The sequence below is a fragment of the Gymnogyps californianus genome, chromosome 12 (assembly GCF_018139145.2).
Source record: "Gymnogyps californianus isolate 813 chromosome 12, ASM1813914v2, whole genome shotgun sequence".
In the NCBI taxonomy this organism is placed as follows: Eukaryota; Metazoa; Chordata; class Aves; order Accipitriformes; family Cathartidae; genus Gymnogyps; species Gymnogyps californianus.
In genome coordinates this window covers 21,522,485-22,621,185 of record NC_059482.1, presented here as the reverse complement: position 1 = coordinate 22,621,185, position 1,098,701 = coordinate 21,522,485, and the positions used below count along the sequence as shown (strand labels likewise).

The 1,098,701-nt window shown below is 51.8% G+C and overlaps 41 protein-coding genes, 13 non-coding genes and 1 pseudogene across 71 annotated transcripts in view; 22 read left to right on the top strand and 33 right to left on the bottom strand.

Moving 5' to 3' along the window:
• Window positions 1-5,830: 5,830 nt before the first annotated feature.
• Window positions 5,831-30,020, top strand: CARMIL2 (capping protein regulator and myosin 1 linker 2). Its single transcript, XM_050903741.1, is given in 44 exon segments — window positions 5,831-5,870; window positions 7,170-7,261; window positions 7,393-7,443; window positions 7,753-7,812; window positions 9,146-9,267; window positions 9,532-9,629; window positions 10,282-10,352; window positions 11,006-11,079; window positions 11,980-12,055; window positions 12,132-12,220; window positions 12,584-12,678; window positions 12,842-12,928; window positions 13,144-13,253; window positions 13,652-13,729; window positions 14,083-14,159; window positions 14,255-14,359; window positions 14,605-14,674; window positions 14,871-14,952; window positions 16,549-16,645; window positions 16,964-17,021; window positions 17,577-17,749; window positions 18,463-18,531; window positions 19,181-19,274; window positions 19,355-19,450; window positions 19,918-20,046; window positions 21,050-21,163; window positions 21,325-21,500; window positions 21,980-22,017; window positions 22,020-22,066; window positions 22,512-22,628; window positions 23,114-23,180; window positions 24,105-24,265; window positions 24,268-24,331; window positions 24,334-24,647; window positions 26,436-26,539; window positions 26,989-27,394; window positions 27,688-27,807; window positions 28,137-28,173; window positions 28,353-28,421; window positions 28,733-28,971; window positions 28,973-29,039; window positions 29,213-29,320; window positions 29,628-29,738; window positions 29,845-30,020. Coding segments are annotated over 44 exon segments (4,728 nt in total).
• Window positions 30,021-34,354: 4,334 nt separating this feature from the next.
• Window positions 34,355-40,906, bottom strand: LOC127020929 (adrenocortical dysplasia protein-like). Its single transcript, XM_050903761.1, has 8 exons — window positions 40,881-40,906; window positions 39,713-39,842; window positions 37,013-37,137; window positions 36,358-36,448; window positions 35,713-35,792; window positions 35,459-35,503; window positions 34,840-34,874; window positions 34,355-34,453 (listed from the first exon to the last, which is right to left on the bottom strand). The coding sequence occupies exons 2-8, from the start codon at window positions 39,818-39,820 to the stop codon at window positions 34,398-34,400; spliced, it is 540 nt and encodes a 179-aa protein (XP_050759718.1). The 5' UTR covers window positions 39,821-39,842; window positions 40,881-40,906; the 3' UTR covers window positions 34,355-34,397.
• A 2,560-nt stretch (window positions 40,907-43,466) lies between these two features.
• Window positions 43,467-45,495, top strand: LOC127020927 (C-factor-like; annotated as a pseudogene).
• Window positions 45,496-46,247: 752 nt separating this feature from the next.
• LOC127020931 (C-factor-like) lies at window positions 46,248-52,330 on the bottom strand. The gene is made up of 6 exons (XM_050903763.1): window positions 52,058-52,330; window positions 51,487-51,538; window positions 47,723-47,910; window positions 47,133-47,291; window positions 46,722-46,832; window positions 46,248-46,361 (listed from the first exon to the last, which is right to left on the bottom strand). The coding sequence occupies exons 1-6, from the start codon at window positions 52,199-52,201 to the stop codon at window positions 46,248-46,250; spliced, it is 768 nt and encodes a 255-aa protein (XP_050759720.1). The 5' UTR covers window positions 52,202-52,330.
• A 3,496-nt stretch (window positions 52,331-55,826) lies between these two features.
• On the top strand, window positions 55,827-70,965 carry AARS1 (alanyl-tRNA synthetase 1). The gene is given in 22 exon segments (XM_050903742.1): window positions 55,827-56,006; window positions 56,657-56,845; window positions 57,499-57,644; window positions 58,741-58,932; window positions 59,373-59,517; window positions 60,790-60,935; window positions 61,511-61,619; window positions 61,717-61,867; window positions 62,249-62,373; window positions 63,006-63,033; window positions 63,036-63,149; window positions 63,793-63,971; window positions 64,454-64,567; window positions 65,346-65,517; window positions 65,520-65,551; window positions 66,214-66,398; window positions 66,836-66,944; window positions 67,672-67,785; window positions 68,083-68,202; window positions 68,692-68,778; window positions 70,244-70,357; window positions 70,780-70,965. Coding segments are annotated over 22 exon segments (2,901 nt in total). The 5' UTR covers window positions 55,827-55,862.
• A 120-nt stretch (window positions 70,966-71,085) lies between these two features.
• On the top strand, window positions 71,086-72,740 carry EXOSC6 (exosome component 6). The gene has a single exon (XM_050903758.1). It carries the CDS (start codon window positions 71,203-71,205, stop codon window positions 72,046-72,048), a length of 846 nt encoding a protein of 281 aa, XP_050759715.1. The 5' UTR covers window positions 71,086-71,202; the 3' UTR covers window positions 72,049-72,740.
• Window positions 72,741-74,185: 1,445 nt separating this feature from the next.
• On the bottom strand, window positions 74,186-80,271 carry LOC127020928 (RNA-binding Raly-like protein). The gene is made up of 7 exons (XM_050903760.1): window positions 80,235-80,271; window positions 78,048-78,126; window positions 75,946-75,996; window positions 75,464-75,612; window positions 75,035-75,148; window positions 74,584-74,761; window positions 74,186-74,189 (listed from the first exon to the last, which is right to left on the bottom strand). The coding sequence occupies exons 1-7, from the start codon at window positions 80,269-80,271 to the stop codon at window positions 74,186-74,188; spliced, it is 612 nt and encodes a 203-aa protein (XP_050759717.1).
• Window positions 80,272-81,886: 1,615 nt separating this feature from the next.
• Window positions 81,887-87,137, bottom strand: LOC127020925 (C-type lectin domain family 18 member A-like). The gene is made up of 12 exons (XM_050903757.1): window positions 87,038-87,137; window positions 86,112-86,203; window positions 85,291-85,515; window positions 85,102-85,199; window positions 84,511-84,632; window positions 84,315-84,422; window positions 82,951-83,043; window positions 82,704-82,810; window positions 82,434-82,563; window positions 82,258-82,354; window positions 82,067-82,158; window positions 81,887-81,930 (listed from the first exon to the last, which is right to left on the bottom strand). Exons 1-12 carry the CDS (start codon window positions 87,135-87,137, stop codon window positions 81,893-81,895), a joined length of 1,302 nt encoding a protein of 433 aa, XP_050759714.1. The 3' UTR covers window positions 81,887-81,892.
• A 1,842-nt stretch (window positions 87,138-88,979) lies between these two features.
• On the top strand, window positions 88,980-92,167 carry LOC127020924 (fibulin-7-like). Its single transcript, XM_050903756.1, has 8 exons — window positions 88,980-89,048; window positions 89,500-89,656; window positions 89,824-89,994; window positions 90,201-90,326; window positions 90,502-90,624; window positions 90,715-90,852; window positions 90,952-91,090; window positions 91,807-92,167. Exons 1-8 carry the CDS (start codon window positions 88,980-88,982, stop codon window positions 92,165-92,167), a joined length of 1,284 nt encoding a protein of 427 aa, XP_050759713.1.
• Window positions 92,168-97,413: 5,246 nt separating this feature from the next.
• Window positions 97,414-114,662, top strand: ZDHHC1 (zinc finger DHHC-type containing 1). Its single transcript, XM_050903755.1, has 10 exons — window positions 97,414-97,632; window positions 100,061-100,236; window positions 100,865-100,966; window positions 101,812-101,936; window positions 102,276-102,434; window positions 105,911-106,023; window positions 111,762-111,847; window positions 112,456-112,549; window positions 113,562-113,670; window positions 114,024-114,662. Exons 1-10 carry the CDS (start codon window positions 97,414-97,416, stop codon window positions 114,557-114,559), a joined length of 1,719 nt encoding a protein of 572 aa, XP_050759712.1. The 3' UTR covers window positions 114,560-114,662.
• A 9,603-nt stretch (window positions 114,663-124,265) lies between these two features.
• Window positions 124,266-127,100, top strand: TPPP3 (tubulin polymerization promoting protein family member 3). Its single transcript, XM_050903762.1, has 3 exons — window positions 124,266-124,626; window positions 125,760-125,913; window positions 126,159-127,100. Exons 1-3 carry the CDS (start codon window positions 124,439-124,441, stop codon window positions 126,345-126,347), a joined length of 531 nt encoding a protein of 176 aa, XP_050759719.1. The 5' UTR covers window positions 124,266-124,438; the 3' UTR covers window positions 126,348-127,100.
• Window positions 127,101-134,073: 6,973 nt separating this feature from the next.
• KCTD19 (potassium channel tetramerization domain containing 19) lies at window positions 134,074-157,378 on the top strand. Its single transcript, XM_050904282.1, has 16 exons — window positions 134,074-134,118; window positions 139,006-139,302; window positions 140,945-141,095; window positions 141,428-141,619; window positions 142,537-142,659; window positions 142,877-143,081; window positions 144,322-144,482; window positions 147,284-147,387; window positions 147,775-147,917; window positions 149,794-149,877; window positions 151,977-152,085; window positions 153,422-154,076; window positions 155,177-155,368; window positions 155,798-155,952; window positions 156,823-156,924; window positions 157,251-157,378. Exons 1-16 carry the CDS (start codon window positions 134,074-134,076, stop codon window positions 157,347-157,349), a joined length of 2,817 nt encoding a protein of 938 aa, XP_050760239.1. The 3' UTR covers window positions 157,350-157,378.
• A 2,726-nt stretch (window positions 157,379-160,104) lies between these two features.
• PLEKHG4 (pleckstrin homology and RhoGEF domain containing G4) lies at window positions 160,105-256,774 on the bottom strand. The gene is made up of 22 exons (XM_050904281.1): window positions 256,712-256,774; window positions 233,718-233,915; window positions 224,456-226,619; window positions 219,042-219,257; window positions 214,928-215,051; window positions 213,705-213,798; window positions 208,533-208,619; window positions 206,602-206,718; window positions 203,662-203,760; window positions 202,439-202,587; window positions 189,142-189,280; window positions 186,512-186,634; window positions 185,769-185,960; window positions 169,068-170,017; window positions 167,135-167,384; window positions 166,311-166,400; window positions 165,752-165,976; window positions 164,658-164,828; window positions 163,996-164,173; window positions 163,253-163,369; window positions 162,899-163,165; window positions 160,105-162,295 (listed from the first exon to the last, which is right to left on the bottom strand). Exons 1-22 carry the CDS (start codon window positions 256,772-256,774, stop codon window positions 161,967-161,969), a joined length of 6,342 nt encoding a protein of 2,113 aa, XP_050760238.1. The 3' UTR covers window positions 160,105-161,966.
• A 6,907-nt stretch (window positions 256,775-263,681) lies between these two features.
• Window positions 263,682-277,513, bottom strand: SLC9A5 (solute carrier family 9 member A5). Its single transcript, XM_050904207.1, is given in 17 exon segments — window positions 263,682-265,624; window positions 265,627-265,812; window positions 266,105-266,236; window positions 266,446-266,515; window positions 267,115-267,285; window positions 267,415-267,541; window positions 267,720-267,808; window positions 267,977-268,106; window positions 268,795-268,865; window positions 268,996-269,085; window positions 269,664-269,866; window positions 270,033-270,271; window positions 270,401-270,578; window positions 270,852-270,930; window positions 271,232-271,395; window positions 272,059-272,361; window positions 277,381-277,513. Coding segments are annotated over 17 exon segments (2,643 nt in total). The 3' UTR covers window positions 263,682-265,346.
• Window positions 277,514-280,640: 3,127 nt separating this feature from the next.
• Window positions 280,641-296,940, top strand: FHOD1 (formin homology 2 domain containing 1). The gene is given in 23 exon segments (XM_050904076.1): window positions 280,641-280,746; window positions 287,002-287,108; window positions 287,246-287,310; window positions 288,698-288,765; window positions 288,873-288,978; window positions 289,192-289,286; window positions 289,709-289,820; window positions 289,914-290,008; window positions 290,105-290,248; window positions 290,368-290,530; window positions 290,533-290,581; window positions 290,737-290,847; window positions 292,182-292,348; window positions 292,608-293,497; window positions 293,791-293,943; window positions 294,095-294,277; window positions 294,547-294,666; window positions 294,876-295,037; window positions 295,138-295,328; window positions 295,409-295,601; window positions 295,681-295,834; window positions 295,920-296,096; window positions 296,511-296,940. Coding segments are annotated over 18 exon segments (3,228 nt in total). The 5' UTR covers window positions 280,641-280,746; window positions 287,002-287,108; window positions 287,246-287,310; window positions 288,698-288,765; window positions 288,873-288,978; window positions 289,192-289,205; the 3' UTR covers window positions 296,594-296,940.
• An 8,392-nt stretch (window positions 296,941-305,332) lies between these two features.
• HSD11B2 (hydroxysteroid 11-beta dehydrogenase 2) lies at window positions 305,333-322,745 on the top strand. The gene is made up of 5 exons (XM_050904279.1): window positions 305,333-305,603; window positions 320,539-320,751; window positions 321,020-321,205; window positions 321,760-321,897; window positions 322,384-322,745. Exons 1-5 carry the CDS (start codon window positions 305,333-305,335, stop codon window positions 322,743-322,745), a joined length of 1,170 nt encoding a protein of 389 aa, XP_050760236.1.
• A 1,160-nt stretch (window positions 322,746-323,905) lies between these two features.
• Window positions 323,906-360,492, bottom strand: ATP6V0D1 (ATPase H+ transporting V0 subunit d1). The gene is made up of 8 exons (XM_050904196.1): window positions 360,363-360,492; window positions 349,639-349,810; window positions 334,909-335,087; window positions 331,679-331,758; window positions 327,734-327,811; window positions 326,926-327,102; window positions 325,896-325,973; window positions 323,906-325,357 (listed from the first exon to the last, which is right to left on the bottom strand). Exons 1-8 carry the CDS (start codon window positions 360,490-360,492, stop codon window positions 325,196-325,198), a joined length of 1,056 nt encoding a protein of 351 aa, XP_050760153.1. The 3' UTR covers window positions 323,906-325,195.
• An 894-nt stretch (window positions 360,493-361,386) lies between these two features.
• Window positions 361,387-362,752, bottom strand: AGRP (agouti related neuropeptide). The gene is made up of 3 exons (XM_050904224.1): window positions 362,575-362,752; window positions 362,205-362,299; window positions 361,387-361,578 (listed from the first exon to the last, which is right to left on the bottom strand). Exons 1-3 carry the CDS (start codon window positions 362,747-362,749, stop codon window positions 361,387-361,389), a joined length of 462 nt encoding a protein of 153 aa, XP_050760181.1. The 5' UTR covers window positions 362,750-362,752.
• A 5,556-nt stretch (window positions 362,753-368,308) lies between these two features.
• LOC127021139 (SNF-related serine/threonine-protein kinase-like) lies at window positions 368,309-372,697 on the top strand. The gene is made up of 6 exons (XM_050904071.1): window positions 368,309-368,897; window positions 370,374-370,515; window positions 370,694-370,906; window positions 371,014-371,151; window positions 371,310-371,816; window positions 371,916-372,697. The coding sequence occupies exons 1-6, from the start codon at window positions 368,309-368,311 to the stop codon at window positions 372,172-372,174; spliced, it is 1,848 nt and encodes a 615-aa protein (XP_050760028.1). The 3' UTR covers window positions 372,175-372,697.
• A 1,149-nt stretch (window positions 372,698-373,846) lies between these two features.
• TRNAK-UUU (transfer RNA lysine (anticodon UUU)) lies at window positions 373,847-373,919 on the bottom strand. The gene has a single exon. It is a non-coding gene; the product is annotated as a tRNA-Lys (tRNA).
• Window positions 373,920-374,613: 694 nt separating this feature from the next.
• TRNAH-GUG (transfer RNA histidin (anticodon GUG)) lies at window positions 374,614-374,685 on the top strand. The gene has a single exon. It is a non-coding gene; the product is annotated as a tRNA-His (tRNA).
• A 999-nt stretch (window positions 374,686-375,684) lies between these two features.
• SETD6 (SET domain containing 6, protein lysine methyltransferase) lies at window positions 375,685-380,113 on the top strand. The gene is made up of 9 exons (XM_050904065.1): window positions 375,685-375,711; window positions 375,950-376,048; window positions 376,160-376,304; window positions 376,863-377,004; window positions 377,337-377,531; window positions 377,711-377,834; window positions 378,092-378,272; window positions 378,488-378,630; window positions 379,162-380,113. The coding sequence occupies exons 1-9, from the start codon at window positions 375,685-375,687 to the stop codon at window positions 379,471-379,473; spliced, it is 1,368 nt and encodes a 455-aa protein (XP_050760022.1). The 3' UTR covers window positions 379,474-380,113.
• Window positions 380,114-381,925: 1,812 nt separating this feature from the next.
• CNOT1 (CCR4-NOT transcription complex subunit 1) lies at window positions 381,926-436,121 on the bottom strand. Of its 11 annotated transcripts, none has more exons than XM_050904337.1 (48): window positions 435,849-436,121; window positions 431,516-431,623; window positions 430,729-430,827; window positions 430,114-430,182; window positions 429,962-430,016; window positions 429,320-429,523; window positions 427,719-427,887; window positions 425,524-425,650; window positions 425,112-425,222; window positions 423,743-423,913; window positions 423,053-423,180; window positions 421,782-422,022; window positions 420,109-420,228; window positions 418,918-419,040; window positions 418,536-418,687; window positions 413,797-413,947; window positions 412,238-412,439; window positions 411,699-411,845; window positions 410,439-410,563; window positions 409,295-409,581; window positions 407,876-407,954; window positions 406,387-406,617; window positions 404,914-405,054; window positions 403,866-404,045; window positions 402,690-402,806; window positions 402,172-402,282; window positions 401,524-401,601; window positions 401,026-401,203; window positions 400,389-400,519; window positions 399,516-399,812; window positions 397,031-397,171; window positions 396,826-396,930; window positions 396,101-396,220; window positions 395,359-395,553; window positions 393,635-393,777; window positions 392,923-393,031; window positions 392,661-392,830; window positions 391,297-391,549; window positions 388,929-389,177; window positions 388,136-388,299; window positions 387,741-387,858; window positions 387,166-387,267; window positions 386,724-386,897; window positions 385,198-385,347; window positions 383,950-384,130; window positions 383,418-383,550; window positions 383,180-383,314; window positions 381,926-383,034 (listed from the first exon to the last, which is right to left on the bottom strand). In XM_050904337.1, exons 1-48 carry the CDS (start codon window positions 435,948-435,950, stop codon window positions 382,956-382,958), a joined length of 7,155 nt encoding a protein of 2,384 aa, XP_050760294.1. In that variant the 5' UTR covers window positions 435,951-436,121; the 3' UTR covers window positions 381,926-382,955. The 11 variants fall into 11 exon arrangements, with proteins under 11 accessions (XP_050760294.1, XP_050760300.1, XP_050760295.1 ...); XM_050904343.1 differs by having other exon boundaries at window positions 391,318-391,549; XM_050904338.1 differs by having other exon boundaries at window positions 395,359-395,550.
• On the bottom strand, window positions 403,217-403,355 carry LOC127021356 (small nucleolar RNA SNORA46). Its single transcript, XR_007767203.1, has one exon. It is a non-coding gene; the product is annotated as a small nucleolar RNA SNORA46 (small nucleolar RNA).
• Window positions 413,341-413,476, bottom strand: LOC127021357 (small nucleolar RNA SNORA50). Its single transcript, XR_007767204.1, has one exon. It is a non-coding gene; the product is annotated as a small nucleolar RNA SNORA50 (small nucleolar RNA).
• A 7,693-nt stretch (window positions 436,122-443,814) lies between the features above and the next one.
• On the bottom strand, window positions 443,815-450,333 carry SLC38A7 (solute carrier family 38 member 7). 2 transcript variants are annotated; one of them, XM_050903896.1, is made up of 10 exons: window positions 449,905-450,333; window positions 449,474-449,672; window positions 449,241-449,385; window positions 448,406-448,504; window positions 447,589-447,646; window positions 447,106-447,220; window positions 446,732-446,879; window positions 446,448-446,647; window positions 446,130-446,184; window positions 445,859-446,036 (listed from the first exon to the last, which is right to left on the bottom strand). In XM_050903896.1, the coding sequence occupies exons 1-10, from the start codon at window positions 450,199-450,201 to the stop codon at window positions 445,934-445,936; spliced, it is 1,419 nt and encodes a 472-aa protein (XP_050759853.1). In that variant the 5' UTR covers window positions 450,202-450,333; the 3' UTR covers window positions 445,859-445,933. The 2 variants fall into 2 exon arrangements, with proteins under 2 accessions (XP_050759854.1, XP_050759853.1); XM_050903897.1 differs by lacking the exons at window positions 446,130-446,184; window positions 446,448-446,647; window positions 446,732-446,879 and having other exon boundaries at window positions 443,815-446,036.
• A 1,616-nt stretch (window positions 450,334-451,949) lies between these two features.
• On the bottom strand, window positions 451,950-465,455 carry GOT2 (glutamic-oxaloacetic transaminase 2). The gene is made up of 10 exons (XM_050904102.1): window positions 465,363-465,455; window positions 459,798-459,954; window positions 458,175-458,303; window positions 457,747-457,806; window positions 457,465-457,626; window positions 457,146-457,250; window positions 456,066-456,216; window positions 455,635-455,800; window positions 454,508-454,658; window positions 451,950-454,022 (listed from the first exon to the last, which is right to left on the bottom strand). Exons 1-10 carry the CDS (start codon window positions 465,422-465,424, stop codon window positions 453,900-453,902), a joined length of 1,266 nt encoding a protein of 421 aa, XP_050760059.1. The 5' UTR covers window positions 465,425-465,455; the 3' UTR covers window positions 451,950-453,899.
• A 2,131-nt stretch (window positions 465,456-467,586) lies between these two features.
• Window positions 467,587-473,993, bottom strand: CALB2 (calbindin 2). The gene is made up of 11 exons (XM_050904106.1): window positions 473,903-473,993; window positions 470,599-470,675; window positions 470,320-470,409; window positions 470,147-470,227; window positions 469,200-469,256; window positions 469,018-469,095; window positions 468,812-468,867; window positions 468,564-468,603; window positions 468,400-468,453; window positions 468,070-468,141; window positions 467,587-467,783 (listed from the first exon to the last, which is right to left on the bottom strand). The coding sequence occupies exons 1-11, from the start codon at window positions 473,991-473,993 to the stop codon at window positions 467,667-467,669; spliced, it is 813 nt and encodes a 270-aa protein (XP_050760063.1). The 3' UTR covers window positions 467,587-467,666.
• A 7,612-nt stretch (window positions 473,994-481,605) lies between these two features.
• Window positions 481,606-497,010, bottom strand: PNP (purine nucleoside phosphorylase). Its single transcript, XM_050904227.1, has 6 exons — window positions 496,988-497,010; window positions 488,497-488,660; window positions 488,092-488,195; window positions 486,520-486,695; window positions 482,804-482,994; window positions 481,606-481,867 (listed from the first exon to the last, which is right to left on the bottom strand). Exons 1-6 carry the CDS (start codon window positions 497,008-497,010, stop codon window positions 481,650-481,652), a joined length of 876 nt encoding a protein of 291 aa, XP_050760184.1. The 3' UTR covers window positions 481,606-481,649.
• Window positions 497,011-500,504: 3,494 nt separating this feature from the next.
• On the top strand, window positions 500,505-510,146 carry CMTR2 (cap methyltransferase 2). Its single transcript, XM_050904049.1, has 2 exons — window positions 500,505-500,731; window positions 503,254-510,146. Exon 2 carries the CDS (start codon window positions 503,273-503,275, stop codon window positions 505,562-505,564), a length of 2,292 nt encoding a protein of 763 aa, XP_050760006.1. The 5' UTR covers window positions 500,505-500,731; window positions 503,254-503,272; the 3' UTR covers window positions 505,565-510,146.
• Window positions 510,147-545,282: 35,136 nt separating this feature from the next.
• HYDIN (HYDIN axonemal central pair apparatus protein) lies at window positions 545,283-692,260 on the top strand. The gene is given in 86 exon segments (XM_050903888.1): window positions 545,283-545,402; window positions 546,562-546,687; window positions 548,365-548,484; window positions 551,898-552,032; window positions 558,930-559,129; window positions 566,640-566,764; window positions 579,307-579,508; window positions 582,211-582,394; window positions 591,078-591,177; window positions 595,695-595,813; window positions 597,863-598,086; window positions 601,905-601,972; window positions 603,967-604,202; window positions 605,049-605,149; window positions 606,446-606,581; window positions 607,024-607,188; window positions 610,596-610,748; window positions 618,807-618,849; window positions 618,852-619,044; window positions 621,405-621,660; window positions 623,599-623,742; window positions 625,475-625,618; window positions 626,476-626,789; window positions 639,817-640,021; window positions 641,935-642,051; window positions 642,740-642,949; window positions 643,845-643,982; window positions 645,620-645,797; window positions 646,317-646,450; window positions 647,197-647,330; window positions 648,365-648,501; window positions 649,339-649,466; window positions 649,583-649,774; window positions 650,164-650,313; window positions 651,407-651,646; window positions 651,929-652,097; window positions 652,625-652,816; window positions 653,640-653,810; window positions 654,440-654,613; window positions 655,790-655,998; window positions 656,465-656,617; window positions 656,917-657,100; window positions 657,584-657,725; window positions 659,014-659,179; window positions 659,922-660,578; window positions 661,058-661,270; window positions 661,697-661,899; window positions 662,080-662,262; window positions 662,512-662,631; window positions 663,983-664,142; window positions 664,248-664,420; window positions 664,875-665,073; window positions 665,995-666,094; window positions 666,637-666,736; window positions 667,237-667,405; window positions 667,690-667,928; window positions 668,252-668,366; window positions 669,024-669,228; window positions 669,597-669,832; window positions 670,460-670,611; window positions 671,607-671,799; window positions 672,678-672,786; window positions 673,381-673,641; window positions 674,220-674,362; window positions 674,704-674,922; window positions 676,130-676,290; window positions 677,216-677,328; window positions 678,891-679,078; window positions 679,080-679,138; window positions 679,686-679,898; window positions 680,580-680,718; window positions 681,061-681,226; window positions 681,627-681,774; window positions 683,044-683,251; window positions 683,495-683,716; window positions 684,297-684,466; window positions 684,657-684,855; window positions 685,033-685,191; window positions 685,737-686,017; window positions 686,357-686,576; window positions 687,407-687,619; window positions 689,041-689,204; window positions 689,523-689,673; window positions 690,100-690,330; window positions 690,963-691,187; window positions 691,691-692,260. Coding segments are annotated over 86 exon segments (15,387 nt in total). The 3' UTR covers window positions 692,168-692,260.
• A 180-nt stretch (window positions 692,261-692,440) lies between these two features.
• Window positions 692,441-757,360, top strand: VAC14 (VAC14 component of PIKFYVE complex). The gene is given in 20 exon segments (XM_050904237.1): window positions 692,441-692,544; window positions 696,069-696,219; window positions 698,612-698,779; window positions 699,467-699,529; window positions 700,554-700,661; window positions 701,460-701,569; window positions 702,565-702,641; window positions 702,644-702,670; window positions 703,773-703,907; window positions 704,194-704,350; window positions 706,365-706,424; window positions 713,531-713,675; window positions 713,980-714,045; window positions 723,632-723,782; window positions 734,724-734,856; window positions 751,617-751,791; window positions 752,527-752,645; window positions 753,496-753,575; window positions 755,253-755,403; window positions 757,022-757,360. Coding segments are annotated over 20 exon segments (2,343 nt in total). The 3' UTR covers window positions 757,185-757,360.
• Window positions 695,176-695,246, bottom strand: TRNAG-GCC (transfer RNA glycine (anticodon GCC)). Its single transcript has one exon. It is a non-coding gene; the product is annotated as a tRNA-Gly (tRNA).
• On the top strand, window positions 705,401-705,471 carry TRNAG-GCC (transfer RNA glycine (anticodon GCC)). Its single transcript has one exon. It is a non-coding gene; the product is annotated as a tRNA-Gly (tRNA).
• Window positions 757,361-760,044: 2,684 nt separating the features above from the next.
• MTSS2 (MTSS I-BAR domain containing 2) lies at window positions 760,045-773,021 on the top strand. Its single transcript, XM_050904153.1, has 15 exons — window positions 760,045-760,113; window positions 763,948-764,009; window positions 764,118-764,191; window positions 766,136-766,220; window positions 766,391-766,482; window positions 766,573-766,647; window positions 766,951-766,959; window positions 767,423-767,580; window positions 767,679-767,786; window positions 767,881-767,978; window positions 768,508-768,727; window positions 769,591-769,665; window positions 769,976-770,152; window positions 770,250-770,415; window positions 771,417-773,021. The coding sequence occupies exons 1-15, from the start codon at window positions 760,045-760,047 to the stop codon at window positions 772,187-772,189; spliced, it is 2,241 nt and encodes a 746-aa protein (XP_050760110.1). The 3' UTR covers window positions 772,190-773,021.
• Window positions 773,022-774,350: 1,329 nt separating this feature from the next.
• Window positions 774,351-776,724, top strand: LOC127021191 (C-factor-like). The gene is made up of 6 exons (XM_050904154.1): window positions 774,351-774,488; window positions 774,906-774,957; window positions 775,193-775,380; window positions 775,457-775,615; window positions 775,729-775,839; window positions 776,611-776,724. The coding sequence occupies exons 1-6, from the start codon at window positions 774,351-774,353 to the stop codon at window positions 776,722-776,724; spliced, it is 762 nt and encodes a 253-aa protein (XP_050760111.1).
• Window positions 776,725-778,486: 1,762 nt separating this feature from the next.
• IL34 (interleukin 34) lies at window positions 778,487-784,149 on the bottom strand. The gene is made up of 6 exons (XM_050904143.1): window positions 783,793-784,149; window positions 783,580-783,683; window positions 783,184-783,261; window positions 782,915-783,088; window positions 778,822-778,960; window positions 778,487-778,722 (listed from the first exon to the last, which is right to left on the bottom strand). The coding sequence occupies exons 1-6, from the start codon at window positions 783,818-783,820 to the stop codon at window positions 778,703-778,705; spliced, it is 543 nt and encodes a 180-aa protein (XP_050760100.1). The 5' UTR covers window positions 783,821-784,149; the 3' UTR covers window positions 778,487-778,702.
• On the bottom strand, window positions 779,035-779,105 carry TRNAG-GCC (transfer RNA glycine (anticodon GCC)). Its single transcript has one exon. It is a non-coding gene; the product is annotated as a tRNA-Gly (tRNA).
• On the bottom strand, window positions 779,985-780,055 carry TRNAG-GCC (transfer RNA glycine (anticodon GCC)). The gene has a single exon. It is a non-coding gene; the product is annotated as a tRNA-Gly (tRNA).
• TRNAG-GCC (transfer RNA glycine (anticodon GCC)) lies at window positions 780,713-780,783 on the bottom strand. The gene has a single exon. It is a non-coding gene; the product is annotated as a tRNA-Gly (tRNA).
• Window positions 781,758-781,828, bottom strand: TRNAG-GCC (transfer RNA glycine (anticodon GCC)). The gene has a single exon. It is a non-coding gene; the product is annotated as a tRNA-Gly (tRNA).
• TRNAG-GCC (transfer RNA glycine (anticodon GCC)) lies at window positions 782,450-782,520 on the bottom strand. The gene has a single exon. It is a non-coding gene; the product is annotated as a tRNA-Gly (tRNA).
• A 5,132-nt stretch (window positions 784,150-789,281) lies between the features above and the next one.
• Window positions 789,282-820,241, bottom strand: SF3B3 (splicing factor 3b subunit 3). Of its 2 annotated transcripts, none has more exons than XM_050903851.1 (26): window positions 820,167-820,241; window positions 819,265-819,377; window positions 818,497-818,823; window positions 817,165-817,337; window positions 816,643-816,784; window positions 814,862-814,974; window positions 813,943-814,080; window positions 812,791-812,894; window positions 811,397-811,562; window positions 810,782-810,877; window positions 810,178-810,250; window positions 804,553-804,704; window positions 803,999-804,154; window positions 803,412-803,567; window positions 802,579-802,722; window positions 801,496-801,618; window positions 799,841-799,995; window positions 798,551-798,725; window positions 797,715-797,920; window positions 796,605-796,761; window positions 795,064-795,189; window positions 793,699-793,911; window positions 792,648-792,746; window positions 792,055-792,198; window positions 791,221-791,325; window positions 789,282-790,187 (listed from the first exon to the last, which is right to left on the bottom strand). In XM_050903851.1, exons 2-26 carry the CDS (start codon window positions 819,332-819,334, stop codon window positions 790,047-790,049), a joined length of 3,654 nt encoding a protein of 1,217 aa, XP_050759808.1. In that variant the 5' UTR covers window positions 819,335-819,377; window positions 820,167-820,241; the 3' UTR covers window positions 789,282-790,046. The 2 variants fall into 2 exon arrangements, with proteins under 2 accessions (XP_050759808.1, XP_050759810.1); XM_050903853.1 differs by lacking the exon at window positions 820,167-820,241 and adding an exon at window positions 819,813-819,838.
• LOC127021354 (small nucleolar RNA SNORD111) lies at window positions 814,586-814,665 on the bottom strand. Its single transcript, XR_007767201.1, has one exon. It is a non-coding gene; the product is annotated as a small nucleolar RNA SNORD111 (small nucleolar RNA).
• Window positions 818,089-818,170, bottom strand: LOC127021355 (small nucleolar RNA SNORD111). Its single transcript, XR_007767202.1, has one exon. It is a non-coding gene; the product is annotated as a small nucleolar RNA SNORD111 (small nucleolar RNA).
• Window positions 820,242-822,935: 2,694 nt separating the features above from the next.
• COG4 (component of oligomeric golgi complex 4) lies at window positions 822,936-837,062 on the top strand. Of its 2 annotated transcripts, XM_050904217.1 has the most exons (16): window positions 822,936-823,110; window positions 823,728-823,921; window positions 824,397-824,502; window positions 825,782-825,939; window positions 826,511-826,569; window positions 827,964-828,097; window positions 828,628-828,746; window positions 829,743-829,909; window positions 830,588-830,753; window positions 832,283-832,345; window positions 832,834-832,950; window positions 834,602-834,694; window positions 835,003-835,086; window positions 835,413-835,514; window positions 835,891-836,019; window positions 836,275-837,062. In XM_050904217.1, the coding sequence occupies exons 1-16, from the start codon at window positions 822,993-822,995 to the stop codon at window positions 836,407-836,409; spliced, it is 1,944 nt and encodes a 647-aa protein (XP_050760174.1). In that variant the 5' UTR covers window positions 822,936-822,992; the 3' UTR covers window positions 836,410-837,062. The 2 variants fall into 2 exon arrangements, with proteins under 2 accessions (XP_050760174.1, XP_050760175.1); XM_050904218.1 differs by lacking the exon at window positions 832,283-832,345.
• Window positions 837,063-837,319: 257 nt separating this feature from the next.
• On the bottom strand, window positions 837,320-845,221 carry FCSK (fucose kinase). The gene is made up of 23 exons (XM_050903901.1): window positions 845,152-845,221; window positions 844,906-845,063; window positions 844,725-844,775; window positions 844,483-844,608; window positions 844,209-844,281; window positions 843,838-843,935; window positions 843,614-843,694; window positions 843,405-843,524; window positions 843,063-843,204; window positions 842,688-842,815; window positions 842,484-842,585; window positions 841,839-842,009; window positions 841,698-841,765; window positions 841,166-841,536; window positions 840,694-840,904; window positions 840,426-840,592; window positions 840,094-840,321; window positions 839,794-839,937; window positions 839,500-839,619; window positions 839,239-839,426; window positions 838,951-839,050; window positions 838,168-838,391; window positions 837,320-837,949 (listed from the first exon to the last, which is right to left on the bottom strand). Exons 1-23 carry the CDS (start codon window positions 845,219-845,221, stop codon window positions 837,833-837,835), a joined length of 3,258 nt encoding a protein of 1,085 aa, XP_050759858.1. The 3' UTR covers window positions 837,320-837,832.
• A 10,418-nt stretch (window positions 845,222-855,639) lies between these two features.
• ST3GAL2 (ST3 beta-galactoside alpha-2,3-sialyltransferase 2) lies at window positions 855,640-859,431 on the top strand. The gene is made up of 7 exons (XM_050904050.1): window positions 855,640-855,757; window positions 855,846-856,271; window positions 856,421-856,614; window positions 857,047-857,226; window positions 857,423-857,468; window positions 857,639-857,758; window positions 858,078-859,431. The coding sequence occupies exons 2-7, from the start codon at window positions 855,939-855,941 to the stop codon at window positions 858,249-858,251; spliced, it is 1,047 nt and encodes a 348-aa protein (XP_050760007.1). The 5' UTR covers window positions 855,640-855,757; window positions 855,846-855,938; the 3' UTR covers window positions 858,252-859,431.
• A 9,226-nt stretch (window positions 859,432-868,657) lies between these two features.
• PDPR (pyruvate dehydrogenase phosphatase regulatory subunit) lies at window positions 868,658-888,965 on the bottom strand. Its single transcript, XM_050903886.1, has 17 exons — window positions 888,867-888,965; window positions 886,417-886,550; window positions 885,363-885,444; window positions 885,108-885,271; window positions 883,978-884,099; window positions 882,970-883,087; window positions 881,448-881,597; window positions 878,478-878,670; window positions 876,799-876,923; window positions 874,982-875,137; window positions 874,746-874,879; window positions 874,203-874,351; window positions 872,751-872,863; window positions 872,289-872,383; window positions 871,461-871,550; window positions 870,999-871,181; window positions 868,658-870,054 (listed from the first exon to the last, which is right to left on the bottom strand). The coding sequence occupies exons 1-17, from the start codon at window positions 888,935-888,937 to the stop codon at window positions 869,650-869,652; spliced, it is 2,484 nt and encodes an 827-aa protein (XP_050759843.1). The 5' UTR covers window positions 888,938-888,965; the 3' UTR covers window positions 868,658-869,649.
• A 1,371-nt stretch (window positions 888,966-890,336) lies between these two features.
• Window positions 890,337-978,596, bottom strand: GLG1 (golgi glycoprotein 1). The gene is made up of 26 exons (XM_050903724.1): window positions 978,285-978,596; window positions 938,837-938,869; window positions 935,980-936,066; window positions 931,771-931,986; window positions 924,928-925,131; window positions 924,200-924,271; window positions 921,725-921,908; window positions 919,649-919,863; window positions 913,139-913,260; window positions 912,370-912,471; window positions 910,304-910,457; window positions 908,475-908,612; window positions 907,048-907,134; window positions 906,085-906,147; window positions 905,284-905,397; window positions 904,796-904,884; window positions 903,803-903,920; window positions 902,765-902,857; window positions 902,079-902,216; window positions 900,621-900,744; window positions 900,124-900,266; window positions 899,794-899,895; window positions 899,014-899,121; window positions 898,244-898,364; window positions 896,224-896,330; window positions 890,337-895,743 (listed from the first exon to the last, which is right to left on the bottom strand). Exons 1-26 carry the CDS (start codon window positions 978,594-978,596, stop codon window positions 895,576-895,578), a joined length of 3,414 nt encoding a protein of 1,137 aa, XP_050759681.1. The 3' UTR covers window positions 890,337-895,575.
• Window positions 978,597-985,575: 6,979 nt separating this feature from the next.
• On the bottom strand, window positions 985,576-1,006,300 carry RFWD3 (ring finger and WD repeat domain 3). Its single transcript, XM_050904015.1, has 12 exons — window positions 1,005,918-1,006,300; window positions 1,004,312-1,004,547; window positions 1,002,476-1,002,564; window positions 1,002,170-1,002,367; window positions 999,872-999,963; window positions 997,569-997,683; window positions 992,168-992,396; window positions 990,815-990,965; window positions 988,568-988,744; window positions 987,733-987,947; window positions 987,255-987,472; window positions 985,576-986,610 (listed from the first exon to the last, which is right to left on the bottom strand). Exons 1-12 carry the CDS (start codon window positions 1,006,298-1,006,300, stop codon window positions 986,467-986,469), a joined length of 2,247 nt encoding a protein of 748 aa, XP_050759972.1. The 3' UTR covers window positions 985,576-986,466.
• A 3,113-nt stretch (window positions 1,006,301-1,009,413) lies between these two features.
• MLKL (mixed lineage kinase domain like pseudokinase) lies at window positions 1,009,414-1,014,183 on the bottom strand. The gene is given in 11 exon segments (XM_050904247.1): window positions 1,009,414-1,009,466; window positions 1,010,613-1,010,645; window positions 1,010,648-1,010,752; window positions 1,011,233-1,011,282; window positions 1,011,483-1,011,631; window positions 1,012,062-1,012,146; window positions 1,012,668-1,012,803; window positions 1,012,937-1,013,034; window positions 1,013,143-1,013,317; window positions 1,013,421-1,013,534; window positions 1,013,727-1,014,183. Coding segments are annotated over 11 exon segments (1,455 nt in total).
• Window positions 1,014,184-1,016,652: 2,469 nt separating this feature from the next.
• On the bottom strand, window positions 1,016,653-1,028,728 carry FA2H (fatty acid 2-hydroxylase). 3 transcript variants are annotated; one of them, XM_050904157.1, is made up of 7 exons: window positions 1,028,465-1,028,728; window positions 1,021,960-1,022,055; window positions 1,020,035-1,020,177; window positions 1,019,817-1,019,923; window positions 1,018,307-1,018,479; window positions 1,017,583-1,017,835; window positions 1,016,653-1,016,903 (listed from the first exon to the last, which is right to left on the bottom strand). In XM_050904157.1, exons 1-7 carry the CDS (start codon window positions 1,028,726-1,028,728, stop codon window positions 1,016,824-1,016,826), a joined length of 1,116 nt encoding a protein of 371 aa, XP_050760114.1. In that variant the 3' UTR covers window positions 1,016,653-1,016,823. The 3 variants fall into 3 exon arrangements, with proteins under 3 accessions (XP_050760114.1, XP_050760115.1, XP_050760117.1); XM_050904158.1 differs by having other exon boundaries at window positions 1,021,960-1,022,043; XM_050904160.1 differs by having other exon boundaries at window positions 1,016,845-1,016,903; window positions 1,017,583-1,017,821.
• Window positions 1,028,729-1,033,843: 5,115 nt separating this feature from the next.
• Window positions 1,033,844-1,084,862, bottom strand: WDR59 (WD repeat domain 59). 3 transcript variants are annotated; one of them, XM_050904107.1, is made up of 27 exons: window positions 1,084,809-1,084,862; window positions 1,080,741-1,080,790; window positions 1,078,663-1,078,798; window positions 1,075,043-1,075,128; window positions 1,074,047-1,074,127; window positions 1,072,067-1,072,104; window positions 1,069,970-1,070,058; window positions 1,069,390-1,069,506; window positions 1,068,362-1,068,439; window positions 1,067,157-1,067,313; window positions 1,065,349-1,065,428; window positions 1,062,417-1,062,549; window positions 1,059,200-1,059,324; window positions 1,058,147-1,058,311; window positions 1,057,233-1,057,328; window positions 1,055,674-1,055,830; window positions 1,054,333-1,054,402; window positions 1,053,908-1,054,061; window positions 1,043,832-1,043,965; window positions 1,042,302-1,042,383; window positions 1,040,318-1,040,430; window positions 1,039,107-1,039,254; window positions 1,038,942-1,039,014; window positions 1,037,264-1,037,390; window positions 1,036,689-1,036,831; window positions 1,036,143-1,036,185; window positions 1,033,844-1,035,583 (listed from the first exon to the last, which is right to left on the bottom strand). In XM_050904107.1, the coding sequence occupies exons 1-27, from the start codon at window positions 1,084,860-1,084,862 to the stop codon at window positions 1,035,238-1,035,240; spliced, it is 3,075 nt and encodes a 1,024-aa protein (XP_050760064.1). In that variant the 3' UTR covers window positions 1,033,844-1,035,237. The 3 variants fall into 3 exon arrangements, with proteins under 3 accessions (XP_050760064.1, XP_050760065.1, XP_050760066.1); XM_050904108.1 differs by lacking the exon at window positions 1,036,143-1,036,185 and having other exon boundaries at window positions 1,035,285-1,035,583; XM_050904109.1 differs by lacking the exons at window positions 1,033,844-1,035,583; window positions 1,036,143-1,036,185 and adding an exon at window positions 1,036,186-1,036,243.
• A 947-nt stretch (window positions 1,084,863-1,085,809) lies between these two features.
• ZNRF1 (zinc and ring finger 1) overlaps window positions 1,085,810-1,098,701 on the top strand; it is a 20,337-nt gene continuing 7,445 nt past the window's right edge. The window contains exon 1 of the mRNA XM_050904033.1: window positions 1,085,810-1,086,321. Within this exon, the coding sequence (XP_050759990.1) occupies window positions 1,085,871-1,086,321 (451 nt within the window). The 5' untranslated portion in view covers window positions 1,085,810-1,085,870. The remainder of the gene's footprint in view (window positions 1,086,322-1,098,701) is intronic.

The window sequence follows — 1,098,701 nt, the reverse complement described above, 5'->3', positions numbered from 1 at the left end:
ACCGCGGTGGAGCCGGTCCCCGTTTCCTTACAGCGGCTCTGTTGCGTACCGGGGGTCTAAGCTCCACGCAGCCCCAGCTGCGGAAGCAGGAGTGTGACGCGGAGAGGTGATGTAAAATGTGCCGGGCTGGTCACTCGCGAACATCAGCATTTACAGCTGGAGCTAGAAGTAACGTGGGAGTAGTTGTTGTTGCTCTTGTTCCTTTTGGCTGTGAGTTTAAATGATTGTAGCTGATGGTTTAGGTAGCGGGAATATTATTTCTGTTTCATTCTGGAAAATGGGACTGATACTTAGGTGGAGTTTCCGTGGTGTATCTTTTCTTAGTTACCTGTGAAAGCCGCTTAGAGAGCCAACTGGGAGTAAGCAGTGAGGTAGCTGCATGCTGTTTAAGTTCAGGATAGTACCTCTTGTACCGCTGGCTTCAGAACAGGAGTCGCTGCAACAATACTACTTATTTAAAAGGAAATCTTAAAAAGCACAGGAGTTGCTAGCCTTAATTTTCACTAGATGTTTGGTGACTAGTTATCTGGAGATGGTCCTTCTTAAACTTGCCAAGAAAAGCTGTCTGGAGGTTGGTGCCTGGAATCCTGAGCAGGATGAAGGCTTGTTTCAGCAGGTGGGAGAGGTAAATGTAAGGGCTGCTTCTGCAAGGAGGAGCCAGGGCTGGCTGCAGAAGTGCATAAATCCTCGAGTGCTTTCTCAGTTGGACAAGGACCTTGTGTGCTCACAAGCCCAAAGACGTTTCAGACGGAGGCAGTGCTTTGAAGGAGACGCAATTTTGCGTAAGCCTGGAGCTAGGGAGGCTTTGTGGTGAGCTGGAAAACTGAAGGTGTCCTCGGGATGTGTAAGGAGTACCACCATCATCTCTTAAACCCCATGGCTCAACTCGCCGCTGACAAGTGGGGCATGAAAGATGTTGCAGTGGCTTTGTTTTAACTGGTGAGCCGTGATGGTGCCCCAAGGTGCTGTCGTACCCGGGTCTGAGTGACCCCAAGGCACGTGTTGCCAGCTCTCCTGGAGTTGAGAGGAGCTGGAGGAAATGGCTGTGTGCGAACAGCTTGATGGTGGGCTGAAGGGAAGAGAGCCTGAGAGGTGTGTTTGTCCGAAGACTACAGGTATGGTTGTTCCCGAGTAGTCCTTAATCTGCTGGTGGTGTGTTGTGCCCGCAGCGGCCTTGGGAGCTGAGGCTGGTCTCCAAAGGGGGACTGCTGGTGGCTTCTGTTGTGCTTATCTGAGGAAATTATTTCTGAGCAGCATTTTATTGTGGACTGCTTTTTGAACTTTCTCCAGAGACCTAAGCAAGGGTTTGGTGGGGATGGGAGCAGTCACCGTGTGGCCATCCTCCTTTTTTTTTTTTTTTTTTTTTTTTTTTTTTCCCCTCAGCCTGGTGTGTTACTTTGCGGTCTGCTCAGTTGACCTGGTTTTTTCATGCTTGCTCAGTCAATAGTCCTGTTATGCAGCCTGGTTTTTATTTGATTTGAGCTGGGGCTCCTGCCTTGGGCAGGAGTCTCTGCTTGTGTGCCTCTCTTGCAGGCTTCTGGTTTGCCCTCGGTGGAGCTGCTCTGGAGAGATGCGGAGCAACATCCCAACCCGCTCCCGAGGACGCGCATCCAGGGCAGCATCTCAAGCTGCAATGGGGACAGAACATCTCTGCTCAACCCCAGCGTTGTTACCAGTGCTGGAAAAGCTGTGCCCTGTGTCCTGGACTGTGAGTGAAAAGCCAGGGCTAGCGTGGATCCCGGGAGCATCACTGCCTCAGCCAATTGCTTGGCCTGGCTGCCATCTCTGGTGCTTGGGCTGCTGGCCTGAGGGCATGCTGGAGAACGGCATCAGGATGGAGAGGGGCTGAGACCGGCTCTGACTGCTGCAGCCTGCCGAAGGCTCGCTTGCCTTTCAGAGGTTGAGAGCTCCCCCAGATTAGAGGGACTAACTCCTCTTACATTACTAAGCGGGGGTCCAAGCCCACTTCTTTAGCCAAGGGTGTCAGACTGAGGTTTTGGTGGTGCAGACCATCAATTTTGTCTTCACATCGTTGTAGCAGATGATTCTCCAGGTGAGAAGATGACAAATGTAGATCAGGGGACAGCTCAGGGAGACTAGGGCAGGGAGGCAGCCGTTGGCAGAGCCTCTAAGAGGTGGAGGACACAGGGACACCCTTGCGGAGCAGGTAGTGTTTCCCAAGCTGCCTGACTCCTGCAAGGCTCGTGGAAGGTGGGCAGAATCCAAACTGGTGCTGACATGACTGGGCTTGTGGACTAAAATGTCCTACGCTATCCTAAACTGTTGGTGGGAGCAGGGCAAGAGCTGCAGTGGATTTGCTGGTCTCGGCATATGTTTTAAGAGCAGACTGAAACATGGGCCAGAGCTATGCAAAAATCCAAGGAGGTCTTCGGCAGGAAGTCAGGCAAGCATGGTAGGCAGCCAACGTGGACAAGCAGGAAGGGAAAAAGGAAGCACACAAAGTGGAAGGGGAGACGGGCTGCCCTGAAGGTGCAGACATTGCTTGAGTGTGCAGGGATAGAGTTGGAAGAGCCAAAGCTCAGCTGAGGTTGGACTTGGAGAAGCATGTGAAGGACAGAAGGAACAGCTTCTGCATTAAGAAGGGCTTGAGCAGCAGCAGGCAGGCTTTGGAAAAATGCAGGCCTGCTCCTTAATGGAGTGGAGGACTTAGTGGCAAAGGACATGGAAAAGACCAAGGTACTGGGTGCTGCTCTTGCCTTGATTTTGGCTGATGAGGTCTGTCTTCAGACCTCCCAGGGCCCAAGCCTAATGGCAGAGTCTGAGGGAAACATCTGAAGGTGCTGAGGAAACCAGCCAATGTCGTCGCACTCTCTCATCTTTGAAGAGTCCTGGTGATCTGGGGAGGTTCATGATGCCTGGAGAAAGGCAAATGTCCCACCCGTCTTCAAGAAGGGTAAGAGGGACGATCTGGGGAACTACCCCATTGCATTCTCCAAGGAGGTGGCTGGCTGTGTGGACAAGGGGAGAGCAGTGAATGTTCATCTGGACTTTAGCAAGGCTTTTGACGTGGTCTCCTGTAGCCTCCTTATAGCAGAATTGAAGACACGGGGGCTGGAGAAGAGGATTATTGGGTGCATGGAAAATTGGCTGGGCCACCATGTTCAGCGTGGTCAGCAGTACGATGTCTAAGTGATGCTGGTTGTTCGTGTTCCTCAGGGATCACTTGTAGGGGCCAACTGGTCCCACCTTGGCTCCCCAGTGCAAGAAATCAGTGAGAGGCTGGCGCGAGCCTGCCAGAGGCCTCCAGGACAGTTCCCACTGCAGCATAAGACGGGTGAGGAGAGGCCATGGGAGACTGGTGTGACCAGCCTGGAGGAGAGAAAGCGAGGGGGGACCTTGCTGCTGTCTGCAAATCGCTGATGGGAGAGCGTGGAGAAGATTGAGCCAAACCCTTTTGGGAGGTGTCACAGTGAGAGGGCAAGAGGCAATGGAGACAAACTGGAGCAGAGGAAACTCCAGCTCGATTTAAGGAAAACCTTTCTCACCGTAAGTGTGGTCAGACATTGGAAAAGGTGCTCGGAGAGGCTGTGGGGTCTCCATCCTTGGAGATGTTCCGATCTCAGCTGGGCACGGCCCTGAGTGGCTTAACTGGCCCAGTCTAGAGCAGAAGATTGGACCCAGAGGTGACCACCAGCTAACACCGCTCAAGGAGTCTGTAGTGGTCGAGAGCCAAGGGAGAAGCTGTCACTGTGAGAGCACACAGGACATGGTCAGAGGGGAGGGCACCTGGGTGCCCGTGTCAGCACAGCACAGGGGCATCTGGACTGGGAGGGGAGCTGTGGGCAGAGGAAAGGATGAAGTGGTGTTCTGGAGCCAGGGGTAAAGAGCTCCTACTGTTACCCCCAGAGCATGGTAAGTGCTTCAGCTCTCCAAGGGTGATCTAGGGATGGAGAGGAGCACCAGGACCTCTCTTTGGGAAGGTCCTGGCACTCTCTAGGATAGAACTGAAATTGCCCAGCCCATGTCCTCTGCAGGGGAAGACGGAGGTAGGTTGCTCTGGCCATCCTGACATGCCTGGGCTTGCACAGCAGGCAGGGAACGCTTGTGCCCATGGATGTCTTCCTCTGCCCCGCTCCTGGGGTAGATGTTCTGCTGCACTGATGCTCAGTGTGTTCCAGCATGTGGGACCCAGTATTTTGGGGAATGAGCTTGGGATGCGGCTTGCCTGGAGCCCCTTTTCTGCTTCTAAGCTTCAATAGAAGCCATCTTCTGATGGGTGCAATGGGACAGCTGCTCTCTCCATGTCCTGAATATCCTTGCATGACAAAGCTGGGACCTGGTGCCCTTTCTGAGAAGTTCAGATACCAGTAGCCTGGTGTCCTGTCATCCTGGAAAAGCCATAGATCCAGCCAGGACTGTCACTGGTGGACGCTGTCTCTTTTGGGTGGTGAACACCCTGTACCCTTCCTCTTCCTGGTGCTCATCTGCCCACTGACGTAGCTCAGGAGGCTCAAGGAGGTGCCTCGGCAGAGGCTAGTCCTTGCCCTGAGCCACGTTCTCCCCAGCCACCTCCTTGAGAAGAGCTGCTGTGTGTTGTGGTTGGGCTCTATGGAGACGCCGTCCCTGCAGGGAGATGGCTTCCTGCCTTTGCTTTCACGCTGAAGGTGGTTTCAGAAGCGCTGTGGCCCCAGGTGCATGCAGTGGGAGAGCAACATCGCCCAGCCTTTCCAGGGATCGCTTTCTCCTGAGTTATTCCACCTCTGGGGAAACTCCTCTGGGAGCCCTCGGTTGGCGGATTGCAGCTCAGGCAGCCTGGAGCTTGGTGGTTTGTCAAAAAGGGGCAATTTAGGGGAACAAGGCAGCTGGCACCCTCCATCCCAGCTGATGCTGGTCATGGGGACCCAGGCTTGCTGCCTGGGAGCAGCTCTGCTGGCTCCCTCAGCACCTTCTCCTGAGTCTCTGGTAGGGCCAGCTGAGCCAACACTGAAAAATACTGGGTCCGGTGAAGTCCTGCAGCACTGCACGGGGCACAGGAGAGCTTTCCGCTCCATCCTGGAGCGCTTCTGGCTTTTTGCCTGGTCCAGAGCCTTCCCTGGGGAGCAGAGTGGTTGATGTGCTCACTCCCGTTGCTCCAAGGAGGCCACCTAGCCTCTGCCTCTCATCCTTGCTTTGGGGCAGGGGTTTTGTCGTTTTGGCACGATGCCTGGGGCATTTCTGCTCTGGAGAAACCCTGCCTGCAGCACCCTGCAGTGGGCGCCAGCACCCATCCTCTGGAGAAGCACCCTACAGTGGACATTGGTGCCCATCCTCTGGAGAAACACCTTGCAGTGGGCACCAGCACCCATCCCTTTTAACTCCCCTTGCAGATACCTGGTGCAAGGTGATGGGTAGGGTAGAGCTGTGCCCTTTTCACGCTCATCAGCCATCTTCAGGCAGAAATACGTCCCCATGAGCCACCTTGGGGGGGCTGTGGGACAGGCAGAGGTCAGGGACCCTCAACCCTTGAAGGCTGGAGCCATGGGGAGATGCTGCTGCTCCTGGCTGGGAGGCACCGATGGGGTGTCCTGCTCACCCAGGTGAAAGCCACATGGGAGGAGAAGCGCTGGGCAGGGATGCCCTCTCCTCCCGACGGGGCCGGTGGGCCGCGGGCGCCGTCGCTTTCGTTTCGCTTCTCTTGCTCAGGCGGTAAATCTTGCCTGACGGGGCAGGAAGAGGCACCGAGCGCCGGGAGGGGGAGGAGGTGCCGAGGCGGCGGCGCTGCCGGTTGGTAACCTCAGCGCTTCCTCCCAGCAGGGTGCCTTTCCCGCGGTGCCCAGGGATGCTGCACTGACACCCGCATCCCCGGGCGGGTGACCCCCTGGTCCCAACCATGGCTGCGTCCCCCGGAGGGATCCCCACTGACCTGCAAGGTAAGCATCGCCCGCTGCCGGGGCACTGATGCCACATGGAAAGCACCGGTACGGGGCCTGCTCGGCCCTGGTTTGCCGTGCCGGGGTTGGCAGAGCCGCTTTCGGGTTCCTCATGGGCAGCAGCTGTGATTTGGGGGGGTCCAAGGAGGGTCTGGGGCGCAAGGGCTGCTCTCGCCCCCAAAGCTCGCACGCTTGAGGATGCTGCTCAGGCCAAAAGCATCCCCAGGGAACAGGCTGGATCCTCAAGGACATGATTCTCCGTGGCTCCTGCTGCCCGGTTTGTGGGTACAGCCTGGTTGCTGCTCACTCCCATGGGCTTGGGGTCCCCTGGCCAGCTGGGGGTCCCCGGCAGCTCCCCAGGGAGGCACGGCCTGCAGCCCTGCCTCGGCTCCCCAGCAGCACGGGGGATGCGTGAAGCACCGCTGCTCCCAGCCTTCCCTCATTCGATTGAAGAAGCAAAAGGCCATAAAGGTCTCGGCATCCTGCAGCCCCACCAGCCCCACCGAGGCTTGCAGCGGGATGGGAAGGAGCCGGGTCACTGCGTCACTGCAGCCCCAGGTCTCAGCTCTACCAGGATGGGTCCCTGGGGACATGTGACTCAAGTCACCGGACCTGCGGGGCTCTGGGCAACCTCAGCAAGGGCCAGAGCGAGCGGTGTCATTGCAAAAACCTGATTTGCTTTGCATGGTTCTGGTCCTGCTCCTGCGAGCGAGAGGAGTGAATCAGGAGAGATGGGGAGGCAGCGTGGGAAGGCGATGCTCGCACTGGTCCGCAGCAACTGTGGGGGCGACTGGTTTGCAAACACGGGGGAGGTTGGCCCACACGACCGCCCATGCAGGTCACGGCTGGGAGAGTTCCAAAAAAAGTGCAAAAGCAGAATACATCCCTGGCTGCACCATGGGGAAGCAGGACTTGGGTGCCAGGTTGCTCCCCAGTGGTAAATTTGGGAAGGAAGGAAGAGAAACCAGGACCCTCTTGTCGCTCAATGCCAGCTCCCAGTGAGCGAGGCAGCATGGGCAGCGTAAACCAGCGACCCCAAAGCCCTGGGCTTGGTCGAGGCTGCAGACGCTGATGGGGAGGTGGGTTTATCGCCCGAGCAGCAAACAAGACCCAAAGCTGGTGAAGAAGCGCGTGGCTTAGCTGAGAGAGCAACCAGGGTCTGACCATCAGGTGTGGATGGAGAGGAGTCAATTCAGGCAGGGATGTAGGGGACGGTGTCCCCAAGGGCAGTGGGGCACGCGGGAGAGGACCAGGGCTGGCTTCAGCCACCTCACTTCATGTGGACATTGGTCTTTTCAGAGGGCATCACCGCCTTCCTGGGGACCAAGAAGATCCTCCTGGTGATGAGCGTCCAGCTGCAGGTGAAATCCAAGTATGACGACTATATCTTGGTACGTGCAGAGCCCGGCCCGGTTCCTGCTTTCCCGGTTTCCCCAGGCAGCCGTTTCACGGCCGCAGTGGAGGACAGGGGTGGCTCCCACATCACCGCAGTCCCTTGTCACACCAATGTCCCCCTGCCTAGGTGCTGACGCCCTGGCGAGCCTATGTGCTGCCGGTGATGCTGCCGGTGAGGGTAAGTGCCGGGGACCCTGCGCTGCGGTACAGCCCCGTGGCTCCCAGGAGGGCATGGCTCAGCTGCTTGGGGCACCAGGGTGGGCGACCCGTGGGTCACCTGGGCCACTGGGTCTGGGAAGCCCCCAGGAGCAGGATGAGGAGGAGGAGGATGGGGTGAAAGGAAGGGGGTTTGGGTCAGGGGGCTGGTGAAGGCTGGGGGGCATGGCCATACACTGCCCGGGCATAGGGAAGGGTGGGAGCTGAGGGGCACCCTTGGGTCCCCCTCCTCCATCAGCGCTGGGGCTGATCCTGCTCCTCTCACCCGCAGGTTCACAGCAGCTTCAGCTTCCTGGAGGTGAGGGAGATGACGGTGCGAGAGCCCAGCTTGGTGAGTGGCACCAACACCCGGGGCGAACCCAGCCCGGGGGCACCCAGCCACCTTGTGCCCACCACCCCCCATGGCAAACCCTGGCCCAGAGCCCACTGCAGGGCCTGGGGCTGTCCTGGCCCCGCCGTCGCACGTTGAGGGTCACCAGTGATGATCTGAGAGAGCTCCGCAGGGTATTTATCCCTTCGCCGCCTCTAAAGAAATCCATTTATGTCCTCTCCTGGGGTATCGCCCTCGGGGCTGGAAGTGCAGGGAGGCACCCAGGGGTGCTGCGGGCGAGCGTGGGTGCCTGCGCCTCTTGCCCGCCAGCAGCCGCAGCCAGCGCCTGGCCGTGGCACCTCCCGCTCGGCAGGGACAAGGTGACAAACGGCTGCTGGCTTACCGAGGCAAAGCCAAATTTAGCAGGAGGGTGTTTTAAACCCCGTTAATCCTCTTAGAGAGAGGCGTGCACGTAGGGCAGATGCGGCAGGTGGGAACCGTGGAGGAGAGGAACGGGGTGCCCTGGCTTGGATGTGTCGGCCGAAACAGGCCTGCGGTCCTCGTTAACCTCTTGTCTGTCTTTTGCTCGTTAAAGCATCATCAGCGACGACGGCCCCAGCCTCTAAACAGGGTTTCTGCTGCTCGGCAGGCTGCGTGGTTGAGCTCCGGGAGAGAAATAACGAGGAGCTGGGCAGAAAGCGAGGGGTGCTGGGGGTTGAAACCCCAGGGTGGAGGGGGGTGAGACGTCTGACTGGGATATGGAAAGCTGAGGGGTTATTAATCTGCAGGCAGAGCGCAGGCAGGGCCGGGCCCCGCTGCCTCCCGCAGCCCCGGGCACCGGCAGAAGCGCCGTCCTCGCGCGATGCCAGCAGATAATTGTCATCTCGCTCCCACGCCTCAATCAGCGTGTAATTAAATCGGGGAGCGTGTTGCCATGGGATATTTTTTTTTTTTTTTTTTTTTTCTCCTGGTAGGAACTGAAAGCTAAAAAAGCCTCAAAACCCGATTAGATAAATTCAGGGAGGAAACCTCCGTCCTCCAGCTGCGGCTGCTGCAGGCAGAGTCAAGGCTATTCTCACCCCCACCGCTTTGGGCTGCTTTTGCATTAGCTTAGCTTGAATTTTGGGGAGGTTTATGCATTATTCTGGCACGTTACGATCTCTTTAATGTATTTTATCTTAAATTCCTGGTGCTCGCAGCCTCCCCTATGCTCACAGCGCTCTGGCTGGGTTTATAAGCAGCGGCTGGGTGTTTGGAGCAAGGAGCTGACGGCTGTCACCGTTGTGTCTGGGGGCTTGGGGACGCTGTGTGCTGCCAGCTCGCTCAGGCATCTCCCATCCTTTGGACCCCGCAGGTTGTCATAGAAACGGATGCAGCATCTTACGCCTTCCGGTTCATGTCCTTTGATGATTTGGAGCAAGTTGTCATCCACGTCACCATGTCACTTAAGAAGGTTTTTCCAGACTCATCCCCTGGGTAAGGGTCTTTCGCTCCTCAGCGGTAATTGTGTAGGTACCAGAGCAACCTCTTTGCTCAGAAAAGCCCCAAATATGGGATGGGTTCACAATAACGCCTTTTAACAGGAGAAAATCACACTGAGGGAGGCCAGACCCTGCTCCCCGATCGCATCGGGAAGAATATTTCTGGCCACCCTACACACAAGGGTTGTAACTAAGCATATAATGGTGGGGATGCTCTTGTCCCAGCCCACCGCCACGCACCCCTCTGGTCCTTCCCCAGGACGCTGCTCAAGAATTCCCCCCCCAACCTCTACGAGAGGATCCGGCGGATCACGGACTCGCTGGAGGAAATGCTGCAGAGCAGCCCCGGGCCCTGCGGTAAGCCCTTCCCCCCCCCCCCCCCCCCCCTCCCCACCTCCCCCAGGCAGTACCCAGGGGGGTTGGAGCACCCTGGGGACCATCACAGCCCAGCATCCGTCAACGCTAGCTCTGCTGACAGCCCCCATCTCTGCTGGCAGGGCACCCATGGTGGCTTAGGTCAGAAGGAGACCTGCTAGTGGGGTCTGCTCTCCACCAGCCCACCCCAGCCCACGGCGCTGGAGCAGGTTTGAGGGGACGTAGTTCCCCAGAAAGGAGCCAGGACAGCTGTGGGACAAGGATGCTCAGTGTCCGCCCGTGAGGATGTGTAGCTGTGGATGCTTCCACCCACCTCGTACGGCATCGCTGCAGAGCCAGGGGCTTTTCCTGTAGCCTGGTTTGGAGGAGGATACCTCCATTATCATCATAGCAATGCACCTTGCCTGGTATCTGCACGGATCAAGCAAAGCAAGCCGCAGCCCCCGAGTTGTGCGATCACTTTTGGGCTGGCAGTAGACCACGCAGGACGCTGGTCCCTTTGAGGAGGGAAGGGAGAGCCCTCACCATCCCTTCGGAGCCCCCACCATCCCTCTCCTGCTTCTTTGCCCTCCCCAAAGGTCTCTTCCATGTTACTGTGGGAAGGTCTGCCACCAAGACTGCCTTCTCTTTGCAGGGGGGTTTTCGGAGACCTACGCTGCTTTATGTGATTACAACGGCTTTGCCTTCCGCGAGGAGATCCAGTGGGTAAGCTGGTCTGTCCCACGGAGAAGAGGCAGTCGCAGTGTGTCGCTTGGCAGGCGGGGAAGCAGGATGCTCACAGGGCTGCTGGGGCTGGGAGCATCCCAGGGACATCCCAGGGACCAGGGACATCCTAGAGCTGGGAGGAACTGCAGTTTTGCCTGGCTCGAGTGCCCCTTCCTCCTTGGTGGGGTGGAATCAAAGTGCAGGCGGGGATGAGATGCCTTGGACCAGGTTGTTTCCCAGACTGTCACGTAAGGAGAGCCCCTGGAAATCTGGGACCTTGCTGGGTGTCCCTAGCAGAGGAGAACCCCGCTGGGACCCAGCCACAGCAGGACTGGTTGTCCTCCTCTTCCTCTGGGACGCTGACTCCAGCTCACCTCTCCCCACACCCTCGTTCCCACCAGCTTGGGGGTGCGTTGCCTTCTTCTGGCCGGTCCCTGCAGAAGTGGTCCAAGACCCACCAAGCCATCCCACCAATTTGGGACACGTGCCCTGCCAGCTGCAGTGCCAGGCGAGGTTTTAGGCTCAGGGTTTAGGCAAGAGCCTCCCCAGGGGAGGGTCCCCGAGGGCCCAGCTCCCTCCAGCAGTGCCGGGCACCCGAGCCCTCCCCAGGACCAGGTGCTGAGCCTGATCCGTGTGTCCATCCATCCGGGCAGGACGTGGACAACATCTACCACAGCCAGGACTGCCGGGAGTTCAACCTGCTGGACTTCAGCCACCTGGAGAGCCGGTGAGTCCCCTGGCCGTGCCGCCTGCGGCACCCTGTGCCACGCCAGCCCTCGTCCTCATCCTCTCCGTCCGCGGCAGGGCTGGCCCAACACGCTCCTCCGCTCATCTTAGAAGCTTTTAGCGCTTTACACGCTCCAAGGATGCCACATCTGCAGGCTGACGCTCCCCCGCACCGAACACGATGAGCCCCGTCCCATGGGACGACGGCCCCGAGAGGCCGGGCAGCCTCCCCTGTTCATTTTTAACACTTAAATAAGCCTGCGAGCCGCTTACAGAGGTGAAAGCCGAACGTCACGGCAGCTTCTCGCAGCTCGTGGCTGTCAGGTGTTTCCCTATGCAAAGCACCCGGTGCTGCTCCCTACCAGCACCCCAAATATCTGTTATAACCTTATAGCAGGGCGGTGAGCTCGGGCTGTGCCCGGAGTTGTCCCCGTGGGGCTCAGCCATGTCTCCATCCTGAGAAAGATGGAGCACGGGCTCAGCTCTGGGGGAAGGCGGCCGCTGGGCTGGGGGGTAGCAAGGCAAAGTTCTGGGCTGAGCATTTTGGGGGACAGAGGATCTGTGTTCGGTTGGCCAAAAAGGAGACAGTTTCAGAGATTTCTTTGGACGGGAAGTCAAAAAGAAACTTGTTTCCACTCGAGCAACCCCTGTGATGTTCTTTTACACAAGAGCTCAGAATTAAAAAGAAAAAAACCCAGAGGTTTTGACAGAAGCATGCAAATATTTTGATTAATTTTATTTTCCCTGAGGGAATAATCTGGGGAAGCTGAGCTGTGTTTGTGGGTTGCTTTAAACTCACGGACCCCAGTCCTGCTCCGTTGAATACTGTGTTGGGGCACCCATTTGGGACCAGGCTTGGCTCAGCCTGGCCCCTGACTCCCTCATCCTTGTCACCCTGCAGAGACGTGGCACTGAGCATCGCCGCCTTGTCCTTCAACCTGTGGTTCACCAAGCTCTCCTGCAAGGACTTCAGGCTGGTGAGTGCCGGTGCTGCGGTGCTGGGCGCGCTGGAGGTGGCCGGGTTTCCAGAAAGGCTTTCTTCTCCCCTGCCAGAACCAGGAGATTTCAGAGCAGCTGCTCTACATGCTCAGCAAATCGGTGACGCTGGAGGAGCTGGTGCTGGAAAACAGCGGGTTGAAAGCGTAAGCAAAGGCGTTGCAGGGCTCTGGCGCAGTGATGAGCAGGGTCTTGGCAGCCCGGTGGTGCTCCCCTCACGTGCATGGAGCAGGGAGGTCCATGGACCCATGTGCCAGGGGGGTGTTGGTGCCCCATCCCCTCCACAGCATGAAGCTTACTGGGAGCAGAGACCCCCTGTAGCCTGGAGGCCAGCGAACATCACCCATCCTTGGAGATGCTCTGCTTTCTCCCGCTGGCTCCTCAGATAGAGCCAGCTCTGCCACGTGGGCAGGAGCTGGTGGCACGTCCTCGTAAGGCTGTGGGGTTGGTGGCCATGTCTCCTGGAGGTGGCCGTACCTTGCTCAGATGGGTGACCCTTCTCCCCACAGTGACTTTGCGCAGCGGATGGCCCAGGCGCTCGGCAACCATCCCGACTCTGTCCTGCACACCATCAACCTTGCTGGCAACCAGCTGGAAGACAGAGGTACCCAACTTCTGGGCCGGGATGAATTTACACCCACGAAAACTGATGTTCAACGCTGGATCCCACCGGCAGCTGCCCCCTGCCCCGGGGGCTGTAGCTCGGGGTGGGACGGACACCTGCCTGCGCTGGCACGGCCGCTCAGGGCTCTCTGCTCTTTCATCAGGGATCATTGCCTTCAGCCGGCATGTGGAGAAGAGTCCCAAGGGTCTGCAGAGCCTCAGCTTGGCCAGGACGATGCTCACCGCCAAAGGTACTGCCGGGGTGCCGTTGGGAGGCTGGGCACGGTGGCACTCGGTGCCAAGCTGGTACCAAAGGGGTTGCTGGAGGGGCTGGAGGGACACCCTGGAAAGGGCATCTTCAAGGATGCGATGTCCTGCTGCCGGAAAGTGCCCCTTCCTCTGCTCCACGGCTCTCCCTGGTACAGGGGACCCGCGGGCATCCATCTCTCCCCCTCTCCTCGCACAGGGATGAGCGTGTTATGCAAGGCCCTCGCAGATAACAAAGCTATCGGATCATCCCTCCGGTACTTGGACCTCTCTGGAAACCCCGGCACCCTGGCTGGGGATGACATCAGTGTGAGTGCCCGGGCTGCGATGGGGTGACACCACCCGGGCTCTGTCCCCAGTGTGGTTTGGATGGCTTCGGTCTCCTGGAGTCTGCGCCCTGCGTTGCAGCACCGCAGGGACTGGGAAGTCCTGGCTGCGACACCTCCCTGCCTAGCTGGGAGCAGCTGGGGGATGCACTGGGAACAACCTCCTGCGTCTCCTTGCGGGAGGGTGGGAGATGCCACCTAGAGTAATGATGCGTCCCAGGAGCAAGCGGCGTGGGGCTGGGTCCCTGTGTGCAGGATTCATCCCTGTGGTCAGCAGGAGGGAGGAGGCAGGCTGGAGCTGGGATTTCTGGGCTGCAGGGTGCTGGGGGTAGGGGGGTGTCAGGGTCCTGGGCAAAGCCGCTGAGCCCTCTCTGCCCACAGAACCTGCAGAGCCTCCTCCGCCAGTGCCACTCGCTCTCCCACCTCAGCCTGGCCGGCACGGACTGCCCTTTGGATGCTGTAAGTACCCGCGCGGGGGGTCCTATCAGCAAGCCCCTGCCCTCAGCCCCCCTCCCGAAACTGTGCCGCACTGCTTGGGGGTGCTGCCACCCCATCCCGGCTGGCACGGGGCTGCGGAGACAGGGCGTGCGTAGGGCAGCAGGCAGCCAGCCCAGCGATGTCCCGACTGCCACGGGCGGGATGGGGGACTCAGGGTTCAGCAGGAGGAAGAAGGGAGCCCCGGCACAGGGCAGACCCCCTTAGCACACCCCATAGCTCATCCTATACCATCACCCATCCATCCCCGGGCTGCGTGAGGGGCCGCAGCACCGGCTGGGTCCTCCTCGACATGGCTCGCATCCCCGCCCTGGCAGCTCTTTGGAGCCCTGGTCCACGGATGCCACAGCAGCCTCGTTCATCTGGATTTCTCCAAAAACGCGTACTCCCACAAGTAAGCCCCCGGGACGGCGGGAGGGGAGTGCGGTACCCAGGCGGGTGGCCGGTGCCGGGTGGCAGATGATGCCACGTTGTGCCCATCCTTTTCAGGAGGGTGAAAACCATCTCCCCTGACATCAAGGAGTTTTTCAGCCAAGCCTGTGCCCTCAGGCACGTCTCCCTGGCGGGTACCAAGCTGCCAGCGGACGCTGTAAGGTGAGGTGGGGCTGTAAGTCCGCTGAGGGGAACGGATTTGGGGTGAGCATGGTCCAGGGGGGACCTTGCTCAAGGCTTTGCATGTTCAGAGGGCTGGTGGGGAGGACGGATGGGGCTGTGAGAGGCAAAGCTCTGGGAAGGATGTCTTCTCCAGCACCCCGCTCCCACTGCCTGGACCGTTGGGGGGTGCCCCATGGTGGGTGCTGGTTGTTTGCACTGATGGGTGGCTTTGGTGACTCTTCCAGGGCGTTACTGCAAGGGCTGGCAGACAACAGTCACATCAGCGACCTGCACCTGGATCTTAGCAACTGCGAGGTGAGGGGCCAGCACCCATGGGTGCCGTCTGGCCAGCCAAGCGGTCCCATTGCGGCAGTCGAGGGGACTTGCTCCCTGTGGGGGGAAGGTCCATGCCCTGTCTGCCGTGGGGCTGGAGTGACCTTCCCGACGGCAGGATCTCATTTGCAGGGCTCGGCGCCTCCCCTTGTACTGATGTCTTGCTGTTTCTTCCAAGCTGAGATCAGCGGGGGCCCAAGTCATCCAGGACCTCATCCCCGACGCCAGCTCCATCAGCGACCTGGACTTGTCTGACAACGGTAGGTTGCTTTTTTTCCCCCGCCTGGGAGAAGATCTCCCCCATCTGCGGGTCCAGCCACCTTGGGCTGTTTGGCAGGGGCCACTCAGCCCCAGCACCTTGGGAGCTTGTAGGAGTCCCCAGGGAGATGGGTAGGGTCTGCTGCGCTTGCCTGCCTCTTGACCGCGCTGGCTAACGCAACATTAAACTGCGCTTGTCACCTGTAAAAGTCCTTCAGCAGCAGAAGCTGCAGCACTACAGGCTGCGTCTCATGGGGATGAAGGCGCCCAACGGCCAGCAGTGGATTCCTGCCCGAGAAATTACCACTTCAGCAGGCTTTTATGGCTTTTAACCCCAAAACCAACCACCCCTCTGCCTTCCCCAAGGCAGGCAGTCCTTACATGTGCTCTTCTTCCTCTGCTGATGTCCTTCCCAGCGTGCCAGGCCTCTTCCATCGCCTTCCAGCATTGCATCCCGTGGTGGGCAGCAGTGGTGGCCCTTGTCTCTCCCCTCGTTCAGAGAGAGCATCTCCAGCACAGGGCATGGGGTGACTTCTTCATCCCCTCCGGCCTCAGGACTTGACAAAAATTCCCGTTTCACATCTTTCTTGGTACAAGCCTCTTCAGCTCACTGAATCCAAGGTGGTCTCGCGTTGCTAGCTCAGGGTCTGAAGCATTGAAAAGTTCTCCCTGGGCTGAAACTCTTCACACTCTCTGTGGGAGTTTGCAGCCTCCGCTGCTAACCTTGTCCTGCCGTGGCCTCTGAAGCCATGGGCGAGCAATCCTAATTATCACAAACATCGTCTCTGCCAGCTCTTAATTTCGCCTAAAAGGCCCCAAACCTTAAAGCAGCCTTGCTAATGTCTCACAGCAGCTCATGCAGCTCCTTGACAGCCAGATGGCTCTGGGAAAGCTGACGTGGTTTGGAGTCCTTCAAAAACCTGTTCAGGCCACCAATGCTCCAAAATCTTCGTCTCTTACCCAAAATCTCCAGCTAGCCTTTGCCAAAATATGCTTCTATTTTTGGCTTTCCCAGTAGAGCAGCTCCGTGCAAGAGGGATGAATCCCGTAGGGGGGTCTTGGTGCCTCTTGCCCTTGGCTGGCAGAGCGGCTGGGCGAGCAGATCCCTGCCTGCTTCCCTGCCCTGCGGGAAGGACGTCACCTTTGCTTGCCGTGTTTCCCTGGGGATGCTGCAGCCGTGAGGATGGGAGTGCAGGCAGCTGCCTGCAAGCTCTGAGAATGCCTCCCGTGTTGTCCAGGGTGGTGGGTGGGTGATGGAGGGCACGTCTCTGCGGGATGGCAGAAAGCAAGTGCTATCTCTAGCTCCCTAAACGCTCCCCGTGGCTCAGCACAGCCTTGGCACCCCAAATAGCAGGAGTCCTCAGAGCGGGTGCTCCTTCCCTGGGGTCGCTCCTCGGGACCCCAGCTCTGCACAGGTCTTTGGTCTCCTTGGGGGAGCCATGAAGAGCAGGAAGGTGCTCAGGAGTTGCCCTGGGCATCTCTCCACCATCCCACAGTGGTAACTTGGTGGCTCTGCAGGTCTCCTGTGAGGGACCACCTTGGTGCCACCTCTGTGGACAGCTTGGAGCATCCCGGTGGGTGTCTCCCATTTCTTGCAGGCTTCGACCCCGACATGGTGACGCTGGTGCTCTCCATCGGCAGAAGCAAGTCCATTAGGCACGTCTCTCTGGGGAAAAACTTCAACATCAAATCCAAGTAAGTGCAAAGCCGCAGCACCCAGGCCAGGAGCCATCCTGGCACCATGCACCCACCTCGACCCTCTCTCCCCATCGAAAGCCCATGGGCTGGTCGGGAATGCCAGGGATTGCCTGCTCCAACCCAACGGGGAGCCTGGGGCTGTGGGGGGACCCATCGCCTGCTCCTGGCTCGGTCCCTACGGGACCGTAGGCGCCGCAGGGACAGGTCACAGCCTCAGGCAAGAGCGGAGGGAGGATGGAGCTCTGCCAGCTGCCCCTGCGGCCCCGGGGGACGCGTGGGGATGCGTGTGTAACCCCCCCCCCCGCCTCTCCACAGGGAGGGGCTGTTGGACGTTCTGCACCGCATCGTCCAGCTCACCCAGGAGGACGACTGCGTAAGTCCGGCTTGCCCTCAACCCCCGCAATCGTCCCACCGGTGCTCTCGGTCGCCCTCCGCCACCACTGTGCAGCCTCCGTGCCGGGGTGCCATCCGGATCCCTCCCAGCACAGGCTTGGGAGCAAAGCTCTCTCTCCCTCCTGCTGCCATTCAAATCCTTCTGCTCTTACTTTCCTCCGTCTGAAGCAGATGCTCAGACGGAGAAGTGAGAGCTGTTCCCGTTCATCTGGGAAAGCGGGAGCCTGTGTCTGGCTAAAGGCGTGGAGGAGATGCTTGGTGTAACCTGGCTGCAGCCCAGCTTTCCAAAAAAACCTCTTTCCTCCTCGCTGCCTGCCAGGCATCTGAGCTAAATCCAGGCAGTTGCCTAAGCACCCATTGCCCTCCTGTTTCTCGGGGTTCAGCATGAATTGGGCTCTCCAAAACCAGCACCACGTGCCCGCAGCAGCTGCCAGCCCAGTGGCTGCCGGACGGGGACGGAGGCTGTGTCTGCAGGGGTGGCACACGTCCTGCCCCATGTCCTGCCCACCTCTCCCCCTCCTTGTCCCCCTTCTAGCCTCTCCAGTCCCTGTCCGTGGCCGAATCGCGCCTCAAGCTGGGAACCAACGTCCTGCTGAGTGCTCTGGGCAGTAACACCAGCCTCGTCGCTCTGGACATCAGCGGCAACGCCATGGGGGACACGGGGGCCAAGATGCTAGCCAAGGCCCTGCAGATCAACACGAAGCTCAGGTAGCAGCAGGTCCACGTCGCCCGGTGGGTGCCCTCCCACCTTGTGCCGGGTGGCCCTGATACGGTGGTCCCGGTTGCGGTGCTGATGCCATCAGAGGAGGCTTATCATGGCTCCTGGTGACCACAGATGTGGCCCTGGACCATATCTGGCACGCAGTCAGATGCTGTGACCGTATCTTGCTCTCATGGCAGTCATCAAGCAGTGCTGGTAGGGGACATGTGAAGGGCAAGAGAGCAGCTCAGTCCCTGCCCTGGCACTTGCCGGCTCTTTGCCAGGCTCCTGCACAGCCCGGGATGCTGCACCCACACCCTTGCACTCACTGCCCTCACCCCACGCTCTGGCGTCAGTTCCTAAAATGCCATTTTTTGACCACGTTGTGCCGCAAAGGCAAGACAGGGGTGTCTGCAGGGGACGGGGAAGGGTCTCCCAACCAAGGCTGTTCCTCTGGGGATGTCTGCCCCTGCCAGCAGGATGGTGCCTGACCGTGTCCTCCCGCCCTTCACTCCCTCCAGGCACCCACGTACTTTACAGCTCCTTGCAAAGTCCAAGTTTAGGTTTTGAATATTGAGATTCAGATTTTTAACCCCATTTCTAGGCTTTCTGGTGCCTGGGGTCAGCCTTGGGCTCGCTCTTCCTGGCACCCGGTGGGTGGGCACCCATCTCGGGGCTGCGTGGGTGCGGGCAGGGCTCACTCGTGTCCTTCTCTTTGCAGGACCGTGGTTTGGGACAGGAACAACACAACCGCCCACGGGCTCCTGGAGGTGGCTCAAGCTTTGGAGAGGTAAGGAAGGAGCTGCTTGGTCCTCCTGGCTTGCTACTGCCATGCAAAAGAGCCTCTGGCACCAGGATGTCACCGTCCCCAGGGCCTCTTGTCCCCTTGTAGCAGCAAGTGCATCACACAGTTGCATACAGGTCCCAAGGGAGTTGGTCCACCGCTTGGGCCTTGCAGCCAGCAAAGCAACCTGCCACCCGTTCGGTGATGGCACCTTCGTTACCGACCTCAGGGTCTCCCCTGGGCTCTGCATCCCAACCCAGCACAGCCCCGTGTCACCCAAGGCAGCCCCCAGCGAGCACGGGGGGATCTGCTGTTGGTGGAGACGTGATGCTCCTCTCCTCCCTGCCCACGAAAGACAGGGAGAAGTTGTCCACCTGCCGAGCACACCGTCGGGTCTGGTGTTTGGCCGTGCAGGTTCTCTGGAGGTCTGAAGAAAGAGGGGTGGATGGAGAGCCTGGGCGGGTGGTCGCTGCCGCCCCGTCAGGGTTTGCCGACGGCCAGAGTTTGGCCATCCCCATCTCCAGGGCTGGACCTTGGGGCAATGTCCGGGCTGCCGTCGGGTGGGCTCTGGACTGACGTTATGTCCGTGGGGATGAGCCCCGCGAGGCCGATGAGGGGTCCGGCGGCCCCCGCTCACCCCCGTGCTGCCCCGCAGGAATTACACCCTCAAGTCGATGCCCTTGCCGATGAGCGACGTGGCGCAGGCGTACCGCAGCAACCCCGAGAAAACGGAGGAGGCGGTGCACAAGGTGGGGGGGGACGCGGGCTGGGGGGGCACGGGGCCGGGTGCCACGAATACCGGCTGCTCATGGCCTCTTGCCTGCTGCAGCTCCAGTCCTGCCTGACGAGGAACCAGCTGCGGCGCACGCTGCCCGCGCAGACCTTCCGGCTGCAGCAGGGCATTCTCACCACCTCTTCTGAACAGGTTTGCCGGCCAAATTGCTGCATGGGGCTGCCCTCCCCGGCCCCAAACAACCCTGGCTAGCTCGTGTGAGCTCTTGCAAGCAGCACAAACCCCTCCTCACCTTTCCTGAGAGGAGGGCAGAGCAGTCCGGAGGGATGAGATTGGGGCCAGGCAGAAAGGATATCTCCAAGGAACCCTCCTGGTTGCATCCGTGCGTTTCATGCATATGCAACGCTGGGATATCTCGCTGCTGCGCTACCCCACGCAGCGTGTTCCCGGCTCCCTGTGCACGCTCGCAAGCAAATCCCTGCCATGTGGCATCCCTGGTTATTAGGCAGGGATGCTCTGGGGGGGGCTGTAACCTGCCTGTGCCCCTGCCGCCCCATCGGCAGCATCGGAACTTCCTTCTCCGGAAAAGTGGCGGCAAAGAGGGGAACTGGCAGTGCTGCTCTGGTGTTCGTGCATGACGCAGCCCCTCTGCGCTCCAGATGGTGAATGAGATCTGCCTGAGCGTGCAGAAGCACGTCGACATCCTCAGCGCCTGCCCGGGCAGGGAGGCGGAGGCGGACATCCTCTGCGCGGAGGAGGCCATCAGGAACGCCAACCTCTCCGTTAGCGTGAGTCTGCCGCGTGGGGAAACCCCTCATCTCGCCCGGCTTCAATTCGGGATCGAAGCGGGTTATTGATTAGTTAATGACAGAATTAACCGGCAGCTGGGGAACGCCAGAATCGTCAGTGCAACAGATGCATGTCACCGAGCACTCGCAAAATGTTAAGCAGCAGCTGCGAATTTCTGAATCCCCTTCTAGAACAAGGCCCAAAATGTTCTTAATCCCCTCCCCCGAGAGGTACACCGTCGTGTGCACACCCGGGGGAGTGGGGTTACAAGCACACCCCCTTTTCAGCAAAAGCACCCCCTGCTCGTGCACCCCCCTTGGGAGAGGCGGGTGCTCCAGCTTTGGGCACACCCTGCAACCCACGGATGCCCACACGGGTGAGAAACACTCCCCGCATCCCCGACGGGTCCCTCCTTGGGGCACCCTCATCTCACCCTGGCTGGGTGCAGCCCAGCGATGAGGATGCTCCATCAGCCCGTGACGAAGGCCACCGTGTTGGCTGGGCAGCTCTTGGCACTGTCAGCCCTGGTTTGATCTTCCTGGTCCCGCTTTTCTCTCTCCCCATCGCACCTTCTCCTCCCTCTTCTTTACTTCTCTTCAAACCACCTCCTCCTTCTTTTTCCCAAATTTATTAACACCCCCTGGGTACTTAATCTGGCTGAGAGAGGGTTTAAGAGGATGGTGCTGATGGTGGAAAGGTGGTGAAAGGGATGGGAAAGGATCTCCCCTGATGTGGGCAGCAGCGTGGCCGGGCGCAGGGGGAGAAGGAGGGTCAGGGGGTGGTGGGGAGCAGTTGGGGGTCTGGCTGGGGGGACACAGGGACCGTGAGGGGCCAGGATGCTCAACCCTGGCCCAGCAAAGCCAGAAGGTGGCTGGGTCTCCCCAGCTGATGCAGGCGATGCTCTTCCACGGGGCAGCCATGGACGCAGGCTGCATGTGGAAGGATGGAAAGCAAGGATGAGGTGCCATGGGATGATCCGCGCCGTCTCTCTTCCCGTGCCAGATCCTGCCCCTCTTGTATGAAGTGGGAAACACCCCGTACCAGAACAGCAAGCTGCAGCACAAGCTGGAGTGTCTCACGGAGGAAGCGTCGCAGACCTGCAGCCGGGAAATCCAGGTGGGCACCTACGGGGAGCTGCCGGGGGAGCGGGGAGCTGCCAGCACCACGGGATGCTCGTCGGCCTCAGCCCGAGGATAAGGGACATGGTGTCTCCTGAAAACCACGTGAAGCCTGATAGAAAAGACACCGAAAAGTCCCCTTTCCTCCCCAAACTTCAGGCGATCATGCAGGCAGTGCTGGACACAGCACACAGCCTGTGCCCAGCCGTGGTGCAGCAGAGCGGGGTCAGGGACCAGCTGGTCAATGCCATGTCGGGGCGGATCTACCTCCAGGACCATCTCAACCTCAGCACCGTCCTGGACCAGATGGTCACCGATGTCTTCAGCAAGCTGAAGTGGGTGACGTGCTGTTCTTCCCTCTCGCTCAGCGACTGGCTTTCACCCATGGGGCCAGATGAGGATTTGGGGGCTCCCTACCAACTGCTCCCCTCCCCACGTCGTGGTGGTGTGCTGGCTCCTGCTGCTGTGTTTTCCCAGCTGTGGCTTTGCTTCCCGCTTGGATCCGGTTCGGATGTGTCCCTAGGGAGCTGGGAAGTCCCACAGGGTGATGTTCCCCATGGTTGACAGAGGGGGAGCCTCAACCATCAATGAGGGGATGCACTCGGCATTCTCCATCCCAGCCAGCCCCTGCTCCTGTTCCTGCTCCGGCAGCATGCACCTAGCGAGCCGGAGCCCAGGGCATGTCCTGGGTGCCTCTCTGGGTGCCACAGCCGAGCAGCCATCTCCCCAGCAAGGCTCTCCCTGGGGGGAGGCTGGCCCCATGGCTTGCAGGGGCTGTGGGTGCCAGCCTTGACACCCCTCTCTCCGCTCCCAGTGAAATCAAGCTGTCCGTCACAGCCGCTGTGGCCGACTGCATGTGGATGCCGTGCTGGAAGACCTGACCATCGCCCAGTGCAAACTGGTGAGCGCCGGGGGCTGCCAGCACCTGCGGGATGGGAATGCGGGGCTGGGATGCGGGATGGGGGTCTGGGTACCCTAGCATTGCCCAGGCACCAGCCAACACTATGACCACGGATTTGCTGTCTGGGAAGCAGGACAATTCCCACCCAGGCTGGTTTTCCTCCCAGGTAATCCTCTCCCCGGTGCGGTCACAGCAGCATTAGCATCCTGAGTGAAGTCTGGGAGTCGATGCGTGGTGGGGGGTGCTGGGGTGAAGCCGGGCACCGGCCGCTCGTACACCGGGGCAGGCGTGGGGCAGCTGCGCTGGGGCCGGCAGCCGGCTAATCAGGCCTAAATCCGCTCGCAAATCCCAGCCGCGGGTAGGAAGCGGAGCAGCACGGAGCACGCAGGGCAGCCGGGTGTGCTTCAGCCCCCGGGATAATTTAAGCGCTTCCTAATGGTTTTAGGCGGAGAGCCTCCCCAAGCAGGGGCTCGACCTCCCGGTGCTGCTGCCGGAGCCGGCTGAGGACGATGCCGCTGCACTGGCAAGGGGCAGGAATCCTCCGGACCTCGCCGCAGAGGAGGTAAGGTCCGACCCCACTGCTGCCGCATGATGCCCACGCTATAACTGCCTCTTTATCCGCCTTACCGGATGATGCCGGGCTTAATGCTGCAGCTTCTCCGGGTGCACGCACCTCTGGCACCCCCCCAGGGCAGTGCTAAGGCAATTAGCGCTGGGAAATGGGACCATTAGCCTGCCCGGCCATGCTGCCTGCCCTGCCGGCACTGGGAGCGTGTCCTTGCGGTGGCCCAGGCTGGTCCTGGCCACACGCAGCCCCTCCGGCCGGCCATTGCTTCGGGACCTGGCCGGGAAAGCATCCGATTCGGCATCGTGGGCGGTTTTGATGCCGGACCAAGATGAGGGAGTGCAGCCCTGGGGGTCTGGGGGTGATGGAGGGATTGCACCCGTCACTGGGCGAAGCCTGGCTGGCTCCAGCTGCCGTGGGATGCCACTCGCCACGGCCAGCTTGTCAACGCCAAAGCCACCACCGTCCCTCTCTCCCTGCAGTACAAGATGGCCCTGCGGAGGAAAAACAAGCATTTCAGGAGCATTCGGCCCACGCCAACTGTGAGAAGTAAGGTCACCGCACGGCTTTCCCTTTGCCGTAGCTCAGTGTGTGCCGTGCCACCTCCGCCGGGGCATGGCAGGGGCGGGGGGGCTCGCAGCAGCGATCTGGGGGGCTGCTGGGCAGAGGCCCCCGCGATGATGCTGCAGGGCAGAGGCTGGCAGGGATCCGACCCCTTCGGAGAGCCTCTCCCTGGTGCCGCGGTGTGGGTCTGCAGGGGAAGCTCACCTTGAGCTTGCTTTTGTGCTGTTTTTGGGGGGTCAGCTGGCTTAGTGCCCATTAGGCAGCAGGGTGAACGCCCGGAGCTCCCTCCCCACGTAGCCAGACAGGGGTGAGAGGTTTGTCCGTGACTGCGGATGCCGCGGCATCTCCCCTTGCCATCCCGGGGACCACGCCGGGCATGGGCATCACCGAGCCACCCAGCACCCCTGGGGACCTGGCACAGGGGAGGAGAGACGGTGCCCACGGGTGCTCCAGCTTCTGGTGCTGAGCTGCCCCAGGCTTCTCTGCTGCTGGTGCTGAGAGCCACGGAGCCCTGCGTACCTGGGAGGGGGGCAGGATCCGGGGGGCCGGGGCAATGAGCAGCTGATGGGCACCTTCTGCTTTCGGGGCTTTGGCTGTGATGATATTTGGCTTTGGCCGAAGCAGAGCTTGCACTGGACCCCAGTGCCTGGCACCTAGGTGTCCCCAGGGGATCCCTGATGTCCCCAAGCCCAGCAGCATCCTGACCCCCATCCAGTGGGTAACCGGGGGGGGGGGGTGAGGAGCTGCCTGCAGAGCAAAATGGGGTGCGTTTGTGGGTACCGCTCACTGGGCCAGCGCTGGCAGAGCTTGTGACGTACGGTTGCTACTTGCCGCAGGTCTCAGGGCTTGCTGCAGGGGTCGGCTCGGTCCCTGCCCGAGCATCGCCGCCCCCCCCGCCCCCCTCGGCAGCATCCCATGCACACAATCCTCCAGGGACCGCGGTGGGATCCATCCCCGGCTATGCCGCAAAGCCGCTGCCCTGGGGGCCGCCACGCAAGCTCTCGGCGGGCACGGCCACGCTCCCCTCCCCACGGCGTGGCACGGCGCGGCGCAGCCAGCGCCCTGCTGACCTTCTGCGCGCGTGGGCGAAGGTGACGGCAGCGATGATGATGATGATGATGGGGAGGCCTGGCAAGGCGGGTGCCAACCGGGGCCCTCTCGCCCCTTATAGGTGTCTCGGAGCTGGAGCCGGTGGCGGGTAGGGACGCCAGCGGGCTCCGAGCTCACCGGGCGCCGCCGTCACTCAGCCCCGCCGCGCCGCCGGCACGCCCTGCCTCCACAAAGGATGCTGAGCCTGCGAGCGGCTCGCTCCCCTCCACGCAGCCTGCCACCGCCGCCACCGCCGCCGGATCCCTTATGGACCTGCCGACCGCCGGCGAGAAGCTGGAGCATTGCACCAAAGCCAGGCCCCGGCCCAACCGCCGGCACAAGCAACCGCCCAGCAAGCCGAATGTAAGGGGTGGGGGGCAGTTGGCAAGGTGGGAGGGGGGGTGGATTTGGTGGGGTTTTTTCCCTTTTTTTCTTTTCGGTTGGGTGAATTATTGCAGTCGGTGTTTGTTGCAAGGCAGGAAAACGAGATGCGCGGAGCCGCGGCTGGTTTATTATCCCGCATTTCAGCCGCTGCTGGAGCCTCCTCCTTGGAGGGGGGCAGCCAGAAAGGATGGGCAGGGGGGCTGAGGGGGGCCAGGGGAATCATCCATCCCCTTTCCTGCTGCCCGCTGGGAGATGCCGAGCGGTGGGAGCCGGCAGGGAGGCAGGGGGGGAATGAAAAAACCTGCAGAGTTTGGGCGCAGAGGGCCGGCGCGTTCGGCAATGGCTCCGGCTGCCTCTCTCCTCCTGCACCAATTTGCTCCCCCCCATCCAAAACCCATCAGCTCTGAAGCACCGGCAGCCGCCACGGCTCCTGGTGATGCTGGTGGGTCTCTGCCGGCCACGGTGGGGTGGGTTTTGCTTTCCCCCCCTCCTCGCCCAGAGGGCGAGCGGCTGGGGATCCTGCCTTCGCAGCCCCCTTCCCAAAGGAAAAGTAACTTTTAGGTGCAGTTGGCGGAGAGTCCGGCTCCGTCGCCGTTCCCAGGGCCGGATCCTGCCGGCATCACCTCGTCCCCATGCCACCGTGATGCAGCTGGATCCTTCCACCCGCCGGAAAGCCCTGGCTTGCATGGCCACGGTGATGCTTGCCCTTGGACCGTGGTGGGACCAGTGCTGCCGCGGGGCTGGAGGAAAGGCAGGAGCCGTTTCCCGCAGGCAGGGTGGATGCTGGAGGCTGGCAGGGGCCAGGCAGGGCCTGGGGGCCATCACCTTGGCACAGCTCACTGCAGCGGGATGGGCAAGCTTGGCACCCAGGGTTGGGCAAGACTTGAGCAAGGATGGGCTTTGACGGATGCGATGTGACAGGGAGAGCAGAGCTCGGATGGCTGGAACGGCTCCTGAGCGGCATCAATCCAGCCGTAATGAAAAGTCGTTATGGATTGAAATGCCACCGATGGGGAAGTGCCTGGCTCTCATCGATAGGAAGCCACCGATGCGGTGCCACATGCCAGGGCAAGGAAGGTGCTGTGGAGGAAGGCTTGGCCGCGGCGTGGACCGCTTTGCCACGGGTGGCCTTCATCCAGGCTGTGGTGGCATTCCAAGGTTGGACTTGAGGATGGACACCAGCCTGAAGGATGCAGATGTGGGTCCACGCAGGGCGCCCACTCCATCACCCACCAGGAGTGTGGGTGTCCCCTCCGTGGGGCTCAGACGGAGGAAGCATCCCTGCCAAAGGCTTCTCCCACAGGGACAGCGGGGTCAGAGACCTGGCCCAGCTCTAGGAGGGCTTTAGCAGGATTTGTCACCGTGTGTCACCAAGGAGGGTCAGAGGCACCTTCCCTGTGTGTAACGCACGGGTGCCTGAGCGTGTACGGATGCCGTACCCCAGCCACCGTGCTGGAGAGCCACCAGCACCCCACACGTGGCACCCAGTGGGGTGCAGGGGGCTGGCAGCCAAGCTGCCCTTGCCTGCGCAGGCAGGATGAGGGGCTGGCAGGAGCCCCGGGGCAGACCGAAGCTCCCGACGCCCCAGGGATGCGGCAGGATTAGAGCTGGGATGCAGCTGATAACACCATGGTCTGGCTTTCATGCTGGATGCGGCACCCATCCTGCACGGGCACCCACTTGTTCGTGCACAGGCACGGGTGGCACGTGTTCGTGCGTGGGGGTATCGTTGCCCCGTGCCGGGCTGACGGCCGCGCTTGCTCGCAGGTGCAGCCCGTGGCCTGCGAGAACAGCGAGGACAGGAGCATCACCCGCGTGGATGAGGGGCTGGAGGACTTCTTTGCCAAGAGGCTCATCACAGAGGCGCTGCCGTAAGCCCAAGGGGATGCCCAGGGCCCTGCACCCACCCAGCACCCTGGCACGCACTCATCAGCCCCCTTGCCTTCACCTACCCTGCAAACGCTGCTGGTCCCAGTGCCAAAGGGACGCTGGGGAAAACATCATACCCAGGGGCATCGCCAAGGGCAAGGCTGGTGGGAGAGGGCTGGGATGGCAGCCGTGGGGTGCAGGATGCGGCCAGCACCCCACTCCCACAAGCCGGGGAGGGACTGTGGGGTCTGTCCCATAGCGGGGAGGCAATGGGGCAGCACCCATGGGGTCCCACGCTGGGAACGGCTGCCCTTGCCTGGACAGCGTTGTCTCAGGTGGGGTGTCCGGGGTCTGGATCCATCCCTTCGGGGTGGGCAGAGGGGAAAAAAAATGATCCTTAGCCCCTCGGCAGCCTGGAGCTCACCTTTCCCAATGCTTCATCTCTCCTCAGCCCCGCAGCTCCGGAGACCTGCCTGGGATCAGCCCCTCTGGCCCCCTCCGGCTCTCGCACCCTCAAGAAGAAAATCGGGAATTTTTTTGCCTTCAAGAAACCCAAATCCAGCCGGGGCTCGAGGTGTGAGAAGGAGCCCGAGGGCGGCCCCACGGCCCCCAGGAGCAGGCGCTCGATGCTCAGTGACATTTTACGAGCCCCCAGCAAAGCGGGCGAGACGGGCAAGCCGCTGAGTAAATCGGAGGAGGGGGGGCTCGCTGCCGAGCCCCGGGCAGAGCCTGAGCACTGCCAGACCCCCGACTCTGCCCGCAGGATCCGGCCCAAGTACTCGCGGGAGGGCAAATCCCAGTCGCTCATATTGCTGTCCGGGGAGGACGAGGATGCGCTGGGGCTCAGGCACGACAAGGTAAGCGCTGTCGCTGTCACCGAGCCACCACCGCCGACCCTGCTGTTCGGCTCGCCCCGTGGGTGCTGTTCCCACCCAAGGGTGCTGGTGGTGGGGTCAGCCGGGCACCGCAGGGGGACGTGGGGACACCGGAGCGATGGCTGGGGGACATCCCCGCTGGGTTGTGGCCATGCCTTCATCTCCTGGGGGCAGGGCTGGGGTTGGGGACCTGAGTGCCCTGCAGGCAGGTGGGTGGGTGCTGTGGGTGCTGCGGTGGGTGCCGTGCCCCTGGCAGGGCTGTGTCTGTCCTGCAGAAGAGGCACCTGGAGAAGAGCGAGGGGGAGCTGCCCGGCTCCTTCGAGCAGCGCATGCAGGTCATGCTCCACCGCATCGGCGTCACCAAGGGCCCAGCCGCCGAGGGCAAGAAGCAGCAGGTGGGGAGCGGCTCCACTTTCGGGATGGATCCTGCACCCAAAGGGAGGGTGGAGGTCGTGGTCCATGGGATGGGGGTCCCCTGGCCGGGACCGGCAGCACCCAGCTCTGTGCGGCCACTGCCCATGGCCTCTGTCCTATCACCTAACCCTCTGCAAGGGGACCGATACGTGGGCTCCTATGTGCTGTCTGTCTGTCCCTCCTTCCCTGGCATGCACCCATACCCTGCAGCCACCCCAGAACCTGGCAGCACCCTGTCCTCTGCCACCCGTCATCCCTGAGGGTGCTGCCACCCTGACCCCCCCCTTACCAGGTTTCTTTCCCCTTGCAGAGCAAAGACAGCGAGATCAAGAAAGCCGGCTCAGACGGTGAGGGGCTGTGTCCTCCCTACCCTGATCCCCACCCAGCTGGGCACCCATGGGGTGGGCATGGGCAGGCCCCCTCAGGCTCCCAGCTGTGGGTCCCACCACGTCCCCCTCTTGCTGGGTACTGGCAGCATGGGGCAGACCCCAGCTCGCTGATGCTGGCCGGTGGCTTGTGCTTGCAGGGGACATCGTGGACAGCTCTGCGGACTCCCCCCGCTCCCTGAAGGCCCGCACGCACTCCGTGTCCACAGGTGGGTCACTGGTGGGTGCTGGGGGGGTCACACCAGCCTCCAGGGTAGAGGGCTCTGTCCCCTCTGCTAGCACCAAGCAGCGCTGCATGGGGACATGAGCCAACAGGGACTGGTGGGCATGGGCACCCAGGTAGGGTCCCACCTCAGGAGGGTGCCCTGACCCATGGGTGCCCAACCCTGATGATGGCAGATGGAAACCCAGCCCCTTACCCAGTCCCCGGGGTGGCTGCAGGCTGGTTCCCAGCACCAAGAGCCATCCCCTGTGGCCGTCACTGCCGGGCACCCACAGCTCTGCCCTGCCTTCCCCGCAGACGCACCCTTCCGCAGCCCGGCCACCGTGATGGAGCCCAGCGCCGGCCCGGCTGAGCTCCAGCCAGCTTGGAAAGCCCTGGGGAGGGAGCTGCCCGCCGAGCCGCAGGGCACCAGCTCTGACCAGCCCCGATGCTCCTTCATCCTGCCCGAGCCCAGCGGGCTGCCGGAGCCCGGGGGCCGGGAGGGCTGGAGCAGCAGCCTGCCACGGCCGGGAAGGAGCGTGCCGGCAGCGCTGCCAGCGGAGGGTCAGCCACGGCGGGGAGGTGGGTGCTGGCAGCCCCCTGCCCACACCGCCCGACACTGAAGGTAGGGATGCACGAGCTACCGACGGGGTCCCCCGTCCCAGTGCTGGCCTGTTCCTGGAGCCCCTTGGTAATGGACCCGAGCACCCAGCGCTGGGTGCTGATGGGGGGCTGCCAGGAGGTTGGGGTGCTGCAGGGCCGCCCCCCCCGACGGCACCTCCTCACTGCTTTTTCCAGACAACCGGCTGACGCCGCGGCTGGCGGCACCACGGGGGACCGGCCGCCGAGCTGTGTCTGTTCACGAGGAGCAGCTCAGGGAGCCCGAGTGCCCGGCGGAGCTGGGAAGTAAGTGGGGGCTGGAGTGGGACCCCGAACCCCCCTTGCACCCCATGCCGGAGGAGGCAGGCAGTGGCATGGTGGCATCCACATACACGGCGGGTGCCGCCTGGCTCAGCTGGTGGGGGGGCCACCTGCGGTGCGGGGTGATGGATGATGGCATCGCCGCACTGGGAAGATCCCAAGGGGACCGGGCATTGGCATTGGGATCGGCCCCGGCAAGCAGCCAGGCTGCCCGGGCTCGCAGGCAGAAAGGCGGCAGGAGCCGGGCGGCTGTACCCCACCGTAACGCGGGGCTGGGTTGTGTTTCCCTCAGCGGGCACCGTCCCCCTGCGCCTGCGGCGGTCGCCTGTGCTCAAACAGAGGACCAAGCACGACTCCCTGCCAGAGCCGGAGCGCAAGCCCAGACCGTCCTCGGGTGCTGCAGGTGAGATTGCAATGCTCCCCTCCCTCGCATCCCTGCTAAAGCAGGCATTGGGGTATGGAGGGTCCCGTCCCCAACACGCTCATGCCAGCACCTGTGACCTCTCTAGGTGCTACGCTGCAGGACTGGGCCCGTGCCGGGCTGGAGGAGCCGCAGGCTGGAGCGGGCACCAAAGGCGAGCGGCCGCAAGCCCTGGCACAAACTGTTGTGAATGCACAAGACTCAGCAGCCGTAGACCAAAGACGCCCGGTGCCGGGCCGGGGGGAGCCAGCCCTGGGACAGTGAAGCCCCTGCATGCCGCTGCACTGTTCCCAATAAAACCCTGCAAGCAAGCGCACGGTGCCGGGGTGATGGCAGCTGGGGTGCGGAGAGCAGAGAGACGGGGTGCAAGGTCTGCTCCGTACCGGGCTGGCGTGGATGCGGCTGCAGGGCCGGCTAACGACGGCGTCGCCCACCTTTCGCTGCGGGGATGGCCGGGCCACCCGCATCGCCCAGGAGGGCAGGGATGCCCAGGGACCGTACCGGAGCCCTTGGGATGCATGGAGCGGCATCACCTTTCCTGGATGGCCTCTGCCGCCGCGGGCTGCAGGCAGCGAGCTGGTGATTTTAGGCAGCAGCTGGGCAGGCAGCGCAGGCAGCGGCAGTGCTGGCAGCCAGCCATTTTTAGCAAGCATTACCGGGGGCCCTTTCACCTCTCCAGCTCCTCACCCGGCGGGGTACCGCTCTCTCCAGCCCCCCCCCACCCCCAAGATGCAGGTTTCCATCAGCGGGACCACGACCCATCGCGTTTCAGCACGCAGCTCTGCAGCCGAGCTCCAGCCGCGCCTGCCTCGCCATCCCCGCAGCATTCCCGACGGCACCAGCATTACCCCAACACCCAAGCGGCTTTCTCCTGTGTTGACCTCCGCTCCGGACCAAATGCATTCCTTACATGGATGTTTACGACAAAGCAGCAAGATGCTTATTTTTTCTTTCCCCCCCCCCCCCTTTTTTTTTTTTAATACAAGAGCTGTGTATTTAAAAAATATACAATTTTTATTTTTAATTTCTACAGCGTAACCCTGCGGGATATTTTTTGTAATGAACAGTGCAGGACCCTACCTAAACCAATCAATAAAACGTCCAAACTCCTGCACTGCCTTCGGAGCGGGGATTAGGTTGTGGGGCCTCTGCCATCGCTGCCACCCCTGCTACGGTGGCACCGGGTCCCCTCTTGTCCCCACTCGCTGGGGCAGGGAGTTTGGAAAGGATGGAGAGGGAGAGGTGGGAGAAGGATACCGGCTCAGGCACAGGCATCCCTGAACGGATGCTTTTTTCCCTGCTCAGCACTGAAGGTGCTGGCCTTCAACAGGTCATGTCCCCAGCATCTCTGGAGCCAGGGTCTCTGAAGCCAGGCCAACCCACTCAGCGGTCCCCTTGGGGACAGGGGTCCTGCTGTGTCCCCCATCCCTCCCCTAACTGCTCTTCCCAGGCAGCCCTAAATCGTTTTGGCTGAACCGGTGAAGAAACGAAGGACGGGCAGGGCTCAGGAGTCCACCTCCCTGTCCGTGAGTATCCAGCACGCCCACTTCAGCATCGCCTTTGAGATCCTGCGAAAGCAGACCGGGGGAGCCAGGGTGAGAAGGGACCCGGCTGGGGACATGCCGCCACGCACCGGGGCAGCTCGGTGACGAAGGGTAAGGCAGAGTTTGGGGACCCGCTGCAGGGATGCAAGCAGCATGTCTGCATCCTACGGGGCCAGCCGTGGGGGGAACAAGGAACAGCCGTACGAGGCCATCGCTGCACTGACCTGACAGATCTTATCCGGTTGCAGAGCTCGGGGCTTGGTGCCTCGTATCTGTACTGGACCGGTTTCTCCTTCACGTACTGCAGAAGTGAAAGGGAGGGTGAGGCTGGTCTGCCCCAGCCGCAAAACCGCACAGCCCCACCACGCAGCCCAAGACCCCGATACACCTAGGAAAACTCTGGAGTCTCTCCCTCAATCATTGCCTACTCTTCCAATCTTATTTTACCCGGAGAGCTGGAAGATGCTCCAGCAAGTGTTGGTTCCCACCCAGCTCAGGCTCAACCATAGCTTCACCCAGAGCCCCAGATCCTCCTTCGGAAGGGCTGGGGCCACCATCTACGCCAACATCTGCTTTCAACTCCCCATCCCTACCAGCCAGGTGAGGAAAGGCCTTGGGGATGGACACCAGCGGTGGGGGGACACAGAGAACCTCCCCGGGGACCACCCCCCCAGGGGACCCCACCAGCTGCTTCATCTTTACCGGCTGCAGAGCTCTGCGCTGCTCGGCCTGGAGCTGGGGCCGCTCGCTGGGGATGCTTGCTCTTCCTCCTCCTCCTCGGAGAGCTCCTTTCCACACTGTAACCCCATCTCCTCCTTTCGGCTCTTCTTGGCGCCCCGTGTGCTCATGAGCTCCAGCCTCCTGCCCGTGTCTCTCCCCCTGCCCCACGGGGCACCTCGGGGATGGTGCTGCCCACCGAGGGCCGGCAGCGCCTGGCCACTTCCCACCAGCAGCTTCCTCTTGGCACCCACAGCGTCTCCTCCCTGGGTCCTGGCACGAGCCGGACCATGCTTCAACATATCTGGAGGGAAAGCTGTGCCACTGGAGTCCGCCTGCTCCCTGTGAGGCATCCCTTCGGGCAGGGATTGCAAGCGGCTGCTGGGCAAGACGGGAAAAGTCGGAGAAAGAGACGGCAGGGTGGCCTGAGAGCCCCCCGATACCTGCGGGCCTCGAGCAGCGCAGGGGGCATCGCAGGCTGCCTCTGCAGCTGATGTTGCCCGGGTGGTGCCGGTCTCCACCGGACTGGTATTGCCGTAGGAGCGGAGCAAAGAGGGAGAGGAGGTCTGCACCGGCTCTCCCTGCGGCAAGCCCTCGGGAGAGTCCTGGCTACAGGGTTCCAGCAAGTCAGGGGTGTTGCTGTCAGCAGCCACATCTTGCTGGGTCTTCGGTGAAAGGTCATGTTGAAAGGTTTTCTCTGGTAAGAGAAAAAAATGCATGGTCAGCTTGGGCAGGGGGCAGGAGGCTAGTGGTGGGACCTGCCCCAGCACGTCAGGTTGGGCAGGAGAGCATCGGAGCTGGAATGATGCAGGCACGGGGCAATGAGAACACTACAGCACTACTTTTTGGTCAGGGGAAAGCAAGCCAGCTTCCAGGAGGAGCTACGTGGTCACCCAGTGAGAAGAGAGGGGTTGTCTCCTGCCAGCAAGGCAGGCTAGATGCCCTGGGGCACGGGGACTCACCATCTGAAGAGTTCAGGGTCAAAGATATTGGGGGGAGCCTGTTCCAGGGGTTGTCCAGGGATCCCTCCGAGCTCTCCGACAAGGCTGTTGACTCGGCGGCTGCAACGATCAAGTCGGGGCATTGATTTTGGCAAAGAAAGCGGCTGCCCGCTCCCAACCCTGCGGTGGCTACACAGAACTGCGCACGGGGTCTTAGACAGAGACAGCACTTGAGGGGAGCTCTGAGACCCCCTTCAACCAAAACTAGGGTCTGCTCCAGCCAGGCTCCTTTCACGACCTCAGCCAGCCCCTGTAGCAGGCAGCGGAGAGGCAGACGCTGCCAAGAGAGCAGGCAGGTGGGAGGAAGACCTCCCCTACACCCTGCATGATCCAGGACAGCAGCTCCCTTCAGCTCCTCCTCTACACGGAGCTCCTGCAGGTACTTCTGCAGCAAAGCTTGGTGACACGAAGCCCAGTGAGGTGACACAAGCCCGTCCCGGTGCTGAACCACAGCCAGCCAAGAGCCCACACTCGGGCAGGAGACTCAGGCTCCGTGATGGCATCAAAGGGACAAAATCACTTGTTGTGTTCCCAGCACAATGAACCGAAGCTGCTCAGCTTCAGGAGGCTGCAAGAATGGGACCATTCCCTGCCTGCTCAAAGCAGGGCTGGGAGTCCTGGTCTCCCAAAGACCTGGCCATGCCAGTACCTCCTCCGCTCAATCCAAGGAGAAGATGGGCTGAGCCAACTGCAGAGGAAACTATTAAGAGGCTGGATGGGATCTGGAGGTCCCACTACTCACGGCTGACTTCGGATACGACACTCAGGTCGCCTGGCACCGTCCTGCCATTGCCGCTCTTCCCGGGAGTTGCTTCGCTTGTGTCTGCAATGAAAGGGGCACTGCTGGTCGCATCCCAGTACGCTGCACAGCCGGAGCAAAAGAATTCTTCTCCCCACCCCAGGGAGACCCTGATTTCGCATGCTTGGGCACTGAACTACCCACCCGTCTACCCTGCAGATGAAGCCACTGCACTGACCTGCCTTGGAAGCATCACAAGCAACTGCCTCCTCCTCAGGAGGGATCACCAGGGTGTTGGCCGGGACCATGAAGACGTCCTCACCCCGCTGAAATGAGACACATTTACGTGGTTTTTGCTGGGCAGTCCCACTCGAGATGCAGGAGCCCACCCGTAACCGGCAGCTTGAACACCGTCTCTCTCCCCAGCAAACCTCCAGCTCTGCCCACCGCCCTTCCCCTTCCTTCTCTCAGCCCTCCAGAGCACTGTGAGCTGTCACAGCCCTGTCTCAGATGGTCACAGGAGCCAGACTGACCTCTTTCTTGCGCTCTGCCTCCCACTGGGTGACGGGAACCTCGTCCTTCACCGTCACTGGCATCTCCTTGGGCATCCGTAAATCCAAGCATTCTTCAGCATTTTCCTTCAAAACTTCAGCTGGTTCTGTCCTATGGCATCGATCAGCTGAGAGATGGATGGCTCTGGAGCAAGAACGCATGAACATCAGTGGAGGAGACACCTTAATTCAGGCAAGCCTCACTTGCAAATGCTTTTACTCTGCTGCATGACTGTCACGTGCACTGAAACCTGTGGAAACACACAAAATTCTGCATTTCCTTGGCTTCTAGAAACTCTCTTTCCTTTCTCCACACGGGTCCTGCAGCAGCAGCGTGAGCACAGGCATGCAAGGGCCCACAGTGCTTTAGCTGTCAGCACTATCTTGCCCTGCTTTGGGCTTAGCAGCATCATTGCCTTGTGAGATCTGGTCAGGTTTGCTGCTACCTCTGCCTAACACGGACCAAGCTGAGGAGAGCCAGGAGCCCCACCAAGGCAGGCAGAGCATCGCGTGCCCCCCACAACCCTTTACCTGAGCTGGGAGCGTTCTTCAGAGCCAGACTCCTCCTGCAACGACCAAGGAGAAGACAAAGCCATGTCAGGGCTGGGGCACATGCAGGCCAGCAACCCTTTGCAGCTCTCGGTCGCAGATCGAGCAGCTTGGCTTGGGAGAAGTGGCTTGTGGAAGTAGTGGATTCCCCACTGGGTGCCGGATCCGGCCACCGCTCAGTATCCCAGGAATACCCATCAGGGAGCCCTGTTCCTGGAGATGGACTGATGGAGACCCCTGAGGATCTCCAGAGTTGGGGCTCCAAACGTGGGGTGAAGAATGAGCTGTGCAGGGCTCACCCACCCGGCCATGCTGCCCACGTCTGGCAGGAACAAGTTCCCCACGGGTGTTTCCTCCCAGCTCTTGCCAGCTCAGAGGAAGAGGCTGGGGATGGAAAGCCCTCTGCGTCACCAGGATCTCATTTTGCATGGTCTCCTCAGCTCTGTCACGTCTGGGAGCAGGGAGTCCCACAGCTTAACCAGGAGCTGCCATAACCTGTGCCTGCCCTTGCCAGCCTGCTCTAACCCCAGTCAGAGCCTGCACGCTCTCGTCATGGTATCTGGATACGTTCCTCAGCAATGGCCAGCCCCGCAGTACTTACAGCCACAGCTCCTTTATCTTCTGCAGCACAGAGGGCTCCTGGTTCCTGCAGCAAGAGAGAAGCCGGTTACTGATGCCCTCCAAACCCTCATCTTCCTTCGCAGCTTGCAACGGAGACAACTCCTCTTTCAAAGAGCAAAGAGTCCCCGCGACAACCAGGTCACACCAGGACTCCCAGGGTCAGCGTTGCTCCGGGAAGATGAGGAAGGCCCCCCGCCCCAGAGCAGAGCCCCCCGCCCGCCCCATGGGCCGTACCCGTCGGATGACTCCAACCTCTGCCTCTCCATGGGCAGCACGATGAACCGCTGGGCCGTGAGGTAAAACTCGCAGTCCTCCTGTGGGGAAAAGGGAGCCCGTAAGGCACCTCTGCCATCCCACCTCTGCAGTCCCACCTCCCCCGGGGCCAGTGAGCACCCACACACTCACCCCAGCTCTACCACCAACCCTCCAACCAAAGCGAGGACCCCCTCACAAAGGACAACCCCCTTCAACGGGGGGTTTGTACCCTCCTGCATCAGCCGATGGCTCTTCAAGAGCCACGCGCCAGGCTGGGCCAGCCCGAGGCCACGGGGACACTCCTGAACCCCTGCAAGGGGACAGCAGGCAGCTCTGCCACCAGCGGTCCATGCAGGTCTCCTGCAGCTGCACAACAGGAGGAGGTAACAGTCAGGTGGCCCTGGGGGAGATGCACCACATCTCCGGGGAGGGCTCACGCCATCCCCTGCCCCAGCGCCCAGGCCAACTGCCACAGACCCTCCCAGGAGCTGCAGATGAAGAAGAGAGAAGAAAAGCCACCCTGTCATCTGCCTCCAGCTCCTGCGAGCAGCTCAAAGCAGGTAAACATGCAGGAAGCATGGCAAGGTCAAGGAACAAGTTGCTTCCGCTCATCGGAGCGCTTACCAGTCTGGCCTCCTCCCGGAAACACACCGTGTACTTCTGCAAGACGATAATTCTGCAAATAAGGCTGGAAAGCCTGAGCTGCATGTGGGTGCTAGAAAAAGAGCAGAGCAGGAACGTCTTGGAGGGACGAAGAACGGAGCTGGACCACCCAGACACATAGTGGGGCTCCCCCAACAGCTACGCCAACCACACCGGGGCATGCTGGAACACGTCTCAGCACGAGCATCAGGGACCAAGGGCTCCTGGTTCCTGCAACTTATTCCTGCTGCTTATCCTTGGCTCTGCTACCAGCACCCTGCCAGTCTAAGGGTGTCCAAAGGGGGAAACTGAGGAAAGCACTGAAGAAGCAGCCCTGGCTACCATGGTTAACGCTCTGGCTCCTTTCACAAAGCCCGCGGGCTCTTTACTCCTTTCTAATCACGTCTACATGGCATCGCAGCTTCTGCCGTCGACCCCTGCCCATCCTAGCTAGCCGCAAGCGGAGCACCGAGCACCGGCGTTCCGGCTTTCTTCTCTTAGCAGCTCTTTCACACAGACTTCCCACCCTGTGATTGCTTTAGCTTAACACAACCTGAAACAAGACCAGGCAGGAGCCCCACTAGCAGCTGTGGAGAACCGGCTGTCCCAGCCACAGCCGAGTCACGGTGGAACCCACTTTTCCTCCGCCTGCAGAGCTTCGGACGTAATGACCACGCGGATGTAGTAGGACCCATCTGAGACCTGTAGGACAGCATCTTGGAGGACCCCAGGTTGGCCTGGAGCAGTTGAGTCACTCAAAACCTATCAAGAGATTGGGGAGGGGGGAAAAAAAGACATCTCACAGACTTCCCCGTGAACAAGGACAGGACACCATGCCTGGCTGAGAGCCTGGACTCTTAGGATAGACGGTCACCATTCACCGTGAAGCCAAGTGGTAACGCCTACCCCAAGGCCAAGGGGTCCAGTACGCGCCCGTGCCTCCCGGCTGGACTGAGCAGGCTCCACACCAAGACAGAATAAGGGGCACGCCACTTTGTGTGAGAAAGCCATCGACGGCAAGGTGGGAAAGAAGCCACAACCGAGCGGGTTTTTTTTTACCCAAACCAGCAGCAGGAATCCAGGCAAAAGGAGTCTGGGCAGGCTTGGGACACGTGGTCCTCTGCAAAGCAGAGGGAGACAGAGAGCAGCAGTAACCAGCAGGATCACTACAGCCGTTCCCTTCTTTTGAAGGAAGTTCCTGGTGTAGCAACCCTGAGCCAGGACTAAGCCAAGTCCGTGCTGGGTCAAAACAACCCCTGAGGGAAGCAATAAACTGCTCCTCCAAGCCTCATACCTGCCTGCTCGGTGGGCTGGGAGCTGTGGATCAGTCCTGGCCTGCCCCAAGCCCTACAGCCCCGGGCTTCTCCCAGTACACACCTACAATTTGGTCACATACGTCAATGTACATCGTTCACCTGACTGGTGATGTTGGGACGTGATGCGCAAAGAGGGGACGTGAAAAGGCATGTCCCGTCCTGCATGAATGCCACCTCCATTTGACAAGAGGTGTGCATATGTCCTTTAATAGGTGCCCACCACGCTGAAAAGACCAGTCGTCATCAGCTAGGACCTTTTGACAAGAAGAGCCTACCAATCCCACTGCACAAAGTCCCTGTACAAGCCAACAAGGCTTGCTGCTGGGTTTAAGGATGCCCATTCCACCAGGATGCTGCTCCCGTAGGTACCACAGCTCAGCCACCCAGCAGTCCCCACTGGCCACGTCCCCCGCCCCGGTGGGAGAAGCCCAGCGTGCAAGTGGCCGGTCCCACCACGTGCTCACTCACTACGGGCAACTCTGGATTCCCAGCGGAGGCAGAGCGGCTTAGCCCATGCTGCAAGAAGCACGGTACCAGCAGCAGGCAGGGCTGCTCACGGGACTGGGTAAAAAAACAAGATAAAGAAGAGGGTAGGTTTGGAAGTTACAGTTCTGAAACAGGTACAGAAGAATGTAGGCATAATCGGAGCCGAGAGCAAGCTGGAGAAAGGTTCTGCTGCTCAAGATACGCTCCCAACCTTCATTCATTGTGGAGGATTCGGGTGGGCGTAGGTTGGAGAGTGGTCACACTGAGGCAACTCTCCCCATTAATCCCTCGAACCCTAGGGGGGACCCACTCAGTCACTGCTGGGTCTTTATCAGCCCAAGCGCAAGAGACCTCCTGCTTGGGAGAGGGGACTGGGCCAAGAAGTAGGGAACCAGTGATTTCACCACCTCCACATCTTCAGACGGGATGGGGAACAGGCCCACAGGGTCTTCTCTCTCTTGCTGTCATTTTTTTCTCCCCATCTCATCTCTCCTTCTGTTTAAATCACAATACGCATCTTTCTCCTTCCTGCTCCTGTTAGTGAGGAGACATCTGAGCTGCCTCAAACATCTCCTTCCCCAAAAGACGTTAGGAGATTGCTCACAATAATGTCGTCCATGGTGGGATGCTGCTACAAGCACCCAAAGGCTGCGAGAGAACAGCAAACCAGAGCGCTGGAGCTGGGTTTCTCCAGCATCCAGGTCATGACCACAACCCATCACAAGGCAGGAACCGCACGCCCTGCCCGTGCTGGTCCCACGCCTGCTTGTGCACCCAGTTGTCTCACAGCATCTTCATCCAAACCCTCCAAGTCCAGAGCTAACGATCAGCAGCACTGACTCCGCTTGGTTATTCTCCTCCTGCTTCCTTCTCACTGCCCATCAAGCCTCAAACAGGCAAGAACGCCCCGACTAAAGCTCTCTCCTGCCACGTAGGATAAATCAAATGTCAAAGACATTGCCAGCGCCGCACAAAAAGCTCTCCAGGCACGACGTAGGAGCAGGTTTTGCGCCTCAGAGCCCCATGCCCTGAATCACAGCATCCAAGAGGCTTCCCCCAGAAGAGCCAGCATCCAAGGGAGAACGAGCTGGTGGTCCCACCGAGGCTCACCACCAGACAGGACGAGGCTCCAGACACCTCAGCAGGTCCTGCTTCTGCCTCATGCTACCCACTGTCAGGACCACCCATCAGCTGGCGTGGTACAAGGCAGGACGGGATGCAAAGAGGAGGAGAAGGAGGAAGGCAAGGCAGCCTGCGAGTGCGAGGCTAGGAGAGAAGATGACCTTGGAGACTGCAAACTCTTTGGACGAGAGCAGGGCACACCTACTAGAGGTGCAAAAGTCAGCCAAAGCTGCCAGAAATGGGCAAAGCAAAGCTCTTTCACCTCAAAAAAAAAAAAAATTAAAAAATCAGGGACTTTGAGGAGGAAGGGTTGCCCATCTACAGCCACCGAAATGAGAACTGCTGAACACTTCCAGGAATTTGGATTTCAAACACTGTTGGAGCACTTTAGGACAGTCCCTCTCGGTACCTACCCGCAGGACCTGCCCGGCCAAGAGATTCTCATTGGCATCCAGCTGCTCGTAATTCACCAAGAGGTTGGCAATCCAAGGCTGCAGGACGTAGACTTTAGGAGAAGACATATTCTTGTTCTCGTACACAAACCTACGGGAGAAGAGATGAGGCACCAAATTATAAGAGGGGGATGCAGCAAAGCTCCATCATCCTGGGAACGGTTTTGCACCCCAAACACAATCACAACCCCAGGAGCTCGCTCAAATCCAGCCCAAATCCACCCGCTTCTCCGCAAGGACACCCATCCTAGGGGAGCCGTGCCAAGGAAGACGTGCTGCTGGGGGCACGCAGGTCCTGCAGCATCCTGCTCATGCAGTGCAGGGGGGACGTCGGCAGGCTCCGGAGCTGCGTGCGGGCTGGGGCAGGCCTTTTGCAAGTCTCCCACCCAGTTCTGAACATTTTCTTCCACCCCTTCCCATATCGTTTATTATCCCCCAATAATTACTTTTCTTGTGCCCAGGACTTAACCGTCGCTCTCTTAACTGTAAAAGGGGGAAGGGGTCTCTCTTTGCTGGATAAGGGCCGTGCAGAGCGCCTGGGACAGGCAGGGTTTGGGGACAGGCAGGGGGTTGGGGACAGGCAGGGGGTTGGGGGACAGGCTGGGGGTTGGGGGACAGGCTGGGGTTGGGCACAGGCAGGGGTTGGGGGACAGGCAGGGCCTGGGGGACAGGCCGGGCTTGGGCACAGGCCAGGGTTTGCGGACAGGCCAGGGTTGGGCACAGGCAGGGGTTGGGCACAGGCCGAGCTTGGGGACAGGCCGGGGTTTGGGGACAGGCAGGGGTTTGGGGACAGGTAGAGGTTTGGGGACAGGCTGGGATTGGGGACAGGCAGGGGTTTGGGGACAGGCCAGGGTTGGGGACAGGCCGGGGTCTGGGGACAGGCTGGGGTTGGGGACAGGCCGGGGTTTGGGGACAGGCCGGGGTTTGGGGACAAGGCAGCGGCTGGGGACAGGCAGGGGTTGGGCACAGGCAGGGTTGGGCCCAGGCAGGGTTGGGCACAGGCAGGGGTTGGGGACAGGCAGGCTTGGGCCTAGGCAGGGGTTGGGCACAGGCAGGGGTTGGGCACAGGCAGGGTTGGGCACAGGCAGGGCTGCCGCGCCTAACCGCCCCCCGGCCCCCCCCGCCTCACCTGGGCCCCAGCGCCTGGCGCCGCCCCGCCGCGCCCCCCGGCTGCTCCCGCCGGCCCCGCTGCTCCCCGCGCCGGCCCCGCCCGGACAAGCGGCCGCCGCCGCCGCCATAGCCCCGGGCAGCGAGGCGGGACGGGGCCGCGACCCAGGAAGAGGAAACGGGGCCGGGCTGCCGGGGATCCGGGGCGGAGCGGCTGGCGGAGCCCGCCCGGCCCTGGCCCCATCCGCATCCCCGGCCCTAGCCCAGCACCAGCCCCGTCTGCAGCCCCAGCCCCAGCCCTGTCCCCAGCCCCATCTGCATCCCCAGCCCCATCTGCATCCCCAGTCCCATCCGCATCCCCGGCCCACTCCAGCCCCAGCCCAGCCCCGGCCCCAGCGCCGTCTGCATCCCCCGCCCCGTGCCCAGCCGCATCCCCAGCCCCAGCCACATCCGCATCCCTAGCCCCGTCCCCAGCCGCAGCCCCAGCCATATCCCCAGCCCCGTCCCCATCCCCATCTGCAGCTCCAGCCCTGTCCCCATCCACATCCCCAGCCCCGTCCCCATCCCCATCTGCAGCCCCAACCCTGTCCCCAGCCGCATCCCCAGCCCCATCCACATCCCCAGCCCCGTCCCCATCCCCATCTGCAGCCCCAACCCTGTCCCCAGCCGCAGCCCCATTCCATATCCCCAACCCTGTCCCCATCCCCATCTGCAGCTCCAACCCTGTCCCCAGCTGCAGCCCCAGCCCCAACCCCATTCCCATCTGCATCCCCATCCCTATTCCCATCCACATCCCCAACTCCAGCCCCAGCCTGCAGCAGGCTTTCCTCCAGGCTTTTCCTGGGCACGCACACGCTTTTCCCCGTTGTTTGGCTGACTTTCTGTTACCGCTTCCCATTCAGTGGTTCACACGTGATGCCAAACCATCACTGAAACACTACCGTGTTTTCGCATTGTTTCCTTTGGTTTTGGCTCCAATAGCTCTAAGCAGCCTCAGATTCTCCCCGGGTGGTCACCCATGGGAGGAAGCATCCTGCCACAACGGGCTTGCACACACTTTGCCTCCTCTTGAGGCATTAAAGCCGCTTACCTGCTCAAATCCGGCAAGCAAACCGGGAAACGTTCAGGCACGTGCTGAGGAGGAAGGCAAACACCTCCTCTCGCACAGGTCAGGGCTGAAATCAGGCCACGTAAGTCGTGGCTCGGTCCGGTCGCTGTCTTTTCATCCCCAGGCCAGAGGCTGTGGCTGCATCAGTGGGCATGAGCGAGTGCGGTGAAATGCCACGACACGACGGATTAGTGCTACACAGAGGAGTAGACAGCAGGGTTTGTTTTTAAAGAAAAAAGCTAATTTATTGGGATCTTTGCATAAGGTAGCACACGCATGGAGGAGCAAATCTCTTGAACACGACGGCTGGTTACTGTCCAGTTGCAAATGTTCTTCTAGCAGCATCTCTAGCTGCAGCAGGTGAGACTCCCCAAGCCTACACCCACCCGGTCCTGCACAATCACCTGCCTGATCTGTTGTTATTAATTATCTTAAACTACCTACAAATCATCTCCTACCTATCTTAAATATATCTTCGCTATCACAAACTGTCTGCGCATAGTTTGGGCGACGCTGCAGCAGGCACCACCTGGGGAGGCTGTGGGATGCCCAGATCCTCCCCGCAGGGTGTCCATCAGCACATGGAGACACGCAGGTCATGCTTCTCCATTGACTTTAGGCACAGCAGGGGCTCCTGAGGGATCTTCAGGCCTGTCCCGAAGCTCCTGTATCCAGCAGTCAGATGTTTTCCTTGGAAGGCAGCTGGGAGTTCAGTCTGTCGGTCGGTCCGGCGCCTCGCCGCTGCAGGAACAAGCCGGGGAGTACCTGGACCACCCTGGGATGGGACATCCATCGTGTGCTGTGCGTGCGCCTGGGCACAGCCCCAGTTCCCGGCCACACCACAGTTATACCCGGGGGGCAAAACCTAATTTTATCCTTCTATCACACTTACAACTTAAATACTATAGCTGTTGTTAGAGCAGACCCTGAGGAAGGGGTTGCTCTGGGCAGTTCTGGAGGGTTTCTAGGTTTTTCAGCCTGTTGTGGTGGCCAAGGGACAACTCGCCTGTCCCGGCTGCTCCATCCCTGACTCTGGCTTTGGCGTTGCACAAATTAAGGCCAACAAACTGCGCTGCGTGGGGTCAGCGAGCCCTGCCTGCCTGACCTCGGGCGAGGGGAAGGACAGAGCCTGGTGTCCCAAGAGGGAGGGTGGCAGTGGGACGGGGCACCTGGGTGCAGGAACAGGGGTAGCGGCTGGCCCTGAAAACCGAGCGGCTCAGGTTTGGTGGAACAGGGAAGATACAAAGAGCAGCTCTCCAGACATCCAGCCCAGGGCATTCCCTGCCTGGGCAGGACACTCGGCTCCCTTTGCGTCATTCCTCAGCCGCCGGGAAAGGTGGATCACGAGTATGGACCACAGCCAAGAGACTGGGGCGCAGGCAGAGAATTTCCTAGAGCCAGGGGCTGATGCAAGCCCTCGTGGGAAAATGCGAGATAACCGAGTAGCAAAAGGCACCCGCAGAGTCAGGGTGAGAGCAGTGCAGCGGCGGACGGAGCAGCATGGCAGGGCTTCGGGTCTGCTCCCTTCTGGTGACTGGGGCCAACCGGGGAATCGGCCTGGGGCTTGTCCGGCAGTTCCTGGGGATGCCAAACCCACCCGAGTGGGTCTTTGCGGCTTGTCGGGACCCCAAGGGACAGCGAGTGCAGGTGAGGCTGGGCTGGGACGCAGTGGGTTGTGCTGGGGGACGGGAGCACTCGGTGCCAGAGCAGCAGGTTGGAGCAGGGAAGGGGTTTGCAAAGGGCTCGAGCTGCAGCCGGGCACCCGCGGCACAGGGCAGCTGGGTTGGGACGGCTGTGGGACCCGCTGTGCGTGGGATGTGCGGAGGTGACAGTGGCACGTGGTGCATGCGGGAGGCACGGAGCCCCATCCGACGGGAGCAGGGCAGCCGGAGCAGGGTGCTGGGTGCGAGGCGGTGCAGGGATGGAGCCGGAGCAACACGGGCTTTGCCTGGGGAAGGCTGAGCCTCTGAGCAGCCCCTCCTGCCTCGCCATGCCCACGCAGTCCCCTCTCTTGCAGGAGTTACAGAATTTGGCCTCCAGGCACCCCAACCTGGTCATCATCCCACTCCGTAGGTGCCCCGAGGTGGGGGTCCCTCGCCCTGGTTCCCCTGGCGAGTGCCCCGGTGCTGTGCACACCCTGGGAGCCCCAAGCCAGGAGGGAGCCGTCCCTCCTGCCCATGGCCAGCCCCAAGGGCACGTCCCTGGGGGACACAGCGGGCTCCAAGCCACTATGGGGACGTGGGTGCTGACCTGCCCTGTGTTGGCTCTGCAGAAGTCACCAACCCCGCCAGCATCAAGGCGGCTGCAGCCAGAGTCAGGGAGCACCTGGGGGGCTCGGGGCTGAACCTCCTCATCAACAATGCTGGAATCGCCAAGTGGACTCACTTGATAATGAGACGTTGGAGGACATGACCCAGCTTTACACCACCAACACGATGGGCCGCTGCTGCTGGGCCAGGTGAGACCCTCACCTGAGCTGGGCTGTCCTGGGGGGCACGAAGGGCTGGTGGGAGAGGGTCTTGCCTCTGCTCTGGTGCCTGATGGGCTCTTGCTCAATGAGAAGCTCATGGAGCTGCGGGCTGGAGCTCAGGAGCTGGAGCCTGGCGGGCTGGGGCAGTGGGAAGAGGAGGGAGGATGCTCTGGTGCTGGTGCCAATGTTGCCCGTTGTGGAAGGAGCTGGTCCTCTCCCCTGTGCCACTTCTGTGCATGGCCCCATCTCCTCTCTTCTCCTCGCAGGCATTCCTGCCCTTGCTGAAGAAGGCTGCGCAGGGGAGCCCAGGCTCAGCGCTGAGCTGCAGCAAGGCAGCCATCATCAACATGTCCAGCTATGGGGGCTCCATCGCTTCTCCCTCTGGTTGGGATCTGATGCAAGTTGTCTCATACCGCTGCAGCAAGGTACTGCCACGCTGTGCTGGGGACAGATTTGCTTTCCCTGCCCTGTCCCAGCCGTGGGGTCTGGATGTGTCCCCTTGCAGCCACCCTTCCCCTCCCACCGCCCTCCCTGCCCTGTCTCCCCGCAGGCTGCTCTGAACATGCTGACCAAGTGCCAGTCCCTGGGGTACCGGGAACACGGCGTCCTCTGCGCTGCTCTCCACCCTGGCTGGGTGCAAACCGACATGGGGGGTTCCGTCGGATATGTGGTAGGAGTTTCATCATGGCGGGTCCATCAGAGCCCCTGTGCTGGTTTTCCACTGGAGGGAATTGCTGCCCTGAGCCCCTGACCACGAGCTCCCTGCCTGCCCCATCCCTGCCTGGGCAGCTCCCCCATCCCCTCGGCTCCCTGCTCGGCCCCTCTGCCCGGGGCTGGCAGCTCTCCCCTCGCCCTCGAGCCACTCCTTCCCCTGGCCCTCGCTGCTCCAGGGCGGCCCTTAGCCAGGCCTCGGGCACAGGCTGCCTCTCCCCCTCTGCCCCACAGGCCCCCGTGACGGTGGACGCCAGCGTGCGAGGGATGCTGAAGGTGCTCTCCTCCCTCTCCGAGAAGGACACCGGCACCTTCCTGGACTGGGAAGGGAAGGTCGTGCCCTGGTGAGACCCTGGCCCGGCCTCCTGGCAGCGGGGCCCTGTGCCGCTGCTCCCACCTGCCCCACATCCTCAATAAAGCCCTGCCCGAGAGCCACCGGCTCTGCTGTGCGCTGCCAGCTCGTGGGGGCAGCCCCTTCCCGGTGGCCCCTCCTATCCCGGGGTGTGGTGGTGCCCGCAGCTGCCCGCCCGACCCACGGCTGTTGCTGGGGTCCCCACGAGTGACAGCCTGCGGGTCCCGTGCCACCATGACCGCCCTCTGGAGACATCCCCTCCGGGAGGCACCAGAGCCGGGGCAGAGACCCTCTCCTGGGAGGAGAGAGATCTTCCGAGCACCCGCAGGGCTGGTGAACATCCCGAGCGTCCGCAGGGCTGGCTTTCCCTGAGGGGCTGGGGGGTCACAGGGACCGGCTGCCCTCTCCCCTCAGTCGGGGGACACTTGGTCGCAGGCAGGACGGACGGACGCATGGCGCTCGGGCAGTGCACAGGGAGCACGCGCCGGGCTTGGCCGGGGGGTTTGAGGCTGGGGGTGCGGAGACGGAGCAGAGAGGCATCAGCTCCCAGCATTTACAGAGGCGGGGGGTACAGGGGGACTGCAGGGCCGCGCGTGGGGTGGGGAAGGGGAGAGGAGCTGCTTCCCATGCCCTTCCCCTCTCCCTGGCAGCCCGGGGTGGGCTGAGGGCGAGCGGGGTGACCGTGCAGAGGGGTGAGCCGGTGAGCGGGAGGCTGCGGCCTGGGCAAGAGGTGCCGTCTGTCTGTCCGTCACCAGGGCAGGCTGTTCCCTTCCCAGTCGAGGAAGGCTCCGGAGGTGTCCTGCGAGAGGCTGGCCAGCACGGTCAGGATGCCCCGCACGCTGTGCTCCACCGTCAGGGGTGCCTGCAGAAGAGGACAAGGCACAGCGTCACTGCCGTGGGCTGGGACCGGCACGGAAAGCAGCCGGGCTTGGGCAGACCGGAGGGTGCACAGCCTGGGGAGCAGCACCCACGGTGCTCGTGGCGGGATTTTTCCTTACTGTCACCCCCTGCTCTCCGTGCTGGGTTGGGGGGACAGGGCTGGCTATCCCGTGCGCTTGGCACATTGCAGCTTGCTGCCTGCTCCCTGCCTGCTCCGCTCCAGGAGATGGTCCTGGCAGCCCACAGCATCACACAACATCCCCTGCCCCAAGTGCCCCTGCCCTCCCTGAGAGTCGGGGGGACAGTGGGGGTCCTGCTGACCCTCCCCTGCACAGCCCAGTACCTTCTCCGTCCCCATGTCGGTCTTCACCCAGCCAGGATGGATGGCCGTACACAAGATCCCCTTGTCTTGGAGCTCCGCAGCCATGCACCGCGTCACCATGTTCTGGGCAGCCTGGAAGAGGCACCGCCATGCCTGCACGACTTGGGGCATGGGTGGGCAGGAGCGGGGGACATTTCCCAGCCAGAAAATGGCTGTGGAGGTGGGAAATGGGACTTTACCCTGGGGTAAAGAATCGGCACAACCCGCCTGAAAGGCTCAGTCCTGGGTGCTGCTGGTCTCAGTCTCCGTGCTTACGCTTGGGAGAACCAGGCAGGGGGTGGGTGGCCTGGGGCAGGTGGGTGTCCCCATGGGCTCCCCTCCATGGGCACAGTGCACAGCAGAGCATCCCCAGCACCTCCCCTGGCCCCTCACCTTGCTGGCACGGTACGGGTACATGGGGGCCTCCGGCACCCCGAGGCACAGCCCGATGGAGCCCAGTTTGGTGGAGACGTTGATGACCGCAGCCCTGCTGCAGCTCAGCCCCTCCTTCCCCGTGCCCTTCGCTGCCTTCTCCAGGAGCGGCAGAAATTCCTGACGCAAAGACACCGACGCTCTGTTAATACGGGACAAGCCCCAAGCTTGCAGACTGCCCTGGAGGTCTCTGTCGCAGACCGCAGACGAGCAGCTGGACAGACAGCCCTGGCAGAAGGGCAGGGGATGGGGAGGATGCCCCAAGGAGGGGTCAGGCTCCAGCCTTTCCCTTCCCCAGGGAAGGAGCGAGCCGGCACAGCCAGCCCGGGGTGGGCAGGAGCTCCAGCTGGGGAGGAGCGAAGCATGGGAGATGCTGGGGCTGGGCTGAGCTGCCTCCCTGCTTCTCCGGGTGGGCAGAGGAGACCTGTGGTCCTGGTCTTGCCCCCATGAGTCTGTCTTGTTTGAGAGAGCGAGAACCCACCCAGCTGAGGGCACCTTTGCCATGGGGAACATCTCCCCAGGCAGGAGAAACCCAAAAGGTCCACACATACCTTGGCAACCTGGAGTGGCCCGACGACGTTGGTGGCAAACGCGGAGAGCATCTCCTGCACATCCAAGGAGCGCAGCGTGGCGTGCGAGCTGACGCCCGCGTTGTTGATGAGCAGGTTCAAGCCCTGGTCCTTCAGATGAGACCCCACAGCCTGCACGGCCCCTCGGATGCTGGGCAAGTTCACTGTGTCTGCCGGGGCAAAAAGCAGAGTGGAGGAGAGCTCCAGTGGGTCATGCAGCGTCTGCTGGAAAGCGTGCTGTGGCTGGAACGGCTCTCTTTAAACCAGCGTTATCCAGAAAGGACGGACCAGGTTTAGCAGGTCAGGGTGTTAAGCACGTTGAAATGAGCAGCAGTTTGTCCTCACCTCTTGGTTTCGCAGCCTTAGCTGAATTAAACCTCGATTCAGCTCATTTTTGGTCATATGGAGGCTACTCTAAGAAGAACTTAGGTGTATTTGCTTTCTGTATTCAAGGAATTTATGACTGCACAAGGGATGCTCGGTCTTTGCACACTGAGGCTCCCAGTTTTATTTCCACCAGGAGCCAATGCAGCTGGATGGGCACGTTTTAAGGACAGAGACCATCTTTGGGGAAACAACCTAAGTACGCTCTTCAAGTCCTTCTGTATTGCACAGCAGCTATAGGGGCTGTTAACATAGGGGGGGACATTCATTTTATTGTCGAATTACACGAAGATCTTTTCTGGTTGATATGTGTTCTGACTGATCATTTAGAGCTATCTTTGCCCTTTTTAACAATTTGTGCTGAAGTTGACCTTCCACAGCACAACTTCCCACGGCTTTGCAACCATTTGTACGCAAAAATCCTTCCTTTTTTCTTTTCTTTTTCTTTTGTTTAGATTTTTTGTGCTTCACATTGTTACCAACAAGGATTTGGAGCTGACAGATGAGCTGAGGTGAGTACAAGTAATAAAAGATTTGGGATATAACCTGCAGTATTTGTTTGCAGGCTCTGAGTCTGAACTTCCCCATCTCTACAGATGCTCTGGCCAAGTCGTGGGGACAACCCCTCTCAAGCAATCAGAGACAACTGAAATTGTGCTAACAGGGGGAAGCATTCCCAGTGCCTTTTTCTTCACTTAAATATTGGTATCTTTTTGAAAATCTGCCATGCTTTAATTGCAGGATTTTTTGGCTAAAGGAATAGGAGCGGAATTTTTAAAGTTTGTGTTCAGCTTTTGGGTTTGCTTGTTAGGATGCGCCTCCCCTGCCGGGTGCTCGCCCCACTGAAGTGGCCGTTGTTGATTTAAAAGGGGTCACCTAAACACCTGCAGGATCTGAAATGGGCTGGTTAGGCCAACATTAAACTTTATATATTGCCTTTTAATATCCCAAGTACACCACCGAGCCCTTAAGAACCATGAATATTCACGCGTACGGGCATGCTGGAGTGTGCCTTTGCTTCCCGCACACGTTTCTGCACGCATTTTTTGCAGGTGCTAATCTGATGAGCCTGCTGGGTGGGGGGGATCACAGAGCTAGATTTCTTTCTTGCAACACTTTGGCTCCCGAGCTGTGTTTCTGTTCTCATGCTTAGACAAGACTGATTTAGAAAAGGTTTGCCAGGCTGAAGACTCCCTTCTTGGAGTATTTTGTACACTGACGAGCAGCAGAACAATCCTTTTTCCTGGCGTTTTTAACTAGCCTGGTGTCTTTACGGTGGTAAGCAAGTATTTGAGTGGCCTGGGACTTGTTACCCCCTTGCCTTGTGCAGCACAGACCTTCGTAGAGGTGTCATGAAAACATTTTGGGGGAATTTAATGAGATAATCTGCTGTGGGGCTGCCGTACATGAGGGGCTAGAGCCTTGGATTCGAGAGGACATGCATGGCCAGCTGCAGGACGTATCACAGGGTGCTTTTTAGTGACTTCTCTTTGGATAAGGATCGAACGGAGTTCAAGGCTCCATCACTCCACCATGTGTAAGGGATCTTTCAGTTGCTTCGGTGAATGATTAACTGCTCCGTTTGGACTAGCTGAGTCACAGCTCCAAGGGGCCAGGCATGCAGGACCAGCACGTTTCTAGTGCTAGGCCAGCCAAATTTGCTGAAGGAACAAACTCTTGTCTCCTTGGAAGAAATAAGAGGATAAGGATGAGAAAGAAAGAGAGAGAGAACAAAAGGAAGCAACAGGTCTTACACATTTTGGAGTTAATTTCTAACTTTCCTTTCTGAAAAGTGCATTCCTGTTACTGGTTTGAAGCCAACCTTTCCTTAAGATGGAGAAAGACAGCCTGAAGCAGCTTCTCTTTTTTAAAAATACTTTGTTGCCGTCGGATTTTTGAGAGCTTTTTTATTTTGGGACTTCATCGCTAGTCTGGGTTTTGGGGTGTATGTGTTTTAGTAAAGGTTGTTTATTTAGTGGTCAGGCCCTCGAGATGTCCCTTTTATGTTGGCCATGCTTTGGTGAGCAAAGTAAGCGTGCTCTTCCCATCACGTACCGCCAGTTGGGGCTCACAGGTAATGTTAAAGATGCTATTTTTTATCACAGAGAAGGTGTTCTACTTTAATAATCTATTTAATAGTAAGAGAGAGATTTGCTGCCTCTTTTTTGTAAAGCCTGACTTCAGGAATGCCTCTTTTCTAAGAAATGCTAAAAATGTACTTGAACTTTTCAGGTGTTTTTGAACAAATAAATAGGTAGGTAGAGACTGATATGGTGTTTGCATTGCCTTGATTCAGTTTTCTTATTATTGGCTCTAAGGAAATACTCAGAAGTATTTAGAAGCTCTGGCTGCTTCCCACCTCACTTATTCCAGTGATGGCAATTGTGGTGCAAACGCTTCCCCAAAACGCTTCTTTTGGGTTTGGATGATTTTTTTAACCAACTCTTGTTAAAAAAAAGTGGCTGAGAGCAGCCTCTGCGCTCTCTCTCAGACAGCGCTGTCTGCCTCCTCAAGACACATCTGCAGGAAACCATGTTCCTCAGCCTGGTGCTCCTTATCTTACCATGCTTCACCCCAACGCTGTCCTCCCCAGCGAGCCCCCATCCCTGCCCAGCACCCTGGAAGCTTCCTGCCTGCGAACACCTCAACTTTGCCAACACCAAACACTGCCCTGGCCGCTCTCCCTTTTCTCCCCCAAGTCCCTATGCTGTCCAGGTCCGTTTGCCACCTTCTCCTGCTGCCCCCCAGCGCCGCTGACAAAGGCCACCAGATCTGGCCCGCCTCCACGGGAGCAGGGAAAGGACATCCCGAACTGGAGCATGCCTCTGGGTCCGAGCATCAACCTGGGATACCAACACCACCACAAGGCCAGATTTCCCATATGCATCCTTTTAGCCTTTTTCTTTTCTCCCTTTTTTACCTGCAGTGAAGGAAATGCTGACTGTGGCCACCTCCAAGGAGACCCCAAACCCACCCTCCTACTTAGGAACCATCCGGTAAGTTTTCTTGCTGTGCTTTGTTTTGCGAACCTGTGTGTCCCAGCCCAAAACTCAGGCACCGTATTTAGCATCTTTGGGAACAGAGGTCATGCCTTTCCCATGAAACTTCCTCAGCTGAGGTGTCTGGACCCACCTCTGCCTGCCTCCGAAGCCGGTTTGACTGCTTCCAGCCAGAGGACAGCTCTGCTTGAAGGGGGAAGCCTGCTCAGATGTGCACCGATCCCTCCCCGCCTGGCAGGGCTGGAGCTGCCTGGCTGCCAGCGTTAAGGCAGGCTGCCCGACAAAGCTGTCCCCGGTCCCATCCCCGAAGCGAGCGGAGGGCTAGAAGCAACGTTGGGTGCAAGGAGGGAGATTGCTCCATACCTAGCTGGACCAGTTTGATGCTGGGGTGCTGGGCAGCTAATTCTTGCAGGGCCTGGAAACAAAGTAATGGAGCAAGGAAGGAGGTTAGAAGTCACCAGCGGCACGGCCAGGTCTCCCACCCCTGCTCCCAGGTCACCCCAGCTGGAGGCAGGCCAGGGTGGCTTTGTTTTTGTTGGGGAAATTGTGCGGGGGCCATTCCCAGCGGACGGGGCAGGGCGGCATCCCCGCAGCCGGCAGGAGAAGGGTGCTGCTGGGCTCAGGCGCTGTCGCTGTCCTGGGTGATCCCAGCATGGAGAAGGGGTTGGCCGGCCATCGGCACAGCCAGGAGCGAGCGCTGAAGGACATGGGCACTATGTCTGCCCCTCCAGCCTCATCCTACCTGGCTGGGTCAGGCGCAGCCATAACCACGGGGCTGGGGGGTTATGAGACCCCGCCAGAGCACTCCTGCCCCCGCTGCCGGACCACCCAGCCAGGGCCAGATCCGGCAGCGAGCCGGCAGGGCTGCGGGGACCGCAAATTCCCTTCGCCCGCCTGGCTCGGGACCATCCCTGTGCCCTGCGCCCGCACTGACCTTCCCTCTCGGACCCTTGGGGTCGTGGCAGGTGGCAAAGATGTGCTGGGGGGGCCGGGGGCTGGCAGCGAGCTGCTTCACAAGCTCCAGCCCGATGCCCCGGTTGGACCCCGTCACTAGGACGCTCCGAGCCAGCGCAGTCATCTCCGCGGCCTCCGTGCCGGGCGGTGACACACGGCAGGATCGCCGCCTGCTCGGCACGAAGAGGAGCCGGGAACAGCCCAGGGTGTGGCTCCGGGCTCCCCCCCACAGGGACGGGGACGGTGCCAGCACCAGCCCTGGCCCCTCGCCTGCCCCAGGCAGAGCCAGGGTCCCAGGGTGGACCAAGGGCTCCCCGTCATTTCGGCGCATGGGGCTGCATGTCTCCTGCATTACCCAGTTCCCCACCGCTTCACTCCTCTAAAGCCCCAGCTCCCAGAGTCTCTGTAACCGCAGGAGAAGGGTCACCTCTACCACGAGCTTGGAAGAGCACTTGGAAACACCACCAGGAAGCGGAAAACAGGTCCAAATCTGGCTGTGGCTGGCGATCTCCCAGTTTGGAGGGCGAGTTTGGGATGGTTGAACCCAGGGATGCTAATCCAAAGCCCAGCCTGGGAAGCGCAGGGAGGGCATTTCTAACGCTGCAAGCTCAACTCGTGCCAATGCTTTCACCCAGAGCACCCAGGAGCCAGCAGAGAAGACCCCCAGCTCCCTGCAGTCCTGACCGCTCGCTGCTGGGGCTCCAAGCTTGCGGCCATCACCCTTCTTCTTTGCTGGAGGACTATGCTGGATGCTTTATTAGCCCAAGAGGTGCCTGCAAAGCCAAGTCTCCTGCAGCCCAGACCAGCCATGGGGCATGGAATTTTTAGGAGGCAGAAGTGAGTAAGGTGCTAAAAGAAAAAAAGAGCTGCCATGTAAAAAGCCTCAGCTGAAACAGAAGAATTGGGGCAACCTGAATTTGAGGTGGGGGAGGAAATAAGAACAGGAAAGTAGCGGGGATGGGTCCATCACATCTGGATGTGCCCAAAGGGACACATCTGTTGCCCAACCTCGCTCAGCCTGACGGAGGGGACAGAGCTGACTATTCCTCGAGTATTTGGGTGGTTCCAGGTCTGGCAATCACCAAAGAAATACTTGGGCCAGCAGCTGAGAGGTGGTGAAGGGGCTCCAAGTTTGGAAGATGTGCTTTCAGGTGACACAGAGCATGAAGAGGAGGAAGCAGTGATGTTTCCTTCCATCTCGGTGGGTAGACTATGGCCCTCATGAGAGGTAAGTGTGCTGGGTGTGGATTTGGGTGGTGTTAGACTCAGACCCGCTGTAGCAGGCGTTATTGAGGGTGTCAGCACCCACGCAAGCAATTGCACTGCACAAACTTGCCCGCTCCTGCTGCTATCTGCAAGCAACATGCAGAGCAGAGTTCCCATTAGGAACCAACGAGACTGGAGTTTCCTCTTTTCCTTCCAGGCTCCTTGGGAAGGAGACAACAGACACAAGCGAAGAGGGCTGCAGGACCAGGAATGGTGAGAATGGCCGCAGGCCAGCACTGAACTGGGGAAGGTGAGCAGCAAGCGACCTTTGGAAAGGGCTAACCCATGGCAACCAAGGCCAAGAAAGACAGCAGCACAGACATGCTCATGGCTCAGGAACCACAGCTTGGGGCCAGAAGGGATGCTCTGGGGAAGAGATGAGACCAAGCTACAAGATCCCAATGCTGTAGAGGCACCTGGGGACCATTCAGGTTGGAGAGGACCTGGGAGGACTCTACTCCAAGCCCAGTCAGGAGGAGCAGGGTCAGCAATGACTTCAGATCAGGTTGCCCAGGGCTTGAACCAGACCTCAAAAACCTCCAGGGACCCCGTGGTCTCCCTGGGCCCCCGTTTCAATGCTTGACTGTCCTCACAGTGAATTTTTTGTCAACGTGGCACCTCCCCTGCGTACGTGCCGTGCCTCTTGGCCTTGGACTGCATGCCTCTACCCCGTCAACTCCCCAGCTGTATGACCGGAGCGTGTTTGCCATGTAGTGAAACCCCCCCCCACTGCATCTCTTAGCCATGACCTTGTCCCCTCAGACTCACGCAAAGGCCTTGTAGCCATTACATCCCCCAGCAGGGAAGCCCACAGGGCTCTGGTCACCACTCCAGCAGCCCCCTCGCCCACCATCCCCAGCCAGCTCCCTCTCCTCCACATCCCCTCGTTGGCCTGAGCCTTTTGCAGCCCCCTGCTCTCTCCATGCCACTGGCCAAGGCCTGAGGCCTGCCTGCAGGGAAGCAGGGCTGTGCCAGGCGGGCCAAGGCCTCATGGTACTGTAGCGGCATTGTGCCTACAGTGAGGAAGGGCAGTGAGGAGGGGCTGGAGGGCCCTTACGGTCCCAGCCCCCTCGGTGCTCCCTCGGTCCCCCCTGCCCGGCCCTGCCCTACCCCACCCCGAAGCAGGCCCCCCCATGCCAGCCCCGCAACAAGGCTAGCACTCCTAAAATGGCGGCTTCCTGCCCGGCTCAGCCCGGCCGCGTCACGTGGCCGCAGTATCCCGTCATTGCATCAGCCGGCGGACGGCCCACCCCCAAGGCCGGCCGAGGGGAGGGGGCGGGGCTGATGCAGAGCGACGGCCCCGGCATCCAATCGAAAGCTGGCGTACGGCGTTGCGCGGGAGGGGCGGGGCGGAGCGGAGCCGGCGCTGCGGCAGGGCCCGTGGTGCGGAGCGAGGGGCGGCGGTCGGGGCCGGGGCCGGGGAGGTAGGGCCTGAGGGGGCTGCCGGCGGCCACCGGCCTTCGGGGTTTACCTCCGCGGCCCGCTGCCTTCTCTGGCCCGGCTGGGCCCCCCGGGCCGAGGGGAGACGGGCTGGCAGGGCAGGCGGGCAGGGGGCTGGGGCGGGCAGCGGTGAGGGGAGAGAGGGAGGGAGGGTGGCGGTGCCGCTGGTCTCCTCGCCTCAGCCGGGGCCGGGGGGGGGTGCGTGTCTGCCGGCTGGGCTGCCGGGTACCCGCTGTGCCCTCGCCTCTCCTTGGGCACTTGAGACCGGGTGGTGCCTGGGCAGAGGCCCTGTTCTGCCCGGGAGCCACCGCTGCGCCGCGTCCTTCCCTCCTCGAGTCCTTCCCTCCTCCAGCGACTCGCTGGCCGTGGTCGTGTGAGGAATTATCGTCCCTCTGCGCCAGAGCAGGCTGCTGGGAGCTTGGCCCTCTAGGGAACTGCATTACGCTCCATCGGCAGGGGCCAGCTTTACGTACCCGTTAGGATATACGGGAGGTGCTCGCCTCCAGACTGTTCACCTGCCTCTGGTGTGCGGGTGGTGATGCGGTTCCTCTCAGGGAAGGTTTCCAGGCATCCCTGGAGTTGACCCTGCTTTGAGCAGGGCAGGTGGACGAGGTGATATTCGGAGGTCATTTCCAAACTCAGCCATTCTATGATCCTATGATTTAATCACCTTGAATGACTTGGCAATCCCCCACCCCCCCCCACCTTGCATGTCCCCAGCAAGGCAAACACAACCTCTTAGTAAGCTCAGTATCCAGGTGAGCCTGGTATTTTAAAACCACATGTTTTCAAAGAGCAGGAAACTTGAGGTAGAGCTCTAGAAATCAGGGAGGTTGGGGGAGAGGAAGTTTGGGGTTGGGCCAGCACTATTTGGAGCAGACTGATGGTTGAAGTGAGGAGTCAGTGAGAGTACTTATCAATGTGGGGAGACCCTTTCAGGAGATGGAGGCAATGATCCTGATGTTGTTGCTTGAGCTGACAACATGTAAGAGCCTTGTTTGTTGTTTCTGCAGACTGCACCAAGGCCTTGCCGCTTTCCCTTCCGCTTGCTGTGGACGGCTGTGACTTGCAGCTTCAAGATGGAAGCTACGCTAACTGCTAGCCAGATCCGGCAAAGGTTTATTGACTTCTTCAAGGAAAACAAGCATACCTATGTGCACTCATCTTCTACAATCCCCCTGGATGACCCCACGCTGCTCTTTGCCAATGCTGGTATGAATCAGGTAGGATTCCCACTCAGGTACAGTGGTCCTTATGAACATATCCTGTAGCAGTTGAAACCTGTGAAGCTGTTTGTGTGGAAAATTATTGTTGTTTTCTCCATCTTCCTTCTGGTCACAAAGAGGTGGTTGGTGTGCCTGCTGGAGTCCTCTGTGCTCTCAGAAAATTGGCAAGAGCACTGGAAGAGGTTCCTGTGTCTGCTGGGCTGACTGTGCAGCGATGGGAGCACTGCCAGTCTCCCTTCCTTGACCCTTTGTACCACAGCTAGTCCTGGCACAAATGACTAATGGCGTCTTTAAAGAGTGGTTGGGGCTGGGCTGCCGAAAGGGCTCTGCTGGAGACCAGCACACACTCGCTGACTTTTTTTTTTTTGGTCAGCTAGGAATCTGGCTACTTTCAGTCCTTTTGGAAGTCCTGGGGTTTGGTGGGCTCCAGGAACACGTGCGTGTGTGGGAGTGCTAAGTTATAGGCAGTGCTGCAGCCTCCTTACAGGCAGCAGACAGCAGGCTTCTTGTTTCTGAAAGCTGCCTCGGGTATGTCCAGGCTAGTGGTATCGTGACGTAGACGACTCTTACTGCCTTGCTGTTGCTTGCACCGTTTGAAAACAGGCTCTTAGTGCTTTCTTGATTGCCCTTTTTTCTTCTTCTCTCAGTTCAAACCCATCTTCCTCAATACCATTGACCCCTCGCACCCGCTCGCTAAACTGAACAGAGCCACCAACACTCAGAAGTGCATCCGAGCAGGGGGCAAGCACAATGACCTGGACGACGTCGGGAAAGATGTCTACCACCACACCTTCTTCGAGATGTTGGGGTCCTGGTCCTTTGGGGATTATTTCAAGGTAAAACAGGCTAGGTGCAGCTCTGAATCTCTTGCACAAAGTTACCCGTCTCTGTGAACTCAGCAGGGCAATTGCCAAGAGGAAAGAGAATATCTTGGCACAGAGTGGTTCCTAAGGTGCGTGTGGCTCCTTTGGAATAAATGAGCTTGGAAGCTGCCCCGACCCTGCAGAATGTTTTGAGATTAATTACTTAAGGTTTACAAAGCTGATTATATTAACTCCGCCAGTTTGAAGTCTTCAGGCAGAGGTTCTAGTGGCTGTGCTGGCGCTGCGGGGAGTTGCATGTGCTGTGTGACTATGATGGACCTTCAAACAGGAGCGATCATAAAATAATGCTGTCCTTTCCTAAGCTTCTTGATGAGTGTAGTGTTCAAAGTCAGAAAGAGTATGTTAAGAATACAGAATAACAGCAGAATTAAAAGGCTTTTTGGGGGCAGTGAACATGCTAAGAGTTAACTTGGCTGCATCTGGAAAGCCACGTGAGATGTGTCCTGTGCGCTGTTCACTGCACTTATTAATTTGCCTCTTTCTTCTGTCAGAAGCCTGAAAGTTTTTGGCTGTTTAGCTGCTGATACCTACAGTAGCCAGAACTCTGCATGTTGAAGAGAAACTCTTTTTGCATTCACTTGCTGACCTCATCTTTCCTTCTGCAGGAACTTGCTTGTAAACTGGCACTGGACCTTCTCACCAAGGAGTTTGGCATCCCTGCTGAAAGACTCTACGTCACTTACTTTGGTGGAAATGAGGCTGCAGGACTGCAACCGGACCTGGAGTGCAAGCAGATATGGTTGAATTTGGGGTAAGGCCTTTAAGTGAGGAAGGTGCATGTTTTGATGAGCAATAGTCATTCAGAGAAAGATGGCATGTGTTATGTGGCAGAGCACATATAACAGGAGGTTTTAACAAAATTAAAGCGTCACAAATAATGTTTGCAGGGTGATGGAGCTGCAAAACCAAAGGGAAGTACTGGTATTAGACAGAAGATACTGAGAGCTTTCGTTTCAAAAATCTCTTGTGTAAGCTTAAGAACATAAGAAGTGCCCCGCTGGGTCAGATCAATGGTCTGTCCAGCCCAGTGTGTTGCTTCTGACAGCGGTTGAGAAGATGCTGTTAAGGGAAAGCAGGCACGCCTGACTGTGGCCTGCACTCTGTTTACCTCCTCCCCTCCCAGCACCCACAGTCACTGGATTAAGTATGTTAGAGGGTCATCCATCTGTTCCCCTTAGCCTCTGTTTGGGGCCCTGCTCCTTCAGAGTACGTCTGATTCTGTTTTGAACCTGTTGGGTTTTTCTAAATCTCAGTCGTAGTCTCCCACCCAGCCTTGTCCTCTCCAGATTGAACCGTCCTACTCTTTTCTGTACTCTTTTCCTAAGGCAGCTGTTCCACTCCTAGGTAGTTTTAGTTGCCCTCCTCTGTACATTTGGTACTTCTACCTCACCCTCCTTGAGATGAGGAAGCGAGAACCACGCTCAGCAGTCAAGCTGTGGGTGGGCCAAAGCTTGATGCAGCAATGAAATGATGCCTTTGGTCTTGTGGCTGTAGTCCCCTCTGAAACCTGCCACAGACCTCGTTACACACCTCTGCGCTGTAGGGCCAAACCTGCCTCGCGTGTATTAAAGTCGGAGATCCACCTGTCGTCTTGCTGGTGGCTTCGCTGAGGTGTTGTGTAGGCCTCTGCCTCTACCTGGGACAAGTGCCAGGCGCCAGTGTTCACTTGATCCTCCTCAGCAGGGATCTTGAGTTAGGCTCTTGGATTGGTCTGTCTCAAGACTCTGACAGTTTGTCTGCTCATCCAGGGAATTAGAGAAACCTCAGCTCGCTGGTATAGCCCTTAGTTTGGGGAATTTTTGCCTTGCTGTTAGTCTCTGTTGTTCAATAAGAGTTTCTTGTTACAGGCTGGCTGAGGGGAGGATTCTGCCTGGCAATATGAAGGATAACTTCTGGGAAATGGGAGACACGGGCCCCTGTGGCCCTTGCAGTGAGATCCACTATGACCGGATTGGGGACAGAGATGCTTCTCACCTGGTCAATCAGGATGACCCCAACGTCCTGGAGATCTGGAACCTGGTGTTCATACAGTTCAACAGGTGAGCGAGACCTGCTTCCCTCCCCAGGCTGCTCCAGCTCGGCGTGAGGGGTTGCTCGGACTGCGCACTGTTTTAACTGCCCCTGGCTTGCTCACCATTCCCTCTTGTCCAGAAGCTGTGCGCTTTGTGATGCTCTGTCCCCTGGCCCACCTGTACAGAAGAGGTCGGTCACACTGGCTTTGGGGACAGACTGGAAATACTTTCGCAGTTCATCTGCCAGGAGTTCAGTAGGGAAGAAGTGCCATCCCGCTGTGGGTCTAAGTTGTCGTTGAGGGTCTTGTTAACTATATTTTATCAAAGTTGTCCTTTGTGTGGCTTGTGCATGGGCCCGTGTCATAAATCTGATGAAACAAAATCTCATGGAGATGAGGAGAGAGATGGGGTTGCCCCTGCAGGGCCTCCATCCATAACAGCTCATCTTTCTTTTTGTGACTGGGCAGGGAAGCTGATGGGACACTGAAACCTCTTCCTAAGAAAAGTATTGATACTGGGATGGGCCTGGAGAGGCTGGTCTCTGTGCTGCAGAACAAGATGTCCAACTACGACACTGACCTTTTCCTTCCTTACTTTGAAGCCATCCAAAAGGTACAAACTGGGGAGTCTGGGTCTGGGCCTGACCCAGCTGCGTCCATTCCCTGAATCCCTGGGGAGGTGTTTGGGGCTGGTCGAACAGGGCGATTACGTTTGCAAGTCTCTGCTTTCCCAGCTGCTGTGAGCCCCATGGGTTTGTACTTTGCTGAGGGTAGGAATGCAGGCTGGCACAGTAATTGCTGCCTTGGGGCATGTTTCTAGGGCAAAACACGGGACAATGAGCGGTGCAGCTTTTGCGGGTATTTCTGTGAACTGTCCCGATGGCGCACTCCTTGGTCCTTTCTGAGTGGGAGACGCTCTGCAGTCCCGTATGGCCAAGTGCCATCTTTTTGCCATGTGATAGAGAGTGCGTGGTGCTGCTAACCCAGAATCAGAGTTTGTCTTTCAGTCTCCCACCTGGAACATGCTGATCTGTAGAAAATCCCCTGAGAGAGGAGGTCTTTGCCATAAACCATGACAGTCACTTGCAGAACCAGTGTGCTGTTGCTGCATCTTCCTGGGTGGGAACCGCATTACCAGTGCTGGGAACTCTGTGTGCGAGTCCAAGCCTTTTTTTTGCTCCATGGAAGAGGCAGAGGTTCCTGGCTACAGATTGTGCTGGAAAAAATGCAGGGAGAAGAGCCCAGGCTCCTGCTGCCTCTGAGGAATGAGGTGCAGAGCTCCAGAGTTGGAATTAGAGAGCTGCCTTTCTTTGATGTTAAAGCAACTGTGTCCTTGTCTGCCTTCCTGCAGTGTGCTGGGAGCCTGGCTTTAGGGACTGTGCCTGTGGTGTGAGGTTTGCACCACGTGCAAGCACCGCTTTGTTACAGCAGTATCTTTCCCTTGGGTGTGAATAAAAACACCCTGAAAGAGGGAAGCTGGGACTGTCTCTCATGTGACAGAACTTGAAAAGTTTCTTGGCTGGGCAGGTTATGCCAGGCCAAGTCCTTGAGCCAGTGTGCAAAGCAGATGATTTCCATGCGCTCTGTCCCTCTCCCTTCTACCCTGGGCTCTTAATGTTGGGATAAATTGGCTTTTCTTCCCTCTGGTCTTGGAGATACTTTGGCCCTGGAAATGTGGGCCGTGGCACCCTACAGAGCCTCGCAGCTCTCCGTCTTCCCTGGCTTCACTGCGTCACCTCTTTCCAAGAGGAGTGTGCCTCCTCTGTGACCGCGGGCAGTGGGATGGGGTTGGCTTCTGAGGCCCGTCCTTGTTGCTCTGCCATGTTGCTGGTCCCCACTGTCCGTAATCGTCCCATTTTGCCACCGCCTTCTCCTCTCTGCACAGGGCACGGGTGCCAGGCCGTACATGGGGCAGGTTGGTGCTGAGGACACCGACGGTATAGACATGGCCTACCGCGTGCTGGCTGACCATGCACGGACCATCACGCTGGCCCTTTCTGACGGGGGCAGACCTGACAACACTGGCAGAGGGTAAGAAGGGAGCTGCTGCAATGCTGCCGCTCCCATTCTGTTCAGCGCGGCTTCCCTGAGGGGACTGGGATCTCATGTGTCTCTGGGATGTCTTTGAATTCGTCATTAAAGCAGTGGATGGCACAGTGTTCGCTCAGTATATTTGACGCTTGAATCCCTGTAGCAAGGTCCGCCCAAAAGGCTAAGACACACAGATCTGAGGGTTCTTGTGAGTACCAGTCCTTCTGTGTCAGCCCCCAGAAAGGATCACTGTGGGCAGACAGGCACAAAACCCTGCTTGGTGCAGTGCTGCTGTCAAAAAAACAATGACGTTTGGGCGGGGGGCTGTGCTGTGGGTGCTGCTGGGCTCACAGGACTGACTCTTAAGCACACAATGAGTCTGGGTCACTGAGCTGGGGTCTGGCACCTCACCTCTGGCTTGCTGCTGCTGTGAGCAGCTACTTGAGAGAAAATGTGGGGAGAGAACCCTGTGTTCTTGGTCCTGGGAGAGGGGTGCTGGTAGGTGGATGCTGGTGGATCCCCTGAGAACAACTCAGAGGTGTAACGTTTGCATGAGGGGCTCTGCTATTCCCTAGGTATGTGCTGAGGCGGATTCTCCGACGGGCTGTGCGCTACTCCCATGAGAAACTCAATGCCCCCAAGGGTTTCTTTGCTACTCTGGTTGATGTGGTGGTGCAGTCACTGGTAAGTTCTTCCCCTGCTCCACGGTATCTGCTGAAGACTTCCTCTGCTGAGGTGTGCAGATCTCCATGCTGAAGGACTAATCCTCTTGGGTCTGCAGGGAGATGCCTTTCCTGAGCTGAAGAAGGACCCAGATATGGTGAAGGACATTATCAATGAAGAAGAGGATCAGTTCCTGAAAACACTCAGCAGAGGACGTCGCATCCTGGACAGGAAGATCCAGAGCCTGGGGGACAGTAAAACCATCCCTGGTAAGGCTGTGACTTCTGTCTGGATGTTCCAAAAGCCATTTATTATCTGGGACCGAGTTAGGGCTCAGCTGGGCTGGGAACTGAGAGACGGTGGAAGGTGTGGGGGCACAGAGTTGGAGTGAAAAGACCATCGCTCAGAGCTGGGCCGCTCCTCTGGCCTGTGTTCACTTGCTCAGGTTTCTAAGCTGCCCAGACACAACATGATAGCGTGATCTCTGTGCTGTCAGAGAGGAGCCTTTTAGCTGTTCATGTTCACCAGACCTGTTTGCTGTCCTGCCATAGTGCAGGGCAAGTTGAGTGGGACAGAGCCGGTTGGAGAGCAGGGAAAGGAGCAGTGTCTCACGGAACAGGAGTGCTGACTGCTCTGCTTTTTCTCTGAAGGTGATACTGCCTGGCTGCTGTATGACACCTATGGTTTTCCTGCGGATCTCACTGGGCTGATTGCGGAGGAGAAGGGCCTTGTTGTGGACATGGAGGGCTTTGAAGAAGAGCGGAAAAATGCGCAGGTAGATAACAGCTGAAGGGGGAGCTGGTCTACGAGTGGGCAGGGAGGATTCCCTTCCTTGTAGTTTGTAGTCACGAGTCGCTCCTTTCTTACCGGGTGTGCTTACACCCTGCGTGCCCCAGTGCCCTGTGGGAAAGACCACAGTTATTGTGGGACATGTCTTTTCTGTGCAGCTGGGGCTGGTTTTGCTCACTAGCACTGTGAGGCCTGGGGCCTCGAGCTCAGCCTTCAGACAGAATTAATGGAGTGCTGGGAGCACCTCCCCTCTGTCCTGTTCTGGGTAGGGAAGTTCGGGACTTCCCTGTCCGAGGAGCAGTGTCCAGGCAGGCCTGCAGCTTGGGTGCCTCTCCCAACACGTTTGCTGCAGCAGCAGGGAGTGGCATTGAGCACTGGGTACTTGCCTTGCCCTTGCTGGGCTCAGGCCTGCTTTGTCTGCGTGCCACTAATGCTGGAACAGCCTGCTCTGAAGCCAGAAAAGATGGGAGCACTCCAGCTGCTGGCACACAGCTTCCCAGGGCAAAGCTCTAAATCAAGGAGCTCTCAGGGATGCGAGTGAGGTGTGCAACTAGGCTGGCGTGCGTGGGCCAGCGCTGAGGTGGATTTTTCTCAAGCTTTGGTGCTTGTCATTGGCAGCTCAAATCCCAGGGCAAGGGTGCTGGGGGGAGGACCTCCTCATGCTGGACATTTATGCCATCGAAGAGCTAAGGGCCCGAGGGCTGGAGGTGACTGACGACTCGCCAAAATACAGCTACGCTTCAGATCCGAGCGGTACCTACGGTATGAAAAAAACCTTCTCAGAATCATCCTCTGCTGCCAAACCTTACGTGGCATGTACCTCAACAAGATCCCCTCTGGGCCCACCTTTCCTGGGATGTGGAGGTGGGAGTGGAAACGTACGCAGGTGAATAGCCTGCTTGTTACAAATCGAGCAGGAAAAGAGAAGAGTCTGTACTGTTCAGGTCCGTTGTTGCCAACTTAAGGGGATTCCTGTTCCCTGCAGCTTTGTGTCTCCACACTCCTATGTTTGTGTTTCTCAGCTGCTCCTTTGCCAGTGCCGCAGGAGACTGCAGTTTCTGCTTGGTCTCTTAGAGGGTCCTTGGCTCCCTTGCTCTGGCTCTTCCTGCTAATTCTTCAATTTGGTGGAGATTCAGGAGGCCCCAGGCTCATAGCCACGTGTGCTACTGACTTTTACTGCATAGGTGTGGAAGGAAGTGATAGTCCCTGCCTCGGAGAGCACTGAATGAAATTCCCTCCTATCCAACTAAACATTGCCCTAGTTCTTTCTCCTTACCCCCTGCAAATGTGGTAGCTGCCGTGAGCTCCTGCAATAGCTGGGAGGTGTTGCTATGAAGTTCTGCTCCCGTGTGGTGTCTGTAAGGTTTTCCTGTTTTACTGACACTGCCTGTCGTCCTGGTGACAGATTTTGGGAGCCTCGTGGCCACAGTGAAAGCCATCCGCAGGGAGAAGAAGTTTGTGGAGGAGGTATCCACGGGCCAGGAGTGTGGGATAGTGCTGGACCGGACCTGCTTCTATGCCGAGCAGGGTGGGCAGATCTATGACGAGGGCTACATGGTCAAGGACGACGACGGCAGGGAGGATGTGAGTGGCCCGAGAGCCTTTTGCTCCATCAATTTCCTGGCCATGGCAGGTGTCAGGCATTGCACAGGTTTCCTTTTTGGGGGTGCAGCGTGGCCCAGATGTGCTGGAGTTTTGTTCCCCTTGCTTCTTGGGGAACTGAAATCTGCGCTGCAGCGTCAGGCTGTTGCCAGAACGTGGGTGCCTGCGGTGGTGGTGCTGGGATTGCTGTGCAGAAGGACAGTGCTTTCGAGCCGTGATGGGGAGCTGAGGTGGGGAGCTCTTTCAGCTCTGCTGTGCCCCATAACCATACCCCACCTTCATTCACTTCTCTGCTTTGCGGCCCTGTGTGCTGTGCCTGGGGACACTCAGCTTTCTCCTGTCACACACACCAGTCTGGCTCTCAGCTGAGACCTTTCCAGTTGCAGCTCGGACCTCTGGCTGGGCTGCCTGTCTCCCCTTGGCCTCTTGCCCTGCTCACTAGGTGCATTTCCCTCTTTGTACAGAAAACAGAATTCACGGTGAAGAACGTGCAGGTCCGAGGAGGCTACGTGCTTCACATAGGAACTCTATATGGAAGCTTGAAAGTAGGAGATCAGGTCCACCTGTCTATTGATGAGGTGAGTTAAGACATGGTGTAACACGTGGCCTCATCTCTGTTCCCTGGATTTTGTCTCCTTTCTTTTTATCGGTGCCACTCCAGGGGCCTGGGGTGTGGGGCCTGCTCTCCCTGCGACACACGATGCAGGCAAGCAGCGCGGCCCTTCGAGTCTGGCTGACTCAAGGCCTCTCCTGCTTGGCACCTGGCTTTTTCCTACCACGGGGCAGATAACGCCCAGCTGGCTCAGCGTCACGCTCACTGGGTTTTGCTGATCAGCAGCAGAAACACATTTTGGGTCACGACTGGGAGGTAGAACATATATGGTGCCCCACTGCGTTTTGGATGACAGCGGAGAGCCCGGGCTGTCTGCCCTGCTCCAGACATTGCTCCCGCAGGCTCAGCCTGCTGAGCGAGTGCTGGGTTGAGCCTAGTCTGCAAAATGCTTTTCCAGTCCCTATAGAGGCAGCACCTTTGGAGCAAGAGGGAAGGCTTCCCTCTTGCAGTGCTTTTCCCTGCTGAGGAGCAGAGATCCGTGTCTGTGTCCTGGTCTGCCCTTGGCCTCTCTCCAGACAGGCCCAACAAGGGGACTGCCAGGGAAAAGCCATGCACAAATTTGATGGGGAACGTCCTCCTCCCTTAGCTGATGCTCCAAGGCAGCGAGTCTCATAAGTTGTTTCTGGTCTCCTGAGCTGGTTTAGGTTTCTGTTGGAGCAGCGTGTTAACCTCTGCTTCTGCTGCTAGAGGTGATCTTGGCTCCGCGGTGCAGGACCCCATCTAACAGCGGCTTCCTCCATCAGACTAGGCGGAGGCCAGTCATGAGCAACCACACGGCCACCCATATCCTCAACTTCGCCCTGCGCTCGGTGTTGGGGGAAGCTGACCAGAGAGGGTCGCTGGTCGCACCAGACAGGCTGCGGTTTGACTTCACGGCCAAGGGAGCCTTGTCTACCCAGGAAATCAAGAAAGTTGAAGGATCGCCAACCAGATGATTGAGGAGGCAAAGGTGGGTACGGCTGCCAGGTTGGATATACTCAGGAAAAAAATACCTTGAGTCAAACTTTTGGATGATCTGGGATGCTGGGAGTTTGGCCCAGCAGGAGTCTTCTGAGCTGCTGATGCAGTACTGTGCACAGATTGGCATCACCTCAGAGGATTTTGAGTGGGACAACTCCATGCAGATTGCTCCGTTCTTTGGTACCAAGCCCTCTCTAGGGTTGGAGTGTTTCCATGCTTGCTCTAGTGTCACATTAGCTACAAGAGCCAAGAAGTTTGGCAGAGTGGTTTTGCGGGCCTGGCTGGATTTACAGTGTACACCCAGATGCCCCAGTGACGTGTCCTCAATGGTGAGAGAGTTGCTCTGTCTGGTGCCAGCCCTGTGTCAGAACAGACCCGGAGGACCCTGTGCTCTGCTCAGGAGTCTGTGGTTAGAAACCGTTCGAAGGTACAGGAGCACACGGGGAGTCTGAGCAGGCAATGGTATCGGGAATTTTGAAGATGGGGCATCTGTCAATGACTTTGGGATCCCTGCGGCTCAACAAACCCCAGCTCAGGTGAGGCATGGAACTTCCCTTTCAGGTTCTTTCGGAGGAAGTCAGGATTCCCTGGGCCCTCAGTCACAGCTGACAGGACCGGCTCTTACCTGCATCCCTTTCCTGTCCTCTGCAGACGGTGTACGCCAAGGACTGCCCTCTCGCAGCAGCCAAAGCTATCCAAGGACTGCGCGCAGTTTTTGACGAGACCTACCCCGATCCTGTCCGTGTGGTCTCGATTGGCATCCCCGTGGAGGAGCTGCTGGATGACCCCTCCGGCCCCGCGGGCTCCATCACTTCTGTTGAGTTCTGCGGAGGCACGTGAGTACCGGGAGAGGCTGGGGAAGGTGGCAGGGTGGCTGAAAAGGAGTCCCTGTGGAGCCCGAGCTCTGTCGTGAGTGCCGTGGGTGTATGCTGGGCACAGCCAGGGCAGAGCTGGAGGTGGTGGTGACAATGTGCCTTTGCATTCCCAGTCCTGAGTCAAGCCGCGTTTAAAATCAGCCTTTGCAGGCAGGGAAACTGCCTGTATGCTGTCCCTGCCCACACGCATAGTCTCTGACAGGGCTGGGAACATAGCCCTTGCCACCCTTTCCTCGCTCATTTGCTTTTAACGGCTAGGTTGGGTTTTTTGCCTGTCCCCACGCTTGCTGCATCTCCCTGGCAGGGTGGTTTTCTTGTTTCCATGCTGATCCCTGCTGAGATGAGAGGTGGACTGGTAACTCTCTCTTCTTGTGGGTCTTTCTGGGTTCTTTCCAAAGGCACTTGCAGAACTCCAGCCATGCTGGCCCCTTTGTGATTGTTTCAGAAGAAGCAATTGCTAAAGGCATCCGGAGGATAGTTGCAGTCACCGGGGCCGAAGCTCGGAAGGTAAGGGGAGGCAGGAGAGATCCTCTGTGAAATCCCACATATTAACCCTCTGCCAAAGTTCCTTTCATTCAAATTTGCCCGATATCCCTGTCGGGATACTCAGCACCAGGGAGAATTGGTGTGAAGGTCTGGGTGACTCGTGGAGAAGGACGCCGCTGTTAGCGAAGGCTGTGCTGGAGGCCCCTGGCTGTGCTACAGTCGGAGGAGCGAGCTGGGAGGGAAGGGGGGCAAGTCTCGGCCGAAGCTGTTGTGTTAGTGTGGCAGAAGGGCCTGGGGTGGGTCCCCGAGGTGGCTGCGGGGTTAGCTCCGGTTGCTTTGCAGAACAGGCTGCAGATCTAGAGCTCTCAGCAGCTGGCAAGGTTGGCAGGAGAGTTGTGAAGTCTGAGAATCCAGTTCTCTGCTGCAGGAGGCAGGTGACTTCGATCCCGGGCAAGCCTGGGCTGATGCTTCCTAGAGTGGGAAAAAGGGGGTTCATGGGGGACATGGTTTTCTCTTTTTGGAGGATCATGGCATTCCTTCTGGCAAAGAAGAGTCTGGGGGCCTGTCTGGCAGCATCATACCATCTGGTTGTGGTCAAGTGCTGCCTGCTTTGGCTCTGCTGCTTCCTGAGGAGTTACTGAACTCCATCCTGGGGCTGCAGCATTCCTCACCCTGTCTCATGGTGGTGGCCAAGAGCCCAGCCTGCTAAATCTCCCTGCCAGACTTAACTCGGATTGTATTCTGATAGGCCCTCAGGAAAGTCGACAGCCTCAGGAAACTGCTGTCAGCCCTGGAGGCCAAGGTGAAGGTCCAGACGGCTCCCAACAAGGATGTGCAGAAGGAGATCACTGATCTCAGTGAGGTGAGGACGGTAGCAGTGCTCTGCCTTCCCAAAGTGAATGGGACCTTGATTGCCAGCACTGGGTGGTATTAATGAGGCCCAAGTTCAGCTTCCTGCTCCTGTCCGAACCGCCCTGTGTCCTGTGGGTGCTGCAGCCAGCACCTCATGCCTGAGGCTGTCGGGCACGGGGACAGGAGGGGAGCTTACTGGGCTCTGTCAGTTGAGGCACTTGAGGTTCACGAGTGTGGTGCAGCATCTCCTGCCTCCCGCCGTGGTCACTGGTACCTTTAACCCTCTCCACCTACTCCTGTTTTGCAGATGCTGGCCACTGCTGTTATCCCACAGTGGCAGAAGGATGAACTGAGAGAGGCTGTTAAAGCGCTGAAGAAAGTTATGGATGACCTGGACCGAGCAAGCAAAGCCGACATCCAGAAACGAGTGAGCCCTGGGCGGGAATAAAGGACAGTGTGGGAGGGCTGCGGGGGGCTCCCTTGGGAGTTCCACTTGCGTCCAGTGTGGAAGGGAGCTGAGCTGTGGGGATGCCCCTCACGCTGTTCCGCCTTCCAGCCTCTCCTGCTCCCTCCCAGAGCATGGCTACCTCCGCGCCTGTTCCCTGGGTTGAAGTCTTGGAAGTTGGGGTGCTCCTGCCCTAACTGTGCCCCTGGGTGCAGGCTTCTTCCTCCCGGATCCCATTGGATTTTCCTGGAGGAGGAATCACGCACGGCACTGCTACTGCCTTGCAGGCCGCTCACCCGCCTGCCGACACGTTTTGTGCCTGGCTGCGGAGCATGGGGCTGCTCTGGGCTGGGCCATGGGTGGGTTGGGGCACCTTGGGGGCCTCTGTAGCTGCAGGGAAGCTCTGCCTGGGTGGTTCTTGCGTCCATACGCAACGTGTGTGCTCTAGCATCTGACCACTGTTGCCCTCAGGTGCTGGAGAAGACCAAGCAAGTGATTGAGAGTCACCCTAACCAGCCGTTGGTCATCATGGAAATGGAAAATGGAGCCTCAGCAAAGGTACGGGAAGGTCTGGTCTCTCCTCAACAACCTTCCTTGTGCCTGAGGAGCAGTTGGGTGGTCTCCGCTCACTTGGGGAGGCGGTGCTGTGTTACAGAGCTCGCTCTCTTGCCACCTGCCAGCCCTGAGGAGCGGCTGGTGAAGAGGGGGAGGACCACTGGGACGCTCTCTGGGGTGGGTTTGCAAAAACGCGTGGGTTTGCAGGGGTGGGTGGGGTCCTGACCATTTGCTGAGCTTCCAGACCTGGTGATGGATAGGGACCCCAATAGAAATCGCATGGTCTCCCAGGTAAGACTCATCCAGCAGCAGTCACGACACTAAAATGCAGGCTTAAGGAACTCTGAAGAGCAGCTCCGCCAAGCCACGGAAGTCGTGATGCTTGTGGCCATTGCAGATCCGCTCTGGGAGCGGTGTCCTGGGCTGAGTGTGTGGACAGGGCCGGGCCAGAGCGCTGCTCCCCACCTCCTGCGCACTGTCTGCTGCAGCAGGGTTCAAATTCTTCTCCGGCCGGGGCTGCAACTGCTTCTTCCCTCCTCCACGCACAAGTTAAGTTTCTTTCCAGACGATTTCTGTTGTGAATACAAGCTGCCTTGTGTGCGCTGTGCCGCAGTGCTGAGCCCAGCAAGTGCCAGGTGGCGAGGGCTGATGGCGCCCTGAAGTTGAACCGCTCTGGTTTTAATGCCCTATTTAAATTTCCGCTCCGGGAGTCTCGGAGCTGATCCTTCTTACCGACGCCTCCTCGCTCTCTGTGGCCGTCCCCATCCCCACGATGCCAGCGCTCCTGCTCGCGGTGGGTGCAGGTTCTCCCTGGCCGCATCCCAGGGGATGGCGGTGCCGGCAGCATGAGGAGCTGCGTATTCCCTAGCCAACTAGAGCAGCACCGCTCTGCTCGCTGGAGGGCCGCTCCCGGAGCTCTGTGCCGCATCGTACTGCCTATGCGAGCAAAGGATGACTGTCTCCTTGGGAATAACGGGATGTGTGGCAGTCTCCCCGGTTTCTCCAGCATGCCTGCTGTGTCTGATAACCCTTGCAGCTTCTTCACGCTGCGTTTGAGTCCTCCTGACTCGCTGCAGAGCGGCTGCTCCCTCCTGCTGGGAGCTCCCATCGCAGGGCAGAGCATTTTCCCCTCCAGCCAGAGTACGCTCAGGCAAAGGTTCGCTTGCTTTGGGGCTAATTCTGCCAGTTCCTGGATAACTGAAGGTGGGGAGATAACAGCAGCTCCTCACTCCTGTGTCCTTGCAGCCATGCGGGGACACAACCAGGGCTTGTGTCCCCCGCCAGGGTTTCTGCACAGCCGGGGATGTGAAGATCGCTTGTGTTTGGGAGAAGGAGCACTGCAGGGTGCTGCTGGCAGGTTTAATGCAAGTCCGGATCCCCGAGGTCTCCGTGGGTGCTGCGGGGGCTGGAGCAGGGCTGGCTGCGAGCGCGGGGAAGGTGTGCTGCCATGACTTTTGTCCTCCTACAGGCCCTGAACGAATCTCTGAAGCTTTTCAAGACTTACTCCCCCCAGACCGCCACCATGCTCTTCACTGTAGATAACGAAGCTGGCAGAATCACGTGCCTGTGTCAGGTACCCCAGGTAAGGCCAAGGCTCTGCGTCTGCGGAGGAGGATGCATCCTCAGTGGAGGATCTGCAGCCTCCAGGTAGTAACTATCTTAACACTACACAGCCAAAACTCTTTTGGGTTGGCAAGAGCCGTGACTCTTGTGCTTTGGGTTATCATCAGGCTGCAGAGGGGGGGAAAGAGGTGTCGTGCTCTGCAAACGGGGAAGGGGGAAGAGCCAGGATTTGATGCGGTTGTAGCCGTGGGGGCAGGTGGGCTGCCCTTGGACTGCTGGCCTAGCTCTTCTCCAGGAGATGCACCGGGAAGAGCTTTGTCCTGCTGTACCGTGCTTGCGGACCCTCTTCCCTCACTGCTGCCTGGGTTGAGGTCGAGCTCCCTCTTTTTTTTTTTTTTTTTTTTTTTTATTTTGTTTTGTTTTGTTTCTTTTCCTGCCCAGGAGACCGCAAATAAGGGCCTGAAGGCCAGCCAGTGGGTGCAGGAGGTGTCTGGCTTGATGGACGGCAAAGGCGGTGGGAAGGACGTCTCGGCGCAGGCGACGGGCAAGAACGTGGGCTGCCTGCGGGAGGCCCTGAAGCTGGCCACGGACTTTGCCAGGCTGCGGCTGGGGGAGCTGAAGAACTGACGGGGGGGGGGGGTGCAGTTGAGGTGGGGGGGGGGGTTTCACCGGCACCTCTCTGCCCTCCTGCCCGTCCCCTGCCTGCTGCTGAGTCACCACCCGCCTTTCCTATGAATAAAGGCTGCCTGCCCCGCGCGCTGCCGCCTCGGCTCTGCTTACCGGGGCGGGGCGGGCTGGGCTCCTCCTCCTCCTCCTCCTCCTGCCTGCGCCTGCCTGCCTGCCTGCCTGTTTTCTCCGCCGACCATGCCGCTGGATCACCGCCGCGTGCGGGGCCCGGAGGAGTCGCAGCCACCGGAGGTGTGGGCAGCGGTCGGGAGAGCCGGGGAGGAGGAGGAAGAGGAGGATGCGATACCGCGGGATCCCTGCGCCCTGCGACCTGTCTTTGCCCGGGCCGGGCTGCTGAGCCAGGCTGAGGGCTCGGCCTACGTGGAGCTGGGTGGCGGTACTAAGGTGCTGTGCGCGGCCTGGGGCCCGCGGGAAGCGGCCGAGCCCGGCGCGGCGGCGGCGGCGGCGGCGGCGGCGGGAGGAGGCCGGCTGCTCTGCGAGTTCCGCCGAGCTCCCTTCGCCGGGCGCGGAGCACGGTGGCGTCCGGGCTCGGTGACGGAGCGGGAAGCGGAGCGGGAAGCAGCGGCTGCATTGCGGGAAGCGCTGGAACCGGCGGTGCGGTTAGTCCGGTACCCGCGGGCTCGTCTGACAGTCAGCGCCTTGCTGCTGCAGGACGGTGGTTCCGCGCTGGCCGCCGCCATCAGCGCTGCGGCCTTGGCCTTGGCTGATGCCGGGGTGGAGATGTACGATCTGGCGGTGGGTTGCGCCCTGTGCCGGTCCTCCGGTCCCACCGCCGCTTGGATGCTGCAACCCGGTGAACCCGAGGAACGTCGTGCCGTCGCCCGGCTCACCGTGGCTCTGCTGCCCGCTCTCAACCAGGTGTCGGCGGTGCTGGGCAGCGGGCAGGGCAGCCCTCCCGACGCCTGGGTGCAGGCGCTGCGCCTCGGCCTCGACGGCTGCCACCGCCTCTATCCCGTGCTGCGGCAGAGCCTGCTGCGGGCCACCCAACGCCGCAATGCCGCCACTGCTGCCACCACTGCCTGAGCATTGATGATGCCCGGGTGGCCCCAGTCTGGGGATGGGGTCATTTCCTAGAGCCCATCCATGCTGCCCTCGGTGCTGTCAGAGACCCCTGGAGCCTGCCTGATCCACACGGAGCCTGCCCAAGCCAGCGCTCGAGCTGCCAGAGACCCCCCCGGAGCTGCCCGCACAGATGGAGGCCCAAGAAACCTGCCCGAGGACACTAGCTTTCCTCCCCACCTGCTGCCAGAGCGCCCTCAAAGCAGCCTCCACACTGCCTGAGCACCCCGGAGCCTGCCTGAGGAGCCCCTGTGTCACAGGAGACCCCCTCCCGAGTGGCTCCGCAGGACCCAAGCAGCCTCGCACACTGCTGGAGCCCCCCAAGAACAGCCTCCGTACTGCTTCAGCTGCCAGAGCCTGCCTGCGTCAGGCCCCCGCTGCCGGACCCTGCCTGAGACCTCCCTCCAGGCAGCTGCCTGCAGTGTGGGACCCCCACACCCCACCCCGGGGTGGCCCCAGCACCAGGGCCGAGACCCTCACACCAAGCTGCCCACCACAACCATCCGTGCAGGCAGGGTCCAGGCAGCACTGGGCAGGAACCACGTCGTGGCACAGACTGCGCATCCCTTGGACCTCCTGCCCAGGCAAGCGCTTCAGGGTGGCAGAGATGTGTTTTGTTGCGTTTTTTTTTATAATAAATCAGTTTTTTCTGGTGAGTCTTCTGCCTGCGTGGCTCTGCTGGGGCCTCTGCCAGCTGCGGGCAGAGGTGGAAGGATGCACTCGTGGTGATCGGCTGCCAGGCGTCGGGGGGTCACCCCCTTCTGCTCCTGCTGTCCTTCCTCGAGGGGTGCGGAGGGAGCTGGGTGCTGCTTGGGGTTCGGTTATTCCTGGGGATGGAGAGGAGCTGGTCCTGTCTGCCCAGCTGCACCGCGCCGCGCTGGTAGGGAATATTCTGGGTAAAGGCGGTGATTAACATTTCCATTGAGAAACAGGGCAGAGCTGCGCTCCTCCTGCCTCTGGGTTGAGTTGCGGGGAAGGCAGCATCCTAGAAAGCCCCCCAGAGCCTACGGCTGTGTCAGGCAGCACACAAAATTGGGTACAAAAATTACACGTGCGCTTCAGACGGTTAAAAACTGCATCGGAGTCGAATAACCAGAGAAAAGAAATACAAATTCTTTTTCTTTCCAACACAATACACTCTTTTACCAGAGCAAATTAGAAATACAGAACAAGTTCCTACCAGCGAGAGAAGGACGACCTAGAAACGAAGGACACCGAACTGAGATGCAACGCTGGGGAGCACGGGGGGGGAACCACGACTTCCTCGGGCGCAGGTGAGGAGCCCTGGCAAAGCCGAGTCCTGCTGACCGCAAACGCGATCCGTGGCCGAGAACAGCCCGCGGTAAACCAGTAAGGGAGACCCATTTGGGAGCAGGGATGACTGGAAGCAATTGGGTTGGCACTGCCCTGCTCTTGGCCCTGCAGCCGGCATCGGAGCTGGGCTCAGCACCACCCCTCCACCCCAAAATCCCACGAAAGCCCCTCGGAGCTGTCTCAGGGTGGTCCCTCCTTCCCATGGCATTGCGGTGGGATGCCGAGCAGCTCCGAAAGCCTTCCTGGGCTGTACTCATGCCTGCTGAACCAATTCCTGGGGGATCTGAAGCATGGAGGCAGCGGGTGGGCTTGCAGGGCAGGGGAGGTTGGGATGTGACCTGTGCTGTAGGGGCTAAGAGCCCTGGGGTGCTTTCTCTGCGCCCCAAAGCACCCTATGGATGGGGGGATGCCGGCACGCAAGGCAGCCAGGATTTGGGATGCTCCTTTGGGATATGTTCCTCTTTTTTTCACTCCTCCCCTCCCTCCCCCGGCCACGTCTGCTTATCCCTAGGTCTGAAAACAGGAGGAAAAAGAAAACAAGCGCACTCGAACACAAAGACTTCTCTCGCCACGGCTTGCCGGCGTCTCACAGGGGTGGGACGCGGGGCTGCCGGCGCCGGCGGCAGGGGATGGCCGTGCCGAGAGCAGGCACCTCGCGTCGTGCGTGGCACTAGCTGGAAGCCTCAAAAGAAATACGAACACAAGACGGGAAGGGCTGGCCACGCGGGGAGGCCACGGCATCCCAGTCCGTCTACTGGCTCCCCTCGGGGTCCGACATGTGGTTTTTTCACCTGCAAGGAGAAACGCACAGGGCGGCCATCCTCTGATGTGCCTGGGCAGCAGGATCAAACCCAGCGCCCTGCCCGGCACGAGGACCCCTGGGGTCCTGCACCCAGCTGGGGGATGTGGGTGCAGGAGCAGCAGCTTTGATAAAAGGTATTTCTACTCCGAGAGGGTTTTTTTGCAGCCTGTGCTGCTGGAGTAATGCACGCCCAGGGGTTTGCTGCAGGGTGCTCGGGGCTGTCCGGGAGGCACGGGCGGTTGTAGCCCTGGCACGCAGCCGGGACGGCTCAGGGGACCCTGATGGAGCCTCTTCTCTGCTCCGGGCATCTCCCACCAGGACCCACGCAGGCAGCAAGTGGGGATGAATTTTAGGGAAGCAGAGAGCCCGGCACAGGATCTGGCCCTCCTCTTACCATCTCCTCCGTGTCTGTGCTCTCCTCGGCACTGTCGATGTTGCGCAGGTCGCTGTGCCCGTCAGCTCCCGTCCCCTCCTTCCCCCGGGGCTCCCGTGACCCCTCTCCCGCTGGGGACGGCGACTCTGCCCCTGTCTCTACCCTCTTCTTCTCGCTTTCCTTGGACCCTGCAAGGACAGACACAGCAGAAATTTGGGGTACCCGTGCAAACAACAACCCTGTCCTCGCAGGGTCCCCTTGTGCCAAAGGGCCGGATTCTGCCCTGCCAGCCTGGAGAAGGACGCGAGGAATTTGCCCAGCCGGCTCTGGATGCCTGGCTCCCTCCCGGGCGCGCAGGGAGGGACCCCTTACACCCGGCTCGGGGTCCAGGTTCGCGTGTGCCCGCAGGCTGCCCGGCACGGACACGCGGGTGTCGGGACGGGCCGTAGACCCTCTCTCACCCGCGAGACGCTCTCTCCGCTGGTCCATGCGGTCCAGGCTCTCCAGCAGACTGTCCACCTGCGCCTTGATCTGGCTCAGCTCCCCCTTGATGGAGTGCAGCTCTTCGGCCCGCACTGCGGGGAGAGGAGCCGTTAGGATCCCACCCTGCCCTACAGCATGCCCGGAGCCGGGGGAACACGCCGTCCTGGGCAGCAACCTCCGGAGCATCCTCCTCTCCAGAGCATCCTCCTTATCGGGCATCCTTGGGAAACAGGGACGGGTCCAGGGGACAGCTGCCAGCCCAGCGCAGTCCAGGCTGTGTCTGCTGGAGCTGGGGACTCGTAGCCACAGAGTCAGTACCGAGCAGGACCTTCAGGCACCGGCACTGCTCTAACGCACCGAGACGTGAGGGCCGAGCCTCCTCTTCCTCCCAGCCCCATCACACTTACACTTTGTCCGTCCTGCCGTGGAGCTGGTGCTGCTCCTCGCCCCGGGCGGGGGGCTCAGGCTGCTTTTGCTTCCTGCTCCCACGTGAGTTCGTCTGGCCTTGACCGGAATGCGGTTAATGAGGGGGGGGATCTTCTGGTACTCGTACACCCTGCAAGGGCACAAAGAGCACGGCGGCGTGAGTGCGGCCCCGGAGGTGCAGCAGCAGTCCCTGCCAGCCGAGAGAGAACATCTCTCGGGGTCCCTCTGCAGTGAAGGACCCCCCAACCTGGGCATTGCCCAGCCCACACGCTGCCCCTGCCCCATGTACCCCTTCCCCAAGGCCCCCAGCCCGGGGAAGCTGTGGCATACGTGCTCCTCGAAGGGGGGCAACACTGCCGAGCCTCTCTTGGAGGCGGGGGGGACAGATGGCCAGGGACCCCCCGCTTTCCGCCTTCGGCAGAGGCGTGCTCAGCCCACCCTGCTCCCGGGATGCCGCGCTCACCGGTACGGGAAGTCATCCCTGTAGAGATCGTAGTCCAGGTCGCAGTTACTGCTGCAGGAGAGAGGAGAACAAGTCACCGGCTCTGCGGGGCCACGGACGCCGTGGAGCAGCCACGGCTGAGCGCAGCAGGGCAGGGGCACCCACCCAGCCCCATCCCCATCCCCGGGGAGCGAGAGGCATCCTGGAGGGTACCGTGCAAGCTGCCTGGGCTGCAGCACAGCCCGGGGAGGTGGCTGTGGCCTGGCAGGGGTTTGCCCTGGAGGCAAACAAGGGTGTTGGGGGGGATGGAGAGAGCCCCCGGGGCAGCATCAGCAGGGTCTGCTCTCAGGAAGCTGCATTTAGAGCACCCTGATGTTAAATTTCATGGTCCCTGGCTCTGCGCGCACGCTGCCGGCTCGCTCGGCTCCAAATTAAGAAGCGATCTGTCAACGGATCGCCTCCAATGCGGGCAGCCGACGTGCCAGTAATAAATCATGCGCCGTGGATCAGGAGCTGCGGGGAGGAGGAGGAGGAGGAGGGGGAGGAGGAGGAGGAGGAAGGATGCTGAAGCTCATTTTGCTGCTTCAGCTCTTACGGAGTCAGGGAGCGTAGGATTAAGCCTAACCTGAGGGGAGACAAAGCCGTGCTCAGAGCATCGCTGGGAGCAGGGAGCCTTCCCCAGCCACGCTGCCGGGAATGGGGGGGAACCGGGATGAGGCCCACCAGGGCTCCAGATTTTACTGCAGATGAGCTTGTCACCACGGGACCGATGCTGGAGCTCGGGGAGTGGAGGTCTGCTGGGGGGCTAACGGGCAACCTGGGCTGCCCTGCCTGGGGCACCAAGCTTGAGTCAGGCTTGCCCAGTCCAGAAGGCAGCTCGGAGCCTGTCACGGGGCAAAGGCACCCCCAGCCCCGCTGCTGCCCTGCCTTATTCAAGAATAATCTGCACGGGATGCAGCCCGCAAGCGCCAGCCCTCCTGGTAAGGGTGAGCTGGCAGCCCCGGGGTGCCAGTACCCGCCTGCTCCTGCTCTTTGCACCCGGGGATATTTTCGGAGTTTTCGGTCCAGCCTCGCTGCCTCCAAGTTTCCATCGCCGTGACAGGGACGGCGAGTCCTTCGCATCCCCACCTCCTGCCCGTCACCCGGGGAGGAAGGTCACAACCTGCCTTAGGGAAGAGGGGAACAGGCAGCCGGACAGGAGTCCCAACCCACGCATGGGGCACAGGGAAGGTGCCAGCTCCGACGGCTACCGCCGCCCGAGCCACTGCCGAGAGGGATGGGGATGCCACAGACCACGTCCGGCATGGGAGCACTGGTGGCTCCACAGGAGACCTGGTCTTGGGGTCTGGCACCCAGCTAGGGACACAGCAAGGGTTTTTCCGGCTCAGCTTTTTGCTCAGAGCATCCCCCGGGAAGAGCAAAAGCGGTGGCTGCCACGCTCCAGCGGCCCAAGGGGCCCGGCAGTCCCTGCCCTGCCAGCGCTGCATCCCTCCGGCACCATGGCAACGGGCAGAGCAATTAGTTCAATCAGGGCGTTCGCAAAAAGCTCTCTAACGAGGCAGACGGAGCCTGGCTCCGGTCCCCTCCTCGCCACATGCCTGCCGAGCCGGGGACCCAAAAGCGTGCAGGGATGGGGACCTGCTCTTCTGCTACCATCGGTGCCACCATCACCATCATCTACTGTCATTGTCAGGACCATGGCCACCGCTGTGTGCCTCTGCAGGGGGGTCTGCCCCCCGAGGAACAGCATTTAAAGGCCAGAACTGCAACCAACATCGACATCTGTAACAGGCGTGGAGACCACGGGGCTCTGCTCTTCTCCCGGCACCTTCGGATGGGCAAGGGCGATCTCCACACCCCATCAGCAACACACACCGGGCGGATGCCGGCAAGGACTCCAGCCGCCACCGGTGTGGCCAGGCAATGCTCCGAGAGCCCCATCGGGATGGGGCAGGGACATCCCACGGACCCATGCCCACCACCGCGGGCAGGCAGCCGGAATAGTCAGAGGCATGAGCAATGGAGAGCAGGGGGAGGAAGAGGAGCCAGGCACGGGACAGTCCCCAGCCCGAGCCGGGTTGTCCCCCCCCGGCGCAGCCCCCACCCCACGCGCCGGCACTCACTGGTACAGGCTACTGCCGTGCTGCCGCTTCTGGCCCAGCCTGGCCCGGCTCGGCTTGGGTTCCCTGGCCATGTCCAAATCTGAGGGGAGAGAGAGGAGGGGAATGAGCAGCGGGAAGAAAAGGGGATGCCAACACCCTACCCCACGTGGATGCGTCTCCAGCACCGGCTTCCTGGGGGCTCCCGGCCACGCTCCTCTCCCGGCTGGAGATGTCCCACTCCAGAGCATCCACAGGGCGAGCCCGAGGCTGGCAGCTCTCTCTAGATTTAAGTTTTCGGGGAAGGACAGGAGCAGCCCAGGGTTGTGCCAGGACATGGAGCCGCTCCAGCTGTCCCTGCAGCAGTCCCTTCCCGTGGGTGCCCCGTCCCCAGGAGCCTGCGCCCAGCCAAGGCCAGGCAGGCTCCAATTAGGGTGGCAGAAAGCACCCCTGATGATGAAGGTAATTAACCCCCAGAGACATTTCCCACCACTGCGGTGAATCTGCCTTCACTATCGCTCCTGCTGGGTGGTTGGGCCATTTTTTGGGGAGCCCCGGGCCAGCGGGATGCTGGCAAGCGCTGCCCGCCACGGATGGATGCGAGATGCGGGGTGGAGATGTCTCTGGACGCGCAGCTCAGCGATGCCACGTCACACCTCCCCAGCGATGCTCTTCACCCTTCTTTAGGATTTCACAGCCGACATCCACATAAAAGCTAGCTTGAATCTATTTTCTGAGTATGCATTTGAGAGCCACCGATGCAATGCTTTACTAACATCTCCATATATTTAATTTTGTAATTCTGCGGGGCTCCAAAAAACCTCTCTGGTCCCTGGGGTAGGAGCCGGTGGGTGAGATGCTGAGGGCTCCCTCTTGCACGCTCCCCCTTGGCCATGGTAAGCGTGACCAGCTGTCCCACGGGTGACATTGTGGATGCCACTGCACCGGGGAACCCTGAGCTGAAGCTTCCCAAGTCCTCCTAGAACACACCAGCTCATCAGAGAGGTCTAGACCTCCCCAGGAGCGTGGATACTGGTCATGGGTCCCCTCCAGCTCTGCAGCCGCCGGAGCAAGGTCCCTCCATCCCTGCGGAGGAGAGGGCTTCCGAGCAAGATGCGAGCGGAAGGAAACCGGCACTTGTCTGCTTTCCAGGCTGTCACCTTGTGTCCGCGGGCTGGCTCTGATCTCGGGGCGAGCTGGGGAAGGTGCTCCACTCGCCCTGCGTGTGTGCCAGGTAACGCCGGCACCCATTTTCTGTGGGTGCAGCCAGCATCCCTGGGGACGGCCGAGCTCACCGCTCAGGACCAGAGCCCACCGTTGACATCGCTCTCTCCAGCCCATCACACCCACCCGGCAGAGCCACCCACTCCCTTCCCTGCCAGTGGGATGGAGACCTCAGCACCCCAGCCAGGGACCCCAGCCATGGCCAGGCACCCTGTCACAGGCCACCAGCACTGAGGGGACTGTCCTGCTGGGGCAGGGACCCGGGCCAGCCGGGCTCCATCACCCCAGGGCCATCGGCCCTGCGTCTGGGCTCCTTTCCCTGTAATGGCATGGGGTGGCATCTCGGTACTGGGAGAACATCCCTGACCTGGCGGTAATGGTGTGGGGGCATCTCGGTACTGGGAGAACATCCCTGACCTGGCGGTAATGGTGTGGGGGCATCTCGGTACTGGGAGAACATCCCTGACCTGGTGGTAATGGTGTGGGGGCATCCCGGTACTGGGAAGAGATCCCTGACCTGGGGGGAATGGCGTGGGGGACATCCCAGTACCGGGAGGACATCCCTGTCCTGGGGCAGGTAATGGTATGGGGAGGACCAGGCATCCCAGTACCGGGAGGACATCCCAGCCCTTGGGAGGGACTGGTACCGGGGTGGGGGGGGCGGCTCGGTACCGAGAGGACATGCGTGTCCGGGGGGAGGGACTGGTCCAAAGGGGCGGGAGGCATCCCGGCACCGGGAGGCGGCCCTGCCCGGGGTGGGAGGCTACGGGGTGGGGGGAACGTACGTGCACCAGAAGGCTGGCTGCAGGGGGGCACCCCTGCCCCGGGCAGGGCTGCCGGTGCCGGGCAAGCATCCCGGTGCCGGAGCATCTACCGGGGGGACGTTGTGTGGGAAGAGGGCCGATCCCGGAGGGGGAGGGGGGGGAGGGGGGGCAGCCAGTGGGGGTCGGGGGGGAGATGGAGGGCCGGATCCGGGTCGGTACTCACATCTCCAGCCCGCGTCCCCGCTGCCGAAGAGCGTCATCCCCCGCAGCCCCGCCGGCCCCGGCCCCGCAGCCCCCGCAGCCCCGCCGCTCCGGCCCGAGCGCGCCGCCACCGGGCCCTACCACCGCCGGGCGAGGAGGGGGGGGGACCGCGGGCCGCACCATCGCGGCAATACGGGGGGGAGGAGGGGGGGGGGGGACACCGACCACGCCCCGCCCTGCCCCGCCCCGCCCCGCCCGCGCCCTCCCCAGGCGCAGCAATGCTTTATTGCAGCAGCGCTGCCTGTCCCTGCCTGCACGCACCGCTGCCGGCAGCGCGGGGCCTTCGCCGAGGTTGCAGCTGTACGGATGTGGCAGCTGTGCTGATCATCTCCATCCTCCATCCTCATCCTCCATCCTCCATCCTCCATCCTTATCCTCCATCCTCATCCCCATCCTCCCTGGGCTCCTTCCTCCATCTCCTGCCTCCAGCCCCATCCGACCTGTTGGACCCTGCTCTCCTGGCCCACGGCTCGGTTGCACCCCGGGTTTGCCCAGCTCGCCCCGGACCCGTGAGCCCAGCCTCGCCGGCGGCGATGCGGCTCCTGCCTTCCCTCCGCGGAGCCGAGGCACAAACAACTGGCGCCGCGACGCCCTGGCTGGGGACATCTTAATTTCCACCCCTGCCCTGCACCGGAGCGGGCTGTTCGGAAGGGAGGAGAGCAGCCGAGGGAAGTGACTCCCCAGCTCTGCGGTGCCTGCAGGTTGCCAGCTCAGGGACAGCAGTGGCATGTCCCCTCCAGAGGCACCCACTGACACCCACCAGTGCTGGGGGCACAGGCTTGCACCCAGCACATGGGGTGCTGTGGCTTGGGGCTGCGCTGGGACTGGAAGAAGCAGCTCTTGGCTAATGCCACCCCTCCAAAACACCCCCAGGGTGCTGGAGACACAAGCTTGGCCAGGAGCCGGGCTGGTCCCCGGCTCCTCCAACCCCAGCACCCACTCCAGGGATGGAGCTGGAGGTACCGCCCAGCATGGGCAGGATGCGGGCCATGGCAGAGGAAGAGTCTGGTGGGTCTAGGGGAGGAAAAGGAGACAAAAAGCTCTTCCCAAGGGAGAGATGGTCTTTATTAACCACCCAGCAGATGGTGAGGGACCGAGTGATGGTGAAGAACCAGGTGATGATGAAGGACTGGGTGATGGTGAGGAACCCACGGTGCCAGGCTGGGGGGTTCCCACCCAGGTCAGGACGATGGCTCGGGCCCGAGACCAGCCCTCACCCTGAGCCGTGCCGAGGTCTGTGCCCCTCAGAAACCCCCCTTGGCCCCTCGTCGCATCAGGACCACGGTCTGGACACAGCCCAGCTGCCAATTTAGGAGGAGGATGCTGTTGGACCTGTCTGTTGTGGGGGCATCTCTCTGCCCTGGGGGCTGTCGCGGCGTGATGGAGACAGAGGAAGGTGAGGGACAGAAGAAGACGCTGTTTCGGGGATGCTGACGTAGAGCGTGCGTCCTTCTCGCCAGGTCCCAGCACCATGGGTCCCCTCAGCCCCCCGTCCCCTGCGCGGGGAAGCCGTGGAGGGGTCCTCCTGAGCATGGTCTGGCTTGGCACGGCAACGGGGTCCTCCTGAGCCACGGGCTCGGCACAGCAGCCAGCGCTGGCCGGTGCCCCGGGGCTGCTGGCTCAGGGGTCCCGCTGCCAGAGGGAGATGTGCTCCTGGGCTGCGAAGGGATGCGGAAAGTCAGTGCCCCCCGTGCCAGGATGGACCCAGAGGTCTGGGCAGGGCTGGCAGCGGGGGACAGACCCAGCTCGGACACCCCGGGAAAGGTGCAGGAGGGCTCCTGGCTGCTCACTCACCGAACTGGCAGATATACCGGTTTCGGGTCTTGCAGCGCTGGTCGTTCCAGTTGAAGGCAGCCGACGCTTGCATCTCCACGCAGTTCCCAAACCTGTGCCCCGGTGGGAGGGTGGTGAAGCCGGCCAGCGCGGTGGCACGGCGGTGACACCGCGCAGAGGTCGGGTGTCCTCCGGATCCAGCAAGCACTTACCCCTGGTTGTCTGGCTGCCCGAAAGCAAAGCTGGTGAAGGAGGATGGCTCGCCCACGTCCCAGCGGAAGGAAGCCTTGGACATCTTGTAGGTGAGACCTGGGGGGGGGTATGAGGTGGGGTGGCATGGCCACCCGCACCCTGGGCACCCCACACCCTGCCTGCCACCGTCACTCACCGATCCAGAAGTTCCCAGTCTCGAAATCGGTGTCTGTCACCCTGTTACCGGTCTCCAGACGGCTGAGGTAGAAAGCCAGGATGTCCTGGACCTTCTGGTTTCCGATCTGGGCCAGCATCGCCCCTTTCTCCTGCGGGGAAGGGAGCGGGTCAGCCCCAAACACGTGGCCCAGACCCGCTCCAGGCAGCGGAGAGATTCACAGGGGGGGCTACGAGCACGGGTGACATTTTTCAGCTGCAAAGGGATGCCCGGAGCATCCCGGGGGCTCACCTGGCACTTTATTTTGGCTCCGTAGTAGGTGTCGGCCTCAGGGGACACCATGAAGCAGTCGTCGTCTATCCTCACGTCACAGGCGTGGAAAGGGAACCGAATCTTCGCTGGGGGCACAGGCAGGCACAGGTGGGTCCCTGTACCGGCAGAGCCGGGCCCACCGGAGGACCCTTAGCCCCGCTCCGGGGGTCCCTGCCTGCAGACCCCTGCTGCCACCCCGAAGCAGCGGAGGTGGGCGCAGACTCACTGCCGCACTCGGCTCCGCCGTAGCCCGCGTCGCAGAGGCAGGAGCACTCCTCCTTCCTGAACTTCCCGTGGAGGCACTGCCCGCTGCACCTCACTGCGGGCAAGGCGCTGCGTTAGCTGGCGGGGGGCTCGGCAGCCCCTGCCCGCCCCAGCCGAGCTGGTGCTGCACGCTGGGGTGCCGCACTGAGCTGCCCACGCTGCGCTGGCCGTGCACACGCATGCACTGAGCTGACCTGGTGCATGCACCACTGTGTGCACGTGGGCACCAAGCAGACCATGAATGCTGCACCAGCTGTGCCCATGCATGCACTGCACCGACACTGCACACACATGCACTGCACCAGCCATGCACACGCATGCACTGCACTGGGCCTGTGCACACATGCACTGCACCGACACTGCACATGCATGCACTCCACTATCCGTGCACACGCATGCGCTGCACCCACCCTGTGCACACCTACAGTGCACCGGCCATGCACATGCATGCACTGCACCCACCATGCACACGCATGCACTGCACTGACACTGCACACGCATGCACTGCACCCACCCTGTGCACACCTACATTGCACGGCCATGCACACGCATGCACTGCACCAACCATGCACACGCATGCACTGCACCAACCATGCACACGCATGCACTGCACTGACACTGCACATGCATGCACTGCACCCACCCTGTGCACACCTACATTGCACTGGCCATGCACATGCATGCACTGCACCAACCATGCACACGCACGCACTGCACTGACACTGCACACGCATGCACTGCACCCACCCTGTGCACACCTACATTGCACCGGCCATGCACATGCATGCACTGCACCAACCATGCACACGCACGCACTGCACTGACACTGCACACGCATGCACTGCACCCACCCTGTGCACACCTACATTGCACCGGCCATGCACATGCATGCACTGCACCAACCATGCACACGCACGCACTGCACTGACACTGCACACGCATGCACTGCACCCACCCTGTGCACACCTACATTGCACCGGCCATGCACATGCATGCACTGCACCAACCATGCACACGCACGCACTGCACTGACACTGCACACGCATGCACTGCACCCACCCTGTGCACACCTACATTGCACCGGCCATGCACATGCATGCACTGCACCAACCATGCACACGCACGCACTGCACTGACACTGCACACGCATGCACTGCACCCACCCTGTGCACACCTACATTGCACCGGCCATGCACATGCATGCACTGCATCAACCATGCACATGCGTGCACTACACCAACCCTTTGCGTGCATGCACTGCACTGGCCATGCACATGCAACTCTAGAGGCGAGGGGAGGCGGGGGTCGTGCGGGTGCCCCTCTCACCTTGGCAGTACCTGCCCGTGTAGCCGGGGGGACAGGCGCACTGGCAGCTGCTCATGTCGAGGCGCCCGCTGTTCCTGCAGCTCATGCGACAGGGGTTCCTGGGCACCTCTGGGCACAGCAGAGAGGCGGCGTGGGTGTCAAGGGCTGCAGCACGGCCGGGGGCCACTCAGGGGCCGGGGGGACCGCGGGGACTCACCGCAGAGCCCGCCGCCGTGGTCCCAGGACTTGAAGCAGCCGGAGAGGCCGGCAGTGCAGAGGGAGCACCAGGGCCCCTGCTTGTAGGGCAGGACGGGCGTCCCCGCCACCTCCCAGTTGCCCCTGTCACCGCAGGCAGCTGGAGGCAGCTGCCCCGCCTGGCCCAGCTCCCTGCCCCGCCCACACAGCCAAGCCACACCCCTCTCTGGGGGAAGGCCCCTCCCACACGTCCCCACCCCGCCCACTTCCACGGCATAGCCCCGCCTACATTTCCTAGCCCCTCCTGCTTCCAGGACACAGCCCCGCCCACAGGCCCCGCCCCCACCCACCGCCCGGGGAAGGCCCCGCCCCCACTCCCTCACCACGCATCCCCATAGGCCAGCTCACACCCCCACCCGGACGCACCCCCGTGGAGACCCCGCCCATGCCGGGGGGAGGGCTTCTCCCAGCCCTGCCCACCCCAGGGCCGTGGCATCCCAGTCCCCGTTGACACCCCACCCACACTTCCTAGCCCCGCCCACTCACGCCAAAGCCCCACCCCCCGCGCTCAGCCCCGCCCTTCCCGCTCACGCCACGCCCCCGCAGCCCTTACCCCGGGGAGTAGGCGCAGGCGAAGGCCTCGCTGGGGCCATGGCTGCCGGTGCAGAGGTGCCGGCCGCAGCCCAGCCGTCCTGCCGTGGCCCACACCAGCTGCGAGAGAGCGTGTGTCACCCCTGTCCCCGAGCCTCCGGACCCGCCTGGGACCCCCCATGCCCCCCCTTCCCCAACCCCCAATGCCCACCTGGGTGTAATGGCGGCAAGTGGCATTGCCGGCGCAGCGCCCCGTCCCGTAGTCGTAGCGTCGGCCCTCGGCGAACCAGCGCTCCAGCACGGCCCCGAAGCCCCCGGAACCCGCCGGCAGCAGGGCCTCGCTCCAGCCCAGCTGCGGGGATGGCGGTGGAGCAGGGCCCTCCAGGCAGCTGGCCGCCCGCACGCCCGCCAGCCGCCCCAGCTCCTCGCTCCACTCCTGCGGGTGTGCAGCCGGTGCCGTGAGCCACCGAGGGTCCCCGGGACAGCCCCCATAGGGGGCAATGCTGGGGGACAGCAGGGAACCGTCCAGGGAGTGTTTGGGGACCACCAAGGGGGTTAGTCCAGGGGATGACTGGGGGACATCAGAGGGTCGACGTGGGGGATGCTGCAAGGGACCCCAGGGGACCAGCCCTGCCCTTGGTGTGTGCAGGTGTGGGGTGGTTGGGGGACATCGAGGGCTGTCACAGGACATGGGGGACCGCACAGGGGACCCCAGGGGACCAGCCTTGTCCTTGGTGTGTCCAGGTGTGGGGTGATCGGGGGACACTGAGGGCCACCATGGGGCATGGAGGACCCCATGGGGGTCCTCAAGGGACCAGCCCTGCCCTTGGTGTGTGCTGGGTCTGGCAGTGCCAGTGGCACATCCTTCCCCGGGGGGCCCCAACGCCAGCCAGCTCTTCAGCTTCGTTAGCTTGTTAACGAACTACTGTGTGGCACCCATGGGCTGCCCCCCCCCTCCCTGGGCATGGAGTGGGAGGTGGATGGGACATCCAAGGAAGGGGGGACCCTGCGGGGCAGGGGAGGGGGGCTCACCAGCTTCTGCATGTTGGCGGCGGGGGGCTGCACTTTGCTCCTCAGCTTGTTGTGCAGCGAGAGCACCAGGAAGGTCTCCTTCATGCTGAGAGCTGGGGGGGACACAGCAGGGGATGGGGCCAAGGGGGACGTGGGGTGCAAGTGCCTTCCCCGTATCCCCGGCTGCGGCTGGACCCTTCGGGGGGCCGTGGGCCCCCCGAAGGGTCCGGCCGCAGCCGGGGATACGGGGAAGGCACCCGGGTCTCCATGGAGACTCGAGGGGAGAGAAGAAAGCTCTTTTGGGCTGGGAGCACAAAAGGGGCAGGGGCCGGGGCGGGGGGGGGGTCCAACCCGCTGAGCCCCCGTCTCGCACGGGTGGGCTGAGACCGCCAGGAATGTACTCGTCGTTGTCCCTGTCCACCCCCCCGCCCCCCGCCTCTGTCCTGCCAGCACCCAGACCCCACCGGGCTGGACCCATCACCAGCCCCATGCCCCCCCCTCCCTCCCCCATCCTATCACCAGCCCCAGACCCCCCCCAGCCCCATCCACCACCAGTTCCATCCCATCACCAGCCCCAGACCCCCCTCCAGCCCCATCCCTTCACCAGTTCCATCCCATCACCAGCCCCAGACCCCCCTCCAGCCCCATCCCTTCACCAGTTCCATCCCATCAACAGCCCCAGACCCTCCCCAGCCCCATCCCATCACCAGTTCCATCCCATCACCAGCCCCATGCCCCTCCTCCCAGCCCCATCCCATTCCATCCCTAGCCCCCATCACCCACTGAGACCCCCGTTGCCATCCCTGGGTGCCCATCACCCCCCAAGCCCCCTGCCTGCCTGACCTGGCCCCAGGGGACAGTGCTCAGGGTACACCCACCCCCCCAAACCAGCTGCCCCCCAGCCCTGCTGTCAGCAGCAGGCCCCCCCAAGCCCCTCTCCCGATTACCTCCCGGAGCCAGTGCGGACAACTTCTCCGGAGCATCCGACCCCATCTCACCCACCCTCCAAGCCAGGAGGTTGCAAACCAGTAGCACCAAGAGCTTCATGCAGGTGCCTGGAGTAGGGGGGACACCAGACCCCCACAGCTCCGGAGGGAGGATTCGGGAGAGACGAGCTACCCCGCAGCAGCCCTGGCGTCGGGGCGAGCTCGGCCGCGCGCTCCTGCGCGCTTGTGCGTGCTCGTGTGTGTGTGTCTGGTTGCAGGATTTGCTCCTATTCAGGACTCCAGACAGGCACCGCTGCTCAGCTCGAACAAAAGCTTGACGGGTGAGTAATAGCTCTGTCAAAACAGTTGCTCGCTGACGCGAACGCGGCAGACAACTCCTGGGGCCCCGGGGCTGCAGCCCCGCTGGGATGCCCCGCAGCGGGGTCAGCCCCCCATGCTCTGCCCCAACCCTGTCGCCAAGCCGGGGTCGGGATGGGAAAGCAGGCAGGAGCGGGGCTCCCAAGCGGCACCCACTTTGGGGCATTGAATGCCAAGGGGCTGGGGGCAGCTAAGGGGGCCCCTGCTGCGGCCTTCCTCCTGCCCCATGAATTAAACATGCCGGGGAGGTAACACACACCGCCGTGGGCATGAAGCCAAATACCCGCTCCGGCAAGCTGGGCAGCGTGGTTACGGGGTGGGAGGATGCAAGGGCTGGGGGGCCGGCGGTGGGAGAGATGCCGGGCTCAGGGGGGCATGTCTCAGCAGGCGCTTGGGGTCGGGCAGGGGTCCCAGAGCCCACGCTGCTCGGGGGCTCAGTAGCACCCCGATAGCTCTGCCCTTGCGCAGGGCTTCCGGCACCCATGCTGGGGGGCTGGGGGTGCTCCCCTGGCACAGGGCAGATGTGTGGGCTTCAGACATCCCTGCTCGGGGGTGGTTGGGGGACAGGCACATGTTGCCATGCCTCTTCTTGGGGCTGTCACGGGTGGGAGAGACCGGGAGCATCCCAACACCAGCTCTCCAGGCTGAGCTGGATGTCAGCAGAAATCCCACCCTGAATGCCTTCGATTCCCTTGCCCTGAGCCTAACCCTAACCCTGGCCTGAACCCCGGCCCTAATGCTAATGCCAACCCCAACCCTCATCCAAACCCTTCTGTTCCTAAGGACCTGAACCCTTGGCACCAGTCCTAACACTAACCTTAACCCTAACCCTAACGTGAAAACTGACCTAGCCCTATCCGTGAGTCTAATGCTAACCCAACTCTAACCCCAACCCTAACCCTAATGCTAACCTCAACCTAACCCTAACGCTGACCCTAACATTAACCCTGACCCTAATGTTAAGGCCGACCGTAATGCCAACCTGCACCCCAACTCTAGGCTGCAGCAGAGCCCCGGGGTCCCCCTCTAAGCTCCAGCCGTGGCTGAGCTCACCCCAGCAAAGCCATGCCGGGCCGGCGAGTCCACGGCGCTGCCGGGCTGCCCTCCTCAGCAGCCCCAGCCCCACCGGAGAGCAGGACCCCGGCACCGACCCCAAAGCCATCCATTCTCCTGGGAGACTTTCCCACACTTAGCAAACGCACGGGATTAGCCTCATCCTGCACCCCCGCATGCCGGGGAGCCCCGGAGCCATGGCTGGCTGTGGGGGGAGCCCGGAACCACTGGTACTGCAGCAAGTGCCGTGACAGCCACCGCCTGGCCCCGGCATCTGCTGGCCCTGTGACATGAAAGGCCCCAAAGCCTCTGATGTGCGGAGAGGGAAGGGAAGGGAGAGGCTGGCGCCAGTGCCAAGGGGAAACTTTCCTACGGCTCGGCCTCGGCCAGGGGAAAAACCAACAAACACACGGGCACGCGCCGCGGATAAATCCCGGTGAGCGCAGGAGCGCGGCTGCAAGCGAGCGGGGCAGAACCGGACCGCCGGCGTCTCGTCCCTGCAGCCTGCGTGGCCGGAGCCAGCCCCGGCGCGATGCTCCTCGTCCTGCTGCCAGCCTGGCTGGCCCTGGGCATCCTGCAGCTGCCCCTCGGCAGCGCCCAGGTAAGGACACTCGTGCCCCCCCTCCTGCCCCCTTGCAGACCCCCCACTGGGGGCTTCTCAGCACCCACCTCTCACACCCCAGCACCCCGTCACCGCCCCGGGGTGGGGGGTACGGCACGGCCACAGCACCCGTGGGGCTGCCCAGGGCCAGGGGGGACGGTCATGGGGCTTTTCCCCTGTGGCAGCGAGATGATGCTAAACCCAGCCGGGACATCCGAACTGTTCCTCGGCATCCAAGTGCCGGGGCAGGACCGGGCGGAGGGGCTGAGGCTGGAGCAGATGCAGAGGCAGGGGCAGACCCCACACTGGGATGGGGAGGAAGGGGGTCTGCCCAGGCCAGGGCATCCAAACCAACCCCAAAGATGCTGCCTGCTTGGGAGGGTCTCCCCGGGCTGCGGCAGGGTGGCGGGGGAGCCTGGTGGGTGACGGGGATGTCCTTGCGTCCCCCCAGGAGTGCCTGAGCCAGCAGCAGGCGCTCGGCGCGGTGCGGCAGATGCAGAAGCTGCTGGCGGCACAGGAGGCTGCCCAGCTGCGGGGCACGCGCGGTCTCCGGCAGCAGCTCTCCGTCCTCCAGAGCCACCTCCAGAGACAGGCCACCAAACGCAACGGTAACCCCGGCAGGGTCACCACCACGGGGGTGACATCCCCACGGGGCCAGCTCTGACCCCCGGACCCCCGGCGAGCAGCTTGGGCAAGGCACACCCAGCTCCTCGCCGGGGCTGGGGTCGGCTCCAGCCTGGTGATGTCCGTCTCACCCGTGTCTGTCTGTCCGCAGAGACCTGTCCACAGCCGGCGGTGCCCCTGAATGGACGGATGCTGGGCCGGAGCATGCGGGTGGGCCACGACGTTCACTTCGTCTGCGACGCCGGCTTCCGGCTGGTGGGCTCAGAGACGCGTGCCTGCCGGCACAACCGCACATGGAGCGGCACCCAGCCCTTCTGTAGAAGTGAAGTGGAGTGGGGTCGGAGCGCCGCGGGCTCAGCCCTGCCCGGGGGCACCTCCATCGCCCTGAGCCGTGGGGTCCCATCGCTCTGCTCCCCTGACTGCGGGGAGAGCAGCCCAGAGGCTGCAGCAATGGGCACCGAGGCTGGGCAGCAGGATGGGGCGAGGATGCGCTTCTCCAGCCGGTGTTCATGAACTCCTTCTCCCTAGGTATTGATGACTGCTCCAGCAATCCGTGTGCCAACAGTGGGACCTGCGTGGATGGCAACCAGAGCTACACGTGCCTCTGCCCCCGGGGCTGGTCAGGCCCCAGCTGCCAGAGCCCCATCTACGCCTGTAGGTGCCTGGGTTTGGGCTGCAGAGGATGGGGATGCTCATGGGGACAGCACCCAGCCATGCTGCACCCCTCTCCCCCTTCCCTGGCAGCCCCCTGGGACCTCAGCCCCCACCCATCTCCCCGTGCCCCCCCACCCCAGCAGTGACACCCGCTCCCCCCCCCCCCCCCCCGCAGACTGGGTGACGCTGAGCAACGCCTCCTTCAGCCGCCAGCCCCGCTGTGCCGAGAGCCGCCCGGGCTCCCGGCACTGCAGCTGCGATGCCGGCTTCCAGATGCGAGCCGGCGGCATGTGCCACGGTAAAGGGGGGGTGAGGATGGCAGGGAGGGGGGGAAACTGAGGCTCGGCATCGACGGGAGCCCCAGCCATGCCCCGCTCTGTCCCCCCAGACGTGGACGAGTGCCAGCTCTTCCAGTCCAGCCCCCAGACCCGGCTTTGCCTCTACGACTGCGTCAATCTCCCCGGCTCCTACCGCTGCCTCTGCCCCCCCGGCTACCTGCTCCATGCGGACCGCAACACCTGCGAGGGTAAGAGCGGCGAGTGCAGGGCAGGGAGCATCCCACGGGACCAGGGATGCGGCGGGGAGCAGCGGGGACAGCCCCGCTCACCCCGTGTCACCACCGCAGACGTGAACGAGTGTGCCGGGAAGCAGCACAACTGCACCCAGGGCGACCTCTGCATCAACACCTTCGGGGGCTACCGCTGCGTGCGCCCCAAGTGCCCCCCGCCGCGCCACAACACCAGCTACGTCAAGACCTCTGCCTTGTGAGTACCGCGTGTGGCTCGGGCTGTGTCATGCTCTCTCCCCCAGGTGATGGGTCCTACGGTGCCCTGGGGACCATATCATGTCACCCAGGGGCAGCAGGGAGCGTGCCAGCCAGCACCGGTAGCAAATTGCCACGTGGGGTGGCCGGGTTTTCTCGGCACGCTCCCCAATGGTCTTGGGCTGCCGCTGGCTGGGGGTGTGGGTTGGAGCACCCCAATACATGGTGGCTTTATCCAGGAACCTGGCCCCCCAGAGCCCCAGCCTCTGCCGCACATCGACGTGGTGCCATCGGCTGCCATCCAGCAGGCAGCTGGTCCCGCTCTTGAGACTAAACCTCTTTGTGGCCAAGCCCAAGCCACCCAAGTGGAGGAGCATCCCTGCTCCGGACAAGTGCCTCTGCGGGAGGCACATCTGAGCCTGGCTCCATCCCTGTCCTCCAGACGGGTCTGTGGTACCCCCGGTCCCAGCCTCAGAGCATGACCCAGGGCTGCGTCCCTGCAAGGCACGGCATTTGCCTGGCAGAGGCAGGGATGGGACAGAGATCCGATGCTGGGCACACTCAAATGTGGCTGCCTTGGGTTGCTTGGCCACAGGACTGGCAGTGGGGCTGGAGATGCTGCCTGCGGCACGGGCTAGGCTTGTTTGCAAGGATGCAGGCAGCTCCCTGAGAGCCAAACCACGGCACTGAGCGGTGGTACCCCTTCTCTCCTGGCAGCCAGTGCGAGAGGAACCCTTGCCCCATGGAGAGCCGAGCCTGCCGCCTGGCCGCCACCTCCATCTCCTTCCACTACCTGCCACTCCAGGCCAACCGCACTGTGCCCCACGTCCTCTTCAAGATGTCCACCACCCACTTCGTGGGTGACAGCCTGCGCTTTGCCATCGTGGGCGGTCGGGGCCAGGGCGTCTTCACCGTGCGGCGCTCTGACCGGCAGACGGGAGAGCTGGTGCTCACCAGCCCCGTGGCGGGGCCAGCCACGCTAGAGGTGGAGCTGGAGATGAGCGAGTTCTCCCGCAAGGTCCTCCTGGGCAAGCACATCTTCAAGGTTACAGCCTTTGTGTCCCCATACGAGTTTTGATCCCCTTTGGAGGTGGGTGTGGGGCCAAGCCAGGGTCTTCTCCTGGGGAGCGATGGAGCGGGTTCAGCTCAGTGGTCCCAGTTCTTGTCCCATTGGAGACATCCCTCTCCCGTAATGCTTGCTCATGGCTGGTAGGGCAAAGCCACCGCAGCAGAAACGGTGCCCATCACAAAAGCTGCAAGGAAAACCTTGCGGGCAATGGGGGGACCAGCCTGGGGGTGCCTGCCTCTGCCAGCCCTGCTCCTCTCTGCCCGCACGGCACACGGAGAGGCATGGAAGAGCGAGCCGACGGCACGTGGCGTGCAGGTCCGGCTCCTTGTATCTTGTAACCTCTAATAAAAGAAAAGTGGCTGTAGGAAGGGTGTCCTCCTTGCTCTATGCCTGCTGCGTGGGAGGAGCCCCATGCTCCTGGGGCAAGGCTCCTGGGGAGAGCTGGGGGCTGTGGTCACAGCAAGGGTCCCCTTGCAGAGCTCAGGGTGCCAGTAGACCTGTCAAACCCACCCAGGATCACACAGTGTCCATGCCCTTCCCAGCACCACTGTTCTCAGGGGCCACGCTGAAGAGCCCCCCCAGTGCAGGACGGGGAGATGGGCTGAACATGCTGCCCTGCACGTCCTGCACCGCCAAGGCTTGTCCCCAGCCCCTTTGGCACGTGCCAGGAAAGCGCAGCAGGGCTCCCTGGCACCAGGGGACCAAGGGATGGTGACCGGGGTCCATGCTTCCCTGCGGCCAGGAGACTTCCCTCTGCAACAGCTCTGACAGCAGCCGACCGCACGGGCGGTTGAAGCTGCAGCTCCGTAGCTCGCCGAGCACTCGAGCTCTTCCCCTGCTCCCAACTCGAGGAGGGCGGGCAGCGAGGACAAAAGAGATGCAGCCCCCCCCCACGCTCCTTGGGCACCCCCTGCCACCACCAGCACGGCCAGACCCCTGCGCAAGGGAGAGGCACCGGCAGCTGGAGGTTGAAAAGGTGACGAGGGCCTTTGGGGACAGCAAGCGAAGGACGTGCTGCCCCCGGGACACCCTTCCCTCCGCACACAGAAGCCTTCTTAGGTGAGTGTCTGGCCGGCCCGTGCCAGTGCCCCTCGCACAAAGCAGCCGCTGTGCACAGACGCAGGCGGCTCATAAAGACCTCCTTATGCACCCGCGGCCGGCACTGCCACCGGCTCTGCTCGCCAGCTCCCGGGGCTCGGCACGGCTGCGTTGCTGGAGGAGGGGGAAAAGCCTCCCCGGGGGCAGCAGAGCTGCGGGCTGGGCTGGCGGGCTGGCCGTGCTGCGTCACGAACATCCGCAGCTGGCCCGTGCCGACCGAGGAGAGAGGCTGGGATGCAAAGCAGAGAATTACAAGGGTAAATATTTATTCCTGCACATGAGGTGTCCCAGCCAAACTGGGCACCCCAAATGTGGTTTTGCACAGGTTTCTTACACCCTTCAAACCTTCAAGTACAACGCGACTTGACTAATCACTAACACCGACATTACTGATTACTAATCACAGTAAAACTTTGCAAAGCAACAATATTTTTCCAGTATTCTTGCTGCTTGTCTATTGATCCAGATGTCCCTGGAGTCAGTCTTGCTGGAGTTACTGATCTATGATGCCAGATGACGCTGGGAGGGTTTCAAAGCCGTGTCAGAGGGGCTGGGATGCTGGTGTTATCTCACTTGCCCAGGGGTATTCTTTATCCTTCATGGACAGCTCTAAGCTTCCACGAAGCAAAGTCCTTATTTCCAGGGCCGGGCTGTCCTTTAGTTTGTTTTACTTTAGCATGAACAATACCAAAGTCTCCGGTAAAATTCCACTACCTCGCTACATCGCAGTGTGTAATCAGAACTAATATCTGTATTAACAAAGTTAATACATTTTCATACTATAAAGAGTGGTTGATATAATAGTTAGGGAAGGGAATTTTCCTGACAGTTTCCAGGGAGCGGGATGGCTGGCTCCAGCTCACAACCAGCCTCCCATCCTTCCATCGCCTGCTCCCAGAGCCTCCCCAGCCCCGGCCACCTGCAAAGCCTTGGGTGTTTTCATAAAAACACAGCCAGTGTTACCAGCAACACTTCACAGCTGGTTTTATGGGGGGGACACGACGGGACACGAAGGGAAACACTCCTCCCAAGGAGGCCTTTTTGAAGGATCATGACTTTTCCAGCTTTCCCCATTCCTGGGAGGATTCGCCACCTCCTTTAGTGATGAAAGACCGAGATGGAAGGATGGTGCAGGTCTTTCCAATCCCAATTACCCAGTGCCACCGGTCATAACGCCCTTAGCATGTAAAAACCCTGCCTGCACCTCAAGCGATGGGATGCAGGGGTGGGTGTTGGAGGGGGGGGGGAGAAGGGCCTCCATCCAGAAGGCTGGAGCATGCCATGCTTTCCCCGGGGTGTGGGGACCTCGCTGGGCCCGCAGGCCCCGGGCCCGGGGCCTGCGGGCCCAGCGAGGTCCCCACACCCCGGGCTTGTATGGAGGGAAGCCTCATTCCTTCCCTGCCTCCTTCCCCGACCTCCGCGGATCGCGCCCGCCATCATTTTTTTTTTTTTGTCGCCTGCGCCCCGCCGTAGCCCCGTCCGTTGCCATGGCGACGGGCCCAGCGGCCTAAACCCGCTGGAGGCGCCGGGACCTGTCGTACCGGCCTCAACCGGAGGCCCCGCTACCCGCCTGGGTATGAGGCGGCTACGGGGTCGTTCTCAACCGCCTCTGCGGGGAGAAGGTGAGGAAAAGGGAGGTGGCGGAGCTGCGGGAGGGGTCTATTCGGCCCTTCCCAAAGGGGCTGCCCGGGACGCCGCTCGCCCGGCCCGAACCCCGCTGCCTGTCCGTACGTCCCCGGGCGGTGCCGGTGCCCCAGGGCGGCTGGTTGCATGCTCCCTCCCGCTGCCCAGCCCTTGGTTGTCCGGTGGCTCGCCATCCGAAGGGGTGAACCTGATAACTCCCGGCTGACTTCTAGTTAACTAGTTAACTAGTATAGTTAACAACCAGCGTCAACTCAGTTACCTCTCCTCTGTCTACGGGGACCGAGTAAGCCCTGATGGCGACTTTGTGCCCTGTTTTTTATATTCAGTGTTTTCTGTAGCTGGGTAGAAAGGAGTGCCGGGCATACCCACAGTGTAGAGCACCCCCCTGGGAAGGGGAGATGCTGTATCCTCGAGTCTCTTCACATATAGCTTTGTTTTTCATCAGTACCGGTGGATAATCAGTGCGTCAGCTATAAGAGAAGCCATCGAGTTGTAAGGGAAAGAAAGACAAGAGGAACGTCGCTTCTGAAACGGACAGACGAAGCGTTAGATGCAGCTTGCTTCTTGAGAGTCTGTTACCAGACAGATGCTGCTGTGGGATGACTGCAGCCTTAGGGATAGTTCAGCCAGGAGGTAGCTTACACTAGCTTTAGTCGCAGTTCACCACGTAAAAAATCTTGTCGAATTGTACCAAAGCTTTTGACGTTAAATAACATAATGTTAAAACCATCTGGTGTTATAAAGCAGCGAAATCTTGCAGCAAAACAGGGATTCCAGGGTCTGGATGGGCCTGACTCCCCTGGCCAGGGTCTCATTAGGAGAAAGGAGAAACCTGGGAATTTCTTCAAATAACCTGAGCAGTTTTTGTAACAGGTAGCTCAAAGTGATGGGCAAGCAAGTTTTCAACAACCTAATGAGAAAGTATCACATGAGTAATAACTGTTTCTCATCATTGATGAGCCAGTTGCCACGTAGCAATTTAAACTGTGAATGCAGGCAGATACTGCTAATTTCTTCAAAGACAGAAGTTAGGATTTTTTTTTCCAGCCTGCTTGTTGACAGGACTGTGCTGATGAGCATAAATTACATTCTTTTGTATTCTTACCCACTACTTCTCTACCAGTTGACCCCAAAAGGCATTTCCAGTCCTTTGCCTGGGACTGATGCAGGACCGTTGTTGTACCAAGATCTGAATCGTTCTGCTCGCTCTTTCAGCACGTTGGCGTGCTTGCTGTCTTCCAGCCCTTTGGCATTCTTCTGGTACTGGAACCATTATCAAAAATACCGCAAGTGAGCTAGAGACCTCCTCCTTTTCTTTCAGCACGCTCGTGTGCAAGTTAATCAGACTAATTGAAGTTGTTTATCCCTGTTACATGTTAATTTAACATCCTCTTTAGTTACTAAGGAACAGTGAGCATGGTGCAGAGGTACCTTGAGTCAGCTCAAGTCCAGCAGAGCTTCTTCGTGCCATTTTTGCAATGCTACCGCTGACCTGCTGCCTGTATTGTACTCCCTAGTATCTGTGGCACCCGAGTTTTCCATGAAGCAGAGCAGCCCAACTCTCTGTTGTTAAAAGCTCATCCTGGCTCCGTGGCAAGCGAAAAGCAACAACGAATAATCCAACACAAATTGAGAAAAGGAGAAATCGCTTCTGAGCTCGTAGCTGTTGTGCAAACAGGAATCATAAACATAGGGAACTTTCCAGGTTATGGTTCGTAACTCATCTTTGCAGTTAAATCTTGCTTTCTCCTACCAGGAGTGCAGACATTGTAGGACAGCTGAATAATCAAGCTGCTTCCTGCATGGATATCCTGCATACGTAACTTTCTGTTCTGTTCTTCTAGCAACAGTCTGCTTTATACTTGTGTTGTGGAGTAACTCCTGCTTCTTTTCCCCTTTTTATCATTAAAGTTCACTTTTTCAGTTTCTAGTCTTTCCACTTCCTTTGTTGCTGACAAAGGAGTCTCTGTTTTCTTGGATGTCGTGTAGTGCTAAATTGCGGTTCCAGACCATGGGCTCCGGTGGGGCCACCCGTCTCATCACACTTCTCTGCACTAGCTGGAAGGAAAACATGCCGTATCTGAGACAGGTGAAAGCATTTGTTCTGCCGTCATCCGTAACAGCATTCTGACATAAGCACATCCCCAGACCACAGCATATCGTACTCCATCTCTGGACTGCCACCCAAAATGCCCTCTTTGCTCTTTTTACTCAATTTAGGTCTAGATCCATTCAAAGACTGCCAAAACCTGCAAATTTCCCTTAGCTGAAAGTTTGGGGTATTGTTGTTTCACGCAGACATCAGTACTTGCTTTTAGAGCGTGTAATTGTTTTTTCCCTTTTGTTACTATCGATCGCAAATCCCCTGTGCAGAGAGAAGTCTATCCTCAGATGTGTCGTCGTTTTAGTCTCTCCAACTTTATGTCCACCTTGGAGCATATCTCCAGGACCGGGGCTCAGTCACCATATTTCTGTATCACATATTTTTTATTTTCCATTTTTGATTTCTGTAGATGAATATCTGCAATAAACCTCCTAATAAGACAGCTCCAGAGAATTTGGGCGAAGCTGTTCCTGAGGTGCAGGTCCAACGCGCTCGAAGGAATGGCTGGAGCTGGCCTCTGCACCTTTTCCAGATTATTGCCTGGTTGCTGTACCTCTTCTTTGCGCTGGTTGGCTTTGGAATCCTGGTTCCTCTCCTGCCCCACCACTGGCTGCCCGCTGGCTATATCGTATCCTTTGGTCAAGAGGAGAACATGGACTGTAATAAACTATCAGTGGGATTTTTTTGAAATAGTTGTTAGATAGCATAGAAAGCATAGGAGAAAGCAGCTGAGCCAGAATCTTTTTCTGAACTATAACCATAATCTTGATCTTCTCCTGTCTATAAAAAACAGTTATTTTGAGATCCTCTCTGCCCTTCAACTTTAGGTAGGTCACTAACATTCTGCTTGTGTCCTTCATCACTCTCTGTTAAGGTTATTATCTTTGCCTCCGAGGCGCTTCTGCTGTCTACTTCTGCCTGTGTGTCTCCTTTGCTTTATATTATTCTTCTGCAAGTGTGCTGCAGGGTTTGAGGGAAGTCGTACTCAAAAAGCCCCTCCTAAAACATCCTTGCTGCGATGGGCAACCAGACCTCCCTGTGCTGACTGAACGCGTCTTGAAAGGCAGCTTTATATGTTTATGATTATACGGTGTGGTTGCTTGTGATAGCTGGCAGTCGATCTTCTCCCAGGGCCCTCCCCTGTCCTCTGTAGAAAATCTGTGAGTAAAGACAAGGTGGCGTAGTGTGAACCTCAGAGGAGAGGTCTGTCGTGGGACAGTCTTGAGCAGCAATTTAATACACGTCTAACTGTTCTTTAAATGTGGGCAGTATCAGAAGATGAGGTGCTTATACTGTGAAGGTATCTTGTCTTGTGTGCTGCCCAGCAAAGCCTAACTCAGCCCAGCCCGATGTGTTTTCCACCTCCTGTCCTCAACCCACCTCCCTAGAGCTGTGCGCGCTTGCTGCTCCTGCAGCTGGGAAGGAGAGGGACTAGAGATGGGGTGTGCTGGGCAGCAATCCCAGTGCTCCCAGTGCCACCTTGTACTGTCACCTGCGCCCAGGGAAGGAACTTCCTCAAGGCCAGGCCCTGGCTGCTGGTGGACTAGATTATCTGGGGAGTGGCAGACTGGAAGAGGGTATCCTGAAATTTGCATTTAGTACTTAACAAGCTGGTGAGGGTTTATAATTTGTGAGCAAGCGTTTGCTTTTGTCATCTCTCCGGTAACGTCTTCCTGGTGGAAATAAAATGGACTAAGTGGCTCAGTGCCACTTAGCACTTTCTTAGTAGAACCAGATAACCAAGAAATATTACAGAGAGAATCTTGGGAAAAGTTCTGAAGAGGTGGGATATGCGCTTACATCATTTATACAGCTGATTTATGTATGTCCATGGAGCCTTTGATATGTTTGGGATGCTTTTGCTTGTCGTTGTTTTAGTTACACCTGCGTGATTTAGGCATTAATATCATTAGCTCACAGTGGTCTTACGTCTACTTAGCTTACCCAAATCCTTGGTATTATCACGGTTCAAACCTCGTGAATTTATCATATCTTCATAACTCAATCTCAAGTCACTCTAACTCAACAGATTCATGTATCCCAAAGTTTTACTACCAATTAATAAGGCACTAATCTCTGTTTTGTGTCAAAGGCAAATCCCTTCCCGTTCTCCTACACCAGTCATCAGAGCTCCAGTCAGCTAGACCTCTCAAAGACCTCCTTTTTTTCCTCACTACACTGCTCTATTTTCCATAGGCCTTAGTATGATCAATGGTGTGCACATCTGGGTGTATAACAAATAAACCAGAAGGTTAATTTGTGCACGCATGCTCATTTAGTTGCAGTATATTGAGAAGCAAACTCTGGAGCACAGTGGTACTCCAGGCATTCAGGGCTGCTGCTTTGTATTTGTATATTCTTACATATTTGTATATTCTTTCCAAATATCGGCAGTTACTTCAGGTGTCTGATCAAAAGTACTGCTAAAGCGTATTTGCTCTGACTTGCTACTGCGTCTAGAAGTAAGAATCCAAACAGGCAAGATTTCAAGAAACAACGACAAATCCTGCATACTGTCCGTCTGTGAATTGTGTAGGAGCCTACTTGAAAGGGGTGATCCTCTTCCTTGGGATTCTGACTAAGGAAAAAGAAAGCAGGGTGATCAGTGCTAGTTCCTTGATGTGACTGTTTTTTTTCCTTTCTTGGAAGTTTGGTCTTGTGAAGGGGCGTGTGCACGGCCTTAACTGGCTGTTCCTTTCCAAGGAGTCTGTATGGACTGAGAAACGTGGACCTATGTCAACAGTCTGCACGTGGGGTCAGATTCTGGTAAGTAAAGGTAATTTTTAAAAACTCTTGTGCTAGGAAGGACATTTCTGTGAGGCAGAGTAGTACATAATAAGGAGGGTTGTTCCTGTAGATTTAGTTATCTTTTTCCAGAGGATATTTATTACAGCACAAACGTCTCCGTTAATAAAGCTCAGATTAATGTACTGCAATCAGTTACATAGTGATTTCTAATTATAAGCCATATATTTCCTGTCTGTGTGGGCTTTGTGTATTAAGGATAAAAATATATGCATTAAATCACTCATACAATCCTTAACTGTGTACTTCAGTGTCCAGGAGTGTGTTTTATCTACCATTTAGTTGTTCATCTTACTGCAGTCTCCATTGATCCTGCGGATGCAAATGTGCGAGAAAAAAACTATCTAGGGCCTCTGGCCACCTTCAGTCGTAACCAACACGCACATGTCATTGAAAACCATCATTGCCATGTCTGTGATGTAGATGTGTAAGTATCTTCTCTTTTCCTTCTACTACTCTGTCTTCTTCACCATTACACTTCACCATTAGTCTTTAATGTTAGACTATAAGATTGAAATGGAGCCCCTGAAGCTCTATAGCGCGAGTTTAACTTCATCCTTTGGCAGGGTTCAGTTAGTTGGGTAGGTGCCCGCTGTCAAATGTGCACGTGGTTCTGTGTTTAATTGCTCACATGTTGTGTGGAGAGGACTGTACTGTTCCGCGTTATCTGAATGTTGGTGTTTGACCTAACAACATGTAACTTGTGCGTGTGTGCTTGTATCTGGCTAGATGCTAATACGGTAGCAGGAAATGCTTGGAGGGCAGAGATGAAGATCAAGCTTCGTAGAACTGCTAAAGGGTTTCAAATAAGAAATCGATGGTCTCCAAATTAGAAATCACACAGTACGTTGAAAGGCAAATTTTGCAGTGTTTGGGATTGTGGTCCAACAATGGCCAATATGGATGATATGTTTGGATGTTGAAGTATTCCTGATGTCAAAGGTTTTCTCACTATTACCAGGACCTCTACTGCTGTATCCCCCTGTATTTGTGTCACTGGGAAGTCACGGTAATGAGCTGGTGCTGCCACGCTAACGCCACCCTTTCTTTGGCAGGAGTGCCAAGTCAAAGCACTGTGGAACTTGCAACAAGTGTGTGTGTGGCTTTGATCACCACTGCAAATGGCTCAACAACTGTGTGGGAGAGAGGAATTACTGGTAAGAGCCTGGCATTGTGACAGGAGTACAACACTGCATCAATAATGTCACCCCTTCTCTTCTCAAGATTCTCCTGCATCTCAGTCCGGTCTGTACTCAGCCACACAGAACCACTTTTCTTTCAGACCTTGGCTGAATAAAATCAGTCATGAGAAAACTAGATGGAAAATGCAAGCATGATTATGACATTCAAATAACCAGGGATAAAACTCCTATACTTAGAATTTTGTAGCTGAACATCTACAAGTAAAAACAGAGAACATAATCTTATTATTTGGTATTAGGAAGAGCTTATAGGATGTTAATTGGGTGTCCTTAATGCTTCTGAGAGCTGGAGTGGGAACAGAACCATGATCGTGCTGTTCCCGTCTCTGAAACAACCTGCATCCAGATTGCATGCTTTCCTACGAGACTTGCCAATTGGCAGGAGTTACAGCAGCATATAGGCACCTCTAATCTGTGCCAGGTTTACGATAAAGAATAAGGAGGCTATCACTGAGTATTGCTTTTCAGTTTACTTTCCTGCACTAAAACCACATGGAAACCAGAGTTGTTACTGCTGGGTGCCACGTTACACTGCCTTCAGATTTGGTGCTGGCAGCTCTTTCTCTGTCCTAGATATACTTGACTGTTTTGTAACCATGGTTGCTCTAAAGGGCCACAGTTTAGTCCCTCAGGGTAACAAATCAGAAGTAAGACTGTTAACCAGTATCTCTCATAAGTGTCAGAAAGCGTCGCAGTAATTTGGGATAGCTGTCTATATCTCCGTCTTTATTAGAGGGTGGGATTTTGAATTGTACGTGTGATGTTATTGAAGCCACTCAGACTTCTCACCTTCTTGGCAGGCTCTTTTTGAATAGCGTGCTGTCTGCCATTCTGGGCCTTGGGCTTCTGCTGCTCGTCGCTTGCTACGTCTTTGTGGAGTTCTTCATTGACCCCATGATGCTTCGCTCCGACCAGCACTTTGATGGTACTAGCAGTGCTTCAGCTGAGCATCCTATGAATCAGCCAGCGAATCTCGATGTGGGATTGGATTCTGTGGGCTGTCCCACTGAGGAGGAACTCCATTCCTTACTCCTTCAATTTTATATTTCTGCAAGAGTATCTCTGCTCAGCTGGATGGAATGTCTTTCCTTACAGAGCTAACTGCTCTTCCTAAAGGCCTTGCAGACACAACATTTCTTAGGCCTCCAGTGCATAATGGGTCTGCAGTTACTTTTGAGTTAACAATATTTCCAGCTGTAAAGTTTAGTTAGAGATATTTAATACCTGGACAATCTGCTTACCTCCAACTCTTTTTGTTTTACAGCTCTAAAGAACCACACAGACCGCTGGTTTGTGTTTCTTCCTGCAGCTCCTGTTGAGACTTGGGCATCTGCCATTTTGGTCACGGCTGGGATTTTTATTCTTCTGAGCCTAATGACCGTGATCCTGCTAGGCCACCTCTTGACCTTTCACATCTATCTCAGTAGGTATTATGTTCCTCTCATCTGCATCCCCATTTCATTTTCACTTAGCTTCTTCTACTCGTTCTGCATTCACTGTGTGTTCACCCGTGTCACAAATATACACACACATTGTGCAAGATTGCCGTTGAAAAGGTAGAAAATTTGGGTTTAACATTATACTTCTGATTTTCCCTCAGCACCGTGTGCAATATGGGGCTTGCGTTGGGCCTGTGCATTCCTGTGTCTAAGCTATGTTATCCTGGAACTGAAAGCATGTGGGAGAGTACTAGAGAGGCCAGGTGGGATGAACTAGTTAATTCCAGCTCAGTGCCAGTGATGGCAGATTCAGATTGGCTCCGCATACAGGCTTTTGTGAGTGTCTTCACTGTGTTCCTCAGTACTTCTGTTGTGTGAGAGAGCCTATTTCTCTGTTAGCCCAGAGAAATGTGGACGGTATTGATCTAAATTTCTAACAGGAGGGCTGACGTCCAGGTCAAGGTCCCTTTATGGAAGTTGTACCATGTAGACACAAAAAGACTTGTGGAATTCAGAGGAAGAGGTTTTCAGAAAGGCTCCTCATTAGATCTCTTACTGACTTCTGTCAAGAAGGGATATTTATGTTTATTTATGTACAGATGGGCATCAAAACCCTTTTTTCAGCCATCGTTTAAAATGAAGCCAATGCTATTTGGCTGCCTGACATAAGTCATGATGAGAAAAGATCTTACACTTGCAGTAGTCAGTGGTGCCAAAACTAGGGAAGAAGGGATGTGGTGGAAGAGAAATGAGGACAGCAGTTACAGAGGATCCTTGGATGGATTTTTAGGTTGTCAGTTAACAGCGATGCAGATGCCAACACAAACTAGGTCAGCACAAACCAGCGCAGCTCCAGAAGCAAAATAGTTGCACTGCTGAAGCGTAGCGTTTGATGGGTGAGTGTTCCTCAGCTGGCGTTCACGTTTACAGTCAGTGAGGTCATTCACCGTCGTTTTCCTTTTACAGCCTCTTTGAGCTTAACTTAAATTTGGTCACGCTGCGATTTTGCTTTCTTGGTGGAATTGAAAGTTGACTTTGCTGGTTTGATGGCGATGCTTGGAGATTTCAAAGGTCGATCTAGCACTGTAGAAAGACTACAAGCATAAAAAAGCTGGGGCCGCTCCAGGAAGATTTCTTTTGGATGAAAAAGGATTATTCCGTTTAGTACCGAGCGGTATTTATCCTGTCTTTGTGTACAATTTCCACAAGAGGGTGCTCCCTCCTTGGGATAAAGACATGCTTTCTCTTGTCAAACAGAAACGTGCGTGTGTCACACTAGTTCTACTCTGGGTTTAGGGGATTTCTTGTGGCTGTTGTCTTGGGGTGATTTTTTTTCCTCTTTCAGAATAAATTTTGAGCCAAATTAACTTTTATTTCTGGCCCAATTTTAAATCTTTATGACGCCCACGGAAACAGAATTTAATTATTGTTAATTTTTGTTAACATTTTATTACATCAAAATCTACTACCCTATTGAAACTGGTTCCAGCTGTGCAGAAGTGTGGTGTGTAAGTCCTTGCTTAAAAGAAGCGATGTTACCATATTGAAGCCTATATTGTGTGTTACATATGAGTATGCATTACACTTACAACTGGGATTCAGCAAGATAGACAAAGTATGTCTGGTTGAAATTCCTCTTATTTCACACCTATAATTGTCAATAGTCTCATCTGAATGCTTTAAGGCAGACAGTGTTGGAATGAACTGTCTAACCTCTTTGGGGACTAGAAATACAGTTTACCAATTAAAATGTAATTACTGTTCATGAGTATTTCTTCATACACCTTTTTTTTTTAAAATTAATTAAATTACAGAAAGAAAATAGCACCCCTGTGAGTGGTATTGCCTTTCAGCTTCACATAAAAAAACCTGACTTAAGTCAGGTATGACTATGAAAATTTTAGAATCTAGTTTCGTTAGAAACACAGTGAAATTTTCAGAATTACTGTCCTGATTTTAATTACTCACTGCTGTCACTCAAAAGGAAGTAGGTTATTCTCAAAATTGTAGGTCCGTGTATTCAAAATTACCAGTCTTGATTGCGACTCAGTTCTAGAGGCATTCAGTGAAGCATGGCACTTCAGAAGTTTGGAGGGAGGATATTTTTTTTTCTTCGATACTGAGAGGCCAATAGTAAGAGAATAAAAAGAAAAAAATAGTAGGGAATATAGGAAGGGAATATAGGAAAGGATATAGGGCTCTTCACAGGCTATGATTATATATTGCACAGTATGTGCTGCAGTGTTATCTGGCCAGACAAATGCAGTATTTTTTAACTAAATAGCTCCATTAAAATATTTTAAAAGTTACCCTGTTAAGTGTTCAGAAACCAACGCACTCTAAATTAAAAATGGTTTATAGCCCTTTGCTTGTGAAGCAATATTCTGTTTCTCAAATAAAGCACACGGTACCATTCTAGGAGCATTTGCCAGCACCCGGCATTGTCCGCGTTAAGTGCATTCACTAGTCACTTGGCTGCAGACTCGCATTCATTTTTATGCTCTGTCTTCCTGGCCAAATGGATCTTGAATTCTTATTTCTTCATGAGGTCATTGCTTTAACAGGAGGGGCACCTTCTCTTCTGCTCTCTCCCACTTCCCTGTGAAGTAGTCCTGTGTTTAGGGCATGGTTTTGAGAGGTAAGATATTACCGACACAAATGCCTTCAGGCAGAGGAAGGATTTTGGTCCGGATGTCCCACGTCCTAGGCATCTGCTTGAATGAATATGCTTCTGTAAAAAGGAAGAATGACCACCAGGCTGTGCACTAAAAACCTTCAGCATCCATTTCTGGGTTTTGTGCTCTAAAAATACTGACCATAACAGGATCATTGCGGAAGGAATGTCCGAGTTTTGGATCCTCATAACATTTTGGGTCTCGTGAAGAAACCGAGCTGCTCAGAAATGTCGCATGCTTTTAGTCATTCATGGAAGCAGATGTGTTTGTGTGGAGGACCTTAAGAGCACGTAAACTCAGGCACGTGTAAACTCTGGGCACATCTGTTTGGCACGAGGCAAGCTGCGCGTTTGATGCTCACTGGTTTGGACATTAAGTGTCTCAGTCTCCTCGATGGGACACACTAACCTGCTGAATTTCTTTTCTCCGTTTAGCATCACATACCTTCTGACTGCTCACTGAGCTTTCCGTACAATACAGGTCTTACCCTTATTGAGTATGAATAATGGATTTGCTCTGAAATAAGCTGAACAAATTACTACAGTATAGAAGGCTGTACCACGTCTATGAGACTTTAGAAGAACAGTGGGACTATGAGAAAGTGTTGTGATGATGACAATAAAAGATACAGTAAGATGTACAGTGCAAAGGTACTTTTGGCTTAGAGTATCAGTCTTTTCATGTTTATAGTTACTATTTGATTGTGTAGTTATTCAGACTGTTTGAATAAGTGTAATCAGGGAGTGGCCTTTCCTGCGCTGACAGCTCTCTTTCTTTCCTCCCAGTGTGGAACAAATTGACTACGTACGAGTACATCCTGCAGCAGCGTCCCCAGCAAGAGGCGAAAGAGGTAGACAAGGAACTGGAGTCTTGTCCCTCCCAAGTGAGACCCAGTCAGGTACTCGTTGTACTTTCAGTCCGTTTCTCAAAAACAGCCTCGCTTGTCCTCAGCGTAAAGTTTGCTTCACTTTTGCGAGCTCCACATTTTAGAGGCAGTTGCTAAAGATAAAACTTTAGAGGTACTTTGGTGGAGTTGAGTAGGACGTGAGAGAGTGTAAGGCCTGTAATTTGATGAACACCTTAGGCATAAGCAAGTACTGCTTTCAAAGGAATCAGTGCCACCCACTCTCTTCCTCCACCACTTGTTTTGGGCCCTGCACTATCTATTCTCTTCTGCCAGCGCAGCTGTTCGTTACAGTCATGCAGTGAAGAGGGTGGGGGAACTCATCTGGGTAAGAATAAACTTTATTAAAAAAAATAGCTGAGCTCGTGTTTAGTTGGCCCAGCTCCCTCCCGTTTGGTTCACCAAGCAGTCACAGAAATGCCTGTGTCAGCACGAACGAGGATGACTGAAGAGTGGGAAGGGTCCTGTCGCTGGAAAGGACAGGACCATCTGTTTGGGTGGCAGTGCACATCTTGCTGGCTTATGTGAGCGGTATCGCAGGTCATGACTGAAAGCAAGACAGGCTCTGAGGCTGGAGAAACTAGGGCTAATCTTCGAGCAGCTAATAATACCAAATAGTTTAACCATCTTGAAAAGGACAAGGACACCAATCGTGTTCCGAAATGACCCAGATATCTGCTTTTCTTTGAATTGAATCTACACAGTGATGAGGGTCCTTGTGATTACTGTGATGTTGATCTGTATCTCTGTAAAAGAGTTCTACAAGCTCTTTAATGCTGCTACGCTCTGCAGTGGCATATATATTCCGCTGTGAATTGAGAGGTTCAGTGTAATTTATTTTGCTGCAAGGCAGCTCTATCCCTGGAGTTACTCAAAATTTGACTGGACAAATTCTGTACTGGCTTTAACAGGGGGCTGGACTAGAAACTTCCAGAAATTCTTCCCAGTCTAAATTATTCTGCGATTCTGCGATCCCATGTAACTTTTAGTTTTATGCAGGGAAGTTACCTACTATACGACCAGTTTTATATTTCATAAGAAATTAATTAAATCCAAGCTTCCTCCAAGTATTCTGTGTAGAGATACTGGGATCTCTCTGGACTCATTCATAGTTTTTCCCTATCAAAGCAAAGGGGAAAGTGAGCTAATTCCTTTTTGTATAATATGAAGACCCCAGCTTTTCATATATATTTTTTTACTGTCTTGGAAAAGTTGAATTTTCAGTTTAAACAGAGGTTTCCATGACAACAAAAATATTTGGCACTTTGTCTCATAGAGCTTTGCTTACTATGAAAATTAAAACAATAATAAGGCATTAGCTCTAATCATTTCCTAGTTACTGAATTTTGATTGATACTGAAAATATATTTGAACAGGGGTGGACTCTGTGTGTGTGTGCACATTTGGGATGTAGCCATTCAATGATGTTCTCCTGTCTGCGCTGATGCTTATCTAGATATGTGTGACTGTGGTTAATTTGAAGCAGCAAGCCTGGAAGAAGCAGGGTGAAAAGGAGTTCTGTGTTTCAGGACTGCAGTTAGTACCTTGGGGAACAAGAAAGACTGGATGTTGCCCAGTAATATTGTTAAGAAAAATGTTAAGCCGCCAGATTTTCCTTGTTTCTTACATAGCAACCAGCGATAAACACAAACAAACAGATTGGAGTAGGAGTACACCAAGTGACTTGCCTTTTGTCAGCTGTGTTGACTACAGCCTTCTTTAGCTTGAACACAGAAATCCTTTGTAATTGATCCAAGATGTTGCAAGCATAAAATGCGAATCATCCTCTTCCCACTTTTGTCTTAACTGTTCATTCATTTTAGGGAGTAAGAAGAAACATGCATTTCCCCTTTAATCCTTGTTTTTGAGCCTTATTCAAGCTTGGGTGTTGGTTTTGGCTTCAGTTTTCGTTGTTTGTCTATGGTTAAGTCTTCGGCTATGTTCAGGTTAAAGGATTCTTCTTCAGGTTAAAGGATTCTTATGTGCTTGTAGAATCCTCAGAACATGCACAAAGTAAAAGCCCTATTTTTTGCACGCTTGAGTGGTTCAGATATCACAAAAAAAGCAAAACAGTTGGACATATACAGCCTTTGCTTCTATTACTATACCCAAAGCAGCATACGCAAGCAACAGTTTTTTCTGTAGGCAGTTGCATAGCAGTCCAAAGAAATACAAACTAGACCAAACCCGATGCTTTAATGCATAATTGCGTTCATACCAGGGAGCCGGCTTTCATAGTGAGGCTAGCTGCGATGTGATTTTTTTCACGTTCCTAAAGCTTTGAACTTACTTTGGACGTTGATTCAGGTTGGTGAGGTTTGATTTTAAGTAATAGACACGGATTTTACTCAGCTTCCCTCACATTTTCGATATTGCTTCTCTCTTCCAATGTCTGGTTAAGATGAACCTAGTCTTCACCCTCACCCTCATCACTTGCAACAGACCCACGTTCCCTGGGATGAAAACCACTTTTTCCTGTTCAATTCTGCCTCCCCTCCAGCCAGACAACATTTCAGGGCACTGGCTGTCACTGAAGTGGATGATAAGAGTAGCTGCAGCAGGCAAGGGAGCTGAATTCATCCTGAAGTTGTAACCACGAAACCTGGGTTGGACACAGCTGGTATTCAGCCTCTAGAGGAGGTGTGAGCATGACCAGGATTTGCAATGAACTTGGGCGGTCTGTCGATTTAGCAGTCTGTTTTCAGCAAGAGTAAAAGCTGAATCCTAACAGCCCAACTGGAAAGGGTAGATTTGTCTTGCTGTCACAGTTGAAGGATGCTGGCTGTCCTGCTAACGACTGCGGGAGCGGAGGGAGGCTGGGACTCTGTGCTGTGGCTGTTGTTTTTGTCACACTGAGAGAACATTGTGTTTTCTACTGATCGAGCCTTCTCCCGTTTGTTTCTGCTAGTCAGCTCTAATGGTTTACTTTCTTTTATGTGGCTGCTTTGGTTATACATAATTTATAAAAGGCTGAAATGGACAAAATGGATTTTAAAAAGCTCTTTCATTCCCTGCTTGGAAAGAAATTGTTCATGATATTCTCAAGATGTATCATTTATTAATCTCCTTTGAAATGCCAGTCCTGCAGTCCTGTTTGTATGCTGTGGACATTGAATCCCGATCATTTTCAGTTACTCTGTGCAGTCTTACGAGGATGTCTCCTGCTGCAGCTCATTTCAGCCACGGCATGCTTACCTCTGAAAAGATCTACTGCCCGAACGCTTACAGTGACGCGAGATTGTGTCTGGTCTCCTTCATTTGTGACTCAGCTCTGTGAGGCTTGAATGTAAATGCTAAGAATTTGGTCCCCAAGGAGATTTGAGGAAACATTTATGTACATTTGGTGTTCAGTCCATGATGAGCAATGATCCGACTTGAGTTACAAGTTCTATTTGAAATACATGTGGTCAATTTCTGCAGATTATTAATCCTGCGCTTGGATAAACCCTGCCTATAATAGCCCCAAATAGCATAATTCTCAAATCAGAAATCTCTAATGTTTGGGATTGCTAAACCAATTCCCTTCAAATTTGATGTTACCACCTATAAAACAGCTGCAAATTCCTTTCCACCTCTTTTTTTTGTTTACAAGACCGATTAAACTCAGAGCATGTTACAAAAGGCAACAGGCCTGAAGTCTTTCCAGTTTGGCAACTGTCTTATCTAACAATCACACGAGCACCGAGACTCCAGACACGGATGCCAAGATGTTCAAAAGCAACTAGTAATTTTGGAAGTATCTCTTCTGGTGTGTAAAGAAGGCTGGCCAAAGTTGATCAGACCAGTGTGCTGGCTCCGGCACTGGCCAGTTGTGGATGTTGAGAAAGAGTGCAGGAGCCGTAGTCCTCAGGACCCTCTCCCAGCCCTTGGCAATATGTGTTAGGGGCTTCTGGAGCACAGAGCTTCGAACGGCGTTGTATTTGCTGGTTTCTCACACGAACTTTTCTCATTTCTTCTTGAATCCATGTAACGTTTAGCACCTGCAGCATCCTATGGCAGTGAGTGCTACAGCTTATTTCCATGCTGTGTCAAAAATGCAGCCTTTCTTCTGTTTCTTTTGAAACTACTACCCGATTTTTTTCATTTGATGCTCTCTAAATGTTGTGTTAGAGAGATGGTAAACAATTATTCCACATTTGCTTTCTCCACTCGTATCTGCCCTGAGTATTTCTTCTCCTGCCTGAAGAGCCCTGGCCCATTAGCTGTTTCTTGTACAGAAACTGCTCCATACCTTTCATTGGTCCTGTCGCTCTTCTCTGTGCCTTCTTCCAGGTCTTCTGTGGGGGAAGATGCTGGGACACTGTAGAGAATCCAGCGTCCAGGCTGCCGATGAATTTATTCAGTAACATGAAACTATTTTCTGTTGGGGTTTTTTTGCCTTTCCTTTTCATTCCTATCATCTGAAATGATTTCTTGGCTGCCACTGAATGTGCAGGTCCATGAATTCTTTTCTAGTTCAGAGACCATTGCTTTGCACGTAAAGTTTACACTACTTTTCCCACGTGTGTCACTTTACATCTTTACCTCTAGCAATATTGATTTTTGTGTGCCATTTTATCACCCCGTAATTCAATATTGCAAGAATCTTCTGCAGCTCTTTGCGGCCGGCTTTCATTTTTATTGCCTTACATAAGGGAGTATCATCACCAGACTTCATCTCACTGTTCTGCTCTTTTGTCGATTGTTTATGAATTTGTTGAAGTGCAGAGGCCCTGGGTCTCTCAGGAACGCATTTGTAGGACGTCCAACTTTGACTTCATTTTCTCAAGTTTGCTGATCAGGCTGTTCAGGCAAATAGGTCTTCATGAGCTTGTTTAAGCTTTTTTGGAAGCTAATGCCTATCACATTTAAAATCCCGCTGTCTTTACCACCTAAAAGTTGCCTTAAAATGTATACGTGTCTTTATAGTCACTGCGCACTAAAATGTTTAAGAGGAAGTTGTCTTTCTGATTATTCAAGTTTAAGAGCAGCTGAAGAGCAGTGTCAAGGTTCTCCTGAGCACGGTTTATCCTTTTTGACAACGGAGCTTCATACCCTGCATCACTTGGTACTCTGACCATCTCAGCTGTGTCCTTTTGAGGGACAACTGGGAGCCCTTTTCTGTAATGGAGACATTTGGATTTAGGCTTATTCGTTGAGTCTTCTTATATGTTTATGAAAGTATGCAATTTTATAATTCAGGATGGCATTACTTTGAATTCATCTATACCTGAGGCAAGTAAGCAATATATCACATTTAAAAACCAGCAGTTATTAGCCATGTAGGATGCACACAAGAAACAGAAAATACTTTATGTTTTTCCCACATGTTGCATGCTTTCATTTTCCTCACCTCCATTTTGAATTTAAAAGAAGTTTTTTGCATTCACTGCTTAACTCCTATGATTGAACTGTATAACTAATGAGCGCTTTAAGTGATATTTTGAATGTGGTCCCAAGAAATGATTAAGCTGGTCTCCGTAAGTGTGCTCTGATTTGATTTTGAGTCACATGAAATATTGGCTGGACTAAATGAGTGAATCAGGGACTTCTAATTGTCTCAATCTTGGTTTTCCATCTTCCTAAGCAGCAGACTCCTGTTGAGTTTTGGCTGTGCTAGCTGTAAGGTCAGAAAATGTCTGGCATGTGGCTGAGGAAGGAGGAAGAAGACTTCTCTGTAGTGAAAATCCCTCTTCTCCACTCTGTGTCCATATTGATCTGAAAATGTTAATTCTTTTTTTTCCTTTCTTCAGGAAGCAGACTTTTTTTCCGGTAACCCTGGCTATACAGACCCTGGTATTCAAGTAGAGGAATTCTCCACAGTAACTTCAGGAAAAGGGTGAGTAAAGTCGTAGATAGGAGTCTCCCAGCAGCACGTACGGTGAATGGGAAATTGTCACCAAAGTCACTGATGGACCCGAAGACAAAAGTACTTAGGAGGATAGGGAGTACCGATGTTTTGATCAAGGCATGGTAAAATCTTTGAGTTTCAGGAGGGTAAATACCTGCAGGAGTACTTGCCTCCCCTCCCCTGGGAAAATATCTTTCCTAGAATACCCTGTTTAGGCTGTTTTGTATTAAAATTACTTTAAAGCTGCCTGATTTGTCCTGTAATTCCTATATTGAGCTCATTATGGTTATATGATTCAGGTTGTTGAGAGATGACTCACAACAGCAAAGTTTATAACACAGGCAAGCGCTCATGGAAAACACCATCCTTATCTCTTAATTAATCATTGCCTATTAACTCATGTCCCTGGGGAAGGGAGAGGAAACTCTTCATATTTTGCACAGTCGCGCAGGAAAAGTTACCCTGCGGTTTTGCTGGGAACGCTGTGCAAGGCAGGGGATGCTTCGGTCAGGCTGATGTGTATGCGCAAGCAAAGTAAGCACCAGAGTTAAGTCGTGTCTAAGGGAATCATTTTGTATATCTGCCATGTCTTTTAGCTTTTCAAAGCTCTATGTCCGCAATGATGAAGCTGACCCCGAGCAGAGCTCCTCCCCTGACCTCCCGTCTCTTCACTTTGCGGTCCCTTCTCAGGTAAGCAGGAGACTTGCTACATACCATAACCTCTGCTGCTGACAATTCACCAAGGTGCACGGGTACACACTCACTCTAGGGCGGACTGCGGTTACCTCCTTCGTACGCGTGCTCTTCCTGTCCTCGGCGTGTATCGGCAGGTACGGCTGTGCCCTGCAGTCACTACATCCAAGTGATACTCTCCTGTCTCAGCTCACACGTGTGATATATTCGGATATATTCTGCAGTTCCCTCCTAAGCTCGCAGCTCAGCTGTAATACAGCTGTAATACAATGTCTTGCTGCTCCAGTGCGGTTCAGTGACTGTACCTATACTACTTTGTTGATGTGACAAGCTGTGCATGTTTCTGTAGAGCAAAATCCAACAGTTTCTACATTCAAATATGGATGTTAAAGCATCTGCCTAGGGAAAGATGGTGTGTGTGGATAAGAAGCTTGAGTGTACGAAACAGCTGTCCAAAGTCAAGTTTTCTGCGCTCTTGATATTCATGTATCTACGTCCAGATGCTCTCCCCCCTTGCTCAAATGGCACGTGGTGGTGCTCTCCCCCTTTCCTCCAAGCTTATTAATCAAAGTCTTGTCATCTAGATGATAAGAAAAAATCCTTTTCAACTGTACTTGTATTTTGGACAAGAGCTATCTCTCTCTTGGGATGTCCTTTGCCATGTGACTTTTGGTCCCCTCTTCTAGTTTGGCTCTACAAATGCATTTCTCCACTAGTGTCTCATACATCCTCCAGCTGTATGAGACACCGGCTTAAAGGTACCTACACACAGAGAATCACTGTATGCAGATAATGTGTGTGTGTGTGTTCATTAAATACCTGTTCTCTATCATTGCTTTATAGTAACCCAGTCTTAAACTGTAAAATATTCTTGGTCTTTGGTTATACCTAAGGCTCATTATTAAAAATAGGAGAAATTAAAAAGAGGTAGCAATTAAGAAAACTGTCTGTGTCATTACTTCGGGCTGATGAAGTAACTTCCCTTCTCTTGGGCCACTTGCTTTCACAGCGACAGAAAAAAAGAAGAAAGAAGACGCATAAAGCCTCTTCCTCAGCAATGGACAGCAGATCTAAAACACACGCTAGGCCTTGGCCCTCTTTCCCAGATCCCCAGTCAGGTAAGAGTGCACCAGTCGGCTTCTCTGCTTCTGGACTGGATTTCTGGTTGCTGGCACACAGAAATGAAGCGTGTCATGAAAACCCAGCACAGAAAGTTAACTTGCCTAAGAAGGGAAGATGAGTGCTTCTGAGTGCTTGGAGATGCTCTAAAATGATCAGACTTGGGTACGCTGCTGAGTGTAGAATTCTGCACATTTTCATATCTAATTTTGCATAAATATATGTATGATTTTCTTTAACAGTAGTGGATCAGCCATATCAGAGTTCCTGGGCTCATTGATGTCTTTGTGGGGCTGAGGGATCTCTCTCTCTCTCTCCTTAAGCTTTCTTCTCCCTTTCTTTCCATCTGTAGAGTTCCCAGCCACGGCTGCTGCCCCCTCATCTTCCCACAGCCTTCGCCTCTTGGTGCCAGCTTTTCCTCTGAGAGCTGCTCTGCCCCCCAGCAGCATCGGCCTCATCCAGGCGGTGGGACCCCCAGCTGACTATCACTCAGAGTCCGCCGAGTCCATGGATGAGATTCCTGTGGCTCAGACTCGCCTTGGGAGCACGGGCCTTCATGGGCCTCCTAAGAATAACTCAAGCAACTCCCAACACTATCCCTTGTCCACAGACAATCCCAGAGGTGACAGGAAGAAGAATCTGTATTCTGGACACAAGGTAAAAAGGAAAAGCTGCCAGCAAGACAGACATGTGGAACGAGACCTGGAACTTTTTTCTAAGATTCCTGCTGTGTTTGTAAGTAAGAGCAGTGGAGAACCTCATGTCTGTGAGCCCAAGCCCGGTGAGAGCACATCCGAGCCACCCCACAGAAAATGCACCAGCAAGCAGCGCATGGGCAGACATGATCCATGCTTTAAGGACATAAGGACAAACACCACAGCGGCCTAGTGACCGGCTTTCCAAAGCCATAGCCTTTGGGGACAAGGCAAGAGGTTCTCTTTCTATTTGTATGTTGCTATTTAAAGATCAGTGACTCCTGTTTTTGCCTGGAGGTAGCAGCATCCCTTTACCTGATGCTGTCTGTCTTCCAGCAGCACTAGCTGAGAGGCAGTAAAAACCCCGCTGCGTCATTGTTTCTGGCTGCCGCCTCTTCCTAAGCCGGGAGTGCCCCGGAGCCCAGTTCCGCTCTCCTTGGCAAGGGGGGAACAGTCTCCCCTGATAGGGATGTGCCCAGGGCTGCCACTGGTTAAGGACTGCAGCATTAGTAATCCGTAGAGGGCTAAGGGACTCATCCCTGCACCATGTGCTTGCCATCAGGCTGCAGCGAGACATTTCTCATACTCGACCAAAGGCAAGAGGCAATAAGGTGGCAAATCTGAGGTAGGCATGTTGCTAGAGAGAACTCGAGTGCTTTCCGTAGGAAAGGGCTGTACCCTCCTGGCCCTCTGCACACTGGTGCTGCAGTAACTTTCTGGGAGAGCGCGTGGGGAAGAACGAGGCTGCATTTCTGCTGTTCCTTGGCACCCTGGTAACTAAATTTCCCATCTGCCTACACCTACAGTCTTCGGATCATGCCCAGGGAGTAACCTCAGGATTGTCCTGTCCCTATACCGCTTTCTACTGTGCGCCCTCAAGCCAAATCCACCAGCACGTACTCCGTAAGGCAGCGTAGTTTGACCTGCTCCACCTTCCCAGCGGCCTGGGCTGCCCCACAGTGCAGCTTTCTCCTCAGAAGCTCTGGGATACAGCAGGTCCTGAAACCTTTCCATTTCCTGGGTTGCCAGATCCACGTTAGTCCACAGCCAAGCCTGGAGTCTCTGTAGTGCAGAAAAATCCCGCAGCAGACACTGGGGCACGTAGCCAGTGTCTCGAGTCACAGCATCCTGTGCTGGTGATGAGAAGCAGAGAGCTGTCTGGGCTGCCGAGCTACAGCGCCTCGGTTTTTCCCTGCCCTCTTGGCTTCCCCAGGCAGCATGCCCCGTTCCAAATTCCCAGCTGAGCGCTGAAGCCGGGGCTGCCAGCAAGCCCAGATCTGCCTAGCAGCCAGCTTAACCTCAAAGCCCGGGATAGCAGCTACGCGCACATCCCGACGGACCTTGCCGCCGGCGTGGATGTGCCTGACGCCGTTTGTCACTTGACAGCCGCGGCACCTGCACAGCCCCTGCCTCCCCGGAATGGCCGGCGCCCTGAGCGGCAGCGGCTGGCTTGGCCGGTTGCACCGTTTCTGGACGGGCCCCTGACGCTGCACGCTGCTGGTGTGTGTGAACAAATAGGTGTACCAGCAGAGAAGAGGAAGCCCGGGAAGTCTTTATCACCCCACCAAATGTTTTGATGCATGGAAACCACAACCGACCCTTCCTCCAGACTACGGTGGGTGCAGGTTAGGGAAGGACAAGACAAAGTGGGGTGCTACGTGAGTCGAGCTAGTTGAGTTCCTACCCTCGCCTAGCTCAGTCTGCGAGCATTCGTCAGAAATGGTTCAGAGCAGGACAGGATATCTGGGGACAAATGCCCTCTGGGCACAGCCAACACGGGACAGGCAGGCCGGACTCCCACGTCTGATGTACACACTTCCCAGCCTGGCTGTTGCCCGTCATCCCAGTGCTCACGCTGGCTTCTGCGCTGCTCTGAGGTCCACACAAAGTCCACTTCCCCTGGAGCTTTAGGCCCAGACAGATTTCCTTCTGGAGAGCTCACTTCAGCGGAGAGAGCCAGGAAGGTCCCTGCTGTATGTTGAAAGCCTCAGCCCATTCCAGGAGCACCCCTGAATGCCGGCAGCTGGCCCGGCTCCCTCGGGAAGCACCCCAGCGCTGTCGCCTGGCCAACACCATGCTGCGTGGTGCTCCTGCGGTGAACATTTCAAGTAGTGCTTGCCTTCAGGGAGAAGGCAAAGTGCTGCAGCTGCTCCTGGAAACACATGATCCTTGCAGAGCCGAAGCTGGAGTAGGGGAGTCCTCCCTTTGCTGAAGGGTTTACGGGGTAAGTGTGGCTCACAGACAGGACCATCCAGGCCGAGCACTCCCTGGGACAGTCCTTGGGAAATTCTGGTGAGGCAAGATACGATCGCTGACCCCGGGCTTCTTTAAAAGGCTGTCTTACCGTCCTTCTCTGTTGTCTGATTTTTGACTCCTGAAAGAGCTGGAATGAGGAGCCTTGACTCTTCATCGAATTACGTGAGCCGTTGATCAGCAAAAGTGAAGTCTCATGTAGCTGTTGACGTCTTTATGTCTCAATTTGCAGGAAGGGTTGGCCTGTGGTCACACTCCTTGCCGCTTCCCTTGCTGCTATGGCCAGTGGTACCCGCTGGTGGCGTGACCCTTTGGAAAAGCAGGCGTGTGTGGGACCAACCCTTGTGGACCAGCAGACATGGCACTGCTTGTCTGCAGAGACCAGGGCATCTGCTCGCTGATGGATCCCGGTTAGACAAAGTCCTTCCACTTATTTCTCCTCACGTCTGCCGTCATCCAAGGAAACTACACCCTGCAGGAATGCTGGGCTCAGGGTTTTCAAAGGCCAGCTGTCCCTCCACCCAGAAGGTATGGGTAATTGCTCTCCAGGAGGTGCCCCTGAGCAGACCTCCTGTCTTTTCTTACCCTTTGTCCACGCAGAACCAGTCCCAAAGTCACGTACGGAACTCTTTAGTAGCTCTGTCCACAATAAAATTTTCTATGCCCTTTGCTAAATAGTTTCCTCCTTTTTTTGCAGTCATTATCTGCCCGGTTGATGGTCCCCCCACTTTTCCCTCCACCTCTGATGTCCCAGCTGGGCTTAGCACCTTAACCTGTGGAAAGGGTGACAGCAGTCCCCTCTCTGTAGGGCCCTATGGATGTGAGATGGGACTGCCTTCCCTGAGGGGCAGGGGGTAGGCCACCTTCTCCAGGAGGTAAGTCACTCCAGCCTGGTTTCTGTGCTGCAGCAGGGTGAGCAGCACAGGGAGGAGGTCAGTCCGGCCACGCACCGTGCTGCAGAAAGGCTGCTGTGCCCTTTTGAGGGGGAGTGGAGCCGGGTTTCCTGGTCTGTCAGATATCCAGGGAAAGAAAGGTCCGGCATGTCCTGAGGCGGCAGGTGCTGGGAAGGAAGGCGATGTCCTACAATTTACTGGGACATGACCTTCTCCAGGAGCACGGGGCTCACCCTCAGGTTCGGCATTTAGTTGTCCTCCCCTTCGCAGGCTGCGCTCACCTGTCCGTTGTCCTACTGAGAACGGCCCGTAAGCCCCAAATTCCCCTGCCATGCACACGGACACCCACCTGAGAAGGGTCTCTGCCCCCAGAGTCCCCCGTAACCAGTGCAGAGCCCCATATGCTGCTGGGCTGTACTGGTTCTGTCCTGCCCTGCGGGCTTCTCCACAAGGAGCGGGAGCCCACGCTTTTTGTTGGAGGCCAACAGGATGCCCTGGGGAGCCTGATTTGGGAATTTCTCTGGGTAGGGAAGACGTCCTGCTGCTGCCTTCAGCTGAGACACGGAACATTTTCTCCACTACATCAAGTGCTGGAGGAGGCAGAATAAATCAAGGCTGCAAAATGTGCAATGCCTTGTCCGTGCGTCAGGGCAGCCGGGTGCTGAGCGAAGAGCCAGGCCCCAGCAGGATGGGCTCCCAGCGCTGCCAGCGTTGGACTCTCATCTCCTGAACCTCACGGGCGGCAGGGAGGATCGTGTGTGCCGCCGGGTGTTTGATTTTGGCCGGGTTTTGTGTTTTTGCCACAACCACGTTAAAGGAGGACTGTTGAAGATGCATATTGGGGCACCCGAGAGTGAAAATGGTGAGACTGAGAACGGTTTTAGCTCCTGGGAGAACTGCTCTCTGCCCCAGATCAGTTCCCAGCAAGGATGAACCTTCGCAAGTGCACTTCAGCATCTCAGCTGAGCTGCTTCACGCCGGGAGAGCCTTTTGCACGTACCGCTTTGCAATATACATGTGCCCGCAGGACCCTGGCTTTGGGTGCTGTGTGTGGTATCCCACAAAGTCGTGGAAATTTTCCACGGCGGGCAGCTGGTACCCCTCCGGGATGGTCACGGCAGGGGCAGGCACAGCCCGGGCTCTCTCCTTCCCCACCTCGTTTCTGTCCTTTTGGGACCCTAATGCTGATACCCTGCGGGTTCGGGTGCCGAGGGCGTTTCTGCTGCCCCGGATGAGGAAGGTCCTGTGGCAGCAAGCAAAAGGAAGGAGTCACATTAGGGTACTGCTGCAGAGGCCAGCGTGCGGGCAGAGCGGTCCTGGCCATGACACCAGAGGATTGCAATGACGGCGAGCTAAGCCCTTCCTACAGCCCAAGACCATCGGAGAGCTGGGTTAAGGTGACAGCAGAAGTCCTGATGCCTTCAGCTCCCCATCGCTGCAGAAACATTGAGGTCTGGCATCCCCGAGCACCTTCTCCAGCACTAAATAAAAGGTTTTTGCCAGGGCATGAACTCTCCCATCAGCAGGAGGCAGCGCCCTGAACTGGCCGTTTCCACCATGAGACGCTGTGGCTTTTTATTAGGAACAAGCGATGCATTTGCAAGATGGCGACAGCATTCCGGAGTCCTTTAAAATCATAAATCACGGTCCCTGGCCGCTCACCAGCAGCTGTGCCAGGCCTTGCAGTGCCTGCTGTAAGCCTCTCAGCCTTGGCGTGGGATGTACGCCCTGCTTGCTTTCATCTTTGGGCCTGACTCAAGCTTCTTAGTTTTCTCTTTGAAGTCAAGGGGACCTTCCTTTGGGAAATGATTTTTGGTGAGTCTGTTCCTGGGCTCTGCTTTTGACACGTCCTGAGAGCACCTCAAGGGGCTGCCTTGAATTGCAGCGGCGGGGGGGGGAAAGGAAGCTCCTGCCAGAGGACGGAGCATTTTTCCCCCTCCTCTCTGCCTGGTGCTGTGCATTGCAGCCGGGACCCCAGCTCGAGCGGCAGATCCCCCCTCGGCTCTGCGCGCCGCTGGCACACCCGGCACGCACACGCGCATGCCGCGATCGCGCCCGCTCATCAGCCGCAGCTAAGCCCCGTTAATGCCTTGTGGACACGCTGTTGCTGGGGTTACCGTATACATATTGCACAACCACTGAAACACTTCCCTCTGTTTTGTAGCAACTTGCGCTAGAGAAGCAGCGTTCCTGCATAACCTCATCCCACCCCAGATGCGGCCGAGCCAACGACTCATTCCTGAAACGAGATGACTCCGGGGAGCCTGCGGTGCCCAGCCCCGGGGGAGGCGAGAGGCAAAGAGGACGGAGGGTGAGCGCAGAGAGTGCTCCGAGGTTGCGCTTGTGCTCTCGTGCAAGCTCCGAGCTGCGCCCTGGAGCAGGCACAGCGCTCCAGGACGCTGCGTGAAGGCGGGGAGATAGGCATGGTCCTAGCAGGGAGGGACAAGCCCAGCGTCTGAACCTGTGTCTCGGTGACACTGAGCTGTGAGCCTCGGTGTGTCTCGGGTAAGCGCTGGTTCATTAAGCTCCCTGGGGTAGGAGACAGCCTGGGAACATCCTGACCTTTATTGGAACTCACAAGAAGGGAAAGGTCCCCGGGGGAGCTGAGCACTGAGGCATGTCCGTGCTCCTCCACCACATCACAGGACCTGTGCAACCTCCTCCTCAGCTCCTGCCCACGCCGCAGGCTCCGGACCAAGTCACAGCCTCCTCCTGGGCTTCCTTTTCCGGGCTGCATGAGGAACAGCAGGAGCCGGCCAAGGACCGTGCTCCATCCCAACAGGGCTGTCATAGTGACAACAAATGCACAACAAACCCCGGCCCTTAGGAACCGAAACCTGACCTGCTCAACCCGACCCCGTGGGGCGACTCGCCAGCCCTGGCTTGGTGCTCCCCGCTCGCCCGGCTCTCCCCGTGTGCTGCCTCTTGGCTCTTCGGGCTCTGCAGACCCTGGGGCAGGCTGGAGCTCCGGCAGAAGAGCTGCCGATGTGCCCAGCTCCTGCTCAGCTCCTGCCTGCTGCCAGCTCGGTGAATCTGGGCTCTTGGGCTGCCTGCTGCTGCCAAGCCCTGCCAGAGCTGCTGTGGGCTGGATGCTCCAGCCGGCGTTACCTGGGCTCCTCTCCGGAGCTGTCGGCTGGAAATAAAGCCAAAGACATCTGCTTCGGTGGGGAGTTGCAGGGCAAGCTAAGGACAAGGCTGTACCTTCAGCAAGACTTAACCACCCTCCTCGATACGGCAGCCCCAATTATTGCCCTCTCCTTAAAGCAGAGAGCAGGCAAGCAGCTCTTCCCCGCTTTCTGCAGGGTGGGACGACAGCCCTAAATCCTTGCTGGCCTGCGTGGAGGCTGGTTTAAATTCCCACTTCACAGCCAGCCACTGTAACCTCTGAGCCTCCGCACTTTGGGACCTGCTTTCATATTTTATGAAGAGCGAGAAGCGTGCGTGTTCAGGACAGAGTCCTCCTGGTGCCACCTCCTCCGTGCAGCGCCCAGGCTCTCTGGCCGTGTCTGAGCTCTACCAGGACAAGCCGGACAGAGGAGAAACACTTGTTGGTGAGGTCTGCCTGGACCCTGGCATCAAGCTGGTCCAGCCCAACTAGATGAGCCTCCGCACCTTGACTGTCCCCTCTGGGATGTCCTTGCCACCTGGCAGCCATGGGTTGCCACCCTGCCTCCGGCTGGGCTGTGAAACAGCAGCTCCTGCCGATGGAGGGGTCGCAAGGCTGGTTGGGGGACGTGACAAAGTGGGGTCCTTCATGTGGCTGTGAGCATCTGGGGCTACCCAAAGCGGCCAGGTGCTGCGGCATGCCTGCGTCAGGCCCCGGCGCTCACCTCCGAGGCAGGAGGTAAGGTTAGTGATCCCAAATCACAGACTCGCAGAGCTGGCTGGTGGTCACCTCTGGAGGTCTCCAGACCCTGCTCCAAGCCAGGATCAGTATGAGCGGGTTGCTCAGGGCTTTGTCCAGTTGGCAGCAAGGTCCCAGCAGAGAACACGTGCCCCTCAGCCAAGAAGGGGAGGTTGTCGCTGGGACCGTACCCCAGAGCAAAGGGCTGTGCATGCAAGAGGAGAACTGAGATACCCCTGGGGCAGCTCAGCCATGGGGACGCCCGTGTCCGTCCTTGCCCTGCAGCTCCTCTGCACGGGGACCAGGGCAGACAGAGACCTCAGGGTGCCAAAGCCTGCCTGTGTTGTTCGAGCTGCTGCCCAGCTCCCTGAGCTGCTTATTTACCCTCAGGACCCTGCATGGCAGCATCCCCTCGGTGTGAACAACCCCCAGTGACGCTGCGGCTGGCCGTGCACGACACCCAGCGCCTGCCGGAGCGAGGACAAGGGAGCGCCAGGGGAGCGCCGAGGTCGGAGCGGGCTCTGGGCAAGCAGCTGAGGTGGGGCCGTGAGTAAGTGATGTGGGTTGTGTCGGGACTCCATGGCAACCACAATATTTGGGTGCTGCTTCAGCCCGCAGCACCCGCCGGGAGCCCCACGTGCGATCGGGCTCTGGGAAAGGGAAGCCAGCAGCCACGATGAGCAACGCTGGCATGTGGCTGGCTGCCCCCGTGGTTGCTCCAAGGGTGTCCCACCGGGCCGTGCAGAGGGGACAGGCGCTCGCCGCGGTGCCTGGCACGCCAGGACGGTTGGCATTCATATCCACAGCCTGGGCAGTGGCCTTTGGTCCATGGTGTCACCCACTGAGAGGGGCCGGTTCCTCTCTGGAGGGGCACGTTGGCTGCGTGGGGAGCAGGGGACAGGGCTGCAGGGCAGAGTACAGGGGGGCTGCCAGGGGGGAGCCTGCGGTGGCAGGGTGGTGGAGGAACCTCGTGGGGTGATGGTGGGGCCTCGTGGGGTGGTGGAGGGGCCTCGTGGGGTGACGGAGAGGCTTCATGGGGTGATGGTGGGGCCTCGTGGGGTGGTGGAGGGGCTTCGTGGGGTGATGGAGAGGCCTCGTGGGGTGATGGTGGGGCCTCGTGGGGTGACGGAGGAGTTTCGTGGGGTGATGGTGGGGCCTCGTGGGGTGACAGAGGGGCTTTGTGGGGTGATGGAGGGGCCTCGTGGGGTGATGGTGGGGCCTCGTGGGGTGGTGGAGGGGCCTCGTGGGGTGATGGAGGGGCCTCGTGGGGTGACAGAGGGGCTTCATGGGGTGATGGAGGGGCCTCGTGGGGTGATGGTGGGGCCTCGTGGGGTGACAGAGGGGCTTCATGGGGTGATGGAGGGGCCTCGTGGGGTGATGGTGGGGCCTCGTGGGGTGGAGGGACTTCATGGGGTGATGGTGGGGCCTCGTGGCGTGACGGAGGGCTCGTGGGTGGTGGAGGGGCTTCGTGGGGTGATGGAGAGGCCTCGTGGGGTGATGGTGGGGCCTCGTGGGGTGACAGAGGGGCTTTGTGGGGTGATGGTGGGGCCTCGTGGGGTGATGGAGGGGCCTCGTGGGGTGATGGAGGAGTTTCGTGGGGTGGCGGAGGGCGTCCCAGAGGTGGTCCGGGACGGCTGCCCGGGCTCCGTCTCCCCGCCCCGAGGGCGCTCCCTGGCCGTGCCGCGGCCCGGGGGAGGCGGGAGGGGGCGGCCCGGAGCCCCGTGCGGGCGCGGCCCGCGGCCCCTCCCGTCGCCATGGCGGCGCCTTAAACAGGCGGCGGCGGCCGTCCCCCCCCCGCCTCAGAGCGCGGCGCCGGGAGGTGAGTGAGCGCGGCGGCGGCGGCAGAGCCGGGACCCCCCCGCCCCGGGGCGCGGCGGCAGAGGGACCCCCCTCCAACCCCTCCCGGACCCCCGGCTCCGGCCGCTGCCCGTGCCGGGGCCGGTGCACGGGGGCGGGCGGGGGCCGCCGCTGTCCCGGCATCCCCCAGCCGCCGGCGACGACCCCCGGGCGGGGAGGGTCCCGGCTTCGCCCTGCGGGGCCGTGAGGTGCGGGGTCGCCCCTCCGGGGCCCGGGGCGGCGGGTGACCCGCGGGAGCCCCGGGCCGGGCGGGGCCAGGCGGGGAGCAGCGGCTTTCCCGCCCCGCCGCTCCTCCCTAGCGACCGTCGCCAGGCAACGCCGCTCCTCCCTAGCGACGGTCGCCAGGCAACGCCGCTCCTCCCTAGCGACCGTCGCCAGGCAGCACAAGGGCCGGCGGCGCAGCGGCCGAGCCCGCTGCTCCTTCGTGCCCCCTCTCCGGCTCTCGCCAAGGCCCCCGGGGGGGGGCCCATCCCGGTGTCCCCCCCCGCTCCAGGCACTGGGTGAGGTACCCGCTCTGGGTACCGCTGTGCCCGGTCCTGGCTGAGATGCTGTGGGTGCTCAGCGCATGGCGAGGGATGCTGAGCTGGCAGGGCGAGGCTGGCGAGGCGACGGCAGGCAGGGAGCCGGGATGGGGCAGCGGCCACGGTGATGTGCGGGGATGCAGGCGCCCATCTGTGTCTTGGCACCCCGGTGCCGCTGCCTGCGGGGCGCCATGTTTGGCCCAGCCTTGGGGGGCAGGTCGCAGAGCTGGGGTGCCGCCAGCTCCACGTAGGGGGATGCGGCCGTTGGCAGAGCCAGCGGGCAGGGGAGAGGTGGGGCCGGAGGCAGGCAGCGATGCCATTTCTCACGATCGGCGAGCAGGAGGAGGGCGGCCGCATTGCGTCATTCCCGGAGAGTGCTCCCGAGGGGACAGGCTGATGCGCTGACTCCTCGCCAGCCCCTGGAGCCGACAGCCTCGCTGCTGACGGCTCTCAGTCGGGAGCCTCCATCCTCCAAGACACGTCTCGGCTGTTGGCCTCGGGGCTTGTCCGAGGCCGCCGCCAGCCCTCGCCCCACGCCCGCAGGCTCTGCCAACACCCCGCTCCTGCTGCAGTCCTTCCGCCCTCGCCAGCCCTCCCTCCTCCTGCCCTCGCGGGCCTGAGAGCCGAGCCGGCTGAGCTCTGCCGGCGCAGGCAGCCAGAACCTGGGCAGTAACGGGCCCCTCTGCCCCCTGTCCTGCAGCCCCATGGCCGGGAGCGCTGAGATGGCGTCCCTGGAAGAGAGCTTCCGCAAATTCGCCATTTACGGCGACACCAAGGCTACGGGGCAAGAAATGAATGGGAAGAATTGGGCCAAGCTGTGCAAAGACTGCAAAGTCACCGACGGCAAAAGCGTCACCAGCACCGATGTGGACATTGTCTTCTCCAAGGTGAAGTAAGTGACTTGGCTTTTTGGGGTCTCCAGCCGGCCGGAGGGTGGGGATGCCCTTGCGGTGCGGGCAGGGTGGCGGTGCCTGGGTGCGGTGCTCCCCGGGGAGGTGTGGAACCCCGGCTGCGTGCCCAGGCTGCCCGTTTCCGTGTTGGCATGGAGCGGCGGGTGCTGCCCTGAGGCGTCCTGCCTTCAGGGAGTTTGTGTGGCTGCTTTTGCGAGACCTAACAATAAATTAATCCAAATTTGGGAGGTGGGAAGCTCAGATTTTGGTGCAGAGGCCGTGCCCCTGCTCCCGCTTCCAGGCGTCGGGGTGGGCCTGGCCGGTTCTGCCACGTTCCCATCTAGCAAGAAGGTGCCGCAGGGAGCAGAGGAGGGTCCTCAGGGGTGTCCTGTGTGATGTGGCACGGCTCATCCCTGGGCCTGGCCAGCCCGCACCTGAGCTCGGGGAGGACTCTGGTTCTTGGAGGTCACAGGGGCAGCTGAAAAGCTGAAGGCACCTGGGGCTGCTTTTGGGGTCCCTGAGGACACGGTGACACCCGATGCTCCAGACTAGGGTGCAGGAGCAAGGATGGGTGGAGAACCTGCTCCCTCCGCACCCTCTGTCCGGGCATCCCCTTGTTCCCTGGTGGGGCCAGGAGGGTCTGAGCACCGGGAGGTTTTCGACGCGTAGGAGGGTGCGTTGCTGTGGTGCCCTGGAGACGAGGACCAGGCGCTCGTGGGAGAGGTGCTCTGTGCACGTCCTTCCAAGTTCGTCCAGAGAAGGACTGATGCCTGCCAGGGGAGAGATGGTGCTGGGCATCCCAGGCAGCCTGGGAACAGTGGGAATAGATGTGTGTCCCCTCCTGCCACCAGCACCAAGTCCCAGGGCACTTCCACGCAGGGGTGAGGTTTTTGGCACCAGGGACTTTAACAGCATGTGGCTGAAAAGCTCCTGGAGCTCAGCACCGGCTGCGCCAGCCCGACCCATTCAGCTGGGATTGCCCTGGCCGATAGCTGCATTTCGGAGGTGAGCGAGGGGCCCGGGGCTGGTGGAGGACAAAGTTGGGGTCTCCCTAATGCAGCTCATCCCGCTGCAGCCCCATTTGGAAGCGCAACCTGAAGATGTGCTGAGGGCAGCCTGGGTTTTGTGCTTGCAGAGGGAAGACAGCCCGTGTCATCAACTACGAGGAGTTCAAGAAGGCGCTGGAGGAGCTGGCCCCCAAGAGATTTAAGGACAAGAGCAAAGAGGAGGCGTACGAAGCCATCTGCCAGCTGGTGGCAGGGAAGGAGCCCATTAACGTGGGTGTCACGGTGAGTGAAGAACCCCTCGGCCGCTGGGAGCGGGAGGGTGGTCGGGAGGGGAGGACGGAGCTCTGCCCGCAGTGCAAATGCTTTCCAGGGGACCTGGGTGGGCTGGGAGGTCTGGGGGCTGCATAGGTCTGGTGGGCACGGGGGGCACAGCAGGGTCTTCAGTGGGTGTCAGGAGCTTGCGTGGGGCAAGGGATGAAGGGGATGGGGCACGTTCTTGACTCCCGTGTCCCATCTCCCCACCGCAGAAAGCCAAGACGGTGGGGGCCGTGGAGAGGCTGACGGACACCTCCAAGTACACGGGCTCCCACAAGGAGCGCTTCGACGAGAGCGGCAAGGGCAAGGGCAAGAGCGGGCGGGAGAACATCGTGGACACCAGCGGCTACGTCAGTGCCTACAAGAACGCAGGCACCTACGACGCCAAAGTGAAAAAGTAGGGAGGGGTGCCCGTGGCGCCCACCGCCCCGGTCCCTGCGCATCGGCCGTGGGGCCGGCGCTCACGTCAGCCTTGGGACATGCCCGCGTGTTGTGGGCCCCGGGAGGCTGCGCTGGGGCCAGCCCCAGGCTGGCGGGATGTCGGCCACCCAGCGCTGATGTGATTGGGAAAGTCGCCGGGCCGCGTGCTCTGCCCCAGCGCTACGTCTGTCCCCCCCCGTGCTGTGACCCCCCCCAGTCCCTCCTGTCCCCCCCTGTGCTGTCACCCCCAGCCCCCCGCCGCCGGCAGCGCCCGCCGTACTAACAGCACTGCTCCTCAGGGCTCCCCTGCCCCACTGGCACCCAGACCTTCCCTACCTCAGCCCCGGCTTTCGGGGCACCCTCCCTGCCATCCCACCGGGGACTGCAGCCTGTCTTCCCTGCAGACCTCCCAGGCACCTGCCTTAACCCCGCACCAGTTATACCACAACCGCCTCCTTCCTTTCCCACTGGTGCCCTCGCCACGGGGCTGCCCGGCTTTGCCGCTTGCCCAGCACCGCAAGAGGCTCAGACCTTGCAGTGCCATTAGTGCCGGTGCTGCCGTGATGCTCCTGGCCCGGCCCCGGGATGCACCCCGGGAGAGCTTGGTGTTGCCTGGCCGTCGGCAAAGGTCTCCGTGCTGAACACCCGTGGCCTCCCGCTGCTTTCGTGAAGCCCAAACCAAAGGATGCTGCAGACCCGCGCTGTAACCCGGCTCTGCAATAAAACCCCGTCCGCACTGACGCCCTCGGTCTGGTTGTGTTCAGCGGGACCGAGCAGTGAGAGCCCCTTTGCCCACTCACCCAGCCGGGCGGTGGGAGCCTCGGCTGGCCATGCCACCCCAGGGCAGCCGTGCCGTGGGCTCGGCCCCGGCCGCCGGTGGTTTTGGCAGCTCCTGGCTGGCCCCGAGTTGCCTGAGCAACCGCAGGCACACAAACGCAAGCGCCTGGCTCCCGCTTCTGCTCTGTTTGCAACCAAACATACGAGCTCCTGGTAACGATCCCTGGGAACAGGCTGAGCTCCAGGATGGGACGGCAGCTCCGGGATGGGATTGGGTACACGAGGCTGGGTGCAGGCATTGCCACCCCGATCCCAGGCACGGGCAGAGCCTGCTGCAGCGCTGCCTGGGTGGCAGTGCCAGGCTTTCTGGCTAGATACCCACCTCCGTGGTCATCTGTTCGGAGCCGGGCTCCCTAAATAACCCACAGGGGTTATTTCACAGGTGCCTCAGCTGTGGTGCTGGCACTGCCCGCGCTGCGAGGGACGTGCTGGGGGCACGCATGTGGCTTGGGCGGGCTCGCTCCCTGCCAACGCACAGCATTGCACCTTCTGCATCCTAGCCACCTGCTTTTTAAAACACAGGAGAAGGAAGAGGTGGTCGTCTTCTGGGCTGGTTTCAGCCTCACCCTCAGTGAGGGTCTACCAGTAAGTGTCTACCAGTGGCAGGCTGGGGGGATATTAGTCCTCCTTTGAGCAAGTCAGAGGGAGTTCCTGGCTGTCTGTGCCCCTAAATGCTCTTTCTGTGATCCAATGTTCCTCCTCCTTTGCAAAATTGTTGCTGGGGGGGGGGGGGCTTTAACCCTTGGCTAACTCCATTGCCCAGCTGCAAAAATGAGGTGCAAAATTCCCAGGGCAAAGCTGTCCTGCATTGCCTCGCGGTTGGTGGAGGTGCCATCCACAGCCCCGTCCTTGTGCAGACTTGGAGGCTTTGCGAAGGAAGAACATTTTGTGAAGAGGTGAGCCGGCCAGGCTCCATAGGACTCATCCCTTGCCTGTACATGGCTCTGGTCAGGACCTGGTGGTGGAACAAAGCAGGGTACTCGTGTCGGGGCAGCTCTGAAGGGGAGTTGTGGGTGTTGACGTGCTTTTGATACTGGGAAATCAAGACTGGGAAGGGGATTTCTGCCTGGTTTTAAGCTTGCACGGGGCAAGAGCAGCAGCTCTGGCATCCCCGTGTCCAGCGGCAGAGCACGGCATTTGGGAGCAGCAGTTGTTCCTCCCCCAGCTGCTCACCCCACCTCTGCCTCTGAGGCTGGGGACTTCAGCAGCTCAGCTGTCCATGTAGTAGCTGCTGAACACCCATGGTTTGTGAGCCTGCAAGGAGGGTGGATGGGTCCTCACTTGGAGTTACCTCCGTAAGTTCATCTAGAAGCAAGGGGAGCTGAGCCACTGCTTCTCAGGTGATGGAGCAGCCAGGGCAGGGACTGCGGGACCTCCCCTGGACAGCCAGCCCGGCCAAGCCTTACCATCAGTTGGTTGCTCCCTGTTCTGAATCCTGAACAGAAGCAGCTTCTTTGCAGCCTGTGAAGCCATGGCAGAGGTCACGCAGTGGCTAGCAGTTCCCATGCACTGCCAAACTGCCCAGCCTAAGAGTGCTCCTTGCCTACTCCAGCTCTTCTTCAAGTTCTCCACCGCTTGCTCCACAGCTTACACGGGACTTTCCCCCTCCGACCTTCTCTTTGTTCCCAAGGAGGCAGCTCCTGCGCATGCTGTTCCCTGCATGGGGACAGGGCTGGGTGGTGAGGGTATCAATGGCCAGACCACTCTGGCCAGGCTGGTTGGCACCACCTAATCTGGTATCTCGGTCCTGCCAAACCAGCCCCAGGAGAATTAGTGCCAGTAAAGACCCAACAGGGTCTAATGGCTGCAAAGTGCCTAAGATCAACCTGAAAAGAGGTCGCTTCCCATGAAGTGATGGGAACAGCTTCCTGGGAACAACGAGACGTTGATTCGGGTCTTCACCAAAAATGGAAAACTTTCTAAATACCAGTCTAGCGATCTCCTGAGGAGCTGTTGGGTGTGTATGTGTGTACAAGGCTCGCCCCGTTCATCCTTGCAGGAGGGCGTGAAGGCCCTTTAGAAAAAGCATCTGAAGTACCGTGGCTGTGATCTGCGTTACAGATACATCACGCAGCCCCTACGCGTGGTTGAAGCCAAGTGGAGACATGGCCTCATGGGGAGGTGAGTGCAAGGAATACGGCCTTTAAACATCAGTCTTCATGACTAATGTGGACAGGAAAGCAGAGGTCCCCAGGACAGTTGGCACTGGAGCACAGGATGGACGAGGAGAGGCCAAGTTGGGGTGCCCAGCTCTCGAGAAGACCATAACCTGAAGGAACTTCCATGGGACCAGAGGCTCCGGCTGTCTTCCCAGTGAAGCTTGAAGTGGTGCCACAGGCTGCTGAGACAGCAGAGACCTTAAAATATTAGTTGCAGAACTACTTTCTGTGATGAAAAGTGACGCAGCCCAAACAAAAGGGCTTGCAGCCACTTCCCCTGCGCTAATAAATTTGCTCTGAGGTTGTTGGCTCCCCCCCAGCTCAAGAAAGACATTTTGCAGCCAGCGTGTAATTCCCTCACAGCGGAGGAGCCAGCGGGCGGAAGGTGTCTCAGCCGGTATTTATGTTGTTTGCATTGATCCAAGCCCCAGACTTGAAGCTTTCTTCTCCTTCCCATTTGTTTCTTCCCCTTGGCCGCTCTCCAGCCCCACTCCGGCGGTGGAGGGACACGCCAGACCTCGCCCCCAACCCTGCCACCACAAACACTCACCTGCTCCGCCATTTTGGACAAACCCAGACCCTCTTACAGGCCGATGTCCCAGCTTGCCAGTGAGATGTGCAGCCCAGAAAGCTCAGCTGAGTGGTTATGATGAATTTAGCTGTAAAATGTGTTCTCTGCCCCCAAGGTCACTTCCCTAGAGAGTTTCTAAAATCATCTGGGGTCATGTCTGATGTGCTTCACACTTTGACAGCAAGTTGTGTGCCTGGAACGAGGGATCTGGCTCCTCCGAGAGGTCATTTTTCTCTGGGATGAGTGGTTTGACCAGAGATACTGATGAGGACTGATCCCTCTGTTCCTCAAGGACATAGATTCCTTCCTAGAAGAGCGAGGCAGTGGATGCCAATAAGCCCAGCAAGGTCTTAACCCTTTCTGCCCCTGTGTAGGAGCACCAGGAAGAGCTCATAGAAGTTGCTGTTCCAAAAAACTGCTCCCTCAGCGAGCATCTCTCCGTGGATGAGATCTTGCGCTGGTACAGTGCAGATCCTTGGTCTCAGGCCAGGCAAAACAACTTCCCTACCGAGTTGTACCTGTCCTGCCTTTCCGCAGTACTTTTCCATTTCACTGCTAGTCTGATGGACGACGTTTTCCAAAATACACAGACTAGGCTGTAAATCGTGTTCAGACAAGATTCAGAGAGCAGCTTGTATCCCGGTGGGTCAGGCACTTTCTCAGAGGTATGCATCTAAACTTGGGACTAGAATTTCAAATCCTTGCAGTCAGTGCCCCGAGATATTGGTCTGACCACGAATGTTACATGCAATACTTCATTGCCAGCTACGTGTTGCCAGTGCTACGCTGGAATATTGATTCAGTACCATGTTAGAGGGAATTCACTTAACTAAATTACCATCTTCCCAGCATGGCATGGTTTCAGATAAAATGTTATCATACAGGAGTCATCCCCACTTTTTTGTTAATATAACAACTGCAGCAGAAGTGTAAGAACACAGGGGAAGATAGAAGCGGGAAGATGCAGAGAAATAAAAAAAAAAAAAGCAAGGATTAGATTCACCAGCTGTAAATACAGCATGAGATTTCACACAAGGTAAAACTGAACACAATCCATATTTAATGTCTATTTTGTGCCCTGTACAGAGGACAGTTGCATAATTGCTCTGAACTGCAGTACTGACCAGAGCCGTGTGCTGATGGTACCGATGCAGTTCTTCCTATTGGGGATGATGGCTCATGACTGGTGCATTTCTCAGCTGGAAGAGGTGTTTTGTGAAGAGTGTGGCTGCTTGCTTTAGTCAACTGTTGCAGCAGGACGGTTTGTGGACACTAAAGACCTGGGCAAGATTGTTGCAGAAAAAAATTAAACGGTGAGCATGCATTCAGGAGAGTGAACCTGCTATAAAGATTTTTTCCAAAACTGATACACGGATTTCCATTTATTCAAAATCACATTTTAAAACGTTTGTACTCAGAGCTTTAAGTTTGTAGCTGAGAGCTCTGTATTTCAAGATGACTACAACGACAGCTATGATTCATTTTAAGATTTCATGCATAGCTGGCTTACAACCGTTAATAACTGATAGAAACCATTCAGAGAGATTGATAGCATGTGCTAAGACAGCTAGAAGCACATCAGCGGAGCGCTATGATTGCAAAAGCCAAGTGTCCTCTCTCTCGTTTTGACCTGAGATACTTTTTCTAAAAAAAGCAGTTTCATCAGACCCAGAATATTCCTGACTTTCCGCTCACCGAACTGGCATTTTCCTATCTTGGCTTAAAAGTCTGTAACCAGTTCCAGCCTCCTGAAGCCTACAATGTGCGCTAATGATCACCAAAATAGCTCGCTCACGTGTCAAAGCCCTGAATTCATCCATTTGCCGCCAGTGCAGGGGTATTACAAGAAGCATACATGAGTTAGGACCGGAGGAGTTCTGCTGGGACACAGGTACCACCTTGTGCCGTGACAGGCAAGCTGTGTACCCTACCTGTGACCAGCCCATACCTCTGGCTGTCCTGCAGAAGAGCCCTGGTCTCCTGAAGTCTGGTAAGTTGTTTCATGTCCAGTCTTAGAAATTCCACCTGGGAACTCAGACGGTCATTTTTCCAAAACAACTCATCTGAAGGAAACACAGGGAGAAGGCTGAGCTTACAAGTACTGCTGGACTGAGCATCTTTCTAACAGGCAGGGCTGTTCTGAGAGACAAGAGAGGACTGTGGGATCCAGCGGCTGGAGGTTACGCTCAGCAAAAAAATCTCCAGAGCCGCCTGTGAGGGGTTGTGGAACATTCTTTGTTACCCAAAGTCTTTAAAACTCAGGGCTGTAGGAGTGGCTAAAGCCCGTCCCGCAGTTCAGTGCTACCTTCCTGACCCTGCAGCATCCAGGGCACAGAACCGTGTGGCCTCTGCTCCAGGGCAGGTCAGAGGAGATGCTCGAACCTCCTTGGCCATCCAACCTCTGCGGCTCGCTCAGATTACACCGCTCCTGTTACCTTTTATACTGGCCATTGAAGTGTGCTGGACAAACGGGGATGAAGGTTTGGACCGCTGTCAGTTTGCCTGTCTGAGGGCAAGGACAGACTGAAAATACCTGATAATCACATTCAGTTTGTAGGAAAGCTTGTTTTGGTCCTTCAGCGGTCCAGGTATCCATCCCATGATGTTACTGGTTCCTTATTACCTCACAGTAATCTTGTTCTTGCTGTACAGTGAATCAAAGCTCCCAGAAAAGGCCCATATGGCATAGCTGGCACTGGCATAACACGTGTATGGTTGCATTGCATCAGTTCTTGTGAGCCTTATAAAGCCACATCAGCCACCATTTACTTGATGCCCAGGAGGCTGTAAAGGAATCCTTCCGTTTTGCCCTACTGTACGTGGCTGTTTCGATTTCTTGAGATGCAATAACTAGAAGCAGCAGCCTGATCCATCTCTTGTAACGTGGAAGCTGATCCACGGCTCTCCTCCAGCCCTTCGCCCGGCTGCTGCATCAGATAATCCGTTTGCGATGAGACAAGACAAAAGAAAGCAAACCAAAAATCCCCAAAATCACAAAGGGTCACAAATATTAAGAGAAATGAACCACTTTTCTACAGTTTTGTCAGTGCCTGGTAAGTCCCTAGGAGCCTTTCCAATGATGCTGGTGAGCCCTCTGAAGAGTGATAAATGACAGTGAGTGTAACATGGTGCGAGTTTAAGCGAACCCTTATGTCACTGCTTTGAAGTATTTGTTTGAAACACACTTCTAAAGAAAAAAGACGTTTTCAAAGCATTCCTGCATAGGTGTGCAAAAAATACCCTAAACAAACAGTAAAATCTGAAACACAAAAAGATATTCAGGCATTTTGGCAGGGAGCTTAGGTGATGTCAGAAAACAAATCTAAACAGAAATGTTTCTATGGAATTCTTTTTTTTTTTTTTGAGACCTAATTGGAAACAGATTTTAGCTTTGGATTTAAACATTCCCCTGCAGCATCTGCAATGCTATCCCTCCATTATGCATTTTAGTCTCAAGGAGCATGAGTACGAGGTTATGGAGCAGAGGAGGGACAAACTCAGCATCCTCCTGCTCACGTTATTGCTACAGGTTTAGCCAGTGGTCTTGGGAAAGTCATGCAACCTCATTCTCCTGGGGTTTTTACCCAGTAGACTTCAAGGTAAATTACAAAAAAGAGACTCCTATCCACTGAGCTCCAACTTTCTGCCCTCATAAATCCAGCAAGCATTTCTTGCTCCACTGAGACAGAGCTTTGAGAAGAGTGAGGAGCTCAGGGTGGGTTAACATCACGACTGGATGAGCTTGGGCTCTTCTCTAGGTGGACCACGTCGGGGAGGGTATCTCACTGAGCCCAGACATCTCATTTCCTGACTCAGTGTGTTAGAGTGAGTAAGATCCACCAAGAAAAAGGTGAACAGTTTTCCACTGGATCAAGAGTCCCATTTGATGTGAAGCACCCCACAGCCATGTGTTTGTTAAATCCAACCTGAGGAAGGGAGCAGGAGAGCGGCTGGAGGCAGCGTAGGGGACCTGGGCCAGGCTGCAGTGCGATCCTATCGAGTAAAACATAAAATCACAGCCCAAATGCATGTGCAACGTCTGGGAAACAGAGCTATTTGAACAGCTATGGCACTTGGCGCTGAAGATGGCCCTGCAGATCATCCAGAGGATGACAAGTGTTGCTAGAAATCTTGCTACGGATGGATGACCCAGATCTTTCCAGGGTTGGACACAAGACAAAATCGGTACGAACAGGACGGCGGAGGCCGGCAGATGAGTGTTTGCTGTTTGCTTGTTTTCCCGGGAACCAGGAGAGGCCAGTTGACAGCTGAACAGCTCCTCTGCGCGGCAGCTGCCTGGCCAGCACGGATGTGCGGGGGATTTCAAAGTGAAACGCTTAGCTGAATATAGATAAAACTCTATAGGCACCATCTGAAGATGGGACCCATCTGATAGCAAAGCTTTTGAACCGTCAATGGGTTCACGCTGTATAGGCTGGAGAGGGCAATGGTGATCATCCATTTGTTTATACAGTATTTATTTATCGGTGGTATAATAAAATTACCCTTATTTTGTGTTTTATTTTTCAGAAAACAAACTCTCCCCTTTTCCCCCTTATGCCAAAATATAGTCTGGCAGCCCTTCCTTCACCCTCCCTGACAGATCTGTCATCTAAAAACATCCAACAACACTCCAATATTGTGAATTATTTTGCAGGCAAGCCTACCAGGAGAGGACGGCGGAGAAACTGGCAACTCCGAAATCAAAAACCTGACACAAAAACCGGCCTCACTAGCAGCCTCCAAATTGCTGTCTGGGGAGATTATTGATAAAGCAATTAAATAAAGTAGTCTTCGTGCCAGCTGAGACTTCCAGTAATAGCACGCAGAGCTGATAATGGGTGAACCTAAGTACATGCTAAAGACATACAATCCCATCGGTGAGGTGTGACACAGTCCCAGAATGCAGTTATTGTTTTACGCATTTATTTATATATTAACATTTGGAATTAATATTAGTGGCAATTAGTATTTAATACTAATTAATTTAAAATAAAATGTAATATTAATTAATTTAATAACATTAATATAATTTAATATTAATATTTAAAATGAATTAAAAATAATTAATATATTAATATTCCTGTGTGGAGTTAGCCTGCATTCATATCGATGTTCTTTTTTTTTTTAATGCTGACTTTGTCCCCAGAGAAAGCTTACAAATACTGATGAGCACTCCTGAATCTTTCTCTAAAGCCCTCCTTAAATTATTTTCTTAAAAAAACCTAAAAATCCTGCATGCCAACAATAATTAGTCAAGTAATAAGCTGTCATATTCCAGATTTCCTTGGCTTTTTTTTAGTCCTTGGGTCTTGCTTCTCACCTGTTTCCTATTTTACCTAAGAGAAACGACACAAACAGCATCTAATTAACAAACTCAGTCACCTTACCGTTGTGTTAATTGGCTTTTAAAATAAATTGCGGCCCCGCCCCTTCCTCTGAGGCTTTGAGAAGCTCAGGCCCTGCAGCAGGATGGTCCCTTCCCTCGTAGGGATCCTTGTTTGGGAGCTCCCTGGTCCTGGGGTTGTCACAGAGGTCACAAAACCCTCGTATGCAGGTAAAATAGATAATGGAGTTACTCATGGTGAAGGGATTTTTAAAACTGAGCCTCTCCGCAGCACCGCCAGCTTTATGTTAAAAGAGCAGCAGTATGCTGCTCACAACTAAAAGAGTGAATTGAAATGGGGTCTGATCGCCAGGCGTACAAACAACTTTAGGTGTTACGCTTTCACTGACTGGTGTAAAATTGAGGATCTTTGTTCCTGAATCACTTCTGAAATTGATATTTGTCTTTTTTTTTTTTTTTTTGAAAGTGAGCCCTAAAGCTTACATGCCCTCCTTGTTCACTGTGGGTCAAGGTCGTGCTCGTCCCCCTCCTGCCTGTAGGTACTGCTCGTCCCCCTCCTGCCTGTAGGTACTGCTCGTCCCCCTCCTGCCTGTAGGTACTGCTCGTCCCCCTCCTGCCTGTAGGTACTTGCTCGTCCCCCTCCTGCCTGTAGGTACTGCTCGTCCCCCTCCTGCCTGTAGTACTGCTCGTCCCCCTCCTGCCTGTAGTACTGCTCGTCCCCCTCCTGCCTGTAGGTACTGCTCGTCCCCCTCCTGCCTGTAGGTACTTGCTCGTCCCAGCACCCAGGATGGGAATATGAGCCAAAACCGGCCATGCTTGACCATACAGTCCACTTCATGGCATCAGCTTGCGAACTCAAGCACGACGAGAAGTCGTAACCCCTTTTTACCTTCCATTGTGCCCACAGACTGCAAAGCAATATGCTCAGGAGGAAGACTTAATTGCAAAGCCCCCAGAAAAAAGCCTTCATGTTCGCATCACTATTTTCAGCAATAACAGAAGAAATGAAAAGCCAAACCGAGGTGCAGCTCCCTATACATCCCTTCTTTATATTTCACAGACTTGTCCTGTTGAGTTTTGTGTTTGGTTGTCTCATTTACTGGGTCAAATAACACGTTATCCCTTTTGCTGCTGCTGCTTCTGCAGAACCGCAGCAGCTCGGAGAGGCACAGTGGCAGCCGACCCTGGCGCATATTTTAACTAATCTTCACAGCTGTAACTTGTATTTGATCAGAAACCACTGAGACAGTAAAAAAAGAAATCCCTTTGGTGTTATTTTATATGTTTTGTGGTGTTTATTGTGGTTTGTAGTACAAGTGGTACTTTCAAGATCTTTGAGTAAATACTCTTAGCGATGGCACACACTTGTATTTTATGGTGAGTTGTTTGGTAGCAGTAACATCAGGATTACCACCAGCTTTTTGTTAACTTGCTGGATCACAAAAGCCCAATTATTCCACCTCCTGAAGACGGGAAGTTTACGAAGCTTCAACTGTGAGTACTGGAACTGGAAGGAATTCACTTTCCCTGGCCTCAACTGCCAAGGTGGGCACCTCCACCCTGCAAACGAACGCAGCTAACGACACCCCCCCTACATGGGGAGAGAGAGGCCTTCCTACAGCAGGTAGGCATTGCTGGGAAAAGGTTATAATTATGATTTCTTAATCACTCTATCACAGCATCCTCGGGGTGTACAAGCAGCCTCTGCTCCGGCTTTAAACCCAGCTCTGTGGGGACAGGTAACCTTGGCCTGCTCGTGTGCCCCCCCGCCCCGGTCACCCCAAGCCACTCAGCTGCCCACGGGCTCCTGTCACCCATCACCCCTGCTTTGTCCCCGGGCCTTGTCACCCTCATGACACCCAGGGGGTGTGTGTGTCCCTGCTCCACGGGCCTCTTGCCCATTGCCTAGCGACGCCGCCATGAACTGTGGCCTAGGCTGCTATGAACTGCGGCCTAGGCCGCCATGTTAGGACTGGCCTTGCTGCTGAGGCGAGGCAGGAGGGAACTGGCTTCCCCTCACAGACCCTCCTCAGGCCCGGGGGAGCGGGCAGGTCCGGCGGGGGGGGAACCCCCCCCCGCCGGACCTGCCCGCTCCCCCGGGCCCAGGCATCCATTGTGGGCTGCCTGGAAGAAGCTGCCCTCTCTCCCCAGTGAACGCCAGCAGCCTGTGTTTCATGACCCTCCTCATGAAAATCGCAAAAAAAAAAAAAAAAAGCTATCGCGACCCCTCCCCAAAACAGACCGTTTCTTGCGAGTTTAAGTGAGTTAGATCAGCCCAAGGCCTGATGTGATGGAGAGGCACGAGATGTGGCTGGGAGAAGGGGGTAAGACCCCTTTTGCGCAGTGGTGGGCTGCTAGCTTGGTGCTGGTGCCCATAAAAATGGCAGCCTGAGCTGCGTGAATTACCTCAAGCACGTCTGGAAGTAGTTTTCTTGGAGCGATCATACCAGTGAGTGGGTTTTGGTGGTGCTGGCTCTCTTCCCCTGTCCCCCAGAATTAGAAATGAGCCTTAGAAATATCAAGAGTTTAGTATCCTGTTGTTTTTCTTCTAAAAGTTTTCATCTTTCTTGCTTGAACAGGGGTTTTTTTTTCATATGTTGTATTCAAATATTTAATTTGTTTTGAAATTGCAGGGTAGTATCAGTGTTAAGAAGTTGATGATGAGAATATCTATGAAAAAGTCTCTGCTAAGCATATTTTGAGGGCAATGTAATTGTGGTTCTCCATCATTAGTTTTGATTATGAGCGCTCTCTAGAAGCTACAAAGTTCAATTCTTGCATTCATTAAGAGTCTTTTTTTTCCCCATCCTTTTCCAGATTTCCTTTTGACTCCCTTTTCTGTAACCACTTGTATGAGAAATAGCCTAAAAACATTTCAAACATCAGGTATTGTCTTCCACCACGTTTTTTTTTCTGCTGTAAGAATTGTCTTGTCCATTGTCAATACAAACTCTGTCTCCTTGGCTTTGGAGGCTAGCTGCTGTGGCAAAGGCAGGCAGGCTTTTTTCTTTTCAGGCTTGAATTGACTTTTGTGTCCCATTTTAGTAGGCCACAGACTAATCCACATCTCAGTGTGATACAATAACACGAAAGAATTGGCTACAGGCCTTAACTGTGAGTTCTTGTCCTGCTTTAGGTGATTTTTCTCTCTTCTTAGCTGGCAGCCACCTATGTGCTTACCAAGTGTCCTTTCACCGTGGACAATTATTTTCTTTCTTGTCTTGGCAAGGGGATTGCGACCAACATAGTAATAAATATCTGCACCTTAAAATAGTAACTAACTGTCTAGAATGGTGTGTCCATAGGTAACAGGTTGTGTGGGAGGTTATGCAGCATTTATTTGTGTGCTATTACTTTTATTTGAATATTTAAGAAAGATGTTTGCCATATTTCATTTGCTGTTCTGTGTAACAAACTCAGTATATATGTATACCAGGTTGTTCCAAGGTTTAACCATAAGTATTACACTATGTAAAACCTTGCAATTTGCTGACTTGTCATGACCCATGACCATAAACACATACTAACTGAGGAATGTGCCTGCACAAGTGAATGGGAAGGTAACGCTCTAGGTCATTTGCCCCGTGCTTTATTTTTTGTCAAGCTACCATGGAATGGAAAATAAAATGCAAAGCCCAATGGAGTTTTAAAATAAAACGTCACAGAGTTTCAGAGTTTACAGGTTCATTCTTGCCTCTTGATATGTTTTCCTTTTCTGTTTGAAGGAACCAGAGAGCGTTATGGAATCTGCAGAAGAAGAGTTAATTAATTTTAATGTCGGTGGCTGGTATTTCTCAGTTCCCAAAAGTAAAGTCGCTCAGTTTCCTGAATCTCTATTGTGGAAAGAAGCTTCTGTACAAGATCAGTCTGAAAATCTAAGATTATTTATTGACCAAGATGGTTTTGTATTTAGGCACCTTCATTATTACATGCAGACTTCAAAGTTACCTTTTTTCAGCTGTGCTGAATTGAACTTATTGTATGAGCAAGCATTAATTTTGCAGCTGACACCGTTATTACAGGTAAAGTGGGATATTCTGTGTGGCTTTTCTAGAATTCTTTTTTCATTCTTAGATATTATTGTCTGTAGAAGGATGTCAAAGAGTTTGTGTATATAACTTTATCAATGCTTGCGATAGGTATCCAAACAAATAATTGCCACATTCAGCTCATCTGCCTCAGTTGGTGAGTACAGAAAATGTTACGAATTTCATGCTTGACCTTTCTGTAAGAGCTCATTCAACAGTCATTACTTGCTTTTTTTAACTGAAGCTAAAGCAAGCAGAGGCTTTTATCTGCCAGCTGTTGTGCTTGATGGGAATTATACTGACCGATCTTGTTAAATATGAACCTTCTAATCTGAAAAAGGTGGGACTGCCCTTTCTGTTCTTCCCTGAGAAGGTTCAGTCTGCCTGAAAACAAATTCGTCGTAATGGGACACCGCTGAATTTGCTATCATGTGAAATGGGGAAATGACAATTCTTCCTCTCCTCCTATTCTGTAGGAGGATAAACAGAAATGTTAAATGCATGTCTGTAACGAATATTTAATTTGCTATTTAGCTACAAGTATTTTTTATTGTAATTACAGTGTAGTTTTGTATTGTGCCAGTGAAGGCTGAGTCCATACTTCCTGGCTGGATGAAATGTGTATTTTTGTACATTAATATTTGCATTTCCTCTAAGTTTGATCTAAACTCTGAGTTTCTTTTGGTTTCTAATACTCTTTTTGTGGAATTGTCTCAAAAATGCTATGATGCTTGACATTTTTAACCCAAAATGTTAATATTTTGGGTTTAACATGAACATTTTTGGATTTTCTTTTAGGACTGTGTTTAAAGATGTAACATCTCCAAATAGGTTGGGAGAGGAAGACCACCACACCTCAGTAGTCTATTGTATTAACAAACTGTACATGATCACATGTTTAACATGGACCTGTTGTGGTATGGCCAGGAACACATTCCACCAAACTAGAATTCTTGCATTTTAAGCGCTTGTCAGTGTAACCTTATTAATTCATGAAGGTATTTTACGCATGTGCTTTAGAAGTCATAACCGTGGCTCTAAAGTTACTTTATACTTAATATCCTACAACAGTACGTAACCATTTGTTCCAAGTTTAAAATAATTTATCATTCAGTGAAAGATTAGGAAATATAGACTGTTAATCATTCCTATCGCTGAGCCAAACATTGATTTCCCCTTTCTAATCATCGAATTCCTACAGCTTATCATGAAGATGTTATTAAAAAGAGCCCAAAAGGTCTTTCAGGCTTTGTGTTGGGTTCTTGGCTGTTTCTATTGTTGTATACTTTTACGCATGCCAGTGTGCTGTCTTGAATCCCAGAGCTAGAATACAAGGAAGTGCCATTAAAACTCAAATGTTGAAAAATAGTTGGCTTTCTTTGAATACATGAATGGCTCGAATGATATTACAAGTTCTTATAAATACTCTCCACAAGTTCACTCAGGTTACCTTGAGGTACCTATAACTTAGGAATCTAATACATGTTTGTTCTTGTCTGTACACAATATTCCCTGGCATATATTAGTAGATGTCAAGTACAGCATAGAATGCATTAGACTCCTTCCCATGGCTGCTTTTGATTTTTGGATTAACTGTTTGAAGTAGTAAATAGAAAAACTTTACATATCTTAACAGATTTTAGATAATTTGAAGGAAGAGAAATATAATTTACATGTCCAGCCTGCAGATACACCAGTAGCTGAAAGAACGTCTCTGAATTACTGGAGAACACAAAAATGTACCAGCAAGCCATCAGAGATTCCTCCTAACAGTCCAGCATTCACAGGTAAGTGTCCCAAATCGACAAATTCTTTTGCATCCTTAGGAATGCCCATAGACTGTTGTCAGCTGTTGCAAGCCAGGAATGTTTGAGTCTTGCAAAGCTTATTTTGTGTGATATTCTTTTTATTAGTCATCTTTATTTTTAAAATAGGAAACCCCATGCAAACATTTATTCATTTGTGCTGGGCTATAAGACTTCATGCTTTGGTGAACACTAAATGTTGCACGAGATTAATGCAGTTTTATTGGCTTTGCTGTACTAGTCAGATCTCCAAAAGGTATATGTGAGTTCCATTTTTCTTCTGTCTTGATTTTTCTCTGATTTTCTTTGCCTAGGGTTACATGAAAGAGCTCCCCTAGGGCTGGTGGATACACCTTTACTGGATACAGAAGACGAAGTGAATTACTGTTTTTTACCACTAGATTTGGTGGCAAAATATCCTGTACTAGTTAATGACGACAATTTGCTGTGGCTGCTTGAGAATGCAGCGCTGATTGAGTGCGAGTGCAGTGAGTTCCGCTTCATAGGTAACTGCTGTTTTTTTAATTATTCTGACATGTCTAAATCATTTTTTATATTAAACTGTTTCTGTCTATCTTCAGTAATACTTCTGTAAAGATCAGAATCTTTTAATCTTTTGTTTTTGTTTGGTTTGGTTTTGCTGTCTGCCAGTTTTACTGCCCTGTTTATCAGTCAAGAAACAAAGCCTCTACTGGGTGGCTTCCAGAGTACACGTACCTAAATTTAACCACTTATGGCCCTACTTATTTGGGTTTTATTAATCCAGTGGTTTTCTGAAATAAAATGCATTAACGGCATCAGGTACCAGAACTTCTGTTAACAGTCAGTAATTAAGGTAGACAAAGCTTACATGGTGACTCTAAATACCTACTCAATCTTGTATGTTTTCACTAGTAAACTATCATGTTTCATTCATTAAATAATCTTCCAGCTTCAAAAAAAGACAAGTACTTTTCCAAAGTATGGCAGGATCACATACCTCCTCCATCAACACAGTATTTCATCCTCTGTGAACTCAATTAAAATGAGATAGATATGAAATTGCTAGAGTTTTGCTCTGCCGGTCCTCTGATGTTAGCATATGGGAAAACGCGTGTTTAAATACACAGTGGGATGGGACTGTGCCTAGGGGGGAAAAAAGCAGCCAAACAAACAGGAAACCTCTTACATGAATCTCTCAGGATGCTGTGATAAACAAAACTAACCTAGTTCTCTGCTTCCCCTATTGTTTATGCTGCGTCTGGTCTCCTCTAGCGTAAACCTTGTTTTTAGGATTGTGTTTTCAAAGACAAAATGTTCCCTGCTGTCCATTTATCTGCTCTGTATATACTGAAGGAAATTATAAGAACCTATTTTTGCTAGATCTGAGCAGTAGATGGAAGACGTCAACACACACTTCCTGTGTTTTATTTTTATCTTCAAGTTAATTTTCTTCGCTCAGAGAAGATGTTGTTGCCTGATGACTTCTCCAACATAGATGCCTTGGAGGAGGAAGTTTTAATTCTGGGAATTCCTGAGCTTATAGATGCTGTGAAGATCTATAGAGGTAATACAATGTACCTAGCTATGTATTTTCTTCCTTATATGCGTTGGTTTTAATGTTATCTTGTGAAATTGGGTGTTTGAAATGGAAATTACATTAATATGATCAACACTGATGTGAGTTAGCAACTCATTTCCATAAATGTTGAAAATAGTGGAAAATAGGGTGGTGATTAACCGCTGACCTTCTTGGGTGCAGTCTCAAATTCCTTTCCTTGCAGGCGGCTGCTCCGCGGGGATCCGGGGACGGCGGGGGGCGGCGGCGGCAGCAGGGGGGTCCCCGCCGCGGTCCCCGCTCTACGCCATGGCACTGGGGCTGCTGGCCAACTACCCGGATTCGGCCCTGGGACAGCTCTGCGTGGGCAGCGACCTGGGCAGGAGCCGCCTGCACCTCTCCGGCGACGGCATCCTATTCCAGCACGCCAGGTACGCACCCTGCCATCATATAGGCAATATCAACATAACTTAAGGTTCTTTCAGAAGGCTGTCTAATGGGTTTTGTAGTTGAAAAGGAGTCCTGTTCTCAGCAGCTTGTCTTTTAGAATTTGTACTCATTTTCAGCTAAACTTGCAGGTGACTAATTATGGGAGTTGGAATTCTTCTATTCTATTGTGGCTGGTAAGCCTAAAATGCCAAAGTAGTATATGTAAATTCTTTAATGATCCCATGTTCTTAAAATGTGAGATTTACCATTCGTTCAGAAAGCTTTGTATGGCATTTTCAAAAGCATCTTAATGCCTATGGGTACAGGCTTTTCTGAAGTCACACAAAAGTCGTACTGCTATGTCGAGGCCAAGAAAGAACGTAGACTTCTGAATGCTGTGTTTGAACTCGGTCCTTTCAGACATACTTCTCCATATTGTTAGCATTATTGCTCAGACTTACCATACCAGTGTACTGGTTTAATAAAAATCCCTATTTTATAGGAAAATGGCTCCTTAGTGAATCATTAGCGCCTCTTTCCTGAAATAGGTGAAAATATAAATGTAGAGGTCAGACATGTTTGCTGTGACAGAGAGAAATTTTTTTACATGCACTAGGAGAGTCATAAAGCTAGCCATTAAATACACATTTTAATACTCTCTATTAAAAAAGTGTGTCCCATTCTTTCACCTGCTTGTTGTGATTTGAATTAAGAAAACCAAAAGAAATCACAATGAATCCAGTTGGTTGTGATTCAAGCCTGCCATGCAATGAGATGCTCCGCTGTGCATATTTCCATCAACCACAGATTGAAAAACTTCCTGCACCTTTTAACCAACTTTTAAATCTAGCGCAAACACATATAACCAGTCTGTAAAGGGTGACAGAAAGACAACAGGAAGGTCAAACGTACAGTCAGCTTGTCTCTGCCCCTAGCATCTTGTCTGCACTTGCTGTTGGCACTAGTGAATGATCCAGTGTAGGAGAAATACCATATTAAAAGCTTTATTCAAAACTATTGCAAATCATTATTTGATGGCTTTATTTGTCGCAATAGCTTTATTTGTCGATGTTGGATTGTTCTCCATACAAAAATGATGTGGAAAGTTATGAGGAAAGCTCAGTAGGCGCAAAAAACATTTGCAGGAGAATTCATGTTTCCTGACTTGTACTCATTAAAAATAAGCAGTAAAAATATAAAGCAAGGATAAAAAGTTTAGTGATTTCCTCTCCTTTTGGGTAGGAACTGGCTGGGAACTTGCCGACTTCCTCTCACTGAAAATATTTCTGAAATCAAAGAGCTCTGTGCTTATTTGGACAAAAGGGACACCACATACGAGCCAATGAAAGATGCTTTAAAATGCTATCTGAAACAACAGATGCCAGCAGAGAGCGGAGATCATAGTAAGTCAAGATTTCTCAAGAACTCTTTCATTTTAAAGTGGCATGAGCAGTGTTGCCTGAATACAATTAATCAGTCGATGATCTACATCTACTTTTGAGGTATTGTTACAGTACAAAAATAACCTGAAGGTCTCACTGACTGACAGTGTGCGTTTTCCAAAGATCTACTGTTACCCCGTTGCTTTATTAACTGGCTGTTGCTGATCCGTGAACACTAGAGTAGTAACGTGAGGTTCTAGGTGAAATATAGAGCAAGTCTACACTGGATTTAGGTAGTACTATTCATGTTTTTGGATAATTTTATTTGCTAAACTTGCTAGTCTTATTAATCACCAAACTAATTTGCTGAATCCGGTTCCTTCAAGCTTAGATTGTCCAGGTTACTTTCATCGGAACATGTTCTGCCCTAGGAATACAAGGTTTCTTTTGCTCCTGTTTTTCTGATGCGGGACTGTTCTTACAGCTCTTGCTATTAAACTAAGGAATCTATTTCTAACTTCCAGCCTAAGTGCATTCGCAGCCACGTTTAGCTCTTGCTAAAACTGACCTCTAACTTAAATGCTGTTTCTGCTTTGGTTTATCCCCTCTTCTCCTCTAATGCATTTATAGAAAAAATCATGATATTTTCTATCAGCCCTTATTGTGGCTTCTTAACAAGAGTTAATATGATTCCCTGATTAACCTAGGGATTTTTCTTTTCACCTATCCCAGTTTCCCCATATTCATAGAATTTAGGCCAGAAGAGATCTCTGGAGGTCATTTAGTCCAACTCTCTGCTCAGAGCAGGGTCAAGTAGGTTGGGTTGCTCAGGACCTTGCCAGGAAAAGCTTTGAGTATCTCCAAGGATGGAGATCCTGCAGCCTTTCTGGACTCCTGTTCCAATAGTTGACTACTCTTGTGCTAATAAAGTCATACGTGTGATTTCCTATGTTCCAACTTTTTTCCATCGCCTGTTGGCCTAGCACTTTGTACCTCCAAGAAGAATATGGCTCTGTCTTCCCTACACCCTCCATTAGCTGCAGACAACAGGATCCTCCTCTAACCTATTCTTCCTAAGGCTGAACACAGCCAGTTCTTTCCACCTTTTCTGTTATACCACGTGCTCCAGGAAAGAGAAATTTAATCACACTCGTTTCAAGTGGATTACCTTGTACACTCCCCAATATTTTAGACTATGCTACCACTAATTCTGCCGGAGTTAGCTTCCTCAGTACACCCTACAGTCTCATTGGCAGTTCCCTGTTCCATTGGTGGCAAACAGTCGCTTTGTGATCAATGCGTGCAGACGTCCCTCTGCCCCATCCAAGCACAAGCTTCCTGGTGCAAACTGCAGCTTGTAGGATCCTAAATGTACCTCCTGTTGTTTATTTGCAAGTCTGGCTGCTTATTTTGTAGTAGTGACCTTACTTCCAGTTTCCTCCACCCTCAAGGTCCTCTGAGTCTTTCCATAGGGGATGATTATCCTTCCCATTTTAAGCCATCAGCGTATTTCACCAGAATAAGGTGAAGGGGCTGATGTTCAAAGTATTCTTCCCTGCCCATGCAAAAAGTGTGCATGAAGAAAGGAGTGAATCTTCTCAATTCTTAGATGGAATTATAACCCTTGAGAAAGAGGGTTTGATCTTAAATTGAAACTGCAGTTAATGAATTCTGTGTCATTATTGTGTAGCCTATTGGATAACACATGCTAGAAAAAGTAACTCTGACTCGAATGTCTTAGCAGTAAATGACACTTCAGTTGTACATATGTTACGGAAGACGGATAGTCCCATTATAGTAGCTACATCAGACAAGCATATGCCAGTTTGTTCATTGTTTAGAGACAGTAGAATCTATTTATATCATTACCCATAGCCCTATAAATAATTTCTCTACGAGCGTGACTCGCCTATATCTTCTGTAAAGGCCTGGGCTATTGTAAGAAAAACAATTCTCCAATCTGGAGCCCTTAAAGTTAGTTGCTTGGGTTTTTTCAAACCATTTCTTTTGAACGCAAACGTATTTTGATCTTCCTCAAACAGTGTCCCAGAACTTACTGACTATAAATAATAATGTGAACTACACTAGGAAAGTTTCTGTCGAAATCTTTAGTAGATCTTTGTTGCCACGCTGAGGTAAGATGTGGGCTGAACCCAGACTAAAATATATCCAAAGCTGTTATGTTATAGCTGCTCTCTGGGCATAAGAGCTCTTTGAGGCTTGCACCTGCCCTGATACTGTCATCTTCAAAGGAAATAATGAAGTGGGGCTCCTTGCGAAGGCGGGAAATGATGCGGTAGCTCTCTTCCAGGTTGCCCTGGAATTCCACTAACTTTACACTTGCTGACAAGCTGAGTCTTCACTTTCAAAGACCTTTCAGATTTTCCCCTTATTTCCAGTACTTTGGAAATAAATTATTTCTTTCTGTGGCAATGGAACAGTATACTTGGATTCACCTACCTTAGGTGACATAAATCAGCAAACGTGACTGTGCTACTGCGTATAGCCTTCTTCCTGTTATTTGAAATCTATTGAGGAGAAGTGGTTTGGCTGCAGCACGGATGGACCAAGTTGCTCACTACTCTGACGTTACGTCCTGACTTGCCTTGTGCTTGCAGTTGCGTAGGACTGCTAAACAAAACACGAGAGTTCCAGCTCTGTGTGCATAGCGTACGCTCTCTTAGTTCACTATTTCAACGAATTATTGTTTGCAATATTTTGATGTAAAATCCCATATCATATTAACTTGGGATCTATAACAAAATAATTACTGCTTGCAGTTATTTTAGTTGTCGCCTTTCCATTTGTTACTCCATCTCTAGACGCAGACTGGACAGCAGAAGTATCCGTATGCTCACTCCATCAGATTGTGAAAGTTTATGTAGGAAGTAACTGGTATGAAACTTACTTACAGACTTTATTGAAGGTATGGTAATTAATTGTCTTTGGATTGCCTTCACATGAACCTTCCTAGACAGAATTTATAATTCTACAGTCTAGAATCTGTATTTCTAGTAATAAGGATTATTAGAATGGTTTTGACCTGAAAACTTAGAATTATCACAACTTCACATGTAGGCTGGGCATTTTATACTAAGGGAAGTATGTTCAAGAACCTGACGGAAATAAATCTTAGACTTCCGAAGAAAGTACTGTCTGGGCTAATAATATAAGTAGTTTAGCTAATAATATAAGTAGTCTTGATGGAACTGGTTTAATTCTTTCACTGAGAAAGGAAAAAATCCTGTTTGGATTTCTTCCTCTCTCTAACTAACGCCAGAAATCTGGTCTTAATGTATTTTTATTTCTGCAGTACCCAGAGCTGTTGTCAAATGATAAGAAAGTCTGTTGGATCACATATGGTCAAAGTCTTCTAATCCATGGAGATGGGCAAATGTTTCGACATGTTCTCAACTTTCTAAGACTTGGGAAATTGTTTTTGCCAGCTGAATTTAAGTAAGCAGAGTGAATTCATGTGCTTCTTTTATATTATTAGGTGGTTGTAGGGGAAGTAAGCATGGGGGGTTGTCTTCTGATTTTTGTAGAAATATTATTCAAAAGAATTAAGACTTTTCTTTTTAGTCCTGAAGTAAACTATTCTATCTAAACATAAATTATTGGGATTTAGAGATTGTGAGATATGTTTTTGTTTCAGTGTGTATGCCTTTATTTTAATGATTGATATGCCAGACACTTGTACTGCAGGGTATATCGCAGATCGGTGCATTGTGTGCACACTTTAGCAAAAAGGAAAATGTTTTTATTGATGAGATCATTGCATCCCTCTTCAGATTTTTGTCTTTTTATACGGCAGGGTCAGCAAAGTCTGGTTAGCCCAGCTGAAAAATACTCCATCTGCCCCCTCTACTGGTATCTCTGTTCTAATGCTGAAAAATACATCTTCCAAAACTGCGGTAGTATAGGAATGGAGGAACACGGGATGCTTAAAGAGGAGAGGACACTCTCCCTCCGTACGCATATCAATCTATTAGGTCTCTAAATTTTATCAATCATCAGAAATTTGAGATGGCGTAAAACACCAGTCTCCTAAGGATATTCCTTCAACGTGTTCCGCTTGCCGAGATTGCTCAGAGCTGACCCTTTGGTGCCATGGCTTCTTGTAGCAGTTTCCCTGCTTCTGCCACCGCTACACGCTACGATTTTTTGCATTCAGCAACGAAGCTCTGCCTGGCATCAGAAGATCTTTTGGTCTCTTCAGTCCTCGCAGCCCTTGTTTGTTGGATCGTTTCTAGTGGGCAGAATATCTACTACAGATCCCCAGCTGATGTGGTTGTTTTTAGCACGCTTAGCTGTTTCCAAGAGGAGTATGTATTTTCATTCTTTTCCGCAAAGTCAATAGAAATGTTACACCGGTGGCTTCTTTGATATAATAACCACTGGTTGCTTTCATGTCTGTCATCAAAAGCATAGGAAGCCAGGTGTCAGACCCTACAGGTTTTTTTTATATATATATATATACACACACACACAAGCAAACTGAGTATGTCTGGGAATGTTTCTGGTCACTGAGGCCAGCTGCCTTTCTGCTAGTGATCTGCTTTAACCTCCCGGTGACGGTGGCTTCACTTCTCTGCTAGTAATAGCTTACTAGCAGAGCTAATCGTGTTCTAGGGCTAAGAATATTTCTGGGAATGGTGGACTAGTAGCCCATCGAACCCATGAACCCTCTTTATGGGATTCCCTATGGAAAATTCCATGATGAATTTTCCACATGAGAAAAGGGTCATGAGTGTCACAGAGCAGAGTAGGATTCCTGCTTCTCAATATCAGGTTTTATCATCAATACCTGTGGTTAATTAAAGAAAAAAAAAAAGAGGGGACAGAGGTTTTCACTTAACTAGTAGAAGGGCAATAGCTGGAAAAAGTAGTGAAAACAGTGAGTTTCACAAAGATTCAGAGCGGTGCTGCTGAACGCCTCTGGTTTAGGAGCTCATTTATTTTGGCTGCACCTTTTCAAAAATGTGTCGTCCAATTTGGGATTCCTGACATAAAATTCAGACTCCGTGGAAGTCAATAGTAGTCAATGGGAAGATTTCTATTTATGTCAAGAAAACCAGATTTTTTTTTTCTCATTGTTTGGATGCCAGATATGAAACAGGAAAAAAAAAAGTAAATTGGTTTGGGTACTTTTCAGTATGTAAAATGATAGGCTATTTGTCCGTCTGTTAAAAGGAAAATCACTCATGTGAATGCGTCTTTCACTTTGTGTAGTGACTGCCTGAGCTTGCAAAATTAATATATATTTGGAAAAGATAATGTGTTAAGATTGCTTCATAGTGATTTTACAGCTCAGTTTATTTACAACTTACAGGGAATGGCCTCTCTTTTGTCAAGAAGCAGAGGAGTACCAGATCCCTTCTCTTTTAGAGGCACTTTATCACTCTGATGCATACAGGTAGACAAAAAATCTCTTCTTTCTTTTTTTTGTTTTCTGTCGTATAATGTCCTTTCAGCTGACCTAGCAGTGTTTGTCCTTTGAAAGGAGCACAATTTTCTCATTTCCTTCTGAAACACAGCTGCTGGAGGATGAGCAATTCCACTATCTTTTGAGCCACGCTTTTTCCCACCAGTTATTTGGGTACTGGAACAGTAACAGAGTAGTCCTCAGTCAGCTCTCCAGTAACCAAGAAAAAGGCAACTGACGTACCCCTGCTAAGTCCAGGTATTGAGAATATTGCAATGCATGCTGAAAACCATTGTCCAGAGACACCAGACTGAGCAGAAACGTTCTGATTTATTAGCTTTGGCTCAGCCCTGGCTTTGCCAAGCCCCAGCTGGTTTCTGCAGACCCACTGGAGGATTCGCCAGCACTGCAGAGTGTAGAATGGCGTATCTTTGATGCAGCATCACAGAAAAGGATTGAGACCGGCTGGAATTTAAATCTTGATAAATTAATGTTGAAAATAAGCCATAATTTTTTAGTATATGAATTCACCGTTGAACATTTTCTCAGAGACTTATTTTTCCATTGCTGACAACTTTAAAAATAAGATTGGATGCTTTTCTAAAAGATGTTTTGCTATTAAAACAGCAATTGGCATCCAGTGTTACTGGATACCAGGCTTCATAATCGCAGTGGTCTTCTCTGGTCCTATAAAATCTGTGAACCTGCAAACCCTAGTGTTTTCTTTTCTACCGTGCTCATTAGAGGGATGGGCAAAATGTTAAAATGTAGGCCTTTTGAAAAGTCCACAGAACGGAGATATTTCAACTCCTGACTGCAGAGTACTTTAGAAGATCACCTAGCATGGCCCTTCTCTTCAGTATTTTTTAAGAGAGCTCTAGAAGTTAGTGGATTCTTACTTAGGCTGCTCACAGGCCATTTAGGCATTTTAAAGTCAAAATATATCCATTAAAATCTTCCCAGAAGACCGTGAGTCACCGCAGCAGGTTCTGAAATACCAATGCTGTGGGCTGTTTGCATCAGGATTTCCAACTTCATTTTACTGCTGTGAGCAGCAGTAGAACACGCTGGTGGCAGCTACCAGTATCCCACCAGTGGTGACAGCAGTTCCTAGATTTTATTGTGGATCTCTATGAAGAAGAAATCCTAAATGTCACTCCCCGACTTCCCCGTGCCAGTGTCGGAGCCTAACCTCACGTTCCTGTGCCCGTAGAGCAAGAGGAGGATGTCAGAGGAACTCTGAAGCACTCTACACATGAATGACAAAATTTTACGTTCCCTAGGAGGTTTTAGCTAAGGACTGGTGCTACTCTAACATAGACTCCTCCACTGCTCTTTGGTGCTTTCCCATCAGGGAAGGTGCCAGCGTCTCCATCATGTACACCAAAGGCCTCTAACAAAGTAAAACAATTGGGGATTAGTTCCTAGAGTTCTCTTCTAGATCATCAGTCAGCTCCATAGGCAATCTTAGCAAATGTCAATCTATAGGAGACAGAGAGCGGCAGCTACTCTGTGCTTCCAGAGTTGTTTCACCTCTTCAGAAACTGCTGTGCAGCTCAGGCAGTCACTGTCAGGAGCTGAGTTTCTTAAGCGGACTCAAAATTCAATTTTGAAACCATGAATGCAGATGGTTGACCTGAATCTGACTGGCTTGCTCCCCAAAGTGTCTAGAAACCTCCTCAAAAAAAAAATGAGAGGAAAAAAAACCCCTCCAAATAGGATGCCAAGTGGACATGGCTTGGGTTGATCAGCAAGGTTTATATAAATCCATTGGTTGAGGTTTTGTGGATGCTGGAACAGAGACAAGAAATCATTTTTGTCTCCTGTGTATCTGCAGCATCACATTTCAGAAATTCTCATCGCAGGTGCGTGATAAAAACTCCTGGTCTTTTGCTACCCTCATATTGTGTGCTAGTGAAAATTGTGAACTCCTTCCATTCCCCAGTAGTTTAAAAGTAACTCATAATGATAATAAATGTGATATACACAGATCCGATGGTGACTGGAAGTGCTGGCAGCTCCTTTTACAGGTTGACTGGGTGTTGCCCCTGGAAAAAGTTCTATAATAATTGTAAATATTGATTTTCTAGATTATGGATCCAAAACAATGAATTGTGCAATGAAGTTTCTTTTCCGTGTAGAAGATTAAGTATTGTGTCTTGGAATGAAGAGAATGAGTTCAGCAAAAACGCAAGAGAAGTAAGATTTGGTTTTCAGAATATGTTGCCATAAAGCACTTCTGAACTAGAAAAGTGCCAAATTTAAATTCTCGGGTACCATTTTGCTTTTTTTCCTCTCCAAAATCAGCTACAAAATGAGTCTTGGAAATCTCTCTCTCTAAAAAAAAGAACACCTTCATTTTAAAAAGCCAGGCTTTGAGCATCAAGAGAGAACAGAGAACAGCAATAGACATTCTGTTTGCCTATCACAAAACCATGAGAGAGCTCCTCCTACAAAGAGAGAATTTCAGTGGAGATCCACACTTAATTCCACAGTAGAGTTCAAGGCAGGGTGCTTTAGCACTGCCTGAGTGCTGGGCTCTTATTTCTGTTTTTATCCAATGACTGTATGCTGTAAAGTCAGACAGTCTGAAGCACAAGGTCAAGGTCTTCTGGTCTGTGTTAGCTTGGTCTAAACCCCACAAGCCTACACTCTTTTAGACTCTGCTCTTGGTCTTGTGATTCGCATTCCTGGTTACTTAGGGACTCCCCATCCCCGAGGGTGGGAAGTGGTTTTGTGCAGATTTCAGTGTGGCTTGGAAACTGGGGCACTTTGCTGGTCACAGGACATGCGGGTTCCGACCCCTCGGGGCAAGGAGGACCTAGAAGCCAGATCTCCTGGTTCCTAGGTGGTAAAGATGGGAGCAGCAAGCTTAAGCGGTGCGCTCAGGCAAGAGAGCGTCCTGCAGAAACTTTCTAGTCTTTGAAGTCAGTGGAAGGAGGGAAAAGTTCTTCCTGCTCAAGTCTTTGAATGCTTTTAGTCCCTGGTTGGACACCAGCAGCTGAAAGTTGCCTTCAGTCTACTAGAGAAAGGCGAAATGAAGGTGCTGCCTCTGTAGCGTTTACACACTGATATCGAACTGCTCCACCCTGTAGCTTAACACTGGTGTTCGTGTGGCAGAGTGGCTGCACAGCTTGCTTTAACTTGCCAAACGATCTTTCTTGTACAGAATGGGCTGCTGTCAGTTCAGATGATACCCAAAGTTATCTTAGTTTTAGCGGTGGCAGGGCTGTTGAGGTGCTGCTTGTGTGCCTTGACCCCTCCGGTGTCCGACTTCAGGTTCAGCAAAATTCAGTGATAGGAACTGGGGTGATTCGGGACAGCATAACATCAGCGCGGAATTATCGGGGCTGAGTCTGGAGAGCCTTAAGGCACTGCATCCAGCATGGAAGTGAGAATGCATTTTCCAGGATTAAGAACTCAGTCCTTAAATGCTTGCATTATAATGAGTAAACTACCTCAGTTATTAGGAAAGGCAAAACTTACACTTCCTTCCGTATCCATTGGAAATAACAACATTTCCCTGTATTTTTAGGTGTACTCATGTTCAGCTGTGGATTCCAGTAAATGCTCTATTAATACGTGGAGTAATATAAAAGATCTGAAGGGAAAGCAAGAGACCAGTGGGGCAAAGTATTCCAAAATTATTTCATGGGCTAAAGGGACAAAGCGGAGGAATACACTTCAAAGATACGACGAATCCTCAGCCAGCCTGGTAAACTCCAGCTATTACAAACGCTTGGTAAGCCCTCCAAGGAAGAGAGGAATGAGAAGCACTTTAACAAAGAAAGTAGAAACTAAAGACTCGGCAAGTCACCTCCAGAAACTAATTTCTCTGGTAAAGGAATGGGACACGGTGAGCTCCAAGAGGTGCGATGTTCAGCACGTGAGAAAGCCTGACGGTTGTATCGCAGAGAGTGTATCATCAGCGCAGCGCAACACTCCTGAAAAGGACAGAGGTGTCAAAGCTCCTATCGCCTCTGCTCCCGGGAAAATAAGCTTTACAATTCAAGGAAACAATCACATTACCCAATACGAAGTCGGGGCTGAAGGAAAGCAGCCGGAGCAATACGTGTTCACGCAGAGTTTGCCAGTTACTCCAAGTGCTGGAACGTGTCAGTTCAGCACCATAAAAACAACTCCTGTGCTAGGAAATGATGCAGAGAATATAAACCAGGGGCAAGCAGAAGGTAAACGACTGCTTTGTGACTGTTGTTTTCAAAAGCGATGCGAGTAATTAACGGAATGACTTACTTATATAAGATACTTCGATCATGCTGATGAATTTCAGAGTGACAGTCTCAACCTTTTCTTGTTCTCCTGCTCGTAGAAAGTGTTTCCAGTAAAGGAAGAGACAAGACGTTGCGAATGAAACTCATCCCTCTAAAAGACGATGAGCTGATTGCCAGCTGCTAAGCAAGGGCTGGATTTTATTGCTTGTCTATGCAGAGTTTAATACTAGAAGTGTGTTTGCCAGAAAGGTGGAGCAGTTTTTGGATCCAGTGGTGTTAATGAATTGTTCTTTAATTGGCTCCTTGTTGCTCTGCCTTTTGAGCTGTGCAAGGAACAGTGAAGCTGGTTTGATGTGCTTAAGCTATGCAGTTAGTTACAGAAATCTGTAATTTAGGATAAAGATGGAAAGATTTTTATGCTAAACCCAGAAGTTTCCACAGGCACGTGTAGGAGCTAAAAAGATTTGCCTGATTAGCCAGGGTACTAAATGCAAACTCAAGAAAGCTCAGTGGAAAGTCTCAGTCCACGACTGCTTCTGACGCCCTGAGAAGGCTCTGATTTACCCTGCGCCGCTTCCACCGGGGGTAACGCGGCAGGCTTTCACAGAGTCGTCGGCAAAGCAAAATGTATTCATAATGATTGTGGGTGGTTTTGTTACTATAGCAGTGCAAGCCGGGTTATTATTTTCCTAGGAAAAAAACCCCTCTTTCATGGGATATCCATGAAAGAATCCTGGACTGAATTGTGCTTGGGTTCCGTTAAGCAGTACGGAATGGTTACTCTGTCTGAATTTTCCAGGTGAAAGCGGGGAAGTAGAGAAGGCCTATAACGTTATACCTATGATTGCAAATTATTTGGTGTAAAGGTTGTCATTTACTGTCTAGTGGTGTTTCACCTTTCCTGGCAAAACATCACGACAGAATAAAGATAGAACGAGGCGTTAACTTTGAAGAGAAGATGACAATATTGTGTTCGTACTTAAAAATGGACAAATGCATTTATCCCGTTACTACTGATAGAGGCTTCGCTGTAAAATTCAAACTGTATTCCTTCACAGAAACAAGGGACAGCAAACAAACTGACGTCGTTCTGGCCAACCACAGAAATGTAGGATTGATTCTTAAAGTCGAACATCCGCCAGTTTTAGGCAGTGATGGCTTTTGTGCGAGCCATGAAGAGAGTGTCGTTTACAGCGCTCTGCTGGATGGCAGCCAGCTGGATACTCCGAAGGCTCGAGCGCTATCCAAAGGTAAGGAACTGTAAATAGCTCTAGGATCTTGCCGCCAAGTTCTTAGTATGAAAACCATTCTCTGTCACGGTTTGTTGTCGGTTCTGACTCTGAGTAGCTAAGGTTATGGCAGCCGAACCGCTGCTTACATTTAATTCTTCAGAACAGCTGGACAGCAGCTGCCTAACCTAGCAGGTGCCTCGAATATTTACCAGTGAAGCTCTTTAATGCATCAGGAATGATGCAATCTATATTCGGTTTTTATTCAGGCAAACTCTTACATCGAGCTGAGAGTTGAACGCCGCCTGTTAGGACTCAGTTGCAGTAAAACCTTGGACAGGAAAGGCATTCAAGAGGCCAAAGGCTGCGTAACTGAAATGGCAAATGCTGAAACCACAGACTTTTATTTTTTCCCTAATGCGTTTGTGTTCTTTCAACTGTTCCCTGTAGATATCGTTTTTCTTACCTTTGCTCTCTCGCATGAGGAGATGTTCTACGCCAGGAAGTGCCACTTTTTCCTGACCGATGTCATCGTGGACTCAGTAAGGCAGAAGGATCCCAAAGAAATCACAGCCAAAGTCGGGACCCTTGTGAACAGGCTTTGGGTAGGTACAGGTTGCTAACAGCCCGGAAGAGCTGGGCTTGCTCAGCTTCCCCAGGCTGTCGGTGCGGTGGCAGGAGTTACAAACTGGGCTCTTCACCTTCGGCACCGACCGCCCGGCTGTTCCGGGAGCCAGAGTTGTCGCTGCGCTGAGCCGGGGCGGGACGGCTTCAGTCGGGCGATCCCGCAGGCCAGAAAGGGAGCGTGGGGCCGCTCGGCACGAGGTGCTGGGTGCAGTAGCAGGGTGCCGGGAGTCTTTCCAGGCCCCTTTTTTAGAAGCAAGGGTAACCCTCCGAAGCAGAGGACAGGAGAGCCAGCCTCGGGCAGTCTAGCAACTACGGCACCCTGGGGGTGGTTGAAGAGGTTTGGCTTCAGGTCGCTCCTCCAGCAGTGAAGAAATAAATAGGAGCGTGTCCTGCCCCCAGCATCACGGCAGCCTCCCACCGCCTGGGCGCTGCGGTGAGCTTTGCGGTGGGGTTGGGGCAGAAATAAAGGTCAGGAACTTCTAGTTTTGGGTTTTTGTTTTTTTTCAATTTGTGTTGGAAGTAACTGATCCGAGCCCGCAGCCCCTCCCCAGCAGAAGTGTTTTTCTTCTCCCCTGGGAGAGGGGGAGAAAAGGGTACGGAGAGGGACTTGGGAGAGCTTGCCCTCCAGTTTTCCTCTGCTAGCGTGCATGTGGGACTGCTTCCAGCCCTTGAGGGATGGCTGCTACCTCACACCAATCCTTTTTAATCTAATAATTAATCCTGGCCAAGGCCAGACTGGGAATTTCTCCCTCCAACTGGTAATTTCTCTGCCGCGGGGAGTGTTGCTCGCTGGGCACTCCTGAGCGCACCTGCCTGCTGATATGACCATGTCGTGTTCTGTATTTTAGACCCAGCAGATCACACCCAGGGAGTTTGTGGCTGATTTACTGAACACACGGTATTTTAAAGGGGACAGAAATGTTCACGAAGAGCTACTTCAGTGGGTGGAAGTAAGTAGCGGTTGCCACCAGGTGATGCTGTACGGCTGAGCCTTTTTTCTTCTGAAGGCTGTTGGCTTGCTGCTTAAACTAGTTCGTTGTTCCTAGTTTTGTTTGCAGTGCGAGTTAAGGGGCGGGGGCATTTTACAGCACAGATTGACTGATGTCATGTAGAGTCTTAGTAGAAGTTTAAAATTCTGTTGCTTATTTAGAAGATTGCCCACAAAAAGTGGGCGGAAGACTTCTAGGGTTGTTAAGAAATGGGAAGAGTCGGTGACGCTGCTGGTGTGCCGTCAGCGGGTGATTTAACGGTGGCCTCGATTTTTCTGCTTTTTCAGTTTACCCTGCCGTTTGCATGGAAGTACAGCCGCTGCCTCGACTTACTGATCCAGAGAGGCCTCGCTAGATCGGTCTCGTACTTCTCCTTGGAAATGTAAGTTCACAGAACGTTAATAAAAATTTGACACAGCTACTTTTTGAAATGCTTTTATCTTCTTGTGGCAGGGGAGGGGAGGGTACAGGCCTCATCTGCCTGTGTAAGACAAAGCCTTTTTGCTCAGCCTTCTTTTAACTATGAACAGTGACTTTGCTTAGTCAGGAATCTGTGGGAGCAGCCGCAGCCTTATTTCTTACATCTTTATTAGTGACACGTGGGGTTTATTTAACAGAAGACGCTGCTTTCACAAGACAGGAGGGCAGCTCTGGCCCCCAGGCACCCGTACAGCTGCTGTCCCTCTCTGCCTGCCTGGATGGTCGTGCTGGTTTTCCACCCGTGACCCAGCGTTGGTCTCACTCCTGACCGGGGCAGCAGATAACCTCGGATGAGTCCTTGGGGAGAAAATTAGAAAATGCTGGGCCAGCAGCTGGGCCAAAGCTCATTCCTTCCCTGGGGCCTTACTTAGCCAAAATGAACAAAAGAATCCCCCCTTTCTGCTAACATCTTTGTTAATATTATTTGCCCAATGAAATCGGAATAATCATCAGAGGTCTAGAGCAGTTACTTCATGTTTTATTTTAAGCACGTTGTGCAGACATGGCACTTGGCTATTCCTGTTTTAAAACCTCTGCAGCTCTGGGGAGGAGAGCTAATCTTCTCGTCATGTGCATGACAGCGAGGCACCATCAGTTCCACCCTCTCTAATGACCTGATTTAAAAAAAAAAACATTCTTTCAATCATGTCCCACCAGTATTCTGAGAGGGCACTTAGATGTCCCAGGCACAACTGCTCTTCTCAGTGTGCACCCCTTTCCTCTTCTGCAGCCCAGGTTCCCATGCTGAAATCAAGATACAAGGCAAACAAGAGTCATATAAAGAAAATAACCTTTATTAGACAAATCAATCAAACCCTGAAAAAACAGTGTCAGGTAAACATTACTAAAGGTTTTTCCAGCAATGCAGAAACCTTTGAAACTGAGAAATTCAGGAAGTTTCATGTTCCTCTTGTTGCATTAGTGAATTGTCTCCCTCTTGTGACATGAGCTGGGGCTGTCAGAACAGCCCCAAAATCTTGCATTAACTAACTCAGCAATTATTTTAAAGTAGGAACTTCTAAAATCTTCCCTGTGCAACTGTTTCCCACACAATTTTGTACGAAGGTGTCAAACTGCCTTCTCTTTGCTGTCTAAAAAGAGAACAAGGTTTAAAACCCATCCAGCTTATTAAAAACAAACAAGTGTTTTATGTACAGTACAGGAATTTCCAAACTTGAAGGAACATGGTCTGTATGGTGAGGGTAACTCAGGTGGGCATGAGCTTTAACAGCCAAGATGACAGCACTGCACTGTCAGGGGCCAGGCAGCTTCGGGGAGAAAACCACAGTTACCTAAGTCACTGCTCCATCTTCTTCCTCAGGCTCAATGTGACAGCACTGCTCTCACACCTGGGGGAGCCCGATTCGTAGCACTTCATAAACCAGGAGAAAACAGGAGCTTGGCAGCAAGTAACTACGGTTTCCAAAAAAGCTAATTTTCATTTCCTCCAAAACACGGAGAGGGCATCACAGCCGCACAGCGAGCGCTGATGTTACTCATCAATAGGGCACGGTTGTCCTCCAGGTACACTTGTGCTACTGCAGACAACATGCGTTTAAGGTTCAGAATTATAACCAAGCCATCCTGCTCAAACCCTGTTGGTCTCAGATGCCACCGCCATCCAAAGCTCCTCACACAAGCCACGACAGTGGGACTGAAGTACCCAGAGGGGGGCTGAGTCAGAGGCGAAGCAAGCAGCCAGTCCCCGTCACCCCAAAACCCAGGGCACGGCCTGGCCACCAGGACAAGGAACACTGGAGTGAGTTAGTTTCAACTTTGCCACTCGCACCCTGACCCAACGGGGAGAGAGAGAGACTTGCCGCTGGGAGAGCAGCTACGCTGGGTAAGTAAGTGGCTTAAATTAGAGCCAGGAATGTTGGTGACTTGTGCCTCCCGGCCTCCGCCAGACAGCTCCCTCTTCCTCACTCCTAGTGACGTCTCTGCTGGCTGCTCTGGACTCCCTGCTCTGCTTCAGCCTTCCCATCGGCATCTGGGAAGTCTCTACCTGAGGATCTTCCCCCTCTCCCGGGGAAGACGCTCAGGATTGACACGGTTTAGCTGGCAGTTGGTTAGTGCAGGAATCGCACAGGGAGACTGGAGGAGCTGACAGATGGTTAAGACAGAGATAAGCTGAGCACTGAGGCACTGGAAGAACCATCTGAAGAAACAATTCACTGTAACAATGAAATTGCTTTTATTAAAACAGAAGTGTTAAGCCAAGAAAATAAATTATTGCTATGATAGACATATTTAGAACATAAGGAAGGACATTAAATCTTGAGCTCCAGGTCAATATAACCCTGAAACGGAAAGTTAACACTACTTCTCTTAAATACCTCGGTTTCTCTTCATGCCCTTCCAAAAACTTTATAAAATGTGCAGCTTACAGAACAAATAGTAACAGAGTCACTCGTAACAAAAATCTGTACAGCTCATAGCTTTAAAAATAATACTTCTTTTGTTTTTTTCCAAACTATGTTACTTATTACTCATAAATATAGGGCTAACAAGTTTTGAATGCCCAAGGTCCCATCCAACACCAAAGCTATTACGTGTAGTTGACAGAAACCTCCTCAGGACTTCCCCCCCAGCCAGAGGTCAGGTTTTGGGCTGTTTGAAAGAGCCTGATTATGTGTGTAAAGAAAAAAAAAAAAAAAAAAATATATATATATATAGATATCTTCATGGGTGAAGACTGTGTCCTTCTGCTGGTCAGAGGCCTGGGGTCTTCCGTGAGTTTGAAATGGCAATCAAACCTGGAACACAGCACCGTGCAATGGGTTAGACTGGGTGCACTCCCGTGACGTGGCAGGATCCCACACGTCCCTCTGTCCTGGCCAGCAGTGATTTTGCAAAATGCTTGAAAACCACCGTTTGTCAGAGCCACATTTCGGCAGGGAAAGAACATTTTACCGGCAGAGCGTCGCAGCAGAAACGCGGCTGTTCCCCCACGCGGAGGGCTGCCTCTGCGCCTCGCCCAAAGGCTACGTGCTGCTGTCCCAGCAGCAGCGAGCCAGCAAACCCCGCTGCTTCTGTGGCCGCTTCAAAAGTTTTATCTGTGACACGCCCCCTCCCCAGAAGGGGCTCTGGATCTTAAATTTTAACCCTGGCTGGTTCTGCTTAGCTGGTTACGAACTCCTGTACCTGCAGATCACAAGCCGTGAGCCTGCGTCCTTGTAACAGCCCCACAGTGCCAAACCTACGAGCCATCTACCACCCTGCGCCTCGACCATTCAAGCCTTAGTCCTGCCTCTCTCACGTTCGTGCGCCTCTGCTCTCTGTGAAAAGGGAGGCTCAGTCCTAAGGACAGAGAGGAAAAGCTGAGCCAGGAGCAGGCTAGTCTGGGCCGGGACATGACTTTCCAAGGGCTGCCAGCCACACGTGGGAAGCCCTGCTTGGCTGCGAGTCTTGCCAGGGCTCACCCCTCCTCAGATCAACAGCGATTTCCTCGCAGACAAGGCATCTTCCAGAAATCAGTAAGTACAGGAGCAACATCTAGCAGCTCCCTCGGGACAGCCTGACCATAACCTAGCAGGTTCCTCTGCCTGGTGATGTGCAGTTTCCTTTGGAGGTTCAAAGGAAACTGTGGGATAAATCCGGCTCGGGGAGAATATCGTGGATTCCCCCAGGCAGTTCAGAGGGACTAACAAAGAGCAGGATTTCGGCAAACAGCCACAAGAAACAGATTAGTGGTTAGACAGCTAGGCAGCACTCAGAGGAAAGCAGCTCATCTGAACGCTGATGACTAGGTGGTGCTCAAGCCTCTACTACCTGAAAGTGATTTTGCTTGTTTTGCTTCTGCTTCTTCAAACCAGGGAGGCATCAGACCGGCTGTTTAAGGCGACGGCTCTATGGGAGCCCGGTCTTCTCTAACCTGAGCCTCAGAGACCGGTCAGGAATGCGTGTGGAAAACTTCTCATTGAGAAGCAGAGGGTGAGGTTCTCCTGACTCAGAGCTACCGGCAAACCTGACCAGCGCTCAGAACTGCTGGAAAATCCCCTTCAGGGGCTACTTACAACAACTCCACTTCCTTAGGCGGTATACGTGTGCAGAGGGGCTCACACTATTGTCGAGGGACTTATGGTGACCTGGCCTGCTTTCTGCAGAGGAGAGAAGCCAGCATTAGTACAGGGTTAGAGGACAACAGCATCAGGACACAATCTAGTGGGAAGGGAAGCAGCTGAGCACTCTCAGGAACTTAAGAGGAGACACGCTGACATCTCAGAGTGACAGGCTCCCGCTCCTCCATCTCACTGCTCCCCAAAAAGCCCAAGCCTCCCAGGAAAGGAGCTTAGCAGCATCTGCAGCAGAGCTCCATCCATCCCGGGAGGTTACATATGTACCCCAGGCCATGACAGCATTATAGCTCCCGTGTGTGCAGCATCCCCTCCTGGTGTAGCCTCCAGCACTGCAGGTCCTTCCCAGTGCGTCTCCTCAGCGATCTTGGCCACCACAGGGGAGGCTCTCACAACAGAGGGGCTTTCGCCTGCCCCAGCGGCGGCGAGTCTCTGCAAGAGGAAACATCACTTCCCCACAGCGACTCCCAGCCCGAAAGCAGCATCTTCAGTCCCCCCATGAGAGGCAGCGGCTGGAACCGGGGAGGCAGTTGCAGGAACAGGCAAAGTGAAGAGAGTATTTTGGCCGCTCGCACTTACTGCAGAAATGTACTGGCTGTTTGTGAACCTGGGTTTCTCCTCCATCGCGGAGCTGTGTTGTGAGCCTAGGGGCATGTAGGGGGGTGAGCCCATGTCTTCACAGAAGCTTTCTTGTGGGATGCTGGAGACACAGCCACTGTCGGAGCCGCTGGAGCCGCTGCCTGACATGCAGTGCGATGACTCTGAGCTCTCTGTTGCTGGGGGAAGAGAGGAAGGTCACTCTGATGACCGTGAATTTGGCCTACGTGACCTGTGCCACATACACTTGATAATGTATCTGTTTGCAGAGGCACTGGCCACACAAGCCCACAGATAAGCCACACTCCTGTCTGGGCCTCTTTAAAGCCACAGGCAACAAAATAACCGAAGGAAGCATAGCAAATGATGCTGGAGATTGGTATAGACTGGCCAGGGAAGTTCACACAGGGGAAGCCAAGGGGTCACTGGACCAGGCTGGTGAGAGCGAGGGACAGAGCGCCTCGTACCAGAGGGGCAGGCAGAGACACGAGCACTGGTCTCCAAGGCCACAGCAGCCCCACTATGCGGCACCAAGCCTGCCACAGGGATGGCTGCAGATCAGCGGGCACTTTACTAATCCCTGCATCTGAGCTAACTCCCCCCACGAAAGCTGAGACCGAGCTGGCACGGAACGGCAGGGCCCTCCTTGCCCCGGTCTGGGTATGAGACAGGGACTGCCGTGACCCCAGTGAGCCTGCTCTGACTGCAGAGTGCGGAGCAAGGTGTGGGGACGAGCCCACACATTCCGGGGCGCATTGTGGAGCAGCGGGCTTGTTACGTACTCAGTGACGGCTGGCTGCTCGTCTCGTGCTCCAGCTCGTCTTCCTCGATGCAGGTGCCGATGTCAAAGGGGCAGGTGGGGGCCAGGACGCCTGGTAGCAGAGCCTGGTCCAGGTACATGTGGAGGTTGAGGGGCCCCAGCAGGGAGGAGGAGGAGGAAGGGCTGTATGCAGCGGGGGTGCTGCCAGCGGAGAGCTGCGCCTGTGTTCTCTTGTACGGGTTGGAATGGTCAAACAGAGACACCGCGATTGATGCTCTGGTCCTGGCGCCTGCCAGAAAACATACCGAAAAAAGCCCTGAGCACCAGTCCTGCCCAGCTCACGTGGAGCAAGGGGGCAGGCACGGCTGGCACTTACCTCTGCCTTTCATGATGTAATCGATAGCACGGTCATTGATAGCTGCCTCGCTGGGTTTGATATCCAGGAACGGCTTGTTGCCCACACCCATGGAGACCATCTCCTGCATACGGATTTCTGGAGAGGAAGACGACCCACAGCCACATCATGAGGTTGACCCAAACTGTCCCCACAGGCACTATGCAGCCCCAGGCCAGAGGACTCCTGGGCCAGGCTGCTCCTGAACTACTGAGATTAGATCTGTTCTCCCCTTGCTCCCCAGTCCTGAGGAGTCTCCACAGACAAGCAATCATGCCCTGCTCTGGCCAAGTAGCTCAGTGACATGCCACCTACGAAAGTCCTGCCAAGCGGGAAGGCTGGGGTGGAGAGCAGGGACTCAGCCAGACAGTTGCCACTCCAGCAGTGGCCTAGACCGTGGGGAGAACAGGGAGCCTTTCAGGAGCACAACCCATGCTCACAGGGCAGGGAACTCTGTGCTAGTACCTCCCGTTTCTCTCATGGAGTCCAGGCGGGTGTCTACAGTCGCACAGAGCTTGGACTGGTCAAGTTCCCTGGGGATGAGGGGCAGGGGAAGCGACATGCCCAGCCAAGCCCAGCACATGCTCCTGAGCCTGCATGCTGGCACACAGCTGCTCGCCGCACAGAGCTGCCTGGTAACAGGCTCCAAACCTACTCAGGAGAGCACGAGCTGAACAGGGCTCCCGCACCTTTTGCGGCACAGATGCCCCGGGAAGGAATCACACCTTTATTGCGGGCTGCCTGCTGCCACAGGATCTTGGCAATGTCACTGGTCCAGGCCTGCTTAGTCTCAGCTGAGCTGGCCTGGAGGATGTAGGTGTCACTAGACTTCCGCCTTCGGAACCAGATCTCAAAGCGCAGGCCACTGTCTCCAGAGTTCTCTGTCAGACCGATGTCTGCAGTCTGCCAGAAAAATGAAGAGCAAAAGCATCAACTGGGGCTCCACCAGGAGCAGAAAGGGTAAACTCTGCCTGCACCCTGTGCCAGAGCTACCCCCAGCTCGGCAGACCCAACGGGAAGGAGCCTGAAGGTCCGGACAGGAGCAGGTACGATCCGGACACAGCTGAGCAGAGGCAGCCCAGGCAATTCCCAGTGCTTCATCCAGAGTCAGCACCACCTCCCTGCCACACACACACTGCCTTTGCCTCACACTCCCTGTCCCTCAGAAGACCTTGGCCCCACATCTCATAGCATGGAGGGGGCCAAGGCATTAATGTGTGAAGTATTCTGTTCTGGCTTCACTGCATGGCTTGGAGAAGGCTTAGCAGTGGTGGGAGCAGCTCTTCTGCTGAAGGTACTCCTGCTCCTCATTTCAGAGCCATGTGTCCGTGGGGAAACCAGCCACGGACACTTCCCGCACAAGAGGGAGCTGCAGGGCTGCCGTTACCTTGAAGGAGCGTTTGTAGATGTACACATCAAAGCCACCCTCGATCCTCTTGGGCTTGCTGAACAGGATCAGGTCCTCAAAGAGGAAGACGTGTCGCTGGCACTTCTTACGGCCCAGCCAGATGGTGAACTCGTCCTGCCGCACCAGCTGCCCCTGCTCCTTCAGGTTCACCTGGACACAGGGAACATCCTGGTTAGACCCCAGCAGGATCAGGTCTGGGGAGCTCCAGGCCTGGACTTGGAGAGCAGGGTCCCATATGGCTGTAGCCCAGGTGGTAAAGAAGTGGCAGCTACCTGTCATCTTAGGAGGGCTCTCGAAGAGGTAGGGCTGCGTGGCATTGCTAGAGGCCACATCAGGCTGAAACAACTGGCTCAGAGGTTAGGGGAGAGCTGCACCTTTCTCCTAGGCATAACCCACAGATGACCCTCTCCTGTCACCCTGCGCAGATCTGTGACAAACCTCTGGGGTGGCAACTGGAGGCAGCAGCCAGAGCTTTCTCTTGGGGGAAAAGAAGAGAGCTGAAGAGGAAAGGAGTCCCATCAAACTGCCAGGAGCACATCTGGGTCAGAAAGCCAGTCCCTCAGTTCTTCCTGCCCCAGATCCATCTTCCTCCACCCTGAGCCCTGTGGTTTCTCCTCCTCCAGTGCCGCACTTTGCGTGCCCCTCCTTCAAGTCCCACCTAGCTCATTTTGGCTTACCCCTGGCATCAGCGTCAGTTTGAATTCCTTCTTGCAAACTGCCTGACCCTCTTATCACCAGCTCAAAAGAGATGGAAGGGCCCAAGGCAGCCTGCAGGACACCATCTGCAAGGGCTGCCAGGCTGCCTCACATCACCAGTAAGTACCTGGGAGCATGTTTATGACAAGCAGCTCACCCAGCCCAAGTAACAGCATCCAGGCTGTCTGTCCCAGTGGATCAAGGAGACCTTGCTCTGTGCCTCAGTGGTCCCACTACGCTGTCCTGGCAGACAGCACCCTGATCACTGTGGGAATTTGAAGGGAGGCTCACCATATGATCCAAAAGACCCCAAGTTTAGAGAAGGGCAAGAAGTGTGGCTCTGCCCACCCCGGGCAGAGGAGGACACTGGAACGTACGTCACAGTCACGGATGGCATCCATGGCCAGCAGGTCATTTCCGTGCCGGAGCTGAAACTTCACCATCTCCTCAGCTGCACGGAGGTAGCCCAGCTCCTGCTCTTGTGCCTCACTGCACTCCTTGATCAGGTCCTTCAGGAGCAGGGCGTATTTGCTCATCCGCTGGATGGGTTTCAGCAGGTAGGAGGCCAGGTCCATCTTATCCCCGAGCTGCACCTGCTTGAACTGAGAAACACAGCAGAGTGAAGGCAGCAGCTTCCCGAGGAGCGCCCTGTGCCCCTAGGCAGGCACTGGCACCCACAGCTTTCCCGACTGGGGTACTCTATTCGCTCTGCAGGGAAACACAAGGCCATAGGACCAATGCTGCTGTGTGCTGGGCTCCTTTCCAAAGCACTCACCGCATCTCTGCCCCTGTCCCCCCATGTATACTTATGCAGAGAGCTGTGCCAGGAAAGCAGAGGTAGTGCTGACCATGCCTCAAGTGGGAAAGTTGGGCTTGTTTAAACAGATCAGTGACCCAAACACCAAGAGTAATCGTGATGCAGGCAGTAGAATTTACCTTGAAGAAGGTATTCCCATGGCTGGCCAGCAGCGAGTCAGACTTCGGCTTGTTCTTGCTATACAATGCGTACATCCCAAACTGGTCTTTCTGCAAAAGAGATCCCCGCGTGAGACCAATGCACACCCAGGACACAGTGACAGCCATGCCCCCGCGTTGGTTACTCTAGTACTTCTGCCTCTCCTAGGCTGCACCAGAGCCTCCTATGATATCAGGAATGACTTTGCTTCCAGTTCATTAAGAGCCAGGGAATGTTCTTGTCTTCCTACTCCTACGGTAGCTACAACTTTTTAATCCAGCGTCCTGTTACCCCTTGCCCCTTACATACCCCAACAGATACCATTCACCTGGTAGCAGCAAACATGCATGGGGCAGCTGAGCTTAAGACCGGTGCCCCGTGCTTCTCCCCAGCAGCCTTTTTCAACAAGAGCAGCAGGCCTGTACCTCTCCGCTCACTGAAGTCATTCCACACTGACACCACAGACGGAAGACAGGGCAAGGGATGCCCCTGCAGAAGCAGGTGGGCTTTAAGGAGCAGACATTTTGCTTCCCTGGCAGTGTCTCTTGGTAGCAAAAAGCAACAGGAAAGGCAAAGAACATCTGCTGCTGCCTGGGCTCAGCCTCGCAGAGCCATCCCAGTCCAACCTAGCATTTGAGCTGGCAGGGGACAAACCAACCCAGCACAGGGTGGTACTCCTGTTCCTAAAGCGCCAGAGCCCACTAACACACAGGTGAGCAGCCAAACATATAGGTACTGCTGGGCATAGAAGCCAAGCACATGTCCGGAGGAGCTCGAACCCAGGGGGAAGGTGCTGATGCCTTACGTGTCGGAGGAAGCAGTGGCTGACCCGCAGCGGGTGGTTGCAGCAGCTCTCGAGCTCTCGCAGGAAGTACTGGCTGTGGAAGTCGTAGAGTTTCTCCAGGTTCCCAAAAATGACGCTGCGCTTCCCACGCAGGTCCTGGGGGAGGTCGAGGCGCTCCATCTCAGGGAAGTAGCTATCGATGATGTAGCAAAGCGACCTCACGTATTCCCGCTCCGTGGTTACCATCTCATCAATGATGTGCCGCAGCTTGCTGCAATAGGAAACACTCAGCCTTGAAGGGACCCAGACGGCAGCAGGGCTGCAGCAGTCAGAGTGCCTGCAAAGCACTGGACTATCCCTAGAGAAGCTCCCCTTGAGACCCAACATGGAGATGAGATGATCCCTTAGCACCATTCAAGCTCAGATTCACAACTGTCCATGATAGCTCTGACCCTGAGCACTGACAAAGCTCATGGCTGATCCAAGGAACTCTGTCGGCTTTTCTCCTCAGGAAGGGCGAGCCCCAGGTTGGCTGTGCCCCTGACCCAACCTCAGTAGGACACACACCCCTGGGCCCACCCAGCCCCTGCTCTGGACACAACAGGGCTGCTCTGCAAACGGCTGCACTCCTGAAACAACAGGGACGGGAGAAGTCATGATAACTCCTGTGAGGAGGAGTCAGCCTGATGACTCGATGCCGTGGGAGGCAATGTTAACCCTGGGAGAACACAAGCTCTGGACCCAGGTGCTGTTGGGCTTGTCCCAGTAAAAATCAGAGTGGGAAACAAACCTCGTATCACTTCATCAGCAAACAGCAGTTCCTAGCACGGGTTGCTCTGCACGTCTGTGAAAGGATTGCTCTTAAGTACTTGAGGTTTCCACTGCAAGGCAGTGCAGCACCAAACATAACTACTCCAATGTGTGCCTGCCTTCCCTGCCTCTCAGCTTTCCCCCAAGCCAACTCCTGGCTGTTCAGAAGACAGAACAGCAGGACTGCCCATGGACAGGAGCGCTGCTGCATCACTCCCTTGAGAAGCAAAGCAGTTAGCCTCCTATCTGTTGGTGTTCATCCCCTCCCATGAGCTTTCCTGACACACGCAAGGATATGAGAGGCCCCTTCCAGAAGACTTCACTGTCCCCAGCCATCCCATCCAGAGTAGAAGCAGTGGAGGAGCTCTGTGGTCCCCTCGAATCCAGCACTCATTTCTCATCTCGACCACCAATTTTTTTTTTTTTTTTTTTTTTTTTTTTTTCCAGTGAGAGCAGCTGAAAGACCTGCCTGGTGACCCCCTGTCAAGAACAGCTGACATCCCTGGGCTCTCCATAGCCTAGGCACGTTGCAGTATGACAACAAAATTACGTCGAGATCCTCAAGGACAGAGAAGGAAAAGAAGAGAACAAAAGCCAGCTGTTGGTCACCCAAACAGAAATCTCAGCCCCAAAGGGCAAACACAAACACTCTCTTACCTGTGAAGTAGCTATCACAGGGTAGTGGAAGTGCCTCCCTACCAGTCTGGGTACAGCACCCCCCAAAAGTGTGCAGGATGATGCACTATGCTTCTGCTCTCCCACTGCACCTGTACCACTGGTTTGCCAGGTCCCCAAATACTGTTTCTGCAAACCCTCGTCCTCCGATACCAGCAATGTTCACAGACTCCCTCTCCTACCTGGGAACTGCTCCTTCCCCTCTTACAGAGGAACCATGCTGTGGGGGAAGAGCAACAGATCCCATTTCCCTGCCTCCCCCCAAAGGCAGGTGCCAGGCTATGTGGGGACATCCCTGCGGGCCCGCTCAGCGCCACACACATACATGCAGTGAAGCTGGAGCTACACCTCCATCTATCTGTCCTGCACCCATCGCCAAAGTAACTGTCACTGCAGAGCTCGTCACATCTTTGCTGACTGCCTTTTCACTGCCCTGAGGACCGGAGCATCGAGTGTCACAGCCACTTACCTGCCCCAGCTCTTGGCTTCCGACACGGAGAGGCAGCCCCTCTGTCCCTCCAGCAGGCAGTCTGCAGCCCAGCTGTGAGCGGCTTGCTGCCGCAGCATGAAAGTCCTGTCCACCAGCTCAGTGCTGCTCACCTCCAGCCCCTTAATAAAGACGCCGGTGTTGCCGTATCTGGCCGGCTCGCTCAGCGTCCTCTGGCAGCCTGACCATAGGCTCTCACCGCAAGGCAGGTCAAAGCTTTGGGCCTTCCGGAGCATCCTCCTGGGAGGCAGCTTCCCAGAGGCTGGAGTGGATGTGCAGGATGGCTTCACCTCCAGGGTTTCTAATATGCTCTCCAGGTTTGGCTTTTCTTCAGGCAGCTTTGGAGACTTGGAGGCCCCGCTGGCAAAAGAAACTCTGCTCGAGTGAGGACCAGGGCTGAGAGCAGCTTGGCACGCAAATTCTTCCCCAGCAGTGACATCGCCAGGGCAGCTCAGGGAAGGTGAGGGAGCTTTCTCCTTAGTCCACCCCGGAGAGCAGTTGGGCCTGTTGAAGCAGTGGGACGCGGTGTAAGTCCTGTCCCAGTGGGACCCGGAGGTGGCCCCCTCGGAGTGCCTCCGGTGGGACAGACTGCCAGCCTCACTGCCAGCCCGGGGCTGCTCCCCCGCAGCTGGTTTGCGGTCTGACAGCAGAGACCTCCTTGTCCTCAAGGCTGCTTCGAGTTTCTTTTCAAAAACCAGCTTGGTCTCCTGGCATTTAGACCATGCAAATTTCCACTGCTTGAGTCCCTTGTCACTCTTCAGCTCACAGGCCAGCTCCTTCATCTCCTGGAACCGGGCATCGCTGATGTCCGGGTGCTGCCCCTTGTAACTCTCCAGGCACTTGATCACACCTGCACAGTGTTCGGCGGAGCTGCAGTCCTCCATGCTGATGCAGGCAAGGTGTCGCATCCCTTCCAAGGCCCACTCGTACGCCTGCAGAGAGCGAGAACAAAAGGCAGCAGCCAGTCAGAGGGACTCGGGGAAGAATAACCCTAATTCGGTGCCTGAAGACAAGAGAAAGGATCAGTGTGTGGCCACCACAGTTCCTCGAGTGTGAGAGGAGGGGGGGCTGCTATTGTCAATGGGGCTTAACAATTCAGCAAAACAAACGGCTCCTTATGCAGAGGGCCTTCAGCTGTACTGGCTGCTCTGCCACAGCTCCACCTCCCCACCAGGTCCCTGTGATGCTGGGCACCCACGCTGATGGGCACGTTTGTCCCCTCTGGGCAGGGGAGCCCAGGGGAAGCTGCTGCCAAGACTGCAGGGATTCGCACCTCAGCATGGCCCTGCTCGGTATAAAACCTGGAACTCGCCCTCCTCCTTTGCCCAGCCATTCTCACCACTACCACGCAGGACGAGGTCGAGGGGGCATCAGTAAGCTGCAGGGAATGGGATTGCTGCTCCCCATAACGTTTCCCCAGCACGCAGAGGCCCGGAGCTCAATCAGAGCTGGGCTCTGTAGATCACCCTGAGTGCTCTGACCCATCCTTGCAGGAAGCAGGAATCTGAGACGGTGCAAGCCCAGTTGCAGCTTGTGCATCTTCCGTGCCTGCTGGCACCCGCATGGTGTGCTGTGCCCTGCCTACCTGCCTGGCTCTGCTTGCTAGTGCACTACGTGCTTGTGCTGGTTAGTCGAATACCGAGCTCAGCAGTTTATTTCTAATGCTCCAGGAATGCTGGAAGCAGTTTCATGGGGCTTAACTCTAGCAGTGGTGCATACGCTGGCCTTGCTAAAACAGCTCTGCTGTATCAGTCGAACGAGAGGAGCGGGACAAAACGTGGTCCAATGTGGCAGACACAAGGTAAGAGTGCTTCACCACCACGGCAGGAAAGGGGCTAATGAAGCACCATGCACTAAGACCTGTCTGTCACCGATAAAAATGAGAGCAAAGGCAAACAGCTGAATTCGGCTCATAAGCCACTACTTTCTCTATAAAGCAGGGATGATGACAAGGTTTAACTATAGAGTGAATAAGATGTGGCCAGGGAACTTTACTGCTCATCCGTGAAAACACAGAATTATTTGTTAAAATCAGATGCACAAGGCAGGGAAAATGTCCAGGACAGGCCTGCCTGGCACCTTCCACCAACTGCCCAAGACCAGTAGGATGTGCGGAAACACCACAGGCTGCCCTTGAAGTGAGCCAGACCATCTCTAGCACTTGACCTGTCAGGCCCTGCGTACCTGCTATGTTTCTGCAGAAAAGCACCACTCGTGCTTAGTGCCAGGAATGAAGCGACCAGCCTTAAGACCATTTTCCACCTGCTGAACAGCCTTACTGTGACAGCCTTCACTCAGAGGGCTTAAAGCACTTATTTTTATGCAGAATAGAGTCTTAGACACCAAGAAAATCCACCCAAGCTTTATGCAGACATGGAGCAGGCACTGCATCCCGTTACGGACGTGGTGGTCAAACAGATCAGGTGCCAGGCTCACTCTCTGTTGGTGACAGAGGTAGGCAGGGCAGGACGTGCTTCATTCATGTGGTGCCCAGCCCCTGGATGGGGGCGGCTATGAGAGCCAAGCGCTGCTGTTTGTACAAGAGCTGAATGCCAGCACGAGGGGTAGCCTGCAGACTGAGCAGAGTCACTCCAGGGACAGATTCCACAGGAGCTCCCACAGCCATCCACATTGCTCTTTTGAGCTGCAGCTGCACGGCGTGCGTGCAGCCAAGCCCCATTACTCATGCGGAGCAAGGAGCTGCTTCAGAAACACCAGCAGCTGCTCGTGGAAAACGCTTCTCAAACAGCCCCACGCAACCGCAGCACAGGACAATCAAAAGAGCAGCAGTCCCCTCTCCTCCCATCACCCTGCCTAGAGCAGCAACAGGCCCCTGACCTGCCTCTCTCTTGATCCAGGCTTTATGCTCTAGACTTGCCCACTGCTGGGGGCCAGGAGGGGCATGCAGAGGCAGAGGACATGCCAGACCCCGGTGAGAATCTGCATTTATCCATGATGCAGAGGGTCTTTTATTCACTGGAGGCAGAAGCACATCAAGGCAAGGCGAAACGCTGAATGCAGCAGAGCCCAGCAGATCTGCACAGCAGCGACAGATGGCCTATTTTGCTGTGGGTTTTTTTTTGAGCTGCTCCCTCCAGCTGTACGCAAACCAACCCCAGCCCCTTCCAGCTCTGCCCTGAGCAAGGGCTGGCCGTCAGTGTGGGCTAAGGGCACGTCTCACCTCTCTGGCTGTGGAGGTCAATGGGTGATCCTGACCGAAGGCTGCATGCTGGCTCCCTTTCACTCACTGATGGGAAAAGCTGAGCGCAAAAGGCACATGGAGCTCTGAAAGAGGATGCTGAGAGCAATGTGCAGGAGAGGCACAGCCAGCAGGCCAGCCTGGCCTTTACAGCAGCCAGTCAGGAAGGCAGCCACCCTGTGAAGGCCTTCTCCAAGGCTGGGGACCTCACTTCGATGCACAGATGGGGGGGAGAGAGAGAGAAGAGAGGCTGCTTTTATTTCTAGGAAACTCTGCAGATCTGCATGGGGCCACAGCAAGGAGGAATCAGGGCTGCAAACCACACAGGGAGGCAGCCCCGCCACCTCTCATCTTCATATGGTATCTGTCTCTTCTTGGTAAGGACTCCAAGGGCTGCGCAGAAACAATTCTAAATCTCAGTGGCATTTCTTCCACCCCCAGTGCCTGTCGCAGGCCAGTGAATAGCTCAGCTTTGTTCCCTGCACAATGGGAGCAGCCCTTCACACCCTGCAGCTTGCTTGCTAACATGCTAAGTGGCCACCAAGGCTTTCTCCAGTCACATCATCCGCTTCAACTGCCTCTTTTAGCACATGAAATGGCAGCCCTCTCCAAGGAACAAGTGTTCCCCAGCACCCAGGAGGGAACACTCATCCAGGCAGGGGTATTGCCATCATCTGTGTCCTGGTAACATTACAAACCATGCTGAGCCAAGCCAGGATACGGCCCTCCAGCCGTAGGGCTTTCGGGGAGCAGGCAGCCCTACAGCTTCTCTGCAAAGCTGCAAGAGCTGCTCATATATAAGAGGAGGCACTTGTGTGCAGGGAAGCTGAATCTTCCCAACCATGTCTGGAACCAGGCAGGAAGGAGCCTGTACCTCAGCTTTTGATCTTTACAGACAAGTCGTTACTGAAACTCTCAATTACAGGATTAAAGACAAATGTGCTTCCTGCATACACAGGGCTGACCTATCCAGCAGCTGCGTGAGGAGTCAGCAACAGGTTGGTCCTGCCAGGCTGCCTAGGGGAGGCAGGGGCTCTCGGGGACCTGCCGTGCTGTAAGGAAGAGCCAGGGACTTCAGTGGAGCACGGTGCAACCCTCAAGCCCATCACCCTGTGTTGGTCCCTGCTCATTTCACCATGGGCAAGGCTTGCAGTGCATTGAGGACAGGAGCTCCTGGAGTCTGTTGTCTTTGGCACCACTGAAGTGCCATCTGCAAATACAGGCCAAGAGAAGCTGCCCGGCCCTGGCTCAGGGCACACGGCCAGCACTGCACAGAAAGCCTTCCAGGGGTCCCAGATCCTCACCTGAGCCACCACTCAGATATTACACCTCCCTAACCCAAACCTATCACAAACCCACCAGATTCCTCTCATACTCAAGGTCCAGTGATCTCTAAGACACCCTCTGGGTAGCCAAGACTAGAGACAGACACCGTGCATCTGCAGATATATGCCAGAAGGGGCAATTTCAAGGGGGCTTGCCTTTGTTCGAACCTTCTCTTTCATCTCTTCCTGTGGGGAGACGATTATTATAACTGTATTTTTCTTGTCGCATAGGGAACTGGGTGTCTGAATAGGCAGAGGTAGGTGGAGTAGGCAGATCACAAACTCTCCAACTTTCTGCAAAAGAAGAATGCACCTAGATGGGTGACTAGCTCTGCTGCGAGAAGGTTTCCTTCTGAATCCAAAGTGACTACACGGAGGAGCTGAGATAGGGGTGATGAAAAGCCAAGACTGATCCTGATGGGAGCAACAATACAGGCAGGGATGCAATACAGCTGTGGGGATGATGACCGAAGCACAGCAACAAGAAAGACCAAGTCCCCCATCCTTCTGCGGTGATGTCCCAGGACTGCAAGCCCCCCACTCCCTTGCCTTCTACAACACAGAGAGAGGGAAGCAGCACAACAGTTGGGAACATTGCCAAGCACAGCGAAAAAGAAACTAACATCATCAAACAAGCCCTGATCCAGCTTGCATGCAGTTCCTGTACACAGGCTATGCTCCACTCTGCTGTTAGTGAGACACAAATAATCACACGTCTTTGTGGCAAGAAACAACTGCACTACTCCCCATTTAACAAGACCTCCTCTCACCACCAAGTTCACTTTAAGTGCCCTTAACTTCAGCCGTGAGTTTGGAGAGCAAGACGAGGTTGACTTGCAGCAAAGGAGACAGAACTGGTGCAGCCAGAAGAGGTCAAAGCATCACAGGGACTGATCCAAACACTTCCCAACAGTTACACATGGTGCCACGTAGGCACTGACTCCTGCAGCTGCCCTGCTCTGCCAGCAGCCCAGGGCCTCGGCACTGAACCCTGCAGAGCCGAGACACTGGTTGCAGCACAAGAGTAAAGAGTGACGGGGCACTTACCAGAACACAAGTCCAAAGTAAATGCTGCTCTCTTGCATACGCCTGCTCCCAGGTGTGCTCCTCTCATTAGAGGGAATAAGCCCAAATGAGCATCTGTAAAGTCCAACACAGCTTTAGGCTGCTTTGAGAACTGACTCCTGCTCACAACACTGATGTGTCCCTTGTCACAAGCTGCTGCACGCACAGCATTAGCAGGGACCTGTGGCTGGAGACTGCCTTGTATGCTGACAGTTCAGAAGGACCACAATTAAAAAGCCATTTTAGATCAAAATATATTGAAAGCAAAATTATCCAGGCTAAAACCTTACTGTCACAAGAGCCGTCAGCTGGCAAACAGTGACAAGCCTGTTTCTCTGCTAACTCAGAGACCAAGTAGCTATAGCAGAAAGTGGTCGCCTCACCACTCACTTGGATCTGCTTTGGTCTTTCCTCAGCCTCCCACCCACCGATACTAATAGCACCCATGAAGGAAGGAGCAGGGAAAGAGCAAGACTTCAGGACCTGCAGATGTCCCCCTGGCAAGTCGATTAATCAGTTAAAAATAGACCTCATCCTACCTTCCCATCTGTACAGAGGGGGTCCATATCCTGGCTGCGCCCAGCTCTGTGCTGTACCTTACCATCCCCTATGGCTGGACTGAGGCAGGGCCACTGCTTCAGTGCACCATCTCAGCTCCGGCTATTCACAAGCAAATGCTGCTAGCCTAAATACCAGATTGAGGAGCCGTGGTAACCGGAGACAAGGCGGAGGGGGAAGGGGCCGTGCTTCACATGAGAACTACTGAAGTGTGCGGAGAACACCCCGACTGGGCGCAGGCCAGATCCCCTTTCTTTCACAGTGCAAAAAACAGGGAGAGAAAACATCCCAACCAACCCCAAATTCAAGCAAAATTCAAAGCAAGCTGCCATCCCACACACAAGAGCTTTGGAGAAAACAGTGACCCCTCCTAGACATTGCGATGCTTTTTCCACATCTCTAAAAGCCAAAGCCCCTGCTCACTTCTAGCAAGATTTGCGGCTCTATGAGCAGGCAGCTACACTTGGATGTACAAGAAACCATGTAATTTCAGAGCACAAGCATTTCAGCAAAGCCACCAAGTTAGAAGTAATCTCCTCTCTATGCAGAGGTTTGCTGTTACCCTCTTCCCCACCCTGTAGCATTCGACTTTTCCAAACTGCATTTGAAGCCCTGCCTGGGATTCATTAGCAGCAGAAACCAAACTAATCAAAACTCTGTCCTACATAGGATGTAGCTGGTAAAAGCTCAGCTTTAAACACCGAGGAAAGGACTCACTCTCTTGAAATAAAAAGCTAAACCATTTCTGAGTTGCTGTGTAGCTCGCAGTGCCTCCCCTCCTCTCTCCAAGGGAGGAGACACCACTAAAATCACCAGTTCGCCTAAAACTAGCTGCTAAGGAAAACAAACTTTAAATCCCGTATTTGCATTTCTGCCTGTTACCAAGTGCCAGATGCTGTACAAACATTGTGGGAGGGCAAAGGATGAGAGACAAGCGTAGACTACAAACTCCTTGGATTTAAGCATAAGAAAGGAGAACAAGTAGATACCCACAGCTGGGCAGGGAAGAAGAACAAGGGGTCAGGGAAGCAACACCCGTCAGAGTTGGTCTTGGCACACCACAGCCCAAGCACCTTCAAAGGGTGCTCGTTAGAGCAACGTGCTTGGAAATCCTTTTGCAGCAGCACTCTGGGTGAACACAAACAGAGCTCAAAAATCCCTTCGCTTCCCCTCTGGGCAGCCAGGCTTGACAAGTCCAGAAGAGTCTCATTACAGGAGAATATAATTGGATAAAATAGGATTGCACATGATTTCTGCTCTCTTGACGACAGCACGAGGACCCAAAGGGCAAATGTGGCTTGTTGTGCTGGAGCTGGCGTGCAGGACGCGTGCTTGCCCTTCTTTTCTCTAACTACTGCTGCAACTGCCAGGCAACACCTAGGGTAGCTCCATTAGGAAGAGGCTGACTCAACTGATGAATCACAACAAGCTACAATAATCCCTGCTTCAGTACAATTCAGAGCTTCCACAGAGCAGCCTGTGCCAGTTTCACTTTATATCTATATAGACACACACCTATGTATATATAAACACACATATGTATATATTTATATGTGTATGTATGTATAAAATGACTCCCTAGGAAGCTGGGCAGCAAGTGTCTGAGATTTGTCCTCCCCACAGCTTCCACTGCTCTGCAGCTACAGAAAACCTCCCAACAGCTGACAGTGTGCAGCTTTCCCTCAGTTTTTCCTTTTTGCTCCACAGTCCCTCATGACTTTGCATCCTTGGGTAGATTCTGCACTGATTCTTCTCCCCCTATTTTTCTATCCACCAAGGGGATCTTCTCAACATTTAAAAGCTCCTGAGTCCAGAGGACCAGGGCTGAGTCTGCTCCCAGTAAAATCAGAAACTTCAATGTTTGCCTTTGCAAGCCAGCCTCTTCACATTTGAGGCACTGACTGTTTTTTCAGCAGCTTTGTGCACCCATAGCAAAGCTTTTCTGTCAATGAAATTCTGCTCACAACCCCTTCTTACCAGAATAAGAGCAGATGTTGTTTCACAGCCTACACCAGTCACTACAGAGTCATGAAACTATCTGAAGATTGATCTGAAAGAAGTTACGCATGTTGAGTGTAACTCACCGATGGCTGAGAAAGCAGAAAGCACGAAGGAGTGAGCATGTGTATTTGTGGATGTACGACCACCGCCTAGAGGAGGAGGAGGAGGAAAAGGGCAGCACGTTTTCACGCTTTTTTAGTGAAGGGGAGAACTCCCGTCTTTGGAGAGAGCCAAGAGCCTCACGTTACCAGCCAGATTCAAGATCAAGCCACAGCGAGATGCGTGAGTCACAAGCTAGCAACTTGCACGACAGCAACAAATCACTCCGCTCAGAGACTAATGTCACCTCCAGAGGTTTTTTGCATGCTTTGCTTTTACATCTGTCCCGACAGCCACATCGTTATGCTGTACAAATACCCCACTGTAATAGTACACCGCAGGCCAGTGAGGACAGATTGGACTGTGGTAGGTGTCTCCCGTCTGCTCTGCACTGGTTCCCTTCTAATGAGGTCCTCCATGCCCAGCCGGGGATTGCAAAACCTCCAGTATGCCCTTGGGCCTGGATGGGGGAGCGTGGATGCTTTCTCTGTAGTCTTCAATTCACATCCTTTCCCCTATGACAAGCTGAGCTAAACTCCACTTAATTATTCAATGATGTGCTGAGATCTCTCTGCACCGCACTGCGGGTGTTTGCACCTTGGGAGATGTGGAGCTGAAACTGAACCCAGACACCCAGTGCATCTGTTGGGCCTCCCTTCTTCAGGGTAGCTGACAAAGCTAGAAATAGCTCCCCAGTTTAAGAGCACGCCAAGATGTACTCAGAGGATGCAAGCCCCCGTGGAGCAGCCAAAGGAGCCTGGTCAGAGGCAGCGGGTGCTTGGGAGAACCCTGTCCATATGTCCAGGGCTTTGATATGCAGATGGGAGCCATTGTGAGCTTCGGCCCCATCTGTACACTGAGGGGAGCTTCACGTCCAGATTGCTCGAACAGATCTATTTAACTCCTCTGACTAAAGGGGATTCCAGCCTCCAGGAGGATCCAAGCATCCAGATGGATGCCAGCACACAAACATTCAGAAAATCTGTCACCCTGCGCAGCTCCTGTCCCAAGATGAGAGTGAAAAAAGCACCCAGACCCACCATTTTGCACACATGCACAAGGCTGGGGCCAGTTGAGGAAAGATGTCTGCTAGCATCAGATCTTACAGCCCAAGGGCAATGCACTCCCCTTGCAGCTCAGCTGCAACGCGAGCTGGGAAATCCCTAAACCTGCTGGGAGGAAATGCTGCTTCCCTGCCATTACTGACTGGCTACCAGTGTCGTCATCCTGCAGGAGATTTGATCCCACCCGACTCAGAGAGGGGGAGCCCCAGACTTTCAGACAACTGTCAGTTTATGCTCATGGGCAGCCAAAGACACCCAGGAATATTTACACAGAGGTGCTCTGGCGATCAAGGATGAAGGGCAGAAGGTGCTTTCAGCACGTCAAGCATTGCTCCCCTGCATACACAGCAGTGGCAGAACACGTTGGCACTCCTGGGATCAGGGAAGGTAGTTGAGGGGTGAGCAGCTTACATCCCAAAAGATGCTACGCACTGGCTGGCTCCCCCAGCCTCTTCTTCCTGCTGTGCCCTCCAGCGAGGGGGAGGATTCGGCCAGCACAGTAGGAGGGAGAAGGACCCCAAACAGACAGATCAAGGCTTTGCCCCCCTGCACATGCCACAAACACATCACACAGACCTCATACTGCACTAAAGCAGAGCCTGAGGTGCTGGGACAGGTGCTCAAAAGCATCTCAACCCAAGAGCCCCTCACCTTCAACGGCAAATTGTGCTTGGATTTAGCACATGAAAAAACTAATTAATTCACTGCTGCCCTGTAACACTGAGGGACAACCTTATGCACCAGTCTCACACCCGTGTTGGGCAACCAGAAAGGAGCACCAAGTGCTGGTGCTAACCACCATTTAGCGTTCACCTACTGTCACAGAGCTTGTGGGAGCTAGGGGCACTGCTGTGATGCCAATTTGGCAATAAAGTCATTGATAAAACACAGCAGAAAACAGCCTGAGCACCAGTAGATCTAGCAGTGAATTACTGGAGAATTCATAAAACCAGAACAGTTTCCAAATCACTAATTTTGCAAGACAGAAAAATACGGGGGAGCTGTAGCAGATCAGATTTAAATGCTCAGGACTTCTTGTTTGTGCAAGAGGGCTATCTCAAACTCCACGGCAAAGCAGAAACTTTCTGATATACGAATACCCTTTGATGGGAAAGTAAACATTAGAGGCTTATTAACCTTGCAAGAAGATTTCTCCAGCAAAAACCTGGCGGGAAGGAGAAGGGAGAGATTTCACACATTAACCTTGCATGAACTCTGCCAGAGGATCGATTTCCCCACCTCGAGGCTCATTCCCCCAACTGCTTCAGGCTGCGCATGAAAAAGGACACCCCTGAAACGGGAGAGCAAATCAGACTAGATATCTGTCTAGGGGCACGACTTTACAAGCATAACTGAGGAAGGAGAGAGAGAAGAGAGAAAGAGAGATGAGACAGCTGCTGTCAGACAATGCTGGAGCCAGACAACACTGGCTTCCCCTAAAACAGTTTTACAGCATCAGGAAGGCGCAGTATATATTCCTCTCTTGTGCTACTCTATCTTCCTTCATCATCTTGAGAACTTGTACCAGTAACCAGATGAAAGCTGTTATTTGGGAATGTTGTGCAGTCCATCCCCAGAAAAGTAAAGCCAATCTCTGCACAGAGATAGAGAGAGAATAGTGCGTGTTAAGCCTCTCCCAGAGACTTTATTATAAGCCACAGCAGAAACCTCATTTGCTCAGAGGCGCTGGGGGCAAAGCCATGTTCTGACCTGTGTAGGACTGCTAGCAAGAGACAAGCATCGCGGCACAGTGACCTGCGTCTCTGTTCATAAGTACGCTACAGTAAGGACACATGAAATGCCTCTTTTTCCACTTTGGTGCTAAGTTCTACTCTCCACTTCTCCTCCAAGCACATTCCCAGAGCAGGGAATCGTAACACCCTTTCAGTAAAATTAACTCTCAAACTGTGCCAAACAGCCTGCGATGGGGGGGGGGGAAGGGAAAAAAAAAAAAAAAAAAAAAATCACGCTTTTAGGTCGCAGCCACCAGGATCCTTTCCAGCTTCCCACAGACCAGCATTCACAACCCTTCTTTCCTCAAAGGCTAAGCAAAAAGAAAACATCAGTAATTTTTTGCCTGAAGGGGACTTGATTTTTTCTTTTCCTCAAAACCATCATCTGCAACATTATATCTGGTATATCATCAGAAACGAAGCACAGCAGAAAACGAGGTATCAGCAGGTCGCTGTTCTGAATCTTTTGGGGAGAAGTGAAAGGTAATGACATCTGTGGAAGTCAGCTAATTTATCATGCTCTGGATTTCTGCTGTCACATCTAAGACCATATCCATCTCTCGAAGTTGGGAACACTGTACCACAAGGTCTCAGTCACTCATGGGACAGGAGCCCAGCAAACCTTGGAGCAGTCGAGGAGAGCAGCCCCCTCTTGTGCTGTTCACAACCTTTAACAGAAGTCTGGGCAGACTGAAAGGTACCACCTGCCCTGTGTGTACATTCAGCTAGTCTGGAGGCACACAATCCCAGCAACAACTTCTAGCAGCAGTTAAATTATGCCCACTAAAATGATCATGCAATAACCTCTAATAAAGAGAGAGAGAGACAGGCACTGCTGTATTACAGACAGCACAACCCTGGCATTCGGAGGGACCATGCAAAGATGCACACAGCCCACAGGGCTCTGTCTAAGCGCACAAAAGACGCACACAAAGCACTCTGATTCATGCTGGATGCATACAGACGCGCACAAGCAACCGAGTGAAAAGCCTTCTCTTACATTGTTTCCAAACAATCTCAATACAACTCACACGTCAGCCGGGGCGCCGCACACTTGGTACTTACAAGAGGGTTTGCTGTGTCTGTCTGCTGCCGGAGTCAGGACAAGGTGTATGTGACTCCGAGGGAAGGTGCATGGAGATGTGCAGAGAGGCTCTCCTGCCAGCGGGGCCTGGGTGGATGGGAAGAAGGGCCCCAGCCCCTCTTTGGGCCCCAGAGGCAGCAACACTTGTTCATGGGACGGAGCTCAAAAAGGCTGGCATTCCTACAGCAGGAAGGACAATGGGGAGGGATGAGGAGGCGCTGCCATAGTCAAATGCAGGCCAGCTGGCCCTCCCCCAGGACGGGCAGGCACCTCCTTCACTTGCCAAAGGCTTTGTTTTCTAAGCCACAAAGAACAAAGTGGCTGAGGAGGAGAGGGAGAGGAGGAGGAGAGCGGAGGAGAACCCGCAGTGGGGGCAGATCCACACGTGAGTGCAGGTAACCCACTCTGCGAGATGTCAACAGAGATGCAGAGGGGCTGGGCAACACTCGGCCTGCTCCGAGCAGAGCTCAGAAGCGGCAGCTCCTTGCACGCAGCAGAAAGAAGCCGGGGACGACTGGAGATCACTACTGAGGAACCAGAATCAGCACAGGCTGACGGCCAGGGGTCCTTTGAGAGAAGGGATCCAAGGGTGGCAGCCAGGGAATGCCACTGAAGGAATGGTTCATGGAGCAGAACCCCAAGAAATCCCAACAGGGGAAACGCTACCATTTCTCAACCAGCCTTATCCCACCAATCCTGAGCAGTGGGACTCTGAACAGCTTACCTCAGAAAGTGAATGTAAGGCAAGGGCCCAAGCTGCAAGAGGCTCCCAGGCCAAGGCAGAGCAATGCCCATACTTTCCCTGAGCACCAAGAGAGGCAGCATCTTGCACAACATCCTGACAAGCAGGAAAAAGCCCCTGGGGCTGCCTCAGGCCCTCCTGTAATGATACAGGCACTTGAGTCATGAGGCTCTGGGCACCACACCACCGCACGGCTGCAGGGTATGCAGGTGCTGAGCCCGTGTGATGGGACTCTGCCCTTTCTGGTTGGGTCAGTGCTTCCTTCCAGAGTGACTTTTGCCAGCAAGTATCACGCACCTTCACTACCGACCTTCTGCAGGACTGGTTGTCATCCCAGGGCTGGCAGACACCATACTGCGTGCTCCGGCTCATTAGACATGCCACTGCGAGTTAGGTAGCTGCAATCCTGACAGGGCACACAGCTCTCACACAGGCCATTTCAAGCCTGTAGTCCAGGCAGCTGGACACTTTGCTTATGGTAAAGTCAAGAGCATGCAGAGACCTGGGATATAAGAGTGACCTGGGAAATAATTTCACCCAAAGAAAGTTTGAGAAAGGAAAAAATGTGAAGGCTAACAAGGTAAGCAAGGAGAGGGAGACTTGCTCTAGCTCCTCCTGGTAATGAGGGTGTGCCTACGGCAGCGTTACTGTGAAGCCAGGATAGGCAGTGGCAGAGAAGGTACTGGGGACCGCCCTTGCAGGCACCCCAGAACAAAGCAGACATCAGTGCTTTTGATACAACATACGCACTCTCGCTTGCTCAGCTTCCCAGTTCTCCCCCAAAGTACTGTGTGGTGCCAGATCCCAACACAGTCTTGGAATTGAGTAAACAAGGGACAGTGGCCAGACCAGGCTTGAAGCCACAGGAAGATGGCAGGTCCCCGAGTATGCCCGCACTGAGTTTGTGGTACTGAAAAACAATCTTCCACCCACAGTCAGAGATGGGGAAGGCAGCTTCCTTCTCCGCTCCTCCTGCCTCAGCCCAGCCATCATCCAGCCCTTGTCAGGCACCAAGAGCTCCTGCCGCAAAGGAAGCGGGGACAAATGGAAACATCCAGCTTGGCACCGGGCATGGCTTTGGGGAGGGAACCCTGCCAGCCCATGTGCAAGTTCCATGTGGTCTGGCCCAGCTCAGCCTGCCTCATCGCAGGGAGCTCTGACAGGCCATCAGGAACTGCCAAGCAGTGAAAAAACACAGTACAGCGTCTTGATGGACCATATGGGGTTGTGCTGTCCTGTCCCACGGCCTGTCCACCAGCCACAGGCAGCACCCTATGAAACACTTGCCCACGACATGCAGAAGGTGGGCCAGCAGAACGGAGACTCCCATTCCTAGTAGGCAGCGAGGTGCGCGAGGGATGAATACCACGATCCCCGTGGTGGGTGCTCCACTCCCTTGGTACATGCTGAGATGTTTGGAGAGATCTGAGCTCGCCAGCTCATTACCATAGCGTACATTGCTTACGCATCCTCAGGCTTCTTCCCCAAATCCTGGGGTCTGGCACGCTGCAGGCTCTTTATAAGAAGGAAAATCAAGGACATTGCTTAGTGTAGACTCCTGCTGTTGATATCCCCTCAGATATTAAGGAAGAGAGAAGGGGATTAGGCAGGCACTGACAAGATCACTGCAGGAAGGTCAAAGCAGCTCAGCATCAGAAGAGAGTGAAATCAGTTTAGATAAAATCTTCTGCTTTCTCCCCACCTCCCAGACCACACCACTGACTTTGCTTTGGGAAGGCAGAAAGCATTCTCGAGATCAAGATCAAAATAATCGGCACTGAAAGAACTTTCATGCTGCACAGCGATTTCTGCACTCATCCTACAGCCGCAGGATGTATTCCCCCCCCCCCCGACTCCTGGTTTCAGTTGGCCACCGGTTCACAATACACACGTGTTATATTTACAACACCAGCATTGTTTATAGTTCTACTGAAACCAGTGAGATCAAAATCCTCCTCCCTCACTAAGCGAGATACCTCTCCTCCACACCAAAGCAGTGTGCAAACACACTGTGCCACTACCATTCAGTTTTCACTGGGGGCGTACAGCATGGAAGGCACAACCAAGAGGGACGCTGCTGCCAAGGACTGCATCCCCCAGTTGTCATCCACAAAAAAGAAGCTGTATGAGTGGTGCTATGATGCCCTAAGAAAAGAAATGGGCATCATTTGGGTCTCTAACATTTGTACCCCTAGGAATGGCCCAGGCTTTGAAAGGCTTTGAAGCTGTGGAAGAACACCCATTGCTATTGAGTCATGTCTGACTACCCTGGCAGCCCAAGAGCTACTACCGTGATGTAGTTTCCACACCTGAATGGAGAACGGAGTAGCCATCAGGTGTTACAGTCCATGTCTGTGCTCCAGAGATTTCCAGCTTTGGCTGGAAATGTGGGTTCACACAGGACTGATGTTTGGCTTGGCCACAGAATTGCCAATATGCCAAGCAAGGCTTGGCACCTTTGTGTGCCAAGCAAAAGACACATGACAAAAACCATCCTTCCCAGGATCCTTCCCAGGATCCCCCACGATAGCAAGGGGTGTTCAGGGACCACGGCAGCCGCTGAACGTCTGTGCTCAGTGAGCGAGCAGAGCACAGGTTCTTGCCATTCTCCTACGGCACAGGTGGCACTTCCCTCTCCACTGAGGGGAAAAAAAAATTTAAAAAAATTACACATTCCCACAGCAAGAGGGTCCCCCACCTGCACAGCAAACCACATAGATGAGCTAAAGCGGACCTGCAGAGCATCACCAAACTAACTCAATCCTCACATGTCCTGACAGCAATGTTCTGGGCTGCCTTCTCCACTTTCCTCCCTCGCACAGGATGCTTCTCGATGTTTTCATGTTTAGCTGAATTTCCTCCCCCCTCCTCTGAGCACTTCTGGCTGCCAAGGCAGCTCAGAGACAGCAACTAAGTGGCACCTACATCTGGTACAGCTTAACTTTTAGTGTCTATTCTTTCTGGAATTTGAGAACTTCAATACCCGATGTTTGTACAAGTGTGGAATAAATGGAGCACAGGCTCCCCGGCCTTCTGTGCTTGCCAAAGCTGTATTTTAAAATGCACTTAGAAAATCCTACTGTTTTATTCATCTGCAACTTTAGAAATTAAAGGACACCAAATCCAACTGCAGGTCTGCTGAATGGGTGCGTTTGCATTAAACCAAACAGGTGAGAAGGCCAGGCACTCAGCACAGTCACCACATGCATCCTCTCCTCCTGCTTCCCAGATGCCTGGGCCAACCCAGTCCCCTTGTTCCCTCAGCCACAATTCCCAGCACCCCATTCTGGTGCTCCATTTCCTCATGCAGGCCTCCACAAGAGAGGAACTGGGCTATATTTAGGGCTGAATAGCAGGGTGCTACTCCTGATGTGTCAACAGGCTGAGTTTACCAGCGTGTAAGGATGCAGTATGAACAAAATGCAGGCAGCCCACCCTGGCACGGTGGCCAAGACTGGATGCAAGCAGCCAATCTCTTGGCCCTAGTCGTCAGAGCCAGCACTGCCATGATCCTTCTGTCCACTGCAGCCACGAGAGGGGCCTAAAAGCTACAGCTCAGACAGCAGAAGAGCTCTGTTCTTAACAGATGCGGACATTTTCTTGACTACACACCCACCCCTTCTTCCACATACTGACTTGAAAAAAAAAAATCACTGCAGACACATGAGCATGAGGGAGCTTTTGCAGGTCATAGATCCAGCTCCCTGTTGGTGTACACGCTATGTTTCACGCCTTTTATAAACAACCAAGCTCTGGACTGAGTCCAAGCAGGCTTTTTACACCCTCCTCGGTGCTGCAGATGCCTTATCTTACCTTGTCAAAGAACTCATACAGCCTGACCGTCTCACAGATTCGGTGCCTGTTTTCATCCAGCTGAGTGCAGAACTCCTCCAGTTGATCTCTGTAGGTCTGCAGCTTTACCCTGTAAGAATGCACATCCACAGAGGAAAAGTCTTCCCATCGATCCATCTTCTTTAGTGCTTCCTGCCCCCTTCTGCAATATTCCTGAAAGCAAAATGGGATTGCTTATGAGGACAGAGACCTGACATGGACAGCAGATAGTCTTCAAGGTCATTAACAGCTAGGGCTAATTAGACTGGGTTTTTTAGGTTAAAATCACATGAGCAGGTAAACATGTACTTGATTACAGTAGAATTCTGGAGCTCTGACCTCTTTTATGATTTACGTTAGCCACACAGCGCCTTGTAAAGGCCTACACAGCAAGGCCGCAGGTCAATTAGGAGAAGGAAAAAAAAAAAGGCAGTGTTACAAGCACATCAAGGGATTAACAACAACAACAAAAAATCCATCTTCCATCACAGTAGTTATTTTCCTCAAGACTGGCAAATACCATCTACTAAGGCGTTGAGCTGGTGGCTTTGTCTACAAGAGGAGAGCAGGGACGCTAAGTAGCGTGAAGGAATGACACACACCTTGGTGATGAACCCTCTACCAATGCCATCTCAGCATCATGGGTTTGGCTGAGCACGTACAAGGCACATATGCTACCAACTCAGATTCTGGAGAATACATTTTTCCAAACAGACAACACTTACACTGGCAACAAGATCAAACTCCCTGAAGTGCTTTTGTGTTTGAAGCAGCATCTCCAAAGAATCATCCAGGTTGATCGTTTCCTTTAGCCGTTTTCTGCCAACATTCTCGATCCAACTGCTGACCTAGGAGAAAAGGGAAAAGCTCCTCTATTAGTCACCCTGTGCTACTCACCAAGGTAGGCCTTTATGTGGAAAGAGCAAGGAATTGCTCTCATAACACTGGTCATTTCATTACTGGAAAGAATATGGATGTACACTTCTTCCCCCATCCTGGCATTTCAGTCTGAGCCTCCTGCTAGGAGTTTTTCCACTTCAGGTTACCGAGTAATTGCAAAGCTCTGCTATTGCTCACTAGCCTTAGGCATAAACAGGGCAAGTAGCAGCTTGGGCTCTGTTTTGGGTGAGCCATGGTCTAATGCAACCTGCAGGCTGGCCTGATATTCCTATTATTGTTACCCCCAAGTGGGATAAAATCTCCCTGCTGCCAGATTTCCTACATCGCTTCCCTTTTCTGACTGGCAGGACATGAACTACATCAGTGTGAACGTACTGACGGATTCTCCCCATCTGCAATGTTTCATGGTTCTCTGGGACTCTCAGCTACTGGTTTTCTGAAGGCAGCTCGCCACAAAGCCGTGCAGTAACTGCAGGTTCCTCAACAGAGCCCAGCCACTGCTGCAGTTGTAAGCCTTATATTCTCAAACATGGGTAGAGAACTAACAGGAGTGTCCTAAAAGGAAAGCAGACACAGGAGGCCAGGCAGCATAACACAGCATCTCCATCAACAGTGGGTTTTAAAAACAGGCTAGTAAAATTGCCTGCAATGCTTCAGGCATAGCTGCACCTGGGGGAAGGGACAGACTAAGTGTTTCCTAATGCCCATGCATCCTGTTTTCCTGTATCATCTAAATCCATATCCCAACTCAACCCCACAGTCAAGGACAAACTCCTAGTCTTGTGGACTGAGAGAGGGTCTGTGCTCATGGAACAAGCCGATCGGCAAGAGGAGGAGATGGGGGTGGGTTCCCAGGTTGTGACCCATACTGCAGAGGGGCACGCTGCTGCTTCCTAGAGCTCCTAGGCAGGCTTAAAAGCAGGAGCAGCTGCTGCCATCATTGGTGATCTGCAAGCAAAGTAAGCTGGGAGCAGTCAGTTTTGCTCAATTCAATCAAAAAAAGTTCAGCTTAAAGCAGGGACAGGTTGCAGAGCCTGCCTTTGCGCCTTTTTTCATTTCTGTTTGGCATTAGGAACCTGTGTGTTTAATGGAGTCTTTACTAGGTTCTTGCATCATGCTTCTTGTCTTGAACACATAGCGCATGGTGCCCGAGTGTCTACCTCCAAATGGGAAGTCATTAGAACTCTTGGATCCACCTTGGCCTGTGAAAACAACAGGTAGGCTACAGCCTCCTTTGCAAATCCAGTTCTCTCCAGAGGAGAAGAGCCCAGAATCCTAGAAGAGCAATGGTGAAACTGGTCCTAGTACTGATCTTAAAGGATGCAAGTTCCTAAGGCGAGCTCCGAACAGCACACAACCCTTCATACATGCAGGGTAACACGTGATACATAAAACTTCTCATTGGTGATGAGTTACACCAAGGCAGACTATGCGACTCCATAATCTCGAGGTTGAGTTCAGGCTTAGGGATCTGCAACACTGAGCATCTGGGATTTGCAACACTGAAAGAACTGATCAGATCTCGTAAGACGCTCAGACAGCCTGAGCTACTTTATGATTTTTTAAGGTTCTCTATCTACACGGCTACAGGTTTCAAAGGTCCTTCTGAAAGCCAGTGCCTGTTTGCCTCAGTTATCCCACAGCTATAAAGAGTTTCAATGAGCACCACATGAAGGGAAGTTTAAGCTCCCACAGAACTGCAGGGGAGTGGAAGGGTTGAGCATGGCTCTTGGGCTAAGGGACAAGAGGCTGTTCCCCTGCCTAGAGAGTGTATACAGGGCTGCACCCAGAGGCAAAAGGAGTGTGCCTGGGGCTGCACCCAGAGGGGAAGGAGTGTGCCCCGGGCTTATCAGATAGCAGAGACCTAAGCACTGCACAGGAATCTAAACAGAGTGCGCAGCAGGGACGGGCAGCTAGCGTGGGGTAGGCAATGTGGGGCTCATTCAGCAGCAGGATGTAGGCAAACCCTGCAGGATCTGCAGCCCAGATGGGACACGCGGACTCATCATCAGCTTGTTGCCATCGCTCTGCTGCTTCTCAAGGTGGAGCATGAAGAACGGCTCCTCAGCAGTCTTGCTGGGAGGGTACTTTTGCTGACCAATGTGAAAAGACACCCCACCTCCAAGCGTACCGCTTACCAATGAGCCACGACACTGTGGTCTTTAAGTATGGAAAAATAATCACAGATGTTTATGTGGTTTGACTGATCCACACCTAGAGAGCAGCCAGGAGACTTTTGCCTGGTATCTCCTGATGCCAGGTAAAATAGTGGCTTGGTTCTCAACACATCTGAAAAATCTATCTCAAATTCTTATGTTCAGTAGTTCTTTTTAAGGGTCTACAGGCATCATTCTACACCTCCACACAAGAGACCAACAGGCTCAGTACCCGCTGTGGGACACACGGTCAGAGGGTGGCAGCAGGCAGTCACTGGAACTGACAAGACAGGCCTTACCTCCTTAAAACACTCTTCCACTTTCTCGAACTCCATCACCAGCTCCAGTTCCTGGATGCGTTTGTTTGACAGCATCACCAGTCGGTGAACGCCCTCATCAACTCGATTATAAAGCACGCTGGCAGCATCAAGTGCGTCTCTGGAAGGGGACACAAGTCTGGTCAAGGGTTTTTGCATTAGGTCCTTCCCCCAGCACTTCATGCAAACATGACCTGACCTGTCTAACAGCAACGCTTCAGTTATCCTCCCCGTGGGACCTGTAATGGCCATCTCCATACGGAGAACGGAAGAATAATGTTGCTCCCTGCACGTTCCCGTGATTCACCACTCTGATCCCAATGCAGACAACCTGGCAGGAAGGACAAGAGCATCTCCTCCCAGCCAGGCTCCTTACAAAATTTAATGTACTTGTCACACTTTCAGATAGGATATACTCAGCTTTTCATAAACGCAGATTATTGCGTCAATGGGCTTTCACAAAACACAGGCTCAGGCAGCCTCAGTGTCTAAAACCACCATTTGAATTTAATTTAGATAAGTAAATAAACAATCACTAGAAAGCAAATCTCTCCTAAATGACAACAACAATATAAAGCACCGATACGCCACTCACTCTCAGGAATTTCCACCAGCCAAGCAAAAACACAAAGCGTACAGCACCCCAGAGCCAAGAGAAATACAAAGACAGAGCTCCCTGTCTTCCACAGGCAGCTGTGCTGACCAAAGCCCAACAGGCAACACCAGGTGGCACTCTCCCGGCCAGCCTGGCCGCAGCAGAAGTTAACCTCCTCCGAGCACAGGCAGGGACAGAGGGATTCAGCGTGGAGCCCAGTGCTCTTGGATGCTGGAGCCAGGGACTGCGCACACCCTTTAATCCTGGCACGACGACGAACATTAGCAAGGTCCTTTCAGAGGTGTGCAGCACGTCTCCAGCACAGGTTCAGGTTAAGTATAGCCAGAACAGCATTCAAGATTATTCTTTCTTTGTGTCCCTAAACTTCTCATATTTCTTCTGTTTCTAGATCTCCCCTCCTTTTACAAGTCTGGACTCAATGGATGCCTACAACAGAATACTACAGCCTCCTTCAGCTGTGCTCTACACCAGCATGTTCAGCTGCCTGACCATGTCCTGTACTCACCCTAAACCAGCTTTCATTTTGCAATTGTCTTACAACCTTCTGTCTTATGAGAGCATGGCTTTTTTTATCATATTATTAAAATTATCCAAAGCACTTGTGAAATAGGTAGCTAATAAAACTCTGAAAGCTTTGCTCATGGAAATTAATACAAGCAATTCAGCATACACGTTTATCTCTTTCTTGGGTTACAGGCAATCTTGAACCTATGAAATGCAACTGAATACAAGCATTTAGTGGCAACCATCCTGCAGCTTTTAGATAGTACTTAATTGACATGAGGTAGTGCAATAGGTCTGGACAACTAGCTCTGCATAGCAGAAATCCACAGGATTTTTCCATTCAGAATTCCACCCAGTGTGCAACAGCCAACTTCTCAAACCTCAGGCTCTTAGATACTTTTGTTTTTCCTCTTCAAAATGCCATCAGACTGAATGAATTTCTCCAAAGTGCAGCCAAAAAAACCCAAATTGTTTCTGGACTAAGATCAGTGCTACTGCAGTGCAGAGGAGACAGGTTCTCTACAGAGAATCTGCAAGCTTCAATGGAAAGATTCGAGCTGTAACGCTGCTCCCGCGTTTCCCGAAACCACCATAAACAAACAGTGATGATATGAGCCTTCTGTTTTGTAATCCTTTCCTAGAGACAGACCCAGATCCAACCCAGGAGACTCGCAGCAGCAGAGCCATAACCACTGTCCAAGCTGAGCTCTGGAAAGTGTGTTTACAGAGCAGGTTGTGAAGGCCAGTTCCCGTCAGCAGCAGTGACACAGCTAGGACAGCTAATGAGAAACAGTTCGGAAGATCGCTGGAAGTTATATTTGGCAACAACATTAATGCTGTTAGGTTTTGTGCAGCAGAGCGTATCTGTCAGGTCCTAGTTTCTGAATAAGGCTCCAGCAAAATACAATACTGATGGCCAGACAGGCAGACACCCTTTGGTCTTACTCCCACAGGTCTGAAGTCCCTGCTGGCACGAACGCTCCCATCCACTCAGGAGAGCACACTGATACACCAAATGATCTTCCTCCCGCTGGCACAGACAAGCAAGCACCTATAGACATTACAGGCTATTATATGTAAACATTTGCAATTATCCTCTCGTGAGGCAAAATATTTTCCAACCTTTCTCTGAGCTTCCATGGAAATCACTTTGGTGTTGATGCTACTTCTTTGATGGCACTCATCAACAAGCTAGATTGACCTGCTAGACCTTTCTGTAATGGGAGTCCTTACGTCCACCCAAGCCCATGAGAAAGCAAGCATGCATGGTTTCAATGCTTAACAAGATATTGCAAGATGATAACCTCATGGCATAGCAACTGCAAACAAGAGTTCCAGCTCTTGTGTTGGCTGACCTAGCACAGAGTGGGATCTGATATAGGGGAAGGGAGCCAAGGAGTCCCACTCCACTCCTTTCCATACCTGATGGAGGAAACAGGACCCCAGTTGTCTCAAATTTGAGCAGTTTTCCTTGACAGGAGTCAGTCACAACCTGGGTTGCAAGGCTCTAAATACTACAGATTCCCACATAGCAGACAGCACATTTCCCAAAGCCACAAAACGTAGGCTTTCCTGAATACAGCACTGCAACTATGGGAAAAATCACCCTCAGGGTAGAGGGACAGGAAGCGATTACAAAACAAACATGTTTTAAGTATTTTTTTATAAACAGAAATCGCAAGCTCACTGTGTAAAGAGGTAAATTCACTGGGCCATCATGGGAAGGACCAGTCTTTTGGAGCACACGTGAGATCAGTATTGGCCTCGTGACCAGCAAACCACACCAGGGAAAGTAAGGCTCAAAAACGCAGCAATAAAATAATACTACTGACCCACCCACCAAGCCCCGAGGAGCCTACTTTAGGAGAAGAGAAGGGGCTCAGGTGAACTGCTTGCTGCTGAGCTGAAAGACTGAAAAAAAATCCACCCCAAACAGTGCTCTTCTGGCCCCACATATGTTCCTTCCACAGAAGGAATTATCCCAGATTATTGGCAATACTAGAAAAATAAAGAGCCAGAATCTGAAGATCTCAATAAGACCAAGCCTTCCTTGCATTTGCAGAAAGTGGCAGGGAAGAACCAAGCTAGAGCCTCCAGTTTAGAAGTGAGTACTCAGCCCTCTGAGCCGTCTGATGCAATCCATGTCCCAGCAAATAATGTGACAGCTACACATGTCTACAGATACTCAGTCATCTTCCCTCTATCTCAGCCAATTCATTAGAACTAAAAATCCTGTTACTGAATGCACACATGGAAAACCTTTGCTTTACTGATCCACAGGCATCTCAAACTTGCCTCGAGTCATTCTAGGATGCATTTGGGAGTTTATACTATAAGCAGAAACTGGACAGAGAATTCATTTCAGGTAAGAGGGCTGCAAATTAGCTCTTGTTTTTATCTGTAAGTTGGGCTGTTTAGGGTATATATCATTATCTAAAATCCCTTACTTTTGTCATTTAAGTCATTTTGTTTTCTGTGAATGCTTGCAGCAGGCTATTGATAAACTTACCAGGGCACAACCCAACACCCTAAGGCTGCTCCTTCTCTTGGTCCTGCCAATGGTTTGCTGAGTGACTGCACAGAAGCCGCCCAGAAAAAAAAAAATGTTTCCAAATGGCTCCTCTGGGCTCAGAGCCCCAGAGGGACTTCAGGTGTGGCCTTACACCATCCCTCCTCCTCTGCTGAGTTCCTCCACCATCCCAGCACCTCAGCCCTTTGTTTCAAGGTCCAGCCACACTGTCCTCACACGTTCTGCCTCGCTTGGCAGGCATTCATTAAAACCTCAACGTCTAGTTGTTGGTCTTCCGTTGCATCTCCAAGTTGACTCCATTCATATGTTGTCATTTCCTGACAGTTCACTTTTACCAGCCCGACAGGCTCTCTGACTAACATCCATCTTTTACACAGAGGAAAATATAACCCTTTCCACCCTGTAGTATAAAGTAGGCAGGCAAACTGAGCCAAACAAAGAAATCGCTCACAGTCCATGGGAAAGTTTGTTTTTTCGATTCACTTGGGCACTTCCAGTGCTCACAGAAAGTATCCATTGGGCATTACGTGCGTTCTCCCAAATCTCTGTACATCTGTTTACCTATCTACACACGCCCATCCACTTGCTGATACACATCTTAAAAACTTCTTCCTAAATCATTTCTAGCATACTAGTAAACTCAACGATATCCTGCAACACGGAGTTTCATGGGAAAGTGACTCTGAAAAAGAAATAGTTGTTTATGCAAGGTATCAGGCTTCAGAGTTTTTCATTCCTGTCCTTCATTGCTTTCAAGGCAGCTTGGAGTAAACAAAGCAAATATTGAAAATTTGGTTGAAGAAGAAAAAGTGACTTCCATCCTGCCACACAAAGGGAAACACCTGGTTGTTAAGCACCTTAAAGATATTTTAATAGAGGCCTGAGCAACTCTGAGGAAGAAAAGCAGAGAGTTGTTTGAAGTCAGTGGAAGGTCTCGTCTAAGCTTAGATTTGTTTGGATGCATTGCAATTTCCCTGCACACGCGAGTGTGGTAATAAGAGTCTTTCACTACATTCTTCCATGGTAAAATCATCCAAAGTAATTTTGCAATAGTGCAGAGTCAATATAATTTATAGCAAAAAGGAGTAGCTTGATGTCAGTTTATGTTTCCCCAAATCCTGTTTTCATTGGGCAATTATCGTTTCAGTGGAAAAGGTTCCAAACGTCTTCAGTTTTCTGGAGAAGTGCCAAGCAGTTGTATAATGGTCGGGTAATTTTAAACCTATAATTTAGAAAGACCATTTCTGTCTGAATTCATCCTTCAAAAAAGCTAGCCTTGGAGAGTTACGCTTTAGTTTTCAAAGCAAAATATCCGATTTGTTTTCGAAAATGAATGGCCACAGAAGAGGCATCCAGCAGGCTTGCAAAAGCAGGTGCTGCACAAGGCATGCCTCCCAATGCCAGTGAGACACAAATAGAAGGGCACAGGGAGGGAAGCAGCAGAACCATTACTATTCTGCAACTTACTGTCTGCCCCTTGAAAAACTGCTCTAACCAACAGCAAGAGGAACAGCTAAAGTGGAGGCTAAAACCAGAGCTCGTCCTCTGACTAACCTGGGTCAATTTTAAAATGGCAAAAATTCGTGGATGGAAGGAACACGAGACACACTGCCTTTTGCTACTGTATTTGATGGGTTTTAGGCAAGTATATTGCAGCTAACTTGCCCTGGAAAATCAGATATCCCTGATCATTCTGTAACTTAGAAGAAACACGGTCAGATGTTATAACATTAGCCTTATCTAGTCTTCCACTCCTGGTGCTGAACTTCCGTCGTGGATGTCTCTACAGGTTTTGGCAGAAAAGGAATAGGATCTGGCAACTAGGAGATTTAAAGGATGGCTTGGTCCAAGGACATCGCCCAGATCATTTGTGCTGATGCCTCAGCTACAAATCATTTACACATCCTGAGCAATGCTTCAGGAAGAAATCCTTCCAGCTTTGCAGGGAAAGTCCTGTGTGCCTGAGGGCTGTTTCGCAGGAAGAGAAATGCATTAGAGCCATTCTTGATCATTCATGCATTTTGGTAGCAACCTACGCGACTGCTGCATTTGTAATGATCCCATAAAAGGAGGTCAACCTCAAATGCACACTCCTGCTCTTCAAGCTGAAAACTGCACATGCAGCTGAGGTTAAAATTCAAACTGGCCATGGTGAAGCTAATGCAGATATTGCTAAATAAACTGTAATTATTCTCTGCAGCACACAAATAGCCACAGTGGTTTTAATTACCTAATAAAAGTATTTGAGGAACTGGGTACAGTTTTTAGAACCCTGAAGTGTCCTTAGAAAGGCACAGAGGTCAAACACCAAGTCTGGGGTTGCCTGTGGGATTCCTGCCATTCATGATGGGAACAGTGGATCTAGCTGAGACCACAGACCTGACTGAATCCCTCCTCACTGGGTTACCTGACAAGCACATGCACTGGCAACAACCCATCCAATTAACACAACACACCGCAGACCATAATTGCTGAGAGAATTCTATTCTGAGCACAGTTCATTTAAACATGTTTTTAGCAGAAATATACTCTGAAGTCCTTTTAAAAGCCAAGGGATTGATGCATACAGTTAAACAAGTGTCCAAGTGCAGTCCCAAGCTGCGACCTTTGATTCTTTCCCCAGCCTGGCTTGCATTCAGTTACAATAAAACTTGTGTTCAGTCTCTGGTTGATTTTTAAAACCCAGTAAGATCCATAAAACTGACTGGGAAAAAAAACACATTATAAGAAATCCCAAACCAAGTAGCAGCCTACTTACGGGGAAAGCTCACCCTGCAGTGGAGCCCGAGATAGGATGTGGAAACACCATTCTGGGAACACCAAGCATCAAGCTGTGGTTTTCTACCAGTCGTAAAAAGCTCCTACCTCCTAACCTCGTCCCATGCACATTAACCTATTTATGTTTATACTTGTTATCTGGGTCGACTGCACTAAACAGCTCTGTTCCTGGAGTTAGGACCACCAGAGTTTCAAGATGCCCTGCTCAAATATATACCCACTGTCATTTAAAGCCACATACCTATTTCCCTGATATGTCCTCCTTTTGCACACTCCCACTGTTTATGATACATATAATAGTAGTGACTATGCTATTAACTACCCCAGAAACAGAAACATCTACCCCAACTCAGCCATATAAAAAACGGTGCTTGTGGGATGGTCTGGCTGAGCCGGGAACTTCAGGCGGTTCAGCTAACATCCTATACTGGAAACTTTTTGCAATTTTTTCCATAATATTTTTAAACAGATAAAACACACAGTGTGTCATTAATTACCTAATGCCCTGTTGGCATGACAAACATTGCAAACAAGAACAAGCAAAACCAGAGTCTTCTGGGTAAATTCGCACTGAATCCAGGAAGATTTAGGACATAAGACAGCAGAAAACAAACAGCAGAAAGGGAGCTGAGGGGGATCACCTCATGAAAAGCCTAAAAGAACAATGAAAACTTACCTAGACAGAACTCTGCAATCTTTTACCTGTCTGCAAATGCCACAACTGGCTCCACACAGCACTTCATACACTCAGAACGACAACGGCTCCATGCTCCTTTATGTGCAGAGCAATGAGGTTTGTTTAATGCGAGCGTAAGTGCTTTTTACCAGGCTAAAACCACCACGCAAACAGAGGGAACAGGTTAGACTGTAACGAAAATGAATACCAAGCAGCACGCTATGTGTTTGGATAGAAATGTCGCTGTGCACTCCTCCCTCCACCTGACACAAACAAGTAAGACCATGGAGGAGCACTGCCACCCATGCACTGCTAAGGGCCAAAGGTTTAGGGTTCGTCAGCATCTTCTGTGTCGCCAGCAACAGCACAGAGGCGTCTCATGGCAGAAAGCTGCCAATCTTTGAGGTCAGAATTTAAGCACGTTTTTTCATCTCGCTTCAAGGTATACTGAGAGCTTGTCCTAACCAAGAGATGAAGGTTTTAGCATGAGGTCCACAGGAGAAACATGCAAAGGACACCTATCAATGAAAGGTGCCTCTCACAGACCATGTCAGGAGTGTCCACTATGGCAAGTGGTAGCATGAGAGGCTCCCAAAGCTCCCAGAGAGGTAGGAAGATGAGCAAGCACTAGTTAAGCAAACCAGGAAAGTGGCATCAATGAGAGGGACACAAGCACTGCCTTCTTTTGAAGCATGTACGAACACACAGAGTGACGACCATCAAACTGGCCACAGCACAGACAGAGACAAACACATCTCTAAAGCAGAAAGGGGATGGTAGAAGACAGTAATACCTCCAGGAAGGACTTCCCAATGTAGGTTGCCTGGCTATGACCACCAGCATATGGCAGCAGCTGTCAGCTTGCAGGCGCACACCTTTTCCCTTCCAAACCAAGAATGCCAGCCATCCCAGTCTTCCCAGACTAGGACTTACACACCAGACACCTGTCTCCCCTCTACCCTTGCCCCCAACTTGTCCCATGTTTTGGATGATCAGCTTAGTCTCTCTGCCTCTACCCCAGACAGACAGAGCTTCAGATGGTGCTTGTGCAGTCCCTTGGCAGGCCCTCCTGGAGCCCCAGAGAGCCCGCACATTATCCAAATTTACTTCTGCCGAAAGGAGCTCATACACCACTTTGCAGAGTGGCACGTGCCTGCCTTGGAGCATCCCAGGAGTTGCTACTAACAGGCGTATTGCTAAAGACCCACAAACATGAGCTCCTTCAGCACCACACAGCTATAACCCACTGCATCCTCAACTGGCCTCAGCTTCAAGCAGACCTAGTGCCTCAATACTGCGTGTGGAAGCCAGGCACAAGAACTGTGGAGGCTGTTAGCCATAAGATCACCCTCTTTGTTGCTGTAATTGAGTCAGGTCCAGCATCAGGAACCTGGCAGCTGCCACTCAGGAAGTCTGCTCCGCACTGCCCATTACCTCTGCTCAGCTCAGGTCCCCACCCAGGGCTTCCAACCAGATCACCAAGCGACACTAAAAATAGCCAGCTCACAAAACCAGCTCTTGGCTCTAGCCACTCCACCCTCAAAGTACAGAGGCTAACTATACTGCCTTCTGCAAACAAAAGGAGAATTCACTCCTCCATCTATTTATAAGCTGCTTATTCACAGCTTGCAAGCACAAATTCTTTTCAGATGAGGAGCTTGGGGGAAAAGATTATGCTTTTTCTGGTTCCATGTTGCACACAGCGCAGCACCCAACCTGGTCGTTCCTTCACCGATTGAGGTTTTTCTCTTTCTTTCAGCTCTCACAGCTAGTCTGGTGGCTATCTTGCCCACCAACATGCAAAGCATGATGCAATCCCACTCCCATGCCACACCGAGAACGCAGGTTCACTGGTAGAGCCAGGCATGCGCCAGGTGTATTCTGGTTCAACTAGTATAAGGCATTTTTATATTAATATAAAATGTTTATATCTTCTTTACTCCACTTCTGACTCAGAGGACGAAAGCCATCACTGGACACCTTGTCTAGGCAAGCATTCCCAGCTCTTGGCTATGCTGGAAGAGCAGCAATAACGAGAACAACAGTGGAAAATGCCTGGCTAAAGACCAGGTTAAAAGTCTCCCTGTCTTGCTGCCCAGCCCCACACAACTGCCTCACTTTAGTAAGAGCTCCCACTGCTGCTGCCTGGCTTCTGGCAGCTTCTCTGACACTTCCATCATAAGCCTGGAGAAGTCTTCGAAATCCACCACAAAATAAGCAATGCATTAGTCCACCTTCCACAACTGGCTTAAGGAGTTGCCTTCAGGCCACAGGTTGGTTGATCAATACACTAGATATCCAGAAGCCAAAGATACACCTGCTAGCCAACTATGTAACTTATTGAAAAGACTGTGTTTATTATAAATTTCCTGTCCAAAAGTGCAAAAATAAGTATTAAAAGCATTAAAATGATGGATGTCTCCATGGCATTCGTCCACACTTACCAACAGGAACTTCAGCTAGGCTAATAGCCCTGCATTTCAATCCCCAGAAAGACTGGGACAGCAAAACCTGGAAGCTTTCAGCTAACAGACCTGGAGAAGCACTGAGCCTTCAGCGCAGCTGATGGTGTGAAGGGAAATGTGCTGGCTTTAAAGCCAGCCAGCTCCACCAACAATGAATAAGTGGCAAGGTCGCCTTCAGCGATCCACCTGCACCTTTGGGTGGCCAGCCTGTGCTGAAGCTATCGCTGCAGCACTTAAAGAGATGCCACAAAGATACTGGCTCGTCAGTACCGCACCCACGCCAACTCTAGGCCAAGTTCAGCCTGGTCTTCCTGGAGATGGGAGAGTGGCGTGGGACCAGCTGAGCACACCACAGCCCCTTAGCCAACTCCCTGTGATGGGCTGCCTGCAGGATGCGTATTCTGGTAACAGAGCTCCTCCTTTCTAAGCCGGGAAAAGGCTGGGATCCAGAAAGACTGCTTGGAGAAGTCTTTCTTTCCCCTTGTGGATAAGCAGCTGGATGGGCAAGGCTATCTTTTACAGCGGTAGTTGGTGGAGAAAGGAGTATGGAGGCTCTTGGTGAGCTCACACTGGGAACGGAGAGTGAGTAGAGTTACCAGTCAAAGCCACTACTGTGGTGCTACAGCATCTCTCAGGATGGGACCATCCAGGAAGGACTCCTGGAGGCTCTTAAAGCATCTGTCAGAGAAACAAATGGATGTACCACAATGCACCTCTCCTGCATGACCACATCTCTGATGGGATGAGTTCAATTCCTGCAGGAAAGGAGCTGTGTCACTGGCTTAGCAAACCCTCGCAAAGCGTGGGTCAGACCTGAGCAGCAATGAGCTGCTCTGTGTCATGAAATGCTCCAAAGGGCATGTCGGCTCTCCAGGAGGGCAGAGCAGGGAAACATGCCAAAACCAACCCCAAGGGAAGAGTTTCATTACTAAAGAAAGACTAAAGCAAGTCTTGTTTGCTATGTGCTCCAGAAAGGTATTTGGCAGATAACATCTGACTGCACAGAGCACAAGCCTGCTTCCTTGCCTATTTTAGCATACTATCTCTAACCTGCAGTCAAGCGTTTTTCAGATGGGTTTGTCCATCTCTATTCTTACCACCTCCTGGTATTCTTTTTGCCATGTGAAGCCACAAACTAGCAAGAAAGTAAGCTGTGAGAGCTGGCAAAACATGTCCCCTGCAAAGAAGCAAGTCAATCTCTTGCTTGTTTAATCCCAAGGTGATGGTGCAGCTGGGCTTGACCTCTTTGTGCCTCTTAAGAAAAAGTCACGTTTATTTACCTTTAGCTCTGCACTGCTGGTTGGCATATTTTAACTAACTGGAGCTAAGAGTCCAGAAAACTCGTGCTTTTACAATTTTTGCCTCTATTTATGTGCAATTCTTGCACATTTTGACAGTTACCTGTTCACAGCTGGTGTCACAACTTCCGACTAAGAAGTCTTCGTAGTCATGACTCTGCTTGATCAGGCTTTTGCACCACAAGAGAGAAGAAAAAACTAAAACAATGGGACATGTGATTAACACAAAAGAGCCAAAAGGTGGGTCAGAAGGATAAAGCCACTTAACTTGCTTTTGTTAATAATTTGATTTCAAGTATTGGGGAGTGGGTGTGCAATTAAAGACTGTTAAGCATTGATCAAGATTTTGCAATTCAAAGCTCAAAAAACATTACAGCAGGCCCTGCTGAGTGCATGGACACGAGTCCTGTTCCATTTTCACACGTCACCAGTCAAAAATCTAATATTGGACCCACATACATCAATAGCTACTCCATGCTAGCTTCGTAGGCCAACAACAATATTTTGTCCGCACCCTACTTCGATCCTATTAGTTCAAGAAGCTTTTAAAAAAATCATAACCATAGGTGCCTTTACAGGGTTAGCAGAGCTCAGAACCTTTAATATCTGCGCGCCGGTTTGGAGAGAAGGAGCAAGTGCGGAGCCGTGGAGGATCTAAAACCAATAGTGCCTTATACAGAGTTCTCTGGCCAAGTGAGCTTTTTCGCCATTTAAAAGGATCCTGGAACAGGGAAGAGCTGACTTCTTTAGTCCTCTGCCCCAAGTTACATGACAAGCAGGCATTTCTTCAATTAAAATATTGCATGGATTTTAGTTTCTGCAACTACTCCACAGGCTAGAAGAGGACTAACTTTCTCCTACTATATTCATTTACGGTCCTCAGGCTGGAGAACACCACATATATTTGACCCGTAGCATACACTCTCCATTCATACTGGCAGGCAACGAATATAACTGGACTTAAACACAGAACATGCTACACAGCCTCAGCATGCGCTCAAACACTGTGCCATCAAAGAATTATGTGTGTATCCCCCGCCCCTGCCCTTGCTAAGGTAATCAAAGCAGTAAATTATCCTTAGGGGCTCTGTCAGATCACGTTTCAAAGTTGATCATTTCCCTGTACAAGAACACAGGCTTAGCTTAAAACCAAACCAAAACATAAAAAGCACGCACATTCTCCTAAGACTCTAAAGTTGCTGTGTGTTGCTTAAAATAAAATAAAAAAAACCCCACAGCAACCCGCATTATCTGTGCTTCTCACATCATGTCAGAATGAAAAGGCTATACTGTACTACTTCTACCCAAAATTGCATCAAGAGTACTTCACCAGTTCAGCAAGAGCATTGTGTCTGCATGGCCTGCCAGAGCTGCTGACAGGAGTCACAGCAAGCAGGGAAAAGAAAGTTACACAGCCTGTCCCCACACTCCCCTCTCACTCAGCACCAAAATGTCAACCCCCATCTCCCAGTGACGGGTAGCAACTTGCACTGTCATCCACTTGCTGAATTTTCAAAGAGAAACTTTGTTCTTTTCCCAGTGTTTGGGTGAGATACCCTGCAAGGTATTTTGTTATCTTCTCTCCGTTCCCTCCCTTAAAACCTCCCAGCTTGTGAGGACAACAGAGAGTTTAACCAGAGCAAGGCTGCGGATGCACGGAGCCATTCCACGCCGCCCTGCCATCCGCTACACCCCCATCTGCACCCACACACCAGCATTTTATCTCATACTTGGGCTGGAAGCTCCTGGGTGCAAGGGCTGTCTTTCTACCTCGCTGTTTGCACAGCACATAGCACAGAGACCTTCACACGCTGATAGGCTTCAGGTGTTTTAACAGTACAAACAGGAGTTGTGCAATGCCCTGGGGATTTCAAACAGCTGGTCCCTCTCAGTCCCCGCTTCTCATACCAATTCTGCAAACGGGCATGAATATTTGTTTGTGCAAACCGTACCAATGTGCGAGGAGATCAGAGCTTGCTTCAGCCAGAAAGCATTCCTCGCAGTTAAGGTCCTTGGAAATCCCCTTGCATAAGGAGTGCCTTGGTAAATCGCACAGCGATAATGCCCTGGACCTAAACATTCATCACTAGCGTCATCAATTAAGGCTTGTGTTTTAGAAGTGCACAGAATATCCAGCCCTCTCTCCACTGCAGAAGATAAGTCTGATTTGGCTTGGAAAAGGAACTTTAATCATCTAAGTGAATCCACCCAGACAAGTTTTTGGACTGGGGAAGCAGCAGTCAGGATAAGAGTAAAATTCATTACGCTTTTCACCTTTGCCATTTTCAACAAAAGTCCTCACTAAACAAAGCTGCCCCCTAGCCTGCACCAACGATGGGTCATCTCACAGAACCTCCCAGTGCCTGCTTTTTGCTCATCTCCATCTCCTCTTCTTCCACTCTTGCGGCTCACCTGTAGTCGTGGGTGAGGGTGACACAAGACTCCTCCTTCCTCAGTCTGGCCAGGAGCGCTCCACCTTCCAGCTGCAGCCTGACCAGCCGTGCGTCTTCAAGAACGTTCTTCATCAACTGCCTGTAATTCCTCAGCAGCAGAGCTGCCTCCTGGAGGGATCGCAAGAGTGAGATGAGCAGTTACTGCAACCTACAGGCAATGAGGGAACAGGCAAAAACCAGCGCCCAACCCAAACCACACACAAACCACATCTCACCTTGGCCCACCCTAGGAGAGAGGGAGGTTGGTTCCCACAGCTATCTCTCTCAAGCCTGCCAAGTCCAAAGTGATAGACAGCGCTCCTTAAAGGCTTGATACTCTCCCCACCAGGCTAAAATTGAAACCCAATTCCTATCATTGCCCATACTCCATTTGCTGGGCATAGAAACAATAAGCTTTCCAGCCTCATTTTCCACTCACAGCTAGCTCCTACTGTTCTTAGAGCCCGGACCTGCATGACTGCAAGCTGTGGGACAAGATGCACATGAAGGGTTTGTGGATATACATGTGTACGCAGGAAGGCCCAGAGAGGACACTATGGTATCTTCCTTTGCTTTACCATTGGGACCCTCAGTGCAGAGCTGGCAGCAATTTCCTACCATGTCAGGGGTACAGCAGCTTCTCAAGAGCAGGGGAATATAATGTTTGCAACAACACAGGCTCAGTCTTTGTACCCTCCTCTTCTTGCCTGCTTCTAAACTTCTGTTCTGGAGGCGGCAAAGCTGAAACCACAGCACAGCCTTGGCCTGGTGAACACTGTCTACGTTGTCACCTAACTTTATTCCAGGCCATTCAAGCCAACCTGGTGTGGCATAGCCTGAGGCAGGTGCTCAGGACTACAGACATCAAAGCTAGTACCACCTACAGAGCTGTGGAGCTGCTAAGAATGCACTCCAATGCTGGAGCAAGCACCCATCAGCAACAAGCACAGCTGAAGAGATCTCCTGGGTGACGCTGAGGGATCAGAGAACCAGCTTCTACGCCGAGTGGAGCCTCTATCACTTCATTTGGATTAGCTTCTACTAGTCCCGCTGTCCTGACAGCTCCGCAGTGACACGCAGCACTCAGAATACCCTGCTACCACAGCTTGCAAATTCAAAGCTACAGCTTTTCTGCAGCTATCCAGCCTCCTGCTCTCTTCTGTCTCAGGCCTACCTCTGATACGAGGTGAGGGCCATGCTTACCTCAGCTCTTTCTGGTAATTTTCCAGGTTCCACTTTATGAATAGCTCCCTGGAGGAAGGCACAAGCACCTTGGCATCCCTGTAGCAAGTGTTCCAGCTTCTACAAGAAAAGACCAACGCAGAGATCATTGTCTCACAGCTGACAGAAAAGCTGTCTTTTCAGCTTGCAGAAGGTTAAAAGTACAGAAATCAAGAGAGGATCAAACACATTAACCCAAAGGTTCAATTATACCATTCAGTGAGGCTGTATCAGCAAAGAGAGGCCTATCAGAGGCTTCAGATGCATCATGCTATACCAAGGCCTCTATGCAGACCTTATAAACTTGCATACTCATGGCTTGTATGGGTCATGCTTTACAGAAAAGAAAATCAGTCCACTTATGTCCCATATTCTTCTACTATTAGCATTTCTTGTAACTTCCCACTAAGATGAATCACTATGCATGAACTTTGGAGGAACAAAACATAGAACGAGTACTTGGAATTTCTCTGCTTTAAATCATTTCTTTTCATATTAAAAGTAGCGTAAATTAAAGATTAGGAAACTGGAAAGCTTCTGCAATTGAGCACCTTAAACTACTGACAAATCTGAAATCCCTCCTCTCTTCAGCGAGTGGGGGGGACGGGATGGGACACGGACGACACCAAAAAAAACCCCAAAGGTTTCACAGGGGTTCATGAGACAGTACTTTTTAGGTAAGTCAGTGACATAAAGCCTAAATACTGTCAGATGCCATCCTCTAGCCACTGAAATCAGAGAAGGGAGAAACAGCTATTCTGAAACAACTGCACTCAAAACAAAACAAAAAAGCAGCTGTTTGAATCTTTACTGAATTGAATTCCCTCCTCCCTGGAGTGCTGGAACAGCCCCAGCAGTGTCAGATTAGCAGGCAGGATGCAGGTGAGATCACCGAGACAGGAAATAAATGCTGTTTGCCACATAGCTGCAGATCTAAAGGGGCTGAGGCATATGGGTCATTATCACACACAGCACATCATATAAATAGGCAACCCATACAGATAGATTCCTACACTAACTCCCTTTGGTAACATTTTGCACGTTAAGATGCAAGACACAAACAGGAAGTAGTCTGATATCATGCTCCTTCCTTCAAGAGTTATCTTTCTGCACAGACAGAGCACCTCGGCTCTCAAGCTTTTCTCAACTCTGTCTAGAAAACTAATCCATCACCTCTTGCAAAGCTTCTCTGAATTTGAGGTTTATTTGGTAATGAGGAAGCAATCCTAGGCACCGAGATTAGGCTTCTATACCTCTGCTGCATCAGCACAGGTTCATACTAGTACTTTTAGATGCAAGCTTAAAAAATGGGTTCTAAAATAAGTCGGAAAAGATAAGTTAACGTTTGGCACGTGCTAAACCTAACTGCTGAAGCTTGCCACGAGCAACATAGTGGTATTATCAATGATATCTTAACCTGCTTCAAATGCTGCAGTGTGCCACGCAGCACTCTGGGCAGTGAGGTCAGAGCCAAAAGACCACTGAATCTTTTGGAAGCAGAGGCGATGGTTCTGTCATCCACCAGGGTGAGCAAGTCAAACTCAACGTGAAGGCAGCCAATTTGCGTGCAGATTTACAGAGATTTAATCCTGTCCAGTCTCAGCATGCCAAATATCTCTCAATATAGCTTTTAAAGATTCAACAAGCACACGATCCACAGGACTTATGCTCCCTCCACAGTATAAGTGTCCACAGAGCTGGGTATTGGGGCCACAGATGCTACTTTTGCCGACTTCTGGCAGTCTGCATGTGCTCTGCTGCATGGCCAGCAACACCTGCGGTCCTGCCACAGATCATCAGTGCACACTGCATTGGTGGCTGCAGCACTCTTTATCGGTGCCTGTAGCACCCTTTGCCAGGGCTACCTTCTTTATAAACTGTGCCTGGGTGCTGCAGTTTCAGCCCTTCTGTCTCTGAGGCTTAACCTGGGTCAGCTGAAATATTTCCACAGAGCGGTCAGCCTCCCTGTACCTTGGGCTGGCTCTAATCCGCACTTGGGTACGGTTCACTGTAGATCTCTTGATCCACAACTCTTCTGGAGAAAAGCGCAAAGGTCAAACAGGATCATGGTACCGAGGCATACTCGAAGCAGCTAAACAACAGGGAGAAGGAAGGTATTGCTGGTACTGCCTCCTTCTGTTACCTTGGTCCTAAGACCCACTGAACAGAATCTGCATGGGGAAGCTTTCATTTCCTTGCCTAATGTGGTCAGCTCTCAAAGAGGAATACGATGCTCCCCTGGGCTGAACCTTCTCTGCATTTTCAGTTTAGATGCTTTCTAAAGAGTTCTTGATGACAACTTTGGTAAATAAGTCAATTACACCTGAAGGAGGAAAAAAAAAATGTTCCTGGAAGTATCTGAACTGATTATCAAGAACTTCCAAGTTTCACTCCTGCAAGGACTGCAGTTTTTACTAAGGAGCCCTTAGCTTGGTCTGGGGAACCTGCTCTAAAAACCAACAAGATCTAACTATTTTTATTATGCTCAAGTTCTTGATTGTTAGTTCAATGGCAACATGATACTAACATCTTCTCCTGAGATTAGTTTAAGAAGTGTCTGCCCTTAAGCCTCCGAGTATAACCAAAGAAGTGCCACTGTATATCACAATAAAACAGGATTCTGTTTCAGATTTGACCACATTTTGAAGGGAAGGAAGAATTAATGCAGTTCAAGCAGATGAGTTAACAACTAAAATTTCAGTTCCTGCAGTCATGCCAACAGGCCACAGTGTGCATCCATTTTATGAAGACAGTATCGGTATTCTTTTGATAACAGAGATTCATTTGCATACATAGCTATTACAGGAACCACTGCCTTTTAATGCTTGTAGGTTCAGCTGTTGACAGGCTCCTCTTGCTTCAACTCTGTTACCATGCCATTTCTTCTCTCAGATACCAAAGAATACAAGACATCCTACTCACCATGCGGAAGCTTAACCAGTCCCGGTGGCAATAAGGGAAGGTCCCATCCAGTTCTAGAGGCAGCTGTGAGCTGTCTATGTGCTTATGGAGGGATTTCATGGAGGTGAGAAGTTCAAACTGCACAGGAATAGAAGAAATAAAAGCACATTTGCATTAGGGTGTGAGTATTGGAGGAGGAGGGGAAGGTTAAAGAAATAAAGGATGCTGTCTTTCGTTATCTATCTTGCATAGAAACAAGGCACACAGCGTATATCTGCAATATCACTACAATATGAAGCAAAAAAAAAAAAATCAATTCCATCTTAGAGCAGCTTGCTGTACAGCTTAGTGGGCGAACCCTGAGGGAATGCAGGCCACAACACGCTGTTTCACCAAACAGAACATCTGTGATGGAAGTCTGGCAGCAGCCAGCCTTCTCCAGAGCCAGTACCTCCTAGTATAAGCAGAGCAACTCCCTCATATGTTCCCACGTAGTGCTGCAATTTGCATTTGTTTGGAGAGTCTGAGAGGTTAAATCCAGCCCCCAGCTTCCCCATCTCACTTCCTGGAAAAACAGTCTAACAGAGCAGCCTCTGCCCTACCCTCAACTCTCCACTCATCACAGCAGCTATTTGCTCCAAGCGTTTCCTGGACCTTGACACAGATAACTTGCCTTCTGCGAGTCTGTAGGACCTCAGAGCATTTTTATACTCACCAGTGTAAAAGAAACAGACAAGTGCTCCTGCAGGTACACGGAAGCCAGCCCAGACACAGAAACTCAGGTGCAGACATTTAACTGCCCCCCCATGAAGTTTCCACCTCCTTACAAAATAGCGATGATGCTTCCAATTCCTCCTGCATACCTGTGTCTTTATTAGCCTTTGCTCTGTTCCCTCCTACACACTTTGGATTTGTTCAATGTATTTAATGTCTTCTGTAGCTCTCCCTCCATGCACACACCTGCGGCCCCTTTCTCACTTCAAACTCTTCCACATGGGGGCAATAAGGAAATGGACTAATAGCGTTTGTTATTCTTTAGCCTTTTGGGGCAGCACACCACCCACACAGCAAACCTGATGCTATTCATATCATCTTCATCCACAGGAGCCAAAAGGAAGGTCCTGGCCTACTCTGAAGTCTACAGGGTTTTGCCAGCAACAGAATTTCAGTCCACTCTTGTAGCTTGTAACAGTCTTAGAGCAGAGGGAGATGACTAAGATGCAGTCTGATGCTCTATTCACTCACCACAGAGTGGCTGAGAGCCTACATTTCTTACACAGCTATGGAATACCAAGGCAGATTTACTCCTAGTGGGGGTGTTCAGTGACGTTGTGATGATTTTCCCTCCTCCATTAGCACCTCCTGTTAGTCTTCCCAGACATTTCAGCTGCAAAGGGAACCTCACACAAACACCCATCTCCTCTTCCCCTCTTGCAGTAGTCTCTCAGCTACTGACAACAGCAGCTATGAGGAGAAGAAACATGAGATACACAAAATCCAGAAAAGCAACAAGTACCGTCAAAGGATGGAGTTCAGGATTTAGCCTGATGTGATCTCTTCCTGACCAAGGATTTCCCCCCTTGTTAACAGGGGAACGTGAGAAGCATCTCTATTACTGTTAATTGTGCAGGGCTCCTCCATACAGCTATCCATGTTCCCAACAAACCCCCTGTGCCTTGAGGGCCCCAGCAGACTGACATAATTATGGCGCAAATGTCACTGATGGACTCTGCAATAAACAGAGCATGACAGAGATCTGTTCAGCTCACAAACTTTACAACCCTATAAATACCACACCCGTAAGAGACCACAACCATAAAATACAGAGAACAACTACAGAGATTTCATGTGAGAATAAACATACATCAGTGGACAGAGAACTCGCTGTTTGGAGAGTTGAATAAAGGATATCAAGAGCTCCCCAGCAACCCCTGGATGAATGGTTCCATTACCTGTCCTGCTGGTGGCTTCTCCATCCGAAACGTCAGATCTCTTTCAACCAGAAGCAGTACTCCGTGAATACAATGAGGATCTATGTCCTACAACAGAACAGAGCGCAAATCCATTACCGATCTGCCTGGGATGCTAAGGAGAATGTACTGTACCAGCTTTGCACACGAGATTGCAATTTATCCTTCAAAGGTATTTACGAAGCCTGGAAGGCAGTCACCAGGTATAGGGAAGGCCATTCTGCAGAACACCAAGCCTATGTCCTTAAGGTAGTTTGCTTCTGATCAACTAGTCCTGCAGTATTTAAGGAAGCAATGAAAGAGGTCAGGTCTTGGCTGTACTAAAAAAGCCTCTGCCTTCTACACAGGGAAACGTGTCGGGGGGAGGGGGGGGAAGAAAAAGAACCATACTAAATGTCCAAGTTTTTTCTTGATAACTTTCCTGGTCACTTCTAACCGAAAGGAAGTTTTTTTTTTTCCCCCACCGTGCCAAAAACGTCGTCTTGTCTTTACTTACTGCCAACTCACAATCAAGGACTTGCATCCTGTTGCTACTGTTAAACTGACCGAAATTCCAAATACAAGGGATGTCTGGCAGCTGTGGTTCAAACTCTGTGATCCAGGAGCAGCTCTCCAGTTATAGAAGCACTCTACAGGGAAGTGAGAAACAGGCAGAGAGCCACAGCAGGAAGAGGGAAACGTAGCAGAAAGACCCAGACCATGGAGACAGGGCCCACTACGTACATGATGCCTGGACCAGGACAGCAAGGAGAACAGCCATTTAAGCTGTCAGACCACATGGTTAAATAAGAGCCATCCCACCTAGACGTCTCCTAGGTGGTCTTTGCCTCTGCAAAGATCTCGGAAACTGTCAAGCAACAAATCCTTTCCAGTATTGCTCGAGCTGCAAGGAACCTGCCATACAGCAGGCCATGACAGCAAGGGAAACCTGTTTAAATAAATGGCTCCGGCAGTGTTTAGGGTTAAACATCCGACAGGAGCAGCAGAGCCAGAGTAGAGAGTCAAATGGACCAGCAGAGACTGAGCCACCTAACCTGACACTGGGCCCAGTACAGCAATTAAGAAACAATGCAAACACAAGGAGACCCAATTCTGCAAGTGAAAGCACCAGCAGAGATTCCAGAGCAGAGGAAAAGACCTTTCTCTCATCTAGTCCCAAAACAGGATCCTTTTGAACAGGCAGGAAAAAATCCCAACTGAAACACCTTCCAAAACCATGAGAGGTTTCTAAGTCTTCTCAAATCCCTTTCTCCAAAGCAAATTATTCACACTTTCACTGTTATTTGAACACTGATCAAAAGGCCAGAAAGAATTTATTGCATAATTAGGCTGTATTAGGTAAATACTGAAGCTTATCTGAAGAGAGGATGGAGAGGTATTACAGCTGTATCAGCAGCTCCGAATTTGTCTGCTAGAAACTATTGAAGGATGAAGACTAGCCACAGTTTCAAGACAGATCACGGCACTAAATAAGTTTATTCTTTCACAACCCCTCTTCTACTCCAGCAGTCATGAGATGTGCAATCTGAGTGAGGGATAAAGGTAGTGATGGTGTAACACGAGGTTACAACAACAGCCAAAACACTCACTTGTTTGTTACTCCTGAAAATAGAAACTGAAAAACCATTCACAAATAAAGCTGTCAGGGGAGAAGTTCAGGGTTTTCCAATCCAAGAAGTAGTAATATTTCCAAAGAAATAAAGTATTTTTCACCATATTTTTTTCTTTAAACAGCTGAAGAGAGAAGTCAGTCTCATCCAGCACTGATGGAGCAATCCAGATCGACCAAAACAGTTTACAGGAGCATGTCCGGAGACTGGCAGAGCTGGAAGCAGCCGGATGCTACTTGAGGAAGCTTTCCTGCAGCTTTCTGCACAATCTCTTACCACCTTTGCTAACAAAACCAGCTGTCTGGAAGCAAAGAAACAGTCCCACACGTGTAAGTGAACTCCTAACCTCCCAAAACAGGCACAGTGTGGACAGCATAGAAGAGAGAGGCATCAACAGGAGCTCAGAAAGCACCAGGGTAAATACCCATCCTTTTATTATTATTCTTTAAAAAGAGAATTAGATACTTTCTTCCATCTTTCTCAGACTGAAGTTTCAAACAGTCTTCTGGCTTCCTGACCCAAATGGAAGCCCATAGCCAGACTTAACATCACTGGCACGGTCTGAAGCACAGGCTGCCAGGAATACCTGTGCAGATGGGACAGTCCCCAAATACCATGTTCAATCTCAAAGTGGCCGCTTCTAATGGAGCAGTAGGAGGTCCCTGGTCTTTAACATCAGACCAAGGTCCTCTGTACTTCTGCAGTAACAGGGCATGTAAATATACCCCTTGAACAGAAAGGTTTGCACAGAAATTTTCTGCTTTGAACTGCAACCTTATCTCTGTCTTCATAAACAGACTCTTCCCTTCCCAGTCCAACACACAGATGCAGCAGATTACAGGATTAAGTGTTCACACTGATATGCTAAATTCAAAAGACTCTCACTCTATAAAGACTCAGGCAGAGGAAAATCCCACAGATACCTGTTCACTGAAGGCCAGCACACACATTCCACTGTCCATGCCCTGCCTGCTCGCTGACCAAGGGATCGGCCCAGCACTGCTGAGCAGCAAAGTTCCTCTGAACAGGCCCCGCGGCACAGAGCTTACTGGTGACAACCTGTGACCAAACATCACAGCAGCATTTACCTCCGCAAAATTCCTTGCTCCAAAGCATCATTATGCAGCTTCCCACAGGAACAAGCATGATCTATTCTTGCAGCACGTACGCACTGCACATTTCCCTTCACCTCCGTACAGAGCTGCCAGAGTTCCTCCTTGCTCCTTCCTGAGTTAGCTCTGCTGCAGCACTTTATTCTTCCCCTGCTCCCTCTGCTCCCGCTGCTGTCTGGGACAGAAGGATTTCCCAGCCACCCATATTCTAAAAAGGAAGGGGAAAAACTCCTGCAGAACACAAGTCCTCTGACCCTGAAGGCAGAGAGGATGAGAAGCTTTCACCAGTTTACTAGGTGACTCTAGACAGAGCAACTGACAGTCTCCCAGTGCTGTAGGGAAAGCTACCTGCAAGCCCCAAAAGTTGTCTATTAGTACTTAAAAAGTCCATTCATGCATTTATTCTGGAAAAATGGAAGAGTGGACTAAGTATTTCCTCAGACTGACAGATCTTGACCCAGAAGGATCAAAGTCCTCCCTCCCCAGGGAGGTCCTCTAGGGTTAACAGACCCGAGTACTGCAGCAGGAAGGGACTCTGCATTAGGTCATCCCATCTGTGCTTACCCACTGTGAAGCAGTGCTCCTCACTGCTCAGGAAGAAAACGTCCCTTCAAAATTGAACAAGCAACACTGGATCTCAACATTTAACTGATTCCACCCACACTATCATAGTAGGCTTCACAAAAGCCAGGTAAATAAAATCCTGTTGAAGTGGAGAGCAGAACAGCAGAGAAATGAGCTCCAGAGACGGTCTACCAGAGATAAGAGACACTGGAAGATTTGTCAGGGATTTCAGAAAGGACCCCAAGGAGATGATCTGTTCTGTGACCTTACAGGTACAACATACAGTCTGTACTTCTGCATCCACTGGCCAGCAAACCTTGCTGCGCTCTAGAAAGCCTAGCTTGCCTCACTGTAGTTACAGTCAGTTTTCTGTATTTCTCTATCCTTGTTTCAGAGCAGATGAGAGTACTGCCACGGGATCACAGAGGTAAACGCTAAGGATCTCCAAAAGGCTCAGAGGAGCCAGGGGATTATTCCTGTGCCATAACCAGATGATGAGCTAGTTGAACAGGTCTCACTTATGGAGTCTGCAGAAGAGTCAGGGTAAGGACCGAAAAACCACAAGCAGAGTAATCAGCCTCTGTCAGTCACTGTTACTTGGAGCACACACTTAGCTCCAGCAATCTGTCTTGCAGCACATTAATCCCTGTTAACTAACTGTTGCACCATCCTGATAACGAGGTGCTCGGAGCCAAACAGCCATCACAGCAGGATATTACAGAGGCACTGCAAAAAGCTTTCCCCCATGCTCCTCTTTTCAGAGAGTAGGAAACTTAAGGTTAGAATGGCTTTATTCCTGCCATGCTTGTATGAGACTGGGGTCCCAAAAAGCACATTGTGTCTCAATGTGTTGTCGATTTCCAAATCATCCCACTAAGAACACACCATGGGCAACGAAACGCTCAAAAGCTTCAGCAAGCCCACTGCCATGTGGGCACAGCATAAAAGAGAACGTAACTTGCTTGTTACCTCTGCAGAACTGAGCAGGGCACCAGATTACTCCTTCACCACAGAGAATGAGCACGCTGATAGAGCTCACAGCTCCACCCAGCCCAGGAAGCAGGAGGACAGACCTCTGACTCAGCCCCAACTCTCAGATGTGGCACTGAAGCACACAAACCACAGAGACACCAGCTTCATTAAAACATTGCCCTGTTCCAGTTTGCAGAGTTTGAGTCCTAAGAGACCTAAGCTCTGATTTAAAAGGAACACCTGCTTAAACAAGATTAGTCATAGCTACAAGCCAGCATCTCCTTGGCTTTCTAACAGCAGCAAAGAGCTTCTGTCTGGGAGCGGGGGCAACACAACCCACTTGCTTTCCAAGTGACTGATATGAAAGCCTTTGACCTGAAGCAATATAGAGTTACAGCATGTCCGATTCCAATCATTCACCGACAGCCACATCAACAGCTGCATGTGCTCTTCCACCTGGCATGACAAGCAGTGTCCTTCCCTTCCCTTCCCTCCGCAGCAGGCGGAAGCCTCTCTTCCTCCTTTCTCCATGGTGGGCAAAAATCCCTGCATATTTCACACAGCCCCTCAGTGCAGGGGACGATATCTCCAAGCACAATAATTCATGACAGTGTTTAGACTTGGGTACGGGCTGTTCTCAGTGCAGAGACGGAAGCAAATTTGGAGGGGTGGGGAGGGGTGTTCTCCCCAAACTCAGACTTGCTTAGGTTTTTTGCTTTGTCTGCAGTCTGGCAAGTCCAGCTCATCCTCCTAAAACAGGGCTGGGTGCATAACTCCACCTCCCAAAGCCAACTGAAAGCCAGGTGGCAGATGGAGACATAAGCAGCAGATGGAGATGTAACATCCAACCAGGCAGTAAGCCAACTAGTGTTCCTTTGCCTAAGCTGAAGGCTCACCTGCAATATGCTGAATGCCTTGAAGAGAGCAGGAACCGGTGAACAGCGACGAGCATCCACAAGAACAGTTAGACCCAAAGCCTGACATTCTGGTCTGTAAGGACAGAGAAAAAGAGGTCATGTTTATCACCAACGAAAGTCAACAAGACTATGAAAACAGAACCCATAGTCATGACAGGGTGAAAAACCCAGTACGTTATGGCTCCGTAAGGACAGGGAACTAAGCGGCCACCTTCTCCTAACCAAAATCTATACATGGAAACCACCATCTGGATCGCTCAGTTTTTACCTTTGCTATTTCCACCTGAAATTCCATTTCTCCAATTCCTAGGATACATCCCACTGATGGCAAAGGTGCTGATACCCGCTCTGGGTAATCCACACAGGAAAACCAGTCCTTCCTAATTGCGTTTAGGGACAAACCTGGCCTTAGCCACACTGCTTCACAAGAACAGCCATTCTGGATCAGGCCCAATTCCTATCTTGCCCACAATCAGATTTGAAGGGAGAAGCATAAGAAACAAAGCAAGAGTAGCAGAAGCTCTCTCATGGGTTAAGCCTGCTCCCTTTATCAATGGTTTAAAGGCTTCAAAAAAAACCCCCAAAAAATCACTAACAGAGAGTTAGCTTTACCTCTTATTAGTTTAATCATCTAAAAGTGAAACAAAGTCTCAGTAGAGCCTGAGATGAGCTGGGGGGGAGAGTCTGTCATAGTGAAAGGAAGAGTAGCTGCAACAGACTCCAGCCTGCAGACTCCAGAAACAATTGTCAGCCAGACATCAAGAAAGATTTTCTCAACCCTTGCGGATCCTCCCTCCCTCTCAGCTTGGAGGCCTGGCCTTAAAATATCATGTCACAACACTGTATCACAAAGCTGCTGCATGACTGCCCCATCATAGCTCCCAAATCCCATTTTCTGAGCTAATGAAGGATAGCAAGAATGGCTTGGATTCATGGCAATGCATGAAAACATTCAGTACATACCTAATTCTATCACACCATGTGCACAAGGCACATACAGAATAGCCAAAGTGCTTACTGAACACGAGCCAGTTCACCCTCGCAGGAAATCCCCATCTGTGCAGTTTTGGGACTCTCTGGACCAGGTTCCTAGGCCAATAAAGTCAACCCGTTCCACTCACTGCCTCAGCTTCCACCTTCCCGAAAGGCAAAGCGGACACAGGAGCAGCTGTCCGCCCTGTCAGCCCAAGAGTGTCACAAACCTTGGGATGCTATGCAGGTACAGAAGAAGGCGTACAAGCTCAGTGGTATTGCAGTGGGGGTTTAACCAGGCTGTGTTCCTTGTTGTTATTATGGCCACTGCACGTCCTGATTTATCTCTGGTACCTGTAAAAAGAGGGGGCGGGGGGGAAAAGTCACACAAGGAAGTCAACAGAGCCTGGTTCCAGGTCTGTATACCTCATGTTCCCCTACTACCGCCCCATCACCTTCCTGGAAATGATCTGCAGAACTCGATATAGTGTATGTTGCAGATTGCAGTAGGCTATAAAAACACTTCCAAAGTACCCAAATGCTGCCCCAGAGCGAAGTAGCTGAGCTCTGCTTGCTTTTTCTCACGGTAGTGTTAAATTTGGACTGCTCTCTTCTACCCAAACACACACTCTTCACAAAAAATGGCTGAAGTCGGCTAATGATAACCCAACCTTGTGAGAAAAGCAAGAATCTCATAAAGTCAAGATAAATAATCTCACCTCCACTTACGTCACAATATTCACATTGCTGTCAGACAAGAGAACACAGACAGGTTTGCAGAACAACAGGCACTACCTAATGAGACTGGGCACGCACACTGCAGGCTGAGCCTAGCACGTAACCAGACATCTCCTCCTGGGAGCAGAGCCCTGGAGCAGGAGCCCGGAGCTCCTCCTCAGAGGCTGCAGAGCGGACAGCCCAGGAGCACACACTCTTGCCTGCCTACAGCTCTGAGAAGGGCAGAGTTGGTGCCAGGCTTTCATTAGTTTCAGAGGTTGCTCAGTGCCTACGGAATAGATAAGGCACAGTATCGGCAACACAGCTGAGTTGTGATACAGCAAGGAAGGAGAAACCCCTCAGGACAACAGTTCTCTGCCCCCCACTTTCCAAAAGCCCAAAGACACAGCTTATCACAGAACCAAGCCTGCTCTATGAGCTCCCAAAACTAAATGGTAGTCTGGCTTTAGGCTTTAGCCACAACGTGCACCAAGAACTCTGAAGAGAAGGACGTAACAGTGCCATGTCTGGAATTACATCCAACCTCCTCTCCAGATGCAAAGAAGAGGTAAAGGGCAGGTGGATGCACCACTTTGGAGACCCAGAGCTGCCTCTGCCATTCAAAAGCAAGCACTGCCTGTGGAGTGAGCTTGCTCAAGCGACCAGCGCTTGGCCACGTCACCAGGAAGGCAAATGATCTGGAGAACAGTAGGGACTACACCTCTATTGCGTGAAAAGTAATTCACAAGAACAGGAGCCATTTCCTGTCATACAAATTGTATGAGAGAGAAGGGGGAAAAAAATCCCAAGCACAAGGCAAAAGCAGAGGCTTAGAGAAAGCTATGTCTTTCTGTCTCTTCTGAACTTTATTGCTACCACAGGAGATACTGTCCTGGACCAACTCTCTCCCCATCCCAAGGACAAGCATGTGAGTTGACAGGTAAAACAGATACAGATGGACAGCCCCAAGCACAGAAAACTGCCCTGGTGTGATCTCAATCTGTCACTAGGACATGACTTGAGTAAGGGCCACAGACACAGATGGGCATCATTTAGAAGCAGGGCTTTCTCCCTCCCAGGGACCAGAACTGTGACACAGGCTTTCTCCTGCTAACAGCAGGGACAAAATCTTTCATCGTCTGTGTGATTCAGGAGGAGTTTTATTACTCCTGAAACACTGTATTCTGGACACTATATAATCAAAGAGCTGGAGAGAAATTAGAAAAAGCTTATTAATATACCTTGTTTCATAAGCTAAGGGGATCATCAGAAAACAAAAAAAGCGAAGCATTCAGTTACTGGAAAAATGGCTCGATAACCAGGCTCAGTAAAAACTTTCTTACTCTGAAGCAACATCTTTTGTCCATCAGGCAGGCTGGGCATCACCAGAACTTGCTTAAACCTTGAACTTCCATATAGGAGCCTGGGAATTACCTGACCAGGTCAAAAAAGCAACCGCAGCCACCCGGGCTAGGTCTCCAACAGTGGCATAACCACATGATTCAAGAGCAGAATGCAGAATTGAAACCCTCCTGAAAGGAAAATTTCTTCCTAACTCCATCAGCTACTAGTTTATTAATGAGCTCTTATTCACTATTCATTATAAGAGTTATCCTTTCTAATGTAACTGTTATATCATTACCAATATCTAACATAAAGCATTTAACTGAGTGGTGAGTGCATTCCCTCAGGCGTGAGGATTGCCCACTGAAATCGAAAAGGAGACACGTGAGAGAAGAGATGTCAGACAAATCCAATACTGCTTCTACAGAAAACGTGATTCCTCCCTTAGACGAAACCTCCCTTGGAAGTGGTATCAAAACCAAACCTTGTTTCTTCAATGCATTTCAAGGGCACATCCCTTCATCCCATATTCAAATGCATTTGCCTCTTTTAGCAGCTGTACGTTATGATAGGAATCTGTGACAAAGGAAACTACTAGAGCATTAGATCACATAGTCAGGCTTCTACAACAGCATAGACTATGAGCTTCTCTTGAAGACCCCTCTCTTGAACCCTGTAATTTTTGGGCTGTTGTACATACCCTAAAACGTCCAACCTGATCAGAAGATTAGAAATCCTCCTTTGGAGTTTGTTCTTAACAGTTTACCCACCAATGCAAAGTTACATGTTTGAATGTATCATAACTCTGCCCTGCACTTGGTTTCTCATTTCACCTTTTTCCAGAAGACTGGAAAAGTCTCATTTCCCTTTCCTCCTTCCCTGCACAAAGGTGTTTTCACCTCATTCTCAACCATCTTACAAGATAAACAACCTTCCAGTCTCTTGCCATAAGACATCCAATTCAGTTACAAGAAAGGGCTGTCACCCTTTTCTGCACCACCTTCAATACTCACCATTTCCTTCTATAACAAAGGCATCAGAACAGCCCAAACTATTTGAGAGGCATCACCAACAAGTACACAGGGGTTAAATCACTTTCTTAATCTGGCTAGTCATCCCCTCTCCTTTACACATCTGAGGTCAAAATTGGTATTCCAGCCCCAGCACTAAGTGGGAAATCACTGCGCTGCCTTTCTGCTCTCCTTCCCAATTTCTCCACGCTGCACAGGTCCGCCTGACCTCTTCTCTGCTCTCTGGCCAATTTTCAACTCATACGTGGCTCCTGAGCTGATCGAATGTAGCTATCTTCCTGACCTGCACTGGACAACCCTCTCACTGGCTGCGGGAAGGAAGCAAGCCCATAGGGGCTGCTTACGCAGATGCTGCCAAATGGCTGTTTTGCACTGGAGAGGTAGATCTCACTTTCTCTGCTTTACTTCATGTTTGGTTAAACACAAAGACCTCTTGTGTGGGCCCTGCACACCAAGCAATCCTGGCTGCTCTGTCCAACAGCCTCAGCTTTGTTTAACACTCTGCCAGTATTTGTCCCATGCAGAAGTTTTATCTGCAGCAATTTGATACTTGCTGCCATATCAGATGCAAACACTGAATAACATTTGACCTACAACTGATCTCAGCAGAACAATTCTGGGAAGTCCCCCCTTGATAGTTAGCTTTGTCATCTGCTATTAGCTATGCTATCGTTCATCCCAAACATTGCTCATCCACACTTCATTGGGATATTCCTTTCAACACTATGTGTCATGAAATCAAATGCTTTCTAAAAATCTATTATATCTAGGCAGCTACATTTAATCAACCAAACTTCTAATTACCAAGAATAAAACTGGTTTTACAAGAGCACTGTCAAATAGCATCTTCTACACTCCTATCCTTTAATTATCTACCGAGTGAATCAAGTTCCTATTGTTTTGACCAGGTCTGATGTCAGGCCCACCAGCCCATCATTAGCTGCAGCCTCACTCTTCTCTTTTTGAACTACTGGTATGAGCCCACAGATTTGGCACTTCTGACTCATACACGCTTGGTTAAAGTTTGGAGACTCCTGGGAGCAAGTTAACATTACTTTCATGAGAGGGAAGTTCTACCTCCTGTCCTTCCCATCCAGAAACTTTAGAGGATTCAAGAAGCGTTGCTTCTGGAGAGGTTTGGGGTGAAAGAAATGGAACTGGCACCAGTCTGCAGCGCCGCAAACAGAGGCTCATCTCCCTTGCACTCCTACAAACCATGCTTTCCCAGACACATTCTGGCTCAGCTACTCACCAGGCAGGCAGGCAACTCCACTCCTGAGCACTTCTGGGTTCACATCCTTTACTATGGTAGGTGCAGACCGACCACCCCAGGCAATCCCAGGAGCTGGGGATGTCGGGGGAGTAATAGCTGTTGAGGTTTCCTCCGGGGCACTGACTTTACTCGCTGGTTTCAACACATCTGTGCCAGCTGCTTCTTTTCTCGTCTCTGCCCCTTCTGACACCATCCCTGTAAGACAAGCAGCAGTCACAAGCTCGAGCAGAGCTCCACCCAAAAGGTCCCAGGTAAGTACCAGGTTGGGGAGGGACGTGCCCCCAGCCCCAGCACTCTGCAGCTCTTCCAGTCCTCGCGCCAGCAGCATGCATGTTCCAAAACTGGTTATAACATTACTACTGTAATTCTAAAAAAAAAAAGCCAATTTATTGTGAAGTTTGCAAGTTACAAAAACTCGATTCAGATCAGGATTACTGTAGTCAGAGTCATTTTTTAAAGGTAACATATCAAGCAGTACATGTCTGCTCACAGCCTGAAAGTCTGGCATGGTGCAAGTCCCTGGCTAAGCTCCAGCAGCTTGAGTATGCTGAAGTGATAAACCAGCTTCTGACAGGGAGAGCTGCTCCATCAGAGCAGAATTACTCCCCCAACACCACTTTCAGATTAGTTCCTGAAAATATGAAGTCAACTCAAGGCTGACAAATCAGCTGGAAAATAGCCAAAGAGACCTTGTTCTGCTCGTCCAGACTTTTTTAATTAACAGTTAATGTGAAAGTCAGAAACCTATTTTAAAACCCTGAAGAACAGGATGATTACACCAATCAGCTCTGCTTGAGAACTGGAGAAAATGCTTCCTTTGCCTGACACCCCAGCTCTAAAGTACAAGTTACCAGAATCAGTTAATTCTAAAATTAAATATCTTAGCTACTACATGGAAACTAATGCTAGTTTTATCACGTTTCAATTTTCATGTAAAAGTAGTTGGAGAGAAGAAAAAAAAAACCTACTGTGTAAGAAGTATGATTCCCCATTTCCCAACGTTATAAGAATTAGAAGCCAAAATAAGTCTTCAACAATACGTCTTTAGCCTCCTAAGTACACAGCTAGGCTATCCCACTGTTTGGCAGAAAGATATACTAAAGAAAAGGCTATACTTTGCTGCAAATTCTAATACTTCAATATCTACCAATAAAAAAAAAAAAAAAATCAACCTTTCTTTAGGAAAATAGAGTGGAGTTTTTATTTGCTTGCTATGAAGTCAGACGTTTTAATTGCTATTTAAAATTGACTTCAACCATCCTACCTTCCTGCTGCATCAACAGTGCTGATACTTGACTCACTTTATTTACTAACAGATTCCAATACTTCATTAAAGAGCAGGACCAGGAACAAAGCAGTCCTTGAAGTGGCTTTCAATACAAGTTTTAGCAGTGAAGGAGACTTACAGGTTGAGGCTCAGCCCAAACTGCTTTCAAAACTGCTAAAGTGGGTGAGAGAAGTGCCCTGAGCAGCATGGCTCACTGCACAGAATTATCCAACAGTGGGGGAAACTAGGAGGGGCTCCAGAGCTCTGCACCATTGAGGCCATGATGGAGTAGCTGCTCATTACTCTTTGGTAACACCCCTCTTGAGGGAGCATCCCTGGGTCCCAGCTTGGCATCTGCTGCATTTGGCCACGTAAGCTGCTGCGATGGCTTCAGGGCTCTGCACAGTTCTGGGATGCATCAGAGCTCAGTTCTGTTCCTAGTACTACCTCAGCCTCCACTTCCCAGTGATGCAAGAGGTCACTCACTTTGGACAACGCTGCTACATCTTCCTGAAGCAGCATTTTACAGGGGCACTGATCTCCTGTAGATGGGGTATCTTGAAGATCACAGACTCATCTAAGTCGTTCCCCAAAGGTTTCACATTAAGGGCTGATAGACTTTCCAGGAGAACACAGAATCATCTTATCAAGGAGCTGTAAGGCCTGGCAATAAGCCGAACCGTACAGTTTGTAGTAAAGGAATCTGCATTAAATGAAGAAAGTCTGCAAAGAGGACCAAAAGGCGGCATTTAAAGACGACAAGAAAGGAAACATAGGTATACCAAAGGTACCATACCAGGGCAAGAGAAAGACATAAATGTACATGGCAGCCCTGCCTTGGATATCTCTTAGGAACGAGGTAGCAGCTCCTGAAAGCTAGAAGACAGAAGCATTTTGCTCAGCCCACCAGACACGGTCCTGGTACTGGGGCTTTTCAGCCCCAGGGAAACCTCACTGGAGTTGTGCAGCCTCCAGACTACGTACATCTTGCCCAAACAAACCTCTTCCCTAAGCTTCTCAGGCTCAGTTCAGATCTGCAGACCCCACCTCTCTCCAAACAGGCCCAAGCACACTGTTTGTTATTTGCAATCTGGGGTGGAGACACTTACTAAAGCGGAAATTGTAGAATGCGGAGGATTACATCAAAAAGCAAAATGAGAACTGGGACATCTGAATTTGCCATGTTTGCAAGTTCCACCTTTCCCCGAGGTTAAGGAAGTGGTAGAGGAGGATTTGCTTGTGTGCATTTCAAAGAGACATTAGCATTTTTCCTGCAAACTGCCCCGGCACCAGTATCATCTATGGTAACATCATGTAGTAACAGGGAGCAGGAATGGAACGCCCTAACAGGTGCTGCTGAACATGCCCCAGTGTGGCTTTTCAGCCAATTTCTTGAATATCAAGATATTTTCCACCCCCAAAATACAGGAATTCTTTCCAGAGCTGCAAAGTTTCAAAATTCACTAGCCTTTAGGGAAAAACAGCAGTCACATTATCTGTGAATGGAACCGGTGTAAATTTTAAGCCACCAACTCAAAACAGCTCACATTTGACTCGAAATCTGTCTAAGTTAGATCATATTTGTGCAGAAAATAAGCTCACTGGGAGTGGGAGGAAGGGGAGAGAGTTAAGGACAAGGAAAAATCTGCAGACTCAGCAAACTCAGATGCCCCAGTTCTGAATGTGTATTTTGACATAATCTATAATGTCTGCCGCAACAAGCTCCTCCACCTCACATAGAGCAAATCGTGCATCTGCCCACTACTACTGAGGTGTGAACTGCAGATCTGAATTGACCCAGTAAAGCTTAAGCTTTGTTGTTATTTATAGTTTAGGCAATATACCCACAGTTTCCAATCATAGTAGCAAAATGACCCCAACAAGACACAGTTACAGAGAATTTAACTTGCCTACAGACTAACTGGCTGGAAGATAAAAGTCCACTTGTAGGACATTTGATTCACTTTGTAATTTTATCTCTGAATTATCTTATTATTATACCTCTGAGGCTTTAATGGGGCTAGATAAGGGGATGGCTTGTTTGGATCTCAAAGCAATCAAATGTAATTGAATGGATTAAGCTTATTATAGTTCCAGCTATAGTGTTTAAGAAATACTCCCGGCATTAACAGATATTTGAGCTGCCCTGTGCCTTAAAGTTTGGTTGGTGGGTTTGGGGGGTTTTCCTGGTGATTTAGGTTATTTCTTTTGCTTTACAAACTCTGAAATAACGGGGGTTTTTTTTAACTGCAATGCCAAAGTTTAACATCCTCAGAATTGGGCCACGAATGTCACTTATTTCAGCCAAATCCCCAGAAACATTTAAATTGTCTTTCATTAAAAACAAACTCCACACATACCCCAGAGGGGTCCGTCATTGCTGAAATCCACAGCAGCGGCCAAGACTCGTCCTGTGGAGCAGCGAGAACATCACACTTATTATCTCATACACGAGCTGGACCTGGCTAATTTTAGACAGACGAGATGGGAACACTGAACAAGCAGCCACTCGAGTCATGAGGAAAGCATACACCCAGCACTCAACACAGCCGAGGTTTTCTGAGGGCCGGTCCTGTGCAAACATGAAGTCAAGCCAGGTTCAGCTTGGTCAGGGGAACAGATACCCACGGCACGGTTATTTACTGGCATACATCCCCCAAGAGCTACAGACAGGCAGAAGGTGACCTCTTTTTTTCTGCTCATGGTGGCAGATGCTCAGGAGATGCACACTTCAGAAACAGAAACTTTCGAGCTGACCCCTCCATTTCACAGAAGAGAAATGCTTGTCACTCCAAAAGTATCAGAAATGCCTGGCAACTGTGGGCTTGCCTAATTATGGAATTAAAATATTTTAGTGCAGGTGTTAATGAAATTTCATTTTAATCAATGGACACTTTAGCTCCATTGGAGGTCACACTAAGGCATCGGGTAAAATGTGACTTTTGGACACTTGAGAAAGTAGCTGTGTTTGCAGCCAAACGGAGTAGTGCTGCAGCGGTGGTGTAGGCTCTTATTCACACAATTTAGGACCAGTGCAAGCATTACACTGGCAGCCAGTCCCAAGACAGCCAGCTCTTGATCTGTTCCTCCACAGGGTCAGGCAAGCTCTAGCAATGTGAGTCTGTACCTCCGACCCTTTCGAGAGTCCTCACTCTAATATTTCAAGCTGGGTAATTTTCCTAGCCAGGGGTCTCAGGGAATGAGAGCTGTTGAACTGGAATGGCATGTTTCACCCGCCCCCGCCACACACATGCTCCTCGATGTGATCTGCATATCTAGCTACAGCTTTCCAGACTCAGCAGAGCTAGGCAAAGCCAACATCGTGTCCATGCGGTTACACACTGCCTGCCTACAGTCTGATGCAAAAGGCAGAGAGACCTGGATTGCCTGTTCAATTCCTTCTGAAGGAGTACAGCTCCAGCACAGGAACCCAGGCATCAAGAAGTCTGGGCAATACCTGCTTGAACATAACGTTTAAGTTGAAGTTAGATGCTTAATTTCTCTGTGCTCTCCCACTCAAGTTAAACAGCTCCTACGAGAAACATAACCAAGTCGAAGAAAGCATGCCGGAGGGGAAGGGAGGGAAGAGGGGGGGAATCCCTCAACTCTGCAGTTTGCTTCTTAAATCAGTTACCAGCACACACATTTGTTGATCTTCAGGTCATGTTACACAGCTAGTATTTTACTGTGGCATCCACTGCTGCTTCCTCTTGCCACGATTATCTTCCTAAAGCCAATTTTCAACTATGAAAGACTTGTACAGTTAGACATTGTCTCCTCATGCATTTCTATTGCACACATCCATAATGTGCACACAACGAATGTAATGGGTGGAGGTCACCAGCAATCAGATTAACTGAAATTAAAAGTCTCTTACGCTGGAGCTTTGTTCTGAACCGATGTAAATTTGCAAAGAACTATTAAACAAAATACCTACAATAAACCCACCTGTGAAGAGAAAGCTAATTTCAAGCCACAAAACTGACAACTTAATCACTTTCCTGTAGTTTGTGCTATTACCCCAAAGCCTCCCAGCAGACGTACTTGTCAGTGGTACCTCTCGAGGACTTTGCTTTCAAGCCATGTTATCAAAACAGATAAACACACAAACATCCAATTGCTGTACCTTTAGGAGATGATGCCCCAGAAGCTGCCTCTTGGTGGGAGTGCAGAGTGGTGGGCTCTGTATGCCCCTCAGCGGGTCCTGAGGACAGTGGTCCAACCTCCAGTTCCTCTTCAATGGATTCCAGTGTTTTTAAGGCTATAGTCTTTGACTTTTCCCCATAAGAAAAACTTCCCTGGTTCTCCTCCCCTCCCTGCAAGTCCCGTACTGCAACACGCTCTGGGTTCAGCACAGAGTTCTCTTCACTTTTACAGCCCTGGTTTTCTACCCGTCTTTGTGGTTCCTCACACCTCTCTCCAGACCTCTGGGTTCTGAATTGACTTGAGCCTTCTGCTTGTGCATCAGGGCCCATCAAAGCGTCACTGTTCCTTAATTGTTCTGCTGTCTGATCACCCTCTGCTGACAGAGCAGTTTGGAGTAGTACGGCTTCTTCAGCTTTCTTACACTGACATGCAGAGACCTCTTGCTCTTCACCATCTGACAAGAGTCCATCTGTAGGAGCTTTGACAGAACAGTGACTATGACTAGCCTGATTCTCATTTACAGTCAATATTTGTTCAATCTCTTTGACTTCCTCTGGGCTGTCCCTTCTTCCCAGCTCCAATTCACCTACTTCTCCTTGGTTCTGTTCTGGAGGATTTAATGGAGAACCAAGATTTGCTTCCTCATCACTGCAGCAAGCACCGACTGCTCCTACATCTGCTGTGTTCCCTGAAGGAGAGCCTCTCTCCAGACCCACATCTGAACTCTCAGGCGTGATAAGCAATGTAGTGGCCTGGACTGGCGCAACACTTTCACTGACACTCTGGCAAGAAACATCAGAACCTTCCTTCAGTGTGCAATGGGGTCCCGAAGGCCCTAGGACAGACACAGGAGAGGCATCCATCTGTGTCACCTCATTTTGACCCTCGGTCAGTGGTTCTCCATCTACACTCAGTATCACCTCCTCTTTAGCAGCAGTGGCATCTAGAATTGTTTCTAGGCTCTGCTCTGATGTTTCAACACCAGGATTTCCGCTAGGACCATCACCTTCTCCTTCCATGTTTCCAGGAGCACCAGGCATTTGTGCTTTGCAGTTGACACCGTCTCCAGCACACACATCGCTGTAGCTGCACAGTGCATATTGCCAATCGATTGAGCGTTCGCTGCAAGTCTCCTGCTCTGCAGATGAATCTTCTGCACTGCAGGCAGGAGACTCAGCCACAGGAAAGCTATTCCCCATGTTTCCAGGACCACCTGATATCAGCTGACCTTCTGGAGACAGTTCTTCATGTGCCATCATTTTGTTGCTTTCCGATGGAATTACATTTTTGAGAACTTCTGTAGAAGAAGTCCTCAGAGTGTCTATTTGACAGTGCTCCTTCTGCATCAGTGTGGACTGAATTAAGTTCTTGGAGTAGGTACTGTCTTGAATGACGATAAACCTGTGCTTGCCTCTAGACACATTCACTCGTGTTCTGGGCTGAGTTAGATAATTTAAAGCTAGCGATTGGGTTAAAGAGCCTGTTTGTGGCCCAAACCTGGGCAGTGAAACTTCCGTCAGCTCAACGTACTCCCCTTCAAGGTCACTTTTCAAGTTCTCTTGAGGCACAGGACTTGTACAGACACCATTGACAAGAGCTTCACTTAACTGCAGAGCTGTGCTGCTAATGACCAGGTTGTCTCGATTTGGACTTTGTTCCTGTAGACACTGAGATCCTAGGCCTGGTGAACTGCACTCAGCATGGTCCATGGGGAGGCACAAAATTGAATGTTCCTCTGTTGTTTCTGGAGAGATGATATTGTTTTCAATTATTTTTGGTTTATTTATAAATTCAGGATTAACCACTTTATCCCAGGGGACACGAAATATTTTATCATCAGTGGTTAGTAAACAATTTTCCAGTGCTATACCCATCCGCTCTCCATTGAAAGTACTCAACCATTCCAGAGTAAAAATAGAGGTATAGGAAACTTCTGGAATCACGACTTCCTCTACATTATGCTTGTCTTTTGCCAAACATTTCAATACAATTCGTGGAGACTTCTTCAGATAGGGGACCACCTGCAGGTAGAAGTCACCAGGCTTCAAGATTCGCCAGTCAATGGAAGCCAGCTGGACTACAATCTTCTCGTGAATACACAGGGGCCAGCCCTCATGGCGAAACAGCAAGCCACAGTACTGAACCTACGGAGAAAAGAGAAAGTGTTTTCAGCATCAGTAACAGATCTCAGGTCAAGCTTTTGGACAAGAGAGATCAATGCTTCTCTTTCACAGCTGTAGCAATAGAACAGTTGAATTTAGGGTCTTTGGTTATTAGTGTAGGTGAGTTTTACACACTGAGGTCTTCTCTTTAAAAAGCAGAAACAAGAAAAGCTACCAACACAAATCACCAGCATGTCAGAATTTGAATATGAACCAACCAGCTGCCAGAAGTCTCAGCCCTGTTTTAAAGCTGGGTCAGCACAGACAGGCAGAGGTCTAAGCCCCAGAAGCCCAGCACAGAGAAATCAGGAGTTCTCACCCCCCAGCGCTCAAGCCAGGAGACCCTGTCTCTACCTTATTTCTGACTCATTAGGACCAACTGGACTGCCTAAGAAAGTGAAAATTCAGACCATACACCATCCCTAACCAAGTGCCATTAGAGAAACGCAGGCAGACAGCAGTCTGCTTACAACAGACGGACAAAACCCACTGTCCTCAACTAAAGACCATCCACAGCCTTAACAGAGAAGGAGGCAAATAATACGCATCATTTCCAGAGCATCCACGGTGAGCTCTGGGTTGTACCATGTACACTCAATACCAACCTGCCAGAAAGAGGCTGTAGATGCAGAAACCTCCTTGCACTGAATGCCGCTAGTCAGCCTGGCACAACAAAATGTCTTTTCTCTGGTGAAGCAGTGTTGGGTCTTTAGACTGAGGTCTGCTGGAAGGGAGGTAATGAAAAGCTTTGCTGATGAGGGAAGGCAGAATGAAAATGCCAAGGTCTGTCTGAGGACTTGTTTTTATTCCCTAACATGCTCTGCTGGAGTATGCAGCATGTTCCACCTAATTTTGGTTAAGCCAAATTGAAGAGCATGGAGCCAGGTAAAAAGCATCACTCACCTGGTGCTAGCAAGAGCCTATGCAAGACAGGTGGAGAGAAATTACATGGGATGCAGCAGCAAGGGATGGCTGCAACCTACCAGTGAACGGAAGGAGATACTGTGAAGACAAAGCAGGAGAAGGGAGGCAGCAAGTGAGGAAAGTGTAACAGAACCACAGAGAAAGAAGGCAGCAAGTCCCATCAGCAAGCTGCAAGGAACTACACCTAGCATACCAGGGACTTCCTCGTTCCCAAAACATAGCAGCACCCAGGACAAGCCTCAGACAAAACCCAATCAAGTAAAAGAACTGAAGTTTCATGGCTGAATTGACTTGACTCAATTATTTACAGCTTTATTACAACTTCAAAAAATAAAATCACTGCTTTCAACTTGATTCTGTTTGGGTAAAGTAAGATTTAAATTGAGCCATGACATAAGCCATCAGTTTCATGATTAATTTCATCTTTCTCTGTCACAACAAGGGTTTAGATAGGATTCACCTGTATCAGATGCAATACTTAAATTAGAAAGCTGTCATCTGGAAGCCCAAAGACTTTAGTATTGGCAGCATTAGACTTCAGACATTTTATCTTGTTTCTCTTACATGGTCATGTGGAAGTCTTGACAGAGAAAGCAATTTATAAAAATGCTGTATTCTGCAGGCCAGACAGATGAAAGAAAAAAATACTTTAATTCAAATATTTTGCCAAATAGCAGAGAAGCCATAGAACTGGAAGGAACCTCCTGGATCCTCACACACCTTGGAACAACAGGAAATGGCATCAAGTAATTTCTTTCCTATGTTCATCAAGCTTTACCTTCAGCCCAGCCAGGTTTCTTACCCTTATTGCTCCTGATGCAAAGTTGCTCAGAGGCTTGAAAGCCCAAATCATCCTTCAGATTCAATAATTCCTCCTCCTCAACCCTGGAGCTTATTCTCCGTATGTGTTCCCATTGCTTACAATTATTAAGCCACGTCACGTCACCTTAGCACATCTCCCTTGATCATCTCTTAGGCCTGCCTGAAGCACCCTCCTTGGTGATGCTTTTTTTTTTTTTTAAAAAAACCCACCATATTTCTTTGTTCCACTTTTTCATTGTGCAAAGCATTGCAAAACACTGCGTACAATGGCACCAACACTTCCCAACTGTGCTAGAAGCATCTCTTAAAGCTAAGATCACACTTGTCTTCCAGCCATGTCCCTACGGTAACTCAGTCACCTGCTAGTTTTTCTTTCCAAACTGATGAACCGCAGTTCACAACAGAAGTTCTGCTGTTACTTTGTGGAGGCACATGCTTGCCCTCTGAGTCTACTGTTATAAAAACTTAAGTACAAAGTTTTAGAGCTCATCTTGTGTAATACATTTATCACTCTCCTCCTTTAAGTTATTGCTCATGTCTCCCAGACTGGTTTCATCACAAATATCTGCCATATGCATACTCTTACTTTTTATGCCAAGGTCATGGATGAGAAGTAACATGTGCCTCATGACTCCTGCCTCCAACTCAGTTTTCACTGCAGTACAAACACCCTCCCTTTCACCAGTTTGTTACCCATCTTGCAATACTTGCATAAACCTCCATCCCTTTGACACAGTAATTAATTTTCCATATGACTCCATAATAAATCCTTTATGGAAAAGATTAGACAACTAAACTTTTCTCTCTAGAGAGAGCTGGTGTTTGAAAAAGGCTAGTCTTATACTACCTGCCATGGAGCAAACCGCATCAGAAAGTGTTATCCAGTTTTTAATGGGTCAATTAATTCAGTCCTTGCTCAGTGCATGTTGTTGTATGCTCAGCTTGTTCTCTGTATTTTGTTACTAGCCCTGACTTAACACATTCAATAAAAATCCCTGTTATCAGACATTCGGCATTACATGGCAACTTCTTCCATGCTCCAGGATGGAGACCAGCCAGTCCCTTTTCTTCAACATAGTCAATCCCATATCCATTTCAGTCACGGCAGTTTTATTTCTGTTCACTCAGTGCAACTGCCTTACTGTTGCACCTACATGCTGTATCACTACTAAACTGAATCTTACTTTAGTTTTCATTTGTTTGAAGGATCATATTAATATATTACCTTTATATTCTAACCTTGAACTCAGAGCAGACCCACCTCCCTCTCTTTTCTCTTTCTATTAAGTTAGAGTTAAAAAGCCCTATAACCTGACACACAGTTGCTTGTACTTCCCTCAAAGGCACAGGGAGCTAAGCTTTGCAGTCTTATGTTTTCTGATGTCTAAGACACAGATGCCTCTACCAGCTAGTTCCTTTCTTACACAGCACAGTTAAATTCAGCAAACCAAGACCTCCTCTTGCAGCACACAGTTTGCAGGAGTTGCTACCGGCTTCAGCAAGTCTCAGGCTGTATGTACTTCACTGGCTTTTCCATCAAGCTCAAGACTCACACAGCACCTCAGTCAGATACAAGCTCTATTGACTAAGAAGTGCCCAAGCCAACTATTCTGTACATCAGGTTTTAAACAAAAACAATTTGCAGTTTTCCAGAAGAGACTATGCAATTGCACCCTACACCACACCACACCAACCCCTCTTCTACCATTAGAATATCTGCTAGTAGCTATATTAAGGCCATCTGTATTGAGTGCCTTTCGGGGGGGGGGGGGGGGGGGGGGGGGGGGGGAAGAGGCAGACAAAAAAAAATATCAGTTCCCAAACTATTATAAATAGTTTATATGACTGAGAAGTGAGAGACACAATCAGCAGTAGCATAAACATAAAGCTGAATTCCATCTGCACCTACCTGACACAGACTTTCTGTTAAAACCTGGATGCAGAGTAACCTATTTGGGGGCCATTCATACATTAAGAAATCCAAAACCCAACCTCACTGCTCAGGTGACCTGTCTGCCTACTGACTGACAAATGGAAGAAAACTCAGCAATAAAAATCACCAAAATCAAAATGCAGAATGCATTGAAGTTCCTGAAAAACCCTACAAAGCCACAGTCTAAACTGCCTCAAGAGCTAGAGTAACCTCCAAGCAGGAATGTAAGTCCTTCAATAGCCTAAACGCTTCAGAGTTTTAGAACTTTAGAAGTGGAGCATCCTCCTGCTGCTCCTGCTCCAAAAAGCACCTTCAAAGGGAAGATTATGTGAAGAGGCTTATTTCAGTTGTTTTAACATTTCACTTTCAGGCTCAAGTATTTGTTCTTCTCGTGTCCAATCACCACCGAGCCAAACCAGGCTCATCAGAGGAGTGCCAGGAACAGACTCTACACCCAGTGGTTGCAGCCAGGAATAAAGCTGCCCCTGAGGAAAGAGCTGGGCACCAACGACAAAGATGGCACAAAGGTGGTAGCTCTAGAGCTACAGGGACGGCTGGACTGGAACAGACCAACAGTCCATTTAGCTCAGGATGTCACCTGAAGGCCAGGGGCAAAACCTGGTTTGTTACTCTGTGCTGAGCAGGGACAGACCCCCTTGGCACACCCCTCCAACACCCCTCTCCAGCCCCTGGGGATCACATACAGGCTATTCATTTTAATACGCCAAGCTGAAGCCTATGACCTTGTCTAATACTTCATGAAGCCACTTACACTTTTGTCACTGCAGAGGCTGAGAAAGATTTAGCACTCTCAAGATTTCCTACAGTAGCCATTCAGACAGGAGTTACTTTTTTTCCCCCCCTTAGGAAAAGCTCACATGGAGGGCTGAACTACAAACTAAGGAGGAAACATTGCTTTTGTTTAGACTCTCTAAAAGGCAGACAAAACTTTTAAAGAACAAGTAACATGAAATAGTCCTGTGATTTCAGACAGTGAAGACAAAAGAAGGGGCACACAGTGGAGGTTTGGGGAAGAGAAGGAGCCCACAACAAATGAAAGAAATAACTTTCAGCAATAAAAATTCAAACAAGCAGACTTTTAAATAAAATATGGAATAGCCTGGGCACACCTCTAAAGACAGTACAAGGTACCTAGAACTTCCCTTGATCTCCCCATATTGCCACTCTGAAAGTACAAAATCATGAGTCAAGGCCGGAAAGGGTCACGAGCAAGGAGGAAAGGCTCAAGATGTCCAGCTGTGCTCTTTGAGAGGCCTGTGCCTGCACTCTGCCTCTTGCTGCCCGCTCTCCCAGACATTTCACACCTCAGCAAAAGCCCCCGATACCTAATGCTGAGCCCTGGGCAGCCCTCACTGGAGGTGGCTGCTCCATCACCCCCACATCTTGTGGCTCCTGGGCAGGCCAGGGAGTGCCAGGCAGGCCCTGAGCCCGTGACAGGAGGGTGGCTCCAAGCACAGCTCCTGCTCCACCTCCCCAAACAGCGCTGCATGTGTAGGACAGCCCCACCATACTAGTTTCCCCCTCCAACAGGGCACCTCAGCCATCACCAGCCCCCTTGCCTCCATGTCACCTGGGCCCATGCTCCAGGCCAGCCTGGGGGGCCGCCAGCACCCTGAGCTCCTCCACAGCCCACTGCCCTCACCTCTTCCACCTCAGGGACCCCCGGGGCCTGCTGCCTTCATCTCTCCTGCATCAGGGACCCCCAGGGCCCACCGCCCTCACCTCTCCCGCCTCAGGGTCCACCGCCTCAGCACCTCCTGCTCCAACAGCCCCCGGCTCAGCCAAGGCCACCATGCCCATCAATGCAGCCCCACACCCCTATTGGCTGCTGCAGCCTCAGCTGTCCTCCCATTGGCTGCTGAGCAGCACAAGGCCCTCCCTGCCACCACACCCCTGTCCCACAGGGCCTGGGCCCTGACAGCAGCCATGGTGGGTGCGAGGCTTCACCAGCCCCTGCCCGGCTGCCCAGGGAGGGGCAGCCCCCTTCACTGCCCAGCAGACCCCCTTGCTGGCACCCCTTCCTGCAGGTCGCCCCGTCACTGCCCCGAACACCTCCCCTTTGGGAGAGTAGCGCTGTGGGCCCAGCTCCCTGCAAGCCATTGGGGGGGGCAGAGGGCCACAACGAGCAGAGGGCTGCTTTCCTTCCCTCCCCTCCACCACCTCACCTGCCCAGGGCACCGCTGGGCACTTCGAAGCTGCCAAGATCTCAGGGAGTGGGGAAATTGCTACCTTGCCTCCTTCGGTGAGGGAGGTGGTTTGGGGAAAGCCATGAAACATCTTGCAATAATTACCGGTTTGTACAAACTAGAAGTCTTTTGTTTCTTTAAAGGGGAAAAACACGCTATGCACCATCAAATTATACTGCAGGTAGATATACCAATGGAATAATTCCCATTCAAGTGTTCAGGGTGAGAGAGAGCAGCTCCCCAAAATCCTTATGCACAACCTTGGATCTTCCTGGGCTCACAAACAAACGGCTGGCACCAAGCTGGAGGCTGGTGACAATGCGGCGGGACAAACACCATACCAAAACACTTGCAAGGTGACCAGCTCCCAGGGGTTGTTATGTGGCTCCATCGTATGTGATGGGTGCTTCCTCACAGCATTTCACCTCCTTGAGACAAATGAGCAACTATTTCAGCTTCTATTTAATATTTTTCCTCCTCCCAGAAGTCCCTTGCCCTCCACCATGAGGACTTCTGTCAAAAGCCTGGCCACGCACACCCTCTAGGTTCAGAGACAAAAAGGCTAGAACAAACCCTAGTTTTAGGTTGTTGGGGTTGGTCGGGTTTTTTTCGTCTTGCAGACTTTGAGCCAAGTTTGTGATGGAGGCATTTGACTCATCGTTTCTAACATTTTAGACTCCCAACAGTAAAGCACGTTAATCTTGGACTCGTTCTGGCAGTAAATGTAACGTGACTCCTCGGGGCTACTGAGCCTTGCGACCGTTCCAGCAACCATCAAAGGGGAGCCGGAGTTCTGGGAAAAACACCGACTGGCAGCATTTCGCCCCGCACATCCTCCTGCCAGCGGCAGCAGCCCGACAGCTTCATCCACAGGGCCAGGGAACGGCTGGGGTTAGAAGCCACCCGAGTCAGCCATATCCAACAAATGCTTCACTAAACCTCTTCCTCTGAATCCCTTAAGCCTTCTGTTTGGTGTTCCTGGTTATGAAAGGCAAGGGCACCGCTCCACATCTGATCTCTGCACAGTTAAGCTTCAATAACAATTTCTCAACTGTTTCCTAATTGTCTGCCTGCCCTCCCACCTAGGCTGCTGTACACATGCAAGCACTTTTTGCCAGCCGTTTTACATACGAGAGCAGAAAGAAAGCTCTCCAAGAAAGCCTTTGCAGGCCGTAGAGAGCATGATGTACTCACACAGGCATCCTGCTGAATGCACTGCAGGATGTGCTTGGCTGGAATCAGGAAGTCTATGAGGTAGCGCAGTCCATCCCCACGGTACGTCTTCTCCACCACATCAAAAACTTGGCACAGAACAGTGGCTGCGGTAGCCTCAAACGGAGGGTAGAGTGCTGATAACGTACTCTGAATGCAACCGTCCAGTGACTCCGAGTCCTGCCAAGAGAGAAAGCATTAGTGGTACCACGGCACGATACGCCCCGGTGCCCTGACGAGCCCTACACCCAGGAGCGCAGCCATCTCCAAATGCAGGAGGGAAGAAGATCAAAGGAGCAAACTGCTGTCCCTTCTAGCTTCTTTTGGCACTGGCGATTCCAGGTAAACACAAAAAAGCTCTCCCAAAATGCGAGTGGAGTGCTCGCAGAGTGCTGTGCACAGCAGCGAGATTTCCCAGCTTTTGCTTACGCAGCAAGTCCTTCTCCTGACTGTGCTGGGTGGGGCTGCTATTAAACCATTACCGCAGCACGTGAGTGCGTGCGAGCGAGCGAGAGTTTCATGGGGTGGACGGATTGGCGGGCCCCGTGTTTCGGATACCCGGGGCTGGAGATGCCGGCCAGCACTTGGGTACATTAAAGCCCAGCGTTATACTCCTCAGTGGGCTAATGGGAGTTGCAGGGGCAACAGTTGGGCTGAAGCTCCTCAGCCTGCTGTGCTGTGAAGTCCCTGCACAGGATAAGCTGCCGGAGCTGTTTGGTACTGGGGAAAGCCGCTCACCAGTGCAATTCCTCATTATTCAAAGCTGTTTGCCTCTCATGAAAGGCGCGCTCCGGGAGTTGGGAATTTTCTGCAGTGAGAGATGCCTCACAACGGGATCCGCAGACTGCGTCTGAACAGGGTTGCCTTTGGTGCCTGAGCACACGCATCGATACGTGGGATGCCCGTTTCCTGCCCCAGGATCAGAGGCAATGGCTTCCCTACTTCCACCTTCATTCGGGAGATCCTGCCAGCCAGAGCCTGCCCACGGTGTCAGGACCAATTCCAGTGCTAGAGGCCAAATTCTGATCTATTGCATGGGTGTAAATCAAGAGAGCTTACCAAAAAATAATAGTAAAAAAAGTCTGTACACATCTGGAGAGAGGATCAGAATCCCTCCTTTCCTTTCTATTTTAGAGGGGACCCCTCTGGCTAACTTACAGCCAGTGGGAGTGAGTTTTGCTACAAAATCAAATGAAAGTTTACTCAGGTGTCTGGCCAGATCCTCATCTGATCTAAATCCACCTCCCTTCACTAGAGACAAGAAAAGCATTTCAGCCGCTGGCCCAGAAGCCCTACAGCCTCCTGCAGAACAGGAACAGCTGCATGGACATGCCTGAAAACATACCTCAGTCCCCCAGCAAGATTGGGAGAGAAAGTTAAACAAAGCAGTGGCACAACAGCTTACGCTGCCACCGGGGAACAGTAGGATGAAGGGATCAGGAGGAAGCAAACTGTTTCGCTTCTTCCACTCCGAGGGAGCACATGTTCATCGCTCCAGACACCTCCACTGGCTTGAGAAAATGCAACAGTCGCAGAGGAAGCCTAAATCAACCTGCAGCCAGAGCAGAGATGATGCTCCTTGCACAAGCCTTCCCATCTCTCGCAGCTGCCCAGCTCAATGATCTTCAAATTCCTCTTTTAGAGGGTTGGGTGTTTTAAGCACGATATAAACTCCCTGCTCTGTTGTAAAGCTTTCTTGTAGGACAGCTTGTGGGATTGCACAGGAGAGATGAGGATGCCCAGGCAATGCCTCCACAATCGCTGCCTGGACCGAGCTGGCAGAACGCGGGTGACAGGCAAACCACACACTGCCTGTGGCACGGCACTGCTTCATTACTGTTTCTCCTGACGTCAGCAACAAGCAAGGCGAAATGGCAGCAGGCTCCTAAAGTGTTTGCAACCCTTCTGGGAGACCAGCTGCCTCCTGCAATACCCCTCAAGGTCAATGTAACCAGATAAACAGAGGTTAAGGAGCTATTTTTCATATTCTTAACCCAAGGACTCAAAAAGCAGGAGGCCTATGTGCACTCTTCCAAGCGTTGAATGCTAGGACCAAGCATTTAACGCCAATCCTAAATGGGAGGAGAAGGCTGTTTTAAACAAGTTTGTTTCCACTCAGGAAAGAACGATATAAACCCCCAACTTTTATTCCATTAATCGAAATGGAAAGCTTGGAAGCTCCCAGGCACTTCCTTCTCTGCAGGAACAGGTCTTCACAGAAAATCTTCTACTAGAGATCGTGGAGGTCAAGAGAAAACTGCCGAGAGCTGACAGCCTGCAGCTCCTGGTCCAGACCACCCCCACGCAGGGTGTAAGGGGAGGACTTGGCAGAGTTCAGGAAATCTAAGAGAAAGCAGACCGATAGGAACTGTGGGATGAGCTGTACAAACCCAAAAGGACAGCCTAAATAAGAAATCTTTCCTTTCCATGGTATCCTGGACCTGCTGAAAAAGGCATGAGGGGGCTGTAGGGTAGGGAAATGGGTACCAAACCCAACATGAAGCCTCTCACAATTGGACATATTAATAATATTGCTAAATATTGACATAACACACTGAACATTACACATCATTCCTCTCCCACACTCTCGTGAAGTGACAAGAGGGAGGCCAAGCGCAGCCAGCTGAAGGCGAGCGCAGCGCCAGTAACCTCTGTTGACACCAACCTGTCCCAGCAAGCGCCTGTGCCCTTGTCAGACAAAACTGGCCTTCACACAGATGCTCTCCCACCCGGCACCAGCCACCACGGAGAGTCCATCCAAGTGCTCGGGCACCATCACAGTAGCATTACTGCTGGTAGCATTTGACAACAATTTCCCTCTGACCCTCCACAGGTTCAAAATATCAGTCAAAACCAGCTGAGGGGGGTTCTGTGCTGGCTTCTACCCCCGTACCTCCTCCCCTGCTTGAACAAAATTCTTTCAGATATCAATCCCCCCCACCAATGAAATTTGTTTTATTTGCAATAGTAAATGTAACAAAGAAGTCAAAATATTTGCACATGAGTCAGTGCATCGCTCTAAGGTTCTCACACCATTCCTGCTGCCTTAGCAAAGCCTTCACAAGACAATTATTAACATTGGCACAGAATCAAAAATCCTTTATATGGTTAAAATAAACCAAGTCATATATTATCCTTCCTTTAGTAAAATACAGAATAACCATAGCCTGTAGCCATTGCAGAGTTCAGTGCTAACAGCGTACTCCTTAGCACAAAGGCTTTATCTCTCTCTGGCTATACTATACCACAAAGCCATGATAGCTGTGCAGGCTTTGAAGGGACAGAGAGAAGGTTTCAACCCCTACCATTTGGTAGAAAGACAAGATGTTTTCACCAGTCTCTGCTAATTCCACATGAAAAGCCCCAAACAGGGAGAAAATTCCCACATCCCATCGTGCTGCACGTGACTGTAGCACCAGCATCCTTGGGCAGCTACAGAACAAGGATGGATGCAGCCTCCGTGTGCTGCAGATGAACATGGAGGCAACACCGCTTTTCAGTGCTCCTACCCACCCAGGGTGGTCTCCCAGGGACAGGTCTTGCCCAGGTGGAGGGTGAAACATGGCAGAGCCTCAGAAGTCACCTTGAAACACCGAGGGTGAAACATGGCAGAGCTTGGAGCCTGCAACAGCAGCAGATTCACCTCTGATCATGGACTCATTAAACCAGCTCACAAATCTTAGGGATGGGGCTGCTTATTTGTACTAATTAACTTCTCAGATTGCAGAGTGGCCTGAGGAAAGGGCCTCAGCAAGGGCTGCAAGAGGCCGCATGGTCCTGTTTAATGCCAGAGCGCAGATGGCCAGCCTCACACATGTAGCCTGCGGGCAGTGCCTGCTGCCACACGCGTGGAGGAGCCGTGGTTTGGAGGCACAGGGAACTCGTACGAACCAGCTCGAGACAGCAAGAGAAGGGGATGGCAGCATCCCGCGCTCCAGAGGCTGATAAACCTGAAGTCTAGAGCCCATCCTACCTACAAACCACATCCCTTATCTCAAGCAGGTGATGCAACCCCCAGCAGGCATGAGGAGAAACCTCTGTGACCCAGGATGAGGGGACAGTGCCCGGGGAGGAGGAAAACAAGCTAAACCCAGCAAGGATCCAAGGAGAGGGCAGTCCTGCCCTGGCACACTTCCACTTCAGCCAGCCCACAGGGGCCCCTGAGAGCTGGCAGAGCCCAGCACAGGAGCCTCCTGGAGAAAGCAGCCTCCTCCAGGGACTGCAAATTTCAGGCTTCCCTGCCTCCAACAGTATTGCCACATCTCCCTCATGGAAAAGGTCCTGGACACTTGCTCCTTTTCAGCCACCCAGCACAAAGGCAAACAGGAGTGCTTTCCAACCAAGCCAGAGAGCATCTCCCCAAGCAAAACGTGTCTTGGGACTCAAATGCTTCTTTCTCAATAGCACAGGAGGACCTATGAACTCCAGCTCACTGCCACCACTCCGCCACATGCTCACCACACCTCCCGACAGAGAAACACACTTTTAAAATAACTCCTCTATAAATCAAGGCGCTAAATAAAGCCCAGGTTAAGGTCACGTCCGGCCACACCGGCTTTCACTGCTCCTCAGCTGGGAGCCGGCTGCCGGTGCAGGGGCTGGAGCACAGCGAGGGAAGAGGAAAGCAGCGTGCCAGGACAGGCTGGGCTCTGTGGGCAGAGCTGTGTGATGGGAACAACCCAGTGTGGTCCCACCCGGGAGGGCTGGGGAGAAGGGAGAGCCCAGGAGAGCTTCACAACTGGCAGAGAGCTTGGGTCTGAATGGGTGCAGAAATGAGCAGGGTGCCACCCACCCGCCTGCCCCCCCCCCCCCCCCCGCCGCCTGCCCCCCCCCCCCCCGATATAATGGGAGCCACAGATGCTGTGAAATGAAGAGAGAGATAAAGACTGCTGTGGCAAAGCTCTGCTGCTCAGCCCTAAGAGCCCCTCTCCCCATCACAAACTCCACCAAGAACGAGGAGTCAGGGAGAGATGAGGTTATGAGTGCCCCAAGCCAGGACTAACAAGCAAGCAGCAGGAAGAGGAGCCCAGGATCAGTTACAGCCCTGTTCAGGGGACACATCTACCTCTCCGGGTGCAAGCAGCCACTGCGGGATGGGAGGCGAGCCTGCGAAGAGGCATCTGGAGTAACCAGGAGCTTCTTGGTGCTTTTCGGTACGCACCGATTGAAATTTCTGCCTACCTTTGTGGGCACAGAGAAAGCTACATAGCAGCTCCAGCCACTGGGAACTCCTGCCATGCTACATTTCTTTCTGACTCAGGACTCAGCTTCTTCCTCTTTGGGACCTGCTGCTCACCAATTAAGTCTGAACCCTGGAGAGCCTCCTACGGGTTTGGAGAACAAGAAGTCAGCCTGCACAGGGAGCAGAGAGAAGATCCCCAGGGCTACATACCTCATGCAGCATCAGAATACCTGCGCTCTCCCAGCAAGTGTCTGGGACAGCAACCCAAGTGGCTCGGGACAACGCAGGTCGGTGCAGGGAAGGGCTGTAACGCCGCTGGACCCACCTGGGCCCACAAAGCCTTGGCAGCATTTTCCCTACAACTCACCCAAGCACCTTGCTAAGAAGTCAGTGTCTTGCTCAAGAATTTTGTCTACAAAATGCTGAATCTTGATCAAGGAGAACATGAAGAAGCACAGATCTTCCCTGCTGACAGCCCAGATGCTGACTGAAGACTCCTAAAATCCATCAGTATCGTGATACCAGACTAACTGTTTGACTAACCCATGACTTATGGCAGACAACGCTCCTTTCTAGGGGGCTGGACTGGCCCATGTAACACGCTGAGGATTCATCTTGCAGCAGGAATTTAGCTAAAGGATCTGCAGCTCTGCTCTGAGAAACCTAGACCCCCATCTCAGCAGCCAAAGAATGAAACTACATATCCCAACATGCCCCAGTTAAATCCAGCGCTTGCCGTGGCTTGGCAGAGCGAGAAGCATAGCTGGGTGGTGGAGCAGAGCCCGGAGAGGCTGCGAGTACAGTGAGCGGTGCCCATGGTACGCCCTGCTCTGAGTCACCGAGCGTCTCGGCTCCTGCTCAGCAGGGAGGCCTTGCCAGGAGCTCCCCCAACTTTGCCCTCCTTCTGCCGGCTGCCTGGAGCCTGGCCACGTCCTGCACGCACCCACTTTCTCCCCTCTTGCCCAGGTACCAATGGACAGCGTGAAGGCAGGACAGAGGAGACCAGAGTCTGCAAAGGTGAGGGGAAGAGATGACCCAACCCTCCCACACCCCAGAACTGGAAAGCAGAAATAACAGCGAAACTGGGAAGCGGCAGAGCTCCAAGCAGCGCAGCGCCGTGCCTGCCCGTGGCCCCCAGCCAGCTTTGGGACTGGGGGAAAAGGAGCACACAGCAGGCACTGCGCAGGGCCGGGTTAGCTGGTCCCTCCGCCAGCAAAGGCTGCTGTGCTGCGCCGCTTGGCTGGGGCTGCTCAGCTCTCAGCTGACGTGAGAAACCTCATTTCCAGTAAAAACAGACCTCTGGGCTTTCCACGAAGCCTTTCCACTTTCTGACACAAAGCCGAAAGCCAGGCTGCTTTGCCTTTAAAAACGAGACACTTCTCCGTTCAAAAAGGTCTTTGGCTAAAAACAAGGCTTGTTTTTCTGACAAAATTTGAGATTTCCCACTCCATTTCTGCAGGGAGGAGAACCCACCCAGCCCCATTTCCTGAGCCGCTCTAATCATAGCGGCAATGAGTTCAAGAGAGAAAAATCTTCCCAGAGCAAGTGCCAGCTCCCCCCTCTGCTGCTCACTCCGAGGCTCAGGGGGAGGCTGGGAGGAGGGCGCCTGCCTTCGGCACCCTGCCTGCCTCTGGATATTTTCGCTAAAATAATGTACTATTAAGTGGTGCAGCTATAGAAGTAGACATTCCCACTGCTGTAATTACACCACCTTCCTGTGAGATAACCAGGAACGGCTCTACCTGCTCTTTGGGCTATTGTTTTAGGCTTTTCAGGGAGAAAAGCACAGCACCCAGTTCCACTTGTGAGGAAAGTGTTTGCAGTCTCACCCAGGCCAGCTTTGCTCGCGGGCTGTACCTCCAAAAGCGAGCTGCCTTCTGCATGCCACCATAGGATCCCTTGCACGGGGCACGGCTGTAGCCCGGCTCGGCTTCCCTGCCGCTGGGGCAGGCAGGACGGCTCCGCAGCCTGTGGATAAACCAGCCCCTACAGCCTTGCAGGGAGTGGTGCTACGCAGACGGAGCTCGGAGAATCATTTCCAGATGCCTCCCTCTGTTCCCCTGGCCCTTCTCTGAGTTGACGCGGCTGCGGCAGCCAAAGCAGCTCCTACTGGGCAGCGCGCGGGATTATCATTCCAGGCACTGCAGGAAAACAAGCGCTTGGAAGCGATTAACTCATGATCTCTCATTTAATTAAACAAAAGGAAAAATGATGTATTTGCTTTTCAGCTCTGAGGTCCCGCTTCTGCGCATGCTGTAGGTCTGGGCGTGCTCAGCTGGTGAAAGGCAGGCCCAAAGCTGGGCAATCCCCCTGCCAGCCCAGGGCTGGTTTGTTTTCACTCAAGGGGGACATCCTAGATTGCTTTGAAAGCGAAGCGTGACCTCCTGCGAGCCTCGAGCTTTGGAGCTAGTGCACAACTATATCAATGCTGTCCTCGTGCCAGGGCAAAATGCAGGCAGTAGCAGAGGGCAGAGGCAACCTGGTACAGGCAGCCACATCCGTGGCTCTGTACCACGCTTCAGGTGGCCAAATGCAGACATTGGCGTGTGGCAACAGGACCAGCAACAGTCACCGGAGACTGCTCCCCTGCAGCCCAGCAGGATGTTACACAGCTCTGAGACAGCAACACAAGAAGCAAACCTGCTCTTAGCATACCCTAACCCCAACATTCATCCTTGCCAAAGACATATCCTGGTGCAGCCCTCCGGAGAGCAAAGCCTGTGCACCTGGAGAAGGAGGGCCTTCCCCAGCCCTCCACTTACATGTGCCGCCAAGGGAAGCCGGACGCACGTGGCAGCTTGCACAGCAAGCTCTCTGCTGTTCAACCATCGCCTGGCCTGGCTGAGGAGCCAGCCTGACCAAACGCTGCTCCTCAAAGGAAATAGCATCACGTGCATTCGGACACAGCAGTCCGGCACCTCTTCCCACCAGAGCTCTATATTCACATTACTCCTCTCTACCCTTTCCTTTAGGTTTTCATACTCCGGGTGCTCTGGAGCAGGGCCTGTGGCATTCTCCTTTGTCTGCGCAACACCCAACACATCAGAAAAGCTGCTGACAACTGCTGAACAGATTAGAGAGGCCAAACTGGTGATGAAACACTGACCCACAATCCAAGAAAGTCATCTTATAGCCAGAGAGGAGCAGAACTGGGAAATGGAGATAAGCCTTTCGTCACAGGGATGTGTCCCGCTCGTAACTGAGGTCTCAATGAACTGAGCAGAAGGTAGGTCTTATCCAGAGCAAGGAATGAGCCCCTGCTCCCAAAGGCCTGTTACTTTCTATTAGCAATAGATCAGGCAGATAATATAGGTGTTTAGAGGACATGCGAGAGAACAGACCAAAGCCCTGTCCTTAAACAGACATCTTCCAGCTGAAATGAGGGCCTGCAAGTGGATGAGAAGAGCTGTGTGTAGAACACCATCCTACAGCTGGAGACCAGCTTATTTTGGTTTAGTTTAATCAAGGGATTAAGTCCTTAATCTGAAATAACTGTCTAAGCACAGATTTTTTTGAATATCATTGGCATAGATCTAACCATGCAATTAATTAACAAAGCTGTACTCAGTGTGATGCAAAGCTTTGGGTACTTTTAAAACACCCTTCCCAGCAACAGACTCATGCTGGAAGAGTGTAAGCACATAGCAGCTGTGATTTCATTGCCCAGCGTTAGCTGCGTACGCCTCCCCACCTCCTCGAGAACCCCCAGGGCAGAGCTGCGCCCCTCTTCACTCCCACCACCAGACTGCATGGGCTGCCCTGGCTTGGGTACCAACAGTCTGGCCACGGCACCATATGCCACGGTCCAGCCAGGGATCTCCACATTCAAAGTGTCATGCTCCTACAACAGGCTCGGACAAGGTTTGCTAAATCCTGTTAGATGTCACAGACAGAGCCAAGAATTTCCCAGGCCACTTGTACACAAGACAAGCCCTGGGACGTTACAGCAGACTCCCCTTCTTTACAGGGCTCTTCTTGCAAATGCACTAAAAACCTTTCTCTCTGCTACCCAACAGAAGAAATTGCTTGAGCTCATTCACCTTATTATTAGTTAACAGTATTTGCTCTACTCTCAACTCCAGGCATTGGCACCCATCTGGCAAACCAACTTGAGCAGTAGCATCTTGTACCCCTTACCATTTGTGCCTAACACCTATCAAATAACAGGGCGCTCCAGGCAGATGAAAGATTTGTTTATACCAGCCAGCTATAAAATACCCTGGGTAAGTTCTTAGCCAAACAGGTCAGCTCATTTTAACACCTTTTAGTCAGAGGCATTAGGCCATAGCCAACACCTTGTGTTCAGACACCCATCTGGGGGCATCTTACAACAGATGGGCAGCCTCCTGTGCGCAAAGAGAAAAATGATAATCCTTCAGCACGACAGCTGACAAGTGCCAGAAATGATCTTCACAGGGTCAGCATTTAGATTATTACTTAGGTGCCAGCGTTGCACACGTTCTGATCTCACCCCTTCCTCTGCAAGGTGCATGAGCTGCTGGACAGACTCCCATGGGGACTGGTGGATTCTCCATGTCTTGCAACCTCCATAATTGAGGGTGGATGCCACTAAGAAAAGGTCATGTTTTAGTTAAAGAGCTCCCAGACTCAATGTGGGAGCTAGGTAACACTCTATGGTCCCAGTATCTTGTAACAGATGAGCCATAATTCCTTTTGGCCTTAAACACACGTATTACCATGTGCTCATGAAATACAAGTCCTGCTATGTCAACGGGGAACAGAAACTGCTCTGAAGCTGAGCTGCAATTCCAGGAGGGGCTGCCTGATCGCATGAGAAAACAGTAAGTGCGCAAGGACCTTCCTTCAAGGAGCACATCCCTGCACACCTTTGAGATGAGAAAGCAGCTGGCAGCAGCAATCCGATGCCACCTCTGAGGAAGAGGCTGTGAGGAAGGATCAGCCAGAAGGACAGGGCAGGCAGCCCAGAGATGGCCATGGCTATGCCGGGTCAGCCCTGGGCCACGGCAAGAAGCATCAGTCTGTGCCCCGCAGGGAGAAGTGCTCCTGGTCAGAGGGACCCAGATTTGCTCCAAGACTCTCCGAGCTGGCTGGGGAACAGACACATGCGTGCTCAAGCTCTCCTGCCCCTGAGCAGCCAAGCCGGGGACTTAGAGTCGGATGAAAACATTTCCCCTATATTCAGATACAGCACTAAATGCATGCCTCCCAGAAAGCTAAGTAAATCAGTCATAAATTCAATGCATTGCTTTTACTAAACTCCTGAGTTAGGAAGGAGTAAACACAGGCTTTTAAAGCTATTCCCTTTATAGCTTTTTTTTTCCCCCCAAACAGAAAACAGTCTCACATGTCCCATTATTTCCATACATATCAAAGGAGGGTGGAGATTTAACTAGCGATTTCTAAAAGACATCTTTGTGCACAAAAGGGATGTATGCCAAAACGTGGGTGGTTATAAGCCCAGACACAAAGGAGAATACATCCACAGGCATTTTTCCCCTTGATCCATTAACGGGTCTGCATACCAGCCTCCTGAGCATATGAGAAGGACCTTGTTCAAAAGGTAAATGTATTCAGAAAGATGACAACAGACAGCAAATAATCCACATCCTTTAACCATGTTGGAGGCTCAGCAGCACTCGGTTTTTGTTGGGAGCCACTGAAATTTGACAGGCAGCCTCAGGGAAGGTGTCCTCCTGAAGGAACCTGCTCAGGAAGCCTCGCAACTCGGTCTCCTGCGAACACTGCCACACCTAACGCAGGCTGCAAAGCTCAAGGTGGACACCTAGCTCAGATCACCAGAACTCCTGCAGCTTTTCTTCTCTGCACCACGCAAACCACCATCCAGCCACAGCATCACGTCCCATTGGGGGCGACCAGAAGGCCCCATGGAGGCTCCCCTCTACAGCATCCACCAACGTCCAGGAGGAGCACATGCAACAGTCTGCATCTGGTCCCCGTTTCTTTTCAGCTGAGCCATTTGATTCCATTCAAATCAATGGCTGGTTGCACCAGCTGGAGCAAGGGTTCATCCTGGGCATCCCAGCCTGATGGCAGGATGGTAAATTGGAGCAGACAGAAAGACTTGCAGATTCATTCTGTGCTGCTTTGATCTTGGAAGTTTCAGCTTGGTGTCCAGTGATGCAAAAAATGGGATACGTATGAAACCAGCCAGGAGCACTTACCACAAGAAAGGCCCTATTTTTTTTTTGTTCATTTTTTAATGAAAGACTAGGCCAGCCAACAGAGATGAGGCACTCTGTGCGGCAGAGAGGTGTTAGCGTGGTCAAACCTTCAGAGTCAACAAGGGCGCGTCCGTTCACTTCTCTGAGTTGCAACCCAGGTATCACGAGTGGCATAGAAAGCACAGAGCATCCCACCACCAGAAGTGGGCAGCTTACCCTAGCAGGTTATGCTTGCTTTTTATTGCTCTTCAGTCAGCAACACATCCGATCCTGGTGCTACTACTCGCTTTTTTAGACCTTGGCTACATTGAGCTCTGCAGGACAGGAAAAGGGGGGGTTCCCTCATGGGTAGAGAGCCAGGAATAGGAACAAAAGGTGCTCCGATATTGAGTGCCTACATGTGGGTTGAGTTTATAGCTTCTGCAAAAGACACCTTGACTGTTTTAACAGAGATTTTTCAGCACTTCGGTACTAAAGGGGCCTGTAGCCCCTGTGTCTGTGACTTCCACCCACGCTCAGCACCAATGCTCAGGTTTAGGCTGTGCCCACAGCCTGTAGGATAGTTCAGTTTTGCACAGATTGGTTGCACACAGGGTTATGTTTGAGATGAAGCTAGAAGATTAGGCTCCGGGAGCTGAGCAGCTGGGACTGTGCTCTAGTATTTAGAAGCAGGCATGCTGGCTGGCTGTCTTTTCTGAAGCGACCAGCAGCAAGATGCTTACAAGGATCTCACAAGATGATCTCTTCTGCTAGCAAGGTATGCTCTCAGGGCTGACTGCACAGGCGGGTAGATGGCCAGCAGCATGGCCAGAGGTGGTTATGCTACAGGATGCTGATTTTCAGAAAATAAGCGCCGACACTCAGCGTACAGTCCTCCTTGGACACCTGCAGTACCTCACCATAAACACTTGCTGTCTTGCATTCCCACTTGGTACTAGAACACGTTTGGTGATTGCTGGGCAGAGATACATGGATACAGCTGGCCCCTCACCTGTATTTAGCCATTATTTTTATTGCTACAATGAACAGCATGTTCACCTGCCCAATGTTTTTGGAAAGAACCTGGGAAAATGCACAAGTTGTCATCCTTGTTACCCCAGAGAAGATGCTTTCAAACCACTTCCATGTGCTCAGGATTATGTCTCTGGGCTTTGTCTGTGTTCCAATATCTCGCTTATGGCTCTGGCACAGAAATAAGAAAGAAGATCCCCAATGCTTAAAGCTCTTTGTGATTCCCAGACTCATTTCCTTCCCACTCCAGGAGAAGACATAACCGGAGGATAGAAGACCATATTTTCTGCTGAAACCCATCCTCCCTCCTGCCAGCACAGAGGTGCCACCTGAACTTCTCTGCAGGAAGACACCAGCATTTGCACATCTTGTGATACACACAGGCTCTACTCTACACATCTGCGTGATGACTGGAGACTTGGAGCATGCCACCATATGAGAAGAGTAGCCCAGGCAAGTCCAAGGCGCACAGTTGCGGGAGCCTCACTGAATTCACGTGCTGGGTCCACAGTGCCCCAGATACCACTCAAGAGCAGCAGCAATCACCCTAGCAAGGGTGGAAAAGCAGCCCTGGGCTCCCTGGCCAACCACTGCAGCTTGAGCAACTTCCCAGAGAAGAAGCTGTCCCTCACAACACGGGGACAGAGGCTGGGAACCTGACCCCTGCACCGTCCCATGGAGGAGCAGGGTTATTGCTTGCTTTGCCTCCAACCAACCCACCCAAGAACACAGGGTTTTGCACCTGCTTGGGTGGAAACTGTTCCTCAAGTGGGGCGCACTGTGGTCTGGCTGTATGCCCTGACCATCTCCTGTGCCCCATCCAGCAGCAGACACCAGGCAAGGTGAGGCCCACTCCTTCTCCCATGGAGGAGAATTCCCTACCAGGGAACGAGGGCAGATCCCCAGCCACAAAAGCCACAATGGGACGAGCAGTGTAGACAGAGCCCAGCCAGGCTCCTGCCTTGCTTGCACCATGGGCTTTTCACAGCTGCAAAAGTCAGTTCTAGTGGAAGTGGGCTACTTTGGCCTAAGGTATCTTAGCCATTTGGTGCTTTAGGCATCCTCCAGCTGCAGCAATCCTATGCACCCATACACACACCACGTCATCGCTAACGCTGAAACATGACAGACACCCTGTCAAGAGGAATCACCTGCCTCACGCAGAACAGCGCAGCCAGCAGTTGCGTCGTGCCAGACTCCCATCAGGAGCCAAGCCTTCAAGAGTCCTGCAGACTGCCAGAGGCCATGGGGAAGTCTCACCCAGGCCAACAGACTGACCCACATTCACGTAGATCCAAATCTTTTGCCTGCAGAGTTTGGTTGATTCACCAGCACACCAAAAACTCAAGTCAAATAAAACAGCTTGGAGCTACAGTCACAACTCAGCCACTCACAGAAACGCACCTCCTGAAATGCAGACTGGTCTACTACAGCATTGAGAATGGACACCAGCCACGGACCGCAGGTGTCCGTGGTGTGGTCAGCACCCATTGCTGGGTCTGCGGCAGCTTGGCCTCTGGTTCCTGCCCCTTGCAGCTGCCAAGCCTGAACTCAGCACCCAAGAGGCCCACGATCCCTCCTTAGCAGTGATGCGTGGTCCCTGCACGCCCACAACCCACCGTGGCACCTGGACTGGCCATGGCACTGCTCCACACAAAGGCTCCTGCTTCAGACAGCTTTTGCATCACACATTAGAACAAGGTGAAGGACTTGAACTGGGGATGAAGCACTTGGGAATCAGAAAGTCACCTCTAGTTTGCAGGAGCAGAGTAGCAGTGGCCGGTCTCTGCCTTGGGCCTCCCAGAGCAAAGATCACAAGTGCTGCTCCAGCTCCTATGGCAAAATGCAGCCCATAGGACTGCAAGGGATGGCACCCACCCTGCGCAGCCCCAAACAGTGCTCTCCTTTGATTTCAACTTCACACAATAACCAGCATAGACCAAAAATTGCTGGGAACATACCAGGCATGGGGTGAGGGAAAGGTCTCCCGACTGGGGTGGAGAAGTGGAAGAAGTGAGATGCCTGCAGGCCTCCACAGCAGGATGGGAGAAGAGAGCACACCACAGCTCTGACAAAGCCACATGAGGGTACAGAGAGCCACGGGGTCCTCGGCAGAGGAGCTGGAGGGTGGCAAAGGGAAGAGACATGGGTCCATGAGCTTAGCTCAGGTTGCAGAAGCCAAAAGTTGGGCAACTCATCCTTCAATGAAAGCCAAGCTTCTCCAAGCCCAGAAGCTGAACTTTTATGAAAAAGCAAGTCACTGCCAGGCACAGCAGCAATGCAAGCTGCTTGTCCCCCTCATGGACTTTGTTCCCTCTGCTGTGGAGAAGCAGCCCGTGACACAGCAGGACATGTCCAGGAGATTGAGGGCTGCTGGGCACACAGATCCTAGCCTGAGCTCAGGAACAAACCATCAGAAGCCAGACTGGTGCTCAGTGGGATCTCACCACAGGGCTAGCAATCCCTCCAGCCTCTGCCACGCCAGGGCTGGGCACCTCTGTTTGCAGGGCAGCGCCAGTGTGGCTGGGCAGGGGACTGCCCTGCAGCCACTCCCAGGGAGATGGGGTGCTCTGCTCCAGTCTCTCCCCTCCCCACATACAGAACTTGACACTGAAAGGGAAGGATCCCTGTCCAGCTCCATGCCCACGCTGGGCAGGAGAAAAGCTGCCGATGCTCTCCCCTTCCCCGGGCTCTGCAACGGGCCAGTGCCCACAGCCCCAGAGCAGGACTGGCAAAGAGCAAGGGCAGGAAGAGAGCCCAGCATCCAGGCAGCCTGAAAGACAGGGCCCTGCCTGACCTGCTCCATCCCAGCTCCTCGCTCTAGGGCTGTACCTGGATAGGCACCCCGTGGCGGGTCAGTGCCAACATGAGCCCCGTGTCCCTGCAGCCACCATCCGGGGCTGGCACCCAAGGGTGCAGCATACCATCCGAGTAACGGGAAGTGCCAGAAGAGCCGTTTCCCACTCCCAGCATTGGCGCTGTGTGCTGGCTCCAGGCAGGCTGCCCGGATAGCAGCTCCATCCCGTGCAGCCCTGCTCGTGCCCAGGGCGAGAGCCCTTCGCAGAGATTTCCTTACCATGTTCCCGGCCTCCTTTATTCCCCCTCACTTCCAAAGGCAGCGTTTTTTCTCTTTTTCCTCCATGTGTGCGACGGGGCGTCTCCTCTCCCCTCCGACGTGAACCACCGAAGCACTTTGAGTTCTGGACTGTAATCCAAGCCCTCACCGCCCCCAGCACAGCTCCAACTAATCTAACTCATGACACTACCGGGGCTGAGCAGGGGACCTCGAAGGTTTCTCTGACAGCCAACTCCAGCGCTAGACGGCAGAGGGGCATAGCAAGCACAGGGTGCTGCGTTCCCCAGCCCTGCGGGGACCTTACGGACACAGGCAGAGCCAGCAACGCTCGCAGGCTGCTTGTTACAGCATCGCTGCTATCTGCGTCCCTCAGAGCGCGCCTGGCCCTCCGCACAGACCTGCTTAATGCAGATGCTTTGTGGCAGGGAGCTGCCTTCGCCCGGGAAGATCTGAATAGCTGCTAGAGGAGAACAAGCCCACGGCAGGCATCCCGAGAAGGTCTCCAGCTTCCCAAAGAGATTTCCAGCAAAATCCTCCCCCTGCCTCCTCTTGGCTTGCTTTTCTCTAAGTCCAGAGAAGTTTCTCCACTCCGCGAGATCCTGAGGCAGCGCTGCAGGTTAAGCAAAACGCCGAGAAATACGAAAAGAGTGCTCTGAAATACTGTTTTTCTAACTTCTAGAAGGAAAACAGAGAGGCAGTGACCGCTTCAGGCAACAGCAACAAACTGCATTGGTATCAGGCGCGAGATGTGGAGACCTCACCCCCTCCCAAAGGAGGAAGTAATTTAACATGGCAAGTTTCTCCACCCCTCCATTAATTGTTTAAGATGGCCAGGGGCCAAAATACTGCCCAAGCAGTGGAAGCAGTAGGGAAGGTCACGGAACAGGCAGGCAGCAGCCTACAGAAGTGACAACGGGAAAGGGCAGAGCCACAGAGGCGGAGAGGGAGGGGAGAGGCAGGTGCCGCGAGGCATCCCAGGATCTGCTGACACACAAAGGCTTTGTGTAACGGGAAGCGGGGCGGGAAGTGACACACTGGCGAAGCCTCAGAGCCCTGGACATGGGGTGCAGGGCCTGGCAGCAGGGCTTGGGACCACAAGCTGACTGCCCAGCCTTGGCTGAGCAGCGCGTGGTCTTGGCAGCCTCGGTGGGGACTGACCCTCCATCAAGGAGGCCACGGTGCTGGTACCTGGCTGTCCCCACTCCTGGGAGAGGTCACACAAACCAATCCATCCCAAGAGGAAGGGTGACTCAGGCAGGACATGAGGACCTACAGCAGGAGGGAAGATGTCCCCCGCGTGGACAAGCTCAGTAGAGGAGTACAGGGTACTTGCTTGCTGAAGCTGGAGCAACTGCTACCAAACACCTCTGCTCCCTTGGCTCAAGGGGCAGGCCCCCACAGCCTTCCCAAGCCCTGCTCCACAGGGCCAGCAGCAGAGCCCATACAGGCTGGTCCAGCTCAAGAACACCTTCAGATACTCCTCTCCCAAGGAGGACTGCCAACAGTTGGCCCCGAAACCCATTGCACATGATGGCCTCATGGCATGTTTTCAGACATAACCAGCAAAACAAGGGTTCGAGCAGTCCCAAAGCCAACCATCCAATGCCAGCTGCTTGATATGCTGTTGCGTTTCATGTAAGCAGCAAGGATGGATGACAGTCCCTGCAGGGTTGCAGTTTGTTTTCCTTAAGCAGAAAGAGATGTCCCCCTAAAAGGGGATGCAACACTGACAGTGGACCAGAGCTGAGCAGCTGCCTCACCGTTCAGCACTTGTCTTTTAAACAGCCCTTGCTTGCAGAGGCTCTCCCACAGCCTCTAACAGCTAGTCGCCTTCTCCCTACAGTGGCAGGGCACTGCCTGCAGTGTACCATAGCAGTGAGGACCTCCAGCCCATGTCAGGTGAGAGCTGTTGATAATCCCAAGCTGGGTGAAGGAGAGCATCCCTGCCAATGCAAAGGGTATTAACAACCCAGCACAAGGCACTACCTAGTTGTTGTCGTCGTCCACAACGACTCAAGGAATTTGTGATCTTGTCTGTGGATGCAGGAGAGCCTTTCTTTCCCCCTCATATTCATAGCAGGAGGACGAGGAACCCAGCATACTTCCCCAGAAGAGCCTCCGACCACAGATTTCACCGTCTGCGCAAGGCTACGTTTGCAAAGTAGCTTTGCCTTTCATCTATTCCCCAAACGCATCTCCCAGCCCACAAACATGGCTACACCCTTGCAACATCCTCCTGCAGGTGCTAGGAGTCTCCCTACGGACTGCCCCCCTCCGAGAAAGAGAGCACCAAGAGCAATGTCCCTCCAGCACGCACGTGGCACGCAGCTGGCTGTGACATGCCTTGTGCTATCAGAGGTGCCGACCTACTTCTGTTGGAGGCATGGCCCTCGCCACAGAGTAAAAGGAGGTAGAAGAGATCCACCTTGCCTCTCATGCCCAGATGTTTTATGGAAATCTCCTTGCTGTTTCTTCAACTGCAGCAATACATGCAGGTTTCCTTTCAGGAGGCCATGACTGCCCAGGGCTAACCCAACTCCTTGCACATGACTTTTTTTATCCAGCAAACAAGTCTCTGCAATTACCCTGGGGTCTGCAGGGGGACCAGCCTCTGAGCAGAGATCTGAAGCCTCCAAGCAGTCTGGCCACCAGTAGCCGGCGTACCAAGACTGGGCTCTTCAGGGCTACTCCAGCAGCAGGCCAAATCCCCAAACAGTTGTATACAGCCTGTTCAAAAGCCTGCTGCAGCACTGAAAGGGGCCCCGCAGGCTCCTGCACAAGCCAGGAGCTACCTCACCTTTTGAAACAAGAAATGTGTGCTCCCCAGGCAGCAGAAAGGGCAATGCAGACGCAGGTAGGGCTGGGGCAACCCGAGAGCCCATAGGGACAAAGGGGACGGAGCAGACAACCTGCTCCCACACTGTTACTGAACTGGTCAGGTGTCCGGCACCCAGACCTCCGGCAGCAGCTCCACGGTGAGAGCAGCTTTCAGCTTTTCTCACCCCTTCAAGTGGCTTGCGCAGGCCTGGGAGCACAAGGTTGCCTTCTCCTTTAGCTCTGAGTTAGCAGCAGGATAAGACACTGTCAAGCCACCTAATTCCAGCTCTTTGAGGGCCAGAAAGAGAAAAGTGGCACTTTCAGGGGCTGGTGTAGGAGTCTGCAGCATCCCCATAAACAGAGATGAGGAGGGCACCACATAAGCACACACAGCCCAGATCTGGTTCCTATCCCATTTTCCACCTCTGTGACCAGGGACAGAGCAAGGTGCTCCCCAGACCATACAGCCAACACTCATTATCCAGGTCCTACTCAAACTATATAACCATTAGCACATGCTTTTTGCAGTGCAGCGGCCCGCTCAGTTGTGTGCGTGACAACCGAAAGCTCTCCACGAGTTCCCAAACCAACACCACACAGGACGATGCAGGAAAGCCGATGGCTGTAGGCATTTATTTATCGAAGCAGAGAGGGAACGGGTTGTCTAACACAAGAGCAGCTTAGAGCCCAACCTCGTGCCTCCTCCCTTTTCTACACTGCGCTCAAAGCTCAGGAGCGCCTTCCCCCATCAAGGATTTCCAGGCTGAAGAGCCCGAGTTCAGCTCACCCCCATCCCAGTCGGAGGCAGTGACGTGATTTCCTGTGCCGTGGCACTGCGCTAAGGGGAACATCGCACTGCTGTTTACTCATGGCTGGATCCTAATATAGCGCTTTTTTTTTTTTTTTGAAATTGCAAAGTGGTCTTTCCCTCCTCTCCTGCATTGTAGATCCATTTCCCGCACAAGCACATGGGAGACAGCTGTAGCCAGCACTTCAGTGGGTGTTAAAAAGCCCCTCTTGACTGAGGCTGACAACAATGCCATGCTTGTTCCCCAACACAGTCTCTCACTGTCTCCTCGCAGGAGCAGCTCCTCGCTCTTGCACGAGGCCTGCGCTTTCCTCTGGGCTGGTTTAATTGCGGAAGCCACTGCAAAAGGCTGCTGTCATCCAGCTCTGCTGGCAGAGATCCGTGTGCTACAGCTTCCCATCCAGCAGACCCAGGTCCTTTGCATGGACCGACGGGCAATTTTACCCTCAGGGAACCGCTTCGGTACCTGGCTGCGGCAGCAGCTGAGTACTGCTAAGTACAACCTGTCCCAGAGGTGAAATAGGGCAAAAGGCAGCAAACACTGACATCAGGAAGGATGGGGAGCCAAACTTTGAAGGCTGTGGGGCCTCCCCAGAGTTGAAAGAGGAGGAGGTGGGAGAGGGGTCAGTACACCAACTGCTCTGAAAACTTCAGGGGTTGTAACTTCAGACCCTCATCTCTTTCCCCGCCGTCCCCTTCCCCTCTGTTGGATCTGGTTTCTGGAGCTGCAGTATTTCTCAAGTGCCTGCTGAAGCAGTACTGCAACCTAGAGCCCCGTAAGAGCTGGGAGAGCGCGCAGGCAGAGGTAGGAGGCAGGCAAAGGACCTCTGCCTTTGAGTCACTGCTAGCAGAGTTCTGCTTATTTTCAGTTGTGCAAATCAGGGAAAGCTCAATGCTTTTACCAATAGGACTCAGCTGTGCTGGAAGAAGCACAGGACAGATGTTTTAGATGCCAGATAAGGACATCTTCTGACCTAGGGGAAGTTGCACAATATGCATGCTAGCTAGACGATTGCACTACAGCAGCCAACAGCTCTTAGGAAAACACCCCAACGCACTCCACGTTAGTTTAGCATGATCACTGGTGCAGTCCTCGGCACAGCATAGGGAACTTCCTATGTCCATAGGGACTTCTGAGGGAAAGGAGAGCCCAGGAGCAAGCTGTGGCAGAGCAGTACTCCAGGACCTATGGCCCTTGCTAACCCACTCATCAGCGGACACCTCTCAGTATACTTCCAGGCATCTCCTCATCACTGGACTGGGGCTCTCCACCACCTCCTGTGTCCACACACATGGCTATGCAGATGTCCCATAGATTAAGCTGTGCCCTGAACATACAGGTTCAAGAAAGGTAGATTACAATCCCACCAAACTACCCACTGTGAACCCCATTCCCCTTCCACTTACCAGCCTATAAAAACATGGGAAGCCACCAAGAAGCAGCGTTAGACCCCACTCAGCACAAACAGGTGCCTTAAGACCAGTGATAGATATTTGCTTGAAACAGGTTTTGTCAAAGAAAAGCAACAAGTGCTGCAGCAAGTAGTGCTGCAAGCAGCCCTTTGTACCAACAACATTTCAGGAAAGAACTAGTTCTCTCCGCATTAGGGAGACAAGAGCGGGTTGTATGCAGTTTAATAATATTTAAACCTTTATTTCAGATCACAAGTAGAGCAGGCCTTGGCTTCACAAAAGCACATCTTGGTTTAACTAATTAATTTGATAATCCCCTCTTTGCAATCCTCAGGAGACATTCAGCTTCTAAAGCAAGTAATTACCACTAAGTGGCAACCTCTTTGTGAGGCCCAGTCTGATTAGGGAAAAAATTTCTTAAGCCAGAAATATAATCATGGTGTGATTTCCCAGAAGGACTGGAGGAGAGACTACATAACAACAGCTGGTCACGCTCACCATTTGAAGGAACAGGAGCAACTCAATTGCTAGGTCTCCAGCTACACTTCAAGATGTTGTTCAGGGCCACGTGCAAACCTGGTATGCAGTTAACCATCAGAAGGCTTTACAGAAGATGTTTTATAGGTACACAAGTCAGGAAGGTCCCACTCACGGCTCTCAAATAGCCATGTGTGCCGGTGGGTGGGTGGGGAATTAAAAATTCGCATGTCAGGCCTGCTGCAGCACATGTGCAAGCTCATAGTGTGCAGTCCCACAGGGAAGCAATCCAAGCAGGGGAATGCCAGCCTTATAGCCTCTCCACACAGGTAGGAAGGCACACTTTGATGACACACAGCGTCCTCCCCAGACAAGCCAGTTGGACTTCATACATGCAGAGCACTTGCTAGTCTAATGCCTGCTCCAGGCGGCCCCAAGTGCCCAGGGTCTTGGCTCAGCAACAGCCCAGCACTAGCATCGGTCACTGCCAGAGCCCACAGGACAAAGCGCTGCTTCTGCATATGCCCAAGACGCCTGTCTCAGGCTGAGCAGCTTTGTGCTCCTTTAACTTTGGGCAGTTCTTGTGGGGGGACATGGGTGGCCCCCCAGGCCCATGCTGCACGCCGCTCTTGGGTTAACACCTCTACAATGGCATCCTCCAGAGACTTATCCTTATGTGAAAGTAGGAGCAGGGCTTGGATGGAAACCAGGCCTCCTGCCCCGATCAGGCATCTTCCCAATAGGCACGTTTTCTCTACAGCACACACACCCCGAGATGTTTCCCCACTGGGGTGGACTCCCCTGCTTGGGTGTTAGGTCTCAGCATCCCGGTGCTCTGAGCACTAGGCAGGTGCACTGGTTGGCAGGACGTGACCACCCTGGAGAGGACTCCAAACCCCCTGAGAGCCTGGAACAGAGACCTGTAGGACGCAGAGCCAGGCAGAGGCACACCTCTGTGGATGCAAACCCAGTTAAGAGAGCTTAAATCCTTTAAAAGGAGCTGCTTGTTTGTCTCCTTGGAGTTTAGGGACTGCCTGCCTTTCCTGAGGACAAAGTGCTCTTGGCTTAGAAATCCAGCTGTGGTTTCAGGACTGCTGCTTCAAAACCCACCACCATCTCTGAACAGAAGAAGAGATTGGCTTTCTCTGAAGAGCAGCCTAAAACTGACCCGTCCGTCTCCAGATCCCACGTATTTAATAGCATAAGACAGTCATCTGTTTACCTTCCCTGCTGGCAGTGATGTTGCATACTATTTAGTCACTGCAGCACATGTTTACTGTACTCTCCAAGACAGCACGCTCACCTCCGAGCTAGACGTGCCAGCGGGCACCTACGCCTTTCCAGCCCCAGCCCGGCAGCCACCTCCCCAGCCCCTCTCCCACAGACACAGGAGACACGGAGCACAGGGTCTCACAGCTACCCCAAACACCGTCCTCAGTCACAACTGCCAGGGCCAGCTCCTCTTTCCAGGTCTGCTTGACAAAGCAAGGGTTGCAAGGACAGACAGACACCCCCCCTCCATGTCTCTGCACCACCAGGAGCCCCCAGCTTGTGTCCCTGCTCTGTGCCCAGCTCACACCTGAGCAACCAGCACCCACGAGATACCTGCCCAGACCACATCAAGAGAAGCAGATACAGCCCTCAGTGGACAACCCAAGCAGGTACTAAGCACCAACCATTACCAGACAAGGGCTGGGACACACTTCTGAGCTGGAGACCCATCCCTTCTCTTCCCAAGAGCAACCTAAATCCAACTATGCCCTGCTAGGAAGGAGAGCTGACAGCTCTAACCATCCCATTTCAGGGGAGCAGGGACCCCCCCTCCAACTGGTGGCTGCAGTCTCTGCCCCACAGTTTGCAGAGCCAGGACCAGCACCCATGTCCTACCCGGGGTGGCAGCCAGGGACCACAGCACCTCCTTCACTCTGCTCCAGGAACTCTGACCCCCAGGACTGCTATTCCCCCTGGGTACACGCTCTGCCAAGGCCCTATCCAGCCCCACCGGCCCTTCGCAAACCCCGCACTTACAGCCAGCACTTGCAGAGCCTGCGCCCAGCAGATCCCAGCAGATCCTGCAAACCATTCTCCCATGGCAGAGTCTCTCCAGAAAGAAGGAAAGCTCTCACCTGCCTGCAGTTTGCTCCTCCAGATAAGGCAGGCAGAAAAGCAGCTGGGTTAGCTCAGCACTCACTGGGGCAGAGCAATAGCCCCGAGGTACAGCTCCAGCTGTGGGCATGCAATCAGTGCTTTATACAGCCGCATGGGCGTTCCCTGGGACCAGCTCTCATGTTGCCTGCAGCAGCTGGGCTGTGTTGCCCACTGAACTCAGGCAGTCCCACTGTGGGTCCTCCAGGTGCTTCTCAAAGTACTCTTAATCCTGCTGGTATTTCCACCAGGGGAATAGCAACCTGCTCAGAGCTGAGTGATGGTCTCCCCTGGTGCAGGCATGGGCTTTGCTCCTCTCCAGCCTTGCCCAGCTGGTAGCAAAGGGGAAAGATCTGGTTCCTCCATCTCGGTGCCAACAGAGCAGCTCCGCAAGGCTCTAGGCTGAGGTTCGAGTCACTCTGCAGCAGGCAAACAGCAGTTTGGGGTCAGGGTCTTCTCCCCAGGGGATTCTGGAGCCAACTCTGTTGACTGCAGATCCAGAGCACAGGAGGTGAGGGAAGGATCCTCAGATGCCACCGGGAAGGGCTGGTTTGACGGGGATAGGAGCAGTCTGCCATGGGACATCCGTAGCTGGCAATTAGAGGAGTGAACCTCAGGGAATGCCTACAGCAAGGATGCCAGGCAGGAACACAGAATGGGTGGGACATGGGGCACCGTGGGTTTCTGGAGGAGGTGGTGTGATGTGGATCATGGGTTCTATGCCAGGGACCCTTCGTTCCCAGTGCGGGTTGGAGGGAGAGGACCCTGCACTGGGCAGGAGTACAAGACAGGCATGCTGTCAGCATGGTGCCCGCTGGGGTCGGCACCTCCTCTCCATGGCACCCACTGGGGTGGGCACCTACCATGGCACCAGGGCTGGAGAGCACCAGCAGGAAATAGTGTGATTTAATCCCATCAGCAGCAATCACAATATGTCTCCTAAAGATGAGCAGCTTCCTCTTCAGACAGGCGAGGGCAGAGGGCTCGTGCCTCCTGTCATGGGTCTCTCCTGCTTTCCTCTCACTTGCCCTTCTTCCATCACCGCTGCCTCTCTTCCTCCTTGCAGAGGGATCTCTGCTCCCAGATCAAGACAGGGTAAGGCCAGCTACGGAGCAACCATGGGAAGGGACCAGGAGGCTTAGACCCCTCTAGCATTCATGCAGGACCCGTACTGGCCCCATTGTTAGACTGGGGCCACATGCCTCCAGAGGAGCTCAGCAGTAAGTGGGACGAGCAGGTCAAGAGCTGTGGGATTGATATTCCGGCTGTCCCTGGAATATCCTCTCCAGGTACCCTACTCCAGATATTCCTGGAAGCACGGGGAGTTCAGCAGCCCAGCCGGAGCCAGCAGTCCTCGGCTCTCTGAGTCCAGGCAGCAACTTCCTCACCACTACTGAGTCCATACTAGTCGAATAGTGTGTTCTTTGCTGCTTTTTTCCTTTTTCTTTAAAAAAGGCTTTGGTTTTGGGTCGTACTTTGCCCCTGACAAGGCAGGCCGTGCCTGCCTTTGCTGCTGGGTGAGATGAAGGTGCCTGACGAAGAGCATGAGCTGGAGGCTCACTGAGAGCACTGGCCACCCGCAATTACGCAGCAGGGTCTTCTAACAGGCAGGGGCAGGCAGCTGCCTGCACATCACAACCGACCATCAGGAAGGCAGTGGGAAGCTGAGGGGAGCAGCTCTCCCCACACACGGCGGCTCCCCTGGCACACCGAAAGAGACCTGAAACTACCACATATATATATATCTTTTTTTTTTTCCCTTAAGACTACCTTTTCGTGGAAACGCGCGGCCTTTGGCACTCCTCGCTGAGCTCAGCCGGTCCGGCCTCCCCGGAGGGGCCGGGAGCGGGGCGGGAGGCCCCTGTGGGGAGCGCGGCCGCCATCTTGGCGGCGGGCGGGCCGGGGCGAGGCGGGACCTCGGCGCAGGGCGACACCTGCCGGCCGCGCTGGGCACCGCGGCTCCGGCCTCCCCGCTCCCCCCGGCTCCCTCAGGCGCCCGGCGGGGCCCGGCCCGCCCCGGCCGGGGGTAACGAGCTCCCTGCGGCGGCGGGGGGGAGCTCCTCCGGCACAGCCGGGCTCCAGTCCCACAGGGGCACAGCCAGCGCCGGCCCCTCTCCCGCCCCGTAAAGCCCTCGGTGCGTCACCCTCATGGCAGGGGAGATGTCCCCCTCACACCCCTGCCTCCTGAGGCAACACGCCTTCGGCGCCCGAGGGCCGAGGGGGGCACGGGTCCCCCGATTTCTAGCAGGTTTTGGGGCAGTTTGGTTGCCTTTGGTCAAGCGACACCCCACGTGGAGCTGGATTTATAGATAAATCCAAGCACGGCAAGGTAGCTGCTAGGGGTTTTTCCACTCTTTATTGCGCTCTTTAGTCTCTGTAATTTCCTGTTTGCTTCAAAAGCTGTTTTTGCTAAGGGGGGGGGGGGGGGGGGGGGGGAGGAATCAAACATTTATAACAATTCTGTCTGTTCGCTAGCAGGAGAAAACAAAGATCGGAGTGAGCCTAGCAGGGGTCGCCAATTAACTACCCGGCAGCAGCCTGGCTAACCTGCTTGTTCAACAGTCCCAACAGTCCCACAAGCTTGTGCTCCTTCACCAGCCGGCTCCTGTCAGCCAGCCCCGCACCACGACATGTGAAAACATAACAGTTCTTGGCCTTCATAGTTGTTTTCTTTTTTTTTTTCATCTTTATGGGGAACCTTTCTGAAGCTTTTGCCAGCTCCATATATTTATATATGGGGTGGGTAGGGGTGTCTACTGAAAATATGTGTATCTACATGCATGTATGTGGTAGATGAGAGAATATCGTGCCCCTGGGAGATGGGGCTTTCTGAGAAAGCAGGCAGGACCCTAAGTGTCCAGGAGAAATCTGGAGGGGGTGACCCCTGCACGAGTGATGCTCGCGTGGTCCCAGCACCAGCCATACCTAGAGCAGGGCTCTCGGGGCAGCTCTGAGCCCACGATTCATCCGGCTGCCTGCAAGAGCCTCAGAGCCCCAAAACCACCGGGGACCCACACACGGCAAGGCCCCAGGTGCGTGCGCAGCCCAGAAGCCAGCTTCCCCCCAGCCAGCCAAGGAGCCAAAGCAAAGCTTTAACTGGCTTTCCGACTTCAACAGCGTGGGCTTAGCTGGGCTCCGGGAGGCAAAGCCTGTGCACGGGCAGGGATTGCCCCGCATCACTGTGAGAGAGGAAAGCACAACTACAGCAGACCTTCCGCAGAGTCTGGTCTTTACCAGTACACCGTGGCCTTTCTAAGCCCTTCTTCATGGGCTGCCCATAGGCTCAGGTCTGATGTAGACCAGACCAACTGGGCTGGTGGCCACCTCCCCAGAGTGTCCTCAGCACCCTTCCTCTCCAACTAACCCGCCACAGGTTTCATTTACCTTCGGGGCAGCCTGGCTGCGTGGCACTGGATGCCAGGAGAAGGCGAGGTGAGAGGAGCCCACGTGGCTTCTTCGGGGATCTTTGCCTTCCCTGTGGCTGTGAGGAACAGCTCTGTCTGGCTGCGGGGAAGATCACAACTCTAGGATCTGGGGTACTCATAAAATCAAAGCCCCCACCATGTCGGCATCCATCCTGGCTGTTCTTGCGAGAGTCCCCGGGAGCAGCAGCCTGGCCACGCAGTCCTCCAGGGCAGGGAGTCCCACAGCCACGTTTGCTCCTCCAGGCAAAAGCAGGGAAATCTGAACCACGAAGGGGGGTGTGGATCACCCCACCCAGCTCCTGCTGACCTAAAGATCCCACTGGTCTTGTCTGTCCTCAGTCAGTCCACGCTGCAGCTTATTCCCCCACGCAGCCGGGGTGCAGGGAAAGCCTCCTGGCCAGCCCTGCAGCCTGGAGGGTGGCACAGCCGCTGGAGAGGGTCCCCAGCTCTGCGGGGTGCCCGGGGACGCTCACCGCCGGCAGACGGCGAGGAGACACAGGCGAGCCGAGGGGCTGGCTCGACACACGTTGAAGGGGTGCAGCGCAAAGCACAAAGGCTCTCCCATCCTGGCTGCTCTGCCCTGGAACGCAGCATGGGAACCGCTGCCCAGCGCAAATCTGTTCCTCATTATCCGCCCCGGCTGCCGACTGATCCCGGCTCCGTCACCAGCCACTCGCTGCATGGCCCCGGCCAGCTCGCGTCCCATCAGCTGAGCAACTTCTGTACAACTTCACCAGCCAGCGCAGCAGGGCAGACCGGGACTAGGGCTGGCATCCACCCCTCCGGAGGTAATTCCGGAGTGAAAATGAATTGTTCCCTCTACCAACAGGCAGAGGAGGCTTCCAGTGAAAGCAGGGAGCAGGGATGGCTGCTTCATGTGCAAAGAGTGGGAAGGCAAACGCAGGAGAATTCAGGAGAGGTGTTCAGTCTGATCGTATCCAGGTGAGATGGATGCCTGGATGGACAGACAGGAGCGGGAAGGAGCAAAGAATGGACTGATGTGTCTCCAAATGTGTGTACCCAGATATGATCAGACTGAATTCTCCTGCATTTGCCTGCCCGCTGTTCTCCATGAAAACGTGAGCATGGCCAAAGCCTCTGCCATGCTTTGTGCTTGCTGGGGCCAAGTGGGAGGTGAGAAGCTGGGCTCCCATTCACTAGCTTCCCACCGCTTGTGCCTGTATAGGCCATCGTGAAAACATCACACGAGGGCGTCAGAAGTGCTCCAGAAATAGAGCAGAATGAAAAATCACACAAGGTTGCCTGTGAGTCAACAGCGCCCTTGCTGCAATGGAGAACATGAAGCTGGCAGGTTTAAGGAAATTATTATTCCTCTTGACTTGGTACCTGTGAGACACAGCTGGGTACTAACTCCAATTTGGGGCTCCCCAGAACAAGATATATAGATAGATAGGAAGCAGAGAGAACCAGCTTTAGGAAGACAAGGCAAAGAGGGGAGCTACCTACAGGGGGGCACAGAGAAACCAGAGCCCAACTCTTCTCAGAGACGCACCTGGAAGGACAAGAGGCAATGAGGGCAAGCTGCACCAGGCGAAATTCTCGCTGGGCATGAGGAGAAAATCATTCTGCGCAAGAGCGGTGCAGCCGTGGTGTGGCTCTGGGACAGGGTGACATCTCCATCCTCAGGGACTTTCTAAGCCCAACTAGACAAGGCTCTGAACTACTTGCTATGGCTTTGCCACCAGCCCTGCGTGGAGCCAGGGTTGGACCGCAGACCTCCTGAGCCCCTTCCAGCCTAAAATTTACCTGATGCTCCAACATGTATTGTGCAATGGCGAGGTGGTGATTTTAAGACAACTGCGCAATGCTGCTGCTCAGCTGACTTGGGAGATGGCCAACACCAATCCATCGCCCACAGCTCGGCTCTTCCATCCAGCTGATGCCCCTGTTACCAGAGCTGCCTTACATCCCCTGCTGACTTCAGAAGTTCTGGTACCCTGGAGAAACTGGAGGAGCTGAGCATCGGAGAAAGTAAATCACTGTGGAAAAAATGTGCAGGTTTAATGGCAGGCTCTAAGGAGAAGCCTGCGTGCAAAATGACAGGTCTGCGATAGTCAGGCAGCTCTGGGAAGGGGTTGCTTATAGTAACAGTCAGAGGGTTGTATGTTCTGGGCTACAGTCTGACAAGCAGCTGCTTTGGTTATGCCTTACTCTGTCCTGGAGAAGCAGAGGTTTGGGCACATGTGTTCGTGGTTTGGCCCGGTTCTTGTGTTTTTCCACTGAAGCGCTTTAGTATTTTTAGGCTGAAAGAGACGGCTCTCTGCTATGCTGGAAGGATCGGAGCAGTCCTGTGCAGGCAGGACGCTGCCTGCTATCTCTCCCTGTAAAGTGAAATACAGAGATTAGAGTATGAGCATAAATACTGATAAAACCCTGTGGGGAAGGGTATAGTAGGAGCCACCATCCCTGGTCACAACATGGCTGGGGTCGAGGATGGGAAGAGGGGGCTCCAAGCTCACCAGCTGCTGGCTGGTGGCACGGAGAGCCTGCACACACATTAGCTGCTAGGCTCAGATAACCGTGTGAGACAGCAGCGACCAGCCCCAGCGTTTCCCAAAGCTGAGACATCTGCTTTTCCTCCTCTGAGGACCTGAATGCCGCAGACCCACCGCTTCCAGGAAAACAACCTGGCCCGCACAACCTGGTGCGCTGCCAAGGCGATCGTGTCTGCAGAAAACGCTGGCACTGAGGTCCGGCACGCAGAGCACGGCTCAGCCAGCATCGCTGGTCGGTGGGATGTGAGGCAGATGGGAATGTCAGGAGGAGCAAGAGCTTCCACAGGGACCAGTGCAAAGCTCTCGGGGCTAGGAAGCTGTATAGGGACCCTGCCAAAAAGCACCTGGGGGTGACGGTAGATGGCAGCTTGAATATAAGCCAAACATCCATCTTGTGAATCAAGTAAACCACATTTACTCTCCTTTAGGAGAGGTGGAGCCAGCAGATCGAGGGAAGAGCAAAGCCAGCACACACCGACGCAGGGAGGCTCCTGTGATCCAGAATACCCTGAAACAGACCCATTTGAACCATATTTTTGGCAAAGAGAGAGGAAGCATGGACATGGGAAGATCTGGGCTCCCGGCACTCTTCTGCGGTGCAGGCAGCCACGACACCAGGCAGCAAGGGCCCGGCTGCCTGCTCGCCTCTTGCTGGCTGCTCCCTGCGGCATGGCCTAATGACGGCTGCAGGCAAGCTTCTCTTTGGAAAGAACTTCACATTTTCCACAAACATTATTGAAACTAGGAAATCCAGTTAGGCACATCGAGTCTGAGAAGGGGGCTGTGGCCTCGGGTGGAGAAGAGCAGAGAGGCACAGGGACGCAGTGCCTGCGAGGGAGAACCGAACCAGGAGCTGCAGGAACCAGGATGTGCAGAGGTTCCCAGACAGAAGAGAGACCAGACTGCGACACCTGCTCCAACTCCGATTTATTGAACATTACAAAATACTCTGCATATATTTTCACATTAAAACAATATTCTTGCAAATAAGATATTAAGTCTTGAGTCATTTGTGGTGCCCATGGCTACAGAAAACACTGACCCAGCTAGGGATTTAGTATGGCCCAATATCAGAAATCAAAACCAGAATAAGGCATACCAGAAATGCAAAACTATATAAAAACCTTTTAAAAACCTCATGCTCATCTGGTGGAACAGGTACAGAGCAAAACAGCCTTTGCTGAGCCTTGCTGACAGTACCGGCGGGTACCGCCAGCTCGCTCGCCCCACATTGGGCTCACTCACCCAGTGCATCTAAGTGTCCCCTTGACACCTGCTGTCTCAGCATGCCCGCGTAGCTGGAACAGGCAGTTTTTTACCTGCTTTGGGGCATTAAACAGCCCAAGTCCCCATTCTTCCCTAAGAGGAGCATCCCCAACCCTCCCGCGTTGCCGGTGCCCAGCTGCCGTGCTGAGCTTTTGCGTGCCGAGCAGTTCTTGGGGAGCAATTCTGGGCCCTTGGGGTCACACCAGGAATAATTCACTGTGTGGGCCATTGCCACCAGGTCCCACCACCCTCTCAGGAGGGACCAGGGGTGGCTGGGAGGCAGGTGGTGGGGACAGACCTTTGAAGACGCACTCAGCTCTCGTCCATCACCCCTGTTCCTGATGTACATTCATACCTGCTGCTCGCTCCACTCCTTGCACCGTGACCAGCCCTCCCAGCTGATGGGCCCCAGGCAACTGGAGGGACTGGGATGTGGGCAGGATGAATACCAAGGATGCTGTGCAGGGCACCTGCCTCCTAGCAAAGCCAGAAAGCTGAACACCGCAGCTATTGGGAACGCATCCAGACAACAGGCGCGAGGCTGGCACAGCAGGTTGGCTGCTAGAGGAGTCCCTGTGCGTACAGGTTCACTAGTCCGGCTCCTGGTGGAGCCAAACCCCAGGAGCGCTGCTCCCAGTCCTGAGAAGGTCATGGCCTTGCCTCTGCGGTACCTCCATAACCCGGGGAACGCTGAGCTGCCGTGGCAAGGAGCCCATCTCTGGCCTCCTGTCTGAGCTCCATGCACGCTGTGAGGAACCAGCACTGTAGCCACCTTGAAGTCAATGGCTCGGTCGCTGTGTGTGGATGGGCTCTCGTGCACTGGCCGCCGCTCCCAGCCCTCTTCCCAGAGATCTCCTACTCACAGCCAGGCTGGAGATCAGCTCATGCTCCTACACCCACGAGCAACCACAGCCCGTTAGCCAGCACCCCCACACCTCAGGGCGGCACAGCCACGACGGGATTGAGTCCGGCTGGGATCCCAGCCCTGGAAGGAACATCTCTGGCCTCCCAGCTGCAGAGACGTGTAGGGACCAGAGAGGAAGAAGGAGGTTTGGGGTCTGTGCCTCTCTGGATGGATGGGGGTAGGTACCTGCTGTTGCAGCATGAAGCCCAGTTATTGACCAGTTTTGCATCAGTAGGTGCATGGGCAAAGCCCATCCTGGAGTGCAGCTCCGGGAGGAGTACCGGGCTCTCCTGCCACTCCTGGAGTTTATGGAGACACACACAAGCTTTACAACGCAAGACAGCAGAGCGGTCAGTGGGTCGCAGCCCGTCCGCAGCCCCCAGCCCCTTCCCCATCCACAGTCTGCCTCAGAGGTGGCTCGCTCTGTTGAACATCAGCCATCTGGGCTCTGTGGCAGGCAGCATCCTGCCCTGCTCCTCCGTGGCCATCAAAGGCTGCAGCTCCTGCTGCTCAGCGCCGTCCGGGCTGCTGTCACTCTGCGACCGGCCGCTCTTAGAGATGTGGCTGGGGAACTGGAAGCAGGAGCTCTGCTCCGGCATCGCCTGGCTCGCAGACTGGGGTTGCTCCTCCAGCACAGGGCAGGCGAATCTCCTGTGCTGAGGTCCGCTCTCGACGCCTGGGGGGAAGCGATGCTCTCCAGGGAGGAGATGCTTTGGTTCCACGCCTTCTGCATATCCACTGGCACGATTTTGGTGGTCTCCGAGGAGACGTAAACAGCCAGATCAGCCTGGTCCCCTTTCCACGGCAGCTCCTTCTCCGCCAAGGTGGGTGATGGTGGGATGATGCAGGGGCTGGGGCAGACATCCAGGCTGCCTGGGAATGCAGAAGGAGGGACAGTGAGAGGGATCTTGCACAGCTCTTACTCTCTCCCTGGGCCCTGCAAGCATTGCAGAACCAACCACTACAGAATGGCCAGCTGGCCCAGGGATGCAGGAGCCACGAGGGAGGCTCTGCCGTGCCTCCAGAGCCACAGAGAACAGTGATTCTCCCATTCATGCTCTGCTGACTTCGGTTTTGCCCAGGCCAAGGCAACTTTGCTCCCCAGGTGGAGGAAGGACAAGCTACCCAACAGCAGCTGCCCTGGCGTGGGAGCATCGGTGCCTACCAGGAGTTGCCTTTCCCTGCAGGACCTCATCGGTGGCTCGAGCGATGAACACAATCCCTTCGTCGTCCTCTCTCTCCGTCTCCGAGCTATCGCTCTCCTCCTCCTCTGAGCTGACCATCACCAGGACAGGAGCTGCAGCCAGACGGAGGGAGTTGGTTTGGAGGATGGGGCACCCTGTGGGGGAAGGACTGCACCCATGGGAGAAGGACTTGGGGCTAGCACAACCCTGGGTGCTGTCGTGCCACCGAGCTGGCAGTGGTCAGGCACAGCGGGCTGCTCCCATCCCACCCCACCAGGTCCCCTTGCCAGGACCTGCAAACCTCGCCGGCCACCGGCCTTACCTGCCTCCTGCCAGGGGACGTTTCTGTGCGTCTTCCCATTGGGTGCCTCGCTGGTCAGAGAGATGTTCTTCTGCGAAGGAAGAGGGACCAGCTGGGACCTGCCCCGTGCAAACACCTAACCCCAGCCCAGGTGGCCCTGCAAGCCAGCGTAACCCCGGGGACGCAGATTCCCACCCCGGCTAGATGGCAGCTGGCAGTCAGTGGTTCCTAGTCCTTAGGCATTGCGTCTTCATGGCCCTACAACAAACAGCTCAGCTGCAATGGCTTCAAAAGCCTCCAAACAAGAGAAGACATCTAAGGCTCAATTTAAGGGGCAGTGCCACACTTCTGAGCCTGGATCTGCACCGACGTTCAGGCTACCTTATGCTGAGTGCTCTTGGAAAACAAACGTGGGGCTCCTCCAGGGCTTGGGACTGCTTTGCCCAGGGAAGAGCCACCCCACGGCGGTGCTGGCGTGGTGGGGACACGTGGACATGCGACACCTGCGTGCTCACACGCAGCATATGTAGGACTGAGATGAGATGAGATGAGATGAGCCGCTTTCCCCGCTGGCTCTGGAGCTGCCGATGCCCTGCAGCACCTCACCTACACCCCAAAGGACCTCACTGCATCCTGGGGGAGGCCAAATCTCAGAGCTAGGAAAGGAGCAGGAGGTTGGGGAACACTTGCCTTTTTCCTGCCCTTTTCCTTCAGCCTGGCCTTGCTCTTGGAGGAGCAGATGTTGTGCTTTGTGGACTTGAAGGTCTCCAGCCGCCTCTTCATGTTCTGCCGGAAGATTTCTTTATCTTGGCGCTCTTGTTTATCTGGAGAGATGAAGTGACGGCTGTAGCTGGCCTTGTACTGGCCGAGGGAGAGGCAAAGAGACACAGGGTGAGCAGCTGGCCCCACAGAGCATCCTCTATCCCTGCTCCTCTTGCGGGTGCTGCTACCCTCGGGGTCAGCCGCACGCCACGGCCAGCGAGTGCTCACCCGCCGGCGGGGCTTGTAGAGGCTCCCTCGCAGCACGTGGTGCATGGCAGCGTCTTCCTTGTCCCGGCGGCTCCGCACCGTGTCGATCACCTGCAGGTCCAGGCACGCGCCGCTCCCGCTCTCCCTCCTGGGGGGGAAATGGAGATGGAGGGAGATGGAGGGAGATGGAGATGGTGGGGCTGGGCTCCATGCCTGCATCCTGCCAGCCCCCTGCCAGCCCTGGCACAACCCACCCCCAGGGAAGAGGGCAGCTGCGGGGGTCCAGCGAGGTCTGCCCAGGGGCTCGGAGGGATGCTCGTACTCACAGGAGGTTTGTGACGGATGACTCCGACATGGATGTGCGGCTGGGCATGGAGGGCAGCGCCAGCTTGGCAGCCGAGAGCACGTGGCCACCCTGGGAGGTGGGAGGGCAAGGCTGGCATCAGGGCAGCAAGGACCCAGCTGGGCTGGCGGAGTCCCCACTGCCTGGCCAGAGGGTACACATACGTGGGGGGGACCACCACCCCAGGCCAGCCAGCTCCTGTCGGGGCCATCCCGCCCGGCTCCCACTGCATGGCTCTACCTGGTCGACAAAGCTGATAGCATCACGGATGTTCAGCTTGTAGTAAACATCCCAGATCTCGTCCCGCAGCCTGTAGGCAGATTTCCGCATCAGGAGCTGGCTCAGGTACTTCTTGTCGAACTGTTCCCACCTGCCACGAGATGAAGACACGGGCGGTTTAGCTCCCACGGGGTACCACGGCCAGGGAACCCCTGCCCACGCAAGGTTGAGAGTGTCCAAAGCATGGCAAAAGCAGGCTGGGCACGCAGGACCTGGCTGTGCCCAGGGACACGCTGCCAGGGAGAGCAGGAGGGGAAGGGACACGCTGACCCTTCATCCCTGCCCAAGGGGAAGCCAGAGACCGGCGGGTCTGCGGGAGGCGATGGGAGTGGGACTGGGGCCAGCATGGCTGCCCTGCTGGAGTGCTTCCCCTCCAGGAAACAGGCTTTTTGCATCCTTTTCCTGTCGCTGTGCTGCAAATAAGCACTGCCCAGGCTTTAACAGGGCTGTTCCCTCCTCAGCACCCAGCGCAGCTCTGTCCATGGGGAGGCACAGGGCCATCGCCACCATCACGGCCCCCCCACGGCCCCCCAGCAGTTCCGGCACGGGCAAGCAATGTCAGCTCTCACAGCATCCCCCACCTCACGTGCCCGACCTCTCTCTGGGATGCTTTTGGGACCTCGGTCTGCTGCACAACAGCAGCCAGATGGTCCCCTTCCAGATGGACTGACGGACAGACATACAGCCTTCCTGGTCCTGCTGCCCTCAATGTCCCCATGGCTGGCACGCGTCCCCCATCCACCTGATGGCTGGCAGAGGATCCTGGCCAAGACACTCACTTGTCCCGCCAGTAATGGTAGCCGTGGTGCCCCACGATGTCCTCCACCGCTGCCAGGATGTGATCAAAGGCCTTGAGCGAGGAGAAGAGGGTGAGAGCGGTGGCAAGGCTGCGGGTGCCGCAGGGGTGCGGAGGCCGTGCATTGCCCTCGGCCAGCCCCGGCGGTGCAGGGAGCCAGGCAGCCTCCAGCGCCAGCACCTACGTGCTCATGCAGCTCCTCGTTCAGCGTGGGCTTGTGGTGGTCGCTGCGCTTCACCTTCAGCCACGTCACGAGGGGTTTGATGGTGAGGCCCTGGAACGGCAGGAGAAGGCAAGGGAAAGACTGGGAGGGCAAGGGGGTGTGTGGCTGGGGCACGGGGAGCAGAAGCAGCACGAAGTGACCGGGGACAGCAGCTGTGCCAGCCGCGTGTGCCCCTACCAACCCGACCCCCTGCGCCCGGGACCTGGGCGATGGTCCTGTGTCCCGGCAGGCAGTGACCATGTCGTACCCCCCCAGTTCCCCTTCTCCTAGGTTCACATCCATCCGCCGTGCGGCTCCCCTTCCCGGGGTGCAGGAATCCCAGAGCCAGGGGCCATCAGCAGCTTTGTAAAGAGAACAGCCTGGCCAGGCACTCTTGGAGCCAGTCCCAGAACAAGAGGCCAATGGGGAAACAACGTGGGCCATGGCCCCACCATTGCGACAGTCGCCGCGACGGTCCAGCCTGGTCCCAGCCTGGTGATGGATGGGGTGCCAGGAGGCACCGAGGACCAAAGGTTACTTGAAAAGAGGTACTTGCCCCAAGCACATGTCCCCACGCGCCCGCCTGGCCCCCCAGGCCAGCTCTGGGGCAAGAAGGCAGCACTGGAGGAGGGCACGGTGCCCATCTTCACCTGCACAATGACAGTGAAGAACACCACGACGATGGTCGTTGCCACAAAGTAGTCCTTGGCTTTCACCTTTGTCCTGTCCAGCAGGATGACCAGGGCAAAGGCCACGGCCCCGCGGAGGCCACCGTATGACATGACGACCTGGTCGATCCTGTCCAGGGGGATGAGGCGGAAGCGGTTGAGCACGCAGGTCTGGAGGACAACGCCTAGGGAAGGAGGAGAAGGAGAGCCTGGGATGCCATCAGAGCCCTGCCTGCTCCTGGAGATGGGGCAAAACCACAGCCAGGAGCCGTGGCTGGCCTCATGCCCCAGCCTTTCTTGGGGGATAACACTTTTTGGCATGAAAAGGGCTGGGTGCTACCAGCCGGAAGCACAGTGGGGCAGACTGACCTACAGCTCTGAAGAGCAGGATAAAGAACAGGGTGCCCAGCACCAGTGCAGTGTCCCATGCCCACTTGGAGGTGTCCACAGCTGAGATGCCCAGAAACATGAAGATGATGGTCTCTGAGCTGCTGGCCAGTGTCTTCATGGTGTACTTGACCGTGGTGCGGGATTTCTGGGAGATGTTGGCTTCCACGTACTTCTTGCAGCAGATCCCACAGAAGGTGACTCTGCAGAGGGGCAGAAGGAGCTGGCATGACCCTACGGCGGGATGAGGAGTGGGTCTGCTCGCCGCCTCTTGCTGCTCAGCACTGCACCCCGATTTCCTGGACCCCCCTGGGGGACACCCCAGTACTCACGCCAGGATGGAGGAGAGCGAGACCATCTCGGCAGCAAGGTACGCGACATAGGCCAGGAGGAAGACGAAGAGCGGCTCGATGATGCGCACGCGCTTGGTGAACCGCGTGATCAGGGCCAGGAGGAAGGCGAAGAGCAGCCCCACAGCCGTGCCCCCCAGGCTCACCAGGAAGAAGGAGGCTGGTGGGGGGAGAAGACTCATTCGCACCATAAGCAAGCGAGCCCAACTCCTGTGCCCCACGGCCATACCACGCTGGGCTGGCCGAGCCCTGTGCTCCCACCCAGATCCCCACCAGAGCATCCCATGATGACAGCCGGCTTGTGACCACTGGGATGGAGATGACAGAGCTGTGGTGCTCGGTGCCCACCCCACAGTATGACAGCACCCATGCTTGCCCCCCTCACTTCCATGCCGGAGGAAGAGGCGGAGGGGCTGGTGAGGCACATACTCACCTACCCCCTTCACGTAGTCCGTGGCATGGATGTGCGCTGGGCCCAGCTCCACAAAAGAGTTGAAGACCTTGTACAGCACCTGCAGGCAAGGCAAATCCCTTGGGGAAGGCAGGCTATTGCCCTGCTTTGAGAGGGGCAGCACCTGCGGGCAGGATGGACCCTGTGGAAGAGGCATCGCCTGCCCCAAATCTGCCAGGCGACACAGCTTATCTCAGCCGGCAACGTCCCCCGGGGCCAGGAGAGAGGAAAGACCAAGAGACCATGGCATGGGTCTGCCCCCGGCTTGGGGATGTCACCTGCATCCTCTGCCCATCCTGGGGGACTCCAGTGCCCTGGCCCACATTGGGCTCCACATTAGGGTCCCCCAAGCTCCAACTCACCACGGTGACAGCATCATTCAGGAGAGACTCGCCAAACACTATGATGAAGAGGGTCTCATTTACATGGACCTCTTCGAAGACGGCCAGCACTGCCACGGGGTCCACGGCTGAGATGAGGCTGCCGAAGAGCAGGAAATCCATCAGCCCAGCTTCAACGCCTGGATCTGCTAGGACAGAAGGACCAAGCTCAGGCAGACCATCTGCCCTAGAGCCCCTCTCACCAGGCTGAAACAAGCCTGTCCCTCGTCTGCTCCCGGTGACTTGGCTGCAGCATCCCAACTTGGAGTGCAGTGGGCTGAGCCCGGGAGTGCTCCCAGACCTCCGGGGTCCCCCAGGCAAAGCGGGGCTCAGCACATCCTTGCTGCAACACGAGGGGAGCAGGGCTTGGATGTCCCCCTTGGAACCCAGATACATCGCTGCCCCTCTGGCAGGTATGCACCAAAGGAGGCTCAGCAGCCCCACCTCAGGTCCAGGCATCAAGCGGTTCCTCGGGGCTCAGGAGAGCTCAAAACACAGCCCAGGCCAGCCAGGGCCAGTGGCTCCAGCCGAGGACAGGGAACACGGCAGCGAGCCAGCAAAGCTAGCCAAGGTCGGCGACAAAAATAGCAAAGACATGAGTCAGCTCAGTGCCAAGCAGGGCCCGTTTGTCCTGCACGCTTGACGGTCCTGCCAGAGCACCGTTCCCAGGACGCCAGGATCCCACTCCTGCTATAATTCCTGGGAATCCACGGCAAAGCCGGGCAGTGGGCTCTGAACTTGGGGGTGCTTTGCACCTCCAACCCATCTTTTGGGGACGTGGCCCAAGCTGGGCAGCACTGTGCACCCACCCATGAGCCCGGCCTGGTGCAGCCCCCAGAGCGCAGCACCGGTGGTGAAGGAGTTCCAGAGTGTGCCCACCACCGCGTAGGTGAGGATGGCGCCGATGTTGTCGAAGAACAGCCGGCTGGGCATGAAGTAGCCCGAGTCTAGGACGATGGGTGGCAGAAGGAAGAGGAAGAACATGTTGGGCTCCAGCTGGTACTCGGCTTTCTTTGCCACGGCCAACACAATGCCCCCCAAGCCCAGCCCCAGCAGGATGAGGAGGCAGCTCTCCGGGACGATGGACGTCACCTTCCTTGACAGGTGGAAAACTAGAAGGAAAGGAAGAATGAGACCATCAGCTAAACAGGCACATGGACAGAGCATCCCAGATCCACAAGCTCCACAGAAGGGTTGGCTAATGCATGATGGACCCCAGGGAGGACAAGGGAGCACCTAAGGCTGCTTCGTGGCCATGTGTGCACAGAAGACCTTCCAGCTAGCTCCCAGGTCAGGATTTCAGGTCCTCAATGCTTTGGGATCTCCTTCTCCTCCTCAGCCACTGCCTAATAAGCCAAGGAGCCAGGCATTTTGCTTTTCTTGGCCTCTGGTATCTGTGCTTGAAAGAAAAAGGCAGCCAGCGAGCACGTTCACAGTGTCACAAGCAATGCCGGCTGCTGTTCAAGCAAAGGCATCCTGGTTCACCAGGACACGTTACCCGACTCAGAGATGAGGATGCTCAGCCCTGGTGACGGGGTGACCTTGTTTGCAGCCGTCTGAGCAAGCAGACAGAGCAGCATGCAAACCACTGCAGCACAAGCCAGTCGGCCGATTTCTGTGCCAGAGCAAAACCTTCCTCAGCACCAGCTAACCTACCTGCACGCACAAAACAGGCACACAGGAGCTGCAGATTTAGAGATGCTTTGAATAATCAGTGTATTCCATGCAAGGTTTGGACCAAATCTTAAACTGCTGTGGAACAGGATGTATTTTTTAAAGCAAGCAGAGTATGCCCTGGTATTCATCCATCAGCAATGTGGCAGTGAGCCTGCAGCTCAGGCACAAGCCAGTGGGACATCACGCCAGCCAGCACAGGGGACTCATTCCTCCAGACAGCCTTGTCCCCAAGGCCAGGGCATCCTGTGTAATCCCAAATCATTCCAGCTTCCAGGTGGGCAACCCCCCATCCCTGTGGATTTCTCCTCCCTAGCATAGGGTGCTGTATGTTTGCTCCCCCCCAAAGGGCAGTGCTTGGGGACAGGCTGTCGAGGGTCACAGTGGTTTTGCCCCCCCGTCGTTGAGTTCTGCCATCGCTTGTGACATCCAGCCCAGCTCTGTAGCATGACTTGGCCATCAGACGAAGAAACCTTCTCCTGGGGAGTGGGTCTCTCCAGGCACTTCCAGAGCTACCTCTGTCCTTGAGCACCCAGCAGGTACAAGGGACATCAGGGCAGCCTCTGAGCCATCACTTAGCTGCAAGCCCAGCCCTGCTGCCAATTCAAAACCCAGTCCCTAAAGCCCTTTAGCTGGATTAAAGGTGCCCATTGCTTGTGCCAAGTCATCCCGCCAGAAGGAAGGCTGTGCTGTGGTCACACATCAATCCGAGGTCACTTGGCTTCTTCCCTCCTTAGGAGCCCCCATGGACAGACCATAAAGTCTGCCTAGCCCGGGGTCCTGTCTCCAGTGGCGTAGACCTGGAGAGGAGCCCAGGAACAGGCAGTGCTTCATCAGTAGGTTTCCATGTCTCTGTGCCCTTGTCATTCTCCTCTGAACCTGTCCCAGTCCTGCTCTATCCTTTCTGGGACAGGTCCCAGTGTCCCTGAGATGCGGACACCCTGGGAACTGAGGTCGTGGCCTCCTGATGTTCTTCCTTTCTCCTTTCCTAACACCTCTTAGTTGATTTGCTTCCCTTCGCTGCAGCTGAGCACTGAATTAAAGGAGATAATTCAATGTCAAAGATCTGGTTCCTAACCAGAGACAACATCTTTGAGCCCACCACCAAACGTGCAGGCTAAGGGCTGCTCTTCCTCTCGTTGAGACCTTCGCAGCGACCTGCGCTGCTGCTTGGCACGGTAAGCTCTGTCCGTGCCATCCTGGCGAGCCCCAGCACTGCTCCCCTGCCATAATGCATCGGGAACACTGCCGCAGCCAGCAAGGGCAGAGCGGCGAGCACGGGGGCGGCATGATCTGCAGCTCCATCACCAATCACCTCAAGGGGAAAGAGCCGCAGAGCACCCAGGGCCAAGCCTCTGCCGTAGCTCTGCAGCCAAGCGCCCCGGCCATGGCACCCAGGGCATGCACCCTCACCTCCAGCTGCCTCCGCTCGCTGCCAGGGGCTGCGATTCAGCCACGGAGTCAGTGGCGATACGGGCACTACAGCCCTCCAAGCAAACCCACAGCCCAGAGAAGGGCTGGCTGAGCTCCAGCCCAGCCGAATTCCTGCTAAATGACCGCACAAGCCGCGGCAGAGCCCTGTTCACCCCACGCGAGCCCGGCGAAGGCAGCGCCGGTGGGCGAACGGCGCTCGCTCAGCGCCTGCGGCAGGCTGCGAAACCACTTCCCGCCCACGGGAACAAAGCTCTGAAGTTTTCAAGAAGGGAACGAGGCGTCCAGCCCCTTTCTGCACGCTCGGGAGCATTGCCAAGATCCCCGCTCCCCACTCCGGCAACCCATCTGCACTCCCCGTACTGCAGAGATATGCCCTGGCTGGCTGGAGAGACCCAGGAGAGCCCACAGAGATGCTACGGGGACATGGGGACATGGCTCCTGGCTGTCATCCGTCATTCTTTCCCCCAAGCCAAAAACTTGGGCAAAGAAGGGAGCAGCATCGATGGGAAAAACCCTGCTTGTCCAAAAATCCCCTCGCTGAGGGGGGATGGTGCCACCCTCCCGAGCAAATGACAGCACACGAGCTCCTCTGCGCCGCGGGGAGCAGCCAGCGGGGACGGGTGGAATGAGCTCTAATTTTACACGCGCTAGTCAAGGATTTCAGCATTAAAGGTTCCCACAGCAACAGTAACTTAGCCACATGTGAATTAACTTCAGAGCTATAATCCATGCTCAGGCATCCATAACACAGGATTTGCCATTGGGAGGACTCGGGGCCAAAACCTGCTCCTCTCCTCCGGCGCTTGGGAAATGGCGAAACACCTAAACCAAGACACAAGCAGCTGGGGACAGAGGTGATGGTGCAAGGAGAGACAGTTGTGACCCATGGGGATGCTGCTGGGTGGAAAAACATCCATCTGCTGGAAAACCCCTGCTCATGGGGCAGCCGTGGGTGAGGAGGGTGTTTGGGGCAATGCTCACCACTTCCCTCTTCCCCACATCCCGTTCAAGCACATCTGTGCTCTGACCAAGTACGGAAAAGGCAGCAAAGCCCGGATGATGCCTCGCTGTGCAGGAAGGCAACACCCAAGCCAGTTTTTCCCCGCCCCGGGTGTTTGCTGGCTCAGGGCACCCCAGCATCGTGACCGCCTCCAAGAACAGAGCCCGCAGTGTCATTTCCCCATCACCCAGGCACGGGGCTGCTTCCTCCCCTGCAGTCACAGGGCTGTGAGCTGGCAGCCCAGCACCGCAACCGCAACGGCTCCTCTGCGCCAGCCTACGCCCGGCGTCCACGGCCGCCGCAGCCGGCGCTGCCCGCTCCGCTCCCCGACATCCTCCGCCCCCGGCTCCATCTCCTCCGTGGGCTCCCGTGCACCCCGGCGACCGCACGTGCATGGAGTCGTGTGCCACCTCCGCGGACACCCCTGCCAGGGTGCTGCCCGCAGCCCTGCCTCCAGGTCTGGGTGCCGCTCCCGGCTCCGGGCTCTGAGTATCCATCGGACCCATTGGATGCGCTGAGCGAGGAGCTACCGACCGTCAGGGTTGTGTCTCCCAGATGGAGAGGGAGAGTGGCCATCAGCTCGCCTCAGGCCTGGAAGAGCGTGGCGGGGCTGGGGCCTTGGGAATGACCCCAGCTCAGGCCCCCCCCTGCTCAGACCCGCCGGCACTGCCGGGACAAAGGCAAGGGTGGCGAGGGGAGCATGTCAAGCGAAACCCACACAGGGAGCAGCTCCAGGGAGATGTTTGAGAGAAGGAAATGAGAGCCAGGGAAAGGAATCATCTCTCTGATCTTCTGCAGGTAGGAGGGACACGCTTAGCAGCTGGAGGTGGCACCGCTGCAGACAGAGGGTTGTATTTTTAAGCTCACGACGCCCTTTAATTCATTCCTCGCGATGCTTTAGGTCTCCCTTGCGAGAAGGCAAGGAAGGAGAGGAGCGCGAGGTCCACGGCAGTGGTTTCGATGACGCTTGGGACAGGCAGAGGCCAGCTGGTGGTCACAGCTCTAGCTGTCCCCTGTGTACCGAGAGCCGCTGCTGGTCCCCGGCTGCTCGGAGACTCCTCTGCCTAACTCTGAACCTGCAGTTCTTGAGCTGGCTCCAGACTAAGAGGGTGCCCATGTCCCCGTCACGGGGGCTGTGCCCACAGTGGGGTCCCCAAGGAGGAAACCTGCCTCAAGGTCATGGTCTTGTCCCTTGGGCCCAGCACAGCAGGCAGGGGCACTGGGGGGGACCAGCCCTCTGGGGACCCTGCTGGGCACCCACACGCGGGCATCCCCTCCCCAGCACCCAGGGTGCTGGTGGGGGGCAGAGCCCTGCGGCAGCTCACACACATCCTCCTTGCACCTTCCCACGCAGCCTCTCGTGGCGGAGCCTCCCCCCGGCTGTGGGGTCCTGTGCTGGGGAGCACGAGAGCCCGAGGCCATGCGGATCTGGAGTGACCCACCGGAGGGGACCACAGGACGGACCCGTCCCCAGGCTGCCGGGGACACATCTTGCCCAACACTGACACCACCGAGCCCTTCCCGGGGGGCTGGAGGGATCGAACGGCTTCCAGCCCTGCCGACAGCATGTGCTGTGCCAGCCTTTGGGGCATGGGACATCCTTGTGGGCATCCCTGCTCAGCTCCTCTTCTCCTCCTGAACCCTCCCTCCTCCGCGCCCATCGTCCATCCCTCGCAGGGAAAACAGGCCCGGGCCCCCGCGTTGTCCCTCGGGCTGTACCTTCACCTCATCACTGCTCGTCATCCCACGGAAAGGCACGCAAGGATGTGGCACAGGGTCGTGCCAGGCCACCGCAGCCCAGCTGAGGATGGTGACCAGCCGGGCTCCGGCCATTTGTCCCCACGACCCGTGTCCTGGTGTGCGGTGGCACCCTTCTCCCCGGATACCCCCACGCCCACCGGGGATGCCGCATCCCACCCTGCCTGCCCCGGGGGTGGGCGCAGCTGCTCCCGGAGCCCGAGGGACCGGGTGGGGGGGTGTCGGGGAGGGGGGGGGGGGGGGGGGGGAACGACGACACACTCACCGATCTTGGCCAGGCTGGCCACCAGGATCCAGGCGGCCACAAGGCAGGGCGCCTGCACCTCCCGCCACTGCCACCGCAGCAGCTCGGCGCCCGCCGGGGCAGCGGGGCCGGGGGAGGCCGCCGGGGGCTGCATGGCCCCGCGCCGCTCCCCGCCGCTCCGCCGTGCTCCCGGCCCCCGCCCGCGTCACGCGCACGTGGGCCGCGCCGGGCCGGCCCGCCCCCCCCCCCACGCCCCACGCCCCACGCCACGGGCTCCGCCCGCCGCTCCCCGCCCCGCCCGGGCCGGGCCCGCCCCGGCCTTCCCCCCCCGGTACTGCCCCGGGGTCCCCGGTACTGCCCCCGGCCCCCTGTACCTGCCCCGGGGCCCGGCTCACCCTGTGCATCCCCTCCACCCCAGTGCACCTGCACCGTCCCGGTGCCCCCTGCCCCACCTCGGCCCCCCTGCTCCTGCCCCGGTGCCCCCTGCCTCACCTCGGCCCCCCTGCTCCTGCCCCGGTGCCCCCTGCCCATGCCAGTCCCCCTGCGCCTGCCCCGGTGCCCCCTGCATCACCCTGGTTCCCCCTGCTCCTGCCCCGGTGCCCCCTGCCCCATGCCAGTCCCCTGCACCTGCCCCGGTGCCCCCCTGCATCACCCTGGTCCCCCCTGCTCCTGCCTGGGTGCCCCCTGCCCCATGCCAGTCCCCCTGCGCCTGCCCCGGTGCCCCCTGCATCACCCTGGTGCCCCCTGCTCCTGCCCCGGTGCCCCCTGCCCCATGCCAGTCCCCCTGCACCTGCCCCGGTGCCCCCCTGCATCACCCTGGTCCCCCCTGCTCCTGCCCCGGTGCCCCCTGCCCCATGCCAGTCCCCCTGCACCTGCCCCGGTGCCCCCCTGCATCACCCTGGTCCCCCTGCTCCTGCCCCGGTGCCCCCTGCCCCATGCCAGTCCCCCTGCACCTGCCCCGGTGCCCCCTGCATCACCCTGGTGCCCCCTGCTCCTGCCCCGGTGCCCCCTGCCCCATGCCAATCCCCCTGCGCCTGCCCCGGTGCCCCCCTGCATCACCCTGGTTCCCCCTGCTCCTGCCCCGGTGCCCCCTGCCCCATGCCAGTCCCGCTGTGCCTGCCCCAGTGCCCCCCTGCATCACCCTGGTGCCCCTGCTCCTGCCCCGGGGCCCCCTGCCCCATGCCAGTCCCCCTGTGCCTGCCCCAGTGCCCCCCTGCATCACCCTGGTGCCCCCTGCTCCTGCCCCGGTGCCCCCTGCCCATGCCAATCCCCCTGCGCCTGCCCCGGTGCCCCCCTGCATCACCCTGGTGCCCCCTGCTCCTGCCCCGATGCCCCTGCCCATGCCAGTCCCCCTGCCCCTACCCTGCTGCCCCCTGCACGTGCTCCAGTGCCCCCTGCCCCACAGCAGCCCCCCTGCCTCTACCCTGGTGCCCCCTACCCACGCCAGTCCCCTGGCTCCTGCCCGGTGCCTCCTGCATCACCCTGGTCCCTCGTGCCCTCCCCTGGTGCCCCTGCTCTGCCCGAGTCCCCTCACCCTGGCTCAGTCCTCCTGCACCCACTGGATTCCCAGTCTCCCCACCCCACCCAGTCCCCCTCCCAGCCTAGCCCCTTCTGCTGCCAGCCGAGACCACCCATCCCTGCCCCAGTCACTGCCTGAGCACCAGCGTGGGAGCACCCCAGGGGGCCCCCCATGGTTCCGGGGTCTCCCTCACCTCCCCAGCCCCTCTCAGACACCCCTAAAAGCTCCCACTTGCCTACCGACCCTGGGCCATCCCCCCTGCTCCGGGAGGTGCCCCGTCTCCCACATCCCATCCCTGTGGCTCCCAGATCCAGGGCCCCACATCCGGGGCGGGCAGCGAGGGATGCCCAGGCAGCCCAGGGAGTGGGGATGCCACCTGGCAGGGGGCAGAAAGGGACACTGGCAGAGTGCTTCATGGCGAACCAGCTCTGAGCTGTGTCTGTGTGTCCCCAGAGCCAGGACAGAAGGACACCTTGGCCGGGCCGAGCCCTCTGGCTGGTACTACGTATGACACGGGCACCCTCAGATGTCAAGTGCCAGGCAGAGCTCGCTGGTGAGGGGGGAATGGGCCGCAGGACACCTCCCCGGCAGCCTCGGCGGCATCGCCTCTTCCCATCTCTCTGACCCGGCACAACTGTGCAGCAAATGTTTGCCAGCGGAAGAAAACGGCTGGGGAAAGCAGCTTGCTGCTGCCGCCGCCTGCCAGCCGGCTCCTGCCAGGAAAGGCAGCGCAGGAATGGCCTCGCAAGGGCTGCTGCTGAGAAGAAGCTGCCTCCGGCTCCCCTTTTAAGTTGTCAAAGGCGTAATTAAATCATGGACACGGCCCGTGCCGCTGCTTGGGCGTCTCTGCTGAGCTCCCCCCCGGAGTCTGCTCACACCTCGCTCCTACTGGGAGCTGGGAGCGAGGGGAAGGCTCCCTGCCCGCTGCTCCATCGCGTTGGGCCATCGTCACTGCCAGGTCATCAGTCAAAAAGAAAGTAAAATCACCTTTGCAAAACCTTGCTGGGTTGTGCTCAGCGTGCCCAGCGGCGCTTCATGCTGAGTCCAAAAGCGATGAGACCTTCTTGTGTCCCCAGTCTCATCCCCGGTGCAGCCACAGTCCCCCCTGGGTCCTCCCGGGGGTCCCGGCTCTCCTTTGCGTCTTCCTTTCCGAGCCTGCCATAGCCGCGGCGATGAACACTACGTGATCCATCCTGGATGCCCTCGTTAGCATCAACAGCGGCCCCGGCGGCTGCCCCGCTGCCGGGGTGGTACCGCTCTGCACCCCTGGCTCCGGGGCTGCCCGGTTCAGGGTGCCTCATCCCTCCGCCGCTTTCCCCCCTGCCCCAGAATGGGGAGGTTCAGCCCAGCCGCCCACCCGTGTTCCAGTTCACCCGGGGCGAGCAGCCCCACCCGGTACTCCGGGACAGCCCGGAGCATCCCCGCGCACCCGGAGCATCCCTGACTCCGGAGCCTTCCGACGAAGCATCCCGGCGGAGCATCCCTCCGAGGACGGGAGGCAGCTGCGAGCGGGCAACCCCCGCTACGCCTCCGGGATGCCCGCGGGAGGGCGCGCCGAGCACCGAGCGGCCGCTACCGGAGAGAGGCGGGGCCGGGCGGGGCCGGGAGGGGCGTGTCCGGGGAGGGCGTGGCCTCACCGCCCCCACCCCCGGTAGCGGAGCGGAGCGGCGCGGCGCGGCGGCAGCGGCGGCGCTGCCATGGCGGAGGCGGCGGTGCCGTGCCGGCTGCAGTACCTGGAGGACGCGGACCCCTTCGGCTGCAGCAGCTTCCCGGAGCCGCGGCGAGCTCCGGTTTACGCCGTGGCGGAGGCGCTGGCCCTGGGGGCGCAGCTGCCCGCCTTGCACCGCCTGCTCGGGGCCCCGCTGCCGGTGAGGGGGAGCCGGGGGCGGGCGGGGCAGGCACCGGGCAGGGCTGGCGGGGGGGATTGTCGGCTAGGAAGGAGCGGGGAGGAGAGGGACGGGGCGGTGTGTCCCCGCCGGAGCCCGGGCAGCGCTCCCGGTGTGAGTCACGGCGGAATCCGTGAGCCCCTGTGGGAGATGCCAGTTCTCGGCCGGCCCCGGATGAGTCGGCGGGGAGGAAGAGGATGTGCTTGCTCAGAGCAGGCAGGAACCCGGGCAGGGGGAAGCAGGACGAGGGCAGACGTCCATCCCCGTGTCGTCGGGGCTGAGCCAGGCAGCACGCTCCCACCCCAGCATCGCCTTTCCACGCCGGCTACCGGGAGCGGAGCTGAGCCTCGACGGGAGCGCTCCGGCTCCCTAACACCGGAGACCCGACCAGCGTCCCCGCTTGCTGCAGCACGTGGGCCTTGGGGAGGTGACAGCGGAGCCGGAGGGCCACCAGCCCCTCGCCCCTCCGGAGAGCGGCACGGAAATTCGTGCTGAGCAATTTCCTCCGGCCGGGAGGAAGGCAGGAGGCTGAAGCTGAAGCGAGGCGCCGTGTCTTGCTTGCATGTCCTCAGGCCTGATCCAGGCTGGGAAAGAGGGGCTGGGGAGCGGAGGAGACGGGGGACCCTCCCTCCTGGGTATCATCTGTTGGCGTGGTGCTTTCAGAGCGTCCTTTACAGGATGGGGACGGGCTTGTTCTCCTCCTTACGAACGTGGGACCCAGCAGAGCTTTGGCAATGGCTGAGCATCTCTGTCTTGCAGGAGTGCAGGCAAGGGAGGCAGGAACCGAGGCAGGCAGAGGGAGTGTGCCCTGCCCGGAGCCGGACAGGAGAGATGGGGGCAGCAGGAGGGGGAAATCGGCTCGGTGTGCCTGGCACCAAGCTTGCTGGCCTGCCAGGGGAGAGGGGATTGCTGTGAGACCTTTGCCTGCACCAAAAAAACTCCCTTTTATCCCCCTTTTCATTTTTCTTGGAGCAAAGCAGCAGCGTCCCGTGTCGTCGCCATCATGGGATTTTTAGGCGGTGACTAAACAGAGTTTGTTTGGGAACAAACAGCCCCGAGACATGACGAATGAGGCAAACTCAAATTTCAGGCGTGCGTTCCCTTCCCCGGGCAGGAGCTGGCTGTAACGGGATCGCCAGCCCGGGGTGCTGCCGTGGTGGCATGGGGGGGCTGGATGCAGCGTTCCCAAGGGCAGGAGCATTGCAAGGAGGTCCTGTGCCCGGCAGAGGCATGTTGATCCTGGGATTTCAGGCTCTGTTCTCTGCCTAAGCCAAGCTCTGGATGTTTTTTCTGTAGTTTCCCTGCATCACCCCATGATCCTTGGTAAAATCGCAGGCAAGCGGCTAGGACCCTGCTCTGGGCTTATAAACCAGATTCCTGGTTTATATAGGTTATATAGGTTATAAACCATGCTGCCTTTATTACACGGAGCTTTCTGAGCCAGCGAGGGCTGCGGTACGTCCCAGCCTGACAAGCTGGGATGCTGGCTGGCATTTGCATGAGCCGATGTCTTCATCGGGAGCCTCCCGCAGTGGGATTTACACCCTGCGGAGCGAGGTCGGTCTTTGAACCACCTGGTTCAGTCCAAATTCAGAGCTGGCACCCCGGACCCACGCAGACGTTGTCACCCTGGCATGACCAGCCGAAACCTCCCTTGGTGCCCTTTGTGCCAGGTAGCGCTCAGCTCCATTACTCGCTGCCCTAAAATTAGTAAATGAGCAGTCGGATTTTTCCCAAGGAACAGGCTGTAAAAAAATTCAGCTGGGGATGCCCGGTGCCAGGCTTGTCCTGCTAAGCAGTGTGCCCAGAGCTGCAAAGCACCGGGAGGAGGATGCACGGCCGGGAGGGAGCTGGGCTGGGGGTCCCTGTATCGTTGGAGGAGGACCGAACCGCAGGCACCCAGGGGATGAGCTGCCGTGGGGGACCAGCCGGGTCTTGCCCTCCTTGGGCACAGCAAAGCTGCTCCCTGAGCTGGGAACAGCCTACAGATGATGAGCAGGAGGTTTCTGGTGCCGGCATCACTGCCTTGAACAGCCTGTCCTGCCCCATGACACCCTCGGTGCTTCCTCTCCCCGAACGTGACCCGCCGCTGATGACTTTTTCATGCTTTCCGGAAAGCGTGTTTGTGCTTGAAAATACCTTCCCGCTTTGTTTGCCGCTGCCGCATTGTTCAGCTCCAGGCCGATACTATCTTCTCCTCCTTTCCAGCATTTTTCTAGTACCCTTGGGTGATGCTCGTGCTGGGCGTGGGGCTTTTCTGAACCTCCGCAGGCAGGTTTTGGCAGGGCAGATTTTTTTTGGCTGTCCCTTCGGTCCCCCAAGGCCACTGCGCTCCCTTGCCCCCGGCACTATCTCACCTCTGAATCTAGGGATTTTTCCAAACAATTGCAAAACCCAACGGGCTGAAGCTTTGCTTTTCCCTTCCTCCCCCGGAAACCTGGGGAAGAGCAAACAGCTCGCTGGCCTCGGTGCCGTAAGCTCGCTGCGAGCTCTCGGGCTTGATAGAGGAGAGCTGCTGGGGCGACCTTGGTGCACGCGTGAAGTGCACAAGCCCTGTCCCACCAGCCCTGCTTGTCCTCTGTTTCCTAACCGGCTCGAGGCGGGCTTCACTGAGGGTCTCTGCCTGCTTAACCTCTGGCAGGCATGAAGGCAGCGTCGTTGGCAGTGCTGCCATCCCCCCCGGCTTAACCGCTTTGAAACTCTGCCGTCTGCCTTTTGCCGAATGCTTAGAGCCGAGTGTCAGCGCTCAGCAGCCTCCGGCGCTCCCCGGCTCTCGGCATGGTTCCTCGCGTGGGTCCTGGGACAGGAGCTGCGGCCAGGCGTTCATGTCATGGCTTTGCCGGGACACCGGCTGCTCGCCAGGACTGGGGTCCTCCCGCTGCTGATGAGAAACGAGGGATCTGTTAATGAGCAACAAGCCTGGCTGGAGGAGCTTCGAGAGGGACATGCGCGAGCGAGTGTGCAGTTCTGGGCCAACTCTGGGTGACCTCCAGAGATCCCTCCTGCCCTGGGTATTTTTTTTCCCCTCCCATGATAAGGCAATGGCAGCGCTCCCGTCCACTTGCTGCCATCCGTCAGGGAGGAGCGGGCAGGAGGCAGTGACCGAGGGCCCTGGCAATAAACACCCCTCTTAGCCCTGAAACCGAATCGCGGTGAATGTGCTTGGTTGCCGGCTGGGGTTGCTCCTGCGGTGTAGCTCTATAAACCATCAATCCCTGTGTGTTTTGGGAGAGCGGGCAGAGGCTTGTGATGCCGGGCGTTTCTGACCCGCTGGTGCCTTGTGTTTAACTGCTGCCTCGAGCTTTGCCTCAGCTGGAGCAAATAATATATTTTTTTCTGTAATTTCCCCATAGAATAGCCACAGTGACGTTGGGAAATTGTGGTTACTGCAAAAAAAAAAAAGTGTTGGGGGGGGGGAAAGTGTTTCCGCTGCTGGCAGATAAAGAGGATATTCACTGCCCGGCCTTGGAGCATCCTCCTGTGTGGGGATGCCGTGATAGGGGTGAGCAGGAAGATGTAATGCCGTGGTGGGTGGCGTGAGTTCAGCTGTGGGTGGAGGATGTCTCCATCTCGGAGGTGGAGATATCTCCATCACAGTCCCACTCCGGGGGGAGCCGGCTTTCCCTGGGGACTCACTTGCCTGGCATGTGTGTCCTTGCTGAGCTTCAAAGCCAGCCACAGCTGCTGGATGTTGGTAGGATCCGTGTGTTTCCACCTTCCCCGTGTCTCAGGTTTGAGGCATCAGGGTAGGTAGTGGGGGGTTTTTTAACACAGGCAGGGAAACCCTCTCTGGGCCAGGCCATGGGGTCCGTGTCCCCCACCGGGGCTGGCACCAGCATCTTGTCCTCAGCAAGACCCCAAAACGTCCCCATGCAGTGGATGAAGGACATCAGTGCTGCTGCGGGGTGGCTGGGGCTCCCAGGAGCCGCGGGCTGGAGGTGTGAGCGTGGGATGCTCTCCTCCCCCAGCTCCGCTTTGCCTGCAAGTCCCCATGACCCTCGAAGCCCAGCTCATTTTTAAGATGGTTTTACAGGCGGGAGGCGGATGGATCGCAGCCACCCCGCGCTGGGAGCTGTCAGTACCCCGTGACCCCAACGTGCCATCCCCAGCAGCACAGCCCCGAGATCCCGGCTCAGATCCTGCATGGTGTAAACCCCTCATCCGAATAACCAGAGTAACCCCGGCCCTGGGGCAGTCGGTGCTCCCTGGCGCGGAAGTGCCGCCCCGGGATTTTTGGCAGGGCAACGCGAGCCTGGGACGACCTGTCTCCATCCCGGGGGGCTGGTGCTCGCCAGGGGGGTCGCAGCCAAACCCGGGCCCAGTGCTCGGAGCATCCCTCGTGGGGAGCGCTGCCAAGCTCACACGGGAAACACGCGGGGTCGAGTCCCAGGGGCTTGGCTTCCCCCGCCAGCTGGGATGTATCACCGGCCCTTGGTAGGAGCTGGGGATGTTAACTCCGGCTTGCCGGGGCTCTGGCAGCCCAGAGAAGGCAAAGCTTTTGTGCTGGAGCTGTGAGTTGTTCTTTGCTGTGTTTGAGTGCTCAGGAGGATGCAAGGATGCCTGGGCAGACGCGGGGATGCCCGAGGGGACGCCCGAGAGGATGCAGGAGGGGTCTCCCGTTCCCTGGGCAGATGCAGGGATGCCCGAGAGGATGCAGGAGGGGTCTCCCATTCCCTGGGCAGATGCAGGGATGCCCAAGAGGATGCAGGAGGGGTCTCCCATGCTTGGGCGGATACAGGGACACCCAGGAGGATGTGGGGATGCCCAGGGGAGCCTGTCCCTGTTGAGGAACTGAAGCTTTCCCCAGCAAGCAAACCCTGCGTGGGGTCAGCGTTAACGGCACCCACCGCAGAGGCAGAGCTGGCAGCCAGGAGCGCTTGCCCGGTGCCAGCAGCCTGTGTTTGGTGCACGTTGCCATGGCCGGCTGGTGTGGCCAGCAACAGCGGGAGGTGGAGCAGGACACTAACAACATAACAACTGCGTCCAACCCAACAGCAGTGCCCTGCCAAATTGCCTCTTATCCCAAGGCTTAGTCAGGGTCATTAATTATTTTAATGCATGCGGCATTTTTTTCTTTGCCCTCTGGTTTTAACGTCACGCTCACGGTGAAGTCATATGTGCGAGCTGTTGCACGATCTTGTGACTCGAGGAGATGGAGCTTTCATGGAAAGCAACCCCAGTGAGATGCAGGAGCCGTACCCAGCGTTGCTGTGGGTTGCCAGCCTGCCCGAGGGTGGCCAGGGCAGGGTTTTATATAAAACACAATAATAGGGTTTTATCCCCGGTCCTCAGCTCCCCAGGTGGTTACGCAGCAGTGCTGTGCAGATTTGGCAAGGAGCATCAGTTCCTCGGAGGTGGGGTGAGCTAGGAGAGGGGGGGTTGCAAACACTTTAGGAACGGGACCAGAGGTGCTGGGGTGGCAGGGGTGCTGGCACGAGCAGGCAGGCACTGCCCTCCCTCTGCCTCTACTCATGCCTTGAGGGCAAATTGCCCTGTCCCATCGGGAGCCCACCCAGGAGACCTGCCTGGGTGCTGTGTGGGGTGCTGCTGGGTGGCTCAGGGGCTTTGTGGGTGCTGTGCCCACTGGCTGGGGTGCACCGTGGGTGCTGTACGTGGACTTCTGGGTGAGATGCCCTCGCCCCCGCCTTGCTTCGGGCTGTGCTTTTCCCCATCCCACTGGAAGATGCCACGTGGCTGCGGGCTGAGCCAGAGGCTGCGTCAGCTGGGGGACATCCCTGTGGGATTTGCCCTGGTTTGGGGTGTCCCTGGCCGGGCTGGGTGCCTTGGCAGTTCCCGCAGACCCAGTCCCCACAGACAGAGGCGATTCATCTGCCCAGGCGAAGGCGCTAGCCCTGAGAGGTGACGGATCGTGCCCCGGTCACACCCCAGCTGACTAAGGGGAGCCCCAGGGAGTGGATCAGCCTCTCCCCGTGGCTCCCGTCCAAGAGATTGCCAAGGAGCCCGGCGGTAGCAGGGCTGCCCTCGCTCTGCCTTTTCCCAGCCTGGGGCTCCATGTTTCTTCCTCAGTCTGCCACCGGGCTGGGGCGGAGGGGGCCGGGGCATCTCCTCACGGGGCCAGTGCTTGGGGACAGGGTGGGACCTGCCACCCTGCTCCGGGATGTGGCTGCCTGGTGGGTTCGGTGCGGGTGGGAGGGTGACCCAGGGCTGCTTCATCCTCCGGGAGCTGGGAGGGATGTGGTGGGCACGGGGGCTGAGCCAGGCTGTTTGCATTCCCAGCTGGAGGACTGCACGCTGCAGGTCTCACCCTCCGGACACTACCTGGACCTCGACTTGTCCCTGCTGGAGCAGAAGGATGACCTGGAGGGTTTCTACGAGGAGGTCAGGTGAGGCACGTGGGGTGCCCAAGCCCTCTGGGGACGGGACGTGGGGACCCCACGTGCGTGTGAGTGCCGGGGGCCGCGGGCGAGGGGCAATGGTGGTCCCGCTGCAGGCGCTCATGCAGAGTTTCCCCCCACCCTAGGAAGGGGAGACGGCCGACCCTGATCCTGCGCACGCAGCTCTCAGTCCGAGTCCATGCCATCATTGGTGAGTCGGGGCTGCTCCCTCCTCCAGACTGGTGCGGGTCCAGCGGCTCGGCCCCCCTGGATGGCGGGGGTTTGGCCTCTGCAGTGAGTTTTGGCTGGGCTTTTGGGGATGGAGGGAGGGAGCGATACAGCCCAGGGCTGCTCCCGCCCCATAACCGCTCCCAAAGATGCAGGGGACATGGTCCCCATGAGGCCGGTGGGGACCCGCTGGATTAATCCCCTCCATCCTCAGAGATCAGGACTTTTGCCTCTTCGGCTGGGAACCCACTGCCCGCTGCAGATATTCTGGGTCATTCAGGCAAGCTCTAAACATAGCTTTGCAGGACACAAACAAATAGCTCGAGCGCAGCAGAAAGCGCTGCCGCAGCTTCGGGCAGCCTGCTCGGAGGTCCTGCAAAATGTTGGGGAGTCTCAAGGCTTTTTTCTCCTTAGCAGGGGGGAAAACATGCGCTGAGCAGAGCAATGCCGGCTGGGCATCAGCTGGCCGTGCAGGGCTGCAGCCGAGTGATGTGGGAAGGGGCAGGAAGGCCAGGGTCGGGGTCGTGCTCTTTGCCGGTGGTTCCCAGGCTCCAGCTGAGCCCCAGGCTGCTCTGCTTTCCCTCTCGGCTGCTCTGACAAGCTGATAAGCAAGCGGAGGAGGCTGCTGGGACCTCATGTTTTACAGAGCCCTCGTCAGCATGTCTGGAGGGCTCCTTGGACAGCTTGCTTTTGGCTTGTAACAGCTCTAAAGCTGACCCAAATAACTTGGGATGCTCATATAACTTGATTTTTGGATGCAGGAAGCGCTGGCTCCTGATGCCTTTGGTCTCCGCTCTTTGGAGCAGGGCTTTCCGGCTTCCCATTGCCCCGGCTGCTCCGTGCTGGCTCCTGCCCACAGGCACCGTCCCCACGAGCACGTAGTCTCCGTCCAGCCTCCAGCCCGGTGACCGTCCTATTGTCCCCGAGCAGCCGGTGTCACACTGCCATCCTTCCCATCCCCATCCGGCTGCTCTTCCCAAGCCGCGGGACTGCTGGGGGCTCCGGGACCGTGCCAGGGCTGTGCCTGGGGAGGGACGGCTAAAAGTAGCTCTGCCTGCTGCCCGTGTTCCTGTTTCGGTTCTGCACAGGAAACCAGAGGGGATATTTATGTCATTGCTGGGCATAAAAAAAAAAAAAGCAAAAAAAGGAAAGAGGAAGGTGGCAGGGCTGAAATAAGTAGTTGTGGAGCTGCAGCTGCTTCCACCCTGCGTGTCCAACAGCCAGGCAGTGCCGGCCTCCTGGGGTGATGGCACAGGGGTTGAGTCAGGGTGCAGGGCCTTCCCAGGCAGCCGGCAGCATTTTGGAGCCTCGGTTCAGCAGCGAGGTCCTGCACGCCAGGCCATCACACCGCATCTCTCCTTTCCTTCCAGAGAAGCTGTACAACTCGCAGGGGCCGGAGCTGCGGCGATCCCTCTTCTCCCTCAAGCAGCTCTTTCAGGTACGGTGATGGCGGTGCGGTTGGGGGCTTGGGGGGGGCTCCCCCGGGGGCTGCCTGCCCGCCCCTGCCTCCCCACGCTGCGGTAACGCCTGGCCTTTGCCCCGCAGGAGGACAAGGACCTGGTGCCGGAGTTCGTGAACCTGGATGGGCTGACGTGCCTGATCAAAGTCGGGGCAGAGGCCGACCAGAACTACCAGAATTACATCCTCCGGGGTTGGTGTTTGGGTACAGGGTACCTCTCATCCCCGGGGAGGAAGGCTGGCATTCAGTGGGGGCAAGCCAGCAAGTTTGCCTGGGCTACCTTGCAGGCAGCTGCCAGACCTTGCCCTTGGCGTGGCGATGCTGCGCAGGGATGGGAAAGCCCTACCCCTGCCTGCTGCAGCCCTGCCTGCCGCGCCGTGACCCTGCCCTCTCTCTGCCTTGCAGCCTTGAGCCAGATCATGCTCTTCGTGGATGGGATGCAGGGTGTCATCAACCATAACGAAACCATCCAGTGGCTGTACACGCTGTCGGGAAGCCCGGTAAGCCCCTGCTGCTCTTGGGGGGCTGCCTGTGCCCCCCACTGCACCCCCTTTCCCTGCCTGTGGCTATTCCCTTGCACCGTCCCTCGGGGGATTTACCACACCCTCTGCCTTCGGGCTCGGTGCCCTGGTACCTTTGGATGTGTTGGGTCCTGCTCCCACCCATCTGGAAATCACCCAGGGTCCCCAGAGCTCCCTGTCCTGATGTGACCGTGCTCCCAGGCACAGAGCTTGAGTAAGAGAGGGTCCTGCTCTGGGTCCCTTCCCGGTGCCCCTCGGCCATCAGCATCACAGCTGCAGGCTGGTCCCTGGCCCCACAGCAAAGCCTTCAGCCCCGGGGTGTGGGCACAGCCACCCCGCAGTGCCTCGGCATCACGCTGGCAGCCCCCTGCCACCGTCCCAGCTGCCGTCCCTTGTCCCAGTTTCGCCTGGTGGTGAAGATGGCGCTGAAGCTGCTGCTGGTGTTCGTGGAGTACACGGAGCCCAACGCCCTGCTCCTCATCCACGCCGTCAACGCCGTGGACAGGGCGAGAGGTGGGTGCAGACCCAGCTGCCCGCGAGGTCCACGCTGGGGGACGGTGTCCCCCCCGTGGCCCGCGTGTCACCTTCGCCTGTTGATTTTCTCAGGCACGTGCCCATGGTCCAACCTGATGGCCATCCTGGAGCAACGCAACGGGGCTGACACGGAGCTGCTGGTGTTCGCCATGACACTGATCAACAAGGTCCAGGGGGGTGGGAGGGCATGGCCACGGTGCCACGGTGGCGGGGCTCGGCGTGGGTCACACCGGTCCCAGCAGCGTCCCTCTGGTCCTGCTCAGACGCTGGCAGCCCTCCCAGACCAGGACACCTTCTACGACGTGACGGACTGCCTGGAGCAGCAGGGCATGGAGCGGGTGGTGCAGCGGTACCTGGGCAGCAAGGGCACCGACCTCGACTTGAAGCAGCAGTTCACGCTCTACGAAGTGAGCGGGGCTCCTGCGGGATCCGGCCACGTGCCACGTCCCGTGGCAGCGGGGAGGGCGGGTGCGTGGGGTGGCAGGGGTGCCGTGCCTGGTGCCATGCCCCCCCGGTCCTTCCGCAGAGTGCTCTCAAGCTGGAGGATGGGGTGGAGGAGCCACCCCCGGGAGGGCGCAAGGAGCGGAGGAGGACAGAGGAGGGCCGGCGTGGGTGGCGATCCCAGGGCAGCTGCCCGGAGCCTGGCCCTGATGCCCAGCCACTGCTGGGGTCCCCTGGCACCCCAAAGGAGCCCCCACCGAGGACACCCCGGCTGTCCCCGTGCCGAGCAGCCCAGCAGAGTAAGTGCGGCTGGAGGTGGCCGGTGGCGGGGATGCTCCCAGGATGGCAAAGATGCCGGGATGCGGCATGAGCAGCATTCAGGTCCATTCCCGGTGCCGGGGTGGAGGGCAGCCCCGCAGGACCTGCTCTCAGTCCCTGTCACCTCTTCTTCCAGACCCTGTCCCAGCAGCGTCTACAACAGCGCGTCCAGCGTGCGGCTGGCCCTGGCCTCCCCGCCGGCTGAGAAGGAGCAGCCCCCAGGCCCGGGCGAGCGCAGCATCTACAAGTAAGGAGCCAGGAGGGGCTGGGTACAGAGGGGGTCCCCCCAGGGCAGCAGTGGGGGCTCCCAGGAGCGTGGGGTGTGCCTGTCCTGGGAGAAACAGGGTCTGGGCAGGCACCGGAGCTGGAGAGAAGTGTGACGGGGGAGCGGGCATCTGAGAGGGTCCAGCCAGGGGCTCCAGGGCATCCTTCGGGCGCGCACAGCTCTGCTCCAGCTCCTCCTCACTCCTCTTCTCTGCCCACGCTTGCCCTCTCCTCTGCCCACTCTTTCTATCTTTCCTTTTGCAGGCTGCACCAAACTGCCCCTGTCTGGTAAGTGCCTGGGCTCTGCACGCGTGTGCTCCCTCCCGGCGTGATGCTCCGGCGGGAGCGGGCAGTGCCCTGCCCCACTTGCTGCCCATCGCACCCACCTCGCTGCCCCCATCCCTCGCCTCTCCCCTCCGAGCCCTGCCTGCGGGACCCCAGCCCGCTCCCTGCATCGCCAGCATCCCCCACGGGGTGATGGCACCCTCTGATTTTCCCCCCCCCACACTTCTGGGGTGAGGTGTCCCTGCTGGGGGTGGCACAGCCCACCCCGGGGCTGGCATCGCCATCCTGGTGGCAAACTGGGTGGCTCTGGTGGGGGGAGACGGTGCCCTGTCTCGCCAGCACCAAATGCCGTGCAGTGCCCGGGCAGGAGGGGACTCGCTGGGGCTCTCCCGGCTCCCCATGAACCCCAGGGCCATGGGGTGATGGCAGGGCGAGGGTCCCATGCTGGAGGGCTGCCAGGCGGGTGCGTGCAGGAGGCACAAACCCCGGGGGGCTGCCGGCAGTGGGGGCTAACCCCTGTTTTCCCTCAGGCGGGAGGATGCCCCCTCCTTGCATGGGGACAAGCCTATTTTGAGGAAGTTTGAGTAAGTAGAGGCATGCGTGTGTCTCCAGGCGTGTGCTTCCTCGGGTCAGCGCCCGGCTGGAGGCGTCTGGGCTCCGGCCACGCAGGGCATGAGGAGCAGGAGGGTCCCCACGAGTCTCTGCCCAGGCACCCTCCTGGGTTTTGCAGCTTTTGGATGAGGGTCGCAGCGAGCACCAGGTCCGTTGGGACCAACAGGTGACAGTGGCACCCTGACGGCACAAGCCTTCGGCTCCCATGGGCCTGCGGCCTCCCTGTCCCTGAGCTGTGGTGGCATCGCCTGTCTCTCTGCAGGGCTTGGAAGAGGCTGAATCCTCCAGGTCCCTGATGCGGTGTGGCCAGTGCAGGGGGTTTCTGTGCTGCGGGGCTGGCTCTGCAGTGTGGCATGGCATGGTTTGCCCGTCGTCCCCATCCCTGCCTTGCTCCTGGCCAATGTCCAACCTGTCTCGCAGAGCTCGCTTCTTGGAGAACCTGGCCGCAGCCCAGAAGGAGAAGATCTCTTCCATGGCCAAGGGACGGCTCGATGTCCTCGGCGATGCTGCGCTGGAGCATCCCACCGCTCTCGCATGGGACAGGGAGAGTGGCACCCCTGAGCCTGGGATGGAGCCACCCAGCATAAGTAGGTGCTGCCGGGGCGTGTGTTCCCGGCTCTGGGCTCATCAGGGTCCCTGGGGTGGGTGTTAGTGGCCCCTCTGCCCCCAGCCCACGCCTGTGATACCCAGAGCCATGGTGGAGCTGGATGGTACCTCCCCATCCCGTTCCGAATGCCGGCATCCAAGCACACCCCACTGGGGAGCAGGACCCCAACTCTATGTGCAGCCCAGCAGCATCTGCCCCCTCTAAGCAGGCTGTCCCAGCCTCTCCCCTTCTCCCTGCAGGGTCTCGCCTGGCTCGGCTGGACACCACCGACTCCTGCAGCACCATCTCCTCTGACACCAAGTTTATGCTGGACATGCTCTACGCCAAGGGCTCCTCAGAGCCGGGGAGGGAGAAGGTCTTCCCCGAGGTCCAGTCGTCGCCCCTGGTCCAGGGTGAGGTGGAGATGGATGCCGAGGGAGGTGGCAGCCAGGAGCAGGAGGGTGCCTGGCTCCGTGGCAGGGCTCCAGACGGGCCAGTGGCCAGCGCCCACGCCAAGCTGGCGCGTGCCATGTCCAGCATAGATGCTGAGACCCACACGCAGGAGCTGGAGAACACCGGGATGATGCCCATCAAGAAAGATGTGGAGCTGACGTGGGAGCGCCTGGAGGCCAGCCCCGTGCAGCTGAAGATCAAGGACCTGGACTTCACTGATTTGGGGGAAGAAGAAGACTTTGACATCCTGGACACGGGGCCCATGGCCAACGGCTCCTTCCTCTCTCCTGGCATTGAAGCAACGAGCGCTGGAGCTCTCATGGTTCCCCCTCCACCTCCTGCGGTCCCTGGCTGCCCGCCACCTCCACCTCCACCTCCTATGGTCCCTGGCTGCCCACCACCTCCACCTCCTGCAGTCCCTGGCTGCCCACCACCTCCACCTCCACCTCCTGTGGTCCCCGGTTGCCCGCCCCCCCCAGGGCTGCCAGGCCCCTCAGCAACAGATGGCCCCTCCCAGGCCAAGAAAAAGAGGACAGTGAAGCTCTTCTGGAAGGAGCTGAAGCAGCTGGATGGCACTGTGGGGCCGGGCAGGTTCGGCCAGGCAACACTGTGGGCGTCCCTGCAGAACGTCGAGATCAATGCTGCCAAACTGGAGCACCTCTTTGAGTCCCGGTCAAAGGAAGTGCCAACTTCAAAGGTACCAGCGGGGCCGGCACCCATCAGCCAAAGGGACTTGAGGGGTGGGAGGAAGGCTGTTAGTTCCTGTGGGGACCCTAGGCATGCACCATCACCCCTACCCTATGCTAAGGATGAGTACCCGCAGCCCGGAGGCTCAGTGGGGATGGTGATGGGCAGCGCGCAGGTTTGGCTCACCACCGGGTCCCTGTTTGGCTCACCACCGGGTCCCTGATCGGCTCCCCGTGTCCACGGAGTTTTCATGAAGGCGAGCCCTTTGCCTGGCTGTCCCCATCCATCTTGTCCTCTTTGCAGAAGGCCATCGATGGGAAGAAGGTGGTGGTGGTGCTGGACCCCAAGAGGAGCAACGCCATCAACATTGGCCTCACGGTGCTGCCACCCGTGCACATCATCAAGACGGCCGTGCTCAACTTTGACGAGTTCGCGGTCAATAAGGAAGGGATTGAGGTGAGCACGAGAGAAGCTCGGCCCCTCTGAGGTCCTCCTGCAGGTCGCTTCCCCTGGCCAGGAGGCCTCCATGCCATGCTGCCAGCCCTGGGGTGACACATCCCATGGTGACGTGTCTGGAGTCTGACACATCCCTCTTTGCCTGCTCTAGAAAATCCTGACCATGGTCCCGACCGAGGAGGAGAAGCAGAAGATCCAGGAGGCCCAGTTGGCCAACCCTGATGTGCCCTTGGGCTCTGCGGAGCAGTTCCTGCTCGCCCTGTCTTCCATCAGCGACCTCACGGCCAGGCTCCAGCTCTGGGCCTTCAAGCTGGACTACGAGAGCCTGGAGCAGGTACAGAGCCATGTACCCCATCTGCCCTCCGCCCTCCCACCGCTGCCAGCCCCAGCAGTGCTGAGCGCTGAGCCAAGCATGTTCCTGGTGGGGACCAGCCATGTCCAAGTACAGAAGGTGCTGTCCTGGCTGGGGACGAGCTGCAGGTCCCCAAGGCAAGCATGGGCTTGGGTTGACCATGAGGTGGTTGTCCTTATGGGCAAGGGTGAATGCTGAAGCTCCCAAGGGTGGGTGGCCAAGGGATCTCACCTGCCTCTCTTCTCGCCCAGGAGATTGCAGAGCCACTCTTTGATCTGAAGATGGGCATGGAGCAGCTGGCCAGAAATTACACCTTCAAGTGCATCCTGGCCACGCTGCTGGCCATGGGCAACTTCTTGAATGGCTCCCAGGTGAGGAGCAGGGTGTGGAGGGACATGCCCTGTCTTGAGTGCTGCAAGGGCAGGACCAGCCATGGTGCATGGGTACCCAAGAGGGACCGTGGGAAGCCTGGGACAGCGCCTGAGGCTGGGTGGAGCTGGTGGGGGCCCAGTGGGTCTGCAGACTGGAGGTCTGCTGGAGGAGGGATGGAGAGGCCCTGCTGAGTCCATTGGGGTTTCAGAGCAGAGGCTTTGAGCTGGGCTACCTGGAGAAGGTCTCGGAAGTGAAGGACACGGTGCACCGGCAGTCCCTGCTCCACCATCTCTGCCAGATGGTGGTAGAGAAGTTCCCAGAAACCACTGACCTCTACTCAGAGATTGCCTCCATCACCCGCTCCGCCAAGGTGAGGCAAGGCAGATGACACCAGGGTAAGGCAAGGGTGTGGGTCCCATGGCCACCCAGCTCCACCGGCATGGCCGAGGGCTGATGTCTCGCTCTTCCAGGTTGACTTTGACGAGCTGGCCAACAGCCTGATGCAGCTGGAGCGGAGGTGCAGGGCCTCCTGGGACAACCTGAAGGTGATTGCCAAGCATGAGACCAAGCCGGTGCTGAAGAGCAAGCTGACAGACTTCCTCAAGGACAGCACCCAGCGCATTGTCGTCTTGAAGGTGGTGCACAGGCGCGTCCTCAACAGGTCGGTGGCTCGAGGTCCTGGGGATGCGGCAGGAACGCCGCAGTCCTGTTGGTGGCCCACTGTGACCGACGTCCCCGCAGGTTTCGCTCCTTCCTGCTGTACCTGGGGTACCCGGCGAGCGCGGCGCGGGACGTGAAGGTGACACCCATCTGCAAGCTGCTGCGGGAGTTCGCCCTGGAGTACCGCACCTGCCGGGAGCGTGTCCTGCAGCAGCAGAAGAAACGGGCTGCCCACCGCGAGCGCAACAAGACCCGGGGACGGCTCATCACTGAGGTACGGGGACGCTCGGCCGGTTGCCACCACCAGGTGATGCCCCCCAGGTCCCCGACACCTGCCTCTCCTCCCACTGCAGACCGAGAAGTTCTCCGGCATCGCCGAGGCTGCTTCACCGCCCGCCGTGGTGTCCAGCGGCCCCGAGGAGCAGATGGAAGCGGGTCACGAGAGCATGAAGAGCCTGCTGACCTCCCCTACGGATGCCCCTGTCCGCCGCAGCCGGGCCAGCCGGGGTAGGAGCGAGGTGGCAGAGGCACTCAAGGCATGTCTGGCTGGCTGGGCATGGCTGATGCCAGCATCCCCGTTGTCCCCATGCAGGGACAGGACACGCCACTCCAGCCCAGGGCTCTCCAGCCCAGGAGGACGTTCCCAGCTCCCCAGACGACGCTTCGGATGAAATCATGGACCGACTGGTGAAATCGGTGACTCACAACGCCAACCCTCGGCCCTGCGCCAACAAGGAGCGCAGGAGGTCCCGCGGCAATAGGAAGTCCTGTAAGTCCCATCCCTGTCCCTGTGCTCTGTCCCTGTCCCTGTGCTCTGTCCCATCTCTGTGTCCCTGCCCAGGTGCTTTTTCCCATCTCTGTGTCCCTGTCCCATCTCTGTCCTTGTCCCTGTGTCCTATCCCATCTCTGTGCCTCTGTTCCCGTGCCTTGTCCTATCTCTGTGTCCTTGTCCCCGTGCCCTGCCTGGCTCCTTCCCCACTGGCCACCCCTGACCTCCCATGTTGAGCCCACCAGGCCACAGCAGGAGGTACCCTGAGACCACACCATGCCCCTGCACCCCATTGCCACCCCTCCCCTCCCCAGCATGCCAGGGCCACCATGTCCGGGCAGGCACCCAGTGCGTGGGGACCCTGGCAGCCAGCCCTGCTCACGCTGCCAGTGCCACGCTCTCCTCTTCCCGCAGTGAGACGGACGCTGAAGAGCGGGCTCAGCGATGACCTGGTGCAGGCGCTGGGCCTGGGGCGGGCACCCGGCATGGAGGTTTGAGGGGGCCGAGGGGCCTCGTGCTGCTCCCCACCGCCGGCAGCCCCCAGGGCAGGACGTGGTGGCAGCCCTTGCTGCTCCAGGACTGGCATGCTCTGCACCCTCCGTCTTGCCTTGCTTTTCCCTGCTGGCCTCCAGCTCCCGGAGCTGCAGGCTGCAGGATGGGAGTGATGCCCCGGAGCTGCTCTGCGGTGGCCGGGATGGAGGATGCTCAGCGCCCATGTGTGGGTGTGGATACTCGGGATTCATCTTCTCGACAGTATTAGAGGGGTCAAGGGGCTGGACCTAGACCCCATCTGGGAAATGGGTCTGGCCCATGACCCCTGTGGCAATAAAGTGATCTGACACGCTGCAAGCGTCCCTTGTCCCTGCGCCTGGGTCACCCCGCTGCTGGGCTGGGATGCTGGAGGCTCTTGATGGCATGGGCTGGAGCAGGCAGTGCCAAGGGCGGTGGCAGGAGGGAAGGGGTGATGCTCCCTCCAGCATCCCTGGGGAAGCTGTCGCCATGGTCCTGAGCAGGACCTGGGTGCTGCCAGAGATGTCCCAGGGTTGGCCCTACCTGGGAAGCCCGGTGTCCCCATCCCCTGCGGAGCCCCGAGAGGCTGGGGCGATGTGGTACTTCCCCCCTTGGGCCAAGCCAGCAGCCCTCCTGCTGCATCCCCAGCCCTGCTGCCTGAGGCAAGCACTGGGCCCGCAGCAGCTAGCCCTGTGGCTTGCAGGCACCATCGTCCCTCCCAGGGACAGTGTGATCCCCTCTGTATTGGGACACCCAGGGGGGACCCTGCCAGAAGGAGCGAGGACTGCTGCCAGGCTCAAGGCTGCACGCTCAAGGGCAGGAGCGGTGGCTCGAGCGCAAGGCCATGGCGCAGTCAAATCAAGAGTATATGCCCCATCTCAAACGTCACCTCTCCCTTACAAACCCCTCCTGGGGGATTTTAGCCAGACCCAGACCTGGGTCCGAGGCAGGGTAATAACCCCTCGCGGAGTGGGTCCAGGGCACAGCAGCCACGTTGCCCCCTGCAAACCTGGCCCTGGCCAAGCTGCAAGCCTTGGAAACATCTCCCCGTGCTTGGCAGAGCCGGGCTGCCTCATGATGTAACTGCAGCGAGGGCAGGTTTTGCCTGTCCCCATGGGGGACTGGGAGATGTGCAGGGAGGAACATGCCACCTCCTGGCCCAGCGTGGCTCATGCCATCCCAGGCACGGATTAAAACCCACGCTGGGTGCTGGCTGCGATGCTCCCCGTGGGTGCTAGATGGTGGGTGGGTACCATTTCGGAGGATCCTCCTCTACCAGCTGCAGTGCTTTGGGCACTATCGCCCGTGGTAGAGGCATTTAGGAACAACGTCACGTCATCCATCACGGCAGCTCCACCTCGGCGCTGCCCTGGCGCTGCCTCCAGCCCTGAATCCCGCACAGCAGGTCTCTGCGGCTTTCAAGGAATGAAGAAAAACTCCACTGGGCAGGGCAGCTCCTTCCTCCTGGCTAACCTCTGCCTGGGGTTGTCCCTCTCCCGTGAGGCTGGACACGCCGGTGGCCTCGGAGGAGCTGGGCAGCACCAGCCCGCCCCAGCTCTCGATGTGCCTGAGATGTTCCCGGGTGGCTCTGGGGACAGCAAGATACCATGCTAAGAGCTGCAGGTGTCCCAGAGGTGCCCCAAGACATGGTCTGCCTCTCTGGGTGCTTGACTTGGGTCTGCAAAGAGAGGATGAAGAGGTCACGACAGGTGACATTGAGCCACTCAGGTGCACAGCAGGAAGGAGAAAGGGGTAGGAAAGCATCTTCCCGACACCCTGCACCTGCCCCAGGTACCCAAAGTGACATTATACATGTGACAACCCCAGGACTGTTGCTCCCGAGGGCTTGCTGGGGGAAACTGAGGCAGGGTGCTGGGGAATGCCCCTCCCCAAGCGGTTTAGCAGGACTTGAGGCGGCTGTGTCCTCAGCAAAGCCCTCTGCCAACCCCTGTTTATTTTTTTTCCAGCTGGGGTTTTTTTTTTGCAGCCTTGGTGATATTTCCAGGATTCCCGGCCCGGCCCTGGGCACTCGCTGCCCTTGAGCGGCGCCTGAAGTGCTTGGCTTGGCCGTGGCGCAAGTGGCTTATGCCAAAAAAACACCAGGCAGGCGCAGCCCCTCCCGGGAGGGAGAGAGGGTGGCGGGATGCCAGAGACTCCTTTGCGAGCGGAGGCAGGTTCGTGGGCTGCCACATGAGGCTTGGTGGGGACCCGGGGCACGTCTGGCCTCGAGCAGCATCAGCAGAGCCGGGGTTGGGGTGCTGCACCCCCAGAAGGATGCTCTGGGTGGGATGAGGTGACCCTGCCGGGGCACCTCATGGTACCCAACACCTCCATCCCTGCCTCCATCCCTGCCTGCACCCGGGCTCAGCCTCTGCATGGCTCCTGCCCACGCCAGCCCGGGGCCACCAGCTGTGTCCTGCTGCCACGAGGGGGCACGGCGGCCACGCACACGGCGAGGCCACCTGAAACGACGCCTGGTGTCCCGCCACTCTTTGGGTGCTTTCCGCTGGCCTTCGGTTTGCTGTTCTCCCCCTCCCCAGCACCCAGGGGGGCTGCATCCCGCTCCCCCCCGCCCCCCGCCTTTCTCTGGCGAGACGTCCTGCCTCTTCCGTGTCCCTGGTGAGATGACAGCCACGTCCTTGGTCCCGGCTGTTCGTCTTGCTGGCGGGGACAGGCTCCTGTCCCCCTGCGCTCGGCCGTCTTTCCAGCGCTTGGCCCTGGCCCCCATCTTGCCCTGGCCCCCTTCCAGGCGGGGGGGTGAGCAGGGGACAGTGGGGACAAGCCCAGCTCCACTTGCTGTCACATTTACCCTCTTCTGTACCAGTTTGGTGGTGGAGACCCGCTCCCACCCATTACAGAGCCTGTGCTGGAGGATGTCCCCTGCCTCCTCCATCCCACCCTGCCAGCCCTTTCCACGGGACTGTCCCAGCGCGGGGTCCTCTTTGCTGCCACGCTCCGAGGTTGGCTCCAGCCTCGTGCCACGTGGGCACGTCCCCACTGCTGTCCCCAAGCTCGGGGGGGGGACGACCACCCGCGGTCCTGGGCTCGTGGTTGCCACAAAGCCCCACCACCTTGCGTGAGAAGCACAGTTCCCAGCAGGGACAGCATAACCTCACTTTTGTTTGCAGGTCGGAGCCATCCAGAGCGCTTCTTGCAAGCACCGGTGCGCCCTGGCCACCTTCCAGGAGCATCATGATCGTCTGCCTCCCCCAAATTCCTCCTGCTGTCTCAGCTGGAGGGCTCCTCCTCTACCTCCTGGCCCCAACTCTCTTGAGCAACCTGGGGCTGGTGACACGCTCTGCTCTGCAACCGCCTTCCCCGGCAGGACGGAGGCGTGGGACGGGAACCAGGTCACTGCTGCCGTGACCTACTGCCCTCTCCCCTGGGGGCAGAGGCGGCAGGACGTCACCTGGAGCGTGGCCCAGCCGGATTCCCCTGGGATCTGTCTCGTGGCCAAGGGGGAGGCACATTTGCCCTGTCCCCATCACCCTAATATCGAGGTAGATGCCCTGTGATGAGCACAGGAGAGACGGGAGATGAGAGGGTGATGATGGGCTGGCAAAGCAAGCCTGGCATAGGTACCACACGTGCCCGAGGAGATGGGGGATGCAGAGTACCAGGCATTAGCGGAGCTGGGAGCACTTCGGAGTGTCACCGATGCTTCCCAGCCACACCAAAGGAGCAAGGTCCCTGCAGCCCAAAAGCAGCTCTTGTTTGGAGAACCGTGGTGCAGAAAGCCCAGCTGGCGAAGGAGCTGCCAAGGCCGCGTGGGGGAGCGGGCACGGCGACACGGGGTCCTCACCGGGGCGGAAAAGCTCGAGGTCAGACTAGGGAGCGGCTTCCCAGAAGGTGAAACCTCTCCCGAAGCCATGAAGGCAGTTGGAAGCGGAGCCGTGTTTTGTAAATACCTGGGGATCCTGCGCAACCTGAAAAAAACAAGTCGGAGGCAGGAATTTTCCGAAGACGAGGGGATTCGCAAAGAGCCAGATCCGGGGTCAGCGCTCGGCTGGATGCTCCATGCTGCCAGCAACGCTGTCCTGGGGAGCAGCCCTGGTACTCCCCGAAGGAGCTGCTCCAGTCGCAGCACCCCAAGAGCAGAGAGGTCCTGCCAGGATCTGGGGAGAGGTTTGGGCTGTGCCCATCATCCAGCTGAGGCACGTGGAAACCCCCCCGCAGACAGAGGATCAAAGCCTGGGACTCAGGCTGATCCCACCAACGTGGCATCAGATGCACAGGATGATGGGCACAAACGGTTGCCTGTGTTTTACAGCAGCAAGACATAAGGAAAGCCCCCAAAAAAGTCCTCGGTCATGGCCCAAAGTAAGTTGGAAACAAGGGGTGGAAAGTCCTGGGGGGAGAAGGGGGAGAAGATCCCAGCACAAGGAGTTAAGGTGGCTCCTTGGGCGACTGTGGCTCAGGTTGGCCATGCCGTGGGAAGTGCCTCCAGGCTGGGCTTTGAAAGACCTGGTTTCCATGCCCTGGGCTTGGGGAAAGATCATGGGGACATTAAAGTGCTGAGTGCAGGAGAGGCTTCCTGGAGCTGAGCCTGGATTAGCTGAATCACAGCCACCCGAGGATCTGCCCTCCCCAGAGAAGAAAGCCACGATAATAGAGAGATCCCGCTCCGGCAGCGAAGTCCAACCAGAACCAGTAGAACAGTACGAGTTCAGTGGTAGGACACAAATATTTGATGCTGGGAGTAATTAATCACTGTCCTCTGCAAGACGCTTTGGGTCAAAACGAGAGTTAATTTCAGGCAGCGCAACGGCCTTTGTCACCCCTGAACTGTCTCCAGCCCCAGATGCCAACGGGCTCCAGTGTCCCACGTCTTCACTGCGAAGAAGGATGGACCCACGTCCGTCCCAAGGGCTCTTTGAGGACATGGTGTGGGAGAGAAGGAGCCCCATCTGCTTTTGTTAACGAGGGACGTTTCCAGCATCTCCTCTCTCATGGGCTTGATGCTCCATGGTAGGTACTCACAAGTGACATCCAAGGGGGTCCCAGCTCCATGGTCCCCTCTCCCGAGACAACTGCTCCCGGGGAAGGACTATACCCCATGGCCTGTGCGAGGCAGCAAGCGCTGGCACAAGTCTCCATCAGCACCGAACAGACAAAAGTGCCCTGTTAGGCGCTTGCCTGGGTGGTGTTTGCTAAGGAGATAATAGCCGTGGAAGAAGGCCTTGCTGTTTTGGAGAAGATTAAGTACCTGTGGGAGCAGCATGGATGAATCACATCCCTCATGGGCTTAGAGCCCCTGGAAATGGCTCATGGCACTTGGAAAACAATGTCATGAATCTTCTGCAGATGAGATTAGGGAGTGGAACAATTATCTCAAAACCTGTTAGTCATGGGAGGCTCCACCGAGCTGGAGGAACAGCCTAGGGCAAGGGAGCACTAGGAAGATGTGGTGTGTGTCCCCCCAGGGACCTGCGTGAGCAGCCCCAGGAAGGGTGTGGGAGGTGGCTGCGGTCGAACCAGCCCCTCTTCCCCTGAAAAAGCTGAGCTGTAATTAGCAGGACGGGTACAGAAGAGCTTAAGTAGGTCGAAAGGTAATGGGGCTATCACCAGCGTTTCCTAACAGCGCAGCGCGGCTGGGAGGCACCCTCCGCTGTTGAGCAATGGGAAGATGAACAAGGCCAGGCGCTGTCTTCAAGGGAATAGCCACCAAGGTCACCCTAACCGCACGCCGGCCTTTTGGGGAAGAGGTGGGGAACGGCCAGGGCTGGCAAAGGATGCTGGTGGTCCAGCCCCATGCCACCGGACCTCTTGGTGAGAGCATCCACAGAAAGCCCTGACTGTGGCCAACAGAGCACACCATGGCTATCTACAACCCATCTTGAGGCGTCCCACAAGAAGGGCATCCCGAGACCATGCGTGAGAAGCTCTGGAAGGGATGGATGGTTGGACACGCAACCCAGCTCTCAAGGAGATGTGTGAATTCACGTTGCAATTTGGGAATGGCCACATCTACCCTTTGTGAAACACCGTCATCGGTACGGACTCTATGTTCTGGCTGTCTCTGTAAAACACTGTATCCCTGACCCCGCTCCCTTGCATGCCCCGGCAGCTCTGGCTCAGCCGGTGCAGTGAGGGATGCTCTCTCAGGAGACCACATCTTTGGAAAACAACCTTTCTCCAACGGGATTTTTCAAGCCCTGGTGAAATGATGAGGTGGGGAAGTTTAACAGGGTCCTCTTCAGAGCCCAAGTCCCCTGAGGCTCTGCCTTGTGGCCACCTCCATCATTTTCACCGAGTTCAGTAGCCCAGTGCCGCAAGCGAGCAGATTCCTGCGGGAGAGCCTGCGGCCATGCTGTTGGGAACATCCCTCCTCCTCCTCCTCTACCTCGCCGGCATTCCCCTGCCTGGAAGAGCGGAGCTGCGAACCCAGCCGGGTCCACCACCACACCCCGGCAAAACCACCCCAGCCTGTTCGACGCTGCACTTCTGCAGCGTTGCCGCTGATGAAATGTGTTTTTCCGCCGGTACCAGGGGGCTCGTTTCCAAGAAGGATGGCACAGGCATCCGCTGCCACTGCCACCACCGTGCCAGGGCTCGCGGGGTCTGGCAGGGGCAGCCGGCACCGACTGCAGCCCGGCTGGCAGAGCCCGGCTCCTCTGGGATCAGAGACCGGTGTTGATCCTGGCACGCGAAAGCCTCTCGCCCTCCCTGCGGATGGCACCGAGGGTCAGGCCCACGGCAGGGACGCACGAAGGATCACCGAGTACGGAGACTTGGTGAAATATTAAAGCAGGTGCTTAATAAAGCGAGCCCAGCGGCAGCAATTACCCTGTGTAATAAACCTGGAAAGGAGAGGACTTTGCCCCCCAGCTGGGGCGGTGCAGGGAGCTCCTGCCGGCACTCACCGGAGGTGGCACAGACCCGGCACCCGGCACTGCGCGGTAGGGCTTCCCTCGAGCCTCGCGGCACCAGCTGGGGCAAGCCAGGAGCTGACCTTCCAGCACGGCTCGCCGCGCTGCAGCCCCAGAATAACGTTGGGAAGCCGGGTGGCAGGGTGCTGCCCGCTCCGGGTGGCAAACAAAGAGCGGGGTGCTGAGAAATGGTTTGGGATCACCCAGGGGTCCTTAGCCCCACATCGCAGGGAGCAGCCGGGAAGGGATTCACACCTTACCTGCCTGCTCCGGGCACCGGGAGAAACCCAAGCGTGGCTGGCCAAGGCACCGGGACCCGGGTGGCATGTGGCCCAGCACCCGTATGGCGCTCCCCCAGCAGACAAGCAGGTCCTGGGGGCATCACCCTGCGGGGGGAGGCGGGGGGAGACACCGATGGAGGGGTGGCCCTGGGGGGAGGCTGTGCCCTGTGCTCCCCTGTCCCATGGGACATGGGTGCTGGTGACACTGGTTCTGGTTCTGGCAGCGGGCAGGGGACCCGTGCTCCTGCCGAGCAGCGCTGAACGCTCTGCTGCTTCCTGCCGGGAAGCTCTGCCCGGCACGGGCACCGAGCCAAGCTGTGCCGGGCCAAAGCAAGCCGAGCTGAGCTGTGCCAAGCCATGCCATGTCAAGCTGAGCTGAACCGAGCTGAGCCGAGTTGAACCAAGCTGAGCTGAGCTGTGCCTAGCTAGGGGGCATGATGTCCCAAGCTGTGCTGAACCAAGCCGAGCTGAGCTGTGCCATAGGTGGCATGACATCTCAAGCCATGCGGAACCAAGTCGAGCCATGCTGAACTGAGTCGAGCTGAGCTGTGCCGAGTTGTGCCGTGCTGTGTCGAGCCATGCTGAACTGAGTTGAGCTGAGCTGAGCTGTGTCTGCTTAGGTGGCATGATGTCCTGAGCCATGCTGGACTGAGCTGAGCCATGCTGTGTCAAGTTGAGCTGTGCCAAGCCGAGTTGTGCTGAGCTGTGCTGTGTCAAGCCGTGCTGAACCGAGCTGAGCCATGCCTACCTAGGTGGCATGACGTCCTAAGCCATGCTGAGCTGAGCCAGGCTGTAGGTGGCATGATGTCCGGAGCTGTGCTGAACTGGGTCGAGCTGAGCCGTGCTGTAGGTGGCACGATGTCCCGAGCCGTGCTGAACTGAGCCGAGCTGAGCCGTGCTGAGCTGAGCCGTGCCTACCGAGGTGGCACGATGTCCCGAGCTGTGCTGAACCGAGCCAAGCTGAGCTGTGCTGAGCCGAGCTGTGCCCGCCTGGGTGGCATCATGTCCCGAGCCGACCTGAGCCATGCCGAAGCGAGCTGAGCTGAATCGCGCCTACCTGGGTGGCACAATGTCCCGCGCTGTGCTGAGCTGAGCCGAGCCAAGCCATGCTGAGCCCAGCTGAGCCGTGCCTACCTAGGTGGCATGACGTCCCGAGCCGTGCTGAACCGAACCGAGCTGAGCCGAGCCGAGCCGGGCCGGGCCGAGTCTTGCCTAGCCGGGCGGCACAACGTCCCGAGCTGAGCTGAGCCGAGCCGAGCCGAGCCGGGCCGAGTCTTGCCTAGCCGGGCGGCACAACGTCCCGAGCCGGGCTGAGCTGAGCCCGGCCGAGCCGAACCGAGCCGAGCCGAGCCGTAGGCACCGCGGTGTCCGCGCCGCCGGCCCCAGCCCCGCTCCCCGCGGTGGGGTGCCGGTGGGGTGCCGGCGGGGTGCCGGCGGTGCCCGGTGCCCCGGTGCGGGCCCGGTCGTCTCCCATTGGCGGGGCGGGAGCGGCCCCGCCCCTTTCCCACCGCCTGGGCGGTTATAAACGGGCTCGGCGGGGCCGGGCGCGGCGGCAGCGGCGGGGCCGGGGCCCGGGATGGAGCCGGGGCTGGAGCGCTGGGCGTACGGCGCTCTGTGGGCGGCGCTGGCCGGCAGCCTGGCGCTGCGGGCGGCTCGGCGGGCCCTGGGGCCGGGCCGGGGGCTGGTGCTGCCCCTGGCGCTGCTGGCCGGGCTGCAGAGCCTGTGCCGCGCCTGCCTGCCGCTGCCCCTGGGGCTCGCCCTGGCCGCCGCCGCCGCCTGCCTGCTGCTGTGGCGGGCATCGCCCCGCAGGCTGCTGCCGGTGGCGGGGAGAGCCGTCCTCGTCACAGGTGAGTGCGGGGACACGGCCTCGACGCCCCGACGGCCCCCGGCGTGGGGTCAGTGGGGAGCGGGCACCGGTGTGGCGAGCGGGGGGTCCCGCCTAGGGTGCCAGCCCGTTGGGCAGGGCGGTGGCATGGCCACCGGGCTTGCCTGCTCGTCCCTCCTCCGCCACGTCCAAAGCAGAACTGGCCGGGTTGGACCCCTGTTTGCCCTTGCCCCGAAGCGAGGAGGCTTTAGGGAGTTGCGTTGGCCCCTGCAAGCAGCATCTCGGCTCGAGGACTCGAGCGTTGACCACCAGTTGCAGAGCGATGCCGGGAGCTGCTTCCTCTGAAAGCCGGGAGATTGGATGGGACATGTGGTGGGGCTGGCGCAGAGCCGGACCGCTGGTTTGGGAGCACCTCGGCTGGCCCGAGGGCTGTCCTCTCCTCCCCTCTGGAGCCATGCTTGTTCTTAGAAAGCTTCTCGTGGCATCTCTAGAGGCTACAACGGAGCCGAGCACCACTGCTTCATCCAGAGCTCTGTCCCGGGAGCCGCTGGGGCCAAATGAGGCTGTTCCCTGTCTTTGCGGGGGCATCCCTGGGAAGTGCTGCTCAGCTGCTGCCTGCCTCCTCTTCGGGCTGCCTGGCACAGAGCTCCTCTGTGGGGAAGGTGGCTCTGCAGGGGATGTGCCGTGCTCCCGGCCCAGGCTTCGTGCAGCTCTGGCTTGGTGGCTGAATCTCTTTAGGATATCTTGGTACGCAAGTGCTTTTCCCCTCTCTTTCCTCCTGGCAGTGGGACTGGAGGAGGATGAAGGTAGCTGGGGCCAGCAGGTGCTTTGCTGTGAGACGATGGCAGCAGACACGGGGTGAAGGGGAAGCGCTGGAGCCAGGGTGCTTGTTGCTGCAGGTGTGCCGGGAGGGTGCTGCTGGCTCCGCATGGATGCAGAGGGGAGGGAAACCCGTGGGCACGACCTTGGCGGTGCTGCCGAGGACGGGAGGCAGCATCCTGGTGGGAATGTCTGGGCTGGGCTTGGAGACCCCCAAGTTGGAGAAGGGGGTTTGTGTGTTTCCTAGAAAATGGGGTCTTGTGATGGGGAGTCTTTGAGAAGGAGAGGTGAGAGCCGGGTCCCCCGTCCAGCTCGAAGGGCTCTGCGGCGCCGGTGGGAAGCGGAGGGAGGCCTCTCCGGAGGAGGAAGCTTGGAGGAGCAAGGCAGGAGATGAATGAATGATTCAACCGAGTGAAGGTCAAAGCCACGGCGGGGCAGGGCTGCCTGGGGAGGACATGTCTGACAGCCATGCGCTCGCAGGTGCCCTGTGGCATGCCAGGTCAAGCCAGCCCTGGCTGTGTGGCATTGCCTGTATAATTAGTGAGTCAGTGGCTGGAACAAGGTGTTCTAGCCCTGGTGCATTGAGGTGACACCTCTACAGCTCTGGTGTGTTTGCTTTCAGCTGTAAATACTTTGTGGTTTTACAGGTTCAAGGCACAGCCTGTGGTGCAGGATTGGTGTTTCCTTACTGCTGCTCCAGCAGGTGCCTGCCAAGGGGCAGATGCGAGGGCTGCTCTGCCTGGGATGGCATCCCTCCCTTGAATATTTGCATAGTAATTAGCCTGATTCTTTTGCGGATTAATTCCAGACACCTCCTGGCAACTGGGTATTGAGTTGCTGCTGGTGTCTCCTGTGGGAGCAGCCAGGGAGGATCAGTGCAGGAGTGAGCTCTTGGAGAAAGGCAGCCTGGCCTTCCTCCTCTTGCCCATGGGAAGCAAAACATGGCAGAGGGAGAAGTGCAGAGTTGGGTGCCTGGGGATGCTGGGCATCAGTGAAGGTGTGTGAGGTTGGGGACAGGGCTTCTGCCATGCTGGGTGTCGTGCTGAACCCCGCAGGTCAACTGAGAAATGCAACGAAGTCCCCTCCTGATGCCTGCCATGGAGCAGCGCAGGTCCCAGCCCAAAAAGCTTTGGGCATCGTTTCCTCTTATATACACTTCTTGGCCGCTGGCTTAATCCTGCGGCAGGGAGTCGCACAGGTTTAGCAATGTTTACCTGGAGCAAGGGAATGTGGCTGCGGTGCTGTTGTATCTCCTGGTCGAGGTGTCCCAGCTCTTCCAGCTGCCCCCTCTCCCAGACTCCCTGGGAACAACCCCAAGTGGAGCTCTGCATGTGATGCTCCAGCCCCATGTGCTGGTCTGCGCATCGCTGGCTAATCAAAACTTAGTTTATGGGAGGGCTTGAAGGAAAACTAACTGTGCAGCTCAGTGGGAAAGTAGCAGAGCAGACGTGGAGCTGCTGCAGAGCAAAGCTGCTGACCCTGTGGTAGCAGCAGGGACTAGAAAGTTGTGGTGTTCCCCATCTGTTGCAGGTTTGCATTTCAGATGTTGCAAATGGGGTTGGGGCTTGGCTGGAGCAGGGATGGGCAGCTGCCTGCTGTGGTTTCCTACAGTGCATCCCCTGGGCTAGCAAAGTAGGTGGCCACTAGTCCCTGCGGTGCTGTGTTTATCTGTGGCTGTGACCTTGGGGCTCTTGCTCTGCATCCCAATGGTCTGGCTTCTCCAGGAGCACGGCTCTGGTGTGTGCAGCCTGGCTGGGGGCAGGGGGTGAGGAAAGTGTTAATCCTGCCTTCCTGGGGAGGTCACAGCTGCTTGCAGTGAGGAGGAGAATGCCCTCCTGTGCAGCTGGGCTGGGAGAGGTCAGCCCTGGGAAGGAGCTCGGGTGGGATGAGGAGGGGAGCGGAGATCAGCTGCTGTGGCCCTGGGGCTGGGAGGGAGACAGCAGCCATCTCCGTGCTGTCCTCAGCCTGCCTGTGAGCCCAAACCTGCCTCGAACTCGAGCCCACGGTCTGGCCCAGGCCAAGCATGGGAACCTGCAGGGATCCCTGCATGCCTGCAGTGTGGGCAGGCTGGGTACAGGCAGCTGCCTGACCCGAGGCTGATCCAGCACTGGCAAGCTGCAAGGTAGCGGATACCCGGCATCCCTCAACACCAGTGTGCAGTCAGGGCACCCCAGGGTGCTGATGCTGGGGGTTGGCACCCATGGGCCAGCGGTGCAGGCGTGTGCTGGCGGCTCACTGGGCGCAGCCTTGTTCCAAGCATCAAACGGCTGGCTTCTGTGTGTGCATGCCCCTTCCTGAGTCTGAAAACGGCGCTATTGGGTGTCCTTAGGTGTGTTGGAGTCCTCTGAGCTGTGTGGGTGAAGAGGAGGGGTGTTGCCTGTATCCCCTATCTCCTCCCTATTGGGAATCGATATAAAAAGCAGTCCAGCCTCTGTAGCCTGTGCAAGGGTGACGGTCTGCGAGAGCAGCCTTGGAGGGAGGTGATGAACTGCCGTTGCTTGGCCTCTCCAGATCCAGGCTGACAGCACTTCATGCAAGGTTTAGTTTTGACCTGGGTCAGTTTAGACGTGAGCCTAGATCATCCTTTGGTCCCTGTGGATGCCTGTAAAATTTGGTGAGTCCACGGAAACTGCCCAACGCAACTGGGTTTAGTGTCTGGAGGTGGCGGAGGGACGGCTGTGCGCAGCCCGGGGCTCCGCTGTGCAGCTGGAGCAGTTGCGAGCCCCTTGCTGTTGTGTCGCTCTGCTGTGTGCGACTGCGTGGGGTGGCTTTTCAGACAGTAGCTAACTGCCTGATTTATGCAGATCCTCAGAAAGGACCGAATGCAAACCAGCCCATAGACCTTGCATACCTGCAGGGTTTTGCCGCAGCAGAGGGAAGTCATGAGTTGTGTAGCAAGGTATTGATTCTTACACTTCAGCTTGGATGAGAAGTTGAAAACAGTGCATCGTTGCTCTGTCTGTAAAGGTTGCACCTGAATTACACAGCTCTGAAATAACCTGAAGCTGTAGGACTGCTGCCTGGGGGAGGTAATTTGGGTCCTCTTGCATCCTCGCTCCTCCTTGGTGTAGCCTACGAAGCCAGGAGGCACCTGCAGACCGGTCTGTCCCCCAACAAATCATCTCTGTGAACAAAACCAGTTGGCAGGTCAGGCTGCTCCAGACCCAAACCTGCCATGTTCTTCTCTCTTGTCCTCCTTCCCCGCTGCAGGGGAAACTCGGTTTTCCTGGTGAGGCTCTCTTGTTACAATTGCATGCCCCATTAACAATCTGAAATGGGTCAGAGCTTCAGATCATGTTCAAGGTTAACAGAGGTTTTGCAACTTGATCGTAGTCAAGCGGAGCTTCAGCGTTTCCCATGGACTCAACAGATGTTGCAGCATCTGGTGACTGCGGCAGGATGGAGTGATTCAATCCAGATGTCGGGACTCTTGCTGTTCTGCCACGAAGGTAAATCACTTTCCTTGGTTAAAGAGCAACATCATTCCTGTCCAGACTTCGATGCTGTCTCTTAGACCCATTTTCCAGCTTAAACTGGGTGATTGAAAGATGTCAGGGGGTCCAGACTTTGGGGCTGTTGAGTAATGCATGCTGGCTCCGGGATGGGCACCTCTGCTCCAGGGCATGGCTGGAGCACCGGCACGGCACGCTCGCAGCCTGTCTTCGGTGCTGAGCCTGCAAGCAGCCTTGCGATGAGTAAAGCTTCATGCGGGGGACACTATAGCTCTCCATAAGCAACTTCCACTCTGCTTCTGGAGCCGGTGAGCCAGCTCAGAGATACTTGGGGTCTTCCCCAGGCTAAGTGCAGGCTGAAAATCAGCTTGTTCCCTGGAATTGCTCTGTTTTTTTCCAGGATCTATTAAAAATTAACAGCAGAGACAACTGCTCCTTCAAGCAGAGGGGTGGGACAGGACCAAAACCAAACACCCCAACTCCAACCCTGGTGTACAAGCAATCCCTTGCATATTTAAAGAAAAAAAAAAAAGCAACATTTAACTCTCTAGTTATGTGTTTCGCTGCCGGTTTCTGGGAGCAGAGCAGAAAACCTGCTTTCTCTGCCTCTCTTTGCAGGGCTGAAGCTCTTCCCCTACTTTGTCAGCAGCCCTCCATGGTTTTAGGATTCTTCTTCCCCTTGCTAGGTTTCTTTAGAAATAGATACCTACCCCTGCTCACCACAGACATGTAGAGAGATACGCTCAGCTTCTTCTCACTTATCTATTAAATAAACACTTTTGAAGCCCGCTAATGACACAGACCTGTTGGGGTGGCTTTTTTAGCACCGTTAACCACAAATGATGAGCACAGCTAATCAGGAGGAAAAGCGCATAGAAGTTGCACACTGTGGGAGAACAGAGTTGGTAGAGAAACCCAAGCTGGCTTGATTAGCGCTCGGGGTTACGTGGGGACATGAGAGCAACAAAGCAGAGGCTTCCCTGCAGAAATGAGATTGTCAGATGGGAACGGATGCTTCGGAAGGAGAGAAGTGTAGGCAGTTGCTGCCCTCTAGTCCAATGAGCAGCACATCTTTTAATGAGGTCTGGGATTGTGTTACCCACCGAGTCTAGCTCCCCTCAAGCCAGGATCTGGTTACAGAAAAGCCGTGCTGCTTTTGCTACCGGTAGCACGGGGGTGGTGGACTTGCCCAGCCCGGGTTTGGCTTGAGTGGGGATGGGGTGGAGGGGGTGTCTTTGAGGTGCCTCCGCTAAGCCTGGGCAAGCATTTGCCTTCTCCCCATAGTCTTCTTTCAGTGCTGGTCCAAAACCCCAGCTGGGGGACCTCTGCTTGCCCAGCTGACCTGTGCAGAAGGAAAGGCTGCAGGGCTTTCATGCCTCTTCACCTCCCGATGTCCCTCCTGCGATCTCAGATCTGAGATACTGCTGTGGAGCCTGCAAGGTGGAAAATGCCCAAGACCATTGCCCTCATGCTGTCAGTGTGTTGCTATAGGTATAGTTTGGGATGTTTGTTTTTTTTTAACCTTGCCCAACATGTGCCTGTAACCTCCTTCTCCGATTCCCCCTGGCTGCTGTGGTACATCCACTGTCTCCAATCCCCGTTCTTCTGTCCCAGCCTGTGCGTGCTTCCACATGTGACATATCACTTCTGCTTCCTTCTCCCCTGGAGACCTGCCAGCCCCTGAGCTTTATCAACTTCCCTGTTGGGAGCTGGCTTCCCTGTCGCACATGGTGCTGTCCCGGGATTTGCTGCCTCTAAGGCTGTAATCTTGAAAAGCAGTTTTCAGCTTTAGAGGCTTTGTGGCGGCGCAGCCTCTTGTTGGGCGGCTGACCCTGGGGAGCCAGATGGTGGGTGCTCCCCAGGCAGGCTGGGGATGGAGAGGAGGGATGGACTGGTGAGCCGAGGTCCTGGAGGAGGTACCTGCCCTGATGTCTTCTGCGGATGCTTTGAATGTCTGGCCTCTTCTTTCAAGCCTTTCTCTGTTTCTTCTGGTGGTGGTGATCTCATGCCGGGTCTCTCGGCTTCCACCAGACATATCCTTGAGCAGATTTGTGATCCCTCCCTACCCTGTTTCTCTGCTCTGGTGGCCGTGCTCTGGTTTGGCATAAACATCACGCCATGCACGTCTGCTCCTCAGACCCTGTCCAATGACACTGTGACCAATGCTTGCTCCTCTCCAGGCTCCTGGTTACCACGTGGGGACAAGCTCTATAACCTGGGGTGTGCAGCCATCCCGTGGTGACTTCTGTCCCCGCTTCAGCTGGTGTGCTGGGCTCTGTCTGCACTGTCCCAAGCTGAAGGGCACGTGTGGGTGCTGCCCTGTGCATCGCCGTTCAGCCTGGGTCAGCACAACTATGTCCAAGCACATCAGCCCAGAGGGCCACCTTCATGTATATTTTGGGGAAAATGCACCAAAATCGTCTTGTGATACTCAAACTCTGACTTTGAAGGGCTGGTGGGAGCTGCAGGTGGAGGGTGAGGAGGGGACAACTTAAATCAGGTACAGAAGGGGCTGGTGTGGCTGGAGGTGGCCATGGGGGTACAGCTCTTAGCCCGGAGGTCTAAACAGCTCGGTGTATTTCAAAAGCTGTCTTAGCTGAAGCTCAGCTGGTGCTCACTCAAGTGTTTTGCTCAGTTTCTAAAAAAACCAAAACAACAAAACCAAACCCTGAGCTCCACATGGATCTGTAAGCCGCAAGGGAAAGTACAGTTGGTGCAACCGCAGAGCCCATTGTGATGTGGGGATGGGCAGGGCTTGCACCCGTTTTTCTGCTTGCCTGGGCTTGTGGCATGTGGTGGGAGTTTATTCTTGTGACAAGGGGAGTGATGAGATGGCACCTTACAAGCGAAGTAGAATTTCATCACCAGAATACCTCTGAACTGATATGACTCCACTGAAACTGCCGGAGCTTTATTGGGGTGCTGCAAACTCTGAGCCGTTTAACATTGTGATCCCTGGGGCTTGCTCTGGAGCGACTGCTTTGGTTGGCACTGCCCCAGCCTGGCTTTGTCCCTGCTGGCACCGCCTGTCCCAGCCCCCTGTGACTTGTCCACCTCCACGGTGCGGTGGGTGGAGTGGCACTCTGTCCTGGGTGGCAGTTCAGGGCTCTTCCACGGCTGACCTGACCCATCACGTGGCCAGAGGTTCTGCTGGTCCTGCGGTGGCTGTGGTGCTTTCCTGTCCTGGCTAGAAATAACCTTCCCTGAGATGTCCCAGGGTGGTGATGGCTCATGGTGGTCCACATAGAAGAGCTGGTCTTCCCTTCTGCTGCTTGTGGATGGCTTAGCCCTGCCTGTAGCAGACCTTAGGCGTGACCTTCTGCCTCTCCTTGCTGGCTCCTGAGGCCTGATGTGTTATCACATGCGAGAGATGGATATGGGGCTTGGCTGGTGTTTCTCCAGCCTGCCGGGATTCCCTGGGGAGCCCTTTTGCAGCCCAGGGATGCTCCCAGAAGGTGCCCCAGCCGTGGCTTTGCTGCCACTACCTTGTTCCCTGGGAGCATCTTCAGTGCCGCATCCCAGCCGTGGCTGGTGGAGCTTTCTGGCTTCCCAGCCTGGCTCCCACCCTGCCTCTCCCTCTCCGAGAGCCCAGGCAGATGTGTTACCGGCGCTGGCTTGGCATCGGCACCGATCCGGTCAAGCCATCTCTGGGCCATGGGTGTCCTTCCCAGCGACAGCTCTTGCTGATGGATGGCTTTCGCGGCTCGCTGGCTCTGTGTTCCCGGTTCGCCGTGTTCCCTCTGAAGGTGATTATTAACCCGGTTATGGCCACAGCTCCTCACAACTTCCTCTTCTCGGGGGGGACATCCATCCATCCCAGATTAGCTCTGATGTACAGGCTGTGCCCTTTCCCAAGCGATGTCTGCGCTGCTGTCTTTTCCCGCTCATCCCTGCCTGTGGGAAGCTCAAATCCTTGACCGTAAGAGTCTGGCCGCTCCTTTCGGGGAGAGGATCTCCTCTTGATGGAGATGGTGGCTGTGGGAAGATGCCGTCCAGCCCCGGGATGCGGCTAGCGGCTGCTTCTAGGAAATTCCTGCACCCTTTTTCTGCGAAACCCCGAAGTGCCGCAGCGTTGCTGGGAGGAGAGGCACTTCCTCCGCCCCACCTGTTTGCGAGCCCTGGGTCGGTCCTCGCCACCAGCAGCATCACTGCCGTGCCGGGGCTGGGTTATCTCCCGGGCTGTCCTGTACCCGCTGCTCCTGCGCCTGAGGAAGACTCCGCTGCTTTTGCATCTGCTGACCCTGCTGGTACAAGCCCTTAGACTGAGCTTAGTGGGTCCGGGTGCCAAGCTGCCCTCCCAAGAGCTTATAACCTGCACCAAGGCTGACTTGTGGATGGATCCTGACCTCCTCGAGCATCTCACCAGGCACTGGCCTCGTGCAGGGGAACGTGGCTGGGCTCATTTCTGTCCTGGCTGCACCAGGGCCCTGTGCAATGTAATGAGCTCCTGGCTTCGTTAGCCCCGCTCATTTGCAAGTAGCATCTGCTGCCTGCAGCTTTGCTGAGGGGGATAAGGCGTCTGGGTGGCTTTTAGTGACAGTGGCGGGGAGGGCTCTGGCTCCCGACGCTGATTTATCGTGCGGCTGCTCTTGTGCCGTTGGGTCCTCAATGCTGACGCACTGGAGCCGGCACCTGCTCCTGAGAAATGGGCTTTAATTCAGGAGCCGTGGGCCCATCCGTGCCAGCCTCGGGGCTCCTCGTCATCTCTGCCCGGCTGCTTCGGGTTGTCTAGGCAGAAAATCAGATTTTCCCCCTTCTCTTCGGTTTGTTAAATGAAAGATATCTTCCCGGGTGGAGGTGATGGCGTGTGAGGCTTCAGAAACACTCGGCTAATCCGTTGTAATTCATACCATCTGGCCCTTGTCCCCGGTGCGGGGAGGGGGTTGGGTCACCCGTGTACCCGGGTGATGGGCATCCCTGGCTCTGCCTTCTGCCGTGGTCCGTGGGCCTCCCTGGTGGGCTGAGGGTCTCCCTGGCCCCCGCCCCAACCCACAGGACCCACTGGAGGGACATGGATGTGGCACTTCATCCCAGGCTGCGGGAGCTGTCAGCACCCCAGCCGGTAATCTCCCTCCGGCTGCCCGTGCCGGCTGTGCCGGGGTCCCTGGGGAGTGACGCGTGCCCCCCGTGGCTCAGGTCCTGCCCAGGGAAGGAGGCTGAGGCTTTGCAGCGATGCCCACCCAGGCTGCTTGAGTGGGGGGCTTGTGCGTTGTCCCCTCGCCGGGGATTTGGGGATGGGATTTGGGTCATCCCTGAAGGCATCTCCCTGGGTTTAATTTATTTTAATTAGGCTCGTGGCTTCCCGAAACCAGGCACTGAGGACCAGCAGCAGCATCACTGGAGCTGCTGCTACCTCCTGCCATGCCGGCCCCATCTGCCAGCACCCGGGCACGGGACCTGCTCCCGGGGGGCTCCATGGGGAGCGGGGACACCCCGCTGCCAGCACGGCACGCTGCCGCGTGAGCCGCCGGCTGGGGTGCAGTTTCCTGTTGATGGTGATGCCACCGGCTGCGGTGGAGTGGGGTGGGGGCTGCCGGTGCCCCTGCCCAGCCCCGCTCCCCCGGCAGGACCTCGGGTGCGGGCAGGCGGCGGGTGATGGCTGGCTGGGGAGGCTGGAACCGGTGGGCGGCCGTGGTGTCTCAGCTGCCGTGGGCACAGGTGCTCGTGCCATCCCTTCCCTCCCCAGCGCCCTGCCAAGAATTTGTTCCCTCTCGCCTGGGGCTGACATCACCCCTTTATCCCTCCTCGCTCCAAACGTGGGTGGCATCTGGGAGGTGTTGGCCGCAGGGCCCTACCCTGCCCACGCGGGCTTTTGCTGGGTGTTTCGTCCTGCCCGGACCTGCCCTCTGCAGGGACTCCCTCCCCGAATCCCTTTTGGGGTGCCCCATCCCCTCCAGTGGCACCGTCTCTGTTTCATCCTGCTCCAGCCGTCCTGCTCGGTACCACCTCACCCTGGGCTTCCTCATCCGTGGGGTCCCCATGGCGCTCCCAAGATGGAGCCGGGATGACCGTCCCTAAGCAGCCGAGCCGGGATCAGTCCCTGCTGTGCCCGCCTGCGCGCCCGGCAGAGCCTCCCCACAGTGCGGCCGGGCTCGACTTCGTCCCGCACCCGGAGGAGCTGGATCCAAGGCAGCGGCAGTGAATCCTGCCGGGGCCAGAAGGCAACACCTCCGAGCAAAATGTCAGCCATGTTTAGCTTGGCATCCCAGGCAGGATTTGAGCTTCAGCCTATGGAAACAAGCAGCTCAGCGTGTTAATCCGCTCGGCCTCGGCACCCCGGCTCTCCTCCAGCTGATGGTGTCCTTGAGCCCCGTGCCGTCCCAGGGCTGGGAGGCTGGTGACAGTGGTGACAGCCCCGTCTTGGTGAGGCGTCTCGGACAGGGTGGTGGGACACGCAGCCCAAAAGCTCTGTGTGGGAGGTGGGATTGATGTGCTGGGATTTAGGGAGCGGTGGCAGGGCTGCGGGGGGCACACGGGGCACCCAGGCGATGGCCTGCAGAGCTGGGGAGGGGGCAATGCTGCTCTGGATGCCCAACCTAGCTGACAAGCTCCCGGCTGCCTCCGGCCTTGGTGAAAGATGCCCACCCTTGTCCTGGGTGCTCCTGAGGCTGCCAGCTGCCCACGCTGCCAGGGCTGGGGGCTGGTCCGTCAGAGAGATGCTCAGTCCTGGGGCAACCCCTCTCCAGCTTCCACACTGAGGTCCCAGGCTGGGGTGGCCATGGATGGAGTAGCTCCCAGGGAGCTGCCGCTGCGCCCAGGCACCCACGGGGTTCTGGGCAGCTTTGCAGCCACACGGGGCTTCTTCAGCCAAGCTGCGCTTCTGACTGCTGAGGTTCTGCAGGTCTGTGCTGGTCCTCTCCCGTCGTGCGTGGCTCAGGGATAAGGATGCTCAGCTTGTGGGGATGCTCGGGGATGAAGATGCATGGCTTGCAGCTCCACAGCTTGGGGATGAGGATGCATGGCCCATGGTTTGGGGATGAGGATGCATGGCCCATGGTTTGGGGATGAGGGTGCAAGGCTCGTGGCTTGGGGATGAGGGTGCAAGGCTCGTGGCTTGGGGATGAGGATGCACAGCTTCTGGCTCAGGGATGAGGATGCACGGCTTGTGGCTCAGGGATGATGCATGGCTTGTGGCTCAGGGATGAGGATGCTCGGCTTGTGGCTCGGGGATGAGGATGCTCGGCTTGTGGCTCGGGGATGAGGATGCACAGCTTGCAGCTCCATGGCTCAGGGATGAGGATTCATGGCTCACAGCTCAGGTGGGGAAGCCACTCCTGCGTTGCATCGGGGTGAGCGCTGCGGAGCTGTGCCACCAGCCCTCCATCACGTACCGTGCCGGCGGTGGGCGCAGGGCCGGGGCGGGGGGGTGGTGGTTGTGGTTTGGCAGCTCCTGAGCAGTAGCCGTGGTATCGCCCATCTCAGCTCCGCTCAGCAGACTGCGGCGTTGATTTTGAGCACGTGTCCGTGCGCGGCGGCCTTGCTGCTGGCTGCAGGAGCAGCGCGAATACCTGAGACGGCAAAAAGCCCGCGCCGTGCCGTGCCTGACTCACCCGAAAGAAACGTGCCCACACCAAACCGGGACTGCGGCTTCAGCCAGCGGCACGTGAACCCAGCCTGGCTCCCGGCAGCAAGGAAGTGCGAGTGGTGCCCACCCCCAACATGGCCAGGCAGCGGAGGCTGCGGGCAGGGTGGCCGGGAGCTGCCAGGCTGGCATAGCTCAGCCCCTCCAGTGGCTCTGCTTTTACCGGCGAGGGGCATCTCTGGGTAGCGGGCACGCGATGCAGCGTGGTCGGTCCTCTTCGCCCTCCCTGAGTGTGTGGGAGGGCACCCCAACGGCGATGCCAGTGGCCAAATCTTTTTGCTTGCTCAAGATAGGTAAAGCCGGGGCTCGTCGTGCCAAAATCCCAGCGGAGGCTGGCGTGCCCCGCTCCTGGGGGAGCCACTGCAGTGGCTGGAGCTTCTGCAAAGTCCCTGGGGAATTGCTGCTGACCCGCTGCTCCGGCAGGCGGCCAGCCAGCCTCTGGAGCGGGCGTTTGCCCCCGCTTGCCGAGCCCGCGGAGCTCTGCCAGATTTTGCAACCCAGGCTCGGGCTCTGCTCCTGCTGCAGCAAAAGCCTCTGGCTGCTGGCCCGGGGCCCGCGGCGGGGATGCGATGGGGGGCTTCAAGCCGCTTTCCCTCCTCCGCCGCGCTCCCTATGCTGGGCTTCTCCTGCGCTCGGTCCGACCGCGGTCCCTCCCGCCGGCACGGATGCAAAACCGGTTGGCAAGTCGGGAGCCGGGGCGGGAGGGGGGGAGCTGGCGCCGGCATCTCCTCGTGATGCAGCATCCTCGGAGGGGCCGCGCAGACTGGCCGGCTCCAGCACTCCCGGCGGGGCCGAGCCAGCGGCGACGGCTGCTCCCATGCCAGCCCCGGCGTGGCCGGCGGCTAGTGTGCTGGTAGCCACGAGGAGCGAGCACGGCCCTGGGCGAACTGGCGTGCTTTGGGGCCACGTGTTATAGTCCCATGGGGTTTAATTGTCCCTCCCTGCGCTCTTGGCCATGCCTGAGCACGGCGGCCGGGAAGCCGAGCAGCGCCAGAGACCTTAAATAACACCAGAGCATCCTCGCTCTCCTGGCCCTGGGCCTCCCGCCAGCCTCCCAGGAGGGGTGTTGGGTTTTTTTGTTGTTTTTTATTTTTTTGTGTGTGTGTGAATAAATTAAAACTTCCGAAACAAACCCTCCGACCGCCCCTCTCCTCTAAGGCAAAACAAACCCTGCCTGGCTCGGGCAGCGCGTGGCCGTGTTTGCTCCCTTCTTGCCAGGCTTGCCCGAAACAAGCCGGCAAACCTGTCTCTCTCGGGTTTTTGAGCTGTTTCCCGGTGTTTTGAGGCTCAGGAGGTGATAGGGAGCTTCGTGTTTGGACTGGAAGCTTTTCTTGCCGGCTGGAGCGGGAGCAGCGCAGGTAATCGTGTCCCAGCGGTGGTGGCAGGCAGGGTGCTGGCTGCGGCACGGTGAGGCCGTGGCCGCGAGCACTTTTATTTTTAAACCTTATCTTTATTGCAGTTTTCTCCTGCCCTGTTGGGGTAGGCGAAATGCACCTTATCTGGCCGGCTGCTGGCAGCACGACCTGTTCCCGAGGCGGGGAGAGGCGGATGTGCCGCGCCAGCAGCCCGCAGCACCTTCGGAATCCCCTGCGGCACCGGGGATGGCGCCAGGGGCGATGCCGGGGGTGATGCCGGGGTGACACTGAGCCGGCCCGGCATGCACCCATGATTGGTGCTGGGTGTTGGGTGGCTCCGCTGGGAAAGGGGGGGTTCCTGCAGCCCCTTCCTGCCAGCTGAACACCTTCAGGGTGTGTTACCGCTCTGGCCTCTGGCCAGGGGCTTTATTATGGGTTTGTGACGCAGCAATAAAGTAAAGCCGAGCTGGGGACCCACCCGCGGATGCCGAGCTGAGGACAGCTTAACTGGCACCCCGAGAGCTGGAGCCGGCAGCATCCTGATCCCAGCCTGGGGGTGCTGGAGTCGGGAGCCGAGGGGGCCAGCCGGTCCCCGTGCCCATCCCGGCGCTGACAGGAAGGGTGCTGGGAGGAGTCTGGGGTCTCATGGGGGCCTGTAGAGTGGGTGGCAGTGCCCGGGGCCACCGTTGCGTCCATCCCGGGGTGGCTCCAGGCGCCGGATGGGGTCCGTTCTCAGGGATGTCCTAAGGAGCACCCAAGGTGCCAAGCAGGAGGGTGCAGGGGCCATGGGCCCTGCAGTGCTCCCCTGTTAATGGTTAATGTGACGGGGCAGTGGTGGTGGCACGGGCTCACCCGAGCTATCAGCGCTGCCATCGGCCCAGGAACAGGCCGTACCTTGCTGCCGCTGTTTGTTTGCATCCGGGCCGCTCCATCCCAGCCACCGGCCCCGCCGCTGCCCCGCAACACCCAGCTCCCACCCAGGCTGTCCCCCGGCCACCCCGACGGTGGCTTTGCAGGTGACGGTGTCACCTGCGGTGCCCCTGCTCGAGCTGAGATGGAAGAGATGAGGCTGGGACCAGGCATGGCAGCACCCAGTGCTCCCCGGCATGGGACATCCCCGTCGGATGCTCCCTTGAAGGATGCGGGGTGGCAGGAGCGGACTGGGATTCCTCTTTTTTTCTCTCCCTTTTTAATCCCCTCGGCACCCCAGCCAGGCGAGGGCGTGCTGTGCCTCTTGGCCACCATTTCTGGAAGGCGAAAAGCATTTGGGGAAAGGCAGCGTCTACCACAGAGCCTTGTGCCAGCTCCGAATGGTGCCCGATTGAGGTTTTGGAGGTTATTTTGGGGGTTGATGGCTCCCACCCCACATCGCTGCAGGGCTCTGGGCTGTCCCGGTGCCTCGCCGTGCCTGCGGTTTTACCTGCACCTCGCATCAGGGAGGCGCTCGGGGCGATGGGGTGCAGATAAGGGAGTGTTTTCTTCCTCCTGCGCGCGTGATAGAGAGAAAACAGCAGCTCCGTGACCTGCGAATGCCCCAGGGCAAGGTCACGTCCCCAGCGGGTCGGGAGCCGGAGTGGGGTGATGAGCCAGGGTGGTCCCGAGGCGGGGGACTAATGCTGGGGCGAGTGGTTTGGTCCCTGGGGTTGGTCCCTGGGGACGGAGAGGCAGAGCTAGGGGGTCCCTGGGGGCTGGGGACAGCCGGCTGGCGGCTGTCACCGGCCACTGCAGGGCTCCTCTTGGTTCTTGCAGGCTGCGACTCAGGCTTCGGGCAGGCGACGGCACAGCACTTGGATGCCATGGGCTTTCGGGTGTTCGCCAGCGTGCTGGACCCGCAGGGGCCCGGCGCCCAGGAGCTGCGCAGGAGCTGCTCGCCGAGGCTGACGCTGCTGCAGATGGACCTGACGAAGCCGGAGGACATCCAGCGCGTCCTGCAGCACGTCCAGGCCCACACCAACAGCACAGGTAGGAGCCCTTGGCACCCCCCCAGGGACTCCACGCAGCTCCCCAGGACCTCAGCTTGCAGCCATCGTGGCAGTGCCAAGCCTCCACGTGCCCCGCACCGTGGGCTGCATCCCTGCGGACACCCGTGCCGACAGCCTCTGCTAACGGGGCTTGTTCCGGGGCATCCCGCAATTCCCTGGCAGGACCCCCATGAGCCAGGGAGCAACTGGGATTCCCAGGGTAGGGGTCTCCCATTCGGGTCACCTCTTTGAGCATCCCATCCCCGCAGGGCTCTGGGGCCTGGTGAACAACGCCGGCTTCAACGACACCATCGCCGACGCCGAGCTCTCGCCGCTGGGCAAGTTTCGCACCTGCATGGAGGTGAACTTCTTCGGCTCGCTGGAGCTCACCAAGGGGCTGCTACCCCTGCTCCGCTCCGCCGGTGGCCGCATCGTCACCGTGAGCAGCCCCGCGGGTAAGCAGCCTGCCTTCAGCATTGCCTGCCAGACCCCTGCCACCCCCAGCCCGGGTGCGGGTCGAGCATCCCCATGGTGCGGCACAGCTCCCACCCGCCCCGGGCACCTCCGCTTCCCCAGCCAGCTGCATCAGACTGGCACCGGGCACCCTAGGATGAGCCGGCGGCATCGCTGAGCCCCACAGCGGGCACCCAGAAATGGGGAGCCATGGGGCTGTATGTGCACCCCGGGGACAGGCAGCCCGGTGGCAGGCAGCGTGGGTAACCCCAGCCCAGCAGCCACGTGCCTCCATCGGGGATGACAACCCCAAGCTTTGGCTGGCCAGGGAGGGAAAACCAGCTTCCTCTTCTCCCCACCTTTTTTTTTTCCCCATTAAAACACATTAATTTGAAGCCAATTCCAGTTGCTTTCTCAGCAAAACAAAACCTAAGCCCTTTCCTTGTGCAGGGGGCCGGGAGCGCAGCCCTACGCAAGCCCTCCCGGTCCCTGCCTGCCCCCGGCCACGCAGGCAGCTGCCCGAGAGCCCGCTCACTCATCTTTTTGCTCCTGCAAGGTGACCTGCCCTTCCCCTGCCTGGCAGCCTACGGGGCCTCGAAGGCAGCCCTCAGCCTGCTCATGGACACCTTCCGCAGCGAGCTCCAGCCCTGGGGCATCAAAGTCAGCCTCGTCCTGCCTGGCTACTACAAAACAGGTAAGAGGGTCGGTGCCCGCTTGCTGCCTGCACCCGCAGGCAAATGGCAGGTACCCTGGGGAGGCAGAAGATGGAGCAATGGCAGGAGCAGCTGGTGGCGCAGGATGCAGCTTCTGAGCGTCCCCGGCCACCTCCCTGGGGATGGTGGCCATCCCGTGGCCTTTGGGCTCCGGTCGGTGAGAGGCACGGTCAGGATCAAGCCCTGCCAGCAGATCCTCTGCCACCGGGGCTGGCCAAACCAGCTCAGCCACGTCTGTGGTAGCACCGTCCCCATTGCAGGCAGGGTCCGAGACCTCTGGTCCAGTCCCGGGCTACCAAGAGCCACTGTGGTGTTCCCACCACGCTTTCCCCGTGGCAGATCTCTTGCCAGGGTTTCAGCAGAACCTTCCCAGGAGGCTGGGAGGGGACTGGGGGCTGCTGGCACCCATGCCACGGGGCCTGGAGGAGGAGAGCCACGCAGCTCACGGGGGGGCCGCATCTTTGCAGGGACGACGTGCGACCCTGCCTTCTGGAACCTGCAGAAGCAGCGGTTGGTGGCCAGCCTGCCCCAGGAGCTGCTGCAGGCCTACGGCGAGGATTACGTGGAGGAGATCAACCGCCAGTTCATCCAGTTCATGAAGGTGGCGGTGGAGGACCTCAGCGCGGTGGTGAACAGCATCACAGATGGGCTTCTGGCTGCCAACCCAGCCGTGCGCTACTACCCAGGGCAGGGCCTTGGGCTCATGTATTTCATACACCGCTACCTGCCCTATTTCGTCCGAGACTTGTTCTTGAAAGGATTCTTCATCAACCCCAAGCTGCCCCGAGCGCTGCGGCGAGAGCACCACGACGACGCGAAGGCGGCCTGACCTCGGCCCGCATGCGGTCGCGGGGCAGGAGCGAGCCTTCTCCCAGGACTTCCAGGCACACCAGCCCCCGAGCGCGTGCGCAGCCGCCGGCGTCGCCCTCCAGCACCGCGGGGGAACAATCAGCACTAGACGTTAAAAACCAAATTGCTTTCCAAAATCAGGCAGATCTATTTTCTATTGTGCGAGAATCAACATTTTCTAGAGACCTTGTTTTTGTATTTTTTCTAACCGTGCATCCTCCAAGGGGGCCACCCCTGCCTGACTCCGCAGCTCTGCACCATGGGCTGGGATGTACCTCGGATGTTTCTCAGCTACCCGACATCTTCCTCACTGCTGTCAGAGCTGCATTTGTCTCTGTCACCTCTTGGCTGGGTCAGGCCCGGGACCCTGTGGCTGCTGCTGTGCCAGCCCCTGCTTCCCTGCCGTTCATTACACACTCCACACACTCCCGGCAAGCGCAGGGGCCGAGACCAGGCTGCCAGTGCCACAGAGCTCTTCACGAGATGAACTACGTGATTGTCACTTTTTAAATAAATCTGTTCTTGATACGCCACCGGGCTCTGGCAGTCTCCTTCTGCGGTGCGGCACTGCCACGCTTGGCCAGGGATGCCCTGCCTGCAGGCAGAGCTGAGCTGGGTCACAACTGGCACCGCACCGAGCACCGTGGCAGGAGCCTCGCGTGGGGCAGCGGGTGCTGCAGGCAGCCACCAGAAAAGGGGTCAGCCTGCCAGGAAGAGCTTGCACCCGCTCCCCGCTATTTCCCACCCCTACCCCAAAGGCTTCCTTTTGCTTTGCTCCGACTCTGTGGCCCTGCTGGGGTGAGGATGGAAGGGGTGACAGTCCCACACAGGGACAGCCCCACGCAGGAAGCCCAGGCGCAGTGGGACAAGCCATGCAGCTCCCTAACCACACACCTCACTCCCATAAAGCTGCATGAGCAGCAAGGGCTGCACCTCCCAGGCACCCATCAGCACCCACAGACCAGGCCCAACGGGTGGTACTATCACCCTGCCTGTGGTAGAAACAAGCATCCCAAGTCATGCAGGAGCCACACCAGGCTACCACAAATATCACATTCCCTAGGTAAGAGGCCCTGTGGCTGATGGAGGCTCCTCACGGGGATGTGGGAGCAGGTGCCCAAGTACGCAGGGAGAGCACAGTGCAGGAGGCAGATATTTATTGGTGTAGAGAGGAGGGGATCACGGGATAACAAACACTGCAGAGGTGACCACAGAACAAGCTGGGACGGAGCCGCTCTCCACCGATCCCTCCCAGCAGCAGCACCGAGCACGTGTTTCCCACCAGCGATGCTTCTCTGCTGCCACACTGCCACGGGGCATCTCCCGGACTTCAAGCGCAAGTGGGAGCTAGCCAGGATGCAGGGCTGCCACGCCATGCCCAGGGCTTGGCTCCCACCCCCTAACCACAGACGGGCAGGGCCTGGACAGGGTGTGGGACATCTCTGCTAACAGCTGTCCTCTGCACTTATCAGGGTGACCAAGTGGAGCCAGACCCAAGGGCTGCTCTGCCCCACGGCCAGCCGTGCCCGTACAGCTCCACAGCAGTGCCAGCCCGGACCCCCTGCGCAGGGGAGGAGGCTGCGCCAGCCTGGATGCCTGCCCTGGGGTGGTGCAGGGGTCAAGCACCATCCGCAGAGCCAAAAGGAGCCCCGACTCTTGCATGGTTGTGACAGTAAACTCCAAGCCGTGGGTCTTCAGGGGAGGAAGGAGCTCAGCCAGCTTACGGAGTCCTTTCAAGCTGCAGGGCAGGAAGGGAGATTGATGAGAGCTGCTTCTGAGGACACAGCAAGGCTGCACTAGTGCAAACGCTGCCGGAGTGGGGAGGAGCGTGCTCCGCAAGCGCTCTGGCCCTGCCCTCGCGTTCCCACAGGCTCCGTCCCAGTCCTGGCCAGGGCTGCTCAGTCTCTCCCGGGTCAGGCTTAGCTACAGGGGGATGCAGGGATTGCACAGCAGCACGGGCTACGCTACAAATCACACTCAAACTAAATCTCACAGGAACAACACTGACTAGGAGGCATGCAGAGCACTGACAGAGAGGAGCCCCAGCCACGGCAGACCTGATGTGTTCCTCTGCAGCGGTGGGAACCCCTCGGAGGCAGCAACCCCCCAGAGCTGGTGCTCGCTCTATGAGCATAAGCGCATACAGCGGATTAGTACAGTAACATAGGGCCTATTAGATACACAACAGGAGGCGTCCCTCCTGCTACACAGGGCCAAGCCTGTGCCACTGGTCCCTCCGGACCCCTCACAGTACACACAACTCAAACTTCAGCTCGTGAATAATTTAACTAGCAACTGTACAGTTTCCTCATCTGAGCCAGTTCCACAGATGGGACATCCCTGGAGTCTGGGCAAGGGATAACTCAGGGAGTTAGACAGGGGTCCCTCCGGACTCCAGGGGCGGGAGGGTCGGACAGGAGCAGAGCAGGGTTAGAAGATGGGAATGTAGTTGTCAATCTTGGTCCGGTGCCGCTGGGCGATGCACTCTGCGATCCACACAATGTTGCGGCACTCCTGCTCCTTCAGCTTCACGAAAGCATAGAAGACTCCAAAGTGGAACTGGTTGAGGAAGGCCAGCTTGTTCAGCTTCACCTGGGGAAAGCCCAGAGGAGGACATGTCACTTGTCCACCTCAGATGGGAGGAGCTGGTCAAGGCAAGCGTGGAGCAGCCTGGGAAGTCCCATGACTTCCCCAGCAGGCTGGAAGGCTCAGCACAGGTATCCTGCTCTGCATCTCTCTAGGTCCTCAGGGCAGCTCTAACCTACAGCACATGGCTCACGACAGGCTCTGACATTTGAAGGGGGAAATATTTATACCCTCAGGTACCATGAAAATCCTCCTTCCCCATGTAATTACACTCTGGTTTTGCTATCGATGGACCAAATATCCACCAGCAGCCCCAAACTTGCCTCCTACACTGCTCTAATCTGTCTGGGTGAGAACATGGACTGAGCACCATGCTGGGCCCCCATTCCCTCACTGGAGCAGAGGGCTAGCATCCTTTTCCTTCCCCCAAACTCTGTTCATCCACAGCACTGCTGACAGGGCAGCAGACAAGCTCGCTGCTACCCCGAGCTTTGCAAATGGCACAGGTAGGCACATGCCGAGAAGTGCCTCAGGGCTCACTCACCTCATGCTCAAAGAACCTGTCTTCAAGGGTCTTGTCTCCAGGGTTGCTGCCAGCCCCTTCAAATAGCAGCTTGTACTCCTGCAGGAAGACATTACAAGAGGATATACCCAAACCCCAAAGCCCTCCAAGCTCAGCAGCGTTTGGGAGCCCCATGCATCAAACAGACGCCCCAGCCACCACATCAGGTCAGCAGAGGACACAGAGAAGCCAAGAGTCTGCCCTGTGCACACACGAACGTTGGCAACAGGACGCTGCTGAGGCTGCACTGCACCCACACCGGCTGAAAGCAATGCCCAGAAAGGCAGAGAAAGCCTTTATTTCATCTGTGAGCCTGTCCAGCCAGAGATTCTACCCCTTCTCTCAAATGTGCAGTTCTCAAAGCCATATCATCACTTTGAGCCTGCAGGGAGGATGCATCAGGTACAGATCCCTCCATGTACAGACCGGAGTGTTTGGGCCAGGCCCCTGCACCCACAAACACTGCCACAGGCCCTGACTGCTTCAGTAAGGAGACACTGAGGTCTCTGACTCCAAACAGGTCCCCAGCCATGCACAAGAGCAGCTTAAGGAAGCCAGACACATCCAAACGTGTCCTCCCAGGTCGGTGTCTTCCCTGCAACCGAACCAGAGCTCAGAGCAACCCCCTAGGGCTGGAGATGTGGCACAGGGCTTCTCACGGAAGACACGTTTCCACCCCCAACCAGCCAAAGAGAGACCGTCATTGCTGCCACACCAATACCTCAGGGGTTTGGTGGTGAGGGCAGTCCCCACAGCCTGGGACGGGGCGCACAGGGCACACCTAGTCTCCCTATCACCACTGCAATGACAGCCATGACTAACAAGCCAACGGCATCCCAAGCAAGCCAACTCCATCTTGGCCAAGCAGAGCACAGGACCAACAGTAGCAGCAGAAGACAGGCACCCCTCTCCCCAGGCTGTCAATCCACAAATTCCCCCAGATCCCTCAGAAGCTCTGATCCAGAGCAGATCCTTGCACCAGTCCCCACGGCCCTCACCCCAAGGCACTCACAGGGTAGTAGTCAGCAACGTTTTTGACTTGTTCGTAGTCATCTGCTCTGGCCAGCTGAGCCAGGCCCTCAGGGTAGAGCTTGCCACAGTGCGGGAACAGCTTTGCTCGGTCCTCCTTGGACAGCTCAGTACCAAATGAGTTAATGGTGATAATGAAGGCCCTCCGGTCAGCTTCAAACTGCGGAAGAAGAGCGGTTCACCTTGGGATGCAGCATCTTTGCCAGAGGCCAGCAGGTACCGACGCTGCTCTGAACAGAGCCACATCAGAGGGCAGCATGAGCAAGCTGCCTGGGAGGCATACGGCTAGCTGGTGCTCAGCCAGGGCAGGCTACATGTGCAGGCTCCCAGTATGTCCAGTAGCTGATGCCTCACGAGCAGTCAGGTGAGGAAATCACCATCCCAGGCACAAGCCAAATCACTGAGCAGAACCCTGCCCAGGTCAAGGAGTCTCTCTCACCTACTGCCCCTGAGCCCTGCACATCCCACAGCTGGCCTTGGCATGCAGACAGGCCGTGCACCGAACAGCTCTGGTTGTTCTCCTGCTCGTTATCCACGTGAGAGGATGAAGACGTTGCCATGAAGGCAACAGATGTGTCAGCACCTGGCAAGATCAGGACTGGGGAACCAAACCTGTCCAAAGTCATGTGCAGGCAGTGTTTTCCTGGGTCTCCCAGTGAGCAGGCAGAGCGTGCATGGGGATGCTGAAGAATACCTTGAGCATCCTTAACGCTGGCAGGCAAGCTGGGCCTGAGCACGGAGCAATGAATATCACTGCAATACCGTCCAGCTATGGGGGTTTCCAGACCTACCTCCAGGATCGGGCACATGGCATCTGCCGTGGTACCTCCCAGCACCTTGCAGAACTTGTAGAAGGACTCCAGGTAAGCCTGGAAGAGAGAGGGTAGATGAGCACTCTTCTACACAGCTTCATCTACTGCCCCATAGGGCCATTCAGCAGAGGACAGACAGCAAGCAGGGATGCTCCCAGACGCTTTGTAACACAGCACGGGCACTCTCACCCCACGTGAACTTGGATGCCAAGCTCACACAAGGGACAGTGCTTCCCCAGGAGCTGGAGACAAGAAGGGTTGTGGTTGGGTTTGTTCAAGTGACTGCATGAACTTACTGCAGGCAAGATTCCCCAGGCAGCAAGGTTAAAGCCTGTTTCGCTCCTTTGAGTCGTCTAACTCCAAAGCATTTACTGAAGTCTCACATGGTTTCCTGACCCCGCTCTGGCCTCCACAAACGTGCCAAGCCACACAACTATAGCTGCAAGACCTACGCTCAGAAAGTACCGCTGTGTAAGCAGAGTCAAGGGATGAGACAGGACATCTGTGAAGGAAACTAGCCATTCTCTGTAATTCTCTTTTCACACTGTAGCCGCTTGGTCTCCATCCCAAACTGGAGCACTGCAGAAAACATATAAGGCTAGGCACAGTTACACTGCCTCCAGGAAATGTAATCCTTTGTGGAGATGTACCATAATCCAGCTGGAAGATGACTGTATCTCCCAGGGGAGCCTATGAAGGCTGTGCATGGCTAAAAGTGCTGTGCAGCAAAAACTTTCTCAGAGGAAGTCATCATGTGATAAAATACCTCCCTGGACAGAGAGCTGCAACCAGAATCACTTAAAAGGGATGGAATAAAATGATGCTGAGATATCACAAATCTCTGCTTTGTCACAACTCCTCCGGGACTGAAGATGGACCAAGAATGCATGTGTTGGACACCCTCAGCCTCTGCACTAGGAAAGCACCTGAATTACTGCGTTCTGTAAATATTTGTTACCACACAGTGCAAGAGGACACTGCTGGGTGAGCATCACACATCAAAGAAACATCGTCTCCAGCACTTGCCACTGCTCAAGCACAGGAGAGCACAGAGCATCAGTCTGCAGAGTTACCGCCGGAACAAGGACACTGATAACAGATTTTGCTTGAGGCTGACAGAAGAGGGAACCTGGATAAGAGGTTCAGTCACTATCTCTGCCCTTCTCACAGTTCACGCACAAACCTAAGGCTTTAGAAGCAAAAATAGGTGAACTCAAATATCCAGCACTGAATGAGGATCCAGTATCACAGACACCACGGAAACACAGACTGCAAAACAGCCGCAGTGGGTACCCTCCCCTATGGACCCCTCCACACATGACAGCAATTTACAGAACCTCTTCTGTGTCCTGAAACCCTTATCCCAGAAATGGTGGTGTCTTCACATTTAATAATCCTTAATGGACTTTTACTTTCATGAACCCACACATTTACCCTCTGCCTTCTGCTAGCCTCATTTGTCTGTCACATCCAGCCTAAAGGGAGACCTGTGGCCTGTCCATCCACGTTGACTTTTCCAATGCTATCTGCGGTTACCACCGCAGCTCAGATTTGCTCCTCTTCCAGGTGAGGAATTCTAACCTTTTTTGTAGTTTCCCATACAGAAGTCATTGTACCCAAACCTTTAAACATGTCCTCCTTAGCAGCTTCTCCTGTTTTGCTGTTCATATTTAGAGATGAGAGAGGAGAGGAATGAGACAGTGTTCAGGACAAACGCACTACAGATGTACGCAGCAGCACAGTGGTATTTGTGCAGTTTTTTCTACTGTTAGGAACGGATTACCTTGTAGAGAGAGACTTGCTTAGGTCAATCATAACCCAAGATTTCATTTAGTAGCAGAAAGGAACAAGGAGACCCTCACTGCACAAGCAGAGTTAGGATTACCTCCTTGCCTCTCCCATACATCACTCCACATTTATCCACCTTGATTTGCCTGCTCTATTTTATTGTCGAGTCACAAAGCTCCTCCAGCTGGTTCCTACAAGAAGGTCGCCAGCAAAGGCCAACAGTCAGCCAGCTTCACTTCAACACATCCATTAAAGATGTGGAAAAAAGGGAGTAAGCATTGAAGCTAGATAACAATGCCAGCAGGCCTCCGTTGCAGCACTCCGCTGCTGACAGCCCTCTACACGAAGAGCTGACCACTTACTTTTAACTTCTGCTGCCCATCTTAGCCATATTTCCATTCGAGAACCTTCTCACTTGTCATTGCTAACAAGAAACCTTTGTAATTGCTTTCCTCCTATGAATCCTGCTCAAACCTTCTGTCTACATGCTCGCAGATTCCTTCAAAAAACCCTCCAGTAGGTCTGGGAGGTAGCACTTCCCCTTCCCATGCCAGCTCCTCCCGGACGCAGGCATCTATCCCTGGCACTCGCCTGCTGTGTTCCTCAGAGCAGCTCTGTGCAGATTTCAGACCTGATTTTATTTCCCTCATTTGCTTATGAAGACCATTTGCATTGTATTATACATTTTCCAGTCCCCGGGGAGAGAGGTGGCTTCAAGTGAAAGCCTGTAAGCGGCAGTTACCTTTTCCACGCTTGCATCCCCGTGATTTGTTACTGACGGAGCCCCTACGTTCCCTGGGGGCTGCTCTTTAGCAAGAACCTGTCCCAGCACACGCCAAGGGATACCAGGCATCTACGCCTCAATTTGGGGGTAGGAAGAGCAGAATGCAAAGCAGTATGAGGCCTCAAAAAGGAGATGGGAAAGGACGTGGCAGCTGGGACCCAAGGAGACACCCCCCACCACCCCCCAACCCGTTTGCCCTGCGCTCATTCTGCTCCCTGCCTTCCCCCACCTGCCTCGTCTCAACACAGATGTCTGCACCCTGCAAGGGTGCAGGTATTTATGCATACAGGCATACCTCCTCCCGTTACAGCAAAAGACCAGTACACGCCAGAGGCCACACGCAGCTGGGCATGACTGCTGACACGCAGCTCCATCTCCCCTCCCTTTGCCTTCTTCCCTTCACGCCTGACCTGTTCTCTGCCTCTCCAAACAGGCCACGGCTTCCTTGGGAAGCAGAGGTCATGCTGACTGCAGGCTGGCTGTGACCAGCCAAAACAAGGTTGGCAGATACAATCTGCATCCCACCCTTAATCCAGAGAGTCGAGATGGAGCGATAGCCACAGCCTGCACATAAACACATGCTTTGATACTGCCAGCAAAAACCAGACGGGGCCTGCAAAGGAGATGACAGCTCCCCGTGCAGGCTCAGGACAAGAAGTTTCTTAGCCCCTCCACATCCCTGTGCCAACAGTCTCCCCAGCTTGCAGGACTCCTCCACCGCAGCTGCACCTTTTACACTGCTCTACCAAGAGCATCTAACCCCAACCACAGCCACTGAAGGCTTGAGCAGACTGTTTGGAGGCTCTTCTGAAACAGCTCAAGACAGAGAGCCAAGCCCGTGGAAATCCTTCAACCAAGTTTAAGATCTCGCCACTTTAGCCCTCTGAATGCAGTTAACTACACGTCTAAACTCGTGTGGTTAAGGAGCAGCCTTCTCCTGCCTGCCTGGGGCCCGAGGAAATTTATTCAAAGGCATAATAACCTCTGCAAAATCTCTTGCACAGACTCTTCAAAGCCTGACAGCTCCAAAAAAACCCCACTCTGCCTAGCTCTGGTGCCCTGACTCTGCAGAGCTGGGTGATCCAATGTCAGGCCCCTCCAAGAGCACTATCTTTACTTTCCAATGGATGCAACTAGTTCTTGGTCATATTTACTCTATCACCACTCCAGGGAAGAAAAAGAGAGAGAAAGCAAAATTATTTTTAAGTCTACTCCAAGAGGAAAATACCCTCTCATCTTTGGTTGAAGAAAGCCAGCCTAGGTTGGAGCTCCTGACTCAAGACAGAGCTGTAGTCACACTAGGAATAAACAGGGAAGTTAACATCTCTTTCCCTTCCCAGAGATTCATTTACCTTATACAGCGTGTTTCGAATTATTTCAATGTTCATTTCATCCAGGTCCTGTTCAGATATGCAGTCTTGGAAGAAAGCAGCTGAAACAGAGCCACAGACAGAGTTAGCATTGCCCTAACCAGACCCAAGCCCAGCACTTTCCAGAGTCCTCAACAATACCAGGCAGAAGCACACCCTATGTTGAGCTTGTCCCCTCCTAGGCCTGGCCCTTGTCTTCAGCAGTCACCAAATTGCCATGACTCAAAACCTCAGGCTCCACCATGGTTCCCCAGGCCACAATCATTTTTGGGGCTCTCACATGAAAATCTTTCTTCATCCCTTAGTCCTATGGTTTGGTTAACAGCCTATTCTCAGCAGAAATTCTCAGCTCTAGCCCCCAGCATCAGTGCCAGAGCAGCCTGTATTTAGAAATAAGCAAAACCCAAACTGTTCCCAGATGGAGGCACTCAGAGGTGATAAGACATCTTCTGAATGGCCTGCTACAGCACAGCAGCAGTGCTTAAGCATCTGCGAGACAGCAGCCAGCGAGTTCTGAGGAAGCTGGTGCTTCTCCCTCCTTCTCCAATATCTCAGATGGATCAAGGAGGCACGGAGATGCCACAGCTCCTACAGCCCCTGACATTCCATGGTTGGAGTCAGGAGCTGTTTCCCCTGGTCAGGTCTATCAGTCCCATTTTCCACTTCTTCTGAGGACTTTTATTTCTCCAGCTGGAGGTAAGCAACAGGAGACAGGATGAACTAGTGTTTTTTGGTAGGATGCTCAGCCCTACGTACTTTGCCAGAGTATCTCTGGGAGGGAGTTTGAGAAGTTGTTGCCACCTAAAGAACACAGATTTCAGACCTAACACAGGGTACTGCAAGCTGCAGATAAAGATGAGTCTTGTACATCTAGTGTAACAGAAGGCTGTTGTAGCACTCGCTTGTTAGCAACAGCACAATAAAACCCATTGACAGGACTTTTATGACTTCTTCAACTCTCACTCAGCAACCAACTTTGCTGAATTTGCTACATAGAGAAATATGATCTTTCTCAGCTTACACAGTCCAGCTGCGGGTAAAGGACAGTGCACTCACGCCGAGAACTGACCAGTGCTCTGCTTTGTATGACAAACCAGGTACGATGCAGGCTCACACCTTTGGCGTGCACCACTTTTACAGCAGGAGCTCCCTGGCATGGACAGCAGCCACGCTGTGGGTCTAGAGAGTTCCGAACAGGGGTTAACCCACCCAGAGGTTTCTTTGCAACAGCATCAGAGACCAATGCCACGTAGCTGGAGGAGCACTGCTCCCTACGGTTGGCAAAAATGAAAACGGAGTGTGCCAGGACTGGTTTTCACTTCAGGACTCACTGGCTAGCCTAGATAGCTAAGCAGTGGCTACTTCAGAGTAGCAGAGGAATGAGAACACAGCTATTTCAGTTCTTGGCCCTCCAATATCCCAAATTAGGCTAACAGCAAGTCTTATTTTGCCCTGCTAACCTATGAAAGCCATTTGGGGTTAAGCATTCCTACCAAGCCACGTAGCTACTCAAGTACTTTTAGGAGATAGAGCTGCTGTTTCTTTGCGTGTGGTCACTGGAAAGCGTGCAAGTTAAACAACTGGAGCCTGCATGCCTGCTTGTTTAGGCAACACAGCTACTCCCCATGTTCTCCTGCTAAAGAAATGCCACATGAGATGGTACACAGCCTCAAGGGCATGGCCAGGGCAAAGGTCTGAAGAAATCAGCCTAGCCAGGGCAGAAGCAGGCAAAACTGACTCATGTACAAGTACATGAACGCAAGAGGCAAAGACCCTCAACTGCCAGCCACGTTCTCCAGAACCACCTCCCCAGTGTAATGGGGCATTTTCACTCCATACACAGCTGGAAGCTTTAAGGTCTCCGAGAGCTAGTATCTTTGAAATACTCTATTCTATCTTATTCCCAAAATGGAAAGGTTCCCGCTTACTCATGAGGAGGATTTTCTTCCCACACATCATCCCTACAGCGGGCTCAACTCAGTTGCAGGCAGAGCCTTGGTTCTCCTGCTGCGTTGTTGCCCTACCTTGCAACTCAGATCTCCTGAGGCATGTTTTCCCTCCTTTGCTTGGCTCTATCTGGCAAGTCATTTTTCCATGACAACTACTTCACTTGCCCCATTATTACACAGAGCATTTGCAAAAGCACTTTCGGTTCCAAAAACAACTACTTCTATCAAAGACAATATGATGATTTAGAGTGTTTTGTTCTTTCTAGCAACCCCAAAAGAATGATTAATCACTGACTCAGGCGTACCTCATTATGTTTTTGCCCACAGAGGCTAAACTAGCAAGTCTCCTGTGACTACCTCTCCTACTACTGCAAAAAGACTTCCATAATTTCCTCCAGAACCACTTCCTACACCTTTTATCTTTAAAGAACATATCTGTCCGACTAGCTGTTCATAAGACACTTAGTTTTAACGTTATGTACCTCCTGGTCAAGGCCTGTAGCCCTGAGACAGTATACCTCAGTGCAGAATCCTGCTATACAATGAGCTTAAAAGGGCTTTTGGAGATTTCTTTTTTTTTTTGCTGTTGTTGTTTAGGGTTTTGGGGTTTTTTTTTTATATAAAGAGCTTTCCTTGATCTAGAGCTAATTCTATCAGTCTCAGAAGAAGACTGGGCATGTGCAGATCTCTCGAATTATCTACAAAAATTGCCTACAAGAAATTGCCCAATGGTCCAACTGAAAGTGCTGGAAATTAAGTGACTGATTCCAGCAGAGGACCCAATAGCCCTTCACTAAGGAAGCACGTGCCATGTGTGCCATGATAATTATTAAAAAGACCGCATTGTCTAAGACCTCTCAAACTTTCTCCTTCCTCCCTAATTTCAGGTGACGATTCCCAGAAGAGCTGGCAAATGGACATATCTAGCAGATCAGATCTAACTACACCTGCACTGCCATGACAGCTCAAGGCCTGGCTCACACAAACCAAACTCCCCAGTCTGTACTACCAGTGTGCTGATCTGGACATTTGTTGAAGGGTACAGAGAGCTAGCCGGTCCTCCAGAGGAAAAACTGGCATAGGACAGGCATAAACCTGAACTCAAGCCTAGTCACCACAGGCAGTACAGCCATAGCTGTGCATTACCCACCGCTTTGTGTTCCTGGAGCACAACTTAGGCTTAGTTGGACCTAGTTAGACTTGGGGAGAAAGGGACATCTGCTCCACACACAGCTGAGAGGTATTTTGAAAGGCTCCACTCACCCAAGGGAGTGTCCACCAGGATTGCATTGTAGAGCTCTGCAGGCGTCTGAGCAATGTTCACAGCTTCCATCTGCTCAAAACTTCCCAGAGGATGGCACTTGGGCACCAGTTCAGAGATTGAACGCTGGTGCAGAGTCCCAGTGATCAGCAGAATGACGTTGTCAATCATGTAGCTGTACCTGGAGGAATGCAAGAGGAAGCCTGTCACAATACCAATAATACAAAAACCAGCACCTGGCACCAGGTGGGCGCACATCTTCAGTGCCCGTGAACATCTCCAGAAAGATGCACCCTCCCCACGAAGAACTAGTAAGGTGCCACCTTAATGTCTCCTTATCATGCCAGCCTAGGAAAAGGGAGTCAAGCACAGTCCCATTTTTGCTACAGCTGAACCACACCGTCTGGGCATCTCCTACCTACCGTTGAAGAGTATTAGATTGGAAGGGACTTCTGGAGGTCTCTGGCCCACTGTCCTCCTCCAAGTATGGCCAGCTCCAGCTGCTCAGGGCTTTGTCCAGCTGAACTTTGAATTATTGGCAAGGATGTATATCTCACAACCTCCCTGGGGCTCTGCTTCAGTGTCTGACTACACTCACAATGAAAAGTCTTTTCCTAACGGCTAATCAGAATTTCCCTCATGGCCACTTGTCTACTGTCTCTCATCCTAACCCACACACCTCCAAGAGGAGCCTGGCTCCAGCTTTCCCACATCCTCCCACAAGGTAGCTGGGAACATTTGTCCTTCCAGCATTCCCACTGCTCTCCTCGCATCACCATGCTCTGTAGAGAGCATGCGCAAAAGCGTACATGGTAGGACACCAGCAAAGGGAAATCTGCAGATAGCCTGACTCAAGCTCAGCTTCAGTGCCAGCAGCTCTGCTCCATCTTGCCAAGACTACAGAGAAAGGGTCACGTTTCTGCAGCCCTGCTCACATCCAAAAACAACAGGGCTGGCACCTTTGGCACAACCTTCGTTCACACCCTCACGAAACTACACACAAGGTTTTTCACACCTCTGCCATCAAAAGCTACAAACTTCTTTGCCTTAGCCCATGTTATGACGTCCCTAACCAAGTTTTCCGCTTATGTCATACAGGATTAGTGGATTCAGTCTTTGGCACTGCAGTAATGGGACATTCAATCTGGAACCATGGCACTCAGCACATGTTCCACCAACACAAGCCCTTTGTGGCCCTTCTCTCCAGTATGTCCATGTTTCTGTTGCACTGAGGAGCCCAGAACGGGGCACAGCACTCCAGATGAGGCCTCCACCAGTGCCGAGGAGGGGAAAGATCACCTCCCAGTTCTCCCAGTCCAGCCAGAGAAGGGAGACACAGCGGGCCTGAAGGCTGGGAATACAAGAAAGGCTGGTGGCCTTCTCCAAGTAGAAGGTCCAAGCAAGGGATCAAGGCATCAGGTAAAGACAAGGAGCTGAGAGGAAAAGTGTCCCCAGCAAGAACAGGAACGGAGCTCTAGGCACCTTCACCACTAGCTGAGCCGTAAGCCAATCAAGCCGACAACCTGAAAAACATCAAGTGAGATGAGACTTTTTTTTTCAGTCAGCAGAAGATGCCTTTGCAAATGTCCCTCAGCAGCACAGGCAAGGGGCACAGATGCTGGAAGAGCAGCATATTTGGGATTTTACACTCCCTTGCTCTCACTGCTAGAGCTCTAACTCTGAAAAAGTTAGATGATGGAAAAGATCTGAAGAAGCTCCTTGGCAGGAGCTGCTCCAAAACAAATGAGATCAGGCCTGAACTAGAATGGCAGAAGGAGCTGTGCATGTCTGGAGTTGGAGCTCTGTTGAGGTTCAGGCTTCCCACATGTACCTGAGTACTGAAGAAAGGGAACTTAAGGCCAGCACACTGGGACTGGGGCAAGGGCAGGGACAGCAAGGTTCTGCACACATTTGTCAGGCATGCTGCTGGTCTTTATATTTCCGAGCTAACAAGGAGGACATAGTACAGCCCTGTTTCCCTTTGAACCACATCAAAGGCAGGTAAGCAGAGCCAGTTAAAGGCAGATTTCAGTAGTTTTTATTAGATGCGCTTACTGCACCTCAAATATGCTCAAAGGTAACATCCATGAACAAATCCACGCCTTAGTTCCTCAAACAGGTGCTGCTTTTTTCTCTCCACACTGCAGGACTGGGTAACACATCTCCTGGCCCTACTATTTTTGCAGAGAGCCTTTCTGTGTTTGCAGCCTACCTTTCCAGGGATGTTCAATCTAGAACCATGGCAATCAGCGCAAGCTTCATGTACTAGGAAACCTCCTTTTGCCCTTTAATCCGCAAGGTCATTATCCTCCCTTCTGTTTGTGCAGCTCTCACCATGGAGATGATACAATCTCCAGGACAGCAAGAAGGGCCTGTTTATGAGAACTGAGGGCAAGTCCCTTGCAGTAAGCAGCTGGTTCCTGGTAAATACAAGCATCTGCACCCTAACACAGATGCATCTCCGTGAGGTGTGCCAGACCAAGGCACAGGATCATTTCCCAGCTCCGCCATCTGCCCTCAAACATGGAAGTTTGCTTAGTGCAACACAGTAGCTTTCAGGAAAGACCACATGCAGGACTGGTCTCACCAAAGCAAGGCAACAACATAGGACCAGACAAAATTTGTTTCTTCAACTCAGCCTACAGTGAAGGAACAGGCAAGGAAATATGGTCATTGCCCAGTATGCTAGCACACCTCTTTCCTGTTCCCAGCTCACCACAGATCTTGCTCTCTACAAGATATTTGCAACTTGCAAGGAGCCTGACTAAAGTCAACCATAGAAGAGGAACTGAGGGAAAAATGCCTGGAGCCCTTTCTGTTCGCAGGTCTTCAGAGCAGCTTAGCTCCTGGCTTGCTGGAGTCACACCGAGCTCATCCAAGCCCTCCCAGTCCAGCTCAGCACAAAAGCCACAGCCAGGTTTGGGGAGAGCAGCCCAAGTCTGACCCTCTTCACGTGTGAGAAGCTCCTGCTTTCAGACTGATGGTCCCAGGAAAGACAACTCAGTGGCTTCCACTGCCAGAGTGCAAAGCATGGCTCTCCCCATTTCATTTATAGCCCTTAACTAGCTTGTTTCCTCATCCTTCAGGGAAGTCTGGGGAAATGCAGTCTATACACCAAATGCCAAGGCCCAGCACCAACCATTTGAAAGAGTACTTTACCTATCAAAACTACTTAAATCTTGCTGTCAGAGAAGGATTCATCCCTGCAGGAGGAGGAGTTACCATGTGCAAGATAGAGGGGAAACTTCTCATTCAAATTTCCACTGAGACAGCATTTCAAACCTTTACAATAACAAGAGAGCTGCAGCAGGACAAAGGTCTTCTTGTGCCTGCCAAGGCCAGGCAGACACTAGCACCACTACCTAATCCTTCCTGATAGTTCCCATTTCCTTCAAGCAAGCCCAGACCGCACTTATTCACATTCAGTCCCTGCTTCATCCCAGTGCAAACAGTCACGGCTTAGTCAATCATGACTACGAGGCAAGTCTTCTAGTGTCAGGGCAGCTGGAAAAGCCTCTTCTCATCTGTGGAAGGGGCAACACTTGTTTTCCTGTGCCAGGTCCCGACACGAACGCATCTGCCTCCATTAGCACAGCTGTACTAAGACCATAGCAGAAGTCCTGGCTATGCTGGCATTTCCTCCCAGGCCCAAAGGATTAGGTTTATTACGGTGGCAGCAGTTTTCCTAGGAACCTCCAACTATTTGTTTAATAGAGCAGCTTTTGTCATCATCCTCCTCATCTCCTATTAGGTTCTGAGCAGCTTCAAATGTTTCAGCTTTCATGGTTTCATGCTCAGACCCCTCCAAGAGCATCTTAACCTTCACTACCTCTCAGTGCAGCTAATAAGAGGACCAGACTATGCGACACGTCAGAAAACAGGAGTAGTTGGTCCCTTGCAACACCATGAAGTCTTACCACAGCCCGCTGGGCATGGAAAAGAGATTAGGACATAGGATGGTCTGGTGGGAGACTGGAGACAGGCAGAAGGACCGACAAGCTCCTTGGTGAGGACGAGCGTCTGCACTAGCTCACTGGGAGCACTCAGTAGGAGTTCAGAGGAGAAAGCACTACATGGAGGCTCCACGTAAGCTACAGCCAGTGACACAGGGTGGCAGGGCTTTAATTAAGTGGTAAAATGGCACCTTATCTCAAGCCCCTAACCTCGCCTCCACAAAGACTGTAGCAGAACCCTCTCGGGCCAGAATGTGTTTTACACTCCTGCTCTGAGCTGCTATCTGCCCACGCCGGGAGATGGACACAAAAAGAGTGGATGTTCAGTCAGATTTTCACATGCACAGTTACGCCCTGCCTCGCTCTTCCTGTCACCCACTGAACTGAGGTGTGGTATATTCCAGAAATTCACATTCACAGAAGTACGATTTTAGTTGATACTGAGAACCGCCAGTAATGTCTCACAGAAGAGTAGAATTTCTTATTAAAGGACAGGAAAGAGTCAGCAAGCACAGAAAAATCATCCACAGCAGGAGAGAGATGTTGGCTTATGGCTTCGTGAAGTTCGAGACAACCGGGGCCAGCATCTTTGCTCCTCCAGCGACACCCGGTTCAGCACAATATGCACTGGGTGACACTCACATAAAGAGAACAAAGCCAGGCTAGGATATGCCTAGAGAAGCCAAAAGGTGTGTGTCGGGGGGGAAACGTTCCTTCCAGCACCAGCACATCAGAGAGATCATTCTCACTGCTGGTTTTGGGAGGTATGGTCTCAGACAGGCACAGCAGAGACCTCTCCGAGAAAACACAGGAGAGCCAGGCCCCAGAAGCTAACTTCTGGGATAGTCATCCGTGGATAGCTATCAAGCAGAATCAAGGAGGAGAGCACACATGCAAAAAGCTGTGTACCGTACCTTGACAACGTATGTCTTCCTCCTTTTGGAGTTACTTAAGCACAACCACAGATAAATGAGACATGCAAGAAAGATTGCAATGGTCCGCTGAATATTGGGAAAGGCTTTTTAGCAGGGGAACACATAAAATGCATGAAAGCTCATCACATGGGGCATTTACAACTTGGCCTGAAGGCACTCGGGCATAGCCCCCAAGACAGTTAGGGCTTCTCCCTCCCCCACTTACTAATCTAATCATAAAGAATCATTGTCCTACAGCAGATAGGTTGGTTTTTTATTGCTCTCTGCTCCAGGATACTAAAGAAACCATAAACAATACTGCAAATGGTCGCAAAGCATGACTAATGACGGAACATTGCATGACCTGCGTTTCTCAGGAATCCTCTGAAAACTGCCAAACTGTAGCTTAACAGCTGCTCTGCAAGGGGTCATGAGGACAGCCCTCCGTGTCAACGGCAAACACAGAGAGCAGCGGGCTGATGCAGAAGTGCATAGCAGCAAAGAACCGGGCTGCAGCTCGGGGGTTTTGCCGGGATGGGTTACGGTATTGCATCGCTCAGGCAACTTCAATGCTTTCCAAAACCAGCATTAGACTTTAATGCAGACTAATGCTAGCAAGGCAAAAGTCCCTATGTGACTGCATTGGGCAGTTACTCAGATTACTGTAGAAGCATGTGTTTATTTTGGGATGAAAAAGGGAAATCTCCAGTGGAATCAGAGCAGTGCTCTGAACTTGGCATGAATTCTAGAGACAGCTTTAAATGATGATGAAGTTGTTTTGACTATAGTCACTTTCACATCTAGTGCTTCCCTCTTACAGCTCATCCAGTTCATGTACCCAGGGGCTGGTGGGGGAAGTAACCTAAGGAGAAAGTTTCAGGCTGGTTGTACCGCTGCTTCCTTGGGTTCGTGCATAAGTACACAGACCCGTCTCTATATCCCACTGGGTTCGAGACCTGAGCAAAGGTGCTGGTACGCAGAGCCACTTGTCACACCTCTCTCAAGCTCCAAATGTAAGCACTCATGGGGGAAAGCAACGCACAGACTTCAAAGCACAAAAGAGCAGTAGCTGACACTAAGAACAGTGCCAACAGCTGAGATGCTTGTATCTGGAGTGTCGTTTTAAGATCATTAGTAAATAACTGTACAGCTGTCCTGAACTGGAAAGGAGAGGGATGCTGCACATCAGGAAGACCTCAGTGCCTCACTGAGCCTTGTTCGAGTAATACACAGTGGATGAACGGAGTCAAATCCTTAAATCTGTTTTTCAGCTCAGACTAGAACAAGTCAGACCACCAGCTTCTGGCCAGGAGCAGTTTTACCCCTCGTCTGCAGCTGACGCTCAGGCAGTCCAGGGAACAGCAAGAGTAGCTGCAGCACGTGATGGTCTCCGCTCAAAGTGTGTGGATCTCTTCCTGTCTTTGCACACTCTCTTTCCTAGAGTCACACCAATAAAAACCACACCTAAGCGGTAGGTTCGTGAACCTGCCAAAGAGAAAGCCGAGAATTTCATGGTTGCCACCACAAACCAAGGGCACTCAGCCAATAAGTGGGTGCCCTGCTAAACTTAGATCAACGAGACCATTTCACAACAAAGAGTTATAACTTCGCAGTACTACAGAGGCTGTGGCAGCCTTTCAAATCCAAGTATCCAGGAATGTTCTCAGCATTAATCTATATTTAGCTGCATCTCCACATGATTTTTACCATCTTCTAGTGAGTCTAGGTCTCTTGGGATACTGATCTCAGTTTTCCAGTGGTATCATCCGGTAACTTATAAGCAGTCACACAGTGTTGGCTGCATTGAAAGCTAACAAGAAAAAAGCCAGATGAAGTACTTTTAATTTTGAGGCTTTATGAATATGATGTTGTGTTCTAGATGCGTACAAACCCCTTGAAACACCAGGGAATGTTTTGAGCACCTCGCAGCCTCGTGCAAGAATCTGTGGTTGCCTAAAATTGATGCCTCAAAGCTTGAGAAACACTAGGCTGATACGCAAGGCTGAGTCCTGGCACTCTGCACTGTGCTGAGCAGACTTCAGCACTAATTACATTTTAAATATTGACCAGAAACATCTAATCATGCTGCTTTCACACAGACCAGCTGCAAAAGCCAAACTTGCATAAGCTGTTTTCTTACCTTCCTTACATGTAAGGCACTAAAAAAAACCCAAAAAACGATTTCAAGGATATAAAATAAGACAAAAGGCTGCACTGTGTAATCTCACCCCCAAAACCGCCTCTAGTAGCTAAGAAAGCTGAATGAGTTTAATGGCCTAAAAGCCTTTACCCGCTTCTCAGTGAATGCGTGGTCTGGACCCAGCTAACATTCAGAACATTACTGTGCGTACAGACCTGCTGCCAGCAGAAGACAAGAAAAATCATCATCCCACTTGCCACACAGTAAACCTTATGGGGTAGACACAAGATTTAGCTCGGCCTCTAAATATTGTGGTACTTATGCAAAGCTCTATGTATGTATTTACCAGACTTCAAACTAGCATACAGAATGGATCTGGGAGAGGGGACTAGGACCCAAAATGCCCCCAAGAAGCCTTCAGAAGCAGTGCCCTTGGCCTCCAGGCCTTCTCTGGGCTGAACTTCCCAGTCTAGAGCATTGGGTGAGGCAAACTGATGGAAAGGTAAAAGGAAAATGAAGGCTGCTAAAGTCCAGCACCAGACGACCTTGAGAACTGTTTCAATCAAGGAGTGAAGCATGTTATGCGGGAACAGAAGTGCTCAGTGAACATTCATCCACCTGAAGGCACTGCACACAGGTTGCCTTCTGGAAAAGTTGCAACCACACATAAATTGATCAGAGGAGCACTGATAACCTCCTAACACACTCCCTCCCTCCTTGTTTCATGCCTCTAACAGACATGTTGTTCAGCCTATAGATGGAAAGATTGCGAGAAGGAACACGAGGGAAGTGCAAGGACTGTTCCTGCGAGCTGCAGAATCACCAGAGGGATTCAGCTTTAAACAAAGCCCAAGGAGATAGCTAAGTCCACACACTGCCTCTGGATGAAACAGCATCAGCTTGGACGGGGACGTTATCCAGGGGCAATGCATTCTCCCCTAATCACCCACAGCTTGCATGCTAGAGCCCCTTCTCAGGGCTGCAGAGTTTCATTAAAGATTTCTCTTGGTGAAACACGGGCTTACATCTGGAGCTCATCACTTGCTTTTTGCTACATCTTTACTGCCACCAACAACATTTTGCTAGCTCTTCCAACCATTACCATGGCTTACTGTTTGCTAGGTACCATGCTAACACCTTCCAAGAGAAGAAGTGCGCTGGTCAGGAGGAGGAGGGTTATGCTGTTCCAGTTCAAATCCACTGGCCAAATGAAGTGTTTTCCAGGCACTAGAGGCTGGGGGGGAAAAAAGCATCCCCTCAACATAATACACAGTGAAATCCACCTTTCAAAGACTCCCTTTCCGATGAGGGCACCCGCAGTCACACCGTTTTGAAAGATAACTTCCACGCCCACCACTTAGGCATGCAACTCAGTCCGTTTTCATAGACATTGGTTCTGGGAAACTGGTACGAGATCTGTGTCCTTTGGGTATGCAGGAGAACAGAAGCAGTTCTGATGCCACCATCCAGGGGACGCAAGTCTGTGATCATTCCATACCATTAGTTACATGCCCTCTTATTTTGAATATTGCATAACCCCTCCAAGAACTTGGCTTATCAGTTCAACTTTGCACTCCCTGCAAACAGGGAAGCTGTTTGTCAGAAACCTGTGCTTTGCTGCCAAAACCGTCTCTGCCAGAAAAGGCTCATAAACCTTTTATTGCAGGATCCCCAGTCACTACGGTAATTTTTGCTTCCCAATCCCACCGCCACCACGGAGTCAACAACTAATTGAAAATAGTACAGCGCAGTTTTAACCACAGCAGCATTAGGAAAGATCCTTCAGATTGTTGCATTCGCCCAAATAAACTGCAAGTGTCTAATGTAAAGCATTTGGAGTTTTTTCTTCTTCAAGAAAGGACTTCAAAAGGATGCAGTCTTATTTTGTAACCTCTGCAGTTATGCCAAGATGCACACTCCAGTACATTTAGAAGAAAGACAGGCAACTTCCTACTCCAGAGAAGAGGATTACTGCTCTTCAGCTCAAGTAGCAATTGAAACAATTTGGCTCCAGAAAAACCACCGCTGCAAGATTAAGTTTGAACTCAAAGTCATGCAGCAGAAACTAGATCTGTCCAGTGCAGGGGAGAGGCAGAGCAAGACTGGGTCAGAGAGAAGGTAACAGAGGGAAGTGTCAGCTAAGAAAAGGCATGCGCAAGGGGAAAAAGGTACATGCAGCCTCATCAAAAACACATCTTGTGACCACAAAAACATACTGAAAGCCAAGTTCCCAGCTGCATCCTCAGGGCAACAAAGAACCCGGTTCCCAGCCCTAGCAGACTGGTAAGGTAAAGACAAAAGATGACCTAGCCTGTCCTCTGACAACCAGCTTGATCACCCATTTGGAAAACGTGTTTAGACGCAGCTCACCCCCAGACCTCACTCCCACAGCGGACTCAGTTTCCCCACAGTTACCAGCAGCTCCCTGACCTGAACACAAGATCGAACCCTTCCCTGCCCATCAGCTTGCTGCAAGGGCTCAAGGGGCCCAACAGCTACCAGAGCTCTCACGTCAGGCTGCTGTGAAACCAGACTTGCCAGAGCAGGGAAGAGACTGTGCTGAAGCAAGGGCAAAAAAAACCCTCTTCCCCCCCGGAAAAATACTAAAGCTGACAATCCGATCAGGCTACAGCAGGCTACAGTCAGGAGCAGCACCACAATAAAGAATCCTATCTAAACCATATACAGGAACACTGGAAGGAAGGGGAGACAGGACATGGCACCGTGCCAGGCTAACACAAAGAACAAAGCCTTTACAGAAAGGCAGGACAGCACATCACTGAGAACCACCTAAAACCTACTTCCATCCCACAAGTCAATATGTGCTTGTTGAATTCAGGAAGTGGGTTTTGCTGTTTCAAGTACACTTAATACCTGTTTGTTGCTGCCCTACAGAACATCACTGCACTCCCTCAGCCAAACAGTCAATTGTTTGTGCTGGAGCAGAGATGTTAACAGCCAACTTGTGCCTATCAGTCAGAACCTACTATGGTCGGCTGAAAGACACAGGGAAGCACCAGCAGTCTTCCAGCGAGGAGCTGCCTGGCAAGATGCGGAGCTAGCAGGTGTTTTAGAGACCGTGGCAGGCTCAACAAGTTGAGCTTTTCCTTGCCACAATACACAGTGGCAGGGGCCGCCAGCTACAGCCACCACTTGAAAAAACAAAAGGGAAATCAGCCAACTTCCTCAATATTTTGGTACTAACGATGCAATACTTGCCACAGGAGAGGTCCTGGAAAGGATCGGTGCCAGCAAAGAGTCAGTGTGGTGCCAGGAGAGGAGCACAACAGGGAAAAAAGAAAAAAGAAAAAAAAAAAATCAGTGGCAGCAAGTGACTTGGGGAACAAAGACCTTGCTTTGGGGTTGCTGGCTAGCTGTGTTCTTGGGTCAGTTTTGTTCGTATGCTTTTAAACACTGTCCTTTCTCCTAAGCTCAGGAGACAAGTTAATTCCTGCCCACCTCCATAGGTGACCATCCTTACCTATGGCACGGTGCGTACCTGGGGACAGGCAGCCATGGGGCTGGAGTGCCACCTTCCGGCAAGTCCCCGGCAGCGCTGCCTCATCTCCCCGGAGCTGGGCAAGGAGAGCACACCAGGAACACACATCCTCCTGGTGCTCCAGAGGCCCCCACACCATCCCTGTTGCTGCTTCTCCTTCCCGTGGCCTCACCTAGTTCACGGGCCACTTAGAAGAGGCAAGAGAAATGACTTAGCACAATCCCACGCAGGGACGAAAGGCATGGCTTTTGGCAGGTTGGCTCTGGAGTAATGAGAGGGGACAAGGACTACAGCAGCTCCTAAGATGAGACCGTTCCCCAGATCTTCTCAGCAATGTGCCCTGGGGTCAAGATCTAAGCACCCTGCAAATCCAAGCACAACAGTCACCTGTTGATCAACTCAAAACCACCCTAGAGATCCAGCAGGACATTCACGAAGGAGAAAGCTTGACTATTTTTTAAATATTTGATCTACCTCCTGGCACCAGTCATCTACACCCTGGCCACTCTCAGTGAGATGGTACCCAAGTGTTTAACGGGCCTTGATGGGTCTGTCTTGTGTGAGGTTATCCAGTATTTCTAAGAAGGCCAAAAACATAAGTACATACAAAGGCATCCGGCAGCAGTGAGTTTCAGAGCTGAACTGGACATGCTACAAAACATTTCCTTCCTTTTTAAGCCAGACACACCTCCTACAATCCCACCGCTTTTAAAAATCTGTTTACAACCCAATGCCTCTCTCTCCAGAGAGTCCCAGTGAACTCAAGCTTTCCTCCTGTAGAAGCCAGCCCTGCTCAAACTTTCCGTATCTTTCTACCATTTTCTTTCAATTCAGCCTGTACAGTTTTAGCACATAGACACATGCAGTTGAGTACAATTTCTTCTTCTGACCACCTGGTGCCTCGCTTGCCCTGAGCTGTCTTTACCACTTCCTGCTCAAGTTTCATTAACTACCTTAAAAGAAAGGAGTGGGAAATAGTCATGTTCAAAAGGCAAAGATAAATCACCCCATTACACCTATCTGTGTGCCCAGTCAGAGTGGAAGATCAAGCGGCACGGCCTTGTTCCCGTGTCACCCAGGTAGGCAGGATGACGCAGTACCTCTGTGTGCACAGGCACAACATCCCCAGCACCGCCAACATCCTTTGGCCGAACATTTCTGTGATGCTGCCTACATACAAGCCTGGGTTAGATGAAGGCTACTGGCACAAGTATGCGCTGCCAGCCCCCGAATAGAGCTGTTCTCCAACTATTTGGGACATGCATGGGAAGCTTCACGCTGTCAGCAGACAGAATCTCTGAAACTTCTGCCCCCTGCCCCAAACCAAGACCTACTACAACCCACAGGACAATTTCAGGGAACAAAAGACAGCCTGAAGGGCAGCCCAAGAAGTCATATCTAGTCCACCCTCTTTTCTACTAGCCCTGTCACTAAATATATTAGGATTATCAACAGAAGATATTAAGACCCACTGGGCAAAACCAGCACCCTCTCCAAACTCCTTGTGTTTCACTGTCCTCATTCTTCTGTTTTAACTTGTCTGTAGCGTCATCAGAAGTTATCAGAGCTTCTAATACACTGATAGTGACTCCCACCTTGGACCAGCTGAAGCTGATAACACCTTCTCTATTTCATCAATACTCCATTGGCATCATGAGTGCAGACCCAGAGAAGACCCCTCCATCAGTGGTGCAGCAGAACCACAACAAAATGCAACTGAACACTTGGCCTCCTTACACAAAAGGCTCTGCAAGAGCGTGGAGACGTTTTGTGTAGGAAAACAGCTTTTCTCCTGCTTCACCTTTTGCCTTCCTCTAGGCAGCACTGCAGACAGTGGCATTAAAGCAAATCTTGTGGATAAAAAGGAAAAGAAGAGATGAGAGTGAAGAAAACTCAAGGAAGAAACATCCTGTGCTGAATGGGACCAATATATTCAAAAAGAGATTACGCAGTAGGCAGGAGATACAGATATCTGCACAGAATCGTGTTTTGCCATAGAGAACTCATCAAAATCAGAGAGACAGAAGCAGAACAAGATCAAAGTTAAATCAAGTTGAGGGCAAAACACCAGCTTTAAAATTAAGTCTTTCCAACAGCTGGCAAGAACCAGCCTATCAGATTACATGAGATGTTTAAGGTCTTCTGCACAACTCAAGCTGGATGTTAGACGCTGGATAAAGGTCAGCAGGACTGGTGTAACAGGAAACTGGATTTCCACAGCCATTTGCAGCCTTCCTACCAAGTCACGCAGTGTGTAATCAGGGCAGGCATGGTCTGAGACCTTTCAGTTCATCTTCTCCACACACCAGTTTTCAAAGTGAGACTGTTAGGGAACAGCAAAGTTTTAAAGTCTGCAAGATACTCATGTGTCCTACCCAAACTATTGCCTTTAAACAGGTATGACAGAAGCTAAAAGAAGAGACCGTTAGTGATCACTATGATACTTCCATACAGACTAGACATTTCCATAAACCTGTAGGGCAGCAAAGGAGAAGCATCAGTGAAGGACAAACTACCTAATACTGCCAGGCTCAAACAGTACTGATGTCTTTACAGCAAATTCAAGATGGGCAAAGAGGTGTTTTGAAAGTTAACTCAAGTTTGAGAGAAGAGATTGCTCCACACAACTAAGATGACGAGCTAGAAACTGCTTCATCCATTGTAAACACTACTGCAAAATGGGGGCTTAGTAATGTCTTGCTGATGACTTGCCACGTCTTGCTCCGTATTTGGAGCCAAATATGAAAACTCCATGAGTTTTACTGACAGGCATAGAAGAAAAAACTATTTCTTAGAAAATAGGAAAGGCTTAAAAGACAGGCAGCTTTAGCACAGTGACCCAGAAAATAGATATAAGCCACTGGGTTAGAAAAATGAGATAGTGGTACTGTTCAGACATAGAAAGGACAGAACAGGAAGGAATGTGGCAGAGAGACAGGTCTTTAATCAACATTTGCACATGCAGGAGATGCCACAGATAGGCCAAAATTCAAAATCTTTGAATCAACCACAAAGGCCTTTCTACATCAGCCTGTATCATTCAAAAATCTCTAGGTGGTAAGCAAGATAGCGCACACACAACTGCCAAAAATGCAAGATTAAACACCACTCGACAGAGTGCCTGCGATGAGCCCAAGCTCACTGTATCAAATAAATGAATGGTGATGTATTAACTATCCTACTCGAGAACAGAGTACAATCTTCTTCTCAGAGATGAAAGTTAAAGTCATGTTCTACTGAACTAGAAATTCACTTTTGTCCATGAGGTATCTCCTTACCGGTTAGAGAAGGCCACTGGCTATGCAGTTTGCAAGCCAAACTAGAGCTTACAGGAACGTAGACTAAGGAAAGGAAAAAAGGCAATTTTACTTCCATGTTTCAGATGCAAACTAGCACAACTGGTAATTCACCGAGGCTAGCAATTTCATTTTATTACCGACTAAAACAAGAGCTGCACACAGGGAAGCAGAGGGTTGTGCAAAACCACTAGGAGAAGACCTTGCAAGAACGCTGTGCTATTTCAAGCTTTTCACATCAGCTGAACCTGCTGTGGAATCGCACGCACCCTGTGTCTTTTCATGCACTGACAAAGACATGCTGAGGCTGCTGCAGCCCTGTCCTTCCCTGCTGCATATTCTAGGCCCTCCCTTCCCCTAGTGATCCCACTGAGCTGGCTGAGAAAAACAAATCAGTCAAAGATTAATCCCAAAAAGGGAAAAGTTGTTCAATTTTTGGCCAGTTCAACTCCCTGAACCAATTTGTGACAGGGTCAGAGGAAGGCCTGCAGCCCCTGGGGTAGGATGGTGGGATCACAGCAGCCCTGATGAAGGCTGATCGGCCTCAGTGGGTCAGAACTAGTGGGCAACTGCTCTCAGGCACATCCATATGTTTCGCAGCAGGATCACATTCTAAAAAAAACCCAGGAACATTTAACACAAGGGCTGTAAATGACAGCTCTAACAGAGATTGAACCAATTCTGCAATGGAAGGCAGCTAAGTAGCTGTGCCAATGAAGCACGCACACCCTGGGAGCAGAAACCTTTAACAACGTAGTGATACTGTGCTGCTGGTTTGAGACCTCCAGATACAACCAAAACAGTTTCATTCAAGAAGCTGCAGAAAACACAGCAGCTACAAGGCTGGAGTGTGGAAAGCTGGTCTGAGCACCCTCAAGTCTGGAAGAACACCAACGTCTCAAATGCTGTTCACAAACAGCTGGTACTCACGTGATGAAGTCCAGAAAACTTGCTAGGGGCTCATATGCGTGGTTCCTCATGTGACGAAACTCCACCACCATCTTCTCCTTCAGCTTGTCGTCTATGACGGAAACAGTGAGCGGGGAGGCTTCATTGGCCAGGAAGTTCCCATAGTCTGTGCTCTGGAGGTGCAGTTTCAAGTCTGAAAAAGAAAGAATAATTCCATTCTACAGGGTTTGTGTTGGGTTTGGGTATTTTTTGAGCGTACCCAAGAAAGCTGTTGCTCAGCACTTCTCTAGGCATTCTCTTCTCTCAAAGATCACCTAGACAAAACCCATGTGTGTTAAGTCATACACTTCTATTTGTGCTCAGTTTTATCATGGACAATCCAAACACAGGAAAAGATCAGTGTTTCACCATACCAGCCTTGCCCCATCTTAAAGAGGAAACTGTGACACTATCTGTGTAAGTGAGCACACACCTGTGCCAGCTGTCCGCTGTGCTTGATCAAGGTGGAAGGTTACTCATTTTCTAGGAAGTATTTGCTAGAAATCTAGAAAAAAAAAAAGAAACAACTTAAGCACTTCCTCTAGCCAAAAGGGCTCTGGTTGCAGGCTTCTCTGAAGCAATCAGTACCAAGAACCTATCTGCACCCACAAGCAAGTTTCCTCAGATACAAGTGATGTGGAGGCATCTGAAAAGCTTTCAAAGCCAAAAAGACACAAACAGCAACCGTGAAATTATAAAGCAGCTAGGTATTATATCATCAAGTCAGTCCAGCTAATTGCACTGGTAAAGAAAAGTCAGGCATTCAGAGGTAGAGAGGGGCTGGTGAAGAGGAAGGCCGTTTAAATCCGTCCCGTATGGTAGGCAATCCCTGCCCAGGATGGAGGAACATGCTCAGAAGCCTTCCCCTCCTCCAGTTTCAAGCAGAAGAAACCTTTGTTTCCTCTGTTACCCTTGCTGCAGGTCAGGTGCCCAACCAAGCTGCAGTCCTGGCCAACAAGCAACCACAACATGCTGAGCTCTGTCAAGATAAAAGCCCTATTTGAGCCAAAAGCATTGAAGTGTCTCTATGGAAAAACTGAATCCAGAACTGAGGAACGTCATATAATCCTACTCCTCAAAGCTCCACTAGTTGCACTGGTACATAATGTTCATCTCCCTTCAGCTTCACCTCAGAGGGCCAGTCAGGCAAGCACCCTCCCAGGGATTCAAGACCTTTATGGGGAAAGGAGAGTAGCTGGAAGAGTTTAGTCAAACCAGATGTGAACACATCGTCCAGAGAAAACAAAACAAAAAAAAAAGACATTTCTCCCTGGTTTCTTTGAAGCAGGAGCGCTGAGGCTGCCTTTCCCTTCCACTGAACCGTACGAGTCCTCAGCATTATGGCACGAGCATCCACGGCACCGAGGTCAGAGCAAGGACTCAGCCCAGCTTGAGAAGTTTCATCTTTTGACACTATACCCAGCTACAGGCACGAGCCGGAGAGCATCCTCCGCAGCGGGCTCCAAACCGCGCTTGTGCGATACTGTCCTCAGCCCGAGGGGTGGAAGGGTCAAACAGCTTTCAAGCTGACTTTAACTCTTCTGGGTATTTCCAAGGGGGTCTAGCAAAGATGTTTTTGACCCAGCACTTTTCAGTTATAAAGATGTTACCACTGCTAAGTCTCACAGGAAACAGATGGTGATTAGAGAGAGGGGAAAAAAGGCCAGAGACTTAAGTAGCCCTCAGTTTCTGTCCTGTTTCTCAATGATTTACAAGGGAGTTTGGTGGTACTCTTACTTTTAGTAAGGTATTCTGGATGCAGCAAAGAGAGCTACTTGCCCAACAACACGCATCACGGCTGAAGCAAAGTAGAAACTTAACCTAGATCTCTGCTCCCCAGACTATGCTGCAGCTAAACAGCTGTGTTTTATTCTACCAAAACATTATGAACTTATGCTCACACTTTCGAGGTGGGAAAACATTGTCTGGATAACTCAGACAATGGAGTTTTTAACATGAACCCTGCCACAAAGTCAAACAGTGGATCACGCCAAAACTCAGAATGCCCCTCACCTCCATGCAGCCTGCATACGATTGTTATTGACGGTAATCACGTCCTAAACCCTGCAAAAAGCCCAGCTCACAGGCAGCACCCTGCATGCAAAGAGTTCTCACCCATCTGTTTTGCAATTGCTTGATTTTTGAAAGCTAAGATATAGTTACAGAGGGGAAATCTACCGGAATTACGTCTTAATGAGTTTCAGTCCCTCTTTTGAAAGCTCCTGGATGATGACCTTTGGAGTTCGAGTGGAAATTAAGTTCCGCTGTCAGATCAGGGCTTTACTAGTTTGCTTTTAGCAGAGGCTAGAGAAAGCATGGAGCAAAATTCAGCAGTTGCTCAACAAATATGAGAGAAAGGGTCCTGGTAAGAATATTGCACCCGTAAAATCAGACTGCAAGGGAAGGCACAGGGGACTGCAGTAGCTGCATTCATATACCTCCTACTTTCAGTTCTCTAATTGTGCAGAGCTCTAATGAAAACGAAGCCTGCCCAAAAAGGCATGTGATGTTATTTTGCAGCTATACAGGACCTTGGAGAGGAAGCAGCTATTGCATATCCTACCACATCTTCCTTCAGCAGGGAAGCTTCCAAAGCTTTCAGCTTGTTTCCTCAACTCCAATTCTGCTATTCCAAAACCATCAGTTCCTTTTGGTGTCATCACGACCTGCAACTCCCCTCTTACTTTTGAGGCTGCAAGAAGTTGCCTTGCTATCCAGTCACCCAGGGACACAAAAAATAGACTTTGCTGTACCATTCACCGCCAGGAGGTTGGAGCTGCATCGCATTTAGACCGGAGCCACGCAAGCTGCACGCTGTGCCTTGCAGCCTCTCCCTCAACAGCTCTGAGCAAGCTCCCATGAGCTGCTTGGCCAGAGCATTTTGTCCTGCTCGATGAGGGGGTTGCCCCCCCACCTCCACAGCACAAGAGTCAGCACAACATTATGTTGCAACTGGAATAAGGGCCATGTTTATATAACACTTGGAATTAATTTTTACAGGGAAGGCCAGCCACAAACTGCAGGAACTAAACTCTTCCGAATCTTTTAGCATCCAAGCAGACAGAACAGAACATATTTTCCAAAAATTGGACCGGATTTATAAACCCTGACTCAATGCATCCCACGGCGTACCAGCACCTTACGCGAGTCTGTCCTCCTCCAGCTGCTGGGCCGGTCACCGAGCCTCAGCCAAGGGGGTTTGGGAGTTTTTAGTAGGACTATTCACATGTCAGGCTTCTCAGTTAAGAATGGACTAATCCCGTGGTTTCACAAACCCCCTGCCAGAAGAGCTGTCCCAGTAGCATGGTGACTAGTAAGTGGACCCACTGCTGAGCAAGCCCCAGGCTCTCCAAAAGTTCAAGTTCCTATTTCCTAACGCAAGTTCAGACCGAGCTGGAGTCGGCCTCTGGCAGCGGCAGCAGCACCTCGGCAGGGGCGGCTGCCAGAGATCCCACACGCTGCATGTCGATGAGATGCTGGCTGCGAGTCTTCTGCCATGCCTCTTCCCCAGCTGCCTGCTGAAAAGGAGAGAGACCTGCACCTAGAGCCCAGCCGCTCCCGGTGAGCTCCTCCAGATGCTGACTAACAGCAGTACACGGCCTCAACCCAGCGATTGCTTTTGAGAGGTAGGTTTGCCTGTTTCGGCATTTTTCCAAGCGGTTCACGCACTTTAAGAAACAGACTGAGCCAGCATTTGGCAAGGGAGCACACGAATTACCACAATGCTTTTGTTCTCTCTCCTCCCCCGCAAAAGCTAGTAAATTATGGCCAGGTCACAGTTCCCAGAAAGCTGCCTCGTGCAAGAACACAACAGCTTGTCAGAAAGACAGCCTTTTTGTGCTGAGTATTCAAGTAGGGTAGTGTTTGAGATTACCATGACATGTACTTACAGCCACCTCCTTTCAACTCTCAGATCAGGCCCTCTGGCTTCAATGCAGCTGGCTGTACATGAGGCATAAACACAACTGAAGCTTTATTCAACACACCGCTGTGCCAACACCACACCTCGACATTTCAGATGACATTTTCTTGAGAGACTTCAGATCCACAGTAATACTACTATCCTCTCCTGCAAGTTTGCTTTGTCCGAACAAGGAATCAAGCCATTATTCAGTCTTTCAGACGTCTGTCAGTCATCAATCCTGTCCTGTAAGCCCTACTCAGACAGAGTGACCCATGGCCCCACCAGCTCATACTTCCACCCCTTCCTTCTTCAGCATCCTCCCATAACCACATTGCGGAGCTCTGAATCAAGTTAAGGGCTCAAGCACTTCCAGGCAAGGTCTGATCTGTCTTCTCACACACAGGCATGGAATTAGCTTCCACAACTTCCGAGCTGAACAGATGTTTTCACACAATTATCTGCTGTAACCCCAACATCTCGCTCCAAAGCACCCGGGGCCATTACTGCCTATATAAAAATTAAAACATCGTTTGCCATCTCCCAGGCCTGAGGCAGTAAAGTAGCTGAGGGATTACACAGCAGTCTGCAGATCAGCTACGTCGCCCACGTCTCCCTTCAAAAGACTGCAGTCATTACCATTTGGCTTGTTGCTGTCTCTTTGTGGCCACCTCAGACACTCCTGAAGCTGATTCTCTGAAATGTCACCTGAGAAGCACCCAGAGACCATTCATTCCCCGCAGAATTTAAGACCTTTTCTGTGGTTGCAGACCACCAGCAGTGACGTGCCATCTTTCCTCTGCTGTCAGGCAACAAATTCCTCTGGGCCACAGCTGGACACAGAGAAGTGTCATCTTTGGCCCCTTCCCCCATCAGTGTCTCACCTCTAGCTCTTCACCTCTCTCAGATCAACTCAGCACCAAACAGCAGCCTGTGGTTCTAGTCCAGCTCTTCCTGGGGTTGAACTCACCCCTCTCAGAGCTTCGAACCCAGCACGGCCAGGTCTTGTTTCCTTTGGAGCCCCTCAACCAGGTAGCCCTCTCCTGATCCTTCCAAAAGGTGAGATAACCCCTCCTAATCTGCCTGCCTCTCCAGTAAGCTTCACCCCTACGTACCCTTTTTTCCTCTCTCTAAAAGCAGACCGCACTAAGGTCACGTCTGTAACCTCAGAGGTCCAGCACACTAACAGGACATTGGCCCAGCACCTAGTGCAGCAGTTTAAGGGAGAGGCAACAAATCATTCAGAAGCTAAAAGAAACAGGGCAGAAAGCAGTCTCACACTGCAGGAGCCGACAGCAGAGGAAAAACAACAAGATGAAAGCACCGACAGGCTGCCGAGCGGTAATACTTGCCAGGAAACCCAGACACCATCATCTTCTAACGAGGGGCAGGACCCAAACAAGGGCTGAAGCTGCACCAGCGCTGAGAAGCCGACCTCAGCTGCTGCTTGAAGTTTAGCTAGGAGAAGCTATGAAGCAGGTCTCTGCCCGGTAAAGGAGGCCAGAACAAACAGCAAAGAGCCTCTGCTGAACCCTGCAGGAAGCCAGAGACCACAGTGTTTGTTTGCCACCATGATTTAGCAGGCCGTGGAAGTGCCATCTTTATTCCAATAAATAATGTTTTCCTTGAGCTTGTTTTAACAGGACAGCTGATTAACCAGCCACAGCCAGTGGTTACACTGGAGGATGCAGGACAAAGCCCCGAGATTAGCAGGATAGCCTTTCAGCTACTGCTCTGTTGCTGCACGAGCAGCCAGCATTCACAGGACAGGAATGGTCTATACCCTCCTCAGATCTCACCGTTCCCATATGCTCTGCCTCATCTGGCAGATGAAAGCTCTTGGGGACAGGGCCAGTCCTCCTGCACAGTCCCAGCAAGCAAGGGTCAGCTTTTCACAGAGGGCTCCTAGATGTCAGGAGACAGAGAGCATCGTCATCGTGCTTTCAAAAGGTCCCTACTACATTATGGCTTGGCTTCTACACCCACCAAATTCGAGGTTCGGACTGAACCATTCTCAGAGTTCAAGATGGATCTAAGCACAGCCACACTTCAGGACCATCAAGTGGCCTCTCCATGCTTGGCTGTACAGCAAAGGAGCTGCACAGGAAAGGATCTATCCCATTCCCCCCACACCCAGGAGAACACCATGAGCTCCACCATGGACCAAGGTGCCAAAAGCACTCTTAGAGGTAGTCTGTAGCTCTGGTAGCAATGCAGCTTCTCTATACAAGAGAGGACACGCTGCCCATGTGGCTAAGCCGAAAGAGAAGCCCAGCTCCAGCCTTTTGGGGCCCAAATTCCAGGACCACTGCGATAAAACCAAAGAGAGAAGGGTAGCACAGCCTCTCCCGCTCTTCTCTCAGCGGAAGAAGATATGGAGAGCACTCAGTACATAACACCATAAAGCAAAGGCAGCCTCTGGGGGAGAAAACAAGATCCTTGGGACTATGAAAACAAAAGCACACACTGCACTCAGCAGAAGCCTGGTGCACAGAGGACACGCTCCCCAATATCCATTTGTTGGACCAAGAGCTGTCACCTTTACTCAGGCAGGCCTTTGCTTTGGTGTGTCTAGCCGTCCTGTGGTTCAACAACGGGAAGACAGACAGACTTGACCCCACAGTGGCTCAACCGCATGCTCAGCACACTTCCACATATTTCATCACCTCTCCTCTGCATGGAGAAAGAGGGAAGAGGAGAGAGTGGGGGAGAAGTGGATATCTTTACACTGAAGAGGCATTTAGGACAGCAAGCCTTTAGCAATCCACTCCTGACCTGACTGAAAGCAGCACTCCCCTTCTGGGCAGGGAGGGCTACGCAGAGCAACCCTGGAAATACTCTTCAAGACTCAAAACCAACAAACCAATCTGTCCAGTCTTGGTTTATTCCACACCATCCAGCCCTGTATCAAGGGTTTAGTGCTCACTACACATTGCTACAGATGCATTCGACAGGAAACAGGGCTCTGGCATGTATGAGGATACCATTCAGGCAGACCACCGTGCCCTCCAGCTGGCGTGGAGCCAGGCAGTCCAGGACAAGTGTGACCTACTTGCTTCAAGCTCTCCGATTTCACTGTTGATTCGCATGCATCCTAGAAATGGAGGCCTGTGGACCAAACTGAGGAGATGAGAGAGAACCGCAGTCTTGGAAATCCTTTCTTTCTAAAAGAATCACATTTATTTTCTTCTCCTAGCCACTCTTCACCTCCGAAATACATCTTTGGGGCTCAGATGGTTACTCTGCTCTTCCCCAAGCCAATGTCACACGACACCACTACCTTGGGGTTACGAGGACTGAACAACCAAGAGCTTTCACAGGACAAGTCCACAGCAGACTGATAAACTGCAGGCTGAGATGCACAAATAAAACACGACAGACCTCTGCGGGGGCATGAGACTAGTTCCACACACAGCTTAAGCCGAAGACAGGACAGATCCCATCCCTCCACGTGCACACCACTGTTTCCATAAGGTGTGCAAGTCCCCGGCTGAGCCGATTGCATGGACAGAAGCACTAGCACCCACAGAGAGGTGGTGGTGGTGGAAGCATGCAGCCTCTGAAAAGCCTCTCCCAACAGAGGCCCACACGAACAAGCTGGAGCCAACTACCTGCTACTTCTCAGCTGGCCATTTCACAGCCTCATTACCCAGCTAGAAGGTGACATGTCCTGCTGCTGGATTTCACCATACCAATCACCTTTATAACATTGGCAGGTCAGAAAGAAATCGGTTTCCTACACTGTTGTTGTGGAAGCAAGAGGAATATTATCAATAGGAGGCTTGTGAACACTGAATTGAAGGTAAAGAAATTCCTGTTTCTAAAGAAGACACTTTTGTGCCCTTCCCAGGCTCCATACACTTTCTGCAGTACAGAGCATTGCAGACCAACAGTAAAGCCTGCCGATAACCTACATTCCAGTCCCAGACTGAACTCGGCTTCTTAAAAGCGGCACCGCTGTCCAACTGCATCAACAGCTTTTTATTCTCCAGAGGTGACACCAGACCTCTAACAGGCTACCACAGCTTTTAGGAGCTGGAGATGGCTCACCATCCTTTTGACAGTAGAAATCTGGGTGACTCATAAGTGTGGTTATCCAAGACAGATTCCACTCAAGAACAGACCCATGCTCACACCACTGACGCAGAGGAAAGCAGCTCCAAGTCCTTCACTGACACCTTGTGTCAGAAGCAGGAATTGGCTACAACAGAGAGGGCCAAGCAGGTTCCAAGCAATATTCAGCACAGGTGTACAGCACACAAGGACCTCTGGCTGAGAAACAACCAAAGCGCCAGGACTTTCGGAGCTGAAAGAAGGAATTAAACATATTATTGCTGAGGGTTTCAAGAGAAAGCTTAAGCTAAAACAGCTCTCACAGCCCCCCGCCCCCCCCCCCCCCCCCCCCCCCCAATCCTGGTCATGTTTTCCTGCCCCTTCTTAAAGCCAGCTCAGGAGCCTGCCTGACCACAGAGAGACTATTTGGCTCTCTATTTCTGACTCATCAAGAAGCAAGAGCTCGAATCGGCTTACTCTGTGATCAGACAAGCAGAGATGACAGAGGATCACGCAGAAAAACACGAGCTCCTCCTTCCCACAGCACTAAGCTGCCAGCCCAAGTCCTGAAGCAGAGAAGTTAACTCCTTTGTGCTTCCAAACCAATCCAAGCACACAAGAGGGAGCAGCATTTCAGACCTGGAAGCACAACATCCTCCAAGCAATATCAATACCAGTGACCAACCAGATACCCGATTCCCAGGCCCAGCCCCAGAACAGCCTTGGTCCTTCAGGACTTCTCCATGGCCAACGTGATCATTTGCTCCAGGACTGGGAATAACTGCAGAGCCAGACTCGCATGCAAGAGGCAGCAGCAAAGACAAAAACAGAAATGGTAGAGAAGAACGTATGAGTATTTTATGCCCGAGTACTTATTTTGGCTGCTAATAAGCTAGCCACTGCTTGGATTTAGTGCAGACAAGCATCTGGGAGAGAAAGAATGCATGTTAAAAGTCTGTGGAGCAGAGAAAACAGGTACTGAAATGGGAAAATCGGAACTAAAGGGACAGAGGAAAGAAATGGTCCGACCACAGACCTATATAAGTGATCAAGAGCAATGTTCCTTTGAAGGAAAATCCCTCTACAAGAGCACACTAGACAGGGGCACAGAAAGCCAAGCAGAGGAAGAACGAGATTGGCAGTGAACTTGGAACAGCCTTCAGGCTCTGAATGAAGCTTGACAAGGAGCACAGCAGCAGTCGCCACCAGAGAGCTGTCAGGGACAGGACACTAACGATACCAAGACAAACATATGGGAAGTCCAAACTAACTCATTCCAAATGCAAAAAACACCGCTCCAAGGGAGAGCTAAGTTTACGCAACTTGGTTCAGAAGGCAAGGAAGGGAGAAAAAAAGAGAAGCTGTAAAGTACAGAAAGACTCCAAAGAGGAAGTTATCTGCAGGGAAGGTGATAAAGTGATAGTTTAGGGCATGCTGAGACTTCTGACTAGCAAGAGAGCAGGAATACCTCCCACCACCCTCTTTCAGGCCCTGTGCTCCACAGCAAGAACAACAGAGACTGCTGCAAGCAAAGACCTGCAAAAAAGTCTAGCTGAAAAAGGGCTTCTGTTCTAAGTAAAAATACCCTGGGTATTTTTAAGGTAGAGACTGAGGCACATCACAGCACTCTGTTCCCATTCTGTTGTTTAACACTTGAGTGAGCAGCTCCAGGTAACCTGCATCCAGGGTTCAGCTGACCAAGGATCCCTCTAGATAGTCAACATTAATTTCCATTGCTCAGCAATGATCATCAAGATAAAGCTGATGCTTAACTAGTATTTTTAGAAGAAAGAATGATCCAATAATTATAGTCCCATTGACCAAAACAACCGACATCTCTGGATACATATGTTTCTAGCCTATTTCAATAGAGACCTGCTTTTGATCTTTGTGATTTGTCATCCATGTTCTGGACAGCAATGAGTGAGAACTGTTAAGCAGGTCGCCGATATAGAGGAACAGTTTAGCACTGACTAATTAAGAAGATGAGTTGACCACAAGTGATGAGTATCACAGAGCAAAACCTTCACAGCTCTGCAGGTTTGTACACACTGATGCTGGAAGTCAGCATTAGCCTCGAAAGAGAACTCAAGATTACAGGCGAAGGGTAATTCACTGGTGAATTTAATAAGATCTGCACCGGACTTTTTCTGCTAGCAATCCTTCAATAATAGTAGGTACTTTCCTAGATGACGAAATCTCCTCAAAAACTGATCATGGGTATCAGGGATTAAGTTAGATTACCCCAGTAATCTTACTTCTGGCCTTAAAAAGGTTTCCTGCGCTGCCTGCCATTTAGGAAGCAAAAGCACAAAACAAGACTCATCGGCAAAGCCTGACAAACCTGCCAGGCTCCCAACAACCGCAGGACACGCACCACAGCTATATGGCCACCTCAAGAAAGTACTGAGAGCTCAAGCTTCCTTAAACCGCTGTATCAGCTGTTGCAATCACACTGCCGGGCTGACCGGGAAACTGAGTCAGCTGAGCTCGGAGGGAGCAGCCGGGGGGGGGGGGAAGACCAAGTGCCTGCTCAGCCAAGGGGTGAAGAGGGGACAGCGCCTCAAAAACGCCGCTGTCGCCTCTTTTCCCCCACTGCCACGCAGCCCCTCGCCTTCCCCCCGGCCCTCCACCCTCACACCAGCCGAGCTTTCCCCTCAGCCCGCCGGCTAGGCCTTCCCCTCAGTATGGGGGGGGGGTGGGGGGGTGAAGTAGGGGTACTCGCCCGCCTCGGAGCCCCGCCGCCACTCACCCTCCAGGCTCTCACACTGCACCAGGTTCACGTAGTCACCTTGCCGGAGTACTCCCGCCTTAAAACCGCGTACCAACCCTTCCAGGTAGCCGTTATCCACGTTAAAATACAGCTCCGGGAAAGACGACATGGCGGCCAGCGAGAAGACGGGCGAACTACCCCCGGCCCCTCACGTGACCCGCCCGGCGCTCACGTGATGCTGCGCGCGCCTGCCCCCGCCCCTTTCCCGGCAGGCAGTGCGAGGGCGGGAAGCGCCTGAGGAGATGGCGGTGGGGAGCGGGATGGCGGTGGCCGGCAGCCGCGGGGACGGCGGCCCCGGGGCCGCCGTCCCCGCGGCTCCCGGTCTCCCCAGCGCCTCACTCCCCTGTGAGGCCTCCTCCATCCCCAGGGAGCAGGTTGAAACCCCCCCCAACCGTGTCCTCACCCAGCGCTAGGCCTGAGGTTCGCCTCCAGCACGCCTGAAAGCCCGTCTGTGGGGTTTTAAGGCTTTTTACAGCCTCCACGGATACGTTTTACCCCTTAAGTGCTCGTGGTGGCATATTGGTTAGTGGTGGAGGAGGTGATGGTCTGCGCTGTCTGCATCCATACTGCAGGTACCCCCCTGGTCACTGATTCCTTGGGGTTGACAGCTTGCAGGGTCTCTGGGCCACCATGAGCGATACCGGCAGGAGAAGAACACAAGTAAAGCTCCCAGCGCAGCTGAAATGTCACCTCCTGGGACACCCCTCCTGCTGAAAGACCACTCATCTAGCCAGGAAGGGCCCTGCAGGAGCTGCTCTGGAAAAAAAACCAAACTCATTTTGTTTGACGTGGAGGTGCCCTGGACTCTTGGCTGTGTGGGCACGGTGCCCACCTGGGTGCAGGTACCAGCGCCTTGCTGCTACCCCTCTCCCCTGAGATCCCAAGCAGACGCATTGAACCATTCCCACTCAGCAATGGCTTTTGCTAACAGCTGGTTTATTAGAGCTGCGGAGGAGGAGGTGGCACGCGTGGGGAAGGAGCAGGCAGCCCCGCGGCACAGGCGCTAGTTCTTGCCGCAGGGGAAACTGCTGCTGATTTTCCTGCAGTAGCAAAAAGCGTTGAAGAAGCGGCAGTAGCAGGTGGCGCAGGGGTCGCAGCAGGGGACCTGATGCCCAAGGCAGGATTCCAGGAGGCGGACGCAGCGGCGGGGGGAGCGCTCTTCGCGGCCCGCAGCTTGCAGTTCTGTGGACGATGCCTGCCGGAGAGAGAGGAGGAAGAGGAGGGAAAGAGTTGATGCTGGACCACTGTGCCAGCAATAAAGAACTGCACGGGATAGAGCCAAGAGTGGCTGCTGAAACTTGCCGCTGCCAGAAGCGGAGAGCTCTTATGCTCAACTCTGGGCTCGGTCTGTTGGAAATCACTGCTGAGCCCTCTGCGGGCATCACTGCCTCGTCCACCATGTCTCAAGGCCTTTATGCACGCATTTATTTTGAAGTGCAGCCTCGAGTTTAGTGAAGGGTACTGTGCCTTCTGCCTGAACAGAGGCACTGGTGTCCGAGCCAGGCAAGATGCGGCACTGCCCAGTGAGCTCCTGCTCTGCAGAGGCTTCCTGGGCTGCGCTTGAGCTTAATTAAACGGATTGCAGGAGCACAGGCTTGGACCACCCTCCTTTGAGTGCCGGAGCCCCTTGCAGCTCTGGGCAGCCTCAGCTCGTCCCAGCCCTGGCTGCTCCCCAGCAGGCGATGAACAGATACTCCCTTCCCAGGCAGCACCACGTTGGGCTCCAAACCACCCCTGGCCCCAGGGGCACAGAGAAGGCTGCTGTGGCCCGAGGCCGCCCTGCTCTTCAGGGTGTCTGTAAGAAAGCTCAGGGAGCGTTACCTGCGGTTCCAGTGCACCACCTCTCTGCGCGAGGTCACCGTCGGCTTCTGGGACCTCCAGGGCCATCTGCTCAAGCCCCAGCCTGGGGAGAGGTCCTGCGAGATACAGAGAGGCTGGACAAGGAGGCTGCTGGGGGGTCAGCTCTGACTCTGCTCCCCATGGTCGTGTGTCCCCACAAAAAAAGCCTCCCGCTCCCTGTGGGCTGCCAGGCTGCTCTCACTAGCCAGTGATAGGAGAAGCTGTGCTGCTTTAAGGGGATCCCTTGCATCTGACCCTGGGTGTGGGGTCCCCACTTCAATTTTGGGGCCCTGGGCATGCCAGCGAGCAGCTGGTAGGGGGCAGTGGAAAAGTGGGGGGCCACAGGACTCACCCGCCGGCTCCGCAGACACCTCCTTGACTTTCCGTAGCAGGCTGGAGTAGCGGGCTCTGTCCGCCCCCTCCAGCCCGCCGCTCGCCTTCTGCAGGTGGCCGCAGCTGAGGTCGGCGGTGAGGATGGCCTGGATCCCCTGCAGCAGCCCGCAGCACAGCAGCAGCACGTTCAGCATGGTCCTGGGGGACAACCTGCGCAGAGGGGTCCCGGCCAGCGTCAGCTCGCCCGCTGGCAGCCTGGCCTGGCCCCCGCCTCCACCCCGCCGCTGCCACCCCCCGAGCAGCGCCGCGTCGGCAAGGGGCAGCCTCTGCCAGCACAGCCACCGCGCCGGGCTGTTTGCTCTCTTGGACTTGAGAGCCTTTCTTGGGCAACCACACGCCGGGGAGCTTCACGTGGACCCTCCGGAGCTAACGCACGTGCCGTGGTGCCGTGGGGCACCCCACATGCAGGCACATTCATGATCTCACCGCAGAGCGGGGTGAGCAGCAGAGGGTGGACTAAGACTTGATCTTTTTTGCAGCGGTTCAGGGTCTCCCTGCCCCATGCACAGCCTTCAGCAGCCGCCAGACCATCGCGGTGCTGTGCATTCACCACCTGCATGTGCACAGGATGTGGCCGAAACATCCGACACGGCTCCTGCCAGGCACTTGTGGTCACAGACTGTGGAAATGCCGCTAGTTTTAAAGACCAGAAGCTAATACTTACTGCCTGGTCTGCATCTGGGCTTGGACATGCGACCGGGACCTCGCAGACAACAGCCAGCACTGGGATCTCACGAGGTCCCCAAGTACCACCACAGAGGCAGCTGTCTACCCACCAGCAGCTCCATCCCACACTCCTTTCCACGGCAGTGCCAAGGGCAGCACGACTAATGGCCCAGCACCTCCCTGCTTCTTGCCCAGCTCCTCTGGTACGCCTCGCTTTCCCAGTCCTGCTTTCTCCCCCGGCTCTCCAGCCGCCAGCCCTGGAGCCATGTTTCCGCGCACAGCCTTACGGGCAGGTTTGCAACGCGGCAGGCGGGAGCCCAGGGAACGGGCGGGAGCCACGTTACGTGGTTGAAACATGAGAGGCCTCCCGCACATTGCAGCTGGAGCAGCTGCAACAGAAATCTCCCGGAAAGTCCCTGGGAAATGCTAAACTGCTTTGCTACAACTCCTTTTGCAACCAAACCACAGGGTTTGGGCACAATAAACAAACGTGGGGCTTTGAGAAGATAAAAGTGTAATGCGGAGGCTGGCAGAGAGAGCAGGCACGGATGTGGTTTTGCTTAAGGACTGCAGCGATGGGCTGGATGTCACAGCCAAGACTTTCGCAGGGGGCTCCAGCCCCTCCGCATCACCCAGTTACCTGAAAAACCCGCTGACGCTTGGCTGCACGGCTTCTGTGCGGGAAGCGTTTGGATGCAAAGCCCCCTCTGCCTGGGACATAGATACCATCATCAGGAGATGTCCCCCTGGTTGGACCAACCTGGGGTTTTCACCTGCCACCGGTGCAGGGTTTGCTTCCTCCTCCCTGCTCATGGAGGGATCCGGCAGAAGGGAGGAAGGTGAAGGTGAAGCTATAACGGTGAGAAGAGGGCGAGGCTGGGCTGGAGGGGGCTTGGTGGGGAGGAGGACCACACCAGGCATAGCTGGGGGAAGGACTGGGTGGGCTGAGCTGGGGGGAGAGCAGATGCTGCAGGGTTGGGCTGTGAGCTTTGGGGGCCTGAAAGCTGTAAAAAGCAGGGGGGCTCTAAGGGAGCGAAAGAAAAGGGGCCAGGAGGGGGACCCCCAGTCGCTGCCGGCAGCCGAGTCCCGTGAAACCCAGCGCCTGCTGCTTTGGCAGCCTTGGGGCTCCAGCCCTGGCTCTGGCAGCCCAGAGCTGTGCCGGCCACTCCTCACCTCCCCATCCCCACAAAACCACACAGCTCTTTGCCAGGAGAGACCCCTCCACGCCGTGGGGAGCCCCACGGCCGTGGGTATCGCACCCCGAATGCCCCCAGACCCTTCCCATTGTAAGCACTGACCTCTCTGTGCGGAGAGGGGGCTTGCCACTCGCTGCTCCACGGAGCTTGCTGGGAGTGCCGCTACCACTCTCTGCCTCGATGTCCTCCTCCCTACATGCTTACTGGAATTTATATTGGCTTTTTATTAATTAAGTGCTGCAGCCACATGACTCTGCTAACTACCAGGTAGGTGGGCTTCTCTGGAAACCGGGCTTTGTCTGGACGGAGAGGCAGTCGGCGGGGCGATGCGCGGGAGGGAGGACTCCTCTGCGTCCCGCACGGCTGCGGGGATGAACAGATCCCCACTGGCCCCAAACTCCCAAGTTTCTTGGGAGCGATCCCCACCACCCTTCCAGGCCCCTTCCCTTTCCAGCTGTGCCTGAGCAGCGCCGAGGCTGCAGCCTGAGGACATCTAGTTCCCGGCTAGAGAAATACCAGGGCTACAGGCTCCTCGCCAAAGACATGCCGAGCTCTCTACCGGTTTTCAAAGGGAATATTGCCCACCCATAGCTCCTGGCAGGCACCCAGCCATAGTCCAGAGTCTCCAGAAGTCCTCCAACTCCTGACCACTCGCCATCTCCAGATTCTTCAGGCTCCCACTTGTGCTAACTGCATCTCTCATTCATGTATCCTTTGGAAAACCTGCAGCTCCCCAGAGCCAGGCGCTCTCAGAGGAGCTCCCTTGCTCATCCCGGGCTTGACTCCACCGTGGGAAGGAAGGAACTGGCTGCTCGGTTCTCCCCAGCCTCGGCGCTGGCTTTCACAGCCATCCTGTGTGGCTCCTTGAGCTTCTTGGTGCGGAGACCTTCGAGGGCCGCTCCAAAACCCAAAGGGAGCTGCAGCCAGCCCGATGCAGCCTCAGTCACGGGGCCAGGCACTGGTGGAGGTGGCATCTCTGCAGTCTCTCACTGGCCAGGGCTGCAGGGGACTTGCATTATGGATGCAGCATCCCAGCGCACCACGTGCCTGTTCTTGCTTCTTCAACTGAGGCCTTCAAAGCAGCGTTGGCATGTGTACAATGGGCAATTGTGCAAAAGGATAGGGACCTGCAGCTCGGGTGCAGCACCCAGCACCCTATCGGGTGAAGGACCCAGCCCCGACACGCATGGGCCTTTCACTAGTGGAGAAGAATCAGGAATAGAGGGTCAGCCAAAAGAGGTGGTGGGAGATGCTGCTCACGGAGCCTCCGCAGTCCCCTCCTGCACTGACAGCAGCAGATCTGAGAGCTGTTTGCTAGAAGCCCCAGTGCCAGGAGCCGCAAAGGAATCACCTTTCCATTCAAATCCCCGGATGCACACACAGGGTGGCTAACTGCCCGGGCACCCAGCGCCCCAGGGGGCTGTCAACTCCTCTGCTTCCCCGCCAGCATCTCCCCCCTGCCCACCCCACAGACTGCCCGCTCCCAGGTTAGCAGCTCAGCTGGGCTCTTTTTGGAAACGCCTGTGTCCTTGCGTGGCTTCGGCCCTGCAAGGAAATGGGGAGATAAGACATGAGAGGGGTTCAGTGGGCTGTGACGTACCCAGCGAGGGAGGCTGATGGCCCGGGCTCTGCCCTTGCCAGGCTGCTCCCAGACCCTGCGCGACCAGGGAGGACCCCCCCCCAGGGCCGCCCAGCACGTCCCCAGCGGAGCGTGAGCCACCGCTCCTGGTTGCAGCGCCAGCCCTGGGGCTCTTTGCAGGCCCCCCCTCTGCCCTCCACGCGCCCTGTCCTGGCACGACCTGATTCCCACTGCACCCGAGGGCCGGGCTGGCTCGGAGGGGACAAGGCACGGGACCAGCGAAGGGCTCATCTGCTGTGCCCCTTCTCCTCCGGCTGCAGGCGGCTGCTGGAAACACTCAGCACCCAGCTGGGATGCTCATGCACAGCACCCGACTGTGTCTCCCAATACACAGCACCCAGCTAGGACCCCCCTGCACAGCACCCAGCTGCCTCCTGCACCCCGTGTGCCTGGATAAAGACTCATCTTGGGTTAGAGGCAGATTTGGCAGCCCCTCTCTTCCCAGCCCCAGTCCCGAAGCCCGGGTGAGTGCCGAGTGCCCCATCCAGCCCCATTCCCATGGCAGGAGCTGCTGGGCAGCTTGATCCTCCCGGCTCCTCCATCCCCAGCCCTGGGGGGATCGGGTCCCCAGTCCGTGCTGCCCCCAGCCCCTGGCTGACGCCAGCCCCCGAGCGGGGCCCTCAGCCCGGCTCATTAGGGCCTGTTTGCAGCCTGCGGGGCCGCGGGCGGAGGACTTCTGGGAAGGCATTAGCGGTAACGAGGGCGGCCGCGCTGAGAGCTTTTTAATCTGCAGGAGCAACATCTGCTTTGTGCGCATCCCTACAGCCAGTAACGAGCTAAATGAGGCGGCCGGCCGCTCGCCGGGCCGCTTCCAGGAAAAGAGGGCTCACAACCCGGGGCGGGGGGGGGAACGGCGGGCCGGGGCTGCGCCCCCAGCCCCAGCTCGGTGCTCCCAGTCCCGAGCGAGGGTGGAAGCGGGTGATGGAGCGGGTCAGTGGCATGGCAGAGATGCCCGTGAGCGGGTGCCCCGGGCAGGAGGACAGCAGGGCGGGAGCCCGTCCCATGGCAAGACCCTCAGGAGACAAGCCGGGGCAGGGGGCTCTTCCTCTCTTCCTGGAAGCGGCTTGGTGGGCGGGCGGGCGGGCGGCTCATTTAGCTCATTACTGGCCCTCGTTACCGCTAATGCCAACCTAGTCCCCGCCACCCCAAACGGGCACTAATGAGCCGGGCTGAGGGCCCTGCTCGGGGGCTGCCATCAGCCAGGGGCCGGGGGCAGCGCTGCCCGAGGCCTCCGCTTCGGGAGGTGCGATGAGCATCGCCCCGGCCTCAGCCCCGGCGGGCGGCGGACGGGGCCCTTTAAGGCGCGAGCCCGGAGCCGCCCTGACGTCAGCGGGGCGGGCACGCCCGGGCAGTCGCAGCCCCGGCGGCCCCAGCTCCGCCGCCCCGGTGAGTGCGGCTCTGCCGGGACGCGGCCGCCCGCCCCGCGCTGTCGGGGTGCACCCCGGGGGGTCCCGGGGTGCTGCGGGGAGCCGGGGGTATGGGGGGTGTGCAGGGTGCTGGGGGTGGGTATTGGGGTACCCGGGGTGATGGGGAGTGGAGGTGAGGCATGGGGGTGTCCAGGGTGCTGGGCAGTGGAGGTGAGGGTATTGGGGTACCCAGGGTGCTGGGGTCATGGGGACCTGGAGGTGGGGCACGGGGGTGTCCAGGGTGCTGGGGAGTGGAGGTGAGGGTATTGGGGTAGCCGGGGTGCTGGGGTCATGGGGACCTGGAGGTGGGGTATGGGGGAGCCCAGGGTGCTGGGGGATTGGAGGTGGGGTATTGGGGTGCCCAAGGTACTGTGCATCTGGAGGTGAGGGTATTAGGGTACCCAAGGAGCTGGAGACCTGGAGGTAGGGGTATTGGGGTACCTGGGGTGCTAGGGACCTGGACATGGGGGTATCAAGGTGCCCTAGGGTGCTGAGGAGTGAAGGTGGGAGTATTGGGATGTCCAGGGTGCTGAGGAATGGAGGTGGGGATATAGATGGGTGCCCAGGTCCTGGGATGCTGGGGACTGGGAGGCAGGGTGTCAGGGGTGCCCAGGCTGCTGGGGCCCTGGTGCCCAGGGTGCTGGGGACTCTGATGTCCTGGGGATGCTGGTGTCAGCGGTGCGGGGGGATCTGGTATTTGGGGGTGCCCCATCCCCTACCCGGCATTGCTCAGCAGCTCCCCCATCCCACAGCACCCGATGCCCGTCCCCGCCTGACGCCGCCACCATGGCCGGGGCACAGGGCTGCGGCGAGGGCAAGATCGCGGGGCTGTATGACCTGGAGCGCACGCTGGGCAAGGGCCACTTCGCGGTGGTGAAGCTGGCGCGGCACGTCTTCACCGGGCAGCGGGTGGCCGTCAAGGTGATCGACAAGAGCAAGCTGGCGGGAGAGGCGGCGGGGCAGCTCCTGCAAGAGGTGCGCTGCATGAAGCTGGTCCAGCACCCCAACGTGGTGCGCCTCTACGAGGTCATCGACACCCACGCCAAGCTCTACCTCATCCTGGAACTGGGCGACGGCGGGGACATGTTCGACCACATCATGCGGCACGAGGGCGGGCTGGCCGAGGCGCGGGCCAAGCACTACTTTGCCCAGATTGTCCATGCCATCTCCTACTGCCACAAGCTCCACGTGGTGCACCGCGACCTCAAGCCCGAGAACGTGGTCTTCTTCCAGGAGCAGGGGGTGGTCAAGCTCACCGACTTCGGCTTCAGCAACCGCTTCCAACCCGGCAAGATGCTCACCACCAGCTGCGGCTCGCTGGCCTACTCGGCACCTGAGATCCTGCTCGGGGATGAGTACGATGCCCCGGCTGTCGGTAAGGGCGGTGGGGCGCAGCCACGGACCTGCCTCCCTCGTGTCCCTTGCCTGGAGCGTGGTCCTGCCGGCCGGGTACCACCTCGCTTTTGGCCCCTTACACTGGGAGCACCCATGCCCCGGTGGCCCTGCTGTCTCTGCAGGGAGCAATCCTGACCCTTGGGTGCTCGGCTGTCCAGCTGTCCCCTGGCACAGGGTGGGCCTCCCTGCGGAGACCGTCCCCATACCTGTCAAGTTCCCACAGAGCGATGGTTCATGCCAGGGAGGGGAAAAAGCCCAAGCAGGCTGCGAGCCTGGCGTGGCGTCCGCTGGGGCTCGGGAGGAGAAGCGCGAGGGTGCAGCCACCGGCAAGCCGGCGCTAGTGGTTATTTGGGGGGGTGATGCCGGAAGGAAACCTGCTTGGGATGCTGCTGTTTGGGTGGAGGAGCTCTGAAAGTTTCCTCTGCTCCATCCCCGCCCTGAAAACCGCTTCCTCTCTGTGGTTCCCAGCGCCCTTCCTCCCCTGGTCAGGGTGCAGGGGGGCCGGGGAGACTGTCCCAGGGTGCAGGGAGCCGGGCTAGGGACACCGAGAGGCTCTGCTGGGACAGAGGGGACATGGGAGGGAAGCAGGACTGAGCCAGCTCTGCTGGAATTTGGGGCAGGAGGATTTAGCAAAACAAAACACGAGCCCTTAAAGGAAAAAGCCCAGCGTCAGCTCAGGGAAAGGCGGCTCTGGAATTGAGAAGGGGGATAGCTTGTGGAGATGGTAGAAGAATAAGCTGCTGGCTCTGCAAAGGGAAATGAAGGGACAAAACTGGCGCAGGTCAGAAATTTTCAACGCAGGCACTTGACTTAAGAAGCTGAAAGTATTAACAGAGAGCCCCGGGGCATGCTCAGCGTCCTAAGAAGGCGCTTTTGCAGAGAGGTTGTGTTCTCGTCAGGAGGAGCAGGTGAAGATGCCGCTGGCTCCGTCCCTGTCCCCAGGGCAGGGCAGCGATCCCGCTCAGGCTGGTGCCCAGCTGTAGGCAGCTGGAGGGCCTGGATCGGTGCTGTGTCCCTGTCCCATCGCTGTGGTGTCCCCTCCGGCACAGCCCAGTGTCAGGATGGTCGTGGTGGGGTCTGCTTGGGAACTGGGAAGCTGAGTAATGACATGAAACGGTGCCGTGGGTGGGTGACCGGGGAGGACAGAGCTCGGGGCTGGCTTCCCTGTCCCCACCTGGGAAAGGGAATAACACCTCAACTGCTTTGGTGAAGCCCCTTGAGACCTGCTCGGATGTGGGGATGGGGAAGGTCCTTCCCCGCCTTGGTGGGGCTGTGGTCCCCTCCGTCCGTGGGGTAGGACCTGGGAGCTGTTACCTCCAAGGAGCATCCCAGTGAGCACTGGTCTCTGCTGGATTGCCACTGGGGGCTGGTGGGGTGGCTCCCCCAGGGTCCCTGGGGTCGGGGCTCTCTCCTGGGCCATGATGGGTGCAACCTGAACTGCTGCTGCTTCTTACAGACATCTGGAGCCTGGGGGTCATCCTCTACATGCTGGTGTGTGGCCATCCCCCCTTCCAGGAGGCCAACGACAGCGAGACCCTCACCATGATCATGGACTGCCGCTACACCGTCCCCCCGCACGTCTCAGCACAGTGCGCTGAGTAAGCACCTCTCCCTGCCCCGGATCCCCCTGGACCCCGACTTGCTGCCCTGGGGGGTGGGTGCCCCGACCCCAGGGGATGCCTGGGAGCTGAGGTGGGGAAAAGAGGGTAAAGCTGCTGAGTTTGGGGTTCGCCTGCTGCTGCAGGATTACAGCGTCGCCCCTTTTCCCCCCCCCAGTCTCATCTCCAGGATGCTGCAGCGGGACCCGAAGCAGCGAGCCTCCCTGGAGCAGATCGAGGGCCACGCGTGGCTGCAAGGGGTGGACCCGTCCCCCGCCAGCCGCTGCCTGCTGCCCCTCACCTCCCACAAGCGCGTGTCCGAGGAGGAGCACGAAATCATCCTCCAGGCCATGACGTGCGGGAACATCGCGGATCGGGACACCATCCAGGAGTGAGTGACGGGGAGGGCTGCCGAGGCGGGAACCCCTGCGAAGGGCTCCGGGGGTCCCTCCGAACGCGTCCCTCGCGCGCTGACGTGGGTCCCTCGGTCCCGTGCAGGGCGCTGGAGGCCGACCGCTACAACCACATCACGGCCACGTATTTCCTGCTGGCGGAGAGGATGCTGCGGGAGAAGCAGGAGAAGCAGGGCCACCGCCTCAGCCTCGTCTACAACCTGGCCAAGGAGGTGCAGAGCAGGTGAGCACCCCTGCTGCCCCCCGTCCCACGTCCTCCCCACACCACCCCAGGTCCCCAGTGCAGGTTCCCGGCCGGTCCCCTGTCCCCTTCCTCGCCGCAGCCCTCACCCTCACGATGCCAGGCTGGGTACCAACACCTCCATCCCTCCTTTTTCTCAGGACCAACTTATCGGACACGTTTGGCCCCATGGGCAGTGCCGGTGGCCTCTTGCCCTTCACAGAGGTGCCAGGCAGCCTTGCCATGGGGTCCCGGCTGCCCCCCCTGCCCACCGGAGGGGACATTGGCAGCCGGCAGCCCCCCAGGACCCTGCTGAAGGTCCCCGCCGTTGACACCACCATCACCAAGAGCACCCCGGCCCTGCAGCAGATCTGCGAGGAGGAAGAGGAGGAGGAGGAGGAGGAGGAGGGGAGGCCCAGCACCATGGAGAGGAAGAGCAGCTCACTGAACCAGGAGCAGATGCGAGCCTTCCTGCGTGCCTGCCGCCCGCCCGGCCGTGGGGAGGTGTGGGGGCCGGGGGCCGAGCTGGGGGGACGGGGTGGGCGCCCGGGTGCGGCCTGGGCTGGGAAGGGGGTGAGCGGGGCCCGGGGTCCCCCGGCAATGCAGGGGGACAGAGCCGAGCCCCCCAGGAGGGAGGAGGACACAGAGCCTGGGGGCTCCTCGGCAGAGCCCCCCAGGGAAAGGGGAGCCATCCCATCACCCCAGAGCAGCTCTGCTGGGGTCCCCCAGGTGCTGGGGACAGAGACAACCCCCGCCACCCTCCCGAGTCCCGCGGCCAAGTCCCCAGGGCCGGTGGCACCCACCAGCCCGGCCCGGCGGTCAGTGGAGAGCTCGGGCCCGGGGGGCACCGAGGGGGGCGCGGAGAGCGTGATCAAGCTGGACCCGGGCAAGAGCAAGAGGGGCAGCCTGCGGGACAGGCTCCTGCAGTTCCCGCTCTGCGAAAAAGCCCTGGCCTTCAAAATCCGGCCGGGCTCCAAGGAGAGCCTCCTCTCCCTGGGGCAGTTCAACTGCTGCCACGTCATTTAAGCCCCCGGGGCGAGGGTCCGGCCCCGCTGCGGGGTCCGGGAGGGTGCCCGCTCCCCTGCCCGTGACCCGCAGAGCAGTGGCCGTGGGGCTGGCAGGGGGCACGGTGCCCCTGCTTTGTCACCCACAGTGGCTACCCCACTAGCACCCACCCCGGGCACCCGCTGTGACAGACCCCCCGGCACGGGACTGCCCAGGGGGGGTGAGGCGGGCTGGGGTCTGTCCCCACACCGGCCAGTGTCCCCCCAACCCCCCGGGGCGGCAGCTCCGTGGCCCCGCCAGCGTTGGACGGACCACGCCACATTTTTTTAACTACTAGAAATAATTTTTTTAAATAGTCTATTTTAATGTAATTAAATAGAGATTGCTATATCTCCCCCCCGCCCAACCCCTCCCCGGGACGGCGGCTCCCCCCCAGCGTGCATGGCCCCAGGGCCAGGCTGTCCTGCCCGCGGCGGCCGTGGGGCAATCGCTTGTCTGCCTGCAGCCCCCCCCCTCGCCGTCCGTCCCCCCCGGCCGGGGCCAGGCGCAGCCCTGCCGGTGGCTGCGCGTGACCCGGGGCCCTCCCCTGGGCCTCCCCCCGCAAATAAGCTTCCTATTTATTATCTCTTTGTTTTCTTGCTGGCAAGAAATGAATGACGACTGAGGCGCGGGCCGGAGCTCGGCCCCAGCCGTGCCAGCGCTCGCGCGGAAAGGATCAGAGCCGCTGGGAAGCAAAGTTCATCGGGCCAATAAAATAAGCTCGTGGGTTGACGCGGGTGCCACATCTCCTTGCAAAACCACCACCGTCCTCCAGCCCCGCAAAGCCCGGGGCACCAGGGCTGGCTGCCCCGCAGCATCTGCCCGAGCCGAGGTGGGCAGCGGCGGGGGCTGCTTTGGGGGGCTCTGCAATGGGCGCGGGGTGCCCAGGGCTGTTTTGGCGCTGCCTGGCCGGCGTGCCCGGCCACCGCCGCATCCCTGTCCCTGCGGAGGGGGAAAGCAGCCGCCGCCGCAGCCCCTTCTGGGGGAGCGAGGTTTCGGGGAGCGTGGCGTGGCTGCAGGCTGTCCCTCGGGGCAGAGCGGGGTTTCAGCCTGCACACCTGGATGGGGGCTCAAAATGGAGCTCCTGGGGGACACAGAGGGGAATAAGGACAGGGATGGGGAGCACCCAACGGTGCAAGGAGGGCCTGGGGCATGCCAGAAGGCAGGCAGAGGGTACCGCACGCCTCCGGGTTCAGCCGCACTCAGCCCCCGGGGTGCCCCCAGTAGCTCTCCAGCCCCTAACCCTGGGGTGGGGCCACAGGCCACCCCTGAGCCCCCAGCTCCCACCCAGTTCTCTCATCCAGCCCTGGCTTCCTTCCCTCTGGCTCTGCTGTGTCTCTCGCTCTTCCATCCGCCCTATTTCTCCCTCCTTTCGTGTCTCCCTCCGTGCGTACCCCCAGATAACACCCTTGCCTGTCCCCATGGGCTCCCTCTCTCTGCGGTACTGGGCGGCTGGAAGAAGAGAGCAGTGCCGTGCGGGTGTCGGACGGGATGGAGCCGCCCCTGGGAAGATCCTTGGGGAGGTGATGGTGGGAAAAGAAGCAGCGGGGAGCGCCCTGGGGAGCCTGCAGCCCCCCGGGACCCTGCCACAGCAGGAGGAGGGGCTGGTCCTGCCCAGGGGCTCCCCTTCTTTGCTCGTAAAGGATAATTCCTTCGCCTGAACAGGGGCTTGAACCCTGGACCCTCAGATTAAAAGTCTGATGCTCTCCCAGCTGAGCTATCCAGGCTCACATTTGGGGTTTTGGGGGACGTTCAGGACAGGCAGCGAGGACCCCGCTTCACCGTGGCACCGGTGAGACAACACAGGGACTCGCTTCGACCTCTTCCACCCCCACGCCACCCCAACAAGGCCACCAGAGCGGAGGGCATCCTCCCACGAGGAGGAGCACCACCAGGACCTCTACCCTGCCCTGGCACCTCTTCCTCAGGCGAGGACGGGGTCACTGGGGGGGAGGTGATGCATAAACGCCAGGTTTATCCTCCTGGGGACAGCCAAAAGGCAGAGCGATGAGGCAGAGGAGGAGGAGGAGGAGGAGGAGGAGGAGAGCCTGGCGGGGCCTGCGGGTGCCAACCCCGGCAGCCTGGGAAAATAAGAACCCGGCAGCAGCGGGCTTTGAACTTGCTTTTCCGGAGACCGGCACCCAGCACCGGCTCCTCAGCCCGCTCAGCCACGCTGCCTGCACGCACCGGGCTCAGCACCCGGCTTCCGGGCGCGGGCTGGCCCGGCTTCCCACCGGAGCACGGATCCCGGCACAGGGATGCGCCCCGGGGAAGCGCCAGGGCCGCAGGGATGCGCCGGCGGGGAGGGCGAGCGGGGTGCCGTAGGGGCGGCCGTCGGACCTCCGCCGTCCTCCCCCGAGGGAGGCCGGGGGGGATCTGGCCGGAGGAGAGGAGCGGCGGCGTGGGGCCCCCCGCTCGGCGGCTGTGATCGTATAGTGGTCAGTACTCTGCGTTGTGGCCGCAGCAACCTCGGTTCGAATCCGAGTCACAGCAACGCTTTTGCCAACGGGCTGGTGCTCGGGAAGGCCGGGATGGAGATGGGACGAGGCGGCTGCAAGGAGGTTGGTTTGCAAAGACGCCGTGCCCGAGGAGGGGGCCGCAAGCTCGGACGGGCTCCTAAAGGCCACCCGTCGTTTTCTCTCGCCCTTCCTCCCGGGTCTGCAGGAGGAGACTCCCCTCTGCTCCACGGGGAACCCACCCTGCCAGCCCAGCCCAGCTCGGAAGGGGCTGGAGAAGATTAAAGCTGCCCCCAAGGGCTCACGGGGTGGGCGAGAGCCACAGGGACAGCCCGGTCCCACAAAAAGCCTCGTGGGGCCTCTTCAAACCCCTCCGGTGCACTAATTGGCTTCATTAAGAGCAAGCAGCTGATGGGCCTGGGGCCAGGGTTCACGAGCCGGGGGAACGGAGGGGCCACCGCGTGCCTTGGGAAAGCCTTAGAAGGGCGATGAGAGCCTGGCACGTAGCTCGGGGGATGTTGACTGAATAAGGCCATAAGCTTCATTATCCTGATTAATTAGAGCCCGCTGCTTTTAAACCCATGGCTGGTGGGGTGACCCCAGCGGTGCACCCAGACACGGCCCCGCGGCAGCCACAGAGGCACCCGAGCCCCCCGGGATTGCACCAGCACCTGGGTGGGGACAGCGGGGCGCCCAGGAAAAGCCCCCCCCGAAGCCGCGGGGTGCACAGAGAGGTCCGACGAGGCCCCCGGCCCCCACAAAAAGACATTTGGTGGTCCCTGGATCCCACAGAGAGGCGACCGGAGCCCCCCGGACCCCACCCAGAGGTGCTACGAGCCCCCCCAAACCCCTCAGAGACACCCTTGAAGGCCCCCAGGCCCCGCAGAGAGGCGGCTGCAGGGCGGGGCCGCCCCCACTTCTTTCTGGCCCTCCGCGGCCGCCGTCAGCCCGGCCGGGGGAGCGGGGCGGAGCTCCCCGCCTACCCGGAAGAGCCCGGTGGGGACCACGTGGTGGAGAACCACGTGTTCGGAGCGCCATGGCGTCGGCGCCCAAGAGGCCCAAGGTAGGGGAGGGGAACGGGGGGGACACGGACCGGCGCCGGGGGCTCCCGCCGCTCCGGGGGCTCTGCCGGCAGCGTCCCCCGCCCACCCACCCGCCGGGGGGGCTAGGGAGAGCTGGCCCCGGCCCTCGGGGGACCGGGACGGGCTGAAGGGGCTCCCGGGGGGGGGCTCTGGGAGAGGCCCCAGCGCTCCCTCCCAGCTCGGGTCTCCCTCGGCTTCACCGCGGGTTTTCATCCACAGGCGGCTGCCGGGAGCAGCGGCCGAGGGAAGGGCAGCGCCGATCCCCTCCCCGCCTTCCTGGCGTGGTGCGGGAGGGCCGGGGTGGAGCTCAGCCCGAAGGTGAGGCACCGCGGGCCGGGCCGGGCCGGGCTTCCCCGAGGCCACCGGGGCAGCCCCGGGGCTCCCCCTCCCCTTCTCCCCTAACAGATCACCGCTCACCTCTCGCCCAAGGTCCGGCTGAGCAGGGAGGGCGCGGTGGCAGGATACGGCATGTTGGCCGCCGAGGAGCTGGAGGCGGGAGAGGTCCTCGTCACCGTCCCCCGCACGGCGCTGCTCTCCCAGCACACCAGCTCCATCCAGGCCCTCCTGCAGGAAGGTGAGCTTTAGCCTCCTCGGGCTTTGCCTGCCTCAGCAACCTACCTCTGTTGTCCCCATTTGCCTTTTAAAGGAATAAAACGGGTCTGGGATAAAGCCTAGGGAATGTTCCTGCTTCCCTGGAGCAGGGATTTGCAGCCACCAGGTAGGAAAGGGGGTGGCTGGGTACCCCATCGCTTCCTCAGGGAGTTCAGTGAGAAAAGCCCGTTAACTGCGATATCCCTGATGTTTAAGTGACAAGCACCTATAGGATGGTGCTTTCCTCAAGGCCCGGGGCAGACACTGCTAGGAAAAAGAGCAGTTCCTTTCTTGCTGAAGGCACCCAGAGCCTCGGGGTGAGGACGGCGGGGCAGGGCAGGGGGTTCTGGCCCATCCCTAGCTCCAAGAGCAGCAGCTTCAGGCAAACCCAAGCCTGGAGAGATCTTAGAGTAAAAGCAGAACTCCCTGCCGCAAGCTAAAGCCAGGCGAGGAGGCTTGTGGGATTCAAGACTTGTTCTCAGAGGAAAGGACCAAAACCTCAGGTCAACTTACTTTTTCTCCATCGTCTCCGGTTCCTTAGCCCAGGAGTCCCTGCAGAGCCAGTCCGGCTGGGTGCCTCTCCTGCTGGCCCTGCTACACGAGTACACAGCCAGCAGTTCCCCATGGCAGCCTTACTTCTCCCTCTGGCAGGACTTCAGGAGCCTGGATCACCCCATGTTCTGGTAAGGTGAAACCAAGCAGGGCTGTGGGGTGGCCCAGTTCAGCAGCTGAATGGAGGCACGGTCCAGGGGCTGCTGACCGGAGTCTTGGGGGTGGACGTGGTCCTACTGGAGGACGTGGTCCTACTGGAGGACTCCAGCCCTCTGTTCTAGCCCTGGGCTCTCCATGGCAGGAGCCTGAGGAACCTTCTCAGGGGTTGGAGTTAGCTACAGGCCTAACCAGAAAACAGGAATCTGGAGAGCACCAGGAAGCTGAGATTTTGAAGGAGGAAGGAGCTTATAGACCCTTCTCCCTGAGGCAGGTGGAGATAAACCTGCTGGTTTTCTTGCAACAGGCCTGAAGAAGAGCGAACAAGGCTCCTGCAGGGCACAGGCATCCCAGAAGCTGTGGACAAGGACCTGGCTAACATCCACCTGGAGTACAGCTCCATCATCCTGCCTTTCATGGAGTCTCACCCCAACATCTTTGACCCCAAGCTGCACACGCTGGAGCTGTACAAGCAGCTGGTGGCATTTGTCATGGCCTACAGGTGAGAAGCGAGGGCTTTGCTCCCACGAGGAGCAAGGACAAGCGGTAGGATCACAGGGGGAGGATTATAGGCTGCGTCACTTAAAAGGTTGCAGTTGCACAAGAACGTTAAGCATAAGCTGAAGCTTGCCCTGTGCCGCAAGGTGTACAGCTGGCTTGTCTTCATCTCCCTTGTCTTAGCTTTCAGGAACCTTTGGAGGAGGAAGATGAAGACAAGAAGGGGCCCAACCCTCCGATGATGGTGCCTGTAGCAGATATTTTGAATCACGTGGCCAACCACAACGCCAACCTGGAATACTCTCCCGTGAGTGCAAAGCCGCTGCGCCAGGCATCATCACGGTCCGCTTCCTCTTCGCTGCAAGGCTTTCGGGAGCGGTGGCACAGCGAGGCTGGCCTGGATCTCATTAATACGAAACTATTTTGCTCAACATACCCCCCCCGCTGCGTGCTTGGCTTTAGCTAGGAAGAGCTTAGGGTCATCTGAGCCTCTTTGAAACACCTTGTTTCCGAGAGCGGTAGGATCACCGCAGCTCTGAGAGCTTCTTTTCTCCCTGCTTGCAGCAATGTTTACGCATGGTTACAACACAGCCCGTCAGCAAAGGCCAAGAGATCTTCAACACGTACGGGCAGATGGCCAACTGGCAGCTCCTACACATGTACGGCTTTGCGGAGCCGTACCCTGGCAACACCAACGACACAGCCGACATCCAGATGGTGACAGTACGCAAGGCGGCACTGCAGCGTGAGTGGCAGCCGCTTTGAGAAAGGATGGGGCAGGGATCTCTGTTAAATAGTGATGGAACGGAACGGGGATCAAGGGTGACGTGAAAAATAAGCCTGTTCCACAGCATTTCGGGTGCTGGGGCTACGCCTCGGTTTTCTACCTCCTTGGTTTCCCCTTCTCCGTTCACCACCGCAACCCGAGTTGGGTTTGCAGCTCCGCTCTCTTCCAAACAGGTGCCAGAAGCGAAGCCCAGCAGCAGTTGGTCTCGGAGCAGTGGGACTTCTTGTGCCAGCTGGAGATGGTGGGGGAGGAAGGCGCCTTCGTGCTTGGCTGGGATGAGGTGCTGACAGAGGAAGAGCTGTCCGTGACCCTGAAGGTAAGCGCTGCCAAGCGGTGGAAGAGCTACACAAGGAAGAGCGCAGGCTAAGCGCGCTGCAGCTGCGCAAACCAGCGTGCAAAATGGTTCAGTGAAGGGGGACAAGCACGTTAAAGGCATTTTGGGACTAACGCTCCTGCGTGAAAAGCGGTAGGGGGTGTGGTTGCCCAGCGCCCAGGCTTCAGGTACTGTTCGTAGTCTTCCCTTCGTGAACTAGCCACCCACGGGTGCTTACATACCAGTCTTGACTGGCTCCATGGCTACTGCTGTTCTAGAGAGCTGTCGTAGGTAGCAGCTGAGCTGTCCTTTAAGACTGTTCCCAACACCCAGGTTTGCTGTTTGAACGTTCTTCTAACCCACAAGTTACTTGTGATTAGGTATTTTTTTACTCTCAGTTTTACTCTCACCTTTAGCGCAGCTGAGGAATAAATTCCCCTGCTCCATGTGGCTCTCAAACCGCACTTCCGTAGAGAAGCCGGCCTGATGTACTCACACTGCCAGTGACTTCTCTCTTTGCCTGGGTCACTGCAGGTGCTGTGCATGTCGGAAGAAGAATTCAAGGAGTATAAGGAACAAGATGGCTGGGAAGACGACAGTGAGGAAGAGGAAAACTCTACCCTTTCGAACGAGGCTCTCTCCAGACTTAAAACCCCTTGCAAGCAGCTCCTTTATGACAGCGTGCTCCTGACCCTGGAGTCCTACAGGTCAGACTTGAAAGCAGAGCAGGACTTGCTAAATAACAAGGAGGCTTACGAGAAACTGAGTCGAAGGGAGCAGCAAGCTCTGCACGTGCGTTACGGACAGAAAAGGATCTTGCATCAGCTGCTAGAGCTGGTACGTTAGAAACCTCGCTGCCCCTGGAAGTGAACTGCCTGGGACTGTGCTCAGGAAGGGAAGGTCAGCCTTTGGCCATCTCTTCTACAGCAGCGAGAAGAGATGGCAAGATTGAACACGGGCCCGCTTGTCCCTCATACGGCATGTGGCTTTGTAGCCGCCTCTACGTAAACAAAGTATCCTCCACAGCACAGAAGCGGGTTTGGGTGGCCTTATCGTACAAGGAGAGCTCCGGAGCGCAACTACCACCTTCTTCTAGAGGACTTAAGAAAACCCAGACCTCCTAATGGCTGTTTTAGGAAGGCAGACATACACTGTCAGAACAGCAAGTGGGTTCCCTCATTTAGCATTAGAAATTTAAGGCAAGCACTGTTTCTTGTCCAGATGAAGAGGGCAGAAATCCAGCTGGTAGCTCTTGCCTTACAGAGGTTCAGAGTAAACATCTGGCAGGTGGAGATGCTGACAACACTAAACTCTTCACCTATACTTAGTTAATACTGAGCATTTGAAAGAGTACAAGCCCATCCATCTGGTTTTCCTGTAGGCTCACTATAGCAATATTTCCTTTTTAGGAAAATTTAAATTTAGGAAAAAAAAGGAAAAGATATTTCCTTTTACCTCTATAAAAGGCATTTCCGTATGGGCTTGAGACGACTCTAAAGGAGCGCTGTCACTGTTCTGCAGCTGCTCTAGGTTCAGCATTTGATACACACCCTCTGGCTGATAGAGTTCTTCCCTGAACTCCAGCATTGCTCTGCATCATGTTTAGCTATATTAATATTTTTCCCTCAGCAGGTTTTGCATGACAAAACACTGGAGGTTTGCAGGCCAGGCTATATTTAATAAAGATGATGTTTCTTACCCGGCCGATGCTGTCTACTTCAATAGGGTGCAAAGCCCCATCTAAGCTGCTGCTGCAGTTAGAAGTATTGCAAACAAGCAAAACCCAGACTGTACTCGTGTAGAGAAAGGTCAGCTACAGCCCCACCTGCACTGCTGGGGGCCAGGATGGTTTCACAGTACCTAGGGTAGCTTTTTTTAATTCCCCTTGTAGAGTGGTGTGATGCAGTGGCTGTTCAGAGTCCAGTCTGCCATCTCGGTGCTTCTCACCCTACAGCAGACTAGATTTCAAACTAGGCACACAGTGGTTCAAAAGGTTAGTCTTAATTTCTTAAACATGAAGTGCATTATACCCAGGGCCTCTGCTGGCAAGGACACTGGTAATCCTTGGGGAGCTGACACCAGTACCATTTACTTTGACAGCACCAGCTGCAGGTTCCTTACCTGCCAAGAGAGGCTATGAAGTGCAGTGGCCTCCATCCTACCAGCCCAACTTGTGTTATCCTGTCCACCTTCCATCCCCTCCTCACGCCAGCCTAACAGTTCTTAAAGCCTAAAGGGAACCAGCCGTGTACAGCAGCGTTAGTACAGAACCAGAGAGACCTTTGAGCTTTGAGTCATTAGGATGAGCTGATAAGCTCTGCATATAGTTTGCTAGAGTTAAGTCGCAGAAAAAAATCCCACGGCATCTGGACTAGATGAAGAAAAACCGGTTGCTTGTAATTCTCCGTATCCTAACCCCATACAGGAGGAAGAGTAAGCTGGACTTGCAACACCAGAACCAAAAAATTCCAACTTCAAAAGGCTCGGTTTCAGCACAACTGCTGACGTGCCAAAGAAACACCAGGGAATTGTAGGAACTCCAAGAGACTGCTGCTTGACACACACGTGAGTGAAAAAACACTGCCTAGAAACAGGTCACAGATCGAGAATTCCCTTTGAGCTGCAGTCCACTGGCACAGTTGGCTCAGCGGTCCCCTGGAGCTAGTTTTTGCTCTGTGCAGCAGAAGCACAGCCAGGTACACAATCCTTTAAACCCGAGTAGGAAATCCTGACCTCTCCACCCATACAACAGCAGCCAACTAGCTTTAACAAACTGGTAACGTTATCTAAAAAGAAAGCAGCGAAGCTTTATTTCCTAGTATCTGCTAGGTTGCAAGGCATAGGCTAAAGGATTTTGCAGTATTAGCAACGCTGAAGCCACCTATACTTACTACAGCTAACTAGCGACCTTGCACAGATCCTTGCTGAAGGGAATATCGTAGCAGGGCGCAAGTCGTTAGAAATGAAGCTGATCTGCTCGCTGTGCTCTGTGTCCCTCCACTGCAAGCAGTCTCCTTTCTAGCACAACTTTGTCAAACTCTGCTCATGAACTTGCAGCTAAGATATTTCTATCTCCACACAACTGTCCTTTCCTTTTGCACTTCAAAGCACGGCCCTCTCTAGTCATAATAATTCTCCCCTCTGACCTCACGCTGGAAAACAAACCCAGTTGCTTTCACTAGGCAGTGCCCAAAACAGACTGGAAAATGGCAGGTTTTGGGTGGGTGGAACAGACTTGGAAAGACATCAACGGGCCAGGCAGGATGGAACTGGAGAGAATAAGCACAGTGGCACGTGCTGCATGTCATGACTTTAATGTGTAACTACAGTATGCATACATACAAGAAGTGGGAGAACTAAAGCCCAAGAACTAGAAAGGCTACAAAATACAACACATGGACCAATACTTTACAAAACATTCAAAATCCTTACAAAATGGGCTGTATTGGTCCTTTGGGTTTTTAGTTTTGTTTTTTTCTTTTGGTTTTTTTTTTTTGTTGTTTTTTTACAAACTTATACTGTGTGGTCACAGGGTGGGGGGGGGGGGGCTGGGAAAAGGTCTAGATTTAACCCCCCACCTTCCAAAATTTACAAGTGTCAAAAAAAAAAAAGCTATAGGCCTGGTCTCTGGTTTCTTTACTAAAAACAGCTGACCCTCTCCCAAAGGGCCTGAGGTGTGTCTTCTCCAACAGAAAGGAGGCATTCTCTGACTGCCACTCCACTTGCTGTCTGTCAGCATTTGGTGAGGGTGAGGGGAAAGCAACGCTGAACCTTAACCCCTCCCTCACCCCTCCCATACTCCATAGTTTTCCCATATTCCAAACACATCCACCTTTTTTTTTTTTTGTAAAACAACTTAGCGATTTAAAGGTCCCCCATCCACATAAAGAAAAATAAGTTACATAATATTATAACTGGCTTTTCAATATTCTTTGGGAGTCTGGGAATGTCAGGACAAGGAGGTCTGCCCCAGACAAGTGCTTGGCATCAGCAGCTGCCCCTTTATTACAAGCTGGACAGGCACCAGTTACCCACCTGCCTTTTACACAATTTGCACAAACCCAAAAGTCCAGACAAATGTTTCTGTTCCTTGTATTTACACTAGTTCAAAAGGATATTCACAGCATCTTCTGATTTTTGGCCAAAAGGCAAAAAAAAAATCTGTTTCAAACTTTGGAACGTGCCCACATAGACTTTCACCCAGGGTCTGTTGCATCTACCCAATCAAGGGGGCTGGGAAGGTCAGGAGGAGCCTTACAGAATCTTCTGTCAGTCGATGGGACGGAGACCTCCAGGCTGGCACGCTTACAACGCAAGATGCAGCTCCTCTAACTGGCACCAGTCCCTTCCATTACTTGCTGGGCCTGCTTCTGCCCCATGCAGCACTGTGCAACTGACTGGAACAACCTGAACAGAGAAGCAAAGCAGCGTTAGGTGCATTTACGGCAGCAAATGGCGCTTCCGCTACGAAGCGCCAAAAACCTCAAGGTGCAACTCGGCCCCTGCTTCAGACATATCGTTTTAGTGATTTTTGTGGTTAAGTGATACTCACTTCTCGATTTCTGGAGCGCAGTGAACAAACTCATGGTTCCAGAACTTAAACGCTGGATTTTTTATCAGCTCGATGAAAGTAATAAGGAGACCCCAGGGATGAGGCCTATTTACAATCAGTCGTTCCAAGAGAACCCTGAAATCCCAAAGTAAAACCAGTTAGAGCTCAAAGATCCAAAGTACACAAGGAAGGAGAGCAAAAAGCTGAGTGCTGGCGAGTTAAATGCCTTCCCTCTCACCTAGTGATCTGCTCCTGGATAGCCTCAGTGTTGGCCTCCGCAAACAGGTACAGCATGGTGCAACTGAAGTAGTGGGTGTGACTGTTGGGATATCGCAGCTGGTTGGCAATTGCGTTCAAGAAAAGGTACCGGCCTGCAGAAGAGGAACAGTGAGTACATACTGTTTCCCTTACACACAAAAAGAAAGAAAGAAGCAACTAGTATTGCTTAAGATTAAGGTTCGTGAGCCTGCCTTATCAAGGTACAAGAAACAAAACCAACTGAAGATGTGAAAAAGCCTTATCAACCCAAGCTGATGGGGCAGTAAGAATTCAATTCCTCTTCATTAAACTTATTTCTCATTCCCTTGAATACCTTCAACATTTGGTTTTAATATTGCTCCTGTATTCAGAGTTTAATATTCTAACGTAGCATTACTTACTGTGAATTCACTAGCAGCTACACAAAATGATCTTCTGTATTTCTCATAGCTCAAACAGACAATCTGCTGTTAAATTCGACATCGCATGAACTAGAAGTGTTTCCAGCTCACCTTCAGTGTCCAGGTCTACTGCCAAATTCTGGAAGATGTCCATGTGAGCTGAGTGGGTAATGGTGCTCATAGAGGGTGTGCTGCCTTTGTTGTGAATGTGCGCAATAGCTTGAGTACCTACGTAGAGCACCAGTGCATTAATCAGCTGGATGTTGTAGCGGTTGCCAGGTTCATTTGATACCTAATAGCAAAGAGATGAAAAGCATTAACATTCTATATTCCTTCAGCAATCGAAGGTACAGCATGTACAACAACAGCATCCAAGGATCTTCTTGATTATACAGAAGACAACACACTCAAACATACGCAAATTGGCATTTACCCTTCTATAATATAGCAGTTTATATATATATATTCAAGAGCATCAGCAAGTGTTGACAGACCCAACAGACAATTTTTGTACTCCCTATCTAAAAGAAAAAAAAAAACCCCACTCAGGTAAAAGCAATCTGAATTCCCCAGCAGTGCCAGAGGCTGGCTGAAACGCACACCACCTCTGTGAATGCTTCAGTCTCAGCAATTTTCTGACAAAGTCCCACATCAGTCCTGACGCCATGTGATGTATGAAATCTTGTTGGCTAACAATTCTGAACTGGGCTTTAGCCAATTTGCCTTTTTTTACCCCTAAAGCATTAGCATGCAGATCCATAGATTTCTATAACAATCCATTTGGAGTCAAAATTTAATCAGATTCTAAAAAAACCGCGATCAGGTTCAATAAAACCCACTGAATCTCAGACAACGCCTGGGTAAAGAGTGCTGGAGTCGTGTGATGGAAGCCACAAGATTCTTCATCACCCAGTGGTTGAGGACAAAAGAGCAAGCTTGATGCAATCAGCTCTGACTACATTCTTCACTAAAGATTTGCAAGGTTGTGCACTAGAGACATGCAAGCAGAAGAGTCAAAGTTTTAGATAACCTTACGTTTTCACTGTAAGCATTTGGCAGCTCATGTAGATAAAACCAACTGCTTTTAAATTAGATCATTTTAGGGTCCTTAAAGTCAACATTCCTCTTTCCTTAAATTCCACCTGGCTGAAACTACTTAACACACACTTAAACGTCCTGCTAAGGAGTGGTAGAGGAATTGTTCAGAGAAGTGTGCATTTTCACAGGCTTTTCTACTGCCTGGAACACATGCTCGCTACACACCACCGAAAGTCCTGCAAGAAAGGAGGGTGACTCAGCCAGCGAGATCATTTGTCCCACACTATTTAAATTCAGCATCCTCAGAAACCAGTCACTCACTTGTAGGTTGCTGCGCAAGTCAGACAAAAAAGTGACCGGAGAACGGGTTTTGAGATAGGAATCCAAGTCTTTCTTGAATTGAGGTGGCATCACTCCAGTAAAATTCGTGAGTATTCGTGGAGCAATATTAATCTCACTTAACATGTCCACCTGTTGAGAGAAAACCCAGTCAGCTAAACCATAAGCAATCTCTAAAGGAAGAAACTGCAAAAGCAGATCGGTAAGTGATATTACATCAACTACTGCTGTTGATCACTTTTTCCTACCAGCAACAAAAAGGAAACACTAGACTTTTGCAGATTTCATAAGAAACTTGGTCTCTAATGTGCAAACTTATTAGATGACTGTCTCAAAGAATTGAGAGTAGAGGATAAAAAGAATTCAAGGGCGAAGGCCATAAGGGAATTCAGTCACCGCCTTTGAAGTCCCCCTATCTACACTCAAGACTGTTCGGTAGTTTGAAAAAGTACAAACATCCACACAAGTCAAGAACAGCCTTCTTCAGTCTCAAGAAGTGCTAACTGAACGAGTATCGCCGCTTCGCGCCCATCACCCTGGCACAGCTCAGGCAAGGACGAATAATAGGACAATGCTTTAGCAGTGTGAGAAAGTTTGCTTCTAATCATTCCACGATGAGGAGACTGGCATATGCCCAAAGATAACATTAACACTTCTCAAAGTCTCTCCCCATTATACAAGAGGCTTGCTTCAGAATGGTGGTTTATCTCATTATTTTCAAGAAAAGATGGCATCCGTGTTTCTCATCAAAAAGTATTTACAATTACACAGTGCTCGGACACCAGCTCTTCAACAATTAGTTAACTGAACTCCAGTCGGCACGCATCCTGCGGAGCACAAACTATACAATTCAGCATGAGCTGAACAAAACTGAGACGAGAACTGTTGGCTGAACTTTCAAACAGCAAAGCCACAAAGACTGCTTAAGTAGTCTGTTTTTCAGTGACAAATGAGACAGTAAAATGATAAAGGTGCCCTTGCTCCAACACCGTGTGCCAGTCAGCTCTAGGGACGCCATCAAGTCAGTCTCCCTTCGGAAGAAGAAAAGCCCTCTGGTTTTCCATGCAAAAGCTAGGTTCTCGATGCAGTTCTCATGTAACACAAGTCTCAATAGCCTGTCCTTTCAGGTTGAACCTGCACAGACCTCGCAAGCAAGCTACGTATCTACGGGCGCCAATGAAGCCGTTACAGACCAGAGGCAAGCTTTATGCTTCCAACTGCAACAAATTTCATACCAGACAAGGATTGTATCCCGCTCTGTATGGAAACGGTCAAACATTGAGCATTACAAACATAATTGAAACCTGCCTGCTTTAAAAAATGCTGTTCTGCTACCTGCTGACTATGTCACTTAAGTTTCGAATTACCTGTTCACTTTCGAATGGTTGCATTAATTCAAGCGTCAGTTAAACTGTTCCCAAAACTCCAGTCTCCACCAAAAAACTGGATAATGAGTATTTGGAGCATTAAAGCTTCCCATTATCAAAACTCAGGAAAGTAAGCCCTACCTTTAGATTGGGGGTGAAAGGGTCTGGAAGCCTCATGTTCCGTGGGAAGGCACTCAGGATCAGATTCCTTAGCTGAATACAGTTAGGTGGGATCACATCACAAAACCCGTAGTGGTAGTCACAAAGAAATTCTGGGAAATCATGCAACAAGACCAGCAACACACGCAGAGTGCCCTGTGAAATAAAATATAATATGAAAGAGGTGTGTAACTGTTGAAACTGCCCAAGAGCTTGCAGAGCCATCCTTTTATGTCACGTGGTTAACATTAACAGGAAGAAATTAATCTGGAAAGGTAGCCTGTTTCTATCCCACACCAGATTTGCATTTAACTCTAAAGATACAAATTATAAGAGAACATTCAATCCTATTTTGCTACCAGAACACCTCTACTTTCAGACAACTTTGGTTGGAAGTAGCATCTATTAGCTGACATTTTTTTACCTTGTAAAGAATTTGCATAGGTTTGGTGAGTTCCACATTTCTAAGGAAAGGAGCCAAGTACTTGAAAAGATCGATCAATAACTGGGCATACATAGGCCAACCCTGTCGAGAAAAAAAAACCAGCAGGTGGAAAACGTGCAATGAAGAGCAGTTATCTTAATTTCAAAACTATAATTAGATTGGTCTTCATATAAACCTGGAGCGAAGTTATGTCCTACTGCTAGCTCTAGCAGTGAGTGCAGCACAGCTCACTGCAAGGGCTTCAGCTGCACATCGCGTGCTATGGGTGTTTCCAGAACACTCAACATGCCAGGCTGAGTCGACAGTATTTGGTCTAGACTACAGCTCTTCCAGACTTTGACAAAGGCATGTTTATTAAATTCAATTCACCCTACGTTCCACAGTTTATTGACACAAAGACTCTCCTCCATGCAGTTAGGTTACTGTGAATATGGAAGACAACAAAAACAGAACAGCCATGCTACTAGTGCACTTCAAGAGATGTGAAACAGCACCACACCAGATAAGCATCCGTGTGAGCTTTTTAATTCAGAAGAGATAAACTGCAGCCACACCTTCTGCTGTGGTGTATGTGCCAGCATTCTTGCAATAAATATCCGATGGGAGATCAGTTCCAGCCAGGCATAAACAAAACCTGGAGCTTTTGTAGGCCTCAGGATGTGAAATGTGTTACTGAAAGAAAAGTTAGAGCAGGTTAGAAGTGCACAGCAATAAGATTGCTTTTCGTAACATTGAGGGAAAACATACACAGCCCTAAAAGCAAGGCATTTTAGCATCTTGGGTTTTACCAGTCATCTTCCTTAAAACAAGCAAGTGGACAGTCTATAGGAGAACCAGTTATTCCAAATGTGTTTAAGCCACCACAAAGGAACAGTCAGATAGCCTTTAGATGAAAAATCTTGATCCTACCAGGAAAGGATGAGCACTGTGGCCATTCTCAAATACATACCAGAAAGCTGTGAGCGTCTGGAAGTTGATGGTCTCCAGCACATGCTCAGGAGCATTTAATTCCAACAGTAACATGATGAAAATCCGATGGTAAGGAAGCTGCTGAAACTCACTCTGCCGAACATCATGGTCTTGCAGAAGAACTCCCACCACAATACCAAGAACCTAAAGAGATCAAGACATTTCAGTGGTGACAGCAAGAATTATTTTGCAATTCAGCCTACAGATAATACTTTAACCATCAGTAAAAAAAAAATCAGCAGATTCTAACAAGAACCAAAAATTCTAGTTATTGGAAGAGTTATGTAAATTAACATTATAATCTGTATCAGCAACTCCCCACCACTACATTTTGCTCTCCCTGTCCCACGGATCAGTCACAATGACTGACTGGGCAGTGCTGGAAGGTCTTAACTACCTAAGACCATCTAGCCATAAACCAAGTAGTGCAAGAGCATAGGCAAGGCCCTCACAAAATCAAGGCTGCCATCCAGGAATCACCAACCTTAAACCACACTTTCTAATGCCTCAAAACAACAGCAGTTGACTTTTTCATTTCAAGCCACAAAGGTGAGTTTCAGGCTTGTTTGATATGGAATCTTCATGAAGAAGAAAGCTGCTTGGCATCCTGATGCTCCAACTCAACAGTTTATCATTTCAGTGACCAACCCATTAAAGTCTTCATCTGATACTCCAGCAGTAGCCTGCATTAAGGTCTACATTTCACATTTATCAGCAAAGGTACACCCGATTATGCACTTTAAATGCATTGAATACAATAAAGGGTTCCCAACCTTATTCAGGAGGTTGATCTTTGTAACCGTGTTCGTTGCCTCCCCAGAGTGCTTCACTAGCAGTGCAATAAGTCGCACAAAGGCATCCAGATTGTGGTAGCACTTGGCTCGAATCATAGTGGGGTTGGCAGCAGGATTATGCTGTTGCTCAGCCTGAGCACGATAGCTGATTTCAACACACATTTCGGTGCAAAGACGGAAAAAGCGGGTGATCAGGTCATCTGTTTTCAGGATGCCTTGCTGGTGCATCTATCCGGGAAAGGAAAAAACCTCAGAACCGTAACCACAGAAAGTTTGTTTTACAACTTATTTCAAACAACACACACTTTACAAAGCACCCACCTTGCCTGTCACAATTTTTACCACACTCTCAAGAGAGATGGGTAGCAAGCTATCTCTCCTACTTTTCCCCAAGATGAATATTTTCAAGGCAACTTGAGGGTGACAACACAATTTTGGCAAAGACGTTTACTCCCAAATAGAGTCTTTTTGATCCCAATTCTTTTCAACCATCAGCATAGCTGAGGAGCCTGTTTCAGTATCAGTTCTGCCACCAGCACTCAACTTTGCATGAAGGACAGCAAGAGGCAGCAGCAGTTCAGTCTGCTGCTTCAGGCCTTCAGGAGCCCACGCAGGGTGTACAAGCTCCGGGAAGGGCAGACTTCAGCTACTAGCTTCTAGCTCAGGAACCGTCACTACTTTGCCGTAACATTCTGTAGAAGCAAACTGCATTTGGAGAGTGAATTTTCCTTACAGGAACATTACAGGCAGAGAAAGACTGGGTGGGCTTTTTTGTTTTGCATTGGAGGGTTGTTTTTAATACATACATATAAAAAAAAGAGACCTCCTTTCATTTGTTATCCACAGGATTAAAGCCATCAAAATGAAACAAATTACACTGCAGAAAACGTCTGGGTTTTGAATAAAGCATCTTTACTTCTAAACTCCTACTGCATAGACATGAAGCTATATAAACAGCTAACTCTTGGAGAACTTCTAGTATTTCTGGAGAATTTTTTTTTTTTTAAAAAGGAATTCATGTATCTGCCTTCAAAGTTCTATGCTCCTTCTTGTCCTAAAGACTAGTGGGAAGGAAGCAACACTTAATTTAAGCAGCCAAAATTATGGTCATTTAAGTTCAGTAATAAAACCTTGTTTAATGCAGTTATTACAAAATACTCCTTTAAAATCCATAGCTAAAGCCTGTAAGGAAAAAATTATATATAAACACTGCACTTTGATATATTTCAATTGCTATTTCAAATCTGATCAAATATGTACAAAAGGGAAGCAAACAAGTGTGATAAGAGTGAAGCAGGACAAAAGTGCATTGAGTATATGAGTATACTATACTGAAGTATGCTTTACAAGCATACTTTAAGGTATAAAAAGAGTGAGGTCACATGAAGAGGTAAAATTCTTTTTTTTTTTTTAAAGTGGGTTTAACATAAGACCCATTAAAAACATTCCGAAAAGATGCTATGCAGTAGAAGTCAGACCAACAGAAAGCTGGCTACAAGCCAGTACACAAGGACACTAAAGTCACATGAAAAACCACTGCATCAGTCAAGATCTTTATGCATACTTCGTAGCTTGAACTTCTTTTTGTTAGTAGCTGCAAAATCTCTAGCATTTTTGTGGTATTAACACGGAAATTTAAAGAGAACACCACGCAAACAGACTAAGTCAGGGGCTTCCTTGCAGCTGCGGTCAAGGAGCTGCCAGGAACAGTTTTAGGAAGATGACTGCAGATATATAGGGAGTTTGTTACCACACACGTTGGGCTACTGAGGGCATCTCCCTTCTCAATCACACCTGGAAGGCAGATGTGTGCTGTTCATCATACCTGTTAAGGTGCCCTGGAGTGAAATGCTGGAGGCTGTTTAAATTTAGGCACCACTTTAGCTAATGAAGTTTCAAGTTTTTCCTCACTCTAATGATTCCAGTTAGAAAAAGGATTCCCTTGTTCACGTGGCCTGAAACAATCCACTGCATCTCTACCTATTAGCAATTTCCTTCTGTAGGCTGTCAGAGCTTTTACTGTTACGCATAAGGAGCGACACTAGTCAAGCTTTGTTACACAGAGCATGTTAGAACTATTCCCAACAGCTATCTCAGCTGAAGTTCTTTTCCCATCAGACCTACTCCAAAACTCATGGTCTGAACTGACAGCTTGTTCCTACAGTATCTGAGGAACATGATTTGCTGAAAAGTAGGGGTTCCTACCGAATTTTACCATCAAAAACAGACAAAATTTTGATAGTCAACTGCCATACACCTGAAAGTTTCAAAAGGATGCCTAACATGGGTTATAACACTGCTTTAAAATGGAGGGCATCACACCCTACTTATGTTGAATAAAAAGCACCTTTCTTTCCAAAAGCTCTACCTGTCCAACAAACGCAGAGAATGCTTTGGTACTGTCACGGCCCGCTGCAGCTGAATGGTAGAGGTTCACCCACTCCCTCAGCAGGTATTCTGCCTTCTCCCTCAGACCTGGCGGATCATCATACTCAGAGGCTTGGGAAATTCCTGAATGCATCATGAAATTGGGACCTCCATGAGCACGGTCAATCATTGCCTCATAGTTTGATCGGACCACTTCCATCAGCTGGGGTAATCTAATGCAACAGACCAGAGCAAGAGCCAGGTTAGAATTTCTCCTCCCCCAGAAGGTGCTGGAACTGGAAGCTCAGTCAAATACAGTTGAAAGAAAGCAAATTATTTCTTATACTAAATCTTCATATCTTCCAGTCTTCACTGAAATAGCAGAAGTCATGAAAGCAGATACATTTATGATGAAAGAAGGAACACTGAAGTCACACAAGCTTTGAAGTTCCACTCCAATTCATACAGCAGTGTGCTGCAACAAAGCACCACCAGTACGAGAAATAGCTTCACTCTTGCAGACTTTGGAAGCCCTAAAATGCTCCAAGATAGTGAAATGCCAGCGCTAAACAGCCTGACTGGGGCACTAAATTTGGCTGCAGTGAAAAGTCATACAGCAAAGACAGTCTACCCACACCGACTGCAGACAAAAGGACTTCTGTTTTGGGACCTCCCACTAGCAGCTGTGTTGGTAGTGGCGGCCACTGCCACCACCACCAGCCAGCTGCTGGTTGCTCGCACAGCAATCCAGAGTTCTCCAAGCTCCAATCCATGTCTTTCTCAAACCCAGCAGCAATCGCTTCCACCTTAGTAATAGGAGGCCTGCAAGTCCCACAGGTATTTCCAGATGCCGTGGCAACATTTGCTGCCCAATTATCTGCTGGTGGATACACAAGCCGTGTGAGACTGGTGGATGATTGCTTTGTAGACTCCAAATAAAACTGTCTAAAGAAACAGAATGGATTGTCTAATTTGATGAATTGCTTATGATTAACAAATTAACATCTAGATATTTAAGATTTAAACAGGTAAGAATATTGCCTAAATTTGAGATAAAGCAGGAATTCAAGCAAGTTTCTCACAGTACCATGGTATTTTGGAGCACAGTGCATAGAAAGATTTTCCTGCTCAAGCATTCAGTTTGACATGATGCTGCAGCTGCCTCTATTTGGACATAAAATCAGCACAATTACATTAGTGTGACAGTTTAAACTAACATAGGACTGCAGCCCTAGAGAAAGTTTAAAGCTGTATGATTGAATGACATGAGACATTGCCTATATAACGTTCAAATCATAAATGAGCATGAGAGAAGTAATATATCGCACAGTATTTCACTCTCACCCTTCTGGGGCGTTTCCTCTGGAATGAGCGTTAATCCTCATGAGTGTCTCAATTGTGTGAAACAGATCTGCCTCTGTTACGTGGGCGACACTTCTCTCATCCACCAACAGGATCTTTACCAACTGCATGGCAAATGCCACAGCCATGTAGTTCAAGCCATTCTCCATTGACTGTCAATATGAAAACAGCAATTAAAAGTTCAACCACAAATCTTACAGTGGACTGACCGTAACTCTTCTCCAAAAGAGCAAGTTGCCTTTACCTGAGCCAAGTGAAGGTCATACTGCTGCATGTTAACAAGGTGATTGCGGATTAGCAGCTCCACAGCTTCCACGTTGTACTTGTACTCATCTCTGCATTCAATCAGGCACCTGAAGAATTGAATTTCTTTTAAAAAGTGTGCTTAAACAACACAGTTTAAGCAAAGCGTCTCAAATCTAATACTTCAGAAACTTCCTTTCACTGTGATTCATTACTTAGCTCCAAAAAACCCCTCTTCTAGAGCATTCTCTAAGGTAACATTGGAGTTCAGAACATTCATCAGCCTCCAGCATCTGCTGCCCCGCACAACTGGTCACAACAGCCCTTCAAGAGCTTCAGTTCATTCAGCATAAGAAGCCTCTCTCCTGAGGACAAAGTGGCCCATCTCCCTAGCTGAAGCACTAGTGCTTCTGCTGCAGGCATACACCATGTCACATAGTTTGTGACAACATGCAGAGACATTCTCTATAAAATGAGGAAAAAAAAATCCAGAGCATCTCTAATGCTTAATTCCATTAAAGATTCCTATCATGTTCTAGGATGAAGCAGCATTATCAGAAGATCTAGTCACTTTTGATAAAAAAGCTAGTTATTTTTTGTCTGTCCAAACTGCAGCAATGCAAAATATTAGCAGGCAAGCAATTCAGAATAACACAGTAACTCTCCAAAGATGATGAAAGCCACATCAATGTTCCTGTTGTCTCATAACTGACCTAGTAATTTGTTTATTACACCACGGAGATCCATACGCGCGGCCATCCTGCAGCGCCTTCAGCACAAGCAGATGACACTCACGATAGCGAAGCAGGAGGTCAGCATCTGCCCCACTGGTGGCATCCAGTAAGCCCTCTACAGCCTAGAATAGATGCAACCTGTTAGCAGAGGAAAAAACAAGTCCTCTTCCAAATCTTCTGCAAATTACATCAGCAAGAGTTATCACCAGAAGACTCGGCAGACATGCAAAAACCAATTTAGTCATTGTGCTGACCCCTTGATAAGGCTATGTGAAATTTTACCAGCTACTACGGCACCTACACATTCACTGTACACAGCTGTCCTACCACAAACGAGCCTACAGTCTCTCTATGCCCCACTGGCTTTATATATGCACCAAATAGTATGAAAGACTGCATTAGTTTGTGCTGAAGCTTCTGTAAGCCAACGCCTCCTCACGAGCAATTCTGCATACGGCTTATGAAAAACTATATGAAAGAAAATTTACAGAACCGGCCAGCGGTCAGCTATCAGGTTCTTTAGACAAAGAGCTGCAGCACTCAGATGCATCTGTGCTAGTCTATAGCAAATGGAAGATGAGTCTTACAGGGGCAGCACAATTTACCTGGTCAAGTCCTAGTGAGGACTAGATCCTTTAATAGGTACGAGCACTATCAGTCAAGAACAAAGTCTCCGTCCAGCTTTCAGTTACTTTTGTTTTGCCACTGTTCTTGGATCCTCATGCAGACAGCTCAGTATCCTTCTACTACACTGAAATGGATTTTTCTCCACATCTGTCACTATGCTCTGCACTACTACACAGGCACTGACGCCAGCTCAGCTCGCAGAGCTCACTGCATCACTCCCCACCTGCTATAGTCTACTAGTTCTGGCTGGAATGGAGTTAATTTTCTTCACAGCAGCCCATATGGTGCTGTGCTTTGGATCTGTGCTGAAACAGTGTTGACAACACACCAGCGTTGTGCCAATTGCTGAACAGCGCTTGCACAGGATCAAGACTTTCTCTTTCCTACTCTGCCTCCCCCACCAGTGGGTAGGCTGGGGAAGGGCAAGACACTGGGAAGCAACACAGCCAGGACAGCTGACCCAAACTGAATAAAGGGATATTCCATACCATATGACATCATGCTCAGCAAGAAAAGCTCAGGGAAAGGAAGATGAAGGGGGGCATTCATGGTTATGATGTTTGCCTTCCCAACCAAGTGTTACATGCACTGAAGCCCTGCTTTCCAAGGAGTGGCTAGACAGCTGCCCGCTGATGGGAAGTAGTGATTTTTATTTTGTTTTGTTTGTGCACACAGCTTTTTCTTTCCCTACTAAACTGTCATAATCTGAATGAACAAGTCATCTTGCCTTCCCTCTATTTTCTCCCTGTCCTGCAGGAGAGCAGAACGAGCAGGCAGCTGGATGGATGCTTGGCCGTTGGCCAGGGTCAACCCACCCTGCATACTCATTTACCAGTTACTGCAAAATACAATCCCCAAGTGCGCCACTATAAATCCAGTACTATGCTCAATACTATCTACCTACAAGGGCAGTTCAAACGTCGTCTTAGCCTCCAAATCATTCTGAAATCAAAGACTATTCTGGAGTGCAACAGCTCTCTACTTGCCACATCTGAAGTCACCAGCAAGAATCCACAAGCCAGATGAGTAATAAACTCTAGGTGAGTTGTTACAGGAGAAGAGTTGTTAACACTCACCTTCTGCAGTAGGCCAAGTGCAGCAATAGCATCACGGGAGTTACGAGCTACCACCACAGCCTCCAAGAGGCTGCGCAACGCTTGAGCTTGAGGATTCATGGCCAGGGTGTGTGGAATGGACTGCAGGTGCTGCTCCAGTTCTGTCATACATTTGTCATAGATTTGTGCTACATCATCTGTAGCCCAAGCTTGCTGCTTAAGAGAAAGTGGGAATGAGTGATTTTTGCAAGGATTGTATTTGTGAAACTCAAATACTGGTTGGCTCTTCTGCTTTGGAAATTATAGCATCCAGAATTTAGACCTCTACGGCACTGTGGTTAGTTATGCTGGCATTTTAAATACACAAATATGAGCAAATTAAGCTGTGGAAACAACTAGCAAACAATTCTAGCAGTCCTTAAGACCAAATACGCATACAAAAACCTGTTCATTATCTCAAATCCATGCTTGCCATCCATGATCTTCCCCACTAAAAAAGTAACCTGAGATTTGAATACAATGTTTCACTGCTATTAAAACTACCTGTAGTAATCGTAACTTGCAGATCTTGTCCCAATTTAGGTTACAAACCCCTAAGACTGGATATAATTTTTATGTTGCCATTAGTCTGATATTAAAACTAAAGCATCTTTCAACCACTACTCCCAAGCAATACAAATGCCTGATTCTTACTAGTCTTCTAGCAAAGGACGCAAGTTAAGGGCTATAGTACTCTCAAGCCGATTAATTCAGAAATCGCTACCTTCATAGGCTGAGCCAAGAATCCTGTAGGCTGAGTTAGGTCATTGGTAGGCAAGAAGCCAGGGACATTGCGTGCAAACTCTTCATAAACAGCCAGCTGTTTTGGGTCCACACCTCCAACCTTCGCAATGAAAAGAACAGGCATTAACCGCATTGTTAAGCACTGTGGCAGTAAGAAACGAGGGCAGTTTGTGTAACAGGTAGCTGCTCAGTCACATTCTTAAACAGAGTGGCCTAGACATCAAGAAGTAGGATTCAACTACTCTGCACTGAGGTCCTATCTCTCCTGCCACAACTCCTAACACGAGGATTTTGCTCTACAACTGCAACTCACATTCCTAGAAACAGGAATAACTGAATACTGGCTTCACGTGTGTCTGATGCACAAGAAAAATGCTCTGCTGAGAGCATGTGGTATGTCCTCTAAGGGAAGAAAATATAAAGGAGACAACAAAACAGACTAGTCATCTTTCAGTGAAAGGAACAGCACAGAACAAGAGACAGGACTTCTAATGTCCTCAAGGAATTGAGCAAAATGATATGAACACTCATTCTGGAACAACATATTCATGTGTTCCTGTTACTGATCAAGCTAATAGCAGTTGCACTGTTAGCCAAGACTAACAAGATACAGGATTGCTCAGCTGAAGCGGCGCCATCCACTTTTCATTATCAGGAGGGGGAGAAGAGCAGCGTCAGAACATAGCTCAGTTAATATCCTCTCACCTTTAACCGGATCTGTTCTGGCATCCGCTCAGCCTGGTAAGTTAACACAACAGGATCACAGTACCGACGACCCTCCTGTCTAGCGTGTTTTCTGAGCTCAAATTCCTGGGAAAAAACCCCAAACACCACATTGAATTTTAGACACCAAGGCTGGATGTATATGAGCACATATAATACTTTTAAAAGACAGCAGTCCCATACTTACAGTTGCGAGCCTCTTGTCCATCTCAGGGCCTGCCTTTTCCACAGCCGTCTTCTGGATAAAGCAGCATGCCAGCTCACAGTTATCCTGCGCTAACTGGGCAGCTGCTTGCTCCATCATGTCCCTCTGTTGTGGGGAGGCTGCCTATTGAAAACCACAATAATCAGTGCAAGCTGTAAATTTTCCCTCTATATTACCAGTCTTAAAATCTGCACCACTGCCTATACAGAAAACCAGCAATAAGAAGAAATGGTCTTAGGAATGCACTCTCTTTGCATGGAATATACAATAATTAATTTTGCATAGCTTTGAAAAAAAACACGTAGGCAAGACGACAGTAAGGGCTTTCAACAAGGAACAAAACAGCAGGAGGTTCTCCATCTTCCCCACCAACCTATCTCCAGGGCACAGAAATAAAGCCCTGCTTTAGACTGATGCACATACAACAGATGCTAACGCAGGAAAAGCAAGCCTCGCACCACAGTGCAAAAGTTTTTCCACGTCCTAGGTTGTAATCAGAAGATATAAAGGTGCATCACTAACAATGCAAAACAGTAGTCCTAAGCCTTTTTCAGTGGGTTCCCTTTCTGATACAGATTTTCTTCTTCTCTTCTCAGGAGTCTGCTTTAAGAGAGCCCTGAACAGATGGACTTATTTTCCAGGGTGCAAAGCAGCAACTCCCACTGGAAATGGAATACACATATAAACACAAACAGTTCAATCTACTTGGATTTCCTTGTCCATTAAGATCTACCCCTCTGTCATTAATTCCTGAAAACTACACTGCTCCTTTCAAATAAAAGAATTGCCGCTTGTTAACCCACTTCACATACAATAAGCCAGATGTGAATTTTTTGATGTCTTGTACAGCACTTTCTTCTGCAACACAGTGTTTTGTATAATTACTGCTTAAGAAAACCTCCTTGATTACAACTGGCCCTGTATCAATTTCATACATCTTCAGGGATAAAAAACTTGACTACTATGTTGCTATATTTTCATATCATTCATGACATTTTTACAAACACCACAATACACTAGCACTAAGCCTTCCACAAAACTTGAATTACTTTTGCCTACACACGTTCTTCAGTGGCACATCACGCCTGGGAGATATGCACAGCTGTAACACCAGTCTGTGTTCACCCTGCCTCCCCAACTTGAGTATTGCATCTCTACTTTCTTGTACCACCCAAAAGATAACCAGCATTTCTCCAATTGCCTCCCTATCTGAACTGCAGTTACATTTGATGAAGCACAGCAAGACTGCACACCATAGAAATATTTGTGCCCCTCTTACTCAGAGGACAACAGTGCTTTCTCTTGCAGTTAGTAGCTTGACACCCAAACTCTGAATCATAATCAGCACAGCTGCTAACAGCGGTCACCAGCTGAGCTCACATGTTAACAAAGCAATACCAAAACTGTTTACTCCCATCCTTAACTTGTGTTTAAGATGGATGGAACAGGATTCATTTGTATGCTTTTCCTGCTCTTCGTATCAGCAATCAAGTTACTTGAAGTTCTGTATATGAAGGGTCAATAGTGTTTTAGGTGTGGGAGTTACACCACGGACTATCCATCCCACACCTGCAGATGCAATCCTACTAAGATTTTGTGCTCCCTTCAGACTATTAAATCCTGACTCTTGAGCCAGTTACCACGCAAGAGAGCAACCCCATTGCAAAAGGGCCTTTGCACTGTCACTCCCCACCAGATGGGAAATAGTGACATGCCCTTAAGCAAGAGGTAGGCAGTCCTTTAACTTCTTTTTTTTAATCCCTGAAAGGACAGCAATGTCTTGATCTTTCCAAGATCCTTATGCTCTTGTGTCTGCTGCTGACACTGACGGTAAGCACAGCAAGTTTTCTGGGTAGCAGCTGCTGTTCTGGCCAGCAGTTCATGAACCGTGTTCCATTCAGCCAAGAAGGGGAAGCTAGTGCTGCAACTCAAATTTTATTCGTGAAGAGACCTGAAAATATCCTCTATAAAACCCAATGAATTAACAAGCCATGCAGAAAAATCTTAACTATGTATCTGCTAACAGCAGAAGTAAATAAAATCTGCCTGAAACATACATGCTTGCTGAGACAATCTAAGACATCACCAGAAAGTCCCAGAATCAATTCAGTCCTCCCCACTCTAGCTTTTCTACCTCAAAACCCACAGAAAGATAAGCACTTCAAGGCTTCTGTGATGGGATCAAACTGGAGAGAACATTGGGGCAAAATAAAAAGGTACTCAGGAAGTTTGCGTGCAACATGGTAAGAGCCCCCTTACAGGCTTAAGAACGTTTGACATGAGCTGTTATTTCAGCACAGTTTTTTCACTGTAATTCCACAAGAGTCATGAGACACTTGTCCATTAAATTCATGTCCACACTAGTTAAGCCATATAATTAATCTACAGTGTGGAGAACTGATTTGCTAATACTGCATGTCTACAGTCCTATAAGCTGGAAATAAGCTTCAGATGATGCGACTCTTACCCTCAATGCTGTAGCAAAACTATTTTTCAAGTTGGTAGCTATGCTCATCAGCAAAGGTTCCCTGCAGGTAATCATGGCCATCCCAGCAGTCAGGTTCCGCATCATATGGTGTGCGGCCACACGCATTCGTGACTCCTCTGAATCCAGTGCAAAGTCCTTCCTGACTATCTGCTCACAAGTAGTCATGGCAATCTTAATGGACCGATCGACCACGGGATGGACAAGCTCTTGCACTGCTCGCTCTATCGCCTGCCGCACACATTGCTTCAACTGCGGGTGGGCTTGAAACAGCGGAATCTGGAGGAGGATTAGGAAAGTTAAGTGAGAATAAAGCAAACTAGAATCCCATCTACCCTAGACATTCACATTTTCTGAACAACTTTTAAGTTTACTGTCATAGCTTGCTTACAGTGCAGCACTCCTGTGTTCCACATGCAGCTATTACAGCATCTGTTTGATAATTCTGAAACTGGGACATGTGACCATTTTTCTTCCAAAGTTGCAGCTGAGCACAATGCAGAGACTAACTTAAAAGCTAAGTCGCTCTTAAGGAGCGCAAAAGCTCCTTTTAAGCTTAAGTCCTGACAGCAACCATCCCAACTGACACTTATTGCCAGAAATAAATTGGATACTAATGTAAATGTCACAGCAAAAGATCACTTGACCATGTGATATTTTGTTAGCTAATGTAACTACTAAACCGCCCTAAAGTTCTCCATTTGATTACTTGTTAGCACTCACCCTCCTCATTACTCTTGAGAAGTGACTCTCCAATACCTTCCACTTACAAAATGCTGCTCCCACCAGCTGAGATTGGTGGCAATGCTGGTGGCAAGAATTCTTTTAGCAAATTAAACCAGCCCTAAAACTTACCGTTGGATTTAAGGTAATATGTGGAGCCAACCCTCCTAAAGAATAGACGTTGATGTCGTGGTAACTGTACTGGGGCTGTGGAGGAACTGTGGCTGTACAAGTGGTGCTGGTAGCTGGAGTTGTAGAAGCAGCTATAGAATACAAGAATGTTTGTATTGAACCATTACTGAAAAGCAAATGCTTATAATGGAAGTATATAATTCTCATTTAAACCAGCAAGTGACCAAGAAACAAAAGTTTTGCAGTTCGATCATGAAGCCTCCTAAACTTATCAAGCAATTTTTATTCTCCATTTTCCCAACAATTAGTACCAAACTAGCTTCAGTACATTTTAACAGAGCTGTTCGTTACGCCACAGTTTAGCCCCCGATGTCTTGTTAATAGATCACCCTGCTTCACTCCCTTCTAAGGAGTAGCTACACACAGCCTATGTAGAATTAGTCCTCAGGATGGCTTCCATTCCCTTCCCGTCTCCAAACTCTACACCTACTTCTACTACAAAACTATCGAAGTGCTCCCAAGCATTCAGCAATGTTACAATAGAATACATAGCTTCACATTTTTCTTCACAACAGCATAACCTGTCTTGATTGAACTTCTATAGTGTGGTTCTGAATTCTATATGAAGTGTACTTACTAGTTGTTGTGATGGGTGGTAGCTCTTCTGGCTGCTTCACATCCTTCTTTGGAGCAGACAGCTGCTCATCCAGATTTTTCAGACGATCCTTATCTTTCAGGAGACTTCCAGGTTTCAGCTCATTGATGTCTAGTGCAAGATTCTTGCAGAGCACCTCAATCTCAAACTTCAGATTCAACTGCACAACAATTCTAGTTTAGGTTATGTCACAAGGAAAATACCCGAAACGTTTACCGGGCCACTCGACTCCCAAGCTTCCCGTTCTAACCCCATGCCTTTTAGAGACTTTAATAGTGACTGAGGATTAGACAAATATCTTGCATGCTGACCTCATAGGAGAAGAGTTTCATCCAAGTTCTACCAAATTAAGCAATGCCCAACTCTCCCCACGCTAAAGCAGCGAGAAGTGAAATTTGGTCCTTCACAACATCCTTCTTGACCGGTATGTCAAGAAAACCTCACACTCAGTAGGTATAGAAAAGAAAAACAGAAGTTTACTTTTAGATCATGTTCTTGATGTAGCTCAGCTAAAACATTCATAATGGCCATTGTCCACGGGTTTGGAGGCCTGAAGACCTACAAGAGAAAGAGGAGAGCAGTATTGCACAAACTTCTTGAATCATTTGGATAACTTACGACTGGAAATTTTTGAAATGCGAACATGTGTGCACACAGCCAGGGAAAAGTTTGTACAGCTGCAGTTAAGGTTGAATTTAGTACTCTGTTTGACTGGAACTAGATTAGGAAGCTAGTTGAACATTAAACTGGAAGCACAATGACTCGGTCCTTGAGAGATCAGTTCCATGTCAGCAGAACTGACAGGAGTTGATCAGGGTCGAAGGGGGGCAGGGGAATTAAAATAAATACATCCTAGAACAGCTTCAATGGCATCCTTCCATTTCTCAATTGAGTTCTGTTCAGGGATACCACAGTACGATTCAGTTAACACCACTTATTTAGACTGCAAAAATGCACGGGCCATGTACTTTCCCTCAAAACGGAAGTCCTTCACTTTAAGCCCTTACATCCCCTTTCTTTCTCTCCATGAAAATCAATCAGTTTTCACTTTGTAAAAAAAGCTAATTACTTTCTGCAATACTTATTTTGCCACTTGAACAATAACTCTGTCATCACAAAGTCACTTACCACACTTCTGACACTGGATTCTAAGACTTTGGCAACAAATGGCACTACATAAAGCAATTCCTGCTGTCCCTTAACGTATGCTTCCAGTAGTAGCGATTTCACATCCAAATCCTGAAAAACACCATCAACAATTGAAAAGGGGAAGAGGGTGGAGAAAACAGCAAGCACACCACAAAAATTCCACTCACACACTATTTCCTTATAGGATGTACTGGCAAGGCTGAGTCAAGACAGTCCTTCAATTTTACAGACTGCTAAGCAGCAATTACTTTTTGAACAAAGATTTACAGATATACATTTTTACATGGGATTAATTTAGTTCGGCAACAACTTAACTAGTAACTTTTCTTATATAAAAAAAATTTAGAAGCCTTAAATGACGAACTCTGGCATCACACTTTGTACTTAGCACACAAAAAAAAAGAGGCAACAGTAAGGCGATAAAATTTCCCAACTAGCCTATGCTACTGTGCAACATGTAATTCACGCCAAACAAATCTGTAAAGACAGAAGCTCACCGTGTGCAAGATGGGCTTATTTTTAGCCAGCGTAATCATTCCCAGCCAGTGACCAAGGTTCTTTAACAAGGAACGGTCTGAGAAGTTGGCTGCAGCTTTATCTGATGTCAGTAGCACCTAATGAAAAAAAACAACAACTCGAGCAACAACTGGAAGATAATCAGACTCAAAACCAAATCCAACCGCTGATCTGACTTAAGACATAAGGTTTTAGAGCATTGAGTTCTGAGCTTCAGTCACATTACAGAGATACTCAAAAGCAGCCTTCACTTCAAGGCAGCACCCCATCAATCCACCCTGGAATGATTTCAAAATTCCCTTCTTTCGAGAGGATCAAAAAGAGGATTACACTTTCCCAGACCTTACCATTTACTCTGTCAACACTGTTACACTTTATTAAGCAAGTAGTCGTAACTTGTGAAGGCAATGCTTCATCACAGGCCCGAAGGCTACAGTTTGCACTTCTTGAGAAACGATTTAATTCTCATTTCAAGACTTAAATCACATCACAAGTATTCTGCTGTTAGTTCTGTTCCTTAGCTTCAGAGGAGCATCAGCTGAATGGGGCAAGGTCAGCTATGCTCTAAAGAGCCAGGAGATTCTTTTGCACTACAGCGTAACCCATGGTGGTCAGGAAATTCCACCAACAGGTTTAAAAATAGTGCTTGCTTGACAAACTTTTTCATCCGCCTCTTCCGGGCTCCTGCTTCTCCCTCCTCCTCCCCTTCACATTATCTTAGCCCTCTAGTGAATTTTGGTTGTTACACCCCCACTCTCTGAACCCTCCCCTTCCCCTTTATTCTTCTTTGACCAAAACAGCAAAGAGTCTGGTTTTCTTACCTTTATACTTTCCCCACACAAAAGAACTAGACCATAAGCAATTTTCCCCTAGCTTATAATGTGCAAGCCCCACAAATTGAGAGTCCACCTACATAAATGCAGATTTGCCCTCTCATATAATTTGAATTAAGTCTTTGGTACATTCCTGACTGAAAACAGAAAAATCCTAGTATTCGTAAAGGTAACCTGGTAGTTTAATTGTAAGCTAGCAAGTAGATTTTTGAATGACATTCCATATTTGAAGATCAGCAACACAGTAAGCAAACAGCACAAGGAGAACAGCACACTCCTAAATCTTTAAATCTACCTAAGTATTAGAAAACTTGCACTACTCACCTTGATATTTCTGTAGGTTTCATTCAGAACCATTTTATTAAACTCTGGATTCTTAAGTGTGTCAAGGAAGTTTGAATACAAGCTGTGAAAATTAGGCTCAATACTGACTCTCTTCATCACAAGGTACTGTGATACCCAAGGCATGAACTCTTCTTTCACTGTTTCCTTCAATTCTTCAACCTGTCTCCATACCAAAGAAAAAACATGCCATCAAGATATGAGAAGATGACCGAAAACTTTTGGGGTCAGCTCTGACCAACACATAGTCATGGTCAGTCAATTGCTTTTAACACTAAGGTGTTTTTTTTTTAAAAAAAAAAAGCTTTGAAATCAGTGTCTCATTATCCGAAGATCTGGTCAACCAGTAAGTCCAGTAAGGACTTAATCATAAAATCAGCAAGGCATAATAGTTTCTCTCCCCCACTTCTCAGCTTTTTACCAGATAACTGCAAAATAAATGTCAGCATCTTACGTTAAAGCCACAAGATGGATAGCACAGGTGGCAGCAGTACTGCAGATTTCTACTAGGTTCAGAAAAAATTCCTTGAATTTCAGCTTGAAATACAAGAGTCCATCAGCTTAACCTTGCAATATTAAATGGTACCCAGCCCACTTATGATGTGAATGTTTGTTCAAACTTGTATTAATGTTTTTCAGAAACTTGCATTAGTATTTTTCAGTTCTTTCAAATGACAAAAAAATCAGAAAGGACTACCCAGCAATTACTCCAGGCATCTACTAGAAGTCCTTTCCTGAAAACAAAGCACTACTGACATATAGTACTTCAGTACAAAGGATCTGCCTATACAGAAACAAAGAAACTTGTAGGAGAAAGCAAGATTACGAACAGCTATCTTTTACCCATCTCTCCTTTCCCTGAAAAATTATATCTCCAAAGAGGTTCAAGCAGAAAGTGTTGGAAACTACTATTTCTTTACAGTGTGCTTCCTCCTATTTTTTTGCAAGTTGGAATTTTTGCAGAAACATCATCACTCACCACTTTAGAATGGATTTCCAGAAATACATAAAAATTTAATTTTATACTTGCCTTCTGTGTCATATTTGACTGAGACAGATTATTGAAGATGAAAGCAATTTTTTCCTGCACATTCTCTGGAGGTTCCACAATTCTCTCAGTTTGATCTGTTGCTACTAACAGCGTATCAATGTTGGTAGTATTAATGGAAGGCTGGAGGGAGAACAAGAAGTTAAGAACAGACAATACCTAGAGGTGACATCAAAAGAAACTTTTGCTCTGTTCTGTCAAGTGAAAAAAGAATTGAGCTTTATCAGGTGACATCTAGTGTCTCAGATTCATTTTCAACAGCACTCTAATGGAGCCAAGCGATTTTTTTACTCTACGAACCATGATCAATACTCAGAAGAATGCTGCTGTACAAAAACACCTCTAGCATTTACATTCATATATAATAGGTGCCACTGCAATGGCACCCATTAGGCTAACAGCCTGCATACACTGTTAGCCTGGAGAAAATCACAGTACAACAGTGAGCAGTACTTAGTACAGCAGTGAGTCTCCGGGAGCACTTCAGTGCTGATTTGGGAAGGAGAAATCCCAGAGGTTAATTTCTGAGAAAGCATGCCAACTGTAAGTCAACAGAATGTGACCCACGTCCCTGCAGCTGCAGGTCTGAACCCAAGGGCTTTAGCGCCTGGTACATTGCAATTAAGGGGAAAGGAGATACAGTTTTAAATATCAATCATGACTTGCATATAAAATTGGGCAATATAAACGCCTCATAATAACAACTATCTACATGACATAATCAGATGTGAAAGACATTAACAACTACACTACGAACTGTTCCCCACAATTTGTTCACAACGCTTTCAGCTACCTTTGGCTTTTGCCTCCTTTAATTTGAGGAGCTTCTTTTAAAAGAACTATATAAAGACAGTACCAAGAAGCAAGACCGGCTTGACTTTACAGTGCATCAGTTATCACACAGTAACAGCTCTACGCATTCTGAGCGTACGCGTGGGACCAAGTGTGCCCCAACACTTTCTGTGGAATAGCCAATACTATCAATCTGCCAACCCTGTAATAACTCTGACTAGCAGTTAAGAGACATGTTTACATAAGTGACTAAAGATCTGAAAAGCCTAATGCAGTTAGAACTGCTAGGTCAAATGTGATTTAGTGTGCAGTAAGCGTTCTCAAGCCCCAAGCAGAATAGCAGCTGCCAACTATTTCAAGAGTCCTATTGCAAGTCATTAACAGAAACAGTGGTTCTGTAATTTTCTTGACAATTAAAGCCTCAATAAACACATTTCTACTTGACAGCACAGTAATTCTATAGTTTCATGATCAAAAATGCCTTCTCCACAAAAACGCTGGTCCTTTGAAAAGGTTATATGCTTTAGGCATAAAATATGGACCACAGTTTGAAAACTTGTAGTATAGTAATTAAATCGGATTTTGTCTCCACGTACTGAACACAGATCAGCAACTTAACTCCTTTGCTTCTCCAATAAGGGCACTGGAGTGCCAGATGCTTACCGGCACATCCTTCTTGAAGCTGACTCCAGTTGGTCGGGTGATTGTAATGGTTTTTGCAACAGTGGTGGTGGTTGAGGTGGTTACTATAGTGCTGACTTGGCCAGCAAGAGGAGCTTTTGCTGGAACTTGGGCCTGGGCCTGAGCCTGGGCAAGTGCAATACTTCCAGGGGTGGTGATTGAACCCTGCATCTTCACAGGAGGATCTCTGGATTGCTGTCCATATTCTATGTACTAAAATAGGGTAAACAAAGTTCACATGCAGCAACAGAACTCCGGGCTGAGTTTTAGCGTGAGCAGTATAAAGGTTTGCCAACAATCTTTAAAGTACTTGACACTAATGCCATTAAGAGAATCTGCAAGATACAACTGAACACCCTTATACAGCATGTCTTGTCACTATTTACTTTCTTACTGGAGAAGAGCCTCAAGCTCTACTTCTGACCTCAATAGGTTGATGCCAAGTGTCAAGGGACTCTACATCCTTAAAAATTTACAGTGCACTACCCAGAAACCCCCATCCCTGCAGGCCTGGGATAGCAGAGTAAGAGAGGGGAAAAGAGCATAAGAGAAATGTGCGAGTATCAAGAAACTTGTTACAAAGCAGGTAAGAAGTCTTCTCCAAGGACTCCTACAGCTATATAGAAACGGTCAAGCCTGAAGTTCACAATGAATAAGCAAAAACACATTTCTGAAGTGTCCAACTAAGTTTTTACATCCTCTAAAGTAGCTCCACAGCAGAAAATAAGTTTCTTCCCCACTGTAATACATTTAACCCAGAACTTTGTAACATCAGACACCACACTGTCATTTAAGGGATACGGTCTGAAACCTGTTAGTGAAACACGCTGCTATTGGACTTTGCAGCTTTGGGTAGATGGCCTCTCTACCTTAATGTCAGAGCCGAACATTCTTCCTTATTTAGATTATGCTCTCAAGCTCTGCCACTGGGATTAGCTTTTCTGTATTCCTACCAATGAAAGCACCTTCGAGGCAGACACCATATAATCAACGCTGCTTTTACTCCTTGGACTACAGGGTATTTCCATTACTCTGATCAGACCTTCAGGAATGAAATTTTTCTCACCTTTACTTTAGCAGGTCTGAGCGTGAAACTGTATAAACCCAACTGAATACCCTCTATTTTAGAAGAAAACTCCAAATCCTTAAGGGACTGGAATGTGAATCCACTGAAGGCCTTTAAAACCTTTGGGCATGGCCCATGTGCACTGGTTGATCATACAGTTATATTCAGGCAGTTATTTCAACATGAGCAATCCAAACAGATTTATGGAAACTGAAGAGGTACCAGATAACCACTGTCACCTGTCCCCCCATCCCATGGCTAAACCTTTAAGAAAAGGCATTTGATTCTGCGGATGTATGCTATCTAAAGTTGTGACAGCTCAGAATTTTTCCAAAGGAAAACAGGAATTTGCTCAAAAGAATTTAAAATCATAGAAAACTAGTGTGCTAATACAAACACACTCACCTCCTGTAAATGATGCGGGAACTGTATAAAGTGACTAATAGAAGCCAAGTGCTGACAATACTGGGGATAGTCCTTCAATCTGTCAGACAAAATACGCATTAGTCAAACATAAACCCAGATCAAAAACAGTATTACAGAGAAATACAAGTATAACACTGCTACGTCATTCCCATACTGCATCACAGAATTACTTCTGGACTGCTTACAGCAGCTGTGCTATAAACAAAGCATTTTCTACAAAGTACATTTTGTTGCAAAACCCATTTGAAATGAATTCATTTAACAGCAAAACACAGGGTTTATTCACAGCAACCCATCTTACCCTACATCTTGATACTTCTGACTGAGCACACAATTGCATTTATATTCAGTGTTTGCAATAAGATTATTGGATAAGTAATTTGTAGTCTGGCTCAGTGCTTTTTAAACAGCAAACCAGAGTGCCCCTAACACCCAAGACAGAAGCTTCACCTATGCACACCAATTATTATAGTTCTACTTATGAATGCTAGACACTGCTACTACTCATGGAGAATAAAATCTTTAGGTCCCGCTTAAAATGGTTCTTAAGAGGAGTAAGATGGTGGCTAAGTCTCAAGTATGTCAGCCTTAAGTGTCTTTATTCATTCTGTTCAGCTAACTCCACAACACAATATCCAACCACGAACACTGTAAGCAACAGCTTCTATTACAGATGAAATACTGCGGGGCAGATGAACTATAAAAGGAGAATAAGGACAGAAGATAACATGCTCCTTGCTTATGAGCCCACACTTCAAGTTCACATATTTCTAGTCATTAAATAATTCCAGGAAGCTAATACTTTTCAAGTTCAAGTATATCTTCCAGAATGGAGATTTTTCCCATGGGTGTACAATCCTGCCTACTGTGGCAGCCTGCCTTGAGAGTTTCCTCTATCTGCAATCCATTAAAAGCTTTGAGAAAGCTTTTTTTTTGGAGATACTTTTTGCCATACTTGAGGTGTCTGTGCAAAACCAAAGTCCTAGAGCTTGGTTCCTAGCCAGGCTTTCAGTAATGAACAGTGCAAATAGCACTCTATTAAAACGCACCTGTAAAGAGTAATTACATTCACCTCATTTCTAACAAGCTGACAACTTCATCTAACTCAACACTTCACTGAATTACTTTTATAAACAAAGTCCACTAAGTAGTTTCAGCATCTCAGTTTGTCCCACATTTATACAGGTACCGCACTGAACATTTGATTTAAAAAAGTCACCTTTTAACTAGCACATTAGCACATTTTGTTTCAGCTCAGCATATCTTTAAAGTAATCCTGAAGTTGAGATGTGTAAATTTGTAACACATAAGCAATCTTGTACTGCATAATTAGAGCAGGTTCGAGGTTAACAAGACATTACATGTACTGTTACAAGTATTACCAAAAACCACACTCACCTATTTTTAAATCTATCTAGTGCAGCAATACCAAAATAGTACATTTTGGATGCAAAAGGCTTTCGTAAGGCTTCAAGAACATAGCGCAGGGCCAGGCCCAATGCCATATAAGTAACCAGTCCTTTCTCTATTATCCCACCAAAGAGGCAGGCTGTTATGTGCAGCTCTTTATCTGGGTACTGGGGAAAGAAACGGTATTCCTCAAACAAGTTCCTCAGCATACAGTTAAACACTTCTCGTTCCCGTTTAATGTTGGAGTCCTTAAACCTCTGCAGCATTTCCAAGACCTGCAAAGAAATTGGAAATCGTTACCAACAGATTTGCTTTATTTCAGCCCTTCTGCATCTTCAGGTTTCAAGAGTGCTTGCAACTACTAAGGTAAATTGCACTACCACAAGCTAGACTGCAAACTAACTGCTTCAAGAAAAGCTCATTTTAGCCAGTAGACACTACATCACTACAAGCAGCTTCCTCTTCAGACTTTCGTTTCCTCCCCTTTCTTTTAAGTAACTGTCTTCACATAAAACTTTGTGACCGCCTACTCGATTGCTTCAAAATCAGAAAAATGAAAATTAATGTTCAGTGTCTTCCATAATTTATAACCACACAAATATATTAAAGTAAATTTGAAGTACTTCAAAGAGCAAGTACATCAGACTGATAATTACTCTCATAGAGACTAACCAAAATAATTAGTGAAGCTCAGAAGGCAGAACTTAGGACACCTTTATATATTTAGAAGTTGTAGTCTTTTTTAGATACATTAAGAACAAATATATTCAAGATAAGTATAATTCATACAGACTGTTTAAAGGCACACTTTAGCACTTGTTGGAAGCACACAAGCTTCCGCTCCACATTGAACTCTTCCCACTTAGCATCATTTTAGGAGCGTTAATTAGACATCTAAAGTCTTCAGTCCACAGAAGTCAAAGCTGAATGTAATGATCAGCTGCAAGTTTACTCTGAAAGCATGCTGCCTTAGAAATATACAATTTCAACCAAGCAAAAAAGCAATGCTGCAAGCATCTACCACTAGCCCTTTATTATTTTTCACTAAAACTAACACATGAAGGAATAATTACTATCAACTTTATAGCAAGTCTCTGGACAGGTGATGCAACTGCTACAGAAGGAAACTCACCTCATCTACAGACATGGTCGGATGTGGTGGATGGTTGTAAATACGCTGGAAGTAGCTGTTTGCCTCATCATCTATTTCTTTGCTAAAGTTCTGATTAGCCTCTGGCCACACCTGAGATAAGTCAGCTGTTAAAAAAGGGAGCAGGTATCATGGTCAGAACAACTTCAGGCAGTCAGGATTTCATCTAGTCCTTTTCAACTCTTCCACCAATCTATACAGAACCTGCTAGTTCTCCTGAAAAGCAGGGTATTTAAACCTTTCCAGTAGACAGGAATTGCTATTTAAAAATCTGTTTTCAATATGTTATATTTACACAAAAGAACTGAACCCTAAGATAGAATTAACCTCATACTGTTGTATTCCTAGAACCCATCGCATCCCAAGCTAACCTCAACTGACGCCTAAACTAAATAAATGCAAAACAGACTAGAATAAAGCATGCTACACAACACTAACATGCAGACAAACTTTCACACAAACTTTCAGGCCAGCCAGTGAGCTTCAAGCAAGTTTATACTGAATGTTCAAGCCCAAAAATATAAACCAATGGTCACTACAGCCGCCTCCGCTGTACGTCTGTAGAGATCGGTAACTTTGCTTTTATGGAGGAGCTATCAAAGGAAACATATGTAGTAACAGCAATGTGGAAGGTTTAGCATATGGCTATGCTTCCCAAAGGCAACATTTGATTGTGTAAACATTTCATTGTGAGCATACTTCAGAGGCGTAAATGAGTTAAGGATAATGGCTCAGTGTTAGGAACAAAATTATTCCTTCCAAAAACCACCTTCCCACCAACTTTTGTTAGTCTTATTTGTATCCAGTGTTGCAGTCCAATTCACCGCTTCACCTGTCAAGTTCTCTGCTGCAACAGGACCTCACCCAGGTAGCTTTGTTTAACCTTGTTACAAACAAAATAAAACCCACCCTCTTACCAAATGCATACAATTCTCTGTAAAGAGCAGGACAACACTTCTGTTCAAAACACAGTACAACAAAAAAAAAAGGACACACACTGTTCATGCAAATCCGTAACATGTTATATTTTTATGCTAACAGCTTTTTTTTTAATCCCCCCCATGCCACTTTGCAAGCTTTTAGTATAGAAGCTTAGAAGCACCTTTTTCAGACTAATGGCATAATACAAGAGCCACATTTCTAACATTTACCACCTACAGATCCAAGCCTCCCCTGAAGGAAATGCAGATTAACTGCAGACCACAGTCACACTTCACAGCCACAGACAACACTACCACTTACAAGGTTTCATCTTACTCTGCTGGAATGTAGGCTGGTTCAGTCCAGATGTGCTCAGCTTCCTTTGCACGAATGGGTCATTGTTCACCGCAGGAAGGCCCAGGGCTCCAGTTCCTATGCCAGTCAGGCTACCCGTAGTAAGACCACCTACTGAAAAGCAAACAACTGGTCATCCAGTTGCACCCTTCACAGTATGCACTTATCACTCCCAGCACTTGTCATTTCCAAGAACTCAGGGCTATATAGCCTCATAACGGTCTAATATCAAGCAGTTTTCTCAAGCAATTCTTCACCTCTGTCCCAACCTAAAATAACGCTGCTAAAATCTGTCAAAACACTCATCCCCTTGACTCTCAAACTTTTTACCTATTGCAGTTGCAACATTCTGAAGTGCTGTTTCAGCAGTGACCTAGGAGCGAGGACTGAATAATTCCCTCCCACCCGACACACAGCTGTTCGTCCAGTATCCCCAACCATGGCAATAACAGCGCCTTAGCTCCGATATGTCAAAAATACAAACCACTCCACCCGGACAGCAGTACCTGGAAGCTGTGAAGAGAGTCCTCCGATGCCACTGAAACCTGTTGTCTGGTTTTGGGTGGAAAGAGGGGGGAACGCTTTTGCTGGTGACTGAGGAGTACTGAATGCAGAGCCCAAGTTTGGAGGGAAGCCTTGCATGCTCTGGGTATGAGGAGCAGCTGAGCCACCTAAACTAAGAGATGCCATTCCTGCAAGCGAGTCGATCTGAATGAAGAAAGGAAGATTATACACAGACATCCATAAACCACAATCAAGCTGATTTTTGGCAAGTTTTGTATAAAGACAGCTACATATCAAAACATTCCCGAGAAGAGCTTTTCTGCATGGTTACTTTAAATTCTGAAGTCATCCAGATCACCTCAAAAGATTAGTTTGTCTACAGAATGCGATTTCACTTTTTCTTCTACAATCCCATAAAATCCTATTCTATCAGAGGTTTTACAGAAAGCCTGATTGCTCCGTAGTCTCTAGTTAAGTGTAACACAACAGTAAATGCTTATAAGCAGCAGCACGTAGGTTTTTATACTAGTTTATGCTCTGCAGTTTGCAACTTAGACCTCACCAAGACTTACAAAGGCTATTTCATATCAAGCTTACAGAGTATTTTTGACTGTCTGAAGGATCCCATTATGCCCACTTTTCACAGCTAAATACCTGAATGCAGTCTTCAATAAAAAGCATTAAGACCTGGGTGATGAGTAGGAGGGAAGGCAGAATACTAGCTGACAAAGCAATAAGTTAAGAGCTCCTGACTAGGAACAGCAGAAAACTGCGTTATCTGCCCAAAAGACAGCATGACTACGGACTAACATCTGCTGCTCTATTTATTCACATCAGTTATTTGCAGCAGGTTGCCAAGATATTTGGTACATCTGATGAGCAACTTCAATAAAGCAACAATTAACAAGGAAACTGCTCTCTGTATTTAGTTTACATAATCTACTGATGCTTCAGACATTCCTAAATGCTGAATTGCCACTATTTCATGTGAAAAACTTGTCACCACTTTAAAATCTGCCATTGAATGTAATTGCTAGAAGCAAAACCTGTCTGTAATGTGTTGCTCCCAGAGGAGGAAGGGATGATGAGTGGCAGGGAGTAACTTAAATGTACCTTGTTTTTAAAAGAGCAGTTCAGTTGAGAGCTGAAGAGCCCCAGTTATAACAAGTCCTTACGCTCTAGCACTGTTGCTTGGCCCGTGAAGCTACAAACAAGACACATCAGGTTCAAAGGCAGTGCTTAATTCTCAAAAGTCTTAGTAAATTTTAGCACTTTAAAAGAAACCCTCAGTTATTTTAAATAAACCAAATCTCTATCCCTCTTCAGTGCTCCCATCCTGCTATACTTCAGTTACTTCTTAGTTGCGAAGCAAAAGACAGTTCAGAACTACAACCCTCAGGCGTTATTCTGTAGTTACAAGCAAGTTACCTAGACATGCAAGTATAGAACTAAGGGAGCCAGATGATGTTTTACTTAGTCCTGCTGAAAGAGCTCAAAGAGTGCAGCAGAACTAATGCTAAATCAACACCACCTCTAAAAATGCAGCATGTTATTTGTCTACCTGTACAGGAGAGATGGCATCCAGGCTGCTAGCACTGGGCGGGCGTCCTTTTGGCATGACTCCAGGTGGTGGCTGTCTAGCCTTGTTCATGACATTGCTGCAGTTAGCTACCATGGTGAGGATCGTCTCTGACAGCTCCTGAGAAACACTCCTAGAACAGAGAAGTAGGATAATGAGCCATGTAACATTCATGAAACAAAGGCCCCTAACTTGTTTGGTTTTCCTACAGAAATTGGGGCCACATTTCACAAACAGAAGCTGCAAAACCCCAGTAGAAGCTACATTTCGTTATTTGCAAAATTTGCATCAGAGCATGTCCCAAGAGCATCGGCTATATTTAAATAGAAAATTTCAAACTGTAGTTCTAAAAATTAATCTCCAATAGAATATTCCTTTGTTTTCAATAATTCAAATACTGCTTTACAGTTACCCCAGCAAGTAATGACTTACAGAAAGCTGGGATAGGTACCTACATGGCTCCAACAGTCCTTGGAAGAGCAGACTATCTACAACAGTCTTTGTCTGCTGTTGTCAACATTATGGGCTATACACAGCTCAGCCTCGTGAATTAAAACACGCAATAACTGATGCTATGATCCCTTGTTCAAATCCGCTCCTCAAGGCTCCTTCCTGTCCCCAGACTTCACCGTTTGTGATTATTCCCACTCTGAATCTCATTACACACAAGGCCTCTCCAAAAGAGGAGATACAACATGACTAAAGCTTGGGCTACACACTCTGAGACAAAAAAGGATGAGGGGTAAATACCACCACCTGCTTCGCTAAAATTCATCTGTCTATAAACTGAAAGACATGCTTCACACACTAACATTAAACCCAAACAGAGACAGGAAACATAACTATTCAAGGAAATTATGATCAAAGGCAACAGAAAACTCAAACTTTGTGCAATTACTTCATGCCTATCGAGAGCAGTCAGTCCCTCTTTCCAAAGTATTCCACGTCTGACTGCCAGGTTCCCAAACGAGAAGGAAAGCCAGCTCTGCTGCTGACATACCTAACCACAAATATACTAACACAACACTAACATTTTCCTTCTGGAAAATACAGCCAATTATTTACAGCTTTCCTGAACTTCAGTTCTACCTTTTTGGTGAGGACAGCTAAAGCAGCAGATTCCTTCCTGTAATGGTGCAACTATGCCAACACAGCTTTGTTGCTTTGTTAACCTTGTCTGGAGATTCCTTATTTTAACCCAATTTTCACAAGCTTTTACTGCACAGCTGTTGGGATGAGGGGAAAAAGAGGAACCATCTGACAATTCAGGCAGGAAAACAAAGTGCGGATCAGCCTTCAGCTTTGGCAAGTATCCCATTACAGGCTACACAGAGTTAAGGGCTTCCAGTTGTTCTCCAAAGCCAGTGATCCACTATATAGTGTGGGTAAAAGCTCGCCCACGACAGACAGGGGAACCTGGGCAGATACCATGGGCAGGCAGGTTTCCATACAGGGCAATAAACATTTTATCAACTGTTTCACAAGCTGATTCCTTTACATGCTTTAACATCCCCTCACAAGGGCCTAGTGTCAAAGACTTTAAAAGCAAGGGGCTTGGGGGCAGTGTGTCAAAAAGCGATCAGAAACCTACATTAAAAAAACCCAAAGGGATTTCTGTTTTGAGAAAGTGCAACCAGATCTGAAGACAGAGCTCTGAGCATGGCACATGGTAGGCTCAGTATCTACAATATGTATTTGCCTACACCCCAACACCACAGTCTCAGAAATCTCAACATTTAAATGTACATATGACCAATTAACAGGCAGCACAGTTTTTTCTGATGCAGAAAGCATTCCAAGATCATACAACACTGCAGCTAACCAGGGAACGGGACTGGGGACCGAAGAGCTGAGCTCACACGTGGTTACCACCCTCAATCTTTTGCCTTCCCCCTTTTTTTCTGTAGCAGTTAAATTTGCAGTCTTTATGCTTAAATACTATAGCACACTTTAGTAAAACAAATTCCAATCTGCTGTAGATAATATGGCAGCCCGTGAAGACTAAGACAGGCTTACAATCCTAGAGTTTGATACTTATGGTGACCAGTTAGGCCTTTCGTGCGTTGGAGCGAACCACTAACGTTATGTCCTGCCATCTAGGCAGACTGAAGGTTAACTTTTTTATCATGTCAAAAAACACACTGCTGTATGAAGATGCAAACATGACAATATTTTTAGATAGTACAAACCGGCAGGTTTTCACAAAAAAACCCTGCATTTGAGGCAAATGGTATGAAGTAGGTAGGTGGGCATGATTTGATAAATAGATCTTAAAGAAAATGTTCATATTTAAGCTCTACATAAAAATATATTCAGGCATCTAACCTAATCAGTGCCATTCCCAAAAGAGAACTAGGGGAAAACTGTACAAAGGAGAACTTTGAAACACGAGTAAGGAGGAGAGCCAGGGACCAGTCAGCCAGCTCTAGAGGAAATAAACTGTCAGCTTAAGGGAAGCTCCAGCTTACTGGAATAACAAGTTCACACCTCTTGCATTTCTTTTTTTTTAACCCATTTTTACAAAGCAAGGAAAGGCCTTTTCTTTCCCCTAGGCACAGGTAGCCAGAAGCCTCTTCCCTTCTTGAGGCAGGGACTGAGAAGGAATGACCATTCCCCATGCTGACATACTTGGGCCGTGCTGGACACGACTGCATGGAAGAGGCACTGCTGCCCCTCTCAATCCCCTGCAGCAACTTGAGGGGAGGACTTCTCATAAGCAGTTTGTTACCAAATCACGTGCTTGGTCAGCCTGTGGTGCCTGCAACCACCCTGACTCCATTTTAAAACCACTCAGTAATAAAAGGAACATTTATTTCTTTCTGAAGCCTCACTGCTACGTGATGGCACAACTGCAGTGCTCAGTGATAAACAAGTTGCACCAAAAATAAAGAGTCTCAGACCATGCAGGGTGCTGGTGGCTAAGAAAAGTGTCTCCCTGGACACAAAACGGGACAGGAAATAACTACAGCCTAATTAAAGAGCAGGCTCCTAAATCTGTTGATTTAGGAGATGGCAGACTTCAGCTAGTGAAGTGGAACTACCCTCCCAGACGTATTTAATATTTACTGCAATTTTAATCTTCTAGTCTTTACAACGCTTGCTTCCACTCGTGACTGAAACCTAAGCTAATCAAACCAATTGCTTCATGAAAGAAATCCAAGCGTCTTCTTTTTAAAGCTCAAAGAGAATAACTAATGGAAAATGACTGCAAGTAGGTCACATTCTTGCATAAAAGGGAATACAAGTAGCTATAAAAAGAAACGAAAAGCTGAGAGAATTGTGCCAGTAGAGAACTAGTGGCTTTTGGAATTAATTGAATAAAACTCAGTAACACATTAAAATTCAGAACACAGTGACATTAGATGCAAGTCAAGTCTACAGTTAACTATTAAACCTCTAAAATCTGGACACAGTAGCATGCAAAATAATGAATGTAAGTTAATTTGTGAACTATAGTCTCAGAAGATGTACTTTGAGTTGAAAAATAACATCCATCTTTTCAGTCTAAGAGGTGTGCTAGACCATTATATTTCAGAAACAATATTTCAACAGCATTTTGAAGTTTAATTGCACAGGTCCCAGTAGAAATCAGGAGAATCCTTTCTCTTAAAATCTTACAGGTACCTCAAATTCCCTTCCAGTTCAAACACCCATCGTGACAATTCTATGTTGACACTCATTTCCTAGCGTCTACATGAGAGCCATGAATCATCCCGGATACCTTTCAAGATGTTTCTTGTATCTTTCAAGACAACACTGGCTAAGCCAAGGGACACAGTATAAGCCTTAGATCAGGTAACATGCACTTGGACATGCCAGTCTCTTTCGGTGTCAAAATTTAACACCAAAACTAGCACCGTCTCCAGCTTTCAGTCTCTCTGGCTCGTATGTTGCACTATGCTACGCCTAGTTATCTTTGAAATATTGCTGCAGTTAAATACCATCTTGATCTGACAGCATTAAGAAGTGACACCACAAATATTTTACAACATTCAGTCATTTTTACTCAATGTGAACACAGTATTTAAAACTGATTTGTTCAATTTCAGTTTCCATTAGCCTTTCTGTAGTCTACCCCTCCCCCTAGCAGATAAAACAACTCTCTAGGACCCACACCTTTTTCTTCTGGACTTTAGCTAAACAATCTGATCTGCAAAAGATCTTAGATATTTTCCATCCTTTGACTACTTTGAGACTGTCTCAAATGAAGACAACGGACGTTACACATGTCTAGTTTCAGTCTCAATTACATTACAATCACCACTTACCACTTTTCTCCTACACATAAGGATTGCATTAGCCCTTTCTGCCAGGGTAATAACCACACACAGAGGCATTTGCTTAACACAATCACAAAATCCTTTATACAGTCACCGTTTTCCAAGATGCTGTCCCATTCTGTAGTTACGGCCTGTATTCCTTTTTGTTCAAATTCCAGCCCTGTACCTAGTCATTAACAACCCAGGATCTGACTAACCAGCCATCCCCCAGTCACCAAGATCACCTCAGCTGTTTGATTACAAAGACAAGAACACTCTTTCAAGGTCTTGTGACCTAGCCTGCAACAGAAGTTTCAGTGCAAAATTAAACATACTACTGAAACTATCCCTGCAAGCTTATGTACTCTCATTAACCCCATTCTCCATGTGAAATTCCAAACCATCTGTGACCACGTACCAGCAAACAGATTACACATTCAGCGTAAGCAATATAATCCTTACCCAGCACAAGCTTGCAGACATGCCAACATAGTCGCCAAGGTTTCTGGAGGAAGCTGAGCACTTTTGGGCTGATCTTTTTCTGGAGCAAGGCCACCCAGGATAGATGGACATCTTCTCTTTAAGAAAGTCATACAGGCCTGGATGAAGGGCTCCTGAGGAAAAAATGTTATCTTAACCTCCCAAACGGCATCCAAGCCACTATTTCAAACTTGGCAATTGCACCGTGGAAAGAATTGCACTAAGCTATTATAGTTCAGTGAAAACGTTGAACTATCAGACCATGGACACTTTCCACAACTTTAAAGCTACTTATAAAATTGTTAAAGTGACTTAAGTTAGTCACTAATAGAGTGCAGAAATAAAAAGAAAAATCCTGCTTTACCCCATGCTCCCGAATTTTATCTGTGAGCCATTTGTCAAGTTTGAGGTATTCCCGTCGAGAGGCAAGTGCAGCAAGGTCAATAACAAAGGCAAATGGAGTACCATTTAGCAGCATTGACAAGGCCTAAAGAAAAAAAATCAGAAGACTACTAGTGAAGACACAAGGATACCCCTTCTCCTTTCTTTTCTTTCTAATCCCCATATACTTTTCAGTAAAGAAGTCTTGCTATCACATGCTGCTATGCTTTCTTTGTCAACAAAAAGATTGGTACTATCGGCTTCACTTATAGCTCGCTCGTGAGACAAATAAGCAAGAGCTCTCATTTGAAATCATGACCCTACCTTCTTTGAAGCGACCTTGTGCTGACAGTTTTAAATTCCTCTATATGAAAATCCACGAGCAAGTGGCCAAGAGCTACCAAGTTGATATTCCAATAAAATTAATCAGAACAGCCTAAAATCTCCCTGCAAACAGACCTCAACCCCTTCAGAGCCACCTTGAATATATCTGCTCCCAGTGTTCATCTTTGAACACAGTTAACTGCTACAACAAAACTGACTTCAAGCAGCAGTTGGTGCTCTTGCACTCTGAGACACCCAATTATTTTGCATCTAACTTCAGGAAGCAATAACGGCCTCAAAGAAGTCAGTCAACTTCCGGTCTCTTTTGTGAATGTGTAAACAACTAAAAGTAGTAGTATTCTTACAAAATCCCTGTTCCATTAAGCTTAGCAGTGCCACCTTCACGCAAATATCTGAAGGATATCTTCTACATTCCCATTTCAATGGTATTCAAGGTTAAAACAGTCAAAGCTCTTCATGGATTAACAGTACATTCATACAGCAAGCAGTTCTATTATACTGCTTCCCAAGTTACTTGTCAGCTAAGCCACGATAACCAACTCTACTGCAAACACCAAGTAAAATGTCTTGGGGTTCACAACTGGATGGGCTAGAAAGCATCTGTAGTCAGATACCACAACTCAGCTGAAGAGCACCTAAAGTCACACGAACATAGGCTGGTTTGTGTTTTTTTAAGATGAGGTACAGCAGCAACAACTGAATTCAGACATGCTTAAACAAAGTAATCCTTACTAAATTAGTCACATCTAAGCTTCGCCTTTGTTAAAAGATGAGCAAGTCTGCATAAGACACCAGACAGAAAATAATGGCAGTGTTTTGCAAAACTCACCTTCAAGTCTTGCGCCACATCAAGAATACGTGACAATTTCGCCTGGTCATACTGCTCCCCTCTCATGTACCATTCTGCCATTGCGTGCATGATAAGCTGACGAATCGAAGGAGATTGACCCTAAGGAGAATTAAATTACGATTGTACTTCATGCCTCTAGGAAAAGGATCAACTATGTGAACATTAAGTAGGATATTTTACCTCTAAAGCTTAACATGCAAACATATTTACTCTTTAGCTTCAGAACTCAGCTTCTGAGTTGGGCTCTTTTTGTGCAATACTAAACCTATCCAGGAGCTACAACTAAAGGATGTAGAATGACTAGGAATGATAAGTATCTACATCCCCATCTCTTTCCTACCACTGTACAGGTCTAATTCCTCTCAATTATAGAGAAATTGCTTTTGGAATATGCAAATCATTTACAGAATGTTATGCCTGACATGATGTCCTGAAGTGAGAATCGCAACATCACACCTTAACATGGAAAACAGTATCTAGCTCTTTGCTCACACAGGGGCAATTTTAAACAACGCAACTAGGATTTTGATGGCAGCAAGGGTTTTGCTTAAAGGTTCCCTCATCTGGGGAAGTGAAACATCCTCAAGTTGTGGAATGGCACCATGTCACACGGCAGCCATCATTTTGTACCTTATTCTGAAGCCTACCCCGCAGAAAAATTGCATATTCTGCCTTTTCAAGACCTCATGCAAAAAGCACATCACTTCTATCCTAGCCCCCCACTCTTCAATTTAAAGACTTTTATTGGGAAAAATATAAAACGTTCATAGCACTTCAGCTAGCAAATAGCCATAATTTCACAGTGAATGTGGACCAAGACCTCAGAGGTCAAGCTTCTTATCATTAACTCTACTTGAACAGGGCAAGGTGTTTCCTAATGCAGATTCCCTCCCACCCCAGAGGCTTCCTCTGCCTTAAGTTTCTTCTTATGACTCCTATTTGCTTAACTACCAGTGGACACAATGATGAAGGCCATACCAAAAGGCAAATGCATAAAAGCCTACTTAAAATGCCCATTAAAAGCACAGGATTTGCATACAGAGTTATCCTGTCTCTACATGGAAGCTCTCCTTGAAAAAGGTCAGCAGTCAGTCTTAAGTTTTCAGAAAACATCCTAGACTCTTAAAACTTATGGTGTAAGTAGTTTCTTTATACCTAGAATAGCCTCCATCTTTTAGGAAGTACAATGGAGATTATTTTGGTTTAAACCTCCTCACCTCTTACTGCTTCAAGTTTCTACACTTTAAATGTGTGAGGTTGGGAGTTTGGTGGGGGTGGTTGTTGCTGTTGTGAGGTTTTTGGTGTTCTTTTGTTTTTTAAAAATCAAACTTTGGTCAACTTCGGTTAAAACTGAAAGGTTAAAAAAAGTCCCTTAACTTTGGTGTCTCTACTTTTCCAGGAACATTTTCTCAGGGAACATTATATCTTTGTTCTGAATGTATTTCCCCAAAGAAAATCACAACAGTTTGCTTCAAGACGGGGAGGAGACAACTTGTATTACTCTGCTTAAACCACTGATAATTTACCTCTTGGGTTTTAAATTACCCAGTTCATAAACCAATAGAAGCACTGTTGTTCTAACTGTTCAACCCACTTAAAAAGCTTTCAGTTACATGAACAAACTACAGGCACACTCCAGTGAAAACACTTACCTGTCCATGCCATGCATAGTGCAAAATGATGGCAGAGTTGGGATGGTTGCCAAGGAAAATTGGCATGAGCGTGGAGATGAGTTCATGGCGCAAGGTATGCCAGGACGTGTTGATCTGCAATAAGGCCAATACCAACATATCTGGGCAATGCTTGATAGGAAAACTGAAGAGCTGCTTAACCTGCTCATACTGTCCCACTTCTGCCAATCGTAACAGAGATTCAATCAAATCCAGGCTCTTCCTAACAAAAGAAGAAAAACAAATAGACACACACCCCGCGAAAGTTACAAAATAGTTAGCTTACAGGATCTGGATTCAAGCATTTTGTAGCAACAACTGTAAGATGATATAAAGCAATGCCCACTGAAAACAACCTGATATTGCAGCTCTTATCACATACAATTAAGCCTACAAGACCATTCTTAACCATGAAAGTAATTCCCTTTTTTTTTTTTTAAATAAACCAATTTAAGAGCTTAAGAGCTTCTGATTCTGTTAGGGAAGAGGGAGAATTGAAAGCTGATGTTGAAAAAATTCAGCTTGAGGTGGGTCACTTGGATAATTTAGCTTAAAGCGTACTTCCAGAAATGGAATACACTTTTTTAAACACCTCTGAGTCCCCACCTGTAAAACTTCGTGAAGATACTCTACTTGTTCTGTCTGCTTTACAGACAAGTAATCATTGCCATCTTCCCCCATTTACCCGTATTCCCCATCCTCCAATTCCCTATTTTGGGCCATACAATGGAAATAGAAGCCAATATCTTCATTGAAATCAGCTACACAGCTGTATCAAAAGAAGGGCTGTAAAGGTCAGCTCAGAACGTCACACTAGTCAGCTTTATGCAACAACTCAGCAATAGCTATGTAAATTTACTATTTAAATCCCAGGACTTCTTTCATGCAAGCAGAGCAAGTTTCTTTAATGTCATCCTGGGATAGACAGATTTAAATTCTTATCTCCTCTATCGCCTCCTCTCAGCTCACAGTATCTGCCAAAATACATCAGCAGAAATTCTCCAGACAACCAGAAGACTCCAATAAAAGCAAGAACTGGCAGTACATTTTCAAGTATTAGGGAAGTACATAGGTAGTTCTGATAATATCAGAACTTTCACCGATCAAACATGAAACAAATACTAATGGCTGATCTACTGCAATGTACACACAGCTACAAATAAATCTGGTTGCATGGAGATAAAGCCACATTTGACCAGACAAGTAATCTTACTCTAACACTAGGTATGAAAAGCAGTTGAGAGCAGGTTTACCATGTAGCAATTTCTCGATTGTCATCCTCTGGTGGTGCTTTCAGGATGTCTGTGGCAACAGTATGACAAGGGTAGTCAGCAAAACAGAAGATGTCAGGGTTTATGAGGGAATGTTGAATGAAGGAGAGCTGGAATAAAAGACATCAGAAATAGTTCAGATATTTAGAGTTTCAGGTTCCTTCCACTTTATCAACTGCCATTATTTCTGAGAACAATGCAAATCAACAAAGCAGTAGAGATGAGTCAAGATTTACTATCAACGTGTTTTACGCAAGACTGAACCTCACCCTTCTCCTCCCAGGATTTCTGAAAGGGACAGATACAGGTGTGCTACGGGTACTTGTCTGCACAAAGCTGTAGCCTTTTTGTGTAACCAGGTACAAACCTCAGAGCACAGCCACGCAGCAACAGTTCTACCCTCAGCTGCATTACACATCAGAACTCTGCTAAAACCGAAGGTGTTGTCACACATGTATAGCAAGTGACGATCTCCTCCCAAACAATGCAGACGCTGTTCAATTAACAGACTGTACTTCAGTAACATACCTGAGAGGCCTATGCCTTACAGGCCAAGTTCTCAAATGTGGCTTGTCTAAAAATTCACATTACCAATCCACATTTGCCATTCAAGAAATTCAGGAACTTCCCAAGTGTTGTACAGATATACAGCAGAAATGTCGGTAAACCTACCTGGCCCTCTGCATGCTTCCAAGGTCTGTATATGGCATTAACTGGAAAAACTTCCATGCCCAGCCCTCTCTGGATGCCAAACACCACAATATGCAGGCCCTTGCTGTCACGAATCTGAAATCCCGGATGGTCCAATTCATAGGTTACTACTTTGAAGTCCAGGCTAGGATTCTGCAACCAGAAGAACAAGAGATAGTCAGCCTTGAACATTACAATCTTCAGTACTGTCTTGTAAGAACCCCTCTTCATCAGTATTTTATCCAGCTTAACATCCACCCGACTTGTAGTTGAAAGCAAGGTTGTTTTAAAAAGAACAGGATTTAGATAGTTGTGAGAACTTGATGCAAGTTAATGTTTGAAACTAACCTGTGAGATTGTACTTCCCCCCGCACTACAGGCAGTAGCTGTCTATCCTTCCAAACATTTCATTAACAAGTCTTCAAAAAAAAAAAAAGCCCAAACGCACCCAAACACATAGCTCCTTTCTTAGCACGCTAACTCATTCCTTTTGCAGGCTTTCATACGCCCTCCAATAAAAGGCAGAAGGGTCTGACTCACTGGCAAGCAGAACTTGCTTTTCCTTTTCAAGAAGGTACACTGCAAGTACTTGCAAAGCACCTATTAGATTTTCAGCAATAGTGTGAAACCATACGGACGAGGGAGCTTGGAGGGAACTATGGCCATTGTGGAACACAGACCACTCACTTCAGAGATGGGTGAGCACCAAAGGCAAAGCTAGGTGTATGTTCCAAGGTTTAGAAAAAAACAAAACAGTGACTCCTGCATAGAGTAGAGGGAACATACAGGGAAAAACAAAAATCACCCAATATAAGGTAGGCAAAGGAAATGGTACTCACATTTCACTGAGTTAATTACAAAAACTGCTGCTTATAAAGCAGTGGAAAAACTTTCCTATTTCTGAAGCATCATCGTACGCAAGAAGCATGAGTTTTGGAATGAGTAGCTACAAAAATATTTTGTTTCATTTTCATCATTAACACCTACAGTGAGAAGCTTTTCAAAACAAGGTGCCCGATGCACAAGACTGTGCCCAATGCACTGTCAGAAATAAGTTCAAACACAAAAACCCTCAGAGAACACATGCTGGAGTAGGTGGAAGCAGTGTGGAATAATTCTGAAGTTGCACCCAAGTTAGCCATTCAGGCAAGCTTTTACTTCCCACAGTTCCTCAAAATATTCTTGTTCATGAGGAAAAAAACACCAATCGTTTAAGTACAGCAGCACAATTACATTAATGTGATTCAAAGCCATTCAGGCTGCTAGGAGCTTAAAAAGCTTATATCCATGCTAAGACATGCCCTTCTTTCAGGTATTCCGCATAAAAGACCAAGATGCTCACAAAACTTACCAGCTCTTTAAGAACGTCAATTAAGACCTCCACATTCCAGGTATGGGCTTGTGCTCCATCACTTTTATCTTTCCCATCACTCCAAATCCCACTGCCAGGAGCCGAAATAGACTGCAAGTTAAATACACTCAATCAAATACTAGTTAACAATAAAAGTAGTCTCAAAAGCCACTAGCTACAGAACTCCCTGCACTATGAAGGTAAGCAGAAGTTCAGACCAGTAATGACACCAGTTGCACACTTCTGAGAATCATTCATTCAAGAATGTATTACAGACATTTACAGCAGAACAGTTAGAAGTGTAAGTGTTGAACAATAAAAGCAATTCTTAAATTACTAGAGGCTAGCATTTTAACTCCTCATTTTCTGCTGATTAAAATATATATAATCCCCACCCCAGCAGGCCACTCACTTGTAATGGAATACCATCCGTCAACCCCGAATGAGTTCGAGCCATCATCCCCAAAACCCTGGCAACCTGGGCAGCCGTGACTTCCCGAACACCAAACTGCATGATTATGTTGCGACATTCTTCGACACTAAGATGCAACAAAACAGAGAGATCTTAATACGAAAGCAGGTTTCACTGAGGCACAACATAAGACAGACAGACCAAAACAAGACCTGTGAGTACAGTTAGGACAGCACACAGATTGTTGGGAGAAACTAATTGCAGACTGTAAAATATGACCATTCACTCAACTTCAGTTATGTTAGTCAAGTGATCCAACATCACAAAATTCCAGGACAAGCAAGAAGAGAAATCCAGTAGAAAGTCCGTGCAATTATTTCCATGAAACATACTGTGCCATGTATTCAGTTCAAAGCCGGGTCTACTTAAGTGACAGTGAGAGATGTTTCACAGGCTATGCTCTGTCAAAGTAAAGGCACAGGGTGGGTTTAGTGCTGTTTTCTGTTAAAAGCACTTCCATGTATTGACCTGTGATACAGAGCTTCAAAGTCTGAAGTTTTCTGCTAGCTAAAAGTGAAACAAAGGCTTTTGAGAATGCATGTTTCAAATGATGACGTGCACTGTTCAAAAGGTAGGCTGTGGAAGTATGCCTTTTAGCCTGATGCAAGCCATGATGTCTCTGATCAGAGGTCACTAGCAAAAACCTTTGAGGAGCCAAGAGAGCAAACAATGAGCAGATGCTTAAGTTTAAATTTTAGAACTGAAGGCCTTTTTTGCAAATTTTGTTTCACTTTGTGAACACTTCATAATTAGGCCAACAAGATTTATACAACATCAATACAGATATAAACAATGTTTTATTAACAGGCACATGTTAACAAAGGAAATAATTTTCAGTATCTTCCAACACATTTATATTTTATGTTTCCTTACTTCACTGTTGAAACAGAAACTTACGTTAGTATCACCTCCCCAAAGTAGTCAATAGTCTTTAAAACACAGAATCATTTACTTCTCTTAGCTTATGCTTCTTAATGAATCTTCCTTTAAAAAAACCTGTTAGGTTCATACTGAGGGCTAAGACTAAGGCCCCCTTCAAAACCAGCCACACACTTGCAGGCTCCTGTTATCACTACCAGTATTAGAGCACTATCCTAAATCCTTAAAAAACTGCATTAAAAATTGGGCTGGGTTTGTGCAGATAGCTGATATACAGCAGGAAATAAACTTTTAATATATTCAAATTAACTCTTCAACAGACAGCTTCTGACTAAAGTCTAGCTTCTCCTTCCACTTTTCTAGCAACTATTCCAATTCACATGTGTATATAAACCAATAGCCCATGTAATGCAATACTTGTGCTAGGTGCTATAAGCAAAGATCTTTAGTCCTGCTGACACCATTCCCGCAAACCCACAGAGCTCTATGGATGACAGCCCGTTTCACGCGGCTCCAGCAAGTCACATTAACAGAGCTGCCCATCTAACATCTCAGACTAGGGGCAGAGAGCAAGCATATGGAACACTATTGAAGATGTGGGTAATGTATGTCTACGAATATACACACAAACCCAGGGCAAGTTTAAGACAGCTGTATTTTTACCAAAATAAGCCTAAGCAGGGAAAGACTGATGCAGCTGTCAAGATACTCTAGCAATTTACTATCCTAATTAGATTCTACAGCTACAAACAATCTCAATCATACTGTGTACCACACTGATCAAAACCCAGTACAAACAGAAAGCTGCTGCTGGTCAACTCTCTTGAAATGACACTATTGCCTTCAGTTCTTCTGTAATCTGTTTCACAGGGACAGCGAGCAAACAGGAGTGTCACAAAAGCAAAGTTTTTCCAAAGATCTAGTAGGATTTAGTTGGAATTTATGCCTACCTAGCCACTTTGTTTTTACTTAAAATAAGGGTGATGGTCAAATTCTTATAAAACCTTCACAAGGAATTTGAATACCTTTACCTAGCACTTCTTACCATGACAAAATCCTGCACAATCTCAAGAGACATGCAATACACTTTAGAAGAAAGCAAACTATAAAACAGGAATCAAAACAAATGACCTCATAATACTTAATGAGGTTCTAGTTATTTTAGTACTTTAAGTGTTCTTTACCTTTTGCCTCAAGAAACAAGAAGGAAAACCACCGCCACCCAAGATGCTTGAATATCACATTTTCCTACAAACCTTGTACAAAAGCCATAGCCAACTTCTTGCATGAAATCTGCCAGAGAACTCTCCATCATGGTTTTGGCTATCCCTCCAGAATCAGGCAGGATCCTGTCCATTAGAATGTCCCGTTTTTCAGGGTATAGAAGTGGTGCAAGCACCACAGGGCAACGCTCCTGGGGAAAATCTAAAGGCAAGAGTAACACAATAGTGACAAAAAACCCAGAACACCAGTTGCATGCAAGTGACTATTCAAAATAACTTGACTGCTGTGCTAGAGTTTCCCTGCTGCTGCAGAAATCAAAAGGGCACTCATGCAGCATCCCTCCATCCCACCTCCTAGTTCTCTACTGGCACTTGGATATTCCTAGAGAACAAGAATGTAAAACAGATTAAGTTCATACAGGTTCACTGCAGCTGCGCAAAAGGGCTAGCAGCTGCGCTGGTGGTAAGTTTAGAACTAGACTGTCACTAACAAGAGTCATCCAAAAAAAGCACAAAGCAGGAAACAATACAGCAGTACAGCAAAAGCCTCTCCTCCAACTCAGGAAGTATTAGGAAACAAAGGATCTGCTATTGAGTCTAAGAAGTCCAGCAAATCTAAACCAGGCACTTGGGCACGGAAAGAGAGAATACTCCCTTCTTCCTTCCAGGGAAGCAAAGTTTAAGAGAGACACAGTAACGAGAGGATCAGATGCATGGATGAGAGTTCTGGTCACAGTGGAAAACAGCAAAGACACCTTATGGGTGGGTCTTCCTGAGACAGCATTATCTTTAAGATGATACATAATGTCTCCATACCCTTTGGGGCGATTCAGAGAAGAGTTCCCAATTTCCCAAAGCAAAGCGAGCGGAATTACAGAAGCTAATACACTAATCTTCATTAAAGTAAGTATGAACTAAGAAGTTAAACTTAAACAAATATTTTGCTCTTGTATAAAGGGTGCCTTCCTCTAGGTGTGTGCAGAACCAAGGAGTGGTTTGAGTTAAATTCAGTTAGCTTCTTGAGTCCAAATCCTCCTTATTCTGATGGATTTACAGCAACCACTGTTGTTTCCAGAAGGAAGAGACTACCATATCGATAACGTCCCCTGCCATCACACAAGGACCATGGTAGCTTCCAGGAAATGAACCAGAGTTTTATTCAAAAACACTTCCCTTGCTGTGCTGGTGTTTCCTCACAGATCTGCACCCAATATAAACAACCCAGTCCTTAAAATCTACCTGTTTGAAATAGTAATGTATGTTTCTTACACTGTAAGGAGTTCAAGTTTTTCAACTACAGTGCACCAAGTTGCTTCAGTTAAATCCACAAATACCATCCCACACAAGCAAGCAAGCACAGACTTGAATATCCCCTACTTAATGCTTATTTATCACCACTTTTCAAAAACCCAAACATGAGACCACATTACTGCTCATTGAAAGAAAAACAGTACATTATGGCCCGATGCCCGAACAGCGGTATTTTTCTGTCAGTTCAGAGTTATGAAAATTTACTGAGTTTTACCTCACCAAGCTCCCCACCATTTCAGCAGCAGTCTGCACTGACAGTAAGTTACAAAAATCCATTTCAAAGTTTGCATTTAGTCAGGCTTCCTGAACACCACCACACTTACCTCTACGTAATGTTTTGAGGAAAGCGTCAATCTGTTCCTGTCCTACCCCAAAGGCTCCCTTCTGCCCAAAAAGGAGATGGGAGAGGAGAAGGTGCAGGACCTCTATTGCAATATCTTGGAAGCCACCTTCTTGATTTCCACTGACGTCCGCGTCAATGTAAGAGCGCAAAAGATCCGGGAGTTTCTGTTTGATAAACTGGGCAGCTTTCGAAAACAAAAGAGGCTAGAGTCAAAACCTGAAATTTCTTTTTAATATGAAGACTCTTTTTAGCTAGGTACCATTCTCTTAATCTGAGTTTGTTGACCACAAGCCACAACAGTTCAGATTTAAATAGAAGTCTCATAATGCATACCTCAGAACTCAAATATTAACGGACACCTAAAAGGTAAGGTATCACAGCACCTCAATTTGATTCATTACCTAGCAAGTCATTCATGGGAGGGACCTTCAACTTCATATAAGACAAGACGACTGTGCTATCTATTGCTCCTCTCAAAATGGTGTTAGACTTCAATGGCACCACTAATTGCAAGGTCTTGCATTACTCAGGTCACGCAGGCACACACCTATCCATCTAGAAAGCCCACTGCTTAAAAAGAAAAAAGGTGTCCCTGCTGCAGTACTTTGGAAGTTTCACTTACCAAAACCTCGTAGATCTGAGCTGAAAGAGTTCAGTAAAGCAAGACCAAAAATCACCTACAAACAAGAACAAACATCATAGTGAGGGGACATCATCCTTCTAACAAGCTAGTCAAAAAATATTAAAATATTTTCGAAATAAATGTTCACCTACCTCTTGAACTTTACTTAATTTGATGACTTTACTCAATTGGGCAAATAAATGGGGTGAAGGCTTTAGACTCTGAAACAGGTAAGAAGAGTTAAATGGAAGCTGTTATGGGATTAGTCTCATTTGTAACGTGGCAGGCTATCTAGAGTCCATTTGCAGGTCTGGAATATCAGTAACTATTCTGCTGCAGGTTAACACAAAGCTTATATGGCTAAACAAACATCTTTAGAACTATTTTTGGATACATCTAGACTAAAAGCTTCTTTTGCATATCCCACTCTTTCACTATTAAACCACAATCACGGCTTTCATATTGAAAGAAACAGGAGCACTGATAATTTATTTTGGTTCTGGCTGCCACAAACAAGCCATAAAGTACTGACGTTAGATTAAGCTTTAAAATTAGTTTGCAGTCATTCTGAGTGAATAACTTGCTCTGTTTAAGAACAAAAAAAACCCCCAACTTCTGGGCAAGCTCAATTTTTGAAGACTTTAGTACAACCAATCTTAGCCATAAAAAAAAACCCAGGAAAAACACAAGAGAAAACCAGCTGGTTTCCTACAGACCAATTCACTGCAGTTTCTGACACGGGGATCCCCTTCAAGAAGCATACAAACCTTCTGATAGTGCAACGGATTGTCAATGGCGTAGGACAGCGTCGAGATAAAGTTTGGTTTTGTAATCAGCGACGCACACTCCTGGATCAGAAATTGAGTCTGAAAAGAACAGGGTAACTTCAACACTCATATTGTTTTGTAACAGGACAATAAAACAAAACTTCTACTGTGTGCAGTAAAACTAAACAAAGATAAGGTGTTTACATCTTGTAAGTGCCCAAATTCTCATTAACTAGTTTATTTTCATTCAAGTTTTCTGCAGGTTTAGTTTGGTTTTTTTCAGACTGAAAAAGTGATCAAACATTCTCCATCATCTGTGCAATGTTTCATTTTCTGTAAGCATCCTCACACATTGCAACAGACAATCTAAGAATATTTGATTCCTGTTTATGAGCTAAAAAGTCTGTGGCAAAATTGCTTAAGGATGAAAACACTCCTGAGAACTGACATAGCCAGCACCAGAAGTGCCAGTCAGTAGATTTGGACAAAGTTTTAAAACACAAATAAAGGCTTTCAAAATAGAGCACTGCATGCAGTAGAAAGAGCAATTGTACTGAAGCTATCTGTTTTTCCAGATCAAGCGACTGTAAGAGTCATATCAACAATTTGTTGTCTTCTGACTTGAGGACTGGCAAAAGGTGCTTGCAGCTGAAAGGCCACCTACCAGAAAAGAAGTTCGCTTGAAGCTACTACCTCTAATCTGCTTTTGTGCTTAAAATGGATCAAATGCTATTGCAGATTTTTAACAACCAAAACTAATAAGCAGACACCTCAGTGCAAACTGTACCTGATGAAAATCTTTGCCACTGCTTTTACCATCGCCACTGAAATCCACGTGCGAGAATAGACAGCGTAGTAAATGCCTGTCTGCCTCGGGACCGTGCCTATTCACAATCTGGGAAAACAAAACAAAACAATTTGGTAGCAAACAGTTATTACAGAGCAAGATCTTGGTCTAGTACCGTGGATACAGCGGTACTTCTAGTGGTTAAGTCATCTACAGTTTTAACAAAACTGCTAAGAACATGCCTTTTTAATCAGTAACCTAGAAACCAAGTAATTAGCCCTATTTGCAAATGAAAACTGTAAATGAAGAGAAAGACAGAATCTAGACACAAGTCATTGGCACAGAAGCCACATGGGTAGTATTCTTAAAAAGCTAAGTAAAAAGCAGTTTTCAGGTCACCTAGAAGATGATTTCAAGCTTCTCTGCCACCAAAGCAGCTCAGAATCCACACAGTGCCATGGCCTCACTTTTCCCCACAGCTACAGTGCCTAACTCCACAAGAGTACAGCCTTGGGACAGCTTGCACCTCTGTGCTATGCCTATGTAGCAGGAATTTATCCCAGAGACAAGCCATCATACAGCACCTTCACTGATCTTGCAGGCAGGTTCTACGTTGTCTCCTGGTCGTGACTGACTTGACTACCCTTACTCCAGGGTCTTTTAAGACATAAGGGAATACTATACAGGAAGTGTTTCCTGCCATCTAAAGAAAAAAGTCCATCCCAAACTTGCTCATTAGCAAGCTTTCAAATCAAATCCCACATGCCGAACACCTGCAGCTGAGACCTTTTACCCAGTCTTTCCCCTGTCATTAGGCCTCATTCAACTGAATTCTGTACCTCAGTCATAAATAGGTGCTCTGCATTTGTTAATATGCAACACCTATCACTCATTACTGAATCTTAACAACAATGTAACATTTTTGTTAGCATCCCCTATCATTTGCCTTAAGTTTAACTCTTGGCTACAGACCAGCTCATCAGCTTTGTTATTTCAAGTACCTTCAGGTTGTTTCAGTGCTTATTCATTCCTTTAAACCTCATCTAACTGGACAGCATTAGTTGTTTTTAATAAAATCCATACTGGCAGAAATTTGAAGTCACTTAATCACCAGTAGCTTGCCTCTTTTGTCCAAATAGTAGCAGCTAACAGCAAATCCAACCTTCATCTATTGGCAAAATTTTTGCCATTGTTTCCCCCTTTCTAAGCTGCAGGACAGACACAACATGTGCCAGTACAAACCAGCAGCTCTGCCTATGCTCTGACTGCCTCCACCAAGCCCACTGCTTCACCCCGTCATAAATATCCTTGTTTGCCGGTAGTTTCTTTGTGCAAAAAGACAAACAGCATGGCTTCAGGCTGTGTCCACTCCGGCTCTGCTGTTTGATTGTTCTCATCTCAATTCTTCTACCATTATCTGACACTACGCTTCCTTTCCCCTCACAGCCTGCTTATTCCAGTGGCTGCCAAGTTTTGTTCAGCTGGAAAGAAACATCCGAGTCAGATATAGCTCTGCTTCTTACCCAGAGGCTAGAATATATATGCTCATGGTATGTCAGTCCAGAGTAAATAGCCCACTCCAGTTACGTTGACAGCACTGTCTTCAAATGCAACCATCCCCCATGATTAGGTAGGAAGATGCTCAGATTGGTGCAAAAGGCAGCAAAACTGAATTGACAGCAAGTTCTACTAGTTAGCTCAGGCTTCAGAAAACGGGCAATTCTTTTAGGCAACCCCAATTAAATACATAGATTTAGGTGTGGTAACAAGACTGGCATGAAGCTGGATCAATCTCCTAGTGAACTATTTGGTGCTATGACCAAGACAAACTCAACAAAGCAGACAGATGCATTAGAAAACTGTACCTACTAAAGCCATCAGCACAACCCCTCTGCATCAGAATTAGATTGCTTCCTTGCTTAGAAGCAACTTCAGAAGGTTAATAATTTGAAAATTTAACATACAGGGAGGGAGGGAAGAGTGAACACTGGAAGTGCACTGTAGCATCTTTCAACTCTAGCTACATTCACCTAAAAGCTTTTGCAGGAAACAGGGAACGAGGATTGCTAGTTTTCCTGTAGAAAGAGCTGAAAGAAACCTTCATATTGGCAGCCTTCTTGCACATTTACAAGACAGCATACCCAATCATAAAATAATCTGTAAAGACTGACTTTTTTCTTTACCATGAGGGTGACCAAGCACTGGCACAAGCTGCCCAGAGAGGTTGCGGAGGTACTCAAAAGCTGTCTGGACATATTTCTGGGCAACCAGCTCTAGGTGACCCTGTTTGAGCAGGAGGTTGGACCAGATGACCTCCAGAGGTGCCTTCCAACCTCAGCCAGTCTGTGACTCAGGATAAAGTTTGAGCCACCCATAGCTGGATTTATCATACAGAGACAAGTTGGATTTTGTTTAGGCAAACAAAAGGTTAGATCAAAAATAACTCTGCTTTTCTACATCCAGAAAGTTTTGCTTTCCTTGATGAATCTGTCTGCAAAGTCCTTCCCTCCTCTCCAACCAGGCTCTCTTTACCACTAATTTAGGAAAAGGAGACAACAAAAACTCACTTCAGAGGAAGCCATTCTTTAGAATTTGTCTCTGACAAATGCATAAAAAGGTTGGGGTTTTTTAACATACATTCTATTTTTTAAAGCAGTCTTAAAGCATCACCTATGTTAAATGACTACTGAAAGCACGTTTAAGCAGAAATTAGTTGCTCAATCTTTGCCACAGCTATGCTTGCAAGTGATGTATTTAAATGCAAGTGTAATTTTGGTCAGCTGTGACAAGAACAACTCCAAGGATGGTTTTCCACATACTCTGTGTGCTTAGATATAAGCTTTGTAAAATTGAGTGAATTATGCCAAAAATTTACACCAAGCAGTGTACTGTGAGACAAAGAGTTAAAGCATGCACATATATTCTCTTCAACTATCTAATGAAAAATTGTCCTAGCAACCACAAAAGTAAAGTAATACCAGGAAGTTTAAAAGAAGACAAGGGATCATGGAGATTTTAGGAATTTAGTCTTGAAATCCTAGATCTGTCTTATAACCAAACATACACAAACCAGCCATTTCCACAGACCAGGTTCCAGTCTCTCACCACAGTGAGTCTAAGAGGCCTGCCGTGAAGGATAAGGAACAATCTGTCCCTGTTTTAGAGATCTATATTCCAACTGAATGGCAGATCAACCACATCTTGTCCCAAATCAAACAAATGTTTATTATCCTTTACGTAAGTGTTCATGACAGATCTGCAAGTCATGCCTCAGTCACACCTTGCTGCAAAAATTGTGTCGAAATCAACGGCGATCGAAAGGACAGCATTATCTCAGATGAGCCCCCTGCAAGTACCGAACTTGCAAAAACATGGAAACTTTACAAAAGTTACAAGAGATGTAATCCATCTCCATGGCTTATGAGATCATTTTAAGCAGTGAATACTGCTGAAATCACCCCCTCTCTCCTCAAGATAAGTAATGAATGCACTTTTAAAGAAGGCAGCTGTTACCAGAAACTCAATCTGCTTAAGCCCTCTGGCCTCCTAATCTGATTCAAATCACTGCAGCACTGCACTGGTGTAAGAAGAAAAAAAACAATTTAACTGGCCCAGCTGTCTGCTGGGAATTGAAGTAAACCAGTTTCTAAAACTGGCTCAGTAACATTCACTTCCTCATAAGCACTCCTCTGCAACTAATGCTCTTTAGTCCATCCTGCTAGTCAGAGCTATTTTTAAAAGGGTCAGTTAAACCAGAATTCCTGCCCAGATCTTAGATATTTGCGTTTCAATCTGCAGTTACTCTGCCTGCCTTCTGAAAACCCAGGGCCAAGAAAGTCAGCTTGGCTTCACCACCAAGCCACACTTCATCGAATGAGATGAGCAAAAAACTTCCATCCGAGGTAAGTGAAAGCATTCAGATATAAGTAACCATGTACTCACGCTTTCAGTGCAACAACTCTGAACAGTAAATGTATGTTTTCCTCCCTCTCCCAATCAGTGTTCTATGGAATGTCCAAAAGTTGAAAGACTTAAGCTGAAGGAGTTAGGAAAGCTTTGCATACCACACTCCAAGAGCAGCAGTTAACCCTAATATATAACTACAAAGTTAATACTGGTCTCAGCTCTGAGCTGCCATATTCCATGACTTGACAGATGAAACCAATAGGAATATCAGAGACATAAGCTGCGAGTCTCAACACCGCAGAAAACAGTACACAGTAACGCACAGGAGAGCACCGCAGAGTACAATTCAAACGAGAAGAGAAACTCCATTTGACACTCCCATTTTTTCTGTCGAAAATTTCTTTTGTAGCATCATTAGTTTACTTACATGCTGTATTTCCTGCTGGCTGGCTCGGTAGTTTTTCTTGGTTAAATTGTCCACCAGGTAGCTGATTTGAGACAAGGCCAGCGAGAGCGAGTCAAGATTCATTGCTGGTTGGGGCGGAAGCAGGCGGCCGAGCCCGGCGCAAAATCACCATTATTCCCCTTTAGTCACCTCAGAGACAGGTTAATTTTTTTTCCCCCAATTAGCCTGTATCTGGTTCTGTGTTACTTTCTTCAGCTCTTCTTTCTCAGTTGTCTTCCTCTGTTCTGAAACATGGCACCTGAAAGACAGTATTACATTAGATTAAAGTTCTGTAGCAACTTCACGGCTACGTTCTAGGCACTGCTGTTAACTCGCTATGGAACACTATCAATTAATTTAAAATAAGCTTTTTAGATTTGTTTTTTTCTTTTAAATTTTAAAAAAATCTTTAAGCTTAAGTTCATATAGTGTTAAAAACAGTTAGTGGTTTCTCTGTATTTTCTACTTCTACCAGAACACTGTAGGGTAGAAAGTTAAATCCTAGAGAAATTCAGCATTATGCCTCAACTTTTTCTTTTATTTTTTTGCTTACAAGCTGACTTGTTAAAACAAGAAAAATAAAGTTTAACAAAGAAATTGATAATACAGACATGTTTGATAGCTTAACTTACATAAACCATTTGACTTAACTATGTCCACAAGGAAAAAGAAGTACTATTAAGTTTCCACAACACAAGCTTAGCTGTTTTCACACTACCTGACCACATTTATTCATTTCTGCATTTTGCCAGTCTGAAAGAGCTAGGAAACAGCTCAGTCAGAAGAATGACTACCCTTTCAGCACTGTGAGAAAGAAGAAAACGAGATGCATAATGAATTAGATACCACACAGCAACAATCAGAGGTCAGAATCATTCAAAGCATCAATCACAAGTTTATTAAAAAAAGAATGTGCTTTTTAACCATCTCTGCAATATTTTGCCTCACTACCATCAAAGTAGTATTGCACTCAACCGTACACACCAAAACAAGCGATTGTGAATGAGCAACACACACAAAGAACTGCAATAAACTAACCCTAACATTTGGCTGATACTGAAACAGCTTTCCAGTGAGCTATAACAGCAGAGCTTGCCAGCTTAATAAATTTCTATGACAACACAAAACTTGGCACTTGACATCTCATCTGTTAAATTACAGATTGCCAATGTGATAAAATTGCATCCCAAAGCAAGTCCTGCATAACCAACAGTCTGAGGAGTCTCAAAGGAAGCCGTAAGCTGCTCCGAGAAGCAGCACTGTAATTTATCAGAGGTGGAATCAAGCCGGAGAGTCACTGTTGTGAAGCTCTACTTGATCAAAACACAAAGGTCACTAGGCTTCGCGCCAAGAGTCTGAAGATCCCTTTGTCAGAATAAAAACTATTGCTTTACTGTCTTGGCTATATGGCCAAAACCACCAGTACACGATTTCTGCCTCATCATTGAGATGGATCGCACAGGTGATGTGTTAACTTGGCACGCATAACGCTTAGGGCAAATCAGTTCAGAAAGCAACCCCTGCAGCAGCAGGGCTCCACACGTCGGCCATCCTTCTGCAAGAACTGAACAGGAAGAGCACTGAGGCAAGCTGAAAAGGCTGTGCTGGGTAGAACTAGAACTCTTCCCCCCGCCCCTTTATACAAAGGTTTCCACTCACACTTAAGACATACAGCTTATTTAACATCTGCCTACACTTTAAAACATCAGGAGCAACAAATCCTATCACAGGCAATGAAGACCATTCTGCCCTCTGGAAAAGTTTATTAGATTAAATAAAAATGTGGGTAAACTACTTGTAAAGGAAGTCAAATCATCAACGACTTTCAGACTTTCATTATGCCACAGAAAACCCTGCGCACTTCGAGAAGCTACGTTAAGATCCTACTTACGCAAGAAAACTTGCATCTCATGAAAAAGAAATTTTCAAGCTGTAATATTGAAAGCATTCTTCAATGACAAGGCAGTTGTGCTCTGAAAGAATTTCAGAGCATGTTTAAAACTGCAGCTAAAAGAACTACAGAAAAATTCCATTTCTTTTTTGTACATCTGACAAGCTATAATTCATTACCTTTATATACAGGTTTAAAAGCCCACTGACTGTGAAACAGCTTTGTAGGAAGGAGGACAGGCACAAAAGTTAACAAGATTTCTCACTAGTGCAGTACCTTTTTTTTTTTTTTAAATAACTCAATTCTGCTTTTGGAATAATCCAGAAAGTGTCACTGGGCACGGCAAGTACATGCTTTCCAAGACGTTCTTACTGGCAAGGTTTAACATATTGGACCAATATAAAGCTTCTGAAAAACATTTGTTAAAAAAAAAAATCAAGCAGACAGAGCACCAGGCCACAGTACTTACACCCACAAAAGCCACCACAAGCAGCTAGCAAGGAGAATTCAGTCCCTATCAGAGCACCAGATTTCAGCAACCAGTCTGAAGAACTCAAGGGCTGGCTGAACTCCAGAGTCAAGAACAGGACACAAACCAAAACTCCAACTCCATCATTTTTAAGGCACTAACATCAGTTTCAGAGTTTGCCTTTCAGGCCCCTAGGAAGAAAAACCACTCTGGGTATTGTTTCTCTGGGTATTGTTCCTCAGACCAAAACAAACAGCACCAGCAATCACACCTACTCCACCTAAAAATTAAGCTTTCAGGTACTGGAACTCTTGAGTTGGGCTCAGTTGTAAATCTGATCCTCCCTGCTGCCACACAATACCCTGCAGAGCGCTGACACTGACCATCCCACCCCCCTACTAGCATCACTGTTTTCTCCCAAGAAAAGCAGGGACTACCACCTCAACATGCTTTAATGGCGTGGAAGCACAACAAGCTTTGCCACTTTCTAACTGCAAAATCCGGCAGTGCCACTGGAGAACCCCAGTTGGAGTCAAAATGGGATTTTCACTTTCAAGGAAGCAGAACAAGAGCCTGAGCAGACACTGCGGCTCAAGGACAGAACACAATAGCTGAAGGAAGCAGCTTCCTATTTATGTTCTAAATATATGGTTTGCACAGTATGTATCCTGATACAGATTAAAAACCTGACAGCTCTCACAAGCACCAGACTAACAGCATTTCAGAGGTTCAAATGGTGCAACCTAACTTACAGTGCTATATAAAACCAGAGTAATTAAGGGAGCCCTGCCCGGAAAGCAGAATTGCACAGGTACCTCTCTGGTCATTCAATGCAAGGCTAAAATTCAATTACTACAGCACTGATTAAGAAAGCTATGAATGCTATGCAAAGCAGACTTTATTTTTAGATGCATATATTCTTAGAGGGAACGAATCTCCCTACACTGGCCTCAATAATTCAAGCAGCTTTCAGTCCACGGGGCAAACCTGCCATCTTTACAGGTTCAAAAAAGCAAGGCCTCAGCCAGAGAGAGTTTACCAAAAAAATTTACATTTGCTGACAAAATTAGCTACTTTCAGCTACAGATCCTATGATACAGTAATGGATTAAGCTATCAGACACAGGACACGGGAGCTCTTACAATATTACCACTTTATATTGTGCAACACAGCTGTTTTTTAAGAGATAGAAAATATTTACTGAAATCTACAGTATTACATAGCCTGAACACTTTCTAAGGAAATCAACAGGCCATCAGCAAAACATCTGGCATCTATTCCAGTAGATTCTTTTCAACAGCAGAGTTCTGTTGGGTTATTAAAACATAAATACAATACAATTTTAGGCAAGAATCCAAAAAACAAAATAGAGAGGGCCAATATGTAACCAGCAGTCAGGTTTAATCAAAACACTCTCTACTAACCTGAAGCAGATCACTAGGAGTAACTAAGCCTTGCTGCTGAAGATGACAAACCTGAAGCCGTCTACAAATTTGGAAACAGCCTTACAAAGAAAGTCATTTCGTAATTACTTCAAGCTGAACTCTGGATTATTTTTTTTTAGTATTTTGCAGAGGTAAGTAACTACTCCCACTGGGTTTCAAGAGCTGTAAAGATTTTAGGCCACGTGTACTGCATGTGGAGGATAAAACAGCTCGAGTGACAGAAACAGCAACACGTTCGCTCATTAGGTTCTAAACTCCTGTCAAAAAACATCATATAAAACATGCTAACAGCGCCACTGCCAAACCTGTTCTTCAGAACATGGTCTCTTACCCACCTCTCAAACCCATGCACAAACAGAGCATATGGAAGAGCAGCACACCTCTCCTGTGGGGCTTCTGAGAAGTGCTCCAAGAGGGAAAGGAAGTTTTTGAATCATACCATAGTTAAGTTAGATTTCAGGATGTCTATCATTTTGAAATCTACAGAGAGAAAAACCTTACAGTGTAAGTCACATTAATGGTAAAATAAGCTCCTGATTAATTTGACCAGTTCAAATTTAGGTGTTTACATGTAGAAAAGCCACCTGAACGTTCCACTGACTGGAAATCTGCACACAATTCCAGTCAACTGGAAGCCACGATGCTCATCAGACACCACAACTTTAGTTTACAGACAGCAGCTGAACTAAGCACATACGTTTGTTCCCATACACTAAGGCCAGTTAGGTTTCAGGTTTGGAACCTCACTCAAATATATCAGGCATGCATCAATCACGACATGGCCGCTTCAGGCATTTTCACATCTCAACTAGGACTGTTTACAAAAAAACCCCAAGAAACTCTCACTTCCCACTTTCCCTTCAGTCAAACACTGCAGGATAAAGTTTCTGTTGGAGGGAAGTGAATGAAATTTAGGGATCTGTTCTCAAAGGCTTCGTGCTGTTTTCCTGCCCAAAAAGTGTTTTAGAACAGTTAAATGCTATTTCAAAAGGCAACGGAGAACTGCAGTATTCATACAGTAGGGATGGTTATAGAACAAAAGAGAAATCTGGCTAAAATAGTGATGTCCTCAACCATGGTTCTCGGTGATAAGAATTCCCAACATGATTTAGCGATGACCCATCACAGGGACACAAAATGTCACTGTCCACTTCTCCTAAGTTACATTTGCAGAGTTTCTCTTCCACTTACTCAACTGAACACCAACAGTAGCCATTTCAGCACCAGTTAAAATGAATTAAATATCTAGGAGCACTATGCTAGAAGGATAAACAGGATCGGGTATTTCTCTGAAAAGGAGAGACAGGTAGACAGCAAGCTTGCTACAAGTTTGGTTTGGAGACACCAGGCCAATAGGATCAACAGTTAACAGCAAACTTAAAAGCATAAGGGCTGAAAAACCCAGACAATAACAAGTCTAGAAAGGACAAACAAGTCTATTACCAGCTAAGTTTGTTTCCTGTTTATAAGACAGTCACCTCACCCGGACTCATCCTGCCTATAATTTTAGTCAATGCCAACATAGTTACCTTAGAAACAGGAAACACTTAAGTTGTGTGCACTAAGAATGACTTGTCAGGTGTCAGACCTGTTTTGTTGCCTGCTTAAAAAAAAATGTTCCACTGAGAGCAGATGTCATGCTTCCTTCTAACAAGTGGGATTCAGAAACAGACAGTCTAAGCTCATGACATATCAACAGACTAAGTGGCTGGTTTTGTATTTCTTAGTATTATCTCACTTTTGTTGTAAATACAGTCCAAACTGTTTGTGGTTCGTTGAAATTAAATTATGACTGCTCACAAGCCTTATTGTATAAAGAGAACACGGTACTACTCTGAGTTAGACAACTACTGCAAAGGAGCTCTTTCTAACAACACAGCATCTGTCAAAACACCCAACTGTTGCTATTCGTAGTTTCAAAATAAGCAAGTCCATTTTACTGGGCAGCCTGTTCTTAACTGGAGGACAGCGTTGAGAAGCATTTCTTCCATGTGGTCTGCAGGAAGGTTATGTCACCGGGTTATTTACCATAGCTCACTTTTTACAGGTTACTTGTTTTCTTTGGGTAACTCACAACAATGCCGATCTTCTACAGAGGCCACCCCGCCAAGCTCCGGGGTAGGCCCCGCACCGGCGGCTCTCCGAGTCCCTCAGAGCTCCACCTGTCACGAACAACGCTACAAAATCGGACGGGGAAGAGAAACGAAAACAGCTCAAAAGCTGAAGACTTCCGTGCCCCCTCGAAACGACCACCGTCCAGCCTGCCGCCGCCGGAGCCTTCCTCCCTGCACCGAGAGCCGCAGGCTGTAACTCACGGACCTGAAAACACTCGCGGCTCCCGCCCCGAGCCGTGACCGGCCCGCACCGCCCGGGCCGGGCCGAGGCAAAGCCCTTCAAAGTTTGCTCGGCTGCTCCTCCTGTCGATCGGACGCCGGCCAAACAAACGGGAGGCGGCGAAGAAGCGAGGGCCGGGGCGGGGAGCGGCGCAGGCCAGGCCAGGCCGCGGGGGCCCCGCAGGCTGCCCCACAGGCACCCCGGAGACGGCGGGCCGGCCGGGGCTCCCTCTACCGGCCCCGCCACCTCCCGCCCCGGCGGCCGGCCCCACCGCGGCCTACACCGCCGCCCACCACCCCCGCGGCCAGACCGCGGCCGACGACCCCCGCCGCCCCGGAGGCTCCGGTGCTCCCACACCCTCCCCACACGCAGCCCACCCGCGGGGCGGCCGGGGCGCGGGCAGGGGCTGTGCTCGGCACGGCGGGCGACGCTCACCTCAGGGGCGTAGGGGAGCCGGAGCGGGGCGCCGGGCTGGGGCCGCTCGCGCTTTTATCCTCTCGCCTCCGCCGTTTCGCTACAAAATGGCGGACGGGGTCGCGCGCTCACGTCGCGGCCTTTCCCCTCCCCCGTCCCCTCGCGGCACGCCAGCGGGGGGGGCAGCGGGGGCGCGGGCGGGCGGGGCGCCCGCCGAGCCTCCCGCCCCCTTGGCCTGGCGCTCCCCCAATCAGGGCGCAGGGCCGCGCGCGACCTGCCCAATCAGCGCGGCGCGACCTCTGGGAGGGGGGGGACACGTTCTGCCGTCCTCCCCCCGCCCTTGCCCGGCCCTCCGCGCGGAGCCAGCGCCGCGCGCCCATTGGCCGAGAGCGGCCGGAGTCCTTCCTCCCGTTTTGGCCAATCAGCGCTGGCAGGCGTCTCGCCCCACGCATGCGCACCAGCGGCCAACCCGGGCTGGCAAGGCCGACCAATGAGCGCGGGGCGCTGCGCTGGGGCGGGGCGGGAAGGGGAAGTGGCGGGGAGCGCCAAAGGGCGCGCGGAGTCATGGGGGGGGGGGGGCGCCCCTCCCCGAGTGGTGCGGTCCGTACCCCCCCCCGGCGGTGGTACGGCCCCAGGCAGCGCGCCCCCCCCCCCCCCCCCCCCCCCCCTCCGCGCAGCGCGGTGGTACGGGCCCAGGCACTAGAGCGCCTCCCCCCGCGCTGCCTTGGTACGGCCCGGAGCGCTGTCTGTGGCCCGGGCACTTCATCATTCCCCCCCCCCCCCCACTCCAGTGCGGTGGTACGGCCCCGGGTGCTGCATCCCCACAACATGGCGGCGTAGGGCCGCGTCCCGCGTCTTCTGTGGCGCTGGGCCCGGGCCCCACACACCGCCTCCCCCTGCGCTGCAGGGCCGCAGCCTCCCCCCAGCCCGCTGCAGGGGCCGTTTTACCCCGAAATCCACCCCCTCCCCCTCCATTTGCACGCTCCCGGCTGGTCCTAGAGAGGAAACTCTTGGACCCCCTCACCCCCCCCCAGGGCCGGGGTCACCACCCGTGCCCCGAAACGCCAGAACGGCCCTCACCCGCCTTCCAGCCCTGGGGGACAACCCCCGGGTGCCAACACCGGGATCAGGACCCCCAGGACCTCCCCTGACATCCCCCGGCCCTGGGTGTGAGGGTACCCCGGGGGTACGAGGGCCTGAGGAAGGCGATGGGGCCTCCCGCACCCCCCGCCAGCCGCCATGGGGTCAGCACCGAAAGCCACCCCTGGCCCCACGCCGTCCACCCCAAAGCTCAGAGAGCTAGGACGGTGTTTCGGGACGCGGCTTCATCCCCGGCATCCCACCCTCGAGCATCTCCCTCCTCCAGCCCCACAGAAACCACCTCGTGCCCGCCTGGCGCACGCACCACAACGTCACTTTTATTGACTCTAGGTCCCTCCGCTTTCTGCACGTAGAAAATACATTTAAAAAGGCCGGTGTTTGTAAACAGTCAGGGGAGCGGTAAGGCAAACAGAGAAACGGTCACAGCACCTCCATACCCCCCCTGCCCTCAGCCACGCGGACCCCTGGGGGGGGATTGAGGGAGCCCAGCAGCTCCCCGGGTGACAAACAAAGACGTGGGACACTGTGTCCGCCTCCACGTCGGCCGTGGGACCTCCTCCTGCCCAGCACACCTTCGGGAAAGCCGGAGCCACAAAACCCACTGGGTACCAAACCCCTCTCCATCTTGATGGGGGACGGGCACCGAAAGGCATCTCGGCGTTGGCATCTGCTGAGCCTCCAGCATCTCTGCCGGGCTCCGCGGGAGGTGGCTCCGTCCTCCCCGCGTCCAGGAGGAGCGGTCTGCAGGGTCGGGTGGTGGTGGGGTTGGGCACCCTCTTCTTTATGCCAAGGGGTCCCCCAAGCCCCAGCTCTCAGGGCGAAGGGGCTCAGGAGGCCGCCGGTGCCATAGGAATGGGGGGTTTGCCGGAGCCTGGTTTCGTCCAAAGTTGAGGGCATGGAGGTTGGAGGTACCTTGGAGGAAGCAGGAGGGACTCGTGCCGTCACAGGGTCCCTCAAACATTCACGCTGTGCTTGGGGCTTTTCTTCCTCCTTCTCCATCCGGGTCTCCCCATCTCGTCCCGAGGAGCGGCGGGGAGGTCCCCGTTTACACGCATCAAGCGTTGGTAGGGAAAGACCACACGTTTCCACGTGGGGAAGCGGCCACGTGCTGTCCTGCCACCCACCGCCGCTGGTGGCAGAGGGAGAGAACCACGGTGAGAAGCACAGAAGCACGCCATGGTTCACCTTCCCACCACGACAGCCTGGGCTGCTTCCAGAAGATGCAGGAGGGGGAAAGCCAGGCGGTGCACAAAGCTGGGCTGGACCTTCATCACAGATGCAGCGATAGATAGACATGAATTCCTCCCTCCCCAAGGGTTTTAGAACCCAAACAAGGAACAAAGGAACTCAAAGACTGAACAAGAGCTGTTTGCTGTTGAAGTTTAACTCCCCCAACCGAATCTGCAGCTGGGGGAACTGCTCAACCCAGCGAAAGCAAAAGGGAAACTATCATCCAGACAGGCAACGGAGGGACAGCCCAGAGCAACACCAGCCACAGAGAGTGTAAACGACCAAGGGAACAATATAAAACGGATTAATACTGGCTGCTTTATCCCCAAAGCATCCCTTAAAACCTACACCTGGCCCAGTCCCATTCCCTGGACACCTCCTGGAAGAACAGGATTGGAAATTGGGAGAAGAGCTTTGCTCTAGCTTAGTGTCCCCAGTAGGTCGATGCAGCCACAGCACCTTCTTTAGCGAGTGAGCAACCCCTGGCAGGGGAAACATTGCACTGGTGTGTCCCTACCCCAGGCTCGTCCTGATCCTCCAAAAAAAAAAAAAATCAGGCTGAAGGCGACGGTCCCACTTTGTAACAGAAAGCGCAGCCCAGGCGGAGGGAGATGTAAGAGTAAGGGCAGGAGACCGGCGAGATGAGCCACGGGAAAGCAGAGTTCAAACCAAACCGAACCAAACACTGACACAGAAGAGGACTACGGGGATGTCGCCCTGTCTGATAAACATGATTACTAGTTCCCTTTATGCAAGACATACTCTCTTCCTCCAATGCTGGGAGAAGAAGGAGTTTAAGCTGTGGAGAGGAGCTCCACCAGCACAGGGGTACGCGGATGAGAGCAGCATGCCTTCACAAACCCCAACCGCGACCTCTTAGTGATGTCTAAGGTAGTGATGTCTACCCCGGAGGGGCAGAAAGGGCTTGACTGGGACTACAGGTCCCCTTGTAGTGATGCTCTGGCTTCACCAGGGAGGCAGGGCTGAGAGGAGAAGCCTGACTGCCTGGTGCGTTAAGACGACGAGATACAAACCACCACAGGGCTCTTTCAGCCAAGCCCCAGATTACAACGCTCCTCTTGGATCTTCCCAGCACGTCAACGTGTTTTCTCCCCGCTTCCCTTTGGTCCTAGGGGAAATCTGCGTCCCCTCAGCAGCAGCAGTGCGGTCCAGCCTGGCGGAGTCAGGCTGTGAGATCCACGAAGATGGCGTTGGCAGTAGTCTGTCCGAAGATGAAGGCTCCGAGGGTGACCATGAACACCCCGTAGCTGACCTGGGCCCACCAGCTGCGGATGCAGGAGGACAGGGCGCGTTTAGAGGGGACCTTCACCCCAATATCCACAGGGGAAGCGGGGAGAGAGGAAGCACATTTCGGTTACCTGATTGCCCTGGTTTCTTGGATCTCAGAGAGCTTGGCTTGAATCAGGCAGAGCCCTGAAAGGCAGGGGAGGGAAATTAGACCCGGATGAGGACTGTCCCCTGGGGACTGAGCAGACATCCCACAAGCCAGGAAGCCGCACTCCCCATTACGGAGCGGAGTCCAGTCAAAATAGTTGGGCTGCCGACCGACCTCACGCCACACTTTTGTCCTTCTCTAAAGACCTCCTGGTTCCTGCGTCTCCATCCAGCTCCCTCCCTCTTCGAGACGCAAGGCCAAGAGATCTCCGCCGGCCCCTGAGCATCCCGGGATGCCCTACCTGGGAAGACGAAGATGAAGCAGGCGGCCAAGCCCCCAATGACAGAGATGACTTTGCCGATGTCAGGGATGAAGAGAGCCAGGAGGAGGGTGAGGAGGAACCAGCTGATGGTCTGAAGCAGGCGCCTCCTCCGCTCCCGAACCACGTCCTCCTCCACCGTCACCCCAGTGTAGCGGAGCCAGAGACCCTCCAAGACAGCCCTGCGGGCACAGACCCAGGGCAGGGGGGTTTCCCTGCGCTGCCCCTCCTGCCCACACCAGCCCCTGCCTCCTCCCAGCGCTCACCGGCCGCAGAAGTGCAGGATGGGGTAGGACGTCAGCACGCAGAGGATGATGAAGGCCCGGGCGAGGGCGACGGGGATGTCGTTGGAGGGGTAGGACAGCAAGACGTCCTGCTCCACGCTGGCTCCAAAGGTCAGGAAGCCGCAGACGCCTGCCAGGAAGGGACCAGTTAGCGGGGGACAGGGACAAGCCTCCTGCGCTTGTGTTTGAGGGACCAGACTCGGATGGATATGGCACAGGGCACATCGCGGGGGGAGTTAGACGGACTCCCCTCCCTCCCCGCTCTGTCCCTCTGCTGATCGGAGGATCCCTGCCCTCCAGAAGCTCACAGCCCCTCCAAGGACCGTGCCACACTCACACGGCGTCCCCTCGCTCACCAGTGCCCGTGTAGACGAAGAGAGCGATCACCATGGCCGCCGTCACCACCGCCCCCCAGGTCTTCACCTCCGGCTGCTTCATGCTGTTAAAGACGGGCACGCTGCTCACGTGGCACTGCCAGGGACACGGAGAGAGAGCGGGGACACGCGATGGGCTGAGCCGGAGCTACGTGGAGCCACGTGGGATCTCACGCCTGATATCCCCGGGTTTGTCATGATATCGCGATCCCCCAGGTTTGTCGCTGGAGAAGAAAAGGGAGGGGGACAGGCTGCCCTGGACTTCCCAGCTGGGGTAAAATTGATCCGTCTCCATCCAGGGGTAGTGAGATGTTAAACTGGCTTCAGCCCCCTCGCAAAGCCGTGTGGTGAGCACACGGGAAGGGTTTTGGCCGATCGCCCAGGGGAGCGTCCCTGGACCACGCCGGTCCCCCACCCAGGCGGCCGCAGGGTGGGAAGGGGAGCGCCGGGCTCCTGGTTCCTTACCTGGAACCCAAAGCAGATGGTAGGCATGGCATTGAAGACAGCTGTCCAGGTAGAGGGGCTGGAGGGAGAGAAACACCCACCGGTCAGACCAGGGCCCCCCCGTGCCCCCCACCCAGCGCCCCGGGGGAGGATGAGCTGGGGGTGCTCAGTGATGGGCTCGCGCCTCTGCTGTTACTGCGTCCTCCCACCCAGAACGATGCCTTTGCACGGAGTGAGGTTTTCCTGGGACCTGGCACTCCCTGAAGACCAGGGCCTTTCACCGAGACAGAACCAGCCAAAATTAAGGACTTGCAAAAATAAAAGTATCAGTAAAAATATAAGAATCTACTTGGGCAGTGCCGAAAACCGGTCTAAACTTTGCCCTGCCCTAAAATTCCCACTGCTCGCACTGGGTCCATAAATGTCCCCAAAGCGTGAGGGAGGGAACAAGCCACAGGGGCTGTGCTGGCCAAGAAAATAACCAAAATCATCCTAAAATAGACACAGCCCTGCTTGCTGGGTGAGCACAAGCACTGCACGGGGAGCTCTGGGCCTGGCTTTACTGGAGCTAAAAGTCAATCAGCTCTCCTCAAAACCTGCGATGGAGCCGTGGGGACCTCCAAGAGGTCTTTTTCCTCTCTTTCACCACCTGCTCCTCTGAAACATGCAGAGATGCAGCTACTTGGGAGCTTCTGGCAGCAACATGCAGCGTCCCCAGGCCCAGGGATGGGACTTGTGAAGGATTTGTCCCCAGCCTTTGCAGCCCACGCTCCTGCACCCCTGCCTGGCTCTGCAGTGCTGTGACGGCCACCCTCAGCATCGTGTCTCTCGCACTCACCTGGTGGGGATCTCCACAGGCACCAGCTCCTTGTCAGGCCAGATGTACTTGATGATAATGACTGCTGTGACGTACCAGGTGCCAATCACGCTTAAGGAGCTGCAAGAGGGGACAGGAGACCATCAGCGTGCTGCCTCCCCGCTCCGTGGAGGGACTCCTCCCAGGCTTTCCAGCCCCAGCTTCCTCCCTGCACAGCCCAGGCCACCCCACTCCTCCCCATCAGGACCACCCCTGCTCTCCCTTCCCAGGTGAATACGTCAGGCACTGTCACCCACTGTCCCCAGAGCAGATGCCAACGCAATCCCGCCGCGCTCGGGGGCTGTCCCGTGCTGCTGTGAGTGGCAGACCTGCCAGCAAGGGGCTGGGCTGAGTTTTGGGCAGAAGAAAGAGGCAAGCATTAAAGAAGTGACACTCCTCGGTAGCCCTGGTCCATCAGGTTACACCAAGATGCTTGGTGGAGCAGGGCTGGCCTTCAGACCTCCCGGCCCGGAGACCCTTACTGGCTCTCCTTTCTGCTGCATGGCCAACTCCAAAGACAGGGGACAACGCAGTTGAAAGCGGCTCTCCCCGCTTCCTCCAGCGAGCAGAAGGGAGGGACGCAAGCCCCGGAGTATGACACTATGGCCGCATGGTGCTCAGCAGCTCCTCTGCTTCCCAGATGGGGAAACCGAGGCACGGGAAGGTGGAAGAGGAGACGTCCAAGCCCTCAGGGGCGAGCGGGCAGATACGGCCCTAGAACCATGGCGTTTCCACTCCCCATCCCCTGGGACCGGGCTTAGGTGGGTGCTGGCTGGCCCACCCCGGCTCCCAGCCCCCGAGGGCTCTCCCCACCCACCTGGCGTATTTTTGGAAGCCGATCTCCTTGGGGATAGAGAGGGGCAGGATGAGGAGGAAGGCAGTGATGCTGATGGTGAACTTGCGGTCTGTGTACCAGCGGCTGCTCCCAGCTTCCTCGGGCTCCGTCACCAGAGCAGCAATGACTGTGGGGACAACTGGGACGGTCAGGTTGTCCCCTTCCAGCCAAAGGGACAGCAACTGGTTATTTTTTCCCCCGTGGGACACACTTACTCTTGTCCTCCTGGTCTCCGATGATGATGAGGAAAGCGATGCAGGTGCCAAAGGTGTAGACGGCGATGGCCACCTCGCACAGCACGCCAGGCACCTTCCCGCAGACGGCCCACACAACCTCCTGGTAGGTCCGCTCGTTGCTGGCCTGCGAGCAGTACGCCAGGATGACCAAGCCTCCGATGATGAAGATCAACATGCACTGGGATGGGGAAGAGACAGGGAGGGGACACTGAGGCAACAGCGTGACGAGGTCCCCAAAGCCACCCCGGGCAGCCACCCCTGAACACACTGAGCATCTCTGGTGCACCTCACCCAACAGGGCTTCTTCCCAGAAGCCAGGTCCTCCCCGAGCCCCTTCTGGGGCTCCGCACGTCCCCCCTACGCCCCCTCCCAGGGCGGGACAGGGGACTGTCCCTTCCCCACCCTCTCACCATCTGCAGCGCGATGCCCGCAGCCACGCCGCCGGCCATGCTGAAGGCGGCGGGGAAGTTGAGCAGCCCAGCCCCGAGGGCAGCGTTGACCACGATGAAGACGGCTCCCAAAGCCGACGTGGCCCCCAGACCGTTTCCTTGGCTCTCTCCGCTCTTCGGCACCGTCTCCACGCTGGGGCTCTGCAGGAGCCTGGCCCGTTCCCCGGCATCGGCACTCCACTCCCAATCCTTGTAGTCGCTGTTGATGCTCCCGGTGCCCTGAGCCATCGTCCCTCCTAGGGTGGCACACGCTGCCATCCACGTCCCACTAGCGCTCCTGCACTGGGCTCAGCTGGCCGCCTCGAGGAGGGTCCTCTGCCAGCGCTGGCTCCATCAGGCAGGGAGGGCAGCGAACGGGCAGGCTGGGACCGCAGCAGCACGGGGGTCAGGCACTTCACTGCTCCTAGAAGGGGATGAAGAAGGACACGGTATGTGTTAATTAAGGTACGTTAACAAGGGACAACCTTGGCATCAGACGGGGGCACAGAGGAAATGAGTTCCCTGGGTCTCAGCTTGGGGGTCACAGCACGCAGGTGTCCTCACGCCAGCAGAGATACGGCAAGAGAATTCACCTCTCGTCCCCCGAATCCAGGGCGAGGACACCGCTGCCGTCGGATGGGGGACTGAGCCCCGGCCGCGGGGCCGGGGAGCTGCAGCCTCACGGCAGGACTCGCCTGTCTGCGGGCACGAGACCCAGCGTCATGGCTCGCTTCCTGATTTCCAACCCCAATTCCTGCAAGCTCTGCAAGAGCCGCTGTGCACGTGCTCCCGGGTAAAGGTCAAGGCTGGGCTCAACGGGAACGACCCACGCACGTAGCAGAAACACCATGTCATCAGGAAAAGCAGGACTGGCCCCTTCCAGTGCACCCGCAGGGTGACCACCAGCACGAGAGGTCTCAGAAGCTTTTGGTCCTGAAGACGTGGTGTTTCCAGCACCGCAGCCCTTGGGGGTTGGACAGCCCAGACCTCATCCCAGTGCCTCCCACCTGAAGGAGATCAACCCTCGCAGGGCTTTGCAGGGACCTACACTGCCAAGGGGAATCTCTTTTCAAGGGAAATCTCTTTTTTCCCTAGACGACATCTCCAGAGACTCTTTCTGACTAGCCCACGCTTTGCTTCTAGGCTATTTAAACCCCATGCTTGTGCTATGAATCCTCTTCAAAGATTTCTGGCGAAGGGGAAAAACCCCGCAGGTCTGCGCAGGGGAAGAAGAAAGGCAGCCCTCTCCGCCGGGGGTAGGAGCGCAGAGGGGACAGGTCCCAGGTCCCCAGGCCGGTGGGTCTGCTGGTGGCCGTGGGTCTGCTTTGGCTGAAGCCCCTGCCCGGAGGAGGAAGGGGTCAATGCTTCTGCCGTGGCCGGAGGAGGATGCTGCAGGGTGCCCGGCTGTCCTTTCACCCCAGGCAAAGCCACCATACCGGTGACAACCAGAGACCCTGAGAGCAGGCGCTTCTCCGAGGGTGACTCGACAGACCCACGGACCCGCGTGGGCCCCGGCGGCGTCCCACGCCCGCCCCACTCCAGGAGAAGCAAGGCCCGGAGCCGGTGACTGTCACCCCCCCCCCCCCCCCCGCCCCCGTTTGCAAGGGGATGCTCTCGGGGACGCGACGCGGCCCCCAGCGGGTCCTTGGACTCCCCGTACCCCCCCCCCCCCCCAGCTAACCCCGTGCCCCGGTCCCACTCACCGGGCGCTGGGAGCTCGCTCCGGCCCCGGCCCCGGCCCCAGCCCCGGCCCCGGCTGGGCTCGGCGGCGGCGGCGCAGCGCCGGCACCGCCCTGCCCGCTGCACGCCGGGGGTTGTAGTCCGCCCCCCCGGCCCGCCCCGCCGCCCCTGCCCGCCCGCATCTCGGCCGGGAAGCGATACCCAGCCCCGGGGAGCGATATCCAGCCCCGGGGAGCGGCGGCGAGGGGCTGGGGGGGGGGGGCTCCCCCTTCGGGAAGCCCATCCCTACCGCTCTGCAGCTGAACCCGGAAAGACCCGCAGGCAAGGACAGGGAGAAAAGGCAGGGCTGTGCTCCAGCTCTACTTTTATTTTAACAGAGAACGGGCAGCAGAAAAGCCTAACGCAAAGTAAAAAGGCTCTCTGCAACCAGGAGAGGCAGGAGGAGGCAGCTGCGGAGCCACGCAGAACCAAGGACCACAGCACGAGAACCCACAGCGCCGTGGGGCTGCACCCATGGCGGCGGTTGCAGCAGGGAAAGCGGCTTATTGCACAAATGGGAGCAAGCAGCAGCTGCGGGCACCGGGCCATGTAAACTATCGTCACCGTTAAAGTGCAAGCCGTCCGTCGGGGAGCAACGGGAAGCTCCAGCTCTCCTCGGCCTGCGCAAGCAGCTCTTCCTCTGCCAGCACAGGGCACAGTGACAGCGTGCACTAGCCAGGCCCGTCCTGGCTCCCCGGAGAACGTGGCTGCTCTGGGAAGGAATGAGAAACAAGGACTGCTCTGCTACATGCCCTGGTATGGCTGCAAAGGCGCCAGTGGATGGAGAAAGCTCACGCAGACTCAGAGGTAACCCCTCCGCATCCGCCTAGGGAGGCACCTTTGCCTGCTACAAGGAGAAACGCCGTCAGGCTCCGGTGGCCGGGCACAGGGTAGATGGCCTTTGGGAACTCGTGCTCTCCCCAGTGACACCTGCGTTCAACTCCATAGGCTTCAATTTCAGCTCTGTGACACCGACTTCTGCCTGGGGCAGCCTCAGCTCTCACCCCCCCGGTGCTCTTGTAGCACACGGGTGGGAACTGCCCTCTCTCTACATGGGATTCTCGGGAGATTAGGGTTTCACTGGCCATACCAGATCCCCCGTGCCGGCATGTCCCCGAGAGGGAACGTTTGGTGCATGGAAGGGACAGGATCCAGCTGTGCGATGACACGAGGAAGTCCCCAGCTCGACACAGCCATGCGCCAGTTTATTCGGATTAAAAATCAAGAGTCCAGTGAGTCACAGGGCCTCAGGGACACTCAGTTTAGAAGGACATAATGTTTTTTGAGTCATCAGCTCTCAGAATTCCCTCGGGATCTTTCCCTCCTGTTTGCTGGTGTCACCAGAAATTTGGCTGAACAGAGCAGATGAGGGACACCCCAGACCCCCACGTGAGGGTGGACAGAGCGTGGCCCACCTCTTGGCTCACACCTTTGGGACACACGCAAAGACTCGGCTTTGCAGGGAGGGCTGCTGGGGTTGGTACAGGAACGGGGAGAGGCAGAGACCAACAGAGAGCAGTTTTCAGAGGAGGTTCTTATTGGGGCAGTGAGAAATTGTTTCACCTCAGGGCACTGGAGTGAAGTCAGGAGAACCAGGCAGGTTTAGAGGAGGGATACTGGTCCGCCCCACACACCAATGCCACTGTGAATTACACCTGAAAGGAGATTCCCAGATGGAAGGAGCAAAGCCAACCACGGAGCAGATTTTAGTAGCGAGAAGTCCACCGAGCTGGTTGTCGGAGGGCAGCTTTGGCGCTGCCCAGTCCCAGGCTAGGAGGCTGGAGGAGGACAGAGCCTGCTGGCAGCAGGGACTGGCCGAGGAGGTGGCAGGGGCACACCTAAGCCGCCCTCCCACTCAGCCCACCCAGCTACCCACCCGCTGCCGCTTGGGCCAGCGGCCAACAGCCTCACAAAGCCGCCTCATGGAGAAACGAACGTGGGGAAGCCTTTGGTGCCTACGCCGGTAGGATGGCAGCGCTAAAGCATTTGCTTCCTCCAGCGCAGATGGGTGCTGGGGCTGACGGACAAAGGATGGACAGCAGGGGAGAACGGCTGTGACGAGCGGGAGCCAGCAATGATGTCCCTGCTCCACAACGCAGGGCAGTTTTGACTAGGCTTCTACATCAACTCATCTACAAGATACATTCAGCAGCGGCATCAAGTGCTGTGGTTGGAAGTATTCTGCTTGTTTCCTTTCCCTCCCCATCTTCGACCGGTGGGGAAGGGAAAGCCACCACCTCCAGGGCACACCTTTGTCTTTACTTTGTGACTTGATGGATGGCATGAGCCAGGTAACCTACATTGCCCGACGTAACTCCCGCCACAGAGATTCGTCCGTCCTTTGTCATATAGATGGAGAACTCCTTGATCAGCCGCTCCACCTGGGGTGAAAGAGCAGAGTTCAAACCGCAGGCCAACCCCTACTCTCTTAGCAAATTTACCCAGCTTGCCAGAACTGAAAGCAAACCGGGTGCGAGCAGAGATGGCATCCCACTACCTGCAGAGCCAGCAGTGCACCCTGTAAACCAAGAGAGATGCCGCTCGGCTCTCGGGCAACACACAAACACTGCAGATGTTCAGCCCGCAGAGTCACCTCACTTGAGCTGACCTTTAAGGTCACCTCAGAGCGGCACCAAGTGACTGCTTCCTTTGACAGATAAGCAGGCTATGTTTGCTTTCAACCTCCACAAGCACAGCGGGGAACAGAGCAAGACCTGGGTCCCCATGATGGTCCAGTGCTGAGGGCTTGGAGGATGTTCCTCCTGGAGGAAGAACTGCTTACAAGGGCTCATTCTGGCACCTGCAGTCAACATCTTCCTGACAAGTACCGCAGACGACACCTTGAGACCACAGGAATTGCGTTTACCTGCTCAGGCTTCAGCCCCGTGAAGCAGAACATGCCGATCTGGTCAGTGATGTGCTGCCAGTTGTGGGAGGATCCCTCTTGCTTGAGGTTGGACACCAGCTGAGTCCGCATGCTGATGATCCGGTCGGCCATGCCCTTCACCTCCACGAGCCTGAGAAGCCAACCCACGAACGGTTCAGAGCAGGGCTGGGACGCACCAACGCTGCTCCCCCCCCTCAACTACCGGGAATCAACTCTCTCCACCTGGAGGGGCCTCATACAGGGATGCAGATGAGCAAAGACCAGGGAGCGTGAACCTGTAGCTCCACCTGGGGAGCTGCTTCTTTCTCCTGGTACCTGAAGGTGACTGCTATTTATTTATTCCACAGCTGTCGAACACTACTACCAGAGCATAGGCATCTCTCACTTCTGAAAGCCACGGGTGAGTAGGAGGCCTGAGGGCAGCACTGCCCAAACCCAGATAAAATAATATCTGCAGATAAACGAAGAGCGCTGGGGTACCTCCCAGCACAGGCAGACATCCCCTGCTCCAAGGCAGCACAGCGAGGAGACGTCTCTGCTGGGCCCTGGATCAGGCACAAGCGTCAGCCTGCCAAAGGAACGCGGCTCCCGGCGAAGCCACAACACACAGCCAGGCTTTGTTCTGCCAGGCCAGCTGCCGGCAGGGACTCGACACCGAGGGGTTGAGAGAGCAGCACAGGCTGACGCCAGGAAGCAGGCTTAGGTCATGAGGGTTACATTCCTGGGTCTTATTCCCAGGGGGCTTACACTTCCACTTCCCCCGTGTGAGACATACTACGTGGCTACAACACCTCAGTCCGTCTTTTCCACTCCTTGGATAGGCAGCTCCTGCAGCCCTCAATCCTAGGGGAGCTTTATCCCCTCCTTTAGAGTGTTTTCTGCCTCGGTAACACAAGGAAAACCTGTTTGTGTCAGGCTGGACCGATACCAGCTGCTGCCAGGACACGAGCAGGGATTTCTCCAGCGGAAAGGGGTGGCACGTGGTTCTGACTGTACCCCTGAAGCTAAGAGCTGCCCGTGACAGCAGCAGGCAGTAAACACAGCCCAGGGCTGCCACCGAGAGACCTCACATCTCACTGTCGTGAGCATTAGGGGTTCCCTCTTACCACTCCTTCCGTAGGTCAGGGGTGTTCAGGATGATAGAGGCGATGCGGGCTCCGTTCAGGGGTGGGTTGGAGTACATAGGGCGGATGAGGATCTTCAGCTGTGACTCGACCCTCTTGGCTTCCTCTGCGTCACTGCAGATCACCGTGAAGGCACCCGCACGCTCCCCTGAAAGAGGGGCAATCAGGTCCCAGCCTCCGCCCTTGGATACCCAGGGCTGGGGCAGGACTTATCCAAACACCACATAGCTTTAGCGGAGCCCTGTTCTCTAGCAGGGTCTCCACCAGCTCCCCGCAGGTTCTCTCCTGCGCCCCGATCAGTACTGCAGGATGAATGCAGGCAGCAGAAAGACACTGGCTGCTAAAGCCCGGACGCGGCGGGGTCCCTCCAGCAGCCTGGATGAAACCATTTCCACACTACCTGCCCTACTCACCGTACAGCCCCATGTTCTTGGCGTAGGACTGTGACAAGACGACGTTGATGCCCTGCTCGATGAAATGCCGCACAGCCCAGGCATCCCGGTTGATGTCCCCGCTGGCAAAGCCCTGGTAGGCCATGTCGAAGTACACGAGGAGGTTTCGTTTCTGCCAGCAAAGAGGGGAGAGAGTGTCACAGGAGCCGAACACCCCTCCAGGGAGCAGGGCAGCAGGCTGAAAAGAGCCATGGAGGCAACAGCCTGCTCAACTGCAACCGTGCTCCTCCAGAAGTAGAGCCGTTCCCCTTCGTTCGCCACAGGGAAGGCAGCCCCAAAACCACAGCTACCCACCACACATCAAAACAGCAGGTCAGGACCCTCCCAGTGCACTTATGGGATGTGCAGTCTGGCCCAGAAGGCAGAAGTGGGTTCAGCACTAATAAATTTTTCCATTTCAGTGTCTCCTGTATTATCAATCTCCAGGAAAACCACCTGGGAATCCTCTGGGCAGGTGCCAGCCCTTCCAATGCCTTCAGGCAGATAACCCAGCCGCACTGCCCCTCAGTCAGGAGACCCGCAGCCATCTGTAGGCCCCAGAGGCCACTTTGAGATCTACCAGTTCTCAAGACACTACTAAGGCCAGACATCCCCAAGCCAAATTTCACTGGCTACAGCTTGGGGGAGCAGCAGGGAGGAAGAGGAGAAGGATGAAGGAAGAACCTGCCCCTATCTGTTTCCAGCTGAAACTTGTGAGGAGACACCAGGCACATGAAAGATCATCCAGCTTTTTTAATACACCAGCACCGGGAACCCCCCTCCAGCTATCACAGCTCACTCTTTCATCCCTGCTGCTCTCCTTGCAGGTCTCCCTACCCCAGCCTCCTGGGAAGGTGCCAGCAGAAAGTCTGATGGTCAGCTAGAAGCTTTATGGGTGCATTTGTCTGGCTCCTGTCTTCAGTACGGGAACAGGACACCCATCCTGGCTTCAGGGAAGGGAGTAACCTTCAGCGCAGTGAAGACCAGATGCCACCCATGAAAGCCCAGAGATCTGGTTTTCCCAGGAACAGCACAGTACCCCTGGGACACTCTACTGCTCACCTTCACCGCAGCCGCCAACTCCTTCCATTGCTCCTGCCGGGGATCCACCCCAGTGGGGTTGTGAGCACAAGCATGCAAGAGGATGATGCTCTTCTCTGGAATTTTCTAAGGAAGATGTTACAGAGAATGAATTATTAATGACATCTGAGCACTCTCCTCAGCAGCTGAGATGAGACTCTTGCCCTAGACAGCTTAGACGAGCTCTGCAAGGCTTCTAGCCTTGATTTGGTGCCTTCAGGCATCACATTTAGGCTAAAGCAGGAAGATCACCCATCTCCCCACATCACCTCCCTGCTTCCAGGCATGAAAGGCAACTCACGGAAATGTCTTCCATGGCTCCAGAGAAGTCAAGGCTGCACGTCTTGGGGTCGTAGTAGCGGTAAGCCTGAAGCTGCAGGCCAGCATCACGGAAAATGGGTGTGTGATTGCCCCAGGACGGTTTGGGTAGATACACATCACGGCTAGACTTGAAGAACCGTTGCTGAGCAAAGAAAGACAGAGCGTTCAAACAGGTTGAACAGATTCAAGCAGTTAGAAAACCCCAAAGATTCAGCTCTGGTCAAAAGATGTTCTTTCCTTCCCCGACCGGCCATGGACTCACCAAAAAGTTGGCTCCAATTCGCAGAGATCCAGTCCCAGAAATACCCTGCACAGTGACATACTGCAAGGGAAGAAATAAATACATGAGTCTGAGCAGCCACGGTATGATACAGGGAACAGCCCTGTCACTGCCTCAGCGTTAGCAGAAGCACACCCAAACAGGGACACGGGGCCGGAGGGAACCGCATGGGTCAGCAACTCCAGTTGCAGGGCAGGGAGTTGGGACCCCTGGCAAGGTTATTTCCCCCTCCCCATCCCCAGGCTGTTTCATCCCAGCCTTCAGAGGAAGCAGTTATCCTTGAGCCTGGCCAGCTTGCAACTCCGAGGCATGAGTACTCCTGCCAGTCCTTCCACTTTTGCTGGGCACCCACATACCAACCGTGCGTCAGACAGCACTGCCCACCCCCTGCTTCCCAGCCCGCTCCTTACCCGGCCGCTCTTGAAAGCCTCACTGTTTTCACCCAGAGCCAGTTCTGCGGATGCCCGGGTGAAATCCGCTAGCCCCGCAATGGGCAAGTACTCCTTGTCCATCTTCTTGGATGCTATCATGGCCTCCGCCTGGGAAGGATGACACACATTCAGCAAGGAAGGCATCACCGTGGAGAGGATGGCAGACAGCTCAAGGTCACTTCTCTTCACATTTGCTCGCTCAAAAGGGGTAAAGGTTGGTTTACACAAGTTTCCCTTCAGAGATCAGGGCTCATTCCAAGCAAGCGGTAGCAGTAAACATTTCAGATGAAATCCTGGTTTTACCACGGGGCACAGTGCCCAGCGGCCACCAGAGCCCTCCGTGGGTGCTACTGTCGGTACAGCAGAGCCAGGAAACCTGGTGCCAGAGGAGAGCACCACTTCCAGCCCGTAACAAGTCACCACTGCTGCGCAAGTACACGCGTTTCTTTGCCCAAGCAGGAATTGTCCTGCAGGAAGGCGAGACTTGACTGTTACTGAAAGGCAGAGATTGTCTCTACATAGGGAGACATCCCAAAACCACCTAGGGTAGCAAGCCCTTTGGAGGGCCTCATCATGCTGGGAGGAACTAGATGGAGCAGGTTAAAAAAAAAAAATTCAGAAACTCCAGCCAATTTTGAAAGCAGCCTGTCTGAAAGCTAGCTCACCCAACCCTTAAACATGGCTTCCCCCAGCTTCGCTAATCTCCACTTCTTTCAAGCAGATCCTGCATCAGAAACCAGTCCAAGTCCTTAGCTAACACAGGATCAGAGAGTGGCAGCAAGAACAGCAGACAAGGAGCCGTGCTCAGGAAAAATGCAGTGACAGAGACATCTGGAGCGCTCTGGGAACCCTATCCATGCTCCCAGAGCAGCGGGACAGACCCTGGCAGCATTCACATACCACCAGGAAAGTCTTCCTGTGACACCACCCAGGCTCCCGGTTGTGACCCAGCTGCAATACATGCTGACCGAGGGAAAGCGAGGGCAAGGGATGGCTTTAAACCCCACGCTGATGAGAAACATGGACAACGCATCTTCCCTGCGCCAGGGAGACCAGCCAGTCAATACGTGTGTCAGCCGCCAGCTATTTAACGGCCTATTTCTACGCTTACAGCCATGAAAGGCTCCGTAATCCCCTCAAGGGCAGTGTCCACATCCAGCTCCCTGGATTGGCTTATGGAGAAACTGGTAACAACGGCTCAGCGGAATTTCTAAGACTAATCCATCAAGGGGACAATGTCAGCTCTTTCCTCCCATGTGGGCTGGCCCAGGGAACATCAGCCTATTCAAGAAACACCTTGAAGTTCAGAGGACAGCTGGGATGGAGGGCTCGTGGAAGTCAGCAATGAATTAGATCTACCTGGATGGGAACAGGACACGGATTCCCTGATTTATCCCCTACTACTTAACAGCTCTGTTGTGTCTTAAAAGCATTAGTACTGCTAAGGGAGACACCCAGGAACATTGTCCTGCTCTGTTAGAGACAAAGCTTTTTCTAAGGACCAACAGGCAAACCTCGCTTAGAGGCCTTCCCCCTCCCTGACCCCCCCAGGGTGCCCGACACCTGGATCTGGCCCTGCCCAGCAACCAGCACCAGGCTCACCTTGCGAACACAGCTCAGGACGTACGGCTTCCCGTTGTCATCCCGGTACGCCCCTACACCCAGGTTCATCTTCTTGGAGTTGGTGTCGCGCTTGAAAGCTTCTGTCACCCCCAGGATGGGGTCGGGGGGACCCATCTCCACATGGGACCACCATGAGCTGAAGGGAAAAAAAAAAAAGCTAAGAATTAGGCTTGAGAACTGGGCAGGGACGTGCACCAACATGGCTAGAGAGAAAACCTCAAGGGAAATCATGTCTTTAAACCGCTGGGAAAGGTACAAGCAGTGGTAAGAGAATTATCCAGGGGGAAAAAAAACAACTCCTTTATGCCTCATTATCCAGCACTGCATTTTACATTGCAGAATGGGTAAAGAGCCTCAGTTCACTGTGGCTGAAGATAACTGACTCCCTCCAAGTCATTCATACGCAGAAACGGCCCTGTTTTCCTTATGTGCTGACACCAGCAAGGCCCCAGGAAACAAGCCTTAAACTCTTACGCTCTGGCCAAGTGCCGTCTCTTCACAGCCTACGGGTGGGATCGCATAGGTTAGTCCCCTCCGGGGAACCTCGGCCACCCCCAGGCAATCGCACAAAGCATGAAGACGGAACCTCTTCCAAACTCCTGGAAGGGCTCTTGTGCATGAAAACTAATCTGCTTTTCCCACAACGTTGGCTGACCTAACGAAGATATTTCCTTTCCCTGCCCTACAAACTCTGCCTCACTTGAAGAGGGATGTCGTAGCCAAATGCTGTTTTCCTGAAAATCGCAGAGGACACCTTCTTCCCAGTGTGACAAGTGACAAGCTCCGATGCGAAGGCCCCTTCCCTTGCTGTCAAGCACGAAACCTCCCTGCGTCAGGAGGAGCTTTGTGCCCCACTCCCCAGCAGCCGCTCTACAAACTGCCTGCCTCTGCCCGGTTGGCAGGACATCCTGAAGACGGTGAGGCTCTCTTAATGTCAAGGGCAGACCGTACCATGCTATAAAAAGAAAGCCGTTATTCTCTCTTTGGCCACAGCCTCTGCCCGGTCCCACGTCCAGGCTTTGCAGGCTTGTAGATAGTGCAAGAGAAAACGGTGTGGTGGTTTTTAACCTGCCTGGCAGAAGGCTATGGCTGTAACAGCCCCCTCCTGAAGACAGGATTACTAAAGAGGACTCCACGCAGCTCTGAGCATCCTGTCTCGCAGCATCACACCGGCACTTACCCAGACCCCTGAGCTCGGTGGGGGACAAAGCGTGCAGCATGAGGTAGATTGGGTTTATCTCCTCTGGGGCAGGATTCAGTTCTGATTGCTAAAGGAGACGCTCCCACAGCTAGTGCTGCCACGTATCAGTTTTGCAGCCCAGGGAAGGCCACCTCACGTGAAGATAACAAGCTTTCCCAACACGGGAATGCTGTCCCGGGGCTGGATCCTGCCCCAGGCAATGCAGGCAGCCTGGAGCCAGCCCCAGGCCAGCCAGACCTCCTGCTGAGCGCTCAGTGTGGTGACAGGTAGAGCACATCTGAAGGCAGCAGGGCCAGGGGGGTTAAGGAAGCTCGTGATCAGCAGAACTCAAAATCATCTTCCCCCTCCACTCTGTCCCTGTTTTGGGTCCATTTAGACCCAGTTTACTCACTACACAAACATACTTTGCATTAGCTTATGTATATAGATTACATATCATGGAGCCCCAAACATCATTTGTCCTCTTTAGACTTAACTGCTCTTCCCATCAGTACAGTATTTCCAAATAAAAAGCCTCCATTTCTCCTCTTGACAGGCTCTGTGGAAAAAAGGGCAGCAAACACGAGGCAGAGCCACCCCAGGTAGCTTAAAAATGGAAGATGTGCTTAGCATTTTCTAGACCACTAACAAGTCTTAATTACCTCTCTGGTTAAGTACAGGATCAGCTTAGAAAGGAGGATGAGTCAGTCATGCCAGCAACACACACCCTCCAGAGAGGGACGCTGCTAAGTGCGAGGGAGCAGCCTGGGGAGCCAACCTGAGCAGGACACGCCGAGGGGGCTGTCGGGGCAAAAAACCTACTGCAGGTTCAGGCAGCATGCAATGCTGCTTTGGGAAACCTCTCCCGACGCCTTCCTGGCAACAGAAGGGCGGGGGAAGAAAGAAACACACTCTGCACAGGACTGTGTCCCTCTGCAGTTTACCTGGTCTAAGATTATTTTGGTATCGAGGGCTGCAGGAGCCCGGCCATCTGTTTTAAAGAGCTGCTGTTTCTGAGACGGTGACGGCACCTTCTTTCTGCTGGGCTTTTCACCAAGCGACTTACAGTGTTTGGGGTATTTAGGCCTCGATCCTGCAAACACTTAAGCAGGTCACTGGGCTCTAATACACTACTGCTGCAATTAATGCTGATCCTGCGGGCATTTACCTAAGCTGCAGCACTCTGGAGAGTTAAGTACTTTCGTTCTGAGCCGGTCTTTCTATCGGCTTAAGGCAGCGAAGGGTAGGTTTAGGACTGATTTTCCCGTTCTCAGCCTGAAGGTTTTCGGGTGAAGGCCAAAGAAAGATTCCTCTGCTGTCTCCAGGGAGGTGAGCTTGCAGGGAGACAGGAGAAAAAAAGTCCAGGCTGAGTTGTCCAAACACACCAAGAGATCACAGAGGCAAAGCTTCCTAGACAAGGGTTTGGGAAAAGAGATCTACTAGGGCTCTGAGGCCAAAAGTCCTAACACACCGCTAGCCCTATGTTACCATAACATTGCTGTCTCTGCACTGCCTTATATTTTATTTTAAGCAATTAAAAGAGCATTGGTCTTGAATAAAGGTCAAAGTTATAAACCACCCATCTTCTCTGCCAGGCTGGAGGTATTTCAGTGCAGAAAACTAAATGAAGGTAAGTTTAAGCCGGGGTTGAACTACCTGAGGGATACCTGATGTAAGCCAAAGAAAGCACGTTTTCCAGCTGTGGGACTTGAACACAGGCGGGCCGAGTCAGAGTTTAGATGCTGAGCAGACCTGGTATTCAAGTAGTCTCCGTACTCTTCAGCCAGGCTGGTCTTCCGAGCTCGTTTAATGCAAGTGCAGTGTGACAGATGGGACAGAGAGAGAAGGTAGGAAAATGCACCAGAAACTGCATAAACCAGCAACATCCTTTAAAAATGTATGTGGAACGCATGGCCCGAGCTGCAGAGACCTAAGAGTGTGCTTATGGACTCAAGCCAAGCCCAGAAGGCAAGTTTTCCTGTAGGTAAGCAAGCATTTACAAGTCCAGTGAAGGTTTCCATTGTGAAAAGGCCAATCCACGTCCCCTGAGGTACAGCCACGTAAGATACTGGATTTCAAAACCTGTGCCAAAGCTCCTACAGCAGTTCTGCAAGCTGGAGCAGAGCGGAGGGGCCAAAGGCAACGCTGTCCGGATACCAAAGCTAAAGCAAATATTTACACAAGAACAACGCCAACGGGCTGCTGGCTACTATGGTCCTTTCAAGCCTAAAAATTCATTGCCTCAGTCAGCTATGGTAAGCTTCCCACCAAGAAAAGCATTTAAAATAGCTGTCTCATGATACATCAGAGCAGCAGACTGAGTTATCACCTTAATTAGCATTTGTGTGTCAAGGGAGCCATTTTAACCATTTTGTATCTCTTCACCTCTGTCCTGATTTCAGAAAGACCATTCTCAGCACAGAGCACCACATGAATTTGCTGAAGATAAGCAAACAGAAACTGCTAATCACTGCTCGGCAGCCCCTGTGGCGGGACAGCGAGCCACTCTTCGGGAACAACTCGGGGCTGTGCACAAAGGCTCTTTACTTACAAAAGGGATGGTCTGCGTCCCTTTTAGGTGACCTCCATTCAGTTTGGTAATTTATAGTTTGCTGTATAACAAGCTCGAGAAAAGCAAAGCTATTGCGTGGCTTATACCTTTCACAGGCCTGCTACGGTTCAAGGGCAGAAAACACAAGTTCTAGATAGCTGCTCCTCCGTACCTGCTGAGGGGAGCCAGAAGGCTGCCTCAGAAGAGGCAGGGGCTGGGAGCATTCGTCTCACAAGGCAGCGAGGGGCCATGCTGGACAGAACAAGGTTAATCAATATCTAACAGCCATCTTTATCTGCTGGAATGGGGAAATAAAAACCCACTGCTTTCCTTCTCTGACAAGGGCTGAAAACTGTTCCTTAAAGCTTCCCGAGCCAGTGTGGGCCAGGAGTCAAAGCGGTCGGGAGAGCAGCAAAGCCTTGCCCAGATCCCTCTGCACGCTCTGCTTCTCGGCCACCTGGTCATGGTGGTGCTCCCAGCCAGTGGACTGTGACCCTGTGGCTCTCAGGTCAGCTGTACTTTGTGGAGCTGTTCTGGGCTCTTCACAGGCCTCCAGCTGCACCCCGTATCTTCCTATCCATCCCTCTGCTGGCTTCAGAGGCAGCAGAGTCCAGAGCTGCCAGTGCAGAACTGGTCCTCACTGGTCCTCCCTTGCTCCCATCCCACTCACACCAGGTTTTGCACACCTGAAGGCACGGCTCTAGCGCAGGCAGCACTGCGCACTGGCAGCACCACCCCAGCCCCATTTCGTGGTGCATAGGGGGCCCCATAGACCCACTACACAGTGCGCGATTCCCAGGCCCATTTCACGGTGCATGGGGTCCCCTTGGTCTCACTACAAGCTGCATGACGGGGAGCAGTGCCCCAGACCCGTTCCTCAGTGCACGGGGTCCCCCCAGCCCCGTTGCACGGTGCGCATCGCCAGCAGCACCCCGGCCCCACTGCACGGTGCACGGGGTCCCCCCCGGCCCCATTCCTCGGTGCACGGGGTCCCCCCCGGCCCCATTCCTCGGTGCACGGGGTCCCCCCCGGCCCCATTCCTCGGTGCACATCGCCAGCAGCACCCCGGCCACGGTGCACGGGGTCCTCCCCGGCCCCATTCCTCGGTGCACGGGATCCCCCCCGGCCCCATTCCTCGATACACATCGCCAGCAGCACCCCGGCCACGCACGGTGCCACGGTGCACGGGGTCCCCCCCGGCCACGGTGCACGGGGTCCCCCCCGGCCACGGTGCACGGGGTCCCCCCCGGCCACGGTGCACGGGGTCCCCCCGGCCACGGTGCACGGGGTCCCCCCCGGCCACGGTGCACGGGGTCCCCCCCGGCCCCATTCCTCGGTGCACACGGCCAGCAGCACCCCGGCCCCGTTGCACGGTCCAAGCCGGTACCCCGGCGCGGTGCACGTGCGCGCGCGCCACCCCGCCGCGTGCCCACGCGCCCTCCACGGCGGTTCCTCAAGGGCAGGCCGGAGGGGAACGCCGGGCCCGGCCGCAGCCAATCAGATCGCGAAGAAGCGCCGCGCGCCCCCCGACTCGCCGCGTTCCCCAGCCAATCCGCGCGCCGTCCCCCCGGCAACTCCCTTCCCCACCGCGACGTCACCGGCGGCGCCTACAGGCTCCGTGGGGGGACACGCTTCCTCCCCGCGAAAATCCCGCACCCCCCCCCGACCTCCAGTCCCCCCGCCCCCGCCTCACAGCGGCGCCTGGCACCGGGCCCGGCGGCGGCGCGGCGCTCGGCGGCGGGAAAGCCCCTCCGCCGGCACCGGAGAGCGGCGAGGGAGGCTTCGGGGGCTTGAACCGCCCTTCAGCCCTCACCTGGCGCGGGCGGCGGCGAGGCGCGGGGCGGCGAGGAGCCGGCGGGTGTGCAGGAGAGCCATGGCAGCGGCGGCGAGCGGGCTGGCGGGCGGGCACCTCACACCTCGGCCGCTGGCCTCCCGCCCCGCCCCGCGCATGCGCCGCCCCGCGCCGGATATCGCCGACACCCGCCCCCTGGCGGCCGGGAGGTCTCGCTTGCAGCCCCGCCGGCTGCCCGGTCCTGCGCTGTACTGGGCTGTAGCGGGCTGCGCTGGGCTGTACTGGGATATGGAGGGCTCGACTGGGAGGCGGTGGGCCGCACTGGGCTGCACTGGGCCGTACTGGGACATAGAGGGCTGTACTGCACCTTACTAGGCTGTACGGGGCTGTGCTTAGCTGTTTAGGACTGTGCAGCACCATACGGGGCCATACAGGTCTGTACAGGGCGGTATTGGGCCACACTGGGCTATACAGGACTGTACTGCACCATACTGGGCTGTACTTGGCCATATGGAGCTGTACAGGGCTGTGCAGGGCTGTATTGGGCCATACTGGGCTGTAGGGGCTGTACTTGGCCATATAGGACTGTACTGGGCCATACTGGGCTGTACTGGGCCATACTGGGCTGTACAGTGCTGTACTTGGCCATATAGGACTGTACTGGGCCATACTGGGCTGTACTGAGCCATACTGGGCTGTACAGTGCTGTACTGGGCCATACAGGACTATACTGCACCATACTGGGCTGCACAGGGCTGTACTGGGCAATATGGAGCCGCACAGGGCTGTACAGGGCTGTACTGGGCTGTACAGGGCTGTACTTGGCCATATGGCGCTGTACAGGGCTGTGCAGGACTGTATTGGGCCATACTGGGCTGTATGGGGCTGTACTTGGCCATATAGGACTGCACTGCACCATACTGGGCTGTACTGAGCCATACTGGGCTGTACAGGGCCTTACTGGGCCATATGGAGCCGTACAGGGCTGTACAGGGCTGTATTGGGCCATACAGGGCTGTACTGAACCATACTGGGCCCTACAGGACTATACTGCACCATACTGGGCTGTACAGGGCTGCACTGGGCCATACATGACTGTACTGTACCATACAGGGCTGTACAGGGTTGTGCTGGGCTATACTGAACCATACTGGGCCATACAGGACTGTATTGCACCATACTGGGCTGTACTGTACCATACTGGGCTGTATAGGGTTGTACTGGGCCATACTGGGCTGTACAGGGCCATACTGGACTATATTGCACCATACTGGGCTATACAGGGCTGAACTGGGCCATACTGGGCAGTACAGGGGCTGCCCCCGCCCCCAGCACCGCACTCACCCCACCACCATGGCCCCCACCCACCCACCCTTGCACCCTGCTCCCACTGACACCGCTGACACCCATGGCGGGGGGGGGGGCTCACCCTTGAAGCCAGCACCTCCTGCACATCCCCAGCACCCACCCCAGTGCCAGGCCACTGGGTGGGGGACCGGGGTGCCCCCCCCCCCCCCCCACCAGCAGCAGAGGTGGCACTGGGACTCCACCAGCATCGCCACCGCTGGGACTGGTTTTCCTAAACTGGGCGGGGGGGGGGGGGGACAACCCTTGGGAGGTCCCTGAGGCTTTGGCAGGGTCTGGGACGGGTAACTGGGAGTTAACTGGGAAGTGTGCTGTCCCGGAGGTGACCAAGCTGGGGACAGCAGTGATCCCAGCCTGCCTACGCTCTGCTCCCCAGGGATTTTCCAACCTTCCCCCCCCCGCCATCCCCTAATCTATAGGTTTTTTTCCGAAAAGCTCCGGCTCTCTCCCCCCCACACCCAGCAGCCGCGTCCCCAGTGGGGCTGGGGGGGGGGGGGTTCCCCCACTTCTCCCTTCCCCACCATGGGACGGGGAAAGAGGGGGGGCTCCGATCTAGCAGTACTTGAATTTATTTGTAAACTAGTCTTTGGTAAACGATAAAAACTCAAGAAGAGACGGAACGAATGAAAAATGACCCCCACCCACCCCAAAAAATAAACATATATATAGAATTAAAGCAAAAAAAAATAAATATATGTATATATATATATAATTAAACCAACCAGGCGGATGGGGTAAAAAAAAAAAAAACAAAAAATAAGAATTTTTCCTTCAAGGTGGGATTTTAACGACCAAAAGCTGCTGGGGGGGGGGGGGCGGTGGGCGCTGAGCCCCCGTTGGGGGCTCAGCGCCCACCGCCCCCCCCCCCCCCCCAGCTCCGCAGTGATGGGTGCTCCCCCGTTGTCCTCGTTTTTGGGGAGAAGGAGGAGGAGCGTGGAGTTTGGGGGGGGGGGAGAAATCCTACATGGGGGGCTCGTTGCAGAGCACGATCTCCAATTCTTTGCGGTAGAGTTTGCCCCCGTCGGAGAGGTTCATGATGCTCTTCCTGTAGTTGGTGAGCTGCTGGATGTTCATCTCCTGCAAGGAACCGGGTATAGCGGTGGGGCTTAGGCACCCCATTTCTCTCTTGGGGGGGGTGGGTGGGCACCCCCAGGCTGGGACACCCCCCCCTGGAAATTCCGACGCGTCCTCCTATATAGGGACACAGGGTTGGCATCTGGATCAGCAGCTCTCCTGGTCCCCGGGGGGAGCATGGATACAGGGGATGGAAGATGCTGCTGGGAGAGGGGAGGAGGCATGGGTGGGAGGGGGGGGTCTGGGGGGCACCCAGGCTCTGTCCCCCCGCTTACTCTTCCCCACTTACTTTCTTATTCTTCTCGTACAGGTCTTTCAAAAGCGCGTCCAGCTCGTTCTCATCAATGAAGCCGCTCCCGTCCTGGATAAACGAAGGAAGGACATCAGCAGGGGGAAGGACACGAACCCCGCGAGCGCCCCCCCTCACCCCGGGCATGGGTGCGGGGGGCACCCCCAGACCCTTACCCGGTACAACCAGGGCTAAACCCAGCGCTCGCATCCCAAATCAGAGCGGGGAATCGACCCAACCGAAAACACGTGGTTTGGGGTTTGGTGTGTGGGGGGGTTTTTTACCGAGTTATATTTATTTGGGGCGGTTTCGCAGGAGCCGGCTCCCTACCTTGTCATAGAAGGCGAAGATGGCGTTGAACTCCTCCGAGGACAGCTTCATCCCCTGGGCAGCGGCAGGGGACAGCGGGGCGTGAGGGAGGGGATGGAGGCGCAAGCAGGGAACAGGAACGGGTTGAGGTTGTTTTTTTTTTAAAATTGTTATTTTTATTTTACCTGAAACTTCAGAAGGAAGTTTTCTTGCACAGGCAAAAGTCTGAAAAAGAAGGGCGGCAGGGATGAGCGGGAAGCAGCCAGGAAAAGACACTTTTTTTTAAACCAAAATGACTTTTCACGCAGAAACGTGAGCAAATTAAAGAGGAAAACTCTTTTCCTCGGAAGCTGGAGCAGACTCTTCCTAGACGCGAGTGTTTCGGGGTGTCTTTCCCTCCCCACCGGTTCCTCCTTTCCGCCCGTGACCTTACCGGGACATCTCCGAGAGGCCCAGCTTCCCGTCGCCGTTCATGTCGAACATCCGCAGCTGCCGGGACACAAGCAGCACCCGGTCACCCATCACCTCCTCTTCCCCTCCCTCCCACCCACCGTGGGGTGACGAGACCAGCCCGGAGGGGGACTGCCCTGCACCGGGAGAGCCGTTGTCCCCCGGGACCAGCCCGGAGATCCCACTTACGATGGTCTGCGTGTACTCCTGCAGCTTGGGCTCATCGTAGGGCCGGTTCGCCTTCTTCAGCAGGTCCGACAAGAAGCCCTGGAAGGAGAAGGCTTTGCTGGCTGTCCCCATCCCTGGCCGTCCCAGCGGGGATGCCCCACCGGTGGGGACCCGGCTCAGCCCACCCCGTGCCCGCAGCCCACCTTCAGCTCGTTGGCTTCGATGTAGCCGCTGCGGTCCGTGTCGTACCTGCGCCAAGCCTGCGAAGCGGCCGCCGCGAACGTTAGCGTGGGCTCGCGTCCCACTTTCACCCCCCCCACCGACACGTGTGTACCCCCATAACGCCCCGCTCGGAGCATCCCCCACCACCGTAGCAGAGACGGGGGCATCTCACGGCTCCGACCTCGGCTCCTGGTAGCCTCACCGGGTGCCGCATGCTTTCTCTTGGGGCTGGACGTTTTTGTTCAGCCCCATGCCAAGAGTTCAAGCGCTATTATCCTCACCCCGGCGTGCGAGGCCGGGCTTTAATATTTGATTGCATCCCCCAATTAAACAATAGCGCCCACTTATCCCCCCCCCCCACGCCACGGGGCGCTCCTCTTTCAGCCATCGCCTCCACCCTGGGTTCATTTTCCAAGCACAAGCTCTCCCCGCCCCGGGATGCTGCACGTCCCCCCCCACCCCCAGCCGCGTTTCGGTCCCCATCAGTAATTTCTCTCTTGCCCTGCAGACGGGTTCACCCCGTGCAAGGGCACGGTGAGGTTTTGGGGTGACCCAGAGCAGCGTTGTCTGCTTCAGCGCATCCCTTGGGTACTAAGGACTGACCACCCCGGAGGGGGAATTTACAAAACCAGCTCCAAATCCCTACAGCTCACCTCGCCTGGAGACCGGGACGAGGCGCCCGGCTGCCCTGAGAGGTGCCTGAGGAGTGCTGAGGACTGGGAAAACTCATCACACTCCCGCTCTCCCCCCCAAAACCAGCACCATCCACACCAGGATGCCCCACCTCGCCTCCCGATGCTAAGAGTTTGGGGGAGACTCGGGGGGGGGAGGTTTGGGCAATGCCAGCTCCCAGTTGTTTCTCTGTGGTGGAGCCGGGCACCGGGGACCGAATTCCGTGGGGAGTCCCGGCACAGCCTGCCCCGCTCACCTCCATGAACTCCGAGCTGGAGCCTACATGCTGGCGGAAACACAGCAGGAAATTCTCCTCCGTGGGCAGGATCTGGGCCAGCTGCGGGGAACGCGTGCATCAGGGGGGAACACGAGCATCCCAGGGGGAGAACCGCGAGCATCCCGGGGATCCGCAGGGCCAGCACCACTCACCTCCGCCATCTCGATTTTGCCGTCCGCGTTTTTGTCGTACTTGTGCATGAACTCCTTCATCTTGTCACCCAAGTTGTCGTTCTTGGAGTCCTGCCGGCAAGGAGAAGGGATGGGAGCGTCTAACCCCCGCACCGGGCCGGTGTCCCCCCTTCCCTCCCAGAGGTGCCCCAGTCCCGCTCATCAATGCCATTCCCAAAGGAGACGGGGCTGACGTGAGCCCGAACCTTCGGGCAGAAGGGAACGGGGGAAGCGGGGAGCAAAACCAAGAGAGACCCTTACCACACCCGCCCCCTTCCTCGCGCTTTCCAGCTCCTGGAAGAAGTTTTCCAGCTCTTTGCCTTCGATGTAGCCATTTCCTAGGGAAGGAAAAAAATGCAGTAAGACCCCCCCGGGTGCCAGAGGGTGGGAGGCGAGGGAGGGATGCTCCCGGGGGATGCAGTGCTTGTCCCCCTCTGCACGGGGATGTGGCTCTGAGGCGACTGTAGCAGCAAAGAAACACCAGCCGATGCCGAGTGTTATACAAACCTGGCGATGCCCAAATTTGCAGAGAGCCGGAGCCCCCCGTGTTGTAGCCCGGAGGGGGGCATAGCCCCAGGTTTGTCCCCTGCACCCACTTGTAGGGCGCAGGAGGCTTTGTCCCCATCCCCATTGCAGGGGACTTTGTCCCCATCCCAGCGTTTGCTGCATTTTCTGCCTCTGATGCTGTAACCGTGTGGTTTAACGCTCTCCATCCTGCCCGAGCATCCCCCAACCCCGACTGTCTCCTCTCAACCCACTGCGGGGGCCAGCGAGGGCAAACGGGGAACAGAGACAAGGCACCCCGCACAGCATCACCCCCCGGGCGCAGGATCAGCCCCAGGATGGGGTCAGCCCAGCACCGGTCTCTGAGGTGGCCGGGGGGCTCAGAAAGGTCCCTGTCCCATGTACCCCCCATCCCTCACTGCCGATATCTGTGCCGAGATGTGGTTCCTACGGAAGCCGGGGTATCCACAGCCCTTCCCTGCCTGCGGGATGCTCGGCGGTTGGACGGCTCAGCCAGGACCCAGCCGTGCATCGCTCCCACCGCACGGACCCTCGGTGGCTTCGAGGGGGTGACCGGCGTGCCTCGAAGCAGCAGGGTCGTGCCACGGCTGGGGGACCGCAGCAAGGACACCGGCTCCGCGGTGCTGCCAGGCAAGGTGTCACCTCCCTGCCAGAAATCCTGCCTCCCACCAACATCTGGGCACAGCTGGGGGATGCCGCCCTTTCCTCCGAAGTGCCTGACCGAGGAATAGCCAGGGCTCTTCCTTGGGGGCATCCCACCCCCCCCCAAAAAAAAAACCCTCCCCATTTCAGCCCCCGGGACCGCGGTGCCCTGCTCTGCGCCGCCTTCAGCATCATCACCCGTGGGCTCCCCAGCAGCACCTTCTCCCCGCTGCGACGCGGCGGCTGGGAATAACCCATCCACATCCCAGCTGGAAGCGCCTGGGGAAGTCCCAGAGCACCTTCCTTTTTGATGGCCGCATCCCGACGGATGAGCAGCATCCCTCCCAGGAGGGGACAAGGGGCTCGGGCGATGTCGGGGTGCTGGTGTGAGCCACCGAGGGGCTTGGCTTTCCACTGCCCTTCCCAGGGGCTTTGCTTTTACGGGTGCGGGAGAGCCCCAAGCTCCTTTGAATTCAGTCGGGGAAAAAAAAAAATCAGCAAGAGTTTTGAGCCGGGAAAAAGAATAACGCCAAGAAAAGCCATGGCTGGTAGCTTGGTTTCCCCCAAGCAGCAGCTTGGACAGGTCTGATCTGTGTCCGCAGAGCGGCAGGGGTGCGGAGCGGCATGGAAAATCCCCTCCGGAGAGCCACGGCCGCTCCTTGTGGCTGCACCTTGAAGCCTCCCGGAGCCACGGAGCCACGGGACAGTCGTGGCTGGCAAAGCGAGGCCATCAAAGACGCCCAAGGGGACATCTCTGGGGCGTGAGGAGCCTTAAGGGGAAGCGGGTATAAGCCCCCTCGGAGGGATTTAAGCGCAGGGAAGAGCTTGGGCGAGACAGCCCCGTCCGCAGGGCGATGAACCCCGGGTCCCTCCGTCACCCCGTGCCCATCGGCAGAGGGAAGCGGCCGAGCACCGTCCTCGTCAAGGCCACCATCTCCCCCGCCGCCCGAGTCCCTCCTCTCCCGGGCACCCGCCGTGCCGCAGCCCGACAGCCTTGCCCTGCCCGGGGGCCGCGGGCCAAGCTGGATCCGTGCCTGCCTCTGTGTTTTGGAGATGATGGAGCACGTCCAACGGCGCAGCGGGCCGTGCTGCAGGAAGGCAGCTGGACACCCACACCAGGAGCTGCCCGCTCCCGCTGGGATGCGACCGTCCCACCTTCCCCAACCCCTCAGCTGCTCCAGTGCCAGCTCCAGCGGTGACAGGGACAGCCATGCCCGTGTCCCCCCCGGTGCTATGGGGCTGCAGGAGGGGCTCCGACGGTACGGCCAGGAGGGCACCCAGCGCAGGCTGAGCTCCGGCTTCGGCAGCGCAGCCGGGGATGCTGCGTGACGCAGTTCCCAGGAGGGTTTCGGTCCCCAAACCTCCCCCCAGGGACGGGACACCCGGGGAAGGGCAAGAGCTTTCCCCCTGGGCTGCTCTCCCAACGGGGCTGAGCCTCCTTCGCCGCACCACGGCGCTGAAAGAAACTATTTTCCCACCAAAACGATGCCGCTTTTTGCATTTCCCCCCCCCCCGACCCCATCTTTGTGGGGCTGGCAGCGATGGGGACCAGGGGTGGCACGCCCAGCTGCGACTCCAAGGGGAGGTGACATCCCCGTTGGGGACACGGCCGCTGCCACAGCATCCTTGGGGAGAGGTTTTGCGGGGCTGGGGAGCAGGCGGGGAGGGACCGAGCACTCCAGCCGTGGAGGGGCCATTCCTCACCCCGCTCTGGGCAAGGGACACCCCCTCTGTCACCCCCCGCCTCCAGGGCAAGGGGGTGGCCCTGGGGCCAGGCTGGTGGCCGTGTTGCCCCCCCAAACCGCCAGGCAACCCAGGTGCCAAGGATGGGGCACCGTGGAGGCAGGGGGGATGGAGGGGGCTGATGGTGGGCACCGGGCAAGGGTTTCCTGGGAGGGGGCACCCCGGGAAGGGCAGGACCCCCCGGCCAGCACCCAGAGGTGACACCAGCCCTGAGCAAACCCCAGCTCTCTGGGGACCTGGCACCCGGGGGACGTGCGAAGGGAGACCCGGGCATCCCCCGGCTCAGCGTCCCACGGGCTGGGGGCTCCTGGCGGGGTCCGGTGCCGGGGCTCCCCATCCTTTCCCGACGGCGAGCTCCTGGGGGGGGGCCGATCGTCTCCCCGATCCCAGAGCCCGACGGGGCTCTCCATCATCCCGGAGAGGCGGGGGGGGGGGGGGGGGTCCCCGTTTTCCCCGGGCTGCGGTGACAGAGGCTCTACCTCCTCCTCTGGGCTCCCCCCGACGGGATGTCGGGGACTCTCCGCCGTCCCCCCCCCCCCCCGCCCCGCGCTCCCGGGGATGCTCAGCCCGGTGCCCTCCCCGCCGGTTGGGGGGGGGGGGGGGTTTGAGGGGGGTGAAAGGGGTAACGGCGGGTCCCCCGCGCCCCGGGACTGACCGTCCGCGTCGAAGTGTCGCCAGACGTCGAGGAACTGGGAGGCGGTGAGCTCGGCCAGGTGGAGGTGCGGGGCTTGCTGCGGGCCGGCCATCTCCCGCTCCCGCCGCCGCCGCCGCTGCCGCCGCCCGCCCGCCCGCCGCCGCCTTTTATACCCGCCGCCGCCGGCGCCGCCCGCCGCCGCCAGGGGGCGCCGCTGCCCCGGGACACCGGCCGGGCACGGGGGGGGGGGGGGCAGCGGGACACCGGCACCGCGCGGGGGGGGGACGGGGGGGGACGACACCGGGACACCGGCACCGCAGGGCGGGGGGGGGGGGGGCGCTGGGAGACAGGGACACCCGGACACCGGCACTGCCACGGGGACGGGCACCGGGACACCGGCACAGCGGGACCGGCGGGGGCAGCAGTGGGCACCGTGGGGGGCAGCCCGCGCCCTGCCACTTGTCCCTGCCTTGTCACCTACCCCTGCCCTATGTCACCTGCCCTGCCTGACGTCACCTACCTCGCCCCTGCCCCATCACTTACCCCTGCCCCATCACTTACCCCTGCCCTATGTCACCTGCCCTGCCTGACGTCACCTAGCCCTGCCCCATCACCTAGCCCTACCCCATGTCACCTACCCCTGCCCCGTGTCACCTACCCCTGCTCCGTGCCACCTATACCTGCCCCACGTCACCTACCCCTGCCCCGTGTCACCTACCCCTGCTCCGTGCCACCTATACCTGCCCCATGTCACCTGCCCTACCCCATGTCACCTACCCCTGCTCCGTGCCACCTATCCCTGCCCCATGTCTCCTACCCCTGCCCCATCACCTATCCCTGCCCCATGTCCCCTGTCTCTGCCCAATGTCACCTACCCCTGTCCCAACACCTAGCCCTGCCTTGTCACCCTGCCCTGGCCTGCCACCTCCCCCTGCCTGTCACTCCATCCCTTCCCCAAGCCCCTGCATCCCTTCGTGTGCCACCCAGCCCTCATTCCCGTCACCCAGCCCTACCCCTGTCACCACATTCCTGCCCTGTGTCACCGCATCTGTGCGCCTTGTCACTGCTCCCCTGCCTCACTGGACTCCTGATGGCAGCTTCACGGCTCATGATTTGCTGGTCCCGGCGGGAGGAGCAGGGCGGAGGCAGTCCCAGTGCCACCGCCACCCAGGGACCATGCGATGGCCGCCACCGAGGGACCATGTGATGGCCGCAACCCATGGCTGGGGCAAGGACACGAAACCCAGAGACTGCATCCGCCTTTTGGCAGAAAAACCAAGGAACTCTCGGATCAAGGCTTTGCCATCCCTGCTGGAGGGGGTCTCCTTGGAAGGATGGGATTGATGCTTAGCCCAAAAAGCGACGTTTCTCACCCCGGTTCCCCTTGCCGCCTGCCAGCTTGTTGGGGGATTTTCTTTTCCCAAGTTTTCCCAAACAGCAGGGAAATTTCCAGGCCCACACAAACAGTCACACGTGGGGTTTGTCACCGGCTCCAGCGCAACCTGCCCAGGGGAAGTGTTGCCATGGCTACGGGGGGGGGAGGAAAAAAAAAAATAATTCAGATCCAGCGAGAAGGCTCGGCCGATAGAAGTGCTTAATTAAAGATGAGAAGGCGGCAGGGAAGTTCAGATGCACGCAGAGCAGGGACGTAATCGGCGGCAGGCAGCTGCAGGGAGCTATCGGGGTGACTGCCTATCCTGCCGGGTGCTGGTGCCTCTTGTCTCTTGGCTGGGAGATAAGGGGGTGCAAGGTGCTCCCCCCAAATCACACAAGGAGCGGGCTTGGGGACCAGAGGAGCTCAGTGCAATGGAGATGGCCCCAAGCCTGGCTTTAACGCTGCGGGGAGCTGGGGCAGGACTCTGGGCATGGGAAGGGAGATGCAGCGCCAGGGTCCCACGGGGAGAGCCAGGCTGGGACACAGAGCAGCGGGATGGCCACCTCCTCCTCCCTGCTGCACAACGCAGCCTCCAAGCAGGCACAGAGACACCGAGGGGTGTCCCAGGTATTCAGTTCACATTTCCTGGGATCTGGCAGGGAGATGAGTCCCAAAAAAGCTTCTTTTTCCCATTACTGGCGCACAATTTTCCCCAGCAGAGCCCATTGCTTTTCCACCCCCCTCCCACCAGAGCAAAGTTTTCCCAGGGGCTGAGAGCAGACACCCGCTGCCTCCGTGGGGCTGGGCTCAGGGATGTGTCCCCTGGTGTGCCCGGGCTGCGGGGAAGAAGGGGCACAGGGGAGCATCAGGTCTCCAGCACTGGTCCATCGCCAGCTCCGCAGGGAGCAGGGCCCCAGCCCATAGCGGGGATGGCTCTGGGTCAACAACCCATCACAGTCACGCTGCTCCAGGACACCCATCTCTCTGTGATGCAGACCTAAGGTTGCTCCATGTTGGCACCTGGGAACAAAATCTGGGCTCTGGCAGCGCCCTGCACCCGCTCCCTGCCATCTCTGGGGAAACGCTTCCTCAAGCTGCCTCTGCAAAGCACCCGGCGGGGCAAGAAGGGCTCATTGCTCCAGGAAGGGGTTTGCTAAGATCAAGAGAGTAGGGCTGTGAAGCAAGTGGTGGTTGTTCTTCTCTTTAAAGCCATCTCGCAGCATGGGTGTCTAGGCACAGCCGGTGGCAGGAGGGGATGTCCCCTCTGCAGGAGAAAAAGGTGGATGGTCCCCTCCAGCTTTCACCCGTGTCCTGGCTCTTAAACCAACTCCTACCTGAAAGCAGCATCAGATTTTGGAAATAACAGACCATCACGCTGCTTGCAGAGTCAGGCTTTAATTCAGCACCAAACTGAGATCAGCCCACTGCCATGACCCGCACCGCATCGCTCCCCCTTGCTCCGCATATTCAGCCTGGCAGGGAAGAGTTTAATTCTTTCCAGCACATGAAATCCTTGCAGCGAAGACCTAAAGCTTTTGGAAAAAAAACAAACCAACCACCACCACCACAGCAGAAAGCCCTTAATTCAACTGCAGGTTTTCAGTAAAGAGAAACGTCTAAGGGAATTTTGATAACTTGAAGGCAAAGCATAGGTTCAGCTGCTGAGCTGAGACAGATAGCGCTTTTTTAAAAAGCTTTTTGGTTTACTTTTATGTAGAAAAGAGCGCAAACAGCAAATCTCACATAAAAGAAAGAGTCCGGGAAACCAAGCCTTGCAAAGGAAACTGGATGGATCACACGATCAGATTTTTTTGGGGAGGTTGCAGGGTTGTTTCTCAGGTAACAGCAGAGATCTCTACATAAAAACTCATGATATGGTCCAGCCAAGGGCTGCATCAGAGTTTTCTCCTCTTGACATCACATTTTCATGCAAGTCACACATGAGAGCATCAAGGTAACGTCTCCATCTTCTCCAGGGGGACTGGAGAAGTCCAGCAGGACTCCATGACCTGAAAAGTTTTCTCTGGACTGATGAGCAAGGAAAAGGAAAGGGCTGGCACAAAGGACGGGCCAGACCGCCTCACGAAACCATGGCTGTGAAAGAGTAAAGGAGGAGCTGTGCCAGCTCTGCCCCGCGCACACACACAGGTCTTCCATGGGTCCCCCTGGCACGGGTACGGCAGCATGGGACCGCCTGGGCTGGTGGCATTCACTTCCCAGGCAGCACCTGAGCTCATCGCTAACCATAGCGCCAAAAAAGCCAGGATCAGTCATGCAATTTGGGGTTCTTTTTCCACTTGCCAGTTTTTTTTAGCTTTTCATGCATCTTCCAGCTTATCCCTATGACCACAACAGCCTGAATTTCAGAAGTAGGTAAGTGGCAGAGAGTACAGGAATGAAAGAAAGGCAAGGTTGTCTTACAATCTACTCATTTCAGCCATGGATGTTGCCAGAGAACACCAAGAGCACTAAATAAAAGGCGCAGCATCAAGGAAACCACGTCCTGCTTCCAGCACAGACAACTTGCTGCGCCAGCACCACCACAGCCCATCATACCTCGCAGCTGCTCAAAAGTTAGTTGAAGTCCTTTGGTTCTTGGTATTTTTTCCCAAGAGTTCCTCAGCCCAGTGAGATCAGTAAGAAATACCTGCGCAAAGTGCTGGTCAAGTGTTGGTCCTGCTTATCCTGAGCTTTGAGTGCTGGTGCTCTGGTTCCCCAGGGCTGTCCTCCAGCCTGAGGGTTGGATGCAGGGGGTACAGCCAAGTGACTCCTTCCTTTCTAACCCATGGTATTGGCACAGCAAACAAAAACACTGTTTTCAGGATCACAGCAGGTTTTATGTCCTCCCAGTTTCTTCCCCACACATCTTCCCCCCCCTTGCATCGTTGTATTTCAGCCTTTTGAAACTCATCAGCAGTAAAAAAAAAAAAAACCAAACAAAAAAATTGGATTAAAAGTATCTCCAAAACCAGATGAACCCACTCGTTAATGGCATTCCCCCTCTCTCCCCCAAAGCATGAGCAAGATCCCTTCCAAAGCGCCCAGGGCATCTTCCCTCTCATTATTTATGGGGACAAAAATCAGGATGTTCACTCAGAGTTTGAGCCATCCAAGTCAACCTTGGACAGCAGAAAGAAGAGTCCCCAACTGAATAAGGGCTCTGTCCTGGTTTTGGCTGGGATAGAGTTAATTTTCTTCTTAGCAGCTGGTACAGTGCTGGGTTTTGGATTTAGTGTGAGAATGATGTTGATAACACGCTGATGTTTCAGTTGTTGCTAAGTAGCACTTATCTGAAGTTAAGGATTTTCAGTTTCCCCTGCTCTGCCAGCAAGCAGGTGTGCAAGGAGCTGGGAGGGAGCAGAGACAGGACAGCTGACCTGAACTAGCCAAAGGGGTATTCCATACCATGGAATGTCATGCCCAGTATATAAATGGGGGGGAGTTGGCCAGGAGGGGCGGATCGCGGCTCAGGCATCGGTCAGCAGGTGGTGAGCAATTGCATTGTGCATCCCTTGTCTTTTCTTGGGGTTTATTTCTTTTTTTGTTATATTCCTTTTCATTACAATTATTACATTATTATTCTTAGTTAGTATTATATTTTATTTTACTTCAGTTATTAAACTGTTCTTATCTCAACCCACAAGTTTTACTTTTTTTTTTCCCCCGATCCTCCTTCCCATCCCACTGGGAAGGGTGAGCAGCTGCGTGGTGCTTAGTTGCTGGCTGGGGTTAAACCACGACAGGCTCAAATGCTGTTTAGAAAATATTTCTTTAAAAACGGACATGATTTGCCAAAGATTTAGTTGCACGGTGATTTTCCGATTAAATTTTAAGTTGTGTTCGGATACAAGTGCATGGTATGGGTTTCACCCTCTGCCTCCGGCACAGCTGGAGAGAGGAGCAGACCCAGCCTACTGGAAGCAGGTTCTGCTGCCAAGCCCCTCATCATCTCAAGCCTGGCTTGAGAAGCACCAGCCCAACAGCAGGTTTTTTTTGAATGCTTCCCTTTACCTTGCAGTCCAGCCTGGCTCCGATTAATTAATGGAGTCTGCTGAAATCCCAGCCTTAGCTACTCTGCCTGCTCTCTAGCTACAGCTAGCTGCACAGCTGTCTTCCACTCACACTTGAAAGACTTTGTATTTACCAAGTATTAATTAGATGAATGTGAAGCACCATTTGCTAGGCAGGGGAAATTATCTGCTCACTCTCTGCCCTGTAACAAGCCCATACTGGGACAAGTCTGAAAAGGGAGCAGGTAGAAGTGGTTCCTTCTTACTCTGCACATCTGCCACTTTTCATATTTCACTGCTTTTGCTGCCGCCGTTGACAAGCACTTCACTCCTGCTAGACCTGAAAAGGCAACAGCCTTGCGGAAGAAGGAGCTGGACTCTCTTTCCCTTTGCATATTACCACCAGAACTGGTCCCTGAGACTGTCTTGACAGTCAGACCCACCAAATGGAAAGAGCTGCCATCTCAGAGGGCTCCTCCAAGTGCCAGGAGCTGCTCAACAAGTGACTCGGCCAGTAGCATGCAGGCAAGGAATCCTCCCGCTCCAGAAGTCCTCAAGACCAGGCTGGGCAGATATTTGTCAGGACTGACCACAGGTAACCCTGCCCAGGAGAAGAGAAGGGGACAGAGTGGCCATCCCACAATCTCTCCTACACCTGAAGTGCTACCATTTCATGGAAAACATGCAGAGCACAACTCCGTTCCTCTTGACAGCAACATCTGCACCATTAATACAGCGGTTGACACCAGTAATTGCAGCATGAAGGGCTTCAAGCAAACACCCATCCGGAAAAAACTCACCAGGCCACAACGTCCTTTTGCATCCAGAGCTGAAGAAATGTCATGGAAGGCTGAAGGCTGCAACGGAGGGCAAGCATCAATGGTAAACAACTGATGAGCTAAATTTAGGAAGGCAGATTAGGAGCTCTCCATGACGAGCTGGGTGTCTTCAGTTCAGACCACTGTGTCAACTGAAAACATTTAGCTATGACAGTGATGGGCTTTATAGAGAACTCCAAGATAAATGAAGGGAGAAAGGTTACCTAATAATTACAGTCACTGTTTCACATCCAGCTGCATTCATGGCTCAGCTTGACCTTTGGGGAACAATAAATAATGCACCAGTTCTGGTGAACAGTCACCCCTCCTTGATAGACCATCGGCACGCTGGTAAAAGAGAGCATGGTAGCCTCGCCTGTGTGTCCTTTACCCACTGCTAGGCTCAATTTCCTCATGTAAGAGGACCAGGGAAGTCAGAAAAGTATCATACCTGTTCCAAAATAATTTCCACTGTAATTTCACATCACTAAACTCCACAAACCATTGCTGCTCCAACGACTGCCGCAGGGCCTGCAGCAGAGCAAAGCTGGGGTGAAACACCGAGTCAAACTGATCTCTCTGTCTTGGGACACCAAAAGATAACCAGTCTCCAGTGCAAGCGGCTCAAGCTGCTGATCTCCAAGACATCCAAAAACAGAAGGAACAAAACCAGGCAGAGGTGGACCTGGATCCTGTTTCCAGCTTGGCCGCTTTCACACCGTGCATGGACAAGTCATGCCTCGTATCTGAGCTGCACCTTCACCCCCTGTTAAACAGGGCAACAGGGATTCAAGGCTGGAAACAGAGCGGAGAGGTGCGAGGGGATGCTGGGGGCATGCTGCATTGTAGCAAACAGCTACTGAGCTCTGCGGCTGGTCATGAAGAGCCAAGAAGTGAGCAAAGAGAGGGCTTTCTGAAGAGACCTTCTGGGATGGTAAGGGAACACAACCCCACGCATGGGGATGCAGTGGCTTTCCAAGCTGTAAAATCAATTACAACTCACCTGCTCTGCAGCATTGCTTGTTCCAGACAGATCTCATCTTTAGCCTACCCCGGTTTATGTATCCGGGTCCTCACCCAAAACTCAAGAGTCTTTTGGTGGACTTCCTCTGGTTTCAGATCAGGCCCTGTGACCAGCTCTTGACCTGCCTCACGGCGGAGAGGCTCAGTGCGAAGGGGGGAGCAGAGACTCAGGGCAGGAGGGTGCTGCGCTAAGAGGGGGAGCACCGCAAGCAAGAAACACCAAACATTCTGCAGCAAAACGAGGGGGAGCTGGAGCTCACGGAACCGAGGGGCTCATTGCTGACATACAGGTTTGGGAATCTGCCAGAGGTCAGACCCTGTTTAAGTGCCAGAAAGCTGTTTTGGTCACTGGCTACTAACAAGGGGATCATTCTGGCAAAATTCAAAGCAAACCTCTGCGCCTGACCAGCTAAAGCACAGGGACAAAGATCAAAAGGTCTGTTCAAAATCAGCAGAGCAGAAGGGGACAGTCTCACCGACAGCTCTCCCCCAGCACTTGCTAGTGTTCACACATTACGATATGAACGATAAATGGCTGGAGGTCACAGACAGTTTGTGCTTTCCCCCAGCTTGCCAAGGAGGTGCACGACCAGTTTCTGCAGGGCTTCAGCCCGGACCACCGAGATGCGTAGCACTTCCTCGTGGTTGGCTTTCTCTTGGCTGTTGTAGCTCATCACCACTTTGTTGGTGATGAGGGAGATCCCAAGGACTCGGAGGCCACAGTGCCTGGCTACAATTACTTCTGGGACAGTGCTCATGCCTATGGTAGGAGAGGAAAGGACCAGGATGAGTCAGGATTTGTACCAAAACAAGATCTCTCCAAGGCTGCAAACCACAATCCTACCTTCAGCGCGTGCCCTTGTCTCATTCCCCCACAGCTCTCTGTTTCTGAGCTACGTAATAGTTAAAGGCTGCGATACTTGTAAGGCTGTAATAGCTGTAGCACTACAGTTACAACCCTGCTCGGCACAATAACCCCCCCACATTTGATTCCTGCGCGCTACGTCTCTCTCCCCAAGACGTGTCAGACTGCTTGCAGCCTTGCTAAGAGAAGTACTGATGGGCTGTGTCATTTGGCTTTTCTCTTCCTCGGCTAAAAAAAAGCTATCGCAAAGAAAAACGTCTTTGTGGGAAGCTGAGCTCCTTTCCTCACACACAATGAATCTGCAGATATTAATGAACAGACTTCCACAAGCCAGGGGTCAAGTTGGAAGAATCATATGGATCATGACGCTTACCTTCCTCGTACGCAGTTGGGAAGGTATCCATAATTACCATCCCTAAATAACCAAGACTCTTATGGAGGGCTGCTTTGTAGGGAAGAGGCACAGTGAAAATCCTTACAGTGCCAGAATTTTATAAAAATATTAGAAGAGGACTTTATTTCTGATTGGGCCCCACTCAGTCCTGCTGAAGTCGAGCCATCTGAGCGTGGGAGACTTGCGTTTGGGAAACAAACACAACACTGTGCTGGGATCCCTGCCCTGGGCAGCCATAAGCACAGACTTACACAGATCCATCCTAGGAGCTGCACTAAGCCACTGCAGAACTAAGCAAAAATACACAGAGCTCATTTCTCTAGGCCCAGGACACTGAGACAGAGGAGTCAAAGACTGAAGAAAGTCAGCCTTGAGCAGAATGAACCGTTTAAATCCATGTGCCAAAGCAACCCTACCAGCCCAGCCCGGCAGCTTACCTACAGCATCCGCTCCCAGCGCCTGCAGCATGCGGCACTCGGCAACGGTTTCATAGCAGGGACCGGCCAGCAGACAGTACACTCCTTCTTGGATGAAGCTCAGAAAGCCCAGCTCCTGTGCGCTCTCCATCGCCAAGCTGAGCAGATCTTGTTCATAAGCATCTGACATGCAGGGAAACCTCACTCCAAACCTGCAAGGCAGTAAAGGGCACAGCCACGCTGATATTGCTACCGCTACCTCCCCTCCATCAGAGTTCAGGGATGCTCCCTCCCCTCCATCAGAGTTCAGGGATGCTCATCCTTTGGAGAAAAGGGAAATGTTAAGGGCAGACCTGCCACAGATGCAGTCTGTCTCATCCCGGCCTCATCGTCAGGTACTTCTGCCATCATGAGAGCCCTGCTAGATCTAATCACCCCAAACCCTCAGCATGCAGAGGTCACGGCTTTTGGAAGGTCTGGCACTGTGTTCCTACCACACAAACCCTTTGGGAACGGTCTTTCCAAGGACTCCTGTCTCCAGGCAGCACTGATGGCCAATACTCTCTCTCTCCCCCCCAATAACTGCCCGTGGTGACTTTTAAATATTGCCCAGACAGTTCCTGCCCTTTGCTTCTCCTGCACAATGGCTTGCAGACAGGCTCCCTGTGGCACCAAGTCCCAAAGGCTGTCCCCAGCGAGGGGGTTCGAGCAGGGCCCGAGGAAGCATCAGTTATTACATTTAAAGCTCATCGCAGCAGGCAGCTACTAAACCAGGCTCACGGCCAGGGATGCCCTGTACCACAACAGCAAGGGCTGTCCCATCCCCGCATTGACACCCACGTGCTTGAAACAGAAACAGAGTTGGATGCACTGGACAAATCACATGAGATTTGAGTCTTTCCCCCTAACTGTCTACATTAGACCAGTTTGAAGGGCCTCAAGAAATTACTTTCTCAGGAAGGCAGGTGAAAAAAGCTTGCTAGTCAGAAAACGCATCCCAGGAAAGAGCATCCAGTTCCGCATTTGGTTCCTGGCACAGCAAGATCACACCAAGCACAAGCTTGGAGACTCTTCTAGGACAGAAGTGCAATCCAATTGCCCATTTGAGGTGCCCCAGTAAGTTCTGCCTGCCCCTCAGCTGCCCGACCAGAGCACACACACGTCCTGTAGGTCTTACATTGCACCCGCCAGCCCCAGAGAATAGGTATTGGATACTCAGCAGAGCATCAGATGGTATTAGATGTCTACGTTTAGACAACGGCATCCCATTCCAGGTGTCCTCCTCTGCAGGGAAATGGGGAGAGTAGCACATGTTGGAGCTCCGGGCTGTATTTTAGGTAGCCTTCATCCTGTGCTTCAAGGCTGGGTCTCTTGCTTGCTTTGGATCTTAAGATAACAGCTCAGTCCTGTTCCTGACTGAGCAAATTCTACTATTGACTCAAGGAGAGCCGAAGGAGATGGCCAAGACTGGTGTGCTGCTGCTGAGGAAATCTGGAAAATAAACTCCCAGCCATGTTTACCGACTCAGTTCAGTAGGGGTGGACCAGGTCCCTCATCTAGGCTATTAAAGCTCCTGCTTGTTTTCATGTTCTTCCAGCTGAATGTTTAGGGCAGTAGGTGGTTTATTTTACATTGAAAATCACTAAAATGTTATATAAATAAAAAACAAACTTTCCCATCTGGTCTAAGGTAATAAGTATTCATCACTGTGAAAATTGCTTCTCTTTCCTGAAGGATGGCCAGCAATGCGGAAGCCAATCTCTAATTTATTAAATTCAGTCCTCAGATTCTTGCAGTATATCCCCTTTCCACATCACTTCATTGCCTCTAGTTTTACTCTGTTGTGCTTAGATAAATCCTTCCTGGTGGCTGAGCTGGACTGGATTTTAGGAGGATTTTGCTCAGCTAAAACTCTGCAATACTTCGAAAGCTGATTCATAAAGACCTTTTGCCCATTTTGATGCCTTGGTCAGCAGCACAAAAGTCACCTCCCAGAGCACTGCAGCGTCCACCGGGAAGCTGCTTTTGGGAGGCAATAAGGCAGCTATGCTGCCTTTGAATGTTGTCCAGATGCAGTTATTGTTTGACTGGCATTTCTCCTCCTGTTCCAGAGCAATTACGCAAGTCCAGAGAGCTTTCAACACTCCTCCATGTGGCTTCTGTGCTTTTGATCATTCCTTCCTTCAACCCACACCAATACCTATGAAGACGTAAAGATGTTCCACTTCAGATGGGTACTGTCCTCTTGCCATTTGAATCTCAGAACAGTGAGACAGTTGCTAGCACCTTTCGGATTTGTTCAGAAGGAGAAGCCAGGTCTGGCATTACGTCAGGAAGGAACTAACTGTAACTGGAAGCCAGGCAGACCACCATACTCTCAGCCAGAACTTTCTTTTTGGAAAGATCCCAGGACAGTTCAGATGCCTGCCCTGCAAACTTGTCCTTTTTTCAAGATGAAGGTACCAGCCCAACAACGAATTTAATCATCTTGTTATCTGAACTCACTCTTTGCTCATAAACTACCACCTCCTTCACCACCTCTGTTGCCTGTCCTCTGGCTTCACACACCTGGCTTTCATTTTGCTTCTCTCCTGCCAGCTTGGTTAGGAAATAATTCTTGCTACTGTTATCTCCTTATCACAATCCAGCCTCTTTCTTTCCTGCCATAAGGCTCTGACAGCCCTGGATCTTTACTGCTTCCATGTTGACTTTCCTGACACCTGATGTGCTCTCCTTCGCTCAGCCTGAATCTCCAGTGGATGTGTCCTCATGCTCTTTTTAGCCCCATTTGAAAGCCGAGGGGCTTGTTTTTGTAACTACTGGCCCATCTGGCACACCCCTCTCAGTGCTATGACCTCGCTGGTGCTGGTTACCTTCCACCCTACCAGTCTGATGGTGCCTTGGAAGGGTTTTAGGATCATAGATTAATTCAGGTTGGAAGTGACCTCAAGGTCATCTAGTCCAACCTCCTGCTCAAACCAACTCTATGTCTGGTGGCAACAGCAGTGCAGGGGTGAGAATGTGTTACAAGCCCCTCCGTGCACCATCCATAGGGTAAAGATCCTGCTACACAGCTAGTATAGGAATTTCCCAGCTCAACCAGCAGCAGGTCGCTCTCGTAGATCTAGAGGTCTCCCAAGAGGCTGCCAAGCCAACCACCTCTCATCAGACTGATGCCTTCAGTGAGTACATGATGTTAACAAAGGCACACCAGTTTAACAACCTGGATACAAGGGTGGTTATCAGGAGATTTAGAGGTTTTATCTTTGCTCTGCTATCAACTTACTGCCTGGCCTCTGTTGTACCAGTTCCATCACACCAGAAACGGCTGTTGATAAATGCAGGCTGGAGACACTGCAGTTCACCAGATTGCTCAATTAAGAGGAACTAGCAGAGAGAGGGACTGACAAGAAGAGACAGCAGCGAGTCTCTTTAGCAGACGGAACGGCTGGCCATGTCAGGAGAAGGATCAGAAGCCTACTTTTATAAAACAAAACCTTCTGGAGGTTTGTGAATAAACTCCTTATAGGCTTGTAAGAGTAAGCAACAGCCAAGGAAGCGTGCTTGGGGAAGGCAGGGCAGGTGGCACAGCACACACAGCTATTGCTTTAACTTTTCCCTCGTGGGTATCTGGAGCCAAACCAGTAAATATTTGCCAGCAGGCACAACTGGCAGTCCCAGCCTGCGCCTGGACAAAGAAAGGCTTAATCGGTAACATGGAGCTGATGCCTTCTTACCTCTCATCGTTTGGTCCACGTAGTGGATTCTGCCCTCCCAAGCCAAACATGCTGATGTGATCTCTAATGAACATGATGTCCCCCACTTGGAAGTGGGGATTCAGTCCCCCAGCAGCATTTGTGACAATCAAGATCTCCACCCCCAGGAGAAAGAAGACCCTGATGGGAAAGGTGACCTGCAAGAACCAAAGGCATATACACAATGAATATCGCAATTCATTGACAGCTACTACTACTACGTTTGTAGTAGCGCAATTTGTGGACAGCTTACATGATGCAGAGAAGGGTCTATATGAGGCTACAAGGAGACAAAACAACTTCTGCAATTTTAAGTTTTCCTCTAATTTAAATTGAAAGAATTTTCATGTTTTTTAAACATATTAAAAACTAATCTTGAAATGAATACCATTAAAATTCAAGCCCACATTTCCCACAGTTGCACTAAGGTCAAATAAACGCAGTACAAAAAGAATACACAGATCATTTTTCCTTGCTGCCAAGGTCTTGCAGAGATCAAACCACTGTGCTGATTGAAGTAACTACTTATGCACATGGACTTGGACTGTAATTGATAAAGCAGCTTTTTACAGCAGTGATGCATTTCACAGAAGCATAGAGATTATTTTATTCATTTCATTTTATTCATGTTAGTTCACTTCAGTGACCTGCTTATCCAAAGTTAAGCAACAATTGGGAACTGGAAAAAAATTGAAAAAGTTTGATTTTGAGGAGTCAAGAAGGAATCGGAATGATATCTGCTACCTCTAAAATGCTAAAGAAGCTGTGAGCAGAATATGTCCTAACTATGGACATCACTTCTTTAAGAAATGAGTTAATTGTAATAGACAATCATGTTTTGATAAAGCCAGGTTTTTATCAAGTGCATTTTAAATAGTTTTTCTCTAAAAAGTTGAGTGGTGCCAAGCATTACAGTTTATATCCAAATGCAAACTGACCTCAGCCACAATAAAACCTCAAAGCTATCCAAATAAAAAAAGAACAGACAAAACTATCAGTCAGTAAATAAGAAATATTATTGGTGTTTCCAATGGAAATGTACATACATGCATGTTAGGTAATACTTGAATATTCAGATAGTTCTATATGTTAACTGGGAGAGTATACCAAGTTACACTAGTCAGGGAGTTTTTTCTGGGGAAAAAAAAGCTGTAAACTATACAAATGCAAAAGAAGATTAAAATAGATTATTCTTATCACTCAGTTTCCTGATTGCTGATTTAAATCATGATTAAAATGACAGAGTTAAACTATGTAAATCCATCTGCCTTGTACGATATGCTATTTTGCCCTGCAAGCACAGCAGGGCTAGCCACTTTGTACGGCTGCACAGCATCAGCTTCACCTAGCAGAAGCTGACTACCTCTCAGTTTGAACTCCCAGTTTTATTTTGGGGGGAGAAATCTAAAATCTAAGCAAGATTCATTGCAAGAGCGATGTAAGTTCATTGCAAGAGCTAACCTCCTGCAGCTAGATATCAAAGCAGGCAGTCACTTTTGCATCTTTTACAACATATCTCCCTCTACGTGAATGATTTTCTTAAGGAGAACTCACCGTGCTGACAGAGTATCCTTCATAATAGTGGAAACGTCCCTGCATACACACGCAGGGCTGTCCGTTCAGCTCCCCAAACACCAATCTGCCAACATGCCCTGCAACTGGAAATTAATAGAGTCTCATTTTAGTTACAGGTCTCGAGGTCTTTGACTTTAGAGGGATTTGTCAGTTGATGATTATGCATTACAGCGGGGCCAAGTACTGCGAAACCGGGAGCTGAAAGCTAAATAAATACCACAGCACAGAAATACGTAGGGTTTTTTTACTGTGAACACACATTTCACCACCGAGGGACTGGTTCGCAGACCAATGCCCAGTGGTGCACGTTGACTTGAGTATCTCACTCTAAGGCTATTGCAGGCTGCCGACGGATGGGATGCTGATGCCCTGGGTTGTGCTAACCTGTGCTCCGCGGGAAGTGAGGGATGTCCTCATACGGAAAGACTGTCTTGTTATCCAACACATCGGCCAGACCTCCCAGTCCCGATCCGCAGATGATGGCAGTCTTCGGGCGCTGGACGGTACGGGCGCGTAACCAATCTGCTGTTTCCTTATACACCTCGTAGCTATTTCTGCAGAAGGAGAACACAGGTCAGTGAGGCTACCAACCCATCCAAAGGACAAGCTTCAAAGGATAAAAGTCCTGAAAAGGTGCAAAGAAAAAGAAATTTCATTAAAACTAAATAGGAGCTTCACTGCTATTATTGAAGATGTTTCACTTTTAATCTCATGTATTTTACCCCTGGCCAGAGGCAAATAATTTGAATCCTCTTTGCTGGTTTCATTCTATAGTGGAAGAATGGCTAATGGTACCTAGATCACAAATGTCACAAGGCATAACCACTCCTGCTTCTGATGGGCTCTGGTCTCTCCCGAGTTACTGAAGGAATGCAAAAGCACAGTTAGACTGGGAAATTGCAGCCTATACGTGTGTGCACAGGGATGTCCAACCTGTGATGGGGAAATACAAGGGGATGGAAGTCCAAGGGCACCTGTACAGCACGGCTGGGATGCTGTGCTGATGAAGGGGTAGATGCTGTCCTCTGCAATAGGCAGACTACTGGGACACGGGGCAAGCATCATCTACAGAGATGGAGAACCCAATCTTCGTAAGTGTTGAGTGCCATCAGCTCCCAGTGCTTCCTTCTGGGGCTGGTAACGCATCTCAAACATCCACCTTCTCAATACCTTGTGGTTTCAGTACAGGAGGCTAAACATGGAGATCTCATTCATCCTCTCCTCTCCCACAGAGTGGGCAGTGGGTCACACCTGCAGTGTAGTCCTAGGCAAGCGGTCCAATGACATCAGTCTACGTCAAAACAGAAATTAAAAACAGGAATTTGGGCTCCTGGGCTTATGCTGTCTGATTTAAGAGGGGCACTGGTCAAATACCTTGGCAAAAAATATGTCTTACCCAGCACTGAGGCTGTCCCATTGCTAGAAGGTGGGACAGAAGTTGGCATTACACTGCCCGTTGCGTATCTGTCTCGTGGGAAGAGAGAGGACTTCAATTTTTAGGCCTGTCAGTCCAGTATTCATCAGATGCCTTAATCACAGTTTTGAAACACAATCAATAGCAGAATAATCCCATAATCCTGTTTCCAATAGGACAATGCAGATATCTTCTGAAAGTCAGTATCAAGGTTGATTGGAAACTCTCTTCAAAAGCAAGGGTACCAACCGTATTTCTTGATAGCGACTCAATCGTTACCATCGATGAGTAGAATTAAAGACGGTATATGGTACATGGGTCATGGAGTGAACCAACACAGGTAGGGGCCGCAGGTTCTCTATATGACAAGCTGATCTGCTTATTAAGGGGTGAGAGAATCAGATACCACGAGGTTGAAGGTGATGTAAAATTGACTGGAGATGCTGATAAGAAGTCACTGTCTGTTTCATGAATGTTTGTTTCTTTTTTTTTTTTAAATCAAGTCTCTTGTTTCCAGAGGTGCAAACCTTAGTCATGCTGTGATCCTGCTGCCTGCAGCCTTAGAGGACATACAGAGAAGCTTTCCAAGTGGTGCTTTACACTCCAGGAGGTCTCGGACCATAGATGAAGAGGATTTGACTGTCAGTGTACAACTGGTTCCTCTAACTGGAGTATCAGATATTCAAATAAAGGATCTCAATCCTATGTTTTTTCTTTCTTCATACTGACAAGGTAAGTAGTTATTGCACAGGTATCTTCTGTAAGCTTTTTCATCTCCTAGCTGTCCAGCTTCTGCTCTAAGTCCTGTCCAATACATCAAACTTACGTTCCTAGTTAGAAATTGTGATGTCAAAAATGCCTGAGTATGTCATAAACTTGCGATTCAATGAGAAGAAATAACCTCCACATGCATGAATTAAAATGAAGAGTCATACTTAGCTGAACTACTTTTCAAAGGAAGAGTCTGGAAATGAGAAAGTTTATTTACCATAACATATTGTTGAATTTTCCAAGTGTACCATGAGCTCCTGAAATACGCAAAAGCTATGAAAGTGACATTAATGAAGCCTACACTTGACTGACTGTATTATCCCTTGCTCCCAGACAAAAGCTTTAAAAGTGCTTTACATACATTAATGAATGATTCCCCCCAATTTCTCCATTGAATAACTGTAATCCTTGTTTAGAAATTAGAGGGAACCGAGAGAATTTAAATTTAATACCCAAGCTTTTGACATACCTCTGGCAGGCATGAGAAAAGAATGAGGTCACCAGGATCTGCTCTTCCTCTTGACCATTAATCCCCTTTTTTTCAGTATTTTTTAAAAAAGGTGCATGCTCCCTTGCAAAATGACATTAAAGAATGGATATTATTCCTATATCCCCAGAAATTTTAGGAGTGTGGGATGAATCCCATTCAATGTCTGCTGAAGACATTGGGATTGACGGAGCTGTGCTGAGTTTGAGGGCATTTTTTTTCCTTCTAAACAGAAGATGTTAAAATATTTCTTGTCCAAAGAAGTAAAACTCCAGTGCTGTGTAACTCTCCTTGCCTGAAAGGAGCTTCAGCGGGTGCGTAGGGGCCTTGCAGGGCCCTCTCCGTCCAAAGGCTTGGGACACGTCAGAGCTGTCCCCAGTGCTGAGAGCACAGCGATGCCAAAATTAATCTGCAGTGCCCTGCTTGCAATATTTAGTTTTCAGAAATCTTCCGGATGCAGAGCATCAAAGGGGACCGGTAGGCACAGATAATTTCTGAACGCAAAGGAGATACCTGCTCAGCGGGAGCGGAGGGGGAGTTTGACCTATGGGTCACCAAACGCAACATTTAGCCTAGGACTGCATGAGCCCGAGGTCTGTGGAAGCTTTTTGACAGCCGGAATTAATACATGTAGCACAAAGCCCCCTGTAGCTACTCGTCTCCAACAATGCACACCTAATAATAGTGCTCAGTAGCATCGCTTTGGATTAAATCACAGGATCAGCTGAAAACACAATCCCCTTTATTGTGATTCCTGTCACCCACTGGAGAAACGCATCTGTTGCAAAACACAGGACTGTCAGTGATGGCAGATCTTTTATGGCATGAAAAAAACCCACCCTCATTACGCTTCTAAGTTGGTTGAAAGCAAATCCATGTAAAAAGCAAACATATCCCAAAAAACAGATAAAGCATTATGTTTCAGAGGGGCATACCGCCATACCTATTCGCAGCGTATGCCTCTCCACACCACAATATTTGCCTCTTCTGGCTCATAACCTCTGCCAAGGTCACCTGCTCATTGCCATATTTCATAATACCAGCACCTGACACAGGCAGATGGCCAGATTCCTCTTCAATAATAAGATGTTTACTTCTGAGCAGCCCTTGTCTGACATTTATTGAGTGCCCAGGAGGAAGAAAACAAGGCGAGGAAAAGCGATGCAATTTCGCTAGCCCCTTCCAGCTTGGATGTCTGTGCATCCCCTGTTTCACAGCACCTTACCTGTCTTCCTCAGCATAGGCCATCCTCCTCCTCTCCGGTTAACCGAAAGAAGGGGATGGTTGCTGGAAATGGAGCTGCAGGGTTTTATTTGACCAAAGAGCAGAGGCCCATTGAACCTGCAGAAGCTGCTGCTGTCTCTGGCAGTGAGTCAGGGAGGTGTGTCCCAGCTTCTCTCTGCTTTCCCCTGAGCATCTCTAATCCCCGAGTAGGAGGGGCATGTTCAGGACATCTGCTTTTCTGGTCTCACCTCCCATGACACATATGCTCTAGAGCTCCGCAGAAAGCTTACACGCACGCACACACACTTTATAATGCAGATTAAGCCTAGAAAGTTCACATGCGCGCACACAACTTTTCAGCAGCCGCCCAGAGAGGAGCGGCTGACAACGGATCTGCATAGATTTGCACGCTCCTGCGTCAACTGGGAACCAGCTAGCAGCTGGAGTCACCCGCTCCTTTGCAATTCAAAGCCCTGGGAGCGTGGCACGAGCTCACTGGGAGCGTGCAGACTCTGCGAGATGACCCGCACCACCTACTACTGCAACAACCGACGAGACTTTTCCGTATCTCACATCGTGCTCTTCCCATTCATTCATGGCAACCAGAGGCAGCATCCCATTAGCTCCCCCCAGTTTTTTTGTTCACATTTAATTGCCTCACCCATTTCAAAAGGAAATACTGCCTTGAGATATGCTAAACCTCTGTTCAGCTGATTACATTATGGAAGACCCAGGACAAAATCGGGGGCCCCACCATCTGCCCCTCTAATTTTAGCTTTGTTTTATATGGAAATAAAGCTTAAAACAGCCTTGTCATATGGGTCTGTCTGTGCAACAGTGTCTGATCCCGACATCCGATGTGAACCACATTTTACAGAGCCATAGATGTTTCCAAGACAACAGAATGCCAACAAAAATTTTATGAAAATTGGTGAGGAGTAGAGACTTTACGTGCCCCAGGTGGAAGGCTACAGCTACAACAGGCACTCATAGGTTACTAGAGCCAGAAAGGCCACATGGCAATAGAATTTATAAATATCCCAATGAAGGGAGAAAACCTTGATCAGTGCTTGTCAATTCCTAGACAAATTAGCCAGACAAAAAAACAACTTAGAAAATTGGGCTACACCAGCTTCAGGTCTCACAATATTTCTTATTACTTGTTATTATTCTTATTAATAATATTTATTATTATTCATGTTTGCTTGTTGTTCTTGAAGATCCCACATCAAACATCCCCTTGGTTGCCCCAGGAAACTCTCTCAGAGAACTTCAAAGTCAAACAAGGTAATAAATGCAGCTAGAAAAACCTGGGCATTTTTAGAGAGAGCGCTACTTCACACTGGAAAGCAGAAACCCACAGTGTCCCCCTCGACCCCGGCACAGGCTGTGAGTCCGTAACAACCAGCAGGATTTAGGCATCACGTGTAGCAGCGAGTTCTGTTGATAACAGGTATTTGTTGAGATACAATTGGCACTGAAGAAACAAAAAATGGATCTGAACAGAAACCGTAAGTGCCCTTTCCCCTCAAGTTCTTGACCTTCTCCCTTTCTTTCTCATGTTCACACTTCCACTTCTGATTTACTTTCCCTTCGAAACTTAAAATGCCTCTTCTACAAAGATCAGTGGGTATGCGTGCTGCCACTTCAGGAATCAGTGGTACCTTGCCGCACTGGCATGGTGCGCCCTGCTCTCAGTTTGCTGGGGGCAACGGAAAATCAGCATTAAGGACCTAAGATTGCTCTATCACCTTCCCTTCTATCTCCTCTTTCTCATTTTGTTTTTACCATTTTCTCCTTTTTCAGATACACCTCCTTTTTGTCATTCTCTCTCATTCTTGCCTTTCTGAACCTTAGCCATCTCTGCCTCTGCAGTGTATATTCTTCTTTCCCTTCAGCATTGTTTTTCTATACAAAACACAATATGCTGATAGCAGAGATGCCTTTAGGTAGATTTAACTGCATCAAGTTTAGACACCCTGTGTCTAAAATGGCCCCACACCGCTTGCCTTCCTACACGAGCCAATGTGCCAAAGGGCTCTGCAAGTTACCATCAGCCCAAGCAACATCTGCCTAGAGCCAGGGTCTCAGAGCCGCTTCCCAGCTCCCTCAAGTCTTTTTGTCCTCTGGAAACCCGTGCTCCTCTTGCCAGCACTCAGGACTTCTTTGAAAGCCATTATTTGCTCCCATTAAATTAAATGATAGAGCAATGTTAGGCCCTTAAGGTCGATTTTCCATACAGTTCTTTAGTATCAGCAGAGTTCTGATGCCCCCCAGATATGTTCCCTTCTTTAGCCTTAATCTGATTAGGTTCATTAATCTGATTCTTTTCTGCACAGCAGACGAGAGATCAGACAGCCCGAGAGCTCTTCCCAATTTGTTCTCATCTAAGACAATCTCCTCCCTAGTTTGGATTTACATGGAAAACAGGATTATCGAAAAGGGACCATTTTATCTATCTTTCTGCAGTACCTGTTATTTAACAGCAACAAAAATTACTAGAGTTTTAACCTGTAATGCTGCATTGGCTGGACAAGTACTAGATAAAGGTTCGCCCTACTAGAAAAAAATTATTTGAGCATTGAGGGCATTCATGCCAATAACACTGCACAGAGGAAGAAAAAACTAATTAAGCTTCAGTTCCTGTACAAGTACTCCAAAGCAGATTTATCTAAAAAAATAAGTTATTGAATAGATTGCATAATCCTTATGGAAAAGTATTGACAGTCTTCCATCCTGAAAGAATCTGTCGTCTCTTACTCGTTCTGTATGTATGTGTCTGCAGCAAATTTTATCTATAATCCTGATATCTTATTGACTTGGGTGTCATTCAAGTCCTGTTTCTGTAGCTACAACTTCAACAGCTACAGGATGCAGATACAATCACCAGAAATAATTTTATAACAATTCTTTACATTCCTACAGGAATTTCTATCTAAAGAAGTGTTGTGAAGTATTTTGCAAGCATTTCATCAAAACATTTGATTAATGCTTTAGGGTAAGTCTCCCACTTCCCTGTGTGCTCACGTTATCACAGCATCAAATTCTCTTGTAGTCTTCTCACATTTCCTGCACAGCACTCTTTTGGGAAAGAGAACTGAGCTGCAGAAAGATTAACAGGGTGTCTACACAGCGGAGACAACTTAAGTCAGCCTAGTCCAGGAGAAAGCATCCGCCCAGGGAAGTCCTACAGGCATTATCATGGCCTCAGGGGTGCAGTGCTCACCTTTATCTCTGTCCGGGGGGGCATTTTTCCTTAATTTCTTGTACTTAGAAAAGCTAGGACTCTGCCCCAGTGCTTTGGAGGAAGGTGAAATGGATAAACCCTGGAAAGATTTTGCTTTTCTGCTAATTGCTTAAAGCGCAGGTTCCAGGTCTGACTAAAAAATTACTAAATGTACTGTAAGAACTGATCAGGATTTTTGCAGCAATTTGGAAACTCATTGTTTGAGAAACTCATCATCTGTTTGTATACTGGCTATCCTAGACAGCCACAGGAATGTTAGCAGGAAGGTAAATAAAATCAAATTATATACCAGAAAACTTATTTCCCTACGGATCATTTTAATAGAAATCTCTAGGAAGATCTGCCTGAAGTGATGTGTGCGCTGCTCGTCGTACATCTTCAGGAAAGAGACCTCCGACCATAGGGAACGCAGAAAAGGGATGACCAGGGGAACAGAAAACCAGACGCTCAAAAAGCTTGTCATGGTTAGCTGAGCAAAATGAAAACTAAGCAACGCTCCGATGACAGCCTGAAAATGTTGCCATGGAGGCAGGAGAGATACAGAAACTTAAGACAGGCACCAGGGAGCTGGGGAGATGCGTGTTCAGTTAGGCTAGACGTCACAAAAAAAGCTTTTAGCTACCCAAAAATGTGCAGTCCTGAACAGCCCTCCTGTAATGGCAGTGGGGGAAAAAGGCTTTTAGGGTGGAGATCAGTTGATGTAAAGGGTTGCATGATGTCCACTGGCAGGGAAGCAGACATAATGTTCATAAATTGTACGCCAACTCTGTAAAAACTCACCACCTCTATAAGACTCAGGCAGAAAGAGAAAGCAACTTGACCAAATCCGTGAACAAATGATACCACAGAAATTAGGAAAAGAACAGAAGTGTCCTAAGACCAGCCAACATTTCCATCTTCCAGCTCTAGGAGAGGTGTCGAAAGCTAAAGGATAAGACTGGGGTTGTGGCAATGAAAGCGCTTCTGCCAAGGAACGCAGAGACATGGTATAAAGAAAAGGATCATTTGGGGATTGGAGGGAAGGGATCTGTACCTTCTGAAGGGACAGAAACAGTGCAACAGGGGATCAGCAGTACGTCAGGCTTGGGATGAATGGATGGGCTGTGTGCTGTGAAAGTGCTTTGAGGCAGGCATGAAAATCAGAGAGCTCAGGGGAAAATGTAGTGGAGGGCTGCAACAACAGTTTAGTGAGGATAAGTGGAAAAGAAACCATGGATCCTGGTGGACTAGAGACTACAAAAGGCCAGATACCCCTCTGGCCTACAATAAATAAAAATAACCTGAAAAAAAGAACTAAAACTTGTAAGGAAGAAGGAAGAAATGCTTTCAGGCCTGTCACAGAAGAAAACAATTCCCAAATAGTTAAATGGTACTAAACAGCTATATGTATCACTAATGATTCTTGAAAATAGATATATTCCCCTATTCAACACAGGTAAATACTGTTCATATCCTGGCATCACAGCCAACCGCTGGCCTGGAGCTGTGAGTATGCTTCTCCATAGGGAGAATATGACTTTTCCCTGGGAAGGACACTCACCCATATCGAGACCACACAGGATAAACGTTTATTCTGTTCTGTGATCTGCTTTTCTCTCAATAATCAATAATACTTTCAACACAGTGGAGCTCGAGGGCAGACCTTTCACCAGTCTCCAGGACCCACATTCCTGTTTCCCCAAAACCCCTCTTTGGAAAACACTGCTTTCTGGAGGTCAGCAGGTGAACATACTGTCCCGTGTAGCCATGGTCCATCAGGACATATTTATGCTGTCCCAACAGGATCAATGCTTTCTCATTATCTCATCTGTGGTGCAATAATGCCATAATATTGAATAGTCTATAGGTTTTTCCTTTTAATTTCCATTTCAGTGATTTTTGTGTAAAGAAGCAAAGGTTAGACAACTGTAGATCATTTTACTAATTGTCTACATTAGACATTGTTTAACTGACGTCTCACAACTCACTTTCACTATAGCAGACTGAGGTTGCAATTCCTCCAGCAAGAAAAGTGAAAAGCAAGCCCGCCTGACTTTGGACTGCAAGCCAGAAGCAGAACAAGAGCCCGTACGGACTAGTCCCCAAGGTCATATGAAGCCACTGCATTAAGGGAAGCCAGCCTTCCCAGCATCATGCACCACATACCCATTCCTTGATATAGCTGAGAGCCACAAGACATGTAAAATATGAGAGACAGCCCCAGAGAGGGCTCAAAGGGTGCGAGATAGCAATGGCTCCTCAACAGTCCCACCTCTCTACTGCAGGAGAGGGCTCAGCTACCTGTGCAACTGGTTCTAGGCAAACCAGCAGCATTACCCTCACAGTCCCATTTGGAAGGCTGCCGCCTTCTGGCATGGACTCAGGTTACCCAGATCATAACATAACCCCAGCATGGAAGTCACAGCTGAGCCCTTCAGAAGCCCCATGGTGGCCTTTTGGTTTTAATCCAAAGTATTCCTCTAGAACTGCCTATAATGAGCATTAAAAACACACTGGCATAGCCAGACCTACAGGTAAGCATGCAAGCAAGATCCACTAGAGATCTCAAGAAGGCTGAAGCTAGGTGGGATTTGTGCAACTGATAGGCCCTCGCAAATCCTGGAGGGGAAAACTATTAGCTAAAAGTATCCCGGTAAACCTTTCCTTCACCTTTGGTATTTGATCTGCACTTTCACAAAAAAAAAGGCTGCTACCTGCCTGTCTTTAAGAGACCAATGCTATCTCCCCACCTTACAAACATCTTGCATCCTGCGCAGCGATAGCAAAAGCATCGTGAGCTCTGATGCAAAGTTACACATTTTTGTGGGTGATCTTTGGAAGCAGGGTGAGAAGTAGTGGGTGTCCTGTAGAATCTATGAAGTTTCTTCCAGGGCTCAGCATAATCCTCCCAGCAGCCTTCCTGCATATCCAATATGATTAGAAGAGCTCCCAAATGCTCCAGCAACACTCCGCAGCTCCATCACATAGCATGCTTATACTATACATGCATTTTGCTATTTTAACTGCAAAAAAAAAAGTCAGAGTCATAAACAAGACTACTTTGTTTTTAATCAGATGTTTAACTTCCAATGTTTAACTGCACAACATGCCTTTAAAGACAGATGCTTCTGTTTGGGGCTTTTGGTGCCACAGCTGTGCACACATCTCATGTTCTGATAGGGAAAAGATCTATCAGCTGATAGAAGATTAGTTCCACAAAAGCAGGACTAATCCAGGAACAAAGTGCTATGTTCCCATTTTGAGTGTCTCACATGGACAGAAAAGAGATTATTTAGCATAAAATAGAAGTATCTACTTAAACTTCTGCTTTAACTTGAAGAGATTTAGGAAAACATAGGAGGAAATGGAAGCTCACAAGCTGAGTTAAAGGTTTAATTTCAGAAAAAGCATCATATTTTTCTTAAGCATGCTATTCAATTACATTACTTTTAGCTAGGAATCTTGTAATGTTGCATGCTCAGTGATGAATTGTTCTCCCCTGTATTTTGGGAGAGCCTTATCTTCAGTAGTCCAGGAGATTGTGACACTGAGAGGCTACAAGCTATAGTAAAAGCCTAGCAGGGGAGGACTGAAAAGCTCTTTCTTACTGCTTTCCCCTGCATGCTGAATTGTAGTTGTCCTCTTGCTGATATTATCCAAACACTTAATAACTCAAGCACATGTGAAAAGGTGATTTAAGTGTTTAAGAAGAGATTAAAAAGAATCAACTCTTAAACTCAATGATTTAAGTAACCTGTTGTCCACAGAACTCAGTCAGTGCAAGGCTTGTAGCTGGTGTATGAGCATGCAGGAACAACAAAAGGAAAGTAATTGAAACATCACAGCATTACTGAAGATATCAGAGAGAAAACCAAAACTAAAGGAAAACTCTGTTCAGGTGTTTACTATAAACACAAGAAGAAAGCATTTCAGACTGTAATAAATCTTTGACATTCCCATTAACTTTAAATTCTCTTAAGCTAAAGATGAAATAAGATTTTAGCCGTGACATTGCTGCATGTCCTGTATAATTAAAGAGAGACCACAACACACACTGGAGAACTCACCAGACCCACAGCTACCTACCTCACTAGCTGCTCATCTACTTTAATTAATTTACCCCAGCTTTCCCTCCCATCTTTAAGTAGCCACAGATGTTGATTGATTGGAAAGTGATTTTCAAACAGGCCAATCAAAGGGTGAAGAGGCATTGCAGACATACATATAAATCTTCCATCCACACCTAAGTTCTTTCTCATTAGGTAAAACTTCTTTCTGATGAGGTAGCCAGTAAGTACCTTTTTGATATACCACTTATCAGGGGTAATATATGATAGTTTTAGCGTCAAAAATGCATTTTCTTTTTTCCAAGGGATTTAAAGAATAAGTTTTAGTCCTGTATTTATGTTTATGGGTAGTACAGGGGGTTTTCTATACTTAAGGCTTTTTATTTTGTAGTATTATTGCTTCATTTTAGAAAACAAGTAAGTAGCTTAAAAGGGAGGAGGGAGATTGTTTGTTTAAAGATTTATATTTTCAGTTATGACTTTAAGTTCTCTAATGTACCAAGAGCTGGAGAAAAGATTGTTTACCTATACTTTATTATTATTATATCCTTAAGATGGATGTGTCAAGATTTTCTACGAATTACTGAGCTTCTAGCAAAATTTTCCCTAGTTACATCAGTTCTGGAGTCCCTTGTACTCACAGCACTGAATTTCTGTGCTAAAACTACTTCTGGCTTAGGGCTGGATTGAGCTTCATCAAGGAGAAGTATGTGAGAGTGCAAAAGTCAATAGCAGGAAGCCTGGCATTAAAGCGAAAGGATTTCTGCTAACTCATGCTACATCGTTGGCTGTTTGTTCCCAAATGGGCTGGCAAGTGCCTCATTCCCTAACCTGCGTATAGGAAAATCCCCGCAATATTTAAAACCTCGAGAACAGCTTGCACCCTCTGTCTGCTGTAGTAATTAATCTGCTTTGACCTTCCTGCCTCTGCTTGCAGATTAGATGCTGTTTTGCTGTCTAGAAAGCGTACGTATGTTTCTAGGGATGCTGCAATGGATGCTCGATTCTGCTCATTATTGCTCTGTTAATATTTCAAGGCTCTTGCCTCCTGCTAACCCAAGTTGGGTGTAATGAGTCTCCTGGGGATTTAGAAAGGGCAGCAAAGTGGGTTATCATGTGCAAGAGTCTTCCTGAGTATCTGCTTGTGGGTTACAGAGGCCAAAGCAAACTCTTGAGGAGCATCACTGCTGACTCCGGAGACGGAGGCTGGCCCGGAGAGCGTGTGCTGAGATGGGGCATCTGCAGGGCTGGGAGATGATGGTGCTTTGCTCTGGCTCTGCTCCTCGTTCAGCTGTGGCTGGCTCTGCAGGGCAGATGTCCCAAGTCTTTAGGCAAAAAGATGCAGGGCACTGAGCCCCAGCCCCTCCTCTCCAATGGGTTGCTAGCAGATTGCAACAAAGCTTTCCTCCTGGTTTTTCTCTGAGCTACCTGTAAGTATTACCATGTGGTAAGTGCTAGCTGAATAACTTCTATAAATGTTCATTATTTCTTTTGGGCTGCGCTACTGCCGGGAGGCGGCTCCTCGGCTCCCTCCCTGCAGAAGCCAGCCAGCTCAAATGAACGGGGTTTTCTGGTGAAAAGCAGCCTGCTTTTTAGCTCCTGTGAATGAAATGGCGTCGAACAGGCGACCTGCCTCCTGCCCTGCCCGAGCAGCCTTCGCTTGGGGAATGCGGGGCCTCGTTGCTCCTCACCCTCTCCCAGTAGCAACCGCGATGGGTGGCACTCCAGGCCTTCCCCTGCTGAAAACTCCCCTCCATGTTTATTTAAAAGACAAGTAAGGAGAAGCCCTGCTGGCCCGGGGGGAGGTGCCTGCGGCGCCCCGCTGAGGAGAGGGCAGGGCGGCGGGGAGCGGCCGGGGCGAGGCTGTGGGGCCGGGCGGCGGAGCGAGGGGGCCGGACCTGCCTCGCTTCCCGCTCCGCCGCCCGCCGGGTAAGAGCGGGGGCTTCTCTAGGCCGCGCGGCAGCCGCGGCCTCGCGTAGCGAGCGGGCGGCGCGGGGAGACGCCTAGGCCGGGCGCGGCTCTACGAGCGGCCGGGGCGGAGGGAGGCGGCCGGGCCGCGCTGTGGCGGCGGCGGCGGGGGGCGGTTGGGGGGCGGGCTGTTCCACAGCGGCGGGCGGGAAGGGGAGAGCGAGTTTCCCCGGGGCGCCGCGGGCCCTGTGAGCCCCCAGCGTATGCCGGGGCTGGCGGCTGGGTACGGCCGATCCGAGAGGGAGCTGGTGTGCGGGGCGCGGGCCTTCCCCCGGCGCTGGAATGTGTGAGGAGCTGCGGGGTGGGGAGGTGCCCAGAGCCCTTAAGCAGGCTTGAGTTGAGTCTAGGCCGGTGGGGACTGGAAATAATTATAAAAAAAACCCCAAAAAAGCAGGTGATTGTCTGCCTGTTTCCTTGTCATGCTTTGGATGATAGCTTGTTTAGGGATTTGCTGGTGTGAGCTGTAATTAAAAGGCCATGCTCATAGTTGGTATTTAAAAATGAAGTAAAACTAGTTTAGGGCACAGTGGTCTCCTGTGTTTCCCTCAGTTTTCCTCTTCTCCCCAGCGTATGTTGTGAGAAAGGTCTAGATTAAAGCCAAAACACATCTGCATAAAGGAAAGAGAAACTAAATGTGCTTATTGAAAGGCAGTCCGATTGGGGAAGGGAGAGATGAAACTTCACCTGTGTGTATATAACCGCATGCTTCTCCTCAGAGGGTTATGGTTATGAGGGGAGACAGCCGTGGTCGTGGGGCTGTGGCCTGAGATGCTACATGGATTCAAGGGGAAGAGTAAAGTGTTTAGGTTGGCTGTTCTTTGTCCTGTTTGCTTCCAAAGTTTCTAAACTCTTTCAATTTTAATCCAATATTTTTTCGCACTAAACTCTTTTGTAACACTTAAGATCATTGTATTTTGCTTCTGAGGGAATGGGATGGCTTGGGGGAGGGTTAAAATGATGCACTGAGGGACTTCCTGTCTCTTGTGGTAATTTTGATTAAATTATTTTGCTTAAATGAACATCTTAGTTTTGAATAGATTGCTGGCTGATTTCTGGTTAGTGAACCCAACTTCTGCCTTGTGTGCTTTGTGCTGTGCACTGGAGCAGATGGCAGCAGACTCGTTAGCTTTGTGCGGAGTATGCTTGTGTTAGTCTGCCTTTATCCACTCAAAGCACAACACTTTGCACTACTATCTTTAACATCAAGCACGAGTTAGCATTGACCACGGATGCAACAAAGTCTCTTCTGACTTTGGATTTATCACTGTTTTTGCAGTAGGGAAAGCTAGGCGTAAGGATTTGCGGTGGCCTGGCAGAGATCTGTAATGCTGAGCACAGAAAAGGGGTTTTGCTTGTAGGCTGGTGTTAAACCCCTCACCAGGGTCTCTTCAGCTAAGGGGCTGTTATCGAGGGTGCCAGTGAGGGGGCTTTCCCAGCATCACACTGGGTTTGGTGGAAGAGGTGTCAGGGTTAGCTATTGGGAAATAGGAGGAGCCGCTGTGCTCCCTCTCAGAGCTGCCTTTGCTTGTGTCTCCCCGCTCTCCATACTTTGAGCTCTTGGGTAAATACTACTGTAATCAGATGAAAAGATTTTTGGGCCACTTCTTTAATTTGCATAGCTTGCAGTATGTTCTCTTTTGTGACCGAGAGAGATATTTGTCTTTAAGTGTTTAAACCTATATAGTGAGCAGAGTATTCAGAGGTCAGTGAAGAGCCAAAGCAGCAGCCAACTCTTCTGTACTTTCTATGTAAATAGCATGAAGGGTGATTGAACCTGTGAACCTCCTGATTTCCAAATAGCCTTATTCAGGATAGCCCTCATTTATTTTCCTCATTGGTGCATGATTCTGTGAAGCATTTCTCTCATATTCTGGAATACATAGGTTAAGCAGGAGAAATGTTTACTTTTTTTAAAAAAGCTTTGCCTATTTATATACATGTATGATTGGAGTGACGTTGTTTCTTCTCCTGTGCTGTTCTCCAGGTTGTGAATCGATCCAAGAATGAACAAATGTAAGAAGCCTTATGTTGACCAGACTACAAACCTTGAAAAGTTCAGTCCTGAAATTCTTTCTGAAATTGAGAAGCTCTTTGCGAAGAAGTTTACTTACACTAAGCCAGTGAATAATGAATGGCAGCTACCAGATCCCAGTGATGCTTTTACATGTGATCACAAGGAATTCAGCTCACTCCTGGCTCTGAAGGACTCGATGAATGAAGTGAAGAATCAACTGAGTGATAAGAACCTGGATGAATGGCATCAGCACACCTCGTTTACCAATAAAGCGGGGAAGATAATTCCTCATGTGAAGAAATCTGTGAATGCTGAGCTGTGTACACAGGCGTGGTGCAAGTTTCATGAGATCCTGTGCAGTTTTCCTCTTCTCCCTGAAGAAGCTCTTCAGGATGGAGAACTGAATTCTGTCCACCTCTGTGAAGCACCTGGAGCTTTTATAGCCAGCCTCAATCACTACTTGAAATCCCACCATGTCCCTTGCGACTGGAATTGGGTAGCTAATACCCTAAACCCGTATCATGAAGCAAATGACACCCTTATGATGATCATGGATGACCGTCTTATAGCAAATACGTTGCCTTGGTGGTACTTTGGCCCAGATAACACCGGTGATGTGATGACATTGAAACATCTAACGGGCCTTCAGAACTTTGTAAGGAATATGGCCACAGTTCACTTGGTAACTGCTGATGGCAGCTTTGATTGCCAGGGAAATCCAGGTGAACAGGAGGCTCTTGTCTCACCCCTTCATTACTGTGAAACAGTCACTGCTTTAATGATCCTGGGCACTGGAGGATCCTTTGTTTTGAAGATGTTCACGCTGTTTGAACACTGTTCTACCAATCTGCTCTTTCTGCTAAACTGCTCTTTTGAGGAGGTCCATGTCTTTAAGCCAGCCACTAGCAAAGCTGGAAACTCGGAGGCCTATGTGATTTGTCTTCGTTATATAGGCAGAGAAAGCATTCATCTGCTGCTTTCTAAGATGATACAGAACTTTGGAACAGAAATGGTCAACAAAGCGCTCTTCCCCCAGCATATGCTACCAGAATCTTTTCTTAAAATACATGAAGAGTGTTGCATGTTCTTCCACAAGTTCCAGGTAGAGACTATCTCTGAGAACATCCATCTCTTTGAGCGCATGGAAGAAGCAGAGCAGATGAAACTGAACAAGTTAAGAGATTGTGCAGTAGAGTTCTTCATGCAAAGACTTCATATGAAACCCATTGCCAGAAATAACTGGCTTGTCAAGAAATCTCAGACTGGTTGCAGCATGAATGCAAAATGGTTTGGGCAAAGAAACAAATATTTTAGTACGTACAATGAAAGGAAGATGCTGGAAACCCTGACGTGGAATGATAAAGTGGCAAAGGGGTATTTTAATCACTGGGCTGAAGAACATAGTTTAAATAATGCTGGTAAAATGTGCATCTTGGAAGGATTGTCTTCTAACCTCGAGTGTAGCTTGTGGTACATTTTGGAAGGAAAAAGACTACCAGTGGTAAAATGTTCTCCATTTTGTGATGGTCAAGTCTTGGAAAATCTTAACGAAGCGATGAACGAATTGGTGGGGAGGCTGAAAAGCAGACAAATGCTGCAGACTTGTCACTCGTGTGAAGTTCTTCCTGGGGAGCTGATACTGGCAGAAGTGTCTGATCTTTCCAGATGTCATCAGGAAGCCCTAAACGAAAGATGTAGTGACCAATTCAAGTGCCTTGTGGTGGACTTTCCATCCCTCTGTGATACTGAAAGCCAACCCGGCATGGAAATAAAGCTCCTGGACTCGGCCGCACTGCTGACTTTTAGCTTCTCTTTGCTTTATGATGGAGATCCAAAGTACCAGCAGCACCTTTTGGAGTGTGTTCTACATTCGTTGAATCAACTTACAATGGGAGATGCGTTGATTTTGCCTATTCTTTCTTGTTTTACACGCTTCACAGCTGGCCTGGTCTTTATACTGCATTGCTGTTTCAGATACATCACGTTTGCTTGTCCGACTTCCCATGAACCACTAAGGACTAGCGCTGCTTTGCTGTGCATTGGTTACCGAGGCCTTCCAAATCCAGTTGTTGAATATCTGCGGCATTTGAATAAACTGATGAGCTCTTTACTAGACACAGACTCTCCCCAGCAAGTTTTGCAGTTTGTGCCTATGGAGGTTCTCCTCCAGGGCAAACTGTTGGAGTTCTTATGGGATTTGAACACAGCCATTGCAAAGAGACAACTCCACTTGATTGTGCAAGCTAAGCAGCAGCAAATGACTACCAATATTTCACTTTAGAGTAATTCTAGATTTGAGCGAGTTGCTGCTGCTAGACCTTGTTTCACAGGCAGGTAGATGGTGTTAAAAACATTGTTAATGTGAAGGTAATGTTACTGTAAAACCTTGGTGTGACATTGTTAGTGTCGGGAGGATGTTTTGAGCTATCAGTCCTGCTTGCACCATATTGGCCTGTCATACAGAAACCTGAGGCTTAATCTCGGGCATGGGGGACTTGGGAGGGACAGTGATTGAAGTGGAGAAGCTGTTTCTCCTCTGTCACAGCTCTCCCTGAGCAAGTTTCTTTGTGTGCTGCCCCGGGTCAGAACTGTGGCCTTCGTGATGAGAGGTAGTATGGTGATTTCTACCTGTCGCATCAGGCCGGATGATGGGTGACCCTGTTGTGTGACATTAGCCCTCTTCTGCGGAGCAAAATGTGGGAGTTTTGACACACCTGCATACTTTTCCAGGGTTTGTAGAAGCCGAAATGTGAGGTTTGGGCCAGAACGTTCAGCACTGTGCAAGCCTGATGTAAGACTTGAGGGATGAGTGTCTTGTGAGCAGGCAGCTGTCTCACAAAGGCTGGCTTAAAAATGACTGCCTGTAAGCAGTAGCAGAGGTGTCCAGGGAAAGATGCTCTTTGGTTTTAATTTTGTTTATGCGAAGAGCGGCAGGCTGTGTGGTTTTTGAGAGGTTATTGTATGGCTTTGTCTCCCCATCAATGAATGGGCTGTTATAACATTATTTTTAAGTGGTTTATGGGTCCTCCTTAAAATAATCTGAGACTCCTGAGTGAAAGCGAAGACTTGCATCTGTCTATGGCAGCAGCTGTTAATGAGGAACTGCAAATGTTTTTAGGCTAAAAACATGATCATGCACAGATTTGTGTATCAAGAAATGCTTTGGGTGCCACTGGAGGAGCATTAAGCTGAAGAAATATGTGATAACTTTCTTTGGGGAAGTCTGATTAAGATTTCAGTTAGTTCCCCTTAAGGATAAAAATGGTGAAATTGGTAACTGGCTGTTCCTTTAAGGGAGTCAAATCTTATTTTCCATATTGCTCCTTTGAGAGCTAAATTTTGAGGCCTAACTTGTGTATATTAACATTTAGTTTTAAGTTTGTAGCATATGTGGAAAAACCGGCTCAGAGGGAGAAATGACGTTTAAAGGAAAAATGGCTTTGCTGTTGGTATGTGCAAGATCTCGTAGAAAAAGGTGGAAAGAGTGGAGTTAGTAAGAAGGAAAATGTAATCTCCTGATGAATTACCAGTCACCTTCTGGAAGCACTTCTAATTATATAATATGGGAGCTTGAAGGATAATTGATTACTGGTAAGGGATTCAAAGCACTGCTGAAAAACTATTTTGTCTGGAGGTGCTGGACATTTAATAGCCTTTCTTGCCACGTTGATCGGGGCAGAGTTTAATGCATTTAACAGTTCATTTTTTATTTAAGAACTTGATAGGTGAATGAGTTGGTGGCTCAGATCTGAGTAATGCATAACATTTTCTAAAAATCTTGCTTTTTACACTTGCATGTAAATAGAAGCTGCCTAACAAAAGCTTCTGGGATTGGTCATTGTCCATTTTAGTTTATTTAAATGAACTTGCTCTTTTTGCTGTGAGCTGAGTCATGCTTCCTCTCTCAAACCAGGAAGGAAGGGAACAGAGGCTACAGATTGGGAGATATGTGCAGTAAGAGCTTCTCCTGTAAATTGTTTCTTGAACCTGTGGAGTGCAAGCAGGGCCACAGATGAATTTCACTGAAGAATAAAAAAGAAATGCTGAAAAACAAGATAAGGAAAGGGAGAAGAAATATTGTAGAAGAATGGATGATGAGACAGTATCAAAGATCACCTGTAAAACCTTCTTTGTCTGAAACAAAAAGCAGGATAAAGGTATTGTCCACCAAAGACACCCCTGTGTGTCTGCCACTGTTTCAGGGGTGATCAGTGCTTCTGAAACTCCCACTGAGCTGAAGCGTTTGAAAAGATGTTTCTTAAAGCAGGGGTAAATGAGATACTCCAAGTGCATGGGTGTGCTTACACTGTGATATTCTGCCATGGTAAAATCCTGAGGTGACTGACAGACTGTGAGAGAAAATGCATTTATTTTTTCAAGCTTTCCGTGGTCTCTTCTTGTACATCTGACAAACTATGCAGACTTCCTTGAGATTCCTCCCATCCCATCGTTCCCCACATCATCAGACAGTGTCTCTTTTTTCATAAATTTTTAGGAGAAAACCTTTTAGATGGTCACAGAACTTTGGGGGGAGTTAGGACTGTGTACTTCAAGATACACTAGACTGAGCTAGTGGGGAAACATAATCCATCTGTTTGGAAGTACCCAAAAAAAAGTGTTCAAGCCCTTCTGTGGAAAGCCAGGTTTCTAAACTGAAGGAAATCCAATGTCCTGTGGATCCTGATGCCTGATTTGCTCTGAAGCTTTTTTGTTGGCAGGCATGGGGAGATGACAGGAGAAATGCTTTGACAGCAGCTGCTCCTGTTAAAAAGAAAGGATGTGGTTTGGAGAGTCTTTTTTTATTATTGCTTTTGTCTTAATGGCAGGAGTTTCAAAGTTAGGAATGACACTTGTTCTTTTAATTGTGAGAATCCTGCATTGTTCTAGCTGTCTTTAGACCAAAGATTTCTCTGAGAAGTGACGATTTCTGTTGTGACTTTTGGAATATGTAAGAATGCATGGGAAGAATGTATTAACCTTTGTGGAGAGGGTCTGATGACTTCTGCCTTCATCGAGGCTGTCAGTTTTTGGCCGATTTGATTTTGGGTGACACCTGAGGAAGTGTCTCAGTATCCTGGCTGCTTTTAAGTTTTTTTTATCTGTTTGAAGATGAACTGGGTATTGGTTTTCATAATTAGGCACTTCAGGTTTCACACAGGGGAAAATGGAGGGGGTGGAGAGAATAAGTTGGTTATGATGTGATCGAGATTCATGCAAACTTGAGGTAAATTTAGTTTTGCAGCCCTGCTGTTGCAGGTTTGCAATGAAAGACTGATATCTAGGCCCAGTGATTAGCTATGAGCTACATTATTTTTCTGAAACTTTTTGGATCTTTCGTTTTAAGCCAACATAATGTTTTGAAATCAGTTGTGTGAGTTGAATGAATTGGGTACTCCGCTAAGTGAAAATGCTGATTTTTTTTTTTAAGTTGAGTTCCATTAAAGTTAAGAGACTTGCTACTTATTTTTACTAATTTTGTATTGTATTTAGATTCACTTGGATGTGCACAGATTGTATGTGTTCTTGCCACTGGCTTTCCAATTTAATTTCTACAAACATAATGAGATTTATAGTATGAAATCTGGGAGTCTATTAAAATGGTACTAATTGGTGTCTATTCATCTTCATTTAAGCTGGATCTATCAAATTACTGGTTGTAAAAGTAGAATATGTAGCAGAATTGTATTCTGTTAGAAAAACAACTTGAGACTTAAGGGGAAGGGATTAATATTGCCTATGTAGAAAGTAGGAGGAAAAAAACCCCACCTTGATTTCTGACCTAAAGCTGGGTTATTTAGGATGCAGAATAACATTGAATGCTTAATTCACTGGAAGCAAGGGTTGACCAGTAAGCTGAAGCCTCAGAGCCTTATAGCCTCCTGTTACCATCCCTAAAAACTGTCCTTTGTCATCCCTTTAGTTTACAGTTGATTTAATTCTTAGTGGTGAAGTGGGGGAAATGTTGTGTAACTTGTCTTACTGTTTTGGGTGGTATGAAATGGTGGTGTTTATCAGTACTCATCCCTATTTCCCACTTTTAAACCAGAGCCTCTAAATTTCACCTTGTAGCCTTTGAATATCAGTCTTTTATTTTTTTAGCACTTTAGTGAGTGAAGGCTGAGATTAAAATTTCCTTGCCAAAGTCTGGTAATGGTTTTTCCATCTCATTCTTGCAACTATTTTTGTGAATGCTATGCTGATATCCTTAGTTCCAGTTCTTTGTGCACTTCAGTCACTTGACAGAAAGATCGAATGGAGCTGTTTATGCCAGAAAAGCGCTCAGCCTGTGGCTGTTCATTGCTTACTCTTCAGGCAATAATTTGGATTGCCATCGAGCCCTCTCTTGTGACTCCTTATGGGTCCAGAGCTGATTTCAAGTCTGAAGAATGAAATTTGCTAAAAGAATTAGCCAGTGGCTGTAGACACTTACGCTTATAACAAGCAGAACCTTTAGGAGACATTTAAATGCAGGAAACTTTCCACCAGCCAGGAGAGGCTCATATAACATGCAGCTGATGGGATTTGCTAGCCTTTCCTTCCTAAAAATTCTTAAAAAAAGGCTTTGAGGCATAACCACCTGAACAGACAATTCACCAGTTGTGTGCTGCCTTTCTTGTACACATGGTATGTTCATGTTTGCACGTGTGGAAACCCCCAGGACTGTATAGCCGTGAAGCTTTTGCTTTGTAACTGATCCATGTGTGCTTTTGTTTTGAAGGATGTATGTATTTTTCTAAGTAGATGAAGGGATGTTGGTTTACATGGCTATTGCATATTTTCATTTGGTCTGCAAATGAGTGTTAAAAGACCTTTTTTAAAACCAAGGAAAATAAATGTTATTTGGAGAAAATAAAGTATTTTATTTTAGGTTTTAAATGTTGCTATTTATGTGTTTCTTTACCAAACATGGAACAAAACAATGAAGCACAGTAGGGTGAAGTCTGGGGAGGTTTAATATTTCATTTTTTTGAGCCACGGTTTTCTCATCTTGCCATTTGGATCCATCCTTAATGAGTGAAGGATACAGGGACATTGAAGCAGCCTTCTCAGCGGGGGTGGTATTTGGTTCTCACTTTCTTTCACTGTCTTTACCGTTGCAGTTTACCAGCTCAAAGAGAGACTCCAGTTGCAAACGTGGTCAAAGCAGTGTGTAGGAGGCCTGCGCACAGTTCCCTTGGCCTTGTCACCAAGCCTTACAATCTATGTCCCCTTGTGTGGTTGCTGTAACCTACTTTAACAGCAAGGATTTTGTCTTAAGGATCTTCAGTTTCCCTGGCTATGACAGCCACTCTGGTAGGACAAGGCTGTTATACACTGTACTTTTGTCTGCAAAGTCTATTATCAATCCTTATCCAAATGTTTTCATTTTAAGTGCTTGCCTTCACTGAATGGTATTATTAAGAAAAAGCTGTGCGCCGTATTCCTCAGGATTGGCTCTGCTGTACTGACAAGGGTTCCAGCTGATTGTCTTTGGTTTGGCTATCCGATTTGTCTTGAGACTGCTTGCTAACTCATTTTGATTGCAGTTATTAATGCTAATGCTTTTTTTTGTTGCCTTTCTCTTTGGAAGTGGACTCCAAATTAGAGAGCTGGGGAAGATCATTCTGTGTCCTAGAGGTATGAGATGACACAAGAAATGTATACTGTTCTGATACCTTAATTTCCTTGTAGCTAGTAGGTGTGTGTTGGGGAAATTTTTAAACTAGAAGTGATGTTGAATGTATGCTGGAATGCATGACAGTGTTGTCTTGCTTGATTTTAGTGAAGCTCTAGACTGTAAGCGTTGGCTGTTAATGTCCAAAGGTACTTCAAGGGACGTGAGGACTTCGGAAGCGAATGGTCTTTGAAATGGGGGGCTGGGTTGGAAGAGCCCGTTAGAAGATTGTCAGGTTGATTTTGGTGGAAATATTGTTTAATGTGGTTTTACTAAATTACAGGGAAATGTAAATGCTCAGAGTTGTATTCAAACTCAAACAGTTCTGTGAAATATTTGCATTCCCAATATAACAGTATAAAAACAGTGCCTAAAACCATGAAATGGCAGATTGGAAAGTAAAGGGAAAATATGGATGTCTTCACTTTGCTGTTATGGACCTTAAAAACTGCATATGTGACTTCTTCAGCCCTTAAAGTCAATTTATATACTACATTATGTTGATTATATATCTTATTTGAATTTTGATAGATCTTAATATGCTAGCATGCCTGCCAGTTTTTGAGTTTAAATAGTTGGTGTTGAAAGCTAAGCCAAATCACTGAGCACAAAGCAAATAAGCTCTCTCCCTGGCTGAACAGATATTTAGCAAATTCTGTTTCACTGTGTTGTGTCAGGTCCTCACTGTCCCCCAGCGAAACTGGGGAGATGAAATTTTACCTGTAATACCACTCATACTTGAACTAGTGCACCACAGTTCGTGGCCCCTTTTTATTAAAACAATATTCTTCCTTCATAGGAAACTTGAACACATCTATTAAAAGGCATCTTCATAGTGCTTTAGTAAATGAGGATGACTGTTGCTTGTTAAAGAATTGATTTATCTCAATTGGGGGATAGCAAGGAGAAGTGACTGCCACTTGTTGGTGAATTGATTTCTCTAAATTGGGGGATAGCAGGGAGAAGTGGATCAATATTCAAATCTGATTTGTTGCTGAAGGCAGAGATCGTTATCTGTATAGCTAAGAGATGAATGGATGAGTGCTGCCTGATAGAAATGAAAGCTCGTGCGGAGGTACCCCTAGGTCCTAAGCTGTCATGTACCTGTGCCTCAAAACAATGACCCAGTGGCCAGTTGGTAATGAAACCTCAATTAGACTAAAGAATGAAGGGACTGTGGTGGTGAAGTGCCTTAATTTAAGTCTCTAGAGAGTTAAGGTGATTAAGTACTTGCTTTATAATCAGTTGACTGCCCCAGGTTGGTGACGGAGCACAACTCAATGCTGTTGAGTTGAAATGTAATGAAATCTGTCTTGGGGTCACAATTAAACTCTGTTCGAAGGTGGCTGCTGAATAGCTACACGTTCCCTCAAATAATGCTGCTCTCTGACAGATGAGTGTTGAGCAGAGGGGTGCGGGTCTGGGGCAGGACTGCTGCTGCTGGGGACATCTGAATCACGGGAGCCATCTGAGCAGCCAGGGCTCCCTGCCTTCATTACTGCAGCAATGCTGATAGAAGGTACCCAGCTATGTAGCTTGAGTAAACCATGCCGCAAGCTGCGTAGACAGTATATAGAGCCCTGCGTGGAGTAGATCAGTAGCTCAGGATGTGTTTGGGATTAGCGCGCCTAGGACTGGGATGGCTATGGGATTTCTGGCTGGTGGAAATGGTGATGTTCGGCAGTGGAGGCTTGCTGTCGCACCTGAAAAGCACGTAGCAGCCCTGTGTCTCTTAGAACTGGCATTGAGTGTTAGCACAAACTGAAAGGGACCTGGATCCAGCTAATATATTGGGAGTGAGAGGAGAGCTAGTTCAAAAACTTACCTCTGCTCTGTGGGAACGCTGGAGAGGCTAGCCCTCAACTAGGGTGAGCTTGCACTTTGCATGGAAATACCAGAGTAGGCTGGGTGTTTAATAACTGTCAGTACTATGGCCTTAACTATAAATCACAAAGTAATTGATTTCAGGGTTTTAATGAAATTTAGATTTATAGAGAAGTACAGTTATGCCTAAGATGCACAGTTAATAGCACTGGCACTGAATAAAACCTAAATTGGCTTTGTTTCCATTATGAAACAGGGTAGTATAAGCCCATAAATTTATATATTCATATAAGTGGTTTGGCTCTTAATTATGTGACTAGTTTTGTGAAAGTTCTGCATGTAAATATGGTTTTCAATCTTGGAAACCTGTTCAAAGCTCTGGATATTGTCCAACTTTCAATTCCTGCACCTTCCACATGGAGTAAGTATCCCTGCTCTGAGACAACTGAGACCAGATTCTAACTGTACTTGCTCAGACTTCTAGGGGGGAGTTCGAATAGGAAGCGGATTAGCCTCAAATGTGAAATTCAGTTTACCTCGTTTCTCAGTGGGTTACAGAGGGGACAGACAGGACAGCCATTGCTCCTTAGGCTGGGTGCTGGGACAGCGGGGTTTGCTAAAGTGGAGCTAGAACAGAAGGTACAGGCGTCTTCTGAGTCCTCTCGTGTGATCCTGATTAAAAAGTGTGCTTAGCAAGTGTAACGGACCTCAGAACAGGTTTGGGTCTACGCACATGTAGTGGCTGAGAATACCTATTTACGTTTCAATAACTGACTTTACTTGTCGTGTCACTCTTTGCAGTTTTGAAGTGACCTGAACCATTTCCTGAAAGAAACAGTGACAGCAGCAGTCTCAGGAGCATGAGTGGAAGTAATGAAGCAGTAATTAGCAATTAATATGATGTGGTGAAACTTGTAATTTTAATAACTGCTGCACTGGCCTAGAGGTCTGGTGCTAGAGTGAAGTAGTCCCTTGGAAATCTGCAACTCTGGAGCTTAATTATCATAATTTCCTTTAGACACCATCTGCTCTTAGAGCCAACTTGTATATTTATTTTTTTCCCCCAAAGGTAGATGAGGTTTTAAGGACTCCACTTCTGTGGCTTTTCACAGCAGAGATTAAATTGAAGCTAGGATTAAGATCTAGGGACGGAAGTGGCCTTTGTGGTTGATGTATCATGCAGAGACTGGGAGGGCAAGGTTCTGTTAGAATAGCCAGCAGGGTCTCAGAAAGATGTTCAGATATAGGAGGAATTGGGAGAAACGTGGACAGAACCTCCCCTGTAGTTTGCAGAGGGTTTTTTGTCTTGTTTCCAGAGGGGAGTACAAATTGAGACTGTGCTGTCTGTATGCTCTGCTCTTCTCCCTCCTGTCTCAAGCCCTTCTGAGCCATGTCTGGAAGATGTCAAGTTCTTATAGATACTGTGATAATGAAAGGCAAGGATTGCTAAGTAACCCTCCTGACCTGCAGTTACCACTGGATTACTAACAACGGGCAAACCCCAGAGTCAGAGGCCAATAACTCTTGTCTGAGGAAGAAGGACACCTGTAGTGGTGGTGATGCACAGCGGCGAAGCTGCTTGCTCCTCAGATCTGTTGTATTGCTTTGCTTTAGCAGTCATGTGGTGGTTTATGCCTTGCTGAGCACTGGAAGGTCAGCTCAGGTCAGAAGCCAAACTGCATCACTACTCCTTGCTCTCCTAAAGATGAGCCTGAAAAATGGTCAGATCAGGAAAACAAATAGCCAAACAACACCTGCCTTCCCCTCAGCCCCCACCGTGTTAATCATTGATGGCAGGAGCTAAGAGCAAGTCAGGAGAGTCAGGTTAGGCTGAATTATTTTTTTGTTTTCAGTTACAGGAAAGCCCTATGGACTTGAACAGAGCAAAACACTTCAAGCAGCAAAGGTGGGAAAATGGGACATGGGAATTTTGGAAGATGTAAGTGGAATTTTAGATGTCACTCGTTTCCACTGAAGGGTTGTATTAAGGATTCAATTTTGTCTTGTGTAAATCAGTTTTAATTAATAGAGCAGATGCACCAACAACGCATCTGGAAATGAATTGGAGGAGAAAAGAAAAGAGGCAGCTGGTGCTAGTGGATGTAAATATTTGCTTTTTGGGAAGTAAAGCTCTGCAGAAACTTCAGAGACTCCTTTTCAAATTCAGAAGCCTATTTCTTTTGCCTGTGGAGATACATGGAGCAGAAAAAATTAGCTAAACCATAATGCTTTGTTTGATTCTAGCACATGTGTGCTGGTTTCAGCTAGGACAGAGTTAATTTTCTTCCTAGTAGCTGGTATAGTGCTGTGTTTTGGATTTAGTAGGAAAATAATGTTGATAACACACTGATGGTTTTAGTTGTTGCTAAGTAGTGTTTATACTAAGTCAAGGAGTTTTCAGCTTCTCGTGCCCAGCCAGCAAGAAGGCTGGAGGGGCACAAGAAGCTGGGAGGGGACACCGCCAGGACAGCTGACCCAAACTGGCCAAAGGGATATTCCATACCATATGACATCATGCCCAGTATATAAACTGGGGGAGCTGGCTGGGAGGGGGAATCGCGGCTCGGGAACTAACTGGGCATCGGTCAACGAGTGGTGAGCAACTGCATTGTGCACCACTTGCTTTGTATAGTTTAATTCTTTTAATATTACTATTGTCATATTATCATTATCATTGTTTTTCATTCCTTTCTGTCCTATTAAACTGTCTTTATCTCAACTCACGAGGTTTTTTTTCTGATTCTCTCCCCCATCCCAGGGGTGGGGGGGCAGTGAGCGAGCGGCTGCGTGGTGCTTAGCTGCCAGCTGGGGTTAAACCATGACAGCATGTGATGTAAGAAGCATAAGTTTTTGGAATAGGGCCAACACATGAATTCTTGGTTCCTACTGAAATATTAAGGCCTAGCCTCTGCTGGTGCAAGATGCATTAATTTCAGAGGAGCTGTCTCTATACTAAGAAGTCTTCCCAGGCTTCTGCAATATGGTCTTGGGTTATAAACATGGACAAATTGATATGCTGATTTTTGACCCGCTGTAGCAGAGCAGGGTGCAGTGACGCTACTTATATAGGGCCTTACTGGCAAACCAAGTGGAAGAGGTACATGTATCTGAAAGCTTCTGTTGAGGAGGTGTGGCAGGCATGGATATAGACTCTGATCTTCATGTGAAGCTGAGGGTTAAAAAAAAAGCAAGGCATGAATTAGGGCTTTGCATGTTTTGATGGGACCCTCCATGGTTCTGCTGTGTTATTTTTGAGCACTCTGCTTGAACTGCAGAAGAACAGTCTGTCAAATCTTCCTCACTTTCTTTCAGTATTGGACTTTCATATCATCTCTGGCTATTTGTGTTACGATTAGGAGAGCTTTGTGTTCTGTTTTGTTTTTTTGGTTAGTGCCTGTAACTGCTAAGAAGAAATTGAAAACAGAAGCCTAAAAGCACAAAGTACCACAGCAAATATAGAATGTAAAAAGCAAACCAAAAACACTTTTAAAACAAGTGTTGTGGTTTAACCCTAGCCAGCAACTAAGCCCCACAGAGCCGCTTGCTCACTCCCCCCCGGTGGGATGGGGGAGAGAATCGGAAGGGTAAAAAGTGAGAAAACTCATGGGTTGAGATAAAGATAGCTTAATAAGTAAAGCAAAAGCCGTACACACAAGCAGAGCAAAACCAGGAATTCATTCACCACTTCCCATTGGCAGGCAGGTGTTCAGCCATCTCCAGGAAAGCAGGGCTCCATCATGCATAATGGTTACTTGGGAAGACAAACGCTGTAACTCCAAGTGTCCCCCCCTTCCTTCTTCCCCCAGCTTTATATGCTGAGCATGATGTCATATGGTATGTAATGTCCCTTTGGTCAGCTGTCCTGGCTGTGTCCCCTCCCAACTCCTTGTGCACCCCCAGCCTCCTCGCTGGTGGGGTGAGAGGCAGAAGAGATGCTTGACTCTGTGTAAGCACTGCTCAGCAATGACTAAAACGTCCCTGTATTATCAACGCTATTTTCAGCACAAATCCAAAACATAACCTCATACTAGCTACTATGAAGAACATTAACTATCTCAGCCAAAACCAGCACAACAAGTCATGACTGGAGAGCAATGATGTCCAACCTGGAACTGGCAGTGCTGGAGAAGGAAGACAGTAAGGAGGGGTTGATCCAGAGCAGGTGTTTTCTACTTAGTGAACCGGACAGTGGGGATGGGAAGGATTCCTCTAAGTAGGAAAAGTGGTAGTGCAAGGATTGTTAATACTTATTGCAAGCTCTCTGAGGGTAAGACAGGTTTTCTTGCTCTGTAGCTTTGGAATAGTACATTTGGATGCCTTTCACCCAACCTTGCATGCATATGTGATGGTCTTGGTTTTTGTGCCTTGATACTGAGAATGCTCCATAGCTGAGGGAACACCTCAAAATGGCAGTACATCTCAGAGGTGGGCTGGATGTGGATCAAGGTGAAGCTCCTCTGTCCTTAGAAATTATGGAAGGAAGCTTGCAGGTTTAAGTAGTGCTGCTGCCGAGGGGACTGGGTTTTCCAGACTTGGGGAGCAGATTATTACCCTATCTATACTGTGTTTGCTTTGTGAAAGCTTGTGTACACTAATGCCTTGCTATCTGTCGCTTCTGTTTCAGAGCTCTGCTGTCAGTTATTTAATACCCTACTCTGGTTACTGTTGTCATTGTCTTGTTTTCCTTCATCCTTCATCCTTAATTGACCTTGGTGAGCAGCAGGCATCTGAAGGTGATGATGAAAATGTAATGGATTGGAAGAAGCAGCAGGACCACTGGCAGTGAAAGATTTGTCGGGTGTTCAGTCTTGCAAGTGAAGCAGCTGAGATCTTTCAGAATGGTGATCTGTTTGAAGATGGGTCAGGCAGGGTCACCAAGACATCATGAAGCTTAATTTTGCATTATAAAGGGATTTTCCACTCTGAACTTCAGGCAAGTAAGCAGTTATTTCTCGGTATTTTAAAAGCAGTTACAATCTCCTTTATCACTTTTGTCATAACCAGGTGTTGAATTGGCAGCTGATTACTGCAGTGGTCTTGCTTCTGTCTCTCCATCTTCCATGTCACGCATGCTGTCCTTGTGTATTTAGGTTGTGTGCGTTTCTGAAGTGTCTGCACACATTCCTCTCTATCCCGGTGTTTCTTACAGGAAAAATTGAATTGCGAACAGTTGCGCTTTCAGGATCACATCCTCAGCAGGTAATGGGATGTGCCTGAAACTGTAGTTCGACTGTATGGGGAATTATTGCAGAACCAGAGTTTAGGGTTGGGGAGTCAAGATGTTTCAACAGCGATGAAGAGAGAAGGATGCAAAGCTTTCAACTACAAGCCTGTGCACACTGAGTGTGCATACACTCAACTGCATGGCTGTGTTGCCCCAAACTGCAGAAGTTATTGTGTAGAAAAGCCCTTGGTTAGTGGAATAATTCTCCGTTGTTGAGGATTTCTGGAAACTAAATGGAAGAGGTGTTATGCTTCTATCTGACTTTTTTTATTCCCTCACTGCAGCTATTAGGTTGTTCCTTTCTAGTCTTGGCCTTTTGTCCAAAGTTGGTCTGCTCAATTTCTGTGCTCCTTAATGATAAGGTAGTTCATGGCGAAAACTAGATGTCTTCATCTGAGTTCATGCTGATAACATAGTACATGATTATTCTGGGGCAGGGATTGTCTCTTTTATGCTATAACGGTGCTTGTTGCAGAGTCTGGTACTTGGTTAGGGCAACCACAACTCTGGAAATCAGTGATACCCTCTGCTGCTTCCCCATCTGTGAGCCCAAGCGGGACATCCCGTACCATAAACCTGGGATCAGTTTTAACCACACAATCCTCACACAAGGAGTTACTGAGGCAGGACATTAAAAGCAAATGAATCTTACCTGGCTCTGATTTTTCTGACCTGGGAAATCTGTTCCCAGCGTGATCTGGCAGCAAGTACTGGGAAGTGAGTCAAGTGTAGGCCACTGATCTGCTGTAGTGAGCTGTCTGGAAAGCTGTTGTGTAGAAACACACCCCTCCTTGCTAAGATGAAATGGGAAATCTCTTATTTAAGAATTGTCTGTTACTACTGTGTGCCGGGGGTATTAGTTGGGGACTAGATACCCACTGTGCTAGTGTGGTACAGAGATCTAGTTCTGGACCGTCACAGCACAGCTAGTCTTGTGAAAGGTGTGGGATCACCCCTGGATCTGGGATGCAACTTCTTTCCATAAGAAAATGAGCAAAGCTGCATGCTTTTGGCTGAACTCTGTTCTCTAGGGGAGCTAGAAAAGTGGCTATAGCAGGCTGGGGGGAAGGAGAGGGCTCTCTAAAACAGATGTGAGCCCAGTGCTGGTGAATTACTTAGGGATGCTTGGGCAGTAAAAGGAGGGGAGGGCTGCGTCTCCCTGAATCAGAGGATGGAGCACAGTCCAGGCAGCAAAGCAGGGATTTGAGTGGATAATGATAGTTTCAAATGCTTGGAGCTGCAAAGTGCCTGGGCGCATGGAGGTCTGGAGAAAGGGGAGAATGGGAACTTCTGGAGTTTGGGGCTCAGAGGGCAATGAAAAATGTGCCTTCAGGCGCGGTGGGCTGAGTGGGGGGGGCTATGGCCGGTGGGACGAGGCTGTGCCTGGAGAAGGGATTTGTCTAAATGCACAGCTACCTGAACTGTAGCCACCAGCTTCCAGTAGCACCATAAATTGTGCAGGGCTTGATCTGTACCTTAGCTGACTGTAAAGCATCAGGTAAACCTATGGTCTGATGTTTAAATGCTGGGGTAACCTTGCTCTGTAGGGGAAATGGGAAGCTTTGGAGGCAATACTGTGACAACAGGAGTGCTGTAAAGCAACAAGAGGGAGCAATTTGTTGGAATTATGCCGTCAGACATCACAGACCTTTGATGCGGCAAAGGGAATTGCTAGAGCACAGGGCAGAGGGCACGGAAATCTGTGTCCTAGGTGCCTTGTTGGGGAAGACTGATGTTTTGTCAAGGACTTGACTTGCCTGCTTCCCGTTGAGCTTTGGGATGCAGATCTCAAAGCTGGCTCTATTTAGATGAAGCTCTGCTTCAGAGCTGCACTTCAAAACCTCGTGGAGAATGTACCCGCAGGGGGGACTGTAATTGCCATGTATTTTGACCATAATGATATGGAGGAAAGAACAAGGGCAGCTGTAAGGAATAAATGAGATGTTATGTCTGATGACTCTTAGATCTTATTTTTCCTGGGTGTTAGGTCTGCTGTGGAAGGCAGGAGGAGGGAGTGAGAGCCTGGGTCTCCTCAGCTGTGCGAGTGCCCCTTTTTAATCCTGGCTCAGCAATGGGATGCTTGTTAGAAAGCAGGAATCAAGAAGGGAGACCTGGGCCAAGCTCTTTGCTAGCAGAACTGTGCTGAACTCTGTGCCCTTGCACCAAAAGATAATTTGCCTCCCAGTGCTGGCGAGCTGAGCAAATGCTCCCTGCAGAAGGAAAACAGTTTGCTTAGTCTCCCCCCTGCCTGTTCTTTTTTCCTTAAGGAAAGAGGGCAAACCCTAATGAAGACAGGATCACTGGCACAAAAAGTGAGTCATGTGGAGTTATTTTCAAAACCTGGATTACCTCTATGAAACCAGAGGAGAAGAGGAAGGTTAGGGTGACTGAGCTTTGGGTTTAGCTTCCGCTGTGGCTCTGACAAGCCCATGAGCAATTGCTTATCCTACCATACATGACGGTGAGCAGCACAGCCCACTCACCTGTCAAAGCGAGTGTGTCAGATCCGGGAGGGAGCTCCTCTTCCCCAGGTTCACCAGCTGGAAAAGAGATGGTGTCCCATCCTCACCCTGCCTCGGAGCTGTGGCAGTCGCCTTTGGGAAAGGAGTTGTCTTGGTCTGTGTCTGGGCAGCAGAACAGGATATTTACCTTGTGACACAGAGGTACCTCTAGGGCAAAGCAAAATACTAAGTAATTTTTTTGAGGAATGTTAATTTTCATTCTGATTTTATGCTGTCTGAACTGTTTTGTTGAATCCTGACTCTTCTCCCCAACCCTCCATCACCAACTCTCATGTTTTGATGGCTCTTGTCACAAATAGCATAGTAAAAAGGTCTTGGTTATTTTCTCTTTCCTTTTTTCCCCTTTGAGAAGTCTCATTTACTTTTTGCAGCTGTCCTGACTCTCTTCCCCCTATCATTACTGGGAAGCAATGTGGCAATTAGAGCTGGCCACCCCTGGGAGGAGGTGTGCTCCGCTGGCTTTTAAAGAGTTTGCAGTGCTGTACTTCGTGCTCATCTCCAAACCTTTTCTGTTCTCCCTGTGCAATGGATTTTAATGTTATGCCATTCCAAGTACAGTAACATCTGTACAGATACAAAAATGTCTAGATCATGGGTTGGTTTCATGAAGCCTTGATTCTTTTAACCTTCTTTGGAAGGTATATTGCCCCACATTTTCTCTCTTCCTCCTTCTTTCCCCTCAAAGGATAGGTGGTTAAGATGACAACTATCTCAGAGGTGATGTAAAAGCATCTGTCACTTAAATATTGATGTGCCAATCAAGGGCAGAGAAAATAACAGGGGTTTCTTTCTTGGAGCATTAGTCCCTATAGTTGTAGTGCCAGAGGGGGATGCTTCTTCTGAAGGAATGGTGTGATGTCCAGATCCAAGTGCTGCCAACCCTTGGTCGTGTCCTAGCTTTGTCTATCTGTTTCACAACTGGCCTTCTTCCCCGGGCTTTCCCTTGTCCCCTGGTTGGACTCTGGAGCGGTTCAGTTGCTGCAGGCCAAGTGGCTGTTGTGGGAATCAAGCTGGTCAGAGACACCAGGGCTTGATCTAATAAGGAAGGAAGATTTTGTGGTCTAACTGATCTTGCTGAAGCTGCTTTCGTTACCATTTCAGAAGACCAACCTAATGCTAGGGTTGAATCAGACCTGGAGGTTTCTGTAGGTACCAAAGAATGGGGGGTTTAGAAGCCAATGCCTAATCCTATGGGCAGCCTTAATGCTGTTTCTTGGATAACTTGTAGGAGGTATTTTGTTTTGGGTTTGGTGTAAGGTGGTATAAAGCAATCCCATGCAGCTGGAAGCTTGAGGCAAGGCTATTTATTTCAGGGCTTTGAAGGTCTCTACTCCAGTGATAGCTGTCTCACTGCTGCAGTGGCTGGTTTTATTTTGCTTTGGAACAACTGAACAAAAGTGTTCCTTTCATTTCCTTTTCCCTGAGGTGGGAGAATTCCTGGAAGTCTCCTGATGGAGTTAAGGAATGTCTTCATCTTTTTTCCCTGAAATGGGCTGAGTGCAGCTCCCAGAAAGCCGGTGTTTGGAAGCCTGGGAGCGCTGACCTGACCAGTCTGAGAGGACTTCTGATGGCAGGTACTGGAGGGAGATGCTGAATGTCTTAGTGGGCTGACCTTTTTTTTGAGGGCGCTGTAATCTTATGTACCGACTGCTAGTAAGCCGTTTTCTGTTGGCAGGGCTGATGGCCCATCAGTCTGCGTTCTCAGAGATGAGCCCGCAGGAGTCACTTGCTGGGGGCTTTGCTGCAGAGAGCTTTGTCATATCTTGACAGTGTTTGACATTTCCCAGACAATGCTTAAATCTGCCAATTGAGGATATTTAACACTCTCCTCTGTAAGAGCCTTCCAGCGGTGATGCCTATAAACTTTAGTTTTCCCTTGAAAGAATTGTTACCAAAAGCTTCGGGATTTTTGTCACTTGCCAGATGCCACCAATGAATCTCTGCTTTTGTTGCTTTGGGCTTTTACATGTTGCCTTTAATTAGGATGCGTGCTTCTCTGGCTGGGGGCTGATGGTCAGTGCTCTGGTGACCAAATCCAGGAGAAAAACAGAGGGTTTACTGTATTACTTCTTGTACTTGAAGGAACAATCCTTTAGCCCATGTGTCTTTTGGGAGGGGGATACCAGGCCTCAAAGTCCAGCAGTTTATGCCGCCAGCTTATTAATTGTTCTGTTTCTGTCCTGCTTCTGGCCCTTAATTTGCAGAGACAAATTAAGGCTGCATGATGCACAGAGGTTCAGTGCAGGGTTACCTATTCCTCCAGGACAGGATCTGCTGATTCAGCTCAGCGTTTTAAGCAGGTGTCGCATGCAAGATGGAGCTGAAAGAATCCTCCTTCTAGCAAAAACTGGTAGCAAGGATGGATGAACAGTTCATTCACAGTCACTTAAACGCTGAAGGAAACTAGATTTGTATGTTTAAAATTGCTTTCTTAACCAGTGTTGGACATCTTGGGGTCTCAAGGTTAAAATACCTCTGGCAACTTGGATCAATATATGGGATTTAAAAGTGCTCTAGATTAAGCAGGCAAATGAGTTAAACTGCATTTAGCTAATTCCCTGGCTGTGAATAATTCAGCTAACCCTGCGCTGAAGACATCTGGGGCTTGTCCTGTGTTCGTAGTGGAGGTTTCAGACTCTTTCTCAAAGATGTGGTTGGTCTGCAAGTTACTGCTTTACTGACAAGAAGGTAGGAGGCACTTTGGAAGTTGTCCCTTTTGATGGAGTCTGGAGACCTCTGCTTTTCTGTCCTGGACTTTGGACAGTGGCTTCCACAGTGGTCCCATCTTTCAACCCGGGTCTGCTTTTTGTCATTAGGATACAGCTTTGTTTTGCCAAGGCTGAGTGAATTAAGACATCCTCTACTGCAGATCTGTAGGAGACATACCCCTCTAGCAAGCCATATTCTAGGAAGGTATTAACCTTAAAAATGCAGAAAGCTAAACCTCCCGCTGATTACACGATGGGCATGCAACATGTAGAGCTTTTTGTCTAGATTGCATCCATGCTGCTCTTAGCTTCAGGAACTTAGTGCTTCCAGCATTGCATCTCCCTCCCCTATTCTTCCCCGTGTCCTGGGCAGATCTTTGTTTCAGGTTTTTGCCCTGCTGTTTCATGAGCTGTACCCTCCTAGGCTTGGTTATCGAGTGTTAGGATAGACTTTTGGTTTTGCACTGTGTTATTGCAGTGGTTATGTAAGTCACATGTGGACAAGTCCTAAGTGCAGATGTGTGGAGGTGACAAGTCCCCATTATTCTGCCCCGACTCCAGAAAGAAATTAACACCTTCAGTCTTTTAAATTTGGATGGAAATGAGTGATGGAAAGCAGTTGCATACTTTTAATTTTAAGGGATCAGTGAAAGAATGATCCTTTGCTCTGTTCCCTCAAATAAAATGCTCTGCAGCTGTATGAATAGGCAAGCAGCAGCTCTGGTTTTGCCTTGATTTTTGCAGTGAATGCTTGTTGTATTTAATCTGCTGGGCTGTTATAAGCAATCTCCCTGCAAGCAAGAAACTTCTGAGTGGCTGAGCTGAGATTTCCAGGTTCCTAATCAGAGGAAAGGCTGGCCCAGCCAAATCAGAGTTGGGCTCCTGATTGCATCCTGATAGAAAAGATTATTCATCCAGTGGAAAAAAAATAGAGCTGCTGTTTCATTGAGTGTTTGGCATACATTAGCTGAGCGGATCTTGGCGCTCAGTACGTGTTATGGCTCTGCTTTTCTGAGCCCATGAGCCGGGTTCACTTACGGCTGGCCTGACTCTCAGGAATGTTACCTGCTTTCTGACTTTTCCTCCCTCGTGGGGCTTGGGTGCTTCGGGAACCCTTTTCCTTCTTTCCTTTTCGTCAGCCCATTTATCATGTGCTCTATCAGATTGTTTGGGACTCTGGCCTCTCTTCACTATTTTCTGGCTCAAACACTTTGGTTTGTATAAGCAACTGTCTGTCTGGATGTCCATATCTCTGACTTGCTATGTTTGTATTCAGCTGATAGACCAGGAAGTGGAACAGACATCAGTGCTTCACAATTAACCCCCTCCTACCACTCCAGGGAGCTCTGGGTGGCTTTGGGAGACCAGACCTTACCGTTCCTATAATGTAGGTAACCATGACTGAGACTGGGATGTACCCTTTCTGTGTTACTGCTCCAAAGATCACCTTTAGTTTTTCCAGGAAAGAGGAGGAGCACAAAGACGTAGTATGACACACCAAAAAAATCAAACTCCTCCTCCTGACTTTGTTACAAGAGCCAGTTCAGCAAGAATCACTGCTGACATGCTGACCTTCACTCCTCCTCTCACTGGAAACTTGTGTCTTCATGCACTTCTTACTGAAAAGGTCCCAGGGCAGACATTAGCACTTTAGAGTACCTTATGTGCTTGGAGCAGGTACAGGTCTGCACCAATTTGTTGCCGTCACCCATATTTAAAGGCGAGTGGTACCTATTCACCCTGCAGCAGCAACAGGGCTGAATTAAGAACCCTTTGAAAAATTATTGTTGCTATCAGGCTTTAGGGTATGGTATACATGCTCACTCACTGTGTATAGTATTGGCCACAGGGATGACCCTTGTACCGAGATCATCTGCCTCCCCATCCCAAGGAGCACGGAGTTGCCAGTCTGGATGGTGGTAAAGCTTTGCTTAACCCATGTGCTGGATGCAACCAGCTTTTTGAGAGCAAGGTGCAAAGGCTTGTCACAGGAGTATGTTGGATAATCCAGCCTATACTATGTCTCCTGCTGCTAGTTAAAGATCTAGCGGTTCCTTAAAACAGTGGCATTTACTATTCTTTTACTGACTATATGTTCTTAGTTTTGAGAGCCTTGGTGGTTCTTCCATCTTAACACTCAGCTTCTTTGACAGGTATGTAACCAGGGGCTTTTCTGCCCACTGTTCCCTGGCAGCACCCCATGTGCAGAGGAATATGCTAGTGTTCATGCCACGGCCTTGATGACTGGCCTTCTTGGAGCTGTTGGATTGCAAGAGACCACGAAGAAGGGGTAGGTGTCTTATTACATTTGCAGGAGCAAAGATAAAGGCTGCTAAAAAAAGTTGCTTTTATTTCCATGGCATTATTGGTCCATTGCACATCTTCTGGCACTTGTATGCACAAAGCAGATAACCTCAATGCCTTTCTGCTGCGCACTGGCTTTCCTCTTCGGTATGAAGCAGCTGGCATTTTGGTCTCAGACAATAGTTCAACAGATGGCTGCTTAAAAACAAAAAACCACTGAAAACAGAGTTTTTCTTCTTTTCAAGGAGCCAAGGACTTTGAAGGCATGTGCTGAGGTTAACTTCCAGAACAAGGGCTGCAGGATCACAACACAGAATATCTCTTGGAGCCTGTGCTGTAGTTCAGGACAAATGTGTGTGTCTGGTAATTTTAAGGCAGGTAAAGGCTTATGTGATCCAGAGAGGTGGGGAATCTCCATCCTGGGAGATATTTAGCACTGCTGGATGCATCCCTGCACAATGTGTTTTAACTTTGAAATTGTCTGTTTTGTGCAGAGGGGTTGGGCCAGAGACATCCAAAGTCTCTTCCACCTAAATTTTTCCATGGTTCTGTGCCTGATCCTGCTGATGACTTGTGCGGTCTGCTTTATGAGGAGTGAAAGGAAGAGAAACAAGCATTACAAAACATGTAGAAATGTAGCAATATTCCTGTCTGCTGCAAGCTGTGCTGGGGAGCAGATGCTAGCTGCCTTTTCTCTTCTAGATGAATTTATTTTACTGGAAAGACAACTGCTGTTGCTGTGAAGTTGCCAGATGGACCTGTACATAGACTTGGGGCAAGTGGGAATGTCGAGGGGGGAATTTGGGAAGGCAGGGAGCGTGTGCTGGCAGCAACCTCTGCCCTGCCGGGGGACCGAGCAGGGCTTTGGGAGGGATGTGCTGGGGAGTTCCTTGTGTTGCTTCTCTCTTCAGGAGCAGCTGTTTCAGGCTTACCTGGATTAGGACCATAATGAGAGAGGGTTTCTTGTTGGGCATACATCCCCAGGAGAGGTTGCACTTGATATCTGACCTTTGTTTTCATTTCATGCCAGGTGTTTCTAGGCCTGGAAATTTTGCTGTGGGCTTGAATGGATGGTTAAGTCAAGGAGGACAAGCATAGGATTAGTTCCCAGGGAGACAGGATGTGTGCAAGAGTTGTGCGCTCTTGTAGCTTTTGTGGGAGACAAACAAGCTTTGTGGGCCAAGAATAGCAGGACTAATGATGGGCATTTCTAGAGGGTTATGTGCCTTCAGAGCTCTCTGCAAATGTCAGCCAGTTTGTCTGCTGCCCTGCAAATGCTGCTGGCTGGGAAGGAGAAATCCTGCTCTCCCAAGTGAATGCTCCTCCCCAACTGCTTTTCAGCTTGCTTTGCCAGTGAGACTGAAAAAAAAGGGCTGCCTTTATGTGCGGGGACTGTGGATTGCACGGAGATACAGCCCAGCAAGCTTGAAGGCATGGAGGGGCTGGTCTGACCTCCCCAGGGTCCTCTCTCAAGTTCAGGGCAGAGAGGGACTAGTGTGTCCAACAAGGCAGAAAAGCTTTCTCAGCCATGGAGAGGAGCAAAGCTAAGCCCAGGGACTGAAGCTGCCATCATAGACTCAAATGTCCTGTCTGAAGGGAGGTTTGCTATCTAATCTGTTGCCTCTGCCTGGGGAGGGAGGGCTTGCAAACCGGTGGAGGAGGGAGCTGTGTTCTGTTAGCAGCTGGAGCCTTCCAGAGTCAGCCTGCAAAGCTGTCACTGCTTTTGCTCATGGAGAGGTGTTATTCACAAGCTGGCTTCCTGACCAGTCTCATTGCTGGGCTAATTACCCAGATCTGCTCCATAAGGAGATTCATAAGTTCCCCTTGCAGCCCAGCGATTCCTTGTGAAGGTTTGATGTAGCTAGCTTGGTTAATCCCAGATGTATCTTTAATGAGAGATCATTTGTAAAAGGAGTTCTCAGTGCTGGTGAGACCAGCCAGGAAAAAAAATAGTTTCCAAACAGGTTTGGAAACCTCAGTCTCCTAGTCATAGGAAAATTCAACCGAAGCAATCTTTCTGTGTTCAGCCCAGCAAGTTATTGTGAACCTGTCTGGGAGAAATTAGCATTCAGTTCCTAATTAAAAAGGTGGGAGCAGCAGCCAGAGAGGGTTAAAAGAAGGCATCTGCCTTGAGGCTGTGCTAAAAAGAAACTGTAGATACTTGTTTCTCTCTTAGAAGTTCAGCTGATGGATGCCTCTAGAAGGTCCTGGTGCCTGGGCATAATTTTACTTGCCCTGTTCTGTTTTTCTTTAGAGATAGATGATGCTGAGGGCTGAAGGCACCAGCTGGATGCTCAGTGGCCTTTCATTTCCCTCTTCAAGGTTTTTAGGTGGGTGACCAAGGCAGGAGGCAGGCAGCTGTAACCTGACCGCAGATGTGCTGGGCATCTAAGCCCACAGCAAATGTGGAGTATGACACCTTGTGTCTTCTATGGGACAAGACCCTGCTTCTAGGCAGTTGCTGGAGAAAAGCTGATGCGTAATAAACTTATACCTTAATTTTCCTGTGCAATATCATCTGCATCGCAGTTCTATCCACAAAGCTGAGATGCCTTTTTTTCTTCCCTGCCTTTCAGGACTGCTGCAGGCACATGTTTTAAAGATATGTTGATCTAGCCAGCGTGCTGTAAGGATATGGGTAAGATAAGGTTTGTCAGTAATACTTTTTGTTCCCTTCAAGTTAGTCTGGTAAAAGATATAATTTTCTACTAAGAGAGCTTATTCTATATGTTGCTAAAAACACTGGGCTGCTCAGATGTTAGAGAGAGGCTAATTACAGAGAGAGGATAGATAAGCCTCTCCATAGCATACACAGCACTGTGTTGAATGTGAGTTGTTTGTTGGCCCTTGTGACTTTGCCTTTTCCCAAATAAGTATTGCTGGACTTGCCTTGCAGGTAGGACAGTTGAGTCCCTGTGAGATCAAACACCTTGCCTGGTCCCTGGCGGAGCTGTAATTAGATGATTGCAGAGTTGTGACCTTCAGTGTCATCCTTAGTCCATCTTATGTGCTGCCTCTGGCATGGGGGGGGAATTTTTTTTCTGTCTATAGGACAGAGGAAAAGGTTTTGGGTTGGTTAAGGAAATGGGGAAGGTTTCTTCTGTGGCCCGGTTGCCCTGGGAGTCCCTGTGCTGCTTTGTAAAGGAAAGTTGCAGGGCTGTCTCTGTGGTGGAGCCCAAGGGGGATGCTCTGGGGACAGGAGCGAAGCAAACACCTTGAAAGGAAGGGTGGTGGATATATGTACCTTCTCTTATGCTCTTGGTTATAGGACATCACCTGGGGCTGCTGAGGCTTCCTAGAATGCTTGTATACCTGAACTACAGGCTGTGAGATAGGAGTGTGAGATTCCTGTAGAGCCTGCTGGGGATCCCAGCTCGTGTACTGGGACTTTGCTCCTGGGTTTGCTGGTGCCTGAAGGCACAGGCATGCTGGAAAGGCTTCAGACATCGTGGCTGTTTCAGCCAGCACACTGCTCCTCACTGTTTGCAGGGACAGGAGGGTTCCTGGACATGGCACAGTCCTCAGGCGTTGTCTCTCCTGATTGCAGATGAATTTCTTCCTGACAAAAGGAGCTCTTTATCAAGATTTCATCTGCTCCTGCTGTTTATTGCCCACCTGAAATCCTCCTTGTCTCCTGCTGGCCTTGTTGTTGTCCTTCCAGCCAGTTGAGCTTCTGCCGCAGTGGGGAGAGGGATGGAGTCAGATGGGGGTCAGTGGCTGGCAGCTGACAGCTTCTTTTTATGTCTCCATCTGTTCCCTGTCTTCCCTTTTAATGAGATCAGGTGCCAGAGTGCACTAGGAAGACTTTTCAGTGTGAGAGGAAGTCACAAATGGGGTACTCAGATCCTTGCTTTCATCCTTGGCAGAGAGAGGCTGCTCAAATCAAACCTGCACCCTCTTGAGCTGTTCCTATAACAGACCTGATACAGGGAAACAAAACCTCTGCAGTGAGGCTGACAGCTCCGGATTGGGTGGGTCTGTCCTGCAACTCTGAGCCTTGAAACTCAGAGATGCTTGTGCTGATAGTCAGAGATGCAAACCTGGCTGTTCCTGGACCTACTGGGGTGCCTATCTTTTAATTTTTTTAACCTCACTTGTGTTTTTTTAATGTGGTTACTGTCTTCTAAAATCCCAGCTGTTTTAAATGCTATCAGTGGCTTGACAGGTTCATTCTTTCAGGCCTTTGGTGCTCCCTACACAGACCTGTCAGCTTTTCTGATCAGCCACTCTAATTTCATGAGTGGCTCCACTCCTGCTTTGTGCTTTGAAGGGTTTTCCCCTCTGCTTTTGAGGCCATATGTTTATTACAAGGCTGGTCTTTCATGAGTGGGAAGGTTTCTCTCAAGGAGAATCTGCAGGAGATGTTTGGGGCTGGTTTTGTTGCTGGCTCTTTGATTCATGGTAGTTCTTGGGACGTGTGAAGGATGGGAAGAGGTTCAAAGGAAGAACCTGAGGAGCTCGTTTAACAGTTCAGCTTGGACAATCTCTAGGTGGAAAATTAAAATCTACCCCTCTGCTCCCGCTGCCTAAATGCGATGTGCTGGGAGTCAGCGTGGAGACCTCGATCACATAAAAGCTGTAGAGTCTGACAGTACCTCCACGGCGGAGAGCAGAGGCTCTTTTAAGGGATGCACTAGGTGCACTGTTTAAAAATCAGAAAGCTCTGGCTCAGGTTCCAGCCCAGGATGGCCTCTGCATGGCTGTCCTTTAAGAAAACTCCTAGTCTTTTTGGCAAAAGACTTTCAGATACAAATGCAGTCAAATATTTGACTAAGCAAAGGGCAATCCAGTAGTCCCAGCTTAAGCAAACCAGCAGTTGCTTTGGGATTTTGCTTGAGTTCAAACTCGGCAGTTGTGGCTGTTGCATGGTTGTATTGGGCCTGTGAAGGCAACTGCCCAGAGCAGGTAAAGCCACATTCAGCTTTGATTTTTTTTTTTTTTCCTTGGTGCCTGCTTCAGTTTGTCACTTCCCTGCACAGCGGAGCTGGTGCCTGCAGACTGCCCCAGCACCTCTTAGTGGAGCCCTCTGTGCTGCAGGGAGCTGCACTACCTGGCCTGGCAGCGGCAAGGAGACCAGCTTGTCCCTTCAGTGCTTCACAAGTGATAAATAAAACAAGCTACTCCTTTCACAGCACTGCTTCTGAACACCGTAAGGTGCTTTGTAGCTGCTGTGATTGTGCCAGGTGCTCCTGTGGGCTCAGGTTGAAAAGCATGTCACGGGCTGGGTTTGTCCCTTCCCTGTGTCCCGCTTACAACTGTTGTTTTTTCTAATCTTCCTCTCCCTTGGTTCAAATGACAGAACCAGATGTTGGTGTTTGAAAGTACCCTGCAGGAGAGGTACTAGACCTGTTGGGGCTGTGGATGACTGACTTGCGGTGAAGCCAGGAGCCAAGGAGACCAGTCCTCCTGCAAATGGAGCTGCCAAGTGATGCCAGAAGCTGCAAATGCCAACCAAGCTGTTGTGGACCCGGTTAAAACCCATGAGGGTTTTTTTCTTGGCCTGGAGAAGTTGGAGGGAAGGACTGCTTGTGGCATTTAGTGTGGTCCTTGGAGCTGACCATGGGAGGATCTTGCTGGGCTATGGGTGCTCAGGTATTGCCATGGTTTTAAATGCCTGTGATGCCAAGTAGTAGAGAGCTGCCATGTGCTTAGGCTCTGAAGGAGGTTCTGTATCTTGGGTGGAGGAGAGGAGGGCCTGGTGCTCCCCAGCCTGTGGTGCCCCATGGCACTGGGTGGGATGGAGAGTGACCTGGCAGGACCCTGCCAGCTGAGAGAAGAGCTGGGTGTGAAGGAGAAGAGACTGACCTCTGCTCTGTGACTGTGGAAGACCACTAAGCCCTGATCCTGCAGTGTGGCGGTACTGCAGCATGTTTCTGTCTTCAATATCGTGGGGACTCAGATGGTTTTTAGTTGCCAGAGAAACATGAGGTGAAGACAGTTGGGATTAAGGTAGTGTCAGCCCCAGGAACAGCTATCGAACCATCCTGTAACTGCATAGGTGATCAGTGCCCTTGACATCTGTCCACTTTCTTGTTTAGGCTGAGATGCTATGGCAGTTCCTTGCTGAGTCAGGCCTGAACCTCCATCCAAAATCTACCCATATTCCTGTGGCATTGTCTCCTGGCAATCACAGCCTCAGTTACTGCCTTGCTAACCTCCATGTCAGAGATTCCACTTGAACTGTGATTAATTTCTTAGGGCTTGTAAATTTTCTTCTGTGTTTACACAAAGGCAGCTGGCTGGGTTAAATGGTTTCATAGTATTAAGGAAAAAGAAAACCTAGGAGGCATTACACTTGTTGAGGCCAAGGACTTTGCTTTGTTTTAAAAAGCAGTGGGGAAAAAACAATTTACTCTCTTTGGATTTCATGGCTGCACAGCTACTGTCAGGGTCTCCAAAACGTAGGCATTTGAAATATTGTCTTGATTTAGAAAAGGAGTAGAGAAGCAGTTCAGGGTTTGGAAGTGAGATGTAAAATAAGCAAAAAGTGAGGAAACAAAATTGATTCCAAACGTGGGAATAAAAAGGGAGAAAGCAAACCCAGGGCTGTGCATTAAGGTCCGTGCTACCAAAAAAATCAATGTTCTCCCCTGCGATGTGAGATTGCATTGCTCAGAGGAAGGCAGGGGAAACATGGCTAAAAGGAGCCACCTTTATTTTCCTTCTTTCTCAGAAGAAAACAAATACGAACCCTGCTTGGATTAAAGAGGATTATGGGCACCTACTTGGGACTTCATGAAGTTGCGGTTGGGTAAGTGATCTCACTGCAGTTGTTCAGTAGGAAATGTTTTGATAGCATCTAAAATGATTTGACAGGACAGTGTTGCAGTCAGTCCTTTCTTTAACTGAGCACTAGAGTTCTTCCTTCATGGGTTAAAATGGGAGTAGTGAATGCTCCCATCTGATCGTGTAAGCTGTCTGTGCCAGCACTTCCCTCCTCTCCCTGGATCCTAATTGCAGCCCTTGACTTTGCCTTTGCTGCAGCTCTGTGTCCTCTGCAAGACACCAAATGAGTCCAGTTATTCTGTGGGTTTGATCTGGTGGGTGCAGCAGTGATGACAGGAAAGATGTTTGATGTGCCTGTTTCAAACCCCTCCAGGGACTCTGGTTTTGGTGTTCAGAAGCTAGACAGTGCCTGTGCTGTCAGGTCTCATCTCAGAGCCTGCAGCCGGGCTTTCGGGGGACGCTGGCTGATAGTGCTCTGTGTCCTTCTAGCACTGCAGCAAGAGAGAGGTTAATAATGCAACATGCCTGCCTGTTGCCCTTGGCTGTGTGCTCATTTGTTTCTGCTGAAGGATAAGAGCTATGTAAGCAGCATTTCCCAAGGGATGCGGGGAAGGATTTTCAGCCCTGTAGAGCAGCTCCCTGCATGAGCTAAGTTATCTGTGCCTCTAAAGAGAGCAGGACCAACAGCCTGGTTTGGTCAGATCCTGCTAGGATGGAGAAGGGTGGCTTGTTTGAAGTGCTGAGGTGGCTGGCTTGCTTCTGTGCTGGGCTGTGTGCAAGTATGATCCCCTCTCCGCTTCCTTGGGACTAGCTGCAGTCTGCGCTGCTTGAAATGTGTCCTTCTTTGAGTCAGAAATGCAGGCAGGCAACTGAGAGCTAAGTGTGAATCGGGAACGATGGCTCCAAGCTGAACTTAATGGTGACAGTTGGATATTGTGAAGGAAAACAGAGGTGAGCTCATGGGGCAGAGAGGGTGTTGGCAAGAGAAGAGGGGCTTGTTGGTCCCTGTGGGAGCAGAGATGGGTATGTACAAGCCCAGGAATCGAGAGGGGGCAGTGATATAAACCCCATACCTCTTCTGAGTCCATGGTCCTGAGCATCTGTGGTGGTGGGAATTTCACCTTCTGGGCTCTCTTTTTGAAAGTGTGGGTCTCCCCTGGAGGAGATGGCTGATGCTTCATTTTGTGCCTAGCTTGCAAGCCTTCTTTGAACTGATAAGTGCTGTCCTGAGGAAGAAGCCTGGAAGAGACTTGGTATTCCCTCCACTTCACTGTCTCAGCTATGCCTGTGTATGAGTAGCAAGCTCTGTGAGAGGGAAGGTCTGTCGTATGACTTTTCTATCTCCAAGCATGGTGAAGCCCAGCACTGGGTCAGAAAGCGGTGGCTGCAGTCTTCTACCTCCTGCAGGGTGTCCTGAACCGTGTGTGTAGGCTTGCAAAGTATGTATGCCCATATTGATTTTCATTTCAGGTCCATTGCTGTTCAAAAATGGCAGCTTGGCAGGGCTGCATGGTGTCTGTAGCCATCAAGAGCCATGGTTATGGTGAAGAAGCTACAGGACAAGCTGGCTGTGGCCTCCCTCTGCTCAGCTACCAGCAGTCTAGCTCACAGTGTACACCTGCAGTGACATCTCCCTGCTGTGTTCCCTGGGAATGCAGTGTATTCCTATCCCTCAAAGTCCCTGTTAGCTAGAAGAAGTAATAATCTGCAGTGTTCACCTTCCCTGCCATCAGAAATTAAGCAGCTTTGGTAGAATGTATGTGTTTTGCAAACGCCGGAGTCCCCCAAGGGCTTTGTGTGCAAAAGTCAAGAGAATCAAATAAAGCTGCTTTTTGCAGAGAGCACTGGTCCCCTTCTGCTTGGTCACCAGGGTCTCTGCAGCTCCCCTTTCACAGGGCTGCATCAGCTATTCCCTGCTGCCTGCAAGGATTTTGTCTGGGTGTTTAAGGCCCTGGCAAAGGGAGCTTCCCTCCCTCCAGGCTGGGAGCAGGTTTCGCAAGGTTTACCCATGCTCTCCCTCTAGCAGTGGGCACTGCAGGGAGGCTGAAGAGCCTGGCTGAGCCAGGATTAGAGCTGGGGCCCTTGGGGTGCTGTGTTTCTCTAGCCTGGGTGGCTGAAGTTAGCACCTGCAGACTGTCTTGGTGTGCTCTTACCAAGTAGTGACCTCTTCAATGCTGTAATTTGGAATTTCCACAGTGAATAAACTGTGGTGCTCTGTGTGCTGGTGTGGTTGCCCTCCAGTTGATGGGCTTGGTTATGTCCAGCCCAGGGTCTGGCAACAGCAGATGGAGATTTGTCTGGAGTTGAAATAAGGGAGTTACGTATGGGAGTTGGGATGTGGGAAGAGGAGCCAAGTCAAAAAAGGCTTCGGAGTCAAGGCATGTGCATAAAAAAATTTCAGCATGTGTTTTTCCCTGTCCAGCATGTTTGAGCTCCCCTGTCCCAGGCTTCTCTTGTACTGTGAACTCTGCTTTACTTTGGATTGAACCTGTCTAGGGAAAAAAACCTGCCTAAACTTTCTGCAACATCTATAAGATCTTGATGGGTCTTTATATGAGAAAATACAGTGAAACAGTCAGGCTATGGTATCCATATCACAATGTCTACCTGGTAAAAAGGGGGTGAGTAAGCTGACCTTTGCTCATCAGAGGCTGATGAAGGAAAGCAGTGGCTGGGAAGAACTGCAGGTCACATCTTGCCCTGCCTGCCTGACCTCAGAGCCCTGTGTTTCCCTCTGTCGGTTAATGACTGGCTCATCTCTGTAGTGGTGTAGGGAAAACAAGGAAAAAAGGAATCGGCCCACAGGTAGCATGTAACTCCAAGGCCAAAGTACGGTGGGAGGAGGATGAGCCCAGGTTGTGCTCATGCTGAAGGCACCAGAGGGTGATGTGCTGCATGCCAAGGGTGACTTTATCACATGCATTTGTATTTTGTTGCTCAGTCCTTGGAAGAGACTGTACACTGACAATCAGGCATTCCGCTATGTACCTTTCCTGTGGCACAGGGTGAGCCTTGCCGAAGGCTTGCTGTTCCCCAGCAACACAATGCACATGCTCCCAAGTGAAGTGCCTTAATGACTGTGGGTCTTCTCAGGTCTAGTTATTTAGGCAGGAGCTTTTTGTTTGAGAGGAAGTGAGGGGAAGATGAGTAAATGACATGTTCTTTTAGATAATTATTTCACACTTTGCAGTCCCATGGCATTTGCCCAAGGCTTGGAGTTTGAGGTGTCCTGGACTGATTCTTAATGAAATACTAGCGATGCTCACTATGAAGCAGAAATTAATCTCCAGATATCTAATTTGGAAGCACTCTTGCTTGCCATCTTATGCAACTTCAGTTTTCCGCTGTGGTGGAAACAACCAGTTCTGTTTTCCTAGTTGCAGAAGCATCTCTGGCCTTGAAACGAACATGAGGGATTTGAGCAAAACTCAGCAAGTGCTGCCCTCCCTTTAGCCCTGTGTCAGACCCTGCACAAGAGCATGGGGCAGAGGCACTCAGGTGAAGTGCATCTGTTTGAGCTGACCACAGATGGATGGAGCTCAGAGCCCTTGGAGCTCCTCAGTGAGGGAGTAAGGGGAGCCTGGGTTCAGTGAAGAGTTTAGAGCTGTGTCTGTTAGGCTGTGCTTATCAGGGTTTATTTATTACAGTGCTTCCCTGAGAATGACAAGGTCAGTTGTGCTGGTTTGTGCATCGGTGTCAGCCTGTGCTGAGAGCCCTGCCACGGGCAGGCTGCAAGGTGTGAAGTGCCAGCAAAGCAGGTGAGCTGGTTGAACTGGGATCCAGGTTATGACAAAGTGTGCAGGAGAGAAAAGCAGATAGTCCCTTTTGAGGGCAGTGCTGGCACCTCTGTGGGTTGTGTGTGACTTTATTTTTAGGATATATGGACATATAGGGTGTTTCCAGGTGGTGCATGGCTCTCTTCATGACTGGTCCTACATGCTAGCTTGCTTGCTTAGACCTGGGAGAAACACTTTGGATTCTGCCATGAATTTCTTTAACTGCTACTCTGTTTCGGGATAGCACACACGGCTGTGGCTGTGCTGAAGCTGGGAGGGAGTGTTGGAGGCAGTTTCACTGCATGCTTGCTGTGGTCATTGTATTCTTTCCCTGAGCTGCTGTTACTGCTTTGAGATAAGGCACTGCTAGCCAGGCATCTCCAGTGTCTGTGCCCCAACAAATGTGGGGAAGCGCAGCTGGTTTCTGTTATCCTGGGGCAGCAATAAGTGGGTAGGAGCTGCCTGCTGAAGCTGTGAGCTTTTGAAGCAGTTTGGCAGGCCTGGGCTCTTGTGATGCTTTCTGGGTCTCCTCTCCACTGAGCTGGCAGACGATGTGCTGGAGCAGGGGGACCGCAGGCAGCCACCGCTCCTCTGCGGGGACTGGGTGGGTGCTGAGCATCCCTGTCCCCTCTGCTCCGTGTCCGCCATCACATCCCGAAGCTGCCGCTGCCGCCTCCTCCCCTCTCTGCGTCCCTGCTGTTGCCATGGTGGTGCGTTGGGGCTGGCCAGGAGGCCCTGTTGCTTTGGGAACGAGGGCAACGGCCTGGCTGGCTGCAGGCACCCAGTGTGTGAGTGTGCCCTTGCGTCCCCCTGCGGAGTGGGAGAGGTGGGGGATACTGGTGACCACCCCCGTGCTGGGGTGACGGTAGCTGTGTCCCCTCCGCGGCCAAAATATGGAGGGCGGCTTTCGGTGCCGGTACTCCCAGGCTGCTCAGCCTCAGGAGGGAGGGCTTGGGAGCGGGGCTGAGCAGAGACCCGGGGCTGCGGGGGAAGCTCGGAGGGGGGGTGACACCCCCTGCCCCACACAGCGGTGTTGGGGCGATCGCTTGTGCGAGGCGGGGGGGAGAGGCAGGGGTGTGCCTGGGGCAGGGTGAACTCAGTCCTGCCAAACCTCTCCTGGCAGTAGGTTGTGCTCGTCCTCCTTTGGGATCTGTTTCCCTGCAAGGAACCACTTTCTTGGGGAGGATTTTAGGGGTGAGGTTGCCTGTGGAGCAAAGTGGAGGCTCTCGTGCTGGGTGAGAGGCACCTGGAGGCTGCAGCACTTTCCATGTTGGGGACTGGGAGTTGGAGCCCCTTCTCCCCCCACCACCGGAGCTGGACAGGGAGCAAGCTTTGCTCCCTGAAAGAGAAACTCCCTCAATTTCTTCCTTTCTTCCCATGGGATGCAGCTGTGACTGCATCCAGGCTGTGGGCTAAACGTGGAGGGGATGGAGGCTGCCTGCCTCGCCGCTGCTGGTCTTGCCCTTCTCGTCTTGTATGTGGGCTTCTGGATGTTTTGGCCTTAAATTTTTATCTGTGTTGCACAGTCTGTAAATGAGGGATGAGATGATTTATTCTTGCTCTGCCTATAAAATGCTGTGAAGGCTTATGATGAAAAATGCAACAGATAGCTTTGCAGTCACTTCTACGTAGGCCAACTCACCCTAACTACGCTTTCCTTGCATTTTAAATCCATAGGTGATTTTCTGAGAAGCAGCAATTCCTGTATACATCTAGGGAAAATACAAAGGCTAGACTACTCCAAGAGAGTGCAGATTGCTCATAACAGGTTGTCCAGCCTTGCTACTTAACTGAAGGATGGGAAATAACTCAGTGAAGCCAAAGCTTGCTCTGTAACACCTCGGGGTTACAGCCAGTGCTGTAATATTACAGTAGTAATTTAGTAAATATGGAATATTTACTGTTTTGGCAGCCAGTAATGTGTGTGTGTGCTGGAGAATCAGGCACGAGGCTGGAGCCAGCCAAGGTCGGGCTGGGGGGGGTTGTATTCCTGCTTCTGTGTTTGGTTGGCTACCTGTCTCCAGTTGGGTGTCTTTGAATTGAATTAGTGTTTATGTTCTTCTAGAGACTGAAACTCTTTTGTGAGAACTGGGCGTGAATACACATAACTTGCACTGAGAAGGTTTTGAAGATTGAGATTAAAAGAGCTTGGTTTGGATTGAGGTTCATAGGAGCATTTCAGACAACTCGGCCGATGCCTGACCTCTCAGGGTCCTGGCTGGTGAAGGCATCTGGTCAGGATGTGAACATCGTGCAGACTGTGCCCAGTCAGCATGGAAGGCAGGTCCTGCTTCACTAACCTGATCTCCTTCTACGACAAGGTGACCCACTTAGTGGATGAGGGAAAGGCTGTGAATGTTGTCTACCTAGACTTTAGTAAAGCCTGTGACACTGTTTCCCACAGCATTCTTCTGGAGAAACTGGCTGCTCATGGCTTGGATGGGCATACTCTTCGCTGGGTAAAAAACTGGCTGGATGGCCGGGCCCAAAGAGTGGTGCTGAATGGAGTTAAATCCAGTCGGCGGCCAGTCACAAGTGGTGTTCCCCAGGGCTCGGTATTGGGGCCAGTTCTGTTTAATATCTTTGTCAATGATCTGGGCGAGGGGATCGAGCGCACCCTCAGTGAGTTTGCAGATGACACCAAGTTGGGTGGGAGTGCTGATCTGCTTGAGGGTAGGAAGGCTCTGCAGAGGGGTGTGGACAGGCTGGATCGATGGGCCGAGGCCAGTTGTATGAGGTTCAGCAAGGCTCAGTGCCAGATCCTGCACTTGGGTCACAACAACCCCATGCAACGCTACAGGCTTGGGGAACAGTGGCTGGAAAGCTGCCCGGCGGAAAAGGACCTGGGGTGTTGGTCGACAGCCGGCTGAATATGAGCTGACAGTGTGCCCAGGTGGCCAAGGCCAATGGCATCCTGGCTTGTATCAGAAATAGTGTGGCCAGCAGGGCTAGGGAAGTGATTGTCCCGCTGTACTCGGCACTGGTGAGGCCGCACCTCGAATACTGTGTTCAGTTTTGGGCCCCTCACTACAAGAAAGACATTGAGGTGCTGGAGCGGGTCCAAAGAAGAGCAACGAAGCTGGTGAAGGGTCTAGAGAACAAGTCTTAGGAGGAGTAGCTGAGGGAACTGGGGTGGTTTAGCCTGGAGAAAAGGAGGCTGAGGGGAGACCTTATTGCTCTCTACAACTACCTGAAAGGAGGTTGTAGCGAGGTGGGGGTCGGTCTCTTCTCCCAAGTAAGAAGCAATAGGACAAGAGGAAACGACCTCAAGTTGCGCCAGGGGAGGTTTAGATTGGATATTAGGAAAAATTTCTTCACTGAAAGGGTTGTCAAGCATTGGAACAGGCTGCCCAGGGAAGTGGTTGAGTCCCCATCCCTGGAGGTATTTAAAAGATGTGTAGGTGTGGCGCTTAGAGACATGGTTTAGTGGTGAACTTGGCAGTGCTTAAGAGGTTAACAGTTGGACTCAATCTTAAAGGTCTTTTCCAACCTAAATGATTTTATGAAATGTGGTCCAGATGCCAGAAAAAGACTAAATAAAAAGGGAGTTTCAAAGTTGCAAAGTCAGGATAGCAGAGATCAGGTGCTGGGAGAGGCAGTTGGGAAAGGGAGGATAGTACTGTAAATACTTAAGGTAGGAGCCACAGTTGTGAACTATAGTATGTGGAGCTGGGGAATCTCCAGCAGATGCTTGGAAGGGAGCTTGGTCCATCCCACTGTCAGCTGACAGTTGAAGTTTATTAAAAGAAATAACAGGAAGGTATAATACTAGGCTCCTATTAGTTATCTCAGCTATGGTAGAGCTTTTGTAATAAATTGCAGGAAGACAGTACCAAAGTGATAAAATACAGAGGGACTGGAATATAAAGGTGACAGGTGAGGCTTCACGGGTAGCAAGACTTGATTTAGAAAGCAGTCAGCCACTTAGCAGTAGGCTGGAGGGGCAAGAGATTAGTCCTGGAAATTCTGCTTCTCCTTTCCTGGCTTCCTTGAGATGCTGTTTATACGGTAATTATAGCTAAGCAGATGACTTCTAGGCAAGAAATGTGATCTTGCTACTTAAGCCTGAACAGGGCAAGATGATTTAACTGGACAAAATAGTTCAATAGTATCCTGATTCTCACTTTTAACAGATCTCTTGTCTTGCTCTTCCAGCAAAAGTGTAATAGAGAGGCAAATGAACCAATTAGTCCAGAGCGAGATGGTTTATCTTTGCGAACGGAAGGAGGAGGAGGATTTATTGTGTATACTGAAGCAAGATTCAGCCATCAGTCTGTGCTCCTACAAGAAAAGCTCTGTATAGTGTATTGTAGTGCAGTGTGCCGATATATCCCCAGCCTTTAAGTTTGGAGGGCAATCAGCTGGTATCAGACCGGCTCAGAGGCTGGTGCTGCTGCTTCTTCAGCACAAGTGATGTGGGGTCCCTTGAAATAAGAGCACATGGCATAGTGACAGCCACCGGATCTGCATAGACATGAAGCTGTGCCTTTACATGAAACTTCCCTTTTTTTCCTTAATGTCCATTAAGAAATTTGCTGTTTATTCTTAATTTCCTGTCTTTTTCAGAACAGCATCATCAGAGAGCTGTTCAGTTTTATTTTACGGAGGGAAGCTGTTGGACATATGCACAAAGGCATTTGGATGCTTTAGGGCCATATCTAAATGCTCACATCAGCTTCTTCCTCAGCACAGCTTTTGCCAAGCTCACGGGCTCTGAAGGGCCCCTCTGTGCCTGTATTTGTGCTGTTGAGCCTTCTGAATTTTCCAGGTCCTGGCATGACCGAGCTTGTGTGAAGCCCTGCCTCGTGCCTACAGATATGCTGGCCGTACAGCCCTAGCCCATATCGTGGGCCAGGTAGTATTCAGAGGGTAATATTGCTGCCCTAAAGAGAAGAGGTGAAGGTGCTTTTATTTACCCCTAATGTAGCTCATGGCTAAAAACACTCACCTGGGAGCAGGGTGATCCTGTGCAGACCCTTCTTTTCTGCTTAGCCTGAAGCAAGGAGTCTCTCTAGTAGCTGTGAGCCCACATCATGAAACAAATCTTTTTCCTTCACTTTGAAGATGATGCTGGTCTTTTTTAGTGCGTTTTTTTTTTCCTTCAGAGACTGCTTATGCATTGCATGTTAAATAGTCATTAGCTAAAAGACTTTGTAATCCAGGGAGCAGAGCCCCCCAGCCATGGCTTTTCCTTAGCTCTCAAGCATCCTAGCTGCTAGCCTGCAGATCAGGCTTTTTCTCACTTTCTCACTGCTTTCTCCACACAGCAGTGCTGGGAGATGTGGAAGTGACCTTGTCTGGGCTGACGAGCATGACTAAGGAATGGCTTTGGCTCCCTCCGTCTACCTAGGAGGGCAGGAAGGTTTGGGCTGGAAAAATAGATGGTGAGTTCAATGGCAGGAATGCAGCTGAGTCTGGGAGCAGGGTTGTTGAGTTCGAGAGCAGGCTGAGATCCCAGCATCAGGTTTGGCATTAGGTGCTGAGGTGCTTGCAAAGCCTTGTATGGGTTTCGTATTGCTTCTACTGTGCAGCTCCATGAAGATGCTTTGCAGCCAGCAGTTTCCCTTGCTAAGCACCTGAGGCTTCTCTGGCAAGTCTGCTGAGCATGAAGCCTAGCTCCAGCTGTGCCGTTTGCCTGCAGCAGGCAGGAGTCACTGCTGTGCTGAGCAGGTGAGGCTCTGACATTGCTTCTAAGGTGCTGGAGCTGTGGGAAGGAGCACAAGGTGGCAGCCCTGTGAGTGCATCTCAGACCAAGCATGAGAGACTGGATGGGTCGCACCTTGACATCTGTCTCCAAGTTCTGCCTTCTGAGATGGGAAGCATCACCCACAGTCCAGTTTCCTTTCCTTATAGCACTTCTGTCTTGGTGCCTTGAGCACACAAGGGTGTCACATCTGAGGTTTCTTTGCCTGAGCTCTCCAGTTTCCACTCAGATTTGTGGCTGGACACCATGTGGGAGATGTTTTGGAGTGAGTTTCCGCAGGCTAGCTGGCTGGAGAGCCGGTTAGTTTTTGGGGCTCAGATCCTCCCTGACTGGATTGTAAACCCCCAAATAATGAATGTTGGTTTTCAAACTTGAGGGTTCCTTGTTCCCTGCCAAGCAGATGTGATGATTTGGTTTGTCTGTGGCCGAGAGTCTCATGAGAGGCTTTTGTTTATAGCATATGCTGTGCCGAAAATGCGTGAAGCTCCCTGGCAGCTGAGATACTCTTGTAAGTTGGGTGTCCTTGGCTGGTGTGTGTGCATATGTGTGCACGGTTAATTGGAACAAGCTCATCAGGTGGGTATTCACCAGGTGCAACAACAGAGGACACCCCCAAAGGCATTGTCGGAGCTGCGGCAACACGGTGATTTGCCTGCTCTCTTTTGCATTGATGTGATTGGGGTCCTCTCTGGGTGAGCAAAATAGAAATTAAATTCTTGCTTTGTAAGTCAGTGTGGAAACTTTTTCTTTGCTCCTTAAACAAAGAAATGATTAGCTTGTCTGCAGTGTCTAAATGAATTTATCTGAAGCTCGTGGAACATTAACAAATGCTACTCTAAGGCATACTTTCTAATACTGCTGCAATCATTCACTGCGGAATGAGATGTTTAAGAAATAGATGGGCTGCAGTGACTTGCAAGGCTATAACTTCATCAAGGCATTTCAGTGGCATTGTAAACCACCAGAGTAGAGACTGAGTTGACCAATAATGATACTGAGAAAGTTGAAGGCAGAAAGCATAGCCTCCACTCCAGCCTAGAGCTGAAGAAATCCCAAAGCCACAAATGCTTGAACTTGCATCTGTTCCCTTGGTGTGGAACTGATTAAGGTGGTAAACCTCCACTCTTTGCTGTGTTAGTGGACCTTTCCTATCATGCTGCTTACAGGATGAGATGCTGCTGTTTTGAGAAGCTTCTCCGCACAGTACCCTGAGCCTGCGCAGTGCAGCATCTCCCCTTTTTAGAGCAGGAGGAGCTCAGCAGCAGGGAAACGAGCAGACTTTAGCTAGTGTCAAGCTCTGAACTCTCTCCTTCCTTGAGGTCCTGGTAAAATCCTCCTGCTCTGCCTGGCAAGGCTGTAACAGTTGAGGAGAGGAGATGCTGGGCAGCCCAATTTCCAAGTCCTGTCAGTTGCCTTCCAGGTTCCACTGGGCTCTTGGAAGCCACCAGCCCAGTGACAGTTATTGCTGTGCTGCTGGGAGCTTGGTCACACCAACGGTTCCCTGGCCCACCCAACGGATCTCCCCCACTAGACAAGGGTGGTGGGCTGGAGGCATGCTGTGTTGTGCTTGCTGTTTTGTCCTGCCTCTGCAGGGAGATGTGGCTGATTTCTTATTCTGCTCCTTTCCTCTTTGTCTGGGAGGCTGGTCCCTGCAGGCTCTAGGGAAGTGGAGCTGTGGGAGTGCCTTACTCCAGGGCTAGAGGGTAGGGGAAGCTGTAAGACTGGGATAGGGGGTGTGGAGGTTGGAAATCCTCTGGAGATAAGCGTTGTGGGCATGATGAACAGGATTAATTTCAAGTGAAGTCAAAATACAGCTAGAAAATTGGAACAAATAATCCAGTTATTCTCAAGGCCCAATAATAAAACATTGAATCCAGATTAATGTTGTATCATCCCCATTAGATTTCTCTCTTGAAAAATAGTTATGTCCAGCTTTAAATCCGGGCTCTTGCTGCAGCATGTCCTTGTGTCCATAGGACAGTGCTGTGCTCCCTCGTGTTTCTTGCAAGAACAAAAGGAAATGGCAGCCTTGTCTCTTCTTGACACTGTAAAGGGCCTAGTACCACGAACATGTATGATGCTGTAGCTGTTTGGGGAGTAAAGGAATGAAGTCATTGCCTTTCTCATGGGATGTGGGTAAAACTTGAGGGGAAGGGAATGGTCATCTTTGTATAGATGATGTCCTTGCTGTATACAGCAAGTCCACACAAAAAAGATGATGTGGAACAGAAGGAAGCAGGAGGGAATATGATCCGTGATCAATGTCAGGATGTAAAATTAGAGTAGAGCTGGCTTTGAGAGCACTGGTCTTTCAAGTCCCAGAAAATAAGAAGTGGGCAAATCCATCTGTTCCTTGGTCCAGTTAGCCAGAAGGGGAGGGGAAATAGTCCAAAGTAGTGCTTAGTAAATGCTATACACGTTTATCTTTGATTTTTGTCGGTGCTTGAGACCTGCTTTCTGAGATTGTCTTCTCTTCTCGCCCTTTCTTGCACACCCGCTTTGTGTGACACAGATGAAGAGAGGTGGTCGGCAGGCTAGTGATTGGAGGAAGAATGGCCCATGGACCTGTTAACCCATGATACTTGTAGGATAAGGGTGCTGGAGAAGAACTGCCATTAGGATGAAGTCTTAAGTGGCCCTGCTTTCACATATGTTGCATTTATATTTGAGTTAATTGCTCATGTTCCTTTAATGGTTTCATGCTTTTATTTCTGCTGTTACAGCCTCCATAATGCCTGTAGGGAGCCTTGAGTTTAGATGTTAATAAGTGGAAATTAGGGCCCTCATTCTCCATGGAGAAATGCTCTTGGGCACTGTGGTAATTTCATGCCTGGAAGGAGTCATATTTGCTGGATAATTTTTGTAACTTAAAACAACCAAATTAGCCTTGAGAAACTATAGTTCTTAATCAGAGTATTGAACTCTATGCTCCATTAGTTAGAAACATCACCAGGCTCCTTGCACAAAGGGTGGACATTTGGTTTGCAAAGTAGTAGTGGTCTGATTCTGTTAACACTTGGGGCAGCAGCGTTCCCTAGGTTTAAGGTTGTTGATAATACTCTGAGCACTTAGTAGGGTCAGGCACACAGTTGCATCAGGTCAGCTGCTCTTGCAAAATGAAGCAGCGAAATGATGTTTACCTTCCTTCTGTTCCCACCAAAAAACTTTTAAAGAGTAATAAAGGACAGTTTGGATGCTAATAGGGATTTGGTTGTTAATTCCAGTAAATGGTATTCCAAAAGTAATGGAAGGGGGGAAGGTGAGATGTGTGAGCAGGACCTGGTATGTGTCTGTGGCTCATGGAACCGCACCCACAGCAAAAGGTGGTTTTGAGTCTGTTTTGGCTCAGGGAATGTTTGTTCTGGGCTTTTACTTCTGAGTCTTAAGTCTGCCACTTAAATATGGTCTAATAACGAAATGGGGAGGGGAGGTGCTTATCTTCTCCACTTGTGAAGCATGCCACAGTCTGGAGAGACAGGTGTATCCTTTGGGTCTGCCATGAGTGGGATTCTGGACTTTCAAAGTCCTGTTGTTGCTCCTTCCAGGTGAGCTGAGACATGGCCACTGGGAAGCTCCGTCGGTCTGTGGAGTCCTCCAAAATGGCTGATGGATTCCCAAGCAAAGTGGTAGCACCTCGTAATCCGAAGCTAGTCAGAGAGGCGGAGGAGTGTGTAACTGTAAGTACCTGCTGTGGGCCAGGTAGGAGCTATGTTAAGGCTGGAATCTGCCCATGTCCTCCTCTGCCTTCCCCTCCTGTTGTCTAGCAGCACTGTGAAGCTAGACACCACCTCCCCATCCCTTTGCAGCCATGCTTCTGTTGGAGGTGGCTGTCATGGTGTAGTGGGAGATGGACTGTGTGCTGCTTCAAGGAAAGCCCAGGGTCTTGCCTGAATGTGCTGCTGGAACCAAGTCAAACAAATGTACTGGGCATTGCACTGGAATAGCTGAAGCATGAACATGTGCTTCCCTCCATCCTCTTTGCTGTGCGGGCAGTAACATCTTCTGTCATGTAGGCATACTTGCCAGTGCTGCCCTGACCATACCTCTAGGCAGCTGGGCATGTGGTAGGCTGCTGAAACTCTACCTGAAGACTTGACAAACATGGCTGGTCCCAGATAGAATAGCTTCCAAAACAGTTATTTTATTGTATCTCGTATCCTGTGTGGAGCACAGATGCAGCCCTGCAAACAGCAACGGAGTCAGGGCAATTCCTCCTTCCCATCCAGAAATGTCCCCTTTGACTGGAGCTCGCTTGACTGGAGGTGACCCAGTGCTGAGGCTCTGTCAAGGAGACAACTCTGTATACTTCTGTGGAGGGGTCTGTGAGGCCAGAACAGAGAGAAAACAAGTGCTAATTAAAAAGAGAGAACTAAAACTTGGACCCATTCCTCTCCATCTCAGTCCTGGCACAATGCTGCTTTTCTGCTTTCATCTGATTTCACCCAGCAATGACATCTCCACATGCGTGTTGGTTGTGTTGTGCAAGGATGGGGTTAGGGGATTTCTGATAACTCCTCCCCACTCTCTTCAAAGGTCACTGGCTCAATCCAGCAAAACTAAAGAGGAAACAAATGCCCGAAGAGCAGAAATCCCCAAACATGTCATGTCAAATCATGAAGGAGAAGCTAATGGAACAGAGCCACTTGGTTAGAGCATGTGTATTCTGCTCTCTATCATTAATTTACTGATGTTAAATATTTCAGCAGGTAACTTACGGGACTTCCAGGACTATCCTAGTGGCTGTGATCACAAATTATTCATCAGTGGCACTTGAACAAGAAAAGCCTTTCTGAACAAAGGCATTTCTGTAGCTCTTGCTGGTGTTTTGCATTTCAGCTGACTCCTTCTGCATTCCTGAAGGAGATGTCTCTTACCACTGAGCAGAGGCTGGCCAGCACTCGGGAGATGAGGCGGCCCCGGATTATCCAGCTTCTAGACATGAGTGAAACCTCCCATCAAAAGGTAGTCTTTTCTTGCCCTTTTCCTTGCTGTTTGATGTGACATTTGAAGAGGGTGCGTGCTTGTGACAGGCTTGCCTCCAGCTTATCTAAATACCTTGGTGACTGGGTCCTGTTGTCCTTTCAAGCTGCTGGTGGTGGTGGAGTTCCTTCTGTCTTCTGCTGGGGGCAAGGTAAAACATTTTTTCCCCAGTGAGATGTTGAAGTCCTGATCTGCACTCAGCCGATATAAATAACCTCTGCTGATGTTGGTGGATTTTGCTGGAGTTGAGCTACCATCGCTAAAGCATGATACTGGGGGAAGGCTGGGGCAGGACACAAGGGCATGAGCTTGCCATTTTCCATCCTCCTGCTGAAATAGCCACCTCTTGTTTTGGTGTAGTCACTGTCAAATGCTTGGGGTCATAGGACTCCCTCAACGGTGGCAGCATTGGCCTTTGAAGGCTGAGGGCCTATGGTAATTATTCAAGATTTAACAAAACCAATTGCATTAATGCTTTGGGTTGGAACGTGTGGGACTCTTACAGGGTGTTAGATTTTGCAGGCTGCCAGATATACAGGGGAATCGTCCTGGGCAGAGGGGAGTGAATGTGCTTTATCTGGATCAACGTTTACTTAGACGTATGTTTAAAGCTGCTTTTCTTACAGGACTGCTCAGTATAACACACAGTCCAAATGGGTAGATTACTGAGGTGGGCTGTTGAGCGGAAAATTGCCAGCAAGAGACCTGTAACGAATTGGTTAAGGATTGCCCTAGACAGTACAGGAGGTTGGGAACGCATCAGACGAGTGCACAAATAACTGGTGGTGTGCTGCAGCTACTAGCTTCAGTGTGACCGTGACTTCTGTGGAGAAGTAGGAGACCTGCCCGTGTCTTTCAAGTGGGAACAGTGCAGCTGGAAGAGGGGAGACAAAGCAGGGAGGAATTTTCTCAAAGTAATGCCTCTGCTCTGTAAGCATTTGCTATTTCTGTATATTTTCAGACATGCTTCTGCAGTGGTATTAAATAAAACAGTAATAATAGAATACAATAAAGCATCCATTTAAAGCTCATGGAAAAAGGAGATACCAAGTCCAGTCTTACTCAAGTTGCCCAGTAATGCTGAGAAAAGAGCTGAACCTTATCACTGTCCAGCATTCACCTCATTTGTCTTTTTCCTAACTACTGTGTTACTTTCTTTTTGGCCTTACCTCCTCTGGTACTGTTCTCTTCTTACTGGTTTCTAGGCTCTATACCAAAAAAGATATTTGGGGATGTGCGAGACTCAGCCTCTCCGTCTCAGTGTAAAGATCATCCCAGAATTGTTTCCCATGGAATCTCATGTAAATTCTTGGGTTTCAGTTGCTCCATGAGTGCTCATGGCTCTTTCAGTCAGTGCTCTGGAGCTGTGTGACCACATTAGCACAGGGCTCTGCTGGAGGTAAGCGCTGCCTTGCGTTTTGGAGAAAGAAACATGGAGAAACACCTACCAGAAGAGCTTCTTGGCTTGAGTCTGATCAACATGGTCCAGAAACTTTTGATCAGCTTGGAACACAGGTGGGTGAGCTACTGTCCCTAGTGTGAGCAGGGCAGATGTACTCACCAAGAGGCTGTACTTCACTGGAGGTCAATGTAGGATTCTCATTCATGATTCTTTCTCCCAGTAGCTGAACCTCTCACTGCTCTGTCTTGTATCTCCAGTTCTCAGCAGTTGACCTGGAACAGAGCTTGTTTCAGCCTTTCCCATCAGAGGTGGTATTTCAGAGCTACGTCCCTTGCGAGGTCTACGAAGTGCCGCTGATTCTGAGGAACAATGACAAGGTAAGTGCTGGGATGCGGAGGTTAATACTGTGCTGGAAGAGGAGAGCAGTGTAACTCAACTTCCTATGCTGTATACCATGTATCTGCTGTGGCACAGCACATCCAGAATAAAATGTCTCACCACCTTTATTTTGCAGGATGGTGGAAATCTTCCCATGCTGGGGATTCTCCCCCTGATTTTGGCCATGTGTTGGTGCTATCTAACCCGAAGGAGCTTTTCTAGTTGGCATCCTTCCCCTTGAAAGCCCGGGATTGATGGGGATGTTGAGGCCTGTGCAGTTCTTACCTGCTCTCATGCTTTACCTCGAGCGTGCACCATGTGGCTCCTTGGTTAATCTTGGTTTCTGGCAGGGCATCTCTGCCTCTCACAGCCTGTTTAGCTGCCTCTGTGCAGCTCACTGTCAAAGCACAGGGGTCGAATCTTCTCCACTTTATGCTGGAATAAGTTATAATTAGTGGCATTAGCACTCCAGGAAAGGTGTTTTGAAGCAGCAGTGGAAACAGACTGATTTCGCAGAAGCAGTGGGAGGCCTTTAGGTGCCACTTTAGGCTCCTACTAAGCTTAATTCAGTCCTGCTCTGGTTTGTCTAAGACAGTGTGGCTCTCTGCTTTCCCTTTGGAGAACTACAGCGCATCCAGAGTAATATGCTCTTGAAGGTTTCCACCTTTACTTGAAAAAATTGTGATTATTTTGAGATTTCCCAAGAAAGTTGAGAAGGGAAAAGTTGAAAAATGTCAGCAATTTTGTTCCACTGTAAAGAGGAAAATTGAGACCTTTTGAATTTCAGCTGGGGAAACATTTGCTCGAATGAGGCATGTGCCAAGAGCAAGCTGGTGGGAAAAGGCAGGAGGGAGGAAAGGAGCTGAGTTAAAGTGCTCTGGGAGAGAACATTGTACACGCAAGGGTTTCTCTTGACACATAACAGTAAGTGTATTGGAAGCAGAGAAAGGTCAGAAAAAGAAAGGTGTAATTAAAGATACTGTTCTGTAATGAAGAGTAAGATGTATACATGAGCGGAGGGCAGGATGGGAAGATGGAAGTGTACACGAGAGCAGGTGAATTAACCCCCTCTCCAAATCTACCTGTTGGGGGAAACAAACAAGGGGACAAAAAAAAGCTGTCGGGGCATATTGCAGGTGGAGGAACAGCAAGAGAAGTCAAAGTATATTCCGAGATAACAGGTTTTGACAGGGACGTGGTTGAAAATGGAAGACCCTTTGGCAAGGAAGGATGCAGGTGTGGTCCCTCAGTTATTCCTGGAGAGTACTGCGCCATTCCTGGTCTGGCATTTAGCTTGGGAATATTGGAAAGATGCAGCGTGGATGCTCATGCCCAAGGAATGCCGTTCGTGTGATCCACACTGATTCTGGGCACTCTTTGCTGTAGGTATCCTCCTTCCCGATTAAAATGTGCCTCAGTTTCTCTTTTCCTGTGGCTCTGCTTCGTTCCCACTAAGTCCTTTGGCTTCAGCTGCTCCATTATCCATGCAGCACTTCAAAATGCTTGTCTTTGCCAAGTACCAGCCAACAGGCAAACAGTTAATTTGCTCTATTCATGCTTCCTCAAGTGGAAAAGAACATCTGCATCAACATTTCTGCTATTCCCAGTAAAAAATAATAAACTTGTACAGCTGCACCTTGGGATTTGTATGCCCTGTAAAGGGGAGGCGATGTGTGAACTGTTGATTTTTCCAAAATGAATTAGTTTTGAAGCTAGTAAGACCTCAACCATTACACAGCACTGGTGTAAAATAAGATCAGCTTTAAGGAAAATCCTTGACATATTTAAGTATGCAAGGATAGAGATGATAATCCCAAGAGAGGTGGTTATATTCTAATTTTGTTGGCTTTTGGTAATGTCCTGGAGAGAGGCAACATTGTGCTCTGTCTCAAAGTTTTCTCACCGATTTCCAAGCTTCTTGGAAATCATACTGACTTAGACTGCATGGTAGCCTGAGGTTGTCTGCTCCATAAAAGCTCAGCTAACAGCAAAGTATATTCCAAATAGAGGCTCTGTAATCATTCAAATACAGAAGTGCTTCGCTAGATACTTACTGCTCTTACCTGTGTGTTGTAAAATTGCTTTCCTGTCTTCAGGCTGCTCCTCACCACCCTCGGAGATGTCCTGGGTGGCTTTTGCTGAAGGTCTTAGCCACGTGTGCTCATCTCCCAAGGGACTTGGTGACCAAAATGTTTGTCTGCAGGGGGAAACTCACTGCCCCAGGGCACTGCTGGGAGCAAAGGGCGTTTGGAGAGTTCAGGACTGCCTTGGCCATGGGTTATCAGGCTCGGGTGGGTGGTGCAGAATGAACCTTCATTCTTCCCAAGCCTCGTGTGGGTTTATCATCAGTGAAGCTGCCTGTCAGTCAAAATTGCCTGTTTTAGACTTTCTGAGATGAGATTTGGTGCTCTGGGGTTGATATTTGTGTGCTAGAAAATGCCTGTTTGCTGTCTCTGTGCTTGTGGTACCCCAGAGTGCACAGAAACTTGCAGCCGAGTGCCTTCAGGGACTCCTGGGTGTGGGGAGGAATACCCAGAAATCTGCCTTGCCTGTACTGGCAGCTGCCTGGCTACAATCACCAGGCAGTAAGAGCCTCCGGAGAGCTGAGATTGGCTTTTAATAATGAAACCACACTGTGAGTCAGTGCTGGTCATGTATCTCAAGGCAGAAAGTGCCTTTGAAGGCTATAATTGATAGGCACAGCCTGGCGGGTTGTCTGGCTTTCCATCATTTTGGCAAGTTGACTGCTCTCATCTTCTGCATCAGCCGTTCCTTGTAGGGTATCGTGCTTCTCCCTTGCTTCTTTACAGCCCCTTTTAAATTCTCTTAGCCATCCTTGTTTCTGGGGTTGTCTCTTTGTCTTCCTATGTTCCTCCTTCTGCTTTTCAGGTTTGCTTTTATTCCCAATAAGGCCACAATGTCTGTGGTCTCCTCTTGCTGGTCTGCCTGCATGACTCTGTAGCACCACAGCTTGACTGCTGCATTCAAACCTGGTATCTTACAAGTGAATTTCTTCCTTGTCCCGGTATAACAAATACTGTTTTGCCTTCAGATAATACATTCTTCCTCTAGAGGCATGACTGCATGGATGGGTGCAGGCAGAAGCGAGCAGGTTCTTTGGGTTTGTTGAATATGGGGATAACTTGATTCAGGTATTATATCTGCATACTGCTGGTGTCTTACCTGCTTGGTGATTCCTTCACAGCAGGGCATTGCCCTGCTGCCTTTGGCCTAGAGCTATTTTGCCCAGGCAGAATGTATTCAAGTCCATCCTTGTGTATTATGTGCATATACCTCAAGAGGTAAAAGTGCTTTGGAAAGGTGGTTAAGGGAGGGTGTCACCAGAGCATGGCCAGGTCTCTTCTCATGTTTCCACGAGTGGCAAAATCATAGTTTCATCTCTTTCCTGCAGGTTCCTCGGCTGGTGAAGGTTGTCTTGGAGAACTCACCTTACTTCAAGTTGATCAGCCCCAATGATGTGTGCCGTAAGGTAGCGCCTGGCATGCCTTCAACTTTCCGCATCCTTTTCACCCCTGAGGAGAACAAGGTGAGACTGGAGGTCCCAAGAGATTGGTGTTGTCAGTGGAAGGTGAACCTGCAGGGCTGGATTCAGAACAGGGCATCTGGTGTGGGTCTTGAGGAACTATCCTGGTTTCAGTGGGGTTGCACTGGATGTAGAACTGGGGGAAACTCTTTCCCCACGGTGAAGATTATGCTCTCATAGGCTGGAGGCTCTTAGGTGTTTCAGATTGTTTTTATCCTTCAGTGCTGGAACACTTAATGTCTGTTGGCTTCAGGGATGAGTCTACCGTCTGTGGTGGGGTGGCCCCTCAAGGTGTTGGTTTCTAGTATCTGTCCATTGCTGCATAATTATGGGTTTGCTCCACTACTTATAAATACCAAAGTCTGTTTAAAAGTGACCTGTTATTTGGAGGACTCGAAGTGAACCTGATCAGAGTGAGAACCACCACCTTTGAAAACTGGAGTCACCTTAATGTATATCATGTTGGACGCAGCAGTGAGACAGCTGAACTTTATGTCTAAAGTTGTCACTTTTCTTGCATGCTGGTTGTAGCCCACGCCCTGCTGTGAGGTCTGCTCCTGCTGTGGTCAGGCAGGCTGCAGCTAGTCACATCTTGGCATTGCATGGTGCTGTTAGCTGCTGCAGCAGGGACTGATGGGCTGTGCTTTCCCTCCCTGCCCTTTCTTGAGCATTTGCGAGGGACGATGCACGTGGAACAGTAGGAAAATGGCAGGGAGGGGTGTAGATAAGATGTTTAGTCATCTCTCTACTCAATGGTAGGGGGTTAATTATTATGGAAAATACTAGAGGAACAAATAAATCCAGAGAGCTTTTCTCTTTCCCATCTGGCAGCCGCTTCCTTGCCTCACCCTGGACTGGAGCAAAGATGATGCTTTTTCATACCCTCTGTTTTCAAGCCTTGCAGCTGTGCTGTCCCCGAGGATACTTGCCTGCCTGCGATCCAGCTGCGAGTTTCGGGGAGAGGGAGTGCTGTGCACGTGGCAGGGATAGACACGCTGAGCTCTAGATGGCCTTAACTCAGCAGGAGGTTGGTGTGCTGCAGATGACTTTGAGACATCTGCCTGAAAGAGCATGCGTAGGAATAAATGGGCAGGTACAATCTGCAGGCAGACACCTTGCCCCGGAGCCTGTGGTGTGGTTCTGTCTTCATGCATGTTATCAGTTGACAGAGCAGCTACAATATCTGTTCCATCCCAAACATGTCATGCTTTTGCTTAGAGGTTTGAACATCAGTGCTGTGGCCCTGGCAAGTCTGATTCTCAGTGCTGTGATGTGAAGGGTCAATGCTGTTATCTGGAGGCTTGTTGATACGGAAGGATTTAGTACATGGCATGGAGGGGAGGAAGCATTGCAGGGAAACAAAGACAGGCAGGCTGACTCTTTCACCAGCATCCTGCTACCTCTTAGCATGACTCTGTTGGAGAGGCGAGGTTAGGGGACAGCTTTGAGCCAGCAGATGTTTCTGCACCAGGCCAGAGGTGCAAGATCTCTTTGGGCGTACCTGTTCTCTTGTCTTTCACTTGCTGCTTAAATTTAGTTTAATACTTTGTCCTATCCTCAAACAGCATGGATATAGAAAACTAAAGAGGAAATGCCCCGTGGCCGCTAGCTCCCCATGCTTGTGAAATAATCTGTTCCTTTGGAGCAGACTGAGAAATTATTTAACATCATTAATATTTAGGTTAAAAATTACGTTGGCCTAGGGCAGTTCTCCAAACTACCCAAGTGACACAAGAGCTTAATCTCACCGAGGTAGGCTTTGCAAAGTACACTGGTGCCTTTAACATGTGATTTATTAGTATTAATTAGTGTTCATTTTGGGGGTGGAAGAGGTAAATTGGTGCCCATGAAGGGCAAAGTGCTGCTCTTCAAGTTTAGAGAGGCAGCAGAGCAACATATGAACATCACCACAAATAGAAGTAGGGTGAGATAACCCCGGAGAGCACTAATGTCCAATACTTTGTCCCTTGTCTTGCCCTTGAACTGGCGAGTGTTTGGAGGAGGGAGCTCTGCCAGCGAGAGGTCCTCTGCACAGCTTCAGTGACACCCCGGGGGTTTCTGCTGAACTGGGGTTTGTGCTCCTTGCAGGGGTTGTGCAGGGCATCGGGAGAGGGATGCATGCTGCTCAGTGAGGAACACGTGGGGATTTATACAGCAGTATCAGAATTTTGTACAAATCGAACGTTTTGTCTCGTACTTGATGGAGTGTGAGTCAGTGAAATACCAGAGTGCTGTAGCTGTGCTAGAAATGCATCAATAGCGTGGTCAGGAGGTGCACAGCACCTTGAAAACCCCTTAGCAAAGAGTCAGGCTTTGGGAAATGGTTCTGTAAAGCCACCTGCATTGGGCTTGCAGTTACTTGCATGCAGAATAGCTGTGTTTTAGTTGCGGAAGGCTTATGAGTGCTACCTTTGAACAACCTCTACATCTCTGCTGCTCCACGATCCACAGGGATTGTGGATAACCCAGTGAACTGGGATGCAGGTACAAACCCCTCTGTCAGGGTTGGAGAATCCTCCTGATGTGGAGTTGGTTTATGTAATTCTCTTGCTTTGAATCTGTTCTTCCCTGGGGTAACTCTGACTTCAGCACAGTCACTCCTGATTCACGGGAGTAAAGCACAGAGCTGAATTGGGGCTAAGCCTTAAAAGGACCACATGAGTTGTTAGCAGCTGAAATGCCATGTGGCCCTTTCTTGAAAAATGAGCAGTTTCCTATTGTCTCACAGTCATTTGGGAACATGCCACACGATTGGACTGTCAGAAAGTAAATAAATAGCTGACATGTCTCTGTGTTTATTGGCACTTGCATAATAAATATGAAATGCTAATTTTTCTACTGGGCAACATTTCCAGTTAGTTACTCTTGCTGCTTCTGATTTACACATTTCTGTTTTATGGCTCCAGTTGTACAGTGTGGGTGTTCTCATGCCACCCTGTGTTCCCGGGTGTCCTTGCATTACGGTCTGACAGTCTCTGCCTAATTGGAAACCATTGTGGAATTGACTGGCAAATAAACAAGACAGGAATACGTACATTTGTGTGTCCTTCAGGCTTATTAATAGATTATCTTAAAGGAAGAAAGAAGCAAGAAGCATATAAAAACATAGCACAGCTTATTGTGTTTTGTCCTCTTGCTCTTTTCACTGTAGAAATACAATATTTTCAGGCAACACAAGTTCAGTCTGTAAGGTTTGCAAAATTCATTACTGATGCTCAGTGGAGACTGAATTAATGCTCATTGATATGAAATATGACAGGATGATGAGTTATTGCATTACTGAAATTAACTCCTTTAAAATTCAGTCCAGCCCTGTTAGATGTTTTGTAGCACACAGAAGCTATTCCAAGTATACTTTTAAGATGACTTTTGGGGGAGGAAAGGGGCAGAAGATCAAGGCAAACGGCCCTGCGCAAAATGAACCTGGAGCACAGTGGCTGATTTCAAAGCCTCTTGTGAATTGGTAGCTGAGGGAGGCAGGAGAAGGGGTACCTTTTCTCATGTGAAGCTATCTTCATCCTCCAGTCTCTCCTTTCTTTTAACGGCCCTTATTTTCCAGCCTTTATGATATCATGGTTTCAGCAGGGGGCTTTCCCCGCTTGACTTACTCTTACCTCATGCTACAATGATCTTTTCTTTGCAAGTTGTCTGCTGCAAGGAATTCGGTGAAGAATTTAGGATCGATTATGCAGCAAAACTGACATCTGAGTTTGGCGTACTGGGCAGTTAAGGTTGATATCGCTGTAACAGTAATTAATGTTAGCCTGAGTTTGCAAAGAGCCTGAAATAACATCTGAGACAAGCAGTTGCTTTAGTTTCAGTGGGTGCTAATTCAAATACCAGTGGTGATACTTGGAAGGCCGGAGCTTGTAACTTATTGCTTATCAAAGGGGAATAAGAGAAGAGGAACCGTCGTACAATCTGTATTTTTCTTGAAATTGAGAGAGGAGTTGTATGAAGGATGAAGTTGTACTTTCATGAAAATCTATAGCCTGAAGCTGGTGGGTCTAAAAAGAATCTTTAAAGCATAGAAGTGATGCAACCCCTCTCTCACCCAGGCATGTTTGTTTAGAAACCTGGTTTGAAACAGTCTAAGGCTTTGCAGTTGCAAAGTAAAACAAGGCTGTAAACTGGTTTCAACTTTCATAGATTGTAAGCAAGTGCATAGCAGAGTTGGTAACACAGGGCAGTGTTACAGTGGAGAATTGCAGCCTTTATCTCCTCCCAAGGGAGGGCGATTCAGCTTTCAAAAGCTTAAGGGACCACGGGTTCGCAGCAGCATGAACAGCCAGCTTCTGTCTAGCACCCCTCTTTCCTTGGGTTTCCCCCCATTTGGCCTGACACTGCATTCAGCTTGGTGCAAGGTCCCGCTTTGGTGGGGTCATAGAGCATGGTTGAAGGGTCAGCATGCTCTGAAGTGCTTTGAGTCAAGCCTTGCACGGGATGCGATGTCACAGGGTGTCCCTGGAGAAGGGGCTCAGCACACAGCGTGCATGTGCAGGAATGGCCAGAGGCAGCTTTCTCTCTCAAGGTCACGGTTGTCTCTCTGAGGCCAAATCCTTGTTGCTTTAGCCTTGCCTTCACATACCTGGAGAAGTCCCTTTCCCCCTGCATTGCTGTGCAGGTGGTCCCAGTGCCCCTCGCCAGCCAAGGAGCTGGGAAGGCTGCCTGTGCTTGCTTTTGGGGGGGGGCATTTATTCCTTGGGTTCTTATTTACATTGCTGTTGACCCACTGACTCCTTAGCAATGCCAATGACTTGAAAATTATTTCCTTTTACTTCCCTCAAATACCTCCAATTGTTGAAGCTTTTTTCTTTATCCTCCTGCTGATCTGAACTCCTTGCATCCTCCTCTGTCTAACCTGGCATCTGGAAGGGAGAGATAAGTAAATACGGCATGCCAAGACTTACTAAGGCACGCAGCTTTCAATTGGATTTGCAATGCCTTTGTTACAGTAGTGTGGCCAAATTAACAAAAAAAAAAGTAAATAGCATTCTTCACTTGCTAATGCAGTTTCTGAGGATCTAAACAGTCCAGGATGTGAGGTAACCAGACAATAGGTGTTTTAAATTCATATGGGCTGCCCATAGCTTTTTTTTTGAGGGCTTAGACTGCAAGATTGAGTACAAAATTGCTAATTCAGGAAGACTTGCTGAAGATGAAACGCTCTCCTGAAATGTGATATTCAATTCTGTAGGTCATTTGCCGCAGTTCCCTTCCTGGTATTTTACCTTCCAAATATGAGAAGCAAAAGCCCTTCTGCAATTTCCAGTGTGAATATTTGAGATGTCTAGGAAAAAAGATCCTTCTTTATTCTTTTTACATCTTGGATGTGACAGTGTCTGTTACGGCAATCTTAAACCCCAGCTGAGCAGGTGGTTGGTAGGCACTGGGTGTTAGCTGTTGTGTTAAAGCAAGAGCTATGTGTCTGTACCTCGTCTGGCTGCCTTAGGTCCCTTCCAGGCTTGGAGAGAACGGGTGTGGGAGAGCAGGAAATCCCAAACACAGAGGAATCTGAATCTGTTCTGGTTAAGGGAGTTTGCTGCTGTGTGCAATTCCTAAATCAGACTGTCTGCTTGTGGCCTCAACAGTTATAAAAATATCAAATGAGTTAAAAGCACCGAGGAAAAAAGATCAGCACAGCAAGTGAGTGATAAGAGGCAGAGCTTTTATCAACTTGTCAATGAAATTGCTGCTGGAGGTAATGGTTCCTGGCCCTACTGCAACTGTGTTGCCACTGCTTTCAGCAGGGGCAGGGCGATAACTTCCAGCACAGCGATGCCACACCGTACATCTGGAGATCGATCTGCTCATCCCTACAGTAAAATGACTTTGGTGATTTGATTCGCCTTCCTACTGCTAAATGCCAGACAGCTTGGGGGGGACTGTCTGGCTCTTTTCTGAACAAGCCAATGACTGGGAATAGCACAGTTGAGTTTCCTCTTTTAGGGATGTCTTGAGTGTCTCCCATTTGCAGCTCCTGATAGCACCTGCCTCAGGTAGGCATGCTAACAAGGCACCAAGTCACTTCTAGAGACCTTACAAGAGACAGATGTGATAAAGGCATCAGCCCTGCTGCAGAGAGGAAGCAAAGCTATTTCCTGCATCCCCTGAGGCTAGGATGAGATGGAAAGGGAAATTGAGATTAGACACAGGAAGAACTGTAAGTCTAGGGTAGAGCTGGAATAGGCTGCTGAGGGCAGGGGTGGAATTGTTAGTGCTTTTAAGTACTTGTCAAACATCTCTCAGTAGTTTGGATGTAGAGCCGAGCCAGTTCTGGGCTGGGGAGATGGATCAGATAACCTTTTAAGGGTGTGTGTCCCCAGCCTTGTCCCTATAATGCTATGGGAAGGGGTGGGAAATACACATGTATCCTACACTCACCTGATATTAAAACAATTATCATGTCCAGCTTAAGTATTTCACCAAAGACTGACTGTTGATCGTGCACGTGGCAAAGTCCTTTTGAAAATGTACCTGAGCATCCCCTGCCAAGCTTCAACGAGGTCGCTGCATTGCTGGGGTTGGAGTTAGTGCTGCGGCACAACCGGGTTCTTAGTGGTGCCTTGAATAGTCTGCAGTGGTGATGGAAGCAGGTTCTGTTACTGCTGTAATCCCTTACATGAAATTACTCTATTTTGGTGCCACAGAATCAAAGTATTAGATAATTTTGTCTGGTTCTGCCAGCTTGCTGCAAAAGCAGGTGAGTTAATGGGGTTGTTTCTTCTTTGCAAGTTAACAGCCCTGTCCAAGTCACAGTACTGGAATGAAAGGTCATTAAGGTAAAAAGTACTATTACATTATTGAATGCTGCTGTTAGTCATAGAAAACAGCAGTTTTTCTTCTGCCATGGGGATGGTACTAAATGCACTGTGCTGAAATTTGTTTCTTTCCCTGCAGGATTACTTCCACCAGCTCACCTGCATCACAGAAAGGGAAAAGTTTATTGTGCCAATCCGAGCTATAGGTGCCCGAGCTATCCTGGACTTCCCTGACCAGCTGAACTTCTCCGTCTGTCCAGTCAAGTACAGCACCCAGAAAACTCTGCTGGTTCGCAACATCGGTAATCGGGAGGCCCGCTACTGCATCAGCACTCAGAGGTAAAGGAGCTCATCTTTATTGCGCAGAACACTGTTGCGTGATAATATAGGTGGTAAACAGTAACAAAAAGAAACCAGAGCATCTGAGCTGCTGAATTGCAGCCATAGCTGGAAACGGGCAGGACATGTGGGTTTTGCTGTTGCTTATAGCGTTTTAAGCATGATGCAACCTTTGATAAAACTCTGCAAGCTGCAGCCATGTTTTGTACTGCAGTGATGTCTCCAACGCAGCGTCTTGCAAGACTGATTCTGTTAGATTGAAAGAGCAAATGTAGCCAGGCAACTTGACTGCCCTTGGGCTGTTTAAGATACTGCATGGCAGACGACAGCTCCAGGAGCTCAGTTCATGTAGACCAAATATAGTGTTAGGAAATGGCCAGCTATGAGCTGGTGAAAGAGACATTTAAGAATTTATCAGCAGCTGTGTCTATATTAGCAAGTGCGATCGGAGATCAAAGCAATTGGTATTGAGGCCCTGACAATAACATTGTGTGATCCAGGAACTTTGTTTTCCAGTAGGTTTGGTCTGGTCCCTAGAACCAAATATTCTTAAGTAGAATGAGCTCTTAAATGGAGATGAGCAGACACCGGCTTCAAAACTGCGCTACAGCCCCAAAGCAGAATGCTAATGAGGGCACAGGCAAAAGATGCAGCAAATATCTGGTGTATGGGTTGGGGGCCTTTTCTTCTAGAGCTTTATCTCTCCCAGATTTCCTGGAGAGTGCTAGAGTATGTTAGTAGCTAACTTGCAACCTCCTGATCAACCTTCTGAAAAGGTTACATACCACTATCAGCCAAATACACCCCTTCTCTGGGGGGCCACAAGCCCACGGTATTCCAGTGGTCCCCTAATCAAATGCCTGATGTGAACTGTGTTGCGGACAGCCTGTACTGGTCCTATTGGTCTTGGAATACAGTCACTGGTTTTCCAGTTTGCTGAATCAGAGAGGGTAATGTGTTTTTGACACCGCATCTGCAAGGAAACCAGTTCAGTTGGCTGGTAATTAGTTGAGAGTTGCTTGGTCCCAGAGGTCTTGGTGTAGGAGTTGAGGTCAAGAATGCAGCACAGACCTGCTGCTGTCTGACTTGGTGCACCTGAGTTGCTTCAATTTCTTCCCCAGGAAAACAGGGCTCAAAAGAAGACTTTTTACTCTTCTCCTGTGAAATGTGAGGGTCCAAGAGGAGCTTCCACCAAAGCCTGGCAAGGCTATTTAAGCAGGCTTCTAGGATACTATTGAAGCAGCCTGCTGCTTCTCACTGTGGAAATATGTAGGCAGGAACTTGTAAATCACTGTACAGTTTTCCTCTGGGATTTCCAGATCTAGTTGTCACCACCAAAATAAATACCCAGTAAAGTCTAGCATCTTTTTGCAATGTACTTGCCAACTATTCTATTGGGTGATACAGCGTATGTTGAATCCTGCTTGATATGGATTTTAAGAGTTTCTGAACTTCAGCGATTAAATATTTCAGTCCTGATTTGCAATAAAGAAATGGGAAGCATTACAAAAGTGTTACTTCAAACTACGCAAAAAAGTAGAGTTCTGAATAACTGGATTGCATGTGTACAGAGATCAAAAGCTGATATGATTTCTCTTGTCAGCTGAAGGAATCAGTTATCTCTTCCATTTCATTATGAACTTTTGAAAGCCAGTTTGAAATTTCAGACAGATGATTTAAATCTTTGAATATAAGCAGCATTTTATTCTAATTAAATCGCCCCCACTTTCATTCAGATTTCTTTTTAAATACTCTGAAGTTCCTGTGTTTCTACTCTTTTTTTTTTTTTTTCCTTTAAGTGTTCAGCAAAATGTCATAATGAATTCTTCATTGGGAACTTTCTTAAAGGTTGAGTTCCTCTAATGCCTGTCTGTCTACCATCTGCCTAGACATATATGCACAGATGTACAGGAAATATGAGAAATTGGGGGAATATGTGAAGTGGAATTGGGCTGATTTAGAAGATAAAAATCATAGAATAACTTTGGTTGGAAGGGACCTCTGGAGATCATCTGAGCAAACACACTGCTCAGAGCAAGACCAGTGTCAAAGTTTGATCAGGTTTGCAAGTAACACAAGTAGTAAGTAAGATCAGCCTTCATCTTTCCTTCTCAAGGCTGTACAAACCCATTTATCTCAGCATCTCCCTGTATGTCCTGTGCTCCAGCCCATGAGGTCCTCTTCTGTAGAAATGCTTTCTATCCTGTCAGTGCCCAGCCTGTACTAGGGGTTATTCCATCCCCAATACAGGGTTTCGCATTTTCCATCCCTGAACTACGTGAAATTCACATCAGCCTTATTTCTCCAGCCTGTTGTGGTCCCTCTGAATAGCAGCCCAGCCCTCCAGTGTGGTGGCTGCTCCCCCCAGTTTGGTATCCTCCACCAAATCTTGAGTGTTCCCTCCTGTTGACCAGGTCAGGATGTCCCCTTGCAGCCCAAGAGCAGAACAACCATATTCTCCCTATGTGATGAGGCCATGGTGTGCCAGGAGTGGTTATTCCAGCCAGTGCTGGGGACCATACTGTGTGACATATCATCACTGCATTGCACCAACTCTTTTCTTGCTGTCTGAGTGCCTCTGGACCCTCTACCATATCTGTGAACTTTCACATTAACGACTGAGTCTCTTGATGGCAGTGATCAATGGTTGGTTCCTTGCTGCTTGTGCTGTGAGAAGTTGCTCAGATACCTACCACTGAGCTCCTGGGTGAGCCCTGTGGTTCTAGCAACCCCAGCAGAAAAGAATTGGCCTCCCAGCTGGCATGACAAGTTGGCTTGAGAATCAGACCAATACACCGCTCCACAGGCTAGTAGATCATTAGCTGGCAATTGTCTTTGAACAAATATATTTACAGGGGCTTTCACAAGAGAGGCCATTTTCCTACTAATGTTAGGGGATTAATTTCTCTGTTATAGAGGCTCTAACAAGGGCTGCATCATTATTAACAACAGAGGTAGTGAAGATTTAGTTTAATGTCACTAATTCTTTTAAATGACTTCCATAATAACTTGATGATTAATTATTATCACAGAACACTTAAAACTGTGCTTTGGGAATGAATGAGTTATGTTCCCTGTCCTGGAGAGCTTAAAGTGTAAATATGAGATGCAGTATTCAGGAGTTGTGGCATAGGTGGTAGGGGAAAGGAGTGCCAGCCTTACAGACTTAAATTCAGGACTGTTTTAGTCTCTAGTGGAGAATTTAAGCAGCTTAAGTTGAATGTGTGCTTAACTTTTGCTGAGTAAGGATGTGGTGGTGTGTTAAAGCCAATCTTAATGTCACATAATGGCTTTGTGTGTTGGTATGTACAAGCACACACGCATATGAGAGAGGGAGGAGGATCAGTGGAGTAGAAGGGAATGAGAGATCTGTGTAAGTTTATAGACCCATCTGCTGACCTCTGTGTCCTTTATTCTCTATCTGCACAGTTGTGACTTTTGTCTTGGTTGCTGCAACTTTTGTTTTCTGGCCTGAGCAAATTCAGGCTCTTGCCCATTCGCAAGCCAGCTGCAGATGCCACCATTTCCTAGTCTAATGCGCTGCTCACATCACTTCTCTTTGCCTCCTTTCTCTGGATTTCCTTCTCTATGGCATCAAGCGTAACCTATCTGCTTTCATCTTCAGTGCATTTTTCAGCCCATCTCCAACCCTAACCTTTCCTCTCAGTACTGAGAGCTCAACTCTTACATCTGGTCACTTCATCATGACATTCCTTGCCTGTTACTCATTTATCTAAGGACTTTGATATTTTCTGTTGTGCATTTCACTCCAAGGAAGAGCTCTTAAGTGAATCCATGGGGCCAATTCAGCATCCTTCTGCTGTTCCTTGTTCAGAGCTCTCCCTTGCCCTGGTATCTACCAGAAAACATGGCCACATTTTGACCACTTTTTCATAAAGGAAAAAAAAAACCTGCCAGAGCACTCCCCATTATGCAGTCTGGCTTTGTGCCTGTCCTCCCTCTGCATGTCCATACCCAGCTCTTAACTGCATAGACTTGGTAATAAAAAATAATAATAGTATAAATATAGAAAGTCTCTTCCTGTCGTTCTTATTGTTAAGGCAGGATAATGAGTTTCTTCTCCATGATATTCAGGGAGATAAATGTCATTCCAGTACGTTTGAGTTGAAAATGGTGTCTGGAAGCAGATCTTGGTGAGCTCTGCCTTTTTCTGACATTACAGACACTGTGCTCTGCCATGCTACGGGGCTGGAGAGGATCAGTCTGACAGCACCCCTGTTTCGGAATGTCCCCACCAAGCTCTGAAAGCTGAGGAAATTATCCTACAAGGCACAGTGCTTGGAGCCGCGTTGCATCCCTCCCTATAGTACCCGTACACTATATGGAGGCATGGGGTTGGAGACATCATAGGGTACAAGACCATCCAAGGGTATGAAAATAGAGCGTAGGTGCAGTGAAGAAGAGGGAGAGAGAGAGTTGTGAGATGCTGACTCTACACAGGATTTTTCAGCACAGAGATGGAGTATTGGATGCTTTGACCTAACAAACTGGGTTTACTGGATTAGTTACACTGCTTGACTTTGGCTGCTATACCATTACTGAAAAGTAATATATGCTGAGATAAATGATCTTGGGGTTTTTCCTGCAGTAGGTCTTAGTGGCCAGATGAGGCAGTTCAATCACCAGTAGATTTTACTGCCTGCCTTGGGGTTGGAGGTAGCTTTTAATGACATAAATTCTCCCAAACTCAAATGATTTTTATAATGAAAACTAAGGCACCAGTAGACCAAAGCAAGTTTGCTCGTAGAAGGTAAACATAGCATGGGACTTGAAGAAGGATATTGCAGCCTCCTTGCATGCTGCATATGCTAAATGCATGGTTGCAAGAGAAAAGGTGGCATGGTGATTTGAGAGCCTAAGTCACAGAATTGCCAGCTCTGTTCACTTGTCAGTTGTGTGTCAGGAGTATTTGGCCCTCGGTATCCTCATGGGACATAACTTCTGCCCAAGTCTGTCAAGATGGGGAGCTGATGCCTGGTGAAAGTAAGCAAGATGTAAATGCCAAAACGTATAATTATGAAATTGCTTACAAATCTAGTGTTGCTCCCTTTCTGAAGGGCAATAACAGGCAAGATCTTGGCAGGTACTGGTGGGAAGGTCTCTCCTAAATCGGTGTGGCTACATGAGTTTGTACAAGCTGGGGATTGCAAGGTAATATTGGGAGATCTGGACCTGTGAAAGTTTAGATGATGTACAAGAAAGCAAACGTACAAATGGACATAGTTAAAAAGCATGTCAGAAGAAAAGCTGTTAAAAAACCGTCTAAACCTTATCTTTTCTGTCTTTCAGGAGCAGCAGTGATTCATTAAAAGGGTAGATCTAACAGGACGAGAATTATCGTAAAGAACAGCTCATGATTAATGGATAAAAGGCCAAAGTTTAGCCTGCCAGCTTCATGTCTTGGCAGTGGTTTTCATTTGGCTATTACAATGTGTCAGGGATGTCTCCTTAGCATCTCTTCTTATCTGTAGGCTGCAGGGAACAGCTTAGTGGCTTAGTGATGTTGACTGAAATTCAGGGGAGTTAAGTTTAACCATGGAGCTTGCACCTTTGGGTCTTGGAGAACCAGGTCATTGTGAGGGATAATGAGCTCCTTGCTGCTGCAGCAGTAAGAGAGTTGTCTTGTGGGTACAGCATGGGGTGGGATGTAGGAGATGCAGTGTCTGATTTGTGCTCGGTTTCTCGGTCCTGAGAACTGAGTCCTGAACTTGTCTGGATCCTCTTCTTCTGATAATTTGAAAATAAGAAGATATGTTCTTTCTCAGGCATCCTCTGAAGTCACCCCCAGGACTGTTGTTCCCATCCCAGCCATCTGAGGGCAGGAGTATGTAGATGTGGGGAAGGAGTAGGAAGGTGATGGGATGGGAGGTAGTGCTGAAGCATTGCCAGGGATTCCCCTTAACTAGCAGCTTTTCTGTTCTGGCAACATTTCTGGCAAAAGAAAAGAAAAAAAGAAACAATTCTGTGCCTTTCCCACACCAAGCAATGATCCCACTGAAGCACCAGCAGAGACCTGCAGCAGTCCTGGCATATAACCATCAGTGCAGGTGCAGGACCACGTAGAGCGATCCAGTTCTGAGGCTGGTGGTGCCTTGTCTTTCCTCGTCTCTCTCAAAAGTCTCAGGTCCAGCACGTAAATGTTGCAGGCCCACTGATCCTCTGTTAGTCAGTAGCAGTGTTCTCACTATTGTAATGGGAACAGGTCAGGCCCCTAATTGCAGCAATATCTCCTTAATGAGCAGAAACTCCAGCAATTTCGTCAGCTGTCACTACTTACATGAACAAAGTTCAGCTTGTGCATGGCTCCAGTTGTTCTCATTATTTTTGTATGTGTTGCATTCTCTAATCATGGTAAAACTCTCCAGAACATGTTTTTAAGGTGACAAATTGACTACCAGCCAAGCACTAAAACCAGTAACTTTTGTTTTCGAAGTGGGCCTGTACAAGAGCCACGAAGCCCAGCTGCTATTGTGCAGAAGCATGTTTCATCTGACTTATCCCTAAGCATTAAAGCACTGAGTTTTGTGTCTGTCAGCCAAGAGCTGTTTACCTGGTGACAAATTATAATTGCTCATGTTAAATCCAAAGTACACCAACACATTTTCATAATTATTTCCAACACATTGCGCAGAATTTGTCTGGGGGGCCAAGCATGCAGCTACCGAGCTTGGATTACAACCCAGAGTCCCAGATTGCATTGCTTGTGAATACATTGAAAACCTCCTGTTAAACTCGCCTTGATATGCTCCTGTTAATGGCACTTCGTTTAGCTAGGGATTTAATTGTTCAGGCTGTAAATGGGATACTCCTTTTGTGTCTTGTTTCCATGTCATTGTATCGCTCTAATCTCCTTTTGCCCTCATTCAGATTTTTCTGATTGTTCCTTTTCTTAGAGCAGCTTTCATTGAAGTGCTGATAAAATGTGCCCTTTCTTAGGCTAAACCAGGATGTTTTCAAGGTGAAAAAATGAATTCTGAAAATTAAACCGTAATTATTCTCTGGTCTTCAAGAAAGACTTTTATTCTCCCTGTCTGATTTCTAGGCTGTAATCTCGCTGGGACAGGTATTGCCTTGACATTTGCATCTCTTCAGGTGAGGTTTATAGGTGGCAGGAAAAGACAGATTCCTGAGGAAGTCAGTGTCAAATCGTGCATGCAAATAGCTCTCGCCATCTCTATGCTCTTCAAAAACCATTCTCTGATTGTGTTGCTAGCAGTCAGGCTCTTGAGCCTCACTGCAGAGAACTGCATGCAGGGTATGGGGGAGATGAGGTCATTTTATACCATAGAATCTTCTGAGAGCTGGATCTCTTCAGAGGGAGAGTCAGTAGCTCTGTTTCTGATCCTGTATGTTCTGTTTTTCTTCTATTGACTGTGGTTTGTTTGCTCCTTGCTTGCACAAGTGAGCTGAAGTGAACTGGACTGCAAAAGGAATATAGTCCCCAAATCTCCCACAACAGTCCTGATGTGTCTCTTTCTCTGTGTTGCAGCCCTTTCTCTGCCGATCCCTCCATCGGGACTCTTGGGATTGGCGATACCATGCAAGTAACAGTGGAGTTTCACCCGCTGAAGACCGGGGATCATTCCAGATCCCTGATAGTTCACTATGACACAGGTAAGTGCTGGGCACTGCATGGTGCACATCTGCGTCCTTCAAAACAGAGCCCTTTCTAAGCAGAATCATGTTAAACTTGCTTTGCAAACTACTTCTAAAACCTTTTCTTTCAAAACCTCTTCATGTTTCAGTGCTTAGGAGCGAGCAGATAAGGGGTAAAGGCTGAGTCTGTCCTCGTTCTGTATGCCCTGTGTCGCTGTGTGCTGGTCCATCCGTGGGGGACCCTGGTGTCAGCACAGTGTTCTCCACCCAGCACCCTCCCGTGACAGTCATCTAGTGTCATTCCCCACTGTCCCAGCCACCCTAATTCCCTCTCCAGTGTAGCTCCCCTGTCCCAGCTTTACCTCAAAGTAAAGTGAAAAGTAGTTGGTGTTTAGGGGGTTGTTAAAGTGGATCCCCTCGAAGGGGAATGAGATTTTTGGAATCCTGTTTTGCTGGGAGTTGCGGAGTGGAGGAGGAAGGAACCTTGATTCTCCATTGCAGTGTGGATATGCATGTGTCAAGTTTTATTCCTAGACAATGCTATGGTTGAAGTGTAACATGGGGAATGCATGTGCCTATCCGACTCTCTCCAATGCCCACTGTCTTACACACCTCTGTCACATATACTGCTTCTCTGTTGTCTTGCCACAGACTTTTTTTCGATGTTGCCCTCTACCCATCTCCATCCCACACTTCACAACATCAGGACTGAAGTAGCCAGGACTTGAGGGCTCTTGGGATTTGGCAGGAAGTGCTCACTGCCTCCCAAGATAGGTGTATAATTTATGCTAGGGTACGAGAAGCCAGGATCAGGCCACAGAAATACTGTCAGCTTTATAAGTCGTTTTAAGAGTAAGTGGGGAAAACTCAAGAAAAAGGTGTGATGTTAAAATGCTGTCAGCCTTGGTTCGGCAGAGGTGTCTTGTGATGCTGAATGAGACACTCAGTTGAGTGAATACATTTGGTGTGCATTTTTTCTTGCCTGAAAGAGAGGTTTATTTTGTCCTTACTCCTGAACTGTTGTCCTGGGAAGCATGATGTCCTAGTCTAGGTGCTACTGTGATGCTTTAGCCCAGCAATGAACATTTTACTTGTCTTGAGTTTGTAGAAGTTTATAAAAATGCACCTATATTTTCCAAATGCTCTTTGTAGCCTTATGAGTTATCACAGCTTTGTTTAATATTTTTCAGTTAATGACATATTCACAGGGAATGGTTTATGCTCACTCAGAGAAGCTCATTGGTTTGGATTACACTTTCTTGAAAGAACTACTGAAATTTCAGATAGAAGCACAAAAAGTGCCTCATTTGTATGCATATAGAGAACTCTACAGGATAAAATTCAGAGGGCTAGATCTTTCTCTGGGGTAAATCAATAGTAACACTAGAGGTGAGGGCTGTAGGGTTTATACTTTGTGACTGAAAAGACTGAGTGAATAATTAGGACCAGGATCTTTCATGGCTTCTTTGAAAACCTGAGCCTTTTTCTTACTGAAACACCTGGTTCCTCCATGGTTAATCTTTGCAAAAGCAATTTGCATGGATAGGCCATGGAGATCAAACTATCTGCTGGCTCTGAGATGGGCGACCTCCCAGGAACATGTGCAGCTGCCTGGGAGATGAACCCAGGATTCATTCCTGCCTGTCAGTACAACACTGCAGTTATTTTTAAATAAACCACAGATTGAGAAGGAGAGCAAGGGAATAATTAAGGGATTATCTCTCTAGCTTTGAAGCATACAAACAAGTAAAAGGCTGCTGAGATTAATTGCTAAAGTGAAACCAAAACATTTAATCAATCAGTCTTAAAAGCTGCTTATTGCAGGTGTAGTGCAGAGCACCAGACGATATTACCTAACCTCATGTGGCAAGCCCTGGCTAATTTATCCTGCACTAAGGCAGACTCCCTGTGACTCGCATACAAAAAGCAACTAGGTTGCTCTTTCAGAGCCACTGACAGACTGTTTATTATGAAACAGAAGTGCTAAGAGCAAAATAGCAGTTTAGGGTGTTGGGAGGCATTTTCCTTGCTTTACTGTGTATCTGTATGGGCTTGCTCACAAGTGGCAGTAGTTCTCAATGAATCACACCGTTGTTAGTGTGACTTACGCAGGATCAGGTGCATGTTGCATTGCTTTAACTTTTGCCAAAGTTGGGTCAAATCTGTCCCTAGCATTCCTTAAGCAAACACGGAGCTCTTCAATGTGAATAAGTCACAATTTTCCCTTTGCCTATTATTTGGTTGATTTAAATTGTGCATCCTTTAGACTGTCCTGATTAGGAGTACAGGTACTGTCCCCGGGATAGACTGTATATGTGGTGGTAGTCCTTTTGCTACAAACTTTACAGATGAGTGTGAAGAAAATGTCTTTGCTGCTAGGAGCATAATGATTTACAATGAAAATTTGACCTTCACTGCTTTACATGTCCAAACTCCTCCGTTTCCCCCATGGTACATGTGTCTGGGTGTGAAAAATCCCAGCTCATACTGAAATGAAGGTGACTTGGGATGTTCTGGGCTACAGCACATCCCTATTCATCACCTTAACATCGGATGATGGTATCAGAAGGGGTTTCTGAAGCCTGCGTGCCTAGTACACATACTGGTTTGGAAAGGGTTCTGCACTCAGGACCACTGAAGGTCTGGTTGGTGGCTTGGCCCTCTCCACGTGACTTTTAGCCCATCCTGTGTGGATGTGGGAAAATAAGTTTATGGAGTTAAGTCTAGTTTCAACCAAGTCAGTATTCATAAAGCTTAGATACTCGTTTAGCTCTCAGGCAGTGCTCAAGTGAGATGCCCAAGCTGGTTGCCCTGAGTGCTGCTGTTGGTACTTCAAACCCAGTTTGCTGCAGTCATAACATTTGTTGCAACCTGACAGTATAGCACAAGCTTGGCGTGGGAGGGTGAGCTTTGCTCAGGGACATGTGGCTAAGGACGTGTGTGACAGCTTCCCAGAGCTGTGCCGGAGGAGCAAAACAAACTCAGCAGTCCCATAGCACCCAGAAACAATAACATCTATGGCAGATGCTCCATGCAAGTAAAGGAGGCTACCAGAGACAGGAGGTGCTGGAGAGATGCTGGGAATTGTTGAAGGAGGATCACTTCTCTGCTCAGAGCTCCCTCAATCCTGACTCACATTAGACTCCTGTCTCCAAGAAGTACCTACTATGGTATGATGGGTGGTCTTCAAGGTGTAGGACCAGATTCTGTGCTTGTATGTGGGTGCCTGCAGTGCCCACTGGACCTTGTGGCTACAGCATGCTTCTAGTCCAGGAGATTTGTTGTGCAGTGCTGAAATTCCTCTGTACAGTTTTTCCCTATCGGTCGCCATGTCCCTTGGGATCTCTTTGTCAGCACAGGAAACTTCAGTAATTAGCAAAGCCCCACTGAGCTTGTGCGTGGCTGACAGACACCATATACTGAGATGGGTTTATTGCTGTCAGTAATAAGAGTAATTATGCAGATCATTTTCCTTCGGTGGCTCTGTGAGACTAATGCAGAAGCAAAAGCCTGGGGGCAGGATCTCGCCCTCTTTGAGGGGAGAGATCAGAGCCAGTACTCGTATGTGAATTCGAAGAGACAGCATATCCAAGAAGAGCCAGCCCTCGAGCATGGACGTCTACTCCATTACTGTCCGGTCTCTTCTTGGTGCAGAGCCCCAGGAAGCAGCTTCCCCAGAAGAGAGGTAACATGTGGCTCAGGAATAGTTCTTGGTGGTTTTAGTCCCGCTGGAAGCCTCCAGTCTTGTGCTAAAAACCTGCTGAGGAACCATCTGGGTATTTGGCAGATTAATACCCTGTTTTCCCTCGACTTCCTACACAACTTACGGGAGGGCTGACAGTTCCGGAGCAGGAGCTCTCCTAAAGCAAATCTCGGCGTGTTTGCTGTGGATCACAGACCCAGGCTCAGAGCATCCTTTGTGGCTCTGCACACCCAGGGCAAGGAAGGGAGAGCTCAGCCTCAGCTCCTTGATTAATTGCTTCAAGGATAGGTAGAAGATGCAGGCAGCATCTGCCTCCAGCTCTGTAGTTGTCAATCAGATTGAGTTTTCCTGCACTGGGTTAGTTACTGTCCCCATAGGAAGTGGATGAAGTAATGTCTCCCCTCCTGAGCCCTGGGGAGCAAAACTTGCTCTCTGCCAGATTCAGGTTATTCCTGTGCAGGAGAAGAGAGCAGCTAAATGTTTTTGCCCAGTGCAGCACACTAGGAGCTGGAGATGATGTGGAGCTGAGCTTGCCCTGCCCTGGGTCAGGGAAGGGTCTGGCTGCCTTGTTCCCCTGCCTCTGAGCTTTGCTGGCTGGCCCTGAAAGGTCAGGGTCCTCAGCATCGCTTCCTCCCCATTGCTTCTTGCTAGATGGAGGGCAAAACGTGATCAGCCTCGTGCTACATAGCACTGGGCTGCAGCGTGGAGAAGCAAGCCCTGGCCTGAGATGTCTCCTCCCTGGCAGTGTCCCTCTAGGCTCTCTGGTGGCCCTTGCCAGTCCTGAAGGCTGGCTGACAGCCAGATACTTCGGCTGGCTGTGCTAAGGGGATTGCTGCAGGGGATTTTGGTACTGAGCGTCGGAGAGCTACCATGATGTGCGGTTTGGGTTGATCAGTATCTGCCTGTGTGGACTACCTCTGCAGCTGCTAGCCCTCTCAGTGTCTGGAGCAAGTGTGATTAGCAGATCTGTGATCTTCCCCTTCCTCTGAGCCACCATGGATGCTTGTAGGATAGATATGATTTCCTTGGGGCAATGTGAGAAGAAAAAATAACAATAAAAAATTTCCTGGGTGGAGCTCAACTGAAGGGGAATCACTGTACTTAGTGTGGCAGCAATGCTCAGGGTTATGGGGGGGTTTCAGAGGATCTAGGTCTTTACCCTACACGGGATACCCTGACCCACTGCCCTGAGATGCCTCTGTCCTTCTTGGTCTAACGATAGACAGCTCTTCTGTGCTCCGTGCACTCTGGAGCCATGAGTGATAACTACCAGCTTGAGGAAAACACTGACATTTTGTCTCGAACGGGGAAAACAAGGCATGAGATCACAGGAAAAATTAAGGCGCATTTAAAAATGACTAATTAAGGAGCTGATGTGGACCTCTTTGGTCACCTGTGGAATGACAGCAAGTTTGATGTGATGTCTTAGAGCCATTTGGATTTGGTGAAGATGATGGGTAACTACAGAACTGGGTGTGCTTGACTGGCAGGAGGGGAAGCAAAGCCTGTGCATCTGTGATAAACTGTGGTAGGGGCTATGTCGTGTTGCAAATGGGCCAAGGGGAATTGTCAGCTGTGTTAGTGACTGTTCAGCTCCTGTGTGGATCAGCATGGGGTTGCCAGCTGGGAATGTAAATGTGTCAGGATGCTGAATCCTTTTCTTCAGGGAAAATTGATGCTGGGTTTAGCTGAATCGGCTTCCTTTGGTAAATGAGGCCACCCATGCAAGGGCTTGGGTATGTGTTAGTGGTCACTGTACATGTGCAGGAAACTCATTAAATCCCAGCCCTCGTTGTTTATTGCTGTTTGAGGCTCAACAAATAACTAGCATGGGTGTGCCGGCACCTCTGAACACCTCAGCTACCCACAAGGATAAAGCATCTGAGAAAAGCCCTGCCTTGCTGTGATACTCATCTGTGGGTTTGTGTAGACTTTGGAGAAACCAACCACCTTGGCATAGCTCTGTTCTTTCCTTTAAGAACCCCCTTTCTACCAAGGGTCTTGTCATCTGTCTTGCAAGGCTGGCATTGCAATCAATGGCTTCCAGGAACTTGTTTGAAAATGAAATTAAAATCCTATTGATTTAGTCTCTAGATCAAACCTTTTCCTTTCTCTTTTTTCTTCTTTGTAAATCCACTGATGGATGTGTATAGGCAGCAGGGTTTAACTGAGGTTTAGCCCTTGTTGTGTTGCATTTTACATTCCTGAGATCACTCAAACAAGTTGCTCACGGCTCTCGATTTGTACTGACTTCAGCCAGAATGGAGGAGGCTCAATACTTGCTTGAACAAACTCACTACCTCGTTAGATATTTACCGGAGTTGTCCCTGTGTTGTGCAGGATACCAGGGTGGGAATACCAAAAACATTTTCTGGTTTTAATCTTAGTCTTGTGTGAGTGTTTACAGGGGCTCTGATGTTGCTGAGAGTAGCGTTAGGTTACTATTAAGGTAAATTCATGGCAACAGACCCTGAGCTTCTGATGGCCACCACTGTGTGCCACTGCTATTCAAGTCTGTAGTTGTTCATCTTCAGGCAATTCTCTCCATTGTTTCAACACCAGGCAGATTTATAGTAGCTTCTTACAAGTGCTAAGAGGTGGGGAAATCTTCTGCTTCCTAAGCAGCAGCCTCTTTTGACTCCAAAGCTTCACTGTAATGCACTAACTGATGTAATTTTGTTTGTGTTTAGTGCTGGCAGATGGTTAGAAACTTATTTTATTCTGTGAGTTTTTAAAGATCTTGTTTCCTGTGTTATCCTAGGGTGTAAGCCAGACTCTGCTGTAGTTATTACAAGAAGCTTTTCTAGCTGTTCCTTGGACTATCAGGCATTTAAAAACTTTGCAAAGGGATTTTTTTCTTTCTGCTTGTCACAGGTGGTGAGCGCACATTGTGCTTTTCTTCCTTTGCTTGTGAGAATTCCCAGCAGTACGGCTGGTTTCTGTTGGACTTTTATGTTCTTGTATGTCTGCTTCAAAGTGAGTGGAGGGAGGCATATATTGTAGGCAAAAAAAGGTGTAAATAGGAGTTTGTGCAATTATATGTTGACTTTGCATCTTAATAGTAGCGGTGCTGCAACAGACTGAGGATTGGTAACTAAGACTTTATACAACTGATTGGTTATAGGCTTTTATAGTTCCAATCAATTAGATTGATGGCTGAGTCTAATTGGTCTCCAAAGTGTTCATTTATGTCAAAACAGCTAATAGGTAACAACTGTTTCCTGTCTTTGTTCTCCTTTTCTAGAACTGCTTGTAATAATGACTTTTTTTAATACTGTTTTAGATAAGGTGGTTCTATTCCCTGCAAACAGAGTATGGCCTTTGCTACCTCTCCAGGGCCTTGTGTTTCAAGGCAGATGGTCTGTCACTTTGAGGGCAGATGAAGGGGAATTAAGTTTGTGCTTCATTTGTTTGAGGGTTTTTTGCACAGCTTTATAGCTCCACAACTACCTAACACCCCTCCTGGCAAAAGCCCTGCTAAAGCAACCCATGGAGTTGACTGCGTGAGCACAGACTGGGGTACGTGCACTAGGAGGGTTATTTGGAAGTTAAAAATCTCCTTTTGGCTGTTTTGTTCATCCCCAGGTATGCACAGAAACAGAATTCCCTGTGATGCCGCATATCCCATTTTTAGCACATGAAAGACTTCTGGAAGAATATGGGTTTCATCTCTTTGCAGGTCATCCTTGACCGCAGCTTGTCTACTCTGTCATCAGCGGAAATAGCTAATATGTTCTTAAGCGTCATTAACTCTGGATGCGTTTCAGGGCAGAACTGACCATTCATTAGCCTCCTTTCCTTGCGGATCAATCAGCCTCTGCTGAGAAGCAGAAGAGCAGCTTGAAGGGTGATTGATTTATTAAGTGGTATATTGGGCATGTCTTTGCCAGGCAATCAGAATGAAAGTTCCTGCACTATTTTCCCCGTGGGCCAAAAGCAATGTTTCAGCCAGTAGGTACCCCAGCGTATCATTACTGTAGTAGCAATAATGATTAAAAATAGCCTGCGGCATCCTGGATATGCGGCAGCGCTGTCTTTCATCATCCAACGGTTTCATTGTCCTTTTCAATACATTCTTGCGAGGCTCCTTCACGCTGGGTGGAACAAAGCCTCCGTGCTGGCTCCCAGATATTCCTGTGCCGGACTGTTTCATCCTGTAACAAGGCAAACGGATCTCCCTAAGCACGGTGCAGAGGAGGTAATGGGGAATAATACTTTGGGTGCTCCATTACAGAAGGATGCACAACAAGGAGCCTGATTGAAAATGAGATGACTTAATGTGCAAGAGAGCTGTCTGAAGAGCCTGCAACCTGTCCCGTAGACCGCTGCTGGCTGGTTCTTGATTTCCATCTCCCTTTTCTTCCCCATCTGTTGTGTTATGGTTCCTTGCAATGCCTTTGGGGTAGAGACCCTCTTCTTGCAATGTGCCGCATGGGCTCAGCAGGTGCTTTGCTGAGGCCTGGGCCGTGCTGGGGACTTCTGACCGTTAACAGCAATAACTGTGGCAACAGTAATGATTAGGATGCGTTGAGCTTTGTTGTAGCATGGGAATGGTTCTTTAGAAACACCCCTGTTAGCAGCAGCAGTTTAGTGGTGAGGTTTATAAACAAGCTGCTCTTAGGACTGGAGTAAATAATGTGATGGTTCAATGATGTCTGAAGGTAGCTCGTGAACACCACCTTGGAGAAACACTTAAAAATGACTGTCACTGCTCTGTGTTTTGCTCTAGTGCTGGAAGTACAAGCATGGGGACTGACAAGATGGCCTTTCTCAGGCTGGTGGAGACCCAGTGCGCCTTGTAGGTGCTGCCGTTAGCTTCCCGACAGCAAAACAGCTCAGAGCAATGCTCCTGACTGTTCTAGTGGTAGCTCTGTGGGAGACGCAGCAAAAAGCATATGGTGGGGAGGGCTGGATCCAGCTGTAGGTGACTTCTGTAGCTTTCCAGAGATCACTTAGCCTGGTGAAGTGTCTCATTTCTCCAGTGGTGAAGTTGCAACAGCAGACCTTTGCATGCTGTTTGAAAACCAAGAATATGCTGGCAGTGGTGAGGCAGTTGGGTCTGATAGTAGCAGGAGCAAAAGAATTACTTCTTGCAGATGGATGTGGAGGTACAATAACACCCTTTTGAGTGAAGAGCTCTGCTTTCATTGCTTGCTTGTATTTTCAGTGAAAAAGCAGCAGGACCTGTCTCTCTTCAGCTGCGTTCATAGAAGAGATGAGAGCAAGGCACAGTCTTTTGACAAACTGGGCAACTGAAATTAAACTTGCTTTCCATGCTACCCAAATATTCCAAATTTGACTGTCATGCACTCCTAAAAAGATGTAAAATCCAAATTCAGCAAAGAGGGAGTGACAGGGATAGAGGTAGAATATGTCTCAGTGAAGACAGAATGCAGCAGGGTGCTGTTTTGTTGCTATTCAGTCTAATCAATCTGGCTACCAGCTTCCTAATATTTAGAGCAGCAATCAATGAAGGAAAGTACTAGCTGTTGAATACTACGAAAGCGTTTTTCATAAAACCCAAAATTTGATTTGAAATCTTGTTCAAGGGTTTGCTCATCCATTCATTGAGCTATACTTTCAGGCTAAACAAAATTTGTCTTTCTATCTAAGAACAATTTGTACTGCTCTGAAAACTATTCCCTCTTGCACGAGGATGATCATGTAGTATTAGAAGAATTCAGAAAGATGTCTTAGCTCTTCTGTAAATTCCCTCTTTTTCTTTTTTTCCTGTACAGCAGACCCCACAGAGGATGACCCAATGCTAGATTTCTTACTTCAAGATAGTGAAAAGTTATCATGATGTGCTAAGATACCTGTGTCCATAGTCATGCAGATGGATGCTGGAATAAAACACAGTGGTGTTCCTGCTGTGTCAAAGAGCATCATTCCGGAGCACACAACCCAAAGCATCTGCTCTACTGCTGTATAAAAAGTCTAGCTTTTAATTTCGAGTTCAGACATTGCTTCGTTCGGGTTGCAGAGCGAGAGCTGTGTCCTGCCATCTGTAGGAAATGTACCAAAAGCATGTAAGAATGAGAGAGCTGACAGCCTGTAATAAGATCGTGTTGTGTAAATAATGATAGGGCAGATACATCTGGATTCAGTAAATGTGCTTTCATGGCAGCAAAGCATCCCAAACTACACACCGCGGACACTACCCTGTCAAGTGAAATACCTAGTGCTACATCGCTGTCACAGTACAGAGATTTTTTTTTAACTTATATTAAACAACCAAGAGTCTTAAATGAAACGTCACGTGTAATTTGGCACCCAAGACATGAAGTCTGCAGCCACCTTTGGCCAACCCTGACAGCTCTGCTCTCTGTGTCAGTTCATCTGCCTGGCAGACAGATCTGCGGCTTCCTCCTGACTCACTGGCAGCTGTGCACGCTCTACTGTACTGAGCGATTTGTGGGTTTATATATTCAGCACGATCCCAAATACTTCTCTTTGCGGTAGAAGGTGCTCCAGCAAACCCTCCAGCCTTCAAAAGAGTCCTCAGTGCCTGCAGCCAGGAGTGTGAGGGTGGCTGTGTCCCCAGCTCCTCTCTGGCAGAGCAGCAATAGGGGATGTTTAGCAAAGCGTGTAGAAACAGGCAGTGCATATGCTTTCTCCCTCCTGGGCTCTGGAGTTAGCATTTTTCTGTGCTGAAGGCTTTATTCTCATCTTAGTTTAATAGCTTCTGATGGTTTCATCTTCCAAGAATTTGTCCAGTTGCTCTCAGCCTCTACAGCCTCCTATGGCGGTATGTTCCAAAGGAAGGAACATTCCCTGAAAAAGTACTACTACTTTTTTGTAATTTTTGACTAATAACATTATTTCAGGCCCTCGGGTTCCTGTTTTATGACAAATCATGACAGATTTTTCCTTATTCACATTTCCCAGGCCATTCATGCTTTTACAAACTTCTCCCATATATCTCCCGTATGATTTCTAGGTTGAGGAATCCTATTCAGTCTTCATATAAAAGCTTTTAATCATTCTTTCTGCCCTTCTCTAATTTCAAATGCTTCAGCTTGGTTTTTGAGATCAGAACTATACCCAATATTTCAAGACCCACACGGCCATGGGTTTAGACAGTGAAATGATGATTGTTGTTATGGTATTTATTTTGTAGTAGTTTGTCTTGATCGTTGTAGAGCATTAGCTCGTGTTTCCATGAACCTGAGCTGTGCATGCTCGAAGCACGGTGCACGTCTCCCATTTCTTGGGTCCTGGTTCCTCTGCTTGCCAATGTATGCCGAGGGTTCAGTGGAGGGGAAAGGCAATGCTTATAAAGCATACCTGCCTCTGTAACTCTTCTGAACTTCAGTTATTTTTGTATGCTAAGTTGTCCATTATAGAAAGCAGATTGTCCAGTCATTGGAAACATTGATGTTTTTCTCGCGATGTAACTCATCTCTGGCCACAAATCCCTGCCACTCCAGACTCCCTTAAGACCAGAGAAATTGAGGTTATGCAGGCATGAAGGCTGAATTCTCCATGTGTCGAGATGAATGAATGACTGCAGAGATCTACTATTTTAAGGGCGACTCTTGCTTCATTCCCCAACCCCCCTCCAAAAGAGGGGGCTCTCTTTTTCCCAGAACAAATGCGATTCTGCTGTGTTGTGTCTGGCTTAGGATTTAAGGAGTCCATCCAGCTCTCACCTTGTGTTTGTTGCATGGTAGACTTTTAAAGGCAGGTCCATCCACTGGCTGCCTTGCTGTAACCTGTGCAGTGAGGAGAAGGCTCTGCCTTTGCAGAGGGATGCTCTCCAGGATACGGCCGGGTTGCTGCACTTGTCAGCTGGGGCTGGCTCTGAGGCTTTAAGCACCGCTCCGTAGAAATGCCATTTCTAGAGAGCATGTCTGATGTTCGCTGTTTGCTTCTCACCTGGGAAACACTCACCTGCAACAGGAAGAGTGGGCTTGGCACTGAAGTTTGTGCTCAGTTGACTCCCAGGAGTTACTTGGGAAGAATGAAGGTTAGAAAGCTCTGGAAATGAGGGAGCCTGTGGTGGGAGTCTGTTCTGGAGGGTCAAGTGCTGGCAGGTACTCCAGCAAGACTCCAGTCATTAATCAGTTGATGTGCATAGCCAGGGGCTCTCTCCTCTTCAGCTCGGTCTGAGGTGGAAAGCAAAGATGTCCTTGCTCTGGTTGTTGAATAGCTTGGGAATACTCCTTGTAGACTTGCAGACTCAGGCATAAGCAACAGGATCCAGGCTGAAGAAGTGGGCTCGCAGGACTCTAATGGGCAGGTTGGTGTGGGCTGTGCCCCACCAGTCTCGGTTTGACATATCTTCACAAACCCACAGCAAGTGAGGGCACTGCTTCTACAACACAGTGAAGTTGTCTTCTGCGTCCCATCCTGCTGTGGGCTGTCACTTCACTTGTTCCTCTGAACCTCCCTTTTCTGCCCGCATGCCTCCAAGCATCTTTGCTTGTCAGCAACAACAGATCAGGAGAGATGCAACACTGGTGGTGTGCCTGCAGGAGACCCTGGGCAAGCTGTGACTGAGGTGGGACTCCTCAGAGTCACCCGAATGACTTCAATGCAGAATTCCCTGTGACCTGAGTGGGACGGCAACCCCAAGGCTACCTGGGCATGTCTGGAAAAATCTCACTGTAAATACTGTCACCTTGGGGATAAACCTCTACAAACACACCCAGAAATAAGGTGCTTAAGGTGGTGTCCAGGACATCCTCGTGCTGTACACACGCAGCTGTCAGGATGTGATAAATGTACTGATCCGTGGAACTGCTAATACAGCTAAAAGCTGTAACACTTTCTTCTGTTACTTGTGGTTGGCTCTCTTCCTTGTACTTCTATCAGCAAGTGAGATGAGCAAAGACTCCCCTTTGCTTTGTTCCAGGTGAAGATATTCACACAAGCCTTTATGGAGCAGCTGTAGATGTCAACATCAGGCTAGACAGGAACTCCTTGACAGTTGAGAAGACTTACCTCACGCTGTTGAACCGCAGATCTGTGGTCATCCACAATCGGAGTGAAATCATAGCCCACTTCCAGTGGAAGGCTTTTGTTACTCAGGAAGAGGAGGATCAGCAGAAGCTGAGGTTTGTTTGAAAGATTCATTTCAGTAAGATACACTGCCCAAGGGTAAAACTATCGTATGGCCTCAAGGGCTATTGGTGCTTTTGAATGGTTTAGGATAAGTAAACCACCCACGGCATCAAGGTATGGGTCCCTGGGCTTCAGGGTAACGGAGCTCAGCACTTCCCATTCCAGTTCCATCCATACTCCAGCTGAGGATGATGTTTTGGGGAGGAAAGGTTGATTGCAATGACTGGATTTCCTCAGAGCAAATTTGTGTTTGTGGGAGCCACAAACCACTGAGGTGTGGAGATCCTTGGGCTACAGAGGGTCCATGAGGCTGAGGAAGGTGTCTTGTTACCTGGGACTGCATTGAGTAGTAGCACTTAACATAGCTGCAGGTAGCATAACTATATTGATATTCACTGCAGTTTCTTCTACTCCAGCTTTGGTAAGATGGCAGGCTCCTTTTCCAGTAACGTGCAGGGTAGAGTGCTTCATTGGCCCAGAAAGTTGAGGCCATCCTGCTGTAGGATGTTGAATTGCCTTGCACTGTCCCAGTTGCCAGCACAACGAGGTATTTCAACCTTTCCTTAGAGGCTGGGGAGAGTTTGGAGATGAAGGGTTCTGCGGGAAGGTAGGGCAGCACAGGACTTGGAAGTGCATTTGGGCTTCAGCAACCTGTGTCTTCATGGTGGTGAGAGATGGGGCAGGTTCTTCAAAGGGTGTCTTTGGTGAAGCTTTGGCATTCCCATTTCAGGCAGCAGAGAAATGCTTATAGCGCAGGGGGATGAATTGGAAATTACTCTTAAAAGCTTGGGTGATTTAGGGAATCCTTGTGTGACTTTTCAGACTTGGATGGGTGTAGGTATATAGGAGTTAGTCTGAACCCATAGCTGATAAGGTAACTGCCTTAAACTGGAGCATTTTTTAAGGGCTTCTGAGCAAATAAAGTTCAACATAATTAGGTCAGAAATGCCTTGAAGGCCAAAACTAGTTTTCCACTGTTCTCTATTTTTAATTACACAGTGTGCGACTTCCATGCAAGCTCAGTGTGTTAAAAGAAAATCTCATGACCTTCTCTTGGTACTTTCCTGGACCATTCCTTTACTATCTCTTCCCACCTGCCTGTTTCAGACTGGACCCTGAGTGATCCTCTTTCCCCTCAGAAGCAACCAGGTTTCCCCACAGTTAACTTCAAACTGATTTTTTTTTTCCAGTTGCATTTGATCTCATGCCAGTTTGGGTCCTAGACTCTAACCAGGCCGTTTTGTTCTTCCTTACTTGCAATCTTAGGGATGGTCATAGCTCCAAGGCCGCTGTCCTGCTGTCAGAGAAGCTTTTGAGATCTCAGAGCAGAGAGGATTTTTTCATGAGAGGAGGCAGTGCAGGACCCTGCACTGGGATGTGACCCAAAAAGACCTGGATCATTAGAAGGTCTATCCAGGGGTTTGCTCTGTCTCCCTCCTGCAGGACTCTCTGGGATGTAATGGTGGAATTATTGTCTGTTGATGGAGGTGGAGTTGAGGGTTGCTCATCTCAGTGGCTGGAAGCCCCCTCATGCACAGCATTGTAGATCAGCCATGGAGAAACACTTCCCATTGCACTGCACGGGGAGCTAGCCAAAGCAAGTATTTTTGGCACTGGTGACGGCATTTGCCCGAGGCTCTGTCTGTGTGCAGCTAGTAACGTCCATGACTATATTTCCTTTCTAATTGTATTTGAATTTAGCTGGGTGACGATCACTATCGTGTTTATACTACGTTGTCTCGATTTGCTACATATGGAGCCTTCCACTCGTCTCCCCAGAGTTGTGACTTGCTGGTTCTTCGTGGCCAGGGGACTGGAGCGTGAAGGAGGGACAGCAATATGCCAGCTAGGAAGCAACTGCTCTGTAGCAGTGCTCCCTTCTCGTCTCTTGGTTGTGATCTTTAAACACTAGAATGATTTCTGCTACAACTACCAAGTAAGAGAGAGATTAACTGCATCAAAGCTCTGCAGAGAAGGCCAAAGAGAGGAAAAAGATAAGGTGGTTCAAGGCTAGACGTAAGGGCTTGGATTCAGAGATGCCGGTCCTGACTTCTTTATTGGGTGATGCTAGGCAAAGTCCCTTCCCCTCTCAGGGCCTCTGTTTTCATGCATATAAAACCATTAATTTCACCGAAGTGATGCGATGCCTGAATTCATTAGTTTGCTTTTAAAGTGCTCTGGGATCCTCTGGTGGAAGGCAGTCTAGGGAACAGAGAGCAGATATAGTTTGCTTGTCCCTGCAGGTCCAAAGGGGAGGAAAAAAAAAGAGTGATGCTAGTGATGTAGCTGAAACCCAGCTGCTTCTCCCCTTCCCAGTGAGGAACTGCAGTGGGTGCTCCTTGATCTTTATCTGCCTCTCCCAAGCAGCTCTACGGTAGGAAGAGCCAATTGAGGTGGTTGGTGGATTCTCCATCAGTTGTGGCAGTGGCTTTGAGCCAGGAGACTCTCTTGAGGGCTGCTAGCTTTCAAAAACCTCTTCTTAGCTCGTAAGTGTGGAGCAAAACTACCGGCCATGCTGGCGAACAAGTGATAACCTAGTCCGTTTGGGACCCCGTGGCTCGGGGTCAGCCCCCTGCTGAGCTGCTGCTGCTGTTCCTCCCCGAGTGCTTTGCTGCCCCTGCATTTACACGACAGTCTGTGCAAATATGTTGCTTATTAAATTATCTGCTTGGTTTGTCTCTCCCCATGGCTGCAGGCTGTGTCACAGGCTGCAGAGGCAGGAGGAGGACGAGACGGATTATTTTCTCAAGGAGTGCACGGTGGACCCCACTCTCAGAGAACGCCTTTCCCTTCTTTCCCGCACCTTCCAGAACCAGAGGGCAAAGGTGCAAGGAGACTCCATGCTTTTCTCTGATGATATTTTCACCATTGAGCCGGTGGTAAGTGGTAGCTGAGAACCTCCCTTCCTCTTCCTCCTCCTCCTCCTCCCCGAGTGAGGTCACTTGACAGATCCTCGCATCAACTGGCTTGATGTGCGGAGAGAGAAAGCGTCAGGTTTCTAGTGAGGCTGGGAGAGCTTGTTGCAAAGAGCATATCTGAACTGTGGGCTCCCGACAGACAGCGAGAGCCTGCCTAAAGCTGAGCTCTGCTGCAAGGGCTATAAATTAAGGGCACTTAAGTGTCCAGTGTTCAAAGATATTGATTATTATATGTGAGGGCACACCTCACACATAGTGTATGAGGATTGACAAAGGATATTAGAGCACTGTCAGGTCACATGTTGACCTGAAGAATGAAATGGTCCTTGGTGGAAAGGAGGCCAAATTCAGCCCAAGTTTAATCATGGAAATACCAATCCTATCATATAACCTGGACTTATACCATGTCTGAATCTCCCTTCCAGTGTCGTCAGTGAGCCTGAACACAAGGCTGGCAGGTTTGAACAGACTTTTTGAGTTCTATTGCACATAGGTACAGAAAACTTTTTGCATTTCTGTTTATGCAAGCAAAACCCCATGTCCTTCAATCAACCAGAGCCCTGGTTCTGAGTGTTTGCATGGTCTGAGATGAAGAATGCCTGCTGTCTGAGCAGTGCAAAATCCCCTCTCATTTTGGAGTAAACCCTAGAATAATCCCAATGTCTTCTTTCTTTTAAAATAGATGAAACTAATTTTTTTTTCAAGAAAGGGGATCACGTTCTCTTCTTGGTTACTCCTATAGCCCATATAAGGCTGAGAGCCACCAATGTCAGGACAACTGCAGTTTCACACCACTGGACCTGACAGCAGCATGATGTGACCAAGAGATTGAGTCAGAGCTGTAGGAATATTGTAGAGTGGGAGCTGATCAGCTGAGCATTAAGAGCATCCTGCGGTGTGTCAGAGCTGGTTTTGGAGTCTGTCCCAGGGCTCCTGCTCCATTACAGTTGGACTATGTCTCCACAACTAGCTTAACCTGCTCCTGAGCTCCTGAAGTGCATTCAGGTGAGGTCCAGAAGTCTGGCTGCGCACAGTACTGAGTCCTGGAAATCCGTGTAATGATGTACAGACACAAAGTGTAGCCTGGCCTCAAGTCTTGAGTGGAAACCTTTCCTAAATGGCTATATTAATGTTACACAGTTTGCTCTAGGAATAAATATAAGTGGGCTGCTACATGAGTCTCTCCCTTTCTGTCTTGTCTAGCATTATCAATCTTTTGATTTCCATTAATTCCATTATTTATGGAACGGTGAGTTTCACGTTCAGAGTTTTGCTCATGTCTGCCTCCTTGGCATATGGGTGTCTTTACATCTAATGATATTAAGTGTTTTCTCCTCTTTATCAAATGTAGAATCTAAAAATCCACTGCCACTGACTTCCACAACCTTCTCTCTGGTGATGACCCTGTAACTTTTAGCTTGGACAGACATGCTTCTTGCACTGCCATGTAAAGCTGCTGGGGAGGCCCCCCGAAGCTGGGACCTTGCTGCCTCAGATCTTCTGGCCAAAAGTGCTGCTCTTTTCTTCCCATCTATCACCTGTGATGTCTGGGAGCACCCTATAGAAATAATCAAACCCTTGTAACAAGTTGACTGGAGGAAATAATTGCTTCCAGATGTTAGGAGGCTGGTGGAGGGACAGTAGCCTTGGAAATGCTTTCTGGGCAGGGTGGCTTCGCAGGGTTTGTGCAGAAGCTTTGCTGTGTAAGTGGACCGTTAGCTGCCAGTATTTTCAGGTGTTGCTATCTGTAGAAGCTGCAGCAGGTCGCTTCAGTCTGTATAGGGTTAACTCGCTGATGAAAATAACTAAAAAGAGGAGGCAGTGATTTTGGAACTACCATGTGACCATGAACGTTTTGAGCAGCCGTCCAAGCCTGTGGGAAACAAGCTGTTATGCAACTCTGACTTTCCGAGCACATCTCAAATTTGATTTATTTTTGCAAATACACTTGATATGTCAGCAGAAGCAGCTGTGATAGAAGCCCAGGTGGCTACCAAAGGACAAAGTCCTTGCTTTTTGCTGCATCCTCCCCACCACAGCTTAGCTGTAAGTCACATTGCAGACACGTGGGAGCTGACTCCTTGGAAATGGAAACCAGAGGAAAGGGAGGACGAGGATTTGTTACCGTTGCACTGACCTTGACCAAGTCATCACTGTCCTGTCATTGCCTGGTAGTGACTCCTCAGTGTCGTGTCAACTCTGAGCCGATGGAGGTGGTCTTCAAGATGTCCAGGTTACGAAACTGCTACTGTTGTTGATCCAGAGATTGGGCCAGGAGGTAACAGCGTGGTTTGTTCCTGCAAATCTCCACCTCAGCTGGGGAACCAAGCTGGTCCCCATCCAAATGAGAGGTTACTGCAGAGCACTTCAGTGTTTGGCAGCAGGCACCACCTCCAGTGGGAGCTGTGGTCCATCCCACAGCTCGCTGTGGGTTCAGTTATTTATGGAAAGAGGCAGATGTTAGCTTTGGCACTGCTTTTCTCCTAAGTGCCCTGAACTAACAGGATACGCTTTGGGTGTCATTTCGGTATGTCTGTTGCCAGCTCTGTCTTTGGTTTTTTGTCTGCTTTGAGCAGTGATTTCCTTTCCATGGATCACCTTCCCCCTCTGCAAAACAAAGTAGGCGATTTGGCCAACAGTTGATGGTGCCCAACTTTTCAAGACCAGCTTTTTCTTATTCAGGCTGGTGGAGATCTAGCAGATTCTCGTTATTTGGGGGCGGAGGGAGGGGAAATAGGATCCACATGTTTTTACAGTTGGGCTCTTGCATAGAGATCACTTCTGTAGCTGTGAGTCATGGTGTGCCATCCCCTCCTGTATCATGTTGCTTTGTGCTGTAGCAAAGCCAGGGTACAACAGCTGGAGTTTTTGTGCTGTATCATCATACATCCACAGACTGTTTTTTATGCCACCTGCCAGTTGCAGCCTGTCTGAGGCTGACATTAAGCCACAAGTGTTGCAATATCATGTTCACAGCACTGCATAGTTTTGTTTCTGTCCTGGTTAGCATCCACAGTAGTTTTCCATGCTCTGACTCGACTGCCATCCTATAGAGAACATGCTAGCCCAGCCAGACCGCTGGCTCCTGAGGTGTCCCGAGGCTTGTACGCATGTAGCAGTAGCCTGCGAGGGTTGGTAATGAAGCATATGCTTTTAACCAGCAGTTCTTTTTTCCCTGTGGGGTTGCCGGAATGTGAGGAACCTCTTCAACAGCCTATTTTAATTTCCCCAGAGAAATAATTCACAATATTTTCTAGTTTTATAGTCTGACATACAGCAGTAATGAAGGGAGAAATGACAAAAGTTTCCCAGAATAGTTATGTCTTTAAAGAATTTGTTTTACCCACGGAGTAGTAGAATAAAGTGTAACTGACTATTTCTTCTTGCCCTCCACCTTTGGAGTCAAGCGGTCTGGCTTATAGCTTCACTGACGATACAGGGAAGCTATCTGTGGATGTACTGCCAAAAGTTTCCATCCAAATACATTGAATCCTGCCGAATGGTGATTTCATATCAGGAGCTCAAGAGACTTGAGTCTATTAACTGCTGGTGCAGGTTTTCTTGGGAGTGAGGATATGAGTGCAAGGCTCCAGTAATAATGCTGCATTAGGATTGTTCCAGAGAGCTGTGCTGATGCATATAAAAGGATGGGTTTTATTGCTAGTCCGTAGGCTTGTTTCCTCTGGTGCCGTAGAGGAATCTCATCTGACCGTGCCTTGGGATCCAGCAGCACCTCGGATGTATGGAGATATGTCCCTTGTCAGGGTCTTGGTGCATCACTGAACGGCTTCCTGGAGCATGGCAAGACATCGTCCCTGCCAAGGGGGCTTTGTGTGCTGCACCCTCATCTGTTTAGGTTGTAAAAGAAGAAATGACATCGGCTCAAAGCTCTCGGCTCTCTCCCGCACTGGTTAATTATACAGTGTACAGAGAGATCCCAGCAGCATTGCAGTAATCACTGTGGTCTCGGCGGTATTGAGCAAATCATCCCACCAGGGACTCAGCCACTCTGAATAACACCTGCAGGGACTCATTTCCACTCCCTCGCTGTTTGGAGACGTACACTTGCACTGTTCTCCCAGGTTCTTGCTGAAGCTGTATTTTTTTTCGGTGCAGTGGAAGTTCACCGTGTGGATGTTCAGTTTGGGTTCTCTTGGGCCAGGATCAAATTCTAGTGTCAGACAAATGCCATGCAGGCACTGACTCAGCTCCGGTTCCCCTTCCGACAGCAACGGTGATGCAGGAATGGGAGGAGGCCAGGACAACTAGGGCTTTCTGTGTCACGAGCAATGTCTCATATCCCTTGTGGAGACCAGCAGGCAGACGGAGCAGATTGCAAAGCCCTGATATTGTTCTCCTGCCTTCTGTGCCCCCTTGCCTGTAGGCAGAGGGAGCCTTGGACAGTGAGACCCGGCTGGGGCAGCCAGCTCTCTGACAGGGCCTTGCCTTCATTTGCAAGCTGGTTTCCAAATATCTTCTGCAAAGATGAAGGTAGGCGTGGTTTTCTGTCCAGGAGCTGATCTGAGATGTCCTGCTGGGCGCAAGCCCTGGCACCCAGTGGGAGGCAGGGTATTGCTGCTGGCTCTGCTGGGGTCCAGCTGCCTGGTGCCTATTAGATATGTAGGGACTGCTGAGGACAAGAGTTTCATCGGGACAGGTCCCAGGGTGGAGAGAGAAAGGATATTGAAGCAGACTTGATTGCACAAGGCAGTTTTGTGGTGAGAGGAATTGTCCCCTGGGAACAGTTTAAGTGTGGGCGTTGTCGTCCCAACTCCTAAACCAGGTTAATTCAAAGCTGCAAAGACTGGAAGGGATTGCTGCATGGGGCAGCTCTTGGTATCAAGCTCAGTGTCTGCAGAGAGCCCAGGGCACGTGCAGAGGCTGCTCTCTGGACTATGAGATAGCATGTAGCCGTGCACTCCTGGGGCAAGTACACCACTGGTGTGGTGTGAGGACTATCAAAGGTTTTAAAGTTACTCTGGGGAGGAGGGGTATCCTCATTGCCTGCCTTTAACACAAAACTCAGGTGTCCCGGGTTGGTGGAGAACCTGGGATGTTCAGCTTCTGTGTTCAAGGGGATGTAGGCTTTGTAGCCTGAGGCTCTCTGTAGGTGATCCAAGTTAGATGTATAAAGTTTATACAGTGTGAATACTCCCACATCTCTCCTGAACACTTGGGGGCATTCAGGCCTTGAAGATTCAGCCCTTATTCCTTTTGTATGTTGGGACCTTCTTGGAGAAACTGGGGCTAACAGTGCTGCCCTGCCATGAGGAGCTCCTGGAAGGTTTTTGATGCCCTGAGGACCACCTTCCTAGGTCCCCTGCCCTGTCAAGTCTGTCCCTCTCCCTGTCTCCGTGATACATTGCTGTTACCGTGCTCCAAAACAGTGGGGTGAGATCACCGCATCAGTTATATTTCTGTCACAGATGTGCTGGCCTTAGAGTTCATCAAATCCCACAGTCAGCTAAACTCGCTCAGCTAGAAAACTGCACTGTTGTTAGCAGATACATATTCATCAGGCCAACGGTTCTTTTTAATTTTCTTCCTTTCCTGCTTAGCTTCTTTTTTGCTTATGAATTGTATTACACTTGCTTCCATTAACGGGATGTGTATTGCCTCTGTCAACCTCTGAGTGATAACCAAACTGCCTCGAAGTGTCCACAGGGCCAATATAGCTGTTTGCGGCACATAAAATAGACCAGTAAGTACCATCAGCTTGCGATCCAGCAGAAGCCAGCAGCAAAACAGTACTTTGTTAGATAGTTGACCTGAAAGACCCATACTGCTGCGTTAGGCTCAAAGAAGTTTGTTTTCTGGCCTCAGTGGAAGGAGGGATGCTCTCTGAGTTTCCCAGGAATGATTTTGCTCTGAGACCTCATTCGTATGAACTCTGCTTTAGAGCAGCCAGTGTTGTGCTAAATGATGATATGGTGTAAAATCTGACTCTGCTTTTTCAGATAGATCCCCAAATCTTGCAAGAAATAACACAGTCCCAGCAAATCGGATGCTCAGTTTATGGTAGGCATCATCTGTCTGACAGCCAGCACAAACTCTAAGCTGCCTGCCCCGGTAATCCGGCTGTGCGCAGTGCTCGTAAGCCTGATGGTGGAACTACAGTCAAATCCTGGCATCAGTTTTCACCCCCAGCCCCGCTGGTCCTGTCCCATCTCATTCGAATGCCTTCTCCCTGGTTTGCTGTCTGGCACGTGAGGCTCTACAGAGCACATGGAGACTTTCCCTTGGAGTCATCTGGGTGGCCGTTCTGAAATCGGGCTCATTTCATTCCCGCTCGTTGCTGAACTTCTCTCCCTTTTACTGCACCCCTGTGTTTTGGTTTTAAGGCTCAGGATGTGCTCTCCTCCCCTGCTTCATGTCCCTCTATAAGATGAAGGCCTCAAGCATCATCACTGCTCTCAGCATTTCATTAATGTCCTTCCTCAGCACATCAGCAGTGCGTGTTTGTGCAGCTGAAGGTGCTGGTAAGCCTGGCAAGGCACCGTTTGCCGTGCAGGAACCGAACGAGGGCTGTCTGCAGCTCTCTGGGCAGCGGACCACAGGAGCTGGAGGATCAAACGGTACCGCTGGGCAGCTCAGCCCGTGCAGCACCCTTTAAGGAGGAGCGCGGAACGCTGGTGAGCCGAGCTGTGTGCTCAGCTACAGCCGTTGGGCTTGAAGCAAATGCAAGCAGCTGCCTAGTGCATCCCCCCCTCCCCAGGGACGGTTTGCCCAGGGTGAGACCACTGAATTCAGTCTGTTAAACACACAGCGAGCAGCTGGGTGATGAGCACTGGTGAGTTATTAGACTTTAATTAGCCAAGCTAGGGAAATCTATCATCCGAGTGTTTTCTTCTCAGTGGCTCAGCTTAGGCAAGCTCCAGGCGTCGTAGCAGAGCTTATGTTGTTCGGAGCACCCCAAATGCTTTTATTCCTGTAAATCCAAAATAAATCTCTGGATGCTTGTGAGTCTGTGCAGCATCCCTATGGGACCCGAGGGATCTGATACCTCGCACGCTGCCTGTGGGTTGCAGGCTGATGTCCCCAGTTTGCTTCCTCAAGCATGTTGTCACACAGTAAGGCTTCATCTTCATCCAGTTGCTTGCTGGATAGAAACATGGAGTACGTTTGATCTGGCAAATGTGTTTGCTCTAGGTTTTGAGAAGAATCCAAGTGATTTCATTCTTTGACTTCCCTTTTCTTATTATTGGTTTGTTGGTGTTTGAAACAGTTTTCTCTGCCTGTTCTTCCCTCTGTTCTGTTGACTCTGAGCAGGCTGTGCATTAGGGAATTATTTGCAGCTGCAGCCCAATAACTCACCATGTCATAGCTCTTTAATTTTTGTGGGGGCTGTCCTTTGAGCTATAAGTGCTAAGTTGATGAGAAGTATTATAGTTATTTAATATTTATGCTGCAGGAGTGCTGGAGGCTCCAGTCAGTTCAAAACTCTTCTGGACTAAGTACTGAGGGTACCCAGCCAGCAGCAAGCAGAATCAAAGCCTCACTTTGCTGATAGAAGGAGACAAAAAGAACGGAGTTATTTTTCTATAAAGCTAAATTTTTCATTCCTGGTAGAGTATTATTACAGTTGTCAGAGGCGCATACATTTATGTCAACAAATGCATGAAGAGACGCTTGTAATGCTAGGGGTTGAGGGGATGTAAGTGGTGCCTTCGTTTAAACCAGTTGCAAGAAGCAAGTGAGAGCCTTTACAAACCAGGGACGTCTCCGAGAATGCGCGACAAGGCTCCCTGGGGCTGAATGCAGTGCCAGGACTCTGTATGGGAGAGAAGCAGAGGGAGAAGATCCTGAGGCAGCAGCAGACAATTGCAGACATGCTGGTAGCATGGCCCAGACTTAAATCCCTGAGCAAATGCATGACAAGGAAAAGAGCTTGTTGGTTGAAAGAGGCGTGGAGCTGTAAGCAAGTCCCATCTCTTCTTGTTTGAGCCTGTGTTCAGGGAAACGGGAACGTATGCACCTTGCAGAGAGAAACAGGATGCATCCGACTCTCAACTCCTTTCTCGGATCATCCGTCAGCTGGAAGAGCCTGTGTGCTGGCTGACCGCTCATGGCATGGGGCAGAAGCAGCCATCAGTGGGAAGGAGTCTGTTCTTCATTGATCTCCGGGCAGGAGGGCTTGTTCTGCTAGGTGCTGAGTGCCCCAGCTCACCAGAGTGTGTTATATGCTGAACTACGTGTACAGGTGAAGGATGTAAGAGGCAGCACCTTCGTAACTAAGAATGGAAAAATCCATTTGATTTGCTAAATCTTTCCTGGTCTGAGTAAATGTGTTCGCGTAGCCATAGTGATACAGGGATATAAGGGAAGGTTTGGAGGAGAGAGTTACCTTTTCCTTAGACGGGCTGGTACCTCTGAAGAAATCCTGCTTGATTTGCTGGAGTGTTGAGCCAGTTTGGTTGCTTCATTATCGCCCTAATTTAACAAAATGCCTCTACTAGGTGCCAGTAAAGGTAAGGGACTTAGAAAGTTTTTTTGCAGCTGCTTCCAAACTCTCTTATAAATTTTGTTGGTAAGTGTTGCTTGCTCCTTGCTTTTCGTTGATGCTCTAAATAAAGGCTATAGGGCTGTGGTTGAAAACAAGAAATGTAACATTTGAAGATAAATGGTTTGTCTCCTTCTGTTTTAGGAGGGAGATATCTGGCCAAATTCTTCGGCTGAAATCAATGTGATCTTTAAACCCCGAGAAGCCAGAATCTATCAACAAACGGTCTACTGCGACATCTCAGGTACAGCTCCTTTCTCCTGCTTCTACTACCTGCAGCGAAGGTGAAGCAGAAATAGTCTCCCAGCCCACTCGGTTCTCGTGCAATTGCTAGGAAGGGTCAGTGGTCAACGGGGCAGTGCTGGCACATGCCCACCGTCCCTGCGGTTTCCAGGCGGTCTCCTGTCCAAGGCCAGGGCTCAGGCTGCCTGGCTCTGGATCAGTGATCCCAGAACAGTCAAAGCAGTGAAGGGATAAGCTTTCATGCCATGGGTTTGCCAGTATTTGTTCTGCTGCGAGGTGTCTGTAAAGGCCAACAACAGAACAGCTTTAGTGAATGAGCACTAAGCCCCTATAGACCATTTACCTCCAAGATGAGTCTTTATTACATGGATGCAGCATCAGACTCCTGAGGCGGTAGGAGCTGAGTTACAAATGTGCTCCCAGACCCTGGATCACCTCCCGCTACCCAGACGCTGCCAGACCTTAGGTGGCTGAGCCCTGCTGAGCGCAGGGTGTCTGCGAAAGGACGTCTCTGGCTGGCACGTGCTCCTCTCCCTGCGTGGGAATTGTCACCTTGTGGCTCCGAGTCTGTGGTGCATCCAGGTAGCGTTGCCCAGGGCTTGCTGTACTCAGCAGGGTGAACACCCTCTCTGGAAATCAGAGTCCGAGCAGTCTGCTAGACAAGCTTTATGCTCATCCTGTCTTACAGAAGTGCTGTCAAGTCTTTTTCTAGGAGCAGTTATCATTGACCCACCCGAGTTATATCATCTTTGCCCTTACAGAGGTGATCGCTTTGCTGTGCTAGCACAGGGCAGGGAATGCTTGCAGCAAGCTGCGTGGTTCGGATTATCTTGTCCTTCCTTGCCGTCTCTGCATCGTGCTGCTTGAGGTGTTTTTCAAGAGTGGGAGATGGCTGTCAGATTTCCATCCAAGGAACCTTATGGTTTTCCCCATCGAAGAGGAAGAGGTGCGAGGCCCGTGGTCCTCCAGCAGCCAGGCTCCCGTTCTGGAGCGTGCTGCAATCACTAACCCAGCTGCTTTGTTGCTTTCCTTACTGCTCCAAGCTGACGGATACAAATGTCATGAAACAGCTTTTTATTTATACAGTAATTGCGCAGGGTTTACTTGGCAAATGCCACCTACAGTAATTACCCAGGGCTTGCGTTAACAAACTGTCTTCCTCCCCACCAGCTGCAGTTGTTAGAGCTGTGGAAGGAAAGGATTGATTTAAAAAGTTGCTCCCAAGGGAGTCCTCGCTCAGTGCTGTGCTCCTAGCTCTGGGATTTTTGCTCTGGTGATGGAAGTGTCCATCACTTTGCTGCAGGGATCTCTAGGGGTTGTGCCAGGAGAGCTTTTTTTGTTGCGGAGAAATAGGAAAACTACTTGCCTGCAACCTTTGAGCTGGTCTGGGAGTTATAGGAAACAGAGCTGGGCAAATGATCTGTGTTTAGAAAGAGGAGCCTGCTCTTGAAAGACCCTGATGGGCCCTCAGGAGAGCTTAACTCTTTCACTGGCTCCTTGGAAGAGGACCTCAAGGAGTTCATTTAAATGAGGCACCTACCCCCCATCCTTTACAAAACAGAGCTGATCCACTGTATTGTCAGGGTGGAAACTGTCCCAGAGTCAAGCTCCATGGGTGCAAAAAGAGTTTAAAGAAGAAAACAACAATCGTTAACTAGGGAGTCAATTAATTTTGCTTCTTGATTCCTCTAAGAAGCGTGACTGCCTTCCTCATGCGTTTGCGTGCCAGTCACAAAGCCCTTTGGAGGATGATTTGCAGATGATGTGTGCCCCTTGCTGGGAATATTTGGAAGCTTTGTCCCAGTGCAGCACTGGATTGTGCAGGTGGATCTCATGCCCCACTGGAAAGGGGCTTTGCCAGCCTCCACTTTTTTTTGCAAGTGCCTCCATAAATTGCTTTGCAGATGCTTCTGGATCAGGTGATTTACAGAACCAGTCAGCACTGTGCAGCTTGCAAAGCTCCCAGTTAAGAAGTGCTTTGAAATTTGCTCTTGGCAAATATTTAAGCTCCAAATGAACTTTCTTAGTTATTCATGCAAATAAAGCCATGGCTCTTGAGTGCTGGAAGGAAGCACACGGTGGGGGGCTCAGACACCTAAAATTAATTTCTTTTTTTTTAGGCTTTTCTGCGTATGGAAATGTATCGGGTTACATCTGATTTCTTCCAAAACCCATTTCTAAGCCACTCTTGAAGGGAGAAGCAAAATCCCAAATGATGATCACTCCTTTACCTTGTGATGTCCTACATCATGTAAAACCATGGAGCTCTGTTTATTGACATGGTCAGATGAGAATCACGTTCAAAACCAGTCCCAAAACACGGGGGCATTCTGTGAACAAGAAACTGAGTGTCAGAAAGCAGCAGAAGTTAAGGACTTTGGCAACAAAGTCCTGTGCTGTTGGGCCACCTACACCCCTAGTTACTTGAAAGCAAGGCAGCAATGCCAAATTGTACACCCTGCCAAGGTATTATTCCTACTGAGATCCAAATTCTTGCTCCGCAGTACCAGGTGTGGATTTGGGATTGAGGACAAGGAGGCTGTAGCCCCTCCATGCCCTTGGTCTGTGTGCTCTGGGACATGTTATGGTGGGAGCATCACCGGGCTGCGGCCCAGCTGTACCCAGGCCTTGGGCAAAGGCTGGATGCTCCTGAAAGCCCCAGCTCCCAGCAAAGAAGAGGACATACTCTCTTATTTTTCCTCTCAGTTCTCCTGAATGCTGCCTCTAGTTTAGTCTGCTGCTCCTCCTTTGGGAAAAGCCCACTCTGAGGTTCACTAGGAAGGAGGAAGAGCAAAATCTCTGGGATTTGCTAAAGTTTCAAGTTCAACGTAGGGGTAGAAGAAAGGATGGTTTCCATGGACCTCCAGGAGAGGAGGAGGACCTACTGCAGAAGGGGAAGAACTGCCACTGATTTTTTCAATTGCAGTGGCCATGGGATGTGTCTCAGCATGATCATGGACAAAAGCTTGTCACTTGGAAATCTTTGCCATTTCCTAAGAGCTTTCATGGCTTAGACCTAGAGTTTTTACTGAAAATTAAGCCACACATGATGCAAGATGGAGAAATCTTTTGACAGTGAGCACCCAGTACTGCTTCTTTTACGGTGTCTGTGAAATAGAAATACACAGCCCTCCAATTAACGCCTGAGCTGTGAAACATAACTCTCATCTCTGCTATCAGCTGGGCTTCGGCTGGATCCACTTAAAAAAAAATGTTGAATTCAACAAAAGCTCCCTAGCTCTTCCTTTTGGGCTTTGGACTTTATCAAACATCCTCATCCCATGGTTGCAAGATCAAAAAGTCAATAATCATTGAAAAGGCTGTTCCAGGAGAGTTTTTTTTTCAAGTTGATCTAGTCACTGAGTTGTCACACCGGCTCTGCTCTTTGCAGTAAAAAGTCATTTTGGACATTCTCAAATAACTGTGCAGAAGACTTTTTTTTAAAAGCAACCTTCAATCCCTAATCTTTAACAAATGGTGAGCATAGCACAAAAGGAGCTTGAAGGAAGGAGGAATATTTTTGCACAAAAGCTACACTGAAAGTTATATACAACTTTGGGGGCTCTCTTCTCCTTGTGCTACTTGCTTTCCATGCAGAGTAGAATGGGATGGCAGGGATACCCAAGCCAAAATTTGAGCTAGGATTCAGGCACTTTGGGTGGCTCCAGTGGTTCAGAACAGCCTTCAGACTGAAAGATCCTGCACTAAGTCATCTTAGCAGACTTACGGAAGAAAATTAGCATCTTAGAGTTTAGCTGTAAGCCTTGTGGTCTCAGTTACCTTTGCAGCAAGGGATGTGTGTATTAGCAGTATATTTATGGCTTATCTGATCTCAGTAGTGAGGAGGCTGGCTTCCCGTAACTGCTCAGCGTGCTTCAGGTAAAGTCTTTACAAAGCTGAGCTCTTGGTATCGTGGTGGGAAAAGGTGAGTGCTTCTCCTCTCTGGAGATCATAAAGCCCTGTGTTATTTAGGCGCTGCTGCAGGTGGTGAGCCCTGGAGCACCCGGGTATGGAGCTGTATGTTAGGCACAGGCGGTGGCTGAGATGCTCTGCCTGCTCTAGGCAGCACTCGGGTGTGCATATCGCCGTTAGCAGGGAGCTTCGCCTTGCTTGGGCTCGTACTTCTCAGCTCCTGTGCTGTCGTCTCTGATTGCATCAGTATAGACAGTATATTTTTACCTTCAGTTGTGTTTCATGAGCTTTGTGCCTTCACTGAATGGATTTCAAAGCTCATTGAAGCACGTGGGAAGAAATGCAGAGATCTTGTTTTAAACTCGGCATCACTTTTTCAGGGTGCAAACTGATTGCTAAATTAGAAACCAGCCCACGGGGTTGGTTAGAAATTGGAAACCAGCCCCAAGGCATATCTCCTGAGGGAAGAGAAGGGTCCTGTATCTTCTCCTGGAGCATCTAGAGCTGGTCCCATCCAGCCCGGAGTCAGGGACTAGCATTGAGGCAGCCTGGAAAATCCAGGATAACAGGGGGAATTATTGTACTGAAATGGAAATCTCTCCTCAGGCCGAGAAACCAGGCTGCCTCTGCGTGTCAAAGGGGAAGGCATAGGGCCCCGGCTCCGCTTCAGCTTTGACGAGCTGGACATCGGGAAGGTTTTTGTTGGATCAGCCCACAGCTACGAGGTGAGCAGTAGGGGTTCGCAGGAGCTGGGGTGGATCCTGATGGCTCCAGGGGCAGCAGGGAGCCTCGTGGACCTGCGGGATTTCTGGCAGCTCAGGCAGTTGTGAGCAGGGAATATTTGACATAATAGTCAAATCTGGGGGTTTTTCACAGAATCTGGATACTTTTGATGGGGTCTGAAAGGTGCATATGTTGTTCACGAAGCCCTAATCCCTGCTTTTTGGCAACCTCCCTTTGAGATCAGCTGGGGGGCTTCATGCAAAACCTGCCCCCCCCTTCACGCATGAAAGCAACACTGGGTCAAAAAGGTAAGTATTCAGAAGCTTTTGTTTCAGCCCTAGATGCAATGTACCTTTGTACTCTGGCTGTTAAAAAGCAGCTGGAACAAATTTACCGTGTTTGAACTCAAGTCCATTGCAAACAGTTTTCACTTAAGCGCATCCTACCGATTCCTGGGAGTCAGAGGAAAGCCGTCCAGCCTCCTGGCTCAGAGCTGTCCCTTGCAAAGAAATTGGGAGTGCTTTTCCTTGCTGACCAGTTTCTCGCCACTCTTCAGACTTGGTGCGTCTCGGCTCTATAAAGAGCAAAGCATTTCTTGAAATGAAGCGAAGGAACTTTCTATATATTTGCCTCCCCCCAATGGTGTCCAGTCTTCTGCAAAAAAATAAGATAGAGCAACCGAAAGAGGTAGAAAATGAGGCAATACATCATGCCAGACACTTTCAAAAGCTTGACTGTGGCAGGGAAGGACACATTAAGGTGTTTTCTTACCAAAATATTGTGTGCTCTATGCATTTTTAATGCTGATACTGTATTGATTCTCTCTGTATCAATTTATTATTTTCATTACTTGAGAAAATGTGAATAAGTAGATGATGCTGTTAGTGCTGTCCTAAACAGCTAGACTGGAGGTAAACCTCAGCTCAGTGTAGGATCCCTAAGTGCAATTTGTAACTAAGGTGTAAAACACATGAGAAGAGAGAGTAGTTTTCAAGTTACCATTGCAGAGTTTGAATACGTGAATATTTTCAACAGCAGCTGCAAAATTAAAAAATAAGGGACGTTTCTATGCTTCTGTCTCAGTTTTTCTGACAGGTTTTGCAAGGATAAAAATTAGGGAAAAGAAATCCAAAGCAGATAGACAAGTCCATGGAAATGGCAGGATTTCACGCTGCAGCAATCAGAAATTTCACAGCTTTGCTTTGGGTAGGTTTGTTGGTGGCTGACAGCACGCTGGTACTCACAGCCAGATGTGGGCATTTCTTGACCAACATAAGAGGTGAATCTCAGCAAATGCTGTGGGATTGTGTCACTTTTTTGAGGCAGTAGATCTCCTGAGTGTTCAACAAAACATGGCTTGGTTCTAAATTTACAGTTTATTCTAATAACAGTAAAATCTTGGATAGTGGCTGTGAGTATTTAGGAAAGATAAATTCTTTAGAATAGGCAGAGCCCCTATGCACCTTACTCATCCTTTGCTGACACTTCTGGTTGAGCAAAGACTAAGAAACTAGTGGATTAAAGAAAACGAACGAAACCTAAACTATATACCGTAGCAGAGTTGGGGAGTGCTTTTGAAGTTGGCTATAGTGCTGACCTGAGGTGTCTTTTACTGCATGCAATAAACTTGTTGGCTGCGATGGAAGCTGAAAGTGTTCTACCCTTGGCAGGATCGGACTCATCTGGAGCAGGAGGAGTTGTGGATGATTCACTAGTAATGCTGCAACCACCCTTTGTTGCTCTTGGGACAGGTCTGAATCAACTCGGTGATGCTGAGCAGGTCCTCTGTACTGCAAGTTTGAAGTGGTCTGCTCTGTGTCAGTGGAATAAACCCAGAGTGACTCTGTTTATGTGAAGTTATCACTGCTTTGCATGAAAGAAACCAAAGGCAGAACTTGTCGTGTTGTATTTTCTTTGGCTTTTGCTAAGCAGCAATACACAGCATCTTCTGCCTTTCACAGATGTTAATTGTTTAATTAGAAAACAAATCAGCCTTCTGTAAGAAAGGAAGATTCCTTAAGTATTTCCATTTCGCTTTCTTGCTGCTGCAGGCGATCCTGTTTAACAAAGGAGCCATCGATGCTCTCTTCAACTTGGTCCCTCCAGCTACAGCTCTGGGCTCCTGCTTCACCTTTCTCCCCAGGGAGGGCATCATTTTGCCGGATGGGCTCCAAGTCATCCAGATCTCCTTCAGTTCCACCATCCTGGGGAAGTTCACAGAAGAATTCAGGTTCAGTGTGAATGGATCCCCTGAGCCTGTGACCTTGACTATCCGGTGAGGAGGGTTATAGGAGCTTGGTGGGCACATCTGTAGCTGTCTGTGGGTAATCATCTCCCACCTACCTCATTTTATGATCAAGCAGAGAAAAAAGGTGTTGTCTAAGGTGTTGGTGTGGGGATGGTAGGATCAGAGCCAACGCTAAGAGCCCCAAGGTTTTTTAACCTTGACTCCAGTTTGAACCCTGCAATTGCAGCAGCAAATGAAGTGTAATTGTCTGCGAGGGGAAATGACCATGCCTCCTATGCCCTCAATACCCAGTTTAACTCTGAAAGTCTTGGGTTCCTCTGGGAACCAGCTTTGCCTTCATGGTTGAGCCAGGGTGGCTCTGTGACTTTCCAGGATGCTGTTTGCACAGAATTTGGCAGCAGCAGGTTCCTTGTGTGACCCTTTGACATCTCTGTGTGAGGACCTTGGGGCTTTAAGTGACACTACCCCTGCTGGAAGAAGTTTGACTGGAGGCTGCACAGGTAAGGTGTGGAGATGCCTGCTGCCCCATCCAGGTACCCAGGAGCTGGAGTGACTCCTTCCTACGGGTAGCTCATTCCCCCTTGGGCCATGGCAGACAGTGTGGTGGTATCAGCTTTCAGCAGTAGATGGTCTGGAATGTCCAACCTGAACACACAGCAAGGCCAACAGAGCTTTGGAGATGGTTGAGGGATGGGCCAGCCTTGGATGATTCTGCAGCTAGAAGCAGCGTTCTTAAAATCCTCTGTTAATAATCCATACAAAATGGGTAGCAGCAGCCTCAACATCACCTCCCATGCTAATGCATTGGGACAAGCTGTCCTCCCGGCTCTTGTGCAGCGAGTGCTACGGTACCTCCTTTCTGCGGCCAGAAAAGTGCTGATGTGGGAGACGGGGAGCTCTGCAGCAAGTACTGTCACAAGGACTTGGGCATCGTCCCATGGGCTGGTGCCATAGCAAAAGATAAGCCTCACCGAGCACAGGGGAGAAGGGGGGAAAAAAACCCGGATGATAGGAGAGGCAAAGCTCACTTCGCAGGACCACAGCAGCATGCGAACTTGTCCCAGCTAGTCTTAACCGTAGGCTGGTAGGATAATGTGGTGTAGGCAGGCAAGCTGATGCTGGGTGCTCTGGAGCTTTGGGGCTGGCAGTGCCTCCTCGGCAGCCAGCCTGCTGGGCTGCTGCTGTTGGGAGGCACTAGATCAAGGTAGTAAAGAAATGAAAGGCATCTGCAGTCGATTTTACCAATAAGGTAAGGGAAATGGATAAAAAAGAGCAACAAGGTTATTACTTTGCAAAAGAAGAGTGGTGAGTAGCTCTGTTGACCTCAGTAGAGAAACAATTATGTTGGCTTTGTGTTTGGAGGGAAAGTGCTGCTTTTTTTGGAAATCAAGAGGGAACATTTCACAATCAAATAACTTACTCTCCTCTGTCCCTCCCCCAAATTGGTCACGGGATGTTATTGCATAAGCAGCTTTCTCCTTGAGCAAGGGCAGGTTTTGCTTGTGAAGATGCGCTTATCGCAGGTAGAATACAGTATTGCTTGGACAGTCCCACTGCCTCTGCCCCACAACGGCCTTGCTCCTGGGGAAGGAAAGGGCTGTCAGCGGGATAGTTGTCTTTTGGCTTCCCTGCGCCCAAACGAAGTGGTCCTTTTTTCCCCACTGATGCCCTGGCTCCCAGTGCCCAGCACGTCCTCCCCTTCTCTGTGGCCACTCTCTGCCCTGTTCTGCCAGCACCACCCTGGGCTCAGTGCAGACCTTATATCTTGGTGAAAGAAGATGGCTGGTCCTTTTTTATTTATTTCTTCCCCATCTTTGTACTCGTCCTTCCTGGATGGTGGCTCCTATGCAGCCCATCTGGTGGTACCCCAGCATCCCCAGCTGCTCCCATACTGCTGTCCCTCAGCAGTAATTCCCATTGCAGTCCGCTCCTCCCTGAGATGTCATCTGCCTCCTTGATTTCTGTCTTGCCTTTTTCAAGGATCCCTATCCAGCCCTTATCTCTCACTCTCCAGCCCCACAACTCAAGCTGTTTGTTTTCAAATGCCTTTGAGATGTCCACCCACCAGGTCAAGGTGAGCCTCCCTCTTCGGGAGGTTTTGTGCATTGGATTTAATCCTCCATGGAGAAGAACTCCTAGTTCTTTTGAATGGAGGCGAGCTGGCTGGTGGGACACTGGGCTGCAAAGGAAGGAACGGGGATGAGACTTCAAGTGGTTCCTCTCCCACCGTGTGTTATCCTTCCTGCTCTGCAAGGACCCTGACCTCCCTTCGCAAATGCATTATTTAATGCTACTGTGAAACGCAGTTGTTGCCAAAACCACTGCCTTTTCCCCCATTTTCTTGCAAGCTGTACTGTTATCAGCTGTGGTGCACCAGAGCTCTGGGTTGGCTCCTTGCCTGAGCCTTCTGGGCAGTCATTCAGGTTTAACTTGAGCACAGATACAGTGCGCTCAGCAGAAATGGCAGTCATTTCCCCACTTGCCTGGCAAGGCTCATCCTTGGCAGTTTCCCAGTGTGATCCCCAGTCGTGGTTGGTTTGGAGGTAGTTTTCCATCGTCTCCTGGCAAGTGCTGCGATGGAAAGCATGTCTGCTCCCTTTACTCTGTCCAAAGTAAGCTCTTAGGGCTTGGGAGGTTAAGTCTGATTATGTGAGGTCCTTGGAGAGGGAACTTCAGCAGCAGCAGGGATTTGCTACCTGGCTTATTCTCAGGAACTGATTCAGCTTCAAGAATCAAGAATTAGCGTTGGATTGAAACTCCTGAAAGTCAGGTTTTGAGTGCTTTTTGACTATGCAATCAGAAGGTGCCCAAACCATAGGTGATGATTCTTTACTTGGAAACCAACCTTACAGGTCCTGAATGCTTGTTTCTTTGGTGTTTATGTTTCTTTGGTGTTTATAAAGGGGTGCTGGAAATGGGACACCATGGATGAACGCAGGTCCCTCCTGCGGGATGCTGGGGTCTGTTCACATGCAGAACAGACCTGGTGGCAGTCCTGTGAATAAAACTAGAAGGCATTGTTCACTGTGGTCCTTGATTTTTAACGAAGAGGCAGAGCTGGCATTGATTGGCATCAACCATGAAATAAATTAATGAATGTTGTGCAGCTTCAAGTGCTGATTTTGGTGGATGTTGGTGAGTTTTGGAGTTTGGAGCCCGTCTGCTGAATGTAAGGATGGGTGAGGTGGTGTGGTGGATTCAGGACACCCATGTTTGGTAGTTTAAGACGTGTTGCCCTTGATGTGTCAGCTGGTGCACTGGTGACAAGCTGATACTTTCTTCCAAGATTCAGCTGTCCACTGTGTAGAACTGTTGCTGCTCTTCTCAGTGGATGTTTCGGGCTCCCCTGGATTCGTGTCTCAATCCTGCGTGCATAATGATTGTGTGGATCAAGATCTTCTGAGAAAGATGTCCATATACTCCATGGAAACACCAGTTCCAGCTAAGAAATACCAAAGCAGGGAACCTGTGGCTGGGAGGACTAGTTACAATGAGTCCACTTTTGTGTGGACACCTCTGTGTCCCTCACATTACAGATGGGGAAACTGAGGCACAGAGCCGTCACTTGTTCAGGGTCCTTATTTGGGCCAGCAGCAGCTTGGGAGCATACCCTGTGTGACATGGTGCCCTAAGCCACATCAGCAGCTATCGACTGCTGACCGCTTTGCTTTGACTGCCTCCCGTCCACATGGATGCTGTGCTGAGCGCAAGGGTGACGGGTTGATTTGAAACCCACTGTGGTTCTGAGACCAGCTTTTATCCATCTGAGCGGTAATGAAAGCTGAATGCTTTGCAATTCTCTTTAACCAAGCCGATGCCTCCTCTGCCTGTCTTTGTCCTCACAGGGGCTGTGTCATTGGACCGACTTTTCATTTCAATGTACCTTCCCTCCGCTTCGGTGACGTCTCCTTTGGTGAGTGTGCCCTGGGCTTGGACCACAGGTTGAGAGGTCTGTGCATTACCAAAATGGAGTGCTTTAGCCTAAGAGCATCTGTCACTCGTGTTCCTCCATAGCAGCCTTCAGGGTGTTAAAACCAGGGCTGTTGGTTGCTTAGGCAGTATTTTGCCATCATGAGATCAAATAGGACCAAAGGAATAGAAAGATGGTGTTTTCTGGTGTCCCTCATAGTCTGTTCAGCCCCAACCTCCCCATTTTTAGCAGCAGAATGACTGAGAAAGTCCCTGTCCCAGAAGTGCCCAGGGGATGGGACTGCAGGAGAAGGGAGTTTGAGCCACGTACTAGCCTGTAGCTGCTCTGGGTACATATTCCTGTTGGGAGGCAAGGACACCATTTACCCACCCAGCCTTTAGTGTGAGGTGTTAATTAGTGCTGTGAGGGCACCTCGTTATCACCTACTGGGTAATATACCCAAGCGATAGCTCTGCATCGGGCACTGATGTCCTCAGAGACATGGGCTCCTTCTCCTTCCCCACCAAAAGCCCAGCTCTGCTGACAGAGCTGGTGGCTGAGCATCCAGAGCGTCTCCATTGAAATGCAGATTCTGGTTCTCCATCTCAGTCTCACAAAAGGCTTTTTACTGCGATGATCTAAAGTTTAAATGTGAAATCAATTGTGGATTGATTGAAGGGCCATTATCATTCTGCACCCAGGATGCCTTGTGTTTTCATGCTGTTCATGGACTTTTTAAGAAAACTCATTACCTTTCCTGAGCCGCATCCTCCCCTCCCTACATCACCACTCTGCCACTTCTTTGTTTCCTTCTGAATAAATAAAACAACAAGAAATGCACCGGGCAGAAATATGGTTATGTAATAGGAGATTCATCCTACTTAATCTGATTTCATTAATAAGGCCTTTTCAGCTGAAGGCAGCTATTGTATTTTTTGCTTCTTTTAACTGTGCTGCTGACTGTTGTCTGCACCTGGCGACTTTGGTCTCGCTTGGGATTGTGCAGTCTGTGTTCGTCCTTTTTGTGCACCTCCTGCCTCCCTGCTGGAGTCGTTGCTGGAGGTGGGCGATGGTCACTGTTGATGGGCATGGAGAAACTATCTGCTGTGTCTGCAGTTGGTTTTCTTCCCCATCTGCATTCAAATAACGCTTGGTAAGCAGGCCATGGGAGATACCTCCTTCTCGCAGAGCTGGCCGGCCAAACCAGATGTCCACTCCAGAGCAGGCTGTGGGCTGATGTCCTGTCTCTGCAGAACATCCCCACCAGGTGTGGTTCCATCACTGGTTTTCCATTATGGAAAGCAAGTATCAAAGCTAAAGTGATGTAAACCTTTGCAGGCAGTAATCAAAGCCAGTGTGCAGCATGGATGTGATGCCCCCATTTGTTAGGTGAGGCGAGACATGGGTCCTGCTGATTTCTAAGCAAGCGTCAGGTTCCAGTGAAGCGGGCTGTGAGTTGTCAGGTGCTCAGTCTGGTTGCCCCAAAACAGGAGGTGCCTTAAGGATCCTGCCTAGGGAAACTGTGTTAGAGTGCTTTGCATCATGCAATAGTTCCCAATTTCATCCTTCCTTTCTTTCGCTGTAGCTTCTCCTCGATGACAGTACACTGCTTTTATATATTGAAAACTGTGGGAGTGTTCACGGAGTTAACGGGGAATTTAACGGATTGAATTTTCAGAATAAATGGTCTGTCTGGATGCACACTTGTGAGAGAAATAATTGATGCTGGTTTGGGGGCAAGTGAGAGCTCCTCACAGAGGGAGAGAAACTTCTGGTGTTGAGCATCGCTAAGAGTGGGCATTTCCAAGGAAGCAATCTCTGTGATCAGCGTAAAAGGGAACTTAAGGGATGATTAATTCCTCGCTTAGCTTCTCATTTAGCTGTAATTCAGATTGAAAAGAGCTAAACTCCAAGCGCAGTTTTATCATAACAGAATATTCACGCCAGGAATCATAGGATAATTGGTGCATAAATTGATATTTGTGTCATTTTCCTAGGCTTTCCTCACACCTTGTCGTGTCGCCTCACTAACACCTCCTTGGTGCCCATGACTTTCAACCTTCGCGTTCCTGGAGACGGCTTGGGAGAGCCCAGTGTTACCAGTTTGGTTCAGATATCGGACAACAGTCACCCATCCTGGAGAAAGGGAGCCCAAGGTCACGTCAAGCCAACTGAATTTACCATAAGGCCCTGCAGAGGGACCATCCGCTCCCAGGGATTCCTGGATATCGAGGTAGGGGAAGAGTCCGGCCATACCTGCTTCAGCACTTGGAGCTGAAGCTTCACTGATGTATGAGAGGGCTTTAGTGCTGTTAGCTTTGAGCATAATGCGAGTAAGATACCTGCACTAGTGTTAGGTCTTTGTTAGCAGGGTTATTCTGGGACTCTTCTGAAGGAGCGCCGTTTTGTTTCCAAAATCAGAAGCTGAAGATCTTGTACCGTATGGTCAAGTGCAGAAGCCATTCATGTGTTTTTTGAGAGCTGCTTAGAGCGATTTCTTTGATTTTTAAAGTGGGCAGAGGAAGGATGAGGACAGAAGGTGGCTGTTAAAAAGGGAGATATCATTGTATAAAGCAGTTTGCTTTTCTTCCTGGTCTTATTTCTCCTCTCTTGTTGAGCAGGATGAATTGTATTCACTGTGGTGATCTCCAATGGGGACTGAAAAGCTCTGGCAGCCATGAACTGCACAGCATCTGCCTGGCCACGTTTTGCCCTCAGCTTCCCACTGTAAAGCTGAACTCATTCTGTTAAAGTCAATAGACTTCCTCTAGATTTATGCAATTGTAGTCAAGATTAAAAACTGGTCCCTTAATTTTAATACAGTGGTGAGTAGAGCATTAGTCTAACTGTGCTTTAGTTTAGCTTACATGTGCCCTGATAACTGCAAGGTTATTTAACGAATCAGATATTGTCAGAAGACTTCTGTTACTCCCAGAAACTGTGCTCTACACATAGATCAGCAGAAGAATTAAGGCAAAATCCTCCCTTTCCTTACCGTGCAACGAGAACCGGAGGACACCACACATGGACGATGGCTTTTGGGAGCGATGAAGTATTTGATGCTGCTCTCTTCCACCAGGTCACCCTGTGTTCCAACACGGTGAGGAGATACGAGCTGGCACTGGTGGTGGACGTGGATGGTGTTGGCAAGGAGGTGTTGGCGCTGCTCCTCACAGCCAGGTACCAGTGCTTTCCTGGCAGCTGATCGTCTTTCCTCATGCATCCATCACCAGCACGCTGCCTTGCACATGGTTTGCTGGCTCCAGCTCCAAACGAGAAGCGGTGCTTAATGAGCTAGCTCTGCCCAGCTAGATACGAGAACAGTGGTGCTTTGAAAGCAGCCCAAGTTGAGAAGCATCTCTGCTCAGCAGACAGGCATGGCCCTGAGCCTTTTTCCAACGGGAACAGTAATTATATTCATTATCGGCCTGTTTTTTGGTGCTTGAGGTGTAATAGATTTCTAAAGGGCCGCCTCTCCTCCTTCCTGCAAGTGGTGGACTTGTGCTGGGTTGTGACCAAAATGCAACGTTCGTTTGGGACGCAGCGAGCAGCCTGCTGAAAGCTGGTGTCTGGTTCTGTTAACAAAGGCACGTGCGAATGGGAAAGGGGCTTATGGCAGGACTGGTGAGGGGAAAAAAATACAGGCAAGATCTTACGAAGGGGAAAATAGTCCTTGATGTGGAAGGTGAGCTCAGGTTTCTCTGTTTCCCTCTCGTTCTTTTGAGCATTAATGTTCTCAGACTTAAGCCAAAAGTTGTTTTTGCTGCAGCCAGATTCAATCCTGTTGTGCTGCAGTGGGTGTCAGTTTAATGACAAGAGGGATGCAGTTCACTGGTGCTGTTGCCTCTCCCAGGCGGAGTCATCCAGTCAGTGCCTGGGCTGCAATTTTGTAAAACAAGTACAAATGGGAACAGACAGCGTATGGACCTGTGGGGGTGAAGGACCGAGGTAGCTATAGGAGCTGGGAGAGGGTGATCACCCACTGCGTAAGGCAGGTGGTGGCTTGTGCCCTCCATCCCTGGGGCAAATGGCCAAGTTTTCAGGCAGGGCGACAGCGGTGTGGCAGAGGAGGGAGTCGTTTTTACTGAGAAACCGGCGTCTTGTGTTCCTTGAGCCTTGATGAGCACTGGTCCTCGGTGGGAAGGCTCCCCCAGAGCTCATGCCTTGCTGGAACCGTTGGGAGGGTCCTTGCAAGGCTCGTGGGGTAAAGGTGCCCATCAGACAGCTCTGGGACAGGGCACCGTGCTATGCCAGGGCACTTGGCAGCCTCTGCGATGCTGAGTTGCAGGGTTTGCCTCTCCTTTACAAGAGGTTGTTGAGTAAAAAGAAGTTAAAGGCGATTTATCGCTGTAGGGTATTAAATGTCTATTTGACAGTGACAAATGCATTATGCTCCATTTCACGCTATTCGGGGAGTAAACAAATTCTACGTTCTCTCAGTATCTCTAATTCCCCTTTGGTCATCTCTTTGCCTAGATGCGTAGTTCCTCCGCTGCGAGTGCTCAACCCCGTTGTGATGTTTGGACGGTGCTTTCTAAAATTCCCTTATCGGCAGATGCTGACCCTTGTGAACGACAGCGATCTTCCAGGCTGCTACGGGGTTCTTCCTCAGGTTTGGCATCGCATCCGCCTCCTGCCCTCAAATGTTATCGAGGGGTTTATTGGCAAAAAAAGGGTTTTGGATGAGACCTTGCTGGATTATATTCAGGTTTGCTTTTAGGTTTGCTGAGAACAGGAACCTACCTGAATATAAACTTTAGGAAGCGGTTTATATTCTAGTCTTTGGGGTGCTTTCATGCAGGAGAACTTAGAGGGCTGTAAAAAGCTGCTGCAGGGAGGCTGCCAGCACAGGAGTGGGCGTTTGTGGATGCAGCAGCTTTTGGACCCTCCGAGGATGCTAAGCCTATACAAGTTTTGCATCTTGTTTTGTGCCTTTTTGCTTTCTCCTAGGGATTTTTAAAAACATGTGTGAATTGCCGTTGTGGTAGATGTTAAGGAGCTTAAAGTTTCCTCAGGGGTCACCCTGACGCTGTGTTTGATTCTGTCCCTTATAGGAACACAAGGAGGATGCTGCTGTGTGGTACTCCAGCCCTGTGCCGTGTGGGATTATCCAGCCTCGCAGCTTGGTGGAGGTCCCGTTTACACTGGAAGCCCAGGTGATGGGAGAGCAGGACACTGTTGCTCATGTTGCAGTGTTTGGGAGTGAAGGATCCCCTCTGGTGAGTGCTAGGGGACCAGCTACTAAAAAGAAAGTTAACTCTGTCCCAGCCGAAACCAGGACAAAAGTGTACAGGCGGGGGTGCTAATCCCAGGGATCCTTCCTGGGAAAACAAGAGCTTGTAATATATGTCTGGTGCGGACAAGGAAGGAAGGGATTCATGGCATAAGCAACAGCTAATGCCTAGAGAAGAGGAAGGATGGAATCCTCTTAGGTGGTAATCTAAGTGTCTGACACAACATTTAATTACAGATACGTGAGACGGGATAACAAACCCAGTCTGAAACCCAGAACAATCCCTGGGTCTCATACGCTGCTGTCTTATTAGATGAACAGCAACTGCTGCTTCATTAGAACTTTTGTTCAGGAGCACACAGGGACATCTGTGAATCCTGCTAAAGCAAGCGCTGTGTAAGAAACCATGCTGAAAGTCAGGCCCGTCACGTCTGAGAAACATCCATCATATCTCTTTGCCAAAAGCCCCAGCCAAAGACACATGAGTCTCCACACAGCTTGCATCTGGAGCACAGAGACTTTTTTTTTTTCTACCGAGCTTGGAAATGGATGAGGCAAAGCATTCCTGGACTGAAGCCTCCTGAAAGATGTTGTTCGCATTCAGGCATACGCAACAGCAGCAGTGACAACAAAATGTAGGCGAGGGAACGTTCTATGTAGTGTCCTGGTTTCATCTAGCTGAAATCGAGGACAAATTTAGTTAAACTTCAATTTAAAATTATATTAACTTTTGAAGCAGTTGTTTTAAAATGTCTTGTCATCTCTCTGGGCGTGAAAGAGGATGTCAGAGGATTGCTGGGAACCTTAAGCGTTCTGTAACGGAAAGGAAGGCTGACATTTTGAAAGTAGTCGCAAGGATTTGAACTTTTCTTAAAACGAATGGAAATGATGCTGCTAAATCCCCTGGATGCCACTGAACCTCTCAACCCAGACTGTTGTGGATGTGCATGTAAACCAGTCAACAGGAAGGCCAGGCAATGCGGGCTTTGCAGGGAAGTCTGAAGTTTGGCAAAACTGTTGCTCATAAATATAAGGCATGCTTCCCTTAAAAAGGAGGGTTTCTTCCCACTAGAATAACCAGTTGTTTAACTGTCAGCTTGTTTTTTTAACTACAGATTTCTTGCAAAGCTTTTACCCTTGAGTTAACAATTTCTAGTTTCAAACTTTGCATTACCTTAGTCTTTTTTTATTTGGAGATGAATATGTCAATCTTTCACCCAAAGGACGAGCATTTCAGCTGGAGAACCCTAGCTGTCCCTAAAGAAATGACTAGCATGAGAGTGAGCCAGTGTGTGTGCCTGTTAAGTCGATCTTTAATGTGCAGCGCTTATGCTCGGTTGCTGCCAGCACCCAGCAAGTGCTGGTAGAAACCTCGCTGGGTATATCGACAGCACAGACCTGAGTTTCTGGCTGTCAGGCGAGGTTCTTGGCATTTTCTATAGGTCTGCCATATAGTTTGAGTGCAGTATCAGTAGTTCCCTAGTAGCTGACTCATCCAAAGCTTTCTGGGCTAGCAGAACAGCTAGCCATCTTGTTATATGTCCTGTACTGGTGGCAAATCCTACTCCTGTGCATCATACAATGCAAATCTGACCTCAGGAATCGCTGCAATGTATTCCAATCAAACAAAATAGAAGCTTGCTCTTGTCTTAAGTTATGCTGTCTAGTATTGACACCAAGTCTTTACACTGTTTTATAGGTGAAATGTGGTACAGACCTTTCATCCAGGTTGCGCAGAGTCCCTCCATGGGTCTGTTGCCTGGTATTTTGTTTGCAGGTGACTGCATGCCAGCTTCAATTTGGTGTCTGGAGTCTTCTGCATTAAGGAACTGGTAAAACCCAACCCTGGGGTTACCGATGGCGAGGCAGGCTCGTGTGCCACGGGCAGGGAATTTGGCGGTTGGCCGCTATCAAAATAAGCGATCACTCAAACCACGGCTGCCTGCCAGGGACAGATGCTCTTCATTCCTAAATGATCAAATGTGACATTACGTACCCATCGACAAAGCCAGCAGTGCTGCTGAAGGGGGGAAATGTGTATGTGTGTGGCAATCTTACTGACGGCAAAGCTGCGATCTCCTTTTACTCCCTTTCCCCATGTGTCACATTGCCTGTAACACTGTTGAACGGGGTTTTTCTTGTCCCTTTTACAAAGACTATAGATGAAGGGGGTTTTTTATAAGCCCTTTTCTTGGCGAGGATATATCATGTTAGTACACACTCTCATTGGAGCCGGCTAGCCTGGGCATCCTCCAGATGTTATTCTGCTCATCTCCAAAGGGTTCTGCCCTGCTGTCACTTAGAAGCAAAGGCAGCTGGCGAGGCACAGCTCTTCCCTCCAGCTCCTCCTTCCTGGGAGCTTTGGGCAGCATCACCCTGGCTGCAGCTCTCCGTGTCTCCCTTCTCCCGGAGGGATAAAAGGTCCATCATCATGCATGGCTTCAGCTCCTTATTTTTGAGGTACCAGCCTTGATATGTGATTTTTGGCTCTTACTTGCACTTACTCTCTCCCTGTCAAGGGATGAGCATTTCTGGATGCTGCTCCTTCTGGCTGAGTTGGACTAGTGATTCTGACAGCTGTCAATGCCATTTCTTTGACGTCATTAAAGGTTTTACATCATGGAGGCTGGTTCCTTTTGTGGTTAAATCATACTCTGTGCCCTCCAGTGAATCATACAGCAGCTTGTCAGTGTTGGGAGTTTTATGCATTCAGATCCTGTTTAAGAGTTGGGGTGTTTGGAACCAGTGAAATCCAGCAAGACTGGATAAATTCTCATTGTTTTTAATGAGCTGAGAAGGTGGTTTAGCAAAGGGATCCGCAAGATCCCTTGTTCTGCAAGAACAAAACTTTTGGGTCTCAGACTGTCAAAAGAAAAAAATACTGCTTGAATGATGTAATTAATAATTCCCGTTATTCATATAATACCAGGAATACACGTAAGGACAAATCAGAGGCGACTAACTCGCATGATCTCTACTCTGAAGAGCCTGCTTTGCTTCTGACTTGGGCTGGTTTTCACAGGTGTTGTTTTGGGAATGTTAAAGAAGTTACTGTCCGAGCGTGGCTGTGCAGCAGCAGAAGTCAGGGAGGGTGGTTTGGGGCAAGACTGAGCAGTAAAAGGAGTGGGAGCTGGTACAAGGCAGAGGAAAGAGAGCTAACTGTGGAGGAGATGTGAAAAAGCAAGCATGGGAGACAGGGTTTCGTTATCCCCTGATAACAGGAGCTTGTGGCTTTCCGATGGGATCTCTGTAGATCCCACACTTGCTCCAGGCCTTCGCAGTCTTCAAACAGAGCTGTAATTATCCCTCGGTCTAGGAGTACCCTTAGAGCTGTCTAATCTTTTTAAACTTTCCCTGTTCTTTTTGATCTTTCCTACCTGCTTCCTGGAGCAGAAAATCCATTTAGTGAGCGTTGGAGAAGGACCAGTTGTCTACGTGCATCCGAGTAAGATAAATTTCGGCAGTATCCAAGTTCTACAAGACGCTTCCCGAACTCTCTACCTCTCCAATCAGACTGTCATCCCTGCATCTTTCTGGGCAGAGATGGTAAGTATCTGTGGGGCTATTTTCCAATGAAAATGACTGGTCTGTAGCAGCCTGTGACTTGATTTTTGTATGAAACATTTCCATATCGCTATCTGAGAGAGAAAGCAAGATATTCCGTCACAGTGCGGGAAGAGGAGCCTGGCTCTGGGGGCAGTTTTAGCTGGGGCACCCCTCAGTAAAACAGAGACTTTGCATAGATGTTGGGGCAGAAATGAGTCTGGATCATTTTTACAAGTACTCCCTTTATTTTGTGGAAGGTATTTAGCTGTGAGAGTCATGATTTTGGAGCTCTGAGATCAAGGGAACCCTGTGGCTCTTTGCTCCTGAAAGGGAGCAAAGGTTTCCCTGTTAGTGTCTGCATTTGCTTTGTGTCAAACTGCTGTTAACGACAGAGACGAGGGTGTGAGGTCTGTCCTCAAACTGCTCATGGTGAGGTGAGTTTCACACCTCCTGGGGGTCAAACCAGCTGGGTTGTTGCACAAAAATATACTTGTAAGGGTCGTGTGCCTGTGGAGTCTGTGGACTCTGTAACGTTGCAGAGCATCCCTGGAGACTGGCTGCAGAAAAAGGCTATTTAATTCATGGAGGCTGCATAGTGCGACAAGCTGCAGAGCAGGAGGAGAGCTTGGCTGCTTCCCTGGCAGGGGGAGCAGGGATGATGCAGCCGGGAAGGGCTCGTGTGCTGAGGCTGGGTGGGATGTGCTCCTCGCTGGAGGGGAGATCGGGGCAGGAAAACAGGGTTTGGAGAAGGTTTGTGCTTCTCTGTGCTAGGAGGGTTGAACTTCTGGGGCTGGTTAACCCAGGCTGAATTTCCCACTTGCTGCTTTTCCAGCTGTTTCACTCCAGTTTCTGTGCCCAGGAGGATGAATGTGGCCTCAAAACGGGGGACTCCCAGGACAGCTTGCTTTGAGTCCACAATGAAGATCTGCTTTCCATCTCTGTAGAGAGCAAGCCACCTCGGATGGGTGGTACTGGTGTATAATGATGGGGTTTGCATGCTTGTACCCAAGACTGACCCACAGAGCTGTTTAGGTACTGCTGTCCTGGTGTAATGCCTGCCTTCCCTCCCTCCCCTGGGCAGCTTGCAGTGTACCCAGGGGGGCTTGCAGGGCGTATCTGCCTCTCCGTTGCCTCAGGGCCCTAATGTACGGAGTTGGGCAATAAATCCTATCCTGCTTCACTGCAATCTCTGCAAATATTGTGGCTAATCAATAAATAGAACAATAATATGAGGTGGTTCAGGGATGGTGTCTTTCCCTGCAGTAAAGATGGGCTCTGCTGCTCCACAGTCCCCCCTGCTGACTCCACAGGGTTGAGTTACCCCATGGTGAGCATCTCGGCTTCTCAGGACAGCTGCTGATATCATGGAGATGTTCAAGGAGGCAGGTCCTGGGAACCTGCTCGATCAGCCGTTTCAACAAGGGCTCTTCAGCCAGACTCTCAACACCGTGATGCTGAGCCTGCCTGATGGGAGCAGCACTGCGGCGGGCGAGATGTGCTCGAGCTACTCCCTTGCCCTCAGCAGCTGCCTACTTTGGTGCTGTTTTGCTGCCTCAGTTGAAGTTTTGCCCTTAGGCTGCCTGGCAGTTTATTGATGGGAAGAAGAGAGGACTGAATAATTTTGGAGATAAAATTTGAGATGCAGTCAGGTGTCAGAGTGAACAGACACTCTCTGAGAGCAGAACTGGCTCCGGCTGTCCCTTAGTGACTTGGTGACTTGGGCATCCTTCATTCACTTGTGCCCCTGAACGCAAGTCTTGTGTTCTCCAAGATGCCAAAGCTGCTGCTTTGATTTTCTGCTTGGAGATTGCTGCAGGACGGCGAGCTGTGATTTCCCTGTCTCCCATTTGATGGCTAATCTCGAAACCGTGGCTGTTTGCAGTTCGGTTTATAGATCAGTCTCCACTCGAAAGGAAGAGCTATTGACTGAAATTTTCACAGCAGCGTTGGATCAGCAATGTTACAGCACGCTGACTGGCAGCTCAACAAACTGAATGAGATTAAATTAAGGGGCAGCAACAGGGCAAGTAAGAGGCTGGAGTCTTGTTCAAAACAGAAGAGGAAAATGCTGTAATGCAGATAGCCATGCTGCACCTTGGGAGTATCCTTAACCGTCACGTGCAAATTGCTGTTCCTGTCAAGTCAAGCTTTCTTCTTGCTTTATGGGAGAAAAGAGCATTATCTGAGCAAGCAGAGCTGCTTTTTGTGGATAACTTCACTTTGGGATAGTGATTTAAGGAATTACTTGGAGTACCCCTTATGCACAAGCTTCCCCGTACCCCTCTCCTCTTCTCTCCGTTGGATGAGCGGAGTCTATTCTATTCTATGAGTTGTGGGGAGCGGCACTGAACATCTCTGCCACCAGAAGGAAATAAATAAAAACCCTCCAAAGCTGGGCATTGAGAATGGGGCTTTTCTGGGTTTGAAGAGGAGCGCAGGGACTTCCTACCTTAGTCCTCTGTTGGCTTATCCCTGCTTGCCAGGGTATCTGCAGGTCTGTGACCCTTGGGAGCAGTGTGTCATCCCGTGCTCATCCACTGAATCCTGCGTCTGGCTGATGTACTTTTCCTTGTTGGGTTGCTTTCCCAGCTGCCAGGCAGCCCTGTTAGAGAATCCTCTGGATCCAGCAAGGGGAGGATTTGCCTTTTTCTTGGGTAGAAAAGACTGGAGGAATAGATCAACGTGAAGGGGCTGTTGCAGCTTAGCTGGGGGCTGCTGCGACCTGCTGAAAAGGGTGGCTGTTTCTCCTCCTTGCTGCTGCTGTCATCCGCTTTTCCTGTTTCCCGAAGCGTCTGACTTTTGCCATATTGACAAGGGTACAAGAGGTGTATTGATTAATGGAAGTGTTTGCTCTCCCTGCAGAAAGGCAGAGAGGAAAAAGCATCTTTCTTCGATCATTGCCTACTTGTTCTTTGTCACTCTGTCTTCTCAGGGATCTTTTATTCGGCTACTAAGAATGACATCTCGGCATCACAGAAGGCAGCTGCCTGTCGTGCCTGTGTGATCAGGAAAGAGAAGACAGGCCTAGGGTGTAATTTTTGTTGATCAGTGGCAGCTTTCTTCTGCCTACATAACCACCATGCTGGGTCTGTTAGGTGCTGCCGCAGGGGAGGCAAACGGTGGTTTCCTGGTGCCTTGTGATGAGGGAGGAGAGAGAAAACCTTTCTTGGGATTTCCTCTTCTCGTGACAGCCCTAATTTGGGGTCCTGTCTCCTTTGACCTGATCCTTGACCTCCCTAATCCAGAGCCCTGTGCTCCTGATAGAGCTTGCTGCCTCCTGGTTTCCAGCAGCGGTCGTACAGCCAGATGTGTTGTCTTCTTCAGGAGAGTGCCTGGTGCGTAGATCCCCTTCCACCTTCCCAGGGATGAGCTGCTGTCAGATTCAACTGGAGCTGACATTGCAGAAGAGACCAAGTTTTGTTTATTTAAAAAAAAAAAAAATAGAAGCTGTAACTGTTTGTCTTCTCACTGGGATTCACTGGAGAAAAGTCAACCTGATTTTCAGGCAGCGTATAAAGGCTCTTGGTCAAACACGGTGTAAGCAAGGGGAGAGCACGCAGTTCCCATTCCCATACTCGCTTCTCTCCTCATTAGTGCAGGATTTGTTTCATTTACTGATTTCATTGCTGCTTATCTCAAGCTTTTGACGACATTTCCTTTATTAAAGAAACGGCCATATGGAGAGACAGCAAAACATGGAGATAAACTTAAAAACAGTGCCGATGCAGGGATGCTGCTTTAGCGATTCTGTTTCTTGTTCTGCCTGATGGGCTATTTTGTTGTTATCTGAGTGAATTGTGCAGGCTGCGGGGAGGGAAGGCTTTGAAGAGCATGTCGGCATTGTTCGTAGCTCTTTCCAACTGCTCTCGCTGAAGTCGGAGCAGACTTGAATTGGCAAGAGGGTGGTTTTTAAACCTACTGTAAATTACTTTTTTTCACCCCCAAGCATCTGAGTAATTAGCCAGCCCGTCAGTGTTTGCTCGTAGCGAGACACAGGCAGACAGCGCCGTGCCCTTCAAATGATATCCGCAATGCTATTTAGAAATGAGTGTTAAATTAACTTTCCAGGGGATGGGCAGCACTGGCCCTGAATACGTGGTCTCCTCCAAGGTGAGCAGAACTTTTTGGAAGATAAGATGCATAGGCTTAACTCTTTCCAGAGCTGTCCCACCAGAGCCTCATGGTGCTCTGAAAGCTCACCTTTAGACTTAAACCATTGGTTTGGATTTTTAAAGGCCGTGTTCTGCTACTACAGCAGTACTGGTTTGCCGATTTCTACCCAGTTTGGTCTTGCCAGACCTGGAGGGAACCATTCGTTGAAGCCAACCATGCCTGGAAACACACAGCATCAGTCATGAACAGGGGTCGTGGCCAGGAGCATCCAGCCTCGTGCTGGTGACCGGTTGTACCACAACCTGAGGAAGGTGGAAGGTTGTGTCCCTCCCAGTGTCACACAGGCTTCGGTCCAGCAGGCTTAGATCCAGGGCATGTGCCTCTTAAAAAGGGGAGCAGAGGTTCGGAGGAGACCTTGGAAAAGGTGCCTGAAACCTGGCCACAGGGAAGAGTTTGGTTTTTATCATGTCGGGTATCTTCTATCTACTTGCTGTATTTCAGCAATCAAAGAAATTGTTATTCTGCTCGTCTAGGGAAACTAAACTTGTCGTATTGTGCTGCACCCGTTGGCCAACTGAATTAAAGAAGGGTAGAAGTCTTCAAGGCAATTATGTTCCTACAAGCAAGAGTGACTCAGCGGAGTGCTTTTCCCAAAGGAAAAGCAGGAGGAGTTTGGTTATTAAATGTTGTGCTTGGCAGCAGCCGGCCAAGCTGTGCCCGTGTCCTGGCTGGAGAAAGCCGATGTGCAGAGTGGTGGCACTGGTCTCCCCAGCCCAGCAGGGAGGGCAGATGGGGATCTAGAGGGGTGAGCTATGGACAGGGGACACAAATGGAGATGACCTTCGTTAGCTCACTCAGCAGTCTGCTATTAGCTGAACCAAGCGTGACAAATTAGGCTCTGTTGTCAGTGGCAGTGAGTGCCACACTTTAATTTTTTTTTTTTTTAATTTTTTTAGAGGCTCTGCCTTTTGATTTCATAAAACATCCCCTTGATGGTGCTCAGGGGCAGAGGCTAAACCAAAGTGGTCCCCGTGCTTTTGCCAAGGAGATGCTGGTGCTGAGGTGCCAGGAGGAGGCTGGTTGTCGGTGGAAGCATCTAGCCAGCCTCACGCTCTGATCTCCACCTCCCGCTGGGGCTCAGGATGCTTTTGGGCTGTCTTCTGCCACTGGCAGTTTGCGCGGATAAAGAGTAGCTTTGAAATGAAGAACGTGAGGTCCCCCACCTCAGGACTGCTAAAACATCTGGGACAAGGCTCTGCGCGCAACTGATGTAGGACGGGGTTTTATTTCCCCTTCGTGTGCAACCTGTGCGAGGAGCGATGGGTCAGCCTGACACGGTGTGAATGCTTTCTTGCTCAGAGCTCTGGCTTGGTAAAGTAGAGCTGCATTTTGACTGTTGAGTTCTGCTTCCTTGTTCACTCGTGCCAGGCCAGATTGACCAGCTCGCTTTAATTAACTAGCTGTAAGTAGCTTCAAGAGAACTGAGTGTGATGGCTCCTCAGTCATCCCTTAGGGCAGCCAGCCATCTCTCAGATGGACGCTGGTGTCCATTATAACCAAATTTTGGCAGCTGTTATTCACAGTGGAAGTCTGTCCTGGGAGAAGCTAATGGTCTCAGCATTGAATTTCTTGATGAAGTGATTGATCCCCACCCTTGCCTAGCACTCAGGGACTCTGATGTCCCATCGTACAAGCTCCTACAGGGACAAAAATAGCCACCGTCTTTGTCTATCTGGTCCATACAGCTATTGCATCATTTTCCAGAGCATTCAAGGGTAAGCAAGTAGCAGGGATGTTATCAGAAGTTAGATCTTGGTCTTTAAAGTGGGGGGACTTTTTAGCGTGGCTCCAAGAGATTTCTTGTCTCTGAGGGACAGCCTGGATCGGTGTAGGCAGAAGCTGACCTAGAAACCTGAGTGAATCTGGCCCGGCAGAGCCTCTTGGTCCTGGCAGGTCTCCTGTTCAGTGATGCACTGTGCTGCCCCTTGGACCCACCCCAAATGCTAACTGAAAGAATGAGGACACGATGCAAATCACGCTCCTCTGGAGCGGGCTGTTGGCCTGGCAGGGCATGGTGGGTCTGCGCTGGGAAATTCAAAGTCTGGCTCCATCGAGACAGCCTATCATTATTCCTCAGTAATAGTTTCTTGGGTACAATTTACTGCCTGGCTTGTCGCCAAGCTTTGATAAATGAGCTTCGTCAGATAGCAGACTTCCAGATTCACCTCTGGAGCAGAGCTATCAGGTCTCCTTTTCAAGCGAGCTACCCTGTGTCAGCATGAATCAGAGGAAAAGTTGTACATTAATGTCAATGAAAACCTAACACCCACCGGCTCGGTATGAACGTGTTGGCTGGGTAGCCCTTGGCTGATGGCAGCGCGGTGGATGCCTCTGGGGCTAGTGATCAGCTACGCACGGGATGCAGGGACAGCAGAAGAAGGTTGGTGGGACCCTGTGCCAACTACCTTCCTCCATCCCATTCACATCTTGCTTTTTTTTTTAAAGACTTTCTTTTGCAGCTCTAGAGGACAAATTAAATGGAGCTCAGTTTATTAATTTTGCCAGCGCCTGGAATAATTTTGATGCCTTTGGCGTGGTCCGTCCTGGGATGCAGGCATGCAGACCTGACCTGCTCTCCATGCAGGGCACAGTCAGCCTAAGGAGTTATCGTAGCTGGGGCACCTACACACGCTGCTGGGACCCTAAATGCTCAGCAAGTTATCGCTTCCCTGGCCTCCAGCTAGTCTTACCCTTGTTAGCAGAGGTCGTTTTGGGGGGTTTATTTAAAATGCTTCCCATGATGTCAAAGTGCTGCTTGGTTTTCTGATGCTCTTCTCCCTTGGGCTGGCTGGTGTCCTGTTAGTGCTGCCAGCCCGACGGATGGAAACTTGAGCTAACTTCACCTGGATTAAGCACTTGCTTCGATCATGTCAGGCCTCCAAGCACATCCTTGCTTTCTATTAAAAAAAGGAAAAAACCTCTTCTCCTAGAACACTGCAGAGTTTTGGGTGAGTAGTGCCTGTCGTCCCAAACGCAGTGCTGAACTGTGGTGCATGTACCACTAACACCGTGATGGACACTTCGAAGCCGTACATCTACCTCCCAGTGCGTTTCATGCTGGCCAGGGAGCGTTGCATGCATTTCTCCTCTGCAAGCTTGCTCCCTGTGAAGGTGGTTTTAGATGGGCTGGGGGTCCAGCACCTTTATTGCCCCATCTGTAGAGGGAGGTCCATGAGAAACAAGAGGAAGAGAATGCTTGGGAAGCCCGGGCCATGCCTACAGGGCATGTGTCTTGCAGTTTTCTTTCTGCTTATTGCTTTACTGCCCTGCTGTAAACATTTATAGCTGAATTTTCCAAAGCAGAGGGCACTGGGGCACCTTGCTGCAGCTCAATGATCAGTGGGAACCGAGCGCTTCAGTCCTTCAGGGACTGTTTAGCAGCACTGCCTAACTCTTGGGGAAAGAAGACTTTTTGGTGTTGGGGTTTTGATCAACCGGTTTTGCAGAGTTACTCTTCAGGCTCTCGGCAGTATCCCCCAGCCATGCGGCTGCTGCGGTGGGATTTGAGCAGTCCTGGCTTCCTCTGGCCTTGAGTCTTTATGCAAACCCGGCCACCGTTGTTGGGAAGCCAGGAGAGATAAAGTAACTTCCCTTGGTGCGCACTCCAAAAGAGAGACTGGAGGGGGAATAACCTTCTCCTGAGGATGAGCATCCCTTGGGTTGGGCAAAACTGGGTTAATGATGTGAGTCTGTTAAAGGAGGGTAAAATACAGATTGTATAAGCTCCTGCATAGTTGCTCTTTCCAGACACTGTAGCTTAGATTTAGGAAAATTAAGCCTTTATGTGTTTTACCCTCATATCTCTAGTCCTTACTTTTCCAGCACCCCACAAGAGAGCAGGGTCCATGGTTTCCATCCTAAATTGGTGTTTGGCTTGTCTTACAGGCTGGTAAATGCTCGCGCTGGAGGATTGAACCCAGTAAAGGAGTGATCCCCCCGAGACCGAGGTGTCTGTGGCTGTCATAGCAAACTTGGATGACACTGAGAAATTCAAGGACGAGGTGACCCTGTTCATAGAGAACAGCCATACCTACGTCATCCCCGTCCGGGCTGTCGGCATCGGCACCACGATTGTCACCGACAAACCCTTTGCTCCAGAGCTCAACTTGGGACCCCACTTCAGGTATGGTATCTCTCAGCTCCCACTTCTCTGGTGGGCTCAGCAAGGCAGAGTTTTGCTGTAGTCCTTCAGGCTAGTTCTTCTTCAGTGCTCAAGGTCCTCGCTCTGTTCTGCTGAAGCCACAGGGATTCCTTTAGAAACATTTTATGGCCATTTGAAAGTTGTTGGATACCCTCAAAAGCTACTGAAATGGAAACCAGTTGCTAAATTGTCACTGAATTGTCTTCAGTTATAATACGTTTATTTCCTCACTTTATCAAATAAAGATTTGGAGGAAAACAGCAGGTCCTGGAAGCCTCTGGCTGGAAAATCCTACATTGCAAGTATAAACATATTTCCCTTTGCAATAACGTTGCTTGCTTTTCCATTCACTATGGAGTATCATCTCAACAACAACGGAAAACCTTGGCGGTAGCTTGTTAGCAAGTCCTCAACTAAATTAATGGTGCTGTTTTTTTTCCCCTCTGCCCGGGAGTCCTGGAGGAGCAGCAGAATTTGTCTTTGCCCTGTATCATCCCTCAGTTCGCTCATCTTCCCCGGCTCCCCTGCCGAGCTGCTCTTTATTAGACGTAGTCGCTCTTTCCTCGTTTCTCCTGCCTGCTTTCCCTGCCTTCTCCTCCATCAACGCCGCAGCGGCAGCCCGAGGCACGGGCAAACGAGGGTGGCTGCAGGACCAGCTCTGAAAGGGAGAGGAGAAGTTGGCTGAGGTTGGGCGGGATAAATTGAGAGTGTTAATTGAAAGAGCTTAGCTCGAAGGAGGGGATTCACTGATCCTAACGGATGTGTCTGAAGCCGGGTACGTTCTTATAAACAGGAGAAAAATAAGCCTTCTCGAAGTGCTGTTTGCCTTGTGTTGGAGACCTCTTGGGACGAGAAGAATAGTCTTCTTGAGGTGCCTGTTCCTTTCCCTGGCTGCAAAGAGGATCCACAGTGCTCCAATACCTAAGTTTTGAGGTAGAAAGAGCAGGTTAATCCTACCTTAAGCATTTAGGATAGATATGGGGGGTTAAATATGCATCCACAAGCCATCCACATAAGCAGGGACACTGCAGGTGCTTGTCCGGCATGTCCTGTGCTCTGTGCAGCCACAAATTGGCTACACAGTGGAGGGGACATCGTCAATGTGATTCGCATCATTGTGTTCTGCCCCCCTTCACGTCTTTGCCTGCAGGCTCTGTTTGGAGTTGTTGCCGTTGCAGAGCTGCCACCAGGTAGGTGAGCTGAGATGGGACCCAGGTAACATCTCAGATGAGTTGGGCTTTCCCAGAGCCACAAGTTCTGCATCTACCCAGAGCTTCTCCAAGCTTTCATCTGTTGCTGTCCACAACGATAAACCATTTCATACTAAGCTTGTGCACATCTTTTTTTAACAGTCTGTTTCAAAGACTGGTTTGTTCTATACTGTCACTTTTGTGTTTGTCTTTAGCTGCTTGTGGCAGACATGCATTTTATAAGCCACATATTCTGTGCCTTTCAAAAAAACAATAACTGTTCCAGGAACAATTCATTTCCTGGTCGTGCTCAGATTTATAGAAGGTAAAATAATTACTCCAGACTAGCTTGCAGTTAGTGTTTCTTTAAATGAAGGAATCAATTTCCATTTACTATTTATTTTGTTTTATATGTAGCTCTAGTTATTCATCTCTTGTTGCTCCATTCCCTCAGCAACTAGACCTGGTCTTGCTGCCGTGCTCGTATCGGGGAAACTTCTGTTGATCCTATGTTCTCACAGTGCATTTATCTTCCTAAAACACAAAACCAGCTGCGCCGTTTGGGCCAAGGGTGAGATGTTGGGGGTGATGAGGGTTGGATGCTCCCTGAGGGATGGGAGGATGAGGGGGATAACATGGGTGCCAGGGCAGGGGCCCCACCAGCAAGGCAAGTGGTGCCCAGATGAGTCTATATACCCTGCAGCTCCCCGATAGCATCTTCAGAGGAAGCCATCTGAGGCAGCCGCTCCCAAGGGGAAGGTGAAATGGCAGTGAAGCTGTTCCTCCATCTGCGTGCAGCCAGGACAGGCCAGCCTAGTGTCTGATGCAGTGAGACCTGCAGGAAGCACCTTGGAAAAAACACTCCCGAGTATTAAGCACCAAAGGCTGGTGATGCTCTGTCTGCAGCAATGGAGATGATGATCTTCATGAAGCTTTTCCTTGCTGTACGCTAACAGACCAGCTGCTGGATGGTGATGAACTTAGGGGCAACCAAGGTCTGGCTTCTGCTGAAGCTTTGAGCTAGGTCAGCCTTTTTGGAGGTGGTTTTTTTGCTGAGTGTGCAGTCAGGTAATGCCATTGGGGCGCTGAAGGTGGGTGACTGCTGGGAAATAGCAGCTCCCATGACATTTTCCATCTCTGCTTCTCTTTTAGCCTGGATTCCTGCAGTTACCGCTTCAAGATAACAAACAAAGGACGTCGCACCCATCAGCTCTACTGGACGACGGAAGGTTTCACCCCATTTCGCCAGCGTGATCGTCTCCCTGCCGTCAGTAACACCAAGGGCAAAGATTCCTCCCAGAGCCCCAAACCTGCCTGCCCTGTGTTTAAGCTTCGACCACTGAGGATGGAGCTGATGCCGGGCAAGACTATGGAGATGATGCTGGAAGGTTCCTCCAGCACTCCCCAGGTAAAGGTCCCCCACGAGGGCTGAGCCTTCCCCATCCGATCACCTCCACTGGGACTTCTTCCGCAGCCCCTTGACATTTGCCTGAGAAAAAATGAGCAAGTGCTTTCAAGAAACTGTTTTAACGCCGCAAGTTACTATGGCAGCGCCAGTTGCTTTCCTTGCTGGCCACCATCAGTTGCTAAGGTTTTTTCGTGTTTCCATAGCTACCGTAAACCCAACTCACTGATGCCAAAATACGGGCTGAAGGAAATGTTGCTGCTTCAGGGGCAGACAGCAAGTTGCAAGGTGTCGTGTGCTGAGGCAGAAAGGAAGGGCAGAGAAAATAAGTTACACTTAGACGAGGAGCACAGGCAGAAAGCAAATAAAAAAAATGCCAAGTAATATATCTGGGGGAAGCAGGGAGTAAAACAAAAGACTTGTGAAGGGAGGGAGTGTCTGGGAGCAGCATCATTTTTCCTCTGTTAGACAAACATGGGCAAGAAGGCTTGTCTAGCGCTGAGTCCTGGCAGAGAAAAATGAACACAGTGTGTCAGCTCTAATGATCAGAGTGACGTTCATCCACATGGGAAACTGTTCCCAGGGATCATTATAATTGACAGCTTGACTTTTGCCAATATTTCCGTAACAGCTCGCCCCAGTCTCTCACCCAGCCCCGGTGTCCCAAGGGCAGCCAGGTCTTGCAGCACCCTTGGATGGCAGCTCTGACGGGGAGAGTTCAGCAGGGTCGCTGGCTGTTCTCCTCCCTGGACCCTTCTTTCCAGGGGAAATCCAACTCTGCAGAGAAGCTGCCAGCTAACCCTGGTCTGCATTCCCTGGCTCCAGGACCACTGGGCACAGATGTTTAAGCGAATGTGGAATAAATCTGCATTAAGCTCCTGCTGTTATTAGGGTTTTGAAAGGTGTTTTAAAGGGTTGCCTCAGTGGTAGCTTGAGGAAGACTTGATTACTCGCCTAGTTGACTGCGATGGGACTGTCCTGTGCAGTTCTGAGCCCAAAAGTTTTGCTGAAGAGGGGAAAAAGTTACCAGAAAGGAAATAAAGTGATCAGGGTGCTGGTGAGGCTGTCTTGCCTGGAAAGCGAAAGGGCATCTGTCAGCTCAGCTGTGGCTACCTGGCTCCTGCAGTCAAAGCCACGACCCTGGGAGTGGGCTTTCCGCCTTCCTTGGGTCTTGAGAACTTAATACTCTTCAGGTTGGTCAGAAGGCCAACTCCCTGCATTGCACGTGCAACACAGATGATTTTGAAGTCTGTAGGCTCTGAGGAGGAGTTGGGTTGTGGTGTTGTATCAGAGGGAAGAGTGAGAAATGAAGGGAGGAATTTGCGGCAGTGAAACCATGAGAAATCACGAAAAAGTCTTGAATGTAAGAGCATCCAGCTTAAGCAGAGGGTTTTCACGTGAAGTGCAAGACATCTCTTTCCTGGGGAGGTTTCTTTTAAAACCAGCTCTAGGAGGGCACAGTACATCCTAGGAATGAGTGAGCCCCGCTTTACCTGAAGGCAGGCTGGCTATTTGGGTTTTTCCCATGGATCTTTCCCACTAAGCTTCCAAGGGAGGATTTGCTAGCACTGGCCCTTCTATCACCTCTTTCCCTTAATATAGTTATATCTTTTTTTTGGTCAGTTCCTACAGCTTTGTGGAAGCATTATGCTTGGCAATGGGACAAATCAAAGCAATAATCATTTGGGGCAGGGATTATTCCACTTGTAGGCAGCACATGACTCACAAGTGCCTTTTGTGGATATTAGGGCGTAGCATTACGGACGTGTGAGTGCGGAATAAATAGGATGCAGCATAAAAAGAAAAGGGGGCTATTGAGGAGACCAGTGACTGTAACTTTATGGCAGTAATACGGTCCATGGTTGGGCGGCTAGCAAATGCGGTGTGTTTTCTGGACGCCCTGCTAGCACCCGCTGGGTGACGTGTGACTCTTGCACGCAGGTAGTGAAGGAGCGGCTGCTGTGTCACGCCATCGTGGGGAGCAAGGCAGGGAAGGCACAGATAATGCACGTGGATGTCACGTGCGAGTTTGTTGCTCCCGTTCTGCAAGTGTCCTCCAGAGAAATCAGTTTCCGGGTGGAGAAGGTAAGTCTCTTGGATTGCATCCTGGCATTTAATAGTGTGGCTGATGACTGAAAGCCTGCGGGGTGTGTGTGCTTGTGGTCAAAGGAGGAAGTTAAACAGCTTCTCCAAGTCCGTGGTGCTTTGGCTATTGATGTGAGCCGGACCAAGCTTTTGCTATTAACGCTGAGATCACTATTTCACTCCTCTGGGGTTGGGGACAGTCTCACCAGCTCTGTTCTGCTGCTCTTGATGTGGAGACAGAATTGAGCTGCTGAGCCAAGGGCACAGGGTGAGATGTGTAGGACCCACGAGAACAGCGTGGGCTTCGCACAGCCGCCTCCTGTGCTGGGGCTGCGGGTGGGAGAGCAGATCGCTGCGGCTGAGCGATGCCAAACCCCCTCCTCGCCCTTCCTGAGGTGCTTTGTAAAGTAAGTCAGGATGTTTTTAGAGATGGGACTACTGTTTAACTTCACTGAAGTAAAATTGAGATTACAGCTGCTCCGCTGAGGGGGAGATCATGGCAGCTTCTAGAGAGACACCAGTTTCTGTACTCAGTATCAAGGGAGGGTTTTGAGGATCCTCCAAGGCACGGTGATGTCTGAACACTGATCGCATAGGGAAGCTGAGAAAAACTGAAATTCCTGTCAGCTCCTCAGGCTGATGAGGAAAAAACGTCATCTCTTGTCTCTCTTTGCCTTCTCTGCTGTTGGTATGGATGCAAGCTCTTTGCGTTTCCCCAAGCCTCACCTTCTTCAAAGGACCCACAGACGTCCTTCAGCTGCAGTGATGGTAACACCAACGCAAAGCAGGTGACCTTTGGTCTCTGGATCCCGACTCCTGCATCATTTTTCCCTCTCTGGCGAGGTGTCTGAAAAAGAGAAGATATTTCATTATTCGGTTTCTGTGTTTTCAGGTCTCTCCTCTGGTTCCCAGGCTTCCAGAGAAGCACAAAATCCTGTGAGCAGGCAGTTCAGATTTAATTAGAAGCTTTTTAGCTATCCCTGATGTCTGCCTGTGGTCTGCTTGATGCCACACGCTCCAATTTATCGAGTGCTACGACACTGCAGCTGTTTGATATCAAGACATCCAGAACTAGTTTCCCAAACACTGTCTAGTTTATATAAACCATACAGGAAGCCCAGAGCAATGCATAAGCAGGAAAAAATAGCTTAGGCTGAGCTTAGCTTTGAGGCTACAGACACCTTGTCACTGTAGCAGGGGCAGCAGGAGACACGTTGCAACTGAACTGTTGAGGTTTCTAGCTGGCTGTATGAGCATGTAAATGTTCAAAGCTAACCTTAGGCTACTGCAGGCTCTCGGCTACAGGCCAAATCCTGCTTACTTTTCTCCTTTGACTAACATCACTGCTTTTATGAAGCTACCAGAGTCGATAAGGTTGTAAGAAATTACTGTATGTAAGTGAAAATCATCTTGTGCCATTCTGCCCAAGAGAGGAGACAAAACTGGAGACAAACGGTCTGGGTTTGATCTTGTTCAAGTAGCTGCCTCCTCTTGGGGTCCTATTCCCTCATCTGTATGTGAGACTGTTTCCCTGTCCCCTGGGGATGCTGTGGTTTCTAAACATGAAAAGCATCTGATATACTTGGAGAAAAACCTTCTAGAGGGGTAGAAACTAAAAAAAAAGTAAATAGATGTATGCACTTTTGGGGTTGAAAAATTTGAAATGCTTCGGAAGGGGAAGGACATCCATGGCCACTTCACGTTGTTTTTTCCTTGTCTCCTGTTTCTGTAGCAACCCAGTGATGTCCTAACTCTTCAGTACAAGCCTCTTTCTGTAAAAAACATCTCCTCCCTGCCACTCAGTGTTATCCTGGCCTTAGAGCAACCCTTCTTAATCTGCGATGCAGACCGGCAGCCGCTCTCTGCAGATGTTCAGGTGAGCAGGCGTGGACCTTCCTGCTGGTGGAGTTTGGAGAGGGAGGAGAGTGGTGGTACGTTTCTGTTGGGAGGTCCTCTAGCAGAGAAGTTTATTTTGTAGAGTCAGCATTAGACTGGCCTGAAGTAAATCAGATTCGAAACGAGGTGCTGAAGGAAACGAAGTATCATCTGAATTGGGGAAATACATCCTGGCTCTAAGACGGGAGGAGAGGGGAGCAGGCAACTAGGTGTGGGCAAGCCATGTAGTAAAGGTGTCTCTTGGAAGCCATCCCAGCTCTCCAGCAGCCTTTCTCGGATAACCTCAAGAGCAGCTTGCTCTCTTCAAGGGCAACCCTGCTTTCAGGAAGGCTGAGGATGCCTCTCCAGCCTCTGCCTGGCGCCTGCCCCGTTGTCGGTGGAAGATGTTGGACATGGACACTGCTAAACACGTGGTGTTGTAGGCATGGCCACCACTTCTGTGCTGTGCCAGTGACTAGCCCCTGCAAGGGTGAGGCTGCAATGCCATGTCACTTGTGCTGTAAGGATAAAGGAGTTTCTCTAGAGTAAGGGCAAAAGGCCCTGGCCTGCCAGGTGCTGATTTGGCTGTGTATTTAACATATAGCTTTTGTGGGTCCAGAATTCAGTAGAACAATATTTATTTCCCTGTTGTATTGATGCAGAGCACAGAGACGTGAGCCTGAGAGAGTCTCAGACAAGAGCGTTGTGGCGCTTGCAGTCAGGCGCACACTGTGAAGAAAATGAAGGATGAACTGAGAAGCCTGCGTTGGGGTCACACTTTGAACATTTACACGTTTCATGCTGTCAGACCTTGGGACTTCATCACACTGGTGGTTAATACTCTTCATCTCCTTGCAGCCCATGAAGCTGGAGATAGGGGAGGAACTTCATCTCTCCATCAGATTTAACCCTGCTTATGAAGAGGATTTGAGTATCCGGGTAGTAGAGAAGGCTCTGAAGATACAATTTCTTGAGCATCCTCATGAGGAGCAGGTCACCATTCGGGGAGAAGTCTACTTTCCGAATCTTCGTATCCAGACCATGGCCCTGGACTTTGGCTGCATCTTGAATGACACCGAAGATGTGCGTTACATTGAGATGACCAACTGCAGCCCGCTTCTTGTCCAGTACCACTGGTCGTTCCTGATGGACAGCCACACGAACCAGATGAGGTATGTGCACCTTTGTCCTCTCCTTGAAGCCTTTCTTCTTGGTGTCCTGTTTGTACTTTGCAAAGACCAAGGCTGTTTGCCTGGGATCTGACAAATTGCTTTCAGCTTTCCCTTGTGGAAATAACGCCTACCAGCCATGGTCAGGCTGGATGCTCAGGGAATAGGTGATCTCCACCAGTTTGATGCTGGGAAGGAGACAATGTTCTCTGGCCAAGCTGGGACTGTAAGACACTACCAACACTTTTCACATAGCCCATAACCTAGAGTCCTGCTTTATCTCTGGAGCTACAAAGCCATGCTTAGGCGCTGGGGCAAGCAGATATATAAAATGACCTCTTTTCCTTCCCTGCCAACCCTATTTGTTGTCATTTCATGCTAAGAACCTACACAGGCACTGCCACCAGAACGATACGCTGCTGTCCCAGTCTCTTGCTGCTGCTTTGCTGTAGCCCCCATACTGGTTCCCCTGGGAAGGAAAACTGGTGTGGAAAGCTGCTTTCTCAGACCTTTGTGGCTTGAGGCAAACACCATGTTGGTGAAGTGAGTTTTCATCTGTTAAACTGCATGTCGCATTCACAAAATGGCTATTTAGTGTTTTACAGCGAAACGGCAGGTTCTGCTGCGGCTTTAGGTACAGCTGTAGATGTTGGTGGGAGCACTTGTCTGAACGTCGCTGGGAAGCAGGGCCATCGAGCGCCGGTCTCTGGCTTCCAAGCCCAAAAGCAGTCTTGCAGTTGTGCTGGAGCACATCTATAAACACATTTCTAGCAGTTCCTCCCGCTGTGGCCTCTCTACATAGTACAAAAGTCTAGTCTGGGCAGTTTTAATTACAGGAGCAAATGGTTTTTCCATAATGCCCTAGGAAACCGAGCAAAGTTAACCATTGTGCATTGAAGTGCTGCTATTACAAATAATAAGAGATCATCAAGAAACAGTTTTGTTTAGGGATTTGGGATCTGGCTCAGAGGAGATGACCTATTGGGAACTGGGAATTAGCTACGGCTATGAGGAGGGCCTGCGGGAGAAGACCTGGGCACTGGGATAGCCCATTCACAGCTGGGTCTTACCAAGTAACAACAGGTCTTTAGTGTGGCCCTTCTTGATGCACGGCACCTTCAAGAACAGACCCTAAAATGCAGAGGAAAGTCTGGAAAAGCCGGTGGAGGGAGGTGGGCAGGGAAGGAGGAGCAGGGCTGTAAGCTCTGCTTGGAGGCCCCTGTCATCTCCTCGTAAATTAGATTAGAGTTTAATTACAAGCTAAAGGGAAAAATCTAATTTTGATGATAGAACAATGCATACATTTTATAATAACAGGGAAACAAGCACATTACAGCGAAGCCTGTGTGGAATTAATTTCCTCTGGGGCCACTTGTTGGCCAGTTGCCTGTTTATCTTGACTCTTTTTTTTTTTTTTTTTTAGAACCAATTTAGGGTTTTGGAAATGTGAATGCTGAATCAGTTTTCAGCTTTTAATTACCCCATCTCCACCTAAATTGGCTTTGCTGGACCTGAGCCTGCAGGTGCTCGTTCTTCCAGCAGATGCTGAGTCATCCAACTCTGCAGCAGTTGAGGGTCCTGAGCATCTGGCAGGATAGCAGCCTCTGCTCTGAAGGGTTTGGCATAGCCCCTTTGCTGGCTCGTTAGCGCTGTGGACGTTACGACAGCTCCCTTTTCTGCTCTGCATGTTAATTAAGCAGTAATGTACTCTCTCCGGGTCCCTCAGCAGACACCATGTGATTCTCAGTGGCAGAGCTGGAAATGAAGATGGTCTCCAAGCTATTAACACCTCAAATTGCTCATTAAGAGCCCGGCAGAAGGGCAGCATGTCAGATATTATTTCTGGTCCACATTAAGCACTGTTGGTATTCTAAATTATCAGATCAAACTAACTCAGTCTGACATCGAGGGAATCAAACATCAGGTCTCATGAAGGTGAGATCAATAGAATTTAACCATCCATACATCTAACCTTGCTGCAGCCGATCATCAGAGACTCCCAGCATCAGACACACACATTTATTTTGGCCAAGAGAGAAAAATGTTGTTTCTCTGCATGGACAAGACTCTGTGTGCTTAGATCTTTTTTTTTTCCTTCTAACTGTTCAACCCATTTTGTCCTCCTTACTTTTTAGTCACTGCTGCCACTTTGAGCAGAGCGATCATATAAGCAACACAGTCCAACCTTTGCTGTGTGGTTGGACATGCCCAACTCATGCCAACCCATGCCCCTTCTCTGACACTGCTGAGCCATAAATCTTTTGTGGTTACTCTTCTAGATCTACGTGGTTAGAGACAGACTGAGAATAAGCTCTCCTCGCCCCTTGGACCTTTGATAGCTCAAAGCAGAGTTAAGCCTTTGTACCAAGATGTTTTCTGCGGTGTTGGAATGGATCTCCAGAATCACCCAGCAGGAGATAGTAGATCTGGAGTCAAATTCAAACATTTTATCATATTTCTTACCTTAAAGGTTTCTTCTTGAAAGACTGATTTGTCCCCCTTTCTAAGGGCAGTATCCAGCTCCTCAGCTCTGTTTGGGATTCCCATCGAAAGGGAGACATTAAATCCCAAGGATATACAAGGATTTTCTTAGAGACCTGTGACAAAGGCTGCCAAAGGCTCATCCCCAAACTTAGCTATTCTCTGAAGTTTTTATCCTTAATTAAGGATCTGTGCCTCGTCATTTACTTTGAGCATTGCTGTTCCTGCATCACCTCTTTGTCCCCTTCATGCGAGACATGTTCCCTCCCTGGGATAAAGCTAACACACGCCGAGCGGTCTGTGTGCCAGGATGGATCAGCAGGGAGCTCTGCACCTCTGTGGTACGTGTCAAACCTCCTCCGTGTGTTGAGCTGATGTCTCTGGAGAGTGGGAACTTCTTGGCTACAAATCCAGCGTAATGAGTTGCCAGTAGATTCTTTGGGGAAAGGGTTTGTTGAGCTAAACATGTAGAAAATGACTCTCTCCTTTCCATCCCGGATTTTCTTGGCCAATTTGTTTTGAACAAACCGGGAGCCTTTCTCCTCCCAAGTGGGTCTTCCTGTAGCATTAGTAATTTCTCATGCTTCTGCCCTCTCTCCTTCCGTGTCCCCTGGCAGGCTGCACTGCAGGGACCCTGCGAGGCAGATCCCAGCCTTGTTACTGACAACCCCCCCCCAATTCTGTGTTATATTTGATGGTTTTTTTGCTTTGTTGTTTTTATAACAAGGAAGAAATGGAAAATGCGGACAGTGAAAAACAGTGCAAGGCAAAAATCTGACAGCAGCGCTCTGTCAGCTACCAGAGGGGAGAGGTAGCAACATCAGCAGCGAGAACATACATCGGAAATGCATACATCCACTGTGCCCCTGATGCTGGGGAGTCTCAGATGAGTGACAGTAGACCATACCCCCTTCTCACCCCCCCAGTGCTATCAGCTCCTTGGGGCGGTACGTTTTGGGCTTTGGTAGCCCCGTGGGTGCTACTTTCCCTGCTTAAATCCCGTGGGTAACTTAGAAAAGGAGGGCTGAGTCGTGATGAAAATGTGCTGCTGAATGTGTCCTTCAGCTGCATGTGGTTTGGCAGCAGCAGAGAAGCGATTTGCTTGGTGTAACAGAGAAGTGGCCTCTTACTTCTCGGAGATGGAGTCTCTTGGAGCGAGGGCTGGGTGCCGGGCAGGCATCACCTCTGGGGTGGCAGTCTGGCTGCCGTGAACGGCTTATGGAGAGGCTCTGTACTCGTGGACAGAGACAGTGGGGAGCTGAAGCAAGGGAGAGTTGGAAATTTGCTACCTGTTCCACCCAGACAGAATGAAAAGTAAATGAAATGATTGCCAAGGAGGGGTTTGGAGCCAGGCGTAAGCGAGCATATGTTGTTACCAAGTCTATATTAGAGACATAAACCCGGATACTAGGTGTGGTACAGTGATCCTTTATCAGGACAAAGATTGGGGGGTGATGATTTCCTATTTGCAACATGTCTGCAAGCTGCTTTCTTCTCCACCTTCACCTTCAGCATGGTGACCGTCACCATGCGCCCTCCATCTCTGTGCCTCTTCCAGCATGGTGCTGCTCTTTTCCCAGCTCGCTTGCTGGCAAGTCAGCCAGCCTGCCCCAGGCCTGGGCATGGCACCTTCTGGTTGAGCTCGTGGGGGCATGACTGTAGGTTTGAGACAGCTTCTGTTGCCCCAGGGCTTCTGACCACCGGTTACGCTGTCACATGCCTGGAGGACTTCTACCCGGGCCATTGCAACGGAGGTTGGAGCCCAGAACGGCTGCATGGGAATAGCTTTAACTGTTACACTTGGGTTTTCTGAGGCTCAGCCTCCTCCTTTGCACAAGGGTGACAGACCCTGAGAGCTGTCATTCGCCTCGGCGGACTGGGGAGCAGCCCCAGAGTGTTGGAGGAGCGGATTGAGGGTAGGGGAGGCAAAGGAGAAAGCATTGCTTGGGTGAAAAGCACTGCACGTCCCACCCAAGGTGCTGTCAGGCAGCTGACTGTCTCCCTGGCTTTGTCCTGTGCCATCAGAACAAAGCATGGGAGATGTCCATGTGTCATCCACACCCCGAGTAGGCTGTGGTTGGATGGGGGTTGCCTTCTGGTTTTATAGCCGGTCAGCAAACGTTGGCTGAAAGGTGACTTCTTGCTCTGCCAGCAACGTTCAGCTAGCAAACCTGGGGAGCAGCCGATTTCTCTCTTTGCTTTCTGAACATCTTCATTACCCAAGGTACGTTTGCACTGCTAAACGGCGTCCTTCTCCCTATAAATGTCATTACGCCTGCGCTGCCTGAATGGCTTGTGCTTTAATTCCCTCTGGGCGGGAGGCTGCTGCTCGAGGCCTGTCTCTGCAGAGCTTTGCTGTTTATGAAACAAAATGTTGATTTTTTTCTTTTTTTTTAATGGGAACAGCTCACTGTCATAGCCTTGCTGAGGCAGAGCGAGAGCATCAATTCAGGAACCGCTGCTGTTGCTTCCACTTTGTCTCTCTGGCAGAGCACTGAGTAGGGGAGCCATCAGATGAAATCCGGGTGGCAGAATAGGCTATTTACTCCTGTTTAGTTGCTGACCTGCTGTCACTGCGTGTGACAATGATCAGTAAGGTGACATAATTTTCCAGACCTCGTTTCTCTTAATTTCTCGATCACACTTGTTGTGTGTGTTTCTCACCCATTACGCTTTTCCTGCTTCCTGCAGGCTGTGCGTTAAACAGCTTTCCTTAAGGGAACATCCATCTGAACCCACTGGCATCGCTCTACCCAAGAGTGCTGTTTCCAGGATCGCTGTGCTCTTTCCTGGTGCTTCCCTGTCTTGGACTTGTCTTCACAGGGTGGCTGAGAAATCTTAAAACTTTAGGAGAAAGGGGCTCAAGCCCAATTTGAATCTAGGTATCAAATCCTCGTATGTTTGAGGGTATAAATCTGCACTGGGGATTTTTCTGCTGATTCCTTCTAGTCCAAGGCCCTTCCTAGCGCAGAGGTGATGGAGAGCTCAGCTCCCTGCCAGTCCCGTCTTCAGCCCGGAGCTGGCTGCTGCTGAGACAGGGATTCGCAGCAAAAACCCTTCCAGAGAACGGGAATTACGTCCTGTGTGAGGCTGGACTCTCACAAGATGGTGAAACTGGTGCTCGTCCTTCTGTACAGCCACTCTGTCCCCTCAAGAGGCTGATAGTGGGATGGTGGGTGGACAGCATGAGTTCTGGGTGGGTTTCAGATCCCTTGCTGCTTACTGGCCGGTTTAAGGCAGATGAGGAGAATACCAGTCAGGGAGATCGTTTCCCAAAACATCATCACGTATTTCTTTTTCAGAAAGGGTGGGATCTGCCCGGCATGTGTCAGTGCTTTGTTTTCCTGTTGTATCGCTGAGGAGGCAGGAGATTGTCCCAGCATGGAGCAGAAGCAATGCTTGCTGTTCCTCTAAAAGCCAGGTGGCCAAAGCCAACATTTTGGTTCCCCAGTGGTTTCTTTGCCAATGGCTTCTTTGCCCACAGCCACCAGCTCAGTGTGCTCTAGGTGAGGAGCCACTCCGTGCTGTGATAGGCTCTGTTAAATAACCCTGTTAAACAAAAATCATCTCTCGTCCAGCTGGCCCAGCTCTTCATCCCTGAAAACAGCCACAGTGTGAAGAACTGCCGTTCCTACTGCCCTTGTAGCTCTGCAGGAGCATTGATTCATAGAATCATAGAATATCTCAAGTTGGAAGGGACCCGTCAGGATCACCGAGTCCAACTCCCTGCTCCTCGCAGGACTACCTAAAACTAAATCATATGACTAAGAGCATCGTCCAGATGATCCTTGAGCTCTGACAGATTGCCGCGCTGCTCGCAGAAGCAAGTGGATTGTCTTTGCCAGCTCAGAGAACAAGTAGTGATTGGGTTAAGAGAGTATGGACCCTGTGTCCAAACAGCCCAGGTGAGGACTTTGGGATATTAGGGATGTATTACCATAAATGTTTATCTCCTGACTCGGACAGGGAGGCAGCCAGGGGCAAAGAGAGGGGAAAACTTTAGCTCTCTACAGCACAGCAGCTTGGAGAGGACTTCAGCTCACAGGGAGATTTAATGGGGGCTCTGCAAAGAGCGGGGCAGTCCAAAGAGATGCCCGCCCCAGAGTTAGTGGTGTGGGATGCTGCGAGAAGGTTTGATTTATTCCCCACCATCCGCTTCACGTAGCAGAGGGAGGCAGGAGTCCCCAGGGGGTCGGGCACCCCAAGGGTCCTTCTGGGCCAGCTGGCATGCCACGCATTTTTGAGAGTGCCTAACTCGATTCATGCCGCCTTTTCAGCTTCTCTGCCCTCGGGGGAGTCATCTTTCTCCTCCGCAGGAAACCTTTCCAACTGTGAGCTTGCTTTGCTTGCTTCCTCTTCGATGGTAACTGTCACCTCTCCCTCACCCGCTTGCCTCCATCACCCCCCCACTTGTCCCCGGCTGTCCCTGGTGTCACCTGGACCAGGCCAATCCTGTCTGGTTGTCCCTCGCCCCGTCCCCAGGAGCTCAGTGGGACCATTGGACTGTGAGCACTTTTCCCGGGAGTATGTCTGCCTTGCTCTCGGTAAAGCAGGGGCTAATTATGTTGTACTATGTGAGTGACCTTTAATAATAACTCAGCAGCGATGTTAACTCGCCTTTTACACAGGGTAAGAGCCATGCACAGCCCTAAATCTGTGATTTCTGCCGGTGTGAGGAGCCCTGCTCCTTCTGGACAGGGGATGGATGGCGATGCCGGCGTACTCAGCAGGGGTGGAGCTTCAGTGTCTGATTTATTTTGGGATGCAACCCTAGGAAGTATATTAAACTGGAGCTTTTTTGGTTTGTTTTTTGTTCAGTGTTTGTTATCTTTGTTGCTCTACCTTCTCCTGCCTTTCCCCACAGTGACCCGCCGCAGAGTCCTGTTGGGAGGGTCCGCTGGGCTGTGGCATTGCTGCCCACCCAGGATGTGCCGGGCAGCCTGCATCAGCACGGGCCGGTGGAGACACCTTCTGGGGTTCAGCAGAAGCGGTCGAGATGAGCAGGGACGTTTCCTTCTAGATGAGGACTTCAGGACATGCTCCATCACTTCATCTCCCTCCTTTTCCTCGCTCTGCTCTTGGCACCGTGGAAGGATGGTGATGCTAGCTGGTGGGCAGAGAGGCCAGCAGCCATGCTGTGACCTTGTCCTCCAGGTTCAGTTTTCCTACAGCGTAGCTGCAAGCCCTTGTACTCCAGGGATTGCGAGGTCTTTGCATGCTGCTGTGGGGTGCAACAGGGCACCCGGAGCGCAGGGGTGCCTGGGCAGAGCCCCCAGGTACGTGCTGGTCCTCAACCCCCAGGATGCCTCAGCTCAGGCCTGAGCTGCTTTTTGACTTCTTGTAGGGTGAAGCTGGCCTGCCAAGCGCACCCAGTCCGCTCCCTACCACCTCAGGCTGTGTCCTGTTCATCCCTTTCACAAACTTGTTGAGATCCAGCTTTGGTCTCCTGCAGCCTTTACCCGAAGGAGAGGATAGATTGCGAATGTCTCTCTTCCCATGGCTGGGAGCCTTCTGCTTGCCTGTCTAACGCACCCAGGAGCAGCCTGCTGCTCTCAACTGGTTATGCTCAACCAGTTCTTTGGCTCCCCACCGCTTCCTCATATTTTTAACCTTTGCAGCCATACCCTTCGTATTTCCAAGCTCTCAGCGCTTGCCCCCATGAAGACATCTTAAAATGGTGAATGTCCAGATCCCTGCCACAAAGACGGCTGGAGCACATCTCTCCTCCTTTGCTCTCAGTTATGGGAGTCAAATACGGTCGTCTGTTTGCAGAGCCAATTTTTGAAGTAGCTGGTAAGATTGTAATTGGTGCTGATTACTTTAAATAGCATCTCCAAATTACAGCTGTTGGGGCTTGTTTAATTTTGAACAAAGACTACAAATTGTATTTATCATTAGAGATACAGATTGGTTCAGAGGGACCTTTGGCCAGAGTCTGATTGAGAAGCATTTTTCTGTCAGAGAATCAGGAGCTTCCTACCGCCTCGCCTGATGCTTATAAGTCACCTGGCTGATGTGGAAAGCATGAGGAAGGAGAGGACGTAATGGGTAATGTTTTGCTGTCTGTAAAATCAGTAAAAGTCAGAATAACTCCAGTAAAGTCAGTGGAGACTTCTTCCAGGGCTGTAACTTGTCAGGAGAGGAAAGTACTGCTGCCGAAGGATGAGCTCTGCAAAGACCCGCTGTGCCTGCAGTGCCGGTGGTGGCTGGCCCTGATCCACCTTAGGTTGGACCAAGGTGGCTGAGGAGCTTTACCGCCTGCGCCCTGCAAAACTGGACCAGCCGCATCCTGTGGAAATACTCTGGGAGAGGCATGAGCCGTGTCAGGCGGAGCTTGAGGGGCCTCAGACCCTCCTCTGACTCTTCTCGTCGAAAGCGATGGTACAGTTGAGGTCTGTGGGCTTCAGCAGGAGCCCCGAGGACTCTTGGTGCACCCAAAAATCAAGTCCTGTGGCTCCTGCTGAAAGGTGCTGGACAGCTTTGGTTGCTGCCCCAGGAACGTGAGATACTTCACTGTTTTCAGTAATAACATCCCTGCATCCATTCCTACACGATTTCTGCTTTCAAACAAGAAATCAAAATTCTCCCTCGTCTCTCAAAACTGACATTTTTTTTTTGACTCTTAAGTGCCCGTTAAAACCGCATATTAACTTCAAGTTAGTTAATACTTGGTCACAGTGGGACGTCCCCAGGACCGCTCACTGCGTTCAGATCAACGCCGCATCCAGCTTAATCATTTCCAGCGTGTGCGCAACAGAAGTTGGAGGCATCGGATCTCACAGCAGTGATGTTGCTTCTCTTCTCTGCCTCTCCACTGCCCGGTCTGAACTTCAATGGGTGGTTCAGTAAATACACAAACCTTAGCTCAGGAGGGGAATTTATCCTAGCAAAGAAATAGGCTTCAGGGCTGTTTGGACGAAATGCAGTTTAATAGTTGCTGTTGATGAGGGCAAACCATCACTATCTCCTTCCTCAGCTGCTTGCCAGGTGGCCCAGCTCAAGCCCAGTGTTCCCACACGGTGCACTGGGAAGGTTTTTGGTTTGCTCCTATATTGTATCATTTTGTTTCCAGTTGCAAACACCTTTGAGCTGTCTGTGGCTTGTTCCAAAGTGCCTTTTTAATATGCATCTGGTGGCCTGAAGGAGAAATACAAGTGCATCGTAGGGGTCTGTAAGCCTGTTTAGGTGCCTCATGGGCATGCGCTCTTGGGTGCTTTGCCCTGTTATAACCTAAAAAGAACTCGTGCTTTGTTGAGAGGCTTGTTTTCACCTGGTGCTGTGGCTGTGCTGAACGGGTGCACCAGCATCTGGTCCCTGGGGGTCTGGGCAAGGATGCTCCGCACGTGGGTGCCGTGCAGTAGGGAGGCAGGCTCAGCACCGTTAAAACTCTTGCGTTTAATGGGAAGGGGTGGTGGCTTCTGGCACGTGTCCCTGGTGCTGGCAGGGGCCGCGGGGAGCTCGGGCACTCCCGTTGCGGCGCTGCAGGTTCGGGGTGACCGTCCTGATGTTGATGGCTCTCGCACAGCCTGAGCCGGCAGGGTCACGTCATCCCGCGTGAATCTTCACATGTAGTTTGCAGCAGCGGTGTGATTTCTAGCTCCTCTATTTTGGGAGGCGGGTGTGGGAAGCGGTGTGAAGCTGTGTCCCTAGCAGGCTCAGAAACCAGGAGACAGGCTGAGATATTTTTTCCTAACGTCTCAGAGGTTGGGGATGATGGGCTGTCCTGGCCCTAGCAGGAAGGATTCCTCTCTCCCTGATGTCAATCTGCCCGTGCTCCCATTAAATCCCCACTGTTAGTTCCTGGATGCGTTTTGTCTCATCTGAGGGGTGGCCAGATCGGGTGAAACAGACGCAGAGGGGGTTAACACCTTGCTTTCAGCAGCTCCAGGCTGACCTGCTTACGTTGGGAGGCTCCTTGTCTCGGCTCCGTGGTGCTGGTGGAGGCAATTCCACAGCCCTTTGGCCCCTCTGGTTTGGGATGGGTCCTCTCTGCAGGTGGAGGAGCTGCTCTCTGCTCCTTGCCTTCCTCTCTGCGTTCACAACCTTGGCCAGAAGATGCTGGAGAGGAGGAGCTGCATAAAGCCTGGGCTCATGCTGAACATCTTGTTATCTTCCCCTTCCTTCTCCTTTTCTAAGACAACCCCCTTTCCTTCGGCGCCGGGGAGATTTCTTGTCCCAGGGGTCAGTTTTCTATTGCCACCTTGGGTTCCTCGCTCCCTTCCTTTTCACGTTACACTTGTTGTTATTCATTTTGACTTTCCCCCACTGGAAAAAGTCCCTCGCTGCGCTTTGTGCTTCTCTGCAGCAGGACTTGCTAATCGCATCATCTCCCAGCACCGGGTCCCAGAGGGCTTCTACTTTAGAGTGAAAAATATTGTTGTCTAGGCACCGCCATCCCATGAAGTTGCCTCAAACCATTCTATAAAACTAAAAGTAATTTAATAAATGATTATGGATTTTCCATCTCGGGGGTTTATCTCTCCTCAGGAGTTATTAACCCGCAGTATTTATCACAAGCGGCTCTAAGAGCCGCGCTTTCATTTCCTCGCTCGGATGGATCACAGCTAGCAGTTGTGGGACAGCCACCGTGGTGACAGCCAGACCCATGCGCTGAACTGGTACATGGACTGGTATGTAGCTGGAGGGCTTTGAGGTGCTCCTGGCCCTCGATATTTGTACCCCTACGCTGCAGGCTTCTCCCTTGTCACCAGGGACAGGTAGCATTCAGCTGCAGGCTGCCCGGAGGCACCGTTGTGGCAGCTGAGCCGAATTTATTGCATCCGTACACAGATGCTGAAGTTAGTGGCTGCTGGAGGTGTTGAGCAGTTCGGTCACCCATCAGTGCACCCCGACACATATTAAGGTGCCTCGGCTGAGAGGAGCGAAGGTTGCACAGCTGGGACTGGAGATGGGCGATGCTCTGCAGGGGCAAGCGAATGCCTTCGTCCCCTCCAGTCCTGCTCTGCTTTTCCACGTGGACGGTGCCGAGATCTTGCTCGGGGTCCCCCGTGGGGTGCCAGCAGCAGGCGGAGGGAGGGCTGCGGAGGAGCTCACCTGGGCCAAGGCTTGTTCTTGTGCGCAGTTGCAGGAAGGACAAGTCAGGTAGGACCTCTCAGGTTATGAAGAGCAGAGCCTCTAATCCAGAAATGAAAACCAGTCTTAAATAATAAGCTACAAAGCTGAAGATAAATATTTATTTGGGAGCACGTCATTAAAGGCACCAAATTCCCAGCTGGGAATGAAGTATCCAGGCTGCTGTAAAAAATCTGCCTTGTTTGGCTATGGGGGGGAACACTTGCGAATAGGCCTGGTGACAGGCAGCCGTGGTTCGAGTGTGTCCATCCACGTGGCGTTAGAAATATGAACAGAGTTACCGTGAGCGCCTGCTGCAATTTAAAACAGGGAACGTAATCTGAGTCACTTGGGAATGTTTGAAAATGTTAAGCCACATACTTTTTACTGACAGATGTTGGTCAAACCATAAACTCGGCTCTGTTCATAAAACAAACCGTTGAACTGCTTTGCTGAATCGTTTGCCAAATTGGTCCTCAAACAGTTTGCATTTAGAAACTGCTGTCGGTAAGTGCCACATCGGTTATAACCTTGTTTCAACGGAGCCGCTGCCCTTTTAGCGTGAGGTGCAGTTAGAGCCGTTGTTTTGCAACCAGGGAATACCTGCGGCACAGCAGGGAGCTGAATCTTGTCATTGATACTTGCTGTATATCGATTAAAAACGACCAAAGCTGCCTTCCCCAAAGTACTAATCGCTGCTGCTTTGGCGCTCATCGGGGATCAATGGGCTGTTTAATTGTGAGTCTCTGCCTGGAGTTGCTCAATGTGTCTTTCTGTGTTGCCTTGCGTGTGCAAGGGTGTCCCGTGCTGGGCTTCCGTGGGTGCCCCTGGGTGGTGCTGGGTTCCATGGGTGCCCCCGAGCGGCGCTGGGCTCTGTCCGGTCAGGGCACAGCAGGCTGTGGGCTCCATCACGGCTCCTGCCTGACCGTGCTCAGAGAAAGCCACGGGCATCGCTGCTTGCTCGTACTGACCTGTGGCTGCGGGTAATTGTCAGGGGAAATATTCAGGAGAAATACCTAGTAGAGCTGCAAAATTCCTTGCTTCGGCCCTCTGGGCGGGGGAGGCAGGGTCTGTGGCGGTGGGTGCTTTCAGGAGGGCACTGGTGGGTCTGTCCTGGCTCATCGCTGTCCGGATCTGCCCCTTTGCGTCTCAGTCTTACCTTTTTGCACAGTTTGTCTGTCTTTTCCTTTCCCGCTGTGCTTTTTGCCTCCCCACAAGTTGTTCACCTCTGTCCTCTTTAGTTCCTTATTGCAGCCAGTTGCCAGCTGCCTGCACCACCGCTATACCAGCGTCATCCCTGGGCAGGCCCAAGCGTTGACCTGCTTTGTCCTGGTTTCAGAGCTGCTGGGTCAGACCCGTTACTGACCTCACACCACCAGTGCCCACCCAGGGGCCGCATCCTGCCGAGGAGCCGCTCGTGTGCAGGCTTCCCTCCCTCCCGCTGCAGGTCCGTGATCCAAGTTATGTTATTTTCTAGGTTCAGCCCTCCAGCACCTAAATTTTTCGTCAAACCTCAACCACCGAAGGAGGAGGGAGCCTGGTTGGAGCGCTCAGCATCTGCAGAGAGCAGCTCCAGGGATGGAGGTGTGGAGGAGCCAGCCGAAGCCCTGGGAGCGGCGGGGGATCCTGCCCAAGAGCCAGCAGATGCAGATGACTCCCTGGAAGCAAAGGTAGATTTTCTTGTACCCCTACCGCTTGCGTTGCCTCCTCCAGCTTGCCACCGCAAAGCCGTGCTCCTGCCAACCTCCCTTTTTGCTGTCACGTGCCCTGAGAGCGGGCTGGGCAGCAGGGCCAGCAGCTGGACACAGGGCTTCTGGGGAGGGAGAAATAAGATAGTTTTACTTAGAGAAGCCCACTCAGATCCTACTGACCTATGTTGAGTTTGGGATTTTTTTGGCTTTTTTTTTTTTTTTACTACGTAAAATGAGGCTTTTATGTGCATCGTGATGCGAAGGCTTCCAGTTTCCTTCCTGTATCAAGCCGTGCCGAGTATTGATCTCCATGTACCACCTTCTCAACCCCAGCTAGAGCCACCCGTTTTCACGTCTCTGCCTTCAGCCGAGACCCGTTATTGCAGTGATGGCCACAGAGCTGTCTTTTATACAACGAGACTTTGCAAAGTCACTGTCTCTTTCTCCTAGCATGGAAAATGGCCTTTAGTCTGCTGACCTTCCTGGTGAACCTCGGTGCTTTGGAGCTTGACTTTGGTGCTAGTGGGAACCGGCGCCTTGTTCTGCATCGTGTGGGACAGAGGCTGCTCCTGGGGCAATAAAAAAGGATGTAAGAAAGCACGGGAGGTTCTGAAAGCACCAGCGTTGGCATTAAGTTCAAGGAAAGGGGGTTGCATCTGCTCACATCCAAATATCAGTCGTTCTAACGTTATCACTCCGCACATTTTTTTCTGAATCAGGAGAAATGATACTCTGTAGACGTAAAGAATAGCATGGCTGAATGTTTTCAGATAGAAGTGTGAAATCATCTTTATTTCCTGCTTTGTTGCCACGTATGCACAAATAAACCGGGGAAATTCAAGTGGATATGGCTAAGTAGGACCTAAAATTGCTTTGAAGGATACATCTGGATTGCAGCTTCGTCTTCTGCTTGTGTCGCTGTATCAAGGCAATATCCATACAACCTCCCTGGGGAGGCGGGAGACCATAGGGCTAGGAAAGATGTGGGTTAGCATCTTCGGGAATACGCGCTTGGCAAAGCTTTGCTATATTTGAAAATGTGGAGACGACAGAGCGTTGAAATGTGAGAAGACTCAGCCCTCCCCAGTGCTTTATCTACTGGGGAGATGTAGACCTAATAGTCTAAGGATGTCCCGTAAATATTCTTGCAGATTCTGCTGATGTGAAGGCCCCAGCGCAAAGCACTTCTTCATGTTACTGAAAAAGCAGGTGTTCTTAAACTTCAAGAGCAATCACAAAGCTCTCGCTTATAAATAGGGGTCAGAAGCCCAGGGACGAGGTTCTCTTTGAAAGATGGCACCTCCTGAGGTTAAACGCCAGCTCTCAGCTGCTGCAAGACAGAAAAACATCTCAGCTGCCTTTTTCAGGAAGGTGTCGTTCGAGAAGAATGACCCAGTGGAGACCCTCAGCTCTCCAGCACTGATGAGTGTACAAGATCAAACCTTAGCACCATCTGAAATTGGATAGTTGTCCCAAGCACTTTCCAAGTCCTCCTTTTCCTGTTTTTGATACTTCTCACTTGCAGCTGTGTTCCCATTTTTGTCATGGAGAACCTAACCTGTCCAGGCGTGGGGTTCTCGCCATGTTCCTTGGGCAGGAGTGAACGAAGCCCGGCTGGCATGAGGGTGCAAAATGCTCTTGAGGTCTCTTCCAGGACTGAGTGCTGGGTGCACCCAGCTTCCTTGTGCAAGCTTGCGTGTAGGAAATGCAAATGGAGCCCATGTCTCATCCATGGGTGGACTTGGACCCACACTCAACTGATGGCATGGACATACCCCTACTTGATTTGCACCTAGGTCCCATCTCAGCCGCTCCTGGCTTGATGAGGTGATGGAGCCTGCAGCAGAGTGGTCTCACCCAGACCAGCCAGCTGCTTACTGCAGCCTGTGGTGCTTGTTTTCCAGCCGCCACCATCCCCTGCTGCGGAGCTGGAAGGTGCTGCGGAGACTCGGAGCCTGGTGGGGATCAAGGAATTGATGCAGTTCATGGAGACGGAGCCCCTCGCCTTGGGAATGGAAGAGGTAAGTCAGAACCTGACTTGCATATGTAGCCCCCACTCCCACTGGTGGCCCTCAGCACCGCTCACAGAGTGGCCTCGCACCCCTCCAGGCACATTGCAGAGCACTGCTTGAAGCAACTGGTCGTTGGAGAGGCCGTGCGGGACGTGTTGGAGGGTTGACTAAGGATGTTACCTGTGCAGCACTTATGGAGGGCATTATTCATCTTGTTACTAATCAAGTGGTCGATAGGAAATGTCTGCAGTAGCTTTTGCTGTCGCATCTTGCGAGAGAGCAGCGTGCAAATCGGAGAGAGAGAGAAAAGCGTCAGGAGTCAGATGAGCTGGGCTGGAGTCCTCCCCCCGGCTCCAAGGGCTCTCGCCTCCAAATCTCATGGTTTTTCTAAAGGCAGTAAAAGGTGTTTTTAAAGGCAAATTCTGCAGTGGAGAGAATTTCTTGCTGCCGGGAGACATCGCAAATTACTTTTATGTAGTATATTAATTAATGCATTAATTAGTGAGTATGGGAGAAGATTTTTCCCATGATCCCTCCACTGGTAAGTGGAATGGATGCAGGAGGAGATTAGGATGATTTTGCCTGTGTTTGAGGAAGAGGCCCCTCCAGCCACGTCTGTACTTTGCTCCAAGCCATGGCTGCTCTTCTGCATCAATTTCCACGCTCGACATCCTGATCTCTTCTCCCCTACCTCCAGGTTTTCGATGTCCTGCCGCTGTACGGTGTGCTGCAGCCGGGCGAGAGCCAGCGGGTCACGTTCACCTTCTTTGGCCACGCGAACATCGTCGCCCGTGTCATGGCGCTGTGCAGGGTGGAGGGAGGCCCGACCTACGAGATCGCGCTGAGTGGGGAGGCTTCGCTCATCAACTACCTCCTAGACGTCACGGAGATCGACTGCGGGCTGCAGGTACCGCACGCTTCTCTTGGCAGAGGTCCTTGTCTTGAAACCGTCACCAGTGGGTTGCTGCCCACCTAGGTCTAGGGCTCTCTCCCCTTCCCAGCTACTTTGTTGGCTCTATGGCTTGTAGGACGTATCACTCAAAGGTTGTACTTCCATCCAAGCTGGTTTTTAATGGTCATCATCACCGCCCCCAAAGTTGGGAATTCCTCCTCTTCAGGGTAACTAACGCTGCCTCCTGGGACAGGCAGGATCCCAGTGGTGATCTCCAGAGGGACATGCCCAAAGACATCCGTCTGCCGATCCGCTCCTAAAGCCTGAGGTCCAAGGAGATGCTTTCTTTTAATGCTCTTGATTAATCAACAAAATAAACTAGGGAGGAAGCTAACTTGGGCTTCCCAATCACTGTAGCTGGAGAGAATGTCCCAGAATAATCCCCACTTTACTTCTTTTCGGTTAAAAACCCCACAGATATTTCCAGCTGTTGGCCCTGTATGTGTTGCACTGTCTCCCCTTTTGCTGTCACTGTAAGCTCTGCAAACACTTGTACGTGGGTGCCTTTTCTTCTGCAATGTCTTGATGCCACCTCCTTTGTTTCAGCTAGGTGTTAGATGACACCTTGAAGTGCAGAGAACTTGTATCCTCTTTGGTTTCTTTATTACTGATCTTTACGTGGTTGCTATTGCCCCTCTGCATGCTGCTGTAGATATCTGTTCCTACGTAGGGCTAAGAGGTCCCCTGTGGCTGTGGGTTCTCCAGGTTAACCTGGGAGAGTCAAGTTCCCCTATCTCCTCTGCTTCTCTCCTCTGTTGTGTTCATTTGCTCTCATGCCCATGAAAGCAGAAGGAGATTCCCAGTATCAGGCCTGTGTCTTCAGCTTCCCACTCCTCTGTCCTCTCTTCAGCGGTTTAACGAAGTCACCGAAGCAGAGGTCACCCTGCAGAACAGCGGGAAGGTGGGATTCACCTACGGGGTGCTAAGCCCCAGCGCGGCCACTGCAGACAGCCCTCTGCCCGGCGTGCCTCTGGTCATGCCCAGCATGGTGAGTACGGAGGTAGCACAAGGGATTAATCCTGGCTCTGTGTCAGGCTGCCCAGGAGAAGGTTATAGCGGGGAAAAAAGGGGAAAAAACAGAAGAAAACAAGATAAAAAAATAGGGAAAACCCCACAGAAGCACGCAGGAGAGACAGGGCTGTAAGAAATTGCTGCTGGGGGGCAGAGAAGGTCAAGCAAGCGTGGTCCTAATAGACTCCCTTAATGGCCTTTGCTGGCGGGTGGCTCTGCTGTCATAGAGCAGCCACCGGCGGGAGGCACGACTGCTTCGGTAGCTCTCTGGTTGTGCTGGCACTGGAGCCAGGCGGTGCAGGCTCTCCTGAGGGTCACCTTACCCAGGTTGTGTGATCGGACAGGACCTACTCCTTGTCCCTGCCTGTAACAAACCCTGCCTGGCCCCTGCCAGCACTAAGCAGGACTTAAATGCTCTCTTGCTTGGGCATGAAGCTCCTTTGCCAGAAGTTGTAACAGCCCCTGTACCAGTCCCTCACTCCTCCAGCTTTGCTGCTCTGCAGGAGCTTTGTGGGGCAGTGAGGGGCCCAGGCAGGAGCAGGGCTGGAACAGTGAGAAGAGGAGTTTGCAGCATCCCACCATCCCAGCTTCTCAGTCTTGCGTGGATGTCTCTGAGCTGGAGCAGCGTTCCTATCTATGTCCCTTTTTGCAATGGGAAGAGGAAGCCAAATGGCTTTCATGTTTCCTCAGGCCTGTCTCCTACACGGGATGACACACTGATGCCCTCTTCCTGCGAGCTTCCGAAGACGCAGCTCTGCTTGGACCCGCGCAGTCAGTTGCTGTAACAGCATCATCGGTGCTGGCAGCTTGGCAGGGCTCGCTTTCGCTGCAGCTGCCTTGTGCGCTGGAGTAAGGGCTCAGGGGACCAAGTGGCAGGATCTGTCCCGCTCAGCAGCTTCTCCCTGCAGCATAAAGGGGACTGGGGAGCCGAGGGTCAGCCCCGCGTGCAGAGGGCGAGCCGAGGAAAGCTATGGCTGTGTCCTGTCACCCAGAGCGGTGTTGCCGTCTGCTTGCATTTGCTCTCGACCTGGCTGGTGTGAGCCCAGCCTGGGGCTTGGACAGCCCTTCTGGAAGCCCGGAGAGGAGGTGCCCTTCCCGGCAACACCTTCTTCCCTAGATCTTGTCCTAGTCTCTGCTCCTGCATTTCCAGAGATGTATGTTTGCAGGTCACCGTGAGTCTGGATAGGCTCGTGCACCCTCAGTGTAACCGCGCAGGCAGGACATGTTTGGTTGGGGTCGTTAATAAGCAGTCAAGCCCCTCGACACCAGCCTGGGAACCACTGATGTGCTGTGACAGGAGCTGCTGGCCCTGCTGAGAGCATGGGCACTTCACTCGTATTCCATACCGGCTGGTAAAAGAGCTTTTATTTATTCGGTCTGGCTCTTGCTAGCAGAGGGTAAACATCGTTAGCAGAAGAGCTGCACTCATGCTGAGCAAAGGGCAATCTGTGCTGTGGGAATGCAGCCTTACGAGCACTCTGAAGGGACTTACTGCATCCTGGTGTAGGAGACTTCAGCTTTTGGATACCAGAAAGCTGGAAGGCGATGTTGTCTGATACTTTCTTATCTTTGAGAGAAGATAAGATTCCCTCCCTCTTCTCCCGTGCCCTGCAGGGTTACATTGGACCTGGCAAGGAGCAAGCGCTGAAAGTCTATTACCTGCCAGGAGTGCCTGGAGTCTTCTGCAGGACTTTCCAGATCCAAGTGGGCCACCTGGAACCAGAAGAAATCTCCCTGAAAGGAGAAGGGAGCTTTCCTAGGATCTACTTGGACCTGCCCAGAAACATCAAAGGTGAGCACTGCCTGTCTGCTCCCTGGGAAGGTCCCCTGGTTTTTCCCCCATGTCATATGGCCGTCGGGCAGCTCACACCCACCTCCACCAAGCCTGGAGGTTTCAGGGCTGTCAGACCAACACTCAGCCCTCTGGTTTTTTCCTGAGTCTGTAGCAGACGAGCCTATGTGGGCTTTGCCCCAGGAACAGTCCTGCAGAGCTTGCCAGCATATCTGTCGGAGTTCTGGAAAGATGATGGCTGGACAGAAATGCTCAGGAAAGCTGTAATGTAGGCTGGCAGGGATTTTGGCAGGGTTGGATTTGCATCACATTGCAGGGGATGAGATGTTCCTATGTGGGGAGGAAGATGGGTGGGAGTGAACATCAGGATTCATAGAGGAAAAGCAGCATCCACTTCCCATACATTGCTCGAGGAGTGTGTTTCTGGGAGAGGCCAGCATCGGGGGAGCGGGGCTTCCCAGCTTAAATGGGAATGGCGCCGTGCCCACGCTTCTGTTTGTGGATGTTTTCTTCCTTCAGGAAATGAAAAATATGAGAAGGTCCTCAAGGAGGTGAAAGAAAAGATGGAAAAAGACAGCCAGAGAGATGATGAAGCGGTTGTTCTGGGCGAGGCTGCAGCCATGGACGCACCCACGGACGACTCCGGCACCATGGTGAGAACGGCTGCTGCCCTCTTTGGCACGTGCCACCCTCTCCGTGTGTCATTTGGTCCCCTTGCACCCCGCAGCAGGCTTCCCAGTGCCCTGCTGGTGCTTGGGACCTCCCTGCCCGCACCGGGCCATGATCATGCATCAGCTCAGCATTGCCCTGGGGCTGCCCACCTCTGGTAGTTGTCCTTCCCGCAAATGCATGAGCTTCCTGGCTACCCCAGGGAGAGATCCTGAAGACCATGCTCAAGTGATTGAATTTATGGTACTTTGTGATGGAGATGTAGGTCATCACCGGGGTATCTGTTGCTCACAACCCAAGCCCTACCAAGTTTACAGAGCTTAGTAGCAGCAGCCTGACTGAACCCTGGGACTGTGCTGTCAGTGTTTGTCTCCAGGAGGCACCAGCTTTATCGTGGTTCCCTTGTCAAGAGAGCTTTTGTCCAAGCTGCTTTGGCACTGGCTGGGGGCAGGCAAATACTTGGAGCTCTGGAAGGTTCCTGGCTTGTCTGTCTGTTTGTCTGGCCGGATCAGCTTTTATAACACTGACTGGGCAGGCGAAGATGCTGGAGTTCATTTCCCTTGAGATAAGGTCCTGACTGAGAGAGCAGGAGGTGTCACAGACACTGAGCAGCGAGACAGGATGCCCCATCACCCCTCTCAACAAGAGCAGGGTGGGATCCTCTTTCAGAGACAAGCCTGTGCCTTGGGAGGGACCGTTGCTAACCAGCCACTGTCTTTCCTTCCCTCAGTTGGACACTTGGCTGCAGATGCAGATGGAGCAGATGCTGATAGAGGAACACGCCCTGGAGCAGCAGAAAGCTCTTGCCTCCAGTCCCCCGGAGGACACTGCCTTTGACCAGCGTGCTTGTCGAAGGCTTCTCAAGTTAGTAGGGACTCCCGTACCCTATTTCCAGGTGCCCTGAGGGTGACACCTAGCAGCGCACCCCTGCTCCTGAGAGCTCCTTGTGTCTGCAGAGCTGGGAATAGCTGGGGACTTCAGAAAGGGTCTGATCCTGATAGCTTTGGCATGCTCCCTGGGCACAGCTGAGTGTCCTCACTTCCACAGTGCCACCCTGAGCTTTGGAGGTGCTCAACTCCCCACAGATGCTGGGTTCTGTTCCTAGAGCTGAGGGGGTCCAGTGCAGACCATCAAGCCCTTCCAGACAGCACAGACAGCATCCCTGTTGACCAGCTGTGAAAGAGGCAACTCAAAGCTGGCATCTTTGTTCCAGCTAACAGACCACACTAAGCAAAAAGAGCAGGGAATCGCACAGGTTGACAAACCCTTGACAAACCCTGAATCAGGTGGCTTGGATGCTGGTGGGGCTGCAGGGCTTACCTAGGTAACTTTGTCCTTCCCTTTTGCTCCTTCATGATGAGGCATGGGCATGGTAGGCTCCATTTCAGGAAGAAGATGCTCTGCAAAACAGATCATTTACGTGCTTTCCCAAGTGGGATTGCTCTGGAAAAGGACCTTCCCCTGAATCTTGTAGGTGTTGATTACTGCGTTTACCAGTGCTGCTTTGGGGATAGATCTGGTTGCAGAGCGGTGAAGATTTCCTGTGCAGGCAAATCTTATTACAAGGTCCTGAAGCAATTTCAGGCTTGGGCTGTACACCAGGCTTAGCAGTTTCAGTGAGACCAGTGGAGGTCCGGTGGACTTTATCTACCATGGCTTTTCATAGCAGAGGAGCTGTGACCAGTATCCGTTTTAAACTAATCTGATAAAACCTAGGACCTACACTCCCCGTGACTTACCAGAGTTTTATTACCAGGTGGTCAGGCCCTGGGTTTCACGGGCTTGAGTAGAGTTTTCACAGCAGTGAATGCAGAAATATCCACTTTATTTGCATCTTCCATCCACTTGAAAATGTAGCCAGGCTGTGGTTTAAGGACTGTCCTTACTCCTCCTTTCAGAGCTGAGCTGCCCGAGTACATCCTGGACTTTGGCTACGTCATTCTCGGTAACGTTCACACGCACATCGTGAAGATCACCAACACCGGGCAGTTCCCTGTGTCCTTCCACGCTGATGGACGGGTCCTGCGTGACACAGGTAACCAGTGCTGGAGAGACTTCATGTGGGCTTGAAGGAGCTGTCTCTGACACGTTAGCTTAAGCCACTGGACATGGGGAGTTTTTTGAGTGCTTCTCTGTATAGCTTTTTCCTCCTTGGGACCCTCTGCCTGGTGCTTTAGAGCCTGAGTTCTCCTGGCCAGCAGTGCCCAGAGACCCGGCCTGCCTGTGACTGCCCTACCACTTCATTGCAGGAGCTAGATGGGCTGATCATCTGGTCACTTCTCAGCATCTTCTGCTCTTGGCTACCATGAGCATCACCTGAGTTTCTTTGTGCACTCTGTGGGCTTGTGTTGCAAACAGATGGACCCTTTGTGGTTTGGAAGTGCTTTGTAGCACTTCTGTTCAGCCTTTATTGAGAAAACAGCCTGTGAGGTCCTCTGTTGTATCAAAATAGGCTTCCGAAACAGGCCTTGAGGTAGGGCTGCAGTACAAGCAAACGGTGACTCGCTGTGTCTGAAGGGTGGTCAGGTGTCTCCCCTAAGTTGTTTTCCAGGGAGCACCGTGGCCTGGGGGAATCTTAGTTGGAAATTCTCCTTTGGAGAGGTCTGTGCATCCTTCCCTGGGAAGCCTGATGAGGAATTGCTGGAGCCCCTCAACAGCTATGTTTCCTTTTTACCATGTGGGTCTTGGATTCTGGCTGTGAAAACCCTTTCTCCTTGTGCGGTGACAAGGGAGAAAGAACGGCAGGCTTCTCTGCAGATGCAAAGGGATCCTTCACAGAGCTGCCAGCCAGGACACCCATATGGCCTTATTGTGCTCCTGACACGTTCATGTCGATTGTGTCTCTCTGCTGCTTTATTTTCATCTGTTCAAGGTTTCAGCGTGGAGCTGGACCGCGTGAAGCACCTGCCCTACTGCGAGACCGAGACATTCGAAGTGCGCTTTGACCCACAAAGTTCCAACCTGCCGCTGGGAGAGGTGGACGTGCTCTTGCCTATCAAGGTACCGCATGCTTCCTCACCTCCCTGTGCCTGCACCACCTTTCGGGGCAGGCAGCAGGTTGGGGACAGCAGCAGATGTCACCTGGGCTCTCAGCTGGATGCTCTGTCCTTCACTAGGTAGCAGGAGGCCCCACGTTTCACGTCCGCCTCCGTGCCAACGTGGCTGTGCCGTCCCTCTGCCTCTCCAGGGACAGACTGGAGTTCTCCACTGTCCGGTGTGGGCAGTGCCAGGAAGAAACCATCCAGCTCCACAATCAGCTCCAGATCCCCTGTAAATGGTTCATCACCGTGAATGAGCCTGTTAAGAAGGTAGAGCACAGACAACGTGTAACATGGAACTTCTTGGTTGGGTTTCCTTTGCCTCTCTTGCCTTTTCTGCCCCTGTGGCTGCTTGGGCTACAGCTTGTTTGAGGAAGCTTTTGAGGGTACAGAGCAAGGCTGGTTCACCTGGGCCTCTTCATTGGCTGATGCTTCACTTCTCTGCCACCTTCACTCATTCCTCCTCTTCTGAGGACAGTGCCTCCCCATCTGCCTGCCCTGCCTACACGTTTCCCCTCCAGTTCTAGGCCAGTGGTGGCCACATCTGGTTTGGATGTGGGTGCTCTCAGCACCGTGACAGTATCTCAGAACACTGCAGGAACCGAGGGTCTGTCCTCGCAGACCAAGGAGACCTCACACGATTGTTTTTTTGTGCTCAGGTGGACAAACATTTGCCAGCGAGCGTGCGTCGGAAGCTGCTCCAGGAGTTAAAGGCCAAGCCCTGTGTCTTCAAGGTGCTGCCTTCGGCTGGAGCCCTCGCTCCAGGACAGCGATGCAACGTGCGAGTCAGGTTTTCACCCACGGAAGAGGTGAGATCGGCGGGTGTCACCCCCAGGAGGTCTGGCAGGGCAGTGTGGTAACAAGAGCCTGGCGCAGGGAGGAGGAGGTGGGGTCTGTCTCCACGCGGAGCTTTCTGCAAGCCCCGTTCCCACTGTGCCTCAGTTTCCCCTGCAGCACGCTCTTCTGAGAGGGGCTTTGAAATCCCCGTGGGGAGCTTGCACAGAGAGCACCAGGGCACTGCGGTGTGGCTGCGTCTCGGCGCGTGGGGGGGAAATCTGCCTGTTCCCCCTCGCCTTCCCCCTTGCACGGGCGTATTTGCAGGCTGCAAGGCCCTGGTGCAGAGCAGCTGCCACGCTCGCAGGGGACAACCCTGGAAAGGCCAATCTAGGCTAATCCTGCTGCTGGTACCAGCAGAGAAAACAGCCACCAGAGACCTTCCTGGGCATGGCAGGACAGTCACCTGTAGTGGTGTGCTGCCAGCAGTCCCTGTGGCTCTGGCCCAACCTGCCTGCACGTTCCCATGCAGTTTGGGAGTCAGCTTAAATGACGGAGCATTCCCAAAGGCAGTTTGCATGTGGCCACCGGGACTTGGAAACTGGCAATGTGTAACAGTATGGACACAAGTGCTTCCATGCCTGGGAACAGTCCCCCAGGGATGTTTTAATTGTTAGTGGAGATGTAACCATCTTGTCTCTGGCTTTGACCGATGCCAAACACTGAGCAGAGATGACCACCCTTATTTCTAGCCAGTGAGAGCTCATCCGCCTCTTTCATGTAGCTGATGTTTGCCTGATGCAGCACTGCCAGGACTGTGTCTGAGCAACATAACCCTGAGGACCTTTCTCATGAGCGTTGCGTTCCCTCATGAGTAGGTGAAAACATCTGATAGTCCCTTTTAGATTCATCTGATACCCAAATATCCAGTTACACTTCACACCAGGATTCATCCCACTTACTCAGAGCCAGCACGCAGATGCTGTAGCCCCTGCTATAAGTAAATATCTGTTTTCCATTCACCTTAGAGGTACTGGTAACAGCCCTGACCTCGGGGCAAGGGTTGAATTTGAGGCCCTCTCCCTGGGACTTCATGGAGGAGCTTTCTGCGCTTCTCTCTCTTTTCAGAAGTCCTACAGAAGCGAGCTGAAGATTAACATTTGCCAGAGCAGCCAGCACCTCCAGCTGCAGGTCTCGGGGCATGGGCTGGAGCCACAGCTGGAGTTCAGCCCCCCAGTGCTCGAGCTGGGCCCGTTGCTGCCATACAGCCGTGGGGCGGAAGGGACAGTGGTGGTGAAGAACCCATGCGAGTTCCCCATCGAGTTTTACTCGCTGGAGTTCGACCAGCAGTACCTTGCCGAAGAGGAGGTGAGAGGGGAAGGTCTGGTCCCCGTGTGCATGCTCCCGTAGCTTCACAGCGCTCCAGCATTCCCAGGCTCATGCCAGGGAAGATGGAGGCAGTCCCCAGGGCAAAGCCTGGTGGCATTTCAGGGTTAGCTAGCTCTGCTGGCCAGCTCTGGAGGGGCTTGGATAGTCTGTGTTGTTGGGAGGAAGGAATGAGGGAGAAGATAGGGTGGTTGGGGAGCCTGTTCATGTGATGAAGGTCAAGAAACGTATCCCGTATATGGTTTCTCTTCCCTATGTACACAGATCCTGAGGACCCTGAAGGACTACGATTGCCACAACACCTTGTTGCTGCCTCCGCGCACCCCGGGTGAGAAGCTGCCCCCAGAGGTGCTGGAGTACGATCAGGACCAGAAGAAGCTGCAGGATGAGCAGGCAAAGCCCAAGACTGGGGAACCAGCAGGCCAGGACAACGGTGAGGGTTTGGCATTGGCTGTCCTGAGTGTGGACACAGCAGGGAGTCCAGCCCACCTACCCTCAGCTCTCCATGACCTCATTCTCCATGGAAAGCCCGTGCTTTTAGCAGCTGCTCATTCCCCAGCTTGGTGGAGGAATTCCAGGGTGAAAGTCTGTGGCTTGTAACACGCGTCTTCTACCAGCCCTGAGTGCAGCCAAAGCAAGCTCATACCTGCTGACCACAGACTGGGGAAATAATCAGGATGTCCCCGTGTGTCCCTCAGCCACAAAGAGTAGGACTGGATGAGTTCTTCAGCTAGTAGGACCAGGTCTAATATCACCAGCTATCTTATATTTGCTCCTTCCCAGCAACAAAAGCACAAGCTCAAAATCCCCCCCCCCCGAGGGCAGAGACAGCCTGGACAGGCTTCTCCTTGGGAAATTTTCCATCTTTTGCACGTGGCCGTGCAAAGTGGCAAATGGCAGAGAACAGATTGCCTGGCTGTGTTCATCCTCTTCTTCCCTCCCCGTGTCCTTCCTCCTCAGCAAGCTTTGAAGATGTTCAGCCTCTGTCAGATCAAGGAGGAAAGCACTCTGCTGGGATTGTTCACACCATCTCATCCCATAGCTCAGTCGTTCCCTCCTCCGTTTTTGATGAAAGCCAGTCCAACAAGGTGGACTTTAAATCTGAATGTGGAGAAGAGGAGGAGGAAGGTGTTGAGAAAAGACACGGGACAGGTAATAACCCTAAGCTCTTCAGCTGTTGTGTCCGTTGTGGCAAAAGGGCCTCATGGAGGACTTCAATGTCACCTCCATCACTTCACTGCAGCCTGGTGCCATCTTTGCTCCTATAGGCCCTGAATCTGCTCTTGCATATGAAGTCTGTAGGCTCCTGAGAAAGGTCTGGGGCAGGGACAAGTGCGAGGCTGGGGAGTTTCTCCCCAGTTTTGCCAAATGAGCACCTTTGCCCCCAGGCGCTGCTGGGATCAGGATGATGCTGTTCCCTTTCCTCGGCAGGGCAGCACGCTCTCTGTCCTCCACGGCACTGCAAGCTGAGATGGCTTTCGGTGACCTCCTAAGGGCAGAGCTGGGAGCTCTTTGCCAATGCTGTTATGGTGAATTGAGAGCCCAGGCACACCTCCTGGTGTAATATTCCTAAAGCATCCGGCTTTTGGATAATCGCTTGATCCCCAAATGGAGCCTCTCCATTGGGACCCTGTAAAATGCCTGGTCGTGCCTGTCCCCCCCTTACTCAGCAGGACCCAGGACCAAACTCCCTTGAGGACCATGCTGACAGTTCATGGAAGGAGATTTGGCCCAGTCCTTTTAGGTACTGCCGGATGCTTGTTCTTTTCTCTTTCTGCCACCCCATTTACTATACTCTGAACAGGCACCTTCACCAGCGTCTAGGGCAGACCCTGATCTGCCCAAGCCTAAAGGAAGGGCATGGTGAGACCATTGGTTTCAGCAGTGTCTCCTCTTCCAGGATCTGAGGGGATGGGGAGGATGATCAGGATTACAGGTAGGCAGGAGGCTGACTTTTCTACCCGCTTCTGCACAGCAGCGCATCGGCAAAGCACCGCCAGCAGCAAGGAGGCCGCTGGAGAACTGGATGACAGCCCTGTCTATAGAGCCATCGCCCGTCACCTTGGCATCAATATCTCTGCAGAAGGGCGCGCAGCCCGAAACCGCAGAGGGATTGTCGTCATCGTCCATGGGGCACCCCTGACAGGTACGTGAGCCCCAGCCCTTGGCTGCAAGGAGCAGGGGAAGTAGGAGAGACATATCCTGGTGGAACGTGGTGCTTGGTTGACCAGTTGAAGTGAAGCGAGGTAAGCCACAGCTCTGCTGGTACATGAAATGGTCCCAGGCCTTCGCTTAGCTGGTGCAAGTGGTGTGGCTCATCTTGTGAGAGGTAGGCTCTTGTTCTCCCAAACAAGGTGGCCATGTCCCTGTTGCTTCGTGGACCACATTGCTTAGTGTCTGTGTTGCCTTGTGGGAGCAGTCCCTAGCCCACACTGACCCCCAAACCGTGCCCAGACATAGCCCGAGACAGCGCAGGCTAGCGAATGATCCGAGTGGTGGTGGGACGGCGCTCGAAACAATGTCCTGGCCCAGGGTTGAGGTCACCACAAGGGACAAAGTCCTCAGCTGAACATGAGTGGAGATGATCCACCTGGCTCTAGAGTTCAACGCTTCTAACCATGCTCAAGCTGTCTCCCTCATGGTCTCCCCTAAAGGGACACTTGCTTTCTGACTGTCCTTGAAACTTTGAAATCCTGTTTGGGGGCTTTCCAGAGCCTGTCCCTGAAAATGCTTCACATGCAAGTGTCACCAAGCAGTCTTCCTCTCTCTCTAAAGGCAAGACGGTGGCAGCGGTCGCCCTGTCCAAATATTACAGCGCTGCCTGCTTGTCCATCGACGCCGTGGTGACAGAAGCCATCTCGGACAGGAGCAGCTTGGCGGGGCTCCGTGCCCGGGAGCTGTGCATCAGGGCTGCCATTGAGCAGAGCCACAAGGAGACGGAGGATGCCGGTAAGGAGAAACGCTGGACCCAGAGCAGCGCTTTGGAAACCCACCGTGACCATCCATTTCTGCTTGCTCCAGAGAAGAAGTTTGACAGCCCTTGGGTCTCTTAAGGGGAACATGGGTGCAGCGTGTAGAAATGCAAAGCTGTTTCGTAAAGCATCTCTGGTTATTTTTAAAAAAAAATCTCTATTTTAAGGGCTCAGACAGGGGCGCTTTTACTGCCTCTGGGCTTCTCAGCACATGTTCCTTTTCCTAGCAGCGGTGAAGCACACCTGTATTTTTCTCAGGGTTTTTTTATATTTCCTCAAAGCTGAATCCAGCTTGCTCCTCATGGCCATCAGGCAGAACTGCTGCCCACTTTAACAAGGAAAAAGCCCTCTGAAGTGGCTCATTAAGCACTAGACGACTGACTTTGAGTGTGGCTTCACAAACATGAGAGGAAGGGAAGAATAACCTCCTGGAGGAGTTTCAGATGAGAGAGACACTGCGGATGAGCTCTTTTCTCCAGAGATTTTTCCTATGCACACTGTCAGGTCATGCAGCTCGTGCATGTGCTGTTCTCCATGTGAGACCAGAGACTTGTAGGAAACTTTATTGGGCAGTTGGTGCCCCGAGCTCTGCAGGGTGAGGCCAGACCCTGGCTCTGATGGGGGAAGTTTTGCATTGCTCAGCTTTGAACCTGGTTGGGTTGGGAGCTGGTGGAAGGAAGAAGGGTCAGGGTCCCGGGTGGGGTTATCCCCCATGGAGGATTTAGCTCCAGTGGAGATGGATGATGCAGCCAGGGCAGGGCTGCGTGTTACAGTCTCCATGTGAGAATGCAGGATGGGCGCAAGGTACGGAAACGATGGTCCTGGAGGATGAATCCTTGGCTTGATCCATAGGGGAGCTACTGTGCAAACAGTGTCACCTGCGTGCGCCTTTGTTAGGAGGGACACAAGGCTGTGCCTTAAAAACTTTCTGGCTTTAAAATCCGGTATCAGATAGTGTGCTTTATCACGCTAATAAGAGAAGCAGAGAAGGAGCTGCTTCTGGAGAGCAGTGCTGCTAGTGGCCGGGCAGGCTGGGGGGCGCGTGCCGTGTCCCTGCCAGGACGCGGGGCTGTGCCCATTGGGGTGGAAGGTGCCTGCTTGCTCCCCGCAGCGCCTATCGCCAGCCCCGCTGAGCCGTCTGTCCCCTCTGCAGGTCAAAACGCAGATGTCACCCTCAGCCTGCAGTTCAGCGCCGAGGCCAAGCACAGCCCGGACATGAGCCAGTCCAGCTCTGGGGACAAAGTCAGCCTGCAGTCCGTCAGTTCCCGAGGCCGGGCGAGCACCGCGGCAGGCAAGAGGAAGACGGATGGCCATGCATCCCAATCCCAGAAACAGCATTTAATGGATCCGACGGGCTCCCAGGTGAAGCATGATCTGCACTGGTTAATGCCTGGGACCTTTCTGTTGCCTTTGAGAAGTGAAGGGGCTGCTTACAGTGGAGGCTCCATGTCACCCAGAGCCTGGTGCGGGCGCTATATAGTGCAGGGAGCCAGCCAGGCAGGCTGGGCATGGCTCGGGGTGGGAACGAAACCCTGTGCTCTGGCAGAAAAGCTCTACTGGGTCTTAACGATTTGCCAGCAAAGTGCAGTCCTGGCTAACGTGGCTGCAGGTGGTGGGCAAAGCTGTGGGATGCTGTGCCCGGGGGCTTGCAAGCTTGGGTCTCTGCTGGCCGAGGGATGTGCCCTCCAGGGTTGTCCCCTGGAGCTGCTGGCCTGCAGTTTTGTTCTAGTCTCCCGCTAGCGAGAAACCCCAGCTCCAAGCCCAGCAGTCGGAATTGTTTGGGGGTTTCCAAAGTGGTTTATTTTTCTTGTGGTGTTCGACATGGCAGGGCTCATCCAGTTCTCATCTCATCTCTCCCCTTCCCTGCGTTCTTGCGCAGCGATGGCTGAGCATCAGTGGCAGCACAGCAGGAGAGCTGGGCTTTATGAGCTGTGTGCTGCCGGAGGACTTGCTGGTGGCCATCCTCTCTGAAAGGCTGCAGGTATGTGGGGCGGGGGCAAACGATACGTTCCTGCTAGAGAGAGACAGGCAACGAGGTACAATTCGGAGAGGAGGAGGAGGTCTGTATCTGCTGTTGGAGGAGTCCTGGGCTGCGTGCAGGGATCCTTGGATGAAGCTGTAGATGCCATAAGTTGGCAGAGTGTGGGGAAAGAGCTTGTCCGAGCTGATGCACTTGGCACAACGATGGCTGGTGTCCTTTGACATTTGGGTTTACTGATTAGCTGAGGGCCCAATGCGTGCGATAGCTGACTTTCTCTTCCTTTTCGACTTTATTTGCAGTTGAGTGACTGCTACCAAGGAGTGGTGTTTGATGGCCTGGAGACCCTCTTTGCACGCAACACGGCGTCTGCTCTCCTCTGCCTGCTCAAAGCTGTCAGAAATCGGCCTTATATCTATTTTGTGAACCTGTTCCAGGATTATGCTTCTTTGAAAGCCAGGGAGACAGCTGCAAAAGAGCAGGAAGGTGAGACTCTTCATCTCCGTACCTCTCAAATCTTCTCTCAAGCCCTCAACCTTATCTGTGTGTATCTGGGTTACCAGCAGAACTTGTAAGAAATGTTTTTATTAATCCTTCCACCTTCTGCCTCAGTGTAGCCAGCACTCAGCTCACAGTTGCTTAAAATACAGCAGAGCTGAGGCTGTAAGACTTAGCTTAGCCTCTAATATTAAAGCTTGGGCACAAGTGCAAGCTGTTGTGGCTCAATAACTAACCACTGGCCGGCTGTCCACAGCGCTGGTGCATGTGAGCCAGGCAAGGCATGGGAACTCGCTGACCAGCCATAGTTTGGGGATTATCTGAATTTTGGAGCAGGGATATGAGCTTCCCAGTATCTCCTGGCAGGATGATAGGCTGGGTCGGGACAGAGTTGTGAATCCTCGCAGCTCACCCAGAAGAGCGAGCTCTGCTTGCAGGCGCTAATGATCTCTCCTCTGGTCTGTGCTGAAGGACGGGAGCAGGAAGAAGCTGCCAGGAGGGAGAAAGCACGTCTCTGGGAGATGGATGAGGACGAGTATGATGCCCTCACTGAGGAGCAGAAAACTCAGTTTAATAACAATATACGACAAGTCCAGCGTGAGAGGAAGAAGAGGTCTGTAAGCCTTCCATGGGTAACTCCCCAGGACAGTGTCTCTGAAGGGTTTCCCTGCTCTGGAGACCTTGGTTGAGCTCAGAGGGGTTACAGAGCAAAGGCCAAAAGTGTCTATTACAAGTGGCACAAGGATGGCCAGTTCCACCTCCCAGGTTCCCAACAGAGGAAGGACCTTCCTCCGGTGAGATGAGAGTATCTTCTCTCCATTTTAGCAGTGAGCCCTCCAGCTTAGGTGCTGGCTGCAGGGAGCTGGGCTCTGTGCTTGCCTTGCCTCTACCCTCAGAAGCGTCCCTAAGTTAGTTATGTTGATTCTCATCATCTTCATCCCCCTTCTTCAGCAAACTAAAGGGGTTGTGGTGTGGGTTGGTGTGAGGTGCAGCTGCGCTGGCTTGGTTTAGATACCAGTCCTGCCGTAGGTGAAGTCCTTGCAATGCTGATCTCCCAGGGTTTTCCTTACTGAGTGACACCAGCCATAAAAACCGGTGTCTGTTAGGCTCACGTTCAGCTGCAGCAGCAGGAGAGCCTGGGAGAAGCTCCGATCCAGCAAAGCAGCCGTGTTCAGGAGGATGCGTAGGATAAGTGTAAGCCTGTGTTAATCCCTGCCTGAAACTCGAGGAGGGACTTGCTTAAAGCGAGCAAGTGTTTCAGCACTTCTTTCAGCCCCAGTTGAAGTTTGTTTCCCTGGGAGGCAATTGGTAGGGCTGCTTCAAATCATGATTTCCAGGACAGGCAGCGCAAGTTCCCCATGGTCATGGCTGGGTTCCAGCAGGAAACCTGGTTGTTCAGAGCCTGTTCTGCAGGAAGGGAGTTACTGCAGCCTTTGCTTTCTGATCGATACGATTATCCTCACTAAGGAGCGGGCTGTGCCCAGGGAGAAGGGCTGGAAAAGCCAAGTAAAAGTATTGGTGCAGGCGTAAGTAGGTGTTAGTGATTTGCGAGCTGGTTTACACTGGGAAATCAAGAGCTTCAGGCATCAGTGCGGAGTGATGGTGGATCGGTCTTCCGCAGTGTGCTGGAGGTGTCCAGGTGGACCTTATCGGGAGAAGTTGCGCAATTGAGACCTTACGACAGCAAGGCTTAGGTTTGGCTGGCCCTGGAGGTCCCCTCCCACCTTTCCTCAGATTGGATGGTCCCAGCCTGCCCAGTTTGAGGGAAGTCCATGGAGGTGGTCTAACGGTTCTGCCTGGCCTCGGGGTCGATGGCTGAAGTGCAGGACCAGCTGGGATTGCAGCGAGCCCAGGTTGCTGGCGGTGACTCTCAGGGATGTTTTCTGTTTGGCTTGCTGAAGGGAGATGGAGCAGCTGGCTCGAGAGCTTGAAGAAAAGCACCAGCGGGAGCTAGAACGCTTGAAGGAGGAAGAAGAGCTGAAGAAGAAGTCTAAGCGGGGAAAGAGAGAGCTTGGAAAAGACAAAGATAATGCTTCAGGGAAGAAAAGCCAGCCTGGACTCAGGCAGGTGAGTGGTTGTGTTTACAGAGATGAGTAAAAGCCCTGGGGACCTTCCTGCTGAGCTGTACCGTTCCCTGAGAAGCCGGCAGCCACACGCAGTGCTGGGCAGCCTGGCCATGAATAACACGTGGGGCTGCGCTGGGAAACAACAGCCGGTGTTTGATCATGCTGCTGCTTCACCGGGGTGTTTTCCCATGGGCTTGTTGGTAGAGCTGCTCTTCTAGGATCATGCTGCCTTTGAGTCATGGCTTCCTGTAACCCCATACATTCACTGGGAAGCCCTAGATAATTTTAGTACAGCGTTTCTCCCCACTTACACCTCTGAGCTATGATCCGTCTGGGATGTGGTGTCTTTTCCTACATGTCTGGCAGGCGATACCACCAGGCCTTAGGTATTCCTTAGCAGCCAGACTTCCCAAAGAGTCACCCAGCCACAGGGATGCTCAGCACACCAGAAACGAGCCCGGAGCACTGCGCAGGAGTAAGGCTGTGTCTTAAGTTCCCTGTTTGGGTTGGGAAGCTGTTCTGTTTCTCAACTGGTTTGCAGGACTCATCGGTCTGACACTGGAGAGTTTGGGTTCAGTTGAGCTAAACTGGGTACCAGCTGCATTCTGAATTGGGATTTGTAGAGCACCTAGCACAGGTCTCGGACAAGGCTTGGGGTGCTATTGTAAAGATCATCACTGTCCTACAGCATTTGAGTCGGTGCTTTGAAATGCTCACTGCTTTTTCGTGCTCGTCCTGCACAGAACATGAACACATCCACCAGCAACACCAACGCATCCACCAGCAACCGGTCGGATGTCACCGAGGGGGCAGACAAGAAGGGATCTCTAAAGGAGCAGCCAGACTCTGTTCCAGGTGACAAGGAAGATAAAAAGCAGAGCAAGGTTCCCCTGACGGATGCCTGCCCGGCGGTGGTCGCGCAACCCTCAGATCCAGAACAGGGGGGAACCAAAAACGAGGTCCAGAGTGACACCAAGAAGAACTTGGCCCTGAGGTTTAAGATCTACGAGGCATCGCAGAAGGATGTCGCGCATATTTTGTCATGCTGGGACAGGGTTCAGGGTATCCTGCTGTCCCCTCTGAACCAAGAGGAGGTGCGGCACCAAGCAGAAGACCAGCGCCAGCATTTATCCAGCCGCAGGAGCCGGAAGGACAGAGAGAAGGAGCGTCAGGAGAGGCTGGAGAAGGAGCATGCGGAGAAAGAGCGCCTGGAGAAGGAGCGGCTGGAAAAACTGAAGGCTCTTGAGGATTCCAAGTTGTCTTGGCTGGAAGGGGAAGGTGTAGAAGGGTCAGCCAGAGGCCAGGATGTCGGGGTGCCCTGCTTGGACATCCAGGTGCTGAGCTCAGAAGATGTGACTAGGAAAATCCTGGAGAGCGGCAAGCTGCCAGCAGCAGAGCAGGTAAAGCCCTGATGCTGAGCCTGCCATGGTCTCTGGGCCCTGGTGCATTGTGTCCCACCAGGTGACAACGGCACAGAGTCTTGTCCAGGCCGCTGATGGTGTTCCACAACGGCTCCACAGCAGCCACGTGGGTTGGGAAGGTTCTCACCATCTCTCAGACAGGTGGAAAGAGGGAGTGCTCTCTGTTCAAGCATCCTGTCTGTTCACATGGTTTCCCAGTCTGGAAATCATTAAAAATGGTCCCAGGGCAGCTCATGGTCATTGCTTCCTTCAGCTGAGTCACTCAGAGGAGAGATTTCTCTCTAGGTCCCACTTGTAGGTCCTGGCACTGCTCTGGAGCCTGCCCACCCCACTGGGCATAAAAAAGCGCTGTACTCCATATAAATAAAACAAAACCATTGCCAAAAGCTCAGTGCCTTTAAGGAATTGTGAGGATGAAGGCGATGGGAGTATAAACAGGGTTTTCTCTTATGCTTTAGATCCTGGATGACCTGGGACTGGGTCCCTCAGGGCCTCCCATTCCCCCTACTGCTTTTTACTCTGTGATCCGCTACCCGGAGAAGCGGATGGCTCCTGCAGCAGGAGAAGCCCTCAAGCACTTCGTCTTCGTTGTGCCAGAAGGTGCCACTGCGGAAGAAGAAAAGAAGGATACCGAAAGTCTCATGGATGCCCCTGCTGTGCCTGCAGTGAAGGTGCCAGGGCAGGGGCCAGGCTGGATGGGGGCAGGTGGGATGGAGAAGGGTCACTGTGGAAGGGCAGTGAAGACATGACGGGGCCCCGTGTCTGCAGGCATCCTTTCTGTCTGTCCAAAACAGACAGCTCTGCTGAGGCATAGGGCGGTTCTGTAAGACGAGAAAAAAAAAAAAAATAAATAAAATCACCTAAAACCCACGACTTCCCTTCAGGGGAGTCCTGGGTGAGGAGGGGTCCTGGGCAAGGAGAGGTGTTGTAGGCAAAACAAAGTCCGATAAGGAAGACCAAGTCCGTGGGCAGATGTGGTTATTTATTTATTCTCTTCTCCTGTTCGTTAACAAACCCACAGCTTGCTTTCCAGGCTGGGGATGTATCAGGGCAGGTCTCATGTCTCTCTCCCTTTTCTCTCTCCGCTTGGTGCGAAGATGTCAGAGGAGCCGGTCACCCCCACCAGGGCCCGGTCGAGGAAGGAGAAAGCCGCGGGCAGCCGGGAGGCTGCGAGGGAGAAGCGGAGCTCTGGCCGGGGCAGGAGAGGTCTCCAGGGGCTGGGCACAGGAGCACCCACGCGTCCCCCCGAGACACACCAAAGTGGCGTGGACACGGTTGCATCCCTGGGGAGATCTGTCAGGTGAGCTGTGAGGGAGGAGGTGATCCCTCTGCTTCCTGGCCATCTTGCCAAACGAGGTCTGTCGTCCTGAGCTCTGCAGGGACCCTCTGCCAGTGCCTCCATGGCATGGCGAGTCCACGACCCTCCTCCTTGTCTCATTTGCTCGTTAGCAATGTCTGAAGCCTCCTCTTTAATTGCCAGGCTGAGCAGCTGCCGGTGGATAGCGCCTGCCCGTGGCGAGGTGGAACTGAAGGTCCACTTCAGCTCCACGGTGCTGGGCCAGTTTGATCAGACGCTGCATTTTGAGATCCTGGGGACAAACCGACTGTACCAGCTGCACTGCAGGGGCACCTGCCTGTACCCCACCATCAGCCAGGACCCACGGTAAGGCTGGCCCGTGGGAGCCTCCCACACTGCTTCCCCCTCAACTCCGAGCCAGGGCTGCCCCTTGTTACCCCAGTGACGTTCTGGCTTGGGCAGAGCATGCTGACTGAGCCGCCCAGCATCTCTTCCCATGCTTGGAGCTGGGAACCAGTACGGGTACCTCAGCCACCAATAAGGGTTATGGCTTTCTGACCAGGTTTTCGACTTAGAGCATCTCACAGCTCCTCATTCTCTGTTTTCTCTGCCCAGGCTAGTGTTCCCTCACTGGAGGAAGAGCAAGGCGGACGATGACATCATCTTCAAGCAGTATGTCATGAACACAGGTGTATTCCACTTTGGACCGCTGCTGTGTGGGAAGTCAAGAGACTGGTAGGTACTCCCCACCCCGAGTGAGCATCCTGATGCGCTGCCTGCTCAGAGCGAGATGTTGGGATGGGATCTCCAGGGCCTTGTGCTTTCATGGTCATGCTTGGAGACGTGCTGTCCCAGCGGCACAATTCAGGGCAGGCCCAGGAGAGACCTGGGAGATACATGGGGCTGAAGGACCACGGATGTGTGAACTTGAGCAGATAACAGGCACGTGAGTCTTGGAGGAACTGGGGAGAGATACAGATGATCTTCCTACCCAGTGGGTGCCTTGGTGGCCAGAGCCACGTGCTGCTTCCAGCCTGAAGGTGACTTGGGGCAACTTGGGTCCCCCCTCCACATCTCAGCTTCACAACCTGTGAAATGAACTTCATGGTGCTGCTTTAAAGTGCTTTGAGCTCTACGGGTAGAGTGAACGAGCAATTCTTCTGCTGATGGTTTTGTAAACCATTCATTAATCTGTAATGTTAGTAAGACTTTATGATCTGACCTGCCAATATGTGTGTGTGGAGGGGGGAACCTGCAGAGGAATAAAAACGGGAATTACATTTTCCTGATCCTCCCTGCTGGATAAAATCTGCCTAAAAAAAAGGTGTCATTGTAGCTGCTGGCATATTTCTATTTTTAACATCGCCTTTTTTTTTTTTTTTTAATATTAGAAATGAAGTTCTTGTCTTCATGGCAGCTCTGGAGAGCTAGTGGTATTTTGGCAACCCAAGGAAATTAAATCCAAACAGTTTTAAAAACAAAAGAGTATCTTTAGCCAGGCTAATGAATGGTCTAGTGTTTCTGTTTGTCTTTTTTAACCCTTTAACGCCGAATTCTGTTCCACACCTGAGAGAAAGGACATTTGTTAAATTTAGCATTCCTCTTGGGAATTAAGCCTTTCTATTTCCTTCCCTCAGACTTTGAGCTAACCCATGAAATATGAGGCAGTCTCACCACTTTTTTGAAAGAGATAAGCTGAACTATTTTTAAAACCTCTTTTCCAAAGCATTTCTTTATACCCTGCAGGGAAGGAAACCCAACAAAGAAAGGGGAAGAACCCACGTGCCTGGCGTACTTTTATTTTTCCAGGCGTCTTTGAATTTATATTTTGTAAAACGCTCTTTAAGTGACCTGTGCGTCGTCATGCTTCTGGGATGGAGGCACCAAGTATAGGGGCGGACATCAAAGTAACACAAGGATGAACACACATACCATGCAACGTGCCCCTGCAAGTGATCCTTTTTCTTAGCCTGCTTGTTAGACCATGGTCTTCCAGCGCAGCCTCCGCTGCCGGGACATGGTGCTTTCCTCGATGTGTGATAAAGGCAACGGTCTCCTCTGCAGCCTTTTCCCTTTTTGTGGACAGGTACAAGGCACGGCACCATCCCAGCAACTGCGAGAAGATAACCATCCTCAACGTCACCCCCTTGGAAGCAGAGGTGCATTTCTTCTTTGAGCGCGATCTCAAAGCGGACACATTCCTTTTAGACCCTCCTAGCATGAGGCTGAAACCTAACGAGAAGCAGGTAGGAGATAAGCAGGTAGGGCAAGCACTGGTAGAAGTGCCCAGGAGCCGTTCCTCCTGCTCACCGAATGCTCTTCTGTATTTCTTTTTGCGGGGCCGGGGCTAGGAGCTGAGCATTTGGGCGTACCCCACTTCGGCTGGCCTCGTGGAAGACAACCTCCTCTGCTGGATTAAGGAGAACCCGGAGCCGGTGGTCTTCCGCCTGTGCTGCCAGGGGGTGCACGTGGAGCTGGGGGTCAGCCCCAAGCAGGTGCATTTCGACAAGCTGCTTCTGCACAGGTCAGTCAGCCCACGGCCACTCTGCCAGGGACGAGAGCTGTCAGCGAGCTCCCCTTCAGCTTCTCTTGCTGGCTGCATGGCCGCTCAGATTGGAGGCTGGGCTAATATCTTTCTCCCAGCAGTTCCCAGTCTCTTCCTTGCTGGCTCGGATATCCTATGACAGCCACAAGCTCTGTAGCCCCCCAGCAAGGCTGCGTGATGGGCATCCTGATGCGTTTGTATCTTGTCCACTGGTTTGGAGAGCAGTCCAGTTGCTCCTCCTTATCTCCCTTCTCTTGGATACACTTTTAGCACCCAGCTCTCCCCCAGGACCTCACCTCTGAGATTTGTGACAAAGAGGAAACATTTATCGATGGTTTCAGATGCATGGATAGGGCTGCTCCAAGTTGCATTCCATTGCAAGGCTAGCATGACCATCGAGCAGCGGGTGCTGAGTGTCTTCCTGTCTCTGCAGGACAGACAGCAAGACCCTGGTCCTGCGAAACCGCACCCCACTACCCGTGGCCTGGCGGCTCAGTGGGCTGGAAAACCTCAGCGAGGACTTCTCCGTGTCGCAAGATGCGGGCATCGTTGGTCCCCGCACGGAGTTTGGCGTGCATCTCTATTTCAAGGCCACGAAGGCTCTCAGCATTAAGAAGACGATCCGACTAGAGGTGAGGGGGACTGTGCCCTCCCTGGCAGAGCAGGGCAGAGTGATCAGCCCTGGGCTCGTAGGGATGGAGACTGTGCTTGAAGGGTAGCCTGCAAAGAGGACAGAAGAATGAGCCTTCATGAGATTCCTTTCCACCTGCGTTGCTTGGGGGGGCCAGGCCCCTAGCAGCAAGGGGCTCTCACTGAAGGATGATGTTTTGGAAACTAAGTGACTACTAGGGTGCTCTTGTAGCTGAGCTTCATGGGGCAAGTATGCTGTGGAGTCAGGAGGAGATGCACCTGACGGACGCAAAGGTGCTGTGACCTCAACTTCTGCTGCCTCAAACTGGGTTTGCCAGAACACACGGTGCGTCCCTCAGCATCCACGTCACCTCAGATAGCCAGGCGCTGCGCCCTGAGTCCGTACTACAACCACCGTGCTGCCGTGCATGGTTGAATGCTGTGGTTTGGTTGTCCAGACTGTGGCGTGCTCCCTGCACCCATCCTGGAGTCTGTCTGGAGCTCTTAACATCGAGCAACAAACTCTCGCCCTGGGATTTTGTTCCCCGTGGCTTAGGGGCTGCATTTCAGTGAGGATGCTGGGCGATTGAAGAGGAGAGGGTTGGTTGCCAATGCCACCTGCTCTGGGACGCCTCACACTTGTTGTGGTTGTTTTTACATCAGGGTGCCTCCCCGGGTGCTTTAGCAGCAGCGTTCCCTGCTGTAGGAGTGCAGAGTTGGGCTGGCAGGGTTTCTTACTGCAGCAGAATCCCGCTGGGTCAGCCCGTGAGATGAACGGGTTAGGAAGGCTTGGGAGTCCGCAAATGCTTGTCAAGCCGGGGAGGCCGTGGTGGAAGCAGCCGGCAGAGACAAGGACTTGTGTGTTGTCTACCCAAAGAATTTAGGAGAATGGTCTGAGCAGTGTTTGTTTCTTGCCGCCTCAGGTTTCAGATGCAGAAAACGTCCTGGGGATCGTTCAGATTGAAAATATCCAAATCATTGCGGAGGCCTATGATGTTGCTCTGAGCATCAGCATTTCTAAAGGTCAGTGGCTGCCCCCCAAAGCAAAGTAGTCCGGGTGCATCGCATTGCCTTGGCAGGTGGGCAACCAGAACACTTGGGACGGGATGGGACAGCATGGCACAGATGTGTAACGCACGCATCCTGCAAGCTGCGAGGAGTGAAGTGCTGTGAGGGCACAGAGACAGCCTTGAGTCTCTCACTTCCCAACTTTGAAGCGTGCAACTTCATGTGCAGATTGATTTGGGGGCTTGGAAATGACAGTGATGTGAACAAGCAGTTGGCAACTCCTGGAGGGTCAGCACAGCACATAAAGCTGTTGGATCTGTGCTTGGAAGCGAGGAGATGGAAACCGAGCTCCTTAGCTGCTAAACCCTGCAGATATTCTCCGAGTAAGAAGAGAAAGGGCAGCAAAGTAGCTGGAGACAACTTCCAAGAAAGGAAACTTGCTGAGAAGGGTTTTGTGCTGCCTGAGAACTCCAAATATGTATCTTGTCACTTGGTGGAGTCTGCAGCAGCTCACAAATATGCACCATTTCTTACCTCGCTCTGCGGGTTTTCTGCAGGTGCAGATGGCAGCGTGGATTTTGGAGTCCTTAAGGTCCTGGATGATGCGAAGCAAGCGCTGACTCTGAAGAACAAAGGGAAGTACGAGATTGCATACAGGTGGGTCCAGCTGCCTGGTCTGTGAATGCATGGTGCCACCATCTGCCCAGGCCTGCGTTCTCCTTCCGTCCATGGCTGGAACCTGTTCCCGCGCTGGCTGCCTCGTGGTCTGGGTAAATGCAAAATCTGGGCTCTCTAATCTGAAGGATTTTATTAGAGAATCCAGCCACACGCCAGCAGTTCTTCACAGCTCGGCAGGAGCCAGAAGGAGAGACCCTGAGATTTAAGCCACGCGCTGCTGGGATTCATTTTCTTCCTTTGGGGGTCAGCTCATTTCTCTTTATGAGACCGTTTAAAGGAGGGAATGACAAAATTCGGCGTCGAGGTTAGCTTGCAACGCTCATGATTGTCTGCACTCTGTGTCAAGATCTGGGATCCCCCAAGCAGAGCTGGACTCTTCCCCTTTTATTTCTTTTATGGTCCTCTGCAAAGTCCTGGCTGTGCTGGTGGCACCTGTACTTGTAACTGCAGAGGTCTTCCTTCCTTCCCTTCCTCTCCAGCTTCAAGCTGGAAACCGCAGATACCAGCATACCCGACCTGGCATCCCACTTCACTATCCAGCCGCAGAAGGGCGTGCTGACTGTCTCCGAGCGCCCCGTGCAGGTCCAGCTGCTCTTCCACCCCAAGATGGAAATGAATATTGAGGACAAATCCATCCTGCACTGCCAGGTGAGCTGCCTGGGCCCAGGCGGTGTTAGCACACCATGTCTTGGGGAGTGTAAGCAGGACACGTGCCTTCTGTAAGGCTTTAGCTGGGGAATCCTCTCTCGTACATATACAACAAAGTCTTTCAGAAACCATTTGTGACGCTTCCTAAGCGGAGCTGAAAATCTGGCTCTGGAGGAGATGTTTAAACAGGGAGAGTGAGCTGATGGGGACCTGGGATGGGGTCAGGGGACGGAGATAGAGGCTGGCCTCTTCGCTGTATTTACCAACCCCTCCTCCGGTTGCAGGTGATTGAGCCCAGCGTCTGTGAAGGAGGCGAGACCATCGCCATCATCCCAGTGAGGGTGTCGGCGAAAGCTGTGTTCAGCAAGTACAGCATTTACCCTGCCTCGCTCATCAACTTCGGTGCCATGATGAACGGCACCAGGAAAACCCACACCTTCACGCTGGAGAACAAAGGCATCCTGGACTTTAAATTCCTCATCTACAGAGCAGACCAGGATGCAACCGGATTGCGAAGGAAAAGGTGAGAGAAGACCTGCACCACCCTTCCAGCCTGAGGAGGCACCACAGCATGGCTGGTGTGCGACAGGCAGCCAGGACACCGGGGTTATTGTCTATTTGCGTCACCGGCTTGTCAACAGGGAGCAGAAAAATGCCTCAGTATCCCCACATGTAGAACAAAGCTGGTGGTATAGCTGATCTATCCATAAGCTACAGCAATAGGTGCTGCAGGCAGCCCTCTGGGAGCAGGAGGACTTTCCTCCGTGGGGAGGAAGGCCAGCTTTGGCCTCGGAGAACGGCAAGGGGAGCTCAGCATGATGGATGTTTTCTGCTTTCTCCCCTCAGTGCACATCAAATGAAATCCGCCCGCTCCCACGAGAGTGAAAACTTAAGCAAAATGACTCCCTCAGTCAAGCAAAGCAAGCACTCGCTGCAAAAGGACGCAAACCCCTTCATGCAGGTGGGTGGCTCCCGCTCCCCAACACATGCCGCTGCAGGCGGTGCGGGAGGACGCTGCTGTGCCCAGCCTGGGGGCTCATCACCGCGGGATGGGACGTGGTCTGTGTGATGGAGGTCCATCATCTCCCAGCCACAAGCAGAGGCAGGAGCTGCTCAGTCCCAGCGGCAGTCCCATGCTCTGGCTCAGACCTGGAGTTGTGGGGTCAAGAGAGGGGAGAGCAGGTCCTGTGTTCGGTAGCTGCTAGCCAAAATAGGTCTGTGAATACCGCAGATGCAGAACGTCCCTGTTTGAACTCCCAGTCCGTAGATATCAGATGACCTTGCTTTTTCTTCTTCCCAATCCCCTCTCTTCTCTCCCATCATTTCTCACAGTTATTTCTGCTCTCCTGTTTTACCCCTGGAGGTTGAAGGATCCCAGCTACCACCCGCACCCTTTACACCCAAACTCCTTTCTCTGTGCCACTCAGGACAGGCCTGCAGCTCCTCCTGGCTTGTTCAGCTCATCCCAGGGCTCCCTTTGGGCCATGGAGTCATCCCTCCCTGCCCTGGACCTGTGGGCTTGGGCCCGGCTGGAGGCCGAGGAGTGGCATACTCCTTGCTGGGGATGCTCAGGGTAAGGCTGTTAGACATCAGCCTCTCCTGGGACTCTTTTCTGCAGGCTCGCTTCACTCTAGGCATGTTCACGGTGTACCCTGGCTTTGGCTCCATCCCTCCTGGGGGCCAGCAGATGATCACGGTGGATTGCTACGCAGAGCCACTGGGGCCATGCAAGGAGCACCTCTCCATCGATATCAGCGACAGAGACCCCAAGGACAATCCCCTTGGCATCCCCTATACCCTGTTTGCCGAGTCCTGCCTCCCAGGTATGCCCTGTCCGCAGGTTCCCGTGGCCAGACCTGCTGCTGATCAGCACCTAAACTTACTGCTTGGATAGAGAGGCACCCTGACCCTGAAGTCCCATCTTAAAATCCTCAGAGGTTTCAGTCCTTTTCAAGTCCGCCACTGGGGAGAGGCTGGGAGGGATGCATGGAAGGATAAAAGGAAAGCAACACCCTTTAAGGCTGAGGGTGACTGAGCTCCATCCTCACAGCCAACTCCCCCACCCCAGTTTGGGTTTTGCAGTGACCTGGGCAGGAAGGGCTTATCAAGCCTTCTGAGAGGCCAACAGGGTCCAGATAAATTCGACAGGAAGGCTTCTCCATCCTCAGCCCTCCCTCTGGTCTGCTTGCAGCATTTGTGGTTGACGACATAGAGTCCATCTTTGAGGAGCATCGAATCTGCAGCAACATCAACCTCTGCCAGATCCTCCAAACCGTGCAAGACAAGGGTGTGTTCATCACAGATGAGAATAAGTTTATCTTCACCAACGTTCTGGTTGGGCACCGGGCCACAGCTCGCTTCAAGATCCGCAATGTGGACAAAGTCCCCTGTGACGTGGTCCTCTCCATCAAACCCATCCCCAGTAAGGTAAGAACAAGAGGCCAAGGTGACTGTTGCTCTGTAAAGGCTGTGTGGTAGCCTGCCTCATTCTCCACATTCATTGCTTCCTCTTGCCCAGACTAGTCCAGCTCAGTGCAGGTCAAACTACAGGGGAGAGCAGCAATGCCGGGGTGACAGTTGGGTTGAATTCAGTGTGTCTCAGGCAAGGTTTTGGCTCATCCCTCTGGGTCTTTGGTGGGAGACCTAAACTCTTCTGAACATCTCTTGGAAGCACACTGAGAAGGGGGCTTTTACTGGACTGATGTGCCCGGGCTCAAAGCAGACCATTTCCTCAGGCTCCCTGGTCTTTTCCTTGTCTTTAAAGGCCAATTCTAGGTTATTTGCAGGGTTTTCCATGCAGTCCCCACCTCCCGTGTATGCTGGGGTGGCTGCCCAGCGCTCAAAGCAAGCTTTTGCACTCCTGGGCTTTATGGCAGCTCCCTGTGCAAGGTCAGCACCACTTTGGAGTCACCCCCTGAGACGGAAGGAGCCTGTCCAGGGAAGCAGAAAGGAAGACATGCTGTCTGGGGCCGTTCCCCGTGAAGCGTATATGAATAAGACTGCATCACGTTGAACGGTGTTTCCTCCTAACACCGCTCTCTGGGTTCCTCCAAGCTTAACAGCCGCATTAGCGACGTTTTCGAGGTGGATCCCGTTCGGATGTGCGTGCCCAGCTGCTCCCACGCCTTTGCTACGGTGACCTTCACTCCGCAAACGATGCAGAACTACCAGTGCACTTTTGAGGCTTCCCTCGATGTCCAGGCAAGGTAACTTGCCCTGTGAAATCTTGGAGGGGGGGGAACACAACACCTTTCTGATAGCTGCCTCGCTTCTCGGAGGACGTAGACCTCTTGTTAACCCTGATGCTTTCAGTAGCCTTAGGTAGAGTACTTTGCGTTAGGTAATATAGGAGGCAGTAACTACTAGATATAGCAGAGCAGAAGAATAAGGGTCATAGTTTAGCCTATATGAGTGACTAGGAAGACAGTGCAACATTAGGTAGCCAACCGGCAGTTATTGAATCAGAAAAAAAATGGAGCTGTGCAACAGCTGAGCTGGGACTTTCCAAGGACAAAGGATTAGATGAAGCGGTTTCTGTGCCAGCAAGTCAGCATGCGTTATTTCCTCCTTGTTTATGTTAAAATGAGACAATCCGATGTGATTACCTGGGGTATATTAAGACATTTTATGTTAAAGGAGCGATTGGACCCCTTGTAAAAAGGGAGCCCAGTTCCTCTGTCCCTGGGACCCGTGTTAGTACTGGGGCTCTGACCTGCTCTTTCCCAATCCTTTAGTCGCTGAATTGGGACAAGATAAGTCAGCTTTCTGCCCTAATAAGCAATTCCTGTTTAAGTGTCCTTGGAAATAATTTTTACTGATGGTGTTATTTACTTCTCCCTTCTTGCTTTTGTACTATTTTCATACTGTGCTTGTGCTTTTTGCATATGTCTCGTATCACCGCAGCCAGTGAATTTGCCGTGTCTCATCTGTTGCCTCATTATTTACCTGCTGTAGTGTGTGATATGATTAAGTGAAATGATTTTTAACTGTTATCCTGGAAGGCTCTGGCTCTTCAGAGCAGATTCCTCTTGTAAATGGCCCTGATTAGACTGGGAGGAGAGGGGTGAGGGGGAACTGTGTCGTGGGTACAGGAGCACCAGCCAGGGAAAACGCAGCGGGTTTGGGCACTCGCTTCGCTGCTTGCCAAGTGGGGAATGGGGTAGTGCCAGCCATAACGATTTCTCCTCTGCCTCTCCTGCAGCCCTGCAGCAATTAAAGCACAAAGCCTGACCTTCGATATCAGTGGAGATGGGAACCTGCCTCGGGTGACGGTCCTGCGCCCGGTCCTTCACAATAAGAGAGGGAACCCTCTGCTGCTCTTCAAGAAGCTGTTGCTGGGTGATTCAGAAAAACTCCCTCTGGTCCTTCATAACAGTGGCATTGTACCTGTCCAGGTGAGGACCTGCTCAGGGAAATGCTCTGGTCTGGGAACAAGTCCTTGTGCCATGGAGGAAAGGCAGCAGAAAGCATGGTAGAGATGCACCGCTACTCTATGCGTGCAATTGAACACCAAATGAAACCCCTTCCTTGTGCTCAGAGCCACTCCGTCGCAGGAGAACAACCCCCTCTGACTTTCTGGAAGATGCTTTGACAAACCAGTGGGAAGAGTCTCATTTCTCAGCCAGATCCCTCTAGGAAAGTTGCATCAGCCCTTCGCCTCTGTTCTCCATCTCCTTTGCAACCACTGCTGCTGTCTTCGCTAGTCTTGACCCACCCTTGGGTTTTATGCGGTTACTCTCTTTCCACTCTGTGCCTCAGTGAACTGCATGGGAACGGGCCTCAGAAATTCTTTTTAAGCAAATGACTGATTTCTACTTTCCAGGAAGGGTGTTCCTCTTGGAAATGTGATTTTTTTTTTTTTTTTTTTCCCTGACCAGTCTGTCCTTTTCAGTTAAACACAACACAAGAAAGTCAGTGGGTTATTTTTCCCCCAGTCTCTCTTCTCACGTGGGCATGTGTGATGTCCTAGTTACATTAGATTGTATGTGATCACATTTTACTACATTTTAATTAAACTCAGTTGTAGTTTAATTACATTCTGCTCATTACTTTTACTGCTTTCTGTCCTGTTTGGTTATATTTTAATTTTATCCCATACCTCTGAACACTCTTTTTTCTCTCTGATTTCACTTAAACCTTGTGCTAAGAGCTGTGTTTGAAGCAGGGAAGCGTGCTGGGTTCCCCGTGCTGGACCAGCAGCAGCACGGTGTCAATCCATGTGCCATCCTATACCCACACCAGTGTGGTTGTGCTCTGTGTTCCCTTTTCTCAGTTGATGATAGACTTGTTGGATGAAGGGGGAGTTTTCTTCTTGAAAGCCAGGCCCACCACACACTGCATCTACCAAGCTGCGGGCATGAAGGAGGACTCTCCCGGTGAAGGTAAATTCATTAACCATGAAGTGTGGCCATCCACACCGGGAAAATGTGTGCCCTGCTCTCGGCTTGGCCAAGCAGCAGCCAGATGTTAGCTACGGTTTCTTTCCTGGGGCTCTCTGTACCCCTAGTTTTGCACGTGGACTCTTTGCAGGGTTTCCTCCTAGCAAGTTGCAGGAGGTTTTTCTGTTCTTCTGGACACGGTGGGTTGAGTTGTGGGGGACTATCAGCACTTGAATGGACCGTCTGAGGTCTCTGCTGCATGTGGGGAGTTACCAGCCTGAACGGAGGCAGCTCTTGAGCTCACAGCCAGCCCACAAAACCCAAAACCACTCTTTGACTCAGCTTTACGTATGGCAGGGGCTGGCTGGATGCAGTTTGAGTGAGAGCTGGGTGTTAACCTGAGGTTAAGACACTTAAGCAGTGATATGCATGGTGGTGTCATAGTCTTGTGAACGTGGGAGAAGGATCTGGAACCATTGCTGGGAGAACTTGTGCTTAGAGACAGCTAGGTTTCAACCTCTTATTCCTCTTATTCCCCATGGAAATATTTCCTCTGTACGGCTGTATCCCTTGTCTCTGATTTCCATTGCTGTGCAGAGAGGAAGCCTCACACCGCTTCCCTGGTCCTGCATCACGGCGAATCAGCAGAGTTTGACGTGCTTTTCAAAGCCACCCTGGCCCAACGCGTGGAAGGGAAGATCCACCTGTCAGTGGTGGACAACCCCTATGAAGAGACCAACATTCAGCTGGTGGGTGAAGGCTACGAGGATGACTTCACGCTAGATAACATCCGTGGACTAGTGGCAGACAGCACGGAGGAGAACACCGAGGGCAATCTGGAGGAAGACATAATTGAGGGTAAGAGAGGAGAGGCTGCCAAGATGGAGCGAGGAACAGGAAAATACACATTTCTGCTCACCTTGTGGCAGCGTAGCTGTGGTCCAGACTTCGTGGACAGATCCTGTTGCCTTTTGTAGCCTGCAGAGCAGCCACACTCGAGAACACAAGGGAAGATCCTCTGACAAGGGAGAAGCATGCAGGCTAGCAGGGAAGGGTCAGATACACCAGCTTTTAACTGAGTATCTCTAAAAGGAGGTCTGCCAGCCCATGGTATACTATGAAGACCACGTATGATAATTTGTGTCCTCTATATAACCAGGCGTCTGCTGTCGCCCACCGGACCTAGTGGTCTGTGAGCGTGCCAGCCGTGTGCCCAGAGGCAGCGCACGCTGTGCTGCCTGTCTCTCTGCACAGGCACAGCCACGTGTTTAGGGACGTGTCGGGGTGTTTCTCTGAAAGTGGTAGGATGGGGAACTGCATCTCCCAGAGGGAGGAAGGTTTGGAGCGAGGAAGAGTTGGGCATACGTGGGTCTGCATGTGAGGGGGGCAGATGGACCTCACCGCACGCTGAGATCCCTTGCTTTCATTCTTAACAGCCACCAGAGTGGATCATATCCAGTTCGGGGACTGTCACGTCGGGACACCCTACTCCGTGACCTTCACGATCACCAATCGCAGCAGGGTGGAGGCGATGCGGTTTGAGTGGCTGGCAGGCACCCCATTTCACTTCTCCCCCCAGGTGAGCTTGGACGGCTCTGCCTTTCCCGGCTGCTCAAGCCCTGCCCGGCGGGTTCCCGGGAGCTAGCAGGGAGTCACCACGTACCGGTGAGAGCCCGTTTCAGTGCCACGCAGGAGATGCAATCCCTGGCTTTGCTGGGGCAGGACTGTCAGCCCTGCAGAAAAGGCTCCGTGTTATGGGAGGTGGCATCTTTTGTTTGTACTTTTCTCTATCAAACCTCAGATAGATACACAGCAAGATGCAGATTCCTGGCACAGCTGCTCACCACGTCAATCCCTTTGCTGTCAGTCCTGCCCTTGCCAGTGATTCCAGTTTGGTCTTGGCTCTCTGGTTCTCCCTAGGTGGGACACCTCCATGCTGGCTGTGCTAAGGACATCACAGTGACCTTGAAATCAGATGTCATGGTCGCCTTCAAAATGCACCCTGTGAAGTGTAAGGTGGCTAGGATCACCTTCCAGCTGCCGCCAGAGCAGGTTACCGACTGGGACAACCGCCTGCGCACTGTCAAGTGGGTGGATGCCACGAGGGGCCCGGCAGCCACGTGGCCTGTCAAGAAGAAGGTAAGAAGCGCAATAGCAAAAGCTAACTGAGCTTCCGCAAAAAGAACTGCCGACGGCAGCAGATGGCCATCTCTGCTGGCGAAGCAGCTCCTGCTTCCTCCTGACATTTAATCCATCCGTGAGGGTAACCGGCAGTGCATTTTAGGGGAGAAGTGGATGCACGGTGACCTGATACGCTCACACAAGATGGGGAAGTCTTTTGACAAGAGATGTTTAGCCACACGCAAACTATCGGTCTCTGCCAAAAGCTGAGGTGTTGCAGCCTGTGTTGAATTGGGAGGTCACGTTTTATGATAACACATTTTATGGTGTTAAAATCTCTTCATCCGATTCAGTGCCTTTTCACCAACAAGGAGTTAAATCCACTGCGCTCTGTCTCTTGTTTTGAAGTGGAGAGCGACACTAGTGCTCTTCTATGTGTGCTGGCTAGCCCACCAGTACATTGTGGGTGAGCTCTGAGCTCTGTCTACACTGATAGGAGAGATTCTGGTTGTAGTCTCTATATCGTGTGGGATATCTCATTATGGAGCAGCCCAGGTACCGTGTGGCAGTCATGCAGGAGTCTGGAGAAGCATCATCTCCAGAAACTCTTGCTTTTGCTGTCGTAATTGCCAAACACACTTATCTTGGGTGACGGTTCTTCCCTCGTTTCTGAACCATTGTAAGACCTGTAAACCAAATGTCTCCATCAGAGCATCAGCAGTTGGAGACTATCCTAGTGAGTTCATTCCCATCCCAAAATGCCCAGCCCCAGCCCCCACCAGCGTGGGCTGTTGCCCTACACGAGACATCTGGAAGGCACTTTCTCCTAAGACAAGAAGGAAAAGGTGTTTTCTAGGTTTGTTCGTTCTCGGGGTTCTCTGTCCACAGAGCTCCAACAGGGGAACTTAATCCAAATTTAGAGGCCTGCTGGATTTATAGGGGGCCAGGAAAAAGGTCAGGCACTCTACAGGGTTGAAACACGGGGACTGATACCCGGTCATAGTCCCCATGGGTGTATTCACAGTCGTGGTGGTGATTGCTTTGATCAGTAGGTAGAAACAAACGCTATAGTGGAAGGGTCACATTTTGTGATCTTTCCAGGGAAATAAATAGGAACAGTCCTTCCTACCCCCTATAACATGGCTGATTTTGGAGGCCGAAAGGCTCCCTGCTTAGCCTGGCTTTCTGGGCTCTGCTCAGTGATTCTTCCCTCTCCTGTTTGGAGGTGATCGAGACAGACCCAGAACCAGCTCACACTGTCCTGGAGAAGAGCAGCCGTGAGGTGGAGCTTCGTCTCAGTGCTGTCGTTGACTATGCCGAGTTCAAGCTGGATACGGACATGATTCAGTTCAGGGAGACCTTGCTCTTCCAGACGAGGACATTCACGTGAGTGCTGGAGGCCTTGCAGGGACCTGCGAGTGGGAGCTGCCTTTGCCCAGGGCTGACCCGGTGGCTGCTTCCCCAGAGCCATGCTGTGCTCTCCCGTGGCCTCTGCTTTTCCTTCTACTCATGGTCCTGTGCCAACGAAGGTTACACTGACATGTTTATTGCTTGGCTACTTAATAAACCTCTTCTAATTTCTAACAGGCTGATCAGCCTTGGAGGGGGGTGCTGCTGCCTGCTGGGTCCGAGGTTGCAGCTTTCGCACATCCTCTGGCACATCCTGGGGGCCTTGAGATCTTCCACCTGTGGGCCCGAGTCCCTTCTAGGGCTTTACGTTCAGTCTCACCTGCTGTTCATCCCTTTAAACAAATCATTTATTTGTTATTATTTATTATTTGTTTTATTGTTTGCTATTATATGTTTATTTGTTATTATTGTTATTATCATCCTTTCCAAGTCCTGGCTGGGTGCTGGGGCCCATATATCTGCACACAAAGCCGAGCAGGAGATGGTGGCTGCCATCCTGTCAAGATGTGCTGGGAGAGGTGCAATTCTGCTGTGCCTTTCTGCTGACAACAGCCATGGTTTTGCTTTCATTGCATGTTGCCTGTCCTCATCTGCTCGAGGACGAGTTTGCAGTCAAAAGAATGTCAAACCGAGACATAAAGACCAGAATAAGACCTTTGGATTAAGTCTCCTGGGCACCACGTCTGCCCTTTCCTCTTTAACTTCCAAACTTTGAAATACTTTGTCTTGGGGCAGCCCAGGGCAGCGATCTAGATGTGGCAGAGTTGCCTGGGGAAGAAGATGCTACTCAGCATAAAGGGCTGCCAGGAGCCCGCTGTACAGTGTTACTTCTCTACTCACTTTGCATTTATTGGGCTCTCTTTTTTTTTTTTTTTTTTTCCCCCTTCTCCTCGCTTTTCAGTTTCCAGCTGTCCAATACAGGGAATGTGGCCCTGGAATACACCTGGATGGCAGCTGTGGAGGACGAAAGGGCAATGAGCCATACTGGGGAGCTGCTCCCACGCAGTCTGGATGGTAAGGGACTGGCTCTGCGTGGCAGCTGCGGGTGCCCAGGGTGTTTCAGTTGGTAGCTGAGGGCTTGGGGAGAAGACCACTCTACCACTTCACCCCCAAACATGCATTGGTTTTTCATCCCTGTCCAGTTGTCCCCTTTCCTCAGCATCTTCCCAGCTGCAGCTGGAGACTTTCTCCTTGCCCCTTCTCTGCCTTTCAGACCCTCCTGTGCTTGCTCTGACACTTGTGCTCTGCGCAGGAGCTGAGCCTGGCTCAGGGGAGAGCCACGTGGCGGGTCAGGAGTGGCAAGGGGGACATCAGGGCACCTCTTTGGGAAATCTCTGAGACTGGGAAAATGGATGGTGTAACGATGAGTTAGGTGACCTGCAGTCACTGTCTGTGTGCAGTTCCCCAGTCCAGGGCAAATGCGAAGTCACTGTCTAAAACCAACCCTCCTAACTCGGGCACGGGAGTGTTTGCTGCAGGTGGAGACCCTGCTCGCAGCAGCTATCGGAGCTCAACGGCGGGGCCGTGACTCATTAACCCGCAGTAATGCCGTTGTGTCCGAGCGTGTGGTCTCCTTGGGAGCAGCGTGGTTCTGTGGGGAAACAGGGCTGTGCGTCCAAGAGGTCTTATCGGGAACAGGAGTGAGGAGAGCTGTCAACCCTTGTGTTTCAAGATGGGAGACCTCAAGCACATGCAGAGTGTCAGGGACTTTGGTTATCTCCCTCTCCTGTGGGTCCTGGTGTTGGCTCTTCCCCGGCACAGGGCACGCTTGTGCTGAAGCCAATCTGTTGGGCTGTGCCATTAGCTGTCTGGTCGTCGGTTATGACAGCCTGACAAAAAGGAAGGAGTGAAAGGGTTCCCCAAAGCCGTCTCTCCACCACGCACAACAAGCAAAATTCAGTTCTGCAGGCCCCAGGGGAGCAGGACTTAACACTGTCCTTAATGCTAAGCGCTGAGGCTGGCTGTACTGGGATGTAAAACAGCACCCAGAAATTTTCCCAGGTGCTGTAACACAGTCATCTCTACCGTTAGTTCCTGGACATGGTTTGGGAATGAACGCTGGCCAGAAACTCTGTTCTGCAGGAGAAGTTTGTATCTAAGCTACCCAGTCATGGAGATGGAGAGTTTAAGAGCATGGAGTGAAGCGGCTGGCTTCAGTCCTGGGCCCATTTAATTTGCTAACAGCCATAGCTTTCCTGGCTGTTGTCTGAGCATCTTGTACAGTGATGTTCAGTGCTGTGTTTTGATTCAAGCAGTTCTTTGGGTCTCCGCTGGGCCTTTTTGCTGTATTTGCTGTCCCCCCACCCTCAGTTCTCCCTGCTGTCCTCACTTCCATACCTGTCCCCAGGACTTTCTGGGATTATGATTTAGCAAGCAGTAACACAGAAGGAAAAAGCAACCTGACCACTCTCCCTGTTCCTCAGCAGGGGGAGTGCTGCTGAAAGCGCTTGGCCAGGGGATGCTCCAAGTGCATCCCAGGTCCCTTCTGTCCACCTGCAGCAGGAGGTAGAGTTGCTGGAAACAAAGGATTTTCTCCTTGAAAGAAAGGTCCTGCTATAACCTCTTCCTTACCGCAGGGCATTTCCTCTCCTCCACTTCTGGTGCCTCTGTGAAGCTCCAGTCTAGCTGCTGTTCGAGCCAGCTGGGCCACGCTCTGGAGCAGGTCTCTTCCTCCCTGAGCTCATCTCTGAGCACCATCAGTGGCACCCCGCTGTTCTCTGTCGAGCCCTGCAGCGGCACCATCCCTGCTGGCCAGGAGCAGCTCCTTCCAGATGAAGTTCTCTCCGGCGTACGTGGGCGACTTTGAGAGCCGTATGCTCTGCAGGTAGGAAACGTCCAGGTACTTTTCAACTCACGGTACTGATGGATAGCTGTGGTATTGCCTCTGATTGGGGCGGGTGGGAGTGCGGACCTGGGGACAGCCAGCCCCAGAGAGGCAGCAGAAACAACCAACGTACAGGAGCAAAGAAAGGTGATCATCTGGCCTTGATAGAAGCAGGTATGGAGACACTGGGAGAAGACATTGTGTGAAATATTAAGCTCCTGGAGGGCTGCAAAATCTGGAACGAGAGATCCAGAAAGGCTGTCAAGGGGCCGGCCAATCCCTAGCTATGCTTCTTTATCAGACAAGCACGGCCTCCTTATCTACATAGAAACCTGCGTGCTGCAGTTGGTCTCTAGACACGTAACTAGTCGTGTTTCTGCCGTTTCACCTCTGCTGCCTCCGTGGCGGGGGGTGCGGTTCTGTTTGATTTGCTGCTCAGTGCTTGCACGGAGAGAGGATGCAACACTGTGTGCTGTACAAGGAGATAGACAAGCGGCTGGCTGGCTAGAAACATTAGTCTGGCTAATAGCAGTGCCTTTCTTCCTAGTATTCCTAACCTGAAGCCAAATCAGAAGGGCCCAGAGGTGGTTGTGAAGGGGAGAAGCCTGATGCCGAACTGCCACTTTGAACTGGAAGACTCTGACTATATCACTGCAAAAAGGCGCAACCCAGAGTTGCAGGGACCAAAGGGGGCAACGTTAGATCTCAACACAAGAGTGATTGAGTTTGCGGCAATTGGAGTGTGTGGCAGGATCAGCAGGTAGGTGTGGGCATGGATTCTCCTGTTCATGGTCTCCTAGTCACCCCTCTTAACCAGAGACCTCTCCAGCTACTCTTCCAAGCCCCAAGGCACATCTGTACCTTGTCTGTGATCTGCTGACGCTTGGCCACCAGTCTGTTTTGGGGCTGGAACAAGGTGGTCATTGAAGACCAACTGGCGAATTTTTTGTTCTTTGTCCCTTTCTTCAATAAGCGCAGCTGGTATGGGTCAGTCTGGGAGGATCACGTATCCCCAGCCTGTGCTTTGTGGCCAGTACAACCTTTGTCCCTTTGAAGAGCATCCTTGGGACATTCTCGTTCCTTTGAGATACCAGTCAGGCATGGCTGGTGAAGGCTGCAACCACAACAGAGAGTACCATCTTCCAATGGAGTCTTACTGGACTTGATTTTACCATTTTCACTTGATCTTGCTATTTTAACGTGCAAGAGTTTGGCTATATCCTTGCTAATTCTTTTGTCGATAGCCATTAATCTATAGACAACTGGGAGACAAACAGGGCCCCTAGAAAGCAGGTGAAATGTTTGTGCTCCCAGTGTTGTTCCCCTATACCAAATAACTCCTTCCAGGTGGTGTCCAGGACTGGCAGTGCCTGATGGATGTTAACAGAGCCGTTAACATCCCAACGCCGCCTTAGTAGTCCTTTTTGCTTTGTGTGCCCAGGACCTTCATGGTTATGAACCCAACCAGTTCCGCGTATTCCTTCCAGTGGACTTGCCAAGACCCTGAAGCCCCACCAGAACAAGTGGCTTTCCTCTGCCTCACAGAGAGAGGTCAGATCCAGCCAGGGAAGAAAGCAGAGGTGGGTGCAGAAAATTAAGAAGGTAGATCCAGTACCCATGTATGCCAGTTTAACACCGGCTATGTCTACACTTACTGGGCGTCCCATCTCACTGTGAGCTTGCCAAGACCATGAAGAAACCTTTGACTGCAGTGTAAATGAACTGGCAGATGAACCTGTTCTCACCCTGTACCCCACATCTGCCATGCTTTTGGGCTGTAAGTGGTACAGCAGCCTGTCTCTGAGCTCACAGCAGCATAAGGTGGAGGCTCCTGGGGTTTCTTGGTGGTATAGACTGCACCCCCCCTCCCCTTACCCTGGCAAGGGCAGGAACTTTCCTTCATTTGCCTCTTTCTCCCCCAGATGAAGTTTGAGTTCATCCCCCGGCACCTGGACATCACAGAATCATTCTGGGTCTTTACAATCCCCGAGCAGAGCATTTCAGTCCCGTTCCTGTTGGTGGGCAACACCACCAACCCGCTAGTGACTCTGGACAGATCCCACCTCAACTTCCACTTGCTGTTAATCGGTGAGCACTGCAGTTATACCTTACACGCTCAGATGTGGACCGCTCCCGGGGCCCAGCATTCCCATTGTTCCAGCAGGCTCCAACAAGGATGCTGAAAATGGAAACGGGCACTTGTGAGCAGATCATCCAGCTCCTGGCACCCAAGTGTGCGAGGGAGAGGAAGGGGAAGGGAGGAAGGCATGTGTCAGGGACATGGCATGTGGATGAGGCTGTTTCCAAGAGGGGATTTGGGGGTGATGTAGGGGAGCCCAGGGGGTCAGAAGCATCTTTCCATGTTGGCATTCCGAGTGTGCCATGCTGCAGGCAATGGTCCTCGCTGCAAATTGACTGCAGTGGGCAGTAGTGGCCTGGTGGCCAGAGGAACAAAAGGTTTTCAGCGTCTGCTTTGTGCTCTCCCCAGGGCACGAGGTACACCAGACGATCCATATGATCAACAGTGAGAAGGAAGCCTTCGGCTTTGCTTTCAGAGAAAGCTCTCTCTTCTCAGAGGGATGCAACGCCTCCGTGAAAATAGAGCCCCTGGAAGGCTCCATCGCTCCTCTTTCAAGGTAACAGGGCTCACAGGCCAGATTCCCTCTCCTGCGTGCCAAATGTTGCACTGTCATTTTGCTTTTGAGGCTTTCTCCCCTCGGCCGTCAGCAGATGAGTCTCAGCAATAGCATACATCTGCCTTGTTTTGTTCCTTCCCGATGGGGACACCAGGAAACTGCAGGTTTCTCCAGAAAGTGGCTGTGCTGGGGTTACCCTGGTCTTCTAGGCCCCCTCCTGGAGAAATTCAGGCTTTGGATCTTCTAGTTTTGATAACAAAAGCATTTTGGAGGGGTTTAACCCTGTGACCCCCTGAGCCAGCAGCCCTAAGTGTGCAAGGTCTCCAGTCTTCCCTGTGTTCCTTTAGTGACAGAGCCCACCACGCATGGTCTGTGCAAAGCCACCAAGAGCAGGAAAGCACACAAGCAGCTCTGCAGCCCGTCATGGGGGACAGCAACAGGCTTACACAACTAGCTGTGTTTTGCAGGATCACCTGTCAGAAAATGGATGCTTTTTTCTTTTAAACTGCAGCCATGCCTTGTGATCAGACGTGATTGTGGGTTCAAGCAGTATAACAGGTCACAAGCTCATCTGCTGATCCACCCTGGATGTTCCTGTGCCTGCTTGTAGCCTGCCTGGGTGTAAGGAGAACGCCTTAGCTCCGGGCAGCTTTGCTGTGGCTTAAAAGCTGTTGAATTTTGGTTTGCCACTGGGTGCAAGATAAGAGAGCACCCTGCATCAGCTACAGGGGCTCACTTGAGAAGTGGTAATTCCTCAAATCTCTGTAGTTTGGTTGTGTTTGATCACGTACCCAGAAATTACCCACAAAAACTACAAAGAGGCAGTTTGGTGGCACCCACGTTGCACTGCTGTCACAGGAGCTGGTTGATTCCTCTTTGCAAAGAGGATGTTACCTTTGTCATATAGATCGGAGAGATTGGGGGTCTCTATGAGTGCCCTCCTCTGTGTTTGGGACAGCAGTGGGGTCTGAAACCAATGCTGCCCTGTAGCACATGGGCAGGGCAGTAAGGTCAGCGTTAGCTCAGGGTTTGCTGCCTTGTTGTCTCCTCTGCCATTTCATTGCATGGGATCATCATACCCTAAACAGTGCTCACCAGGGCTTGCTCCGTAGTGGAAGGCCCTGGAAGGGCAGAGTGCTGTTCCTGGTTTCTCCCAGGCCTGGGGTCTCACCACAGCCATTGCACAGCCGCTGTCCCGTAGAGCAGGCAATGTGGGGCCAAGAAAGCTAAGAGACAGTGAACAGAGTAAAAAGAGTCTTCTCTCCCCAGGTTTCCCATTACAGTCTTCTTCACTCCAACACTGGAAGGAGAGGTGGTCTTCAACCTCAAGTGCGATGTCAAGAGGAAGACCCAGCCCCTCTCCTTGAATATCAAGGCCACCGGCTATAGCATGAATGTGTCTGTCAGGTGTGAGGACAGCGACGGCCATGTCACTGAGCTCAGCACACAGGAGATCAACGTCATTGATTTCAAGGAGGTGAGCAGTTCCCTGAACCATTTGCCCCACGAAGCCCTGCAAGATTGGGCCTTAACCAGGAGCTTTGCAGATACATTTGAACAAAAAGGAATGTTTTTCTTCATTTATGGGTCTCTAGAGGGAGGGAGATTGACCTTTCACACAGGTCGTTAGCTGAACGTGAAAGATGAAGGAGCACTTGCTGGGCCAGCTGACACTTGGCATGTGCTCCAACCCCTGGTCCTCGCCACCTTCTCCCCACAGGTACAGGTAAACGAGAACATCAAGCACGTCTTCAGCATCCGCAATAACGGCAAGTTCAGCTTCACCTTCTCGTGGGAACTGAGCGGCCCCGCAGCCCGTACGCAGGTCCTTACCCTCACCCCTCGGACGGGCTCTGTGCGGGCGGAGGGGAAAGCAGAGACCCAGCTGGCTTTTCACCCACAGAAGATGTGCTCTTTAAAGGACGTAGAGCTGACGCTGCAGGTGAGGCACCAGCCGTTTACTACGAGACCTTCGCCTTCCCTATGCAGCAGCTTGCCAGCAGGAGCCCAGAGCTAGGGGTGAGCTCCGTCACTAAAGAGCCTGATCGAGGCAGAGGCTCCTGCTGCCAAAATAAAGAGCCTGACAGTTTCTGCATGGAATATTTTAATACCTGGTCCTTATCCAGGACCACTTTGGGAAGCGCTTTTGTGGCAGGACATATCCCCCAGGCCCTCTCTGCCCCTAATTTAGGGGGGGTCCTAGATGTGCATGGAGATGGAGTTGTTTCTCCTTGCCAGGCCTCTGCTGAGTTGGGTCCCACAGCTCAGAAAGGTCCTGCCAGCATGTGGCCACACTGCTCGGCACGTGGCTGCACAAAGCAGGGCCACGACTCTTCAAAAACCCTTTCCTTCTCAGACCAAGCCTTCCACCTTCTCTTTCCATCCTGGGGTCCTTTGGCACTTGCATTTCCTTATTGTCGCTGCAGCCAGCTGTCCCCCATCCTCTTCCTCAGCTGTCTCTGGTGTTTGCAGTTGTAGTTCCCATCTCGTCAGCTGGCTCATGCTGTCTTTCACCCCACCAGATCAGCAAGGGTCCCACGTTTACCTGCGTGTTCCTGGCCACCGTGGTAGTGCCCACTGTCCACTTCTCCACCACCAAACTCAACTTTGGAGCCTGCTTCATCTACCACGCTGGGATGCCACCTGCCCAGCAGACCCTTGTCATCACAAACAAGGCAGACAAGGATGTGAGGTAGGCCTTCTCCGCACACTCCTTCGGCCCTTGCTTAGCATGCGCCTGCTCCATGTCCTCATGGCCACTGTGGGTGAAATCCTGAGGATGCAGGAGAGGAGACAGGAGAGCTCTAAGTAGCCCTGATGTCATCGTCTGAGCACACACAGCCTTGTGACACCTCTGCTCCCTTTGCTGTGCTTTCTGCCAGTTTGAACTGCTTGTTCACCAGCACCGCGCACCTGGAGGTGGACTTCCCAGGGTACATCCTACGCCCAGGAGGGACAGTGAAGGTGCCCATCACTTTCTATCCCAGAGAGGTTGCATCTTACCATGAGCTCGTCCCTTTTGAAATCAATGGTCTTTGCCAGCAGACTGTTGAGGTCCGAGGAAGGGGCACGGAAATGAAGGTGAGATGAAATCCAAATCCTAAAACTCCAGGTGGCAGCAGCAGCCAGCATGGCTTTCTCTCTAATTTTCCTCATCTTTTCCCCATCCTACCATGTTTTGGTTTTCTGCCGCAAGGGTGGCAGAAAACCTTTTCTCCTTCTTTCCTTTCACTTTATATAAAATCCCTCCTGCCTCAGGTTGACGTTGTGGAACCACAAGGAAAGGTGGTGAAGCTGGGAGCCCTCTCCATCGGACAGACGGTGAAGAAGATTGTCACCATAGCGAACAACAGTGCTGCCCCTCTCACTTTTAAGCTGAGTCTCATGTCCACCATGCCAGAGCTGCAAGAAGCTGGGGTAAGGCCCCTTCCTTCACTGGAGAGCACTTTGGTGTGCCTGCAGGTAGCTATGAGCTGCTCTGGGTGGGAGCTAGTAGCTGATTACAAATGTATGCTGTCCTGGTTGCCTGTATGCTGTCCTGTCCTCCCGGCTGGGACTGCTTTACCAGCAGATACTTGCAATGTGAATGCCTGATCTAGGCATTCGTGTCCGGACTCCCCTAATAGCCACAAGTGAGAAGAAGGTACGATTTCTCTCACCTGTTTTAGACACACACGTTAGGATGCGACCAGGTATATTAGATATGGAAAGGTAATCTTTAAAGACCAAGAGTTACAGCTCTCTTGGACCTCATGTGAAATTACTTTGGAAGACGTAGTCCAGCTCACCATGGCCAGATGGACATGTCACAGGAAAATACCTTTGGTACCTAGGGGTGCATACCCGGGAATGAGTAGGATTGGGGCAATGTTGATGGGGACAGAACAGGAACTGGAAGGCACTCTGGAAGATTCACAGCTCAGTTGCCAGATTAAGTGGTCTCCACTCATTTCTTTGGGCAGGTTCTCTGCTTGAACCCCACCAGTGAACTAAGTCTGAAGCCCAAAGGAGATACCTGTAAAGTGGAGGTGACCTTCTCCCCAAAGCGTCGCATCCAGCCGTTCACCGAAGAAGTGATGTTGGAGTGCAACGGCCTGGTGCGCTGCCTCTTCATGGTGCGGGGCTGCTGCCAGGGCATCCTTGTGAGCTTGGACCAGGAACACCTCAGCTTTGGAGCGGTGGTGCAGCAGAGCTACACATCCCAGCGCATCATCATGCAGAACACGGGCGACATAGGAGTCAAGTAATGCAAAACCCCATCCTCTCTGAGGGCTTGGATGAGGGTTGGATGGAGCTGTAGCTTGCCCAGATGGTTCCCCTCTGCTTTTCCATCCCAGTGGAGAGTCGTGCAGCCAAGGCTGTGCAGTCAGGCCCTGGAAGTTAGCAAAGGATACAACCAAAAGCTTGTTTGCAGATGGGTGCAGCTGAGTCCTGCCCAACCTGAAGCCTTATTGCCAGGTGGCTCAGCATCATGCCTGAGAGCTGGTAGAAAAGCCCACAAGAGGCTTAGAAACAGCACATTGCATTCACGGCCTCCCAGTTGCTAATCCTTCCTTCCTGTCCTTGTGTTTTCCTTGGCAAGGTTTAAGTGGGACGTCGAGAGCTTCAAGCCAGATTTCTCCATCAGCCCCACAAAGGGTTACATCTCCCCAGGAACGGATGTCCCCTTCGTTGTGACCTTCCGCCCTTCTAAGCTGAGTCGGGCTATCCAGTACGAGGGCCTGCAGTGCTTCATCCAGGGCAGTGAGCCGCTCCAGCTTACGCTGGCAGGATGCTGCATGGAGACCCCTGGGACCAAAGAGGTAACCGGAGGAGAGACAGGATGGGTGCCCCCCTTACCCCACCATTTGCACCACATCTCTCCCAGGGCAGGGACTGGAGGACACTTAGGTGCATAGGATTCGCTCCTGCCTGTCATCCTGCCTGGGTATCCCAGAAAGCTGAGAAAATCGCTGGGCAGGATTCCCAAAATTTCTGAGCCCTGTAATTGCCTTCCTCCCCTGTTAAAGGTGCTGCTCCTCCAGCGAGCACGTCAGCTGTCCTGGCTCTGCATTGCAGCACCCTTGCCATGGGGACACCCTCGAGGGCTCTTCTGAGACCCTCCCCACAGAGCCACCCAGCTATACCCACAATATCGCACCCGCAGCCACACGTTTTCTCCCTGTCGGGGCAGGGGAGGGCATTCAGCACTAGGAGCGGGCAAGGCATCTGCAGCCAGCTCCTGGGGCACAGGGATGCAGCGTGGAGGGCTCCTGGCCCTCACAGGCATTGCAGGAGGGTGCAGCTGTGGGGGGTGTTGGCTCTTGCTCCCAAACGAGAGCCCAGAGCTGCCCATGAAGGGGCTGTGCAGCTGCAGGTCTTGTCCTTGCACAGGAGAGAGATCCTTCCAGGACTTCCTATTTCCTTTCTTCCCTCCTTGAGAGGCAACAGCCCCCTTCACCCAGCATGCAAAAGACTCATTCCTCTCCCTTTTCTAAGAACCGACAACTTGATTTACACCAAAAGTTATGGCTCAAATGGAAATTTTGCATATGACAAGGAAAAGCTGCTCCCTGTGCGTAGAGCAAGTCAGAGTCTGAGTAGAAAGGATTCCCCGGTATGACCAAGCAGCCTCTGTGCTCTTCTGTTGCAGACACTGACTTTCACGTGCGACGTGCGCGAGCAGCACAGCCAGACCATCCTCCTGTCCAACCCAAGCAATGAAGCCTGGACCGTGCAACCTGTCATTGAAGGGGAACACTGGAAAGGGCTTGAATTTTTCCATCTAGAGGCCAATCAACAAAACAAGCCCTACAAGATCACTTACAAACCCCTAACCATGAGCTCTGAGAACAAGAAGCATCAGGTATGTGAGCGGTGCCAGCATGCTGACCCTCATAGCGTGACCCTTATAGCTCACCCTGCTTTGGGCAGGAGGATGGATGGGATGATCTTCAGAGGTCCCCTATGAACCGAAATTATCCTGTGATCCTATGTTGGAAGCTGGATTTCTTGGTGGCTAGAGACCAGGTGTAAGGAAAGTTCAGGTAGGAAGTCTGGACTGACCACTAAACGCATTGGAGCAGCTAACCTAGAAAGCCAGGTTTTCTAAAGGTCCAGGAAATGAAGTTTGTTCTGTGCAGCTCCTGGTCCCTGCCTGTGCAGCCCGGGGGGGCTCAGCGACCCCCGTGCTCAGCCCTGTGGGCTGCACAGGCTCCCCAAGCCCTGGGCACGACCACTTCTGCCAGCACTGCCCTGCTGGGGTCCTTTTGCAGCATGCAGGGAACAAGGGGGGCGAAGCTGCCCTGCCATTTCTCAGTGCCCCCCCTGGCCATGAGCAGTCAGGTGGGAAACGACAAGAGAGATCTCTCTTGATGTCACCTTCGGTAATGTGGGAGCTTTGGAAAGAGCCCTTCCTGCAGGTCTCAAGCTGGGCAGATGGGGCATGACTGGCCCCTCTGTTTTCACGGGCACTATTTCTGAGACACACCAGGGACAGGCTCTTAAATCAAGGGGGTCAATTGAGAATGGCTCTGGGGTGCTGGAGGTGGGTGACAGACACCTGCCCCTTGTCCTGCTCCAGCTGAGCTTATACTGAGCCAGAATTGAGGCCAGGGCAAGAACGGAGGCTAGAGACTTCTGGGCTCAATTTCCAGGGTGCACAGCAGATCTGTGCCCTGTAGGGTTGCATATGTTCGGTATCTCTTTAATGTACAGCCCTGCATGAAAAGTCCTGCAGTTTTCAGCTGCTCTGGAGGCAGAGGAGATGCCACAGGGCAGGTGGCTGCGACCCATTGGCACCCAAAATGAGTACTGGATATGAACTTTTCATGGCCCACCCTGGCTGGTGGGACCTTGCCACGCTAGCTTGCAGGCTGCTCTCTTGGCAATAACGTTGGGGCTAATCCCAGCGCTGCCAGGGCAGTCGAGCTCAGCAGGGACTGCCACCCCCTTACCACGGCTGTCCCTGCACGAGCACAGGGCTGGCAGCTGATGTGCCCAGGTTAGTAAGGCAAGTAGAGGAGCGTTGGGATGGGCAGACCAGCTCTGCTGCAGGGCCGGTGTTTCCTTGCCTTTGCCCAGATGTGCTGCCTCTGTGTCCTGTAGCTGTGCCAGCCCGAGCGGGTACGACCGTTGCCATCTCCACCTGCACAGGACACGGGGCTGCAGCTCAAAGCTGCTCAAGTGACAGCCTGAGACATGGGACTGTCCTGGTGTGCTCGAGAGCCAGTAACTGATCCAGACAGAGAGCAGGAGAGCTCACTTGTCCTATTTCTTGTCTTCTAGGGCTCCATCTTCTTCCCATTGCCGGATGGGACAGGCTTGTACTACCTCCTGCAAGGAACTGCTGAGGCCCCAAAGTGTTCAGGGACCATTTTCCGGCAGGTACCGTGTAGGACTTCCTACACTGAGCTCATCCCTGTCTCCAACTGGCTGAACAGACCACAGAGGTGAGTCTGGCCCAGGAAGTCTCGTCCCATCAGCAATCCCTGCAGCAGCACAAGGAAGGGCTTCCCACTACCTGGAAGCTTCTTCCTGCAAGCTTTTTGCTCTCCTTGGCCATTTCTGGCCATAGGTGTCTGGGCTCGCACTACCCACGTTCTGTCTGTGCAGACCCATCCTAGAGGGCTTTCCTCCAAGGTGGATGAGAGCTGGCTCTCTGTGCCTGAGGCATTGAGGATGAGAGGGGCTGTGTCGTACCCCCACATGATGGGTATCCTATGGGAGTCCTTCCCGTTGACCTTCAACTGCATCCTTCTCACCCACAGGTTCCTCGTGGTAGTGGACATACTCAAACCAGAAAACCTGGAAAGCAGTTCTGTGCTGCAGGGGCTGGAATACATTGACGTGCCAGGCTCTGCCAAGAAGGACTACAAGCTCACCTTCCTCTCCTACAAGGAAGGAGTCTTTAACACAATGGTAAGTGTGGACACCGGGCTGCGGGGCCCTTCAAGGAGCTGTTGGCTCACTGAGAAGCTACACGCCTGTTTTCATACCTCCACATGCCCACTGGTGGGACTGTAGGTGTCCTAGGTGGGTACTGGACAGCAGGCATCTCTCCGCACACCCCACTCACGTGTCAGCCTCTCTGTGAGGGTCCCACTGGGGGCTGCGATGCACAGGTGGGTCAGGACATTGGTGAGCTGGAAGCAATGGGCAGCCAGGAGACTACAAAGTGGAAATCCCACACGTGCTTTCCCTAGTCTTGCAGTCTTCCTAGGTGGGTGCTTATGGCCGTTCGTGGAAGTAGGGTGCAGAGCTTGGGGGGCTCTTTGGGCTGGCTTAGCACAGCTGGTATATTTTTATGTGCAGAATGACCAGCGCTTCCCTTTTTCTCTGATTCAGGTGACCTTCCTCAACGAGGTGACCGAGGAGTACTTGTTCTACATGGTGACTTTCAAGGCCACCGCTTCGGGACCCATCAGCACTGTTGAAACGACCGCTGCTGTTCGGCAGAGAGTGTCTTCCACCGTCAAGGTGGACAACCCTCTGCCTGTCCCGGTGACGTTTGCCATAGATTGCAAAGTGCCCGACATCAGTGTTCCCCCGCATTTCACTGTTCCTGCGCAGTCGGAGGTAGGAGCAAAGCTCATCCAGTACGCTTCCTCTCCCCGCAGCCTTTCTGGGAGTGGGTGCTCTTGAAGGGTGATGCCCTTACGTGAACCATCTGGGGCTGCTTTCCCAGGGTGACAGCTCCCACTTGCTAATAATCCGGAGGGCAAGCAGTGCGTGAGAACATCCCTAGTAGGAATTGCCCTGCGCTGGTGGAGTCTGCCATGCTACCCCTTGTGATATGGTCCCATCAGGCCTCACGTGGCAGGTCCTTGTGCCGCATGGTCCTTATTTAGTGGGGGTATTTTCAGTTTGGAGTGGCTGCAGGCCATGCCTCGCCCCACTGGCAGGGTGTCTGCAGCCTGGATTGATAGGAGATGATGTGTGCCCTCGGGGGGAGTATAGGGGCGTTTTAGGGTGGGAAGCTTCTAGGATAGTGCTGGGGGGCTCTCAGCTGTTGGGGACGGGCCCCCATGTCAACTGTCCCCCAGATGCAGCGAGGCTCTGCCCCAGAGGGAGGGAGTTGGAGTGAGGGAGGGTGCTGGTCTGCTTTCCAGCACTGTGTGAGCACACCAGGGACTGATTTTCCCCCGTCCCAGGCCCTGCCTTCCCTGTCTCTGCCTGACCCAGCGGCTTTTCCCTTTGTTTCCTCCCAGGCTGACCTTGTCTTTGAGTACCAGCCCATGAAAATGGGTGAAAGCACTGGGCGCCTGGTGCTCCAGAGCAGCGACTTGGGTTCTTTCTACTACAACCTGCACCTGAAAGCCACCCCGAGCAGGCCGGAGAAGCCCCTGTACTTCTGCACCACACTGGGTTCTAGTCAGACCATCACCACCAAAATCATGAATTACACCCGGCAGAAGACAGACTACCTCCTCCAGGTAACCCCAGCTTGCCCTGGGCTCTTGCTGGGAGGCAGCTCATCTGGCCAGCATCAGCCCTCTCTGTCGAGGGATCCTGCCCCTCTCGCTTGGCCTGGCATAGCTGAGGTGGCCATGTGAGCCTGGGGGTCTTCCTGCTGATGCTGGGCTTGTCCCCAGCTGCACTATCCTCACTTCCAGACCCCTCTCTGCTCCCCTTGTTGGAGCTCTTGCGGGTTCCACAGTGCCTAGACTTCCACCTTAAACCTCAGCTCTGGCAGTAAGGTGTCTTGGGGTTTGGGTGCAGGGTTGTTCCTGCTCGGCATGTTTGGACAGTCCTTATGGCCGTTCATCGTGGGCGCTCACCAGGGGTATGGTGTGGGTGGGACAGGTGCAGCGACAGGCACGGGAAAGGGATCCTGGCCAGGGTGATGGCAGGGGACCATTTGTTTCTTCCTGAGGTGCTGGCTCTGCTTTTGTGACCCCCCCCTCCGCCTCCACGGTCTCTTCTCTCCCCTGTGCAGACCAACTGCGCCGACTTCCAGACAGAGAAAACCATCAGCGTGGCCCCCGCCAGCCCGGGGGGCTCGGAGGTGAGCGTGGAGGTGACCTACGAGCCCTGCCAGCTGGGTGAAGCCAGGGCCACGCTGCAGCTCTCCTCCCCTCTTGGGGGCGAGTACAGCATCCCCCTCTTCGGCCTCGCCCTCCCGCCCAAGCCCCAGGGCCCCTTCCCCATCAAGGCCGGCGGCACCACCTCCATCCCCTTCAAGAACATCTTCCTGCAGCCCACGGCCTTCCAGTACACGGTGGAACACCCGGCCTTCACCGTCAGGGCTCCCGAGAGCTTGCGTGCCAAGAAGACCACCTTCATCACAGTCTCCTTCGAGGGGGGCCCGGCCCCTGGCGGGGCCCCCATCACCAGCAAGATGGTGGTCTCCTGCCCCGGGGGGGCGGGGGTCTCCTGGGTCTACTACCTCAGGGGCCTCCCCCCTCACAAGTGACCGGTGCTCCCGGGGGAGGCCTCTCAGGGTGCCTGGGCGAAGCTGTCTCTCACGGTGGGCCCTCGTTAATTAAACTGAGAGGGGTAATTAACTCTGGAGCGGTCGGTTTGGAATAAACCCAGCGCAACCCGGAGCAGCGGGTCCCGTCAGCACCAGGCGAACCTCCGCGCCGCGCGGGGGCGCTCTGCAGTGTGAGGCAGGGGTCACGTGGGCGGGCCGGCCGGGCGGGGTCACGTGGCCGCCGGTGGCGGCGGGTGCGGAGGCGGCGGGGCCATGAACGCCGAGCGGGACCTGGCGCCGCTGGCGCCCAGCGTGGTGCGGGCGCTGAACGACAAGCTCTACGAGAAGAGGAAGGTGGCGGCCCTCGAGATCGAGAAGTGAGAGGCGGGAGGGGCGGGGGTTACCGGGAACCGGGAGGGGAACGGGGGCGGTGCCGCTCCGGGCTACCCCAGCGCACCGGGGCTGGGGTGGGGGGGTGGAGGCTGGCCCGGCGCCCCGGGGAGAGCTAGGGGGATCTTGGGGTGGTGGGAGTCCCGGGGTGGTGGGAGCTGGCCCGGGATGCTGGAGGGCGAGTTGGGGTTCTGCCGTGCGCCGTGGGACCGGCCGCGGGAAGGGACCGGCCCGGATCCCCGGTGGGAGCTGGGGGCTTCGGGGGTGGGGAGGCGTGGGGGCTGCAGGCCCGGGAGCCCAGGAAGGGGACTCTGGGTGGCACGGTGACCCTGTCAGGGGCTAGCACCCCGGGGCAGCGCCCAGGCGGGAGGAGCTCTCCCCTAGAGCTGCTCCGTGTCTCCCATCCCCGTGCCACCGGTCCCTGAAGTTTATCTCCGAGCCCCTCGGCTTCTGGGCGCAAGTGGGACCCGGGGGTTCAGGGCGCGTGGCCCAGGGCCGGAGTCATCCCAGTGAGCCCCTCGCAGAAAGCCCGGTCTGGCGCTGGCTCCCCAGTGCCATTGCGCAGCACTGTGTGAAGTAAACACGCGAGTAGTATCGCTTTAGAAACTTGTTGGAAAGGCGTTACTCGCTCTTCCGCGACGCTCGTGGAGGTGGCCGGCTCTGTGCCCAGCCCTGACCGTGGCTGGGGGACACGAGGGTCTCACTGGGCAGCAGGCTGTCACCGGGATGACCGTGCCCATCATCCAGGGCCCATCTCACATCAGTCTGGGTTCATCACCTCATGGTGACATCCCGCCTGTCCCCCAAGGTCTCGCCCAAGCTCGTCCCACGCTCGATCCCAGCTGCAGAGGTGGGAAGCGCCTGCTGTCACCCCCGGCCATTGGGTGTTGCCTTTAGTTCTTCCTGCATCGCTGCTGTTTCGGCACAGCTCAGGCCTTCATTTCAGAGCATCCCAGGCGAAGGTTTGCAGGCGTCTGCTGACACGGCCGTGTCTCCTCTAGTGTTGCCCGTACACGTTCCCTGCGCGTCTTCTCGCTCTCGCTGTGCTGGTCTGGGTGCTTTGTGCTGCTCTGGTCTGCAGCTTTGCCTGGGAAGGACTGTGTTCTCCCTGGGTGCTGCCTGAGAGCTCAGCTCATGGAGGAGATCTGAAGCATCCCCTCAGGGGACAGCCCAGCGCAGGGCTGGGAGCGATGATCCAAGCCGGAGGGTGAGTTTTGGGTGGGAGATGCGGCTGTGGTGAGCCTGCGAGGGGAGCAGCCAGCGACTTGTGGCAGCCCAGTGACGGGGGGATGGAGCTGCTCTGCTGAGGGTTCAGCAGGAGACATGGGAGGGATGTGGGGTGGGAACCGCGTGCCTTGAACACGGGGGGTCCTGCATGGGAGGGTGTACACAGGCAGCAGAGAAAAACAGCTCTTGGGATGGGGTGAGTGTGTGCTCAGGTACAACCCAACCCAGCCAGCCCCTTCTTCTCCTTCTGTGTGTTTATCTTTCCCTCATTTTCTCCCTTCTTCATAGGAGTAGTTTCTTAAGGGTGGGTTGTGGCAGATGTGCTGCACTGTTCTTGTAACTCTAGCCTCCAGGATACTTGAGTAACTGCCCCTTTGCTGCCGCTGTGAGGGGTGATACTCCTTGTCTTATCCAAGCAGCTCTGCTCTGACTTATTCTGCCCAGGGTTAGGGTTTTGTGGTTGGCTTATGCCAACCAAAGTCTGATTTGGGGTCAGATGGTTCAGGTAGTAGAGCTGGAAAGCCAATTTGGGAAGGGTATGAGGAGGAGGAAGGTAAGGGTCAGCGCTTTCTGCCGATACACAGGTTTAGATCAGCTAAAACCCATTACAGAATGGCACCGGCAGCGTCTGTCCTGTGTCTGTGGCATCAAGCGAGGAGGGACTCGCTGCCTCTCAGCTCAGGTACCTCCTCATCCTCTGGCCGGTAATATGGGAGCAGCTCCTGCTGCTTGCAAACTCTCTGATGCTGCACATTGCTTTTTGCTGCCTTTTGCCTCGTTAGTTAAATCTTGAGCCCTTTAAACTCTCGAAGGAAGTCTGTAAAATTATTTCTGTTCAAACAAAGCTCTGTCTGTTAAATGTAGGCAGTAAAAGGATCACCCCGACAGTCTGTGCCGCTCCAGCTCAGTGTGTTCCTCCTGTTGGAGTCTGGTGCTGGGGTGGGACTGGAGATGGAGCCATTTGCCCTAAAGCAGCAGTTTGTGAGAGTGGGTCGGGCTGTAGCTGTTGGAGAACTCTGCTTCGGAGTGGGAAGAGCAAGGGGGGGCTGTGTGATGGCCCCAAGGAGAAAGGGTGTAGCTGCTTTGCTCAGAGCAGGGTGAGAACAGAGCTGGCGCTAATCGTTTTGGGAGAAAAAGTTCATAAACATCTTCTGTAACGATTTTCCTGGTTTATAAAGTGGGTGACTGGCCAGTGGCACCCATCTGGGAGAGGGCAGCGTGAGATTTGATATAGTGCCAAAAAAAAAAAAACCTGTACGGAGTTAGGCAGCGGAAGCTTTTGCCCCTTCATTTGAGATTGAGGTAAAGATCCTTATTTAGGCTGAGATTTTCAGATGCCTGGGTCCATGTTATGGATAGGAGGCAAAGAAAAAAAAGGGGGAAAACGGTGTTGCATTGGCCGGGAATCGAACCCGGGCCTCCCGCGTGGCAGGCGAGAATTCTACCACTGAACCACCAATGCTCCAGCTGTGTGCTGCTGCCTGCACAGCTGCCTGCACCGCTGCCTGAGCCTCCCTGTCTGGCCAGTGGCTCTGCCGCAGGGGAGAGGTTGGGCGACCCGGGACCTTGAAGCGGTTGCATAGGCTGGAGCGAGGTTATAGATCTCTTCATTTAAGTGCAGCTGATAAATATCTCTGCGTAACGAGCTGCAAGTTTCTGGGGAGGAGGAGGTATTGCATACGGAAACCTTGTTTGCTTTTTGGTAAGGCTTGTGCTGTTTAAGAGTATATTTAAACATGCTATTAGTTGTATAATTAAATATATGGAATATCAGCTGAAGCGATGCATGGGTGGCTGGAAAGGTCCAAAATCTTGGTGCTGGGTGTGGGTCTGGTGGGCAACAATTCCCTGCCGAGCTCTCGGTGTGTGCTGAGCGGTTCTCTGCTGCCGTCTTGTGCCGTGTTGGGGGTAAACGAGCCTCGTAACCCGCCCTGTTGGAGAGGGTGTTTGAAGACCTGGTGACTTCTCCTCTGCAAGCACACAGCCACGATGAGGTGGCCCTTGAGAGTCCATCCTGGGCTGGGAGTTCATGAGCGGTGTGGGAGGCTGCGGGCTGGGAGCAGCAGGAGGGCAGCAAGCCACTGTTGGATGTGAGCGAGGAGGCGGGGAGAGCTCTGGTTTCACTTGTGGGTTCCTTCAGCGTTCCCCATTTTGGTACTACTTTCTCTGGCGTTTGTCCTGGCCGAAAATCCCTGTTTCTGACGTCTGCAGGGAGCCAAGCCCCGAGCGTTTGTATTGGGCAGAACCTAAAGCCCCCCTGGGTGCTTTCCTCTTCTCTCTCCAGGCTGGTACGAGAATTTGTGGCTCAGAACAACACGTCTCAAATCAAACACGTGATCCAGATCCTGTCGCAGGAGTTCGCGCTCTCCCAGCACCCCCACAGCCGGAAAGGGGGACTCATTGGCCTGGCCGCTTGCTCCATCGCCCTGGGCAAGGTAGGTGCGGGTGGGTTTTTTTGGCTTGTGCAGGTTGCAGTGGGAGAATAGCAGCTCCCCAGTGTGATGGGGGACTCGGGCTGGCAGCCCTGCAGCTCCCTGGCTCCTTCCCTGCATTGCAGCATGCAACTGGGTTGTGTTTGAATTTCCCCAACACACCCAGCCACATCCTTTGGGCACAGGAGTGTTTTCTGGCCTGGGTTGCATCTTGGCAGCTCCCTAGGCGTGGTTTAAGTGCGTCTGTCCGTCCTCCGTCTCCAGTAGCTGGACTAGACTCAGCAGGTTGGGTACTAATTTGTGTTAATGGAGCTGAGAAGAGTTGCAGCCCTTCCATCTCCCACCCTCAGCTCAGCCGGCTCCAGCAGCGCAGGCAGGGCCTTTGGGAAGCGGGGCTAAGGTACGGGCCGAACGGTGGCAGAGTCGTAGTCAAAGTAAGCAAGCGGCGTAAGGTGTCAGGCTGCTTTAGCCTGAGCTGGCAGCTTTCTGTTGGGCTTGGCGGAAGTTTGACTTGCTGAATGTGTGGATTGCTCGATCCCATTCTGGAGGTGTTATATCGATGCCCCTTGCATGGGAAGTCGGTTGATTTTTGTCCCAATTAAGGTCTTTCTCTATAACTTTTCTCTCATTAACAAGAATAAGCTCAGTAAGTTGCCTCCAGGGTTATGCCAGAGCATCCGGATCCCTGTGGAGGGGAGCACGGACTCTGCAGGCTCACGGCTCCGTCGGGCTTTGGAGTCAAACCACGTGGCTGGTTTTTGAAAGCGCCTGCAAGGGAAGAAGTCATTTTGGTCCGCAGTAAGGTGTATGTCAAAGAAACCAGAGGGCTCAGGAAGAGTAGACTGTGCCTGTTAAAAGAGCTACGAGGTAAATCTTAGTTCATTTATTCCCCTTCTAACGAGAGTCACGATCGGTCTGAGCAGATGCTTTGAAGCCTGATGGCTTTTACATTAACTGCCTTTACGCTGGTGGCCAGGGGCTTCTGAGCAGCGCTCCTGTCTTCGTCCTCTTGTTAAAATGCAGAATCTCTTTGCAAAACCCTCCTGCCCGGGATGAGCAGCGCTCTGCTCTGCCTTCAGCCCAGGCATGTAACCCACCTTCTCTTCCCGCACAGCACGGGGACAGGCGCTCCGTGCTGCCAGAGCTGCCCGTGCAGCTGGCTCGGGGGGATGGAGGAGTTGGTTTTGGTGGCCTTGAGGGGCACTGATAAAACTTGGAGTTGAACTCTTTAATCTGCTAGTCCGCACGTTGTTGATTTTTCTTACTATCTCCTTTGCTGGATGCTCAGGAAGTGCCAGCCTGTTTCCCCAAAGTAGGGTTTTTTAACTTCAAAACAAGCCAGCCTCCTGCCTCCGCCTCTGGGTTTGTCTGAAACTCCTGCTGTGCCAGTGAATCCTTAAGCAAAAGTCTTTTGGGCCGGGGAGCGGCCTCGTTAATGACTATATTTGCTTGTGGGCAGAGTCAGGGTCATCCTAGTGTGGCTCTTCCACGGTGCAGGAGGACAAGCTTCAGTGCGTAAAATGAATCTTGCCTGGGAATCAGAGCCCTGCAGTCACTTCATCCCACAGATGTGTCCAGCTTCACTCTGCCAGTTGTTGTAGCTCCTTGTCCGTCAGCAGCTGCACAGGCTGAAGCTGTTCCTCTTCTGGTAGCTGGGACCACGGTTGAGTTGGTGTTTTTGGAGACAACAGGGCAGGAAGGCGCTTTGGGGACTGTCGGTTGTCTTTTTTTTGTACAAAGCCTGTATCGCCAGCTCCTCCGCGCTCCCCAACTCTTGACATTACAAAGAGTAGCCCGATAGACCAAAGGCTTCTTTGCTTAACTGCAGGTGCTTGGTCTGTCGCTGTCTGGCATGTTCTCCCTGGTCCTGGAAACCTCGGTGGGTTTCCGCCAAAACCAGCCGGCAGAGTGGGATAAATCCTGGCTGCCTGCTGCGAGGGCTGGTGACCACTGGCTTTGCTGGGGACCTGCCTCGTCTCCTGCCTGCAGGGCACAGGGAGGCAGGGACGGATTTCTCTGCGGGCCAGTCTGCAGCAGAGATGAACGGCGTGCAGTGGGAGGTAGTCCCTCTTGCTTTGAAAGGTGGATAACTGCCCCAACATCTTGCGCATCTCTGGGAGTTAAAACCAGCCAAGTACAGCTGCAGTAATTGCTTTAGTTGCTGGTGTAGACTCCCGTGAAACAATTTCTCAGCTTGCTCAGGTGACTCTCGCTGTACCTGAATAATACAATACAATAATTTCAATAATAAAATTCAAAATTCATTAATCCTGTCCAGCAGAGGTGCACTAAGCCATCATGGGCCTGAATTTTTGCAGTGTGTTCCAGGGCAGCACTATCTCTTCCCTCTCCCTGTGCGTGGTCTTCAGCTAACCAGTCTCCTCCTGTCGACCAGGACTCTGGGCTCTACCTGAAGGAGCTGATTGAGCCGGTGCTGACGTGTTTCAACGACGCCGATAGTCGGCTGCGGTACTACGCTTGCGAGGCCCTCTATAACATCGTCAAGGTGGCCAGGGGCTCCGTCCTCCCACACTTCAATGTGCTCTTTGATGGCCTCAGCAAGGTAAGAAGCTTCTTCTCAACCCCCACGTGTTTTTCTTTCCCACGCTAGAGAAATAAGGCTTGTTCTCTAGTCCTTGTCTTCTCTGGGTCAAACAAACCAAGTTGTCCAAGGCCGTCTTTCCAAGTAAACGGGTTTGGTTTGACCCAGGCAGGTGTGAAGGACCGAATGAGCAGTTTCTGCAGCAGCACGCTGGCCACTGATGTTGTGGGTGCTGGAGTTCACTGTAAGATACCTCGTTCTCTGTCCTCACCTCCAGGATGTATTTTCCTGCTCCTTGTTGAGGGGTATTAGGAAATAAGGCTGACAGGACTGCTGCAGGCCAAGTGGCTCTGCAGCTCTACGGCTTTGTGGGGTCTGTAGGGTCAAAACCATGTCTACGTATGCCTGTCTTTGCAGCTTTTCTCTGGAAACTTGTCTTTCTCTGGCACTTGAGAGCGTGGCTGCTGGCCGATGAAAACCTGCGTAGCTGGGGGAGGTGATGGGTGCTTGATATCCCCCTTCAGAAGTCTCTTGGGAGAATTTGTTGGAGCCTGATGAGGAGTTGGAGATAAAGAGGCTTCTCTGTGTCCACCCCTGTAATGCCAAAGGAGAGCAACAGTCCTGGGAGCCTGCTGGGAGCTCCGCTGCAGAGTGGGGAGCAGACCTGGGACGCACTGCTGCAATGGCTCTTGTTTCTGTCGTTCACAGCTGGCTGCTGATCCTGACCCGAACGTCAAAAGCGGCTCTGAGCTCCTCGACCGCCTTCTCAAGGTATTTTTCCTCTCCAGCTGAGACTCCTTGGTGCAGGCTGCAGGCATGTCCCAGCTGGGGACATGTCGGTCCCCGAGGCTGCAGCTGCTAAAACCATCCCAGCTCAGTCCTGTGGCTACTGTCAAAACATTTCTTTCTCTCACCGACCGGAGCCTCTTAGATTGAGGGTCTGGTGGTGGTCTCAGGCAGCTGGGTTGAGGGGCTGGTAGGTTATCGCAGTGCCACGTGTGTGTTCAGCTCTTGGGAGCCGGGTGGCTGGGGAAGCAAAGTTTTAGTCCGAGTAGGGTTGCAGCCCCGTCCCAGGCAGCAGAAGGGCTGTCCCTCTGCTTTTCCTCCCTTGCCTAAGCGAGTAGCGATGTGAGCGGAGCTGCTCTGCTGCTGCTTAGGGATGGGGGGCTCGGTTCCCGTTCCTGTTCTGCCTGCCGACGGGCTTTTACTCTCGCAGACCTCCCAGTTCCTTTTTCCGCTGTTCAGAGGTGAGTGGCTCCCTGCCAGGTCCTGCCCTCACTCCTCCTTATCGCAGCAGTTAACGCAGTCTCTGCATCGCCTGCTGCAAACCTTCCTGCTGGGAGATCTGCTCCGCCGCGCTGGTGTGAGAGACTTAGCCATGCAGCAAAATCTATGAAGCGTGTAGGAAGAGCTTTAAAGGAAAGCCAGGGGACTCTCCCACCCCTGATACGTGTGGTTACATCAAAGGTGCTTGCTCATGTGTGCAACGCACCACTGAGGCGTGAATCGGAGAAGCTCCCATCCTCCTCCTGTTCAGCCGGGTTGCACGCAGCAGGCAGGAGCCTCCCTGTCTGGGTCCTGCTCAGCCTTAGTCCCTGCCCGAGGGGAATTACTAGCTCATCGCCTGAATAAACCACATGATTCCTTCTCCCCAGGTCTCCTGACCAGCAGACCCATGCATCAACTGCTTGTCATCTTTTTCCTGTCGCGTGCCTTAAAAAAGGCTGGGTAGGGTGGCTGCATGGGCATGGGGTGGTGGCCATCCCTCCTAACAGCCTCTGCTTGCACTCTGCAGGACATCGTGACAGAGAGCAACCAGTTTGACTTAGTAGGCTTCATCCCGCTGCTGCGCGAGAGGATTTACTCCAACAACCAGTATGCCCGCCAGTTCATCATATCCTGGGTAGGTACGCAGGGCACCACGTGTGCCTGCCGGTCCGAACTCCAAAATACTGTGACCCATCAGCATCCCATGTCTGGGCAAACAGCAGATATCCACGGCAATGTGTGAGCTCAGGCGCCTGAATTTACTTGGGTGGGTTTTTAAGCCAGCAGAGTTTTTTCACCTGCTGCTTTAAAACGCCAGCTCCCTGTCACCTCGCTGTTGCAGTCACAGGGACATTGTACTGCGCTTCTGCCAACCTGGTTCAGGATATTGCATACCTAAGTTAGAAAATACAGTCAAAGCGTTGCTTGTATAAATAGATACGCTGTGGTCTAGAGGTGACAGTCTCCCAAGGGACGGTGCCAGACTGCTTTCCATCACCCAGTGGTGATGGAGGGATGTTGCTTTCCAGGAGGCAAGGTATCTCTGCTTGCTTTCTCCTTTTGGTGCAAGGCAGGAGCTCTCAGTGCTTGGCCAGTGTCCGGGGAGAGATGCGTGCCTCTGCGCCCTCTCTTTCGACCGTACTGTTTGCCATCCCAGGTCTGCCTGCATGCATCTTGGCAGTCATTCCTGATCCCTGCTCCATTTTACAGAGCTGTGATTGGAAATGTCGCAATGCTGCAGGCTGATCGCTTGCTTCCTGTGCTAGCCCAGCTTCTTTCCGTGATGGGCAACTCCACGCTGTCCTCTTGTCCTTCCCCCCCATACCACACAGCTCAGCTCTGAATTCCTCAGTATCGCCCCAGATTTGTGCTGGTGATGTTAGTTAGCTTCTCCGAAACTCACCTCTTCTTTCTTATTCCTCCCATGAGCTAGATCCTGGTCTTAGAGTCTGTGCCTGACATCAACCTCTTGGATTACCTGCCAGAAATCCTGGACGGGCTCTTCCAGATCCTGGGAGACAACAGCAAGGAGATACGGAAAATGTGAGTGTGGAGGCTGGCTAGGCACGAGGGCTGTGTCTTGCTCACTGTCTGTCCGTCACCCTCTTCCTTTGTTTGCAACTCTTCTGTATAACTCCACCCGTGTGCGTGGTGGGAGACGGAGCAATCTAGCTGGCTTGGTCGGTGGATCAGTGTGTCCTTGGCAAGGGCCTCCCTTCCCCGGCTTGTTGTGGCTGGAGTGGCTGTGGAGGACACCGTAGTCTGTGCTGGGGGACAAACTGTTTTGGCTCGGTTGAGCTGTTGCCTTCCCAGCCCTTGCACCCAGTATCAGAGCCGCAGAGGCTCACGTGCGCGTCTAGGATGGGGTGTGAGCTCTGTGAACGAGCTTGCAAAACGCAAGCCTCTCTCAGCCAGGTAGAGCACCAACCCAGTGTCTCCTGCGAGGAGAAGAGAAGCAAGCGTTGCGAGCTTGCTCCTCAGATCCATTGCTGGTCTCAAGACGGAGGCATTTTGAAGCACGGGAGTGGCTGGGTGTTCTCAGGGAGGTCAGAGGATCTTGGCTTCTTGCGCTGGGAGAGAGTAACTGGTCCTGTTTTGGAGGGCACAAGTAAGCGGTGAGACTGGCCTGGGTCTATCCCGCTGCCAAGCCCTCCTGGATCCTCCCTGCTTCTTTGTTTCCCGGTGTCCACATGTCGAGGAATAAACACTGAAAGCTTCGGGTATAATCTGCCCCCCCTGCCCCCTCCGTGCTCCCCATCCCAGGCACACCTCGATCTCAACAGAGCCTGCGTGGCTGTTAGGGGAGTAGTGGGGGGCTCTGGGCAGCCATCGCCTCCATCCTCGCAGCCGGGTGCGGTCTCTGCCTTGGAGCAGGGCGAACTTGTCAGCCTCGTCCTTCCTGGCCCTGCCCCTGTGCGGAGGCACGCCTGCCGTGCCACCAGCATCCTTCCTACGTACGCGTGTAGGAGGCCGATCTCCGTAACTTCTTCTCCGTTCAAGGCGACTGAGCGCTAACCGGCTGCTCTGCCTCTCTGCAGGTGCGAGGTTGCTCTCGGGGAGTTCCTCAAGGAGATCAAGAAGAATCCTTCCAGCGTCAAGTTTGCAGAAATGGCCAACATCTGGTGATCCACTGCCAGGCGGCTGGTGAGTGCGCAGGACCGAGCGGCAGCGTCCGCCTCCGGGTTTGCGGTGCCGACCGTAGGTTCAGGCCAGGAGTTTTCCAGTGGGCCGTTCACCAGCTCGCCCGCTTGCCTTTTCTTTGTCGTTGTGCGTGCAAATCCCGCTGAAAGAGGGGAACGGGCAGCTCTCCCGTGGTTGGCACTACTGCTCTCGTACTGCTGATCGCCCAGCCTCAAATACAGGTCTGGCATCCTCCCGAAGCGGAGGTGCCTGAAAGTAAAATATCTGGCTGTGGATGGCACCTGTGGATATAGAATCATGGAATGGTTAGGGTTGGAAGGGACCTTAAAGGTCATCTAGTTCCAGCCCATCGAGAAGGATCTCCTTAGGGGCTTATCGTAACCTCCGGTGGCACTAGGTGCATAGGCAGGACGGTTAAATGTGATGTGCCTGGCGCTCCGTGTTAGTCCTGCGCCGTAGCTCCTGCGGGCCTGCTGCGTAGGCAGTGGCAGAGGGTTGCGGCTGCTGCTGGATGTGTTTCCTGAGAAGGATCTTGTCCCTGAGCTGTGCTCGTCAAGCTTAAACTGCTCTTTAAACACTGCCGAATGCGAGTGGCTTTCTTGTGAGATAGAAAAGTAGAAATAGACCGAGACTGCTTGCTTCTTGATTAAACTGATGCCCAATGAGTTTACGCTGTTTAAGCCTAAAATCTGGCCTTGCGTCGGCTGACTGCCTCAGCAGGGCTCCCTTTTTCAGAACTCGGGGAGGTTAATAAAGCCCCAGCTCTAGGAATGATGACCCAGACACACAACTGCTACGGGTGTGACAGAGGAAATATGCATTGGGAAGCTTGACAGACTACTTGTAGATGAGGAAACCCGGATTATGGATTGAACTGCGTTAACTCTGAAACCTAATGATTGTGCTTAATCTCAACCTCACTACAGATTCAGGTCTTACCTATCTCCTCTGGGACTAAACTGTCCCAGACTGGGGTCTCTCTGGACTAGCGACTCTGGATGGAGCAGAGGCAGCTCTCTGCCTGCAGGTGGTCCTTGGCCTGTGGAGTTTGCTCAGCTGCCAGTGCTGTCCTTTCCCTCACCTTTGCTTGTCCCATGTCTTCCAGATGACCTGATCCAGCTGACAGCCATGTGCTGGATGAGGGAGTTCATCCAGCTGGCTGGCCGGGTGATGCTGCCTTACTCCTCAGGGATCCTGACCGCTGTCCTGCCGTGTCTCTCCTACGATGATCGCAAGAAGAGTATCCTTGTAACTCGGAGCTGCTCCCATTCCTGCTACGGCAACCCGCAGGGAAGCGCCTCTTTCCTGCCCCTGGGGCGCAGGGCCAGCTGCACAGCTGGAGAGGGCCAGGAGAAGTCCTCCCACCAAGCGCTAAAACCCGCACCAGCCCTTTGGACGTGAAGGGGGGGTTGCCATAGCTGGGCTGGGGCAGCCCTGGTGGGGCTGCGGTGGCTTCTCCGTGGCTGGCCAGATGTGGCACCTAGCCACGTGTGGGACTGCGTGTTCCTTACACTGCCTCCACTCAGACATCAAGGAGGTGGCGAACGTGTGCAACCAGAGCCTGATGAAGCTGGTCATCCCAGAGGACGATGAAATGGATGAGGCCAAGCAGTCGATGACCCTACCGGCAGAGCCCACCTCGGAGGAGTCCCTCTCCAAGCCAGAGGCAGCATCCAGCGGTGAGTCCCCGTTGGTCTGAGCCATTAGAGGTGTAAAGAAGGTCAAGGGAAGGTCCTCAAGAGAAGTCCTTGAGTTGGTTTGGTGTCCTGGGGCAGCTCAGGGAACATGGGACCTCTGTCCTGTTTCACAGATGATCCTCTGCTGAGACAGACATGTTTTGTGCTGTCTGCGTAGCAGGGTCGCTGATCCGGCCTGGAGCCCAAGCCGTGCTGCAGTGCTGCGTTCCCTGGTGAGCATCCCTATCCCTTCACCGCACTTCACTTCGACTTAGTCATTAAGTTGACCTGAAAAAGATCATTTATAGTTAAACGTTTAGTGTTTTGCTACATAACAGAGGACGAGAATAGCCCACCTGTCCTGCAGTGGCTGGTTTGGGAGGAGCTACCATCACCCACCAGCGAGCTCAGAGAGCTGTGTTAGTCCTGGGAGAGCATCAACACGTGTGTGGAGGATGTCTGTGTTGGGGAAGGGTAGAGAACAGAAAGGAGAAGAATTTTGGGTCCTTTCCAAATTCATGATGCTCTTGAGACCATCATGTGGGTATTGTCCCAGTCCTAAAATTTCCAGAACAGAAAAGGCAAAAGTTTGCAAGCGGGATGGGAGACCTGGAAGAGCGTTCAAGTGAGAAGAAACTAAATGGAGAGGGTCCCGGTAGACCGATGCCTGAAAACAGCAGCGGCTTTAGCCTTCCAGCCTGCCTTTGATGCTGTTGTCCTGGGATGACTAAATGCTACTTCTGGCACATCTTTGTTGTCCAGGCGTGTGAAATATGTGTAACGTTTAAATCACGTGGGCTCATCTGCGGTATTCTTCTGAGGCTGCACGCTCAGCCCGGTGCTCTTCTGTAACACGCCCACCAGCGGCTTTTGGAAAATCCTGCCGTGAGAGGGAGCGGGAAGGTGGGAATTAAAAGGCTGAAGGCTTTTCTTGTACAACAGCAGCCGGGCTGAAGGTGAGGAGGCAGGGAGCTGCATGGGGCAGCAGGCAAGTGGCGGCGTGCAGGGCCGGCAGCAGCAGGCAGCCGGGACGCGCAGGCAGCAAGCAGGCAGGGCAGCATTGGTGGTTCAGTGGTAGAATTCTCGCCTGCCACGCGGGAGGCCCGGGTTCGATTCCCGGCCAATGCAGCAGCTTTTTTGGAAGGGATGGAGGGGAAAAATTTAGTGCCGTAGCGCAGCAGTGAAAAGTTTTCTTTTTTGTTCCTTATTTGTCCTGAGAATCCCTCCTTTTATTAAAATCTACTGCAGAAGAGCTTTAAAACATCAACAGAAAGTTTAATTGCTTTAATCTCTACCCCTTTGGGGTTGGATTGCACCTTGGAGCAGGCAGGATGGGATAAACCTGTGATTCTTTTGCATCACAAACTCTCAGCTCCGCTCCCTGGTTGCGCTGATGTGGCGGTGCCGCTGTGTATGTGAGTAGAGGCTGTTGGCACAAGGGGGCACGAAGAGTCAAGTTCATCACGTTGTGCTTTGTCACCATGCTTGTGAGACCCAGTTTTAGCACGGAGCAGAGGTTGGAAAGCTGTTTGGGTCGCTTGGCTTCCACATGGAGTCATGCCGCGGGAGAGCTGGCCAGGTGGAGATGTCCTGGGTTGGATTCAGCCTTTCCTGTGCTTGTGTGGTATCTCTAGGTGTTGAAATCTGGATGATGGAAGACAGCTCTGCAGTTCCGAGCTCCTTCTTTGAGAATGGTTGAAAGCATCAGAAGGATTTGTCTGGGTCTCTATTACAGAGGAGGAGAGCCAGTTTGGGGCGGAGGTCTGAAGCTGTGCAGCCTGCATTTTGCCGGGTCAGTGCAGTCCTGTACCAGCTTCATCCAGTACCTCTGGCAGTGGAGGAGAGCTTGAAGAGGAGTGTAAAATGCTCACTGCAGGCAGAAGGGATCTTCAGGGTGCCAGAGCCTCAAACAATGGCTGGCGATGTCTTTGCAGAAGGTCATGCAGCTCTCCAGCCTCCCAGTCCTGCTCTCTGCCTTCCCTGCCATCCCACTAACTGCGTCTCCTTTTATCTGCCCCCAGGCTCTCTGGATGTTCCGGTGACTCCAGCTTCAGCAACAGCAGTGTCTTCACAGTAACCAGGTAGGGTCTGTTTGTTGGTTCAGAGGGGCTTGAGAAGAAGGGAAGGCTTCTTGGGGTACAGACAACGCCTGACACATGCTGACAAAGCTGTGGGGAAGGATGGTCTGGGCTGGAGAGCAGCTGGGGTCTCCTGGGTCACAGTGGAGTGGATGGCTGGGGATGCTCTAGGAGTTGACTGCTTCTCTCTGATGCATTTGCACCAAAATGTCTTGACTTTATGGTAAACTGAGGTGTTTGCCCCCCCAGGAAACCTTGCAAAGCCCCCCGGGGAGGTCTGGTGAGGCACGAGTGTCTGTGCACTCAGGATTCTGCACCTCGCCTGTCTTCAAGCCCCCAGCTTGGGCACTCTGGCTAAAAGATGGGGTGAAAGTGGAAGTGGATGGTTGTCTTGGTTATGGCTCTTCTAGCTTGGCCAAAATAGGAGGTATTTGGTTCCCTCCTGCCTTTGCAGAGGAATGGTGGTAGAGGAACAGCGGTGTGCTGGTCTGCTGGAGGCGCAGGGACCTCACGAGAAGGTGGTACGTGAACCATCTGGGGCTGGCAGAAGAGCTTGGAGAGCGCTGACCCTGCTTCTGGGCACCGCAGCCCTCCGTGCTGCAGTCCTGGCAGCCCACCACGGCACGGTGCTGTGGGGCTGCACCTGGGGACACGCCGTCCCGCTCCAGCCGCCGGAGAGGCGAGGGGTCTCGGCAGCGTCTGCTGCCAGCCTGTCCCCCTGCCAGCCTTGCGTGGCATTAGTCAGCCCCGCGCCCGCAGAGAGCAGCCCCGTGCCCAGCGCGATCTCTCCCAGTATCTCAGCTAAATCATCTCTCCTGCAAATACTTTTCTTCCTATCCAGCTGTCAGTGAATCTGGGGACAAATCCATCTGCTCTTATAACACATCTTTTCCTTTCCTCTTGCTGCCTGCAGTCCCTTTCCTCGGAGATCGTGATTTCCAGTGCTTTTATTGTGCTGATGCCTCTGTTGGTTTGTTGTTGTGGTCCCCAAAATAGGATGGCGTTGCTCTAGGTGCATCCTACCAGCAAGGCTGATACTTGATGCCCATCATAAAGCATCCCAGAGCAATGCAAGTGTCAGCTTTTCAGGTTGATGGTCTGGACCCTCCGTTCCTTTTTTGCACTCCTTCAAAGCCCAGCAACTCACTCATCTTAATGATGCCCTTAATTTTTTCCTGTCTTGAAAGTACAGATCTTTTCATTTGCGCCTAGATTTCGTTTTATGACTGTTAAATGTCATAAAAGGCTTTCCTGTGATTGCTGCGTCCTGGCCCTGCTCAGCCCTTAAAGTTTAGGAGGTGCAGACGTGGGTGTGCGTAGGGCTGAAATTGGGAAGGGGAAGGAAAAGGAGAGGTGTTAAGTCCAGGAGGACAAGTGATAACTGCGTCTCTGTGCTGAAGACCTGGGGGAGAGAGGGAGTGAAGACCGAAGGGGCCAAAAGCAGGGAGAGCTGGAGTGACTCAGTCACGGTGTCACGGAGAGCCAGGAGGAGAACGGCTGCCCGAGCTGAAGCAGTCTGCTCGCTCCCCAAGCACCAGGGAAAACCATCCGGGACAGCAGGCGAGACCCTTCGCGTCTCTAAGAGACTTGGTTTTACAGAGGGACTTGTTCCTGAGCCCTCCTAAGCCCTTTTAAACAGGAGACTCCAGGTTTTATCCTAGGGTTTGCCTGCCCTGAAGCCCATTTCCCCATCCTGTGTGACCTCTCTGCTGGGCCAGCGTTGGGACCTGAAACATTTTTGCCGTGGCACCCGTTGGGGGGACTGGCACGGGGTTGGGGGGCTGTATGTGGCTGACAGGAGTCCTGGACATCTGCCTGGTGCTCGTCTATTGCTCAGGCTGTCTGGCTTGGCCCTGGAGCGGGGGAAGGCGAGAGCTGGCACCCGTAGCCAGTGGCAGCTGTAATTCACACCAGGGAGCAGGCAGCTGCCTGCATCCTGAATGCCCACTGGGTGTCAAGACAGGACCGCAGGAAACCGTTGCGTTGCTTTGAAAAGCTGGAAAGCTCGCAGACGGAGGAAGTTGCAGCTGCCTTTTAAGATGAAGTCACTCTTTGCTTGTGTTTTTGTTCCGTGTCCCACCCTCCCCCCCCCAACCCCGCTTCCCCCAGTCTCCCCCGGCGAGCGAGTGATGGAGCGTGGCCCGGCGCCAGGCATCCAGCTCTCACGCCCCCTTCTCCTGCCCTCCCCGCGCAGCCGTCTGCAGAGGGGATAGCTCTGCAGCAGCGGCGAAAGGAGGAGGACCTCAGTCAGCGGGGGCGGAGGAGCTCACGGCCCGGCGTCTGCAGAGGGACGTCTTCCACAAAGATGCCATCCAAGAAGATGACGAGGTCTGAATGCTCAATAGATGGATGCTGGGCATGTTCCTATGGCCACAAACTGACACGCACTCCCCCTGCTCCTAAAACGTGCTGTTGGCGATCCAAAATGCTTCCAGGGTAATTGCCAGCTTCCTGGTGGCATTCGCTAGGGAATGGGGACCGTGTCTGTGCTGGGACAGAAACTGGCTCCCGGGAGAGCCTGGCTGCACAGGGCAGGAGGGGCTGCGGGGCTCCCCGTGCAGGTGGGGGTCCCCGCTTCCAGCTTCTGCAAAAACCGTCCTTGGAAGCGGACCAGAACTGTGTTTCAGAGGCGCTGGAGCCTTCCCGTGGCCTAGCTGACCCCGCCGATGCTGCGATCGCTGGTGTGAGCCCGGATGAGGAAAGGGAGGTGGAAGCGTGGCTGCTGGAGCAGAGCCCGGGCTTCCTTCCGTCGGTCTGAGCTGCTGCAGGAGAAGATGCAGATGTCTGTCCTGTGTTGCTGGACCAAAACAGCTGGAAAGTGCCTTTTGGGCTCTTGTAACTGCATCGGTGTTTCAGTACAAGACCTGGACGGTGTGAGGCCGCTTCCCAACCCTCCTGCCAGGTGGATGGTCAGGCACGGCTGGCAAGCGGTCAGCAGGGCTGCTTGGGTTGGATGCATGGCGGTTGGACAAGGGTGATGGGACCACGATCCCTCACCAAACTGGATAAGGGACGTGAGGGCTCCAGAAGAGCCTTTGTGGTCCTTCCTGATGCAAGGAGGGCTTCTTGTTGTGGGTGGTGTTCAGCAACACATGGACACGTAAAGCTGCTTGTTGCTCTGCAGAAAGGGCAAAGGGCTGCCACGTGGCTAAACTACCCGAGGCTGCGTTTAAATCGGACTTTTAAACGTGGTAGTTAGGGCTCAGTACAAAGCTAAAATTGCTGCTGCTTGTCTTGTGCTGGAAGTCGCCATAGCTCTGTGCCCAGAGCCCGGCACGCCTTGGGGGTGCAGCCGGTGAGCTGGGGAGCTCATCGAGGTGATGAACGCTTGCGTGGAGGGTAGGGATGGTGCTGGGTGCCCTGCAGCACCCAGGGCATGGTTGGCCGAAGGCAGCACGATGGCTTGCTTCAAGCTCACGCACCAAGCCTGCCTTGGAGTCCCATTCTCCAGCAGCTTGTCTGGTGCTTTTTGGGTCCAGGGTGTCTTCTTGGGGAGGCTCCTCCTGGCCCTTCTCTCCAGCCTGAAGCAAGGAGACAGGTTCCCTTCCCGGCTCCCGCTGCACCGTTGGGTGGGTGGGCTGGAGGGGGACCTCGGGCACGCTGCCCCAGCCCTTGTCGCAGTGATCTACAGCTCCTTGGACCGGGATGCCTCTGCCGAGACCTTAGCCTCATTGCTTCCCTGGGAGATCAGCTTGCGCTGGTGCTGCGGGCACTTCCAGTACTTGGAAACCGCGGTAAGCAGAAGGAAGCCAAGAGCGCCGAAATGAGAGCGACGGAGGACGAGAAAGCGACAGCTTGTGGGACCGATGGCGGAGAGGAGCTATTTACCTCCTGGCCGCTGGCTCGAGCCCGTTGAGCGGCACAGCTGCCAGCCCGTATGGGAGCTGCCCTTGTGACTTGGACCACAATGAAAGAACCTGGATATTTCCACCCTTGGCAAGGCCGCTTCACTGGGCCCGCTTAAAGGCTAGAGCCTGGCCGGGACCTTAACCTTGTCTGAAAATGGGGTCAGGAAAGCAGCTGGGCCAGGCAGGAGGCCAGGAGGGAGATGACAGCTCAGGCATTGGCAGAGAAAAGGCGACCGCTGAGGAGAGAGGTGGCAGAAGCCCTTGAAGAAAGGGAGAGCCGAGAAAATGAGTCGATAAGGGACACGGGGTGGAAAACATCGCTGTGGGTTGAATGCAGTGGGAAAGTGAGCTCTGTTCCGGTGCTGGAGGATGCTTTCTGAGATGGGGAGACGTGCTGGGGGGTGGGTCTCCTGCCCCACTGCTCAGCTTGAGCAAAAGGTACCAGCATCCAGAGCTGAGGGCCTGGTACAGCTCCTATTGCTGCTCAGTTCGCCCTAAAAAGATGTTCTCGCTGTCACAGGCGAACCATGGAGGCAGTGCCAGGGCCGCGTTCATCCTCTGGAGGAGAATCTGGGGTAGTGGGTTAGATGGAAGCGATTGCATCTGACATCTGCCCTGCTGCAGATGCCGGCGCTGGGAGCTGGCGTGGCAGGCCCAGAGGATCGCATTAACGCAATGCCATTACCGCTGCTCCCGCTTCGCACTGCCTGGGGATTAAGGAGGGCCGGGGCGAGCTGCGAGCCCGCTTCGGAGCTGCAGCTGCGGCAGCGCTCGCCGTGCTCGGCTGCCGCCGTGCCCCCGGGGAAGGGGGCAGCCCACGGGAATCTGGTGCCGCTCCATCTCAGAGGCAGAGGAGTGTGGTCGGTGGGAGATTTTTAGCCCAGTTTCACATGTTCGTCGGACCTCTTGCCTTTCAAGACAGTGCCCTGGTTTTGTGCTGAGTAAATGAGCTGCTTCTCCGCCGGCAACCCCCCCCTAAAAGGTTTATCTCAGCAGATGCAGGGAGAGGATAGCCGGCGAGGAGCTTTGCCCAGCCGCCATCCCTTGTAGCAGGAGCTGAGCCTGGTGGAGCCGCAGGGCGGTGGTACATGGCATGGCTGGGGTCTGGCTGACTCGAGGTGAGCCCGGTGCTGCCAGCCATCTCCTGGGGTCAGCTCGGGTGGGTTTTGGCTTGAGCCACTCAGGCTCTGCCGGGCTACTGCGTCACTGGGGAAGGGGTTTTCACGAGCAACTTTGGCACGAGCCGGGCTGGGTTGTTGCTGTGCTGGCAGAAGCCCAGCATCCTCCTCTAATGGTGCCGTGGCAAACCGTGCCGCCCTGCGTCCTCCCCACCTGCCTCGCAGCAGCACGGAGCTGGTGGATGTGACAGCATCGAGGCCACCTCCGAACCAGCCGGCTTCACACGCCGCTTCTCTGTGCCGTCCTTTTGGCCGCTTCCCTCTGAAAACACGCGTTACCCTGAGGTTTGGGGGTTTTTTTCTCCATCCTGCACAGGTGATGCGTATTTTGGCATGGAGATGTAACCAGGTCGAGGATTTGTGCTCCTCTTCCATCGGGAGCCCCGTGCCGGGTGGGTGGCAGGCTGCGCTGCTGCAGCAGGAACTGGTTTTGCAGGAAAACCAGATATGGGGCTCGTTCAGGCTGGCTTCAATGGCCCAGGATGCTGCTCCCTTGGATATCTCCTCTCCCAAACTCTGCATGCTCTGGGTCCCTCCTTCCCATCGGTTCTGCACGTCTGAGCATTTGGCCCTCGGCTGTTGTTTGCAACATCAAAGCGAAACTTAGTCCAACTCGAAATGCAATTTGCAGACCCCAGCATCTGTTACGTGAGGCAGATCAAGCAGTCAGGTATCTGCAGGGCTGCGAGGGGCCGCAGCCTCCTCGTCTCGCCCTTACAGCATGTGTCCTGGGGAAGATCAAATCCTATTAAGCCGCAGCTCTGCTTGCAAATTATACCATGAGAAATCTGCCCCTTAGGATTTCTTATCAAACGAGATGCAGAGCAGCTCTGCGCACGCTAGAAAAATCAGCAAGAGTCTGGTCCAGCCTTGAATAATTCAGTAGCTTGGGTAGGACAGGAGTGACTTAGCTCTTCGGTGCAGCTACCTCTTGGAGGTCTGCTTCAGCCATCTCGGCTCCAATCATCTCAGGTCCAACCATCTCTCCTTAACCTAGTCTCCTGCGACAGGTACTTCCTACGTCCTTGCTGTTGAGGAGGTGGGAAACCATCAGGTAGACTTCAGGATCACAAGACAAAAAAATGCCGTAACATGACCTCTTCTGCGTTGGGGTCTCCTGTCCCAGTGCAGGTCCCAACTATTTGGGGAAAAACTGGGGAGTAAGAGCCAGGGGTGTGCAGGCTGTCGGTGTTGATAAGAGGCAATGTCCTGGTGAACTGAGGGAGTTGTTTGCTTTCATCCCTGGTTGATGACCAAGAGTTATCCTCATCTTTTGGGATGGCTTTTGGGAAACAAGGTGATGTTCTCAAGGCAGCCTGGTAGCAGAGAGCTGCATCCCAAAACCACTGCCAGCCAGGGCACCATCTGCAGTCCTCAGCACGAGTCTGCTGGGATTAGCGGCAACTGGATGTCCTCACCTGGTCGGATGGCCCCAGCTAGTGGAGTTTGAGGACGCGTGGGTTGATGTTCTCTGGAGGTGTTTGAGCTGGTCAAACTTGAGTTGGATTCTGAGTGCATTTTACGGATCTCTAGTCTTTGAACCCCAAACCTGGTGACTGCAATACAGACCAGTTTCTCAACACAGCTGTGGTACCGGATTCAGCTAGCGTGGTGTCTTGTCATGCGTAGGTACCAGCTGTTTTGGGAAAGTGGTAAACCTTGAAGTCTGGAAGATTTCTGTTGTTTCCAAAGCAAGTTTTTGGTGCGTTGCTGTGTCTCTCGGTGTGCTTCCCCATCTCGTAATGCCGGTCAGAAGCTACCTATGCCCCATGGGCAAACCTGTCCATGCCCAGCCATGACTCCGCAGGCTTGCAAGCCTGGAGCTTGCTTCCTGGCTGTCATAACTTTTGAAGACATGAGTCACAGTTGTTGGGTTTGCCATGAGCAGATCTGGATGCACAGAATAAGAAATGTGGGTGGCCAGGCTGAGTGGGGCAGGAGCAGGCCAAGGGGACAGTTGAGGTTACTTAGGGTATGAGCTGAGATGTTTGATGCAGCCTCTGGTGTGTTGTAGACCTCCCCACTGTGGGAGGAGCGAGTTGGACATTAGAGCACTGAACCAGCCTCTCTCCTTTCCATGCAGCTCCGAGAGGATCCAGGTGACCCTGAACCTGGATGGAATAGTTCAGGTGTTGGACTGCCACCTTCACGACACATCCATTGGGATGATGACCAGAATTGCAGTCCTAAAATGGCTCTACCACTTGTACATCAAGACTCCTCGTAAGGTAGGTCAGGGACTCAGCATGTGAGCCTGCTCCTTCCTCTGTGGCACTGAATTTGTCCGCTCCCAGCCTGCTCCTCGCCTTGGAATTGGCTGTTATTATCTTGGCAGCTTGCAACCAAGTGTCCACCTGCCTTTTCTGAGAAGGCTTTGGCTGCTGGATACCCAGTAGCTTAAGGAAGAAGAGCTCTCCAGCTCAGATGGAAAATGCTGGTGAAGCTTTCGGCAGCCTCCCCCGGGGCGAGGGGTCCTGAGGCTGGGGGGAAGCAGGCCTGTAGAACTGATGCCGTCCATCTTTCTGGTTCTAGATGTTCCGACACACCGACAGCCTCTTCCCCATCTTGCTGCGGACCCTCTCAGACGAGTCGGATGAGGTAAGTGCTGCAGCTGGTGCAGAAGTCCTCCTGAAAGCTTACTGTCTCCACATCTAGCTGGGTTTTGGATTTTTTGGGTTGAACCGAGGGATTTTGTGAGGCTTGGCCAGTGTTGGCACTGGGGACTTGAATCCTGTTGGCTAAACTGAAGAAGACCTAATGTAGAGCCTGCAGGTAGCTGCCCGGCTGAAAACCCTGCTGTCTCAGGCTGGTGTGTTTGGGACCCTCTGTCTGTATAAACCTTTTTCTCCATCTCTGAGAGCTGATCCTTCAAAGCCAACTCCTAAAAATCCTTTTTGCCTGCCTGGGAAGACAGCTGGGGCCTCAGGTCCCAGAGCTGGTTGTCCTTCCCATGGGGCTGGGTCGTGGTCAGATCCTCGGGGAGTGGGAATTCGGGCGCCTTGCAACAGCTCTGTAGAGATGCGAGGGGAATCGTGTCCGGCCAGCGCTGCAAAATCCAAGTCACGAGGTGGTTAAGCAGTGCCCACAGCTAGCAGGGCAGCATCAGCGTTGCCCGGTGGGGCTGCAGGAGATGCCCAGTGGCATCGGGTTGGCTGGGAACTGCTCGGCTTGGAAGCGAGCAAAGAAAATCAGGCAGCGATGAGTGAGCCAGCTTGCTCTGCCTTCGCTCTCCTGCCTGCGCCTTGCCCTCCCAGTGCAGTGCTCTTCCTCTCCTAGGCTGCTCCCTTCCTGAGGTGCTGCACCGTTGCCTTGTCTTTCTTCCTCACCCCTCTTCTCTGGTTCCAGTCATCTCAATTTTGGCATCTTTGTCATCTTCTCCCCTCTCCATTGCACCCTGGAGCATTTCTAGTGCTTGGGTGGGAGGCTGGCAGCTTCGGCACACAGCTGGCCCAGGCACTGGTAGCGCTTCTACCATCAGCTGGATACCTCTTGCCCAGAGCTGCGAATGATCCTGGCTGCTTTCTCAGCCCAGACCTTCCTCGTGGAATAAAAATCACGCGCTATCTGCTTTGCCTTACACGCTCAGGGCATCAAACCCCGACCCCGCAATAAATCCCGTGTGCGAGGGGGTCGTTAAGAGAGGAGGGAAGGGAATAAGCAAGCGAGGGAATGACTTGCAAAGGCAAGCGACTGCCTGGCCATTTTCCATACCCTGCTGCTTACGATGCAAACCTTTCCAAAAGAGTCCCCAAGCACACATCTGCCTTTGCAACGCTCTAGAAAGCCTGCATCTTGCAGATAGTCTTTCCAGCTTGGCAGGAGATCGCAGTGAGTCATGTTGCAATTACACTGCTTATTAATATTTGAAAAAAGCAGTGAAGAAAGGACCCTGGTGATGCATTTCCTCCATGTGACATAACTGGGAATGGCTCAAAAGTAATTTTAAGCTGATTTATTTAATCCTGTCTTCTATTTATTTAAATGTTTGGAGGGTTGTTTTTTGGGTTTGTTTTTTTTTTTTTAAGGAAATCCATAGACGAGTCAATCCATTAAACACCACTGCTCAGCTGGCTCCCAACCAGATTTGCTGCTCTCTGCAGAGGAAATAGAAATGACCGAAATAGTAGGGGGTTTTCGAGCTGGACGTTTTTGGGAATCATGAGAACAGATTGAGCTAGCTAACCTGCAATGTCAATGCCTATTAGAAAAGGGGACGCGGGGGGCTCACTTAGCTGTTACTCCCTGCTCAGTACGGTATTTGTGTGCACATTCGCGTTGTCCTGCAGCAGATTGGGATCCCCAGAAGCTCTTGGCTAATGAACTGGGGATCACCGAGTTAGTGTGGGGTCCTATGTGAGCTAACCCATCAGCTCTCTGATGAGCAAGCGTCTCCCTCCCCTTTCCAGGTAGGGCTCTGCACGTTGTATGGTGTAGCACAAGGTGTACGCACATCTTCAGGGGGGTTTTTTTTTTTTCTATCTTCGTCCTACGATGCAGGCACCTCCCCAAGGGAACCTGGCTGGGCAGCAGTGCCGGTGCTATCTTTCTTCCCAGCAAGGTTGAACATCCTTTTGCAGTGCCTGCGGATCCCCTGGCCCCCGTTCACGGTTTGGAGGCTAGCTGTCGCTCTCCTGATGCGCCCTGAAGCTGTCCTGGAGCAGTTGTTTCTCACTAGCTCATCACCAAAGGAGAATCTGGCTTTGGAGGGTCAGTGCTAGTCAGGGCTTTGCATCAGACTGAAAGACCGTGCTCAGGCACCTTATTTTTAAGGTCTGGTCTTGCTGAGCCGCTCCGAGTCTCTCTGTGCGCTTGCCATAAATACTCAAGCCCAAAGTAAGGAGAGACTCGCTCTGGATGGAGCCGAATCCATGCCCTTTAAGTTGTCACGCCTGTTTTTATCGTTCGAGTAGCACAAGGTGTTGCACCACCTCCACTGTGCTGAACAGGGGCCAGTATCTCATGATGCATCTGCGGCATCTCTGCCTTCTCTCCTGTTCCCCTTCCTACCCAGTTCTCCTGTGCCAGTAAAGAAATGGTCAAGAGACCTAGTTAAGATTCACAAAGGCAGCTTTGAGAAGTTGGAGGGAAGCTGAAGCAAGCAGTTCCCTTTGATATGTAGACAAGTCAGGATACAGGATTCCTGGCTGTCAGATGCTGTACTGCTGCACTGCGTCACCTCGTGCTGGTTCCCGTGCTTCCCCGGCAGGGACATGCTCCAACCCGCATTTGAGACCTGGTTTTGAAGGCAATCTTTAAAAGCCCTGGTTAAAATTTGATGTGCTTAAAAACTTCCTTCCAGCTCCAAGACTAACAGGATCCTGCTGGGTGTGGGGTTTTTTTTCTGCACAAGATGCTCCTTTCATTGGTGCGAGTCCTCGCAGCCCTGACGCCTGGTTGAACAGTTGATGTTAGAAAAAAGGAAAAGTCAAAGCCCAAATGCTCTTTGGGAGCGGTGGGTCGGACCTTTCCACCCGCAGGTTAAAAGCACCGCTGCTGGTAGGCACTGCTGAAAAGAAGACCTGTGCTTCAGGTTATCTCCCTCTGCAAGCTCCTGGTGCAAAGGCAGCTTTTGATGTAACTGTTCAGTTCCCCGGGTCTTTCCCGGCTGGACCCAAGGGCTGAGTTCAGGTGGACGCAACAGGCGGCGAGGGGATCTCCGAGAAAACCGTGAAGCAGTGACGCTGCTGGTTTTCTTTCTTTGCTTTGTTTTCCTTTCTCCGGCTCCAAAATGGAGTTGTTTCTTTACGGCTGAACGCGTTCCTGTTTGCTTATCTGCTCCTCTCGATCTTGCTGGGGGTTGGAAGTTGTGCTGGGACTTTTGCCTGACTCATGCAGGAATGACGCATGAGGTGGAGCTGGTGTCTGATGTGGAGCAGGACAGACTCTGGCTTCCTCTTGACTCTGCTAATGTGAAAACCTACCTGCGTTTATGCAGTGGCCAGGCAAGGCTTTGAATACAGCATGAAGATCCAAATGGTTTCTTAGCTTGCTGTTCGCAGCTGTATCTCCTAGAGCATCCTTAGAAGTCTCCGCCTGGCGCTCTACAAGAGTTGGTACCCTTCCCTAGAGAGGGTCTGCTGAGCCTGGGCTACCACTGCCTGTGGAGGTCGTGATGGACTTGAACGTCTGCATGACCTTCAAGCCAACCTCTCCATGACAAGCTGAAACATTTTGCCCCTCTCTTGGGTTTCCAGTAGTAAACTAGGAGAGGAGGAACCCCAGGTATGGTGGTATACTGGTATTCATCTTCCTCCTTTGCTGTTAACCCCTACACCCCTCGTGCATGTCCTGCTGCAGCACCACAGGGTTTCGAAGCCCGGGTTTCGAAGCCCGGGTCTCTTGCCCTGCTCTCTGAGCCGTGCTGTCGCACTAAATCCTGGCGAACTTCTCCCATCGCGCCCGATTCCCAGTACAATGAAGCTGAACAAAAGCTTGTGCCAAAGCGAATAGCTGTCTTAGCGTGGTTTGGTTTGGAGCTTTGCTCTGTTGGTTTTAGAGCCGTTGTGCTCCAGCTCGCAGCCTTTAATTCGCCACGGCCGAAATATTGTGACCCCATGCAAAGCAGAGGGTGTAAACTAAAGACTGCGAAGAGGAGAACTCTAATGTACGTGTGCCTGGCTTTTATTTTAATTTTTTTGGTGGTAAAGCTTCTCTGGAGAGAGACTCAAAGCTACGAGGTACCGAAGCAGGGAGGCTACTCGTTTTCAAGAGGGAAGTCACACTCAGGGCGAGCTTAGGACTGAAATGGTGGGGTATAGAGAGAGGTATATAATTTCAGTTGGATGGTGGAAAATGTGGTCAGCCCAGCTTGCCATACGTGGAAGCAGCCCGTAAGCAGAAGTCTTAAAGCAGGGTGGGGTGATGCTTTCTCCAAGGGCTCGAGGCATTGCAAGGGCACTGGGTTGAAAGATAATCTGTGCGCTGCATCGTGCAGGAATGGGAAGTTTCTTGGGGGGAGCGTGATCCACAGGGAGCTTCTTGGCTCAGCACCAGTTCCAGACCATAATTGCATGGCTTGCGTGTATATATGCATATATAGTTTGTACGTATACCGAACAACTAGTGGTAAACTGGGAGTCTGGGCTCAAGGTGGGGCTTGTAGCGTTCCTGGGTGAAATCACGGAGCAGACTAAAACCACAGAAAACCTGTCCACCGTGGAGGACAGGCAATTCCTGTCCTCGGGAGCTGGTTCAGGGTGGGATGAAGGCGTAGGACGTGGGATTTGGTGAGCTTGGCTTTGGGTGCTTGGCTCCCTGGGGTGCAGAGGGAGGTGCTGGACAGGAGACAGAGTAGCAGATAAAAGCAAACCCTTTGCCTATCGTAAGCTCTGGGACTCTGGGTGCTGAATTTGAAGGGGTTGCAGGCATCCAGCCCCACGCAGCGTGGCCCGCAGGGATGCTCCGGGGCAGCTCCAGCTTTCTCCAGCCCCATCCCACTGGCTGGACCTGTCCTGCCTCCTTCCCTGCCCTCTAATGCATGAAGAAATACCTCTTTGGCATCCTGCCCTGCGACTGGCATCAGGTGGCGTGTTAAGCTCCCCGTCCGCTAATTAAACACGTTTAAAGAGGTGCTCTGAGCTGTGACGGTGCTCGTGCTCCCGCCGCTCGGGGTGCTGCAGGCCTGGCCCTCGTACGCCCGCAGCAGGGACAAACGTGGGATTTGCAAAAGCAGGAGGGAGGACAGGGAGTTTTCAGGTTGCAGCTTGGTTTCCGGGTGGTTGTGGCCGTATTACGAAGTGACACCCCCTCACCCCACTGCCTGCTGTATTCGCTGACGCTGTGAGCACGACCTGGCAGGATTTACCCTGAGGAGGAGAGGAGAAGCCCCCAGCCCCGCTGCCTTCCCTCTGCTCCCCATCCCCTTCCCGGCCGCAGGCTGAAATCCAGCGGCTGTAAAGGGGCAAAAAAAAAAAAAAAAAAAAGGTCTTGGCAAGATCAGAGGATAGAAGTTGCTGTGCCGTGGACCTGAAAAGAGGTCCGGTTAAATTGGTGTGGGAAGATTAATGGTGGTTTTTCTTTTTCTGTCTTCAAAGCGGGTGGAGGCGGGGGGGGGACGCAAGTTTGCTTTTCACACCGTGTGTGTCTGGGGCTCGGCCAGCCTCGCTGCTGGCCGCTCTTGGCTCCGGGACTGCCTGCCCGTGCTCGCCTCGCCTCCCCTCCCCTGGCTGCGGCTAAAAGGTTTAGAGGGAGAAAAAAAAAAAAAATAAAACAAAATAAATGAAGCCCTCTGGGGAAGCCTCGGTGCGCGCTGCGGCAGCGAGGGGCTGCGTTGGAGTGGTGGAGCAGGAGGAAGCACCCAGCAGCATCCTCGGCTTTCCTGGTCCCCACCGGGTCGCTCCTTCACCCCCCTGCCTTGCCAGTCCTGGTCATGCCATAGCGTTTTCCACAGTCTCCCTGATCTTGGTCCCCTTTGAAGAAGCGCTTTGCAGCCCTTAGCCTTCTTGTTTTCCATCTTGGTAGCATCTTGATTCAGCTGAATTCCCATCTTCTCCTTGGCAAGAATAACCTCGTTCCTGGTGTTGTGTGCCCCATTTCATTGCCCAGGGAACACCCACCCTCTGGGACATCCGAGGCTGCCCGTCAGCACCTCCCTGCTGCGCGCAGGCGTTTTAATCTCTTCACTTCTGTTTTTGGGGGTTTTTTTTTTTTCAAACTTTTCCCTAAATACCAGCAAGGACAGCACCTTCAGGATCTCAGTCCCTATCCTTGCCATCGTGTGTGCCCCAGGAGCTGCTGCTGCAGCTTGTCCTGGTAGTCAGCATGTGCTGCAGGGTGCTAAGCCTTGCTCCCCAGGGGTCTGCAGCAGATTTGGGGTCACCTCCCCTTCCTCTGCAACGTGCTGGGGCCAGCCCAGCATTTCGGCCAGAGGCAAATTCCCCCCCCCACCAAGAGCATCAAGGCGATGCTTTGCACGCAGGAGGTGCATCCCATCCGGCACACACCATTCGGGGGCTGCTTTTCCCCTGCGCCGCCGGCAGCAGAGCTGGTCTCTGCTCCGTTCAACCAGAACAAGCGGCAAATTAACCTGACCTAGATCTGGAGCAGCCAGAGAGACTGTCGGTTTTGTGTGCCCTCCAAATGTATGCTCTGGAGGCAATACAGGGAGAAATCTTGCCTATTCCCAGGGAGGAGAAATAGCTGCTTATTTATAACAGCATATTTATAACTGTCTGATAACCTGCTCCTCGTCCCCTGGCCGTGCAAAAAGCTTGCCCTCCTCCGTGCTGCTCTTCGTCCCCATGCAGGGACCGGCTCGCGACGTCGGCCAGGTCTCCCCATCCATCGTGATGCTGCTTCCCCTGCTCCTTCCAATTCACGCTAACCGGCCCCATGCTCGCCCGGAGCGGAGGCACACCGTCCTACATCTCATCACCACTGGGAAACCTTCACAGAAATCCCTTCTGGGCCAGGAAAACGTCCTCGGTGGCTGCTCCTCCGGGCTGGCCGTCGGGATCACACCCTCACCCGGCAGCTGAGAACGGCTCCGGCCCTTGTGCTCCCGGCACCGTCGGGTCCGACGGCCGCTCGGCTCCTGACGGATGGGACCGGCTCGCTCCTGGCGCAGCCGGCCCGTTGCCATGGCAATGGCAGGATATTGCTTTCTTACAGCCTCCTCGCTCGCACAAAGCCAGCCGCCGGCTCCAGCTTTGCTTAGCGCAGGGATGTGCGGCGCATACCAAGCGCTCCTGGCTTTCCTCCGTCCCCGGCTGGGAACCCACTCCGGAGCGTGCAGGGAAGAAGCAGCAGGAGCCGGAGGTCCCTGCCTCTTTCCCACGGCTGGAAAACCCCGGGGTCTTTGCGGCCGCCTGCTCCTCCTCTTCCTCCAGGTGTTCATGCGTCCGTCCCTCCTGGTTCTTATTTCCTCCATGTTTTTCAATTGTAAAATCCAGCCCGTGCTGGTTTTTTCCAGCCTGTGACCTACACAGCTGGTTTGAGCGGACACCCCTTAACCTTTCCAGAGCTCGAGAGGTACAACCATGCCCTCGGTGGTGCCGATCGCTGCTGCCCAGGCAGCCTGGCTGCAGCATCCCAAGCCCAAGCAGCATCTCGGAAATGGGGCTCGGGAGGTTGGATTAAGGATCCGACCTCGCAGTATAAGACACGTCTCTAAATGCTTTGGGAGGCAGCAGGGGTGATTTCTGCCCAGCCCAGGGTCTTGGTCCTGTTCCCTGATGCTGCGGGAGCTGCTGGGGAAGTCTATGCCGGACGATAGCCCAAGCGCTGGGCTGGGCGGGAGAGCTTGGGAAGGGGATCGGGGCAGCAGCAAACGCAGCAGGGTGGCAATCGCGGGTGGCTGGTTCATGCCGTACATCAGCCATGTGCTGATATGGCCTTGGCATGGTAGGATATGTCATCCTGGTTGCGTTGGCACGCATGCTGGGTTCAGCAAAATCAGTAGCCTGAACAAGAGTCCCAGCTCTCACCTGCCTGCCGGCCCCGGTAGCCAAGCCCTGAGTCTCTTTGCCAGTTTTAGCTAAAGCCAATGAGACTTGGAAACCTCTGTGGATGTTATTTCCTCAGCTGTGAGAGCTTGAGACCCAAATCAGTGCCTTCCCCTGCTCAAAGGCTGCAAGTTCGGCTGAGCCGCGTGATTAGCCACTAGAGAATCTACAGAGGCTTCAGGAGACCAGGCATCGTGAGCTCTGCTCAGGGGCATCCTCTGCTTGAAACGAAACGCTGCCAGCATCGGTTTATCTGAGCCACCGATGCTTGAAAGCCCTGCAAAGCCAGACAGAGAGGGAGGACCAAGGTCTTTCCTCTGCTGAGGGCCGTAGCATCGCTTCCCTGGAAGAGGATGAAGGCTGGCGATGGCAGTGATGTCCCATGACGGCAATGAGGTCCCATCCTTGACAGCGTCACGGAGGTGCCATATTCTTCAGGGACAGCAGCATCGTAGCTCCTCGTTGCGCAAGCTGTTGTTATCTTACGTTTTTTCATCCCCAGGGGAGCCGCGGGCTGGGACTTAATCATGTTTATAGGCACAGGGTCTTCCCAAGTGTGCTGGAGCCTCATGGTGCCCACAGCAGGCTGCTTCCCCACGGCCAGCTTTGCACCGAAGCCTGGACACCTTGCTGCTTGCTCAAAGGCTGCTGGGGGCTTAAAAATCAGCCCTAATTACAAAAAAAAAACCCCTCACTTAAGATATCTGCAACAGAGAAATGGAGGGGTTCCTCTTTCTGATTTTCAGGGTCATATTTTCAAGTTCTGCATGATCAAAAAAAGATGTAATTGGCTTTTTTTTCAGGGGTAAGGGGTTTTTTTTGGTAGCTCAGAAACTAAAACTCCCATATAACTGCAGCTCCTCAAAAAGCTGTCTTGTGAGAACACATGGAAAGCCTGGGATGCTGTGCTGGTGGGCAAGGGGTGGTCGGGGATGTGCTATGCTGGGTGCTGATGGGTTAGATGTGGCAATCGGCCCTTTTTGGCAGCCTTTCTGCTCCGCACAGCCTTGCTACGCTCAGAGCATCAGGGACGGCTGATGAAACATCTAGACCCAAGGACGTTTGAATGAAGGGGGACCCAAAATAGCCTGTGACACGAGAAGGGTTGAGGATGAAAAAAAAAAAAAACCCACCCTGTAATAACTTCTCCAGAAATGCTATATATAGACTAATTTGGCGACTTCTGGAAGGAAAGAGCTATGAAATCCGAATGGCAGCTCTGCCTCGACATCCTGAGCGCAGGCAGCCGAGCCTGCTCTCGGATCCTGCCCTGAACGGGGCGAGCTGGGGGTACGGGGGCCAGGCAGGCAGGCAGACTGATGTTTGCCCCCGAGAGCATCGCCATGCTCTTGCTGAGGTTGTCCCAAATCTGCGGTTGTGAAGGGGAGAAACCTTCAAAACCCAGACCTCCCCGAAGTGGGAAGAGGGAGAAGCAAGCCCTGCTCCTGATTGTGTAAATTTGGTTTAATTTCACATGGTCCCTTGGGACTTGCAGAGCAGAAACTGGTTTTTTTTTTCTCCCCTTTTCTCTTCCCTGCCCCATCTCCTCTGCAATCATTTGAAATTTCCACTTTGAACTTCATAGGTAGCCCTCTTTCCCCTATGCCTTTCTTGATGCACCGGGATTTGGTGTTTGCTTCCCATCTCACCCACTCCGGCCGTGGGTTTGGAAAGGAAAGCTCGCCCTGCCGGCTGCCTCTGCCCCTGTGCGTGCTCACCCCACGCTTTCCCTCTCTCCGCAGGTTATCCTGAAGGACCTGGAAGTGCTGGCCGAGATCGCTTCTTCCCCGGCGGGACAGACGGAGGGTCACGGTCCCTCCGATGGCTCTGATCCACGACCCGGCCCGGTGGAGCTTCACGTCCCAGGCAGGGCTGGCCAGCTGAACTCCTCCGGTGAGTGCCGCAGCTCCGTGCCTCCCCGCTCCCTGGGCTCACTCGATGCTCCGTGGCACTGGTCGGATTTGCTCGGGCAGAAGGAGAAGCCTCTCTTGCCGTAATAAATCAATATATCCATCCCCACTCGGCATCGCTTGGGGATTGAGTCTGCCATGGTGCAGACCAGGGCACTGCTTTTATTTTTATTGCTCTTTCCTCTGGCTCATGATTTGGGGATTTAGGACTCTGTTTAGCAGCAGGGTGCTGCAGAGGCTGGTGTGGAAGGACGTCATTTTTGTCCTAGTTTTTACGGGACCTTGGGTGCCAGCCTCTTCTCTCCTTGTAAAAGCCCTCAGAGCCCTAAAATCGGTTCAGGATGGGATGCTGGCTGCAAGCCCAGGTGTCCAAAACATAGATAGATCTGCAGAGGGTTCAGTCTGTGCCTATGATGTTGCCTGTTCAAGGCTGCCCACATTGACTATGAACTGCTACGTTGCTCTGAGTGTCTAGCAGGACCTCAGAAGAGAGATGAAGAGGGACAATCCTATTTTCTGGGGACTTGGGGGGTAAAAAAAAAAAGCTTTTCATTAATTATCCTGGCACATTGGGAAGTTTTTTCCACCTTCCCTTGTCTGTGGCTCATCCTTTGCAGTTGTTTGGCTGCCCCTTCTCCTCCGCTGCTGCTATTTAAGGGCCTCCCTGTTGTACTTCCCAGGCCAGGTCGTCCCGGCCAAAAGCACGTTTCACAGCAGCTTTGGATTGCAACCCGAGCGCGGAGCCAAGGCTGCCTCTCCCTGCGCAGGACGCGGCCACGGGGCCTTGCAAAATCACCGCCGGAGAGGGAGGCTTCACTTTCTGCTCCCCAGGCTTTGTTTTCTCTGAAGATCCCGGCTCACTCACCCCTCCCTGGGCTTAGAAATGTCTGCACCAGCAACCAGCTCAGGTTTTGGGTTGTTTGGGGTGGGTTGGTTTTTTGGTTGGTTTTTTTTTTTTTTTTTTTTCCCCCAGATCTACCTGTTTCGTGCTGGCAGGTTTAGCTCTGCGACGGAGCGGGTGGGGGCTGCAATGCTGGCAACTTCCCCAAGCCCTCTGCAAGTCTCATCCATCCTCCCGGTGTCAGAAGTGAGACCGCCTGGGTGGAGCAGCTCCTGCGGCGCTGGCCAGGCAGCCGAGGAGCTGCAGTTCAGCTCATGCTGATGGTTGTCTGAGGTTTCCTTCCTTGTGGATGATCTAAAAATAGCAGGCTGGATGGCGTGGATCCTAACGGCTGCTGTGGCCCCTGTTAGCTATCTGGAAGAGCAACTTGGCTTCACTTATTCGAGTGTAACGTTTGAAAAGAGTCTGGCTCTCCCCACGCTGAGCAGATCTGCTGGAGCCGGAGCTCCCGTTGCCCCAGCGCGGGGCAGCTTGCCCCCAGGCAGGTCCAACGGGCTCTGGCTTCCTCACCTACTTGCCTTTTCCTTGTAATGCACCAGAAAATTGTTTCTTTGGAAATTTATTTGGGGCTGAGCTTTGCAGGGTCGTTGGCTTTTACCCAAAGGCGGATGTTTTTGGGGAGGGGAAAAGGAGCCGGTTCGTTGGCCTCAGACATTTAACATGACCCTGGTCCCGTCTGGCTCTGACCACCCAGGGCTGAGACTGGATCGGCTGCTGGGCTCCAGCTCCCAGGGGAATTGAGGGGTCACAGCTGGGCCGGGACCCTCCTGGATTACGCCTGGAAAAGCATGAGGCTCTTTGGAAAAGACACTTTTTGTCGGAGGGTTGGTTGGGGGGGCTTTTTTTGGAGCAGGAGGGCGGCTAGCGGAAATCCCTACGTCTGTGCATGGTCCCGGGGTAGTGATGTACGGTGAGAGCGAGTGAACCCAAACTCTGCCCTGCAGGCTGATGTGTTTGTGAGTACAGCCCTTCCCAGGCAAAAACCACGAGGTACTGGCACCAAAGAGAGGGTGTACCCCTTTCTGGGGTCACTGGTTTTGTACTGGGATGTATGGGAGCGTTCCCCAAGGACGCCTTGGCTCAGACAGTGCTTTATGAGCAGTAGGATGCTATTGCACCATTGGAGGGGAGGCCACAGGGTACCAGCGCTTCTCCCCAGGGTTAAATCTCTCCGCTCCCTTCATCCTGCTTCAGACTGAGATGCCATCGGAGCTGGCAGTGGGAGGAGAGCTGCTGAGCTATCTCAGGTCTGCTCCTCTCCTACCTCTGAGGCCCGTCCGAGCATGCAGTTGGTGGCTTTGCAGGTAAACAAGCATGGACACCCCTTAAAATCCTTGAGCTCGCAGCAGGTTTCCATGCTGCGCTCTCCGTCTCGGCGCTCCAGGCTTTGCCACCCGAGCAGCGAGGGCAGGAGGGGAGGTGGAAGGGGCCGGTGCCCTCGTGGTCTTCCCCCCACTTCCTCTCGCTCCCTTTCTTCCCTCGGGATGTGTTTATGCAGTTGTTTCCCTGCCATTGAGTTCGGTTTCCTTCAGATACTGGTTGATTAGTCAGGAAAGCCGTGTCCCACTTCCGCAGCCCGTTCCCAGCTCCAGTTTTTATTTAGCCGCTTTGTTCTCCAGTTACGTAAGGTCAGCTGCTCTCGACGCCTTCTCCAAACACAATGAGCTGGGGCCAGCCCAGCCCAGCGCCGCATGGGAGACCCGACATCTCTCCTCTTGACCTGCTCCGGCTGCCCCAGGAGAGGGTGGCTGGATGCTGACCTCCATGAGTCTCTCCTCAGTTATCTTCTGCCCGCTTTTCAGGGACAAGGTCTGCAGGGCTGTGCCCAAGAGCTCCCCAGTCTTTGGGGTGATGGTGCAAATGCCTATCCGGTTTGTACAACGGGCGTCCAGCTGCCTGCTTTGCTTTGGGAGCGTTTTGCCAACCCCGGAGAAGTTGGGATAAGTAGCGGATGACCCAAGAGTGGTTGTCACCAAGGCCAGCAGGTTGAGGGAGGGGATTCTGCCCCTCTACTCCGCTCTGGTGAGACCCCACCGGCAGTACAGCATCCAGCTCTGGAGTCCTCAGCACAAGAAGGACATGGACCTGTTGGAGCGGGTCCAGAGGAGGCCACGAAGATGATCAGAGGGCTGGAACACCTCTCCTATGAGGAAAGGCTGAGAGGGTGGGGATTGTTCAGCCTGGAGAAGAGAAGGCTCCGGGGGGACCTTATTGCGGCCTTTCAATACTTAAAGGGGGCTTATAAGAAAGACGGGGACAGACTTTTTAGTAGGGCCTGTTGCGATAGGACAAGGGGTAATGGTCTTAAACTAAAAGAGGGGAGATTCAGACTAGATAGAAGGAAGAAATGTTTTACAATGAGGGTGGTGAAACACTGGCACAGGTTGCCCAGAGAGGCTGTGGATGCCTCATCCCTGGAAACATTCAAGGTCAGGTTGGATGGGCCTCTGAGCAACCTGACCTAGTTGAAGATGTCCCTGCTCACTGCAGGGGGGTTGGACTAGATGACCTTTAAAGGTCCCTTCCAACCCAAACTATTCTATGATAGCGTAGGTGCAAGCCCTCCAGATGCAAGCTCTCCAGCCTAGTCTCCAGCTCTGCTCTGCACGGGAGGAGAAAGCCCTCTCCTCTCCCATCTGCTGCCTCGTACAGGGTAGCTCTTGCACACATCTCTTCCTTCCTTTCTCCGCGGCTTTGTAAGGAGAAGTGGTTACAACCCTTTGTTTCACAGGAGGCACTTTCCTCGCCAGCTCGGTCCGGTCTCTCCCGCCTGGCTTCCTGCCGGAGATGGCGGGGACGGTGGCGTACCCTCTGAGCACCTCACGCTATAGGATGTTTACCGGGAGGCTGATTCCATATGTGGGTGCGCTAACATGCCCGACGTCATTGGTTTCCACCGACAGCCTGTGGACATCCCAGGAGTTAGTGGATTACTCCGGAGCAGGCTGCTAAAAGTCCCTGAGAAAGGTAGTCTGTTGGGTTCAGACTTGCTGTATCCCCACTGGAGAACATGCAGCGCTCCAGAGCCTGGACCGAACTGGAGATGTTCTGTGATAGAGGTTTCCTGTCGATATCTTTTCGAGGGATTTTGTTCTCAGTGAGCCAAACCACTCCCTTTACGTCGTCTGTCGGTTCATTTGTGTAATCATAGATCTGCAGAGGTGGCAGATGGTCTGGAAAACGTTAGGGCGGCCTCTGAAAACACTGGGCGAGAGTCTGTAGGGTGCAGGGGATCCAGGAAAGGAAAGAAAAGCTGGCCCGTTGTCAGATGGCTCAGATTTGCTGAACTGGCATTTCCAATGGTAGGGGAGGATAAAAGTGGAAGCCCTCCTTACTCATCCACTCCACAAAAGGGAAGGAGGCAACTGACATTACACCATGGACCGCTTGCTCTCAAAGGAGCCGGTTTTCAACAGCTTTCACAGGATCAGGAATGCGACAGCAGGGAGTGGAGGAGCCAGGCGGGCGAGAGAGGAGAGACCTGTTACTCCTGAGTGCTCCGAGCTCAACGCTCTGGTTCCTGATGGTCAGTGGCTCTGCCATCTCCTTCCCTCCTGGCATGGAGCTGTTCAGGAGGGTTGACTTTCAAAAACACTCTTCTGCCACTCGGAGAGGAGGGGAATTACAAGAAAAGGGTGATTTGTTTCTTTTCCTGGATGTTCTGCCACGGCGGTGCTGGGATGCTGTGGAAAACCCCAGGAGAGACTATCCAGATCGTAGCCGTAACTCACCTGGAGTGCCTTCAGGTATCAATCCCTCCTGAGATGGTTACAGCACATGGCCGGCCAGAAAGGTTGGGGATTCCCGAATAAAAGCTGGGATTACTGGTCTGTAGGGGCTGACGCAGGAGAAGTTGACGATGTAGATAAGATTGCTCCTAGGCAAGCACCCCCTGTGTAGTTACTTTGCTGGGCTGCCTCAGTTTCCCCAAGATGTTGCAAGGAATTTGGAGGGGTGGGGTGAGGAATGAGATGAAAACAATTAAACTAACAAAATGAAGATGGGCGCAGAAATGGCCCAGCAAAGCCCATCGCTGCTCGTTCCTGCTTGCAGGTTATCTTCCGTACGCTTCACCTTTCCGTGCAGTAGCCTCAGCCTGCTCTAAACCCACCACCAAACTGAACTGCTCCCGTTTTTGCAGCTCTGCTGGGTATTTTCTTCTCCTGTATGTTGTCTGGGCTATACCCCTGCTGCATTTTTGCTTATTGGTTTACTTTAACAAAGAAAAACAAGCCAGTAGTGGACCGCTAACCTTCCTAGGAAACCCATCGGCATTATCATTGCCTGCTGCCCTCCTTCAAGGCAGGCGCAAGCACAGACCCTGCGTGGGAGTGGGGGGATCCAGAGGATCAGTGCAGCAAAAGCCTCATTTGGCATCAAAATACGTACCCTGGCCCGTCTGTGGACCCCCTTTGGGGCGAGATGCTGGAGTCTCGGGAATTGCAAACCCATGGCTCTTTCGCCAGGTAGGAAGGGGAGAAGCATCCGTGTGCCCAGGCAGCCCTGCAAAAGCAGGCTGAGCACAGCCCGTGGCCGTGCAATCCGTAATTTCGGTGGGTTTATTTCCTCAGCAGCATCCTGCGCTCCGGAGAAGGGAGAGCGGAGGTTTTGCAGAGCCCAGCTGAGCTGCCGACACGTTCGCATCTGTTTCCAGCTACGCCCTGCGCCGGGGTTTGGGGCGGGGGGGGGGGGGGAGAGGATTTGCCTTTTTAACGGCTCTATTTTTATCCCGCTCCGCAAGGCTTCGCCGCCCCGTGTTTGCAAAAGCTAAAATTCAAAACATCCTGGGGAAGGCTGCCGGGGCGGGGGGGGTGAGACGCTGCACAGATTCCCACGTCGCCGCCCGGGGTTTCGCCGAGCACCATCTGGCAACGCCAACTCCCACGCCGCCGGCGCTCGAGCCGAGCCCCGTGCAGGTTGAAGGCTCACGGACCAGCTCCGGCTGCTGCCGGGTTTATCCCAACTGCTCCCGGAGGAGCCGACGGAGATCCTTCTCCGGGCTGAGCTGGAAATGTGATGCCCTGGGGAAGGCGCTCGGGTGGGAAGGATGCTCGGCCCCGCCAGCTCTTAGCTCGCCCTCCCTATATCCGAGCTGAAATTGCTTCAATTAAGGATTGTGGTAAATCATTTTAGCTAAACCGCCGCAAATACCCTTGTGGATACTCTTTAAACAGCTTACCCAGCTTTAGCTTGCTTCGGAAAGGAATCAATTCTGGTCCAATCTTATTTAAATTTGGTTTAAATGGAGTTAAGCAAGTCCGCACCGGTTTTAATTAAGACCAGTTTGAAACCAATTACGGTAAATGAGCGGAAGTTGCGTTTTATGCCAGGATGAAGTTTGGCACTTTGTGGCCGAGGTAGGAAAAGTCAAGTTCGTGTCGGAGTCTGCCAGGCCCCCCCGGAGCAATTTGGGGACACCTTGACCACTGTAGGTCTCGAGACGGCTCAGCCCATCAAGCAGCCAGACAGCCTGAATGTTCCAGGCTGCTATACAATATATATTTATAAGGGCCTTAATATAGATTCCTAATTGCCTGTCTCGGTTGATTTATAGCACGGCTGCGCGAGCGATGGGAACGGCACAAACCACCGGTGAGCGCTTGGGGATGCACTGGGGTTTCGGCAGGCGTTCGCCACGCTCCGCTCGAGCTAGCACCCATGGGTGGGGGGGACAGATGCTGGTGCTGGCTTAGGTAATCCAGGAAGCCCACTCGTGTCCCTGGCTCTACCCCAGGCTGCTAAGCTTGCCTTAGGAAAGGATGTGTTAGCCCGGCATCCTGGGATGCAGGAGGATGCTGTAGTCATTGAGAAGGGTCCAGGCTGGCTGGATGGTGCGGACTCGTTTCGGCCACGGAGCTGTAATTTCCATGTGCCTTTCGTAGCTTGTTTCTACCGACTCTTGTTTCACTGCTCTGATGTTCCTGTGGGCCCCAAATTCCCGTTTGTTCCTATTATAGTGGATATCTGGGCTGGGTTTTGTCATTCCTCTGAGCAGGGATCTTTCTTCTTCCAGCTCCCTCCTCCATGCCAGATTTAAAATAAAATAAAATAAAAAAAAAAAGGTAACAGAGCCACGACGTGCCACCAGCCCCGCTCCGGGTACGTTAACAGCCGATCTGGCAGGTTACGGATCTGCAAAGTCTCGCTTTGGGGAAGGGGGGAGAGGTGCAAGCTTCGATTAATTAAGCCACAGTTTTCATAACACTTCTCTCTGCTTGTCTCTCGTGCTTCGTAGAAACGCTTGACAAGCTGCTCCTACGGTTCTGTCGAGCCGGGGATGCCACTGTGCTGAGCTATAACCCGCGGGGTGGCGAGCTGAGCTCCGGGCTACGCCGGGAAGGGTTACGCGATGGCAAAGAAGGTGCCAGCCGCTTCCTAGACATCCTGTAAACACGGAGCCAACGGGAAGTTTGGAGGATTGGGAGGTTTTGCAAGAGAAATATTTTGCCTGCTTGGAAGAAGTATTGCCCTTTTTAAACTCCAGCTGAGATTTGGTTGAGCCTTTTGCAGCCTGGGAGACTCCTACACGCTGGTTTCTCATCCCCGGCATTACCCATGGAAAGCACTGGCAAGGCTGCTCCAGCACGGCATGCCGTGGTGGACACCTTCCTTAGGGACACACAGGCATAGCCGCTGGGCGCCGGGTGGGCAAGGGATGGAGAAATCCCTTTTGAGTTCGGTCTTAATGCTCCCAGAGGCAAAGGATGATGAAACAGCTCCCTGGGGCGTGCAGACCATCACGTCACGCTTTCCTCTCCTAAAAAAAAAAAACCCCAGGGCTAAGACTTGTTTTCGCCATCTCTGTGTCCTGTTCCCTCTTTGCTCCCTGACCCACTGCCCAGCTTCCTCCGGCCTGGAGGGTCGGAGGGTTGGGAGCGAGTCGATGGAAGAAGACGGCAGGGCTGGAGGTTGATCATCCTGCGGATTGCAGCCGGGATCTGATATCTGAGGCGATTCTGGCTTTTGGATACTCAGCTGACCCAGCGGGTCCTTCCCAATCTCCAGTCTGAGATGCGGGAGATGCTGCACCACCTCGGGAGCGCGGATCTGAGGGTGCTTCTGGCTGGTCTGTCTTGCACCGGCATTCCCAGCCACACGGCTCCTGGGCTTTGTCCAGTGCACATCGCTGCTGTCACCCCAGCGACAGGAGCACTGGACCTTTCGGGGAGGAGAGAAGTTGCTGCCTCCTCCTGTTCTTCCCTTGGGATTTGTTTTAGGATGTGTAATGTCGCTGGAGGTGGAGGGAGCGACAGCAGAGCTGCTGCCTGTGCTGTTGCCGAGAGAGACCAGCCCCGGCAGCAGTGTCATCCTTGACACTGTGAGGGTCAGAGACGTGATTTTTGGGGTCTTGAGAAGGACAAACCTCCAAGATCAGACCTTCCCCTGGACAAGTTACAACGTTGGGGCATTTCTAGCTGGTGAGGGTGAAGGTGTGATGTGCTGCCTGCCTGCTGCTGGCTCTTGGGTTGCAGTGCAGCTCTGGTTTGGATGCCTCGGCACTGCTGACAAAACGGACAAAAAATATCACTTTTGCAGCTTTGAAAGACGGTTTCTATCTGCTCTTCACCTCCCCTCCTCACCCTCCGCACCAGAAAGAAAAGCAATGCTTGCTTTTGAGGCTCTGCCCATGGTACAGGCTGGGAGACGCGAGGCTGAGCCACGGGCAGGCACGGTGGGAAAGCAGAGCTGCTCCGTGTCGCCTTGTCCGAACCGTGTCTCTTCTCGGCCCGCTTTTGAGCAGTGCTGAGCAGCTGTAGTGACGACACGTGGGGCACGGCTGTATTTTCACGTAGGGTACTCCCTGCCTTCGAACAAACGCACCTTTGTTTTGGAGTGCATCGGCTCGGCTAGATCCTTTTTCTTTTTTTTCTTTTTTTTTTTTTTTTTTTTTGCCCGGATCATCTTCCCCACAGCTGAGGGGAAACACGATGCTACGGCGAACACTTGTGCTCCGGGAGATGCCTGCTTCAAAGCCTGGTTTGGGGTTTCGGATGCACCAAGGCGGGGGGGGTGAACGCATGGCTCCAGCGGGGAGGAGACACCGGGTTCTGGTTCAGATGACCTCGTATTTAATTTTCCTTTTTCTTTGGCTGCCTATGTTCTCTTAGATGCTAAATCCAAGCCCAGGGAAGCTGCCCTGGCTGAGCCCACGTCTGCATCTCTCTGTATCACCGGGATAGGCAGGGTGGAAAACAGCCCAGTGGCTTTTCCATCAGCTTTCCTGGGCTTTGGCGGCTTGATTGCATCTTTAATTGGCTGCTCCATGCTCTGCTGAGTCTCAGTAGAAGCAGACAACATACATAAATCAAACTCTTCAGGTTTCCTTCAGCGATCTGATGGAAATACTGGCTGTTCTCGGGATGTGGGGAATAACCTTGGGGCACTCGTGTACCGGCTTCCCTTCTTACTGTGGTTAGACATGTGCTTTGAGCACTGTCCTGCTAAATAAACCATCTCCCCTGTAGTTTCGCTGTGGGAAAAGCAATCTTTACCTGCCAGCTCCCTGCACTTGTGGGTTTGAAGGGGTAGTTTTTTCTAATGTTCTCTGCGTACCCTGAGCTGGGAGATGCCCCTTTGCCAGCCCTCCCTGGCTGCCCACCCTGCAAATAGTCTCAGACCGAGTTAGGACATCTTACCAAGCGGGTGCCGCAGCAGGGAGAGCCGCCTGCGGCAGCAGCCCATGCACCTTACAGCCTGGAGCACGGTTTGCTGTTAAACGAGTGATAGGAGCCCATCAAGAGCGACTTTGTGGCCCTGAGAGGTGCAGAGGGAGATGCTGGCCCCTTGGCAGAGGCTGTGAGCAGAGGCTTGCCAGCTCTGGGTGCCCTGTGCGACAGGAAGGTGCAGAGCATCCCTTCCCTGTACTGCTAGAAATCCTCCGGCCCCAGGCAAAATGCCTAAGGAGAAAACATCAAAGAGCCTTGCAAGCCTGGAGTGCATTGGGTGTGGGTCTGTTGGAGCACATCTAGGCTCTCCTGAGTGCGCCATCTCTCCTTGCCATCTCTCCTCTCTCTGCTTCCCCCCTCCTGCTTTCACGCCCTCCCCCTTCCCTCCGGCCAGGGCGCTTCCCGCACCCTCCTTGCTCGGAGAGTCCGGCCACTCTCATTACCTGTAATTTTCTGCCTTTGAGACTTATAAATGTGATCCGTGATAGCTGCTGCCTCGAAATGAAGCCTTGTTTGCCTTCTGGGCAGAAACCGTGGCTGCTGGAGAAGCAGCGAGTGGGTTTGTGTCCCGACCCAGCAGGTGCTCCAGGAGCAGGGATGCTCCAGGCTGGAGGGACCGCTGCTCCTTCGTGCCGGTCCCCCTTCCCTAACCTTCGGCTGCTTTTGTTATGAAAGGTTTTTGCAAACAGAGAACGAAGAAAAAACCCATTTTTTGGTACAATCTCTAAGCTTGGAGCTCTGCTGTGGTTTGACCAGTACTTTATGCTAGCCCTGGGGCACATTGTATGTGACACTGTTGCACCAAGTGGCTCCTGCTTGGGGAGAAATCATGTCACCGAGCGTAAAGCGGTGGCCGTGCCATGACCCAGGGCTGAACGTGTGTGTCTGCCGCTACGTGCACGCTGGGCTCAGGGCATCTGTGGCGTGTGGGGCTGGATTAAAGACTCTTCAGTTCATCAGCAATTTGGGTTTTGGGATGAGTGTACATGCCGTACCTGAGGAGACAGGATTGCCTATTGATCTACAGCCTCAGGCACCCCTTCTTCTGTCAGCTACTGAAGCTGAACAGCTCTGAGATGATCTCCCAAAAAGCCTGTTTCATCCCTGTGTGCTGCTTCAAGGGCTGGGACCACCACAAGACGCTTTCTGCTGGGATGGAGAGAGCTGCGGCAGGGCTGGCTCTGCCTGGATCGAGCAGATGCGGTTATACGAGGCTTGGAAATCTTCTTGTCGTGCCCCAGCCCTCCTCTGCCGAGCGCTGCGACCGGATTTGGGGTGTCTGCTCTCTGATTGAGACTGCTTTGGCAGGAGGGCCCCGGCTGCTCTAATTTGCTCTCCCCTTCGCCTCCCTCCCCAGGTACGAAAGGCTTGGAGTGCTCGCCCTCCACCCCCACCATGAACTCCTACTTCTACAAGTTCATGATCAACCTGCTCAAGCGCTTCAGCAGCGAACGGAAACTCCTGGAGACCAGAGGAGCCTTCATCATCAGGTACGAGCACCCCACCAGCCTCACCGAAACCCCTGAGCACCCCCTGGGCAGGCTGGGATGGGGATGACGGGGTCGAGCAGCCCAAGCACCGAGCTCGCTCGGAGCCAAAACCATTTCTACGAGCCTCACTCGCTCGCCAGCAGACCGTTTCAGAGCAAATGGGACTTGCCTTTCACATGTCGAGGCACCATATTTCTCGCTCCCATTGCCAGAGGCAAAGTAGCTCCTTATTAAATAGCGTTGTCAGAGCCCGTTTCGTTAAGAAATGGCTAGACCAGCCAGAGCATGAAGACACGCTTGTGCTCGGGATGCTAATTCAAGTGAATCCCTCTATTCGGCTCGGCGAGATGCTTGCCCAGCAAAAGCCTCATGCCCAAAGCCGTGTGTTTCGATGCGCGGAGTTGGTAGGTTTTGCTTCAGCTTTTTAAGGAGCCGCGGTGGAGGCTGGAAAGCTAAGCGTCGTGGCAGCTGGCAGGGCATCATCTTTAATGCAATGAAATCTGGGGCAAGGGACACCAATTCCTCAGCTCGCTGGGAAATAATGGGCTTAACGGTCGAGGCAGGGTGGAGAAATCAGTGAGGAGGTTGGTGGGAGGAGGGGGAGGACCCTGGGTTTTCCTCCCTTGCTTTCAGAGAGGTGGCATCAAAATGAACGTGGGGAGAGCAAGAAACCCAAGCCGTGCTCCCATGGGAGAAGAGAGCTGCCTCTCCGAAGGTGGAGGGGTGCACGAGGTACTGATGGGGGGGTCCCATCACTGCAATTGGAAAATAAAGCGTGCAGAGCTCTCAAAATTTGCTAAGCCGAGCCGGGTGTTGAGTTGTACCTGCTCGGGCAGCAGTTTGTGCCTGAGTCTTCGGGCAGCCCGAGAGCGCGCCGGAAAGTTGCCGCTGGATTCATCCCGTGAGCGATGAACGTCGAGGCGAAGCATGGCAGGTTGCAAAAATGATGAAACGTGGGCAGGGCAGGGTTGCGGCCACTGTTTGGGCTGCAGGGCAAGGATTTCAGAGGTTTCCTCCCGCTTATATTAAATTTTAATGTAATATGTTACATTTCCTCCTAAAAAAAAAAATCTAGCTGAGCATATGGTTTTTTGCTTCTGATCGGAGTCTGGAAATGTTGGGTTTAATCATATGGGAATCTAAGAATAGGGCAGAGATAATATCCTACTCGTAGTGTCCCTTCTCTTCTCCCCGGTCAGCCCAGCCCCGGGTTTGAGCAGCCCTTGGCAGGAGAAGCGGCCCTATTCCTCATTAAGGGTAATTAGAGCAATAGTGAGCCTGGGCAGGGTCCCATTTAAAAGCTCTCCCGTATCGCGGCTACCTCAAAGTTTTCCCTCCGGCTCCGGCAGGATGAGCCTTGGCTGGCAGGCCCGGCTTTCCCAGCAGCCAGCCGGCGGTGCGGTTGGACCGGCTCACGGCAGCTCAGCGAGCCGGGGCTTTTTACGGTGACTCATGCCCGCAAAAAAATCTGGTAAAGCAAAAAAGAAAAAAAAAAAAGGCTCTGTCCTTTGTCAAGTCACGTTGTGGCTCACGCGGGGTAGATGCAGGTCTGGAGCCAAAGTAGTGGTTCTGGGAGGGGTGAGCCATGCCCTCAGGTACTAGCGATTAACTCTGAAACCTACTGATGGCGGTTGAAGTGCTGGTGTTAACTCCGTCTCTGTTGCCTCCTGAAAAAAAACAAGATGGGAATAGAGGAGGAAAACTTTTACAGGACTCCTTGGAAAAGACTGATCTCTTGCCGGAGAGATCCAGTGAACGTGGGAGCCTCGTGGTGCTATTTTTAGCCGGTTTTCAAATTGAAGCCGTATGCATGTTCCCATGTTACATCCCTCCCCTGTCCGCAAGCCAGCTCAGCTGTTTCGCGCAGCGGGGCGAGAAGCCAGCCTCGTGTTTGACTTGGGAGATGCTGGTGATGTTTCATCCTGGGCTGGAGAGCACGAGTGGGATGCTTGAGAGACCGGGACAGGGTGTGCTAAAGCGCGGTCCTCCCCCACCGCTGGCACAAGCTCTTTGCTCACTTTGTACCCATCATCTTCCCCCTCCCCGCCGGGACCACCGCTGCCCCTTTCTGCTGCCGGCTGGCCCGGGAATGGTGAAGCAGGGAAGGAAAATAGACCTGTTAAGTTTGGGCAATGATTTCCAGCTGAAGGATGAGTGCTCAGGGGAAAGGGAAATGGGGGACAGGGTTTTTATTAAAGCACAGCGCAGCAATTTTTCCCTGTCACCTTGCCAGTGGGCGAGTTTGAAGGTCCGTGAGGTCAGGCGGAGGGTCTGCGGTTAAAGGTAGTTTATTTTCTAACCCGGCTCAGGCTTGTTCGTGTCCGGTTGCTGACTCCAAAAGGACTTTAGTCTCTCTCCTGATAAGTCCTCGGAGTCCCGGAGGCAGAGGTTATGGTACGTTGTGTGCTTGAGGACGGGAGTGTGGTTTGAGCAGCGATCTCTGCAGGAGCCCGTGGAGGTGGGAAAGTCTCTTGCTCTGTAGGGACGCGTGGTCCCCGAGACGTTGCAGAGCTGTTCCAGTGCCTGCCCGCCGTTGGGAGATGGGTGGGAGAAGCACCCACGGCCCTCCCGGGCAGAGGTGGGGGGCTGCGATGGGTGGTCTCACCATCAGTGACCCCGGTCCCAAGCTGGGTGTCTCGAGGTGGTTTGCCAGAGAAGACAGGGTGGAGCTAAATGGAAACACAAACTGCCTTTAAAATAACAGGCAAACAGCTCGAAAAGCTTCTGTCATTCATAAGGAAGAACCCAGATCATTTCTTCTCCCTTGCCTGGGATCACCGGGCTGGGGGATAACCCAGCACTGGCACATGGTCCATCTGCCAGTGCTGCTGGTGCATCCAAGAGGTGCCCTTGGAGGTGCCCCTTCTTGGTCTGCCGCCTTCCCCGGTGGGATCCAGCACAACATCACCAGATCAAACCATGGCCCGATGCCTCATCCGTGCCACCACCCAAGGGGACCTCACGGAGGGAGAGCCTATGGCCGCGGCGCAGCTCACACGCCGAGCGGAGCCCCGGCAGGAGGAGAAGGGAAGGGTAGCATCCAGGAAAAGGCTCTTCAGCACTCTTCAAAGCTGCTTAGATGCCTCACGAAGGCCTGAACGAGGGACCATCTTCGTGAAGGGATGTGCCGAGGGAGCTCCAGTGGCACGAATCACCCAGAGTCTCGCGCTTTCCACCCCTCTCCCCTTGACGAACCGGAGAGGTGGCAAACCTGCTCCCACGGTCTCTTCCAAGGATGTTTTTTGGCTTGGCGTCAGTTTTCTGCGTCGCAGCAGACGGGGTTTTCCTTTGGGGGTCGGTCTCTCTCGTTGTCACTCGTGACCTTTTTTTTTTTTTAGGCTGGAAGCCAGTAAAGTTATTCCGCCTTCGAAACTCAGAATTTCAAAGCGCTGCCTTCTGCTTTTGAGCCAGGCGTGTTTGCGCTCAAAGGTGGCTCCCAAAGGGCTGTCGGAAGCAGGAGCATCGGCCGTCGCTCAGTGTTACCTCTCACCTTGACGAGCAGACCTGAGACCTTCCAGCCTTCTTGCTAATTGGGAGCTATCTGCCCTAGCTGGCACGTGGCCGTCCTGGACTCAGCGGAGCCCTTAAGCAAGAAGCAAATATTCCACATTCAGCTGCTGGCCTCCCGACGGCCCCTCTGGCTTGGAGCAGCAGAAAAATGCGGAGGAGCTTCCAAAGCATCACATGGCTCCTTGGAGCGGCACGACCGTCCTCCGGGCAAGGACCCTGCGGAGGGAAAGCTGCTCGGCCGGTCAGGAGGCAGGCAGCGGAGCGACTCCGAGGTTTTCAGCCCGCACTGAGATTTACGGGCTGGATTTAATGCTTTCTTGTTGGTACCAGTGCTATGGGATGGGGGGATTAAAGTGAGAGGCTAAGCCCTACCCCGTGGACGTCAGTGTTGCTGCTCAGAGCACGATTTGAGGATAGGGCTGGCTGCCCTAGCAGCTTGCTGTCCTTGGAAGGAGCCATATTCTACCCCCTCGTCCCTCCTCAGAGCCGGTTACGCAGCCCCCGCGCTGTCCCCAGGGTCCGTCTGAGCTCTGGGAGCCAGTTTAGCTCGCTAAGCCAAGCCTAGCACCAAAGCAGCTGGCTTTTTGGTGCTCTCTGAGATGGAGCAGCTCAGGCATTTGTGGCTGATGTACCTTGCCAGGACAGCAAATGAACCCTCCGGGGTATGGGTTGTGCTCAAGGGGCTGGAGACATCCCCGTGCACGTTGTGTGTGGATGCTTTGAAGTGCGGGGCTTAATTTTTAAGCCCAGAGAGGCCATTTTCTCGCCGAGCAGTGGCACCCTGGGGCACGAGAGGATGCCTGAGTCAGCGCTTTGCTCCCCAGGCAGGGGCCCGCGCGCAGGGGTTGTCTCAGCTTGTTTTATAGAGCTGTTAAATAAACCTCCCTGCTGCCTAGCACCTTCTCACGGGGCGCTTTCTGAGGTTAAGCTTCATGGAAGGGGCCCTGGGGTGACTTTTCAGCCACCTCCCGCACGATGCACCCGGCGGGGCTTGTCCGTTTGACTGGGGATGGTCCTTGGCTTTTGGGGGGATGCTTGAAGCCCGTGGGGGGCAGCCAGGAGGGTGGGCTGGTTCTCCATCCGCTCTGGAAGATGTAGGCTGGAGCAGACAAGGTTATTCGGCCAATTTATGGCATTAGCTGGGGAGCTGGAAAATCCCAAGTCTCGTGATGGGGCTATGGATTTATGGTTCCTGCAGATGGGAAAAGTTCACCTGGCTGGAAAATCCTGCCTTTTCCTTGAGATGTCAAAGTCCTGCCGGGATGAGGCCAGTGGGGAGCTGGATAGTGAAGAGGGGGGACAAACACCAGCACGTCACGTTGGGTGCATGAAGGGCTTTACGGTGATGCCCTTGGCATGGAGCTGGGGTGGCTGGTCCCCTCTTTTTGGGCAGGGAGGGGACTTTTCTGCCTCTGGGAGAGGCTGGGGCTGACCATGCGATGTCCCTTTCTCCCCAAAAAGTAGGGGAAAAGAAGCAAAGTGGGTTTGAACCTGCTAACCGGGATGGGGAATGGGAGAGAAGGGGGGGAGCAGAGGGCTGGCGTGTCCCGCAGAGCGCAGACATCCGATGCTCTTGGCAGGCAGGCAGCGAGGAGCATGTTAAATCGCTTTTTGCTCGGCCTGCCTAGCATTCCCAGGGCCGTGCTCTCCGTCTGGAGGGGTGGGAAGGGAAGGGCGGCCCGCCAGCATCCCAGTGGGGAGGGCTCTGGGGAGGGAGTGGGATGGGGGTTTAGCCGCAGGCTCGGATAGTGAGGGATACGCTGGGGATCCTGTACAGAGGTGGTGGGCGTCTGGTTTGGCGGTAAGGGGATGCTGAAGCCCTAGGATGCCACCATCCTGCAGTGATTCACTGTCCCCCTGCCCCGTCCTGGACCCCCAGCCCCATCCTTAGCCTCATCCTTTCCTCCTGCCTCGCTGTCCCACCTCCCAGCCCATCACCCGTGCCTTGCCAGGGGAGGCTGAAGAGCTGGGGCTGACCAAAATCCTCCTCTTCTCCCAGGCCTGGATGCTCTTGAGCTCCCCTGGACACACAGTTTGCTTGGCCAAACATCTCAATACCTCCCAACGAGCTGGAGACTCCCAGGGCTGGGATGCTGGGATGCCCTCCTGCTCCTCCTTCCTTCAGGTGTGCTGATGCCACCGTGCCCTCTCCAGCTCCCACTGCCAAACCCGTGCCCCAAAAACCCCTCTGCCCCACCAGCAAGCGAATCGGGGCTGGCGGGGGGGGGACACGCATGTCGCCTCTTCCTCTCTCCCACCCTCCGGGCCGCTGCATTGCAGAACAAAACCTGCGTTTGTTTTTTGCGGGAATCGTTCGGCTTGTACTCAGCAAAGTGCACCAAAAAAAAAAAAAAAAGAAGGGGGGGGAAAAAAATGCAGCCCCTTTGATAAACTGTGATATGAACTCGGGTAAAATCCAAACAGCTGTGAGCGCTACAAGGGAAGCTTCTGTGTCGGGAGGCAGCGAGCCTGCGAAAATACACTGCGCTGCCTGCCAGGATGCTCGCTGGCCGCCTGCCCTTCTGCTTTAATGAACTGTGCGCTCGCCATCCCCCTCCTCGTGCCGTGCAGAAAGGAGGAACCGGAGAAAGCCTTTTATTTATTTTTTTTTTTTCCACCCTTTTGCAAAGCAGAAAGTGGGGCTCCCTCCTGCCCAAACCCCCAGCCGGGCGCGGGGTGATGGAGCATCCCCGGTTCCGCGGGCTTCTCCTTGCTCGTCTCCGCCTCGTTCCTCTGCGCCTCCCTTTAATCCCTGCCCGCTCCCCAAAATCTCCTGTCCTCAGCTCTGCCTCCACCCAGCCATGAGAAACCCCACGCCCGGAGATCCGGAGCGGTGCTTCAGTGGTGCGGTGGCAACCAGGCTCTGCTTTTATGCCTCTCCCGCTGCCCCAGCCGTGTACGGTGAACACCCTGCGGGCTCCTCGCGGGCTTTGATGTGAAGTTGGGGTGGAAGCCAGCAACCCCGCTGTACCTCCGAAAACCCCCAACTCCCGAATTGCCTATTTTACATCCTGCAATGGGCTCCGTAAGCCCAAGGGAGCATGTGCCTAATGAGGTTTTAATTCACGGAGGCTATGGGGCGTCGTGCTGGGCTCTCCGATACCCTCCACAGCCCCATGGAGCAGGAGCTGGAGGGGAAAAACCCAATTTCCCCAAGGCTAGAGGTTGGATCTAGGGTCGGAAGGCACTGGGGAGCCATCAGCAGCGTGACCTTCACGATGGAGGAGCCTGATCGCTCTGCCTAAGGATCATTCCTGCTGGGATAGCAGGAGCTGGGCCAGCCCCTGCCAGCCCCCTCCTGGGGCTGGACCCCCCAGGGAAGGACAGGAGAAGCCTCCACTGAGCCGTGGGGGGCTGGAGGAGGTGGGGGGGGACGGGACAACGACACCAACCCCTGGGGATGAGCTCGCTGTCCTACCCACCAAAGCTGCTCCGGGACCGGCCGTATTCGGAGCTGCCTGGAAGGATTTGATGGGGTTTTTCTGTAGAAAAATGGGAACCACATGTGAGCGGCAGCGCCGGAGTGGGCTGGGACTGATTCGGGTCAGCAAGAGGGTGGAGGGGAGGAAGGGGAAGTGTGCGTAGAGGAGGAAAATCCTCCCAAAATGGCCAAGTTCCTTCAAAGGGCAGGTCCCCAGGGGGGGATATTTGCTCCCTCCCAACACTTTCCCTGGGATCCCAACAGGAGCGCTCTGGAAAAGCAGGCTGGGGAAGGGGGGAGCTGGGAAAAGGTGGGCTGGGCAGCAGGGAGAGGAGCCCGTAACTATCACGTTCCCCGGAGCGGGGCTTCAGCACGAGCAGCTTCCAAGGTGTCTCCCAAATTTTCCTTGCTCGGCTGATGGGGTGAGGACCCTCATTGTGGGGAGGAAGCGGTCGGTGCTGGCGAGGAGGGTGGTTTTGGCCGTTAGCTGCTAAATTAACCCATCTGATCCCATCAGTCGGGGCTTGGGGGTTCTGGTGGTGTTTCCTTCTCTTGCTCTGCAAATGTGACATCTTGGTTTATTCATCTCTGTGGAGGGAAAAGCCAGGACAGGGAGTCTGGGAGAGGCTGAATAACAGCATTTCCCCCCCCACTCTCTTACGGGGGATCTTGCTCAGGATTATCCCCAAGGCACAGGGCACACTCGGTTAAAAACCTCAAGGCAGGGCTGAGCGTTTTGCCTCCTGCTGCTCTCATCAAGGGATTTTTTTTTTCCATTCCTGGCTGCTTTCGAACATCTCGCAGCCCATCGCTCTCGGCCAGCGACAGGCACGCAGCCCTCCCTCCTCACGCGCCGCCCACCGATTGCAGGCACAAGCGGCGGGCGGGTGAGGATGCTCCGGCACTTCCCACAATTTCACTTTGCCGCAGGTTTCCATCAAAGGCAGATGCTCCAGGCTGGATGCTGCCCTGGGAAGAGCTCACCCCAGCTGCAGGCTCCATAGCTCCTGCCAGCGGGTCTGGCCAGGCGCTCTGCTCCCGGGATGGGATAGCCTGGGATAAGATGTCCCGGGATGGGACATCTTCCACTCCCCGCTGAAAGCGTGGAGCTGTGCAAAAGCCACCCTGGTTGGAGCTCCTTCCCTTTGGTGCTCCTTCCCTTCGGTGTGTGAGCTGCTCTCGGTGCTCAGCTGGGCCTGGAGCAGGTCCCCTTGTAGCATTGGGTGCTCTTAGGGTGCTGGCACGGCAGGGAGCGTCCAGCCACTCTCCTCTCGCCCATCTCTGGGCCTTGGAGGGTTAGGGGGACCGAGGGTCCTCAGGCTGCATCCCACCTTGGGCTCCCTCCAGGGATCCCGGCTCCAAAGGCAGGGCAGGCGTCGGGATCCACCCCGCGATGCTGAAAGGCAGCGAGAGGCGGCAGGCACGGAGGCAAGCCCGGCAGTAAAGCCAAAATAACATCTGGGGCATCTAAACCACAGCATAAATGGGTTGGTTTTTTTAGCTGACACTCTTGAGTCCAGAGTACGGCTGGGCTCACTGAGTTACTCGCAGGCACCTCTTTCCCTGAGCTCTAGGATGTGCTCGAGTGTCCCCACTCCTCCTGCTCCTTCTGTCCCTTCTCCCCGAAGCCGCACAAGGATTAGCACTGCCTCGAGTGCGTCTGTACGTGGTTTTGAGCCGATCAAGCAAAATACAGCCAGTTTGCTCAAGCAAAGCGAGGGAAAAGTCAGCGCCGGGGCTGAGTCAAGATGTTGGCAGAAGAGACGAGGCAGCTTCACCTCCCAGCCTGGGGCATGCTCATCCCCGAGCCGAGCCGACCGGTCCCCCTGCCTGCTGCTGCCCGTGGGACGCTGCCACCCGCTTCCAGTCCCTTTTTTCTTTCCTTCTGGATAGCTTCACCCTCAAACACACAGTGTATTCCTGCCGTACTCCACTCCCGAGCCGGTCCCTCCACCTTCAGAGGTCTAGGGATGCCCAGCGGGACCATCTTCCCCCAAATTTGCCTTCCCTATGGGGGGGATGCAAAGGCTTATCTACCTCTAGAGCAGCAACCTGCTCCTTGGCCACGCTTTTAGGAGCAAAAGCACTTTTATTTCTTCGTCTTAAAGCAAGACAATGGGGAGGGAAGGGGAAGGGCGAGCGCAGGGACCACGGCTCCCATCTCTCTGCAAGCTGTGCACGCCCCAAACTGGATCAGCCTTTCCCGGCTCCTGTTGTCATAGCATTGTGCCTGCTCCTTTAACCTATTTTATTTGCAGCAAAGAGAAATTATAGGGGGAGAAATAAGGCGCTTGTCAGTTTTCTTGAAAATTAGGCCACAGCTGTCAGCCTGAAAGGGAAGCGTATGTCTCAAAGGAAGGATCTGCTGCTGCTTTACACATCTTCCCCCCTCCCCAGCCAGCCCCTACCCTTCCTCCCCTTCAAAACAGAGGATGCTTGCCTGAAAACGTCACTGCCCGGTGTAAGTCCCCCTCTGGGGTCAGGCTCTGGAGGGCTGGGTTGAACGTGGAGGTGGGCTGAAGCCAGGGTTTCTGCTCTTGCAGGCAGGTGGGGGTGGTGGAGCCCAGAGTTTCAGCCCTGCCAGGCACATGCTGTAATGCTGCTGCCTGTGCCTCCTGCCTGGGGCTTGAAGCCCCAAGAGCCCAGGGCGAGACTTGCATTTGCCGTCCATTTTGCCATCAAGTCATCAGCAGGTTTAAAAGTTGGAGAAGAAATGCGTCGGGGGGTTATTTTTTGCTTTCCTGGAGGGTTCAGAGCGGGAGAGCTGCCTGTTTTCCCAGCTGAGCCTCCTGTAGATGCTCAGATGTTCCTATATCTTGTAAGCTTTGCAGGTCCTCAATGACTGCACACTTGCAGGCAGGATAGCTTTATCCATGGGTCACCGTAAGGTTTCCTCAAGGAAACTCCTGGGACACGCTAACTTGGGCAGCTGGAGGCTGGTGCTGGATGTGTGTCTAGTGGGCTTCATCTTGGAGGAGCTGTCACATTCATCTGTGTTAAGCGGAAGAGTTGGGCAATGCCTTGGGCTGAGTGGACCATTAAGCTTCCAAATTAAGTTATCTTTTAGCTTCTGGCCCCTCCCAAAGGATATTAGTGGTTGATCATCTTCTGTGCTGAAGGTGATCGGAGGAAGAAACTGAAGAAGAAGTCTGAAGAAACTTCTTCTGAAGAAACTCTTCCTTCTCCTTGATACAGTCCTGTTTCCCCCTCCTGTTCGGTATGGAGCTGTGGGTATTTCACTGATCATATAAGTGCCCAGAAGTGTTGGATATCTGCTTTATAAACTGAAGGTGACCTCTTTGAAGGGCGCTGTTCTCCAGGCAGCCAACATCTGGGCTGGGGACAAGGCTGAGCCCATCACGAGTCAAGGTGGACGTGGCCAGGAGGAGACTCACAGCTTTGGTAGGCAGGTTGGCAGTGGGGAAGCCGTCCTGCCAGCCGGGACAGGGACCTCCCGGCGGTCTGGTGTCCAAGCAGAGCATCACAAGGAGCAGAAGCCGAGGGCTGAGGCTCTGCAGGACCGAGATGCTGTTTCACCGGCTGAAGCTGGTCTGAAATACTAATGTGCATTTGTGCTGTGCTCCTCCCGGGGATCCCCCTCGGTTGCTCTGGGGATCCCTAGGGAGCACCTTACGGCTGAGACGGCCCCAGCCCGGCGCCAAGCTGGCACCACGGCTCCTTCAGCAGTTGTCACGCTGACGGCTGCTGCCGAGCAGACGCTCCGTGGGAGGGTTTTCTTGTTTGCAGTGAAACACTCTGCACCTTTCCCTTTTCAAGCGAAGGCATCACAGGGCTTGTCTCCAGCTTCCCGGGATCCACACGTCTCCTCCCCAGATCTGCACATCTCTGGTCTGCGGCTTTCACCGAGTTTCCCGGGGGAACTTGATAACCATCACGAGAAACCAGGGCTGCCAAGGTTGAAAAGAAAGTTCAGGCTTTGTCGCACATTAAACTACATCTCCCCCAAATGCCCTCGCCCTTCCCGCTGACGGGCTCCCTTTGATCCGATGCTCCCATTCCTGGCTGACCTGACGTCTCAAAGAGTGAGACCTGAACGCCAGGACATCAAGAAGAGTCCAAAAGCTGCATGAAGAAGGAGGCCGAGTCCTGCTTTTTGCTCACGTTGTCTTCCTGGCTCGAGCAGGCTCTTTGCTCACCTGGGGCGAGCCGTGACAGCTCCGGGCTCCAGATCTGTCCTTCCCAAGGACTTGTCCGTGCTCTCCAGGGTTTTCCTTGCCCGAGTTGCACTTCACAGCTTCCCACATCCAGCAGATGCTGATGCTCTGCCATGTATCTCACTCCATCTCGGTGCCTGCAAGCCCATCCCCAGGAGACAAATCCTACTGGGTCCTCTCCGTGTCTTGATGAGGACCCGAGCTCCTTAGGGAAACGTGCCGGCAGAGGCTTGCTTTGAGATGGGAACGGGTGGCTGGGAGAGAGGAGACAGAGCAGGCAGAGGGTCCCTCTCCTCCCCAGACCTGCCTCCTGCAGAAGGAGCCGCACTGCTCCTAAACTTCCCAAACCCTTCGCAATCCCTTACATTAAACGCTATGAATTTTGAAAGCGGGAGCTGCCAGGGTTGCCATGGTTTCCCTTGCCCGGAGGAGCAGCTCCGGAGCCCGGATTCGGCAAAGGGAGGGAGAAAAATGGAGGACCGGGATTTTCTTCACTGCTGTGGTGGGGAAGGACAGGGAAACAGCATCCTCCTGCCTTCTCTTCTCCCTCTCCCCTTCCCGTCCTAATTTTATCTGTGCTTCCTCTGCAAATTCCTAACGGATCACAGCTGCTGGGCTGGGCCGGTGATGCTGCTTTTCCCAGCAGGAGGATTTCAGGGGGATGGGGCTGGGTTGGGCATCGTGGGGGCTGCAGGTCCCCCGGGCAGTCGAGTTGAGCCAGGGCATCTCGCAGGGAGCCCGGAGCTGGGAGGAAGGGTGGCGAAAAGCCTTGGGGAGGAGAGAGGAAGGGAGCAGAGGAAAAGGAGGGTGGGGAGGAAGGACGGAGGGGCTCTGCCCTCCTCACAGCCGTGGGAAAGGCGGTGGTCTGGCCCCGCGAGCCGAAAAGTGGGGCAGAGCCGCTCAGAGCATCGCTCCCCGCGACCTCAGCCGGCTCCTTCCCCAGCTCCGGCTCTGTTCCAGTTGCTGGAAGTGGAATGAGACACGATCTTCTCCCTGCTGGGGCCCCGTGGCTGCCCAGAGCTAATAAAGCAAATCACTGGTGCTTAATGAAGAAGCACCTGCTTAACTGAACGCAGCGGGACAGTGCTCAGCGTGGCCGGGCAACGGGAGGGGGCCAGCAGCGCTCCCCCCCAGGGCTCCCTGCAGGTCCCAGCGGAGGGGATGGTGTCTCCATCCGCAGCGGGGCTGGAATTCCTCTTTTTTTTTTTTTTTTTTATAAATTTTATGGAAAAACCAGACTTTCACCCCCTTCGAGCAAACATCAGGCTGCCCCGACCCTCCGCCACCCCGTTCCTGCATGGTGGCTCGAGGCAGAGGACGGGGCTGAAGCGGTTAAAGGGGTGAGCGGATGGGATGGGAGCTCCGACAGCTCCCTGAAACGATGATGTTTAGATTAGCTGGGTTTCCAGGCATCGAGCTGTCAAAGCAAGAAGGCTGGGAGGGACGCCGGGGCTTGCCCTTAATTGGAGATGTGGCTCTGAAGCCACCCCATCGCTCTGATGTCCCCTGGGCTCCGGCACGCGGCCCCCACAGCAGCTCCCTGCCCCGGGGCTTTCGGCTTGTCCCCGTACGCAACCACCCCATCCTGCCCCACCGATCGTTAGCGTGATGGGAATTTGTTGCGAATGACATCGGTGACTCGGTGACATCGGTCGCTGGTGACTCGGTGGCCACCAGATCTGGGGTGTGGGGGGGGCTGTGGTGCTTAATGGGGTGCAGCTGGGGCACAGCTCGGGGATGGGGGGGGACCCCGGGGTGGCACGGCGATGCAAAGCTTGTGGTGACCTCCATGGCTCTTCCCTTGGCCAGCATTGTCTTCCCGAGGGATTCTTTAGGCTCGGGGGAGGCAGGGTCCTCTCCCCACGGCAGGGGCTGGAGGTGACCTGCTGGGTCCCTGGGGAGCCCCACTGTGGCTTGGCCCCGTCCGAGGCGATGGGTCGGGGGGGTGGGTTGTCCCCCATCGCCACGCTGCAGGCAAGTGCTGCCTCCCATCTGCCCGCAGCCACGTTCCTTGGCTCCGTTGGAAAGGCTTGAATAACCCTTTTAATTTAAGGAGTTAAATTTTAATGGCCTAAATACCGCACTTCATTATCACCGCCACGTGCCTGCCTAACGTCTCGGCGATGCGGTGCGGTGATGCTCTGTGGCTGCTGCCTCCCCGGGGATGCTTTTTCCCCTCCTCTCCCACGCTGGGAGGTCCTTGGGGACTCACCGGGTCCCCATGGGCAAGGGGACAGGCAAGGGGACGCACATGTCACCCACGGGGATGCAGGGAGAGCCCCGGGGAGAGGCATCTCACTGGGATGATGCTTCGGGGGGGGGATTAGCTGGCTCCTTCCATCATCACATCAAAGCACAGGCAGGTGGATGGATGGGTGAGCCACAGCCAGCCCCGTTAGTCACTGGGGTTTTAAGTCTTACAGCTGGGCTCTATATATATATATTTATGGGGTGTATATATCTGGGGTGTACATATCTGAGATATATTTATGGGGTGTATATGCCTGGGGTGTATATATCTGGGGTATGGCTCCCGCTCGCTGTCCCCTCTGCCCCCGTCCCCTTCCGCAGCCGCCCCTCTTGGCATCTCGGCTGCTGCCTGCTTAGTTTGAAGCCACCTGTCCCCCGTACGGCCCCCTCCCCTGCCTCCTCCCGGCCAGCCTCGCGTTCCCCTCGTGCCATCGAAGCCTCCCAGGGGATCGGCTCCGGGGGACCCCTCCCGTCCCACCGGCAGCCCGCCCGGCTCTGGCGGTTGGGCTCAGCTGCTGGCTGCTGTCACGGGGGCCGGCAGCTGCGTGGCCGGCCAGTTGTCCCCTCCTTTGGGGACCGCTTTTGGGCTTCGGAGGGGGAATTTGGGATCTCCGGATGCATCGGGACGAGCTGCTGAGCACTGGCAAACTCATTCTGCTGGTGGTTCGCAGAGAGCCCCTACCTGGGGGCAGCTGGAGGGGTGGGCACCCTGATGGGGCAGCATCCCCAGGGGGTGGCACAGCTTCGGAGCCGGGGGGACAGGCTCTGCACGGCTGCTCCTTTAACACCCCGACGGTTTCCAGTTTCCTAGTGCCACCGAAAGGAGGGGGAACAAACCCAACCCTTCCCTGCTAATCAAAACCAGGCCTGAAATTAGAAAGCGGCTCGCGTTCAGCCCCCCGCTCGCTGGGAGCGCGGCGTTAGCCAGCCAAATGTCAGAGCTCCTATTTATGGAAAGCGAGAGCCCTCCTTTTCCACGGGGGAGCGGCGGAGGGGGGGGACCCGACCGACGTCCGTGCCGTGGGCGAACGAGGGCAGCTTCGGAGGTCGCTGAATTGCCTTCGACGCTCGCCGGCACCGTTTTTGGTTTGGCTGAGCTTGTTTGAGCTCTTTTCATAGCCTTTCTGCCTGGAAGGTGTAAAACACCGGCTCCCTGCCGGCCACGAGCAGAAGAGCCCGTCCCCAGCTGTGCCAGCACACCGGGCACTTCGCAATTGGGGGTAAAACTATCCCGGTGTTTGTCCCTGGAGGACCCATCCCCTCTTTGGGCACAGTAAATCGTCCCACTTCATGGTCCGAGTGCCCGGCGCGGCTGCTGGAGGAAGCTCGGCAAGGATGGGGCATCCAGTTATCCCCTCTTACTGGAGAAGGGTAGGATGGAGCCAGCTCACTCCTCGGCTGGGCTTGGACCTGCCCAGGCTGGGCTTGCTTTGCCGCAGCTGGCAATGACCGGATCCTGCCTGCAATGCTGAGCTATTGATTTGCTTTTGGCTCCATCAGGCTGGACTAAAAGCCTCTGCCTTCCCCTTCCCTCCCTCGATGCTTCGCTTTCCCATCGTTCTCCCTCCTCCAGCCAGCCCGCGTCCAAGCGGCGAGAAATCGGGGAAGCGTTTTCATCCCCATGAATGCAGCCGGTTACGTAAGAATAATTGGGATAAATGAGCTTATTTATCACAGCCCATTCCATTTTAACGGGGTCCGGGGCGATTGCCGGGTTGGGTTACGTAAAAGCCCGCACAGAGCATCTCATTGTCCGGCAGCGGCCACGCGGGATGCGGGAGCTGCCGATGGAGAGGAGCCGGGGCTGGGCGAGGAGGGGACGGGTTGCTTGGCAGGATGAGGAGGTGGGAGGAAGATGGGGGGGTTTCTTCCTCCACGTGCTGAGGAGGCAAAAAAACGTTTCTTCATTCCCTATCCACCTCCTGCGTCCCAAAAACACCAGGCTTTAGGGTATGGTCTTTGGTGTCTTCCTATAGCCATATAGTCTTCCACCGGTCCTTCCCCATGGGGATGGGGGCTGGAAACTCACCTCCTTCCTCTTCCTCACCCCAGGAGGTGAAAACGTGACCTCGGGCTGGGGGGGGGAGTTCAGGTGTGCCTCCCATCTCCCAGCCAAACCGAGCAGCTAGCAAATGCCTCCCACCCAGCCGCCGAAGCGGGTGCTCCTTGTTTTGCCTCCTAAACCCTTCTGAGATGCCTCCAGGGGGGGATTCGGTTGCCAGCTGAGATTCTCTGGTGAGGAGCGATGCTTGGTAGGAGTTGGGGGGAAAGCAGAGGAGCTGTGGGGGATGCCAGCATCTCCCCTGGTGCCGAGGTTCCCCGTCAGCGCATGGGAGAGATGTGGGGACCCAAGGAGCATCCCAGTTTCAGGAGAAGCTGGTGATGCTGGGGAGGTGGGTGGGCTCCCCCAGGTCTCCCTGATGTGGGCACCGGAGAGCTGAGCCGGTGCTGGGCAGCGTTTCAGGTGTCCCCAGGCAAAGTGCCCAAGAAGGCAGGAGCCTGGAGAAAAACAGGAAATCCCCAAATCCAAACAAACACGGAAGAAAAAAAAAAAAAAAATCTGGTTTTTGTTTTCTGGTCTAAAATGTTGAAAACCTTGAGAATGCCCCAAGGTTTGTTGAGCAGAACATTCCTGCCGTGACCCACTGGGCCCGGCCAGGCAGACCGGCGTGGGCCGTGGCGCCGGCTACGCCGTGTTTTGAGGAGAGCACTGCCGGCGGGGTGTCTGGCGGAGCAGAGGCATCTGCCAGCTTCACCGGCTGGAGCTCCAGAGCCCTTTGGTACTGGATTTCCTGGGAGCCAGAGCATGGAGGAGTTCAAAGAGCAACGGGGCGAGTTACTGGAAGAAAGGGGGGCTGTGGAGGGAAAGGCAGCCTCTGGCTCCGGGGCTCCCGGGTTGCACAGCACCAGGAGGGAGCAGTTTGTGCCAGTGGCCACGCTCGCTCCCTACCAGTTTCCTGGTGTGGAGGGGATACCGGTCTAACTGGGCCATCACGTGCCATCTGTAACCACGCTGCTGCACGCTCCCTGCAGTTTTCAGGGTGGAAAGCGATGCTGAAACCTCTCGAGGGAGGTCACCGGGAGGCTTGAGGTGGCAACAAGCCACGGTGGTGGGTGCTGGCGAGGTCCCAGAGCAGCACGACCGGGGATGTGTCTTAGCCCAGCTATTTTTTTTTTTGGCCTTGCCCTGGTGTGAATAGCTGCACCCTCCAAATGCAGAGCCTGGTATCGCCCCACAACATCTCCCTCCTGGTGCCACCGTACCCGCCTGACCTCAGGTGCGCCCGTATCTGTCACCCTGGTCCTCTCTGCAGGAAGGGGGTGATGTGCGGGCTCAGGTCAGGGTCTCGCCTGCGCTCATTAACCATCCTTCCCCCCTGGTTTTTATCCTCTGTGATATGCAGGCAGCTTTGTCTACTTCTGAACGCAGAAAACATCTTCCACTCCATGGCAGACATACTGCTTCGGGAAGAGGACCTCAAGTTCGCCTCTACCATGGTCCACACCCTGAACACCATCCTGCTGACGTCCTCCGAGCTCTTCCAGCTGAGGAACCAACTGAAGGACCTGAAGACCCCGGTATGGGCAGCGGGAGCGGGCTCAGCCGCTGCGGGGGGACATAATGGGGGTGGTCGGGACCTGGGAGCCACCTGGGGCCACGTCTCGCTGCTCGGTCCCCGCCTGGCAGGTCCCAAGGCTGGAGCTCAGGCAGCCCCGGGCAGCCCCTTTGTTCCTCCACTCTTCAGGAGTTGAGGGGGGCTTGGAGGACGTGCCCAACTCTTGCTTTTCTCCCCCGGGATGGGGACGGGCTCCCCAAGCCCTCGAGCAGCTGCCGCCTCCCTCCCTCCACCCCGACACGGGCCGGGGGACAGGTGACAGCAGGAGCAGAGCCCCCCGGTCCCTCAGCTGTCCCTGCCGGGAACGCACCCGCGGGGTTTGCCGAGCAGCTGCCACCAGCACCGGCGACATCCAAGCAAGGCGGAGAGAGGGAGGAAGGCTTCTCCTCCTGCTGAAGGCCAGCGATGCAGTGGAGTTCCCTTGAGTGGGACAGCCACCGTCCTCCAGCCTGCGGCGGACACAGCACCCCCGAGGGCCACCCCATCACACTGCCACCCCAAAACCTGCCTGGTCTCCATCTCCTGAGGCTGGTGGGCTCATGCCAGTGCCAGGTGGACTTGGTGGGTCCAGAAATGTCCCTTCGTGTCTTGGTGGCACTTGCCAGCCCGGTGGGTTGGTGTTGGGGACCCGGGGCTCTCCATGCCATGTCCTTACTCCCGCTGGTGACCTGACCCCGATGGCTCCCTCTTTCCCCAGGAAAGCCGTAACCTCTTCTGCTGCCTGTACCGGTCCTGGTGTCACAACCCCGTGACAACCGTGTCCCTCTGCTTCCTTACCCAGAACTACAAGCATGCCTATGACCTCATCCAGAAATTGTATCCTTTTAGGGGTTTTCTGCAAGGCCGGTGCCCGGGCTGGCCCCTGGTCCCTTTGTGGCCACCAAGGTCACGCTGCGGGCCAGCCCAGCCTCCTGCCTGCAGCCCATCATTACTGGGGCGGCGTCCCCGCGATGAGAGGGCAGGGCAGCCTGTGCTGGGCGCGCGCCAGCTCCCTTCCCCTTCTGTCATCCTTATTTTTTGTGGTGTAAAAAGAGGAAAGCGTGTGCTAGCTGAGCCTTGACCTTCCCCTGCCCGGGAGGGGAGGCTCCTCAGCATCCTCTTCCTCCCAGGAAGATGAAGGCTTTGGCCTCCCGGCCCGATGAGGAGCAGGCAGTGCCCGGCGCAGTGCGGTTCCCGGTGAGCTCACCATCTGCCTGGAGCAGAATGATTATTTTCATGTGCTGGCAAACCCCAAGCCTCCCTGAGTAGCTTTCCATACGAAGAAGCTTAATAACGCGCTCGGGTTCCCTTCCCGGTGCGTGCCGTCGTTTCTCCTGGGGGACGGGAGCGCTCGGCATCGCCGCCGTGCCGTCCCCGCGGGCCAGGGGGGGTAAAAGCAAACGTTCTCCCTTACACCATCTTCTTGCCTGCTCTCTGGCTAGGCAAGCTGCCGGCTTTTTGGGCAGCCTGCCTTTTCTCCCATCCCTGCCTGCTTGTCCTGTTTCCTTCCATCATCCCTTGGCTGCCCTGCAGACCTTTCAGCCCTGCCTGCTCGCTTCCCGCGGGAGCTGTGGATGCAGGGAGGGTTTGGCAGAGCCACGGTCCACGCCGGGCATCACCCGGGCGAGCCATCTGCTGCTGCCGGGCCACCCTTTTCCAAGGTGACGTCCTTAACGACCACATCCAGCGGGGATCTGGAGGTCACCGTGGATTTCTTCACCGAGGTGGACAAGCTGGTGCAGCTCATCGAGTGCCCCATATTCACATGTAAGGAGGAAACCCCGCGTGGGGAAGGGTGCTCCCCCACCCCGGGCACGTCCCCCTCCCCTCTCCTCCATCGCAAGCGGCAGCCGCCGCACGAATAAATAGAGCAGAAGTTATGAGACTTCTTGCCGGGAGGTTTGCCCAGCGCTGGAGCTGCCTGCCGGGGACGGGCACGCTGGCAGCACCGGGGCGGGCAGCTTGCCTCCCCCCCCCCCCCAGATATAGGTTAAGGGAGCGAGAGGTGCTGGCACCGAAGAAGGGGATGGGGAAAGGATGGGGGGAGCCTGGACCACGCTGAGCATCTCTGGGGGGGCACGGAGCGGGTGTCAGATGAGGGGAGCCACATGTGCCACCCTGGGATGCACGGGGTGGCATCGTGGGTGCTGGTGGGGCCCTTAGCAAGAAAAAAGGTGGGATTTTTTTCTGGAAATGGAGAATTAAGCTCTAAAAAACCAGAGCTGCTTCTCTCTCCAGATCTGGCCCCCCAGCCCCAGCAGTGTGGGTCCCCCCCACTGGGTAACGCAGCCAGGCCCTGGGACGTGGTGGTGGGAGCTGGGATGGCGGAGGGGGGACGTGGCAGGGTGACCTGTGGCTGCCGGGGATTTGTCGTGATGGCATTCGGCTGCCCCTGGGCTCCTTCTCCCTGGAGGTGGAGCTGAGCATTGAGGGTGTTGGGAAATGTCCTGGAAAGGACTTTAGGGGGGACCTGTATAGGTCCAGGGATGGAGAATATTTCGGGGAAGAGGGTTAGAGCAGCCGAGCAACGGAGACGTGGGCTGACCCTCGGTCACGCTCCCTCCCGTGGTACCCTGTGCCTCATCCCGAGGATGACTTTCCCACCATGTGAGGCACCACCACATCTGTGGTGGTTTTCCATGGCCCCAAATTATTCCTTGAGGGTTCCCCACCCCGCTCGCCTTAATCTCCAAGCCTCGGGGTAGGGGTCAGACGTGTCCCCCATAGAGCAGCATCCCTGGGCATGGTTCCCTTCGCTGGGAGACACCAGAGGTGCTAGTGGCAGCCAGGAGGTGAGATGCTGGGGCAAGGACCTCTCACCCCATCCCCTGGGCTGCCCCAGGTGGGACCTCGGTTGTCCGTAGGGCTCCAGAAGACCCTTCCACCCATGAGCACCGCGAGGGATGGAACGGGAGGGTGGTTTCCCTTCTGCTGAGCAACGCCGAGGCCCAGCACACCTAACTATCCGGGCCAAGCGGAGGGGATCCCTTCCGCTCCAGAGGGTCCCCGGGAGGGTGTCACCTAGCCCTCGTGACGTGTGATGCCCCAGGGGGGGCGGATTTCTGCTAATTCTGCAGAAGCTGAGGAGCAATCTCATGTTGCACGTGTGTCCTCAGGCAGACAGCATGGACGGCCTCAGGGATGAGCAGTAGCAGGGATGGGAGACCGGGGAGCCGCTGCCTCCTTCCCCAGCTGGCAGCTGGGGGCTGTGGCGAGGAGAGGGGCTTCTGGCCTGTGTGGGACACAAAGATGGATGAGTTAATGGAAGGGGAGAGGCTGCTGGTGCCACGCGGGTGCCCCTCGGGTCGGCTGGCAGAGGCTTACAGCCTCCCCAGGACTGTCAGATAGGTTGGGAGGAACCTGCTATTGGGAGGAACCTGCTATTGGGGCTGGAGGCGAAATGCATTTTACCTGCCTCCCCATCCTCTTCCTCTCCTCTTCCAGATCTCCGCCTGCAGCTGCTGGATGTGAAGAACAACCCCTACCTGATCAAAGCTCTGTATGGCCTGCTGATGCTGCTGCCCCAGAGCAGCGCCTTCCAGCTCCTCTCCCACCGCCTGCAGTGCGTGCCCAACCCCGAGCTCATGCAGACCGCGTAAGTGCCGTGGGGACGGACCCCCGGCATCGGCATCGGGGCCAGACCCGCCATCCCCTCCGCGGCCGAGCATCCCCGCGATCCCGGGCTCAGCCCCATGCTCCGATTTTCGCCCCCCGGCTCCTTTGCGGCCGCGGCTGCTCCTTGCCCCGTGTCCGGGAGCGTTGGCTCGGGGGTTTTTTGTGTCTATATTTGGTAACCCTGGGAGGGCTGTGCCTCATCCACAGGCATTTGGCATCCGGGATGGAAAATTTCACTTGTGGGGTCGCTATGGAAACGAGCAGAGCTGGGAAGGAGGTTTATGGAGAGAGACTCCGGCAGCCGGGGGGGGGGGTGTGCTCCCAAAGCATCCCCCCCCACCCCACCCCGCAGCCCAGACAGCCTTCACGGCACCCAAAAGGACCCCGTCACCCGTGCACGCCTGGGGCCGGCTGCTCCATCCCCACCCCTGGCCTTTGGGGAACCATGAGCAGCCATGTGCAAGGGCGGCATCTCCCTGAGGACCAGCTCCTTGCCCAGGGGTGCTGCCCGCCCGGTTCGTTAGACACCAGCGGTGGGATTTGCTCTCCAGCCCTCGGCTAATGAGCAGGGATGGGGGGGTTTGATGATAAAGCTGGGTCTGCCTTTTGCAAAGCCCCGGGAACAAAAAGAAGAGCTCCCAAGATGGGCAGGTTTCTGAATTAACCCCCCACCACCACCACCTCCACTCCTTGGCTTTTAACTGCTCCCCTGGGCTGGCTTTTATCCCTTACGGCCTCCGGCGCTGAGCTCGTACGCACTGATTTTAATTGGGGGGATGGAAGGGGGGGGGGTTGCATGTGCTTCTCCCCCCCTCCTCCCCATCCTTTTTCCACCCACCACCACCCCCAGCCCCGGCAGCGGGGTTTTTTCGAGCAACCGGAGCTGTCAGACGGCCTGAGCATCTGATTAACTCTGACCTACATTCCTTCAAACACCGAAGCCGGCTTTCATAACAGGCCAGCCCCAGCTGCCCCCTCCCCGGGGGGACACCGGGACCTCGAGAACCGCCTGCCATCCTCCCCTGGGTTCCCCCGTGTCCCCCGATGGGCATCCCGTGGCTGGTGTCCCCCCCCCACCTCCTTTGCGTGGGGACAGCTCCCCGGGGGGACGAGCGCCCGCGGCCGGAGCCCCGGGGAGCCCACAAATGTGGGCTCCCCGGGGCTCCGGCCGCGGGCGCTCGTCCCCCGGAGCTGTCCCTGCTGCCACCAGCCCTCCCCTGTGCCATAGCCCGTGAATATTTTTTGCTTGCTCGTAAAACCAGGCAGGGAAACTGAGGCATGCCACACTGCTTTTGACCGGAATGGCTTGAGACAGAGGGGAGCATCCATGTTGGAGAGGGTTAAACCTCCCCTACGGGGGCCAGGGTGCTGAGGCAGATGTCCTTTGTCCCCTCTCTCCTGTCCCAGGACCTCTTGTCTGCTCCATCTCATGCCTTTGAGGGAGAGAAAACGGGTCTTTGGGGGTGTTCCGGGGGGGCACCAGCATCACTAGGATGTGCTGGGCTCAGCTTCTTCAAGACAAGCCCTTGGTGATGGATGCCTGGAGTACGGACATCTCCTGCCCCTTCCTGCCCTCACTCTTTGCTCCCTCCTCGCAGGGACAGCACCAAACCGAGCGCCGGCTTCAAGAGGGCGTCAGCCTCCAACATCGACTACACGGAGCTGCTGCAACACTTCGAGAAGGTCCAAAACAAGCACCTGGAAGCGCGACACCAGCGAGCCGGGCGGGCAGAGCAGCTGGACCGGCGGGTGGTCCTCTGAGCATCCCTGCGGCAGCCGCGGGTGCGCACGGTTGCTGGGGCAGGGACCAGGGGATGCGGACCAGGGGACGGGGACACCGGTTGCTGGCCGCCGGAGGATCTGGTGGGTTTAACGGCAGAGGGAGATGGGCGAGCGCTCGGCGACGGGGCTGGTTTTCCTCCCCGCTGTGCGTTGTGGATGGGGGGGGGGGGACCCGCAGGCTGTGCCCGGCTTCTCCCATGGGCGGTGCGGGAACGTTGGGGAAGGAGGAGAAGGCCAGGGGAAAGCACCTCGTCTTCTCTTGCAATAGGGTGAGGAAACTCCCCTTTGCTTTGCTAATGCCTTCCCCGTGACTGTCAGCTGAGCGCCTAGCCTCCTGCCAGCAAGACCGGAGGGGAAGGGAAAGACGGGAGCAACCCCTGGCCTCCCGCCCTGGAAAACAAGCATGCGGGGCTGCTCGCCACCTCTCGCCACCCCGACTTCCACCCTCCGGCTCCGAGGCTGTGCCGAAGGCTGCCGGCGGCATCTCGCCCGGGGACTCACACTCCTGTGCGTGGCACTCGGCCCCCTCCCCGCATCCACGCACCCTCCCCGAGCCCCCAGCTCTTGGCACGGACGGCGGCGCAGCCTTAACTCCCAGCCGGCACCGGGGGGCACGGGGGGCGGCGGAGACCCCCATCGCACTCAGCCCTGGACTTGATTCTTTGTTCCTACGTTAAGCTCCCCACGATAAAATAAACGAGCAATGCAGAGCAGCCCATTCCTGGTAGCTGGGATCCCCGTCATGCATCAGGTCCCAAGGGGAGCCAAAAACTCGGCAAGGGCAGGGGATGGCACGGAGCATCTTGCTCGACCCCGAGCCCTGGGCTGGCCCGGCCCTGCCACGTTGGCTCACCGGCAAGCAGGGCTTCTCCGCCTGCTCCTCTTCCCAGCAGGAAAAAAAACCACCGCCGAAATTCTTCCAGGCCACGGTCACGAAACCGCAGCGCGGTGACAGGCATTTTCCTGGCCTCGAGCAGCCGCCGGCACTGCCTTCGCCCCATCCCACGGCGCCGAGGGACCGTCACCGCCGGCGCGTGCCGGGCTGCTGCGGTTCGGGGGGTCACCGTTGCATCCCCGGCGCGTTTCAGGCCCTCACCTGATCCCGGGGAAAGGGGGGTTGGAGGAATTTGTGGAGTTTTTATGGCTCCTGGCCTGTTTACAGTGGAGCCGGGCTCTGGCAGCGGGTTCCCCAAACAGCCCCGCACCGGCGCTGCTTTGGCCGGGATAGAGACATTCCTGTCATTCCCAGGAAAGGGCTTTCCAAACCCGGTCACGGCGGGTTAATTTTAACAGCCAGCCCTTCAGGATGGGTGAGCGGTGGCTTCCCAAGCCTGCTGACCGCTCAGGGTGCCGGAGGGGGGTTCCCTGTTGCCTGTCCCCAACCACTGCCGGGTCATTGCCGGCATGGGCCAGGGCTGCTGCCGTCCCCGGTGCTCTGCCCGTCGCTCCTGCCGGGCTCACCGCCGCTGAGCGGCCTCTTTCCATACCAAGAGATGGGGTTTATGGGGAGAAATTCCAGCCGACTGCCGGAGCGCCGAGCCGTAATCGTTTCCTTATGGGTGGCTCTTGACCAGCGCCGGCCAGAGCAGCGCGGTGCTGCCGGGGCATCGCCGGCGGGGAATTGGGGCTGCTTTTCTGGCAGGAGGGGGAATAGGCGGCTCAGGCTGAGCCCCTCACCCCAGCTGAGCATCATTTCACCGTGAGGCGCAGCGAGGTCCGTCGGGGCTCAGCCCGGCGCCCTCAGATCCTGGGAGGCTGGGGATGGGGCCTCGGGATGGCTATGGGGAAGGGCTCGTCTGCTGGCAGGCCACGCATTTCCCACGGCTCTCCGGTAATGGAGTGCCTCAAGATGTTTCAGAGCTGCCGTATAATCACCCCAGACGGCATTAAAATTCGACCTGCACCAAGGTGGTTGCCCGCAGCACACCTAGGCATGCGCCTTCCCCAGGTAAGGAAGGCAGTGGGGGTCAAACAGCCCTTGGGGAGCGGCTAAACAGAGCCCTGGCCTGGAGGCAGCATCCCCTCCGCACCTCCAGGGCTCTGGGGCTGCCCCCGAGCATCCCATAGCGGTCCCGACCCTTACCCCAGACCCAGCATCCCCGAGTGCACCCCAGGGCTCTCCCGCTCCCCACCCACCACCCCAAGAGCATCCCTTGGGGTTCCTCCGCTGCCCTCTGAGCAAACCCCGGTGCTGTCCCCACCAGTGGGGCTGCACCTCAGTCCCCGCATCCCCGAGCATCCTTCAGGGCTCCCTCCACTGCAGCCCTGGGGCTCCCCGGCCCTGCTCCCCCGACCCCCCCCTCCACCGCCCCCAGCAGCTCTCAGAGCATCCCCGAGCACCACCGGGCCCGGCTCCGGCATCCCAGCTCATCCTCCGGGTACCCGCTGCCGCCCCCGAGCATCCCCGCCCCCGCTCCCCGCAGCCTCGGCAGCTCCCCCCGCTCCCCCCCCACCGGCCCCGCGGCGGGCGGCGCATGTGCCGCGCAGATCCCGCCCCGCTCCGCCCCCGCCGCCGCCCCGGGGCCGCCGCTCTCCGCTCCCCGCTCCGCTCCCCGCACCCGCTCCGCGCTCCGTTCCGCGCCCCGCTCCGCCGCCGCCGCCGCCGCCGCCAAGGGGGGCGGCCCAGGGGGGCGGCGGGTCCGCTCAGCCCCCGGGGAAGGGGGCGATGTACCGCGCCGCGCCCCGCCCGGCCCCCCCCCGCCGCTCCGCCGCCCCGCCGCCGCCGCCGCCGCCGCCGCCGCCGCCCGGGCGCCGCCCGCCCCCCGCCGCCGCTGAGCCTGGCCCGCCGCCGCGGCCTCCCCCGGCGGCGCCGCCCGCCCCGGGCTGCCGCAGCGCCGCGATGGAGACGGCGGAGAAGGAGTGCGGAGCCCTCGGCGGCCTCTTCCAAGCCATCATCAACGACATGAAGGTAGGGACCCCCCCTCACCACCACCACCCCCCCACCCTCCGTTCCGCTGCCGTGACAGCGCTCCCCCCGCACACCCACCCACCCACCCACCCCCGCCACCCCGGGCAGCCCCCGCTCCGCCACTGCCGGCGCTGCGGGTACGGACCGGCCGGGATCGGGCCCCGCGGCGGGTATCGGGGCTCTGCTGTCCAGCCCCAAGCTGGGTGTCACAGCCCTATGTTGGGGTATCGGAGCCCCGCGTCGGGTGTCGGGCCCCCACATCGGGTGTCGGAGCCTGGCACTGGGTGCCAGAACCCCACATCAGCCCCATACTGGGTACCGGGGCCCCGCGTTGGGCATCGGACCTCACGCTGAGTATCGCAGCCCCACATCAGCCCTGTATCCATCACCGGGTATCGGAGCCCCATGCTGGGTATCGCAGCCCCATATCAGCCCCGTATCCATCATCGGGTATCAGAGCCCCACGTTGGGCATCGGGGCCCCACATCGGGTGTCGGAGCTTGGCACTGGGTGCCGGAACCCCACATCAACCCCATACTGGGCGTCGGGGCCCCACATTGGGCATCGGACCCCATGCTGGGTATTGCAGCCCCGTATCAGCCCTGTATCCGTCACCAGGGTACCGGAGCCCCATGGCGGGTATGACAGACCCGGCATCGTTGCCCCACGTCAGGTACCGCTGGCCCCGCATCGGGCATCGCCACCCATTTCGGGCATCGCGTTGCCCCCGCCAGCCTCCGCTCCCCAGCTTGGATTTCTGCCGGACCCGCTTGGGTTTGCACCAATGGAACAAAAAGGTCCCCCGGCTCCTCCATCCCATTTCCCAAGCCCGGGGAGGGGACATCGCCTCCACCCTCCCTGGGAGCAGGATGGGGCTGTGTTTAAAAAAAAAAAACACCTTTTTTTTTTGTTTGTTTGTTTTAATTTTTTTAAAAAATAAATAAAAAATGCTGGGGGGCATTTTTGCCCCCGGGGGCTGAGCGGGGGAGGCAGGGACCAGCCAGGTTTTTTCATCTTGGGGGGGGGGGGACGAAATTTCCGCTGCCGGTTCCAGCGTTGGGGTTTAGCCCCAGTCGTTTTTGGGAGGCAAAAGCTCTCTTCCTCCTCCTCCTCTTCCTCTCTTCTTGCTGCAGCCCAGTCCAGACAATGCTGTCATTGCCAAAGCAGGGGGGGGGGGGGGATAAAAAAAAAAATAAAAGCCTTGCTGAGAAGGAGATTAACCCCTTCGAGGGGTGGCGGTGGCTCCGCGGGGCCGGACTCTGGCTCGGGGCTAGGAGAAAAGCCCTAGAGGGAAAAAAATCCCGGCTCTTTCCAGGCGCCAGCCCCAAGGCGGTGGGGGCCAGGGCTGGCAGGGAAGGGTGCGGGGGTGATCAGCCCCCCCCCAAATGCCTTCACTCCAGCCCCCCCCCCCTCCTGGCAGCCCCGCTGAGCCCCACGCCCCCAGGGTGGAGGTGGGGGCAGCCCGTGCCTCAGTTTCCCCATTCTCCCCACTGAGGCTGCGGAGGGGATGAGCCAGCCCGGAGCCGTCATCTCCCCGGCTGGTGCCGGCACGGCCCCGCAACGATGTGCCCGGCCCCATCGGGACGTGGTTGGGCCGGGAGCCCCTCACCGTGGCGTTGTGCGCCGGCGTGCCCAAGGAAACTAGGCTGGATTCATTTTCATGCTGTTTGTAGGTGGGAAAAATGAGAAAAAAAATAATAAAAAAGAAGAAAAAAGCTCCACCACGCTCGGCTCGCATCCTGCACAGCCCCGACCCAGTGCTGGTGGCCCTACGGGTGCATCGTCCCCGTCCCCGTCCCCATCTCCCAGCCACGTGGGTGTCCTGGCGCAGGCGCTGGGGGACAGGGAAAAATAATCCCCTGCCTAAAGAGCTGACGGGGTTGAATGGCAGCGATGTGCTTAGGGTCCCACGGCCGGGGACCCCTGCGCTGGACATGGGGGCAAAGGGACCTTATTTTGGTGGCGGGTGGCTTTTTCAGCACCCCTCGGCCTGCATTGGGGAGGACTCGGGCAGCGAAGCCCAGTGGCAGTCCCCGAGCTGGCGACGTCCCCGAGCTGGCTTCATTCCTGTTGCCTCTCTTCCAGCGTGCTCGGCGTCCCTGGGTGACCTTGGCATGTCCTTGTCCCCGTTGTCCTCGTCCCCATCCTCCTCCCACCCGGCACCGTGGGGGGCTGGGGGCATCATGACCTGTCCCCTCATTTGGGGGGAGCCTCCGCTCGCCCTGCCGCGGGTGGCCCTGGGATGGTGGCCCTGCCCGCCGGCGATGGCAGTCCCTGGGGACTCACGGCCCTGAGCCAGGGCGCTGCCACAAGTGGCACATGAAGTGGTGTCCCCAAACCCCTTCTTTGCTGGCTCGCGAGGAAATTGGGGCTTTCATGGTCCCCAAAAAACAACGCTGAGCTGGTCCCGTGCCCCCTCGGTGCAAACTCTGTCCCCAGAGGTTGCCACCAAGCTGGGCTCACGGGGATGTGCAGTGACCCATGTCCTGCAAAGCTGGCTCCGGTGCCCATGTGCCAGCCTGGTGGCCACCCTAGGGGAGTTTGCAAGCCCCTGGCACTGCCATCAAATGGTGGCACCAGGATGGCCTCGCCAGGACAACAGCACCAGGACTGGCCTCGCTGGGATGGCAGCACCAGCATGGCCTCGCCGGGATGGTGGCACCAGGACTGGCCTCGCTGGAATGGCTTTGCTGGGATGGTGGCACTGCGACCAGCCTTGCTGGGATGGCACCAGGATGGCCTCGCCGGGATGGTGGCACCTGGATAGCCTCACTGGGATGGTGGCACCGGGACTGGCCGTGCTAGGCTGGCACTGGGATGGCCTCGCCAAGATGGCACCAGGATTAACCTCACCAGGACAACGCTGACTGGCCTTGCTGGCACGGTGGCACTGGGATGGCCTCGCCGTATGGTAGCACCAGGATTAGCCTTGCTGGGATGACACCAGGACTGGCCTTGCTGGGATGGCACTGGAGCTGGCATTGCTGGGACTGGCCTCGCTCGGATGGCACCAGGATGGTCTTACTGGGACTGGCATCTCCGAGACACCGCTGGGACTGGCCTCACTGGGACAGCACTGAGATGGCCTCATTGGGACAGTGGCACCGGGACAGCCCTGGGATGGCCTCGTTGGGACGGTGGCACTGGGACAGCCCTGGGACAGCCTTGCCACAAGGGCACTGGGACCGGTCTTGCTGGGATGGCATCAGGATGGCCTGGCCAGGATGGCACCGGGGTAGCCTCACCAGGACGGCACTGGGGTGGCCTCCCCGGCACCTGTGACCTGTCCCTGTCCCCACACAACTGCCCCATTCAGGGCTGGGGGGACCCCAGACCTCCCCTCCTGCCCCGTCGGTCCTTGTGGGCTCGGGGGAGCCGGGGACTGGGGCTACCTGCTGTGGGGCTGGAGCCCTCCATGATGATGGTTTTGGCCATCGCTGCTTTGGGGGTGGCCACGGGCGCTGGAGGGCTCTGCTCGGCTGCTGGCCGGGGTCTCAAAGCTTGCCTGTGCACCAGCTCCTTTCCTCCCCTCAAATTTCCAAACCCATGAGCTGCCTTGAGCCCTTTGAGGAAGAGGAAGAGATCACCCAAAATCCTGAGGTCTCCATGGTCTACGAGGTTGCGTGGCCAGACTGGAAAGGGAAAAACCCAGGAGGGAAAACGGGGTTGCGCTCAGCCTTTATCAGCCATCAGAGAAGCCGGGCCTCGCCGGGCACGGCCACCGAGCTGCCCCCGTCCCTCCGTAATGGTGAAGGGGGGATTTGCCCTGCCTGGGGAGGGGGTGCAGGGGGGGCGAGGGGCTCCGGCTCTCACTCTCCCCTTCCCTCCTTGCAGAGCTCCTACCCCATCTGGGAAGATTTCAACTCGAAGGCCACCAAGCTGCACTCCCAGCTCAGGTGAGTGGCCGGGGTGGGGACGGGGACCCCCCCCCCTCCGCCTCCCCGCAGGCACATCCCGGGGTGCCCAGCGCCCGCTGAGCTCCCCCCTCGCTCTCTCCGCCCCAGGACCACGGTGCTGGCCGCAGTTGCCTTCCTGGATGCCTTCCAGAAAGTGGCCGACATGGCCACCAACACCCGAGGTAGGGTCCTCCCCACCCAGGGGTGGGTGTCCCCGGGCTTGGCCGGGCAGGGGGACGGGTGGCAAGTGTCCCCTGTGGGGTGTCCCCCGCTCACGCGACTGGGGTGGGCTTCAAGCAGCAGCTCCACCATCCATGGAGACATGTCCAACCTGTCCCCACCCCAAGGTGGAGCATCCCCTGGGAAGCAGGGTTGGAAAGAGGGGGTGCAGCTGAGGCTGGGGAGCGGGTGGGGTGGGCACCCATGTGGATGCTGCTCCTCACCACCCATGGGTGCTTAGCCAGCATCTTCTGGTGGAGCTAGTTTGCTTGCGGGGAGATTCGGGGTGGCTCAGCCCCACGCTGTGGTCCTCCACACCCATCTCTGCCCGCCGGGATGCATCCAGATCCGGGGCTGAGCCGCCCTCCCGGTGCCCCTTGTCCCCTGCACCCACCTGGGAGGTGCCTGGGGGGGTCCTGGCTGCTTCGGGGGGCTCCGGGGAAGGGGGATTAGATGGAGGGAGATGCAGGAGCCCACGCTCGACTGCTCCGGGGATGAACCCCCACCCTGGAGGCAACGTGAAGAGCTGAGGCTGCAGGTGGGGGCCCCCCCCATGCTGCTATGGGGGGGCCGGACCCCTGGACTCTCTCCGGGTGCCCACTGGCGGCAAGGAGCCGCTTCCCACCGCTCGGCTTCTGCCAAGCAGATGGTCCCGGGCTGGTTTGCAGACTGGCGGCATCCAGGCCATCTGGAGCTGCGTGGGGAGGAGAAGGAGAAGGAGGAGGAGGAGGAGGAGGAGGAGGAGGAGGCAGCAGCTTGAGCTGGGATCAGCTTTGCCTCCAAACCCACTGGCCCACTGCACCGGGGGGATTAGGGCTCCCCCAGCTCCCCTCCAGCCCGGGCACCAAAAGCGAGGGGGGGGACATAGGGGGGGGATGCTGGGGACAGCTGGTGACTGGCACCACTGGAATCGGCACCACGGGCCACCCTGCGCCAGGCGGTGGCATCTTGGGGACACCCCTGGACATCTCTGCTTTTTTGGGGGGAGTGGGAGGCAGAGCGGCAGCGTGGGGAAACTGAGGCAGGGTACTGGGTGGGGGCCGGCTGGCGGCCTCGCACGAGGTGCATGAGCGCACAGGGGAATCGGATTAGGAACAGCAGGAGCCGGGATAAAAGCATTAGGAGCAGGATTAGGAGAATACCCCGGTGCAGGAGGAGAAGGCCCTCAGCCCATGGGCTCCCCCATTTCCGCACCGCTGGGGGGTGCCCAAAACTCCTGCAAAGGGTGGGAGATGTCTCTGGAGGCTTTTTTGGGAGAGAAAGGCAGAATATCACTCCCTAGCCTGCATCCAGGGATTTTGGATTGCTGCTTTTCCTGGTATTTGCCAGCAGCACTGCCACCATGTGGCCATCCTTAGGCTTCAGAGTTAACAGCAGAGTCACCAAAAAGGGATGCTCCTGCTTTCTGTTGCTGGCCAATATCCCCCCAGAGAGCTCTGACTCCCTTTTTATACGCTTGGGATCGTGCCTGGAAGTGAGGGACACAGCTGGCTGCCTGGCATGGAGCTGGGGAGGGAAGCCGGTCCCAGAGCCATTTGTTCCCGGCCGGCCAGTTTCTCGGTCCGTGCCTGGCTGGCTGCACGGTACCTCACCCCCCGCCCCCTTCCCTGACCCTGCCCCAGTGCTGGATTTGAGACAAACTGGGAAAAACTGGGAGCAGGTTTTCATTTTGAAGCTGCAGGAAGGGATATTTAGTGCTTTATTTATTAGTGGATGTTGATTTATTTATTTAGTGGATTTATCAGGGGAAAAAGCGAGCCACCCCCGACCCAAAGTGTCCCCAAAGCCCAGCACATCCCAATGCTGGTCGTCCCCACCACAAGCCAGCCTGGTCCCAGTATACAGGCTGGGCTGGGACTGGTGTGGGGGTGTCCCCTGCCCCTCAGCAGCGTTTCGCTCCCCCCCAGGTGCCACGAGGGACATCGGCTCCGCGCTGACCCGCATGTGCATGCGGCACCGCAGCATCGAGGCCAAGCTCCGGCAGTTCACCAAGTAAGCATGCCCAGGGCATCAGTGACACGAGCTGGCCGGGCTCAGCCCTCCCTCTCTGAAGAAGGAGATGCTGGATGTTGGCTGAGCCCCGGGGTGGGGGGCACGGCTCCCCCCCTGCCCTGGCTCCGGCGCTCTCCCACGCTCTCTGCCTCTCTCTCTCCCTGCTCCAGCGCCCTCATGGAGAGCCTGATAAACCCTTTGCAGGACAGGATTGAGGACTGGAAGAAAACTGCCAACCAGCTGGACAAGGACCACGCGAAAGGTACGGGGGGGCCGGGCCGGATCCGTGCTGGGGGGGCTGCGCCGGTTGGGGTGGGGGGGGTCCACTCTGACAACACTTCTGTGCCCCCAGAATACAAGCGAGCCCGCCACGAGATCAAGAAAAAATCCTCCGACACCCTCAAGCTCCAGAAAAAGGCTCGCAAAGGTGAGAGGGGGGGGAGCGGTCTCCTGGAGGGTGGGGGGGGTACCCCCACCAGCCCCTCCGCGGCACCCCTGGCTGGGGCGGGCATCCTGGATGCGGCACCCTGGCTGCCAACTGGGGAGGGGGGGGACACACACACCGGGGGGGGGGGGTGTCCCGCTGCCCCCCTGCAGAAAGGAGGGTGCCGGCATGGCCCGGGGGGGGGGTTGGCGGGGAGGCGGGGGCACGCGCCCCGGCCCTCGGCCTCTTTTCACACGTTTTCTCTGTCTCCTTCTCTCTTCCCTCCCCTCCACATCCTTCCTGTAGAGCTGCTTGGTAAGTGAACTGCTGGGCCCCCCCCCCCCCGGCCCCCCCTCTGCTTCCTCATCTGCTCCCCCTCCCCATCTCCCCGGGGCCAGGGCTGCCTCCGTCCGTCTGTCCATCCTTCCGCTCCCTGCGCCGTCCCCCCCCGCCCCTGCTTTTAGCTTAGCTTAGCTTCTACCCCACATCCCGGGCGATGCCAGCCCCACGGCGGTGGCACCCCGGCAGGCCCCCGGATCCCAAGTGCCAGGGGTGACAGAGGAGCCCCCTCCCCAGGGCTGCCGTGGGGTGAGGGTGCTCCCGGACCCTCCTGGCATACAGGCACGGGGGGGGGCCCATGGCACCCACTGGATGGGGTGATGTCTCCCAGCTGGAGTCGGGGGGTGGCCTTGGCTTGGCCATGGGACCCCCAGCAGATTTAGGGGGGGTGGGGGGGGGTGTCAGGGGAGCCCGGCACTGATGGTACCCCATCTCGCAGGGAAGGGGGACCTGCAGCCCCAGCTGGACAATGCGCTGCAGGACGTCAACGACATGTACCTGCTGCTGGAGGAGACGGAGAAGCAGGCGGTCCGCAAAGCCCTCATCGAGGAGCGGGGTCGCTTCTGCACCTTCATCACCTTCCTGCAGCCCGTGGTGGTGAGCGCCGGGGGCTGGGAGGGGGTACGGGTTGGGGGGGGGGGGGCAGGGTTGCTGCCACCCGATGGGTGCTGATGCTTCCCCTTGTCTGGCCGCAGAACGGGGAGCTCACCATGCTGGGAGAGATCACCCACCTGCAGGGCATCATCGAGGACCTGGTGGTGCTCACCGCCGAGCCCCACAAGCTGCCCCCCGCCAGCGAGCAGGTCAGCGGGGCGGGGGGGGACGGGGACCTGGGGGGGGGGGGCAGAGGAGGAGGGGGAGCATCTTTGGGGGGCTTAAACCCCATCCTTCCCGCAGGTGATCAAGGACCTGAAGGGTTCTGACTACAGCTGGTCCTACCAGACCCCCCCATCCTCACCCAGCAGCTCCAGCTCCCGCAAGTCCAGCATGTGCAGGTATGGTGGGGTGGGCTCCATGCCTAACCACTGCCGGGAAATCCAGCCCCCTTCGTTAACCCCAGGGGGCTAATGATGCTTACGGTCCTTGGGGATGCTCATGAGGTGCACGTCCACCTCCACGTGTCCATATGGCCAGCTGGTCCCCAGTAACATGGAGGAACTGGTCTTGGCACACTGGGATGGGTGCGGGGTCAGGGCTGGTGGACCTATGGGGCAGGACGGGTGCCTGGCACGTGCCCCGTCCTCTGGGTTTTGGGGACGATGTGAGCTGTGCAGGGGGGGGGTCTGGGGGCAAACATGTCACCTTTGCCATGTTCCCCAGCCTGTCCCCTGCCACTGGGGGAACCCCAGAAGGGGAAGGGACACCCAGGGAGGACCGTGTGCCTCAGTTTCCCCAGGCTGGGGTGTGGGGCAGGGTGCTGGGCTTGCTCCCTGGGGACCCCGCCGCCTCCGAACCTCCGTCTTAAACTCTCTTTTCCTTCCTTTGTCCTCCCCACCGGCGTGTCCCCGTCCCCCACCCCGGCGCCCCCCCCAGCAGCGTTAGCAGTGCCAAGGGTGGCATGGCGTGGCCCGGCGGGGCTCAGACCTGCTCACCCAGTTCCACCTATCGCTACCGCAGCCTGGCGCAGCTCCCCGCCGCCGCCACCCGCCTCTCCAGCGTCTCCTCCCACGACTCCGGCTTCATCTCCCAGGACGCCGCGTACTCCAAACCGCCTTCCCCCATGCCCTCGGATATCACCAGCCAGGTACGGAGGGGGTCAGCGCCGCCGGCCCACCCCTTCCGTGCCTCAGTTTCCCCTTCTGTAGAATGGGTGGGTGCTGCTGGGTGCAACACAAGGGTCCGGTGCGGAGGTGATGGGATCCACCTCCAGGCGTGTTTCCAGCTGTGTTGGCATCACAGGAGATAAATATTGGGAATATTGGGGGATGCCAGCCCTGTTCAGGGGCGGCACGGGCCACGGTGCAGAGAAGCCCCATCTGTGACCCCCCCAGGGATGGGGCACAGGTATCCGCCTCCCGTGCCGGGGGAACAGGGTATTTCCCAATTGCCCCAGCCCCGTAACACCCAGTTTGTGCCAGTTCCCCACCAGACAGCGTGGAGCAAAGCTTCCCCTTCGCCCTGCATCCTCCCCGGTGCCAAGGATGCTCCGAGACCCCTCGGCACCCCCCGGGAGCTGCTGATCCCTCGTGCTGGCTGTGCCGCCGGGCTGCCTGGCACTGCCAGCACCGGCTTGCCATGCCCACGCTAACCCGGCATTGCAAACCCGGCGCTACTCGCGGTGGCGAGAGCCCTCGAGGATCCCAACGCCGTGGCTGTGGGGACTGTCCCCGCTCCCCAAAATGACCGTTGGTTCCGCAGGGCTTGGGGTGAGCAGCGGGAAGGGTTGGGCTGAGCATCCCGGCTTCACCCGGCCGGCACCTCCCCGGCTCTGCAGCCCCCGCTGCCGGGTTGGATCCTGTTCGCCTTCCTGCATCTGCTGCCGTGGGCCGGGGGCCTGGGTCAGCCGGGGAAGCTGCGGATGCTGCTCTACCCCAGCGCCATGGCTGTGCTTGCTAACCGCCTCTTCTCTCCCCCTCTGGCTCCCGGCTTGGCCTCGCGGCACGGCAGAAGTCCTCCAGCTCGGCGTCCTCGGAGGCCTCCGAAACCTGCCAGTCGGTTAGCGAGTGCAGCTCCCCCACCTCGGTTAGTTCTTGCTCCGCCGCCGGGGCACGGGCAGGTGGTGGAAAGTTGAAGCCTTCAGCAGCAGCACCCTCCTTTTCCTCTCCTCCCCTCTCCGGTGCTGTCCCCCATCTCACCAGGGTTGCATTTCACACGTGGGTCCCCCCACACCTCATGGGGTTCACCCCCCAGATCCCCCCATCCTGCCCCTGCCATGGGGCAGAGCGTCCTGGGCAGCACCTGTGGCTCGGGGAGGGGGGACGTTGGTGCCTGCCCCGCTTTCGGCTCCTGGTCCGGGTGTCCCCGGCGTCACCCCGTGCCTTGCCCATTGCAGGACTGGTCCAAGGCCAGCCCCTACGACCAGCCGGTGGTCCCCACCCTGCAGCGGCGCAAGGACCGCGTGGAGCACCTGCGGGAAGCCGAGATGGGCTCGCCCGCCGGCGGGTACCCGGGCATCAGCGGCGAGGATGCTCCCAGGCCCCGGATGTCACCGGCTACGATTGCCGCCAAGGTACCGGCTCCAGCGGGGAGAGCACAGAGGTGGTGGGCTTTTGGGGGTTCCCAAGAGAGGAACCAGCATGCTGACGGTGCCCCCTCTGCCCCCGCAGCACGGGGAGGAGGTGTCCCCCGCCGCCAGCGACCTGGCCATGGTCTTGACCCGGGGGCTGAGCCTGGAGCACCAGAAGAGCAGCCGGGACTCGCTGCAGTACTCCAGCGGCTACAGCACGCAGACCACCACCCCCTCCTGCTCCGAGGACACCATCCCTTCCCAAGGTACCTGGCCCGCGGCAGCGAGGAGCACCTGAGACCACCCAAAATCGCACCCAGAGAGGGGAAGGGGATGGCAGAGGCTTTGGTGGTCCTGGGGCAGCTCTGCATGTGTTGGGTGTCAGTAGCATCAGGCTGGGGTCACGTCACATGGGGGCTGGTGGGGTGAAGATTTAATGATTGTGTGTGTTGGTGGTTCGGTGTGCGGCACAAGCGTCGTGCCATGCGGTAACCACAAGGTTTCCTGGTTAATTGGGTGTTAGTTGGGTCCTGATGGCTACGGTTGTGCCGAGCAGTGCAATAACAGGTAGCACCGTGTGGAGTGTGGTTGGTGATGGTTTGCGGTGACGTGTTTGTGCGCAGCGGTTGGGTACAGGCGGAGACGGTGGCAGATGGTGGGTGATAGCAGCGGAGGTGGCGGCTGGAGATCAAGTAACCACGGGGACAGTCGTGTTTTGCTGTGATCGTGTTGGCTGAGCCGGTTGTTGAGCACGTGATGGTGGAGTTTGGCTGTGATCACGTTGTGACGGTGGTGGTTGGGGTGGTTGTGATGGTGATGGCTGGGTTTGACTACGACTGTGCGGTGGTGATGGTTGAGGCCAGTTGTGATGGTCATGGCTGGGGCTGGTTGCGATCACTTTGCGATGGTGACAGTTGGGTTTGGTTGTGATCTCAATGTGATGGTTGGGGTGATTGTGGTTGCCTTCCGATGGTGATGGTTGTGTTTGATTGTGGTTGCCTTCCGATGGTGATGGTTGGGTTTGATTGTGGTTGCCTTCTGATGGCGATGGTTGGGCTTGATGGTGAGCATGTTGTGCCAGCAATGGTTGGGGCCAGTTGGGATTGTGTTGCAATGGAGGTGGTTGAGTTTGGTTGTGGTTGTGCTGCAACGGCGTTGGTTAGGGCTGGCTGCGATTGCATTGTGAAGGTGGTGGTTGGGCTCGGCAGTGCCAGCTGGGCCGCCCACCGCCCACCCAGCCGCGCTGACCGTGCTGCCCCCTCCCCAGGCTCTGACTATGACTGCTACTCGGTGAACGGCGACGTGGAGTGCGACCCCCAGAGTGACTTCGACAAGTCCTCCACCATCCCGCGCAACAGCAACATCGCCCAGAACTACCGGCGGATGATCCAGACCAAGCGTCCCGCCTCCACTGCCGGGCTGCCCACCGGCACCAACCTACCAGCCAGCACCACCCCAGGGGTGGCCACCATCCGCCGCACGCCCTCCACCAAGCCCTCAGTTCGCCGTACCCTCTCCAACGCCGGCCCCATCCCCATCCGACCCCCCATCGTCCCCGTGAAGACCCCCACGGTGCCCGACTCCCCCGGCTACGCCGGCCCCACGCGGGTGGGCAGCGAAGAGTGCGTCTTCTACGCCGACGATGCCTCGCCGAACCCCCTGGATTTTACCAAAGCTTCGCCCAAGCGGCTGAGCCTTCCCAACACCGCCTGGGGCGGCGGCGCCATGGAGATCTCCGTCTACCCTGGGGCCGGCCAGCACCTCTCCGCCGAGGAAGAGGAGGACCAACAGTTGGCCGCCAACCGGCACAGCTTGGTGGAGAAGATCGGCGAGCTGGTGGCCGGCGCCCACGCCCTGGGGGAAGGCCAGTTCCCCTTCCCCACCGCCCTCACGGGGTCCGGCCCCGGCGAGGAGACCCCCGCGCCCCCCCCGGCAGCCTCCATGGACCCCCCGGCCGAAGACATGCTGGTGGCCATCCGGCGCGGGGTGCGCCTGCGCAGGACCGTCACCAACGACAGGTCGGCCCCGCGGATATCGTGATGACGCCCTGGCCAGCGGGGACGTGCCCACCACGGCTGATGGACCCCCCCGGGGGGCACCCGCTGCGCCTCCCCGGGAGCCCCCCCACCCGCCGGCACCCACTGCCCGTGCCCCTCCCTCGCTGCCCCCCGCTTTCTGCTCCTCTGTCTCCTCCTTCCCTCCCCTCCCGACCCTTTCCTTTTGTTACATCTTTCCTTCACTTGTTCTCTCTTTGGCTCTTTTTCTCCTCTTTTTCTCCTTTTCTCTTTTTCTTTTTTCTTTTTTCTTTCTTTTTTCTTTTTTCTTTTTTTCCTCTTTCTCCTTTTCTCTTATTCTTCACTTATTTGTCTCTTTCTTCTCTTCTCTTGCTCTTTTCCTCTTCTTATTCTCTTTTTCTCCTTTTTCTTCTCTTCTTTTTCTCTTCTTTTCCTCTTCTTTTCCTCTTTTTCTTCTATTTTCTTCTATTTTTTCCCTCTTTCTTCTTTTCCTTCTCTTTTCCTCTCTTCTTTTTCCTCTTCTTTTCCTCTTTTTTCTCCTCCTTTCTTTTTTCCTCTTTTTCCCTCTTTTTCCCTCTTTCCTCTTTTCCTTTTTTCCTCTCTTTTCCTTTCTCTTTTCCTTTTTCCCTCTCTTTTCCTTTCTTTCTCTTTTCCTTTTTCCCTCTCTTTTCCTTTCTTTCTCTTTTCCTTTTTCCCTCTCTTTTCCTTTCTTTCTCTTTTCCTTTTTTCCTCTCTCTTTGCCTCTTCTCTCTGTGTTTTCTCTCCCCGTCTCCCTCCCCAGGCGCAGGCGGGTGTCCCCAGCCCCGGCAGGAGGGGACGGTGCCAGCGGGGGCCACAGCAGGAGCAGCACCAGGAGCGGGGGGGGGGCCCTGTCCCCGTCCCCCCCGGCTGCCTGCTTGGGGCCAGCACGGCTCAGCCCCATTTCGGGGGTCAGAAGCGGCGGGGAGGGGGCTGCGGGGTGGCGGGGGGGGGGGGGGGGGGCATGTGGGAGAGGGCAGGGGACAGCGGGGGGACAGGCAGTACAGCCCCCTCCAACTTGGGGGGACACCAGGACTGAGGATGCCAAGCCTTCTCTTTGCCCTCCCTGGGGATCACTGGGGACCCCTCCCAGCCCCCCCCAAACCCCCTCCCTCTCCCTCAGCACCCGCAGACCCTGCGCAGGGTCCTGCTCGGGGGGGGGGGGATCCGGGGATGGGGGGTTTCACCCAGGACCCCCCCCCCCAAAGCAAAGCAGCTGATTTCTGCCGGCGGCTGGAGGAAAGCACAACCCCCCCGGCCCCCCCCCGCTGTACATAGCCCCCCCCCCGCCACCCCGCTGTCTGTCGCATCGCAGCCCCCCTTTTCCCTCCCCCTTAGGAATAACGATTTAGTTCCCCCCCCCACCCCTTCTCCTGCCCCGAACCGCTGATGCCAAGTGACAAATGTTTGGGTTTGGGGGGGGTGGGGGGGGTGGGGGCGTGGTGTCTCTCTTATTTTGTACAGAAAACAAAAATTACTTGGAAAAGAAAAAAAAACCGACCTGTCTTTCGACTGAAGTAACTTTTCTGGTGCTGTTGTTAACTTGGTCCTTTTTTTTTTTTTTAATTTATTTCCCCTCCGTGCTCCCGCCTCTGCCGCCGCTTCCCCACTCCCCATCCCTCCGCCAGATTTATTTCTCTTTCTTTCATTCCCTCTTTTCTTTTAATTTTATTTTTATTTTATTTTTTTTTTTGGTGGTAATTCCCCTCTTTCCCACCTGCTCCCCCCCCCCCCCCCGATTTCCATAGTCACTGCTACAAGTAACGAATGCACTGTGAAGATTCCAGTATTAATAAAGGTTGTACTGTAATTAATAACCTCGCCTGCTGTCCTATGGATGTGCTGGTACCCTGGGGGTCACCCCAATAATGGGGGACAGGTGGGAAGGTCCCATCACCCCTTTGGGGTGCCGATGGCTGGGGGAGGTGGGTGCTGTGGGGTACAGGGAGGGTGAGACATCCCCACGGTCAAGGTGATGGGTGACCCCTGGGATGCAGAAGAGCATCCCCCTGCCCCATCCCCTCCAGGAGAGGGGGTGCAGGCGGTGCCCCCCCCCTACCACCTCCACCCATCCCGGCAGCACCCGCGCCGCCTCCTCCCAAATTATCGAGGTCGATGATTGCCAAACCTTGCCAGGGCGGCACAACCGGCTGCGGCGAGCGGTGGGGATGGAGGGGCTCGGCACGGGCAGCGTCCTGCTGACCGGCTGCGACGGAGGGCTGGGCCTGGGGCTGCTGAAGGGCTTGCTGGAGCAGCCCAGCCCCCCCCGGCACCTCTTCGCCGCTTGTCTGGACCCCCAGGGGAAGGTAGGGAGGGTGCCGGGGCAGGGACGGGGGGGTCAGCTCCGGGACGGGCTGGGAAACGCAGAGCCTGGGGGTGCCACCGTCCCCACCCGGCTTTGGGGAGGCTGAGCGTCAGCATCCTGCACCATGAATGGCATGGAAAAATACATATATTTATATATATTTAATTTTTTTTCTCCTCTTGGCATAGATAAGTGCATGGCGGGGGGTGCCGGGGGGGGTTTGCTGTTAACCCCCACGCCAGGGGCATCGCTGCCGGGGGCTTTGAAGCGGCTGGGCTCAGCTGGGTGCCGAGAAGCAGCGACTCGCCCCGAGTCTCTCCCACCGGGGCTTGTCGAAACCTGCCGGCTGTGGCGCAGGGCCACCCTCCCGGCGAACCCCCCCACACCTGACACCCCCCCCCCTCCTTTCTCTGCGTAGGCTATCAACGAGGTGGCTTTGGGCTGCCCCAACGTCGTGGTCCTGCCTCTAGGTAGGTGCCAGAGCGGGAAGGGGACAAAGCCTCTCGGGATTTAATGGCACCCGTGGGTGGCTCCAGGTAATGCCACCCAAGCAGGCGGGTCCCTCGGTTTGGCTCAGCCTAACCAGGTCACTGCCGGGACCAGGAGGATGCTTGGTGGTCGGGAGCTGGCTCCCACCACATCCTACAGCATCTTGCCCGGGACATGGCCACCACCTCGTCCCCAAGCCCTCCTGTCCCCTTGCAGACGTGACAGATCCCAACAGCATCAAGGCGGCGGTCGGGAAGGTGCAGGAGAAGGTGGGAAGCGCCGGCCTCAACCTCCTGATCAACAACGCTGGCACCACACGCCACAGCACGCTGGCCACCGAGACAGCGGAGAACATGACCCTCGTCTACACCACCAACACCATCGGGCCCCTGCAGACAAGCCAGGTGAGTCCACAGGCACCCCCCTGCTCCAAATGCTGGGAGCGGGGAGGAAGAGGATGGTGATGCCCGTCCCCCACAGGCATTCCTGCCCCTGCTGAAGGAGGCAGCCGAGGCTGAAGGGCAGCGTGGGATGAGCTGCAGCAGAGCCGCCATCGTCAACATCTCCAGCATCCTGGGCTCCATCGAGGCGGCGGAGGCTTGGGAGGAGAGGCAGGATGTCTGCTACCGCTGCAGCAAGGTACCGCTGCCGGGAGAACGGGGAGGAATTTGGGGGGGGTCACCTCCTGCGGGATCCCCGCACCGCCGGCCGTGGCTGTGCCACCCCGTGACGGTGGTGGTTGTGCCCCCCAGGCTGCTCTGAACATGCTCACCAAGTGCCTGGCCCTGGAGTACGGGGGCAGCGGGATCCTCTGCGTGTCCGTGGACCCCGGCTGTGTGACACCTCCCTTGGGACGGGGGACGGTGAGTGACGGGAGGTGCACGGCCACCCTGGCATGGCAAAGTCCCACGGGCAGGTCTTCCTGGGGTATCCCTTCCCAGGGGCATCCCTTCCCGGGGACATCCCATCCCACGGGCATCCCTTCCCAGGGGCATCCCTTCCTGGGGACATCCCATCCCACGGGCATCCCTTCCCAGGGACATCCCTTCCCAGGGACATCCCTTCCCGGGGGCACCCACCCTTGTGCAGCCCCTCGGTCCCAGGGGAGCTGTGCCACCGCAGCAAAGGGCCAGGTCCGGGCTCTCCCCCAAAATGATCCAGTTTCCTCCCTATTTTTTATTTCATTTCCCATCCCAATCGCGTGTCAGCAGAGGGCACCCTGGCCCTGCGCTCGGCTCCGGCGGGAGGGCTGCCTCCTCAGCACCCCACGCAACCCGGGACCACAGTCACCCCAAATTTGGCTTCTCCTCTGACTGTGCTAAGGGGAGGCAGGAGACGAGCAGCCTCTTGCAGCATAGCCGGACAGGGCTTACCCCCGTGCTGGCCTGCCTGCGGGGGGCAAACAAGTCACTTTTTTATTAGGAACCATAAAATTACCCTCCATCCTTACAGCACCCAAATTAGGGACGATTATTTTGTGCAAAGCCACATCCCTTGGCTGCTAGAGCACCTCCAGCCTCTCCCAACCTGCCCCGGCTGGAGCTGGCATCCCAGCCCACCGCCGGCTGGGGCTGGGGGTGCCAGGAGAGAGTTTTGGCTCATTTTTTTTTTCCCCGTGCCCTTGAGTCTGGCAGGGCCCAGTGACGGAGGAGGAGAGCGTGCAGGGTGTCCTGCGGCTGCTGGCCCGGCTCTCGGCCACCAGCAACGGCACCTTCTGGGACTGGAGAGGGCAGAGCCTGCCCTGGTGAGACCACTAGCTCAGTAAAGTTAATTAATTGCCATTACTAGGTTCGTTCTGGATCTGTGGGGTGAGGGCAGGGACCCCCGGCTTGTGGGGTGAGAGGTGGGGTCACTGCCCCCCACCCCGGGATGCTGAGTTGGGCCGGGGCAGCAGAGGGGATGGATGCTTCAAGCGTGGTTCCTGCATCCCGGTGCCAGGATCCGCTGGGGCGTCCCCTGGGGCTGAAGGGGCCCGAGGGAACGCTGCCCGAGGGGCAGATCTGGATACGGCCCAGCTCTATGGCCATAAACCACGCTGGTTGGTGGCCTGGGGGCATCCCAGACAGCTCCGAAACCGGAGGCATGGGGTATCCTTACCGGAGCCCAGCTCTTGCGCTGCCGAGCCTGGCTCCCCCAAAACCAGTCGACCTTTCCGTGCCCGCCCCGAGGACACTGACGGGCTTTTTTTTCTGCTGGTTCAAGGCGAGCAAAGGCTCTTCCTTTTCCAGCAGCTGGGGGTTTCACAGCAGGAGCATCTCCCAAGCCCTAGCACGTCCCTAGGGATGTCTTTTGGGACCTCAGCACCTCACCCTGGGCTGACCCTCCTCCCTCCATCCCACCTCACCGTACATCACGAGCTACTGCAAACAGGCTCCGATTCCCCATTGCGTGAGTGCATTTCCGTGGCGGCTCTCAGCTGATATTTTTGAAGCCATCCCTCAAAAGAAGGACCGGAAAAAAACGTCACAACATCTCAAGTGGGCACTTGGGCTGGAAACGCAGGGCTTTGGCAAGCCTCGAGCCCAGCCGTTTGCCGTAGGGATGCTCTGGGAAGCCCGGCCGGGGTCATTTTGCTGGGGCAGCTTCGGTTTTCCCACGGTGGAAGAGCACGGAGGACCGTTTCCCATGCTTGACGTGAGGGAGCGGGAGGTGGGAGCTCAGCCCCGGGGGCTCGGGCAGCCCCAGGTGGGTCCCCGGACCACCCGGGGGTTACTTGTTAAAGCCAGCAGGGATGGGCAAGGGGGTCCCTCGAATTAAAGCCCTTTATCAAGCGGCAGATCATAGTTGGTGGGCTTTATATGAGCTCTGCGTGGGCTTTATATAAACATGAACCATCGCTAGGCGTGAAGGGGGGGAAGGAGGAGGAGGAGGAGGAAGAGGAGGAGGAGGAAGACATTGCATCCGCTCATGCTGCAGTGCCCACAGCCTCACCTGCACGCTCTCATAAATTTGTAAGCCTAAGCAGCCCGCAGCCAGGAATACACCAATTAAGGGCTCTAACAGCTGATTAAGGTAATTAACTAAGCCGGGAAGGGGGGAGGCAGCCGGCCAGCCCCCAGCCCCTCCGGCGCGTTGCCTGCACCGCGCCGCCAAGCACAACAAACAAATCCAGATGTTTTCTTGCCGGGGAAGCAGCCGGGGCTGATGGAGGCGGCTCAGCAGGCGGTGGCTCAGGGGGTCCCTATATCGGGAAGAATATCGCCCCGCAAAGCCAAAGGAGGGGACTGACACCCCAAAAGAGGAGGCAGCGGAGGCAGCTGGGGTTCTCTCTGCTGGTCCTTTATTTCGGGTAAGGTTGGAGGCTCCCGGAACCCGGTTGGAAGCTGAGCTGCAACGCTAGAGAATTAACTGGTGTTTAATGAAAGCTGAGGAAAAGATACAAACCGAGAGGAACTGGGCGATGCCCTCGCCCCCGCTGCGGGCAGGGCAGGGCAGCGCGTCCCCCCCCCCCTTGCAGCCGGCAGCTGCCTGCCCGTGGGGGGCTGCAGCCGAGCCCCCCCCCCCCCCCAGCCCACACTCGTGCAGAAGGTGCCTGGCATTTCGGATGGGGCCGACTCCATGGCCGTGCACAGTCCCAGGGTCCTGGAGGGGGTGGCATTTGTCCCCCCCTTTGCACCTTCCTTAGGGACCCCCTCCAAGGGGCTCTGCTGGGGGGGGGCAGAGCAGAGGCAGCATCCCAGACTCCAGGGCAAGGAGAAGGCATCGAGCAAGGGGTCTTCTGCAGCATTAGGTGGACTCCCACCGACCTGGGCAGAAGGGACAGGCATCACCGTGTGGGACAGGACCCCCACGTGTGGCACCTCTGTTCCCCAAGGCCCAAGGCCCCCTCCCCGGTCCCCACTCACAGGGTGCCCCGTAGAGCATCCGCATGACCTTGAGGCAGTTGTCCAGCAGCGCCTTGGGGCGCACGGCCTTCCTCCGGCTCTCAGCACCCCCGCTGTGGACCAGCTTCACCAGGTCGGCCACCACCGCCTCCACGTCTGTCTGCAGGGACAGGTCACCGGGGTGTCACCAAGGGGCCCCCCCCAGGGACACCAGGGTGCAAAAATTGCAGCTGCTGCATTGGCCGGGAATCGAACCCGGGCCTCCCGCGTGGCAGGCGAGAATTCTACCACTGAACCACCAATGCCAGATGTGGGGCACCCCACGGCACCGCCACACGGCCCCAAACACAGGGGAGTGGGAACAGCAGGGATGGGCACTGGTGGCTGGGGAAACACCCCCCCACAGAGAGGGAACCCTAACAGGTAGCTCTGATGCCCAGGATCCAGCCACGGCAGCACCTCTTCCTGCTGCCTCAGACATCACCTCTAGTGAGGGGCAGTTGTCATTAGCCTTCAGAGTTAACACTCGGACGACACGACTGAGCAAAGCTTGCTCTCTCCTCGGAGGGGCTAAAGAACCTGCCCCACGGCACAGGACAACCCAGCCACACTTGGGGTTCACCCTGGAGACCCAGCTGTGACAGACCACCCCCACCCAGCACCCAAACACAGCTGCTTCTGGGCTGTGGCGGCACCCCCCAGCCCCAAGCAGCCCCCATTGCCCTGGGCCCCTCACTGCCACCGAGCCAGAGACCCTCATTGCCACTAAGCCGGGGACAGACTGACTGCCCCTGAGCCAGGGTGACTTACTGCCACCGAGCCAGGGACTGTCATTGCCACCAAACCAGGGACCCTCACTGTCATCGAGCCACGGACACTCACTGGCCCTTGAGCCAGGGCCCCTCTCTGCCACCGAGGCAGGGATGCTCAGTGCCACCAACCCAGTGTCTTCCAATGCCCCTGAGCCAGTCCCCCTCACTGCCACCAAGCCCCCCTGCAGCTCCCTGCCGCAGCCCCCAGCAGGCACTGGCTCTGCCCCACCAACAATGCCGCCCCGGGGGGGCTGTACATCCACGCAGGGGCCACAGGGACAGTGGTGCCCGGGGGGTGCCCAATCCCTCCGGGCACCCTGGCAGCCCCCCAAGGCCCCCCCAGGGACACAGGGGTGCAAAAACTGCAGCTGCTGCATTGGCCGGGAATCGAACCCGGGCCTCCCGCGTGGCAGGCGAGAATTCTACCACTGAACCACCAATGCCAGATGTGGGGCACCCCACGGCACCGCCACACGGCCCCAAACCCAGGGGAGTGCGAGCAGCAGGGATGGGCACTGACGGCTGGGAAACACACACACCCCCCACAGAGGGAACCCCGACAGATAGCTCTGATGCCCAGGATCCAGCCATGGCAGCGCCTCTCCCTGCTGCCTCAGACATCACCTCTAGTGAGGGGCAGTTGTCATTAGCCTTCAGAGTTAACACTCTGATGACACGACTGCGCAAAGCTTGCTCTCTCCTCGGAGGGGCTAAAGAACCTGCCCCAGGGCACAGGACAACCCAGCCACACTTGGGGTTCACCCTGGAGATCCAGCTGTGACAGACCACCCCCACCCAGCACCCAAATGCAGCTGCCCCTGGGGTGCAGCAGCACCTCCCAGCTCCAAGGCAACCCCATTGCCCTGGGCCAGGGGCCCTCACCCCCACCAAGCCACGGACAATCACCGCCCCTGAGCCAGGGACCCTCACTGCCACCAAGCCCCCTGGATGTGTCCAAGGGGTGCTGGCTCTGCTCTGCCCAGGCAGCGATGCTACCCTGGAGGGGCCGTGCAGGTGCTGGGGGTGCCCAAGGGAGAACAGAACCTCTGGGCTCCCCTCGGCAGCCCCCAAGGGACACAGAGATGCAAAATTGCAGCTGCTGCATTGGCCGGGAATCGAACCCGGGCCTCCCGCGTGGCAGGCGAGAATTCTACCACTGAACCACCAATGCCAGATGTGGGGCACCCCACAGCACTGCCACACGGCCCCAAACCCAAGGGAGTGGGACCAGTAGGGACGGGCACTGACGGCTGGGAAACACACACACCCCCCACAGAGGGAACCCCGACAGATAGCTCTGATGCCCAGGATCCAGCCATGGCAGCGCCTCTCCCTGCTGCCTCAGACATCACCTCTAGTGAGGGGCAGTTGTCATTAGCCTTCAGAGTTAACACTCTGATGACACGACTGCGCAAAGCTTGCTCTCTCCTCGGAGGGCCTAAAGAACCTGCCCCAGGGCACAGGACAACCCAGCCACACTTGGGGTTCACCCTGGAGATTCAGCTGTGACAGACCACCCCCACTCAGCACCCAAAGACAGCTGCCCCCAGGGTGCAGCAGCACCTCCCAGTCCCAAGCAGCCCGTGGCCGCACGGAGCCCAAGTCAGGTAGAGGGGCTGGGGGCTGCTGAGGCGAAGGGCAGGACATCAGGGCTGCATTGGCCGGGAACCAAACCTGGGCTCTTGGGGAGGGAAGAGGGGGCACAAAAATCGTCCCACTGAGCCACCCATGCCAGATGTGGAGCTGCCCACAGCTGCCCCACGACTCCATGGCCTGGGCACCCCTGACAGGGGCCAGCACCCCCCACTGCTCCTGAGCCAGTGTCCCTCACTGCCACCGAGCAAGAGACCGTCACCCTACCAAGCCATGGCTCCTCACCTCCACCAAGCCATGGACCCTCACTGCCACCGACCCAGCACCCCTCCCTGCCACCCATGCTCCCTGTCACCAAACCAGCTCCTCCCACTGCCCCCACAATGCCACCAAGCCAGAGCTGGTGCTGCCACCCTCAGAGCCTAAGCACCCACACAGGGGCCACAGGGACAGTGGTGACCAAGGGAGCCTCTGGGCCTCCCCCCCCCCCGGCACCCTGGCAGCCCCCCAAGGCCCCCCCAGGGACACAGGGGTGCAAAAAGCTGCAGCTGCTGCATTGGCCGGGAATCGAACCCGGGCCTCCCGCGTGGCAGGCGAGAATTCTACCACTGAACCACCAATGCCAGATGTGGGGCACCCCACAGCACTGCCACACGGCCCCAAACCCAAGGGAGTGGGACCAGCAGGGATGGGCACTGACGGCTGGGAAACACACACCCCCCCCCACAGAGGGAACCCCAACAGACAGCTCTGATGCCCAGGATCCAGCCATGGCAGCACCTCTCCCTGCTGCCTCAGATATCACCTCTAGTGAGGGGCAGTTGTCATTAGTCTTCAGAGTTAACACGCTGATGACACGACTGAGCAAAGCTTGCTCTCTCCTCGGAGGGGCTAAAGAACCTGCCCTAGGGCACAGGACAACCCAGCCACACTTTGGGTTCACCCTGGAGATCCAGCTGTGACAGACCACCCCCACCCAGCACCCAAATGCAGCTGCCTCCGGCGTGCAGCAGCTCCACCAAGGCGGCAGAGGCTTGGGAGGAGAGGCAGGACCTCTGCTACCTCTGCAGCAAGGTACTGCCACCAGGAAAACAGGGATGAATTTGGGGGTCACCTTCTGCAGGATCCCCCCCTCCGGCTGTGGCAGTGCCATCCCATGACGGTGGTGGTGACAGTCCCATTCCCCGCTCTCCCCCAGCCCTGCCAGCCCCCCAAAGGGGGTTGCAAGCAAGAAAAAGTCATGCTGCATTGGCCGGGAATCGAACCCGGGCCTCCCGCGTGGCAGGCGAGAATTCTACCACTGAACCACCAATGCCAGATGTGGAGCATCCCCCGGCGCTGCCCCACGGCCCCGCACCCCAGATGCCAACCTCTGCCCCCCAGCAGCCTGCCTATGCCAGCCCTCCCACAAGACCCACACGCAAGGGGGCTGTGCCCACCCGTGCTGCGCCCCCCCCCCCCCGCAGTGTTCATGCCCGTGGGTGCGTGTCCTCACAGCACGTCTGTGTGCCACGTGTGTGCGTGTACCGCCTGTGCACCCCCACATCGGTGCGTGTGCCATGTGAGCATGCAACACGTGTGTCTGCGTGCGCAGGCACCGGGTGCTTGCATGCTGCGTGTGCGCGCAGCACCCCTGCGAGGGGTGTGCAAGGCTGCGTGCGAGCGTGCGGCCGGGCTGGGGTGCCAGGGGGGCCCCGGGGTCTCCCCACCTGCCGGTACTTGCTGTACTCCTTGCCCAGGGCGTCGAAGAGCTGGCACAGCTCCTGGGTGTACTTCCAGGACGGATGCTTCTCCGGCAGCACCTCGCGGATCCGCAGCACCGCCTGGGAGCTGACATGGAACCAGAGGTACCGCAGTGCCGCCTCCGATACCGTCCCGTTGCGCTGCGGGCGAGAGGGTGCCCCGGGTGAGACCCACGCAGCCGCTGCAGGTCCCCAGAGCGTCCCCATCACGGGGCCGTCCCCTGCCGCCGTCTTACCAGGCGGGTAATGTTGGATGGCCTCAGCACCTCTTCGTACTGGACCTGGACCATGTAGTTGATGGGGAAGTAGTGTTTCTGGAAAGGAGGAGAAGAGCACAGGGGCTGTCAGCGAAGCGACGGGGACAGCCCTGCCAGCCTCAGCGTGACACCGGGGACCCGGTGGAAAAGCCCTTTGACGTGGTCGGCCCCCAAAGACGCACCAGCAGAAGCAGCTCTGGGTGCCATTTGGCACACGTTGCCCCCGATAAAAAAAACCCACCCCCCAGCACCTGGTCACTGCAGAGGCGGTGGGTGCTGCCCTCCCATGTCCCTCCCCTGGAGCAAACCTGGGCTCTGCAATGCCACGTGTCCCCCCCCATCCCACCCCCCCCCCCCCCAAAACGGAGGGGTTACCATGTACTGCAGGCGCATCTCATACTGCAGCTTGTCCTGGAGCAGGCGGGTGAGCTCGCATTCGCCCGGCGCAGCAGCCTCCAGCCCCAGCACAGCCAGGACACCTGGGCAGCCGAAAGCGAGCGGTGTCAGCCCCCCCGCCCTGGGGGACACCCCCTAGGGTGACCCCCGAGGCCATCCCCCCCCACCCCCCAATCCCCAACCTGTACTCACAGAGGACGGCCGCGTAGCCCTGCTGCATGTTGACGGTGGCCGTCGGCGGAGCCCTGGGCTGCGCCTACATGGCCGGGGCTCACCGGGAGCTTCCTGGGCAGCGGTGTGTGCGGCGGGGGGACGAGGGACGGGTGCAGGCCCTGGGTGCTGGGCTGCTCTCCGGTAGCCCCGGCCAGTTGCCCCCTGCCATCGATGGGGGGTTAGTCCCCCTTCTCGGTTGTCCCCGCTGGCTTCTCCTCTCCGGCCGGCTGCGGGGAGGCAGCAGGTCCCGGGGCCATCACAGGGTGCTGGCAGGGATGCGCTCCGGGGGGTGTGGGACCCCCCTGCACTGCAAGAGGGGATCTGGGGGGGGAGAGAGCCCCGGCTGCAGCCCCAGGGCAGGCGGGCGCTCGGGCTGCAGCCCCCAAGAAGGGCACCCGCTCCGAGCCCGGGGGACTGCGGGGAAGGGGCAGCCCCACGTGAGCCCCGGGTGGCCGGAGGGCTGTGGGTGGCCGTGGAGCTGTGGGTGCCTGTGCCCCTGCTCGGGGCAGGGGCTGCCAGGGCTTCCCCCAGCGCCGCCCCCAGGGGATTTCCAGGGCGGGGGGGGCAGTGGGAGGGGGGCCCAGCCCAGCACCGTTATCCCAGCAATGAGTTTGTCTGGCCTCAGCAGGAGCTCAGCCACCGAGCGCTGGGGGGATGGGGCTGACGAAGTGGCCAGGCCACCCCACGCTGGGTCCCCACGCAGAGGGGGACGTGTCGTGTCCCCACGTCCATGCGAAGGGTGCTGTGCCATGTCCCCACGCTGTCACCCCAGGGGAAGGAGACCATAGCGTGTCCTTGTGCCGCGTCCTCCACAGCACGACCCCACGCGAAGGGGGGATGCGTTGTGTCCCCGCACGGCGTGGCACGCACAGAAGGGCCCGTGCCATGTCCCAGCACGAAAGGGGCCCCTCCTGCGTCCCCACACCGTGTCCCCACGCCAAGGGGGCCATGCCGCGTCCCCGCGCCATGCCCCAAGGGGAAGGCAGCCCTGTCATGCCCCGTGACCGTGACCCCACGCCATGCCCCCACCCCACGTCCCCACGCAAAGGGGGACGTCCCATCTCCCCACACCACGTCCCCACGTGAAGGGACCCCGCGTGCCGTGCCCCTGCGCCACGTCCCCACGCAAACGCGGCCGGGTCGCGTCCCCTCACCCTGTCCCCACGCGGGGCCGTGCGTGACCAGCCGCAGCCCCCCCACCCCCCCTCCGCCGCACCGCGACCCCCCCCGCGCCGAACCGCCCCGCGCGGCCCTTCCCCCTCCCCCCCCCCCCACGCGCGAGGCGCCCGCGGAACCCACCTGGCGCGGCGCGCGGGGCCGCCGGGACGCGTCTCCCCACGGGCGGCAGCGGCGGCGGCGGCGGCGGCGGCGGCGGCGGGACCGTGCCCGCGCTTCCCGGGAGGCGGGCGGGGGGCGGCGGCGCGGGAGCGGGCGGGGCGGCTGCCGGGGGCCGGGCGGGGAGCGGGGACCGAGCGCCCGCCCCGCACGGCCCGGCCCGGCCCGGCCCGGGACTCGTCCGTGTGTCCCTGCCCTGCCGCGGGGGCTCGGCTGCCCCGGCCGGGTGTCCCCGGGACGGGCGGGTAGCCCCGGTGGGTGTCCACAGGGTATGCAGATAGCCCAGCCGGGTGTCCCTGGGGTGCTCAGCTAGCCCGGGTGGGTGTCCCCGGGGTGCTCAGCTAGCCCAGCCCAGTGTCCCCAAGGTGCTCAGCTAGCCCGGGTGGGTGTCCCTGGGGTGCTCAGCTAGCCCGGGTGGGTGCCCCTGGGGTGCTCAGCTAGCCCAGCCCAGTGTCCCCAAGGTGCTCAGCTAGCCCGGGTGGGTGTCCCCAAGGTGCTCAGCTAGCCTGGGTGGGTGTCCCTGGGGTGCTCAGCTAGCCCAGCCCAGTGTCCCCAAGGTGCTCAGCTAGCCCGGGCGGGTGTCCCTGGGGTGCTCAGCTAGCCCGGGTGGGTGTCCCTGGGGTGCTCAGCTAGCCCAGCCCAGTGTCCCCAAGGTGCTCAGCTAGCCCAGCTGGGTGCCCCTGGGGTGCTCAGCTAGCCCGGGCGGGTGTCCCTGGGGTGCTCAGCTAGCCCAGCCCAGTGTCCCCAAGGTGCTCAGCTAGCCCGGGTGGGTGTCCCTGGGGTGCTCAGCTAGCCCAGCCCAGTGTCCCCAAGGTGCTCAGCTAGCCCGGGTGGGTGTCCCTGGGGTGCTCAGCTAGCCCGGGTGGGTGTCCCTGGGGTGCTCAGCTAGCCCAGCCCAGTGTCCCCAAGGTGCTCAGCTAGCCCGGGCGGGTGTCCCTGGGGTGCTCAGCTAGCCCGGGTGGGTGTCCCTGGGGTGCTCAGCTAGCCCAGCCCAGTGTCCCCAAGGTGCTCAGCTAGCCCAGCTGGGTGCCCCTGGGGTGCTCAGCTAGCCCGGGTGGGTGTCCCTGGGGTGCTCAGCTAGCCCAGCCAGGTGTCCACAGGGTACACAGACAGCCCAGCAGGGTGTCCCCAGGGTGCTCAGCTAGCCCAGATGGGTGTCCCCAAGGTGCTCAGCCAACCCAGCCGGGTGTACCCAGGGTGCTCAGCTAACCCAGCTGGATGCCCCTGGGGTGCTCAGCTAGCCCGGGTGGGTGTCCCCGAGGTGTTCAGCTGCCCTGGCTGGGTGTCCCCAGGGTGCGCAGGTAGCCCAGATGGGTGTCCACATGGTATGCAGATAGCCCAGATGGGTGTCCCCAGGGTGCACAGCTAGCCTGGGCTGGGTGTCCACAGGGTACACAGGCCAGCCGGGTGTCCCCAGGGTGGTCAGCTAGCCCGGGTGGGTGTCCCCAGGGTGTACATCTAACCCTCCTGGGTCCCTCCCTGCTCCTTGGGGTGCTTGGCTACCTCAGTTAGGGGCTCCCCAGGTGCTTGGCTGCCCCAGCTGGGTGCCCCTGGGGTGCTCAGCTAACTCAGCAGGGTGTCCCCAGGGTGCTTGGATGACACAGCTGGGTGCCCCTGGGGTGCTTGCCTAACTACGCTGCATGCGCCCCTGCTCCTCAGGGTGCTGGGCCTGCCCTGCAGCGTGACCCCAGGGCGCTCACCCAACCTAGCTGGGTGCCCACATGCTCCCCAGGGTGCTCGGCTAACCACACTGCACACCCCCTGGGCTCCCCGGGGTGCTCTGCTCTGCCAGCACCAGCACCCTCAGGGCACTGGGCTCCCCTGGCCGGGTGTCCCGGGGCGCTCGCTTGGCTGGGCACCCACGGATGCGTTTTGGGGCACTCGAAACGGGCGTCAGCCCGGCGCTTCCCAGCACGCGCCTGTGCGAGGGCCGCACTGCAGGGAAGGGAGGCTGCCCAGAGCGATCTCCGAGGGGCTGGGGGATCCCTGGCTGTCTCCAGGCCAGAAGGACTCCCGCTCCTTCTGGCCCAAGCCCACGCTGTCTTCTTGGGATGCTTCGGGGTTGAATCCCTGCCAGGAGCAGGGGACAGGGGACACGAGACACTGTCCTCCCCCCCGCCCCGTCACCCCGAAGAGCCCCTTGGGAGAGCTGGCTGCCTCTGCGCTCGGGGCTGCCGGGCATCCAAGGGGTCAGCGAGAGAAATCAGCTATCAAAGAGTGGGTCAGCGCTCCCAGGGAAACGCGTGGGAAGGAATGCACTTCTGCATGCGAGGAGAGCGCGCTGGGATTCCCCTGGCATGGAGTCAGGGCCACGGTGGCCCTCCTGCCAAGCTTCCCCCCGGCCAGCTCCTGGGCACAGCCCTCGCCTCCCTCCCAGCTCCGGGCTGAGGGCAAGATGCTCAGCTCCGGGCAGGGAAAGGAGCTGGTCCAGCTCCTCACCTAGGTGTCCGCAGGGATTTTGCCCGCATCTGCTGCAGGCGTTAAGAGGAAGCCATTTAATAGCGTTCCCTGCCCACGTAGTCATCGCCTTGGCAAGCCGGGATGGGTCGAGGAAGAGAAGGGAAAGGGCGAAGCTGCGCAGCACGGCGCTGGAGGCGGTTTGCCCTCTTTGGCTGCGCCGGGCTGGAAATCACCGCTGGTGCAAGCCCAAGGCAAACAGCGCCCGGTGCACGGCACCGGCCCCGCGAGCTTTGCTCCCATGCGTCAGCAGGAGCCCAGCGCCCTGCGGCTGCAGGGCTCCCGGGGCAGGGGAGAGCCCTCGCTGGGAGGCTGGTGGGGCCCCAGCTTGGAGCTCCCCAGGGAAAGGGGGTCTGGGGACCCCCAGAGCAGCCCACCTGCTCCTCCAGGCTGGGGCTCAGCCCCCCCCCCCAGGCTTTGTCTTGTGCTGGAGACAGGTTATTCACAAGCAACACCTTGTGCTTGGAACCGATTTGGGAACACCCTGAGCCCCCCCGGGTGCGATTTCACCCTTAGGACTACCACCACGCCGAACGCCAAGTTCTGCTGGAGCTCTCCGGGAAGCGCTCCTCGATCCAGAGCAGGCATCGCACCGTGGGGGAGGACAAGGGGATGGGGAAGGCAGGGAGCACTGGGTGGGCACCCCACATCCATGACAAGCCAGAGGCTGGACCCCACCAAGTTCAGCTCGTGTATTTACCGCTCCCCTGACGCAGCCGTCGCCAGCAAGGTGTGGGAAGGGAGCACAAAGCCCTTCACCCCCAGGCAGAGGATGGGTGGGGCAAGCAGCGGCGGCTGGGTGCCACATGGAAGCCAAAGGGTGCAGCCCTGGGTTAAGCCCTTGCCAACACGGGCCTGTAGCGACAAGCGGAAGCAGGAGAGCGGAGAGGAGGGTGCAAAGGACAGGGCAGGAGGGCAAGCGTTCGCCCTCACCCCGCGCGTTCGCCCTCACCCCGCACGGCACGCGCGCCAGAGGAGGAACGCGGAGGCTGTTCGATGCGAGTGCGTCACCGGGCCGGGGACCACCCGCCTCTCCGAGCCCCGGGCTGGGTGGGGAGGAGGCCAGGCCCCTTTACGGGATGGCACGCATGGAGGGAGGTCTCCAGCTCCGCAGAGACAGACCCACTGGCAGGAGTAAGCCAGGGATCAAAGCCGAGACTGGAGACAAGACCGGGAAGCACCTGCTGTGTGGGTGAGCTCCGGCTGCGAGCCTTCGCGGCCAGCTAACGGGCAGCGGGGAGAAACACCTTCCCTCAGCCGGCTGCTCCTCCCAGAGCTGCAGCCGCTTCGCAGGGCAACAGAAGGAGCCTTGAGCCGCAGCCATGCCTTGGAAGGGCTGGAGAAACAGTAGAGCTGAGGGAAAGACCCTCCGCCTCCCACCCTTTCTCCATGTACCCCGCTTTGTGCGTGTCCCGGGGCAGATGGGCAGCGGAGAGCGGCAGCTCTGGCAGCGGGACACGCTGCCGGGCTCGGGGCCAGCTCCAGGCAGAGCAGGCAGGGAAGGGGGGGTCGGAGAGGGGCTCGCAGGCCAACACCTGCGGGGCTGCAGCACGGCTCCAGCACCCAGGCAGGGCGCAGGGTCGAGGGTGTGCATGTTTCTGCGCTCCTCCTCCTCCTCCTCGCTCCCGCCAGGTCAGCAACAGCTGCTGCGAAGGAGAGGAGCCCCGGAGTCAGGCTAGTTAAAAAAACAGGCTTTTATTCTTCATCTGCTGCTCGCAGTCACAGCTTGGAGACGCTGCTCTTGCCAAAGTTATTATGAAACAAATCAAGTCCCAGACTCAGGCCTCGCTCTTCCCCACCCCCAAGAGAGTCAACATTGTACAAAACTCTATTTACAGGGAAAACAGTCAGAAACGGTGAGTCCAAAAACCCCCTTGCAATTCAGAAGAAAACGTTCAAGACAAGTGTGACAGTTACACCCTCCGCACAGCCAGGCTTCCCACCAGCGGCTCCCAGGGCTGCTGGAAGCCCAGAGCTTCTCGTCACCGACTACTAAAAAGAGCCCGGTAATCCTGAGTCACGCCACAGCTCTTTCCTTTACCAAAAAGCTGGGAAATCGCAAAACCCACTCGATCCTACAAAGGCTCGGCTGAATCTGCCCTACAGGGCTTTCTGCAAGGCCAGCACAAGACACCCTCAGGCTTCCCCATCTGAAAAGGGGGGCCAAGGAGATGGGGCTGAGGGTCAGTCTGCGCCCTTCCCTCGGTACTTCCCAAGAGGGAATCTCTCTGGTCGGAAGCCTTCACATAAGCAGCGGGATGTGTTGGGAGACCTAATGTCTGATACTGTATTTACTGCAGTCACATTACTTTGAAACATAAACCAAAAGGAGCAAACCAATATGTAAAAAGGGAAAACAAGCACACATTCCTCCTCCCAACCGTGCTTGGAAGAGCGTCCATAGGAGCCCAGCGAGAAGCTCTGCTCCTGCCAGCTGCCGCTCAGAAAGCGTAGCGCGTGCGGATGTCTTCCAGCTTCTTGGACACCTCGGGTGGGGTCCGGTCCAGCTCTTCGGCCACATTCTTCTGTTTGTTAGGCTCCATGGAGTTGAACTGCTCACACAGGTCCCCATCGATCACATTCTGGAGGGGCAAGGAGGAGAGCATTGAATCGACACAACACAGAGGCACTGAACCCTGCCTAAACGGGGAAAAATGGCAACAAACAGTTTGTTCCCAAGAGCTTCTTAATCCTGGCCTGGAAACAAGACCATGCTCGGTGACCTCATCTGCTGAATAGCAGCAGTTAGCATCAAATTAATTACTGGCCAGCTTGATTAACGAAGGAGAAACCCAAAAAGCTTGGGTGCAGCTGAAGAATCACACAAGGGAAGGGAAGACGGATCCAACCTGGGTCCAAGCACTGCGCTGGGAAGGCTGGGGGAGGCTGCAAAAGACGACTGAGGGGCATCTTCGGTCAGATGCGAGACATCTTTGAGACTGTGCGTGCTGCAAATCAGCCTCAAGCTCATCAAGAACAAGGACACCCTCTGCGCTTGGACAGCTTCCGCTGCTGGGACAGTTTTCTGACTGATACTACATACGTTACCCTGGTAGTAGTTACCACACAGTTGGCTCTGGTCCAGTACACTGGACCCTTCTGGTCACAGCATTTAATAGTCGACCGCTTCACACAGAGTTCCTCAAAAGCAGAAATAGGCAGGAACGGCTGTTTCTTACGAGATTTCCTTTTTCAATGGTGGCGGAAAAGATACATCCCCCAGGCAACACCCAGTTTGACCTAGCCACGCAAACAGCTACGTAATGCTGCTTCGCCTGACGGAAAAAGGAGATGCTGCGGCAAGCAGAGAAGCGCAGCAGCAGCACCTCTGGGCTTGGGTCTCGAGACCAACCCTCAGAAGGCTCATTGCAAGGGTTAAGGAACCAACACAGACACGGTATTAAGTGCCAAGTATTGCTCTCCTTACAGAGCACCATTCAAGAGCTAGCTTCAGTTCCTGCCACGCTCACTACACCAGCTATGGTTTACATTGCCCCAGCCTTCCCCACTGAACAGCAACCGTGACTTGCTTCTGCCAGGCCTCAAAGCAGCTCTGTGTCCCAGAGCAAGCCTCTGCACCCCCACGACCAGCTGATCCTAAATACTCAGACCTACCTTCACCGGGAAGTAGTAGGAGCGGAAACTGAGATGGTCCCGTCCGCAGAGAGGAGGGTGCTCAGACCTCAAGTGCATTTCCACGTGCTGGAAGAAGTCGTGATCCTGGGGAGATGAAGAATCGATAAGAGAACAGTTTGCTACACGTCAGTGCCACCGGCAAGGTAAGACAGCCATCAGCCAGGGGCTCCTGCGCTGGCTCAAACACTGCCACGACCAGGTTCTGCTGGAGCAGCCCTGCACACGGCAGCCAGGGTCACGGTTACCCCCTCACCACTGCCACCCTGGGAGCACCCACAGCACAGCTAAGCGGCCAACTGTGCCACCTCGGCCGGGATCAGCCTCCCAGGAATTGCAGCATACAGCGGCTGTGCAGCACGGAGGTGCAGCTCAAAGCGTGAACGTCTTGGCATCCGCTGCTCCAGGAGGCCACAGCAAACGGAGCAGAGAATACCATCTTCAGGACTTGAAGCATCAGTGCCTGATCAATAGAGTTTACAGGCTACACACAAAGCATGCCAAAGGATCCCTTCTCACAGACGCTAAATCACCCAAGAGCTCCTCCGGAGCATGAATGGATTTAGAACAGCAGTGCAACAAGAAAAGCTCTCAACTCTTCACAGAACCAATGCAGAAGGAGTTGTTAACAAGCTCCTTCTCTTCCCCTTTGCATCAGAGCCCGTCCCACAGCCACAGGCCTTCCTGCAGCCCAGGTTTTCACACACCGCAGAGCCCTAGAGCTACCCTCAAGGGATGCAGCACATTAATATACTGGCTGGGGATGAGTGCACAGAAAAGCAGCAACTCTGCAGCATAATGATGGGGCGTGCTTACCTCGTGGGAAGTAAAAGGGACCAAGATTCCTATCCCCCCCGATAAGGTGGTATAGACAAGAGATTCAGAGCCTCCTGGGATCAGCGTCGTCTTCTGTAAGGAAAGCACCGTCTCTCCCACGTGATAGTTCATAATCACTTCAGCCTGAAAAGTCAACCACAGAAGCATGTTTTTTCTTTAGCTTATATAAAAGCATCAAAAGGCTTGAGAGAGGAAAGCAGAATAAATTCGGCCACCTGCTAGTTCTGAAACACCTTTCTAAAGAGGAAGTGCCTTCCACCCGCGACCAGATGGCAAAACTCAGCACGCCGCTGAATTACCCTCTTGAGCTGGACAAACGGATGCAAGTAATGAGGGAAAGCAGGAAAAGAAAATGAGCGTGCTGCTTCAATCAAACATCACTGAATAGGCATCGGCCGTGATTTCAGAAACTGAATTTGGCTCCCAGTGACAGCGAAAACCGATCACCCACAGCACGGTAGATGTGTAGGAGCAGAACTGCCAATACATCTCCTGGATGACACCGCAGAGGATTTCACAGAAAAGCAGCACACTTTTCCCACAATAACCACGTGCTTCCCACGAAGCATTACCTTCTGCGACGCTCCATTAAGAAGCCCCCTGTCCCAGAGAGCTTTGTTGCCTGTGGGATCCTCATCTACCTCATCATTGGTGTTGGGAGGCAATCTCACCTGTGTTGAAAGAGGAAGAAAGGGTCAACAAGCTGCAGAGGAGCAGCATGATATCTCTGGAGAATCCTTGTGGTCTCTGGAAGGCCGCTTTTTTGTGGACTATACAAGAATCACTTACTTTACACTTACAGCAAAATCATCCATTTGCCCCTCCAACAAGGCCTTTAGAGTTAAACGACAACCATGTTGTCAAGACTGATGGCCCATCACTCAAAAACACGGGCAGGACCTCATGACCGGCCTCTGCCTGGCCTGGCACTCGCAGATCACCCGGGGAGGTATTGTCAAAATGGTTTGCAGGTGGTTCCCGCTAAGGAAACAGTTTGATGGATGAGGGGCAGGAAAACCGAAGAGGACTGATTTGTGCGCGTCGGCCAAATCCTGCAGGCGTAGTGTCTGACACTCGCTGAACTCTGCACTCCAAAGCACCCGAGCACGCTTCAGAAAGAGATCAAAGCTCTGGCAGAAAGACCATCTATTCTTTCCTCCTCCTCTGCTGAAATCCAGCCAAGTGGGGAAGTGTCAGCACTGACAAAGACAACTTTCGAGAGGAAGTGACAGAGAAAGCTAAATGCCAGCGATGAGGTTTAGCCAGGGAAAGTAAGAGTGATAACCCTGGCGCAAGTTCTCATGGGCCCTGTCACAGTCACAAGCTTCGTTTCAAGGCTTATTCACAGCAAGTCTGGGGGCGATTTCAACACAAGTTATTGAATGCTTCAGAAATATGGGTTTTGACCTGCTGATGCTTTAACTTGTTTGCTTTAATTAACAAACTGATAAACTGCAGCCGTCCACTATGACGACAGCTAGTCACCCTGTAAAAACAAGTGAATGGTACAGGGCGTTGTCTCCAGCTAAGCACAGATTCTCATTCTTTTAAGACAAATCATGGATGTTTTAAGGAAAAATACATCGTGTCCAAAAAGCCACGACTTCTCCGAGGCACACTCACCACGCAGATGTTGCCAAACTTGTCTGCTCCAGCCACAGTGTCATAATCCAGGAGAGTTGCCGTAGTGACCCACCGGGGATAAGTGTCATCAGCAAAGATGATAAGCTGGTTCTCATTCCTTTTGTAGCGCACCCAGATGAAACTCTCCTGAACGTCTGAAACAATCACTCTGTGCCCAATGGTTTGGATCCCACAGATGTAGTTGGCAATGTGCTTTTGAGAGAGAGAGGACAAAACCCGAGTGCTTCAAACAGGGAAGCATAACCCATTAACTCTACCTTACTCCAACTGAAACACTATTTCCCCCCGTGAACTATGGCTCGTTTCCCATCGTTCCCTCCAAAACTACCTCTCATTTCTGGCATACGACAGCCCCAATCTAAACACGCTGTCAATACAGGACCTTGCAACCTAACATCCACCACGCATTATTCTCGGCCTGCTGAATACGAGTAACGTCCAGAGAACAAGCACTGCTGGCGAGCCTACGAGCTGAGATGCCAGGGACAGTCCTGCAAGCAGGCATTGCTTCAGTGTCCCCTCACTACTGTGGTCATGAAAGACCCGAGAAGGAAAGCTTCAATTTTTCACGTGAGTCATATTTTAGGAAAAAAAAAAAAAACAAACCAAACCCACAAAACCAAAACCACCCAACACACAAAAAAATGTTCCCCCACAAGTTCCCAGTCTGCCTGTGAGCTTGCTGGAGTTCCTTTGCGCAGTAATGAGAAACTGGCACAGGTTCTGCAGCTTGCACGAGAGGGAGGAACAGACAATGAAGAGTTAGAAAACCATGCTCTGCAATTTCTTTTCCTAGAGTACCAGAGATGCTCAACAAGGACCAGCTACTTCAAGGAGAAAATCCCCTTTTCAAGATTCTGGGGATCTGAAGAGGCGCTCATACCCACCCTCCAACTTCTGTCCCCAGCCTGCTGATCACCTAACCTAAGGAAACATTTCCAGCAGTTGTCATTTCGTATCTGGGTAAGACCTCTCACATTTGCAGCAGATGGCCAAAGGCACGGTCTGTACAGGCTTGTGAAACTCCTGCACGTGTCCATTAACAGCCTGCATCGAGCTGGTACAAAAAGGAACCTGCAACGCTACTATCTGAATGGCGACGGGAAAGCGATGTGTGCTCGGGGTGCAGAGGGGCAGCACAACAGCCCAGTCCAGCCAGAGCTGCCACCACTGCTCCCCATGCACGCACCCAGTGCACACCAGCAAGGCATCCACACACAGCTCTGAGGTCAGAGCGCACAGACACACTTGGGCTGGAGTAGCTGCTAAACCCTTGTTTCACTCCCGCTGCAAAGCATCACTCGCTCCAAATTAACAGCTCTGGTCAAGAACAAAAGCCGGTACCTTATTCTCACACTTCCGAAGCAGTTTCTTCTTGCCCAGGTCATACACACGCAACAGCTTTCCAACTCCAATTAAGACTCTACCTTGGAACGGAGCAATGGCTGCAGGAACCTCCTCCACAGGGGTCTAGAGAGGGAAGAGGAAGACTGTGAGACCCCCATTAACAGAGCTAACCTTACACCAATCTTCAGAATGGATTCAGCTAATGGTTCGGTTGAAGCTCGTCGGCCTGTGCCAAAGCTTTCAATGTAAAAGGCTAATGACAATCTTTTTCTACAGGAGGGGCAGAAGGTCAATCCTCTGTAGGCCTTTCAACAGCAGCACATACCACACGTGGTGCTAACAGAGCTCTGGGTACCACACAGACAACACACTGCTGGCAGTGCACCTTAACTGAAGTGTAGGACTGCTGTAAAAACCCCACGCTGGGCAGGCAGCAAAGGAAGGCAAGGATCTTGTTGCCTTGGTTCTTAGTTTTGCTTTATCCCCAACAGAAAGATTTTATGCTTTGCCTAAATCCATCCAGATTGTCTGTTTTTAAAACAAAGGCATGAATCTAATTCAGCCATCTGCCATAGACACTCTGAAGCTGCCACTGACGAAGCGTTACATCTGAACAATTACAGTGTGCCCACAATTCCAGTAACTCGGACAGGGCTGAAAAATCTCCCACCACTAATCAATCCAAAAGGATCAGCCACAGCAGAGAATGGGAACATGTAGAGAGCTTCCAGTTACAGCATTCCCAGCTTGGCTGCACTGGCTAAGGGAAGTTATTTCACATCATCAGCTCTGTCAACTTCCACGTGGGTGTTCAGTGGCACCAGAAAAGGCCTTGGTCCAGGACAGAACCCACTCATTGCATCAGGACCGTAGGAAGTGAATAAGACACAACATTCCGTTCCACGTGCTCATCTGCTCAAATCTCAGCCATGCTGGAAGCACGTGGGAAGAACAGAATTTTGTTTTAATGGAGTTCTACTGACACCCTTGCCAAAGCCCCAGAGATCTGTCAAGCAAGTTGGTCACTAGGCGACTAATCATTTCTACACACAACCAAAACAGCAGCAGAGGAAAGACGACAGCTCACACCAGCTTCATGTGGCCAGCCAAGGACTGAGAGCCTTAGCACCCGGGCTCAAGTGACCCAAGTATGAATTCACTTCGTAAACAAGCGCTCAGAGCAGCTCTCTGAGGTCATATTCCAAAAAGGAAACAGAGCTGTTTCTCTCCCCTCCCTAACAGGGGCATGAAAAACACTGCTCCTTTCCCATTTACCCAATTAGATGGATCAGACTATAGCTAAGGCAAAGGACTGGGGCTCTCAGGAGATCTGTGTTTAATCCTCAGCTCTGCAAAAGATGTCCCAAATGATTTTGTAGGAGGCAGCTTATTTTCTCCAAGGCTGCTTCCAGTGTGTAACATCAGCATGACGATCTTGCCCAGGATTCATTGAGTACTGCAATATTACTACAGCATTCAGGGTGAAGTAACAGCTATTCCAACACTCTGCCTGTAAACGACCCAGTCATCCCTCTCACCTTGTGCAGAAACTCCAGCTTCTCACCACTATTCACCAGCTTGTACGTGTAGACAAATCCCCCAGCAACCGAGCGTGGGTTCAGAATCAGGTCCTTGGCGACTCCCACCAGCACGTACCACTCATCACCAGTATTGGAGAACCGGCACACAGCCACGCTGGGGATGACAAGACATGCCAGGAGATCAGTGTGATCACGACACAAACGAACGCTGCACACACGGACTGGATTCCCTGACAGCACAACTTGCACCCAGCCAGGCAGAGATTCGGGAGCCCAACCTTCCAGCACTGACATTTCATTTTCAGATGTCATTCTTCCTCCCTGCAGAAATGTTTAACACAGATTTCTCCCCAGTTTCTTCCACGCTCCCCATAAAAAAAAAAAAAAAACAAAACCACAAACCCAAAAAGATGTGCTCTAGCTGTCACATATTCCCAAAGCATTAGTTTTATGCTTTCAAAGGCTGGACACTGCCTAGCAATGCGCAAAGCTCCACTGGGAGCTGTTTTTCAAAGGCTGTTCCAATTTGGACACGTACATATAACCTTCCTCATCTTCCAGTGTTATTTCCTGCCCAGTGCCTAGCTCAGCCAGGCTGGGAATCCTGGGCAAAATAGGACAGAGTCAGCCTTTTGGACTAGCATGACCTAACTCCACTTCACCTGCTGAGGCACTCGCTCTTCTTCATGGTGATTGTGTTGGTTTTCCCCTCCAGTCCCTCTAACACTTCCTTTCCATGTAATCTATGCTCAGTTTATCTGGATGAGAAGGGGAAGTGAGAGATAACAGCACATTCGCTTGTTCCCAGCTCTCTTATCTGTCACTTGCATCCCCGTGTTCTTCTTTAAGCACCGGGGTCCAGCAAACACATCCAGAGCACCAGCTCTTAGTGTCACATGCAGACAGATCAGGGTGGGAAGGGAAGGGAAGGAAAGGCAAGACAAAAGCTTTAAGCATGTGGCAATCGCTTCTGGGATTTCAAGCCAGTCTCTTGATAACATGCTGCATCTGGATTTCAACTCAGTAACAGCTGAGCAAAAGAAGGAAAAAACCACCTAAGACTCATCACAAGCATAGATTCTTCCTGCATCTGGCAATGCTTCTTACCTGAAGGCAGCTTCGTTCTGCTCTAGCTGGACCAGATCTAACGTATTTCCCTGGATGGGGTTCATCACTCTGATAACAGAGGCCCACTGTCCATTCCCTGCCTTGGGAGCACCAAAGATGGACTCGGGAAGATTCTCATTCAGAAAGGCTGCAGCCATCTCTGCAGCCAGCTCCCTCTCATCTTCACCCGCTGCCTCCACCATTTCCTATGGCACATTAAAGGACAGGAGAAAAGAACAGCTCAGTGGATTTCCTTTCCAGACGTGCTGATGCTCTGCGTAGAATATAGCCTCCCTCTTTCCCCTAAGCCCAGGTATTCCAGGGCAAGGTACTGCCTGTGAAGACATAAAAGCCACCAACTCCCAAAGCTTCCACCCACCCTGAGCTTATTCCCAAGGGAGCCTCTGCAGCTCAGAGCACAGCAGTGTCAGCTCTGCCCTGCCCAAGGGGCAGTCGTCTGGGGAGCTATTTCTCCAAGTCAACAACCATGGAAACAACATTAAGAAAATAACCCACTGAAATCCAAGCACCCTCCAACAGTCACAGAGAACCCAGAGAACGGTGTTACACAAGCATGACTGTCCTCCAATATGTGGTTCTTAAATCCTGCCATAATAACATGCAAAGAAAGGAGCATTGGGAAGTAGCGTATGTATTCTGCTGAAATTTGTGTTTTGAGGCAGATCTTCACTCCCTTCAGCCCCTGCGTTCACACAGGGCACAAAAAACTTGCAGGCAAGGGCAGCTGGGAACTAGTGAGCAGGGAAGGATTTCCAGCTGCAGAAGTCCCCTCTGCAGAACGGATGATGTCTGTACCTGGCCCCCACCCCAATTACCTCGGCCATTTGCTGCTTCCTCTGTGCCTTGGTGGCCTCAGTGTAAGCGTTGTGGTCTGTCTCAATGATGATCAGGTTGTTGCTCTCTGGGTGAATGACAAATTTTCGGGGTGTGTACTGCAACGGGAAGGCAACCTGGTTGAAGACTGCCCCCAGCTTCTCCAGTGCCAAAATCCTGGGGGACAAAGATGTGACATGTGTTGAACAAGGTCCAAAAGCAACTGTCCAAGAGAACAAAACTGGATTTGAGCTTTACGTCAGTGAAACTGGCTAGTGCTGGAGACAAGCAGCACCCTTCTTGGACCAGACAGCAACTAGCAAACAGCTCCAGAGAGCAGAGCAAAACTAGCATCCTAAATGGGAGCCTATGCTGTGGGAAAGGCGTGCTCTGCAGCGCGAGGTCCTTGACTTGAGGGCTCTCACTGTCCCAGGGTGCGTTCTGAGTGGTGCTGAAGCAAGTCTATCCCGAGAGGGACAACGAGCACACGGAAGAAGGAAAGCGCACATTTAGGGAACACATCATCTGAATCTAAATGTGACACAGACTTTGACACATAATCAAATGCTCCTCAGAGGAGCACTTTAGTTAAAACAGTATGAAAAATGCAATGCCAACTCTTTCCTCCTGTGATTTGCCAGCTGAAATGCCAGTTCTGCTGACATTCGGTGACTAAAAACCACAAGTCCCTTCAGAAAGAATGACTCCTTTAAAAGCAATGAATGCTGTAATATTTCAATGAGGACAGATATGAAAAAAGCGCCTGTTCAAGTGCATACAGCACAGCTCCTGAATTTGCGGCCCATTATTTTCATTTATCTTTTTAATATCTAAGCTGAACTTTAAAAAGGCAACAAATACACCCCTGTCACGCCTCTGACTTCTTAAATCACATGGCTTATTTTCTGCAAAGCAGCCAATTCTGATCACAAACCACAAGATCCTAATACACAATAGGTTGACATTTATTAAAAGCTTCCCTCTCCAAGGATCAGAGAATTTAAGGATAACTTGAATTACACTTGCTATTTAAAAAAAGCTAGAAAATACAAATCAGAGAAGCACACCCTATTTCTTTTTGACAGCATAACTATCCTTGTATTGTTTTCTGAAACCCATCCAAGTGCTTCTATCAAATCATTATCCATAATCAAATAACCTCAAAAAGACCTTAATTCTTAAGTTAAGTCACTTTACCTTTTGCCTTTTGAATGTCCAGTGAGAATTCACCACTCCTCCATCTGCCTAGCATCCCAGCCCAGAAGTATTTGTGTTCCCCCATCAGTTCTTACCTCAACGTGTTTGTGGAGATGGCTACAATGCCCTCTGGGCACTGCTCAGAAGCAAAACCAGATGCAAACTCCAGTGTCTCGTAAGACAGAGGAGTCAGGTGGAAGCGCGACTGATAGGAGTAACTGAGCCAGGAACGGCTTGACATGGCCAGCACCTGGGAAAGAGACAACACAGCAAATTTATCAGGTCTGGGGATGGAGGCAAGCTCACTCCTTGCAATATGTATGAATGTACAGTGATGGACTCCTACCCACTAGAACAATTGAATTCTTGTGGGTGGACTCCACCCAGCTCAGAGCACACCTTCAGAGATACTGTTTGCTTTCAAGGGACAGTTTTATCTGGAAATTGCATATGGCACGAAGAGGAACTTTAAAGTACTATCAACACAACGGATACTCAAACTGAGGCGCAATAAAAACTATTTTATCTGTAAAAGCCAAGATCAACAAGTACTTTCATATCTCTTTTTCTTTTTAAACAATAGCCTGTTCTAATGGGAACAGTTCTTTTAAAATATTTACTGCTTTGTCACAATCCAAATGCTGTAGCACTCTGATTCAGAGTCTAAGTCAAATTTCCTTTAAAAAAAAAAAAAAAAAAACAGTAGTCTATTTTCAATCAATCAAGTTAAGGGAAACAAAGGAAGCAAATGGACTTCTAAACTCTTCAGCTTTACGCATTTGGCTAAATCAATTTCAGTGCAACCTTACTTTCTGCCTGAGCAACAAAAGCTGGAATTACATTGAAACACTCACAGGCTCCTCCAAGCCCATCACTGACTGGCCATAAGCAGTATGTTTTTTCTCCCCATATTGTGAGACAAGGAACCAAGTCTGGTCTCAAAGTAGAAAAGCACTCAGCTATTCTATAAGCATTCTCTGCTAGAGCTGCAAAGCACCTCATCTCCAAGTTACAGCTGGCAGACCGGCAGGAGCAAGCTGAAGAGGTTCACCCAGCGTACCACAACATTAAAGCAGAGCTCAGATTCCCAAATCCAGCCCCCTACGCTGACCGGCAATATTTCTCAACTCTGAAGGTGTCATCCAAAAATGAGTCAAGCAGGGGGTGGCTGATCTCCCCAGTGCCACATCAGAAGGGCTGGAAATGGCACTTCTGACGAAACACGTTCTTCCCTCTATGCCAAATTCTGCAAATATTTTCCTTGAACCATGCATGGCAGCTGTCCAGCCCTTGGCTGAGCCCTTCTCAACAGGCACAGGAGACAACCATCAACTGCATCAAGCAGTCAAGGGGTAAGATTTCTGCACAGGGCTCTTCCTGCCCCTGTGCACTAAGGCAGGCAAGACAAGATTTTTCAGTGTCTCTAAGCCCAAGAATCTGCTCAGAGCTTTCCAGACACGCTGCAAACACAGCCTATGGGTCAGATGAGTCCTAGTTCAAAGAAGGCAGGGCAGTACCACACATTACTTCCTAAGAAGTAAGGGGAATACCAACAAGAACAAGGCTGTTTGTGAAAGAGCAAGCTGCAAGCCAGGCAGCTCCATAATGAAGTCATTCTACTTCCCACCCTTACCCAGAGGGTCCTGCTGTGCTGCAAGGATGCTTCCCCACCCTGCCCACCGATAAGGAAAACCGGCATGCTGCGCCTGGGGACTGGATCTGCACCCCTCTGAGAGCTCGCCTCACTTACCGCCTCTTGGCCTTGCATTCGGACTCGGAAGAGTTTCACGGGCCGTGAGCCAAGGTATCTGGTCCTGGTATCGGAAAGATCGCCAGTAACAGGATCCAGGACAGTTCGCAGCAGCACACCATTCTTGACATCAGCAAACCAAAGAGTTAGATCAAGATTACAGATAAGAAATAACTGGCTACAGCCATTATTCAAACCAGAGAGGCAATTTCTGAAGAATTAGGTGTTTGTTTTCCTAGCTTCCAGTACAACTCCCTTCTACAACCAAGCTGTATCTGAATTGGCTCTGAATATTAAAAAGCATAGCTCCTGCATACTCCTGCAGGGCAGAAAGGAATTACTGTAAAACACACAAACAGACCAACTGCCGCCCCCCCCCCCCCCCCCAACAAACAAACAAAAGCCAAAAAAGAGACCAAGAAATTTGGTGCATCACATAAGCCATAAAAAACCTGAGGGCTGATTCCAGATCCTAATCCCTCTTGGTACAAAGCATTTACCCAAAAACTCACACTGCTTAAAAAGAGCTTGCATTCTGACATCAAACTCGAGGCACGTGAAAGAACCTAGACTGCTCTGATTATTTTTACCACATGTTGAATTGTCAAAACAACATTCTTTGGTCAAAGATCATAGAGTCAGTACTGGATGCGACAAAAAGCTGTGTAACAGCAGTTAGTAGAGCAGAGCCTGTGGTTGCGGGCAGTTACTTCTTTGATACTCTGCCCTACAGGCAGTTTCTAAAGAACTGTCCCAACATTTCACCCAGAATTTTTTTTTTTTTTTCTTTTAAAAACGTGCCTTCTTTCTGGAAGGGGAAAAAGCACAATTTGTCCTACATGAAGTCTGGGACAATATGCTGTCTTTTGACTAGTCTTAAGTCTAGGAATGTATGGGGAAACTTGCACCTCTACTAAGTCACACAGTGAATTCCCTAGTCACAGTTCTTAAGCATGTTGCAACAAAGAGGGAACAGTCAGGCTTTGTGTTGCGCTGCATGATGACAAGGCTATTACAGCAATCCATCTTGCATGCGAATGCTCCCCAAGAAACGCCTGTCAGAACCAGGCAGGCACCTCTCACCTGCAGTCCAATGTTCAGGTACAGAAAGCCAATGGAGCCCCTCTCCCCTAGCTCGTCCTGCTTCTCTGTGCCACCCATCTCCACAATACACAGCGACTCAGGCTGTGCAGGAAGGGCCTGCATACTCAGTGGCTGTAAGCAATCCTGTGGGAGACAGAAAAGAGGTACCACAGCAGTCAGCAAGGCTTGGCATGGCAAGAGGGGATTCAAGCTCCATCTAAGGAGCTTAAAGATGTCCTTTTTTAAATCTCCATAAAGAAGTATTCAGCACAGAAAAAAGAAAAAAAGTCACAATAGACGCTGGCTCTGTGGATTTTGGCAAGCAGGAACGGTAGCAGCCCTGGGGTTTGGAGAAGATAAACTGGATCCTTCCAAACTGTTCTAGCACAGTTTGCAGCTATTTAGCATGGAGAGACCTGAGCAAAGTGTTACTTCAGTCATCCTTTGAACACTCATCTGTTGCAGGTAGAGCAATGACAATGCTGGTTTGCTGCTGACCTGCTTGCAGAATGAGTCTGCTTTTAGTACAGGTATAAACAGTGAGACAGGGAAAAAAAACAAACCAAACCAAAACAAAGAAGAAAATGCTTTCATATCTCATCAGCTGAACCTCCTGGCATGGGTGAGACTAGATAAAACAAAGGCATCTGTTACAGGTTAGGATCAAGGGCCATGCTTCCTCCCAACCAGCAGAGAAAAGCCGTGCAAGCTATTAATTCCTGGTCATCCACCTGAATACGGAAAGACAGCTTGGATGGACACAGCCCACCTCTGGAGTACCCTTCTGAACATTTCAAGCCAATGGAAGAGGGACAAACAGCACAGCTACTCACTGAAGGGTCAAGGGAAATAATTCTGACAGTGTTGTCCACCAGCCCAACAGCAAGGAACCGGGAACGCTGCTCCCCAGGGGGAACATTGGCCAGGCTCATGCAAACAACGTCGGCCGACATCTCCTTTCTCTCCGTGTACTCATTCAGCTGTCCTGACTGAGACAGAAAAACACAAGACACATTAACTAGCCAGCGGGGCAGAACAGCACCAAACTGTCTCTCCACACCTTCCTGACCCCCCTCCCCCCCCCTTTTTTTTTTAAAGATAGTGCTTAGATTTTCTATATTTTTTTTTTTAAACCATTTCTTTACAGCCTTATTTCAGCTACAATTGGAAGAAGCAGAACAGCAACAGGACAAGGACACAACTTCCAGCCTTCGTTACGAACTTCAGAGACTTTAATTAGCCATTAAATCATCTAACTCAGACAGACACAGTCCAGATATGCAAGGCTTTGATCTATCCGTTCTAGAAGGATGCTTCACTACAGAATCCTTTTCTGCAGGTCTAATCAAGGATCAATCTCTGGCATGCCCCATACTCTGCCTTGCTCTTCCAAACTCATTCATAACATCAGCATACATACCGGGTCCATCTCAAAGTAAACCAGTTCTCCTCCAGTCAGTGCTATCACTACTTGTCTCTGGTTCACAGCACATTTTACAATGGTTTTCTTCCCTGGTGTCTTCCATTCGTTTACTCTCTTATCTGCTCGGATGTGCCGGATCCCATCTGGATAAACCTGAAGGAAATAAAGGTCACATCAATTCTGTATTTACCATCCCTTCACAACTCCCATCTCACTGGTGATTCTGACACAGAAAAAGCTCCTGGCAGCGGTGATCCATTAGCTATGCAACAGGCTGAACTAGCACGAAGCCACTCGCCAGCTGGAAGCACTGCATCTTTGAACTACAGCAAGGAACTACTGAGTGTGCACTGAAGGAGATTAGGACCATCTTCAGCTGGTCCAGTTTCACTTAGCAGGATATAAAAAAGGGAACGGCTGAGTAAGTGTCATTCTCTGCTAATTCACACCTTTAGACATGACATACGTTGCACTACTGTAGAAACCACAGCCGTGCAGCAAGCAAAGAGTGGCACACATAAGCAGACATGTCAGAAGCAGCTTTCCATTACCTGTACCAAAGCATCATCACCAAGAAGAGAGCAGGACAAGGTGGGCGTAGTACCCAGGAATCCAGAGTCAGTCACTTCTTCTACAGTCTCTCCGATAGACAGCACCAGCGTGGCATTTACGAAGGACACAATGATATAGGCATCAAATTCATCTGGTCAAGGGAGACAGGGAAAAAAGGGTGCTGATTAAATAAATGCAAGGCTTCCCAACTAAATTAGCAGTCTGACATATGTCTAGCAGTTACTCTTCAGCAGAATTCCTGTGATAATTACATCTGCTGGCAGTATTGTGCAAGTTCATTCTAGGACACCCTGTCCAAAAGCCAGCCACAACAACTCCAAACAATGCAAGACTGAGCCAGGGATCAAATGATGATCCAGATACAGAGTCAATTCACGATACTCTGGATTCTGGCAAGCAAGAGTCCTGCCTACTTTTTTCAAAGACAGTAAAAGGTCTAGAAGCCTTTAAGATACTTGCCCCACCTCACACGAGGAGCTGAATCCAGATTTAACACCCAATGAACTCAAATGAAATGCTCTACTCCAATAATCTGAACACATGGAACTCATCTGCATAAACCACACCAGGGATGCTGCAAACAGGAGGCTGCAAGACCACATCTCTAATAAAAGGCTGTAGAGAACACTTAGGGTGCACAGCAGCCGAGGAGCTCAGGGTTAGCCTGCTCTACCCTCATTCAGAAGCTCAACTAGCTTACATTCACACAGCCACCCGTACAGTCTCCTGGGATGAGAAACAATTACGTTTTTAAGACAGAGCAAACACTGACCTTTACTTCTACTGGAATAAGTGACAGTATTGCAACTATTATCTCCAGTGCTGGCTTCTCCCAAAGGGGACAGCTTTGGAGAGTCCAGTAGCTTGGACGTGGAAGAGCTATGCTAATCAAAATAGTCTTAAGAGCTCATTTGGAAATAGGGGAACTTTGTGGGAAACTAGAGTAGTAGGACTGGGTAAAGGGAATGCCCTGGTTTACTGCTGTCCATTTTCGTTCTCCAGAAAGTGACAGGCATTAAAGAGGGGGAGAGGAGAGTCTCATTAAAACAGAATAACAAAAGCAACAGAAACAATGAAGTCTGTTGGGAAATGGAGCCAGGAGCCTCAGTGGAGAAATAAGATTGCCTCAGAGAAGCAACTCCACTTCTGCTGCTGTTGTCATGCAAGTACCGTTTCTTAAAAAGAAAAAATTCACCGTTTTAACCCAACTCAACCCAAAGCTCAGACTTACACACCACAGCACAAGACAATTAGCGGAGGTGAGGGTGTAAGAAAGAGAGCTGTCACAGTTTTTGCCCTTGAGCAGAGCTTCTCCATAATTTGCAAATGTGGGAGACATGGAGAAGTGGCTAATGACTCTCTAAGTAGAGAAAGAAAATAGAGAATTCTCACTGGGATGAATACAGGATGCCAGCAAATAACATGCAGCAGCTTAAAGAAACTGAACTGGGTTAACTGAAACAAATGCTTCAGGAACTGATCCTTTTCTTATCCACCCTGTTTAGAGGGAGGTGTTGCCAAACCTGCTGCATCACGTTTATAACAAAGTTCTTACACACAGCTGAAAATATGCAAGTGAAAAAAAACCATCATTCTTCTCTCCAACATCTGGTATACAGACCACAGCCCTGATCAAACTGAAGAGCTTTGTATAATTAAAGCAATTCCAACAGTGGTCTGTGGCATAAACTCCGTTACTACTCTATTAAGTGGTCACAGCCTATAACCTCCAATGTGCCCCCGAATCCCACAAACAGGAGCGGGTCCACTTGGGGAAATGAGAAAACGAGAACTGAACCTGCACACAGAAACTGATTAGTAACACCAACTATTTAAACACTTGGCTTAACAGGAGAATTTCTCTAACGTTAACAGCAGATGGTAAGAGTTCAGTAAGACGTACACCATTACACACTGGTTATTTTCTACACTAAATAGCAGCTTCTCCTACAAACTTGCATGAATTTTTCAACACCAGAAGTCTACAAGAATTCCTCGATCGCTTTAAACGGAGATTCTAGCAGTTCATAGACTAAGCATTTAATTCATAAATATCCTGTAGACAGGATGTTCTAAAAATTCCATTTCAAAGACCATCGTTGCTTTCCAAACTTCTTGAGAGCTGCTGCCTTCCTCCCTGGGGGCTGTCATTCTCATGATAAACCACCATGTCCCAGCTGGAGGCTTAACCATGTGACCTGGAGCAGGACAAAGAACTCCCATTTGAAAGCAAAACAGATTCCCTTAGTCCTGCTCTAAATGAAAACTCATTCCTACCTCTTAACACTTTTTTAGCTCTTTCTTTTCACTGGCTTACAGTTATATTAGAGCGTGCCTTTAGGTCTGTGTCAATAATAGTGACAAGTGCATTTTTGCTTGAAGTCCAGTAGTGTTGCTTAACGCCTCTCTGCTGGAGCTTTTGAAATAAAGGGTTTGATTTACCAGAATTAAGTCAGTGAATAAGACGCATTCATCTAGATTCAAATAACACAATTTTGGTTTAGAAAATATAGCAGCCTAGTTGAAATTAAGAGGACTAAATCCCTGGGGCACACTGAGAAGTATTCTCAGTTAGAAAAAGAAAAGATCTATAGATTTTAATATGAAAAGATAACTACTTAGTTCTGTACAATCCCAAGCATAACATCAGGCTGCCCAGAGTTTTGAACAGATAGACATTATTTTGTATGCAGACACAAGACTTCAGAGACGCTTATTACCGTTCTAATTGCTCCAGTTAGCTCCTTTCAGCGAGTAACAGAGACATTTTAATGACTCTGAAGAACCACAGCTGGACTCATTCTCCTATGCATTCATTACAAGTTTTCTGCAGCTTCATGCACACGTCACGACCAGTTATGAAAACATCACATTTCAGTCCATGAACTCTATACTACTGTCCTTTTTGTTATTTGTCATGGATTCAGTTTGAGTTAGTCCATGAGAATTCCATTCCCATACGCCAGTCGACACCCAACACAGTTTTTTCACGCTCTCTAGCATCTGAATTTGCACCAATACAAATGCAGTCACCACTAGCTCAGAGGAGTTCAGCGAACAAACAGATGAGCAGTGACAAAGTTCAGGATTATTCTCACTTAAAAGATACTGACGGGATGACAGCACATTTTCCTGGGCTTCTGTTTACTACTGCATGGAGACTCTGCAGCTGTGACTCACTGCACATTGCTTTTCGTGCAAGAGTGCCTGGTAGGGAATGCAGACTGTTAGCTCTCAGTTCACGTCTATCTCCACAGCAAAGCACACAGCTATCTAGCTCCCCAAACCTCGACATTCAACTACAAGAGAGCGTTTGGTCCAAATCCCATCCGCTTCTGTCTGATGGGCAGATGCATCCCATAGCCACGGGGTATTCCCATGCCAGCAATACCTACAGGTGCACACTTGATCATTTTCTCTTGGAGGTCTGTACAAAGCAGCCGGGAGCCAATCCTCAGTCTAGAAGGGAGCTGAAAACACCCCTAAAATGCACACCTCTGATTTTAGCAAGAGCTGACCGTTCTGCAGAGACACAGTCGATTATTTTGTTCCCCAAAGACTGTAAGACGGAATGGGAGTTGCCTTCTACTCCTCGGCTACTGAACTACAAAGGCAACAATCTCCAACTACACAACAGCTTCTAGAATTCATTTACTGAAAAGCTTAGCATAAAAGCAGCCCCATGATTTTGGGATTCTCTGCGGTTAACCTGTGGGACAGTACAGTAGCCCCTAGCAGTAGGTACACACCTGTGGTGATCAGCACCTCCACCACCAGCCACCTGCGGAAGAAAAAAAAAGGCTTGGTATTGGTAGTGTGTATCACCACGTACCAGCCAAGGTTAGTATTTGCTTTGAAGGCTGCAAACCTGTACGTGTCTTACAGAGGCCTTGCAGCACGCGCACACTGTGGCATCGAGGCAGAGCCAGGCAGCCCGACACTGCAAACTGAACACTCAAAAACCAGCACTTGGGCAGTTTCGAGATTAGATACGTGGTTGGAAAGGTTCTGCAGTCTTTCTGATTAAAACCCACTAAAACCGTTACTGAATTCAGAGAGTTGTAACTTGGGGATCGGTTTCATATAACTTTTAACTGCATTCAAAAAGTAGCATGGTTCACAACAGCTACAGATTCCAGCCTTTCTGAAATCATGGAGAAGATCTTCAAGCTGGAACCTGGAGAATTTGGAAAGAGGAAAAAAGAGGCAGCAAGACTGGTCTGTTTCATGTAGGTTAGCAACGGTCCTCCATCTCCTGAAAAGTCAACGTCATCCTCTGGAACTCCAAGAGAAACTGTTTTAAAACTGTAAGGTGATGTCACAAGCCTTCACCTCTCAGAGGAAGCAAATGTTACCAACTCCTTTTCCAGAAGGTAGGAGCAAAGGTTTGTCTCTAAAAAACTGGAATGCCTCTTGTAAGAAAAGCACATAGTTTTGATGTGAACTGTGGAAATACTCTCCTTCTGACCCTTTTATTTCTGGGGAATATGAAGGCACTTCGTGCTCAAAGTTCCTTCCATGCTGCTTAGGCAGTAGATGAGTCTCAGAACACGAGCACAGGAACTGATGGCAGGTTTCAGATGGCAAGGTAAATCCCACAGCAATGTTTGAAATTCCCACAGGGTTACTGGCTCCCTGGAAGACACACTACTCTGTGATTGCTTAAAAACAAGACACCATCTCACCACAGCAGGCTAAGGTCTCCACTGCAACAATCTGGCATTTCTATATCCAGTGCACAAACCTACAGCAAGTCTTTGCGAGATTTATGCAAAGCACTGCCTCGGAAATAATCACTGAGACTGTCAGTACCGAGAATAGATTCATTTCGGGTTTTTTAGGTGTTTTTGAGGAACTCTGTTCTCACCCTCAAGAGAAAAGCAGGACAAGGGATTACATTTCCTCTTGTACTTTAGTTAGGCAAACCCATTATTTCAGATTAGGGAAAAAAAACCCAAACACAAAACCAAACCCACAATCCAGTATATTCTGCCAATTTCAAATTTTGACCTTCCTGGAATCAGCAGCATTCTATACACTGCTGGGTTTTTGAATAGGGAGCATGTCCTAGCCCAAACAGACTGTTTTCTTTGCAGATACGCATAGAGGGAAGTAATAAAATACAGACACTGTTGCCGATTTATCTTCTTTGTTCCGTAATTTGTATCCCACTCTCTCACAAAGAGCTGATTACTGTAGTTGTCAACACGCATATAAAGAATAGCGAGTACGCTCCCACAAAAAGCATAATCGTTGCCTGCTGATGTCGGAGCAAGAACTTATGGGAAGTGGGAAAGGATGAGAAGTTCAGCAGCTTCAGCCTGCAAACGTACAGCTGACGCAGCACATTGGGTGATGGATGCAGCTGCAGGCAGGTGCTTCTTTGTCAAAGGGAAGCCTGACAATTCTAGGGGACCAGAGGGCGGCTTCTAAGTACAAACAGGTAGTTGCTGATTCAAAACACAACTTTTGGGGACGGCACACAACCATCATGCAGCACCTTTCCTATCTCCTTGGACAGAAAAACAAAAAAAAAAATCCAACAAACATAACACACCAAAAAACATTATCACCTCCCTGTGCTTTAGGAAAATACTGCATACCTTCAACATGTCTCCTCACAGTCCATACAGCATTGGGGTTACCAGGCAGCTCTGAGACGGCCATTTCAGATACCTAAGAGTAAACAGGAACAAGGTTCTTTTGCAAACAGATGTTTAGACTTACTACAGTAAGTCACCAAACCACCAGCGGCTTTTAAGCTTTCCCACAACTGGACAGGAAAGCTAATAATTCCCAATTCTGATGGTCTCTCCCCACGTCAGATGTGCTACAGGGCAGAATACATTCAGCAATGATACGGCAACATAAGAGCTCTGGATGATCAGCTTTAAAACAACGTCACCCACCCCCAGCAAAGAGATCAGCAGCAGCAGCTGGCAGAGACACCAGGAATGTTCCAGCTCAAATAAACTCAAGTATCAGAAGAGACAAAATGCAGGTGGTTGGACTCAACTGAACAAAAAGCCTTTGAGACTGTACGAGTAAACAGTACAAACCTTCTACTTCTAAGAAGCAAGCCTAGAGAAAGTTGCTGTCCAGACTACAGCAAAAGGAGGATCCCTTCATTTCAGCACCCTTATTTCAAGGATTTTCTCCCACCGTCCTCGCCTCTAAAGCTGTTCTTCTAAGTGCTGGAAGTCTTACCTCAAGTCCATGTCTTAGAACCCTCAGAGATGACCGGGGCCCCCGACCACAAGCCACATACAACTGGGGTGTGTCTTCATTGGCCAAATCTGCTATCTGTGTGGAGAAATAGAGTCAAACAATATCCACAGGAAGAGAAAATGAAACTAAACTATATATGCCACACTACTGCTTTAAGAATGTTTTTTTTCAGACACCGAAAACAGTGAAGATGCCGTAGGGCATACCATCTGCTGCCCTGAAACAATGTCGAGTTTTACCCAAACTCACTGCAGAGCAAAGAACTGGTCTGATGGTCAACAGAGGAGAAGCACAGGACTGCTGGCTGACACCCTGTGTTCAGATATATATTTATCACCACAGGAATTAAAGGCTGCCAGGCCAGGTATCAGTCTTAGGCAGCTGTCTGAGAATTTAGCAGACTTGCTTTTCTATCAGTATTTAGTATAGAGCAGTATTTCTGGAAACCTAGGATAATGTAGCTTTGGTGACTCTGCTTACACACAAATACTCTGCTGAAAAGCAAAGAAAAAATCATGTATCTATGATCAATTCCTCTGTAAATGAGAAAGACTTACTTATGCGGTGAACGGGAGCTTGCTGATGGCAACGTACCTGACAACACAGAATAGGAGACAAACTGTCCAACTCATCCACCAGCACCAAGTTCTTGAGAGGTCGTGGCTGAAAAAAGAACGTATCTCCTTCCTCAAGAGGCATGGCAGAAGAGAACTCTGGCTCCTCATCATCGTCACCCAGGTGAGCTATCTGGTACAGGTAACTTGAGACAGAAAGCAAGAGCAACAGCATGTTCAGTGCAAAGCTCATGTAGCCTTCTCTAAGAAAGGCTTAGCCAAATATTCAGTAGGCAGCAGGGAGGACAGAAATCCTTCCCTACATTATACAGCTATTAAAATTTAGCCTTATGGATTGTCTTCTTGGTGACAAGATGTTTAAAGGAAATCAGAGGCCTGCAAAAAAAACCCCCAAAAACCCCACAAAAAACGCCCCACCACAACCTCCTCCCCCCAGTCTTCTCATTTGTAGCTGTCACTCGCAAGGTATCCCAGAGTTTCAGTGTTTTCTCTGTCTACCCTTGAGCCTTTCAGATATTCCTGTGTCAGAGCCAAAGCACCAACTGACAGCTGAGGCCATGAGCAAGGCCAATGGCTGCAATGCCACAGTTATCTATTTTATTGGAATACTCTCACCTCGCTATTTTTAACTGCATTCCCTATTCCATTTTATGAACCTAAATATCACAACAATCAAGTTAAACTTCAGAGGAAAAAAAAAAATAAAACCAGAAAGATAGACTGATTTACTTCCTGGTTTTAATAAAGCTCAAATGAACATGGCTTCCTCAAGCGCTTGGTTTATGCAACTGAATTCAGATTTGCTCTGGTAAACTGGCTGGAGCTCCCCCAGGTGGCTGACTGCAGATGCAGTCAGAAAAAAGTATTAATCCCCATTCCTGTGAATCCCCCGCTTAGACACTGTTAAGCCATCGACAAAGGTGTGTCATGTCTTGAGTCTTTAGAATATTCTAGAACCCCCAACATGAATTAGGAAAGCCCTCAAGTATACATCTGTTAAGGAAAGGACCACAGTTACTGATAACAAACCCTACCTACTTCTGAGTGGGCCATAACACACAAAAGTGCAATGAAAACTGATCAAACTAATTAAAAGATAATTCATCTGTATACATGATGGGCCCTGTATGAACTGCAAGTGCTCAATTCTTCCAAAACCTACTGCAACAGCATGTCATCTTTTGTTCTCTGCACTATAATACTTAATCTGGGTTCAAACAACAAGAAAATTCCCCCATTCAGTCATAGTCTAAACCAATTGTTCTGCTCAAGCCATGTGAACAAAGCATTAATTTACCCATTAAAACAGAGGTTTTGTCTTTTATGTTCAGTAAGTACAAGGGTCAGTTTGCAGTCCTGAACAGAAACAGTCTGTTTCAGGGGAAAAATGCTGACGTAAAATTGTTTACTCACTGGTTTCCAAATTCAGATGCCACGAAGAGAAACCCCGTTTTCAGCACACACATGGCAGCAGCGACAGGAACAGTGTCAAAGTACTTCAGTCGAATCTCTGTTACCTGAAAACAGAGGAAGACGTGACCGTGACAGCAAAGTACTAGAGCTCTACATGTGCGATTTAATAAAAAAAAGCTGCCTAGCTATCCTCTCCAAAGAAACGAAGCAAAAGAGTGGGCCAAGCATAACCACATCAGTAGCCTGGGGCAGCAGGTTATAAATCAAAGTCCAGCAGACTATTTTGAACACACAAGTCAGGCTGCCTGTTTTATTCTAAGACTTTCTGGCTTTGGTAACACTGAGTCAGTTTGGAAAAAACCAGCTGTGAAAATAGCAAGCTGTCTAAAAGAAAGAAGAAATTTGCTTCACTGAACACCAGCCATTCCCCAACACGTGAAAAATTAACTGTCCTGAGCAAATTTCTACATTTGATATGGTCACAATAGCTCCTGGTGAAACATCCAAGAACAATCGTAAGACACTTAAAGATGCTACACAATCATCCCTTGTACGAAATTCGACATGTGTAGATGAAAGAGGAACTAACATTCAACATTTACTCAAAAAACCCAGCTGATTCACTGCAGCAGAGATCTTCTCATTGCAAAATACTAGGGACAAGGAGCAGCAAGCCACTTCAAGCTTGTTATTTCAACTCACGGATCAGCCGTACCAAGCTATCTACCTCAATTTGCAAAAAGATTGATTGTAGCATGTAAATACTCAATTAAGAGATGAAACAGAGAGCACCTACTGTGATAAGAGAAACTAAGTTCCCCAGAATTAGCTTCTGGAATGCCCTCTAGCAGGTTCATGGACCGCACTTTACAATACATCTTTTGAAGAAAGGACCACCCGCAGAACATCTAAAATATGCCCAAGTGACTCTACAGCATAATTCTCACAGGATTTTGCAAACCTTGCGCTGTGCCTCTATATGAGTAAACAGAGTTACAACTGTGGATATAACTGTATTACAAATCACGTAAAACACATGCCATTATGCAGCTAAAACCACAATATTAAATACTTATCGCTTTAGAGAATCAAAATAATTGACTAAGGGCTCTTCTCAATGAATGCTTTTGTTGTTCTTCACGTGATACTTACCATGTCTTCATCAGTCTCCAGAGTAATTTTGAAGATGTCTCCCTGCTCTGTCTGGGCCAAGAAGAAGAACATGGACTTGGTCTTATGTGTAGCAGAGCAGACAAAAATCATACCCCTCTCTGGGTCATCCAAGTCATTCTGTCAAGAAAGAAAGCGGAGGTCATTGTTGGAATTACCCGGCAAGCGCAGTCGTGATTTCACTGACTGAAGTATTTCCATTTCACAGGTGCCTTAAGAGCTGACAGTACGTGAGGAGGCTTTTAACACAAAGCACATCCCCTCCGTTACGCCCAGAGTTACCCTTGGTACATCTCTGCCTCAGAAGGAAATAAGACACTAAGACACTGTGCCTGAGCATCCCCCCCTCCTATGTCTTTTTCCTTCCTCCCCAGACAACTCTCTCACATATCAAAGCCAAACACGGAGGAAAGGGCTGCAATCCACACGCAGCCGTTCTCGAGCACCTGAACCTTGGCGGGTGTTCAAAGCACTGTCAAAGAACACAACGATTTGCAATACCAAAGGAGGAGGAAGCAGCCTTAGATGCAACAGATCAGCTGTCGAATTCACCTGGGGACACGATGGCAACCATGACTCACCATCTCAAGTAATCCTATCTTACACCGACAGCACCGCCACCGTGGTGCCTGATCAGAGTCTTTGGAGTATCTCCAGCATAAATCTCAGAGAAGAGACATGAACCAAGCTCATCACTTCAGGCTATGCCCACCTCCGTCTTCCCTCACAGCTAACATGCAGCCAGTAAGGTAGATGATAGGCCAACACACTTTTAACTCCTTTTTTCTTACTTTAAAACCTCCCTGACACCTTTAACCTTGAAAGGCAAATACCAAGCATTCATTTAGCACTGACAAAGATAATCTTAAAAAAAAAAGGGTAGGAATCCCAAAATTCTCACCCGTCTCCTGGGAATTGGGCATCTGATATCAGGCTGGTCACCAAAGTTTTTATAAGTAATATAGTTTTCAGAACAGATCAGCACCCCGCTAGGTCCATCAGAACCACCAGGAACTGAAACACAAAAAAGTAGTACTATGAGAAAGGCCCTTACCACAGATCTGACTTACTGCCTGCAGAACATTTCTTTTGGTTTCCTTTAAAGCAACATAGTTTCCAGTGCTCTTTATCACCCTACGTATACAAATCTGCTCTTATTGAAGGGAAAGACAAAAGACTGAGTGCAGCTGCCTGTGTCAGCATGAGAACAGGGCAGACGCAAGTAGGGGACCAGGAAGGAGAAAAAGGAAGGGTGCAGCTTCAGACAAATTGCTTATGTTTTATCCTTTCTGGCTTACTCTTGTCTAGAAAGTCACGACATGCCCAAAATACCACATTAGCAACTTGTCAGTTAAACACAACCCTTGGGTTACTGGCATGTTTGCTTGCTGTCAAAGAAATCCACCAGATGGTTTTCTGACATATCTTCCATTTTTAGAGTACGTTTCTTAAAATCCTTCTGTTGAGATCCCCGTGTAACAAAAGATATCATCAAAACAGTAGTAGCGGTCAGATCCAGCCCAGTATTTGGTGTCTGACAGCTGCCTACAGAAGATGCAACGACAGGGCAGGCATACAAGGATGCTCTCCTAGCTTAGCTTCCTTTGCGCTTGGAGAGGAACCTGCAGCGGCTCAGCTGTGTCCCAGGTCGAAGGTGTTAGGCTGGCTTTGCATCCAATCCCTGTAAGCGAGCTTTTAGTCCATGGATTCATCTACTGCCTTTTGAACGCATATCAGCTGATGCAGTATCAGCCGTGCTGATACCTGTGCAAGAGAGTACAACAGCACCTATGCATTACCTAAAAAGACACGCTTTTGCATCTGCTACCAGCTAATTTCAGTTAATCTCTCTCAGCTTCAGAACCCACAGAGTAGCCAGAATACATCTAAAAGAAGAGAGATGAGGAGCACTTTCAAACCTGTCCTAGTTTTGGCTGGGATAGTTAATGTACTTCTTAGTAGCTGGTACACTGCTGTGTTTTGGATTTAGTGTGAGAATAATGCTTTAGTTGTTGCTAAGTAGCACTTAACTTAAGGATTTTTCGGTTTCCCATGCTCTGCCAGCAAGCATGTACAAGAAGCTGGGAGGGAGCATGGCCAGGACAGCTGACCCGAACTAGCCAAAGGGATATTCCATACCATGGAACGCCATGCCCAGTATATAAACGGGGGGGGGGAGCTGGCTGGGAGGGGCAGATCGCTGCTCGGGCATCGGTCAGCGGGCATCGGTGAGCAACTGTATTGTTCACCCCTTGTCTTTTCTTGGGTTTTCTCTTTTTTTTTTGTTATATTCCTTTTCATTACTATTATTACTGTAAGTTAGTATTATATTTTGTTTTAGTTATTAAACTGTTCTTATCTCAACCCACGAGTTTTACTTTTTTTCCCCAATCCTCCTCCCCATCCCACTGGGAGGGGAGAGCGGGGAGCGGCTGCTCGGTGCTTAGCTGCTGGCTGGGGTCAAACCATGACAAAACTGCAGCTGTACCTACGAATTCTTGCATATTTCCATGTGTGAATCACCACTCATTACCTGACTCCAAGGTCAATTATTTTATACTAACGGCTCAGACTACCATCAAAACAACTCCTAAGATGTAAAGCATATTGATTCTGTTTCCCTGAGGAATGGGAACCAAGTAGATCCATGGGAAAATGACTTAGTGGCCATGTGGGCAGTACCTGTTATAAGGAAGTTGCCGTGCTCTTCCAAGGGCTCACTGTATTTCCTAACAACGTGGTTCAAACCCAAGTCCAGTTCATAAAATGTCAATGTTTGTTGTGTGTTGGCTGCTGCTTCTCCTGTTGGATCATTGTCTGCTTCCTAAAACAGAACACATGAAAGCGTCTTTCAAGAAAGGTATTAAAGGAGGAGCAAAGCTGACACATGGGGAAACAGTTTTGAGTAACATTAGAATGAAGTCCAAAAGACGACTTGCTGGAAGATGCACAAAAAAAGGTTCAGAGGAAGAAAATATGCACATTTGCAGTTGAACAGCAAGAATTTAAGAAGAATCACCAAGACAGAAGAGACTTGCCTATTCTGACTGAAGAAAAAACAAAAAGCAAGTAAGCTCGCGACAAACGAAAATTGTCTCAGACAGCAAGAGCAGCCAACGTTCCCCGCCTCCACAGACAGACTAACAACAGAAGAGGAACGACAAAGCTCAAAAGACAGCAGAGGGAGATCCAAGTTCTTGTCACCTCATAATCCATTTCCAGACAAGCAAACATCGGGTTTTCAAATCCCACATCGACTCCCACCACGTGGTAGACCAAGGTATTGGCCTTGTGGGCTTCCAGCGGGGAGGAAATGGTGAGACGAGCAGCAGCATCTCTGTTCAAGATATACACCAGCTTCTGCTTTTCAATAGCACCTGCAAGGAAAGGACAAGAGCACCCGAAGCACATTACCCGGTGACAGAGGCTGATCATACCTGCATTCCAAGATCAATATAAAACTTTGCAAGAGAACATCAGTGTTACTTCTGCTGCTGAAGTTCACCATTGGTATTTATCTCTGTGCCACCAATTAACCTCAAATGTCTCATTTTTAATGTTTCAGGCTGCAAGCACAAATGACAACTCCAGCTCTTTAAAGCCGAAGACTGATCCATCTAGGCCAATGTTCAATCTACAATGGCTACAGGCAGATCTACTCACTCATTCCACCACACAAGAGATGAAAGACTGCAGGGAAGCAAAAACAAATTGAAAAAAGCAGTCAGATGTTCCACCATTTAAAGCCATTTGGCAAGAAGACCTTTCCTCAGAAATATTTTAACTAAAAAAAAGTATCCTTGCCCGATACACCGCATCCACAACATAACAAACATGTATCACCCTTAACTATCAACGTGAATGGCACAATTGCGACTGTGCTACCGTTTCACCCATGAAAACAAGACTTGTTAGAAAGGAAACAGTATTATTTATTGTTATTCCTGATATAAAGGGGCGCTGTTAAACTACCTATCACTGCAAGTCCCTGCTCTCAGCGTGCAGGAAAGCAGCATCCCATAAAGCTGACTTCATCAAACTGAGAAAGTTCACTTACCAAGTAACTCTAAGACACATCACTGTAAATCTGATTAAAAAAGAAATCATGCAAGTGTCCTTCTACCTGCGAAGCCTGATCAGAAGCGCATCTAGCTATCTCCACGATGCATCTCAGAGAAGAGACGTGAATTCATAACATCATTTCAGGCTATGGGAGCTGACTGACTACGCTGCCGCACTGATGCCTGCAATCCCAACTTCTCTCCCAGACGTCACACTTCAGGGCTCTGCGCACCGCTAAGCAAGCTGGCCTCTTTCCAAATTGTTTTGGCCCAGCATTAGAATTAATCTGTGCAATTCTATCAGCGTCAAGGAACTATTCTGAATGCCTGTACTCTCCTTGACACGTCTCATAGCCTAACAAAACTGCCTGAGAAACACTTCCAATTATACCTGGCAGAAACTCACTCCAAAATAAATATCCACAAGACAGGAGGAAAAAAAATAAGGAGAAAACAAGCCGACAGACTGACTTACTGATCATCACGGCACGGCCCTTTGGGTCTACAGCCAAGTACTGGCCTGGAACGATTCGGCGACATCCACTCTTGCCAAAGGTTTCCTGATGAATCTTCTCAAACACGTTCTTTGAGGGCTGGTACTCCAGAATAACAATGCGTCCCGAATCGCTGCCCACGACGATATAGTCTTTGGTCCCACCCGTCAGCCTAAAGGCCATGAGGGAGCGAATGACTCCAAACACTTCCACGGTCAGCAGGGTGTGAACCTTCCCTGTGTTGGGATCGGGGCGGAGCAACTCCAGGATCTTGCCCCGGGAAACGACGATTTCTTGTTGTTTGGTTCCTAAAGAACCCAAAACATGAAGAAGAGTTAGCAACAACACAGCATAACATGCAACTTCAAGAAGCACTATAAGAAACAAGATAAAACTTCATGACTACTAAATGCCAAAGAGTTTTACAATTACCATGGAAGAATTCAAAGCAACTAATTCATCACATTAGGTACCGCTATTGTTTGAGCATCTTTTAACAGACCAGGAAAGTAGACAAAATACTGAATGACATCTATAGATAATCAAGCCAAACTTCTCTTGATCTCTCCACAAGTTACAATAGCTCAAGTAACACACTCAAGAGCAAATGATAACATATGAGCAAAACACTAATGCTATACTGAAGCAGATGAGCTTCAGCAACCAAACCAAATAAAGGACAAACATATTTTTTCCTCTACTACCCAAAAGAGCTCAAGCCAAGAAGCGCAAAAGGACGAGAAAATTACCTGAAAAATTGCCATGGATAGCATAGCTAATGCCTGTGGCACGCTGCAACGTCAGGTTGTAGAGAAACATGTTGGCAACGGGTTCGCTTCACCTTATCGTAGCTCCACTGAGTCTGCAACAAGTAGAACAAAAATACGCACTTCGCAAAACCAAAGCCTTCCATACGGCACAAAGAACCGCTGCCCTCTTGTTTGTCTGCATATATCACTTTACATTAGAAGACTGACTGCCACCCAGCTAAAGTTATTCGGTATTTATTAATACTACGAGGCAAAAGGCTCTCCCAAAGCTAACCAGACTGCCGAGTGTCAGCTGCGCTCCTTACTATCGCATAACTGATCAGGACTTCCAGCTAATTACTTCTCTTACGGTTTTAGTTGTTCAGAAACCAAACCAAAGTTAGGCAATCCCTCTAGGGGTGCCCTACGCCGTTACACCTCGCCGATCTCGCCGTTTCATTTAACACGAGCCAAGCTACCCACAACAGCTTAGAGCGAACGCCGGCGTCGATTCCTTTCCCCGGGGCTAACGCGGGAGGGAACCCCACCTGCACACAGGCCGACGCACTCGTTCCGCCGGGTGCTGCAGGCCGCAGGCCAGGGGAACCAGCCCTCCGCCGCCCCAAGCCTTGCCCAGGCCCTCCCAGGGCTCGTAGCCCAGCACCGCCTCGCACCACGGGCGGGCTCCCCACGCCCTGCGGCGAGCAGGGCCGCAGGCTCCGGGAACTGGCCACGGACCAACGCCCGGCCCGGCCGCCCCCCCACAGGCCAGGCCCCGAGGGGGCCCGCGGCGGTGGGGCCTGCGGCCGCCCCCCCCCCCCGCCAAAATGGCGGCCCATACCGCGCCTCCCCAGCCGAGTGGCCGCCGCTGGGCGGGCGCGGCGCGGCGGGGCCGCCCTTACCGTCCAGATGGAGGCGGATGGCGGCGGATGCTGCTCCTGCCTAGGCGGGCGCGCCACCGGACCCCTCCGCCATGAGCCCCGCGCCTGCGCGCTGCCCTCCCGCGCCTCCTCGCCGGGGCTTTCCGCGAGGCCCGGCGCGCGCGCGCCGTGTGGCGGGGGAGGCTGCCCGAAGCGGTGCCTGAATGATCACGGGGAGATGGCGGCCGCTCCCCGTACCAAGAGCCTCCGGAAAAAACCCTCAGCCGCCTGCTAGCTAGAGCGCCGGGGGAGCGCGAGCCTCCCGCGCTGCCACGCGGAGCCGAGCGGCCGCAAACGTTCAGGCACCGCCATCGGCAGCCCCGACGGGCCTCACGGTGGGATCGACCGCGTCAGCTGCACCCCAAGATGGCGGCGGCCACGGCGCCGGGCCCGAGGGCGCCGGGGGGAGAAGGAGGTGGCTCGGCCGCCTCCGCCCTCTCCATGGAGCGGATCCAGTCGCTCACCGACCTGGCGGACCTAGAGGCCGCCTACAGCCGGCTGTGTGACGAGGAGGTGTGTGTGGGGCGGGCCCGTGAGGCGGCGGGGAGGCCGCAGGGCCGCCGGCGGCGATCGGCTGCTGACGGGGCGGGCTGGGGCGGTCCGCGGGGTGCGGGACGCGGCACCCCGGCGGTGTTCGCTGCTCCAGCCGCCTTCGGCCCGCTGCTGTGGTGACGAGGAGAGCGGGTGCCTCGCGGTCACGGCTCCCCTAGTCGTCCGGATCCTTTGCAGAGACGTTAAATACGGGCTCAGCCGTCCCTCGGGCCCGGTGTCGCCTCCACGGAACCGGTGTCCCTGAATCCTGAGCAGCCCGCAGGTTCAGGGTCCTCGTGCATTGAAAGCTCGGCCAGCGGAGGAGTTTGTGGGTTATCTGACTTAAAAGTTGCGTGATGAGGTTTGCATAACTGATGCTTTCAAATGGCAAAAATGCAAAAGTTTACAGGATTAAAATGAGAGCTTAGGAAGGATTTATTGGTCATATGAGCTCTTGGAAGTGCTAACGCCTTGCTAAGCTGTCCTTGACTTGGAGGTAGGGTCTGCGATAAGTTGCTGGCCTGGAGGAGAGCTGAAGTCACACAAGACTTCCTTCGTCCTTTTCTTTCAGAAAGTCGTGCAGGAAGAGCTGGATACCCTCCTGGAACAGCAAAGCGCTATAGAGAACAAGATGGTTGCACTTCATCGCATGGGGTTAGTGATCCCCCACCCTCTCCCCTTCTCTCTGCTTCTGCACAATGTTCGGTACCTCCCTGCTTACTGCATGACGTGAAAATTCGTTTCAGTGCTGTGAGGGAAGCACATTCATTCTCAGAAAATGTCAGACTTTAAATCAGTTTGTGGTAGGGAAAAGTAGTTAGATCGTCATCCCCAGGCACCCGGTTCTTCTCAGCAGCACTGACAGAGGGAACTGCTGCGCCCTCACACAGGCTGACCCATTTTGGCGTAGGCTGAGCAGTTCTTTGAAGGTCTCACCCCAGAGATTGGCAGGTTTCAGCATCAATGCTTGGATCAGATGTCTTGTGTCAGGCTGTTTACAGGTGTGGACAAATATTACTACCTCTTCATGGTGAGCTTGCGCAGGCAGTCTGGAAAGTCATCCTAAGTGGCCTCATGTCTAGTAGAAGCTTGGAGCACAAGTTTACAGACTTCATTTTTCACTTCAGAAGTGGAGCGTCTCACAAAGCCTCAGTGGCTCATTCACACCCTGTCTGGTAGCGAGACAGTCACTAGTCTGTCTGTGCAGCCTCTTCCAAAGCAGTCTGTTTGATTTTGCTGCTTTTCTGCTGTAGGAGGGGCATGAAATGAGAGCTACTGTTGCTGGCAGGAGCAATTGGGTTTGGAGGAAGAGCTATCCTGCTGTTGCAGACCCTCCGACTACTTAATATTTGCATCTCATGTTCAGTTTGCTTGTGTTCCCAGCCCTAATTTGCAGCTCATCGAGGGGGATGCCCAGCAGTTGGCGGGGATGATCACCTTCACCTGCAACCTGGCCGAGAATGTCAGCAGTAAAGTCCGCCAGCTTGACCTTGCCAAGGTGACTGGACTGAGGGGATGTTTGGGACTTGTCACTGCCAAGCCATATTCTGTCTCCTCGTGTGAATGTGCTCTTTTCTTTAGTGGGCAGGTGGGCTGGAAACTGCTTTGTGCTTTATTTTAGCAGTATCTAGTGTTGCTAGGTAATGGTATCTTGCTGGGCTCCTGGATATTGCAGGGTACAAGAGTAAATAATACATATGCTATTCCATATAGCGGCTGGTTCTCCAGCATCCCCTTCTGTCCATGCCGCTCCTGGTAGAATATGGTGAATAAGCTGAGGTTAGCACTCTTTTCTCAACTATTGCAGCGCTGAGGACGGTGGAGATGGTCATTGTCACCCAAGACTGGTCAGGAATCCGGGCTGTTATATTCTTTGTACAGAGATAGGCTAAGAGGCATCAAGTCCCAGCGCTCAGCAGAACTGCTCAAATAAAACAGATAATGTGTGGTTGTATCTCTGGTCTCTGCCTGTTTGTTAAAGTGGAGTATGGCCTCTGAGTTCAATTTGAGTTTTGACAAATGCTGTTCCTCTTTCGGAGCCATTGGTCTTATAACTTTTTAAGTAGTTTGGGGTTTCTGCTTACATAGTTGTTTATTGTGTAGAGAAGTATCGCTTCAATCTCTTTCTTCCTTTTTTCCCCCCACGCTGTCTTCTCCTCATAATTCTCTTTCCCTGGTCCAGCCCGCAGCAGGAAGCCTTACTGGTTGCCTTTCTTGCAGAATCGACTCTATCAGGCCATTCAGAGAGCTGACGACATCCTTGACCTGAAGTTCTGCATGGATGGAGTTCAAACAGCCCTGCGAAATGAAGATTATGAACAAGCAGCAGCTCATATCCATCGCTATCTGTCTCTGGACAAATCAGTGATTGAGCTCAGTCGTCAGGGCAAGGAAGGTAAGTACTGTTTGTGAGGAGAAGCTGATAAGTCACCTTTCCAGTAGATAAGTAGAGGCTCCGTGATTTCCCATGGCAGATAGCCTCGGCCCAACAGACAAAGCAGAAGATCTAATTCTAGCCAAAGATCTTAGTATGTTATAGAGTAACATAGAGATGAACGTTTTTGAAGTGTTATTAGGTTTGAATTATCGTTAATTGAAAGGAGAGTTCCTGGCACACAGCTTTAATAGTATTTCAGGTGCTAACTAGGTGAAGGACAAAATGTTCAGGACAAAGGAAGTGAGGACGAAGGCTCTGTCAGGGAGAACTGTTGCTGTGTTACGGTGTGCTACCAAGCAGAGCAACTGGAAATGAAGGAGTAAATTGCCTGATCCCTAAGACAAATGTCCCGGTCGATGTGTTCACATCCTCCATGCAAGACCACGACATTAGCTGTGTGTACATCACACACGTACCTATCTTCCTTTGCCTGTAGCGGAATTCCAGTGTGTCTTCTGCCTTCTCACCCTAGGGCTGCACAGTGTTGGTCTCTCTCCTGGGAAAAAAAGTAGCCCTTGATACAGTACTAACATTGTGCTGTCACTTTTCCCTTTCTTTTCTGTCCTTTTGACCAGGGGGCATAATTGATGCCAACCTGAAGCTCCTGCAGGAAGCAGAGCAGCGCCTGAAGACAATTGTCACAGAGAAATTCGACACAGCTATGAAGCAGGGAGACCTGCCCCAGGTGGAAAGGTTCTTCAAGATCTTTCCTCTGCTAGGCTTACATGAAGAAGGGCTGAGCAAGTTCTCGGAGTACCTCTGCAAGCAGGTAACAGGTTCTGTGAAACATACTGTGACCTGTTTGGTCTCCTAGGGGAGAGCAAAACCCAGGCTCTGTCAACAAATGTTGTGAAAGGAGATCTTGGCTCTGGCTTGTTAATCTTAGAAACCAGCACTGGCCTTACTTCATCTCTCTCCCTGCATTTCGTGTCCTGGGACGGGCTTTCTGGTGTCTGAATACAGATTCCACTGGGTGGCTGGCTTCTCCTGCTGTGTTTTGCTCTTTGTGCTTGCTTAAAGCTCATACAAGGGAGCCTGGAAAGAGAAGAACAAGTTTCTGCCTCTCCTTGATCCTTGAGTTTTCTACAAGAGAGGAAAGGATCCCTGTTCAAAGGAGAAACAAGAGCAATAGCTCTTGCAGTGGGAAGGCCAGCAAAAGCTCTATAGGGCAAGGGACAGAGGACCACCCTATGGAATGAAGAATATCTTTGTGTTACCAGCTGACTGGTCCTGTTGTCATGCAGGTGGCCAACAAAGCAGAAGAGAACCTGCAGCTGGTGATGGGGACAGACATGAGTGACCGTCGAGCTGCTGTCATCTTTGCAGACACCCTGACGCTCCTCTTCGAAGGTAATCTTCCTTTCCTCTTTGCTGATGGATTGAAAATAGTCCGTGATGAGACTGTCCATCAATTTAAATGCTTTTAATTTTAGCTCCAGGAGATCACAAATTGCCTCCTTCCCCTTTGAGCTGTGGGAGCGTCACGCTAGAGGGACAGGGCCACAACAGACTTTTTCCCAGCCAGGAGAGGGCATTACAATGAGCAAGCTTTCCTACATACAGCTTGCGCAGGCACAGAGTGGATTTGCAAAGGATTTGTTAGCTTCCTCCAGGAATCAGATGCTTCCTGTTCTCTCCATCCTCAAAACAAATGGGTATTCCCTGAAGGTTTCTTCAGACATGCAGCTCTCCAGACAAACAAATCGCATCCCTTAAGACTGAGCAGCTGCTGATGCCTCCAGGCCTGGCTCTTTAAGGAGGACCACGGGAGTTTGAAAGCAGAGAGGGAAGGGAGAGAAGGGAATATGAATGCTCTGTGGGAACGTTGCCAAAGACAGTAATTGAGATCCCATGGTGGTTAACTATCTTCTCTATGAAGTCTGCTATAATTCCAGGCTGTACCACTGCCAACTCACTCTCCCCGCCTGGCAGCCTTGCTGCTATTGAAGGTCCTTAGAGCTGCCGAGGCGTCAAAAGAGGGGGAGCATTGCTAACTCTTGGAGTAGAGAGTTTGTGAGAAAAAAGCAATATTGTAGAGATACCTCCTTGGAGATGAGCTTTTTCTCCAAGGAGGTCTTGCCTTCCCTAATGCTTGCTGTCTTGGGCATCTGTGTGACAGATAAGAGCAGAGCTTTCCCTAGGCTGATTTTCCTAGCACTGCTCTTCTCCTGTAACCTGGCAGGTGCTGAAAGCTGAGACTGGGTTTGGATGGCAGTTAAGCCCCCTGCCAGGTTTAGCTCATGCGGCTTTCTCCTGCGGAAGCTTCATACCTTCATACCTTGTATCTTGCTGGGTAGGAGGGCAGCTGACACACATCGCATGGCGGGAGCTCTCTTTAGGAAGAGAGATGGCTTCGACTGCAGGAGATTTGAACTGCAGCCTTGCAATAAACAGCAGAGAGGATGGAAGGTGTCATATGCAGAGAGAAGATGCCATGGAATGAGGGGTGATAATGACAGGCCTTCAGTGAGGCACTAGAGAGTGGCTGGACAGTCTAAACTCTTTATCCGAGGAGTGAATGATCCCTTGTTAGGTCCTGTCTGTGGACCTGCGTAGCTCTGCTCTGGGTCCAGACTGGATGGGAACTCCTGCTTGAAGTTTCTCTCTTGTGCTTCTCCTCTCCCCGCAGGGATCGCTCGCATTGTGGAGACCCACCAGCCCATCGTGGAGACCTACTACGGGCCGGGGAGGCTGTACACCCTCATCAAGCACCTGCAAGTGGAGTGCGACCGGCAGGTGGAGAAAGTGGTGGACAAGTTCATCAAAGAGAGGGACTATCACAGGCAGGTAAGAGGGCTGGGATGCTGCCTGACGCAGCCAACTGCGGCCTCCGTCCAGCTCCGTGGGGCTCCGACTGCCGTAGAGGTGGCAAAGTTTGACCTTGTGTATTGAGAGAAACCTTGCTTTCCTCCATATTTGTGCTGAGGGCTGAAGGGGTCCAGCATGTAGCTATCCCCTTCTGTTGCAGAGAAGGATTCAGTGGGAGCATGGTAAATGGACCCTGGGCACAGGATTCTTTGCTCTGCAGGTCTGTAGGGCGCTTTCAGTACGCCTTCCCCACTGTCTCGATCCTGCTTCTGTCTGTTAGATGCAGGGCTGCTGTAACTGTCTCATGATCACGTACCTTGGTGCCTCTGTTGCAGTTCCCATCCCACTGCCCTTCCTGGCAGGCTGAGCTCTGTCTTGGAGGAGGAGGAGGTGAACTGATGCGGTTCCCTTCTCTGGCAGTGCTTCCCGTAAAGCATTCCTATCCCCCACCCTGCGTAAGCACCTCCTTAGGCTACAGCACGAGAAGCGGCTGTGAACTCCAAGTCATCAGCAGAGACTTTGATGACTCTCCCTTTTTTTGTGATTGCAGTTCCAGCAAGTTCAGAATAGCATGATGAGAAGTTCTTCTGCAGAGAAGATTGAACCAAGGTACAAACAAAACCTCTTTTTGCTCTCTAACCTTCCACTCTTGAGCTGTTATTAACACTACTTAGCATTTAGATAACTCTCCCGGTCTTCCAGAGGCTTTGTGGCTACTAAAGCATAAAATCCAATTGTTAGGTGCCCTTCACTGCCCTTTTATAAAGGCAGCTTCTGTGCTGGTGCCTTATTTTGCTTACTTGTTACTTTTAAGCCTTGGCCCTAAACATTGCTGGAGGGCTGGCAATATCACTGCACACGAAGGACTGAGACTTTAATTGCCTGTGCCCGCTACCTTTTGATGGTCAGAGTACGGTCCTCGGAGCCCACGAAATGGAGCAGCTCCCTGGGCAGATAATTTGTGACAGAATCAGGAGTAAACCTTTGGGTCTTATTTAATCTGTACTGCTGCTGCAGCAACTCTGTAACATCAGTTTCTTGCTAATGAACCGAAGTGCTTTCAGTCTCCCTCCTTTTCTTCTTAAATGTTTGCATAGCCCTTAAGTAAGGCCATTTGAAAGTGCACCCAGCCCTTCTGGCATTGCATGACTTCTAAACATGCCATGAAAGAAAACTTACGTTCCTCAAGCAAGATCTGTCGGTGAGCCTGCATGACTAATTATTTCAGTGGTGATACAGAGATCCACTTACTATTTGTGCTGAGTAACTGTGCATGCATCCCAGGTTTTCTGAGCTTTTGCTTTTTCATCTCTAAAATAAAGATAATGGTTCCTTGTCCCACTCGTGTGTTGTGGGGCTTTGAGCAGGATTCGTAAAGTTCTTTTGTGCATGCTGATGAAAAAGCTGCTGATGTGACAGTCTTTTTCTTCATAGTCATCTCTGATCTGAACACTGTGTTCTGCATTGTCACGTGCTTTTTTGGTCTCGCGTTTCCTGAGCTGTTGAGCTTAAACAGATTCTTCATCATTTTCAGAGAAACACATCAATCTGTGCACAAAAACACATATATGGAGATGGCAGGGACCAGGCATTTCTAACACTGGCCATGTAGGGCTCACAGAATCATAGCAAAACTGAGGTAGGAAAGGACTGCCGAAGGTCTCTAGTCCAACCTCCCACTCAAAACAGGGCTAATTTTGAAGTTATATCAGGTTGCTTAGAGTCTTGCAGTCCTTACTGCTGCGATTTTAATGTGGTGGTTGTCACGTCTATGAAGAAAAAAGAAGCTTCTCTCTAATGATTTTTTCAGGACGTTTTGATTGTATGTGCATTCTTTGCACATACCAGTTATTCTGCTGAGCTTTGCCACTCGATGGCACAGACGGAAAGGGGCAGTATTGATCTCATAGTAAGAGAACAGAGAACACACTACTTAACTGAGTTAAATTAGTGCCTCTCCTTTTGTAGTCTTGCTACCCTGATTCTTGCTATGTTCCTTCCAGGGAACTTGACCCTATTTTAACAGAAGTCACTCTGATGAACGCCCGCAGTGAGCTCTACTTGAGGTTCATCAAGAGACGAATAATATCCGATTTTGAGGTGGGAGACTCCATGGCCTCAGAGGAAGTAAAGCAAGGTAACACCTTGAATACCAATACTTGCAGGCTTTCTGCTCCTTGCAGCCAGAAGTGGAGATATATCTGAATTAGTGGCAGAGGAGAGTGACATAGGATCTGCAAAGACGCTTTGGGAGCACTCTGTGGAAGAGGATTGTGTACCCTGGCCTCCCCAAACCTGTTTTCAGCACTGGTTGTTTCCACTAACAGGGAAACCAACATTAGGAATGACTGCAGAGCATAATAAACAGGGTCCCCAAAGAGAGGGAGGGCCCCTTGGTCACTGCAGGCACAGATCCTAAAGGTGGAGGCCACAGGGAAGACAGGCTCCAGGTTTTGGTACTCCGTGGAGCTCTGGAAATCACTTTTGTCACCTGCAAAAGTCAGCTCAGCAATTCCAGCTCCACAGTTGAGGCCTGCGATTTATTCCAGGTTGGGCTTTGCAGGTGTGTGTCCGTTGGGTGCCTATAAGACAGGCAGCAAGGGGATTAGGTGGAACTGCTTTCTGGCACTTGGTCCCTGCTAGATGGTTCTCTTTTGTGTTCTGTAGAGCATCAAAAATACCTGGACAAGCTCCTCAACAACTGTCTGCTGAGCCGCACCATGCAAGAGCTCATTGGCTACTACATCACTATGGAGGAATACTTCATGAGGGAGACCGTCAACAAGGTAGGGCTCAGACTGCTGCTTGCAATAGCCTGCGCTCTCTGCCAGGGGCTGAGACCTCTGCGTGTGCTCCACAGTCCTCTGCTGAGCATCCCTGGGGAGGGAGATGAGTACGTGGCAGGTCTGCAGTTGTTGGGAAGGTCTTTTGTTTCCCTTGGCCTTGAAAAGCAAGTGGTTGTTTCTGAACTCTGACTCCAAACATACCTCTGAGTATCTTCCAGAGACAGATCTTCCAGGTTTACGGGCTACTGAAAACTAGGATGAGTGGTGCCAGCCCAGACATGGTACAGTTCAGCTCAGGGTGAAATGGTGTCCTGGTTTCGGCTGGGATAGAGTTAATTTTCTTCTTAGTAGCTGGTACAGTGCTGTGTTTTGGATTTAGTGTGAGAATACTGTTGATAACACGCTGATGTTTCAGTTGTTGCTAAGTAGCGCTTATCTTAAGTCAAGGATTTTTCAGTTTCCCATGCTCTGCCAGCAAGCATGTACAAGAAGCTGGGAGGGAACATGGCCAGGGCAGCTGACCCGAACTAGCCAAAGGGGTATTCCATACCATAGAACGTCATGCCCAGTATATAAACTGGGGGGAGTTGGCTGGGAGGGGCAGATCGCGGCTCGGGCATCGGTCAGCGGGTGGTGAGCAATTGCACTGTGCATCCCTTGTCTTTTCTTGGGTTTTATTTCTCTTTTTTTTTTTTTGTTATATTCCTTTTCACTACAATTATTATTATATTATTATTATTATTAGTTAGTAGAATATTTTATTTTACTTTAGTTTTTAAACTATTCTTATCTCAACCCACGAGTCTTACCTTGTTTTTTTTCCCTCCTCCCCATCCCAGTGGGACAGGGGAGGGGGAAGCGGCTGCGTGGTGCTTAGTTGCTGGCTGGGGTTAAACCACGACAAATGGGCAGGCTGGCAGTTTGGTCTCGCAGCACCGCTCTGAGAGGACACCTTCGCACGCTGAGCTTGGGGCACTGAGACAGCTTTCTTTGCAGGCTGTTGCCATGGACAGCTACGAGAAGGGCCAGCTCACCTCCAGCATGGTGGATGACGTGTTTTATATAGTGAAGAAGTGCATTGGGCGTGCTCTGTCCAGCTCCAGCATAGACTGTCTCTGTGCCATGATCAACCACTCCACCACCGAGCTGGAGTCTGACTTCAGGTAACGAAAATACACCAAGTTCATTGTAACTTGCCTCCGCTTCACGTTCTGCAAACAGTGTTTGCTGTCAGATGGTCTTCCTTGTGTTCTTCGCCTTTGAACATCTGGTTTGTCGTCTCCATGGAAGATGCTCGTAGGAAGCAGCATCAGGTGGGGTGTGGGAAGCTGGCGCTGGGCATACTTTTCTCACAGTAGTGGTGGTCACCTGTAGGACAAACAGAAAAAGAAACCTCGTGGCCCAAAATCCCTATGAGACCGAGTCACCACGTAGCGTTGGAGTGCTACCCTGTTTGATGGTACACGGTCACCCCTAATTGTGCCCTGGGTTGCCTGTGAGATTGCTTAGTAACTTGAACTTGGGGTGAGCCTCCAGAAATTGTCCTGCTCCTGTTTTTTATCCCAGCGTGGGAGTGGGGAACTGTGACTGAAGACAGCAGACAGCTGCAGGCAGGATTTTTGGGAAAGCTCAGAAACCGGGTGGTTGTGTTTTTCTTTCAGCTTTGTGTCCCTTAGATGCTGGCAGGAGATATTTGCCAGCCCTCTTTTGTCCCTGTGAAGTTCCACTTACCTTGTTCAGGTCACAGCTCAGCCAGAGTGCTGTCCCCTGTCACACAGCTCAACTCTGCTGTGGCTTGCAGTATTTGCTCTAAGCCCTAGTATGTTCTGCTTGCCCCATAGGGAGGTTCTGTACAACAAGCTGAAGCAGGGCTTTCCGGCCACGACCTTCCAGGACTTCCAGAGAGGGGTGACCAGTGCCGTCAACATCATGCACAGCAGCCTGCAGCAGGGCAAGTTCGATACCAAAGGCATCGAAAGCACCGACGAGGCCAAGCAGTCCTTTCTGGTGGGTTTGGTGGCTGTTCCGGTGTGGAATGAGTTGGGGTGAGGGGAAAGATAATGGGGAGCTCTTGGGAACAGGATTGGTGTGACTATCGTGTGTTCAGAGAACCTGAAAACCTGTTCAGGCATGGCGGGTGGCCTGACTTTGGATGTCTGGTAGATGCTTCTACCTCACCCCATGTTTGTAGGGCTTCCACACCAGGCCTCTGCAAGTATGATCCTGTGACTGCCTCTTAGGCTGCTGCGATGATGATTCCCTCCAGGCTGGGAAAGAGTCTGTGCTCTCTCGAGGTGTCCATCAATCTTGTTCTTCACAGGCTCTGCACAAAGGTGGTGGGAGAGCATCTCATCCACACCTTCCTCTAGATGAAAAAGTTTTCTGGCCCAAGCTCAGGGCTCCTTCATTCTCTCTTATCATATTGGAGAGTTTCCATTAGAGCAGGGTTGTCTGCTCTGCTGGGCCCGCAAGATCCTCCTGTTGCCTTCTCCTAACAGCAGCGCTGCAACTCTCTGCATGCTTGAGCAGGCCAGAACATGGCAGTGAGCATTAGAGGCCCCTCGGAGAGCATTTGAAGGGCCGTCGCTCCTGTCTTCTGCAGCATAACACATCCTTCCCCATGGTGGGATGCTGTCTAGACCTTGCATTGTGGAAAAGACCTCACTGAGAGAGCAACTCTGGATCTGCTCTCTCTTCTCAGCCAGCCCTGCTGTTTGAGCAGACCTGGGGGCAGAGAGGGGCTGGCTCACCCCGACTTGTCTCCCTCTCTGTAAGGCGCTGTGAACACCCAGTGCTGCAGAGGCTCCTTGGGACTTTCACTGTACAAGGAGAGAAGGCAACAAAGGGAGCAGGAGGGACTCAACTCTTCCATTTCATGAAATTCTTGGTTACAGGCTTCTGCATTTCTTGAAGTCAAGTGCTTAAAATGTCGGTTCTCCCACTGGAATTCCTCATTCACCTGTCAGCTTGCCTCATTTCCTTATCTGCACAAACCCCAGCCTTATATTGACATTTAGTTCAGCTTCAGCAGGTAGAGGACAGTCTGCTGGGTGAAGAACAGGTACTCATTTGGCAGGAGGGCTGTCGATTCCTCCTGCCTGGACACCAATGCCTTCCTGCCTTCCCTGTTTCTCTGGACACAGTGTATCAACCATCACCTCCAGCCACGCCAGGTCTGTTGTTCTTCATGACACTGTCGCAGAAAGTTGGGGGTACATCCTCTCTTCCACTAGTCACCCACAAGTGGGGCTTCGCTGCAACGTTGTGGACAGAATGATGGGGAAGAGGAGTAAACTATCTCAAACTTTGTACTAGCTGCAGGTTCAGCACACATGCTCAGTTACTGTAGTTCAGCTTCATGCAGCTCTCTGAATCTGCAATGCTTTGAACACAGGGTAACATCTCTGTCCCTTAAATATTCACATTTCAGCCTGTACTGTGAGCAGGGCATGGAGTAAACATATGGACTTGGGGCTGAGGTGCTGGGAAATTCCAATGAATTCTACTTGGGTTTGTTTTGTTGGTTTTTTTTCCAGGTGACCTTAAACAATGTGGAAGTCTGCAGCGAAAACATCATGACCCTAAAGAAGACTTTGGAGGTACAGTCTGGATTCTTTACTGTTTTTTCCTTAATCAAATTTGTAATATCCTCCCCTGGTGGTGGTGGTGGGGGTCAAGTAAACCATCTGGACTTGCTCTGCCCAAATTCCTGAGGTCTTTGCCCTCCAGCCTTAGGAAAGCAATTTTGAGCTGGCAGAGCAATCTCCGGCTGATAGTAGCAGCTGGAAATACCAGTTCCTCCAGCTTGACCAACCTGGCGCAGGCCAGGAGCCAGTGGAATAACGTGTGCATCATTGAGAGGCTGTGGTTCTCTGGTGCTGGGCTAGAGAGCCTCTGGCTTCCTTTCTTGCTGTCCTCTCCCCAGCTGGAGCCAGCAGCCTCTGCCTTCACAGGGGCAAGAGTTTGGCGCCTGTCCTAGCCTGCAAGCGCGCTGGTGGGCAGCCAGAGCTCAGCAAGGTGAAGGTGAAGGGATAGAAACCGCCCAGGTTATTAATTTGCAACTTGCTCGTGGATCTCTTCCCTGCAGAGCGACTGCAGCAAACTGCTTAGCCAAGGCTTCGGGGGTGAGCAAGCGCAGGCCAAGATTGACAGCTGCCTCTCTGACATGGCTGCTGTCTCCAACAAATTTCGTGACCTGCTGCAGGTGAGTGTCTTGCTGAGTTACTGCTGGCCTCCAACGCTGGCTGGCCGGTGTCTCCAGGGAGAACTCAGGCAAGAATCATTTCAGCCCAAGGCCTGGGCTACGTCTGACTCCAGGAGTGCTCGGCAGGGGTGCAGGAGGGAGTAAATCAGTCAGCTTTGAGGCACGGAAACAGATCCAAGTCCGTTTGCACAGCCGCATCAGCTGCCGGCTGCGTAGAAAGCACTGGAAGCAGCTGCAGAGCCAGAAGGAATGTTGCTCCATTGTCTTCACTCAGCACAGCGTTGTAGTTGGTTCAGCATTTTCAGGAGAAGAAATATTAATAGCATTTCCATCTCCTCCATTCTCCCTCGTGGCACAGCACGTTGTCAAGTTGTCCAGAGCCTCACTAGGTAACACTGAAGACGGGTAAAGAAGAGCTGCTCTTCTCTCAGGTTTCTCCTCCTTTCCCAAATGGAAATACTCCCCGGCGTGGGGCAGAAGGGTCTCTGGCTAAATCCACTGTCTCGTGTGGCATGCTGGGGCCTGTTGCCGTAAAATTTCACAGTGGTCTCTGGCAGGGAGAGGAGCAGGAAGACCTAATACCTCCTGTGGAAAGAAACCAAGCAAAAGAGAATATTTTGAACCAGGTTTGCCATCAGCTTTTTACTTCGCAGAGGGGCCAGACTATTTTTTTCTTTGGCTTTGCGGTTCACTGCAGCTGAATGCCTTCAGACCGGTATTGCCAGCAAACCCTCTTGAGGCTTGTGGTCAGTATTGAAACCAAAGAGCTCATCAGTAAGGAGTAAAACTCTCCAGCTAGCTCTAGTGCAGTATTAAAACTGGCTGCAAAGCAATCAAGAGGCTGAGCAGCAAGCTTGTGCGCTGCCTGAGTCACACGCGCATTGAATTTGCCTTGGAAAAGGACAATTGCCAGCAGGGCCTCCTCAGAAATGCCAATTTTAGTTAAAAACTTCCATCGAATGCCAGGCAGTATCGGTACCTGAATAGTTTCATGCTGGGTGAGCTTTCTTGACATCTTGCTGAGCCAAACGGGGGTGGTTGGCAGGAGAGGGCTTTCAGAGAGCTCTCTAGCATCGAAGCGGACAGAACAGCCTTTGCTGACAACCTGCTGCTCGGGGGAGATGGCGTGTGCTGGGGTTATGATTAATTCAGGGAACTAACGGTGCTTACAGCTTTTATCCTCCTTTTAGCTTCTCCTACTGAGCTAAGCTGCGCTGGAGGTGGGAGGCATCAGTTGAGTCCAATCACAGTGTCCTTCTGGCTGGTGCTGAGTGGAAAGGCTGGTGTTTGTGTCCTTTCCTACCCTGGTGGGATGTGAACTGAACGCCTCTCTCCTGCCAGGAAACCTCTGTAGCTGTGTGGGCAGGGGTGGGGGAAGCACGAGCCCTTCAGACCAGGCTGCAAATCAGCGCAACGGCAGCTTCTGGGCCAACATCTTTCCTCTTCTTGTCGTCGCAGTGTTCTCGGAACCCTCCAGCACTGGAAGTGTGGGATCTGGGACTTCTGTTTCCTGTGCAAGCCTGTGGGTCCGTTTCCCCAGCTTGCAGCGAGGATGGGAGGCAGCATCAAGACAGCCTGGCTGTAAAGGTTGTGTGCCGTTGGATGTTAGCTGTGCTCAGTCGCTCTCTTCTGTTCTTCCTGTCCCCTTCAGGAAGGTCTCAACGAGCTGAACAGCACAGCCATCAAACCCCAGGTGAAGCCCTGGATCAACCTATTCCTCTCCGTCTCCCACAACATCGAGGAGGTAAGGCTCGGCGTTCTCTGCTTCCAGCCGTACTCCTGCGCTCTCCATCCTCTGCTCAGCAGCACAGTCAGAGCAACCGCTGTCTCATTCCCCTCAGTTCTCCGCTGTTTCCTCGGCACAGAGCAACAGTAAAATACCCAGAACTTGCTCTGCATCCGAGCCTGGAAAGCGACATTGGGCTAGAGAGGAGCTTGAGGAAACAGAAGGGGTGCAGCGCTGCTCCAGGAGGGACCTCCCTTCCCGTCCTCTGGGCCGTTTGCTGCTGTTCACGGCAGGCCACCTAAACAACCCTTGTATTTCAATGTCAGGAGGAGTTTAGCGACTACGAAGCTAACGATCCCTGGGTCCAGCAGTTCATCGTCAATCTGGAACAGCAGATGACGGAGTTCAAGGTGAGAGAGAGGGAGGGACGTGGCAGCCTGCCAGGCTTTGGCCAGACCTCCACGTGGCATCTCCCAACTCTTCCCCTGCTCAGGGGAACGGCGGACAGAGGTGTCCTCCGGTGCCTTGCAGGGCTCTTAGAGACCCAGTCACTCCCTCCTCCTGCAATCCCCAAAGCCTGCTTGCAAGCCCCACGTACGTGGATCGCTTCTGTGCCGCCCTCCACTCGCTGAGCCTGCCAGTGATGGGTCTTTATTTGAAAGCTCTCACAGGCTTGGGTTTTGTGGACCTCTGCTCAGTCGTTCCTGACAAGAATGACACAGGTTTCTGCTTCCAGGCTGGGCTGTCTCCAGTGATTTATGATACCCTCACTGGTCTTATGACCAGTCTTATAGCCATCGAACTGGAGAAAGTGCTGCTCAAATCCACCTTCAGCAGGGTAAGCAAAACGCTGTCCTCTACCCTGTAGTCCTGGCTTTCCACCAGGAAACCATCAGTAAAGGGACAGGGCAGGGCAGAGGCAAATGTTACCCCCACAGAAGCCCTGCCGCCCCTGGTGCCCAGCTCGGGGAGTCCTTGCATTAGCACACACAGGGAGAAAGTGTATTTTGTGATGGGGCTGGGAAGAGCTTGCATCAATAAGGGGGCTGGCTTTTAAGGTAGGTCTAAACATAAGCCAGTTTAACCTGCGATAAATGGTCTTAACTGGAACCCTCCTGCTCAGAGACCTCCCCCTGTAACCTTTGTTAATTGTGGGTTTGGCACAACCCCTGGGCCTGCTTCGAGAGGTAACAGAGCTCCCTCGGTCCCCGCAGCTTGGCGGTCTGCAGTTTGACAAGGAGCTGAGGTCTCTCATAGCCTATCTCACCACAGTCACCACCTGGACTATCCGCGACAAGTTTGCCCGTCTTTCCCAGATGGCCACCATCCTCAATCTGGAAAGGGTGAGCTGCGCTTTGTCTGCTTTTATTGGGGGATTGCGGGAGCCCCAGCGGGACTCCACGTGGATTTACTGAGCTCATCCAGACTTTGTCACACCTTCGGGGTACAGAGAAGCTGGAAAAGTTGCCCCGTGCCTGATGGGTGTTTGCCTGCAGGGAGTTAGTGGCAGGAAATACCGTGACTGTAGCCGGAGCTTGAACTCACCTGCGAGGGCGGTCAGTGCCGAGTTGTCTCCTGCAGCTTTCCTCTTTCTCCAGGTGACGGAGATCCTGGATTACTGGGGCCCGAACTCAGGCCCGCTCACCTGGCGCCTTACTCCCGCCGAGGTCCGGCAGGTCCTGGCTCTCCGAATCGACTTCCGCAGCGAGGATATCAAGCGGCTGCGCCTGTAGTTGGTCGGTTCTTGGGTCAGCACCGCGCTGGAGGTAACGGCAGGAAGGCTGCAGCCCTGCCCGGGTCCTGCCCTGGGGCTGGCTGTTAGACGGGTGTGGGGATGGGGTGATGTCTGCCCTTCTGCTTGCGTTCCTCGGAGCAAAGGGGCTTTCCTGGGCCTGGGAAGAAGAACCGCCGTCCCTTTTGTGGGAGCAGAAACAAGGCAGCAGAGGAATCTCTCACGTTGAGAGCAGCGCGACGCTATTTCTGAAAGCGCACGCTAGTCTGAGGGACAAGCTTGTGCTAGCTCCCGACTCCCTTCATTCTGCCGCCCTGCGGGAGGCCGCACGTCAGGAAATTTGGGGGCTGCGGCGGTGTGGTTCAAATATGGATCTGCAGCGAGCGCTCTGCCCGTGCTGCTGGCCGCACCAGTGTTCCTTCTGGGCCACCAGTTTAAGGGTCAGCTACTGGAGTCCTACAAATCCTGAGCCCTGGTGCTCTCTTGGTGGTGAAGGGGACCGTTCTGTTGAAGGGAAAAGGATTGATTTCCTTGTGGGGAGGGTGCTTGGAAAATCCCTAGAAAGCCGCTGTAGGAAGCGGGGCTGTGTCCCTGCTGCCTTGCTGTGCCCTGTACAGCTACTCTGTAAATAAACCTCGCATGGCTGAGCAGTGACCTTGGGTGGTGTGTGTGTCTGTGGGCCCGGAGGGAGCTGGGACAAGAGCTATGCACCATTTCTCCTCTTCTACCCTGCGCCACGGCATCAAGACAGCTCCCCGTCACAGCCAGGGCTGTGGAGGGCGATGGCCTGCACCCGGGTTCTGCCATACCCACCCCTGGCAGAGCTTTGTCCCCGCATTGCTGGGCCCTCGCTATCCCACGGGGAGGGAGGAGCCCTGCTAGGGACAGAGGGGCATACACAGGCTGGGAACAAGCTTTTTTATTCAAAGAGGCTGCAGAGACTAGTAACTCGCTGCAGAAATAGTTTCTCGGCACGGGAGAGGGACTTGATTCCACATCCAGGTGCATTCTTGGTGCAGGAGCATTGCACGCCGAACAGGCAGCGCGGGCCCCTGCTGCTGGAAGAGCAGGAAGGTTCCTGCTAGAGGCAGCATCACAAATGCTATTCTTTTCCCTTTGGAGAACCACAAAAACCAGACTGAAATCCCAAAGTCAGCCTGGAGGCCCTAGCAAACTGTCCTTCCAGCAAGGCCACCCTCCAGGGATGGTTTTGCCTGCCCAGCTCGTCACAGCGTCTCCAGCCTCTGTGGCTTTTGGGGCAAGTAGCAGCACAAAAAGGCCACATTGAGACCCTAAGGCACCTGCTGGAGCCGGCTGAAGGAGCTGCCTCTAAAGCAGCGGGGATTTCCCTGCTTTGGAAAGCAGCTGGCTGCTCCCTCCCCTGCCCTGTATATCCGCCAGGAAGGGGTCAGGGCTGAAGGCCTTCACACAGCCATGTCCTCTCCGGGGTGAGCACCGTCCTTCGGGTCGCATCCCACAACCTCCACAGCGAAACCGCCCGTGTCCACTTCGATGCTGTGGATGCTGAAGTTGCCCAGTCCCTAGGAAAAAAAAAAAAACAAAACCCAAGAGTTACGGGTTGGGGCAGGAGCCAGCAAGGGACCTCTTCTCACCTCCAAGCTCCTGGGGAAGGCTAAGAGGACAACAGCGATCTCCTCCCACTCGTGGTGGGGTGAGATGCTCCTAGCGCTTGCGCTATATAAAGCGAGCTTCTGCAAGCCGCCTGTGACAGTGAACCGCCCGAGTGCTCGCATCTCACCTCCGTTTTTGCTAGAATTTGGTGCAAAGCCTCTTTCTGCCGAGGGGCTTTGGTTAAGACATAAAGGAAGCCGCCGCCGCCAGCCCCAGCCAAGCACTGCCCGTAGACGTAGGGCCGGAGAGCATCCATCATGCGCCCGACGGCCAGCGGCTCGCACCCAGGGGCCATGCATTTCTTCTGCTGCCAGTAGCGGTCCAGACACTTGCCGACCAGCGGCAGGTTACCTGCAGGGGAGAGGATATCGCAAATTATTTGCCTCTTATTTGTTGCCCAAGGGGCAGAAACCTGTCCCTGCCTCTCCCGCTCAGCCCAAGCTAAATTCCACATTCTCATCTACCCAGTTCCTCCCAGCTCTGCCTGCCAAGCAAGCAAACCCAGCCCTGTCACGTTGCTGTTTATTTTTAATCCTCCACAGGGGGAAAATTTGCTTGTTTTAATGCTCCGGCTTCCCCTCCGCAGCATCCCAGCGGCCAAAGGCCAAACGAATCCACTGCACAGGCTAGGCACTGGCTCCCAGCCCCAGCACGGATGGCTCATGGAAAATCAACCAGACTTGGCGTGTCTAACCCCCCCTTCCTCAAGTCTTCACTCAAACCTGAATTTTGGGGCATCGCCTGTAACGTGCCAGTGGGCCTGGGGGAAGATTTGAGGCTTCTGCAGCTGCAAGAGCCTGCAACCCACCAGCCTTTGCCCCCCCCAGGACCGCACAGACTCTCCCTGGGGAAGTTTGTGTTTCTTCAGTCGTTAAAAGGGCCGGCCTGGCCCAGGAAAGGGGGCTCACACCTTGCCTCAAGGCCTGGGCACACTCCTCGGCGTTGCTCACCAGCGCGTCGGCGTTTCGCACGGCGGAGGGCAGCCTGGCGTACCAGTTCCTCACCACATCCTGCAAGAGGCCAGAACGTCCCCGTCACCATCCTCCTGCCTCCAGCAGCACCCGGTGAGGTAGGGCTGCACCCGCAGCCTTCGGTGCCAGCTCCCGTTGGGGCGGCAAAGCTCTTCACCGGCGAAGGGGACAGGCACCAAAGGCCGCGGGGGGAGCGGAGGCCAGAGCCTGCGGCACCCAGGCGTTACCTGGAGCAGGTTGCGGGCCAGGCGAGTCTTCCCCGTGTACACCAGCAGCAAGTGATCGTTGAGGGTTTGGATAAAACCGTCGGGCACCGGGATCTTCTCCACCTCCACCCTGAGCGGCAGCTGGGCCTTCGACCTCCCGATTTTGATGCCGGGCACGAGTCCACCCACCTGGTCCTGCCAACCGCCGCCTGCAGGGTAGAGGGTCCTCAGCCACCGCCGGGCCCCCCACCCCGTGGGCCGGCTGCTCCCCCCGGCCGCTACCTGTCGTGAGCCTCTGCTCCAGGTGCAGCACGGCGTGGATGAGGGACTCGGTGCTGGCAGCCTTCCCGGCCGCCCGGTACAGCGATGCCATCACCGCTCCCGCCAGGATGCTGCTGGTGCCTGCAGGGAGTACAGGCGGGGCCAGGGCAGCGAGGCACCGTGCGTGCCCGTGAGAGCCGGGGCCAAGCTCCCGGCTGCGGGGCAGGGAGGGGGACGCCCCATCCCGGTGCTGGCAGCAGGAGGGACTCCCCGGCACCGGTGAGGGACTCCCCAGCCCTTTGCCTGCAGACTTACCGAGGCCAGACCCGTGGGGCAGCTTGGACCAGGTGTGCACCTCAAACCCGCCCCCGAAGCTCTCCATCAGCTGGGCCCGCAAGGGTTTCTGCGAGGGGAACTGCACGACCTGGGTGCAGATGAAGGCAGCTTTGAGCAAGGCTCCTGAAAACAAAAAGAGAAAGCAAAGCTGATACCTGCTGCGCTACCTGCTCCCTCACTCCACTGTCCCCAAAAAGGGCCACCCTGGCACCACGGGGTCAGGACGCTAAGGGGACGTCACAGGTACGGAGCCGGGCCGTGTGGCTGGTGACACCTCACCTGGCGCGTGCGGCTGGCAGTAATCCTGCAAGTGCTCCAGCTCCCGGCACACCAGCTCCGCCACCGCCTCGCTCCGCGGCGTCCCGCCGAGGCTGACGAGGCGTAGCTCTGGCTCGCCGATGCGCCGCACCCGGGCGCCGATGGGCCGGCATCCATCCACCAGCACCGCCACGTCCACCACGGCCCCCCCGTGCTCGTACGTGATGGGGGGGGTGTCGCTCCAGCCGCCTGCCGAGGCTCACCGTCAGCTCCCCACGGCACCCCGACTTCTTTTCCCCCCAACACCGCAGGGGTGAGACATGGATCATCCGGCTGGGGGGGGATGCACTCACCAGAGAGGTCCAGGCGGGCCGGACACGCCACCTGCACCCAGTGCCACAAGGGTGGCAGCTCTGCCTGCCCCACGGTGACAAACTGGCACGAGGACATCACCGCCTGCCGGACGAGGATCTGCTCGGCCCCCTCGTAATGCCGAGCCGCTCTCACCAGCAGAGCCGGCCTGGGAAGAGAGGGATGCTGAGCCCGCCGCCGCCGCCGCGGCTCCTTGACTGTGCCGATGCCTGGGACGGGGCAGCTGCCGCTCGCCAGCCCCAGCCTCACCTGCTCATCCACTTCTGCCGCTCAGCGGCCAGCTCCCGGACACCGACGGCAATGTCCCCGCTCTCCAGGCGCCCGAAAGCCGAGGCCCACTCCCTGTTGGCAGCGGGCCCGCTCCGCAAGCCCCCTTCCCCTCGCGCCATGCAGCCCAGGACGTCGGCGATGCAGGCGAGCGCCCGTGCCGCAACGCCAGCGTCACCGGCCGTGGAGGCGACTAGAAAATAAAAGGAGGCTGCAAAGCCACAGCCAGGCTGCAGGTCACCCCAAACCAGCCCACTTCCGCGATAAACCGGCTCCAGGGGAGAGGGATTCACACGGCTTGCGCCCACCCTGGCTTGTCGGATGCCCTGGGGGTGCACCCCCATGGGTTCTTGCAATTGGGGGGGGGGTGGTGGTGTCATTGGAGGGGGTGCGGAGCACCGAACAGCCCCGATCCCCAGAGATGCAAGACACAGCTCGTGTGAGTCCGGCTCACCCTCGTCCAGCGTGCCCAGCACAGCCTCGTGGTAGCCCTCGTGGACGGCGCTGCGGGCGAGCGGCAGGAGGCTGCTGTCCCGGCACCCCAGCAGCACCCGCCGCACCTTGCGCTGGCCCTGCAGGAAGAAGAGGGCCCGGCGGGCGCCCAGCTCCGCCGCCTTGTCCAGGCAGGGCAGCAGCTCCTGCCAGGACATGCGCCAGGCCGCCCGCCAGCGTGCCAGCCGCTCGCCGGCCACCGCCGCCGGGGCCAGCAGCCACAGCACGTCCTCCAGCCCCAGCGCCTCGCAGGCGTGCAGCACCGGGAAGAGCCGGGCGCTGAGCAGGCAGCGGCTCCTCCGCGGCGTCTCGGCATCCCAAAGGTCCCCTTCCCTGAGGGAGGGAGAGCCCGTCAGCACCGCCCTGGGGCTCGAGGACACCTTCCAGGAGGGGAGCCGGAACGCAGGACGGGTTGGGGTGGCCGTGACACCTCCCACTGCAGCCATCCCCAGGGGAGCCGGGTCTCCTGTCCCGTCCTGGCACGTGGCACCTACCGTATGCCCGTCCGATGGAAAAACTCAGCCCAGGGGACGTTCAGGTAGGTGGCCTCTTCGGCAGGGCTCTGCAGGGGGACGGAGGGACCGGTTACACCCTGGCTTTGCGGGGAACCTTGCGCCACCTCACCGCCCCCGTACCTGCCAGTCGTCAAGGCGGCCGGTGAGAGTGAACACACGGCAGGGCAGGTCACGCAGCCGGACGTGGTGGCCCTGCAGGACAACATCACGCAGGGGACAGCCCTGCAGGGCTGGCGAGGAGCCTGCGGCGAGGCCCGAGAGGAGGCAGCCAGGACCGATCTCCAGGGGACCCTGTGGAAGAGGCAGCAGGGCCCTGAGTGGCATGGCTGGCCCCAGAGCAGCCCCCAAACCAGAGCCAGATCCCGACCTCGGAAGGGGACAACCACCCTGGGAGACAAGCTGGGGCCAGCAGGAGCCAAGTGCCAGAGGGACACGCTTTGCCTTGTCACAGGGCTGCAGGGACATGGACTGCAGAAAATCAGGCCAGGCAACAGCCTCCAGGGCTCTCAATCGTGACAGAGCCCCCAGGGAGAGGGTCTGCCCTGGTCCCCAGCGAGGGACACCCCAGCAGTGACAGCCTCCTCCCCTTGCCTGGGGAGGGTGACAGCCACCAGGGTCCCCAGCACCAGCCGAAAGGCAGCCCCGAAGAGGAAAGGCACCCCAAATCTCACAGCTCTGGGTCCCCCATCCCAGCCAGGGCCACCTCACCCTGCTACCCATTCAGTGCACTGAGAACTTGGGGTCACCCCCAACCCAGCCACGTACCTGGAGGTGACAGTGCTGGATGACACTGCCGGCCGCCAGCCGCACGGCTCCTTCCAGCAGGCAGTTGGTGACCGAGGAGCCGTCCTCCAGGAGACAGGGCTGCTGCCGGGGGCACAGAAGCACGTGGGACCGGGGTCCGGCCACGCAACCCGGAGCAACCCCCAAAAAATGCGCGTGAGCAAGGCTGGGGATGAAAGGACGTACATCCACGTGGGAATGGGCTGTTTTGCAGAAGCGGAGGTGGCTGGCAGAGCCGGGCAGGAGCGTCAGGCTGCGGATGTGGTCGCTCGCAGAGGTGGTCATGTAGTCGTAGGACGCGTCGGGGATGCAGGCTGCGGGGCGGCAGGAGAGCTGCCAGCATGCCGATGGCAAATGTGGGTGTGCCTGACACCCGCGTGAGCCAAGGGCAGCCAGGCTGAACATCCCCAGTCGAAGGGGTGGGGAGAGAAGACCTGGGGACCCGCAGTTGTGGGGAGAAACAGCCAAGTGCCAGGCCCTGACCACCCCATCTCTCCCCACGCAGGGGAAGAGGGCTCAGGGATGGCTCATGTCACGTGCACCCACCGCAGCATCACTCACCCATGCTAAGAGGGAAGGCGCGGAGAGCTCTCCACAGCACAGAGCGGGCGCTCCTCACGCTGGCGTCACCGCCACCCTTCACGAAATCCTCCTCTGTCATCCCCCCTGCCATGCACAGCACGATGTCAAAGAAGAGGGAGAGCTGAGGAGAGAAGGGACCTGTTGGGTGCAGCCAGGCCGGCTGGTGCCACCACCCTGACCCCCACCCTGCTGCTGGGTGCTCCCCTCCTGCCAACTCTCCCACCCAAATCTGGCAGCGAGGGGGCAAACAGGCCCTACAGAGATGCCCAGCAGCGGCACCCACGGGGTGAGGGGTCCTGTCCCCCGCAGAGAGGCTGTCACCTGGATGGGTGGTGCCCCTGAGTCCAGCCCCATGTAGGTGCAGGCATCCAGAGGAGGGATGACGTGGGTGGCCAGAAGCTGCTCGGCAGCGTCCGAGGAGAAGAAAACCACCCCGCAGACCTGCCAGGGCACAGCGGGGCTCAGGCCGCAGCCGTGGTGACACAAGGGACGGGGCTGGCAGGGCCACCAACGCCCGAGTCGTACTGTACCAGCGGGACGGTGCCATCAGGCCCTGCACACTGCTGGATCTGGGTCTCCGTGCCTTTGTAGATGATGTTGCGCACCAGCCCCTGGGAGCGAGACCACCCTGATGAGCTCTTCGGGGAGCCCCAAGCCAAGCAGCCATGGCAGGGCTTCAGCACCCAAGGGACCGAAGGGGTGTGGACCCCTGCGCCTCCAAGGGATGCCCCTTGAAGGGGGAGCTGCTACCGACCTGCTCATCAGTGAGGTAGACCCCATGGTTCCTGGCATATGTCTGGCTCCCGGGCACCGCGATCACTCTGACACCCTGGAAGCCATCCCAGTCAATCCCTGGGGAGAGGGACAGAGACCAGTGCCCACTGGGGCAGCGCACATACCCGCACTGGGCACAACTGCCTGAAAACTGGGCTGGTGACAGCAGCATCCAGCCTCAGCCACCTTGCTGTGAGCACAATGGATGCTCCCAACTGCACACGGGTCGGCAATGCCTGAGCATCCACACCCTCATGGGAGCATGGCACAGGCTGAACCAGCTGCGCTGCTGGCTCTGACTCCTGTCCCGAGCCAAAGCGGGTGCTGGAGGCAAGGCTGGCACCCACTCACCTGGTGCTGAGGGCACGGTCAGAAGCATGTCAGTGCTGCAGACCCACACGCCGGACGGGGAGCCCACACAGAGCTGCCAAGAGAAGGGCCACGTGCCCAGGGATGGTACAGAAGGGGCCCGGCCCTCGCGGGACACCCAGCACCCTTCCCGCCCTGCTGGGAGCCTGTTGAAGGCACCCTGAAGGCTTCAAGGGGAGCTGAACCCACCCCCACGCCACGGTGCCCAGCATCGCACGGCACAAGCCCAGGGCCCCATCCCGCAGGCCACACAGACCCGGTGCGTCATGGTCCCCAGCAGGCTGTCCAGGTTGCAGACCAGAGCTTCGGCCAGGGCGCCGGGCTCCTCCACGGGCAGGCAGGTGAAGGCCCGGCCGCAGTCATCGAAGGAGAAGTCACGGCCCTGGCGGGACGGGGAACACGGCGGGAGGGTCACAGGGAGGGAGAGGGTGCGAGGTGGCCCCAGCTTCCAGCCGTGTGACGGAGGGGTCCCAAGCTGGGCTGCAGGTCGGCTCTCACCATGTGCAGAATGAGGATGCGGGCTTCCCTCAGGACGTCGGAGGTCACCACCTGGGAGGGCAGAGCAGGGGACACTCAGCAGGGATGGGACAGCCGCCACCACCAACCCCCCCCCCCCCCGACCCACCAGAGGCTGCCACCCCGCGCCCCCCCCTCCCCAGCCAGGGGAAAGGCCCCTCACCGTGCAGCCCGCCCGGGCGCTGAGGTGCTCGGCCGCCACCAGCAAAGCGTTGAGGGTGGCCCCGCCGCTGCCCAGGCGGGCCCAGGGGTCCTCCACGGCCAGGAGGAGCGGGGGGGGACGCGGGCCCAAGCCGCCCCTCAGCCGGCGGGCCTCCAGCTCTGCCAAGCGAGAGGCCGGCGGCGCTGAGGGCTGGCACCCCTCGCCCCGCCGGAGGGGGAGAGGGCGAGCGCCAGCCCCGCCGCTTGCCTCGCTGGAAGGCGGAGACGCAGCCGCCGCGCTGGCAGGTGAGGAGGACGACGCTCCACTCCGCCGCCATCGCCGCGCCGGGCCGTCCAGGCGACGCTCCCTCCCGCCCCTTCTGTGGCGGCCGCGGTGCCTGCTGGGAGATGTAGTCCAGCCCCCGCGAGCGTCCCCGCACCCGCTGCGGGAGGCGCGTCGGTGAGGGACTACATCTCCCAGCGTGCACTGCGCGCCCGGGCAGGCCCCGGTCGCTTAAAGGCACAGTGTACCCCTACCCCGGCGCCGTCCGCCCGCCCCGAGGGGCTTGCAAAGGGGGAATGGGGGTTTTGACGTTTTTCTGCCCCAAAATGGGTTTCGGCGGCGGCGCGCACCCCCAAGTGTCCTGGGTCATCGCTGTCACGAGCCCGCCCGGCCTCAGCCCGGCTCCTCGCAGGGGCTTTACAGCGGGGTGGGGGTGCCCGGGTGCGGGCGGTGGGTGCCGGTGCCCGGTGAGCGCCAGGGTGGGTGCCGGGTGGGTGCCGAGGTGGGCGGCTGGTGGGTGCCCGAGAGGTGCCGGGGTGGGTATCGGGGTGGACACCGGGGGATGCCGACGTGCCGGGGTGGCTACCGGGGGATGCCGATGTCCCGGGGTGGCTACCGGGGTGGGTACCGGGGGACGCCGATGTCCCGGGGTGGCTACCGGGGTGGGTACCGGGGGATGCCGATGTGCCGCGGTGGGTACCGGGGGATGCTGATGTGCCGCGGTGGGTACCGGGCTGGGTACCGGGCTGGGTACCGGGGGATGCCGATGTGCCGGGATGGGTACCGGGGTGGGTACCGGGCTGGGTACCGGGGGATATTGATGTCCCGGGGTGGATACCGGGCTGAGTACCGGGGCAGACACCAGGGATGCCGATGTGCCGGGCTGGGTAGCGGGGTGGATACCGGGGTAGACGATACCGGAGATGCCGGTGCGCCGGGTGGGCGCGGCGCGGCTCCGTTCGCCTCCTGCAAGTCCCACAAGCCCCGCCGGGCGGCGGGCGGCCGAGGACTACATCTCCCAGGCTGCCGGGCCCGGCCCCCCGCCCCGCACGGCCCGGCACGGCCCCGCACGGCGCGGAGGGCGCGGCGCGGCGCGGGGGGCGGCGGCGGCGGCGGCGGGGCCCGGGTGCGCCCGGCGGCGGGGCCATGCCGGAGCCGAGCCAGGTACCGCGGCGGGGAGCGGTCCCGGGGGAGGGATGCGGGGACGGCACGGCTCGGGGGGGGGGCCGGTCCCGGGATCGGGGAATCGCGGGCTGCGGGCCCGGGGAGGCTGGCCGGGAGCTGCCTCGGTGCTGGGTGCTGGTCCCGGTGCTGGGTGCTGGCCTCGGGGAGTACGCACCCGGGACGCACTGGATTCAGCCCCGGGGTGCTGGCCCCGGGAGGATGTGCTGGCCCCGGGTGCTGGCCCTGGGAGGATGCGATGACCCCGGGTGCTGGTCCCGGTCCTGGGTGCTGGTCCCGGTGCTGGGTGCTGGCCTCAGGGAGCATGCACCCGGGATGCACTGGATTCAGCTCCGGGGTGCTGGCCCCGGGGAGGATGTGCTGGCCCAGAGTGCTGGCCGGGGCCCTGCGGTGCTGGCCCCAGGGAGGATGCACTGGCCACAGCCCTGGGGTGCAGCCCCCAGGGTGCTTCCCCAGGGAGGATGCCCTCGCTCCGGGGAGGATGCTTGCCCCTGGCAGGGGTGCCAGGGCTGGGGCTGGTGCTGCTCCCCGCAGCCCCGGGGAGCTTTCCCTCCCCAGCCGTGTGCCCCGGGATGGTTCCACGGGGCCCAGACCCCAGGGGATGCTGAGGGCAGAGCTGGGGTAGCCACGGAAGGGACCAGGGTGGGAGGGTTGGCTGCGGGTGCCCCCCAGTCCCCACCAGCGCCAGTGTGCATGTAAGGTCCCTCAGCAGCAGTGTGACACATGGCTGCATGACACACGGCGTCCCTTGCCTGGGTAGTGGCAGCCAGGATTTCACAAACACAGCACGAGCATCCCTGGGGACAGGGTAGGAAACTGTGTCACGGAGCAGGGAAACGTCCCTTGCCTGCGTCTGTGCATGCAGGGTGCCAGCACGGGCGTTGGCGTGGGATCCGATCGGTGTCCGACCCGCCGGGGTGTGCGCCTGTCCTGGCATTGCGGGGTGTTTCCCCAGCCGAGGCACGGCTGCCGGAGCGGGGTCGGTGCCGGAGCCCGGCTTTTAGGGCCTGGCGATGCAAGGGGTCCCTACGCACGCGGGGGGCTCGGGTGCTGCCGGCACAGGGGGAAGGCGAGGTTTTGCTCGGGCTCCAGCTGCAGAGCCGGAGCACTTATTGCAAAGCTCCCGACTATTTCCCCAGAGCGAGGGCTCCCCATCCCAGCAGGAGGATTTTGGGGGGGGAGGACGGCACTCGGGCAGTGGGCGAGCTCGGACTCGAGGAAGGGCCACGTCCCCTCCTGCTGCAAACGAACGAAAAACATGGCTGGGTGAAACCAAATAACACCAAACCCAGAAAACTTGCTGAGCTTCCCTCCGGGAAGACGGGTGGGCTCCGAGCTGGCGGAGGCAGTTTTGCCCCCCATTATCTGGGGGTCCCCCACCGGGCCAGGGGCCGGGGGCTCCCCCGTTTCCAGCACTGCCCCGAGCGGCAGCACCGGCTGCATCCCAGCCAGGGCGGTGAGCGGGGACGGGAAGTTGCTCAGTGCTTTGGGCTTGGTTTTCCTTTTTCTTCCCCTTTTATCGGAGCCAGATGTTGCGTCCGCAGGGGTGAAGCTTGGGGCGGGGGGCGGGGGGGGTTGTGCTGCCTTGGCTGCCGTCCTCCTCCCAGCCACGCGTGTGCCCATCTGTCTTGTCTGTCTGTCTGTCCCCATCTGGCAGCGAGCAGCGGCCCCGCTGCCCGTTGCGTGTGGCAGCTGCCTGTCAAAAGCGTTTCCCTCTCCTCCGAGGAGCTCATGGCGGTTCTCGGGAACGGCAAGACGCGCTCCGCTTGCCCGCCCACGCCTCGCCGGCGCTGGAGGCAGGGAGAGCAGGCAGGGAGAGCAGGCAGGGAGAGCCCTGGCAGCCGCACGCTGGGGGAACTGATTCGGGCTTGAATTTTCATGCCCAAACAGGCTCCAAACTGCTGCTTTTTGGCAAAAGGCTCCGGCGGCACCGAGGGCGTGATGGTGTCCCCGCCGGCTCTCGGCACGCCAGATGCCGCCTGGCTTGGCCCACGCCGAGGTCCCGGCAGCTTAATGGCTTTCATCTCCTCCCGTTGCATTTAATTCTTGCAAGAGTGCAAACTGCTAATTGCTCTCCAGCGGCTCGGCTGGCTTCGGTGCTTCTCAACCAGCTGTGATTTATCATAGCCTGCCAGTCCCCGGGGGCTTGGGATGTGGTGGGAGAGGCTGGGAACCTCCTCTCCCTGCCCTGCCGGGCTCCGTGTCGGGCTCCGGGGAATCTCTTGGCTCCGCGTCGCTCTTTGCCGTCGGCGTCTCCTGGAAGATTTTTCAGAGACTGCAAGAGATTTGGGCCCCGGCTCCGCGGCAAAGTTCTCAAAGATACCCCCAAAACTGCACATGGATGAATGGTGAATATATATAAACAATTCATATATATGTATATATATGCATGTGTGATATATGGATCTTCATTTTTTTCTGACTGGATGAATAGTTCAGTGATGGGGCTCTAAAATAACCCCCGCAACAGTCGCTCTCAGGAAACCAGAGCAAGCTGCAGTCGCTTCGCTCCAGGTGCCACCGTGTCCCCAGCAAGGGACTTTTGATCTGCAGCGGTAATTGGGCTAATTAGGAAAATGCAAATGCTCCCCCTTCTCCCTGAGTGTTCGAGCAGAGCCCGAGCTGGCAGAGAGAAGTCGGGTTCCCTCGCCAGTGGAGCTGCTCTAATTTTACATTTAATGGGAGTCCCCGGCAGTTAACCGGGCTGTGCTGGGATCGATGGCCTCCGGCCGAGGGAGCCTTTCGTAACATCCTTGCGATGAAATCTCATATATACAATTTTCCTAATGAGTTCAACGGCCTGTCAGCACCGCCTGCAAGCGGAGCAAACCCCGGGCGGTTTTACCGGGCTGCCCCGCAGCATGCACCGAGTTTGCAGTTCTCTGCTCAGGCTGTGTCCTGGGGGAGAGAGGGGGGCTTTGGGTCGCAGCACCCATCAATCAGTCCTCGAAAAACTTTGGGTTTCCACCGCCTCCCGTCCTCGGTGCTGCTGAGCCCCAGGGCGGGGGACAGTGAGGCACAGGGAGGACTCGTGCCCCTGCTCGCCTTCACCGGGCAAAAGGCCATGGCCGGCAGCGGTGGCGGTGCCTCCCCGGCACGGTGTCCGCCTATCCTGTGCTCCTGCACATATTTTCCCGGTGAGGCATCGAGCGCGAACCTAACGGGTGCGGGCTGGTAAAACGAGCCGCGGTGGTGGAGGGGGAGCGGTTCCCTCCCGGCGGCTCCGGTGGCTGCCGGGGAGGCTCGGGACGTTGCCGGCGGCAGTGGCTCGCTGGGTGCTGGTGTTGGAGGGTGAGCGAGGGCCCTACCCTTGCTGGGGAGTGTGCATGCACTCACCGTGGCTGCATCCTTGCAGGCAGCTGAGGATGGGGGTAGACCGATTCGGGGGTGTTCGTGGGGTGCAGCCGTGCTGCGGCAGGCATGGAGCGGGGCACGGACCAGGCAGACCCCGCTGACCCCAGCCCAGGGCCGTGGGAGGACGAGACGGAAATGTGGCTGGCAGCGGGTGGCCGGCTCCCTGCGGGGCCCGGTGGCTTTGCACGGGGAGCTGGGGGGAGGACGGAGGAGAGGAGGAGGCAGCGGGGGGTGGTGAGCCCCAGGCTCTGCTACCTCTGCTCCGCCGGTGGCTGGCTGGCACCCCTACCTGCTAGCCAGCCCCGAGCCCGGCCACTCGGTGGGACCCAGCTCGGTGGTGCCCAACCCAGTGGTACCCGACCCAGTGGCTTGGTAGCACCCGACCTGGTGGTACCTGATGTGGTGGTACGTGACCCAGTGGCTTGGTGGTACCCGAGCTGGTGGTACCTGAGCCGGTGGTACCCAAGCCGGTGGTACCCAAGCCAGTGGCTCGGTGGTACCTGACCTGGTGGTACCCGAGCCGGTGGTACCCGAGCCGGTGGCTCGGTGGCACCCGACCTGGTGGTACCCGAGCCGGTGGTACCTGAGCCGGTGGTACCCAAGCCAGTGGCTCGGTGGTACCTGACCTGGTGGTACCCGAGCCGGTGGTACCCGAGCCGGTGGCTCGGTGGCACCCAACCTGGTGGTACCCGAGCCGGTGGTACCCGAGCCGGTGGCTCGGTGGTACCTGACCTGGTGGTACCCGGTCTGGTGGCATCTGGTCTGGTGGCTTGATGGTACCCAGCTCAGCGGTACCCAGCAGCTGAGGCAGTTGGTGCAAACTGGGGGCTCTGGGGTGAGTGCCTGGGGGTGCAGGGCTGGGTACGCCCTTCGGCTCTGGCCAGCTCTGCAGGCATTCGGGGCTGGGGAGGGCAGAGTCTCCCCGCTGTATCAGGCTGAGCGGCGAGTCCCCCTCCGCTCCCCGCCTGTCCTGCCTCGGGGAGGAGGCTGCTGCTCCCGCAGCCTTGGGCTCATCAGCCTCCCTGGAGCACAGGGGCTGGGGTTCCCCTTTTCCCCGTGGCAGCCCGGGGAGAGCCGGGGGGGCTGCGGGGGGCTGGCAGAGGAGGGGGGAAGCGGCGCTGGCAGATGGCCGAGCAGCGTCCCTTCTCGGGGACGGGGGGCATCAGCCGCGTGGGCTGGCGCACGTGGCTCGCCTGTCCCGATGAGTCCGTGCATGTGAGCTGCGGGGGCGGTCGGCTGCCTCGCCTGCTTCTGCCAGTGTGTGTTTTGGGGGGGGAGGATGGCCAGATGGGCTCCGCAACCAAAGCCCCCCACACCCAGCATCACCCCGTCGGGCAGCGCAGGGTGTTCAGGCTGGAGTGGGTGCCCATGGGGTCTTTGCCGTGCCGCAGTCGAGCCGAGGGGCTTGAGATGCTGCTGCACCGGTCCCTGTGAGCCCCATCCACCGGCAAGGGTGGGAGCATCCCTTTCTGAGCTTTCCCACTGCTGGGACCTCCCTTGCGCCCCCAAATCCCATAGGAAACGGCCTCAGTGGCGGCTGGCTCCATCCCAGCTCCACGCCGGGGATTTGGCCTCCCACGCTCTTTCCTGGCCCCATCCCAGCGCTGAGGGATGAGCCCGAAATAACCCCTCCGGATGCCGGGCACGAGGAGACGCTCCAATTGCTGCCGTTGCCAGCCAGGGGTGCGAGGAGGGTTTAAAGCATGGGAAACCCAATTAACTCGGCTCCATTAGCTGATTGAGCTGGCTGATAAGAGTATGATTAATTAAGAGGATGAAGAATGAGTTACTGGGTCCTCGCTGCTGTCGGGGTGTGGCGATGGCTTAACCCATGAAATTGGCTTCTCCTGTGAATACCTGGTGCCCGGCTACCGCCGGCCATCAATCCTTCACTTAACGGCGGGGAGAAACATCCTTATACCAACACCGGGTTCGCTCCCCGTTCCCTCTCCCATCCAGCTTCCAGGGAGGGGGGAAAAAAAAAAATCAAAGCTGTCGCAGAAACACTAGACAGATAGCGATGTATTTTAAAAGTCAATTTGCTTTAATGATATCAAAACGTAACGGTCGGATTGAACAGGAACATTATGTTTTATTGAGGTATAACGGCCAGATTAAACAGGAATATTAGGTGATAACGCTGCGACGAACACAACTTATTTACAGGTTCAGGATGTCAGTCGGGAACGAGTACTACAGGAGCTGTAACCAAATCTAAGCTTAGAAGGATGACTCAAAATGCGCACTCGCTCACCGAGGAGGCGAGGCTCTCAGCCTGCAGGAGTTTCCGTGGGCGGCATCTCGACCCACGGGGAGAGTCCCCGGCTTGCAGACCCGCTGCTCCGAGGAGGGCTGGCTCCGTCTGCCCTCCGGCGGGGCTCCCTTTGTGCCCGAGGTGGGATCGGGGCTCGTGGTCAGCTACGGTCAGCGGTCTGGAAACTTCTCTCAACCGAGGGGTTTCACTGGTTGAGGTGTTTCTGGGGGGGCTCGGGTAGCTGGGGTGCGTGACTTGGGGCACTCTGGGCTTTTCTCACCAGGTCTCGGTTTGGCTTTGGAAGCCAAGGAACGCAGAAGGACGGGAGTATCGTCCCCTCCCGCGCCGCCCCCGGCCGATTCCCGCTCGCTGTTCCGAGCTAATGCGAGCTGACGGCCCCGGCGGAGGCGAGCGGGCGCGCTCTTCGGCACGCTCCCCGGCTAAAAGCGGCGCCTGGGGGGGGGCTGCAACCTCGGGCAGCCGCTCGGGCCATGGAAAAAAGCAAATTCAAGTGGTTTTATGAATTTTTTGTAGTAATCCCACTCGCCGAACCCCGGCCTGAAACCACTGGGTAAGGCAAGTCACCACGCGGTGTTTCTTTCCGCCTGGGGTTGAAGGAGGTGGGAGAAGGCTCAGCTCACGTCTACTCCAAAAAAAAAAACCCCTAAATCTCATTTTTCCACCCATGACAGCAGGGGGGATGCCGGTCCCAGGCGGAGGGGTCCCTGTGTGCTTCCCCGTCCTCCACCTGCAAAAACCAGGGCGCTGCTCCGGCACCCGGTCAATGGTTTGGTGGTGGCAGAGGTGATGTCCCTGCACAGGGGCCACGGGATGGGTGGCACCTGGACACCCAGGGGTGCGTTTCCCAGAGACTCCCAGGGGAATTTTCAGCCCCAGGATCCCCAGGAGGAGCAGCAGCCGGTGCAGACAGCGCTGCCTCTGCTCCTCTGCTCCCCTTCTCTCCCTGCCCCAAGAGGGGTGACATCCCATCTCCCGGTGACAGCTCCTTCCTGCACGCACCCTGTCATTTACCGGCAAGGAAATCGGTGCCAACAACCTCAAGATATCTTAGAAATGAGCAAACAAAGCCAACGAGACCTAACAAAGCCGGGTGGGGATGTGCCTGGCGGCGTTACAGCCGATGGGGAAGGGGAAGGCATCCTCCAGGCTGTCGGTCGCATTGCTCCAGCGTTCATCCCGAAATTAAAGATTATACATCCCAGAATGAAAGATTATATGATTGGAAAAATCATCCGACTGTAAAAGCAGCGGAGCGATTTGCCGGGACCTTTTAATAGCCTCACTTCATTATCTCTTGCAATCAAAGAGAAACTCATGTTTGGTGAGCACATGGTCTTCAAGAGGCGATTAAGGAGACCTGGGGATGAATTTGGGAGCAGGAGGGTATTTAATGGTATCGCTGAGTTGCCAGGCTTGCTCACCATGGAAAAAATCCCCCCAAAATCCCCTCTTATTTTAAAAAGGAAACATCAAAACCTGGTGCAAAGAGGCCCCGCAATGCCCCCAGCCGGCGGGGCTTTATTTGGCGGAGGCAGGTTGGGTTTGGCTTTGGGAGCCGGCAGGGAGGATACGGTTAATGCTGGGGTACGTATGGATGTCTAGGTGCCGTGTCCCTGCTGGGGTCTATAAAGACCAGTGCAGATGGGAATCGCCGCCAGCCCCGGCTAGGAAAACGATGACTCAAATAAGCCACTGGTATTTCAGGATGCTTTGACGGGCGCGAGCTGGGCTGGAGGATGGTTTTTCCCCGCCTGCGGTCGGGGGCAGCTCTGGGAGGCCCCGGGATGGGGCCGTACAAAACGCGCTCCAGATGCCAGCCCGGCCGGGATGCGGCAGGCAGGACCCGGGCTGGGCTGGGGAGCCGGAAAGGGATTTTCCCCCTTTCACCGGGAACAAAAATACTATGAGCACGTGATAGCTGATTTCCTTTAGCCTTTAAAAAGCCCCGTGGGACGGAGAACGGCGGGAGCAGGGGAAGGGGGATCAGCCCATCCTGCTTGGCGTCCCCGCCACGTCGCAGCTAAAAAGAGCCCAAAATCCCCTTTTACCTCCGAAACCTTCCAGCACTGTGCATCTGGGGGGGGGGGGGGGGGGCGAGGGTTATAGCTTTTTACTGGCTTCATCCCAAACTTCCCTAGACGCAAACCCTCCGTTTAACAACCAGCCCTGCTTTTTCCGCTGGCAGCAACCCAAGAAACTCGTTGCAGTCGCTCGCCGGCCGTGCATGTGCTGCGTAGGCGTATTCGAACCCCCCTGAGCCGGGGAAAAAGGCTTGGACGACGATCGCGCCTGGGATGTGCACCCGTTTTCTGGCTTTCCTTTGAAGGCTGTCGCCGCTTAGACAAATATTTGACAGCGGGTTAATGATTTGGGCAGGAGCCGTCCGTGCCTGCAGCGTGATGGGCTAGGGGGGGGGCGGATTTTTTAGTCTACGCTTAGGTCCCCCCCATCCTGGCAAGGAGCTTTTTGGGAGGCTCAGCAGCCTCCGTCCCCGGTAAGAAAGCTGGCATCTTCCGGAGGATGTTTTTTGTAGGAAAGAGACATCCCCGGTGCGTGCCAGCTCCTAATTAGCGCTGCCGGCTTCGGCGCTGGCCTAATTGGGGCCAGGGCTGAGCTGCGGAGGCAATGCTGCCGCAGGGTTTGGCATTGGGGGGGGTCCTGCCCCGGCATCCCCCTCCCTGAAAAGCCCTGGGGGGGTGGTGTGTCACGTCTCTGTCCCCCCGGGGTGACGGATCCTGCCCCAGCTCAGCGGCTGTGTTAAAAGGAGATTTTCAGCCTTTTTTTTTTTTTTTTGGCTGAGAAGGGGGGTCTGGCTTTGCCCCCCCACCCCGGCTCGGAGGGCTTGGCCGCTCCTCCCGGCCCTCCCCGGGCGCAGGCGCCGGCACCTCTGCCCCGGCTATTTTTACCCGCCGGGATCACGAGCGAGCGGGTGACCTTCCCCGAGGGACGCTGCCACGTGGAGGGGGGGACACACAGCCACCGGCGTCGGTACCTGGGGCGCCCGTCGGGCTGCGAAACGGCTGTTTCCCGGCTGTCTTGGCGGCGGCAGCCGGTGAAGAGGGTTTTGGAGGGGCTGCTTGTGGCTTGATAGAGCAGGAGGATTGAGCCGACAGAAAGGAGCTGCTTGTTCGGCTCCGGAGGCGAGTTCATGGCTGAGCCTTTGTCTGGCAGAGATAGGGAGGGCACGGCCTGGGAGCTGCCGGGAGCTCCCCCGGCGCCGCCGGTGAGGAGCCGGCACGAACGGGCGATGCCAGCATCTCGGCTCTCTTCGCACCCCGTGCCTGCTTGTCCCCTTTGGGCACGGCTCATCCTCCCCAGCCCTGCGCCCGGGACGGGCTGGGTGGCATTTTGCAAAGCTCAATGGGGAATAAACAAACTCCTTGGCCTCCCAGCACCCTCCTCCTGCTGGGTGCAGCACCCCCGGCTCTGCTGCGTGTATCGCTGTCCCTTAACCCGCCGTCCCTTAACCCACCGTCCCCTCCTTCCCGCTCCAGGCCGGTATCGTCGTGGCCGTGTTCCCAAGCCAGTGGCGGAGGACAGCGTGCCAGCGGATCGGCTAAACTCCGGGGACAATGAGCACCGTCGCAGCCGAGAGCCAGCCGGGTCCGGGACCTGGAGGAGCCGCCGAGGCGCGGTGCCGTGGCTGAGGCCAGTGTGCCGAGCTGTGCCGGACCCTTGTGCCGCCGTGGCCGGCAGCAGATGCTCTCTGCCCGGCACGTGGAGCCACCGGGGGCCCTCGCCGTGGCCGGACCACGCGGATGGAAAGCTGCAGCCCGGCAGGTAGGAGCCCGGCACGGCGGCTCGTGGTGGGGCTCTGCATCCCCCCCGCCGCCGCCACCACGGTGATTTAAAGCTCTCGGTCCCACAGGGAGCCTCGCTGGCCGGCTGACGCCATCCCGCGCCCTATGCCCGAGCCCTATGCCGGAGCGGGCGCCCTCCCCGGCTCAGCCGCCCGCCGACCATGAAGTGCTCGTTGCGCTTCTGCTTCCTCTCGACCGCCTTTCTGCTCGTCTTCGTCATGTCCCTCCTCTTCACCTACTCCCACCACAGCATCGCCTACCTGGACCCCGGCGGGCTGGGCGGCATTCACCGGGTGAAGCTGGTGCCCGGCTACGCCGGCATGCAGCGGCTCAGCAAGGAGGGGCCGTACCCCCGGGGCTGTGCCTGCCGCCGCTGCCCGGCCGAGGAGGCCGGGGCTGCCGACTGGTTTGACGCGCGCTACGATGGCACCGTCTCGCCGGTGTGGACCAAGGAGAACATGGACCTGCCGCCCGACGTCCAGAGGTGGTGGATGGTGAGCGAGGGGACGGGGCCCCCCCCATGGGTCCCCCAGCCCTGGGGCGCACCGTGATGTGCTTCGGCACAGGGGGCACAGCTTTCTCCTCCGCCAGCGAGAAGGGGGCCGCTTGGCTGATGCCCCCCACCCTCCTTCTCCCCCCGCAGATGCTGCAGCCTCAGTTCAAGTCCCACAACACCCATGAGGTCCTGAGCAAGCTCTTCCAGATCGTGCCGGGCGAGGATCCCTACCGCTCCCGCGACCCCCGCCGCTGCCGCCGCTGCGCTGTGGTCGGCAACTCGGGCAACCTCCGCGGCTCCGGCTACGGGCCGGAGATCGACGGGCACGACTTTGTCATGCGGTGAGGGCAGGGGACCGCTGCCGGGGGCACTGCCCGCCTGCTCAGCCCCACGGGCAGCACAGAGGCACGGGGCGATGCCGGCAGCACCGGTGGGTGCTGAGCTCTCGCTGTGCACGGCAGCGGCGTCTCTCCGGGTCTGCTGCAGGTCAGGAGATGCCGGGGGGTTGTCCCTGTGCTGTGCACCGTGGCCACGGCCCAGCTCCAGTTACTCGGTCCAGGAGCCCATCATGGGTCCCAGCATGGGTGGGAGCGGGTCTAGCCCTGCCACCTCCCCTGGGCTGGCTGGGGGGGACACCCTCAGCTCATCCCAGCACCCTGAGCACCAGCAGGCTGGGAAACTGCTCCTCGGCACCATTCAACAGCTCACGGGGGACATCTGCAAGGGACGGGGTGGCTGGGAGAGGGGTGCCACCTTCCCCGCTCTCTCCCCAGGATGAACCAGGCCCCCACGGTGGGTTTCGAGGGCGACGTGGGCGGTCGGACCACGCACCACTTCATGTACCCCGAGAGCGCCAAGAACCTGCCCGCCAACATCAGCTTCGTGCTGGTGCCCTTCAAAACCCTGGACCTGCTCTGGATCGCCAGTGCCCTCTCCACCGGCCAGATCAGGTTGTAAGTACCCAGCGGGCACTGGTGGCACTGGGCTGGCCGCTTGCCTACCGTGGGGGCAGCTCCCCCGGGAGCGGTGGGGATTCATCGGTTCCTCCCTCCCGGAGCAGCCCCCGGCGCCGGTCCCTTGGCAGTTCAAGCTGGGGTTGGGGGGCACAGGACCGCTGGGACCTCAGCTGCTTCTCCGCTTTTTTCCCAGCACGTACGCGCCCGTGAAGCCTTTTCTGCGGGTGGACAAAGAAAAGGTAAGGGGGGCTCGTCCCAGCCGCTGCGATAAGCACCCATTTGGCTGCAGCCTCCGTCACCCCATCTTCCTCTGGGGTCCCCCCGCACGTCTTGGTGCTCCTTCCCGGGGTGCCGATGCTGAAGGGAGCGTGGCCGGGGCTCCGGCGCTAACCCCAGCCTGTCCTCCCAGGTGCAGATCTACAACCCTGCCTTCTTCAAGTACATCCACGACCGCTGGACGGAGCACCACGGGCGCTACCCCTCCACCGGCATGCTGGTGCTCTTCTTCGCCCTCCATGTCTGCGACGAGGTGCGTGATGGCTCCTTGGGGTCCTCCTCCGGGCGGCGGGGTCCCAGATGGCATGGGGTGGGTTTGCTGGGATCCTGAACCTTGCAGGGTTAAGGAAGGAGGTGGCTTCTTTGGGTCCAACCGCAGCACTTTCACTTGCTCCAGTTGCCCAACACCACGGTGATGGGCACCCTTGAACAGTGGGAAGGCCGTGCAGAGGGATGTTTGCCTTCGGCACAGGGTGAAATCCCCCCGGCAGCGCGGCGGGTGCTTGGTCGAGGGGGTCCCCAGCCCAGCCGGGGGGGTCAGGGCTGGCTCACCCTCCTCCTCGCCGCTGCAGGTGAACGTCTTTGGGTTCGGCGCCGACAGCCGGGGCAACTGGCACCACTACTGGGAGAACAACCGCTACGCCGGGGAGTTCAGGAAGACGGGGGTGCACGACGCCGACTTCGAGGCACACATCATCGACATGCTGGCCAAAACCAGCAAGATCGAGGTTTACCGGGGGAACTGAGGGCTGCGCCTCCTCCGGCTCCCCTGCGCCAACCGGGTCCCGGCTGCCCGCGGGGGCAGAGGGCGAGGGTCTCGCCGGCAGCCTCGGGCGATGAGCGCCGGGTGGGCAGCGCGGCCCCGCGCCACCGACGGAGCCGCTCCCGGCGATATTTGGTGCCTCCAGCAGCTGATCAGGTTCAGAGCTAAAGGAGACTTTTTGCTTTTTTTTAATTATTATTATTATTATTATTATTAAGAAACCCAGCTGAGAAAGGATTTGTAAACACAATCAGTGACTGACCGGGCGGCGGGGGCGTCCGCCTCGCATCTCTTTACAGTCAAAACCAAATGCTGCTCTTTTTAAAACAAGACAACCCCCCCACCACCCCCCGAAGCCGGGTGACTTTGGGGAGCGCCCGAGCATCGCATCCGGGCCGAGCAGCCTCGCCAGTGGAACCAGCCGCTTCTTTCTTCCTTTATTTTGATTTTTTTTTCTTTTTTTTGTACCTACCTGGGGCAGCCGCCGCTGTCGCTTCCCCGGGGAAGGCTCCCAGCACACGAGCAGGTCCCGGCGCGGCTGCAAGCACATGGACCCATCGCAGGGAGCCGGCAGCCCGCGGGAAGCCGACCATCGCCAATGCTCCGCTGCAGGCTGGTGGCTGCCGGCACAGCCGGGCTGGGAGATGGAGAGGAATCCCGGCTTCGGGGCCGGGCATCCCCGCTTCTCTACCTGAGGACTGAGGAAGGGTAGGATGGATTTTGGGGGAGACCGTGCAAAAGGCAGCTAAGAAACCCGCAGGAGCAGCAGTCCGGTCCCTCCGGCCGGGCTCCCTCGCAGGATGCTCGAGGGATGCGGGATGCAGCGGCTGTGGAACGCAGCAGCGGGTCCGGCCCCACCGGAGGGGAGGAGATGAGATTTCCCTTCGCTTTCAGGCCGGGAAAAACCAGATTAGAGATAGCTTTAGTGGGTGACTGAACCGTGCTTTCGCGTTGCTACAGCCAGCCAGCTCTGGCGAGAAGCTGAAATCCCAAAGTCTTTGCTCCGTTTGCGAGGGTGGGGCTCGGTTTACACCCGTCTGGTACGGCCAGTGCCCTTGGGGTCCCCGGGGCTTTTTGGGCTGGGCAGGCTGCCCCGCGGCACAGGACGGGGAGATGCGGAAGGCAACGGCCTCCCCAGCGGTGTCATTAAAACCACTTTCTTTGGGTCAATCAGGCGGGTGGGGTTTGGGGTTGGTTTTTTGTTTTGTTTTTTGTTTTTCCGGAGATACTGGAAAGCTCAAGAAAACGGCAATCACAGAAAAGGTGCCCTGGAGAGGGACCCTCCGCCTGCGCAGCCGGTGATGGCGATGGGTGCCCGGCACAGCGGCGGCCCAAACCCCACGGTGCCGAGACTGGGGCAGGGGCTGTGGGGCCGGAGCCCGGCCGGGGGAAGCCCTGCCCGCATCGCCTGGTTGCAATAGTTATTTGAGGAACAATCACCATAGGGTTTTTTGGGCTTGGAGGTTTGGGTTTTTTTTACCCTTTTGTATCTGGCTTTTTTGTAGCAGCCTCTTACCTGTTTGCTTCGGTTTGGTTGTTTTTCAGGGTTTTCTCCTCTTTTTTTTTTTTTGAGGTTTCTCTCTGCAATCGTGAAACGCGAGGGTTTGGGTCACCTGGAGCAGGCACTGAGCATCCCCTGGGCTGGGGAAATTCATCTTTTCTGTCCACAGGGCTTTAAACCCCTGAGTTTCGTGGCGGGTTTTGGTAGAAGCGGTGCCGCTCCGGCACGAGCAGCCTGCCCGTGACCTGCGACCGCCACAGCCAGCCCCGAACCCCGCTCCGAACCCCAGGATGCGGAGGCAGGTTGCAGCGAGGCCCGGACTCCACCTTCCTGGGTTGTTTTTTTTTTTTAGGGGAAGAAAAATAAAAACCACAAAAGCACGAGCAACAATGAGTGCCTTGACGATCTCCTGTCGGCTACGCCGGGCTGTGCCCGCTCCCGTGCCGGCGGTAAGAGCTTGGCCGATTTATCTGGCAGTTGTACCTGCTTCCCTCCTTGCGCCAGGCTGGATCTTAGCTGGGAAGTGCTGCTGGAGGAGACAGGGACACATCCAGGCCATCACGCCGGTGGCTGGAGAAGCCAAATCCAGCGTGACGAGGCTGGACCAGCTCCCGTCCCGGCTGAGCAGGGCCAGGCCAGACAATCACGGGGCGAGCAGAGGCGCCGGGTACCAAACCCGTCGGCAGCACAGTGCCGGCATCCGGCGAAGGGCGCGCTCGCGGCTCCTTGCTGCCCTGACAGTATTTTTTTTTCCGCTAACTTCCTTCCCCTACCCCCCCCCTTTTTTTTTTTTTTAATTATTATTATTATTATTATTTTTTGTTATTTAAGCTGTCCCCGCTAGGACTCGCGACTACTTCTGTTTCTCTGGCAGAGCGGCCGCCGGCCACACGCACGAGGAGCATGCTGCACGCCCGGTGGGGAGGGGGCCGCGGGCACGTCGCCGACGAGCACCACTGTACTGTACATAGAGGAGGTGTAGGCAGAGGCTACGGGCAGGGGGGGGACAGGCAGGGAGGAGGTGCCCGGGCTTGCCCACCTGGCAGAGGTAGTCTTCATCACGCGGTGCCTGATGGAGCACCCATCGCCTCCCACCCCGCCGGGAGAGGGAGAGACCAGTGCTCTGACCTAGGGTTCGGAGCAGGCGGGTGGCTTCGCCCACAGCCTCTGTGTACATGGGTACTTCTGCACACAACTGTCTTAAAACAATCTTTTTTTTTTTTTTTTAAAGAAGTCAATAAAAACCATGCATCGGAACGGCTCCGTTTTCCTTCCAGTAATCCTGCCTGCTATGCTTTCAGGCATTGGTGGGGTTGGGAGAGGAGGGAAAGGGAATGGGAGGGTTGGTGGGGCCGGGAGGATGCTCTCCTCTCTGTTTGGGCTGCAGCTGGGCCGGACATCAGCCTCTGGCTGCGATGAGCGCCCATCCGCTGGAGCAGGAGCTGAGCCTGGCCCCACGCTGACCTGGGTGCCCAGCAGCAGAGCCCCGACACATCCCCTCCGGCCAGAGCCCGCGGTTAGGTGACAGCCCTGCTCGCCCAGCCCCGGCGTCCGTGTCCGATAGAGCCCTCCTGACCATCCTTGGAGCCTAAAAAAGAGGCTCCGGTCCCACACAGCCCACGTCCCTGAGCCCCGGCACGGGCGCAGGGAAGGAGATGGACAAACTCTTGAAGGATGTAATTTTGAAAGCGGGTGCAGGCACAGGCAGGGAAAGCGACATTCCCTGGGGTGACCCAGCAGGGCCAGGGCTGGCTCCAGCTTCCAGCTCCCACCGCCAAAGGCTGGACCCTGCAACAGGCCCGGCGTCCCTGCAGGATCCCATCCAGATGAGCAGGGGGTTTGGATCCGGACAGACACACAAGGCTCTTGCGTAACAAATGGCCAAATTCGGGAGTAGTTAAAACGCCTCTTTATTAATATACAAACCTAGCAACGTTTAAGCCAACCAAAATATTAAATGAAATAAAGCATGATATAAATACAGCATACATAACAACACGGCCTCAGTGGAGAGCAGCAAACTCACCCTGACTTGTGCGCTTGGGAACAACCGTCCACGTCCTCCACCACGGGGTCTAGCAATCAGAGCAGCTTTGTCTCTCCTAAACCCCTCTGAATCCAAAACCGGCAGAGGTGAGACCGCCGCTCCTCTCAAAGGCAGACCACCCGGCGCGAGGTTTTACAGTTTAACATCTCTACAACCTCAGAGCTCCAAGGGATTAAAAAGCATCCCCGAGCTGCTAGAGACGACCCGTGGGCGTCTGCCTGCCGTGCCCCCGCGAGGGGAGAGGGAGATGGCTGCAGTGGATGGGGAACCACGCTACTGAAGTTGCTCCTTGCTCTGTCCCACCTCAGCTGCATCCATTGCACAACATTCACAAGCGTAAGGCACTAGAAAAATGTTTTCACAGGTTCAAACTTCAGTTGTTCTTAAAATTTCAGCAGTAGCACACTTCAGAAGTCCTTCCAGCCCTTTAAAATCTGGTCAGGAGACTGATAAAAGCATGAAGGGACTTCGGACAAGTAAACTGGCGCACCTGATAACCAGAAGCAATGGTGGAGAAGGGATGTACCGGTGCAGTTCACAAGACGGCAGTCTCTGCTCAGGAGACCCACACCGGGTACCTGTTCAAGAAGCGGGGAGAGCCCTTCTCCCACAGAACTCAGGTCTCCTGTAAAACCGGGGACAGCAGGAGCAGTCACACATGCACAGCTGGGAACAGAGCAGAAAGGAAGCGCGTTGTCTCAGGAGAAGCAGCAAGGAGTTGATCTGGGCCAAAAAGGGTTTTTCCCAACTCTTTCCGAAGACATAGGAAACATTACCACCACCCAGCTGCCTGGCAGGTCGTCTGGAAACAACAGCACTCACGGCGCAGGCGTGCTCCTTTCCCCCAAGCGCGGCTTGGGTCGCTTCTCTGGCAGAAGCACGTATGAGCAGGGACGTGTCCTGCCGCGAGCCTGACCATGAGATGCAGGAGAAGCCGTCAAGGACTTCAGAGACATCAGTCTGCCTCTGGTTATACTGGACGAAGGGTGTAAGTGAAACCTGTTCCACTACGGGAAAAGCAGGGAAAAGTATTTGTAGCGTGGAAGAAATCTCAGCGGCGCCACGGTGAAAGGCGACAGCGCAGGATTTTTCTCCGTACACACAAAATGGATCACGCCCTAGGTGGGGTGGCTGACAATGCCCAAGTATCTGCTCTGCTTGTAGCAGGTGTCAAGCATCCGTGCGGGAAGATTGGCTGTTACCAGCATTGACAAATCAATAAATATTAATGTGAACACCTTTCTCCGGTGCATCTTTCATTATAATTTACCACTCCACGGAGAGAGCTTATTCCGAACAGGCGATATTCTCTGAACAAAGTAAATCAGCGTAGCGTGTCATACCTGCAAAGCAGCACTTTGTTTTGTGCTGTAACTCAGAAGCCAGCCTGACATCGGGAATCCAGCAGAGCTTTGAGACAAATGGGAGATGAGAAGTCTCAGAGCCATCTCAACAAACATTACGGGCAGCAGCAGATCCCCTCTGCTCCCGCTTCTCCTGACTCCTGCCTGTAAATGTCAGCTGGTACAGCAGGGAAGCGCTTAAGCAGAGAATTTTCTTTCCTTTAATGCAACGGGACACTCTACACCAGCCCAGGCTTCTTTCTTTCTTTCTTTCAAGAAAGAAAACCAATTATAGCACGACCAATACAGTGAATAAATCCATTTCGGGGGTGGGGGGTGGGAAGGGAAGGCGTCAGCACAGACAGCCACACAGGCACAGGGGCTCCCAGCTCATTTAGTTTCATTCAATACAAATTCCAGCCTCAGACCAGCAGCACACCGCGACAGCAGCTTCCACCGTCCCCAATGCTTGCTCAAAAACATCTGCCGACATTTGTGTCTGCTCTGTACACTCAGCACACAGCTTTCCAGGAAGCAAATCAAATGGCAGGCACAATCAGGGCCCAAATACCTCACCTAAAGCTTTAAGGCATTTACAAGTATTTAAAGTTTTTTTTTTTTTCCTCCCTCAAACGCAAAGGCTGCTCTTGCCGAGGGCTGTAAGCACGCTACAATCATAATGCTGAAGGAAAGTCTAAAGTGCGAAGAAAATTTTCAAATGCTTTTTAGAGACAGCTTGAAGTCATCTGATGACGCTAACCCCCTCCTTCCCCAAGTCCTGTTCCCTGCCTGAATGCTTGGTTGTTTGGTTTTTTTAATAAAAAGCCAAACAATCAGTTAAGGAAAAGGTAGTTTAAAACAGAAAAGCATCCTGAAATGGGCGGAAATTAACCTGACCAAGTGTTACAATAAAATCATTTGGGAAGACAAATCTGGAGGTTGTGAACATTTTGCTGGACATTAGCAGCAGCTAAGTGTTCTGTTTTAAATAAGAACGACTTCTGCCCTTGCAAGCAACTTCCTCTCCACCCCCCAAACATGGAAACTACCTTGTTTTTATAGATTTCTTCCCAAAATGTAACCATTTTGGTTAAAGTGTGCACACGCTCCCCACCTCACCCGTGCGGCACGGTTTCCTTCATCGCAACAAGAAATGACAGAGGGAAACGTATGTTGGAAAATGAGTGCCACCGCCGCTCTCACCTCCTCGATACCGCTGTCCCGATTCTGCCCAGAGCCATTGCTATCACTCAGCGCCTGTCCAGCACTAAGGCTGCAGAGGAAGATGCTCCCTGAGCTGGGGATCAGGGCTGATCATCTCTCCAAGGCTGGGCTTAAGTGGTTGAGTAACGGGCAAAGGATCAAACCGCAATCACGCCTCTCCTTCCACCTCAGCTCAACCACTCTGCCGTTCCCTTGCCTGTTTTTATTTCGCCGTGCCTCGCTCTCTGATGGGCAAAAGGAACTAATGTGCTCAGCTGCCTGAGGAAGGAGATTAGAGAAGTGTTAAGGAGAGTGGGAAAACCCTGGCACAGGGAGAGGGAGGGTTAAATGATGAAATACGCAGCAGCCACAAACCCGCCTGGGAGTTCGGATGTTGGTATCTGCACCATCTAAAAGTTGAAGAGCTTCAATTGATGCAGAGAGACAGATCTAGAGCCAGCCTGGCTCAGGCGATGAAGCACCGGGTGGAACGAAGAGAAGAACCTTGCGCACGAGAGGTCCTACAGCGGCATAGGCTGGAGTTCGGAGGTGTTGCAGGAAGAGCAACATGACCGGTGGCAGCCTGAACGCAACAGTAGAAAGGAGGGATCCAAGCTTACACCAAGACTTGGCGACGCAGTGGAAGTTTCACATGGCCTCCCCTCCTTGTCACAAAACAATCGGAAGAAACTGTGCAACAAGGCACACCAAATCTGGGCACTGGAGTCAGCACACAGAAAGCAAGAAGAAACTAAGTCTGGCAAAGAGAGATGTGAAAATCACTGTAACACACCCTCCTGAAACAGAAAACATCATTTCTAAACAGACCGCTTTAATTTTATCCTCAGATCGTTAAATACGAATAAACTTCCTCTTCTCTAATGCCATTTTTACTCAAGCCTTTCAGTACTCACTCAAGGACTAACAAAACATGAGAACTTAGGAAAGGACCCAAGAAGCATAAGACAACGTGATACCTCTGGAAAAATCATTTAACGGAAGAGGCTGCCCAGTAAGCGCTACCTCTTACACAAGTTCCCCACACTACAGATGACAGTTGGGCAAGCGAGCCCTTCCCAGCGTACAGGAACGCTGTACACGTAGATGGATTCACCACCGCCACGCCAGCAAACCCACTCAGACTTCTGGGGTAAGAAAAAACAAGCCTACACGTGCCAAGTGCACGCCACCCACGGTGGCCTATCTTCCCAACGGGCCACGCTTTCCTCACCATTTGTCACCGATGGGTAATAAGTTTATCCTAAAATGGGTTATGCTCAACCTATAATATTTTAGTCAAAAAGATAAAATTATTTTCTCCTATTAAACTCCAGTTAGCTTCTCTTGCAAAGACACCTGTATGAACAAAATCTACAGGACTGTTCCCATTCTGGACAGCAAGACTCAGAACTGCTAACAACCCTGCGACTGCTGCGCATGAGGTGCGCAGGGCAGACCTGCTGCTGCTGCTTCAGCACAGAATGAGGCCGTCACCCCTTTCGCTGCAGAGGAGGGGGATGCTATTTTAGTGTTTTCCATCCGAGGTTCATAGTCTTACCATGCAGAATGAGAACAAACCGCCTTTCTCAGCAGAAAGCATTTTAAGGCAGTTTTAAGGATGAGAATCATGATGTATAATTTTACAGTCCACGTTATTTAGCGTCTTGGATGCTAAGACTGTGTCATAGCAGCTTCCAAGATCCGATTTCTAATTTTCTAATTTGAAGGTGTACTAAAGGTGGTAACTCTTCAACTGATTTTGTTGTTCTTTTTTTAGGCACTCTACTTTTAGTCATCAGATAAAGGGATTAGAGTCTTACATCATCGTTTAATACCTCTGGAAGAAAACACTACACTAGAAGGACCTTCCTCAGTCTCAGTGTCTAGCACCATTTTAAAACATGCTATCCAATTGTCCCCTTGACGGGTATTCAAGTTGGTGAAGGCAAACTATTCTTTAACATTATAAGGTTAAAAATAGCTGTCAGAAATTAAATCGACTAAGCTTGAACAGCAGGCGAAGGCTACAGGTTCTGATATAAAACAAGAATCAGAATTCATAGCAGGGAAAGCCAAAGTAGGCGTTAATGAGCTGCAAGACTGACAATTATCAAACCACCTATCTCTAAGTCTCAAAGAGCACACATAATGTCACAGAAAGTGTTGCTATATCTATTGGCATGATGGAAAATTATTTTCACTCTCTATTTTTGCTATTGAAAAGTCAATAGATCTAGACATAAAATAAACCTAAGCAGACATAATGACAAAAGTAGCTCATAAAACGCAATTTTATTGTCAGAACTGCTGCGGGAAGAGACACCCGTATCAGAAGTTGTCTGAGGAACTAAGAGGCAGCTATAAATTAGGGAAAAGAAAAATAATCACAAGGAGGAACATGATCTGGCTGCAACTTAAATGATACTTCAGGAGCTGAGCGGTTGGTAGAGGACAGCATGCTGCTAACTTTCCAGTTTGGTCTTAACTATTCTAACTCTGCAGAGATCAAACTGAATGGTTTCAGCCAAGATCTCTCTTCAGGAGTTGCATTAAGCACTTTAGCTCACCTCAGCTGCATACTTTGTTTTCTCCTGGAGAAGTATCGTGCCTCACCAGTGACAACAAATGGTCAATGAACTCTAATCAGAAGGGCTGCTCTAAGACACATCCTAAGTATCACGTATAAAACGCTTTGTTTGGTCAAATGCCTGTTTCCCTAGATAAGGAAGGCACGGCAATATCCCATAAAACCAATGGAGGAACAAGAGGATGGACAAGTATTTTTGAGTGACCTGGTGCACTATTCCCAGGTGACAGGCTGGTAGAGCAGAGGTCTTCCTTGGTACGCACATCCAGCATGGGAATAGTGGGATCGCAGTATCCCTCTATGCGGGAAAGACATACAAGAGGCAATTGGATTTTAAACTGCTGTTAGATGCCTTATGAACCTTTCATTTAAGCAATTAATCCTCATACCTCAGGCAAAATTTTAATTCAGAGAGCAATAATAGGGGAATTTGGAATAAATTACAATCTCCGCCTTCAGCAGCCATGCAGGGTAATCTCAGCTGCGAGATCCCAAAAAGCTGTCCTACTATAGTCACTACATTTCAGAGACTGGGGAATTTTTGCATGTCAGTTTGAAAGTAAGTTTGAAATCCCTGAAGAGGTCACACACTACAAAGGAATTCACCACGCACAAAGGAGAGCACACTCGAAGAAGCGACATCTACGTTCAACCTACTACACCACATGCTCAAATCCTTAATTCTCTTACACCCTTTCCTGACTCTCCGCTCCAAGGTTTCACAGCTTCCGTATCACCCTGAATGGGGGAGCTTGCTCTGACAACCTGTTTTAAGGTGTAAAGGTTTTGGACTTTCACCTTCCCTGCCTTAGGGACATCCGACTCCTTCTGCATGCTGAGAACGCCTGGATCATGAACTGGCAGACCAAAGACTCAACCGAAGGCATGACCTGAAGCAACTAAAGCAGCAGAAAGCAAACTTAAAACAAGAATCAGGCAAGGTTTTGAGCTCATATTTACACTACTGATGCTCGCCGTTTAACTAGAAAAGAAAGCGCCCAAAAAGGGTTCTAGATCATAGAGAAAGTGTTCATCATGGCTGACAGGGCAGACATCAGTGCAAGGTTGTGTTTGAACTCCAGATGGAAAGATGCTGGAGCAGAACGACCATGACAAGTATGCAGGTGGCAGACGCAGGGAAAATGTTTAACAGATCTTTTTCAAGTAAATAAAGAGAACCTTTGCTTTTGATTGTGCTCACAACAGGAAGAAGAAAAAGAAGAAGATGCAAATGCGTGCAATACAATTCAGCATCCCCCCACTTCTTTACCATTTACCATCAGTGTTTGAATCAGCGCATTTTGACACTTGAAGAAGGGGTGAATCCCAGCTGCACTGTCTGAAGCATCTGTACGAGGAGCATGATGCAGAGAGCTTTGCTGAAGGAAAGCAATTTATAATCCCACTGCCACACTCCCTTCATACCCCCTTCATTCCTTCTATTCAATCCCTTCAGCTGAGGTGCTACCAAGAGAGAGAAGTAAGAAGTGCAACAGATTTGAGGAGAAAAACAGAAGACACCTTCTCAAGTCTGGCAGGAGCTGCTGAGATGCTTTCTCACCACCAGAAGAAAACCCAGTGTTTCTTGTATTACTGCCAGCACCACAGGTGAGACAAATGCTGGGTCTTTTCCTCCAATTTCAAAATAACCACGGGCAGCTAAAACCACAAGATGTTGTCCCCTCCTGCTGCTCAAGTTCCCCAAACCAACACAAGTTTTACATGAACCTTGCCAGATGAGCTTGACCAAGTCACACAAACAAAGGGAAGTCAAAGAAAATCCCCAAAGAGATTGTACACTGTGCAGCTGAAACAGAAGCAGCATTTCAACCCTGCTATTAACATCAAACACTAACATCTGTCCTTGTTAGAAATCAGTATTTTCACTAACAAAAAAAATGAAATCCCATTCCTTTATAGAAGTGAAACACACATGTTGATCTTCAATTATATTTATAGAAGGCCATTTAGTTTCAGTGACCCCACGCAAAAAAAATCCAATCCCAACAACAACAACAAACTTACCAGCACTACTGTCATCTCAGTGATCTGATGATTGAATCTACTTGACTCCCTGTTAGGGAAAAAAAAAAACGGTGGAAAAAAGGGGGGCAGTGACAGGCTGGACTACACCAAAACCTGTCTCTTGGCTGCTGCTCACACAACGCTATGTCTCGTGCCAGTGAGGTAGCTGATCATTCTATTGCTGTGGGCATCGACGCCCCGACCCCTCTACAACGTGATATGCGGAGAGCAGGGTGAAGTCACAGCGTTCGTCTGAACTACAGGCAGCAAATAACCTCCTGTCCCATGCCTTAGGCTGGAGAGGAGAGAGGAAGGGCGTAGTCCTCAGGGGTTCACCCGAACCCTTCCCATCACCATAAGGCTAGGGCCTCTGGTGGGGTTCACTCCTATACAGGCTTCCCATGGACTTCTGGATGCATGCTCAGCACTGTGCTTCATCCACTGGGGCACGGGGGAGCCTGGCAAGCAAAGGGTTGAAGGAGGGAGACAGACAGGATCGGGAAAGCTTGAAAATTAAAGTTTTAAAATATACAAAATGTAACACACTGGAAAAAGTTTAAAAGTTGCGAGACAAGAAAGGAAAAGAAAGAAATATATGGGGTGAGGAGAAAGGACCGGAAGATGGTGGGAGAAGACTCCAGCTTGGGAAGAGGAGCGGGTCAGGTCTAGTCAGCACTACTCCCTCTGGTAGCCACTCAGTTCCACCTCGTCCTTGCGGCGACGGTGCGTGAAGAGGGAGCTGAAGGGGTAGAGCTTGGCTTTGGCCTGGAAGCGCTGCCCAGCAATGTCGATCTCATACTCGCCCTGGTTGATGAAGTCAGTTGTCACCACCAGCTCTTCTCCTGTCTTCTCGTCGAAGTGCTGCACGAAGCCGAGGCAGACGTGGCGCTCCAGAGTGTAGCTGTAGGCACTGCTGGTGGTCTTGCCCACGTAGCGACCGTTGCGGAAAATGGGCTCCCCCCACCAGGGCCAGAGGTCCATATCTGTGTCATGGTCCTCAAGAATGAACATGGTAAAGCGCTTGTACACACCGTTCTGCTTCTGTTCCAACAGCGCTTCCTGGCCAAGAAACTGCATTCCCTGCGGAGAAAAGGAAGCATCAGCTGATGAAAGGAACACGAACTGTAGCAGCTGCTGAGTTTTAGCACACAAGCTTACTTACGCAAGGTGAATTTGCGCTTGGAACTCATGCCCTATCAAGACAGGCTGCTTCTACATGCAAGAAGCCCAGCTCAGACAGAAGCTTTCCTGTCATGTTTGTTGTTTCAGATGTTAAAAGACACGAAAATATTTGTGAAGTGGGCCTTTAAAAAATTAATTCTAATTTTCACTGTAGTGAAAACATGTCGCCATTCTAGTTTTTGCCATTTTTCTGGTTCCAGAAGTCTACCATGTTTTAGAAACCAGAGGGAAACTGTAACAACAGATGAAATTTGTGTCCCTAATCACTTCATTCCCTTCTCTGAATTATTTGATACAAGCATTCATTTTGGCTTGTGCAAAGATGCAAGAAAGAAGGCAACAAGCAAGTGACAGAGATGGCACCTGCCACCACAACAAGGAGGATACAACTCTACGCTGTTCTATGTTTTAAGAAAAATAGAGAACTCCCCTGTTTTAGTAAAAATAGAGAACACCTGTTCTTGGTGCCTATCCTCATATTTAACTTCATTAAATGCTACTTGGTGCACAGGCTGGCTTCTCCTTCATCAGATTGGGAAAACAGCTGGGAGAACAGCTCACGAACTCTGAGCATCTGTAAGGCACACAGCACCCTCCACCGTACTGAGCACTGCACACGTCAGCAGCACAGGACACTACACAGATCACTGGGAATGCTGCCCAGGAAGGAGGACAGAATATTTTTGATATTTCTAGCACCTTTTTGAAGTACAAGAATATAGGTTATAGTTCTGCACTGCACACAGCTCCATAAAAAAAAATGACACATCTGTCTGCTCGGATGGCAGTCTTTTCAGTTCAGTACTGCTCTCCCACCCACCCCAGTGCAGGAGGTGGCGTACCTTTTCCAGCTTGACCTGGAACTCGCGTCCACACTCCATAGGAGTGGTAAAAGCATCCAGATCCTGGCCCCAGAACGCAAAGAACTTCTCAATGCGCAGGCTGCGGAGCGCGTAATAACCGGCGTTCCGAATCCCATACTTCTGTCCCATGTTCATCACCTCATTGTACACGTGAAGGGCGTACTGCAAAGGAAGGGTGAAACACAGAGCTGCAGACTAACACCAGGAGAGAGCAACAGCATGTGACGCCACCACCGATGTTACTGTGCCCTGCTGCTGGAGCACAAGAGGTCTGCCTGACCGGAATGCAATGCAAAGCGGGGAAACTCACCCTGGTGCCTGCAGGCCGCTTTCCCATGGTACAAACCAGACATTTCATTACCCTGAGTCAACTCGGAAAGTGTTTCTGATTATGCATGCAAGCGACTGTTTTAATTAGCTAAGGCTACAGTGTACTCTTACCTCTATGGGGATATAAAGCATGAATCCAGGTTCTCCTGTGTGAGTGATACTCATCACACGGATGCCATTAGCATAGCCCACGCTCATCTCCTGCAGAATCAGAGGGGGTGAAATCATCCAAACTGGAACACAGCACAGAGATCCAGAAGGAGCACAATGCATAACGCAAACCACACTGGCCAGCCCTCTCTCCTCTTCCTCACTGCAGTTCACCACCGGCACATACTGTGGCAGCTGCATCCGCCCTGGCAAAGACCGAAACCCCTCGAAACCTCTCGACCGTTGAACCACAGCTCTCCCTAGTGACTACTTGCAAAGAATTTAAATTTAAAAATTCAAATAGTGATGTCACGTTATCCGGACTTCTTAATCACTTCATGACACTTGGCAATAAGCCTTGGAACTAGGTCAGGACACAGGCTTGTATTCTAGATACACGACAGAACTTGAATAGCAGCTATCTGCTCAGCCTTTTAACATGACAGGAGACAACGACTCCCGAGTTACTGATCCCACCTGCCCCTCTGATTGACAGCTTCATAATTGATTATATGAAATATGCCAAGATACCGAACGGCACCAAGCCTACAGTGAGTGGAATATTGAAAACAAATGCATATTCACCTATATATTTAGCAAACAGAACCCAAAGAGAAGTAGTTAAAGTGAAGCTAGTGAGTTCATTCCCAACCTAGCTCAGTTACCGCAGTAAACCTATACGTAAATCTAAATTCCCCTCTAACTATCCAAAACATAACTCTTCCTCTCCTTTCCCACATGCTTCAAAAAACCTAGCAGGGTGAGGAGGAAGGAAGCACAGTCACTCACCTTGCAAAAGAGAGAGGGAAAGTGGTCTGGAGTTACCGGGGCATATGACAACTCTGACAAGACATCCACAGCACGGGGGCCGATCAGATTGAGAGCTAAAGAGGGGAAGATAACAGTATCAGGATGAGACTGGAGACAACTGGCCCGGTGTCTAACTTGCATATGCGCATGCCCTAATTTCTAAAGTCTTAGTGTTTATTGAACTAATAGGTACATTTACATTTAAGAACAGAGGAAAGAGTCATTAAACTCTCTCTCCTGACAGTCCACAGGAAAGGAAAGCTGTCTCCCAGCTCATGGCTTGCTAGAAGGAAGTCTCTGAATTGCTGTTTTCATCCAACTGTTTGGAAAGGAGACCCAGTCACCACTCTAGACACTTTAAACATTTAATTGGCATGCAGCACAAGACACCATTTGTGATTTCAGGCTGTATTAGGAGGTCTGCTTTCAGTGATTTCTTACCCGTGTACTTCCAGGTCACGTCTTCCATGGTCAGGTTGCTGTCATCGGGCAAGCGGTTCTTCAGCCAGGCCCAGCAATGGACTTGTTGGTCAGTAGGGGAAATCATGAAGAAGCTGGAACAGACAAATTGAAACCAAGAAACAATGAATGGACAGCCACAAGATGATTCAGTTCACTCTTTTACCATGAACTGCTGGAGCCATTCAGCAGCTTCCAAGCTAACAGAAGACCAGAACAAGCTGGTTTGCGAAAACCACAGCTAAAGTCTCTGGATCAATGCCATCACATCTGTCATGACGAGAAACCCCAGCCTTCACGCATTAGCAGTAGTCTGGTGACAAGAAGTGACTAGAAGGGGAACACAGGCAGTGCTACAGAAAGTTCACAGGGTATCTCAAAAGTCACAATCGTTTTGCAGAAGGTATTCGCAGCTCTTCACGACCCGTGATTCTGCCTACTCTGACAGTCAGAAGAGTGCTTGGTTCACACAGCAATTTCTTGTTTCAGCAGAAGTCTCTTCACACACAATGGCGGTTATTATTAACAGTTTCCAAAAACAGAACTCCACTTGATACGTGAAAATGAGCTACTTGTCGTGCAAGTCTCTTTCATACAAACTGCGAGTTAAAGTACATTATTGACAGAGATAACATCTGCAGAAATGACTAGGCAAGGAGGAAAGCTACTGGTTTCACACAGAGAAGGACAATACTTTTAAGCAATACATGAATGCAGACAGAAGAGCAAGAGAAAGAAAAGCTGTTTCTAATTGAAAGAGCAGCAAAGAATGCTTTCACACCAATACAATGAAAGCACGCATGGAAAACGGTCCAGAGAAATAAAACCGACACTCAGCTGGGACATGCCCATGAAGAAGTTTTTAAAAATGAGAAAGTTCTTTTATTAAATGCCAAAGAGAGCCCAAACTGTTGAGTCTAAGGATGAGATCCTGTGATCATGTCAGTTTGCACCAGGGAGCACAAAAAAGAATCATGAGAGACTGCAGAGCTGAGAATTAGAGTACTCATACTGCAATGGAAGTTGAAATAATCAAAAAGGAGTACTTTCAGCATGCAATTCCAATCAGGAGATTGGCCAGGAGCCAATGAAGAACCGTTTGGTTTGCACTTTAAATGATGACCTAAATTAACAAATTCTAATGACTGCTGAAAACAATTTGTCTTTCAATTGAGAAATTAAACATCTGAAGGCTTAACATTTTGTAGAAATCTATGTTCATTTGTAGTCCCTGAAAAAGGCTTATTTTCCCCAACATTGGTAAATTCAGGAGCTCCCTCTCATTTGGGTTACTGAGTTAGGAACGTAAGTGGAGAATCAAGACTTTTCTTTTTTCTTTACAGAGGGGAAAAAAGTTTATGATCTCCATCAAGAGGTTCTTAAAGGCTCTAACACCCAAAGAGTGCCGGACAAAGATGCTGTCTGCGTACCTACCTGCGTTTGCTCAATCGTGCTATGCTGCAGTCATTCTCATAACCTCCTTTCTCATTAAGCATGCCTGTATGCACAACATGCCCAACTGGCACATCCAGGTCATTTGAGAAGAGATACTGCAGACTCTCCAGGGCCTCGTCTCCTGTGGACTACAGGAATTGAAAGGGAGAGAAAGTTAGACAAGCTGTCTGAGCGATACAAATCCACTGGGGCAGCTGAAGATCGCATCAACGTCCTGGCCCAAATTCTTTCAATTCATAATGATAGTGACACTGATGTCTCGAGAGTAATAGGATACAATGGTGACATGGTGCCGGAGGTCAAATTCTATTTATAGACTAAGCTGGTGTTTCTATAAACTGGGCCTTCGACAGACAAAAAGCAATCTATGCTAAATATTGTGGTACAACCTGAATTTGGTCATACAGCTTGACTTCCTCTATCTATCCTCAACAGGACACACAGAATTTTGCAAAAGCAGTCAATAATGAACTGAAGGCCACCTTTACCAGGCTGATGCTTTGTCACTTCCTAGGTACTTACGCTTATTTCAAACTTGGTAAAAGATGACATGTCAATGACACAAACCGCTTCCTTACAGCACTTGACTTCGGAACCCACGATATCAAACCAGTCCGGTTTGTAAAAGGTTTTGCTCTGATCCAAATCCAGCAGATCTAATGTAAAGAAGAATCAAAGTGACAATTCATAAACTGGATGAACTAGGATCTTACGTAGACCAATAGGGATGCACTAGGCAGAGGAAAATAGGATCTCACCTTTCCCAGGTGGGACAAAATACTTGACTCTCTCAAATCCATGCTTCTCCATCCACCTAGCTCCCTGTGCATCCAGACGGTCGTACAACGGTGAAGTACGCAGCTGCCTGCCAGTCTGGAAGTCCCAACGGGGAACTTTCAGATCACACATGAGGGCTGCAACAGTCACAAAGATCCATTATTAGGCAAAGTGATTATCTTTATCTAAAATTTTCTTCCAGATTATCAATACTTACTAATATTACTGAACCATTAATAAGATTCCCTCAAAACAGTTCTCACCTTCCTTTTCTGTTTTTGGAAAATCGACAAATCTGTTTTGATCCATTTATAGCTATTCGAAATCAGAGTAACAATATTTGCACAGAATGCTTATATTTATAGATACTTACGGTCTCATGACAATACTGTCAAGATAACAAAACCCCTCTATTTTTCATGAAGTCATGTTCAGTAGCATTAATTGTGCGCGATTCTTCCCTGACAGCGCACTATATCAGACACTTATCATTTTGACAATACTAATGCTGGGGTAGGCAGCCCACAGCTACAAGGATCATCTAATTCAGCTTCTTAAATATTGGCAGTTTAGCCTTTTCTAATTCTTGAAGCTTTTCCAAATGGCTCCTACACCTTTTCAGCCAATATAGAATATTCTTATTTAGAAAACAAAGTTAGCCTAATAAATGTTTAGCATCTTCCCTGGTTACCAGTGGGGAGTGATAACTCAAGGATGCTTGAACGCTTCTTTATAAATGTTAAGTTTCTACGTAGGTCATAACCTGCTTAAAATTGAAGATAAGCTGAATATTTCTTACTGAATACTTCTATTGGTTTTGCCTCATAGCTAATGATGTAATGATTTTATTGGCATTATCTGGCATCGGTACTCCTGAAAGAGTGGGTAGAGGGAAGAACAGATTAGAATGGGAACATAACACTGCAGAAATCGAATACAGTACTTATCTTGTAAAAACTAGAGTGATTCTATAGCTATCAGAATTGAGATTTGTATTGGAAAGCAACTGCAGAATAATGCCAAGAGTATAAAGTAATTTTTCTGGGAGGAAGGTCAAAGCATAAGGTTTTTATTTCCTGGATACAACAGGGCTAAGAGGTTTACCCAGCTTCTCTGCTTTCACCCAAACACATGTTTTTAGTTTAGACTTGGTATTCAAATAATTGTTCCTGTTTTGCAACTTGTGGAGCACTTCATACTTCTATTTGAAACTTGAAAAGAAGTTGTCCGCATTACCTCAGGACAGATAATCAAACAATAGGAGGAAACTAAGTATGGCTTTAGACAGGAACAATGACATCTCAAATTTATTCTGCAAGGTATTTATCGCAAACTTAGACAGGAGAAAGCAGAATACATCTGTGAAGACTTCCTGAATGATGTAAGATAGCTGGATCACACACTCATAAGTTGGAAGTGACGATATTTCCACACTGTAACGACGTGCAAAGAATAACAATGTTTGAGACAGCGTAATATTCCCAGTTAAGACCTTGGCATTGTTTTATTAGGCTGGGGTCCTACACAGATATGCACAAATTTCCCCATACCAGAGGCAAAGCACAGAAATAGGAGAGAGCACGGTACCAACAGCATTTCTTTAAGAAAAGTTAATAAGAACACTGCTAATACAAAAAAATCCCATCCTTTCCTTTCTCCTGGGAAGAGGCTGTATTGCCACAAAGGAGGCCAGGAAGAAGGAACATGGTTCTCAGAGTGATGACAGAGGAGGGAGAGTGCAGCAAAGAGGAAAATCTTGGACACCCTGGCCAGCACTGAATGCAGAGACCTCACTTACGCATTACTTCCATCACACGGTGACGGAGGAAAGTACGACTGCTCTGAAGGGCACCGAAACGTTTCAAATCCAGAGGCCAGACATTTTCTTTCGGATACCCATTTACCATCCACTCTGCCAGGTACCTGATGGAAGAAGTAAAGAAAGACTGAGATATCAGCCAATGTCTTAAGGGAAAGAGTCTAGCTTTGAAGTCAGAAGCAAGGCAACTTGGACATGAGAATTTCTTGCAGTAGGGAGAGAGAAGACAATTAACATGGTCTTCTAAATACTAGCAGATTCTGGAAGGTTTCCCTTCATAAAACCCATCCACCAGATTTCCAAATTATTAATTTCCCATTAAGATGAAACATACAGGGCGGCAGGAAGTTAAGGACACATGGTAAATGAAGCCGTAGCCTGGACAGGTAGCCTGGCTGACACTGTGTCAAAACTCGGGCTACGCTACAAAAGGAGGTGCCGAGTATGTTTAGGTTGGAGTTAGGAGGCTGACTGCTTTGTCATTTTTCAGTACCTGGTGTAGGCTCAGCCACAAACCATCAGTGACAGCATTCATTTCAGCACGAGGTGCCAGCCAAGTTATGTTTAGCTACACTTCTAGCAGTGAAGGAGGAAGGCATGCTCCAGAGCTAAAGGACAAAGGCAGCTCAGACCAAAGCAGAGCAGAAGGATCTGTTCACAGTCAGTAAACAGAAAAACAACAGGGTTTGAGACTGATCATTGAAAGTTACATTAGCAAGCTAAGCTGCTTACCTTGAGGCTGTAGCAACAGACAGACAAATAGTGCCTTTACCTTCAGAAACTATTTTGATTCTTAGAGAATCTCACTGCAAAGATTCTCTATATTTTAGATGACAAAAAAAATCACGAGCTGCTCCCCTGGTGAGTTAAATTATTAGACAACAGACAGAAACTAGTGGAGACAAACACAGATACTAACACCTGCCACAAAAAATGAGCAGCTTGTTAAGAAGGCTGTATGGCAGAAGGGATGCTGGGTTGCCAAAACCAAATGGCAATCAGAGGGAGTGATGATCATTCTGCAAGCAACTTTGCTGCTGGGATCACACTTACATGCCTGTCAAAGTATTTGCATTAACACAAGAACTGGATTTTACTGGGAAATGATTCCAGCCCTAGCTCACTGGCAGAGGACAGTCCTTAACAGTACTGGCAGCACTGGCATCACATATGCGGTGCTTCATCTGCATCACATTCACTCTGCTTTCAGAGAAATTAACTGCTGTGTCAACTTGAATGATCTAAGGACTTCAATCAAATAATAAATTAAAGGGGATCATGGAGTACAGAAGATGAGGGAATATATGCTTTGCTAAGCTTTTATCTCTTCCTGGTAGATAAAAAAAATTAGACCAGTTAGCTCTAAGGAAGCTTACTTGATCCCCCCCAGGCTGCTGATCACTGAGATGTGATGCCTGAGGAGAGGTGTGCAGGATAGGAGGAGAGTCCAACACAGATTTGGAATACACACAAGAGAAGATAATCAGAACATGGCAACTGCTCCTCTCCTTCACTCAAGTTGGAAACAGAAGAGGAGTCTTTGTCAGAGAGGAGGTGAGAAATACCGACCAGAACATTCTACATAGAAGGATCACCTGAGCAGCCTCTTTTCTTGGTTAAAACCTTACTTACACACATAACAGTGATAAACCACTTACTTGCCTGCTCCCCCACCATATGAGATACCAGCTGAGTTCATGCCAGCCAGAACGAAGTAGCCCCGCACGGTGGGCGACTCCCCCATGATGCACCGCATATCTGGTGTGAAGGACTCCGGGCAATTCACTAACTGCATGATCTGCAGAGCCTCCAAATCCGGCATCCTGCGCAGAAGGGCACTCAGAAGCGGCTCTAGGACCCAAGACAAACAGAAAAAAGACAAAAAGTCACAGCCTTCAGTCTTGACGCATTTCAGCTACTTCACCTTCAAACTGGGCAGCACGACGGAGGCATGCTGTTATCTGAACAGATGGAAACTGCTTCCACGTTTCGATACAGTCACAGGATAAACCGTTTACCTGCTGGAATCAAACTACTCGAAATGGATCACACAGCATACCATAAAAGCAGCCATACCGATCCAGACCAAGGGCCCAGTATTCTTTTCAACAGTGCAAGAGCGTGTTCAGTTTTGTTAGGGAAAGCAATAGGAATAGACACAAAATAGATACCTAGCGAGGAATAAGAACAGGCAAATCTATATGACGCTTTTCCCACACACTCTGCCAACCTCTGCTTACCATCAGCTCAGAGGATTTCCTAAAAACCTGGTATATTTTCCCTATTTAGTAACCCCTAAATTGATCTCTAAGTACTTGACCAGTCTTCCTCAAACTCATGAAAACACCCTACAGATGCTGACAAGGAGTTCCACATGTTTAGTATTTGTCATATGAGGAATCACCTCCTTCTGTTTTGAAAGTCACACTCAATTAACTTTTTCTGATGCCTCCCAGTTGGCATAACAGAAGAGACAGTGAACAGGAGATCCCCACCTATCCTGTCCACCTCATTCAAGATTTCATAGACCTCTGTTTATTTCCCTTCTGTCATCTCTTTTTCCCAGCCCACTCAGTCATTCCTCGCTTGGAAACTGTTCCAAGCCTTGATCAGCCTCTTGCTGCTCTTTCACCAGGCCTTCTCCAGTCATACGATACCCTCTGGAGATAGCGAGCCTAGAACAACACCTAGTACCTGGCAAACCAAGGATTTTGTGTTGCATAATGATCGTGTTTTCTGCTCCTTTCCTAATAATTCCCAACTTGTCTTTTGCTCTGACTGCTACTGAGCTGAGGTCTTCACAGAACTAATACAACCCCAAGGTCAGTTCAAAGCCCATCATTTTGTATGGTGAAAATAAGACCATCCCCACACACTCCCATGCACTTGCGTCACTTCACATTTATCCTCATTGAATTGCCTTGCCACTTCATTGCCCAGTCATGCTGGAAAGGTCTTTCGGCAATTCTTCACAGCCTGACATTTGAGAGCTTTAATAAAGGGATAAGCTATCTACTTTGTTTTTCTTGTCCAGAGGTTACATCTGCATAGCAGGCCAGATAAAAGCCCTCAAGATTCAGCACTAATAACACTCCTCAGCTTTACACACAAGCAGTAAAATAATCAGATTTCACATTACCTAAGAAGTTACAAACAGAAACAGTCTTTCTGACCTGCTCTTTCCCTTCCCTCTCCCATGCATTAGGATTCCAGAGTGAGAGCCTGTAGTTAGACTTTTTTTCTTACTGATAAAAAGAGAGGGATCAGTGTTAGATTTGTTCTCATATCCAGCCCAACATTTAAGCAACTGTACAGGCTATTTTAAAATCAAAAGGTGTTCCAACGAAAGAGATCAAAGCAGTAATGCAAGAGCTCAAACCACAGGAACTGCAGCCCTAGAAATGGATCAAATATTGGCTGAGTAAGCTCCGACTCTGCTCAACTGTTTGGTATGTTTGAACTGATAAAAGGGTAATGCTGGAACATAGCATGCAGTTGCTTCCGAAACTTGGGCAATTTGTGGGTGCCAGCAAGCAGTGCCTTTTCATTTCAGCAGTACCTAGAAAACCAAAAAGGAAGTGGGTGCAGAGCTTGAGCAACTCATTAGCGAAGCTATTATCTTCAAGCAAGTCTGCAGGCATCTATAGATCTAAAAACCTTTAGCATATGCCAGCACAAAACTGCACGCCATCCTGGCTCCACCCCCTGGAGTTTAAACTTTTATGGTATTAATATGGTATCTCACAGAAATGAAAGTAAAATTAATCAATTTAACCTGGGGAGTAGCTGGAAGAACATACTACCACTGCAGAAAGAAATCAGTGAAAATCCATCCGTGCCTAGAGTCAGAAGCATGCGCATTCACAAGGGATGCAAAGAGCTCTGACACAAGGGAAAACTGAATCCCTGAAAAAAAGGCAGATTTGAAGATGAGAGGGCACACACAAACTCACCAGGCATAAAAGAGGGGGAAAAAAAAAGGGACTCATAGACCATGCTATGTTCTTTTCTACAGAAAGAGCCCTCCATGTAAAAGTACATATAGAATATAAAACCAGAATCAAATAAAACGGGAAGAGAAAGACAGAACATGTGGAATGTAATAAACCACCACTGTCAACGGTGGGATGAAGTCTGGGAAGCAATAATACCAAGTTCTGTCCACAAAGGAAGCACCACCAATGGAAATGCACTTGGCAGTCACTGCTGGAGAGAGCTGCAGAAATAAAATACCGCGGCTATGTGGCAGGTCAACAGTGTTCATCTACAGTGTCACAAGAGGAGCAGCATGTGGCACTGACAGTCAAAAATCAAATGAAATGGAAGAAGAGTGCTGGAAAGTTTATGTAGTACCTCGCTGCAGTAGAGGAAATTAATACATGCTGAGGGTTAGCGGGTGTTTTTAAACACTACACAGATATCAATGTAGTCCTTGGTAAGGGGTTTTACGCAAATTACTGACAAATGAAGAGATGAATGAATTTGAGAGAACATTCACCTTTCCCACACCTTTCAGGTAAAGGCAGACACATGCTAGCTGGTCAACAACAGCCTGCGTTGTTGCTAACTCTGCCTTCTGCTGAAGCCACGTGTTTCATTGCCGTGGGCATCTTTCCTCCCTAACATACCAAAATGATCCCAGTCTTCTTGAAGGTTCTGAATCTCCAGCTGGTTCCGTCCCTCCGTGAAGAGAGGTTTGGGGTTTTTCTCAAAGCCTCCCGAGAGGATGCCACCTTGCCAGTTGCGTATGTAGATCCTGCCATCTGGGTCTACAATAGCTGCAGAGGAAAGAAAAGAGGTGGGAAGGGAACTGAGAGAAGGGATAGCTGTCTCGGGCTGTTGTTCCACAAACACCAACGATGGGGTCTGGTGACAGGCTGGGCCAAGCTAGCAGCCTCCTGCCATGAGAAGGGACAGTCTCAGTCCCCCAACCCCACACTTTCACACCATGTTGGTTCTCACGTGACACCTCAGTGAGCCAGTTCAGATTACTAAACCAGGATTAACTCCCACCGCAACCATGCATGTTAACTTTTGGGCAGCACAGTAAACTGAATTGAACCTGAAGAGCACCCAAGCCAGCAGGACAGTGTTACCAGGAGTGGGAGGACACAAGAGGGAGTCAGATCCCTTGCGGCACCAATAAGCTATTACACTGGCTTAGTTCCACTGGAACTGCACCCAAGACCAGACCTGGCACCAAGAGATGTCCTGCCCTCCCCCTCTTTCTCTTCTTATATTAAGAACAGTTAATTTCAATGGGGATGCATCACTGATCCAGTTTGCTGCAGGCCACCAGCACAAAGAAGGTGGGCAGCACTGGGGTGAGGACAAGCAGTCAGGTCTGGATTGCTTCTTCCAGTGGTAGTGTCAACTTGAAGCATTTATGATACTCCACCTGACATGTTCCATAGCAATTTTTTCCACGTACAGGAAAGCTGTGAAAATATATATATATATATATATGTGCATTTTTTTTTAATTACTCAGTCAAGTAAAAGTGAAGCACTCAGGGACTCTGGTCAGAGAGCTGAATTCCCTGGAGAGTATATACATTACTTGCTAGAAGCAGAAACTCTTGCTAACGACTGAGTGTAAATAAGCAAAGCTTTCTACTTCCCAACCACAGTTTTCAAACACAAGGGCTTTTTTTTAAGAGATCCAAAAGCCAGAACATGGGGGAGGAGCAATTACCTCAAGTGTTTGGTTGCCCCTACAGCTCATAGACATGTAAATGCCATTGTAAAGCCTTAGCTTCAGTTGGAGGAAAGGAATAGATGGGCCACTTGGGGACAGCAGCCTGCAAGGAAAACATAGTGCCAAGGCTAGCACCCTCTCTAGCCCACAAATGCAACAATCCAATTCTCAGACACACCTACTAGTCAAGGTAGAGTCAAGGTCATTCTCCTGCTAAGATGACCGACTCTGAAAATCAATTTCTGCAGCAAAAGCGTTCCCAAGAGTAAGGAAAGAGATTCTACCACTGCAAAATGGATATTCAGAGCAATTCAGCTAGAATGTACTTCACAATCCCAAATGAGCTGAGAACTGATAGCCCTTAGCTGGCCCTTAGGTCATAAACTATGGGTCGCCTTGGACAGGCAGATATAATTCACCAAGAAAAGTGAGGGAGGGCTGAAGAATCCTTACTTGGTAAGTTGCTTGCCAGAGGTTCCTTCAAAGGATGTGTCAGGAGGTAGAAGTGTTCACAGGCATGGAGTGGGATATTGACTGGTTCCTCCCCAGAGTGGCCCAACTCATAGGCCCACTGAAATAAAAAGTGCATGTTAGAATGCAAAAGAAGAAAACTAACTCCAATAAAAAAAAGGCAGGATAAAAGCACAGGTCCTCTCTGTGGGTTTGCTCTCATAAAAGGTCAAATAAGATTTGGTTTAGTCCCCTAAATCTTAAACAGACACACATTTTTTCTCTTTGCTTAGAATTTGAACTGTTTAGGACAAAGACTGTTTTTCTGTTCCTCTCATAAGATCTAGAAAAGTGGGGCCCTGATTCGAGACTAAGAAGTATCAACTTACAATACAAAAGCAAAGTAAGATCTGTACACCAAAGTCAACACTAGGCTCAGCCTCTAGAAGCAGAATAGTCAAGGATTTAGGTGCCTGTACTGCTAAGACCCCATACTAACAAGGCAGCCAGCTGCTAGCTGAGAAAGAGCAATTGTCAGATGTATTTTCACAGCGGAGAAGAAATGACACTAAGGAAAAAAAAGAAAAAAAAAAGGAATTTTTGGGGTGGGGGTGTGTGTGAAAGGGAGAGAGAAGGGTCGAGAGAGACTTAACTTGTCTCGCTAAGAGCCAAAGCAAAATTCTTCCTGTCAGAAGGGTGCACCCCCCAGGAGAAAGACCATGGGCAGAGCTGTACCAACAAGCTGCAGGGTGCTCCTCAGCAGGTTAACGTCCAGCCTTTGGTGCCAAGCAAATAGCAAGCACGGCTCTCCTCCTTCACACCCCTGCTGGTCTAAGAAGCTGAATAACATGACTTTGATCTACTCCAGTAAACCAAGCCAAAACCCAAACCGTAAAAAACCAAGCCAAACCAAAAACAAAACCCAAAAAGGAAAACAAAAAAAGCCCTGAGGAAAGCGCACGTGTTCTTAACCAAAGGAAAAAAAAGAAAGAAAAATTTTAATAATTCAACCTGGCCAGCACAGTTGACGAAGTACTGGCACCGAATCTGTCCTCTGTCGGTCTCAACTCCAGTCACACGACCCTTCTGGACTGAGACATGACTGACACTCGTCCGTTCATGAATCTGGACACCTGAAGAGGACAGAAGAAAGTCAGTATACCACAAGCCTTCTTTCTAATGTGTCAGGCTGCTAACATTAAACGCTTAAACTCAACCTAAATGCTTATTTTCTCTTTAAGACAAAATTTCTATTCTTGACCCAGTCATTCTTAAGTGAAACCCTGTTATTTGTAAAACATCATGCATACAATTTGTACGCAATTTAAAGGCTGAGACTGTGAAGAGTTACAGTACTTGTTCCCATGTGACAATCTGGGTGATAAATACACCCTAGTATCAAGAACATGAAAAAAAGAGTCTCAACTATGGATTTCTTTCCATTACAATTCCTTTATGCAATAAAGTCTGTAGTTTCAGATGGAAAGACTGGTTCTTTTACGGGAAATCAGTCATTTTGTGAAAAAAATCAATTAACAGTATGCAAAAAAAGCTGGAGTAAAAGAAACTAAGAGAGGTATCTTCCTAAGTAGCTTCTTCCAATCTCATGGACTTTCCTCCGTGATGAGCTTCACCTCTGTTATCATATCTAACCTTTCTCCCACTTTTAGACCACTCCAAATTTGCCAAAGTGCTGGGCAAACAGCATTTATTACTACACTTCCAAATCCATTTCCAAAGCATATGTGCCCAATGAAATATTCCACAAGGACTCAGTCACACCTTTTCATTTGTAGGTAATTAAAACTCTTTTGATCTATAATTTTGAGTCAGGTCCTACGAAGGATTGTTTTCATGATAAAAGAGTGTGTCATTCAGAGAAATATATAACCAGTAAGGACAACAAAGTGGTGCTTGATCTATCACAGCAGATCTGTAAAGATTCAGTATGTTAAAAAAAATTCAGCCTGTTTTTTGAGAAAAAATAGATTTTAAAGAACCTGAGCCTTATAGAAATAACCAAGTTTTGGTCTTCAGCGCTCAGTTAGAATACCAAAAGAGATGCGGAACATAATTTTCTTTTATGGAAAGAAGATAACCATCATGCAGGAGAGCACTCTATAGGTAAAAAACCCTCGTACCGTTCCGTGAGGCAGCGGTTGCCAGAGCCAGACTCACATTGGCAGATGACACAAGGGCATCTTCTGGCACATACATGGCCCCCACAAGGTCATGGATGTTGATCAGTGGGTGGAGCTGTGCCACTTGCTTTGGGGTGATAATTTCACAAGGTATCCCCATTACACTGCCACAAAACATAAGAAAAATGCCATCATTAGTCTTGCAGGAGAGCTGGTGCAAACTTAAGATCAGTTATATTTCCTGCTTATACGTACTTCAGTGATGAAGCAATGCGTTTCAGAGAGATTAGTCGATCCTGAGTCTGAGCCAGTGAAATAGAGCCTGTCTTCACGTACCCTATAACAATGACCAAAGTCAAGTCAGATTTGGACAGGATCTTGAATTCCGTTTAATCTCAGACCCATTGCTTTAATATAATTGCAGACCCATGGCTTCCACTACTCAGGAGCCTGGAAATCCCAGATCCTTAAATAACTTTAAACACTTATCAGCTAGTAATTAAAAACTGCATTAGTCAGCTTTTCAAAAAAGCAATTTAATTTTGACTTGTGTTCTAACTCTTTCTACTACACTGACTCGTGTTTATAAAAAAAATTAAACTTCACACATGGTACCTATTAAAAGAGAGAGAGGTTACTGGCAAAAAAGTGATCTAATAACTACACAGAAGAATAAAACCTCAACAACTAAATGCAGACTTTTTGTGACTCCATCACCTGCAATAGGTTAATACTAATCTTATTTACAGGCACAGTTATTAACCTCTGCTGAGTCTGACAGATATCACAAGTCCTTGTCAGCAGAAAACTTTCAGTGACCAAGCTCTTCCTATCAGGTACGTGCCTGAGCATTTTGGAGGGAGAGGGAGAATTTCAACACATTTTCTTGTTATTTCCAGGGGGAGACTAGAGTAAGATACCTTGCTTTGCCTATGCTTCAGTGCTTCTGTTAACCACTTTCTCTTTTTGAGAAGTGAATCGGTGCAGAAAATGGGCCATTTGCACCAGTCACTGCAATATATTTTTTTAGTGTCCTTGTGAAAATTGACCTATGTCTGCCCAAGTTACAGACAACATAAAAACTGTCACAGTTTGCAGGTAGTCTGCCTTCGGTTTGCCCATCTGATACCCTTCTTCCCATTCTTCTGATTACATTAGTAACATCCCTTTGCATCTGATTCAGTCCAAACTTATCGTTTCTAAACGGAAACCACCAACTCTTAAGACGCTGTAAAACTACATTCATGTTTCAGCGTCAATATTTTGATTCAGTTTCCCAAAGATCACTCCATGATCACACTTTCAGTACCTGTTTTTACTCCGGTCTCTTGTTCCAGCTGCTGGTAGAGCTTGTTAGAATAGTCTGCCATCTTCAGCTCTATGGACGCGTGCCTGGCTGTGCTCACGATGCCAGCGCAGAAGCGAGTGGTACCAGCAGCCAACCTGCAGAAGTTGCAAAGAAGGTCTCATGCGGCTGACAGGCGGAGAGGCGAGCATTCCCCATCAGGCTGCTCCAGCAGCTCTGCCGACAGCACAAACCAGACAGCAACCTCTCCCCCTGACGTATCGGACCCAAAGCCCCGAGCTGGATGATGTAGGGATAATGCAACCTCTAGAATGCTCTTCCTTTAGCTCACTTTTGAAAACGCATTGTATTCCAAAACCAGTTCTCTTTAACTAGTCCTAAACACTGAAATTTTTCAAAGAAAGCACTTTAAAGCTTAAGTCGACCTGCCTACCTGATTCTTTCTTTCTCCAAAGCAGGATTTCCCTCAAATGAAAATTAACTTGGATTTGAGTCTTGCACCTTTGCAGTTTACAGTAAGAACAAGTCCCTCTTACTGTGCAGCAACTGCCACAGACAGGTACACAGATTTCTTGTCCCTTTTTAAACTGCCCTTAAACCACTGTCCGTCTAGCTATTTGGTGAAGGCCTCCTGTAGAGATAGAAACCTATTAAAAACTCCCTGCAGCATAGATAGGTGAGGACAAGACAATTAGATTTATCCAACTCATCTTTCCTGCTGCTAAAGCAATCCTGCATTTTTCCACTTGCCTATGCAAGCCTTTGGCAAGACTGCTTTCGGCCTAGCGTGTCCGTATTCTCTCAGAAATTCAACCTAAGAATGAGCTGAGTAAGGTATTCTTTTTGCTACATCCCTACTCAGTGACAACCGAAACAGCCGAAGCATGGTCTCACCATGCTGTGCTTACCATAAGACGTTTCTGCTAATGCAATGTTGTTCTTTTTCCTTGAGCACGCACACAGACTGAGCTTGTACAGCATCTAACTCAATGAAGATCTATAACGGGCTATTCATACCCCACTCCAAGCTAGTAAAGATTACATTCCCTTACAAATGAAGCCTAGCACCTAATTTCACTTGGAAGGACATCACTCACAAGGTCTCAGATGAGACTACCCAATTTCCTCTCTTTGCAACTATACAGAACCTGATACTACCTGCTTCCCAGCCATGCAAAGTCAAGGAATCACAGCTAATTATTCTTGAAGGCAGCATCAGGCGGGAAGCTCTAAGCTAGACAGTAAATATTCTCAGTCCAGTTGTTGCAATAAAACCCTCTTCAAACCCCTAAAGTCTTAGCACTGTCTCGTACCCAAGGTCCCCAAATTGCTTAATGAAAACAACACGGATCTACCTCCGAAACAGAAATCTAAACAACATGTACGGGCTGCACAGTCAGCTTTCAACAGGATCTACGTACTCTGCCACAGACCGCAGATCCAACTCACCGAGGAGCGCACGAAGGCTTGTATTCAGCCAAACTGTAACGGCCTTAGCTGTCTTACAGACAGGCACTAAATCCTGCAACAGACAAACTAGATAATCCGAGCCTTTAACCAGCTTACAGGGTGCTGATTTAGTGGTTTGCTTATAACCTACACGTCTCCATAATCTCTTTTGAGCTTTGCTAGTGATGTAATGCTTCATATACGTATTACGTCCTACTTCTAGAAATGGTCAATAGGGGCTGGGTGATTTACACGGATTTCTAGTTCTCTTAAAACGGTCCGTCTTTGCCAGCTGCACTGTGGTTTACATCATTACCTGCGATTACACCAGAACAGATGGACATCTCCCGAAGGAACTGTGGTCCACGGAAAACCCACGGCAGGGCAGAGTTCTCCTGATGGGAACTGCAGCCCGTGGAAGACCCACGCTGGAGCCCAGTACTGATCAGACCCTCACCGTTCACCCCCCGCGCTGCTTGGGGCAGAGTGGGGGGTGGGGAGAATAGCCTGGCATGCAGGAGTGAAGTTGAGCATGGGAAAAGAAAGGTGGTGTTTTAATGTTTGGTTTTTTGTTTCTCACTACCTGAATCTATTTTAACTGGCACGAAATAAAGTAATTCTTTAATGATTTTTAAATGAATTCCCCCTAAGGCAAGTCTGGTTTGCCCACGGCCATAAATGGTAAGCATTCTCCATATCTTTATCTTGATCCATGACCTTTCTCAGCCTACTTTCTCCTCGTCTTGCTGAGGAGGGAAAGTGAGTGGCTGTGGGGGAGTTTGGCCCTTAACCAAGGCTAACCCACCACAATCACACAAGGGATACCCTTCATCTTGCAGGTCTGCCCTGGCTTGGGAAGAAGTAGTAAGTGTCATTACTAATGTTCAATATAAACTTATTCTGTGGGTCCAAGTCCGGGTGAAGAGGTAGAAATAACACATTACAGCAGATGCTGCTACGCACAGAAGTCCTGTTTCTTTGGTTTTGTTACCAGAAATCCTTACCTGCCCTGCTCAAGTAAGACTATATCCTTCCAACCCATCTTGGAAAGGTGATATGCCACGGAGGTGCCCATGATTCCACCACCACAGATGACAACCTGCGCCTGTGCTGGCAAGGAAACCGGGTGAGGTTCTGCCATACTTGAGGTACTTCGCCGGGAGCAGGTCATTCTTCTCCATTTTGGGTTAGCCACCCGCCACCGGACATCTGACAGTAATCGGGGAAACATCCCGGCAGCTACTTGTCAGTTTTCTTAAAGCACCACCTAGATACGTCCAGACGTTAATTCAGTACCACTCCTTCTAGGAAGGAAAAGATGACAATCACGTTACCGCTTATCTTACTATATACAAGGTTGGCAGCGGCAAACATCACATGGTGCGTCGGGTATAAGCAGACATGGGAAAACTGATGAGTAAACAAATAGGAGAGCAGTTATTCAGTCCTGAAACAACAGTCTTGCTACTAAGACTTAAACTTAGATCACATAACGGGTACAGAGTGTAACACCTTCGGTTTTGATGGCAGCGTAACTTCACAATGAGCAAAGAACCAGACAAAAGCTGGAAAAGAATGGTGAGAACGCTCTCACACCAACAACAGGTAGATCAGAGAAAGCCAGCAGGCACAGAACACGCTCTGAAATCTTTCATAAAGGCTGAGGTTAATAGGGCGCAAAGAAGCTTGATTATGAACGTTGTCAGGCCTTTACCTGAGGAAGGAAACAAAGTCTGTGATCAGAGTAACGAGAACAAGGAACTAGAGACGCGCTCCCCGATAACGTTAGTTTTACCACAAGACGTTACCCAGGACCTCTGACTGCGGTAACACCACACAGCACCTCAGCCCAGTGACCAAAGCTGGAATTTAAGGCTACGCCTGCGCTAAGCAGGTTACTGCCGGAGGCTTGCGGCTTCTCTTATCCGCAGCCTGCCGCACGCCACAGATCCGTATCGAGAAGGCAGCACGGCGCCTGACGCTCCCCGCTCCGAGCCTGACGAGAAGAGTGTCAGGGCGGGAAGCGGGCCAGCAGCGGCAGAGCCCCGCTGGCAGCCTCGGAGGCGGGGGAGCCGCCGCCTTGGCCTGCTTGCCTCCGCCGGAGCCCCCGCGATCCCGGGGAGCGGGGCAGGCCCGCGGCCGAACGCTGCGGGGCCGCCGGGAGGGGAGGTGGTCAGGGCAAGGAGCGGTGCCGGCGGGCTGGGCCCCGGCGGGTGGCGGGGGAGCGGGCCCGGGCGGCGGGGACGGCGGGGCCGCGCCGGCTCACCTGGGGGAGTGGGAGGCCTGACTGACCTTCCGCGCTTTACGGCCGCCAGCCGCGGCGCGACAGCCGCCCCTGCGTGCTGCGTCACCTGCCCGGCGGCCAATCCCCAAGCCCGGCGGTGGGGGGGCGTAACCGAGCGCTGCCCCGCCCCTTGCCCCGCCCCCAGGAGGCGGGTGCGACCAGCCTGAAGAAATAAACTACAACAAGTAAAAACCTGCAGACTCTTTTTATTAAATTCTCCCATTTCATCTGTACAGAAAAAAATGCACATTATTATGTTCAGAATCTCAGTAACATCTCAAAATTACACAGCATGGACATGTAAAAAAAACCCAAAAACCAAAAAACAAACCAAAACAAGGACCGGCCAGGATTTATACACAGAAAGGGAAAACAATTTACAAAAAAAAAAAAAATCTCGTTAATGTCACATTTAAAAATAAAAAAAGAAAAGAGACTAAGTTCAAACAGCTTCTGCTGTACAATAGGAATCCGCTGGGTCTGTTTTGTACACTGTGGGGGGAGGCCTGCAGCGCCATCCCGAGGGGGACGGACGGGTGTGCTGGGGTACCCCCTTACCTCCCCAAAAAACCCGGCTCTGGTTTCTCCGGTACGCTGCCCAGTTCGGCACAAACATCCGTCACAGCTGCTGATCACCTCCATTCGGCACGAGCGTCTACGGCCAAAAAAGTCACACCTTTCCCTTTCCCCCTAGTTCAGTATTTCCAAGGCGAGAGCTACGCAAGCACTTCTACTCAGTAAATACAGGGGCGGCAGCGGGGTGGGATTTCGGGGTGCAGCGATTCACCCAGGAAGGGATCTTCTGCTTTTGGTCAGCTATGGAATGAAATTCGGGTGTTGTGGAAGGAGAAAACAGCCATCTGCCTCTGGCCAGCGCGTGGCAAGATGTTACAACTCCTCCCTGTCCCATCCAGGCAGCATTCAGGAACTCGACAGAGCGGGTACGATGCAGAACTCCACCCGTACGGGACAGAAACAGCGATACCAGCTGAATGCTTTCCCCTACGCGTGTGATTTGGGTCCCCTCTAACCACGATTCATCAGTGGAAGTGAGCCGGCAGGTTTGGCCTCCAAGCAGGGAGACCGCACAAAGGTCAGTACCTGGGAGCTGCCTTGAAGATTTTGAACCCCATGACTAAGAATGTACTTTCATACAAACCGACACGACAGCTGTTCGAGTCCACAGAGCTATATTTTAAATAGGGACCGAAGTGCTAGGTGAAATCTTCTGGTTTCATATCACACTCATGCACTCTCACACACCTCAAAACTACCTTTTTTTAAAACAAAACTGATAAAGTAAAAAAAAAAAAAAACAAAACAAAACCACAAAACCACTACAATCTTCTTACAACTAAATAACAAAGTTGTGTTTTAACAGAAGTGGCCGTCCAACTTGAACACAACTCCTCTACAACATTATGGGATTCGAGTGATCCCTCCGGCTTGTCACATTTCTCCCCTCTGTGCCCACCCACAGTTAGTTTCTGTACTTGCATTCACTCCTCTCCATTATTTTTCATACAATGCGCTTACTGTGGATTCTTTCAGAGCAAGATTGATTATATTCGCATGGATTTAAGTGTCAGATTCTGGGTGAAATGCTTAAATTTTGTTACAGAGTTATCTGAACTTCATTAGGGCTTTTCCAGCCCTTTGCATGACACAGACACGCGGGTACTCAACTCAACTCGCTGGACAGTACTTGAAGCGCCAGGAATTCTGTTCCACCCAGACGAGTTACTCCAGCAGCCTGAATGACAGAGGTGAGGCAGGAGCATCCCAAGTTGAAACTCAGCAAAAGGACTCGATTAGACCCACTAGGTAAACAATAAATAAGCTCATTAAAGTCAACAAGAATGAACACTAACAGGCTAGCAGGAGTGAAGTAACAAGGTGCACATCATGCACAGACCCCTCACCCATGTCATCTAAACATGTGCCATCACTTAGAAAACATAACTTGTTAACCCTTCCAGCAGCAGGAGGGAAACTGAGAGCTGCATGCCTTGCTAGGTCCCAGTCATCTACCCCTTCCATACATCCCCACGAGCATCAGCACCACCATGTCTAGAATAAGCTCTCCAAGAGAAGGTTTTGTGATGACGAGAAAACGCAAACACACCCCCGCCTCCTGAATTGCGTTCTGTGGAAGGCAGCCTTCTCCACCGAGAGGCAAGGGTCATGAAGAGGAAGGAATACCCCAGGTTCTGCCCCACCAACACTCTTCTCTTGGCTGACTGCAGCTATTTCTAGCACTCTCGATTAGATCAGAGAAGTTAAAAAGCCTTCCTCAAGTTCAAGGCAACTGCAGTGTTTGTAACAACCGTTTCTTTCTTTCCCCGCAATGGAAAATGGTTACCTGCCCGCAAGATGTTGTGTTGGCAACAGCACAAGCAGGTTATTTTTGGAAGAGTACTTGTGTGGGTTTCTGTGCTTTTGAGACCTCTAGATTTCTAGGTATACGTGAAAAGGAGGAGGATGTTTCAAGACTGGGACCGGTAGATTTCTAGTCACGAAAAAAGCAAATTTGGTCGTTAGCAGTGGCAGGAGGCCCCATTTTAAAACGTGAAGAGATAACGATGCTCAATGATAAAATGGCCTGCACCCTTTGCCAGTGTCTTACCTTTGAAAGGTGGGTCTGTGCCCTTACAGTGACAAAGGGCATCTGAGGGAATCATGCGGAAATTTATTTAGTATACTACTTTGCTTCAGAGGGCCTCCAGACACATCCCAGAGCACTCACACTGAAACCAAATTCCCAGGTGAGCCTGCGGACACAGTCAGAAACACCACCAACCACAGACTAACACCACCGTAGACCACAGACTCCTAACGCAGCACTCCAGGCACCCTTACCTTAACCTTCTCTGAATTAAAAAGCAAAAAAACCCAGAAAGCCTTGTATCTGAAAGTAAAGAAAGTCACCTTCAGAGCTGAACAGGGTTTACATTCAGAACTATGGCTACAAATCTACAATTTTCACTGTAATGTCTTCTGGAATTTAGTGGAAGATGCTATTTCTAGACAATAAACCATCTAATTAGGCTTTTCAAGCTAATCAGGTTACAAAATGCCTTTTCAAAAAGTCACAACAGTTTAAAAAAAGCCCTCCGATAGCAATTTAATTATGCCTGATAGACATTTTGAGAAGCAGGACTTGTGCCAAGCAAGCAAGGCTGCACAAAGATCCCACTTCCTTTGCCGGCAGCTCTGCAAACACACCCGTCTCTGCAGCAGTAATTTCAGCACTCTGTCAAGTGAAACAATGTACACTTACAATCGCCAAACTAACATTTGTGGTGTTATACACCTGTGCTACCTTGAGAGACGCGATCAACCATTCCTCTTCTGCTCTGCTTCACATTGACAGAGGGCCAGTTAAGCTCCGTTAGCACCAGGGAAGAGGGGTGAGAGAAAGAATTCAGGCCTAATTTCTGTTCTACCTAACCACTTAACTGCAATCCTACCATGCACTAATTCTCCACTGAACCTTCACTGCTCAGACTTTTGCTACTGCTTGCCTCATGTTCATAATACTTTGATATAAAACCAGAAGTGTTTGTGAAAGATTCACTAGCACAGCAAGTCTAAAACCGTATCACTAATAGTTTGCTGTCCATCCTCAGAGTGGGATGAAGGTACGTTTGCAAAAAGCTTCAGCTGCAGCAAAAGCTCACAGTATTTTGTATACGCCATTCTGTACACGCAGCATCATCAGAATCAGCTGGTCCACGCTCCCAAAGTGTCTCAAAACCACCTCCACTGTTCTTTTAGAGAACAATGCGGAGAACTGGAAATGTCAGGTCTTACCTAGCAGCGCACTAAGTGGGAAAATAAAGTTATGGTTCAAGCATCAGCCTAAGTTGGACAGTTTCAGGCACGTGATTTTTACCGCACCACACGCAAGTGAGCACATCTAGAAGGCGAATAAAGGATATCCTACTGCACACACGGACTCTCGTGCAGTCGCTTCTCGATTTCACCAGTGGACTCAATGTTTCAGCCAAAGCACGTGGCTTATGACCTCCATGCCTCCTTGTACTTGAGGAACGATGATGGTAAGAAGAGGCCACAACTACTGGTGCAGCTTTTCTAAAACACCTTTGGGCTCTCGGGTGTGAGTATCAGGTTCTGGAAGTGTAACTATCTATAGCGTGAGTGCACACACTGATGGTAACAATGTGAAAGCTACTTCCCTTAAAGATCCAGATGTTTCTGCCTTTCATACAGCACTATCATCCTCCCATTCACTCCCGCTTGGCCTTCTGGACCAGCACCCGTGTCCTACATCCCAGGAAATGCCAGTTGCTATCACTATCAATTGTAGTTGTGGAAACAAAAAAAACACTCTTCAGTGCTACCATTGAAACCATTAAGACCCAGACAGGCCAGTTACAAACCACTGCACTAGCCCACAAACAACCATTTTACAGATAGAGCACGTTGAGTGTTCAATTGCTTTCTGCATCACTGACAGAGCACTGTATTGCCAGCGTGTCAATACCATCTGTAGGTAGTTAATTCAGAAGGATAGTAGCTTAGCAGCAGCGAGGTAAAATAAAAGGAGTGTTAGAATTTTACTGCATCATCGCTAATAAAAAAGTTGACCGAGTAACTGATCAGGGCACTTAATGCCTGCTGACAGCAGCACTGTACACTGACAGGCTCTACATGCCTCACGTCTACACCATGTCTTTAATCTACTGAAATACAAGTTGTACAGCTCACATGAGTATTTGATCCTGGTCAGTATTTTATTCTATCTTGTGAGTGGCAGAGGAAGAAAGGGAGGACATCTTTTCAGCCAAAAAAATCCACAGTCACAAAAGCAGGATATTCACTAGAAGATGACACCAGTGACTGGTGTCTTAGGTTGTCCAAGACTATGCTCTGAAGATGCTTTACATTAAGATGAGCAAGATGTCCAAAACAAGGCCAACTGTGGTGTAAGATGCAATTTACCCTTTAATTTCCTGCCTCAATTTCACCCAGCCACAGAGGATGACTAGATTTCAGTATGAACCATTACCTAAATCATATAGTCGGTATGCAGATATATGTCTTTCTTTAAAAATTTACTTAAAAACTGCTTGAGCTGCAGGTCGTATCAGTCTTATTTGGAGAGTGAAGGCAGTTCCAACAGTACAATAGAGACTTGTCTACAGGCAGGTAAACGAGAGTCTGCTAACAAAGGGGTAACAAAAGCTGCTGGCTGGGCTGCCAATGTTGCACACAAACTTTCATAGGATGAAGATGCTGTGGATGAGATCCAGGATGGGAAAACTGAGCCAACACCTGCTGCTGTTCTAATTTTTTTTTTTTTTTTTTTATTCTCCTCTCACAAGAGGGGGTGGGTAGACTATACAGAGGAGGGCTGTACAAAACTGGGCACTGGGCAGGCATTTCTTCAGCAGGCAATCCAGGCTCTACCTGTCCTTGAGCTCTCTTGTCACCCGCTTGGTGATGCGTCCACACATCAGGCCGATGAGGAAGAGTACACAGATGCCGACCGTGATCACAGATAGTATGTAATTCTTGGACGGAGAGGTCATAACTTGCATGGCAAGGTCAGAAAAGCCTTCCGCTGGGGCAACCTGGAGGCGAGAAGGGAATAAATGAGCCAAGCTGCGCTTTCCACGCGACCCTCAGCCTTGGCATTTATCAGGTTTAGTCTCCAGTACCGCTATTGCCTCCTGTCATTGTCAGACTTGGCCTGAACCACAAACCACCAGGCCTGCAAGGATTCATCTGAAGGAACTGCTGCTCAGGAGACAGCTTTATAACAGGAAGTTCTGCTGACCCTATTTCATTGCCCCAGACCTTCTCTACAGGAGACCAAACCCTGCGTGCACAAAAGACAGTTTAATTCTGCACTGTTGAGGATGCATCCCAGACACTGAGAGAGTAACATATACAAGTTCAAAAAAGACGACCTGATTTCAATTTTTCTGGGCCGAACTCAAAATGCTAAGCTTCATTCAGAGACAAGAATTTGATTACAGTTGAAGTTTTTCATAAATAGCCTGCAACAGAAAGATCCAATGCAAAAAAAAGGACGTCCTTTACATATTCACCTTTGCGGCATAGCTCCACATTTCAATACGATCATTAAGGCGTTTCTTGCATTCAGGCTGCAACCTCACACGCTTATCTTCCAGAGCTTCCATTAAGCATGACATTTCTGTAATGCACAGAAGATGGTGTTTAAAATAGAAACAGTGGCTTCAACAACATGCTACGGAACGGCTGCTGGAAAGGGACACTTCAATTCTCATAAAGGCTGACGATTACATAGCTTTCTAAACAGACCAGCCAGCCTGACAGACTATATACAAAGCCCTGTTGTACCCTTGAAGCTAGCAATTTCACTAACATTCATGATTAATATTGCATTTTGAGGCACAAGGAATTTTGACTTCCAAAGAGAAATTACAGCACCTATCCAAGACGTAATTCGTGTGATTCATGTGAGATTTTATAAAGTCTTACAAATTTGCACCTTCAATGAGCCGTACTCTAAATTCTGTGCCACTACCCTTTAGAGAGAATTAAGATCAAATTCAGCTCAGGAAAAAACACAGTGTTATCTCCTCAGGCTTGTGAGGAGTTTCTTTTGATCAACAAAATGTTTTGGAAAGGTTTAACTTCCTGAGTTTTCACAGAGTCCTGTGAAAAGGAAATGGGATTACAATGTTCTGGGTGCCTACGGAGTGGCTTGGCTAACCCATAAGCTCTTTTACATGCTCATATGAGACACTGACATAAAATTTTGTATTTTATACTTATGCTGTCTTACTTGAATAATCCCTAATTGGATGCTTTCTGCTTTGCAGTGAAGAGTTATTTTGTTCATAGCAAACAGGCTGCAAACTTTAAACTAACTCCAGACTTTTTAAACACAATTGTCAGTTCAAACACTCAGAGGCACATCCCTCTCTAAGCTACCGACTTCTGCATACCTTCAGTGCAAACACGTCAGAACACACATCAAAAGAATTATGACAAAACAGGAATAAAGGATATCCAGAATTTCACAAAGGCATCCAGTAACCAGCACGAAAGATAACGATCAGGAAAATACTTGGCTGCTATTTTTAATGGCAGATAAACTCAGAAAGATGGGAAAGTTCAGAACTTTTTTTTCCCCACTAGCTTTCCTTAAACAGCCATACATACTATCCAGCTAGCTAACGTAATAGCAGTAACAAAGTGCAAGAGCTTGACCTCAAACAGGAAAAGAACGGGTTAGGAAATACTTAAACAGATGATGTTTCAAGTGGTGTGAACCTGCTGAACTCAGTCTTGGAAGACTTGGAACAGTTGATGAAGTCTCAAAGCCTTTAGCTGCTATGTGAACTTAGAAAGTGTGGTAAAGATTACCTACCCTCTGTAATACTGGAAAAGAAAAAACTGGTATGTTTAAGCAGAGAAGGGAAAAAAAAAAATCAAAGGACTTCAGTTTAATTTTATCTGTCAAAAATACTGAAACAAAGAAACCAACCATGAACAAAGACTGACACAAAGACAGAAGGACCAAGGGGATTAGCTAAGAATGAATCTTGTGAAACCAAACTGATTTGCTTCTGTAAGAGAAGCAGCTTAGTTCTAGGGAAGCTTTTGATACGGTCTGATATAACATTGTCACAAGTAACCTTGGGAGCTGTATCTTGTGTGAAGCTGATACAGGGTGGGAGATAAGCCTCACTGAAAAATGAGTCCATGTACTTCAGTCCATGTGTATTAAGAGCTCATTTTCAATGGGAATTAACCGAGGGATTTCATAGAAGGGTTACGGATCTGGTATCACACACTATCATCAGTAATCATACGAATGATGGAACATAAGACTCATTAAATTTGCAGATAAGGCTGCAAGGATATTATATCAGGATTGAAGAACAGGTCCTGCCTTGGACACAAGGAAGGACTTCTTGATACCTATCTTCTAGTGGCATCTACCACCTCTGCAGCTGTTCCACCTTATTATCTGCAAAGGGCTGGTGGAAATACCTTGTACTGAAGATAATGCTGGTAAGAAAATGGAGCTTAAGGCGCTCAGGACAGAGGTGATACGAGAAAAGCACGAGCACTTACGGCGTCCTCTCCCTGGTGGAATGGCAGCACAGTGGTGTTTGATGTCTAGGGCACAGGCTGTGTGGAGCACTGGGTCAACAAATATATCTGCTTTGCTTTCCTTCAGCATGTTGAGCACTTCCTGGGGAGGGGGAAATTAAAAGTACATCTCAAAAAAAAAAAAAAAGGAAAGAGAACAAAATTCATACTGCTCAATGTTTCCGAAAGGTGCATCATCTTTTTAAATCCAGGATCATGAGAAAAAACTTCACTGTCCCTGGATGAGGCTATGAATGATGGTTTAGGCTGGATTAAGATTAGGCTGGTTTTTAAGGGTTACCGTAGTTATGTTCACTAAAATACCCATATTAATCTAAAATACAAAGTCAATATGCCAGGGTTATTTCAGTTCTAACTGAAGTAAGGTGCCATAGCCATGGGGCAATTCATACAGCCCTTGATCATAGCCAGTGCCTAGGCCATACCCAGCACTCAGGAAGCCTGCAACGGAGACAGCAACAGAAAACAGATTAGTAACAAGAAACTTTGGCAACCATAATCAAGAAAGGATCCAAGCCCGGAATTGCAAAGGAGGCATTGTCGGCACAATTTTCACTGGCAAATTGAAATGGAATTGAATCGCTGCAGGCCAGAACTGAGATGTGTACGGAAATTTGCAGAGCTCTGGCTTCATACTAGCTAGAACATGGCCTGGGCTGTGATCTGGAAAAATCACAGACTTCTGCAGGGATGGGATGCCTTTTAGAGCACATTCAATTTACTTCCTTTACCTTCTTGCACATTTCAGTTTTTATTTTCAGCAGATTCACTTTCAGACATTCTTCCACCTGCCCAGTCTGCTCCTGAGCTGCTGCTTCTTCTGCACACAAGCTGGAAATCTATTTTGAAAAAGGTATTTTAACATAAGTAGATCACAACAATCGTTCTGCCTTTTAGCACATTTATATCTCAATACATTAGTTCATCACAGGGCACAGCTAGAGAAGGCATGATGAGATACTTTCCCCCGCAGAATCCCCAGAGCCAAATGCAGCCTGGCTCATGCAATATGCATACCCTTTGAAACCCAACAGCAAGAAGTCAATATTGCTGTACTGAGGAGGAAGGCAGGGAGGAAAACAGCATGGAAATAATGTTAAGATATGAAATAAGCAATACTTGAGGCATGGCTGATTCGGCTATCCAAAGTGAAAGCTCGGAGATCTGACTGTATTCCAGTTAAGGCTGACAAGACCAGACAACTAACAGACTTTTTTTTACATCAGCAAAGCAGTATTTTTCTGTAGTCACAAATACTGATGAGAACCCAGATGAAAAAATTAACTTCATATTAGCACTGCACAGGAAACTGCAATTCTTGCACACTGGACAAAAGTCACAAGCAGAGAACCTGGCTAGCTAGAAGCAGTTCAAAGGGGGGTTTTTTGTTTCTTTTAATTACCAGGAGAGTTCATGTTTTAAGAAACAAAAATCTGTTACATGAAGGGACTTCATGAAACATGAAGGGAGTTTTCATCCTGAAAAAGTAGCTGCGGAGCTAATTCTCCTACCTCATCAGAACAGTGCATCTGAAGTTGGGGATCCAGCCGATAATCAAGAGCCGATTCCTGGATTATCACTCGAATTTGGTCCTCGCAGTCTGGAGAGAGACGCTATTAAGCGGAGAAAGTCATTAACCTACTCAATGACCTTTATTTTCAGAAATCAATCACCTTGCATTTTAACCTGTGTATTCTGTAATACTTGTATAGGAGCATAAAAACCTCATTTATGTACAGCCTGTTACATACATTGAACACACCACAAGCCCAAGTTTGATTTGTTATTCAGTGAGTGTTGCTCAGCACAGTCTCTCATTTGCATGCACCAGCTCTACTCACCTGATCTGCATACTTCAACTTCAGGCATGAGATGACTTGCCCTTCCAACTCTGTATCATCCTTGGCCCTATTCAGGATATTTTGGCAGAATTTCGGTATGTCTGCTTTGCAGGCCTTCCTGAGCACTGGATTTAAGCGGTAATCTAACCGGGAAAGACGACAGAACTTCATTAGAGTACACATCTCTTCAGATTACAGAACATAACACTGCAAAAGAGATTTGACAGAAATTTCCTGGATGACATCGTACCACCAATAAATTTAATTCTGTGGAAAAATAAAATTCTGTTGTGAAAAAATACTAACTTGTGAGGTAAGACCTTCAGGAATAAAGTGGATCCAATAACGCATGCTGACCCTCAAGAATTTGACTGAATAAAGTCAGTGTGTGCACTGACAACCAGGAAGGAGAATAAAACAAAGCAAATATTCTTTCAGCCATGCAGACCACTCAACAGCTCAGGCAGGCAAGTGAAGTTTTTTTCAGAAGACGATACCTGTGTTCTGTGTAATCTGGCGCTTGGTAATCATCTGCTTGCATTTAGGATCCATCACTTCACTGTTCTTGTTTTGTTTCAAACACTGCAACATATTTTTTGAGTCTGCTTCTGGACAAAACCGCTACAAAAAAAACCCAAAAAACCCAAGTTCCATCACTAAGCACTTGAAAAAAACCCCAGCTATATTCATGGAAGAGAATAACCACCTGCCCAACCCAGAGGTATACAGACACACTCCCTAGCCCCCAACACCTCCTGTTAAAAAGAACAGTGCTACTCTCTAAATTGACTATGGGCATGAATATCTCCGCTTACGGAGTAAGCACTAAGCCGTACAGTCTTGACTGGCTTCTAGGCTCCAGCTTGTGTTGGCAGTATCAAAAGCAATTTGCCTTTATTTTCTATTCTTAAGTTACAGTACACTTTGCAAGAAATACTCACCAGATTAGGTCTCATACCCAACTACTTTTGCTCCCCTTTATTTTGGAAACTAAAAAGGGAATCTTTTAAGTCTATACACATATCGCTGTTCTGCATAAATGCTGGCTGGACAAAGTGACAGGTAAAGACTTCATTAGTAACACTCAGGACAAAGTAAGACCACACAGAACGAGAAAGCAGAGAACAGTTCACTGATACTAATTTGCCCGTTCCTGCCCTGAGTTAGATAGTCAAAAGTGAACCAGCTTACCCAAAATTCAGACCAAGGTACTAATTTCTTTTGTCAGAAACTAATTCTGTGGGTGTAAGATAAGGCTGTCGCACTTTCTAATCCTCACCATTTTGGTGAGATTACAGGTCTTTTTTCAAAAGCATAAGTCTGTACTGGAGAGCAATAAATTCCCAAGATGTTCTGCTTCGGCCACCGTATGGAGCCAGGGTACTGCATACAGACCACACATACTAGTGTTGCAGGGTCTGCAATTCTGGCTACTGTGCAAGAGTGCCTTGTATTAACATTCACTGCTGCTTTCCACGTGGTACCACTTTAAGCCAGCATTTCTAATTTTAAGTTTTGCATGATTTCGCCTGCTTTATCAGTTTGATGAAAGTCTGTGTGCACCAGGTCAGCAGGAAACTGAAGATGTTGCTCCTCTCTGTAATCATAACTTCTTCACCTTTGCTAAAAGCCAATCCAAATCCAAACCCAACTGGATGAAAACTGTATTAGAAGCCTCAGCACAGACTTCCTCCTCAATTGTGCTGGCAGTTGGGAAGACAAATTTACTAGTGCACAGGCTTTGATCAGATATTTGGAGGAAGTAAAGTTGAAAGAGAAGAGCCCTGAAGAAACCTCAGCCTGATTCAGAGTTAAGAAACGGATTACTTTGCAAAAAAGCAATCATACTTCTGAAACAACACAGTAGTCTTGTAACAAGCCTTTATGGGAAGCTCAAAATCAACAGAGCTCTTATATCCCAACCTCACCCTCTTAAATCAGCACGCTACCATTACCTTGATCATCTGCTTGCAGACCCTCATGAGCGTGTAGTCCAGTTCTGGATCCATCATCTCTGTCTCCTGCAGTTTAAACACCTTCTGGTGGCACCGGGTACTCAACTGCTTCTTGATTTCTTTCAAGCATTCAATAATCTACAACACAGTATTACAACCATAACGGACACATTGTTGATATCATTCTGACATATGCTGCTCAAAACGCACAGCTATGTGTTCCCCTAATGGCTATCTTCACCTGATCTGTGCAGTTAAGTTCCCAATGCCCAGATTTTATCAAAAGTCATTACCAATGCTTATTTCCAGGACTTGCTTTAAGCTCATCTTTTCTCACAAAGATTTAATGAGATGAAGAGGGTCACCGGGACTTACTCCAAAACCCCAAACCTCATCTTGCAGACATTATGCTTAAGAAATCTCCAGCAACATTTGCAGTAACCAGCTGCTAATAGCTCAAAACTAGCATTAACTGAAGAATGAAGTGCTCACTGCATTCACCCAGTATTAGTGCTTGTAAACCAGTGGGAAAAAAAAAATTTAATGTTCCAAAATACTGCCAAAAGATTTCAGTGATATCAAAATGAAAATCTAAAGCTGCACTCACAGGTGGCAAAAGTGTTCTTCAAAAGTTTTCTGAAATGAAAGTACAAATTAAATTGTAAATTATTAATAAAATCCATTACCTGAGCATTGCCATAGGGCACGTTTTGGCAGTAATTCTTGATGTCACTTTTACAAGCCTCATACAGTTCTGGTTCAAGTCTGATATCCTCGGTCTGCAGGATAAATTACAATATAAACTTTTAAGTAGGACTCTAAAGACTATTTTACTTTGTTAATCTATTAACTAGAGCCCTCTACTCACAAAAAGCAAGCAACTCTCACAACAGGCAGGTCAGTTTCTTTGAATTTAAGAGTCTTGGGTGTGAGAAGTGGTGTTAGTGGGAAATCAACTTTGCAAATCCATGCAGTGGATCAGTTGGCTTTTTACACTGAAGAAAGGGCTTAAACCAGTTTGTCCAAGACAACTAAAATCTTTTCATGTGAAAGCTAAAGGACATATCAATAGCCACCCATCTATTGGGTGATCTGGAGGATGTGAATGAAGTTTCCTGCTTTTAGTGATGCCCAGCATGTGAATTCTTCCATACAAAGGCAAAAGCGCTGCCTCTTCTGATATGGGCCTACTTAAGGTGAAGCTTTAACACTCAAACAATATCTACTGGACAAAGACCTTAAGAGTTTAGTTCTGCAAGCACTGCAGCAGGAAGCTGAGAGGCAGCCTTGCCTACCAGAACAAATGCTACTCCTATTTATCCACTGAGCAACTTAGAGCAGCTGGAGTCAAGTTGCTTCATCTGTGCTTGTTTCCTCAGTCTGTAAAATGACGCTTTTATTCTCTCCTAGAGGACTTCAAGGACATCAGCATGTGTAGCACATTGCTATCTAACACTAAACATAATCACTTCTAGCTGAAATTCCAATGACCATTTAGCTTGCCTTAGCCTTCATGACACTATATTTAAAGCATTAAAAGTAGACAATCATTACTTTCACCGTGAAGGGCAATTGAGCCTCGTGTTGTAAGAAGAGTGGAAAAAATAAATTAGATACATCTTACAAATGAGCTTCCTTTTTTTCCAGGGTGGACAAATGAGGAAGCTTTAATTGAAGGACCTCGCTAGAAGAGCGGGCAGATCAAGAGTTTCATGCATGTTTACCATCTCTAGCTCCTCAACACGCAGCTGTTTGCGGCACTTCAGAGAGACCCTGTGCTCCTTGGCATCCTGCAAAGTATCATTGCGCACAGTTGTGCTCAGACAGATCACTACATCCACCCTGCAGAAAAGAAAACAGCTTTTTACTCACATACCCTTCACTTAGACCAGCCAAGATTGGTGTTGGATCACCACATCAGAGAAACCGACTCCAAGAACCCAAACACAACATAGAGTCCTTGTGCATCTGTGCTTACTTCTAGCCTGGGTACAGCTCTATGTAGAGTAACTGGATCACAGTTAAAAGCTAAATCTGATGCTATCTAATTGGAGTCTAGATCAGCAGACAGGAAGATATTCAAAATCCCACCACACTCCTGCCCAGCAAGACCTGTGCTCTTCAGTCATGTGAGCACTTTAGAAAAGCTTCATCTCAGAAACAGATGAAGGTGAATACCTACATGGCATTACAAGCAATCCTTTTGCATTATGGGAAGGGCATTTATATCATAAAATGCAAATAGTCTTGCTATCCACGAACAGGATTGACCTTGGGTGTAATTTAGCCTTACGTCATTGCAGTAGGCCATAAAAAAACCCCCTTATACCAAAATGAATAAACCAGCTAAGACAAGTGGGATATTTTCCCTTCCCAGATCAGCAACTGGAACAACGGTAGCCTGCATCTTAGAAGACGATGAATCTAGCAAGGATATAAAACATCCCAGGACATGCAGTCCACTAATCGTAATCATTAGCTATTTTCAGAGCACAAAGAATAAAGAGGACAAGCTTGTATGCAAGAATAAAGCAAAAGAAATTTTAAAGAGGCAGGCAATGCCTCTACCTTAAGCATGTGCAGAATGCAGTCACTAACACACACAAAATAATCAGCCTTTAAAGGAAGCCCAGCTTTTTCTGTCCGATCATGAAATATCCTGTAACTTTATTATATATTTATACAATCAGATTGCTGTTTGGTCAGGTGCTACATACTTTTTTTTGATGTTGGGGCAAAGTTTCAGCACATCCTCCTTGCAAGCCATTTTAAACTTGTATGAGAACCTAAAATCTTTCATTTGAACCTGCAAGAGAGAAATGAGGAAAAAACCCCTTTGGTCACCTGGAGGAAAAAAAAATGAAAAGTGCTGCCCAAAAGAACACTTGTTGAATCATACAATCAGCAAATGCTTTTGTCCACAACTTATTAATGGGGAAGCAAGGGGGACGCTGCACTGCTGAAGAAGCTGGGACCCTATCTACCATACGCCAGGAAGGAAGAAGGGCCTGAAAATAAATCATCTCCAGAAGTGACCATTTATGACCAGGCATGTGAGTACAACTGTCTGAATTCACAAGAGCACTTTAAATACAGTGGGAAATCAATCTCAAAGAAGGAGGCGTTTTATAATTAGCTAATTCCTGTCAACACCCTCAACAAACAGAACAGGCTTCCATTGATAGCAGAGAAGAGCGCTGCTTACCAACTGGAAATGAGTAACTCCGATCGCACATTTTTCATTCATTTCCTTCTGGTGTTTGTTCTGTATTAGACACTCCATCAGGTCCCCAGAATCAATCTGGTTATCTGCAACCTCCTGAAGAAGAGATGAAAGGCTTAAAAATGAGCTACTCTTACAAGTCATGATTTTTATGCTCCTTTAGCCCACTGTGACCAGGAAATAATGGAACTTGCAGTCCCACACTCTACTGTGAGCTTACACTCACCGTTAACTGACCACCCTAGAGCTGTACCACACAACTATATTTATAGATATAGTTCAGAAAAGAATCATCTCAGGCACATGCACACAGACTCAGGAGAACATACTGCAGAGACTCAATGCTTATATGAAGTATTACAGTTAGGTGCCTTCGTTGCTATTTAACTACTCAATCCCAGAGCAATGTAAGAAGTTATTTCAGCAATGCTGAGCAGCTGCACAGAGTGGAGTGGCTAGACACACTGCCTGCGGGCAAGGGGGAAGGAAAAAAGTTGAGGTTTTAATCCACTGTAAAAAGTGATTCTTCCAATTACAGGGCAATTTTCATCTTTAAACCTCTAGCTTTTGTGCTAGGGCTCTCACAACAGCAGAAGTACTAGATGGAACTAAGAATTTTTGTTTTAAGGTTGTTTTTTAATTAAAGACTTTTATAACTGCTTACCTCTGATTTTACTTTTGAACTGTAGCAAGTACACCAAGAAGTAATACTAAAAACCTCTAACCTTTCCCACACAGTGTTTTTTTCCCCCAAAGATATTCACACTGTTACAGAGCACTCACATGACAGAACGTCTGGATAATGGGCTCACACGCTCTCATCAGCAAGGCTTCAATTTGAATGTCCTGCAGAAAACATGCAATATTTCATTTTCACAGTGAATGGACAAGAAAAAAGACCCTGAAAAAAAAACTGTGATAACAAGTTAAACTCAACCGAGTTTACAGGGTTTTGAAAGATGCAATCCAGACAGCTTTGCCCTTCAGTTCTGGAAATTCTAGGGTTCACTCTTGCCAACAACATGGCAAATACAAGCCAAGCCTTCCAGCTTAAGGGAAGAGCCTGGTCTCCACAGAAACTCATTGCTTGGATATTTCAGCCAACCTTCTCTGAACTGGATGCTACAGCACTAGAAATCACCTTACACCTAGGCAGGAGTTAAAGATTAACGATAGTTTTGAGCAAATCATTTTGTAACCACTGGAAGGAAGCTTTCCCTAGGGTACACTGTAAATTTTAAGAGATAGAGGGAACAGTTTGGGGCAAGATAGTCAAATATGCAGCTTCATAAAATAAAGCTGCTGACCTCACTGAAAACCTCTAATGATGCACCTGACAGTTACTCCTTGCAAAATTTTTGGGACAGGGGAGGGAAGTTGCAATATGGTACTCAAAACTACTTGCAAGCAAGACCGAAAACGAAGTCCCGTGACGTATCTTGACTTGTACTACAGGTAACTGGGTTACCTGTGCAAGAAATCTTAGCTTCAGTACCATAACCGATTTTAAGCAGGAGAAATGTCATCACCAGCCTAAAATCCTGAACCACTGTTCAATTCTCTTCCTCAAGAACCCCACATGGAAACTTAGATTGTACGAGGTAGAATGGATGGTCTCTGCTTGATCCCAGAGAGCTGCATTTCTGCAGCTACTCTAACCACACTTTTTTCCAATCGCTATCAAAGTGACATGCTTAACTAGACATGCTCAACTATTCCTTTCATCCCAGGCTGCAAACTGCTCACCTCAGACTCCAGCTCAGTGAGGTTTCCCACTATGTCTCTGCAATCAGGCACCAAGTCATCAAGATGGTCCTGAAGGCATTCCAGCTCCTACAAAAACAGACATTTTAGTGTGCGATCCAAGAACTCAATTTGAAAATTTAGGCTTAAAATACTGTAACGCATGTGAAACTGCCCTCCTCCTTGTAAAGTCCTAAGTCTCATTTAATCCCACTCCTCTACTGGCACTCCTGGAACACATACACGCAGTAGTGATTGAGAATGTTGGTCTAGGATGTTACTGCTTGTTCTCAAAAGTGGCATGATGTGCTTTCACTTCTGGAATACCATATTTAATTTGCCCTTCACATAACCTTAATGAGAGGTTAATTACCCAAACTACAACCTATGATGGGCACTTCAAAAACACAATGGTGTATGCTCTACTGCCTCTGCTGTTGAATGGCTCCTCCCCTACAGCTATGCTAGGGCACAGCAATTTAACATGAAAGTATTTGTTGAAAAACTTTGTTAAGTAGCAGCAGATGTTAGTTCAGTTCTGTATAAACACAGGAAGCATGTCAGTATTTGCCAAATAAAAATGGGATAAAGTTTATGTGGGAAATGTCAAGCTTGTAATAGAATATTACAAATAAGAGTCAGGGTGGGGTGGGGTTGCTTCATTAAAGTCCTTCTTGTTAACTATCCCCTTCCCCCTTCTCATTCCACTACACATTTGAACCTACTGAAGCCATGCAGTAGGTGCAAGGCTTCTTCATATCACCTCTGTCTCTCGGTCTAGCGTAGATTATGTTGCAAACTGCATGCATTTTTAATATATTCTCAGCTATAAAGAGACAGCTAACAACAAATGTCCCTTTGTCCCCTTTTTTGCCCTTCTGTCCTGTTTTTGTTATAGTCCTTTTCATTACAATTATTATTATTGTTAGTATTATATTTTATTTTACTTTAGTTATTAAACCATTCTTATCTCCCCCGCACCCCCCCCCCCCCAAAAAGAGAAATAAAACCCGAGAAAAGACAAGGGATGCACAATGCAATTGCTCACCACCCGCTGACCGATGCCCGAGCAGTGATCCGCCCCTCCCGGCCAACTCCCCCCAGTTTATATACTGGGCATGACGTTCTGTGGTATGGAATACCCCTTTGGCTAGTTCGGGTCAGCTGCCCTGGCCATGCTCCCTCCCAGCTTCTTGCACACCTGCTTGCTGGCAGAGCATGGGAAACTGAAAATCCTTAACTTCAGATAAGTGCTACTTAGCAACAACTGAAACATCAGCGTGTTATCAACAGTATTCTCACACTAAATCCAAAACACAGCGCTGTACCAGCTACTAAGAAGAAAACTAACTCTATCCAAGCCGAAACCAGGACACCTTCCCACCCCTCCAGCTTTGCAAATGAATTAGCAGTGTGACTGTGTACAGTACCTGCCCTGTCTCCGTTTTTTCACTGCACCACTTCCCTAAGTCAATCATGCACTTGTCCTGGAGGGCTGGGTCCAGCTTCACATCCATGGCACGCTGATGGAGGATTCTCTGGACCTCTGCTCTGCACTCTCGTGATAGCTGCAAAGAGGGCAAAGAGCATTTAGCATTTGGGGTCTCTAAATCCATACAATGCAAACAAGATGCTGTCAGGTAAGGTACTGAGAGTGACCACGAATGCCATCAGCAATCCCAGAAAGCACAGTAGTCGTCCTGTACTGCTCAGCACGAGCCTGCTGGGGCCCCCACAAGCGATCCAGGCTCCGAAAGAGTTTGGAGCTCTGTCATTTAGTTTCGATGAAGGCTCCTTTCATTCCACTAAAATAAATTTTATATTCTTAAACCTTCACTTTGCTTTTGAAATGAGATGTGAAAGCAGGTCCCTAGATTATCTGCTGCGCTGCCTCTTTCATTCAAAGCTACAGACTGCTTCTGGAGAAGAAAGTCAAAATAGCTCATGCCCTCAATACCAAAAGGGAAGCCCAGAATGAGGCAATTAGTCCAGCTGTAATTTCTTCTCAGAAATCCCCACTGCAGCACATCAGAGCCAGCATTTGCCAAGACTGAGGAAGAAACAAATTATAGAAAATCAAGGGATATTGGAATGGAGCTTGTCAGACCTAAAATGCACCGGTCGAAGCTTAAGACTTCATACATTTAAAAATCCAAACCACTGGATGTTACCTAGCATTTTCTGCACAGCACTGGAAGAAAGTACAGATCTAACCTCTGAGGAGTTTGCTTTCAAATGCTAAATTTCAAAATGACAGCTGCTCCCTTAGCCTACTTACCACAAGAAAAATACATTTAAAAGCCTTTTCTCTCTCTGATAGATTATTTGCAGGGTGGCTATTGATTTCTTTGGTCAGCATTAATATAAAATAGAATTAAAAACTCTCAACTCAGCAGACGAAGAAACTGCATTAAGAAGAATTATTCCTAAAAGAGAGATGCTTTCAATCAATACTTGACCTCTGCCACAAAAGACCTTTTAAATCAAGCTGCAGAAATTAATTTTTAAGCCAACCCATTGTGTGAACCCACCAACTCCTAGGGGCTGTGTACACTACAGCGCCCAAAGAAACGGAACCGAGTACCCAGTTGCTTTCGAGGGAGTGCCTTGATAAAGGCACGAGAGGGCAGCAAACTTGAGAAGAATAGCTCTGAACCAAATAAATGTGATTATGGCAGATCTCCAGACTGCAGGGCAGCAAGTCAGATCCCTACTGTCTTCTTTAGAGACAGCATAAGCACATTTACCAGTACTGTACGCTCCAAAGCACTGAAAGGGTGCTTTATATCAATAGGAAGAATTTAATGGAATATAATCTGAAGTTGTACTCAAATCAGAACTTAATTAGAAACAGCCTTGGAAAGCTGGGCTTGGAACTCCTTTTTGCATAAAACCAATTTTGCAGCTATGCTAGCTATCTACAAGGAATCACATTCCTCTTTGGAAAGACAAGGGGGGGGACTTGCACTGTGTCTAAACAGATATACCCAAGTTCTTTGTCAGCACACAGTTCCCCCTGCGGGCAACTGTCACATCTTGATGTGGCTATTTTGCCTTACCAGAACACCACCACAGACCTTCCGGCCACACCTGAGGAGGAGTTGGGCAACCGAAGCAGTGCAAGTACGACCTACAGTAAATGCTTTTAAGTAGCTTTTGTGAGTTCTGGCAGTTCTAGCACAGTATGTCCAACTTCCAAATGTACATGCAACCCTTCTACCACAGATCAAAGAGCAGTAAGTTGCAGTCTAGCACTTACCCTCCTTCCTTGCTCCTCTGTGCGGTACGCATGCCTGTACAAGCAGGAGAAAACAGCCCCTGGAGGCATCAGCTCACTAGTCTCATTCCAGCCATGGGTATGGCAGAGACGGGAGGCATCTCCCTGACACTTGCGGTAAAGGACTGTATCCAATCTGCAAACAGAAAAGTTATCACTAGCACTTTATTCAAACCTTTAATGCTTTTCATATTCTGAAATGCTTCTGAGGCAGAAAAAATCCACTTCAAGTTTCATACACCACCACATCATCCAGCAGCAGTGTCTAACCAACTGAACCAACAGGTGGCAAAAGGCCTGTCACTCAATTTGGAATCAACTCCCTAATCCTGCAAAAATACACTGTAGTTACAGATTAAATCTTCAACGCTTCTTGAAGCGCCTCCCATTCTCTTCTGCAGCATGCCAGCCAAATGCTGACACAGGAGAAAAGAAATCATCTCCTTGATGCCCTAAAGCAGCAGAAAGGCAGGTACATAGCATGTTTTGCTTGTATAATATCTTATGCATACTTTGTACTGCTGCCATTTTGAAATGCCAGTTTCCTAAAAATCTGAGTTAGATTAATTATTGTCTGCTCTGGGTTTGAGCTAGCTGAAGACTCAGCATCCCTTGCTTTTGCATACAAGAAAACTGCAAGTGCAGATCTCTTAAGATGAAGTTTAATTACATTAAAGCTAAGTGAGATATTGCCAACTTTCCAAAATGGAAACTTCAGATTTCTACAACACTTTAGAAGGCAAACATCAAGTGATACCAGTGGACACAATTACATAGATAATGATAAAAGCAGTAAGAAAACCACTTCTACTCCGTGCATCTGTGCTAGGCGCAGAGTTAATAAAACAGTTTTTATAAGCCAGTTCTAGGGAACAGTGGTTAAACAAGAAAGATGAGCTAATGTTGCCCAGCCTGCAGTATGAATTAGAATTATCTTTACTCCTAGCAAAATGCAAATACTCAGTCTTCCTTCTTCCCATCACTAAGTTTGGCTCAAGCAATGAATTACCTCCTGGAAACATGGTACAGGCAGGAGAATCAGCAATGAAGAGAAACAGGAAGAGGAGGAAAAAAAAATTAAGTATTCTTGTCTACCTATGGGGACAGTTATCGAGGTGACTAAATAAACAGCCACAAAGCCCTAAACTCTCTGGTCCATGAAGCCCCATGTATTTGAAAAGCAGAAGGTTCCCAGAGCATGTCAGCTCTTAACTACTGGCAGTGCTGCCCATAGATACAGCTATGAGTCAGATTTTCTTAATGTTTGATTTGAATACCCTTTGCAGTAATCGAAGCCCATGACCTCTTGCCTTACACTCCTTGTGGTCGCCGAGAACAATTATTCCATTTCTTGCAGTAACCCCATTTGATGTACTCTGCTTTCTCACCTGTCAATCTTCTTCAGAAAAGCAAACACTTATTCTTTCCTCACTGGTCATGTTTATCAAATTTATACTCTCCTCATCTCCACACAGACACAAGGGGCTCTGTATATATTTAAAAACAAAGCACTGCCATCTTTGGATGAGAAAGTTGGAAAAGTAGTGCTCCAAAGGGAATTACACCGGCTCTACAGGCTGTAATCACACCTAGAGAACTTGAAAAAAGGCAGAAATGGAAGCAGGGAGCATCTCACACAGTAGCTCTTTGTTATATTTAATAGCTTGGTTTTCTTAACTCCCATATTGTAGCGCTCAGAGCAGATAAAACTGGCTGCCACCTGCACAGAAAGTGACCTTCCACTTCAATACGGCCAGAGAGACTTCTTTTAATTAAAGATGCATTGAATTTCAGAGCTCAAACTTGAGACGCTTTTTAGGGTTGCCTCATTTCTAAGTGAGTACCTGACTTAAGTAAGCACCACACTTTTTCTAAGCAGCTTTTGCTTCTACTGTTCCAGACAGGCATTAATGCCTTACAGACCTGGCACGCTTAAAAGTTCTCTTTTGAACAAGCATAAGCTATATTGCTTTGCAAGGAACTGCTAATGCATACAAACACTAAATACAAGCATCAAGTGAGGATAAATCTTGCTTTGCAGTACTCACTTCCAATCACGAGATATAAAATACTGGAGCTCCAAGAGCCTATGCTCACAGTCCTCCACCATCTTCTCAGTATATAAGTGCTCCATGAGGCAAGACAGAATCCTGCAAACAGAACAACAAAGTTAGGCAACAGACTGTTATAATCATGCTGAGCTTCCTTGTAACAGTTGGTGTTGGTGAATCTATGGTTCATTGGAAAGACTGATAAGACGTTCAAATGCAGTGAAGATCTTTGTATTCCTTCAAAAAGATTACATCTGAAACAACCGTATACCACGTTTGTACCCTCTTAAATGCCATTGTTTTAGTTATCTCAGCAAGTCTGATATATGACAAAATCATAAGGAATATTTTATATAAAATCTGGCTCAGGAGACAATATGTATCAGACCTGAAGATAAAGGCGACATTTGTCTCTGCAGTACGGGTTTGCTTAACCGGCCTTTCAAGGCTTGTTACTTTTCTTTGTGATATTGCTAAAGACTTCTGTAGTAAGAAAAATCAGCACATCAAATGTTACAAATTCAATCTAAGCACCTGAGATAGCCACGTCCTTCACCAGTGCTAAAATAGCCCTGTTATAAAAATACTAGCCTGCTTATATGGCAAGAATGAAGACAGAGCTCTGTTCACACCTCCAACCCTGTATGAATTGCTAGGATGGAGTCCATTATTTCCGGACAGGTTTTAGTATCTATACTGGTCAGCCACACAACCTTCACGGACGCCCAACAGAAACAAAAATCAGATGTACCCGAGAGCCACCTACATTGGGTCTCCAGACCGTATGTGCTTGCAGGCAGTCTGTATCACCGATTCACAGGCCTCATTCAACGCTCGGTCAATGCGGTAATCCGCACCGGGGTCAGTTTCTTGAATCAGTGTTTGAAGCTGGAAGAAAGAAATTACGGACAGGAAAACAAATTATAATAATCAAAATGAGAGCACTTACAACTTCTCAGCATGGCAATTCTATGCCAGTAACAACACTACCAGGCATGACCTCTGCTCTACAGTCGCTTATTTCAAATACTTGTGCTGTCAACTCAATTACCAGACATGGGAGTCCAGTGCTGCTGAACCCTAATTATCCTTATGAGGCAGCCCAGGGACATTGGATGAGACTAGTCACACATTGAACGTCAACTGTATACCTGGACCACTTATACACCATATACACCATATACAAAATGGAACTGGTAAAATTTCAATATTGTATTTTTGATCCATCCTCATCCCATAAGGCTGATGATACCAAACATGCAAATTTGACACACTTCCATGAAGACTATCTACTGCTCTAAACTGAAACCCAAATCAATGTTTAAAGACCAGTTGCCTAACTACAAACAAAGCTTAAAAACATTTTTGAATTGCCTGGAGAGGACACAAAAGTTTCACTGAAATACAGGATAAAATGTCCCGTTCTGCTGGCCCATGAAATATCATTTCCTCGGGTATGCCTGCTGAAGCTTTTGGAAGCCAGGGTAACCACAATTTGGTCTATATTAAACAATTTTTAATATATAAAAAGATAAAACTATATAATTATTAAATATTATTATAAAATTATATATAATATTGTATCATATATATACACATCTATAACAAAAGCAGGGCATCAGTTTTCATCTACTTAAGAGAAGCCACAGTATAAGTGAAAGATGAAAACCAAGTTTCCAAAGATTTAGCGAACAGGTGTGCCAATGGGAAGCTGTGGTATACCTGCACTCCTTTTGTGACTTCTAAATACTTTCAACTGTCATAGGTAAATACAGTATGAAGTTTTATCAAGTCCTTTCTTCTTGTGAAACAGTTATTCTGATTAAAGCTTCAGAAAAATAACTGTCTCTTATTAATACGGAAACATAATTTAACATCTGCAGCACTGAGCTTCAAAATCAGATCCAGATGGGTTATCTTCACACAGCCCATGACATCTGAACATGAATTTGGGAGGCATCTGCTGGGCCAGGGGAAGGGAGTTTGGGTAAATCTCATAGTGTCACTTTATCTATAGTTTTAGGGAGAGGAGTAGCCTTCTGGGCCATCACTCGGCCCAAGATCCTCACGTCCCACTTCATTTCCCACCAAGCTGCGAATTCCCAAAGACTGACATAGGGCAGACTGGTATCATCATTCGACAGGCAAAACACTTTTAGCCAAAACAAATTTGGAGCAAAAAAGAGACGGCTTGCTTAGAAGGCAACTGCACACCGACATCAAGTGGTCTACGCTGTTAACATCTTGACAGTTAATGATGTTTGTTACTGGGCCCCAGCCCAACTGAATCAAAAGCACAGTTACAATTTTATCCTCCACTTTTCAGAGTCTGCACCTAAACACCATCCAGGGGCAAAGCCCTAACATCACAAAACACGGGGAAGAAAAAAGCATCAGAGAACTGGAGAAGAGACAAGCTAGCGCTATTTATCCAATAGGAAGCTTGTAATCAAGAGGACAGACCACAGACTGCCTGGGAGGAACGCAGGATTTCCTGCAACTCGCTCTTGGCCAAAGTTAATTAGGCCCAGCCTCAGCTTCTAAGGGATGCAGGCAGCTCGGAAGAGCACTGCCTAGCAGGCACAAGCTGTTGATTCAAAAATTCTTGGGATATTTTCACTAAAAAAATAATAATAAAGAAACATTTTATACAACTCTGACAGCGGTCAAACAGAAGTCAACACAGGATCCAGGTAATAACAGGAAGCTGCACCTTGATCAGCAGGAGAAGTGAGAAGTGGTGCGTCCTTTACAAACTTCCTAAGAGTCAATGCAAGAAGAAGAAGAACATGGTAGCTCTGCTGGCATGCACACACAGCCTGCACGGATGGGCAGTACTCTGCATGTAAAGTGCTGGGATCGCTTCATGTCAGATGTTTACATATAAAAAAGGATCAAGTACGATTACTGGAATTACTCCCTCAAGGACAAATGGCTGAATAAAACCTCAAACCTGACACACACAGATTAAATAAACTGGCCAGAGTATTGTACAGGCAAGATTCTTCCTCAGGTCTCAGTTTAAGTGGTGTTTGTGTTGCTGTCAAGCGGAAGAGGCCAAAGCGCACTGGGTACGACAGCTTGGAAGCACCAGATCACCTCCCAGTCTCTCTGCCCTATTTTGGGTACTACTGCAGGATTCCGAGTCCCGATCCTCAACCACGTGCAAGATGTGCAGCAGCGAGCCAGCTGCCCTGACTGCAGGGGCGAGGGAATAATTTGGCACCAGTGATAAAAGTGAAGGTTTTATAGGATTTTCCTCCCTCCCACAACAAACCGTTGCAGCTGAAAAGCAGATGGATAAACTTTATAATCCTCTGAACTTTTATCCTGATGTGCAGCTAAATTAACAATTAACTATTAATTTATTAGCTGTATTAGAAATTGGAAGCAGAAATATCTGCCCTTTTAGCAAGGATTATAGTTTCACATGCTCAAGGGACTGAACAGAAAAAACAAAGATGAGACCAGAGCAACATAAAAGCCACGTATTTGAAAAACAGTTTGCCAGCAGCTCTAGTATAAAATATTGCTTCCACTAAGTGACACCATAGGTGCTAGACACTGCCAGTACAGCTGCAGACCTTTTATGGGCTGATGCTGACAATTAACAGACACAGGTATCTGCTGTCTGATGACCTACAGCATCGCAGACCCACCCTCCCTACGTGCAGAACGTCCATCTTTGAAGAGTAACATAACAATGATATTTGCTGAAGACCATTTAATGACTGGAACATATCCAAGCTGTATATTCTTCCCCAAAGCAAAGAAGAGCTTGTTTTACATGGGAAGATATGCTCCAGAAGTAGTATCTCCTTCCAATGATATTTTTTTTTCCTTAATAAAATGCATGCCCCTATAAAAGTACAGCAATAGTATAAATAATAGGAGCCTTATCCTTTGCTTCAGAACAGGCAGAGCGCTCTCCGAGATGGCAAAGCCAAACTGCAAACAGCCCTTAAGAGGGCGCATTGCTAGAGTGTACCTGTGATATGCTGGGGTTAGCAAGGCACTTAAGCCTACAGTTAGGCAAGATATGGCTGACCAAACACCCGGGAGTTTGTTTTTTTTTTTTTTTTAACTTAGGCTGAACCATTTATGTTACACAGAAAGCCATCGTTCCTCTACCATTTACAGAACTTGGGCATTTTGGCAAGTTCACTGAACAAAACTGAAATAAAAAAAACCACACAGCTCTCAGACCCAAACATCTAGGCATGCCCCTTGCTCAACAGCACGGTTAATTGCGAGCGCAGACTCTCATATGCAAGATCATGCTGGTTGAGGTGTCAGAAGAAATGAAACCCCTCAGATCAAGAAACTGGGGTTTGAGAAGGTTTGAGAACGCATTTCGTTGACAGTTTTAAGTACAAACAATCACTCATGTTCCTCACGCAGGAAAGGGTACGAGCAGATGCTCCTGCAGAAAAATAAAATCATGCATGTTCTTCGGTTATGGTTTGTTGTTTTGGGATTTTTTTGTGTTGTTTTTGGCAGATAGGCAAACATCTTCCTTTCATAAGGCAAACAGAATCAGAGCAAACCTAGACAGACAGGACAGTAAGTAAAAACAGATCCAAATTAGATGCTTCCCATTCCAATTTCCTCAAGCAAACTGTCTAGGCAAGTGTGTCTGAAGAATTTCAGGACTAGTGCTACTGCTTTGAGCTAGCCAAGAAATCAAAGTGCTGTATTAGCATTACCTACTGATGCTACTAAAAGCACAGGGACACAAGTTTTGACTCCACATAGAAAAGATGACATCTGGAGATGGGCCCAAAGCACTGCAGCAGCTCTGCTGGGACAACCCCAAAGCAACCGTGTTGTTTTCCTTTGTTTCCACGGGTGATAAGAGAGAGACGCCACAGACCAGTAGTTCCACCATCAACAGCCACATCAAAAGATCAATCTGAGAGCATCAGCACCACGTTCCTGAAATTAGAATTGCCCAAGAACATCAGAAAGCAAGGATCAATGTCAGTCAGCTTTGGTCTAAGCTGGACTTGGGCTGAAGCCATGTGGACCAAGCAGTAGCCAGGAAGCAAGCAAGCAGGAGATGGCTGAAGCAGCCATCCTATCTGCAGATGAGGAGCCACTGCAGGTACGACGTGATAGGAGCTCTCACCAACATTACATTGTAAATAAAAAAACCCAAAACAAATCAGTCGTTGCTCTTTGATGCAGTCTGCTTACTAGTTTTGGAAACCCCAGCACAGGTCAATCTTTCCCCCATGAATGAATTTACCGAAGCAGCACTTCTGAGACCATCCACATGTCTCAAAGACTTAACTATACTGACATACGGCAACGAATACGCTGAGAAATCAGCTTCAGAAAAGCATCAGTGGCTCAGCAGAAGCATACGTCAAAGGTGCTCTCTAGGTACCCAAAAGGAAATGAAGCAGCTCCAGCTACTATGAAGGGATGGACCTCTCTAACTTGCCTTCTTCACAGCCTGTCATACGGGCCAATTTCATATGACAGGCAAGTTTGAGCCTCTTGCACAAGCCGCACAGTATCTGGAAGGGTTTCAGACCTTTTCTCTTCCTTACAAAGATAATTTACCTACCATAGAATGTAAAAGCAAGAAGCTCATTCTAACACAATAAATCAAAACAGAACAAAACCAGTGACAGCCAAGACAACCATTACCATTCACATACAAAAATATCAACGGTAAATGATTTAGTACCTCAGACGTCGTAGGCAGCTATATAATAGCACCATGCCAGTCCTCAGGAACACAAAGCATTGGAACATTTATCCTACTCTTGCAATCATCTACTTCCTCTTGCCCATAAAAATATGGACAAACTAATCGTATTTTATAAAATCAACACTTAATTTGCTCCTGCTGTCTTTTGCACAGAGAACAAAACACAGGTCATTCAACTTGAAGGGCAGTCATTGACAAGCCCTGCTGTTGCATCTACTTACTGTACAAAAATAAAGCAGTAGCTTAAGAGAACTGAAAAAAAACCCTACAGATTTCTACAGATATTCTTTTTCCCCAAGTGTCTGAAATCTCGTATCACTTTTGGGGGTCCCCTGCCTTGACTTACGACTTGTTCTGAACATGCACTTCATAATCTGGAAGTTACTCCCAAGATAAACTGATCTTCCGACAATTTGCAAATAATCAAGTTCTGAAGCAGCAAGTTCAATTTCATATTTAAACAGAAACAAGCATTCAGCTTTTCACACAAATGTTGCAAAGCATAAGTCACACACTACAGCTCACCGCAGAAATGACTCAAACTGTACAGCTGCTGCACCAATACACCTGGTATTTATGCAGAAATAAGCTTCATCACAAAAGCATCCTATGCCTTACAAAAACTTAACAGATACTCATTTATCTTTGATAACATCACAAACTGGCAACGTTTTGGGCTCAGGCTTTAAGCTACATTTACACTGAAAATGGACTACAGTGGTTCTGTATATTGCAGGAGGTCAAGAGCATACATCTCCCCGAATTCCTACATCAGCACTAACACTCCCTAGCCGTTTTTGGCATTGATGTCACTTTTCCAGGCTCATGGGTCATTAAAAGCAGGTATTAAGTACAAAAATGTAATATCACATTAAAAAGCACTAATGAGTTTGAACAAATATTAAATAATTGTTTTAATTTAAAGAGACTACAAACAAGATGCATCTGGGCCAAAATGGGAGTTTAAAAAAGGCAAAAGAATCATCCTATCTTAAACAGGTATTTTGGAGAAGAACGACTTTTCCTTCAGGGGCTGCAACTACAACAACGTGCAGCAGTATGTTGTACCTACCTGTCCCTGAAGTTCCATTTCCATCGTTTAAGCTGAATGAAATAGCAAAAATAAAACTGAGTGGAAAGGTGCTTTGAGAAGATTTAGTGCATTTCCAAGCACAGCGCATAGGGGGAAAAGGGAAGGAGAGGGAATGTTTTAAAACTTATAAAAAAGCAAGTTTGCCTACATCTTGCACCCAGGAGAGAATTCCATGATTTGAGCGCTGCTGGAGAAGAACTACTGGAGATCCAGTACAAAATCCAGAGCAAAACAATGCAAAATGTATTTTTTGAGGAAAACACATTACTAATGTTAATGCTGCTAGATACCAAGTTACACTTCATACCATGACAATGACACAACAGCCTCCAGCATTCATTGGTACCCGGCAGAGCCAGACTGCCTTCAGCACAATCTCTATCGCAAGGCAAAACATTAACAGACAAATCAGTGCTTCTACCAACTAGGCAACCTAGAAGCGAAGTGATAGAAAAGCATCTTACTGCCTGCTGACAATTCAGCCCGACGTTTCCCTTTTCGCCCCGTACTACTTTCATCAGGCAATGCAGGGTGCGACCCTTCCGATGCAGGCCTGAGCAGTGGTGTTCGATCTCCCCTCGGCAGCTCAGGATGATTTCTGGGCTCAGCGAGAAGTCTTCCATTAGCATGCGCCGGTAATCCAACATTTCACCCTGGCACTCGCTGCTCACTTGTCGACCTGAGCCAAGAGAAGACGACGAGATTTAGTATTAATGCTTAGCAGAGCCCTTCTTGACCTATGCTACCATTATGTTGGAAGAATAGGGACGACGTCCACACTCTGGACACCAGATCGCAACAAATGTGCTAGAGTGGACATGCTGGGGATTAAACTAGTTGTTATGGTAGCTCCTGTCATTTAACTGAACCTGTAAAATAGCCAATCTATGGCTTCATACACAGCTTTCCAAAAAGAATTCCTGAAAGATTAGAAGAATCTTATTTTGGGTTGCATATTACAGGAGTTGCTTTTGAAGAACAGCTGAAAACACTCAGTTGATCTGCTGTTAATGTAGCGTAGGTCAGCTTTTCCCCGTATGCTCACAGGCTCATTTTTCCACTGTAGAAATGGGAGTCACCTCTGGTAATTTACCAGCTTGATATGTAATTGGGGGAGGAATTTGTCTGGGCAGCAGGTTAAACATTTTCTGAGGAAAAGGTTTTCTAGAGCAATAGCACATACTTGCTCAGGAAGCCAAAACACAGAATAGAATATGTTACCAAGAGTATATACGGAGCATCTAACAAACCACTGTAACTGTGCAGAAATCTACCTTTAATCAATGCTTAGATCTGCTATAAGCTTTCCTACGGTCCCCACGTAGACAGTTTGTTGGCTTTTTTAATCAAAAGGAACATGTCTTTTTTGCTATGCCCTCCCCCTAGCCCCCATCACAACCTATTCATACGTGTACAACACCCCAGGCAACAGAGGCCCTATATCCCAACAGGGGCTCCCAGGCATTACGATACAGGCATGTGGAGGTGTGTGGAATAATTAGCGTTCCTCCTGGGCTATGCTTCCTGCACGAGCCACACGCTGCAGAACCTGTTCCACCGTGAAAGTGGAAGTTAATAACTGAACAGCAGTTTTCTGCATGTAATTCAGGAAAGCACCTGCCCTACTGCAGGGAGAAGGAAAAAAAAAAAAAACCCACAACGTTTCCACAAACAGCACACATCATTGCCACATCAATCAGAAGCAATGAGTTATTCAAACTCACAAATGCACAGATGGCTTATGGTGTTAGGGCAGCCTTTCCCTCCCGTGCCAGGGGCATTGCAGCATGCAGCCCTGCTGCTGTATCAGAAACCACCCAGCTGCATGCCAAGGGGGAAAACAAACAATTCTCCACTGCAGCTCTAGACAATATAATGTGTTGTTTTACATGTTACAGCAATTTCACAGAGAACCTTTAGCATGGTCCTGCCATATATGGCCCTCTAATGCCTTTGGGACAGTCGCTGGTGTTAGGACATCTTCAGCTTATGCTAACTTAAGTGAACAAAGAGAATATTCTCACACTTACCTTCCTTCCATATAGGAAAAACTGGAGTTAAAGAAATTAAGGCATTTACCCAAGCTACTGACTGCAAGGAAAGAACATTACTTACAGTAGGCAGAGGACTGAGTATCCCTGGCTTTCCCTGAGTGATGATAAACAGGTTCTCTTCTGTGTTTTAACCTAGTAGCATATTTAATCCTTACTACATAAAGGAGGGAAAAAAGCTGCTTGAATTCACAGTGAATAGAAGGATTTGCAATTACACATCATCCATCCAAGTGGGATTTGCTATTTTGCATTTTAAACTTCTTGTCTACACAATAGGAGTCAGCGTTAGAGGTTTACTCAGCTATTCCAATCCTCAAAACAACAGTGATGAAAGCATTATGATGAGGAAACTTGCCTCTGAACAGAAGTTTGGAAAAGGTTACTTGGAGAAGGGGAGTAAATACATGTTGAAGCTGAAGGTCCAAGAGAAACTTTTAAAATGAAGGTCCCAGCAAGTCACACATCTCTTGATTGAACTCCACTTACCTCTGTGCACAGCAGACTCTAAGCACATCAACAGATAGGAAAGCCTGGCTTCCCGAGACCGAGGAAGGTTCTCCACATTACAGCGGTACTTCTTCAGATCACTTTTACAGGACTTCGCCAGCGAGTAACTGACTTTGTAGTCCTGGGCAATCAACTTCTGGCGGGTCGTCAGCGCATCACGACACTGCAGGAGACACATTGGGATGGCTGAATGAGCTTCCGTGTGCTGGTGGCGGAGAGCTAGACCTGCTGCTATTAAGTTTTCAAGCTGTGTTTCAAAAGACGACTGACACTTTAAAATTCACGTGTTTAAGCTAGACTGCAGTTAAATTTCGTTTGCCTCATAGAAACCACAGAGTTAACAATGCACACCGAGGTCAACAGATCAAGAGTTTTAAAGGCAGCAGCTCTCTGCAGAGGACTTCTTAAAACTGCACATTCATCCAGCTTTTTGTGAAGAGCTATGGCTGAGAGCGTGACTCATTCTCGGTAACTAGGATCAGTTGCTGCCATTTATCCCAGCTGTGGTACACACTCACCCCATGCCCTCAAGAAACAACTTTTTCCAGTCGCATTTACAAAATGGTGTGTTCTTTGGACTTGTTCTGCAACGTGCCGAACAGATGACAGCAGATAAAGCAGTCTAACCATGGGAATTTCTAGCCATTTTCCACAACTGGTGAGGCTCGCGAGGATGCACTGCGGCCAAACCCGAACCCAGCAGCTGCAAGAACAACCCTCTAAATTTCATCCAAAAAAGGGCCTGTAAAAACACTGCTACGCTTCATAGCTTTTGGTTTAAATTATACGAAAATTAAATCCGAGGGCGGCAGATAATTCAGAATAGCTCAGGCAAATTTGTCCATTCTCGGCCTATTTGAAAGGAAGGAAAACTGTGCATGTGTAGGGTGGGGAGAACAGGGAGAAATCTCGGCACAAGGAACAGAGAAGCCCTACAGCCCTCTCCCCTTCCTTACATCAGGTTTTTGACTTTTCTCCCCCTCTTTCCCATACCTACTCTAGGACCTGGAACACCCTACTCCAAGATATTCCCACCCCCTCTTTCATGCTCCCATCTCTGTGCCATGACTGGGATCTTGGGACTGGACAGCCTTAAAGCTCTGGACATAGGGAGATACCGGCTCGCAGATACCTCATCCCCCAAAGCAGGGAAAGGTCGGGTACAGCCAGGGAGTCCAGCCTGGTGAGCAGTTTTGGATTACACAAAGCAAGCCACCCACTAGGCAGCTATTGTCAGCTACACATGTACGCAGCAGCCGATGTCATCAGCAAGGAGGGACTTTTTACTGGGTCACAGCTTCTACAAAACCAGTGACTTTGCAGATGGTCCAACCCCGGCAACCACAAGAGCGAGAACTAGATTTTGTGTTCTTCCTGCTCTGCAAACTGCGCCCTCAGAGCATCCACCCCTCTCTCCCTACCAAGTAATCTGCTACAGCTTTGTCTAACCTCGCAGCATCTTACATTCATATCTTAGACGGCTGATCATGGAAAAGACCCCTCAAAAACCACCACTGTCCTGTACAACCAAAAACAGCTTAAGCAAAAATAGCAGTCCATTTCAGTAACGCGCTTGTACAAAATGAAGCTTTGTTTCAAGCCCTCAGGGATCACTCTCTCAGTTTTGAATTTGTTAATTGGAACCAAGCTTTCAGATAGCTAATACATTTAAAGAAAAGGAAATGAGTCTGTTCCCTCCAGGCCTCTGAATTGGGCTCCTTCAGCAGAGCTTCTCCCAGGAGGGCTTTACAGATACCCATCTTCGTATCCTTTCAGACAGATGATATAATTCCATATAATCCCAAACACTATGATGCTGCTTCTGAAATCACTGAAGGCATTGCTGCCTTCCCAAAACACCTACACCAATACAAACTCTTTTCAGGTCTGGCTTTCCAGAACAACTTTCTTTGTTGTTGCTGAAAAGTACATCTTCAGGAAAAATATAAGGAAAGCTTCAGTAACTGAACTGTGCATCTTTCCCACAGAATTTGGTGTTTCATAGTCAGACACTCATAGCCTTGAAAACAAAAGTGAAACACACACAGCATCCTGTGCTGAGACATTTGGGCATTTTGTTTCTAATCTGTACATTATGACAGCATTTATCCAAGGCTTACCCCAGCATGGTGCGACTTCTACTTTAAACACTCAATCACAGTGCTACCACTCGAGCTCCATGTCTACCTTCCCAAATTACCGACCCAAAAGCTTTGATTTATTTAAATCCTTAACTTTAAAGGCTGTAACTCGAGTACAATTAATTCAAGCCACCAGCACATAGCTGGAAACACAAACATATCAAAGTAAAAGCATCTGTTAAAGCAGTCGGTTATCTGACCACATAGATGATGGATTTTCCTCAACACCGAAAAAGAATAATGTAGCCTGGACTGATGAATGCATCTGATGATTTCTGCATTAAGGATTTGTCTCACTAAGACAGATACCTACCTTTTCACTCATTGATTCTTCAAACTTGTGATTAAAGAGGCACTTGTAGACTCGACCTTCCCCAGCCTGAGTCTGTGAAACAGAACAGTAACATTTACCATTAAAGATAAGACTTGTAATGCTTAACGAGCAGGCTAAACTACACCTACAGAGATTTATTTTTTAAACTAGAAATATATTAAAGTTAATATTTCAAATGACAGTGATAGCTTCTATACCATAAAAAAACCCACTTTTAAATTTTATTGCATTAAAAAAAAATCTGGTGGTGTTCATCACCCTCTTAGTGCGAAGACGCTCAGCTGATACAAGCTAATTCAGACTGAACAATGCAGCTTTCCAGCTCATTGCTCCAGGGATAAGGAGTGCTGCAGGCAGTCAGACCAGGCTTACCTCGTGCAACAGCTACCGCTGCAGCGGGGAGCGGTCACTTACCTTTGCTGCCTCCTCCCCATTCGAGTCGTTCCACTCCCTGTCACACCAGCTCTGATGCCCATTAAACCATTTATGCCAATTCAGTTCATTAACCCACTGGAAATAATGCTTGTTTGTTGGGTGAGTGAATTTATTACCAGATTTATTGCAAAGTGACAGCTACAAGGTGTCTGTTTTCAGTATTACACGATCCTGCTCAGGCTCCACTCTACCGTTCCATTCCTTCTTCCAATGGGGTTTTGGGTTTTTTTAATGGATTCCCATAGAAGAGAAGGCAATAGGAAACTACTCACATTTTCACAAAATCGTTCTCTATCATCTCGGCATGCAAAGTAGAGATGCCGGTCCAGGTGGAAGTCATCCGAAGAGAGTTCAGCTACTCGAAGAATGGCTTTTTTACACTGATCAGAAACCTGAATTCGAGGATCAGTCTCCTCTGCCTCTTTTACCAGGCCTTTTTCCAGGCATGCCACCACCTCTCCTTGCGAGTGGGCATCCTACACGAGAAGAGCAAGACAACATCTGTAACCAACCACTTACGTAATCAAGTGATCTGTGATTCTGGATAAGCATCACATAAATTAAGCAACAAACAAACTGTCTACATATAGACTTACAAAAGTGCAGCCTAAACTGCATTTACATTCATAGGAAGCAACAGTTAATATCTGTACTACTCACACACTTTATACATCACCATCCTGCTGATGGCCACTGTGAAATCCCCCCTTCCAGTGCTCTGGGTTTGTTTTAATGTGACTTAATGAGATTACCACTACTTACTCACACTGCTCAGAGCCGTTTACCAAAATGGCCAAATTATCTTTAATCTGACATAGCTCTCTCCGCACCATGGCAACAGCAAGCAACAGCATCACATTAAGAACATACTTGGGGGAGAGAAAAATCACAGTTCCTCCATGCTGAGACAAGCCTTCAGTTTGGGTGGTGATACTTAGTGATGCTAAAAAGGCCACAAAGGAGCTTTGACCAATGTAGGCTTCTCAACGCTAATTCCTCCATTAAGGGACTAAAAAAAATCCAAAGTATTCAAGAGTAGACGAAGTCTCGGACAAAGCAGTTCTGGCCCAACACTGTACACCACATCCACTGTCCTGCAAGCCTGAAGACAACTTTGGACTACGACCAGCGACTGCCAATACATGTAGAGACCCTGTGCTTTGTATGAAAGCCCGGAAGAGGCAGGGCAACGCTCCATTTAGTTTCCTACCTTCTTTTCATGTGTTTAGAAAGGGAACCGTACCCCCTCTATACCTCCAATTCCTCTAATAAACAAGAACTCTTCTGGAACAGATCTCTCAAGGCTTCTGGCAAGTTTTTCCTGTGAAGACCACCTTACTTTATGCTGCTCTGCTGTGAGAGGATATTGCTACTAAACTTCTATCAGACTATCTGAAGTATACAATAAGGTGTGAATATTTGCATACATCTACCCGGCATTTGCAGTAACCATTTAGGAGCTGTCCCTTCAGCTCGCTCTGTCAAGCAGATTCATCCATTGCTGTTGCAGCAGCATGAGTAAGAGAGCAACCTCCATAAAACATAACAATGACTATGCAAAGCCATGCAACTCTTCCAAATCTTTTTGTTCTGACACGTCTCCTCAGGCAGGCAGCCCTTCTTTCCTGTTTTAACTCTGCTACACTTGGAGCACAAGCAGAATTGGCCAATTAAAGTTGTAAACACAACCCAGAAATATGATCAGTTTAAAAGGGCTAAAAGTACTTTTCTCCTTTAAAAAAGCAAAAAACCCCAAAACCACACACCCCAAAACTCCATATTTTGGTTTGCTCTTTTCTTTGAGTGGGAAACAGCCAATCCCACATGCTGGCCAGATATCAGCATCTTTGAAGAAATATAATTATATATCAACAGTCCCTTTAGGACTGAACCCAAAAGGGATCTGAGGAATACTAGTTAGCAGTACGTTCACCACATTACTTAAAATTGTCATTTATCCATAACCACGCCAAACAAACACTGTTCCGCAAATCCTTGTGGTCAGTCATAGGCAGTAATTACAACTGAGGAGCTGGCAAGCGCAAACGATTAAAAACAACCATTTTAAGTTCCTCTGGCAGTTTTTTGCTCCAGCCTAGGTGAGGTTGCAGCTGGGAGGCAAGGCAGGCCAAGATTACCCTCACTCACCTGCAACCTCCTCTTGCAAGCCAGCAAGGAGGGCACAAGGCAAGCTTTTCCTGCTAGGAAAATCAGAAGTTTCCTGGTTTCTTGCAGCATGGGTCTAGATTCCTGGTCAGTCATACTATATATGAAAGTAAACCTATTTTTAATAGTCTAGTGAAAGCGGATTTCCATATGCTGGATGCTGAATGTTTACTGTTGCATTTCAGAGACACAACATGAAATGACTAATTTATTGCATTACTTCGCAAATACAATTTTTACATTCGGGTAGATCATCTTGCAGTGCTGTTTACTCTGCTGCCCTGTATCAGAGGAATTTTAAAACATATCAGACTTCAAAATAGAAACATGCACAAGTCAACACAGCTACCTCCCGAAAGATGCAGTCCTGCTCTTTTCTCCTACCTCCAAGCATTCACATGCCTTCTTGTGGTGCCATTAGTGTTCCTGCTCCCTGTTCATGCTTAAATGCCTAGCCTGAGCAAATGTAACTAAGCACAGAATATGAGCTCCTGGCAAGGTAAGAGACCACCAGCTTACTGTATCTGTTCCATAGATCAAAAAGGCGTATGAAAATCCAGATCAGGATGCATGCTTGCTGCCATACTGAAGCACAGTGTAACTGATCTCAGTTTTACAGGGCTGTAATTACAGGCTAACACCTACTGTATTTAAGATTGTACAATCTCTTATTGCAGACTGGAGGGGAAAACAAATGCGTGTGTGGCTGCACTCAGTCTTTTTCTAAAGCAGCTGGCCATCAGAAGTTTGACAGGCTCGTTGTAAGAAGGATGGCAGGACAGCTTTGACACACATTTGTGGTACCTGCATCATTTCGCGGCTCTCCGCCATGCAGAGCTGCCTGCTCCCACCTGCATTCCACGTGCCACCAGTCCTGCGGGGCCAGCTCAGCTTCAGAGGCACCAAAGCCGAGGGTTGGCATCCCACAGTGCGAGCTCTCCCAGTCCTGCTCTGGCACTGGCTGCCTGGTGCGTACAAGGTTATAGATGCCTGCTGTAGCTCTGCTGTGGAATGAATCCCAAAGCTTTTCCTCTATCTAAGTTGTCAGAAAGCCTCTACCTTAGAGTTGAAGACCTTTAAGTTCATTCCACAAGTCAGGACTGCCCAAAATTGCTGTGGGGGCTGACAGAGTCCAGGCCTCATTTCTCCAGTGCAACACACTGAAATACAAGAGATTAAATCTAAAAACTACACACGTTTCTCCGAATTGTTGCCTCACCATCACTATCAACCTTAAATGGAGAATTTTAACTGAAAGTTGCAAAGATCTGTTAAACGTCTAGATAATTATCTGGTCTGGAGTGTCCTGAAACTCTGTGTAGTTTTATGGACAGATACAATACTGTCCTATGGCACTTTCAGCCACAGAAAAATGGAAGTTCTAAATGTGCCCAAGCAAACCCCTTCAGCACAACGCTTTGGGAGATTTTAATTCCTATGACCAAAACTCAAACTCCAGGCACATGGCTTTAGGCCAAGACAGTTTTTTAAAAACCTTGTTCTTACTACTCATTTTCATCAGAGATCCTCCCCCCCACTATAGTTTAGGCTTTGCAATTGTTTATTTTTTTGTCATTTTCAGAAGCTCCCCCGGAAGAGACTTTATTCTGTCTGAAACCTGACATGCCTCGCGTTCATGACTGTTCTAGCTGCAGACTTGCAGAGAAGCTAGAAAAGTGACCAGAAAAGAGTCAAGACTAGAAAGGAGCAGCAGGCAGGAGGGTGAAACATAAACCTGTCTTATCAGCACAGCACCTTGCACTGAATGGTCGTGCTGACTTGCTGGAGCCAGAGCAGCCAGGCTATGGAAAACCACCCAGCAGATCTATCACAGAGTTCCAGTTCGGCATTCCACCCGGCTAACCCAGACACCAGGGTTACAGGGATGGCTCTTAGATTAGCTAATTCCCAGTACTTCAGCTGATAGTACACTGCTGTAATACTACACTAAGTAAACAAAGACTGAGCTGAATGTTATAATCTCTTCCCATTTATACTCTTTTCCCCTCTGTGTCCAGTGCTTCTATGCAACTAGGGAAAGAGTGAGAGCAACTGTACTCGAAGCACTTAGGGGTGGGAAAAAAAAAAGCAAGAAAACAATGGTCTCCTAATGTGTCTTTTTTTAGGAACATGAAAAATACTATTATCTGGTAAAGTACTGCAACAGATGTGCAATTGACACTTATGTAGCCTTCATTATGGCAAATAAACAAACTCCAGTTTGGACGTCATGGCTAAATCCAGCACCCGGCCAACTATACACTACCCACTAGTTTGATACAATCCTGGACATTACCGGGATTGGGAAAGCAGCTCATTCTGATAGGTAGCCCAAGAAGGAAAGCTCCATTGCAATTACCAATTTCAATTTCAAATTAGATCCCTATTGCACGAAGACAAAGCAAGCTTTAAATACCAGGAGACCAAATTCGCTATAAAGCACAACAGCCAACTGGAAAGGTGACTGAAACTACTATTGAATATTCCTCCATTACCTGGAAGAAAAACAAAGAAAAAAAAACCCCAACGCCACAACACAGGCATATTACAAAACTTAATGCTTTCCAATGACACACCTACAGTCTTTCTGCTACTTACAGCAAAATGAAGTCTACAGTCAGATCAAGACTTCTAAGCTGTACTTTATTGCTCTTACAGAGCAGAAAGCCAACAAGAAACACGGAAAAGAAAGCACAGAAAACACCACATCAGAAGCAACAAACCCAGCAGGAACACAATTCAATTAGGAAGCAGGAAGCAAGCTAAAACAAAAAGAAGTATAGAAAACAGTTAGCTAGCAGAGGGGCTTCAAGAGGCAGTGTAATTCCAGAATACCTACTAAAGTGCCTTTCACAGTTAAAAATGCCAGTTTATCCCAGTTACTATGATGAAGCTATCATACTGCAATCTACTAGCCACCTGATGTGGATGGAGTTAGTGGTCTAGCAGTGCTTATTTCCATTAAAAAAAAAAAAAGAGAGAGAGAGATGAATCTCTTCCCCCTGTCTTCCTCCTCAGGTGTCCAGGTCCTATTTATTGAATTCACAGTTACACTCAGCCACACAAAAGGGTAATGACTGTTTCTCTACAGGCAACTCTCAGAAGCTACAGCACGGAAATAAAACCTGAACCAGCATCTGATGGGAGTAAATTAGATGAGATTTCTCCAAAGCAGAAAAGGGATAGAACAGAACACCAACAAAAGAAATGCTTGCATAGCCATTTATAGCTGTTTCCATAGCAGTATAAAATACTTCAATTGCTTTAAGTGCCAAGGATGACAGCATAACAAAAGACATCATATGACAGGCTGCGACGCTTTCACAAACCAAGGCAAAATATTCTGGGTTGGGTACCAAGAAAGTGAGGAATATGCATAAACCGCACTAACCTCCCTAAAAGGTTGGTTAGTGACTCGCTTTGCTATCCCACAGAAACCTGGTGACCCAAAGTTTGCATTTGTTTCCCTCTCCCAGATGCCTTGTGACCTTAGTCCCCCCGGCCATCCTGCACCCTTCACCCATCTTAACTTTGTGACCAACACGGTGGGTTACGCAGTTACGCACACAAGCCTGTCAGCACTGGTTTCACCTCTACTAGACAAGATTTGGCTTAGGCTCATGAAATCCATGCTAATGGTAGCACTGAAGGGTACAGAAGTATTTTACTTTTCATTTATTTTAATTTGGTCAGGCCACAGGTAATATGTAGACCTCACACCCAGGACTCCCATATTACACTTCTGATTCTATACAGATCGTTAAAAGCAATTTCTCATTTCATGAGGTCCTTCAGCCCAGTATTAAAAGAGAGCCTTTACTTTGTGGAGAAAGCAAGTTACTCAGCTGTTACTAGTCCAAACCTGTGCTGCCTGCAAGTTCCTCCCACTTCTATGGCTGCTTTCGTTCTTGAAAGCAAGTACTTATTTTTGTGCTTTCTGTTGTTCAGCTAAGTCTTCTGGAATACACGCACTTCAATTTAACACACTATGGATGTGAAGCTGCTTGCAGCAGCTAACAGCTCAAACAACTAGGAAAACTTTTTTTTAACCAAAAAAGTGTATTTTTTTGTTATATCTTTTCACCTCCTCATAAAGAGCTGATTTAAGAGACTAATTCTTAAAAGCGTAAGAGCTATAATTTAAAAAGCACTGTAAAAAGTTGATAGGCCAATTTTAACTTTATCCCTGAACATAAAAACATACTGTAAAAGAAGCCACTCATTCCTGCAGCACTACGTAACTGCTGCATGCATCACCTATGCTGAAGTAGACAGGGAAAGACAGTGCCTTGAAAATAACCCCGCATCTAGTCACCACAAACTGTTCTTTGCATCAACTTCCGCTTAAGTCTCGTATGGCAAAAGAACGTTGATTTAGTAAAACCAGTACAGTATGAGTAAGTCTGTACTACTAAAATATGACACTAGGTAATACGTGCCCTTCAACCGTTTCCGGGTGGGCAGGGGAAAGGGGAAGCGAACAGATAAAAGCTCTGGATCCAGTCTATCAACTACAGCCTGAGAAAGCAGAAAGGGTTATAGCACAGGCCACATCACTTTGATAACCTTCCTGCGTCAGACCCAACCAGACTGTGAAATAAACCTAGCAATAGGTCTGCCTAAATCTATTGTTTGGATTCATCGTATCGAGTCAAGCCTGACAGAGCGTGATCAAAAAGACAACTACCTACCAGATCACCTGTAGTGCAGTAAGGAAAGACAAATGAAAGTCGTCCCTGAATAGCAGTCCCTCATAGAGGAATGAATGCATATTTATTAAAAAGGTACTACACAGAATCAGGACATCACCCTTTTCAGACAGATGAGATATGGCATGTATTTCCTCAGTTGCAAGTAAGACAATAATACTATTGCAGAGTCTCCATATAAGTTTCCTTAAGTGAATGACTTCTACAAACCTACTGACAATCTACATGTTCTCTGGATACCTTTTCTCCAGGTCGAATGCTGCCACATTTCAGGAGATTGATGTCAGCCTTGCAGTCATCCATGAAGCCACAGATCAACCGATAATCGCTGAAGATAATGGCTGTCATTTTAGTGATGTACTGATGGCACTGGTACTCAGTGATGTTGCCTCTGTGATCCACCAAACATGATACCAAGAAGCCTTTACCAACTGGTTCATCTGCACACTCCTTGATCTGTTTTTTTTTTAACAAACAAACAAAAAAGAATAAAAATACAGTGGCTGCAGCTACTGAATTTAACCTTTTTTTAAAAAAAAAAACCCCACCATCCTCAAAGAAACTTGCATCCGTAGCTTCAAAATCTGCTGGCAAAGAAACCCTCTAGGCTTTAGTTTGATTTTCAGCAAGTCAGAATACTTGAAAATATTTCAGAAATGAGAAATACCTCATGTGTACAAGTATCTGAAGAAAGCAAATGCAGCGACCTTGAGGATTATAAACCCTCTTGCTCAATAATCATCTTTCATAATAATCACATTGAACCCCTGCAATCAAGTGGATTTGTAGGAAAAATGCCAGTTTGACAAACCTTTATTTAGAAAACTGAGCATATTATAACATCACTAAATCATACTTGGACCCCCATTAGCCACCCGACCTCGTACAATATAACATTTTGGCTAGAAGTGAGACCGATTCAAAAGTCAACACAGTATTTACTGAACTGTTTATCACTTGCTGGAAGCTGAAAATTACTATAAAGGAAAATCCTCTTCAAATTCATTTTTATCAGGCTCTTATAGGACCTGATTGTTGGTACTAAACCATTTTACTCAGCGGTCTAAAAAAATAAAAATCACGGCTAACAAAAGCTGAAAGCTGTGCAAGGATTGGAAAAGCAGTGTACATGAACAGACAGGTCCCCAGTATAAATCACAGCCTGCACTGCTCAGGGAAGCAGTCAGTACGGCCAAAAACGTCACCTTTGGAAGTAAGAGATGCAGGCAGTTTTGACAGCGTCTTTCCAAACGAAGTGGAAAACATGGTTACTTGTCAGTTAAGGACGCTCCCCAAGGAATCTTGGATAGGAGCAGTGCAATGCCTTGCTCCAAGGAGTACCGAGATTACACACACTCTTTTTAACCCTAGGAAGCCCGTGCTGAAATACTTGCTCAGTGCTGGTGTCCTCTGTTCAGGAGTATGCTGAAAACTGCAGCCATAATGACGCAGAAAGCATGCTTGACAGCCAGACACCAAAAGTTCAGTGGTGACAGTTTTTCAAGCAATAGATCCATGGGTTGACTTTATTACACCAAAGATTTGTTCCTGTACAAATACTGAAGGGCTCATCAATCTAAAGGGAGATCCATGGCAATCAATAATCCAGGCGGGTTCAGATACCAAGCAAGGGCAGCGCTAAGGGAACAGGCAGGGAACCATTTTATCAGTTCTCAAATATCAAGTTGGAATCTTTATACTGGAAATTTTAAAAAATGGAGAGCCATCTCTAGAAAGATATATTCTAATTCAAACAAGGATTAACTCAGGGCATCCTGTGATGGACTCATACAGGTCAGCCTAGACGAATAAAACAGATCTCTCTCTGCCTCAGCTTATGAGGCCATTCCTTTCTATATAACAAATAAAACTTGCAACATTTTAAACACCATTATTTGAAGGCAGATGTAGGCTGGTAGAACATGTTGTATTTAATCTATATAGCTATTAGAAAAACATAGTTACAAAGGTCAACGTAATTGTTATAGATAAGGCATAAAATACATTTTGAAGTGAACACACGTATGATTCATTGCAGGGTGAAAGGGAGAGAGTTGAGCAAGCTTTCTCCGAGAAAGCTGCATCTTTGGTTTGGCTCTACTTCAGCTCAAGTACCGTGAGCCAAACCAGCACACAACAGCAACATGCTGTTTTTGGAAAAGCCTTGCTTTGGAAACAGCCCTAGAGCTCCATGGCCTGAGCCAGTGAACGGCGTAAAAGACCAAGCAATCATGTCATTGCCTGGCCACTTCTGAAACAACCACCACTATCTGGTAGCCAACTATAATTCTAGATTAAAATTATTGCCAGAACTTAGAAAAATCACAACGGTTGAGAAAAAAGTTGATATTTAAATCTGTATTTAGCTGATAAAATTAAAGGTTGACTTTTCAGAATGTACCCAGTTGGGACAGTCACCAATTCCCAAATGACTTTTACTAGAAATTACTCTTCTAGTTGTATTTTGTTCTTAATACAAAGCAATACTTAAAATCAGAGCTCAGTCACCAGCAAGAAAACACCTACCTGTTAGTATGAATTAAAGAAAAATATTAATAGGCTAATATTGTATGTCAGCAGTATATTCCCACTACATACGTTAGTTTTAAAGAGTGTTTTAGGAACACTTTTAAAAATTAGTGGAATAGTTTATGCACCTGCCTCAGTATTATCAGAAGATCAAACACACGAGATGATTGTTACTTATGCAACTTTTTTTTCTTTAAATAAAAACCACTCACCAAATGGCAAAATACCAGCAGTTCATGTTATCATTCACCACAATTATAAGAGGAATACTGGTGGTTAATGTGCAGCTAAAATGCTACGCTCTTCCCACTGCTTTTAGACATCATATCCCAGATTTAGAGGGCATCATTTACAACAATGCCAGACTGTCACTGTACAAAAGTGGTAATTAAACAGACTGTTGTAAGAGCATTTTCAAGAATGTCTTGGTTGTAAAAATTCTGCAGCAGCTATATGACGTAAAACAGAAAAATACAACCTTCCCTATGATTGCAAAAAGTGAGATTTGACAGATTTCGCAGTGTTTGCTTTTGGGAGTTACTGAACTCCAAACACAACGTAACCCTTCGATGCAAGCTGTTTTCCTTCCACTGTTTAATATTCTAGCCTTCTTGCATTAACTATTTTCTTGATCTCTCCCTATACTAAATAATGGTTTCCCACTAATGCTATTCTTAACGCAACTCAGCTGGTGCTGAGAAGGGGAAGCAGAACCCTAGCAGGCCATGAAGAAAAAGCAATTGAGTATCCCTCAACTACACTACTAATTCCCAAACTTTTGGAGCCAGGCTGCTGTTGACATCCTCAGTTTCTCAGATCTTTGTGTGTTCCTCTCAAATGAAAACTTTGTAAAGAATGGGGAACCACATAGGTGGTTCCATCAAAATGTGAGGACTTGGGGAACCAGTCATCTTAAACCCACTCTGAGCACTGACATATTCCTCTTGTCTAATAAGCAAGTCTGCACCACTGAAAGCTACATCTGTGGAAAATAAACCACCAACACAAACTGGGATTGGAGAGACAATCTGCTATTCATACAACTGATTGTCTTTCAAGAAAACCTACTTTAAAAGCCACAAAGGAGCCATCATCTAGAGCAAACTGGATTTTTTTTAAAAAGCAAGTTTATGGGTAGGTGAAGTTACTCTGGCAGATATACAAATGATGTTTTTCAGAGCACGGTTTAATGACTAAATTAAGTCAGCTGAAGCCTGGACTGCTGTGAAGAGCCTTGGTTCCACTGCTTCCCCTGAAGTCTAGCTGAAAACTATCCCCACCAACGAGAAAAAACCTCAGCTCAGCTCCTGCGAGGCTGAGCGCACAGCCTCAAGAGCTCTAGCATGAGCACAAGGAAAGAAATGATTAATCAAGTAATCTTTGAAGCTGGACTGAGATGTGTTGATGCTTGAGATACAGAGGACTAACTCCTAGTGCAACCTAAAAAGAGGAAGTTCCTAACAGAGAGTCCTTGGAGTAATTAAACTTTGACCCATGAAGAAAAAAAAAGTTGATTCATCATTTGATGTCTATGCGCTTATCCTCTCTGCTAGCAAGACACAATCCAAAACCAGCCTTATGCTAAATTCAGTGGAACCCCTGCTACACCAACACTGCTACAATTCTCCAACACTTGATAAAGAGGGGACAAATCCAATCCACAATGGATTTCTCACAAAAGGTCAGGTAAGAGCTGATGGGTTGCTAGCTTATAATTTCTTTCCCCTGCCCCTTTGCCTGGCACCGCTAAGGTAACTGGCTTTTTCCGCAAGGAGATCGAATCAATTATGCCTAGTAATCTGGCATATGAGACTAGAGCTTCCCCAAACCCAAAACGTTATTCGCACACTAATTCACTACCACAAAGAAATGAAAAAAACCTAGTGCCACAACAGCGGCCATGCCTTTCTTCTGGCTTACCTCTGCAATAGTGGACTTGCAGACTTCTCTGGCCACGGATTCAAATTTCGGATCTGTAGTCAGGTTCAGCTTGTAGTTCCACAAGAGCTAGAGAGAGAGCATTTGTAGAAAGGGGGTTTAAGAGCTTCCCATGGAGAAGAACAAATATTTTGCTTCAGAAAAGAATGAAACATCATTTATTCCCCATTTGTATCATCATCTTTCTACAGTGCAACAATCAACGCAAAGTCTCCTTGACAACAACTTTGTCCCTTCACTTCTGCAGTAATTTTCTCATCTTCAACAAATTCACACTGTTAAAAATCTGTCCATAAGGTCATGAGCTGACTCATTAAAAGGAAATATATCTAATGAAGACAGTTTCATAACTGAAAGGATAAAACAATGAAAGCTGTAATTTGCTACCTGCTGCATATTTAGCAACGTCTTTAGCCCACCACACCATTCTGTGCCATGGCTTGTCTGCCTAATGCAAATGATCTAACAAAAACAAAGTCCTCGATATGAGCAGATTTCATGCTGAAAACCTAATAAAAGCCTAGCAAAAAAGGAAGGAGGACAATGCAGCTGGCCCCTCATTCTCTCTCTTCTGTGAGGGGCTGTGACCAGACAACTTTTTGGATGCAGGTATATTTCAAACCTATAGGAGGTTCTCTCTCTTGCTAAGCACAATGATACATTAGACATTAGACTGCAAAACGCCTCAGTAAGGATGACTGTTCTTCTAGGAGCCAGAGATTAGATCCTATAGGAGCCTAGATGCATTTGGTCATTTTGCAAGAATCAATCTTGGGCAAGCCACACTCTGCAGGTATATACACAGCCCAGATGTCCTCCTGAGGCACCATAAAGTAATACAGGGTAAGATAGCAAAACCTCAGCAAAATTAATAGCTGAGATGTTGCTGGAGAAAAACTCTATGAGCGCATCTGCTTTTCTCTACGAACTTAACTTGCATTTAAACATTTTTCATTAACATAAAGATTAAATAGTTTTAAAAATTCCTTTCAAATACTCTGCCTTTGTGACAAAATCAAATTAATATCAAAAAGTTAAAACAGTTTGGTCAAACTTTATTTTGAAGTTTCAGTTGTACACAAAACGCTAAGAAAACACAAAAACATGCTCGTACACAAGGAAAGCAGTTTTACATCATCTCCAAGAGGGTGGAAGCATGCACAGAGAACTAAAAATGGAATCAACACAGCTGCACTGTCTTCCACACCTCCTATCATGGACTTGAGAAAAGTTAAAAAAAAGGAGATGATGGGATCCTAGGGTATTTCAGAGGGAGTAAGAAGTTGTAAATATACAGGTTTAATAGATAAAAGTGAATAAACAGGGAACCTGTCCTCGCAGAGAATGCTGTAAGACCTCTCCCAGCCAGGATCGGAAGGACAAGAATGAGGTCCGACACCATAAGAATACACCTCTACATTTGTAATCTTGAACTTTGGAGAGTCTCGAAATGAGATGTTCTCCAAAGGAACCTTCCCACTGACAGAAGGAAGGTTAAACTTGCAGCTTAAAAATCCAGATTTTAGCATTAGGCAATATTTTCCTAGGAGACGATCAGCAGTTGTACTACCAAAGACTGCAGAGAGAGGCAAAGAAAACGTTTGGACATGAGACGCCTTTCTATGGTCTAGCTTTTGATCACTCCTTCAATTTCTGCCTGGGAAAATGAGACTTTGCCCACACTTCCTATTCCTGAATGGCTTCTACAACCCACAGCAGCCTGACATCTGCCTTGTGGCAGAGACACTGCCATTTAATCCAGCAGAGGAAAGGTCCAACTTTGATTTCTAGAATCCTCAATTTCTTCTTCATTCAGGTAGTTTCTGTTGGCACATTTAAATGTCAGGTAGACAGGTTTTAATTACTGAAGTGTTCTCTTTTTCAAAAAAAGAAATGTCTTAAACAGAAACATGATGTGCCCTTCATCTGATCCAACCCTGCACAACAAAGAATTACAGCTGCCATGAAGTCAGGCAGCGTAGTGCTAAAGGTTAATTTGTAAACACAGTTGGAAATCACTAGTTGTACAGCATGGCTGGGTTTCATTTCTGGAATATATCTTCCAATAATAAACCAAAATACAGCTTCTCAAGCATCTGAAACCAAGATCGTCATTGAGGCATGCACTCGTCTGTGTCCAGGGTTAACCAAACAATTAAGGATCTTGATATGGTGTATTCTAACAGAATGCAAATGAGAGAAGGCAAAGGCAACCTAATACCAACCTTCGCTCTGATGATTTATTTTTTTTTTTTACGAGTCTCAGGATTTGAAGAGTCAGCTTGACAGCCTGAAAACTGGCTAACAGTTTGCTCACTGTTAAACACAGTGCTGAGAGGAAATCTGTTCTAAAACCAGCCAAGTGGTTCAAACTGCCTCTAAATATCACACCCCCACAGCATTTTCCAAGCGAGACTAAGAATTTAGCAGCTGTGAAAGTAATACAGAAGGCTTCAACAGCTGAAATTAAGAGTTTAAATTCAGCACTGCTCACATCTTTCCCAAAAGGAGCACATCATATTACTCCCAGTAATTCACGGGAACCACCCCCCAACTATAAAATAGGAAAGACGTCTGCTATCCTCCTCTGATACAGAAGTACAGTTTATAAAGCTCTTAAATACGTCCCACTCTGAAGTCTCCAGTAAGGCCACAGTGGCTATACTGGGTTAAAGAAGTCACCTTGCGTTCTTCCTCCATAGGCCAGTACAGAAACCCAAATAAGTCCTGATTAATGCCTTTTGCAAACTACCAAACTATGCAAAATACCTAAGGTTGACAAGGGATATAAGGCGCAAATGCCATAGCTAGAGACTGAATAAAACAAAGCTATACTTACGTGATTGCAGTCTGAAGAGATTTCATTATCTGGCTGAAAGGAGAAAAAAGGAGCGTCAGTTCAGTACTGATGTGATGCATTTAATATACAGAAGAGTATACTTATAGGAACTAACATACTGTCAACTCGTTTTCATTGTAAAAAACTATGTGACATAAGCAATAGGAAATTTTTAAAGCTGCATAAAAAGAGTGATGATATCTAAGTACCAAAAAGACTGAAATAACAGGTACTTTAGACACAATGCTGTCTTAACTCTACAGAACATAAATGGCACAAGAATAGCAGCATTTATGTAGATGCTGCAAAAACATAATGAATGCCCTTGTGTTTGGCCCAACTGCCCGAACCAAGAAGGCAAAAAAGCATCTGTGGGAAAACAAAGGTGTGGTAGTAGAGTTTTAAAGAAAAATAAGTTTCATGCATACAATTGAAAGGTTGGACTCACTTCCCTCCCCCAGATCGAAGTGTTCGTATTCCCCATTTGAGAAGCAACATCTTTTCTTTCAGCTGTACATAAAGGGGCCAGTCCAAAGGAGCCCTGAGATTTACATCTTCAACCACAAGAAACCGGTAACATCATCCAATATCCATTCATCATTTCAAAATATTCACCCTATTCTTTATTTTATAGTAATGAAGGTACTGCTATGTCCTCATGACAATCCAGGTGACAAGTCCTAATGCACAACCTCCACCAGACCAGCTGGCGTGTTCAAGAGAAACACTCACGCTCCACAGGGAGCTGCTTTGGAAAGAACTCTGGCTGCAAACCATCCTGTCCTCCTTCCAGCCTGAGTAGCTCTCACAATGGAGAACTCCTTGAAAAACGTTAATCATACAAATCCAGCTCTCATCTCCATAGCAAAACAGCATGGACAAAATCACCTGCCCATCATACCCACAGAAAAACCAACCCTGACTCACAAAGTCTCTGCTTCCACTGATATTTAAGATGCCAGACATGCCTTAAGAGCCACAGACACTCAAAACCACTCAAAGCTTAAAGACATCACACTAACACATTACACCTCAGACATCTGACATAGGAGAACTAGCATTTCATCAGTTTTGGAAGCAAGCAGCCTACATCCCAAAGAGTTTTTCAGTGCAAGCGTTTGCCGCTGCATGACATGTTACACCAACACTTGCACCATTGCTGCTTCGGAGAGCACAAAGACAAGTTTATGGGAAAAAGAGAGCATGGGAAACATTTCCAAGTCCTTAATTACAGCCATTATTAACTAAAGCACTTTTATTCTGTATAGCAGGAAGTGGCAGAAATTACCTCTCCACTTAGAACATAAAAACAAAACGGTACCTGAAGGATCAGAGTAATTAATTGCAGTTTGGTCAGACTGCCACCATCTAAAACCGTATCTCCCAAAGTAATCATAAATTTGAAAATTAGGATATCAACTTTTTTAAAAGGTTAGTAGATGCCTGCTTGTTATCCTCAGACTGCAAAACTGATTCTCACAACTGGAAACTAAGATGACATCCAAATTATACTATTTTAAAGCAGCCTCTAAGACCAACACTATCATGACTTACAAGGTGGGTTTTCCTTAACTTTCTGCACCCATCCTAATCATTCAGCAACAGATGGAGGTTTTAGATTAAGCTAATTTCAAAAGCTGAGAGTCAGAACGCCCTTCACTGAAGGTGCTGTCTCAGTCTTTTAGTCAAGGATAGTTTCTTTATAAAAATATATGGGCTAGCGCTGTAATTCTCCTCTAGAGGACAGGACTTACTAACACATCTGCAAGCAGAAGAATTTGCAAGGGCCAGAGCACACTCTCCCAAAACTCTTCCTGGTTGCTTCAGTTATTTTTGCATCCTCCAACCTAGTAACCTTTGCTTCAGATCCACCAAAGATTAAAGCTCAGTTTTTCTGGAAAGATGAGCCCAGGAAGATAACAGACTGGTTCTCACAGACCTGGGAAGCTTAAACAAGCTTTTCTTGAAATATACAACATTAAAATACCGCACATTGAAATACCAGCCTTCCCTGTGCTCTGCAGCAAACCTCAGCTCTGAGAAATCAAGCTTTATTCTTCTGAGAAGACTAATGGAAGTTAAATGGGACCTTAACTAAGCTTTAGTATTGCATACATTCACAGTTCAGTACTTAAGTATGCAAAAGCATAAGATCTAGCCAATAATACTTTAAATGTGGAACAAGATGACCACCTGCTAGCTAAAAGCTGTGATCCTTTTTCTCTCTTACCATTGCAAGTGTAGGAGAGGTGCGTTCAGTGGCAATGCTGACCTGCTTCTCCCAATTTAAGTGAAGCAAAAGGAGAAAAATAATCCTTTTTATCTGGTGTCTGATAAACTGAAGGGCTGAGTTTGAGGAAGGGGAAGAAAAAAATCTCCCCAGCACAACCCACACCAGTTCTGCCTTTCTAAGGAGACAGCCTGTGGCCCTCTATCCGCTACACCCACCCAAGAAACCTTCCAAACAAGAGCAGTTTCAGAACAATATGCTTGTGTAGTAAGAGTAATGAAAAAAAAAGGTAAGTTTCAAATTACCACTAGGAGAAGTTGAGGAGCAAGAAAAGCTGCATTGTGTCATTCCCACGTGGTGAGCTTGAGGAACACGGATGCTCAGAGACCCTCGGGGCAGGGGGAAGGAGGAGAGCAGCCCAGACCGGCACCACGTGCTAGTCGAGGCATTTTAGGAGAGGAAGCTGACAGCAAGGAGGGGGTTCCACCAATTAGTGAGGGAGAAGGACTCCTCTTACATCTCCTGATTACAGGATTAAAAACAGACTTTACTGAAAGTACATGTGCCTCTGGGCTCACAGAAGCTTTTGCTGTTTAGCAGCTTCGGTGGGAATATATTGCCTCCCTTTGCAGTTCTTTAAAAAGCTCTCCAAACTCCTTCGCGCAACTCACATTCCAGAGTATGAACACCACTTCCTACCTCTCAGGAAAAGCAGAGTTTAGAACAAGTACCAGCTATAAGAAAACCTGAACAGAAAAAGCATTTCCTTCCATTCAACCACATACAACAGACACAAATCATACTGCATTAGTACTGTGAACTCTACAGAGAAATTCAAAGGTTTGTATGAAGCCGTATCACCACCAGACTATGAGGTCATCAACACTGTTGTGTTTAAAAGTGCCTTTTCTCATCCACCAGATCGCAATTCACTGAAACAAGCTGCGACAGCTATCCCTTTCTAAATCCCTCTGCTTCAGCAGCTGTATAAAACTAGGTCAAAACTATACAGCAAATGAGCAACCCACCACCACCAGTCAGGCTCAAGGAAGCACAAGGTGTTGGTGTTTTAGCTTCAGAAACGGACCACCATCATGCTGGTCCCCAGCAATACTTACCTAGTCGTAGCTAAATCATGAACCAGAGTCATGCATCACCATCTAGTGAAGAGCCCACTGCCTGGGGTGCAATTACTGTCACCCCCACCGCTTGAGTCAGAGCCCCTTTCGGCTGCGTATACAAAACAGACTGGATCTGGTCTTATTTCATCACATCCTAAAAAAATAATTCACACCATCGGATTCTGAAAAGCAAGGTAAGAATCCTAATCAACTACTGTGGATGAAACTCAAGGTCTTGGGAGAACTCTCTGCAGGGATTATTTTAATCACCAGCAGCTGCTTGACCTTCTTTCCTTTGCTCCCTTGCAAATGTCATGCAAATAGAAGAGTCTGAAGTCAACTGCACAAGTGCCTTTATTCCCAGATTTTAATCCCTCCTTAGAGCAGAACAGGGGATGACAGCTGACATTTCCACTATTCTTTTAAGGCACGAGTAGCAGCTCACTTGCTGAAAAGGATGGACCAGGCATATCTCAAATACTAACTACGGATAATCTTCAGGCATTGAAGACAACAGACTTTGCACTCGCTCAAGCAAAAACCACCGAGAACCAGCATGGTGCAAAACAGCAAAATAAAAAGGCAATTGGCTTGTGGATGGGAGGAACCCAGTAGATGTTCTCACCCTAAATTCAGGAACAGACTGCAAAAAGATCAAACAAGTCTATTCAGAAAGGATGTTAATTAAAGCGGCTACCTTCCCATGAAAGACAGGGTAGGCAGAAGTCCAGTCAGATTGCCAGTGTTCCCCAGTTCACTGCACTGTCACACGTATGATATACTACCTATACGTGTACATATGGCACATATGGATACACAGTACGGGCAGCTCATGGTTCCCAGCCACAGCGTTGAAGTCTTCCACTCTGACCTAAACAAACACATTTATCACTAATATCTGTAGAGAAACAGTAGAGCAGGCCTGCTGTCCCGGGAACTTCTAACAAGGAGGCTATCAAGCTGATAAAGGGAAAATTGACTTCTTAGCTGTGTCCTTCCCACAGATAACAGCAATCCCTTCACACCAAACACACCCAGCCAGGATAGCAAATTCACAATAAAGCAATTCAATCCACAGGTATCAAGCTAGCTAGACTTATGGCACCAGAAAACAGCACAGGCTAGATGCAAAGCAGCAATCAAGGAGAGATCTGGGGGAGCCACCCTCCTGCAAACCTGATCCCTTCCCGAGGCAACCACTAGAAATGATTCTGCAGAAGAATCTGTGGAAATAAGAGCAGATACAGTAGTCTAGGCAAGAATCAACACAGCTTTTGTAAAAGAAGAAAAACCACACATCACACAACCACCCATGCTTCAAACCTACTGAAACATCCTGGAGTTCTGTGCCAACAAGCATATGGCTACAGTAAACCGTTTTCACACATCTTACAATCCTGAAAGTCATGTGCGATAAAAAAGTTAAAACCAGTGATAATTTAAGTTCAAAACAGATGAGAAGACTTCGTAATTTAATTATACATTTAGTGAGCAATAAAAGTTAAACTTGTTAAGCTGAGCTTGAAATATTCTCTAATGCCAGTGAACTGTTAGTACTAAAAACAAACCCAGTGTTGTCATGTCAGCAAAAAAACCTCTACACTTATCATTCATGCTTTGAAAAAAGCCAGTTTGAAGCGTGCTACTGTGCACATATCATGCACCAAAGTTATCAAGCTCCTAGCTTCCATATACTTTGCTTATTTCACATAAATAATTTTTTCCCCACTTACAAACAGAGCACCAAAGCCTGCAACACCGCAAATCATTTGACTGAATAATTATTTCCACATTGGTTAGGCACTCCTAGTTTATACACACTTAATAATACAAGTTATACACAAACACCTAACAACCACCTCCAAAACATACACAGAACTTTGTGTATGAAGGTCAAATTATCAGGACCAGCAGCAATTTCTTTAGCCAGCTCACACACACAAAGCACAAGTAGCAAATCACCCCAAACATCAAATTCTGCAACCGTGTTTTTCACTGTTTTAACTGAATTCTAGGTTCCACAAACTTTTCCACCTATTCTGACATTTTATATCCTCCATCGGTATGACACCATTAAGACAAGTATGCTCATTCAGAAAAGAGAGCACAAAGCAAGATCAAAAAAACCCAGCACAACATGTTGTGTGTCCTTCTGGCCCAGCAGCCAGGGAAAAAGAAGCCGAGGATGAAGCAGGCCTTGTCCACTCGCACTTTGAAGATCCAGTGTTCAATATCTGCTTCAAACACCACGGAAGTTCAGCAAGTCTTACCCTTTCCTATGCAGCTTTGATAAGAAGCCAATAGAATTTTAGTTATTGTCATGTTTTGCTTCTTTCACATTTGCTTGACACAAAACAAAGTCTTTAGCAGGCTGCGTGCCTTTCCTGCACAGCAGACATCCCTCCCCTGTGCAAACACCATAGGCAGTTAAACAAAAGAAAACGCTGAAGTTTTAATTCTAATGCATCGAAAGTGACCACAGCATGGTGCAATTAAAGGAAACACACCGACTCCATTCACCTAACAAGCCAAATATCTTTGCTGGTTATTGCTTACCAGCAGACCACTTTCTCCCAGCTGGCTGTTCCTGTGCAAAGCGGGAGCTTGGAGGCCACACAGCTGCTCCGTGCTGGAAGTGCCACGCTCTGTGCCAAACAGCTCGCTTGCACAAGCTATTCTTGTCCCTGCTGCTTCAGTCTCCCTGCATGGGGGACTCTCAAGCCCTTAAGCCCTCTTAGCAGGGATCTTTCTCATTTCAATGCTGATCCACACATCAGTGCATGTTCTAACACTCGGCACGATCAAAGCAAATTTGCCCCAGATGTTTCTGTTTGTTCTTCCCTTAGTCCCCTCTTTTCCTCCTCTTGGAGGCTTTCCAGCCAGTCCCGATGCGTTGTGGAGCAAGACAGACCCTGAAATTATGTGTTTGCCGCAGAAGTTTGGCAGCACTGCTACCAGATATATAATGTTTCCCATAACACTCCTCCACAACAGAGCTCTGCTACTAAGCATAGCACCGACACCAAGCTGCAGATCCAGCCAGGTTTCAGGATTTGCTCCTGGAAAGCTCTCTCACAACACTGGCAAAAAGCTTACAGAGACTGAAAAGCATGCAAGGATGCTGGTAGTGTCACAAGAGAGGAGGAAAGGAGAAGGGGAGTTGTTAGAGTCAGGTGAAACCACAGCGGACTACTTAACCGACCTGATATCCCACCGATCGAGGTGGCAGGGAGTCTGCCGTCTTCCTCACCCCTGCCACTGGCTCCAGCTCATGGCAGAGTCCAAAACTCAGCAAATCAACAGAAAAGCTGATCGCCGTTTGAGAGTCTTCTGCCAAGTTAGTACCAATGGGCTTACAGAGGAGTCCCACCAGCACCAGTCAGATTACTGGGAAAGCACAGTGGCATCTCCACCTGCAGCATCAGCCAGCCCATACATCTATTTAAGCTATGCTGAGACAACCTAACTCTCAAACTACCTTCCTGGACGACTCTCGCCTTAACCCCAACCAGAAAGGTCCCAGAATAACTGAAGAGTATTCCAGTAGAGAGGCAAAATCCACAGCATGGGTTTCAGCAGTACTGCACAGCATCTGCTGGGGGATGCAGAGGAGAAATGAGTGAAGAAAGGAATAGAGGCCCCAAATAATTCCAGTGCAACGGCTAATGAAAAAGCTTTTATCAAATATGTTCATCATCTCTTAGTAAGTCAAATTTCATCACTTACAATACAGAGACTTCACATCTTTTGACTCTATGTACTCTATAGTAGCTCAGGTTGAGCTTAACTTTACAGAAAACTTCCAAAAAGCCATGAAGAATTCACAAGCAAGATTCAGTTTTACACAAAATAAAAGGTGGTTGTACATGGCGTGGTAGATGCCCTGTCTCCCAAGAGGAGCACGTTGTCCTAACCATGCTTTGCTCCTCAGAGGACAACGTTTTGGATGCACGTGGCCTGGTACTAGAGAAATCTTTTCTAATTTAGCTTTGCACAGAAGCTAAGAAAAAAGTTCATACCAAAAGCTCTGCGTCCCAAGGCACACCAGAAGCGCAGCACTCAAGCGCAGGTTTCAGAGCAAACACTGCTTACTCATCTCCCCACTCCCACAGCTTAATGAAGTGTTATGCTGCAAAGCAAAGCAATCAGGCTCCGACATTCCCTACTTGCAGGCAGCTTCATTACCCTACCATTGCTCATGTGCTGGATAGTATCTCTAATCATTACCAGGCTCCCCCACCAAGGGCTCTTGCTTCATTCAGCATAACCAGAGAACAATGCTGTAAACACTCAACCAGCCAATATTCATATTTGCCTTTGTTATTCAACGTGTGGGCTCATGACTCCAATTTTCCACACTGAAGGCCATACAGTGCTCCCAAACATCTTTCCCCAGGAGCATTTTCCTCCTGCTCTCTCAACAAGGCACACGTGTCACATCAACCAGGGTGCCTATCCTCACCAAGGCGCAATAAGCATCTCGTGCCCATCGTTCAGGGGCACGAGCAGCGCTGCTTTAATCCTGATGATTTACATTCACACATTCCACCTCTGAACCAAAATAAGATGAGCATCCAAACAGGTGGGAAGCAGACTCAGCTATTTTTAACTCCTGCCAGCTATTCTACTTAGAGGCAATAAAAATCAAATACCTCAAAGAAGCCACTTCAGCCTTAACCACAAACCACAAGAACAACAATTTTATTTTGAAGTCTTCCCTCCTTCTTTCAGGACAGTGGCGAGAGACCTCCTCTTTCCCCGCATCTGCTCCGATTTTTTAAGGATAGAGACAAAATAAACCTGGAGTTACCTTTATCACAGCTGTCAGTATTTCAGATCAGAGCAATGGAGGCACAATCACATTTAACATCAGTACTTTCAAAAAGTGCTGGACATTACGCATGGATAAACAGGCCTGCAAAAGTTCTTGCACAACACCCAGCACTAGTCCCTCGCTGTTACAAGAAAAGGACTATTTTAGCTTTCCGTGTGGCTTATGTCCTCCTGAATTCCCACGCAATACTCAGCATCTCTTTTGTTACCTCGCAATGCCAAAGGGGGGGGCAGGATGTACCAAGGGACCCCACATGCCAGCTTTTACCTGGCTATTACCCTGTGCTATTACCTGGCTATTACCAGTGCTATTACCCTGCAAGAGATTTCCTGAAAGCACAGTGTCTCCTGGACCTTGGCTGTCAGTCCAACTACCTTCCTGAGAGATGAAGTGCGATGGGGAAGCCTCCCTCAAAAGCAAGAGCAGCCTTAGCACAGGCAGCATTCAGCCACTTCTAACAGCTGGACTGGAAATAAAACACTGGAATTTTCTTCAGAAGATCTGCGGGGCCCCAACACATCACTCGCTTCTTCCCTGCAGAAAGAGGCAGGTGAAGAATGAGAGCCCTGAACCTGGCAACTCCCTGCTGCTAAAATAAACCATTTCAGTTGTTCTCACGCTTCAGCATTAACCACAATCACCGACTTTATCATCCCCTGTATGTGTCAATTTTACCACAGTACTATTCAAAACATGAAAAAACACCTACGACAAATGCTCAACGACCATGCCCAGCCAACACCCTCTCCTCAGCTGCGTCCATGCTCTCTTTCTTCATTACAACACTCACAAGCTCACTGAAAAAGCTGTAGGTACTGCACAGCGGCCGTGAAAACCCGATGGTGACCCGAGGCTAGGGTGACAGCAATTAAAACACTGTTAGGACACATTCCAACATAAGTTCATTATATCAAACATAACACGGGAGCCAAGAAGAGCCATGCTGTACACAAGCTCTTGACTTGACATCACTTACAAGGGCCAGAAGTCTGGATCTGAAAATACTTCAAGAGATCTGCCTATGTCAGAAAAAAGCTGGACTTGCTATGTTATTCATTCTCTAATTCTCCCAAAGAAACTTCTCTGTTGAAAACTTTCTGGTTATTCAAAATAGCACGTCCTGTTACACTAGAGAGGCAAAAGTCACACAGAGAGGCTATTATAAGTTCACTTAAGGAACAGCACTGCCTTTGTACACAGTGGGAATACGTGCAAATAAGCACAAAGTGTTAACGCATATTAAGGTCTACAGCACAGCCCACAACGGCAGCTTGCAAGCAGCATCACTCTGACAAGAGAATTAGGACACTGCCTTGGCAGGCCAGAGGACTTCTCCTGCTCTGTATGAGCTTCCCCCACGAGATCTGTTTTGCTGGATTCTCACCATCACCCGCTGAACTCAGCAGGAAAAGCCTGTAGGCTATTTTTAGGGAGTCCTAGAAACAGCACGGTGCCCTGCTTCCATTTCGAGTCCCTCCCATACGGGAAGGGCTGCCCATGAGATGCACGTCCAAAATAACCCCTGCTCCCTACGCTACCCTGTGCTTCAGAAGGCAGTATTGAGCTGTGCTTCCCAAATAACAGCTAACAATCTACCACCAATTTTATGTCCTTTATAAAAAACAATTAGAAGGGACTCAACAGTAAGTTTCAAAACTTTAACGTGGCCGGGTAGGGCATCCATCCTATTACACTCACAATTAAACAGCTCTAGTTATCTGTTTTGCAGTTCTCCTCCGAAGCATGAATTATGGTTAAATGCAATCTGGGTCAGCCAAAAAACACCAGTCAGGATAAGCCAACCGAAGCCTTAGTCACAAAGAGGTACCCACCACTAACCACTCTGACCAAGAAACTGAAGAAATCCAAGTGAGCGCAAGCAGTCAGAAGTCGAGTCCTCTCTCCTCACGCACTTGAGAACCGAAACAACCACCGAGTCCATCTGATGGATGGTACCGTCAAGCAACAAGACTGGGCAAGATGCACCAAATTCAAAATTCACAAGGATGCTGGTGAAATCATGTCACAGGACTGCTGTGTGACAGGGGACCCACGGTGGGTGCTTCTGCTCTTGAAGCCATCAATACACAGCTCAGGAACCTGCTAACACACTGCCACGGCAAACCTTTCCTTTCCTCCTCTGGGAACTCATCACTGACTTCTGACAAACAAGCCTTTTCCGCATGTGTGGACGAAATAGGTTCTCAATTACAACTGCATTCACTTCAATACCTTGAAGCTGAGGCACTGAATAGGAACTGAAAAAAAGAATCATTTTTTCTAATCATTAGAAAGAAAAAACCATAATCACTTATTCTCAAGTCTCAAAGGTTATAATGACCAGGAAAGCTAGACTGAGGTATTAACCATTTTTCCATGTAAAACAACTGTTCTGATTCAGTATTTGACTACCTCAGTTCTACTTTAACAATACTCATCTTCTGCATTTTAATTAAGTTTCCATTTCTATCCAAAAGCAGCTTGATGCATGGAAAAGTAATTCAGTAGATAATGTATTGCCATTTTTAAACATTATTAAAAAAAGATAGAAACATTAAGATGCAAGCATTTAAATAATTACAGATCTTATCAATTTAGTCAGGAAACATAGCAAGCTTAGCAATAAAAGCTAAAATTAGCTGCAAAATAATATCACCAGATTAGAAAGCTCTAGAAAAGTTACTAGAGTGTTCAAGCAAGACTGAAATTATTCAAATCTAAGCTTCTTGCTTATTTAAATCAATCTGCCTGGGAGCCACACAAATTGTTGTGGTAAATTGATTTCCCTAGCATCTGGTTCTCCTTTTGTAAGAGCTACGACAAGGAAAACGAAAAGACCAGGAAGACAAGATGAAATCAGCTGATTCACAACATTGTTAGGCATTCTGCATTCAGACAGATTATACATCACAACATTAAACCAAGTTATAAATGTCTCAGCAAGTAAAGGCAGCCGGGCACAGTGACTCACGCCGGAGCTGCTAGGTGCAGCACTCAGTCGACAACCTCAGCAGCAGCATCAAAATCAGAAATGTCATTTTTCTTCTTGGAGACTCATTCAATGCAGTATGGCTAACGCACTTTATTTTACTTTACTACCTCATCTCTGCTATACTTCAGCAATGCACACCTAGATTTTACATGTGCAAGTGTATGAAACAGATTTTCATCAAGCCTACAGTGTTAATGCCTTTACTGATGTGAAAAGTATAGTAGTGCTTCATGCCTGCTTGGCCAAAAGAGCATGCCATTCAAAAGAAGCCTTACTGAAAAGCATGACATACTTGATTAAATAAATGCTTAGAGCATTTACCTAAAGAATTGTGCTGGTATAAATGGCAGCTTGTTTTTAAGCTTGACAGAGAAGCAAGATAAAAAAATAAAATCAAAAAACCCTAAAGCAGCATCACACAGCAGTTTCCAACACTTACCCTTTGCTACAAGCTAACCACGCAGTCTTCAGCAAGAAAAGCCGTATGAGCTTTTCTTCAGGACCAAGTTTTCGCACACACCAAATGAAAGTGATTGCTGTCTGTTCATTTCTCACAGGGGAGCTGCATTTCATATGAAAAGAGTTATCCAGAAACATTTACTATACGCATCTGCACCAATAAGGAAATGAGTCATCAACCCACTGGCAGGCCTGATTCATAGCACACGGTGTGCTCGGGCTATTTAGGAATCTGTGTACAGAATACAGGGGAAAGGCAGATGCAAGCCACAAGTCATTTTAAGAGACTAGATACAAAACACAAACTAATTTAAATGCATTTTCTTCCTCCTTTGCTTAGGCATAATTTCTTCAAAAGCACAGGGCCAGCGTGGTATCGTACACAGCCACAGAACTTTTCACCTGGCTGAATCATAATGTTTTCTTTATATAACTGGAAGAAAAGCAAACTCTATTGTTTATTTTAACCCTGAATAAAATCTCTTGGATCTTGTTCAACAAAAAAAAAAAAAAAAAAAATCAACGTGAATAAGTCTTTATAGTCACTGCTAAGGCAAGAGTTCCGTGGGATTAGTAACTACCAAATAAAAATTCTGCTTGCCTTCAGAACATGCAAACAAAAGCCCTGTTTACAGGACCTAACCAAGTACCTTTCTTCAGTTCACCACACTGATTAAAGGATTAAAACAAAGAAAACCATACCTACATCTTCTTATTTAAGCTCTGCACTTCTTCATGAGGTTAGATACAGGTTTAAATTAACCTTGTTCCCGGGAGAAGCCTGGGGCACTGAGCTGCAGCATGCTTCTCCATAGGTACTGGTCTTCTCTGCCATAGAAGCTGGGCTTTTAATGCTTTTTGTATTTTTGAGAGCTCCTTTCCAAAAAGCACTAGGGTTTTTCAGCTTGAACTGCTTAGCTGAATAGCTATATAGAGCCATTAAGCTAAGCATTTTGCTTGAAAATTCTGACCGTAATGGTTAATTCAAAGGATTTAAAATGATACCACGGTAAGCAGCCAGATCAGCAACAGTTTCCCTTAAGCCAAACGAAGAAGTTACAGCTACTAGTTTTGCACAGACAAGCAACTTAAGAAAAAAAAAGATACATGTTTGATGCTGGATTTTAAAAGTGAGCTTGAAGAGCTTTCTGGAAAGCAACATTAGTAGAAAGATGTCTTACTAGTACGCAGGAGAGCCAGACACCTGCCTGCAAATCCTTCCAATTACTGTTTCCATAACTCCTACTTAAAAAGCTATGAATAAAGACAAGCTGCAATTAAAAAGACTGAGCACACCTACAGCTTCTCTGCTAACAACGACAGAGAGAAAATAACGGAGGAGGGAGGGAGAGGGGAGAAAAGCAATAAGCTAGTCACTGCCATGCTACACCACTGCTGCAGACAGCTCTGTACCAACACACAGCACACCGCTCCGCGCAGTACCACCACCAATATCACTGCTGAACAATTTTCACCTGTCAAAATACGGGAATTTGATCAACAATTCAACTGCTCTACAAACGGCTGGTTATTCTTTCTCCTGATTATTTCTGACAAACAGCAAAATCAATTACAAGGCTCAGGAATACAGACCTAAAAGCCAGCCACCTGCACCAGCCAGGGCAGGCTGGAAGGGCTGCAGGCAAGTACATGGGCAGCACTACACCTTCTTCTTGCTATAACTTGAATGTTCAATTACATCTAAAAGAGAACTTCAGAGTTTAAGTATTTAGTAGGCAACAATTGCCACTCAATAGAAAATACTTTATTCTAGTCTCTGGTCAATGGTGGTGGTCTGTATATAGTTGTGCACTATTAACCTATTTGAAGCTACACACTAAAGCAAGGTTTTCCTACCATCTGAAGCCCAGTTGTAGCTGAAGAAATAAACATGAAGTTACAAATCTCTGGTCTCTGCAGGCACGGAAATGCACAACAGACAATACCTAGTTTTCATGATTACTTCCAGTATGCTGATGGCAAAGCCCAAACAGTCCTCGCTGCAGAACCTGGTAACACAGGGAGATTGTTTTGTCCCGACCCCTAAGCAGAATAAACATGTTTTCCCCAGCAGATAAGACTTGAGAATACAACTTCAAGAGTCGGATCTGTTCTTATCCAAGTGGCACAGGTACACGATGTGGTTTGCATGTCCACAAAAAGGCAGTGGCATACTTCTGGGGACATTCAGGGGAAAAGCTGACAGCAATACCCTCAGGTAAGTAGTTTTCCACCCAGTGCGAGCGTTTAAATCCCTTGCACACAGATTTCTATCTGAATGACAAGAAAAAAAATGTTGGGGTAGTGCAACTTTTGCAACAAGGTGAGATCTGAATGCTTTAAGCACAGGTCAACATTGCAACCAAAACCACCTATTTTGGTCTCCCGTGATGTCTTTGACTAGCCTAGAAGAGTTCTTGCTCAGGGTGAGAATTAACTCTGCTGGGTGAAAAAACTTGTCAACCTCCATACAAAAGGAAAAGAAAACTTAATTTACCCACTGGGTTACCAAATAATTTATCTGTGTATTTTAGGATTACCATACAATACAGAGTAGAGAAAAGGCTGGAGATATGATTGTCCCATGACAATTTTTAAGGAAAGATAAAACCCAGAATACCAGAGGTATTAGATGCATCAAACAGATCTCCAGAAACAAGTCAGGTATTTCCAAGTAACACTGAGAGGTAGGAGCATCCCTGGTAGGTGTGCATGAAGAAAGAATACCTGGCACACTAGCAACTGACACTACCTCTTATGAGACACATACTACTTTATTTTTTTTTTTTTAGTGAAAATTAAATCTTAGCAAAATATATACTGAAAGTGAGCATTCAAAGCTCCAGTGGTATCATTTGGGTAAGAGCCCAAATGTGACACGACAAGAGTTTGAGGCATCTAAAAAACGAGAGCAGATGGAGAAGGAACTCAAGAGTAAAATATTCTCCAACGACTACTCAGCATTGAGATGCAATCCTTAGGAGTTTTCCAACCCCCCCAATAAATGGAAAGTTATTGTACAGAGTTTTCTATAAACTACATTTGAACTCAGATGGCGCAATAAGGAAGAGACAAGACTTACACAGTGAGAGCAAGATCATAGAATCCTAGAATAGTTTAAGTTGGAAGGGACCTTTAAAGGTGATTTATAGGGGTTTTGTTTTTTTTTTTCCTTTGTGTGCATTGTTATCAGCTGCATTTTGAAAATATGTAGCTCATGGTGAGTGCCAGGCTTGGCACCAACACGAGTGGTTCACTGCTCTTTGCCCAGGCAGTCTGGAGGGCAGAGCAATATATTACCTCCATCCTCATTGCCCTCAAAAACAAGAAGCAAGGACAGAAAAGCCTTAGAGCAAATTAAGAACTGCCATGTTCAGACAATTTTCATTTAATCACAGGCCAGGCATTCCAAAAGTAACATTTTCAGGCTTCCTGAAGCCTGCAAAATTGAATTTAGTAAATTCAGGTTTACATTTCTAAGTATAACATAGCATCTACCAGATTACCTGAGGCAACCAGATTAACAAGGATATTTTTATAATGGATAATCTAGCAAATTACCAAACTAGCCTTAATGCCGAGGTCCAGAAGAGAAGACACTGTGGAATAACTTTAATTTTCATCTATTTCTGCACAAGAAACTTCTCCTGTTTCAGCTCATCCTTTTTCCAAGACAAACCCTAAAACAATTAACTCCAGAATAAAACACTCATGAAGTATTACACATAACTAAGGCGGCATAACTGTACTGCAAAGAATCTCCACTTAGACAAGCCTATCACCTTCATGCCTCTCAAGCTGCTTAAGCACTGACATTTCACTGTCACCTGCATTTAGCAGGGAGCAAGAGAAGGATCGCTACCACGATGCACAGAGGGACAATACAATTAAGTGTCCATCTAACCCTTCTCAGTGATAAAGAGCTTTGCATTGCATCTGCATTACAAAGCAAAAGGGTTTTGGTACTTTTTAGGTGTACTTAAGCGAAGTCTATCAGAACTCGGGAACCAGATGAATAGTTGGTGAATTATAACATGCATCAGTTGACTGAGGGCGGGGGGGAATCCAAAAAACCCCAAACCACCCTCCTTGCTTCTCCTTCAGAATTTCTGTAAGGAGTTTTCTGCTAGTTTCTTGCTTTCCACTGAGCTGAAGCCTCTCACAACAGCCTCAAGGGTCAGTGCTGCTGGGAGGAAGGATGACACAAGGTAAGTGCAAGATTAACTTAGGTCAACCTGAGCTATCATGGACCTGCTCCCTCAAAACCTAACCCCAGGCCCAGCTCAACCTGAGAGCAGGTCAGAAGCCAGCAGAAAATCTCTATATTCTCTCTCTACAGGACCAGTGAGATTATTGATCTAAATGTTAAAGTCCTGGGAGACACTCTTACCATAAGAGGCCAAAGAAAGGGACAAACCTGAGAGAAAGTTATGCTTACAGGCTGAGAGAACAGCTTGGCTGACTCTTGAAAGGGTAATTTCTATAAATAAAAAAATTCCCACTGTGCCAGAGCAGCTGCCAATTCTTCAGGCAAATTGGATGAGAAATGAGAGTGAATTATAGATTAAAATCACGAAATCTCAGGACTTATTCTGAAGTCTTCACCATACTGCATACACCTTCCTGTGCTAGATGCACTATGTTTCTCTTAAAAAAAAAAAAAAGCACAGGCAAAAAAGGTAATTTATTCCTTATTAGTTATATTTGTGATTACACTTTAGAGCCCCAGACTTGCAAACCTAGCATTTTGCAGGCAACCACCAAGTTGTTAGACACGTGCAACAACCACAAGGGAGCCCCTACACCATATCCAACTCAAACCGCTGCGATAAAGGCTGTTTTGCTCCGACTAAGCTCCCAGGCTTGTTACCACAAGCGCTAGCACTGTTTCCCACAGATTCATGTTTGCAAGTAATTTAAGACATATCAGGCTTCTGCCCATTTGAACTTGCAAAGCTGCTTCTCAGAGTATGAGCGATGCTACCCCATTTCAGCGATGACGGTCCTACGTCCTCAAGCAACCAATTGTTACCACACAAGATGACAACAGTCTTCAGAAAACTGAGTTGTTCCACTTGTTCTTGCAATGCAAAACTGGGAAGAATATGTATTATTAAAGCATATATTCTTCTCTCGTGCTTTCCAGTGAACTGTCCTTGACTGATCCCAGCCTCCCCATTCCTGAAGAAGAGCCAAACGAGGATAACCTGCTGAGCATGGCATCCACAGCAGTAGGCGGATGAGAGCTCTGCAGCTACTAAGTAAAAATCGCTTCTGCAAACTGAGACTAGTTGTGGCTTGCTTTTACGGAAGGGGGAGGTGGGTGCAACACGATTTGTCCGGTCTAAGGGGACAAACACTAACTCTGCTATTTTCAGCTCAGCAAGTTATCACAAGTGCTCAGTTCGACTTTAGAACTGGAGAAGGAGATTCTGCATGGAAGTACCAAACATCTGGAATAGCAAATTTCCCTACACCTCGCTTCAAAACCAGAGCAGACAATTGCACAAACTTGGCACTAAGTTTGCTGACTTTTTGCAGTAAGACACCCTCTAAAACACCGAGGTAGTTTCCCAGGAAGACTGCCTCCTTCAATGACTCTGCTGTGCAGTGGGAAACCTTGTCAGAACAAGCGAGATCTTACTAACACAGGTGGGGCTCACCGCTAGAAGCCAGTTCTTACTGCCCTTCGAGATAAGCAAATTGGAGTTAATCCATCAATTATGTGAACTGAAGACTGGATTCTTCTTTCTCATCTTCTGTTTAGAGTTTCGGTGGAAGTAGGATTAGCAGAGTGAGGCTTCACACTGTAAAGACAGGAGAGCCAGGAAAGGTACGCGGCGTTCAAGCTTGACACAGCAGAGCCGTAACGTAAGGTGCCAACAGGCGGTTTGCTGAAATGCTTTAATTCTTGTAAGGCAGATTTACAATATCTTATGAAAAAAAAAGTGAAGTACAGTCTATGCAAGAACACCCCTGAATTTATAAGTCATTCATGCTGTTTTTTCAGCAGTCTTTCCTTTTAATTAGGCTCATTAACGGCCTCCATGCTAATTTGAGCTACAATTTTTTTACAAAACTAATTTTGTTACTACACTGCCCCAACCTAGTTAGCACAAAATTTCAGGCAGATTCACTTCCAGCCCCCTTTGCTGGTGCAGTTTAGTGCCATTTAAGACAGAGCAGTCTAGGACTGACCACACATTCTCCCACCGTCTTTGCTGGAGCCAGCTTGCAGGAGACTGGGTGACAACATGCTTCAGGAAGCCAAGCAAGCAGAGAGCTGACTCCGCCTGCAACCAAACCGTTTGGTTATTAACTCTTTGAACCAACTTAGACAACCAAAAGTAATTTTTCCTCCACTTTAAAATAGACCCAATTTTGTTGACAGTTCGATGTTTCAACATAGTTCTCTTACAAAGCTTAAGTCTTAGTTGCATTTTGGAGAAAAGGGCTTTTGAGCACTTATTTGCTTCATTTTTTCTGTTTCAAATTTGCTCAGTTTGCACAAAAGATCTTTCTCTTAATTGCCAGCACTAGAAACAAGCTGCGATCCGAAAAATCAAGTAGGGTTTTATTGTACCTTCTACAGCTTGTGCCAAAATGTGTTACTAAATCAGCTGTTACAATCACTGGTAATAAGGAATGTTGGCACAAAAACGCTGAAGAGGAAAGAGAAGATGTTTTGTGACATCAAAATAAGCAGATGCCTCAAGGACAAAGGTACAACCTCACTTTTTGACCAGACCTTTACTAAATTAATCATCTCTACCTGTTAGGTCAAAGCCGCTTTCTAAATATAAATTGTACAGCAGCATTTAATGAAAAATTAAAATTTAAGTGATGACAAGCATTAATAAATATGCTAATTTCTTCATTTAGTTGGCATTTGTAACACTAGTACGAAGAAATAAGTTACTTCACGAAACACTGCAACTCCTCCAGGCAAATATTTGAAGTCGTTCATCTTGCCCATTTTCACGACAGCCAGTTTTGGTGAACCAGGCTGTAAACACACTCAAATGACTCCCTGTGAGGGGCAAGAAGCATCAACATCACAAAATTAAAAACTATTCTCTTTAAAGTGAGACAAAGGAGCCTTTTGATAGCAGGTTGCAGTAGCTCTCTTCCTCCAGAGGGAACCACTCTGCAAGCAGCAGCACATGCAAGGTAGACAGTGCTGGAGCTTTAACAGATGCCGGGGATTTCCCAGCCTAAGACATATTAGCACTTCATATTTGCAATCCTGATCTCCAGCACCAAGCAGTTAATTTGCATGTTAATTAGAAACAGGTCACCAGAAAATTGCACCAACAACCTTTCTGTATTGGCTAGAAAGGACAACGAAGCATTTCCATAAAGTCTATATCCCTTTTAAGCACATTTCCATCTGTCTGTGAGCCACCCAAAAGTTCACTGTAAATCAAGGTGCTCCTTTTGTTGACTGAGAGCATCCATTTCAATACATGCATATCTCAGATCACTAAAACTGGTTTAATATCAGACATCTTTTGAGACTTGCAAAACAAATCAGCAAGTCTGAGCAACGCTAGAGAAAATAATGGCAAATTAGTCTAACCAGAAAGCCTCCTTTTACCGCAGTACAAAATTAAACAGAATTAAGTCTGAAAGAAAAGCATAGGTAAACTATGCCAGAGAGAAAGTTTAGCAACTGGTTAAATTTGTGCAGCTCTCAAGTCTGCATGTTCATCCAGTTCCGCTCACTAGTCACATTCACTGGCAATGGCAGGATTAAGAAGAGAGGAGGCGACGAGGAAAGAAGGTGTTACGGACATTTTAACCACCTGGAAATGCACTCTGTAGCATCCTTTCTCTTTGCACCTTCTTTTATACACTAATACAGCATTATGCTTAAATCAAATGCCCCTTCAGCTTAGTCTTTGGGGTCTTATGTTGCCAAGTCTAATAAAACTGATTTATTGCTCCTGTTTCTCATACATGAGACTCACGGGCACCTCAGCTTCTGAGAATTCATTTCATTTTCTCCAGAACCTCCAAGACCGATCACTTGACATTATCAGACAATAACCACATGGTTTCGAAACAGAGCAATACTATTACAAGGCTGTACCTCAGTTTAACACCATATTGTATTTTCAATTTCCAGTTGTTATTGCAAAGTCATAGCCAATGGACTTGATTTAGATGTTGAGCTTCATGTATATCTTTCATGCTTATAACAGGCGCTCTTAAGTGGGAGAGACTTGTTTAAGAAGTCTTGCCCAGCTCCTTGACCATTTTGCCTGTGGGACTTGCTAGATCTTGCCTGCCACTCTGGAGAACAAACATGCTGAAGCATGGCAGTTCAAACCGGGCTTAAGGATCCATGCTGCTCCACTCTTTACACATCCCCTGACAATCTCCAGCTCTCTGTTCACACTGGCACCCTGAATGCCATCACAAATGCAACTGTTTGAGGAGCTGCACTGTTCAAGTTAATGGTTGATCAAAGGTTTGGGTCCACCCCTCAACTTCCAGCTCAATCAGGAATTCAGTTCACAGCTCGGTCCTGCAAGCAACTCAACTGGTGTAACTAAGCACACAGCAACAAGCTGCAGCACAGGAGGCTCCTCATAAACCAGCAACAGCAAAGAAAGCGTTTCATGTAAACACATTCTAGTTGAATGAACTAAAGCTCCAAAGACGTGGTCCAGGATATCCTTGCAGGAGAATGTAAAGCTGCTGTGAGATCAAGAAAAGGATTTTGTACCAGCTCAGCTGGCTGCAAGGTTCTCTTTGATTTTTAAGCAGCAGCAGCGTTTGAACTACTTGCAGACAGCCTGCAAAGGAGTCTGCGTACAGGAACACATCCAGACATCCGATTTTAACACAGAATTAAGCAGATTTCTGAACACAACCATCAATATACCAAGCTGCGGACCACCAGCTGTGTTGCCTCTTTAATAATACTTACATCAATGAATACAATTGCCAGGAGCTGACCCATTAAAAAAACTGTGTTTGTTTCAAGTACCTAAGAGGTCGAGGAAAACTTAAAATTCAGTTATGTTATTAGCCAGGGAACTACAGAAAATTAAGCAGTAAAGGATGAAAACCCGGTACTATTACTGTGTTAACTCATCACTTCTGCTCCTAGGAAGTCTGAATGGCTGTGGCCTTTTCTACATGTTTCTTAGGATGACATCAACCAGACATGATTTTTCACCAGCACAGCTGTGCCATTGGAAATTCAAACAGACACCAAATTACACAGGGAGAAAATCCTTCAGCCAGTACACGGGATCTGCACTAGGAATTCACTGCAGTAAAACTACAGAACGTGTTTGCCTGCTCTCAAAAGATTTGCCAGTATATTTGAAGGCTTTGGTATGATCCACAGCTGTACAGCAGTTTCTTTTCCTTTAGCACAGCCAGGAGAACCTGGGTGAAAAGGGTATTAAACAAAAAAAATAATCAGTAAGCCCAGCTGTTAGAAACCCTGTCCATATTCGATCCCCACCTTCTTGCCAGAGACTAACTACAAGATTGCAGGAAAGAATCACTGTGATTACAATCCTTTACTGAAGCTGTTCAGTAAAGGCTCTGTAAAGGCCATGAGCCGGATCAGCTATGCCTTGTATGAGCACAGAAAGCACTGAAGAGTGATAATTAACAAATAATTATTTGTTAGACTTCTGCATATTAAAAAAAGCTGCCTTCCACTGACCCGCTGTTAAGGTTAGATCTTGTCCTTTTATATCCACCACTGGATGAAAAGTTTCACTCCAGTTGATATCCCTTGCCCACTCCTGTCTCTTTATATCACTGCCTAAGGTCATTTTTAGTACGGGAATGTGAGCCATCATCTGAAGCCACTCCTCAGAACACACAGCACTGACTCGCTAGTTAATTTTATCTCTAGTCATGCTCGAACAATCTCTTGATAACATAACAGGGATTTTTTTCCTTTTTTAAACAAGACTTGTATCAACAATGAAACAAAGCAGACGAGTTAGGCACAAAAGCAACAACATTAAACGGAAGATAAGAGAACACGGAAAGCAAACCCTACAATTACACTAAACCATAGAATTCCAACTTTCCCACTGATTTCTGAAGGAATATGGAGAACAAAGTTTGTTGGCTGTTTTTCAATCTTGTGATCTTTCTGCAAACTTCAAGGAAACCATATGCTAACACAACATTACAAAACTGCTGCTTTAGGATAACACAGGATGGAGGATCTCGAATTTATGAAAAGGGTGTGTTCAGTTTTCTGTCAGAGGGGGAAGAGCTGGATTCTGCCTCAAAGTCCCATGATTTCCATGTTATCCCTTAACCCTGTTTGCTAACCGCCTGCTCCAGGGACTTCTCTCTCACAAAGTTCAAGACCCACCTGGGCTCTGGTTTCTCTGGCTGCGAGTGACAACATCCCTCTGAAGGCTTCTACCAAGTTAACAAATTTTTGGGGTCTAATAAAAAAGCTTTTAAGCAGACTGCTCATACCTCAGGAACCGGCTCCTTGAACTGCCTGCCAATTTCAATTCTGAAAAGCTCCCGGGCAAAGGATCTGTTCAGTTGGCCCATTAACCACTAAATCATTTCAGTGGGAGTCAGTGAGGGTTTATAATCTTCAGCAAGACCTACAACTTGGGGTTTGTGGGTGTTTTTAAGTTAGCACCACCTGATGTTCATTTATACAGAGAATGCCCTACTTGGGATTCCCTTAATGAGACCACTAGGCTCCTAACTTTCTTTTTACAAGGCACATGCTTCTTCTTATACCCCTTTGCCACGAAAATACAGGAAGAGGGCAAGCCTTCAAGTGGTACAGCATTAATGTATCTGACAGGCTGCCTAAAGCCTTTGTGTGCATAGTCATTCCCTCGCTATGCAAGTCAAAGCAGGCTCCACAGATACTTTTGCATTGATACAATCAGTGCTGCTACCAACGGGAGACCAGAAGCTGCAATGGGTTGAACACAAGAAGAAAAGCCATCTGTCTGACAGGCTTAGCATTTCTCACTGAATACTGCAAAAAACTCATGAAACAAAACTCAAGGAGATGGTGTTGCAGGCTGTTTGCTGAAGGGTTACCTTTCCTGATCTCGGTTACACATTCATTTTCCGTTTGCACGCACACAGTGATGTATTAACTATGAACATGCAACGGTTTTGCTAATTAGCTCAATCAGAAAAGACTAAACGTATTCCAACTTCCTTAATATGAACCAATTTAAAGACAGTACTTTGTCCCTTAAGGGTAAGGCTGCCTGCCTGACTTTATTTAATATTAATGTTGAGTCCGCTGAAATTCATACACAATACTCTGGAGAAAAGCAAGTTTCTGAGATAACATAAGAGGTGGTCCTTAAATAGGTCACTTTAACATACATACGCCAGCAAGTATTTACAAGAACTCTTTCCTCTTTTAGAAAACCACATACATCTGCCTTGTCTGGTCTACACCAAGCATGAAACGGGTTCCAACCCTAAAGCAAAAAACAGACCACATTAAAGCAACCCAACTAATCGTCCCACACATTTCAATACACTTACAGCAAAGATTATTCCAAAAACTCATGTTCTCTCCTACTATCTGCTCTCTCAAGCCCGTTTATTCATCTGCACTTCCCATCAAAAATTCACAATACTTTTGGAAGTGCTTAAATCTTCAGCTTTAATTTACAGATGGCCTCCAAATATATAAAGCCCTGGTGAACCAGAACTCTACAAACCAAGTACCTCCAGTTGTTTTGATTATATGCAGAAGATTTAAAATACATATATATATAGCAGAGTTTTTAAAAAAAAAAAACAAATCGGCAAGCAGTTTGAGGTCTCCTGGGTATTGATCAAGAACTTAATAGAGTAATTAGCCAGGGTTCATTAAAACATGCTTCCATTAGCCTCCCTAGATATCTAATCTGAATTCATTTACACAGCCATGTGCCACAGGTGCAAAATTTTAACCCCCTTAAGCCCAGTTTCCCATAATACGGACATCTTTTCCCATCAAGGCTTCACCAAGTCTTTGCCCTATTGCTATTACATGGAATTGAAATATTTTGGCCTCCTGACTTTAGTATCAAGCTCCTCCAAAGGGTCTTGACTTGCAATTTCAGCCATCAAGGTTTTACCTGGATGAGCTGACACTGTCCAACTCTCCAAGGATGAGCGTACCTGGAGCAGGGACCACTGAAACACATGAAGCCGCTCCTAAGTGCTGCCATTCACAGCCAAACACACTGAAATCAGCTCCCATTTTCCCTGTACAAGAACTGCTATGTGTTTTGTTCAGCTGCGCTGGTCACAGGAGCAGCAGCCTTTAGCAGTGAAGCAGACAACTGTTAGAAACTTATTCCTCCCGGATTTACTTTGCTTCTGTGAGTCAAATCCGTGCTCACTTCATCAATTGCTTAGACCTCCAACTACTACCCATCACCATGATTTATGTTAATAACATGCAGTGCATAATACACAGTACATAATCATAAGATCATGCCTCAGTTTTACCTCCCTATGTATGGATGCTCACACTAATATGCTCTTCTAGAGCATCCTTCTGTATCCCATCAGCTCTGAGACTCTTAACCAGAGCGCTGAGAACCTGAAGCAGCCTTACCTAGCCAGCAAGCCATCACACTTCAGCCTCTCCCAAAACCACTCTTCCTAGGAGTATCACAAAGCATGACAGAACAAAGCGAGACACGGCTTTTCAGAGAATGCTCTCTCTTGAAGTATTCTGCTACAGTTTTAACGCATCGCAAAGACAACATAAGAAGTGGGGTAAAAGCTAGATATCAAGGGTTGGCTGAGGCATGCAAACCTTCAGGGAACGCTGACCTTAGAAACAAGGCATTTGTCAAAGCACAAAAAACCTCCAGGAAAGGTTCATTACAACCTTTTAATCATCTTCCCCTGACAGACGATAGACAAAATGCTTGGTTCAGAAAGGAAAAGCCTAAAATGTACATTTAATTAGCCCATACTATTACTGTCACTATTGAATGCCATGGTGTGTAGTATTAAAGAAGACAAACTAAGTTTTATATCAGTTGAAACACATGCTATCCACTCCTCCCCAAACCAGCCAAATACATCCCTGAGACGATCCCTTCTTCAAAACCAAGCATTAAACCAGAGAAAAGCTCTGTAACCAAACAGCTTGGAAACAAAAGAGGCAAATCAACTGCAGTAAGATCTTAGGGTGCAAGAGTTGCATCTAGTACTTAAAAGCAATACCGAACACGCACTGTTTTATCCAGAGAAATCACCCCTGGGAGAAGAGCTGACCACCTCATCCAGAAACTGTTACGTTGGAACATTTCTGAATGAGTGACCAGACAGGCCAGCTTATTCCATAAACAGAAGAGAGAGAGAGACTGTTAATAAAGAAATCCAAGCTAAAGCTGTTTCCCCTTATGGGAATAGGGAAATCCCGTATCCTCACGCAGCAATTTAGCTGTAACTGTTGACACATCTCTAGCATATATTGCCCACCTGCTGCAGACCTCACTACTCGGTCAGATGGGCCAACATGCCCCTTCACGCCATTCCACAGACAGAGCCACTGCCTCTCCTATCTGCTAGAGCATTGCCCCAAATTTACGGCATAAACTACTTGAAACACTCACCAAAATCACCATTCAGGACATGGATACCTCAACACTAAGTAAATGGTCAAACAGTCTAAATGAAGAAAACTGGGGAGTCTTTTTAAAAAAAAAAAAAAAAAAAGAACAGATTACTCGCAATTTGTTAAACAGCTCAGAGGAAAAAAATCTCAGCTTAGGTTCACTAGAACATTTTGTAAAAATGCAAACACCTTATAAAAAATTAGGCCCCGATCACACAGGTAACAAGTACTCAACTATGACATGCCCACATAAGAGATGCGCACCATTTTAGTTCTGCATTCAGTTTATTTAAGCTTGGACAAGCCTGACACATGTCAAGATTTAAAACTATTAAGCTTAATTTTACATTTAAATCCCACACACCCCACCCAAGCAACCTAGCTCTGAACACAAAGCAAGCCTGAGGGGCTGGAAGTGCAGTCCCCCTGCTCCCTTCATCCTGAGCTGTTTCATATTATGTTATGTCATGTTATTCAAATGCCAGTGTGACTGACAGGCCTCCCTCTCCACTCCACCAGCAGCTCTCCAGGGAGCACGGGTTATTTTGATAACTTTTATCTGTTGTTTTCCTCAATGAGCGCTTTCTTCTCAACAGCAAGCAGCAAGTTTCATTGATAAAACTACCCACCTGTGTCCACAGTCTTACAGCCAAGGGTAAAATGGAGCACTGCAATATTCCCGAAGTCATGAGCGGTATTCATCACACACGTACCTCAGGCTCTTACACTCTCTAGCAGATCCATAGCTTGTTGCAGATTACACACGACTTCATAAACATGTGCGAGAAACTTAGCAAGACACATAGTCTAGGGAACTTGAGGACAAGCTGCCTGTGCCCCTTCCCTCCTCCACAGCTGCTCCCAGGGTCTCTGTTGCATTAAAAGGAGGAGTTCCAGTTTTCCTGAAGGATGAATGCCTAGAGCAATAAACTCCCAAATATTTACTAGGCACATGAATATCAAATCTAAGAACAAATAAGCTCTTCAGGGCAGCAATATCCTACTCCCGATCACACTTTTCTTTGACAAGAGCCTCAGGCATTTTGGTACAGAAATAGCACATTGCTCTTCTTGTAGTCCTAGAACTCCTTTTGGACTAAAAGAAGTTGCAGATTTGCTCCAGAAGAAGGATGAAGCAACATTTCAACCCCACACAACGTTTTTAAGACTCTGAGATGCTAGAGGCAAAAGAAACTCTGCCATATTTTTCACAAAGAACTTTCCATGGATTAGAACTAGCAATAGACAGTAAGAAAAGATGTGAAACACCAAGTAACTCAGATCTATGCCCAGTGCACTGTTATCTTTTGATACAGCAAGTCTTGCCAGTAAATGTTAAACGTGTTCTTTTTTTTTTTTTTTGGTAAGGAAGAACAAACATAGATATGTCTCATTCAGGTGAGAGACTAATTTTAAAAAAAATACGCAATTTGCTCACCATTAAGAGATGCTACTCATTCCCAAGATTATACAGGCAAAGCTCAACTGTTATGGAACATGTAATGCTGAAAAGCAAAAAAAAAAAAAACAAACAAAAGCCACCGCCTCACCCCTGTTGACAGCACCGAGACAGACTCGCTGTTTTGCCCACGCTTTCAGCCTGTATACTATTCTACTGTTGCCAAGTACTGTAGCTGAGGAAACCAAAGCAGAGTTATTTTAACCAGCAGCTCCCAAAGTGACGCAGGATCATAACACAGGTTCTCATCCAGGTCCAGCCCAAAGTGTCATCAACCTCGGATACCTGTCAGATTTACAGGATACCTGTCAGATTTACATTACCTTTTTCAGCTTGGAAAGCCAGACCTGGAAAAGAACAAATGTGAGCAACCCAGTAAGACAAAAAACAGACAAGGCTACAAATTAAGAGCGTATCCATGGGGGTAACTCTACAGGAATGGCAGCTGATGTGGAAGAAATTCTTCTCCCCCTTGCACCAGGGCTGTAGCAGTCCTCAGAACAAGATGCAAGATGTGCTTTACTAAGGCGGCCGCTAACACCTACCGCTACCTGGAACACCAGGATAGAAAGGACTTCTATCCTTTCCAAGTCACTGTCATTCTGGCAGATTCACCTGATCATGTACCTCTTCCAGGGAAAGGCAGCATCGTTCTACTGTTATTGCATCCAACCAAAAACATCGGAACTTCAAGATAAATACTTCCACGGTCAAAATCCCAGCAATATGCCATGCAATCCAGGAAGAGATTCTAATAGAAACCTCTTACTTGCTTCTCTATGAAATCAGTCATTCTTTCCAGCTACTGTATTCACTGTCATCAGGCCAATTCTGTGATTTTATCAGTATCATGGAATATTAATCTATTTCTAGGAAAATAAGTACTTTCCACACAAGAGCAAGCAAGTTCCTGTACCTTGCCCTGGAAAGACTTAATTAAGATGACTTGGCTAGCAGAGCTTTGGTTTGACATTTGAATAATAAGGGATATGAAAAATTCCATGTTAAAAAAACCAACCAAACAAGAAGAGTGTCCACCTTGACTATTAATGATGGCTCCATGCCCAGATGCTCAACACAAGCCTACTGCTCTAGTATCCCGTGAGAAGTAAGAGTCCCAGCTGGGAAACGATGGCAAAGAGCACTGCCTGCCTGAGACTGGATCCTCTCAGCTTCTGCACATCAGCTTCTAGAAGCAGAGAGGAGAATAACTCTTGACGTCGTCATCCTTCCCTTCGTTTCCAGATGGCTTCATGACTGGGAAAGCAGCTGTGCTGTTCAATTCTCCATCTTCCCCAATCTCTTCCTATAAAGATGCTCATCTACTGACAACCCATGCTGCTCACCTGTCCATATGGTTTCAAATTCACCAGTGTACACAGAAGGAAGCTCCCTGCTGAAGTCCTGGATTCAGGTCTGAACATGTCGTAAAGCATACCCAAAATAGTGCTACCAAGGGATAGGACCCAAATTGATGAACTTATTCTAGAGGGCAAAACAAAACAATGAGCTCTGTAAATATGGGAGCAAACAGCACTGTACTCGCACTGCCCAAATTTTACTCACGTGCAATGTTTCAACAGCTCTGAGGCATTATTTTAGGTACCTTTCAAAGATGACCTCTTGATTCATTTTATTTTATGGTTTTTAATGCTACGAAAAGTGTGCAACGTACAAACAAAGAACTTAAAGAAAACCCACGCCAAACCCCAAAAGGGCTGTTCAGAAGTACTTTCAGCAACATAGTTCCCAAGGCAGTGAATTGTAATATCAGCCAGCCTCCACGAGTTTATTTTAAATGGTTCCTCAGAACAAAAGCTCAGTTCGGAAAGACTCTTCTGGCCCAATTTAAGACCAGAACAATCAAGCTATATGAAATAATACTCTGCCTTAAAACTTGAGACAATAAAGTTTCAAAGGTATACAGAGGCTCTCCAACATTTTAATGTCTAACAGGCTACAAGCTACTCTGCTACCTTGCTCTTAACATCTTCCTTTTTTACCATTCTGCTTGAATGGCTCAATATTAGGTTCACAGAGGGGCTTTTTTTTTAAAGCCAAAACTTTGATCTCCTAAACAGGATCCCAATTCCAAACTAGTGGTCCCACTAGGAAATGCAGAAGTGACTAGAGTCAGATATCAAACTCCATCTCCCAACAGACAAAAGATCACTTTAAGATGGCAACAATATGCTGCCATGTTATTTAAAGTTATTCATGACGTACAACTCCAAGCCACAGGAAGGTTTTTGCCTATTTCCATTTGCCCTAAGCCACTTCAGACAACACACTGGATAATACAGCTGTGGTGGGCCTACAACTAGCAGGTAAAGTGACTGGAGCACTGATTCTTACCTGCTCTTTTAATTACACAGAGAAATCCAAGTTCAGTACTCCTCCCAGCTGCATGACAACATCACACAGCCTACCTGAGCTCTTCAATATTCTTAGAAAGTTTTCAGAAAATGCCTTTTGCAAGTATTCTAAGTTTAAGATACTGTGAAGCCTACTGAGTAAAATAGACATTAGAAGACAACATTTATTAAGTAATCTTTGAGGGCATCACAAAGTCATAATGGATTTCACTGGAATGTCTCAAGGGAGGAAAGTATTTGGGGAAATTACTTTGGGAAAAGCTGACATACAAAGAGAAGAATTTAAATTCCATCAGCACTCTCCCTAGCAGAACAAGTTTAGACTATGGTTTTATACAACAGGACGCTGGAAGAGACAAATGCCTGGAGGAGGGGAGGGAAACAAAAAACTCTGTAGTTTGTGGCTTGTATGCTTTTCCCCTTCGTGTAGGCCTTACCTGTGAGCTGCTCACAGAAGGGAAGCCAATGTAGCCTCAGAGCACGTGAAAGGGGTTTGATGTGGACAAGCTCAAGCCACACTGCTGAGTCCCCGAGCTAGAACAAACTCTGCATTGTTCCAGGAAAGTCTACCCTATACACTCCTGCTATTTCTGTACTCAGAGTATTATCAGTGATGGTTCACCGTATGTTCGGTGCCTATTAAAGCACAGGTAAAGGGTCATGAAGCAAAAATATGAAACACAGCAAGGCTTTGTTTGTGTTCTGCGAGGAAAGGGCAGAACCACATCCTTCCTACAACTAGTATTTTGCACATATACATCTAATTAAGGCTATTAACAATAACATTAGAGTGAGCATACACCTTTAGAGCTGTGAATCAGTTAAGGGAAAGTACATTCCCTAGCACCACACCTTTCCAGATGATGCTGTTGTCATTGCGATTCCTAGACACAGGACAAGCATTTGCCAGAGGACTCCCATTCCAGTACTCAGTTTAATAAAAATGCAGGGAAGACTTACACCATAAACTAGTGTTTCAACTTTTTCTTTTTTGGCTTTAAAAAATAATGTTGCTTCATACGACTAACCAGAATGAAAATAAGTGAAGATGGCTGCTGATCGCTGCCTGGAAGCCTTCAGTTAAAAAAAGTAAGCGATGTTACTACATTCACAAGATCTTTGACTTCTGCTGCAGATAGTGACTCAAACAGCTCTGTGTTTTCCAGCAGCGACTGCTGTTAAGTATTTTCTAACCTGTACTTCCCTCCAGTAAGCACTGACCTGTTATCAAGCTGAATCCTTGCCTGAGCAGCAGACAGTTGCAGAAAATTCACCTCACTGTTTTAAGCAGAAAAAATGGATCATTAAGGTTGCCATAAGAAATCTCCCATTCAAACCACACTTTACAGCATACTGAGCTTCTCCAGTTCCACGCTGACTAAAAAGATTTTCCTGTATGTTGTTCTATACTACTCATTAAGAATGTAGTTCCGGTTGCCAACTATAACATGCAACTCAAAGACTTTTCCACACTTCTTCAACGACACTAGCTGCAATGTATGTACATTACTGAAAAGCAGACTGAAGACTGGCAGCAAGAAAGACTACATCAACATACTCATTGCTTACACAGAGTCAACTTTACAGACTTCAGTAAGATAAGATAGATGTTATCGTGAGTTTGAATAGCTGTGCTATGGTGATAGACCCAGCAAGTCACGTGTCTCAAATACTGAAGCACCAAAAATGCGGTGCTTATAGCATCAGTTCAAAAGTAACAATCAAACAGGGTCAACACAATGTCATCCGTAAATAGCAATATAAAATGCTTGACAAATAAAACTCATGGTCAACAGTTGTCTCCACCTGCATTTACTCAGGACCTTGTATCAGTGGAGACCAGATTTTGACTAGCCTGTCTGAATTCTACAGTAAGAGGATCACATCAATACTGATTTGTTTAAATCGCCATGAACATGGCTAAAGAACTGCAGTCTCATGAACAATTCATGTTGTAAATTATGACAACCGTGGTGTTGCAGTGATTTTACTTGAAAGTGGTTAGTTTTTCTGATTTTATGACATATGTAGATAGGCCACAGAGACACTGACATGAGCAAAAAAAAAAATCAATTTGATAATGAAAGAGCTTACTGTAAGCTTCTTCTGGATCTTATTTCAACTCAGCTGAGAACAGTGTAACAAAAGTTGACTCAGCTCAAATCAAGCTTGGACTGTTACAGAAAGTCTACAAGGCAAGCAGGTTTGGGTTTGTGGGGCTTTTTTTTTTTTTTTTTAATTCTATTAAAACTTTTTGTAGGGCAATTACTTCAACACTTAAAAGAATGCATGCTCTGCTGAGTTTGTTTTGCAGTTCACTTGGTGGAAAGTATTTTACCCTGCACTAACAGGACACTCTAGAAAAGAAAGTCTCAATTAGCAAACTACTGAGCATGATGAAGGCTGGTGAGCCTCCTATTAAGATTCAAGAGAACTAGACAGCAAACTTGCCACCAGACTAAGCTACGCATTATTTTTTAAACAAAAGACAGCACATTTGCCTGAATGATTTTGCATAGCAGGGCTGGAATAGCTATTTGTCATTAGTCTACTCTGTTACATACAAGTACTTAATTTCATCAACATAACCAGCTGCGTTCTCTAGAAGAGACTCAAACTCCTCAAAATCAAATAAGGAAACAAGTTTTTCACACAAGAGCACACAGTTCTACCACTAACCGCAAAAGAATAAAATACTTCAGGCATGTAGAGAAACCATGAATACTTATTACACTAAATACTACCTTTTTGTCACCTCAGCAGTTCTTAGGCATTGTTTCAGGCAAAGATGCAAATAATAACAGATGCAGCAAATAAACATTCCTGTCCTGCATGATTAATGTTCATCTGTCCCTATGTTGTTACGTGGCAAAAGAGATATTAGATGTGTACCAACAGTCTTAAGCCACAGCACTGACAGTAAGAAAGACATCAAATGTACAGTTTGAGTTAAGGCAAAATTTTAGACATTACAACCAAGTAACACATTCCAATGCAAACACACAAAATCTAAGCTCACAAAGCTGTAAGAGCTACAAGATACACTTATCCAAAGGAAAAAAATAAAATAAACTCAGGCACTACACCCCCAAAAAGACAGGGTGGAAAAAACAGACACCTCTCTAACTACTGGAGGAAATTCCTCAGCTCTGAGCTGCAGACGTTCAGACACCAGCATGCCAGGACACAGTTTTTATGAATGCCAGCTCTGCTCAGGAGTAGAACAGTATGGGTTTTCATCTACTGTCTTGATGAAGAGAGGTTGCAATTATGCTACAAGCTGGTACCTGGGGAAAGGAGGATCTCTGCTCCTCACCTAACACACTACTATGGATACTGATAAACTAAACATCCAGAAAATTAAAGTATCCCGTGATGACAAAAAATGATCAGCTAACAGAACTGAAATGTTTTAACACCATAGCAACCAACTTCACAGATCTTAAAACTAAATTAGTCAGAAGATCAAAAAAACTATTCTGAGGCAAGATTTCAGATAAAAAGGCAATTACCTAGACCTTTTATTCACCCAATTCTTTGGGGTTTATTATTACGAAAAACAACTGCAAAGTTTTTTCAAAAGTAAGCGTACATTTTCCAAAGACCAAAACAAGCAGAGTCCACCCGCATGCAGGAAAGCTACGCTATAAAGAACATCTACACATTATCTCTATACTAGAAAATAAAGAAAGCACATAATTTGCCTAGAATAATCTTTCCTCAAATCATTCCGTTCCAACCGTGACAACCCAAAGCAGCACCAGAGCTAGAGAGATCTCCTTTCCTCCAGTATGAGGGAGGAGGAGAGGATGCAAGCAGGGAAAACACAACCTAGCTGTACCTGTCTCTACTGTCACAACTGACCGAGTCTTTGCTTTTCAATATATTCAGCTATTTGGCTCTGTAAATCACCTCCCCATAACTGGACCTCTGCATAACACAGCTTTCTCAGTTCATCCTGAGCCAAGCTCAGACCATGTAGCCTGCATCAAACTTTACTTCTCTCCTTGTATTTCCATTCCTTTTCTCCTCTGTATTCAGAGCTGCAGCAGGCCAGCAGCGCCAGCTCACGAGGAAGCAGACTTGTAAGATAATCCCTTTTATTAAGCCAAACATCCCAGGCCAAACTGATGCATAACCAGCTACCACAAGTAGCCAAGAACAGCACAAAACTAAAAAAAACCAAAACAACCCCACCCACCCCCCAAAAAAACCACAAAAATAACTCTCTCGGATAAGCAGAAGTGCAGTGACAGTTAAGATCACTAAGGATATGGAGAACTAAGAATGCGTGCTTAATGCTCTGTTCACAAGACAGTAAGTCCAGGACCTAGCAGGAGAGAGATCATCTTGCCCTCTAGTCAGCCCACACGTGGCTTTAGTAAGATGAAAAGGGTACTTTTAAATATTGCTACATGCTGAGATGAAGCCAAAGGCTGATGCCAAAGTAACCGAAACACAAATCGGACTTTTAAAGTGTATTTAGAATCTTACTATAAGACTTAACTACAAAAGCCAGGAGGAAATTGGGCTTACACTATCTGAACGCAAGGAAAAACAAGAACTAAAGACCAAAAACGTGGCTAATCTCAGTTAAGAAACCAAGCCTCAGGAGAGAAAGCTTCAGAGTGTTCCAGCCTTGTTCCCATCATTTTCTTTTGTTGTTGCTCACACGTTTTTTTCAAAACTTAATCGTCTCAATCCCTTCCTCCTAGGTCCAACCATTCCCTTCCATTGACTTTGACAGATCCATCTTCCATTTTAGGAATTTTAGAAGCAGGAAGGACCAGTCTTGACCATTCAAATTCATTTGCATCTGCCACAAACCACTGTAAATTCTTCGTTAAATTCAGTTTGAGACAGAATGGTGTCTGGAGATTTGTAATACAGATGCACAGGCTTCAACTCATACAGAGTCGAGCATCCATTTACAGCCCAATAATTAACTCAATCTCTTAAAGTTGCAACACATTTTTACTTTAAGTTAGCTCAACTTCAACTACGGGTAAGAATTCTCCTTTTTATTTTTCCTTAAGGATGTAAGAGTTCTTAAACTTCTGTGCCCTGTACAAGTGACTTTGAATCATCATCAGGTCAATATCCCTTAGAAAAAAGGGAGAGTGTAAGCAAAGCCCTTGGCAAGGCTTAAGGTACATTTTCCAGGTTTCTGATCATTGCCTTTAAAAAAAAAAAATCCCTTTGCATGTTGATATCTGAACCAGATGATAATGCTGTAGGCACTGTAAGAGCATCACTGGAATAGTAACTGCCTACTCCTTTGCAATAGTAATGATTAGAGAACCAGAACAGCCTCCATCCCACAACTACATACTTACCACCCTGAGAAACAGGCAGTTCCCATTCAAAACAGCTCACCTGAAAGCCAGGGAGAATGCCTGGAGGTTTTGTGGGACAAAAAAAAACCTATAAGCACTGAAGGAGATGGTCAACTCAGTAAACAGTGTCTTCACTCCTTGCATTTCCTAAAAACTAGCCCACTCCCGTGCTATGTTTAATCCACAGCCCTCAATTACTTACAGCTCTGGACAGGTAAACAGACATTTGCTGCCACAGCCCAGACCTCTCAAAAAAGGTACTTCAAATGCCAGCCTCCAGTTGTGCATGGGAAAGCTGTGAGAGACGGAAATAACACGAGTATGTGCTCAAATATGAGATAACGTCACATGTTGAGTCAAAACAAAACCTTCGCCTTTCAATCCAATAAATTACAGAGATAAAAGCGGTGGGGGGGCGGGGAGGGAATCGAGCTACCATGACAGATCACACTTATCCACCTCAACACAACCCAAAAGCTTCAGGGAAGCCTTCACATTTCCAATCCCTTTAGCAAGAAAGTAGAAAAACGAGAGAACAAGCACAGGGACTGAGCACAGACAACTTTTCCTACAACTACAGTATTACCAAAAGAGATGAAGACTCCAAGCATGCGTTACCGTCTGGTTTCTCTTTTCCATCTATAATTTTAAAACTTAGGTAATTTCACTGGCACTATTTTATCACACCACTTAAGGAGCTCAGGTACATACAGAGTGAGGAATAAAACATTTATAAGGAAGAAACGTGCCAGTTCCCAACCCATCAAATGTTACAGGCTTCCTAGTCTGTAAGTCACATCAAATGAATTTTCTGGCCTTTTACACTGGCTATGCATCTGAAACAACAGGAAAAATACTATTCTTAAAATACACAGCTTTAAGACTAACTTGTTTTGTTCTTAACCCAATCCTCAAGAGAGCCTTATTTTTCCCAGAAAGCAGAGCATTCAGGCTCAATTATATTGTCCCTGCCATAAAGGTGCTACCAAAGAAAGGGAACCATTCAGGATGAAGAAAGTAGCGGGAGGTCAAAACTTTGATCTCTAATCCCAACTTAACCACAACCGTTTGATCTTAGAAAAATCATTTAGCCTATAATGTGTTATATAGATGGATATAATGCTTTAAATACTACATAATCTTTACAAGCGCAATGCAAGTAAAGCTCAACAATTACGACATCAAGTTAATTCACTGATTAATCAGATCTAAGGTATGTTTTAACAGTAAAATTATGCTCCACTAATAAGCCAGATAAGACAGCTACACTGGTTAAGGTATTTTCATACCTGCTAATGTTTCCTACCTCAAATTCAACAACTCAGTCATGCTTTAAATGCAAATCAACACTAATCATGCAAAAATTTTTACCTAGCAAATATATTAATATTTCATGGGTTTATTTATACTATAACCACCATGAAAATTAGTTTGATAAGCAGCCCATAAAAGAAATGCTTAAAGGCCACAGTCTATGTTGAGTGAAATGCAAGCTCTGAAGTCTCTCTAGAAACAGGCTAGCAATCAGAATAGCTTCAGGAAAAAAACCCACTTTAAAACACATTTTTGAAAAACAGAAGTATACACCACCCCATTCTACTCTTTTTATATCTTGGCATAAGGTTATTCGGATAACAATTAAACCATTGATGACAAAATTTAAGCGACTCAAAACAGTAACATATCCAGCGCACAAATAATTTCAACTAGAAGGAAATTAATTCATCTGGAAAATGCACCAAAATATGCTTTTGATTCTGTTTTCTGATTATAGTCAAAGAGGTTTAAGCTGACTAGCTCTGACCACTACCTCCTCCAACTAAGGAGCATGCTTCCCATTCTTCTACTACAAAAGGAAAGCAGAAAAGCATGATTGTCCCTTGATTTCTATCTTTCAAACAGCTGAATAACCTGAAATGCAGAAGAGTTCCGCACCTGCAGAAGCAGACTCTGCACTATGCCAATTAAGCATTCCATTGACTTGGTTTGAAATCAGTTTGGGGGTCTGAATTTTTAGAAGAATTTCTAAAAATACACAGTGCTTAAATATCTGTGTTGATCATACTTTAAATTGACAGTCTACAAGTAACCTCTCAAAACCAAAACTTTAAAATTTATGATTTGGGGTTTTGGTTTGTTGGGGTTTTTTTACTTTTTTCTCTTGTTTCAAACTATTCTTTGCTGAATTCACCCTACAAGACAGGCTCCTGTACCAGAGCAGACTCAACACTCCTATTCTTCAGATTCAGAACTACCCAGCAAAAACAAGGGAGGATTTACTTTAAAGACATCCATGGTAACAAATGAGCAGATACTGAAATAATGTGATTGCATTCACACTGGCTAACAAAACAAGCACATCTTCTCTTTCCTCCTTAGTTTATGGACTCAAAAGAAAGGTTTCAAATAGTTGTTTCCCCTGGTTACTCAAATTTAAAAGTGTCCTAGCTTTTCTGTATCACAGGAAGAAGAAAAATCAATGGATAATCTTAACAGTAATGTTCCCAGTTTCAAACTCAAAGTTTCTCTGCTTTAGAGGAACACTTGTTATCAGAAAAGTAAGATCAGCTTAAACACCTATGGAAAAAAGACTGCTTCTGCACCAAATTGCATCCAGAAATCTTACCTGCTACTTGTAGCGAAGCAGCGTCCAAATACTGTCCTCACTGACGCTACAACACATACAGCAACTCCCTCAAATCTTCCATGTACTATAGCCCGACTTTTTTTACATGGGCTTGTATGACTTAAGACTACTTCCCCACCCATTTCAAAATGTAATTGTCACTTCTCTGGTATTGCCCAAACAAGCTGTCAGATGCTCTAGGGTCAAAATTAAAAGTTGTATCAACAACAGTAATAGCTAATATGTCACTTATTTCCTCTGCTGTCACCTCCAATGCAAAGGAAACGTCTGAGACAACATCTCACCCCGTTCCCTATCACCCGATGTGCCACCCAATGTTTACAACTCATAGCTTTTACTCAAGAGTCTAAATATCAAGAGTTAAACAGTAGGGATACACAGAAGTCAGTTATTTTAATTTATTTCTCAGAGCAGCACTCTGGGAAGTCATTTTTACATCAGGATACAACCCAACACATCTGCGTTACGGCAGGCGAACTGTTGAGGCCAAGACCAGCTGACAGTGCTCTTTACAGGCTGACAGACAAATAAGGACAAGGCTGCTGATGGGCATCTTCAGAGAGAAAACTCAATCCAAAACAACCCCGAGATGTCCTATCGATGCCTGGGACGTCACCCCAGGAAGAGATTCACCTTTGGCACTGGATATCAGACAGCGTTACAGCTAGACGAGACCAACAGCTAGCAAACTACTGACAATGAGGCAGGCTTTGAAAGGGGAAAAGGAAAACCACAAGCAACACATAACATTCAAAAGACAGTGGAGTTTTCATGAGTATGCAGAACCAACAAAAGGGCTTGTACTTGCTGAAAATAAAGTGTGATGCGAGGCATCCCTTCATCTTTTGCTTCTCCCTGCACACCCCTCTGCCCTAGCCCTGCACTCACCCCCCTCTGTGTTTAACTCAGTAAAATGACAAAACTATTCCAGCAGAAAGCTGATAAACTAGACGATAAAAAGGTCTACGTCGCTAAAATGGCAGAAAACCAACAAGCACTGGAACTATGAAAAGAGAAGGGAGGGGCCACACAACTGGAAAGAAAGGAACAAGAGCTTGCCTTTTTGGCAAGCTGGTAGCTTGTGAGCCACTGCCTGTAAGCAGAGCTTCTGAGATCATCTCAGAAATGATGCCTCCCTAACAGGGGGTCCAAAACGTCCCAGACAGGTGGAAGAAACAGTAAGGGACAAGTTATTCATAAAGCAAATATCAGAGCATTTTATAACTGTGACAGATGTTGCACCAGGACTCATTTAAAATGTCTACCATGAGTGTTTTACTAAACTACCTGCCCAAAATTAAAACATGAAGTTAGACAAAAATCTAAATTATTTTTGGATTTTAAGCCAGAAAGTAATCACTGACAGTTATCGGTTCAAGACTCCCCTTGATGAGAGTAACCATTAAGTCACTGCCATCTGCTGTCTCTGCAACAACGGATGAGAAACGAGCACAGGTTTTTCCCGACTGCATTTCCACTTGATTAAAACTGACCCAGCCTGACATTCCTGGACTTCACAGCAGAGAAGCCAAGAACTAAACAGACCTCACCACCAGAACAGGTCAAAGACCCTTCCCCCAGAGGCTTCTTCAAACTGAGCAAGAACCACCAAGGAATGAATGAGAAGATGGTGCTAGAAAAGACTCTGAGGTGGCAACTCAGTTTTTTTCTTGAGCTAGACTTAAACCACTCATGACAGACGTTTAGGAACAAGAGATCGCCCAGCCAACCTCCCCGCATAAACTAAGCCAGGTCTAAAGATTGTGTATCCACTTTCACACATGCACAAGCAAGCACCGGAAACCAACCACCTCTGCAGCTGAGCTCTATACGAAGGTGGGAATCTGAACGTGAAAAAAAAAACCTTCTCAGGTCACGGCTGCTACCAGCAAGGCACCTTTCCTCAGCCCTACGCGGGCAGGACTCTCCCCAGACCTCTGAAAGCGAATAACCCCGCCAGGCACCAAAGCCAAAACAAAGCCATCCCACCGAGACCTCTCCCTCCCAGGAGGGCGCTGCTAGGGCGGCAGCGCAGAGCCCAGGGGTGCAAATAAAGAGGGGTGCCAGCAGGAGAGAAGCTCCTCTCCCGGGGCCCCCTGCCCTCACCGCCGCCCCCGCAGGCGGCTCCCTGAGCCGGCCCGTCCCCCTCACACGAAGCTCCACAGCGGCGGGGGCGCAGCGCGGGAAGCGCGGCCGGCGCCGGCCTGCACACAAACCCCGCTTTTTAAACCAAAAATCATGAGGTAGATAAGGAACGGCGGCCCTGGCCGCGCTCGCTCCGCTGAGGAGCGGCGGCGGGGCCGAGGGGCGCGGGCGGCGGGCGGCGCGGAGCCCCGCTCTTTGTTCGCCGCCGCGGGTAGGCCCGGCCCGGCCCGGCGCGGCGCCCGGCCCTCACCTCACGGACGTCCTGCAGGCACTCGAGGACGGCGAGGTTGTTGGCCCAGCTGTGCTTGGAGCAGAGCCGCACCACGTCCTCCCGGCACACCGCCTCCTCCGACAGCTTCCACCCGCTGCCCGAGCCGCCGCCGCGGGGACCTCGCGGGCCCGCCGCGCCCGGCCCCACCGCCTGCCCCGCTAAGGCCAGGCTGCTGCCAGCGGCGGGGCCCGCGGGAGGAGGGCCACCCGCCGCCGGCCGCGCCGCCAGCGCCAGGAGCAGGAGGAGCGCCGGGCCCGGGCAGCGGCTCCGGACACGTCCGCACGGCGCCATCTTGGATCCGCCACCTCCGGCGCGACCGCCCGCCCACCCTAGCGGCACGCACGCCGTATGCAAATCAGCGCGCCGGTGACGTCACCGCGCCGCGCCCCCTTCGGGGGTGAGGGGGCGTGGTTCACACTGGCCCCGCCCTCAGCGCCCTCAGTAGCTCCGCCCCGCCCGTCGTCGCCTCACGAGGGCGAGGCGCCATCACAGCCCCCGGCGCCATCATGGCCCCCAACCGCCATTACAGCCTCCAACGGCCGTCACGGCCCCCAGCCGCCATCGCAGCCCCACAGTGGCCCCCACAGCCCGTCAGCCGTGCAGGACGGCACTTGCCGAACTGCTGAGCCAGCGCCGGTGGCAGGGGCCACGAGGAGCCGTGCCTTGGGGCACACTCACGCCTCTGGGAAGGCAGCCTGGCCCTGCGCCTCCCACAGCGGGTATCCAGCAGCTGTGGCCAGTTTTTGCCCTAAATCTCTCTGTTCCCACCCGTGAAACAGAGCTCGCAGTGCCGTCCTCCTCGGAGGGACAACAGGGAGAGTTGTTAAAAGCCTGAGAAGCTCTTGGCTGCCCCGGGGATGGAGGACGTAGGAAAGGTTGTGAGGAAATGGTGCTCAGAGCAGGGTTGGACTAGTGTGCAGTAAAGAAAACTTGGGGCCACATATGGAACAATGAAGAAAAAATATGGAATAGCTGCTCCAAAAAAACAAAAGCTTGAATAAAATATTGGGAAAAAACACAAAATATTGAATAGTGGCTGCCAGCCAGCCAGGAAGCCTGCGGGCAAGGGCTCATATTAACAAAACAGCGCGGGACCATGCAATTAAGGGTTGCATCGTCCCGGCGATGGGCAGCAAACCCCACCGACACAGGCGACCTTCGTGCTGGCGTTTCCCCACGCCGGGTGCTGAGTTACCACCTGGGCTGATCTTCTGCCCACGCATGGCTGCACCCGCGGCCCCTCCTGGGGCAGGACGGCCCGGCTGGCAGGAGGGGACGGGATGAATCCCACTACCTGCGCCGGGGTGGCCCAGCCCCGGGGTACCCCCCAGGGAGCAGGCAGACGAACAAGGGCAGAAAAATCACATTTTGGGGGGTGCCACAAGACTGCTCGTTTTAGGGTTTGGTGGGTTGGCTGCACCTCCTGCCCTTTCAGTGTAGGACCCTCTGTTTCGGGGCTGGGATTTGGTATGTCATGCTCCATCGTGGCTCCGGGCTTTCTTCATGGGGATGGAGAGAAACGGGTGCTCCTGTAAGAGCGATCTTGTCCCCGAAGCAGGATCTACAATGGCTGATCCCATTGTAGATGGGATCTACAAGTTCCTCCTAGGCCAACAAGGGGGAGTCAGATGCTGAATTTGGTGACGGATCATCTAAAAGCGGTGTCCGCAACCGCGCAGCCTCTGTCGGAGCAGCATTTTGGTAGTGCCGTGGCCCGCTCCGCCCCAGCAGCCAGACCTCTGAATTTCACAGTAAAAAAAAAATCTGTCCAGGTCTTGGGTCAGCGGCAGCGGTGGGACACAGGTCTGCCAGCAGCTCAGCAACCACAGCTTTTCGGGTGCCCTCCCAGTCTCCCAGCAGCAGGATCTCACCAGGCCAGCCCACAGCACCCTCCTGGGATGGGTTTGCCCCAAAATCTCAGCTTTGCTTCCAACAGCAGATGGAAACGGGGGACAGGGAGAATCCCATCTCAATTCCTCTGCCTGATTGACTCCAGGAGCGGTTTTCCCAGCACAAGCCAGCATCGGTCGAAAGTCAGAAGCTTTTGCCTGGATGCCAGGGCACTCCATGGGTTTGCCCTGGCTCGGTGAGCTGGGGTGAAGCAGAGCTGTAGGGCTGCTCCCTTCCTGCCCCAGGTTGCCTCGTCCTGCCTGGGCAAAGCCCTTCTTTTGGGGCTGCCACCAGCCATCTTACCCGCACCAGGAGCTACCAGAGCACCGCGAGCAAGCTGGAGCCCACCGCGGCCACCAACCTGCAGCCGCCTCGTCCGGGTGGAGACAAGGGCAGGAGAGGGAGGGGGCTCAGCTGGCAAAGTCCCCGTGCTTCTTGCATTCGAGTGTCACGCTGGGACACGGCGCTCGGGAAAGTGGCTTTGTGCTGGCACCCAGGGGCCGCGCAGCTGGGAACACTTAAAAGCCAGCAAAATCCAGCCCGTGCTTGGCAGCCCGTTTGGCTTAGTGGAAGTTATTTGAAGAGCTGGCCCAGCGCGAGAGCTGGCTCTGCTCCTCCATCCGTCACAGGACGAGGACGGAGGGGAGCAGCGGAGCTGGGTTACGGCTCCCTTCTCCTTCCCACACCCTTGGGAGCTCTCTGGAGGCTCGTTTTGTGACGAGCAGCCCACATCCTTCTGCCGAGCATCCTGTGCTCACAGGAAGCCTCCTCCTAACCTTGGATTTTACCATCCTGTGTAATCCGCCATTAACTAAGCATTTCATAAAAAGAGCCCTACGTTCACCGTGTCCACACAGCAAGTTAAACAAGGAAGAGGTATTTCTTTGTGCATAGCGACATCTCTGCCCATGCAATAACCCCAGCTGCAGCTGCAGCCCCTCTCCCTCGGCACAGGCTCAGTGGAAATTCCCTTATTGCCACATTTTAAGCATTTTACCAGCAAGGCTCTCAGACGCTGGGTGCTGCATTAAGTGCTTGCAGTCGTCTGCTTTTGTAGCGGGCAGCGCATTTAAGTCTCGCCACTTCAAGCAATAAAACGCATTTATACAGCCCCCAGCTTTGCAGAGCGAGGCCAGGGTGAGCTGAGCTGCTGGGATGCCTCTCGCTCCTTCCTAGCAGCGTCCTCACCCTCCAGCTTACTGCTTCGGGGAGAAGAAAAGCTCTTCCTCGCTCCACGCAGAGGAGCTGCTCCAATTTTTAATTGGATACAGACCCCTCGCTGCAGTGCAGCCATGGGCACCGCTCCGAATCTCGGCTCGGTCTCCACACAGCATGCCGAGGCCCTCTCCCATGCATGCAGACTGGCTCAGCTGCCTCCCTCCAATGCTATGGGTCCCCCAAAACTTCAGCGTTGCCTTTCCCAACTGATGATCATCTCCACCAACAAATGCTGTTGCATAGAACCTAGTCGGGCGCTTCGTTACCGCTACCATTTAGCGCTTTTTCTCGATGGCTAAGGCAGCAACACTAGCCTGGTATTTCGTGTTTTATTTGCACGACGTGTGCAGGTTCAGCCCCACTTTGTTTCAGCTTTTCTCATAAGTCAAGAGTCCTGCAGCACCGTTGCTCATCCACGTTCGGAAATAACCAGATAGCCACGGCAGTATTTAGCTTCCAAGGAAGCTGTGGACAAACAGGAGACAATATTCCACCTGCAACCTCCTGAGTGTCAAGCGCAAGGGGAGCTTTGTGCCTCTTACGCACAACTCTTCCTCCAGCCCGACGTGACATTTGTGTTTTTCGCAAGAGCGATGCTGTTGACGTGTCTTTGCTTCTTGAAGCATCGGAAGCCCCGGGTCGTTCTTGCAGAGCCTGTTGCTCCCCCCTGTATTTATGCAGCTCTGCATTGCAGTTAGCACCTAACTTTACCCAAAAAAATGAGCAATTTTCTAACCCTTCCTCCAACCTGCCACAATTCTTTCCCAATCCTGCTTCTGCCTTCCCGAGCACTCAGTGCTGCTCCCAGCGTGACGCCGTCGGAAGCACGGGGGGCTCGCTCCCCCTTCTGCCACCTCCGCCGCTAGCGGAAACAGCAAATTGAATTTGATGCGAGACTAAACCCCCTGGACCTTCAAATTAGTTACACTTCACTGGGTGGGATAATCACCAAAATTAGTTCGAGGCATTTTTTTTCTCTTGACCAGCACAGGCTGGACAGGGCCTGTTACCTGCTAAGTTTGTCCCAAGGATTAGATAACGCGTTTTAGGGCACAGTTCCCCAAACTCCTCTGGTTTTTTGCTACTTAGAGGCACTATTTTGCAAGAGATGGGATAGGAGCAACATCCCACGTGCCCTCGGTGCTCTCAAGATGCTGCTACTGCTCCAAGACTTAATCAATGAATGCCCCTGTACCGGAGCAGGAGTTTCCTACGGGCACCCACCCCCCAGCACCCAGTGCTCCGTAACACTCCGGCTGCCATCCGAGCACAGCCTGTCCTCTTCAGCAAAGAGGAGTGATGCCAGCATGAGGCGTTTCTGCCTTCTCAGCATTCTCTCTAAATATCTTTAACTATCTCAAAAGCAAATAAACAATGATATCCTGAGTGACGGAGGCTGTTTACATCAACACGCTTGACTTTGGAGGCCGAGAGTGCTCGCAAGGGAGGACGGCAGCTCGGCGGAGGGGCAGTCCCGCTGCCAAGGTGCTGCGAGACTGCTCGGTTGCGCAGGCACCTCCGCAACATTTAGGGCTGCAGCTAGACTCAAAGGGTGCCTGTGCACTCAACTAATTCACATTTTAGCTGGGAAAAAGCCTTTACTGCAGATTTGCTGATAGAAAGTTGAAAGCGCATCCCAGCAGGGGAGACCTTGCCCCTTTCTCCCCACCTCTCTCTGCAGCGAAATCTGTCCTTTCACGTTTACTAGTTCCAGCAAATCAAACCCAATAGAAAACTAGTTTTTGCTTGCTTGTTCCTTTGTTTCCCTCCTCTCTTCTTCCTCCTCCCTGAACTCCTTTTCCTCATATTCCCTCTCCTTCATAAACCAGCAGAAAGCCAGGTCTGTTAAGGAATTTACTGCCTTGGTAGAAAATCTGCTAATCTACATTAGCAGAAAACCTTGCCACGTCTCCTTGCAAACCGAAAACTAAATGAAATCCCACTGGGATGCTCTGGCTACCTCAGTGTAACAAGGTTCAGATTAAGCTGCTTGTTTCCCTTGCTGCATTACCTGGTTTTAATCCAATTTGGTTCAGGACAGACAAAATAGTTGCTTTTCCGTCCTCCAGGAAGCGGCAGGCACAGCCAGAGCCAAGCGAGGCGCTGGCAGGTCCTGCCTTGCGTGCACGCACACCAAGCTGCGCTCGCTTCTTTGCTCACGCTTTTTTAGCGCTACCTTTTGTCATCTGCAACATTTTGGACTATATTTGTTGAAATCTCACCCCTGACTCACTACAAACCAACGGCTAAAACGCAAGGGTAGATGCTATGGCAACGAAGTCCCCACGGTGCAGAGGCCAGGCACAGGCGGGGAGCTGGCTGCCTCCCGGCCCAGGCTTTTGCTCGCTCCGCAGATCACCGTAGCCTAACGCTGGATCACTCCTGTCGGAGGGACAGGTGGAAGACAGCCCTTCTCCGGAAAGCCTGGAGAAAAATAATTTAAAAGAAAAAAAAAAAAAAAAAGCCTGTTCACAGCTAAAAGCAAGGCCCCGGCTGCAGGAACCAGAGCGCTGCCCGGCTTTACCTATCACCTCACATCAGATTTACTACAGGAATTGCCACGGGGCCGCCCTGCTCCACGATAATAAAATCTTCCCAGAGACAGAGGCAGAAATAGCCACGCTGTGGCTTATTGCCTAAAACACCAGTGAAACAGCTCAGCCTCTCATCACAGCTGCCCTGCATAGCGCAGAGACGCTGATTTTCTTTCTTCCTTCCATCCCAGAATCTGCCCCTTTGACTCCAGACAGAGAGGAGCAAATATTTAACACATTTGACCTTTTATCAGCCCTCGATGCTGATGGCTTTCTGCACGCAATTTAGGTGCTGCAAACCTGTCACTAGGACAGCGTTCAAAGGTTCTTCACATCTCAAATCTCTGAAATTTTTCTTAAAACTCTGGATTTGAAAACTGAGAGAACATGAAAGTGTCATCTTCCATTAATATTTTAATAGCATTTAAGTTGTACTTCTTATTCCTGTAGGGCAGTGTAAAGTAGAAAACAAGTGCTACCTAGAAAATCAAAAGCTGAGAGGCCTTTTAATTCCTTTTCCTGCGTATATTTAAAATTTTCCAAATTCCTTGTGGGAAGAAGGGGTTGGAGTTGACTGAGCATAAATGATGCCTCAAAATGGCCGAGAACATGCAGCTCATTGCACGAAGTTGGCAGAGCGCAGCCTGCTCCTTCTGGTTTTAACTGGCATTACCGGAGACCTTCTCACGACATTATTCTTTCTACTAACCCTTTGTTCCTGATCATCGTTAAAATGCCAAAAAGTCTCACGTCGGTGAGTTTATTTCCAGTTAAAAGGATGGCCCAGCGAGGACTCTTCATTCACTAAAAGCCTCCATTATTTCAGTCTGAAGCCCAGCGTGACTTGGAAGTAATACAAAGCACGAGAAACCTTACCTGCATACGGGGATGCTTGTTTATGTTCACAAGATACGCAGTGAACATGTCACTGAGACATGTTTTTCAAGTACAGCACCACCAGTTATATTTGATAACTATAAATGCTTTATTTTTACAGGATATAAAAATATAGGAACAAAATACTATACAGAAAAATATAAAGTTAAGCAGAGATCTTCCCAATCTCATTTTTAAAGAGGGAAGACAAACAGGATCATACTGTGCAAGCCCCAGACTTCAGAAAATAAAATTGTTCCGGCAGTTTAAGTGGTGGCACACTCAATCCAACCAGGACGGATGCCGCTTACCACGGCCAGAGGCATGCCGAGGGATATGTTTCCAGCACAGGGAACTCGTCTTGCAGCTTCCAGCATCCTTGCAAGTTTGCTTTCGTTAAACATAAAATAAAACCTAAGTCTTTCGTGATCTGACCTGGAGATAAACATTCTCGCACCCCTCAGCATATTGCTGGTAAGGGTGCGAAGAGCCCACTGTACCTGGCCAGCACACATCCCCTGACCTGTGATCCCACCCAGTGGGCTCAGATTTACATAAACCAGCGAGTCTGCACCACACTTGCACACAAATACAACTGGAAGCTGTCTGTGACCGGCCAGTGAGCTGGCAACTATGATTTAAGGAAGGCAAAAGGCCAGTGAAAGCAAGCTGATGAAATCCCTGAGTTTCCAACAGTTCCTCAAAGGGGGGGGGGGGGCAACCCCCCCCCCCCAACTAAAAATAAGCAGCCAGCATTCTTTTCCAAGGTACTGTCCGTTTCAGTACATTGCTGTCTTTAAGGAAGGACACCACGGACTTCAGCAGCAGAAGAATCATCTCCTCCTCTTCACCTGTACTTCTCTAGTTTCGTTTTCCACAACCAAACTGTCCAAGTTTGCTTGCGGGTGAAACAGGGAAGAGAGAAGGGGAAGGAAATGGAGGCAGAGAATTAAGGAATTACAGTGCAAATTATATGCTGAAGGGGAAAAAAAAAAAACAAACAAAAACAAACCACAAAAGAAAAAGGTTCCCTGTAGATTTTCCAAGCCTGTTCTCTCCATGGCCAGAAAACAGGGTCTGTCCTCATCAGGGAATAACTGCCAACTGACCCTAGACCTTCAAAAGAACACGGGAGTATGCTCCCTAAAGCAGTGACCTTGCTTTTACACCGAGTATCAGTCATGCTAGCGAGGTGCCAATATTGCCAACCTTTTCATCACCCAGTAATCACAGCAGGACTCCACAAGAAAGTGCAGTGGGAGTCTCAGGTCTTCAAGTGCCTCGTATTTTGCTGATTCGTAGAAGAGATTTGCAAGTCCCTGTGCTGTATTCACACTGGAAAAAAAGTGCAGCAACACACGCTGGAGACAGTCCAAGAATTATTGCTGTGCTGAGGCAGCTTGCGGAGTTTGACCGAAGAAAATTGACCAAAGAAGAAGTAAGGGCAGACCTAAAAAGGAAGATGGAAGAAGGGAATTGCTCCAGGCACCCAGTTCCTGCCTACTGCCAGAAAGGTGCTGTAGCGGTTCCTGTCTCCTGTAAGCAGCACGTGCAGGACAGCAGAGCCTGGGACCGAGCGGTTGCGTAGGGTTCGTCAGCAGCATATTTGGAAAGCCTCTCTGTGGCAGGCGTGGGGACCGCTCTCACTGCCACTTGTAGATTTTCACCATCTTCTCAGTCAGAGTAGCCAGGAGGTGGGTTTGGTTCACTTCCAAGGGGCAGATATCCAGCACAGGCAGGTCAGCCTGCAGCTTCTGCAGCAAGGAGCCACTGCCAGCATCCCATAGCTGTGGAACAGACAAGGTCAAAGACTGCAGGATTCTCCCCTCCCATCCAAAACGCAGCTTCCTCTCTCTAGAGAAAAGACCTTCCTCAAGTTACTTACAGGACCCTTTCTCTACTTTCACACCCTGCTTGGTCTTTAACAGACTCGCAGCACCATGTCACCCCGACGGCCCTCTCCTCTGACCCTGACTCACGAGCTCTCGTGCAGCCCATTCTCCATCCTCTGCATCTGAGCTGCTTTTTCATATAAAGAGCAACCCTTCTCCTCATCTTCCCTGTCATTCCTGAAGAGCCTGCGTCCATCCCTCACAGCACTTACCACGCTAGCTACCCCACCAAGTCTGTTACACCACTTACAGTGCCCAGTTGCGCCAGTGTGCCCAGCTGCATTCCTCTGGTGGACAACAGGGGCTCGCTGCCTACATTCCTTTCGATGGATGTGGACCACAGGTCTTGACTAATATTGCGTGTCCCACGCTATCAGAAAGTTACACCTGCTATAGCAACTACAACAGACCAACCTGCACAGGGTCATGGGCGTGACAAGACAATTCCCACCAACACACACTGATGCTGTGACTGATAAGGCTTCTCGCCTAAAAATTGCAATAAAACCCTCCACCGCACTGAAAAGAACGAGAGATACCAGGGCAGAATTAGACGCCTCATCACCAGCACACACAAAGACGCTGCCATCCTCCTCCGGGCTCTGAAAAATGGCATTCTTGGTCAGCAACTTGCAGGTAGGCCCCGCACTGAAAGTCTGAACCGGGTTAGAAGAACACACCACGTCTTCAGAGGCCTCTGTCAGTGGGCTGCAAGTCAGTTCCATCATCACACAACGCACACATGGGTTATTTTTACCTGTGTGGCAGAAATAAAAAGGTAACCTTTGGAAAATCGAATTGCAGACAAGTTTTAACTGTAGGAATACAAGCAACGCCACCCTGCAGCTGCCTCCTTTTGCCCTCACCCAATTCTTATCTATGTGCAGACGCTCATTGCTCTGGCTACAGCAGGTACAACGTTTCTGCTGTGCCCTCAGCACCAAAGCTGCTGTTGAACTCAAACAGCAGGCCAGAGTGGCAATGAGAAGCGCATTGCAGACGCACGCCGTTACGTACTAGGCCTGTATGTCGCGAGGCAGTGCCGTGTGCTGATCTCTGTTTGAATATCGATGCATCCTCCAGGTTCCAGTGGCAGGTGATGAGGCCGGTAGGAGTTGCCAGCTTTCTGTTCCCAAAAGCAGGCTCCTTCCAAGGTCCCAGCTAATATTCCACCATAAGGCAGCGACGCTGAGGCCATCCGGGGCAGATAGGACAGCGATACCATGGGGCACCTGAAAGCGCGATTGGCAAGAGTCAGCGCTGCCAGCTGCAGCCATGCTGGCGTTCTGCCTCGCCGCTTCAGAGCTCCAGTCCCTCCAACCACGTTGCAAAGAAAGGGCCTAAGCAGGCTACAAAATGGTCCTTCGAGCAAGGAACCCCAATGGGTTTGTCAAGAATAAATGAAATTCAACTGAATTCCTGAGCCTTATGTTTTAAAGAAGCATCAGGCAGCACACATCAGATGCGTCTAAATCCGTATTTGATGCCCTGAGTAGCAGAAATGGAAGTACCAGCATCTCACACCTCTTTGTAATTTGTCCTTTCCAAATTAAACACTAAACCCAGCTCCAAAACAAAGTCAGTTCTCCTGCTTAGGCTGCACTGGTGGGTCCATTTCTGACCTGTGTGCCTTAAAAAGATGGAGGTGCCAAGCACGCGTACTAAGTTACGCATATACCATGCAACCTGATGAGAGGCTTCTCACATCTGTGCTAAATTTGAATTTTTGAACAGGAGATTCACATAAAACAATTTAAACTATTACAACTGCTGTGTGATTTATGGAAGAAGCTAGGTTTAGCTTAATGGATATTAGTGAAGTTGAGAGGAATGAAAAATCCTTATGCCATACCTGTACTTCTGAGGGACTAGTTCCTGGACATGAGAGTTCGTGTCTCTCAAATCATATATCATGATAGAGCCATTGACCAATCCAGCGTAGATGTAGTTTGTATCATCGAGACACCAGCAGCAGCTCCAGACAGGACGGCCAGCATTGTATGTCTGCACCACAGTATTTGTTGCCAAGCTGCAGAAGAAAAGCAAAGTGTTGGCCTGTGGCACAAGCATCTACTGATGAGAAAATAGCGTAATTAAGGTAAGCAAATCTAGCTTTTTAAAGTCTTTAGACAGAAGCATCTCTCTCTCAACTGAATTCAGAATTAAATCCTCCTTTACTCCAGACGTGAATCTGGAAAATCTAGACAGAGTAATCACTTGGATATTGTCAAGTGATTTGTAATTCTTCAGGCCAATGCTTTTTTTTCCAGATTGATCTTTGGAGACTGGGAAAGGAAATCTCAGAGCAGGGTCTCAGCTGCCTTACTGGAAAGAGAAAGCCAAGTTACTTTTCTGGAAACAATTAGGAGAAGTGACTCTAGTGTAATCCCGTAATATCGCATATTCCTGAGATCACAGGGCTCATCTCTTCAGATTACATCTCTCATTAATTATTTCCCTCTTTTTACATGAGAGGAACAGTGCTTATGCCTCAAAAGAATCCAATTTAAGCAAGAGTGAGACAGTGAGGGGGGTAAAGACAGTTAAAAGCACACTTACCGTGTTAATTCTTTAGAAACTCAATTTGTGGAAGGAAGAAGAGGGGAGTACACAGAGGGGCGCAACCCAGAATAGCAGATGAAGTTGGTGTCAGATTAGAATGTATTTGCAAAGGGCAGTGTTGTCAACATAGGCTCAGGACATTGAGAACAGCGTGAGACAGAAGACAGCACATATCAAAGTAGCTCTGGATATCCTTTACAACACAAGGGTTTCTCCCTGGGGAAGGTGATTACGCTCAGAAGAACGCCAGAGAAGCAAGTAATTGCTCCCAGGTAAGTATAAGGGGAACAACCAAAGACAAACCTGGCTGGGGAAACAGGGAGTTCGATATCAGAACAGTGACTGGTTCAAAACAACAGGAAAAAAAAAACCCAAGTCATGGTGCTATTTTAAACACTTGCAAGCCAGAACAAGAGGCTTAAGGACATCTTGGATAATTCCTTTTGGTAGGATGACTATGAAATCAGTATTTAGATAAGAAAGATGACCAAAGGGGGACTTTTCTTTCAGAGGGAGACTGAAAGAAGTATGAAGATGATGCTGAAGCAGGTACTTAACTCCAAGACATTCTGGGATCAAGCACAAAGGCAAGAGGATCACAAGTTCCAATGCAGCCAACCAGGCAGTGAGAGGCAGATATGGGAGTCAAGCATCTGAGCAGATACTGCGACGAGAAGCCTCTCTCCAGATTAAACCATGAAAAGAATATCAACCTCATCGGTTAGAAATCCGACATGCTGACTTTAGCATCAGAGACAGACAGTTTTGTTTACTTTTAACTAGTCTAGCAAACATTTCAAGACTAACAGGAAAGCAACATTCTTGACATTTTTGTTGCAGCATTAGATCGAAGAGCAGCAGAGTAGCAAGAAAACACACTCGTAGTCTGTAAATTCTAACAGGACTGGACACGTTTTTCACTAAGCCCCTGCATAATTAGTCTCCAACCCGCTGCTTTAAGTCTGCTAGCTCTAGAGAACCTGTGTTCCTCTAGCATGTGCTCAACAACGCTGTCTACGCATTTCATATCCCAGACGAATTCCATGCTCTGCAAGAAGTTTAAAATCAGAGAAGCCAACATTAGTGCAGGGAAGAAAGTGCCTGACCTAAACACCCCTTGTTTCTGTTTCAGGCCATAAAAGTTCCCATGCTCCACATTTCCCTGCAGTAACAGAAAACGAAGTGGACAGTAAATTTTGCATCTATACATTATGCTACATTTGTTCTCAACGCAACTTGGCCAATCCCTGCTGAATTACTTGTTTACCACTGAGTTCTCCATGGAAAAGTATCACAGGCAGGTAGCTCCCTAACACCTCCACCTAAAAGATCCAAGAGCATGAACAAGCCTTCCCCTCTGTTAGTTCCCACATGCAGGAAGAATATGCAGATCTGATCTCATCTTGGCAGCATCTTTTGGAAAGCAGAATAGCAAGTGCTGCAAGATGTTTCTAGCAAGACAGAACAAAATCCAATCCAGTCTCTTGCACATAGCAAAACTCCGCTGGGACAGGTTGCTCCCCCCAGCAGGGCTCACCTGGTAAGTTTGAGAGTGTTGTCCAGAGCAGCAGAGAGCAGCAAGCCATCTGCTCGACTGCCGAAAGCCAGTCCCCGAATCTGTCTACTATGGATGGGGATGTACTGACTGCTCTTCAGGTTGGCCACGCTCATCATCTTAACACCACAACCTGTCACAGAAGAAGGATAAAGCCAGTTATCGCAAAGCAGCATACGTGTAGAACTAGCGATTCTATGCCAGAACGACAATGTCTGTACTGAAGCCTGTGGTGGGATGAACACGTAAAAGTTATTTGCTGTTCTGGATAAGAACTGCCACAAATTGTTCTTTAGTTCAAATGGCAACAGGGCTAAATCCTTAGGGATCCCAGCCAGCAAGAGCAAACTCAATATCAGTGTTACAATTCTTGTTACAAGAGCTTGCTGCTCTTTAGCCAGTTTCTTCAAAGACATTCTTGCCTAGATAAAAACACACACAGTAGGATTACATGGCTATTTAAGAGAACAAGCGTCACTGCAAAGAATGGTTACAGGTGAACTTAACCTGTGTGCTACAACAGTCACCACAAAGCCTCCATTCAGAGATTCATTCCCTGGCTCCAAAAGCCGGAAAAATAAGGTCAGTTGAATGCAGAAAACAATTTTGTTATGCCTAGATGAGGCATATTAATCTCAAAACCATTAAAAAAATTTTCATCATTCAGAAAGCATTGAAGTACTTTGCAAATAAACTCCCTCAGACTCCTAATGCTACATCTATTTCATTGAAAAAGCAAGTTGGCGCTGGTCCAGATGTCAGCTCCCTTGCCCCCAGCCATAACAATGAGACAAAAAACAGGGCTGCCCATGACTTCTTGGCTTCTTAGTTCCTCACTGGGAAACAGTGCTCCTATCATTCATATTAAAAGTTTTTTGCTTTTGGTTTTTCTTTTTTTTTTTTTTCCCCCAAGAGTATTGACAAATCAGCTGCATGTGCATCAATCCACCTACAATTTGGGGAGCAATGTTTCTCACTCAAGCACTAGAAGCTTCTCTGCAGGCCCTAGTGCGCTGGCCCCTTGTTCTTTCAGAAGGCCCACCTTTGCAAGGAGTACCAGACACACCTTTTACCTTCTTGTGGATGCGGCACTTCAGCAGAAGAGCCAGAGACCGCCTGCTAGGATTTTGCCGTAGAAGTGACCGGGGAAACAAGCTACCTTGCTAGGCAGCAGCTACCAATGCAGGGGGCAGATGAACTACGGGGAGCCTTACGAGTATTCCCAATTTACAAGGCACATGCAAAGGTCAAGCAGAGAAGTGGGGAGCAGGGAGCAAGTAGAAAACACATTTAACTTTCACCTATGAACCCCCAAATCCTGACTTGCTTAATTACCTGGAATAAAAGTAGACTGTGGAGAAGGCTGTGATACCACGAGACAACTCAGCGAGTCACAGTATGCCATCACTCTGCAGTTCCCGGTCTGAGACACCACAAAAACCTTTTCCAAGTGGTACTTGCGCTGGCTTTGGCTGGAGGGGAGGCTGCCCGGGAGGCAGGTGCGGGAGCTGCCAGGTTGCCGAGAAGCACTCACATTGTGCTGGGCCACCAGAGCCTTCAGCTCCTGCAAAGGAAAAAAAAAAAAAACCAAAGAGCTTTAATGCGTCACTGGCGAGGTAACCTTCTGTGCTATCTGTTCCAGATGCTCCAACTGTACTTGTTCTCAGATAAAGAGGAGAAATATCGTCCCATTTCCATGCTGTTCCTGAAATGCCGGATTTCCAAGTCCACTGACTATGACAGTGAGCAACAAAAGCATTCAAATGCTATGCAAGTTCTGGCAGAACGTACTCGAAGTCTGTTATTGTATGTATTAGACCCTGTGAAAGAGAGGACTCTTGGGCAACACATAAAAGCCAATAACAATTATTACCAGATCAATGCTGTTTAGAAGAGAATGTTTAGAATGCCAAGTATTACATGCAGCTAAACCACAAGAGAAAGTCAATTAAAACCATTTTCCAGAATTTCCAGAATACCCCATTAAAAAAATAAAAGCCCAAGTTTCCACATAAAAGGCGTTGCAGGAAACAAGTCAGTCTACTCAATGAAGATGACCCTGTTCTTGTAAACCCTGGGCAGCAAATTCCAGGAACGACACAACTCTCAAGAGCTCCAGCCCTGTTTTCCGCCACCTCCCCCCGCCTCTTCCTCCACCTCAACTGATGAATGCTCAAGGATGCTCAGCAGAGACGTGGCCAAGGACAGCTTCCAGCAGCAACACAGATCTTTCCACAGAGATCATCAGGGGTGAGGTGGGTATGCGAGTAGTGGCACTGGCATATTGCGAGTCAACTAAAAGTGCCCCCCCCCAAAGCATTTTGGCCAGCTTGTTGTAATCCAAGGGCAAAACCAGACAGTACAGAACCCCAGGGATATTAGAGGGAGTGTGTATATTAAGAAAATTGCTACTTGCTTTCTGTTGTCTGAGCAACATAGATTATGCTTCAAATACTATGTAATTTTTAAACAATTAAGGACCACAAGAGTGATATTATGAATATATTAGTAGATTGCAAGCTAGCTTCAATATTGAACCAGCCACTACCACTTAACTCACGTCTAAGCAAAGGCAGCAGTTCTCAAAGAGGCAAGAGCAAAGATCAAGCTCTACATTAATAGTTATCATCAAGACCTACAACTTTTGGAAACTGCTCAAGAGGAGAGCAGTTCTGATATTTCAGAGGTCTGATCTGTTTTGCATCAAGCACATTGCAAATTCCCCAAGGGAATTAAAAAAAAAAAAAAAAAAAAAAAAATCGAAGCTGAAGACTCAAGATGATCCCATTAGAGCAAGCAAAGACAAAACAACCTTGGGAGGAAGAAGAGGTATGGGGGTTGCCTGGATGCTTATGATGGAAGCTATAGCTTCGGGCTTAGAGTGAGCAGTCAGTGAAAACACAGGTAACTTAGAAGAAAGTGACTTTTAATCAAAATTTAATAAACTCATTTTTTCTAAAAGGCAGGAGGATACCTGGTGTTGCTCACCACCGAGAATCAGACGAGATTAAAATTATTTGTTGCTCTGGGGAGTTTACAAAACTCTCCTTGTCACCTGCACTCAACATTCAACTTTTACACAAGTTATTAAAAAGGAAACCAGGCAATTAAAACCACAAGGACTATTAGTACAATGTTTACATGTAAACACAATGGACGAACCCAGCAGAATCAGGAAGTCTTACTGGAGACACATTACCAAGGTGATTAAAAATGTTGCACTGCAGAACAAATTCCACTAATTGTGCTCAAAAGTACACTCTTTTGGTAATGTAAGCCTATACCTTCCTTTAAGATGCTTTGCAGAGTTTTCCTGATGCCTGGTGTTAACTAAGGGCCTCGAGGGCACACCCGTGTCTCTGCACACGCTATGACTGCCTCCTAGATTTCAGCTTGCCATTGTAGTGATGAAAGAACACAGTCACACAGGTTGGGGAAAGAAGAGGATATACAGCAGGAGTCTTCCTGAGGAGTACGCATGAGAAGTAGCAGCAGGAGAGCACAACAAATCGGAAAGGAAAACCACCAGCTACAACAAATTCAGAGCAGTTTTCTTTTGAGTATTAGGGTACAGTCTTAATAGCTGATATGAAGCTTTAAAGACAAAGGCAGTTATCAGATGACTGTCACTCTCTGGCTGTGCTCCCACAGACCTCTTACAGAAGCCACGCCTGCTATCTTGCACTACACAGCCCCAGCCTTGCATTTAACGGGGATAAACACAAGACCGTACGACCTCCAGCTGCGGTGCAGCACTACAGGCATTCCGCCTTCCTTTGGTTCAGGTTCAAATTCGGTCAAAGGGACACCGAGCCTTTTCAATCGGCTTCACTACAAGTAACAGCTGAATGAAATATCAGCTTTTACTTCTTCTAGATCTTCCCCAGACATCAACTGGAGGTGAACACGTAGATCACAAAGATGAAAGATTTTTATGCAATAAAAGCATTAGCCTAAAATTTTTCTAAAGGTGCTAGGTTCACAAATTTTTATTGATATTTTGCCATCCAATTCTTTTTGGATGCTCTGAAAACCCTATTTAAAAAAAAGCTTTTCCAATACATTGAGCAATATAAACTGACCTCTGCAAGGCTCACAATTACACTTGCTTTCTTCTCCACAGCAGCATGCAATCTCCTGTCATTTCCCTGCCAGTCCTCCCTTTACTGCTCCATATGCAAATAGAGCTACTGTTTCCCACTTGCAAAAATTAATCTCCTACCCCAGTCGATCAGTGGTATTAATGCCAGAAGCCAGAGATGGTTTGCTTATCGTTAGCTAACTTTTACTGAAAATTTTGGCAGATTCAGGAGGAGTACTGCAGTAGCTCACATCTGATTCCCGAGTTCTTTGTGCTCACAAAGGAAAAACTTTAGGCAAGAGTAAGGTTTCAGTAGCAGTGCTTCCAAAATGCAAGTCTGAACCTGCCATGCAGCATGCAGCATATAGCTCAGCACAGTACACACTGCAGGTTTACATATAGAAACAACACTGTTGAGAGCTTTCTTCCAGAGTTTTAGTTAGCTACCTACCCTCTCTCCCCTCAACTTGAAGTTCCTTTCCTCATATATTTTCATATAGCTAAAGACTTAAAAAACATCCCTTTTCTAGCCTCAATCATCTTAAATACTTCAAAGTACAATGGACAAGATTGTTAATGGACAAGAGTAGGGAAAAATACAAACCTAAAAAAGGTGATAACTAGTGATACGACTGCTGATGAGGCACAGCTCAAGCACATTAGCAACAAAAAAGGGTTCACACAATGACTTTTGGGGAGAAACCAATGGCATTTGCTTTCCGTAAGACTTCAGACGCCAAGGTTTGTATGCGACCAATGAACATCATAACTATTCCAATAAAGTTCTATGCAACTGAACTTTGCCATACCGAATGTCCCTCTGAGCATACGGAGATTTCACACATTTCTTTTGTAATCCCACAGCACTTTGTTTCCTATGCTGACTTACAGCTTTGTATGCCAGTTAAACATGTTTTCTTGTGCCATCAGTAACACTGCTTGCAGAAAGGACGCAGGCAACAGACTCAAGACGTAACAAGGCAAGTTCAGATTAGATGTTAGGAAAAAAAAAAATTCTCAGTGAGTATGGTCAAACAATGAGATGTCCAGAGAGGATGTGTGATCTGCTTGCATACACTCAACACCTGGCATGACAGTGCCCTCAGCAACCCAACGCTGAAGTTACCCAGCTAGGGTTGGGCTAGAAACCTCCAGGGGTCCCTTCCAACCTAAACGATTCTATGCAGGTAGTTGCTTTACTAGATGACCTCTCATAAGAGAAGGAACTCGTTAGGCATATGCTCAAAATATAATCAAACAACTTAGAGACTTATTGCAGACTTCCTGCTGATTTTCTGCTCCCCAGCAAATTGTTTTACTTTCAGTTTATTCATAGTATAAACAAGCACCTTAAAATTGCTTCCAGCATTCACATTAACCACTACAGGACAGTGATGAATGCAGTATAAATACTGAAACAGAGCTTAAAGAACACAGGGTACTTAATCTTTATAACATGCGACTTCAATTCAGTTAGACTGGATACTCTATCATTTAACATCAAAAGAATTGCAGGAGGACATTATGGACCTGCAGTTTTATCTTATTCACATTTTTCTTAAGAAAATTGGTCCACTTCAAACTTTGGCTTATTAGCTCTGATGAGCGTACAGCTTCATGCAGGAATTTAGGTAAGCAATTTATAAAGCCTTATCTTACATCACACAGGAAGACTTCAGCAAAGAGGATGTTGCTTAAGGTACAGACATGAATAGCCAAGGCTATAAAAAAAATCCAGAAGTAGAAAAAAAGCATAAAATTAAGTAAGTTACTAGACAGTGAGAGATTAGATATCATCTACTTCATACAACAAAACAGTAGCAAACTGGCTACGAAACAGGCTCTTGGAAAACCTAGCACTGGTGGAACATGCCAGATAATTCACAGTTGGAAGCACCAGTAGAGTCCACAATTTATAGGAATCCCACAAAAGGATTTTGTGATGGGTTACAAAATATCACAGTATTGCATAAGCTAGAAAGGAAGCAGTCATTTATTTTCAGTAATTTGTATCCTAAGAGGACAGAGGTGCCTCTTAGCAGCTGTTCAGCCCGTGGATACGGCCTACCCTACTGACAGGCCAGGTCTCATGGTATCAGAAGGTGCTTAAGTAGAATGCTGACTGACCTTCACAAAAAAAAAAAAAAAAAAAAAAATCAGGGGTTTTTTGTTGTTTTCTTTTGTTTTTGCAAATAGCCATACCTCTTCACAAACTACTTCTCAAAGACTCTTGACAAACTAGTGATAATAGGTCCCATTACAGGTTTACTATAGAGATTTTCAAAGCTTATTTTGATGCAGCTAAGAGAAAGATGAGGACAATAAGTTTGGTGCTGTATTACCAAGCCTTTCCAGGCACCACAAAACCTGAGGAGGAACCTGCAACATCAGCAGTCAAAAAACTCTACTGCTAAGCTGTACTTGCAACTTCGATTAAGTCTTAGAAGCACAAAAAAAAAAAGGTCAGTGTTATGTAGTATACATGAATATGCCAGCCTAGGATGTTTAGGATACTCCTGATGATTCACCAATTGAGTTTACTAAATCTTGCTGCTTATTAAAACTGGAAGCCCATCTTCTCTCCTCTAAGGGAAGACGCAAGAGACAGGTTGAACAGAAAGGGAATCCTCTGTGTATTAGTAGCATGAGACTCACCTGAACTTGCTTGCGGAGTTTGCTGCATTCGTCTGTCAAAACCTGCAACTGGAGACGGCTCTGTGCAGATTCCAGCTCTGCCTGTCTCCGCAACATTTGCTCCTTTTCTAAAGAGCTGGAGGAACAAGAGAAAAGCGATCCTTAGGACCAGGTATTATCTAGGATGCTTCTCTGGGCTGTCGACTCCTATCCTCAGACTTCATCCCAACACAAGTCCTGTTCAGGTAAATTCAGAAGTAACAGAAAATCTGGTACCACACTCATCCAGTACACTCACCTCGAGATGTTCTCAGTTATGCAATTGTACTGAATGACTCACTCAAGTATTGTTCCATAGAAACAACAGCCTTTCTCTTCACCATCTCCAAATATACTAATTTAGTAGAGGAGAGTGAAAGAGAAATCAGGTTTTTTTCCCTATAGAAACAGTTTAGCAAATTCTATACCATCAATGTCCGTGTAATATACCACGTCAGTAATACAGCAAGTCATAACACAGCAAGATCTTCAAGCTTGTTTCTACTACCAGTACCTAATTTTGTATTTCAGGAAAACATAGCTGTATCAGAAATAGACAGATACAGATAAATTCTCTATGCATGCCCATGTAGAAGCCATACTTACTACCTCACCTGGAGCCTAAAAGTGCATACATACCATTTAGCAGCAGCAGTTTTGATAACATGCTTCAATTTCTCTCTCGTATAGGCTTTACATATGAAGGAATAGTTAAAGAGGGGGAAGAAACACCAGTATTCCTTAAAATTATCTGTACATTTGGTCTATAATGTTGCCCACTGCATTCTGCACTTCAAAAGCTGCAATACTCCAGTTATTTCAGTAGTTTATGTGCAGGGAGATCTAGCTTGCCTAAGTACCTTCTAAATATACAGACCTAGCCTTGCATGTTCACCAAGCACAGAATTCTGTCATCTCCCTATAGCTTCTTCACGTGATTTTTTTTTTTTTTCTGCAGCAGAAACAGGTGAAATGCTGTATTTAACCATCGCAAATACATTCTTTGCACAAGTACCCAGAGCCTGAAGGCTGGCTTTTTTGAATGTGAAGAACAAAACCCATGATCTTGTATCTAATTCAAGGCTATATGCAAACAATATTGATGCATGCGTCAGTGTTCACATTTGTCCTCCACTCGTGGCTGTGTGCCACAAAGCAGCCGCTGCCAGCAACTTCACTGGACTGACAGGCAGTCATTGCTGTCTGCCTCCCAACAAAAACAGGAGGCAGAGGAGGTGTAGGGCAAGCAGGGAAGGGCTGCAGCGAGGTTCTGAGACACAAGCAGCCGTTAGACAACTACCTCTCCATGAGAGGTAACAAGATTTAAACACCCAAACGCCTTCTGCGCTTCTGAAAAAAAAAAAAAAAAAAAATCTTATTTATTATTTGTTTTGCAGTGTCAAACCAGCAAAAGAAGCGTGACCCTTCTAAAGGCACAGTTCAAACACCATCAAGCAGTGGCAATCTGGACAGAAGATATATTTTCCCTTCGTGAAAGTTACTCCTCAATCATTTCTGATTAATAATTACCAGGACAGTGAGGTTTCTGTTGAAAGACTGCATTGAAAGAACAGCAGTATAGTTAGAGGCATGTGAAGACGACCCCAATTATATTCTATTCACTACAAGATTCAGGAGAACTCAGATATCTGCAGCCTTTTAATTTCAGAATAGTATCTGTGACAGCATCTTACTGAAAAGAAATTGGTCCCCATTTTCATACCTTTTCCTTTTTTCAATAAAAAGTCCACATTTAAGTTGGAGGGGGAAGTAGAGTCATAGCAATGCTTGCTGACCTTTTGTAAGTAAAGCTACATGAAGAGTTTGACAAAGCAAGATGGAAAGTGATTCATACGAGAGATTACCCTGTTTAATGCATGCAGAAAAGATCAGCTATTCACCCCCCTTGCATTTCTAACTATGCCTCGCTTTTTCTCATCTAATGATGAATTAGCAGTATCCGGCTTTTTGGCAACAACTCGGCATGCTCTCCCATGATGAAATTTCAGGATACAGCACAAGATAGCTTTTGCTATTTCAGTGCCACAAACTCAAGAATTCTGTTCCAAAAGAAAGTTCCAAAAGAAAATTCTCCTTCCAGGTAAGACACAACAAACCAAGGCCTTGCTGGGTTGCACAAGCCAGCCATACTCATGATAATCCCCAAGGGAATGCATAAATTGCTTTAGACAATACAGGAAATTAAAGCAAGAAATAGAAGCCAGACTGCAGCTTTCAACGGCATGCAGTCAGTGAGGTCATATCTTTACGTGGAGACTCCATACCTTTTCATACGTTCCTGTTCACTGGTATCCAGCGCTTTCAAAGTGCGAGCATACAGGATCACAATGTCAGAACGTTTTGCTTTCTTATTGCACTGAAATAAAAGACAAGTTCAGTTTATCCACAAGAATTTAACTACCCAAACTACGCACCCCTACAAGTTGCTAGGTATTATTTTGAAAAATCTTTACAGCTTTGAAGGGAGGGGTTGTCTACTTGAAAACAAATCCACAAAACCACAAACATTAACACAGTATGTTTGCAAGACAGACATACAGACACCTCATACAGACACCAGAGCTCTAATTGGGGCTACAACAACAGTTTAGGTTGTGTATCCTATTGCACCTTTAATAATGCATCTCCTTGCTTCCCACTAGATTTATTCTGCTAAAGCACCAGCGACGTAGCACAGTCAGGTAAGTTTCAGGGGCAAAAAAAAAAATTCAGACAAAGGGAGAGAAAAAATATCCAAAACAAAACACCAGCCCAACCTCTATTCTGAAAACATCAAGACTGGCTGCTTGGCCAACAGAGGAGGATTTAGGAACCCCTGAGTATACTCCCAACTCTGTTATTTACGTACTATATTCCTTTAATCAAATCCTATAGGCCCAAATCCATAAAAGCATTCCAGTGTCAGTTCGAAACACTGACGTCCCACTGATTTCAGTGATACACAGGGAGTTAGATATTTCAATAATTTTGTGCATCTGGCTGTGACCATTTAGTACTTTAGATTCATCTTAAAAAGAAGAGATAAGACCTCCCCCCGAGTTGGGACTTGGAAGAATTTATGGCATCTGCAAGCTTACTGTTTTGCAAATATACTTTGTTGATCCGAAAAGAGGCAGTGAATACTCAGATCAAGTAACGTCCGCTGAACATTAAATTACTATGTGCACTTAAAATACAGACTTCTCTATTATTTAGTAGCACGAAGACATGACAGGCAACAGTTTCAGATCAGACAAGCCCCCTCCCTTCGTAAAGAACTGCCTTGCAGAGCAGTAAGTGGCTAAGCTTTCCTGGCAGCCAGTAGCTGCCACTGGCAGGATCAGGAATGCTGCAATTTCACAGTAACTTGCACTCAAGCCACTTAGTATACAGAGCACCACGCACAGCAACTCTGTGCTATTCAATCCGAGAATGCCCAGTCGCAAAGGACAGCGACTGAAAATGAAGGGAAGATGGTTTAGCTGCAAGGTTCTCTCCAGAGAAAGTTCTCCCAAGAAATTTTTAGTAATTACATCACTGGAAGAAAAAGAGGGCGCAAGCACCCCTTACGAGTTGTTAGGGCTCAAGAAAAAAGCAGTCACAAAACTCCAAAGAGCAAAGATGCTGGGAAGGCCTCCGAGAATTCTGTCTGGGCCTGGAGTGGGCGAAGAAAAGCTTACACAGAATTGACAGGGATGAGAAAAATAAGGTTTGGGCCTTCGCTATGGCAACAGTGATTCTTTAGGTTTAATCACAGCGCACGTCAACAGGGAGTTTCTTGTTGAGAGGACGGAATCCTGCACAAAGTCAAGCAAGACTATGGAAGCTCTCAAAATGACAAAGCCAAAGAAATCCTGGGCTTCCAGCCACCGTCTTGGAAAGCGGCAGAACTGAATCCTATTTACAAGGTACTCATTGACCTATTTTTTGTCAACATTCCTTTCTGGAGAAAAGGAATAAGGAATGGAAGCACATCACAGAAGTGTAGACCTAATCAAGAGATCGATATTACCCATGGAAACAAAACCAAAAAGAGCACCTTAAAAAGCAGATCTACCACTTGCAAATGGACATTAAAGGATGCAACTTGTTTCTCAGTTCGCTCTCTGCAAGCTACCTAAACAACCTCATCTGCTTAAAGGCTGCAAAAGCAGATGCAGTTCAAAACAGAAGATTAACCGACTGAAAACGGTTCTCAAACAGATTTCTTGTCCAATAACGTATTCTTTATGCTTAGTTAATTGCTTCTAGGAATCTGTCTGCCATTCCCACACTCCAGGACCACAGTGCAGCGTTCTGAAACCAATTACAGGTTTAGCACTTGAACTCTCAAACTTCTGAGTCTGCTACTCACAAATGCTCTACTTCAGGGAGAAAATCCAAGTCAGAATTCTCCCTTTAAAGCAGTGCTAGTTGTTCCTGGCCTAGTTACATCAAAACAATGGTGATTTTTGTTACTTCTGACAGCAGGCAAAGGTGGATTCTTCATGCAGCAAGCAGTTGTAACAGTTACAGTGATCACGCCCGCAGCAGAAGTTACGCGATTGCAAGGCCTTTCCAGTGCACATAAATGTCCATTTTACCTGGGGGCACTTCCCTGCTTGTCCCTTGAGCCACCTTTCGATGCAGGTGTAACCAAATAGGTGTCCACACCGCAATGCTGAGAGACGGTGGTCCCCAGCATTGGTCCACTGCTCAAAGCAGATTGCACAGGTATCCCCTTCCTCCTCATCCAGCAGCACAACAGGAACTGACGGTTCCAGTTTCTTTAGTGGAGTTCTCTAGGATTAAAAATAAAAAAACACACAGTTTTTTTTGATAAATGCAGCATTGACCATATTTAATCTGTCTCCAAAAGCATTTAGAATAACATAAGGCAAAAGCCTTACCTGCTTTTTCTGGACTTCAGCCGCTTCATCTTCATGACTTCCATCTTCTGCAGAAGCTTGGGGTGGCTCTGCTTGGACCTGACTGGAAACTAAAGAAAGCATTGCTTAAATGAACTGATATGTAATGGGGGGGGAAAAAGTTCTCCTTGACTTGATCTGAAATCATCGGGGCATAAGGTTAAGCAGTGCAACAACGGCACAGGTTACATACAAAGCTTCAGATCAGTGTCCTGGATACTGAAGGTCAGGCAGTCTGTGTGTAAGCCCTTCTACTCATCAACAGTAGTACTGAAGAACTTTATGTTTTCTTTTATAAAAAGCAGCAGAATTTCAGTGAAAAAGGAGAGGTCTTTTAAAGACAGCAATTGTTATCAGGATTTTCTGACCTGCTGGAAACAAATATATCTGCGTACAGGTCTATAGTTCAGCTGATTTAAGGATAGAGCCCTGCATCATTATGCCCAGAGAAAGACAGACACCAATATGAAGAAGTTATTTTGCCAAGGGATCTAAGCATGCATATTTCATGTGCCAAGAAAGCATTTGCCGTATGCTATCTGTCCATTCACCCTGACTTAAGCAGTTTTCCAGCTGGTAGTTATCCGAACTATCAATTCTGCTGGGCCATATGTTTTTGTGGTGGGCCTCTGTTAGCCCTTCTGTTGAAGCATGGGCACACAGAAACACTATGTTTGGATTACCACCACTAGCATACTAAAAAAGGAGCAGAAATCACTGTCTCCCCGCTGTCTCCTGACAAAACAAAAGAGTTATTAGTCACATTAAGTATTCAAGGCAGATCTACTCAATCCAGTAGAGAGGTATCGCCTAACCCTGGCTAATGCCAATAAAGTTTTCAGCCTCTATGGTTCTGGGCTGAACAGGAATCAGTGGCTTATATAAGCAAAAAAGACAAGGGAATTCCAGAAAACCCTACAGAGAGCATATGTTCACACAATATTAGACAGTACTTAACAGCTTGAGCTCCTGTCACGTGTAAGACTAGCTCAGAGCAAGCGGAATGAATCTGCTCAAAAGATACCTCATTGGGCTAGCCAATCAAAAACAAAACTAAGGGCAGAGAGTGAAGCATAAGGACATCCCTTAGAGACTGAAGTAAAAAAAAATAACCTTGTTCTCATATTCTCTGGGCATCAATAACCTTGACTAGCCAGTTAACTATTTGTCACTCTTGCATAAACTGCGTATGTTCATCACGAACAATGTCACTGAAGTGCACAGCAGCCTGTGAACATGAGTCTGGATAAAGGATTGAGAGCCAGAAAAAGCAGAGGAGAAAAAAAAAAAAAAGACAAACAAAAGGCCACTGTCCTAAGTATCTCTACCTCCTCAGCTAAGCGTCACAAGAAGTTACAAGTATGAAAAGAAAACTCTAAACTGAGGCAGACTGAAATTGCAAATCATTAAAAAATACTGAATCAGATCCTTCTCTGAAAACACTGCTGATCTCCAGAGATGTGACTTGATGTCTTCAATAATACTCCTTGATAATATATAACAGCAGAAGTGTGCTAAGTACTAATCTCTAAGCTTGAAGTTATTCTGAACATTTCCAGGATTATTTATAAGCAGCAGCCTGCAAACAGCAGAAAGACTGTATTTAACATTACGGTAGCAATCACCCATTGCTGCTACTGCTCTTAGGAACTGCCTGCCAGAAAGCCTTGCGGTAGCAACCTGCTCCCATCAGCTGTGGGCATAATGCTCTCTTAGCACCGTCTGTTGTGAAGCTTGAAAGGATTTCCCCACTGAGTTTTGAAACAGCAAGATGAGTTTCTGAAATCAGTCTCTACACAGCTCAAATATAGCACAAACCTCCTGAGCTAGCTGCCGGAGGTGTCTCCTGGGCCGATGGTAACAGCGGTGCTGCAGCCTCCACCGCTTCTTCCTCCTCAGCAGAAGTGCTGCTGTCAGAGTCGCTCACTTCTATCGTTTCATCTGAGCTGTGTTCCTGGTTGTCCCTCGCAATATGCGAGGGCTCCAGACGTGGAACTGGTCCTGTAGCTGGCTCTTGGGTCCTGCTGATTTGAAAGTAACTGTCCAATGCTGCCCTGAGTCCAGAAAAGCAAGAAATAAAAGCCAGTTATTTCAGGTAAGCTAAAGGCTCAGCATGTTTCTCCATGCTTGTTTGCAGTAAAATTCCTAGGCTCTGACTGCAATAGGAAGGTATCAAAGTTATCAGGACAGACCTTCTCTGGTAGAGGGGCAATCCCATACAATGGCCCACTTTACGAACAATCAGCAGTATCATACAGCAACCATTCATTTCGCTCAGCTCAAAGAAAATCTCCTCCTTACAACAACGATATCGTCTTCTTTTGGGGTGGGGGGGTTGGAGAGAAGAAAAGCGAAGAAGACATAAGTATTGTTCACTAATAGCCTAATGAACTCCTAACCTGTACTTACAATCCTAACTCAGACCTGGTTCCCACAGCCACTGGTAGTATTAGACGCATGAGGCCTGTATCAGAGTCTCATTCCATTGACTACTTTGTGCCTAGTCTTTCTACTTTCCCTCTTCTTTTCTACTGGAACTTCATCCCTGGATAGAAACATCCTCCCCTCTCCCCTCATCAGTTCAGCTATCATCTCAATTATCCTTCAGATTCAAAAGAGAAGTTTGTCAGGTTGCCTTCTAGCCCTAAGAACTCCAGTGACCTTCACACACAATCCAAGGGCAAACAGTACAGTTATGTTTAATCATCTGGGAGGAGAGGAGTTCTTGGTCTCACTGAATTTAAAGGCAATGCTCCAGTTAATTATAATTTCACCCTTGGCATTTACAAAAGCTACAAAGATGAGACAAAAACCAAACAAAGCAGAAATGGGGATTTCTTTCTGGCTGGAGAGCATCACCCTTTAAACCCATCACAAATGGTATTAAACACAGAATTTTTACTTTCTTTGCCTGGAGGTAACAAAAAAAACCCTACAGAAAAATATTAGTTTGCATGTTTGTGAAAGTTTCTGCAGCAATTGTCACCAGGAAACCTAATCAGGCAATCCCCAAATCAAAGGTGAAATGCAAAACAGAGCACAAGCTCCACTGAGCTAAATGCTGGCTGGAACTGCCGAGAGTCAGCACTGCTGCAGGGAGCACCGACAGGAATCTGGCAAAGCAGAGGGAATGGTGCAAGCAGAAGCTCTGCAAGCAAGATGGAAAGCATAGAAGGGCTCAGAAGTCAACACCACCACTGCCAACATAGGAAACGGGGGGATTCACTTAACAAGAGCAAAGATCCTGCCAGAAGAGATCAGAGAGCACTGTGCCATTATTGAGCTTAAAAGGTATGTGAGCTGCCCAGAATTCGGCCACAACCGGGACTGAGCTAGGCTCTATATGCCAGGAAGGAAGGCAGTTTTAAACTGATGCCAGACTTGATAAGAATGCAGTTCAGACCCAACTTCATTTCTGCTTTACCTGGCACTGATTGTCCTCTGGGAACCACCAATTCTCTGCTGCCTGCGAGCTCTCCTCACTCGCGGACGCTGCGTGACCTGCAGCACAGGCAATGGCCGATACGGATCAAACGCCCCTTGTAGCCTTTGCAGTGCGTTGAGAGCGGCGGCAGGACCCAGCTGCAGGTCAGGCTCAGCAGCTGCTTCCCTTGTTGTACCAGCATTTGGTATGACAACAGCGTCGTCAGCAGGAAGAACTGTAACGCTGCCGCCTCCTTCACCGAGCACTGGAGCACGGGACGACAGCACTGCGTGACCAGAGAGCTCTGTGGGAAGCGTCCCGAGGTTCTCTGTAGAGTAACCAGCCACTGGTTGGAGATCAACTTCCATCTCTTCTTGAGCCATTTCTGCAAAGAGTTGAAGCAAACAACTAGTATTTGCAAGTGTGCACCCTACTTCTAGCCTGACGGTGGCAAGAATCAGGTGCAGCAGTCAGCGACTACAAAAAACTTTAGAATTCAGGCTCAAGAGAAAATTTGTCCTTTTGCAGCAGAGCTAAACCATCTGAAGTTGATACAAGTACATGAGCTGGCATAGCAGGCAGCACCCTCCCAGAGTCCCGGACTTGAAGTTTTTGGCTCAACAGCAGCTAGCACCAAAGGCACATCGCAAAATCAACTTAAGTAAGCCTTCGGATGAATATAGGAAGTTAAGGATTTCTTGCTGGCATGATTTACTTGCCAGTAAATTCATGTGGATCTTGGAGAACAGAGTTTGGAAATGTTCTCGAGATGGTGAGCAGCGCTGCACAAACACCCACAAATATATCCAGAAACAAGCTCTCCAATGCAGCCCTTTGTCTGTTGCATTGCTCTCAGGAGGTGGGTTTATTTTCAAGATTCTTCGAGTAAAATTCCATTATGGTAACAGATCACTGCGACCCTTACCCACAGCTCACTTAGCAGGCCTTTCAGGTACTTTATATTCACCAACACCATGCAAACCCAGAAAGGGTATCACAGCAGAACCCATGACTGAGACATTACAGGCAGCCAGTTACCTAGAGCATCAGCGGATCCATATTCAGCCTGACACTAGACAAACATGAAATTCACAGTAAATCCTCACATATATTAAAGGATTGTTGCACTGCAAACATCTTTGGGATAAAGATTTCAGGTTACTTCCTAAATAGAAGTACTACCTTAGGTTTCGAAGAAAAACAGAGGAGACAACAGTCTGTGCATTGCTAATTATTACGCAGCTGTCAGCCACCTCATTAGAGCACTTTAGTCACCCTGTTCGACAGGGAATCTTACAACACAAAAAAGTTCAAGATTGTTTCATTAATTGAAAAAACAGGTGCGCCAACCAAAAAAGTTCTTTTTTGGAGGAGGTGTGTGGATTAAATTCTGCAAGCTGCTGAAGGTCATTCACATTCTCAGAAAATACTTTGGCAATCATAAACCTGAAAGGCCTTGGGAATTGTAGACCTTTAGCATTACTTAAGAGCCCAAAGCACACATCAAAATTTATTAGGCCAGGCACTGTGCAAACAGAGCAAAGGCTGCTTTTAGTACAAAGAATAACTAGGAAATGTATACGAGAATTACTAGAGGGGATGTACTAATGCTCAAATATTTTTATAGACCTTTTAAGAAATTCTAACTTACGAATCATTTTATAATTCTTAACCTAATTACCAATTCAGCCTAAGCTAGGGCAAAAATAGATGTTAAATGCCACCTCCCACCAGAACAGTCATACAGTCAAGATATGTTAATATTCAATGATCAAGTACTGCTTAAACTCATGTTCATGACAAAATTACCACCTATAAGCATAGCAGATCCTTTATTTTCCCCATAAATTGTGAGACTGAGAAATACTGCATATATTCACCATTGTAGGTTAACTGACCCTGTGTATTTCTTAGTTATAAAAAAAAAAAAAAAGACGTTAATATTGGCATTTTTGCCATTAAATCTTGGAGTCTTCCTGAAAGGGGCAAAGGCCAGTGCTTCTGCAAGACAGCCGGCTGCCCACCCGGCAGTCACTGGAAGAGCCCACAGATGGAAGGTCTCCATAAACAAGCTTCTTGGGCCCAGATGAGAAAAAAAAAATCAGAGTGCTTTCAGAGGACAGAGCTGGAGAAGCAGCGCAGCGGGCAGCTTCACCGAAGCCTCTGCAGCACTAACCAGAAAGCTGAACGCTGAAGCACAAGCTTCCCCTTGCGGAGGGCCTCCTCGCCGCTGCCCAGGCAAACCCAGGGCCCGCTCTACATCTCCAGCGGTTATTATGCTCCACCTGCTTTAACATAAAGTTAACAAAAAAAAAAACCCCAAACCAAAAAACCTAAACAGCACCCAAAATGAAAAGCAGGCTCCACAAGCATGGGTTTATTTCTGGCTTTTTACAGGGCTCGCTTATTTTAACTAAGAGCCAGTCACACAGACGGCGCGGGAGGGGGAGATTTCTCCTCTGGCAGCCGCAGACACTCCAACCACTCGGGACGCCATCCCCGACCTCCCCGCGGGCGCCTCGCAGCTCCTCAGGCCGCGGCCCGCCATCGCTCAGGCTTCCCGCCACCCGGCCCCCCCCGAGAGGCCGGGCCGCGGTAGGACCCCCGCACTCCTCCCCGGCGGCCAGCCGCCGAGGCCCAGCCGCGCCCGCGGTGCTCGGGGGACGCCGGGCCGGGGGGAAGCCTCCCCACCAGCCCTCCCTCACCTGCCGGCAGGCCCAGCCGCCCCGCTCGAGCTCCGCGCCGCCCCGCCCCCACCGCCTTACTGACTGGCCGCGACCCCTGCGCCCGCTTCTATTGGGCGAGCCGGGGCCAGGCGCGCCTTCACATTGGCCAGCCTCTCTGTCCGTCTGTCCGACGGAACGGAGGATGAAGGGGGCGCGGGGAGGGGAGGCCAGGCCTGCTCTGATTGGCCAGAGCGCTTGAGGGAGGGCCCGGCTGATTGGGAGGTCAGAGCCTCGACGGCCGTAGGGGGCGGGGCAAGCGCCGGGGAGCGAGTTTCCATTGGGGGAGCCGCCGCTGGGGCGAAAAGAGCGGGAGCTCGAGCGGATTCAAACAGGGGTCGAGGTGGGCGGGGCGTTGCCATGGCGGCGGGGCCCGCCGTGCCGTGAGGGAGCCCCGAGGGAGCCCTGAGGCAGCCGGGCCCCAGCGCCCCGCGGGCAGCGGCGGGGCTGAGGAGAAGCTGGCCGTGTCGCGCCTCTCTGGTCCCCCCGGCTGCCGGGGTTCCTGCCGGCCCCTCCTTGCGTCCCCTGGGGGGTGCCCTCTTGGGGGCAGAGCCTGTGGCAGGGTGCCCTCGACCGCCAGCTGCCTCTGAGGCGAACCCCGGCACGGCCCCTTGGAGAAGCGAAGGTCTCAGCATACAGAAACAAATACATGTGTATTGAACGATCAGTCTCTGCGAGGCGGGGAAGAGGGGAGGAAGGCCTGCTGCTTTCCCTTGGCTTGGTTTCCGAGGCGCCTGGCTGCTTTTGGTCACCTGACCCTGTTTTCCGCAGTTTTAACTTCCTTGGTTTCTGCTTTTCTCCAGGTCAGCCAGCAGGTCCACAATCTCTGCAAAACACAAGGATGCGTTAATCAAAACGAATATTTGTGGCAGGCTCCCCCCCCTCCCCCCCCCCCCCCCCCCCCCCCCCCCCCGATGAGAAGATAGCTTTCCCTCACTGATAATAACCAGGACATGGAGTCACTCTCTCCTCAGGCCAGCACAACTGGGCAGCCATTAGCAGGAGACAGGCCTGAGCAGACATAGGTAAGCACAGCCCAAAGAGAAGCAACCACATATACAGAGAGATGGTTGGAAAAAGCCACAGAAAGATGTCCTTCCAGCTCAGCAACACGCAGGCAGGGCTGGGCATTGGATTAGAGTAATAAAGACGTGCTGTATCATTAGTGTGGCTTTGCCAATGTCTCTGATGATTTTTTGGTGTTTTCACTTCGGCCGGGGCAATTCCCTGCAGCAGGATCTGCTGAGGGAGCTGCTGTTGGGAGATGGAGGCACAGAAAGTGCGGCACACAGTGGTTCCTTATGCACATTTTCCACATCTCTTGTGTGGAAACTGGCCCCATAGGATGGAGTAGATGAGATTGAAGGGAGCTTTCTCCCCTTGGAGAGATGAACTGAGGGAAGGGTACGACCTCTGTGCCTTCAAGCACACCAGAAACGTTCCTCTATCTTTTCCTGCTGTTTCTGTTAAATCTTCCAATGGAGACCAATTATTTATCTGACCGGACCCAGACCAACTTCGGAGACAGTGAAATCTTCCCTGCCATGGAGCAATTCCCGAGATTGCAAATTATTGCTCAAAGACCAAGGAGGGAAATGTTCCTGCACCATGTTGTGGCTGCTCCTCCAGCTTACAGGATCTGCAGAACCTGAGTGGGGATTATCCCACACACCCCTGCTCCCAGTTTGGCGCTTGTCTGAGAGAAAAAGCTTACTCTTATGCGATGCCAAATGAACAGCCTGGTGAATATTGTCATGCATTGGGTAAACGTTAACTGTATGAACCATCACACTACAGGAGAAAGAGAGGTCTAGTACGAAGGGAACTCGTTAGCATAATAGGGTAAGTCAAAGAGGGATCCCGAAACACAAAGCCAGACAAATTAATATGGAAAATAAGGGGCAAACTGACCGCTGAAGCAGCGGATTGAGGGATACAAAGGGCCTGTGGAGCCGATGTCCAGGACACTTACCCTCGGCAGAAGGGCGTTGGGAAGGGTCAAAGGCCGGCACTGGTCAATGACTTTCTGCAGGTCTTCAGGACAATCTTCCCCAACAGGGTCCCGGTAATGGTGGTTGCAGACTTTCTCCATGATCTCCTGGGGAGTGCAGCCTAAACAATACGCACGCAAACGGAGCGTCAGAACGGAGCTCTGCCGCCACAGGAGGGTGCTGGAGAGGAAACCCAGTGCAAAGCCATGCCAAGAGCCTTCTTGCAGCCTATGGCATGGAGAAGCCAGCAGAGAAGCCACCCAAACTATGTCTGCAATCAGCCCCCCGGTATTTGGCATGACGCCGTTGGACTCCAGTGGAGCAAGGAGATGTGTTTATGCTTCAATGCACAGGAACACCAAATAGAGACAAAAATTACTTGCATGTTTGTGGTTTAAGCATGTTGCTGAAATGCTTTACTGTATTGGAGTCCCAGGAGAAGCTATGAAGCCGTTGTGCAGAGCCAGGTACACCAGGCACTGCCACTGGCACTCACACACCGCGGGATGCTCCGGGAAGGAGCAGGGAGCATCCAACGCCAGACAGCAGCCGCGCTGGGCCGCGTGGCTTTTACACAGAGGACCAGACACTTCTGTCTCACCTTCAAATGGGATTTTGGAGGTCGCAATCTCCCACAGCACGATCCCGAAGCTGGAAGGAGACAAGCAAGAGACTCAGCATTCATCCCACCATGTTGTCCTCCCTTCTAATGGAGGGGACTGTTGGGCTTTGCCAACAGCGAATGGCTGCTTATGTGTCTGATTAAACCTGGCCTTCTTCCATAGCTCAACAGCCACTCTGCCAGACATCTGCCTGCTTACGGGCATCTCTCCCAGGAGGGACAGACACACCTGTATATTTCACAGGGCCTCTTGTAGGGGTAGTTGCTATCTTTCATGTTCTCAGGGGCGACGTAAGCCAACATAGAGACTTGTTTCCAGTTTTTCTTGTGTTTCCTCTTGATGGATGATTCTGTTTCACACAGCTCAAATCCCGACAGCTGATTGAAAGAATGAGAGAGAGAAAAAGAGAGAAGTGGTAGAAACGCAGTCTGCAGAAACCTGTGGCATGGCTGGGAACTGCCCCGAGACGGAGAAAACAGAGCGAGGTGCCCTGGGCAGCAAAGGCTGGCATGCAGCCACGTGTGCTGCATGGCACGTGGCTCTTTCTGCAAGCAAAACCACAGGTGGAGGCCGGTGAATTGCCCTAGCTTCAGCTCATCCCAGGGTGGATGGCTCAGAAACGCTTACTTTGCTGATGATAAAACAGAGATAATGATGAACTGAGACGTAAGTGTCTAAGGTGACAGGGGAGATGGCTCTACCCCAGGTTTTATTCTGGACCATCATAATTCCCTTCGGTGTTGGTGGGGAGAGACATCCACAAAAACATGCAAAACTCCCAAAAGCTTCTCCAAGCGTGCGCCTTACCTTCACGCAGTAATCCCCAGCCACCAGGAACTTGCTACTGCAGATGCAGCCGTGGAGTCGGGACTTCTCCTCTGTCTGGTGCACCCTGCAGCCGGACAGAACCAAGGGCAACACGTGCTGACTATGGACCCATCTCCACCTCCGGGCTCCCTCCTGCTGTGTAGGGGATGGACTGACATGCACCCAGAGAAGCCAGCAGCTCTCTGCCTGTCTTGGTGGACCAACCCTGCCCAGCCAACCTTTCCAGCAGGTGCTGAAAGAGCCACTGTGGGCAAAATAACGAGCCTTGCGGGTGAGCAGGACCTGTAAGGAGAACTGGCTGTGCTGTAGGGTGCTCCTGAAGCTGCCCTGTGGGTGCGAGGAAGGGGGTTTCTCCCTTCCAGGGCTTTGCAGGCTTGAAGCCACATGTAGGGGCCAGTGACCAGGGGAGACGGGCGTTACTGCATCCAAACCCACCGCATACCTCTTCACCAGCCTCCCATCCCAGTGTCCCAAGGTGGTGGAAACAGTGTCTAACAGGATACCACCGCTTACTGAGAAATACCAGCAAGCTGAGCACGGCTTGTGGATTGTCAGGTGGACTTATCCATTTATGCAGGAGCTCACCTGTAAAGGCCTCTGGCGGCTCCCAGGGCCATCCGAATGCGGACATCCCAGGAGAGATGCTGTTGCTTGGTCAGCACATCCCGCAGCGTCCCGTGCTTACAGTACTCCATGACGATGGAGAAGCAGGGGCTCCCATCTGCAAGGCAAAACCTTGAGCATCCTGCCCTGTGCCACCTCTTGGGAGGGGACCACGACAAACTGTCTGCCACCAGCTAGCGCTGGGGACAGGCAGGGGAGGGAAAGGGTGACATTAATGTGACACCCCCTACCTTTCTCCTCAATGCAGATCCCGTACATGCGCAGGATGTTTGGAGACTCAAACTTCTTCAGGGTCTGAACCTCCTTCTCGAAGATGTCTCTCACCTTCCTGCAGAAAGGGACAGCATGGTGAGATCCCTGGAACAAGTAATGACATGGCGCTCTGCCACCCTCCCGTCCGCGTTGCCCCGTGTCACTCCCACCCAGGACAACTCACGCCGAGTCGGTTGTCAGCGGCCTCTTGAAGGTTTTGATGGCGACGGGGTACTTGAGGTACTCGCCCTTGTAGAGGTCGTAGCTCTCGGTGTCCTGCAGGTGCCTGTAGAAGGTGAGGTGGTCCCGCTCGATCTCGGTGATATCTTCTCTTTTACCAACGTTGACCTTCTTCAGGCCTGCTCCCACCATGCGCCGGGAGGGAAAGACGGACGCGTTAGGCAGGGCTCGGGGGGAAAGGACACAGTGCACAGGGTGCCTAGAGGTGCAATGCCGACTTACACTCCATCACACGCACGACTTTGTTCAGCTCGCTTTGCATCCAGTCTACCTTGCTCTCCATATATTGCCTGTCGATGTAGATCTCCCTGGCCATGTCTTCGGGCTCCTCAGTACCTGGGGAGAGAAACATGCAGAGGTGGGGCCGCTGGATGAACGTGCAGGACTGATGCAGTTAGTTTTTCTCGTGGTTTAAGTGTCCCTTTGGCTCTCCTTGGCCATGGCCATCAAGCCAAAGCTGGGCAGCAGCTGGGGAGAGGTGCCAACCGCCGGTCTCAGGGAAAGAAGGTTTGCTAAATGCACACTTACTTGCGATCACCTGGTCCAAGAAAGCCCTGTCATCCCTCAGGTCCTCGGCATCCTGCCTGCGACATGTCTTTGCCTGGAAAACCTCCAGGAAAGCCTGCTTCTGCTCCGCCTGCAGCAGGAGTGAGAGCCCCTGGGCGATGTCCTCCAGGCTCTCGTTCACCCAGATGAACTCCTCGCCAGTGCTGCGGGCTCTCAGGAACTTCTGAATCCAGCTGGTCTGGCTGTATTTCATCACCAGTCTCTGGGCTTCCCCCAGCACCCGGAGCAGCTTCTTCAGCAGTTCCTCTTCGTGGTGGGAGATGTGCTTTGGCGGCTGAGCCTTGAGGATCCTCACGGGCTCCAGCAGGATCTGGATGCGCTCCACAAGGCGCTGGCACTGGTGCTTACAGCACTTGACCTGCTCGAATTGGGCATGGATGGCCTGGGCCACGGAGAGGACCCTCTCCACGATGTCCATGCTTGCAGCAAAGGGCTTGGCCACTGGGGATGTAGGCTGGCGGCGTCTGGTGGAGGTGAGCCTCAGGCACCGCTCGGAGATCAACTGGATGCAGCTCTTCCACACCTTCCACCCTATGGAACAGCCTTAACATGGCACACCACCCTCCAGATCTCCTATAGCCCCTTATATCTCCTCTGGCTGCTTTGCTTTCTCTGCTTCGCCTGGCACCGCGGCTGCTTGTGCAGACTGGCGCAGGCACATGCAAACAGAGGCATCGGTAGCAGCAGTATTGGCACATCTCTCTCCGCATTAGCAAGAGATGTTTTAGTTTGATTTATGTAAATTAATTTAGTGTTAGCCATACCCAGAGAGCTTACACACAGACAAGCAGGCTCAGCAATGACCCAAGGAGCTTTCCCCGGGCAGCGCTCCCCAGCACCGGCCCCACGCCACCCTGGGGTCCTGCCCGCAGAGCCTACATCTTTGACCATAAAGATCCGTTTTCATCTCTAGCCAACGTCTCTCTCTGTTGTCACCCATCTAATAAAAGCTTTCACACCTTCACAGCCCCAGCGTCCCCGACTTCTCCATATTTTCTCCCCGTAGCCCTGTCTTGCCCACTTAAGATTTTAAATCAAACCCTTTCTATGTGCTCAGTGTCCCCGCAGGGACGGTCCCTGCTCCCCAGCCCGCATCCAGGCAGCAGGGACAGAAAACTGCCCCTGTTGCAGGGAAATTAGCAGCAGCCACCCACACTATTGATGCAGCCAGCGCTAAGAGAGGGGTGCCGGGCACTACCAGCCGGAAACAAGACAGAAACGCACCGAGAAACAAGCTGCAGCCACTCTCCCTTCCTCTTCAGGCTCTCTCCAGGAAGAAGCTCGTCCGCTTGCTAAGAGAAATCAGCTGGATTTACCTGGTCCTGCTTCGCTCGCCCCTGCCTCGGCTGCCTCCGCAGACTGGAGAGGCACGGCAGCACGGGTGCGAGTTTATAGGGTGCTTTCCCCGGCTGCTGCTCCCGCAGGCAGCGGAAGGGACATTGTGCAACCTGCCGTGGTTTCCCATGCCGCCCCATTCCCGGAAAGCTGCTCGGGGTGGCAGAGGAAGGGGCCAGGTGGGCTGTATCCCCCTTGTGCTGGGTTTTGCCTGCTGGAAGACGGAATTGCCCGCGGGAAGCACATTGGGAAGAAGGGGATGGGGGAGGCTGTGCCCCCCATATTGACACTTGCTGCTGTTTTGAGCACCCCAACCCCTTCTGCTGTGCCGCCAGCTGCAGCAAGGTTTGCCCAGGGCACTGTGACACCCTCGGCATCAGCTCTGCACCCTGCTGAGCTTCCTGCACCAGGCAGCGGGACCCTCCAGAGCACACCCATCCCGCACGAGGGATGCTGGTGCTTTGGGACCTTCCGCTCCCTTCCCTGTCCCTGCAGCCTCAGGACCCCCCCGGCACCAAAGGAAGCAGGCTGAGGGCATCAGTGCTGGAAACAGCGCTTGACCTCTGCCGGGAGCGCAGGAAGCTTTGCGGGTGGCTTCGTCAGAAGGCCATGCTGGTTTTGGGAAGCGCGGGGCGGCACGTGATGCCGTTGCCCAACTTCGGAGAAGCAAGCGGTGACTTCGGCTAGCTTCCGCTTACCGTCACGCAGGTTTGCTGCGGTTCCCCCCTGCAAAGAGCATCATCTCCCTCGCCACTGCCATGGTTCACGGCACGGCTTTCATCAGCGTGGGGAGCCGAGAAAGGCAACCACAAGGTACCGCGGCACTGAGGGCCATCGGCGCCTGGGAAGAGATGCACTGAGGGTGGGAGGACGTGGGAGCAGCCCTGAGGGATACGTTTGCACGCGCATGCAGCCAGACCCTTTTTAAAAGGCTTTATTTTTCAAAATATACAGTTTATTTACAATTGTAGTGTCTACAGTTTTACACATAACTTTATTCCAAACCTTTAAATATCCGCAGTAAACATTGGGGGGGGGGGGGAAATCACAGGATCAGCAAAAAAAGGTATCTCGTAGCAATTCTGTTCATTGGAGTTTGAGTTTCAAGTAGCCAATGTCTACAAAAAACCATGAACTTGATAAATCTGGCAGAGAGATACGGGTGCACTGGTTAGAAAAAGGCAAAATCCAGGCCTGCGGGATCCCCACCCCAAGGGCCGCAGGCCAAAAAAACCCTGTGCTGAGATCGGGCCAGGAGAAGGACCCGGGATACGGAAGCCCCTCGGCACGAGTTAGGGGATGGGGTTAACTGCAGCGCGTTGGCTGCCCCGGGAGGGCCAGGGGCTGGGGGGGGGGGGGGCTCCGGCGAGGTGTCAGGGCGGAGGAGGGAGAGCGGCATCAGGCACTTCATCTCTCGGGCAGCAGACCTGCCCGCGCATCCGTGGCCTGGAGCGGGAGGGCGGCGAGGAACGGGCAGGAGCCCCCCAGGGAGCCCCACAACCTCCTCCTCCCCTTTCCCCGCATCCTCACCCCCCCCGTCCCCCTTCGCAGAGCCACAGCTGGACCACAGCGCACCACAGGGATGCTCCGGTGTGCGGCCACCGCTGTGGCACAGACCCCGGGAAGGGGGCAGGGGCCAGCCAGCCTCGCCGAGGGCTAGGGAGGGATACCAGCCCCAGCCCAGGAGGGACGGAGCCAGCAGCTGGGCGCTGCGCCGGGGCCGTCAGTCCTCTTTCTCGAAGGTCTCCTCGGGGATGAGCGTCCGGAATGGGTAATCCCAGAAGCGGGTGCTGATGCCGAAGCCTGCGGGCAGGGGAGAGAGCACTCAGCCCGCGGCACCGCCGTCACCGGGATGCCGCCGGGGACAGGGTGTAGCTTGCTCTACGTTAACTGGCGAGCGAGGAGTGCCCGCGTTTCGGGGAGGGAGGAAAGCAAGGCGAGGGCAAGGAGGAAGAGCAGAGGGAGCAGGAGGAGCTGGCTGGGCCACGCCACCAGCCCCATGGATGATAGCTTATCTGGATGGGGCGTTTTCTCCTAGGAAACCGGGCAAAGGGCAGGTTGAGCAAGCGCCGGGCTGGGGAAGGTGTGGGGCGGACCCAGGGAAGCCCGGGGCCTCACCCTGTGCCCGCCAACGCCTCCCGGCAGGAGGAGATGCTGCCCCGGGTGGGGACGGGCACCCACATCCCGGTGCCGCAGGGGCTCTGCCTCCGCCCTGGCATCCCCGGGTGGCATTGGTGCCCGCCGGCGAGACGGGCTGCTGCCTTCGCCCCCACGCTGGCTCCCCATCCTCAACGTGGGGGCCAAGAAACGTGCCCCATGGGGCTGTAGCACTTCGTACGCCGCTTCCCCAGCGACGCTTGGGTTTCCCCATCCCTAATCCCAAACGTCAAATATTTCAGAGCATCAGCTACACACACGCAGGCAGGGGCTGGGCTTCTACAGCCCTCGTCCCCACCGGCACGCACAGGGAACACAGTGCTACCTGATTTTTGGTGTTCAAAGTGGTGCTTGACATGGTAAGCCTTCAGGCCGTACAGGTAGGTGCCTTTTTTCGGTGAGCCGTAGTGGAGGTAATAGTGCATCATGTCGTAGACGACGTAGCCGCAGAGCCCCCCGACGAACACCGAGAGCCCCAGCACCTCGGGCAGCAGGAGCCGCAGGACGCCGTAGAAGAAGCCGATCACCAGCGAGGCCGGCACAGGAGGGAAGACCAGGCGGGAGCTGTCGAAGGGAGACTGGAAGCGGAGAAGGACAGTGGGACAGCGGCTCCTAGCTCACCCCACGTCCCCCAGCGCATTCCTGCCAAGCACTGGGGATGCCCATTCGGGAAAAGCGAACACCAAAGCAGCCCCCAGAAACCCTCCCCAAAAGATGTACCCGGTGGCGAGAACAGCCCCTCGCCTACACCGAGGTGGCCGGTGGCTTTGGCTGGCAGGTCCCCGAGCTCCCCGGGGACGTTTCCTCCAGCGAAGCTAGAGGGAGCCCATGGCTTTTTTGGTCTTCCCCCTCGCCCAACCGGAGCTTGCAGATTTAACTCCAGCTCCTCCGAGCCCGTCTTGCAGCCCTCACCAGTATTAGGTAAGGGCCTCGCTTGCGGCGAAGATGCCACGAGTCACGTCGAACACGCACAAACAGGCTCCGCCTGAGCAAAGGCCACCGTTCCCACGGCCCGGCAGGCACCGGCGGAGGCGTAAGCTGCGACTCACCTTGTGATGCTGCCCATGCAGCAAGAAATGCAGGGTGATGAGATAGTAGTTACTAGCGGGTGGCTTCATGTGGAAGACAAAGCGATGGATGAGGTACTCTAGCAGGGACCACAGGAACATCCCCAGGAGGAAGATGAAGGGGAAGTAGTATTTGTGGACGGGGATGGAGTACTCTACACAACGAGACGTGCAGCAGTCAGCAGGGCAGGCGACGCGCGGGTGCTCTTATCCATCGCCATCCTCCCGTCGGCATCCGGGTGAAGCTCGGCTCTCCCTCCCTCTCACCTCTCGTCCACCTCCTGCCCTGAGCTTCCCCAGGGAGCTACCTTCCCAAGCACCGCTCCAAACCACATTTTCCTTTGATTCCTATTAATTTACATTCTTTACAGAAACAGTCGGCTTCTCGCTACCGCAAGGAGCCGGCGAGGGGGGGTCCCCTGCATCCCGGATGCCAACGGGGGCTTGGCCGTGCACTCCAGGAACAGCCCTGTCCTTACAAAGCTGCTTCGCCCACCACAACAAGGCAGGAGGCACCGTATCTGTGCAGGCAGCACTCGTGACAGTTAAACAGTGTTGCTGGCGTTGGTTTTGGTTTTTTTTTTTTTTTATTTTTGGGGAAAAAGAATAGGTTTGTTGGGCACTTTCCCCCGCAGAGCATTTTTCAGCCACCTCCTCCTTTCGGGGCTGGCTGCCAGCCCTGCGTCCTCACTAGCAGAATTCAGATCTCCCCCCAGACCTGTTCATTTTTGGGAAAAAAAAACCCAACCCAAACAAATCCTTGGCAGCAAGGTGCCGAATGCTGCAAGAAGGAAGGGAGGGGGGTGCCGGTGCAGCGGGTGCCGCAGCCGGGCACAGCTGGCACTGGGTGGCACCTTGGGAAAAAAAAAAAAAATAGGGAGCCCAGCACAAAAAAAAAAAAAAAAAAAAAGAAAAAAAAGCACAACAAAGACGACAGCCTGCCCCGGCCACGCTTGTTGTTCCCGGGGGAGCAGACAGTGGGAGATTCAAGGGCAGGCGCTTCGGGCAAACAAGCCCCGCACTGTGCGACGCCGGCGGCACTGAGAGCCGGGTTTGTTCGCCCGCCATGCCGGCATTCAGCCGCGGCCCGGGGTGGGCGTCAGCGGGAGGTGGCACGCACCGCAGCACCGGCGGGGCTCGCTTTCGGGGATGGAGGGAAGGGAGGCGAGAGGGAGCAGGCTGCACCCTGGGCCAGCAGGCTCCGTGCCTCCCTCGATCCCCCAGGGGGACCGAATCATCTGGGCGAGAGGAGGGGATGGAGGGGGGCGAGCTCAGGCTTTAAAGCAGCGCAGGCGGCTTCGTGCGGGGGACATGCCGGTGGCCGCGGGGACAGGGGCTCACCCGCTGCTCTTGCATGAGGCTCATGCTGAGCATGCACGGAAGGAGGGATGGGGAAGGGACGCAGAGGTCTCCCCCCGCCCATGGCTGTCCTGCCCCTGGACCTGGAGGGGAGGCAGCAAGCTGAGCCCAAAGGCTTTGCCGCTACTCGTACCTGTGGTGAAGGAGGAGAAGAGCCTGGTGTTGCCCTGGGCGAGGGAGGTGTAGCTGACCCAGCTGAGATAGAGCACCACGGGAGTCCACACCATGAACACCACATACCTACGGGACAGAGGGAGATGTCAGAGGGAGCATCCCACAGGGCGGCGAGCCGTCCCCCGCTCCCCATGGAGGCACCGGCCGGGTGCACGGCGCAGACCCCCAGGGGCTCACCATGCCGTCTTGGAGAGGGACTCGAGGAAATCCGAGTGGAAGAGGCGGATGGGCCGATCCACGGGCTGGTGCACCCACTCGTCGTACTTCTCCCCCAGGTAGCCCACCTGCCACAGCAAGGGCTTCTGCCAGTCCACCAGGTCCTGGGGGAGCAGACAGCGGTTGTACCCCCACGGGACCCACACACCACCCCAGTACCAGGCACAAAGCTGCGCCGCAGCTGCAGGATTTTGGGCTGCAGACCCCTTCCCATGCCCCACAAGTAGCTGATTCTTGCTCCAGGCAGCCCTGAGCTCCCCGCAAGCACCAGCACAGCGCAGACAAGCAAAGCCAGACACACATCAGCCCCATCTACCCGCGAACGTGGGGCTGAGCTTGCCCCCGTGCCACCGGCTACCTGCCGGCGGTTCAAGGTGAAGGCGGCTGTACCCGGCCGGCCCTGGCTCAGCATCAGGCCCTGATAACCGAGGCTCTTTCCCCCTGCCCAGGAGCTGCCAAGATTAGATAGCGAGCAGCAATACTCCCCGCTCGCTACCCGTGCCAGTGAGCCGCCGGTAGGACGTGGAGCCCATCCCCATGGCATTGCCCTGGCCAAGGGCTTTTCTCCTTGCGGAGAGGACACGCCAGGGGTGGCCGCAGCCGTTCAAGCGCTCCAGCAGCGAGGAGTGAAGAAGAAAAGAATGGGGAGCAGGGACACAGGATGGGAACGCAAACGCCAGTCGCTGCTCCAGCGCGTGGCTGCATTCGGGTGGCTGCGAGAGCAAGAAGAGACCCATGCGGGCATGCATGTCTGCACGGGACGAAAATAGAGAGACCCAACTGGCAGCACCACCTCTGCTGCTGCTCAGGATCCCTGGGCGCGTCTTCTGCTGGCCCAGCCAGATAAGGCGGTTTCTCGGTCCCACCTCTGCCTCGGGACAGAAACCGCACTCGCCCGGCCGAGCCCCGGGCCTGGCAGCTTTTCATCGGCTGTCCTGTGCCACGCAGCGCCGACGCGGCAACCCAGAACCCGAGGCCGTGCCGCTGGTCATTTGGCAGCGGTGGTGGGGGGATGGCTCCGTTTGGGGTGTTTCAGGGCAAGGAGCTGAGGTGGCCGTGGGCATTTTTGGGGCTCTGCTGCAGGCAGGGATGGACACGATCGCCCAGGAGGGGCAACAACCCCAGCCCGCAGCGGGTGCATGGGACCGGGATGGAGACACCCTCCGTCGGGGAGGTAGGGGAAAAGTTAGAGCAAAAAGGTCACTTTGGGATGGCAGATTTGCTTTTAAAGGCGGTCAGCAGCAAAATATTAACATGGGGGGTGAAAGGTGTTCTCCTGCTCAAAAAAAAAAAAAAAAAAAAATCCTTTTGCAAGATAAAAGCACGCTCACCGACGAGCCGGGGCCGTGCAAGGCACGGCAGTCAGATGGTGCCGCGAACGGCAGGGACATCCAAAGGCACCTTGGGGACGAATCCCCGCTCCCGTGGCGTGCTTGGAGAGGAGCTGGCAGGGCAGGGAGCACCCTGCGCACATGGGGAGCACCCTGCCCAGGCCGGGGGATCCCTTAGTGCTCATTACTGGTGCTCAGTCAAAAGGAAAAAATGAAAAGAATAAATAAAGCAAGGAAAAAAAAAATAAATAAAGCAAGCAAGGTGCAGCTTGGCAGCACGTCTCACTCGAAGGGCACAGCCGCTGTCAGAGAAAGCCATCTCCACCCACGCCACCGCCACAGGAGCCTCCCAGCGTGGCCGCGCCTGGGCAATGAAGAGCGAGCGATGCCGCCTGCTCTGGGAGAAGGGCAGGAGCAGCCAGATCGGCTCCCTCCCTGCATCCCTCCCATCCCAGGGGTCAGCAGAAAGCCAGCGCTCATGCGAGGAAGAGGAGACCTGGTCTCCCCCAGGAGCACTCCGGCAAACAGCGTGCCGGAGAAACCCCCGGCTCTTACCTTCTCCACATCCACCGTTTTACAGCGGGGATCCATCCGCCTTGGGGTCTGGGCTACAGCATCCACCGCCTTCTCCTCCGCCGGCTCGGGCTGGCTCTGAAAAGAGAAGGCAAACCCCACGATGAAGCACCAGCGGCAGACGTGGTTGGGGACAGGGGTGGCCGTGCCACTCAGGGGCACGGGCAGGATGACCTCGCGCCCGCCTGCTAAATAAATAAGGGAAAAAAATCTGATGAATTTAAGTCAGTCAGTTCCTGCAGAGCAGGTTCCCGAGGGATGCGGCCGCCAGCGAGCCGCGCTGCCCTTCGAACCACGCACGGAGCATCGCGTGCCCGGGTCTTTTTGGAAACCTCCCTCCAAGCCCGCTTTTCAGACCGCCCCACCGCACTGCCGGGAGGGCACCGGCGCTTCGGTCTTGCAAAGCGGAGGCTCCCAGGCCCTTGGCCAGCGTTTCCCCTTGCAAACGGGCAGTGCCATAGTGCAGCTCACCTTCCCGCAGGCCAGCGGCCCGGTGAGCACCAGCCTGAGCCAGTGCCGCTGCCAGCAAAGCGAGGGGCATCGCCGGGTTAGTGCTCACAACGCCGGCGCCGGGCTCCCTCCTCCCCACCCCGTTGCTCTCCAGCAAAAGCCCAGCTTGGTGTTTCGGTCTCCGAGGAAGCTGGGGAGCGTGGCACGGCTGGTGCCACCACCCTGGCTCCAGGCACGGCAGGGCGGGGGGGGTGGAAATGCATTGGGAGGGAGCTCGCCCCAGGGAAAAAGGCAAAGTGCCCTTTGCATGGCGGCACTGGGCTGGGCACCTTCGCCACAGGCTATGCAAGATGGGGTGGGGGTTTGGTTTTGGCTAGAGAGGGCACGCCGAGGCCCGGGGGACGCGCTGGTGCGGCAGGATGAAGCCCAGGCTGCGGTCCCGCTGCCAGGGCTGGCTGAGAAACAGGAGAAACCTGCCTTGTCTGATGCTTGGAAGCAAACGCATCGCCGGCTGCCAGCACCAGCCTCCTTCCCGTGGCCCTGCCAGCTCCGGCGCCGGCCCTGCCGCCAGCGGGGAGCTTGGTGAGGCCGCAGCGTGCCCATGCAACCCCCGAGCGGCCGTGCCCCCCGGCAGCAGCGGTGGCAGCCCGCCGGCTCCCCGGGCAGGACGTGCCAAACATGCCTTTTCTCCCGCTTTGTCACCTTGAGTTACCCATTAACCCGGCGGCAGGGTACGGCGCGGCCCGGCAGCCCGGGCACAGCAATGCCCGCCGGGGTTTCCAGCTGTGCCGCTTGCAGCAAGGAAGGGTTTTCTGCCAGCAGCCGCGGCGCAAGCAGGGATCCTCAATGGATGCTCTCCCCGCTGCTCCGAGAGGGATGAGGTTCCCTTGAGGGACACGAGGGCATCGCATCCCTCTTGGGAATAAACCCCGCTCCTGGCAGCCACAGGAGGTGCCGGGATGCAGGAGAACCGGCGTCACCTTGCCAGGGTGGACAGGACTTTACTCTGTGCCGTGTTGGTGACGCCGAGGCAGGGGCTGGGTGCTGTTTGCTGACAGCAGGCACTCCTTGCCAGCCGGGCTCCCACCCCCTTTCCTGGGCTAGCCGGATTTCAAGCCTCATCCCACTGGTACGGGAGCCGCGCTACCCAGCCCCGAGGCAGCCCCTCGCCCCGGGGGAGTGGGCAGGGCAGGGGATATTTCCAGCCAGGGTGGACTTGAGCAGGCATCAATTTTACTGCAGGCAGAGCGCCGGCGCGAGCTGATGCTGTGGACCACCGCACCTCCCTCTGCAAGGGTCTCCACCACTATTTTGGGCTTTGCACAACCTGTCCTTCAGCCAGACATCCCAAAACCCCAGGGCAGGTGAGATGCCTTGAAATCCAGCTGAGGATGGTCAAGTTATGGGTTTGCCTCCTCTCTGTGGGTGCGTTGGAAGACAATTTGGCTTTAAGAGAGAGACACGGCTTCTCCATCCCCCGAGAAATGAGCCTGTGCCCTCCACCTCAACGCTTGCACCGCAGCCTCACCAGCAGCAGGAAGGATGCTTAAGAAAGCCAGGCTGACGCAACACCCCGGCACCTCTCCTCCCCTTTCCGAAATGTCCACACACCTCCAACTCCCCGGCCCACGGACGCCCGAGCACCGCGCCGTGGCCGCAGGCTTCCCCGTCCTCCCAGGTCACGGAGGTGGACGGGGGCCTCGGACCCCACCTCGCTGGCAGCACCCGGCTGGGGAGAACGGGTGCCACTGGTGAGATGCCACTGCCCTGCGTGCTATGGCAGCTCTCTTCCAGCGCCCAGCCTTGCCTGAGTCACCTCCTCCTCCTCTTCCTTGGCCGGGGAGCAGGAGGAAGGCTCTCCTCTTGTTCACCCCAGGGCTGGCACCGAAAGGACCGGCAGCTGTGGTGCAACCAGGGTGCAAGCCATGCCTGCATGCCCCGGCTCGCTCCCTGGAGTGGCAGCACGCTCCTGCCTGCCCCGGGCATGCAGGGGCCCTGCAGGGACTGAGCCCCACCGGCACCCAGACCAGCGCTGGGGCTTCTGCCCATCCTCATCCTCCTCCTCCTCCTCCTCAAAATAAAAGGTGGGTTGGAAGCAGGCTGAAGGGGTCTTTGCGAGCGCCGGGCTCTGCCTGTCGCCCGCGGGTGATGCTGACACATCCCGAGTCATCCCCAGGCAAGCAGGTCCTGCCAGGAAAGATGTGCCAGAGGCCTGATGTAAGGAAGGGAAAGTTAACGCCTACGAAGTGCCGCCTTCCTGCACCGCCGCCCCGGCGAGCGGCAGCACCGGCAAGGTGCCGGCTCTCCTGCTGAGAGGCAACGGGGCCAAACACCCAGGGCACGATGCAGTGACCGGGTGACCTGGCATCCGCCTCTGAGCATCCCGCTGCCCTGTGTGGGTCAGGCAGGGCCGTGGGGAGCTCGGCGCCGGTCCTGTGCCAGCTACGCCGCCCCGGTGCTGCCCCGCATCAGGGCTCGGGGCGTTAAAACAAAATCTAGCTGCGATGCGAGCAGGTACAGATAGGAGGGATGGTCGGGCGCGGGGTCTGGTGTGCCTGGGACGCAGGCAGGAGGAGAAGCTGGAAACCTCCCCCTGGCCCCAGCAGGGTGATGCTGCCTGCAGACAGCCGCTCCGCCAGCAGCCCGGACCCGGTTTTTCCATCTGTGTCCGTTTGCCCAGCGAGTCAAACCCCGCAGGAGCCCTGCCGTGCCTTTGCATCGCCCCAAGCCTCCAGCACCTTCACCAAGCTCCCAAACGGCTCAATTTGCTGATGTCCACAGCGTTGGCAAGGCAGGCTCAGGCACGTAGCACGAGGACACCCCACGAGGCACAGGGAGCCCAAGCGAGGTCCCCACCCGCGGTGGCATGGTCCCATCATCACCGTCCCACCAGCGTCGCAGTCCCCGGGCAGCGGCTGGCAGAGTCCCACGAGGCTGCCTCTCAGCCCGTTAAACACTGGGTGCAGCAGGACTATTAAAAGGAGGTTGAACTTAACTTGTTCTAATGATAATAATGAAAAAAAGCCACTTCTTGTTGTAACACCTCCAAAGAACGCGCAAGCGCCTACGTCCAAGCGAGCTCAGGGTGGGACAGAGAGCCGGAGCAAGCCCGACACGCGGCGATGTGGGCAAGAAGAAGGGGAGGACACCAACCCTGAGATGGACAGGGGATTTACCGTGACTCACGGCCACATCATGCACCCCAAAGAGGCTGTGATGAAAGTCTCTCATTGCTTAAATTGGAGGGGTAATTAGATGATCCAGTCCCCCTCCAGCAAGGCTGTTAAAATCCACTGTCTAGTTTGGGTAATCATTGCTTCTCGCTTTCATCTCCCCTATACATTCTGTTTGCATAGATAAAAAGCTTGGGGGTTAGTTTGTCCTTAGCCAAACAGGGCTGGGTGATGCAGAAGAGGGACCTGCGGCCGAAGGATGGAGCTGAGCTCCCGAGAGCCGCAGGAAGGGGTGCGGAGAGGCGTGTTGGCAGGATGAAGGCTGGCTCTCATCTTCCTCTTCGCCCCTCCTGCATTAACACATTCTTTTCCCCTTTTCCAAAACCCTCGAAGTCCCTGGGTGTAAGCAGGGGGGATGCTGGATGCCTGCGGGACCACAGGCTCCCGCATCCCTCGGCACGGGGATGGTGCAGCCCTGGGACCTCCGACGGGCAAGGAGTGGCACCGGCAAAGCCGTGGGGTTCTGGAGCCAGCCCGGGGCCGCGCAATGCCTCGTTCGCAGAGCTGCTTGGGGTACGCCTGCCCGAAAGCGGCCAAAGGAAGGACCCAAGCACCACCGAGGGCATTGACTCCCCTCATCTCCCTCCAACGGGGATTTTTGGGGTGTAGCAAGCCCGGCAGAGCAGCTCACACATCAGGCACATGCCAGATGCAGCACGGCCAGCCTCGCCGTGCAGCAGGCAGCTTTTTTTCCCTCCCCCTCGTGTTACTACCTGGGACAGTTTATCTAGTGTCTGATAATGTCTGCTCTCCCTGCGCCCCGGCGTTATCATGCCGGGTATTTGCATTGGGATGGTGGCAATTCCCCTCAGCGCGGGCTGCGGCACGAGAACTCGTTTGTCCGGTACCTTCCTTCGCCCCAACCCGTCGGGCTCGTCACGCCTGCGAAGAGGCGGCGGCAACGAGTGTCCCAACAGAGGAGGTGCCATCGCCGCGATCCAGGGAAAGAGCGGGCATCGCACCGAGGCCGAACAAAGCCCCGTCTGTGGCGCTGCCGCCGATCGGGGCCGAGGCTGCGCCGCGGGGAGGAGAACCAGCGAGCGCAAACAACCAGCCCGGAGGGACCGACCGGTCGTCGACCTTGCCGGGATGTCCGGAGGGGAAAGCGGCCGCTGGGCTGGCAAAGGGGGCTGGGCTGGCCCCACTGCTCGGGCATGCTGCCTGCGGCATGCCGGTGAGGGCCGATAATCGGGGCAGCAATGCCCGGTGCCATGCTGCCTCCTGGAAGTTCACCCAGCGGCAACGGCGCTTCCTCGGGGTGCCTTCCCTTCCGCCTGGGCAGCGGCTGAGCACGGGGCTGGCGCGGTGGGGACGGCGCTGAGTCACGGCCACCCTTGCCCCATGCCCAGGCAGTTAGGGAGGTGGCTAAGCTCCTCTCCCCAGCAGCGGCCACTCGTTGCCGACAAGCCCCGGTGCCCAGCACCCGGTCCTCGGCCGAGCGCTGGCGGTGCCGGGAAGGGTGCCTGCCCCATCGCCCACCCCGTGCCACATGGCCCTGCTAAAACCAACACCGAGCCGCATGTCCCCATCTCCCACACCCCTCCAAAGACCCCGACGCCTCCATGCCGTGCTGGCACGCCAGGGTCACCCATCAGCCCTGCCTCCTGGCACAGCCAGCGTGGGATGTGACCACGGGGTGGGATCCCATGGATACCAGGCTCTGTGCAGCTGGGACACGGTCCGTCTCAGGCTCCGAGGAGCCTGGACCCTATGCGCCTCGTTATCCTCCGCACCTCAGGCCCCACAGACCCCAGCCCCATAGACCTCCCCGGAGCCACCATGCCCCACGCACCTGGGACCTTTGCACCCCGGACACCTCAGGCACCACCCACGCGGGACCCCGGGAGCCTCAAACACCCCCTGCTCCATACACCCCTCGTGCCCCATACGCCCCAGACCCTCCACAGCCTGGACCCCGAGCGTCCCGTGCAGCTCAGACCCAACACACACCACATCCCATACAGCTCAGATCTGGACCTGGGTGCCCTATATGCTACATGTGTCCCAAAGACTCCATGCCCCATACACCCCAGACACTATAAAGCCTCTGTGTGCCCTGTACGGCTCGGGCCCTGTGCAGCCCAGACCTGGGGTGCCCTACAGACCCCGTATGGCTCAGTCCCTGCACAGCCCGGACCTGGGGTGCCCTATAGACCCTGTATGGCTCAGTCCCTGCGCAGCCCAGACCCGGGGTGCCCTATAGACCCTGTATGGCTCGGACCCTGCGCAGCCGGGACCTGGGGTGCCCTATAGACCCCGTATGGCTCGGACCCTGTGCAGCCCGGACCTGGGGTGCACGATAGACCCCGTATGGCTCAGACCCTGTGCAACCCGGACCCGGGGTGCCCTATAGACCCTGTATGGCTCGGACCCTGTGCAGCCCGGACCTGGGGTGCCTACAGACCCCGTATGGCTCAGACCCTGTGCAGCCCGGACCCGGGTGCCCTATAGACCCTGTATGGCTCGGACCCTGTGCAGCCCGGACCTGGGGTGCACGATAGACCCCGTATGGCTCAGACCCTGTGCAGCCCGGACCCGGGGTGCCCTATAGACCCTGTATGGCTCGGACCCCGCATAGCCCGGACCCGGGGTGCGCTATAGACCCCGTATGGCTCGGACCCTGCACAGCCCGGACGCGGGTGCCCTATAGACCCTGTATGGCTCGGACCCTTCGCACCCTGGACTTGGGGTGCTCTACAGACCCCGCACTGCTCAGATCCCGGACCTGGGGCGCCCTCTAGACCCTGCCGGTCCCGGAGCCGGGGCAGCCCCCCAGACCCCGTACCGGGGGCGGGCGGCGGTACCTGCTCCTCGCCGGGCTCCATCTCTCCCACGTAGTACTGCTCCAGCCAGCGGCGGGCGTTGGCGGAGTGCCGGTGGGGCGGCCCGTCCAGCGCGGCGCTCACGTCGGTGCCGGCCCGCCGCCGCAGCAGCTGCTCGCCGCCCGGGTGCAGCCGCACGAAGCCGCTCAGGTCGTAGAGGCGGCGGCGGCAGCGGACCAGGCAGGCGCCCTGCGCGCAGCGCGCCCGCACCTCGGCGGCGCTGAAGGAGCGCGGCGCCGCCGCCATGGCCCCCGCTGCCCGTCCCGCTGCCCGTCCCCGCTGCCCGTCCCCGCTGCCGCCGCCGGCGCCGGCCCCGCTGCCCGTCCGCCGCTGCCCGTCCCGCCGCCGGGGCCGCCGCGCTCTGCCGGCACCTGCTCATCTGCATACATGCATATGCCGCCCGGCCACGCCTCCCCCACGCCACGCCCCCTCCGCCGCCCGTTGGACCGCGCCGGCGAGGAGGGGGGCGGGGCTTGGGTGGGGGAGGCTCCGCCCCGCCGCAGGTGCCTTGCTTCGCGGGGGTGGGATGGGGGGGGAACGGGGCACCCACGGGTGGGTGATGGGGAGAGTGGGGGCAGACGCGGGGGGGGGGGAATGGGGGATAGGGGGCACCCCAGGGAGGAGGGGGGGGTATGGGGCACCCACGAGTGGGGAATGGGGGAATGGGGGGCGTGGGGTATCCTGGGGGAATAGGGGGGGCGGGAACTGGGTACCCCAGGGAGGGAATGGGGGCACATGGGCACACTCGGGGGGGAATGGGGGGGAATGGGGGTTATGGGCAACCCCGGGGGGCTGTGGGGGGCACTGGGGCACCCCAGGGAGGGGAGGGGGGAAGTGGAGTATGGGAATTCCCGTGGGGGATTGGGGGGTGTGGGGGCATCCCGGGAGGGGGCAATTGGGGAGGTATGAAGGCACGCCAGGGGGGAGTTGGGGGATATAGGGCAACCCCAGGGAGTTATGGGGGGGTATGGGGCACCCCTGGGGGTATCACCCTTCCCAGGGTGCCACACCCCCCCCCCAAAAGCTCCACGGTGGCCAAGGCAGAGGGAACCCCAGTCCCTGCTCAGAACCCCCCCAGGAGAGTGGGGGTCCCTCCTGGGGTCCCTCCCGGGGCTGCCCCACCCTGGCGTTCCTTGCTGCGAGGCGCTACGTGTCCCCCCCCCCGGCTGTTTACAGATTTATTTCAATATTTAATTAAATTTCACGCATGCAATTAGCCCGGGTGGGGGGCACCGCAGCCGGGGGGGTGTGGGGGGTGTGCCGGGGCCGAGCAGCTCCAAACCCCCCAGAGAATCATGGACAAATAAATCACAAAGAACAACAAGAAAGGAGATTTTCTCCCCGTTTTTTGGAAAACCTTCCCTCCAAGCAGCCGCTGGGATTGGGGCGGGGGGGACAGGGGACGGGGGTGCTGCTTTGGGGTGACACCCTTAAACACAGGGTCCGGCCACGCGCTGGCAAATTTTGGCGTCGCCGGCTGCACCGGGCTGCAGCCAGTGATTAAAGTGAGGTTTGCCGGCTCAGGAATGGGGAGCCCCCCCCCCCGCCCCCGGCCCTGCCCCAGCCCTCCGGCTTTGGGGTGCTGTGGGGTGCTGGCGGGCACGGCCGGCCGGGTGTTAAGCAAGGCCTTTAATCAAGACGGATACCAAAACTGCCGTGGCGGCCGGCGTCGGCTCCACCTCCCCACACAGCTCCCAGCATCGCCCTGCCACCGGCTCGGGGGAAAAAGTCCTTTTTTTGGAGGGGGGACAGGTTAATTTTCCACCCGATGGGAGACAGCAGGGTTGGGGGGGGGGGGGGGCACACGTCCCCAGCCAGGGCTGCTGCGGTGCATCCTTGGTGCATCAGCAGACGGGTGCAGAGGGGTCCCACAGAGGGGTTTTTGGGGTGGCGGTCAAAAACTTCCTTTGGGGGCTGGGTGGGAGGGCTGGAGGGTGGAGGAGCCCCAAGAGGCTGCCAGGAGACCCCAAAGAAGGTGCTGGGGGTGGGTGGGATGCCCCGCTCTCCTGGGGGGCTTTCCCGACACCCTTCACGGCCGGGGGTGGCCTGTGTCCCGGTGGGTGAGCTCAGCCCCAGCGCAGCCCTCCGGCACGGCAGGGCGGCTCCTGGGCAGGGATGAAGGTTTTTTTGGGCGAGCGTGGGGGCGGAGGCGGATCCGGACGAGCTGGGGAGCTCAGCCGGAGGCCGCTGCACCCACATCCCGAACCGGCTGGGCACCCCAGACCCTAAGCGTGCCTGGGGCGGGCACAATGGCCACCACCCCATCGTGGAGTGCTGGGGGAGGCAGAAGGGACCCCTGGCTGTGACCCCACCACGCCGTCCCCACCGCCTGTGCTGCCTCCCTGCCGCCCCAGCCAGTCCTGCCAGCGCCGTGGGTCCAGGACGTTCGTCACGGCCCAGCCCTGCTACGGCATCCCACGGCCACAGCGGTGCTGGGAGCAGCGGCCCCCAGCGCTTCCCGGTCTGTCCCGGCCTCTCCCCGCAGCCGCAGGGACCGGCGAAACTGGGGAAAGGCATTTCCTTCCCTTCCCACCCATGCCCCGACCGGCGCTCACGGGCAAGGAGGGCGAGGGAGGGCAGGCCAGGCACCGCGGTGATGGCCCAGGAGCCAGGGGAATGCACCACACCACCTGGGTTTCAGGGTGTCCAGGTCCCTTGGGTACCCCATGCTGCAAAGGGCCGCACTGGGGGCTCGCTCGTGGTCCCAGCTCACGGCAGGGAGGGGTCCAGCCTTTGCCAGCCCTGGGTTCCCTGGCACGGCACAGGGTGCAAAGCTGCCAGGCGCACCGGTGAGTCTCTGCTACCGTCCTCTGCCAAGCACACGGGGGTTGCTGTCCCCAGCTCCGCCACAGCAGGGCTCGGGGACATCAGCGAGCCCGTTGCAAGCTGACACCCCGCCTGCTCTCGTTACAGGGTGCTGATGGCTCCCGGGGCTCCGTGGTGGGCGAGCTGACCCCCAGCTCTGCAGTGAGGATGGGGGAGCAGGGATGCTCCTGTCACCCCCCAGAGCAGGGATGCACCGAGCACTGGTGGCACTGGGAGAGGAGGGACAGTGCTGGGACCGAGCCGTACGGCAGACATCGCCGTAACAGCACCAAATCGGCTGCGGAGGGCTTTGCCAACGGCCACCCGTCCCTGCCACCGTCCTTGTGCCGTGCCAGCCCCCAGGGCGAGGAGCATCAGGGAGTGGAGCCGGCTGACGATCAGCCCGGCCGAAACGAGAGCAGCCAAATGGTTTTGGCTCATGGGTTCCTGAACTGGTTTACCCACCAGACAGACGGACGGACGCTGGGGCTGGCGCGAGGGAGACAGCAGGAATGCGCCACTGGGCTTGGGGCAGGATCAGGCCCTGCAGCGCTGGCACAGCCTGACGCTGGGTTCATGGGGCTGTGGCCACAGAGGAGGAGGGGGCCGACGCAGACACTGCGAGGAGCAGCATCCACGGGGGAAGGTTTTCCTTGGCACCTTCTCCAATGTCATCATTCCTCGTATCTCTGCCAAACTTTGATCATCGGGGATTAAACTTCCTTCTCCGTGTACGGAGAGCCTCAGCGGGGACGGGGAAGGCACCCCACACTCGTTACAGCCCTGCTAGCTCTGCGCAAGGATGTCTTGCCCAAGCAGCTAACTCAGGGTTGGCCCAAAGGTCCCCCGCGCTCGGCATCCTCCTCCGCAACGGCCAGCAGCGATGGGCAGGGAAGGGTGCAAGAGCAGGCACGAGGTGCGGCGGCACCTCCGCAGAGCGCTGCCGGCTGGGGAGGCGCGGGCAGGGCTCTCCGGCCGGCAGCAGCATCGGCGGTGGTCTGGGATGGAGCTTTCCTCCCTGGAAGCGCCCGGTTGCTCCTGGAGCCCTGGCAAACCCATGGCACGGGTGACACCCCGAGGGAAGCGGTTTCACACCCTTCCCACGCGGCGCGCGAAGAGCTCGCTCCTGCCTCGTGCCGAGCGGCCGGTTTTAATTCAATGCCCCCTAGGTTCCCGCACCAGCAGAAACCATGAAGGGGTCACCCCCCCTCCCCAGCACGCACGACCGACTGCAGTCTACGGCATCGTCCTTCGGCTGGATGCTCTATTTGATTTGCCTGGTTTGACCACGGCAGCGTCCCCAGAGCGGGTTCGGTGCGCGCTGGCACGCTCTGTGCGGAGACCCGCTTCCCGAGCGGCGCCTGCCTCCTCTCCCCCTCCTGCTCCCTTCTCTAAAGCCTGAAATTCAGAGTGAGATTTGGCCAGATTTGGGAACTTTTTGCACTTTACCAAGTTATTCCGAAGAGCAGGTGGGTACGAGGACGAGGGGCAGAACAGATGAAGGGGCTGGCGTGGGGCACCAGTGCAGCAGCGTGCCCCATTTCTGATCATTTATTCCAGACAGGGGCTGCCGAGCACGGCGAAGGCAATGCATTTCTCTTCTCGCCGGGCTCCAGCCAGGTGAGAATAAGCCATTTCTGTTCCCTTGCAATAGTCACTTCTGCATTGAGCAAGGCCGCTCCCAAAGCAACCACCACACATGCTGCAGGGCGTGAGACAAATGCCTGCAGCATCCGGGAAGAAATTCCACCTACCTGTGCAGGGTTGCACAAACAGCCACGGCAAGTGCTTTTCCGCCTTCCTCTGCAGCCCCAGCCGCCCTCCACCTCGGAGGTATTCAGATACTATGGAGATAGACCATAATGAACTGTAATAACACACATGAACACCACGATCTGTCGGTCCGTCACCTTTAAATAACAAGTCTCCTTTCCCTTCCAACCTACACGCGCACTCAAGCATGGAAACGAAAATACTTCCGAGCTGAATGGCCGTCACGTAGGAAGGCGGAGGGCGGGAGCCCTCTCTCCGCGGCTCCCGGCAGAGAGCACCCTCGCCCGAGGGCCAGCACGGCACCCGCCGGAGCACCCGCCGCAGCGCCGGGCAGGACCCCAGCAGCGCCTGCCTCCTTGCTGGGGGCGCAGACGCTGCCCGGGGCCTCCCCGAACTGCAGGACGTGGGGTGTGGTTCGCCGGCAGCTCAGACACCGCCCGGCTTCGTTTTCGCAAGAGGTGCATCACGACCTGCGGGCAGTTCCCAGGCCGGCGTGGCATCGCGGTGCCACGTGCCGTCACATCGTCCCCGCGCGAATGCGGCCGCTGCGAGAGCCAGGGTTGGGGTCCCAGCAGCAGCCGGCGAGCCCCCCAGCTACTGCAGGTCTCTGCTGCCACGGGGCACAGGTATCCGGAGCGGGACCCCCACTTTGGGGTGCAGGGAGAGGGCCGTGGGGTGCCTGGCCGTGGGGTACAACGCTGACCGCCACGCTGGGAGAGCTGCTGGGGGCTCCCCATGGAGGGAGAACTAGCACAGCGACACCAAGTTCTATCAGAACAGCACTTAAAAAAATAATTTTAATGTTTTAATGTTTAAGATACACCATCTGTCTATTCCACGGCAGGATCCCACAGCCTGAGTTAGCACAAAGGTTGGGAGCGGGCACGGCACGTGGCCCTGCTCAGCAGGCGAGCGCGGGAGGAAGGGATCGGCTCCGGCGCGGGGTGGGGGGGTAACTCCAGCGGGCTCATCCCTGACCACACATTTGCCCAAAACCAAAGCCCAGGCTGAAGCCTGCTCAGGAGAGGCACAGGCTGCGCGCTCGGGGTGTGCACACAACCGCACAGCAGCGTCCCCGGGACGGAGCAGGCACAGCCCCAAACAGACGGATCGATCCGGTACATTCTCCAACTGAAGCTCCACAGGGAGAAAAGGCACAAACCTTTTGCCTCCGTGAATCCCACCACCCTTCCAAAACCCCCTTTTCCCCTAGAAATTGCTGCCTCCCCAGCTCAGGAGCCTCGTCACTCAAGCACACCGGCAGCAAATCTCCAAATTATTCATCGATTCCCCCCCGTAGAGCCTGGAGAAAACAGCCAAAAGGAGTTGCACGGAGCAAGCATCCTCCTTGTGTTTTCTCAGTAAGGAAGCAAAGGCTTTCCGAAACGCCCTCAGATGCCACCATCCATGGAAACGCTGTGCGGATCCCAAACTCAAAAGGCAGATCCCTTTCCCAGTCACCAGGACGTGCCACTGACAAGGCAGGGACAGGCAAGTTAAAGTGCATTGTATCACCCGGTCAGAGCAGGAGATGGAGACACCTTAAGAGTAACGGTACTAAACCTGCTGGAAGAAAGCAACTAATCCTAGCGACCTTGGGCGCCCGGCTGGGCTTTTCACACCAGCCGCAGATACTGACCAGTGAGTAGGAAGCTATTTAGGAAGTAATCCTGAAAAATGTAGTTTCGTTCTTTTGCTTTATGGGGTAATCTAAACGGTGTAAACAGCCATTCAAAATAAGGACCCTGTCGCTTCCAAAAGTAACTCTGAGCACAGTCGCATGGACTATTTGCTCTTCAAGCGCAGTTCACAGTTAGCCTTTAGAGCTCACTGTTGCTTGCAAATTATTTCGGCCTTAACTGTGCAAAGACGACTATTTTGCTCACTTTAGCCCCTGTCAGGAGGCACCTGGAAAGACACTACGTAGTTGGAGCGAGTTTGGCCCTGCCAGGCGAGCCCTTTCCAAAGGAGCTTTTTAACACCTCCTCACCCCAACGGACACTAGCCAATATTCACACACCCTTCTGCAGGAGGGAGCAATTTTTCTGGTCTGGCGTCCATCGCCAGCAATGGACACAGGGAGTTTGGTCAAATCAGTCGGAAAGCAACCTGGGAAGTGTAGGAATACTGGAAGCACTTGTAAACGTCGCTGCAGCGCACCGCCGGGACATCCTGCTTCAGCTCCCTGTGGCATCTCCTCCAGACACTGCGGAGCAGAGCTGATTCAACATGGCTTGGGAATGAACTATTAAATCCAGTTCACGGCCGCCCTTGCTGTCAGGACTGCTCAGAAGGTGCTCTCGAGCAGGCAGTGGCATCCACAGCCCGTGGGGCACACCTCCTGGGTGCGAAACCACTCCATCATATGGCTGGTGTGGCCTCCGTGTCCGCAGGTCAGGCAGAAATTCGAGGAGCCTCGCACTGCCACGTGACAGATAGCGCACTGGAAGGTGAAGCCCTTGCAGATGGCACACTGGGTGCCGCGCACCTCGCTGCGGCAGTGGCTGCAGTACACGCCGAACTCTGGCGGGAGGAAAGAAACGGAGAGCGAGACAATCAGCGCTGGCAGAATCGTGCCATACAGCCCCCCCGTTCGACAGATGAGTCCCCCAAACCCGCTGCCCAAGAGATCTGCCTCAAATCTCCTTCAGGGTGGGAGAATGGTGTTCTTTTAGAGGTCTCAGTTTGGTCTCCACACGGGAGGAAAGAAACGGGCAATCGGCGTGCCGGGGCACGGACTGGCCCGATTCCCCTGACGGCTAAAGAGCTGTCAGCTGGGAACGTGTGCCAGATTTCTAGCTTGGGACACGCTGACACATGCTGCGGAGATGAAGGCTTCCTGCTGGTCTTGTCTGCCTCACATCACTACGAAGCGTAACTAAGAGGAAACGAGAACAGCCTTTGGTTCTCATCGCGGAGAGAGCACAGAGCGCACTCGATGAGTGCTATATCAGCGCCGTGACTGTTAGCCATGGAGGGGCAATGGCAGTGGCCGAAGTCACCAATTTTCACTCCAGTTACTCCCCAGGAGGAGTCCCAGGTGACAAAGCGAGACAACCGCTGCTTCTCTGGCATCTCTCACCTGCTTCTCTCCTCCCAGGTTAAGTGCATCTTTTCCCAAAGGCCTAGGAAGAAGACATTTTGGCAGCTGTCCTTAAGCGGCACTTCTGGGCACCTACGCTGCTGAAAATATTTTGGGAGAAACGTTCTATTCGCCTATTTCTTGGCTAGCTCACCCACAGTTAGAGATCGTGCAATTTTATGCATGCACTATAAGGACACTTCAGCCCAGAATCAAAGATTAGGACAGCGCATGTCTGGGCTCTTATTCAGAGGGAATAAAGAACAGCCATCAGCAGAAACAGCTGAACATTGCTAGCATAGCAATATGTGCGTTTCCAGCTTTGCTGGAGAGATGTTACAGTCTACAAAGGCCTTGAACCAACATCTGCAAGCCTCGTCTCCACCCAGAGCCGCGAAGAAGCCAAAACCATTTGCTGGCAGAGCTAACCTCTGGGCAGATCGATGGACACTTTTCATCCCGCCTGCTGACCGTGTGTTCCTAAGCTCCCGAGGTAGAGCCGTGACTCTGCCTGGGCAGCCGGAGCAGACCGAAGCAGGCACTCACCAATTCCTTTGTGGGGATCAGGAGGACAAGAGACAAACTTCAGAACCTCAGCCCGCTTCTCTCGCAGACCCCAGCGATACAGGATTTCTCCATAGCACTTCTTAAAGTCATCAAATTGCTGAGTGTTGGCAGGATCCAGGAGCCTAGAGAAACAAACAGGGTTGTCATCCACCTGATTGACTCTCAGCGACTCTGGTTGCAATCCTCTTCCCAGCGACGGCTATGCAACCAGCTGACATGGCTACAGGAGCAGCGGATTACTTCCCACGTGTTGCTGAAACATTGCTGAACGCTAACTGGTCTGGCCTTCACTTGATCTGCGCTCCAGGGTGTAGACTCAACGGGCGGGACCACCCTCTGGGCCCGCCACCATGGCCACTTACAGATGGATCGTACGCAATCCCAGCAGAGTTGATCTGCAGTATGAAGCTTCTCCAAATGACTATCGGAATGGAAAGGTCTAGGAGCAGGTGTGGTACTTCACAGCACCAACACAGACCCGGCTATAGAGTTCCAGCTGACATGGGCACAGGGTAACACACCCCTGAATACCCCCGAGGCACGCTATAACCTACCTTTTGTTTTTCTCATGCTGGTCTTTCTCACGCTCTCGATGATCGGGATACATTAGGTTTCCGTAGCGGAAGTCATCCGGAGAGGACTCGCACCAGGGAGTGGAGGCTTGCTCCGTGTCTTTGTTTGCTGCAAGCGTCAAAAGGTTGTGAGCATGCTTCAGAAAGCACAGCACTCATGAGCACCACCTCATCAAAACCGGGGAAGGAGACACGGAAGACCACACATTTGCACACCCCGGTTTTCTCTCTAAGATGTGGTCGTATCACCTTCTGCATTCCTACAAACACCGCCCTGCCTCAGAAAACTAAGTGCCAGCCTCTACTTGCCAAGTGCTTCTACTGCGCTTCCGGTGACAGGATGGGAATGGGGATCATCAGGCAGAGAAATCGAATACGGAGGAATCCCTTTTGCCTTCCACTTTAGACAAAAAGTAACCAGGCAGTCAATCCCATGGAGTTTGCTTGGGAATGTTATCCCGGCAGGCCTGGGCTCCTCTTTCCTAGACAGGGAGGACTCTCATCACCAGGGCTGCTGTTACATAAAGGGGCCTCTGTATGTATGGTATTGCCCTGGGGGCACGGAGGAGACTGCTAATAACCGCTACAAGACAACATCAGCTCCGTTAACCCCCATCGTCCACTCTTCCCCATGTCACAGATGCCTTGATATCGCGCTGAAAAGTTACAGCTTCGGTGCTAACAGGGCTGATGCTGCCTCAGGCCATGTATATCACTAGGAACCAGCCAACAGCTTCAACCCTGACACTGGAGCCCTTAAGAGCGACTTGTCTTTGACACCTTCGCAGCTCAACAGAAAACCTCCTTAGACCCGCGGGTATTCAAGGCACCAAGAACCCAGCCTTCCCAACTGCTGCTGTTTTTCCAGTGACAGTAGAAAGCACAGCATTGCTTTTTCCCCCCGAACCCTGTGGAATTAGCTGGCTGATGACATTGCAAGGCCACTCTCGATAATCGTTGAATGATCATGGTGAATGGGAGAGGTGCCCAAGGACTGGAGGAAAGCAAATGTCACTCCTGTCTTCAAAAAGGACAAGACAGAGGACCCAGGGAACTGCAGGCCGGTCAGCCGACCTCGACCCCTGGGAAGGTGGCAGAGCAGCTAATCCTGGGAACCATGTCCAGGCACATGAAGGACAAGGAAGTTACCAGGAGTACTCGGCATGGACAACAGCCTCAAACTGTGCAAAACGCTAGGGCTGTGGAAAGCTTACGGCACCAGGCAGCATCGAAGCAGTCACCTCGAGTGCTTGCTATAGCCAGGCTGGAAGTAAAACAGTACAAACTGGTCTGTCTCTTTACTCGTCTGCAACTGGACAAGGCAGCAGTGGGAGCTCTTGGCTCTGGGTTAACCTGTGATCCAGGGGCCTAGCTCGGTACGTCTAGGGCGTTTGTAACAGTTTCTCCAAAGCCCGGTCGGAGAGCACGCTGCAGAAGTCAGAAGGGGCAGGACTGCGGGAGCATCGACACAGTTACCGCAAGCCCTGCTCACTTCCAGCCATGGAGTCACATCACGTTGGCCAAACCCCGGAAAGCTGCTCTGGCAGAGCACATCTGCAATCACAGCCAGTACTAACTCCCTTTCCTCACCACAGGAGCCATCTAAAACCTAGGCCAGAAGGGAGGGAGATTCCTCTAGTTACTACCCAGGTCTCGGTACCTATGGTCCAGCCTCCGGTGCCAAGTCCAGGATCTGACATGCTGGAACAGGAGCCAGAAGAAGTAAAGCTGGGCTGTTGAGGGGGAAAGGAGAGGAAATCACATCATCTACATGAGAGATGTTCAAAGATATCCAAGACAAACGGGAAAGAAATGGCAGTCATACATATCGGCTGTGGGAGGCCAGGTTGGAGGCACGCTGAGGAAAGGGGCCGCAGGAGTTTGGGCACCCCTGTAGCCTGGATTGGGCTTCAAACACGCTGCACAGCATGGCCAGGGTCTGCACATCGTGGAGCTGCGAGTAATGAGCCAGCCTGGGAAATGAGAAAGACAGACAGTACGAGATTGGCAAAAGCATTGAGACTCCAGGGCAACTAATTTCAAGCCTGTTGCATAAATCGATTTGGGTCACATTACTACCCACAGGAGGCACGTGTGCTCTGCAGGACTGGGTTGTCTTTTCCGTCGCACCTTTGAGGAGCCAAGTCCCCTCCTGAAAACACTCGTGGCCTAACAGGTGGAGAATCCAGCAGTACTCATGGCCTGATTATCCCAAGTTTGTGCAGCTTCAGGAACGACGTCCACAGAACTGATTTTAACTGGATGTAAAGCTAGAGCCATTTAGACTCACCCCCAGCCACAACGTCTTTTTGACAAAACCCTCTACACGCAAACATCCCACATCTAGATCACAAGGCAAAGCCCCACCACAGGTTTTCTGGATGGCTGTGAAGTTTCTGGATTGCTCTGAAGACTCAGAGCAATGAACAACTCCCTGTGCTCCCCTCCCATTGCTGCCGCGCAGCAGGAAAGAGCTAGGTCAGGCAACAATACGCAAAGTACACCACACAAATCCTGTGCCTCCAAATAGGGTATATCGACAGATAATAGCAATTACTAATTATGTCCCCTCCTGAAAAGATTCACTGGCAGGAAGACATTTGCAGCTAACGCTTGGCTTTGAGACCAGCGAATGATTTCCCAGTAATGCTACATGGCAACAGTGAATCTGAAGGTGAGAAAAGCAGCTGCACCACCACACTCATTTAGGAGGCGGGGAGCAGAAAACCAAAATCTCCAAAGTCAGGCGTTGCGGGCACGCTGGAAAGCAGAGCTGCAGCTGCACCTGGCCTGGTGCTCAATGTTAGCCAAGGAAGACCCGGGTGCTAGACGGGAGGCCAAATGCTGCCTCCTGTATGTCATAAACACACTTGCAGCTTCCCTTCTTGATGCATCTCGGGCTTGAGAGGGGAAAAAAAAAAATACACGCTGTGGTACTACTCCAAATCTGAAATGATGCCTTACAACGTACATAGTTATGGAGGGCTCTGCTTCAGCAATCATTCCCCAACCCCTCCCCGGCATTCAGACACCTACAAGGACTCCAGTAATTGACGTCCAAATGGATGTTGTGCCCAAGGTATCTCCAAATCTGGGTCAGACTTCGGTCCGAGACAGAGATCAGTGGCTACCATGGCCAGTGACCAAACCTGGCAGACAGGAAGGAAAAGCATCAAAGCTACAATTAGAAATAACCACACTCCCAGGGCATAGGTGTGCACAAATTCACTCACAGACAGATAATAATGGAGCTTGCTTCCCCGCCCCCCCCGGCAGCAGGGAGCAGTTTCAGCCTCCGTGTCACAAATAATATATAGAGTAACACAAAACTGAAGCTGTCCCTGTCCCACTGGCTTTGAGTTTGGGTTAAACTTTGAAGAAGAATAGTCTATAGTCTAACAGACCTGTCAGGGTAGCTTAACAGACCTATCAGTGCATTTTATATTCACAGACCTCAAAAGGGTTTAGATTTGATACAGTTCTTGGGTTCAGAGATGTTTGGTGGCAGAAAGTTTAGTGGTGAATTTATTTGCATGAAAAGTATCTTTTGATTAGTTGTGAGTGTTACTGAACACCTCTGTTCTCCCAGCACAGCCCGGTGCAGACAGGAGTACAGTGTGCCATTTCTACTCCAACAGTTTAACTATTTCACATGAAATTTCTCCTTCATTTATCATCCTCTACTCTGAAAACGGTTCCGTCTTTTCAGTCTCTATAGCACTGATCTAGGACTGTTTTTTCTGCTGTGCCTTTTAAAATGGGGCAATTAGAATATTCCGGGGAAAAGCAAAGCTCCCAGTTTGGCATGAAAAAAGAGCAGAAAAGGAAAAGGAGCATGGTGCTGGCAACACAGCAGAAATCAGAGAGCTGACAACACGGAAAAGTAAAGAAAAAACACGTGCTCCAAGTACAAAGACCAGCCAGGAACAGTAGTCCCACAGCTGCTCACTGTGAAACCAGAGAGAAAGAAACAGGAGAGAAACTGAAAACAAAGACGGGGCTGAGTACAAGAGAGCACGGAAAGGAAATGGGAAAGAGGCCACTTCCTACGCTGCTACAGAGCACATCTTACGTGTAACCTGCAACTCAAGCCTCCATGTCTGCTAGGAACAAGGCAAGCTGCAATACAGGCTGGAGTTACACGGGACAGGGAAAGAGAAGCAAGAAACAGAGGTATCTCAGAGAAATCTTGCTGAAGTTATTCCACCCAAGCTCTGGTCCAACATGGGCAAGCCAGACAGCAAGATGAAGCACAGACAAAGGGGAACTAGACCTACTTTCTCCCTCCTGGTCTAGCAGAACCAAGCAGCAAGGCAACAGCTTGAGTTTACTTCTGCTTAGATCAGGTAAGCCTACACGCGTTCCCTGCCCAGGTCTAGGAAGAGCCAAATGCTCAGGAGAGGTGCACAGCTCCTCTGGCAGTGCCAGCTCCCATCTCTCGCAGGCACTTCTGCGTCATGTCAAATGTTCTGCCTGTTGCGATGGACTAATCGCACGGAAAAGGATGGGCCACAAGAGCCATTTTTCTCCCATCATTAGCTGAAGGCAAGTAGCCCTTGGGCTCAGACTCTCTTGGGGAGAAGCTAGCTGCAGTTAGCACCCAGTGCCAGCGCAGATGAATACCAAACAACAGGAACTGTTACATAAGTAAGAAAAAAATCACCGATCAAAATGCTGACAGCAGCTAGGCAACTCTGTGCACAGTTACTCCATTTGCTGACTCAAAAGTAGGCTGCATTCTTTGCTTTGCCCGCAGGAATTCCCTGAAAAATGTGCTTCACTCAGTTTGGCAAAGGGCATAACACAATCTGCTTGCAGCCCTGAGAAGGGATCTCTCGATGCCAAGAGTCAATGAGGTAGAGACCACCTCCGTGGCTGTTCCACAGGCCTCAGTTCACCAACCAGAGACTCCCTGAAACAACTGCTGAACCCAGGCGGCTGTTTGGGTATCAAGGTAAGAGCACAAGCCATTTGAGGGTAGCACAGCACGCTGAGGAAGAGGTCTGATTGAATGTCATACCTGTACAAGATCCCTCCGTCCCACAGCCAAGGCTGAGGCAGCGTTCTTCTGGCAAGTCTCCTGGATATTATTCACATTCAGTCTAAAAAGAAAGGAGATAGCTCAGCTCTGGTTGGGACATTACCTACGAAGGTGGGGAGGGATGGGGGGAAAGTGGTACTGGCAGCAGTGAGTAGCCCAGAACTTCCCGACCGATATGAGCCTGCTAGCATGGCCGGGATCCCATCCCTTCCTTCTCTGTTATTCAGGGATCACTGCCATCCTTCTCCCACTGTTCATCTTCACTAACACACTGCATGTCAAGTCCAGCTCCAAACTAGCTGAGATTGATCTTAAGAAGCACCATTTCCAAGGAGATATCGGACTAAACTTGTGCCAGGATATCACCAAGCCAAGACGCATTCTTGTCCCTAGAAGCTGGTGCCATCAGTTACATGGTCCTGTTCCCATTCAGCCTGTTGGTCTGCTCTGACTGACCTGGAGGGAGATGCTGGTACGCTGCGGAGAAGCAGGCTGGTCTTCAGCCTGTTCCCCAGTAGGATAACGCACCCACCGGGGAGTCTCCGAGAGGCTGGCAAGGTGGGCTGAGGAAACCCATGTGGGCTTTCCTGCTTGTCATCAAAAATCTTCCCGAGACACTTGACCCTTTTACTGCTTAAGATCTTACAGCAAATGGAAAAGGGTCAGGCTGTTTACACATGAGATATCCAGAGAAGAAAGATCCAACAGGTCTTTTTAAAGAACACTCTTTTCAATAATATGGAAAAGAAAGAAGGAAGACTTTTTTTTTTTCTCCTCTCTTTCTCCCCGCCTCCAAGAAGGGAAGCCTGCTTCTTCCCTGAACGTCCATAGACTTGAAATTCTGTGAAGGACCCGACAGTATTACCAAAGCTAAGGAAGAAAAAATTCCGGAACAGAGATTTTGTAACTATCTGAATTAGATAGTTTGGAAAGAGAAGCCCCTTGTTTTTTTAAAAAAAAAAAAAAAAAAAACCAAACCACAGAACTTCTCCATCTTTTCCATTAAAGCAGAAGTATTTGCTGTACAGATCCTGGCACGTACGACCAAGTCTCCAAGTGAATGGGGCATTCCAAATACTTCTGAAATTAAAAAGGCTTATGAGCTGTTAAGTTTTATAGTATGAAAATGTGCATTTATTGGGATTTTTAAGCCTGTGTATTTAAGTGTGGAGTTTAATATGAGATCTGAAGAAGATTTTGTACTGATAATTTCTCTCTTTAGCTGACGAAAACTTGAACCTGTAAGATTTGCAGTGATGATGCTGGAGCACCAGTTCAAACTCTGTATACAATACCCCATCACAAATTTCTTCCATCACACTTTTCAGATTTATAGGAGACAAGTCTTCTCTCACTGGCAGAGGGATACCATAAAAAAGCAGCAAGGCAAGAACAGAGGAAGAAGGTACAGAAACATTCAAGATCAGTGCTGACTGATGTCAGGATTAAAGCACAGCAATGCCAAAGACGGCTGCTTTCATTCGGGAACGGATTCCAGCCCATACTCACATGTAGAGCTCTCCCAGCAGCTTGTGGACAGGCAGCAAGCAGGAAATATCTTGGATAATAACTTTCCCGGCAGCTTTGATGGGTCGATTGTTGGCATCTGTCCCTTCTCGTTTGCTTTTCCACCTCCTTGATTTCTGCAGAACAAATGGCAACGTATTACTGGGGCAGAGGACAGCAGGCTTCTTGGGCCAGGGAAGAAAGCACTAGGGTCAGGAATAATGCAAGCAGCACCCAAACCTGCCTTTCAGAAGGCTCTGTGTTACCCTGGAAAACATCCATGACATGCCCAGGAGAACAAGCATCTCCATCTGTAGGAAGTGAAAAGCAGGTCAAGGCAGCGAGCTCAAGGTCAAACTCACTCAAAAAGTATTTTGTGAGTTCCCCTGTGAAAGCCAATAAGAGAACAAATCAGCATCGGGATGCCAATCAAACCTGGGCAGGTTTGGCAGGAGGATGGTTCAATTATCAGCCTCATCAGAGGTCTGGTCTGGGAACCCTCTGCACACAGACCACTGCTGACTTCAGCCAACATCAGCACGGAGACATGTGGGAGGCAGCTTCTGCTTGTCCTGAGCTTCAGGGCAAGCTGACAGCTCCAGACTGTCTCTTTTGGTCTCTTCTTTCAGTGTTTGAGTACACCCCTGTTTAGGGCCAGGACAGGGCTCCCACCTCCTGCTTTATCAACAGCTTCACACAAATAATTGGCAGAGGATAAAGCAGGGCCCAAGTTTTCCTAGCAAGGATCCTTAGCTACCATGCTCACAGCTACTGACAGCTGGCTCAGGACATAAGGTTGGGGGGGAGAAGAAAGGAGAGGAACCAACACAAGGGAACAAAAACAAGAAGCCAAGATGATTCCCAAATACTCCCGGTAATAGACACAGAGGCCATCTTAACGCCAAGCTGCATAAAGCTACCTTGGCTGTAGGAAACACGGTAGAGTATTTGGCTGGTATCCTGGCCTCTTCCAGCTCCTCGCTCTAGGAGGGTGAGGAGGAGGGATGAGAGGATGTGCGGCAGCACGACAGGCAGAAGGCACTGGAGCTCTACCGAGGCAAGGACTGGTTGCTACGCAGGGTTCCTAAGTGCAGCGAAGGATGCTTTGCAATGCTGCTCCCCTGTGGCCTCTTCCCTCACTGACACACGGAGTCCATGCTCCTACGCAGAAGTGTCTCCTGGCCATACCGAGTTACAGAGAGTCTCCTGAGGCACTTGTGGTGGGGCTTCCTACACCCCTATCTGAAGCAGAACAGTACCTTTGAAGGGGCCAGCAAAGCAGCCCTGTGCTGATGGCTCCGCAGCGCAGGCAGAGCTTGCACAGGCAACACATCGGGGCTCCTAAAGAGCAGGCTGGGCTACAGGAAGGGCAGGACTTGGACCTGCAAGCAGGGTCACTTCTACTGTGGATGTCAGGCCAGCTCTGGGATGGCTGGGTGCCTTTGACTATGATCATGCAATCCTACGAGAACCTGGGCAGGCTTATCACAGACACAAAATGCCCTTAAAAAAACCCAAACCAAACCAAAACACCTTAAGAAATTAATTCTTTCTTCACTGCCTGCCTGGCTCAAGCTTAGGCCCATGTGCTGAGGAGGTCTTGCCACACTGAGCATAGTGCCAGCACATGCCACAAGAAGCAAAAAGGATGTGCTCCTGAAGTCACTTTGGACACTGGGTGACCAAGGCTCAGAGGCTCACGCACAGGCCTGACAGTAAGTGAAGGAGGTGTTTCAGACTTGAAGGAGTTGAAGGTGGATTTTTCCAAGGATGCCTACATGACAGAGCATCACCACAGTTCCCCTAATCTTCCACCGCTCCCCAGAGTAAAGAGGAGCAGAGCATGCATGCTGCCCAACGTTCAGAGGTGTGAAACACTGGTGGAAACAGGGCTGTCAGCATTCAGTGCTGTCAGCATTCAGTGCTATGGAAAAGCTGGCTGACTAGGGCATGATTCTGTTCTCTGCCACGTTCCCTCAAGTCCTAATTCATCCAAGCAGAATTTGCCTGCAGTATTTATCTGCTATATCACTCTGAAGCTGAGAAGTGCTATGCAGTGGAAGGTGGCTGGGACGTGGTCAGGTGGGAGACCAAACTCTCTTCAGTCCATCAGTTCCTAATCGAGGCACTGTCTGGATCAGCTCTGGCTCTCTTGCTGTCGGGCAGACTATAACGCTTCTGATAACACCTAAAAATGTAGCTACCCTTCCCGTGCTGAAGGATGTGGGCTGTATTACAACAAGGTCCCCAAATAACAGTGGCATAATAAGTGTACCTCATTCCTTCTCAGGGCAGCCAAATGCTGTCTCCTAGGTGCAGCGAGGAGCTGCTGATGCTGCCAAAACCAATACTTGAGCAAAGCTTGGGAGCCCCAGCACGACGACACGCCATCAGGGCAAGAGCTCAGGCGCTGTCCTGGAAGGGCTACCAGGCTTCTCACAACAAAAGCTGTTATTCGTGCTGTGTCTGAGCAGGTATTTGAACCCAGGCTTGCAGATGCAGAACCACATTCTGCAGGTCTATCACCAAGGGCTTCTAGAGCTTGGCAGGTAATTTGGAGAGCAACTTGCCACCTCCTGACCATCTGTAAGCCAGCTGCCCCCAGGACTCACAGCCGATGGAGAGTTCCCTCCGACCAAGGCAGGTTCTCTGCCCTGTCATCGGGAACAGATTCAACCTGCTCCTGCTCTCTGCAAAAGCGGACTGAAGAAGCCTTGCAACAGGCATTTCAAAGACTAGAAACATGGACAACACATATCACTTTCCACAGGTAATTCAGTCACTTTTTTTTTTTGGGAGGAGAATGACAACACACGAGGATGAGAATGGAAAAGAGATCCCACGAATGGTTTCCACTGCTTGCTGTTAGCATATCACCAGACAAATGAAGACACTAAATGTATCAGAACCCCCTGAAAACTTGGAGTCACAACAAAATCGTCCTGTTTTCTTCCTCTTAGCACTATTTACTGGCAAAAAGGGAAGCCCTGATTCTTCACTGGTGCAGCTCCTGGAGCAGAGTCAGTCGATGGCCGTATGCCCTGCCAGTACTACACTTCCATGACCACTACTTCCTGCCCCTCGAGCTGTGACAGAAGAAAATCATAAAGCCACATGTAGAGTCACCACTAAAAATGTCTGGTTTTTTGCAATTCAGGTTTGCCTCAGCTACAGCAACAAAGTGTTAGAAAAAACTACGATCAGAAGTATGGGAACCATCATGGATGAGGTAAAGCTCATCACCATTGACAGCAGAAGCTCTGCTTTGAACCAAATAATTGCTGGTGTTAATTACAGGCGCAGCTCTCTGCCAGGCAATATTTGAGCACTTTTAACAGGGATTACCAGAGCCAAGGAGAGCTCTAGCTTGGGTCTGTCTGGCCAAGGCCCACCACAAGGTTCCTCTCTCCCTTCTGCTTCACCTCTTCTCCCAGGAGAAGCTCCCACTATGGTGTTATCGAAAGGTGTCACCGAGGCTCATGGGCATTAGGGTAGAACAGAAAATACGTCTCTTCCTAGGGGCTGGGGCACAGGTCACGAGGGGGAGCAAGGAACATAAGGGTTGGAGCTGAAGCACAAATCAACATGCATGCACCAAGCTAACTATTGACAGCTGAAGGTCAAAGACACAGGTCTTCTGCACTGCCCCCGACATTTCTAGCTCTTTCTGCAGCCTAGAATCCATGCCAAGGAGAACTGCATCTACCCAGCTGCTCCTGAGAGTTTAAGGAGAGGAAGAAAAGAAAGAAAATAGCTACAGTGATAGTAAATTAACACTCATCAGTTCCTCAGAGCACCAGAAGGAAAGAAACCAGAGCATTTATGACAATCATGGGGTTGGAGGTGACAGCGGGGAACAGCACTGAATAATGACTAAAAAAGCCAGCCTTGCACCTGCACTACCATACCCAAGGCTGTAATTTGTTGCAATCTGAGGTGATAACGATGGCAGTAAATGGGTTACATGTAGAAACAGATAGCCCAAGAATAAGCCACCAACTGCTTCGTAGCAACCACCATCATCACTGCATACTCAGCAGAAGTAGTTACAAAATGCTGCATGCCTGCTCGGAAAGGATGCTGAACAGTTGGGTGTGTGTGTCTTTGGATCCTGCCGAGGCAGGCAGTGCTGCAAGTAGTATCGTGAAATGTAAAGTGCCTGTTTCGCATAACCACATGCAAAATTTCAGGGTTCGTGGTATAAACTGGTATTAGTAAGGCAAAGGGAAAGGTTGCGGACAGAAGGGAACAGACTTGATGCCGAAGATTAAGCTGCAATAAGGCATTTACAAAAGAAAGAGTTAAACCTGCTCAAAGTCAGGTTCAAGCTGCTTCTAGTATTATTTTTTTTAAATAAAATTTAAAAATTGCTGCCTCCCTGCAGAAAGCTATGCTCCTTTATTCTGAACAACTGCCTACAGACTAACTCCCCCATGCAGGTCATGCAGCACTGCCTGGATTTTCTCTTCAAAATAACCAACATTTACTATTTCCAGCATCTCCCACAGTACCAGGCACCTTCCACAAAGGGGCTAAAAAAAACCTGAGGCACTTTTGAATCAAGTGCCCCACAGCAGGAATATTTCTTTATAGCCTCCATCAATTAATAGCTGGCACCTGCCCTGAAGCACAGGCATTTCCGAAGTGGAGGCTAGTCATTACCTAGAAAGAAGGACGAATCATTCCTTCCTCTAGACTTGCTAAGCTCTTGCTTCCCTGAGCACCTTGAGCAATGCTGAGCTCTTCTTCCAGAAGGAAGGTCTGCACAAATAATCCACACCTCCCTTTGTGCATGCCTGTGTCTTCGCCTTGGGCACTACTGCCCACTTTAAGAGAGCGTGATTAGCCTCTTCCAAAGGTTATGCATAAATACAATCAGTCCTTCAAGGCTTGGACTAATCCATGTATCATTTTTAAAGTATACGTTACACAAAATTATAACTTTATCACATCACTACTTGCTCTTCCTTCCAAGCCAGTGGTAAGGGAATTAAACTGTGGCCCTTTGTGCACGACAATTTACCACACCACAAGCTGGCAAGTTCCTTGCTTGGTTTTCTTTCTTTCAGTCTGTTCCTGATCCAAGACAAAACTTCATTTCTTGCCTCCACTGCTCCCATTTCTTTATTAGCTCTTTGCAAAAAGCCTTGATGGAGTCAAGTAAATTACTTCTGGTTTCTTTCACTTATTATTTGCTAGTATAGCCTTAGAGCTGTTGTATTTAGGAAGGCTTGATCCTATTATACCAAGTTAAATTAGGTGTTACAGGATTCTATTTTATCCCCTGCTGTCTTATTAAGAGACAGCATGAAGGACAGCAGCTGTGAAAAAACAGTTGTTCACACAGACATTAAGAAAAACAGACCTAAAGAGATCATCTTTAAATTGAAATGGAGTTTTCTAAGCTTTGCCTATGCTTGGCAGATGAGTGATGAGATAGTAATTGCCCAAATTTACAGCACAGCTTGAGCAACGCTGATATCATCAAGATGTTCACATGAATGATGTTCAAGCTGGAGGGACATGTGGACCTGACTAATGGAAAACAACTGTCAAAGCAGTGTCGGAAGGGCAGGTGCCAGGAGGAGGGAGTACCTGCCAGGGTGGCTGGAAGTGCAACCACTCGAACTGAATGCAGGGCGGTGCGATTCCAAGGGCTGGGAGAAGATCACAAATTAAGGAGAAATTCTACTTACTGCTCCAGGAAATAAGACTTTATGCTGCATTGGACTGAGAATAGGCAGCTTATTTTAATGAGATGACAGATCATTGTCAGCAACTCAACCGGTTTGTTTCTTCCGCAGCTCTTAAGTGATCCTCCCTCTCCAGCAAGGCTTCATCTTTTTCAGAAATGAGGTGCTCTAATGTCAGTCTCATCAGTTGGTTGATGATACATAATAATCATTCAGCTACTCTGCAGTGCACGCTCTTTCTTAGAGGTTGATCTTTTCTTACACTCAAACTACCCCTTGGCATCCTTTCCTGACTGCTAGGCCAGGTAAAATAGGCATGTTGTAGGTCAGTATTTGTACCCTGCAAACTACTGTCTGCTCCTGTCCACTTACACGTGCGTTCACTCTTACTGAAGCCCTAGGCCTTGTGTGGAGTGCAAGTCCCCCACCTCTGTGCAGGTTACTCAAAGGCAGGCAGGTGGCATTTTATTCTTGGGCCCTTGGGCAGAAGACAGGGTTATATCAAGGACAGTATTAGCACAGCGCACAGTACCGGGAAGTCGTTAATTGCTTGTATGGACCAGCGCCGCCGGGCAGAGCGAGGAGACATCTGTATGTGAAAACATTATACCCAGGAAAAGGGAAGAAAGACACCAAGAAAATTAAAGACAAAGGTAAATAAACTGAAAAGTGCCCTGAACCAGCAGAGTAAAAGATACTGTTCCCAATGGTTCTGTCATACAACAAACAGTTGCAAACCACGATCCCCGCTTTCATCCACACACAATTGTACCACACAACATTACCTACGGCCCTGGCAAAGCAAGGGCTGCTGTGTCTGTGCCCCACACCAGCCTCTGTGGAAGACTTCGGCAACCGCAAATCTGAATAAAGTCTTCCACACAGAGTTGTATTACTGCAAGAAGCACTGAACCTCTTCATGTGACCTTGTTCATACCATGAATTGACTGCAGAGCAGAGGACAACACCCTGGTGCCCCACATGCCAGGCTCCTACTCTAACTAATTTTACTCCTCTTGGCTGAAGAGGAAGGCATCTAAGTGCAAAATGCATCATTTTTAACACAGCTGTCCAGCACCATGGCACAGAAATCTGCAGGAAGCTAAATAAACACTCCTGCTTACTCAGATATCCCTTTAACATCCAGCATCCTCCAGGACTTCATTCACTGGAACCTGCTGCAACTGTTCACTTTCATTTTAAACAACAAAAGCCACATGCCAGGACATTAGAAGGGATGTAGAGACCCTGCTACTTGGCAGGGCCATGTGGAACTTGTCATTATGGTTCGAGGAACTCATTCAGGTTGAGTGAGCAATCAAATTCACTGATTGACTATGCAGAATAGCTCCAAAGTAGGCTTCCATTACGAACTTGCAGACATTTCATTAAGTACTCAATGCTGTATTATACCAACAATAAATGGAATCTCTCAAAGCGCACTTGAAAAAAAATTTTCTCTTATAGTTCTGTAACAGTCAACACAATAAAAAGGGTTATTTGTATCGTGTGCAATGTATTTTACATTTATTTCCAGCTGATGATAGGCAGTCAGGACCATCAGCCATGCCTTCAGCCTCTACCTTCCCTTGCATCTCACTGCTGGGAGAACCCTGCAGTCACGGAGCCGAGGGGTGAGGCTGGCTGCAGGGCCCCACAGAAAGAGAGAGAAGACTGCAGCCTTGTGCTACAGGTTCCTCCACCAGGCCTCACAAGAGAAGGAGAAAAGGGTTAGTTGAAGGAAATTCGGTATAGTGGAGAAGGAGCAAAACTGAGCTCAGTCCCCCCACAAAGTCCTGCTCTCCTGTAGGCAGCCACTGCTGCCAGCCCACACTCCTATCTGCTGTGAGTTTGAGAGGTCTGCAACCAGGTGGGCCCCAGGCAAAGCCTGAGGGATGTCCTGAGAAGCAGCAGTTTACAAGCCCTGCCAAATTCCCTGACGGGAAGCATGAGGACATCGCTGTCACCACTGCTGTGTCCCTCAGGCAAGGCTGAGCTGTCCCCAGGTCCCCACTGGCATGACCCTCTAACTGGGGGGGGGGGGCAGAAAAACACAGCCATGGCATCTTCTTTAAGAGACATCCAGGTTTGAAACACTGACGGCATTGCCACAGTATAGATACAGCTTCTCCGTTCTGCTGACTACTATTCTTTAGTGGGGTTTTTCTGAGGAGTGAAAAAGGGGGAGGAAGAAAGGAGGAGTGTGCATGTGCGAATAAAAAGTGAGAAAGATATATATATATATATGCGCGTGTGTGTCCATGTATGTGTGTATATATATACACACACACATTTAAATGAGCACAGAAAGGCTCAGTGCCAGCTTTAGTTTCATTTTGGTTTACTAAGGAGATCTCTGCCGGGTTCAGCAGCTCCCCTGCCTTTATGGGAACATATTTCCTGTCTAGCAACGGGCAAATTCCATTTGTTTGTTAATGGTAGCGATGCCAGTCATTGCTACACGGGATTTAAATACCTGGTTATTGCTGACAAATTCAGTTTTGGGGCTGAAGTTATATAACATGAGAGTTTAACACACAAAATTTCAACTTTTATTTAATGCAAATATAAAATCCAAGCTTCAGAGCAAGGAGTTAACCAGACTCAGAGTCTGGGCTTTTTAAAATCCTCACAAAGAAATGACATAAAAATACGTAGCATTGACCTAACAGAGGCCATGACATCTCTGAAGAATCAGAAAACCTTTGCTGAAGGGAGATACAGTTTTTTGTTGGTTTTTTTTTTTTTTTTTTTAAACTGTTTCACTTGCAAGAACATTTGAGCTAGCTCCCTGCTAGGGCCCTTACGCTTCCAATCCAGCATGTGAGGAGATAGCTTGGCAGGGGGAAGGGGAACACAGGAATTTTCTCTGGCTTTCAGCAGACATGGCTACACACATGCTTTGTTCTCTCATTTTTTTTTTCCCCGTGACAAAAATCTTGTCACGATCAATACAAGGGCTGGGGAGACAGGTCACATGAAATTGCACCACGCTGCTTCCACATGTTATTTTTAGCCTTGTCTGTCATCTTAGAGAGCTGCGTGTCAGAGACAAGCACGCTGCAGAGGACAGAGGTAGCTCTTTAAATAAACTCTCCTGCAAAGATTAGAACAGGCTGTAATTCTTGTACCAGGCAGCACCATTTTCTCTTCTCATCAAAAAGAAGTTTGTGTGGGGAAAAAAAAAACCCAGAACGGGGACTCCGAGAGTCTTCTGGGGTCTGTATGGAGGCAAAGCTTGCAATGGGGACAGAGGCGCTCCCCACAGCTGGTAGATGTAATGACTAACTCACATCATGTAAGCAGGACACAGTCCCAGAGAGGTCGGCTGTCATGTCCAGCACTACCGGAAAAAATCAAGACCTCTTTTGGTGCCAAGGAAGGATGAGAGCTCAAGGCTCTGACCTTCCCTCTGCTCCCAGGACAGGAGTTCCCAACCTCCACTGCAGCAGAGTGCAGACAGCTCTCGGCTCTCCTTCGGGTACCTGGAAGCTCTCCATTGCTGCAGCAGATTAGTGCCCTCAGCATGGACAGTGGGCAAACTACTCAAATGCCCTGAATTCTCAGGCTCTCGGTGGAAGCCTACCATATTTTTGCAAGCCACTTCACCCCCTGCTGAAGCACAGAGAGTTTGTTTCTGCGCAAGCTGCGTGGCCTATTACTCCCACAGCATCTGCTCCAGGCACACTGGGCTCTCAGCTGCTTCAGAACTATCCTACGGCCACCCTACAATTACCAACAGGTCTTTGTCACCCTCTGTGTCCCAGAAGGAAACAAGCCCACTCTCCCTCAAAGCCTTGCTTGTGAACAGCAACAACAGCAAGACCTAAACCTAAACCAGAAGTATGTGGATTGGAAGATCTTTGGAGAATCACGTAGGAATTATTTTTGTTTAAAAAAAAGTCCAAAAGGGGCACATATCACTGAAAGAGACACCTGTAATAGAAATAACCAAGTACACCCCATAATCCAGGAGAGGTTGTCAGTAAGCTGCAGAGAGCCACAACCCTTTGCAGTTATATACATCAGGGAGTACTGAGAAAAGCAGAGCTGCCTACATGTACTTATCTGGAGACTACAACTTCTTAAGTGTGAGATTTTAACCCTATGTAATGCAAAGGGAGACAGTGTAATGCACTGAAGGAAGCTGTGATGGTCAGTGTAGAGAAATATCAAAATAAGCAGGTCAAATGCTAGAGAGGATCAGTAAAGAAGTTACTAATAGGAGATAAATCCATTTGACATTTTTACAGAGCTGCCTGTAAAAAGATGCCTTCTTGAGAAGAATATGAAGCTTCTGTTACTAGCAATGCTCACAGCTATATGAAAGGAATACAGATCACAAAAGCTGAAGTGTTAGGAAAGGCTTTTTGGTCTGGTACTTACCCTCTCTTTGTAGTAGAAGGAACTAATGGAGACCTGCTCCTTCTCGCTGCGTGTTGGACTCCCACTGTACAAACGCAGATTGCCTGGAGTCTCTGTGCGGATCTTCATTGGAGTAATGAGGCCACTATGGTACGCTGATAAAGCTGACAGGGACCTAGAAACAAGAGAATACACTTTCAGGAGCTTTCACCCACCAAATTGCCCTGGAGGCTCACACTGACATGTCCGCTAACCCAAGCTGCTAGCAACATTCCAGGTGTTTTGAAAGGAGTCTCTGCTGAGGGCCAGTGATACAGGGGACCAGGCTCTCTGTGTCGAGGGCAGAGCTAACACTAGAGGTCAGTAGCTCCAGCGTAGGATCTGATATTCTCCTGCTTTCCCACCCATGACAGCAGCACACCTCAAATGCGACACAGTGTGCTCACCTGGGTGTGGGCTCCGTTGGGGACACTGCACGGTGCATGGTCATGGGTCTCGTGAAATACACCAGGTACCCTGAAGAGACAAGACATGGCATAAAGATCATGCAACGACGAGTAGATTACCCAGGGGTTGTTTACACAGGGAAACCTGGCCATTTAAGGTATCAGAGTCAAGGGGCTGGGTGCCTATCCACTACCCTGAGCACCTGTAAACTACAAGTAGACAACCACATTTTCTCAACCCAAATCGACTCCCTGCAAACCCATTAAAGAGCATGTTTCGTTGAGATGGTTGTCTTAAAAGCACCATCTCAAGTGCTTACAGAGAAAAGACAGTAAAAGAAAATGAGCAAATACATACTCGTGTTTTAACTCTTCACCAGTACTTGTCAAGCACTGATACTCCAGAGGCAAGAGAGGTGATGGTTGGCTATGCAGAGAAACCATTGCAGCTTGTACAACTCCTCTTCAAAAGGGTAACCCCAGCCATCTGAAGCCAACTCCAGAGCACTCTCTCACAAGCCTTACCCCATTTGTTAGCATCCCAAGTGTCTTCAGCCACCCACTCTTGCACGAGTTTCAGGACTTAGTGGGTTTCACTGAGCCTATTCAATGCAATACTACTCTGTTTTACTTTTGCTGGGAATTCGGTGAGGCCTGTATGAAAAGCAGCTTTCAAAACACACTCAAACTGGGATGTGGTCAGGTCTGGAGGAGGCATGTTTGCATCTGAAACAGCTCAGTGAAACGTAACAGCTCTTACTCAGACTTTAATCTGTTTTTTAAGGATGATCTTTGCACTGTACACTCTCCTGGAAACCTGGACGTGATTGTACCCCCTCTCCCATTTAGGAGAAGTTTCCAAATGACCTTGGGAAATCTATTTTGGACAACAGAAAGGGTGCAGAATGAGAAAAGAGTCATTAGTAACAAGAATATGGCTTCAGGAAGGGGTAAGTTCAACACTAAATCACAGTAGTTTTGTAAAGGTCGAGAGCCAGAATATGTCCAGCAGTTTGATGCTGGTAGGAGAGAATTAGGCAAGGAAAATAGCTATTCCCAGTCTCCTGTAAAAGGTCTGTCAATGCCTCTGGCATGCCACAAGCCAAAGGCCATCTCTTCAACTAGCCCTGGATTTCCAAATCCTAAAGTCCCACATGCAAACAGTTGCTAACTAGTCTCATTATCTATAAATTTATCACAACATCGCTACTTTAATACCATTTCTTACTCATTGCATGGCAGTGACCAAAGCCTCGTCTTGTTCAGAGGCAAGTGTTCCCCAAGACATTAAGAGGACCATTCTCCAGGTAGCTGTTGTAACATATCAGCGATGGAGCTAACCTGCACCACAGAACCTGGCTCCAGAGGTCCGTGGAAATGGGATGTTAGAGTCCTGGTAGGAGCCATAGGCATTGGAGACCCGGGCGAACGTGGGCAAGGGGGGTGTTACGGAGTTTGACAAAGCGTAGGGATTGCTGGACGTGCTGTCCTCTTGGTTCTGAAACAGAAGTTAGCCAAGAAGTCACACAGGAAGAAAACCCAGCGGAGCACTGGGCATCGCAGCGCCAAGCAGCCTCATCGAAGGTGCTTGTCCTTTGAGCCAAAGTAGATCAAGCACAGAGCATGGTTACTGCTCTGGCTGCAAAGGCACTTGCAAGCACATTTAGCTTTGAGGAAAGGGCTTCTCTGGCTGCTTGTCTAGAGATTTCTCTCCCACCATAGCCGTGTTGAAATACAGAGCTTAACTTGGGGTGAAACAGTGGGAAACCATACAGAAAATCTGACCTTCAGACTCTGGAGATGACTCTCAAGACAGGGAGCTGAGCTAAACCTGATACCTTAATGATGCAAGTGAGACAAAGGCTCCTTAAATAGAAATACCACACAACCGTGGGGGGTCAAATGCAGGTTGGGAGTCTTGAAGTGAGGAAGGCAGGTGGTGTGAAACGCTGGGGGACCTCATGCCTATCCATAGGAATTTTGGCAGAAATCTGCATTTATTTGGATAAAGCAGCTACAGCTTTGGATAAAGACCTACAGCTTAGGTCTAAAGGAATTCTTTGAAAGCAGCAGCGCCTGGCTTGAGTCATCAGATTTCCATACAATGGAGAAAAGTTCCCACTCTTACAACATTACTGCTGAAACCAAACAGAATTAAGCCTTTCCATGTAAAAAAAAAAAAAGCCCTTTATTTGTGATGAATAAACAAAACCTCTTTGAAAGGAAACCTGAGGAGACTCTCCAATTTTTCCTGAATGCTAAAAACACCCACTCTGGTACAGTTCACCCACACACAGACCTAATAGCTGACACTGGGATGCTGAGTAGGTATCACAGATCTCTCAGCTAAGGGCAGAGTGTGACCTGGATTTATCTGCAGTATCATCCCTACAAAACCTCAGCACAAGGCTTCAGAAAAAACAAGGGAAGAAAACAAAGACCCTAGAATAGGACTAGCAGGATCTTTGACTAGCACTGAGACATCTGCCACTGCCTTTCAGACAAGAATGAATCCGTCAGCTCCCTGAGGCCTCTTATCTTCTCTCACAGATGATAACCATGCCCTGGCACTCAGTGAGATATACTCTGAGCTGGGAAGCTACCATGCACCACTAAGATGTTCCAACCCCCAGCCACTCCTGCTAACCTGAATATCAGTGAGCGTGCAGAGCTCCCCAAAGCAGCAAACCTTCAGGGCCTGATTTTCAGAAACAAAACGCATCTAATCATCCACTCAGTTTTCTTCAACATTAACCAGAAGTGCTTACACAAATGTAACAGCCAGTCACAGGGGTCTATTTACATGTCTAATGAGGCTGGACTCTCACTGCAGAGTCAAAAGTGTGGGACGTGGGAGAAGACAACAAATTAGGGCGGAAAGCCCACACAGTTCTCCATACCACAACAGACTCCAGCCAGGAGACCAGCTGACGCAGGCAGGGCTCCAGGCAGCTCTGGTTCCGCTTCACTTTCTGCAGAGAAGTGTCTTTCAATATCTGGAATACATACAAGATGCAGCTTGAATCACGGTTACAGCCACACTTTCCCCACATCCTTTTTTGCCTGCTGAGCAGCTAAGATGCCAGGATACAGAGAGGCCAAAGACATCCCGTAACCTCCACTGGAGCCACACTGACCCACTGGTGTGCCGTCTGCTTTGAGGAACGGCTGTGAGCTTTCAACAGAGCACTGAGAGTTCACCTAGATTCAGCACACTCTGAGCCAGGATTCGGGCTTCTATACTATTGTAGCCCATATGTTCCATACCAGTTTGTGGCAAACTGGATCAGTTTTTTTTTCAGGAAGGAACCCAAACTGATCCATCAACTTGCTGCTGGGGAAGGGATTTCATCAGCAATAGGACTTGCCTACACCAGATGATCAAACACCTGGTCTGGAACTAGCGGGGCCTACGTAAAAAGTCCCCTCATTTTTAAAACAAGTTTGTGGAGGAGAGCAGGAAGCAACATCCAGCTCAAAAATATTATCTTTCTGCAGCTGGATGCCTAGCTGGTCATTTTGTCTATTAGGGGGCTGGGGGCAACTACATGAGGAGAAGGATGTTAGGGATCCTCAGGCAATACACATCACACCGGAACAGTGAAGAACACGTGTTTAAAAAGCACCAGTGGAGAAAGGCAAACACTGGGCTGCAAGGCCAACAAAAACCTCACCCTCGGAGCTCCACAATGTATCCGTTCAAACACGGATCTGGGGTATGTCCCCAGCAAGGTCAGATGTTTTACTGCGTCAGTAATCTAGGCATCAAGTGTCCAGCATTTGTATATTTATACAGTGTATACTCCCCACACACCTTCAGCAGCTTTGCCTTCATGGAGGCAGTGATCGAGGTTGGGTTGATGAACTGGAAGGACGGTGCAGCATTATTGGGATACTGGACTGGGAACATCACCAGCATCCTGACTCTGTGGTTGCCACAGTGCACAGACACCGTACAGCTACGACTCACCGCATCCATCTGTGAGGAAAAGCAATTGCTCTGTAGTTAGATCTCCAAGGACTTTTAAACTTATAGTGGCTTAAATTCATGCTGAGGGGCTGATTCCTCTGCACACCCATAAGATGAAGTCATGCTGTTCTCAAGGGCAGTGAACACAGTGACAGCAAAAAAAACCAGGCAGACGGGGACAGACTTGGCTCGCACCAGCAGACTGCCAGTCCAGCATCCCAGCATCTGGAGATCACAGCCAGCCCAGGTAACGCCAGGAATCAGGCTCTACTGCCAACAGCCACTGCACCCCAGCCCGCTTCACCTGGCTGTGGAGAGCACCAGGCCCAGCGCAGCAGTAATAGGCACCATCTAAGATCATACACCGCTGTCTCAGAAAACTACATCAGGATCATGTCATGAGCTGTGAAACCACAGAGGCGGGGAAAGGAGACAGGCAGCTGCCTCAAGCCTCCCGTCCCAGTACAGTGCTGTGCCTCCAGCCAGCTTCCACACACAGAGGAGGGTTTGGCGTGCAAGGGAGATGCCAAAACTGAGGGAGACAGTGCAGGATAGGGAGGGCTCAGCAGATCACGTTCAGAAACAGTTGAAATGAGATCAGCCGCATGTCATGGAACAAGTCACTTTCCACTCTGCAGTCTAGGCAGAGAGGAAAACACCGTCCAGCCTTCTCGGGACCAGCCAGTGTACTTACTGTGCTGAAACGCTTCCTTCACTCCCAGTGTCTGGGATTATCCTCTTTCCTACTACCCTGGCCAAGAGGATCTCTACAGCTCAAATTAAACCTTGTTTACAGACAGCAGTCGCTGCAGCAAAGAAGTATCCCCTCTAAAGGCTCCAATAAGCCAGCCTGCCCACATCCCCTCCCTAACAAGCCAGCAAAAGGAAACTCTCTACCTCCACATTGACGTTTCGGATCTGCACGTTGATCAGTGAAAACTCCTGCTGCAGTGTTTGAGGCAGCCCCAGTTGGTCTGTTTTCTTTCCCACCAGGGGGTCATTCAGGAAATCTTCTTTTAAGGCTGACAGGAAAGATGGAGAATAGGTTGAGAAAAGCTATAATGGACAGACTTTTGGCACGCGATGCCAGGAGGCAGCCAAGACAGCAGGCTTTCCTCTGCTCTTCTGACACAGAGGTATGAGTTTTACCTGGCAAAGACCTGCGAGCTGGAGGGTCTCAGCTGTTGTTTAGAGGCAGGCTTCTGAGCCTTGCTCTTCAAAAAAACAAACCTGTCTGCACACAGGTTTCCCAGGAAGGTTACAGAAGCTGCCTGTACTCTGTACAGCCCTAAATGGTCTGTCTCTACTCATCCGAGACCCCTTCTCCTCCCTACACAGTACTACCAGAGTCACAAACAGCTGAACTGGAGCCTCTGGGTTCAGCAGGAAAGAGCTGCTGCCAACACAGTCTCCAGGAGGAGCTCTGGTCTTTGGGACTCACACCTCACCACTCTTGGCTTTCAGGGAATGCTTCCAAAGCATAATAAGGCTTTGGGAGAGAGAAGAGGGTATTCCTGGCCCTAGTAGAGATTTAATTAATTTGTAGCAGCCATTTGCATTTAACATTGAAAGCACTCTAGTGCTTTAATGGTCTGTAAAGATTCATCTAAATGCTGGGTCTAGCTGTCCAGTTCCAACAGTTTTCAGGAGGACAATAACCTCTGAAGGCTGGAATACATTTAAACAGCCAGGCAAGCGCTGCAGGACACAAGGAATTACGGTTAAGATAGCAAACTTGACTGAGTTTCAGAAGAATTGGTCTCTGCCTGTGGTCGTGCCTGGCTTTTGCCTCTTATCTTGCTGTGTACCCCTATTAGGGCAGGGGCAGCTCCTTCTGAAGGGTGTTTCGCTGTGGCACCACCTCCTAAGACCAGATGTATTTTTTGATGATGGTTCCAAGGACACAAGGGAAGTCCCGATTATTCAGCTGTCATTCTCACGCTTGCAATATCATATGCTAGCAAAAAAATAAATGACAAGAAATGCAAAAAGCTGTCCTTTACAGGCATTTGCCTAAAAGTTACTGACTTTGCTGCTGGGACAAATATATCTGGTTTTACTGCTGCCCGGTGGGTTGCTGAATTTGGATAGGTAGGATGCTTAGCTACTCGTTCCTGTTTGTGATTTTATTATAGTGCTTAGATATACTTCACAAAAGGGAGCTAAAAAGGGGATTAAAGGAAGATCAGTGGCTCTCAGGGAAGATAATTATTTCTAGCTCAAGACAACACATAGCTTACTGAAAAGCCATCTCTGAGGTTCCCAATACGGGCAGTACCCTCCCCTTTGTCTTCTCCTCCCATTCCCTTCCAATTAGTTTCTAATCCCCCAAAGCCCACATATTTGTCTAGATTCCTAAAGATCCTTTATAGGCAGCAGCCACCAGTGAGGAGAGCTGTACACTGAAGACACAGCTGGTGGGCTTTCTGATTTATCTGCACAGCGCTGTTCTCTTCAAAGATCCCCCAAGGTGCTTTACTAATATAACATGGAGACTTTGTCTGCAGCTGAAATGCAGCCACCTCCAGGGTGAAACACCAACAGTCCACAATAGCTTTTAGGCTAAAAAGAACTGAAATTCCGACCTAGGGACTTGCTTGTGCGTTAATCGTGCAATCATGGTATTTGCAGCAAAATCTACCCTGCTACAGAAAAGTCATTTTCATTCCCTTTGGCCGCAAGGGAAACCCTACCACTCTGAACCAAAGCCAGACTCACACAGAAACCACACAGGACGTATGAATGTGACCTCATCAGGGACAGTGAAAGAGTTAACTCTCTCCTGTGGAAAAAGAGAGGTCAGGCAGCCAGAATGAGAACACTTAATGCTCCCAGCTGGAGCAAGAGAGGCTGTGCTTCCCCACACAGTACCGCTCATGCTGAGCACAGGTAGCCAGGGCTGCTTCTATCATATTATAAAACCCGCATGTAGACAGAGGTGCTGACGACTTTTAGAAACTTGTTCTGCTGCCACGTAGGACAGGTGGCAGAGAGGAACTTCACTGGGATTTGCTGGGCAGGAAACCTCCAGTTAGGAAGAGATGTCTTCCCTAAGGGACCTCACAGCTGGCTCCTTTATTCAAAGGACAGATATTAGACCACTTCCTCCCCAGTTTGTTGGCAAGTCAAAGGGAGAATCAAATCGCTTTCCTGCAAGCGCCTCACATGGGGATCCACTGCAGCACCTTGCTACAATACAGAAAGGAACTGTGAATTTAAACCCAAGCTGACACAAAAGCATGGGAGCACCCAATTCTTCTTCCTCAATATTAGATATAGAAATCTCTTTAGATAGCTTTTTCACATGCACATCACCACCATGGGTCTCAGCTGCTGCAGTCTCTTCTATTCTAGTACTTACGCTTTTCAAACACTAACACCCTGAATGTTTAACCTGGCCAGAGCCTTAACCACACAAACCCTCTTTTGCATTTCTTCCTCATATGCCTTCTCTTCCATAAAGCTTTCTGTTAAAGCCTCTGACCCATTCCCATCTACCCATCTGGTACTCAGAAGTCAGAGATACCATCCCTCCCCCTCTGCTCTGCCAGCCTTCAGCCACCTCTCATCAATAAGTGAACAAAAATTCACGAGCTCTCTCCATACGACGTCTGGTGGATGGGAGAAGACACCAGCAAACTTCTCCACATTCGATCAGTTCACACACTGACCCTAGCAGAAGTGTTTAGGTACCAGGTGTGACGCAAGCAGCTTGTGTCAGAGTGCCTGACCCATACGCTCCCCTCTTCTGTGGGCTCATCTCTTGGCTTAAACTAATCTACCTCTGAAGAGACAGAACTTACTTTCTGATTGCCTTATTTTTGGCAGCAAGCCACAACTATGATCTAAAGAGAATGCAGTTAAATGGCATTAGTGACAAGGACGAGCTCGTTTTACAGCTAGAATTATTGTGTTAGAGGAGAAAAAACTTGGGATGACCATCCTGAGAAACCCCTAGTGTCTTCCCTCCTCTCAGTTGGGGAATCCATTAACCTTTGAAACAGCACCAGTTTGTGCTTTGCCTACGATGTTATTTTCTTATGCCAAGATGCATCTTCTTCCCAAAACAAAGACAGCCGGTGTTTGAAGTTCCATGACCCATCGCTTGTCTTACCTTCCTCATCCCCATGTCCAGAGTTATGCTGGGGCTCCGAGTCCTGGGGGTGAAGGGTCTTGTCTGGCTCTGGCAGATGAGAAATCCCATCGATGAGGTCCTCGACTCCATCCAGGATATCGTTAGCACACAGCTGAAAAGAACAAACGCACCCACATGCTGCACAACAGAAACCAAGCTGTGGAAAGAGCCACCACTAAACAACTCGTTTCTCCAGGGATTTGCAAGGTAGGTCTGCCCACACAACAGTCATGACTGAGACCTCAGCATTGTTTCTGTGACAGAGACAGAGGATCTTCCACATTCCAGCACCCTCAGCTCTGTCACCTCAGACAGCCTGGCCAAATCTCCTGCTCACTTACAAAGCCACTGTCCTGGTTTTGGCTGGGATAGAGTTAATTTTCTTCTTAGTAGCTGGTACAGTGCTGTGTTTTGGATTTAGTGTGAGAATACTGTTGATAACATGCTGATGTTTCAGTTGTTGCTAAGTAGCACTTATCTGAAGTTAAGGACTTTTCAGTTTCCCATGCTCTGCCAGCAAGCAGGTGTGCAAGAAGCTGGGAGGGAGCATGGCCAGGACAGCTGACCCAAACTGGCCAAAGGGATATTCCATACCATAGAACGTCATGCCCAGTATATAAACAGGGGGAGTTGGCTGGGAGGGGCGGATCGCTGCTTGGGCATCGGTCAGCGGGTGGTGAGCAATTGCACTGTGCATCACTTCCCCCCCCCCCCCCCTTTTTTCTGCTCTTCTTTTTTTACATTCCTTTTCATTACAATTATTACTATTATTATATTTCATTATTATTATTTTTAGTATTATATTTTACTTTAGTTATTAAACTGTTCTTATCTCAACCCACGAGTTTTACCTTTTCTCCCCAATTCTCCTCCCCATCCCACTGGGAGTGGGGAGCAAGGGAGCGGCTGCGTGGTGCTGAACTGCTGGCTGGGGTTAAACCATGACAGCCACTTAATTGACAGGGCCAGTCTAAGTAACAGAGGTTTTACTTTAATCAAAACTAAAGCTGATATGACTTTAATTCCTTGAATTAATTTGTCAAAACTGGTTTAATTTTTTTGATCAGATATAATAGTAGCACACTTTCTGCTTTTGATATTTACACTCCAGTAGGATCTAGAGACCCAGGTACATACTAGGGGCCCTAGTGTTCTAGGTCCTGTATCAAAAAGAGACCATGAAAACTTGTATTTTAAGTTTAGCACAAGAAAACAGGGAAGATGAAGAGAAGAAACATAGGGAGGAGAAAGGACAAGGGTGCGATGGAGCAAATTACAGCATTGGTCACCAGCAACATGCCATCATGTGTGTAGTTTGATCCAGACAAAGACAAGGACAAAAGAGTGGGAGCCAGCAGAGGAAGAGTAAACGCTCTGACATGGATGAACAATTGATTTAAAGCAGGAAAGAAATCAAATATTCACAAATATATCCTGTAGGAGTAAAGGGTTATTTTTCACAGAGAAAGTTTGTTACAGACCTGCAGGACTCCTGCAGGATCTGTGCTGGGACACATGCTTCTCAACAAATTCATTAAAAACCTGGAATAGGAGGTGAATAGCGACATGACCAGGTTTGCTGATGCCAACAAGTTTTTCAGGGTAGTAACGACAGTGGCTGACTGTAAACAATCACAGAAGGACCTTACAGGAGAAACTGTATTAAAATGAAAGATGAACTTCAGTTCAGATAAATATAAAGCAACGCACACAGGGGAAAAAATGGCAAGTTCAAGCTGCCTGAGGGAACAAGATGTAGAGGCCAGACTAAGCTGGTGTTTTCATGGAATTATGCCTGACAATTTAAAAAACAAACCGAGTACTGAGAATTCTTTGGAAAGAACAAAGTTCAGATCCCCATCCCAAAAAGTATATCGTAGAACTGAAAAAGGGTCGTGAGAGGCAAAAGGACAATCAAAGTTCTCGTACAAAGGAGGAAGTAAATCAAGACCTTTTGACTTGAAAAAGGAGGCAGCTGAGGAGGGATATGATGGAGGTCTACAGAATCACCAGTAGCACAGACAAGATGGCTGCTCATTTCATCTTCAATGTAATGAAACTAGCAGGTTGCAAAATAAACAAATTAAAGGAACTGGTTTTCCACGCAACATGCAGAAAAAGCCATGAAACTCCTTGTTGATAGGATGTTTAAGATAACAAAAATTTACACAGGTCCAAGAAAATACTGAACAAGTTTATGGAAGTGAAACTTATCAAGCTCTGGCAAATACCAAGATGCCAGACTCAATGAGTCTCTAAGGTGCAAACTGCAGGAAGCTGGCAGGGCATTTGAGAGAAACATCACTCCATACTTGCCTCATTCTTATCCCCTTCCAAGACATCCACAGCTGAAGATGAGACAGGGCAATACGGGCCATCGTGGTCATATGAACCTCTGGTCTGACCCAGCACAGTTGTTCTAGTAATTGCATCAGCAATTTGTAACTGCTGCCAGACAGCAGAACACCACGATTCCCACTGCCTGCACCAGGCTAAGAGGCAATGGAAACAAGGGGAGGAAGTGGAGGGCACAATCCCTACATTTACCTGATACCTAAAATGCCAAGAAAGAGTCATACAGTCTTGCAGCCATGGAGGTGGTATCTTCAGAGGCAATGCAAGCAGTAACTGATCTCCACCTTCCCCAAACAACAACTACGCTCACTGTTATACAACAAAGCAGCCTTGTACTTCCACAGAAGCTTTTGAGGCACAGACACAGAGAGGCCTCATCACAGGTCTCCTTGGGGATGTTTCTGGGCTGGAGCTGAAGAGGAAAGTGAAGCGGCAGCTGGCTGCTGTGTCTGCAGCTCTAGGATATCAGAGGAGTGACTGGGAGTGCAAGGAAAGGGAGGTGAATCCAGCCTGCGAGAAAACTGTCTACAGTTCAAGAGCAAAAGTGTTTACGTACCCTCTGCAGCTGAGAGTCGATCCGCCACATCCGCAGAGTCTGATCACGGGACCACGTAACCAGCTGGTAGTCTTTAGAACCTAAAAAGGACAGAAACAACTTATAGACCCCACTGAAAACAGAGACTATCTCAGCCCTGCGTTTAGTGTAAACAGATTCAAGCAAGCCAGCAGGGAGATCCGATGGATAAGTCACTAAACTGAAAGGCAGAGTGAGTCCTTTTCTGCTTTGCATTGACCTAGGTGCATCAGCCTTTATGCCTCCCTGCACCGCGGCTACCACACCTCTAAATGGGGTACAATTTACAGGTAAAAAGCACAAAGTAAGTATAACGAATGTGATGAAAGTTTTCCAATGAGGAATGAACAAGATCTACTACAATACTTGTTTAAATGGAAGAAATAATATAGTTGAGAAACAGATTTATTTTTACAATAACTATAAAGTCAAAATATCTTTTAGTTCACCCTATTTGTTTCAAGATGCAGATGTTTTAAAACATTTCTAAGCTAAGAGAAGCTGGTTCTACCCTTCCCCTTTTTCCTTCTGAAAGACTTGGATGATGCCAAGACAAGTTCAGGTTGTGATGAAATACATCTAGCCACGTACTATCTATCAACAGATACAGGTGCACAGACTTATTTATGCCCATGTTTAGGCCTTGTGATACAGTTTAAGTTTCCCTTGTCAAACAGCTGCTACACTTAAGAATTTGCTGCTGCACAGCTGCTTCCTACACCCCTCTGCTGAGGCACAGGGGCTGTCTAAATACAGCACAGCAGACTCTGTGGAAGGAGATTTGCGCTATCTTGGTTGTCTCTGCATTGAAGCAGACTTGGAATGCTTGCATGATTGATTTATGTTGCTTAGGATGAGCGTGACTTCCAGCCTCGGATATACATCTATTAACTCAGCTAAGACAACACAACTATGGTTCAAGCCTGTTTGAATGTTCAGTTCACATGCTGTCTTAGACTGCGCCTCCAGATCCTAACACAGTTCTATATTGCTCTCCTCTTTTTGAAAGAAGAAAAGCAAGGTATAGAGAAGGAGGTGACTTAACTGAATTGTCCCAGCAGCTGGTAGCAGAGGGTTGGACCAGAACTTTTACACAGCACTGCAAAGCCGTACCACAAGTGACACCAAAGCCAGACGTGCATGTTCTGTCAATGGCAGCTGAGGTGCTGGAAATAAAAGCTGTGCTCTGTGTGGTTATCCAACCTCTAATATGGAATCTCCTATATTTAGCTGCCTACACTGGAAAATTTAGTCAGGACTGAACTCTAACAGCAGCCTCGCTATCCCATGCTCTTCCTCCCCTGCCTTTGCCAGCACACAGATAAGGTGGGTTCACTCGATCTGTGGTCTGGGATACGCTGGAGGCCGCTGATCCAGGCAGTGATGTGAGGGGTTAACTGGTTAGCCTGCAGCTCTGAGCATGGGGAAGGTGCCTGCACTCATGCACCCATCTAATAGTTTGTACAATTTATTCTGAAAGATCCATTTAAAAATAGACTCACAGGAGAGTGGAAGCAATTAGAGTCACCGCTGACCCACTCAGCATTCGGTGGATTTGCTCTGTTAGCATGGAAACAACAGGGGAACGCTTCTGTGGGCAGTGCCATAAAACAAGTATCAAACAGCTGTAGCTTGAGGGGGGGCAGGAAAGCGGGTAGGAGCCGCTCCAAGGAAAGGCAAGAGTCAAACGGCGATAGCATAAGCACCGTAGCCAGGAGCCAGGCCTCCACACCCCTGGTTAGCTGACGGCCGCAGCGCAGGGGAGAGAGCACATCCAGCCCTGAACTCACCTTCTTTCTGCTTCCTCCACTGAAACTCCAGCACCACGTCATCATGTCCCACAAAAGTGTGGACAGGCGTGTTCAAGTCAAAGACATTCCAGAGAAGGAGACTGTTCTCCCGACGGAGTTGGGGGACCATCACTGTCACCAGCCCATTGCTGAAAGGCTTGAGAGAGAAACACCCTTCCAGTTAGCCTTGGGAAGTTATGGTCCCATGCTGCTGTTATCACGCTCTAATTTTTTCCTTTTCCTACCAAGCACACGTGTGTTTTAAAGGAGCTTATCACAAAACAGAACCAGGCCTAAAACTGGGGGGGGAGGGGGAGGTCTAAGGCAATTGCTGTGCAAAAACAGTGTCTTACAAGGGAAAAAGATGTAGTACACTTCAAGATATTCAATGCAGCTCACTTGAGATTAACTATTTCTTTCTGCTGCTTCCTCATTTTTCAGCTGTGAGGCTGGAGGGATTTCACCGTTGACTTTTCCCATGGGATCTTTACTGCAATTTGCCGAGAGCTGCAAGAACTGCTACCTGGGGACTGAGCCCCAGCAGCTGCTCAGGGTCACGACGCTCAGAGGAACACTGGAACCCAGTCCACATCCTCTACCATGGGGACAGGGAAAGAGGATCAAAGATTCAAGGCACAGCACTGGCTTCAGGCCACATTCAGATCTCTGGGGAAAAGAATGGATATGACTGATGTTAAGAGCTTTAGCTTCACATGGCCGGGTGCTTGCTCTATAAAAGGCAACAGTTCTTGGATTTGATATGCTGTAAGAGCCCACTGTGGCACACTTGGAAACCTGAGGGAGTAAAGGAGGCACTCAGAGGGGGAAGACGACCACTGCATTGCTCTGTGCAACAGGTACCAATACTGGACCTGAGTGGAAAAACAGGACAGCAAGAGCAACAGCCACTTTCTGAGCCTCCTGCTCCCAGAGCCAACCACCTGCATCTGGGTTTTCACCCCCCAGGAGGATGATGCCCAAGACTGGGATCTCACACTGCTAGTCATTCCTGCTCCTGAGTGCCTCCCATGGTGGGTGTTGCTTTTCTAGGCCTTTTAAGCACCAAGAGGGATTTTTAAAATCTTCTTAATAATGTCCAGCAGTAGAACTGGTGAGAAGCCCTTCAGCAGTTCTTCTTTACTTAATGTCCCTTTGTGTATTTGCTCTCACAGCACAAGTGGGGCTGGTGGGAGTTTCTCACTCACCGTGTATCTTGCCTTCCAGACGGGAACCTGGCAGGGAAGGATATTGAGGTATTTCCGAGGCTGACGGTAATCCCAGAACTTCAAAAAAACAAAAAGACAAGCAAAGGCAGGAGTCAGCTGGCTATACTTTCAGGCTGCAGTTTTCCATGTGGCTTGCAGATATAGCAGAGCGAAAACCATGCCAGGGTGCCCACAGCATCATTAGTAATCCCATTCATTAGCAGCAGAGATGGCCCCAAAGGACAAATATCAAGCTATCAGCATCTGGCAGCGTCCCTTAGATGGCGAGTGACTTGGGGTCATATTCACAGTGATCATAGCTTGAGTAATTAGGGCAGGGAGACAGGCAGCCTGCTTGGGCTTTCAGAGCTACAAGGTACCCTGCAGGCTCCCAGCCAATGTGCCAGTCCAGACTGGAGGCAGGCCCACCCTGCTGTTACTGCTAATTTTGTAATGAAGAATCTAACCTTTTGCTTTGCTAGAATACACATCAATTGCATTTGCCTCAGAGCTTAGCTAAATGTGAATGAACTCCATTTGGCTGACATACAAAGCACACTATTTCCCCACAAGTAAAAGGCCCTGCATAGCAATGCTTGCAGGCAGTCTCTTATTGATAACCCGATTTGACATAAGTTTGGGAACGCCAGGGGCCGGAGTGTGTCTCCCTCCAAGTTGCTGGAATCAGCCTGAGACTGGCAACACTGCATTTTGGGGAGAAGGCTCTTCTGGCATGTGTGACCAGCTCCCTTCTGGCAAGCAACAGGCAGAGGCGGTTGTTTTCAGCTTCAGTACTGCCCAAACCACCACAGATATGTGGCAAACATATGTGCACCCATCCTGCAATGACTTCTCTGCCTGTTCTGGAAGCGCATCCCTGGCTCAACAAACACAGGCTGCCAGAAACAAAAAAATAAGGATCCCAGATCTTGCCAATGGCAAGCACTCCCCAAGACTTCAGCAGTAGAAGGGGATGTGCTCCACCATCCTGACATCTCCCAAGCAGAAGTCCCAGAAGCAACACTTACCCTGACAGAGTTGTCCTGGCTGGAAGTAGCCAGCGTATACTCATTGTCAGGATGCCAATCCAGGCCGTGGATTTTAGAGAGATGAGCTGCCAAGTACTCTATTGCAGTGCTGGGTTTCTGCAAGGAGAGACATTTTCCTTTTCAGCACAGGACTCCTGAAATTTGGTCTAGTTCTTTGGCATAAAGAGAGACACTTGAACAAGGGCAAGAGAGGTAGAACACCCTCCTGCTGGGGAAAGGCAAATAGCTCAGCAAAAGTAGTTGAAGAAAAGGTCCTGTGAAAGTGTGGCAAATTCCAGTCACCAAGTGCAGCCCTGAACCATACTTTATACTCAGTAAAACAGTTAAGTACTATGAGATCAAAAGCAAAATGTTAATGGGCACAGTTTCTGGGGAAGGAGGCTGTCTACATGCTCTCTTCAGGCTCGTGGGCTCCCAATTCTCTCTAGTTTAAATCAACCCACAAGAGAGATTTGGGATAAAAGAGTACATTTTTCTCAGTATCTATCTGTGACCAGAGGGGTGTCTGTATCGGGTAGGTGGGAATACGCACAGACTGCTCAAAAAACCCTCAGCTTACCCTTTTGTCCCATATTCGGACATCCCCATCGTGGCTTGTTGCCAAACAGTTGGCATTTTTCTTGTTCCATTTGACCTGGGAAGCTCCAGCTGTAGCACAAACAGAGCAGGTCAAAACAAGCAATTAAAAAGTAAATGGCACAGTAGACCCTTGACCTGGGCTTAGAGCTGCTCTTCTTAGCACAGGAAAGGCAGTTCAGAGGAAAGATATCCCAGAAGCCAGCGTGAAGGATGGCATGAAAATGACTAACTCCTGATTGCTCAGCTTAGTGTTTGTCCCCTGAAGACCTCAAAGCAAGAGTGTTCCAGTTACATGCTTAGAGATCTCCATCGCAATTTCTAGCCGTGGGTTGTACCCAATTAAAATACTCATGTCCGTTAGCTCAGATGGAGCAACTTCCTCCAGACGAGAACTGCAGGTTCATCACCCCTCCCAAATCCCTTCTGTTTTTATTCAAGCTACTTCCAGTTGCTCAAGGATTGATTCATTTGTCTCCCCAACACCCTCTATACTATCTGATGCTATACAGGGAACCAGTGTTATTGATCTATTATTAAAATACAGGTGTAGGAGAAGGCTGCAGTGCAGGTGGACCTTGTGTCTGGCCAGCTGGAGGTAGACTCACTGGGTGGACCAGAAGGCCCAACTGTCAAAATACAACACAGAAGTCAAAGACATCAATAGCATTGTAAAGAAACTGGATGATGGTCCAGATATGATTATATGGTATCATGAGGGACTCAGTCAAGTGCCTAAAATCAGGAGTTGGTTGGTTATTTCTAGTAAGCAGCAAAATACAGCTTCAGTTGATGTGGATTGTTCAGATATTGTAAGAGAAATACATGTTCTGTTCATCTGTATTCTGCCAGTATTTTCAAAACATTTTAAGCTCATCAGAAAGGTGAGGTCCATGAGAAAGCTAAATGGATCTCAGCCTGCTGCTATTCCCCACCTTCACTACCCACCTCCTGCTGCACGGTGAGCAGATTCATCCTGACAACCTGGCAAAAAGCTAGTCCAGGGGAAAAAAAGCTGCAAATAGGCTGCCAGTTAATTGAATTTATTCAATCACTGAAGGGTACACAAATGTCTGGACCAGCACTAAACAGAATCGGGCATGGGAGGAAGGAAGCTTTCCGGGGAGCTAGCTGCTGGGCTGGCTCAGCTGACCCGTGAAATCTCATCCCAGGCACCAGAACCAAATGCTGCTTCTCTCTGATTCAGGAAGGTTTTTGCATCGCTGCGATAGAGAGGTTTGCTGGCTGGAAGGGAAGGGGGAGCCACTACAGATGTGTAGCCTAAGGAGATCTAAGCAGCAGAGCATAAGAGAGACGTGTTATGAGGATTGCTGTAATACTGGGGACAGGAACTCAGGAAAAGGACATTTTGCTCGTCATCTGTACTTTGCCCCGTTCCAACACGCAGCCGGTGAGGACTGACACATAGCACCTGCCAGCAGGCGGTATTACAAGCAGCTGGACAGTCGCACTGCCAACAGCCATGACAAGTGCCTTTCCAGAGCAAGCGCAGCCCAAAGAGAGCACCTTCGTGTCACCGCTGCGGCTGCCTGCATGTTGAAGGTGCTCCAGGGAAGCAGATACAGCCAGTTAATGTACCCAGCCCCTCAGTAAGGAAGGGGGCAGGCTGGTGGTCGGCAGCATTCAACATCACGGCCTGGGGTGCGATTTAGTTTCTCAGCTGATTCAATCAAATATAAAAGGACATGGAGAAATTACAGACAGGCAACACAGGACAAGCGGTGCAGCAGGGTGCTTAAGCAGGAAGAAGCTACGTCTAAAAGGCACAAATGCTATGTGACTGTCCCCCAATTTCAGGACAGCCAGTCTGAGTACCACCACTGCCCTCCATGCCTGGGAACCTCCAAGGGCTCCGCATCCCCTCTGCATTCTGCTCCTCTAAAAGGAGTTGTGAACTGGAGCCTCTCAGGCTGCTCCTACATGGGACAGTCACACGTGGTGGCACTTCTGTACTCTGCCACGTTCAGCCTCGGAGCGTGAAGGGAGGGAGGAATAACAGCAGGGGCATATAACAATAGGCTTGTTTAATGCCTACATCACACATACACATCATACTTACCGACCGCAGAGAGCGAGACTGTAGGCTTCCTCGTGTCTCTGAAACACAACATGGCTAATGTGAGTACCCACAGCACAGCCCAGCAGCTCCAGTCTCCCCACTGAGCAACTTGCTATTCCAGGACTAATTTTATTGCTGCCTCTTGGGAGCTAACGTGTCTTCTGCTTACCAAAATACAGTTAAATGGAATAAAGAAAGAGGTGACCAGCTGGAGGACAACAGCCGTCCTGTCTTGCCCCACGTACAGCAGCAAGTTTAGGACATAGGATGGAGCTGGAGGAGACTAGAGGGAAGAGAAACACATGCAAAGTGTGGCATGTTGCAACTGGGCAGGCAAGGAAACTGAGCTGACAAAGTGTCACTGCAGGAAGCAACAAAACAGCCTTTCCCAGGAGGATTAAAAGGAACAAACAGAGCTGTGGAAAAACTCGAGAAAAGCCACTGATGTGTTTGTCAAGCCTTTGCAGACCCTGATTCAAGGCAGATGGAGCAGTGACTTCAGAGCAAAGACTTCACATCTAGCATATAACAACGAAATTACTAGGAAATAAGCCCAGCTGTGTGCAGACTCTACAGACCAAACTCTGCAGTGGTAGAAGCCAGTGTGGCACCATGACAACTCCTAGCAGCCAGGACACGGATCAAGGCACTAATTCGCTCCTCGACCTTGCTCCTCAGGAATTCACCTGCCCTTTCATGAAAAATATCAGTGAAAATAAGAAATATTGTCTTCAGCTTTTTGTGTTTGCTGAAAAGCAGAACATTTTCTGGAACGGACTGTACCTCTCCCTCTAAGAATTTCTGCCTAATCAAAAAGTTATTTTGTACGAAAAATTAAGCGGGGAATTTCCAGCTGCCCTTACTGCAGGGCTACCCGCCTAGGGTATCATTAGAGACAGCCGCTTCAGCAGGATGTTCATTTGCTAGAGGCCAGCAGCCCTGGGACCTCACTGCCCCAGCAAGCTCAGAGACCTTACTAGCACAAGTGGGATGTAGAGGCGAGTCAGAGACTGCCTAAGCATTTCTGGAGAAGTGATACAGGCAGACACAAAATGATGGAAGGGCACAACAGAGTTAAAGCAGAGCATCTGATAACAACCTTCAGAGAACGCTATTTTTTGCTTGGCGCTAAGACAGTATCACAGGAAAACACAACCAGCAGTTATTGTCTCTCTATGTCTTTTAATTACACATTAATAATATATTGCCATTCTCAAGCACCATTTAACCAAGGATCTAAGTGCTTCATAGGAGCTAAACAAGCCTCAGGGTAGCCTGGTGCAGTGGGGTTATATAATTATCCTCCTATTATAACTGAGCAAGGGAGGCAGAGAGGGACTAAGTGACTTGCCGGGGGTCATAAAGAGTTGCTGTACAGCCAGCAAGGGAACCCAGCAGTCCCAGTGCCAGCTCCTTCCTTCTCAGGTGTAAAATACGGGGTTTTAATATCGGTGGTTTTGGAAAGATCTGTTACCCTGAAATTACTCATGATAGAAAGCACCAGGAATCAAGGGAAGGCACAAACAGGAAAAGGTTCCTGAATACCACTGCCAGTCTTCCCACCAAGGGACAGCCAGCAACAATCACTGAATTTAGTGGAAAACGGCCGCAGGATCATGAAATGGTGCTCATTCACTCAGCTAAAAAACCCAACAGGTTGAGGATCACCCCTGGGTTCCAGGAAAAGCTCCCGAGGAGAGACGTGAAATGAGTAGCGAGTGAAGCCAGTCGCTTTTTTTGTTTTCCTATCAGGAGCACGACTGTGGCTTAACTGTACCACTCTACTGTCCTTCATTGACTCTGAACTGGCTTGAAAATAGGGGAATAGAAGACATCTTTGAGATTATGGGAAGCAGATAAAGCTCCTGCAAGCACAGCTGAAGAGCAGCACCCATCAGTGCATGCTTTGCCCTGCAAGCTGCTAATTATGGAAAGGAGTCCAATGATTTCCCTGCAGTGCAGAAACATACTGATTCTTACTTGATGTCCCAGATGTAGATGTATGTGTCAACAGAACTGGTGACCAGCAGGTCTGGCTCAAACACCGCCCAGTCCAAGTCGCTGCAAATGCAAAATCATAGTAGGTCAGCAGAGAAAAGCATACACAGTTCGCATCAACTTCTCACAAGCCCCCAGTACATTTCTCTGACAAATTCATGGCCACTCCATGACATCTACTGAAACTTTTTAAGTAAAAAGCAAGATCTTAATCATTTCTCTAAGTAAATTCCAAGAAGCAATGAAATGCTTTTAAGCAAATTCCAGTGAAGCATCCTCCTAGCCCTGAACTTTACAGCTATCATGCATGTGTTCTTTCCTCCACAGTGAAAGGGACACTGTCTCGGCGAGTTCCCAGTTACCCCACATTCTTGGCATCAACCCCTCACTCTGGGATGCCTTCCTGTTGGGCTCACCAGGCACACCTGGGACACAAACAGCCTCCAGTCAGCCATTTCAAGGGCTGTAATTACTTTCCACAGTCAGGAGCTGGAATAAAAACAGTCCTTCACCTGCATTTCCAGCCCAGCACTAAAATACACCCCTAGAACCAGAGGCAGAAATCTCCCCTGCACCATCGTAACACACTGTGAACTTGATCTTTGGGATTACCTACTTTAATTAAGCTGCTATCACACAGAAACATGGCTGGAATTCAATTTAACAAATGTGCTGCTATCTGTTTCCCAGATGATGGTTGCTGTTCATTACAAGGACAGCAGCCTAAGGCAATGACACTCAAGCCATCAAAGGCTAAGTTGATATACTGGGGGGAGCCATGAGAGGGTGAGCAGCTTCACATCTGACATCATCTCCAAATGGGAAGGCAGGACAGAGGGGCAGGCAGTACAGTCCAGAAAAGTAAGTAAAAATAGGCTGAGAGCAGAGCCTGAGCAGGGCTAGGACCGAAACATTCACCTTCTATGAAACAACCCATCGTTTTCCACCCAGCAGACTGCAGCATCACTTCTTCCTCACCTAATCACACGTGTGTGTCCTTGCAGCGATGTGCAAACTTCACCATTACCTTCCTTCCACTTATACAGGTCAACTCGCTGATTGCTCTGAAATTAGATGGAAGGAGACAGTGTCAAGCGAACAAGGTAGGACAGGAATCCTCGGGTCAGGACCAGGTTCCCTTCAGTTTGAACAACCTCAGTTACCAATGAGTCACACTGTGACTAGCAAAGTCCTTGCTCAAAGCAGGAGAGCAAAGATGAACCTACAGGCTGCAAGGACTCTCAAAAGCTTACACTTGAATTACACCCACTTAAAATTGGAGATAAACAAGAATGGGAGAAAAAAGTCACATTGCAAAATGTTTCCACGAAATGATGTTCTCAGAGCTTTTATTTCCTAACAACATGCTGTAACTGCAGGCAACAGGCAGCCAAATTCTCTCTGCAGGAATACCCTGCCAGTCTGTTCAGATTCACAACCGGAGTTTTCAGTGAGGGGGATGATGGATCACCACTGGTTCTCCTCAACTCTCCCTCGATTCCCTCCTGGGATAAACAGGGCCATTGCCAAACACGAACAATACATTCTAATAGCTTCAAGGTCACCTCCTCAAGGGTACTTCCATCCTTGCCAGCCCAGGAAAAAAGTCTTAAGTGCTTATCACTAACTGTAAACCACAGAAGCAAACCAGATGAATCAATGACAACATTATTTAGGGTTCCTTCACTCATTCCAGGAATAAATCCTCCCCCAAATGCAGCCACACACAAAGTTACTTGAAACTAGTTATTGTGCTTTAAGTTCATGTTCTGCCTCAATCAAGGTTCACTTCAGCCCAGGCCGACTGTAATCTTTCTGGGGCAGGAATTACCTTTTTGGGTGCATATATAGCACCAAGCACAGGGGGTCTTGGGCCATGACTGGAAACTCATGTTGATTTTGCAAAAACAGAAATAACACGACTTCAAAATTTGATCTTCATTAGCCCCTTGTTTTCAGACTTACAGGTAGATGAGGGAAAAGACAATAGAGAAGAGACTTATCTTAGATTTTTTGTGGCAGTTTCTTGTGGTGGTGGGTTTTTTCCTACCCCAAAGCTGCTTCATAGGAATTTGAACTTGCAGATAGATAAAACACTACAGCCTTCCCTGAAATGGAAGGTCTCCTCCCAACTCAGTAATAATATATGGCATTTCTCTAATAGCTCACAGCAGGGCTGCACAAGAGCTTGGGGCAAGGAAAAAAACTTGCATGTTTCTCATTGACAGAAGGATTTACAGGGGTAGAGTGAAATTACCCAACGGGATTTGTCCAGGACTCCAGAGCTGATGCTACAAGATAAGGATCACCAGAAGTTTCTCAGACTCTTAGTGGGGCATCTCACATGAAAAGTGTTGCCCCCAGCACCAGGTGTTGGGGAATGACAGCTCCTCCCATCAGGAGCATTTTCTAAAAAAATGTGCTTCTTGTGATAAGTATCAGTATACACTTCCAACAATTTCATCACCCTCTTGTTCAAGCATTTGTGACCACACAAAAAGAAGTAACAGGGATCTAGCATTGAAAACAATGGCATTTCTGAAACAACAGCTTAGGAGTCCTCAGAAATGTGCTTGAGCCAGAGGGCAGACACAGCCAAGCACAGCAAGAGGACATGTTTCAGCTCTTCTGGAAAGAAGCTAAAAAAATAAGAAGCCCTTATCCAAACACAGGGACAGACTTCCCCTCTGCCTGCACCACTTCCAATTAACGGCACCGCAAACCGGGTGAAGCTGTTGGAAAACAAGATGGTAGCCTTTTACACTCCCTTTCCATCCACAGGGATGCAGAGGGACAGGACCCTCAGGGCTGTCTACAACACTTGCGTGCTATACCTGAACATATGATGACCTCAACAGCAGACTCATGGGGAACTGACAGCCAGCCTGAGTCCAGAAGTAGCAAATCACATCTTCACAGTGCTGAATCCAAGCTGATTTAGCCTTCCCAATGCATCTTTGCCCCCTTAGGTATGGCCCTCAAACACATCCACATTGCCTCCAGACCTGACCTGGGACACAGAGACCTGAGCACATGGTATAAGTCTGCTTTCCACATCTAAACAAGACGGGCTAAATTCTAGTCTTAGGATGGGGCTGTAATGCATCAGCACCAAAATGCCAGCCAACTGTGAGATGGCTGGAAAGGACGTGTTTCTGACTCAAACTGGAAAAACCGCCTGATCTCATCTTGGGGATTCCTCACCTGATGTGTGTCAGCAGCTAAGTCTGAATCATCAGAGCATCTTAGCATCTTCATTTATAAACCAGAGCAGCCAGGTTTGATGTCAGCTACACCTAGTTTCAGGCTGGAACAAGATGGGTTCCTGTGTCTGCTCAGGGCAGCAAGAGACGGGAGTGCTCAGATGGGCAAGATGGGCACAGCTCCCCTTTGCAGCAGGGTCCTCCTCAGATCAGCCTTAAGCGATCGCTGGATATTGCCTTCAGAGCGTGTTTGACAAGAAGCTTTCCTGCTCTACTCACGGCCTGCACAGCACGTTTCCTTATTTGGTTTTGATCTTCACAGATGGTATCCAGAAGTGGCCCTGAAGGACACCTTTTTGCAAGTTTTGCTAGCTCTCCCCTCAGAAGCAGACAGCTGCTGAAGGCACCTTTAAGATGTCAGTCATGTGCCAGAGCTGGGAGGAGAGAGGCTGGGGAATGTCAGAGAGCAAACAAGCAAAGGCTCCTAACTGACAACACTGGTCCACTTTTAAGACTGCCTTTAATTTCAATCGTAGCCAGTCCAGGAAGCAAAAGGAACAAAAATCCCAGGAAACCACCTTCAGCTAAGTGTTTTCTCAAAAAAACAGATGAAACCTCTCCACCTCCAGCTATTCCAGGACTCTCAGGCTATAAAAGCAGACACAACACGGCAGCAAAGGCACCTCGCCACGAGAACAGTCTGCGCCTCGCTAGTGCCGGTTGCTGCAACGCTGTGGTTGATGGCTAAGACTGCCGCTAGCAGAAACTCAGGGCTCTGGGTGAACAAGCTACAAAGCATGATAGACCGAGTAAAGATCAGAGCTAAAAACTGCACTCAAGTCTCAGATGGCCACTACTGCTTCTTCAGATCAGCCTATTTACTTCTCCCACACACTGAATAAGAACTCCTTGCTGACTCGGTCCCTGCCCATCTGCAAACCTAGATTGTTACAGCGGTGAGCCAGTATTGACTCGTGCTATTTACAGACTGCCTGGTGCACCACATCCCACGAGGAAGGCAGGGGGGTGAAAACAAAACAGCACAGAGCAAAAAATTCAATAAGTACACAAATCTCATAACAGAATGGAAGTTAGAAAGAGAGCACATCCCCCCTTCCTTCCAGAAAAGGACCATTTGGATGCCCGATTTATTTGGCAAGGTGTTTTATAAAAGACAAGCAAGCAAAACTAGATTCAACACTGACCAACCAATAACTGAGAGCCAGCGAGCCAAATACCTCACTGGCAGTAAATCAGAGTTAGGCCTTGATCTTGCAATGTGACTTGCAGAAGCATGCCTGTGCCAGTTCCATACAGCCTTCCAACTCGGCAGAAGTCCACCCGTGAAAGACCGGGGAAGATGATGAGTTACAGCTTTTAAATAAGTGAACTTACTGAAGCTGCAAAGTAGTACGCGTAGCTGTCGTGCGGGTTCCACTGCACTGCCCCAATGTCCCACTTGCTCTGTCGGGAGATCTTTCGATGACCCTCATTTGGTGCATCCAGGTTGACTATGTAGAGGAAACGGCGGCTGCAAGACACACAGACACAAAGGGGCTCTATCGCACGGGACTGATCTCAAAACCCCAAGCTCACGTGGAGCTCGCAGCCTTGTGCCTAGAGGACCAAAGAAGAGAAGCATTTGACAAGACACATGAAAATACTATTCCTGAGAATGCTACATTTCACCATATACTTCAAAAAGGGCTACATTAAAAAAAAGAAAAAAAAAGACACCAAAATTAGACAGGATCTGCAAATGTAACGGGTAGCTCAGATCATAGAAAACCCCAGATAACCAGGATACGAAAGGAAGCGCTGGGAAATGGTGCAAACACATCCAAATATGCTTTGCTGGCCTAACGCTGCAGCAGCAGAGCCGAGGTGGCACGGGGCTGGGAGTGCAACACAATAGCTTCACAGGAGCCAGCTTCAGTCTGGAGAGGTTGCTCTGAGCAAGAGCTAATGAGCCTTGACAAACATGAGATGATTCTACGTGGCTGCGTGTTTTCACACCACCCTGTTTAGGGGGCTTGGTTCTGCAGACAGTACAAGTATACCTGCACAGAGCTAGCTTAGCTGCAGCAGCTTATTAACGTGAGTGGACAAAGCACTGCGCTGATCTGGTTATATTACTTACCTGAGCTAACCCTGTATGCAGCAGAGATATATTTGCACGATGCTAAACCTGAGGTCATACATCCTGCTGGATGTGGCCAACTCCCCACAAAGCTAGGCAAGGTATCATTCCCTCCACAGTGTGATTCATCTTACAAGCAAGATAAACCACCCAGAAATAACTGTGAGCCAGCTGAACTCTAATGGAAGACCAGCACCAAAACATATTGAACCATATATAATTAACCACACCAGCATCACATATGTCAGCTGCGTAGCAAGCGTACAGCTGCTCTGAGCACTCTGAATTTTCCCAAGAGAAGAAACATAAAGAACATCTTTGCTGCCTTTCCAGACCAAAGTCCTCAGGGCTCCCTACTCTGAAGAGCGAAGATGCTGAGCCCTCCGAGGCTCACATAGCTTTAAAAGAAAGGAGGCAAATCCTGAAGGGCTGCTGAGCATTCAGGAGAAGCTTCAAAAGCAGAGGGCCGCAGACCCGATGTTGAATTGCAGACAGGCTGTCCCCAGCTTGCTGTTGGCCCAAATAAGCAAGCTGTGAAACTGGGCAAGTGTAAGGAGGAAGAGGCATCAAGTTAGACCCAAACCAGCTGCTGAGCTGGTTAGTCCTGCGCAGGGCTGCTGGACTAAGGGTTTACGTGGAAACAAGCAGGGCTCTGAGTCGTATCAAAGGACCCATTTCCTCTAAGACTGACCAAAGGTCAGCTGCACCCACACAATCCTGAATTTGAAGTGAACATCCTAATTGGCGTGGTAATTGTGTCACTGACAGCGGGACAGGAATAGCTGTTAGTACTGAAAGGCGGCAGCTGGGCAGGCAACTACTGAGCTGTTTGAAGACTTGCCCTGAAGGTGGCTACGTAATGCCAAGCCCTCCTGGGAGCTCTGGCAGCTTGGAGTCTACGGCACTTACTGCTCTTGTTGAGGATCATCCAGCACTAAACCAGCAGAGGAGCGGGTCAGAGAGCTTGGCTCCTCTGCCCAAGTACACCAGGGGAATATTTGGGGCAAATTGTGTCTTAAGGAAATGTGATTTGATCTGTATTTCAGCAGAATCCAAACAGTACTTCATGATGCTCCACCTCCCACAAGTGGCTTTGGGAAAGCATGTATCAGGAAAGCCACGACAGTATTTTATTGTGCTGCTGTTGCTGGCTTTCCACTCTGTATCCCATTGGAAATGGGACCCAGAATCCTTTTCATCAAGCCTTGAACAGAATTTGCTGCACCTTTCTGAAACAATACATCAGCCCTTCAATTGAGGTCAGCCTGAAGGTTGCTGATTTGGCTTGTGGAAATGACTGTCATACATTTCTAACGGGGACTGTCACACTCACCCTGAGAGTACTGCACGCTGTCCCAGGCAATCCACTGACATCGCAGTCGCCTGTTAAAGAGAAACAGAGAACAAAACTAAATTATACCTGTCAGGTCAGCTTCTCAGTCAAACACACAGCTTTGGGGAGGAGTTCAGGAAAACCTGCCAGCTCATCTTCAAGGTATAAACTGCTATGGTAAGAGTCAAGGCTGATATTTGTCAAGGATGGCACAAGTAACATCCCCTTAAAGAAGCACAGATGGGCGATGGGGTGTAGCGGTTAATTTTGGGACGCAGGATAGCGCACAAAAAACATCTTTGTTAGAGTAAACTGACGACAAGACCTGGCAGACACCATTACAAGCACTGAGACCTTGCTCCCTTCTCCCCACTATGGCAATCACAGCTGCAGCCTTTCAATCAGCAATCTCTAATAATCTGTATTAATCAGCCTCTGCTCCTGCTCAGGAGCTTTCTCAGTCTCTCTCTCTTCCATTGCAGGGCCAGATTTAATTATATATGTACTGGGAGATAGAAGTGCAACCATTTGTGTATGGCTGGTCTCCAAAAATGAGAGATGGCTAAGAGGCATCAGAATTTACTTTGGCATTGCTTGTAAAGAAGGCTAAGAGATAACTTAAATGCCATAAGAAGGAAAAAAAAAAAAAAAAAGACTGTTTGAACATTGTCTCCCCCTCTTTTCGTTCAGAATGGAATTGGCTGATCATCTCGTTTAATTGCCAAGAGAATAAAGGAAAATTTTACTTGGAAAGCTGAACAGTTCGGCCCATAAACATAGATATGACTTCAATGCAGTTTTTAGCGTTCACAGTACAAAATCAGAATATGCCCCATATTCTTCAAACTAACTGCTGTCATCTTCAAAGCTACCTCTCTGAAGGCTCAGGACGTCTCTGCTGCTGTTCAGGATTCTGCTAAGTACTCTCAGCGCGGATGTAACAAGACTTCAGGATGTCCCACAGCTACTACTTACAAGCATCACTAAAAGCAGACAGACAATATGGCAATCTCACTCCGTTTCAATCAGATTTGACAGGAGAATAACCATCACAAAACCCTAGTTTTTTCAACCAGGGCCCAATCCCCTGCTTGCAAGTACCCCGACTAAGGGAAAAACAGCATCACGGGCTCGTTCTTCACTAGAGACCAAGAGTCCACATGGCACAGTGCTACAAATGCCTTCAGAGTTTCAGCAGGAGTCCGCAGTAAACCCCAGGCCTACATCTACACCCCAACCAAGCCGAGTATCACCGCTTTTGCTGTTCCAGGAACAACCCGCTTTCATTGCTTTTTCCTAGGTAGCAAATCCAGTCTTCTGGCAAGGTTTTCCCTAGTCCTAAAACTAACGCTGTAAATAAGAAGCTAGTTTTAGAATCTCTAAATGGTAAAGAAATAATTGCAGCTTCCTAGATTTCACAGCACCTTGCAAAACAACAAAGTGGGTTACTAAATTTATAAAAAAAGCAAGCAGGAGAAGGAAGTTTTCCCAGATGATACACATTTCACTTCTGAGGAATTACAATGAGGATCACTAAAGCCATTACTGGAACCAGAACTTTCTCATGTGATGAAGAGCTAGTCAGCCAACATATTTCATACAGCTGTGGCCATCTTTCCTCAAGACAGAAAAAAAAAAGTCAATTTAAAGTGATTGATAATTTCATATACGAGTTTATTTTTTCTGGTGTTGGCACCAGGATCTCATAAATCCTTACAAATTGTTTTTAATAATGAACATTGGTAAACTGTTTTTCCGGGCACCAAACATCATAAAATGTAATGAACAATCAGAATAAAGTAAAAAGTTTCACGTGTCAGGCTGCTACTCTGGTGGGTCACAAATGAAGTCATTTTACGGCAATAAACAGTTCCCTACAATACTACAGTCTTATCTAGGCAACAGGGAAAAAACCAAACAGCTGTCATTTAACGTGCTTGGTATATTGGTATGTCAGTCTTCACAGCACAACGTTCCAGAAGGGGAGAGCTGAAACTGAACAAACCAACCCAAAAGCAGTTTTTATCCTAAAACAACAATCAGGATAGCTAGAATTGCTGTTTATGAGTAACAATTATGTGAATAAGCACGGTAGGAGTACTGCACATTTGAAAACCAGCTCTGAGCCCACAGCCCAGGCAGCATCTTCTCAGACTTCAAACATCTACTTTGGCATTTCACTTGATTTCTGCTAGGCAAGCCAAGGAAAACACCTTTTCATGTCTGAACTTCCATTAGTGTTGAATCTAGCTTCATTCTCTCCACCTGAAAGGCAACAGACCAACCCGATTTGCCAAGGCTATACTGGTTTTCAAGAGCTGCAAACTCTTAGCAAGAAATACCAGTTCCCTGCATACCTAACTTCCCGTCTACACGCTGAGTTGCTACAAATGGTACTATTTCACCATCGGACGTGGTGAGCTTTACTCTCCTTTTGATAGCACGGACAGCCTGACAAGAGCCTGTGGGTCACGTCTAAATCAGAAGAGTACAGAGACTGCCACCTCTGTCAGCTTGTACAGAAAGATGACGCTTGTAGGCAATACTGGCCCCAAACTACCCGGAGATTTTCTGAAGTGTTACAGGTTGGGTGCTGTAGTTTTCACACGACACACTCTAGCATGGTGAACGAACACACCTGCAGTGCTTGCAGACATGTACGGGCTAAAAAATGCAACAGCTGCCTGCTCTTTTGACCCTTGTTTCCATTTAAGTTGGTTTTGGGGTAGGGATTTTGGAGATAGCGTGGCCTACAGGCAGAGCTCAAGCCTGGTACAGGATGATTACAGCCAAGGTGTTTCAATTTCTCAAGCTTGGGTCTCCCATCTGCAAAAGCGTTCGTGCAGACTCCTAAAAAAAGCTCAAGCACAAATATATAAATGAGTTTAGCTTGAAGCAGCAGTCTAGCAGCCCCAGCCACTGAAGCTCTCTGGTTTCATACGAGAGAGCAGGCAGGTCAGAACGGCTCTAGAAAGATCACACCAGAGTAAATTGAACCGACCAAAATACCAATGGTTAACCTCTCTATTAAGGTAGACGCCTGCACAACAGCGAGATTGAAACCCACTGCTGCAGAAGAGGATGGAAACACCTGTTCTCTCCCCTCTCTGCTCCCACACACCAGTCATTATGAATAAGCAATCAAATCATGAGGCCACGTATCTCCTGCACCAGATGCAATTTGAATCTCTGATCTAGGAAGACGTACCTTCGTATCTCATTACTGGTTTCCCAAGAGCAAATCTTCACCAGCAGACAAAACTGCTTTAACATTTATTCCAGGAGGAAAACAAAACCGATATAAAGCTTTTGAGGTATAAAAGCAAAAAGCTTTGTGAGCTTACAGAGGGTAGGCTGGAGGTAGCACACAGGATTCAATGCCCTATTTGCAATGCTGAACGCAGAGCTGACATTGCTCCAGCGCAAGAGGACAAATTAGAAGATGAGAGAGTTTGCAGACCTATTTTTTTAATCTTTCTGGGTTTCCTGCTGAAGTAGTTCATAGTTCACCCACCATATCCAGCTTTGCTAAGCAACTGCCAACGTCTTAAAAAAACACATTTCTTAGAATAGCTTCTAAGAGAGCACGTAAGCATACTCTGAGGGGAGTTCTCCTGTAACCAGCAACTTCAAAAACAAAAGCTGACCTTTTTGCTATTTATAAAAAAATACAACCCGCTTTTCCTGCTCATCGAGCAATACTCAACAATTTATATCGCAGCCGAGAAAGTAGCTATAATGGTCTCAGAGGAAAAATGAGGAAAGGTGTGTGGGAAGTGGTAATATATTCTATCAGGCCTGCCAATATACTTAAAAAAAAAAAAATCCAAAATCTAATTAAGATTAGAAATAAAATGCCTCGTGAATTGAGGCATTATCTCCGCGCAAACGCCTCCGAGACCGGCTCAGCCCCGTCCACAGCCGGCGAAAGGCCCCGCGGGGCCGCCGAGCCCGCCCGGGCCGGGACCCCCTCCCGCTCCTCACGGGAACGGCCGGGCCCGTCCGGGGCGGCCCCCCGACGGCCGGTCAGAGCGGCAGCCCCCCGGCAGCAGCGGCAGCCCCTCCGACCTGGGCGTCGCGGAACTCCACCACCACATTCTCGCTGCTCCAGCGCGCCGCCATCTTGGGCCGCCCCAGCAACCCCCGACGCCGGCGGGGCAAAGGAGGAGCCGGCGGCAGCGCGCCTGCGCACAGCGGGGAAGGCGGGGGGAACGCGCGGGGGCGGCTGGGAAATGTAGTCCCCCCCTCACACCCCTGCACACACCCCCCCCCCGGGTGAACCCGGGGGCAGAGTGTCCCGAGGAGCCGGCGGGGCCTCACGGCCCGGGTCGCCGCAGCGGGGCCCGCGTGGGCCCGGCCTCCCGGAGGGGCTCGCTGCGGCGGCGTCCGGGCGGTTACGGCCCCGCTGCTGCAGGCCCTTGCGGAGCGGGGGTTAGTGGAGGCGGGGGCCGAGGCCTGTGCTCCGCGGGGCAGCTCCCGCCCGGGGAGCGGCGTACTCCGTGACCCGTAGGCCGCGGCGGTGAGCGCAGGCCCGGGGCCGCGGCGGCCGGCAGCAGCGCAGGGGTTAAGGGCGGCGGGCCGGGGGGGCCGGGGCGGGAGCATGCGTGCTGCCGGCCTCTATTGTCTCCGGCGCGGCGCCGAGCACCCAGGCGGCTGGCGGCGGCCGGCAGCGAGGCCGTGCCCGGCGCAGCGCAGCGGAGCGGGGCTGCGCCGCCCCCGCCGCCCCCCGCCGCCCCATGGGCCGCAGCTGATCGTCGCCCGGCTGCCGGCCGCGCCCCGGGCAGGAGCGAGGCGGGCGGAGCGACCCGGCCGGCGTCCACCCCCCCCCCCCCCCCCCCCCGCCGTCCCGTTACCCCCCCCTCCCCCTTCCCCCTTCCCCCCCGCCCCCCGCGGCCCCGGAGCCCTCGGCGGCCCCTGCCGGGGGTGACGGCGGCGGACTCGGGGCGCCCTCGCCCCTGCGGGCCCGGCGGGGGGAGGATGCCTGGGGCGGGGATGGGTTTTCGCCCGTAGCTCCCCGCGCCCCCCCGCTTCCTTCCGCCCCCTCTCGCCTCCCAGCGGCGGCGGGGGCGGCGCGGCCCCGTTCCCCGCGGGGGGCTGTCGCTCGGCTCCCTCCGGCCCGGCGGCGCCCATATGGGGGGCAAGCAGAGCACGGCGACCCGTTCGCGGGGCCCCTTCCCGGGGGTGTCGACGGATGACAGCGCCGTGCCGCCGCCGGGAGGAGGGGGGGGGCCGCCCCCCTTCGGCCATTACCGGGCGGGCGGCGGCGGCGGCGCCATGGGGCTGCGCAGCCGCTCCGTCAGCTCGGTGGCCGGTATGGGCATGGACCCCGCGGCGGCCGGCGCCGTCCCCTTCGGGCTGTACGCGGCGGCGGCGCGGGCGGCGGGGGAGGCCGAGCGGGCCCCGGGCGGCGGCGGCGGCGGCGGCGGTCCCGGCTCCGACTCCACGTACGCCCATGGCAACGGTTACCAGGAGACGGGAGGCGGTCACCATAGAGACGGGATGCTGTACCTGGGCGCCAGGGCCTCGCTGGCCGACGCGCTGCCCCTCCACATCGCACCGCGGTGGTTCAGCTCGCACAGCGGTGAGTGCCGGCTCCCCGGAGCCTTCCCCCGGCTTCCCCCCTCCCTCGGTGGGTACCCGGGCCCGGGGGTGGAGGTGGGCACGGTTCATCCCGGCAAGGGGGGGGGGGGGGCTGGGAAGGGGGGGCTGCCCCCCGCTTGGCCGGCTAGTCAAACCCCGTTGTGCCAAGCCTGAGGGAAAGGACCCCCATCCTCTCCCCGGTGCGGACGAGTGGGTGAGCGCCGGGGCTGGCGTCTGTGTCAAGGTCAAGGGAGGGAGGAGGCTTTCTAGAAGGGAGGTGTTTTGGCTCGGGGATGTGAAGCAGTGGATGTGGCACCACCCCCCCCCTCGACCTGGGGGAAAGTGGTCTGAGGGTGCTGTAGCTTGAGCCCTTGGTTTTGAAGACCAGGCCGAGCTCCTCGTGCCTATTCTGAAGGTGTTTGGGGGAGGTGCCGGTCAGGTATAGCGGTTTCCATGCCTTAAAACTGGGAAAGGGGCAGAGGAAGCCTTTGAAAGCGAGGTGTGGGAATTTTTTTCCTTTGTTTTGTCCGATAAAGGGCCAGGGAGAGGCCAAAGCGCGTTTTCTTGTTCAAGCCAGCTGGCACCGTTGCGGTACCCGGGAGGAAGCAGAGGAGGAACTGCCTGCCTCTTTAACAGGGCTGGGGAACCGGCTGGGCTCTCTTGCAGGAAACGTGTCAGGCTAAGGGAGGGGGTGAGGTTGCCCCCATCCTCACCCTCCTGGCTGGACCCTTCCATGTGTCCTGGTGTCTGGAGAGGAGCTCTGGCTGCGAGCAGGGCTGTGTCACTGACCTAGTTTTGGCTGGGTACAGGGAACGAGGTGGGAGATCCTCCCTTCCCCTCCTGCCTAGAGGGGAATTCATTTCAGGGATGTGTTCCTTGCGTTTCCTGGAATAGTCTGGGATTTCTCTCCCACCCGGCCCCCTTGCAAACGCTGTAAGTGTTCTCCTTGCATGACGTGGTCTGGGAATTTCGTAATACGCCTTGGGACAATGCCTCATTTTCAGGAAGGCTTGAAACTGAACCAGCGGACAAGAACAAAGTGCAAAACGAGGCTCGTGGGGCCCATTTTCCTACTTCCATCTTGGGATTTTTCCCCTTTACCCAGTCTCCAGGGGCTGCTCTTCTCAGTTAGATCGAAGCCGTATGTCTTGCATTGCATCCTCAGTGGCAGAACGCCCCGGGCCCCGTTCCTATTGATCTGGATAAGCCAGGCGCTTGCAGTCCTCCCTGGCAGATGGAGAGGGCTGGCTGGCATGTGGCGCCGGAGTTGAGACCGAGCACTTCTGCAAACTTTCTTGCTCTGTGACCTTGCGCAGACTGTGCCGCTGCTCTGGTTTTTAAACACAGAAAGAAACTAAGGCGCAGCATCCTTCCAGGTATTTCACAAGCCTCTGTGCGAGTGAGTGCCACGGGGCCTTCTGCTGCGCCTGGTGCCGGAGCAAGGAGGGTTTTGTTACAGAAACACCTTGTAGCTAATCTGTACGTAGAGGTGGTCGGTCAGAGAGTATCAGTTACGTTAAATGATCGTTCTGAAACTGCAACGCTGAGAGGCAAAAACCTGTTCATAAAAATAAACCAGCTGCAAAATGGAGTAAGCTTTTTCTGGCCGCTCGAGCAAGTTAGTGCGATGCTAAGTTAAACCCAGTGCCCTTGGAAGATTGCAGCGCGAGCTGTGGGTAGTGCTGCAAGAACTTGGTTTCTCTGGTGACTCTTTTGGGGCCCTCTGAGAGCGTTTGAGCTGTGCCAAAGTGTGCGCGGTCAGCAGCCAGAGCTGTTCAGTCCATGCCGAAGCCTCTCCTGGTGGTGGTTCTTCCTCGTTGCTAATTAATAGCAAAAGGAGCGGAGGATGCTTAAAAACCATTCTGAAAACCTGTTGGAGCTCATTAAACTTTTCCGTTCTTCCTCTTAGTGTAAGAGGTTAATGGAGGACTTGGGGACCGAGAGGAAGGGGAAGTAAGCCACCTCAAGATTGCTAAAATTCCTGCTAATCTCCCGTTGCAGCTGGTTAACCTACAGCAGGGCAGTCAGGAGCTACTCGCTTCTTCCCCCCTGCCTCCCCATCGACCCGCTCCTCTCGCGGTGCTGAGCCTCTCCATTAGCAACTGGAAAGTGCTGAAGCAGCAGTGCTCCGGTAAATGGAGAGGAGCTTTGACATTACTGCGCGTGACTGTCCCTGCTCCTTTTGAAGGATGACTCGAGGGTGGGGACGAGGGGACTTGCCGACGCACCGAACCCACTCGGGAGGATGCGTGCCTGGGGGTCTTGGGGATCTACCTGAGTTGCCGTACTGCTATGAGGAGAGGCGTGCCCCAAACTCTGTGGCTAAAAGGTCTGGAGAGTGGATCCTTGCCCTGCCTGCCCTTTCCTCCTGCCTCTGCACAGGCTGGAGACCTGGACGGTGCCGATCTTGGCACGTGGGAAAGGTTGTGTTCATGGGCTTGCTCTTCCAGGAGTACTTGGGTTTGGGGGAAGAGCCGGGAGCCTCAGAGTGCAACCTGGGCTCTGCAGGGCCCTCGGTGGGACAGTGAGGAGCCCTGGCTTAATGCTGGTGATAAGGTGCTGTCGTTGCGGCAGCATGTCCGTGATAACGGGAGCATGCAGATAGGCTTGGCGCCTCGCCTCTCCCTTTATCTGCGATGCTGATTTTGTGCACCTCTCCGGCTGCTTCATGGCTCATCTGGCCCATCAGCAGGGTCCCCGAGGAGTGAGGTGGGGCGGGCTGAGCTCTTTTCCCTGGCTGGTGTCAGTCCTTCCCCTCTCTGCAGTTGAAGGCTTGCAGAAGAGCCAGGCGTGCCCGGGGAGGGACAGCGGAGGGCTGCGCTGGAAAGCCTGTGCAGAGGGAGGTTGTGAAGTGGTCCCCAGGGCCAGCATGTGCTGCAGCATCACTGTAGGGTGCTGTGCGTTGTGATGGTCGGCGAGAAGAGCCTGCTGCCAAATCCCTCCGGGCTCTACCACGGCTGCTGGGGTGCAGGGACTGCAGGAGCAGTTACATACTGATGGCCTCTAGCCCTTCCAGGGCCAGGGGAGGAGAGCTGCTGCTCTTATGAATAGCAAAGCCTAAATGCATCTTCCAAACGGAATGGACGAGGGGGCTCTGACCTTTGTGGTGGAGCTCCTCTGAAGGGAGAGCACCTCCCTGGGTAAGTGGATCCAGTTTCCCGACGGGGATTTTCCCAGGCATGTTCGCCATCCACGTGAGCGACGTAACTGCTCCAGCTCCACCTGAAACTGCTCTGGGATTTCCCTGTCTGCCCAGGGTTTCTGAGATCCGCTTCCTGGCCTACGCGGGTGGAAGATGACAAAACATCTTTTGCAACTTTGGAGTTTGTTTTTAGCACTTGACCCTGTCTCTGTAGCTTCGTGACCATTAGGACTTCTCAGCAAAGTCAAGGCTAGCGGGAGGAAGGGAGGAAAAAGGAGACGTGGTTTAATGCATGTCTCCAGCTTTGTGTGGTTCTCTTAGTATCGCTCGTGTTATTCATCTTCATCAGAGGATCTTGGGGAGTTTGCAGAGGCTGTAAATAGCTTAAAGTTTATCTGGAAATCCCCCTCATCACATGAAGCCATTGAGTGTTTGGGGCTCCAATAAATCCGTATCTCCTTGTCTGCTGGCTAGCCCAAGGAAAGGCCTAGCTCATCCTTCCGTGTGGTGCCATCAGGAATGTCGTAGGTTTTCTGTGCACTGACAAAACAAGCTGTTTGTCCTGGATGCTTGCAGCAGCAAGGTTGGGAGGTCTCCTTTGCCAAGTGAGCTGCTGCGATCGCAGCAGCGCCTTGCCCAGAGCAGGAAGGCCCAGCCTCGGGGAGAGGGGTGTCCAATGCAGAGACGACAGCCGGAGTGTTGGGCTGGGTTCTTCTCCAGGCAGAGTTAGAGAGTGAAACAAGCTGGAAGCGCTCTTCGATCCAGCTCTGGAGTAAGGGATGTGAAATAGGGATCGCTTGTTGGGAGGATGAGCTGAAGGTGTGTGTGAATGCCTGTGTTGGGCAGCCTCGGTCTCCGCCCAGCTGCGAAGAGGCATGTCCGTGGTGTACCCTTGCTGTGCTCTGACAGCTTCGAGTCCTGAGCCGTTTCTTGCCGGTGCTTGGCAATCTTCACTCCTGAGCTAGTCCTGCCGTTGTGGTCTCTACACCAAAACCAGAAGGCTTAATTCTAGCTGGCTAGTCAGCGAGCTGCTGGAGGGAATCTACTTTCAGCCCTGACTTTCCTGCCACCAACTTTTCAACGTGCCGATGTTGTATGTGCTTCCCTCCCTCCTTACAGGGGCTAGGCCAGGGGAAGGGCACCCCAAGGTCTGCAGGAACTTGCTATTGTGAATCTGTTTTTACCAGTGGAATTTTCCGAAGGAGGCTGTCCTCAAACCATCTTTTTATGGGTTTGGTGCTGGTGACTGCCTGGCAGGCAGGTCGGGCACCCGCAGTGTTGCCAGGCCTGCAGATCGTTTGGGAAACGGTGCAGGAACGGTCCTGATGACTCCCCAGGCCGGAGATACTCAGCTGTTGGACTCTCTGGGTCTGGAGGGGTTGCTCTTCCTCTTCTGCCTTCTCCAAGCTGGCTGCAGGACAGCATACGCCTAGGGCCGGGGGGAAAAGGCAGCAGCTACCTTGGAAGAATGAAACACCGAATAGCAGAAGATGGGAGACTCAAAGGCAGCTTTAATGCATACCAGACCCGCAGCCTGGAGATGAAGTTTAAGTGTGTCAACGTTGGCGTTGTGCGTGAGAAGCCGGCAGCGGCGGTGGTTATCTTCAGTCTCCGCAGCGAGAGCTAGCGCAGGCTGTCGCTGCGCTGCCTTGCCACTCTGGTGCTCCCTGAAATCTCTCTCGTCCGCCTTGCCCAGGAGCGAGGCGCTAATTGCTGTGCATGCTAACTGGCTTGGCTGGGCTCGCTCCTCTCTAAACCTGTGCATAAATCAGCGCAGGGGAGCTGGGCGCCCTCTCCTCCCTCCGCACACGTACGCTCCAGAGATACTAAGAATGATGCTCTCGTGCTCCCTGGGCTGACCCACTTCCCAGCCAGGATTGTCTTCCCGGCCCGTGACGTAAGTTTATCCCATGCTGGTTTGTTTTGCCGAGATGTTTGTTCCCGTGATTGGAATAACCGTAAAGGCTTCTCTTATTTATTAATGTGCTATTAGGGCTCCTCTCCCCTCTCTCTCTCTTTCTCTCTCTCTCTCTCTCTTGTTCACTGGCCAGAGGATCAATCAGATGCAGACGTCTTTGGTGGAGGAGCGGTACCAGGGCTGGCGCCCGGCCAAGGGAGCTGCGGAGAGTCATGGGAAAATGCTGCTAAATGCCGAAAATTAATTTCAAGAGAAATGCAGGGAGGGAGAAAAACCTACTTTGGGGCATGGTAGGGGGGGGAAGAAAAGCTTTTTTTGCTCCGATGTAATCTCCCATGTGACAAATCAGACAGGCAGCAAAGAGCTCTTTGAATGAACTCCCTCTGCAGGAACTGGTCCTGTGGCACCCCAGCCGGCCAGTGGGCAACCACGAGGCATGTCTCGTTGCCTCTGCTGCTGGTATGCCAAAACCCCATGTGTCAAATACTTGGGTTTGAGTAAATGTGACCTGGCTTTCTCCTGGTTCCCTTGAAAATTGAAATCATAAGGGCTCGCGAGTGATTTACACGAGTGGCTGAGTGATGCTGTAAAGCAGCAGGCCCTGATGCAGAGTGTTTTACCTGCCTGCTCTGGCATGGCTGTGTATCGGGGTACAACAAGCCTCTCTCTGTAGAGGCAGACCCATTTTTTATTTCAGACGGAGCAGGAGTGCTTAAAGTTGGGCCTTAGATGTCTCGCCTGCACTGGTCCCACCGGGCAGGTTTCAAATGTGGGCAAATCTGTTGGGGGCTTGGGTCTCCCCCTGGGGATGCTTCTGCTGTCCCTTGCGGGTGCTGCTCGGCCGAATGCTTTTGCTTGTTGCTTTCTGGTGGGAGGCTGTCGGGAGGTGCAGCTGCAGGAAGCTCTGCTGGCCTGGGGCCTCTTCTCGTGCCGCTGCACAGCGTTTCCCGTGGGCAGAGCCCGGCTGTCGGCGGGTTTCCTGCCCTGCCGGGCTGTGGGCAGGAGAGGGGAGTGCCTGCGGCGGGGGACAGGGGCTGCTTGTCTCTTGGTGTGGTTTAGCTTTCCAGCCTGCTGCGGGTCCCGCACAGCCCAGGGTTTGAGGAGGGCGGTGGGGAGAGCTTGGGAGCCGGCAGGCAGGTCCTCGTGGCTGGTCTCTGTGCTGCCGGCACGGGGCTCGGTCCATCGGTGCTCCCCGTGCCTGTGCGCTGCCGGGTTTGTGCCGCACACAGCCAGCTGAGCTTGAGCAGATGCATCGCTCAGCACTGGCGTTGTCCTTCCCCAGGCCCCGCTGGTGGGTCTGTGGGCAGCTGGAGGTGTTTGGTACAAGGTGTATTTTGCCGGCGGGGATGGTGCCTCGCTGTTGGAGAGGCTGCAGTGCACCTCTGAGGTGGACCTGACTCTTCTCTCCCCTCCTTGCCCACGGAGCTGAGCTGCGCTGGCCGGTGTCGGCAGCAGGTCGGCCCACGGGCCAGCTGAAGTGTAGTGCTGCTCGGGAGGGCACGGGCCGAATTAGCTTGGGAAATTCCTGACTCTCTGCGCTCGTGCATGCTTGTGCAGCTGTGGGCCTCCCATCAGCGGCACGGAAACGAGACCATGCGCCTTGTGCAACGGTCTTGTGGTGCTTTGTAGAGCAGCAGAGAGATGCAGTGGAAATATTTACCCTTTTGCTAGTTTTAGCAATGCTAGCAGAAATTTCCCAGGGCTGTATATTCCCAGCGAGCACCATCGGCTTGTTGAGGCCGTGTCGGGTTAATGGCCACAGTTCCTGAGAGACTATCACCTACCAGGCACAGAAATGTGGCTGGGACAGGTCCTGGTGAGGGAAGCACAAAGGCACAGATGAAGAATTGAACTGAAAGCCACTCAGAGCTGTTTCCTGGCCCTAGCAGGCAGGACGGCGTGACAACAGTGGGTATTTTTAGAGGCCAGCTGCCTGCAACACAAGAGAAGGAAAGCAGCAGTCAGGCAGGAGAACCGAGTGATGCTTCCCCCATCCCGCATCCCTGCCCAGCATTTTATTTCCTCCCAGGACGGGGCTGCTGGCATTAAGGAGTTTCCACATCCTCCGTGCCTCTTTGCCTGTTGCTGCCTTGAAAGGCGGCTGGCTTCATTCTCCCCTCGGCTTTTGCTATGGCTGCATGTTTTTCTGATGGGCGGCTCGAGGGTGGTGTCAGCGGCTCGGCTCTTCGCATCCTGGACAATTGCATTACAGCTTGGTGTGGTGGATGTTTTGGGGATTGTTTTTTGGAGAAGTCTTTGTCGCCAGTGAGGGAAAACCCGCAGTTTCTCCTGCAGCCGGGGTAATTGCAGTAATTCATTTGGGAGCTCTCCCTACAAGGCAATGGAGCTGCGTTTCATCAGAAGCGCTGCAGGGGAATTAGATCCACCTTTCAGTCCATCCATCCAAGGCTTGTACATCTGTAGCCGGGGAAAATGAGGGGGGGGGGGGTTGGCTCTAGCCAGATGGCTTAAATTACTCTGTGCAGGGAGGTTGTCATTATGGGTTGAGGTCGGTTTTGTGGCCAACCTTCTGTTAAGCTGGTGCTGAGCAGGATGGAGTGAGGCTGAGCACCCTGCCTGAGCTGCCTTGGCATTTCGAGGTATCCCCACCTGGATCTTGTTGCTTTGAAGCTATTGTCCATCCACTTACTTATTGCAACATTGATTTCCTAGCTCTTGAAGTCTGCTATTTGCCTGGATCTTACCCTTCCGAGAGTGGCTGCAGATGCCTTTGATTTCTTTTTGCTCCCCGTAGACAGGTATGAAGCAGACAGCACCCTGCAGCCGGTCCTGAGTGTTTCACGGGGGTACTCTGCTTCCCAAGACCCTGCCCAGCTCTGGAAGTGGGGGTACACTGTGCTCCTCTGGGTGTTGCCTTGGTGTTTTTCCTTTCTCCTGGGGAAGAGAGAGCTTGAAATCCCACAGCTAGAATTTTTGTCATCTGCAGCCCCGCTATCTCCCTCCTGCTCCCAGTGGCCGCTGGCTGCGAGATGGCTCGGTCCTTCCGTGTTCCAGGGTGGCACACGTTGAAGCGAAGGGGAGGCAGGAGCAGAGAAGGTGGGACAACCGGGCAGGGTTGTTCCCGCCTGTGGCACGGCGTGCAGCCCTCCTGCCTCCGCTAGCAGAATCTGGCGTGGGCAAACCCTGCTGCTCGCCGAGGGGTTTGTTCCTCCGAGATGTCGTGCTTTGTGTTTCAGAGGTTCAGCTCCCGCAGCTGCGGAAAGCCGGCTCTGTCTGCCAGCCGCCTCCATGCTGCAAAGGCAGCCGGGAAGCGCATGGGGCAGGGCTGCTCCAGAGCAAGTCGTGTGGTGTGGCCTCGTCCCCGGCACGGGCGTATCTCCCAAACCCCCAGCCTCTGGCTGGAGAAGGGGAGCTCATGCTGCCTGGCTGGGCAGCTTGGTGCTGTCAACCATCCCTCCCCTCCCACACCGTGCACAGCAGAGGTGTGCGATCATCCTTCAGGTCTGCACCCCACTTTTTCCCTTCCTGGTAGCCTGGGGCGTTCACTGGGCATCCCTCAGCAATTGCAGACCCTCCTGGGGAGCAGGGAGATGCTCTCTGCTGTGCATCTCTTCCTACCATGCAAGGGGCAGGTGAGGTTAGGGCTTGCTCTGCAGTGTGTTCCTAGGATTTTTTTCCACCGGTGTCTTTCTTTCCGCAGAAACAACCAGTGTTAACTGGCTGTAAGCATTTCCCAGCCGTGCACTGCCTGTGGGTGTAGCTCTGTGTGCCTTTTGAGCTCTGTTTGCTGCCCGCTACATAAAAATTGCCCTTTCTCTACCCTGAAAAGCAGTGCTTCGTCCTTCCCACGCACCCTGGGGGCTGGGGGTCTCGCACTGATGAAAACCAGTTGCCCCAGTAACTCCTGCCACCATGGCCCCGGCATGAAGTGCCACGGGAGACCTTCCACCACGCTGTTCGTGTGGTGCTGCCGTGGGATGCCCAGGGAGGAGGTGTCCCAGGAGCCGTATGGGATCGCTTCCTGGCAGGAGCGGGTACGTGGGTGAGATCAGTGCTGGGCTCTGCTCCCTCTGCCAGTATCGCGAAGCCGGGGCATGTCATCATGTGTCTCTGGAGTGTCCCTTCATCCTCCCAGTGAGATCAGCTGAAGCTGAGGCACGACAGAGCCTTGGCAGCATCAAGGCCTGAGTTTTCTGCTTTGGAAAAACCCGGGGGTCAGGAAAAACCCGGGGGTCAGGGACAAGGTAGCCGGGGAGCTGCCACTTCACCCCACGGTGTCGGATCCGGTTGCGTTTGGGAGTGGCTCATGTCAGGCTTTTGCGCTTAAGCCTTTCCGAAAGCAGGAGTTCCTCTGGCAGCTTGGCAGCGGCTGGAGCCCAGCAGCGGGGACTCCGTGGGTGCCTCCCCAACGGATGGCTTAGTGAGGAGTGACTCAGCCCGCCGGTCCCCGCGTGACGTTGCCTCGCTGCTCCCTCCCAGCCCCTGCCGAGCCGAAGCGTCCAACTCTCTCCCTTTCTGCTCCGATTTCTGAGTCACCGCATCCCACTGTGCTGCCGGAGGATCCCCTGCGCTCCTTCATTTCGGCACCTGGGACCCCTCTGTTGCCCTGTTGGCTCCGTGCATCTTGTGGATGATTGCTGCCCGCAGCAGGGCTTGCGGTTGGGCTTCCTCCTTCGCACGAGAAATACTCGGGAGGAAAAAAGCAGGCACACAGGCAAACCCTTTGGAAATTCCCAGGTGTGCCTGCAGGATCTCTGGGCAGTGAATTTGAAACCCTGAGCACCCCTTGAGAGGTGGGGAGGCAGCGCCTGGGCATCTTCTGTGCAATGAGATGGCCCTAGGCTGGTTTTGTGACTAGCAGGAGCCCTGAATGAGCTTGTAACTCGGTAAATTCAAGCCCTGCAGCCCAACAGCAGGAGTGTAAGGTGTTAATGCCTTCGCTGGGCTGTCACCCAGGACCCCTCTGCTTAACTTTGCTGTTCTCCGGGATGCTAAAATTAGCTTTGGGCTACACAGTCTTCCTTATGAAGCCTGTTGCCAGCAGCTGGGGGAGTCTCTGCAGTAAACTAGGACTAGCTGGAAGGCAGGGTGACCCCGGGAGGTTGCCTTTCTCATCCAAGTCTGGGGGAACTGATCCTGCAGCATAGGCTGGGCTATAGGAGGGAGATGCTCTCTACCTGTAGCGTAGGTACTTTTGTTCAAAAATTGCAGTTGCAGCCATGAAAGGGGCGATACTCAAACAGCGACAGGCGGGGGGGGTGCTTGGGGTGCAGAGGCTGTTTGCACGTCTTGCCTGAGGATGTGTGTGCAAGGAGGGTGGCTCTGGACATCCTGCGACCGTATAGCCAGGCCTGTTTGCCCTCCCGCTTCTCGGTGTCCGCGGGCCACGCTGGAGGTGTCTTGAAAGGCTTTGGTGTGTCCGTCTGCTGAGGCTCAATGGCTTTGGGTGCTGCGGAGCAAATGTGCTTGTGGGGTTCCCTCTTTCACATCTCCTGCCCTTTCCCAATTCTCCGGCTTTCCTCAGACCCGGTATTGCAATCTGTTCTGCTTCTTCCCGTCCTCCCCCACCGCCCCCATAAGAAACCAGCTGGCTAAAAAAAAAATATCTCTGCCTCCTGGCTTGCAGCAAGCCAGCCCTGAGCTGCTGTGACATGATGCCACCCAGCCCCTCCGCTCCGTGTCCTGCATCCCTCTGGCCCTAGTGGCTTCCCCACATCCCATCTGGAGCACCGATGCCTTTTCCTTGCTGCTGCGTCTCTTCTTCGTGGCTTGAGTCAGGTAGGAGCGGACAGAGGCGTCTCCAAAACCCGATGCCTCAAACGTTAGGGCGGTGCTGGCCTTGGCCAGCCTTCGTGGTCCATGGCATGTCCCTGCCACCCTTGGCTGGCATGTGGCCGACCTGACAGCAAAAACCTGCAGCATGGGGACTTTGCCAGGGGCCACTGTGAACCAGGGGCAGCTTTTCTTAGACGTTGCAAAACCTGGCCTTGCATAGAAGTGACTTCTTTTTGGGGTGCTGCTTCACATTACAAACCTTTATTTTCTCCCAGCTCAGCCAGCTGAACTGACTCAATCAGCAAGGAAACAGTGGGGTGGGATGGGGATGGAGCAGGAACATCTCTCTGCCGAGGCAGCATCCTGCTCCATTGGGTTTTTCTCCAAGCGCTGCCATCCAGGGTTGTCCCATCCCAGCCACATCCCTGCTGCCTGGCTGATCATCTGGGACTGGCCCACTGGTGTCCCCTAGCCCTGCCTCCCTTCTGCCCCCAGGAAGGTGTGATGTCTTATTTTCTCCCTGGACCTGTCCTTTATGCTCTCCCCACCTCCCTGCAGCCTTGAGTCGGGAGGAGGATGCTCCTACGGCCCCTTTTTGGAGCCGGCAAATGAGGCCGCTTAAGTGCTTTACTCCTTCCTGCCTACGTGTCTGCGCTCGTGTCAGCCCTTGTGCTGCACAATAGCTGAGCACCGTCGCGGCGTTCACCCGGTGCCTTGTGTCCTGCCGGGGCAGCAGGCTGCGGGGCTGTGCTGGGCTTCGGCCCCTGCATCTGCCCGTGCAGCTGATCCCGTTTCCCTTCTGCAAGGGGAAGTGGGTTCGGGCCTGATCCTGCTGGGTGCCATGACCTCCAGGCACTCAAAGCAAGCGCTTTGCTGGCAGAGGGAGCGTGGTCCTTGGTGGGACAGGTCCTTGGTGCAGCTGCAAGGTGCCTCCTGGCCCCGGTGTGAGGCGGCATCGCCGGCTGCATCGCTCAGAGGCTGGTAGAGTGTTGCTTCCACGGTGGGTGATGCTCTCGGAAGAGGATGACCATGGAGGTCCTCAGCTGCCAGGTCCCTGCGGTGCCCAAGTGCTGGAGATGTGCTCTTTGCACCCCATGTGCCATCTCCAATGTGCTGTCCTGCGACTGTCACTTTCAAAAAATGAGGCTGCTTTAAGCCAGTAGGTAATTTGTTTTCCAGGAGATGTCGGGTCTGAATATCTTGGCTCTGCAGGTTTCCTTCGCTTGGCTTGCGAGGAGGACAACTCCTCCGTGGTCCCTTCCCTCCTGAGGCTGTGCTGGAGCCCACGAGGGGTAAGGGAAGAGGAGGACTTGGAATCCCTTTGCCTCACCCAACCCCACGTGCTTCTGCTTCAGATTGACCGACTGGGCCCATAGATGTGGTCTTTCAGGCTTTCCCTCCTCTCCGATCACTAGTGTGGGTTTTTTTAAAGATGATCCATCTCTTCCAGCTTCCACCTGCTGCCGGTTCAGCTGGCGATGTCAGGGAAGCCGCGGGAGGAGGTGTGATGCTCAGGGTTTGCTTGGCAAGGAGGAGGCATCAGGACTCTGGTTCAGCTGCGTGCTTGGACCAAATATTCCCTGCC

What these genes read in the sequence shown, in the direction of transcription:
- LOC127020929 (XM_050903761.1), bottom strand. Translation starts at nt 39,820, where the DNA reads ATGTCTTCTCCTAAAGTCTACGTCCTGCAGCCTTGGATTGCCAACCTC. An exon ending in AAGATAAAGGAGCTGTGGCT is followed by an intron (nt 34,875 to 35,458) that starts GTAAGTACTGCG and finishes TGGTCGTTGCAG; the next exon opens with GAGGAGTCTGGCTCTGAAGA. An exon ending in GAAGAACGCTCCCAGCTCAG is followed by an intron (nt 34,454 to 34,839) that starts GTAAAGGGTTGT and finishes TTCTTGCTCCAG; the next exon opens with AGCCATCCATCTCTCAGCTG.
- LOC127020931 (XM_050903763.1), bottom strand. Translation starts at nt 52,201, where the DNA reads ATGACTGCGCTGGCTCGGAGCGTCCTAGTGACGGGGTCCAACCGGGGC. An exon ending in CATCAAACTGGTCCAGCTAG is followed by an intron (nt 47,911 to 51,486) that starts GTATGGAGCAAT and finishes TTGCCCCGGCAG; the next exon opens with ACACAGTGAACTTGCCCAGC. An exon ending in CCGACATGGGGACGGAGAAG is followed by an intron (nt 46,362 to 46,721) that starts GTACTGGGCTGT and finishes CCTCTTCTGCAG; the next exon opens with GCACCCCTGACGGTGGAGCA.
- EXOSC6 (XM_050903758.1), top strand. Translation starts at nt 71,203, where the DNA reads ATGCCGCTGGATCACCGCCGCGTGCGGGGCCCGGAGGAGTCGCAGCCA.
- LOC127020928 (XM_050903760.1), bottom strand. Translation starts at nt 80,271, where the DNA reads ATGACGCTCTTCGGCAGCGGGGACGCGGGCTGGAGAT. An exon ending in CGGGGACGCGGGCTGGAGAT is followed by an intron (nt 78,127 to 80,234) that starts GTGAGTACCGAC and finishes CTCTCCCCTCAG; the next exon opens with ATTTGGACATGGCCAGGGAA. An exon ending in CACGGCAGTAGCCTGTACCA is followed by an intron (nt 75,997 to 78,047) that starts GTGAGTGCCGGC and finishes TCTCTCCTGCAG; the next exon opens with CAGTAACTGCGACCTGGACT.
- LOC127020925 (XM_050903757.1), bottom strand. Translation starts at nt 87,137, where the DNA reads ATGAAGCTCTTGGTGCTACTGGTTTGCAACCTCCTGGCTTGGAGGGTG. An exon ending in GTCCGCACTGGCTCCGGGAG is followed by an intron (nt 86,204 to 87,037) that starts GTAATCGGGAGA and finishes TGTCCCCCCCAG; the next exon opens with CTCTCAGCATGAAGGAGACC. An exon ending in GACTGGGAACTTCTGGATCG is followed by an intron (nt 82,355 to 82,433) that starts GTGAGTGACGGT and finishes ACCCCCCCCCAG; the next exon opens with GTCTCACCTACAAGATGTCC.
- LOC127020924 (XM_050903756.1), top strand. Translation starts at nt 88,980, where the DNA reads ATGCTCCTCGTCCTGCTGCCAGCCTGGCTGGCCCTGGGCATCCTGCAG. An exon ending in TGCCCCTCGGCAGCGCCCAG is followed by an intron (nt 89,049 to 89,499) that starts GTAAGGACACTC and finishes GCGTCCCCCCAG; the next exon opens with GAGTGCCTGAGCCAGCAGCA. An exon ending in CACCCAGCCCTTCTGTAGAA is followed by an intron (nt 89,995 to 90,200) that starts GTGAAGTGGAGT and finishes CCTTCTCCCTAG; the next exon opens with GTATTGATGACTGCTCCAGC.
- ZDHHC1 (XM_050903755.1), top strand. Translation starts at nt 97,414, where the DNA reads ATGAATATCTGCAATAAACCTCCTAATAAGACAGCTCCAGAGAATTTG. An exon ending in GTGGGAGAGAGGAATTACTG is followed by an intron (nt 100,967 to 101,811) that starts GTAAGAGCCTGG and finishes CCTTCTTGGCAG; the next exon opens with GCTCTTTTTGAATAGCGTGC. An exon ending in CCCAAGTGAGACCCAGTCAG is followed by an intron (nt 106,024 to 111,761) that starts GTACTCGTTGTA and finishes TCCTTTCTTCAG; the next exon opens with GAAGCAGACTTTTTTTCCGG.
- TPPP3 (XM_050903762.1), top strand. Translation starts at nt 124,439, where the DNA reads ATGGCCGGGAGCGCTGAGATGGCGTCCCTGGAAGAGAGCTTCCGCAAA. An exon ending in ATTGTCTTCTCCAAGGTGAA is followed by an intron (nt 124,627 to 125,759) that starts GTAAGTGACTTG and finishes TTGTGCTTGCAG; the next exon opens with AGGGAAGACAGCCCGTGTCA. An exon ending in CCATTAACGTGGGTGTCACG is followed by an intron (nt 125,914 to 126,158) that starts GTGAGTGAAGAA and finishes TCCCCACCGCAG; the next exon opens with AAAGCCAAGACGGTGGGGGC.
- KCTD19 (XM_050904282.1), top strand. Translation starts at nt 134,074, where the DNA reads ATGGATGACCCAGATCTTTCCAGGGTTGGACACAAGACAAAATCG. An exon ending in TTGGACACAAGACAAAATCG is followed by an intron (nt 134,119 to 139,005) that starts GTACGAACAGGA and finishes TTCTGTTTGAAG; the next exon opens with GAACCAGAGAGCGTTATGGA. An exon ending in TAACAGTCCAGCATTCACAG is followed by an intron (nt 141,096 to 141,427) that starts GTAAGTGTCCCA and finishes TTCTTTGCCTAG; the next exon opens with GGTTACATGAAAGAGCTCCC.
- PLEKHG4 (XM_050904281.1), bottom strand. Translation starts at nt 256,774, where the DNA reads ATGGGAGAATGGTTTGCAGGATCTGCTGGGATCTGCTGGGCGCAGGCT. An exon ending in AATTACCAGAAAGAGCTGAG is followed by an intron (nt 202,588 to 203,661) that starts GTAAGCATGGCC and finishes CGATCCCTCCAG; the next exon opens with GAGGCAGCTCTGCTGCTGAG. An exon ending in ACCCTCACCCACGACTACAG is followed by an intron (nt 189,281 to 202,438) that starts GTGAGCCGCAAG and finishes GTCCCCTTCCAG; the next exon opens with AGACGCACTTGATGCTGCCA.
- HSD11B2 (XM_050904279.1), top strand. Translation starts at nt 305,333, where the DNA reads ATGGAGCCGGGGCTGGAGCGCTGGGCGTACGGCGCTCTGTGGGCGGCG. An exon ending in GAGAGCCGTCCTCGTCACAG is followed by an intron (nt 305,604 to 320,538) that starts GTGAGTGCGGGG and finishes TGGTTCTTGCAG; the next exon opens with GCTGCGACTCAGGCTTCGGG. An exon ending in CACCGTGAGCAGCCCCGCGG is followed by an intron (nt 321,206 to 321,759) that starts GTAAGCAGCCTG and finishes TGCTCCTGCAAG; the next exon opens with GTGACCTGCCCTTCCCCTGC.
- ATP6V0D1 (XM_050904196.1), bottom strand. Translation starts at nt 360,492, where the DNA reads ATGTCGTCTTTCCCGGAGCTGTATTTTAACGTGGATAACGGCTACCTG. An exon ending in GCAGTGTGAGAGCCTGGAGG is followed by an intron (nt 349,811 to 360,362) that starts GTGAGTGGCGGC and finishes TTTCTTTTTCAG; the next exon opens with ACTTGAAACTGCACCTCCAG. An exon ending in ACAGGTTCTTTGAGCATGAG is followed by an intron (nt 325,358 to 325,895) that starts GTGAGTGAGCCC and finishes GGCTTTCCCCAG; the next exon opens with GTGAAGCTGAACAAGCTGGC.
- AGRP (XM_050904224.1), bottom strand. Translation starts at nt 362,749, where the DNA reads ATGCTGAACGTGCTGCTGCTGTGCTGCGGGCTGCTGCAGGGGATCCAG. An exon ending in GGTGTCTGCGGAGCCGGCGG is followed by an intron (nt 362,300 to 362,574) that starts GTGAGTCCTGTG and finishes TGTATCTCGCAG; the next exon opens with GACCTCTCCCCAGGCTGGGG. An exon ending in GTGGTGCACTGGAACCGCAG is followed by an intron (nt 361,579 to 362,204) that starts GTAACGCTCCCT and finishes TCTCTCCGGCAG; the next exon opens with GCATCGTCCACAGAACTGCA.
- LOC127021139 (XM_050904071.1), top strand. Translation starts at nt 368,309, where the DNA reads ATGGCCGGGGCACAGGGCTGCGGCGAGGGCAAGATCGCGGGGCTGTAT. An exon ending in GTACGATGCCCCGGCTGTCG is followed by an intron (nt 368,898 to 370,373) that starts GTAAGGGCGGTG and finishes TGCTTCTTACAG; the next exon opens with ACATCTGGAGCCTGGGGGTC. An exon ending in GATCGGGACACCATCCAGGA is followed by an intron (nt 370,907 to 371,013) that starts GTGAGTGACGGG and finishes GGTCCCGTGCAG; the next exon opens with GGCGCTGGAGGCCGACCGCT.
- SETD6 (XM_050904065.1), top strand. Translation starts at nt 375,685, where the DNA reads ATGGCGTCGGCGCCCAAGAGGCCCAAG. An exon ending in CCAGGCCCTCCTGCAGGAAG is followed by an intron (nt 376,305 to 376,862) that starts GTGAGCTTTAGC and finishes CCGGTTCCTTAG; the next exon opens with CCCAGGAGTCCCTGCAGAGC. An exon ending in CCAACCTGGAATACTCTCCC is followed by an intron (nt 377,835 to 378,091) that starts GTGAGTGCAAAG and finishes CCCTGCTTGCAG; the next exon opens with CAATGTTTACGCATGGTTAC.
- CNOT1 (XM_050904337.1), bottom strand. Translation starts at nt 435,950, where the DNA reads ATGAATCTTGACTCGCTCTCGCTGGCCTTGTCTCAAATCAGCTACCTG. An exon ending in TCTTGGCTCAGCCTATGAAG is followed by an intron (nt 395,554 to 396,100) that starts GTAGCGATTTCT and finishes CTTTCTCTTAAG; the next exon opens with CAGCAAGCTTGGGCTACAGA. An exon ending in CACATACACCACAGCAGAAG is followed by an intron (nt 387,268 to 387,740) that starts GTGTGGCTGCAG and finishes TTTTCTCGACAG; the next exon opens with GGTTGGCCTATGTATGCCCA.
- SLC38A7 (XM_050903896.1), bottom strand. Translation starts at nt 450,201, where the DNA reads ATGGCAGCGTGTGCCACCCTAGGAGGGACGATGGCTCAGGGCACCGGG. An exon ending in CCTGTGGAGATCCCCACCAG is followed by an intron (nt 447,647 to 448,405) that starts GTGAGTGCGAGA and finishes CTCTCCCTCCAG; the next exon opens with CCCCTCTACCTGGACAGCTG. An exon ending in CCATCTGCTTTGGGTTCCAG is followed by an intron (nt 447,221 to 447,588) that starts GTAAGGAACCAG and finishes TGTCCCTGGCAG; the next exon opens with TGCCACGTGAGCAGCGTGCC.
- GOT2 (XM_050904102.1), bottom strand. Translation starts at nt 465,424, where the DNA reads ATGGCTCTCCTGCACACCCGCCGGCTCCTCGCCGCCCCGCGCCTCGCC. An exon ending in AGTTGGCGGCTGCGGTGAAG is followed by an intron (nt 456,217 to 457,145) that starts GTGAGCAGTAGA and finishes CTTTGCTGGCAG; the next exon opens with AAACGAAACCTCCTCGTGTA. An exon ending in CGGGGCTGAAGCCTGAGCAG is followed by an intron (nt 454,023 to 454,507) that starts GTAAACGCAATT and finishes CTTTCACCCCAG; the next exon opens with GTGGAGCGGCTGATCAAGGA.
- CALB2 (XM_050904106.1), bottom strand. Translation starts at nt 473,993, where the DNA reads ATGGCCGGCCCGCAGCAAGCCCCGCACCTCCACCTGGCCGAGCTCACC. An exon ending in TCGAAGCCAACGAGCTGAAG is followed by an intron (nt 469,096 to 469,199) that starts GTGGGCTGCGGG and finishes TTCTCCTTCCAG; the next exon opens with GGCTTCTTGTCGGACCTGCT. An exon ending in AGGAGTACACGCAGACCATC is followed by an intron (nt 468,868 to 469,017) that starts GTAAGTGGGATC and finishes GTGTCCCGGCAG; the next exon opens with CTGCGGATGTTCGACATGAA.
- PNP (XM_050904227.1), bottom strand. Translation starts at nt 497,010, where the DNA reads ATGGACCATGGCTACACGGGACA. An exon ending in TCACTTCCCGCGGAGCACAG is followed by an intron (nt 488,196 to 488,496) that starts GTTAGCACAACC and finishes ATTAATTTCCAG; the next exon opens with TTGCAGGGCATGTTGGCAGA. An exon ending in GCTGGGAGCGGATGCTGTAG is followed by an intron (nt 481,868 to 482,803) that starts GTAAGCTGCCGG and finishes CTCCTACCATAG; the next exon opens with GCATGAGCACTGTCCCAGAA.
- CMTR2 (XM_050904049.1), top strand. Translation starts at nt 503,273, where the DNA reads ATGAACAAATGTAAGAAGCCTTATGTTGACCAGACTACAAACCTTGAA.
- MTSS2 (XM_050904153.1), top strand. Translation starts at nt 760,045, where the DNA reads ATGGAGACGGCGGAGAAGGAGTGCGGAGCCCTCGGCGGCCTCTTCCAA. An exon ending in AAGCTGCACTCCCAGCTCAG is followed by an intron (nt 764,010 to 764,117) that starts GTGAGTGGCCGG and finishes TCTCCGCCCCAG; the next exon opens with GACCACGGTGCTGGCCGCAG. An exon ending in GGACACCATCCCTTCCCAAG is followed by an intron (nt 770,416 to 771,416) that starts GTACCTGGCCCG and finishes CCCCCTCCCCAG; the next exon opens with GCTCTGACTATGACTGCTAC.
- LOC127021191 (XM_050904154.1), top strand. Translation starts at nt 774,351, where the DNA reads ATGGAGGGGCTCGGCACGGGCAGCGTCCTGCTGACCGGCTGCGACGGA. An exon ending in GGCCCCTGCAGACAAGCCAG is followed by an intron (nt 775,381 to 775,456) that starts GTGAGTCCACAG and finishes CGTCCCCCACAG; the next exon opens with GCATTCCTGCCCCTGCTGAA. An exon ending in TCTGCTACCGCTGCAGCAAG is followed by an intron (nt 775,616 to 775,728) that starts GTACCGCTGCCG and finishes TGTGCCCCCCAG; the next exon opens with GCTGCTCTGAACATGCTCAC.
- IL34 (XM_050904143.1), bottom strand. Translation starts at nt 783,820, where the DNA reads ATGCAGCAGGGCTACGCGGCCGTCCTCT. An exon ending in GGGCTACGCGGCCGTCCTCT is followed by an intron (nt 783,684 to 783,792) that starts GTGAGTACAGGT and finishes TCGGCTGCCCAG; the next exon opens with GTGTCCTGGCTGTGCTGGGG. An exon ending in AGATGCGCCTGCAGTACATG is followed by an intron (nt 783,262 to 783,579) that starts GTAACCCCTCCG and finishes CCTCCTTTCCAG; the next exon opens with AAACACTACTTCCCCATCAA.
- SF3B3 (XM_050903851.1), bottom strand. Translation starts at nt 819,334, where the DNA reads ATGTTTCTCTACAACCTGACGTTGCAGCGTGCCACAGGCATTAGCTAT. An exon ending in ACCTGAACATTGGACTGCAG is followed by an intron (nt 801,619 to 802,578) that starts GTGAGAGGTGCC and finishes GCTGATGTCAAG; the next exon opens with AATGGTGTGCTGCTGCGAAC. An exon ending in TCCCTTTTACTTCCCACGAG is followed by an intron (nt 791,326 to 792,054) that starts GTAAGCACGCCC and finishes TCATCTCCCCAG; the next exon opens with GATCACGACTTCTTCCAGCA.
- COG4 (XM_050904217.1), top strand. Translation starts at nt 822,993, where the DNA reads ATGGATGGAGTTCAAACAGCCCTGCGAAATGAAGATTATGAACAAGCA. An exon ending in CCCTAAAGAAGACTTTGGAG is followed by an intron (nt 832,346 to 832,833) that starts GTACAGTCTGGA and finishes TCTTCCCTGCAG; the next exon opens with AGCGACTGCAGCAAACTGCT. An exon ending in TCTCCCACAACATCGAGGAG is followed by an intron (nt 834,695 to 835,002) that starts GTAAGGCTCGGC and finishes TTTCAATGTCAG; the next exon opens with GAGGAGTTTAGCGACTACGA.
- FCSK (XM_050903901.1), bottom strand. Translation starts at nt 845,221, where the DNA reads ATGGCGGCGGAGTGGAGCGTCGTCCTCCTCACCTGCCAGCGCGGCGGC. An exon ending in GCATCCTCATTCTGCACATG is followed by an intron (nt 844,609 to 844,724) that starts GTGAGAGCCGAC and finishes CCGTCCCGCCAG; the next exon opens with GGCCGTGACTTCTCCTTCGA. An exon ending in GGAGCAGAGGCTCACGACAG is followed by an intron (nt 839,427 to 839,499) that starts GTAGCGGCCGGG and finishes TCTACCCTGCAG; the next exon opens with GCGGCGGTTGGCAGGACCAG.
- ST3GAL2 (XM_050904050.1), top strand. Translation starts at nt 855,939, where the DNA reads ATGAAGTGCTCGTTGCGCTTCTGCTTCCTCTCGACCGCCTTTCTGCTC. An exon ending in GGGCACGACTTTGTCATGCG is followed by an intron (nt 856,615 to 857,046) that starts GTGAGGGCAGGG and finishes CTCTCTCCCCAG; the next exon opens with GATGAACCAGGCCCCCACGG. An exon ending in CCCTCCATGTCTGCGACGAG is followed by an intron (nt 857,759 to 858,077) that starts GTGCGTGATGGC and finishes TCGCCGCTGCAG; the next exon opens with GTGAACGTCTTTGGGTTCGG.
- PDPR (XM_050903886.1), bottom strand. Translation starts at nt 888,937, where the DNA reads ATGGGCACCTCCGTGGCATATCACCTTTCCAAGATGGGTTGGAAGGAT. An exon ending in AGAGACCGGAGTAAAAACAG is followed by an intron (nt 885,445 to 886,416) that starts GTACTGAAAGTG and finishes TCATTGTTATAG; the next exon opens with GGTACGTGAAGACAGGCTCT. An exon ending in GCACGATTGAGCAAACGCAG is followed by an intron (nt 872,864 to 874,202) that starts GTAGGTACGCAG and finishes TGTCTGTTCCAG; the next exon opens with CTTCTTCATGATTTCCCCTA.
- GLG1 (XM_050903724.1), bottom strand. Translation starts at nt 978,596, where the DNA reads ATGGCGCCGTGCGGACGTGTCCGGAGCCGCTGCCCGGGCCCGGCGCTC. An exon ending in GAGTTACTCATTTCCAGTTG is followed by an intron (nt 904,885 to 905,283) that starts GTAAGCAGCGCT and finishes TCTCTCTTGCAG; the next exon opens with GTTCAAATGAAAGATTTTAG. An exon ending in TGCCCTATGGCAATGCTCAG is followed by an intron (nt 902,217 to 902,764) that starts GTAATGGATTTT and finishes ACTGTGTTGTAG; the next exon opens with ATTATTGAATGCTTGAAAGA.
- RFWD3 (XM_050904015.1), bottom strand. Translation starts at nt 1,006,300, where the DNA reads ATGGCTCAAGAAGAGATGGAAGTTGATCTCCAACCAGTGGCTGGTTAC. An exon ending in ACAGTCTACTTTTATTCCAG is followed by an intron (nt 990,966 to 992,167) that starts GTAATTAAGCAA and finishes CTTCTGTGACAG; the next exon opens with GTTGTGGTGTTAAGATGATG. An exon ending in CTAGTCCCTCAGAAGTACAG is followed by an intron (nt 987,948 to 988,567) that starts GTATGGCATAAG and finishes TCGCGCTTTCAG; the next exon opens with GTGCCCCATGGTATCGCTGT.
- FA2H (XM_050904157.1), bottom strand. Translation starts at nt 1,028,728, where the DNA reads ATGGCGGCGGCGCCGCGCTCCTTCAGCGCCGCCGAGGTGCGGGCGCGC. An exon ending in TGGAGCCCGGCGAGGAGCAG is followed by an intron (nt 1,022,056 to 1,028,464) that starts GTACCGCCGCCC and finishes TTCTCTTTTCAG; the next exon opens with AGCCAGCCCGAGCCGGCGGA. An exon ending in CTTCTCCTCCTTCACCACAG is followed by an intron (nt 1,018,480 to 1,019,816) that starts GTACGAGTAGCG and finishes CTCGTTGTGTAG; the next exon opens with AGTACTCCATCCCCGTCCAC.
- WDR59 (XM_050904107.1), bottom strand. Translation starts at nt 1,084,862, where the DNA reads ATGGCGGCGCGCTGGAGCAGCGAGAATGTGGTGGTGGAGTTCCGCGAC. An exon ending in CAGCGTGCAGTACTCTCAGG is followed by an intron (nt 1,078,799 to 1,080,740) that starts GTGAGTGTGACA and finishes TGTGTCTTGCAG; the next exon opens with CCGCCGTTTCCTCTACATAG. An exon ending in ATCTACATCTGGGACATCAA is followed by an intron (nt 1,072,105 to 1,074,046) that starts GTAAGAATCAGT and finishes GTTGTGTTTCAG; the next exon opens with AGACACGAGGAAGCCTACAG.